The 1,153,433-nt window shown below is 46.3% G+C and overlaps 3 protein-coding genes across 4 annotated transcripts; all 3 read right to left on the bottom strand.

Annotated features, from left to right (window-relative positions):
* Positions 1–281,522: 281,522 nt before the first annotated feature.
* On the bottom strand, positions 281,523–880,163 carry EPHB1 (EPH receptor B1). 2 transcript variants are annotated; one of them, XR_012751721.1, is made up of 17 exons: positions 879,654–880,163; positions 699,753–699,817; positions 621,655–622,336; positions 463,588–463,743; positions 446,851–447,186; positions 432,571–432,695; positions 424,723–424,885; positions 419,353–419,461; positions 414,086–414,150; positions 400,589–400,711; positions 400,057–400,304; positions 391,370–391,585; positions 386,320–386,469; positions 382,873–383,066; positions 382,385–382,540; positions 374,050–375,143; positions 281,523–281,726 (listed from the first exon to the last, which is right to left on the bottom strand). XR_012751721.1 is itself a non-coding variant. In XM_075341011.1 (16 exons), the coding sequence occupies exons 1-16, from the start codon at positions 879,709–879,711 to the stop codon at positions 375,035–375,037; spliced, it is 2,955 nt and encodes a 984-aa protein (XP_075197126.1). In that variant the 5' UTR covers positions 879,712–880,163; the 3' UTR covers positions 373,988–375,034. The 2 variants fall into 2 exon arrangements, 1 of the variants encoding a protein (XP_075197126.1); XM_075341011.1 differs by lacking the exon at positions 281,523–281,726 and having other exon boundaries at positions 373,988–375,143.
* A 52,643-nt stretch (positions 880,164–932,806) lies between these two features.
* LOC142297317 (kyphoscoliosis peptidase-like) lies at positions 932,807–1,000,237 on the bottom strand. The gene is made up of 4 exons (XM_075341555.1): positions 1,000,040–1,000,237; positions 961,299–961,330; positions 938,173–938,282; positions 932,807–933,687 (listed from the first exon to the last, which is right to left on the bottom strand). Exons 1-4 carry the CDS (start codon positions 1,000,235–1,000,237, stop codon positions 932,807–932,809), a joined length of 1,221 nt encoding a protein of 406 aa, XP_075197670.1.
* Positions 1,000,238–1,113,514: 113,277 nt separating this feature from the next.
* Positions 1,113,515–1,153,114, bottom strand: LOC142297316 (uncharacterized). Its single transcript, XM_075341554.1, has 12 exons — positions 1,153,018–1,153,114; positions 1,151,561–1,151,611; positions 1,150,057–1,150,116; positions 1,144,469–1,144,543; positions 1,142,856–1,142,918; positions 1,136,078–1,136,119; positions 1,131,799–1,131,881; positions 1,129,630–1,129,735; positions 1,125,870–1,125,987; positions 1,122,268–1,122,456; positions 1,117,329–1,117,519; positions 1,113,515–1,115,527 (listed from the first exon to the last, which is right to left on the bottom strand). Exons 1-12 carry the CDS (start codon positions 1,153,112–1,153,114, stop codon positions 1,113,558–1,113,560), a joined length of 3,045 nt encoding a protein of 1,014 aa, XP_075197669.1. The 3' UTR covers positions 1,113,515–1,113,557.
* Between the last annotated feature and the right edge of the window lie 319 nt (positions 1,153,115–1,153,433).

The following is a 1,153,433-nucleotide window of genomic DNA, read 5'->3' as shown; positions in this document are numbered from 1 at the left end:
GAAAAACCACCATCCTAGTAATGGATGTGAGAAATGTTCTGCAAATCTCCAGAAAAAAGTAAAATCTCCCTATCCTGTCTGGCTGAATCTCTCTTTGCTGCCCCATCCCTATCTCAACATCCCCAAGAACCAACCCTAGTTGGGGGAGTGAGGAGACAACCCTCTGGCACTGTGCATCACCACCAAACTCCTGGGGACCTCCAGCCGTGCCTGGCAAATTCCAAAGCCAAACATCCCAACTGGCGTTATGAACTCTTTATTTGTTTATTTTATTTATTTTCTTTTTCTCTCCCCCTTTTTAATATTATGTTTAAACTCCTTTTACAAAAGCCTGTCGTTCGCGCCCGATACTACCACATTGCCACTCGGACCCACCACCGTAACATCAGAGGTCTACCAGGGCCAGCTCTCACCCACTCCATAGAATTGTATGGAGTTAGGACACCGATTTGTCGGGTTCAGGCCAGGAATCACACAATAGAGGTCACATGACCGCCATTCCCAACTTAGAAATCAGCAAGACCTCACAGCGCACAGTGTATGTGCGGGGAGGATTCATGAGTCTGCAGACTAACCATTTACGTAGAGTGACTGCAGACTTATCATTTACGTAGAGTGACTGCAGACTAATCATTTACGTAGAGTGACTGCAGACTTATCATTTTAGAACGGACAACCCCTTTGAAACAATGTTCTCCAACTCTAGTCCTTAAGGCCCACCAACAGTTGATGTTTTCAGGATTGCCATAGTATTGCACAGATGATAATTTAATCACTTGTACAGGTGATGATTCCAACATCTGTAATAACAAGGAAATTTCGAACACATGCACGGTTGGTCTTGAGGACTGGAGTTGGGAACTCTGCTTTAAAGAGTAACACATAGTCCAACGCATACCAACAGGAGTGAGGGTCCTGCTCGCAGGCTTACAATCTGTGATGAATTAGGGGTAACATCAAAGGCAATAGGTAAAAATCAAGTGCTTGTTGTGTAAGGTCCCGCCAACAGTAATAATCATAATATAGCGTCTTTACAACTTAACCTTCCGACTGTGGAGGCCACAACACTAAATTATAAGAAAACAATGCTGATTCCTTCAAGCAGAAGCCCCTTCTAGGCAGTTAAGGATTAAAAAGGTGTTAAGCCAAAAGTGACTTATCCCTTCTCCCCGTCTCACAAACTGGCAGAGCATCACCTTGGAGAGACTTACAGAGAAACAGCAGAGAGGGAAAAGGTTAGCATATCGATTGGCGCTGTTATTCCTTTGTATGGAGAATGGATTCATAGATTCAGGTCATGTCTCACCAGAGGCATTGTGGGGAAGTAATAAGCCTTACACAGAAATCCTCTATGTGCAGCATTCTGAATTGATAAGTCAGCTCTTGTTCACTTTCCTTAATTATGGCTCATTTATTACGGCTGCACAGCTTGATTCTGTGATGGTGTAGATAAGTGCTCCGTCATTGTACCAGCATTGTAGCAAGGACACCACCAGGCTTGCGGCTTTATCAATATCAGCTTTTCTTTTTGCTTATTTGCTTTATCTTTAGAAGAATCTTGGCTTTCAAGGTATAAGCTTGAAGTATAAGAAAGCCGCCAACATACGAGAACCGTTATGTCCGTGTAAGATCCATAAAATCTGCATAAATAAAATGGTAATAGTTCAGCAATGCCTTCCTGATTCAGAAAGTACCGAGGCACAAGACATACACTGATGTATAGGAAACTATTGAGGTATGAAGGCTGATATTGAGAAAAGGAGGGCAGGCTGATTGCAGAAAGATAGAGACAAACAATAAAGGGAAGAGAGAATAAGAAAATCAGGATATGTGAAATAGGAAGGCAACAGCATAGCCTCCAACCCGGACAGGACCGTGATGGTCTACTAGACAATCGGGAAATCTATGAATGCAATTATTTAATGTTTTCTCAATATACATCATATTTAGGAAACTCCATTCCATTTGACACTTTTTCCAACATTCTCAAGTATTTTGGGTAAAATCAGAAAAAGGAGAAAAGGGATGTGAGTGTAGCAAGGCAAGACTTTATATTATTTAGAAGGGACACTATCCAACAAGACTAGAGAATACTGCTTAGGATAGTAATAGGTTTCACACTGTTAAACAATAAATTGGTATACTAATAACAACCAGGAGCCTGTCTAAAACGGGAACCTGTCAGGTGCAATATACACCCAGAACCACGAGCCATTCTGGGTACATATTGCTAATCCCTGCCTATCTGTCCCTGTATACACTGGCAGAGATAAAGAAGAGATCTTTAGAAAAAGTATTTTTAAAGATCCTTTATGATATGCTAATGAGGCAAGGGACTAGTGACAAGGGCATGAGTTCCTGCGCTCACTCCGCCCTCTTAGCATGTTAGCCCGCCCACAGGGGCATGCAAACATGCTATTCAATGCCCATTGCCCAGCATTATCAGTGGTAACGTGCATACCTGTGTCCACTGTTACTGCTTCAGAACACTGAGCTTAGGCTGTACGAGTGATCAGAAGTCCCCAAAACTTCCCGTCATGCGCACTAGACCTCTCTGAAACCGGCACACGTACAACCAGGGCTGTGGAGTCGGAGTCGGAGTCGTGGAGTCGGAGTCGGAGTCGGAGCTCATTTTGGTGGAGTCGGAGTCGGAGTCGGAGTCGGTATAAAATGCACCAACTCCGACTCCTAAAATATATAATAAATTGGGGACAGGAGTGCAATGCAGAATGTGCTGAATATTTTACTAAATAACAACATTTAGTATAATGCTTATATTTAAGTGAAAAATTTATTGTAGTACAATGTGAACATCAGACATTTAATTGTTTTTATGATACAATAATCAAGATATTTGGATAGAACATAAAATATTTATTGGAATACAACTTTAGAACACAAAAAAACTAATAAATTGTAAATATGTAATATATATAATATATATATATATATACAGTGTATATACACACACACAAGATATATATGTAATCTACTGTATATTACATAGTGTATTACATATTTACAATTTATTACAGTTTTTTGTGTTCTAAAGTTGTATTCCAATAAATATATTTTATGTTCTATCCAAATATCTTGATTATTGTATCATAAAAATTATTAAATGTCTGATGTTCACATACACATATTCATGTACTACAATAAATTTTTCACCTAACTATAAGCAATATATGTAGGAGTCGGAGCCGGAGTCGGAGCCGGAGTCGGAGTCGGAGTCGGAGCCGGAGTCGGAGTCGGAGCCGGAGTCGGAGTCGGTGCAAGAGAATTTGAGGAGTCGGAGTCGGAGTCGGAGTCGAAGGTTTGGCTTACCGACTCCACAGCCCTGCGTACAACCAGCTTCATAGTGTAAAAACAAAAAAGTGAGCTGGAGTATGAGATGATACACATGGAGCTTGTGAGCTAATGGTCACACTGGCCATAAGACAAAGAGAAACCAAGGAAAAAAATGGTGAAAACATACCCTGCTGTAACTAAATAAAAGCATAGTGCATATAAACATAGGGTACTTAGTAAACACTGTTTTTTGATCAAAAAAAGCATAAAGCTATCCCACCAACGCCAAGGTGTACCCAGTTGGGATAGTACCTACACTCTCTAATATTAAAACCTTACCATGGGTCTAAAATAGGCCTCAATGTGGCTAAGGGCTGAGAGTGACCGGGTCCCAACAGGACACACACAGTCAGGGGATGCACAGAATGTCTTATGGCCAGTGTGAACATGAGCTCACAAGCTCCATGTGTATCATCTCATACTCCAGCTCACTTATTTGTTTTTATGTAGTTTTTTTGTATTCAGTACAAACAGGGAGTGGCCCCCTTCTTAGTGAGCTGGGCATTTCATTCTGTGCATCCCCTGACTGTGTGTGTCCTGTTGGGACCCGGTCGCTCTCAGCCCTTAGCCACATTGAGGCCTATTGTAGACCCATGGTAAGGTTTTAATATTAGAGAGTGTAGGTACTATCCCAACTGGGTACACCTTGACGTTTGGTGTGATAGCTTTATGCTTTTTTTGATCAAAAAACAGTGTTTACTAAGTACCCTATGTTTATATGCACTATGCTTTTACTTAGTTACAGCAGGGTATGTTTTCACCATTTTTTTCCTTGGTTTCTCTTCAGCTTCATAGTGTGCATGACCGGAATTGCCAGGCATTCTGAAGCGGTAACAACGGACAAAGGTACGCGTGTTACTGCTGATGACGCTAGTCAATGGGCATTGAATAGCTTGTTAGCATGTCCCTATGGGCATACTAACATACCAAGAGGGTGGACTGAGTGCAGGAACTAACACCCTTGTGACTAGTCCCTGAGCTCATTAACCTATCATAAAGGATCTTTAGAAATATTTTTTCTAAAGATCATTTTGTCTAAGCTACTAGATACAGGGACCTTTAGGCAGGGATTAGAAATGTGCACCCAGAACTGCTCGTGGTTCTGGGTGCATATTGCAGCTGAAAGATTCACTTTAATACAATATATCAATAAGCTTGTTCTGAGCACATAGAAAATCACTGCTATCGACAAGACATTTCCTGTTTACACAACATGCTGCAGAAAACTATGATTTTCAGACAGACTTAAAAGTCTTTGAAACAGTTGAAAAAGCATTTTTTTTGTCATGTGACTGCCACCCTGTTTTGATTGTCTACAATTTTCATATTATCGGCAAGTCTAAATGAGCCTTTAAAGACAACTTCTCACTAATATTTTCATGTTGAACTGGACACAAAATTTAATAATGGCTCCAGAAATAAATAAAATTAAAGGGGGCTTTACACGCTACGATATCGTTAATGTTTTATCGTCGGGGTCACGTCGTTAGTGACGCACATCCGGCATCATTAACGATATCGCAGTGTGTGACACTTATGTGCGACCTAAAACGATCGCAAAATCAGCCAAAATCGTTTGCCGCGGAGAGGTTGCCCTAAAACAAAAAATCGTTTACCTATCATTAGCGATGTTGTTCCTCGTTCCTGCGGCAGCACACATCGCTGTGTGTGACACCGCAGGAGCAAGGAACATCTCCTTACCTGCCTCCATCGGCAATGCGGAAGGAGGAGGTGAGCGGGATGTTACGTCCCGCTCATCTCCGCCCCTCCGCTTCTATTGGACGCCTGCCGTGTGACGTTGCTGTGACGCCAAATGACCCGCCCCCTTAGATAGGAGGCGGATAGCCGGCCAGAGCGATGTCGCAGGGCAGGTAAGCCGGGTGACGGGGGAGCGATATGCCCGTGTTGCACAAACGATGGGGGCGGGTACGCATGCTAGCGATATCGCTACCGTGTAAAGCCCCCTTTAGACTTTTATTTTGACTCTCCAGAGCAGAGATATTAGCAGTCAGAATATGTAGTACCTAATAAGTTAAATTTATTTAAAACCAAGTAGATGTTTTCATCAGTTTTCACTGGCAGCGTGCACATCTTTCCCCTATATAATAATAATAATAATAATAATAATAATAATAATTATAATAATTTTATATATATACAGCCAAAATATTGCACAACACTCTTGTCACGGGTGTGTCACATCTGACATACATGTGGTAGATAAAGAAACGGATCGATGTCTCAGAGCGCTAGGAGTAATAAAACTTCAGTAGGTAAAACAATAAAACCTTTATTGCCCTCTACAGCCACTTTTTTTTTTAAATAAAACCTTTATTGCCCTTTATGGCCACAACGCGTTTCAATAGACAGGCTATCTTCATCAGGTGGAATCTGACAGACAGTCATGTGATTTCTGGCCATAGAAGGTCAATGACTGCACAAAATGGTCAATGACTTCCCATTGTTCCTGCTGTCAGTATTCATTGGTATAGGTAGCTTTCCTGCTGGATTCATCTCTCTCCCTTTTGGATGCAGCAGGAGATCGCCCTGTTGATCATCAGTATTCTCTTGGCGTTAAAATACTCCTTTCTTCTTGGACTGGTGCTTCCTTCAAGCCTTGGTTGCAAGCAAGTGGTTTGTACTCCTCTGTGGTATGTTATGATTGAACCACCCAAGGCAATTGCAATATCAAGTATAGTAGAGCAAGGAAACGCAAGAAGTTCATTTTTGGAGAGATTTATGTTTATACAGTGGAAGGACATGATGTTGGAGACAGTGGACAAACAATCCTTTGTGTTTTATATTAACCTCTTCACGACCGCGGGCAGTAAAGTTACGTCCTATTTTAACGTGACTTAATGACCAGGGACGTAACTTTACTGCTTAAAGTTCATTTCATTGCCGTTGCTATGGCAATGGATTTCAAATGATGTCCCCCCCATCAACGATCGTTGTGATTGGCTGTTCAAATCTGAACCGCCAACCACATCGTTCGCACTGGTTTCGGCTAAAACAATGCCTGAACCAGTATGATCCTGTGAGATCCTGCTATGAGATGCCGCTGCAGCAGATCATAGCAGGAGATCAAACATGGCGCCCCCACCCCTGCAACACTGATTGGAGCGATCGTGCTATGACGCACAATCGCTCCAATCAGCGTGCAGTGGGGCGGTCTGATCTGGAGATGACCACTCTCCCCAGGCCTGTGTTGGTCTGGAGAGCCCTCCCCCAACATGCCTGCAGTGTGCACTGGCTGGTACTTGTGGTACCACGTCGCCGCCGCCACTGCCGCTGCTGCCACCACCGCCGCTTTCTGTTTGCCGCTCCTGCTCCCCTGTAAGTATTGCACGCTGCCCCTGCACGCTCCCGTGATGGCCCCTGCGCGCTCCCATCATGGCCCCTGCCAGTGCTGATGTGCCCCCCACGCTACGATGTGCACCACCCGCTGCGATGTGCTCCCATGCTTCTGCTTCTCCGGTCTCCTCCTCCCATTCTGCTCTCCCTCTCCGATGTTCCCTACCTGCCTCCACCAGGTCATCCGAGGTCTTCACTGGCCCGATCACATCTGCCTCCATCCCTGGGTCTTCTGATGAGTTGTCCAACTTCATGCCTGCTGCTCTGCTGTAAGAAGCTGTCCGCTTTCTGCCTTCTATTCCTCCTGCAGTTCCTCTGGTCAGTGATCCTCCTGCAAATCTTCTGGGTACTGTGAGTATAATTTTTTTTTTTTTTTGTATCCCCTGTCCTTTTTCACACCTCATCCATCCGTGCATCCCGCCGAGCGCTGATCCGTGCTGCAGATAACGTATCTGCATCCCTGGTTAATTTTCGGCGGTACTTTTTTTTTGTCCGTATCTTGCGTCGTTTTTTGCATCTCATCCGTGTGTGCGTCCTGCAGCGACCGAGCGCTGATCAGTGATACACATAACGGATCGGCGTCTCTGCTCAATTTTCGGCTTGACTTTTTTTTTTCCATATCCCTGTCGCTTTTTGTATCTCATCCGTCTGTGCGTCCTGCAGCGGCCAATCAGTGGTGCATATCACTGCACGGCGTCTGAGTTTGAAAAGTCAAATGGCGCTCCTTCCCTTCTGAGCCCCGACGTTCGCCCAAAAAATTACTTTCCACCACATATGGGGTATCTGCGTACTCAGGAGAAATTGTGCAATAAATTTTATGATGCATTTTTCCTGATGCCCTTGTAAAAAAAAAAGCTACCTGGTTGAAGCAAAAATTTTGTGGAAAAAAAATAAATAATAATTTTCACGGCTCAAAGTTATCAACTTCTTTGAAGCACCTGGGGGTACAAGGGGCTCACCAAACATCTAGATAAATTCCTTGAGGGGTCTAGTTCCAAAATGGGGTCACTTGTGGGGGAGCTCTACTGTTTAGGCACCATAGGGGGTCTCCAAACATGACATGGCATCCGCTAATGATTCCAACCAATTTTGCTGTCACATGGCGCTCCTTCCCATCTGAGCCCAGCCATGCACCCAAACTTTCCACCACGTATAAGGTATCTGCCTGCTCAGGAGAAATTGCACAATACGTTTTAAGGTGCATTTTTTCCTGATACCCTTGTGAAAAAAAAAGCTACCTGGTTCAAGTAACAGTTTTGTGGTAAAAAAAAATATATATATTTTCACGGCTCAACGTTATCAACTTCTGTGAAGCCCCCGGGGGTTCAAAAGGCTCACCAAACATCTTGATACATTTATTGAGGGGTCTAGTTTCCAAAATGGGGTCACTTGTAGGGGATCTCCATTGTTTTGGTACCTCAAGGGGTCTCCAAACCCGACATGGCGTCCGCTAATGAGTCCAGCTAACTTTGCGTTCAAAACTTTGAATGGCGCTCCTTACCTTCCGAGCTCTGCTGTGTGCCCAAACAATTGATTTTTACCACATATAGGGTATTGTCGTACTCAGGAGAAAATGCACAATAAAGTTTATGGTGCATTTTTCCTGATACCCTTGTGAAAAAAAGAGCTACCTGGTTGAAGCAACAGTTTTGTGGTAATTTTTTTTTTTCTTTTTGCGGCTCAACATTATAAACCTCTGTGAAGCCCCCAGGGGTTCAAAGAGCTCAACACACCTCTAGATAAATTCCTTGAGGGGTCTAGTTTCCAATATGGGGTCACTTGTTGGGGAACTCCATTGTTTAGGCACTTCAAGGGGTCTCCAAACCCGACATGGCGTCCGCTAATGAGTGCAGCTAATTTTACATTCAAAAAATCGAATGGCGCTCCTTACCTTCCGAGCTCTGCCGTGCGCCCAAACAATTGATTTTTACCACATATGGGGTATCAAAAAACAGAATTTATAATGGGTATATGGGGCACAGCTTCACTAAATGTACCAATCTAAAAACCACACCTGAGGAAGCCACTGATGGTGTCGTAACGTGTGGGGCGTGTTTTAAAGTGTGTACAAATAAAACCTTTTCATGTTTTGCATATGACTGCTTGGACTCTGTGGTTTTTAGATTGGTATATTTAGTATAAATTCTGTTTTTTGCTTTTGTGCTTATGGGTGGTGGCACGATTCCTATTAACCCTATGGTGGTGCCGTCCTTACTAATGTCGTTTCACATATGGGGTATCAGCGTACTCAGGAGAAATTGCACAATAAATGTTATGGTGCACTTTCTCTTTTCCCCCTTGTGAAAATTAAAGTTTTATGGCTAAAGTAACATTTTTCTGTAAAAAAGTAAAATTTTCATTTTTTTCCTTCCACATGGTTCCGGTGAAGCAGCTAAAGGGTTAATAAACTTCTTGGATGTGGTTTTGAGCAGTGTGAAGGGTGCAGTTTTTAGAATGGGGTCACTTTTGGGTATTTTCTGTCCCCTAGGCCTCTCAAAGTCACTTCAAATGTGATGTGGTCCCTAAAAAAATGGTTTTGTAAATTTTGTTGGAAAAATGGAAAATTGCTGATGAACTTTGACCCCTTCTAACTTCCTAATGAAAAAAAAAATAGTTTCGAAAATTGCGCTGGTGTAAAGTAGACAAGTGGGAAATTTTATTTAGCAACTATTTTGTGTGACATATGTGACGCCCTGGACTAGCCAGGTTGTCACAGGTAGCCCCATGCACACATGCCCCCTCCCCTTAGTTAGGTGACAGCACCCAAACTACAGAAACCTTTGTCACCTCCCTCCGGGTTTTATGTTCACATCAGGGGGGTGGAGCCAGGCGGTTGGCTCCGCCCACCGAGGAGTTCACAGGCCCGAAGGCAGGAAAACCGTGAGTTGGAGTTGAGCTTTGACAGTGGAGTGAAGTGGAGTCAAGTCCAAGGGCAGACCTGTGCTCAGGCCTGCCAAAGTCTACACCAGGTGTCTGGGTTGGAGCCCAGTCACCTCTGGCAAGGAGGCAGACGGTGGTGGCCACCTGAAGGAGCTGGGATTACAGCCGGTGGAACCGTAGGGACCAAGGACAGGCGGTGGCCCGCCGGTACCGAATCGGGGAACCGATTGGAAACCGGAGCACCAGGAAGGATACTCAGACCCAGTATGAGGCCCAGAAACAACCAGGCTGAGTCAAATCAACTGATTGAGGACTGGACTTTAGGACCTTTCCCACCTAAGACCCGACTGAAGACAACAGCCCAACCATAGGGGTAAAGCCACCGCCAAGGCATAGAGACCCGAGGGGCCAGCCTCTGCGGGCAAAGAGGGCTCTCCCGACACATATCAAACCGGGGAGCGGACTACCGTTGCTCAGGCATAGGAGTCGTGATTTCTACATAGTGAGGTGCAGGAGAAAGGCGGAAACCACTAACTTGCTAAGGGGCAAAACTGCAGCCGGCTGTGGGCACCGTTCACCATCTTGTTTAGTTTACCAGAGACTCCAGCATGTTTGTAATAGTGAGTACAACAGTGCCTTCGGGCCGCGCACCGCGCCGCACCGCACCGACATCCCAGCACGCATCCATTCCCCCGCCTCAGCACCTCCCTCGGGCCCCCGGGAACATCATCCCCCCTACCCACGGAGGGGGTCAACACTAAGCTGCGCAACACCGTCCCCGGGAGCCTAGTCAATGGCAGCGGTGGTGTCAATCCATTCACCACAACCTGTGGGTGGCGTCTCGAACTTAAATCACCTACAAACAACTGCGGCTCCGGCCGTGGACCTCCCCACCGAAGTCCCTATGTGCAGCGCCAAACCTCTTTCAGAGCAACATGACCCCCGGGTCCGTGAGGAGCTCGAGCCATCCACCGATGAGCACGGATCCGAGCGGCTCGGCAGCCGGCCGAGCCCCGGGGCGGTACACATATCTCTCAAATTTATAGGCATAAAATTTCAAATTTTATAAATAGCAAAATTTTCGCCAAATTTCTGAAATTTTCACAAATAAATGCAAAAAATATCAGCCTAAATTAACCACTGACATGAAGTACAATATGTCACAAAAAAAACAATGTCAGAATTGCCGGGATCCGTTGAAGTATTCCAGAGTTATAACCTGTCAAAGTGACACTGGTCAGAATTGCAAAAAATGGCCCGGTCATTAGGGTGTTTTAGTGGCCGGGGGTGAAGGGGTTAAAGTGGGGATGATGTCAGGAGAAGATGTGTATTACTGGGCGTTATCAGCATATATATTGTACTGGACGCCAAATCTGCTGATGTTTTTTCAATAGGGGCAGTATATAGAGAGAAGACGAGGGGGCTTTCAGACTGAGCCCTGAGGAACCCTACCGTAAGAGATAGATAAATAGAGGTATTAAAAGAACCAAGAGACAGCAGTATCTTTGAACCTGATAGAGTGGAGCATAGTGAGGAGGATCTGGTGATCCACAGTGTTGAATGCTGCAGAGAGATCCAAGAGAATCAATAAGGAGTAGTGTCCATTAGATTTAACTGTTATACGTTATATGAGATTTTAGTAAAAAAAGGTTTCACTATAGTGTAAAGAGCAGAATCCGGATTGTAAAAGGTCAAGAAGAGAGTTTTCTAAGAGATAGCGGATTAGAGGAGATTGGAACAAGTGTTCCAGGAATTTAGAGATGAATGGAAGATCAGAAACAGTTCTATAGTTAGGAGAGAAGTTCTGCTAGAGAGATGTTTGTTGTTTTTTGGCATGTTTAAATGATGAGGGAAAGATACCAGAATAAAGTGAGAGGTTAAATATTTTAGTTAGGTAAATAGTGAGAACCGGGGAGAGGGACTGGAGGAAATGTGAGGGAGTAGGATCATTAATGCAGGTTGTAGGGTAAGAAGAAGTGAGGAGTCTGGAAATTTTTCTTCTGTGACATGTTTAAAGGTGGAAGACGAACTTGAGGTGCAGGAGGGAAAATGGTCCAAGCTGTAAGGGATGTGTGTGTTATGTGCACTAAAGAGTACACGTGTTAAATAATGTAAAAAAAAAGTCTTGCTTAAAACTACTTCACCTGACCAGCCTTTTTTTTTTTTGTACAGACTAGAGTTCCCAGCTGCACAGTCCCTAAAGGCCTCTGCACAGACTGAAACAACCCTAACTGGATGACTCAGAAAGTTTCATCTGCCAGGCGAAAGGGCAGACTAAATTACATAATAAGAAACACTTGTTGGCAGAAAGACAATGAACACACAAAGTGTCCACATGGAGGCCAAGTGTTAAGAACCAGGACAGTGTCCAAACCTGGCCAAACCTAAACATGACTCGTGAAAATGGAAAACGAACCACAGCAAAGGAGGATTCCAGATAAAATCCGAGGTATGACAGCATAATGCTGACAAACCATAAACAGGCAGTAACATTCAATGGAAAGAACACACCCCAACCATAGCTTAAGTTTCTCAGTGTGTAAGATGTAATGATACAGCCCTGATCTCTCAGTCTAACATCCTGTATTGGTCAGAGTCAGGGATAGGACAGAGCAACTGATATTAGATGTGTCACATTACAAAACCATAGATCAACTCTCCTGATTACTGAGTGTGTCAGTAATCACACTTATGTCTACTGGGTTCATGAAAATTGTACTTACTCTGCAGTGAGATTAGGACTGTCAGTACATCTTACATAGAAGAAACCTGCCTGTTCTTGGCTAATCCTATGTGAGATGTAATGAAACCCTACTCAGATCTCATGGAAGAGCGATTATAAGTTCAGCACAACAGATATAATGGGAGGCTGACATTGAGCTGGTATCTCTGGACAGGCAGCGTTGGGGAAGAGCAGTACAGCAAAGTTAATAGTGCAAGGAGAGGTGGAGAGCTGATATAATTACTTGTAATGTGGCACAGCTAAATTCAGCTGTGATATCCCTACTATACAAGGACCTTATCTGAAAGGTGTTAGCTATATGTGCTTTCTAGTCTTGCAGGAGGTTAGACCAGGAGATCAGACTGTATCTTTAGATCTCACACACTAAAGGTGGCTTTACACGCTACGAGATCGCTAAAGCACATCTGGCCGCTTTAGCGATGTCGTAGTGTGTGACACCTATGAGCGATTTTGAATCGTCGCAAAAACGTTCAAAATCGCTCGTGGGTGACATCACCCCCTATTCCCAATTATCGTTGCTGCTACAGTAACGACGTTGTTTGTCGTTCCTGCGGCAGCACACATCACTATGTGTGACGCTGCTGGAACGACAAACATCTCCTTACCTGCGTCCACCGGAAAAGGAGGAAGGAAGGAGGTGGGTGGCATCTTCTGGCCGCTCATCTCCTCCCCTCCTTTTCTATTAGGCGGCGGTTCAGTGACGCTTTTGTGACATCGCTGTGACGCTGAACGAACCACCCCCTTAGAAAGGAGGCAGTTCGACGGTCACAGCGATGTCGCAGAGCAGGTATGTGTGTGTGATGCTGCCGTAGCGATAATGTTCGCTACGGCAGCGATCACCACATATCGGCCGTGCGATGGGGTGCTAAGCGTGTAAAGCAGCCCTAATACTAGGAAGGAGTGGGGCATGCCTTTTCTTGTTGCTACCTGCTTATGATTGGTCAGCATCATACAGGGAGAAGAAGTACATGTGTTGCGGGCGGGGGCCGCCGCCGCTTTTCTCTCTTTAGGGGGACCTGCTCGAATCTGGGTTACTGCTATAGCTCGAGTGGTGACCAGACCCAGGTTCCCGCGGCTGCCCGTCCTCACAACCATCGGAAAGGGGATATTTACAAGGGAGGTTGTTTGTGACACCACCCGTGGGTTACGGTGAAAGATGTTGGCACCGCCGCTGCCTCTTGATAGGGCGCCCGGGGCTCATGGAGCAGGGGGGCAGCAAGATGGGATCCCCTTCACGGGTAGGGGAGGTGTAGCCCCGGGGCCCGCGGGTCGAACACGGGAGTTATGGCTGCTGGAGGTGGCGCGCCAGACCGGACTGGGGGACAGTGGTGTACTCGTAGTTCAATAATTTCACACAAGTCCAGTGGTAAACCAAGTTGCCAGTGGCCGGTTGCCTTTGAAGGGTGCATTCGGGTCCCGCACCCAGATTGATGAACAGATATCCCTTCCTCCTGCACTTTGTGCTTCCTTCTCTTTTGGACGACTTTGCATGGAACGGAGAAGTCCACTCCCGGTTCTATTTGTGTTGGGAGCTGTGGCCCATGAAAGATGACCCTTGGGATTTCAGTGGGTTCTTGGCGGACACCCTATCCTCCGCATTGGGCTTCCGTTTCGCTCTATCTGGGCAGTAAATTGGGACAATGTCTGAAACCTTGTCCCTGGCTGGTTAATTGGAGAGGGGCTTGCAACCTTCCTCGCCCTAGGGTCCAGGCACCCCGACTGTGCAAGGCCTCCGGACCGGATTCCCGCTGTCGGTACCAGCGGGCTACAACCCTGCCCCGCTCCACTTTAGGTCTCCAGTGACCGGATCTCCGTCGCCAATGACTCTGCTCACCGTCTGCCATCTAGCCAAGTAGTCAAAGGGCCACTACCCCTGACTACCACTGCACAGTCCGCACTTGACTCCTACTTCAACTGTCAGCTTTCCACACTTCAACTGTTTAGACTGATCTCTCGTGTTCCCGCCTCTGACACCTCAGGACCCCTAGGTGGGCGTTCTCATCCGCCTGATCCCGCCCACTAGTGTGTCCCTATTATCATAAGGGGGTGGCTAGGGTTTACTGGCTGTGTGTTATACCTAAGTGCAGGTTTCTGATGGTAATAAGGAGAATGTACACATTTGTGACTACCTGGTTTTGCCAGGGCGTCACACATACACTCAGTGAAACCTGTCTGCTAACATTCACTTTTACAAAGTTAACTCATTAGGTGACAAGTACTTGGATAGCTAATATCTTCATAATGTAGAGGTGAAAAAAACAAAAAAACTTTTTAGTCTACTCTGCAGCCACTATTACATTGTGTGTCCAGTTCAACATTAAATATTTGGTAAAAGGTCTTGTATAATATTAATTAATAAGAATACTTTGTATGTTGGCAGCAAGTTAACTTTGAAGTCAAGAAAAAGCAGAAAAACAACCCTGTAGCAGTAGTGTTAGGGCGAGTACAATAGGCTACTGAGCTACTAGTCCATGTAAACATGTCTGCACAACACATCGGCATGGGAATGTATTACTTTATAGAAGAGGAGGAACAAATGGAAAGTGAACCTATGGCCATTGATGTTAGTTTCACATATGATATTCATGGCTCTTTTCTTTTTTTTCATCTTTCGATTTTAGTGCGGTATGCTACAAAATTTGAAAAGGACACCTGTAGTTTATTTATTTATTTTGAGAAACGGACTTATCTCCCTTCATTGTTCTTCTACTTCTGATATTTCCAAGAATCATTAAATGCTCAGAGGCAACTTATCCACTTTTTATATTCTATCAGCTTATGTGCTCAAGAAGCAGCATAAATATCATTCTTGAAAGAAGCCAGTGAGAGTTTGCTGCAAACGTTCGGCTAAAAACCTAGTTGAAATTCGGAATAACACCATGGTCCATTGGCTGAACAGAATATCATACACTTGCAGCAGGTAAGAAAAGTTATTATGTTCCAGGAGCTATTGGATATGTCTTTGAACACTAAGGGCAGCCTTGCTTTAGTCTGGCATCCTTGGTTCCTGAAGCTCTGCACATCATCTGTGATGTATAGAGCTGGTTTTTTTCGACTTGCCTCCTCCCAGCACAACATTTACTGTATTATTTGTATTTGCACTATAGATAATAATATACTACTTGCCAATGACATTGAAAAAGTATCACATCTTTTCTGGGATCTGCTCTTGCTATATCTACTCCTGTCTCAACGCGTCAACATACTCAACACTGCAGGTTGTGCTGGTGATGGGGAGAAATTAGCACTAGAAGCTATGGACGGTGCAAGCTTCATCTAACCTCTGAGACTATTGTGGATGGGACCTATAGTGCCATTTACTCAAGCATTATGGCTGTGTGATGTCCAGGTATGGTTATCAGCTCTCTACTTTGGCCAACAGGAGAGCACCACACCCTGCTAAAACTCCCAGCTTAATGCTGTCAGCTACTGGACATAGTTTTACTTGCCTGGTTTACAGCTCTGTTCTTGTCTGTTAAAGACCTTGGCAAGATCCCTGATTACTCTTCCCTCTTCTCATTTTTCATTTTGAATGGTCTCATGGCTTTGACCTGGCTGTCTGACTACTCCTGCCAGTCATCCGCCAGCAGCTGATTCTGCCCTAAACTCCTGTTTAAGTCCTGATTCTTGAACAGAAGTTAAAGGATAAAGCCTGTGGAATCTTGAAGGCAAAGTGTCTTGTGTTAAGCTTGGCCATGTTAGCCAGTTTTGAGCTGTCAGGCAACCTCTGAGAGACCCACATTATACTAAGTTTCCAGGGAATTTCTGGATGCCTGTTTGGAAGTTATTATCCTGCCTAATTCTATCTGCATTAAGTAAAAAAAAGAGAATTGTTAACAGTCATATAGACTAATGCATAGTGGCATAGTGGCACTGGTATTATGTGAATATTAGTGTACCGTAGGTGTGATGCCCCCGTGCCAGCAGCCGGCGCTGCTTGTGTGACGTCCTGGACTAGCCAGGTAGTCACAGACATAACAACACACACACCCCCTCCCCTGGATAGTTCACACCAGTCAGACAAAAACCCTTATTGCCTCCCTCCAGGGTCTGATGTCCACACCAGGTGGGGCGGAGCCAAGCGGTTGGCCCCACCCACCGAGGAGTTCACAGGCCTGGAGGCGGGAAAAGTGACAGATTCGTTGGAGAGTTGAAAGTGAGAGGACAGAACCTGTGAGTGTCTGGGTAGGAGCCCAGGTACTGTCAGCAAGGTTGGCAGATGGTGGTGGCCATCTGCAGGAGTTAGTGGAACTCTGCAGAACCGTAGGACCGGGGTCGGGCGGTGGCCCACCGGTACCGAACCGGGGAGCGGAGTGAAGCTAAGCACAAAGGCAGGGCCATCGGACCCCGACTAGGCTTGGAGCAGCCGACAACGGTCAAATCCGAAAGTGACCGGAACCCCAGGGGTTTCCTAACACCCAAGACCCGACAGATGGCAACAGTCCACACCGTGAGGATACACAGCCACCGCCATAGGCTAGAGATCCAAGGGCCAGCGCCTGCGGGCAAAACGGGCTCCTTCGGTACCTATACGCCGGGGAACGGACTACCGGTTGGCAACCACAGGAGTCAGAACATTCTAACAAGGTGCAGGGAAAGACAGCCACCATCACCCTGTCCGGGGAGAGCACAAACACTGCAGCCGGCTGCGGGACCCGTCCATTCAGCCGTTTGGTTTACCAGAGACTCTGTGCATCTGTGTCTGAGTGAGTACAACAGTGCCATCCGGCACTGCGCCGTGCTGCCCCTGCAACCCTGCACCCCAGACATCCTGCCTCCCCATTACACCACCGGGCCCCTGGGATCACCAACCCCTACCCACGGAGGGGACAACATCCTAGCTACTCCCTGCCATCGCTCCGGGATCCCCGTCATTAGCAGTGGTGGTGCCCATTATCACCACGACCTGTGGGTGGCGTCACGAACTATCTCTCAAAACAAACCACCCCCTTTTCACTCGTAGGCGAGGAGCGCTGCTCAAGTCCTGGGTTCGGCCCACTGCTCGAGCCACCAAGCAGCAGCAGCAGCAGACCCGAGCGTAGTGAGCGCGGCCCCTTCGCCCGCGACAACTTGGCGTCACGAACAGGATAGAAACAATCTTCCTACCGGTAGAAGTGCGCCTTGCAGTCTCCGCCAGCGGCGTCCGGCCAAAAAATTTGAAGTTCCACCATCTCTGGCATGAAGATTTCCCGCTCGAGCATCTTCCCTGAGCAGGGAAGGCGCGAAAGTGAAGCCGCGCCCCCAGAAGAGGGAAGTGATAGAAAGAACCAAGGGGGGGACGGAAAAAAGATGTCTGCGCCCGACGGGGCCATTGGAGGAGTGGCGGTCGCAGCCGCAGCGGCGCCCGCAAATGGAAATGGGGCAGCCCGTGCTCCGGCCGCCAGAGCGGGGGAGGCCGCGGGTCCAGCGGTCGCCCAGGTAATGCCGTTCTCCCTGCCCTATGTGCCTGGTGCTACCTGGCTACCACAGTACGATGGGAAGCCTGATGCTTTGCAGGTGTTCCGGAAAAAGATTAGCCCGGTCCTCGATTTGTATCCCTTGACTGACAGGCAACGGGCGGCGGTAGTGCTAGGGCAGCTAACCGGCGCGGCTGAGCAGGAGACGGAGACCTGGACCTTCGCAGACCGGGCCTCAGTGTCTACCATTTTTGAGAAACTCCAAATCGCTTTTGAAACCCGCACGGAAGCAGAGTTGCGGATGCAGTTTTATCAGTGCTGACAGCAGCCTGCGGATAATATAAGAGACTATGCCTTGCGCCTGCACACAGCCCTCCATATGCTGAAGCGGGTGGACACTATTAACGATGTGGACAGCAATAAGATGCTAGTGGAAAAATTCTTGCAAGGGCTGGGATCCACGGAAGACCGCAAGCAGCTACGGCTGTGGGCCCTGGAACACCCCAATCTGGACTTTGCAGTATTGAAAGAGCGGGCCATCAAGGCCCTGCAAGCCCCAACACCAGATGCCCCTGAGGCGGCCCCATGGCCGGCTGAAACTGCACCCATTTCAGTGGCACCTCCTCTCCCGGCTCTACCGGCCCCAGCAGCGCCCGTCGGGATGATGGAAGAGCTGGCTGCCCAGGTCCGCCACATGGATGGAGACCTAGCCAAGATCCTCGCCGCACTGCAGCTTCCGACGAGAGTCAAGCCCCCAGGGAAGATCCAGCTCGCCGACAGTCCGGAGGATGTCCCTTGGATGCAGCGGAGAAGGACCAATGACTCGCGGTATGGGCCTCCTATTTGTTACAGGTGCAGCAAGCCTGGCCACTACTCTAGGCGATGCCCGTTAAACGAGCAACCCCTGGGGCCAAGGGCCAATCCTCAGGAGTAGACACCAGTGGCCCCTCTGATTGGCGAGACCGGTACGTTGGAGCTCGCCCCATCATCCCTCTGGCGGTGGACGGCATTCCGCTCATGGCCCTATTGGACACAGGATCACAGGTAACCACTATACCATATACATTGTACCAGCAGTACTGGGGTACTGGTGAACTTGCCCCCCCTGATGATAGCTTGACCCTTGTCACGGCCAATGGACTCCCTCTGACCCAGGTGGGATACAAACAAGTGACCCTGACCGTGGGACGTGCGGAGCTAAAACACCAAGGAATGATTGTGGTGATGAATGAACCCAGTGACCACAACCCAAAAGTAATCCTAGGGACCAATGTGATGGAGCATTGTATGAGTGAGGTGCTGAGTTTGTTGCAGCAGTTGGCCGCCACAGCAGGAGGAAGCCGACAGAGGGCTGTGCAGCCCTCCTATATTGGCAGCAAGAGAATTCAACGGATGGAGAGATTGGTGGAGTAAGGGTGATCGATGTGGCCCCCTTGATGGTGCCACTGTCGCGGGTGGGGAGGGCACTGCGCTTACCACGCTCGGGTCCGGCGCTGCTGCTCGGTGGCTTGAGCGGTGGGCCGGATCCGGGGACTCGAGCGGCGCTCCTCGCCCATGAGTGAAAGGGGGGTAGTTTGGGTTTGGGGAGTTGGTCCGTGATGCCAACCACGGTTTGTGGTGAGATTGGGACACTACCGCTGCTCTGGACGGGAATCCCGGGGGCGATGACAGGGAGCAGCTGAGATGTTTCTCTCCCCTCCGTGGGTAGGGGGGGTTGGTGGTCCCGGGGCCCGGTGAGGTGTCGGGGAGGCAGGGTTGGCGAGGTGCAGGGTCGCGGGGGCAGCGCGGTGCCAGATGGCACGGTGGTACTCACTCAGCCAAGAATGGATACAGAGTCTCCAGTAAAACAAACGGCTGGATGGACGGGTCCCGCAGCCGGCTGCTGTGGTTACTCCCGGAAGGTTGGTGGTGGCTGCCTTTCCCTGCATCTGTTGTGTATCTTCGGTCCCGATGGCAACTCTAGCTGTGGCGGTAGCTGTATTTCCCTTTCTCTGTCTGGACGGTTGCCTTCAATCGGGTCTTTGCTGCTAGGAAACCCCGGAGGTTCCGGTCGCTAACGGATTTGACCTGTTTAACGGCGACTCCAAGCCTGGTCTGGGTCCGCAGGCCCTGCCGGTTTGTGCTGCCTTTTCTTCGCTCATTGGTTCAGTACCAGCGGGCCACCGCCCATCCCCAGTCCTATGGTTCCACGTCGATCGGCCTCTCCTGCAGACGGCCACCACCGTCTGCCAACCTTGCTCTCGGTGCCCGGGCCACGTACCCGGACACGGTCAGTCTGCTCCTCTACCACTACTTCACTCCTCTCTCTTTCACCTCTCTAGCTGTTCTCCCTTCCTTTCCCGCCTCCAGGACTGTGAACTCCTCAGTGGGTGGGGCCAACCGCCTGGCTCCACCCCACCTGGTGTGGACATCAGCCCCTGGAGGGAGGCAACAAGGATTTGTGTGTGACTGGTGTGCCTATCTCGGGGTGTGGGGTGTGTTGTAGTACCTGTGACGACCTGGCTAGTCCAGGGCGCCACACCACCAAGAAGCGAGATGATGATTTGGTGCAGGGCAGCAGTAGGTCCACAGGGGCGCGCCTACCTGGCGATGGTGGAGCCCACGCCTTCTGAGCACTGGCCCACGGTGATGGCAGCCAGAGGGGTGGTTGACGTCAAAAAGGGGAGAGTGCCTGTGAGAGTGCTGAATTGTGGGGAGGAGGAAGCTAGGCTTCCCCGTTATGCAACCCTTGCCAAGTTGCTTACCCTAGACCCTCACACCATTCACGAAGCCGCCCCTCCTACCTCAGCACCCCCTGCCAGTAACCATATACCCCCCCGAACAGTTAGAAGAGTGGTGCCAGGAACTACATGTAGGCACTGAAGCCACACCCACGCATCACAAAGAGGGGGATACAGGGTAGTACAGGAGTATGAACAGGTTTTCAGCAAGCACCCATTAGATTTCAGGAGGATTAAAGGGGTTCAACACCATATCCCTACAGGCATACATCCACCCATCAAAGAAAGGTATAGGCCCATCCCGCCAGCACATTATTAATGCGCCAAAGACATGTTGAGGAACATGAGGGAGGCAGGGGTCATTCGGGATAGTTGTAGTCCCTGGGCAGCCCCACTGGTGCTGGTGAAGAAGAAGGACGGCACCATGAGAATGTGTGTGGATTACCGGAAGATCAACCAGATAACGTATAAAGATGCCTATCCTCTCCCCCGTATCGAAGAGTCGCTAGCTGCGCTGAGAACTGCTAACTTCTTCTCTACCCTTGACCTTACCAGCGGATACTGGCAGGTGGCGGTCACACCAGAGGACCGTGAGAAGACTGCATTTGCCACTCCCATGGGACTCTGCGAGTTCAACAGCATGCCGTTTGGGCTGTGCAATGCCCCTGGAACCTTCCAACGGCTCATGGAGTGTTGCCTGGGACATCTCAATTTCGAAACTGTCTTGCTGTATCTAGATGATGTGATCGTATACTCTCAGACGTACGAGGCCCACCTGGAGCACCTGGCTGAAGTGTTCGCGTCCCTAGCCAAGTATGGGATGAAGCTGAAGCCCTCCAAGTGCCACCTACTGAAGCCTAGGGTACAGTACCTCGGACACGTGGTGAGCGCAGAAGGTGTCGCCCCAGATCCCGAGAAGATCACTGCTATCCAGGACTGGCCGAGACCGACCACAGTGAGAAAAATGAGACAGTTCCTAGGCCTGGTGGGCTATTATTGCCGCTTCATCAAGGGGTATACGAAGATGGCTGCACCTATGCAAGAACTCCTCGTCAGACAGACCAAGGGTGGCAGGGCCCCTGGGCCCCCGTTTGTGTGGGAGGAGAAGCATGAAGAGTCCTTTCACTAGCTGAAGACAGCCTTGACAGGAGAAGAAGTCCTGGCGTACCCCGACTACAGCCTCCCGTTCATCCTCTACACCGATGCCAGCAATGTGAGCTTGGGGGCAGTCCTGTCCCAGGTCCAGGACGGGAAAGAAAAGGTGATCGCCTACGCCAGCAGAAAACTTCGGCCCACGGAAAGGAACCCCGAAAACTACAGCTCCTTCAAGCTTGAGTTCCTGGCCCTGGTGTGGGCAATCACCGAGAGGTTCCGACATTACCTCGCAGCGGCAAAGTTCACTGCCTATACGGACAACAATCCGTTAACCCATCTGGATACGGCCAAGCTGGGCGCTCTGAAACAACGGTGGGTGGCTAGGCTGTCTAACTATGACTTTACTATCAAATACAGAGCCGGCCGCAAGAACACCAATGCGGACGCGTTATCCCAGATGCCCCACCTGCCGGATGGGGGGCCAGAAGACGATGACCTCGAAGAAATCGAGTTGCCCGCGTTCCATCGGCCACCGGTCGAAAAACTATATGTCAAACAGCAACAGGCGAACCTGGACCCGCTACCCAGCCAGGAATGGCAAGAAGCCCAAGACCAAGTGCCTGCCGTCCAGCTGGTCAAGACCATGATTGAGCAGGGCTCCTCCGGAATGGATCCTGCAGCTCCCTCTGAGGCCTAGCGGCTGTGGAAAGAACGAGCCCAGCTGTACCTGCACGAAGGGAAGCTTTATCGGGAACTGATCAACCCGAAGACTCACGAGAAGGTTCGCCAGCTGGTGGTTCCTCAGGCCAGTGAGCCCAAAGTCCTACAGGCGTATCACGATGGCGCCGGACATTTCGGCTGGAAGAAGCTGGAGATGCTGCTGAGAGAGCGGTTCTATTGGAGTGGGATGCGAGAATCTGTGGAGGCCTGGTGCCGAGAGTGCGGCTCCTGTACGCTAAGAAGGAAGGATGAAGCCAGTCAAAGCGCCCCTCTACAGCCGATCGTCACCCATCAACCGCTGGAGTTGGTTGCCTTGGACCACGTCAAGCTCACACCCTGCTGGAATAGATATACCTATGCCTTGACCATCGTGGACCACTACTCCAGATTCATGGTGGTTGTTCCAGTCAAAGATTTGACCGGCCGTACCGCAGCTAGGGCATTCCAGGCCTACTTCTGTCGACCGCACGGATACCCAGAGAGGGTGCCTACGGACCAGGGTTCAGCCTTTGAAGCAGAGGTGTTCCAAGAATTTTGCTAATTATACGGCTGCAAGAAGATCAGGACCACACCATATCATGCCCAGACTAATGGAATGTGTGAAAAGATGAACCATTTCGTTCTGGATCTCCTCAAGGTACTACTATTGGAAGAGCGAAACCTGTGGCCGGAGAAGCTGCTTGACATGGTAGACATGTACAATAATATCCCCTGTGGTTCTACCAAGTGCACACTGGCGTATCTGATGAGAGCCCGACGAGGCCGGCTTCCGGTGGACCTGGAAATGGACTTGGAAGCCCCAGAGGCCCTCCCCTCGACCGCAGACTGGGATGTCTGACGGCAAGCGCAGTACCGGCAGGTCCAGGAGTATGTGGAGAAGAAGCTGCGTCAGAGCCGAGAGAAACAGGAGCAGCGCTTCAACAAGCGGGCTCCAGCCACCCCCTTTGAGCCCGGGGATGTGGTGCTGAAACGGTAGAGAAGAACTCATAAGCTTGAAGACCAATGGGAGAAGACCCCGTATGTCATACAGCCCACTGAATGGGAGAATGAAAAGGCCTATCTGATTAGTCGTGACCAGGGAAGGACTGCGGCTACAGTTTCCAAGTTCCAGGGATCACCTGAAGAGGTGCCCACCCCCCTTAAGGTTGGCAAACGAAGTTCTGATACCAGACGGGGAAAAGGAAAAAGAGGTGATCCACACAGTGATGGGTGACTTTCCAGCAGACTGGCCTACGCAGAACGGCGCGGTGATTGTTCCGGTGATAATGTTCCCACAACACGTGGAAGAAATGGAGACGGAAACACCCGCCAGTGAGCCACTCGAACTAACGCCCAGGGATGCACCTATACCCCTCCCCTTGGGTCTCCACCTGCCATATCTGACAGACGGGAGGAGGAACCGGTTGTCTCCTCTGTCCCATTGCCCTCCACAGATGACATTGGGCCTAGAAGGTCCACACGCCCCAACCTAGGTAGGGCCCCGCTTAGGTATAGGGAAACTACCATTTAGGGGTGCAGCATGTTGATTGTGTAAATAGTTGAATGAATACTAATTAATACGAAGACTTACCTGATTACCGTCCGTGGAAAGAGAAAGTTGTCCCCGTTGGGACCATCAGTATGTTTACTTCAAAACAGCCCACATGAGAAACTACTCATGAACAAGACCGAGAACTTGCAGGCCAACCACGAACTTGTAGTCTTGTAAATAAGTTGTGGGCTGTGTTCCGTTGCCGCCTCCAGAGAGGCGGATTGGAGGAAGGGCCCACAGCAGAGTAGGCTGGGGCCCGGCCACCACCAGGACCGGAGGCCATCCTCCGGGGGTCAGGGGTCCCACTGGACGTGGGGTCCCCTGAAGTGACAGCCGGGTGCGAGACACCGTGCCCGTTCCCGCTCGGGTAACCTGGACCAGGACTTGGGTAAAGGGGTGCTGCCCATTTCTTAAGGGCAGCATCAAGGCGTAGGTTGCTTGGGTGGGGGAGCGGAAGTACATGAACCCGTCCGTTAGTAATAAAAATGTTTTTATTAATATTTGTAACGTTGAAGCACCATGCCTCCCGTAAGGGAAGATTTGAAATATGCGTACAGTTGTTTATGTTTATATTTTTCAGAAAAATAAAACTGGTGATGGACGGGCAGCCCACGGACGGTCTGCAATTCACCAAGGGGGAATGTGACGCCCTGGACTAGTCAGGTAGTCACAGACATAAGAACACACACACCCCCTCCCCTGGATAGTTCACACCAGTCAGACAAAAACCCTTATTGCCTCCCTCCAGGGTCTAATGTCCACACCAGGTGGGGCGGAGCCAGGTGGTTGGCCCCACCCACCGAGGAGTTCACAGGCCTGGAGACGGGAAAAGTGACAGATTCGTTGGAGAGTTGAACGTGAGAGGACAGAACCTGTGAGTGTCTGGGTAAGAGCCCAGGCACTGTCAGCAAGGTTGGCAGACGGACCGGGGTCGGGCGGTGGCCCGCCGGTCCCGAACTGGGGAGCGGAGTGAAGCTAAGCACAAAGGCAGGGCCATCGGACCCCGACTAGGCTTGGAGCCGCCAACAACGGTCAAATCCGAAAGTGACCGGAACCCCAGGGGTTTCCTAACACTCAAGACCCGACAGATGGCAACAGTCCACACCGTGAGGATACACAGCCACCGCCATAGGCTAGAGATCCAAGGGCCAGCGCCTGCAGGCAAAACGGGCTGCTTCGGTACCTATACGCCGGGGAGCGGACTACCGGTGGGCAACCACAGGAGTCAGAACATTCTAACAAGGTGCAGGGAAAGACAGCCACTATCACCCTGTCCGGGGAGAGGACAAACACTGCAGCCGGCTGCGGGACCCCTCCATCCAGCTGTTTGGTTTACCAGAGACTCTGTGCATCTGTGTCTGAGTGAGTACAACAGTGCCATCCGGCACCGCGCCGTGCTGCCCCTGCAACCCTGCACCCCAGCCATCCTGCCTCCCCGTTACACCACCAGGCCCCGGGATCACCAACCCTACCCACGGAGGGGACAACATCCTAGCTGCTCCCTGCCATCGCTCCCGGGATCCCCGTCATCAGCAGCAGTGGTGCCCATTATCACCACGACCCGTGGGTGGCGTCACGAACTATATCCCAAAACAAACCACCCCCTTTTCACTCGTGGGCAAGGAGCGCTGCTCAAGTCCTTGGGTCCGGCCCACCGCTCGAGCCACCGAGCAGCAGCAGCAGCAGCGGACCCGAGCGTGGCCCCTCCGCCCGCGACACTCGTATCCGGACCCGCTGCATGGCTCGAGGGGTCCTCCAGACCCGGGGGTCATGCGGACACACCGAATGAAAGGGGGGGATGTAGTTGTACGGCGTTGACCGTATCTGCTTTGTGACGCCACCCACGGTGTGTGGTGAAGTGGGACACCACTGCTGCTGTTGTGCGATGCCCGGGGAAGATGTAATGGCAGCTGGATGTTAACCCCTCCGTGGGTATGGATGGTTGCCCCGGGGCCCAATGTCTCTGTGCAGGGTATGGCAGTGGCAGGAGCTTGCGCGCCCGGACGTAGCAGTGGATGTTTGGTTACTCACAAGTAAATGAATCACACGAGTCTTTTGGTAAACCAAGGTACTGGTGGCCGGCCGCCACGGCCGTATGTACTCTGGTCCCCCACCCGGGCTGCTGATCGCCGTCTCTTCCTCTGCACTGGTTGTGGTTGTGTGTTCGGACTTCCCGGTGTGGAACACGGGAGTCCGCTCGAGTACCGGCGTGCTCTAACCCTGCTCTGGTCTTCCTCCGATCTGCCGAGCCCTCTTCCCGTCTCCTGCTGATGGAGACCACGATCTGCCACCTAACCAAGGTGCCAGGGCTCCGACCCTTGCACCGTTCAACTTGAACTTCTCCTCTGCTGGAGCCACACCTAGCTCCAGCCCACACTCCTCTCAACTTGAACTACAAAACTCCACTCCGCTTGCTTTCCCACATCCGCCTGTCTAGACCCCTAAGTGGGCGTTCCCTAACCGCCTGGTCCCGCCCACTGGTGTGCCTGTCTTGCCCTAAGGGGGGTGACTAGGGTTTCAGGTCGGCTGTATGTAACCTAGGTGAGGGATGGTGTTATGCGGGGGCCTATTGTGTGACTACCTGGTTTTACCAGGGCGTCACATAGGCTATCTACATGACATTCTTGCCATATGATACTCATCAACACCTTTGAGCATGGTGCTCTAATTCTTCTTTTCCTTAACAGGCCTCTCCTCAACCCTTCTTCTTCCACAACTTTTCTACATTCCTTGCATACTTCAAATTGACACAAAAGCTATATATATATATATATATATATATATATATATATATATATACAGAGAGAGAGCGAGAGAGAGAGAGGTGTATATGTATATATATATATATATATATATGTATATATATATATATATATATATATATATATATATATATATACAGAGAGAGAGAGAGGGATATGCAGCTCTGGCAAAAATTAAGAGACCACTGCAAAATTTTCAGTTTTTCTGATTTCTTTCTTTATAGGTATATTTTTTGAGCAAAATGTAAATTGTTCTTTTATTCTATAAACTACTGACAACGTCTCCGATTTTCCAAGAAATAAATGTTGTATTTATTTTCTGAAAATGAGAAATGGTCAAAATAACAAATAAAATGCAATGCTTTTAGACACCTCAAATAATGCAAAGAAAACAAGTTCATAATCATTTACAAACAGCAATACTAATGTTATACCTCAGAAAGAGTTCAGAAATCAATATTTTGTGGAATAACCAAAATTTTTAATCACAGCTTTCATGCATCTTGGCATGCTTTCCACAAGTCTTTCACACTGCTTTTGGGTGACCTTTTGCCACTCCTGGTGCAAAAATTTAAGCAGTTCTTCGTTTGATGGCTTGTGACTATCCATCTTCCTCTTGATTACATTCCAGAGGTTTTCAATGGCGTTCAGGTCTGGAGATTGGGCTGGCCATGAAATGGTTTTGATGTGGTTATCCTTCATCCACACATTGATTGAACTAGCTGTGTAGCATGGCTCAATCTTCTTTTCAGCTTTGCCTAACACCTGGTCATCTAGTGGTTAGACGGAGACCTGGAGTGGCGTACAAGCCATAGTTTCTTGCACTTACTGTGATATTTGGTGAAAGATCAGTGATGATTGGTGTACCCCTGGTATTTGACAGTAGGTATGGTCTCCAGGTGCCTATTCCCTTTTTAATGTTTTTGTACACATGCTTTTTGTATGTGATAATTTTTGTAAGTGAATGGCCTTTATGTGACCTCCTCTGTCTACTATTGTTAACATATGAGGGTTGGACTGTGATCCTTACTATTTTGTATTTATAACCCTATATGTTATACTAGATATCATTGTCAATATATAATGGTCTCCTATTTACTAGGACTATGTTCCTTACTACTTTTTATATGTGACCCTTTATGCTGTACATGTGGGTATGCCTCTCTTGTATGGGATTCTGTTTCCCCCTAACCTCCTTTTCTGGTTTTTGTATATCTTTTTCACTTTTATTTATTTTTAATCCACTAGCCATCGTTATCTGGCTATATATGTGCACTTTATAATAAAAGCAGCTTAAAAGACTACATGGCATGTGTTACTACTTTCTTCATGTATGCCATCAGGTGCCCCAATTTTTCATTGTTTATATCTAGTTAATGAGCTACGTCATTTTGTATGAGGTCCTTATATCTTGCTATTTTTTCTATTTTGTAAATCTACTGTAGAGCCAGGATCCACTTCTTGGCCCTCTGAAAGGTAGTAGGAGCTCCCCGCAACTCAAACAATATCCTGGTATTTTGAAAGCACACATCGGCATCTTGTAACATGGGATTTTGCCAATATCTTTTGTTAGTGCAAAGGTGGTAGTATACAATGCCTCTCAATCAGCTCATCAATATGAAGCATTGGATATGCATCAAACTTGGAAACTTCATTCAGCTTTCATTAGCCATTGCAGAATATCCATTCACTATCGAGTTTTGGCACTAGAACAATTGGGCTGGACCAACCTCTCTTAGACACCTTGATTACTCTGAATCTCAGCATCTAATTCACCTCCTTGGAGTTCAATTCACGTCCGGCATCAGGGATCCGATATGGCTTCAAATTCACCCGCAAATGGGGTTCTGTCAGAATCTCATGTGATCTACATACAGCCCAACAATTCAGAGAACAAGTCCCTGTTGCACTGAAGTAACTCCCCACACTGCTGTTTATAGGCCTGTGACAGCGCTCATATGGAGAAGAAGAAGGTGAGCTGTGTAAGCTGTGTTCAGATATTGGGGAAATTTTGGCAAAAATGTGAGCACAAATCTTCCATGAAACCCAGAGCAATAAAAAAGGAAAAAACATCAGGCACTCACCAGTTGCTGCTTGTGCAAGTTTTGTTGTTTTATTCGTGCAGGTTACAAGTGCATGGAGTGGAGGGGAGGGAGTGGACGCTACACACGTCCAAAGACGACGGCGGCCGTTTCGCACCTGTCTGGTGCTTCAGCTGGTCCAGCTGAGACCAGCTGAAGCACCAGACAGGTGCGAAACGGCCGCCGTCGTCTTTGGACGTGTGTAGCGTCCACTCCCTCCCCTCCACTCCATGCACTTGTAACCTGCACGAATAAAACAACAAAACTTGCACAAGCAGCAACTGGTGAGTGCCTGATGTTTTTTCCTTTTTTATTGCTCTGATGTTCACATGTTTATTCACATCAATGGCACCGCAGAGCATGTGCACCTTTTTCGGCCCAGTATAGGATGTTCTGAAAGTTTTTTGGTGTTGGGGCAGTGCCCTGAACTTTTCTCCTTTTTCGCATGAATAAGTTGTGTCTTCCATGAAACCGCAACCAAATTGGTTTATAATATTTGAGGATTCATTAAAGATTTTGTTGTGGATTACTTACAAAGCATTGTTTAGGGTCAAATCCACTGTAACAATCCACACAAGATTGAGATGCTGCAGTTTTGAAAATTCACAGTATGCTCTAATTTGTTTATAGGGTTTGAAAACACCATTCACTTGCACTATACTGTAAATCCTGAATGTGTGACTGTCCCCTCTAAAACATAACCTCCAAAATTCTAAGCATAATACTGTAAGACTGATCCACAATGAAAATCTCCAGCAATTTCCCCTATAATACAAGTGAATGGGTTTTTTGAAAACACAATGCCAAAAATCAAAGCGCAAATGGGAGCATGATGCAGATTTTCAAAAATACAACATACTAGTTCTTGTGCAGATTTTCACCTAGTACAATCCCTGGAAAAATGTATGGACTAACCTGGCTCTGAGGATGTTCATTCAGTTGTTTACTTTTGTTTAAAAAAAGCAGATCACAGACGTGGCACAAAACTAAAGTAATTTCAAACGGCAACTTTCTGGCTTTAAGAAACACTTAAAAGAAATCACGAAAATATAATGTGCTAGCCAGTAACGGTTACTTTTGAAGACCAAACAGGGGGAAAAAAATTATGGAATCACTCAATTACGAGGAAAAAATTATGGAATTATGATAAACAAACAAACAAAAGAACACTCCAATACATCACTAGTATTTTGTTGCACCACCTCTTGCTTTTATAACAGCTTGCAGTCTCTGAGGCATGGTCTTAATGAGTGACAAACAGTACTCTTCATCAATCTGGCTCCAACTTTCTCTGATTGCTGTTTCCAGATCAGCTTTGCAGGTTGGAGCCATGTCATGGACCATTTTGTTCAACTTCCACCAAAGATTTTCAATTGGATTGAGATCCGGACTATTTGCAGGTCATGACATTGACCTTATGTCTGTGGAAAGTATGTGATCTCTTCAGGCAGTCATCTTTTTATTGTTTAACTTTTCTGCATGTAAATCCCATTTCCTTTAGGCAGTTTCTTACAGTTTGGTTACAGACATTGACTCCAGTTTCCTCCCATTCGTTCCTCATTTGTTTTGTTGGGCATTTCCTGTTTTGGAGACATATTGCTTTAAGTTTCCTGTCTTGACGCTTTGATGTATTCCCTGGTCTACCAGTATGTTTGCCTTTAACAACCTTCCCATGTTGTTTGTATTTGGTCCAGATTTTAGACACAACTGACTGTGAACAACCAACATCTTTTACAACATTGCGTGATGATTTACCCTCTTTTAATACTAGAAGTCCCAGAGAGGGTCATTTAACATTTCTACATTTAGAACCCAGAGACGGGTCGAATGACCTGAAGGATTTTAGCTAACTTTCTATAATCACCATCTTTTGTTCTGTAATTAAGGCCATTACTGTCGCACCACAGGAGGTTGTTGTTTTCCATTGAGTTTAGCCATTTAGTTTCTAGTTAGTTCTATTCAGTTTATTGTATGTCATTTGACCCTCTTTCGGGACTTCAGGGGGGAGCTCGAAATTTCTGGGACTTCTAGTGCTAAGAGTTTGATAATCCTCTTCTTTGTTTCAATTGACATCTCTCGTGTTGGAGCCATGATTCATGTCAGTCTGCTTGGTGCAACAGCTCTCCAAGGTGTGATCACTCCTTTTTAAATGCAGACTAACAAGCAGATCTTATTTGATGCAGGTGTTAGTTTTGGGAATGAAAATTTACAGGGTGATTCCATAATTTTTTCTTCATGATTGAGTGATTTCATAATTTTTCCCCCTGTTTGGTCTTGAAAACTAATTATTACTGGCTAGCACATTATGTTTTCATGATTTTTTTAGTGTTTCTTAAAGCCAGAAAGTTGACATTTTAAATGACTTCAGTTTTGTGCTATGTCTGTGTGGCACCCCTGAGTGTCAGGTGTCACAGGGTACTACATCAACCGTGTATTCCTGGAAGACCAGTGCTAGTAAACAACACAACACACACATAAATCATGCCCTTTTCCCCAGACTGGGTGACAGGCTAGAGATGGACCTGACAGGACCTGACAGGACCTGACAGGTCACCTATTGGCAGGGACGCATCCAATCCACTAGTTAGAAACCTGGGAGGAGGAGGGGCTAGTTAGTGAAGTGGACGGATGACGGACATATTGTCAGAACGATAGAAGTGAAAAGACTGAAAGTCAGTCAGAAGTTGACGTACTGACAGGAAAGTGTAAAGTGACTACTGAGTAAATAAGTGCAGTCGCTGGGAGAGTACGTACCAGGACTCACAGGACTGAGCACCGGCGGGGCACAAGGCTCTAGTTCAGGAAGACGCTTCAGGCTCACCTGATAAACACCTGCCCGGTGAGGGGACCATCAAAGACCTCACCGACGTTAGAGTCCGGGGCAAAGCAGCAGAGAGGGAACCTGGGAACAAGGATGGAGGTCCGACCCAAGAGAGGTTCAAGCTGCCTGCTGTACGGGCCAAAACGGAGACAACAGGAGGGGGACCCCAAGAACGCTCCAAGCCACAGGGCCCTACCAACTACTACAGGGTGCATGGAAGTAAAGCTCACCAGTTCACTACACCAGCACTGGAACAAAGGCAATACTGGATTGGTAAAAAACAACACAAACCGGGTTGCAACAACTTCAAACCAGTGAGTAAAGCACAAGTTAAACCGCAGCCCCTTTGTTTTCTGAATTCTTCCTACATGTTTGCACCAATATACTACAACCCCCATCATCCTCCCCTGGGGCCTAGCTCTACTTGAGGAGAGCCATCACATCTAAGCTGCCCAATACCACCAGCCCCAGCAGTGAGAGACTTTGCAGCGGCGGCTTTCCCCATATAGCCGCATACCGAAAGTGGCGTCACGAAAAACATTTTATTTTATTCTTCCCTTGTACAAATCCCCTTTTAAGTGACCCACAGGGTCACGCAATCGGGCAACGGCCACCCAGTGAACTTTCCCCTAATATACAGCCCGGGACCGAGTACCCCAAAGCCCTGGGGTGCGTCATCTGTGATATGCTTTTTCTAAACAAAAGTAAACAACTGAATGAATATCCTCAGAGCCAGGTGATTCCATAGTTTTTGCCAGGGGTTGTATATCACCCTATATAATGCTTGGAACGAAGTAAGGGGAAATCCGGAGCTAAATCCATGATGGTATCTGCAAGTAACACATGCAGATTTGTTGTGGACACATTGGAACCAAATTTTCTACAATTTCCAAACATGACTTTATATATATAAAGTAAAGCCAATGCTATACTGGTGCTAGGATGCTGAATCTAAGCATACCATTTGTTCACAGATTGGATGTTTTATTTCAGAAATATGTGCGCATAAAGTTTCAGCAATGGACTGCTATTTGATTGACAGGGGCAACATGAAGGGAATATGTGTGTCGAGTTTTGCTATCTATTCCCACCGCTGTCTGCCTGTCTCGCCTTCCTCCCCCTGTTGCTGTCATTGACATTAATTCCGGTGGAGGCAGACAGACAGGGGCAGGAATAGATAGCAAGACCCGACCCACATATTCCCTTCCTGTTGCACCTGTCAATCAAATACCAGTGCATTGCTGGAACTTGCACATATTTCTGAAATAAAACATCCAATCTCTGAACAAAAGGTATACTTACATTCAGCATCCTAGCCCTAGTATAGCACTGGCCTTACTTTATAAATGAAAATCCTGCTGGCTGGTTCCCTTTAATACCTTAATCTTTTCTCTGCACTGATTTTTTCCTTCTACGCTATGAATGTTCATTTTAGGGACTACTTCTATTTTTGGGAGCTCTTCAAAGTCTAAAAAGTTTCAATTCAATTCTAAAAGAAGTATATTTATGTCCAAGAAAACTGATATCCCAAAGGAAAAGAATCAACTCATTACAGGAATATTTTCACACAGATCTTAGATAATTTCGTATGAAATAGTTAGTTATTAACGTCGGGAAGGAAAAGATAAAAAAAATGTGATTTTTGTGCCTAGAAAAGCAGCAAAATGTTATTTGGCATCATGAACTTATATCTCCACTTACTGTAACTCTGTCATTGCCGTGGCTCTCATAAAGCTTGGATATATTCCTATGAGAATGCAGCAACCCTGGGATTTCACTTCCGCTTGTCCCGTCTCCCTCCCTCCTTCCCATCAAGCTTCATGCTATCGGAAGCACAGAGGGATTAATTAAAGCCTCCATCCAGTATAAACAATAGGAACCGCAGAAATGTGCTCTCGTATATCTTATCCAACACTATGCTTCACAGTTTTATCTCCTCAGGAATGTAAGATTCTTTTAACCTCTTATAGCAAACCAATAATTTATTTTCTAATTTCTTATTTTTCATTTTTTGTAATATTTCTACATAGCACTCTAGACTACATACCAAGACTGTAAGGTCCAGTGTTCATTTCTCCCAGCTTTCCTTTTCTTAGAACTAGTAGCATTCAGGCTATGTCTCAGGATAGATCCACAACTCTTGATTTAGATGCAGCCCCTCGGGGGTTGTCCTACAGGATATGTTATAAATGTCCACTAGGACCACCATGGATAATGAAATCACGGCCCCATCAGGACAATATAGAGGTGACCACACATGCAGGGCTTGCTACATTCCTATGTATGGAAGTTCCAAAAATTGCTGCTTCCAATGCCCCAAATAAGGTTCACAATATAATTCAGAAAATACTGGGAACCAAAGCTTGAAATTGTCTCCTGAGCATTATTATATGGTTGGTAAGGAGAAATTATTTTCTTTCTCCAAGACCCAAAGCACCTCAATTCTGCTCTTCCATGGGTTCATTGTAAACTTCTATTACTATTGTACTTGATAAGAGGAGCCATTTTGGTACTGTAAACCACTGAAGACATGGATATTTTTCGCTCTCCTTTCAAGAAGATTACCTTTTTAGTTGTAGTGAAAAAGCTTCTTTTTTTTTACATTATATCACATTGATACACTTAGGTAGAAGAATTGCTGTCGTTTTAAGTGTTTTCTTTGTATATCATGAATTTCGCTCTATCAATAGGTACTTCAAACTATTGTCTCCCAGCATCCTTCTTTCAACAAACATCTGATATCAGCATTTCATTTATCAGTTTTTATTTTTATTTTCCACCCACAAATAATACTGTCATGGTAAAGGAAAGGACAGAAGCTATACCAGCTGTATAGGACAACACAAAGGAAGGGGAAGGAATGCCTTTATGCTGGGGAAAATGCGGAAGTGGTGACTCATGACAACAACCTGCTGCTCGCCCTTACTGCCCTCACCGGCCCTATACAAGTTCCACACTTGTCACCAAGCTGGATACCTAGGGCCCTGTCTTCCCCTTGCAAAAGGACGCCAAGTAAGGAGGGAGGGTATGAGCGCTAGTCAACACCTCTAATACTAAAGGAAGACAAAAGGAAACAATACAGAAGAAATACGAATGCTATCATCAGAGCCCACGAATATCACGATCATCCCTCGCCATGGAGTGATTTGTGACTATTCTGCTAATTAAGCTTTCTCCCTACTCTGGAGGCTTATTTTAAATGTCTGTTGTTTTCTGTTGGTGCAGCAAGAGTTAATGTCAGTTTTCCCTTACTAACAGAGAAGAGTAGAGAGGGGTGATAAATGCCGCGCCAAATGATCACTTGTAAAATGTCAGATTAACGTGTCTTTATTATTGGCATAGGTCTACGCATTTCAGGAGCTCTGCTCCCTTCCTCAGGACCGACAAGTACCAAAGAAACATCAAATCTACAATTGTGAAAGCAGACATACATTAAATAGCCACATTGACGTCACAAGGACCATCCCTCTTGAAAAAAACAAGCGGGAAAACGGAGCAATGCAGTGAAGTCATGATGTCATGGTTACATTTGCATATCTAACAATAAAGGTGTAATGATATATACATACAAAAATCACATGAAATAAATATTAAAATTTGTTCAAAAACTGTGTACCTATAAAGGTTGTCCCAGCTTCACATTGGAGCTCAGTGGTAGCCTTTTGTGGCCACTCCCCTCCTCTTTAAAAAGGCCCATTAGCTACCTCTTCCCAAGTTTCTTGCAGTTGATAGAATCCATTCTGCCGTGGAGAGAGGGTGTCATTTGCAGCTACTCGTGCAAGTTTTGCTGTTTGCTTGCTGCTGTTGTGGAGTTACCCTTTGCCTTGTATTTCTTCCCTGCTTTTGTTTTCCCCTTTACCATTTTGTTGTCTTATACCTCTGTGTTTGGGTGTAGTGTGACTAAGTTTTGATTTTCCCCCTATTAGACTATTTTCTGGGGAGTTACCTCTCTAATCCTGGTCCCCCCACCTCCCCTTGGGTGGTGGGAGAGGAAATACTAGATCAAAACTGGTTAGGAGCAGGGTCAGGGTGGCTCCACATATGTCCTCACCTTCAGAGGTAATTCTCAGATCAGGGATAGCTAGGGCTCCCTCCATTCCTTACTGTCATAATCCCCATTACCTCCTCCCTTCCCATGACAATGTAGATAGCAAAAGTCAAACACTTATCTGAGGAATAGCCAACACAGAAGTCTGTGGAGCAACAGGAGACAACCTCTGTAGACCACAGGAAGGACTAAACTATAAACCACACCCAAGCTACCCCAGGGTGAGGTTAATAAAGGAAGTCACAGTATAGTATAGTCAGAGGGGAAAAAACTGACATTTCTCCAAGATCATAGAGTCTGCTGGTTACGGAAATAGAGAACTGTCAGATAACAACATGTGGTGCCAATCTCTGTGATCTTCTAAGGGCGGTGTCACACGCTACAATATATCAGGCGATATGTCGTCGGGGTCACGGATTCTGTGACGCACATCCGGCATCATTAGACATATCGTAGCGTGTGACAGCTACGAACGACTGTGAATGAGCAAAACTACTCACCTTATCGTTGCTCGTTGACACATCGTTCATTTTCATAAAGTTGTCACTCCTTCTGCGCGCCAGTTGTTCGTCGTTCCCGAGGCAGCACACATCGCTCCGTGTGACAACCCGGGAACGATGAACACAGCTTACCTGCGTCCCGCCGGTAATGCGGAAGGAGGTGGGCGGGATGTTACGTCCCGCTCATCTCCGCCCCTCCGCTTCTATTGACCGGCCGCTGTGTGACGTCGCTTTTCAGGAGGAAGGAAATGCATGCATTTTGGTGTATCTTTGTGACCTCAAAAATGCACCAAAAGATGCACTGTGTGAATGTAGCCTAAGTGTTCAAGGAGATCAGGGTGAAAATCTTTGCACACAGTATCTAAAAAATTTGCTTGTATAAAACTTTTAAAACTGGAAAAAGTTCCGAGTTTGCTTTGCCACTGCTTGAGTTACTCATCCCCCTCAAAAAACTACTAGATCAGCAACTGCGGTAACAGAATGAATCATTAAAAGAAACAAATAAGTCTGCCAGGTATTTTTATCTCTTGGAGCAATTCATTTCTCCACTCCAGTAGGACCCTAGGGTTTGCAGCATATTGCAATGATATGTGAACCTGAAAACCCGACTGACCATAGTATTAAGGCATACACACATCTTACACATTCATTCGCAGAAGTGAAGAAACATGAAAATGAATGATGGAAACAAGCAATGCTTCTTTTCACCCTCCTGCACTGGAATAATGAGTTACTGTCACAAGTGTGTCATGACCTGATATGATCTCGGGATGACCTGGGAACAGAAGGTCACAACACATTGTGGATCGCAGATCTGCTTTAGTGCCCATTCGTCATTTACCCTGGGTTGGAGCGTATTTAATGCTATCCAGTACTGATAGGGTTAAGGTTCATTTCTATTCTGCAGTGATCTAACAGGTAGTTGAAACCTTATCTGCAACCACTCCCTTCTGCTATAAATGTCCGCTCCTCACTTCTCCCTATGCCGGCTATAGCTCATTCATATGCTCACCACATTGAAGGAGCTAATGTATGCCTACCAGTGGTGTTATTACTATTGCAGTTGAAAAGTTTCCTATGGAAGAATCCAAGAAGTGCTTGTTGTCATGTCTTTCCCCACCCATTTGTCTTACCTTCCTCATGTTGTCTTATTGTAGTTGAAGCTCGCTGGCCTTCACTAGTCAGGGTGAGTTCAGAGCCAGCAAGGGCCTAGTCACATGATCCGAATATGGGGGAAGAACCTGTCTAAGGACGTTAGGGAGTGCAGAGATCAGCCTCAGGTTAGTGTTAGGAGGTGACCCCACTCTGCTCTCCCTAGCACCAAGGCCTACCATTGTATTGTTTCCCTGGTGCACCCTTTGGGCCCCTCCCTGGCATTCCATTATCCCAGTGTTCCCGCTGTGGACTCCCCTTGCACATGGCTTGACACCTGTAGTCACACAGTGACAGTTACACTTCACAGCTATAAATGCAGAAGGTCCCAATATTTTTCAGCGTGCTATAAATCTAATTTTTCCTCAGAATCTGTTCCCTCTTATGGGGAGATAAGGTATGCACACCAGTGACTATGCAAGGGGAATACATGGAATAGCAGAAACTGCTGTGTGAATACTGACATGAAAAATTCAATAGCTATATGGAAGAATGAAATGTGAAAAATGGAACTTGCATTACTGCCATGAATATATGAATAAAGAGAAATTTAGCTACTGAATTGATCAATACAATAGAGCCCCAACACTACGCCAAAGTATTTCTCTACGTTGGGGTCCCTAGCTTGTGTGTGTCCTCTCATGCAGTTAAAAAACTTATCGTGTATGGGAAGCTGAGACCCAGGCTATATATACGATGTGGATTGGCAATAGGTGTGTGTGGGGAGGGTTCACAAACGAAAAACTACTAACATTAAGGAATAACATTTGGAACTCCATTCTATGTCTGAACTGGGTGCAAAAACCTAAAAAACATCACTATGGGGAGATAAGGTATGCACACCAGTGACTATGTAAGGGGAATATTCCCCTTACATAGTCACTGGTGTGCATACCTTATCTCCCCATAGTGATGTTTTTTAGGTTTTTGCACCCAGTTCAGACATAGAATGGAGTTCCAAATGTTATTCCTTAATGTTAGTAGTTTTTCGTTTGTGAACCCTCCCCACACACACCTATTGCCAATCCACATCGTATATATAGCCTGGGTCTCAGCTTCCCATACACGGTAAGTTTTTTAACTGCATGAGAGGACACACACAAGCTAGGGACCCCAACGTAGAGAAATACTTTGGCGTAGTGTTGGGGCTCTATTGTATTGATCAATTCAGTAGCTAAATTTCTCTTTATTCATATATTCATGGCAGTAATGCAAGTTCCATTTTTCACATTTCATTCTTCCATATAGCTATTGAATTTTTCATGTCAGTATTCACACAGCAGTTTCTGCTATTCCATGTATTCCCCTTACATAGTCACTGGTGTGCATACCTTATCTCCCCATAGTGATGTTTTTTAGGTTTTTGCACCCAGTTCAGACATAGAATGGAGTTCCAAATGTTATTCCTTAATGTTAGTAGTTTTTCGTTTGTGAACCCTCCCCACACACACCTATTGCCAATCCACATCGTATATATAGCCTGGGTCTCAGCTTCCCATACACGGTAAGTTTTTTAACTGCATGAGAGGACACACACAAGCTAGGGACCCCAACGTAGAGAAATACTTTGGCGTAGTGTTGGGGCTCTATTGTATTGATCAATTCAGTAGCTAAATTTCTCTTTATTCATATATTCATGGCAGTAATGCAAGTTCCATTTTTCACATTTCATTCTTCCATATAGCTATTGAATTTTTCATGTCAGTATTCACACAGCAGTTTCTGCTATTCCATGTATTCCCCTTACATAGTCACTGGTGTGCATACCTTATCTCCCCATAGTGATGTTTTTTAGGTTTTTGCACCCAGTTTAGACATAGAATGGAGTTCCAAATGTTATTCCTTAATGTTAGTAGTTTTTCGTTTGTGAACCCTCCCCACACACACCTATTGCCAATCCACATCGTATATATAGCCTGGGTCTCAGCTTCCCATACACGGTAAGATTTTTAATTGCATGAGAGGACACACACAAGCTAGGGACCCCAACGTAGAGAAATACTTTGGCGTAGTGTTGGGGCTCTATTGTATTGATCAATTCAGTAGCTAAATTTCTCTTTATTCATATATTCATGGCAGTAATGCAAGTTCCATTTTTCACATTTCATTCTTCCATATAGCTATTGAATTTTTCATGTCAGTATTCACACAGCAGTTTCTGCTATTCCATGTATTCCCCTTACATAGTCACTGGTGTGCATACCTTATCTCCCCATAGTGATGTTTTTTAGGTTTTTGCACTCTGTTCCCTCTTACTCTGTCTCCACATCTTATTTGCACCCAATAACATGTGGTAACTGCACTTAAATACTGTCACGGATGTGTCGCAGCCTGTCACGGAGGTGTCACAGCTGGCTAACTTTTGAGTGGCAGCGAGTGTTAAAAAATCCCATTTTGGCAGCACGTGTTGTTATCTGATAGTTCCCTGTTTCTGCAGCAGCGGACTCTATGACCCTGGGAAACTGTCAATTTTTCTTCTTAGTTGCCAGCCTCTGAATTTCTTTATAAACCTCACCCTGGGGTAGATTAGGTGCAGTTTAAAATTGTTCTTGGCTGTGATCTGCAGCAGTTGTCTCCTCTTGTTGTTTTTCCAGAGACCTCTGTGGTAGCTGCTCCTAAGATAAGTGATTGCCTTTTGCTATCTACCTGGGTTCAGGTGGTTGCATTTGTGTTTTCTCTGTATTGTTTCCTTTTGTCTCCCTTAGCGTTAGTGGTGTTGTCAAGCGCTCACACCCGCAATCCTTACTTAGGGCCCAGATCTGGGTTTGCCTAGGGTTAGTTATTCCTGCTTAGCGACAGGTGCAAAACCTGTATAGGGTTGGTAAGGGCAGTGAGGGTGAGCTGCAGGTTGTTGTCAGGGGTCACCACTTCCCCCTTTCCCTAGTAATAGAGCATTCCTTTCCCCTTCCTTTTGTTTTGTGCTATCCAGCCGGTAAAGCTTCTATCCCTAGCCGTGACTCATACTGGCTGATGGCCGGATCATGCAGCTGTGACACCCCACGGAGCTCAAGATAGGAACTTACCTCCGTACCTTGTATACCCGTCGCCGGGCCAGTGGTTTGTTAAAGTCGTGGCCTGACCCGGTTCCGTGGCCCCGTGGTGCACAGTAAAGGAGAGGCTAGCTAGGATTGTTTCTGGAGAGGACGTCACCGGTTGCAGTGGTGACTGGGGTCTCGGCCTCCTCCGCTGCGGACGCTTCCTCCGACCTTTCCCCCTCCAGGAGTGGAACGGATGATGTCGACTACGCCACATGTGATGTACAGCCAGGGATAAAGCTGCCGCTGCATGGTACCTCGCCGGGGGTAATGTTGGGGTGCAGCCAGGATGATATCGCTCCCGAGCACCCCCCGGGAGGGAGAACGGGGAACTGGGAATTGCCAGATCACAAGGCGACAACAAACAGAGTCAGAGTCACTGGGTTGCTGGTTTCAGATCTTATTTACTCACAGTTCTTTCATATTCACTGCAATGACTCCATTTATTCAAAAAGGGCAGAGGTCAAGTCTGGTAAGCAGCTTGTGGACTTTTTCTTCCTGCGCTCTCGTGTGGTGGTCCCCTCCTTGTCTCTGGAGCTCTTGAGACCCATTACTCTGCCACCCGAAGCTGCGGGGCTCTGTAACCCTTTTCTCTTCCGTGCCACATGACTACCGGTCCCAGGCTCTCAGTTCCTTCCCGGTTAGCCACCTCTCCCTTTCCATGTCTCTGCTGGCTAATGGATCGGGGACCTCCTAACTGGCATCTTCCTCAGCTTAGGGCCCTAGCCATCCACTCGCCCGGTCCCCGGTATGGAAACGGTGTATAACCAGTCTGAACCCAGTGATACCTCTTATCCACTTCCTTGAAAGAGCTCTTAGAGAGCTGATGACTGCATATTCTCTCTCTGCTTCCCCAAGGCGTTCTGACTAAAATGAAAGTAACTATCCCTTTTGTAACTTCCCACCGCACCTCAGGAATGTCCTCTCTGCCTGCCTGTGAGAGGCAGTGTGAGCAAAAACGAAATTTACCAGGTTAACCTCTGCCTGTCTGGACGGATATTATAAGATACATAAAAAAATGTGTTTAAAAGATCTGAAGTCCTCAGTGGTTGATACCTTTTAATGGCTAACTGAAAAGATGGTAATAATTGCAAGCTTTCGAGACTACTCAGGTCTCTTCATCAGGCATGGTATAACACAAAATCTGAAGAGTCACATATTTATACACAACAGGACATAGAATGGGGCAGTAAAAAAAAAACAAAAAACTACAAAGTATATAAAACAGAACTATCACTATGGCAGGGGGGCAAACTGTTGTGGCCATAAATTTTGCTGCAGTTCAGTGTGAAAGTTTTATTGTCCTCTGACCAGGGTCTGGTCCAGGCTGTGATACGCTCGGATGGTCAGAGGAGCACATCTTTTCACTGATGTAAAAAGACATGAATCCATGAGACACATTCATTCCTACTCTGAATGTGTCAAAGGTCATCATAAGTTTGTACTCCCAAAGTCTCCTATCTCTCTGGGACTTGAAATTTCCTTTCAATACCAGCAATTTCATGTCCATGATGCTGTGGTCTGAGTTACAAAAATGTTTGGCCACAGGTAGATCCATCTTTTTTTCTCTAATTGTGTGGCGGTGAGAATTCATCCTTGTCCTGAGCTGTTGTCCGGTCTCCCCTACATACAGATCCCCAGTTGGACATCTGGTACATATAATTAAGTACACCACATTGGTTGTGGTGCAGCTGAAGGTACCTGGGATCTTGTAGTCCTGATGTGATCTGGGAATCTTTATCTTGTCTGTTGTCAGTATAAATGGACAGGTCTTGCATTTTTTCTGGTTGCAGGGAAACTCTATTGTATACAGCCAGGCTATCAGGTACAATCGGATATGTTCCAACAGTACAGATATAAAGACAATCACCTTGAGGGCCTCAGAAAGACCTTTCTGAATCAAGGCTAAAACCCAAAAACAATTGAAAACCAGATTACAAGAGCCACCAGAATATCAAGAAACCATCTCCTACATTATAAAACTAAAGAAGAAAACAACCGGGTCCCTCTTGTAGTCACCTACAATCCACATCTGGAGGTGTTTAGAGGAGCTGCACGGAAACTACAACCATTACTGCAAAAAGATGCCCGGTTAAAATCTATTTTTCCAGACCCCCCCACTTCTGTGTTTTAGACAGCCCCCAAATCTAAGAAGCATCATTGTCAGAAGCTCCCTGTCCTCTCCAACACCAACAGGAACATTTCCCTGCAACCAGAAAAAATGCAAGACCTGTCCATTAATATTGACAACAGACAAGATAAAGATTCCCAGATCACATCAGGACTACAAGATCCCAGGTACCTTCAGCTGCACCACAACCAATGTGGTGTACTTAATTATATGTACCAAATGTCCAACTGGGGATCTGTATGTAGGGGAGACCGGACAACAGCTCAGGACAAGGATGAATTCTCACCGCCACACAATTAGAGAAAAAAGGATGGATCTACCTGTGGCCAAACATTTTTGTAACTCAGACCACAGCATCATGGACATGAAATTGCTGGTATTGAAAGGAAATTTCAAGTCCCAGAGAGATAGGAGACTATGGGAGTACAAACTTATGATGACCTTTGACACATTCAGAGTAGGAATGAATGTGTCTCATGGATTCATGTCTTTTTACATCAATTAAAAGATGTGCTCCTCTGACCATCCGAGCGTGTCACAGCCTGGACCAGACCCTGATCAGAGGACAATAAAACTTTCACACTGAACTGCAGCAAAAGTTATGGCCTCAACAGTTTGCCCCCCTGCCATAGTGATAGTTCTGTTTTATATACTTGGTTGTTTTTTTTTTTTGTTTTTTTTTACTGCCCCATTCTATGTCCTGTTGTGTATAAATATGTGACTCTTCAGATTTTGTGTTATACCATGCCTGATGAAGAGACCTGAGTAGTCTCGAAAGCTTGCAATTATTACCATCTTTTCAGTTAGCCATTAAAAGGTATCAACCACTGAGGACTTCAGCTCTTTTAAACAAATTTTTTATCTCTACTGGCTAACACGGTACAAAGATATATTTTACTTGTATAAGATACATAGGAATACATACAGTGCCTACAAGTAGTATTCAACCCCCTGCAGATTTAGCAGGTTTACACATTCGGAATTAACTTGGCATTGTGACATTTGGAATGTAGATCAGCCTGGAAGTGTGAAATGCACTGCAGCAAAAAAGAATGTTATTTCTTTTTTTATTTTTTTTTTTAAATTGTGAAAAGTTTATTCAGAGGGTCATTTATTATTCAACCCCTCAAACCACCAGAATTCTGTTTGGTTCCCCTAAAGTATTAAGAAGTATTTCAGGCACAAAGAACAATGAGCTTCACATGTTTGGATTAATTATTTCTTTTTCCAGCCTTTTCTGACTAATTAAGACCCTCCCCAAACTTGTGAACAGCACTCATACTTGGTCAACATGGGAAAGACAAAGGAGCATTCCAAGGCCATCAGAGACAAGATCGTGGAGGGTCACAAGGCTTGGAAGGGGTACAAAACCCTTTCCAAGGAGTTAGGCCTACCTGTCTCCACTGTTGGGAGCATCATCCGGAAGTGGAAGGCTTATGGAACTACTGTTAGTCTTCCACGGCCTGGACAGCCTTTGAAAGTTTCCACCCGTGCTGAGGCCAGGCTTGTCCGAAGAGTCAAGGCTAACCCAAGGACAACAAGGAAGGAGCTCCGGGAAGATCTCATGGCAGTGGGGACATTGGTTTCAGTCAATACCATAAGTAACGTACTCCACCGCAATGGTCTCTGTTCCAGACGAGCCCGTAAGGTACCTCTACTTTCAAAGCGTCATGTCAAGGCTCGTCTACAGTTTGCTCATGATCACTTGGAGGACTCTGAGACAGACTGGTTCAAGGTTCTCTGGTCTGATGAGACCAAGATCGAGATCTTTGGTGCCAACCACACACGTGACGTTTGGAGACTGGATGGCACTGCATATGACCCCAAGAATACCATCCCTACAGTCAAGCATGGTGGTGGCTGCATCATGCTGTGGGGCTGTTTCTCAGCCAAGGGGCCTGGCCATCTGGTCTGCATCCATGGGAAGATGGATAGCACAGCCTACCTGGAGATTTTGGCCAAGAACCTCCGCCCCTCCATCAAGGATCTTAAGATGGGTCGTCATTTCATCTTCCAACAAGACAACGACCCAAAGCACACAGCCAAGAAAACCAAGGCCTGGTTCAAGAGGGAAAAAATCAAGGTGTTGCAGTGGCCTAGTCAGTCTCCTGACCTTAACCCAATTGAAAACTTGTGGAAGGAGCTCAAGATTAAAGTCCACATGAGACACCCAAAGAACCTAGATAACGTGGAGAAGATCTGCATGGAAGAGTGGGCCAAGATAACTCCAGAGACCTGTGCCGGCCTGATCAGGTCTTATAAAAGACGATTATTAGCTGTAATTGCAAACAAGGGTTATTCCACAAAATATTAAACCTAGGGGTTGAATAATAATTGACCCACACTTTTATGTTGAAAATTTATTAAAATTTAACTGAGCAACATAACTTGTTGGTTTGTAAGATTTATGCATCTGTTAATAAATCCTGCTCTTGTTTGAAGTTTGCAGGCTCTAACTTATTTGCATCTTATCAAACCTGCTAAATCTGCAGGGGGTTGAATACTACTTGTAGGCACTGTATATAAAATACATTACCCTGTAGCACCCAGTCTCAAGGGCGCTACACAGCTTTATATCAAAACCTCTATTTATTGTAATGATGGCAGGATGATACACTTCAGATGTCAAATAGAATACACAGCATCTCAAAGATTTTATTTGTATATGTTGCTTAATTATTTTTATGAAAAATTGAAATATCCTACCTAAAAATGACAACAGAATTATAACTAATGGACAACTTGACTAAAGATACAATATGTGCTTGAAAAATCACTTTTTCCTACATAGAAGAAACAACTAGGTAGGAGATTTGAGCTGAGACCTACAATATTATTGCTGCCATGAAGGGTAGGTGTCCGGATATAAAATAACAACAACATAAATTTCAGGGTACGGTGTTTTCAGCCAAACATTGCAAAAGCATCACACAGCCTCTGCCAGCTCGATTACTCCCTATAGTACATTGTGCTGCTATCTCTTACTCAAGTAAGTAATGCACTTTTCTCCTCTCCATCAATAAGATGTAAAAGAAACTGTGTTTCAGTCAAACCAAGCCAGAGTAGTGATATGCGAATCCGAACTATAAAACTTTAGGGTCCTAGTGTCCATTACTCAGACCTCAAACACAGACTTCTCAGCAAAGTTTGTGTTACTATTCAGGTTCGGCCATCTGGATAATCATAGAAATTTAAATGAGGAATAAAGAAGGACAGTTATACCTACTGACCTACCCTACAATTATCACGCTGCTTCCAGATTCGATCATTAGCTCTCATGCATATTCACTTCTTGCACTGCCTACCATCAGTCCCGGCGTCTGTGATTGGTTGCAGTCAGACCACGCCCCCACCCTCTTTGACAGTGCCTGTGATTGTTTGGAATCATACACACACTGTCTGCATCCCTGTAGTGGTGCAAAAATAAATACATTTAAAAAATAGCCTATGGCCCCCATATTGTGATACCCAATACAGATAAAGCAGATGTCTACAGCTGCAGCCCCCGCCGTACGCGTTATCTTGGCTGTGAATAAAAAATATGAGGGACCCCATGCAGCTTTTTTTAAAATTATTTAAATGCATAATTTAAAAAAAAAAAAAAAAGACATGCAGTCCAATTTTTATACCCAGCCAAGATAAAGCCGACAGTTAGGGACTGGTATTCTCAGGCTGGGTAGGCCCATAGTTATTGGTCCTCCAGCCTAAAAATAGCAGCCCACAGCTGCCCCAGAATTACTAATCCTAATATTCAAAAGAAATAAAAAAACACACAAAAATACTTTATTTAAAAAAAAAAAAAAACACCCATCCTCTTTCTCCAATGTTTTAATGCCCAAAACACCCAGGTCCACACCAAGACGTCCCACGATGATTCCGGCTCTGCTACATGCTGAAGTCACAGCGGGCACAATATAGAACATGACAACCCACTGTGGCTGGGGGTGGTTAGGTAGGTGTTCCTAGGTGTACCGAAGGAGCCGTGTTTGAGTTCGTGATGCCACCTCTGCAGTTACGGGGCACCCGGGGGAGATGGTCGTGCAGCAAGATGTTAACCCCTCCGTTGGCATGGATGGTGGACCCAGGACCCGCTTGGGGAGAGTGGTAATTGGGCGGTGCAGGGCGGTGCGCGGCCGGATGGCACTGTTGTACTCACGATTACTGACACACTCAAGTCTCTGATGAACAAAGTTGATGGTGGTCGGTGCCCGCAGCCGGCTGCGTCTTGTCCCCCACCCGGGTTGGTGGTCCTGGCCTTTTTCCTGCTCCTTGTTATGTTTGTGTAGACTGCCTGTGCCTTAGCAGCGGGAGTCCACTCCCTGGCTGTGTATGTACCGGTGGAGTCCGTTTGCCCGCAGGCGCTGGCCCGTGGGATCTCTCTGCCTGTGCGGTGGCTTTCTATCCCCCTCGGTGGGCTGTTGCCTTCTTTCGGGTCTTGGGATGGGAAAGGACCTAAGGTCCAGACCTCAATCAGTGAATTCGATGTGGTCCAGTGGCTTCTGGGCCTCGTTCTGGGTCTGAGTACCCCCCTTGTGCTCCAGTTTCCAGTCGGTTCCCCAGTTCGGTATCGGCGGGCCACTACCCTGTCCCGCTCCCTTACGGTTCCACCTGGCCATCTTCTAGGCTCCTGCAGGCCAAGCCACTGCCTGCCTCCTAGCCAAGGTACCAGGGTACGACCCTGGCACCTGTCAGTTTCCGCCGCAGACCTGTCACCATAGGCCTGCTGCGCTCTCCTCTTCTCAACTCCACTTCACTAACTGTGAACTTGAACTCCACTCAACTGACTACTGTTCTTCTGCTTCAGGCCCTCTGGACTCCTCAGTGGGCATGGCCAACCACCTGGCTCGGCCCCCTGGTGTAACCATCAAGCTCTGAGGGAGGTGACTAGATTTTAGTGTGGTTAGCTGCTGTTACCTTTTTAGGGTGATGGGTGTTATGCAAGGGGCTACCTGTGACTACCTGGCTAGTCCAGGGCATCACATCAGCATCAAATCTGCATTCCTGGCAACAAAATGCAGTTTAGGTGCATTTTTTTTTCTGCCAGGAGATGTAAATTTGGTGCTGCAATGCATGCACCAGATTTCTGCACCAAATTTGCACTGCATGGCAGGAATCCGCACCAAAACAGCATCAAAACTGTTTTTTTGTTTGGTTTTCTGCCAGGAGATGCAGATTTGCTGCTGGAATTTATACACCAAATTCCTCCACCAAATTGGAACTCCTGACAAAAAAAAAACGCATCAAAACCGTGTTTTTGATGCTGTACCAGTGCACCTTTCTACCAGGAGATTCAAATTTGGTGCTGAAATGTCTGCCAGAAATTTCTGCACCAATTTTCCATCTCCTGGAAGAAAACTGCACCAAAACGATGTCAAAACCATGTTTTTTTGTGAGATTTTCTGCCAGCAGATGCAGATTTGGTGCTGTAATTTATAGACCAATTTCATTCACCAAATCTGCATCTCCTGGCAAAACAAACACATCAAAATCGCATTACATTTTGATGAGTTTTTTTTGCCAAGAAATGCAGTGTTGGTGCAGAAATTTGGTGTATAAATTCCAGCACCAAAACTGCATCTCTTGGCAAAACAAAAGTGGTTTTCTGCCGGGAGATGTAGGTCTCATTGAATTCAATTAGTTCACCTGAGGTGAGCTCACTCAGCTCAATGAGTTCACCAGAGGTGAGTTTATCTGTGGTCACAGGTTGGGTACCATGAGACCACAGGTAAACTCAGTGATGTCACTGCTCACTCAATCAGTGTGTCTCTGAAGCTGCAGTGCGCATTCACATTCTCTAATATGACAGCGCACTGTGACCTCAGATGTAGCAGTGCCGAATTTGTGGGAACTCGTGTGGATTACATCGAACATGCAGGGGTGTTTTGGGGGTTAATTAATTAGTGAAAGAAGGTATGTTTTATTTAAATAAAAGATTGTTCTCTATTTTTACTTAAAGGGGTAGTAATAAGGGGTTTCATAGACTCCTCCCTATTAGTAACCTTAGGCTTGATGACAGCTGTGATTTTTTTTGACAAATCATAGATGTCATTAAGCTGATAGCCCGATTGCCACCGCACCAGAGCAATCGGGAAGAGCCGGGTAAAGCACCGGAATTATTGCATTTAAGGGATGCAACAAATCCGGGGAGGCTACGAGTTGCTATTTTTAGGCTGAGGTGTGCCCCAGTAACCATGGGCCTCCCCAGCCTGAGAACACCAACCTCCAACTGTCCACTTTATCTTAGCTGGGTATCAATCTTGGGGGGACTGCATGCCGGGTTTTTAAATTATTTATTTCAATAATTAAAAAAGCCACTTGGGGTCCTTGTATTTTGATATGTAGCCAAGATATTGCGCACAGCTGGGGGCTGCAGCCTGTAGCTGTCTGCTTTATTTGAGCTGGGTATCAATATACGGGGGACCCTATGTCATTTTTTTTTCCCAGTTATTTATTTATTTTTATACTCCACAACCAATCACAGATGTCGGCACACCAGCAGTCTGAGTGCACCCAATTACAGATGCTGTGACAGATGGTGCGTGGGAGAAGCAGGGACTATGCATGAGGTTTAATGACCAGAGACAGAAGAAGTAGTGTGACAGCCATGGGAGACTTTGTATGTATAACTGTCCTGCTCTAATCCCCCACACCCTACTTCTACCATTTTACAGTGCAATGTACAGGTCCCCATAGACTTTTATCTATCCGTGCACATGTTCGGGTTCAAGTCCATTCTCGAACCTGACTTTTTTCTAAAATCCGGCCAGATCTGCCAAACTCGAACATCTGCAGGTTTGCTAACTGGTAAGCAATCGATCGTCAACATGTCCATGATCATCTTAGTTTGACTAAACAGCCCCATTCACAGCAGGCTGTAACTTATCCACTTATTTAGTACACAGTAGCTCTTCTGTGGGCTTGGGTCAAACAGGTTACTTGTATCGGGGAACTTTGATCTTCTATGGACCATGTTTATTAGTGAACACTGCAAACAAGACTTGTCATTTTGGAGATTCTGTGACCAAGTTGTCTAGCCATCACATTTTGGTCCTTTTTCAAAGATGCTCACCTTCTTGCTCATTTGTCCTACTTCCAACACATTAACTTCAAAAACGGACTGTTCCCTGACTGACTTACATTCCACCTATGGATAAATAGATAGATGTGTGGCGCCCCTGTGGCTTCAGGCGCCGCAGGGTACTGCACCTCACTTAAGGTGCAGTATTCATCACGTATATGGAGGAGGTCCTTGCCGGTAACAACCACCATAAATCTCAGCCAACACATAAACACGGGAGCTCTGCCACTGGGACCGGGCTAGGGTAGGTGCATGGGTGGCCATCATTAGGTATCATGCCCACTAGTTCAGGAAGCCGGGAGGGGGGCACCCATAGGGGAAGTTAGGAGCCATCCAAAGCATATGAACCAGTCAGCACCGGACACTGTCCGTGTGAGGTCACACTCAGAAACAGCAGTTGGAGAAACAAACAGTTCGGAACCTGTGGTCAGGAGCTGGAGGCTTGACCCGGGTCTTTTAAGAAGAAAGGGGGATCCTAGGGTTCACAAGAAGTGCAGAAGGCACCCGTGACCCGTTCCATGGCCCAGGACATATGGTCAGCAGGGTCCTCTTTTTCTTTATCGCTCCTGTAGAGTGTAAGCTCTTTTGGTCAGCGGGGTCCTCTCTCTTTCTCTCCCCTGTGGAGTGAAAGCTCTTATGGTCAGCGGGGTGTTTTCCATCTTCAGAGTCAATGTGTAAGTCTCCCTCTTGTAGACTGTCAGCTTTTATGGTCAGTGGGGTCTTCACTCTCTTTCTCTATCCTATAGAGTGTAAGCTGTTGGGGTCAGTGGGTTCCTATCTCTCTATCCCTCTCCTGTATAGTGTAAGCTCTTATGGTCAGTGGGGTCCTCTCTCCCTCCTGTAGAGTGCAAGCTATTATGGTCAGCGGGGTCCTCTCTTTTTCCTGTAGAGTGTAAGCTCTTATAGTCAGTGTGATCCTCTCTTTCTCAGTCCTGTAAATTGTAAGCTCTTATAGTCAGTGGGGACCTCTCTCCCTCCTGTAGAGTGCAAGTTCTTATGGTCAATAGGGACTTCTCTCTCCCTGTGGAGTGCAAGCTTTTATGGTCAGCAGGATCCTCTCTCTCCTTCTCCCTCCTGTAGATTGTAAGCTCTTATGGTCAGTGGGGTCCTTTTTCTCTCCTATAGACTGTAAGCTCATATGGTTAGTGGGGTCTTATCTTTCTTTCTCCTGTAGAGTGTAAGCTGTTATGGTCAGTGGGATTCTCTTTCTCTAAAATCTTTATTCAGTGAATACTTTCCCATTACTGAGATAGACGGTAGTTTTTACTATTGAAAGTCTATGATGGTGGGTGGAGGGAGGAGCTAGAGGTAGAGAGAGGTGCTAGATGCAGAGGGAGGAGCTAGATGTAGTGGGAGGGGCTAGAGACAGAGGGAAGAGCTAGAGGCAGAGGAAGGAGGTTGGAGGCAAAGGGAGGAGCTAGATGCAGAGGAAGGAGCTAGATGCAGACGAAGGAGCTAGATGCAGAGGAAGGAGCTAGATGCAGAGGAAGGAGCTAGATGCAGAGGGATGGGCTAGATGCAGAGGGAGGGGCTAGAGACAGGGGGAGGAGCTAGTGGCACAGTTTGGAGCTAGAGGCAGAGCTCCATGGCCACCTCTCTCTTCTATCTACACAGAAGCTTGGTAGTAATAGCTGCCACCTCCTATGTCAGTAATAAGGAAAGTCTTCACTGAATACAGATTTTACCTCAGAACTGAAAATTTTGATAATGACTGATCAATTCTGGGAGAGAAAGAAGCAGATTTGTTTGATAAGATGTATTATAGAGTTAGTTATTTTTATGTGTGCTATTGATTTATGAAATATAAATTAAAACGACGTTTACACTTTAATATTAAGTGTATTGTATATAATGCCTTCTAGGTGGAATCTCGGTGCCATAGTAGATAAAATATATTCTAAGTAAGATGTTAAACAGCACCTGCCTGATTTTCAGCTCAATTGCTTCCCAAGTCCCATGATTAATGCCAATCTCTTTACTCCAGGGAAATCAAGATGGCTCCTTTCCTCTGAGGGTCCTAATTGGAATCCTTAAAGTCATCCCGTCACCTCGTTGTTTGGTGTTAAGTGTGCTTAATGATATCTCCGTTTACGGCCCCTGGTTTCAGTGTTTCGATAATTATCTGAGCATCAGACACTGAAGTGCACAGTTCTTGATTTCATACACAGTCTCCAATACAGGAAATGACGGGGACATAATGCACTGGGATCTGCAGAATATTAATGATGATCTGAACATTGGCGGAGTTTTTATTAATCAATGTCCAGCGCTGTGATTTAGTAACATGCTTAGGCTTTACGCTTCTCTACAGTTTAAATTAAATGGCAATTTATGTTCTGAGTGCACGGGTCTGTCAGGAAACCATTTTCGTAAACACGCATTCAATTTTGTTTTAATCAGCCGGCGCATGTATGTTGAGTGTGTACTAAATGGCTATTAGAAGTAAATTTATTGTACTTAAGCTTTTGCTTTGCGGCTATTTCACTAAAGCCGTACTTCTGCCTTGTAATTCATCTATATAAAGCATATTTACTACACAGCATTAGTTTTATATTAAATTATTCTTTTAAGTTGTCAAGACTATATTAAGCGAAAAAGCATGTTTTGTGCAATTTATTTATTTCTAAATAGTTATTTAGCACCAACTAGCGAGGAGCGCATTGCATCACGCAATCCTCGTCCATGATCCAGGTCACTGCTCTCAAGAGTTTCTTGAGCTTCCAGATTCCCTGGCATCATGTTTGGTTCTCCAGCCTGGTGTGACATCATCTCTAGCATACCGGTCTCCCAAGCTCGGCAAATCACAAGTTGAGCCTGGGATAATCCTAAAGGGTAAAGAAATTTGCGTTGATCCTGCCCATGTGCAAAGAACACTGATATGGACCGTGGATCAGAGTTGCGTGAAGTGATCCACTCTTTTCTAGCATCAACTTATTCCAGAGCACTGTACAGAAATTACCATCACTCACTTCAGTCCTTGTCCCCAATGAAGCTCATTATCTTAATAATTTAAATATATGTGTCACCCTGGCAAAACCAGGTAGTCGCAAATAGGCCCCTGCATTACACCGTTCCCTCACTAGGAAACATACAGCCAACCAGAAACCCTAGTCACCCCCCCTTAGGGAAAGATAGACACACCAGTGGGCGTGACCAGGCGGTTGGGACACGCCCACCCAGGGGCCCAGACAGCCTGGGGCGGGAAAGTAAGGCAGATCAGTCTGAAGTTCAGTTTGGAGAGGAGTGTGGGCTGGAGCTAAGTGTAGCTCCAGCAAGGAAGTTCTAGTTGAACGGTACCAGGGTAGGCGCCCTGGTGCCACAGGCTAGGAGGCAGACGGTGGTCTCCATCAGCAGGAACGGGAAGACGGCTAGGCAGAACCGAGGTGGACCAGGACATGGTTGTAGACCGCCGATACCGACACGGGTAACCAACCCGGAAACCGTAGCACAAAGGGGGGTACTCGGACCCTGAAGCCAGGACCGGAACCAAGCGGAACTGGTTAATTAACCGATTGAAGCCAGGACTAGAGGTCCTGTCCCACCCAAAGTCCCTCATAGAAGACAACAGCCCACCGATTAGGGATAAGAGGTCACTGCCAGGGCCCATAGATCCCACGGGTCACCGTCTGCGGGCACGGCTCCTTAGGCCACATCCAGCCGGGAGCGGACTCCTGAGTTTCACACTAGGAAAGTCCACCTTACACAAAGCAGTGCAGTAAAAGGATAGAGACCAGCAGCCGGGTGGGGGACCCGAACGCAACTGGCTGCGGCACCGGCTACCATCACCTTGGTTTACCAGAGACTTGTGTGTTTTACTAACAGTGAGTACACCATCACCCCCTGCAGTCGCCATCCCCTGCACTGAGCCACCGGGTCCCGGGGCCACCATCCCTGCCCACGGAGGAGTTAACAACTTGCTGCACAACATCTCCCCTGGGTGCCCCATAACAGCAGCGGTGGTGTCCTACCTCACCACACACCGTGGGTGGCGTCACAAACTTACTACGGCCTAGCCCGTACATCTACGTCCCCCCATTTATTCGGCATGTCCGCGAGACCCCCGGGTCCGGAGACCCTCGAGCCACCGCCCCTAAAGGCCCGGATCCGAGCAGCGTCGGCTGCTGGCACGGGGGCGGCACATATACACAATGTATTATTCATTACATCTAGATTCTTTACTTGTTCAGTTTCAAATGAATGATTATTGGGGTGGCTGTAAAAAAAAACATAGCAGGCAGCTTCTGACTGGCCCACAGGAGAACAGGTGAATTTTCCGGTGGGCCCTTATGCAGTAGTGGGCCACCCATCCCAATTATATGAGCAGTGGTTGGCACAAATGACTTGATTAACTATGCATAGACAAAGCCACCATCTCATTATTCATTTTATAAACTACCAGAGTCTGATGTTATAGAAGCAGAGATAGATAAGTGCTTTAGGGTCATTGCATGTAGCTGAACAATAGCCTCCAGAGTCAATGTACCTGGTGGGCCTTTGCCACCCCAGGTTGAGACTGAGTGCGGGCAAGGACAAACAAATCCCATGTAAATATTGACCTTGGTCGGAGTAGAAGCCAGAATCCCAACGCTGTAATAGTAACTGAATTGCCATACTGCCAATGGAGGTAAAAGTAGGTTTGTTTGTTTTTTTTTCTTTGTTAAGACCACGTCTCACTAAGCAACATCACTAGCAACATCTCTGCTGAGGCACGACTTTTGTGACGTAACAGCGATGTTGCTAGCGATGTTGCTGTGTGTGACATCCAGCAACAACCTGGCCCCTGCTGTGACGTCGCCGGTCGTTGCTGAAGCTGAATGTCCTGGACCATTTTTTAGTTATTGCTCTCCCGTTGTGAAGCACACATCGCTGTGTGTGACAGCGAGAGAGCAACAACTGAATGTGCAGTGAGCAGGGAGCCGGCGTCTGCGGACGCTGGTAACCAAGGTAAATATCAGATAACCAAAAAGCCCTTTCCTTGGTTACCCGATATTTACCTTCGTTACCAGCGTCCGCCGCTCTCACGCTGTCAGTGCCGGCTCCCTGCACACATAGCCAGACTACACATCGGGTAATTAACCCGATGTGTATGTGGCGCCCTGGACTAGCCAGGTCGTCACAGATAACACACAAACACCCCCACCCCCATTAGACAGGGACACCAGCCAAACACAAAACCCTTGTTGCCTCCCTCCAGTATCTAATGTCCACACCAGGTGGGGCGGAGCCAAGCGGTTGGCCCCACCAACCGAGGAGTTCACAGGCCTGGAGGCGGGAAAAGTGTCAGTTAGGAGTTTGGAGTGAGAGTTAAGTGTTGGAGTTTGAAGAGTGAGGAGTAAACACTTGGGTGTCTGGGTATGTGGCCCAGGCACTGACAGCAAGATTGACAGACAGTGGTGGCCGTCTGCAGGAGTGGTGAAGCAACGTGGAACCGTAGGACCGGGGTTGGACGTTGGCCCGCCGGTACCGACCGGGGAGCGAAGTGAAGCCAGCAAACACAGGCAGGGCCATCGGACCCCGACCAGGCTTGGAGCCGCTGACAATAGTCAAATCCAAATATGACCGGAACCCCAGGGGTTTCCTAACAGCAAAAGTCCCGATTGAAAGCAACCACCCACACCGTGAGGGTATACAGCTACCACCTAAGGCTAGAGACCCAAGGGCCAGCGCCTGCGGGCAAACGGGCTCCTTCAGTACCCATACACCGGGGACTGGACTACAGTTGGGGATCCATAGTAGTCAAACGAGAACATCAAGGTGCAGGGAAAGACAGCCGCCATCACCTGTCTGGGGAGAGACACAGCAGCAGGCTGCGGGACCCATCCATCCAGCCGTTTGGTTTACCAAGGACTTTGTACATTTCTTACTGAGAGAGTACACCCGTGCCATCCGGCACCGCGCCGCACTGTCCCTCCAACCCTGCACCTCACCAACCCTGCCTCCCCGTCACATCATCGGGCCTCGGGACCACTTACCCCTACCCCCGGGGAGGAAAACAGCATCCCAGCTGCTCCCTACCATCGCTCCCGGGATCCCCGTCACCAGCAGCGGTGGTGCCCATCTTCACCACGACCCGTGGGTGGCGTCACGGTCTAAATCCCCCAAACCAACCACCCTTTTCACTCACGGGAGAGGAGCGCCGCTCGAGTCACGGGATCCGGCCCACCGCTCGAGCCACCGAGCAGCAGCAGCCGCAGCAGCACCGGACCCGAGCGTTAGTGAGAGTGCAGCAGCGGCGGCGTCCTCCCCGCCCGCGACAACTTGGCGTCACGAACAGGATTGAACCCATCTACTTACTAGTAGAAGTGCGCCTTGTGATCTCCGCCGGTGGTGTCCGGCCGAAAATTTTGAAGCGCCGCCATCTTGGCGCGAAAATCTCCCGCTCGAGCGTCTTCTCCGAGCAGGGAAGGCGCGAAAGCGAAGCCCCGCCCCCAACAAGCGGAAGTGCTGAAGAGTACCAAGGGGGGGGCAGGTGTGTGTCTGCCTAATGTAGCCGAAGCTATAAAAGTGGGGACGCCAGGACTCTGCAAACCATTGGTTCCTGGAACACGGCCACGCAAGATGTCCTGTCCGTCCGGCACCGCAGAAATCCCCGAGCCCACGCCAGGAACAGCGGCGTGGGTGGAAGCCTGGACCGCACAGATGTGCTGCCGCCTTCAAGCCCAGGTCCGGTTCTTGATGGAGCGCTGGGTGGCTGAGATGGAGGAAGTGGCAGCGGCCGTGCAGAGACGTGAGGTGGAGGCAGAGATGGAGGAGCGGGTAAGCGACCCACGCCCCTGTGTCCGAGAAGGACTGGCCGCTGCAGCTGAGGGGCCCGGCCTGCGCCGCTCACCCTCCTGCCTCCCCCGCCATCCGTACCGGTTGCTATTGCCCCTCCGCTCGGTCCGCTACCCCCAACACCGGTAGCGGAAGCCAACCCGTCCGCCCTAGAGGACCGGCCTGGGGGCATTGTTCGGGAACGGCCTGTGTCCCTCCCGCTACGGTGGAAGGCCCCGCGGGAAGTAGCCGTCCGTGATGAGAAGCCGTCGGCCCCGGAAGTGGCCGCACCCGAGACCGTCCCGGCTCCGGCAGTCTGCCCAGCCGTGAAAGAACCAGCTGCTGCAGGTCCGAAGGCCCAACCGGTGAGGCTAACTGACCCTGAATTCCCCACCTCGACTGAGGCTGCGCCGGGCCGCCACTGCCAAGCAGCAGTACAGGCCACGACACCGCAGGACTCCCACGAAAGGGTACCGGTAGTGGCCGGTGTGGGCGCGGTCCAGCGGGGCCTGACCCGGGCGCAGGGGTCTGCCAATGCCCCTTATTGGGACAGAGAACCAAACCCGTTGGGCCGGGAGATTGCGGCCAGGGAGCAGCAGAGGGCCGAAGTGATGGCGAGGGTGATCAGAGAGAAGGATGCACTCCGCCATGCCACCTTTCGGGTGTGGGGCCCGGTGTACGAGGGCCAAGTCCGGCAGTTTGACCAATGGAGGGCGTTCGGCTTCATCTATGAGCCGGGCCTGGAGGACGAAGTATTTGTGGCCTGCCGCGATGTCAATTCGCACCTCCCCACGGGCCATCCAGGTCGTGATCTGTTGCCAGGCGACCTGGTGACTTACACCCGCCACTGTGGGGAGAGGGGCTGGTTCGCCCTGGACGTCAAGCAGAGGAAGAGCCGCGGTGAGCAGATGCGGCCACAGCCCCCTCCTCCTCCACCAAGCCGTCCGGATGTGGATCTAGAAGAGGTCCTGGAGGAGTATGACCTCAAATAGTGGCAGCGGTCCGCCGTTGCAAGCAGTTGTCCCCGTTGGGACCCTCAGCAGTTTAAATGAATGACATTAATCAACCGTGACCTTCATCTGATTGACTACCTGATTATTCCGGCCGTTGCCGGCAAGTTGTCCCCGGAGGGACTTTATGTGTTTGTACAACCTGCATGAGAGACTACTCATGGGCTTGGCCGAGAACTGGCAGGCCACCCACGAACTGGTTGGGTGTAATAATTTTATGGGATGGAAACCGTTGCCGCCTCCGGAGAGGCAGATTGGAGGAAGGGCCCGCAGCAGAGCAGGCTGGGGCCCGGCCACCACCAGGACCGGTGGCCATCCTCCGGGGGTCAGAGGTCCCCCAAGGACGTGGGGTCCCCTGAAGTGACAGCCGGGTGCGAGTAACCGTACCCGTTCCCGCTCGGGCAGCCTGAACCTGGACAGGGGTCAAGGGGTGCTGCCCACTTCTTAGGGGCAGCATCAGGGCTAGGTTGCTTGGGTGGGAGAGCGGAAAACATCCGTTCGTCCGTCAGTATTAAAAATGTTTTGTTTCATATGTGCAACATTTAAGTATCCTCACAAAAATGCTTACATGTTCAAAATGTTTATATGTTATTTATATTTTTACAGCTTTTGAAAAAAAAAATAAAACCGGTGATGGACGGGCTGCCCGCGGACAGTCTGCATTTCACCAAGGGGGAATGTGGCTCCTTGGACTAGCCAGGTCATCACAGATAACAAACAAACACCCCCACCCCCATTAGACAGGGACACCAGCCAAACACAAAACCCTTGTTGCCTTCCTCCAGTGTCTGATGTCCACACCAGGTGGGGCAGAGCCAAGCGGTTGGCGCCACCCACCGAGGAGTTCACAGGCCTGGAGGCGGGAAAAGTGTCAGTTAGGAGTTGGGAGTGAGAGTTAAGTGTTGGAGTTTGAAGAGTGAGGAGTAAACACTTGGGTGTCTGGGTTTGTGGCCCAGGCACTGACAGCAAGGTTGGCAGACGGCGGTGGCCGTCTACAGGAGGGGTGAAGCAACGCGGAACCGTAGGACCGAGGTCGGGCGTTGGCCTGCCGGTACCGACCGGGGAGCGAAGTGAACCCAGCACACACAGGCAGGGCCATCGGACCCCGACCAGGCTTGGAGCCGCCGACAATAGTCAAATCCGAATGTGACCGGAACCCCAGGGGTTTCCTAACAGCAATAGTCCCGATTGAAGGCAACCGCCGACACCATGAGTGTATACAGCTACCGCCTAAGGCTAGAGACCCAAGGGCCAGCGCATGCAGGTAAACGGGCTCCTCCAGTACCCATACACCGGGGACTGGACTACCGTTGCGGATCCATAGTAGTCAAACGAGAACATCAAGGTGCAGGGAAAGACAGCCGCCATCACCTGTCTGGGGAGAGACACAGCAGCCGGCTGCGGGACCCGGCCATCCAGCCATTTGGTTTTCCGAATACTTTGTACATTTCTTACTGAGTGAGTACACCCGTGCCATCCGGCACCGCGCCGCACTGTCCCTGCAACCCTGCACCTACCAACCCTGCCTCCCTGTCACATCATCGGGCCCCGGGACCACTGACCCCTACCCACGGAGGGGGAAAACAACATCCCAGCTGCTCCCTACCATCGCTCCCGGGATCCCCGTCACCAGCAGCGGTGGTGCCCATCTTCACCACGACCCGTGGGTGGCGTCACGGACTAAATCCCCCAAACCAACCACCCTTTTCACTCACGGGTGAGGAGCGCTGCTCGAGTCCCCGAATCCGGCCCACTGCTCGAGCCACTGAGCAGCAGCAGCCGCAGCAGCGCCGGACCCGAGTGTTAGCGAGAGCGCAGCAGCGGCGGCGTCCTTCCCGCCCGCGACATGTACTCTGGCTAGGAGTGCAGGGAGCCAGTGCTAAGTGGTGTGCGCTGGTAACCAAGGTAAATATCGAGTTGGTTACCCGATATTTACCTTAGTTACCAAGCGCAGCATCACTTCCACGCGTCGCTGCTGGCTGGGGCTGGTCACTGGTCGCTGGTGAGATCTGCCTGTTTGACAGCTCACCAGCAACCTGTGTAGCAACGCTCCAGCGATCCCTGCCAGGTCAGGTTGCTGGTGGGATCACTGGAGCGATACCTTTTAAACTATTTCTAAAGTGCTCCTCTAGATTTTGGGAGTACACTGCCTTATTACTAGGGAACAGCATATTTAATCCTCAGACAGCAACAGCATCTGCAGTTGATTTGTGGCCATATGTAGGTGTCACATTGCGTGGTGCAGTAGTCATGATTGAGGGCTTCAAAGGGGTATGAGTGGGTGTGGAGATGTTACCTGATCGCAGGGATACTTCTTCGTAAGAAGTCAATTTGTCATCATCTTGTTCACACTGTGCGGTTCCGAGTTCAGGGTTATTAAAGACAAGTCTACAACAGTTAAAAACTGCACCTACAAGGGCATTTCAATAAATTAGAATATCATCAAAAAGTTACTTTATATCAGTAATTAAATACAAAAGGGTCACAGAAAAGGCCACTTCACACATAACAAGATCGCTAACGACATCGTTGCTACGTCACAGTTTCTGTGACAAAACAACGACTTCACCAGCGATCTCGTTATGTTTGACACGTACCAACGATCCACCCCCTGCTGTGAGATTGTTGGTCGTTGCTGAATGTCCTGGGCCATTTTTTGCTCGTTGGAGCCCTGCAGGGCAGGATGGATCTGTATGTTTGACATTTACCAACGATCTCGTTAACGACCTAGATGAGAACTTAAAGTGTGACACGTAGGCGTGTAGTTGCGTCACCTTTTCCGCGCCCCCCTCTGCACCGATTGGTTGGTGCTGAGAACAGTAAGCAAATACTCAGGAACGAAGGAGGGATGAATCTGGGTGCAGATGCAGCTTCGATCTGAAAAGTAAGCAAGCAACCGGGAACAAAGTACGAATGAATCCGGATGGAGTCGCAGGTTCTATCCTCAAAGCAAGGCTCAAAAAGGGACAAAGGATTAAGCGATATAAAGTTGCCTTCTAGGCCAGCCGCCTAATCAGAACGCAGTATTGGCAACCAATCAGAGCGGAGGGGTGTGAAAAAGACGACGCATATGCACGCCTACGTGGCTTACAGCGTCAAACACTATGCCCCTATTCGCGGTCAGAATCGTTACATAGCTGCTGTGTGACAGGGTACCAACGACCAACGAGATCGTTATACAGGTTGCTGCATCGTTACTAAAGTCGTTGGGAAAATGACTGTGTGACATCTCACCAATGATCTCACCAACGATTTAACAACAATCCGGAAACTGTGACATAGTAACGATCTCGTTATGTGTGACTGGACCTTTACACAGAGTGATCCATTTCAAGTGTTTATTTGTGTTAATGTTGATGATTATCGTTTACAGCCAATGAAAGTCCAAAAGTCATGATCTCAGAAAATTAGAATACTTACCACTAAACACCTGCAAAGGATTCCTGGGCATTTAAAATGGTTCCTTGGTCTGGTTCAGTAGGCTACACAATCATGGGAAGACTGCAGACTTGACAGATGTCCAGAAGGCAGTTATTGACAGCCTGTCAGTGCTCAGAACATACACCGCAGACTACATCAAATTGGTCTGCATGGCTGTCATCCCATAATATAGCCTCTTATACAGATGATGCACAAGAAAGCCTTTGTGGCAGCAACCAGGTGAGGAGTTCAAAGACAAGTGTCTTGCATACAGTCAAGCATGGTGGTGGAAGTGTCATAGTTTGGGGCTGCATGAGTGCTGCCAGCTGTGCAAAGCTGCAGTTTATTAAGGGAACCATGAATGCCAACATGTACTGTGACATACTGAAGCAGAGCATGATCTTCTCCCTTCGGAAACTGTGCCGCATAGCAGTATTCCAACATAACAACACCAAACACAACTCTAAGCTGACCACTGCTTTGCTAAAGAAACTGAGGCTAAAGGTGCTGGACTGGAGAAGCATGTCTCCAGACCTAAACCTGTTGAGCATCTGTGAGACATACTCAAATGGAAGACGGAGGAGTGTAAGGTCTCTAACAGCCATCAGCTCCGTGATATCGTTATTGAGAGGAAGAGGATCCAGTGGCTTCTGTGAAGCTCCAGTGACCTCCATGCCCAAGATAGTTAAGACAATGCTTGAATATAATGGTGACCACACAGAATATTGACACTTTGGGAACAATTTGGCCATTTTCACTTAGGGGTGTACTCACTTTTGTTGCCAGTGGTTTTGACAATAATAGCTGTGTGTTGAGTTATTTAGAGGAAACACCAAATGTACACTGTTATACAAGTTCTAAACTGCCTAATTTATATAGTATCAAGGTGTCATATCGTTAGTATGGTTCCATGAAAAAATATAATACAATATTTAAAAAAATGTGTTGAAGTGTATTCACTTTTGTGATATACTTTATATAAATTATAAAATCAAAAAGGAAAAGTTGTGAAATTATGGAAATCCCAGAATCGATAGACAAGCAGGTCATAGATCTAAAACTGCTTGCCAGATTTAGCAGTGGAGCAGGTAGCTTGCCCTGTCACAATTTCCAACTCTATCTGAGTCATGAGGACACGTAAAGAACTAAAAGTAGTGTCTGTCCGGGGATCAAGTGGTAAGAGGCTGGTAGTAGTGATTTTCGCAGCCAATGTAGGAGACGAGAAATTAAGAGAATGTTGATGGAATATTTACCATGCGGTTTATTGTTATGTGTTTCGAAGTTGGACAAACTTCTTCATCAGTAGAACCACAGTAACCAACCTTCCATGATTCTTCTGGTCCAACTTCAAAACGCATAGAGAAAGAATCACATGGTGAAAATTCCATCAACGTTCTCTTGATTTCTTGTCTCATATATCAGCAGCGAAGGTCACCACTCCTAGCCTCCTCCAACTTGTTCTATAATAGCAGGATGTGTGCTGCAGCAGCTGATTAATCCATGATCCTCAATTGTGGGTTCTACAACCTCAAAAGATGGGAAACTTCCTCTGCTCAACTGCAATCATTTTAACCAGTGGATAACACCCTATTGCACATGATATCCTCCTTTCTTCTGTCTGGGCATTAAGGTGGGTCCCACTCCAAAGGCTAGCTTTGTCGCTTATCCATGTTATGTAAATAAAAGCTTATAACCTGACTTTAAATTCATCCATTGGTTTCATAAATTACACTTTTGAAAGTTGAAACCCTCCCAAATTTGGTTTAGGTTATGAAAATAAAGTTGCTGCAAAGTTGAAATATTGCTCATTCAATGAACACAGAAAGGTCAGATTTTGGCAAGACAAAAGTTTTGTCCTCTTGTCATATAATGCACCCAATTCTAGTTTACATCCTCACCTGTGCTCACTAAATGATCGGTTAATTAGTGGGGGTGTATAAAAAGAAACCCAGCACCCGAGACCTTCCGGTGAACTGCAACTTGACCTCTGAAAACATGCCAAAAATCCACCCTGTGACCAAAGCCTTGATTATCAAGAGGCTGAAGAACAGATCCACTGCAGGGCTGGCTGGCCTTTAATGTGTCTCAGCGTCAAATACAAAAAATTAAAAAAAGATTTGAAGAGACTGGAGATGTTTTTGACAAGCCCAAGTCTGGCAGACCCCGCAAGACAACTGCTCAGAAGGAACGTTTGTTGGTTAGAAAATCCAAAGCCAGCCCCTCTTCCACTGCAGCAGAGCTCCAAAAAGCCTGGTCACCTCAAGTCCCTGTGTCAACTAGGACAGTTTGTAGGATTCTGTCTCGAAATGTCCTCCATGGTCAAATCAGTGCCCAGAAGCAAGCACTAAACAAAAGGCAATTAAAAGCTGTGTGGCATTTGCCAAGTACCACAGCCTGCTAAAGAGATGGATGCTGGAAAAGTGGGAGAAGGAAGATTTCTCTGATGTATCTTCAGTAGAATTACACCACAGCTGCTGCAAATACTGCAGGAGACTTACTGGAGCCCATATGGATCCAGAAAACAGTTAAGTTTGGTAGTGGAAAGATCATGGTCTGGGGTTACATTCAGTATGGGGGTGTGCGAAACATTTGCAAGGTGAAAGGCAATATCAATAGCCAAAAATATCAAGAAGTATTAGCTACCTCTTACATTCCCAATCATAAAAGGGGTCAACTTCTGCAGCAGGATGGTGCTCGATCTCGTACATCTGTGCCGCCCAGTGCTCGGCTGCAACTGAGCCACTCGGATCTGGGCTCGCTGGAGGGTGGCTCGAGCATCTCTGGACCCAGGGGCCCCTGCGGTCACTCCGATCTAAAAGGGGGTTGGCGGTTTTGGGACGTAGGTGTACAGCCGGAGCCGTGTTTTAAGTTCATTACGCCACCCACGGGATGTGGTGAAGGTGGACACCACCGCTGCAGTTACAGGGCACCCAGGGGAGATGGTATGCAGCAAGTTGTTAACCCCTCCGTGGGCAGCGATGGTGGCCCCGGGACCCGTTGGGGGTGCTTTGGCGGTGCAGGGAAATAGGCGGCCGGAGGGCACTGGTGTACTGACTATTAGAATGAAACACTCGAGTCTCTGGTAAACAAAGATGATGGTGGTTGGTGCCAGCAGCCGGCTGCAGTCGGGATCCCCCACCCGGTTGGTGGTCTCTGCCTTTCTCCTGCACCTGTTTGAATTGTTGGGCTGCCTGCGCTTGCAGCATCAGGAGTCCGCTCCCCGGCTTGTGGATGTCAGAAGAGCCCATTTGCCCGCAGATGCTGGCCCATGGGATCTCTGAGCCTTGGCGGTGGCTTTCTATCCCCCTCGTTGGGCTGTTGTCTTCTATGAGGGACTTTGGGTGGGAAAGGACCTAAAGTCCAGACCTCAAACAGTTAATTAATTCAGTCCAGTAGTTTCTAGACCTCGTTTCAGGGTCTGAGTACCCCCTCTTGTGCTCCGGTTTCCGAGTCGGTTCCCTGGGTCGGTACCGGCGGGCCACTACCCTGTCCCGGTTCACCACGGTTCCACCGAGCCGTCTTCCCAGCTCCTGCAGGCAGAGGCCTCCGTATGCCTCCTAGCCAAAGGTGTCCAAGCTCCAACCCTGGCACCTGTCAGCCTGTCACAGGCCTGTCACACAGGCCTGACCTCCTCCACTCCACTGTGAACTGACTTCACTGAACTGCAAAACTGAACTGTTTGTTTTTCCTCCCTCTGGCTGTCTAAACTCCTCGGTGGGCGTGGCCAACCACCTGGCTCCGCCCCCTGGTGTGTTCATCCAGCCCTGAGCGAGGTGACTAGGGTTTAATGTGGTTGGCTGGTGTTACCTAGTTAGGGACTGGTGTAATGTGGGCCCTATCTGTGACTACCTGGCTAGTCCAGGGCATCACACTCCCCCTTGGTTAACCACAGACCGTCCGTGGGCTGTCCGACCACCACCATTTATTTTTGCTTTAAACTGTAAAAGATAAAAGAAAACATATACAATTATAATAACATTATTTACATTACATGAAAGCTTATGGTTATCTCTTGCGGGAGGCAGTTTACTTAAACGTTTCAAACATTTTTATTAACCAGAAATGGGACGGGACCAGGTCCTTTCCATTTTGCCCACCCAAGCAAACCTAGCCCTGATGCTGCCTCTAAAAACAGGCCAGCACTAGAGTTGAGCGCGGTTCGCGGCTCGAGGTTCTCCAGTTCGCGGCTCGAGTGATTTTGGGGGCTGTTCTAGATCGAACTAGAACTCGAGCTTTTTGCTAAAGCTCGATAGTTCTAGATACGTTCGAGAACGGTTCTAGCAGCAAAAAGACAAGCTAATTACTAGCTGGCTTTCCGCTGTAATAGTGTAAGTCACTCTGTGACTCACACTATTATGAAATTTCAGCGTATAGTGTGCGGGAACAGCGCATTCAGATCACTGCTGTTTTTTTTTTTTCCTTGTCTTCCTTCCCTAAGCGTGCGCGTGTAGTGGGGCGGGCCAGCATGTCAGCCAATCCCAGACACACACACAGCTAAGTGGACTTTCAGCCAGAGAAGCAACGGCATGTGTGATAGGATGTCCATGTCACATGTCCCTGCATTATAAAAACGGACATTTTCCTCCAGCACGCCATTATCTGCCTTCTGCGTCTTGGTGTCAGTCACCGCTGGCGTAGCTCCTGTCTCCGATACTGCTGTGTATGCTCTATACACAGCGCTATACAGAATAGGGATAGAAGTTTCTTTCAGCCCTTGTAAGGGCTAATACCGGCAGGGTCAGAGCCATAGGTGACAGTCAGGTCCGTGAAAACAGATTTTAACAGCTACACAAGATGACAGCGTCTGTGTAGCTAAGGTCAGGGATTTCCTCGCTGCATTTCCCCATTAGGAGGGATAGAAAGTAAGGCTTCCTTTCCTCTACCCAGAGACCCACAACCCTGCCACTGTACCCTCCTGCCCTTTGCACACTCAAACTCATTGTTACTAAGCCATTATACTAGCAAACACTGAGGAAACTTAGTGGCATCCTAAAAGTGGCTGTTGGACTTCCATTAGTGTCCCACTGGTGCAAATCTATGTGCAGCACCACTGCATTGCACACTCTAACTCATTGTTACTAAGCCATTATACTAGCAAACACTGAGGAAACTTAGTGGCATCCTAAAAGTGGCTGTTGGACTTCATTATTGTCCCACTGGTGCAAAGCTATTTGCAGCACCACTGCATTGCACACTCTAACTCATTGTTACTAAGCCATTATAGTAGCAAACACTGAGGAAACTTAGTGGCATCCTAAAAGTGGCTGTTGGACTTCATTATTGTCCCACTGGTGCAAAGCTATTTGTAGCACCACTGCATTGCACACTCAAACTCATTGTTACTAAGCCATTATACTAGCAAACACTGAGGAAACTTAGTGGCATCCTAAAAGTGGCTGTTGGACTTCATTATTGTCCCACTGGTGCAAAGCTATTTGCAGCACCACTGCATTGCACACTCAAACTCATTGTTACTAAGCCATTATACTAGCAAACTATGCTGCCAGTTTAAGGGCCGTAGTTGCATTGTCAGGGATAATTATTGTTGTTTATTCTGCTGTTAATAAAGCTAGACCACCACTGAAATCTACACCACCTCTCAATTTTTACTACCACATTTTAAGTGCACAATCTTGTCGCAATCAAAATGAGTGGCAAAATGACAGATGCTGGTGGAAAGGGGAAGAGGTGTGTTGGAAAAGGAAAAAAAGGGTTTGTCCGTGGGGAAGGTGGCAAAGCTCTATTAACATCTGCTGAAGATAGACCATCTTCCAGCAAAAGTAAGATGTCTACTACTTACCGTGGACAATCCGATGTGCTCCCTTTTTTACGGACACGAACAACTGGAACAAAGGTAGATGATGGCCAAAAAAGGAAAATGCTTGAATGGATCTCAAGTGGTCCAACAAGTGCCCTCTCCGTCTCTTCATCTTCTAGGACTGTGGGGACAGCTGTCACACCTGGTTTTCCACGCACAACTTCCACCACTGTAACCGCAACAGGCAGTTTGCTTGGTAGGTCGTCAGTTGGTTTGGAAGGGGAAACAAGTGCGTGTGTACAGCTCTCCCAGACATCGATAGCACCAACGTTGGATGAAGGCAACATCATGTCTACGCCTGCACTTTCCTCACAAACCTGCATTTTTCCAGGGACACCCTACTCAACACCGTCTACACACAGCAGCCAGATCTCTGTCCCTCAGATGTGGACAAATAAAAGGCCATTTCCTGCGACCCATGACAAAGCTAAGAGGTTGACTTTATCCCTCTGTAAGCTCTTGGCTACCGAAATGCTGCCTTTCCGCCTGGTGGACACACAGGATTTTAGAGACCTTATGTCTGTCGCTATGCCCCAGTACCAGATGCCCAGTCGCCACTACTTCTCTAAGAAAGGTGTGCCCGCGCTACACCAGCATGTCGCACACAACATCACCGCTTCCTTGAGAAACTCTGTGTGTGAACGGGTGCATTTCACCACCGATACTTGGACCAGTAAGCATGGACAGGGACGTTACATGTCACTGACTGGGCACTGGGTAACTATGGTGATAGATGGTGAAGGGTCTGCTGCACAAGTTTTGCCGTCCCCACGACTTGTGTGTCAATCCTCTGTCTGTCCAAGTTCCGCCACTGCTTCTGCCTCCTCCACCTCATCTGGGTCCTCCACCTCCGCCCCAAGCCTGCCTGGTCAGGCCACCAGCGTTCTCACTGCGCAGAAGGAATCACGCACCCCTCATTACTATGCTGGCAGCAGAGCGCAACGGCATCAGGCGGTCTTTAGCTTGAAATGTCTTGAAAATAAGAGTCACACAGCGGCTGAGTTGTGGGCAGCTCTGGAGACTGAGTTTAATAAATGGTTGTCTCCACTCATCCTGCAGCCTGGTAAGGCCGTGTGCGACAGTGCTGCAAACCTGGGTGCGGCCCGTCGCCTGGGCAAGGTGACACACGTGCCTTGTATGGCTCACGTGTTGAACCTTGTTGTCCAGCAATTTTTAACACACTATCCCGGCCTAGATGGCCTTCTGAACAGGGCACGAAAACTGTCTGCTCACTTCCGCCGTTCAACCACCGCTGCTGAGCGACTTGCATCGCTCCAGAAGTCTTTCGGCCTGCCGGTTCATCGCCTGAAATGCGATGTGCCGACACGCTGGAATTCGACTCTCCACATGTTACAGCGACTGTGGCAGCACCGCCGAGCCCTGGTGCAATACGTCATGACGTATAGCCTGGGCCAACGAGATGCAGAGGTAGGGCAGATCACCCTGATGGAGTGGTCTCAAATCAAGGACCTATGCACCCTTCTGCACAGGTTCGACATGGCGACGAATATGTTTAGCACTGACAATGCCATTATCAGCATGACAATTCCAGTCATTTACATGCTGGAGCACACGCTAAACACTATTCGGAGTCAGGGGGTGGGACAACAGGAAGGGGAGGAACTACAGGAGGATTCATATGCGCAAGACACAACAACATCACCAAGGTCCAGACGTTCATCATCACCAATGCGGCAGGCATAGGACCATGGGGGACAGGGATCAACAAGGGCGCATGGTAGCAGGCGAAATGTTGAGGAAGGTGCAGGAGAACATGAAGAAATGAAGGACGAACTGTCCATGGACATGGAAGACACAGCGGATGAGGGAGACCTTGGTCAAATTTCTGTTGAAAGAGGTTGGGGGGAGATGTCAGAGGAAGAAAGAACGGTTAGCACCTCTATGCCACAAACACAGCGTGGACTTGATCCGCATGGCTGCGCAAGACACATGAGTGCCTTCTTGCTGCACTACCTCCAACATGACCCTCGTATTGTCAAAATTAGAAGTGATGATGACTACTGGCTTACCACACTATTAGATCCCCGATACAGGTCCAAATTTTGTGACATAATTCCTTCCATAGAAAGGGACGCACGTATGCAGGAGTATCAGCAGAAGCTGTTACTCGATCTTAGCTCGGCTTTTCCACCAAACAACCGTGGTGCAGGGAGTGAGTCTCCCAGTTTTAACTTGACAAACATGGGACGGTCTCGTCATCTTCAACAGTCTACCCGTACCAGTAGCACCGTAACTGGTGCTGGTAACAGCAATTTTATTGAATCTTTTCATAATTTTTTTAGACCCTCCTTTGCAAGGCCACCAGAGACAACAAGTATGACACATAGTCAACGACTGGAGAGGAAGATACAGGAGTATCTCCAAATGAACATCGATGCCATGACTTTGCAAATGGAGCCTTGCTCATTTTGGGCTTCAAATCTTGAAAAATGTCCAGAGCTCTCCACTTACGCCTTGGAGATTTTGTCATGTCCAGCTGCCAGCGTTGTCTCTGAACGTGTCTTCAGTGCTGCTGGGTGTGTGCTGACAGATAAGCGCACGCGTCTGTCCAGTGACAATGTGGACAGACTAACGTTCATCAAAATGAACAAGTCATGGATCCACAAGGAATTTACTACCCCTGTGTAATCCTGGGGAGAGTAAATGCTTGTGGATTTGGAATGGGCTTGATGCAAATCAAAACATCCTGTTTGCAACTAGGGCACAAGTGCTGCCACTGAAGGGGTGGGTGTCTGTGTGGCCCAATTTTTGGAAAAAAGGGAGACTCCGCTTGGAGTAACCCTTGCTTGCTGTGTTTTTTAAAAGGAGCCAAGATGAACAAGTCATGGTTCAGCAAAGACTTTGCTACCTACCCCAGTGTCATGCTGGGAACGGTTAAGTATGGCGTATTTTTGAATGTGCTTGATGCAAATCTAGCTGTGAAGTGTACAACTGGGGCACAAGTGCTGCCACTGAAGGGGTGGGTGTGTGTGTGGCCCAATTTTTGGAAAAAAGGGAGAACTCCGCTTGGAGTCACCTTGCGGTGTTTTACATGATTTTAGAAGGGCGTGCCATGCCTATATCTGTGTCTCCTCCTCTTTTTCCTTGTCCTGCTCTTTTGTTTTCGCATGAGTTTATGTCCTTGTCACTTTCCCATGAGTTTGTGTTGTGTTGTGAGTTGTTTGTCACCTTTTGGACACCTTTGAGGGTGTTTTCTAGGTGTTTTTGATTGCCTGCCATTGTTTCTTATGCGGTTCGAGTGGTTCGTCGAACGTTCGCCGAACCGAACTCGAACGGGACCTCCATTCGACGAACCGAACTCGAGCCGATACACGGCCGGTTCGCTCATCTCTAGTCAGCACCCCTTTTCCTCAGTCCAGAAAACGGGTTCAGGTCCGGGTGTTGCCCACACGGGCCGGGTAATAAGTTCCTTACCCGACAGTCTTTCAGAGGCCCCACGTCCAGGAGACCCATGACCCGGAGGGTTGTCACCGGTCTGCATGGTGACGGGACCTCGGTCTACAACATCCCGCAGGCCCTTCCTCCAACCAGCCTCTCTGGAGACTGTAGACAAAAAGGGTGGTCAGGGACTATTTTCAGGCCCAATAATGTTTTTGGGTGGCCTGCAAGTTCTCGGCCTTGTCTCTATTTAAAACTTTTAAACAGGAACATCAGCTTCAAAATTTGCGGCAATCTCCGGCCCCTTCAGGGCTGGCCATTCTCAGGGCACATACCCGCAAAGTGCCCCGGCTGCCTGCAGCACCTGCAGATTGCTACCATCATGTCCCCGATGACGCCGAAGACGATCGGGGCCTCATCCCCTGAGACGGACTCCATGTCGTTCCCAGAGCTGCTGCCATCCATCTCCTCTGACTCTGAGCTGGCGGCCGAAGGGTCTTCCGAACCGGGAACTGTTCCCATCACGGCCGGGCGGACTGCCGGGGCCGACATCCTTCCTGCGGCAGGCGGGTCACCGTCAGCTGCTGCACGGGGAGTCACCACCGGAACCTCGGGGCCTGCCGCTCCTGCGACCGGAGCGGGAGCTGCAGCTATCTTGCCGGCCGCTTCTCCCGTGGGCGCCGCCGCTCCAGCGATCGGCGCGGGGCCGGCATCGGGTTAAAGAGCAGACATACTCCATCTGCTCCCCTTTTTCTTTTCGCGGCCTTCCTCTCTCTGGCCGGTAAGTTTTGTTTTCCGACCTCTGGATCTGCTTTATGGCCGTGTTTCCAGGGGGCGGGGCTTTAGCTTTCGCGCTCTTTTCGTGGGGAAGAAGACTCTGGCGGGAATCTTCGCGCCAAAAGATGGCGGCAAGATGGTGGATCTTGAAAATTTTACAACGGATCCCCGCTGACTGTCCGTACAAGACGCACTTCACTAGGTAAGTGAATGGGTAAGTATCATGTTCGTGACACCAGAAAATCGGTGTGTGCCACCCCATGCCTAGCTGCAACCGAGCCGCTCGGATCTGGGCTTGCTGGTGGGTGGCTCGAGCGTCTCCGGACCCGGGGGCCCCTGTGGTCACTCCGATCTAAAAGGGGGTTGGCGGTTTTGGGACGTAGGTGCATGGCCGGAGCCGTGTTTTAAGTTTGTGACGCCAACCACGGGATGTGGTGAAGGTGAACACCACCGCTGCAGTTACGGGGCACCCAGGGGAGATGGTATGCAGCAAGTTGTTAACCCCTCCGTGGGCAGGGATGGTGGCTCCAGGACCCGTTGGGGGTGCTTTGGCGGTGCAGGGAGATGGGCGGCCGGAGGGCACTGGTGTACTCACTATTAGAATGAAACACTCGAGTTTCTGGTAAACCAAGATGATGGTGGTTGGTGACCGCAGCCGGCTGCAGTCGGGATCCCCCACCCGGTTGGTGGTCTCTGCCTTTCTCCTGCACCTGTTTGAATTGTTGGGCTGCCTGCGCTTGCAGTGTCAGGAGTCCGCTCCTCGGCTTGTGGATGTCGGAAGAGCCCATTTGCCCGCAGACGCTGGCCCGTGGGATCTCTGAGCCTTGGCGGGGGCTTTCTATCCCCCTCGTTGGGCTGTTGTCTTCTATGAGGGACTTTGGGTGGGAAAGGACCTAAAGTCCAGACCGCAATAAGTTAATTAACTCAGTCTAGTAGTTTTTAGACCTCATTTTAGGGTCTGAGTACCCCCTCTTGTGCTCTAGTTTCCGAGTCGGATCTCCGGGTCGGTACCGGCGGGCCACTACCCTGTCCTGGTCCACCACGGTTCCACTGAGCCGTCTTCCCGGCTCTTGCAGCCAGAGGCCTCCGTATGCCTCCTGGCCAAAGGTGTCCGGGCTACAACCCTGGCACCTGTCAGTCTGTCACAGGCCTGTCACACAGGCCTGACCTCCTCCACTCCACTCTGAACTGACTGCACTGAACTGCAAAACTGAACTGTTTGTTTTTCCTCCCTCAGGCTCTCTAAACTCCTCGGTGGGAGTGGTCAACTGCCTGGCTCCGCCCCCTGGTGTGTTCATCCAGCCCTGAGCGAGGTGACTAGGGTTTAATGTGGTTGGCTGGTGTTACCTAGTTAGGGACTGGTGTAATGCGGGGCCCTATCTTTGACTACCTGGCTATTCCAGGGCGTCACACATTCATCTCTACAACAAAGTTCCTCCTGGCAAAGAAGATCAAGGTGCTCAAGGACTGGCCAGCCCAGTCACCAGACAGGAACATCATTGAGCATGTTTGGGGTAGGATTAAAGAGGAAGCTTGGAAGACAAAACCAAAGAGTCTAGATGAACTCTGGGAGGCATGTAAGACTGCATTCTTTGCTATTCCTGATGACTTCATCAATAAATTGTTTGAATCATTGTTGAACCGCATGGATGCAGTCCTTCAAGCTCATGGAAGTCACACAAAATATTAAATATGGCTCTAATAGCACCACAACTTCATTCACCAATGTTATGCAACGTATCTTTGTATTAGAAGTTAAAGGAGTTGTCCGACATAAACTCAAATATTTTTGGTAAGCTAATCTGTGCTGTATTGTCATCTAACACCCCTACATTGTTATTTTTGTTTTCTGATTGTTGTTTCTCTCTCCTCCTATACCAGTCTGTTTTGTACTTTTAATGATTGTTGTACATATACCCTCTTTCACTTGTAAAGCGCCATGGAATAAATGGCGCTATAATGAATAATAATAATTATCCTTTTATTCTCTGCAGCTCTTTGTTTACATTCAGCTCCAGCAAACTGACCTCTTCCTGTGCTAAACCTCCCAGTCAGAGCTGGCACCTCCCGGCCTCAGTGTCCAGCCCCGCTCCCTGCCCATCCTCTGCACACACATTCCCTGTCAGTATTCTGCCTCAGCACCTGACCTGTTATCACTACAGCATTCGAAAAAACAGCCCCACATCAGGCTCTGCACCCTACACCAGATCGGGCTCTGCACCCTCCACCACATCGGGCTCTGCACCCCCCACCACATCGGGCTCTTCACCCCCCACCACATCGGGCTCTGCACCCTCCACCACATCGGGCTCTGCACCCCACACACACACATAGAGCTCTGCCCCCCCACCACATCAGGCTCTGCACCCCACACACACGTAGGGCTGTGCGCCCCACACCACATAGGGCTTTGCGCCCCACACCACATCGGGCTCTGCACCACACACACACATAAGGTTCTGCATCCCACACACACATAGGGCTCTGCACCCCACACACACATAGGGCTCTGCAACCCTGCCCCCACACACACATACACCACACGCACACACACACACGGCGCTCTGTACCGACTCCCCCCACCATCGTTCTGTACCGACCCCTACCCCCATAGGGAACACATGTAGGCTACATTCACATGACCGTTCCGTTTTTGCGGTCTGCAAAAAACGGTACGTTTTTTTGACGGATATATTCATGTGGCATCCATGTGACATCCATTCCATTCCGTATACGGTCCGTGTGTCATCCGTGTGCCTTCCGTTTTTTTTGCGGACCGCAAAAACGGAAGCAGCAAGAAAGATAAATAGATGAGAAGATATAGAGATGGATAGATAGATATAGAGACAGAGAGATAGAGGGATGAATGAATGAATGAACAGAGGGATAGATAGATAGATAGATAGATAGATAGATAGATAGATAGATGATAGATACAGTTAGGTCCAGAAATATTTGGACAGTGACACAATTTTCGCGAGTTGGGCTCTGCATGCCACCACATTGGATTTGAAATGAAACCTCTAGAACAGAATTCAAGTGCAGATTGTAACGTTTATTTTGAAGGTTTGAACAAAAATATCTGGTAGAAATTGTAGGAATTGTACACATTTCTTTACAAACACTCCACATTTTAGGAGGTCAAAAGTAATTGGACAAATAAACCAAACCCAAAAAAAAAATTTTTATTTTCAATATTTTGTTGCGAATCCTTTGGAGGCAATCACTGCCTTAAGTACTATGTACTATGAAGCGCCGTCCGATCAACTTTGCGGCATTTGGCTGAATCTGGGCTGAAAGTATATCCCAGTACACTTCAGAATTCATCCGGCTACTCTTGTCTGCTGTTATGTCATCAATAAACACGTGACCCAGTGCCATTGAAAGCCATGCATGCCCATGCCATCACGTTGCCTCCACCATGTTTTACAGAGGATGTGGTGTGCCTTGGATCATGTGCCGTTCCCTTTCTTCTTCAAACTTTTTTCTTCCCATCATTCTGGTACAGGTTGATCTTGGTCTCATCTGTCCATAGAATACTTTTCCAGAACTGAGCTGGCTTCATGAGGTGTTTTTCAGCAAATTTAACTCTGGCCTGTCTATTTTTGGAATTGGTGAATGGTTTGCATCTAGATGTGAACCCTTTGTATTTACTTTCATGGAGTCTTCTCTTTACTGTTGACTTAGAGACAGATACACCTACTTCACTGAGAGTGTTCTGGACTTCAGTTGATGTTGTGAACGGGTTTTTCTTCACCAAAGAAAGTATGCGGCGATCATCCACCACTGTTATCATCCGTGGACGCCCAGGCCTTTTTGAGTTCCCAAGCTCACCAGTCAATTCCTTTTTTTCTCAGAATGTACCCGACTGTTGATTTTGCTACTCCAAGCATGTCTGCTATCTCTCTGATGAATTTTTTTTTTTTTTTCAGCCTCAGGATGTTCTGCTTCACCTCAATTGAGAGTTCCTTAGACCGCATGTTGTCTGGTCACAGCAACAGCTTCCAAATGCAAAACCACACACATGTAATCAACACCAGACCTTTTAACTACTTCATTAATTACAGGTTAACGAGGGAGACGCCTTCAGAGTTAATTGCAACCCTTAGAGTCCCTTGTCCAATTACTTTTGGTCCCTTGAAAAAGAGGAGGCTATGCATTATAGAGCTATGATTCCTAAACCCTTTCTCCGATTTGGATGTGAAAACTCTCATATTGCAGCTGGGAGTGTGCACTTTCAGCCCATATTATATATATAATTGTATTTCTGAACATGTTTTTGTAAACAGCTAAAATAATAAAACTTGTGTCACTGTCCAAATATTTCTGGACCTAACTGTAGATAGATAGATAGATAGATAGATGAGAAAGACATATATAATGTCCTACCCCCCTGCATATTCTAGCTGGCACCCTTTAGTGACTCTCATGTGGCACTAAAGGGTGCTTAGCCTTGTATTTAGCAAAAAAATAAATAATTAATTTAAAAAAACGACGTGGAGTCCTCCCTATCTTTTGTAGCCAGCTAGGGTAAAGCAGATGGCTGCAGCGTGCAAACCACAGCTGGCAACTTCACCTTGGCTGGTAATCCAAAACAGAGGGCACCCTACTCTATTATTTTAAATTAAATAAATAATTTAAAACAAAAAACACAGGGTCCCCCCAAATTGGATCACCAGCCAAGGTAAAGCAGACAGCTGTGGTCTGGTATTCTCTGACTAGGGAGGTCCACTGTTATTGGACACTCCCTAGTCTAAAAATAGTAGGCTGCAGCCGCCCCAGAAGTGGCGCATACATTAGATGTGCCAATCCTGGTGCTTTGCCCCAACTCATCCCATTACCCTGGTGGGGTGGCAAACGGGGTAATATATGGGGTTGATGCCAGATGTGTCATATCACCTGACATCAGGCCCTGGGGTTAGTGATGTCAAGCGTCTATCAGATACCCGACATCACCAACCCAGTCAGTAATAAAAAAAAATAGACAACAAAAAAAGTTTTATTTGAAAAAACACTCCCCAAAACATTCCCTCTTTCAACAATTTATTGAAAAGAACAATCAAATCTGGGCCTGGCGTAATCCAATAAGGGGATCACACGACGATCCATACCATAGTCACTGTCCCAGTCAATGAAGAACAGAATGTTCCCCATTGGCTGGGAGAGTAGTGCAGTGACCTGAGCTAACATCAGTAGGTCAGCCCAGGTCACTGCAGGGGATGACGAGCGCTGCCATCAGGAGGTTAGATGAGATCATTACCTGCTGTGACAATCTCCTGCACTCCTAATGTCAACGCTGTCACTGACTTCCATTGTCCGCCGTGTTCTCAGCAGTATCACGGGAGCCTGTGACGTCACCGCTAGACGTGACGTGAAAATGCAGCGGGCATAGAAGGCAGTGACACCGCTGATGTCAGGAGTGCAGGAGATCATCACAGCAGGTAATGATCTCTCATCTAACCTCCTGACAACAGCGCTTGTCATCCCCGCGGCTGCTCGCACTGCAGTGTGAGAAGCTGCTGATACTGCAATGCTGGCAGACACTGACACACTGCAGTGGGGGCAGCCGCGGGGGTGGCAGGGAGCGGGACACTGACTGCACGGCCATCCCGACATAAGTCACACGGAAGTGCTTCCATGTGGCTTTCAGGGATTTTGCGGGCCCATTGACTTGTATTGAGTCACGGTCCGTTATTACGGAAGAGAATAGGACATGTTCCATAATAACGGAATGGACATATAGCATCTCATCAGTGTTTTCAAATGTATCGCCATCTGTGATGCCGATACATTTGAATGTGTGATCCTGAGCATGGGGCCCGCTGCTGGCAGAGACAGCATGGGCAGCCGCCACCAGGCCCCTTCCCTCAGCTCACGAACCCCACAGCAGTGGCAGGGGAGGTTGCGGGGAGAGTACGGGGTGCGAGGGAGTGTGTGGGAGGGTGCAGGATAGGGGGGGCGGGGACTCCATGCACTGTACCCACCCAGCAGGGCGGCAACATGCTGTTCCCAGATTTGCATGTCAACATGGTCCTGCCCATATTGACATGAAATGACCGGAAGCAGCAAAAGCGAGGCAGGAGCGGTCACATGACCGCTCTGAGCCGGGGGAGAGGGGCTGACAGCAGGGCAGGTAACTGGTCACTATCTACTTACCTGCCCCAATGTAGTCCAATAGCGAAATAATAAAAACAAGTCAAAATAAGCTGGATAACCCCTTTATTTGTTTGAATTTCACATTACTTTCTGTGGGTGACAGAACTTTTGTCTTGCCAAAATCTGACCTTTCTGTGTTCATTAAATGATCAATATTTCAGCTTTGCAGCAACTTTATTTTCATAACCTAAACCAAGTTTGGGAGGGTTTCAGCTTTCAAAAGAGTAATTTATAAAACCAATGGATGAATTTAAAGTCAGGTTATAAACTTTTATTTACATAACATGGATAAGCGACAGAACTTTTGTCAGGGACTGTAGATCGTTATGTCACTGGTAGCAAGTCATGACTTAGGGTGGTCTTATGTGGGTGGCTCATACCCACCTCACTTTAGAGAATGCATATTCTTGGCAGCATCGAGCATGTATGCCTTTAGGGATTTCACTAAGAATATTACAAAGGATTCTATAAAACTATTCCATGGCACATGGAGGGGATTTGTTTTGTATCTTGTTTGTTCATTTTAGAAGCCTAAACTTTTATATCTATGCTTGTAGTTTATATATTTTGTACCTAGTTTATTTACTTTAGTAATACTTTAACCTGAATATCTGTAAACCCAAGATGCACTTTATGTACCCTGTACGAGAATTCTGTGACCTAAAATGTATAAACCGGGGACTATAAAATGGGAAAATAATACGAATATTTAAAGGGTAGGAAGCATTTTATGGTGCAATTACTTGTTTATGCTTCAACAACAGCTCGGCCTCATGCACGGTTATTAATAACATATAAAATTAGCAATATTGTACTTATAATATTTTAAAATTTATGCCCTCCATTTAGGAATAATTAGCGCTATATTACTTTTTGGACACATGCAGTTTTCAATTAGCATCTTCAGCAAAGGACCATCAGCAATCAGCAGTACATTGTTTTAACTTTGAATAAAGTGAATTACTCTACAGGGGGCGACAGTGAGTCCAAGATAAAGCACCATGCAGGGCTGAGAAAATATAACATTTATGGTCCATTATGTGACAAAAACAAATTTTTCAAAACTTAATTTTTTTATTTTTTATGCTTTCCTGAAAATATTTACTGTACGAGTGAAAGCAATCCTGAGTATGAAGAAACAATAAAAAATATATCAGCATTAGACCAAAACATTTATAACAATATTTTACTACTTTTTATTGACTGCAGACTAGTGATGGACGGACCCAGACTGTAAAAGTTCAAAAGTACATGAGCAATGTCGCCAGACCTAGAGTTGTTAGGGAACTCCAGTTAATGATCCGGGTCCAGCAACTCGGGATATTAAATAAAAATAAGGAAAAATAAAGAAAAAGAAACGGGGAAAGCAGGCACGTTATACTTACCGAGTTTCTTGCAAGGCTGTACACTGCTTCCGGGTCCTTTAATTATCCTTCATGCATATGCACTGCTTCCCCCCGCCCACCGGCAGTCCCAGCGTCTCTGACTGGTTGCAGTGAGATGCATCCCCACCCTGTGTGACAGCGTGTCTGACTGCTTTTAATCAGAGACACTGTCTGTGTGTCTACATTGGTATAAAAATAAATAAATTGGCATAGGGTCCCCCCATATTATGATGCCCAGCACAGATAAAGCATACGGCTATAGGCTGCAGCCCCCAGCTGCGCACTTTTCTTGACTGTGTATCAAAATAAGAGAGATCCCATGCAGCATTTTTTAATTATTTAAATAAATAATTTAAAAAAAAAACAGCATGCACTCCCCCCAGTTTTGATACCCATTACTAACCTAGGGCTTAGTGGCAGCTGTGAGCTGTTATTAACCCTTATTACCCTGATTGCCAAAAGGGCAATCCGTATGAGCAGGAAAAGTTTTGGGATTGTTGCATCTAATGGATTCAACAATCCTGGGAGGCTGCAAGCCTGTTATTTTTAGGCTGATGGGGCAAATAAGCATGAGTATCCCCAGCCTGAGAATGCCAGCTCAGAGCTGTCGGCTTTATCATGGCTGGGTATCAAAATGGTGGGGACCACATGCCGATTTTTTAAAATTATTTATTTACATAATTTATAAAAAAAAAAGCAGCATAGGGTCCATCTTATTTTGATATACTGGCAAGATAAGTACACAGCTGCGAGCTGCAGCCTCTAGCCATATGCTTTATCTGTGCAGGGTATCATAATATGGGGGGACCCTACGCCAAAAGGTGGACATCCAGGCAAAATATTGAATTCAACAAGTCGGTCCATCACAAGGTTTATCAGTTCTTGTGTGACAAATATAACAGTGGAGATGGCTAATATGTTTTGTACTAGTGGGATCAAAGATGTCCATGCAAGCAATGCTTGTTACACAAGTCTGGAATGGTGGCCCAAAGAAGGTGAAGAAGCCTCAAGTTCAATATTGTGATAACTAACATCAGCTCAAATTTGCAAAGCAGTACAAAAAGTGAACAGTAGAAGATTGGAAATGGGTGATGTAAAGCGATGGGATGAAAGTCAGTAGACTAGGCTTTGATAGGTGGAAATAGGTCTGCAAGATACAAGTGAAAAAGAAGCTAACGGATTTGGAAACTGAACGAACTGTCAAGTCCAGTGGAGGAAGCCTGATGATATGTGGTTGTTTCACAGCCAAAGGCGTGGGATTCTTGATCAGGATAGATGGTGGTCTCAATGTCGAGAAATATGTGAATATCTGACAAGACAAGTTACTCATACACTTGAGTACTATGGGTATAAAAAGGACATAATATTGTTCCAGCAGGACAACGACCCAAAACATAAGTCTAGATTGGCAAAGAAATGGTTCAATGACAATGAAGTAGAGGTGCTTGCTTGGCCTCCATAGTCCCCAGACCTCAACCCAATCAAAAACTTGTGGGTTGAGTTGAAAAAGCTGTATATATATTCAAATGAGTCGACCAGCTTGCACAAACATTGGGAATTGGGACATGTAGAAGAGAAGTGGAATCAGATTTCGGTCAAAACATGATTGAATCTGATCAAGAGCATGCCCAGAAGAATTCAGGCAGTGTTGAAAATCAAAGGTGATATTACAAAATGTTAATAAAATAATAAAAATTAAAATTTAGATTTTAAAGAGCAAAACAGTAACAATGCAGTGATATGACAAGAATCTGCATAACTAATCATGTCCTAAATAGTTGTAAATTAAAGTTATAAATGAGATATCCAAGATGATTGTTTATAAAATGAAAGCAGACTCATGCTATAAGCTGTAGTGGATGGGGAGATATGGAGCCTGAAAATAAACCGTTCGAAACATTGTTACCCTTTTGCTTGTTAATGTATGGTCACCTATCCGCAGAGCGCTGTACTTTCGTGTCTCTGGTAGTCCCAGCACATTACCATGTATTTTGTTACAGACCTTCTTCCATCTTCCAGCTCCTCCGTCATCTGGGTGGTCGTGGACCCATTCTCCAAAGTAGCTAATTTTGTCCTATTATCCGGACTGCCCTCTGCTCCTGAGCTTACCAATGCTTATTTCTAGCACATCTTCTGGCTCCACGGCTTGCCTAAACATATTGTGTCTGACAGATGAGTCCAATTCACATCTCGCTTCTGGAGGTCAATCTACAAACTCTTGGAGTATCTCTAGATTTCTCATCTGCCTACCATCCTCAGTCCAATGGGCAAGTCGAACGGGTAAATCAGATCCTAACCTTGTTCCTGCGGAACTTCACTAATGCACATCACAATGATTGGGTTAAACTGCTCCCGTGGGTTGAGTTCTCTTATAATTACCATTTCAGCGAGTCCTTTGCTAAGTCTCCATTCATCTTTGTCTATGGACAGCAGCCTTATGTTCCTCTTCAGTTCTGATCCACGTCTTGCATTCCCACTGCTGATGCTCTTTCCAGTGATTTCGCCAGAATCTGGGAGGATATAAAATGCTTTCTTAAGCACGTGTCTGGTCGCATGATGAGACATGCTGACAAGAGGCGACTGGGGACAAGGTGTGGCTCTCCTCTAAATACATCCACCTTAAGGTTTCATAATACAAGTTGGGTCCCTGACACATCGGTCCTTTCGAGGTAATCAGCCAGAGTAATGAAGTCTCTTACAAATTGATAAAGCATACAGCTATAGGCTGCAGCCCCCAGCCGTGCGCTTATCTTGGCTGTGTATCAACATAGGAAGAACCACATTCGGCTTTTTTAAATGATTTAAATTTTGATACCCAGTCATGATAAAGCCCAAGAGCTGGAGGCTAGGGAGACCCATGGTTATTGGAGCCACCCGCAGCCTAAAAATAGCAGCCTGCAGTCTCCCAGGATGGCCGCATCCATTAGATGTGACAATCCCGAAACTGTAGCCACCTCTTCCCGACTGCCCTCGTGCGGTGGTAATCAGGGTAACAAAGGGTTAATTACAGATCAAAGCTGCCACTAAGCCCTGGATTAATATTGGGAGGCATCTATGAGACCCCACTTCATTACTAATCGGTAAGGGAAAAGAAATAAACACAAACGGTAAAAAGAATTCATTTATTTGAAATAGTTTAAAAAAAAGCATCCTCTTTCAATTTTTATTTTAGCATGGTTAAAATTATACACATATAATAAAATGAGTAATAACAGTGGAAGTAAGGAAATATAATACAGCACACTACATATGCAAAAGCATTGTAAGTATGATTGTATGGTTCCTAAATGACTACAGCCTGCTTTACACGTGTCGATATGTCGTGTGATCACATTTGCAATCGCACCCGCCCCCATCATTTGTGCGGCACGGGCAATTTGTTGCCCGTGTTGCACAAATTCATAAACCCCCATCACACGTGCTTACCTTCCAAACGACCTCGCTTTGGGCGGTGAACATCCTCTTCCTGAAGGGGGAGGGAAGTTTGGCGTCACAGCGATGTCACACAGCGGCCGGCCAATAGAAGCGAAGAGGCGGAGATGAGCGGGATGTAAACATCCCGCCCACCTCCTTCGTTCCGCATTGCTGGCGGCCGCAGGTAAGCTGCAGTTCATCGTTCCGGGGATGTCACACGGAGCGGTGTGCTGCCTCGGGAACAATGAACAACCAGCGCGCAGAAGGACGTTCGATTTTTTGAAAATGAGCGACGTGTCAACGAGCAATGATAAGGTGAGTATTTTTGCTCGTTCACAGTCACACATAGCTGTCACATGCTACGATATGTCAAACAATGCCGGATGTGCGTCACTAACGACGTGACCCCGACGGCATATCGTTAGATATATCGTAGCGTGTAAAGCGGCCTTAAGTACTAAGGCACTTATTCATACAAATAAACAGTTCTTGTAAGTAATTGCTGTAGTGTGGGCATATATAGAGTGTTACCTTATGACTATGAGACTCTGCCTGACGCGTTCCGCTGCTGCTTCTTTTTGGGCCAGCACTGCTTTTTATCTTAAAATCATGTCACTGTAGACATATACAGTATGGTTTGGATATCTTGACTGTACAGTCTTTTTGGATATAAATCCGGCTTTGGACAGTATTTTATTTAGAATATTAAAATGTTTAGAGTACCTTAAAATAGCATGGAAGTGAACAACTATGTAGAATTATTATATCTCTCTGGTTTGGGGTATTAAGGAATATCCTGTGTTATATTACTTTTTAGCCAGGTAATTCCTGCTGTTTATGTGATGTAACGTTTTATTAAATTTCCACCTAAAAGTCAGATTTTTATCTCTTCAGTTTTTATAATTTTCGAAAGATTCTTTCACGTAGATATAGGCCTATGTGTTGCATATGAACTCTGCACATCTTGCACTTTTATTTTTAGGAGATGATGTATAAGTTTTTGCTTGAGCAAGGATTTTAATTCTAATCTTGCCTAATTTTATAAAAATGTTCACATTGACACAAAACTGCACAGAGGTGCATGTTAGTATGAAGTGCTGAGTGGCATTTTGACAAAGTGCCAGTTATCCTTGTTTAATGTATGGGTATAAGGGTATAGCTAGAATTCTAGATTTAAATTTGGAAATAAAGCCTGAATTCTAAAAGTGTGAAAAATGTCCCATCAACTGTCCTGACAGCAAAAACCTGAAGGCACCATCCAATGCAGACCAACTGTGAAACCAAGTACAGAATATAAGGGTATGTGCGCACTAGGCGTTTTTTTCACGCTGCGTTTTTATGTGTGCTTTTGCCTTAAAAAACGCACCCGTGGCAAAAAAAAATGCGTGCGTTTTTACCGTGTTTTGGTGCGTTTTTTGCTGCGTTTTTGCTCACTGAACTTTTAATCAGTGAACAAATGCCATTAAAGATTGTTGATAAAAAAAAAAAAAAAGGTCTGATGTCATTTCCTTCTTCAATATGTTCTTCATTGTATGCAGGAGAGCAGACAGCTGCAGAACTAGTGTATGCAGGAGAGCAGACAGCAGCTGCAGAACTAAAAGGCTCAGCATCATCCATCCAAGACTGTATGCAGGAGTTTTTTGCCCCAAAAAAAAAAAATGACATGGGCTTCGCTATATTTTTGTATGCTAGCCAGGTACAGCAGGCAGGTACGGGCTGCCCCCAACCTCCAGATGCCTATTTGTACCCGGCTGGGAACCAAAAATATAGGGAAGCCCTTTTTTTTTTTATTTCATGAATTTCATGAAATAATTAAAAAAAAATGACGTGGGCTTTGCCCATTTTTTGAGTCCAGCCAGGTACAACTAGGCAGCTGGGGATTGGAATCCACAGTGCAGGGTGCCCATGCTTTCTGGGCACCCCCGCTGCGATTTGCAGTCCACAGCCACCCCAGAAAATGGCGCTTTCATAGAAGCGCCATCTTCTGGCGCTGTATCCAACTCTTCAGCTGCCCTGATGCCGGGGTGGTTCGCTGGGTAATAATGAGGTTAGGGCTAGCTGTATATTGTCAGCTGCCCCTAAGCCCGAAATTCATGGTGTCACGCCAATATTAGACATGGCCACCATGAATTTCTAGTAAAGATAAAAAAAAACACAACACACAGAAAAATATTTTTATTAGAAATAAAACACAACACAATTAGTGACTCCATCTTTATTGAAATAAAGAACCCCCCTCCGCAGTAATCCTGGGTCAAGGGTCCAGCGCCATCCAATCCGGATCCAATATCATCTGATCGGTTTGCTGAAAGGCATACTGATCAGATGATGTCAGGTTAAAGGACGTGAATCACATCACACATCAGCTGATTGTATAAAAGCCGATTATACAATCAGATGATGCATCGGTGCAAAAAAAAAAAAAATACTCACTTATGTGCTGATTACCGGCAGCTCCTGGAGCGATCAGATGAGAGCCTGATCCTGTCCCATCGCTGCAGGAGCTGCCGGTAATCAGCTGATGAAGTCTCCTGACGGCAGTATCAGCTGATAAATTAAGCCGGCTGGGCACTAAAAAGCCGGCGACACCGCGAGAATTACGGTCAGCTGATGCGTCAGGTGACTGAATCAGGTGATCCATCGCCAGGTCCTTTAGGCTTCGTATGTGCCTGAGAGCACACAGCCAAAGCAGCGGTACCGGGACAGGAGCTGGGAGCGGACATCGCACCGGGACCCTGCAGACAGGTGAGTATGACATTTTTTTTTCTACTGTTCACTTTTGTTTTCGCCACTGCCTCCACCTCCCGCCCAGCCATGACGCCGCACGGGAGCTGACATGCACAGGACTGGAGGTGGAAGCGGCGGTGACGGTACCGGGAGGATTCACGCGTCTGTGTTTACCAACAGAAGGAATCCTCTTCCTGTACACGTCACTGTAGTACCCACCCCTTGCGTTTATAGCTGCGCTTTTAGTACTAGAAACGCAGCTATATGCATTTCTCATTGCGTTTTTGAACATCTCATTGAACTCAATGGGTGAAAAACGCAGAAATAATTGACATGCTGCGTTTTTGTGGTCACCACAAAAACGCAGCTACAAAAAATGCTGTGTGCGGACAGCAAAAATGAAAACTCATAGACATTGCTGGGGAAGCAATGTCACTGAGTTTTCAGCGCAAAAACGCGGTTAAAAAACACTGCTAAAAACGCAGTAAAAACGCCTATTGCGCACAAGGCCTTAGTGGTACAAAACTAAAAGATAGCAGAACTTTTACATATACTTGGCATTGCCATATGCTGATACCTGAGACTATGACCAAGTGATTTAAAGAGGACCAACCACCAGGATTTTCATATATAAACTAAAGCCAGTGCTATACATGTGCTATCATGCTGATTGTAAATATACCTTCCGTTGTGAGATCAGATGTATACTTTCTGAAATATACACAAGTAAAGTTTTTGCAATGCACTGTTATTTAATGAGAGGTGCAACGGAATATCTAATTTGGGGGTTGGGTTTGCTAGTTATTCCTGCCCCTGTCTGCCTGCCTGTCCTTCCTCTTCCCTGTACTGCCTACCTCCTTCCTCTGTCTGTAATAACAGAGACAGGGGGAGGAAGGACAGGCAGGCAGACAGGAGCGAGAATAACTAGCAAAACCTGACCCACCTATTAGATATTCCATTGCACCTATCATTAAATAACAGCTCATTTAACAAACTTTACTTGCCTGTATTTCAGAAACTATACATCCGATCTCACAACTAAAGGTATGTATAGAATCAGCATTATAGCACCAGTATAGCACTGGCTTTAGTTTATATATGAAAATCCTGGTGGTTGGTCCTCTTTAAAATTGTTTTCACCATTGACAAACCTTACAAAGTGTCAATAATGCCCCATTTAACATTCTTGTGAAATTCATCATAAAGTTACTATGCTCCTTCCCATCTCGCCAAATGAATGGCATTATAGTATTTAAAGCGGTTTTCCAAATTACCATTATTAAAAAAAACTACCCATAGATATGAGTATTTCTAAAATAAGAACATAATGTATACTTGTTACCAGTGGCGTAACTAGAGTTTGATGGGCCCTGATGCAAAATTTGGACCGGGGCCCCCCTCTACGTACCCCGACACTTAGGGTACGGGATAATGACACTGACACTCAGGGTACAGGATAATGACGCTGACACTTGGCTTTTACCCTCAGCACCCAGGTTTCCCATGATCTGAAATCCCTCTATCAGCACCCAGCTTTGCTATGTTCTGATATCCATCTTGACCTCAGCACCCAGCTTCCCCATGCTCTGCTACACATCTTACCCTCAGCACCCAGCTTTCCCATATCAGAGCATGGGAAAGCTGCGTGCTGAGAGAAGATGTACAGCAGAGCATGGGAAAGCTGGGTGCTGAGAGAAGATGTATAGCAGAGCATGGGAAAGGTGGGTGCTGAGAGAAGATGTATAGCAGAACATGGGAAAGGTGGGTGCTGAGAGATGTACAGCAGAGCATGGGAAAGCTGGGTGCTGAGAGATGTATAGCAGAGCATGGGAAAGCTGGGTGCTGAGAGAAGATGTATAGCAGAGCATGGGAAAGCTGGGTGCTGAGAGAAGATGTATAGCAGAGCATGGGAAAGGTGGGTGCTGAGAGAAGATGTATAGCAGAACATGGGAAAGGTGGGTGCTGAGAGATGTACAGCAGAGCATGGGAAAGCTGGGTGCTGAGAGATGTATAGCAGAGCATGGGAAAGCTGGGTGCTGAGAGAAGATGTATAGCAGAGCATGGGAAAGCTGGGTGCTGAGAGAAGATGTATAGCAGAGCATGGGAAAGGTGGGTGCTGAGAGAAGATGTATAGCAGAGCATGGGAAAGCTGGGTGCTGAGATAAGATGTATAGCAGAGCATGGGAAAGGTGGGTGCTGAGAGAAGATGTATAGCAGAGCATGGGAAAGCTGGGTGCTGAGAGAAGATGTACAGCAGAGCATGGGAAAGCTGGGTGCTGAGAGAAGATGTATAGCAGAGCATGGGAAAGGTGGGTGCTGAGAGAAGATGTATAGCAGAACATGGGAAAGGTGGGTGCTGAGAGATGTACAGCAGAGCATGGGAAAGCTGGGTGCTGAGAGATGTATAGCAGAGCATGGGAAAGCTGGGTGCTGAGAGAAGATGTATAGCAGAGCATGGGAAAGCTGGGTGCTGAGAGAAGATGTATAGCAGAGCATGGGAAAGGTGGGTGCTGAGAGAAGATGTATAGCAGAACATGGGAAAGGTGGGTGCTGAGAGATGTACAGCAGAGCATGGGAAAGCTGGGTGCTGAGAGATGTATAGCAGAGCATGGGAAAGCTGGGTGCTGAGAGAAGATGTATAGCAGAGCATGGGAAAGCTGGGTGCTGAGAGAAGATGTATAGCAGAGCATGGGAAAGGTGGGTGCTAAGAGAAGATGTATAGCAGAGCATGGGAAAGCTGGGTGCTGAGAGAAGATGTATAGCAGAGCATGGGAAAGGTGGGTGCTGAGAGAAGATGTATAGCAGAGCATGGGAAAGCTGGGTGCTGAGAGAAGATGTACAGCAGAGCATGGGAAAGCTGGGTGCTGAGAGAAGATGTAAAGCAGAGCATGGGAAAGGTGGGTGCTGAGAGAAGATGTATAGCAGAGCATGGGAAAGCTGGGTGCTGAGGGAAAGAGCCTTTTCCCCTTCACCACAAAACATTCCCATCCCCTGCTTGTATCTTTGTCCCCCTTGTATATAGTTCTCCAAATACTATAATGGCCCCCACATAGCCTTCCATATAGTATAAAGGGTCCCACATAACCCTTCATATATTAGAATGCACTCCCATAGTCCTCCATGTATTACAATGCATTTCCTATAGTTCTCCATGTATTATAATTCACCCCATAGTTCTCTATATTTTATACTGCACCACAGTCCTCCATGTTTTATAACCCCCATAGTCCATGTATAAGGTAGGCTCCATAGTCCTCCATGTATTATAATGCAGCCCCATAAATCATCATATTGTATTATGCAGCCCCATACTCCTCCATGTATAATGCACCCCTATATTCCATGTATAAGGTGTCCTTCATTTTGTATAATGCAGCTCCATAGACCTCCATGTATAATGCACCCCTAGTCCATGTATAAGGTGTCCTTCATGTTTATTATGCAGTCCCATAGACCTCCATGTATCATACAGCCAGCCCCCCCCCAGGGCCTCAATGTGTCATGCAGCCAGCCCCCCCAGGTGTCATGCAGCCAGCCCTCCCAGGGCCTCCGGGTATCATGCAGCCAGCCCCCCCAGGTATCATGCAGCCAGCCCCCCCAGGTGTCATGCAGCCAGCCCCCCCAGGGCCTCCATGTGTCATGCAGCCAGCCCCCCCCTGGGCTTCCATGTGTCATGCAGCCAGTACCCCCCAGGTGTCATGCAGCCAGCCCCCCCAGGGCCTCTCTGTCATGCAGCCAGCCCCACCAGGGCCTCCATGTGTCATGCAGCCAGGGCCTCCATGTGTCATGCAGCCAGCCCCCCCAGGGCCTCTATGTGTCATGCAGCCAGCCCCACCAGGGCCTCCATGTGTCATGCAGCCAGCCCCCCCCCCCCCCGCCTCCATGTGTCATGCTGCCAGTACCCCCAGGTGTCATGCAGCCAGCCCCCCCAGGGCCTCTATGTGTCATGCAGCCAGCCCCACCAGGACCTCCATGTGTCATGCAGCCAGCCCCCCCCCCCGCCTCCATGTGTCATGCAGCCAGTACCCCCAGGTGTCATGCAGCCAGCCCCCCCCCCCTTTGGGCCTCCATGTGTCATGCAGCCAGTACCCCCAGGTGTCATGCAGCCAGCCCCCCCAGGGCCTCTGTGTCATGCAGCCAGCCCCACCAGGGCCTCCATGTGTCATGCAGCCAGGGCCTCCATGTGTCATGAAGCCAGCTCCACCAGGGTTTCCATGTATCATGCAGCCAGCCCCCCCAGGTGTCATGCAGCCAGCCCCCCCAGGGCCTCCATGTGTCATGCAGCCAGCCCCCCCCCCTGGGCTTCCATGTGTCATGCAGCCAGTACCCCCAGGTGTCATGCAGCCAGCCCCACCAGGGCCTCCATGTGTCATGCAGCCAGGGCCTCCATGTGTCTTGCAGCCAGCCCCTCCAGGGCCTCCATGTGTCATGCAGCCAGCCCCCCCAGGTGTCATGCAGCCAGCCCCCCCAGGGCCTCTATGTGTCATGCAGCCAGCCCCACCAGGGCCTCCATGTGTCATGCAGCCAGCGCCCCCCCCCCCCCCCCCCCCGCCTCCATGTGTCATGCAGCCAGTACCCCCAGGTGTCATGCAGCCACACCCCCCCCCCCTTTGGGCCTCCATGTGTCATGCAGCCAGTACCCCCAGGTGTCATGCAGCCAGCCCCCCCAGGGCCTCTGTGTCATGCAGCCAGCCCCACCAGGGCCTCCATGTGTCATGAAGCCAGCTCCACCAGGGTTTCCATGTGTCATGCAGCCAGACCCCCCCAGGGCCTCTATGTGTCATGCAGCCAGCCCCCCCAGGGCCTCTGTGTCATGCAGCCAGCCGCCCCAGGGCCTCTGTGTCATACAGCCAGCCCCCCCAGGGCCTCTGTGTCATGCAGCCAGCCCCCCCAGGGCCTCTGTGTCATACAGCCAGCCCCCCCAGGGCCTCTGTGTCATGCAGCCAGCCCCCCCAGGGCCTCTATGTGTCATGCAGCCAGCCCCCCCAGGGCCTCTGTGTCATGCAGCCAGCCCCCCCAGGGCCTCTGTGTCATGCAGCCAGCCCCCCCAGGGCCTCTGTGTCATGCAGCCAGCCCCACCAGGGCCTCCATGTGTCATGCAGCCAGGGCCTCCATGTGTCATGCAGCCAGGGCCTCCATGTGTCATGCAGCCAGGGCCTCCATGTGTCATGAAGCCAGCTCCACCAGGGCCTCCATGTGTCATGCAGCCAGCAAACTAAAAAAACAAGTACCTCTTCTCCTTCCGACCCCTAGGACCGCAGTAGTTATGCCCCTGCCCCCATATGTCACACCCCTGCTCCCCATACAGCCTGCACCCCCCATATCACACACACTACACCCTCATATGTCTCACACCCTGCTGCCTGTACCTCAACTTACCCCTCTCAAACACTCTGCACCCCTTCACATCCTTCTGTCACAGTCTGCAGCCCTCATCTGCCCCTCACCCTGCACACCCCTCATCTGCCCCTCACCCTGCACACCCCTCATCTGCCCCTCACCCTGCACACCCCTCATCTGCCCCTCACCCTGCACACCCCTCATCTGCCCCTCACCCTGCACACCCCTCATCTGCCCCTCACCCTGCACACCCCTCATCTGCCCCTCACCCTGCACACCCCTCATCTGCCCCTCACCCTGCACACCCCTCATCTGCCCCTCACCCTGCACACCCTCATGTCCTCTCTTTTTTCATTACGAGTCATATGTCCAAAATCGTTCAGGAATCAGTATCTTTGCTTTCTCCCCGGCATCCTGTGTCTCCTCCCGCACAGTCACATGGGCGTGACATCATCGCAGGTCCTGGAAGGATGGATTCCGTGTGCTGTGCAGGAGCACTTCTGCTCTGCCGCAGGTCAGAGAGCCCCTCTCACAGGCCGGCCACTACACAGCGGCACTACACATAGGGGCCCGGCAGCCGGCTCTGCAGAGCGGCTGCCGGGCCCCTATAACCCTGCGGGCCCGGTCGCAGTGGCGACCTCTGCGACCGCGGTCGTTACGCCCCTGCTTGTTACTCCCCTTTAAGCCGCCTCCGTGGGTAGGGTGTATGGTAGTTCTCACCTCATTATGGTCTTGTGCCACCACTGAAATCTTGCTAGGAGCTCTAAGGGAATGCAGAAGGGTCTTCCTCTTCTTTCAGGGGTCAACTCGGGAGTACCCCAGTCAACACTCCGTGCGCACTCACATGAGATGAGGTTAAAACACTTAGCTGGTTTATTTACAGAGGGATCAAAGGTGTCAATAGCAGGAGGAATACCAAGGAACAGCAAATAAGTAGTTATGCAATATTTGAGAAAAGTACAAGATGTGGGTTAGAATAAACATAAATGTTAGGGATGACACTTCACCTTTAAATTACAACAAGCACACTCCTAACTAATCACCATTAACATTCAAACGGCTGCAGCCATGTAAATAATACAGTCCCAAGTTGGGCCCCCAGTTGCCATGAGTTTTGGCATGTATGCACTAACAGTTGGTACACTTAATACAATGAAAACAACATCACCTCCACATCTAGTCTATCAAAAACTCCTCATTAGTGAAATCCCAAGTCCCAGTAGTACTTCCTTATATTTAGCTTCAGTATACTTCCCCCACAGTGGAATTAAAAGTCCCAGTAGTAGCTACTCGCTCCCTGAAGTAGCAGGTCTTCAGTCACACAGGGTTCCAGCCTGGAGCTTCAAGGTTCAAGTGCTGGGTAACACCAGGAATAGCTATCAGTATTCTTCTTCTTAGTGGGAAGCTAGGTGGGGTTGGACAATTCCTGGGAACTTGGCAGGTCTGTGGTTGTGGTACAGCTCCAGGGCTCACTGTCCTCTCACACAGAGCTGCACTGTAAAATGTCAATGTGCATCCTTAGTTCCAGTCCTGGATCATTTTCACTCTCCAATAATGGCCAACTGACACTACGTTCTCCCATTGAGTTAGCTCCTCTCTTCTTTTATAGTTTGGTCAGCTAATCAGTCCTATCCTATGCTACTGTTCCTCCTCTTCAAGATGCCAAGGCACTGCAGCTAAGGAGGGAATAATGTCTATTACTGAGAAACACTGTCTGTCCCTAGCTGCCTCAGTTTCTGTACACCATGTACCTGTGACACACCTGACCTTATCAGGGTGTCACAGGGAACTGCACTCTTTTCTCTTATGGTGCAGAACTCATCCTCCATGGTCTGGGATCCTAACTCTGGTATTGTTCCCATCAGCACTCTAATCCTAACCACACCTCACACCACACCCTGTCAGGCACATCAGTGGGTGGTCTAGCTGGAAAAGGGCCATCCGCCTAGGGGTCAGGCAGACTGGTGGGAGGGACATAGTCAGTTCAGAAGTAGCTTCCAAAGAGTGAGGAGCTGGGAGTAGCAGCTCCCTAGAGTTGAGTAGTAGCCCTCTGAGAGTGAGGAGCTGGGGGAGTTGTAGCTCCCTGGGAGACTTTGGTTAGGTCACAGATGGTGGTCTGGGACCGGAGGAGTCAGAGAACCGGTCTCAGGGTATTGGAGAAGGGTGCCCAGACTTAGTTTTGGAGAACGGTCGGCACCGGAAAGTCCAGTAACTGGCTGGTACCGAGCACGGCAGGATACAGGACCCTAGATTAGGGAGTAGCTTCATTCAACCTGATAATTCACCTGTGAAGGATAGTCTCTTTATGAACTTTTCCCAAGAGCTCAGAGATCAAAGGCACCAACACAACGAGGGGGATAGGGCTTTCCAGCTTATGCGGCCTACCGAAATCCCAAGTGTCAGCCATCGAGAGCATAGCTCCACTATTCTAATATAGGGAACAGGACCCTGACAGCTTCAGGCCGAAGGGTCATTTAGGAACTTATATAATTGTGCATGGAGGCAGGCTCCAGATCCCTAACAATACCAGCGGGGACAGATTCCCAGACGTGGTCCCCAGAGTGGCAGCGGCACCCAGAGACTTGGTTTACTCCTGTGTCAGAGTCTGCTTAATGGTTGCACCAACATCCACAGTCAATGTGAGTACACTGCTCTCCCTGCATTCTGCCTATCCACACAGCCCGCACTGTGCTATCCGCCACCTTTCCTCCAGAATCCCGGGGTCTCCCCTTTACATTTTGAAGTGGCCGCAAGCCCCCGGGTCCAGAGACCCTCGAGACACAGCAACCTCGGATCCAAGCAGTTCGACTGCTTCAGGGGCGGCACATACCCCTTATAGGAATTACTTACTCATCCATTGATTTTTTTGACATTTCAGTGTCCATGGTGGTCATCCTTTTACTCTGGTTACAGCAGTCACGAGAGATGTATGGTTAGTGACCTCTGCAGCCAAGCTAAAGAGAAGAAAAACAGGGAATATACATGTTGCTGCACTAGAAAGTCGGGAAGTAAATGAGTGATATACATCTCTGTAGCACACAGTGCATTACAATGTATTCATAGGCTTGCTTAACCGTATAGAATGAGGTCTGGGTAGTAATTAGGAGGCTTTCCTGCCCCTTGGAGAAAGATTATACCAGCATCTAACCATGGCCAAGAGCCAGGGCCAAGTGGCTTGTGTTCACCTTTCCAAGAGACCCAGTACATAAGCCCTATGCCTCACGAGTCCCCTCGGTTTAAGTTCCAGGTCTGCCCCTAATATGTTGGACTCCCAGCATTTTAAATTCATATTATTCATGATTTTGTTCTGGGATTGTAATCTCTTCATCAAAAAACACACATTTTTGCTTCTAGTTAGCATTTTAACAATCTGTACTTCCTATTTCACTACATTCGAGTGACTGTTCTCGAACATAAAGTGGCAACGACACAAAAGGCTTTTCTTCTATGCTTACATAAGGGCAAACTCAGAGGAATAAACTGTATAGGAATTATTTATGACCCCAAAGTAAATATTAGCTGAGCAGAGATGTACAGCAAAATGTTTAGCCTCTCATTATTGCATTATTGTAGCTGCCCTTTTGCTGAAATCTAGTGAGCAACATGGTGATAAAAATGAATAAATACTCATCTCATTGCTTATCTGTTCTGCAGCCTGCCGCCCGGTGCTCTTCACCTTTATTCGAGTTTTCTGCAATCTTCATTTGTTCCTGGGATTTCGGCATAGATTAGGTTTTAGACGTTACAACACGCATAATGATGTCACAGTTCACATCTTTACATCACTTCATGCTTTGCCCTAGGCCTAATCAGCACCTCTAGTGATATGCATGATGGCGTCATGCCATTGCGGCTTACTCAGTATGTAAGAACCCTAGGCTGACCCTAAGACTGTAGACCCTGCATTGTCCCTTTTCTCGATGGTAAACTTGAAGGTAGTCAGGGTTGAGCCTCCAAAGTGGCCCTGTTTCCTATCCTGGTCCTGATAACTCTGTCCCCACCACCCAGGGGACTGACCGGGATTGAGATCCCAAAAAACCCACCAACACAGAACAACAGACGGAAGTAAACAAAAATTCACACACACCAAAAGGGTTAGGGTACTGTCAATCTGTCCCCAGGGGGAGCCGGAGCTCTGCAGCAGAAGACACTACACAGAGCAACGAGAACCAGGAAGTAAATACATAGTGTTCTCATACACTGTCTTACAGCACAGCTGAGAAGCAGAGCTGCGGGGCGTGCGAGGAATAATCAGGCAGGCTTGGTCAAACACAGTACGGGGAGATGTAGGACTGGAGGAACAAGCAGATGCGGAGTCAAAGTCAGGCCAAGGTCAGTACCAGGGAAAGCAACCGAGTGGGGAAGTAGGAGAGGGGACAGAGGACAGGAGGGATGACCAGGGGATGGAACACAGACAAGGGCATGGGGGCACAGGAACAGACAGATCAGGATATCACTAACAGGACCAGCAATCACAGCACAGGCAAAGCAGTGCTAAGCTTATAGCTGGCGCTGGTTCACTGAAAATGTCAGCTTTTAAGGCATCCAGGCTCTGGAAGTGAGGCCCAAGAGAAGGCTCTGCCACCTAGCCATGTGGACGGTGGAGGTGAACCATGACAGGTACAAAGAAAAGGGAGTAATAGGAAAGACACTACAAACACAGCCGATCGCTACAGACATGAATAACAGCAGAAAGCAACTGACATGTCTTCACTGCTCCTGGGCTGGCTCCAACTGAGTTGAATATCCAGCAACCTCTCCAGGAAGCAGAGGGATTATATGCAGGCCGAAAATGAGTAACTGCTGTCAGCTGAGAAGGTCTGCAGCAGCACCACAGAAGACGTTAACCCTAAAGTGCCCAAAGGAAAACAACACCGTTTAAATGTGCATGGTCTAGGTGGTAATAGAGAACACTGATCCTGAGCTTGTATACACTTGACAGTATGAGAATCCTAGCACCGAATGAACGTGAATTGTGAAAGATGGTAGAGGAGGCATGGAGCACCAGACAGGAGACTGTGGTGGCAGGACAGGTAATTGGTGATCTAAGTATTTATTTAATCTTTTCACTACATGTTTATTACGCTTTGGGACTGGCTCAGCAGATTCGCTCACCAATAATGATGTTACTTAAAGGGGTTTTCCTGTAAGAAAGAATTATCACCAATCCATAGGATATTTGATAACTTGAGAGTTGATAGGTGTGCACTGAGATGCACATCAATTGGTAGATCACTGAATTTTTATCCAAACTTTTAGCCCCATTACAAAATGGAGTGGCAGATCTGATGCCTGACCATTAATCTATTCATTCTGTATGAGGCTGCTGGAAAAAAGCGCAGTGAATGATTGGAGTGATGGTCAAGCATGCACACTGCAGCTCCATTTTACTAAAAACTTCCATTCTCTGGACTGGTGTAGATCCCAGCAGTCAGATTCCCACTGATAACAATTATCACCTATCCTGTTGAGAGGTAATAACTTGTTTTTAGTGAACAACCTCTTTAATACCCACAGTTGAGTTTGTCACAAAGTAGCTAATTAAAACTGTGGGTAAGCGTAGTACATTAGGTGAAAGCTCATCCTCAAACAAGTAATAAAATGAACATGTATTCATAAAAATAATTTGAAACCTTTAAGAAGACTTTTCACTAATTGGAACATGTTAACCTGGCCACTTCATGGACTAGTGGTTGCAGAGCTGAGTAAAATGTAGTTTTTATTTTTTAATTTATTGTGTCCATTGCAGAGATATTAGCTTATAATGTTTATATTTTAGATTGGGGGCGTGAACTTTTCCTCTACATGAGGTTGACCAATCATAAGCAGGAGGCATCATGCAGGAGATAAAAACAACATGCCCCTAGAAGATAAGAAGATCATGCCTTCCTCTGTGAGATATTTAATGATAGACAAACTTATTTTCTGCCCTGATTTCTGCAGTAACTGTGTAGTATAAAGGTGGGGCATCTTTCGAGCTTACTAGTACATATTCAACCACATATCTACAGGTAATCTCGCGTTATTATGAGCCTCAGCTGCTTTGCTAATAACTAAGTGGGGACTAGACTAGATGCATCAATATATTGCTGTTACTTTAAAGCTGTATATTTCATTAAATGAATTGTTTGCATCTGCTCAATTTTTTTTCTTTCCTGCAGCCATTTCCATTTCTACTTTTATATTGGGTTAAGTGCAATAATTTAAAGATGTATTATATTACCTCCATTGATATAGCCTGTGCAACATGAAGTGTGACACCTCTATAATCTATTGAGATATATTTACTACTCCATGTTATGGTTTCTGTATCCCATGATGGGATTTTATTGTAATACGCATAGTATTTTCATTCCAATTGTAACATTTACTAAAATAGATAAGTTTTTACAAATATACCTGTATTCCCTAATTTTTGTGGGTCATAGTATAGAGCAAAGCTGAGTGTGATTTCACATTGTGATTTTACATTCAGATTTCATCTCATGGCAGTTAGTGTGGGGTGAGAGATAAAGCTGATCTGAATGTGAATACAAACACCTCTGCAGTGCTCCTTGAGCAATGCCCCACACTGACTGCCAGGAGATGAAAACTGAAAGTGTTTATAAGTGCACTCAGGTCAGCTGTACTCTACACTGTATCTGCAGAGATCAGAGCTTAGAGTTGGGAGTGATTTTACTCCCGTGCTTGACAGATCCTGCTAAACATTTGTCAACATAATTTAGATGAAAAAGTACAACCACATATAAAAGAATCTATAGTATTGCCCCATTTGGGCTTATATCCTAAAATGTACAAACTAATATATTTTCAATGGAGACAAAAAAATAAAAAATAAAACAAACATTTTAATCAACTCTCTACCCAGATCCTATTTAAAGGTTTGTTCAAGCTTATGCTATTGATGACGCAGCCTTAAAACAGGATAGGTCATTAATATTATATGTGGACTGATATTCACCACTGCTTACTGCTTTCTGTTGGTTTTAACTGTGATCTGCAGTTCGTGGCAAAAGCCACTATACAGTAAATGGTGCCATGCTGTTTTTTTCCCTTACATTGCTTACATCCAGCTGCCACCATAACTTAAATTAGCTGATCAGCATGTCCTGACTCAGATTTGATACAGCAGTCTACTATGCTGTTGTCCGTTTCCTTCTCCACTGGGGCACAGTCAGGTTCTGAATCTGTCCTGGTTCTGAATACTTTTTGTGTGTTCATTGCCTCTCTACCAACAAGTGTTTCCAATGCTGTAATTTAGTCTGCCCAATCACCCGTCGATTGTAACTTTTTAAAGCATCCTCAAGCTTCCTTTTCCCATTGGTGATAATTTTGAAGTGGACCCTACTTGCAGCCTGTCAGCCTAGTGTTTTTCTTGGCAGATTATTACTTTTGGTTTACCTTATTTTTACTCTGCACCTTCCCCTAGATTCTTAAGGAGGTACGTGGGACTCTCAATGGCTGATTAGGAAGCAAAGCTCCACGTAGTCATCTAAGTCATTCAGTTAGGGTTATTTCAATCTGTGTAGGGACCTTTAGGGACTGTGAAGCTGGAAACTCTAGTCTGTACAAGAATCGGGCTGGTCAGTTGAAGTATTTTTAAGTTAGACCTTACTTTATATTCCTTTCTGCATGTGTATATCGTTGTTTATAACACAGTGGAGCTGTAGGGTGGTGGACCACTACTGAACTCATACTGATCACCTATCCTGAGGATAAAATATCAATAGCATTAGCCTGGAAAAACCCTTTAAGGAATCCAATTATCATTAAGAGTATATTTGCATTATCCTATTTGGTCATCTGGTCTACTACACTACAACTATACGTAAACACATTTGCCTTCTCTTTCCTTTTCTGTCAGTGTTGTGCATATTATTCTTAAATGAGTTGTCCATTTTCAACAATCAAATTTTGATCCCTTGTGATCTACTGTAATCTTTGAGGATACCAGGCAGCACATTTCCCTTTAGCACCCCTGCAGGAAAACTGAAGCATTACATGGTGATTTTTTTAATTGAATGCATTGCAATTATGATGCATAGACATGCTGGGTCCTCCATAGTGGGAGATGCTCTTTGTAGTTCCTCTCTGCTTTGTATAACAGTGATGGGGTCCTGTATTGGTGACATGCTCTATTAATTCATGATGCTCCAATATGGAATACAAACAATAATATTGTAAAGCAGGCAAACCTTGCACATTAAAAGCACTGACTTCAGTCTGTCACTGCATTAGCACACTAGGGAGACATACTTCTATGTTGTGGTAGGAAAGCCCCAATCAAGTTTTGGATCGAAGTCTTAAAGAGGTAAGTGTTTACCCCCTACCACGGCTGAATCAATAGCATACACATCAGTGGTATACATATTGATTTTTTTATGGAATGTACAATGGAGCTTATATCTCCTCATTTGTTGCATCTTTTTCATTTAGAAAAGTATTACTATTTTGAGTTGTGAAGATTTATGAGGTTTGGAAATCTGCCACCATTTCATCAGGACAAATCTGATTTAAGGAGTTAGTTAATGAGATTGCTCTTTTCAATTGTAGAACCTGTCCCCAACTCTTCAATCAGAGCACACACATTTTGGGTTGAAGTACCTCCTAACACTCAGGGGACCTCTCCTGACTTACACGGATGATCCATAATGGCTACATTAATATGATTTCCCAGGTAGTGTTATATCCTTGAAATAAATTGCTCCTGGATTAGACTTTTATCAGAGTTTATTTTTATTTTCTACTCAGGCACATCTGTTCCCTAGGCACTTATACTTTCAGCGTAGTCTACCTTTCTTGAAAGGTATGGAAGGAAACTGTTTTTTAAAAGCTCTGATTTGTAGGTATACATTGTCTGGTATCAAAGTGACTTTAGTTTCAAGAAAAATAGAATTTCTTAATGTTAGTTTCCCATATATAATAGTTTCTCAAACTCTTCAGTAGTTAAAGAATAACTAAGCTTTTTGTTACATTATTTAATAATCCTTCAGGAAAAGCAAATTAGTGATACTTTGTAATATACCTAATTACCTTATTTTGCCTTCTTCTTGTAGAAGCACCATGCTGCAGCGTTGTTTCAATGTCCAATTTATGTTCCTTTGAAACATCTTTTCAACTGCTGCCCAGCAATCTCTGTAACACTTCATTCAAACAGACCATGTACAGGAATTTCTGATTTTCTGCTATGGCCTCTTGTTACGGTTGCTGCGAGCACTGGAGACTATGTCCAGATTTCTTGCTACTGCACATGTGCGAGCGCTGGAGACTAAGTCCAGATTTCTTGCTACTGCACATGTGCGAGCGCCGGAGACTAAGTCCAGATTTCTTGCTACTGCACATGTGCGAGCGCCGGAGACTAAGTCCAATCTTGGAGCCATTGCACATGTGCGGGTGACATCATCGCTGACACGAGGTCACATGTCTCTGACACCTTCTATGCCGATTGGTCGCTGGTCATGTGCTTGTGACGTCTTGCTCGGTGATAGGCCAGCATGACGTCACTCCTGTCGTTCTGGCAGCGGATTGGCTCTGGTGTCCTCCATCTTGGATGGGGCACAGAGTCTATATAAGACCCTGACACACGCCGCATGGTGCTCAGTCCTCTTGGTTCATGCATATGAGTAGACGCTCTGTGCGCGTTCCTCTAGGCATTCCTCTGTCTATGCTAGGTGAGCGCTACCGGCAGGGTAGCGTTCTTATACCTTACAGCTTCGGCTGCTGTCCGTATCCTTACCTCTTAGGGGAGCGGACATAGGCAGGTGCCTGAGGCACATGGTCTGGCTGGGCCTTGTGATTCTACTCGTAGGTGGACGTTGCCACTAGGGTAACGTTCCTTATACTGCGTCTGGCAGTTGTTCGTATCCTCGCACACTAGGGGAGCGAACAGAGGTAGGAGCTTTGTGCGGCTTACGCTGCTGTTCATCTCTTTTGCACCACTAGAAGAGCGGACCTAGGCAGGTGCCATATTTAGTGGTTCGTGTCCTCGCACACTAGTGGAGCGAACGCAGGTAGGAGCTTTGTGCGGCTTACGCTGCTGTTCGTCTCTTTTGCACCACTAGAAGAGCGGACCTAGGTAGGTGCCATTTCGCACACATTGCCTTTGTCTCTGTGATTATTAACAGAGATCATTCCACACACCCTCCAAGTAAGGGAGGAATTGCTTTACTTACTTATTATATCCTTCTGTGAGTTAACAGAGGTATTGCACTCTGCCATAGTCTGCAGCAAAGTCTTTGCACGGTGGACCCTGACTGTCTGATACTCCTTTCAGTTATTATCAGACAGCCCCCCGTAACATTAGGACTGAGCCAAGGGTCTGGCAGTTATGGCAGAATATCAGCAGTTACACCGTTACATACAAGTACTTGAGTCACGGCTCAAGAGTATAGAGGATAAACCTCAGACCATGGTGACATCTGCACATGATCCTCGACTTGCTCTGCCAAACAGATATTCTGGCGATGCCAGATCATGTCGTGGTTTCATTAGTCAGTGTCAGATACACCTAGAGGTCAACTCTTCTCGCTTCTCTACGGAGAGGTCCAGAGTAGGCTTTATCATCTCCTTACTTCAGGACAAAGCCTTAGAATGGGCGACTCCCATATGGGAGCGCTCTGATGTGGTTACTCTGAGACATCAAGACTTTCTTGATGCTCTTAAAGCGGTATTCATGGGTCCGCAGGTTACCCATGATGCGGCCCTGAGACTGTTAGATCTATCTCAGGGTTCGTTATCCACTAGTTCTTATGCCATTGCTTTTAGAACTCTGGTGGCAGAACTAGATTGGCCAGAGAAGGTGTTGATTCCTATCTTCTGGAGAGGGTTGGCAGGCTATGTCAAGGATGCTCTTGCTACTCGTGAGGTCCCTGCTTCTCTGGAGGACTTGATCACAGTAGCAACGAGAATCGATGTACGCCATAAGGAACGTAGACTCGAGGTCTCTTCCTCACGCCCTAAGCATCGGGCTATTCCAGTTGTTGAGGGTCCACTACCATCTTCCTCAGCATCTGAAACATCTCCCACTCCTATGGAGTTAGGTCATACGTTCTCCAGACTACGCAAGTCTGGTCCTCCTATATGTTACGTATGTCGTCAGGCTGGGCACTATGCCAACAAGTGTCCTAGTCGTCAGGGAAACTCCCTGGCCTAGTAACCATTAGAGGGGGGTTACTAGAGACGTCTTCTGCACCCTCTAAGTGTTGTATCCCAGGTCAGCTCTCGTTATCTGAGAATACATGGCCTATTATGGCTTTTGTGGATTCCGGAGCTGACGGGATTTTTGTGTCCTCAGGATTTGTAAAGGGACACAATATTCCCTCTATCATGTTAGAGGCGCCTATTCCTGTCCGTGTTGTTAATGGAACTATGTTGTCTGACTCCATTACATTGAGGACAGTTCCCTTGCGCCTTTCCCTGTCTCAGGGTCACATAGAGGAGATTTCTTTTCTTGTTTTGCCTGAGGGTATAGACGACGTCCTTCTGGGTCTTCCATGGCTTCGGACTCATGCTCCTCACATTGACTGGGAGTCTGACAGCATTATTAGTTGGGGTTCGAAATGTCAGTCCCGATGTCTTCCCTTACCACCTAAGGTCGTTGCGGTTGCATCAACTGATCTCTCTCCCATACCTACACCCTATTTGGATTTCGCTGACGTGTTCTCCAAACAGGGTGCTGAGGTTCTTCCACCCCATAGGCCGTATGACTGTGCCATAGACCTTATCCCAGGTTCGGTTCCACCTAAAGGCAGGGTTTACCCCCTGTTGATACCTGAGTCGGAGTCCATGTCGACCTATATAAGAGAGAGTTTAGAGAAGGGGTTCATTCGTAAGTCTGTCTCTCCCGCGGGAGCTGGGTTTTTCTTTGTTCGGAAGAAAGAGGGTGATTTGCGTCCCTGCATAGATTACCGGGGTCTCAACGCAATCACAATAAAGAACAAATACCCATTACCTTTAATTTCGGAGCTCTTTGACAGACTGAGAGGAGCTCAAGTTTTTACGAAGTTGGATCTGCGGGGTGCGTATAACTTGGTACGAATTCGAAAGGGTGACGAATGGAAGACCGCTTTTAACACCCGAGACGGTCACTATGAATACCTCGTCATGCCTTTTGGGTTATGTAATGCACCCGCAGTATTTCAGGACTTCGTAAACGATGTGTTCAGGGATTTACTGTTATCCTCAGTAGTGGTGTATCTGGACGACATCCTGATTTTTTCTCCTGATCTGGAGACTCATCGTCAGGATGTCGTTCGTGTCCTTTCCCGTTTAAGGGAGCACTCATTGTTTGCTAAACTCGAGAAATGTGTATTCGAGCAATCCTCATTGCCTTTTTTGGGTTACATTATCTCACAAGAGGGTCTGGCTATGGATCCTGCGAAGCTCTCTGCTGTCCTGCAATGGTCCGAACCTCATTCCTTGAAGGCGGTGCAACGCTTCTTAGGATTCATAAATTATTACAGGCAGTTCATACCCCATTTTTCTACTTTGGTGGCCCCTTTGGTGGCCTTGACTAAGAAAGGTGCTAATCCCAAAGCCTGGTCTACTGAGACATCTCAGGCTTTTGAGGCAGTAAAAAGACACTTTTCAACTGCTCCCGTTCTTCAAAGACCCGATGATAGTAAGCCCTTCCTCTTAGAGGTTGATGCCTCTTCAGTGGGTGCTGGTGCGGTCTTGTATCAAAAGAACGGTGCAGGTAGAAAAAGGCCGTGTTTCTTCTTTGCTAAAACCTTTTCACCAGCAGAGAGAAACTATACCATTGGGGATAGGGAACTGCTCGCCTTGAGATTAGCCTTGGAGGAGTGGCGTCACTTGCTGGAAGGAGCGAAACATCCTTTCCAGGTCTATACAGACCATAAGAATCTGACGTACTTACAAACCGCTCAGCGTCTGAATCCTCGCCAAGCCCGCTGGTCCTTGTTTTTCTCCCGCTTTCACTTCTCCATCAACTATCTGTCTGGGAGTAAGAATAACAAGGCAGACGCCCTGTCTCGCTCTATGCTTTCTACCCAGGAAGAGATTGACGAACCTCGTCTTATCCTTCCCTCCAGGGTTTTTCATACGCTCTCCCCTGTGACGTTAGACCAAATCCCACCGGGCAAGACCTTTGTTCCGCCTGATCGACAGAATGATATACTGTCATGGGCCCACACCTCAAAGGTGGGTGGGCATTTTGGTATTAGGCGGACACGAGAGTTACTGGAGAGGTGGTATTGGTGGCCACACTTAGCCAGCCACGTCAAGAGATATGTCGGTTCCTGCTACTCGTGTGCTCGCAACCGTCCATTACGGCAGAGACCGGCTGGGCTCTTGCATCCTTTACCAGTGCCAGATAGACCATGGGAGGTGGTAGGCATGGACTTTGTGGGTGATCTTCCATGTTCACAGGGACATAGATTTGTGTGGGTCATTACGGACCATTTCTCCCGGATGGTTCATCTCGTACCGTTATCGAGAATCCCATCTTCCAGGGTACTAGCCAAACTATTCCTCAAGCATGTCTTTAGGCTTCACGGGATGCCAGATCGTATCATTTGTGATAGAGGCCCGCAATTTACTTCCCGTTTCTGGCGAGATCTTTGTAGCCTTCTGCAAATTGAGTTGAATCTCTCTTCGGCATACCATCCGGAGACTAATGGTTTGGTTGAACGTACCAATCAATCTATGATTATATACCTTCGACACTTTGTTGCTGAGAACCACGATAACTGGTCCTCCCTCCTACCCTGGGCAGAATTTGCCCTTAACAATTCGCTGGCTGAGGCCACTGGGCAGACACCGTTCGTACTCAATAATGGGCAACACCCTAGGGTACCGGTACCGTTTCCCGCTGCTGCACCTCCTCCTCTTGTGGCCGACTGGGCAACTAATGCCAGAGAGGTTTGGGATCGGACTCAAGAGTCGATCCAAGCAGCTAAGGACCGTATGAAGACGGTGTCCGATCGGTTTCGTCGCCCGGCTCCTGTCTTTTCTCCAGGGGACTTTGTGTGGCTCTCTGCAAAACACGTGAGACTTAGAGTGAGCTCTGTCAAATTTGCTCCTCGCTTCCTGGGTCCTTATGAGGTTCTTCGACAGGTAAATCCTGTAGTCTATCAATTGAAGTTACCTGTCCATCTTAGGATTCATGACAAATTCCATGTCTCACTGCTAAAGCCGGCTATTTTACCTCACGCTCGTGAAGTGCACTCTCCTGCCTCTGATTCCTCTCGCTCTAGCTATGAGGTACGAGCCATAGTAGGTTCTAAGATGGTTAGAGGGCGCAGGTTCTTCTTGATAGATTGGGAGGGCTATGGCCCGGAACATCGCTCTTGGGAGCCTGAGGAGGCTGTCCATGCTCCCGACTTAGTTGCCGATTACCTGCGTCGCCGGGAGGGGGGCTCTTGAGGGGGAGGTACTGTTACGGTTGCTGCAAGCACTGGAGACTATGTCCAGATTTCTTGCTACTGCACATGTGCGAGCGCTGGAGACTAAGTCCAGATTTCTTGCTACTGCACATGTGCGAGCGCCGGAGACTAAGTCCAATCTTGGAGCCATTGCACATGTGCGGGTGACATCATCGCTGACACGAGGTCACATGTCTCTGACACCTTCTATGCCGATTGGTCGCTGGTCATGTGCTTGTGACGTCTTGCTCGGTGATAGGCCAGCATGACGTCACTCCTGTCGTTCTGGCAGCGGATTGGCTCTGGTGTCCTCCATCTTGGATGGGGCACAGAGTCTATATAAGACCCTGACACACGCCGCATGGTGCTCAGTCCTCTTGGTTCATGCATATGAGTAGACGCTCTGTGCGCGTTCCTCTAGGCATTCCTCTGTCTATGCTAGGTGAGCGCTACCGGCAGGGTAGCGTTCTTATACCTTACAGCTTCGGCTGCTGTACGTATCCTTACCTCTTAGGGGAGCGGACATAGGCAGGTGCCTGAGGCACATGGTCTGGCTGGGCCTTGTGATTCTACTCGTAGGTGGACGTTGCCGCTAGGGTAACGTTCCTTATACTGCGTCTGGCAGTTGTTCGTATCCTCGCACACTAGGGGAGCGAACAGAGGTAGGAGCTTTGTGCGGCTTACGCTGCTGTTCGTCTCTTTTGCACCACTAGAAGAGCGGACCTAGGCAGGTGCCATATTTAGTGGTTCGTGTCCTCGCACACTAGTGGAGCGAACGCAGGTAGGAGCTTTGTGTGGCTTACGCTGCTGTTCGTCTCTTTTGCACCACTAGAAGAGCGGACCTAGGTAGGTGCCATTTCGCACACATTGCCTTTGTCTCTGTGATTATTAACAGAGATCATTCCACACACCCTCCAAGTAAGGGAGGAATTGCTTTACTTACTTATTATATCCTTCTGTGAGTTAACAGAGGTATTGCACTCTGCCATAGTCTGCAGCAAAGTCTTTGCACGGTGGACCCTGACTGTCTGATACTCCTTTCAGTTATTATCAGACAGCCCCCCGTAACACCTCTCCATACTCAGCTAGATTAATTCCTATATATAGACAACTTTAATATAGTGTATAAATTTAGCCAAGCAGCAGTTAAAAGAAATTTCTAAAGGAGCAAAAACAAAACACTGAAAAAGAGAAATAAGCAAAATTAGGTAATAAAGTAAATTACAAAAATGTATACATTTGTACTGCCTGAAGTGTCATTAAACATAAGATATTGCAATGTTACAGCATTTTCTATAACACTGTATTCAAACAGACCGTGTACAGGAATTTCCCTGTCTGATCCTCTCTGCTATGTCTACTCCATACTCTGATTAATTCTTAAACATAGACAACTTTAATATAGTATATACATTTAGCCAAGCAGCAGTTAAAAGAAGCTTCTGAAGGAGCAAAATAAAAACAATGAGAAATAGAAAAAAGCAAAATTAGGTAATGAAGTAAATTATACAAATTTATAAGTTTGTACTGCCTGGAGTGTCATTAAACATAAGATAAAGATATTGCAGTGTTACAGCAATATCTGTAACACTGCATTCAAACAGACCGTGTACAGGAATTTCCCTGTCTGATCCTCTCCGCTATGTCTACTCCATACTCAGATTAATTCTTATACATAGACAACTTTAATATAGTGTATAAATTTAGACAAGCCACAGTGAAAAGAAGCTTCTGACGGAGCAAAAGCAAACCACTGAAAAATAGAAAAAAGCAAAATCAGGTAATGACATAAATTACAAAAATGTAACATTTTACAAATGTAATACATTTGTAATGCCTGGAGTGTCATTAAAAAAGTTACATGTTTCTATAAAGCACCACTCCTGTGTTGTTGTTTTTTCAGCTCTACAGTGGTACTTTCAACCCAAGGTCCATGACTCTATTATTATACTTACTCACCGCCATTTTCACCTTTTATCAGCGCTACATTGCCATCTTGTAACCGCAACTTATGATTCCCTGTAAGTCATAATTAATAGTCACAAGCTCTCAGTGGAAGTCTAAGATTCAGTACAAGGCTCTCATAGACTTAAGGGTACTTTACACTCTGCGATATTGGTACCGATATCGCTAGCGAGCGTACCCGCACTCGTCGGTAGTGCATCACGGGCAAATCGCTGCCCATGGCGCATAACACTGCCAACACCCGTCACACGGACTTACCTTCCCTGCGACGTCGCTCTGGCCGGCGAACCGCCTCATTTCTAAGGGGGCGGTTCGTGCTGCGTCACAGCGACGTCACACGGCAGCCGTCCAATAGCAGAGGAGGGCGGAGATGAGCGGCCGGAACATGCTGCCCACCTCCTTCCTTCCTCATTGCCAGTGGACACAGGTAAGGAGATGTTCGTCATTCCTGCGGTGTCACACACAGCGATGTGTGCTGCCGCAGGAATAACAAACAACCTCGCTACTGACCAGACAACGATATTTGGAAAAGGAGTGATGTGTCAACGAGAGATTTTTCATGTTTTTGCGCTCGTTGATCGTCGCTTCTTGGTGTCACACGCTGCGATGTCGCTAACAGCGCTGGATGTGCGTCACTAACGACGTGACCCCGACAATATATCATTAGCGATGTCGCAGCATGTAACGCACCCTTTACACTGAAGGGTAGCCTCCGGCTTACCCAGCAAACACTGGAGAGGTCTTGCCGAACACAAACTGCTGGAGACCGATGGGAGCAGCGGCGATAGAAGATGAAGACGGGTAAGTATAAGACTAGAGGCAAGGACCTTAGATTAGATCCACCACTCCAGAGCTGCAATAGAAACAACCCTGGAGTGGTGCTTTTAGAATATGACTTAGTTTGCTTTAGCATGTATTGTCCAATCACTTGGTAATAAAGTATCAATGTGATCATAAGCAATTCTAGGACCAAATTGTTTGGATGGCAAAGTGTTTATTTACTCACAGTGAGCAATCAGACCTCCATGTGCTGCATTTCCTGAGGACTTTGGGACCATGATGTGCATAAGGGAGATTGTCCATTTTTCATCATTCTTATTTGTTATAACGACCAGGTTGTGGTCAATCATTGGGTATCCCATTTTTAGAATCCCTTCTAATCAGCTGAATTCTGTGCTGGGACCCCAAAAACAAGAGTTCACATCCCTTGAAGGAGAAAATTATCATTAAATTTCCATTAAAATAAACTTTTTGCCTGAAACATTCAGACATGCCAGATTCTACTGAACAAGACTTTATATAGATAGTCTGGCTCGTTAATCATTGAGGATGCTGAATGAATGGACGTCTGTCTTTTTTCAATCACACTAAATATGAAACTCTAAATATCCCCCACCTAATGACACACAGTCATTTTTCATTCGCACTACAAACTATGGAGTAATTTACTAAGACTGATGTTTCATGGGTAAATCTTAATTAGAAGCCCTGAAAATGAGGGGTACAGGGGCATAGCGTGGAGGAAGGGGTCCACCAACACCTATTTCAGCTAGTTGTACGTTCCTAGACACAAATATAGCTGAAATGTTTTGTGGAACATATTATTAAAGAATGGAAGCCAGGAAAAACGCCAATATCAAAGCATAGGGGGCAGGAGAGGCATTTTTGGACTCTAGTTATGCCTCTGTTGGGAAAAATGAGGCAAAATAATAGGAAGTGCACATCTCTTAAAACATTTTCCTCATCTTATATTGTCAATGGACCACAAACATAAATCTACTACTTTTCTGGTATTATTTAAGCCAAATTTAAAATAAAATAAAATAAAAAAAATATAGTAAATGTGATCTTCCCTGCCCAGGCCCACTAACTGTTTTGAAAAAAGTCTAGAGTAGCATAAAATTAAAGAAGCTGCAAACTTTGTTCCAAAAGATAGCATCTTAAATATTAACAAAAAATACCCTCAAGCAGACCATATTTACTATTTTTTTTTTTTTTTTTTTTTATTTATTTGTTCTCATTTTTAGTGTTTTGTTTTCATGTGTGTGCAGGGTGGGGGAGCATAGTTTAAAGCGGTGATCTAAAGGCTAAACAAATTTTCAACCAGATCCTAATCTATTTATTGCAGTAATCTAAACTAATTTCTAATGTGGTTGCATTAAAAATATCCTACTGTTCTCTAACTACACTATCTAACTGCTATTGATTTTTTTTTCCTATTTCTTGTCTGATGATGCTTAGTTTGAGAATTCTAGTACATGTTGGAAATCTGAAACAAAGCGTCATTAGGGGCAGAGGGTACAGTAAAAGCTCCTGCCCCCTTTCTGAAATGAAGTGTCATCAGTGACGCACGTTTCAGGGGCTGTGCCAGTGTCGCGCCCAGGGATATGGGGTACTCGGTCCCGAGCAGTGTCTCTCTTGGGAATGTCATGGTGTTGGCCGTTATCCGGTTCCGTGCCCTGGGCCCTTTTTGTAATGGGTGTATTTACAGGAGATTTAGTTTAGTGTTCATACGTGACGCCACTTGCGTTGTTGCGGAGATATATATATATATATATATATATATATTGAGCCGCCGCTGCAGAATGTCACTACTGGGGCTGGTGGTAGTTGCAGCCTGGATTGTAGGCCCTCCGCAAGCAGGGCCGGGCACTAGAGGATGGGTGTTGTGACGGGCATCGAAAGAAGGTAGTCTATACAGGGGTATAGTTCAACTGGTTTTTAGTCACTGCTGGTAGGTGGTAACAGGCTATCCGAGGTCGTCTGGTTTCACCTTCAGGTCCCCTTCATCCCAGTGCCAGTTCTGTACTCTGGTACCTTCTACCCCTGAACCTGTCTCTGGTAAATAGGTCCCCATGGCGTAGAGCAACTGGGGGTCCCCGTCCGGTGGTTTATCCACTTCTGTCCATCTGCCGGTAGCGTGAACCCTGTGGGGTTGGAGTCTCTGGTCCTGTCCCCGGTTCTCCCTTTGCTACTGAGTCTTCAGATTTTTAGGGTCAGCGAGGTCCTTGATGGTCCCCTCGCTGTGCAGGTGTTAACAGGTTGGCTTGAAGCTCTTTCCTGTTCTAGAATCCTGTACCCCATTGGTGCGTAGTTCTGGGAGTACTCCACCATACTCCACTGGCAATTACTCTCCTGGGTACCAGGTTACCGTTAACCTGAGTCAGGACGTTGCTTCACTTCCACCTTCACTCCTCTACTGCCATCAACTCACTGCCTACTCTGCACAGTCTGCCCCTCCCACCTGGTCAACTAGTGGACTGGCTTGGCTCCACCTCTAGGCGGCCATCCATTGGTCTGACCCTAGTTAAGTACCATTGTATGGAGGATTGTTGGGGATAAACTGAGATTAACTGAGTTATTGTTGTTACAGGCACTGGTCTCCCGGGGACCTAGGGGTTAGGCTCTGCATCCTTGTGGGGATGCAGAACCTTGTAGCACCCTGATGGCTTCAGGGGTGCTACACCAGTCCCTGTGCACTGTGTGATGTGCCCAATAATAGTGTACTCTGTGTTAAAGGCTTAGCTCAGCTGTAATGAGCTTGAAACATAGCAGATCAGACAATCAGGGCACATTGACTGAATCCCTGGCTTGCAGAGACCAGCACCGATCCCGTAAGTGACGTCCCTTTCGGAGGCGCCACTGATCTCTGAATACCGCCGGCATATTGACAATGCACCATGACTGTCTGCTCTGCTCATTCACAGATAACACTCAGACCTGTAATAGTTTATGGGTAGTGATGGGCTAACCCAGACTGTAAAGGTTGCCTAGTATCCGTGCACCGATCCTGAACCCAGAGTTCTCAGCGAACTCCAGGTAACCATCTGAATAATTAAAAAACTGACCTCAGGTGACCTCATTAAACTCAGTGACCTCACCTTCGATGAGCTGGGTTCAGACTCCTGGCCGGAAGTAGTGTTACAGCCGCGCGGAGACTAGGTAAGTATAGATAAGTATAGCACTCTTGCTCTAATTCCCCTAGCCCTTTCTACCACTCTTTTAAAGCACATGACTTGGGTCCCGATAGGCTTATATGTGGATCTGCGTCCAGGCAGATATCCGGGATTAATTCTAGTCCTGAACCATTTTTTTAATATTTGTTTTTTCTTAAAGAATGTTTAAAGCATTTTTATTACTTTCTGCAAAGTCCACAGTTCTCTTCATGAGATCTTGACTGATTTCTTTTGACTTTCTCATGATGCTACACAGAGAAGCAGTGTGTTTCAGGTGTGCATTAAAATACATCCACAGGGGTGTCTCTAATTAACTCAGATGTTCCAATAAACCTATCAGAAGCTTCCAAAGACATGACATCATCATATGGGCTGTCTCATATTGTTTAAAGGCATAAATCTCTTAAGCAGGCTTTACACGCTACAATATCGTTAATGAATTATCGTCAGGGTCACGTTGTTTGTGACGCACATCTGGCATCATTAACGATATCGCAGTGTGTGACACTTATATGCGACCTAAAATGCAAAAATCGTTTGCCGCGGAGAGGTCGTCCTAAAACCAAAAGTCGTTTACCTCTCATTAGCGATGTTGTTCGTCGTTCCTGCGGCAGCACACATCGCTGTGTGTGACACCGCAGGAGCGACGAACATCTCCTTACCTGCCTCCACCGGCAATGCGGAAGGAAGGAGGTGGGCTGGATGTTACGTCCCGCTCATCTCCGCCCCTCCGCTTCTATTGGACGGCTGCCGTGTGACGTCGCTGTGACGCCGCACGACCCGCCCCCTTAGAAAGGAGGCAGATCGCCGGCCAGACCGACGTCGCCGGACAGGTAAGTCTATGTGACAGTGGTAAGCGAAGTTGTGCGCGACGGGCAGCGATTTGCCCATGTCGCACAACCGACGGGGGCGGATACAGCCCGCTTTAGTGTATGTAGACTTTTGACTTTGCAGAAAGTAATAAAAATGCCTTAAAACATTCTCTGTCATTATTCTGGCATTTCGCAAATATAAATAATTTTGGTTCCTAATTGACCTAAAACGGGAAAGGTTTATTCTGTTTTCATGTCAGATAATGAAAAAAACATGCATATGGGTCTTTTTAGATAGTGGATGTAATCTTCTGGTTTCATCTGTATGTAAGATTATGTTGACACAGGAACATTTGTTTTTAAATACGTCCAATTGTACTGTATAAGTTATTATTCCAAGATCTATTGATTAAAATCAAATTTAAAATGAACGTTGTTCATGAGGAAAACCCCTTTAAATATTGTTTTAAAAAAAAAAATATTTGTAATTAAAAAAATCTAGTTTTTCTGGAAAGTTATCACCATGTCTGCAATTACTAGTTCAGTAGTAGAAAATATTATTTATATTGCACAGTGAACATTGTAAAATAAAATTCTATTTAAAACTTCAACTTACCGTAGGTTTCGTTTTATAAGACGCACTTGATTATAAGACACACCCCAAACTTAGAGAGGAAAAAAAAGAGGTAAAAAAAAAATATGCAGCCCGTTTTAGAATCCGATGGTGTCTTACCGGGGGGGGCTGCAGCGGTGGTGGAGCATGGGTCACAGGAGGCAGAGGCGGTGCTGGAGTACAGCGTTCCTGCGGGTGGTGCATAAGGGGGCCCAAATGCTCATTGTGGGCTGCGATGCTGTGCTGGGGCTGCGGGCGCTGCTCTATCCAGGGGCTGCGGGTGCTGCTGTCCTGTGACTGTGGGTGCTGCTCTGTCCTGGGGCTGTGGGCGCTGCTCTCTGCTGAGGCAGACAGCGTTGCTTTGTGCTGGGGCAGCCAGTACTGCTTTCAGCTGTGGCAGCAAGCGCTGCTCTATGCTGGTGCTCAATGTGGGCAGTGAGACAAAGGCCATTCTAAAAATATCGGTGGTGCTGGATTCAATGAAATTGTGGCCGGTGTCGGCTCGTGCACAAATTGAGTTATCAGCTCAATGACAAGCTGAGAAACTCATCTGTGCACGTGCCAGTACCGGGCGCCATGTTCCTTAAGTCCGCTGTGGGGATGTCAATGGACCAGAGGCAGTGCAAGTGCAGATGAGAGCTTGAGTCGAGAGCTTCCTCTGGGCACGTGCCGACTCTGGGCACCATTATTTGAAGCCCTCACCGCTGACATCTTCAGAATGGCCTGACACGTTACCTTTAAGTTATGTTTCAGAAATTCTACTAATAAATCTGGTGTGTGTAATAGTTTGTGGATGGTGTTTTTGTGTGATGGCTGGAGCTTGCGGTTTATATCCCTGTTGCCAACATATTGGGAAATGCTCATAATTTACTTCATTTTTCAGAACATTGTGGCAATTCTCCATCCTTTTATTCAAAATATCCAATTTATCAAACAACGTTCATGTGGCATGCCCTGTTATGTCTGGCTTACTGCACGCAGATCTATGTTTTTTAACATTATTTGCAACAATGTCTAAGCCAAAAGGCCAAAATACTGAATTTTTGGATAAACCACACAGTCAATTTCAAGCAATTCCCGTTGGCACACACAGGTTATTTTTATTCATTACTATGAGTGTTTGAATAACAGCAATTTGACTTGTGGCATATTTTTGCCTTTCAGAGTTTTAAGGCACAATATTTTTCTGTAAGTTTATTGATTTTTAAGCAAAACCTTTCCATGATTGCAAACATCAAGACTTCACATGCAAAAAGCTTTTTCTCACTGAATTATCACTGTAAGGACTGAAAGTACTTAAAATCATCCTGTTCAGAAATGCACGTCTTGACAAAGAGTAGTTTCATCTTGAGATAGTGCTTGAAAATGATAAATATGGTCTAAAAGGCAAAGCTTACACGAAAAGATAGGAGAATTTGAGTGGAATTAAATTCCACTCGAATTCTACAAAAATCCGTATTCTCCAGAATGCAGATTTTTTTTTGTAATTCACTTCAGGTGATTTCAGCAAAATTTCGGCCAGCTGATACATAGAGGTGTCCCAATGACTTTGGGATAGCAGAGAACAGGGGCTCGCTGTCCCTCAAGATAGGAGACCCTATCCTATCCCTAATCTCAGGGATACTCCTAATGGTGGAGAGGCCTGAATCTCCTTCATGGCCATGCTTCTGACCAGCCCTGATCTGATTCCCCTTCCCCTTTCCACAGGGAGGGACGGGACAGGAGTGTGTAGGAACCGCAGATAAAGAGAGGCAAGGGACAAAACTAAATTCTGTCACACACAAAGGTCAAGACAATAGGAGATTCAGGATGAAAAACAAGAGCAGGAAGGAAGCTACAAAACAGCAGGGGTAAATCCACAACTGCTCTAAGAAATAGGCACAACTTAACCACAACTTTCACCAAAGAGTTTGGGACACCACACCTCACAGACCAATATAGAATAAACTATAACTGGCATGGGTAGAAGTATTCTACCAGCATAAATAGGAGAACATATGTGATAGTTCTCCCCACAACATGCGATTAAAGGAGCAAGCAGACCAGAAGAGATTAACTCTTGCTAACCCTAGCCCGAAGCAGGTTGATGCCTGAGTCTACCTGTATTGATCCCAGAAACCAGAGAAACCATTGTGTAGAGTGCTAAAATCTGCAATCTGAATAGAATACAAAGCTGCCATGACAGTCGGTGAAGTTTGTGCAAACTCTGTGTGACAAGAGGGCAGGCCAAATGTTAGAAAACAAAAAAAATAAAAAGCATCACGCAACCATCAAGTCACCTCTGCTCTCCCCTGGATGGTTCTCGATGACTCTTCTCACTTCCGCCACAAGCTGAATTCTTGGCATTTTCACAGTAGACCATGATTTTCGATTGTAACTACGCCCTGGATGCCACTGAGAATCTACAGAGATTTCCTAGCTGTAGTCTTGGATGTAAACTCAGCCTATTGTGTATGTTGTAAGGTCACAGTGCATATCATGATTTCATGTGTACCGTACCCTTAGGATGCACACTCTGCGCATGTGCGTTGTAAGGTTAGCTTGAGATGTGACAGCACAATTCAGTGCCCAACATTTATATGATGAACTGTTTGGTCTTGCTAGCCTCATTGTCCACAACAAGTTAAAAAGAGCTTTTCGTTCATGTACCAGATTACCATGTGAGATGGTGAAACAGCTTCCATTGTTCATGGCCAGAAATATGTATGTAATATGTTAAAGACGTGCATGGCAAGCGATTGTATCATGTCACAAGCATGGTTTACAGGTATATATTTGTGTCGCATAAATGTGAACATTGTATTTATTTTATGTAACTTTACCACCTGTTTTCTGTTTGTAATGATGTGATGATACTTTTTAAGGGACAAAAATGTAATTATTCAACTCAAAAGGCCACTGCTTTTCAGCATAGATGAAAGACTGCAATAAGTAGCTCAGATAGGGGTGGTGCTACAGGCTGATATAAAAATGTACATCACAGGAAGTAGAGCAGCGGCCATCTTGGGAGTGGTTGGCAGTTGGCAGTGAATGAACTCAGAGACAGAGGACGTGCAGAAGAGGGAAGAAACAATATTTTCAAGTAGAATTTTATCATCTTGACCAGAGCTGTGACAGAGCGGAGCTGACCCTGACCATATCTGAATTCTTACCAGATGGGAGAAGATTGCTGACAGGACGCTGTCGTGAAGTTGATAGGACGTTGCCAAGGATACATGCCATAGTTACCAGCAGTACTGCTCATCTGTTGGAGAGGTTTATCATCTGACTGAGTACTTCAGATATATTGTCAAGAGCAGACCCGGGTCGTTAAAATAACTTAGGCCCACTGCGCCATCACAGTGGGTAACGGTGCACACACCTCACATCAGTTTGGCGCCATAATATTTGAGACTGACTCAGGGACTGTAGATAGTTTAGGCATAATAACTAGGGATGATTGAATACTTTGATTATTCGGCTTCATGAATATTTTCCGAATACCTCGCCGCTATTCGACTATTCGTGAATATTCGATGCGCAATGTAAGTCTATGGGAAACCCGAATAACAACTATTCGGTACTATTCGTGCTTCCCATAGACTTACATTGTGCATTGAGTAGTTGAATAGCGGCGAGGCATTCGGAAAATATTCGCGAAGCCGAATATTTGAGGTATTTGATCGTCCCTAATAATAACCCTGTCAGGCCGCAGTTACTGCACAATCACCATTTGGGATCACCGTTTCCATGACTACGTCATCTGACTTCGCCATTGAGATTCTGTGTGGACCACAATAACTTCACTTACACCTAGGTGTTGCTAAGGCCTATCATGAACTTTAGGTCATATTTGAGCTCATGCAGGAGGGAGCCGGTGTTGAACAATATAAGTACTTGTTATTCATTTAGGTTATTACACATCCTTTCTGGCTAAGCAGCCATTGTATATTATAATTTGTTCGGTCATTTCAGGAGACACTGAAAAAGAACCCTCCATCAAAGTTCACTGTATTTATATTGGGGCTAGGGAATATTTAGTTGAGATTTAGAGTGAATTTATGGTAAGATTGTAAACTATCGTGCTGTACTGCAGGCGGCTCGTTTAACACACCCATTCAATTCTTTCAAGTTAAAAATTATTAATAGGTAGTTGACGGTTGGATTATCCAGTCATGCCTGTAGGTAATGCATAGTGTACATATTGTAATTGGCACGTATTGTAAGATGCCACGCTGTGTAGCACAAGGATCTCAGCCTCTTCGCTGAGTGTCTGTGAATTTTCCCTGAGTGTTTTCCCCTGTTTTGATTACGTTCATATCCAAATTGGAGTAAAGGACTTTTGCTGGTTGATTTAGTTTTGGAGCCATCTATTTCCTGTTCATGACTTTGCTGTATCCTAAAGAGCTTGCAACTTTCAGGAACTTTTCCACTTCTCTTATAACTCTATACCAACAAAATTCTTACACTACTATAGGTATTGAAATATCCATTCCATCACTTCCCAGAATACATAGCACCTGCAATTGCCTAATTATTTGCCGCCACTGATCTGATAGCCCACCTATCTGTTCAGAATCTATGTTCTATGACATACAAAAATACAGGAGATGAAGTGAGAGAGACAAAGAATCAAAGTTATAAAGTCCTTACTAGTTGTGCTGAATCCTGTATTCAGTTTATATCAAAGGCCCATTCTGACAGTGGGATATGGTGGGTTGGGTATATTCAGATATTGGGAGTGTTGCCTTTTGTGTACATTGTCCTGTCTGCAGATGAATCACCCCCTGTAGTGCTTCTGTCCCTAGGTCTGGGGCAGGGGGGCCTGAAATCCACTCAACCTCTCTGCTTACCTGGGGGATTACTCAGTCTGTCTGAGGACAAGAGACAAGTAGCAAGATTTATCCTCCGTTGCTGATGCTGGACTACGGTCCACACCCCAAGAGAGACTTGGACATTTATCTCTCACTGGACTACTGTACCGTCTGTGTTGTGGATTATTTATGGACCTTCTGAATTGCATGGAATAAATGTTCTTTGGATTGTTCATTCATCTCTGGCTCTGTTGATTCTGTGATATCGAAGGACCCTGTGACACCCATACTTGTTTGCACAGTTGTAAGTGCAGTGATGGTACACAGCAGTAGTTACTGGTAGCAGTAGCACCGGCTGTGAACGAGTGCCACAACCTTTTTGTTTCTACTTTCTAGGTAGAGACAATCACCCTCCTCCAAAACCTGTAATTAGTAATGAGTGAGTACTACCATGCTCAGGTGTTCAGTTCTCATAACAACTAATAATGAGCCAGCACTACCACGCTCAGGTACTTGGTACTCATAGTCATAACAAATAGTAGTGAGCCAACACTACCACGCTCAAGTACTTGGTTCTCATGACATCTAGTAATAAGCCAGCACTACCACGCTCAGGTACTTGGTACTCATAACAACTTGTGACAAGCGAGCTCTACCATGCTCAGGTGCTCGGTACTTGTAACAACTAGTGATGAACGAGCACTAAAATGTTTGGTTGCTTGGTACTCAGAACAATTAGTGACAAGCAATGCACTACCATACTTGGGTGCTCAGTACTTGTAACAACTAGTGATAAGTGAGCACTACCATGCTCGGGTGCTCGGTACTCATAATTAGAGTTGAGCGCGGTTCGTGGTTCGTGGTTCTCCAGTTCTAGGCTCGAGTGATTTTTGGGCTGTTCGAGATCGAACTAGAACTCGAGCTTTTTGCTAAAAGCTCGATAGTTCTAGATACGTTCGAGAACGGTTCTAGCAGCAAAAAGCAGGGCTTTTTACAGCTACAGTGTGCAGGAGCCATCGCTGGCAGCCTGCCACAAGCTGGTAACCAAGATAAACATCGGGTATCCAAGCAAAGCGCTTTGGTTAGTAACCCGATGTTTATCTTAGTTACGTGCAGGAAGCCCACACTTTCCCGCTCAGCTCGCTCCACCCCCTCCTGCCCGCGGCATGTACACATACATACACATACACAAACACACACACACACACACATCCACCCCCCCCCCCCCGCCCGCCCGCCCGCCCGCTCGCTCGCTCGGCTTACCTGCGGTGATGAAGTCCCGCCATCCCGACCTCAGCGCTGTCACTGTCCTCCATGGCCGCCGCTTGTCACATCACCTATCGCTTCCGACCCGAGACTGACACTGGCGGTGACGTCACGGACCTCTCGCGATACTTGATGTGAAGGCGCCGGTCATTGACCTCAGTGACAGGGGCTGTCAGTGTGCTGGAGATCAGCGCAGGTAATGTACCTCGCTGACAGCAGCACTTGTCACCCCCCTGCAGTGACCTGGGCTGACCCATTGATGTTAGCTCAGGTCACTGCACTGCTCTCCCAGCCAATGGGGAACATCCTGCTCTTCATTGACTGGGACAGTGTGCATCGTCATGGCAACCCCTTGGATTACACCAGACCTGGATTTGTTTTTCAATCTAATAAATTGGTTAAAGAGGGAATGTTTTGGGGAGTGTTTTTTCAAATAAAAATGTGTTTGTCGTGTATTTTTTTTTTATTACTGACTGGGTTGGTGATGTCGGGTATCTGATAGACGCCTGACCTCACCAACCCCAGGGCTTGATGCCAGGTGACATTACACATCTGGTATTAACCCCAAATATTACCCCGTTTGCCACCGCACCAGGGCGCGGGATGAGCTGGGGCGAAGCACCAGGATTGGCGCATCTAATGGATGCGCCACTTCTGGGGCGGCTGCGGCCTGCTATTTTTAGGCTGGGGAGATTCCAATAACCATGGACCTCCCTAGTCTGAGAATATCAGGCCCCAGCTGTCTGCTTTACCTTGGCTGGTGATCCAATTTTGGGGGACCCCTACGTGTTTTTTTTTTTAATTATTTATTTAATTTAAAATAACAGTGTGGGGTGCCCTCAGTTTTGGATTACCAGCAAAGGTGAGGTTGCCAGCTGTGGTCTGCAGGCTGCAGCCGTCTGCTTTACCCTAGCTGGCTACAAAACTAGGGGGAACCCTATGTCATTTTTTTTTCATTTTTTTGGCTAAATACAAAGCTAAGCACCCCTTAGTGCCACATGAAAGGTACCAAAGGGTGTTCCACTTTTTCTCCATTTTTTTCTCCACTTTCTCTCCACTTTTTCTCCACTTTTTCTCCATTTTTTTCTCCACTTATTCTCCACTTTTTCTCCTCTTATTCTCCACTTTTTCTCCACTTTTTCTCCACTTTTTCTCCTCTTATTCTCCACTTTTTCTCCACTTTTTCTCCACTTTTTCTCCATTTTTTTCTCCACTTTCTCCACTTTTTCTCCACTTTTTTCTCCACTTTTTCTCCTCTTATGCTCCACTTTTTCTCCTCTTAATCTCCACTTTTTCTCCACTTTTTCTCCACTTTTTCTCCACTTTTTTCTCCACTTTTTCTCCTCTTATGCTCCACTTTTTCTCCACTTTTTCTCCACTTTTTCTCCACTTTTTCTCCACTTTTTCTCCACTTTTTCTCCTCTTAATCTCCACTTTTTCTCCTCTTATGCTCCACTTTTTCTCCACTTTTTCTCCACTTTTTCTCCACGTTTTCTCCACTTTTTTCTCCACTTTTTCTCCTCTTATGCTCCACTTTTTCTCCACTTTTTCTCCACTTTTTCTCCACGTTTTCTCCACGTTTTCTCCACTTTTTTCTCCACTTTTTCTCCTCTTATGCTCCACTTTTTCTCCACTTTTTCTCCACTTTTTCTCCTCTTAATCTCCACTTTTTCTCCACTTTTTCTCCACTTTTTCTCCACTTTTTCTCCACTTTTTCTCCACTTTTTTCTCCACTTTTTCTCCACTTTTTCTCCTCTTATGCTCCACTTTTTCTCCACTTTTTCTCCACTTTTTCTCCACTTTTTCTCCTCTTATGCTCCACTTTTTCTCCACTTTTTCTCCACTTTTTCTCCTCTTATGCTCCACTTTTTCTCCACTTTTTCTCCACTTTTTTCTCCACTTTTTCTCCTCTTATGCTCCACTTTTTCTCCACTTTTTCTCCACTTTTTCTCCTCTTATGCTCCACTTTTTCTCCACTTTTTCTCCACTTTTTCTCCATTTTTTTCTCCACTTATTCTCCACTTTTTCTTCTCTTATTCTCCACTTTTTCTCCACTTTTTCTCCACTTTTTCTCCTCTTATTCTCCACTTTTTCTCCACTTTTTCTCCACTTTTTCTCCATTTTTTTCTCCACTTTCTCCACTTTTTCTCCACTTTTTTCTCCACTTTTTCTCCTCTTATGCTCCACTTTTTCTCCTCTTAATCTCCACTTTTTCTCCACTTTTTCTCCACTTTTTCTCCACTTTTTTCTCCACTTTTTCTCCTCTTATGCTCCACTTTTTCTCCACTTTTTCTCCACTTTTTCTCCACTTTTTCTCCACTTTTTCTCCTCTTATGCTCCACTTTTTCTCCACTTTTTCTCCACTTTTTCTCCTCTTATGCTCCACTTTTTCTCCACTTTTTCTCCACTTTTTTCTCCACTTTTTCTCCTCTTATGCTCCACTTTTTCTCCACTTTTTCTCCACTTTTTCTCCACTTTTTCTCCTCTTATGCTCCACTTTTTCTCCACTTTTTCTCCACTTTTTCTCCATTTTTTTCTCCACTTATTCTCCACTTTTTCTCCTCTTATTCTCCACTTTTTCTCCACTTTTTCTCCACTTTTTCTCCTCTTATTCTCCACTTTTTCTCCACTTTTTCTCCACTTTTTCTCCATTTTTTTCTCCACTTTCTCCACTTTTTCTCCACTTTTTTCTCCACTTTTTCTCCTCTTATGCTCCACTTTTTCTCCTCTTAATCTCCACTTTTTCTCCACTTTTTCTCCACTTTTTCTCCACTTTTTTCTCCACTTTTTCTCCTCTTATGCTCCACTTTTTCTCCACTTTTTCTCCACTTTTTCTCCACTTTTTCTCCTCTTAATCTCCACTTTTTCTCCTCTTATGCTCCACTTTTTCTCCACTTTTTCTCCACTTTTTCTCCACGTTTTCTCCACTTTTTTCTCCACTTTTTTCTCCTCTTATGCTCCACTTTTTCTCCACTTTTTCTCCACTTTTTCTCCACGTTTTCTCCACTTTTTTCTCCACTTTTTCTCCTCTTATGCTCCACTTTTTCTCCACTTTTTCTCCACTTTTTCTCCTCTTAATCTCCACTTTTTCTCCACTTTTTCTCCACTTTTTCTCCACTTCTTCTCCACTTTTTTCTCCACTTTTTCTCCACTTTTTCTCCTCTTATGCTCCACTTTTTCTCCACTTTTTCTCCACTTTTTCTCCACTTTTTCTCCTCTTATGCTCCACTTTTTCTCCACTTTTTCTCCACTTTTTCTCCTCTTATGCTCCACTTTTTCTCCACTTTTTCTCCACTTTTTTCTCCACTTTTTCTCCTCTTATGCTCCACTTTTTCTCCACTTTTTCTCCACTTTTTCTCCACTTTTTCTCCTCTTCTGCTCCACTTTTTCTCCACTTTTTCTCCACTTTTTCTCCATTTTTTTCTCCACTTATTCTCCACTTTTTCTCCTCTTATTCTCCACTTTTTCTCCACTTTTTCTCCACTTTTTCTCCTCTTATTCTCCACTTTTTCTCCACTTTTTCTCCACTTTTTCTCCATTTTTTTCTCCACTTTCTCCACTTTTTCTCCACTTTTTTCTCCACTTTTTCTCCTCTTATGCTCCACTTTTTCTCCTCTTAATCTCCACTTTTTCTCCACTTTTTCTCCACTTTTTCTCCACTTTTTTCTCCACTTTTTCTCCTCTTATGCTCCACTTTTTCTCCACTTTTTCTCCACTTTTTCTCCACTTTTTCTCCACTTTTTCTCCTCTTAATCTCCACTTTTTCTCCTCTTATGCTCCACTTTTTCTCCACTTTTTCTCCACTTTTTCTCCACGTTTTCTCCACTTTTTTCTCCACTTTTTTCTCCTCTTATGCTCCACTTTTTCTCCACTTTTTCTCCACTTTTTCTCCTCTTATGCTCCACTTTTTCTCCACTTTTTCTCCACTTTTTTCTCCACTTTTTCTCCTCTTATGCTCCACTTTTTCTCCACTTTTTCTCCACTTTTTCTCCACTTTTTCTCCTCTTCTGCTCCACTTTTTCTCCACTTTTTCTCCACTTTTTCTCCATTTTTTTCTCCACTTATTCTCCACTTTTTCTCCTCTTATTCTCCACTTTTTCTCCACTTTTTCTCCACTTTTTCTCCTCTTATTCTCCACTTTTTCTCCACTTTTTCTCCACTTTTTCTCCATTTTTTTCTCCACTTTCTCCACTTTTTCTCCACTTTTTTCTCCACTTTTTCTCCTCTTATGCTCCACTTTTTCTCCTCTTAATCTCCACTTTTTCTCCACTTTTTCTCCACTTTTTCTCCACTTTTTTCTCCACTTTTTCTCCTCTTATGCTCCACTTTTTCTCCACTTTTTCTCCACTTTTTCTCCACTTTTTCTCCACTTTTTCTCCTCTTAATCTCCACTTTTTCTCCTCTTATGCTCCACTTTTTCTCCACTTTTTCTCCACTTTTTCTCCACGTTTTCTCCACTTTTTTCTCCACTTTTTTCTCCTCTTATGCTCCACTTTTTCTCCACGTTTTCTCCACGTTTTCTCCACTTTTTTCTCCACTTTTTCTCCTCTTATGCTCCACTTTTTCTCCACTTTTTCTCCACTTTTTCTCCTCTTAATCTCCACTTTTTCTCCACTTTTTCTCCACTTTTTCTCCACTTTTTCTCCACTTTTTTCTCCACTTTTTCTCCACTTTTTCTCCTCTTATGTTCCACTTATTCTCCACTTTTTCTCCACTTTTTCTCTACTTTTTCTATGGTCGGTCTACCCATTAGCTCTGCCATGCATAGTGTAGCTCTACACCTACTGCACATGTTACTTTATGATTGACATCTCTTTCGTACCAGAGCTGTCTAAGTCTACTCTGACCCCATATTTGTCATTACTATATTGTCCTTGTACTGTATTATGACATTTGTATCATGTGTTTCATTTCTTGCTGTGTTGCAATTTTTTTGCTGCATCCCAATTGTACCTCTACATTGTTCGAGTTTATGTTATTGTTCTCTCACTCTTATGTGATACTGATTATTGTCATTTTTCATGATTACATGCAGATAAGTCCAATCTGACGAAGGCTCAGGCCGAAACGTCATTTGTAACTTGTTTTGGACAAAAACATATATGCTTATGAAAAAAAAATTTTCTTAATACGGACCAATAAAGAGTGATTTTGCATTACTATCCGTTGTGACTTACTGACTTAGTCTGGGAGATATAGAGTGCCGAGGTTACTCACTAATTTTATCTATTATTACCTCTGAGCACCTATATACCAGTGAGCAGAGCTTCCTCTACAGTAGTTCTCCTGATTAGGCATGCCCTTACCTCATGAGCAGGGCATTGCAGCTTTGGTAGCAACCATTACGACATGGACTCTGCTGCTGTGGACCCGGGGAGAGTGAGTGCAGATTCATTGCACCCACACTCCTCACATGAAGGGTCCGCACTCCTAGAAAATGGGGGATACGTTCCCTGAGTGTCTCCCCCCCATATTCTAGACGGTCCAGAGTCGTCGTGGGACCCCTTTATTTTTTTTCTTACAATAAATTGGTGAAAGAGGAAATGTTTTGGGGACTGTTTTTTCAAATAAATTTCTTTTGTCGATTTTTTGTTTTTGTTAGTACTGACAGTTTATGATGTTGGGTATCTAATAGACGCCATGACATCACAAACTGCTGGGCTTGATCTCAGGTGACTTTACAGCTAGTATCAACCCGATTTATTACCCCGTTTGCCACTGCACCAGGGCACGGGATGAGCTGGGGTGAAGCGCCAGGATTGGCGCATCTAGTGGATGCGCCACGTCTGGGGTGCCTGCGGCCTGCTATTTTTAGGCTGTGAAGGCCCAATAACTATGGACCTTCCCACCCTGAGAATACCAGACCACAGCTGTCCGCTTTACCTTGGCTGGTGATCCAATTTGGGGGGTCCCCTACTTTTATTGTGTAATTATTAATATTTATAAAATAATTATAAAAAAGAGCCTGAGGGGACCTCCACATTGGATCCCCAACCACGGTAAAGCTGCCAGCTGTGGTTTTCAAGCTACAGCCGTCTGCTTTACCCTAGCTGGCTATCAAAAATGGGGGGACCCAACGTAATTTTTTTTTTTTAACTATTTTTTAAATAGAAAAAATTAATGGGCTTCCCTGTATTTTGATTGCCAACCAAGGTAACGGCAGGCAGATGGGGGTGGCAACCCATAGCTGTCTGCTTTATCTGCGCTGAGAATCAAAAATACCGCGGAGCGCTACGTCATTTTTTTAAAGATTTATTTTTACAGCACTGTGATGTCCAGCAATCAAAATACAGGGAAGCCCATTTTATTTTTAGTTATTTAAATAAATAATTAAAAAAAATATATGTTAGCTCCCACTGCATTTTTTGTATTGCTAGCTAAGGGTAATCCAAGCAGCTACTGGCTGCTAACCCCCACTGCTTGGTGTTACCTTCACTGGCAATGGAAAATCCATGGAAGCATTTTTTTTTTTTTTTGCCAAAAAGCTACAAAAAAAGGACGTGAGCTTCGCCATATTTTTGTATGCTAGCCAGGTATAGCAGGCAGGTGCTGGAAGAGTTGGATACAGCGCCAGAAGATGGCGCTTCTATGAAAATGCCATTTTCTGAGGTGGCTGCAGACTGCAATTCGCAGCAGTGGGGCCCAGAAAGCTCAGGCCAACCGGTGGTGCGGATTCCAATCCCAGCTGCCTAGTTGTACCTGGCTGGACACAAAAATGGGGCAAAGCCTACGTCATTTGTTTTCTAATTATTTCATGAAATTCATGAAATAATAAAAAAAGGGCTTCCCTTTATTTTTGGTTCCCAGCCGGGTACAAATAGGCAACTGGGGGTTGGGGGCAGCCGTACCTGCCTGCTGTACCTGGCTAGCATACAAAAATATGGCGAAGCCACATAATTTTTTCAGGGGGCAAAAAACTTCTGCATACAGTCCTGGATGGAGTATGCTGAGCCTTGTAGTTCTGCAGCTGCTGTCTGTCTGTATGGAGAAGAGCAGACAGCAGCTGCAGAACTACAAGGCTCAGCATACTCCATCCAGGACTGTATGCAGAAGTTTTTTGCCCACCAAAAAAATGACGTGGGCTTCGCCATATTTTTGTATGCTAGCCAGGTACAGCTGGCAGCCACGGGCTGCCTCCAACCCCCAGTTGCCTATTTGTACCCGGCTGGGAACCAAAAATATAGGGAAGCCCGTTTTTTTTAATTATTTCACTTATTTCATGAAATAATTAAAAAACAAATGACGTGGGCTTCGCCCTATTTTTGTGTCCAGCCGGGTACAACTAGGCAGCTGGGGATTGGAATCCGCAGCACAGGTTAGCCCGAGGTTTGTGGGCGCCTCTGCTGCGGATTTCAGTCCGCAGCCGTCCCAGAAAATGGCGCTCTCATAGAAGCGCCATCATCTGGCGCTGTATCCAACTCTTCCAACAGCCCTGGAGCCGGGTGGCTTGTTGGGTAATCATGAGTTAATACTGGCTTTGTTTTACCAGCCAGTATTAAGCCAGAGATTCTTAATGTCAGGCACGTTTGACCCGGCCATTAAGAATCTCCAATAAAGGGTTAAAAAAAAACACCACACAGAGAAAAAATACTTTAATAGAAATAAATACACAGACACATTAGAGACTCCATCTTTATTACCCCTGTCAGCCCTCCACGATCCTGCTCTTCTGTCTTCTTTCTTTCTAGTGTAGTAGTAGTGACGATTGTAGTGAGGGGCATCACTTGGGGCTGGGGAACCTCCATCCTAACTACAATGCTCACTACAATCGGGAAGCAGCGTGCAGCCTTCACTCCGTGAGTGATCACTGCTGGCTGCTAGCGGTAACGCTGACAGACGCGTTACCATAGCAACGGTGCTCCCGGAGCCGCGGTTAGCGGTGACGTCACCGCTAACTGCGTTGCTATGGCAACGGTGATCTCCGTTAATGACCGGCTGTGTCAGCCGGTCCCTAACGGAACGGGGAGTCGACCGTGTGCTAGAGCATGTCGCCGGTACACGGCGATACACATATGTGCACCGTGTACCGGAGAGATGCACTCGCAGGTCCTACATGACGTGTCATAGTCATGTGACCAGTCTGTAGCCAATGAGATAATAGCCACGTGACTGGTCACATGGCTATTTTGACGTCACGATAGGTCCTGCTTCTCTGCTGGCAGTGCAGGTCACCGGGAGGATTCAGCGATCATCGGATGGAATAGCGGCAGGAGACAGAGTGCAGAAGGGATCGCGAGGACCGGTAAGTGTTATGGCAATGTTTATTAACTGTTTGTGTACATCTATAATGCATTTTTATGTGTTTGTGATTGCCTCCCATTATAGCCTATACGTTCGAGTTCGGTTCGTCGAACGTTCGACGAACCGAACTCGAACGGGACCCCCGTTCGGCGAACCGGCCTCGAGCCGAACCGGGACCGGTTCGCTCATCTCTACTCATAATAGGCAGTCAGTCTCTCAGACAGGCTTGACTTGTGTACCAAGTATAATGAAAGTCTATGGTGAACTCAACCATTTTTCCAGAATATCTTCCGGAAAAATGCTTGAGCTGCCCATTGACTTCCTTTATAATCGGGTACTCAAGTCGCCCCCGTCCAAGAGTCCGACTGCCCATTACAAGTACTGAGCACTCGAGCATGGGAGTGCTCAGTCATCACTAGTTGTTATGAGTACCGAGCACCCGAGCATGGGAGTGCTCGCCCATCACTAGTTGTTATGAGTACCGAGCACCCAATTTTGGCACCCTGGACAAGCCAGGTCGTCACAGAACAACACCAACACACCCCACACCCCGCTTAGGCACACCAAAGCCAAACACAAAATCCTTGTTGCCTTTCTCCAGGGGCTGATGTCCACACCAGGGGGTGGGCCAGGCGGTTGGCCCCGCCCACCGAGGAGTACACAGTCCTGGAGGCGGGAAAAGGAAGGAGTTGGGATTAGAGTTTTGAAGTGAGAGGAGTGAAGTGGCAAGAGAGCAACTGTCTGACGGCGTCCGGGTGTGTGGCCCGGACGGTACAGCAAGGTTGGCAGACGGTGGTGACCATCTGCAGGAGAGGCCGATTGGAGCGAACCGAAAGGACCATGGATGGGCGGTACCGGACCGGCGAGCAAAGAGAAGCCAGCACCATCCGGCAGGGCTTACTGACCCCGACAAGGCTAGGAGTCGCCGTCCAATTTGTCAAATCTGTTAGCGAAGGGAACCTCCTGGGTTTCCCAGCAGTCAAGTCCCGATAGAAGGCGACAGCTCAAACCGTGAAGGGAAACACAGTCACCGCCAAGGCTAAAGTTCCCAGGGCCAGAGCCTGCGGGCAAAAGGGGCTCCTTCAGCACCCATCCAAGCTGGGGAGCGGGTTACCGGTGGGAACCCATTGGAACCGTACACACTACACAGGTGCAGGGAAAGGCAGTCACCATCAACCTACCGGGAGCAGAAACCACCGCAGCCGTCAGTGGTCCCCGTCCATCCAGCCGTGTGTTTTACCAAGGACTGTGTCTTCGTGATTGGCTGAGTGAGTACTACCGTGCCGTGCGGCACAGCGCTGCCCCCGCGACCCTGCACCTCGCCAGGCCCCGTAACCCGCCTGCCATCCATCCCTACCTCCTTCACCGGGCCCTGGGACAACCAACCCCCTACCCACGGAGGGGAGAACCAACATCCAAGCTGCTCCCAGTCATCACTCCCGGGATCCCCGTCCAGAGCAGAGGTGGTGTCACAACCTCACCACAACCGTGGGTGGCGTCACGGACGATAAATCCCCAAATCCCTTTTCACTCACGGGCGAGGAACGCCGCTCAAGTCCCCGGGATCCGACCTACCGCTCGAGCCACCACCGAGCAGCAGTAGCAGCAGCAGCCGGATCCGAGCAGTGGGAGAATGCAGCGTCCCCTCCTCCGCCCGCGACACAATCATGGTAGTGTTTGCTCATCACTACCTGTAATTCATCTTGGTGTTTTTGTTGATGGAGACAGACAGGTGGACAGCAAGTTACACAGAAAGGATGCACTTAGTTACCAGCACTTTAGACTAAATTTTGGGGAATAAGCATTCAGGGCCAGATTCATCATGAAATAGTGCACTTGTCTTCATGAATCTGGAGCATCTGATGAGTCTTATGCGCCTCAATGCATCACACCAGAGATCTCACCCATCTTGTAAGATTTCTTTCATACAGAATGCCACAGGTTGTCATGAATTAAATGAGCTGTGGCATCCCGCCCCATCACGCCTCTTCTTGCCCTAGCTCTGCCCATTTTGTCACAAATAATAAAAACTGATGTTAAAACACCAAGAGTCACAAAATTGAGGTGCAACTCCGAGTTGTAGCTACATTTAGCAACATTTAAAAGCGTTAAGCCAGAAATCTGGGGAGGAAGCTTTGATGAGCCATACTTTTAAAAAAGACCCCATCGTTTTCAGAATCTGTATTTATCACATCATCTATCGCACAATTCAAGTATTTCAAAACAATATTTAAACAATAATTCAAGCAGAGGGCGGTCTAAGCCCCTAACCCTCAACGTAACAGCCCAAATCCTCATATGTGCTTGGTCTTATAGGAAGCAGGAATACCCAAGAACTGCTCATTGTCGGACTGGATATTTGCTCAGTTGCACTTGTTTTTATGGGGATTCAAAATGGTAAATTGTATCAGCTGTGAAATAATTATTCTAATGCTCTATGCTGAGAAGTAGAGACTGGAATGAAGCGAGCTCTGATTTATTTAACATGCGATTTAGGGTCAGACAAGTTCTTCTTTGGAAGAAGTCAGGAAAGGCTTTATTTTAATGAGGAAGGGATGTGAATATTTTATTAGGGCTTTAACAGGACTTCATTGTCATTGAAAACTTTGTACTGCGCTCTGCATGTATATGGAGGAGTCAGAACTCAGAGAGATTTGGGCCTCGATTCATTATTGTGTTTGCTGCTGTTTTTGGCTAGCCTTTTTTTGTGTGTGCTTTTAGGCTATGTTCACATGTAACATTTTTTGCAGCATTTTTCTTTCTGTAGCCAAAACCTTCCCTTTTAGCAATAAAAAAATTATACATAAATTGTATTTTTGCTGTATTTTTTACTGTGTAGTGTTTTGGGGTTTTGTGCTGCATTTTTTACTGTTTAGTATTTGGGGGGGGGTTTGCTGCATTTTTTTACTGTTTAGTATTTGGGGGGGGGTTTGCTGCATTTTTTTACTGTGCAGTGTTTTGGTTTTTTTGCTACATTTTTTACTGTGTAGTGTTTGTCGTTTTTTTGCTGCATTTTTTGCAGTGTTTTTTTCTTGTTTTTTGCTGCATTTTTGCAGTGGATTACATGTGTGATTTGTCTACAGTATATTAATGATATTTATTTATTCACCAAAAAGAATTTGCAGTGTTTTGGGTTTTTTTCTTTGTTTTTTTTTGCTGTATTTTTGCAGTGGATTACACGTATGATTTGTCTACAGTATATTAATAATATTTATTTATTCATCAAAAAGATGCAAAAAAATGCAAAAATACAGTACAAATATTATAGCAACAAAAATCTGAGGGTATACAGTAGGTAACTCCAGATAAAAAAAAAACAACACCAATTAATTATAAAAACATATACTTTATTACTGCCTAAAAAATTAGGACAATTAAAACAACAGGGACAAAATCTCCAGAAGAGAAAACACAGCTAGAATAGGAAACCATTAAATACAACCGCACAAAAAATGGTGATACAGACAGTAGCTGAAATGAAAGCTATGCTGCAACAGTATGAAAACAATACCAGTCAATCCAGAGATAAATGGTATACAGAGTGATGTGGTTCAAAAAAACATCCCAGGGTACAGATAAACAGAGTAGATTACTCCAAAAGATATACAGCGAACACCATGATAATTCCCCTGTTAATTAAGATACATATGCAAAAGCTGAAGTACATACCCAAGGATGGGATCAGCTGTTTATAATAAACCTTGGCGCTGTGTCCCCCCACGTGCATTTCGCGAGACCTTCATCAACGTTGAAACGCACGTCAGGCGTGGGGGGACACAGCTCTAAAGTTTATTTTAAACAGCCAGTCACATCCTTGGGTATGTACTTCAGCTTTTGCATATATATCTTAAATAACAGGGTAATTATCATGGTGCCCGCTGTATATCTTTTGGAGTAATCTACTCTGTTTATCTGTATCCTGGGATGTTTTTTACACTCACATCACTTTTTATACCATTTATCTCTGGGTGGACTGGTATTGTTTTCATGCTGTTGCAGCAGTGCTTTCATTGCAGCTACTGTTTGTATCACCATTTTTTGTGCAGCTGTTTTTAATGGTTTCCTATTCTAGCTGTGTTTCCTCTTCTGGAGATTTTGTCCCTCATGTTTTAATTGTCCTAATTTTTTAGGCAATAATAAAGTATATGTTTTTATAATTAATTGGTGTTGGCCTTTTATCTGGTGTTACCTACTGTATACCCTCAGATTTTTGTTGTTATTGAACTATTGAGGTTTTTTCACCTGCAATAATTCCTTGGACATAGTGTTTAGTACAAATATTATGGAGCATTTTTTTAAATATTTTTTGCCCTCACTGCTTTCCATGGGTAAAAAAAATACTGCAAAAACACTGTAAAAATTGACATCATGCACATTTTCAAAAATTCGTTCAGGAAAAAAAAGCCGTGTATGCATGAGATTTCTGAAATCTCAAAGGTTTAGTTGGTTCTGAAAAATGTGGCTTTTCGTCTTAAAAAAAAAAGAAAAACACAATGAAAAATGCTGCAAAAAATGTCATATCTGAACATAACATAATGCTGTTAATGCTATTTTTTGTTTGCACCAAATTCTTTTAATTTGCTTCATTTCTTAGCCTATTTTGCATGTGTTCACCTATTTATTTATTCATTGTGGATGTTGTTTTGTTTTTCAGATTATTTGTTGCCTATCCATCAATTGCAAATTTTTAAAATTTTGTACTCAAGTCCTCTCCGTCCTTTTCTCCCCAGAACGATATTTTTGTATGTCAACATATTTATGCATATGGTAAAGTTGCATGCAACATTTTAACATAGCATGTACATTTTTCCTATAAAGAGACCTGAAAAAGGCAAAAAGCAAAAAAAAGGAACATTTTACATTTTGGACAAAATTCATTAACCATGTACACTAGTTTGCTGAGTTTGGCGCTAAAATCTTCAATGAATATCTAAAACAAAAATAGAAAAGTGACTTACAGTGGGTACGGAAAGTATTCAGACCCCTTTACATTTTTCACTCTGTTTCATTGCAGACATTTGCTAAATTCAAAAAAGTTCATTTTTTTCTCATTAATGTACACTCTGCACCCCATCTTGACAGAAAAAAAAACAGAAATGTTGAAATTTTTGCAAATTTATTTAACAAGAAAAACTGAAATATCACATGGTCATAAGTATTCAGACCCTTTGCTCAGATACTCATATCTAAGTCACATGCTGTCCATTTCCTTGTGATCCTCTTTGAGATGGTTCTACTACTTCATTAAAGTCCAGCTGTGTTTAATTAAACTGATAGGACTTGATTTAGAAAGGCACACACCTGTCTATATAAGACCTCACAGCTACACAGTCAATGTCAGACCAAATGAGAATCATGAGGTCAAAGGAAATGCCCAAAGAGCTCAGAGACAGAATTGTGGCAAGACACAGATCTGGCAGGGGTTACAAAAGAATTTCTGCAGTACTCAAGGTTCCTAAGAGCACAGTGGCCCCCATAATTCTTAAATGGAAGAAGTTTGGGACAACCAGAACTCTTCCTAGATCTGTCCATCCAGCCAAACTGAGCAATCGTGGGAGAAGAGCCTTAGTTAGAGAAGTAAAGAAGAACCCCAACATCACTGTGGCTGAGCTCCAGAGATGCAGTAGGGAGATGTGAGAAAGTTCCACAAAGTCAACTATCACTGCAGAGCCATAATTTTAAGAAGGAAAAAACGGGCACTATTCCCTGCTATGAGTCCAATAGAATAGATATCAAGCCTCTCTTACTGGCAACACAGTGTCATGCTGATCAGTCAAGCTGCCAAGGTGGATCCACTCCATGTAGTGCACTGCAAAGATCCAGGACATGTAAACTTCAAAAAGATAAGAAAAGCAGGCAACTCACCGGTCAGTGGAAAACATTCAGAGGACTTTTAATCTTCAGGTCAATGATATTTAATCATTGACCCATAGAAGTACCTGTGTCAGGTGCGAAACGGCCGTCGTTTGTGTGCATGCATCCCTTCCCCTCCCTTCCCCTCCCTACATGCCGAAAAGTCCTCTGAATGTTTTCCACTGACCGGTGAGTTGCCTGCTTTTCTTACCTTTTTGAAGTTTTCAACTATCACTGCAGCCCTCCACCAGTCTGGCCTTTATGACAGAGAAAACCCGCATAGTGTTTGCAAAAAAACACATGAATGACTCCCAGACTATGAGAAATAAGGTCTGATGAGACAAAGATAGAACTTTTTGGTGATAATTCTAAGCAGTATGTGTGGAGAAAACCAGGCACTGCTCATCACCTGCCCAATACAATTCCAACAGTGAAACATGGTGGTGGCAGCATCATGCTATGAGGGTGTTTTTCAGCTGCAGGGACAGGACAACTTACTGCAATTGAATGAAAGATGAATGCGGCCAAGTACAAAGATATCCTGGAAGAAAACCTCTTCCAGAGTGCTCTGGACCTCAGACTTGGCTTGAGGTTCACCTTCCAACAAGACAGTGATCCTATGCACGTAGCTAAAATAACAAAGGAGTGGTTTGAGAACAACTCTGTGACCTTTCTTGACTGGCCCAGCCAGAGCCCTGACCTAAACCCAATTGAGCATCTCTGGAGAGAAGGGAAAATAGCTGTCCACCAACGTTCACCATTGAACCTGACGGAACTGAGGAAAATCTGCAAGGAAGAATGGCAGAGCATCCCCAAAATCAGGTGTGAAAAACTTGTTGGATCATTCCCAAGAAGACTCGTGGCTGTACTAGCTCAAAAGCTGCTTCTACTCAATACTGAGCAAAGGGTCCGAATACTTATGACTATGTGATATATCAGTTTTTCTTGTTTAAAAAAAAATAAATTAAAAATTAGCAAAAATTTTGGTTTCTGTTTTTTTCTGTCAAGATGGTGCAGAGTGTACATTAATGAGAAAAAAATGAGCTTTTTTGAATTTACCAAATGGCTGCAATGAAACATAAAGTGAAAAATAAACAGATGTGTGAATACTTTATGTACCCAATGTAAAAAAAAAGCAGAAATCATAAATCCCAAGTGACGAATTAGACTCGTAGAATATACAAAATGTATTTGTGTCGCCCTGGCGAAGCAAGGGGACACAGGTCACACACCACCACACCCCACATCCCAGGTAGGCACATCTAAGCTGAACCAGAAATCCTTGTTGCCTTCCTCCAGAGACTGATGATTCACACCAGGGGGTTGGCCAGGCGGTTGGCTCCACCCACCAAGGAGATCACAGCTCTGGAGGCGGGAGAAACCAGGCAGATTAGCCCGGGCAGGGCAAGAGTGCAGTCAGGGAGGAGGAAGTGGAAGGAGTGGAGGAGTAGCCCAGGCTGGGCTAAAGTAAACAGCAAGTGACAGTAAGAAAAGTAAAGTAGTAAAGGAGGAAAGCGAGAGTGGTGACAGAGAGAGAAAAGCCTGAAGGTCCAGCTGTGTGCAGGACAGGTCAGCAAGGTCAGCAACGGCGGTGACTGTCTGGAGGGGGACCGTTTGGAAGTTCCTGGAAGGACCCCGTAGGCTGTGTGCCCGGTGGTCTGGAGCAGTGTTCCGAAGGACAGTCAGCACCAGGGCAGGGGCCTCTCGGACCCCGGCAAGGCTTGGAGTCGCCGTAAATTGCCGAATCCGTCAGTGAAGGGGACATAGATCCCCCAACAACCAAGACCCGAGTGAAGGCAACAGCCCAACCTGTACAACAGAGACACCGCCACCGCCAGGGCACCAGTTTCTGAGGGCCAGCGCCTGCGGGCAAAGAGTAGAGCTCCCCCGGTCCAGCTTGAAGCCGGGGAGCGGGTTACCGGTGGGGACCGATCGCAACCAACAAGTACACAAGGTGCAAGGCAGAGGGACATCACCGTCACCTACTGGGAGAGCAATTGCAGCCGTGCGTGGGACCGTCTTACCAGCCGTTTGGTTTACCGTACAAACTGTGTCCACGTCTCAGGCTGAGTGAGTACCACAGTGCCGCAAGGCACAGCGCTGCCCCCGCGTCCCTGCGCCCACCAGGCCCTGCACCTCCCAAACCGTCACCGGGCCCCGGGATCACCGACCCCTACCCACGGAGGGGCAACACAACACCTGGCTGCTCTGCATCACCATCCCCGGGACCCCCGTACTGAGCAGCGGTGGTGAAATCACCACAACCGTGGGTGGCGTCACGGACTATAAACAATCCCCACACCCAACAAACCCCTTTCACTCACGGGCGAGGAGCGCCGCTCGAGAAACCCCCGGGATCCGGCCCACAGCTCGAGCCACCACTGAGCAGCGGCAGCCGCCGGACTCGAGCAGAAGGGGTGAGCGCGGTGTGCTGACACCCTCCTCCCCGCCCGCGACAACTTGGCGTCACGAACAGGATCTTACCGCTCTGCCGTCTGGTAGAGGTGCGCCTTGTTACCGCCGGAGGTATCCGGCAGAAAAATTTCAGAAGCCGCCATCTTTGGCGCGAAAAGTTCCCGCTCGAGCGTCTTCTCGAGCAGTAGAGGCGCGAAGGCCAAAACCCCGCCCCGAGAGAGGAGGGGCCGGAAAGAGCTAAGGGGGACGGAAACAAGATGTCTGCGCCCGACGGAGCCGCTGGAGGAGCGGTGGTCGCAGCCGCAGCGGCACCCGCGGATGGGAATGGACCTGCCCAGGTCCCGGCCGTACCGGCGGGAGGTGCCGCGGCCCCCACGCTCGCTCAGGTCATGCCGTTCTCCTTGCCCTATGCGCCCGAAGCTGCCTGGCTACCGTAGTATGACGGGAAACCGGATGCCCTACAGGCCTTCCGGAAAAAGCTTAACCCGTTGCTAGAGCTGTACCCCCTGACTGATAAGCAACGTGCAGCGATAGTGCTAGGCCAGTTAACCGGTGCGGCGGAGCAGGAAGCGGAGACCTGGGCCGAGGGGGACCGGCTCTCTGTAGCCACCATCTTTGAGAAGCTACAGACTGCCTTCGAGACCCGGACTGAAGCTGAGCTGAGGATGCAGTTTTACCAGTGCCGGCAACGAGCTGGGGATAGCATTCGGGACTATGCTCTACGTTTGCAGACCGCCCTCCGCACGCTGAAGCGGGTGAACCCTATTAATGAGGCGGATAGCAACAAGATGTTAGTGGAGCAATTTGCGCAGGGGATGAGGTCCCCTGAGGATCGTAAACAACTCCGGCTGTGGGCCCTGGAACACCCTGATGTGGACTTTGCTGTGTTAAAGGAGCGGGCCATTAAAGCACTACAGCCCCCAGCAACCGAAGTTCTGGAACCCGCCCCGTGGCCCGTCGAGACGGCTCCCGTTGTGGCGGCCTCAGCCAAATCAACCTCTCCAACACCTGCAGCCCCGAGCAGCACAGTGGAAGAACTGGCAGCCCAGGTCCATCGCATGGACGGAGACCTTGCCAAAATCCTGGCTGCACTACAACCTCTGACCAGACCTCAGCCTCCGGCGCAGATACAGCTTGCTGACAGTCCCGAGGATGTTCCCTGGATGCAGCGGACAAGTGCTAACAACCCGCGGAGCAGACCCCAATCTGCTACAAGTGCCGTAAGCCGGGCCATTACTACCGACAGTGCCCGTTAAACGAGCAACCCCTGGGGCCCCGGGCCAATCCTCAGGAGTAGAACATCGTGGCCCCCCGGACTGGCGGGACCGATATATCGGGGCCCGCCCTATTATCCCCATGGCTGTGGACGGCATACCAGTGATGGCTCTCTTGGACACTGGATCACAGGTAACTACCATACTGTACACGTTGTACCAGCGGTATTGGGCCGTAGACGAACTGGCGCCCCCAGACAATAGTATAACATTGATTGCCGCTAATGGACTCCCATTGACCCAGGTGGGGTATAAACAAGTGGCTATGACAGTGGGGCAAGCCGAACTGCAACACCAGGGTATGATTGTGATCATGAATGAGCCCAGTGATCATAACCCGAAAATAGTGCTGGGAACCAATGTGATGGAGCACTGCATGGCTGATGTGTTAACCCTATTACAACAGCTAGCCGCCACAGCGGCAGGGAGCCGGCAGAGGGCTGTGCAACGTGAGATCCGAGCCCTGATGTACCGCCAACATGTGAGCTCAACAGGAGGGGAGATTGGTGGAGTGAGAGTGATGGATGTTGCTCCATTGACTGTGCCCCCTAGGAGTGAGATGATGATCTGGTGTAGGGCAGCAGTAGGGCCTCAGGGGCGTGACTACCCTGCGATGATGGAGCCCATGCCTTCCGAGCACTGGCCCACTGTAAGGGCCGCCCGAGGGGTGGTGGATGTGAAGAAAGGGAGAGTGCCTGTGAGAGTGCTGAACTGTGGAGAGGAAGAAGTCAGGCTTCCCCGGTATGCCACCATTGCCAAGCTGCTCACCCTGGACCCTCACACTATCCATGAAGCCAGTCCATCCACACTCCCACCTACCACCGGCACTTCCCCACCCCAGGGGGAGACAAAGGAGTGGCATCAACAGCTACATGTAGGCACTGATGATACCCCTACACATCACAGGGCAGGGGTATACAGGGTGGTGCAGGAGTACGAACAGGTTTTTAGTAAGCACCCCCTAGACTTTGGGCAGATCAAGGGGGTCCAACACCACATCCCCACCGGTGAACATCCCCCTATCAAAGAGAGGTATAGACCTATTCCCCCTGCACATTACCAGTGTGCCAAGGATATGTTGAGGAATATGAAGGAGGCAGGGGTTATTTGGGACAGCTGTAGTCCCTGGGCCGCTCCGTTGGTACTGGTCAAGAAGAAGGATGGTACCATGCGGATGTGTGTGGACTACCGGAAGATCAACCAGATAACCCATAAAGACGCCTATCCATTACCTCGTATTGAAGAGTCTTTGGCTGCACTGAGAACTGCAAACTACTTCTCGACCCTTGACCTCACCAGCGGATACTGGCAAGTGGCCGTGGCCCCAGAGGACCGGGAGAAGACCGCCTTCACCACCCCGATGGGGCTTTGCGAATTCAATAGCATGCCATTTGGGCTGTGCAATGCCCCCGGAACCTTCCAACGGCTGATGGAGTGCTGTCTGGGACATTTAAACTTCGAGACCGTCCTGCTGTACTTGGATGATGTGATTGTTTATTCCCAGACGTATGAGGCCCATCTGGAGCACCTGGCCGAGGTGTTCGCGTCCCTTGCCAAGTACGGGATGAAATTGAAGCCCTCTAAATGCCACCTGCTGAAACCCAGGGTGCAGTATCTAGGGCATGTGGTGAGTGCGGATGGTGTCGCCCCCGACCCTGAGAAGATAACTGCCATCCAGAGCTGGCCGAGACCAACTACAGTAAGGGAAGTAAGGCAGTTTCTGGGTCTGGTGGGGTACTATCGGCGCTTCATAAAGGGGTATACGAAGATGGCTGCCCCCATGCAAGACCTCCTCGTGGGACAGACCAAAGGTGGTAGACCCATTGGAGCCCCGCTGTCGTGGGAGGACAAGCATGAAGAGTCCTTTTGTCAGTTGAAGGCGGCCTTGACCGGAGAAGAGGTCCTGGCGTACCCTGATTATGGGCGCCCGTTCATCCTCCACACGGACGCTAGTAACGTGGGGCTAGGAGCGGTCCTATCCCAGGTCCAGGATGGAAAGGAGAAGGTGATTGCCTATGCTAGCCGAAAACTCCAGCCGACTGAAAGGAACCCTGAGAACTATAGCTCCTTCAAGCTCGAGCTATTGGCGTTGGTGTGGGCTATCACGGAGCGGTTCCGCCACTACTTGGCGGCAGCAACATTCACCGCGTTTACGGACAACAATCCGCTGACTCACCTGAACACGGCCAAGTTGGGCGCGTTGGAGCAGCGGTGGGTAGCCCGACTAGCCAATTATGATTTCACCATAAAGTACCGAGTCGGTCGTGTCAACATAAATGCGGATGCACTCTCCCGAATGCCCCATTTGTCAGAAGAAGGGTGCGAGGACGACGACCTCGAGGAGATTGAGTTGCCTGCGTTTCACCAGCCGCCTCCTGAGAGGGTACAAGTACATCAGCAACAAGTGGATGTGGACCCACGGCCCAGTCAAGAGTGGCAGGAAGCTCAGGACTAGAGTTGAGCGCGGTTCGTGGTTCGTGGTTCTCCAGTTCTAGGCTCGAGTGATTTTGGGGCATGGTCTAGATCGAACTAGAACTCGAGCTTTTTGCAAAAGCTCGATAGTTCTAGAAACGTTCGAGAACGGTTCTAGCAGCCAAAAAACAGCTAAATCATAGCTTGGTTTCTGCTGTAATAGTGCAAGTCACTCTGTGAATCAAACTATTATCACATTTCAGTGTATAGTGTGCGTGAACAGCGCCTTCAGATCACTGCTGTTTCTATAATGGCGATCGCCATTTTTTTTTTTTTTTCTTGTCTTCCTTCCCTAAGCGCGCGCGTCTTGTGGGGCGGGCCAGCATGTCAGCCAATCACAGACACACACACAGCTAAGTGGACTTTGAGCCAGAGAAGCAACGGTATGTGTGATAGGATCTGCATGTCACATGTCCCTGCATTATAAAACCGGACATTTTCTTCACGGACGCCATTATCTGCCTTCTGCGTCTTTGGTGTCAGACATCACTGTCGCAGCTCCGTCCTCCTGAGTCCTATAGCCGATACAGCTGTATGCGCTCCATACACAGCGTTAGACAGCTTAGGGAGAGCACTTTATAGCAGTCCTTTTAAGGGCTCAAACCGGCAGGGTCAGAGCCATAGGTGACAGGTCCTGAAAACAGCGCCAGCGTCTGTGCAGCCAAGGTCAGGGATTTCCTCCCTGCATTTCACCATTAGGAGGGAATAGAAAGGCAGGCTTCCATTCCTCTACTCAGAGCACCACAATCCTGCCACTGTACCCTCTTGTCCTCTGCACACTCCAACTCATTCTAAGTAAGCCATTATACTAGCAAACACTCAGTGTACCTAGTGGCATCCTATCTGTGGCTATTGGACTTTGCTTTAGTCCCACTAGTGCCAAGACATTTGCAGAGCGCATCTGCCTGCGTTGCACACTCCAACTAATTATAACTAAGCCATTATACTAGCAAACACTCAGTGTACCTAGTGGCATCCTATACGTGGCTATTGGACTTTGCTATAGTCCCACTAGTGCCAAGACATTTGCAGAGCGCATCTGCCTGCGTTGCACACTCCAACTAATTATAACTAAGCCATTATACTAGCAAACACTCAGTGTACCTAGTGGCATCCTATACGTGGCTATTGGACTTTGCTATAGTCCCACTAGTGCCAAGACATTTGCAGAGCGCATCTGCCTGCGTTGCACACTCCAACTAATTATAACTAAGCCATTATACTAGCAAACACTCAGTGTACCTAGTGGCATCCTATACGTGGCTATTGGACTTTGCTATAGTCCCACTAGTGCCAAGACATTTGCAGCACGTCTGCCTGCGTTGCACACTCCAACTAATTATAACTAAGCCATTATACTAGCAAACACTCAGTGTACCTAGTGGCATCCTATACGTGGCTATTGGACTTTGCTATAGTCCCACTAGTGCCAAGACATTTGCAGCACGTCTGCCTGCATTGCACACTCCAACTAATTATAACTAAGCCATTATACTAGCAAACACTCAGTGTACCTAGTGGCATACAAAAAGTGGCTATTGGACTTTGCTATAGTCCCACTAGTGCCAAGACATTTGCAGAGCGCATCTGCCTGCGTTGCACACTCCAACTAATTATAACTAAGCCATTATACTAGCAAACACTCAGTGTACCTAGTGGCATCCTATACGTGGCTATTGGACTTTGCTATAGTCCCACTAGTGCCAAGACATTTGCAGAGCGCATCTGCCTGCGTTGCACACTCCAACTAATTATAACTAAGCCATTATACTAGCAAACACTCAGTGTACCTAGTGGCATCCTATACGTGGCTATTGGACTTTGCTATAGTCCCACTAGTGCCAAGACATTTGCAGCACGTCTGCCTGCGTTGCACACTCCAACTAATTATAACTAAGCCATTATACTAGCAAACACTCAGTGTACCTAGTGGCATCCTATACGTGGCTATTGGACTTTGCTATAGTCCCACTAGTGCCAAGACATTTGCAGAGCGCATCTGCCTGCGTTGCACACTCCAACTAATTATAACTAAGCCATTATACTAGCAAACACTCAGTGTACCTAGTGGCATCCTATACGTGGCTATTGGACTTTGCTATAGTCCCACTAGTGCCAAGACATTTGCAGAGCGCATCTGCCTGCGTTGCACACTCCAACTAATTATAACTAAGCCATTATACTAGCAAACACTCAGTGTACCTAGTGGCATCATATACGTGGCTATTGGACTTTGCTATAGTCCCACTAGTGCCAAGACATTTGCAGCACGTCTGCCTGCGTTGCACACTCCAACTAATTATAACTAAGCCATTATACTAGCAAACACTCAGTGTACCTAGTGGCATCCTATACGTGGCTATTGGACTTTGCTATAGTCCCACTAGTGCCAAGACATTTGCAGCACGTCTGCCTGCGTTGCACACTCCAACTAATTATAACTAAGCCATTATACTAGCAAACACTCAGTGTACCTAGTGGCATCCTATACGTGGCTATTGGACTTTGCCATAGTCCCACTAGTGCCAAGACATTTGCAGAGCGCATCTGCCTGCGTTGCACACTCCAACTAATTATAACTAAGCCATTATACTAGCAAACACTCAGTGTACCTAGTGGCATCCTATACGTGGCTATTAGACTTTGCTATAGTCCCACTAGTGCCAAGACATTTGCAGAGCGCATCTGCCTGCGTTGCACACTCCAACTAATTATAATTAAGCCATTATACTAGCAAACACTCAGTGTACCTAGTGGCATCCTATACATGGCTATTGGACTTTGCTATAGTCCCACTAGTGCCAAGACATTTGCAGAGCGCATCTGCCTGCGTTGCACACTCCAACTAATTATAACTAAGCCATTATACTAGCAAACACTCAGTGTACCTAGTGGCATCATATACGTGGCTATTGGACTTTGCTATAGTCCCACTAGTGCCAAGACATTTGCAGCACGTCTGCCTGCGTTGCACACTCCAACTAATTATAACTAAGCCATTATACTAGCAAACACTCAGTGTACCTAGTGGCATCCTATACGTGGCTATTGGACTTTGCTATAGTCCCACTAGTGGCAAGACATTTGCAGCACGTCTGCCTGCGTTGCACACTCCAACTAATTATAACTAAGCCATTATACTAGCAAACACTCAGTGTACCTAGTGGCATCCTATACGTGGCTATTGGACTTTGCTATAGTCCCACTAGTGCCAAGACATTTGCAGAGCGCATCTGCCTGCGTTGCACACTCCAACTAATTATAACTAAGCCATTATACTAGCAAACACTCAGTGTACCTAGTGGCATCCTATACGTGGCTATTGGACTTTGCTATAGTCCCACTAGTGCCAAGACATTTGCAGAACGCATCTGCCTGCGTTGCACACTCCAACTAATTATAACTAAGCCATTATACTAGCAAACACTCAGTGTACCTAGTGGCATCCTATACATGGCTATTGGACTTTGCTATAGTCCCACTAGTGCCAAGACATTTGCAGAGCGCATATGCCTGCGTTGCACACTCCAACTAATTATAACTAAGTTGCATTGTCAGGGATATTTATTCTTTATTATTCTGCTGTTAATAAAGCTAGACCACCACTGCAATCTTCACCACCTCTCAATTTTTACTACCACATTTTCAGTCCACAATCTTGTCGCAATCAACATGAGTGGCAAAATGACAGATGCTGGTGGAAAGGGGAAGAGGCGTGGTGGAAAAGGCAAAAAAGGTTTTGTCCGTGGGGAAGGTGGCAAAGCTCCATTATCATCTGCTGAAGATAGACCATCTACCAGCAAAAGTAAGATGTCTACTACTTACCGTGGACAATCCGATGTGCTCCCTTTTTTACGGACACGAAAAACAGGAAGAAAGGTAGATGATGGGCAAAAAAGGAAAATGCTTGAATGGATCTCAAGTGGTCCAACAAGTGCCCTCTCAGCCACTTCAAGTACCGCATCCAAAAAACACCAGTCCTCTGAGTTGTCATCCCAATCACACTTGATTTCTCCTAGCTCTGAAGTCTCCATCAGCCCTGCACAGTATGGTGGAACTGAGATGGCTGAGTCTGCAGAGCTGTTCAGTCACACTATAGCCTGGGAATCAGAGGTCTGCTCCCAAGCTACAGTGAGTACAGAACAGGAAATGGTCTGCAGTGATGCCCAGAACCTTTGTGACTCTGATTCAGGCCGTGAGGACCAAGTTTCTGAGCATAATGTTGACCCTTTGTCACAAACTGTAACACCTGTGGTTATAGACAATGAGGAACATACTGATGAAGATGAGACGCAGATACCCGATTGGGATGACAACTTAAATATTCGGTCAGGGCAAGAAGAGGCTCGGTCTGAGGGGGAGGGGAGTGCAAACACAACAATTGATGATGACGTTCTAGATCCCACCTACTGTCAACCCCCAGTCAGGCACTCGAGGAGGTCAACAGAGGCGGTGGAGGAGGATGCAACCGACGACGAAGTTACCTTGCGCCTTCCTGGACAGAGTCGGAGCACTGGTAGCACGTCTACAACTGCATCCTCAGCCACCACTCTGCCTATGAGCATTATTCGGGGTGGATCAACAGGTCGCATGGCCTCTAAGCCTTGCCTAGCCTGGTCCTTTTTTGACTTCGAAAAAGATCGCCCAAATCATGTGATATGTAACATTTGTCATGATTCTCTTAGTAGAGGTCAAAACCTCAGCAGTTTGACAACTTCTTCCATGAATCGTCACATGAATAAATATCATAAGTCCCGGTGGGAAGCTCACCGTGCTGCAATGCGGCCTAGCGGAGCGAACCATCCACCGCCCGCCCCTTCCAGTGCATCCGCGCGCTCTTCATCTTCTAGGACTGTGGGGACAGCTGTCACACCTGTTTTTCCACGCAAAACTTCCACCACTGTAACCGCAACAGGCAGTTTGCTTGTAAGGTCGTCAGTTGGTTTGGAAGGGGAAACAAGTGAGTGTGTACAGCTCTCTCAGACATCGATAGCACCAACGTTGGATCAAGGCAACATCATGTCTCCGCCTGCACTTTCCTCACAAACCTGCATTTTTCCAGGGACACCCTACTCAACACCGTCTACACACAGCAGCCAGATCTCTGTCCCTCAGATGTGGTCAAATAAAAGGCCACTTCCTCCGACCCATGACAAAGCTAAGAGGTTGACTCTATCCCTCTGTAAGCTGTTGGCTACCGAAATGCTGCCTTTCCGCCTAGTGGACATACAGGATTTTAGAGACCTTATGTCTGTCGCTGTGCCCCAGTACCAGATGCCTAGTCGCCACTACTTCTCTAAGAAAGGTGTGCCCGCGCTACACCAGCATGTCGCACACAACATCACCGCTTCCTTGAGAAACTCTGTGTGTGAACGGGTGCATTTCACCACCGATACTTGGACCAGTAAGCATGGACAGGGACGTTACATGTCGCTGACTGGGCACTGGGTAACTATGGTGATAGATGGTGAAGGGTCTGCTGCACAAGTCTTGCCGTCCCCACGACTTGTGTGTCAATCCTATGTCTGTCCAAGTTCCGCCACAGCTTCTGCATCCTCCACCTCATCTGGGTCCTCCACCTCCGCCCCAAGCCTGCCTGGTCAGGCCACCAGCGTTCTCACTGCGCATAAGGAATCACGCACCCCTCATTACTATGCTGGCAGCAGAGCGCAACGGCATCAGGCGGTCTTTAGCTTGACATGTCTTGGGAATAAGAGTCACACAGCTGAGGAGTTGTGGTCAGCTCTGCGGTCCGAGTTTAATAAATGGTTGTCTCCACTCAACCTGCAGCCTGGTAAGGCCGTGTGCGACAATGCTGCAAACCTGGGTGCGGCACTTCGCCTGGGCAAGGTGACACACGTACCTTGTATGGCTCACGTGTTGAACCTTGTCGTCCAGCAATTTTTAACACACTATCCCGGCCTAGATGGCCTTCTGAACAGGGCACGAAAACTGTCAGCTCACTTCCGCCGTTCAAGCGCCGCAGCAGAGCGACTTGCATCGCTCCAGAAGTCTTTCGGCCTGCCGGTTCATCGCCTGAAATGCGATGTGGCGACACACTGGAATTCAACTCTCCACATGTTACAGCGACTGTGGCAGCACCGCAGAGCCCTGGTGCAATACGTCATGACGTATAGCCTGGGCCAACGAGATGCAGAGGTGGGGCAGATCACCCTGATGGAGTGGTCTCAGATCAAGGACCTATGCACCCTTCTGCACAGTTTCGACATGGCGACGAATATGTTTAGCTCTGACAATGCCATTATCAGCATGACGATTCCAGTCATTTACATGCTGGAGCACACGCTAAACACTATTCGGAGTCAGGGGGTGGGACAACATGAAGGGGAGGAACTACAGGAGGATTCATATGCGCAAGGGACAACAACATCACCAAGGTCCAGACGTTCATCATCACCAACGCAGCAGGCATGGGACCATGGGGGACAGGGATCGACAAGGGCGCATAGTAGCAGGCGAAATGTTGAGCAAGGTGCAGGAGAACATGAAGAAATGGAGGACGAACTGTCCATGGACATGGAAGACTCAGCGGATGAGGGAGACCTTGGTCAAATTTCAGTTGAAAGAGGTTGGGGGGAGATGTCAGAGGAAGAAAGAACGGGTAGCACCTCTATGCCACAAACACAGCGTGGACTTGGTCCGCATGGCTGCGCAAGACACATGAGTGCCTTTTTGTTGCACTACCTCCAACATGACAGTCGTATTGTCAAAATTAGAAGTGATGATGACTACTGGATTGCCACACTATTAGATCCCCGGTACAAGTCCAAATTTTGTGACATAATTCCAGCCATAGAAAGGGACGCACGTATGCAGGAGTATCAGCAGAAGCTGTTACTCGATCTTAGCTCGGCTTTTCCACCAAACAACCGTGCAGGTGCAGGGAGGGAATCTCCCAGTTGTAACTTGACAAACATGGGACGGTCTCGTCATCTTCAACAGTCTACCCGTACCAGTAGGACCGTATCTGGTGCCGGTAACAGCAATTTTATGGAATCTTTTCATAATTTTTTTAGACCCTCTTTTGCAAGGCCACCAGAGACAACAAGTCTGACACATAGTCAACGGCTGGAGAGGATGATACAGGAGTATCTCCAAATGAACATCGATGCCATGACTGTGCAACTGGAGCCTTGCTCCTTTTGGGCTACAAACCTAGAAAAATGGCCAGAGCTCGCAACTTACGCCTTGGAGATTTTGTCGTGTCCAGCTGCCAGCGTTGTCTCTGAACGTGTATTCAGTGCTGCTGGGTGTGTGCTGACAGATAAGCGCACGCGTCTGACAATGTGGACAGACTGACGTTCATCAAAATGAACAAGTCATGGATCCAGAAGGAATTTACTACCCCTGTGTCATCCTGGGGAGAGTAAATGCTTGTTGATTTGGAATGTGCTTGATGCAAATCAAAACATCCTGTTTGCAACTAGGGCTCAAGTGCTGCCACTGATGGGGTGGGTGTCTGTGTGGCCCAATTTTTGGAAAAAAGGGAGACTCCGCTTGGAGTAACCCTTGCTTGCTGTGTTTTTAAAAGAAGCCAAGATGAACAGAGCTGGGATCAGGAAAGACTTTGTTACCTACCCCGGTGTCATGCTGGGGACGGTTAATTATGGCGTATTTTTGAATGTGCTTGATGCAAATGTAGCTGTGAAGTGTACAACTAGGGCACAAGTGCTGCCACTGAATGGGTGGGTGTGTGGGGCCCAATTTTTGGAAAAAAAGGGAGACTCCGCTTGGAGTAACCCTTGCTTGCTGTGTTTTTAAAAGAAGCCAAGATGAACAGAGCTGGGATCAGGAAAGACTTTGCTACCTACCCCGGTGTCATCCTGGGTACGGATAAGAATGGCGTATTTTTGAATGTGCTTGATGCAAATCAAAACATCCTGTTTGCAACTAGGGCCCAAGTGCTGCCACTGATGGGGTGGGTGTCTGTGTGGCCCAATTTTTGGAAAAAAGGGAGACTCCGCTTGGAGTAACCCTTGCTTGCTGTGTTTTTAAAAGAAGCCAAGATGAACAGAGCTGGGATCAGGAAAGACTTTGCTACCTACCCCGGTGTCATCCTGGGGACGGATAAGAATGGCGTATTTTTGAATGTGCTTGATGCAAATCAAAACATCCTGTTTGCAACTAGGGCCCAAGTGCTGCCACTGATGGGGTGGGTGTCTGTGTGGCCCAATTTTTGGAAAAAAGGGAGACTCCGCTTGGAGTAACCCTTGCTTGCTGTGTTTTTAAAAGAAGCCAAGATGAACAGAGCTGGGATCAGGAAAGACTTTGCTACCTACCCCGGTGTCATGCTGGGGACGGTTAATTATGGCGTATTTTGGAATGTGCTTGATGCAAATCTAGCTGTGAAGTGTACAACAAGGGCACAAGTGCTGCCACTGAATGGGTGGGTGTGTGTGGGGCCCAATTTTTGGAAAAAAAGGGAGACTCCGCTTGGAGTAACCCTTGCTTACATTGTTTTTAAAAGAAGCCAAGATGAACAAGTCATGAGTCAGCAAAGACTTTATCTACCTACCCCGGTGTCATCCTGGGGACGGATAAGAATGGCGTATTTTGGAATGTGCTTGATGCAAATCTAGCTGTGAAGTGTACAACTAGGGCACAAGTGCTGCCACTGAATGGGTGGGTGTGTGTGGGGCCCAATTTTTGGAAAAAAAGGGAGACTCCGCTTGGAGTAACCCTTGCTTGCTGTGTTTTTAAAAGAAGCCAAGATGAACAGAGCTGGGATCAGGAAAGACTTTGCTACCTACCCCGGTGTCATCCTGGGGACGGATAAGAATGGCGTATTTTGGAATGTGCTTGATGCAAATGTAGCTGTGAAGTGTACAACTAGGGCACAAGTGCTGCCACTGAATGGGTGGGTGTGTGGGGCCCAATTTTTGGAAAAAAAGGGAGACTCCGCTTGGAGTAACCCTTGCTTGCTGTGTTTTTAAAAGAAGCCAAGATGAACAGAGCTGAGATCAGGAAAGACTTTGCTACCTACCCCGGTGTCATGCTGGGGACGGTTAATTATGGCGTATTTTTGAATGTGCTTGATGCAAATGTAGCTGTGAAGTGTACAACTAGGGCACAAGTGCTGCCACTGAATGGGTGGGTGTGTGGGGCCCAATTTTTGGAAAAAAAGGGAGACTCCGCTTGGAGTAACCCTTGCTTGCTGTGTTTTTAAAAGAAGCCAAGATGAACAGAGCTGGGATCAGGAAAGACTTTGCTACCTACCCCGGTGTCATCCTGGGGACGGATAAGAATGGCGTATTTTTGAATGTGCTTGATGCAAATGTAGCTGTGAAGTGTACAACTGGGGCACAACTGCTGCCACTGAAGGGGTGGGTGTGTGTGGGGCCCAATTTTTGGAAAAAAGGGAGACTCCGCTTGGAGTAACCCTTGCTTACATTGTTTTTAAAAGAAGCCAAGATGAACAAGTCATGGGTCAGCAAAGACTTTATCTACCTACCCCGGTGTCATCCTGGGGACGGATAAGAATGGCGTATTTTGGAATGTGCTTGATGCAAATCTAGCTGTGAAGTGTACAACTAGGGCACAAGTGCTGCCACTGAATGGGTGGGTGTGTGTGGGGCCCAATTTTTGGAAAAAAAGGGAGACTCCGCTTGGAGTAACCCTTGCTTGCTGTGTTTTTAAAAGAAGCCAAGATGAACAGAGCTGGGATCAGGAAAGACTTTGCTACCTACCCCGGTGTCATCCTGGGGACGGATAAGAATGGCGTATTTTTGAATGTGCTTGCTGCAAATCTAGCTGTGAATTGTACAACTGGAGCCCAACTGCTGCCACTGAATGGGTGGGTGGGTGTGGGGCCCAATTTTTGGAAAAAAGGGAGACTATGCTTGGAGTCACCTTGCGGTGTTTTACATGATTTTAGAATGGCGTGCCATGCCTATATCTGTGTGTCCTCCTCTTTTTCCTTGTCCAGCTGTTTTGTTTTCGCATGAGTATATGTCCTTGTCACTTTCCAATGTGTTTGAGTTGTTTGCCACCTTTTGGACACCTTTGAGGGTGTTTTCTAGGTGTTTTACTGTGTTTGTGATTGCCTGCCATTGTTTCCTATTGGCTCGAGTTCGGTTCGTCGAACGTTCGACGAGCCGAACTCGAACGGGAGGTCCGTTCGGCGAACCGACCTCGAGCCGAACCAGGACCGGTTCGCTCATCTCTACTCAGGACCAAGCGCCGGCTGTTCGCCTTGTCAAGACTCTGGTGGAACAAGGTGCTACGGGAATAGACCCTGCCGCCCCAGCCGAAGCCCAACGCTTGTGGAAGGAACGGAAACGGCTTTACCTACACCAAGGGAAGCTGTACCGTGAGCTGATCAACCCGAAGACCCATGAGAAAATATGCCAGTTGGTCATTCCTCAAGCTGACGTCGCTACTGTCCTGCGGGCATACCATGATGGTGCTGACCACTTCGGGTGGAAGAAGCTGGAGATGCTGTTGAGGGAGCGGTTCTATTGGAGTGGGATGCGTGAATCAGTGGAAGCCTGGTGCCGAGAGTGCGGTCCTTGTACGCTGAGGAGAAAGGACGAGACTAGCCAGAGGGCACCCTTACATCCAATAGTCACCCATCAGCCGCTGGAGTTGGTCGCCCTAGACCATGTCAAGCTCACCCCTAGCCGAAGTGGGTACACCTACGCATTGACCATGGTAGACCACTACTCAAGATTTATGGTGGTAGTCCCCGTTAAGGACCTGACTGGTCGAACTGCTGCTCGAGCGTTCCAGGCTTATTTTTGTCGACCTCATGGGTACCCCGAAAAGGTGCTGACTGACCAAGGCCCGGCCTTTGAAGCAGAGGTGTTCCACGAATTCTGCCAGTTGTACGGCTGCAAGAAAATCCGGACCACTCCGTACCACGCCCAAACCAACGGCATGTGCGAGAAGATGAACCACTTGGTCCTGGGGCTTCTCAAGACGCTACCGCTGGAAGAACGGAACCTGTGGCCGGAAAAGTTACCCGACTTGGTCGACATGTACAATAATATCCCGTCTAGCTCGACGAAGTGCACCCCGGCGTATCTGATGAGGGCTCGGCCTGGCCGCCTGCCGGTGGATCTGGAGATGGGGTTGGAGGCCCCAGAAGCACTCCCTTCGACGGCGGAGTGGGAAAGTCGGAGGAGAGCACAATACCGGCAAATCCAGGAGTATGTGGAGAAGAACCTCAGTCGAAGTCGTGAACAGCAGGAGCACCGGTTCAATCAGAAGGCGTCCGCGGGTCCTTTCCAGCCGGGAGATGTAGTGCTGAAACGGAAGAGGAAGGCTCACAAGCTGGATGATCAGTGGGAGCAAGTCCCTTACATCATACAACCCACAGAATGGGAAGATGGGAAGGCCTACCAGATCAGTCGTGACCAAGGGGGCACCCTGGCCACAGTTTCCCGGGACCATCTGAAAAGATGCCCCCCAGCGTTGAAGGCAGAGGCTGAAGTACCGGTTCCTCCACCAGCGGAGAAGGCAGCAGAGGTAATCCACACGGTAATGGGTGACTTCCCAGCAAACTGGCCTACACAGAACGGCGCGGTGATTCTTCCAGTAATACTGTTCCCACAACCCGTGGATGAATAAGTAGTGGAAGCGGTTAACCGTGAGCCAGAACCAGTGCCAGTGCCCAGGGATGAACCTGTACCCAGCTCCCCTACGCCTCCGCCTGCCCCACACTATAGCCGGGAGGAGGAGCCGAATGTTCCCTCTACCCCACTGTCTAGCACCACTGATACCGGGCCCCGACGGTCCACCCGTTCCAACCTAGGTAGACCTCCACTTAGGTACAGGGAGACCGTTTTGTGAGTAAAAGGGGTCAGGGAATGTGAAGAGTGTTTTTTGTTTGAAAGTTCTGCTAATGATATGAAAAGATGATAACCGAAGTTTCACCTGATTCACCGTGTGATTTGCAACCGGCTGGAGCCGGCACCGTTGTCCCTGTGGGGACCGTTTAAAAATGCATGGGAACTATCCATGGACAAGCCCGTGAACTTGCAGGGCACCCACAAACGTTAGTGGCTTGTAAATATGTTGTTTACCGTTACCGTTTTCCGCAGTGCCGTCTCCGGAGAGGCAGGTTGGAGGGAGGGCCCTCAGCAGAGCAGGCTGGGGCCCAGCCACCAAAGGAACCGGTGGCTACCCTGTGGAGGGAAGGACAGATCCCGCTCGGGTACCGTGTGCTGGACTGTGGGTCAAGGGGTGCTGCCTGGGCTTTAGGGGCAGCATCAGGGCCAGGTTGCTTGGGTGGGAGAGAGCGGAAACCGTAACCGTAAACCGTTGCAACGTTAAAGTAAAATGTGCCTCCCGTTTTGGGAAGAGTTATTAAAAATGTGAATATGTTATGTTTAACCCTGTTATCCCCTTTTTACAGAAAAATAAATCCGGTGTAGGACGGCAGCCCGCGGAAAGTCTGCATTTTGCTAAGGGGGAATGTGTCGCCCTGGGCAAGCCAGGGGACACAGGTCACACACCACCACACCCCACATCCCAGGTAGGCACATCTAAGCTGAACCAGAAATCCTTGTTGCTTTCCTCCAGAGACTGATGATTCACACCAGGGGGTGGGCCAGGCGGTTGGCTCCGCCCACCAAGGAGATCACAGCTCTGGAGGCGGGAGAAACCAGGCAGATTAGCCCGGGCAGGGCAAGAGTGCAGTCAGGGAGGAGGAAGTGGAAGGAGTGGAGGAGTAGCCCAGGCTGGGCTAAAGTAAACAGCAAGTGACAGTAAGAAAAGTAAAGTAGTAAAGGAGGAAAGCGAGAGTGGTGACAGAGAGAGAAAAGCCTGAAGGTCCAGCTGTGTGCAGGACAGGTCAGCAAGGTCAGCAACGGCAGTGACTGTCTGGAGGGGGACTGTTTGGAAGTTCCTGGAAGGACCCCGTAGGCTGTGTGCCCGGTGGTCTGGAGCAGTGTTCCGAAGGACAGTCAGCACCAGGGCAGGGGCCTCTCGGACCCCGGCAAGGCTTGGAGTCGCCGTAAATTGCCGAATCCGTCAGTGAAGGGGACGTAGATCCCCCAACAACCAAGACCCGAGTGAAGGCAACAGCCCAACCTGTACAACAGAGACACCGCCACCGCCAGGGCACCAGTTTCTGAGGGCCAGCGCCTGCGGGCAAAGAGTAGAGCTCCCCCGGTCCAGCTTGAAGCCGGGGTGCGGGTTACCGGTGGGGACCCATCGCAACCAACAAGTACACAAGGTGCAAGGCAGAGGGACATCACCGTCACCTACTGGGAGAGCAATTGCAGCCGTCCGTGGGACCGTCTTACCAGCCGTTTGGTTTACCGTACAAACTGTGTCCACGTCTCAGGCTGAGTGAGTACCACAGTGCCGCAAGGCACAGCGCTGCCCCCGCGTCCCTGCGCCCACCAGGCCCTGCACCTCCCAAACCGTCACCGGGCCCCGGGATCACCGACCCCTACCCACGGAGGGGCAACACAACACCTGGCTGCTCTGCATCACCATCCCCGGGACCCCCATACTGAGCAGCGGTGGTGAAATCACCACAACCGTGGGTGGCGTCACGGACTATAAACAATCCCCACACCCAACAAACCCCTTTCACTCACGGGCGAGGAGCGCCGCTCGAGAAACCCCCGGGATCCGGCCCACAGCTCGAGCCACCACTGAGCAGCGGCAGCCGCCGGACCCGAGCAGAAGGGGTGAGCGCGGTGTGCTGACACCCTCCTCCCCGCCCGCGACATATTGCCTATAGGGAAAAGCTTAAACCAAAAAATAATACCTGCAATAGTGCTGACTACACCACGTAAATTTGACTAGTAATTGTTCTCCTAGGTCCAGATTTATCATCCATACTGTCCCACTTTTGGTATCCACTAGACCAGTATACAGTACATTAGCATCTGCTTTTTGTTGTTTTTTGTGCTTTGTTGTTTTGTATGTTTTTTAGGATTTGCTAGGAAGAGTGAATTAAAGGGTTCTGTCAGCGGTTGTGACTGAAAAACTGCTGACAGGTCTAGATAAGAGAGGTGTAAAGGTGTATAAACATATCTGGCAAATTACAGTGCTGTTTTAGAAACATTAATGAGAATATTAGTTTTTATGTCGGTGCATGCTGCTCCCACATATCTTTGGAGAGAGGTCGCTATGGTCGAAATGCTCTCGCATCCCACAAACAAGGTACATTTTAATCAATAGATCTTAATATTAAAATAATCTCCACAATTAGATGTGTTAAAAAAATGTTCCTGTGCTGAGATAATCTTATATATGTGTCCCTGCTATGTACTGTGTAATGGCCATGTCTCACTATCCAGGGACATGATCTGATCATTCCATAGCTCCTTGGTCGGGGAGGTAACAAACCACAGTATACAGATGGCACAGCATGGAATCACAGAAGATTCTTTCTGTGAGGTAAAACATTGTTTTTAAACTGGAAAATGAATTACCTCACAGAAAGCAGCACATGTGATCTCCAGAACTAATATTTTTCTATTATCTACAGTCACTTCCATTCTGTACCTTTTTTTAACTGAGGATTCTTCTGAGGTAGTTGTAAAAAGTTGATCAGATATTTGGAACAAGGGCTCCATAGGATAAATGTTTATTTGTGCATAAGCTTGATGACATAGAAACTAACAAACACCAATACTGACCCTGCACAGATCTTCTGCTGTCTCTCCTCCGCTGCCCTGGTCTTTGTTGGCAGATTAGAGTAGTGATGTCACGACTACAGCACATGTGACCCACCGCTGCAGCCAATGTCTGGGCTTAGTGGTGAGACAACAAACCTAGTGATTAGCAGCAGCAGTCCCAACTTTACCACTACAGGCAGTCAACAAAGACCAGAGCAGTGGAAGAGAGGCAACGCTGGACCTGGGGAGGATGAATATTGGTGTGTTTGGGTTTTTTGCTCCTCTTCAAGCTTAACAAATAAAACTTTGTTATGCAATTTGCTAAGTATTTTCTATTTCTTTACAATAATTTACATAAGGAAACACCATCATATTCACATTTTGTTGTACTTTGCAAGATTAGAAGGGCCGCCCAACTAGTGCACTGTATCTATGAATGAATCTGTACTTCTTATGACCATTGAAGGCCAAAAGATGACTTTTCTGATCAGAGACCATCATCTGGCCAAGGCCCTCACGAGCCACAATGCTGCACAGTCTATTCATTCAGAAGAGCAGCCTTGTAATGGTGGTCATTAATCTCCTGACGTAAGAGATGATCCATTCTATTTATTACGAGTTCATCCAGTCTGTTGGCACAGTGCAGGTGTCGATGCTCAGAAAAGAATAACTGGCGTGAGCTTTTCAATTTCATCCAACTCACATTAATGTACGCCAGTATAGAGAAGGTATAAAAAATGGACTCTATGAGGAACCTGGATTGCAAGACACAACATTTGTGCATGCCCATTATTATTTTACCAGCCTCGATATTCTGGCAAAAAATCTACATTTATCATCAATCCTCGGTATGATTCCTGGGGGTCTCAACATTCGGACCTCCAGTGATCTCGATAACAAGAGGCCCAATTCTATCCCTTGAATGGAGAACACTCGTGTATGAGACAGCTGAGAAGAGCAATCAGATATTTCAACATTGAATTTACCATGCCACATAAATAAAGTGGCATGTAAAAGTTTGGGCACCCCTGGCAGGTTCAGGACGCTATTAACCTGCAAAATAACCCCATATCTGCAGGTTAATAGCATTTTTTTCACGTGACAGGTTCCCTTTAATGCATGAAGTCATAGCAAAGTAAGGACATCCGCAGTGCATAGTGATGACAGAGTATTTTGATAACGTACAAAGTGATACGAGGGCAAATCCGGCGGTGATCTCCAAAAAACAGATATTATAGATAAAAGGTGTAGTCTTTATTAAGGCAAAATTAAAAATCCAGGCATAGTAGCAGTGACATCCCGGAGGATCAACCAGAGACTAGTTTCGGCATACAAGCCTTCATCCTGTCTGAGTTAATATTACACTCCAAATGGAAAGTGACGTCACAACATTTTGCAAGTGAGGAAAATTACATCTCATAAGTTTTCAAACACTGATGTCATCAGGGAGACATGATGCACGAAGTGATGTCATAGTAAGAACATTCCCAGCAGGCTCGGACTGGCCCATAGGGGAACAGGTGAATTCCCCAGTAGGCCCCTGTGCAGGAGAGGGCTACCCACAACTCAATATGAGCTGTAGTTGGCGCAACACACTTTTTCCGCTATGTAAAGACAAGAGCAGTTTCTCATCATTCTTTTAACAAAATAACTAGTTTATTACTATATAGAAGTATAAGAAAAAATTTTGAATAGGGGTAATGTAGTATTTATGTGCAGTTGAACAATTAGCCCCCTGAGTCAATGGAACCGATAAGCCCCTAACACCCCAGTCCGACCATGATTCCCAGTATCCAGTGATGTCACAGTATTCTGATAATGCACAAAGTGATGTCACAACAACGCCTAGTAAGTCAGAAAAGTTCCAACTCAGAATTGTTCAAAAAATGATGTCACTGGGGAGGGATAATGTACAAAAGTGATGTCATAGTAAATGCATAATTTGCAGTATACACACAATGATGCCACAAGAGAGGAAAATTGCACATAATGAAGTCACAGAAAAAGGACAAGGCAAATAGTTATGCTACAGCCAATAAATTATTTTTATTTCTTATTTATTTATAATGCCTTGTATATGAGCAGTTGTCCTCTCTTGGGATAGAAAATATCGACATACACTACTCACAGAAAGTTAGGGATACTTGGCTTACACTTGAAATTTTTGTAAAACGTAAAAAGTTCATGCTACAGTGATATTTTATCATGAAAGTAGGACATTTAAACAGAAGCATGCAATGGCGATTTCCTCATCTCAAACAATTTATTGAAACAAAAGCCAAAAGCAGTGATGGTATATCCCCCCAAAAAAATGTTGTTGTACAATAACTTGTCATGTGGCCCTGACCATCGATTCCAGCTTGACAATGATGTCTCCTGCCAATCACAAGTGGAGTTATTGTCTGCTGAAGCATGGCATCCCATCTGGTCATTGAGGTTAGGGGGTACAGAGTTACGAGCCTCTACACGGTGACTCAGATGATCCCATAGGTTTTCTATGGCATTCAGGTCTGGAGAGAGTGCAGGCAGCTCCATTTGAGGTACTCCAGTCTCCAGCAGCTATTCCCTAATAATGCAACCTCGATGACCTGGATCATTGTCGTCCATGAAGAAGAAATTAGGCGGGTGTTTTTCATGCAGGGGCACAATTACTGGAATGATGTTATTCAAGTAGTAGATGCTTGTCACTGTACCATTCACAAAGTATAGGGCAGTTCTGTATTGCCTAGACACACTGTGGGAACATCACCACCAAAGGCTCATCTGGTGATAACAGTGGCTGATGCATATCGCTCTCCTTGATGTCTCCACACCTTGATGGTGTGCCTTGTGATGTGGTCAGGTACCCATTCAAGTAATCTAGCACGCAGACCACGCTAATGTAAATGGTTTTCAATGGTCTGATTTGACACCTCCTTTAAATGTGCCTGAACTTATGTGGCATTCATCATCTGGGTCAGAATGCATTGCTCACAATGAAGTGCTCATCATTCTGGGATGTGGCCAAAGAACATCCATTTCTCTGCCTTTCAGTGACTTTTCTAGTCTCTCTGTAGCTCTGTTACAACCTGCTGATGACACTCTGTGACATTCTAAGCTCAGCAGTCACTTCAGTCTAAGAACATCCTGCTTGAAGCCTCACAATAGCGAGGAATTGTTGATTAATTGTTAGGTTTCATCTTGGTCTTATGATGTCAAAATGTGAACAGCATGATAAGGAGGACTGTTTAATAACAATTCTAATTGAACCGCGAAATTTATTTGGCGATTCATGGACTAAACACCTGTTGTGAATTTTGCCATTAAGCTCCTTGTTAGAGAACAGCAACTTGTGCACAAAGTACTGACACATTCAACAGTTGGACACGTGCATTCAAGAGTTTAGAGAAACTCACATCAAGTTCACCTGAAAAGGTTACAGGGCATTTTAGGATCATCCTGAAATTTCACCCAAAAGACAAATATTCCTAACTTTTTATGAGTAGTGTAGTTGATCTTTTTCTCATTTTTTTGTTCTCCTGGGGGCAAGAAATGCCTGAGGTGTGTTCACCTCTATTCCCTCCACTGGTCTAATAAACACATTGAATCATGCTGAATGTTCATGTTAATGGATGGATGGAGCAGCAATAGCTACGGACTGCATTCCCTCACGGTGATTTCATGGATATGGAAGCTTAACTATTAAAACCACTCAGACTCTGGAATTTTATATCCATTTGATGAAAACATGAAAATATCCTCTAAACAGCAGCATTAGAATTTGGGATTTGGCTTCTCCACTTGTTTTGAACGCGTTAATAATGAGGTTTCAAGACTTAAAAGGGAAGTGAGGAGATGGAGTAATGTGACATACGGATGACAATAGACTATATCCCATTGTACAATATTCAACATCCATTTCAACATTACTCCCCGGGCCAGAAATAATGTGTTCATACGCAAGGGGTTATGGGATGAAACCTCTCCGACTGAACGGTGTAATTGATGCTGACACTACAGTTACCGACCAGTAATTCCGGCTATTTTCTGCCTCTGCTCTATAGATGATTCCTTTAAGATGTAAACTGACAAGCCAGCAGCCCCCATCATCAATATATTTATGTAGTCAGTATAATTGGAAAGCATGGCGACATTTATTAGATATTTTGCATAAAGCTGTATACAGTGTATGCTCCCAGTGCTGACAAGACATTATTTACTAAAGGCATAAAACATAAAAGTGACCATTAGGAATATTAGTCTGCAAGGATTAGAGTCAGAGTGATTTTCTAAATCTACATGATATAACCAAATTGGTTGCAAACTTTGACTGTCTGGTGTATTCTGTTCATCAAGATAAAAAAAATGGCAAAATTGCTTTGAAAGCTAAGAAAGCAGTGTAATAGACAAAACAGAGAAGGGGTTGTGCAGGATTAAAAATAATAGGATGTTTTATTTCAAAAACAGCGCCACACACACAGGTGATGTGCGGTATTGTGGCTCAGTTTTATATACTTTAAGGCCCCCTTCACACATTCGTGTCTCCAGTACATGTGACGTCCGTTTTCACACCTACTGGAAACACAGGCACACATAGACCCATTAAAATCAATGTGTCTGTGCACACATGCATGTTGTCATATGGACCGTGTGTCCATGTGGATCATAAGTGTGTGCGTGTGCGCCACACGTTGACGTGTCCATTTTTCTCCAGCAACACGGCTGTCACACATACCGCACGGATGTGCTCCGTGTGACATCAGTGTGACATGTACTGGTGAAAACTACGTTTCTGTGAAATAAAATGAATTTGTATACTCACCTTCTCCAGCCCTGCTGTTTCTGCCGCTGCTGTCACTTGCTTCCGACCCCCACTCATTATGCTCATCGCATATTCACTGCACTTCGGGCCGGATACAGCAGCAGCGGGGAGTCAGCAGGGCCGGAGACCACAGAGCGGAAGACATCAGCACCACGGACAGCAGCGACTGGGACAGGTGAGCAGAACGTTCCAGCTTTCCATGTGTTATCACGGATAGCACACGGAGAGCATTCGTGTGCCAAAATCACGGTACACCGAGAGCCGTACACAACTTTTACACGTCTGTGCAAAATGTTCGTGATTTTCACGGACGTGTGTGTGTCGCCCTGGGCAAGCCAGGGGTCACAGGTCACAACACCACCACACCCCACACCCCAGGTAGGCACACCTAAGCTGAACCAAAAATCCTTGTTGCCTTCCTCCAGAGGCTGATGATTCACACCAGGGGGTGGGCCAGGCGGTTGGCTCCGCCCACCAAGGAGATCACAGCTCTGGAGGCAGGAAGTACCAAGCAGATTAGCCCGGGCAGGGCAAGAGAACAGTCAGGGAGGAGGAAGTGGAAGGAGTAGCCCAGGCTGGGCTAAAGTAAACAGCAAGTGACAGTAAGAAAAGTGAAAGTGGAAAAGGAGGAAAGCAAGAAGTGGTGACAGAGCAGAGAGTGTGCAAGCCTGTGAGCCCAGCTTTGTGTAGGGCCAGAACAGCAAGGTCAGCGACGGCGGTGACTGTCCGGAGGGGGACCGTTTGGAAGTTCCTGGAAGGACCCCGTTGGCTGTGTGCCCGGTGGTCTGGAGCAGTGTTCCGAAGGACAGTCAGCACCAGGGCAGGGGCCTCTCGGACCCCGGCAAGGCTAGGAGTCGCCAAATTTGCCGAATCCGTCAGTGAAGGGGACGTAGATCCCCCAACAACCAGGTCCCGATTGACGGCAACAGCCCAACCTGAAGCAGAGAGACACCGCCACCGCCAAGGCACCAGTTTCTCAGGGCCAGCGCCTGCGGGCAAAGTGTAGAGCTCCTCCGGCCCAGATTGCAGTCGGGGAGCGGGTAACCGGAGGGAATCCACCGCTACCATCAGTCAAACTTAGGTGCAAGGAAGAGGGACATCACCGTCAACTACCGGGAGTGCAGGTGCAGCCGTCTGTGGGACCGTCCTACCAGCCGTTTGGTTTACCGTGCAAACTGTGTCCATGTCTCAGGCTGAGTGAGTACCACAGTGCCGCAAGGCACAGCGCTGCCCCCGCGTCCCTGCGCCCACCAGGCCCCGCACCTCACAACCCACCACCGGGCCCCGGGATCACCAACCCCTACCCACGGAGGGGCAACACAACACCTGGCTGCTCCCCATCACCATCCCCGGGATCCCCACTCAGAGCAGCGGTGGTGCAATCACCACAACCGTGGGTGGCGTCACGAACTATAACAATCCCCCACACCCAACAACAAATCCCCTTTCACTCACGGGCGAGGAGTGTCGCTCGAGGAACCCCGGGATCCGGCCCACAGCTCGAGCCACCACTGAGCAGCTGCCGGACCCGAGCAGAAGGGGTGAGCGTAGTGTGCCGACACCCTCCTCCCCGCCCGCGACATCTTGGCGTCACGAACAGGATCTTACCGCTCTGCCGTCTGGTAGAGGTGCGCCTTGTTACCGCCGGAGGTATCCGGCAGAAAAATTTCAGAAGCCGCCATCTTTGGCGCGAAAAGTTCCCGCTCGAGCGTCTTCTCGAGCAGTAGAGGCGCGAAGGCCAAAATCCCGCCCCGAGAGAGGAGGGGCCGGAAAGAGCTAAGGGGGACGCGATGGCGGCTGGCCGCATGTAGCTGCGGCTATAAAAGCAGGGACGCCAGGACTCTGCAGCGATATTGGGTTCCTGGAAAAACCTCGTTACCAAGATGCAAGATCCAACCCGCAACGAGGAAGCCCCCGCGCCCGGCACGGCGACGTGGTTGGGGGACCGGACCGTCCCGCTGAGCAACCGTCTGCAGGCCCATATGCGACTCCTCCTGGAGGAGTGGGAGACCGACATGGCGGACGTAGTGGCTGCTATGTGGAGACGCGAGGCAGAAGAGGATTTGGAGGAGCGGGTAAGCGACCCACGCCCCTGTATTCCTGAAGGATCGGCCGCTGCGGCTGAGGGGCCCGGCCGGCTTCCGCTCACCCTGCCTCTCTCCCCGCTACCGTAATGGCTGCTGCCGCCCCGCCATTAGGCCCGCTACCTGTCCCATCGGTAGCGATACCCTGCCCAGCCGCTTCGGCGGACCAGCCGGCTGCAGACATTCAAGACGGCCCTGAAGTGCACCAAGGGGAACCGCTAGAACCACGGCCCCTTAACAGCGTGGTGCCTGAAGTCCCAGTAGAGACTGTGCCAGACCCTGAGCCCGGAACCGTGGCCTGGATGAAGGCCCGGGTGATACAATTCCACCAACGTCAGCAGGATCAGATCTTCCGGATGCTGGAGCAGTGGACCAACGAGGTGGAGGAGCTGATTACCACTGCCCCGATGTGCGAAAGGGGAATAGATGTAGCAGAACCGACTGGTGACCCACGTCCCTATGTCCCACCTGGACCGGCCGCTGCGGCTGAGGGGCCCGGCCTAGTCTCGGTCTATGCATCGCCCTTGCCGTTACCTATGGGGCGCCTCAATATAAGCTCGCCTACTCTGCTGCTCCATGCTACCGCAGAAGGGGATGAAGTGTTGGAGGCTGGAGACCAGGAGGCTGCGGCAGCTGGCGGCAACCCGCCTGACGCAGGAACAAGAAATGACGACTCCTGCCCCAGCTTCGGGGCCGCTGTTGCGGCTGAAGGAGCAATTGAGCGTTCCTGCTATGTGGGGGACCCTGTGGTTTATCATACCCCGCGTACCGGTGGAAATGGGTACCGGGTACCCCTGTCACAGCAGGCATGTCAGTGCATGTTTGATGTGCTGGTGGCAGAGGATGGGTCCGCCTTAGTAGAGGAACCGGAGTAGGGCAGCGGATGCCCGTAGCACCGTCCCCGTTGGGACCACCTGCTTGTTTGTTTGAAAAGTTTAAAAGTTGAATGATAAGAAGAAAAATGATTACCGAACAGTAACCAGATTTGTTTTTGTGATTTGCAACCGGCTGGAGCCGGCACCGTTGTCCCCGTGGGGACCGTTTAAAAAGTTTTGCATGGTAACTATCCATGGACAAGCCCGTGAACTTTGCAGGGCAACCACAAACGTTAGTGGCTTGTAAATATGTTGGGTACCGTTACCGTTTCCGCAGGCCGCCTCCGGAGAGGCAGGTTGGAGGGAGGGTCCTGAGCAGAGCAGGCCAGGGCCCCGCCACCAAAGGAACCGGTGGCTACCCTCTGGAGGGAAGGGCAGATCCCGCTCGGGTACCATGTGCTGGACTGTGGGTCAAGGGGTGCTGCCTGGGTTTTAGGGGCAGCATCAGGGCCAGGTTACTTGGGTGGGAGAGAGCGGAAACCGTAACCGTATACCGTTGAAACGTTAAAAGTAAAATGTGCCTCCCGTCTTGGGAAGATTTATTAAAAATGTTATGCATGTTGTTTAACCCTGTTATCCGCTTTTTACAGAAAAATAAAACCGGTGTAGGACGGCAGCCCGCGGACGGTCTGCATTTTGCTAAGGGGGAATGTGTCGCCCTGGGCAAGCCAGGGGTCACAGGTCACAACACCACCACACCCCACACCCCAGGTAGGCACACCTAAGCTGAACCAAAAATCCTTGTTGCCTTCCTCCAGAGGCTGATGATTCACACCAGGGGGTGGGCCAGGCGGTTGGCTCCGCCCACCAAGGAGATCACAGCTCTGGAGGCAGGAAGTACCAGGCAGATTAGCCCGGGCAGGGCAAGAGAACAGTCAGGGAGGAGGAAGTGGAAGGAGTAGCCCAGGCTGGGCTAAAGTAAACAGCAAGTGACAGTAAGAAAAGTGAAAGTGGAAAAGGAGGAAAGCAAGAAGTGGTGACAGAGCAGAGAGTGTGCAAGCCTGTGAGCCCAGCTTTGTGTAGGGCCAGAACAGCAAGGTCAGCGACGGCGGTGACTGTCCGGAGGGGGACCGTTTGGAAGTTCCTGGAAGGACCCCGTTGGCTTTGTGCCCGGTGGTCTGGAGCAGTGTTCCGAAGGACAGTCAGCACCAGGGCAGGGGCCTCTCGGACCCCGGCAAGGCTAGGAGTCGCCAAATTTGCCGAATCCGTCAGTGAAGGGGACGTAGATCCCCCAACAACCAGGTCCCGATTGACGGCAACAGCCCAACCTGAAGCAGAGAGACACCGCCACCGCCAAGGCACCAGTTTCTCAGGGCCAGCGCCTGCGGGCAAAGTGTAGAGCTCCTCCGGCCCAGATTGCAGTCGGGGAGCGGGTAACCGGAGGGAATCCACCGCTACCATCAGTCAAACTTAGGTGCAAGGAAGAGGGACATCACCGTCAACTACCGGGAGTGCAGGTGCAGCCGTCTGTGGGACCGTCCTACCAGCCGTTTGGTTTACCGTACAAACTGTGTCCATGTCTCAGGCTGAGTGAGTACCACAGTGCCGCAAGGCACAGCGCTGCCCCCGCGTCCCTGCGCCCACCAGTCCCCGCATCTCACAACCCACCACCGGGCCCCGGGATCACCAACCCCTACCCACGGAGGGGCAACACAACACCTGGCTGCTCCCCATCACCATCCCCGGGATCCCCACTCAGAGCAGCGGTGGTGCAATCACCACAACCGTGGGTGGCGTCACGAACTATAACAATCCCCCACACCCAACAACAAATCCCCTTTCACTCACGGGCGAGGAGTGTCGCTCGAGGAACCCCGGGATCCGGCCCACAGCTCGAGCCACCACTGAGCAGCTGCCGGACCCGAGCAGAAGGGGTGAGCGTAGTGTGCCGACACCCTCCTCCCCGCCCGCGACATGTGAAAGAGGCCTAAAGGTGCATTCAGATGACCGAGATCGAACTGCAATGCACAGAGTGGCTGTGGCTTTCCCGACCAGAGCGTGACAGCTGCATAGAAATATATGAAGTTGTCACATTCAAGTCGAGAGATGGGTGACCAGTTAGAGCATTGCTTTCTGATTTGGGTCCAATTTATACAGTTATTTGAATACAGCAGACCTTACTGAATGAAGCCCTACAGCAGACATTTTTACTGAAAATGATGTTAGGTGCCATGACACAGCACCCAGTCACCACACTGCCTATCATCTGCATGCAGCAGACAGCAGAAATGGCAACCTCCATTCCATTTTCCCAGCCACCACAGACCCATCATCTGTGTGCAACTGGCATCGCCCGTTCACCATCCAATTGTTCCCCCCACAAAATAACTCTGTGTGCAGTTAGTTCCACTTGAGTTCCTGTTCCAGAAAAGAGATTTATTTTACTGAGAATCTCGAGCACCTAAATGCTCAATATAGTACCGAGCAGTGTCAAGCATGTTTGCTCTTCACTAATTATCATGCCTTGTACATTGGTGGTCAGTACGTGATACATCCCAGATCAGTAGTGTGTACAGTAGAGTAATTGTCCATCTCCATAATTGCTGGTAAGTCTCTTCCGTAGAATGTAAGCTCTTATGATAAGCAGGGTTCTCTCTCTCTGTGTCACATGGAGTTGTGCACAAAACTCACTGACTGTCATGGCGGCATTAGGCTCTGTTAACATTGCAGAGTTTGACACTCCTTCCGATGGTTTCTCTGGTGTTTCTGATCAACTCAGGTGTCAACCTGCTGTCTACTTATTCATAGACAGGCAAGCAAGATTTAACCTCTGCTAGCCTGCTCATTAGGCCAGAATCACACTTGCTAGTGCCTCGCGTGTTTCTCGCACGAGTCTCTCATGGTAGAACCCGGCTTGGCCGCACACTCCCCTGACAGGAACGGGTCGGTTGCATGTATCTCTATGCAGCTCAGACGCTCCTGTATGCATAGTGTGCGGCCATGCCGGGTTCTACTATGAGAGACTCGCGCGAGAAACACGCGAGGCACTAGCAAGTGTGATTCTGGCCTTAGGCTTCTTTTATCACATGTTGGAAGGAAGCCAATCACTTCTGATCCTCTCATTTTTAGGCTGCAGTACGTCTCCTACCTATGCCAACTATAGTTTATGCTGTGTTGATCTGTGAGCTGTGGTGTCCCAAACTTGTTGGAGAAAGAGTTGCTTTGTGCTTGGTGTTGTTGTGAAGTTACCCATCATCTTATTGTTTCCACTCTGCTCTAGTTTTCCTTCTTCTCTTTTATTATCTTATACCTCTGTGTGTACAAGCAGTGTGACAGAGTTTGGTTTCCCCTGTTTATCTATTTCTTTGGGGTAAATCACACTCCTGTCCTAGTCCCCCTGGGGAGGGCGAGGGAGTATAAGTTCAGGGCTGGTCAGGAACAGACCCAGGAAGGAGACTCAGACATCCCCACTATTAGGAGTATCTATTAGAATAGGAAGAATGAAAAAAGACTTCCAGCGCGGTCCTCAGGTTATAAGATAAAATCCAATCATTTTTATTTGATGCAATTCCATTAAAATATAGGAGTGTGCAGGGTGATAAAGTTGGTCTAATACCCCATTGAGCTACGCGTTTCGACACATAGTCTTAGTCATGAACAGGACTAAGACTATGTGTCGAAACGCGTAGTTTGGCAGCCAAGCCATCCGTGCTCTGGGTCCGAACAGGGAGCGGTGGACAGCAGGATCGGTGAGCTGAATTTTCCTTCTTTCTTCCAGTATCTATGAGAATAGGGATAGGCACAGGGCCTCGTAGTCTGAGGGTCAGCTTAGGGGCTAGTTTCCCACTATCCTCATAGTTCCCTTCCATCTCACGTGTATTTTCTGAGCAATTTAAAGCTTTCCAGAATTAGGATTTGTGCTAATTTAGGCCTCAAAAATCTCTTTTTTTTTTAAATCTGAAAATTTGTAGTATCCCCTAGAGTAGACCTAACTGCTGTAGGGTTTCATTCAGAAAGGTTTGCTGTTGAGCTTACAGAATAAAGCTCTACAGTAAAGGCCCCGTCACACTAAGCAACATCGCTAGCAACATCGCTGGTAACGAACAACTTTTGTGACGTTGCTAGCGATGTTGCTGTGTGTGACATCCAGCAACAACCTGGCCCCTGCTGTGAGGTCGTTGGTTGTTGCTGAATGTCCTGGGCCATTTTTTAGTTGTTGCTGTCCCGCTGTGAAGCACAGATCGCTGTGTGTGACAGCGAGACAGCAACAACTAAATGTGCAGACAGCAGGAGCCGGCTTCTGCGGAGGCTGGTAACCAATGTAAATATTGGGTAACCAAGAAACCCTGTCCTTGGTTACCCGATATTTACCTTTGTTACCAGCCTCCTCCGCTCTCACTGTCAGTGCCGGCTCCTGCTCTGTGCACATGTAGCTGCAGCACACATCGGGTTAATTAACCCGATGTGTGCTGTAACTAGGAGAGCAGGGAGCCAGCGCTAAGCATTGTGCGCTGCTCCCTGCTCTGTGCACATTTAGCTGCAGCACACATCGGGTTAATTAACCCGATGTGTGCTGTAACTAGGAGAGCAAGGAGCCAGCGCTAAGCATTGTGCGCTGCTCCCTGCTCTGTGCACATTTAGCTGCAGCACACATCGGGTAATTAACCCGATGTGTGCTGTAACTAGGAGAGCAAGGAGCCAGCGCTAAGCATTGTGCGCTGCTCCCTGCTCTGTGCACATTTAGCTGCAGCACACATCGGGTAATTAACCCAATGTGTGCTGTAGCTAGGAGAGCAGGGAGCCAGCGCTAAGCATTGTGCGCTGCTCCCTGCTCTGTTCACATTTAGCTGCAGCACACATCGGGTAATTAACCCAATGTGCGCTGTAACTAGGAGAGCAAGGAGCCAGCGCTCAGTGTGCGCTGCTCCCTGCTCTCTGCACGTGTAGCTCCGTGCGGTGGTAACCAAGGTAAATATCGGGTTGGTTACCCGATATTTACCTTAGTTACCAAGCGCAGCATCTTCCACGCGGCGCTGGGGGCTGGTCACTGGTTGCTGGTGAGCTCACCAGCAACTTGTGTAGCGACGCTCCAACGATCCCTGCCAGGTCAGGATGCTGGTGGGATTGCTGGAGCGTCGCAGTGTGACATCTCACCAGCAACCTCCTAGCAACTTACCAGCGATCCCTATCGTTGTTGGGATCGCTGGTAAGTTGCATAGTGTGACTGGACCTTAAACCTTATTGGATTAAGCCCAACCGTAAACCATATGATGATGTGCCAGTTAGTAGACAGGAGCGAACCCGAACTGTAAAGTTCAGGTTTGTACCGAACACGAACTTTTAAAAAAACTTAGTGTCCGAGTTCAGAGTTTGGGGGCTGCACGTATGCTAACCATTCGAACAAACATCGGGGTGCTCGGATACACTTACAGTCTTTGAATGGCTCTCACTGGGTAAAAGCACCATTTTCAGATGTAGTGTGTCCAAACTAATAACTCCCTCACCGGAAATGCTCTATTTAGGGCTGGATGTATGTGGCGGAGAGCCTAACTGCCTAATCAGTGACTTCCAATGGGGTTCAGGGTCCAGGATCAAGTTCAGATCAAGTATGGGTCACAAACTAAACTTTATCTAAAGTCTAGCTGAACTAGGCAAACTCGAACTTCATCATTTCCGCTCATCCTTATAGTTTATTACCAAAGAATACTTAGCGGGGGAAGCCCATGCAGCTGGCATGGGGTCAGGTTATCCCCAACAAATAGGGATGAACCACTGTTTTACCAGGACTGCTATAGGCATATTCTAAGCAATATTCCAGTCAGTCTTATTAGTTATTCCGATTCCTGCAGGAATCTGAGCTCTGTACACTCCTAAACATTACATAATAGCAGGTTAATGCAGGCGAGTCTTTCCTATAGCCTCTAATTGATACACATTCTTGAGTGCTCTGACCGAACATTAAAGTTGCATTTTTTTTCCTTACAGCTAATTACATTAAAATTGCATTCCTTGAATCTGATTTTTTTTTTTATTATTAAAGAAGCAGAAATTTATGGTCCTCTCTCTAATTACGGTTCACCTGAACAGCTAATTAAAAGACTATTAAAAGAGATGCGTTTTATTTCCAATTACGCCCTCACAGTACACACTGGCGGAAAGGCATACAGTCTGTGTTGTGTCAGGCTTGTAATTAATACTGGGGTTGGAGATTCTCCTCTGTATGAGCTGAACCTTAGAATAGACAAACTGGGGGCTTATCGTAAGGACAATTTGTCAAGTGTTAGCCAGGATTCCCCCCTTTCATTAGTTAATGCCTCCAACATTAGGCGGTAGCGCTGCTGTCAGAATGATTGGTGAATTGTATACAATATGTTTGCGAAAAAGGTTAAAAACAATGTAGAAGGGAAATGCAGTCATTAAAATAATTAGAACAAAGGTGTAAAGCACATAATAATAACATCGCCACAGATTCCAGAACAGAATTGTTGATCTAATTAAAAGCGAAAATAGGAGATAATAATGTCCTATGAGCCTCACATCCTGCAATTTATACATATTTACATATTCCATTATATGCATATTACTGGGAACATATAGAAGTAACAATAGATGCCAATGCCATGGTACTTAGCTATCTAAGGGCAGTCAAAACACCATTCTCATTTAGGTCTACTGCAGACCAGGGCAAACTGTGGCCCATGGGCCACAGCTATCCCTTTGGTTGTGTGACGCCCTGGACTAGCCAGGTAGTCACAGACATAACACCACACACACACCCTCCCCTGGATAGTTACATCAGTCAACCAAAAACCCTTGTTGCCTCAATCCAGGGGCTGATGTCCACATCAGGTGGGGTGGAGCCAGGCGGTTGGCCCTACCCACCGAGGAGTTCACAGGCCTGGAGGCGGGAAAAGGAGGCAGATGAGTTTTGGAGGTGAAAGTGAGAGGAGTTGAACGTCTGCGTGTGCCTGGGTAGGAGCCCAGGCACTGACAGCAAGGTCGGCAGACGGTGGTGGCCGTCTGCAGGAGTTAGCGAATCTCTGCGGAACCGTAGGACCGGGGTTGGGCGGTGGCCCACCGGTACCGAACCGGGGAGCGGAGTGAAGTTAAGCACACAGGCAGGGCCATCGGACCCTGACTAGGCTTGGAGCCGCCGACAACGGTCAAATCCGAGAGTGACCGGAACCCCAGGGGTTTCCTAACACCCAAGTCCTGCTAGAAGGCAACAGTCCACACCGTGAGGATACACAGCCACCGCCACAGGCTAGAGATCCCAGGGCCAGCGCCTGCGGGCAAAAGGGCTCCTACGGTACCTATACACTGGGGAGCGAACTACCATTGGGAAACCATCGGAGTCGACACATTCTACACAGGTGCAGGGAAAGACAGCCACCATCACCTGTCCAGGGAGAGCAAAGACACTGCAGCCGGCTGCGGGACCCGTCTATCCGGCCGTTTGGTTTACCAGAGACTTTGTGACTTTCTGTCTGAGTGAGTACAACAGTGCCATCCGGCACCGCGCCGCGCTGACCCTGCAACCCTGCACCCCAGCCATCCAGCCTCCCCGTATCACCATCAGGCCCCGGGACCACCAACCCCTACCCACGGAGGGGACAACATCCTAGCTACACCCCACCATCGCTCCCGGGATCCCCGTCACCAGCAGCGGTGGTGCCATCATCACCACGTCCCGTGGGTGGCGTGACGAACTATCTCCCCAAACCATTCCTTTTCACTCACGGGTGAGGAGCGCTGCTCCAGTCCCCGGGTCCGGCCCACCGCTCGAGCCACCGAGCAGCAGCAGAAGTCCCGGACCCGAGCGTGGCGAGCGCGCCCCTCCGCCTGCGACAATTGTTCTTGTCTAGACCTGGAAACGGTGGTGTACTGCACCACTTGGTCGACCCCCTTCCTGACCAGTCTCTCAGTTTCAACGGTAGAGACATCAGTTCCCTCTTCCACTATTTGGTCTGAGTATCGAAGTCGCGCCGTATAGGGTGGAGCCTCTTCCAGCTGGCACATCTGTTCACTTTCAGCCACTGCCCGACACACCTCTCTGTACAGCAATGGGTGGGGTCGCTTCTTCGGCCACACCCTCCGGGGCTGCACATCACGTTCTGATCCACACGAGAGTTGGCCACATGTTTACACCACAGCACCTTCTTCTTCTCCCACACTTCAGCGGCCATTTTAGGTCTCTTCCGCCGTACATAGATGGCGGCACTCAGGGCCTTGCTTTCCAGGATACACGAAATGATCCTTCTGACTACGCCAAATGTTGTAGGAGTGGCACAGGGCATTTGTAGTCATGGGCGGGGACCAATCCTGGCTGCTGCACAGTCCTGCAGTGTTAGTCCGCAGCCTGGCCACCTCCACAGGGAAAGGGAGTATTTGCTGGGACTTGTGGTGTCTGGAACTCACTTGTGGGCTGGAGGCCTCTGATGTCTTGATCTTCCAGATCATTCCTAGGCTGCCAGTAGCAGCTGGTTCCCATTCCTCACTTTCAGTACAGGTCACACAGAATTCAGCGGACACCAGACACTTCTCTTCAACTAGAACTTTACTCAACATTTCCAATTCAACATAGATCTTCACAGTATGTGAGGCATGACATCTTTCAGTAACATTGTTCATGGCACGGTATGCATTCATACTGTTCTTGCTTTACACCTGGACCTCTCCTGCTTGCTGCTTGAGGACTTCCTAGCACAATCTCTCTCTGATTTCGGACCCCTTGTCTCTCCTAACACTAACCCTGAGCCTTAGGCTCCGTACCTCCAGTAGTTTTCACACCTGGGATTTTCTGGGTCCAGCGTGCTAGAAGCAGCACATCTGGCCTAGCAGCACAGGTCTCTACACCCTCTCTTTACTTTGTCCTCACACTCACCAGCATTCTAAGATGGCTGCTGCTTGCAGTCTCTACTCTGTCTCCACCCACATTACCTATTAATCCTCCTACCGAATACAAATAAGACAATAAGAGACTAATGGGTGGCGACATTACCTCTGTCTCCACCCACATTAACTATTAATCCTCCTACGAAATACCAATAATACAATAAGTGACCAATAGGTGGCGACATTACCTTATAAAACATCCTAGAACTTTCATATCACATTAATCTTTACATTCTTTACACATACACATACATAATGTAATCCATGGTGTTTGAAGGAAAGCACTGACCATAGGTCATCCTTCCCTACGTAAAGATACAGAATTGGGTATGAAGTGCTGAGGCACATTACATAAAAGTCACCAACACTGTGCTGACTCAATAACCCCCTTAGCATTAATATCAAAGGAAGAGCCCGGACTGCTGCCCCAAAGGGGCTCAAGGGAGGGCAGCATGACTAGGAGGGATGCCAGGCCATAGGGTTAATAAGGGGTTAATGAAGAAAGCTAGTTTGAGTGGGAAATCTGGGGGTGGAGCTAAGGGGCAGTTAGGATTAGGGGTCAGTGTGATTGGTCAGGGGGTGGTGCTGTTGGGGGTCGTATATAGGTCAGGTCAGAGGGTGGGTGGGCATTCCTACCTGGACAGTGACTGGAATCGTTGGAGCGTCTGGATCCTGAAGATGGAAGACTTCATGGCACAGATGAAGAGGATGGCGGAGCAGCGTGGACAGCGGTGGATGGAGGAGCAGCTGCAGCGATGGACCGGCGACGGCGCTGAAGATGGGACCCCCCTGCCTCCGAAGCGGCAGCGAAGAACGCGGCCTCCGGAGCGCCTCAGCCCAGAGATGATGCCGAGGAGCCGGCAGCGGAGACGGAGCCCCAGTGGAGGAAGTGCGGCGGTGGATCCAGGAGTCGAGACGTTGCGAGGCCCAGGCCGGAAGTCGGGCCGCGGGCATCAAGGCAGCGGGGCGGTGAGCGACGTGACCGGCCTCCCCTCCTCTTCCAAAGTGCGGCGCACTGTGGTGACGCGCGCGTCACGGCCGCGTGGCCCGGCGCGGTTGCCTGACCCGGCGCGGTCACCTGACCCGGCGCGGTCACCCGACCCGGCGCGGTCACGTGACCCATCGAGCTCACCTGGCCCGGCGCGCCCTCGTGATCCAGCAGGCTCACCTGACCCGGCGCGCTCACCTGACCCGCCGCGGTCACGTGGGCTGGCGCGGTCGTGTGGGCCGGCGCGGTCCCGTGGCCCGTCGCGGTCACGTGGGCCGGTGAGGTCTCCTGGCGCGGTCACCTGGCCTGGCGCGGTCACCCGACCCAGCGCGGTCACGTGACCCATCGCGCTCACCTGGCCCGACGCGCTCTCGTGATCCGGCAGGCTCACCTGGCCCGGCGCACTCACCTGACCCGCCGCGGTCGCGTGGGCCGGCGCGGTCACGGGGGCCGGCACGGTCACGTGGGCCGGCGGGGTCACGTGGGCCGGCAAGGTCACGTGGGCCAGTGGGGTCACAGGACCTGGATGAGGCTGCAGTGGCACCTGCAGCACGCACAGGGAAACGAGCGGGGCCTATGCAGGCGCATAGGGCTCCATTGCCGGCAGGGGATTCAGTATGGAGACGGCCCGGATCAGCGGGGCCTGGCCTTCTGGAACGGAGGACGGACGGCGACAGGATGACGTCGGGGACCGCTGGAGCGCGCGGCGATGCCGGCCGGCATGCCCCAGGCAGAGATTATACGGAGGCGCCAGCTTCTGGATCGTCGCGGACGGCGCTGAGGACAAGTGGTTCTGCGGGTGGACGGGGTCTAAGGTCGAGCCTGCCGGACGGCGGGCTCCCTGGACCTGGGTCCAGTGAGGAGGACGATGCCATCTTTGAGGAGGACATCGCGGAGGACGACACCAGGGACCTTATCGCTGATGACGTCGAATCGGCTGGAGTGCGACGCGGAGGACATGTGACGGCTGTTTCGGGATCTTCTCGGAGTCAGCCTGGTAAGACCACAGTTTTTCCTATTTCTCGTATGACTGGTTTGGCAATGGATGGTGAGTCTGGTGATATGGGTGGCGTGCAGGGTTTGAATGTGGTTGGTGGTACGGGTGGTTTGCTTGGTGGCCCGAGTGGTGGGCAGGTCATGAATGCGGGGCCGGGTGACGGCAGTGTGGCATCTGAGTTGCTGAGGTTGGTTAGGGGTTTGTTTGCCCCCGTGGGGGCCCTAGCATGGTGTGGCAGGGAGCAGCGGGTGCGACGGTTCAGGATGTTGTGGCTCCCGCGGCCGGCGCAGTTGCCAGTGGCAATGTGGTTAGTGAGCCGGTGGTAGCGGCTCCCGCTGCCACAGCTGCGGCTGCAGTGGATGTCGTTCGCTTAGATGACAAGGCGAGAGGGGAAGTGTATGTCTGCTTTGATGGGCCGTTGGGGGCGCATCTGAAGCAGGAGACCAGGGAGAAAATATGGAAGGATGAACATGTTGAAATATTCTCGTTGCTTCCGTTGGAAAAGTTTAACCTGGATCGGGTTAAACCAGACGAGAGCAAAAAGGACGAGGAAGAGCGGCAGCGTTATCGCCTTATTCCTCGCACTTTTCAGAATTGGCTGCAGGCATTTGTGATACTGGCCAGTGTGGTAGGCGAAAAGACTCCGGATAACTGTTCGGCGCTTTTTTGTTATTTGGATTCTATCTGTGAAGCGTATAGGACCTATGGGGGGACTGCTTGGCTACGGTATGACGAGCAGTTTCGCCAGAGGAAAGCGGTCAGACCCAGTTTACGGTGGGACCACAAAGAAATCAGTCTATGGATGCGGCTGATGGCTGCGCCGAAGTTGGCATCGCAGTCCTTTCCTGGGGGTTCCAGCGGGGGATCATTTGGCACCTCGCCGGGGCCCAAAAAGGGCGTTTGCTGGCAGTTCAATGAAAAGGACTGCCGCTTTGGGTCCTCCTGCCGATTCAAGCATGAGTGTTCGGGCTGTGGTGGCGCCCATAGTTATCTCAAGTGCTTCCGGAAGGGGAAAGGGAAGGCCGCAGAGTCTTCGTCAAAAAGGGAGGACCCCAGTGAGGGTAGATCGGATGGCGCCGTTTCTAAGTAGATACCCAGATCGGGTGTCGGCGGAATTGTTGAGTGAAGGTTTTCATTTTGGTTTTAAGATACCGTCAGTTGTTAAGCCCGGCGAGATTCGCTTGAAAAATTTACAGTCTACTCGCTTCCATGGTGATATAGTGGCGGAGAAGTTACGGAAGGAAGTGGCATTGGGATGGATGGCAGGCCCCTTTGATGGTCCTCCATTGCCTGACTTGGTGGTGTCCCCGTTGGGTTTGGTCCCAAAGAAGGAACCTAACAAGTTTCGGCTCATTAACCATTTGTCCTATCCTACTGGCAGGTCGGTGAATGACGGTATTGATCCTGAGCTGGTTTCAGTATCGTATGTTCGTTTTGATAAGGCAGTGGAATGGTTAAGGAAGTTGGGTTGTGGTTCGCTTTTGGCGAAAATGGATGTAGAAGCTGCCTGCCGTCTGTTACCGGTGCACCCGGACAGTTTTCACCTGTTGGGGTGTTGGTGGGAGGACAAGTTTTATGTAGATTGTTGTTTGCCTATGGGCTGTTCAATTTCATGTTCCTATTTTGAGAAGTTTAGCTGTTTTTTGGAGTGGGTAATTAAGGAGGAGGCGGGCCTGGATTCAGTGTTGCATTACTTGGATGACTTTTTGTGTATGGGACCTGCTGGATCCTCGCAGTGTTCCCTTTTGCTTCGGACGGGGGAGCAGGTTGCTCGCCGCTTTGGCGTTCCATTGGCGTCTGAAAAGACGGAGGGTCCGGTTGCGGTTTTGAAATTTCTGGGTATTGAGCTAGATACAGTTGCCATGGAGTGCCCTTGCCGGAGGACAAGCTGGGGGATTTGAGGCGTTGTGTTCAAAGGGCCATGGAGGCCAAGAAGATTCGTTTACGGGATTTGCAGTCCCTGTTGGGAAAGTTGAATTTTGCGTGTAGGATTTTGCCGATGGGAAGAGTTTTTTCCCGTCGCCTGGCTCAAGCCACTACTGGTGTGTCGCACCCTTTGCATTTTGTACGTTTGAAGGTAGAGCACAAGGCGGACCTGAGAGTGTGGTCCCGTTTTTTGCAATTGTATAATGGACGGTCATTGTGGCTTCGTGAGGTGGTGTCCAATGATGAGTTGGTCCTTTATACGGACGCGGCGGGGTCCAGTGGTTTTGGGGCATATTTTGGGGGGAGATGGTGTGTCAGCAGGTGGCCCGATTCTTGGCGGGTTTCCGGTCTGACCAGGAATTTGGCCCTGTTGGAACTTTTTCCTATTGTCGTGGCCATAAAGGTTTGGGGACAGGATTTGAAAAACAGAAAGGTGCGTTTTATGTGTGACAACCTGGGGGTTGTTCAGTGTGTTAACAAGTTGACAGCTGATTCCCCCCCGGTGCTGGATCTCTTGCGTCATTTGGTGTTGAAATGTTTAGAGCTGAATTTGTGGATCTGCGCTGTACATGTGCCGGGGGTTCTGAATTCCGTGGCTGATGCTTTATCTCGCTTCCAGTGGGACCGTTTTCGAATGCTGGCACCGGACGCGGAGCAGCAGGAGACTGTTTGGCCCGTCTGGTTGTGGGACCTGGTTTGCAGCCGGCCTGGGAATTGATCAAACAATCGGTGACACCCAGTACGTGGCGCAGCTATAATGCGGCGTGGTATCATTGGCTCGAGTTGGTTGATGAGGTTGGAGGTGATGTACCTGAAGGTGACAGGGTTTATTTAGTTTTGTTTATGATGGGCAGGACAAAGGAAGAAGGCCTTTCGTGGTCAGCGGTTGCGGGTAGGCTGGCCGGCATCGCTTACTTTTTCAGGTTATTGGGCTGGAAGGATGTCACTAAGGATTTCTGGGTGCACCAGGCGTTGAAGGGTTACCGTAGGGCGGGGGTGTGCCGTGACCTTCGGCGCCCGGTGTCTTTTGAACTGCTGGGCAAGCTGTTGTCGGTTTTGCCCCGTGTGTGTTTCTCGGAGTATGAATGCCATATGTTTGGGACCGCTTTTGTTTTGGCCTTCTTTGGGGCATTCAGAATTAGTGAATTGGTGAGCAGGAACACGAGGAGTCACGGAGGTTTATTGTTGGAGGACGTGGCATGTGGTGTGGATGTGGTGTGGATGCAGTGCGGTGTTGCTTGAGACGGTCAAAGACGGACCAGCTGTGTAGAGGTCGTGTGGTGGAACTGTGGGAGTACCCGGTCTAGCGGAGTGTCCCATTAAACGGCTGTCGGTGTTTTTAGAAGTGAAGGGAACCCGCCCGGGGTCCCTTTTGTCCCACCAGGACGGGTCAGCCTTGTCCAGTTACCAATTTGTCTGTATCTTTCGGAGGTGCTGGCAGTGTTGCGGTCTCAACGAGGCTGAGTTCGAGTCGCATTCCTTTAGGATTGGGGCTGCGACTCAGGCGGCTCGTTGGGGCCTGGACGCGCAGGCTCTCTGTAAGATTGGACGCTGGGAATCGGCTAGGTTTAGATCCTACATGCGGCCAACCTTGTTGTAAGATGTTGGGGGGGGGTCAGGTCGGGGGCGGTATTTGCTTGGTCCTCATTACCCCCTTTTCTTCCACATGTTCCCCTCCCCCCATGTTGTCACCTTTTGTTTTGTAGGTTACCATTGTTGGTGTGGGTGCTCGGTCACTCGTACGTGTATTGGGGTGCATTTCGTGCGGGAATAAGACCGGACGGCCGTCAGTTGGGGGTCCCCAGGGAAAAGGCGACAGTGCGATGGATCGGCGTCAGGGTTAGGCTGTGCAGTGAAGTGTTGCCTACCTGGCGCCACCATGCAGAGTTGGATAGAACACCGGACGTGGTAGTGCTACACGCGGGTGGGAATGACCTGAGTCTTCGGGCTTCCAGGGACCTGATCCAAGCTATAAAGTGTGACTGCCTGCGGCTCCTGTCCTCCCACCCGGGTCTAGTAATCGTATGGTCCGATATTGTTGCGCGGCGGGCATGGCGGCGCGCCAGGTCGGTGGAGGCTGTTAACAGAGCGCGAAGCAAAGTGAATCGTGAGATTGGGTATTTTATTTCCCGGGTCGGGGGTGTCTCTGTTCGGCACCCGGAGTTGGAAGTGGCGTCCGCCGACTTGTTGCGGCGGGACGGGGTCCATTTAAATTCGGTGGGGAATGATATTTGGGCCTTAGGGCTTATGGAAGGGGCCGAGAAGGCTTTGGTGTTGTGGGAGGACTCGCGCCCACAAGGGGTGATGCGCACTCGCGGTGGCGGAAAGGAGGGGGGTGTCTGAAGGTGGGGGTTTGCACAGAGGAGAGGACGGAACCCAGTGCCGGAGCGGGTTACCTCTAGCGGTGCAATTGTTTGGTAAAAGGGTCCTTGCTGGGTTGAGTCTCAGCGGGACATGGTGTGGGCAACATCTGGCCTGGGCTTTTGAGTCGGTGTGTTGCGGATGAGGGTCAGGAGGTGGGCTGATGTTGCAAGGAACAGTTTGGTTAACCTTCAGGTACCCCCCCTCCTTTTTTGGGTGTTCTTCAATGAAGAATTGTATTGTTATATGGCTTGTGTTTTGTTACTAATAAATGGGGCTGCTGTGGCCTTTATATCCAATGTCAAAGTCAATGCCCGGACTGCTGCCCCAAAGGGGCTCAAGGGAGGGCAGCATGACTAGGAGGGATGCCAGGCCATAGGGTTAATAAGGGGTTAATGGAGAAAGCTAGTTTGAGCGGGAAATCTGGGAGTGGAGCTAAGGGGCAGTTAGGATTAGGGGTCAGTGTGATTGGTCAGGGGGTGGTGCTGTTGGGGGTCGTATATACAGTTAGGTCCAGAAATATTTGGACAGTGACACAATTTTCGCGAGTTGGGCTCTGCATGCCACCACATTGGATTTGAAATGAAACCTCTACAACAGAATTCAAGTGCAGATTGTAACGTTTAATTTGAAGGTTTGAACAAAAATATCTGATAGAAATTGTAGGAATTGTACACATTTCTTTACAAACACTCCACATTTTAGGAGGTCAAAAGTAATTGGACAAATAAACCAAACCCAAACAAAATATTTTTATTTTCAATATTTTGTTGCGAATCCTTTGGAGGCAATCACTGCCTTAAGTCTGGAACCCATGGACATCACCAAACGCTGGGTTTCCTCCTTCTTAATGCTTTGCCAGGCCTTTACAGCCGCAGCCTTCAGGTCTTGCTTGTTTGTGGGTCTTTCCGTCTTAAGTCTGGATTTGAGCAAGTGAAATGCATGCTCAATTGGGTTAAGATCTGGTGATTGACTTGGCCATTGCAGAATGTTCCACTTTTTTGCACTCATGAACTCCTGGGTAGCTTTGGCTGTATGCTTGGGGTCATTGTCCATCTGTACTATGAAGCGCCGTCCGATCAACTTTGCGGCATTTGGCTGAATCTGGGCTGAAAGTATATCCCGGTACACTTCAGAATTCATCCGGCTACTCTTGTCTGCTGTTATGTCATCAATAAACACAAGTGACCCAGCACAAACACAAGTGAGCCATTGAAAGCCATGCATGCCCATGCCATCACGTTGCCTCCACCATGTTTTACAGAGGATGTGGTGTGCCTTGGATCATGTGCCGTTCCCTTTCTTCTCCAAACTTTTTTCTTCCCATCATTATGGTACAGGTTGATCTTTGTCTCATCTGTCCATAGAATACTTTTCCAGAACTGAGCTGGCTTCATGAGGTGTTTTTAAGCAAATTTAACTCTGGCCTGTCTATTTTTGGAATTGATGAATGGTTTGCATCTAGATGTGAACCCTCTGTATTTACTTTCATGGAGTCTTCTCTTTACTGTTGACTTAGAGACAGATACACCTACTTCACTGAGAGTGTTCTGGACTTCAGTTGATGTTGTGAACGGGTTCTTCTTCACCAAAGAAAGTATGCGGCGATCATCAACCACTGTTGTCACCCGTGGACGCCCAGGCCTTTTTGAGTTCCCAAGCTCACCAGTCAATTCCTTTTTTCTCAGAATGTACCCGACTGTTGATTTTGCTACTCCAAGCATGTCTGCTATCTCTCTGATGGATTTTATTTTTTTTCAGCCTCAGGATGTTCTGCTTCACCTCAATTGAGAGTTCCTTAGACCGCATGTTGTCTGGTCACAGCAACAGCTTCCAAATGCAAAACCACACACCTGTAATCAACCCCAGACCTTTTAACTACTTCATTGATTACAGGTTAACGAGGGAGACGCCTTCAGAGTTAATTCATAGTATCATAGTTTTTAAGGTTGAAGGCTCTAAGTCCATCTAGTTCAACCCGTAGCCTAACATGTTGATCCAGAGGAAGGCAAAAAAAAACCCAATGTGGCAAACAAGTTCCAATGGGGAAAAAATTTTCTTCCTGACTCCACATCCGGCAATCAGACTAGTTCCCTGGATCAATACCCTGTCATAAAATCTAATATACATAACTGGTAATATTAAATTTTTCAAGAAAGGCATCCGGCTCTGCTTAAATGTTAGTAGTGAATCACTCATTACAACATCATGCGGCAGAGAGTTCCATAGTCTCACTGCTCGTACAGTAAAGAATCCTCGTCTGTGATTATGATTAAACCTTCTTTCCTCAAGACGTAGCGGATGCCCCCGTGTTCCAGTCGCAGGCCTAGGTGTAAAAAGATCTTTGGAAAGGTCTCTGTACTGTCCCCTCATATATTTATACATTGTGATTAGATCCCCCCTAAGCCTTCGTTTTTCCAAACTAAATAACCCCAAGTTTAATAACCTGTCTTGGTATTGCATCCCACCCATTCCTCTAATAATCTTGGTCGCTCTTCTCTGCACCCTCTCCAGTTCAGCTATGTCCTTCTTATATATCGGTGACCAGAATTGTACACAGTATTCTAAGTGTGGTCGCACTAGTGACTTGTACAGAGGTAGAACTATATTTTTTTCATGAACACTTATACCTCTTTTAATACATCCCATTATTTTATTAGCCCTGGCAGCAGTTGCCTGACACTGTCCACTAAAATGAAGTTTACCATCCACCCATACACCCAAGTCTTTTTCTGTGTCTGTTTTACCCAGTGTTCTACAATTAAGTACATAATCATAAATGTTATTTCCTCTACCCAAGTGCATGACCTTACATTTATCTACATTAAACTTCAATTGCCACTTCTCAGCCCAATCCTCCAATTTACATAAATCTCCCTGTAATATAAAATTATCCTCCTCTGTATTGATTACCCTGCAGAGTTTAGTATCATCTGCAAATATTGAAATTCTACTCCGCATGCCCCCAACAAGGTCATTTATAAATATGTTGAAAAGAAGCGGGCCCAATACTGACCCCTGTGGTACCCCACTATGAACTGAGACCCAGTCCGAGTACGTACCATTAATAACCACCCTTTGTTTCCTATCACTGAGCCAGTTTTTAACCCAGTTACACATATTTTCCCCTATCCCCATTATTCTCATTTTATGTACCAACCTTTTGTGTGGCACCGTATCAAAAGCTTTTGAAAAGTCCATATGCACAACATCCACTGCATTTCCCTGGTCCAGGCTTGAACTTACCTCTTCATAGAAGCTGATCAAATTAGTTTGACAGGATCGATCCCTCATAAACCCATGTTGATACTCTGTAATAAGGTTATTTTTCTTGAGATACTCCAGTATAGCATCTCTCAAGAAACCCTCAAGGATTTTACCAACCGTAGAGGTTAAACTTACCGGCCTATAATTTCCCGGCTCAGTTTTTGTCCCCTTTTTGAATATTGGCACCACATTTGCTATGCGCCAGTCCTGCGGTACCGACCCTGTTATTAAGGAATCTGAGAAGATTAAAAATAATGGTCTATCTATCACAGAACTCAATTCCTGTAGTACTCTGGGGTGTATGCCATCCGGGCCCGGAGATTTGTCAACCTTAGTGATTTCGAGGCGGCGGCGTACTTCCTGCTGGGTTAAGCAGGTAATATTCAAGGGTGAATTTATGGTATCACTGGTCATGTCATCTGCCATGGCATTTTCTTGTATAAAAACCGTAGAAAAAAAGTCATTCAGCAGGTTGGCTTTACCCTCATCCCCTTCCACCATTTCACCAAGACTATTTTTAAGGGGGCCAACACTATCGCTTTTCAGTTTTTTACTGTTTATGTAGTTAAAGAATATTTTAGGATTATTTTTACTTTCTCTCGCAATGAGTCTCTCTGTCTCAAACTTAATTTGCTTTTTACATATTTTATTTAATTTTCTATTATTATATAATGCCTCATCACTACCTACCCTCTTTAATTCTTTTAAGGCTTTCTGTTTTTCTTTTATTGCTTCCCTTACAGCTCTATTTAGCCATAGGGGTTTCCTCCTATTTCTAGCATGTTTGTTCCCATAGGGTATATTTTCTGCACAAGCCCTATTCAGGATACTCATAAAAGTCTCCCATTTGCTTTGTGTACTTTTATTACTTAGTACATCATCCCAGTTTATTGCACTAAGATCATCTCTCAACCGTTTAAAATTTGCTTTCCTGAAGTTTAGTGTCCTTGTAGCCCCTCTACTAGACATCTTACTAAAGAATACATGAAACTTATTATTTTGTGATCACTATTCCCCAAGTAACCCCCAACTTGTATATTTGATATGCGGTCTGGCCTATTGGTTAGTACAAGGTCTAGTAGTGCTCCCCCTCTTGTGGGGTCCTGTACCATTTGTGAAAGGTAATTATCTTTCATTGTTATCAAAAATCTACAGTTAGGTCCAGAAATATTTGGACAGTGACACAATTTTCGCGAGTTGGGCTCTGCATGCCACCACATTGGATTTGAAATGAAACCTCTACAACAGAATTCAAGTGCAGATTGTAACGTTTAATTTGAAGGTTTGAACAAAAATATCTGATAGAAATTGTAGGAATTGTACACATTTCTTTACAAACACTCCACATTTTAGGAGGTCAAAAGTAATTGGACAAATAAACCAAACCCAAACAAAATATTTTTATTTTCAATATTTTGTTGCGAATCCTTTGGAGGCAATCACTGCCATAAGTCTGGAACCCATGGACATCACCAAACGCTGGGTTTCCTCCTTCTTAATGCTTTGCCAGGCCTTTACAGCCGCAGCCTTCAGGTCTTGCTTGTTTGTGGGTCTTTCCGTCTTAAGTCTGGATTTGAGCAAGTGAAATGCATGCTCAATTGGGTTAAGATCTGGTGATTGACTTGGCCATTGCAGAATGTTCCACTTTTTTGCACTCATGAACTCCTGGGTAGCTTTGGCTGTATGCTTGGGGTCATTGTCCATCTGTACTATGAAGCGCCGTCCGATCAACTTTGCGGCATTTGGCTGAATCTGGGCTGAAAGTATATCCCGGTACACTTCAGAATTCATCCGGCTACTCTTGTCTGCTGTTATGTCATCAATAAACACAAGTGACCCAGTGCCATTGAAAGCCATGCATGCCCATGCCATTACGTTGCCTCCACCATGTTTTACAGAGGATGTGGAGTGCCTTGGATCATGTGCCGTTCCCTTTCTTCTCCAAACTTTTTTCTTCCCATCATTCTGGTACAGGTTGATCTTACTTTTCCAGAACTGAGCTTGCTTCATGAGGTGTTTTTCAGCAAATTTAACTCTGGCCTGTCTATTTTTGGAATTGATGAATGGTTTGCATCTAGATGTGAACCCTTTGTATTTACTTTCATGGAGTCTTCTCTTTACTGTTGACTTAGAGACAGATACACCTACTTCACTGAGAGTGTTCTGGACTTCAGTTGATGTTGTGAACGGGTTCTTCTTCACCAAAGAAAGTATGCGGCGATCATCCACCACTGTTGTCATCCGTGGATGCCCAGGCCTTTTTGAGTTCCCAAGCTCACCAGTCAATTCCTTTTTTCTCAGAATGTACCCGACTGTTGATTTTGCTACTCCAAGCATGTCTGCTATCTCTCTGATGGATTTTTTCTTTTTTTTCAGCCTCAGGATGTTCTGCTTCACCTCAATTGAGAGTTCCTTAGACCGCATTTTGTCTGGTCACAGCAACAGCTTCCAAATGCAAAACCACACACCTGTAATCAACCCCAGACCTTTTAACTACTTCATTGATTACAGGTTAACGAGGGAGACGCCTTCAGAGTTAATTGCAGCTCTTAGAGTCCCTTGTCCAATTACTTTTGGTCCCTTGAAAAAGAGGAGGCTATGCATTACAGAGCTATGATTCCTAAACCCTTTCTCCGATTTGGATGTGAACATGTTTTTGAAAACAGCTAAAATAACAAAACTTGTGTCACTGTCCAAATATTTCTGGACCTAACTGTATTTCCTTTGCTGGAACTGCAAGTTTCTGTTCCCCAATTTATATCAGGATAGTTAAAGTCCCCCATAATAATTACCTCTCCGAGACTCGCAGCTTTATCAATTTGCTTTATGAGGAGATTCTCTACCTCTTCCATAATATTTGACGTCTTATAACACACCCCTATCAGTATTTTATTATTCATTCTCCCCCCCCTTATCTCCAACCATAGGGACTCTACATTCTCAGTACCCTCACATATGTTGTCACGCAGGATGGGTTTTAAGGATGATTTTACATATAGACACACACCTCCCCCTCGCTTATTTGTACGGTCATTCCTGAATAGGCTATAACCCTGTAAATTAACAGCCCAGTCATAGCTCTCATCCAGCCATGTCTCTGATATCCCCACTATATCATAATTTTCTTCCAACAATATTAATTCTAATTCCTCCACCTTATTTGTGAGGCTTCGGGCATTAGTGTACATGCACGTTACGTATGACTCTGTACCTGTATTCCTGCTTACTGTATTAACTGTCCTAACCCTTCCCCCCGTACCACCCCCAATTTCATTACTTGTGCCCTGGTCACTATCTGCACTACATTCCCCTTCTATAAAGTGAATACCCTCGCCCCCCATTCCTAGTTTAAACAGTCTTCCAACCTTCTAGCCATTTTCTGCCCCAGCAGAGCTGCACCTTCCCCATTAAGATGCAGCCCATCCCTAGCATAGAATCTGTAGCCAACTGAAAAGTCGGCCCAATTCTCCAGGAACCCAAAGCCCTCTTTCCTACACCAATTCCTGAGCCACCTGTTAACCTCCCTGATCTCTCTTTGCCTCTCTGGTGTGGCTCGTGGCACAGGTAGTATTTCCGAAAATACCACCTTTGAGGTCCATGCTTTAAGCTTACAACCTAATTCCCTGAAATCATCTTTAAGGACCTTCCACCTACCTCTAACTTTGTCATTTGTGCCAATGTGTACAATGACCGCTGGGTCCTCCCCTGCCCCTCCCAGTAATCTGTCAACCCGATCAGCGATGTGCCGAACTCGAGCGCCAGGAAGACAACACATTGTTCGGCGATCCCTGTCTTTGTGACAGATTGCCCTATCTGTCCCCCTAATAATTGAGTCCCCCACTACCAGTACCTGTCTTTCCTGCCCTGCACTCCTATTCCCCCCCTTACTGGAGCAGACACTCCTCTGGCGTTCAGAGGTCATGCCTTGCTGCAGCAATGCTACCCCTGTAATGACATCCCCCTCATCTGCCAAGTTTGCAAACCTATTGGGGTGTGTCAGTTCAGGACTAGCCTTCCTAGCACTTTTCCCTTTACCCCCCTTTCTAACTGTCACCCAGCTACCTACCTCACCGTCCTGCCGCTCCCTACTACAATCCTCCCCCACATCTGACCCAGCAAGCTGCTGCTTAGTGAGCAGCAAACTCCTTTCCATATTGCTAATGCATCTCAGAGTTGCCAGCTGCTCATTTAGATCCAGTATCTGGGCTTCCAAATGTGCAACTTGCGCACATCTCGAACAACAGTATGCACCCTCGAACGGCTTTTCAAGGACTGCATACATGAGACAAGATGTACACTGGATCGCATCAGCAATAGTGGAGCACATTTTCTAATGGGGATAGCACTAAACAAATGTTAAGTAATTAAACAACTAAATACAAACAATTCTACTCACATTGCTAATTGCAGCCCTTAGAGTCCCTTGTCCAATTAATTTTGGTCCCTTGAAAAAGAGGAGGCTATGCATTACAGAGCTATGATTCCTAAACCCTTTCTCCGATTTAAATGGGAAAACTCTCATATTGCAGCTGGGAGTGTGCACTTTCAGCCCATATTATATATATGAAGAAAAAACAAAAAGCCAGCACCAAATGTGCACTACAGCACTAAACATTCCAAACTGTACTTATTATAAAACATGTTTTGAGATTTTTGGCAAAAAATTGCAATTTCTTGAGCTGCTTCGCCACGTCACGGCAAATCTCATTTGAAGCAGTCCTACACTAAAATATTTTTATAAAATGTGCCATACGGCCTCACATATGAATAGTAGAACTGCTCTTAGCAGCACTCACCTGGTCTATTTCAATCCCGTACCCATGACTGAGTCATGGCTGTGGGCGGGACAGGTCCAAGCAAATGCTGCATGAAGTAAATAGCCTGTGGACAAAGCCTGATGACTTAATGTGAACAGTCACCAACCGCCAAAATCCAGACAGATGGAATACATCCCAAATTGGGGTGCATAGCAAGGTGGAGGTCAACCACCGACCAATTCAATGAAGAAAAAACAAAAAGCCAGCACCAAATGTGCACTACAGCACTAAACATTCCAAACTGTACTTATTATAAAACATGTTTTGAGATTTTTGGCAAAAAATTGCAATTTCTTGAGCTGCTTCGCCACGTCACGGCAAATCTCATTTGAAGCAGTCCTACACTAAAATATTTTTATAAAATGTGCCATACGGCCTCACATATGAATAGTAGAACTGCTCTTAGCAGCACTCACCTGGTCTATTTCAATCCCGTACCCATGACTGAGTCATGGCTGTGGGCGGGACAGGTCCAAGCAAATGCTGCATGAAGTAAATAGCCTGTGGACAAAGCCTGATGACTTAATGTGAACAGTCACCAACCGCCAAAATTATATATATAATTGAATTTCTGAACATGTTTTTGTAAACAGCTAAAATAACAAAACTTGTGTCACTGTCCAAATATTTCTGGACCTAACTGTAGGTCAGGTCAGAGGGTGGGTGGGCATTCCTACCTGGACAGTGACTGGAATCGTTCCCGCCCACCCGCTCTGATGGTGGATTCAACATCGACGAAGAAGAAGAGGAAGAGCGTATTTGTCGCAGCGGCGGAAAGGAGGGGGGTGTCTGAAGGTGGGGGTTTGCACAGAGGAGAGGACGGAACTCAGTGCCGGAGCGGGTTACCTCTAGCGGTGCAATTGTTTGGTAAACGGGTCCTTGCTGGGTTGAGTCTCAGCGGGACATGGTGTGGGCAACATCTGGCCTGGGCTCTCGAGTCGGTGTGTTGCGGCTGAGGGTCAGGAGGTGGGCTGATGTTGCAAGGAACAGTTTGGATAACCTTCAGGTACGCCCCCCCCCCCTCCTTTTTCGGGTGTTCTTCAATGAAGAATTGTATTGTTATATGGCTTGTGTTTTGTTACTAATAAATGGGGCTGCTGTGGCCTTTATATCCAATGTCACGCAGTGTTTTGTGTTTATTTTAGATAAGAACCCTGGTGGGTAGGGGGGTGTTGGGTGCAGGACAAGGCCTTTAGTCAGACATTCCGGAGTCATGCGAAACTGTCCAACGGGAGCATCATGATATGAGTTTCCTTAGTCCAGCAGCTGTATGCAAACTTTACATCACCAAGCACAATGCCAAGATTTGATTCTAGCAAAAAGAAAAGAAAATTAGAGACTACATATGAAGTGATTCTGAAACCATCACACAAGAAAATTATCATAACGTAGAAAGTTAACACAACAAAAGCTACTGAATTTGCATTGATAAGTGTCTAGCTACATTCTTCTGCCCTACAAAATCTTTCTGTATTGTGTTATTTTTGTAATTTATTTTATATCTATAGGACAATGGCAAGAATAGCTTTAGAACTCTATCCTAGCCTACCAAACTTGTGTTCTTTGGATATCAGAAACATATGAATATTGGAAAGTCCACAAAACTTTCATCACACCAAAATGTATATGATATATTAAACATTCTCAAATTGTATTACTAGTCAAAATATGAGAAAAGGCTAATCTGTGAGATACAGTGCCTTGCAAAAGTATTCCCACCCTTTTATTTTAGATTTTAACCTATTTTGTTACATTACAACCTGTGTTTAAATATTTTTGAATTCCGATGTGTGTGTTATACATCAGCACTAAATAGTCTAAGTTTGGGAAGTGAAATGTAATTTATGGGATAAAATAAATAAAAATGGTCATAAGCATATGTATGCACCCCTTTTGCTATGAAGCCCCTAAAAAAAAATCAGCAAGCAATTACATTCATAAGTCCCATGCTTAGTGAAAGGAAGTCCACCTGTGTGCAATCTAAGTGTCACATGGTCTGTCAGCATACAGTATACACATTTTTCTGAAAGGCCACAGAGGCTGCAACACCATTATGCAAGAGGCATCTGTCACTGGGTCCTTCTCCGATATCACACAATCAACAGAGCGAGAGATGGATGAACATTCCAAAAAACATTTATTCCAAGCAAATCAAACGATCCATACAATAATCCACCATAAAGTGGGTAAAATAGTCCAGAAACACAGATATAGTCCAGTAAGCAATAAAAGTCAAGGTCTCTCTGGGGAGCCTCAGCTTCTCCCACAGAGGATCAATCTTACTCCTCATCTCTTGTCTTTCTCAGCCAGAATGAATAATCTCCCAGGTAAGCAGAGAGTGTGGTGGATCCCAAGCCCCCCTCCCCTAGACCTAGGGACAAAAGTCCAGCAGGGGGTGGTTAACCTAACTTAACAGGACAATGTACACAGAATGGACAGAGCACCACGCCTAAAATATGAACCTACACAAAATTATACACAACCCCCATATTCCACCATCACAGCATCACTAACCAAACAACACCATGAAGACCCAGGCGATCTCCAAACAAGAGAGAGACAAAGTTATTGAGAAGTACAAGATAGGGTTGTGTTCTAAAAAAATTCCAATCTCTAATAACCCTCCGGAGCACTATCAAATCCATTGCTATAAAATGGACAAACCATGGTACCACAACAAACCTGCCAAGAGAGGGCTACCAACCAAAATTTTCTTCCCAGGCAAGGAGGGCATTAATCAGAGATGCAGTAGTGCCGCCCCCGTGTCAGCAGCCAAGCTGCTCAGATCCGGATTCTCAGTGGCTCGAGGGACTCCGGACCCGGGGGTTGTGCGGCCACTCAAATGAAGAGGGATATTTACAGGGGATTATAGAGTTTGTGATGCCACCTGTGGTCTGTGGTAACTAGGAGTATCACCGCTGCAGTTGGGGAGTACCCGGGGGTGATGGAATGGGACAGCCAGGTGTTGTAACCCTCCACAGGTAGAGGGAATACCCCGGGACTCAGTGGTTGAGGGGGATGCCGTGGGATGTAGGTTTGGGAGGTTGGAAGGCAGGGAGCAGGGAACTCACAGTTGGTAGTCGTGGTGCTGGATGAGGTTGGTGCTGTTTTGGAAGGCCATTACACACAAAGACTGTAGTTAAACCAAAAGTCCTGGAGTACTGCTGCTGCTCAGGAGGGGAGCCCATCCAGGTGTCCGCTCCCAATGATATTGCTTTGCTGTTTTCCAATCTAGTGCAACCTTCCGGTAGCTTCTACTCCTCAGCCCCTCACACCATGAGGGCTGCTGCTTTGCTGTCCTGGGAGCTGCAACTCCCCAGCCTTCTCTTCCCCTGAGTGCTACTACTCCACTCCTCTCTTATTGCTCCCCTGAAGCCGACTGCCCTGTCACCTCCCACCAGTCTGCCTGACTCTTAGGTGGGCGGCCCTTTCTCCACTAGACCTACCAACTGGTGTGTGTGTGATTGGGATTTGCATGCTGATGTTAGCAATATCATTAGGTGGCACCTAGAACCAAGGAGGGTGGGTTCCGCACTATAAGGACAGTAGTGCAGTTCCCTTTGACACCCTGACTAGTGCAGGAGCGTCACACAGTGCAGAGACCAGAAGTAACCCTGAAGGAGCTGCAGAGTTATCAAGCAGAGACTGGAGTATCTGCCATACAACCACAATAAGCCTTACATTCCATAGAGCTGTGTTTGAGAAAGGCTGCTAAAGCCGTAACGCGTAACAATATTATGTACAGTCATATGAAAAAGTTTGGGCACCCCTATTAATGTTAACCTTTTTTTTTTATAACAATTTGGGTTTTTGCAACAGCTATTTCAGTTTCATAAAGTTAGGTCCAGAAATATTTGGACAGTGACACAATTTTCGCGAGTTGGGCTCTGCATGCCACCACATTGGATTTGAAATGAAACCTCTACAACAGAATTCAAGTGCAGATTGTAACGTTTAATTTGAAGGTTTAAACAAAAATATCTGATAGAAATTGTAGGAATTGTACACATTTCTTTACAAACACTCCACATTTTAGGAGGTCAAAAGTAATTGGACAAATAAACCAAACCCAAACAAAATATTTTTATTTTCAATATTTTGTTAATAATCCTTTGGAGGCAATCACTGCCTTAAGTCTGGAACCCATGGACATCACCAAACGCTGGGTTTCCTCCTTCTTAATGCTTTGCCAGGCCTTTACAGCCGCAGCCTTCAGGTCTTGCTTGTTTGTGGGTCTTTCCGTCTTAAGTCTGGATTTGAATAAGTGAAATGCATGCTCAATTGGGTTAAGATCTGGTGATTGACTTGGCCATTGCAGAATGTTCCACTTTTTTGCACTCATGAACTCCTGGGTAGCTTTGGCTGTATGCTTGGGGTCATTGTCCATCTGTACTATGAAGCGCCGTCCGATCAACTTTGCGGCATTTGGCTGAATCTGGGCTGAAAGTATATCCCGGTACACTTCAGAATTCATCCAGCTACTCTTGTCTGCTGTTATGTCATCAATAAACACAAGTGACCCAGTGCCATTGAAAGCCATGCATGCCCATGCCATCACGTTGCCTCCACCATGTTTTACAGAGGATGTGGTGTGCCTTGGATCATGTGCCGTTCCCTTTCTTCTCCAAACTTTTTTCTTCCCATCATTCTGGTACAGGTTGATCTTACTTTTCCAGAACTGAGCTTGCTTCATGAGGTGTTTTTCAGCAAATTTAACTCTGGCCTGTCTATTTTTGGAATTGATGAATGGTTTGCATCTAGATGTGAACCCTTTGTATTTACTTTCATGGAGTCTTCTCTTTACTGTTGACTTAGAGACAGATACACCTACTTCACTGAGAGTGTTCTGGACTTCAGTTGATGTTGTGAACGGTTTCTTCTTCACCAAAGAAAGTATGCGGCGATCATCCACCACTGTTGTCATCCGTGGACGCCCAGGCCTTTTTGAGTTCCCAAGCTCACCAGTCAATTCCTTTTTTCTCAGAATGTACCCGACTGTTGATTTTGCTACTCCAAGCATGTCTGCTATCTCTCTGATGGATTTTTTCTTTTTTTTCAGCCTCAGGATGTTCTGCTTCACCTCAATTGAGAGTTCCTTAGACCGCATGTTGTCTGGTCACAGCAACAGCTTCCAAATGCAAAACCACACACCTGTAATCAACCCCAGACCTTTTAACTACTTCATTGATTACAGGTTAACGAGGGAGATGCCTTCAGAGTTAATTGCAGCCCTTAGAGTCCCTTGTCCAATTACTTTTGGTCCCTTAAAAAGAGGAGGCTATACATTACAGAGCTATGATTCCTAAACCCTTTCTCCGATTTGGATGTGAAAACTCTCATATTGCAGCTTGGAGTGTGCACTTTCAGCCCATATTATATATATAACTGTATTTCTGAACATGTTTTTGTAAACAGCTAAAATAACAAAACGTGTGTCACTGTCCAAATATTTCTGGACCTAACTGTATATCTAATAACTGATGGACTGAGTAATATTTCTGGATTGAAATGAGGTTTATTGTACTTACAGAAAATGTGCAATCCGCATTTAAACAAAATTTGGCCGGTGCAAAAGTATAGGCACCACAACATAAAAGTGACATTAATATTTTGTAGATCCTCCTTTTGCAAAAATAACAGCCTCTAGTCGCTTCCTGTAGCTTTTAATGAGTTCCTGGATCCTGGATGAAGGTATATTTCACCATTCCTGTTTACAAAACAATTCCAGTTCAGTTAAGTTTGATGGTCACCGAGCATGGACAGCACGCTTCAAATCATCCCACAGATTTTCAATGATATTCAGGTCTGGGGACTGGGATGGCCATTCCAGAACATTGTAATTGTTCCTCTGCATGAATGCCTGAGTAGATTTGGCGCAGTGTTTTGGATCATTGTCTTGCTGAAATATCCATCCCCTGCGTAACTTCAACTTCGTCACTGATTCTTGCACATTATTGTCAAGAATCTGCTGATACTGAGTTGAATCCATGTGACCCTCAACTTTAACAAGATTCCCGGTGCCGGCATTGGCCACACAGCCCCAAAGCATGATGCAACCTCCACCAAATTTTACTGTGGGTAGCAAGTGCTTTTCTTGGAATACCATGTTTTTTTGCCTCCATCCAAAATGCCTTTTTGTATGACCAAACAACTCAATCTTTGTTTCATCAGTCCACAGGACCTTCTTCCAAAATGTAACTGGCTTGTCCAAATGTGCTGTTGCATACCTCAGGCGACTCTGTCTGTGGCGTGCTTGCAGAAATGGCTTCTTTCACATCACTCTCCCATATGGCTTTTCCTTGTGCAACGTGCGCTGTATTGTTGCCCGATGCACATTGACACCATCTGCAGCAAGATGATGCTGCAGGTCTTTGGAGGTGGTCTGTGGATTGTCCTTGATTGTTCTCACCATTCTTCTTCTCTGCCTTTCTGATATTTTTCTTGACCTGCCACTTCTGGGCTTAACAAGAACTGTACCTGTGTTCTTCCATTTCCTTTCTATGTTCCTCACATTGGAAACTTACAGTTTAAATCTCTGAGACAACTTTTTGTATCCTTCCCCTGAACAACTATGTTGAATAATCTTTGTTTTCAGATCATTTGAGAGTTGTTTTGAGGAGCCCATGTTTCCACTCTTCATAGGAGATTCAAATAGGAGAACAACTTGCAAGTGGCCTCCTTAACTACCTTTTCTCATGATTGGATACACCTGCCTATGACGTTCAAAGCTCAATGAGGTTACAAAACCAATTTAGTGCTTTAGTAAGTCAGTAAAAAGTAGTTAGGAATGTTCAAATCAAGAAAATGATAAGGGTGCCCATACTTTTGCACCGGTCAAATTTTGTTTAAATGCGGATTGCACATTTTCTGTTAGTACAATAAACCTCATTTCAATCCAGAAATATTACTCAGTCCATCAGTTATTAGATATATGAAACTGAAATAGCTGTTGCAAAAACCCAAATTGTTATAAAGAAAAAAAGTTAACATTAATAGGGGTGCCCAAACTTTTTCATATGACTGTATCTTGCCTGAATGGACTGAAGAAATAAATCTTCATAACTTCTGAAGAAATTGGAGTGCCGGGATATTTTCTTAGATGTATAGAGTAGACAGGTTGTGGATGGTTGTGGATGGCTTTGTATGTCAAGGTTATTGTTTTGAACTGGAGCCTTTGGGCAGTGGGAAGCCAGAGCAGGAATTGAAAGATTGGCAAAGACAGGGAATAGCAAGGGGAGAGGTGGATTAATTGGGTGGCAGAGTTTAGGATAGATTGGAGGGGTGCAAGAGTGTTAGAAAAAAAGCCACATAATAAGAGGTTGCAGTAGCTGAGGCAGGAGATGATGAGGGCATGAACTTTTGTTTTTGCGGAATCTTGGTTAAGGAATCCATGAATCCGGGAGATGTTTTTGAATTGCAGTTGGCAGGAGGTGAAGCGGGCTTAGATGTGTGGCTTAAAGGATACAGCAGAGTTGAGGGTTATCCCCAGGCAACAAGCTTGCGAGACTGGGGAGAGTGAGTAGCCATTGACTTTGATGGATAGGCTTGTTGGGGGAGGTTGAGAGAGAATAGAAGGAATGATAATGAAATCTGTTTTTTCCATGTTAAGTTTTAGAAAGCTGCAGAGATTGTGTGATGTTATATAAAATGGCAGCAGCATCTGCGTCATGTAAAGAAGCTATGTCTGTGAGAGGGAGAATGTACTGAGAAAGTGAATGTAAATCAAGGTGTTTCAGATTTCTACTAGGGAGTGAAAGTTTGTGGAGGGGTGTTGTGTATTTGATGAAGAGAGGGAATAGAATGTAAGTACGTTGTGATCAGACAGGGGGAGACGTGAGTTTGAGAGGTTAGATAGGGAACAGAGGCGGGTGAAAATGATGTCCAGCAGGTGGTCATCTTTGTGAGTAGCTGCAGAGGACCATTGAGTGAGGCTGAAGTAAGAAGTAAGTGTTAAAAGTTTAGAGACAGATGAGTGGGAAGTGTCAATGGGGATGTTGAAATCACCCATGATGATGGTGGGGATGTCGGTGGAAATGAACTGTAGTAGCCAGGTGGTGAAAAGGTTCCAAAAAGATTATGGCTGGCCCTGGGGGGCAGTAAATGACAGACGGTTGGAAGTGGAGGGGGAGCAGATGTAAATGGAGTGAACCTCAAAAGAGGGGAAACTAATGGTGGGTGGCAGTGGAATTGGGGTAAAGGAGCATTTGTTGGACAGAAGAAACCAACTCCTCCACCATGCTTGTTACTGAGGCAGGGCGTGAGAGAGAGATGGAAAACACCATAAGAAAGTGCAGCAGGAGAGGCTGTGTCAGAGGGCATGAGCCAGGTTTCAGTGATGCCAAGGAAGGAAAGTTTGTTAGTGATGAAGAGGTTCCATAGAGCCCCTGTTAGAGGGACTGCAGGAGCGGGGGCTGGGTGAATGAATGTAAGGTTAGAAAGGTTGCTAAAGTTTGTGATAAATCATGGATGGGGGTTAGAAATGACTCTGGGGATGTGGTGAGGGGGACCAAGATTTGGAGAGATACACACATAGTCAAAATTGTTGGTACCCCTCGTTTAATGAAAGAAAAACTCACATTGGTCATAGAGATAACTTGAATCTGACAAAAGTAATAATAAATAAAAAAATCTTTGAAAATGTACAAATGAAAGTCCGACTTTGGTTTTCAACCATGCTTACGCAGAATTTTTAAACAAAATTAAAACTATAACCTGGATAGAAACGATGAACGATGGCACCCTCCTTAACTGAATATTTTGTTGCACAACCTTTTGAGGCAATCACTGCAATCAAACATTTCCTGTAACTGTCAATGAGACTTCTGCACCTATCGACAGGTATTTTGGCCACTCCTCAAGAGCAAACTGCTCCAGTTGTCTCGTGTTTGAAGGTTGCTTTTTCCAGACGGCATGTTTCAGCTCTTTTCAAATATGCTGAATAGGATTTAGGTCAGGGTTCATAGAAGGCCACTTCAGAATAGTCTAATGTTTTCCTCTTAGCCATTCTTAGGTGTTTTTAGCTCTGTGTTTTGAGTCATTATCCTGTTGCAAGACCCATGACCTGCGACTGAGACCAAGCTTTCTGAAACTGGGCAGCACATTTCTTTCTAGAATCCCTTGATATTCTTAAGATTTCATTGTACTATGCACAGATTCAGGACACCCTGTGCCAGATACAGCAAAGCAGCCCCAGAACATAACCAAACCTCCTCCATGTTTCATAGTAGGGCAGTGTTCTTTTCTTGATATGCTTCTTTCTTTTTTCATCTATGAACATAGAGCTTATGTGCCTTGCCAAAAAGTTCATTTTTGTCCCATCTGTCCATAGGACATTCTCCCAGAAGCTTTGTGGCTTTGGCAAATTCCAGTCTGGCTTTTTTAGGATTTTTTTTTCAACAATGGTGTCCTCCTTGGCCATCTCCCATGAAGTCCACTTTGGCTCAAACAACGACGAATGGTGCGATTTGACACTGATGTTCCTTGAGCTTGAAGTTCACCTTTAATATCTTTAGAAGTTTATCTGGGCTCTTTTGTTACCATTCGTATTCATCTCTTTGATTTGTCATCAATTTTTCTCCTGCAGCCACATCCAGGGAGGTTGGCTACAGTCCCATGAGTCTTACATTTCTGAATAATATATGCAACTATAGTCACAGGAACATCAAGCTGCTTGGAGATGGTCTTATAACCTTTACCTTTTAACATGCTTGTCTATAATTTTCTTTCTAATCTCCTGAGACAACTCTTTCCTTCGCTTCCTCAGGTCCATGTTGAGTGTGGTATACACCATGTCACCAAACAGCACAGTGAGTATGTGTTTCCCTAGGTACAGGCCCACTGACTGATTACAAGATTGTAGATACCTGTGATGCTAATTTGTGGACTTACCTTCATTTAACATGTCCCTTTTGTCATCTTATTTTCAGGGGTACCATCATTTCTGTCCAGGCCTATTTCATGAGTTTTATTTTTTTTAACCCTGCTGTTCTGTTCGGGTCTACTATTCACTTATAATGTTCCGGTCCTTTTTGACCGGACCTATTAAAGTCTTGATTTTTAGCTAATTTAAGAGTTTTATTTGAAAACCTGTTGCATTATTATACTGTATGTGAACATGGTTGTTCATAAACAAAAAATTGAAATAAAAAACTTAATTTTTATTTTTTTGTGTCAAAAAATGTTACATGGCCTTATTGCAATATTCAGCATATTGCACATTTGCACATAAAAAATATTATTTATATAACTGTAAACTATAATGAATAACATCAAACTGTATATAGATATTTTTTTTTCAAAAAAGAGAACTAAAAAAATAAAAAGTTTATTTTTTTCGATATAAAATGGTAAATAAGGTTCACGGTGCTAAATTTACTGTTTGCATTTGTCACAAGTATAATTTACATGTCTTTTGCATAAATACTTTGCACAACCGCAACATGTCACATTTGTTTTGTGATTATTTGATGTTTTACAGAAGACGCATTGTTTCCGTTTGATTCTGGTTGCGTTGCTGGTGGAGGCCGTGGGTATTATAGCAGTGCTGGTGGAGGTCGTGGGTATCGTAGCAGTGCTGGTGGAGGTCGTGGGTATCGTAGCAGTGCTGGTGGAGGCCGTGGGTATTATAGCAGTGCTGGTGGAGGCCGTGGGTATTGTAGCAGTGCTGGTGGAAGCCGTGGGTATTGTAGCAGTGCTGGTGGAAGCCGTGGGTATTGTAGCAGTGCTGGTGGAAGCCGTGGGTATTGTAGCAGTGCTGGTGGAAGCCATTAGTTCACATATTTTAGCATTCTATTGGATCCTGTGGATGATGGCTGCCACTCCATCATCTCTGGGTGTTACTTTTATTTCTTCGATATCTGGGCTAACCAATGATTTTCCCAACTCCCCTATAAAAATTATTCTTTTATATAGTTTATTTTAGTTCCAATTTGGGTCTATTTCATACCATAACACAAATGCATTGTATGCCGACACACCAAGAATGTTGTAAAAAAAAACAACAATTGGCCACCGATTTGTTTTTCGTTTACAGGTGTAAGTGCCTATGAGGTGATCTCAAGTATCAACTGCCCCTTTTGTGGAATTGTGGCACATACCACTCTTTAGCATAAGATAGACCATAGTAAAACAAACACATTTGTCAGACAGAATTTACAGTCATTTGAAAAAGTTTGGGCACCCCTATTTATGTTAACCTTTTTTCTTTATAACAATTTGGGTTTTTGCAACAGCTATTTCAGTTTCATATATCTAATAACTGATGGACTCAGTAATATTTCTGGATTGAAATGAGGTTTATTGTACTAACAGAAAATGTGCAATTCACATTTAAACAAAATTTGACCGGTGCAAAAGTATGGGCACCTCAACATAAAAGTGATATTAATATTTTGTAGACCCTCCTTTTGTAAAAATAACAGCCTCTAGTTGCTTCCTGTAGCTTTTAATGAGTTCCTGGATCCTGGATGAAGGTATATTTGACCATTCCTGTTTACAAAACAATTCCAGTTCAGTTAAGTTTGATGGTCGCTGAGCATGGACAGCACGCTTCAAATCATCCCACAGATTTTCAATGATATTCAGGTCTGGGGACTCGGATGGCCTTTCCAGAACATTGTAATTGTTCCTCTGCATGAATGCCTGAGTAGATTTGGAGTGGTGTTTTGGATCATTGTCTTGCTGAAATATCCATCCCCTGCGTAACTTCAACTTCGTCACTGATTCTTGCACATTGTTGTCAAGAATCTGCTGATACTGAGTTGAATCCATGCGACCCTCAACTTTAACAAGATTCCCGGTGCCAGCATTAGCCACACAGCCCCAAAGCATGATGGAACCTCCACCAGATTTTACTGTGTGCAGCAAGTGCTTTTCTTGGAATGCCGTGTTTTTTTGCCTTCATGCATAACGCCTTTTTGTATGACCAAACAACTCAATCTTTGTTTCATCAGTCCACAGGACCTTCTTCCAAAATGTAACTGGCTTGTCCATATGTGCTTTTGCATACCTCAGGCAACTCTGTTTGTGGCGTGCTTGCAGAAATGACTTCTTTCGCATCACTCTCCCATACAGCTTCTTCTTGTGCAACGTGCGCTGTATTGTTCACCGATGCACATTGACACCATCTGCAGCAAGATGAAGCTGCAGGTCTTTGGAGGTGGTCTGGGGATTGTCCTTGACTGTTCTCACCATTCTTCTTCTCTGCCTTTGTGATATTTTTCTTGGTCTGCCACTTCTGGGCTTAACAAGAACTGTACCTGTGTTCTTCCATTTCCTTACTATGTTCCTCACAGTGGAAACTGACAGTTTAAATCTCTGAGACAACTTTTTGTATCCTTCCCCTGAACAACTATGTTGAATAATCTTTGTTTTCAGATCATTTGAGAGTTGTTTTGAGGAGCCCATGATGCCACTCTTCATAAGAGATTCAAATAGGAGAACAACTTGCAAGTGGCCACCTTAAATACCTTTTCTCATGATTGGATACACCTGCCTATGAAGTTCAAAGCCCAATGAGGTTACAAAACCAATTTAGTGCTTTAGTAAGTCAGTAAAAAGTAGTTAGGAGTGTTCAAATCAAGAAATTGATAAGGGTGCCCATACTTTTGCACCGGTCAAATTGTGTTTAAATGCGGATTGCACATTTTCTGTTAGTATAATAAACCTCATTTTAATCCAGAAATATTACTCAGTCGATCAGTTATTAGATATATGAAACTGAAATAGCTGTTGCAAAAACCCAAATTGTTATAAAGAAAAAAGGTTTGCATTAATAGGGGTGCCCAAACTTTTTCATATGACTGTATTAGTGCTCTTTTCAGGTCAGCATTACACAGTAGTAGAACCAGCTAACACAAGGAAAATAAGAAAATATTTTCATTTACAATGTGAAAAGTTAACAACTGAATTGAGTTATTTCTATATGAACAGCAGGGTAAATAAGATACAGCGAAATAATTGTGCACATAACTATACTGGAAGCGAATCCATCTGCAGTATCCTAATTTGATAATGTATGTATGTATAAATCTGCATGGACCAAAAGGACATAGATAAATTGATTAATTGTAGTAGATGCAATATAAAGTCCAAAATGAGATTATAACTCCTTTACTCAAAAAATGGATGTACTATAAAAGGTTATTGGTCATTTTTGATTGTAGTGTAAAGTGGAGCAAAAAGTAAACAAAAAAACAAACTACCCATAGAAAGAACCCCTCAAATGAGGAAAAGACAATTAACCACAAGTTTCAGAACCGCATAATGAATATTTAAAAAAATATCAAATTTCAAATTCGGTCATTTTTGACCGAACAGAACAGCAGGGTTAAAAATTCTGTGGAAGCATGGCTGAAAAGCAATGTCTGACTTTCATTTATTCATTTTCATAGACTTTTTATTTATCATTACTTTTGTCAGATTCAAGTTATTTCTGTGACCATTGTGGGGTTTTTTTCATTAAAGAGGGGTACCAACCATGGGCGTACCCAGCGAGGGGCAGGGGGGGCAGCTGCCCCACCCCTAGAAGCAGGGGCACGCACCTAGTATGACCTGTCTCTGTCAGGTAGCGGGTGTGTCAGGCAGCGTGGGTGGTGAGGAGAGGACAGGGAGGCATGGTGCATCGGCACCCGCCACCCACTAGTACCGCAGGGCAGGCTGGACGCTGCTCCCGCAGCCGCTCCTAGCAGGAGCTGTAAAATCCTGTCCTCAGTGCCTGCCGGCCGCTCTGCACTGCAAATCAGCACAGCGGGGACTGGACTGGAGTGATGACATTGACATCATCACTCTGTGCCTCATTGTGTCGAGTCCTGCAGTGCAGAGCGGCCGGCACAGCCACAAGCTGCGGAGACTGCTGGGAGGCTGAGCTGCTGCCACAAGTAAAAAAAATGTAAATATTAAATCAGACAGTCTGGGGAGCTGGGGAGCTGTTGTATATAATTGGGAGGGCTGAATATGGGAGCCCTATGTGGGGCCTTATATGAGATACAGCCCCCCTATAGGGCTCCTATCATGTGAACCCTATGGAGGGGCTGTATATGATATGGGAGCCCTATGAGGGGCTGTATATGACATGGGAGACCTATGGGGGTGCTGTATATGAGATGTGAGTCCTATGGGGGGTTATATATGAGATGGGAGTCCTATGGGGGGCTGTATATGAGATGGGAGCCCTATGGGCCGGGCTGAATATGAGATGTATATGAGAGACAGCTACTGTTGAAAGATCTTTTAGTACCCTTCGAAGGGTAAGTCCTGGCTCAGAAGTACAATGGGAGAGGACAGATTGACTGGGTTGTGCTTGATGAGCGTCCATCAGAAATTTTTCAAGGAAAATCGGAACTGGATTGAAACAAAAGTTTTGCGTAAGTTTTCTTCAAACCCAAGAAAAATTATATTAGTATAAGACATGTAATCAGAATAAAAATCTAAATTTATTTGCAAGCAAATAATTGTAATAGCTTTTTAGAATATAACATAGATGGGTAGGGAACCCTAAAATTCTAAAATGTTAAATAAAGAATTTAAAAAAAAAAAATAATTGTAATAACTAATAAAGCACTGCAATAATTACATTTAATTCTCTTAAAATTTTCGTTTCATTCACCTTTTCCGTTCTAATATTTTACAACCTCAACGACCATGGATTGCCCCCCCCACCCTAGTTTTGATCCTGGGTAAGCCCATGGTACCAACAATTTTGACCATGTATGTAGCTCCAGCAGTGAGGAGAAGAAGAGAGAGTGTAGTTGGGAGCAGAAGAGGCCATGAGATGGTCGTGTGTGTCTAGACACAGGGTGTTATGTGGAGGAACCCATCTAAGGAGGAGGTGAGATGGGTGGGGAGGATGGAAGGAGAGATGACCAGTTCATTACTGGGTTTAGGGATTAGGGGGGTTAGTAGGAAATGACGTACTATAGGGGTGAAAGTACAGGGAAGCACAAACATTGTTTACAGTGTCTATGTATCTAGTTACCTTTAGGTCCAATTCTGGTCTAATTCATTGCAGTACACTTGTATGATGTATGACCCGGGGTTACTTCACTCTGAAAGGGTGCTGGCGCTACTTAGGGGGTTGGTAGGTAAGTGTATGGCCGGAGCCGTGTTTGAGTTCGTGACGCCATCCACGGGATGTGGTGAAGGTGTAGACACCCCCGCTGCGGTTACGGGGCACCCGGGGGAGATGGTGATGCAGCAAGATGTTAACCCCTCCGTGGGAAGGGATGATGGCCCTGGGACCTGTTGGGGAGAGTAGCTGGGCGGTTCGCGGCCGGACGGCACTGTTGTACTCACTGTTATTGACACAAGTCTCTGATGAACAAAGTTGATGGTGGTCGGTGCCCGCAGCCGGCTACGTCTGGTCCCCCACCCAGTTTGGTGGTCTTTGCCTTTCTCCTGCACTGTGTAGTGTATGTGTAGACTGCCTGCGCTTCAGCGCCGGGAGTCCGCGCCCCGGCTGTGTATATGTCAGAGGAGCCCGTTTGCCCGCAGACGTTGGCCCGTGGGATCTCTCTGCCTGTGCGGTGGCTTTCTATCCCCCTCGGTGGGCTATTGTCTTCAGTCGGGACTTGGGTGGGAAAGGACCTATAGTCCAGGCCGCACTCAGTGAATTAACTCAGTCCAGTGGATTCTGGACCTCATTTCAGGGTCTGAGTACCCCCCCTGTGTGCTCCGTTTTCCAGTCGGTTCCCCGGGTCGGTACTGGCAGGCCACTACCCTGTCTCGGTCCACCACGGTTCCTCCGAGCCGTCTTCCCGGCTCCTACAGGCTAAGGCCACCATATGCCTCCTAGCCAAAGGTGTGCGGGCTACGACCCTCACACCTGTCAGACTCCTTCACTCCTCAAACTCTCTGATCTAACTGACTGACAACCTGCACTGTGTTTCCTGCCTCAGGCCCTCTGAACTCCTCGGTGGGTGTGCCAACCCCCTGGCTCCACCCCCCTGGTGTGTCCATCAAGCTCTGAGGGAGGTGACTAGGGTTTTATGTGGTTGGCTGGTGTTACCTAGTGAGGGCCTGGTGTTGTGCGGGGCGCTATCTGTGACTACCTGGCTAGTCCAGGGCGTCACATATACAAAGACAAGTGCAATCGGCTGTGAAGGGGAGGGATGCAGCAAGAAAATCTTGGTCACTTTATCAAACAAGCTAGATGCAGAATAAGGGTGCTTTCACATCAGCGGTATTTCGCCGCTCTACCGGATCCGTCACAACTCCAGTACAGTGCAATACAGTTCAATGGCATCGCGACAAGCTCCGGTCACATGCTGTCATGTAACCGGAGCATGTGACTGATGTGAAAGCACCCTAACATAGGCAGAGTAAACAAAGGTCATAAAAAGAAAGTTGGGAAAGTGGGTGAGGGGTCTCACAGTAAGAAAATGAAACATACCAGGGAGATATTGCAGCAAGGAAGAACAGGTCAGATTAATTGGGAAAGTTGGGTAGACGTTCAAACATACCTGTGGGAAGAGAAGACATAATGATTAGATGATTATAGAGGAGTGATGATTTATGACCAAGTGCATCATATTAATTCTAGTCTAATTTGTTGCAGTACATTTGTATGATGCACACTTTGATGATGCAGGGTAAATACTTTCGCAAAACACTGTATGCCCAAGCGCAATATTTCTGTCTCACATTACTGTGTGCCTAAGGCTATTTTATCGGACAGCACTCTGCCCAATGTCATACTATGGGACAGAGAAGATCACCACTTTTTTTCTCATGCCGACTGCACTCAGATGACATCATGGACTCATAGAATGAAGAAGATGGACAAATGTTGATCTCCATTTTCTCCTCACCTCTGCTCCGATTTTGTCATCTTAGAGAATCAGATCACAGTATGCTGACTCTCAGGCCCGGAACACACATTCAATTGCCTCATGTGTATCTCGCGTGAGTTTCGCGGTTCATCACCCGCCACGGACTCACACTCTCCTCACAGGAGCATCTCAGGTGCATAAAGATGCATGCAACCGACCCGCTCCTGTGAAGACAGTGTGAGTCCATGCCGGGTGATGCACCGCGAATCTCGTGCGAGATACACGCAAGGCAATCGCAAGTGTGACACCGGCTTCAGAGTGTCATTAGCAATTGGCCCGATTCTCTCGCATGGCAGAAACTTCAACTATCTGACTGCAGCCTAAAGGTGTAAGTGGCACAACTTATTCTTGCTTTTTCTGCTGACCAAAAGGAAGAGTCATTGAGCTGGCGGCAAATGGTGCCCCAGGTACCATGTGACGGCAACACCCGTGCTGATCCTGCAGTTTCAGAAGAAAACAGGTTAAAACTTAGCAACAGTAGCAGGCGTTACATAGATTAGCAGGTGCCATTACCGGTTATTCTCCTTTATTGTAAGACGACAAAGCATTCCACAGTAATTTCTTGATCTTTATAAAAAAGACTGTGGGGTATAACAGATCTAATGATTTCCAATTTCCCAGCAATTTTTTCAAGTTGAATTGCAGGACATTTACAAAGTGATAGAAGAGACTGGATAATTGTCAGCTTTATATAAGGCATTGTATTGCCAGATAGCAAGTGGCAGTACACAAAATACACAATGAAGAGCTTTATTTTATAAAAAGTACAAATGTCATTTATTGGAATCTCAGATATTTGTGAAATTACAAATCCTAGGTCGATGGAAGTCCAACACTGGGGAAAAGCCTCACTGACAAATGACATAATATGAAAAATAAAGATAAAGAAGTATCTGGACTCCATCCATTCCAATAGTACAAAAAAGTTCCTCCGCTGTTATATAATTTAACATTGTAGAAAACGTTCTAGTAGAAGACATGTAACATTATCTATTGAGGCCAATACCTCATATAAACCTTATCTACTCTGTAATACTGCAGAACATTATAAATGACCTTTAGAATTCAGAAATATTGATTTTTGTTTTATGATGACATCAGATGATTGCAGAATATATCCAAAACACAATAACTTTTTCCAAAAAATTTTAGGAATTGTCAACTTGGTCTTCCAATTTCCCAGATTTCAATCCGATTTAATATCTTTGGGGTGTAATAAAAATTAATGTGATCCAAAGAGGCCTTGGCTCAAAATTTTCAGGACTACAGGAATATTTTAGTCAATAGTTAGTTACGGTATATCTTGGCAGCACAATCTAAATGGTATGAAAGAGGTGCTTTTAATGTTCTGATTGATTGTAGGTAAAATAGCCATGTGCCAAATTAACAACTGAAAAGCATTCCTATTCAGGTAATGTGACCTTGGGGAAACAGTAACTTATGTACCTATCTCCTTCTAGGGCTCACACTCAAGCATTGGTTTTATCACAAGTGAACAGCCCCAGAAAGGGAGTGTGGGTAAATGTGTATTTTTAGTGAACAGCAGAGAAAACCGTATCTCATTCAGGCTAACATTACATGCTATACAGATTGAAATACACATACAGTTGTTATGTGTGGCGACTAGGCCCAGGGCGCCACAACATCATAACTCACCAGGTGGTATTTCTACCACAGCAGGGTCAGCGGTAAACCATAGTGACCAGTAAATTATATTTTAGTCCAGAGCATGCCAATGAGGATTATCTACCAACTTTTGAAGAACAGTAACAGGAACAAATTATGTGGCCACGGCAGTTTTTGGGTTCATTTAAAGAGGTTTTCCTATGTACATATTCGTTATTAAATCTTTGTATATATATGCATTGAAATACTATGTCCCAAGAATGACAAAAGTATATTAGTAGTGATACCTTTATAGGCTAACCAGAAAAAGTATATTAGCAAGCTTTCAGAGCACAAAGGCTCCTTCTTCAGGCTGATTACAAATGAATTACTGAGACCAAATCACAACATTTAAATTAATGTTACAACAGGACATGGGAAAGATGATGCCCCCTAAAGATAAGCCAAGAAAATCAAATTAATTTTTTTCTTAGAAATGCAGATGAGTCGGAAGTGGTCTGTTCAGATCACTTCTGAGGTTCCTCTGGTGGAGTTGTGAAGTGTGATCATGTAGTGAGTCATAAAACCAGGTCTCAGTAATTCATTTGTAATATTCCTGAAGAAGGAGCCTCTGTGCTCTGAAAGCTTGCTAATATAATTTTTCTTGTTAGCCTATAATGGTATCACTCCTAATATACTTTTGTCATTCTTGGGACATAGTATTTCAATTGATTTTTCTGGCTAACACGGTACCACAATATTACCCTGTATTGCACATTGTAAGAATATATATATGCATGTAATCTAGGGTGAGTGTATTAATATAGCCACTTACTGGTGCACTCTCTGATGCCCAGCGCCGTTCTGCTCCTCTTCTCAGTGACACCACCGCAATTGCGAATATCCGGTTCACTCTATTCTCTATGTGTAGCAGGGAGTCTGTTTTACAATGAGATCTATGGAACTTCGTTGTGGCGCTATATAGACTTAGGCGTCACACAGAGCGTTGTGTGACCCAGTGAATATGCAGAGAGGTGACGTCACTACGAAGCAGAGCAGAACGGCGCTGGACACCGGAAAGATCAGCGGTAAGTATATTAAAGGGAACCTGTCACCACTTTTTTGGCCTATAAGCTGCGGTCACCACCACTGGGCACTTATATACAGCATTCTAACATGCTGTATATAAGAGCCCAGGCTGCTGTGTAGAACATATAAACACTTTAAAATACTTACCTAATGGCTGCGCTGTGGTGAAGGTGGGCCATATGGGTGTCTCCGTTGTCCGGTGCCAGCGCTGCCTCTTTCGGCCATCTTCGTCCTCTTTCTGAAGCCTGTGTGCATGACGCGTCTACGTCATACACACACGCCAGTCCCGTGCAGGCGCACTACAATACTTTGATCTGCCCTGCTCATGGCAGATCAAACTGCGCCTGCGCAGGACCTCAATGCCAGCGAGTGTGAATGACGTAGACGCGTCATGCACCCCAGCTACAGAAGTAAGAAGACAAAGACGGCCGAAAGAGCTGATGCCGACACCGGACAACAGAGACGCCCATCTGACCCAACTCCACCGCAGCATGACTGTTAGGTGAGTATTATAAAGTGTTTGTTATGTTCTACACAGCGGCCTGGGCTCTTATATAGAACATGTTAAAATGCTGTATATAAGTGCCCAGTGGTGGTGGCCATAGCTTATAGGCCGAAAAAGTGGTGAGGTTCCTACTTATATACACATACTGCATCACATATACATATACTGTATTTAAACACATACATGAGAGTGATTCACAGTAGCATGTTTTTGAAAGAAGTGATTGTCTATTTGCATGAATGAGCTCAAATATTGTGCCATAGCGTTGGAAAAAATCATTTAAAAACTAAAAAGTATGTTCCCTCTCAAGAATATTACAAAGGTAGCCTAGAAAAAACAGAGACTATTATTTTAACGCCATTATACCAAAAATGACCAAACAACAATCAGTGTCGGTGCGCTAAATGGCCAGGTCATTAATTACATAAAGGTCCATCTGTTAACAAGACTTTCCTTCCCTGCATACATTAACATTGCAGGGAAAGTAACACTTTGTACTTTTCTTCTAGTTTTGCCATTTTTTGAGGCATCAGAATTCAACTTATAATTAATTCTCTTCTCTTCAGTCCCAGAGTGAACTTGCCTCATGATTAATTCATTTCTATACTCTGGACATCTTAGTTCAGTATTGAAGACCTCTGCCCACTGACCTTCTGACAAATTCATTTTCTCTATTCTGCCATTGGCCAGTTACAATCATTACTGGAGCAGATTAAAAGAGCAGTATAAGAGAAAATGCATAATAATTTGCTATTCTTCATTTATCCATTATATTTAAATAGATGCACTGCACATATGTCTTCTGGACAAGGTAAAGTCAAAGTAAGAATATTTAACTTATATTTATTTTTTTGCTATGTGCCTATAAATATAGATAAGCCACAGGTCAAATATTAAACGGAATCTGTCTGCAGGTTTTTACTATGTAATATGACAGTAGGATTTTGTAGGGAGACCCTGATTCCAGCAATGCATCACTTAGTTTACTGGGTGTTTAAGTTGTGATAGACTCACAGTTTTCTCTGCGGTAGATCTAGCAGAGCTCGACATGCTGAGCCCTAAATGACCCCAACAAAAGCAATGATTAGCAGCTTCCTGTGTACAATGTATATTGATAGAGAGCTGCTTATCAGTGCCGGGAGCATAGTTGGACAAAGAGGCATGAGGCTGCTTGTACTGTAGTAATAAACTCCAGCTCTTAGAACACTGAATTTATTGAAACAGAAAAATGCAATCCAGTAAGTGACACATGCTGCTCTCATATTACATTTCAATAAACTGCTGACAGATTCCCTTTAATATTTTTTTGTAAATTCAATTCCACATTTCCCTCTAATTTTTTAAAGTGGTTGAATCATCATCTTTCTTCAGTGGCACACTGCTCCCCTACTGGCTAGCTTTCTGCTTGTTGGGTGGGGGCATTGACAAGCTACAGGCTGGTCTAAACTGTGTGCTCCCCCATGCTGTAAACAGTGGCAGCTTTATGTTGGTGGAGCACCCCACGTGGCCTGGGGGGATACTCGTCGCCGGGCTAGTGAAGGGTCAGGGGATGTCACGGATGGCCTTGTCCGGTTTCGTGACCCCAAGGTGTCCATGGAAGAGAATGGATGGGAGGATGGAGAGGATGAGGATGATTGTCTCGTGACGCCACCTGCGGTACGCGGTCAGGGATTAGCCACCGCTGCTGTCGCTGTCCTCCGGGGCGGATGGTTATAGCAGCAAGGATGGTTCTGCTCCCCACAGGTGGATCGGGCCCCGGGGAGGATGATGAGGGGAGTAGTGGCCATTGGCACCAAAGCGCGGGGCGATGGCAGTCAAAAGGCTGAGTCAGCTGCTGCGATTCCAGGTCTTTTAATCACTGTCTTTAGATTGCCTGGGAGGTACGGGTCACTGCTGCGGTGGGCTCCAGCCAATTCCGGTTAAGTTAGAGGTAGCCACTGGTATTTGAAAGTGTCCTTTCCAAGAGATGCCCCTCTAGGAGTGAGGAACCCGGGCTAAGCTTTCCACTCCAAGCCTCAGGCCCCGTGAAAGAAGAGAAGAAGAAAGTGGTGTCGTGTTGCCAGAACTGAAGTCCTGACTTGATTGGCTTAGTGTCCAGGTTGCTCCTACTTCTACCCCAAGTTGTGCCTGCCCCCCAGGTGGTTGTCCTAGTGACCGGGAATTTCCAATGCCTTGTAGTGGCCACCCCCCAGCCTACCCTAGTCCAGCCTCCCAGTGAGAAGACACCTAAGCTGTATGTAAGGTGGAATGTGAAAACACCGGTGATTAACCCCCTCCTTACCTAAGATGAATACTGCACCTTAAGTGAGATGCAGTACCCTGTGGCGACTGAAGCCTCAGGGGCGCCACATTTGCAGCATTGTAGAAACATAGGGGCATTGATACTGGCTGGCTCTATTGTTTGCAAATAGAAATGAGCGAACCTGAAATGTAAAGGTCGGGGTTCGTACTGAACACTGGTTGTCAGGGGCTCAAACCCAAACACGGTCTTTTAAAAAAAAAAAGTCTGTGTCTGAGTAGAGTGCTGGTTATATCCTATCCACTTGATGGAACCATGGGGTGCTAGGGTACTCTCGGTGCCCAGTCCAGTGCAAGCCGCTTGCAGTCTCTGAATGGCTCTCACTGGGGGTAAAAACAACGTTTTCGAATGCTGTGTGTCCCAAAAAAAACCCTCCCCTGAAATGCTCTGTTTATGGCTGGCTGTATATGGGCGGAGAGCCGAACTCCCCAATCATTTAATTTCATTACTCAAATAAAGGAGATTAGTTGTGCTCCCCATCAACTTATATGGGTCTTCAGGGTCCGGGAACATGTTCAGGTTAAGTCTCGGTTCCGAAACAAACATTTAACTAAAGTTCGGACAAATCCTAAAGCTGAACATACACAGGTCTGCTCACCTCTACTTGCAAGCTCTAAAGCAAAAAGTTTGTGATAAGCATGTATTCCTTGCCTAGGAGACTAAACAATTATATAGTTCCTAATTTGAGGGTGCAGTCCCACTGTCCCAACAAGTCAGGGTTTTGTCCCGACTTCCACTCACTCTGTCACTCACTTCCCTCAGTATCTTCATCACTCCATAGCTCCTCCTTTTCGGGGTAGGGGTGGGGGTCCAAAGGTGGCCATCTTGCCGTTTTATTTTTTTCTGGCCAACTTATCAAAAAATCACAGATAGACAGCATTTTTGATGGACAATCTGGAAAGCATAATAAATGATTACGATTAGAAGTGACAAAGGTCTACAACCCATAATTCTGATTTGAAGACATCAGTTGTATTTCTTGTAAATTGATGATAATTACAATCAAAATTATTTCTCGAAGTTTCTCAATTTCAAAAAAATCATGGACGCTTTAAAAACTTTATGGACAGGGCAAAAAAGTACAAACTTTTTTTTATCAACTGTTCCAGAATTCTGGACAGTTAGCAATCTGGGGCAGGGTTGGCATCTCTGCGCTGCGCACAATTACATTAGCCTTCCATGTATGTTGTGTGTTATTAAATGTGTGTGTTAATATACTCATCTACTGTTGCTCTCTACAGTGTCCAGCTCTGCTTTTCAGGGACATCACCAAAATTGCAACTATCCGGCTCCCAGCGCAGTGTGACACAGAGTCTGGAGAGGGGTAACATCACTGAGAAGAGGTGAAGAACAGCACTGAACACTGAAGAGAGAGAGGACAGTGGTAGGTAATAATATTTATTCACTTACAGTATATAGCGCCATTAATTCCATAGCACTCTACATACATCAGCATCACTGTCCCCATTGGGGCTTTCTGAATTCCCTAACAGTATGTCTTTGGAGTGTGGGAAGAAACCAGAGAAAACCACACAAACAGAGGGAGAAAATAAAAACTCCTTGCAGATGTTATCCTTGTTGGGTTTGAACCTAAGACCCCCAGGTAGTTTGCAGTGCTAACCACTGAGCCACCATGCTGAGCATATTAATACACTCACACTATATTACATGCACATATACACACATTTAATAAAACAAATATAGATGGGACTGCTTCTCTAAATATATAGTACAGACCAAAAGTTTGGACACACCTTCTCATCTCTAGAACAATTATTAAGAGGAGACTTTGTGCGGCAGGCCTTCATGGTAAAATAGCTGCTAGGAAACCACTGCTAAGGACAGGCAACAAGCAGAAGAGACTTGCTTGGGCTAAAGAACACAAGGAATGGACATTAGACCAGTGGAAATCTGTGCTTTGGTCTGATGAGTCCAAATTTGAGATCTTTGGATCCAACCACTGTGTCTTTGTAGAAAAGGTGAATGGATGGACTCTACATGGCTGGTTCCCACCGTGAAGCATGGAGGAGGAGGTGTGATGGTGTGGGGGTACTTTGCTAGTGACACTGTTGAGGATTTATTCAAAATTGAAGGCATACTGAACCAGCATGGCTACCACAGCATCTTGCAGCGGCATGCTATTCCAACCGGTTTGCGTTTAGTTGGACCATCATTTATTTTTCAACAGGACAATGACCCCAAACACATCTCCAGGCTGTGTAAGGGCTATTTGACTAAGAAGGAGAGTGATGGGATGCTACACCAGATGACCTGGCCTCCACAGTCACCAGACCTGAACCCAATTGAGATGGTTTGGAGTGAGCTGGGCCGCAGAGTGAAGGAAAAAGGGCCAACAAGTGCTAAGCATCTCTGGGAACTCCTTCAAGACTGTTGGAAGACCTTTTCCGGTGACTACCTCTTGAAGCTCATCAAGAGAATGCCAAGAGTGTGCAAAGTAGTAATGAAATCAAAAGGTGGCTACTTTGAAGAACCTAGAATATGAGACATATTTTCAGTTGTTTCCCACTTTTTTAAGTATTTCATTCCACATGTTTTAATTCATAGTTTTGATGCCTTCAATGTGAATTTACAATTTTCAGAGTCCTGAAAATAAAGAAAACTCTTTGAATGAGAAGGTGTGTCCAAACTTTTGGTCTGTACTGTACATTTCTTTTCTTTTCTTGTTATCTGGTCTCCGAGAAATATATTTAATGCATTGTTTTAAATAAACATAAAAAACATCAAAAACCATGGACATATTACATGTGGTCTCCTCAGGCATTAACCTTATCATTTCTGCAGCTAAAGCTATGAGCTAGGACATATTTGGTGTCCCTGTAATTGTAAAGACCCAAACAATACAGTGATTAGGTTATATGCAATGATCTAAGTAAATGGCATAAAAAATGTAACTAATTTTTTTTTCTCCATGAAACCCCCCAAAAAAATAATAAAAATGTAAGGCTTAGGTTGTGTTAACAAATAGTGTACCTACCATAAATGCTGCGTTTTCTGCTGCTTTTTTTCTGCAACACACAACAAAATACTAATCTTCTCTAATTATTGCTTGTTTGCTGTATTTTTTCATGCTTTTTCCCTCTTATTTTATGCATTTTTGCTGCAGATTTGAAGCAACCTATTAATAAGTCTGTAATGGTACATAAAACATTTGATTGTACACTTACAAAAACAAATGCATTTTTTTACATGCATTTTATTCAGACTCAACATAAAAAAAGCCAAAACAACACAGTTCGGATGCACAGTGGGGGGAGATTTCATGAAATCACATCCACTTTGCGTGGACGTTTAGGGCTCATGCGCACGTAACTGCTGAATATTCTGCAGCGATTTTACAGCACATGTGCGCTTCAAATCGCTGCAGAAACACTGTGTAATGGATGCAGTTTTTTTGTAGAAAAAAGCCGATTTCATGTGGCCCCACCATAGACAGAGCGGGAGCCGCATCCAGAACGCAGAAATAATTGACATGCTCATTTTATGTACTCACGGATTTGGGTCAAACTTTTAGCACCCAAATCACTGCATTCAAAACAGCAACGTGCGCACGTCTCATGCACAATCTACATAGATTGTGCTGGGGATGCAGGACGCATGCATTTACACTGCAGTGCTATACGCAGCATAAATGCATGCAATTACGCACCGTGAGCACGAGCCCTTAGGCTGTATTCACATGTAGCGTAAATGCTATATTTATTTCTACTGCTTTTTGCCCAGAAATTCTACTGTGTTTAAAAGGGAACCTGTCAACAGTTTTTTCAGAATTGAACCAAAAGTATCCTGGGCTGCTTTCTATGAAGGTGCACCTTGTTCTCTGACTCCCCTTGCAGACCCCAGAAATACCTTTGGAAAATCTGCTGCCATGCATGTAAGTTAACCGTTCTGGTCAGATGGGTGTCCTTTTCTTGGTCGGATTGGCGTCTCCATTCTTGGCTCTTATCCCTCGTTCTGCTGTTTTTCGCTGTCCTTCTTTCATAATTGCCTTGGTGATGCCTCCTTCATCATCCAAGTTGCTCTTCAAAATCTCGTGCCTTTACAGAGTCATTCCTGGCTCGCGCAGGCACAGTTTGCTCTGCCCCATCGAAAGCAGAGCCGAAAACATAGATGCGCTTGCACGAGTCGGTGAAGTCTTTGCACAGGCGCGAGATTATAGCCGGCAATGTGGATGACGTAATGTATGAATGTTTTGGCAGGCAATCAAGGAGTAGAAACCATTCACAACATTTAGACACAAGGGCCTATGTCATTTGCTGGATAAATCACATTTCCCAGGAGCTGCAAAAGGTGATAATTTTGGTTCAATTCTGAAAATACTAGTGACAGGTTCCCTTTAACTGTCCAAGCAAAGTGGATGTGATTAGAGATGAGCAAACTTGTTTGAAATTTGGCAATAGCCTTGCCCAATGGGATTCATGTTCGGAAAGCCCAAGCACTTTTCTCAAAAATCGACAATGTTCAGCTTTGCCGGTAACTGTTCACATTTACACTAATGCTATTCTTCTATGTTATTATGACTTTGGCTAGGATTATTATCTCCTCATTCTGTGTGTAACTCAATGTGTGTGAAGAAGACTGTGACAGCACTAGGACCCAGAGGCTTCCTACCTGCAAGTGGTGGGGGCCAGGAAGTGAGAGAGAACAGTGGCTGGGGGGTGTCTAGAGAAGCCCGGGAAACGAGAGACAGGATGGTTCTGGACTGCTGCAGAGACATCATGAGAATTTTGTGGAAAGCTATGCTAGCTGAGGTGAAGATCAGATGCTGTTCAGGCCAAGTGCCTGGGACCTGGGACAAGAAAAGAAGACTTAATCCCTGAGAAGGAAGCAAGTGGACTCTTGCCAGGCAAAGAAGGTACAGTGCCTTGAAAAAGTATTCGGCCCCCTTGAATTTTTCAACCTTTTCCCACATTTCAGGCTTCAAACATAACGATAAGGAATGTAATTTTATGGTGAAGAATATACAAGTGGAACATAATTGTGAAGTTGAACGAATTTTTTTTGCTTATTTTAAACTTTTTTAAAAAATAAATAACTGAAAAGTGGAGTATGCAATATTATTCGTCCCCTTTACTTTTAGTGCCGCAAACTCACTCCAAATGTTCATTGAGGATCTCTGAATGATCCAATGTTGTCCTAAATGACTGATGATGATAAATATAAGTCACTTGTGTGTAATCAAGTCTCCGTATAAATGCACCTGCTCTGTGATAGTCTCAGTGTTCTGTGTAAAGTACAGAGAGCATCGTGAAGACCAAGGAACACAACAGGCAGGTCCATGATACTGTTGTGGGGAAGTTTAATGCTGGATTTCGTTACAAAAAGATTTCCAAAACTTTAAACATCCCAAGTAGCACTGTGCAAGTGATCATATTGAAATGGAACAAGTATCATACCACTGCAAATCTACCAAGACCCGGCCATCCATCCAAACTTTCATCTCAAACAAGGAGATGACTGATCACAGATGCAGTCAAGAGGCCCATGATCACTCTGGATGAGCTGCAGAGATCTACAGCTGAAGTGGGAAAGTCTGTCCATAGGACAACAATCAGTCGTACACTGCACACATCCTTTATGGAAGAGTGGCAAGGAGAAAGCCATTTCTCAAAGATATCCATAAAAAGTGTTGTTTAAAGTTTGACACAAGCCACCTGCGAGACACACCAAACATGGGCATATGGAAGAAGGTGCTCTGGTCAGATGAAACCAAAATTTAACTATTTGGGCACAATGCCAAACGATATGTTTGGCGTAAAAGCAACACAGCTCATCACCCTGAACACACCATCCCCACTGTCAAACATGGTGGTGGCAGCATCATGGTTTGGGCCTGCTTTGCTTCAGTAGGGATAGGGGAAATGATTAAAGGGAACCTGTCACTAGTTTTTTCAGAATTGAACCAAAATTATCACCTTCTGCAGCTCCTGGGACATGTGATTTATCCAGCAAATGACATAGGCCCTTGTGTCTAAACCTGTTGGAGTCTGCAAAAGACCTGAGACTGGGACGGAGATTTGTCTTCCAACAAGACAATGATCCCAAATATAAAACAAAATCTACAATGGAATGGTTCACAAATAAACGTATCCAGGTGTTAGAATGGCCAAGTCAAAGTCCAGACCTGAATCCAATCAAGAATCTGTGGAAAGAGCTGAAAACTGCTGTTCACAAACGCTCTCCATCCAACCTCACTCATATCCAGCTGTTTGCAAAGGAAGAATGGGCAAGAATTTCAGTCTCTCGCTGTGCAAAACTGATAGAGACTTACCCCAAGTGACTTGCAGCTGTAATCGCAGCAAAAGGTGGCGCTACAAAGTATTAACTTAAAGCGGACGAATAATATTGCATGCTTTTCAGTTATTTATTTTTTAAAAAAGTTTAAAATAAGCAATAAATTTCATTTAACTTCACAATTGTGTCCCACCTGTTGTTGATTCTTCACCATAACATTAAACATTGTTATCTTTATGTTTGAAGCCTTGAAAATTCAAGGGGGCTGAATACTTTCTCAAGGCACTGTATTTTCTACAGATGCCTGAGGAGGAGGCCTCCGGCATAAGGAATCTGATTCCCGAGCTTGCAAAACTTTGAGTAATTCTTGGCTGAGGGCTGTAAAAGTCCTGCAAAAGACAAATCACAGCCCTCTGGTCTTTACATAGTGATACTGGGAGAGGTCAGTGGAGCTGCAGACTGTTTGTTTTTTCTTAACTTAGTATGTGGATGTTCGGGCAGGCAATCAAGATGTAGAAACCATCCACAATATTTAGACACAATGGCTGGATAAATCACATGCCCCTCTGTATATAACAAGTGGACATGCGTTGTCGGAACCATTTTGAGACTGCTACAGATTGGGTTGCTTGTGCATATAAATACAAATTCATAATAACTCAGTGCTCCTGGCGCTAATCGACATTTCAGCATCTAAATTCTGATTGCTAAATCTGTGGTCCTGCGGCCTGCCCCTTGGTTCTTTCTGATTTGTCCTGGTGTTCTGAATGTTACATGTATCTATCTACATGGCCTATAATATAGTAAGTACTACTAAACCTTGGATTATTACATACAATGAAGAACCGACAAGCCTCTCATTCTCTTTATAGTTGTAATTCTGACATAATTAGGACTATGGTGAATTGTATTCCTACAGCCCTTAGGGAACAAATACACAGAGTTCCTGGACACTGGCCTAACAGGATCTGACAAGGCAAAAACCATTATCACCTCTTGCACTTCATCACACAATACTGCCAAATAGTGCAATGACTCACTGAAATGATTTAATGATTTGAGTTTCACTGTAATGTAAAAATAAGGGAAAGTGAAAAATGTTACAGGATGTAAAGATGGCTTTGGTTAACACCCTGTTAAAGTGACTCTGTCAGCAGGTAATGTAAGCTCAAGACCACATGTTGTGAGAGTTAAAACAAAGAATTCAGCCCTGCCTGTCTTATCTCAAAATCTGTTTTTGTTTACCTATAATATTAGTTTAAGCCTCTTATCTTTATCATTTGTGGGTCTCAGCAGCTCATGATTTGTAGTCAGACTCTGCCCCTCTCTGTGATTAGCAGCTTTTGTCTATGGGAATGTACACTGAAACCCTGGTGTGGGCAGGGGCAGTTCTCCCAGCACAGCTACATGTTAAAAATAATATCTTTCACTGTGTCATTAATTATTGCTGCAGCCAGTAATCTAAATAATCTAAGTGATACATTGTGGGGTAGGAATACTGCATCGACAATTAGATTAAGCAATGTGCTGTACAGAAAGTTACCTCCAGAGCACGGTGAAAGGACAGAACCAGACGTGTGCATGGTGGGTATTTGCTCTTATTGCAAATCATTGCTCTTAAACCACGTTACAAATTTTTAAAAAGCTTTTTGCTTGTCTTGCAAAACGCTCTCAAACCAAGTTACTCTTAATCCAAGGTTCCACTGTAATTGCAAATACTTTATTGACAATTACACACAAACAACACGACCCTGCCAAAGTATCCAATAAAAACACCCCATAACAACAAGGCAGTGTGGAAATGATCAGCAAATAACATGATGGCCACATAAAAAGTTGTACAAAAAAGAGAGTCATTTAGAACGTATACTTAAGATCACATATACAAAAAAGATCCTTAGCAACCAATAAAAACCATGAATTAGTCAGAATAAAGACCTTAATAACAAATCCCAAATGAGTTCATAAAAGATTGATTAATAGAAAGACTTCATTACTGGCCCAATAGTGCCATAATACATGTGCTTATGTCAGACCCCACTGTCCAGTGTCCCAACGTGCGTTTTGCTCACTGCTTTGTCAGGAAGCCATCATGTTATTTGTTGATTATTTCCACACTGTCTTGTTTATATGGGTTGTGGGCTGTGTTTTTGGGATACCTTGTAGGGTTGCATGAGCGTGTTATTTGTGTCTAATTATCAATAAAGTATTTGCAATTATATTGGCTATTTTCTGGGAGTTCATTTGGTTTTGTATTTCTCAGTTTTGGGGTCTCCAGGTTATATGATGCTTGTTTATATAAAAGGGTACAATATTTAGCAATCACATTTCCAAGAGCCTTGTCTCAACAATTTTTCATCCCACGACAGTGCAGATTAACTCCTTCCTTTGAAATTCCAACGAATTTAGCAGGAGTTGTGACCAGGGGCGTAACTACCATGGTTGCAGGGATCGCCATTGCAACCGAACCCGCAGGGATAGGGGCCCACGCTGCAGATCAGCAGCCACTCCTGTCCGTGAGAGAGGAGCTGCGCTGTTCCAGCATTTTCAGTAGAAGCGGCCGGGCAGCGTGAGCTCTGCCCCCTCCAGTCTCTGCATGTGATTTCTCTACACTGTGCTACCGGCCTCTGCAGGAGATAGATCAGGTGAGGGCAGCAGTGCAGTGTGACCGGCACATGTTTGTGAGGCAGCATTTACCGTGCCTCTCCGTCCCAGCAGCGCAGGCATGGAAGTATATACTCTGCCTCCCTTCCCATCGCTCTGTGTAGTCATCGACAGCGTCCGATCATTTATTTACTTATGTGCGACCATGTGGAGAGGGGTGAGCTGTATTTCAGGAAAGTTTATCTGACCTTCTTTAAGTTTTATGCTATCTTAATGTAAACCGTTCACGGTGCTGCTTTCGATACTTTGGGATTTTGTGGGGGGGAGAATGAGGAGGATGAAGCTGATAAGGTGATTGGGGTCTCCAGGCCACAGAACCAGTCACACTGTGAGCAGAGGGGGAAGTGTTTGCAGCAGTTTGTTGAAAGCAGCACAGCCAGGTCCTGTATCTAAATACAGCTAAATTACTGTGCACTGCTCAGCTACATACACAGAAGACCTTGTGCACACGTTGCTTTTTTCATGCATTTTTCCTTGCTTTTTTAATCGATAAAAGTGTGACACCCTGGCAAAACGAGGTAGTCACAGATAGGCCCCTGCACTACACCTTTCCCTCACAGGTGACATCAGCCAACCTTCAAAACCCTAGTCACCCCCCTCAGGGCCTGATAGACACACCAGGAGGTGGAACCAGGCGGTTGGAAGACGCCCACCAAGGAGTCTAGACAGCCTGGGGTGGGAAAAACAGTCTACACAAGGCAGTTCAGTCTGGAGTTCAAGTTGGAAAAGAGTGTGGGCTGGAGCTGTGTGCAGCTCCAGCAGAGGCGAATACCCCAAATTGAACGGCAGTGTAGAAGCCCTGGTGAAATTGGCTAGGAGGCAGACGGCGGTCTCCGTCTGCAGGAGCCGGGAAGACGGCTCGGTGGAACCGAGGTGGCCCGGGACAGGGTAGGGGCTCACCGGTACCAACCCGGGGAACCGACTCGGAAACCGGAGCACAAAGGGGGCGGTACTCAGACCCTGAAGCTAGGTCCATAAGCTACTGGAACTGATTAATTAACTGATTGAGGCCAGGACTAGAGGTCCTGTACCACACAAAGTCCCGATAGAAGGACCCAGCCCACCGAGAGGGATAAAGAAGGTCACTGCCAAGGCCCATAGATCCCACGGGCCAGCACCTGCGGGCAGAAGGGCTCCTTAGGCCACATCCAGCTGGGAGCGGACTCCTGGAGTTGCAAGCACAGGCAGTCCACCATTCTAAAAAAAGTGCAGGAGAAAGACAGAGATCACCAGCCGGGTGGGGGAACCAGAACGCAGCCAGCTGCGGGCACTGACCACCATCACCTTGGTTTACCAGAGACTCGTGTGTTTCCTTCCATAGTGAGTACACCAGCACCCTGCGGTCACCCATCTCCCTGCACCAAAACCCCCAACGGGTCCCGGGGTCACAATCCCTGCCCACGGAGGGGTTAACAACTTGCTGCACAACATCTCCCCCGGGTGCCCCGTAACTGCAGCGGTGGTGTCCAACCTCACCCCACACTGTGGGTGGCGTCACGAACTTAATACGGCTCAGCCCATACATATACGTCTTACATCCACCACCATAACCCCCTTTTTGATTGAAGTGACCACGAGACCCCCGGGTCCGGAGACCCTCGAGCCACCCACAGAAGGTCCGAATCCGAGCTGCTCGGCTGCTGAGAGTGGGGCCGTACAAAAGCAAAGAAAAATCATCCCAGCAAAGTCTGAAAATCCTGACTTGCTGTGCCCACGCTGTTTCTTGCAGTTTTTGTTACTGAAAAAGAAGGAGCGCATCAGTTGTTTCTGTATTTTTTCCTGCTTTTTCACCAATTGACTTCAATGGGGTCAATGAAAAATGCAGGAAAAAACGCATGTGTAATGCCCAAGTTGAATTTTTATGTGTTATATGCTTTTTTTGACGTCACTGGGGCTCCCTGCAGCCATTTCCTCATCTCACAGTGTGGCGCCCCAGCATCTGGTTGCCACAACAGCATTGCTCCTCCAAAGGGTTAATGCTGAGCCTGGAGGTAATTGGGGAAGTCTATTGGCCAGTAAGTACCAACATTCAACGCCGTTTCTCCCTCAGGCCAGCAGAAGGAGCTCTAAACCTGGAGTTCCAGGGAGCATTTCCTTAAGCTCTGACCTGAGGGAGGAGTTATGTAGTCTGTGAGGGAAGTTCAAGGAGAGAGGAGCTGAGTAGAACGGTCTTGTGAGCTGGGGTTTGGAGCTAGGTTAGCTCGACCCAGGAAAGCAGGAGCCGTAGCGAGGCACATAGAGAAGACGCTAGAGGAGGATGGGTCAGAACCTGTTCGCCTAAGAAGAGCACGCAACAAACATCGGACGTCGGAGTCTGTGGTTGCCAGGGTGTAAAACCCTTCCCCGGTAGCCGAATCTGAAGGGCAGGAGAGCTGCAGGTCTCCTGGCCCCATAAAGAACCCGAAGGTCCAGCTGCATCACAGAGGCCCGGTGTGGACTCCAGCAGAGAAGCACCAGAGAGGGCCTGCGTAGCCTACCACACGGGAAATGGGACGTACCACAAGTTCCAGCAGCAAGAGGGCCACTGCTAAACCAAGAGTGCAGGGTCCTGTAGAAACAGAGAAGAGCAGGGAGTAGGCCTCATTACTCGACTAGCCAAAGAGATCACCCCAGGTACTTCCAGGCCGACCGGATCGCCCGTACCACCTGTGATGGTCTCCCAGGACTAATCTGTTGCAAGTAAAAGAAAAGAAGGTAAAGAGACTGTTGTTTGTGTCGGTTCTTTACAGTACCTGATTGGCCCTGCACCGCCACCACCATTGCATAGACTCTAATAAGCACCAACGGTTGCCCCGGGTGCCGCTCCACCTATGGGGAGCAGAACCATCCCAGCTGCCATTACATCAGCCCCGGAGGCCCTATCTAGCAGCGGCGGCTCCATAGCCGCAATCCACAGGTGGCGTCACGAATATATTTCCACAAACTTTATTATTAATCACCATCCCCGCAGTCGTCATATCAGTTGACCCCGCCAGGGTCACGGAGCCGGGCCCTGCCACCGCTGACTACCCCCGGACTAGTCCGGCCCGGCACCGGGTGTCCCAGAGCCCTGGGGTGGGCAAGTCAACAGTCTTTACTGCAGGACATTGCTTCTGGGAAGTCCAGTTATATCACAAGGTGAATCGAGTTCATGCCTGCGGATCACTGGGGTTTCCTGCAGATCCACCGACATGAACTCAGTTCACCTTGTGATGTTACCGGGGTTTCCTGCACCTAGGCCTCATGGTCTTTACTGCGGGACCTTGTTGCAGGGAACTCTGGTAACGTAGGTGCCCTGGTTTGTGAGGCGATTCATGCCTCAGTAAACGGGGGTCATCATAGTGATGACCCAGGGTTGCCATGGCAGCGATCGGGTCCCTGTGATTGAAGTACAGGGACCCGATCACCAGGGAGGGCTAAGCGATGCCTCTCCCTGCCTTCTGAATGCGGCAATTGCATTGATTGCAGCATTTAGAGGGTTAAACTGCTGAGAGTGGCACGGGTACTGCTCCTAGCAGCGAGAGCCAAGTCCTGGCTTTAAGATCAGGCGACCGCGGGGGTACAGCGCCTGACCCCTCATGATCGCCATGACTAAAAAACTCTCAAAAAGAAGCAGGTGAAAAAACACGCAAACGCAATAAATAATGCTTGTTTTTTCAGTTGTTTTTTTTCCCTACAAACATGCGTTTTTATGTGCAGATTTTCTGCACATAAAAACGCTATGTGGGCACATAGGCTAAAGTAGATTTGATGCAGTATGTCCTGGGAGGCTTTATCTTTACAATACATGAGCTGACTTCAGCAACCAATAGTTGGTGGTTGGGGTGAGAAGAGCAGGCAGGGTCCGTAACGATCACAAACGTAGAGATTGTTACCGGGCCCAAAGGTACAGGGGACCAGCCGACCCCAGCTCCTACTTCAGCTGGATGTGCGTCTGAGGGCGCACATCAACTGAAATGCATCACAGCACATAGACCCGCTGGGTCCCTGCACTGCGATACACGCTGCCGGGCAAACAGTGGCTGGCAGCTGACGTTCATACCATGACTGGGAGCAGCGCATGGTAGTACTGTCATGCTCTATAGCACACACTCAGATGTCAGCTGTATGCCACTCCGCGCTCGCTACAGAGGACACTGGGAGATGTGGGAGCAGAGGTAAGATGAGTAGAATTTTTTTTAAATTATTTTTATTTTTTTCAATTATGCATTAGAGACAGTCCCAGACCATATATACCAGGATGGGGGACATATATATCAGGATGAGGAACATATACTGTATATCAGGATGGGAGGCATATATATTAGGATGGGCCCAATATGTGCGGCATTTTTACTAGGATCGGCCCAGGATTGGATAACTATATACCAGGATGGGGACGTTATATATCATGTATACCAGGATGGGAGGCATGTATACTAGGATGGGGACATATATACCAGTATGGGGGACATATGTACCAGGATTGGGAACATTACTGCATAATGAAGGGGGGAAGGGGCAATTAATATGTCTTTATATGATTTAGAACGCTACAGATGCCCATTCATCTGACCAACGTCCGGAGGGGGGCCCAGGTCCAACTTTCACACCGGCGCCCATCGCACTGGAGTTACGCCATTGGTTGTGACTGACCCAACCACGCAGCTTTTCTTTCAAGTCTTAACCCAGATAAGGCCCTATTTGCGTGGTCTCTCCAGTTTTTGTATCACAGTTGGACTGTAAAGCAGAGATTTCACATGGTGTGCTTCCAAAGAAACAAATGTGAATATCTTTGTAATGCAGTGACGCAGTGCAAAATGGAAAAGAGCAGCAGAATCAGGGATTTAATGTATTTAAGGTACAAGGTATTTTAACTCATTTTTTGAGCAAGTTACAGGTCCTCTTTAAGATTACTAATAAAACAATACTCAGCCGCAACAGTTGCGCCCCCAGAGACAACTGCCAGAAGGAAATTTGAAGCTTAGGTCCAGAAAAAGACTAATGTAAAGGTGAAAGTTCATTTTAATTCCCTTTTATGCATTGTTTGACTATTCAGGTAAGTATTATCGTGGCACTTAGATAAAGCATTGTAGGATGAGCTACTGCCGGTGTATTCAAGCAATTTATTTTTCACTTTGCATGAAGAGGAAACCAGCAATTATGACATTTGTACAGGCTGAATAGAAGTAAAAGGAGGTAAGACTTCCATAAACTCTGCTTTATTTACAGCATTTTCTACATTAATAGATCCTTGGTTGATGCACAGCCACCTGCTCCATTAGACGAGCGCGTTGTGTGTCGATCGGAAAGTGTTTTGACCTTCTGTGGCCTTGAGCATTTTAATAACTATGTCAGTGATATTTGTTTGTGGTTAGACCATAGAGTAAGTGCCGGTTTGGCTATAATGTTTCAATAAGACATTTAATGGAACTGTTGATCACCTCAACTCCTAACACCAGCCCTGAAAGGTAAATAACAGAAGCGAGGACATACACTTATACCGTATGTATACATAGATGTGGCCGTACGCCTCTGCATTTGACTTGTTCTTACATCAGAATTGTATATGAATAAGAGTTCATGACTACTTTCATCTAGACATAGCGCCACCTCTCTCTATAGGTTCTGATTGGTATTGCAGGTCAGTTCCAAAACTTCATTGAATGAACTGCATTACTAATAATAAATGCAACACCCCATCTTCATTTTCTTCCATATGTTTTACATTTTTTTTCTGATCTGTTTTTATTTTCTGGTTGCGATTTGTTTTATTCTATCTCACATAATGGACAGTGGGAGCAGCAGTGCAGAGACATGAAAGATTACAGCTGCCAGATGGACTTCTACAGGAGATTGTTGTGGGCATGCTTTGTTATCTGTGCAGAGGTCCCAGTGCAGGAATGAGAAGAAAATAAGCTGTGTCTATAGCGGGCTTTACACACAGCGACATTGCTAGCGATGCCGCTGGTGAAAACACTCGCCCCCGTTGGTTGTGCATCATGGGCAAATCGCTGCCCGTGGCGCACAACATCGCTTACACCCGTCACACATACTTACCTGCCTAGCGACGTGCTGTGGCCAGCGAACCGCCTCCTTTCTAAGGGGGTAGTTCGTTCGGCATCACAGCGGCGTCAGTAAGCGGCCACCCAATAGAAGCGGAGGGGCGGAGATGAGCGGCTGGAACATCCCGCCCACCTCCTTCCTTCCTCATTGTGGGTGGCCGCAGGTAAGGTGATGTTCCTCGTTCCTGCGGTGTAACACATAGTGATGTGTGCTGCCGCAGGAACGACGACCAACCTGCATCCTGCAACAGCAACGATAATCGGGATTAGAACGACGTGTCAACGATCAACGATTAGGTGAGTAATTTTGATTGTTAACGGTCATTCCTGCATTTCACATGCAACGACGTCGCTAACGAGACCGGATGTGCATAACGAATTCCGTGACCCCAACAACATCTCATTAGCAATGTCGTTGCGTGTAAAGCCCGCTTATCACTTAAGGGTAGTTATGGATCCTATACTACAGTATATACCTCAGCTTTACAATAGAGTTACCTTACCATGGTAATGAGACGACTGCTGAAAAGTGATATTTTCAGAAAAGGAAGTGTAAGCCTACTGTGATAGTGAATGAACATAAAAAGAACATGAAAAAATTAAAAAAAAAATTCAAAAAAATCACATTTTTAGATTAAATAAAAGCAAAGTTTAAATCCTTAAAGGGAATCTGTCACCAGGTTTTTTCCACCTAATCTGAAAGCAGTATAATGTCGGGACAGAGATCCTGATTCCAGTGATGTGTCACTTACTGAGCTGCGTAGTGTAGTTTTGATTAAATCACTGTTAATCAGCAGTAGATTATCATTAGTGAACTACCTGACGTGCTGCCAGCTAGTAAGTGACACATCGCTGGAATCAGGGTTTTTGCTGTGCTCATATGGGGGAGCAAAAAGCTGGTGACAGATTCACTTTAAAGGGAACCAATCACCAGGATATTCCTATATAAACTAAAGCCAGTGCTATACTGGCACTATCAGGCTGATTCTATACATAACTTTAGTTGTCAGATTAGATGTATAGTTTTTGAAATACAGGCAGCAAAATTACAGGAATGCACAGCTTTTTGATTGGCAGCAGCTGCTGAATAACTAATATGTGGGTGGGGTTTTGCTATCTGTTCCCGCCCCTGTCTGCTGCCTGGCCTCTCTAGATGCTGGACTGTATTTTCCTTCCAGGTATGAGTCATTTCTGTAATGTGATAGGGCGCGTTAGAAATTCAGCCCATACAGTCTAGCATCTAGAGACCAGGAAGCAGACAGGGGCGGGAATAGGTAGGAAAACCCCACCCACATAATAGCTATTCGGCAGCTGCTGCCAATCAAAAAACTGTACATTTCTGTAACTTTACTTGCCTGTATTTCAAAAACTATACCTCGAATTTGCCAACTAAAGGTGTATATAGAATTAGCATGATGGCACCAGTATAGCACTGGCTTTAGTTTTTATAGGAAAATCTTGGTGATTTGTGCACTTTAACCCCTTCACGCCGGGCAATTTTATGTTTATTTTTTTTTTCGCTCCCCTTCTTCCGAGAGCCGTAACTTTTTTATTTTTCTGTCAATTTTGCCATGTGAGAGCTTGGTTTTTGCAGAACAAGTTGTACTTTTAATTGAGACCATGAATTTTACCATATAGTGTACTAGAAAATGGCAAAACAATTCCAATTGCGGAAAAATCGCAAAAAAGAAGTGTGATTGCATATTTTTTTTTTTAGATATTTTATTCACTGTGTTCACTATATGGTAAAACTGATGTGTAGGTCAGTGTGAGTTCGTAGACACCTAACATGTATAGGTTTACTTTTATCTAAGGGGTTAAAAAATACAAAATTTTGTAAAAAAACAAAGTGGCGCACATTTTGCGCCATTTTCCGCAACCCATAGCGCTCTCATTTTTCGGGATCTATGGCTCAGTGATGGCCTATCTTTTGCGTCTTGAACTGATGTTTTTAGTGGTACCATTCTTGCGTAATTTTGGTCGCCTGTTATTACATTTTGTGCAAACTTTGTGGCAACCAAAAAACGTAATGTTGGCGTTTGGATTTTGGTGTTTGATCAGAATAATCGATTTTATATTTTGATAGATTTGGTATTTCTGAACGCGGCAATACCAAATGCGTATATATTTTTTTTATTTTTTTAACCTTTTAATTTTCAATGGGGCGAGAGGGGGGTGATTTTAAGTGTTTTATATTTTTTAATTTTTTTAAAACATTTTTATTTTTCCTTTTTTTATTTTACTAGTCCCCCTAGGGGGCTATAGGGATCAGCAGTCTGATCACTCATTCTTTTCTCCTTATCAGAGCAGCACCGTTCAGATCGGGAGAAATGCTCATCTCTTGTAACCTGCAGTTCTTGGCTGCTTGCTACAGGACCTGAGTCATGTGAGCTACAGGAGTCATTACATGACCCTGTGCTACCATGACAACCATCGGATCCAAGTGATCACATCATGTGACTTCCGGTGGAGGCCAGTGGACACAGATCTACCGCAATCACCATTAAAATGGCGCTGTCGAAATGTGACAGCGCCATTTAAGGGGTTAACAGGTACGGGTGGATAGCGATTCCACTTGTGCCTGCAACTCACACATGTCAGCTGTACAAATCAGCTGACATGTGCGCGGATCCCCCCAGTTGCCCATGGCAGCTGGTGGGGATTAAGACTATGACAGCAGGGACATAATATTACTACTCACGGTCATTAAGGGGTTAAGCAGTAGTTTTAATACTTTTTTGTACAATAAACCACTACTTTTACAAGATAACAAAAATTCTATAAATTTGGTGTCACCATACAACTGCATTCACACATCCGTGCATGGTCTGTTTATACTTGGACACATAGAGCTTCATTGACCCATAAGCACATCCATTTTTGCAGTTTTAAAAATTGGATCCATGTCTCTGGTCCATGAGAAGACGCTGAATTGGGGAAGTAAGGGTTCATCTACGATGTGGTGGAAATAAAGAAACAATGAGATCAGGATCCTGGATGAGTGAATTAATGTCAACACGTTTCGGAGTTCATAGCACTCCTTTATCAGGACAAATCACGATTAAATTGACAAATTGAACACGTCTGGTATATAAAGAGAAATATTTGAAAAAAAAAGGCAAGTGAATAAGTCAGTGTGCATCAAGAAAGATATATTAAAAGACAAATTCACAAGGAAGGAAAAAAGTAAAGTTTGATGGTAAAGGATATTATGATGGTTTTGAGTTGAAAATAAAAAAGTAAAACATATAATGGAATAGAAGCATTAATAGTTAATAATGGTGAGTAGAACTCGTGTTAGTCATTCAATGATGTGGTAATCGGAGTGTTGGACACGTGAATGTAATTGTATACAATGTTAAAGATGGTCAGAAACTAGATTAAAGGTTGAAAAATTTAAATATAGTTATATGTATATATTAAATTATGTAAATATTAAACACATGTGTGCATTGGAATACTTTGATTTAAATTACTATGGGACAGACCACGCAGTCGAAATGAAGATGGAGATAGAGAGTGAGAAATTATTAGATTACAAAATGGAATAAAAGAGAAAGGAGCTATGATGCTAAGTATCAAGGTAACCATAGATCAATACCACGGGAAAAACAGCAGTGCGCCTGCGCAAAGGGATAACTTGAGGTCAGAGTGTGAGAACCACCTGTGCGATAGATGATAATAAAAGTCCTATGTAATCTTGTGCAGAGAGAGAACATAAGGCAATATCTCTATCCGGTTCAAGGACAATGGGGAAAGGACAATTTTTTTAACAAAACCTCTATATTTCGGAAAAAAGGACCAAAAAATCTTTTTGATATGAAAGACCATACGGACTGCATAATAAAAGAGAAGTTCAAACCAGGAACCACAATAGCATTCTTATTTTAAAACTAGAAATCGGTATCAACTTAAATAATTAAAACAATAAAACCGATACAGAATAGGGGACACCATCCTATTATTGTTAACCCTTTAGTGACGGAGCTAATTTTCACCTTAATGACCAGACCAAATTTTGCAATTCTGACCAGTGTCACTTCATGAGGTTATAACTCTGGAACGCTTCAACAGATCCCGGTGATTCTGAGAATGTTTTTTCGTCACATATTGGACTTCATGTTAGTACCAAATTTAGGACAATATTTTTTGCGTTTATTTATGAAAAAAATTGAATATTGGCAAAAAATTTTGAAAATTTAGCAATTTTCAACTTTTGAATTTTTATACCGTTAAACCAGAGATTTCTGTGACACAAAATAGTTAATAAATAACATTTCCCACATGTCTACTTTACATCAGCACAATTTTGGAAACAAAATTTTTTTTCGTTAGGAAGTTAGAGGGGTTCAAAGTTTATCAGCGATTTCTCATTTTTACATCAAAATTTACAAAACCAGTTTTTTAGGGACCACATCACATTTGAAGTGACTTCAATAGGCCTAGATGACAGAAAATACCCAAAAGTGACACCATTCTAAAAACTGCACCCCCCAAAGTACTCAAAACCACATTCAAGAAGTTTATTAACCCTTGAGGTGCTTCACATGAACAAAAGCAATGTGGAATGAAAAAAAGCAAAAATTAAATTTTACCTAAAAATGTTGCTCTAACCCAAATTTATTCACTTTTAGAAGAAATAACACAACAAAATGGACCCCAAAACTTGTTCCCCACTTTCTTATGAGTGTGCCGATACCCCACATGTGGTCAGAAACCTCTGTTTGGACAAATGGGAGGGCTCGGAACAGAAGGAGCAATATTTGAATTTTGGAAAGCAAATTTGGCTGAAATAGATTGCGGGCACCATGTTGCATTTACAGGTCCGCTAAGGTACCTAAACAGAAGAAACCCCTCACAAGTGATGCCATTTTAGAAACTAGACCCCTCAAGGCTTTTATCTAGGTGTATATTGAGCAGTTTGAATCCACGAGTACTTCACAGAATTTGATAAGCTTAGGTTGCCATATTGAAAATTTTCATTTTTTTCACAAAAATGTTGCTTTAGCATCAAATTTCTCACTTTTTCAAGAGACAACAACAAACCGTGGACCCCACAGGTTGTTATCCAATGTCTTATGAGCACAGGGATACCCCACATGTGGCCAAAAACCTCTGTTTGGATAAATGGGAGAGCTTGGAATGGAAGGAGCACCATTTGAATTCTGCAAAAGTTGAAATAAATTGCGGGCACCATGTCACATTTGCAGGGCCCCTTGGGTACCTATACAGCAGAAACCCCCCACAAGTGACTCCATTTTGGAAACTGGATTTTATTCAGGAGTATAGTAAGCATTTTGAATCCACAGGTACTTCACAAAAATGTTGCTGTAGCAACAAATGTCTCACTGTTAGGCTATGTGGCCATGATCCAGCGACACGGCGTCCAGTACACAGTGTCAGCCCTCCTGCAGAGATGTGAGTGTTGTCCACGGGAGAACGCAGCTGCCCATGCCCACGATTTGGGTTCAGGCCGCTGTGGAGCTCTATGCTACCTGCAGAGAACACTCTTGTCTCCGCAGCATAAATTGACATGCTGAGGCTCGGGAAGCTGCACCACAGGTCAGTGTTTGCTGTGGAGAAAAGAAGCACATTGGGCACGGGATTTCAAAAATCCTTCCACTGTGCTTCTACTGCACAATGCAGCGCTATGGATGCAGGGAAAACACTCTGCGCCCAAAACGCTGCAAACCCTGATTGTGGGCACACAGCCTAAAATGCTACAATGGATGAATGGATAGATGTCAAACAAATATAACGTCCCACCCCCTGCATATTCTAAGCTGGCGCCCTTTAGTGCCTTTCATGTGGCACTAAAGGGTGCCTAGCCTTGTATTTAGCCCCCCAAAAAATTAATAATTAAAATAAACGACGTGGGGTCCCCCCTATTTTTGATAGCCAGCTAGGGTAAAGCAGACAGCTGTAGCCTGCAAACCACAGCTGACAGCTTCACCTTGGCTGGTGATCAATTTGGAGGCCTCCCCAGGCGTTTTTTAAAAAAAAACAAAACGTGGGGTCCCCCCCAAATTAGATCACCAGCCAAGGTGAAGCGGACAGCTGGGGTCTGGTATTCTCAGGGTGGGAAGAGCCATGGTTATTGGACTCTTCCCAGCCTAAAAATAGCAGGCCGCAGCCGCCCCAGAAGTGGCGCATCCATTAGATGCGCCAATCCTGGCGCTTCGCCCCAGCTCATCCCGCGCCCTGGTGCGGTGGCAGACGGGGTAATATATGGGGTTGATACCAGCTGTAATGTCACCTGGCATCAAGCCCTGGGGTTAGTGATGTCACGGCATCTGAACAGATACCCGACATTACTAACCCAGTCAAGTAATAGAAAAAAATAAAGACAAAAAAAAATTTATTTGAAAAAAAAACTCTCCGAAACATTCCTCTTTTACCAATTTATTGAAAATAAAGAAATTCCGGTCGCTGTAATCCATTTTGGAGGTCCCACGCTGACTCTGGATCTTCTAGAATATGGGGGGCACGTTCAGGGAACGTATCCCCCATTTTCTGGAAGAGCAAGCTCTCCATGAGCAGTGTGGGTGCAGTAATCTGAGAATACTGCACTCACACTGCCCCGGTCCAACCTAGGGCAGAGTGACCTGCAGTAACCTCATTCCAGAATATGAGGGGCACGCTCACAGAACGTACCCCCCATTTTCTGGAACAGCAGTCTCTCCATGTGAGGAGTGTGACTGCAGATTACCGCACTCACCCTCCCCCGGTCCACAGTGGAGCCTGTGCAGCAGTGACGTCAGGGTCCCTGCTTGCAGGGATCCAGCTGACAGCCGCTGTCTGCGCATGCGCCGCCAGCATTGAAGAAGGAGGCGGCGTGATCGCGGGACGGATCACCAGCAGACAGGTAACGTATGACCGGGGGCTGGGGGGGGGGGGGGTGACGGGGGGTGACCTAGCGGGACCTGGGGACACCTTTCTGTCGCATGTGACGTGTCACATGCGGCAGAAAGAGCAGAATGAATGCGGCCGCGCGCTGTGCGCCGCCATCTTCCACGCTCCGGAGGGGGGAGGGGGGTGGTGGCTCTGGAGAACCGGAGGGGGCTTTGGTGACCAGAGGACTCCGGTGGACCGGAGGAGGGGTCAGGGGGAGGACATTTCCCTCCGATCTGAAATGTTTGATCATTTCAGATCGGAGGGAAATGAATGCAGAGCTGGCGCCGGCGGCAGTTTTCTGTGCGCTTCGGCGCCATTTTGAGTGCTCCGGAGGGGGGGTAGGGGTGGTGGGGGGACTCTCCGGTACCGGGGGCTTTGGGGGCACTAGGGGTTTAGATTTCTTTCTCATCTGACATGTTTGATCATGTCAGATGAAAAAGAAATCAGTTTTACCGGCCATTTCTTTTTTTTTCATGTGTTCGTCGGTATACAGTGTATACCGCCGATCACATGATCGGGGTCCAAAAAAAACACCCCGATTCATAATCTGGGGGGTCTCAGCTACCCCCGGTAGCTGAAACCCCCAAGATTTTCGGTCGCTGGGGGGCGCTACAGGGTTTTTTCGGGCCGCCGCTTTAAAGCGGCGGAACAGAATAAGTACCCTGTTTTGCCGCCGCTTTAAGTCGTACGGCCGTCGTTATGAGGTTAAATTGCTAAAAATCATGAACTCATATAACCACACTTTCCACATTTTGTATCAAAAGTACTCAAAGATGCATCTTATCATCTGATATAACCACTTATATCCTTAAGCCAAGAATATATACACGATGCCATATTTCTATATAAAAAATTATACTTTATTTCAAACAATTAAAACACATACATAGACATAATGGCACACCAGGGTAGAGAAAGGTGCAACTGTAACTCCCACTAATTGGAGGGAGGGTGGGTTGGAATTCAGAAAAGTTCCTCAGGTTTTAGCATAGTACTTAGACTCATATATGCAGCAAATGATTAGTTTACAGATATTGGTTTACCATCAAACGTATCCATAACAGGTCATATAATGAAAAATCAGGGAGTAAGTCTCCAGGTGTGAGCTTTCCAATTAAATTATTATACCAGAGTACTCCATTATAATTTCATACATTTTGTGTGTGTCCCTGATAGGTGCTCATTTTATCAGCACAAATATAGCAGTCTACTTAACACCAGGAGACACCCCTGTTCTTATATACCCAACAAGATCAATTTTACGTGCTGGTAGAGTATATAACGGCTCCCTACTTGTGTATACTTATATAGCAATAAGCTGCAAGAGGGGTTATCCAGTAGCAATAGTCCCATATAACATGCTCACTGCTTCAGGTATTTGCCCCTCAAAATCACATAGTGCAAAAATCACCCAACTCGATTGACTCACAGGAACATACTAATAGGCACCATTAAATACTGGACCATACTTCCTACCATTATCTGAAAACTTTACAGGTAACAAAGTACTGGATTTCAAAGCCAATACCTGCATAGCAACAGGCCATACAGGCGGCCTACCGACCACATCATGGCAATAATCATCATTAACTGCAAGAGTGATAAAGTAGAGTCATATAATAGTATACAGACCTGACCAAAGTAATTATTCACCACCCACCGCGCCTCAACGCGTTTCACCGCCTAGGGCTTCCTCAGGAGGCAGGTACATACCTTGCTAGGCTGTCACCCTTTATATTCCATTAGAGATTGAGTGCATGTGGTGCATAATTGCACGTCCAGCTCCACGTTAGTATTGGCGCAGCATGGTTCCGGTCGGAGGAGACACCGGAAGTTGAGGAGAATAAAGCAACTGGATATGGATATACCGTATGAAAATTGATATAACAGCTTGGTAATCCCCCAAGTATTAAATACGCCTAAAATATAACTTTTAATAAAAATATGAGATAAAATGGAGGACCAGACATACATATATAGCGCGATTGCGCCTAAAAATTGTCACAGTTGTGATATCCTATATCATAAGTATTAGGAAAATACTATCACGGACAATAATAGCTAGTAGGCAATAGAATAATCGGCATTGAATAACCCTCATTTAAGTAATGGATGGAGGGAGAAAAAAGGCAACAATCTCACCCGTCTTCACTTCATTAGGGGTGAGTGTTCCTCAGCCGCAGAAGGTATAGGAAACGGAGTTGCCACATTAATAAGATCCTGTGGCTTCCACATGTGTTCCACGGGTTCCCTTACAAACAACTCCGATGTCATAACATGGAAACTTTTTCCTTTTCTCAACGCGTTTCAAAAAATCATCAGGAGAATTAGAAAAGAAATGTGGTGTCTTTTCAGTGAAACCGGCATATCCGCCGCAAGGTTCAGACACCCATCCAAAGCCACATTGATATGTCACTCATAGGACCGGCACATCAGCCACAAGGTCCCGACACGTGGCACTAACTGGTACTATGCCACCATAGTTAGTGCCACGTGTCGGGACCTTGTGGCTGATGTGCCGGTCCTATGAGTGACATATCAATGTGGCTTTGGATGGGTGTCTGAACCTTGCGGCGGATATGCCGGTTTCACTGAAAAGACACCACATTTCTTTTCTAATTCTCCTGATGATTTTTTGAAACGCGTTGAGAAAAGGAAAAAGTTTCCATGTTATGACATCGGAGTTGTTTGTAAGGGAACCCGTGGAACACATGTGGAAGCCACAGGATCTTATTAATGTGGCAACTCCGTTTCCTATACCTTCTGCGGCTGAGGAACACTCACCCCTAATGAAGTGAAGACGGGTGAGATTGTTGCCTTTTTTCTCCCTCCATCCATTACTTAAATGAGGGTTATTCAATGCCGATTATTCTATTGCCTACTAGCTATTATTGTCCGTGATAGTATTTTCCTAATACTTATGATATAGGATATCACAACTGTGACAATTTTTAGGCGCAATCGCGCTATATATGTATGTCTGGTCCTCCATTTTATCTCATATTTTTATTAAAAGTTATATTTTAGGCGTATTTAATACTTGGTGGACACCGGAAGTTACCTCATCCCGCATCCGGCCTAGGGCGGGACGCGAGCAGGCCCGGCAACCACGGCAACGCGATGCCAAAGTTACCGGGCATGCGCGCGGCATGCACACAGTGGCCGTACCGCAGGATAAGGAGTTCTCCTCCCGGATCCCGACTGCGCACAGTGTGGATGACTGGGCAGCAGCAGCCACCACATGCACTCATAAATCATACAGGACCGCGATCGAAACCAAATATGCTCAGACTGCACCAACATCCAGTTATATATACACATTATTTTCTTTCAAAAAGCAGAGATCGCAACAATTACTGGATACATAAATTATACAACTGTATACATGATTTAGGCACAAAATAGTGTAACATTCTGCACATGTATTTTATGTTTATTATTACGTATCTCACTAATCAACCTTTTGAACCACCAAAATTACACCATATTACATACATATTTAATAAGCTCTGCGTTAATGAATACCAAGCTAATCTTCCATGTGGACCATTTGTTTCTAATTTTACCTCCCACCTACATCCTCTACTGATCATATCATGACCTCAAAAAACACATACAGTTAGGTCCAGAAATATTTGGACAGTGACACAAGTTTTGTTATTTTAGCTGTTTACAAAAACATGTTCAGAAATACAATTATATATATAATATGGGCTGAAAGTGCACACTCCCAGCTGCAATATGAGAGTTTTCACATCCAAATCGGAGAAAGGGTTTAGGAATCATAGCTCTGCAATGCATAGCCTCCTCTTTTTCAAGGGACCAAAAGTAATTGGACAAGGGACTCTAAGGGCTGCAATTAACTCTGAAGGCGTCTCCCTCGTTAACCTGTAATCAATGAAGTAGTTAAAAGGTCTGGGGTTGATTACAGGTGTGTGGTTTTGCATTTGGAAGCTGTTGCTGTGACCAGACAACATGCGGTCTAAGGAACTCTCAATTGAGGTGAAGCAGAACATCCTGAGGCTGAAAAAAAAGAAAAAATCCATCAGAGAGATAGCAGACATGCTTGGAGTAGCAAAATCAACAGTCGGGTACATTCTGAGAAAAAAGGAATTGACTGGTGAGCTTGGGAACTCAAAAAGGCCTGGGCGTCCACGGATGACAACAGTGGTGGATGATCGCCGCATACTTTCTTTGGTGAAGAAGAACCCGTTCACAACATCAACTGAAGTCCAGAACACTCTCAGTGAAGTAGGTGTATCTGTCTCTAAGTCAACAGTAAAGAGAAGACTCCATGAAAGTAAATACAAAGGGTTCACATCTAGATGCAAACCATTCATCAATTCCAAAAATAGACAGGCCAGAGTTAAATTTGCTGAAAAACACCTCATGAAGCCAGCTCAGTTCTGGAAAAGTATTCTATGGACAGATGAGACAAAGATCAACCTGTACCAGAATCATGGGAAGAAAAAAGTTTGGAGAAGAAAGGGAACAGCACATGATCCAAGGCACACCACATCCTCTGTAAAACATGGTGGAGGCAACGTGATGGCATGGGCATGCATGGCTTTCAATGGCACTGGGTCACTTGTGTTTATTGATGACATAACAGCAGACAAGAGTAGCCGGATGAATTCTGAAGATATACTTTCAGCCCAGATTCAGCCAAATGCCGCAAAGTTGATCGGACGGCGCTTCATAGTACAGATGGACAATGACCCCAAGCATACAGCCAAAGCTACCCAGGAGTTCATGAGTGCAAAAAAGTGGAACCTTCTGCAATGGCCAAGTCAATCACCAGATCTTAACCCAATTGAGCATGCATTTCACTTGCTCAAATCCAGACTTAAGACGGAAAGACCCACAAACAAGCAAGACCTGAAGGCTGCGGCTGTAAAGGCCTGGCAAAGCATTAAGAAGGAGGAAACCCAGCGTTTGGTGATGTCCATGGGTTCCAGACTTAAGGCAGTGATTGCCTCCAAAGGATTCGCAACAAAATATTGAAAATAAAAATATTTTGTTTGGGTTTGATTTATTTGTCCAATTACTTTTGACCTCCTAAAATGTGGAGTGTTTGTAAAGAAATGTGTACAATTCCTACAATTTCTATCAGATATTTTTGTTCAAACCTTCAAATTAAACGTTACAATCTGCACTTGAATTCTGTTGTAGTGATTTCATTTCAAATCCAATGTGGTGGCATGCAGAGCCCAACTCGCGAAAATTGTGTCACTGTCCAAATATTTCTGGACCTAACTGTATATATATATGCACAAGGCATACCTGGTGCCTCACAGTGGGCCGGATGCGGGATGAGGTAACTTCCGGTGTCTCCTCCGACCGGAACCATGCTGCGCTGATACTAACGTGGAGCCGGACGTGCAATTATGCACCACATGCACTCAATCTCTAATGGAATATAAAGGGTGACAGCCTAGCAAGGTATGTACCTGCCTCCTGAGGAAGCCCTAGGCGGTGAAACGCGTTGAGGCGCGGTGGGTGGTGAATAATTACTTTGGTCAGGTCTGTATACTATTATATGACTCTACTTTATCACTCTTGCAGTTAATGATGATTATTGCCATGATGTGGTCGGTAGGCCGCCTGTATGGCCTGTTGCTATGCAGGTATTGGCTTTGAAATCCAGTACTTTGTTACCTGTAAAGTTTGCAGATAATGGTAGGAAGTATGGTCCAGTATTTAATGGTGCCTATTAGTATGTTCCTGTGAGTCAATTGAGTTGGGTAATTTTTGCACTATGTGATTTTGAGGGGCAAATACCTGAAGCAGTGAGCATGTTATATGGGACTATTGCTACTGGATAACCCCTCTTGCAGCTTATTGCTATATAACTATACACAAGTAGGGAGCCGTTATATACTCTACCAGCACGTAAAATTGATCTTGTTGGGTATATAAGAACAGGGGTGTCTCCTGGTGTTAAGTAGACTGCTATATTTGTGCTGATAAAATGAGCACCTATCAGGGACACACACAAAATGTATGAAATTATAATGGAGTACTCTGGTATAATAATTTAATTGGAAAGCTCACACCTGGAGACTTACTCCCTGATTTTTCATTATATGACCTGTTATGGATACGTTTGATGGTAAACCAATATCTGTAAACTAATCATTTGCTGCATATATGAGTCTAAGTACTATGCTAAAACCTGAGGAACTTTTCTGAATTCCAAACCACCCTCCCTCTAATTAGTGGGAGTTACAGTTGCACCTTTATCTACCCTGGTGTGCCATTATGTCTATGTATGTGTTTTAATTGTTTGAGATAAAGTATCATTTTTTATATAGAAATATGGCATCGTGTATATATTCTTTGCTTAAGGATATAAGTGGTTATATATTGCTAAAAATCATGCAGTGACCAGTGATGGGCGAGCACTAAAATGCTCGCGTGCGCAATACTTGAATCTAGAAAATCGGACTGTTCTGGTGCTCGTGTAGCGCCCCATGGGGCAGGTGGTTAACCTACTCATTGCTGGGCCGTTGAGGGTCGCGTCAGGCGATGTCATGGGTGGTCTTGCCCAATTCCGTTGCCCTGAGGCATACAGCAATTGAAGGGAAAGTGGGGTAATTGGGAAAGTTTGTCATGACGCCACCTGTGGTATGCGGCCAGGGACTAGCCGCCGCTGCAGAATTCCTCACCTGGGAAGGTGTTATGGCAGCCGGGATGGTTTCACTTCATACAGGAGAAGCGGGTCCCGAGTGGATCACGGAAGGAGAAGTTGTGGCTGTTGGCACCAAAGTGATCGGCGGCGATGCCGGTAAGGACAAGCCGACACTGTCTTTGCGGGTTCAAGGTGTCTTTACTCACAACTTCAGTTGCCAGCCCAGTAGTAATGGTCACCGCCGTGATGGGCTCCAGCCAATCCCAAGCAAGTAAGGGGCCACCACAGGTGTTTGAAAAGAGAGCGTGTCCTTTTCCTAGGATATCCCCCTCAGCAGTTAGGAACCCGGGCTAAGCTCCCGCTCCAAGCCCCAGGCCGAGTAAAGATCCAAGCTTTCCAGAAGTGTCGTCTCAGAACTATGGTCCCGACTTGTCTCCCTGTATGAGTGTGTTGTGCCTACTTCTACCCCCAATGGTGCCCGCCCCCGGCAGTTGCCAAAATGACTGGAAAGTCCCATGACTCTATATGACCACATCCATCTGCCCCAAGACAGCTCTCCAGTGGGAAGCACCTTACTGTATGTGAGATGAAATGTGGTGACACAGACGGTTAACCCCCACTTACCTGAGATGGATATCACACCTCAACTGAGGTGCAGTACCCTGTGGCAACCAGAGCCTCAAAGGCGCCACATTCCCGCACGGCAAATGGCAGCATTCCCAGGCGGCAACAAGACATAGTTTACACCACAATTTTTATATGCATGCAACAGGTTAACAAATATCACTCTTCCCTTTATGGGAGGCAGCAATAATTTCAAACATTTCAAACCTTTTCAACAATGCCGGTTACTGGTCATCAAAATATTTCAAGGCAAGCAATTATCAGCAATTAGAAAACATTCTGCATTTGAAAAACGTTAACAATTATCCTTTTAGGGCTTTTGGTGGTTCCAGGGGGCCGATCCCGACCCCCTGGTTTGACATGATCATTGAACATTCTCTGGCATAATGTCCTGGCTTGCTGCAATGGTGGCAACTGGGCTGCCCGTCAGCATCGTAACGATCAATCATGGGAGGCGGCAGGTTCTTTCCACGTCTCCGCCAGGGGAGATCCTTGGCACTGGAAGCAAGTTCAATGGTCTGCGGTTGCTGGGTTTGGTCTGCATTACCTTGATCAGAGAGCCATGCCTTTTCTCAGTTCCAAAATCTAGAGTTGCAGTTCAAATAAGCGGTACAGTCTATCCTGGAAAACATTTCCCGCTCTTGGGTGGAGACACGGGGTTTCCTGGTAATTTATAGGAGCGGGGCTCTTCTTCATGCGCTTATCTGGGCTCCACCCACGAAGACACGACTTCTCTTTTCCCGCACTTTGCCGATAATGGCAACCATCCTTTTGCAAATATACAGTTCAGCACAGTTCTGCAAGGTGCACAGCACCCGGTTGTTGCGGCCACGAAATTCTGATCATGATGCAAAATGTAGCGCCCCACGGGGCAGGTGGTTAACCTTCTCGTTGCTGGGCCGTTAAGGGTCAGGTCAGGCGATGTCACGGGTGGCCTTGCCCTGTCCCGTTGCCCCGAGGCGTACAGCAATTGAAGGGAACGTGAGGTGATTGGAAAAGTTTGTCGTGACGCCACCTGTGATATGTGGCCAGGGATTAGCTGCCGCTGCAGAACTCCTCGCCAGGGAAGGTTGTATGGCAGCCTGGATGGTGTCACTCCACACAGGCAGAATGGGCCCCGGTTAGATGAAGGAGGGAGAGTTTGTGGCCATCGGCGCCAAAGTGCTGGGCGGCGACGCCGGTAAGGATGAGCTAACACAGTCTTTGCGGATTCAAGGTATCTTTTACTCACAACTTCAGTTGCCAGCTTAGTAGTACCGGTCACCGCCGTGATGGGCTCCAGTCAATCCCAAGCAAGTAAAGGGCCACCACCGGTGTTTGAAGAGAGAGAGTGTCGTTTTCCTAGGACAGTCATGGCGAACCTTTTACAGGCCGAGTGCCCAAACTGTAGCCCTAAACCCAATTTTTTTCCGAAGTGCCAACCAATCCTATTATGTAAATAATTGATTTTAATCTTACCTTTGCAGTCTTCTCTTCTCTTCAGCAGGGGGCATCACGCTCATGCTTACCACACATTGAAGCTGAGCCCCTGCTCTTTCCAGACACAGCAGTTGGATTGATCTTTCTGGAAAAAAATTGCAGCATATTAGACAGAGATTTTAGCCTGGAATGCAATCAGATGTCACCCTGTAATCCACATCTACATTTCAAAGTCTGAACATAAAGACGTACGAGTTGCCCCCCTCCCCTTTCATTGTGTAGTTCTGTCCCTCTTCCTGGCCACTTCCTGGTAAACATGTCCCCCATCCTGATATAGACTTCCTACATTCTGGTATATTTGTCCCCATCATGGCCCCATCCTGGTAAATGTCCTCCATCCTGGTAAATGTTACCCATTCTTGCATGTTCCCCCATGCTGGTAAATGTACCCCATCCTGACATATTGCCCATCCTTGTAAATGTTCCCCCATCCCGGCATGTACCCCATTCCTGGTAAATGTTCCCAATCCTGGTTAATTTACCCCATCCAGGTAAATGTACCCCTTCCTGGTAAATGTACCCTATCGTGGCATGTTTCCTCCATCCTGGCATGCATGTTTTCCTCCATCCTGGCATGCATGTTTCCTCCATCCTGGCATGCATGTTTTTCTCCATCCTGGCATGTATGTTTCCTCCATCCTGGCATGCATGTTTCCTCCATCCTGGCATGCATGTTTTCCTCCATCCTGGCATGCATGTTTTCCTCCATCCTGGCATGCATGTTTTCCTCCATCCTGGCATGCATGTCTTCCTCCATCCTGGCATGCATGTTCCCCCCCCCCCACGCTGCCATGTGCGTTCCCCCTCTCCCACCCCACGCTGGCATGTGCGTTCTCCCTCTCCCACCCCACGCTGCCATGTGCGTTCCCCCTCTCCCACCCCACGCTTCCATGTGCGTTCCCCCTCTCCCACCCCACGCTGCCATGTGCGTTCCCCCTCTCCCACCCCACGCTGCCATGTGCATTCCCCCACTCCACCATGTGCGTTCCCCCACGCCCACGCTTCCATGTGCGTTCCCCCACCCCCACGCTGTCATGTGCGTTCCCCCACCCCCACGCTGCCATGTGCGTTCCCCCTCTCCCACCCCACGCTGCCATGTGCGTTCCCCCACCCCCACGCTGCCATGTGCGTTCCCCCTCTCCCACCCCACGCTGCCATGTGCGTTCCCCCTCTCCCACCCCCCCGCTGCCATGTGCGTTCCCCCACCCCCACACTGCCATGTGCGTTCCCCCACCCCCACGCTGCCATGTGCGTTCTCCCTCTCCCACCCCACGCTGCCATGTGCGTTCCCCCTCTCCCACCCCCCCGCTGCCATGTGCGTTCCCCCTCTCCCACCCCCCCGCTGCCATGTGCGTTCCCCCTCTCCCACCCCCCCGCTGCCATGTGCGTTCCCCCTCTCCCACCCCACGCTGCCTAGGGGAGGAGGAGTGTCAGAGCGGAGGAGAAATGTCTCCTCCCCTCCAACACAGATTTGATCTGCCGGCGTGACTGCACTAGCAGATCAAAACTGCAGGGTCGGGCGACAGCACGCGTGCCACCAGAATGGGCTCAGCGTTCCCCTGGTGGCACGCATGCCATAGGTTTGCCATCACTGTCCTAGGATGTCCCCCTCAGCAGTTAGGAACCCAGGCTGGCCTCCCGCTTCAAGCCCCGGGCCTAGTGAATATCCAAGTGTTCCAGAAGTGTCTTGTCAGAACTATGGTCCTGACTTGTCTCCCTGTATGAGAGTGTTTTGCCTACCTCTACCCCCAATGGTGCCCGCCCCTGGCGGTTGCCCTAGCAACTGGAAAGTCCCATGACTCTATATGGCCACCCCCTGTCTGCCTCAAGACAGCTTCCCAGTGGGAAGCACCTGACTGTACGAGATGAAATGTGGTAACACCGATGGTTAACCTCCCCTTACCCTACCTTAACTGAGGTGCAGTACCCTGTGGCAGCCAGAGCCTCAGGGGCGCCACACTCATCTCTAGTAACGAGTATAATGGAAGTTAATGGGAATCTCAAACATTTTTTCAGCAGACCCTCCCAGGAGATCTGGGGGGCAGTGAAATTGCTGATATGGATGGAAGCAGCACTGAAATGGAACTGGAACAGCATGGAGAAGATACCTGGATGTATTTCTGACAATACTGTTCCATAGCAGAGATCTGGGAGTCAGAGTATTATGCCACTTTTACAGACTGACAATAAAACATACCAAACCAAAGATAACATAGATTTTACATTAAAGCAAAATGTTAGGAAACATTTTTTCATGTATAATGACATCTATATAAGACAAATTTAACTAGAGAAAAAACCCTCATTCTACACTACTTAGGCTATATTCACACATAGCGATTTTGCTACATTTTGCACTCTGATTGCTTTCAATGGAGAAAACATGCCGCAAAAGCAATAAAAGCACTGACATGGTCCTTCTTTTTTTTTTTTTTTTTAAAAAGCCTCTTTTTTCATTTAATTTCAGTCAGGAAAAAAATCATGTGCATGAGATTTTTTGTTTCCCATTTATAAGGAGTGGGACTGCTAGACTGGTGAAGCCTATGCACTAAGTGTAAGGCTTATCAAAAATTGAAGGGAGGTATTGCAATACTCCCTGGAATACACATTCAGAATGGCCACAGAAACTATTTTTTTCCCGCATTTGGAAGAAGTGGGACTTCTAGACTGGTAAAGCTTATGCACTATGTTCAAAGGTTGGCAAAAAAATCTAAAAAGGCACTAAAATAGCCTGGAACACACATAGAGTAAGGCCTCAGAAAACATTTACATTTAGACGGAGTGGGACTTATATGGCCAAAACGAGTCACAGATTCAAGACCGCTTGTCAGGGTACAAGTGACAAAACAAGGATCTTCAGGATCCGATGATGATGATGATGATGAAACACAGTTGTCAACAAGGGATGTTGTTAGTTCAACAAGTCAGGTGGAGGAACAGAGTGCAAAAGTGAAAGACGAGGTGGTGGACGATGCTGTCATTCACCCAATCTGGCATGCTGCCATGCAGAGCAAAGACAGCAGTGCAGAAGTGGTGGGATCAGCAGCATCACAACTGCCAGGAAAAGTCAGCATGATCAGCATCCCTCTCTTGGTGTAACTGTGAGTTGTAGTTTTCCATATGGGACTAATCGGTATACTGATCAATGACATGCCAAAGAAAAAATCCTGAAGTTCTGCCATGGATTCTCTAGCAAAACAGCATTGACATTTTTTATTTAGAACGTCAAACTCTATGTGACCAATCAATATTTAAAATGAAGCTTCAATGTGAGCCGTCATTGAAGTAATGATGTCAGGAAGCACAGATGATAAGGAACATATACTATCACATATGTTGCCTTCTAGAACCTGTGGGCTTCAATGTCATAACACACCAATCATATTAATGGCAGTATTGGAAGTCATTAGTCATAATAGTCATTCCAGTGTCCTCTCCTAATTACAGCTTTACAGAAGGTGATCCACAGTGTAGCACATGCTATGTGTCAGATAGCAAGGTGAAGGCTATGAAGATAGATATATATATATAATATATATATATATATATATATATATACATATATATATATATATATATATATATATATATGGTGAAAGCTATGAAGATATATATATATATATATATATATATATATATATATATATATATATATATATATATATATATATATATATATGAAATAGATATATATATATATATATATAAATAGATATGTACAGTATATAAAATTGACTTTAAGAGTGTTCTAGTGTTCTACAGTGTAAAAAAATGGTGAAATATCCCTGTTTAATAAAGCGTATTTCTGTCTTCCTTTCCACCAGTAATTTCTGCCGCGCAGCCTGTGAGATCAGCCCGGTCCCATATGCTTCATTCTTCAGAAAGCTGGGAGAATGTAATTAGGTGCAGGACGTGCCTATGAATGTAAGCAGCTGTTTTCGTTTCATGTACCGTAGCACATATCTACATAATTGGAGTATGTTCTTCTAATTATTGCTAAGCCACAGCTGGAGGGAAGGCCGTGCACACTGATAAGAAAGATGGAATAGCAGAATTGTACAATTAGATCTAACATTGACCATTGGTCATACCCCTTTATCAATTGCCACGGCTACTGATGTGGACCACAAAGAGGAAGGTCCTAGCTGCAGTACTAGATTTGATTGAAAATTAGACTCGTTTCATTTGACTCATGAATGGTGCAGAAGATATTCGATCTGAACTCTGCCGTGTTTTAAAAGTAGAAGACACCAGAAAATGCTGGCATTTTTTCCCCAAAATTGTCCTTTACGTTGTTCTTTCGATCACTTCCTGAACGTTTTTCTGGTGGTTTTGGCCACCGTTGATATTTTTAGGATTTTCTTATAGTTTTTGTAACCACCATTTTTAGGTCTTTTTTTTAAAACTCCACCAAACAATTAAGAAATAGGGATGATCAAATACCTCAAATATTCAGCTTCGCAAATATTTTCCGAATAGGTCACCGCTATTCGACTATTCGTGAATATTCGATGCGCAATGTAAGTCTATGGGAAGCCCGAATAACAACTATTTGGAACTATTCGGGCTTCCCATAGACTTACATTGCACATCGAATATTCGCATAGCGGTGACCTATTCGTCGGATATTCGCGAAGCCGAATATTTGAGGTGTTCGATCATCCCTAATAAGAAACCATCAGAGTATTTTTAAGTAAAAACTATGGCAAACGCTCCAAAAGTTTACTGGATGTCCTTTGAGATTTCCTATTTCCTAATGATTTTACAGCCAGAAAAATGGTTGAAGATAATCAGTCGGGGTTTTTAGAATCCCAAAGGGGTTGAAAGACATTTAAAAGCCTGAAAATGTGCACAGCAAGTCATTTGTACATAGAAATGCAAATATGTTTTATTCTTTGATCATTCTTTTTCTGCCTGAAATAGATGTTGTATGAAGTTATCCTAAGACTACACTTATTTCTGTGGGGTTTTTTTTTTAATTTTTTTCACGTCTTTTTTTCTGCAGATCTTCAAAATGGGCTTCAGCATGTTTGTTATTTTTGAATTTCTTTATTGCATTTTTTTAACTGTACAAGTAGCGTAAGATTAATTGATCGTATGATACTAAAATTTCTTAAAGAATCACAAGTTGTAATGTCAATAATGCATGAAACAAAAGGAAAAAAAGCAAATCCAAGTCCTGTTTACACAGACATTGTTCAACCAATTAAAAATATTGGATTAAATTGGAAGAAAAACATAGATAACACAGTTTTTTTTTTAGAAAGAGTAACAATCAAAAATAAAACCCACACAAGAAACAAGAAAACTGAAAGCAAAACTTCAGTGTGTGTTGTGCCTTTCATTTCTGACTCAATTGCAACTAACACCTGGTTGCTGTATTATAGATCTCCAAAAACTCATTGTGTAAAGGCACCATGAGGCTTTCATCCCTAGGCTCATTTTTGTAAAAAAAAAAAAAAATTAAATTCTGGCTTGCACAAAATATAATGCTTTACAGGTATTTTTACTCTTTTTTTTAACTAATAAAAATGAATGAGAATACACATGATGAACAGCACAACTAGGAGCATTCCGCATTCAGAAAAAAACATTCAGAAACTACAAAAAATAAATAAATGCACTGTTTTTATTGTTTTCCCACTGATTAATAGATAACATCTTGTTGCAGTGATTTGTGTCATAGTGGACTTGAAGCAGTGATCTTATGATTACTTCTATACTGCTTTCAAAGCATCATTACTAGTTATAAGCGAATACTAATTATTTGTGTTTGGATTATACATAACAAATAGAGCTGGGCGGACCTGGACTGTAAAAGTCCGGATCCGCGCAGTTTCAATGTTTACCAGGTACTGGGCCCGGGATTCCAGCTGTGTGATTCGGATCTGGAACTCAAGAAGTTAAAAAAAAATATAAAGAAAATAAGAATGAAGCCAACGCTTCATACTTACCGAGGCTCCATTTCAGCTGTACACTGCTCCCGCACCGTTATATGCTGCTCCTGCGGCCTCTGCTCATTATTTCTCGTCCATATGTGTGAAGCCCCGCTCACCTGCAGGTCGCCTCAGGGTCTTCACATGTTGGGAATCTTCTGGCCACAGGCAGATCAGGGTAACTTCAATGGGAATCATATCGCCACTCTCGGTTTTGCGGTCAGGGGGTGACCGCCTCTAAAATTTAGAGAGCGTCTGGGGCTGATGGTAATGCAGTCTGATGTTATGGCCTCCCGAGAGTGAGGCTGGCCCCAGGGGCTCTGGTGTAAGTGTGTAGTACCACAGGTCGCAGAAGAACTCACACACAAGCAGCAATGTCTTTCAGGGTTTTTACTCACTTTTCTGATGGTAATGTGAGACAACCCGGGCGATGCTATGATGAACCAGGTGGAACCAGGTATCCTTCAGGCTGATCCAGGGGTGACTGCTGACTCGCCTTCCTAGCCCTGCTAGTATTGAGGTGACCCTGACTTGGAGTGCTCTGGGATCACCCAGGGAAGTTGTAACTGCCTCTTCTCCCCTTTCTGGCCCGTTTGCTGACAGCGTGGACCAAGTAATGCTGGCTGCTTGCCTTCTCTTACTTATGGGCCCCCTCGTTGCTGTTGATGCTGCGGACTCTGTGTTGTTCGGTGAGGTACATCCAGCACCCTCACCAGCAGGTTTAGCAGGCCGAGTAAATGGGTTCCTGCTCTAGGGAGCCCTTTCCCCGTGCAGGCCCGGCCTACCGGTAGTCTCCTTACTCAGCCACCTCTTCACTAGGTGGTTTTCAGGCAGTCCCACTGGGTAGCCGCACTCCCCCGCCAGCAGCCACTACAGGTGCAGGGTCTGACTAGTGTCCTGCTCTTCAGCTCTTCACATCTTCACCTCAGACGCGGCTGCTCCACTCCTTCTCCTTAGACTGCCACTGCACACTCTCCTCCCCAGCTTCACTACCCACCACTAGCTGGGATGCGAGGGCTATGCCCCCTTCCTGAGTCTGCCCAGGGGTCCCCTCTAAGCTGTGTGTGTGTCCTGATTACTACGTGTCTGTTTGTGTCCACACCCTAGTCAGCCTTTGGGATTACCTGTTTGTACTGACCCAGGCGTGGGTGCAATACTCAGTGGTGCCTGACCAGGTCAGGGGCACCACATATGCACTCGGCACTGCTTTTGTGGCGCCCCTGACCTGGTCAGGCACCACTGAGTACTGCACCCGTGCTGGGGACAGTACAATACAGGTAATCCAGAAGGCTGACAGGGGTGTGGAACACAGGCGCATAGTGATCAGGTCTCACACATGTACCCATGAGAGGACCCCTGGGGATCCCAGGAGGGGGAAAAGCCTTGACCTTCACTGGAATAGTGGAGGGGGCCAAAAGCCTCCATCTCCTCTCAAGGGGTGTGGTAAGAGAATCTGGTTGCTAGGTGGCGTAGGCAAGAACAGGAGAGGAGGGGCAGTGAGTCAGTTAGAGCAGAGAACTCCAGAGGGCTCAGTGAGGAGCAGACCTGTGGGGCTGTTGCTGTCTAACAGCGTCCGCGCAGTGGCTACTGACGGGGGAGAACGGTCAACTAGGAGTGCTACCTGAAAGCCAGCTTCAGCTAGAGAGAAAGCACGGAGTGGGAAGTAAGGAGACTGCTAGAGAGCACCAGGCCCAACCGGGCGGCAGATCCCGAAGCGAAGATAGATCCAGCTTTCTTCTGCTAAACCTGCCGGTGTGGGGCTCTCAAAGCCCACACCACAACACCACAAAAGCCGCAGCCACGTAACCGCAGTGAGGGCCCATAGGTCACAGGAGGCAAGCAGCTGGAGTGGCCTGGTCCGGGGAACAAGCAAACGGCAAACAAAAGGGGGAGAGAGGCTGCAGCATCTTCCCTGGGTGACCCCCATAGGGACTCAAAGTCGGGGTCACCCCAAACCACCAAGGGCTAAGGAAGGCGAGTCAGTAGTCACCCTCATAAAGTCAGCCGGAAGGATACCTGGTTCCCATCTGGTTCACCCCAGCTACGCCCGGGCTACTCACCCTGCCATCAAATGTGAGTAAAGCCCTTGAAAGACAGTTCTGCCTGTGTGAGTCATTCTGCGACTTGTGGTACTACAAACCTACACAGGGCCCTGGGGCTTGCCTCACTCTCAGGAGGCTACTACATCCGACTGCACCCACCATCAGCCCCAGGCGTCCCCTAACCTGCAGTGGCGGTCCCCACTGACCGCAATACTGAGAGTGGCGTCACGATCAAAACCGAAGATTCCCTACCTGTGACCAGAACCAGCTACGTGGAGTCCCTGAAGGTAATGCACCGACACAACACCTGTGGGGCTTCACATCTGGCGTCACGAACAGGATAAGGACTAGACCTGTTCAGACAGGTGACCATGTGCCTGGGCGGTCCGCTTGAAAAATTGGAAGCGCCGCCATATTGCCACCATGAAAAGCGCGCTGAAAAACAACAGCAGCCCGCGCTGGGAGAAGTTACCGCCCACGAAGAGGTGTGGCTACCCAGAGATCCCCTGCGGAGTTCTGACCTTGCCAGCTATGAGAGTGGAAGCGTCCAGAGACGGCGGGAAGGAAAGAGAGCCACAAGCCTGCTGCTGGGAGAGGAGCTGCTGAAAGAGGCAGAGCAGAAACTGAACAGCTTGCTATCAGAGGCAACGGCGAGTCCACAGCTGGAGAGTCGTGCAGAAGAGGGCGCAGAAGAAATGGCGTCTGACCGCAGAAATCCAGAACCGGGCTCCGCTGCCTGGTGGTATCGGGAGCTGGCTCAGTTCTGCGACCGACTGGAGAACCGGGTTGTGGAGCAGATCCGGGAAGAACGAATGGAAATGCTGGAGATGACCGCGGCGGTTCGGGCCTATGAAAGGAGAGCCGCGCGCCGAGTGCCAGACAGGACGGCGATGACGCAGACCCCGATGCTGCCACCGGTGGGTGAGTCGAGTGATGCCCCGGCCAGCGCAAGTGCCCCGACCCCTGCTGCCACGCCCGCGGTCCCCGAAGAGGCGTCCGGTGCGGCGACGCTGAAGCAGGCCGCAGCCACGCCAGGTGCGGCCTTCCAAGCCCCAGCGGCCGCAGCGGTGCCCTGCTCGGCCTACCAAGACCCGGTCCCTGCAGCAACGCCCAGTCCGGCCCGCAAAGAACCGGCTGCCACCGCGACCCTCATCCGCGCCGCAGGCGTAACGCTGACCCAGGCCGCCGCCCTGCTAGGCCCGGCCCGCCGAGACCCCACCGCCGCAGCAACGCTCGTCCGCGCCGCAAGTGAGGTGCTGAACCAGGCCGCAGCCACGCCTGGCGCGGCCCGCCAAGCCCAGACTGCTGCAGCGACGTCCAGCCCAGCCTGCACAGAGCCCCCTGCAACAGCGACACTGATCCAGGCCGCCGCCATGCCGGGCGCGGCCCGCCAAGACCAGGCCGCCGCCATGCCGGGCGCGGCCGGCCAAGACCAGGCCGCCGCCATGCCGGGCGCGGCCCGCCAAGACCAGGCCGCCGCCATGCCAGGCGCGGCCCGCCAAGAAGAGATTACCTCATCATTTACCCCGGCCTGCAAGGCCAGAGCAGACACCGCTCCCCAGTCCAGAGAGGTCCCTGCTAGGAAGACCCTGATAGGAGAGGACCCCGAATACTGGAAGCTGAAGGCTGACCTAGAGGCCCAGTTCCCACAAGAGATGGTGGATCGGTATCTGCTCCCTCCGCATACCCCCAAGGAGATTCAGGCAACCCCTGCAGCCGCGCCAGAGAGTCCACCGCCCAGACCAGCTGAAGAAAGCCCATCCCCAGCACTGCCACCAAAGGAGTGCCAAGAAGAACTAAGGGGGAGAGGAGGCCAGGAAGCTGAGGAGCTGACTCCGGAGCCACCGGCAGTGGAGCAATACTCAGAGCCGGAGATGTTACCCTATTCCCGTTGGGATGAGGAGGACTTGACACCGTCCGCTGACGAAGATCTGCCTAAAAGTCTCACCTGGGAGTTTGCAAGCTGTACCACGCAGAGTTCAGGCCGCAGGACAAGGCGTCGCAACAAAACAACGCTGTCCCCTGCACCACAATCTCCAGAGCAGAGGGAAGTTGCAGCCAGAGACCTACAGGAGAAAAGGTTACTGAGAAGGTCCAGAGCCCAGGCTAGAGGACCCCTTTGCAGAGGAGTAGTGGAAGATTTCAACTTGAAAAGCGGATACGGCTTTATTGTAGCCCCTGGTATCAAAGACAGAGATAAAGACACAGATGAAGATCAAGAAAGAAAAGATAAGGAACCTACAGATGAAACGACCTCAGACGACGATAAAGAGCAGGAAAGCAGCAGGTGCCGCAGCCCAACAGGTCAAAGCCCTGGTAAAGAGGAGTAAAGTAAAGTAAAGAAAGAAGTTACCAGTTGAAGTTTGAAAAGTTTTGTTTTGCAACGTTTAAGAATGTGCCCACAAAAACTATTGTGAGAAAAACCATAAACCTTAAGGCTATGAACTGGCTATAGCCACAAACTCTCGCAGTGTAAATAGTTACACCAGAGGGCACCACCGCCACCAGAGTCAGCCTGTTTAGGGGCTTGGCTCGTCTGCAACCAGGAGGAGCCCGTCCGTATATAGGGCCTTGGCTCACCTGCAACCAGAGAGCACGCCTGTTTATGGGGCCTTGGCTCACCACCACAAAGAGGGTACCTGGTCAGCACCAACTGTGGAGGCCGCCTCTGCATCCTGCCAGAAGAGGCTGAAGGCGCGGATCCACCAGGCCAGGTATACCCTGAAACCACCAGTCCATGAAAGCCGCCTCTACATCCTGCCAGAAGTGGCTGAAGCCGCGGCCAACGTGAGAGGGTTTTGGGTGGGTTAACGGACTTGTGGGTGGAGGGTGGTGATGTATGGTACCTGGTGCTTTTAAATGTTTTACATGTTTTAATGTTTTATGCATTTTAAAATGTTGTCTTGCAGCCCGAGGACGTGCTGGTGATAACTAAGGGGGAATGTGGCGCCCCTGACCTGGTCAGGCACCACTGAGTACTGCACCCGTGCTGGGGACAGTACAATACAGGTAATCCAGAAGGCTGACAGGGGTGTGGAACACAGGCGCATAGTGATCAGGTCTCACACATGTACCCATGAGAGGACCCCTGGGGATCCCAGGAGGGGGAAAAGCCTTGACCTTCACTGGAATAGTGGAGGGGGCCAAAAGCCTCCATCTCCTCTCAAGGGGTGTGGTAAGAGAATCTGGTTGCTAGGTGGCGTAGGCAAGAACAGGAGAGGAGGGGCAGTGAGTCAGTTAGAGCAGAGAACTCCAGAGGGCTCAGTGAGGAGCAGACCTGTGGGGCTGTTGCTGTCTAACAGCGTCCGCGCAGTGGCTACTGACGGGGGAGAACGGTCAACTAGGAGTGCTACCTGAAAGCCAGCTTCAGCTAGAGAGAAAGCACGGAGTGGGAAGTAAGGAGACTGCTAGAGAGCACCAGGCCCAACCGGGCGGCAGATCCCGAAGCGAAGATAGATCCAGCTTTCTTCTGCTAAACCTGCCGGTGTGGGGCTCTCAAAGCCCACACCACAACACCACAAAAGCCGCAGCCACGTAACCGCAGTGAGGGCCCATAGGTCACAGGAGGCAAGCAGCTGGAGTGGCCTGGTCCGGGGAACAAGCAAACGGCAAACAAAAGGGGGAGAGAGGCTGCAGCATCTTCCCTGGGTGACCCCCATAGGGACTCAAAGTCGGGGTCACCCCAAACCACCAAGGGCTAAGGAAGGCGAGTCAGTAGTCACCCTCATAAAGTCAGCCGGAAGGATACCTGGTTCCCATCTGGTTCACCCCAGCTACGCCCGGGCTACTCACCCTGCCATCAAATGTGAGTAAAGCCCTTGAAAGACAGTTCTGCCTGTGTGAGTCATTCTGCGACTTGTGGTACTACAAACCTACACAGGGCCCTGGGGCTTGCCTCACTCTCAGGAGGCTACTACATCCGACTGCACCCACCATCAGCCCCAGGCGTCCCCTAACCTGCAGTGGCGGTCCCCACTGACCGCAATACTGAGAGTGGCGTCACGATCAAAACCGAAGATTCCCTACCTGTGACCAGAACCAGCTACGTGGAGTCCCTGAAGGTAATGCACCGACACAACACCTGTGGGGCTTCACACTTTCCCCATCCACCGGCTGGCCTTGCTTCTGTGATTGGCTGCAGTCATACCTGCCACCAGCCTGTGTGACCGCATATGACTGCAATCAGTCATCGCGGCTCATTCATTATATGGAGCATACAGCGGATAGTCATGCTCTATGGCCGCTTGCTGTATCTGAGATGTAGCAAAGCTAGAATCGTCGTGGGACCTCGTGTGGATTATGTTGGACCTGCAGGGGTGTGTTGGGGTTACTAAAATGGTGAAAGAGGGTAGTTTTTGTATTTTATTCAAAATAAAAGATTATTTTCGGTGTCTGTGTTTATTTACTGTCACTTACAGATTAGTGATGAGTGTAGACTCTGCCATTACTAATTCAGGATTTAGTGGCTGCTGTGGGCTACCATAAACTCTTTATTATCCCAATTACCACCGCACCAGGGTAGCTGGAGGCTCACATTTTTAGGCTGGACGGCCCCAGCCTGAGAATACAGACCAAGCTGTCAGCTTTATCTTCGATGAGTATCAAAATTGGGGGGACCGCACGTCTTTTTTTTAATTGTGTCTCCAGCCTTACAGTGTGCACACAAGAGCCGTATGACTCGCACGAGTCTCACATTTGTCATAACTCAGCACGACCTAATGCTCTCTGGACACAAGCGTGCAGCTGCATAAAAATACATGCAGCCAATCTGCTACTGAGAGGAAAGTGATGCGATGCAAGACTCGAGAAAGTGTGACTCCAGCCTTATGGTGCACTCACAGGAGCCCTATGCCTCGCACGAGAATCGGATCGCATCACCCGGCACGGCCGCACACTCTCCGGACAAGAGTCTGCAGCTGCATAGAAATACATGCAGATGCACGCTCCGGTCAGGAGAGCAGGAGAGTGTGCGGCTGCCCGGTGATGCGATGTGAGACTCATGCAAGTGTGCACTCACAGGAGACATATGACTCACACAAGTATTGGATCACATCATTCAGCACGGCTGCATACTCTCCGGACACTAGCATGTAGCTGCATAGAAATTCTTTTCATACACAGCCATGACAAAGCCCGCCAGCAGGTGGCTGCAAACGTAGGCCTTTCCGGTGCTGATGTCAGAATAAGGGGACCCTGCACCGATTGTTTTATTTATTTATTTTTATACCACCATAGATTTCAAAATAGTGAACACAGTAAGTAAAGAAAAAGAAACTATTGTGCCATTGCATTGCACTTGGAATTTTTTTCCCATTTTCCAGTACACTATGGGGCAGAATGAATGGTGTCGTTAATAAGTACAACTCATCCTGCAAAAATCAATCCCTCTTATGGCTATATTTACGAAAAATAAAAAAGTTATGCTTCTTGAAAGAAGAGGAGGAAAAAACAAAAATGGAAACCCGCCGGGGGTGATGGGGTTAAAAGACCCTCAAAAGCATGAACATATGAGCAGCAAGTGTTTTCTGTATACAATAAATAAGACGGTTCTTTTTTGAGCATTTTGTGAGCCCTTTTTTCCGGCACCTGTAGATGTGAGTGTGAGAGGGAGAGAGTGTATTAGTGACCTTTATCCACTGTGAAATGCTGCAAAATGTTTATTTACTGTTCATTGTATGCATTGTTACTGACCAGCCACAAGAGGCCGCTGTTTTGCATCTGCAGTCGACTGTTTGGTCACTATAGCAACATCTCAACGGACTTTTCCTGTGGACTTGGAGAGCTGAGGAGGCGCTGCGTGTGAGCTGCAGGGAAAGTGAGAGGTGTGCATAATGGAAAGGAGGCGCCACAGAAATATGTGAGTTGGGAGAAGATTCATGTTGCAGTTTAGCGAGGAGGACCGTGAATCGTATGAGCTGCATCCTGTACCGGAGATCACCATTTTGCAGTTTCTGGCTATACTGGATCACTGGATCACTGGATCTGGCTAGTTTCTGTGTTGAGACTCCTAACAGAGGCTCCACGGACCTTTTTTGATTTGCATACTTTCCAAGGGGCAATGCACCTAGGATTTCACTGTGTTGAGCGCCTTTGCTGGCTGCCGGCAGTGTTTTCTCTGGCTGGTCTCCCCAAGATCAGTGATTGTTTTGTCTATACTGGATCACCGTGAGAGGATCTCCAAGTCTCTGGTTATGGCAGCTGTACACCATAGTAGCCGGGTACAGTAGGCTGGGCCCATGACTGTGTGCATGCTAGACTTTATGTTTTGGTACCAAAACACCTATCTGTACTGGTAAGGCTGACTATATGCACACAGTAAAGGGTGCTTTACACGCTGCGACATCGCTAGCGATCTCGTTAGCGATGTAACACGCCAGATCGCACATACGATTTGCCGAGATCGCACATGTGACCAATGCTACAAAAAGGACATATGTGCGATCTCGGCAAATCTTATCTGCGATCTGGCATGTCACATCGCTAACGAGATCGCTAGCGATGTCGCAGTATGTAAAGCACCCTTAAGACTTGCCCTCTGCTGTGTCAGTTGACAGTTACATTTAAACTCTAAGGCTATGTGCGCACGTTTATTCTGCATGTTTTCCTTCCCTTGGTTTTTGACCAAACGGCTTTTGGCCATTTTTCAGCGCTAAAAACGCATGCGTATTTACCTCGTTTTTAGTGCGTTTTCAGCGCTTTTTACCTGCTTTTTCACCTGCGTTTCTGCAGATGCGTTTTGTAGATCAAGACACTGAGAAATAAAGTTGGAATAGTCAAAAAGAATGAAAAAAGAGAAAAAAAAGGATAAAATTAACTTTTAATAAAACTATATGGAAAATATCAATTTTAATGAAATAATAGCGGTTATGCACATTTTAACCGAAAAATAGGTAAAGTTTATTATTTTTTAGCATTTAAATTTTCGGTTATTGTGTGTGTGTAAAGGAACATTATAACCCTTTAATTTTATGCCAGAAAAGCATGCGTTTTTGAAGCCAAAGACACAATGGAAAAGCAGGTAAAAAGCATGAAAAACGCAGAAAAGTTGATTTTGGTTGCATTTTGCCATTTCTCATTGACTCCAATGTTAAGGAAACGCTGCAGTAATGGCAAAAACAACTGACATGCTGCTTCTTTTTCAGCATGGATTTTGACCCAAAATATGCAAATTAAACGCTGCAGAAAAAAAAGCAAAGTGCAGACAGGATTTCATCTTTTCCCATAGACTTTGCTGGAAAACAAAAACGCATGCGTTTTAGCGCAAAAACGCTGCCGCTCAAAACGCTGCAGAAACGCGGGAAAAAACGCAACGTGCGAACATAGCCTTAAAGGGACAGCGTCACACGTTTGCATTGACTGTTGCTGTATACTGGAGAGCCCACCCTGTTCGTGACTTACATTTTGTAGAAGATTTCCAGTACTGTGTTGCTGAGCTGTATAGTTTGCCTTTCCACTTTTACCATCTGCCTTCTCTGTGAGGCTTCAGCAATTAAGGGTATTCAGACGGTTTATGGGATTTGTTTATGTGTAGGTGGATAAATTATGAACACTTGTGCTGCACCACTGGTAGGGCTTGTTCACACACAAAAAATTACTCCTGCTTCCCAGAGGGATCACTAGGTATTAGGCGACTGTTCATACGGTCCCTTAAGTTAAGCAAAGGTTGGTGAGAAGGCAACATAAATCGCCATTACGGGTGGCGCAGCAGAAGGGTGTCGGCCTTGGGGTAAGTTCACACAGTGCGTTTTTCGCGGCATTTTTGCGCAGTTTTCGGGTGCGTTTTTGCTCAGAAAACTGCATGACTTTGCTTCCCCAGCAAAGTCTATGAGTTTTCATTTTTGCTGTCTGCAAACAGCGTTTTTTTTCAGCTGCGTTTTTGTGGTGCCACAAAAACGCAGCATGTCAATTATTCCCGCGTTTTTCAGTGCGCTTTTCATCCATTGAGTGCAATGGGATGTTGAAAGACGCAATGAGAAACGCAAATAGCTGCGTTTTGGTGCGTTTTGGTGCGTTTCTAAGACCAAAAACGCAGCTATAAACGCAGGAGGTGGGTAGTAAAGGGACATGTACAGGAAGAGGATTCCTTCTGTCAGTAAACACAGAAGCGTGAATCCTCCCGGTACCGTCACCGCCGCTTCCACCTCCCGTCCTGTGCATGTATGCTGCCGTGCGGCGCCATGTCTGGGCGGGAGGTGGAAGCGGCTGCGAAATCAAAAGTGAACAGTAGAAAAAAAAAAAGTCAATACTCACCTGTCTGCAGACTCCCGGTGCCATGCCCGCTCCCAGCTCCTCTCACGGTATCGCCACCCCCGCTCAGGTCGTGTGCAGTCTTCCCGGGCACGTATGCCTGCAGGATGCAGGACCTGGCGATGGATCACCTGATGCAGTCACCTGACGCATCAGCTGATCGCAAGTCTCGGGGTGACGCCAGCGCCCGGCCGGTTTAACCTGTCAGCGGATGCGTCAGGAGACTTCATCCCTGATTACCGGCAGCTGCTGCAGCGATCGGACGGGATCATACTCCACTGCAGGAGCTGCCGGTAATCAGCACATCAGTGAGTATTTTTTTTTTTTTTTGCACTGATGCATCAGCTGATTGTATAATCGGCTTTTATACAATCAGCTGATGTGTGATGTGCTTCAGCCCCTAGAACCTGACACATCATCTGATCGCTCTGCCTTCCAGCAAACCGATCAGATGATATTGGATCCGGATTGGACGGCGCGGGACCCTTGACCCAGGATTACTGCGGAGGGGGGTGCTTTATTTCAATAAAGATGGAGTCACTAATTGTGTTGTGTTTTATTTCTAATAAAAATATTTTTCTGTGTGTTGTTTTTTTTTATCTTTACTAGAAATTCATGGTGGCCATGTCTAATATTGGAGTGACACCATGAATTTCAGGCTTAGGGCCAGCTGATAAAATACAGCTAGCCCTAACCCCATTATTACCCAGTGAGCCACCTGGCATCAGGGCAGCTGAAGAGTTGGATACAGCGCCAGAAGATGGCGCTTCTATGAAAGCGCCATTTTCTGGGGTGGCTGCGGACTGCAATTCGCATGGGGGGGTGCCCAGAAAGCATGGGCACCCTGCACTGTGGATTCCAATCCCCAGCTGCCTAGTTGTACCCGGCTGGACACAAAAATTAGGCGAAGCTCACGTCATTTTTTTTTTTAATTATTTCATGAAATTCATGAAATAATTAAAAAAAAAAGGGCTTCTCTATATTTTTGGTTCCCAGCCAGGTACAAATAGGCAGCTGGGGGTTGTGGGCAGCCCGTACCTGCCTGCTGTACCCGGTTAGCACACAAAAATATGGCGAAGCCCACGTCATTTTTTTTGTTTGGGGGGGCAAAGAAATCCTGCATACAGTCCTGGAAGGAGGATGCTGAGCCTTGTAGTTCGACAGCTGCTGTCTGCTCTCCTGCATACACTATTGGATGGAGGATGCTGAGCCTTGTAGGTCTGCTCCCCCTGACTCTCCCTCCAGCATACAGTCCTGGATGGAACATGCTGAGCCTTGTAGTTCTGCAGCTGCTGTCTGCTCTCCTGCATACACTATTGGATGGAGTATGCTGAGCCTTGTAGTTCTGCAGCTGTCTGCTCTCCTGCATACACTAGTGAAGAATGAAGAACATATTGAAGAAGGAAATGACATCAGACCTTTTTTTTTTGTTCACTGATAAAAAACGCATAAAGACGCAGTGAGCAAAAACGCAGCAAAACGCAGCAAAAAACGCACCAAATCGCGGCAAAACGCGCGCGGTTTTTGCCGCGGTTTTTTGATGCGGGTGCGTTTTTGTGCGTTTTTTGCCGCAAAAAACGCACAAAAACGCAGCGTCAAAAAAATGCAGTGCGTGAACCTAGCCTTAGGCATTGCATTTATATTGTTCTGTTTTATGGATGCCTTTGTTTTTGTAAAGTAAAGCAATCATTTATCAATCCAACTGCCTACAGTCATATTCCTGGTGTGTGCTTTTGTTGTATACTGGGGAGCCCACCCTGTACATGACTTACACGAGACGCTTAAAAAATGCTGAAAAGATGCAGCATGAAGATACCTTTTAGACGTCTAAAGGGCCATTTACACGCTGCGACATCGCTAACGATATATCATCAGGGTCACGGTGTTTGTGACACACATCCGGCGCCGTTAGTGACATCGCAGCATGTGACACCAATGAGCGACCTTAAACGATCGCAAAAGAGGCAAAAATCGTTGGTCTGTGTCACGTCGATCACTTACCAAAAATCGTTGTGTCGCGGGCGGAGGAGGGGACGCTGCGCTCTCCCACTACTCCGGTCCGGCAGCTGCTGCTGCTGCTCGGTGGTGACTCGAGCGGTGGGCCGGATCCCGGGGACTCGAGCTGCATTCCTCGCCCGTGAGTTAAAAGGGTGGGGATTGGATTGTGGGGATTTGGTTATTGTCCGTGACGCCACCCACAGTTGTGGTGATATTGGTGACACCACCGCTGCTCTGGACGGGGATCCCGGGAGAGATGACAAGGAGCAGCCCGGATGTTAGTTCTCCCCTCCGTGGGTAGGGGGTTGGTTGTCCCGGGGCCTGGTGATGGGGTAGGGATGGATGGCAGGCGGGTTACGGGGCCTGGCGAGGTGCAGGGTCGCGGGGGCAGCGCTGTGCTGCACGGCACAGTGGTACTCACTAAGCCAATGATGAGGACACAGTTCTCGGTAAAACACGCGGCTGGATGGATGGGTCCCACAGACGGCTGCGCTGTTTCTCCTCCCGGCAGGTTGATGGTGACTGCCTTTCCCTGCACCTGTGTAAAGTGTGTACGGTTCCAATGGGTTCCCACCGGTAACCCGCTCCCCCAGCTTGGATATGGGCTGAAGGAGCCCCTTTTGCCCGCAGGCTCTGGCCCTGGGAACTTTAGCCTTGGCGGTGACTGTGTTTCCCTCTAACGGTTGGACGGTTGCCTTCTGTTGGGACTTGGCTGCTGGGAAACCCAGGAGGTTCCCTTTGCTAACGGATTTGGCAAATTCACTGCGACTCCTAGCCTTGCCGGGGTCCGTAAGCCCCTGCCGGATGGTGCTGGCTTCTCTTTGCGTGCCGGTCCGGTACCGCCGGGCCACCGCCCCCCATCCACGGTCCTTACGGTGAGCTCCAATAGGCCACTCCTGCAGATGGTCACCACCGTCTGCCAACCTTGCTAATCCGTCCGGGCCACACACCCGGACCACTTCAGGCTACTCTTTTACCACTCTCCTCTTCTCACTCCTCAACTGATCTGCCTGGTTTTCCCGCCTCCAGGACTGTGAACTCCTCGGTGGGCGGGACCAACCGCCTGGCCCACCCACTGGTGTGGACATCAGCCCCTGGAGGAAGGCAACAAGGGTTTTTGTCTGACTTTGGTGTGCCTGACCGGGAGTGTAGGGTGTGTTGGTGTAGTTACCTGTGGCCCCTGGCTTGTCCAGGGCACCACAGTTGTCTGGTCAGTAGCGAGGTTGTTTGTCGTTCCTGCAGCAGCACGAATCGCTATGTGTGACACCGCAGGAACGAGGAACAACCTCGTACCTGCGGCCGCCCGCAATGAGGAAGGAAGGAGGTGGGCGGGATGTTCATCCTGCTCATCTCCACCCCTCCTCTACTATTGGGTGGCCACTTAGTGACACCGCAGTGACGTCGCTGTGACGCCGAACGCACCTCACCCTTGAAGGAGGGATTGTTCGGTGTCTCCAGCGACGACGCTGAAAAGGTATGTGTGTGTGACGCTGCCGTAGCAATAATGTTCGCTACGGCAGCAATCACCACATATTGCACCAACGATGGGGGCAGGTGCTAACGCTTGTGATATCGCTTGCAATCACTAGCGATGTCGCAGCGTGTAAAGCACCCTTAAGGCTATGTTCAGATGGAGAAAGTGGTCAAAAGTGAATTTTCTGGAGAAAACTCTTAGGAAACTTTTTTTCCTTAGGCCTGTGCCAAACTCACGTGGAAATCACGCACGTGCCGCGAGACACGTATTTTACCTACGTGTTGCGTGTGGTAAGTGCGTGTTTCCGGTGCCTGTGGTCCACATGTGTTTGTGGCGCTCTGGACAAGCCAGGACGTCACAGAACTACACCAACACACCCCACACCCCGGTTAGGCACACCGAAGCCAGACACAAAAATCCTTGTTGCCTTCCTCCAGGGGCTGATGTCCACACCAGGGGATGGGCCAGGCGGTTGGTCCCGCCCACCGAGGAGTTCACAGTCCTGGAGGTGGGAAAAGGAGAGAGATCAGTTTTGAAGTTTGAAGTGAGAGGAGTGAAGTGTTAGAGGAGCAGACTGAAAGCGGTCTGGGTGTGTGGCCCGGACGGAACAGCAAGGTTGGCAGACGGTGGTGACCGTATGCAGGAGAGGCTGATTGGAGCAAACCGTATGGACCGTGGACGGGTGGTGGCCCGGCGGTACCGGATCGGGGAGTAAAGAGAAACCAGCACCATCCGGCAGGGCTTACGGACCCCGACAAAGCTAGGATTCGCCGTTCAATTTGTCAAGCGGTGGTGTCACCAATCTCACCACAACCGTGGGTGGCGTCACTGACAATATCCATCCCCAAAACCATTCCCCTTTTCACTCACGGGCGAGGAACGCCGCTCGAGTCCCCGGGATCCGGCCCACCGCTCGAGCCACCACCAAGCAGCAGCAGCAGCAGCAGCTGGATCCGAGCAGTGGGTGAGCGCAGCGTCCCCTCCTCCGCCCGCAACATGTTCTCCATGTGCTATCCGCGATAACACACAGAGAACCGGTCATTTACATACTCACGCGGTAGATGCTGCTGTCCAGGGTTCTGATCTTCGGCTCCAGCCCCGCCCACTCCCCGCTGATGCTGCTTCTGGCCGAACAGAGGGGCGGAGATTAGCGCCCGTGACATCACGGCCACCTCCTTTACACGCTCATAATGAGTGGCGGCCGGCAGCAACTGTTTGGAGCATAAGATTCTGCAGGGTTGGTGGAGGTGAGTATGTGTTTTTTTTTATTTTAAAATAATGACACGTGTTTCTCCGGCGCGTGTCACACGGGACCGCATCCACACTACATCCGTGTGGTACGGCTGCGGGCCATGGGACACCCGTGCTGCCGTAGAACACGTGGACATGTCGGCGTGAGGAACACACGGACACACGTAAGTACGGAACGGACACACATTCCATTCCAAAATACTTACGTGTGTCCAAACCATTATGAAATCATATGTCCATGTGTGTATGTGCCTCCGGTACGTGTAAAAACTGCCAAACACGTATCGGAGGCACGAACATGTTTTTCTTTAAGATTTCTTTAAAATATTTTGCAGAGTTTTGATTGGATATTCCCTAGTTTGAAGCCCTTTCCCATTATTAGACCTTACAAAAAGCGGCATGCACTTTCCTTTTCCCTTAAGGTATTTTTGAAAACTTTAAGTGGAAGAAATTTGCATTAAAGACTAAAAATATAATGATATAGACCTTTTTATGGTAACAATGCATAGGAAGAGACTTTCAAGCAGTTTTTGAGCAGTTTTTGAACTTAACTTGCTCCAGTAGACTCAAAAAGCTCCATGCACCCAAAGCAAAGCTATAGCCTGACACTGGAACTTGGCAGCACATAGTGATATAACAAGGCAGTTTTTCATTTAAAATACCAAGGTAAAAAGGTTATACATTAGTTGTTTTTTGGTTAAAGAGGTTTTCCCCATATCCTAAATGGCTAAAATTGCAAAGTGCTTCTTAAAACAAGAAATCCTGCAATTTACTACTTATCCTACTTACATACTAATCCCCTCCGATCTCAGTGTTTTTTCTGATTTTATAGTTTACATTGCATTGCCCGGGATAGTAACTGTCTTTTGGTCTCTCTCCCAGTCTCTGCCTGTTTGTCTCTGTTTGTCTCTGTCTGTCTGTCTCTGTCTGTTTCTCTCTGTCTGTCTCTGTTTGTCTCTGTCTTTGTCTTTGTCTCTGTCTGTCTCTGTGTGCCGCTCCCGTGCCAGCAGCCGATGCTGCTCGGATCCGGATCTACGGTGTGGCTCGAGGGATTCTCCGGACACTCCGAATAAAAGGGGGACGTATTTATATGGGATTGGTTGTAAAATGTCTGTGACGCCACCCACGGTGTGTGGTGAAATGTAGCACCACCGCTGCCGCTGCGGGGCTCCCGGGGACATTGGGCTGGCAGCTGGATGTTAACCCCTCTGTGGGTAGGGATGGATGTCCCAGGGCCCAGTGTCTCTATGCTCAGGATAGTGAGTGCAGGGGCTGGCGCACCCGGCCAGGCCGGGGGTGTTACTCACGGTCGAATAAAGCACACAAGTCCTGTGGTAAACCAAGGGGATGGTGGCCGGCTGCTGCAGACGGGTGTATCTGAACCCACACCCAGGTTGGTAGTCAAGGTCTCTCTCTTCTGCACTCAGTGTGTTGTAGGTAGGACTTCCCGGTGTGAAACGCTGGAGTCCGCTCCCGGTCCTTTTGTTGGGAGCCGTGCCCATCTGACGCTGACCCTTTGGATCTACGGGCCCTGGCGGTTACCCTAGCCCTCTCTGTAGGTGGATGTCTACTTTTCGGGACTTAGTTTGGGACAGAACCTAAAATCCTGCCCTCAATTGGTTAATTACCTAGGCTGTTGGTTCCAGTCCTGGCTTCAGGGTCCGAGTATTCCCTCTGTGCACACGGTTTCCGGGTCGGTTCTCCTGTGTCAGTACCGGCGGGCTCCAACCCTGCCCCGGTCCACCTCAGATCTCCGCAGCCATCTTCCCATTTCCTGCAGACTCTGGCTACCGTCTGCCACCTAGCTAAGATGTCAGGGCTCCAACCCTATCACCTGTCAGCTTGCACCTTCACTCAACTCTCACTTAACTCTTCACTTAACTCTCACTTAACTCTCTCGTAGCTATTTTCCCGCCCAGGGCTCTCTAGAACCCTAGGTGGGCGTGTCCCAACCGCCTGGTCCTGCCCACTGGTGTGTCTGTCCTTCCCTCAGGGGGGTGACTAGGGTTTCAGGTAGGCTGATTTAACCCTTCGTGGGATAGGTGTTGTGCGGGGGCCTACATGTACATCTACCTGGTTTTCCAGGGTGCTACATCTGTCTGTCTGTCTGTCTGTCTGTCTCTGTCTGTCTGTCTCTTTCTGTCTCTTTCTCTCTGTCCGTCTCCCCACCGACATCTTATTACCTCACACAGAAGCTTCTTATACTAACAATTTATTTTGTTCCTATAGCAACCACTGACAGCTGCTATTAATAACCTATAACTCGCAGCTCCATTGACTTTAATGAAGTCAGGTTTTTTGGAGAGTAACTGTAAAGCGCGGGGTTAAATTTTCCCGTCAAAACATAGTCTATGATGTTGCCTGAGTCACATGAGGTGTCTGTGCAAAATTTTGTGATTGTAAATGCATCGGTGCAGATTCCTTTAGCGGACATACACACACACATATACATACATACACTCAGCTTTATATATTAGACTATCTCCATGTTACCGGGCACTTCTGTAGTCTGTCAGAGGTGGAAAATCAGGCAAAGAACACAGCAGCCCCAAGCTCTTTCCTATACAGCTTGTAAGCACTGCTCTGTTGCTGGCAGGATTGTTGGCTCTGGAAACCGCTTGCAGTCTCTGAATGGGTGTCAAAATGTTTTTGGATGAAGGTGTCCCCAAAACAAAAAAAAAAGCCCCATCCCCACTGGAAATGCTCTGTTAATGGAAGGGTGTTTGTGGGTGGAGAGCCAAAATGCCTAATCATTGACTTTCTGACTTGCATTATACTCGTTGCTTGAGTAGAGCCCGCTAGTTCAGGTCCCCATTGATTAATATGGGGTTCTGGGTCTGGGAACAAGTTCAGTTCAAGTCTGTGTCCTGATAAGAATTTTAAACTAAACTGTGGCCAAACGAGGTACACCCAAGGGTACACGCATCTGCTAATCTCTAATCATAACTAAAGATGTGCGAACCTGAGAACGGTAAAGATCGGGGTTCGAACCGAACATTGGGTGTCCAGGTACGCTCGGTGCTCGGTCCATCAGAGACTGCAAGCCGCTCTCACGGGGGGTCAAAACAACATTTTTGAATGCTGTGTTTCACTTGGAAATGCTCTATTTATGGCTGGCTGTATGTGGGCGTAAAGCTGAACTGCCCAATTAGTGACTTCCATTATACTCATGTCATGGTTGTCTCCCTGATTTTAGAGACTATGACAGCTTTTTCACTGGAACCCCTTATCTCTATATTGGACTCTGCATTTAAATGTTGTTTTATTTCTTCTGGTCCTGAAGTATTTAATGTCAGTTTTTCTGCCAGCAGCTCTCCTGCAGTTTAGGTCAGCTGTAACTGATCTGTAGCAACACCCCCTTGTGTTTAATAGCTAGGTTTCCCAGCAAGCCTTTATGATTATGCAAAGTCTTTTGTATGCTGGCCCCCTTAGTGAAGGAGCTGCTGAGGATTCGTCCTGAAGTTGGATACTCTCCATCTATGTTGGTATTCCCCTGTTTGTCTCACCTACCCTCTTGTTGTATAAGGGCGGCTTTGCACGTTGCAACATCGCACGTGCGATGTCGGTGGGGTCAAATCGAAAGTACCGCACATCCGGCGTCACTTTCGACATTGCAGTGTGTAAATTCTAGATGATATGATTAACGAGCGCAAAAGCGTCGTTATCGTATCATCGGTGTATTCTCCGACATTTCCATAATGCCGGTGCCGCGACAGGTACGATGTAGTTCCTCGTTCCTGCGGCAGCACTCATCGCTGTGTGTGAAGCTGCAGGAGTGAGGAACATCACCTTACCTACCGCCGCCGGCTATGCAGAAGGAAGAAGATGGGCGGGATGTTTACATCCTGCTCATCTCCGCCCCTCCACTTCTATTGGCCGCCTGCTGTGTGACATCGCTCTGACGTTGTACGACCCGCTCCCTTAGGAAGGAGGCGGGACGCCGGCCAGAGCGACGTCGCACGCCAGGTGAGTGCATGTGAAGCTGCCGTAGTGATAATGTTCGCTACGCCAGCTATCACACGATATCGCATCTGCGACGGGGGCGGGTACTATCGCGTGCGACATCGCAGCATGAGCTTGCGATGTCACAACGTGCAAAGCCCGGCTTAGTGCAGTGGTGAGTCTACTGAGTCATAGTGCCCCACTTCTTAGCTATGGCTATAATAGTGTTTTTTTAGGGCTTCAGGTATTCCTGCTCGGCGATAGGTGCGAAGCAGTGATGGCGAACCTATGGCACGCGTGCCAACAGGGCATGCAGAGCCCTTTGTGCTGGCATGCGCGCTGTCGCCACAATCAGCCACTTTGAACTGTCGGTGTGATCGCGCCAGCAGTTCAAAGTGGGGTTTAGCAGAGGAGACATTTCTCCTGCCTCTGATGCCTCTGACATGCCTCCTCTCCTGGGCTGCAGGCCTGTTGCCTAGGAGACGGAGGATCATCAGTAGGCGGCGCCGGCGTCTTGTGGCCACGCGGTGGAGCGGTGCTAGAAGGTGAGGGTTTTTTTTTATTTTCAAGCTGTGTGCGGCTGTGCCAAGGTGTGGGGTGACAGTGCCAGCAGGGGGCAAACATGGGAGCACGGGGCAAACATGGGAGCACAGGGCAAACATGGGAGCACGGGGCAAACAGAGCACGGGGCATACAGAGCACGGGGCACACAAACAGCACGGGGCAAGCAGAGCACAGGGCAAACAAACAGAGCACGGGGCAAACAAAGAACGGGGCAAACAAACAGAGCATGGGGCAAACAGGGCATACAGAGCACGGGGTAAACAGCACGGGGAAAACAAAGCATGGGGCAAATGTCGCGGGCGGAGGAGGGGACGCTGCGCTCTCCCACTGCTCGGGTCCGGCCGCCGCTGTTTTGCGGCTGATGCTGCTCGGTGGCTCGAGCGATGGGCCGGATCCCGGGGACTCAAGCGGCGCTCCTCGCCCGTGAGTGAAATGGGGTGGTTTGGTTTTAGGAATATTGTCCGTGACGCCACCCACGGTTGTGGTGATTTTTGGTAACACCACCGCTGCTCTGTATGGGGATCCCGGGAGCGGTGACAGGGAGCAGCAAAGTTGTTAGTTCTCCGCTCCGTGGGTAGGGGGTGGTTGTCCCGGGGCCCAGTGATGAGGTGGAGGATGAGGGATGGCGGGACCGGTGCAGGGCTTGGTGAGGTGCAGGGTCGCGGGGGCAGCGCTGTGCCTCACAGAGACGATGACACAGTTCTCGGTAAAACACACGGCTGGAAAGATGGTTCCCACGGACGGCTGCTGTTGCTTTTCCCCGGTAGTTAACGGTGACTGTCTCTTTCCCTGCACCTATGTTCAATGTTGGTAGCGATGGATTCCCACCGGTAACCCGCTCCCCGACTTGGATATGGGCCGGAGGAGCCCCTCTTTGCCCGCAGGTGCTGGCCCTGAGAAACTGGTGCCTTGGCGGTGGTGGTGTCTCTCTGATATGGTTGGACGGTTGCCTTCAATCGGGACTTAGTTGTTTGGAGGCCCGGAGGTCCCCTTCACTGACGGATTTGGCAAATTCACGGCGACTCCTAGCCTTGCCGGGATCCGAAAGGCCCCTGCCAATGGTGCTGGCTTCTCCTTGTGTACCGGTCCGGTACCGCCAGGCCACCACCCGTCCGCAGTCCTTACGGTAACTCCGATAGGCCACTCCTGCAGACGGTCACCGTCGTCTGCTAACCTTGCTGTCTCCGTCCGGGGCACACACCCGGACCAACTTCAGGCTCTTAAGCTGTCACTTTTCTCCTCACTCACTACTTTCCCTCCTTCCACTTTCACCTCTGAAACTGAACTCTTTCCTTTCCAAAACTGTTCTGCCTGGTTTTCCCGCCTCCAGGACTGTGAACTCCTTGGTGGGTGGAGACCAACCGCCTGGCTCCACCCCCTGGTGTGGACATCAGCCCATGGAGGAAGGCAACAAGGATTTCTGGTCTAGCTTTGATGTGCCTAACCGGGGTGTAGGGTGTGGTGATGTCATTACCTGTGACCCCTGGCTTGTCCAGGGCGTCACACAAACATGAGAGCATGGGGCAAACATGGGAGCACGGGGCAAACAGAGCATGGGGCATACAGAGCTCGGGGCATAAAAACAGAGCACGGGGCAAGCAGAGCACAGGGCAAACAAAGCACGGGGCAAACAAACAGAGCACGGGGCAAACAAAGCTCGGGGCAAACAAACAGAGCACGGGGCAAACAGGGCATACAGAGCACAGGGCATACAGAGCACGGGGCAAACAGAGCATGGGGCAAACATGGAGAGCATGGGGCAAACATGGAGAGCACGGGGCATACAGAGCACGGGGCATACAGAGCATGGGGCAAACAGAGCATGGGGCAAACAAACAGAGTACGGGGAAAACATGGAGAGCACGGGCCAAACATGGAGAGCACGGGGCAAACATGGAGAGCACGGGGCAAACAAACAGAGCACGAGGTAAACAAACAGAGCACGGGGCAAACAGAGCACGGGGCAAACATGGAGAGCACGGGGCAAACATGGAGAGCATGGGGCAAACAGAGCACGGGGCATATAGAGCATGGGGCAAACAGAGCACGGGGCAAAGAAACAGAGTAAGGGGCAAACAAACAGAATACGGGGCAAACATGGATAGCACAGGGCAAACATGGAGAGCACGGGGCAAACAAACAGAGCACGAGGCAAACAAACAGAGCACGGGGCAAACAGAGCATGGGGCAAACAGAGCACGGGGTATACTGAGCACGGGGCAAACAGATCATGGGGCAAACAAAGAGAGTACGGGGCAAACATGGAGAGCACGGGGAATACAGAGCACGGGGCAAACATGGAGAGCATGGGTCATACAGAGCATGGGGCAAACATGGAGAGCACGGGGCAAACAGCGCACGGGGCAAACAGAGCACGGGGCAAACAGAGCACGGGGAAAGCAGAGCACGGGGCAAACAGGGCACGGGGCAAACAAACAGAGTACGGGGCAAACATGGAGAGCACGGAGCATACAGAGCACGAGGCAAACATGGAGAGCACGGGCATACAGAGCACGGGGTGTACTGAGCACGGGGCAAACAGAGCACGGGGCAAGCAAACAGAGTACGGGGCAAACATGGAGAGCACGGGGCATACAGAGCACGGGGCAAACATGGAGAGTACGGGGCATACAGAGCACAGGGCAAACAAGGAGAACACGGGGCAAACAGAGCACGGGGCAAACAGAGCACGGGGCAAACAGAGCACGGGGCAAGCAGAGCATGGGGCAAGCAGAGCACGGGGAAAGCAGAGCACGGGGGAAACAGAGCATGGGGCAAGCAGAGCATGGGGCAAGCAGAGCACGGGGAAAGCAGAGCACGGGGCAAACAAACAGAGCACGGGGAAAACAGGGCATTCAGAGCACAGGGAAAACAGAGCACGGGGCATACAGAGCACGGGGCATACAAACAGAGTAAGGGGGGAAAAAAGGGGCAAACAAACAGAACACAGGGCAAACAAACAGAGCACGGGGCAAACAAAAAGAGCACAGGGCAAACATGGCTGCAAGGATGGGGAAACGTGCAAAGATGGAGAGAAACGTGCAAAGATGGGGGAAACGTGCAAAGAGGGAGAGAAATATGCAAAGATGGGGGAAACATGGCTGCAAGGATGGGGGAAACATGCAAGGATGGGGTAAACATGCCAGGAAGGGGTACATTTACCAGTATGGGGGATACATTTACCAGAAAGGGGGAGGACATGAAAGGATGGGGGGAAACATGCCAGGATGGGGGTACATGAACATGACAGGATGAGGAAAAATGCCAGGATGGGGAACATTTAGCAGGAAGGGTGACATTTATCAGGATGGGGTACATTTACCAGGATGGGGTACATTTACCAGGAATGGGGACATTTACCAGGATAAGGGAACATGCCTGGATGAGGTACATTTACCAGGATGGGGTCATTTAACAGCATGGGGGAACATGCCAGGATGGGATACATTTACAATGATGGGGTACATTTACCAGGATGGGGTACATTTACCAGGAATGGGGTACATTTACCAGGATGGGGAATATGCTGGGATGGGGTACATTTGCCAGGATGGGGCCATGATGTGGACAAATATACCAGAATGTAGGAAATATATATCAGGATGGGGAACATGTTTACCAGGAAGTGGCCAGGAAGGGGGACATAACTATACAATGAAGGGGGAGGGGAGAAACTTGTACGTCTTTATGGGATTTCAAGATGTTCAGACTTTGAAATGTAGAGGTGGATTACAGGGTGACATCTGATTGCATTCCAGGCTAAAATCTCTGTCTAATATGCTGCAATTTTTTCCAAAAAGATCAATCCAACTGTTGTGTCTGGAAAGGGCAGGGGTTCAGCTTCAATGTGTGGTAAGCACGCATGAGCGTGATGCCCCCTGCTGAAGAGAAGAGAAGACGGCAAAGGTAAGGTTAAAATCAATTATTTACATAATAGGATTGGTTGGCACTTCAGAAAAAAAAATGGGTTTAGGGCTACAGTTTGGGCACTCGGCCTGTAAAAGGTTCGCCATGACTGCTATATAGAGTCTGGCAAGGAGTGCAGAGTACAGTGCCAGGTTTAGGCGGGAAGTGTCCATCTACCCTCTCACTAGCACCAGTGCCCACCGTTGCTGTTGTGTTCCTAGTCTTTCCTCTTGTTTGGGGTGTCGTGGGGTGTTTTTAGCTAATTGCATAATATTATAATCAGCCATACATATTTTCCTGTGTCATCATGGCTCAGGCTGCAGCACACGCATAACTGATGCAGGCCATATCTCATGAGGTTTCAGACATTTTCTCTCAGTTTGTGCAGCTGCAACATATTGCTAGGTTTCTGATCTCGGCGAATGCCCAGGCGCAACCAGAACCCAAGATATCCCTCCCAGATAAGTTTTCTAGTGGGAGGGATATGTTTACCACCTTCAGGGAAGCCTGCAAGGCTCGTTTTTCTTGGAGGGACTCTCTGTCATTATGGTCGGTGGATTTGTTTTTTTTGTGGCTTTGGCCCTTGTATACGGTGACCCTGATGGCATCACACTCACAGAGTCTAAACTCTGAAAGCTACAGTAGGGGTCGCGGCCAGTGGAGTAGTGTTCAGAGTTCCAGAGGTGGGGAACTGTCATAATTTTGACCCAGCGCTTAGGAGTCATTTCTGTCAGGGTTTGGCAGGTAGGCATAGGGATTTTCTGGTACAATATGCCACCCCCGAGTTGCTGGAGGCTGCCATGACCCTCGCTATAAGAGTGGATTAATGTCTCAAGGAGAAACCCTCTAAGACCCTGTCCCCTGTCTTTAGCCCCAGGGATGGGTTCCCACTGGTGCAAGTGTCGTGGGCGGGGAGTGCGCTGCGCTCACCACGCTCGGGTCCAGCGCTGCTGCTCGGTGGCTCGAGCGGTGGGCCAGATCCGGGGACTCGAGCAGCGCTCCTCGCCCGTGAGTGAAAGGGATGGTTAGGTTTGGGGATGTAGTCCGTGACGCCACCCACGGTTGTGGTGAGGTTGAGACACCACCGCTGCTCTGGACGGGGATCCCGGGAGCGATGACAGGGAGCAGCTGAGATCTTTCTCTCCCCTCCGCGGGTAGGGGGTTTTGGTGGTCCCGGGGCCCAGTGATGGTGACGTGACAGTGGATGGCAGGGTTTGGTGAGGTACAGGGTCGCGGGGGCAGCGCGGTGCCAGACGGCACGGTGATACTCACTCAGCCAGTAATGTACATGGAGTCTCTGGTAAAACAGATGGCTGGATGGACAGGTCCCACAGGCGGCTGCGGTGATCACTCCCGGTAGGTTGACGGTGACTGTCTCTCCCTGCACCTTTGTTGCGTTTTTGGCCCCGATGGCTTCCCACTGGTTGCCCGCTCCCCGGCGGTGTGTTTGCCAGAGGAGCCTCTTTTGCCCGCAGGCGCTGGCCCTGGGAACCCTAGCTGTGGCGGTAGCTGTATTTCCCTTCACGGTTGAGCGGTTGCCTTCAGTCGGGTCTTTACTGCTGGGAAACCCCAGAGGTTCCCGTTGCTGACGGATTTGACCGGTTTAACGGCGACTCCAAGCCTGGTCGGGGTCCGTAGGCCCTGCCGGATGGTGCTGGCTTCTCTTTGCTCCCCGATCCGGTACTGGCGGGCCACCGCCCGTCCCTGGTCCTTACAGTTGTGCGTCAATCGGCCTCTCCTGCAGACGGTCACCACCGTCTGCCAACCTTGCTCTCAGGTGCCCGGGCCACGTACCCGGACACGGTCAGTCTGCTCCAGCTCCTCAACTACTACTTCCACCCTTCACTTTCCCTCACGGAACTTCAACTAACTTGCTTTTCCCAATCCAGGGCTGTGAACTCCTCAGTGGGAGGAGCCAACCATCTGGCTACACCCCACCTGGTGTGGACATCAGCCCCTGGAGGGAGGCAACAAGGATTTGTGTCTGACTTTGGTGTTCCTAACCGGGGTGTGGGGTGTGTTGTTGCAGTACTTGTGACATCCTGGCTTGTCCAGGACACCACACAAGCCGACGAACCCATGCAGTTGTGTTAAGTCTCATCTTAGATGGGATCGCTTGCAGTTTGTTGTTGGTCTGGGTCTTGCTTTTACTGTGAGGACAAAGGTCATTTCATTGGGGCCTGTCCTTTTAAACCTAAGCCAAGTCCATCTGGTAATAAGCTGTGTCCCCCTCATTGGGTAGAAGGAAGCAATCAGGCCATGTACATTTCCTCCATTTATACATCCCAGTTCGCCGTAACAGCATAGGTGATTATTAGTAGAAAAACTGAGACGATCTCTGTGCTAGTGGAAAGTGAAGCCAGTGCTAATTTGGTGGATTCTTGCTTTGCTCAGACTCGGAGTGTGACTTGTAGTGCACTGACAAGATCAATTCCCATGCAGGCTATTGACTCAGCTCCCCTAAACCAGAGAGAGTTCACCCATATTGTGCCTAATATCAATCTGCGAGTGGGCTCGGTGCATAGTGAAAGTCTGTCCTGCTATTATATGTCTTGAAGGGTTTGCCCACTCCCATCATGTTGGGACTTCCCTGGTTGAAAATGCATAACGTGGTGAGTGACTGGCAGTTTGGGGAAGTAGTCACTTGGGTCAATTTCTGTGAAATCAAGTGCCTATGTACTACCATCTCTGTGGTACTTATTAAAAGCCTGCCACCCTGTTCACTAGTCATAACCACTAGAGTGTCTAAGAAAAGAGAGAGTGCGCTACCCCCACCTCAAGGAAAGGTTAGCCCTCATTGTGGCCCCAGTACAGATAATTTGGGGAGGCTAGTCAATCCCACTAAGTGTGCGGTACCGGAGCTTAAGTTGTTGAATGGATGTTGAGACTCCTCTGTTGTTAGATCTGACAGGTGTTTTTCCTCTATTACACATGCACGGTAATAAACGTTCAGGTCCAGACCTATGTAAAAATTACTATGTGTGGGTCTCCACTAAAAACGCCAAGTAGAAGTATGTGTCTGGGGCTCTAGGCTCGAGGTTTATCGGTCCCTTAAGAGTTACTGCTATCCTTCCCCCTAAGGCCATATGGCTGGAGCTACCCCAGTACTTAACACCCATGATGTAGTCCACAAGTCTTTGCTCTGGAAATGGGTGGTGCCTCCTACTGGAAACCGGCTTGGCCTGGTCACATTTGAGGGAAACAATTTTTCCAGTCTTGAGAGTCCTGAGGCCTCTCGTTAAAGAGGGAGTACTGTCACGGTTGTCTCCCTGTTTTTGGAGACTATGACAGCTTTTTGACTGGAATCCCTCATCTCTATATTGGACTCTGTATTTAAATGTTGTTTCATTTCTTTTGATTCTGTAGTAGTTAATGTCAATCTTTCTGCCAGCAGCTCTCCTGCAGTTAAGGTCAACTGTAGCTGCTCTGTAGCCACGCCCCCTTGTGTTTAAATAGTTAGGTTTCCCAGCAAGCCTTGCTGATTGTACAGAGCCTTTTGTATGCTGGCCCCCTTGGTGAAGGAGCTGCTAAGGATTCATCCTGAAGTTGAGTCTTTTCCATTTTTGGTTGTATTCCTCTGTTTGTATCACCTACCCTCTTGTTGTATTAGTGCAGCGGAGGGCACAATAAGCCGTACCACCCCACTCCTTAGCTAGTTCTATAGTAGGGATTTTTAGGGCTTTAGGTATGCCTGCTCGGCAACAGGTGTGGAACCTTTCTAGGGTCTGGCTGGGAGTGCAGGGTACAGCGCTAGGTTAATGCAGGAGGCGTCCATCTACGCTCTTACTAGCGCCAGGGCCAACCATTGTTATTGTGTTCCTGCAGTGTCCCCTTGTTTGTGTTGTGATTGTGGGGTACTTTTTGCTGTGCATCATACATCTCGTGGTCTGAACACGCCTGCCACGCTAATTTCATGGCAACTCGTTAGTCGAGTTGAGCCACTTAGTTTGGGGTCAGGTCAAGTTCAGGTCAAGTTAGAGAAATTATTACCAAAGATAGAACAATATACAGCAAATGGCAATAAAGTTAAAATTTAGCTTTTAATTGTATCTATTAAAAACGACTCAAGGTCTAGTGTTCACCCGTGCAAAAAACACAAAATAGACAGACAATGACAAATTGGGTATTCAGTTCCAGGAGATATTCAAAACCTCACCGGAGAGAGATATATCAGATATCAATTACTCCTATGGTATCTCATCATCAAAAAATGCTCTCATCCAAAGGGTAGTGCAATTACACACAATATCTGAATTTTTACCTCAAATTGCCGTTTTTATATCTGGCAGAAATAGGGTATCATATTTCCACCCATCCTCTCTGGCAGAGAAATGAAATTGATATTACCTTAATTGGGACATGAGGCACAATATTATGTCAGCCCAAAGGTAATAACTAAATTATGCTCAATGCCCTCCTTTTTTTTCTTCCCAACGCGTTTCCTCTTATCGATTCATCAGGGGAAATGTTTTTGGAGGCTATAATGTGGAAAAAGACATAATGAGCTAAAGACCAGTCTAAGTGGTGCTAAGGTAGAGTACAAACAGTGCTATATATGTCCCCAATTCATAAACTGATGTTACCTTATCAGAGGAGCATGGGACCTATATTGCCCTTGGTGTGAGCTTCTATAACACACCGGGTCTGGGGACCACGCTTCTTGTGGAGTCCACATGGGATAATGGAACCGCCGGTATTTTTATTTCCGGCCCTGAATAGCCTCATTTTGAAAATTGCGCGATATGTGATAGTGGTCACATGATCGCCGAGTCAGAGTACCGCGTCATACTAGCTTACCACGTGACCACCGCGTCATGAGTCCCGGTCACATGTCCAGGTTAGTTCCTGGTCAGATGCATGCTGGACCATTGGGCTCATGATCACAGTGACGCGGTCACGTGGTCACTGTTCAGGCCGCGCCCCCAGCCTAGTTTCTAGCAAGGAACATATAGACCAATAATATTAGAGGGAGCCGCGGTCATGTGACCTCCGTTCAGACCACGCCCACAACCCTTCGTTTCACAGGCAATAGTGGACGTTTATATATATATATATATATATATATATATATATATATATATATATATATAGCTGAACAGATATAATTTTGCAATCAGCGGTCAGGCTTAGTCCCTAAAAAAAGGGGGGGGGGATATGTGAATTACATACCATTTTATGAATAAATGGCATTATCATACAGTGCGGTTTTCCCCATATGTGAAAAAACATAACCATATTTTTTAGTCATGTACACCCCTGGAGTCCCCTCCTCGGCATAATCTTTATGAAGGGATTTGAATGTTAATAAAATGTTTAATATTGGGGTATAGCTATTTACTCTGCTTAAATTAGGTGATAGTAAAAAGGACGGACTAGTCCGTCCAGAAAACAACTGATCCAAATCAATGGATACAGGATAGTAATGGTATTTTTGGTAAGTTCCTGACAAACAAGGACAAGTCATTGGGAGGCAAAACACAAAAAAAATTGTGCCAAGGAATATTAAATGGTTTTAGAAAAATATTAGTATTATTAAAGGCCAATCCTCCAAATGGACCATATCATAGAGAAAATGACCCTAGTCAAAACTATCAACTGAGTCTACCTAGCTGCGGAGGTCGGCGCCCTATCCGTCACGTCATGGCGCCCCCGCTCTACGATGGCTCACCCTATCTGGCCTTATTTTGTCCCTTTCACAGAAAGCAGCTAAAGGTAAGGATCTCATTTAGTCCCATAGGGACCTGAGTCCTAAGGGTGTAGATCCAGAATGTCTCACGTTGTAAAAGGCTCTTGTCCCAATCCCCGCCCCGAGAAGGACGAGTGATAGAGTCCATGCCCATTAAAACAGAGGAGTACTCGTCTACCTCCACCTCAGAGTGATGTCTCGGCAATAGATGTTTTCACTTGGTGTGTGAAGATATTGAAAGTTTAGGTAAAAAACAACAATACACTGAGTTTAACACCACGTGGGAGGAAATGGAAGCCCTGAATGAACTACAACATGACCACGACATTGTCATAAAACCCTCTGACAAGGGAGGCAATGTCGTGGTCATGGATTGGTGTAACTATAGAACTATAGGAATATGTGCCGGTCACTTTTAAATGATACGGCTGGATACACCAAATTAAGTTCTGATCCCACTATGCTATTTTTGGGACAATTGAAGGTAGGGCGCCGACCTTCGCAGCTAGGTAGACTCAGTTGATAGTTTTGACTGGGGTCATTTTCTCTATGATATGGTCCATTTGGAGAATTGGCCTTTAATAATATTAATATTTTTCTAAAACCATTTAATATCCCTTGGCACAAATTTTTTTGTGTTTTGCCTCCCAATGACTTGTCCTTGTTTGTCAGGAACTTACCAAAAATACCATTACTATCCTGTATCCATTGATTTGGATCAGTTGTTTTCCGGACGGACTAGTCCGTCCTTTTTACTATCACCTAATTTAAGTAGAGTAAATAGCTATACCCCAATATTAAACATTTTATTAACATTCAAATCCCTTCATAAAGATTATGCCGAGGAGGGGACTCCAGGGGTGTACATGACTAAAAAATATGGTTATGTTTTTTCACATATGGGGAAAACCGCACTGTATTATAATGCCATTTATTCATAAAATGGGATATAATTCACATATCCCCCCCCTTTTTTTAGGGACTAAGCCTGACCACTGATTGCAAAATTATATCTGTTCAGCTATATATATATATATTTATATAAACGTCCACTATTGCCTGTGAAACGAAGGGCTGTGGGCGTGGTCTGAACGGAGGTCATATGACCGCGGCTCCCTCTAATATTATTGGTCTATATGTTTCTTGCTAGAAACTAGGCTGGGGGCGCGGCCTGAACAGTGACCACGTGACCGCGTCACTGTGATCATTAGCCAATGGTCCAGCATGCATCTGACCAGGAACTAACCTGGACATGTGACCGGGACTCATGACGCGGTGGTCACGTGGTAAGCTAGTATGACGCGGTACTCTGACTCGGCGATCATGTGACCACTATCACATATCGCGCGATTTTCAAAATGAGGCTATTCTGGGCCGGAAATAAAAAGACCGGCGGTTCCATTATCCCATGTGGACTCCACAAGAAGCGTGGTCCCCAGACCTGGTGTGTTATGGAAGCTCACACCAAGGGCAATATAGGTCCCATGCTCCTCTGATAAGGTAACATCAATTTATGAATTGGGGACATATATAGCACTGTTTGTACTCTACCTTAGCACCACTTAGACTGGTCTTTAGCTCATTATGTCTTTTTCCACATTATAGCCTCCAAAAACATTTCCCCTGATGAATCGATAAGAGGAAACGCGTTGGGAAGAAAAAAAAGGAGGGCATTGAGCATAATTTAGTTATTACCTTTGGGCTGAAATAATATTGTGCCTCATGTCCCAATTAAGGTAATATCAATTTCATTTCTCTGCCAGAGAGGATGGGTGGAAATATGATACCCTATTTCTGCCAGATATAAAAACGGCAATTTGAGGTAAAAATTCAGATATTGTGTGTAATTGCACTACCCTTTGGATGAGAGCATTTTTTGATGATGAGGTACCATAGGAGTAATTGATATCTGATATATCTCTCTCCAGTGAGGTTTTGAATATCTCCTGGAACTGACTACCCAATTTGTCATTGTCTGTCTATTTTGTGTTTTTTGCACGGGTGAACACTAGACCTTGAGTCGTTTTTAATAGATACAATTAAAAGCTAAATTTTAACTTTATTGCCATTTGCTATATATTGTTCTATCTTTGGTAATAATTTCTCTAACTACACTACATTTGGTATGGCGGGTTTCCTGTCAACAGGACTTGACATAAACAACTGGGCATCTGAAGCAAGAGACGTCTTCTCAGAACGGGAATTTATTCAACCAAGCTGTACTCCAGCCTATAGCACCGTATTTAAAGAGCTTACAAAAATTTATAAAGACCATATAAGCTCATGGTGGGAGGTCCAAAGCTTGGAAAATTATATTAAGGCAGCTATTGTACCTAGACACCTCCGTATTACTCTTACCGCTGGGACGAGATATAGAGAACAAGGATTATCCGATAGGTGGGAAAAGGAAATTACTGCTAGCTCTTTACGATTAATGTACCTCCTTCTGGAGGAAGAAAAAACTAGGCTAACGGTATTGTCAAAAAAATGAACTGATCAAATTGAGATAACAAAAAAATTTTCATCAGAGCCAGACTTTAAATCTCGGGAATCTACCCTTCAAAATTCAGTTGAAAGGTTTCAGTACCACCTTAAGGAAAGGAAACACCGTTATTTTGTCAGGGACCTTCAGGAATTTAAAGATCATAAGGCGTACCTTTTTCCTGCTAATAAGGTCCATATTCCACCGTTAGAGACTGAACCCTCGTCAACTGACACCGAGGTGTCAGATAGCAAGACTAGACCTAAGAGGGGTAAAAATAAGAATAAAAACTATAATCGTGGAGGTAGGGGGGTAGACCATATACACCCCATTTTTTAGATCACCAACATTACCTTCGGACCTGCCAACAGCCTTACAACCCACCACAGGGGGATTTTCCCAGATAATAAACCTATCTACAAAAAATTTAAGTCCAGCCACTATGTGTATTCTCAGCAAGGGCTTATCCTTTGTCCCTACATCAGGGCTTAATGTGTTTGACACCATTAAGGACCTCCATTTATTCATAAGAAAATTAAAATGGCGGAAACATTTCATTCACAATGAAAAGGTACAATGTAGAGAACTGGGAGTCCCAGAAGATCTATTGCCAGATATTCGTTTTCTAATGGGTATTTCAGAGGAAAATCCAAACTCTTTTGGTGAGGGTCCTTTCACCGATTTAAATAGAGGAGTACTCGTCTACCTCCACCTCAGAGTGATGTCTCGGCAATAGATGTTTTCTCTCGCTTGGTGTGTGAAGATATTGAAAGTTTAGGTAAAAAACAACAATACACTGAGTTTAACACCACGCGGGAGGAAATGGAAGCCCTGAATGAACTACAACATGACCACGACATTGTCATGAAACCCTCTGACAAGGGAGGCAATGTTGTGGTCATGGATTGGTGTAACTATAGGAATATGTGCCGGTCACTTTTAAATGATACGGCTGGATACACCAAATTAAGTTCTGATCCCACTATGCTATTTTTGGGACAATTGAAGGTAATCCTTGCAGATGGTCTTACTAACAACTATATTAGCAAAAATGAGTATGATTTCATGTTACCATCACATCCAGTAACAGCTACCTTCTATTGTCTGCCAAAAATCCACAAAGGTTTAACTCCCTTGAAAGGCAGACCTATTGTGTCCGGCATAAATGGCCTGTGTCAAAATGTGGGTATCTATATTGACAAACTGCTTACCCCCTTTGTGAATTCCTTGTCGTCTTTTACTCGTGACACGACTGATCTATTGAGGAAGCTGGATGGCGTTGCTCTAGAACCTGATGATATTCTATGCAGTATTGACGTTGAGGCCCTTTATTCATCAATAATACATTCAGTGGGGCTACGCGCAATTGAATTTTTCCTTAAAACGCGTGGACGTCAATTTCAGGGACATAATTTTCTCCTCCAAATTTTAGAATTCTGTCTTACAAAAAACTACTTCCTATTCGATGGATGTGTCTATCACCAGCTCAGGGGTACTGCAATGGGGAGCCCTTGTGCTCCCTCATATGCAAATTTACTCCTGGGCTGGTGGGAGGAGACGCTTATTTTTGGTGATGAGGACCCCCCAGGCATTGAAAACAGTTTTTTGGTCAAGATATCTGGATGATATTTTTTTGATATGGAGGGGTAGCCCAGAAAGCTTCAACACATTTGTTACACACCTGAATGATAATACCATCGGTCTCTTTTTCACTAGTGAGAGCAGCGCCACCCAGCTTCCCTTTTTGGATGTTTTGATCATGAGCGATGACCTAGGGAACCTCTCCACAAGAACATATAGAAAACTTACATCTATCAACTCATTGTTGCGCTGGGAGAGCAGCCATCCATTCCCACAAAGGAGAGGTATCCCAAAAGGACAATATTTTAGACTTAGACGCAACTGCTCTACGGACCGTGAGTTCCGGGAGCAGGCTGCTGATCTAAGAAAACAATTCAGGGAAAGTGGGTACCCAGACAAAATCCTAAAAACGGCATACCAAGAAGCATGTGCAAAGGATAGAACAAGCCTCCTGGTTCCCTCTCCCAGGCAACCTGACGACAATAAAATCAGATTTATTACTACGTATAGTAATGGATCAAAGGCTCTCCATTCCATTTTGAAGAAACATTGGCCAATCCTTCAGATGGACTTAGACATTGGGGACATGGTAGGTGGGCACCCACAGTGCACATATCGACGTAACAGATCACTACAAGATAGATTAGTCCACAGTCACTTTAATCCGCCAAAAAAAAACACATGGCTAGAGCATGGGATAGTGGACTCTTTTAGATGTAGTGGCTGTATTGCTTGCCCCGTCATAAAAACTGGAAAGGATTTTCAGAGTCATAACACGGGTAAAACATACTCAGTTAGGTCATTCATCAATTGCCGTACATCCGGGGTAATTTACAAAGCTACCTGTTCCTGCCTTGTTGAATATGTGGGAAAAACGAAACGAGAGCTACGGCGCAGGGTTGGAGAACACCTACGGGATATAGCTAATAAACGAGATACCCCCCTTTCGAAACACATTAAGCAAATACATGGCGGTGACACAAAGGGCCTCACTTTTATGGGCATTGACTCTATCACTCGTCCTTCTCGGGGCGGGGATTGGGACAAGAGCCTTTTACAACGTGAGACATTCTGGATCTACACCCTTAGGACTCAGGTCCCTATGGGACTAAATGAGATCCTTACCTTTAGCTGCTTTCTGTGAAAGGGATAAAATAAGGCCAGATAGGGTGAGCCATCGTAGAGCGGGAGCACCATGACGTGACGGATAGGGCGCCGACCTCCGCAGCTAGGTAGACTCAGTTGATAGTTTTGACTAGGGTCATTTTCTCTATGATATGGTCCATTTGGAGGATTGGCCTTTAATAATATTAATATTTTTCTAAAACCATTTAATATCCCTTGGCACAATTTTTTTTGTGTTTTGCCTCCCAATGACTTGTCCTTGTTTGTCAGGAACTTACCAAAAATACCATTACTATCCTGTATCCATTGATTTGGATCAGTTGTTTTCCGGACGGACTAGTCCGTCCTTTTTACTATCACCTAATTTAAGTAGAGTAAATAGCTATACCCCAATATTAAACATTTTATTAACATTCAAATCCCCTCATAAAGATTATGCCGAGGAGGGGACTCCAGGGGTGTACATGACTAAAAAATATGGTTATGTTTTTTCACATATGGGGAAAACCGCACTGTATTATAATGCCATTTATTCATAAAATGGTATATAATTCACATATCCCGGCCCTCTTTTTTTAGGGACTAAGCCTGACCGCTGATTGCAAAATTATATCTGTTCAGCTATATATATATATATATATAAACGTCCACTATTGCCTGTGAAACGAAGGGTTGTGGGCGTGGTCTGAACGGAGGTCACATGACCGCGGCTCCCTCTAATATTATTGGTCTATATGTTCCTTGCTAGAAACTAGGCTGGGGGCGCGGCCTGAACAGTGACCACGTGACCGCGTCACTGTGATCATGAGCCCAATGGTCCAGCATGCATCTGACCAGGAACTAACCTGGACATGTGACCGGGACTCATGACGCGGTGGTCACGTGGTAAGCTAGTATGACGCGGTACTCTGACTCGGCGATCATGTGACCACTATCACATATCGCGCGATTTTCAAAATGAGGCTATTCAGGGTCGGAAATAAAAATACCGGCGGTTCCATTATCCCATGTGGACTCCACAAGAAGCGTGGTCCCCATACCCGGTGTGTTATGGAAGCTCACACCAAGGGCAATATAGGTCCCATGCTCCTCTGATAAGGTAACATCAGTTTATGAATTGGGGACATATATAGCACTGTTTGTACTCTACCTTAGCACCACTTAGACTGGTCTTGAGCTCATTACGTCTTTTTCCACATTATAGCCTCCAAAAACATTTCCCCTGATGAATCGATAAGAGGAAACGCGTTGGGAAGAAAAAAAAGGAGGGCATTGAGCATAATTTAGTTATTACCTTTGGGCTGAAATAATATTGTGCCTCATGTCCCAATTAAGGTAATATCAATTTCATTTCTCTGCCAGAGAGGATGGGTGGAAATATGATACCCTATTTCTGCCAGATATAAAAACGGCAATTTGAGGTAAAAATTCAGGATATTGTGTGTAATTGCACTACCCTTTGGATGAGAGCATTTTTTGATGATGAGGTACCATAGGAGTAATTGATATCTGATATATCTCTCTCCGGTGAGGTTTTGAATATCTCCTCGAACTGAATACCCAATTTGTCATTGTCTGTCTATTTTGTGTTTTTTGCACGGGTGAACACTAGACCTTGAGTCGTTTTTAATAGATACAATTAAAAGCTAAATTTTAACTTTATTGCCTTTTGCTGTATATTGTTACAAGTTCAGGTCAAGACTTGGTTCCGAAACATATTTTTAACTAATCTCCTGCCAAACCCGGTGAACCCGAACATACAGGGTTCCACTGATCTGTAACCATAACATAACAGAATGTTGTTCTATTTTTATGTGTCATACAAACCAGCTACAAATTAAGTAACTGTGTGGCCATGTATTTAGGAATCCTGCCTTTAAATGAACTAAAACACAAAAAAAGGAGAGAGCGCAAGGCTCTTTGTTACCACCTTGTGGTGACGCATTGCAGAGTTCTCTGTATAGGGAATTAAAGCACTTTGAAGACTGGCTGCGTGGATGGAAAAGAGTCTGTTTTTGCAAGGTAGTATAGAGTGTTCTATCATTCGAACAACGCATTTCACCGCTGTACCAGTGTCTTTTTCAAGTCATAAAGGAAGGTATGTCGGATTTTTATGACTTGAAAACAACACCAGTACAGGATTGAAATGCGTTGTCTGAATAAAGGAATCTTCATTGACCTTGCAGCAAGAGGCTCTTTTCCATCCACTATTTACAAAGTGTTTTTATTCCCTACTAGCTGTAGTACCCGGGAGTTGCCCGGGATAGTAACTGTCTCACTCCCAGTCGCTGTCTGTCTGTCTCTCTGTCTATCTGTGTCTTTGTCTCTGTCTGTCTGTTTCTATCTCTCTGTCTGTTATGTATCTGTCTATCTATCTCTATCTCTGTCTGTCTGTCTCTCTCTGAGTCTGTCTGTCTCTATCTCTGTGTCTGTGTCTATTTCTGTGTCTGTCTGTCTCTCTCTTTCCCCATCTGCCTCTTTCCTCGTCTGTCTCTTTCTCCGTCTGTCTCTTGCCCCATCTGTCTCTTTCCAGGTCTGTCTCTTTCCAGGTCTGTCTCTTTCAAGGTCTGTCTCTTTCAAGGTCTGTCTCTTTCCTGGTCTGTCTCTTTCCAGGTCTGTCTCTTTCCACATCTGTCTCATTCCTGGTCTATCTCTTTCCCCTTCTGTCTCTTTCCCCATATGTCTCTTTCCCCGTCTGCCTCTCTGTCTGTCTCTTTCCCCGTCTGTCTCTTTCCAAGTACAGTACAGACCAAAAGTTTTGACACACCTTCTCATTCAAAGAGTTTTCTTTATTTTCAGGACTCTCAAAACTGTAGATTTACATTGAAGGCATCAAAACTATGCATTAAAACATGTGGAATGAAATACTTAAAAAAGTGTGAAACAACTGAAAATATGTCTTATATTCTAGGTTCTTCAAAGTAGCCACATTTTGCTTTCATTACTACTTTGCACACTCTTGGCATTCTCTTGATGAGCTTCAAGAGGTAGTCACCGGAAATGGTTTCCCAACAGTCTTGAAGGAGTTCCCAGAGATGCTTAGCACTTGTTGGCCCTTTTGCCTTCACTCTGCGGTCCAGCTCACCCCAAACCATCTCAATTGTTTTCAGGTCTCGTGACTGTGGAGACCAGGTCATCTGGCGTAGCACCCCATCACTCTCCTTCTTAGTCAAATAGCCCTTACACAGCCTAGAGGTGTGTTTGGGGTCATTGTCCTGTTGAAAAATAAATAATGGTCCAACTAAATGCACACCGGATGGAATAGCACGCTGCTGCAAGATGCTGTGGTAGGCATACTGGTTCTGTATGCCTTCAATTTTGAATAAATCCCCAACAGTGTCACCAGCAAAGCACCCCCACACCATCACACCTCCTCCTCCATGCTTCACGGTGGGAACCAGCCATGTAGAGTCCATCCGTTCACCTTTTCTACAAAGACACGGTGGTTCGATCCAAAGATCTCAAATTTAGACTCATCAGACCAAAGCACAGATTTCCACTGGTCTAATGTCCATTCCTTGTGTTCTTTAGCCCAAACAAGTCTCTTCTGCTTGTTGCCTGTCCTTAGCAGTGGTTTCCTAGCAGCTATTTTACCATGAGGGCCTGCTGCACAGTCTCTCTTAACAGTTGTTCTAGAGATGAGAAGGTGTGTCCAAACCTTTGGTCTGTACTGTCTGTCTCTTTCCAGGTCTGTCTCTTTCCTCGTCTGTCTCTTTCCCTGTCTGTCTCTTTCCCTGTCTGTCTCTTTCCTCGTCTGTCTTACCATTTCTTTTCCTGTCTCTTTCCTTGTCTGTCTTTGTCCATCTCTTTGTCTGTCTCTTTCTCTGTCTGCCTGTCTCTGTCTCTTTCCTTGTCTGTCTCTATTTCTAAGTCTCTTTCCCCATCTGTCTCTATCAAGGTCTGTCTCTTTCTCCATCTGTCTCTTTCCAGGTCTGTCTCTTTCCCTGTCTGTCTCTTTCCCTGTCTGTCTCTTTCCCCGTCTGTCTCTTTTCCCGTCTGTCTCTGTCTGTCTCTTTCACTGTCTGTCTCTTTCACCATCTGTCTCTTTCACCGTCTGTCTCTGTCTCTCTCTCTCTGTCTGTCTGTCAGTCTGTCTCTGTCTGTGTCTGTCTCTTCAACAACATCTTATTACCTCACACATAAGCTTCTTATACTAACAATGTCCTTTGTTCCTATAGCAACCAATCAGAGCTCCTATTAATAACCTGTAGTTCCAGGCTCCATTCACTTTAATGGAGGCAGGTTTTTTGGAGAGTAACTGTAAAAAGGTGGGTTAAATTTTCCTTTCAAAACCTAGTCTATGACGTTCCCTGAGTCACATGAGGCGTCTGTGCAAAATTTTGTCATTGTAAATGCGACGGTGCGGATTCCTTTAGCGAACATACACACACACACACACACACACACACACATACATACATACATACATACAGACAGACAGACAGACAGACAGACATACATACATACACATATACACTCAGCTTTATATATTAGATATTCATAATTTTTATATACCACAAGACAGCATCAGGTGGAATTTGCACCCCTGGGTGAGGCACACCATTTTACTTTTTTTTTATCTTCTTCCTAAATAGGGTCGCCCTACTGTGTGCGCTTTTCCCCAACAGGTATTTTTTGCAACATGATTACTGAGTTCTCAGCTTTCACATCTTACATTGTTGGCTGAACATGTTTATTGCTTTTATGATAATTATTGTAGTGCTCTTGACTTGTATTACATTACATCTTTGTTCATCATGTGTCCTTGGATATGGTATGTAACCGACGGCAATTAAGATGGCGTTCTATAGAAAGATGATATTGTCAACATGTACTATACACATTAACTCTATACAATGTATGAATTAGTGGAGCTTCTTCTTTGTCTTACACATCTCGCTCTTTTGAGAGCCTCTATTTGTTGTGAAGAGTCTACAGTGCTAAGGAGAAATGTTTGTTTTCATACTTTAGTCTTGGCACACAATGGCACTTACAATCACCATTACCCCATTCTCTCCCTTTCTGTATATATATATATATATATATATATATATATATATATATCTCAAACCTATCAAGAAAAGACAACAAATTCAGCAAAGTGTGTATTATTTCATTTTTATTGAGTGCAATTTATATTTTTTTTTTTCATTTTTTTAATACAATATTTTTTCTCTTCTTTAAAATTATTTTTACAAACTCCAACATTTTGAGCACAGGTGACAAATCTCCAAAGGGGAGTAATTGTACTATGCAGGAACTTACAGAAATATACAGCTATGTGGTATCATGGAAGTGAAGTTAGGGTAAGAGGGTAGAGAGCGGTTTTCCCCACTTTTTAGGGATAGACACTTCATTCTGCAATTCTGCACCATTAGGTGACATAAGCTGGTCAACCGATCACTGGGCTGGACTCTACAAGAAAAAAATATAAATATGAACTCATATTTTGAATGCATAATGATGGATTTGTAATTTAACTAGAAAGATTTCTTGAAATAACTCTCACCACTTCCTAAAAATGTAAAGACAACAAGAATGCATTGATTTGGAAATCTCTGAAAGGTAGATTTTATTCAGAACAGAACAAAGATCGCAGATGAGAAGTTGAACATTAGATATTTTTCCATTTCATTTGAAAAAGTGAACTCATATGGAAGTTAATGGCAGTAACACATCACGAAAAAGTTGATACAACATTGTGAAAAGGCTAGTATTAACGCAAAACAGCTAGAGGGTTAATTTATTTTCAACTAAGTTGCATAACTGTATATAAAAAGAGCATATTAGAGAGGCAGAGTCTCTCTAAAGCAAAGATTGTCAGAGGTTCGTCAATCTGTGAACAATTAAAGAGGTGGTTTACCCCTTTTCATTACTGGCCACATCGATATTATGTTTAGAAACAAGGTTTCTCTCAAATACCTTGAGTTGCCAATAGTGCCTGTGAGAGGTCTTCCCCTTCGCGTGACCCCCGGGCTCCGTGACCTCTGGGATCTGGTGAAGGAGGGAGCAGGAAGATGCTGTGCTGTGAAGCTCTGCTGTGACGAGCAGTGAAACCCCAACCACAGCCCAGTCACTCACGAAGACTGGGGCCCGCCTCAATTGATGTGACATCACCAGACATCAGAGGTCATGGAGCCTTTGGGTCACGCAAAGAGGGTGAGTGGCCCGCAATAGCGCCGCTCACCGGCACTATTGGTAACACAAGGTATTTGAGAGAAACCTTGTTTCTCAACATAATATTGATGTGACCAGTAATGAAAAGAGGTGAACCACCTCTTTAATTCTAGAAATTGTAAAACAATTTAAGAAAACTGTTCTTCAATGTACAATTGTAAAATATTTCACCATTTACAGTACATAATAACATCTAAAGACTATGGAGAAATCTATTTATCCAAGGGACTAGGCTGACAGTCATTACTAGATGGTCGTGATCTATGGGCCCCCAGGCAGCATTGCATTAAAAGCAGGCATGATTCAGTCATGGAAATCACGGCATTGGCTCAGGAATAATCCAGAAATCGATGTCTGTTACTCAAAAGGGCAAGTGAAAGCGATATTGAGCAAAGATCAAGCTATATATCAACACAATTCAGAAAAGCTGTCATCTTATCTGGGCCAAATGTAATTTGAATTATGGTAAAATGGAAACCTGTTCTGTGATCAAATTAATTAAAACATTTTTATGGAGCCCACTGATGGTGTGTCCTATGAACTCAAAAGAAGGGGGACCATCCAGCTTGTTATCAGCTCACAGTTCAGAAGTCTAGGTATCTGATGGTTGGATTGGGCAGCTTACACACCTTGAAAGGCAGTATGAGCACAGCATTTATAGGAAAGGTTTAAAGTGAACCTGTCAGATGCAATATGCACCCAGAACCACGAGCAGTTCTGTGTACATATTGCTAATCCCTGCCTAACTGTCCCTGTATACACTAGCATAGATAAAGAGATCTTTAGAAAAACTATTACTAAAGATATTTTATCTTATGCTAATGAGTGAGGACACTAGTCCCAAGGGGGTTATATCCCCGACTAGTCCGCCCTCTTAGCATGTTAGTACGCCCACAGGGGCGTACTAACATGCTACTCATTGCAGAGTCATCAGCGGTGCTGAACGTACCTGTGTTCGCTGTGACCGAGCTTCTGAATGCCGGGCACTTCCAGTCATGTGCAGTAGACTTCTCTGAAGACAGGACACATACACCCAGCGTCATACTGCACATGACCAGAAGAAGCGCGGTAACAGCAAACATGCGCGGCACCGCTGGTGATGCTGCATTGAATAGCATGTAAGTACGTGCCCTGTGGGCGTGCTAGCATGCTAAGCGGGCGGCTAGTCAGAGGATATAACACCCTTGGGACTAGCCCCCTCGCTCATTTATTTTATATTTTGATAGATCAAACCTGTCTGAACTCAGCGATACCAAATATTTATATGTTGTATTTTTTTTTTAATGGGGCATAAGGCAGGTGATTTGAACTTTTGTATTTTTTTTAAAAAAAGTTTTTTTTACTTTTTATTGTATTTAATAGACTTGAAGCTGCAATCATCTAATCGCCTATACTATACATAGCAGTGCATAAGCACTGCTCTGTAGAGCAGGAATAACAATCTCTTGTGAAAGCCGGCCAGAGGCCGGCATTCACAGGAGGATCATAATGACAAGCAGGGGAGTCATCAACATTGGTGTGTGAGGTTTTAGAGGGAATTTTAAAAGATGACATGCAACATTATGTTAGAGAGCATAATATAATAACTGATAACCAGCATGGATTCATGAAAGATAAGTCGTGTCTAACCAACCTTTTGGGTTTCTATGAGGAGGTAACTGCAAATCTGGATATTGGTAATGCAGCTGATGTGATTTATTTGGATTTTTCAAAGGCATTTGATACTGCACCACATAATAGCCTTATACTAAAGCTTCAGAAGCAAGGACTAGGGAAAACTATATGCAACTGGGTAAGGAATTGGCTAAAAGATAGGAAACAAAGAGTAGTCATAAATAGTATATTCTCTAAATGGGCTATAGTCAGCAGTGGGGTGCCGCAGGGATCTGTGCTAGGACCGATTCTTTTTAATTTCTTTATTAATAACCTTGTGGATTGGATTGATAGTAAAGTGTCAGTCTTTGCTGACGACACCAAACTATGTAGGATATTAAAAATGGACCTTGATAGTACAAAATTGCAAAACGATCTGGATATCTGAATTGGCAGACACTTGGCAAATGAGATTTAATGTTAATAAATGTAAAGTAATTCACTTAGGACGGAGTAATCCTATAGCTGCATATATATATTAAATAGAACTAATCTCGGGACTACAGAACAGAAAGACTTGGGTATTCTGATTACAAGTAAACTGAGCAGCAGCACTCAATGTCAAGCAGCAGCTGCAAAAGCAAACAAGATTTTAGGGTGTAAAAAAGAGAGATTAAGATCCCGTGATCCCAACATATTGTTACCCCTCTATAAATCCCTTGTAAGGCCACATCTGGAATATGGGATCCAGTTTTGGGCTCCACATTTTAAAAAGGATATTCAGAAGTTAGAGTCAGTTCAAAGGCAGGCAACTAGTTTATTGCAAGGAATGGAAGGCCTCCCATATGATGACAGGTTAAAAAATTTGCATTTGTTTAGCTTAGAAAAAAGACATCTCAGAAGAAATCTCATTTATATGTATAAATACATGTGTGGTCAGTATAAAGGACTGGCACATGACTTACAGTTAGGTCCAGAAATATTTGGACAGTGACACAAGTTTTGTTATTTTAGCTGTTTACAAAAACATGTTCAGAAATACAATTATATATATAATATGGGCTGAAAGTGCACACTCCCAGCTGCAATATGAGAGTTTTCACATCCAAATCGGAGAAAGGGTTTAGGAATCATAGCTCTGTAATGCATAGCCTCCTCTTTTTCAAGGGACCAAAAGTAATTGGACAAGGGACTCTAAGGGCTGCAATTAACTCTGAAGGCGTCTCCCTCGTTAAGCTGTAATCAATGAAGTAGTTAAAAGGTCTGGGGTTGATTACAGGTGTGTGGTTTTGCATTTGGAAGCTGTTGCTGTGACCAGACAACATGCGGTCTAAGGATCTCTCAATTGAGGTGAAGCAGAACATCCTGAGGCTGAAAAAAAAGAAAAAATCCATCAGAGAGATAGCAGACATGCTTGGAGTAGCAAAATCAACAGTCGGGTACATTCTGAGAAAAAAGGAATTGACTGGTGAGCTTGGGAACTCAAAAAGGCCTGGGCGTCCACGGATGACAACAGTGGTGGATGATCGCCGCATACTTTCTTTGGTGAAGAAGAACCCGTTCACAACATCAACTGAAGTCCAGAACACTCTCAGTGAAGTAGTTGTATCTGTCTCTAAGTCAACAATAAAGAGAAGACTCCATGAAAGTAAATACAAAGGGTTCACATCTAGATGCAAACCATTCATCAATTCCAAAAATAGACAGGCCAGAGTTAAATTTTCTGAAAAACACCTCATGAAGCCAGCTCAGTTCTGGAAAAGTATTCTATGGACAGATGAGACAAAGATCCACCTGTTCCAGAATGATGGGAAGAAAAAAGTTTGGAGAAGAAAGGGAACGGCACATGATCCAAGGCACACCACATCCTCTGTAAAACATGGTGGAGGCAACGTGATGGCATGGGCATGCATGGCTTTCAATGGCACTGGGTCACTTGTGTTTATTGATGACATAACAGCAGACAAGAGTAGCCGGATGAATTCTGAAGTGTACCGGGATATACTTTCAGCCAAGATTCAGCCAAATGCCGCAAAGTTGATCGGACGGCGCTTCATAGTACAGATGGACAATGACCCCAAGCATACAGCCAAAGCTACCCAGGAGTTCATGAGTGCAAAAAAGTAAAGCATTCTGCAATGGCCAAGTCAATCACCAGATCTTAACCCAATTGAGCATGCATTTCACTTGCTCAAATCCAGACTTAAGACGGAAAGACCCACAAACAAGCAAGACCTGAAGGCTGCGGCTGTAAAGGCCTGGCAAAGCATTAAGAAGGAGGAAACCCAGCGTTTGGTGATGTCCATGGGTTCCAGACTTAAGGCAGTGATTGCCTCCAAAGGATTCGCAACAAAATATTGAAAATAAAAATATTTTGTTTGGGTTTAGTTTATTTGTCCAATTACTTTTGACCTCCTAAAATGTGGAGTGTTTGTAAAGAAATGTGTACAATTCCTACAATTTCTATCAGATATTTTTGTTCAAACCTTCAAATTAAAAGTTACAATCTGCACTTGAATTCTGTTGTAGAGGTTTCATTTCAAATCCAATGTGGTGGCATGCAGAGCCCAACTCGCTAAAATTGTGTCACTGTCCAAATATTTCTGGACCTAACTGTATTTATTCCAAAGACAATACTAAGGAACAGGGGCCATTCACTGCGAGTGGAAGAAAAGTGATTCCTGCAGCTAAATAGGAAAGGGTTCTTTACAGTTAGAGCAGTCAGACTGTGGAGTGCCCTACCACAAGAGGTAGTAATGGCAGATACTATAACAGCTTTTAAAAAAGGGCGGGATGATTTCCTCAGCATACAACATTGTTGGTTATAAATGATTCAGCGACAAAATGTATAATTGGTGGAGGAAGGTTGAACTAGATGGACCTAGGTCTTTTTTCAACCTATGTAACGACAGTTAAAACCATACGTTTACATACACTTTCTAAAAAGACACATCTACATGTTTTTCTCACTATCAGACATGAAATCAGAGTAAACTTTTCCTGTTTTAGGTCAATTAAGAACCAAAATTATTTATATTTGACAAATGTTAGAATAATTAGAGAGAGAATGTTTTAAGGTATTTTTATTACTTTCTACAAAGTCAAAAGTTTACATACATTTTATTAGTATTTGGTACTATTGTCCTTAAACTGTATGACTTGGGTCAAACGTTTTGGATCTCATTCCACAAGCTTCTCACAATAGTTGGTCGGAAATTGAGCCCATTCCTCCTGACAGAACTGGTGTAACTGGACCGTTTGTAGGTCGATTTGCTCGCACTGGCGTTTTTTAGCTTTGTCCATATATTTTCAACAGGATTGAGATCAGGGTTTTGTGATGGCCACTCCAAGACATTGACTTTGTTATGCTTAAACCACTTTGAAACCAGTTTGACAGTATGTTTTGGGTCAATGTCCATCTGGAAGACCCATTTCAGCCCAAGCTTTAAGTTCCTGGCTGATGTCTTGAGACGTTGTTTCAGTATTGCCACATAATCTTCTTTCCTCATCATGCCATGTTTTTTTTAAGTGCACCAGTCCTTTTTACAGCAAAATAACCCCATAACATAATGCTGCCACCCCCCGTGTTTCACAGTTTGGATGGTCCTCTTAGGCTTCAAAGGTTCTCCCCTTTTCCTTCAAACATAACAATGGTCATTATGGGCAAACAGTTCACTTTTAGTTTCGTTAGACCACAGGACATGTCTCCAAAAATTAAGGTCTTTGTTCCTGTGTGCATTTTCAAACATTAATCTAGCTTTGTTATATTTCTTTTGGAGTAATGGCTTCTTCCGGGCAGAGTGGCCTTTCAGACCCATGTTCATACAGTACTCGTTTCACCGTGGATAATAACACAATCTTACCAGCTTCCGCCAGCATCTTCACAAGGTCTTTTGTCTTTGTTCTTGGATTGATATGCACATGTGTGACAAAAACACATTCATCTCTGGTAGACAGAACCCATCTCCTACCTGAGCAGTATGATGGCAGGACATTCCCATCTTGTTTGTACTTGAGTATAATTATTTGTACATTTGAACGAGGCACCTTCAGATATCTGGAAATTGCACCCAATGATCAACCAAGCTTGTGCAAGTCCACAATTCTATTCAAGATCTTGGTTGAGTTCCTATGACTTTCCAATGATGCTACACAAAGAAGCAGTGTGTTTCAGGTGTGCATTAAAATACATCCACAAGTGTGCCTCTAATTAACTCAGATGTTGCCAATAAACCTATCAGAAGCTTCCAAAGACATGACATCATCATATGGGCTGTCACACATTCTTTAAAGACATAGCACTCTTAGTTTATGTAAACTTTTGATTTTTCAGAAAGTAATAAAAATGCCTTAAAACATTCTCTCATTCTCTCTCTCTCTCTCTCTATCTCTTTCTCATGTCTGACATTTGGTAAATATAAATAATTTTAGTTCCTAATTGACCTGAAGCAGGAAAGGTTTATTCTGATTTCATGTCAGATAGTGAGAAAAACATGCATATGTGTCTTTTTATATAGTGAATGGAAACTTCTGGTCTTAACTCTACACTGTGTGCAGAATTATTAGGCAAGTTGTATTTTAGAGGATTTTTTTTATTATTGATCAACAACTATGTTCTCAATCAACCCAAAAGACTCATAAATATCAAAGCTTAATATTTTTGGAAGTTGGAGTGGTATTTTTTAGATTTGGCTATCTTAGGAGGATATCTGTTTGTGCAGGTAACTATTACTGTCCAGAATTATTAGGCAACTTAATAAAAACCAAATATATTCTCATCTCACTTGTTTATTTTCACCAGGGAAACCAATATAACTGCACAAAATTTAGAAATAAACATTTCTGTCATGCAAAAATAAAACCCCAAAAAAATTAGTAACCAATATAGCCACCTTTCTTTATGATGACGCTCAGCAGCCTACCATCCATAGATTCTGCCAGTTGCTTGATCTGTTTCAACATTGCATGCAGCAGCCACCACAGCCTCCAGACACTGTTCCGAGAGGTGTACTGTTTTCCCTCCCTGTAGATCTCACATTTTATGAGGGACCACAGGTTCTCTATGGGGTTCAGATCAGGTGAACAAGGGGGCCATGTCATTATTTTTTCATCTTTTAGACCTTTACTGGCCAGCCACACTGTGGAGTAGTTGGATGCATGTGATGGAGCATTTTCCTGCATGAAAATCATGTTTTTCTTGAACGATACCGACTTATTCCTGTACCACTGCTTAAAGAAGTTGTCTTCCAGAAACTGGCAGTAGGTTTGGGAGTTGAGCTTCACTCCATCCTCAACCCGAAAAGGTCCCACAAGTTCATCTTTGATGATACCAGCTCATACCAGTACCTCACCTCCACCTTGCTGGCGTCTGAGTTGGAGTGGAGCTCTCTGCCCTTTACTGATCCAGCCTCTGGCCCATCAAGAGTCACTGTCATTTCATCAGTCCTTAAAATTTTTGAAAAATGAGTCTTAAGATATTTCTTGGCCCAGTCTTGACGTTTTATCTTATGTTTCTTGTTCAAAGGTGGTGGTTTTTCAGCCTTCCTTACCTTGGCATGTCCCTGACTATGGCACACCTTGTGCTTTTTGATACTCCAGTAACGTTGCAGCTCTGAAATATGGCTAAACTGGTGGCAAATAGCATCTTGGCAGCTTCACGCTTGATTTTCCTCAATTCATGTGCAGTTATTTTGCGCCTTTTTTGCCCAATACGCTTCTTGCGACCCTGTTGGCTATTTGCCATTAAACGCTTGATTGTTCGGTGATCACGCTTCAAAAGTTTGGCAATTTCAAGACTGCTGCATCCCTCTGCAGGACATCTCACAATTTTGGACTTTTCATAGCCTGTCAAATTTCTCTTCTGACCCATTTTCACAAAGGAAAGGAAGTTGCCTAATAATTGAGCACCCCTTATATAGGGTGTTGATGTCATTACACAACACCCCTCCTCATTACAGAGTTGCGCATCACCCGATTTATTTAATTGGTAGTTGGCTCTCAAGCCTATACAGCTTGGAGTAGGACAACATGTATAAAAATTATCATGTGATCAAAATACTAATTTGCCTAATAATTCTGCAGATAATGTATATAACTATGTAACTATGTAAGATCCTCGACTGTCACGACAGCCCATCAGCGCACGTGATCACATTATGGGCACACCAATGGGCAGGAGGACTGACAAACCCCTCTTCCGGCGCATTTTAAATGAAGATGTCAGAGATTAACCGCGAGAATTAACTGGTTAAGCGCTGCAAGCAGATCTCCAATCCACCCTCTGCAGTTACATTCACATAATGGCTGATAAAATCTGCTGTCATGTATTGGGAAAGGCAAGGATACAACTTTTGAAGCACTTGTACGGCAAAGTCATGAAGGGATTAATATTGTAACCTCCTGCCACTCTGCTTTGATGAATCATTACCTTGGAAAGTCTGATGGGCCCCACAGCTTTATCCAGCATTACGCACTGTGATTAATTATGTTGCAAAGAAAATTTTGTCTTTGTTTAACTATTACAAAAGATGTGTTAATGTGCTTTAAGGTGAATTTAGTCTCACTAAAATTAGTGAATTAAACAATGCCCATTCCCCATTTTATTGTGGTTTCCTAAGGAAGAGGTCCATTCGCCCTAGAAACACGTGGAGAATAAACTACAATCTATTTCTCCTCATCTGAATCCTGCAGCGCAGCATACCCACTCTTCTTCCCTTTTGAGTGGCAGCAGCTGGAGTTTTGATATCTAAGACTATTAGGCTATGTGCGCACTAGAGCTTTTTACCCGCGGATTTACCCGCGGATTTGCCGCGGAAATTTCTTGAGAAATGTCTGCAATCTTTGTGCAGACATTTCCCAGCAATTTCTATGAAAAAAAAAAAAAGCTGTGAGCACTGGTGCGGATTTTTCTCAAGAAATTTCCACGAGAAGAATTTCTCGAGAAAATTTCTTGAGAAAATGAACATGTCCATTATTTCCGCAGGTACCCTGCGGATTTCGGCAGTACAGCCTGCAAAAATCCGCAGGGAACCACCCGCGGGAAAATCGCGGCAATTCCGCGGCTAATCCGCGGCAAACCCGCGGCAAATCCGCATGCGGATTTGGTGCGGTTTTTTCCGGAGGTCCGGAAATCTTTCACTCCCAGAAGTTTCTCAAGAAATTTTCTTGAGAAACTTCTCATTTCTAGTGCGCACATAGCCTTAAAGTGTTGTATTTTCACAGCATCAAAAGGTGAGTGCCAAAAACTGCAATAAAACCGCATGCTATTTGGTCAATGCCCATGTGTCCTTTCTGTCAATCCCCAGTCTCTTGCTCCGGATCATCGGCTCTTGTAAATAAGCTAATGATGACAAACAAGCAAAGTTCTTAGTAGTCAGGTGATCAGAAAGTTTACGCTGGTATAAAAGCCGAAGCAGATCAGGAACAAAGTTGATATGGAACTGTTACTGCACTTCTGAACATATGACGCGTTTCAAAGTATCACCGCACTTCTTCATCGTGAAGTCCACCGAGATTGTTATTCCAGTGGATTTCCTGATGATGAAGTGGGGTGACACTTCGAAACGCATTGAATAAAACCACCTTCATTCAGTTTTCGTGAATTTATGTCATATCTTCTTCAGCACAGTAACAGTTCCACATCTACTTTGTTCCTGATCTGCTTTGGCTTTTTTAGCATGTGGACTCTGCAGCAGCTGATTACATGCTCTGAATCTGGTTGTGTGACACACAACCCCATAAGGTGAGCACGTTCCCTTATTTCTCTTAGGCTAAGTTCACACTTCCGTTGTTTTGCAACAGTCACAATCCATAACCTAGAGGAATTATGGTATCCTGCAAATTATTTTAAGGAATACATTTTTTTTTCCCCATAGACTTCTATTAGCGACGGATTTTGACTGATGACCCTGTGTTGCATCCGTCGCGTGACGGATCAGTCATTTACTGACTGACCGTCAGGCGGGAGCAATGCTGAATGTAACATTTTTTGTGTGCGGTGGATCGTTTTTTTACTGTGAACATGCGAAGAGTAAAAAACCATGATGACTGTAAATTCAGTTTCAGTTCCAGCAGCCGGAACGATCAGATGATCGGCCGGCGTCAGGCTATTCTGAATGATCAGCTGATCGCCTGGCAGCCGGCTATTCTGAATGATCAGCTTATCGCCCGGCAGCCGGCTATTGTGAACAATCAGCTGATCGTTCATAATAGCTGGCCGCCGGTAAAACAGTAAAAAAAAACAACTGATCGTTTTTTGCAGCATCAGTCACATCAGTTGTGCCACTATCTCCAATGCATCCGTTGCATCAGTCACACAACTGATGTGACTGATGCAAAACAATGGAAGTGTGAACCTAGCCTTATATGTCCGTTGGGTAAGACCCTATTTTCCCTTCAGCTTTTATCTACGTTGGTATAAAAATCAATAATGTCAGCTCGTTGTCCCGTTTACATGTGCTGACATTGTGACAATGTGCTGCCGAGAACATGATGTTATATGGAGATAATCAAGAAGCGTCTATCGACCTGTAGATAGTCAATCGACACTCATTGGCGGGGATGCAATCTGCATACCTGAATGTACTATTAAATTAATTTACTTGCATTTTTTTTTAACTGTGCTTGAACAGTATAAGCCATATAGTTCATAGATTCCTCTCAAAAACATATGATTTCTACTGTCAAAAACAGAACAAAAAAAGCTAAAAAAAAATCACACCACCTAAAACATACTGCAAAGCAACATTGACAAGTGAACTAAAAAATCTACACCATAAATAATAGTAATATAATAATATTTATTCATTTATATAGCGCTGTCAATTCCACAGCGCTTTACATACAATGGCAACACTGTCCCCATTGGGGCTCACAATCTAGAGTCCCTATCAGTATGTTTTTGGAGTGTGGGAGGAAACCGGAGTACCCGGAGGAAACGCACACAAACACGGGGAGAACATACAAACTCCTTGCAGATGGTGTCCTTGGTGGGATTTGAACTCAATGAATGTATGACAATTAATATTTCCCTGTTGACGTTCTCCAAATGTTTTACCCTTTTGTTTTTTGGGAATTGAAAGAATGGGTCAAGAAGCAGTGATACCAATACTACTATCAGCTTCTCCGGTGCCGCCTCCCTTCCTCTGGTCTTTATTTATTTGTCCTGCAGTGATGACGTCACATAAATCCAAATGACCACTGCAGACAATTATTGGTCTCGACAATTGCTGTACATACAAGGTCAGTGATTGGCTGTACTGGTCACAATGAGCAGAAGAGACCGGTCTTTTGCTAGGTCCCATCAGTCCACGTAAAGTTCTCGGATTTCACTCCTGACATATTTATATTTCTTTACCCATCATCTAAACTTTCTCCCCATGAATCCCAGGTGTGTCTCGCTCTGCTGAGATATATTTAATACTGTGACAGACACAGAACTCGTTGTATACCCAGGTTGTTATTATGTTAATTGCTGTGAAATGAGTTTATATTTATATATCTATGCAATCATATGCATGCACACGGCGAGCCGAGAGACGAGGCTGCTGGATGGAGGGGGCTGTTCTCAGAGATTTCTACTGCGACTGACAAATCCTGAAGAATTCTCTTCATTAACAAAAGAGTGCTAGACAGAAGTGTAAGCGTTATTCTGAGTAATCCCGGGATCCTGAGACATAAAGGACCTGACTCTACACGGAGGATATGAAGGGATGAGCATCAAGAAATGTGCCACCTACTTATGGTAAATCGGTAAATAGTTATGAAGGAGATTTCAAGTTACACTAGCTAAAGCGTACATAAAATTGAGAACTTGGCATTTATCTGACAGTTTGGGGTTTTTTGTTTTTTTTTATTCTTTCATAATTCAATAATACACGTAAAATAGGAAACTTTGTCAAATATCTTATCAGAGAAATTGGCTTCTTTCTTGTCCATTTCTATTCTTTCTTAGTCGAAATTCTCATTTCAGTGCTACGATCTGTCTTTAGCCAAAACAGCTATTCCCATTACTGAGATAGGAGATGAGTATTGGTACTAAAGTTTTATGGGGAACTGTAACTGTGGTTTTAGGAGAACTTGCAGCAGAATGTCTGTGCCTGCCCCTGGCACCCTCCTCCCATCTCCACAGAATTTTAAATGTGCCAAGTGTCATATTTAGAGGTGAGCAGATCGATTTGCAAAGGATCAAGGTCAAGTCACATTTCCTGAAATTCACAGTTTCACATATCATGGAGTGCGCTAATGTCATTTTGCGTTGTCGTGTGCGAAGGAAAGTGCTGACCCCGCGCTGCACTCCTTCCCCAGGGAGACTCTGCGTGTGCATTTGACTTGGGATGTGGTGCATGACACTTACAGGTTTCTTCAGGCTGGTGTTCACCAACCTACCGTCAGTCGCCGTCATGGACAGTTAGTAACACACGCAACACCAGAATTCGCTTAGCCAATCAGAATCATTCTCTTTCATTCCTCATAGCTTCCTTCCTACCTTCCTCTCTGTGTGGGGTTCTGCTCCTCCTCCTGTTTCCCCCAATATCTTGGATCTCATCCTCAAGCTCCTGGGTCTGTGTCTCCTTCCTTCTAACTCTGTTCACCTATGTCCAATTCTGGGCCCCGACAGCTCTCTAGCTGGAAGACTCTTTAAGCCCGTCGGGGTTTTCCTGACAGGCCCTAGCAGCGAGACCATATCTTCTCCCACTTGAACCCTTGAACAGTCCCATAAGTTTTGGTGCAACAAGCACAATTGGGGGATGTTTCATAAAATCACCTTTTCAGATTCATATCTACACAGATTGTGGCCCACCTCACACCCAGGTTGTCTTAAACTTGATCATGCTTCTTATTCTTCCACTAGCAGCGCTCCCAGTGTGCTGGTGCTATGCAAGCGGAAGTCACGACCTTCAAAAGTGAGCACTCTCCGCATCACAGCGGCCGCATAAAACCCCTGGGGCTCTCCAGTTTAAGAATGCCACGTAGAGACCTTCTGCAAAAAGGTTATCCGGTGACAGCAGGTGTCCTTGCTCTACCGCGCTTCACTCAACAAACATGCCGGGACTCCAGGATGCCAAGTCTCTGGTACTTCGCCATTGGTGACTGAACAGGGTCCATACCTCGTTCATTTATCGCTCACCTGCACTCAGGTTCTGTGAGGCTGCGATCCGCCACATCGCTCACCAGTTGTTGCATTTGGGTCTGCCGATCTCATCTCTCACTAACAGACAGCTCAACAGCAGTCACTTCCTCCAACAGTTGTGGCCCAGCCATAGTGCAGGAGGCTTCCTTCTCTCACCTCGTTTGAAGCGTAGCCTCCCTCTGCATCTGCTTCAGAAATGGCATTGACCAGTGTTGTTGGGGGAGTCTCTATCTTCTGGAGTGCACCTTCTAAGGTAGGGCCTCTTCCAGCTCCTACACCCATTTGCCGTTCCCTATTGGCTCCCTGGGAAAGGCAGACTCTCTCTCTTTGGTACATCCATCAGAGGCAGGCACCACTTAACATAGGTTTTTCTTAAACCCCATCCTTCAAGCACACAGGGTCCAGCTTTGAGCTCTTTTTCAACTGTACCACCCACACTGGGTGGAGTTAATTTCCTGCCATCTTTGTTTTCACTGCCAGTAGTCATTTACTCTTAGGTGTCTTCCCCGCAGGCTTCTCTGTCAGGTGGTGTGGGAAATGACCCTGCTCGCAGCATCACTTGAAGGAAAGTGCAGGCCTTTGGCTGCATACAGTAGGTGTTGCACTCCTTCACCAAGTAGACTCTGTGTGTGTATGTGACACTTACTGGTTTCTTCAAGCTGATGTCCATCACCACACGGACAGTCGCCATCGTGGACAGTCAGTAACACACGCAAACACCAGAGTTTGCTTAGCCATTTAAAATCATTCACTTTTATTCTTCACACTGTTGACAGATATGGCCTTCCTTTCCTTTCTTCCTCTTTCCTCTCAGATTGGGTTACTGCTTCTCGACCTGCTTCTCGACCCCCCCCCGTGCTATCTTGGATATCTGAGTCCGTGTCTCCTTCCCCTAACTCCATTCACCTTCTAGGCCCCGAAGGCTCTCTAGCCAGATGACTCTTTAATCCAGTTGGGGTGAGCCAAGCTCCAGACCTCTCGAAGTTACCTCAGGGTTCCCTTACTGACCCTAGAACTGAGAACCTATTCTCTACTGTTCCCCTCTTGCTCCTTCCCTCCTGTTCTCTATCCTTCCATCTGCCACTGCTCCTTTACACTACCTGAACCCTATCTTATCAAACATCTAATCTAGAATCAACTTGCCACTAGATGACAGCTGTGGGTACAAACATATACCTGGGCCATCACAAATCACCAGTTCCCAGTGGAGCACAGTTTGTTCGAAGAGTAGTTTTCCCTCTTTAGATCACTCGATAATTTTGTCTCCTGTAGAGTGTAAGCTCTTATGGTTAGCAGGATCCTCTCTATCTTTCTCTCTCCTGTAGAGTGTAAGCGCTTATGGTCAGCGTGGTCCTCTCTCTCTCTCTCTCTCTCTCTCTCTCTCTCTCTCTCAATTACAAGCTTTCCAGTACTGCGATTCATGCAAATGTACTGGCTGCAAATCAAATTTTGGCAAATTTAAATTTCAAAACATCATGTATAGTAACTCCTATCTCAGTAATTGGGAAATCTATCTTCAAGGAATGTGTATTGTTGATTGAATAAATACTAAAATGATGGTTACTCTTTATGTCTCACTGTGGGAAATGGAACTAGAGCTGCTTCGCCTTGTTTAATGTGCTGCCAAATGTTCTGCCAATAATAATGAAAATATATATGAATGAATGAGAATCCAAGATGAGAGTTAATACAAAATATAACCTTTAATCACTATTTATTAAAAGTATACATACAAGAAACAAAGTGAGAAAGAGCAAGTGCTTAAAATCACCTGTATCACATCCCTCTTACTGTTAAAGTATCAATAATTGGGAAGGTTGTGATGTATGTATTAAATTATGACAAGTTCCCCCTGCTCACGCAAGCACATGTCCAGGCCTGTTTGAAGTTTGCCAATGACCATCTGGATGATCCAAAGGAGGCATCGGAGAAGGTAATGTGGTCACATGATACCAAAATAGAACTTTTTGGTATCAACTCTACTCGCCAGGTTTGGAGGAAGAAGGATGAGCAGGGCCGGATTATAGGCGGGGCAGGCGGGGCTCCAGCCCAGGGGCCCCCACCAAAAGAGCTTCTAAGGGGGCCCCCACCATACTTGGCATACTTGGCATACTTGTTTTGGGGGGGGGGGCGCGGGGTGTTGGAGCACCGCTATTTGCATCTGCGCCTTTAAGACGCAAAAACAAACTGCTGGCACAGGACGCTGATTAACCCCGGAAGTACCAGCGGCCTCTTGCACTTCCGGGGTCAGAGGTGTGCTAATGCTCCCTGCTATGTGCTGCGGCCGTACCCAGCGAGGGGCGGGGGCAGCTTCCCCCCCCCCAGAAGCAGGGGCACGGTGTGGTGGGCCGCTGTATCTGCTGCCCCCGCTGCGCTCCTCTACACTGTGTACATGCCAGGCACACTAGCATGAGGCAGCATGCTGTGCCGGCTCTGCTGTGTGCCGGCATGTACACTGCAGAGGAGCGCAGCAGAGCCGATGACCGCAGCTTCCTCTTTCCGTTCCTATTCAAATGTATTTGCGTCTTTCAATACATTTGAACAGCGTGCCGGAACTGGGCCCCGCCCCTGATGTGCAGCAACGTGATGAGATCAGCACCTTGCTGACGTCATCACAGTGCTGCGGGCGCGCGCCACACAGGGGACATGAGGAAGCCAGCGCTCCATGAAGGAGCTGAAGAGAGAGGTTTAATTAATGGGGATGAGTGAGGAGGGGCTGAGGACACATAACGGGGAACATTTGTGAAGGAACACAGCTCTGTGACAGGCAATGGATGAGTACTGTATTCTGAGGGAGGGGGGGAGGCAGGAGTGTGGAAGGATGGGGCAGTGTAATTTGTGTGTGTAGGGGGTGATGAGGGTTGTATTGTGTGTGGGGGGAGGGGAAATGGAGGGTGCACTGTATTGTATGTGGGGGGAGGGGTAATGGAGGGTGTATTGTGTGTGGGGGGAGAGGTAATGAGGGGTGCATTGTATTGTGTGTGGGGGGAGGGGTAATGAGGGGTGCATTGTATTGTGTGTGGGGGGTGCATTGTATTGCGTGTGGGGGGAGGGGTAATGGGGGGTGCATTGTATTGTGTGTGGGGGGTGCATTGTATTGTGTGTGGGGGGAGGGGTAATGGGGGGTGCATTGTATTGTGTGTGTAGGGGGTGATAGGGGGTGCATTCTAGTGTGTGTGTGTGTGCGTCAGACCGGTGTGTGTAAGAAGCAGTGCTGTGTGTGTATATATGAATTAGAGCAGTCTGTGCGCCCCCCCCCCAGAACTATATGGATTCCCCAGAGCGCTATGTCACCCATCACAGTAATGAGTACACCACCAGAGCTGTTTGCCACTCCAGTAACGTCTATGCCCCCTGCCCCTCCTGTAATGTATATATTGTAGCCCCCAGCACCTCCTGTGATGTATATACAGCAGTGCAGTCATGTCTGTTAGTGACAGCCATCGTGAAACACAGCCATACGGAAGGAGCTGGACGGAAACAAGCGGGAGAGGTGAGTGAGGCTGCTGGCGACTTCCCCCATATTAATACCTGTAAGGGCTCATGCGCACGAAACTGCTGAATATTCTGCAGCGATTTGACAGCACATGTGCGCGTCAAATCGCTGCAGAAACACTGCATAATGGATGCAGTTTTTCTGTACAAAAAAAGCCGATTTCCTGTGCTCTGGCTGCTTCCCCCACCATAGACAGAGTGGGAGCTGCATCCATAGCGCACGGAATAATTCACATGCTCATTTTATGAACGCACAGATTTGGGTCAACATTTTAGCACCCAAATCGCTGCGTTCATAAAAGCATTGTGCGCACGTATCATGCACAATCTACATAGATTGTGCAGGGGACGCAGGACGCATGCATTTACACTGCAGTGCTATACGCAGCGTAAATGCATGGAATTACGCAACGTGCGCACGAGCCCTAATGCGTCTGTGTCTGCATGTATGTCAGTGTATATGACCGTGCATATATTTGTCTGTTTATATGTATTTTTCTGAATTTGTCTTCAAATATGTATATTTACGTATGCCTGTATGTGTATGTGCGTGTCCGTGTGTGGATGGGGTCCACTGAGACTCTTTCACCCGGAGGCCACAGAAACCTGGAGCCGGCCCTGGCTGCCTTAACATTGGGATCAATAAAAAATATGTGACTAAAGCGGGCTTTACACGCTACAATATATCTAACGATGTGTCGGCGGGGTCACGTCGTAAGTGACGCACATCCGGCATCGTTAGTGACATTGTAGTGTGTGACAGCTACGTGCGACCCTGATTGTGCGTTAAAACGTTGATCGCATACACGTCGTTCAATTTCTAAAAATTGAACGTCTGGTTGTTCATCATTCTTGAGGCAGCACACATCGCTCCGTGTGACACCCCGGGAACGATGAACACAGCTTACCTGCGTCCCGCCGGCAATGCGGAAGGAAGGAGGTGGGCGGGATGTTTACGTCCCGCTCATCTCCGCCCCTCCGCTTCTATTGGCCGGCCGCTGTGTGACGTCGCTGTGACGCCGAATGTCCCTCCCCCTTCAGGAAGTGGATGTTCGCCGCCCACAGCGAGGTCGTTTGGAAGGTAAGTACGTGTGACGGGGGTTAATTGTTTGTGCGACACGGGCAACAAATTGCCTGTTCTGCACATACGACGGGGGCGGGTGCGATCGCATACGAGATCGCATATGTAATTGAAACGTGTAAAGCAGCCTTAACTCTACTTTCTGTGTATAAGTGACGGCTGTGAGTTATCCTGAACTGTGTCTGTATTGTAGTACTGTAAATCTGAATGTGGCTGAACAGAATAAGATAAATCTTCATTGGATTTATATCTAAATGCTACAGTTCGTGCTCTACTGTTATGGCTAAAAATGTTAACGTTATGGGGCCCCCACCAGATTTTCTGCCCAGGGGCCCCCACCAACCTTAATCTGGCCCTGAGGATGAGTACAACCTAAAGAACGCCATCCTAACTGTGAGGCATGAGGGGGGAAATATCATATTTTGGGGGTGCTTTTCTGCAAAGGGGACAGGATGGCTGCACCGTATTGAAGAGAGGATGCATGGGTAATGTATTGTGAGATTTTAACTAAGAACCTCCTTTCCTCAGTAAGAGCTTTGTAGATGCGCCATGGCTTGGTCTTCCAACATGACAATGACCTGAAACACACAGCCAGTGCAAATAAGGAGTAGCTCCGTAAGAAGCAACTCAACATCCTAGAGTGGCATAGACGGTCTCCAGATATTAACCCAATAGAAAATCTTTGAGGGAGCTGAAACTCAATGTTGTCCAGTGACAGCTCCGAAACCTGAAAGATCTGGAGAAGATCTGTATGGAGGAATGGGACAAAATCCCTGCAGCAGTGTGTACAAACTGGGTCAAGAACTACAAGAAACATCTGACCTCTGTAATTGCAAACAAAGGCTTCTACCATATTAAGTTCTGTTCTTCTATTTATTTCTTGCAGTAAAATGTTAATTAATTATTAAAAACATATACAATGTGATTTTCTGGATATTTTTTATTCTGTCTGTTACAGTTGAAGTGTTCCTACGATAAAAATTACAGACCTCTCCATTCTTTGTAGGTGGGAAAGCTTCCAAAATCGGAAGTGTATCAAATACTTTCCCCACTGTATATAAAGGTCTGGTCCAGTCATTTGCTCCTCCGGTTATTTTATATCTACAGTAGCTAAAGGGCTTCTTTAAGGTCAGTTTACACGTAACAACTACAGTGGAAATGCAGTCATGTTGAGAGCACTGTATCATCCACTACAGAAATTTGCTTGAAAATGGCAAGACGTCATGTTACAAGATGTCCATAATTGGCGCACTGACTCCAATTCACCGTCAGTATACGATGAGGTTTCCCAGCTGCTAGTTGCTCAGCCTCTAGTGAACATGATGAACTTGAGAACCTGTAGATTTGTAGTAAAGGCGGAATACACCTGTTTCTCTAATGATGACATGCCCAGTTGTGGAGGTCACTCATGATTGCCGTGTAATAAAAGTCACATCAGACCTGTTACATCATATTACTTTTCTCTCTTGACAATTGAATGTTCAATTTTGCAACCTTAACTTTTCCTGCAGCTGATATTTTCCTATTATTACACAGCAGTCAGGACAAGCTCGCTAATTGCCATGAAGGGATGAGCAAGTATCTGAGCTTGTATGGGATGAACCGCTGCTCTTCAGCATTCTTCTACTGTGAAGCAGATGGTGGAGGGAAATCCCAATTAACTGCCAGTTCAGAAGGAACTATAAGAATGAGGAGACACTGCAGAGATAGGTTACAGAGCAGACACTAAGGAATAAATGAGGTACCTGCTCTTCTACAAGTGATACGCCTTGTGTGGTCATATTAGACTGAAGGAAGGAAGAATATTCCTCATGTCATACATCTTTAAAGACAAGCACAAGTCGGGCTGGTCACAGGTTTAAAAGGTGACCTGATCGAGGTCATGAAATGTCAATGAAGAGTATTAGTAATGAATTGCTTTTCATCATCAAGTCTTCGGAAGACAATCACCTAGATGTATGTATGCTAGACCACTCTGGCTATAAATGACACAAGGCTACTGATCAGCTTTGTCACCCATACTACCATCTACAAAACAGTGCATGTGTGCCACCCCCATGCCAGCAGCGGGGCTGCTGCTCAGATCCAGATCTGCGGTGGCTCGAGGGGGTCTCCGGATCCGGGGGTCGCGCGGCCACTCGATTTAAAAAGGGGGGTTATGTGTAACAGGGGCAGGGGGCGCCTCAGGGGGTGTAGTCGTGGCCCCTTTGGGCGACAGGCTGACCCCCGGCCCGGCCGTCACTATTAAAACAGGGGTGTTGTTTGTGGGGCAGAGTGTGGGTGGCAGGGACGCGTTCGTGCCGGTACCTGAGTTCTCCGTTACGCCGTTTTCCCTCGGCTCGCCAGCCCCTTCATCAGTTACAGAAAAGAGCCACTGACAGGCAGCTGGTAAACTAAGAAACATTTTATTGAACGAGGCTTCCATTTTCTGTTACACTTCTCAGCAGCAAGTTACTTCAGTACTTCACTTTAACGTTACAGATTACGATCCTTCCTGACGGTTTCCCCTTTTTGCTGACGGTCACTCTCCTTCACCTGCAGGGGACACTTGTTAACCCCCTAGTAGCTGTACTCTGAACCCTGAATTACTGCAGGGCAGATCTAGCACACACTACCGGTTCCGGATGAGTTCCCACTCCTCTTTACACCTTTCAGCATCAAGTCACATCGGTTTACAGGTTACACTTCTTGCTGACGGTTTCCTCTTTCCCCGGTAACTTTCCCTCGCCTGCAGGGGACATGCGTTAACCCTCTAGTAGCTGCACACTGAACCCGGATCTATAGGGCAGATCTAGCACAGACTACCGGCTCCGGATAAGTTCTCACCTCTCCACTTCTTTGCCGGGGAACTACTTCTCTTGCTTTCTACGGGCATTCCCGTGTACCTCCACTTCTTTGTCTGTGCACTCACTCTGGCTGCCTGCCACTTTTTACTCACACACTCTGCCCCGTCACCTCAGACTTCTCTCTCCAGTCACATCTCACTGCCCTCTGCACACTGCTCTGCCTTCAGAGACCTCCCTTCCCCACCTAGGCTGCCCTGCCCCTCCTTCCTTCCCTGCCACTGTTACCAGGGGAACCACTGCTCTACACTGGCACCTAGTGGGGAAACTGTTTAATCACTACAACAACAGGTAACATTTTACCATTAACATTTAACATTTGCCACCATACTATGTGGCGTCTTCAGGGGGGGAAAACGTTCCTTCACTACCAGGGGTCCGACTACCCCTTACATTCCTCCCCTCTTTAACCTCAGCCTCCTGGCGAGGTTCGTACCTGCAGACCAACACATGCCGGGCACACACACACGTTTCTTAACTAGTATATTCTTTTTATCAGAAAAACTTTTAAAAACAACACTTAAAATACACAGAATGGCACACAAGTTCAGTGCCCGGAGTCCCTCCAGGGGAGCTCCCGGTCTTAGTTGAACATCTGCCCGGAGGCCCTCCTCAGGCGCTCCCGGTCTTAGCTGGTATTCTGCCCGGAGGCTATTCCCAAGCGCTCCCGGTCTTCAGGTGAGCAGAAAACAACAGAAACAAAAGAGTTCTTACTTTAACGGTCGAGGGAGGAGTCCATGCATAGTCCTGCATTCTTCTACTCCCGGGTTCAGTACTTTTAACGTTACTTGAACTGTAAACATTCGCCGGCTCCTAACAGCACCGGCTCTCAACAACAAACAGCATTCTCTTACGGATGACCACCTCTTCACGCTGGGTGATATGCATGCAGCCATTCGGCCCGCTAGGCCCTCACATGGTTGGAGAGGGACTGCACAGGTAAGCGGGGTAGCCTACAGTACGGCTCATAACATGGCTGTGGCTCCAGTGCTTCTTTCCTCATTTTGGCCCATCCTCCGCCCCCGGCTTCACTCACCAGGTCCGCACAGTGTTGGCGACGCTTTCTGCTTCTTGCAGCGCCGCCCACATCTCCGGACCTCTGCAGCTCACAATGGGCGTCATGGGTCTTCTTGGGGCTGGTACCTCCCCTCTTTGGGCAGTGCACTCTGGGCTTCTTCCTCTGCCCAGGCCAGCCCAGTACTTTTCGTTTGACACCAAATTTTCGCGCCTCCGCTGAGTCCATGAGGACGGCTGCCATCTTGCCGCCATCTTGTGGCCTGTTCAGCACGTCAGGCACCACTTGATCTTCCTCACAGTTTTCAGTCGGGGTCTCTTGCAGGGCATCCTGCCGACTACGCCAGTTTGTAACGGGGGCAGGGGGCGCCTCAGGGGGTGTAGTCATGGCCCCTTTGGGCGACAGGCTGACCCCCGGCCCGGCCGTCACTATTAAAACAGGGGTGTTGTTTGTGGGGCAGAGTGTGGGTGGCAGGGACGCGTTCGTGCCGGTACCTGAGTTCTCTGTTACGCCGTTTTCCCTCGGCTCGCCAGCCCCTTCATCAGTTACAGAAAAGAGCCACTGACAGGCAGCTGGTAAACTAAGAAACATTTTATTGAACGAGGCTTCCATTTTCTGTTACACTTCTCAGCAGCAAGTTACTTCAGTACTTCACTTTAACGTTACAGATTACGTTCCTTCCTGACGGTTTCCCCTTTTTGCTGACGGTCACTCTCCTTCACCTGCAGGGGACACTTGTTAACCCCCTAGTAGCTGTACTCTGAACCCTGAATTACTGCAGGGCAGATCTAGCACACACTACCGGTTCCGGATGAGTTCCCACTCCTCTTTACACCTTTCAGCATCAAGTCACATCGGTTTACAGGTTACACTTCTTGCTGACGGTTTCCTCTTTCCCCGGTAACTTTCCCTCGCCTGCAGGGGACATGCGTTAACCCTCTAGTAGCTGCACACTGAACCCGGATCTATAGGGCAGATCTAGCACAGACTACCGGCTCCGGATAAGTTCTCACCTCTCCACTTCTTTGCCGGGGAACTACTTCTCTTGCTTTCTACGGGCGTTCCCGTGTACCTCCACTTCTTTGTCTGCGCACTCACTCTGGCTGCCTGCCACTTTTTACTCACACACTCTGCCCCGTCACCTCAGACTTCTCTCTCCAGTCACATCTCACTGCCCTCTGCACACTGCTCTGCCTTCAGAGACCTCCCTTCCCCACCTAGGCTGCCCTGCCCCTCCTTCCTTCCCTGCCACTGTTACCAGGGGAACCACTGCTCTACACTGGCACCTAGTGGGGAAACTGTTTAATCACTACAACAACAGGTAACATTTTACCATTAACATTTAACATTTGCCACCATACTATGTGGCGTCTTCAGGGGGGGAAAACGTTCCTTCACTACCAGGGGTCCGACTACCCCTTACATTTGTACAGTTTTTTTTGGAAAGTTCATGATGCCACCCACGGTGCGTGGTAATGTGAGGGACCACCGCTGCCATTGGGGAGCCCGGTGACGATGGTGTGGCAGCCTGATGTTTAACCCCTCCGTGGGTAGGCAATTTATGTCCTGGGTTCCGTTGATGATGGATGGTGTTTGGGTGCCGTTAGGAACAGGAACAGGGGTTTTCAATGTACTCACTCAGTCCCGGAATAACAACACCGACAACTTGTAAACCAGAATTCTGAGCACCACTGCAGCTTTTAGAGAGCATGCCTGGGTCTGTGCCCTTGGTGTTGCTGTTTGCCTGTGACCCTGTCCTTGGCACCTTTCTCTCTGTTGGACCCGTTGGTATGAAACTCTCCGGGTCCCGCTCACCCGTATGGCTAATGGAGTGAGCTTGCTCTCAGGGTTCACGCGTGGGATTTATTTGGACTGTAGTGGGAAAGTCCTATCCCATCGGTGCGCTAGTACCCCGATTTTGGAGCGGGTTGGGGATGACACTTGAAATCTTCACCCCCGTCGGGTAAACTACCGGAATGCGTGAAGCTGCTTTCCGGTCTGGGGTCCACGTACCCCGTCGTGCCCTGGCCCCTGCCCGGTGACAGCTCAAGACTGCCGGCTGCCCTCCTCGGCAGTCCGTGCCCCTTGACACTGTCCCCTGTGACTGGGGTTCCAGCTCCTACCAGGCCCAGACCAACGTCTGCCACCTAGTACACAGGAGCTCTGCTCTGTGACCTCTATCTCCCAGAGAGTCACTTCACCTCCTTCCACTCTCCACTGCTCAACTCGACTCAACTGTCATTTTCCTCACTTTCCTCTCACCAACCCTCCATGTGGGCGTCCCTATTCTCTTCAGGCCCCCCCAATGGTGCGTCTGGTAGGTTAAAGTGGGAAGTGTTCCTAGGATTTTGATTGTCTAAGCTGTTAGCAACACCAAAGGACCAGGATCCGTAACCAAGGAGGTGGATAACGTGCAGACGGGCCGGTTGCACAATACCCTGCGATGACCTGATAGGCCAGGGCGTCACACATGGGAGTGAGATTGGGTCAGGGTGGCTAGGTGCAGCACAGAAGAATTTAAGAGTATACCCCCTAACAGAAGGGAGGTATACCGGGCTATTGGCTGGGTCATTTGGCCATAGAGTTCCTCAACTCACAAGCCTTTCAACTTAAAAATTTCTAAATTACATTCTAATTTCCTTGCACAAAGCCCTTAAAACTGCAAAATAACACATTTTTTAAATTAAAATTTATACACCCCATTTTTGATATTTAAAGGGGACTGTAAATCTCATTCAATACATAATGAAAAGTTACATAATGTTCTATCATACTGCAGGGCAGGTCAGTGAGGCTGCACTGAATGCACCCTGACTGCCGAGCCCGGTATGTAAGAGGTTAAAATCCCACTCCCATGCCCGAACCCTGCCCCCTTTATGGTGTCCAATCCCACTATTTTCCTCACTATTGGCTCCCTATATAATTCCCCTTACTTCCTGGATTTGGCCTCTCTTCATCCTGAGACCCGGACGCTGCTGTGCTGCTGGCAACCCGGACACAGTCTGCTGCTGGTGGGAGATGGCCGACACTTTGGCTGCTGCCATAAGGGACAGAATCGGGAGGGATGGTGACGCCTGGCTTAACGCTTTCTTAGATAAGCCGCATCACATCCCTCCTGAGGCTCAGGCGGTGATTCCTGGCGGCAGGCGGTCCGCTCGGCGTACCCGTCCGCCGGAGCGCCTGAGTCCCACACCGATAATGTCGTGGGGCATGCGCACTTCTCGTGCTCGCGCCTCGCGACTAGCCCCCCAAATCCCCCCTCGGTTCCCGACCACAGTGGCTACATTCCACTACTGTCCCTCTGGCAGCATGAACCTGCGGTCGGTAGCTATGACGTCATGGGGCGTGCACACTTCTCGTGCACGCGCCTCGCGACTAGTACCGCCCACTTTCACCCAGCTCCCGACCGCAGTGGCTGTGTGCCAGGACTGTCCCTCTGGCCGCATGGACCTGCGGTCGGGAGCTGTTAACCCCCATGTACCACCAACTCATGCGGATCCCTCCCCCCTCACCCCCTCCCAGCTCCTCACTCCCTCCCAGCTTCCGGCCGTGGCTGCTGCACGCAGACACTGTTCCCCTGTCGGTGTAGAGCCGCGGCCGGTATTAGTTAACCCCTGCTTCCCCGAACCACTATTAAAACAGCCACCACCGTCACTAACAATAACAGGGGGACACCATGACTGTGGCTCCTTGTTCATAGGAGGATCTGCAGGCATGGAGCACCCCCTACCCCCTCTCAGTTTAGTCAGCAGGATGCACCCCTGGGTGCTGGGGCAGTAACAAGTAGAGTTGAGCGCGGTTCGTGGTTCGTGGTTCTCCAGTTCGCGGCTCGAGTGATTTTGGGGCATGTTCTAGATCGAACTAGAACTCGAGCTTTTTGCAAAAGCTCGGTAGTTCTAGAAACGTTCGAGAACGGTTCTAGCAGCCAAAAAACAGCTAAATCATAGCTTGGTTTCTGCTGTAATAGTGTAAGTCACTCTGTGAATCAAACTATTATCACATTTCAGTGTATAGTGTGCGTGAACAGCGCCTTCAGATCACTGCTGTTTCTATAATGGCGATCGCCATTTTTTTTTTTTTTTTTCTTGTCTTCCTTCCCTAAGCGCGCGCGTCTTGTGGGGCGGGCCAGCATGTCAGCCAATCCCAGACACACACACAGCTAAGTGGACTTTGAGCCAGAGAAGCAACGGCATGTGTGATAGGATCTGCATGTCACATGTCCCTGCATTATAAAACCGGACATTTTCTTCACGGACGCCATTATCTGCCTTCTGCGTCTTTGGTGTCAGACATCACTGTCGCAGCTCCGTCTTCCTGAGTCCTATAGCCGATACAGCTGTATGCGCTGCATACACAGCGTTAGACAGCTTAGGGAGAGCACTTTATAGCAGTCCTTTTAAGGGCTCCAACCGGCAGGGTCAGAGAGCCATAGGTGACAGGTCCTGCAAACAGCAACAGCGTCTGTGTAGCCCAGGTCAGGGATTTCCTACCTGCATTTCACCATTAGGAGGGAATAGAAAGGCAGTCTTCCATTCCTCTACCCAGAGCACCACAATCCTGCCACTGTACCCTCTTGTCCTCTGCACACTCCAACTGATAACTAAGCCATTATACTAGCAAACACTCAGTGTACCTAGTGGCATCCTATACGTGGCTATTGGACTTTGCTATAGTCCCACTAGTGCAAAGACATTTGCAGAGCGCGTCTGCCTGCATTGCACACTACAACTCATTCTAACCAAGCCATTATACTAGCAAACACTCAGTGTACCTAGTGGCATCCTATACGTGGCTATTGGACTTTGCTATAGTCCCACTAGTGCAAAGACATTTGCAGAGCGCGTCTGCCTGCGTTGCACACTACAACTCATTCTAACCAAGCCATTATACTAGCAAACACTCAGTGTACCTAGTGGCATCCTATACGTGGCTATTGGACTTTGCTATAGTCCCACTAGTGCAAAGACATTTGCAGAGCGCGTCTGCCTGCGTTGCACACTACAACTCATTCTAACCAAGCCATTATACTAGCAAACACTCAGTGTACCTAGTGGCATCCTATACGTGGCTATTGGACTTTGCTATAGTCCCACTAGTGCAAAGACATTTGCAGAGCGCGTCTGCCTGCGTTGCACACTACAACTCATTCTAACCAAGCCATTATACTAGCAAACACTCAGTGTACCTAGTGGCATCCTATACGTGGCTATTGGACTTTGCTATAGTCCCACTAGTGCAAAGACATTTGCAGAGCGCGTCTGCCTGCGTTGCACACTACAACTCATTCTAACCAAGCCATTATACTAGCAAACACTCAGTGTACCTAGTGGCATCCTATACGTGGCTATTGGACTTTGCTATAGTCCCACTAGTGCAAAGACATTTGCAGAGCGCGTCTGCCTGCGTTGCACACTACAACTCATTCTAACCAAGCCATTATACTAGCAAACACTCAGTGTACCTAGTGGCATCCTATACGTGGCTATTGGACTTTGCTATAGTCCCACTAGTGCAAAGACATTTGCAGAGCGCGTCTGCCTGCGTTGCACACTACAACTCATTCTAACCAAGCCATTATACTAGCAAACACTCAGTGTACCTAGTGGCATCCTATACGTGGCTATTGGACTTTGCTATAGTCCCACTAGTGCAAAGACATTTGCAGAGCGCGTCTGCCTGCGTTGCACACTACAACTCATTCTAACCAAGCCATTATACTAGCAAACACTCAGTGTACCTAGTGGCATCCTATACGTGGCTATTGGACTTTGCTATAGTCCCACTAGTGCAAAGACATTTGCAGAGCGCGTCTGCCTGCGTTGCACACTACAACTCATTCTAACCAAGCCATTATACTAGCAAACACTCAGTGTACCTAGTGGCATCCTATACGTGGCTATTGGACTTTGCTATAGTCCCACTAGTGCAAAGACATTTGCAGAGCGCGTCTGCCTGCGTTGCACACTACAACTCATTCTAACCAAGCCATTATACTAGCAAACACTCAGTGTACCTAGTGGCATCCTATACGTGGCTATTGGACTTTGCTATAGTCCCACTAGTGCAAAGACATTTGCAGAGCGCGTCTGCCTGCGTTGCACACTACAACTCATTCTAACCAAGCCATTATACTAGCAAACACTCAGTGTACCTAGTGGCATCCTATACGTGGCTATTGGACTTTGCTATAGTCCCACTAGTGCAAAGACATTTGCAGAGCGCGTCTGCCTGCGTTGCACACTACAACTCATTCTAACCAAGCCATTATACTAGCAAACACTCAGTGTACCTAGTGGCATCCTATACGTGGCTATTGGACTTTGCTATAGTCCCACTAGTGCAAAGACATTTGCAGAGCGCGTCTGCCTGCGTTGCACACTACAACTCATTCTAACCAAGCCATTATACTAGCAAACACTCAGTGTACCTAGTGGCATCCTATACGTGGCTATTGGACTTTGCTATAGTCCCACTAGTGCAAAGACATTTGCAGAGCGCGTCTGCCTGCGTTGCACACTACAACTCATTCTAACCAAGCCATTATACTAGCAAACACTCAGTGTACCTAGTGGCATCCTATACGTGGCTATTGGACTTTGCTATAGTCCCACTAGTGCAAAGACATTTGCAGAGCGCGTCTGCCTGCGTTGCACACTACAACTCATTCTAACCAAGCCATTATACTAGCAAACACTCAGTGTACCTAGTGGCATCCTATACGTGGCTATTGGACTTTGCTATAGTCCCACTAGTGCAAAGACATTTGCAGAGCGCGTCTGCCTGCGTTGCACACTACAACTCATTCTAACCAAGCCATTATACTAGCAAACACTCAGTGTACCTAGTGGCATCCTATACGTGGCTATTGGACTTTGCTATAGTCCCACTAGTGCAAAGACATTTGCAGCACGTCTGCCTGCGTTGCACACTCCAACTAATTATAACTAAGTTGCATTGTCAGGGATATTTATTCTTTATTATTCTGCTGTTAATAAAGCTAGACCACCACTGCAATCTTCACCACCTCTCAATTTTTACTACCACATTTTCAGTCCACAATCTTGTCGCAATCAACATGAGTGGCAAAATGACAGATGCTGGTGGAAAGGGGAAGAGGCGTGGTGGAAAAGGCAAAAAAGGTTTTGTCCGTGGGGAAGGTGGCAAAGCTCCATTATCATCTGCTGAAGATAGACCATCTACCAGCAAAAGTAAGATGTCTACTACTTACCGTGGACAATCCGATGTGCTCCCTTTTTTACGGACACGAACAACAGGAAGAAAGGTAGATGATGGGCAAAAAAGGAAAATGCTTGAATGGATCTCAAGTGGTCCAACAAGTGCCCTCTCAGCCACTTCAAGTACCGCATCCAAAAAACACCAGTCCTCTGAGTTGTCATCCCAATCACACTTGATTTCTCCCAGCTCTGAAGTCTCCATCAGCCCTGCACAGTATGGTGGAACTGAGATGGCTGAGTCTGCAGAGCTGTTCAGTCACACTATAGCCTGGGAATCAGAGGTCTGCTCCCAAGCTACAGTGAGTACAGAACAGGAAATGGTCTGCAGTGATGCCCAGAACCTTTGTGACTCAGATTCAGGCCGTGAGGACCAAGTTTCTGAGCATAATGTTGACCCTTTGTCACAAACTGTAACACCTGTGGTTATAGACAATGAGGAACATACTGATGAAGATGAGACGCAGATACCCGATTGGGATGACAACTTAAATATTCCGTCAGGGCAAGAAGAGGCTCGGTCTGAGGGGGAGGGGAGTGCAAACACAACAATTGATGATGACGTTCTAGATCCCACCTACTGTCAACCCCCAGTCAGGCACTCGAGGAGGTCAACAGAGGCGGTGGAGGAGGATGCAACCGACGACGAAGTTACCTTGCGCCTTCCTGGACAGAGTCGGAGCACTGGTAGCACGTCTACAACTGCATCCTCAGCCACCACTCTGCCTATGAGCATTATTCGGGGTGGATCAACAGGTCGCATGGCCTCTAAGCCTTGCCTAGCCTGGTCCTTTTTTCACATCGAAAAAGATCGCCCAACTCATGTGATATGTAACATTTGTCATGATTCTCTTAGTAGAGGTCAAAAGCTCAGCAGTTTGACAACTTCTTCCATGAATCGTCACATGAATAAATATCATAAGTCCCGGTGGGAAGCTCACCGTGCTGCAATGCGGCCTAGCGGAGCGAACCATCCACCGCCCGCCCCTTCCACTGCATCCGCGCGCTCTTCATCTTCTAGGACTGTGGGGACAGCTGCCACACCTGTTTTTCCACGCAAAACTTCCACCACTGTAACCGCAACAGGCAGTTTGCTTGTAAGGTCGTCAGTTGGTTTGGAAGGGGAAACAAGTGAGTGTGTACAGCTCTCTCAGACATCGATAGCACCAACGTTGGATGAAGGCAACATCATGTCTCCGCCTGCACTTTCCTCACAAACCTGCATTTTTCCAGGGACACCCTACTCAACACCGTCTACACACAGCAGCCAGATCTCTGTCCCTCAGATGTGGTCAAATAAAAGGCCACTTCCTCCGACCCATGACAAAGCTAAGAGGTTGACTCTATCCCTCTGTAAGCTGTTGGCTACCGAAATGCTGCCTTTCCGCCTAGTGGACACACAGGATTTTAGAGACCTTATGTCTGTCGCTGTGCCCCAGTACCAGATGCCTAGTCGCCACTACTTCTCTAAGAAAGGTGTGCCCGCGCTACACCAGCATGTCGCACACAACATCACCGCTTCCTTGAGAAACTCTGTGTGTGAACGGGTGCATTTCACCACCGATACTTGGACCAGTAAGCATGGACAGGGACGTTACATGTCGCTGACTGGGCACTGGGTAACTATGGTGATAGATGGTGAAGGGTCTGCTGCACAAGTCTTGCCGTCCCCACGACTTGTGTGTCAATCCTCTGTCTGTCCAAGTTCCGCCACTGCTTCTGCATCCTCCACCTCATCTGGGTCCTCCACCTCCGCCCCAAGCCTGCCTGGTCAGGCCACCAGCGTTCTCACTGCGCAGAAGGAATCACGCACCCCTCATTACTATGCTGGCAGCAGAGCGCAACGGCATCAGGCGGTCTTTAGCTTGACATGTCTTGGTAATAAGAGTCACACAGCTGAGGAGTTGTGGTCAGCTTTGCGGTCCGAGTTTAATAAATGGTTGTCTCCACTCAAACTGCAGCCTGGTAAGGCCGTGTGCGACAATGCTGCAAACCTGGGTGCGGCACTTCGCCTGGGCAAGGTGACACACGTACCTTGTATGGCTCACGTGTTGAACCTTGTCGTGCAGCAATTTTTAACACACTATCCCGGCCTAGATGGCCTTCTGAACAGGGCACGAAAACTGTCAGCTCACTTCCGCCGTTCAAGCGCCGCAGCAGAGCGACTTGCATCGCTCCAGAAGTCTTTCGGCCTGCCGGTTCATCGCCTGAAATGCGATGTGGCGACACGCTGGAATTCAACTCTCCACATGTTACAGCGACTGTGGCAGCACCGCAGAGCCCTGGTGCAATACGTCATGACGTATAGCCTGGGCCAACGAGATGCAGAGGTGGGGCAGATCACCCTGATGGAGTGGTCTCAGATCAAGGACCTATGCACCCTTCTGCACAGTTTCGACATGGCGACGAATATGTTTAGCGCTGACAATGCCATTATCAGCATGACGATTCCAGTCATTTACATGCTGGAGCACACGCTAAACACTATTCGGAGTCAGGGGGTGGGACAACATGAAGGGGAGGAACTACAGGAGGATTCATATGCGCAAGGGACAACAACATCACCAAGGTCCAGACGTTCATCATCACCAACGCAGCAGGCATGGGACCATGGGGGACAGGGATCGACAAGGGCGCATAGTAGCAGGCGAAATGTTGAGCAAGGTGCAGGAGAACATGAAGAAATGGAGGACGAACTGTCCATGGACATGGAAGACTCAGCGGATGAGGGAGACCTTGGTCAAATTTCAGTTGAAAGAGGTTGGGGTCAGATGTCAGAGGAAGAAAGAACGGGTAGCACCTCTATGCCACAAACACAGCATGGACTTGGTCCGCATGGCTGCGCAAGACACATGAGTGCCTTTTTGTTGCACTACCTCCAACATGACAGTCGTATTGTCAAAATTAGAAGTGATGATGACTACTGGATTGCCACACTATTAGATCCCCGGTACAAGTCCAAATTTTGTGACATAATTCCAGCCATAGAAAGGGACGCACGTATGCAGGAGTATCAGCAGAAGCTGTTACTAGATCTTAGCTCGGCTTTTCCACCAAACAACCGTGCAGGTGCAGGGAGTGAATCTCCCAGTTGTAACTTGACAAACATGGGACGGTCTCGTCATCTTCAACAGTCTACCCGTACCAGTAGGACCTTTTCTGGTGCCGGTAACAGCAATTTTATGGAATCTTTTCATAATTTTTTTAGACCCTCTTTTGCAAGGCCACCAGAGACAACAAGTCTGACACATAGTCAACGGCTGGAGAGGATGATACAGGAGTATCTCCAAATGAACATCGATGCCATGACTGTGCAACTGGAGCCTTGCTCCTTTTGGGCTTCAAACCTACAAAAATGGCCAGAGCTCGCAACTTACGCCTTGGAGATTTTGTCGTGTCCAGCTGCCAGCGTTGTCTCTGAACGTGTATTCAGTGCTGCTGGGTGTGTGCTGACAGATAAGCGCACGCGTCTGTCCAGTGACAATGTGGACAGACTGACGTTCATCAAAATGAACAAGTCATGGATCCAGAAGGAATTTACTACCCCTGTGTCATCCTGGGGAGAGTAAATTCTTGTGGATTTGGAATGTGCTTGATGCAAATCAAAACATCCTGTTTGCAACTAGGGCCCAAGTGCTGCCACTGATGGGGTGGGTGTCTGTGTGGCCCAATTTTTGGAAAAAAGGGAGACTCCGCTTGGAGTAACCCTTGCTTGCTGTGTTTTTAAAAGAAGCCAAGATGAACAGAGCTGGGATCAGGAAAGACTTTGCTACCTACCCCGGTGTCATCCTGTGGACGGCTAAGAATAGCGTATTTTTGAATGTGCTTGATGCAAATCAAAACATCCTGTTTGCAACTAGGGCCCAAGTGCTGCCACTGATGGGGTGGGTGTCTGTGTGGCCCAATTTTTGGAAAAAAGGGAGACTCCGCTTGGAGTAACCCTTGCTTACATTGTTTTTAAAAGAAGCCAAGATGAACAAGTCATGGGTCAGCAAAGACTTTGCTACCTACCCCGGTGTCATCCTGGGGACGGCTAAGAATAGCGTATTTTTGAATGTGCTTGATGCAAATCAAAACATCCTGTTTGCAACTAGGGCCCAAGTGCTGCCACTGATGGGGTGGGTGTCTGTGTGGCCCAATTTTTGGAAAAAAGGGAGACTCCGCTTGGAGTAACCCTTGCTTACATTGTTTTTAAAAGAAGCCAAGATGAACAAGTCATGGGTCAGCAAAGACTTTGCTACCTACCCCAGTGTCATCCTGGGGACGGCTAAGAATAGCGTATTTTTGAATGTGCTTGATGCAAATCAAAACATCCTGTTTGCAACTAGGGCCCAAGTGCTGCCACTGATGGGGTGGGTGTCTGTGTGGCCCAATTTTTGGAAAAAAGGGAGACTCCGCTTGGAGTAACCCTTGCTTGCTGTGTTTTTAAAAGAAGCCAAGATGAACAGAGCTGGGATCAGGAAAGACTTTGCTACCTACCCCGGTGTCATCCTGTGGACGGCTAAGAATAGCGTATTTTTGAATGTGCTTGATGCAAATCAAAACATCCTGTTTGCAACTAGGGCCCAAGTGCTGCCACTGATGGGGTGGGTGTCTGTGTGGCCCAATTTTTGGAAAAAAGGGAGACTCCGCTTGGAGTAACCCTTGCTTGCTGTGTTTTTAAAAGAAGCCAAGATGAACAGAGCTGGGATCAGGAAAGACTTTGCTACCTACCCCGGTGTCATCCTGTGGACGGCTAAGAATAGCGTATTTTTGAATGTGCTTGATGCAAATCAAAACATCCTGTTTGCAACTAGGGCCCAAGTGCTGCCACTGATGGGGTGGGTGTCTGTGTGGCCCAATTTTTGGAAAAAAGGGAGACTCCGCTTGGAGTAACCCTTGCTTGCTGTGTTTTTAAAAGAAGCCAAGATGAACAGAGCTGGGATCAGGAAAGACTTTGCTACCTACCCCGGTGTCATCCTGTGGACGGCTAAGAATAGCGTATTTTTGAATGTGCTTGATGCAAATCAAAACATCCTGTTTGCAACTAGGGCCCAAGTGCTGCCACTGATGGGGTGGGTGTCTGTGTGGCCCAATTTTTGGAAAAAAGGGAGACTCCGCTTGGAGTAACCCTTGCTTACATTGTTTTTAAAAGAAGCCAAGATGAACAAGTCATGGGTCAGCAAAGACTTTGCTACCTACCCCGGTGTCATCCTGGGGACGGCTAAGAATAGCGTATTTTTGAATGTGCTTGATGCAAATCAAAACATCCTGTTTGCAACTAGGGCCCAAGTGCTGCCACTGATGGGGTGGGTGTCTGTGTGGCCCAATTTTTGGAAAAAAGGGAGACTCCGCTTGGAGTAACCCTTGCTTGCTGTGTTTTTAAAAGAAGCCAAGATGAACAGAGCTGGGATCAGGAAAGACTTTGCTACCTACCCCGGTGTCATCCTGTGGACGGCTAAGAATAGCGTATTTTTGAATGTGCTTGATGCAAATCAAAACATCCTGTTTGCAACTAGGGCCCAAGTGCTGCCACTGATGGGGTGGGTGTCTGTGTGGCCCAATTTTTGGAAAAAAGGGAGACTCCGCTTGGAGTAACCCTTGCTTACATTGTTTTTAAAAGAAGCCAAGATGAACAAGTCATGGGTCAGCAAAGACTTTGCTACCTACCCCGGTGTCATCCTGGGGACGGCTAAGAATAGCGTATTTTTGAATGTGCTTGATGCAAATCAAAACATCCTGTTTGCAACTAGGGCCCAAGTGCTGCCACTGATGGGGTGGGTGTCTGTGTGGCCCAATTTTTGGAAAAAAGGGAGACTCCGCTTGGAGTAACCCTTGCTTGCTGTGTTTTTAAAAGAAGCCAAGATGAACAGAGCTGGGATCAGGAAAGACTTTGCTACCTACCCCGGTGTCATCCTGTGGACGGCTAAGAATAGCGTATTTTTGAATGTGCTTGATGCAAATCAAAACATCCTGTTTGCAACTAGGGCCCAAGTGCTGCCACTGATGGGGTGGGTGTCTGTGTGGCCCAATTTTTGGAAAAAAGGGAGACTCCGCTTGGAGTAACCCTTGCTTGCTGTGTTTTTAAAAGAAGCCAAGATGAACAGAGCTGGGATCAGGAAAGACTTTGCTACCTACCCCGGTGTCATCCTGGGGACGGTTAAGAATAGCGTATTTTTGAATGTGCTTGATGCAAATCTAGCTGTGAAGTGTACAACTGGGGCCCAAGTGCTGCCACTGAAGGGGTGGGTGTGTGTGGGGCCCAATTTTTGGAAAAAAGGGAGACTCCGCTTGGAGTAACCCTTGCTTGCTGTGTTTTTAAAAGAAGCCAAGATGAACAGAGCTGGGATCAGGAAAGACTTTGCTACCTACCCCGGTGTCATCCTGGGGACGGATAAGAATGGCGTATTTTTGAATGTGCTTGATGCAAATCTAGCTGTGAAGTGTACAACTGGGGCACAACTGCTGCCACTGAAGGGGTGGGTGTGTGGGGCCCAATTTTTGGAAAAAAGGGAGACTCCGCTTGGAGTCACCTTGCGGTGTTTTACATGACTTTAGAAGGGCGTGCCATGCCTATATCTGTGTGTCCTCCTCTTTTTCCTTGTCCAGCTGTTTTGTTTTCGCATGAGTACATGTCCTTGTCACTTTCCCATGTGTTTGTGTTGTGTTGTGAGTTGTTTGTCACCTTTTGGACACCTTTGAGGGTGTTTTCTAGGTGTTTTACTGTGTTTGTGATTGCCTGCCATTGTTTCCTATGGGCTCGAGTTCGGTTCGTCGAACGTTCGACGAGCCGAACTCGAGCCAGACCCCCCGTTCGGCGAACCGCCTCGAGCCGAACCGGGACCGGTTCGCTCATCTCTAGTAACAAGCCCTCCTGGCCCCTTTGCTCAGTTGCAGCCCCTCACCATGCCACCTTTGGTGCAGGAGGCTTCAGGTGTGCACCCTGCAGTATCTGCCCCTCCCCCACCTGCACGAGCCTCATCTGCTCGATTATTAGCCCCTCCTGCCCCTTAAACACCTGCCCCAGCTTGTCAAGCCCCTGATATTCCTGCTTTAACACAGGCGGTTGCTGGATCTCCGGCTCCCGGTCGTAGCTGCCGTGGGCGCGGTATCCAATGTGCCTTGCTCTCCTCGGCGTCACCCCTTCGCAGCCCTGGCCTACGCAGATGCTCTGCAGGTATACACCCTGCAGTGTCTGTCCCTCCCCCACCTGCACAAGCCCCATTTGCTCCTGTTTCACCAAAAGCGGTTGCTGGATCCCCGGCCTGCGGTCGTAGCCGCCGTGGGCGCGGTAACCGCTCCGCCTTGTTCTCCTCTGCATCAACCTCTCGCAGCCCTGACCGCAGACGCTCTGCTGGATCACATAGCAGACAGAGCCACCATTCCTCCCGTCGTTCCAGATCCTCTCGGAGGAGCCGCCATTCCTGGTCATCGAGGTGGCGTTCTCCTTCCACTACACCGTATTCCTCAAATGGCTCAGTTGTGCCCCATGGGCATCATCGCCGTCGTTACCGACCTCCTCAGAGGGAGATGATTGTTGATCCTCTTCAGGAGCCTGCTGTCGCTCCCCTTCCGGATGTTGGTGAGTACCAATACTTGAGGGCGTTAGGGGGTAGGGCAGGCATAGCAGCGACTATTCAGACACTGTTAGATAATTTACAGGTGGGTGGGGGAATACTAGTTAACCCTTCTTTAGCTGGTCCACCTCCTTCAGAGCCTGACCCCCCCGCCTCGTGCTGGCATTCATAGAGACGCTTTCTTTTGCGGCATTCCCCCTTTGGGATCCCATTTGGATGCTGAGACTGTCCGAAAAATATGGGCGAATGACTATGTTGATATATGGTCTTTAGTTACGACCGATCAACATACAATTGACAAGGAACGAAGCTCAGCTGATCATCCTTTCGAGAGGAGGCCAAAACTGTCTAAGTCCATTAACAACTGGCTTCAGACATTTTTTGTTATGGAATGTGTCATGGGACAGAAGCCCCCTGAGCGCTGCTCTGAGATGTTTATATATCTCGACACCATTTATAAATCCTACAAGTCACATGGGGGATCAGCTTGGTGGCGTTACGACGAGGATTTTCGGCGTCGTTTGGCCCTTCAACCCCAGTTGGGTTGGGGCGTGAAAGCCACGGACACTTAGATGCATTTAATGCTGGCCCAGAAGGCTTATGACCCCCTTCACCCTGGCACCTCTGCCGCCTCCGGCTCAGTGGCCGTTCGTAGACCCGGCGTGTGCTGGTTATTTAATGAAGGCCACTGCTGCTTCTTTGGCCTATGTAAATTCAGGCATGAGTGCTCCGCTTGTGGCGGAGCACAAGCAGCAACTCAGTGCCTTAGTTCGTCCACAAAATTGCCAGCGAAACCATCAAATATGCTGGATAAGGATGCCATTGGGCGTTCTCGCGATGGGACCGTGGCTCGTCCGGTACCCTAATGAAGAGGCTGTTGCTCAGCTGTGCTTTGGCTTTATTTTTGTTACCCTTCTTAAGGATTGCAATTGATTCCAAAGCTAGGGTTTTTTCGCCTCCCACCTGACAAAGCTTGCTTTCATTTCCCATGGGTTTTTGGATCTGTCCATAGCGTCACATGGTGGCAATTGCTTGTGCGTGTAATTTTGTTTGTCCATTCTGAATTGGTTCTTTTTGCATTTTCCTTTGGCTTGGCCTTTTTTGGCACTTGTCGAATCGGCGAGCACATTTCCGGTGTTTTTTTCGGGCGGTTTATGTGTTTGGGTTTGTAAGTCCAGGAACGGATCCAGCCGGTATATATTCTTTAGTTAACAACTACATGCGCTTCTCAGCTCCGGTGTTTCCTCCTACCTCTAGAGGATAAGATAGTCCCTAGCTGTCAAAAGTTCCAATTCTTGTTCCTTTTACGTCAGTGTCTTTGGTTTACTCGGCCTAACCCTTTCAGTTTTGGTACACATTTCCCTGATTTTCAGCACGTCGGTAGTGGCGTTCCTCTTGTTTTGTGCATTATTGTAGCCTTCATTTATTGCTTCACTAATGGACGGTGGGGAATCGCCCAAGCTTTTCGTATTCGGTGATGAGCTCTGTTCCTGTCCCAAGAGGTCTGATGTGGTAAAAACTCCATCAGGGACAGGCAGCTAATTTATTTGCTTTCAAGATGGCATTCAGCACTGCAAGCCCTCTTTTTTATGGGTAGGATTTGGAGCGCAGTCTAGCGACTTTTGCTCCTCCGTGGCGGTCAGTGGTTGAAAATGGTGGATGTTAAGCGAAGGCTTATTGCGCCGGGAGTCCGGCCTGGCATTACGCCTCGTTTGAAATGGTATATCCAGTTGGATAATTACAACGGTTAATTTTAAGCTGTGACCGACCCCAACCCAAAAAAAGATGAGAGTTTGTATAAATATTTGATTATCTCGCCAATAAAGTTGATTTTGGTTTACTACAATTGTGTGTTTTGTTCGGGTATGGGAAATTGGTTCAGTGGTGGGGTCTCGGCAGTCTTAAGGTATTTGCACATACCAGCAGATTTTGTAGTGGAAACCACTTCACGAGAGTAAAATATTTCAGCGTTTTAGGATTTTAAGTGTTTCTGCTCAGTCTCTCCTCTAAAATTTTGGGTATGCGTTCACGTCTTTTAAACTCAGGTGAACCCACCAAGTTTTTCGAGCAGAAGGGGCTTCAGGCACACTGTGGGTGTGATAACATGATTTTCACAAGCTGGCATCACCTCCAGCTAATGGAAATCTCACGCATGCACGCAGCTCATTTTGGCTGCGTCAGTGTGCCTTAAGACCCGTTTCACACGTCAGTGAACAACACTGACGTTCTTCACTGATGTGTAAAACATGCACATGTCCCTCTGTGTTCCGTGATTTACGGCACACGTGGGTTGTCCATGTGCAATCCGTGATCCGTGATCCGTGATTGCATGTGGACATTACTCACCTGCCTTCGCTCCTGCTGTCCATGGTGCTGAAGTCTCCAGCTCTGCAGCGTCCACCCACCGCTCTCAGCACCTACTTCCTGGTCGGGTTTTCCTGCTCTCATGAATATTTATGAGCCAGGCAAGAGCTGCCGAGAGCAGAGGCTGCACAGCGAATCGCAGGCAAGGTAAGTTGAAAATATTTAATATTTAATATGTCTGTGATTTTCTGGTACATGTTTCACTGATCACACACGGACCACACCATAGTGTGGTCCGTTGGTCATCAGTGATGCCAGAAAAATACTGACTTGTCTCCGTGCAGAATCACGGCCACGCGTGCACGCTGCACGGAGACAAGTTCAGTGAAAAATCACTGATGTGTGAGCAGACCCATTGATAATAATGGGTCTGTGTATGTCAGTGATTCTGGTACGTATAAAAAAAAGCACAAACGTACCAGAATCACTGACGTGTGAAAGGGGCCTAAGAGGAAGGGTGGACTCTTCCTGGCTTCATCAGGTGCACTGCGCATGACCAGAAAACATCTCACGTACATGTCTACCGAACTTCCGGTCATGCACAGTGAACCTTAATGAAGTCGGGAGACGTACACTCAGCTTCAAAGACGCATCAACGAGGCCGAAGTGAGCCACGCGCATGCACAAAATTTCCAGGAGCTTGCGGTGATGCCAGTTCATAGAAATCTTGTTATCACACTCACAGGGGACTGATAACATGTAAAAAGGGCCAACTAGTCTGGGGAACTAATGCCGTGTTTGGATTGGCCAGGGCTCTCTGGACCAGAGCATGGCAGCTGCATAGAAGTACATGAAAATAGGAATCGACATCTCCGAAGAACAGGAGTAGATTTGTGCTATTGTTGTAAATTTCTCTTATATTTCTTAGGAAACTTGTTGGCCTCAACCTCTCTCTGTTGATTCTGTTCACTTTGTACAGTTTTTGAAAGAAATGACAAAAGTCGCTAATATTTCTGAAAGTATTGCACATGCTAACACTTGCTTTTTTTATATCCAAAGTGTTATAAAAAAAACCCTAATAAATTCTTTTCCTGGTAAAGTTTCTTTAATTTTCAAGATCTTTGCTTGTTGTCATCAAATAGGAACATTCATTATTTAATGGGAATCTGTCAGCAGGTTTTTGCTACCTCATCTGAGAGCAGCATGATGTAGGCAAAGAGATCCTGAATCAAAATATGTATCATATAGATTACTGGACACAGCCATTCTGACACAATCAGAATGTTTAGATTTAGTTATGTAGCAGAGCTGAGAGAGCTGTCCCCGCCCAAACCAGGCTCTTTATAGAGATTATACAACCAATAAAGAAAAAATAGCCAATAAAAATTATTATCTAATATGGTATATTTTATTAAATAATAAAGTTAAAAATATATACCGCTAGATGAAAAAATAACCAAAAGGAGCAGCACAGCAGAAGAATGTATAAATATGGGAGCAGAAATTATACAAAATTGTAAGAGCAACATGAGATTGTGCATTCATAGTGAGATGTCAATCAGAGGAGGGGGTGTGCCAGACTGTCATGTGCGTGAAATTGTAGTCCAAGCAATGAAAAATCCTGCTGGTTAAACAAACATCTATATATAATTGCCTTATTCTGTCTGTCTGTCTTGCTCCAAAATGACATCATTACAGTAACAACAGTCGCATTGGCCGGTCGGCTTGGCCACGCCCTCCGAACATGCTGCCCGCTCGGCTACGCCCCCCACACACACGCTGTCTGCTCGGCCACGCCCTCCGCACACGCTGCCCGCTCGGCCACATCCCCCGCACATGCTGTCCGCTTGGCCACACCCCCCACACACGCTGCCCGCTCGGCCACGCCCCCGCACATGCTGCCCGCTCGGCCACGCCCCCCGCACACGCTACCCATTTGAGCACGCCCTCGCACACGCTGCATGCTCGGCCACGCCCCCGCACACATTGGGCACCTATACACCTCCCCCCAGGACTACTCCACCTATTATACTTCTCTCTCCCAGGACTACTCCTCCTATTATTCTCTTCTCTCCCCAGGACTACTCCGACTATTATACTCCTTAACTCCAGGACTATGTCGCAGGCGATGAGGAGGGTGTCAGCACTGCGCTCACCCCTCTGCTCGGGTCCGGCGGCTGCTGCTCAGTGGTGGCTCGAGCGGTGGGCCGGATCTCGGGGGTTCTCGAGCGGCGCTCCTCGCCCGTGAGTGAAAGGGGATTGGGTTTTGGGATATAGTTTATTGTCCGTGACGCCACCCACGTTTATGGTGATTTGTTAGCACCACCGCTGCTCGGTGTAGGGATCCCGGGAGTGATGGTGTGAAGCAGCAAGTTGTTGTGTTGCCCCTCCGTGGGTAGGGGTTGGTGATCCCGGGGCCCAGTGATTAGGTGGGAGATGCAGGGCTTGGTGGGCGCAGGGACGCGGGGGCAGCGCTGTGCCTTGCGGCACTGTGGTACTCACTCAGCCTGAGACGTTGACACAGTTCTCGGTAAAACACACGGCTGGAAAGACAGTTCCCATGGACGGCTGCACTGGCTTTCCCCAGTAGGTGACGGTGATGTCCCTTTTCCTGCACCTAATGTTGTTGATGGTCTCGATGGGTTCCCACCGGTAACCCGCTCCCCGGCTTCAAGCTGGACCGGAGGAGCTCTACTCTTTGCCCGCAGGCGCTGGCCCTTAGAAACTGGTGCCCTGGAGGTGGCGGTGTCTCTACTGTAATGGTTGGGCTGTTGCCTTCAATCGGGACTTGGTTGTTGGGGGATCGACGTCCCCTTCACTGACGAATTTGGCAAATTATGGCGACTCCTAGCCTTTCCGGGGTCCGAGAGGCCCCTGCCCTGGTGCTGACTGTCCTTTGTACACTGCTCCAGACCGCCGGGCCACCACCCGTCCGCGGTCCTTCCAGGAACTTCCAAACGGTCACCCCTCCGGACAATCACCGCCGTTGCTGACCTTGCTGACTCTGTTCTGCACACAGCTGGACCAACTTCAGGCTTTTCTACTCTCACTTTTACTCCTTTTCTCCAGTTTTCTCCTTTGCTCCTCTACCACTTCACTTCCTTCTACTTTCACTTCCTTAACTGTTCTCCATGTTTACTCCTTCACCTCCCTAACTGATCTGCCTGATTCTTCCCACCTCCAGAGCTGTGAACTCCTCGGTGGGCGGAGCCAACCGCCTGGCCCACCCCCTGGTGTGAACATCAGCCCCTGGAGGAAAGCAACAAGGATTTTGGGTTAGCTTTGATGTTCCTAACTGGGGTGTAGGGTGTGGTGGTGTGATGACCTGTGACCCCTGGCTTGCCCAGGGTGTCACAACTACTCCTCCTATTATACTCCTCTCTCTCCAGGACTACTCCACCTATTATACTCCTCTCTCCCCAGGACTCCTAGCATGATAGGGGGTGCGCAGTATGGGGGGATGAAGCACGATGGGGGGTGCACAACATGGGGGGATGAAGCATGATGGGGGGTGCACAGCATGGGGGATGGAGCACGATGGGGGTGCGCAGCGTGAGGGATGGAGCACGATGGGGGGTATACAGCATGGGGGATGGAGCACAATAGGGGTGTGCAGCATGGGGGATGGAGCACAATAGGGGTGTGCAGCATAGGGGATGGAGCACGATGGGGGGTGCGCAGCATGGGGGATGAAGCACGACGGAGGTGAACACCTCCCCCCAAAACACACACACACATCTCCTCCACACATGCACCGCACAGCACACCACACACACTGGGAACCACAAACACTGCCCTACACAGACACCCACACACACCGCGCAACACACACACACTGCACAAAACATACCTCACCCCAAAACACACACACGCACCCCACACACCCACACACAAACCGCGCAACACACACAGCACCACATACACACAACGCTGCAGACACACAGCGCTCCACAAACAGCGCAACACACACAACGCAACACACAAACAACACCGCTCTCACACACCCCCACACCCAGACAACCCCAGAACATTTACAGCGCCCTACACAAACACTTGGCAACTACACACAACAACCTCTATATATACATATAACAAAAATCATACATTAACTACACAATAAATTCTAGAATACCCGATGCGTTAGAATCGGGCCACCATCTAGTAGCAAATAAGCAACAAATTGAATTTTAACCTCTTCATGACCGGGCGATTTTCCATTTTTCATTTTTGTTTTTTGCTCCCCTTCTTCCAAGAGCCGTAACTTTTTTATTTTTTTGTCAAACTTGCCATATGAAGGCTTGTTTTTTGTGGGATGAGTTGTACTTGTAAACAAAACCATATAGTGTACTGAAAAACGGCAAAAAAATTCTTAATGCGGAAAAATTGCAAAAAAAAAAGGGAATTTGCATGATTGGTTTTTGGATATTTTATTCACAGTGTTCACTACATGGTAAAACTGATGTGTCGGTGTGATGCCTCAGGTCAGTGCGAGTTCATAGACACCAAACATGTATAGGCTTATTTTTATCTAAGGGTTTAAAAAAAATTCAGAAGTTTGTCCAATAAAATTTGGCCACTTATTGCGCCATATTCCGCGACCCGCAGCATTCTAATTTTTTGGGATCTATGGCTCAGTGATGGCTTATTTTTTGAATCTCAAGCTGACATTTTTAATGGTACCATTTTTGCCCATATGGTTTGTTTTGATCGCCTGTTATTGCATTTTGTGCAAAATTTGCGGCAACCAAAAAATGTAATTTTGGTGTTTGGAATTTTTTTGCCGCTATGCTGTTTACCAATCATATTAATTGATTTATATTTTGACAGATTGGGTGTTTCTTAACGCGGCAATCCCAAATGCGTGCATATTTTTTATTTCTTTTAACCCTTTAATTTTCAATAGGGTGAATGGGAGGTGATTTGAAATGTTAGTTTTTTGTTTTTTTTTTAATTTTTTTAAAACATTTTTTTACTTTTTTTATTTTACTAGTTCCCCTAGGGGACTATAAGGATCAGCAGTCTGATCGCTTGTTCATTTCTGTAGATCACAGCTGCACAGCAGAAATGCACTATTCTTGTTTCAGCTGACTCTCTGTCGGGTGTAACAGGAACTACGTCATGAGAGCGACAAAAGTCATTACATGACCCTGTGCTACTATGACAACCATTGGCTTCCCCGTAATCGCACCATGGGGTCTCCAAAATGTGACAGCGTGATTTAAATGGCGACAGCGGAGAAATCACCTTTCCCTGCTGTCGCTATTTAAATCGTGCTGTCACATTTTGACAGTGCAATTTAAGGAGTTAACAGGCACGGGTGGATCGTGGATCCAACTGCACCTGTGAGGCAAGCTTGTCGGCTGTTCAAATCAGAAGTCATGGGTGGGGATCATCACCGGCTCATTACAGCAGTCGGTGGTGATCACCCCTTTATGGTTTAGGACGTACTGTTATGTCTTCGGTCGTGAAGGTGTTAACAGGACAGTCATCCCTGAATTCTATGTTTTAATCCTGGCAGCATGCTGTCTTCAGCTTAGATAGCAAAAATCTGCTGACAGATTCTCTTTAATACCACAGGATGCAGCTATATTTTTGTCATGTCTAGTTACAGTAAGGCTAAGTTCACACAAATAAATTATCGTCCGGTTTTAAAATCCAGAAAAAATAGACGATTTTACATCTGTATTTTCATCCATTTGGAATCCATTTTTACGCATCAGCAGTTATTAAATTAACAAGACAAAATATAGTTTTCTGTGTTAAAGAATTGCAATGTATCTCTACAAATCGGATGCTTTTTTGTTTTTTTGCACACCCATAGACTTGAATAGGCGAGTCTTGTCCAAAATACAGAAGACACTGATATCAGAATAGAAAAAAGGTAATGAGACTTCAGCTTACCATAGGCAACTGCGCTCCAGGGCTTGCGGGTGCTCGTGGTCCTCCAGACCGGCCAGGCTGGTATATAGCTGAGAAGAAGTGAAGGGTGGACCCAGCACCACAATCCAGTTTATTAAAATATCAAAAATGTATTGGGTATTAAAAAATCCAACGGATCTAAAACTTGAGAGAACACGCATAAGGGCACCTTACGCGTTTCGGACAATAAGTAAAAACCTATGACTAAGGACTTGTGCCCTTATGCGTGTTCTCTCAAGTTTTGGATCCGTTGGATTTTTTAATAACTAATACATTTTTGATATTTTAATATACTGGATTGTGGTGCTGGGTCCACTCTTCACTTCTTCTCAACTGATATCAGAATACTCTGCTTATTTTTACGCATATCAATCGAAAATATGATGTAGTGGCCACAACCTTACGGTGATTGGTGATTTCTATTGCAACAGGCTGAAACTAAATGAATGGAATAGCAAACCTTTTTCATATATTTTTTTATGACATCCTCAGTTACAAGACTTTTTACTGATGTGCTGAATATATGTATTGGAATAAAAGGACAAAGCATTAATAAAATCTGGGGGAAAGCAGGAGGCAGCTGGCCTGGAGCAATAGGACTAGCAGTCATTATGGGAATATTACGTGGAATTCATGGGTGACTACAGTGATGCCGTCCATTCGCCGAGGCTTTGGAATGGGTTGCTCAGTAATTGTATGAACTGTTATTAGAAGAAATTATTTTCCACTACAAACACAATCAGTGAATAGGAAAATAAATGTTTATGTAATTTAGCATACATTAAGAGCCAGCCTCATCATCCGCAGTAAAGTGCTGGCTGATTACTTCTGCTGGAATGCTCAGCCTATGTCTTTATAACCTCAATGAAAAACCACTGATAAGCCGTGATTACGCTGCCAGCTGAATTTGGCTTACTAATTCTTCTGCTGGGGTAAAATTATTCCTCTATGGAAGGTCACCACCAAATTGTTCCATATTTCTAGGAAAAGGAAGTCGGCTTAGTAATAACGCTCGTTTTATTTCCATCCATTATACATACTCAAGGAAGCATTTGCAAAGGCTAAAAATGTACAATATTGCACAAGAAGCCCATGAATCCATGTTTCCAAGAGTGAGAACGAACATAATTCGCTTTATGTGTACGGAATTCGCATGGAAAGTAGATTTTATTCACAATCTATGTAATAGCATGAGGTCATCTTTCACCCCTGGGCAATTTTCCGATTTTCCGTTTTGTGTTTTTTTTTGCTCTCCTTCTTCAGAGAGCCATAACTTTTTTATTTTTCAGTCAATTTTGACATATACGGGCTTATTTTTTTTTTGTGGAACAATTTGTACTTTTAAATTAAACCGTGAGTTTTACCATATAGCGTACTGGAAAATGGCAAAAAAATTCCAAGTGCGGAAAAATTGCAAAAAAAGAATGACTGCATGATTATTTGGGGGTATTTTATTCACCGTGTTCACTACATGGTAAACCTGATGTGTCGGTGTGATGCCTCAGGTCAGTACAAGTTCGATGACACCAAACAGGTATAGGTTTACTTTTATCTAAAGGGTTAAAATAAATTCAGAAGTTTGTCCAAAAAAAAGTGGCGCACGTTTTGCGCCATTTCTGAAACCCGTAGCATTCTCATTTTTTGGGACATGGGGCTCAGTGACTGCTCATTTTTTGCATCTCAAGCTGGCATTTTTAATGGTACCATTTTTTACTCAGATGCTACGTTTTGATTACCTATTATTGCATTTTTCGCAAAATTTTAGGTGACCAAAAAAATGTAATTTTGGCGTTTGAAACTTCTTTTGACACTACGCCGTTCAATAATCAGATTAATTACTTTTATATTTTCATAGATCGGACATTTCTGAATTCGGCGATACCAAATATGTGTATATTTTTTTATTTTTTTAACCGCTTAATTTTCCTTTGGGGGTGATTTGAACTTTTATGGCTTTTTTTTTTAATTTTTAAAACTTTTTTTTTTATTTTATTTGTATTCCTAAGGGATTATAAGGATCAGCAGTGTGATAGCTTGTTCATTTCTCCTGATCAGAGCTACACGGCTCAGACCAGGAGAAATGCTGCTCTTCTCTTACAACCAGCGCTCTTCCGGCAGTAAGAGGAAGTGAGTTATGATATTGACAAGAGTCATCACATGACCCTGTGCTACCATTGCAACCATCGATTCCTCGTGATCACATCATGGGGCCTCTGATGGCAGAGGGGAAAGGCGCGTTTCCCGCCATGGCCATTTACATGGCCATTTTCGTGCTGTCAAATTTTGACAGTGCAATCTAAGAGGTTAAAAGGTGCGAGTGGATTGTGAATCCACCCGCGCCTGATAGCCGCACATGTCAGCTGTTCAAATCAGCTGACATGTACGGGACTCACCGCCGTCCCACCGCAGCAGCCGACTGTGATTATACCTACATGAGCCATGAAGTACCCAGTACGTCCAATGACGGTAAGAGGTTAAAGGGGTATTCCCATCTACCGCTAGAACATACCACTATTTTATGCTCATAGTCTGGGTGAAGCAGTTGTGACACAATCAGAGTTTTAAGATTTAGCAATGCAGCAGAGCTCAGAAAGCTGTACCTGCCCACACCAGGCTCTCTATGTACATTGTCTATAGACAGTGAGCTGCTAATCACAGGAGGGGTGTCAATCTAGGGCTAACACCCTTCTGTAGCTGATGTAGTTTGATCAATAATGAGGCCTTGGTGCTAAAATAATCATTTTAAGTAAACAATGGCATGTACTGTACCTTGAAAGAGACACATCACTGAATTCTGTGTTTTAACCCATACACCATGCTGTCTTCATATTACATAGCAAAAACCTGCTGACAGTTTCCCTTTAAAACAAGACATGAAGTTATGTAATAGTTACATTTCTGATGACACATTCACCATTATCATCACACTGAGTTGCTTTCGTCCATCAAGTTATGTCTATCACTTTCTTAGATACAGCTGATTTTGCTTTTAATGGTTTTTTTTTAAGAATGACAAACACTGGGCCACAGTTACTTAACTGGTTACATCAGCAGATGTGGGCGGGAAATTTACTGCAAGATATTAGGCGAGAATAAGGAGAGATAAGTTAGAGAGTGGATATTACAACCATTAATTACTGCTCTCTGATGTGAGAAGCCATGTTTGGTAATATTACAAATGAAGGAAGAAGAACCAGCCACATGTCATTCATCCATCCATCATGACAGGAACACAAATAAGGTCTCCAGTGATATGTAGCTTAGGTCACCTTTAGGCTGTGCCTACATGGCAACTTGGGCTGCAACACCGGTCATACCACTAAGGTGCACGCTCCGATCTGCTACATCACAGTGCAAAATAAGTGAATGTGGTCACACTGCGACCCTGAGGGTACTGCGTCTGCAATAAGCAAGACAAGAATGTTTTGAAGAGATTTGTCTGCTTTTAACTTTCTTTTCATAGTACTCTCAAGGTTACAATACGACTCCTTGCACTCATATTGTATGTCAGCACAACAGAAATTGCGGCTAAAGTTGCATTGTATCTCCATCCATATTTTAGCATGAATCTCTCAGCAGGTTTTTGTTACCTCAGCAAGATGTAGGCAAAGAAATCCTGAATCCAACGATGTATCACTTAGATTACTGGCTGCAGCCGTTCTGACAAATCAGACCTTTTACCTTTTGTAATGTAGCAGAGCTGAGAGAGCTGTTCTGCCCAGACCAGGCTCTCTATATAGACATTTTACATTGACAGTGAGGTGTCAATCAGAGGAGTAGGTGTGATGGTCTGACATGTGTGTGACAATGTAGTCCAAGCAATGATAAGTCCTGCTGCTTAAAAAAACATAGCAAGTAAACAACAGATCTCACCGTGACAAGACAGGCATCCTTGAATTTTGTGTGTTAACTGTTGCAGCATGCTATTTTCAGATTATCTAGCAAAAACCTGCTGACGGATTCCCTTTAAGTTGTCTGTTCATAGTAAATTGTATCTTCTACCTGTTTATTTAGTTAAAGGTGCACAAATATGTCCCACTAGCAAATCTATGTTACATTAGTCTCAGAAAATGTGGTCATTAAGCTTGATAACCAGTTTTTTCAAACTCTGAGAGTGGAAAATACATTGCACTGAGGAACCTAAAATAAATTTAGTAGTTGAGTCACAATCTGCACCCCAAACTGATATTTAGTAAGAAGGAGTAAAATCTTCTCATGCTAGACTTTATCACTACTATTAAAAACACATATTCAGGCCAATTTTCCATTTTTTGTGATTTTTCTAAGGTTCCTCTCATACTTGCCAGTCACAAGTTTGGCAGTGTTCTTATCTTTAGCATTCGTCCACACCTACGTATAAAACTGTCCAGACTTCTGCACTTTTCAACACGCAAGAACATCACTAGCGATGTTGCTCGTGAAAGCACCTTCCCCTGTCGTATGTGCGTCACGGGCAAATCGTTGCCCGTGGCATACAAAATCGCTAGTACCCGTGACACATACTTACCTTCCTAGCGACGTCGCTGTGGCCGGCAAACTGCCTCTTTTCTAAGGGGGCGGTGTTACGAACCGGCGCCGCCATAGCCGCAAGCAGCCTGCTGCGGTTCCTGTTGTGCCCAGGCACCGGCTGCCGTTCTTGGCCGTGCCTCGGGTCGTCCAGCTGGTTGCTCCTTCCACCACGTCTAAGTGTGGAGAGGCGGTTAGTGCGCATGCGCGCACCGATTTACCCCAGCCAGAGTCTAAGCCCGGCGTTTTTCCTACTGAGCATGCTCAGCCTGATTGTGTCATATCTGAGACTAAGTCCTCAGTTCAGGCTACTGAGCATGCTCCCACAATTAATCCTAACAGGCTCTTTGCAGAGGTACTTGGACTTCGTGCTGTGTCTAAGTTCTGGGATGTGCCTACTGAGCATGCTCAGGCAGATAGTCTGATTTTTGAGTCTGTTGTTCAGGCTACTGAGGCTATGTCCTGTAAGGACCTCACTGAGCATGTCCGTGAGGTGGCAGGCCCTGATAGAGCAGAGGGTATCAGGTGTCCTGATGACATGGCCACTCCGGACTCGCTCGCAGAGGCCTGCCCCTATGATCTGGCACCTCACCATTGGTCGTCAGGTGATGACTGGTGAAGTGTTTGGGGCGTGGCTGCCATGAGGTCATCGGTGACGTGGCGGTTCCGGATAGGCCGCTGGTGACGTCGCTGATCACTGGCACTCTGCTATTGGTCCTTGGTGGTTCCAACCTGGGTTTGGGGCGGATCTAGGTTATAAAAATGGGCTGGAGACAACATGGAGGTGCTCAGTCTTCACTCATATTCACTTAGAATTCATGGTGGCATAAGCCTTGTTGGAAGCGGTAGGTAGGGCTAGGCGAACGGTGCCTGTCACGCCAAGATTCGTTGCTCAGCACATGAGGGTCAGGCGCCGTGCTTCCTTGCTACCATTCCTGTTGTGCTATAGCAGTCCAGTGGCGTTAACTGGGCTGCGGCTGCTGCGTCACCTGTTCATTTGTGCCTCCTACGCACACGGACAGCATACCTGCTGCGTCACCTGTCCGAGAGTGCCCTCTACGAACACGGACAACGCATCTGTTGTGCCACCTGTCCGGTTGTGCCTCCTACGTGCACGGACTGCATACCCCAGAACCCCTGTGGAGTTAACAGGGTGTTACAGGATTGGGTCTGTGAACCTGTTGTCCTTCTTGGCTTCCCAGTCAACGCTACTGGTGTGATCCCTTGGCCTGACATGTCCTCTACATACGTGGCCATTCGAGTAGTGACCAGAAACGCTAATCGAAGGACCGCTCGGCCTGTCGTGTCTGATACACGTGGCTGACAGGGCGCTGTCGCAGCGGTCTGCTCGGTCAACGCTACCTGGTCACCATCTGGCCTGACATGGGTTGCGCCAATTCCACCGACACGCTAACTGGGTTGTCGTCCGATCTGACGTGTCACTACACACGTGACCAGTTCCCTAGGTTATCTCAGAGCCATCCAGCTCTATAGTCTCAGTCTAGGTGCCAGCAGCTCCATTGCCATCTGGAGCACGGTGGGCTCTAACTGGCGATTGGGATATATACCCCCTGGTCCTAATCTGCCGGTCCCCCCTTAACAGGCGGTTCGTGCGGCGTCACAGCGATGTCACACGGCAGGCGTCCAAAAGAAGCGGAGGGGCGGAAAGCAGCCGCATGAAAGTCACGCCCACCTCGTTGCCGGAGGACGCAGGTACGGTGCTGTTCGTCGTCCCTGGGGTGTCACACGTAGCGATGTGTGCTGCCTCAGGAACGACGAACAACCTGCGTCCAAAATCAGCAACGACATTTGGGAAATGGAAGACATGTCAACAATCAACGATTTGGTGAGTATTTTGCATCATTAGCGGCAGCTCATAGGTGTCACACGCAATGACATCGCTAACGAGGCCGGATGTGCGTCACGAATTCTGTGACCCCAAACGACATCTCTTTAGCGATGTTGTTGCGTGTAACGCCCCCTTTAGGCTGTGTACAAACTGTGGTTTGACATTCCATTTTTACGATTCATTTTTAGGAACAAATGAAATTCAGGTAAAAATTGTATCTATTGCAAAGCTAAAGCAAACTCAAGCAGAAGGGGCCCCATTGATTATTATGGGGCACATCTTGGTTCCTTTATATGTCCATTTTTAGAGCAGAAAAAAAGTGCAGTATGTGTTTCCTTTTTCTACTTTAAAAAAATAGATCCAGGTGGACTCCATAATAATAAATCTGGTACACACAATATATAGTTGTATAAAAATAAATAAGTTAAAAAAATGACGTAGCGCTCCACGGTATTTTTGATTCTCAGCACAGATAAAGCTGATGGCTACGGGCTGCCAACCCCCCATCTACCTGGCTTTACATTGGCTGGCAATCCAAATACAGGGAAGAAAATTATTGTTTTTTAATTATTAAAATTTTTAAAAAAAAATGCGTGGGCTCCTGCTGTATTTTGATCGCCAGTCAGGTAAAGCCAGGTAGCTGGGGGCTGGGATTCTCGGCAGCCCACAGCCGCCTCTGGAAATGGTGCATTGTTTCTTAGCGCCATTTCCAGGTGCTTTACCCGGCTCGCCCAGCGGCCCTGAAGGCGGTGGCACGCTGGGTAATAAAGGGGTTAATACCAGCTTTGTATTCTCAGATAGCAATAAGCCCAAAATTCATGGTATCACGCCAAATTAGATATGACCACCATGAATTTCTAATAAACAGTAAAAGAAAACACAACATATATGGAAAAAACATTTAGAAACTCCATCTTTATTATAAAAAACGCTTTTTTCCGATGTAGTTCACAGGGACAGCAATGTCAGCTTCATCACTCTGTACAGACACAGTATATAGAAAGTGAGAAGCAGAGAGAGCATTGTTTGCTCTGTACAGAGCGAGAATTAGGCTGACAGTGAGGACCTTCAATGATGTCATAGTCATGTGACCAGTCTGTAAGCCAATGTCTGTACAACATTTACACCAGACTGGTCACATGGCTATGACGTCACGGGAGGTCCTTTAACCTGAGGGCACAGCAATGATTGGACTCAGAAGCGGCACGGAGACAGAGTCTGCAGGATGCATTGCGGGACCTGTAAGTATAATGACAATGTTTATTATTAATTATGTTCTTTATTTTACAGCCCCCCCCCGCCCCATCCTATAACTGTAAAGCACGAGTTCGGTGATCGGACGCAAGATCGTGTTATCTCGATCCCGATCTCGATCCCCATCTTGATCTTTACTAAACGATCAGGAGATGCTTCCGATCCCGACCATTGAGGGGATCGCCCATCACTACTATTACCATTCACATTTCTAATCCTTCTCTTGTGCTGCACTTATGGTCTAGAATGAACTTTCACAGCAGTCATCTTCCAAAATGAACAATATTTATAATACTCTGCAAACCAACCTCGATAATGATACCTATAACATATCTTTACCATTTCTTGAACCCTCTTACCTGTCCTGACATTTATCAAGGTAGTATTGAACCCTGCAGCTACTAAGAGGCACAAGCTCATGCTCCTGAGACCCAATGCAAAATATGTAATAGGATGTCCATTTAATATTGATCTACTATAGTGGTCCCCAACCTTTATGACCTTGATAGCCACATTCAGTTCTGAGAAAGGGTCATGGGCAACATCCAGCTCCTGCCCCTCATAGTTGTGAAATCCAAAGCATCCATTACCAGTATAATGTTAGACAAAGCTTCTTCACAAAAATCACACTGAGGCCTGAAACACACATCCTTGAAAACCCCGTGCGTGTAATACGGGTCGTTTTTCGGGTCAGTTTTTCGTTTTTTAGGTCTGTTTTTTATGGTATGTGTGGCCTGCGTGTGTATCCCGTATTCTAGCCGTATGTGCGTGTGAAATGTCCATGTGTGCGTGTGAAACTTAACTGACATGTGTTTGTGTTTTCCGTGAGAAATGTTGCGTGTGTGATGCAAAATGTCGTTACTACATGTCGGCTGACAGCAGACAGAGTTGCGCGATGAGAATGAACTCGGGTGAACTTCACCCGAATTCATTGTCATGCTGCGGCTCTGTCTGTGTGCCGCGTAATGATTAGCGGTCACCCGTGGAGGATTCACCGGTGATCGCTAATTCCCCGAGTGAAGTGAGCAGCCCTCTCTCATATTCACCGATCCCCGATCACCAGCGTGGCGCTGCACGGCATTCACACTGCTCTGGCGGCTTTTATTATTTTGAAAAAGCCGGCCGCTCATTAAACAATCTCGTATTCCCTGCTTTCCCCGCCCACCGGCAAATATGATTGATTGTAGTCTGACACGCCCACACGCTGAGTGACAGCTGTCTAACTGCAACCAATCACAGCCGCCGGTGGGCGTGTTACTATGGAGCATAGAAATATAAATAAATTAATTAAAAAAAATGGCGTGCGGTTCCCCCCAATTTTAATACCAGCCAGATAAAGCCATACGGCTGAAGGCTGGTATTCTCAGGATGGAGAGCTCCTCGTAATGGGGAGCCCCTTAGCCTGACAATATCAGTCATCAGCCGCCCAGAATTGCCGCATACATTATATGCGACAGTTCTGGGACTGTACCCGATTTGCCCTGGTGCGTTGACAATCGGGGTAATAAGGAGTTAATGGCAGCCCATAGCTGTCACTAAATCCTAGATTAATCATGTCAGGCATCTCCCTGAGATACCTTCCATGATTAATCTGTAAGTTACAGTAAATAAACACACACACCTGAGAAAATCCTTTATTTGCAATAAAAACCACTAACAAATACCCTCATTCACCACTTTATTCAGCCCGAAAAAGCCCACCATGTCCTGCGTAATTCACGGAGTTCCAGCGTCACTTCCAGCTCTGCTACATGGAGGTGACAGGAGCTGCAGAAGACACCGCCGCTCCTGACAGCTCCATGCAGCAACTGAAGAGAGTCGCGCGGTCAGCGATAACATCAGTCAGGTAACTCGCGGCCACCGCTGGATCATACAACTGTGACAGCAACTCACCTGTGACTTCATTGCTGTCACTCGGGCGACTTGCTGTCACAGTTGTATGATCCAGCGGTGGCCGCGAGTAACCTCAGTGACATCATCGCTGATCGCGCGGCTGTCTTTAGTTGCTGCATGGAGCTGTCTGGAGCGGCGGTGTCTTCTGCAGCTCATGTCACCTCCATGTAGCAGAGCTGGAAGCGACACTGGAACTCTGTGGATTACGCAGGACATGGAGGGCTTTTTCGGGCTGAATAAAGTGGTGATGAGGGTATTTGTTAGTGGTTTTTATTGCAAATAAAGGATTTTTTCAGGTGTATGTGTTTATTTACTGTAATTTACAGATTACTCATGGAAGGTATCTCGGAGAGTTGCCTGACATGATTAATCTAGGATTTAGTGGCAGCTATGGGCTGCCATTAACTCCTTATTACCCCGATTGCCAACGCACCAGGGCAAATTGGGAAAAGCCGGGTACAGTCCCAGAACTGTCGGAGCAAATGGATGCGGCAATTCTGGGCGGCTGCTGGCTGATATTGTTAGGCTGGGGGGCTCCCCATAACGTGGGGCTCCCCATCCAGAGAATACCAGCCTGCAGCCGTATAGCTTTATCTGGCTGGTATTAAAATTGGGGGGTACCGCACGCTGGTTTATTTAATTATTTATTTATTTATTTTTCTGCTCCATAGTGACACGCGCACCGGCGGCTGTGATTGGTTGCAGTTAGACAGCTGTCACTCAGCGTGTGGGCGTGTCTCACTGCAACCAATCATATTTGCTGGTGGGCGGGGAAAGCAGGGAATACGAGATTGTTTAATGAGCGGCCGAAAAATAGTAAAAGCCGCCGGAGCTTTTATAACAGCTGTGCAGCGCCGCGCAGGAGATCGGGGAACGGTAAGTACGAGAGAGGGGGGGACTGACCGACAGACAGCAAGACAGACAGAGAGACCGACCGACAGACATAGAGAGAGACCGACCGACGGACTGAGGGAGAGAACAACACAGAAGCAAAAAACCCACATGAAAAAGCACAAAACGTACACGGAGCATAAAGAGATGTGTCCGTGTCACTTAGGCGTGCGCAGAGACCCATTGACTTTCATTGGGTCCGTGTGTGCGTGTTCCGTGATGAAATTGGACATGCTTCCATGCAAAACGGAAACACAAACGCAGCACGCACATGGACACATGGACCTTAATGAAAAACGCACATGTGTCCTCATACATTAAATAACATTGGTGCACGTTTGCCCGTGTCTCCGGTATACACGGAAACGGACCAAACACGCACGTATTTCACGGATGTGTTTTGGAGGCCTGAGGTAGTATACCAATGTCCAGGCGATCGCAACCTACGTCCATCCAGATCTGCTCTTCTATGTGGAGCTGCTCACAAAAGTCAACATCTGGAGACCTGCTCTTCATAACTGTTTGCTAGACTGAGTGCTGGTGCACCAAGCTGGGAGACATCCAGGAGCCACACATCACAGGCCCGCAAACCACATGTGGCTCCTGAGCAACAGATTGGGTACCCCTGATCTACTAGGTTGGGAAAGGGGTTTACACACCTAAATGCATCTATATTGTACCTAAAACATCTACTACAGAACAATAGTTAACTTATATTTTGGAGAGCGGTTCTTTTGATAAGTTTTTTTTTTGTATTTATATTAATATTTACCACTTTCTCACTGAAGATGTAAGTAAGTCTTAAGATGTTAAACCCTTTTATGTTTCCAAATGTTGTGCCTGTGAGCAACCGAATCAGATGCTTTATGCATCTTGATCACACGCACATGTAGTATCCTAGGGTGCGCTCTAGTTTATTATTATTCTAGTTGATCCATATCTAAAGTAACTTTTTAGAATATATTGGCGCAAGATTAAAAAAAATAATACAAAGGAATAAAAAAAATACATCTCCCCCTCTCCTCTACTAACGTGGTAGTGTAAATATTAATGTACTTCTGGTAATGCTGTGCACCCCATTCATGTGCGTGAACTTGTAGGAGTACATAAAAAAATAATTCAACTAGTCACGTGAATAGATGAGACAGTAATGAGCAAGTAATGCTCCATCCGTAAAAGCAATCTATGATGGCCTACCGGAAAAGCTCTTCTGGTTAATAGGGTCACCTCACTTTTGGTAAATGAAACGTTTCGTTGGACGGATAGAATAGATTAACATCTATAAGGCATAAAGATCTATAGCAACATCAAGAACCCAAGAAACTATTTGGCTAAAAAAGCGCAATGGTACTGTTATAAATCATGTTTTGGGTGGTTTGACCTTCAACACGGCAAAGCCTATAATGCAACTGTCTGTTTCCCAAGAGATATTTTTAGCAAGTTTTAATAACTATTCACCTTAAAAAAAAAAGACATGTGAAGTCCTTATATATCTAATTTGCCAAGCAATAAAAGATTAATCTCCTCCTAAATTAGTTTCCCTTTTATTATGAATTAAGTGCAGCTCTCTTCAAAAGCTCATCATTTCCCGAGCTAAGGATTTATCTCCGCAAGATTATCTTTCCAGGAGTGAGAGAAAGATTTATGCCGCGTTCCATATTTCCAAGGCAATTACTTTTGAAAAACACTTCCACGTAGATAATAATATGTATACATGTCTTGAGGAATTTAATCAGTTTACTGGTTACTGTCTGGAAGATGGGAGATCTGAATCTCCGGCTAAAAGGTAATCTATGCATCAAGCTGAAGGGAGAAAAAAAAAGTACATTCAATTTTAAATTTTCGAGCGAGGAGTATGAAAGAATTCAATGTTTGGGGATTGCACACAAAAGCCACATTCACAGAACCTCAATGTATTGACAGATAGTGAAGCCGAATAGAAATTATATTTGACATCAAAAGATTTGAATGGAAAAGTTAGATTTTTGCTTCGCGGCACTGATGTTAAACAAATGTGATTAACACAGGAGGTGGAGATAAAATTCCGGCTTCCCTTCCATCTTCATGTCATTTTCCCAGCTAAATCCAAAGGTTAGTAGCCTCCAGGCGCTAGATGGGCAACCATAATTCCGTTAAAGCTGCCATGAATTCTCTGAACAGGATTAACAAACACACTGTTTAACTCCACTCCCGCCAAAGGGGAGGATTAGGAGGGTAAAAATAATTGGAACTAAGCAAAGTACAGAAATCCGCACAGACGCTGAGCACACAGGGTTTAGAGTCTAATGCAGAATAAAGCATGTTACATGTGTCATGTTGCTACAACGGCATTTTAGAAAAACATGAATATCATAAACTTTCATTAAAGAGTTCCTTTTACTATTTATATTTTATTTTGTTAAACTGTAATAATAACCTCAGAGCAAAATTAAACTTTCTTTTTTTTAATTGTGCTTCTCTGTTGCAAAATATTAGTGATCAAAGAGTAAGCCAAATTCGTTTGTTAATTCCAAATGGGTGTTATCAGATATTTTTCATTAGGGGTGTGTACTTCTTCTCCCTGTATGGTGCTGACCAATCATAATAAGGCAGCAACACAGCAGAAAAAGAACACGCCCCCGCAATAGCTTAGGTTTCTCTGTATTTGAGCTGTAAGGCAACAGATCAGATCTCCTGGTCTAACCTCCTGCATGACTAGTAAGTGCTGAGAGATTAGAGCATAGATGACTCACATTTTTCAGATAAAGTACCTGTGAACAGAGAGAGAGCACAGCTGAGATTAGGGAAATGAAAACAAAACTGAATATCATAACCGTTCATTAAAGAAGACCTTTAACCAATTATTTTTTTGTCAAAATGGATAAACAATGTAATAGTGACTGTAGAGCAGAATAACACTTTTATTTTAATTGTGCCTCTCTGTTGCAGAAATATTAGCGATCAAAGAATTTGTTAACTTTTGTCCAAATGGGTGTTATCAGATATTCTTCATTAGGGGTGTGCATTACTTCTCCCTGTATGATGCTGATCAATCATAAGGCAACAAAACAACAGAAAAAGAACACATCCCCACAATAGCTTAGGTTTCTCTGTGTTTGAAATGTAAGGAAACTGCTCTGATCTCCAGGTCTAACCTCCTGCATGATTAGGAAGTGCTGAGAGATTATACTGCAGATGACTCTTTTCAGATAAGGTACCTGTGGACAGAGAGGAAGCACAGCTGAGTTTAGCTTTATCACATTACAAATCCTTCTACCATCTCTCCTACTCCCATAGTACTGTCAGCTCTGCTGTACTAGCCCTTCACCAACAATGCCAACAATGCCAACAATGCTAATATGCTAATGAATATGCATCGTCAGAGAATGATGTCACTCACTTCTCTGCTGCCATTGCCGTCCGACACTGGATTTCGGCTCAGAGCGCATGACCCCGGAGTTTCGGTAATGCGCACTATGAAGCCGGGTGTATGCGTCCTAGCTTCAAACTGAAATAGTGTGCATGACCAAAAGTCCAGGGTCATGCCACTGAGCCAAAATCCAGCGTCAGTACAATGATGGCGGTGGAGAGGTGAGTGAGATCATCTGACGCTGCATATTCATTAGCATGTTAGCACACCCATAGGGGCGTACTAACATGCTAATGGAGCCGACTAGCCAGGGGAACTAACATCAAGGGGACTAGTCCCTGCGCTCATTAGCATAAGAGAAAAGATCTTTAGAAATATTTTTTTCTAAAGATCCCTTTATCTATGCTAGTGTATACAGGGACGGTTAGGCAGGGATTAGCAATATGCACCCAGAACTGCTCGTGGTTCTGGGTGCATATTGCACCTGACAGGGTCCCTTTAAATAAGACCTTCAATTAAATTGAGCTGCAATAGCACGCACATCCTTCCTGTATGTATATATAGCTAGTAGCTGAGGTGCATCACTTATAGTAGTTATCCTCCTAGATTCTGCAAGGGGTGATTCACTTCGCAATTATCCGCAGATGATGAGGTTACTGTATGTGGTCAAAGAAGACATCTGTAATGAATACTCGACAAAAGTGGTCTCTGTGCAGACAGCTCTTAAGACCTTTCACAAGATCAATTCATCATTGTAGAGACTGCTCGAGTAGATGTGTATGTGGTGAATGACACCACTATGCTTATTATGGCTACATCCCTGACCTACATTTACTTTTGCGCTGGACACAGAGATTACATTTAGTCCATTTTCATTATGTAAATACAAGTCAAGAGATCACGATGAATATATTCACGAGAAAGAGGACAGCAGAGTACCAAACCATAGGATACACCCGCACCACTGGGAATAAACATTTATATTTTATTTTTCTAGCTGTTGCCTAGTATGTCTCTAAACAACAGTGACACCCAACCATGTAGGTTATCACCAGCAAAGCCTGAAGTGTCCATTTGATGTGAGTTTTGATCTTTTACACTTATGGGTATGTACACACCTTATAGTGTAACTATCATTCTAACTTTTATTCTGAATATGAATAGTACACAAGAAAATAAGCAACTTTGTAATGTATCTTATCAGACAAATTTGTTTCTTTCTCTTCCAGAATTGATCAGTCATCAAAATTCTCAGTTCTGAGGTAAAATCTGTATTCAGTGAAGACTTTCCCATTAGGCCAAAAACACACTTCCGCATAAAAAACGTACGTGTGACACGTTCCATTTTTCGGGTCCGTGTTCCGTTTTTCATGGGCGTTTCTCCGGTACTTATGACATCCTTGTAATGGCGTATGCTATCTGGGTGTGCGTGTGGAATGTCCGTGTGTGCGTGTGGAATGCCCGTGTATGTGTACGTGGAATGTCCGTGTGAAATGTCCGTGTGTGATGTAAAATGTCGGTGATGCACACCCACTGACATCAGACAGAGTCACGCGATGAGAATTAACTCGGGTGAACTTCACCCTACTTCATTGTCATACCGCGGCTCTGTCGGGGTGTCGTGTACTGATTAGCGGTCACCCGTGAAGGACTCACCGGTGACCGCTAATCCCCTGAGTGACTGAAGTGAGCAGTGCGATTAGCGCTGCCGTCACTCAGGCTACCCGTGGCCAGCTAGAGTCCTCCCCCCGAGACCGCAACTCACCTGTGACTTCATCGCTGTCACTCGGGCGACTTGCTGTCACAGTTGGAGGATCCAGCGGTGGCCGCGAGTAACCTGAGTGACGTCATCGCTGATCGCGCTACTCACCTCAGTTGCTGCGTTGAGCTGACAGGAGCGGCGGTGTTTTTCTGCAGCTCCTGTCACCTTCATGTAGAAAAGCTGGAAGCGACGCTGTACCTCCGTGGATTACGTCGGACATGGATGGGTTTTTGGGGGCTTAATAAAGTGGTGAACGAGGGTATTTGTTATTGTTTATTATTTCAAATAAAGGATTTTTCGTTGTGTGTGTTTATTAACTTTAACTTACAGGTTAATCATTGGGGGTGTCTCATAGACTCCTGCAATGATTAATCTAGGACTTATTGGCAGCTATGGGCTGCTAATAACTCCTTATCACCCCAATTGCCAACACACCAGGGCAATTCAGGACAAGCCGGGTAGAGTCCCAGAACTGTCACATCTATTGTATGCGGCAATTCTGGGCGGCTGCTGGCTGATATTGTTAGGCTAGGGGGCTCCCCATAACGTGGGGCTCCCCATCCTGAGAATACCAGCCTTCAGCCGTATGGCTTTATCTTGGCTGTTATCAAAATTGGGGGGGACCGCATGCCGATTTTTTAAATTATTTAATTATTTATTTTACTGCACAGTATAGACCCACCCACCGGCTGCTGTGATTGGGTGCAGTGAGACAGCTGTCACTCAACGTGGGGGCATGTCTAACTACAACCACTCATAGGCGTCTGTGGGTGGGGTAAGCAGGGAATACGAGATTGATTAATGAGCGGCCGGCATTTTCAAATGAATTGAAGCTGCGTATTTTTTTCACAGCTGTTCCTCGCCGCGCTGATGATCGGGGATTGGTAAGTATGAGCCGGGGGAAGAAAAAGACAGAGCGCCAATGTAAGTATGACTGAGAACAGCAGAAAAAAAAGTAAGTATACTGACTTTAATAAAAAAAAACAAAAAAATGACATCGCTCGTTTAAAAACGCGCACGGACGAAACGTGCTGAACACGGACATGCTTCGTGTACAGTCCGTGCAGGCATGGACCCATAGACTTTAGCGGGTCCGTGCCTGCATGCTGACCTCCAAAAACGGACATGTCATCTGTGTGGGAAAACGCACACACGTACTTATCACACGGACACACGTTCCATGTGATTTTACGCGTGTGTGCCATCACCCATAGAGTAACATTAGTCAACGTGAGATAGGAGATGGCGGCTTTTACCGATGAGATTCTGTGTAGATAGTAGAGGAGGCAGAGCTCTGATTCCTCCCTCTGCCTCTAGCTCCTCCCTCTGCCTCTAGCTCCTCCCTCTGTCTTTAGCTCCTCCCATCTGTTTTCACTAAATACAGATTTTACCTCAGAATTGAGAATTTTGATAATGACTGATCAATTCTGTCAGAGAAACAAGAAAATTTGTCTGATAAAATATATTATAAAGCTGCTTATTTTCATGTATACTATTGCTTTATGGAATGAAAATTAAAACAATGGTTACACTTTAAGTATTTGCAGTGTAATTTTCTCACTTTAATTTTCACATAACTAAATGTATGGGCATATATGGTTTAATTTTTTTGGGTTGTGGGTTGGATGGATTGTTACCAACATCTGGTGAGAAATTCATGTCAATAGCACCTTTCCATATACAGTGACAAGCAAAAGGGTAACAATGTTTTGAACTGTTGACTTTCGGCTACATATCTCACCATTTACTTAGGTTTGAGAGTGAGATGACCTTCATTTTATAGACAATCATCTTGGCTATCTCATACATAAATATTACTTGCAATAATTTAGCATATGATTAGTTATGCAGATTCTTGTCATGTCGATGCATTGTTACTGTTTTGCTCATAAAAATCTAAATTTTAATTTTTATTAGTTTGTTAGCATTTTTTTTAAATCCGCCTTTTGCTTTCAGCGCTGCCTGGATTTTTCTGGGCAATCTCTTGATCAGACTCAAGCATGCCTTACCCAACACCTGATCCCAGGTATTTTCCACACGTTCCCAATATTGGTGCATATTGGTCGACTCACTTAGATATGTATACAGCTTTTATTCAACTCTATATCCACAAGTGTTCAATTGGGTTGAGGTCTGGAGACTGTGGGGGCCAATCCAGCACCTCTACTTCATTGTAATTTCTTCACCAATCTTGACACATACCATTGGTCATTGTCCAGCTGGAACACTATGGTGTCCTTTTCATATCGATAGTATTTGAGTGTATGAAGTAACTTGTCTTGTAGGCTACTCAGACTTACAAGTGCATCTCAATAAATTAGAATATCCTCAAAAATTAATTTATTTCAGTAATTAAATACAAAAAGGAAAACACATATTATATAGTCATTACACAGAGAGGGATCTATTTCAAGTGTTTATTTCTGTTAATGTTGATGATTATGGCTTACAGCCAATGAAAACCCAAAAGTCATTATCTCAGAAAATTAGAATATTATATAAGACCAACTAAAAAAATGATTTTACACTCAGAAATGTTGGTGCCTAGTGAAAAGTCTGTACAGTAAATGCCTCAATACTTGGTCAGGACTCCTTTTGCATGAATTACTGCATTAATGCGGCGTGGCATGAAGGCGATCAGCCTGTGGCACTGCTGAGGTGTTATGGAAGCCCAGGTTGCTTTGATAGCTGTCTTCAGCTCGTCTCTATTGTTGGGTCTGGTGTCTCTCATCTTCCTCTTGACAATACTCATAGATTCTCTATGGGGTTTAGGTCAGATGAGTTTGCTGGCCAATCAAGCACAGAGATACTGTGGTTATTAAACCAGGTATTGGTACTTTTGACAGTGTGGACAGGTGCCAAGTCCTGCTGGAAAATTAAATTACCATCTCTAAAAAGCTTGTCAGCAGAGGGAAGCATGAAGTTCTCAAGTTCTTAATCCTATCAAGGCTGCGGTTATCGTGGTTGTTTGTGCACCTTTTTCTGGCACACATTTTCCTTCCACTCAACTTTCCATTAATATGCTTGAATACAGCACTCTGTGAACAGCCAGCTTCTTTAGCAATGACCTTTTGTTGCTTACCCTCCTTGTGGAGTTTGTCAGTGACTACCTTCTGGACATCTGTCAAGTCAGTAATCTTCCCCATGATTGTGTTGTCTACTGAACCAGACTAACGGACCATTTTAAATGCTTAGGAAGCCTTTGCAGGTGTTTTGTGGTAATTATTCTAATTTTCTGAGATAATGACTTTTGGGTTTTCATTGGCTGGAAGCCATAATCATCAACATTAACAGAAAGAAACACTTGAAATAGATCACTCTGCTTGTAATGACTCTATATAGTATACGCATTTCCCTTCTTGTATTGAATTACTGAAATAAATTAACTATTTGATGATATTTTAATTTATTAAGCTGTAATGTAGCTCAGCATTGAGACCACCATTGATCTTGGTCAAGTATCGAACACCTTTGGCTGTGAAACAACCCCATATCATATGCAAAAAATAGAAAAAGTAGTTCATCTCACCCTTCCTAAAGTCCAGGTCAGGATCGGCGTTGGTGCATGGAGCGGCCCTGGCCTCAGGTAGAACACAGACAAGCAAAATAGAGAATAATCTCCAGCACTTCAAAGAAGGTTAAGAGATATTTATTGAAGTTCTATTAAAAAAGATCTATAGATCATGAAAACAGTGAGGGGGGACACATTAAGAGAATGATTTCTCTTAATGTGTCCCCCCTCACTGTTTTCATGATCTATGGATCTTTTTTTTACTAGAAATTCAATAAATATTTTTTAACCTTCTTTGAAGTGCTGGAGATTATACTCTATTTTGCTTGTCAACTCCATATCATAAGTCTCCCTTCATCAAACTTGAAAGTTCCTTCTATTTCTCGATCCATTAGCCACTTTTCCCCTTGTTTCCTCCAGAACAATTTGCACCAATCAGCGCCTGGTCTATGGACTTTTGTCTCATTACTCAAAATCATCTATTTCTAATCTTCTACTGTCCAATTTTTGAGCTTTTCTGCAAACTCGAGATTACGCTTCCTATGACGATAGTCTTCACCTTTTTAGGGCCACCATTTTAGACTTGTGTAACGTGTGTCTCATGGTGCTTACATGGACATTTGTGATGTCACTATTACAAAGCATACGAGCCGCTTCCAGTGCCGTGTTTGTTGCACCAGAACTGATAGACCTTGTGATGAGCTGACTTTTTGACTCCGATATTTTGCCTGGACGTCCACCTCTTGGTTTTTGAATAGATGGACGGACTTCGTTTCATATTCGTCCTACTGTCATGGCACTTACATGATGTCGTTTGGCAATTTTATTCGCTGACAGTCCACTATTGATAAGCTGGATGATGCTGTTTTTCTTTTCTTGGGAAATCTTTTTCATGGCTGCTCCTCTATTCGAACCAGTGACTTTTTGCTTCGGAATCATATCTAATAAAAGTTATTAGGGAATGTGAAACCAGGTTGTAATTTGTAGTATACAGGAAGAATGTTTTTTTCCAACACCAGCAGTAAAACAGTAACAATGCAGTAACATGACAAGAATCTGCATAACTAATCATATACTAAGTAGTTGCAAGTCAAATTTATGTATAAGATAGCCAAGATGATTGCTTAAAAAATGAAGAGAGTGTTATACTCAAAGCTATAGTGGATCAGGTGAGATATGAAGCCTGAAAGTGAAAACATTGTTACTGTTTTGCTTGTTAGAGAATTTACTTAGAAAATTGGTGATGTGTTCAATACTTATGTTACCTGCTATATTGTTCAGTATCTGATAAGAGGGGTTCATTACTTACCTTATACAATATTCAGTCAGGTATTATGTTTGTAAGGTTTACCCCACTAGTTTTCATAGTCTCCTACCCCAATGTGGATGTACGTACAGAATATACAGTGCCTACAAGTAGTATTCAACCCCCTGCCGATTTAGCAGGTTTGATAAGATGCAAATAAGTTAGAGCCTGCAAACTTCAAACAAGAGCAGGATTTATTAACAGATGCATAAATCTTACAAACCAACAAGTTATGTTGCTCAGTTAAATTTTAATACATTTTCAACATAACAGTGTGGGTCAATTATTATTCAACCCCTAGGTTTAATATTTTGTGGAATAACCCTTGTTTGCAATTACAGCTAATAATCGTCTTTTATAAGACCTGATCAGGCCGGGACAGGTCTCTGGAGTTATCTTGGCCCACTCCTCCATGCAGATCTTCTCCAAGTTATCTAGGTTCTTTGGGTGTCTCATGTGGACTTTAATCTTGAGCTCCTTCCACAAGTTTTCAATTGGGTTAAGGTCAGGAGACTGACTAGGCCACTGCAACACCTTGATTTTTTCCCTCTTGAACCAGGCCTTGGTTTTCTTGGCTGTGTGCTTTGGGTCGTTGTCTTGTTGGAAGATGAAATGACGACCCATCTTAAGATCCTTGATGGAGGAGCGGAGGTTCTTGGCCAAAATCTCCAGGTAGGCCGTGCTATCCACCTTCCCATGGATGCGGACCAGATGGCCAGGCCCCTTGGCTGAGAAACAGCCCCACAGCATGATGCTGCCACCACCATGCTTGACTGTAGGGATGGTATTCTTGGGGTCGTATGCAGTGCCATCCAGTCTCCAAACGTCACGTGTGTGGTTGGCACCAAAGATCTCGATCTTGGTCTCATCAGACCAGAGAACCTTGAACCAGTCTGTCTCAGAGTCCTCCAAGTGATCATGAGCAAACTGTAGACGAGCCTTGACATGATGCTTTGAAAGTAAAGGTACCTTACGGGCTCATCTGGAACGGAGACCATTGCGGTGGAGTACGTTACTTATGGTATTGACTGAAACCAATGTCCCCACTGCCATGAGATCTTCCCGGAGCTCCTTCCTTGTTGTCCTTGGGTTAGCCTTGACTCTTCGGAAAAGCCTGGCCTCGGCACGGGTGAAAACTTTCAAAGGCTGTCCAGGCCGTGGAAGGCTAACAGTAGTTCCATAAACCTTCCACTTCCGGATGATGCTCCCAACAGTGGAGACAGGTAGGCCCAACTCCTTGGAAAGGGTTTTGTACCCCTTGCCAGCCTTGTGACCCTCCACGATCTTGTCTCTGATGGCCTTGGAATGCTCCTTTGTCTTTCCCATGTTGACCAAGTATCAGTGCTGTTCACAAGTTTGGGAGGGTCTTAATTAGTCAGAAAAGGCTGGAAAAAGAGATAATTAATCCAAACATGTGAAGCTCATTGTTCTTTGTGCCTGAAATACTTCTTAATACTTTAGGGGAACCAAACAGAATTCTGGTGGTTTGAGGGGTTGAATAATAAATGACCCTCTGAATAAACTTTTCACAATTTAAAAAAAAAAAAAAAAGAAATAACATTCTTTTTTGCTGCAGTGCATTTCACACTTCCAGGCTGATCTACAGTCCAAATGTCACAATGCCAAGTTATTTCCGAATGTGTAAACCTGCTAAATCTGCAGGGGGTTGAATACTACTTGTAGGCACTGTATTACCTGGCAGTCAAGAGTCATTTCCTATGTAATTTCATCCTCTGTACTTGAGCTATTTATCCTATGTAATCCTTCAGAGGTTTCCTTTGTGTATCTCTCTTAATGTTATGTAATGTTTTTATTATTTTTTATTCTTCATAAATAAAGATAAGAGCAATTTGTACATACTTTTGTTGTCCGAATTCAGTATAAAAGTCCTGAGTCAGACATGACGGCCATTGGCTATTTCTCCTGTATGTGCGCGTATATTTCTAGGTTGCGCTAGTTATCATATTCACTCTTTCAGTAGGAGAATAATAGGGTTGTGGGGCTTTGTACTTTTTCCTGCACATCAGATCATCTAGCTAATTACCTTGCAGGTAACTGTGCAGTCTATTTTCGCTGACATAGAAGAGCTTGTTCACATACTGCATATTTTCTGTGTTTTTCAAATTCTTCAAAATTTCTGCACCTTAAGCCTGTTTCACACGTCAGTGAAAAACACAAATGTTTTTCACTGACATGTTAAAAACGCACATGTCCCTCCATGTGCCGTGATTCACAGTACACGTGTGTTCTCCATGTGCTATCCATGATCTGTGATAGCACAAGGAGATAAACTCCCCTGTCCCCGCTCCTGCTGTCCCTGGTGCTGAAGTCTCTTGGATGCTGTGTCCATCCACTGGGTCTCTCACTGCTGCAGCTACTTCCGGGTCGGCTGTGCGGTGCATAAATGCATATTCATGAGAATAATTAACGGGGCTGGAAGCAACAGGCAGCAGCAGCTGAAGACAGCATCACTGGAGAAAGTGAGTTCACAAAGCTTTTTATTTTCAATGCACATGTTTTTCTGGTATGTGTTTCACAGATCACATCATAGTGTGGACCGTGGGACATCAGTGATGCCAGAAAAAAACGGACATGTCTCCGTGCGGAAACACGGACACACGTACACCGCACAGAGACAAAATTAGTGAATAAATCACTGATGTGTGCGCAGACCCAATAATTTCAATGGGTCTGCGTCTGTCCGTGATTCTGGTACGTATAAAAACTGTCACATACGTACCAGAATCACTGACGTGTGAAACAGGCCTTACAGAATAAATGAGGTTTCGTAAATCCCATGCACATGCTACTTATTTTTTTCTTTGCGGATTTGAACCATCATTGTGTTTTTGTCAATTCTTTTAGTGATTTTCAGCCATATAAATTGAATGAAAAAAAAAGCAAGAAAAAAATGCATAAAAAATGTATGTCAAAAAGAGTAAAAAATGCACATATTTTATGCACTGTTTTTCCAGCCAACCCTCTGTTATTGGTGCAGAAAATTCTGCTGCAAATACTCAATGATGCAAATTTTTGAGTGTGAATTTTTTAAGAGACTGTGCCTCCAATCAATGGAACATGGGGATTGCAACAGCAATATCTCTTGTTAGAGAACGCCTCCTCCACGTATCACACGCTTTTTGCTATGTATTACTATTGCATTGTCTGTAACGGCTCAGAATCCTCGCACTTATTGAAGAACCACAATTATGAAATTGGAAAATGTTTTCTCATTGAGAAATGATAATACACAGGGTAGAGCTACAGAGGGAGGGTGTGAAGAGACGAGAGCAGAAAATAGAGAGAACGGAATAGATGGTTTTTATTCTTCAACTATTACATTATGTCGCCCCACTACTCAATTTAGAACTGTACTGCTCAGTCTTTAGTGAACAATATTAGGCACAATGCTCCAAAAGCTCTGCTGCTGCCACGTCTGGGAAGGACTGAATAGAAAAAATAAAAAAGAGATAAAAAGTCTTCCACGTCTCAGGAAGGAGTAGATGATGGATCGCTGTAAGAAAATGGGGCGCTCAGACACATATCAGAACATCTGCTGGTTCATTAAGAGGCGCACAGACTTATGCACTGGGATGCAGTGCTCCTGAGTGTAGACGAATATCCAACGCTGAGCTCAGGAAAAACTGTCAATTAGAGAAAGCTGCTAAGAAATACATCATACAAGTCGCATATAGTGGTCAGAAATAGTGTCACCAGTCATGTACACATGGCACCCCATTCTATAAAACATCCTGTGCGATAGGTAAGATTTAAAGGGGGTTTTTTTTTCCAAAGAACAAAGTTCATTTTAATGAATAGACCATGGAATAATAATAATTTCCACAATTGGATGTGTTTAAAAAACATGTTCCTGTGCTGAGACAATGTTGTAAATGTGCCCCACTATGTACTTGTCACGGGTGTGTCACGTATGACAGTCATGTGGTTTCTGGCCTTTGAAGGTCAGTATTCATTGGTATGGGTAGCTTTCCTGCTGGATTTATCTCTCTCCCTTTTGGACCCAGTAGGAGCTCAACTTCCACCCAGCTGTTGATTGTCAGTATTACCTTGGTGCTCCAATACCCCTTCTTTCCTTTGGACTGTGCTGGTGATATTTTCAGTTCCTTCAAGCCAAGGTTGCAAGCAGGTGGCTTGTACTCCTCTGTGGTATTGTTGTTGAGGCTTACTGAACTTCTACCTCAGTCATCTAATGATAAGTGGTTCATGCTATTCCCCCTGTGTGTCCTTCTTCTGTCTTCTATAGTTGTTTAGTGAAGTTAACAATGAGCTTATCCATTCCATTCCCTATTTAGGGACCAGGGTCAGGTATCCGGCTCGGCACATAAGTGCGGAATATATCTAGGGTGGTGAGGGACCCCAAGGACCAGCAATAGGTTCAGTCAGGAGTCACCATCTCCCCCTTCCTTAGACGCAGGGGTCTCCTTCCTTTACCTTTTTCCACTTGCTTGGTACTTCCCCGTACCTAGCAAGAGAGTACTGTGTAATGGCCGTGTCTGACCGTACAGGGACATGGTCTGATGATACCACATTTCCTGGGCCAGGGAAGAAGCATAAAGGAGTATACAGACATTTGTAACGCCTGCCTGGATCCACAGACTCAGATGGGCTGTAAAGGGGAGGCTAGAGGGAAGCCACTCACCAAGCAGGACCCCCAGAACCCTGAAAGCCTTTAACCCCTATACAGGGATTTGGAATTAAACAGGGCTCTGGTGATCACTACCTGTGGAAGGCTGCAGTCCGATGAGAGTAGTAGTCAGGCAGGGTCAAACCAGGAATAGCAGAACAGGGACAGAATCGGCAGGCAATGACGTAGTCAGCAAACATAGCAGAGGTCAAATCCGGATCGGGCAGCGAGGTACAGAAACAGTAGGCAGAAGGGTAGTCAGAAAACACGCAGAAGTCAGCACACAGGAATCACAAAACAGAATAGGACGTAACAGGAGCCAGGAAAATCAGAACTATCTCTGGTAGTGGTCATGTGACAGGAGGGGAAATAAGAAGGGTGTGGTGTCTTCCCATTGGCTGTAGCTGAACGCTGGCAACTTCAGCTGGAAGACACACGCCACCCACAGTCAGCCAGCGGTACTGCAGATCCCAAGCTAACCCAGCCCAGTGGATGATCAGAGCCTGCGCCCACCGGTGCCACTGGCATCGACTCCTCTCCCATCACCAGCACCATCCACGGCATGAACATGGCGTCACCTGGCGATCGGAGCAGAAGTAGCTGGAGCAGACTCCGGCGGCGACGTAACAACATTACAGCACAAGATCTATTCATTAAAATTGAATTTAAAATCAACTTTGTGTGTGGGAACACCCCTTTAAATAGATTCTATAGTGATACTCAGCTGAACTGTGTGCCTGAACGCAGCGAGGCAGCAGGACTGTATAATTCCTGTGTTAAGGCACTGATTAGGTATCAGTAACTTTAGATCGTAAACATTACTATAGCAAAATGCAATGATTCTTCAACTTCATTATCCAAACTGGAGTTTCCTTCATTACTTCTCATGGCTTGTTACAAAGCAGGTCCTAATGGCTCCGGTGCTGCTCTGAACGCTGCATAAATGATGGCTATACAATGACCCAAACAGCGAGGTTTTATAATAAGCCGGTCTATATCCCTCGCTAAGAGCAGGCTGCAAGTTGTGTAATGTCTTCCTGTGACTTGGTACAAATAATGATCTCGGCTGCCTGTTATTTAAAAGCCGGACTCCCGCTGCGTTCTCTGCCTTTTTACAGCCTTTCCGTCAGCTGCATTTAAAAATTAAAATCTCCTCTGCACTTGCCCAGGATTTCTTCAATAAAGCATCTCAGCTGTACTTAAGGAAAAGACAAATCCTCAACATATATCAGCGGAAAAGTAAGCTCGTTCTGTTCTGAGGAAATTGGCAAAGGAGACAGGGAGGAAATGGGAACAGCCAGGTCTATATTTTAATCCCTATTGCAGAGTGTCGGTACAACAGGGGGCAGCCATGACATGTCTTGTCTGAGCACAATCAACACAACAGCTCTTCTTACATTTCCTTCCTCTTCGGTCATTCTTCCGAGTCACACCTGTAATTTCAGCTTATATGGTACATGAGTCCACAGAAATGTACAGCTCCAGAAGGGGTAAACTGTAACCATCAACGGTTCAGGATATGAGCGCTATGTCACACAAAGTACATTTGGAATTCAAAACAAATAGGTAACTTAACCCCTTAAGGACGAAGCCAGATTTGTACTTAATGCCCAGGCCATTTTTTGCAATTTTGACCAGTGTCACTTTATAAGGTTATAACTCTGGAACGCTTCAATGGATTCCGGTGATTCTGAGATTGTTTTTTCGTGACATATTGGGCTTCATGTTAGAGGTAAATTAAGGATGATATTTTTTTATTTTATTTGTGAAAAAATCTGAAATTTGACAAAAAAATTAAAAATTTTGCAAGTTTCAAACTTTTAATTTTTATGCCCATAAACCAGAGAGTTATGTCACACAAAATAGTTAATAAATAACATTTCCCACTTGTCTACTTTAGATCAGCGCAATTGTTGAAACAACATTTTTTGGGGTTAGGAAGTTAGAAGGGTTCAAAGTTCATCAGCAATTTCCCATTTTTTCAACAAAATTTACAAAACCATTTTTTTAGGGACCACATCCCATTTGATGTGACTTTGAGAGGCCTGGGTGACAGAAAATACCCAAAAGTGACACCATTCTAAAACCTGCACCCCTCAAGGTACTCAAAACCACATTCAAGAAGTTTATTAACCCTTCAGGTGCTTCACAGGAACTAAAGTAATATGGAATGAAAAAAAATAAAAATTAACATTTTACCTAAAAATGTTACTTTAGCACTAATTTTCTTACTTTTTCAAGAGGTAACACCAAAAATTGGACCTCACACTTTGTTACCCACTTTCTTATGAGCACGCCAATACCCCACATGTGGTCAGAAACCTTTGTTTGGGTAAATGGGAGAGCTCGGAATGAAAGGAGCAATATTTGAATTTTGGAAAGCAAAGTTGGCTGAAACAGATTGCGGGCACCATGTTGCTTTTACAGATCCCCTAAGGTACCTAAACAGCAGGAACCCCCCTCAAGTGACCCCATTTTGGAAACTAGACCCCTTAAGGCTTCTATCGAGGGGTATACTGAGCATTTTGGACCCACAGGTACTTCACAGATTTTGATAACGTTACTTTGTCATATTGAAAATTGTAATTTTTTTCTCAAAAATGTTGCTTTAGCATCAATTCTCTCACTTTTTCAAGAGGTAATTCCAAAAATTTGACCCAAATGTTTGTTACCCACTTTTTTATGAGCGCGGTGATACCTCACATGTGGTCTGAAACCTTTGTTTGGACAAATGGGAGGGCTTGGAACGAAAGGAGCAATATTTGAATTTTGGAAAGGAAATTTGGCTGAAAAAGATTGCAGGCACCATGTTGCATTTGGAGGACCCCTAAGGTACGTAAACAGCAAAAAAACACCACAAGTGACCCCATATTGGAAACTAGGCCTCTCAAGGAATTTATCTAGATGTTTGGTGAGTACCCTGAACCCCCAGGTGCTTCACAGAAGTTTATAACGTTGAGCCATGAAAATAAAAAAATAAAATGTTACCACAAAATTGTTACTTCAACCAGGTAGCTTTTTTTTCACAAGGGTAAAAGGAAAAAAATCACCATGAAATGTATTCTGCAATTTCTCCTGAGTTTGGTGATATCTTATATGTGGTGGAAATCAACTGTTTGGGCACACAGCAGGTCTTGGAAGGGAAGGAGTGCAATTTGACTGAACATTTGGCTGGAATAATTAGTGGACGCTATGTCGCATTTGGAAAGCCCCTAAAGTGCCTAAACAGTGGAGGCCCCCCACAAGTGACCCCATTCTGGAATCAAGAAACCTCAAGGCTTTTATCTAGGTGTATATTGAGCATTTTGAATCCACGAATACTTCACAGAATTTGATAAGCTTAGGTTGCCATATTGAAAATTTTCATTTTTTTCACAAAAATGTTTCTTTAGCATCACATTTCTCACTTTTTCAAGAGGCAACAACAAAACGTGGACCCCACAGGTTGTTATCCAATTTCTTGTGAGCGCAGGGATACCCCATATGTGGCCAAAAACCTCTGTTTGGATATATGGGAGGGCTTGGAATGGAAGGAGCACCATTTGAATTTTGGAAAAGTTGAAATAAATTGCGCACACCATGTCACATTAGCAGGGCCTCTTGGGTACCTATACATTAGAAACCCCCCACAAGTGACTCCATTTTGGAAACTGGACCCCTCAAGGATTTTATTCAGGAGTATAGTAAGCATTTTGAATCCACAGGTACTTCACAAAAATGTTGCTGTAGCAACAAATTTCTCTCTTTTAGGCTATGTGGCCATGATCCAGCGACACGGCGTCCCGTACACAGTGTCAGCCTTCCTGCAGAGATGTGAGTGTTGTCCACGGGAGAACGCAGCTGCCCATGCCCACGATTTGGGTTCAGGCTGCTGTGGAGCTCTATGCTACCTGCAGAGCACACTCATCTCCGCAGCATAAATTGACATGCTGAGGCTCGGGAAGCTGCGCCACAGGTCGGTTTATGCTGCGGAGAAAAGAAGCACAGTGGGCACGGGATTTCTAAAAATCCTTCAACTGTGCTTCTACTGCACAACGCAGCGTTATGGACGCAGGGAAAACACTCTGCGCCCAAAACGCTGCAAACCCCGATTGTGGGCACATAGCCTAAAATGCTACAATGGATGAATGGATAGATGTCAAACATATATAACGTCCCACCCCCCTGCATATTCTAAGCTGGCGCCCTTTAGTGCCTTTCATGTGGCACTAAAGGGTGCCTAGCCTTGTATTTAGCCCAAAAAGAAAAAAAAAATAATTAAAATAAATGACGTGGGGTCCCCCCTATTTTTGATAGCCAGCTAGGGTAAAGCAGACAGCTGTAGCCTGCAAACCACAGCTGACAGCTTCACCTTGGCTGGTGATCAATTTGGAGGGCTCCCCAAGCTGTTTTTTTTTTTTTAATTATTTATAAATAAATAATTAAAAAAAACAAACAAACATAGGGTCCCCCCAAATTAGATCACCAGCCAAGGTGAAGCTGATTGCTGGGGTCTGGTCTTCTCAGGGTGGGAAGAGCCATGGTTATTGGACTCTTCCCAGCCTAAAAATAGCAGGCCGCAGCCGCCCCAGAAGTGGCGCATCCATTAGATGCGCCAATTCTGGCGCTTCGCCCCAGCTCATCCCTGGTGCGTTGGCAAACGGGGTAATAAATGGGGTTGATATCAGGTGTGTAATGTCACCTGGCATCAAGCCCAGCAATTAGTTATGTCACGGCGTCTATCAGATACCCGACATAACTAATTGACAGTAATAAAAAAAAAAATTGACAACAAAAAAAATTTATTTGAAAAAACACTCCCCAAAACATTCCCTGATTGACCAATTTATTGAAAAGAAAAGAAAAATCCGCTGTAATCCATTTGGACGTCCCACGTCGACTCTGGACCTTCTAGAATATGGGGGGCACGTTCAGGGAACGTATCCCCCATTTTCTAGGAGTGCAGACCCTCCATTTGAGGAGAGTGGGTGCAAAGAATTTGCACCCACCCTCCCTGGGTCACAGCTGCAGTGTGCCGAGCAGCAGCAGCAGCAGCCAGCGTCTCACAACACAGGAAGCTGACAGCTGCTCGGCACATGTGACCGCACTCACCGGCGTCTGCTGTGAAGGAGGAGGGGGCCGCGGGGGATCAGCGCTCCGACAGGTATGTATGACACCGGGGAACACCGGGGGGGATCCGGCAGGGCCTAGGGAGCAGGTTTCTGTCGCATGTGTTATGGCACATACGACAGAAACCATAAGAAAAGTGTAAATGCGGCCGGCGCGCTGCTGTGCTCTCCGGTGCGCGCGGCCATCTTGGATTTTCGGGAGGGGGTTGGGGGTCGGAGGGGGCACTTTGGGGATACCGGGGGACCAGAGAGGACCGGGGGATGAGATTTATCTCCCATATGACATGTTTGTTTATGCCAGATGGGAGATAAATGATTTTTTACCGGCGTGGTCATTTACTGTAACCTGATCATCGGTATACGGTGTATACCGGTCATCAGGTGAGCGGGGACCGGAAAAACCGGCCAGAATCATGATCTCCAGGGTCTCAGCTACCCCCGGCAGCTGAGACCCCGGAAATTTTCTGATTCTGGTGGGCGCTAGACCCTTTTTTCCGACCGCCGTTAAAAAGCGGCGGATCGGAAGAAGTACCCTAATTTGTCGCCGTTAAAAGGCGCATCGGCGGTCGTTAAGGGGTTAAGGCTATGTTCAAATATTGTGTTCTGCAGAGTTTTTTTGCTTTTTTTTGTATGGATATTAAAATCTACTTTTTAGGGTATGTGTTCACAATCAAGAATACACAATGGAAAGGAGAAGGGGTTAATACCCTGCACCTCCACACAGCCCAAACGATATGTTAGAATATGATTTACTGGTCAATGCGTTTCAATACAGGAACACATATATATACAATCAGAAATAAAGAATCACAACGGTCAAACGCGTTATTCCTGATCGTATACATATGTGCTCTTGTAATGCTTACCTGTATATGATTGTCCTGATGAAGAAGCCTGAATGGCTTTGAAACACATTGACCAATAAACCATATTCTAACATATCGTTTGGACTGTGTAGCGGCACAGGAGATTACCCCTTTCTGCTTTCCACTGTTTGATCTCCAGGTGGGTTCTACAGCGGCTTACAGTCATTTATGGTGGTTGTGACCTGCACAACCACAAGAGGTGAGCCCCTCTAAGTCATTCTTTTTATTTTACATGGGATAACACCCTATTTTCTTTCAGCTTTATTGATAATCAATAATAGCAGCATTTTGACCAGCGTGTTATCGCGCATCCAAAACGCTGCATTGTACAGTACAACCACAATGGATGAGATTTATAGAAACCCCATGCCCACTGTGCTTCTTTTTTCCACAGTGTAAACTGACCTCCGACACAGCTTTGAAATTCAATTTATGGTTGCAGAGGCATAAGTGTTGTCTGCGGGATAACACAGCGAAAATCCGCTGCGCTAAGAACCCTGATCGTGGTCACAGATGCTGTGTTCTCTAGCAGACAACACTAGTGTCTCCAGAAGAGGAAATACACTGCGTCCAGAACACAACGTGTCTGGATCGTGTGACATTATTTTCAGGGGTACCATCATTTCTGTCCAGGCCTGTTTCATAAGTTTTATTTTTTTTTAAATTCTGTGGAATCATGGTTGAAAAGCAATGTCTGACTTTCATTTGTTAATTTTCTTAGATTTTTTTATTTATTATTACTTTTGTCAGATTCAAGTTATTTCTGTGACTATTGTGGGTTTTTCTTTCATTAAATGAGGGGTACCAACAACTTTGACCACGTGTGTATTTATCCTGAGAAGAGTCCAGCCAGTCCAGGAAAGAGACAATCAGGAGTGGAGAATATCCAGGACACTTCAAAAGCAAACTTGTGCAGCAGAAGTATAGAGGAGAGAAGTGACCAAGTACAGAACTCACCCCTCCCCTCACATCGCTGCATGATAAAGTACAGTATTCTGCTATGTGTACATCCACATTTTAAGGAGAAATAATCTGTGTAAGGAGAGAAGATATTCTGTGAACAGACTGTCATATATGTTACTCTGGAAGCCCTGTGTGAAGATTATTAAAGCCTTCCATCTACTACTGTCTGTAACAGGTGTTATATAGCGGTGTGCTTGCTGGAAACTGTTACATCACCTCATGTATAGAAGATTCTGGTTAGGGGTGCCCTGATTTAATCCTCCTAATTTCCAAAGAACTCATGTTTACTTTGCCCAGCTTCCCTATAAAGAGTGGCGGACATACAACATGGAGGTCACAGACCTAGAAGGGTTAAAGGAATCTTGAAAGTATCAGTACCGGACTCCAGCTTACACACCTGAATAGACTTGTTGTAATTCACTCCTCACACCACATTTCCATTATCTGCTGCTGTTAGGCTATGTGTCCATGTCGCGGGCGGAGAGGGGTTTTTTGGGAACATCAGAAAAAGGGAGCCAGCACAAATTCTAAACTGTACTTATTAATAAATGGAGATTTTTGGCAAAATATTGCAATACTTTGAGCTACCCCGCCACTCCACGGCAAATCTCAAGGGGCAGTCCTACACTAATATTTTATTTATCTGAAGGGTGCCATGCGGCCTCACACATTAAAAGCAGGACTATTTAAAACAGCAGCTACCTGATGCTTTGCAATCCCGTACCTGTGACTGAGATCACAGCTGTGGGCGGGACAGGCCCAGGCAAGTGCTGCTTGGATTAAATGGCCTGTGAACAGTCACCACTTGCCAAAAATCAGACAGCTAGAATGACCAATGAAGGGTGCACGGCTTGGTGGAAGCTAACCACCTGCAAGAAAAAGGGAGCCAGCACAAATTCTAAACTGTACTTATTAATAAATGGAGATTTTTGGCAAAATATTGTGTTAGGACCAGGAGGACGGGTAGGCCCAGGAGGTGGATCCACTGGGCTGAACACCTCACCGAGGGCAAGGTGCCCGGTAGCCGGAGCACTACGGGTAGCAGGACAGTCCGTTCAGAGGAGTGGAGTGAAGAAGTCCCTAGGACCACGGAGTCTCTGAAGGTAGTCCGGGTGACGGAGATCAGGTTCGGAGGCCGAGGTGATGTCAGGCAGAATCCGGAACCAACGGAGCGAGGAGGTGGGTCACCACACGGATCCAGGGATCGGAGATGGTAGGGACTGACGAGATGGCGGACAGTCACCGTTCGGGGTTCTGGAATCGTCAGGACCGGTTGGCGGGACAGGAGCGACTCTACAAGAGAGATAAGTAAGTACGGAACAAAGCACAGGGAGACCTGACTCCTAGCTTAGCAAACACGAAGAACAGGCCCCGCCTACTTGGAAAGGAACCCCCTATATACCCTGTACCTGATTCTTCAATATCCTGTTGGAGGACGCTGGCCCTTTAAGAGAGGGTCAATGACTGCACGCGCGCCCTAATGCGCATGCGCGAGGCCCGGGTGCCAGAAGCCAGAGCAGGGAGCGGTGCACAGGAGGCAGGAGTGCCGGTCTGGCTCAGCGTTGCCGACGGGCGCCGGGAGCGGGGACCGGGTTGCCTGGAGGACGCAGGTGAGGGAGCATGGAGGCTGTGGAGCGGGGGACCGGGAAGCATGGCACGGGAGCGGCGGAGCGTGACATGAGAGCGGGGAAGCGTGGCAGGGGAGCCGGGGAGCATGGCAGGGGAGCCGGGGAGCGTGACATATTGCAATACTTTGAGCTACCCCGCCACTCCACGGCAAATCTCAAGGGGCAGTCCTACACTAATATTTTATTTATCTGAAGGGTGCCAAGCGACCTCACACACATCACCTCATGTATAGAAGATGCTGGTTAGGGGTGCCCTGATTTAATCCTCCTAATTTCCAAAGAACTCATGTTTACTTTGCCCAGCCTCCCTATAAGGAGTGGCGGACATACAACATGGAGGTCACAGACCTAGAAGGGTTAAAGGAATCTTGAAAGTATCAGTACCGGACTACAGCTTACACACCTGAATAGACTTGTTGTAATTCACTCCTCACACCACATTTTCATTATCTGCTGCTGTTAGGCTATGTGTCCATGTTGCGGGCGGAGAGGGTTTTTTTGGGAACGTCGCTCGCCTTGGGGAATCGCTTTCAAGCATAGTCTATGGGAATTTGGGTTTCTTGTCCGCACTATGCTGTTCAAAATGCTGCCTTTTTGTGGCAGAAATTTGGGCAAAAACTCAGCTTTGCAGTTCAAAACGCAAATGGCAAAAACAATTCACATGTTGCTTCTTTGAAAAGCAGAGTTTTGTCCAAATTTCTGCCACAAAAAGGCAGCATTTTGAACAGCATAGTGGGCACAAGAAACCCAAACCCTAGACTATGCTTGAAAAGCAGAACACATCCATTTTGGCATTAAACGCTGCAGTTGAAAAAGCAGCAAAAAAGCAGGTAAAAAGCAACGTGGACACATAGCCTTAGCCTGTATCATGGAATCCACCTTAAAGGAGAATTTACCATCAACTGTTTTACACCTGAAGCTGTTGAAAGTAAAGTTTGCTTAGTTTAACATCATGCCTGCCTGCTGACTCTCTCCGATTTGCTCCACCATATCCTATGGGGAACACTACTAATCACCACAGCTATCAAGGAACAGTAAAAATCCAGCATAAACCCCTGCACATCCACAGCCATGTGCCCTATACCACTGTATCAGTGTGCCAGGCACTGGGCATGGTCACCCCCCACCACCACCGATGACACCCCGAGGACCTGTCCCATGCCCAGTGTATTGGGTTCCCCATGCACTGCATGTATGAAACGGCATCACTAACAGGATCTTGTGTGCTATGCAAATTTGCAATCACAGGATGTCGCCGTGGGAACGCAACAACACTGAAAAAGGGTGAGCTAGAGGATAAGTATAAGACTAGGTGGAACCCATTGAAGCGTGATCTTACGTGAAATAACCGTCGTCTGCATGGACCCTTCTTCCTCCCTCAAGTGTTTAAACATATTCAGATAAATGTTGGACTTTTTATTAATGGTGAGTGCAATTTAATTTTTTCTTGTTTTGATGGAAATTTCAACGACTGCACTAAAGGCTACTTTACACACTGCGATATCGGTCCCGATATCGCTAGTGTGGGTACCCGCCCCCATCTGTTGCGCGACACGGGCAAATCGCTGTCCGTGTCGCACAACAGCCATCACACATACTTACCTGTCCGGCGACGTCGCTGTGACGGGCGAACCGCCTCCTTTCTAAGGGGGCGGTCCGTGCGGCGTCACAGCGACGTCACTGAAGTGTCACTGAACCGCCCCCCAATAGCAGCGGAGGGGCGGAGATGAGCGGGACGTAACATCCCGCCCACCCCCTTCCTTCCGCATAGCGGCCGGGAGGCAGGTAAGGGGAGCTTCCTCGTTCCTGTGGCGACACACGCAGCGATGTGTGCTGCCGCAGGAACGAGGAACAACTTCGTTACTGCTGCAGTAACGATTTTTGAGAATGGACCCCCGTGTCGCCGATTAGCGATTTTGCACGTTTTTGCAACGATGCAAAATCGCTTATCGGTGTCACACGCAACGGCATCGCTAATGCGGCCGGATGTGCGTCACAAATTCCGTGACCCCAACGACTCCGCATTAGCGATGTCGCAGCGTGTAAAGCCCGCTTTAGTGACGCGCCTTTGAGTCAATTTGCCAGGATTATCGCCATATATTGTTTTATGTATCCTGAGTGTGAGTGGTGCCAAAAATCTTCCCTTTATGTATTTGTCGCGGGCGGAGGAGGGGACGCTGCTCTCTCCCACTGCTCGGGTCCGGCCGCTGCTGCCAATGATGAGGACACAGTTCTCGGTAAAACACACGGCTGGATGGACGGGTCCCACAGATGGCTGCGGTGTTTTTCCCCTGACCCCAGGTTGGTAATGTAAGTCCTTTCCTGCACCTTCCGTACGCTCCTCCTGCGCTCTGGTTTCCAGCTGGCTCCCCGGTTCAGTACCGGTGGGCCACCGCCTAGCCCCGGCTACCTACGGTTCCACCAGACTGTCTTCCCGGCTCTCGCAGACGGCCACTACCGTCTGCCTGACTGCTACACGAGGGACCTAGGCTCCAACCTAGGCCCCTGTCTGCTTCTGTCTCCCTCCAGACCTCCTCTCTCTTCCTTTGCCTGGACTTGTCTGGGCCTGTTTCCTGCCTCAGGCCAGCCAGACTCCTCGGTGGGCGTGCCCATCTACCTAACTCCGCCCACCTGGTGTGTCTGTCTGAACCCAAGGAAGAAATCAGGTCTCACTGGGGATGACTGCTATGAACTGCTGAGGGTGGGGGGGGGTGTGTGTGTGTTGTTACCTGTGGCCCCTGGCTTGTCCAGGGCGCCACATATTGACCCTAAGTATAAGACTAGGGTCAGGGACCTTAGATTAGAAGCACCACTCCAGCACTGAGAAGAAAATACTGGAGTGATGCTTTAATATTGTAATTAAAATACAAGAATTTTGTAAAAAAATAAAAGCTTAAACACCCAAATTAGATGAATAGCTCTGACTCTTTTAATTAATACTTTCAAGTAAAATGCTATTTTCTCCCAATGCAATCCTGCTTATTAGCATTTATGAATAATGTAGAAATCAGCAATAATAGTTATTTTACATTGTTTGCCCTGAAAACAAAACTTCACAGACATCTTTATGTAATTTGGTGCCAGAAACCCAATAATAAATAGAAATGGCACAAAATGAACCTCAGCCTAATTCAATGAATAAAGTAAATGCTTTATGTAAAGACTGCTAGCGATGGCGTCTCGTGATGTCACGCAGGGTTGGACTGCAGATGAGTGAATCTTTTGACATTTGAAGTCACCGACTTCGAAGAATTTAATTTTTCTTGAACTGAATTGCTGCGAATCACAAGGGAAATGCTGCGTATGACACTCTGAGGCCTCCTAGGACTGTACTCTGCCCCTTCCATGCTCTTTAATGCAAATGCAGCCTTCGTAGTATCAAGTGACCTCAACAATAAGTAGTGGTAATGTGAGAGGGTGTCCAGTGCTATGCTGCCCCCTGAAGACGTCATGACGCATATATGTGTGATTAAAGCACACCAATCAAGAGGATTTTCCTATATAAACTAAAGTTAGTGTTATACTGGCACTATCATGCTGATTCTATACATACCTTTAGTTTTGAGATCAGATATATAGTTTTTTAAATACAGGTAAGTAAAGTTACAGAAATGTACAGCTTTTTGATTGGCAGCAGCTGCTAATATTTGGGTTTTGCTATCTATTCCCGCCCCTGTCTGCTGCCTGACCTCTATAGATGCTAGACTGTATGGGCTCCTTCCAGATATGAGTCATTTCTGTCACGTGATAAGGGCGTGTTAGAAATGCAGCCCATAGAGATGCCAGGCAGCAGACAGGGGCAGGAAGAGGTAGCAAAACCCCACCCACATATTAGCTATTGAGCAGCTGCTGACAATCAAAAAACTGTGCATTCCTGTAACTTTACTTACATGTATTTCAAAAACTATGCATACAATCTGACAATTAAAGGTATGTACAGAATCAGCCTGATAGTGCCAGTATAGCATTGGTTTTAGGTTATATAAGAAAATCCTGGTGATTGGTGCACTTTAAGTGAAATGTTAGTTATCTGTGTGTTTCCAGGTGTAATATTTGGTAATGTGCGAATGTCAGGATGCCCTGTCATGTGTGGTTATGTTGTAGTACTGTCAGCTACAACTAGGTGTCATTGGCCCTGGGCTCCTTATTTGGGAAGGGAGGCTTAAGCCTGCTTTACACACTGCAATGTATCTTACAATGTGTCGGCGGCGTCACGTCGTAAGTGACGCACATCCGGCATCGTAAGTTACATTGCAGTGTGTGACAGGTACGTGCGATTGCGATTGAACGTTAAAGCGTTCATCGCAAACACATCGTACCTTTCTCTAGAATTGCACATCAGATTGTTCATCGTACCCGGGGTAGCACACATCGCAGTGTGTGACACCCCGGGAACGATGAACAGATCTTACGTGCGTCCTGCGGCTCCCGGCCCACAATGCGGAAGGAAGGAGGAGGGCGGGATGTTTACGTCCTGCTCAGCTCCGCCCCTCCGCTTCTATTGGCCGGCTGCCGTGTGACGTCGATGTGACGCCGAACGTCCCTCCCACTCCAGGAAGTGGACGTTCGCCGCCCACATCGAGGTCGTAAGAAGGTAAGTACGTGTGACGGGGGTTAATCGTTTGTGCGACACGTTCAACAAATTGAACGTGCCACACATACGATGGGGGCGTTGCAAATCGCATACGATATCGTATGCGAAATTGCAACGTGTAAAGCAGGCATAGTGGCAGGACTGAAAGGGTTAGCCAGATGGAACCCAGCTCATAGTGGAGGTGAATATAGTCAAAGGTATTTCCAGGTTTTAGCACATAGGGAAGAGTAACAGAGAGAAGTGAAAGTAGCAGATGTAGCAGAGAGGAACAGTCTGGTGTGGAGGAGAATAGGCGAAGATTGTGCACGAGATAATCAAGGAGACCTCACAGCTACAGTGAGTAAATCCAGAGGAAAAGCGGAGAGCGCCCCTGACTAAGCCGGCTGCTGTTAATAGTGCAGACTGATAGAGGAGTCGGTGTTCACCGGCAGATCCACTGGCACGGCGGGAATTAAGACTTTGGGAGTTTTCTCGTTTATACAGAGTCAGGCTGTTAGACTAACCAAGGAGATAGATGGTTGGAAAGACAGGGGAAAGATGAAGCGCCCATCCCCACCCTCGTTGGTGCCTGTAACACAAGATGTGGTTTATAATCTGAAGTTAATGCCTCTTGAAGGATGCAGCATCAAGCCTGTAACCAGTAGATGGAAACAATGTTTTAAATAAGTGTGCAATAAAGCCGTTGACGTTTTAACTGGTTGTGGACTCATCTCTGGTAATGCCACATGTGGTATCACATGGTGTGAATGGGATCAAGAAAGGCTGTCTGAAGTCCGGGATGTCCAGCTGCAAGCAGGTACCACCACCACACCCACTCCACACACTACTCTACCCCCATGTTTGTAGCGTGCCGGGGCAGGTTGATGACTGCAGCCCTCGCCAATGACTACCACCCCCCGATATGTTACAGTAACAAGAGACTGTTCCTCACACACAGATCTTCACTGCTGTGCTGTCACTCACACTATCTGTAGTATTTGTCCAATGGCTTTTGGCTTTCTCTCCTTAACTTTGTTACTAAGCTGTAAGCTGTGTCATCCTCCAATATCCTGATTCACCATAAAATCGGCTGCTGCATTCCCTGCTTCTGCTTTTATACATGCTTTTACAGTCCCTTCTGGTTGGCTGTGCTATACCGTATGATGTGATAGCTGCAAAGCATTATGGTGATGTTTGCCTGCCCACTCTAGAAGTCATGTGTGGCTTCTCTGGCAGTTGAAAATATATGCAATGTGTAAGATGATGGTGGCCATTTTAGGCAACTTACAAATTGTTTGAATCTGCCAGGTTCAGCAAATTTTTAAAAGTTTGACAATTTCAATCTTCATCAAATCGATTGTCTCATCTCTACTAATGACATCATCATCCTGATATAAATGGATCTAGTCGCATTTACTGCTTTATGCTACAAGCTGCATTATGATGCATTGCTGATGTGAAAGCAGCACTCTTACCAAAATTGTTATTCTTTAATCCCTTATCAATATATATGTTGAGTGGAGTTGAAATGTTTAAATACTTACCCATTGTTGCCCTTTCCAGCTATGTTTTATTCCGCCACCGCAGTTCAGATTAGGCGTGTCACACAGCATCTTACGTGTGGATGGAAGTCGCCTTCTCAGTGTATGTCTTTGTGAGTCTCATAGGAAAAGGAAATTCCACTCTGAATACCAAGTCATGGATCAAAATCGCTTACACAATTCTATGGGACCATGAAAATCACAGACAGCACACATTGCCATCTATGTCTGTCTGTGATTCTTTTTCAGATTTGGAAACACGGTAAAAAGTGTCACAGTCCAAACACTTATGAAAGTGAGATCCAAAACACTGATGAACGACGGCCCGTGTTTTTAGGTATGTGAAAAATCACTGACGTCTGGATGAGGCCGGGTTCAGATGACTATGTAAAATTATCCGTCTTTCATCCAGAAAAAAATTTCAATGTCAATTTTTTACTTCCCTCTGACAACTTTACATCATTAGTTTTATACAGTAACAATTTCAAATAAAAAAAATAGACAAAATACACTTTCTTCTTTTAATAATTACCATGCGTCTGTGAAAAAATGCATTACATAGGGAGTGTAACCCATGTGTGACCTATTTTTTGCTAAATTGATTAAAGTAGTGCATACTCAGATTTTTTTTTTATCTGCGGTATCAATCTGCATGTAACCACATCCATAAGAGCTACCACGCTGACTTGCTTTGGTCTGTGCGCTGACCGTATGCTACCGTTCATGTCCATGGACATTTCATATGCTCAACTGAACGAGCCTTTAAGGGGAACGCGTTATGTTAATAAAAAATATTAGCCTGAGATATGGGGTCAATCTGTAGGTTAATAGTGTTTTAAAGCTGTGCAGCCACACTAAAATCCTGGCTGATGGGAGGAAATTAATTTTATTCCTCCCAGCAGCTTCCAACTTTCAGTCCTAGTAATAAGGCAGGCACGGCTTCAGTCACTGGTCAGTAATTAGTGAGCAGCGGCTGTAACCATATCTCAGCTTTGGCTGACTGCAGGCTTTATACTGATGCACTTTAGAGCTGGCTGTCAATCAGTGACGGGGGCGTGGTTACAGTTACCGCTCACTGTGTACTGAGCAGTGACTGAAGCCATTCCTCTATGACTGAAAGTTGGAGGCTGCTGAAAGGAGAAAAGTTGATTCCTTTCAGTAGCTGAGCTTTCAGTGTGGTGGCCAAACAGTTAACACTATTAAACTGCAGAATAAATCCATATCTGCAGACTAAGCCGTCTTTCACACATGCATGTTTTCGATATGTGTGAAATCCGTTTTCACAAGTACCGGAGACATGGACACATGTAGACCAATTTAAATCGATGGGTCTGCGCACACTTTCGTGTTTTCACACGTACTATGTGTCCGTGTGGATTTACGCATGTCTGTGTGCTCCACATGGCAACATGTCCATTTTTCTCCGGCAGCACTGATGTCACATGGACTGCACACCGATGTGATCTGTGTGACATCAGTGTGATACATACCGGAGAAAACACATGTCTTTGAAATAAAATTATTTTCTATACCCACTTTTCTCCAGCTGCTGTCTTCCGCGCTGCTGTCACTTGCTTCCAGGACTGCTCATTATGCTCATGAATATTCACTGCACTGCGGAAGCAGCAGCAGTGCCACAGACAGCAGCGCCAGGAACAGGTGAGTATAAAAGTTCACGCTTTCTGTGTGCTATGCGGATGTCACACATATAGTACACGCTGAACACACACATGGACACACGCACACACATACGCTCCTACACCATGGACCATGCAAAACGTGTGAAAGAGGCCTAACACACAGTTTTTGGCATGACAGGCTCCCTTTAATGAAATAATAAGGTCTTAGAAAGGAGGAAGAGTGCAAATCTTCTAAAGCTTCATGCATCCAAAATCATGCCCATTGGACCCTTGGCACACGATTTTGCTAACTTTTTCAGACATTTGGCCAACACATGTCAACCTAATTCACCTTAATTTGCCATTTCTACATATAGACAGCCTAAAGGAGGCTTTACACGCTGCGACATCGCTAATGCGGAGTCGTTGGGGTCACGGAATTTGTGACACACATCCGGCCGCATTAGCGATGTTGCTGCGTGTGACACCGATGAGCGATTTTGCATCGTTGCAAAAACGTGCAAAATCGCTCATTGGTGAAGTGGGGGTCCATTCTCGATTATCGTTACTGCAGCAGTAACGATGTAGTTCGTCGCTCCTGCGGTAGCACACATCACTCCGTATGACACCGCAGGAACGAAGAACCTCTCCTTACCTGCCTCCCAGCCGCTATGCGGAAGGAAGGAGGTGGGCGGGATGTTACGTCCCGCTCATCTCCGCCCCTCCGCTTCTATTGGGCGGCCGCTCAGTGACGTCGCTGTGATGCCGCACGGACCGCCCCCTTAGAAAGGAGGAGGTTCGCCGGTCACAGCGACGTCACCGGGCAGGTAAGTATGTGTGACGGGTCTGGGCGATGTTGTGCGGCACGGGCAGCGATTTGCCCGTGTCGCGCAACAGATGGGGACGGGTACCCACACTAGCGATATCGGGACCGATATCGCAGTGTGTAAAGTAGCCTTAATTCTTGTCCTTTTTCTTAAAATGGCCACAAAATCATACTAAACATGACAGTTTGTACAAGGAATAAGGATAAAAAGATGACAAAACACTGTAGGCATGAAATAAAATATAAGCCCTTTTTGGCATGGATTGAAATAGCACAAACTATAGAATAAATCTTTGAGCCAAACTAATTTCAAATGTTCACATGTACAAAAAGGCGACATGAAAACGAGATTTTTCCGAACGTTCCTTTGTGACCCGCATTTGGTAATCTCCAGCTCCCCGTTTACCGGCCCGCACGCTTTACCTCCGCTGTTTGTTTGCCGAGACTGGGAATTTGAAGTATGAGCTGTCAGAAGTCTCAGAGCAAATCCAGAACACGACAACAGCAAAAAAAAAGAAGAAGAAATAATAAAATAAAGAAAACAGAATACTAAGCTGGGATTTTACTGTTGCTATAGAAATGCCGTGATGAAAGTGACAATTGAAAAGCATCTTGTACTTGACAGTGACAATGAAAGAGACAGAATTATCGGCATAAAAAGCGAGGACGAATAATAAAGAGGCGATGGAGAAATGCAACGTGGGAGAAGAGAGAGGGGCCCGATTAGTAAGTACTGAAAGATAGCAAGTGTCACCTTATTTATATTCTGATAATGCAGCGTGGCCGGCCCCAGTACTCCGCGCTAGTCTTCTAATTGGAGCCGTCTACTTTATCATCACAATATGGAATATACAATGGGAGAATATCCACAGCCATTACAGGATGGGTTAAAATCTTCTCCTCTCAAATAAAGAGTCGGAAAAGGCAGAGGAAATGAAGGGAATTTTGGGGTTATTTCATTATTCCTTAATAGGTAAATCTATCTGGCGGCGCTTTACCATCCAGACATGGCACACATACAAACACGGCTGATGACGGCCCTTGGAGAGCTCACATTCTGAAATGAATGATGGCATTTTCAAAACCAAGAAGACGAATTATACAAGGAGGAATACCGAGCCGGAGAATGGAATTGTAGCATGGTGATTAGCTTTCTCGTCGGGCACTTGGAGTCAGCTTATGAAATTTAGTAATCTCTTTTTTTTTTTGCCTGCAATGCTGAAAGAGTGTGCTAATTGGCTGTAAAGTGCTTGAGAGAGTTTAGATTGAAGGGTCTATTGCAGCAAACACCAAGAAATTGGGACATTGTGTAATCCTGTGACCCTCAAGAGGTCAAATCTCAGAGCTACGCAGAAGGATGACGTAGCTTTGGGGCATTGCAGTGCACATTCGGTTTTAAAGCACGGGGACTAGTCCAGTCCATCAATTCCCTCCAAATGAAATCCACTGCTCAAAGTTGTCTGGTCACATAATCATCCATCTGTGGTTGAGTTGAGGACAGAGACTGGAGAGCTTTGCAGTCAGTGAGGAAGACTGGTTACAATACTGTGCAAACTTACTGTGGGGTCTCTTTTTACGAAATGACTTTTGGCACTGTACTAAGGGCAGATACCTCACAAGAACAAAATGCAGCACTATGGTGGACCATCATTGACTACAGTGCATGACTATGGTGGCCCCTCAGTGACCACAGTGCATGACTATGGTGACCCCTCATTGACCACAGTGCATGATTATTGTGGCCCATCATTGACTACAGTGCAGGACTATGGTGGTCCATCAATGACTATAGTGCATGAATATGGTGGCCCATCAATGACTACAGTGCATGACAATGGTGGTTCATCATTGACCAGAGTGCCGGCTTATGGTGGCTTATTATTGACCACAGTGCAGGATTATGGTGGCCCATCATTGACTACAATGCACGACTATGGTGGCCCATCAATGACTACAGTTCATGACTATGGTCGCCCATCATTGACCACAGTGCATGACCATGGTAGCCCCTCATTGACCACAGTGAATGACTATCTATGGTGACCACTCATTGACCACAGTGCATGACTATGGTGGCCCATCAATGACTACAGTTCAGGACTATGGTGGCCCATTATATGACTACAGTGCATGACTATGGTGACCCGTCAATGACTACAGTGCATGAAAATGGTGGCTTATCATTGACCAGAGTGCTGGACTATGGTGGCTCATTATTGACCACAGTGCAGGATTATGGTGGCTCATCATTGACTACAATGCATGCCTATTGTGGGGGCCATCAATGACTACAGTGCATGGCTATGGTGGCCCCTCGTTGACCACAGTGCATGGCTATGGTGGCCCCTCATTGACCACAGTGCAGCACTTTGGTGACCCATCATTGATCCCAGTGCATTACTTTTGTGGCCCATCATTGACCAATGACCAATGATGTGCCTATCAACAACACATCATGATATTGTGTAAAACAAAGGAGCGGTGCTGGACTACAAAAGGGAGGGGAAATAATTTTTTCTTACATGTCATAATTTGAATGCTGCTCTGTGCTCCTTAACCAAGAAGTGAGCTTCTCTTTCAGTAGCTGAAGGCTGAATCTCCCTTGCCGTATACCACATTTCAGGGGAAGACTTTCGACATACATAGGGGCCAGTCTAGACACTTATGCGTTCAAATGGTAACTTGAATATTTTATTTAAAACAATATAGAAAATGAGGCTATTCATGTTTTTCTCAATAAACTCCGCTTCCTCTATTGGAATAGCCACTCAATGAGGCACTCTATAGGCAGTGCCTGATACTACAGGTAATTCACATACGTAAATGAGGCTGAGCTTTAAAGAACAGACGTGTTCAATCACCAAGAATGGTGTTGTTTGTGGAAAATAAGAAACTACTGCTGAACAATTCCATTAAGTGAATGTCCAGGGAATCATTTTTTTAAGGGGCTCATAATGATTTAAATAAATGACAGCATAATCGAGCTCACCATCCCCCCTGCAGCTCCTATGCCAATACTTACCAGGTGGCCGCTGATTTTATTTCCTGGTCCTGAGTAGCGGGAAATACCAAATCCACCAATCACTGGCAGTAACATAGTAACATAGTTTCTAAGGCTGAAGGAAGACCTTATGTCCATCTAGTTCAGCCTATTTTTAGTGCCGCTGTTCTGCAGTGTTGAACCAGGGAAAGGCAAAAACCCAGAGAGTAGAAGCCAATTTTCTCCATAGGGAAAAAAATTCCTTCCCGACTCCTAAGCCGGGTCAACTATCTACCTCTAATATTATGTTATTCATAACCTTCATTACTGTTACTAACAAGAAAAGCATCCATTCCTCTCAAATTCATTCAGTGAGTTGGCCATCACCACTTCCTCAGGAAGAGAGTTTCGGAGCCTCACTGCTCTTACCGTGAAGAACCCTCTTCTATGCTTGTGCATACATTTTCTTTCCTGCAAATGAAGAGAATGCCCCCTTGTTCTTGTCATAGTCCTTGGTACAAACAGATCATGGGAGAGATCTCTATATGGCCCTCTGATATACTTGTACATATTTATTAGGTCTCCCCTAAGTCTTCTTTTTTCTAAAGCAAATAGATCTTATTTTGATAACCTTTCTGGGTATTATAATGCACCCACTCCATTTATTATTTTAGTAGCCCGCCTCTGAACCCTTTCAAATTCAGTAAAGTCTTTCTTGAGCACTGGCACCCAAAACTGCACACAATACTCCAAGTGTGGTCTGACGAGTGATTTGTACAGAGGGAGAATGATGTTTTCATCAGACCTCTTCTATTGCATCCCATGACCCTATTTGCTTTGGTGGCAGCTGCCTGACACTGGGCACTCCAGTTTAGCTTCTTATTGACTAAGATGCCTAAGTCTTTTTCCATGTCTGATTTCCCCAGCAGTTTCCCATTTAGTAAGTAATCGTAGCATCTGTTTCTCCTTCCCATGTGCATAACCTAAAGCCCGCTTTACACGTTGCAATTTCGTATACGATTTCGTATGCGTTTTGCAACGCCCCCATCGTATGTGTTGCACGTTCAATTTGTTGAATGTGCCGCACAAACGATTAACCCCCGTCACACGTACTTACCCGTCCATACAACCTCGATGTGGGCGGTGAACGTCCACTTCCTGGAGTGGGAGGGACGTTCAGCATCACAGCGACGTCACAAGGCAGCCGGCCAATAGAAGCGGAGGGGCGGAGCTAAGCGGGACGTAAACATCGCGCCCACCTCCTTCCTTCCGCATTGTGGGCCGGGAGCCGCAGGACGCTGGTAAGATCTGTTCATCGTTCCCGGGGTGTCACACACTGCGATGTGTGCTACCCCGGGTACGATGAACAATCTAACGTGCAATTCTAGAGACAGGTACGATGTGTATGCGATGAACGTTTTAACGTTCAATCGCAATCGCACGTAGCTGTCACACACTGCAATGTAACTTACGATGCAACTTACTGCAATGTAACTTACGATAGGATGTGCGTCACTTACGACGTGACCCCGCCGACACATTGTAAGATACATTGCAGCGTGTAAAGCGGGCTTTACACTTATCTGTGTTAAACCTCATTTGCCATTTTTCAGCCGAATTCTCCAATTCACTCATATCCGTCTGTAGTTGAAAACTGCCCTCCATATTTTACTCTGTAAGCCATGCACCAGTGATCATCAAAGACTGGCAGAGTAATAGCCAATCACTGGAAGTAACAGCAGTGACCCCACCTCAGAGGGTCTTTAAAAAATGTTGTGCATATATGTATGTGTGCATACATATATGTATATATATGTGTGTGTCTGTGTATACATATATATATATATATATATATATATATATATATATATACATATATATATATATATATGTGTGTGTGTGTGTGTGAAAACTAATTTCTGGGGTAGACTTGGTCACCACTTACTCGTTTATCAAATATACAAGTAGTATACACAGGGATTGCTGCTTCATAATGTATCGATAATGTATTTTTTATAGTGCCGATTATTTTTAATAACTGAAGTCCAAATTACAGTGAATATAGTGTGGAGGGCTTCATTGTCGTGAGGATGGTCGCTAGATAAGACAGAGTAGGCCTCCTCCAGAATCGTGGCGTGATCCTATCTCCACAAGGGTATTTTTCAAGGGATGGCAGAAGTCAATAAGTAAAGTGCTTGGTAAAGTGTACTCGACACGGCCAACAATATGCACCAGGTATAATTGCTACTCAGACTAGAAGTTGAGTTGATAAATCAATTTTAATACTGTACAACAGAACATACAACAAAGCCCAGTACTGACCTCTCAAACTAGAAGATGTCGTTGCCATGTTGAGCATTAAATATTTCCACACAGACAATAAGTTTGTCCTAGGGTAAAAAAAATCACATGAGCCCAGTGACATTTGTACCATGTTACTCCAAAATCCATGGTGCACCAAGCACTGCAGATGTCCTCATTGTCCCCAGCTGTGAGCTGGTTCTTTGCTTTGCTAAGTTTCCAAGACAAAGTCTTATTATCCTGATTCATAAGAGAGCTCAACAAAGTCCTCTATGTTTTTAGATTTTGTTCCCTTTTGCTTTCTATATACAAACATTGGATCCGCAGCTCTGTATTCTGTATTTTTATTTATTCGTAATTCTTTGACATATAGGACACAAAGGTAGACGCATTGTCAGGTTTTCTTCCTGAATCTTATATTTTTTTTTAAGTTTTTCCTTTTTTTTTGCCAAAAAAATGCAAGCAAAAGAAGAAAAAAAAAATGTTAGTTCTTCCATACGACTTCATCTTCAATATGAAGACAATCAAAACAATAACGAGAGAAGATGGAAGCGTGCCGACGGCCTCCCTCCTTGATGCAGCAGCAGTGTCAATATGAGGAGATGTGGGGCATCCATTCATGGGTGAAGCAGGCTCAATGTGGCATCTTCAATCTCTTCGCAATTTGTAATATGGTATAATAAAGCACCTTTTTATTCCACATGACCAGTACCTTTGATGTTCACAGTTAAGACTTTCCAACACAAGGTCCCAAGAATTTTACATACCAGTCTTCTGTAAACCAGTGACTGATGTGTTACCTGCTTTTAAATATCATCAGCGCTTCCTTTTATGAGACAATTCGAGCATTGGTCTTACAGTGCTGATGGACAGTCCACCATCGACGTTGAAGTGTTACCTTCTGAATTGCAAAATTCGTCTTTCCCCACTGCCCAAATGCTTCCTATCTCCAACCAATTCTCTTTCCCTCCCCACCCTCAAGAACTCCCTCACCCATCCCAGAGTCTCATGCTACTGAGGTTGGGGACTGGCTCATTTGGACCCTCATGGATTGAGTACAGTTCAGGATTTTTTTCTGGTGTCCAGCTAGTGTTATTCCTATCCTCAGGAGGTCCCTGGAAAAAAAAAGAATAAAAAAAATTGTTATAGAATCTCTACAAATGATACATATGACATTGTAGAAACTGTTGGTTTCTCATGATTATTTAGACAACCCTATAATGCAAGCATACATATAATAGTATGACCATTTCCTAAATGCTTATTTGTTCTCTATAGTCCTATTTAAAGCAGATTGTCATCCATTATGAAATAAATCTCTTACACCTGATAGGGATATTGCATTTAACTTGAAAATCCATTTCAGAATTGCTGTATAATCCTCCTTATTGACACCTCCTCAGAGTACCTCCTCTTCTGCTGAGATCTCACACTGCTCAGTACACTCTGTAGATGTCAGTGAGGCTGGCTTGGTGGGTGGATACTGAATACATTTGGATGTATGAGCTATTTCCTTCTATAGCTGGACTTTTTTAAAGATCAGGATTATAAAGCCATTCTGACATGAATTTTCAAAGTAAATAAAGCAGCCTCATTAGGTCTAAGCGATCTATTAAAAAAAATGTAACACCTGGTAACAGCTCCCCTTTAATTGGGTATTCAGGTAAATCCATAATACTGTGGATAATTTTTAGGCTGATGTGGGTCCCATTGCTGAAACCTTTACAAATCATGGAAACCCTTGTTCCGTGGACTTGAAAGGAACAGTAGGCCACATGAGTATTCTGCTCCTCTATTGAAAATAGATGACATTAGTGAAGATAGCAGAGCCATGTATATGGCCATCTACTTATCACAGAGCACAGATTTAGATTGGAGCAGTAGGGCGCATGCACAAACAGTGATTTAATTCCAGTCTTCTTCACCTCGTCCTTACAGTCAGGAGGAAATATGAGTCCCACAGTGGAAAGGTGATCACTTTTATAGACTAGTATGCCTTTTAAACAAATATAAGGGTTTTTTCACATTTACGCTTCAAAATATGGAGAAAATACAGATACACATTCTGGTCAGTTTATTTACAATGTATTCTAATTTTGTTCTATATTTGGTAAAAAAAAACCCCAATAAAACATAAATACATGTAAACTATACAGAAAAACACAATGTGCCTTTATATAAAACAACACTGATTTCTACAGAGTAAAAATTGTACAAATAACAAATTAAACATGTTGCATAAAAAAATGCAATGTGCATGATAATGTAGAAATAATGAATAATAAGAATGTATAAACAACGGAATGTTAATTAAGAACATCTAAATGTATTGGCATGCTTTTAACAAACTCCAAAAATGTAATAATTACAGATCCTTTATACATAAGTGTAAATGAGCTGCCATGTTTCCCTGAAAATAAGCCCTAGCAGGAATTTCCGTCCTTGTTGTAATAAGGCTTAAATATAAGCCCTACCCTGAAAATAAGACCTAGTCGCGGTTCAATAATGAAGTGTCCATGCAGCTACAAACGTTAAAGAATACTGCAAGACACTTGATTAAAGAAAACAGATAGACCCCACAACCATACTCACCAGACCAAGATGCTGTGGTATGCGGAGACCTGTGATGGAATGCGCACACACATACATACAGACATCTGGTGATACCGTACTGTTCCGGTGACCTGGGATGCTCTGCAACGAGAGGTCCTATGGTGGAATGCATCAAGGACCTGCGGTACAACGCATCAATGAGTTCCAACGCAGGTCCTCGATGTGCTCCACCGCAGGTTCTCACGTTCACAGCGTCCTAGATCCCCCTGTAGACCGGAAGCAGTGCGGTATAACTGGATGTGTCTGATGTGTGTCTGATATATGTGTGTTGTGAGGTAGCACGGTCGGCTGCGCAGCAGAAGACACGGGATCCAGGCATTAAGGTTCACAGCACACGGTTTTAATGTCCAAACAAAAGTCCATAACAAAAATACATGTGCCTCTCCAGCAGAAAACTCAGGGAGTTCTGTTCACTCCCTCACTCCCGGCACCCCTGCCCTTGTTCCTGATTCTATTTAACCCTTCCTTCAGCCTGTAGGGAAACAGCATTAACCCTATAGTGGATTTACTTTCTATCATGGAGTGAGCACAACCGGGGCGAGACATACCGGCCGTCATAGATAACCCCGGTCACAGTCTCACATACCCCCCCCCTCAGTTCAAGCGTGCGGGGTTGAACTCCAGCCATCAAACACGGGCCGCGGGACAAGGCATCGGCGTTGCCCTGCAACCCACCGGCCCGGTGTTCAACCGTAAACCGGAAGTTCTGCAGAGAAAGGAACCACCGGGTAACCCGGGCATTCCGTTCCTTGGCGGACCTCATCCAGACCAGTGGAGAGTGATCCGTCACCAAGCGAAACTGACGTCCCAGCAGGTAATAGCGTAGGGACTCCAAGGCCCACTTGATCGCAAGGCACTCCTTCGCCACTACGCTATAATTCCGCTCGGGAGGGGTGAGCTTCCTACTTAAGAAGGTGACGGGGTGTTCCTCCCCCTGAACCACCTGAGACAGCACTGCCCCCAGGCCGACCTCCAAGGCGTCAGTCTGTACTATGAACTCCTTCCGGAAATCAGGGTTGACCAGAACGGGCTGTCCGCACAGGACCTCCTTCAGGGCCCGGAAGGAGTCCTCGGCCTGCGGAGTCCAGCGCACCATGACGGACTTCTTGCCTTTAAGAAGGTCCGTCAAGGGGGCTGATAGTCCCGCAAAATCCTTTACAAACCTCCTGTAGTACCCCACGATACCCAGGAAGGCCCTAACCTGCTTCGTGGTCAGGGGTCTAGGCCACTTCTGGATCGCCTCAACCTTGTTAATTTGGGGCTTAATCACTCCTTGGCCTATCACGTAGCCCAAGTAGCGGGCTTCCGTGAGTCCCAATGCACATTTCTTGGGATTGGCTGTCAATCCGGCTGTTCGAAGCGCGTCCACCACCGCTTGTACCTGTTCCAAGTGGGTCTGCCAATCGGAGCTGTAAATAATGATGTCATCCAGGTACGCTGATGCATACGCCTGGTGGGGTTCCAGCACTAAGTCCATCAACCTCTGGAACGTGGCCGGAGCGCCATGTAACCCAAAAGGCAAGACAACATAGTGGAAGAGACCCTCCGGCGTAACAAAAGCGGTTTTCTCCTTGGCGGACTCCGTCAGTGGCACCTGCCAGTACCCCTTGGTCAGGTCGAGCGTGGTAAAATATCGCGCCTGTCCCAGCCTATCAATCAGCTCATCCACCCGGGGCATGGGGTAGAGATTGAACTTGGATATTTCGTTCAATCTCCTAAAGTCATTGCAGAACCTTAAGGAGCCATCGGGTTTTGGTATTAGGACAATCGGACTAGCCCATTCACTCCGGGATTTTTCAATGACCCCCAGGCGTAACATTGTCTTTACTTCCTCCGATATGGCTTGTCGTCGAGCCTCCGGTACCCGGTATGACTTCAGGCGTACCTTCAGGTGGGGCTCGGTGACAATATCATGTCGTATCAGACTGGTCCTACCGGGCAGCTCAGAGAAGACATCGGGGTTCTGCTGAACCAACCGTCTGGCCTCTCGCCTCTGTTGCTTGGTGAGGGCTTCTCCAATCCTTACTTCCGGTTCGTCCTCTCCGGAGGTCGCTGGAGCCGGATGTGAACGACCCGAAGAGGAGGGAGGTGGGGAAAAAACAGCCATCAGGCTTTCCCGTTCCTGCCAAGGTTTTAATAGGTTGACATGGTATATTTGTTCGGGTTTCCGCCTACCGGGCTGCAATACTTTATAGTTAACCACCCCGACTCTTTCCTTTATCTCGTAGGGGCCTTGCCACTGAGCCAGGAATTTACTCTCCGCCGTGGGGATTAATACCAACACCCGATCCCCGGGTTTAAAGGTCCGCACGGTGGCTTGTCTATTGTAGCGGCCGCTTTGCACGGCCTGAGCCTCCTGTAAATGCTCCTTCACAATTGGCATGACCTCGCTTATGCGGTTCTGCATACCTAAAATGTGTTCGATCACACTTTTATGGGGGGTGGGCTCTTGTTCCCATGTTTCCTTTGCCAGGTCCAACAATCCCCGGGGATGTCGCCGGTATAACAATTCAAAAGGCGAAAACCCCGTGGATGCCTGTGGCACCTCTCGTATGGCAAACATCAAATAGGGAAGCATCATATCCCAGTCTTTCCCGTCTTTTGAAATCACCCTTCTTAGCATGGTTTTCAGGGTTTTATTGAAACGCTCGACTAAACCGTCCGTTTGAGGATGATACACAGACGTACGCAACTGCTTGATCTGGAGTAGCCGGCATAGCTCTTTGGTCACTTTAGACATGAATGGGGTCCCCTGATCCGTAAGGATCTCCTTGGGCAACCCCACCCGGCAGAACACAGCAAACAACTCCCGAGCTATAAGCTTTGCTGCAGTATGTCTGAGAGGTATCGCCTCGGGATACCGGGTGGCATACTCAACGATCACTAGGATGTGTTGGTGCCCTCGAGCGGACTTTACGAGGGGCCCCACCAGATCCATCCCTATCCGTTCAAAAGGGACTTCTATAATGGGTAACGGTACCAACGGACTGCGAAAATGGGTCAGGGGTGCGGTAAGCTGACACTCCGGGCAGGTTTCGCAGAACCGTTTTACCTCCCCAAAGACCCCGGGCCAATAGAACCTTTGCAATATTCGCTCCTGCGTTTTCTTGACCCCTAGGTGGCCACTCATCAGGTGTTTATGAGCCAAGTCGAGGACCCGCCGGCGATGCGGCTGGGGCACCACCAACTGTTCTACCCCCACGCCCCGTATTTCATCTACCCGGTAGAGTAAATCCTGCTTAAGAGCGAAATGGGGGTACCTTACCTGGGCACCGGGCAGCTGTGCCACCCCGTCAACTACTGTCACCCGACTCCGGGCATGTATTAACGTAGGGTCCTGGAGTTGGGCTGTCCCAAACGTATCCGGGGACGCCTCCAACTCCGGGATGGGCTCGACCGTCTCAGCCTCTCCTGCCAATACCTCTAGGGGCGACCTATCGGGTTCACACTCTGTCCCTATCATGGTGACCCCTACGGCAGGTGTCCCAGATTCAGGATTGTAGGGCTCAGGTCCCGGACCGACCAATATCTGAGGGGACTTAGGGGGTCCCCTCCATAAAGTCCAAAAATAGGGCAGATCCCTTCCTAGGATCACGTCATAAGGAAGAGTGTTAAGAAGTCCCACCTCATGTTGCACCTGACCGCAAGGTGCTGTGATGGTGACAATCCCCGTGGGATAGTCGCGGCGGTCCCCATGTATGCAAACCACCCCCACGGTGCGTCCTGTGGCCTTTACTTTAGCCCTCAAGGTGGATCGCACAAGGGTCACTAAGCTTCCGGAATCCAACAATTCTGTAACCGGACATCCATTCACCTGTATTTGGCACAAGTGGGGCTCCGTCTCTGGGGAGACCAGGTCAGCGGTACACACCACCTGAGCATACATTGAACCCCGCCGGGTAACCCCACAATCCATGGGCTCCGTGGTGAGTGGACACTGGGCTTCCATATGTCCCACCCGCTGGCACCGCCAACATCTAATGGGGACGGAAACCCCCTTGACGGGTTGTCGTTTAGGGTACAGAACCTTCCGGACCTCAGGAATGGCGGCCGCGGCCTCAGACGGGACGGTAGGGGACTCCTGCACCGTTGTCAGCGGTGGGTCCTTGGCCCTAGGCTTGGAGGGGCCGGACCGACGGGCGGTACGCAAAGTCTCAGTGTCCCGTATCAAGTCCTGCGTAGCCACATGCCGCTCTACCAGGGACACTAATTGGTCCAGGGTACTCGGGTCACCCTGTCCTACCCACCGTTGAACGGTGACGGGTAAAGTGCGCACAAAACGATCCACTACTACCCTTTCCACCATTTGCGCCGGGCTCAGAGTGTCAGGCTGCAACCACTTTTTTACAAGATGCAATAAGTCATAGGCCTGGGAGCGTACGGGTTTGGCTTCCTCATAGAACCACTGATTTACCCGCTGAGCCCGTACATAGGTATTCACCCCCAACCGAGCCAGTATTTCGGCTTTCAGGGTCACATAGTCAATGGCGTCCTCGGTACAGAGGTCCAGGTACGCTTTTTGGGGTTCCCCCGTCAAATAGGGCGACAGTACCTCAGCCCACTGGGCGGTCGGCAGCTTTTCCCGCTCGGCCACCCGCTCAAACACCGCCAGGAACGCTTCCACATCATCCCCCGGGGTCATCTTTTGCAACGCTTGTCTCACCGCTTTCCGGACGCTGCCGTCGTCACCCGGTCCCGGGGTTGTTGCTGCCGGTCCGGCACGGATCGACTTGGCCAGGAGAACCATCTGTTCTTGGTGCCTTTTTTCCTGCCCTTGCAAGGATTGCTGCTGACGTGCATTGGCCTGATCCATCTGTTCTTGGAGTTTTTTTTCCTGCATTTGCAAGGATTGCTGCTGACGTTCCAACGCCCGGAGCAGGTGTGCATTGGTCTGTTGCTGCTCTGCATTAGCCTGTTGCTGCTGTGCATTAGCGTGTGCCAGCTGCTTTAGTATTTCCTCCATGGCGTCGCCGGGTTTGGGCTGTAGTATAGCCGCTCGAATCCAGTACATGCGCAGCTGGGTCACCAGGGATGGATGCTACACCTCACCGGCTGTCATGCCCGCCGATTCTCCACCATATGTGAGGTAGCACGGTCGGCTGCGCAGCAGAAGACACGGGATCCAGGCATTAAGGTTCACAGCACACGGTTTTAATGTCCAAACAAAAGTCCATAACAAAAATACATGTGCCTCTCCAGCAGAAAACTCAGGGAGTTCTGTTCACTCCCTCACTCCCGGCACCCCTGCCCTTGTTCCTGATTCTATTTAACCCTTCCTTCAGCCTGTAGGGAAACAGCATTAACCCTATAGTGGATTTACTTTCTATCATGGAGTGAGCACAACCGGGGCGAGACATACCGGCCGTCATAGATAACCCCGGTCACAGTCTCACAGTGTGCATGCTGGCCAGCCGGAAGCAGGGGAGGACTGTTGTGGAGAAGACAGGAACCTGCTGAGGACCTGGGAGAAATGCAGATGTCCGGGGTCTTGTATGATTCTCCTGCGGGGTCTACTTTTTTGGGGGGTAAACTTACCCCCAACCCGTGTTTCCCCGAAATAAGCCCTACCCCAAAAATAAGCCCTACCGCATTTTTCAGAGCAAAAAAAAAATAAGACAGTGTCTTATTTTCGGGGAAACAGGGTATTATTACATTTTAATTAGAGCTTCTAAAATTCATTTAAATTCAAACCAATGAGATCTGCCTTGTCCATCAATCTCATCTTCAACCTACACATACTTACTCTGGGGTTATCTGGGCAACGAGCTGCAGAGAGGTAAAACCAGAACTCAGGAAGTTGTCTCTGTATTGTCCCATCTTGATAGCACTTAGCCAGTCGTCTACTGAGGTAAAGGCTGTAAAGTCGGGGATGGAGCGATCGAGCAGCGGCTGGGAAGGCCTATAAAAGAGAGGAACCATGAACAGAGCATGAAGTGGCCTAAATACAACTTATATGAATAAATTATTTATTAGGAATATTTCCCAACCATATGCATTTTCTAAAATAGATGATTATACAGCTAAACCCAGGCAGCAAAAAATTATGATGTAAACTGATCTCCGCAGTGTTGGTTGGCATGGGTTTTACAAGCCTTAGCCATCTATCACATCATGACATGTATTTACATAATATGTGCCTCTTCATCTCCCATTAAAACAAAAATGCTTCTAATCAACAAATCCCAATGCCTGTACAGCCATAGTATATATCATTGCTGCAGCCAGACTCACACAGCAGGGATGGTGGCCACTGTCTTGAGGCTGGCGGGGTTCCGGATCATCTTGTCCAGAGTATTGACAATCTCCCCAAAGCGTGGCCGGCTGTTTCGATCCTTCTGCCAGCAGTCCAGCATGAGCTGGTGCAAGGCAGCTGGACAGTCCATGGGGGGAGGCAAGCGGTAATCCTGCTCGATGGCATTGATGACCTGTGCAGGGAGGAAGAAGTGGTGAGGAAACGTGTTGTACAATCCAAATGACTTAACGTCATGTAAAAAATGACTGCAAATCAAACGGCCATAAAACTGTAAAACGACGGAAAAACTAATGACTAATCCAACAACTAAATAAGGCGGGATAAGAACAGATCTTGATTACTCTAGAAAAGCCAGAATAGTCCCCAATATGCTGAAGAACTCTAATTTATTACATAATTCAGAGCCAAATTTATCAATTATCGTTTTGGTGGTATATAACAGTGGAATTCAACTCTATAGTCATACAGTATTGTCAAGCTAGACTGTATAGTAAGACGCTTGGCTACCGACGTGGACCTTCCCATACCCCATTTGTACTAATCCCACCATTGAATATTGCTATAGGTCAATACATCCACACAGGCTTGCATGAATTACTACCCGGCTTGTGTAACTACAGTGACTCCGGGAGTGAGGGCAGTGACACAGCCGTGGCTACAGAAGGTTAATCACAGCCGCATACTGTTCAGAGCATTGTTCTGCTCTCCCCTTCATTATATCCACCGCTCACTACATTACAGTAAGAGCGAAGCATCTCCACCAGCCTGACATATGTTCAAAGCTTCTTCAAGTCCAATTACTTCCCAGCGCATTGGCTGCACTTTCCAATTTTCTTGCTTTATGTGGATTCTTTTCTTCTTTTTCAGCCTGATCCATCTGACACAGCAGTAGTTTCCGTGCTCACCCACCGGTCAACCCTCCCTCCTTCTCTCTCAGACTTTGATATTTTTTTGTAATATTTGAACACAGCACTAGACAGGAACAACTTTCCTGCTCCACCTTCACCGCGTGGTATAGACTCTACGTAAAGCACCAGCAGACACCTGTGAGTCACTCACGGTGGGCCCGTAGATATGTATAACTGAGGAAAGGCTTAGTGAGCGTAATCGGCAGATGCATGTAATTGGGGCCTGGCCTGATTTATATAATCGTGAGAGTAGAGCAGGTCCGTACAGGTGTATATAAGCATCAGATATGAGATGAGAGCAACCCTAATGCATGTGATTAGACATGTATGTACTAGACCAGAAGATACATATATACGGAATCATGCAACTCTGACAAAAGACGTGAAACGCGCTAGAGTGGGTGCAACATTTATGGGGGAGAAGAACTTTCTTTTTACTTTGTCACATTAAGTCTCAGCTGCAAAACTTCATGGGTCTAGGTCCCATCTGATGTACCCTAAAGAGATCTCTTTATGCTGATATCATTGGATTTTGTGGATCGCACATGATTATACTTTGTGGTTCTTACCCGTTTTACCATCTTTTACCACCCAGCTGCCAGGGTGCTGTATTTTTCTGCTCTTTTTTTACCTCAGTTGGGACATTTGTCCAGTTTATGTATAATTTAATAAACTAATTTGTTTTAGCCATATACTCCTGCTTTTTGTCTTTTGTTTTCCACATATACATAAATATATACAGTACATAAATAGGTCTGGTGTCCCATCATCCTCATTTGTACATAAGATACATGGCTTGATGTCTAATCCATCTGTAGCAGCAGAGATGGCCAAGAAAGAATACAGTTAATGGAGATGGGTATTTCTCTTTGTAAAGGAAGTTGGGGTGCGTCTTTAGCTCTGTACAGGAAGTGGGGGTGTTTTTTTTCTCTGTACAGGAAGTAAGAGTGGGTCTCTCTGTACAGTAAGTGTGGATGGATCTTTATTTTTGTACAGGAAGTGAGGATGGGTCTTTGTCTCTGTACAGGAAGTGGGGGTGGGTTTTGTCTCTGTACAGGAAGTAAGGGTGGGTCTCTCTGTACAGCAAGTGAGGATGGCTCTTTGTCTCTGTACAGGATGTGGGGGTGTTTTTTTGTCTCGGTATAGGAGCAAGGGTGGATCTCTATCCCTGTACAGGAAGTGGAGGCGGTCTCTATCTCTGTACAGTAAATTGGGGTGGGTCTTTGTCTCTGTACAAATGTACAGAAAGTAGGAGTTGGTTTCTCTGTACAGTAAGTGAGGGTGGGTCTTTGTCTCTGCAGAAAGTGGGGATAGTTTTTTGTCTCTGTATAAGAGCTGGGGGTGGGTTGCTATCTCTGTACAAGAAGTGGTGGTAGTCTCTATCTCTGTACAGTAAGTGGGGGTGGGTCTTTGTCTCTGTACAGTAAGTGGGGGTGGGTCTTTGTCTCTGTACAGTAAGTGGGGGTGGGTCTTTGTCTCTGTACAGTAAGTGGGGGTGGGTCTTTGTCTCTGTACAGTAAGTGGGGGTGGGTCTTTGTTTCTGTATACCTGTACAGGAAGTAGAGGTGTGATTTTGTCTCTATACATGAACTGGGGTGAGTTTTTATCTCTGTTCAGAAAGTGCTTGTGGTCTTTATTGCTGTACAGTAAGTAGGTGTGGGTCTTTGTCTATGTACAGGAAATAGGTGTGGGTTTTAGTCATGTTAAAAAAAAGTGGGAGTGTTTTTTTTTCTTTGTACAGAAAGTGGGAATGGTTCTTTGTCTCTGTACAACAGTTGAAGATGGGTCTTTATCTCTCTGCTCCTGCTGGCCAGTATGTCAAACTATAAAGAGGCATAATAAAGGGACGGCCTTTTAGTTCAGGATAGTCAAGCCATTGAACAAGCCATTGAACAAGAGCAATGCATGTTGGTAGGTGAGGGGAATAAAAACACAGCACCTATAGTGCTAGCAGAATGCTCTTGAAGCAGAACTGTCCACTTAGGAAAAGAATACAAGAAACAGCTTGAGGTTCAAGATGATTGATGGACAAATTCATCACCCAAAAATAGTTTTAACGTTTTGGTGAATGCAGGTGGTAAAACCATGATAGTTACAGGTTTTATGTGAAAAGACAAGTGCACCTTAAATTCCTGGGTGTAGCATTTTAACCTAACACACAATGGATTAATTATACCACGATGGAAAAAAATATATTCAAGCAGAAAACTAACTTCACCTGTTAAAACAGCAAAAAGCATTGTACAAGTCTAGTTACAGTTTTCGGAATCAAGATGTTTACATTCTGGTTAATGTAAAAATTTAGAAAATCCTAGAAGTTTACGTTTTTCTCCACTGCATTGTAAACCGTGCCAATTCCCTGTATGTTGTTTTGTTGCTTTTACAAAGTCCCTGAAAGCTCTTTGGTTACTAATGATGGCAAGTGCCTTGATGACTGTCCATTGTACATGAGGGTGATAAGTTTGTTATGGATTTGTTATGGGCACAGTAATTCAGATATCCTATGTAAGAACTTACATCCTGGTTGGACATGTCCCAGTATGGCCTTTCTCCAAATGACATCACCTCCCACATGACAATGCCATAACTCCAAACATCACTGGCGGATGTGAACTTTCGGTAGGCGATGGCTTCTGGTGCTGTCCACCTCACAGGAATCTTTCCACCCTGGAACAAAACATAAAGCTCACTTCCATCAATTGTTGATTTAGTCATTCTCTATGTAGATTCTGAGAATTTGATAACCTACAGGTTCTGTTAAAACCATCCCACAAAAGGTACTGATACAATGTAAAATACAGACTACTGTTTGGAGATGACTTACTCTGCTCTATAATGTTGAATACACACATAGCAAAGGCAGCGACAGAAGAAGACCCCTGTGCAAGAATAGTATGTGGGCCTTTTGGAGTCCAATAGTTCATCATAATGATCCCCCATTATGGGATCCTTTGGAGATAGAAGTAGTTCCCTTACCTCTTGGGCCAGTGTGTGGCTGCAAAACTTGCAATAATCATATGTCCAACTCTGACATGTACGTTCAGCTGCACCAAATGTGCATGTATATGAAGGGAGAGAGATTAATGTCCAGTGACAAAAGACGCAACCTCAATGTCCCCAGAAGAAAGGACTCACTGCCATCCTCAGATTCTTAATTACTTATATTCGGTTAGACACATTATCTCCAAACTGTAGGTCTTCAGCTAACCTTTCAGGTAAGGGCTCTTTTCCACTTGTGTACCGCTTCCGATGCGAGAGCAGAAGAAGCAATATGCTAATGACCCTCTGCTGCGGTGTCAGCCAAGGGTCATGCAACTGTGATGCGATCTTGAGATCGCATAACATCGCATCACATCTACGGAGAAGAGGGAGGGAGCACTTTCTACCCATCTCCTTTATTGTCTGTGTCTGCGTGTGCAGTGCGATTTTACACACACGTGAGCCAAGACTCCGTGCAAAACGCAGCATGCTGTGATTGTACCGAGAGCCTGATTCGTGTGGAGAAAAAACAGGACAGAGGAAACTGTCTCATTGATTAACACTGGTGCGAGAGCAATCCGATTTTTTATTGGATCGCACTCGCATCAGGAAAAGAGCCCTAAGACAAAGACTTGCAGAATCCCAACAAATGGAGAGCTGCAGGTTGAAGACCACTGACCTAAACCAACCCAACTGCAACCCTACTGTCCAACTTTTCCAATTGTCTTAAAGCGGCGTCACACGCGCCGATATATCGTTCGATCGCATGAGCGATAGCACCCGCCCCCGTCGTTTGTGCGTCACGGGCAACTTTTTGCCCGTGGCGCACAAAGTCATTAAAACCCCGTCACACGTACTTACCTCCCTAACAACCTCGCTGCTGGCGGCGAACATCCTCTTCCTGAAGGGGAAGGGACGTTCGGCGTCACAGCGACATCACACAGTGGCCACCCAATAGAAGCAGAGGGGCGGAGATGAGCGGAACGTAACATCCCGCCAACCTCCTTCCTTCTGCACTGCCGGAGGCTGCAGGTAGGCTGAAGTTCATCGTTCCCGAGGTGTCACATGGAGCGACGTGTGCTTCCTCGGGAACGATGAACAACCGGCGCGCAGAAGGACGAACGATTTTATGAAAATGAGCGACGTGTCAATGAGCAACGATAAGGTGAGTATTTTTGCTCGTTAACAGTCGCTCGTAGCTACGATATGTCAAACGATGCCGGATGTGCGTCACTAACGACGTGACCCTGACGACATATCGCCCAATATATCATAGCATGTGACGCCGCCCTTAAGGCCACTTTACACACGTCGATTTATCGCGCGATCGCATGTGCGACGTGACACGCCCAGATCATATTTACGATTTGCCGGTATCGCTTATAAGTCATTTATTTGCGGTCACAGGTAACGATCTCAAAATCGACGCATCAGCGATCAATGATATATTGTTGGACCCAGTTGGTTGTTTGAATATTTTTCGATGTTGGCAGGGTGTCAAACGGAGCAATATGTTGGCTGCTTCCCCAAAACGAACAATTTTTTACAAATGAACGACGTGTCAACGATCCACGATTTTCATCCTATTTGCGATCGTTCAGAGTCGCTCGTAGGTGTCACATGCAATGACGTCGCAAACAATGCCGGATGTGCATCACAGAATCCGTGACCCCGACGACATATCGCCCGATAAATCGATGCATGTAACGGGCCCTTTAGTCTTTGCATAGTTCTTGCATCACACACATTAACAAGGAAACTCAATATGGAAAATATGAAGAAACATGGGTTTCCAATTGATTAGGTAATTACAGTGCATGGAACTGAAGAAGACCATGCATAAAATGTTAAAAAAAAAAAAAAAAATAAAGATAGTTACTTGGTTGGTAACATTGAAAAACAACATGCAAGTAAAGCTTAGAATCCTATTCTGTTATTCCAGAAAAAGGTAAAATCCAAAAAAAAGGCGGATGTATAGTATAATGTCCTCCATGATTTCCAAAAATAGAAATCTAAAAATCCCTGGATCGAATCTCAACTTTCGAAACCTAGTGCCAATAATTTTATACTCTTCATAAAAGGTATCTGGGCCTACATCTGGACTTTTATCTACAATCTTTCTGCACACCTAACCAAAGTGAAAGAAGAAAAATGCTAAGAATATTAATATTTTAATTAAAAAAATTGTGAACTATGTACAAAAACATCTACTAGTGTGTTTTATGGGATTAATGTTTCCTATTATGGTTTGGAATAGTTATAGAAGTTCCAATAGAGGTGCACAAGGAAGGACACTATGGACCATAATGAAGGATTAGGCATTGGGTGCCACAGGAGGTGAGGTGGCAACTCTCAGAAGCAAAAGGCAACTTTATTAATAGCGTTGCTTATTTCAAGGGCAGAGAAAAGCTTGACTTGGGGAAACGCATTTAATCTAGTGTGATAAAGACATCTCATTCAGGACCTCACCATATCTACTGGGCAATGAATTCTCCTCGGCATCTGACTAACACAAACTGAAAACTGCTTTATTCAATCATCACTTCCGAGAAATAAGCTATGCATTATGGATAGGGTTTAGATGGGATTACAGGATGCCAAAAAAGTAAAAGAAGGGGAGAACGAAAAAGAGGAACAAGGGAATATATAATGCTGACCAGATGTGAGCTGAGCTCAGAGACAAATCAGTTTCAGTTACCCAGGCCGTCTCCGATGTTTGTGGAGCAGAGATCTGGTATTATCCATTGTCAAATGAGGTTTGGATAGCTGGGTTCTTTTATACAAGAAAGATTTATTTCTAAGGCGCCAGCTATTTGGTTTTATTATTATTTATTCAGATAAAATGTCTCATAGATTTCTTCCAATTACTGGAAAAGCAGATAAGTCATCAATGCAGATATCCAACAAAACGGATTTATGATTGTATAGATCATTTCTTCTGTCTTTTTCTGCCAAGAATCCAGCTATAACAGTCACGTGCTAAAGTGCAACAACTGAAATGTGGGCTAACAATAAAAAACTGAAGGTTAGAATGGCCCGTAGTAAGCATTCAGTGAGCAGAACAGGCATATCTGGGCCCCGGGGTCTGATGAAGTCCCTATACCTAGTAAAACGATACCCGTATTATAAATGGCACATGGTAGGGTGAGGGGCTGTTACACAATTGTGCTTTAGGGACCTGGAGCTGCAAGTTACACCTCTGTTTCAGTAATTTCTGGTTGTGATATAAAAACATGGCAACAAAGGGGCATTAACACTACAAGATATTTGTGAAGGAGCATTGTTAAAAACACTCGTTTCACAATTATCTTGCTGTGTAAACTTACTGCCGATCAACCAGTGAACGAGCAAAACCCTCATCCATTGGGTGAAATTACATTTTGTTCAGGGTAAAAGATGTGTCACGTGGAGAATTTCACAAACTTTGCCGACTGTCATGGTGGCGTCAGGTTCTGTTGAAACTACAGATTCTGACACTCCACCTTATAGCTCTTCTGATGTCTGTGATCTACGCAGGCAGACTCAGATGGGACCTGCTGAGTGCTAATTCAGAGGCAAGTTAGCAGGAGTTAATTTATACTAGTCTGCTTGTTAGTCTCCTTTGATCACCTGATGTGGGGGGGGAAATCACCTCTGCTCCCCTCCTATGTATGCAGGCTGGGCTGGATCATTCCACCTATGCCAGCTATAGTTTTTCTTAGCTGGTCGGGGGAGGTGTGGTGATCTAGACAATCTGGTGTTATACCTGTTGCTGTGTGCAGTTGTGGAGCTAACCCTTGTTACCTTTTGTTTCTACCTTCCTACTCTTGGCTTTCTCTTGTGTCTGTCTTGGTCTATTCCTGTGTCTGTGCAGTGTGTAAGAGTTATGTTTTTCACTTGTCTGTACTTATCTGTTTACCATCTTTCTCCTGGGGCAAGGGCGGTATTAGTCTGGTATTTCTCAGGAGTATAGAAAAGCATGAGACTCTGGTATCTCCACCATTAGGAGTAATCTGGAGATGAGGGATTGCCTAGGGTCCACTACCGTAAGGAACAGCTTGGGAGCCTCCTATCCTTCACCATCCCAAAGTAACATTGTGACAAGATCATTGTTGTTAGCAGAGCATCTTCCAGTGTAAAAGACTAACTTTGTCGAGTACCATGGCAGCCTGTTCGCACTGACTGATCTAGTATACATTGGTCTGTAAGCACTGCTTGCTTTAGGCTGCCTGTGTAAACAGGCAATCAATCAACCACCGATCAGTAAAAGTTTACTGACTGGTGGTCATGTAGTGCATATATATAGTAATCTCCATGTTGTTTAAAAGGCCAAAAACTTTGAGCCACTTGTTTTCATTTAAAGCATCCCGTGATCATAAGTTAATCATAGGTCGGGTGTTGGTGGACCTCCACTGATCGGCAGTAAGCTAAGAAGAGACCCGGAAGCAGGTGTTCAGTTCCATCATACTGCCACCACAGGAGGAATTAAGTATTACACCTCTTCAAATGAGAATCTCAATCTGATTAATATGACAATTTGCAGTTTTTCAAAATGATATATGATATAATAATATATTTATTGAGAAATGTCACAGTAAAGATATCTCACCAAGGAACTGGTGTATGTTGGATCTGATGTGTCATCTTGAAGGTAACGAGAAAGCCCAAAGTCTGACACTTTGCAGACCAGGTTGCTGTTCACCAGGATATTCCTCGCTGCCAGGTCCCGATGTACATAATTCATTTCAGAGAGGTACTTCATGCCAGCTGCAATCCCTCGGAGCATGCCCACCAACTGGATGACTGTAAACTGACCATCATTTTGCTAAAGGAGATACAAAACATATTCTAATTAGGGGTCACCACAACATAATTACTGTAAGACACACTGACTAACTCTCTTGGAACGACTGTGAGGATCTCTGAATAAATGGACACCTCCCGGATGAGTTTATAAATCACCAGAATGCCATCATCCGCGCTACATACGGTTTCTCATGCCAAGCGAGCATCAACTTTAAAAGTTGTCAAGTACTGTATTCTTGCATTCCCACATAACATATACAAATATGAATAAAAAACAAGCAACATATCCGACATTACAGTCACAAAAATGATTTTGCACCCAGTTAACCCCTGTGATGAAATGGTCCTAACTCAAATATGGGCGGTCATGTAATATTTGGTGAGAATGAGCTACTTTTTGCATCAACTCTGAATTGTAGAATGGGGTCCTGAGCAGGAGAGACTAGTTGGCAGTAGATCTATCTTTTTTTTTTTTTTAAGAATGGAGGGCCAATGGTTTGATTACTTCATAACTGACTAGAAAATACACATACATAAGTCTGGAGAAAATGAGTTGCTAACCCCAGTGTGTATTATGCTGGCCATATTAAAGGGAATCTGTGAGTAGAATCAACCATGCTGAGCCATCTATATGGACATGTAGGACATAGAAAGTTGAATAACATGATACCTTGATGTCTGTGATCTGATGTCTAGTTTCAGAGATATCCACATAAAGGAGCTGTTCAAATGTATGGGTCCAGACATGGATCTTGTAATAATCATATCGATGTCCCTGTGCTGTCCTGCACCCTTCCCTGGCAGTGACATCAGTTCTTTCACCTGCCTGGCCATCCTGCAGAGTCCACCCCGTCTTTGGATCATGCTGCTGTCTCCCAGGGTTTGCACACACCTCAAAAGCCTCCTGGGAATGTCTGTAGGGTGCACGCACAGCCACGCCCATTTTTTTTAAGGGGCCAGCATGCCCTGACCCGGAAGTGCATTTCAGGTCAGCTGTGAGGTTTCAGGTATTTAAGGAACCTTCCCCTTAAGGAAAAAACCTGGGCAATGAGTTAGTTACGTTGCTAGTTCTCAGGTTCTTATTGCTGCTGTCGCTACTGCTGTTATTGTGCTACATTCTGCTGCTGATTCGTGTCTTTGTTTCAGTGCACTCCTAATCTGCTACTTCTCCTGCTACTACCATCTACGCTGGACGTCTACCACGATACCCACTGCCACAAGTATCCTCATCGGCCGCTGCCATCCATCCATTCCTCTATCCATTCTTACCGGACAAATCCACAATTCCACCTGATGCTGCTGTCACTACATCCAGAGCCTGTACTCTATCTGTGGCATCAGCTGCCGAGGTACCGCAGATCCCCTGGGGCTGCCCTCTGCCAGCTGCTTAGTGAAGACTCGGCGGCTGGTCCAGTTTGCTCTTCCAGGCATGTGAACGGTACCTTTGGTCCAGTGGACCCACTAATACCATGCTTGCCCCACAAGCATAATAGATCTGACTAAAAATCTGACTGCATAGTATACTATATCTTAAACGAAAGGAGGCATTACTAGTTTGAGACATGTAATGACTGACAGTCTGTTTTCCTGACCTACATGTCTCCAACTGGTAATGCCCCCTTTTCATTTAATATAAGTTCTGGAGTCAGATTCTCAGGGAGATATATGTCTGACTCTGACCCATATATCTGAACAGCTCATTTACATACTAAGAAAACATGGATTTCTCTGTAATAAGACATTGGATTGCAGAAATTACGATATAATTTTATTCAGCTTCCTATAATATAGACGACTTCGGAAGCTTGATCCCATCTCAGGGACGTCCCAATAATAGGTGTACAGGTTGCAATCACCCCAAGTCCCTAGAGCCTAAAATGCCCAAAAGGTCCCTTTGGCCCATAAAAAAGGCTATAAAGATTTGCAATAATTGGGGGCCCCGCTGGAGCTTTTGCATTGGGGCCCACAAGCTACGCCACTGATCCTACTGATTCCCTCTATATTCTTCAGCCATCGTAGAAACCACTTCACACAGAATACGACTTCTGATTTTGATACCATAGCTCTTTAAAATATAAGTTATTACTATCTGCAAATAGAAAAATAAACCCTTTTTTTCCAAGAATTGTAAATTGAAAATAATTCTCTGAGTATTCTGTGTTTACATAGACTTCTTCTATATGCCGCTCGGCTCTCAGAAACCTTTTCAGATACTGCTCTTTCTTTCTACCCGACAAACACCAAGGACTTCATATTCAATGCGGCTCATAAATATAAAAAACACACACACAGGAATGGCTGTATTAAAGCTGTATGTGAAATATAATAAGCTGGCTTTATTCCTTTCAATGCATATGCTTCTGTCAAACATGCAAGGGTGCCAGCCGGTCACAATACATCTGTAATGCTGCGGCAACCAAGCTGACAGCTCCCTTCATTAGAGGATAAAAAACATATTAGGTGTTATAACAAGGGTTGTACCCGCTAACTATCAAAATAGCAATTTCAGCGTATGGAACATATGCTTGTGGAATATCATCATTGATATGTAGTAAACACATTATAAGCATGTCTGGGTGCCACGCTGATACTGGTGCCAAACATGACCTCCTGCTCGGGTCAGAGCGGATTCTGTGCTTGTTCTTGTAGGAGAGAATACAAAGCACGTTTGGCAGGAAAATGGGAAAATTACTGAATATAAAAGTATATCCACTGAATATATATGTGATACTAGGTGAGCTACAAACATTACCTAGGTGCACAGTATTAGCGCTGTACTGTGCCGAGCCAGTAATGTTGGTGCCTCCTATATGTACAGTATTTATCTATGCCATTATTCCATATGTAAAGAGGTTGTCCACTACTTTTACATTGATGGCCTAACCTTAGGGGCACTTTGCACACTACGACATCGCAGCTGCGATGTCGGTGGGGTCAAATCGAAAGTGACGCACTTCCGGCTTCTCTCTCGACATCGTAGTGTGTAAAGCATTTTTGATACGATTAAGGAGCGCAAAAACGTCCAAATTGTATCATCGGTGTAGCGTCTGTCATTTCCATAATTTCGGAAGGACCGATGTTACGAAGTTGTTCCTCGTTCCAGCGGCATCACACATCGCTGTGTGTGAAGCCGCAGGAGCTAGGAACATCTCCTACCTGCGTCCTGCGGCTCACGCCGGCTATGCGGAAGGACGGAGGTGGGCGGGATATTTACATCCCGCTCATCTCCGCCCCTCCGCTTCTATTGGCCGCTTGCCGTGTGACGTCGCTATGACGCCGCACGACCTACCCCCTTAATAAGGAGGCGGTTCGCTGGCCAGAGCGACGTCGCAGGGCAGGTGAGTGCATGTGAAGCTGCCGTAGCGATAATGTTCGCTACGGCAGCTATCACCATGATATCGCAGCTGCGACGGGGGTGGGGACTATCGCGTTCAGCATCGTAAGCATCGGCTTGCAATGTCGTAGTATGCACAGTACCCCTTAGGATAGGTCATCAATGTCTGATGGGCCAGGGTCCGACACCCCGCACATCAGCTTTTCTCGGTCCTGGTGGTGGCAGCACACAGCCAGAAATGCTCAGTTCCGGCACTGCTCCGTATTCTGATAGTGGCCGCGGCCGGGTACTGCACATCCGCCTCCCATTGTAATTAATAGGAAGCGGATGTGCAGTATCCGGCTGCGGCCGCTATCTGAAGACAGAGCAGCACCAGAACTGGCATTTCTGGCTGCGTGCTGCGCCCGCCAGGACCGAGAACTGCTGATCGGCGGGGGTCCCAGGTGTTGGACCCTGGCCAATAAGAAAATTGATACAGAGAGTATAAGCCTGGCTTGACCACTATAGGTAGGTGCTATTGGGGAAAAAAATAATAATAAAATATAGAGTAAACCCTAGCACTCAAATGATAGACAATTAAAATAAATTTTGCAATTTTAAAAAACATTTTTTATTTGTTTTGATATTCTGCAAAAAGTGCACCAGAGTGAAAAGCAAAACATCCGACGTTTCGGCTGCTGGAGCCTTTTTCAAGGTGTTGCGTGGAAAATTGAATGCGAGCAACATGGGTCACAAACGGACTACCATCAAGAGTAGGTTGAGAGGTGCCCCACTTTTGCAGCTTGTCAAAATCGACCAATCGTCAGCAGATAAGGAGAAGGTCTATGAGCGGTGCACCTGTAGATGGAAGCCTGGAATAAAGGAAGAGTCCTTATGAAGCAGTGGTGGCTTCTATAGATAAGAAAATTGATGACGTTTCCTAAGGATAGGCCATCAATGTAAAAGAGGTGGACAACCCCTTTAAGTTGAATCTTAGGTCTCCTCCAGATACCCGAATAAAACACGTATATACTTCAAGTGCCTTGTTGCGAATTTTTGTCGATAAACCCGGGATGGGTCAAAAATACTAGGTGTCCCAAATTGTCTTCTTTATCCACCCCTAGGGTGAAAGACTGTACTGAATAAAAAATAGCATTTATTGAAAAAAAGAGGTTGTATTCCTGCGATGTCTGTGGGGTCAAATCGAAAGTGACGCGCATCTGGCGTCGCTGTCGATATCGGAGTGTGTAAATCGTTTTTGATACGATTAACGAGCGCAAAAGCGTTGAAATCGAATCATCGGTGTAGTGTAGTGTCGGTCATTTCCATAATGTCGCGGCAGCAACAGGTACGATGTTGTTCCTTGTTCCTGCGGCAGCATACATCGCTGTGTGAGAAGCCGCAGGAGCGAGGAACATCTCCTACCTGCGTCCCGCGGCTCACACCGGCTATGCGGAAGGACGGAGGTGGGTGGGATGTTTACGTCCCGCTCATCTCCGCCCCTCTGCTTCTATTGGCCGCCTGCCGTGTGACGTCACTGTGACGCCACACGACCCGCCTCCTTAGGAAGGAGGCGGTTCGCCGGCCAGAGCGACGTCGCAGGGCAGGTAAGTGCATGTGAAGCTGCCGTAGCGATAATGTTTTCTACGGCAGCTATCACAAGATATCGCAGCTGCGACAGGGGCGGGGACTATCGCGTTCGGCATCGCTACCATCGATTTGCGATGTTGTAGTATGCAAAGTACCCCTTAGTCTTCACTGTAGTGTCTTCAATAAAATGGCGCCAAAGATCGCAGTTTGCGCATGAGTGGACTCCGGCATCAATTTAATGAACAGATAATTACTGTGGCAATGCATACGTGCCGCCAACAACAGCAATTTTGGTGCGATATTCAAATAAAGAAAAGGGGATACGTCATAGACGACACTGGAGCGAAGAGTTTACAGCGAGGACCCGACCCACAAAGACCTACCCCCACCCGTCAATCAAAGTACTATGCATTTCTGCAACTTTGATTAAAGATATTTCAGCAACCAAGCATCGGATCTTTCTACATCAGGTATGCCTGCATTCAGCATCTTACTGCCTGTATGGCACCACCTTTACTTTAAATAGCAAAATCCTAGTGGTTGGTTCTCTTTAAAAGGGTTTTCTACTACTCAATTGGCAATTATTATTTTCCCCCATATCATATTACGAATAACCAGGTCTTCTAGGGCTCGTGTGACATTGCTATGTCATGACCCTGCAGTCAATCAGTGTTCAGTATTAGGTCCTTCACTCACTTACTTCAGACAAAAATGACATCTGGAAGCAGTAAAATCTGCTCTCTGACCTTCTCTGGATGCTAGTTACATCTGAAGGAAGTTAGAATGAAGTGGCCCATCATTACTGGACACTGATTATCTCACACGAGCCCCTGGAGGCCCACTGGATTTGCATCTGCACCATAGGTGAGTACACGCTTTTTCTATTAGAAATTGAGAAGCGGTGCTCCGACAAGTGGACAATGCCTTCATGGAAAAAAGATTTACAGGATCTTGGTTCAGCATTCAAGATAGTATTTTATGACTGCCAGACACTGCAAAACTCCTCATACCTGTCACCTCTTTTTGGTTAGTAGGCCCGGAGAAATGTCAAAAAAGCGTTAAGATCCAACCATGATGTAACACTAGATTTACTACTCAGTAAAGGTATCAGGGATGCCGCAGGTTGGAGAAGGTTTGCAGGGCACTGGTTCAGGACCCACAAACCTCCAATGGGGCTGATGGAACAAGATCCTATGAATCTATTTGTTTGCCTCTACAATCCATATTTGTGAGAGGTCCAGGATTGGGCCTGCATTAGTGATGAGTGAGCACTACCATGCTGGGTGCTCGGTACTCGTAACAGTTGGACGCTCGGACGGGCTCAACTCTGGTACCAAGTGTAATGGATGTCAATGAAGAACTCAAGTATTTTTCTGGAAGTTCTTCTGGAAAAATGCTTGTTCCCCATTGACTTTCATTGTACTCAGTACTCGAAATGAGCCTGTCTGAGCGTCTGACTGCTCGTTATGCGTACCGAGTACCAAAACATCCACGCATTGTAGCGCTCGCTCATCACCATATTGTGCCATCCCTGTATCAACAGTGTAGCTGTGAGTTGCTGTTCTAAAGCTGGAAATTTACAGTATTCCTATACGAGAGGATATATACAGAGGCAGTATATTATGTATGCATTTTAATGAGGTCTCTCTATAGAGCACACGCACCAGCTCCCAGCTAATATTTCTCACTAATCGCCACTGACACAGGTATAATCATACCACATGTACTCGACATATAGAGGCAAATGAAGAAAAATCTCTACGCGGTGAAAGTTTGATGACACAGACAGAAAACCCCAACACACGACCCATCCGCAGCCCTGTGCGGTGCTTGTACCGTAATATACAAGGTTCATTCTCAGACACAGGAGGCCCCGGTGGATTGGATCCTATAACCTACTTTCAGGAGTTACCAAGGTTCCAATTAATGTCCCTATTTTTATCCGGAGGCTGAAACAAGATTTTTTTTTTAGGTCATCTGCAGCGAGCATTTGGCTGGTGCTTCATCTTTACAATCACACTGCATCGTCTCCTGACAACTTCATCAATATCGCAGAATCCCGGCCAGTATACATCAATGTATGATACCGCGAATATCCATCAGTCTGGTATGAAGCGCACAATAGAGGAAGATGTCTGATCGAAAACACGTGCACCTATTGTTCAGTATTGCTTCCAAATTAGAGTAAAGGCAACGTATCGCCTTTTCATTTTTTTAGATACTAAAATTTTTTTTTATTATTTGTTTTAAAATACTGACTTTTTTTTTTTAATTCTACTACATGATTTCTATGGTGTTCAGCCGTCTGAACCAGAAAACTACTCATTGACATCTATGGTCTGGTGCTGTGGGAATGTTCCGTGGCAGTGGTCACGTGGCAGGGGGAGCTTTCCTCATCACATATTTTTTGTAGTGGATTCTGTGTTTTGCATTTATATTCAGTCTTTATATGAGCTATATTAAAAGGATTCTTTCATCTGAAACAAAATTTCTGTCACCAGGTTTTTAGCTACCTAATCTGAATGCAGCATAATGAAGAGACAGAGACCCTGATTCCAGTGATGTGTCACTTACTGAGCTGCTTACTGTAGTTTTGATAAAAAAAATCACTGTTTTAATCAGCAGGAGCTTATCACTAGAGGACTAGTAAACTTGTTGCCATGTAGTCCTCCCTATTCATAAGCTCTGTATAACCCCTGCACCACCACTAATTGACAGTTTTCTGCCTATGCACAGCATAGACAGAAAGCTGTCAATCAGTGGTGTAGGCGGGGTTATAGAGAGCTTAGCATTTAGAGCACTTGGTAGAGCTCATGAAAGAGGAAAGAAAATTCCAGCATCAGGCGTCTCTTCATTAAAATCTTCAATATTTTATTTCTATGTGAAGATTAAAAAATTAATGTGGGGACGAAGCCCCCAAACGCCACTTATCCTTTTCCCTGCTCCTGCTTACTTAGTAGAGGTGCAGCAGATAAAAGAGTGATTTTATCAAAACTGCAGCAAGCAGCCCAGTAAGTGACACATCGTTGGAATCAGGGTCTCTGCCCCTACATCAAGCCGCTCTCAGACAGGGTAGCAAAAATCTGGTGGCAGATTCCCTTTAAATGGGGTACAACTGAAAAGTAGTTGTAAAAAGTAAGCTACTTTGCAATTTACCTCTAAAAATCCTCTCTGATCTCAAAAATGGAGAAATGTTTCATTCTATAGTTTACTGCCTGTTGTTTAGGTCACTGGCCAATGCTGCAGTTTCAGGGGTGGTCGGTCTCCTATGTAAGGAGCTCAAGCTTACGAGCACAGATCTGAAGTGAGCCGGATCGTTCCTCCAATGCTGCGGAGGTAAAGCGGCGCCTGCTACCAGAACTGGAGAGCTTGCAGTCAGTGGCAGCGCCTCAGCCACGCCTCTGGTCCACATATGAGTCAAAACCTATCAAATCTAATCCTGCCTGTGATAATATTGACACGACCACTGAAAAGTGATCTCTATGAAACGGGATGTGTCAGCCTTTTGCCCACACTATCTCTGAAGGTGGCTTTGCATTCTATTTTCGCTATGTATATTAGATAACTGCCAGCGTCTGGCTGCTTACCCGAAGGAAAGAGTCCAGGGCTCCATTTTCCATGAACTCTGTAATGATCATAACCGGTCGGCTCTTGGTGACCACGCCTTCCAGACGGATGATATTCGGATGGTCAAACTGGCCCATGATACTTGCTTCACTCAGAAAGTCGCGTCTTTGCTTCTCTGAGTATCCAGCCTTGAGAGTTTTAATGGCAACATAGATTTCCCTTTTTCCGGGGAGCTTTAGACGGCCCTTGTACACCTCTCCGAATTCTCCTGAAAGTCAAGGAAAATTGGTAATGTGAATTTGTTCTGTATTACGCTATCGATTCATGGTGACATTTCCTAAAATTACAAGTTATTGCCGCAGTCCCTCAACCTCAACATTTTCCTATGGGAAAACGAGGAAGGCCCTAAGCTAAATTCCTCCAATTGGTGCTACACTACTCCCCCATACTGGATAGAGATCTCATAACGGATACATTTCTATAAGGTATTATATTCTCAAAGCTCCATATTTTAGTCAGTATATAAATAAGGTATTAAATGTAATATCTAACCTGCCCCGATGACTTCCTCAATCTTCACAAAGGAGACATCGATTTCCTTAGCAAACTCTCTCACAGCCTCATTGGGATCTTCATACGTAAAGGGGTCAATGTAAATTTTCATCCCTGGGGAACCTGCAGGCAAAAGAGCAAAAGATCAAAAGGACGAACAGATACAACAATACTTTATCAAACTACAAGCTATTTACTTGCCGATAAATTGATCCTTTCAAATGGAATTAGGCCTAGAAGACTTCCCCAAGGCCAATGTGGTCAGCACAGATCATCCATGGACTGTGACAGGTACAAACATGGATGCTACGAGTGGCCTTTTTGATGATGAACATATTGACAGTATTTTTGAAAGGACAGCATGGGGAACTTATTGTTCTTTTTTTTATATGGTTTATCAGCAATATGAATGAAGAAGTAGTTTCTAAAGCGGGCTTTACACGCTACGATATATCTAACGAGATGTCAGCGGGGTCACGTCGTAAGTGATGCACGTCCACCATTGTTAGTGATATCGTAGTGTGTGACAGCTACGTGCGATGGTGAACGAGCAGAAATACTCACCTTCTCTTTCATCGTTGACACGTTGCTCATTTTCAAAAAAATCGAACGTCCAGATGTTCATTGTTCCCGAGGCAGCACACATTGCTCCGTGTGAGAACCCGGGAAAGATGAACTGCAGCTTACCTGCGTCCACCGGCAATGCTGAAGGAAGGAGGTGGGCGGGATGTTACGTCCCGCTCATCTCCGCCCCTCCGCTTCTATTGGCCGGCCGTTGTGTGACGTTGCTGTGACGCCGAACGTCCCTCCCCCTTCAGGAAGTGGATGTTCTTCGCCCACAGCGAGGTTGTTTGGAAGGTAAGTACGTGTGACGGGGGGTTACAGCATTGTGCGACACGGGTAAAATATTGCCCGTGCCGCACAAACGATGGGGGTGGGTGCGATCGCAAATGCGATCGCACGAGAAATCGACACATGTAAAGCAGCCTTTAGAATGTCTGATGGACTAGTCAATGGAGTCAGAAGGTCTAAATAATCAGGTTGCCACTATAGGCATGCAAAAGACTGGTGTGAACCCTTGACATTAGAGGAAAGTTGGCAGAATCTGTTGATTTGGGGAAAAGCAGCCACTGATCTGATTTACAGTTAGGTCCAGAAATATTTGGACAGTGACACAAGTTTTGTTAGTTTAGCTGTTTACAAAAACATGTTCAGAAATACAATTATATATATAATATGGGCTGAAAGTGCACACTCCCAGCTGCAATATGAGAGTTTTCACATCCAAATCGGAGAAAGGGTTTAGGAATCATAGCTCTGTAATGCATAGCCTCCTCTTTTTCAAGGGACCAAAAGTAATTGGACAAGGGACTCTAAGGGCTGCAATTAACTCTGAAGGCGTCTCCCTCGTTAACTTGTAATCAATAAAGTAGTTAAAAGGTCTGGGGTTGATTACAGGTGTGTGGTTTTGCATTTGGAAGCTGTTGCTGTGACCAGACAACATGCGGTCTAAGGAACTCTCAATTGAGGTGAAGCAGAACATCCTGAGGCTGAAAAAAAAGAAAAAAATCCATCAGAGAGATAGCAGACATGCTTGGAGTAGCAAAATCAACAGTCGGGTACATTCTGAGAAAAAAGCAATTGACTGGTGAGCTTGGGAACTCAAAAAGGCCTGGGCGTCCACGGATGACAACAGTGGTGGAAGATCGCCGCATACTTTCTTTGGTGAAGAAGAACCCATTCACAACATCAACTGAAGTCCAGAACACTCTCAGTGAAGTAGGTGTATCTGTCTCTAAGTGAACAGTAAAGAGAAGACTCCATGAAAGTAAATACAAAGGGTTCACATCTAGATGCAAACCATTCATCAATTCCAAAAATAGACAGGCCAGAGTTAAATTTGCTGAAAAACACCTCATGAAGCCAGCTCAGTTCTGGAAAAGTATTCTATGGACAGATGAGACAAAGATCAACCTGTACCAGAATGATGGGAAGAAAAAAGTTTGGAGAAGAAAGGGAACGGCACATGATCCAAGGCACACCACATCCTCTGTAAAACATGGTGGAGGCAACGTGATGGCATGGGCATGCATGGCTTTCAATGGCACTGGGTCACTTGTGTTTATTGATGACATAACAGCAGACAAGAGTAGCCGGATGAATTCTGAAGTGTACCGGGATATACTTTCAGCCCAGATTCAGCCAAATGCCGCAAAGTTGATCGGACGGCGCTTCATAGTACAGATGGACAATAACCCCAAGCATACAGCCAAAGCTACCCAGGAGTTCATGAGTGCAAAAAAGTGGAACATTCTGCAATGGCCAAGTCAATCACCAGATCTTAACCCAATTGAGCATGCATTTCACTTGCTCAAATCCAGACTTAAGACGGAAAGACCCACAAACAAGCAAGACCTGAAGGCTGCGGCTGTAAAGGCCTGGCAAAGCATTAAGAAGGAGGAAACCCAGCGTTTGGTGATGTCCATGGGTTCCAGACTTAAGGCAGTGATTGCCTCCAAAGGATTCGCAACAAAATATTGAAAATAAAAATTTTTTTTTTGGGTTTGGTTTATTTGTCCAATTACTTTTGACCTCCTAAAATGTGGAGTGTTTGTAAAGAAATGTGTACAATTCCTACAATTTCTATCAGATATTTTTGTTCAAACCTTCAAATTAAACGTTACAATCTGCACTTGAATTCTGTTGTAGAAGTTTCATTTCAAATCCAATGTGGTGGCATGCAGAGCCCAACTCGCGAAAATTGTGTCACTGTCCAAATATTTCTGGACCTAACTGTATGTGGTGACCTGCTGACTAATTATATCATAGTATATTCTATTTATGTTCTATTTATTATTATAAATATAGGGGACAGGAGAAATGAAAGCTGGAATTTTAATGCCAATCCTTTTGTTTTCAGGAGAGGTAAGTTACCTCTGGAGAAGAATTCTTCCTTTTCCCCATTGAAAAACACATAAGAAAATTGTCAGAGCCGAACACTCATATTTACGGGGGAGTCATCGGGAGAGACAGCTGGCGGCTGAATGAACATTAGTTCATGTTTATGGCTAGCTTTATTCTGTATAGGGATCAATAGAATAATCTTTAGGTGGCCATACACATTAGTCATGCACATTAGAATAAAGTTTATCAAAATCTTTTCATCAGATATCAACTAAGCTATGAAAGATTTCACTGAAAGCGAATTATCAGAACCTTCCTTGAAAGGTCATTTCTCCATCATTCCCATTGAACATTTACGACCTGTTCAAACTACTGTAATGTTGTAATGTATATGGCTGCTAGAGTCAAGATTCACTAGAGGCAAGATACATCAGTAATGCGAGACTGGGTGGAATGCTACCAAAAAGCTTTGGGGTCCTTCAACAATATGAGACCAGCTCGGAAGAATGTCACCATCAAGCCTTGGCTTCCTTGATGCAGTGTGAGACTAGGCAAATGGGATATCACCATATCAAGCTTTGTCATTCTTCAATCATTGTTAGAATCGGCAGGAAGAATGCCACCATCAAACTTTGTCTTCCTTCATTCAGTATGATACCGGGCATGTGAAATGCCCTTATTAAGCCATTAAGCCTTGTCTTCCTTCATTCAATGTGAGACCGGGCAGGTAGAATACCACCATCAACCCTTGTCTTCATCCATTCATTCATTCATTCATTCATTTAGTGTGACACCAAGGAGGTTGAAAACCACCACCGAGCCTTGTCTTCCTTCATTCGGTGTGACATCGGGCAGGTAGAATAGCACTACTAAACCTTGTCTTCCTTTATTCAGTGTGCAACTAGAGGTACCCTAAAGATTGCTAAAACTTAAATTTTATTCCTACATTCTTAAGCATATTAACCCTATGCTGATTCAGAGTATAGATTGAGGTTTCAGTGTTTGTCCTTCATTCACTGTGACACCGAGTAGGTGGAATGCCACCAGCAAGCCTCGCCTTTCTTTATTCAGTGTGACACTGGGCAGGTAAAATGCCAACACCAAGCCTTGTCTTCCTTTATTCAGTGTCACACTGGGCAGGTAAAATGCCACCACCAAGCCTTGTCTTTCTTTATTCAGTGTGACACTGGGCAGGTAGAATACCACCACCAAGCCATGTCTTCCGTCATTCAGTGGGACATTGGCAGGTAGAATGTCACCACCAAGACTTGTCTTCCGTCATTCAGTGGGACATTGGCAGGTAGAATGTCACCACCAAGACTTGTCTTCCGTCATTCAGTGGGACATCGGCAGGTAGAATGTCACCACCAAGACTTGTCTTCCGTCATTCAGTGGGACATTGGCAGGTAGAATGCCACCACCAAGACTTGTCTTCTTTCATCCAGTGTGACTCCGGCAGGTAGAATGCCACCATCAAGTCTTGTCTTAATTTATTCAGTGTGACACGGGGCAAGTGGAATGCCACCATCAAGCCTTGTCTTCATTCAGTGTGAGACAAGGCAGGTAGAATGCCATCAACCTTCGCTTCCTCCAATTAGTGTTAGATGAATTTACATTATGTACGTATATATACTATATATATATATATATATATATATATATATATATATTCACATAAATATACTATATTTATATCAGGTATTTTAACGTACGTTCTCATTGCTTGTACCTTACTCTTGACATCCGTCTTTTTTTCTCACTGACTGGTGCAAGAGAAGATTACGAGTGGGCCAGGCATCTCAAGCTGTCTCTGCCTTGTATCTGTCCACCTCTACATCTATCATTTCCTGGGCTATGACAATCTTTCACAGACCAGGATTAAATCTTCTTGTCCAGGATATGAGGAAATGAAGACTTGATACGGTATCTCTTCCCTTGCTCCCCCTCCCTTCCCTACAGGTTTATCTTACCATGTGCGTCAGTATCTCTATAGAGCCATCACTGCTCACCTTACTCGCCTCTCAACACCGGCTCACCCCTCACCGGTTCTCTGCCCTGTGTCTCTTAACAGGAATCTAGTTTTCGTTTCCTCAATCCTTCATCCTCACCCACCCCCTCTCTGGCTTTATCTTCATTTTATAATGAAATCATCATTCCATTATGCTCACACTTTATCATTGTGTCCTGGGGTGACGGAACCTTTGTTTCCCCCCTATCCTAGGTTCTTGGTGCACCGCCATCAATAAAATGCACTTTGAAAAAAAAAATAAAAATTCAATTTGGATTTCTCTATTTGGCTTCCAGGAAGTCATTGGCATTTCAGTATCAACGCGATCATTTGTTTTTTCGCAGCCTAAGATGATAGCAACGCATTGCAGAAGGAGGTTATTCTTTCTGATCTTTATGGGTTAAATAATTTTCACCCTGACTGCAGCCAAGAAGCTTTCTGGTGAAAGGACAGACATCCTTTTAGTGGTTTTCTACAGCGTGCAGGCCGCCGCAAACAGATTGCTTAATAGGAAATACATTTATTTGCCTAAATGGCACTTGGGCGCAAGCTGGCAAATGACATTTCCCTTTCTAGCCTGGAAGAACCCTTCTTTATGCATGTAATTCAATAAGATAAAGTGAAAAGACAACCTCAGCATTGTGCACAGTCGTGTACGACATAACCGCTGAATGGCTGCAGGTCAGCTGAATAGATCATCCCTATTATTCTTATTTATTCGCCATTAAAAAAACAAACATGTTGTTAGATAATGTACATTTGGGGAAATAAGTACTTGCTGATTTTGTAAGTTTGCCCACTGACAGTAGTGGATAGCAAGGTGGCTCAGTGGTTAGCATTGGTATTTTGAAGCATTGAGGTCCTGGTAAGGACTACTCTAAGGGATTCTTTCAGTAGTGGATAGCACGGTGGCTCACTGGTTAGCACTGGTATTTTGCAGCATTGGGGTCCTGGTAAGGTCTACTATAAGGGTTTCTGTGATGACACCAAACCACTAGGTGTCACCAGGCACACTAGTGGAGTGGATCTTCCGGGTTTGTACACTAGGTGTCACTAGACACACCTAGTGAGGGGCAGCCAAAACAAGCCAGGGGTCAAGAGCCAGGAGATAACGTAAATGACAAAAGAAACGAGCAGAGCCTGAGTCAGAGGACAAGCTGGGGTCGGTAAACAGAGAGGTCATGTAAGTACAAGGGAGCGAGCAGAGCCGGAGTCAGGGAACAAGCCGAGGTCACTAAGTCAGGGAATCAAGTCAGTAGATAAGAATATGGGAGGGGAACAGCGGAACTAGGTAGCAGGACAAGATCAGGTCAGACACTTATGGAGCCAGAGATGTGCACTACAAAACAGGAATCATCACTGTCAACATTCCTGGTGAAACAGCTCCCAGATAAAGAAGAGCAATCACCCGAAATGAGGCTCCAAAGAACAGACCCCTCCCACACCAAACAGGACTCGACCAGGAACCGGGTGAAAATGCGAGGCCCAGCATAGGCTCTGCAAGAGAGCAGAGCACCGCTGAGCAGAATCATGACAGTTTCATTCAGTAGTAGCTCAGTGGTTAGCGCTGGTATCTTGCAGCATTGGAGTCCTGGTAAGGTCTACTCTAAGGGTTTCATTCAGTAGTGGGCAGCATGGTGGCTCAGTGGTTAGCACTGTTGCTGTACCAAGGATAACATCTGCAAAGAGTTTCTATAGGGGGCTTTACACGCTACAATATCGTTAATGTTTTATCGTCGGAGTCACGTCGTTACTGACGCACATCCAGCGTCATTAATGATATTGCAGTATGTGACACTTATATGCGAGCTAAAAAGATCGCAAACGCGGCCAAAATCGTTTGCCGCGGAAAGTTCGTGCTAAAACAAAAAATCGATTACCTCTCATTAGCGAGGTCGTTCGTCGTTCCTGCGGCAGCACACATCGCTGTGTGTGACACCACAGGAGCGAGGAACATCTCCTTACCTGCCTCCACCAGCAATGCGGAAGGAAGGAGGTGGGCGGAATGTTACATCCCGCTCACCTCCGCCCCTCCACTTCTATTGGCTGCCAGCCGTGTGATGTCGCTGTGACGCCGCACGACCCGCCCCCTTAGAAAGGAGGCGGATCGCCGGTTAGAGCGACACCGCAGGGCAGGTAAGCCGTGTGACGGGGGAGCGTGATTTTGTGTGCGACGGGCAGCGATATGCCCGTGTCGCACAAACGATGGGGGCGGGTACACATGCTAGCGATATCGTTACCGATATCGCTAGCGTGTAAAGCCCCCTTATGTGCTCCTCATATTTGTGTGGGGTTGCCTGGTTTCTCCCACCCTCCAAAGACATAGTGATAGGAAATTTAGACAGTGAGCCCCAATGGTGACTATGAAGATGAAAGTACTGTAGGAGATGACAGCACACTATATATATATATATATATATATATATATATATATCATAAGTAATATAAATATTAGAGCTGAAACAAAGATTTTATAGCTAGATAGCAGAGGTGATGGGAATCAATTTGTGGGACCCATCAGTAATCTGTGACCATTGTATGAGAGACCTGAGAACCGGCATCCGCAGTTTTTCTGATTACGGCCCGGTGTAACATCATCTACTGTAACATATTGGTAGACAGTCTGAGAACGGCTCTGCCTTTTTGAGCCGGATCATTGCTGTCCCTATTATTTGGATTGTATACAAGAGGTTTTGGTGTATATACTGTATATCCATGTCTCTGCCTTCATTGCCCCTTTTGGTGGTCACCTGTGTCTCCTCTGTGGTCAGGATATCCACCGTATCTCTGCATTTCCAGCAGGTTTAATATGAGAATGTGGGACACTGTGCACTGAGACTGACAGATTGGGGACAGGCAGTGTTATGTAGGCTCCAACCTGCAGCCCGGCTATTATTTACTCTGTCATAAGAAACCGATTAGCAGATAAATGAAGGCACAACTCTACCAAGAAATCAAGATTCATCACATGTGACAAGGGCCTGTGATTGGAGGCCATAGCAAAGGTGAGAGCGAGCAGCTGCAGCTACTGAGTGATGTGCAATGGGAGCCGGCGACGATAAGAAGTGATGAGAAAGGGAAAAATAGAGGGGAGGATGGGAAACGGAGGACGTCATGAAAAGCTAAGAAAGAGCATAGTCCTGGAAGGAGAATAGAAAGATAATGAGATCATTCTGGAGATCTGTGCTTCCACCACTGCTTTATATCCAAAGGCAAATACAAGACGTATATTCCACGTTTTAGAGGTTATTAAAAGATAAGTAAAAAAAAAAATACCGGTAGATAAATAAAAAAAAATCTTTAAAACTGGAGTAGTATTTATTTTTTCCTTTCTAATATAACCTGTATTTATAAAATTCCCAAAAATCTAAAGAAATAAAAAACTTTACACCAGAAATGTAAAAATGCCCATATATATGGTGGGAGTTCTCCCTAAGATATTAGCATCCTTTTCTTGCAGGTACCGTATGTGACTAATCACTTAAGACTAAAGCGGGCTTTACACACTGCGATATTGGTCCCGATATCGCCAGCGTGGGTACCCGCCCCCATCTGTTGCGCGACACGGGCAAATCGCTGCCCATGCCGCACAACATCGCCCAGACCCGTCACACATACTTACCTGCCCGGCGACGTCGCTGTGACCGGTAAACCGCCTCCTTTCTAAGGGGGCGTCACAGCGACGACACTGAGCGGCCACCCAATAGCAGCGGAGGGGCGGAGCTGAGCGGGACGTAACATCCCGCCCACCTCCTTCCTTCCGCATTGCGGCCGGGAGGCAGGTAAGGAGAGCTTCCTCGTTCCTGCGGTGTCACACGGAGTGATGTGTGCTGCCGCAGGAACGAGGAACAACCTCGTTACTGCTGCAGTAACGATTTTTGAGAATGGACCCCCATGTCACCGATGAGCGATTTTGCACGTTTTTGCAACGATGCAAAATCGCTCATCGGTGTCACACGCAACGGCATCGCTAATGCGGCCGGATGTGCGTCACCAATTCCGTGACCCCAACGAGTTCCCATTAGCGATGCCGCAGCGTGTAAAGCCCCCTTTAGCTTCTCAGCAAGTGATGGCATTATGTCATTGATTGAACATCATGGAAAAATGTAGTTTGGTTCCATTTTCTAAGACGATTTTTAAGGAAGTTTAAAGTGATTAGTAATATGACTGCACTTTTGACACTTCAAAACATTCTGAGTGATGTGAATATGGGATATTCTACACTTTGGGTGAAAATCTTGAACTACAGTTAGGTCCAGAAATATTTGGACAGTGACCCAATTTTCGCGAGTTGGGCTCTGCATGCCACCACATTGGATTTGATATGAAACCTCTACAACAGAATTCAAGTGCAGATTGTAACGTTTAATTTGAAGGTTTGAACAAAAATATCTGATAGAAATTGTAGGAATTGTACACATTTCTTTACAAACACTCCACATTTTAGGAGGTCAAAAGTAATTGGACAAATAAACCAAACCCAAAAAAAATATTTTTATTTTCAATATTTTGTTCTGAATCCTTTGGAGGCAATCACTGCCTTAAGTCTGGAACCCATGGACATCACCAAACGCTGGGTTTCCTCCTTCTTAATGCTTTGCCAGGCCTTTACAGCCGCAGCCTTCAGGTCTTGCTTGTTTGTGGGTCTTTCCGTCTTAACTCTGGATTTGAGCAAGTGAAATGCATGCTCAATTGGGTTAAGATCTGGTGATTGACTTGGCCATTGCAGAATGTTCCACTTTTTTGCACTCATGAACTCCTGGGTAGCTTTGGCTGTATGCTTGGGGTCATTGTCCATCTGTACTATGAAGCGCCGTCCGATCAACTTTGCAGCATTTGGCTGAATCTGGGCTGAAAGTATATCCCGGTACACTTCAGAATTCATCTGGCTACTCTTGTCTGCTGTTAAATCATCAATAAACACAAGTGACCCAGTGCCATTGAAAGCCATGCATGCCCATGCCATCACGTTGCCTCCACCATGTTTTACAGAGGATGTGGTGTGCCTTGGATCATGTGCCGTTCCCTTTCTTCTCCAAACTTTTTTCTTCCCATCATTCTGGTACAGGTTGATCTTTGTCTCATCTGTCCATAGAATACTTTTCCAGAACTGAGCTGGCTTCATGAGGTGTTTTTCAGCAAATTTAACTCTGGCCTTTTTTTTTTGGAATTGATGAATGGTTTGCATCTAGATGTGAACCCTTTGTATTTACTTTCATGGAGTCTTCTCTTTACTGTTGACTTAGAGACAGATACACCTACTTCACTGAGAGTGTTCTGGACTTCAGTTGATGTTGTGTACGGGTTCTTCTTCCCCAAAGAAAGTATGCGGCAATCATCCACCACTGTTGTCATCCGTGGACGCCCAGGCCTTTTTGAGTTCCCAAGCTCACCAGTCAATTCCTTTTTTCTCAGAATGTACCCGACTGTTGATGTTGCTACTCCAAGCATGTCTGCTATCTCTCTGATGGATTTTTTCTTTTTTTCAGCCTCAGGATGTTCTGCTTCACCTCAATTGAGAGTTCCTTAGACCGCATGTTGTCTGGTCACAGCAACAGCTTCCAAATGCAAAACCACACACCTGTAATCAACCCCAGACCTTTTAACTACTTCATTGATTACAGGTTAACGAGGGAGACGCCTTCAGAGTTAATTGCAGCCCTTAGAGTCCCTTGTCCAATTACTTTTGGTCCCTTTAAAAAGAGGAGGCTATGCATTACAGAGCTATGATTCCTAAACCCTTTCTCCGATTTGGATGTGAAAACTCTCATATTGCAGCTGGGAGTGTGCACTTTCAGCCCATATTATATATATAATTGTATTTCTGAACATGTTTTTGTAAACAGCTAAAATAACAAAACTTGTGTCACTGTCCAAATATTTCTGGACCTAACTGTAAATGACAACTGGTCTTTATAGAGGGTCGTGCAAAAGAAGCAGTATGGTGCAAAATACCAAGACGCAGTCTAAAATAATAATAATTCATTAAGATTCATTAAGATTATAGGGGTTGTCCCACCACAATTTTTCCTGTCCATATTCCCGATTAGTGCTTTGGACTCGATCCTATGAGCTATTGTCATGCTAAGTACCAACCGAACGACGTAAGGGAAGGGATACCCTGTGTCTAGGGAAGGGAGAGATTGTGACCTCTGACTAAACCTACTGCTGGTCCCTGGGATCCCTCACCACCCTAGATAGGTTCTGCACCTATGCACCGAGGCAGATACCTGACCCTAAAGCGGGCTTTACACACAACGACATTGCTAACAAGATGTCGTTGGGGTCACGGAATTCGTGACGCACATCTGGCCTTGTTAGCGATGTTGTTGCGTGTGAAACGTACGAACGACCGTTAACGATCAAAATTACTCACCTAATCGTTGATCGTTGACACATCGTTCTAAACTCAAATATTGTTGCTGTTGCAGGACGTAGGTTGTTCGTCGTTCCTGAGCCAGCACACATCGCTACGTGTGACACCCCAGGAACGAGGAACAACATCGTACCTGCGACCTCCGGCAACGAGGTGGGCGTGTCTTTCTTCCGGCTGCTCTCCGCCCCTCTTCTATTGGACTGCTGCCGTGTGACATCGCTGTGACGCCGCACGAATCGCCCCCTTAGAAAGGAGGCGGTTCGCCAGCCACAGAGACGTCGCTAGGCAGGTAAGTACGTGTGATGGGGACGAACGATGTTGTGCGCCATGGGCAGCGATTTGCCCGTGACGCACAAACAACGGGGGCGGGTGCTTTCAAGAGCGACATCGCTAGCGATGTCGCTACGTGTAAAGCCCCCTTAAGTATCCCTAGTGATAGACTCTAAATAGGGAACGGGTAGGATAAGCTCCTTGTTAACCCCACTAAACACTAGAGAAGACACAAAGAGGACACACATTGCGGGAAAATGCATGAACTTCTTATCCACAGATCACTCAGGTAGAGGTTCAGCAAAGTATCAGCAATGATACCACAGATGAGTGCAAGCCATCTGCTTGCAACCAGAGCTTGAATAAACTGAATAATATTATCAACACCAGTCCAGGAAAGATGGGAGTATTTAAGCACAAGGGGAATACTGAAAATCAGCAGCTGTATGGAAGGAGGGCTCCTCAAGGTCCTAAAGGGGAAGGGATGAAATTCCAGCAGGAAAGCTACCTAATATAATGAATGTTAACAGCAGCAACAATAGAAAGTCAGGGAGCATTTTTCGTAGCCAGACACTGTGACCTTCTATTGCCAGAAATCCCATGACTGTCTGTCATCCGTGACATACCCATGACCGGTATAGATGAATGCACTAACAAGCAGCAGCTTTCACAAAGGCAGCTCCAGCCATACAGGTTTCACATTGTTGTCCATTCAGTTTAAAGGGGTGTTCTTATCTTATTAAAAGGAAACTGTCACCAGGTTTTCGCCACCTAATCTGAGAGCAGCATAACATAGGGGCAGCTATCTTGATTTTAGCAATGTGTCACTTACTGGACTGCTTACTATAGGTTTGATAACAATCACTATTTATCATTAGAGGACTACTTGGTGTGCTGCTAGGTAGTCTAGCATAGTCATGAGTTATGAATAACTGTTAGATCTGCAGCAGAGAAAACATAAATTTTATCAAAATTACAGCAAACAGCTCAGTAAGTGACACATTGCTGGAATCAGGGTCTCTGTCTCAACATTATGCTGCTCTCAGATGTGGCAGCAAAAACCTTGAGACAGATTCCCTTCAAATGGGTTAGGATAAGACATTTTGCATTATAATTCTCATTAAAAATTCTCCCCATTCCTCAAGGTTATAGAGATTGACAATTGTATTGCTTACTGTTCGTGCCCTAAGTTAGCAACCACATTTGCAGACAGAGGTAGCTGGTTTCCTATCTAAGGGAAACAGCATTTACAATTTATTTGGTATAGAGCTTGTAAGTGCTGCTCTGAATCTGTCAGGATCCCTGGATCCAGCCCACTTCAGCGCCTCAATGTGCCTCCGATGCTGCAGAGACAAAGCTGTCTCTGATTGCACTATGACAGAGTATTGAGTTCGGGAAATCAAAGTGACTGTCAATCATCAGTAGCGCACTGCCTTCTGACAAAGAGGAAGCCAGGAAGAAGGCAGAAGATGGAAGCAGAGCAACTGGTCACATCCCCCACAAAATGAGATGTTTGTAGAGGGTCTTGGGGACTGGGGTCCTCATATTAAGATGTGATAAAGAAGTTTTATCTAAATAATATGTACCCTGGCCACAGGATAGTTGATATATGTATGATCGCTGGGGATCCCTCTGAAGGTCCCCCACTCTGATCCTAAGAACAGTCGTCTCAAAGTGTGAAAATGCCTAACACATATTGGATGCAGCTATTTACTGCAGCCCAGCCATTTATTACTAAGTTCTGCTGAAATAAAGCCACTTATTGGGAAGGCATTGTGTTCACACAGCTATTGATTCCTCCAGCAGAATGGATGACCCCATACGTGTTACGTTGACAGATACACTTTAAAATTGTTGAGCATTGCTGTACTTAGAATTAACACTTAACTATAAGCCTGAACTCTGCTGACATGTGATGTCCCCGGTGGCCACGTCTTACCTCTGCCGGTGCTGTAATGCTGTAGTTTATCACTGTACACCGCCTCTTTGCTGTACGTTCTCTTCCTGAAATACAAAAATACACTAGACTTGAAAAATATTAATGCAAATGGTTATAATGGAGTAAGCAGAAGGATCGGGTCATTCATTTACCACCTCTCTTCGGAAACAGGTATAGACAGTACAGATCAAAAGTTTGGACATACCTGTTCATACAATGTTGTTTTAGTGGTGCGTGCACATTGTACATTCAGAAGGAAGGCAGCAAAACCATGAATGGTTACATATGGAAAGAAGGTGCAAAGAAAACCATGTGCGAAACAAACCAGAATAGTAAAGAAACCCTAACACAAGATTAAAATTGATAATTGTTTTGCTCTAATTTTATTCCCACTCCTCCCCTGAGCATGCCTTTTTTTTTTTTTTTTAAATCCATCATACAGTTCCAAAGATATGGGCGTTCTTATTTAGTGCTAATTTTTCTATTTTATTTTTTTACCAAGGGGCTGTGCTCACAGGATTCTCTGGAGGCGTATCTTTGGGCTGCTCTGGATTATTCACCATAAATATAAGAATTAAATTAAAAAGTCTTTGGAAACATATGGAGGATTTAAAAAAACAAACAATAACACTCAGGGGTGCAGCATGGTCCAAAGAAGTCTCTTATCCTTGTTTACTGTCATCATTAGTGACTTTTTTGCAGCAATTTCATCATAAAGCCCTACGTCTCTGAGCCTTCAATGAACAGCTGATGTTGAGATGTGTACGCTACTTGATGTCTGTGAATTATATATTAGGGCTGTAATCTGAGGTCCTGACAATTTGTTGTATCTGGGGCTGGGAACTTTGATGAACGTATCCTCTGCAGCAGAGTTAATTCTTTTTCTTCCTTTCTGGAGTAATCCTTATAAAATCCAATTTCATTATGGCGATTAATGATTTTCATGACCACACTGGGAGGGGTACTTAGAAGAATCAAAAGTATAACACACACTGTGGTCTGTTTCACACATATTTCATTGCTCCTTGCTTCTATGTGTCCCTTAATGGTTTTGCTGCCTTTAGTCTAAATCTATGAAGAAGAAAAAACATTTAATGAACAGGTGTGCCCAAACTTTAAACTAGTACTGTATGTATGTATTAGGTCCTGTCTACTATTGGAGATATAGTCAGCTGGAGACAACATTTGACCCATGTATTCAATCACTGATCTGCAGAATTACTGATGGAGCATATTTATGCCTTTAGCACTTCTGCCACATAATTTCACTGGTAGTTTACATAACAATATACATTTTTTTCAAGGTCCCCTACAAACAGTCAATTATATAGTGGGGGACAAACCTATAAGCCTGGGGTTACATACTGATTTTGGCTGCGACACAGGGCGTGCAGCCAAAGATTTTTCTATGCTGCTCCAACATCACAGCATAATGAAGCTGGATGGAGTCAGATTGCAACCCACAATGTACTGTAACTGTGACAAGCAAGACACAAAAGACCAAATTAGCAGTTTTTGTTTTCTTTGCGCCTTGCTTGTCACAGACAAAGTACCTTGGGGGTCGCAGTGTACCCCCATTCAGGTGCACAACGCTGCAATGTAAAAGAGCAATCAGCTGTGTGACCGGTGTTGCAACAAAGTCACTGTGTAGCCCCAGACTAAAAATATACTCATTAGGATGGGTTATATATTGTAACATGACATACTGTATATGTCAGATGCAGGTCACATGATGTAAATACAGTCTAAGTACTTTTATACAACCTCTAATTATTTTACTTTAAAGAGGAATATCCAGAATTAAAGTAGTGTTTCTTCCACTACAGATTGTTTCTGGCATTGTGGCTTAATACCATTTTCTGAAATGGAAATGAGTTGCGATACGAAAAACAACCTGTAGGTAGGTGTGGCGCTATTTTTTGAAGAAAGCCGCCCTAAACCCCCTTTGATACCTTTTCCAGCTTTCTCAGAACTCTCTGAACTAGAGCCTCTGATCATTTACATAGGGAACATGTAAGTAATAACAATTATTTTTATAAATTCATATTACACAATATTACAACACAGGGATGGGTAGGAAGGGGTTACTAGGCCACACATGCTGTAGGTCAAAACGCATATGGGACTTGACAGTTCCCTTTAAAGACAGTGATATTTTATCATCATAGCAAAAATTACAAAAAAAAAATTCACAGAGAATACAAAATCACAAGATGAAAACTTTTTTTTGTTGGTAGAATGTTAAACAAAGCAAACTATAAACAACCCTGTTACATATAGATGGAATGTGCCGCCATCTAGGGCTTGGTTCACATGTAAATTCAGACAAACATACAAACAGAATAAGGCTATGTTCACACAGGGTGTTTTTCCCGTGTTTTTTAGCTGCGGATTTGCCTTGGTTTTATGGCTAATAAAACTCTTTCTTCACAGTCTGAGCAAAACCTATGAGATTCCAGAAATGTCATGCACACACACAAATGACCTGCGTTTTTTTTTCCTGACTGTTTTGTTAACCTCCTTGGTTTTTGCTGTGTTTTTAGTGCATTTGTTTTTTTACCCATTCAAATCAATGGGGAAGAGCAAAAACGTGGCAAAAAAAAACGCTGCAAAAAAAAATCCTGAGCAAATACACCCTGTGTGAACATAGCCAAAGAGACCTGTTGTAAGCACAGAGAAACCATTAATTGTTATGGGGTTCTACTTTTTAAAACAGAAGAAAATGTTCTATATGCAGAACGTATTTTTTCGTTCCAAACAACAAATGGACCCCAAAGAAATCAATGGGCCCCTCTGCTTCTGATTGTAGAACCAATACAACAGATCATTTATTCCGTTATTTATTCGTAAACAGAATGTTTGAATGGACATGTCAATAGAGCCTTATATACATACAGCTCTGGCAAAAATTAAGAGACCACTTCCAAATTGTCAGTTTTTCTGAATCAAACCGCATACAAGGTTATCCTGGAAAAACAGTTGCTTCCTTCTGCTGAGACAATGATCCCCAACTCTGAGGACTGGTTTTTCCAGCAGGACAATGTGCCATGCCACACAGCTAGGTCAATCAATGTGTGGTTGAAGGACCACCACATCAAAACCCTGCCATGGCCAGCCCAATCTCCAGACCTTAACTCCATTGAAAACCTCTGGAATGTAATCAAAAGGAAGATGGATAGTCACAAGCCATCAAACAAAAAAGAACTGCTCACACTGTTGCACCAGGAGTGGCATAAGGTCACCTAAAACCAGTCTTAAAGACTGTTGGAAAGCAGCCAAGACGCATGAAAGCTGTGATTAAAAATCATGGTTATTCCACAAGATATTGATTTCTGACCTCTTCCTGAGTTATAACATTAGTATTGTTGTTTCTAAATGATTATGAATTTGTTTTCTTTGCATTATTTGAGGTGTGAAAGCAACGCATTGTTTTATTATTTTGACCATTTCTTATTTTCAGAAAATAAATACAAAATGTATCGCTTGGAAATTCGGAGACATATTGTCAGTAGTTTATAGAATAAAAGAACTATTTACATTTTATTCATACAGTTAAAACAAACTCCAAACAAACAAAACACATATCTGGGACAACCAATCCCAAATTCGCCAATATGCAAGGAGACCCCTCTGTACAAATAAGAGGTCACAGTAGCGAAAAGGAGGGAACTAAAATGTCCCTTTCAACCACACGGTTAATACTGCCTATTAAATAATCAAGCAATGTGTATGAGTACCAGAGTCAATATTAGTCAGTGCAACCAGGGTATGGCCACTAAATCCCTATAGTGGCCCTGCCTTACCGCGGAGGTTGGCACCCTAGACCTAAGCGCTGTGGCGCCCCCGCTCAACGAGGACTCACCCTACTTTCCCTTCGCTGGTCTATTGTGCAGCTGATCTGGGAAAGGAGGAAGTGAGGGAAGGTTGCACTTGTGGGAGACACTCAAACAAAGGATCTCATACAAACATAGCAATAGAACAGTAGAGGTTCAGTGATTTATTAGTGTTAAAGACGGACCATATCAACAGAGTTGTTACTTTCCAAAAAATAGGCACATAATTAATAATTGAGTGCTTAATCGTTCCACTTATATATATCTGCACATGCCCAAAAGAAGTCTTTTTAAACAGATAAGTATACAAAAGTGCATATATGCCTTAAACATATCTCTTGGAATACGTGAAAATATTCAATGAACACCTTCTATGTACAGACAAAATGGAGACAATGGGAATTTTTCTTGGCGTCCCGGGACGACGGTGACGGTGACCAAGCTCCACACGTGGCGGATTGTAGCCAGTGTCTCTTTCCTTATATTATCTTAATATTTTCACGTATTCCAAGAGATATGTTTAAGGCATATATGCACTTTTGTATACTTATCTGTTTAAAAAGACTTGTTTTGGGCATGTGCAGATATATATAAGTGGAACGATTAAGCACTCAATGATTAATTATGTGCCTATTTTTTGGAAAGTAACAACTCTGTTGATATGGTCCGTCTTTAACACTAATAAATCACTGAACCTCTACTGTTCTATTGCTATGTTTGTATGAGATCCTTTGTTTGAGTGTCTCCCACAAGTGCAACCTTCCCTCACTTCCTCCTTTCCCAGATCAGCTGCACAATAGACCAGCGAAGGAAAAGTAGGGTGAGTCCTCGTTGAGCGGGGGCGCCACAGCGCTTAGGTCTAGGGTGCCAACCTCCGCGGTAAGGCAGGGCCACTATAGGGATTTAGTGGCCATACCCTGGTTGCACTGACTAATATTGACTCTGGTACTCATACACATTGCTTGATTATTTAATAGGCAGTATTAACCGTGTGGTTGAAAGGGACAGTTTAGTTCCCTCCTTTTCGCTACTGTGACCTCTTATTTGTACAGAGAGGTCTCCTTGCATATTGGCGAATTTGGGATTGGTTGTCCCAGATATGTGTTTTGTTTGTTTGAGGTTTGTTTTAACTGTATGAAAAAAATTTGAATTTTTAAGGGGTTTGTTTTGTTTTTTTGTTTTTTGGTCTATACAATTTACATTTTACTCAAAAATATAAAGAGAAAAATCAGAAACACTGAAAATTTTGCAGGTGTCTCAATTTTTGCCAGAGCTGTGTATACTGTAAGTGCTGCAGCTCCTCTATCATCAGGCAACGTAACCACGAATATAGACAGGGAGGATGGTATTGCCTCGCTCTTCCCTTTACTGTGATACAAGAAATCTCCGGCTATGACCCCATCAAGCGACATAAAACCCGAAGTGCAAACTCACCTGCTACAAACAATGGAGATGGCCACCAGAGACACTATGAAGACGACGCCTGCAGCTGCCGAGCCGGCAATCAGGGGAAGCTGCTCTCTGAGCTCGGATTTGTAATCCTCTAAAAAAACGGAATATGAAAAATTACACAGGACACCGTCAGGCCGCCCTACAACAATCAGCCTTTGTAATGTAGCCTATCATTTGAGTCAGACAGAGCACGCAAGCGAATCTACAGATCTAGACCTCAAGTCGGGTCTTTATTATACGTATGTTCCTTTCATGATTCATGTTGAACCATCTAAAATGTCAAGTCTCCATTATGAGCTTCCACTCTCTTCACCCAGCAAAGGTCAGAAAATCTGTCAGAAACCTATCCTCAGTAATTTCTTGTGTGCGTACAAATATATTCATGTGATTCACATGGTAAAATGTACATATCCAGCACTCTTTATATCCCCAATGTTATTTAACATGGGAGAAGAATACTTACCTTGTCTGGGTACTAAAGGGTAAAGAATTCTTGATTGATGCTCTTAATTTTGCCCAAAGGGAAGTGTTAAGAATCCACATCTTGTAGGGGGACGACTAACATGTGGCTGTATGATTGGGGGTGAATATCAGAGGTGTAACTATAAGGGTATATACGTCACATCAGAAAAAGTGGACCTGCAGCCTAAAGTGGTCCAAAAGGTCACCCAGACCCATATAAGTAGGCCAGCAGTACAAATAAGGGGCAATGTGAATAGGGCAGCATGGTTGATCAGTGGAGGATCATGGTGGATCAGTGGAGGATCATGGTGGATCGGTGGAGGATCATGGTGGATCAGTGGAGGATCATGGTGGATCAGTGGAAGATCATGGTGGATCAGTGGAGGATCATGGTGGATCACTGGAGGATCATGGTGGATCAGTGGAGGATCATGGATCAGTGGAAGGTCATGGTGGATCAGTGGAGGATCATGGTGGATCACTGGAGGATCATGGTGGATCAGTCGAGGATTATGGTGGATCATTGTGGAGCACTGTTGCCCTGCAGCGCTGGGGTCCTGGGTTCAAATCTCATGATACACAACATCTGCAAAGAGTTTGTATGTTCTCCGCATGTTTATGTGGGTTTTCTCCAACAATCCTAAAACATACTGCTAGGAAACATAGATAATGAGCCCCAATGGGCACAGTGATGACAATGTCTGTAAATGCCATAAGTGAATAAAATAAAAGATATGTGCTTTTGTATCAATAAATTGTTTGAAATGAGGAAATCCCCATTGCATGCTTCCACTTAAATGACCTAATTTCATGATAAACTATAACTATACTGTGAACTTTTTACATTTTCCATAAATTTAACCAGAAAGCCAAATATCCTTAACTTTTTGTGAGTAGTGTATTGTAGCTACAGCTCTACATTAATGTGTTGGAGTGCCTTACTCTTTCCTGGAAGTTATAAGAACTGAAGATGTGGGGTAAAGTAGTGGCCACGATTGTTACTCAGAAGAACAAATCACATTGATTACATTGATAGATACATGGACTTGCCCCTTTAAATGCGAGCTCCATAGTGAAGGACTAAAAATGTTTGAGTCACCGGTGGCTCTTAATCCATTTTCTTTTTTATCAACACAAGATTGTTTGTTTATTTTTTGGGGGTTTTTTTATTTATTTTTTTCTTTTTGAGCATTTATAGGAAAAAAAATCAATTTGCAAGCAGCGGCTCAAGGACAAAGGATGAAAACTGTAGATGTAGCCACGGATCAAGGAGGGAAGAACCGTGAAGGTTGGAATGACTTAAGGCCTAATTACACAAAGTAATTATCGCTGGGATCTTAACTAGTGGTTATCAATAAAGTCCTGTATAAAATGTAAATCAATTCTATGTAATATATAGGCATTAACTTTTCAGGGACCTTTTTGGACAATATTGTTATGTGGAGCATGTTTTTCAATGACTGAATGATTACAAGGGTTCATTTATTGTAAAATGGAAGAATGAAATGCCACTTACTACAAAAAATGGTCACCTATGGAATGTAAGGACAGTAAAGGTAAAATGCACATGAAATTATTGCTTGTCGAGCTTAATGGGAGAGGTTGACTGTTCTGTGTATGTAGGGCTGACGAAAGATACGCTAGCACAGGACATCTCTGGCATAAACCTAATCCTCTCTCCACATTCAAAAAAATGCAAGCTCCGCCATCCAAACCATACATATTTATTGGGAAGTCTGTAGCCATAGCTGTTGGCCGACCAAGTGTATGAGAACAAGGGTAATGGAGATTTGATACAGAAGGGGAACGGAAAGGTGAGAAGTTTCATTTAGGTCAGCTAGGATCTAATTATACAACACATAACATTTTCCAATAATTGCAGTTGGCTTGTGGAAATTAACACACGTAAACCCAGACTTGTCCCAACATTTACAATACCCGGATCAGTAATAATTCATCTTCCAAGTTTTTTCTGTTTCCAATGAATGAACCCAAGATGAATAGGAATAGTCACTGGAGGTCACTCAGACAGACACTTCCCATTGTTCACTGCTGTATATTATTACACGATAGGCAGTGACATGTTTGACATCCCCTGAACACCTCATTGACCGGTTATGTCTCCCTCCCTTGGACTCTTCCTGTGCATACTGTATCTTTTCTTCCTGCCCTTGTTCTCCTCCTGATATTTCCTCCTGTTTAACTTTCCATGGCCTATGATGCTGACCTTTGGGTTTAATACTTCCCAAATGATTATCCAACCCATACAACTCATGACACTAATGAACATTCATCCAGGAAGAAGGTGGTTCTGTTTTTCATGACCACATTTCCGCATTGATAACTCAGATGTTACATTAAGGCTCGGAGATCAGTAATGGACTTTTAGGATTTGGAATTAATGCTAAAAGACAGATGGTATCGGATATGAATGACAGGACAGGGTGGGAGATTTAGCTCTTATCTTGCTTTCCCTCATTCCATATATAATCCATTGTTTTACTCTTTACTGTGTAAAAACATTGGGAAAAAATCCCCTCTGCTTTGTCTTGGCCAACATCCACCTAACCTTTCTAGGGCACGGAGTGCATAGAGGATTGGCAGGGAAGGCGTTAAGCTCTTTGGAACAATACATATGCACAGCATCTCTTGGCAACTCTACCTCCCTTTCGAATGCCCAGACTTGGTAAGGAGTGATGCCCAGCAGTGTTACGCATGCAATAGCCTGGCGCAGTGCCCCGTGCCAGCGTGGGTGAAATGTTTCCGCTCGTGGAGGAGAACCCTCGTGTCTATCAAGCAGTGACACAAGTGTTGAAATTTTATTGTTTAGCAATCGAGGAGAAGCGACGAGAATTGAACTATAAAAATAATGACGGAGCTGAGATGAATTGTACGCAGGATGGACCAAGAATAAGATATTCTGGACCGGTTCTCTGGAGGGAAGTTCCTAAATGTAAATACACAGGGTGCACATTGCATGAAATGTGTATGAAACACTCTGATTCAATGAGGCATATGTAGTTTGAAATCTAATATATGTTCCATTTTACACTTCATTGGCAACATCAGAATACGTTAACATGCCAATCAATTCTTCATAAGGAATCTGATGGTAGTAACCAACCAAATGACCCATATAGATTGCTCATTTCCCTACATGTAGATAGTTATAAAAGAAGACATAATATATATTGTATACATCATTGGATTTCTTCATTGAAATGTTATATGTGATCTTTGCCTCGGTAAAAATAGCTCTTATCTGCTGATTTCCATATTTACGTCTGGTAAGAATTGGTTAGGCTTTCAGCACCCAAATTCATTGGAGACTAAGATTTATGGGCAAAAGAAATATTTTTTTTTTAAAGGCAGTTAATGCAGGTAATAGAGTGTATAGAGAGCTGGGAGGCCCTGACTGTAGAATAATTCAACTTGTTAGTATCTTTAAAAGGGTTGGCCAATTTCTAATAATAACTACAGTGCCTCCTATTGGAAGTAGCAATCCTAAAAGTCAATATTAACCCTTTGACAAGCCTTATCAACAAGGATATCCTAATTTATATGACAAGGCTCATTAAAGGGTCAATACTTTTAGGATTGCTACTTCCAATAGGTAGCACTAGAGTTCAATTTCACTACCTCTCTGAAGACGCAATTTGCATAGTTAATGTTCCAGAGGAGCTTGCAAGGCATTTAAAGAGGACAAACCACCAGGATTTTCCTATATAAACTAAAGCCAGTGCTATACTGGCACTATCAGGCTGATTCTAAACACACCTTTATTTGTGAGATCGGATGTATACTTTCTGAAATATAGGCATGTAAAGTTTGTGAAATGCACTGTTATTTGATGAGCGGTGCAATGGAATATTGAATAGAATATCTAATACGTAGATCGGGTTTTGCTAGTTATTCCTGCCCCTGTCTGTCTGTCTGTCCTTCCTCCTCCTGTCTCTGTTATTAGAGAGGGAGGACAGGCAGCAGATAGAGGCGGGAATAAATAGAAAAAACCTGACCCACCTATTTAAATATTCCATTGCATCTCTCATCAAATAACAGTGTATATAATAAACTTTACTTGCCTATATGTCAGAAACTATACATCCAACCTTACAACTAAAGGTACGTATAGAATCAGCATGATAGAACCAGTATAGCACTGGTTTTAGTTTATATGTGAAAATCCTGGTGGTTGGTCCTCTTTAAATATCCTCATAATGCCATTACTGCCAGAACTCTCATGTCACTCTCCACAAGAAGAAACCTTACCCCTTAGATCCTAATACAAACTCAAAAACAGTCTCAACTGGTGTGAATTGGCAGAGCAGAATCTAACCTATCATTTTTTACCACTACCCAATATGTTGTTATGCATCTAAACCCATGTGAACTGTTATGACAGACCCACTCATGTCTTACATCACTCCTGTTCCAGGCCCCCTACTGCCCATGTTGTTAGTGGACATTTAGTGGAGACCGCTAAATCTATGGCTCCTAAGGTGGGATCACTCATGTGGCTGCTTTCCAAGTTGAATTCTCTTCTGTGCCGGCTGAAAATTTTCACCACATGTGCATATACAGCAGATTACCCAATGGGCAGTCTAGAATAGGGAACCCTACTGAGAGCCAAAAGTTTGCTTGCTGAATGTGTCCAATCTCCTACTAATGGCTTATCAGTGGGAGAATTACAGGACAAGCTGCTGAACACTTGCAGCCTCTACGCCTTTCTGGCCTCTTGAAACAATCTTTTTCCTTCAGTTATATGTTCACTAATATAATATCATGTCTCCAATTACACAATAATAGCAAAAGTATATCCGGATGGAGTTAGCACAAATGTGTCCTTTACGGCTACCTACTTCATGGCCGAGCTACGATGTTACCACTTACCGTCAGTCAGGGTTTGGAAGCACATTTTTCCACTGTATTTCCCATAGCCCGCCACAGTTCTTGCTCGGACTTGCACCACGTAGACTATTCCTGGCCGTAGTCCTTCTATACTTGCTGTGTTTGTCTGGCTCTTGGCTATAGAAGAATTAAATTCATTATGATCCTAAAGAGAACAAGAAATATAGGCCATTCAGAAAAATAAATAGTAATGACAAGTTACTTTTCATGGCAATGTCACATCCCATTAGTACTGAGAGTTGTAATCTGGTGGTCTCATCAGAAGTCAGCTCTGCTCTATCACATTCGTGTGCATCGGCAAATAACCATCAGCAAGACACAGACGTGTGCCAAACAGGGAATACTAAGTCCACACTAAGCCATCCACAGTACCTAGGGTACCTTCCCTTAACGTCTTAATTACTGTACTTATTTTTTTATTCTTACATGAGTACTGTCATTTTAATAAGTGTTATATAAATCGATAGTACTGGTGAATATACAAAAACGTGTCTAGGAAACACAAGAAGGACTATACAGAGGATCTAGACATCAATTATAATATGGAATTAGTATAAGCAAGTAACACACAACGATCATAATAACGCAGACATTATAAGAAGAAGAATACCAAAAAGGACTCAGACTTTAAAGGTTCAACTTGGGAAAGGCAGATTTTAATGGGTTCAGAAAAAGGGTAGGAAAGGTCCATTGGCTGGATGTTCTAAAGGACAGAAATGGCCAAGAAGGATGGGACATTTTGGTAAATAAAATTCTCACTGCACAATCAGTAACAATCTCTAAAAGAAGGAAGAATTTGAAGCATTTAAAGAGACCAGGATGGATGAACACAGAAATTATACACTTTCTAAAAAGGTAAAAAGAAATGTATATCAAATGGAAAGAGGAGGGCATAGCTAAAGAAGAATATAATGCTGTCTGCAGGGCAAGCGTTAGAAGAGCTAAAGACTGTAATGAAGTGAGGATTGCAAGGGAGGCTAAAAGCAAGAAAAAAAACATTTTTGGGAGTATGTCAAAAGCAAAAGAAAAGTCAAAGATACTATAGGATTTTTACAGGGTGAAAATGGTGAAGTGGACAAAAATGATGTGGAGAAGGCTGAACTTTTAAATTCCTATTTTACATCTGTGTTCTCTAAGAAAGCAAATGTAACATCAACTGATCTTCACTCTACTATCGAAGGAATAAAATTATCAACACTATCTATAAACAGAGAGCTGGTGAGGGAACACTTAAGCCCGCTACACACGCTTCAATATATCTCACAATCCGTCGTTGGGGTCAAGTTGTAAGTGACGCACATCCGGCATCGTTTGTGAGGTATCTGCGTGTGACATCTACGTGCGATCAGGATTGAACGCAAAACTGTTGATCGCAAACACATCGTATCTTTGTCTAGAATTGAGCGTTTTGTTGCAGGAACCTAGTCAATTGTAACGTGTGACATCCCTCATACGATTTTGGTGTCTGATGCTATGTGCGCAGGTGTGCGCTCTGCACCGCAGCTTAAAAAAGGTCCGCTTCAGAGCGCAGCTGAAAAGCTGCGTTCTGAAGCGCCTCACAATGTCTGTCATTCACTAATCTCTGTCAGTCGGTCACTATCTCTGTCCCTCACTCTCTGTCCATGTCAGTCTATCCCCCTCTCTCATATACTCACCGATCCCCGATCCCCGGCGCTGCACGGCGTTCACACTGCTCCGGCGGCTTTTACTGTTTTGAAAAAGCCGGCTGCCCATTAAACAATCTCGTATTCCCTGCTTTCCCCGCCCACCGGCGCCTATGATTGGTTACAGTGAGACACGCCCCCACGCTGAGTGACAGGTGTCACACTGCACCCAATCACAGCAGCCGGTGGGCGTGTCTATACTGTGTAGTGAAATAAATAATTAAATAATTAAAAAAAACGGCGTGCGGTCCCCCCCAATTTTAAAACCAGCCAGATAAAGCCATACGGCTGAAGGCTGGTATTCTCAGGATGGGGAGCTCCATGTTATGGGGAGCCCCCCAGCCTAACAATATGTCACGCTCCCCGGCTCCCCTGCTAGGCTCCCCGGCTCCCCTGCCGTGCTCCCCGGCTCCTCTGCCATGCTCCCCGGCTCCCCTGCCTTGCTTACCGGCTCCCCTGCCACGCTTCCCCGCTCTCAGGTCGCGCTCCGCCGCTCCCGTGCCAGGCTTCCCGATCCCCCGCTCCACAGCCTTCCTGCTCCATCGCCTGCGGTCCCCAGGCAGCCCGGTCCCCGCTCCCGGCGCCCGTCGGCAACTCGGCCCCAGCCCGGCTCTCCTGCCACCTGCTCACCGCTCCCTGCTCTGGCTTCTGGCACCCGGGCCTCGCGCATGCGCATTAGGACGCGCGCGCGGTCATTGACCCTCTCTTAAAGGGCCAGTGTCCTCCAACAGGATATTGAAAAATCAGGTACAGGGTATATAGGGGGATCCTTTCCAAGTGGGCGGGGCCTGTTCTTCGTGTTTTGCTAAGCTAGGAGTCAGGTCTCCTTGTGTCTTGCGGTATACTTACCTATCTCTCTCCTAGAGCCGCTCCTGCCTCGCCATCCGGTCCTGACGATTCCCGAACCCCGAACGGTGACTGTCCGCCATCCCGTCAGTCCATACCATCTCTGATCCCTGTGGTGACCCGTCTTCTCGCTCCATCGGTTCCGGACTCTGCCTGACAACATCTCGGCCTCCGAACCTGAGCTCCGTCACCCGGACTACCTTCGGTGACTCCGTGGTCCCAGGGACTTCTACACTCCACTCCTTTGAACGGACTGTCCTGCTACCTGTAGTGCTCCGGCTACCGGACCCCTTGCCTTCAGTGAGGTGTTCGGCCCAGTGGATCCACCTCCTGGGTCTGCCCGTCCACCCGGCCCTAACACAATATCAGCCAACAGCCGCCCAGAATTGCCGCATACATTATATGCGACAGTTCTGGGACTGTACCCGGCTCTTCCCGATTTGCCCTGGTGCGTTGGCAAATAGGGGTAATAAGGAGTTAATGGCAGCCCATAGCCAAGTGGTTCAAAACGCACTCAGTCCTGTTGATGAATCTGAGGTCCCTCTGATGGGAGTTATTTGACACTCTGGGAGGTTTTTTAAAGATTTATGTGAACATATTGCATGGTCCAGTGTGGGCATCTATAACCAGTCTAGTATTTACTAGGACCCCAACTTCAGTGGGTTATGAGTAACTCAGGAATTATTAATCAGAAAGGTGATAAAGTCATCCTGACACATTTTATGATAAATCAGCCATACAGACAGCACGGTTGTCCCCCTATATTTCTTTGAAGTGGCAATCAGCGATTATTGATCTGTCCAAAGACGGAGAATTCTCTCAAGAAATTGTTGAAAAGCCCCTGATGAGCCCCTGATATTGACAAGGGCGAAACGCGTCGGGCATTTCTTGAATTGAGTTCTATAAGAAATGTTATTTACCTCCTATTGGGCATTTCTTAGTTTCTCATTAAGTGTGACTCATCTGTCTACCTCTAACTGAGCACATTGACCTATGTAGAAATTTGACTCATCTATACCCTTAGTTGAGCACATAGACACATGAAACATCTGACGACTTCCCTATGCCCCGTATCCCTACTTGTCTGAGTGGTGATACAGACAAATTAGCCACTGCGGACCGAGCACCTCTTCCTCACTGTGGTGTTACTACTGTAGGGGTTGTTTCCATCTGAGAGGGATCACGGTCATCATTAGGGAGGGCAAAACCCAGGGATAGCCGTCGTTGGAACGGGGGCGTCTTCACATTAGGACGCCGACCCCCGTAGTGAGGAAGGAAGAGTGATAGGGATAGACAATCCTTCCTCTATCTGCATCTTGTTTTTAATTGTATGTTATGTACGTGAATTTGATATTAATAAAATTATACGATTTTATATAAAAGTAGTAAGCAATTGGTTTTGGCAAAATATCTACTTTAGTATCCAGAATAGGTGTAGTATTCCAGAAGAATTACATCCCAGGGTACAGAAAGCGATAGCAGAGGAAATTACAGAACAACAAGCCAGAATCTTTGAAAACTCCTTGAGAACGGGGGAAGTCCCATAAGATTGGAAAAGAGTAAATGTTGTCCCTAGCTTCAAAAAAGGAAAGAAGAAGGAGCCAGGAAATTACAGGCCAGTGAGCCTAAAGGGTGCTTTACACGAGACAAGCTATCGTGCAATTCATCGTCGGGGTCACGGTTTTCGTGACGCACATCCGGCATCGTTCACGACGTCGTCTCGTGAAACACCTCCGAGTGACGCAGTATCGCTCACAAATCATGAGTCGTGTACTCGTCGCTCAGTTTCAAAATATTGTTTATTTAAAATTGCGCCGGTTGTTTATCGTACCCGGGGCAGCACACATCGCTCCGTGTGACACCCCGGAAACGATGAACTCAGCTTACCTGCATCCCACGGTACCCGCCGGCTATGCAAAAGGAAGGAGGTGGGCGGGATGTTTATGTCCCGCGCATCTCCGCCCCTCCGCTTCTATTGGCCGGCGGCTGTGTGACGTCGCTGTGATGCCGAACATCCCTCCCTTTTAGTTAGAGGATGTTCGCCGCACACAGCGACGTCGCTCAGCAGGTAAGTACGTGTGACGGGGGTTTCACAACTTTGTGCGACTCGGGCAGCGATTTACTCGTGATGCACAAACGACGGGGGCGGGTATGATCGATCGTGAAATCGCACGATCGGTCGACTCGTGTAAAGCAGGCATTACTTCTATACCAGGAAAGATCTTTGAACAAATTATGAAACAGCTTTTATGCAAGTACTTGGATAAGAATACAATAATTGTGAAAAGCCAGCATGGGTTTGTAGAAAACAAGTCATGACAGACTAATCTGATTTTCTTCTATGATGGAATCACTGACTGAGTGGATCAGGGATTGCGGTAGATATAGTATATGTTGACTTCAGCAAAGCATTTGATAAATTATCTCATACTATATTTATTGAAAAAATGATCAAGTATGGGATTGACAAGGCTATGGTTAGGTGGATTCATAACTGGCTCAATGGTCGTACTCAAAGAGTGGTAAGAAATGGTTGCAGATCCAATTGGAAGAGTGTTTCAAGTGGAGTTACCACAAGACTCTGTCTTGGCCCTAGTGTTGTTAAACATCTTTATAAATAATCTAGATAAGGGCACTGTAGGTAACCTAATTCAATTGCAGATGATGCAAAGCTAGGTGGGAGAAGACAGAGCAAGAATTCAGAAGGATCTAAATAAGCTGGAACAATGGGCAGTGACTAAAAGAATGGTATTTAAGAGGGAAAAATGCAAAATTCTACATCTGGGCAAGAAAAACAAAAATAACATTTACAGAATGGGAGGAATAGAACTAAGCACCAGCATGTGTGAAAAAGACTTGGGTATACTAATAGGTCACAGACTGCACATGAGTCAACAATGTGATGCTGCAGCAAAAAAGAAACGCAGTTCTGGGGTGTATTAAGACAAGCAAAGAGTATATATCACGTGAACTAATAATTGCCCTCTACTCCTCTTTTGTCACACTTCATCAGGAATACTGTGTCCAGTTCTAGGCACTACTTTTTAAAAAAAGACATTGAAAAACTGGAGGAAGTTGAGAGAAGGGCAACCAGGAAGGTGAGCGGCATGCAAACTATGTCCAACCAGGAATGGTTAAAGGATCTGGGAATGTTTAACTTCCAAAAAAGAAGATTAGGATGAGACTTAATAGCTGTCTACAAATATCTGAAGGGATCATCCTTATTCTCATTTGCACATGGAAACACGAGAAACATTGGAATGAAACTAAAAAGGAGAACATACAAATTAGATATTAGAAAAACACTTTTTGACAGTGAGGGTGATCAATGATTGGAACAGGCAGCCACTAGAGGTGGTGAGTTCTCTTTCAATGGCAATCTTCAGAGGCTGGGCAGACATCTGTTTGAGATGGTTTAGTGAATCCTGCATTGAGCATAGGGTTGGAAATGAAAACCCCGGAGGTCCCTTCCAACTCTGACAGTCTATTATTCCATGATCTGCAGGATATAATTCATGAGACCATTCATGAATTATGATAACAAACATAAGAAATACCAAACCTTGAGGTTACAAAAATAGAAAAAAAATTATAATAAGGCAAAATAGCTTCTATTGAAAATTCAAGTAGCTATGTGGTGTCAAACACAGATAGGAGAACACACAATATGTATGGAAGTGTTAAAATAATGTCATATGTGACTGTAACAAAAGGTACTGGTTGTATATAATTATCATATAAAATCAAGTGTTCATAAATACAGGTAAGTATATAGAGCACAATGTAAATAAGACACATACAACCAGTTATGTCTATGCATTATAGTACTAATGATATATGTATTTGTGTATTCAGTGGAAAAACTCAAACACAAATGCTCTAAAATACAGTCTGTATCAATGCAGGTGAACACAGTGTGGATAATGGCGTTATCATAACACACCTTAACTAAGTATGAAGCATGCTAATCAAAGTATAGCAATAAATAATGTCTATCCATGGACATAACTATGGATGGAGCCTATTATAAACAAAAAGCATCAACTCATTCATATAGCAATGAGGAAATCAATAAGAACAACCACATAATGTGACGTGAGCACTCAAAAGATGCATATAGAGAAAGGCTGTGGTGTGAAGGAGGACAAGTACCTGAGGAATCCAAATGGCAAGTGTACCAAAACGTGCGTTGGGGTGGGCAAAGACACACAAAGAGTGCTTCTTCTTTGTAGTAAGTGTTTATCTCACTCAAGGGGTGGGTGGATTTACAGTTACACTGCACAGTACTTCTATAAAATGACCTCTTTAGTATTAGACATTTGCTCAGTGGCCACCTTGATAGCGGTAATTATACTAAAGTGTTTATTTACACATGTATTGAAATAGCACAGAGTACAGTGCCAATTTAGCTCACAGAATGTGGGTGGTATTGCAGCTTTGACTTATATAGGCAAATAAAGCTGAACTGACATATCCATATCAGTGTTCATATTTTTATTTTTTTTCTTACAAGAACATCATATTTCTTAATAATCCATTTAAAGTTTGCAGTGAATTCCTAAAAAATGTTTCTTAATGCAGTCAAATTTCTACGGAGCAGTATAATTGCTTCACATTCCAGCGTCACAAATCCCCCTGCCTCCCCCCGGCTCTTATACTTATCTATTTCACTCAATATGGCTACCAGCCCCGTGCACAGCAGACAAAACCAGCAAATAATAAGCTGTAAAAATGCAGAATGTGGTTCTACTAGTAACAGGTGATTCATGTATTAATTGGGATTTCTTCACTTGCGGAGCAGAGTCAATAAATCTAATAACTGGCATTGTAATTTCAGGCAAATACAGATGAATCAATGTATTGTCTGAAGGACTGATAACTGTAGATTAATGGACGGTGCCCTGACCACCAGGAATGGATATTCATGAGAGGAAATTCACAATGACTCCCGGTATACATGCAGAAGAGTCACCATAGGAGGTTATAAAGGACCCCAGAGACCCCAGTTCGTAAATCCTATAGTTCCCATAGACGTTATATGGCTCATATAGAAACTGAAAAAATACCAAGCTGTGGTGACCTCTAAGCAGGTACGACTACAATATCTAGAGCGGCAGCCAAGAGGAACGTTACTGAATTAGTAAACATTGCGCTCTTTATGGATCATTACGACTTCCATAATCATCAAAGCTGGAAAGACGGTGTAGCGAATGGCTGCCACCAATCCTAAATTAGCGGTAAGCTATTCAGTGCTGCAAATGACCGGACAATTCTACTGTGTGAGAAAATCTGCTCCGAAAATATCCCGTAAATGTCTCACCTTCTCATAATACCGGATCTCATAATCCAGGATAATCCCATTGGGCTGTTCTGGCTGCGGCCAAGACAGGGTAATGCTCTTCATGGTTGCTCGGACTTGGTGCATGATGGGCACAGTGGAGGGAGCTGTGAAAATAAGAGTGGTAAGAGATGACTTTAGTTACACGACTGGTGGGCACGCAGATCAGCTCTCAGTATAGTTCACCAATAAAAAGTGAAATCTGAGATATATTACTTCTCATGGTAAAATTGCTACCAAATAGAATCACAATACTGCACTCTTTTTTTGGGGGGGTGGATGGTTGCATAAAGTAACATCCTAAAAAACCACATGTGGACATAATTTAATAATTCAATATATATCCCCCGTCCCGTTGCAATACTGTCCCATGAAAATTGAAGGTGCTCAGTAAAAACAACTTCTCACGCATCCGTATTATAGGTTAGTTATTAGCAGGAGTCTGACCACTGGGACTTGCACCAAGCAGCTGAACGTGGTACTTTTATCGCCTCTAGACTGGCGCAGTATTGTGCAGGCTCGACCGCTGCTCCATTTATTCCCTAAAGGACTACCAAGCAATGCACTTAGCTTTTTCCAGCAGGTCCATAGCCTATAAATTGAGTAGCGGTTAGGTGTCTTAGTGTCAGGGGTGACTAGGGAACACAGGGAAATATATGCTGGCCCAAAGACTGGGGCCCCTGTGCTCACCCTCACTCTGGAAGTACCCTTAAAGGTAGAGAAGTCCAGGCCCCGACCTGGCCCTGTCTCCTATCCAGCCCTTACCTAATACCCCACACCCCCCACCCAGGGGTGGGCTGGACACAAAGTAATAAAGCTCCCACAAGACAAAGACAAGGGAGTAAAACTGAAACTCACACCACAAATATCCACAAAGGAGAGACAAAAAAGAAACTGGAAGGGATAAACCAAAAGGGAAGGAGAAAGTCACACCAAGGAACTGTCATACAACAAATCACTGGTCACCAAAAGGAAGATTGCCAAGGACGCCGGGATATCGCAACAGCTAAGCATAAGTTATATTCGGCAAAAACTCAGAAAACTCCTCAGACTTAACTAGGATGAGACCAGCTGAAGGTAGTATTTAGCAACCTGGTTCTCTGAGAAGCCCCACACTGCCCCAGGAGGCATTAACTCCTAAAATGCCTAAATCAGGGTAATATAACAGCAGAACAGAGCTCCTCAATAGAAGCCAGGTTGCTTGTTGGACTCTGAAGTGTGCACAGAGTCCAACCTGGTAGTAGCAAACTGAGTGCCGATCTGGACAGCGTATGATAGGTTGTTTGTCACACTCAGTAGTGTGGACAGAGTGCCATCTGGTAGTAGCGATCCACAAATGTGGATCTGGCCTGCGCCTGACACCTAGCTGCCATTTTTAAAAGTCCAATATTGGGGATGAACTTTATCCCTTCTGCTATTCGGTGTGGGTGCCAGTTGACCCCCATGATCGGTAAGACATCACTATCCTGTGGATAGGCGATAAAGGGATTGTCCAGTGAAAAGTTAAGTCTAAAGAAATTAGAGAAATCCTTCGACTATTCTTCTGGCTTACATAAGGTCATATATTGGGTCATGTTGTCCAGAGTGGTCATTCCATACCCGTTTTGTCCCACAGTACGTCCTGAATATAAATATGCTTTAGATTATAGATGGAAGCACACAGTTTTTTTTTCTTGTATGATTTGTATCTTGTATGAATTCCTCCCTCCCAAAAAAAAATACAAGAAAAAAGTTGCATTCTACTTGATATATATAATACATTAGGCAGCTTGAGGTGGCCAAACGTGAGCCAATGTGCCCATAAAAAGCCGCACATCACTGTATAAAGTCCGTGATTACTGATCTGGGGCGAAGATTTAATTTTTCTTAGAAGTCAAATACAAGTCTGACCTTATTTTACACCAACAACAGCCCGTGTTACGTTTCTGATAATTGGCGGATTCTGAATTTATGTCCCAGTGCTCTATACAGGGCGGATACCGCACCGAGCGAGCATGCTGTTGTTATAAACTCGCTGTCAGGGCTTGGCAGAAACTATCACTTGTCTGGGACACAATCCAGTAGTTTATAGAAAATCTTCACTCAATTATAAGAGCAGTAAGAGGAATGATGACTATTCCCCAATGCTCCTATTACTAAAGGTGGTCTTTATTTAATATAGACGTGATGTACATTCCCATATACTGAGGCAATATATATACAAGGCAGTGACAAATGATGGATAGGACATCTGAACGATGAGTGACATAGTAATAGAGTTTAATGCATATGTAGCAGAGCTGACTGCTAAATTGTACTACTTCAAACACAAGTAAGATACCGTAATGGACAAAAGTATTGGGACACCTCCATATTACACCTACGGGAGCTTTTATGACATCCGATTCCATATCCATAGGTAATAATATGACGTTGGTCCCTTTTCAGCTATAACAGCTTTCCCTCTTCTGGGAAGACATTGTACAAGATTTTCCAGATGTATGTGGTAATAGTTGTCCATTCCTCCACAAGTGCGTTTGTGAGGTCAGACACTGAAGTTGAAGATGACTTGACTCGTAATCTCCATTCTAGTTTATCTCAGAGGTGTTCAATGGAGTTGAGGTCAGGGCTCATTGCGGCTGGGCAAATTCTTCCACACCAAATTTACCGTGCCTTTGTGGAGCTTGCTTTGTGCACTGACGTATAGTCAAGCTGTAGTGATGGGTGGACAGGAACTGTAGTGTCCATACACGGACTCCGAACAAGGACTTCTCAGGGAAATTTGTTTAACTGTTCGGGTTCAGCCACCCGGATTTTAAGGAAAAAGAAAGTAAATAATGAATAAAACAAGAGCGTTATACTTATCGACCTTCCCTTAGGGTGTAACATTACTTCCAGGTCTGCTTATTAACCCTCATACATATTCACTGCTTCCCCTGCCCACCGTCAGTCCCACCATCTGTGATTGGTTGTAGTGAGACCGTGCCCAAACCCTGTGTGACAACATCTGTGATTGGTTGGAATTGGAAGCTGTCTGCATCCCTATAGTGGTGTAAAAATAAATAAATTGGCATAGAGTCCCCCCAGTGTAGATAAAACATACAGCTACAGGCTGCAGCCCCCAGCCGTGTGGTTATGTGGACTGTATCAAAATAAGAGGGACCAGGAAGTAGTACTAAAGTCGCGGGGAAGGTAGGTAAATATAAGGCCCCTTTCACACTGCGTTTTTACATACGTTCAGTGGTCCCGTTGGGGCATCTGTCCGAACCACCCATCCCCCACAGCACAAAGCGTGTTTCGGACACATGCGCCGACAGGTCCATTGAATATAATGGAGCAGACTCCGTTAGCGTGTACTCTGTCTTGCACCATTTTTGTACATATACGTTTTCTGCAGGCGGACACCTGAACATAGTCGGCTATGCCCCGACGAGACCACTGAACGTAATTAAAAACGCAGTGTGAAAGTAGCCTAACAGTCCTGCTCTAATTACCCTGGGATTTTCTATCACCATTTTACAGCACAATTTTAGGGTCCCCATAGACTTATATGGGGTTCTGCATCTGCGGAGATGTTCGGCTTTAAGTCCAGTGCCGAACCCAATTTATTTTTTTAAAAAAAGTCCAGCCGAACCTGCCGAACTCGAATATCTGCGGGTTTGCCCATCTCTATCAAGCTGAAGAATAAAAGGCCGTTCCCCAAACTGATCAACAAAACTGGAAGCAAAAAAGTCCAAAATGTTTAGGCATTAAGTTTTCTCTTACCCGAAACAAAGGGATCTACACCAAAAAATTAAAGCACCCCCATAGCAATATCCCTCCTCCTTCATACTTTACAGTAGGAACAATACAGGTAACGTTCTCCTAGCAATCACCAAATACAGACTGATCGATCAGATACCATACACGGAAGTGTGATGCATCACTCCACATAGCATTTCCACTGCTCCAGAGTCCAGTGGTGGTGGCTTTACATCACTATATCTGACACTTGACATTGTGCTTGGTAATGGAAGGCTTTCATGCAGCTGCTCAACCGTGTAAACCCATGAAGCTTCTGGTACACCATTTTTGTGCTGAAGTTAATACTAATGGTTTGGACTCTGCAGTCATGGAGTAAGCAGAATTTTGGCGACTTTGATGCACTCTGCTCCTCAGCATTCGGAAACACGAGACCCCGCTCTGTACTTTAACCTGGGCTCTACTTCATGGCCGAGTTGTTTTTTTCTTAAATGTTCCCATTTTTTAATAACAACACTCATAGGTGATGGCGGAATATTTACGAGGACAGAAATTTCATGAACTTGTTAAACCGGTGATGTCCTATATAGGGCCACGCTGGTATCAGTGATCTCTTTAGAAACGAGCCATTCTTTTACAAATCTTAGTAAAGGCAGATAGCACAGTGAGGGGCTGGATTTTATACATCTGTACAATGGGATTGAATGAAAAGTCTCAATTCAATGGTTAATCAAGTACATGTGTTATTACTTCTTTTGTTATACTGTGCTGTTTTCGAGGCAGTACCTCCCACAGGTTTGGACTGTTGCTCAGCTTCAGGATCACCTCTAGCACTTCAAGACCCAGATCTAACATTTTGAGGGAGTTGAAGGTTAGTATTTAAAGCAGCTCTCAGCCTTGGACATTCCCTTTTTGTTTACGGACCCTATAACATCATGCTGAACACAGGATAATCTGCCGAGAGCGTATCCAGGGACATCTGTAACCTCTGGGGAACCTATTAGGAAGTGCTTGATTTCCCTGCAGCACCCCCGCAGGGAAAGTGAAGCATTACACAGTTTCAATTGAAATCAATGGGTTGCTCATGTGCTGCACAGACATGCTGGGACCTCAGGAGAGAGGGGGAGACAATCTTTGTTCTGCTGATAGATCAAAGTTTGGTGTGTCCTCACTTTCATTAATTAAAGAAGGCCACCATCAGGATTGTCTATATAAGCTAAAGCCAGTGCTATACTGGCAATATCATGCTGATTCTATACATCCCTTTAGTTGTGAGATCGGATGTATAGTTTCTGAAATACAGGCAAGTAAAGTTTGTGAAATGCTCTGTTATTTAATGAGAGGTGCAACAGAATATCTAATAGGTGGGTTAGGTTTTCCTAGTTATTCCCACCCCTGTCTGCCTGCCTGTCCTTCCTCCCCACTCTCCTACCTCCCTCCATCCACCCCCTGTAAAAACAGAGACAGGGAGGAAGGACAGGCAGGCAGCCAGGGGCGGGAATAACTAGCAAAACCTAACCCATCTATTAGATATTCTGTAGCTGCTATCAATCTAGTAACATGCATTTCACGTACTTTACTTGCCTGTATTTCAGAAAGTATATATCCGATCTCACAACTAAAGGTATGTATAGAATATGCCTGATAGTGCCAGTATAGCACTGGCTTTAGTTTATATAGGAAAATCCTGGTGGTTCGTTCTCCTTAACTCTTGATTTCACCAATTCAGTATTTCAAAAAGGCTTAACAACACTTTTTAGACTTTTTTTTTAATACATAATCAGCTATGTTTGTATCATTATCATATGACTCAGGTTAAAGAAAACAGTAGGTGCCGATCAAGTGCAGCGTACAGTGGAAACATAAGTGTAAATTATGCTAAAGGATGACAGCCGTAATGCCAATTTGTATTATGTAGTAAAGTTCATCTTGTAATTGCTTCTGTAATTAATCCACACTAAGCTTTGCGCTAAGACAATGCGATGTGATCTTTCCAGATAAACCTATTATTCCAGAAGCCCGGCCTTCAGTAAGACACTGCATCTTATGAAGGCCTCCATAATTCCTAAATTTCTAATCAGAGGCGCTCGGGTCTCCCCCTTCTCGGTTCCTCTCTGCTTTGCATAATGCTTCATTTCTGAGGTCAGCTCTGTTTACTTCCCCGGTACGAGGTCTCTCTTTCAAGTGCACGCAGGAGGCAGAAAGCCGACGCTTCTTATGTTTACCCAGATCTCCTCTAATCCGCCTTTTTTGTTTTCTATTCCCATCCTTTTGGAGAAGGATGTTAATTTCCTGAAATTAAGCACTTAACTTGATTGCTGTTTTGTTAATTGCAGGCTTCATAGCTATGGCACTGTTGCGTGGTTAGCATGGGTAATGCAGAAGGAATCTAGAAAGCTACAGCAACAGGATCACCGTCGAGTATTCTTCTCAAAATTACATTGCGTTGCATAATTCTTCATGTACGTGCCATGTTTAGCTTAAACAGAGAAGGTACAACTACCGGGCCCAGCATGTCAAGATAATGTATGCGGTTACAGATTGCCTTTGTATACTCTCACCAGCAGGCTATACTTAACTTTATGGAGCATTTTTACTTTCTACAGCCCTTTTTTAGTATTACTACTTTCTAGGATGATCATTGTGTCTACCTCAATTTGCAGCCATAATAGAGCTGTCATAGAGGTAGACGAGCCCCTTCTGTGCCTCAGTATGCCTCGATTCCTTACAACAGCATTGTGATTTTATGAGGAAGAGGTATCGGTCAAATTATGTATCAAATATTGTAAAATCAATTTATGGTATTCACTATAAGAATAATTGGTACTCGAGTGGAATCCGCTCATGAACGCTAAGATAGGAATTCTTTAGCCGACAGTGAACGTTTTCTTGGATTGTAAGGAGGTGTATGACGTGATGCTTTATTAAGAGCTTGGAAGGCAACAACTCAACTCATGACATTACCACCTACTGAAATGCTGTCCTTGTTTTCATCGAGTGTCCTGCAGTCCTTCAATACACAGCTCCTAAGCAATGGCCAAATCCCCAAATCCTTTTCTTAGATAAACATGCAAAAGTAAGCATATAAAAAAGGGGCTAGGAAGTCAACAGCCCCCTATAAAAATGGGTTCCTGCTATGTTCTAGTATCCACAAATACCTGAGACAACCTCTACTTATAGAACAGTATAGAACAGGTTATTCTGGATACATTTCATCTCCACTGTTGAGTTGTATAGGGGACTGTAGGCCTCCTGTGTGCACACCCAATTATGTTTGCTTGTAATAAACAAATGATCAAAGTACTAAAAACTGAAAATTAGAAGCGTCCATACACCTAGTTAGCCATTAAAAGGTATCACAACTACAACATTTTAGTTTTGTTTCTCTCACTGAGAGCAATCAATCATACACCTATATAAATGCTAGGCCCACAGGTATCTTTTAACTCTTCCATACACATGAACGTTTGGTTCTAACATGTGTTCTCTAAAATGAAGTTTGTCTCCATCGATACTAATTTATCCACCTAAAGAACAAAAGACTCATTTGGTGAGGAGAGTTGGTTGGCCCCAAAATACATTAGATAGCCATCTGTTGCCACCAAGGTCGAATAACTCAGCAAACTGTAATCTAGAGTGGAGGGGATCCCTTGTATAAATGATTTTTGTGGGACTCTTGTTGCCTTCAGACGCTGTTTACTCCTATTGATAGGTTACTGTCACTGGTGTGTCACAGATAGTCATGTGTTTTCAAGTCATAGAAGGTCACTGTGATTGGCTGTGCAGAATGCTCCCTGACTTTCCATTGTTCTGCTGTCAGTATTCATTAGCATAGGTAGCTTTCCTGCTGGATTCATCTATCTCCCTAATGGACCCAGAAGGAGCTCGACTTCCACCCAGTTGTTGATTATCAGTATTCCCTTGGTGTTTAAATACCCCTTTCTTGCTATGGACTGTGCTGGTGATATTTTCAGTTAATTCAAGCCCTGGGTGCAAGCAGGTGGTTTGTTCTCCTCTATGGCATTGTTACTGAAGCTCTGCTGAACTCCTACCTGATTCAACTGTGGATAAGTGTAGTCAAGAGAGAGATGGGTCATTAGCTGTGCTATCACCAAATGACAGATAGATGTTGATTATTCCATTTTATTATATCAGTATTATACAGGTCAGGTCAATGCATTTCAGTGACCAACTATCCCCTTCATCAGGACAAAACGCATTGACCTGACCTCTATAATAATAATAAAATGGAATAATCAACATCTGTCATCTAGTAATAGCGCAGCATATGACCCATCTCTCTCTTGACTATACGTGGCTACTACGGGGCTGCTGCTGCTGTCGCCATTTTCTCGCTACACTAGGAGTTGTGACTTTCACAACCTTAGTAGGTGAGTGTGATCTGTTTGTCACCAATTGGTCTTTATCTGGTAAGACCCTATTGTGCTCTCTCCCTCCACAGTTGCTGTATCTGTGGATAAATAGTTCATGCTTTTTCCCCTATGTGTCCCCCTTGTGTCCTTCCTTTAGCGTTTAGTGGGGTTGACGAAGATCTCATCTCATCCATTCCCTATTTAGGGTCAAGCACTAGGGATACCTAGGGTCAGGTATCTGGCTCAGCGTATAGATGTGAAACCTATCTAAGGTGGTGAGGGACCCCAGGGACCAGTAGTAGGATCGGTCAAGGGTCACCATTTTCCCTCTCCCTAGACACAGGTTTTCTGTTCCCTTTCGCCGTGCGCTTGGTACTTCTATGAAAAGCTTCTACGCCTCTTCGTGAACTTGAAATAGAGATATAGTGAAAAAATGGAAATGAAACTGATTACAAGAATACTAAAGGCCCCGTCACACACAGAGATAAATCTTTGGCAGATTTGTGGTTGCAGTGAAATCATGGACATATTGTTCCATTTGTACACAGACACAAACCTGGCACTGATTGTCCACAATTTCACTGCAACCACAGATCTGCCAAAGATTTCTCTCTGTGTGTGACGGGGGCTTAAGGTTTGCTCATACGACAAACACTGTAAATAAGTTAAGAAACGCCAACATAAGACTACAGTGCTCTCATGATCTAGTTGACGACATCAGCCACAGTTCGATACGAACAGGAACAATCATTTCATGGTTGTGTTTCTTACAAATCCACTGAGCCATATAATGTCTGTGACGCCATCTAATCACCATGGGGTAACGTACATAAGTTGCAGAAGACAATCGCAAATACTAAAAGGTCAATGTAAAATATTTATGACCACAAGAGTCTGAGGAAAGTCATCTGGCATTTGCCTTTACTTCAATTGGGAAAGAAGTCCTCCTGCCTGGATTATATGGTCGTTCACAATAGTCATGTTCGATGCGCCAACTCTGTAGAGACAAACCTTCCATGGAAAAGTATTTTCAGCCGTTTGTTTCAAAGACGCCTGAAGTGTATGTGAATGAGCAGCCCGAGGATTTTCACAGGGTTAATTAAAAAGAGCGCTTCTTGTAAGAAGCTTGGTCTGTGTGTGAATGTTCAGCAGCTGCCCGATACATAAAAGATAAATGGCTATGATGAGATCCTCTGAACGGGTTTGATAGATGTGTTTGCATTAATGGATATTGAAACTTGTTATGTATGTGACACAAATAAAAATATGAAGAGATGACAAAGTCCTAGATAATATGGATGGATGTTAGATTGAAGAATATGACTTGGGAGATAAGAAATAGATAGGCCGAAGGTGAAGGAGAATGGTGGAGACGTCTGCTGCAATGCTAAAAGCTTCTATCTCAATCCGTCTGCTGCTATTTCTGGCAAATATCCAGGAACAAGTCACATATTCATATCATACAATATCAAATTGTCAATTATTGTCTCACCTGATGGTATTTTAATGCAGTTATACCATTACAGATTATAGACGATATAGCATTAAACCTAGTCCTATGGGAATGCGTTGTGTGACGGTACTGCCAATTAGATGTAGTATGGTGGGATATTGTTCTGCTAGCTTTAAGGACACATATTTTACTGACTCGCCCACCCCAGGGCTATGGGACACCCGGTGTCGGGCCGGACTAGTCCGGGGGTAGTCAGTGGTGGCGGGGCCCGACTCCGTGGCCCTGGTGGGTGTCAGTTAAAATGGCTGATAACTTGGGGGTGATTAAAGTTTGTGTTCGTGACGCCACCTGTGGTATGCGGCTATTAAGCCGCCGCTGCTGTGTAAGGCCCCCGGGGTGATGATATGGCAGCAATGGTGGTACTGCTCCCCACAGGTGGAGCGGTGCCCCGGGGACACTGTTGGTGCTTATTAGTGTCTATGCAGAGAAATAAATGAGGCAACACTAGGGGTGCAGTTTCAAGGTCTTTACTCACAGTTATTGTCAAGGCCTGCAGGAGCCTTTGGACTGCTGGGACCACCGTCAGGGACCTCCGCCGATCCCGGGTAGATCTGGGGGTTGATGCCAGTGCACCCCTCTAATTGTGTCCTTTCTCAGCTGACTTCACTGGCCACCAGCTCTGAAACTATCTGTGGCCCTGGAATCCCTTCGTTCCCTGCTTGGTGTCACCTGGACCCTCCGAGTCCCAGGGTCTTTACCAGGAAGCGTCACTTTCTTCTTTCTTTAGCTCCTGCCTGACTAGAGCTCTTCTTCTACTCTCTGTTTCTCTCCTTCTCTGTTGCTTTCTTTCTCTGTTGCGGACACTCTGAACTCAAAGAGCTCCTTTCTCTTTCACAGCTACATGCTGGCTCCTCACTCTCTCACTCTCTGAGGTAAAACTGAAACTCTGACCTTCCTCTCTGCTCTACACTCGGCTGGCTCTTCCCACCCCCCGGTTGCTAAGCTACCACCCTATGGGAGCAGGGATGGGTCTTACGTCTCCTCCCAGCATGCAGCATGGGAGAGTTTCTGCCACTGTCCCTGGTCCCAGTGTGTGCCTAGCAATGGGTGTAGTGCAGTTTTACCTGTGAACTGGCATGTACCCCTTTTCTTACCCAGGATGGGACATCACACCTCTGACTGGGGTGCAATGTCTCTGTGGCGACGGAAGCCTCAGGGGTGCCACATTACCATATACCATGCATCATAATCACAGTGTAAAAGGAGTTGTCCAAGAATTTGATCTTGCGGACCAAAAATAACAGATTGGTGGGGTCCAACTCCCAACGTCACTTCACTTGAATGAGAGCTGACCTGCAGTACTTAAGAATGACCACTACCCAGTGCATGGAGCTGTGATATTCTGGCTCTGTCAGCTATTTACTTCTGGTCTCCACAGAAACCAGCAGCAGATCAGTGGCGATGTCAGGTGTCGGACCACATCCAACCTAACATTGATGACCTAATCTTTAGATAGGTCATCAATATCAGAAGTCCTGGCTGACTCCTTTAATTCTGAAACACAAACCTAATTATTTAATTAATGGATATTTCCACCTTTTCTATAAATTTAGTGTGGCGCCCTGGACTAGCCAGGTCGTCACAGGTACTACAACATGCACCCCCACCCCGAGATAGGCACATCAGCCAAACACAAAATCCTTGTTGCCTCCATCCAGGGGCTAATGTCCACACCAGGTGGGGTGGAGCCAGGCAGTTGGCTCCACCCACTGAGGAGTTCACAGTCCTGGAGGCGGGAAAAGGAAAGCAGATCAGTTAGGGAAGTGAAGGAGTAAGGAGTGAAGTGGTAGTAGAGGAGCAAACTGACTGTGTCCGGGTACGTGGCCCGGGCACCGAGAGCAAGGTTGGCAGATGGTGGTGGCCGGCTGCAGGAGAGGCAGATCAACGCGGAACCGTAGGACCGGGGACGGGCGGTGGCCCGCCGGTACCAAACCGGGGAGCGAAGTGAAGCCAGCACAAACCGGCAGGGCCTGCGGACCCCGACCAGGTTTGGAGTCGCCGTTAAATAGGTCAAATCCGTCAGTGACCGGAACCCCAGGGGTTTCCTAACAGCCAAGACCCGATTGAAGGCAACCGTCCAACCAGCAAAAGGAAATACAGCTACCGCCACAGCTAGAGTTCCAAGGGCCAGAGCCTGCGGGCAAAAGGGCTCCTTCGGCATATATACACACTGGGGAGCGGGTTACCGGTGGGAAGCCATCGGGACCGAACATACACAAAGGTGCAGGGAAAGGCAGCCACCACCAACCGTCCGGGAGAAACCACAGCAGCCGGCTGCGGGACCCGTCCATCCAGCCGTTTGGTTTACCAGAGACTTTGCATCCATTTGTGGCTGAGTGAGTACTACCGTGCCATCCGGCACCGCGCTGCGCAGTCCACGCGACCCTGCACTTTGCCAACCCTGCCTCCCCGACACCTCACCGGGCCCCGGGACCACCAACCCCCTACCCACGGAGGGGAGAGAAACATCCCAGCTGCTCCCTACCATCACTCCCGGGATCCCCGTCAATAGCAGCGGTGGTGCCCAACCTCACCACAACCCATGGGTGGCGTCACGGACCAAATCCTCAAACCGAACTACCCCCCTTTTACTCACAGGCGAGGAGCACCGCTCGAGTCCCCGGATCCGGCCCACCGCTCGAGCCACCGAGCAGCAGCAGCGCCGGACCCGAGCGTGGAGAGCGCAGCGCCCCGCCGCCCGCGACATTAGGACTACCTTATAACTCTAAAATTCAAAATATATTTTTTTAACACAACATATTCCAAAGGAATGAATGCAGGAGCTATACTGTAATCTGACATGCACAACCCTGCCATGATGAATTCACTAGCCTAAGCTAGGGCTGCATGTAATCATGTAGGGATTGTGATAAAGCTGTAGTTATTATGCAATTTCGATTTTACTATTGTAACAAATGTTGCACGTGATCCTGATAATATACCAAACTTTCCAAACATAATCTGAATTTTTAGATGATTGCTATGTTCTTTGCACCTTTCCTAACATAGTAAACAATTTAACTAGTATTACATTGGCATTAGAGGGGTTGGCCTGGTACAGGTAATTGATTACCAATCTACAGGATAGGTCATCAACAGAAGATCAGCAGGGCTGATCAAAGTGCGCATGCGCAGGAGCGCAATGGAGGCCTCTCTGTGAAAGATGCGTCATGCACACGCGGCTTGGCAGAAGGATGGCGATCGCAAAAAGAGAGGAGGCGCTGGACCTAGAGCAGCGACACCCATCGGACTGAATCGCTCCAGGTGAGTATTATAAAGGTGTTTTTTTACATTCTACAGAGCAGCCTTGGCTCTTATATACAGTATTCTAGAAGCCTGTATATAAGAGCTCACTAAAGGTGGCCGCAGCTCATAAGGGAAAAACCTGATGACAGGTTCACTTTAAGGGAATGTGTGAATTACAATACCAAAATTGTTTAAAAGAACAGAGAGTCCTCAGTGGTTGATACCTTTTAATGGCTAACTGAAAAGATGGTAATAATTGCAAGCTTACCATCTTTTCAGTTAGCCATTAAAAGGTATCAACCACTGAGGACTCTCTGTTCTTTTAAACAATTTTTTTATCTCTACTGGCTAACACGGTACAAAGATATATTTTACTTGTTACAATACCAAGACAGATTATTAAACTTAGTTATTCAGTTTTGAAAAATAAGTGATCATATTACAATGTACAAATATATGAGGGGACAGTACAGAGGTCTGTATAATGAGCTATTGAAAACCTAGGTCTGCAATGGGGACAAGGGGCATCCTCTATGTCTGGAGGAAAGAAGCTTTAATCCTAATCATAGATGCAGATTCTTTACTGTAAGAGCAATCATGATATGATGTTGTAATAGTTGATTCACTACAATAGTACAAGTAGGGCCTGGATGCCTTTCTTGAGAAATATAATATTAGAGGTTACCTAGGTATGAAAGTCTATGATGGGACGTTGATCCAGGGAATCAGTCTGATTGCCGCTTGGGGCAACTAGCATCTGTCTCATGGGTGTTTGCCTTCATTTGGATTAACAAGATAGGATGTTTGAACTCAATGGACTTGTATTTCCCTTCAACCTTAAAATCCATGAAACTATGAAACACAGGAAGTATTTTACAGTCAAACCCAAACTGAAGTGGAGCTTCTGGAGCCTAGGACTGCATCAGTTCCACATCATCTCTCAGCGTCACAGTAAATTCAAGGCTGATGTTCAACTTGTCGACTCATCAGTTTCGTTCCATGAGCACTGCAATCGGGGCATTGACTCTTTCACATCTGAGAGTGAACGTCAGTCCAGAATTTGCCTTGTAGCTAAAAGAGTGATCCATTGAGTGGCCGTGCACCCCTGGCTGCGGAACGCTGCTCAAATTTTAAGTAAAATTAACTTGATGAATTTTCATGAAATAACTGTATCAAGATATCAAGAGACCACTGCGCAACCAGCTCTGTCCTCACCTATTGTACCACCACCCATTCCCTGTAGACTGTGAGCCCTCGCGGGCAGGGTCCTCTCTCCTCCTATACCAGTCTGTTTTGTACTGTTAATGATTGTTGTACGTATACCCTCTGTCACTTGTAAGCGCCATGGAATAAATGGTGCTATAATAATAAATAATAATAATATCATTAATCATACAAACAATAACTTACCAGCTTGGTTAGTGGTGATATTGACAGAGACATGCTGGGGAGGAAATGGACTTTTATTGGTGACTCCATTCACAGACTGGATCTCGAAGGTGTAAGGGGTATGAGCCCATAAATTACTAATGAAGACACGAGTGTCCGTCAACCCCATTTGCCGTGGAACAAAATCGACATTGTCATCACATCTTGAGCAGCTCCGCCGGTCAGAGCGGCACTTCTTACAGATGATATTGTATGTGACATCATCCCTGCCACCAGTTTCACGCGGTGGATGCCACTCCAAGGTGATAGATGTCTCATTAACTATTGAGATGACATTCCGGGGTCCAGAAGGAACACCTGAAAACAAAATCATAAGTTAAAAGGTCAGAAGGAAGGTATTTATATGTGGAAACTGAAATATTATAATAGGATACAGTAAAATGTTTCTATGGTTGGAATAGTAGCGAATTTATAACAAATCTGTTCCTACCCAAAAATAAAAAAAATATTGGTGTTTTACCCTCCACATAATGAATAATGGGTTTAACAGAACTCAAGCAATCAAAATGGCCTTATGGATGCTCTATGGAGTGTTTGCCTATTCACTAATGTAATGGTGCAACCACAGAAAGTCACTGGGATAAGTAAAAATGAGTAAAAAGAAAGCAAAAAAAGTCCTCAAATTCAAAATAAGTAACAATCTTGTTGACCTCATAAAGACTTGTCTTTTGAGATACAATTGTGGTTTTTTTCAGCTAATTTCATTGAACTTTTTGACCCTATAGGAAATGTTAACCTACAGCAGTGGTCCACAACATTTATGGGCTTGAGAGCCAAATTCAGCTCTGAGAGAGGGTCACAAGCCACATCCAGCTCCCACCTCTCATAGTAGGGACACCCAGAGCCCACTTTACCGGTATAATGACAGCCACAGCTTCTTCACAGAAATCACACTGAGGTAGTATACCAAGATCCAGAAGATTCCAAGATCTGCAGTGTCTTCAATGTGGAGCTGCTCACAAAAGTCACCATCTGGAGACCTGCTCTTCATAACTGTTTACTAGAGCAGATGCTTATGCACCAAGCTGGGAGACAGTCACGAGCCAAATGTCATGGGCCTGGGAGCCACATGTGGCTTTCAAGCTACAGGTTGGGAGCCCCTGACCTACAGTATGATCCTGAGATCATTTTTGTAGGACAGTACCATACAATATATTACAGTTGTTTGTTAGATGGAGCCGTGCACTAATGAGGTGACAGCAGAATCTTTAGTTGCAAGGGCATTATATCACCCAACTATGAAAATAATATTCCTCATAACCATGTATAATTATGTAGGTCTACAGATGCCCCTAGATGGGGACAATCCGTGGCCAGCACTTACTCCATTACATGAATAGAAACAAGAGAACGGAAGTACTATATAGTGCAAATTATCACAAATGTTTATTAGACAATACAAAATTCAAAAAACACACACCAAGAAAAAATGGCCATGTTTAAAAAATTGCCTATAAAAACAGCATGGAAGGGGAGATCAAACCCTGGGTATGGGAGCAACGATGATGTCAGAATATATAAACACCCATGTACAAAAATAGAATATTAGTACAAGACAATATATCCATTATATACAATAACAAAATTTGTATAAATACTGTACCCTAATCTAGGGAGGACAGCATACGGCCCAAGCAAATTGCACATCCTAAAGTATCAAAAACACAGTGGTAGGTAAACATAAGAGCCACACTGTCCAAAGGGTGTATACTAAGTCACATGAATAGCATAAAGTGCTAAGTGCGGTAAATAGAAGTATCCCAACTCAGGGAATCCCCCCATGAAAATGCCCCCAAGCCATCCAATGTACGTTTCGCCAAAGATAGATACCTGTGTGGCTAGGGCTTCATTATTGTCTAATAAACATTTGTGATAATTTGCACTATATAGTACTCCCGTTCTCTTGTTTCTATCCCCCAACTAGTCTGCCCTCTTAGCATGTTAGTGGGTGTGCTAACATGCTATTCAATACCCATTTCCTAGCATCATCAGCGGTGACGTGTGTAGCTGTATCAGTTGTCACTGCCTCAGACGCCGGGTTTAGGCCCAGTGCGCATGATCAGAAGTCTTGTCACTTCTGGACATGCGCACTATGAAGCTGCATGTACGTGTCCCAGCTTCAGAGAGGTCTAGTGCGCATGACCAGAAGTGCCAGAACTTCTGATCATGCACACTGACACTACACCTGGCGTCTGAGGGGGTGACAGCAGACACAGGTGCACACGTTACTGTGATCATGCTGGGCATTGAATAGCATGTTAACACGCCCCTGTGGGCATACTAACATGCTAAGAGGGCATACTAGTTGGGAGATATAACGCCCCTGCGACTAATCCCTGCACTCATTAGCTTATCATAAAGGATCTTTAGAAATACTTTTTCTATAGATCTCTTTATCTATGCTAGTGTATACAGGGACAGTTAGGCAGGGATTAGCAATATGCACCCAGAACTGCTCGTGTTTCTGGGTGCATATTACACCTGACAGGTTCACTTTAAGTAATGATGGCTACTATTGGCTGCAGCATGTAATGGGTAAAGGGTCACGATCAGGGCCGGATTATAGGCGGGGCAGGTGGGGCTCCAGCCCCGGGGCCCCCACCACAAGAGCTTCTGAGGGGGGCCCCCACCACCATCTGTGTGGGCGCCATTTTATTAACGCTGCAGTGGTTCAGGACCACACTGTACCCTTAAAGAATTTCAATCCCAGCCGTCACTGCTGCATACACGCCCACTGCACGCTGTGTGGACTGTGTCTGCAAGGATGACGTAACCGCGCGCCTGATGCTTCTTCCTGCCGAAGAGGAGCTTGTGAGAGGACAGGAGCAGAGGCCTCAGTGGAGCACGGTGAGTATGACGTCCTCCATCATGGTGCTATGCAGGAGGCTGCAGTGAGGAGGCAGCAGGACTGGATCCCATAGTGTCAGTGGCCACTCTGCCAGGGATCAGAGTGAGTTATTGCAGGATTGTGAACTGCTGCAGATCAGGTCGGGCTGTCAGTGCCGGGTCATCAGGTCGGGCTGTCAGTGCCGGGTCATCAGCCTCATCCCTCCCCTGCAATAACTCACACTGAGCTCCAGCACAGACATCACTACACAGATCCTGCACTGATCACATCTGAGCCTGCAGGACACCACAGATTATACTATATTGCCCATATTACATGTAGAATATGTGAGGTCCTGTAGATCCAGGTGTGATCAGTGCAGGGCATGGGCATTGTATATCCGTGTATATGGTTATATCACATCCAGTGTACAGAGTAGTGTGATATACTGTGTACACACATCAGATGGCATATAATAATCTGTATATTGTATAACATCTGGTGTCTGTATCACAGTAAACCCGGTCAAATGCCAGGGCCATGGGCTGCCGTGGGGGCCCACTCGCGGTGGCAGGAGTGGCGTACCGCTAGTAAGGGGGGTCCGGTGCCTGCGCTGTCACTGGCCTCCCCCCGATGAGGATCGTGCTTTCAATTGTATCGGCATCACAGTTGACGATTACAATTGAGAGCAATGATGAGATGGAGCGGCACGCTCTCTCTCATGATTCTCTTCACTGTGTCTGTTGGCACTCTGACAGATCAGCAGCGGAGTGCGGTGACGTCACCACTGCGCGCCTGCTGAGATGTCAGAGCGAGCGACAGCAATGGACGCGCCGAGGAGACCGGAGCAGTGGGGGAACAAGGAGAAGTGAGTATGTACAATCACTGTGGCCAGACGACCATGGGGGTTCATTAAATGATATGGTGGCTGTATACTACATGAGGGTGCCTAATGCTATCTAGCTCTCTGCACTGTGGTATATAGGGGCTGTATACTACGTGAGGATGCCTAATGCTATATGTGTCTGCATTGTGCTATATAGGGGCTGTATACTATGTGAGGATGCCTAATGCTATCTGGGTCTGCACTGTGCTATATAGAGGCTGTATACTACATGAGGATGCCTAATACTATCTGGCTCTGCTCTGTGCTATATAGGGGCTGTGTACTATGTGAAGGTGCTTAATATTATCTGGTCTGCTCTGTGCTATATAGGGGTTGTGTACTATGTGAGGATGCCTATTGCTATCTGGCTCTGCACTGTGCTATATGGGGGCTGTATACTATATGAGGGTGCCTACTGCTATATGGGTCTGCATAGTGCCATATGGGGGCTGCATAGTGCTACATGGGGGCTGCATCATACTATATGGAGGACTATGGGAGCTTCATAACACTATATGAAGGAATATGGGGGCTGCATAATACTATACCCCCAGAGTTATATGTCCCCTCCACCCCAGAGCTGTATACCCCCATAGCTGCATGTCACCCCCCCACCTCAGAGCCACTGCCCCCCTCTAGAACTGTATGCCCCCCATTGCTATATACCCCTTTCCTCAATAATATGTATGTCCCCCAGTAATGTGTGTGTCCCCAGCCTCTCTTGTGATGTGTGTATATATATCGGTGTTAGTGTGCTCTATGTGCGGTCATGTCTGTTAGTGACGGCCACCAATCAGCGTGGCACAGACACATGCCCAGGAGGAGCTGGATGGAGACAAGCGAGGAGGTGAATGAGACTGTTCCTGGCTTCCCAATATTAAAAATATATCTAAAAATATAAAAATGTGTCTGTGTGCATGTATGATGTGTATCTATGTGTTTCAGTGTATATGACTGTCTAGATCTATGTCTGTGTTTTTGTGAATTTCTGTTTAAATATATATGTGTACGTATGCCTGTATGTGTATGCATATGTGCATGTCTATGTGTGGATGGGGCCCACTGAGACTCTTTCGCCCAGGGCCCACAAAAACCTGAAGCCGGCCCTGCGTGTACCAGTCATGTATTCTCCTGTACACTGTACAGGGGCGTACCTTTTGGGGGGCATGCGGCATATTTGCCCCTGCACAGCAATCAGGGGGGCACCATTGGAAAGTGTGAGGCAGCAGTATGGTCGGAGAAAATTGTAGGTGGACAGTATTGGGAAAGAAAAGTGTAAGGGGCATAGTATAGAGACTGGGTAGTGGCGGGGATAAGCAGTGTAGAGAAGGGGCAGCATGGTGGCTAGTGTGAGGGCACAATATGCTGAGCTGGGGGAATGTGAGACGGAGGTACAGTATAGTGACTGGATAGTGAAGGAGACAGGCAGTATAGAGAAGGGGCAGCATGGTGGCCAGTGTGAGGGCACAGTATGGAGGGTACAGTATGCTGAGGAGGGGGAATGTGAGACGGAGGTACAGTATAGTGACTAGATGGTGAAGCAGGTAGGCAGTATAGAGAAGGGGCGGCATGGTGGCCAGTGTGAGGGCACAGTATGGAGGGTACAGTATGCTGAGGAGGGGGAATGTGAGACGGAGGTACAGTATAGTGACTAGATGGTGAAGAAGGTAGGCAGTATGGAGAAGGGGCAGCATGGTGGCCAGTGTGAGGCCACATTATGGAGGGCACAGTATGCTGAGGAGGGTGAATGTGAGACTGAAGTGCAGTATTTATATCTAAATGCTACAGTTCGTGCTCTACTGTTACGGCTAAAAATGTTATTGGGCTCCCACCAGATTTTCTGCCCAGGGGCCCCCACCAACCTTAATCTGGCCCTGGTCACGATTAAAGTTATCTGTAAGTTTCTAGAAGCTTCTAGAAACTATATAGAAGTCATGTCGGCTTAGAAATAGATTTCAGGATGAGATATGCCTTATCAGTTTTTCTTACCTTTTCCAAGAAGAGAATGTTCCTTGACTCTAAAGAAAACCGTGGCAAGAAGTTTCCCAAGAGATGAACCGATTGGGAAAATAGTTTTTACTCAGTCAGTAAGACTGCGTCCAGGAGTGACCACATGATTGATATTATAGACAATGAGGAGTAAGATGAGGACGAGACGTATTTTTGTTCTCAACAGCACAGACACTGTTTTATATTATTTTATGTTTCTTGCATTAGACGCATCCTCGGGGATTCTATTTAAGGCATTTACTACCCACTCGATAAAGTAAGACTTTCTGACTTTGTGAACTCTTGTTATTTCTACACTTAAGTGCCACAGTGTGATTTCCCCCTCCTCTCTTTTTAAGAAGCTCTGTCCTCGTGAACTTTGTAAAGGGCAGTTACTGTAGTATGTGTAGTACAGGCATCCCTGGGGTCCAAAATGTTATATGTGGAAGTGTGCCAGCCAGAGAGGAAGATTGTCTATGTCATGCTGCTAAAATTTCAGTTGTAAAAAGGTCAAAAAGTTGACGAGTGATGGAAGTAGCGGCACTTGTTTTTTGAAATATTGGGATACATTATGGTATGTGTTCCTTAATATATGACACATCGTTAAGCCAGATATGGATTTCAATGGTAAATATAAACTTCACATATTATACATAGATACATGACCCCAATGGCTGGAAAGAGAATATCATGCTACATACAAAATAGATGAATTCTTGAATTAAGGTGAAAGTTGTATTTTATTTATCAGCTGGGTGCAGTGTATATATAGGCGCTAGAGATGATTGAAGTGATTTGCCGGTCAATATTCTGTAGCCGTGCAAAGCGTTCCCTACCGGACGACATCCCTGCCTCCTCTTTTGATTAGTCGGCCTGGCATGATGTCATTATTGTGGCGTGACATGCACAAATCCTGCCAGGCTGGCTAATCAAAGAAGATCAAGGGATGCCAATAGATAGAAGATGTTAACAGCTCCATCAGGTTTCCAGCTTTCTTCTTCTTTTTGTTAGTCTTTTCTATCATTAAGTGAGAAAACATGACACAAAAAGTAATGCTAATGTGGACACATTTTTTCCACATATGCCTTGCTCATTGTGTTGTTTGGCAAACGTAGACCAACAGAGTTATAGATAATATGTACGGAGTGTGAGCACTAGATGGGTCCTTTTATTTTAATTTTATTTTTATAAAAAAAATTTCAGGTCCAGGCTGTTACACTAAACAGAAATCTATCAGTTATCTAATATATAAAGCTGAGTGTATGTATGTATGTATGTATGCGTGTGTATGTCCGCTAAAGGAATTTGCACCGTCGCATTTACAATCACAAAATTTTGCACAGACACTCCATTTGACTCAGGGAACGTCATAGACTATGCTTTGAGGGGAAATTTTAACCCTGTGCTTTAGAGTTATTTGCCAAAAAAACTGCCTCCATTAAAGTCAATGGAGCTGGGAGCCACAATGCAGCCAGAACTTCAGAAGAATGCACAGTCACGCAATTAAATGGAATGTTGGGGGCCACAATGCAGCCAGGGAAACAGACAGACAGAGACAGACAGACAAAGAGACAGGGAAAGAGACAGACAGGGAAAGAGACAGACAGGGAAAGAGGCAGACAGACACAGATAGACACAGACAGACAAAGAGACAGACAGTAAAAGAGACTGTCAGGGAAAGACAGGGAAAGACAGGGAAAGAGACAGAAGGGGAAGAGATAGAAAGACAGACAGATAGGGAAAGAGACAGACAGGCACGGAAAGAGATAGAGAGACAGACAAGGAAAGAAATAAAGAGACAGACAGGGAAAGAAACAGACAAAGAGATAGAGAGAGACAGAGAGGGAGACAGACAGAGACTGGGAGAGAAACAGAGACAGTTACTAAACCGGGCAATGCCGGGTGCTACAGCTAGTTAACTATAATGATCTTGCAAAGAACAGTAGAGCCATGAGCATGGGTAGAAGGCCTTCAGGATGGGTGCCTCTGAATATGGCAATTACCGTTGCCCGTTGTGTTGTGACTTGGCCAGTTATACGTTTGCGGAATAAAATATACACTAAAGAAACTAAGATATATGTGGAAGGGTGGAAAGGGGTTAACAGTCACAGCCATGCCATTCAAGTACCATGTCACTTAATCACGTTATGACAAGCACTTTGTAAGCCACTCTAGAATCTGTTTCCACAGTTACCAGGTACTAGAAAGTCGCTTTTCCACCGTTTAAGAGGCCGGGCACGTTAACATTTCATATCTTGTTTTCCTCTCGAGTCAGGCGGATATCCAGGTCTATTACAGAAAGCCATTCTAGGACCAGGTCTGTGATGGACATCCCCACCATCAGTTATAGGTTATAGTGGATTTAGGACAATGATTGACTTCAGACACGAGAAGGTCAGTCTGACCTATCTTGAGCCTTGATGATCCTGATTTCTAATAAAAAAAAGCTTTGGTGAAATCCCTTTAATCATTAAGTTCAATGTTTTCCATTAGAGTGAAAACCTGAGATGACATCGGCCTTGGGGCTTCTCGTAGTCACTCATACGTCATATATGTATATGTTTTATAGTTTGAGCATCAATAGTAATATTCAAGATTTTTACTGAATTGAGGATGTATTGATCGGCTTAAATACCACTCATCACTGCAGGAGCAGAATTACCATGGAGCTAAGGATCCTGGCAAGTCATGCAGAGAGCTTGATATTTCCAGTACATATTTGATTAGCTATTGTATATGATACTATTAATAACTGTGACTACCAATATGGAGCCTTTCACTTCTTTTCGCAACTTCTAGGAATAACTCCATTTACCCACATACCTCCATTACATTTTGAATTTAGCATTTTAGAAGATACCCTTGTATATGTGCTGATGGATTTACATTAATGTACAACAGTTCTGACATTGTCAAAGCCGCCATATTGTGCACTGTGTTGGATTATAGCATTTTAGGAATCAATATAGAGGAATTTCATATCGTATTCTTTAAAGGAACATGTCAGCTCTTGCACACCTCTAAAACTGCCATAGTCATGTTAAAGAGGACCTTTCAGTGGTTTGGACATGTAAAACTGGCCACATCATGTAATAGTGGATTTATTACATTATAAAGTTGTGATTTGAGTTCCCACTTGATCTCTGATGGAGTTTACTTTTTGCACTGCATTATGTTGCCTAATACTATGCAGAAGGGGTCATGCAGGGAAAAAAACACCCCAGAGATGTCCAAATTAGGCTTTCTCTGTTTGAAACATGTAATGACACACAACCCTGCACTCCCCAATGATCGTACTTCCTGCATCTACTGTGATTAGCATGGGATGGGAGTACAGCAGAGCTGTGTATCTCTACAAACACCTCTGCATATGCACTTCTCATCCCACAGCACTGTTAGTGTGAGAATAGGGGGAAGAGAACTATGCTGACAGAGCTGTGAGATGAGAGCTGCACATGAAGAGGTGTTTGTAATGACACACAGTTCTACTCTACTCCCCTGCCCCACTTTTAATTACAGTAGATGCCAGCAGTATGGTCAGGGAAAAAGAAACAGGGCTGTGTATTATTACAAACACCTTTGCATGTGCAGTTCTCATCCCACAGCACTGTCAGTGTGAGAATAGAAGCAGGAGAGCTATAGTGTAAGTGCTGTGAGATGAGAGCTGCAGATACAGAGGTGTTTGTAATGACACACAGTTCTACTCTACTCCCCTGCCCCACTTTTAATTACAGTAGACGCCAGCAGTATGGTCAGTGAAGAAGAAACAGGGCTGTGTATTATTACAAACACCTTTGCATCTGCAGTTCTCATCCCACAGCACTGTCAGTGTGAGAATAGAAGCAGGAGAGCTATAGTGTAAGTGCTGTGAGATGAGAGCTGCAGATACAGAGGTGTTTTTAATGACACGCAGTTCGACTCTACTCACCCGCCCTACTGTTAATCACAGTAGTTGCTGGCAGTGAGATCAGAGAAGAAAGCAGTGCTGTGTGTCATTACACAGAGAAAGCCGGGTCTGAAAATCTCTGGGGGCATTTTCTTTATTCCACCCTGCTTTTGATTGGGCAATGTATTTTATATAGCAAAAATACTTTCAAAATATATTTAATGCAAGATGATGAGTTAAGCATTTGAGTATTTTTTTTTACTAATTACTAGGACTAATTACTAGGCAGAAGTTAAGTGCTCTTATTACAGTTAGGGTACCTTTCCATCTTGAAGAATATTTGACTCATCAGTAAGATCTGCAGCACCATTATACCATAGCTTGTAATATAATGTATACAGTATGTGTTGGTGCAGTATTACCGCATGGTCAAAGAACGGCATTGATCAAATCTAGACAGATAGACAGCATGCAAACGAGACGCTTATCTCCATTATCACACATCCATCACCATCTTGCAGGAGTTGCTATCACGCAGAGCAGGCAGCCTGAAGGCCAATACAATTATTTCTCTTGTCTTGTGATGTTAACCTCTATAGTGACCGAATAGTTTGGACCGCAAATGGCTTGTTCAGTTTACAACTATCTCGCTTGATTCCCTAATGTTTTCCATGGGGAAAGAGGAGTAAGCTGCCCCTAAACTCCTCTGGCTGAGGCTTATCTAAAAGAACAACCAAAGAATTTAACGTGAAATCAAACTGTCTGGAGGATCTGAAAGTAGCGGGCCAACTAATCTCACCAAAAACAACACGTTCAGACAACTTAAAGGGTTGTCTGGCAGTAACATATTGCTGACCTATACATAAGATATGTCATCAAATTGTTGGGGGTCTGACAATCGCCCTCCCAAGCGATCGGTACTGATCTTCTCCATCGGAGGTCAGATGTAAACGATGTACGGTGTGGAAACAGGGAGGTTCCCTGCATTATGTAGGGACTGAAGTCAAATAGGAGTCAAATAGGTACAGGAGTCATTTGATTTTTGGAATAAATTAACCCTTCGAGTGAATGGACCATCACAAAAATGTATAGCACTTGGATGTTTTCGAGGAGCTGTCCAGTTTTTACTGTTTTATGGGTTGGAGAAGCTTGCATTTTATTCTTGCTTGCATACGAGAAAAATGGATGCCTCAATGATGGTAATGATGGTAAACAAGGACACTGGAACCAAAAAAAGGGTGAAAATTAAATACAGCACACGGACAAAAAAAACCCCTCTTTTTTGTATGCAAAAAATGGAAGTCTGAATGACGGCTTAATTCTTTACATGTGATCTGATTTATTTTACTAGGTTACTGCCCAACATGGCGGCTCAGTGGAGTCATGTTTTCCATACCTTTTTACATAGGTTCTCTCTGACTAGTCACGCCTCCACGCTCCAAACACATATTAATAACTGCTATTGATCCTTCCGATATTTCAGACAGGGATTCATGTGAGTAATGGGAATCTCATACCCCTCACCTACTGTATCCTTCCTCACCCTTCCCTTGTAGACTGTAAGCCCTCGCGGGCAAGGTCCTCTCTCCTCCTGTACCAGTCTGTGCCTTGTATGGTTTATGATTATTGTACTTGTCCCAATTTTGTATACCTCTTTTCATATGTAAAGTGCCATGGAATAAATGGCGCTATAATAATAAATAATAATAATAATCTCCATTCAGCACTGCAGAATGTATTTGGACTACAGTATACGGTATACAGTAAGCAAAAGACAAAAAAACTAACTAATTCTTATAGGCTAAAACATTTTTGTGAGTTAGCCAAATACTTTTTTCAGATCTGAATAGGAAAATAGCGGTTCATGGGGCAAAGATTTGTTCAAATTAATAGTTGGCCATTTTTTGGGGGTGATTCTACTCACCTGCTGGTAGGTATTAAAGAAGTGGTCCACTACAAAGCATAGTGGACATATCGATGAAAAGCTGAGACAGAAGGTTTTTTCTAAATGCCTTCTGTTGTCCATCCTGCCTGTGAGCAGCGCTATTGCTGTCCACTCATCCATATCATGTGACCTGAGCTGCAGTGACTTCTGATGTCCGATGATGTCACATCAACTTCCGGAACTAAAAGTTGACCCGACATCACCGAGACGGCACCAGTCTTCCTGAGTGACTGAGCTGTGGATGGAGTTTCACCACACATCACAGCCCAGCATCGCTCGTCCTTGCAGCGCTCTGCAGTGAAGGAGAGAGCACGTGAGATGCTGGGCTGTGATGTGCGATGAAACTCCATCCACAGGCCAGTCATTCACGGAGACTGGGTCACACCTGGGGGATGCCGGGTCAATTTCCAATTCCAGAAGTTGATGTGACATTACCGGACATCAGAGGTCACGCCATCCCAGGTCACGTGGTGGGGGATGAGCAAACAGAGATAGTGCCACTCATAGGCAGAATGGACAACAGAAGATATTTAGAAAAAGCCTTCTGTCTCAGCTTTACATTGATGTGGCCACTATGCTTTGTACCGAACTGTCCCTTTATAAACACAACATCCATACTGTTTTGAGGGCTGTTGCAGTTCGGATCCAGTGTCGTCCGTTGATTTGCAGGAGTTCATTGTAAGAGATTGGTAGGGTTCGATGTGCCACATTACTCCCGTATGCATCTCTATAAATGAGTATTTCCCAGGAATACCTTTATGGTATGAAATATTTTTGAAGAAGAGATCAGTTGGATCCAGAAATGCGTTGACTTGTCTTTGTGAAATAAAGTAACTACTATTTAGTTAATGTTTGTTGGCGCTCATTTACACATCTACGCCCGGAAGCAGTGTGGACATGCCAAACACTACCAATCACTTACAATGAAAACTTTCCGAGACTGCCTCAATGAGTTGGGCTACTGCCAGACACCTCTGGTGGCAGCCTATCTACCATAAGAACATAGTATAGGGTATTTTGAAATTTGACATGTCCAACTTTCTTTCCCCTGACATCTCCCAAATGTGAGACAAAATCTAAGGCCTCCTTCACACATCCGTGCAAAACGTTGGTGCTTTGCACAGCTGTGTTGAAGGTGCGCAAGGCCCATATGTGTAATTTTGGCACACATGTGCTAACTGTGTGATATCCAGATAGCACATGGACAGCATGAACTTCTAAAGCTATCTGTCCCTGACGCTGCTGTCTCCGGCACTGCTGTTGCATCCAGGTACGCGGTGCAGTGAATATGCAATGAGCATAATGAGTGGGCCCGGAAGCAAGTGACAGGAGCACTGAAGACAGCAGCACTGGAGACAGGTGAGAATAGAAAATCATTTTTTTTTCAAAGACACGTGTTTTGTCTGGTACATGTCACACGGATCACATCCGTGCAGTCTGTGTGACATTAGTGCTGCTGGAGACAAACTGACAAGTCACTGTGTGGAGCACATGGAGATGCATGTGCTACTTATGGACACACGTCCGGGGGAAAACACTGATGTGTGTGCAGACCAATTGATTTTAATGGGTCTGCGTATGTCCGTGTCTCCGGTACATATGAAGACAGACGTCACACATACCGGAGACACAGATGTGTGAAGGAGGCCTAATAAACTTTTCATGATCACTGAAATTGGGTTCAGCCAACTTTACCCTAGTGTGTATGGCCACTTATACAGAGCTCATAAGTCAATATTTTACATATCACAGTAATCAATTATTTTTGTAGTTGCTGACTAAATGATCTGTGTGCTGTTACTACCTGTTTTCTTTAAAACCTTTCATGACATATCTACTGTTATTTAATTAATATTATTCAATGTATATACGTTCATGCTTGTCCTTTGCTGCCATCTACTGGTTAGGCCCTTCTGTTCCCTTGGTTCTTTTTAGTCCAGTCTGTGGGAGTGTTTTCAGCCCTACATGTGACCTCACATCCTGACTCCAAGTTACTCTCACTTTTAGTCAGTGCATTGTGAGGAGCAGATCTATCTCTCCTTTGGGCTTCAGAAAAGTAAAGTTTTTGACCATAGTAGCAGCTCTAGGACAACCATCACAAGACTACCACAGTTACAGCCACTTGATCACTGTACTGCTGCATATTTTTGTTCATGGAGGAAAAATAAACCACCGTTGCTTCACCTCAGTGTGTATACATTTGAATCCATCAACCCTGGAGTGCTCTGGTCATGTCTGCCTTACATAGTGGAAATGAAGGTAAGGCTCCTCACACTTCTACCCAACTACCTGCCTTCAATCGCCTCTAAGGGGTACTTTGCACGCTGCGCCATCGCTAGCCGATTGTAGCAATGCCGAGCGCGATTGTCCCCGCCCCTGTCGCAGATGCGATATCTTGTGACAGCTGCCGTAGCGAACATTATCGCTACGGCAGCTTCACACGCACTTACCTGCCCTGCGACGTTGCTCTGGCCGGCGACCCGCCTCCTTCCTAAGGGGGCGGGTCGTGCGGCGTCACAGCGACGTCACACGGCAGGCAGCCAATAGAAGCAGGGGGGCGGAGATGAGCGGGACGTAAACATCCTTCCTTCCTCATTGCAGGCGGGACGCAGGTAAGGAGATGTTCCTCACTCCTTTGGCTTCATACAGAGCGATGTGTGCTGCCGCAGGAATGAGGAACAACATCGTACCTGTCGCTGCAGCGAAATTATGGAAATGACCCACACTACACAGATCACCGATTTACGACGCTTTTGCGATCGTTTATCGGTGCTTCTAGGCTTTACACGTTGCGACGTCGTTACCGGCGCCGGATGTGCGTCACTTTCGATTTGACCCCGACGAGATCGCAGTAGCGATGTTGCAACGTGCAAAGCCCCCCTAAGTGGTGACAGAATAATCTGACATCTTGAGGAGGCTTTATGTTTCTTAATCTGCTAATTATACCATTCCAGCTTTCAATGTAAAAGGTCCAACATAAAATATTGTCTGGCCTAAGCTCATCTATGATCTTGCACCATCTAGCATGAGATTATGCCTCTTGGCCAGGAAGAACATAGTCCGTGATCGATGAGGTACTGGTCAGCAGAATACTTTGTATATACAGAGGAGAATGCTCCATAGAAGGCTAGAAAAGACTGCGCAATTACCAACCTCAGCTTCTGTACGGCTACTTATTTTGCAGTGGTGTTAGCATCCTTAGAGTTAACCTGCAATGAGCCCGCTCAACTCCCAAAGTAATAATAATGCCATTAATATTACATGAAAGCTGTGGTATAACCTTTTAGGACACAAGAAGAAAAGATGGCTCTGGTGTTATGTACGATGGCAAATTTGTAAATTCATTTCCCTGCTAATCGTACAGAGCTGTGAAACAAGGTCAGAAGGGGCTTCCAGAGAGATAATAAATGTGTTTCATTGTGGAACAGGAGCCGTCCTCCTCACATCTGCAGGGGAACAAGCTTTTCTTTTTCTCCAAATAGTAAGAAATAAAATTTGTAACAAAACTGAAATTGGCCTGTGGGGCTGATATAAACTGGAGAAAAATGCATGCAGAACAGAGCCAGAATAAATTATTATACAACCACGCTACCAGAATATTACACACGCCATAGCTAAATTATACAGCAGTTGTATATAAGATCCTTATAAACTGTAAGCATTTAAAGGGAACCAACCAACAGGATTTTCATATATAAAGTAAAGCCAGTGCTATACTGGGGCTAGGATGCTGAATGTAAGCATAGCTTTTGTTCTGAGAGTGAATGTTTTATGTCAGAAATATAGGCAAGTAAAGTTTCAGCAATGCACTGCTATTTGATTGACAGGTGCAACAGGAAGGGAATATGTGAGTCAGATCTTGCAGTCTATTCCTGACCCTGTCTATTTGTCTGGCCTTCCTCCCCCTGTCACCATTATAGGCGTTCATTCCTGTGCAAGCAGACAGACAGGGGCGGGAATAGATAGTAAGACCCAACCAATATATTCCCTCACTGTTGCACCTGTCACTCAAATACCAGTGCATTGCTGGAGCTTTACTTGCACAAATTTCTGAAATAAAACATCTAATCTCAGAACAAAAGCTATCCTTACATTCAGCATGCTAGCACCAGTATAGCAATGGCTTTACTTTATATATGAAATACTGCTAGTTGGTTCCATTTAAGAATATAAGGAAAGAACTGTGGAAGCAGAACCAGCAGCAGCTGCACCATTTGGACATAGGGCTGAAAAAAATCACCCCGAGAAGGCGCATGATTGAAAATGAACAAGTTGACTTTTGCCATTCTCCAATCAGTTCCTGATTCGTCTGCAATTAAAAATCTCTGGAGAAGCTGTGATTTTGGAATATTCCGCATTCTCAATCTATGAATTAAAGTGTATGTCCATCACCTACAGCATTTTAGAAAAAAAAAAGTCAAAAATAACATTGGACCTAAGAATAGCACAGTGAGTATCTTTACTAATGATCTCGACACATTTTGACAAATAATGCTGTTTCTAATCTTTAGTCCTATTTATGTGTTTAAGGTCCCCTTCACACGTCTGTACAAAACACACATTTTACATGGACGTGTTGAAGGTGTATATAGCCCTCCCTGTGTGATTTTGGCACACGTGTGTTCTCACGAATAGCAGGAACTTTTTATTCACCTGTCCTGGGCACTGCTGTCCCCGGCACTGCTGCTTCCAGGTGCAGTGAATATGCATGAGCATTATGAGCAGGCCTGGAAACAAGTGACAGTAGTGCCGAAGACAGCAGCACTGGAGACAGGCAAGTATAGAAAATCATTTAATTTCAAAGACACATGTTTTCTCTGGTAAGTGTCACACTGATATCACACGGAGCACATCAGAGTATGATCCGTATGACATCAATAATGCCGGAGAAAAACGGACTTGTCTCTATGCAGAATACATGGACACACCGTGACAAACCACGGATGTGTGCGCAAACCGATTGATTTGATGGGTCTGTGCAAGTTTGTGTCACCAGTAAGTAGGAAAATGGACGGAAAGAGGCCTTAGATAGTTGTGCCTCATTTGAAATAGGGAGTACTAGTTTAAAAGAAAAGAGTTATGTCTTAGAAGAACGATCAAGGTCGGAAACTAGGATGAGCTTATGGAGAAGGAGGTTTGTGATTGTGAACAGTCATAATACTTACTGGTGCACGTCACCTCTGGTAGATCAGAATCTGCTCTGTAATATCCATTGCGGCACACACAGATCGGGGAGGACTCGGCGGTGGAGCGGCTGTTGGCCGGACAGGGTGCACATATTCCGAGGCCTTGATTTGCCTTAAACATGCCAGCAGGACAGGCTAGAAAAGAAAAGAGAAGATAAATGATGAAATTCTGGTTTATAGCATAACATACAAATAGTAAGCACATGGCGGGAGTTATGGGACGTGTTCCAAGTGTCACCATGTCTAGATGACAACGTGAAGGTCACAGAGTCAGACAGTTTGTGGCTGCGCTCACATAGTCAGTCAGTCAGTCTGCTGTCTCCACTCAATGTCAGATTTGGAATTGAGGCAGGTGAATCTGACAGACTGAGGCAGGGATATGTTTGCTTGTGTTTCAATTGATTTCCAATCTACTGTCTGTGTCAACACTTAAATATGTACTGCGACTTAATACTACTTAGTAAATATGTCTTTTAATACCCAAAGCAGCCGTGTGTTGTAACCCTTACACTGCCCGCTGGCATGTACCTACCCTTTAGGTCTCAATAAGTAAAAGAAAATGTAAATATTCTTGCCAGATAGTATAGACATAGTGGTGGTGAGATAAACACTGGACTAGGAGTAGTAGTGGTCAGAGAATGTGTGACGCCCTGGCCTATCAGGTCGTCACAAGGGTGCCATGCAATCTGCCCTTCTGCATGGTACCCGCTCCTCCTTGATTACGGGTCCTGTCCTTTGGTGTTTCTAAGAACGGGTATACACAAATCCTGAGGAACACTCTGCACCACACCCACCAAACACCCATTGGGCAGCCTGAGGGGAATATTGCTGCCCAGATGGAGGGATGGTAGAAGGAGGGCCAGAAGTGTCAGTTGGAGAAAGAGAGTGCCAGTGAGCAGTGACAGTCCCAGATGCCAGACCTTGGCCTGGCCTGAAAGGAGCTGGAACCCCGGTCGCAGGGGGTAGTGACAGGGGGAACGGTACTGCCACGGAGGGCAGTTCGGCCGCCCTGTGCTACAACCGGGCAGGGGCCAGGCACGACGGGGTACGCGGACTGTAGGCTGGGAAGTAGCTTTGTGCAGCTCAGTAATTCACCCGACGAGGACGTAATCTTCATGAACCGCTCTCCACCTGCTCCAAAATCAGGGTATTAGCGCAACGAGGGGGATAGGACTTCACAAAACCGTCCAGAAAATTCTAAGCATGAACCCTGAGAACAAGCTCACCCTGCTAGCCACGCAGGTGAGCGGGACCCGAGTAGTTATAGGAGAAAGGGATCCAACAAGACTAAATACAGTGCCAAGGGACAAGGCTTCAGACCAACCAGCAATGCCAAAGGGGCACGGACTCAGCGTGCTCGAACTAAGGCTGCAGGGCATTCAAGACTTTGGTTTACCCAGTGTCAGTGTCAGTATCTCTGGACTGTGTGAGTACGTTGTGCCCCTTTACTCCCAACGGGTCCCCAGCCTTCCATCACCGAGCCCCGGGACACCTTCCCCTGCCCACGGGGGGGTTAACATCACTAGCTGCCACCCCATCGCTCCAGGGCGCTCTCCCTCTCTCCTTAAAGCAGCAGCGGTGATATCCCATTTTGCCACGACCCGTGGGTGGCATCACGGACACTATCCAAATCCACCCTTTCACCCCCCTTTTTATTTCGTGTGGCCGCGTGACCCCGCCTCGGGTCCGGAGACACCTCGAGCCACTGCGGATCCGGATACGAGCAGCCCGTCAGCTGTCGTGGGGGGCGGTACAATTGCACTAGGCGTCACCTACAGTGGTGTGGGAAAATTTGTGAACCCTTCCGAGTATTACACATATTTATGCATAAAATTTCGACACCAGTCCTAAAAGTACATAGAAAACCGAATCTCTCAAATGGATCAAAAACCATTACACTGCCATTTTGTTTTTATTGAGGAAAATGATTCAGTATCCCTTGACTGTGAGTAGCAAAAGTATGTGAATTTTTTATTTCAGTATCTAGTGTGCAGTAATAACTACATCCAAACATTGGCAGTAATTGTTGATTAGTAACGCACATTGGCTTGGAGGAATTTTAGCTGATTCCTCGATATAAAACAGTGTAAAGGAATCTGTCACCAGATTTGGCGACTATGAGCTGCAGCCACCACCACTGAGCTCTTATATACAGTATTCCAGAATCCTGTATATAAGAGACCCGACCGCTGTGTAGACCGTAAAAAAAAAACACCTTTATTATACTCACCTTGGGGGCGGTCTGGTCCAATGGGTGTCACTGCTCTAAGACTGATGCCTCCTCCATCTTGTGTGATCGATGTCCTCCTTCTTCTGAGGCCCGTGTGCATGATACGTCCTACGTCATACATTGGCTGACATTGCGGTTCTGCGCAGGCACACTTTGCTCTGCCCTACTCGGGGCAGATCAAAGTACTGTAGTGCGGATGAGTGGGCGGTTTTTAGCCTTTCCTTGCACCTGCGCATTACAGTACTTTGATCTGCCCTCAGCAGGGCAGATTACAGTGCGCCTGCGCAGGACCACAATGGAGGCCTGTGTAGATAATGTATTACACGTCATCCATACTGGGCTGGGTAGAAGGAGGACGGCGATTGCTGCAAAGAGGAGTTGCCAGACCGGAGAGGAGTGACACCCATCGGACCGGACCGCCCCCTTAGGTGAGTATAATAAAAGTGGTTATACAGAGCGGCCTGGGCTCTTATATACAGTATTCTAGAATGCTGTATATAAGAGCCCACTGGTGGTGGCCACAGCTTATGGTCAACAAATGTGGTGACAGGTTCCCTTTAAACTCTGATGTCAGTGGGTTTTCCTCCATGAACTCGTCACTTCAGGTCAATCCACAACTAGAGAACCTGTGGTTCAGTGTTTGGTGTTCGTACTGAACACAAACTTTACAAACCAAACAAGGTTCAGAGTTCGGGTGCTTTATGTATGTAAACCGCTTGTGACGCCCTGGACCCCAAGGGTCACAGATAATTACATCAACCACATACACACACACCCCCATCCCCTGTGAGGTCACACACATGGCACCCGAAAGGGAGACCTGATGCCTCCCTCAGGGCTAGTAGAGCACACCAGGTGGGCGGAGTCAGGTGGAAAGGCACGCCCCCCCCCGAGGAGACTACTGTCCTGGGGCAGGAAGTTTAAACAGAGTAGTTTTGGAGTTGACAGTGAGTGGTAGTGGAGCAGCTGTCAGGGACCCGGGCAGGAGCCTGGGCCCTTTTGGAAACGTCAGGCAGGCAGACGGTGGTGGCCGTCTGCAGGAGTACTGGTACAGCAACCAGCGGAACCGTACGGACCGGGCCTGGGTTGGAGCCTCCCGGTCCTGAACCGGGGAGTCAACCGTGCACCGGAGCACCAGAAACCGGTACTCAGACCCTGTCCTAGATTAGAAGCCACTGAGTATAGGCAAATTGACTGATTGCTGGCTGGACCTCATGGGTTCATCCACACCCAAAGTCCCGAAAGAAGGCAAAAGCCCACCAAGACCGGGTGAGCGCCACCGCCAAGGGCCAAACACCCGATGGGCCAGCGCCTGTGGGCAACTCGAGGGCTCCTCCAGCAGCTCAACGCCAGGGAGCGGGCTACCATTGCTTAGGCAGGAGGGCCGAAACACAACATCCAGAGGTGCATGGGAAAAGGGGCCACCATCAATCTCACAGAGGACATCAGCAGCCGGCCGCGGGAACCGACCACATCCGAACTTTGGTTTACCAGTGACTCTGAGTGTGAATCAATCGTGAGTACACCAGTGCCATCCGGGCATGACACTACACCGCGGCACGGCACCCTGCACCCCGACGACAACATCAGCGCTCCAGTCCCCAACCACACCGGGGCCCCGGGACACACCGTCCCTACCCACGGAGGGGCTAACATCTAGGCTGCGGCCGCAACACCGATCCCAGATGAGCCCGCCTTCATCCAGCCGCAGCAGTGGTGCATCCCGTCACCACGACCTGTGGGTGGCGTCACGACCCGTTAGACAACAGCGCGGCCTTCCCTGGCTGCGCGCCTCGTCCCACACCACTGTGAAGCCCCACAGGTGTTGTGTCGGTGCATACCTTCAGGGACTCCACGTAGCTGGTGCTGGTCACAGGTAGGGAATCTTCAGTTTTAATCGTGACGCCACTCTCAGTATTGCGGTCAGTGGGGACCGCCACTGCAGGTTAGGGGACGCCTGGGGCTGATGGTGGGTGCAGTCGGATATAGTAGCCTCCTGAGAGTGAGGCAAGCCCCAGGGCCCGGTGTGGGTTTGTAGTACCACAAGTCGCAGAATGACTCAAACACAGTCCAAGAAGTCTTTTAACGTGTTTACTCACTGTTTGGAGGTCACGGTGAGATGCCCGGGCGACACTGTGATAACCAGGTGGAACCAGGAATTCCAGGAGGCCGTTCTGAGGGTAGCTGTCCACTCGCCTTCCTTGCACTCTTTCTGTTTTAGGAGGATCCTTTGCTTGAAGCGTAGTAGGACCCCTCCAGGGAAGCTGTTACCACCCTGCTCCCCTCTCTCTGGCTCGTCTGCCGGCAGCGTGGCCTTGGTGGGATGGCTTCTGGCCCTGTCCCCTTATGGGCCTGGTGTGCTGCTTGGCTCAAGCTCTGTGTAGTCGTGGTGAGGGCATGAAGTACCCCCTCCACCTGTAGGTTAAGCAGCTCTGGATGATCTGCTGCCTGTACTGGGGACCTAGTTCCCCTTGTGTGCTCGGATACCGGGATCTCCGTACTCAGCCACCCCTCTTTCTCTGGATGCTCTTCAGGCCGACCCACAGTACTCCGTTCTCCTCCGCTTTCAGCTACAGCACTCCTCAGGACCTGTCTGCACGGGAGCTTCTCTGCTCCCCCTCCATCCACTTCAACTTCTTCCTCTCGACTCCCCTCTTCCTCTCTCTCTCTCTGCCCTGCTTCCTAGCAACCAGCCCCTGAACACACCCCCAGCTGGAATTGAAAGTTAACTCCTTCTGGCTACTCAAGGGTCCCCTCTGGTAATGTGGGAGGCCTGGTCACTATATGTTTGTGTGTGCACCTCATCCTGGCCTTTGGAGATTACCTGGAAGCATTGCTCCCGCATGGGTGCAATACTCTGTGGTGCCTGACCAGGTCAGGGGCGCCACATTCCCCCTTAGTTATCATCAGCACGTCCTCGGGCTGCAAAGACAAGAGAAAAAGGTAAATACAAACTTTTCCCACGCAGGGGCAATTATTTACATTTAAACATGCCAGGTACCATTCCACCACCAACCACCCACATGTCCGAACCCACCCAAAAACCTCCAGGAGGTAGGTCACCGGTCCTTTTGGTAACCAGGTCTGGGCCATCACATTCCCCAGACCTTTCCTCCAATCTTCCTCTCCTGAGGGGAGTGGTGTAAGGTAGGCCCCATAAACAGGCGTACCCGCTTCCGAGTGTTGGAGGGCAGGCCCCATAAACAGGCGTGCCCCCTTGTTGGTGCAGAGCCATGCCCCTCAACAGGCAGACCCTGTGGTTGGTACCAAGAAGGCAACTTTTTTACAATGCAAAGTTTGTGGTTAAAGCCAGTTCATAACCAGTGGTCTAACATTTTAAGGAAGTCTCACAATAGTCCTTGTGGGCACATTTCGCTTAAACGTTGCTTAACTATAACAGGTTAAACATTACACTCCATACCGTCACTTTCAACTAAACTGTACTTTGTCTATAGCGTAATGGGAGCTGACCAAAGTTGCTGCGGGTTGATCTACGCAGTACTATACTGTCATCTGTCTGAGGTTGTGTCCTCCCACCCGATGTATGTGTCTCAATGTGAATTCTGGGTGTACTGGGTACTGATACCAATGCGTGGTTTTCTGCTTCAGCTACATTTGGCACTTCTAGGTTCTGAACAGGTGCTTCTAGGTCTCCTACTTCTCTAGATTGAGTGAATGTAATGACTGGAATAACAACTGCTCCATTGTATTGAGGCCAACTTGCTGGAAAATCTCCAAGCGCAGTATGGATCATCCTTTCTTTTGGTTCTTGAACTGGCAAAGGGTTGGGAATTTCTTCAGGGATTCTTAGTTGTTCAGGACATTTCTTTAGGCGATCTCTAGAAACGACAGCTGTTGTTTTTCCTCCATCTTTGCTGATAAGGCATGTCTTTTCATTGCTAAGCGTTGATGGTAACACAGTATAGGGTTCTTCTTCCCAGTGATTGTCAAGTTTATGACGCCTTCTCTTTCCCTTGAGAACTATATCTCCCGGCATCAAAGGAACAGCAGGTGCTTTTCGATTGTAGGCATTTTCTTGTTTCTCACGCTGCTGAGTCAGGCTTCGCTCCACACACTCTTGTACTTTCTTGTATTGGGCTTGGCGGTTGGAATCCCAATCAGCACCTTGTTGATGGTCTTCAGGGGTCTCAACTCCCATTTCCAGATCTACTGGCAATCTCCCTGGTCTGGCCCTCATCAGGTATGCCGGTGTGCAGTTCGTGGAACTCACAGGGATGTTGTTATACATGTCCACTAGATCGGGTAGTTTTTCTGGCCACTGACTTCGTTCCTCCAATGGGAGCGTCTTCAGAAGGTCGAGAATGATGTGGTTCATTTTCTCACACATGCCATTGGTCTGAGGATGGTAAGGTGTGGTACGGATCTTCTTGCAGCCGTAAAGGTTACAAAACTCCTTAAACACTTCAGCTTCAAAGGCTGGTCCTTGGTCAGTGAGCACTTGGTCTGGATAGCCATGTGGTCGACAGAAATGTGTCTGGAACGCTTTGGCTGCAGTCTGACCGGTCAAGTCCTTGACTGGTACTACCACCAGGAATCTGGAGTAGTGGTCAACCATAGTGAGAGCGTAGTTGTAGCCTTGTCTGCTGGGTGCCAATTTTACATGGTCCAGGGCCACGATCTCCAGGGGCCGTTTAGTTTGGATTGGCTGGAGTGGTGCTCTCTGGCTGGGCTGGTCTTTTCTTCTAAGATTGCAGGGCCCGCAGTTTCGACACCACTTCTCTAGGGCAGATCTCATGCCCACCCAGTAGAATCTTACTTTAAGTAGGGCCTCCAGTTTCTTCCAACCAAAGTGGCCTGCACCATTGTGATAGGCTTCTAGCACCATCCTCGTATCCTTCTGTGGTACAATCACTTGCCACACCTTCTCATGCGTCCTCGGGTCAATGATGCTCTTGTAAAGTTTGTCTTGATAGATGAATAATCGACCCCTCTCCTTCCATAGGTACTGTGCCTCAGGTGGGGCTCCTTTGTCAAGGCTGGCGCCAGGCTGGCTGATCAGTTTCTTTACCAAGCCTACCGCTGGATCATTTTCCTGGGTCTCCTTCCAGTTGTAATGAGGTAGTGGGTTCAGGGTCACCTCTTGGCGGTGGGCACGCGACTGCCGACACTGTTTTGCTCCATGGCGATGGAACGCTGGCAGCTCAATCTCTTCAAGATCATCTACATCTTCACCCTCGTCTGCTAGGTGAGGCATCCTGGACAGAGCATCTGCGTTGCCGTTCTTGCGGCCAGCTCGATACTTGACAGTAAAGTCATAATTCGCCAGTCGGGCTACCCAACGCTGCTCCATGGCACCCAATTTAGCAGTATCCAAGTGGGTCAGGGGGTTGTTGTCCGTGAAGACAGTGAATTTGGTGGCTGCCAAGTAGTGCTTGAACCGCTCTGTGATAGCCCATACCATGGCCAGGAACTCCAGCTTGAATGAGCTATAATTCTCTGGGTTTCTTTCGGTAGGCCTTAGCTTCCTGCTGGCGTAAGCAATCACACGCTCTTTGCCTCCCTGCACCTGTGAAAGCACTGCTCCCAGTCCCACATTACTGGCATCTGTGTACAGTACGAATGGCAGACCGTAGTCAGGATAGGCTAGGATCTCTTCACCCGTCAAGGCCCCTTTCATTTGTCTGAAGGAGTGTTCTTCTGCTTCTCCCCAGTGAAATGGCGGGCCGGAGATCTTTCCTCTCTTCTTTGGGTGGCCTACCAGGAGCTCTTGCAAAGGCGCTGCCATTTTCGTGTAGCCCTTGATGAACCTTCTGTAGTAGCCTACCAAGCCAAGGAACTGACGTACCTCCCGGACGGTAGTAGGTGTGGGCCATTCCTGGATGACTGTGACCTTCTCTGGGTCCGGTGCTACTCCTTCTGCACTGACCACGTGACCTAGGTACTGGACCTTTGGCTTCAGTAAATGGCACTTGGATGGTTTCAGCTTCATTCCATATCGGGATAGTGCTTCAAAGACTTCAGCCAGGTGTTTCAGGTGGTCCTCATAGGTCTTGGAGTACACGATGACATCATCCAGGTAGAGCAGGACGGTTTCAAAGTTGAGGTGCCCTAGGCAGCATTCCATAAGCCTCTGGAAGGTCCCGGGGGCATTGCAGAGTCCAAATGGCATGCTATTGAACTCACAGAGGCCCATTGGGGTGGTGAAGGCCGTCTTCTCCCGATCTTCTTCTGCTACAGATACTTGCCAGTAGCCACTAGTAAGATCTAGGGTAGAAAAGTAGTTAGAGGCTTTCAAGGCAGCGAGGGATTCCTCTATCCTTGGCAAAGGGTAGGCATCCTTGTGTGTTATCTGATTTATCCGTCTGTAATCCACACACATCCTCATCGTGCCATCCTTCTTTCTTACCAGGACTAGGGGAGCTGCCCAGGGGCTGCAACTGTCCCTTATGACTCCTGCCTCCTTCATGTCCTTCAGCATGTCCTTTGTGCGCTGGTAATGGGCTGGTGGAATAGTCCTATGTCTTTCCTTAATGGGAGGATGACTGCCTGTGGGTATGTGATGTTGCACCCCTTTGATCCTACCAAAGTCTAGTGGGTTCTTACTAAAGACCTGCTCGTATTCCTGCACGACCCTGTAAACCCCATGTTTCTGGTAGTCGGGTGTAGAGTCAGTCCCCACGTGTAGTTTCTGGCACCAATCCTCTAACTGCTTTTGGGAGGTCTCACCCTCTTTTGAGTCAGCTTGTGTCAGGGGACCTACAGGTGTTATGGCGTCATCTGAGCATGTAAACAGTTTGGCTATGGTAGCGTACCTTGGTAGTCTGGCTTCCTCCTCCCCACAGTTCAACACTCGTACAGGCACTCGTCCCTTGTGTACATCAACTACCCCCCTGGCTGTCAGAATCGTGGGCCAGTGGTCTGAATGAGTGGGCTCTAGTACAGCCTGGTAATCTTGTCCTCTGAGACCTACCGCTGCTCTACACCACATCATCATTTCACTCCGTGGTGGTATCACAATGGGGTTAGCATCCATCACCCGTACACTACCAATCTCACCGCCAGTCTGTTTTACCTGTTGCTTCCTCAGAATGATTCGGATCTCCTTTTGCAAGGCTCTTTGCGACCTGCCGTCAGCACCTTCAACAATCTGGTGAAGCAACAACAACACTTCCCCTAGGCAATTTTCTATGACATTAGTGCCTAAAATCATTTGCGGGTTCCTTTCTCTAACATCAGTGTCCACAACAATCAGTCCTTGTCCCTTCATTTCCTGCCTTCCCACCTTTATGGTTACCTCTTTGACCCCGATCTGGTCTATAGGTTGTCCGTTGGCAGCATAGATGGTGAGGGAGGGGTCCGGTGGTCGGAGATCGCCGTCCGACCAAAACCTCCGATAAAGGACATGCGGGATCGTGGTGACCTGAGAGCCGGTGTCCAATAATGCCGGGGTAGGGATCCCGTCCAAGACGATGGACAGGACAGGACGTCCACCCACGTACTGATCACAGCAGCGACTTGGGCCTGATCTTCTTAATCCTGAGGACTGGCCCTCGGCCCCAGGTTTGACTCGTTTAAAGGACAGGCCCTTGCATAGTGACCTGCCTTCTGGCAACGACGACAGATGGGTTGTCCAGCTGAGTCATAGCGATCACTGCTCCTGCCTCGAGTTGGGGGACCCCTTCTCCTCCGCATCCAAGGGACGTCCTCTGGGTTGTCGGCTAGCAGGATCTGATGAGGGACTTTGGTCTCTGAGGGCAACTGCATTGCTTTCAGGATTTGTGCGACGTCCTTAGTGAGCTGCTGCACTTGGGAGGATAGCGTACTTATGGTCTCTGCTGGCGCGTTGAGTCCTTTTGCAGTCATCAGGGCCTGCGTGGAGGATTCCGCTCCTGCAGCCGTGGAACTGGCAGGGTCTGTGTCCACAGGGGGTTGGAGTGCTTTCACTGCCCGGTCTTTCAGAATGGCAAAGTCCACGTCGGGGTGTTCTAGGGACCACAGCTTCATCTGCTTCCCATCCTCAGGAGAGCGCAGGCCCCGCAAGAATTGTTCCTTCATCATCCGGTTTCCTTCCTGATCACTGACAGGGTCCACCAGCTTGAGAGCCCGTAGTGCAGCCTGCAGCCTGAGGGCATAGTCTCTTATACTATCTTGGGGCTTCTGACGGCAGTGATAGAAGTCCGTTCTCAGCTCTCCCTCCGTGCGGTGTTCAAAAGCAGCTGCTAGTTTGGCAAAGATGGTCTCAACAGAGCTCCGGTCATCATTGGCCCAGGACTCAGCTTCCAATTCTGCTGCTCCAGTCAATTGTCCCAGCACCACAGCGGCCCTCTGTTTACCAGTCATCGCGTGCATGTCTAGCAGGGTGTTGATCTTTTTCTTAAACCCGGTCAGCGTGTCTATTTTACCGGCGTATTGAGGCAGCCATTGCGCCCCTGGGGCATACAACAAGGACACTGGCATTATGGGGGCGACCTCGGCCGGCGCAGCTGCGACCGCGGCACCGGCACCAGGCGCTGCGGCGTCCAGCGCGACAGGGGCTGGCATCGCTTGGGCTGCGTCGCCCTGACCAGGGGCATTACCTCCTGCAGCGTCCATTTTTCTTCAGAAATCTGCGCGCTCCCTTTCCACTTCCTGGGTCAGAACGCTCTCTGAATTGTGGGGATTCTGGGGCGGCCACACCTCTTCGTGGGCGGTGCTCTTCTCCCTCGCGCGGGCTGCAGCGCGCGCTTTTGAAGATGGCAATATGGCGGCGGTTCAATTTTTGCGGTCGGACCTCTGAGGCACACGGTCACCTGTCTGAACAGGTCTAGTCCTTATCCTGTTCGTGACGCCAGAAGATGTGAAGCCCCACAGGTGTTGTGTCGGTGCATACCTTCAGGGACTCCACGTAGCTGGTGCTGGTCACAGGTAGGGAATCTTCAGTTTTAATCGTGACGCCACTCTCAGTATTGCGGTCAGTGGGGACCGCCACTGCAGGTTAGGGGACGCCTGGGGCTGATGGTGGGTGCAGTCGGATATAGTAGCCTCCTGAGAGTGAGGCAAGCCCCAGGGCCCGGTGTGGGTTTGTAGTACCACAAGTCGCAGAATGACTCAAACACAGTCCAAGAAGTCTTTTAACGTGTTTACTCACTGTTTGGAGGTCACGGTGAGATGCCCGGGCGACACTGTGATAACCAGGTGGAACCAGGAATTCCAGGAGGCCGTTCTGAGGGTAGCTGTCCACTCGCCTTCCTTGCACTCTTTCTGTTTTAGGAGGATCCTTTGCTTGAAGCGTGGTAGGACCCCTCCAGGGAAGCTGTTACCACCCTGCTCCCCTCTCTCTGGCTCGTCTGCCGGCAGCGTGGCCTTGGTGGGATGGCTTCTGGCCCTGTCCCCTTATGGGCCTGGTGTGCTGCTTGGCTCAAGCTCTGTGTAGTCGTGGTGAGGGCATGAAGTACCCCCTCCACCTGTAGGTTAAGCAGCTCTGGATGATCTGCTGCCTGTACTGGGGACCTAGTTCCCCTTGTGTGCTCGGATACCGGGATCTCCGTACTCAGCCACCCCTCTTTCTCTGGATGCTCTTCAGGCCGACCCACAGTACTCCGTTCTCCTCCGCTTTCAGCTACAGCACTCCTCAGGACCTGTCTGCACGGGAGCTTCTCTGCTCCCCCTCCATCCACTTCAACTTCTTCCTCTCGACTCCCCTCTTCCTCTCTCTCTCTGCCCTGCTTCCTAGCAACCAGCCCCTGAACACACCCCCAGCTGGGAATTGAAAGTTAACTCCTTCTGGCTACTCAAGGGTCCCCTCTGGTAATGTGGGAGGCCTGGTCACTATATGTTTGTGTGTGCACCTCATCCTGGCCTTTGGAGATTACCTGGAAGCATTGCTCCCGCATGGGTGCAATACTCTGTGGTGCCTGACCAGGTCAGGGGCGCCACACCACCACTACCACCCCGCTACCTCTCCCCTCTAACAGAGCGACGTGGCCCCCGGTCCGGAGGCGCTCGTGCGGCTCGGCCCGAGCAAGCGGAGGAAGCGGCTGGGCCCCTCTTAGGGCGGTACACGCTCATATGAGCATTGCTGTGCTCGGATATGCTCGGTGCTCAGCCCAATCATCCACATAGAGGAGGGAAGGAGGACGTTAATGGAAGGAAGAGAGGAGGCGCCGAACCGAGAGCAGTGATGCCCATATGACCGGACTGTCCCGCAGGTGAGTATAATAAAGATGTTTTCATGTAATACAGAGCGGCCTGGGCTCTTATATACCGTATTCTAGAATGTTGTATATAAGGGGTCACTGGTGGTGGCCGTAGCCTATAGTCGCCAAATCTGGTGACAGATTCCCTTCACTAAGTTACAACATACTGCAAATAGTGAACTTATTAACGATAAAATGGCTTTTAAAAAAAATGGCGCTAACTAAATTATTTCTTCCAAAGACAATACTAAGGACCAGGGGGTACTCACAGAGAGTGGAAGAAAAGCGATTCCGACAGCTAAATAGGAAAGGGTTCTTTACAAATAGAGCAGTCAGACTGTGGAATGCCCTACCACAAGAGGTAGTAATGGCAGATACTATAACAGCTTTTATAAAAGGGCTGGATGTTTTCCTCAGTACACAACATTGATGGTTATAAATGATTTAGTGACCAAATGTAGAATTGGTGGCGGGAGGGTGAAGTAGATGGACCGAGGTCTTTTTTCAACCTAAGTAACTATGTAATTATGTAAAGCCTCGTTCAGACGTCTAGTTTTCACGTACATGTTCTATTCCTGTTTTTCATGCACACAACAGATAACCATAATGACCGTGTTTTTTCCAAAGCAATTGTCCACACAAAGCATTGATCAGTATGTCATCCAAGAAGAAGCTTGCGTGAAAAAAAAATATGACGCACTGATGTTAGAAAAGGACACAGACCAAGAATGGATGACAATCAGATCCGGCACAACAATGGAAAACTCTCCGACTGTTCTCGTAAGCAGAAAACAAAGAAACAAAGGGCTACATAAGGCCTACATTCCTCTTCAGTCATTATAAGAAACCATTGCAAACAGATATCGATAATTTCTCCGAGTTCTGATCATCATATTCATGTTTTCTTATAAGCATTTTGTTTTTAATCCTTGGAGAAATGCAAAGAGAAAAAAAGGCTAAAAGCCGCCGTCACTCCTGACACCGCAATCAATTTCTCCTCATCATCAACTAATATCCAGAGAGAAGCGGAGAGTGACAGGTTAAAGGGCTTCAATAAAGATTAGCCAGACCATATCTTCAAAAGGAAATTGCCTGAAAAAGTGGTTATTCCACCGCTTCTATTAATTTCCTTTCCCCTGGTTACCTGAAGGAGCCTCATATCCTGACAGAGGAGATGGGGAATGCGGCCTCCATCCCTTATCCCAATCAGAAACACAGAGGCACTCGACACTTAACCCCATCAAGGCAGCCATAGCTCCCCGCTCTGCAATCAGCCGGGCTCCCTATGCAAGGACACGCGGTGATCACTCTTACCGTGGCTACATTTGCTGGAAATGCATTAAAGCAGAAATTCGCAGTCATCTATCTTCTCGTACAACCTTCACCAAGATATTACTACACGGGAAAAGTAATACAGTGTGGGATACACACTCAGCGGCACCGGGATGGAGCCACCCATCATTTATATGAGCAAACCGCGTCAATGGAGACCTGCCCTTGTGGTGCTGCAAGTATTTCAGCTTCTGTGATAGCACCATGCTATGGGGGACCACGGCTACTATTTATAATAATGGTGTTATCTTATGGACAGGGGTGACTTTGTGTCCCTAGGCATTTTCACTTGCAGCCCAATAGCCCGCAAAACCAAAAAAGCAGAGGTGGCTATTTGTTTTTGGCTCAATTTACAGATCAAATACTCCCATTTAAAGGGAATCCAGCAGCAGGTAATCTGAGGGCAGCATAACCTAGGGGCAGAACACCTGATTCCAGTGATGTGTCACTTACTGGGCTGCTTGGTGCAGTTTTGATAGAATCCCTGTTTTATCTGCTGTAGATGTAGCAGTGCTCTGAATGCTGAGCCCTGTTTAATCCGACTGATAGTTTCATATGTACATTGGTCTGTCGGCAGGCTGTTGGCGGCGGTGTTTCACAGATTAGCCTGACTAGACTGCATGTGAGACCTACGGTACAGACCAAAAGTTTGGACACACCTTCTCATTCAAAGAGTGTTCTTTATTTTCATGACTCTGAAAATTGTAGATCATCAAAACTATGAATTAACACATGTGGAATGAAATACTTAACAAAAAAGTGTGAAACAACTGAATATATGTCTTATATTCTAGGTTCTTCAAAGTAGCCACCTTTTGCTTTGATTACTGTTTTGCACACTCTTGGCATTCTCTTAATTGTGTACAAACTTTTGGTCTGTACTGTAGTTCTCCAATGATAATGTACTGCTCATAAAACACTGATTGTAGTGAAATTGGCGCCCACAGCTTAATAAGTGACAAATTGATGGAATCATGCTCCCTGCCACTACACTTTACTGCTCTAAGATTAAATAGAAAAAGTCTACTGACAGATTCCCTTTAAAGAGGACCAGTCACTAGGATTTTCATATATAAACTAAAGCCAGTGCTATACTGGTGCTATCATGCTGATTCTAAACATACCTTTAGTTGTGAAATCGGATGTATATTTTCTGAAATACAGGCAAGTAAAGATTGGGAAATACACTGTTATTTGATTGATAGCAGCTACAGAATATCTAATAAGTGGGTCGGGTGTTGCTAGTTATTCCCGACACTGGCTTCCTGCCTGTCTTTCCTCCCCCCTGTCCTTCCTTCCTCCCTCTTCCCCCTGTAATAACAGAGACAGTGGGGAGGAAGGACAGGCAGGCAGCCAGTTTTGGGAATAACTAGTAAAACCTGACCCACCTATTAGATATTCTGTAGCTGCTATTGATCAAAAGCAGTGTATTTCACAATCTTTAATTGCTTGTATTTCAGAAAATATACATCCGATCTCACAACTAAAGGTATGTATAGAATCAGCATGATATTGCCAATATAGCACTATCTTTAGTTTATATTGGAAAATCCTGGTGGCTGGTTCTCTTTAAGTGAATGTATCCATTAAAATCCAACAGCACAAGAATGCCACCTGTGTGTCATCAGACTGCTTTCTGATTTTACTGTTTAATTGATAAAAGAAGCTTAGAAATGCTCTTTTTTGCACATAAGGAAGATGGATGCTGCATTGATGGAACAAAAATAAATGAAAATCAGATCAAACTCAGTGATAAAAAGTGGTTCTGTTCTTTTTTTGCATACAAGAAAAAATGGAGCTTAATGAAGCCTTATACACACAAAAGCCTTGGTGGCCCCTGAAGCCATGACCCCATACCAATGTAGATAAGGGGCTCAGCACAGCCATAGTTGGGATTTATGTTCCTTACTTTACAAAAGAGAAGCTGCATAAACTTATAGGAAAAATGCCACATTGCATTTTATTTTCATAGGTAACAGACAGTCATGTGGTTTCTGGCTATAGAAGGTCACAGGGTTTGGCTGTTAAAAATGCTCCCTGACTTTCTATTATCCCTGCTGTCAGTATTCATTGTTATAGGTAGTTTTCCTACTTGATTTTCATCTATTCCCCTTTTGAACACAGCAGGAGCTCACCTTCCATGCATCTGTTGATCATCAGTATTCTCTTGGTGTTTAAATACTCCCATCTTCCCTGGACTTGTGCTGGTGATATTATTCAGTTCATTCAAGCTCTGGTTGCAAGCAGGTGGCTTGCACTCACCTGTAGTATTGCTGCTGAAGCTTGCTGAACTCCTGCCTGTGTCATCTAGTGATAAGTAGTTTTCCTCCATGTGTCCCCCTTGTGTCTTCCTTTAGTGTTTAGTGAGGTTGATGAAGAGCTCATCCCACCGTTCCCCATTTAGGGTCCATCACTAGTGATACCTAAGGTCAGGTATTCGGCTCGGCGCACAGGTGTGGAAACTATCTAAGGTGGTGAGGGACCCTAGGGACCAGCTGTAGGTTTGGTTAGGGGTCACCATCTCCCCCTTCCCTAGGCGCAGGGGTCTCCTTCCCTGTCGCCACTCGCTTGGTACTTACATGAACCAAATTGAAAAATAGCTTGGATTATTGGACGAGTGAAAATATTACCAAAAATTACTTGCATTAAAGGGAACCTGTCACCAGTTCTTTGGCCTATAAGCTGCGGCTACAACCAGTGGGCTCTTATATACAGCATTCTAACATGCTGTATATAAGAGCCCAGGCCGCCGTGTAGAACATAAAAAAACACTTTCTAATACTTACCTAAACGGTCCGTACGGTGCAGACTGGTTCTCTGGTCGTGCTGCGGTGGAGTTGGGCCATATGGGCATCTCCGTTGTCTGGTACCGGCGCCCCCTTTTTCGGCCATCTTCGTTCTCCTTCTTAAGCCTGTGTGCATGACGCGGCTACGTCATACACACTCGCCGGTCCGTGCAGGCGCACTACAATACTATGATCTACTCTGCTCAGGATCTCAATGGCGGCGAGTGTGGATGACGTAGACACGTCATGCACCCCAGCTACAGAAAAAGGAAGACAAAGATGGCCGAAAGAGGCGGCGCCGGCACCGGAGAATGGAGACACGCATATGACCCAACTCCACCACAGCGCGACTGTTAGGTAAGTATTATAAAGTGTTTTTTATGTTCTCACAGCGGCCTGTGCTCTTATATACAGCATGTTAGAATGCTGTATATAAGAGCAAAGTAGTGGTGGCCGCAGCTTATAGGCCAAAAAAGTGGTGATAGGTTCCCTTTAACATGGGCACACATAGGGAAATGGTGCCCTGTATAGAAGATAGGAAGGTCCAGCACTTTTTAATGGAAAGTTTTCTTTCTTACTGGGAAGAAAAGTAATATGTATTTGGAGATGGGTGTATTCACAATACCCATGGTGCCAACCGGAGCAGTGGCCTTCCTCTCCAAGCTCCATTGTCCGTGGAATATGGACATCCGTGAACATCTACCTTCTGCTGTAATGCTTGGACATGGTCCAATCTGAGTCACTTACATACGGCCAAACCAGACTCCCATCCAGAGCCGAGCATAAGGACAGGCAATTAAAATATTGTATTAATATTAAACCTCGCAGAAAACACATACGTAAAATGCAATTACAGCTTGTATTGCCCCACAGAGAATCCTTGCAGCAGCGCACATATTAGAAGACCATATGAGATGGCTTGTATTAAGGCAGGACGGCTTATAATTTATTAAGGCAGTATAAAATAACGATACATTCCACATTTTTTGGTTAATCACTGTTCTTCTGCTGTCTAAATGTCATCTTCACTGCTGTTATTTGTGAGGCTGCCGGTAAAAGTAGCAGTTTAGTGACAGTAAAATAATATGATGGAATAAAAAAAAAAAAAAGCAGAACTGTATTATTAGGCACATACTTTATTTTTCATAGTATACATCAGCTCCACATCCAGCAAATGATTTACTATTACATCAGTCCAAGCATTAAAAATACAATATAATTACAAATCCTGAATTTATAAAGCAGCATATGATATCCTACTAAAAAAGCAATCAAGCCAAACAATAGGACACTAAAGGAAGCTAAACACATTTTTTTACCCTTTTTTGTCAGCTGTGTCGTACAGTTGACACCCTGCTGCAGTGAGGTTAGTGCACCACCCCGAGGCCTCGGCTGCGGCCGCTGAGACACTCAGATCCGTGCTCGTACTGCGGGTGGTGGCTCGAGCCTCTCACGGACCCGTGGGACACGTCGATCTGAAAGGGGGGGTATTGGCGGTGCACGCAGGGGTTTGGTGGAATAGGTAAAGTTCGTGTCGCCACCCACGGGTTGTGGTGATTGTTTGGTGGACACCACCGCTGCCGTTGACTAGGCCTCCCGGGGACGTTGTTATGCAGCTCAATGTTAACCCCTCCGTGGGCAGGGGGCGGTGGTCCCGGGGGCCCGCGGGAAGGTGTTGAGGCGAAGGAGCGTGGGCGTACTGGACGCAGGTGCAGTGCAGTGCGGTGCGCAGCCCGAAGGCACTGGTGTACTCACTCTGACACAAGATACGGGAGTCTCTGGTAAACCAAACGGCAGAATGGACGGGGCCCACAGCCGGCTGCAGTGTTCTCCCTGGACGGGTTGGTGATGCCTGTCGGTTCCCTGCATCTATGTTGTGTGTATGTTGACTCCTGTGCCTGGACACTGGTAGTTCGCTCCCCGGCGTGTAAGTGTCGTAGGAGCCCATTTCCCCGCAGACGCTGGTGTACCACCCTGAGAGGGGCCCGGCCGCTTCCTCGGGCCGAGCCGCTCAAGGTCCGAGCTCGGGTTGTTGGTGGCACGAGCGCCTCCGGACTGGGGGCCACGTCGCTCTGTTAAAAGGGAGAGGTAGCGGGGTGGTGGTGGTGATGGTGGTGTGGGACGAGGCGCGCAGCCGGGGAGGGCCGCGCTGTCGTCCAACGGGTCGTGATGCCACCCACGGGTCGTGGTGACGGGATGCACCACCGCTGCAGCTGGAGTGAAGGCGGGCTCGTCTGGGATCAGTGTTGCGGCTGCAGCCTAGATATTAGCCCCTCCGTGGGTAGGGGTAGTGTGTCCCGGGGCCCTGGTGTGGTTGGGGACTGGAGCGCTGATGTTGTTGTCGGGGTGCAGGGTGCTGTGCCGCGGTGTAGTGTCGTGCCCAGATGGCACTGGTGTACTCACGATTGATTCACACTCTGAGTCACTGGTAAACCAAAGTTCGGATGTGGTCGGTTCCCGCGGCCGGCTGCAGGTGTCCCCTGTGGGGTTGATGGTGGCCCCTTTTCCCGTGCACCTCTGAATGTTGTGTTTTGGCTCCCCTGCCTGAGCAGTGGTAGCCTGCTCCCCGGCATTGAGCTGCCGGAGGAGCCCTCTGTTGCCCGCAGGCGCTGGCCCGTCGGGTGTTTGGCCCTTGGCAGTGGCGCTCACCCGGTCTCGGTGGGCTTTTGCCTTCTTTCAGGACTTTGGGTGTGGATGAACCTGTGAGGTCCAGCCAGTAATCAGTCAATTTTCCTATACTCAGTGGCTTCTAAGCTAGGACGGGGTCTGAGTACCCGGTTTCTGGTGCTCCGGTACACGGTTGACTCCCCGGTTCAGGACCGTCGGGCTCCAACCCAGGCCCGGTCCGTACGGTTCCGCCGGTTGCTGTACCGGTATTCCTGCAGACGGCTACCACCGTCTGCCTGCCTGACGTTTACAAGGGGCCCAGGCTCCTACCCGGGTCCCTGCCAGCTGCTCCACTACCACTCACTGTCAACTCAAAACTTCTCTGTTTGAACTTCCTGCCCCAGGACAGTAGTCTCCTCGGTGGGCATGCCTTTCTTCCTGACTCGGCCCACCTGGTGTGCTCTACTAGCCCTGAGGGAGGCATCAGGTCTCCCTTTCGGGTGACATGTGTGTGACCTCACAGGGGATGGGGGTGTGTGTGTATGTGGTTGATGTAATTACCTGTGACCCCTGGGGTCCAGGGCGTCACACTGGCCCTTTGAATCTCTTGCCTTTGGTGGTGGCACTTATCCTGGATGGTGGGGCCATTGCCTTCAATCGGGACTTGGGTGGGAATGAACCCCTGAGGTCCAGACCGCAATCAGTGAATTTGACTATCAGGGCGGTTACAAGCCTAGTCAGGGTCTGGTACCCTGCCTGGTGCTTGGCTTCCAATCGGCTCCCCGGTTCGGTACCGGCAGGCCACCGCCCGACCCCGGTCCTACGGTTCCACCGACCATACTCCCAACTCCTGCAGACGGCCACCACCGTCTGCTGATCTTGCTGGAGGTGCCTGGGCTCCGACCTAGACACCAAGCAGTTCCACTGGCGGGCCTGGTCTCATGTCCGTCGGTGCATGTCTTTGTGGCGCCCCTGACCTGGTCAGGCACCACTGAGTACTGCACCCATGCTGGGGACAGTACAATACAGGTAATCCAGAAGGCTGACAGGGGTGTGGAACACAGGCGCATAGTGATCAGGTCTCACACATGTACCCATGAGAGGACCCCTGGGGATCCCAGGAGGGGGCAAAGCCTATACCTCCACTGGAATAGTGGCAGGGGGTTAAAAAGCCTCCATCTCCTCTCAAGGGGTGTGGTGGAGAGTCTGGTTGCTAGGTGGCGTAGGCAAGAACAGGAGAGGAGGAGCAGTGAGTCAGTTAGAGCAGAGAACTCCAGAGGGCTCAGTGAGGAGCAGACCTGTGGGGCTGATGCTGTCTAACAGCGCCCGCGCAGTGACTACAGACGGGGGAGAACGGGCAACTAGGAGTGCTGCCTGAAAGCCAGCTTCGGCTAGAGAGTGCACGGAGTGGGAAGTACGGAGACTTCTAGAGAGCACCAGGCCCAACCGGGCGGCAGATCCCGAAGCGAGGATAGATTCACCTTTCCCTGCTAAACCTGCCGGTGTGGGGCTCTTAAAGCCCACACCACAACACTACAAAAGCCGCAGCCACGTAACCGCAAGATTGGGCCCATAGGTCACAGGAGGCAAGAGGCTGGAGTGGCCTGGTCCGGGGAACAAGCACACGGCAAACAACAAGGGGAGAGAGGCTGCAGCATCTTCCCTGGGTGACCCCCATAGGGACTCAAAGTCGGGGTCACCCCAAACCACCAAGGGCTAAGGAAGGCGAGTCAGTAGTCACCCTCGTGAAGTCAGCCTGAAGGATACCTGGTTCCTACCTGGTTCATCCCAGCTACGCCCGGGTTACTCACCCTGCCACCTGAAGTGAGTAAAAACCCTGAAAGACACTCTGCCTGTGTGTGGTCATTCTGCGACTTGTGGTACTACAGCTTTACAAAGGGCCCTGGGGCTTGCCTCACTCTCAGGAGGCTACTACACCCGACTGCACCCACCATCAGCCCCAGGCGTCCTCTAACCTGCAGTGGCGGTCCCCTCTGACCGCAAATACTGAGAGTGGCGTCACGATCAAAAACTGAAGATTCCCTACCAGTGACGGAGATCCAGCAACGTGGAGTCCCTGAAGGTAACGCACCGACACCGACACAGCACCGTCGGGGCTTCACATCTGGCGTCACGAACAGGATAAGGACTAGACCTGTTGAGACAGGTGACCATGTGCCTGGGCGGTCCGCTTGAAAAATTGGAAGCGCCGCCATATTGCCACCATGAAAAGCGCGCTGAAAAACAACAGCAGCCCGCGCTGGAAGAAGTTACCGCCCACGAAGAGGTGTGGCTACCCAGAGATCCTCTGCAGAGTCCTGACCTCGCTGATGAAGAGAGCGGAAGCGTCCAGAAACGGCGGAGCAGAAGAGAAGCCAGCAGCTTGTTAGAGAAAATGGAGTCCAGACGCGGATACCCAGAACCAGGCACTGCTGCCTGGTGGTGCCGAGAGCTTGCCATCTTCTGCGACCGGCTGGAGGCCGGGATTGTGCGACAGCTGAGGGAAGAACGCACGGAGCTCCTGGAGATGGCTGCGGCGGTGCGGACCTACGAGGAGGGAGCCGCGCGACGCATGTCAGACCGAGCGGCGACGACGCAGACCCCAGTGCTACCAACAACGGGTGAGTCGAATGATGCCCCGGCCCGCGCCAGTGCCCCGACCCCTGCTGCCACGTCCGCGGTCCCTGAAGAGGCGTCCGGTGCGGCGACGCTGAAGCAGGCCGCAGCCACGCCAGGTGCGGCCCTCCAAGCCCCAGAGGCTGCAGCGATGCCCTGCTCGGCCCGCCAAGACCCAGTCCCTGCAGCGATGCCCTGCGCGGCCCGCCAGGACCAGGCCGCCGCCATCCTGGGCGCGGCCCGCCAAGACCAGACCGCCGCCATACAGGGCGCGGCCCGCCAAGCCCAGACTGCTGCAGCGACGTCCAGCCCAGCCTGCACAGAGCCCCCTGCAACAGCGACACTGATCCAGGCCGCCGCCATGCCAGGCGCGGCCCGCCAAGACCAGGCCGCCGCCATGCCGGGCGCGGCCCGCCAAGACCAGGCCGCCGCCAAACAGGGCGCGGCCCGCCAAGACCAGGCCGCCGCCATGCCGGGCGCGGCCCGCCAAGACCAGGCCGCCGCCATACAGGGCGCGGCCCGCCAAGACAAGGCCGCCGCCATGCTAGGCGCGGCCCGCCAAGGAAAGACTACCTCAGCATTTACCCCGGCCTGTAAGGCCAGAGCTGACACTGCTCCCCAGTCCCCGGAGGTCTCTGATAGGAAGCCCACGCTGGAGGAAGAATACTGGCAGATGAGGGCCGACATGGAGGCCAAGTTTCCCCAGTGGTTGGTGGATCTGTACCTGCGCCCCCCATGCACCCCTGAGGAGATTCAGATAACCCCTGCAGCTACACCAGAGAGTCCCCCGCATGGGCCAGAAGGAGAAAGTCCATCCCCAGTCCTGCCATCAGAGGAGTGCCAGGAAGAACTAAGGGGGAGAGGAGGCCAGGAGGCAGAAGGGCTAACTCCGACGCCAGCCGCAGCAGACTCCTACTCAGAGCCGGAGATGCTGCCATACTCCCGCTGGGACGAGGAGGACCTGACCCCCTCTGCAGAAGAAGAGCTGCCTAAGAGCCTCACCTGGGAGTTTGTGAGCTGCCCGCTACAGGATCCAGCCCGCAAGACACGGCGCAGAAGAACACAGTTTGCTCCAGCACCACAGTCTCCTGAACAGAGAGCAGTCACCGCCAGAGACCTAAAGGAGAAGCGTATGTTGAGAGAGTCCAAAGCCCAGGCTAGAGGACCCCTGTGTTATGGCGTAGTGGAAGACTTTAATCTGAAAAGCGGCTATGGCTTCATTGTAGCACCAGGAATAAAAGAAGGGATATTTGTAAACCGCAGAGATGTGAACGCTCATCTGCCAAGAGGACACCCTTGCAGAAATCTAAAGATGGGAGATTCGGTACAGTTTACCATGCACCAAGGTGAAAGGGGATTGTATGCCCTGAACGTAACGCTATGTCCCAACAAACCTTACAGCCATCCCCTGCAACAAGAAAGACAAGAAAGACAAGAAAGACAAGAAAGACAAGAAAGACAAGATAGAGATAAAGAACCAGATGTAGAAACAGATGAAGACCAAGAACGGAAAGATAAAGATCCTACAGATGAAGAAAGAGACAAAGAGCAGGAAAGTCACAGGTGCCAGTGCCCAACGTGCCCTCGCCCTAGTGAAAAAGAGGAGTAAAGTAAAGTACAGAAAAGAAGTACAGAAGTTAAAGTTTTGAAAGTTTTGTTTGCAACGTTTTAAAGTTCAAGAATGTGCCCACAAAAACTATTGTGAGAAATAAACTTAAGGCTATGAACTTGCTATAGCCACAAACTCTCGCAGTGTAAATAGTTACACCAGTGGCACCACCACCAGGGCCAGCCTGTTTAGGGGCTTGGCTCGTCTGCAACCAGTGGGGCCCGTCCGTAGAAAAGGGCCTTGGCTCACCTGCGACCAGAGAGCACGCCTGTTTATGGGGCCTTGGCTCACCACCACAAAGAGGGTATCTGGTCAGCACCAACTGTGGAGGCCGCCTCTGAATCCTGCCAGAAGAGGCTGACGGCGCGGATCCACCAGGCCAGGTATACCCTGAAACCACCAGCCCATGAAAGCCGCCTCTACATCCTGCCAGAAGTGGCTGAAGTCGCGGCCAACGGGAGAGGAAGATTGGAGGAAAGGTCTGGAGAAACGGATGGCCCAGACCTGGTTACCAAAAGGACCGGTGACCTGCCTCCTGAGAGGGTTTTGGGTGGGTTAACGGACTTGTGGGTGGAGGATGGTGATGTCTGATACCTGGTGCTTTAAAAATGTTTTACATGTTTTAATGTTTTATGCATTTTAAAATGTTGTCTTGCAGCCCGAGGACGTGCTGGTGATAACTAAGGGGGAATGTGGCGCCCCTGACCTGGTCAGGCACCACTGAGTACTGCACCCATGCTGGGGACAGTACAATACAGGTAATCCAGAAGGCTGACAGGGGTGTGGAACACAGGCGCATAGTGATCAGGTCTCACACATGTACCCATGAGAGGACCCCTGGGGATCCCAGGAGGGGGCAAAGCCTATACCTCCACTGGAATAGTGGCAGGGGGTTAAAAAGCCTCCATCTCCTCTCAAGGGGTGTGGTGGAGAGTCTGGTTGCTAGGTGGCGTAGGCAAGAACAGGAGAGGAGGAGCAGTGAGTCAGTTAGAGCAGAGAACTCCAGAGGGCTCAGTGAGGAGCAGACCTGTGGGGCTGATGCTGTCTAACAGCGCCCGCGCAGTGACTACAGACGGGGGAGAACGGGCAACTAGGAGTGCTGCCTGAAAGCCAGCTTCGGCTAGAGAGTGCACGGAGTGGGAAGTACGGAGACTTCTAGAGAGCACCAGGCCCAACCGGGCGGCAGATCCCGAAGCGAGGATAGATTCACCTTTCCCTGCTAAACCTGCCGGTGTGGGGCTCTTAAAGCCCACACCACAACACTACAAAAGCCGCAGCCACGTAACCGCAAGATTGGGCCCATAGGTCACAGGAGGCAAGAGGCTGGAGTGGCCTGGTCCGGGGAACAAGCACACGGCAAACAACAAGGGGAGAGAGGCTGCAGCATCTTCCCTGGGTGACCCCCATAGGGACTCAAAGTCGGGGTCACCCCAAACCACCAAGGGCTAAGGAAGGCGAGTCAGTAGTCACCCTCGTGAAGTCAGCCTGAAGGATACCTGGTTCCTACCTGGTTCATCCCAGCTACGCCCGGGTTACTCACCCTGCCACCTGAAGTGAGTAAAAACCCTGAAAGACACTCTGCCTGTGTGTGGTCATTCTGCGACTTGTGGTACTACAGCTTTACAAAGGGCCCTGGGGCTTGCCTCACTCTCAGGAGGCTACTACACCCGACTGCACCCACCATCAGCCCCAGGCGTCCTCTAACCTGCAGTGGCGGTCCCCTCTGACCGCAAATACTGAGAGTGGCGTCACGATCAAAAACTGAAGATTCCCTACCAGTGACGGAGATCCAGCAACGTGGAGTCCCTGAAGGTAACGCACCGACACCGACACAGCACCGTCGGGGCTTCACATCTTTTCTCCTCTTCTCCCTCTACTCAACTCTCTACTCCAACTTCTCACTTACTGCTGTGTTTTCCCCGCCTCCAGGCCTGTGAACTCCTCGGTGGGCGGAGCCAACCCCCTGGCTCCGCCCCACCTGGTGTGGACATCAAACCTGGAGGGTGGCAACAAGGATTTTTGTGTGACTGGTGTCACCTGTCCGGGGAAGGGGTGAGTGTGATGTTGTCTTTGTGACTACCTGGCTAGTCCAGGGCGTCACATTAGTTTAACCCCCTAATCCTGGCTGTCTGCTTAGATATCATGGTTAGAAATAGGAGGACCTGGACTGTAAAAGTCTGGATCCGCATAGTTTTAAAGGTGCCCGGGTGCTGGACCCGGGACCCAGGTGTTTGATCCGGATCCAGCACTCAAGAAAATAAAAACAGAAAGAAAAAATAAAGAAAATAAGAATGAAGCGAGCACTTCATAGTCACTGAGGCTACGGTGCAGCTGTAAACTGCTCCTGCGCAGCTGTAAGCTGTTCCTGCAACCTCCCTGGGCCCGCTCATCATTGCTCATACATATGCACTGCTTTCCCCACCCACCGGCCGTCCTGGCGTCTGTGATTGGCAGTAGTCAGACGTGCCCCCAGCATGTGTGACAGTGTCTGCCTGCAATCAATGACAGGCTCTGCCTGCAGGTCAGAATCATGATTCATGAAGCAGGAGGCCCAGGATGAGCAGAGGAGGACTTATTGTGCTCATCCTGAGCCTCCTACTGCATGCAGCAGGAGGCTCAGGATGAGAAAAGGAGGACACATTATCGCGGGCGCAGCTCACCCTGAGCCAAGGAGGACACATCATTGTGGGTGTAGAGATCTGCTCATCCACCCCCCAATCTAGGGGTCTCACGCCCAGACCTGCTCTTCTATTATAAACAACTCCATGCCCACGTGGACTTAGAAAAATAATGTTTATTCTAAACTGGGCTGCATTTTGAACACCCCCCCACCACTATCACGTGACAAATGACATCATACCAGGAAGAAGCCCGTACATTCTAGCATCTACCTTTATTTTTAGTGCACGATCTAGATGCACGCAGCTCCGAAAGTGAATGCATGACCTGGAAACAGCTTGCCTTCATGACACGGAGCTATGGTGAGTATACCGCTTGCGTTTCTATCCTATTGTTGTCATGTTTGTATTATTGTAGTTCAATTGTTGTCATTTTTGTATTATTGGACCCAGTGTCATGTGTGGTTTTTCATGCTCTATAAAATAAAAATTGATTTTTTGATATGATATATGGTGATACTGCTTATTAGGTACACTAGTCTTTTCTACACCTATCCCCCTTATCCCATCCACCAACAGTTTTAATTGCGTGATTCTGGTTCCCATAGACTTATATGAGTACCAGATTCCGGACCGGAACCGTTTTTCTGCGAGTCCGCCCATCTCTAGTCATGGTTAATAGTGACATGGCATCCGAGCAGTTAGGGTGCATTTAAATGGGTCAATTATCATGAGTGCATCATTTCCCAATAATTAATCAGTGTAAACAGGCTGCCAATCACCAATCAGTGAGCAGATTACCGTTTGTTAGATGAAATAATTTTTAGACTTGCTTAAAAATAATCGTTTTTGGCAGAACATCATATATATGAACAAGACACGTGTTGCTGAGTAGAATGACAGTCTATACGCATGTGCCGCCCCCGTGCCAGCAGCCGCCGCTGCTTGGATCCAGACCTTCTAAGGGGGTGGCTTGAGGGTCTCCGGACACGGGGGTCTCGCGGACACACCGAATAAAAGAGGGGACGTAGATGTACAGGTTAGGCCGTATTAAGTTTGTGACGCCACCCATGGTGTGTGATGAGGTGGGACACCACCCATGCTGTTATGGGGCACCCCGGGGAGATGTAGTGGCAGCTGGATGTTAACTCCTCCGTGGGTAGGGATGGTTGCCCTGGGACCCAGTGTCTTTGTGCAGGGTATAGCGATGGCAAGGGCCGGCGCGCCCAGACATGCGGGGGAATGTTTGGTTACTCACAGTAAATGAATCACACGAGTCTTTTGGCAAACCAAGGTGCTGGTGGCCGGCCGCAGCGGCCGGTTGCATTCAGGTCCCCCACATAGGCTGGTGGTCACTGTCCTTTTCCTCTGCACTGACTTTGGGTAAGATGGACTTCCTAGTCTGAAACTCAGGAGTCTGCTCCCGGCTGGATGTGGCCTGAGAAGCCGTGCCCGCAGACGCTGGCCCGTGGGATCTATGGGCCCTGGCGGTGACCTCCTATCCCTATCGGTGGGCTGTTGTCTTCTATGAGGGACTTTGGGTGGAACAGGACCTCTAGTCCTGGCCTCAATCGGTTGATTAACCAGGCCGCAGGTTTCCGGTCCTGGCTTCAGGGTCCGAGTACCCCTCTTTGTGCTCCGGTTTCCGGGTCGGTTCCCCGTGTCGGTACCGGCGGGCTACAACCCTGTCCCGGTCCACCTCGGTTCTGCCGAGCTGTCTTCCCGTCTCCTGCTGACGGAGACCACCGTCTGCCTCCTAGCCAAGGCACCAGGGCTCCTACCCTGGCACCGTTCAACTTGAACTTTCTCTGCTGGAGCTACCCCTAGCTCCAGCTCACACTCCTCTCCACTTGAACTACTATGCTCATCTGCTTGTTTTCCCGCCCCGGGCTGTCTAGACCCCTGGGTGGGCGTGTCCAACCGCCTGTCCCACCCACTGGTGTGTCTATCTTTCCCGCTGGCCCGTGGGATCTATGGGCCCTGGCGGTGACCTCCTATCCCTATCGGTGGGCTGTTGTCTTCTATGAGGGACTTTGGGTGGAACAGGACCTCTAGTCCTGGCCTCAATCGGTTGATTAACCAGGCCGCAGGTTTCCGGTCCTGGCTTCAGGGTCCGAGTACCCCTCTTTGTGCTCCGGTTTCCGGGTCGGTTCCCCGTGTCGGTACCGGCGGGCTACAACCCTGTCCCGGTCCACCTCGGTTCTGCCGAGCTGTCTTCCCGTCTCCTGCTGACGGAGACCACCGTCTGCCTCCTAGCCAAGGCACCAGGGCTCCTACCCTGGCACCGTTCAACTTGAACTTTCTCTGCTGGAGCTACCCCTAGCTCCAGCTCACACTCCTCTCCACTTGAACTACTATGCTCATCTGCTTGTTTTCCCGCCCCGGGCTGTCTAGACCCCTGGGTGGGCGTGTCCAACCGCCTGTCCCACCCACTGGTGTGTCTATCTTTCCCGCTGGCCCGTGGGATCTATGGGCCCTGGCGGTGACCTCCTATCCCTATCGGTGGGCTGTTGTCTTCTATGAGGGACTTTGGGTGGAACAGGACCTCTAGTCCTGGCCTCAATCGGTTGATTAACCAGGCCGCAGGTTTCCGGTCCTGGCTTCAGGGTCCGAGTACCCCTCTTTGTGCTCCGGTTTCCGGGTCGGTTCCCCGTGTCGGTACCGGCGGGCTACAACCCTGTCCCGGTCCACCTCGGTTCTGCCGAGCTGTCTTCCCGTCTCCTGCTGACGGAGACCACCGTCTGCCTCCTAGCCAAGGCACCAGGGCTCCTACCCTGGCACCGTTCAACTTGAACTTTCTCTGCTGGAGCTACCCCTAGCTCCAGCTCACACTCCTCTCCACTTGAACTACTATGCTCATCTGCTTGTTTTCCCGCCCCGGGCTGTCTAGACCCCTGGGTGGGCGTGTCCAACCGCCTGTCCCACCCACTGGTGTGTCTATCTTTCCCTAAGGGGGGGGGGGTGACTAGGGTTTCTGGTTGGCTGAGTGTTTCCTCGTTGAGGGAAGGTGTTATGCGGGGGCCTATCTGTGACTACCTGGTTTTGCCAGGGCGTCACACGCATACATTATTATACAGTATAACTGGTCATTCTGTGCACATGGGAAATGGAGCCCACCTGCCTAAAGCTATTAAATGCCTGCCAATTGGCAAGCATGCAGATTGGTGATTGTATAAAGCCGCAAGTCAGCCAGTATGGATAGAGGGAGTCCTCACATAGAAACTGTGGAACTCTGTGGTTTCCATTGCAGTCAAGGTCTACTATACAGCTTGAGCAGCAAAAAGCATAACAATAAGCTCCAAAACAATAGCGAATGCTGTTGTTTTCTCTACCACCATGTTGCGTCCCCTCCTCTCAATAAAAATAGCTGTCACAGGGCTCTAAGAAGGGAACAATAAAAAAGCGAAGGAATGAACATTATTTTTTAAAATCTCAACAGACTTAAGGCCTAATCTGTCTGAAGTCTTCCACTTGAAAATGAATGCTTTGATGTTCAGAAAAAAAAAAGAAGTCTGAATATACCTTTAAGCGATACTCGCAAAGAGTTTTTTAAGGAGTATCTTAGCACAGATTTGCTCCAAAATCCTTCTCAAATACAGCTTCAAGTATGCTTGAAAAAAAAACTTCGTATTCAGTTTTATGGGAAATCCATTTTTCTGCGCATAAGAAGAGTTTTTGGAGTTTTCATGAAGGAATAAGAAATAAAAATAAAGGCTCCTCCAAAAGTCCCACCAAAATGAGTGTTTCTTGGAATGAATACTGCTTGAAAAGCTAATTGTGAAAATAGGCTTGGATGGCAGTGTGCGATCTTCTATAAGGAAAGGAAATAATAAATTACCTTTCACAAAACACATTGTGTATGTTGAGGATTGCGTCCTCGAGTGCAAAAGTCACAATTTCAGTATTTGGGCAGCTGCTAGGGAAAGTGATTTCTATGGGACCACTTTAAATATTAGATTTTGCATAAATAACAGTTGCCTATAACACTTATAATAATTACTAGTGATGGACGATCATGCTTGCCACTGCTCGATAGTTGATCGAGCATCAGGGGTGCCCGGGCTCACTCGATCAAGTATCCCTGGAGCTCGAGCTCTGTGCTCGAGTCTTCCCCCCCTGCCACTACAAATACCTGCCACTCATGGTAATGTTGTAGCCACTGGCATTACTGTGATTGGCTGGCTGCATTGCATCGGGTTATAAAAGACCCGGTGACACCCCGCTCGGCTCACTCTACCCCGTAAACAATGCAGGGAAAGCTGCTGGAGAAGAGATAGTGTGATTGCTGCCTTACAGTCCTTGCTGCTGCATCATAAAAAAATCTATTCCATTCACTAATAATACCACTGTTAGCTGCATTTAGTGTAGGGCTAGCTGCTGTAGAAGGGATAGTGTATTAGAGGCATCTAGGCAGGGATTATAGCCTAAAGGCTGTTTTACACGCAGCGACATCGCTAGTGATGTTGCTGATGAAAGCACCCCCCACGGCAGCCGTCCAATAGAAGCGGAAGGGCGGAGAGCAGCCCAAAAAAAGTGACGCCCACCTCATTGCCGGAGGATGCAGGAATGGTATTGTTTGTCGTTCCTGGGGTGTCACACGTAGCGATGTGTGCTGCCTCAGGAACGACGAACAACCTGTGTCCTGCAACAGCAACGATATTTGGGATTAGAACGACGTGTCAACGATCAACGATTAGGTGAGTATTTTTGATCGTTAGCGGTCGTTCGTACGTTTCACACGCAACAACATTGCTAACTAGGCTGGATGTGCGTCACGAATTCCGTGACCCCAACAACATCTCGTTAGCGATGTTGTTGCGTGTAAAGCCCCCTTTACAGTCTTTACTGCTGCAATAATGTAAAACCAAAAGTCCTTTTCAGGGATATGTTTAATCTTTGCTATTTTCTAGTAATACTGCTCTTAGCCACATTTAGTGTGGTGCTAGCTGCTGGAGAAGGGATAGTGTATTAGAGGCATCTAGGCAGGGATTATAGCCTTACAGTCCTTAGTGCTGCAATGTAAAACCAAAAGTCCTTTTCAGGAATGTCTAATCTTTGCTATTTTCTAGTAATACTGCTCTTAGATGCATTTAGTGTGGAGCTAGCTGCTTGAGAAGGGATAGTGTAGTAGAGGCATCTAGACAGGGATTATAGCCTTACAGTCCTTGCTTCTGCAACATATACAATCTATTCTAGTCTCTAATAATACTGTTTTATTTTGTAAAGTCTGTGTTCACTATGAACGCCGAACCTCAGATTCGCTCATCTCTATTCCTAAATACTTTATCAAATCACATTTATTTTGTGTAGGAAGTTTATCATTATCATACATTAAAAGGGCTGCCATGTTGTCACAATGATAGAAAGGTGTCTGTGTCCTCTAGTGGCTGTGAGCATGTGCAGCAGGAAGCTCTGCTGCTGTGACCAGGAAATGGCTTTTTATCACGTGGTATTGGCTATTTCCAGGTCACAGCAGCGGAGCTTCCTGCTGCACATGCTCACAGCCACCTATCCTAATACTCTAATTCTAGGACAGGTTTCTGTCTCGTTAACATTAACGATTACCTTCCTAGACAAAACGAATGTGATTTGCTATTTAAAGATAGTTAAGAATTATTTCGAAATTACATTTTCTTTCTTTCTCCCTTTCTTTCTTTTATTTGTCTACTATTGAAGAACTCATTTATGCGAATGACACTAAGCTGTATTACCAGAAATAATCCAGTGGCGCTGTCTACGTAAGAAAGCAGTAATTTTTTTGTTCTTTTTAATATTATACAAGCCTTTAAGGCAGCTTTACATGGGAACGTCACATTATTACAGAATTGACTTAGTAGTAAGATACCTCTAACATTGGCATCATCTTATCGCCTCGGTCACCTGAATGCTCGGAGAAAAGTCTATATTGTGACACTGGTGTCTCCTTATTCAATGACATCATCAAAAAAGAACAAATGAAAAATTACACTTCTCCAATTATCTGTAACTTGAAGTGGATATTACATGTCGAGACAAGTAGACAGAGGACCGTTCTGAACATAAAGGAACCGGAATGATATAATGTCTCAATTTTCTACAGCGGAGAAGGAAATTTGCAGACTGGAGAGGACTGAGTGAGCAATTTTTATCTGTCATACAATTCTGTTTTCTGAAAGTCATTAAAATAATAGTGTGAAAAACTTTAAAAGCAAAACTTCAAAAAAATATATATATTTCGCATCTAATTTTTTTCTTTCGATAAATGTGAAATGTGGTTGAATCCCCTGTGGTGACAGAAAGGTGAAGCTTGGAAAATGCTTGTTTGTACATTTCACGTGACATTTCTAAAGATAATTGTGTTAAACACAGAAGAAATAATAGAAAGGAAAACGGCCGGACTGGAAATAGATAAATAACGACTGGCAGAAGGGGTCTAATTAGCGGCGCGGACAATCAGACGTATTCACACAGAATTGTACTTCATTATAGATGTGTGACTGTGGCCGCCCGGAGCGATTGTCCTGCCATACACATAGACAAACACCAGCACAATTAAGGGCTATCAACTTGTAATAGCCATAATGGAGATGACCGTGAAATGACTGAATAACAAATAAAAGGTGATTAGCGCCGATGGATGGGGAGATGGTGAATAGAGTTGGTGAAGGAATTAGAGGGAAACGTGACAGAACATACTTAGGATGGATGATAATGACTTCAATCATTTACAGGGTAATTTGCCGTGAGCCAAATTTTTTAACATCTTTTTGGCAACATTCAGACATCACATTACTACGTACTGTACATATTCTGTTCATGTTTTTATTAAGCGGACCATGTACCTATTATGCAAACCAAAAATATATACTATGAAAATTTCAAAAAGGCTCTCATGAGCAAATAAAGGCATGAATTTGCCCACCAGAGTCAAAAGGCCATATAAAAAGTGTAAAAATATAATTTTTATTAGATCAATATTTAAAATTATGAATATTGCGGTACTCTTAAAATGGGAACAATTAAATGCTTTATAAGGCAGGGTTATTATTAAAAGGCATGAGATGAGGGGGTAAAGACCAGCGGGACCACTATAGGTAAATTAAATATTATAAATATCCAGAAATAAAGTGTAAACCATTATCCATAAATAATAAGAATAAATAATGTTCTACAGAAATAAAATGCAGTGCATTTCCATGACGAAGGCTCTAATAGCAGGTATCAAAGTGAAGTGCATAGTGCTCCAATAAGAATACTGCAGTGGCGATTAAGGGAATGAAGCACTGAAGAAAAAATGGAATATCTAGAAATAGGGTTCGTCTCGCCTGCCTTCAGCCCAACGCGCGTTTCGTCTTGCGCTATACTTCCTCAGGAAGGGTAGTAAAGCGAGGAAGTCTAACGTACGACGAAACGCGTGTTAAAATTATATTTTTAACACTTTTTATATGGTGTTTTGACTCTGGTGGGCAAGTTCATGCCTTTATTTGCTCATGAGAGCCTTTTTGAAATTTTCATAGTGTTTTTTGAACGCCTTACAAGGGGATCTTTATGATTAAGCAAAAACATATACTGCAATAATAAAGATTATATTCAAAGATTTCATTTATTAATGCAAAATAATAAAAACAATAAAAAAATGGACATAGTAGAAAGGACGATATGCCGAGGAAGCAGGGGGACTTCACACATAATATAGAATAACAAAAATACGAAGTGTGAGTCTGGATAATGAGATCAAGCTTCAAAATGGTCCACCAAATTATACAAAACTACAGATGTCTAGGGTATCAAAACATCCCATGCACTCAACCATATATCATCATTGAAAAAAGTGAGAAGGTCTGGATATAAATTCAACAAAGGTTCAATATCTTGAACCTTAATAAAATATTGTTGAATTTATATCCAGACTGTCTCACTTTGTTCAACCATGATTTATGGTTGAGTCCATGGGATGTTTTGATTGTTCTTACAAAGTGTGGTCAATGACGAGTTTGATCTGTATGGAGATTTTTGGTACTTAGATGTCTAGGGTATGTGTAAATATTTAAATACAGGCCAATAGCCAAAATAAGGACACACCTTAGGCTTTATATGTGTCAAAGAGTATATAAAGTAAAAATCAGACCAGTTTACAATCAAGCACATATAAGGCTATGTGCACTTTTATGCTGCTTTTTTTCATACATTTATCCTTGCAGGTTGTAATAGAGAATAAGGTTGAAGTGCACAGACATATTCCTGAAATAAAGTAATATATACCAGACCCAAAGTCATGATGTAAGGAGTCCTCCTGTGACCTCTGCCATATACCCCAACGCGCGTTTTGCTAGTTGCTTCCTCAGGATGCATGTACCCATTACAATCTATGATGCAGTCTACATGTCCTTGTGTCCTCAAAAAAATCACGGAGACACGGAAATATGACAATTCAAAATCAGACATACAGGTTTATGTGTCAGGGACAATCATGAACAGCACAAGAATAGCACATGTGCTGGCCATTTTAACATTGCAATGGAAAGACGTTTTGCTAAAAAATATATGTTTTCTTTTGTCGGATGAATTACGAACAGTAAAAACTGATGCACCAACCAAACTGATGAAATCTGATCCAAAATACTGGTGAAAATCAACCTCAAGGCTCATCCAGACATCAGTTTTTTTCATACGAGTTTTATCCGTGTTTTGCACAGAGAGCACTCATACCTATAATAGTCTATGGAGTAGTTCAGATTTTCTATTCTTTCTTCAGAGAGAGTGATCCACACAAAAGCATGGAGACCTGTCTGATATTGATCCAATTCTTGGATTAAAATTGCCAATGCAAATCTATGGTGCATTGAAAAAATTGGATGGCATTTGGAGGCCATCTGTATGGTGTCCGATTTTCATAGACTGATCAGGGAATTAGATAAAACTTTTATTTTGTCCATCTGAAAAAACTTGATGAAACTCTGAGCAAGCTCTGATGGTAAGAACTGGCAGGGCTTGTGTACTCTACTGTATTTTTGGTCCGAGTGCTAACGGTCATAAAAATTGGACCAATATTATTCAGTGAGGCAGTGCACTTGTCCGATTTTTTTCCCCGGACCCAGTGGTCCAAGGAAAAAAATGCAGCATGCACGATGCACCTTGGAGAATCAGATGGCACTATTCAAGTCTATGGGTCTGTGTCGCCCCTGACCTGGTCAGGCAGCACTGAGTACTGCACCCACACTGGGTGAGTGCAAACAGGTAATCCTAAAGGCTGGATAGGGTGTGTACGCACAGACACATAGCAACCAGGTCTCACACACACATCTTAGAGGGGACCCCTGGGCAGACCCAGGAGGGGGCGTGGCCTCCACATCTCAGCTAGTGGTGCGGTGGAGAGGCTGGAAACTAGTATGGCAGTGGCAGTGAGTCAGAGAGAAGCAGTGGAGGAGGACACATGTCAGTCTGAAGCGGAGAGCGGGCACGCAGACACGCTAGTCAGACCCTGCCCGGGTAGTGGTTGTTGGCGGGGGAGAACAGTCACCAGAAGTTGGACAGAAAGACGCTGATGAAATCAGTTTGGAGAATGCTGAGGGAACCAGCGGGTCATGTATGGAGACTTCTGGACGGCTAGGCACGCAGGGGAAACAGGTTCCCGAAGTAGGCTCAAGTTTAACTACCTACTAAACCTGCCGGTGGGGTGGACAACAAGTCCCACACCAACCAACACAGAGTCCGAGCATCAGCAGCAACGAGGGGACCCATAAGGAGGATTGAGCCTGAAGCTATCCACCTTGGTCCACGCTGCCAGCAAACGGGCCAGAAAGGGCAGAAAAGGCAGTAGCGACTTCCCTGGATGAGTCCCATAGAACTTTAAGTCAGGGGCCGTCCGAAACAAGAAGTGTTAGGAAGGCGAGCCAGCAGTCACCCCTATACCAGCCTGCAGGATACCTGGTTGTCTCTGGTCTATCTCAGTATCGCCCGGGTTACCTCACAAAACCAGCTGAACGTGAGTAAACAAGTCAAAAGACTTTCTGGACTGCGACTGAGTTATTCTGAGACCTGTGGTTCCACACACATACAGTGCCTACAAGTAGTATTCAACCCCCTGCAGATTTAGCAGGTTTGATAAGATGCAAATAAGTTAGAGCCTCCAAACTTCAAACAAGAGCAGGATTTATTAACAGATGCATAAATCTTACAAACCAACAAGTTATGTTGCTCAGTTAAATTTTAATAAATTTTCAACATAAAAGTGTGGGTCAATTATTATTCAACCTCTAGGTTTAATATTTTGTGGAATAACCCTTGTTTGCAATTACAGCTAATAATCGTCTTTTATAAGACCTGATCAGGCCGGCACAGGTCTCTGGAGTTATCTTGGCCCACTCCTCCATGCAGATCTTCTCCAAGTTATCTAGGTTCTTTGGGTGTCTCATGTGGACTTTAATCTTGAGCTCCTTCCACAAGTTTTCAATTGGGTTAAGGTCAGGAGACTGACTAGGCCACTGCAACACCTTGATTTTTTCCCTCTTGAACCAGGCCTTGGTTTTCTTGGCTGTGTGCTTTGGGTCGTTGTCTTGTTGGAAGATGAAATGACGACCCATCTTAAGATCCTTGATGGAGGAGTGGAGGTTCTTGGCCAAAATCTCCAGGTAGGCCGTGCTATCCATCTTACCATGGATGCGGACCAGATGGCCAGGCCCCTTGGCTGAGAAACAGCCCCACAGCATGATGCTGCCACCACCATGCTTGACTGTAGGGATGGTATTCTTGGGGTCGTATGCAGTGCCATCCAGTCTCCAAACGTCACGTGTGTGGTTGGCACCAAAGATCTCGATCTTGGTCTCATCAGACCAGAGAACCTTGAACCAGTCTGTCTCAGAGTCCTCCAAGTGATCATGAGCAAACTGTAGATGAGACTTGACATGACGCTTTGAAAGTTAAGGTACCTTACGGGCTCGTCTGGAACGGAGACCATTACGGTGGAGTACGTTACTTATGGTATTGACTGAAGCCAATGTCCCCACTGCCATGAGATCTTCCCGGAGCTCCTTCCTTGTTGTCCTTGGGTTAGCCTTGACTCTTCAGACAAGCCTGGCCTCGGCACGGGTGGAAACTTTCATAGGCTGTCCAGGCCGTGGAAGGCTAACAGTAGTTCCATAAGCCTTCCACTTCCGGATGATGCTCCCAACAGTGGAGACAGGTAGGCCCAACTCCTTGGAAAAGGTTTTGTACCCCTTGCCAGCCTTGTGACCCTCCACGATCTTGTCTCTGATTGCCTTGGAATGCTGCTTTGTCTTTCCCATGTTGACCAAGTATGAGTGCTGTTCACAAGTTTGGGGAGGGTCTTAATTAGTCAGAAAAGGCTGGAAAAAGAGATAATTAATCCAAACATGTGAAGCTCATTGTTCTTTGTGCCTGAAATACTTCTTAATGCTTTAGGGGAACCAAACAGAATTCTGGTGGATTGAGGGGTTGAATAATAAATGAAACTCTGAATAAACTTTTCACAATTTAAAAAAAAATAAAAAAAGGAATAACATTCTTTTTTGCTGCAGTGCATTTCACACTTCCAGGCTGTTCTACAGTCCAAATGTCAGAATGCCAAGTTAATTCCGAATGTGTAAACCTGCTAAATCTGCAGGGGGTTGAATACTACTTGTAGGCACTGTATACCCGAGCCCCTGGGGCCAGCTTCACTCTCGGGAGGCCATAATACCAGACTGCAGACACCATCAGCCCCAGACGCTTGTTAAACTGCAGTGGTCCCCCATCACCCTGACCGTAAAACCGAGAGTGGCATCATGACTCCTATGAAAGTGAACCTGACATACCTGTTGCCAAAAGGGTCCCTACAGAGAAGCCCCCGTAGTATCCCGCAGGCGACCGCTGCAGCACTGTGGTGGGCGACTCAGTTCCGAGAAAAATCAGATAGCACTCGGATGACTTAAAAAACTGACAGAATAGAAAAGATAGAAAAACGGATCAGACTCTGATCAAACTCTGCTTAGAGTCAGATTAACATAATCAGACCATTGGATGGAGAAAATAAGGTCATGTGAACCCAGCCTTATTAACACTGATGGAACTCGGACCGTTTTTCTTGTCTGTGTGAATGAGGTTCTATGCCTCATTCACACGTCAGTAATTTTTCTTGTAATTAAAATAAAAGCAGTCTGATTTTTATCAGTGTTTTTGATCCGAGTTTCATCAGTGTTTGGTCAGTGTTTCAGTTTTCACCATCATGATTTCATCAGTGATTTTCTCATATGAAAAAACAAAAAAATAAGTTATAGAGCTCCTCCAATACATTACAACATGAATCATGGACACCACACGGATTGTATGGATGACAACCTGTGCTATTAGGGATTTATTTTTTCCTGGATTCATAGACATAAAAACAATTTTGATTCTTGACTCGATCAAAAATTAAACATGACTCTGTGACGATCTGCAAAACAAACCCAAATGTGTGAACAGACCCATAAACTATAATGTGTACACATTTCCCTCCGATATTTGAGCACATTTATCAAAACCATCTAAAAGAAAAAAAAACTGCCATAGCCACCAATCACAGCACAGATTTCCATGTAACAGAGCCATGTAAAAAATAAAGGCTGCCGTCATGGCTGTCTCTCTGCAGTATGAGGCTAGTGACACAGTCATTTCGATGCAAAACTGTCAGTATTAAAGCTATTTCCTTTCTTTTATCTATGTTAGGATTAATGTCAGTATTCCTTGCAGCAAGCATTCTCATTACCTTCCCATATGTTTCCGGTTTGGACCACTCTTAGTCCCTATATATATATACCCTCTGCTCCCAGTAGAGGGCGCCAGTTATTCTTAGTCATTTGGATGCTTGGCCTGGAGGTGGAAGGAGCTGGTGGACTTTGCAAGTTGCTGTGTAGGCTGTAGTCTTATTGCTGATTGCAGCAGTCTGTTGTTGTGTTTTCCCCTGTCTGTCTTTCCTTCCCTTGGTGATTTATTAGTGCAGCAGTGGGGCTGGTGTCCCTCACCTACCAGCCACTATCCAGGGCTATTAAGGGTCTGCCAGGGTCTCAGGTATCCTGTTTGGCAACAGGTGTGGCAGAACCTGTATAGATACTGGCTAGGAGTGTAGTGTACAGCTGCAGGTGAGTGAAGGAGGTGTCCCATCTTCCCCCTCACTAGCACTAGGGCCCACCGTTGCTATCGTGTCCCTGGTTTACCCTTTATTGTGTTGTGTGTCACGTCGTACGCCATATCTTCCCATAGTCACTAGCATGACAGCTGCGCTCTGATTGGTTGTTATAGGTAACAAAGGAAGTCTTACTTTTAGACAGTACTGATAAATAATGCATGGGTTATGCATCATATTTTACTACTTTTAAAAGAAACAAGGAACAGATCTCAAAGAAGAGGCAAGGGCTCAATATATTAAAGTGATTATGCCAAAATTGTTATAATTAATCAATATCCTTACTACTTATTAGTAAGTGGCTCTAAGACTATGAAACTGTCCACTTAACCGTAACCACAGATTAATCACTTATCAATGGCCACAGATGAGACTCTAGCACAGCAGTGCCACTGATAATGTGTCGGCCATTACCCCTCTAAACCAACCACTAAGGCCACCTTCAGACACCCAAGAGTCACGTATGTCTTCTTTCTATGTTTACCATGGACACAACTCATCCCCATTATAGTCTATATGACTGTCCACGTGTCCGTAATTTCAATTCTGGATTAAATGTCCATAAAAAAAATGGCTGTCTTTGATCCAAAACACAAATCAAATTCACTCAATCAAATCAATGGGTCCATGAAAAAAGAGGTATAGGAGTTTTGACCACTATTTTTTATAATATAATACTCATTCTGTAAGCACACCAGTATCATCAGGTCTAACATATCTATACAATACATGTATCTAGTTTGATTTGTGACCTCAGATGCCAAATCCACTTTGCATGTAGCTCATTATTCCTGTGCCTAAAGATCATATATGTAATAGACATTATGATAGTAAGGGGTACTTTGCACACTACGACATCGCAAGCCGATGGTAGCGATGCCGAGCACGATAGTCCCCGCCCCCGTCTCAGCAGCGATATCTTGTGATTGCTGCCGTAGCGAACATTATCGCTATGGCAGCTTCACATGCACTTACCTGCCCTGCGACGTCACACGGCAGGCAGCCAATAGAAGCAGAGGGGTGGAGATGAGGGGGACGTAAACATCCCGCCCACCTCCTTCCTTCCTCATTGCAGGCGGGACGCAGGTAAGGAGATGTTCCTCACTCCTTCGGCTTTATGCACAGCGATGTGTGCTGCCGCAGGAACGAGGAACAACATCGTATCTGTTGCTGCAGCAAAATTATGGAAATGACCGACACTGCACAGATCACCGATTTTCAACGATCAACGCTTTTGCGATCGTTTATCGGTGCTTCTAGGCTTTACACGTTGTGACGTCGTTACCGGCGCCGGATGTGCGTCACTTTCGATTTGACCCCGACGATATCGCAGTAGCGATGTCGCAACGTGCAAAGTACCCCTAAGTCTCACTATAATTTGTCTTTTTTAGAAGATATTTGTATTTTAGTGGATGTCATTGTATCTATACTATGCTAGTAATTAAATAGTCTAACTGTTTTATTGTGACACCCTAAATCTAGGAAACAACTCAATTAGAAAGCATATGTACTTCATGCTTGATTTATAGATTACAGCAATTGCCAGGTCAGTCATGTGGAAATGGACACTTGGTTGGAGCATATGCTGAATACCTTCTACGTAACATCTGCAGGCGCGCAGGGGGCATCTGATCTCATTTCAATATGGTTGAATGGGCAAATATATTGCTTTGTCAATTTTGCTTCCTAATTGTTATAATATTCTATATGAATTGGAAAATGTGTAAAAGATTAATTGAAATTTAAAAGGGTCTATACAGTTAGGTCCAGACATATTTGGACAGTGACTGAATCTTTGTGATTTCAGCTCTGCAGGCCACTATTTTTTTTATTAAATATGAAACTATTGAGATGCAATTAAAGTGAAGACTTTCAGGTTTAATTGGGGTTGAACACAAATATCCTGTGAAACATTTAGGAATTGCAAACATTTTTCTACAAAGCCTCCGCATTTCAGGGGCTCAAAAGTAATTGGAAAATTAACTTTACTATAAATAAAATGTTTGTTTTTAATACTTTGTAGAGAATCCTTTGCAGGCAATTACTCTTGAAGCCTGGTGCCCATGAACATCACCAAACGCTGGGTTTCCTCCTTTGTGAGGCTTTGCCGGCATTTACTGCAGCTGATTTCTGTTGTATGTTTGTGGGTCTTTCTGCCTTGTTTTGTCTTTAGCATGTTAAATGCAGCTCGATGTGGTTGAAATCTGGTGATTGACTTGGCCATTGAAGAATATTCCACTTCATTGACTTAAAAATCTCCTGGATTGCTTTCGCAGTATGTTATGGGTCATTGTCCTTCTGACTTGTGAAGCACCATCCAATAAACCTTAGTGCTTTTGGTTGATCTGAGTAAAAAGTATCGCCTTGCACATACCAGAATCCATCCGGCTGCTTCTGTCTTCAGTTACATCATCATTAAAAACAGTAATGATACAGTTCTATTGGAAGCCATATATGTCCGGCCATCACACTGCCTCCACCATGCTTTACAGATGATATGGTGTCCTTTCATGAGCTGTTCCAACCCCACTCCATAATTTCTTCTTCCCATCATTCTGAGACAGGTTGATCTTAGTTTTATCTGACCACAGAATGCTTTTCAATAACTGAGCAGCTTCTTTAGATTTTTTTTGGCAAAGTCTAATCTGCTCTTTCTATTTTTAAGGCTGATTAATGGTTTGCACCCTGTGGTGAACTCTTTGTATTTTCTCTCATGATGTCTTCTCTTTATGGTAGACATAGAATAAATATTTATTTTTTGGAAAGTGTTCTTCTCTTAGGTCGATGTTGTGAAGAGGTTTTTCTTCACCATGAAAAGGATTCCATGACCATCCACCATGGATGTCCAGCTCTTTTTGAGTTCCCAATCTTCCCAGCTTTTGTAGAATGTACCAAACTGTTGATATGACCACTCCTAACATTTCTGCTATCTACCGTATATCTATAAAGATATGTATAAGGACTCTGAGCTGTACGCCACTATACAGGAGCGGGGTTTGTATTATTGGGTAAATATGAAGTCTTGGCATTTAGAATTTGGTAGAGCTATTTGGAAACCTCTGGAGAGGTTACACTATGGCTGTCATCCAGTTTTTATGGTGTGACGGAATAACTAATTCAAGGACTTAGATTTCCGATAACTGTAATTTTATTTGTAATCTTATCCTGTTGTGGGAAACCAGAACAGATGAAAATAATAAGTCACTTTGTCTATCCGTAGAAAAAAAAGACAGATTCATGAATTTGATCTAAGTGAATAAAAAATCAATTATTTTGGAGAAATTAAACATTTTAGTGGTCTGGGAATGATGTTACAGACTAACATTGTGTAAAATCCTATTTTATTTTTGTCATTGCAGAATATCATGGTAGTTGTAGTACATAAGGCCAGGTACACCCTACCCAGAAGAGATATGTCCAACAGTGGGTACTTCCTAGGTATCTGTCACGCTCCCCGTGTCCCAGCACCACTCCTTACCCACTGATCCAATCCATGTGTCCACCAGTCATGGCTGCCGCTCCCGCTCCTGCTCCCCTGAGTCCTGCTCCTGGTCTCAGGAGTCTGACTTTGAGTATTGGCCTCAGGATTCTGTATAGGACCGGGCCGCGCCCACTCTCCTGGTCTTATAGGCCCAGCACACCTGCAGCAGGAAATGACATGAGGCTGTGCTGGGTATATAAGACTTGCCTTTCCATAGGGGCGTGGCCTGATCAACGTGTCCTTTAGCTTGTCTTTAGAGCTAGATGCTCAGGTCCCCTTGTGCTCTCTCCTGTGACTGTTTGTCTGTTGCTACCGGGTACCTGTGCCTGTTTCCTGCATTATCCCATAGAACTCCGTGATCCGGCTGACCCGGTTATAACCGTCCCGGCCACGTCAGTGCTCCGGCTGCCGTGTACTCTGCCACCTGGTGGCGTACTCGGTCCAGTGGATCCACCTCCTGGGCTTACCAGTCCTCCCAGCCCTGACAGATTGATCAGGCCATGGATCCCGCTGGAGCACAAACATCTGAGCTGGCCGAACTACGCCAGGAACTGGTGCAACAGCGTGACACCTTACACCGCATACTAAAGTTCCTGACGTCTGTGGACCACCGGTTGTACACATTACAGACTGCCGCCTCGTCTCGGTCCACGCAGCAAACGGTGTCCGGATCTGAACCTGCTGTCTCCGCAACCTCGCAACTTCGCCTCGCTGCTCCGCCTCGCTATGCTGGGGACCCCAAGAACTGCCGGGGGTTTTTGAACCAGTGCTCCCTGCATTTCAAGTTACTTCCTCATTTGTTTGTCTCAGACCAGGCTAAAGTGGCATTCCTGATGTCACACTTGGAAGGCGAAGCTCTAGCCTGGATTAACCCCCTGTGGGAGAATGAGGATCCAATGACCACTAACATCCGGGAATTCTTGCACGCTTTCCGAAGTACATTCGATGAACCCGGACGTACCACCACAGTGACTTCTTCGCTCCTCCGGCTACGCCAAGGGACCCTGACCGTCGGCCAATACGCCATCCAGTTCCGCACGCTCGCCTCTGAGCTGGGCTGGAACAATGAGGCCTTGACGGCGGCCTTTTGGGAAGGACTCTCTGGCCGCGTCAAAGACGAGCTTGCTGGCCGTGACGTTCCACGCACCTTGGACGCCTTAATATCTTTAGCCACCCGGATTGACCTCCGTTTCCAGGAGCGAACCAAAGAGGTATTCCGGGAGAAGCTACCACCCCGTCATGCCTTGTCCCCGCAGAGGCCTACCGCTCCTTTGCCTCTGCCCTCCTGTGACATGTTCCCGGAACCCATGCAAATAGACCGGCTGAGCCAAGCCGAGCAACGCCGCGCAGAGCGACTCGCCCGGGGCCTGTGTTTCTACTGCGGAAGCGGTTCTCATCTGCTCCGCTCTTGCCCGGAGAGACCAGGTAGACCCCAAGTCCAAGGGATGGTGGGAACCGCCACCCTTGGTACCGGAATTCCTTCAGTCCCGGTTACACAGACTGTCCAGGTCACGACCGAGAAGACCCAGTTCACGGCGGAGGCTCACATTGATTCGGGAGCAGCGGCTAATTTCATCCGACAAGCTACCGTGGATCGTTATCGGATACCGGTCATCCCGCTTGCAAAACCCCTCTGGTTCGCCTCCGTGGACGGAAAACAATTATACGAACCTGTCCGGTACACCACCGAACCCGTGAGACTTTGTATTGGTACCCAGCACACTGAGACTATTGCGTTCTACGTCATCCCGAGAATGACTCCTGCGCTCCTGCTGGGTCTGCCCTGGCTGCGACTACATGACCCTGACATCAGTTGGCGCTCTGGGGCAATCTCTCGCTGGAGTCCCTCGTGCCATGATACCTGCCTACAGCCTGTTCCTCGGTCCCTGTCACCTGACCCTATCATGGCACAAGAAGAGGAGAATCTGACGCAATCCAGCGTTGTACCACAGCCCCTGGCACCTGACCCTATCATGGCACAAGAACAGGGGAATATGACGCAGTCCTGCGGTGTACCACAGCTCCTGGCACTTGTGCCTGTGGTGCCACCAGAACCGGAAGTGACGACGCTCTCCAGCGTCGTTCCACCGTCCCTGACGATTGAGACTCTGATGCCAACGGCTGCCGGGGATGAGTCCCTGTCCTGTGTCCGGTCCGAGACGCCCGGGCCGGTTGTCCACGCTGCCAGTCCTGTTTCTGACGGTCCTCCTCTTCCCGTTGCCCCCGTTGCCACTGCTGGGAGATCGGCTAAGCGCCGTGCAGCTAAGAAGGCGGTACGGGGTCAGCGGTCCTTCCCCGCCTTTGCGTTGGGTCCCGATCCGGTGTCTCGATCCGGGGTGCCCCTGGGGTTCTGTGCTCGGAGGGGGGGGCTTAGAGGGGGGGGTACTGTCACGCTCCCCGTGTCCCAGCACCACTCCTTACCCACTGATCCAATCCATGTGTCCACCAGTCATGGCTGCCGCTCCCGCTCCTGCTCCCCTGAGTCCTGCTCCTGGTCTCAGGAGTCTGACTTTGAGTATTGGCCTCAGGATTCTGTATAGGACCGGGCCGCGCCCACTCTCCTGGTCTTATAGGCCCAGCACACCTGCAGCAGGAAATGACATGAGGCTGTGCTGGGTATATAAGACTTGCCTTTCCATAGGGGCGTGGCCTGATCAACGTGTCCTTTAGCTTGTCTTTAGAGCTAGATGCTCAGGTCCCCTTGTGCTCTCTCCTGTGACTGTTTGTCTGTTGCTACCGGGTACCTGTGCCTGTTTCCTGCATTATCCCATAGAACTCCGTGATCCGGCTGACCCGGTTATAACCGTCCCGGCCACGTCAGTGCTCCGGCTGCCGTGTACTCTGCCACCTGGTGGCGTACTCGGTCCAGTGGATCCACCTCCTGGGCTTACCAGTCCTCCCAGCCCTGACAGTATCCATATACATAAGGGACCTATTGTAAGAAAACGGATACCGCATGTTATACATTTCTTCATAGTAGCCCTCTATATATTAAGCTCAGTCTGCTGTGCTTTCAAAGGCTATGTGCATACGCTGCAGATTTTGTGCAACAATTTTCTGCAGCAAATCTGCACATTGTGGGAAAAAAGACTGTATCTAAAACCAGTTCCTTATTACATAGGAGAGAGAAGAGAGATAGGAGAGATAGGAGAGATAGAGAGAGAGAAGAGAGAAGAGAGATAGGAGAGAGAAGAGAGAGAAGAGAGATAGGAGAGAGACATAGGAGAGAGAGAGAAAAGAGAGAGAGGAGAGAGAGGAGATAGATAGGAGATAGATAGGAGAGAGGAGAGAGAGAGGAGAAAGATAGGAGAGATAGGAGAGAGATAGGAGAGAGAAGAGAGACAGGAGAGAGAGAGGAGAGAGAGAGGAGAGAGAGAGGAGAGAGAGAGGAGAGAGATAGGAGAGAGAAAGAGAAGAGAAATAGGAGAGAGACATAGGAGAGAGAGAGAAAAGAGAGAGAGGAGAGAGAGGAGATAGATAGGAGATAGATAGGAGAGAGGAGAGAGAGAGGAGAGAGAGAGGAGAAAGATAGGAGAGATAGGAGAGAGATAGGAGAGAGAAGAGAGACAGGAGAGAGAGAGGAGAGAGAGAGGAGAGAGAGAGATAGAAGAGAGATAGGAGAGAGAAAGAGAAGAGAAATAGGAGAGAGACATAGGAGAGAGAGAGAAAAGAGAGAGAAGAGAGATAGAAGAGAGAGGAGAGAGAGGAGAGAGAGAGGAGATAGATAGGAGAGAGAAGAGAGGGGAGAGAGAGGAGAAAGATAGGTGAGAAGAGAGAGGGGAGAGAGAGGAAAGAGATAGGAGAGAGAAGAGAGACAGGAGAGTGAGAGGAGAGAGATAGGAGAGAGAAGAGAGATAGGAGATAGAGAGAAGAGAGAGAGGAGAGGAGAGAGAGAGGAGAGAGAAGACAGACAGGAGAGAGAGAGGAGAGAGATAGGAGAGAGAGAAGAGGGATAGGAGAGAGAGAAGAGAGATAGGAGAGAGAAAGAGAAGAGAGATAGAAGAGAGACATAGGAGAGAGAGAGAAAAGAGAGAAGAGATAGGAGAGAGAGAGGAGAGAGAGGAGGGAGAGAGAGAGGAGATAGATAGGAGAGAGAAGACAGACAGGAGAGAGAGAGGAGAGAGTTAGGAGAGAGATAGGGGAGAGAGAGAGAAGAGAGGAGAGAGAGAAGAGAGAAGATAGAGAGAAGAGAGATAGCAGAGAGAGAGAAGAAAGGAGAGAGAGGAGAGCGAGAGAGAGAAAGATTTTTCTGCTTCAAAATCTGCACCAAAACTGCACTGGAAAAAAAGAACTGTGTGCACAGCAAATCAAAAATCTCAGACTTTGCTGGCTTCAGGAGAGTCATGCAGCTTTTGATGAAGATTTAAGAAAACTGCGTCAAAAATCACAGCGGGTGCACAGGGCTAACAGTAAAACAGATGGTATACCGGCCAGATTGAAGTGGAAAGAACACACCATTAGCCTCTGTCTGGCGAATGGAAGCTTATGGAAATGTTGCCTTATACATTGGGAAAATCTCCTGATCTATACTGTAGGCTTAGGGCACTTAACATTTAGGCAACTGTATGGAAATGTACGCCATACAGTATCAATGCAGACATTATCTATATGGCATTTTATCTTCTATAGTCAATATCATTAGTGCATACAGTTATGCTGGGACCATTAGCTTAAGTGACTGTCCAAATATTCACCAAACATGAAGCCAATAGATCACTTTACCACACATGACTGAGTACTGCTGCAACAACACTTCTCCAGGAATAGCACCGATGCCCCTGACACCGCTTATGTATAGACGAGAGACCTCATAGAAAGTACACAGTCAGAACAAGTAATCAATGAGATGATGAAGTATGTCGTCCTCCCTGACATCTCGTTCCTTCTAAGTAATTCAAGTGTTGATTTCTTGACAATCTACAGAGCTCCTGCCCTCGTGCCGATAACCTCTCTAGATCTTTCCTTATTGATCAAAACACATACAGTAGATGAAAGCGACTTGTATTCACAGGCTCACACCATTGGGGGAGGACAGACCACATAAAATCGGAAAGCTGTCTACTGTGATGGGCACGGTTTCTTGGCAGCACTATCTGGTATATTTGTATCATGTGCATCTCACTGGAAAGATGTCTATAGATGCCGGATCCAATATAAATGCAGATCACAAAATGCTGCCTCAAGGAAATAAGTATGCAGACATCACTTTACAGTCGTGTAAGTCGAAAATAAAAAGAGCAACAAAGCTTATGATATTTTGGATGGATATTATTATTTCTATGTGGCTTGTAGTCAGCGTTCACACTTGGTGATCATATAAATAATGATCTTTAGGATGTCCCATTTTAGACTTCTCTGGTTTGTTCACCATGTTTGAGATAGTGTCTGTACATAAATCCCCTGTTTTCTTTTATAAATAATTCAGTCTCCTCAATATTCAGAATTTAAAGGCAAAAGATATTTTTAGAAGTTGTGTAGTTGTAAGACCTGTTAACATTTATATATATAGGTTAAAAGACTGTTTGGTGGACTTCCTTGATGCTGCCACCTGCTGTCATAACAGAGAACAGCAGGCAAAAGCCCCTGCTGATCCAAGTGACTTGGTACAGTCTAAAACAGGAGGAGGAGGAGGCTACATGTGGCTTTTTTGGGAGAGAGGAGTGTGCTCAAGTGGGCTGAAAAACAGAAGGCCTCAGTCTGCCCTGTTTTCCGAGGTCCAAGTACCTGATAGTGTTGCGTGGCGTCCCCCCCAAGACACAGATCCAAAGAAGCTGGATGTGGAGCGAGGAGCCAGCCAGCACGTGCAAGTTATAGATCCAAAGAGGCTGGATGTGGAGAGCGAGGAGCCAGGCAGCACGTGCAAGTTACAGATCCGGGACAAAGACTGAACTTTAGAGGTGTCTGCCGGCGGAATACGGGCCTCAACGGTGACGAGGTACCCCACGCTGAAATCTGCAGTTAAGTGTGCACACTACTTTTAGTTAGGCACAGATAGGAAAAGACTGCACTGTGTTATATGAGTAAGGTAACAAGGACTCTGCGTTTTTTTGTTTAATAAGGATTTCTGTGTTTTGCTTTTGGGAGTACAATCTGAGGCTTCCTATCCTTGACAAGTTATCCAAAGTAGTTGTATGTATATTGCATTATCTCTACTGCTGTGCTCCCTTCCCTCACTTTTCCTCCACCTGTGTTGTGCAATACATTATTAAATTTGCATTGATTAACCCCCGTGGTTCCGTGCAGTCCTTGCGTATCCCGTTACCTGCAGGTTATTACATTTGGCGTAGTCGGCAGGATACGCAGGCTGGTACGGAACCATGGACGGACAGAGGAGTGTCGCTGATGGAGGTGTTCTAATACAACCTGATGGGGGAATACCAGCAAGGCAGCTGTCCCTGGGGGCTATGCTGACCCATATACCAAAATTTACTGCCATTAATGTACCTCTCCATGACTGGGCGCAGAGAGTGAGGGGCATGTTGAGAGTAGCAGGAGTGACTGCAGAAAATCAAGGGGAGATACTGTTGATTGCTAGTGATGAGCGAGTACTAAAAAGCTCGGGTGCTCGAAGCTCGGGCCGAGCCTCCCAAGATACTCGTGTACTCGGCCCGAGCAACGAGCCCAATGTTATCCTATGGGAGACCCGAGTATTTTTGTGAAATGACCTCCCGGCAGCATGGAGAAACCCTAAAAATGTCACAAAAGTCTCAGAAGAGTGCTCAAATGACATGGCAACAGCATGGGGAAGACCCCTTGAAGCATTTATCACTCAAAAGTCACAGCTGTGAACAATTTTGTCCGCGTTTTACGCCATTTTTACGGACTCACCAGAAAACCTTCCAAAATGACCCCAAAATGATTTTTCATGGCGGAAATGTTAAGGGCACATACCCAATAGTGAGATAGAGCTGGTGTATGTTACTTTTTGAGATCAATACATGAAAGATTTTACGTGAAAACATTGTGTGGCACTCCGATGTCCCTGAGAAGAGACGTACATGAAGGCCTCTTGAGTCTAATGTGCCCATTTTGAGGAAGTGAGTCTTTGTAGTATTTTCCTTTGCCAGGGCAGTCCTAAATTGTGAGGTTCACCAATGCCCCTGCATACAGACGTGCATGAGGGCCTGTAAACCTGAAGTGCCCATTGGAAGGAAGTGGGTGTATTATAGTATAGCCCTTAGGCAGGGAAGCCAAACATTGGGAGGCTCCACGTTGTCCCTGGATAGAGACGTGCATGAAGGCCTGTAAACCTGAAGTGCCCATTGGAAGGAAGTGGGTGTATTATAGTATAGCCCTTAGGCAGGGAAGCCAAACATTGGGAGGCTCCACGTTGTCCCTGGATAGAGACGTGCATGAAGGCCTGTAAACCTGAAGTGCCCATTGGAAGGAAGTGGGTGTATTATAGTATAGCCCTTAGGCAGGGAAGCCAAACATTGGGAGGCTCCACGTTGTCCCTGGATAGAGACGTGCATGAAGGCCTGTAAACCTGAAGTGCCCATTGGAAGGAAGTGGGTGTATTATAGTATAGCCCTTAGGCAGGGAAGCCAAACATTGGGAGGCTCCACGTTGTCCCTGGATAGAGACGTGCATGAAGGCCTGTAAACCTGAAGTGCCCATTGGAAGGAAGTGGGTGTATTATAGTATAGCCCTTAGGCAGGGAAGCCAAACATTGGGAGGCTCCACGTTGTCCCTGGATAGAGACGTGCATGAAGGCCTGTAAACCTGAAGTGCCCATTGGAAGGAAGTGGGTGTATTATAGTATAGCCCTTAGGCAGGGAAGCCAAACATTGGGAGGCTCCACGTTGTCCCTGGATAGAGACGTGCATGAAGGCCTGTAAACCTGAAGTGCCCATTGGAAGGAAGTGGGTGTATTATAGTATAGCCCTTAGGCAGGGAAGCCAAACATTGGGAGGCTCCACGTTGTCCCTGGATAGAGACCTGTTAGGTTCTTAGTGCCTCCGTGCTTGCATTTAAAAACCGCACGTGTGTGCCTGTTGGTGGCAGCTTTCCGCTGCATTTGTGTGAGTTTTGCACAAACTTGGATATAACACACAAGTCTAGTGAATACACATCAGCACAGCATTGCAAAATGCGCAAGGGCGTTGTCAACGAACAAGGAAGTGGACGTGATGGTGGTGCAGGCAGACACCGAGGTTGTGTGCAAGCTCTAATTTCGCCACAACAAAGGGCCACATCTAGTCGCTCGCACGTCCTGTCCCAAATTCTTGGGGACCGCAGCAGTACACCCCTCTTGAACCAAGACCAGTGTCAACAGGTTGTTAGTTGGATAGCGGATAATGCTTCCAGTCAGATTGGCACCACCACAAACACTCTGTCTTCCACACGGTCAAGTGTCAGTAGCCGTGATACTGCACCGCACATTTCAGAACCTGATCCTCCTTCCTACCACCAGGCCGAGTACACGTCCACGGACATTACTGATCCCACACTTGGACACTCGGAATAGCTGTTCGTTCACGTTTCCATTCACAAATTCTGGCCTCTCGCCAGCTCCTGTTGAAGTGGGCCATGACGAGATTGTATGTACAGATGCACAAATATTTGAGCAGCCACGTTCTCACGAAGTTGGCAACGTGTCTCAACAAGGGGTGGCCGATGATGAGACACAATTGTCAGGAAGTCAGGAGGAGGAGCAGGGTGCGGAAGAGGAAGACGACGTGGTGGATGATCCAGTAACTGACCCAACCTGGCAGGAGGATATGCAGAGCGAGGACAGCAGTGCACAGGGGGAGGGAGGCGTAGCATCACAACAGGCAGTAAGAAGCAGAGTGGTGGCCCCAGGCAGACGTCAGTCAACTGTTCCCCGGAACAACACGACACAAGGTGCCTGTACAAATGTTAGGTCTTCCCGAGTCTGGCTGTAATACTATTGTATGTATTGAGGATTTCGATTGCGTTAGGGCAATGACAACCAGAGACGAGTTCTTGGTGCAAGACATTTATAATATGCAACCAGCAAATATGTACATAAACGGAACAAAAACACAGTAGAACATAAATACAGGAAATACCTTCCAGGGACTGAGCGAAAGGGAATTCCCGGTACCGCGCACCGGACTCCCCCAGGGAGACCACCAACAGCAAACCCCTATACAGGGACTGTCTGGCAATCACCCCAGAAGCCCTAAATGCGCAGCAGCCGGGACACAAAAGGGCAATAGGTAAGTCGAAAAATGTCTGTACGTGATGTGAGTCCAGAGTGGTATTAAACGGAAGGAACCGGGCAGAAGTTCCGACCAAAGACGGCAAACGGAGTCCAGGTACAGCTAGATGATACCAGATGAAGTCCAGAGTCGGTGTCGGTTGTTTTCCAAGAGGATCCGAATAACAATCAGGAACCAAAAGCAGCAGGGCAGGAGCACACAGGAAGCAGTATACTCAGGCACTGGACTAAGCTTTAGGGGCGGCTTTTAAACAGATGGACAGGAAGTAGGGCAACATAACAGAAAACTCCATGTTAACAAAGGGCAAGCTCTTTCAAAAGAAAACTGGAAAACCAGGAACTCTGACACTGGCAGTTTTTTAAGTTGGCTCCAGATGATTCTAAAAAGGCCATTTGCAACACCTGCCATGCCAGCATCAGCAGGGGTACCAAAACTAGCAGCCTGACCACCACCAGCATGATCAGGCACATGTCAGCCAAGCACCCGACTTTGTGGGAAGTACAACAGAGTCGAGGAGCAGTGCTTGCTGATGTCACTGCTACGTCTTCGCTGGTTGTGCATGCGAGCCAATCCCCTGTCCATGCTGCCTGCGAACAAGCCTCCTCCACTCCTGCACCTGCAGTTGCCTACGCAGAAAGAACACCATCATCAAGCACGTCCTTGTCCCAGCGCAACGTTCAGTTATCCATTCAGCAAACCTTTGAGCGCAGGCGCAAATACACTGCCAACACCCCACATGCCACAGTTCTAAATGCTAACATTTCGCGACTGCTTGCGCTGGAAATGTTGCCTTTTAGGCTGGTTGAGACAGAAGCATTCCGCGAACTGATGGTGGCAGCTGTCCCACGTTACTCGGTCCACAGCCGCCACTATTTCTCCCTGTGTGCCGTCCCCGCATTGCATAACTAACCACGTGTCACAAAACATCACACGTGCCCGGAACAACGCTGTTTCAGCCAAAGTCCACCTAACCACAGACACGTGGACAAGTGCATGTGGGCAAGGCCGCTACATCTCGTTGACGTCACACTGGGTTAATATTGTGCAAGCTGGGACCCAGTCTGAGCGAGGGACGGAATACGTCCTTCACACACCAAGTTTTGCAGGCCCTACCTCAGTCAGGGTTTCACACACACTCTACAGCTCCGGAATGTCATGCTCCTCAGCCTCCTCCTCCTCCTGCGCATCCTGATCCACTTTACCCTCCACACCAGTCCCAAGCTGTAAGTGTCGCTGGCGGAGGAGGGGACGGTGCGCTCTCCCACTGCTCGGGTCCGGCTGACGCAGCTCTACGGCTGCTGCTGCTCGTTGGCTCGAGCGATGGCCGGATCCCGGGGACTCGAGCGGCGCTACTCGCCCGTGAGTGAAAAGGGGTGGTTTGGGTTTTGGGGATATTGTCCGTGACGCCACCCACGGTTGTGGTGATTGTGTGGACACCACCGCTGCTCTGGACGGGGATCCCGGGAGCCTGTGACAGGGAGCAGCTTTGTTGTTATTTCTCCCCTACGTGGGTAGGGGGGTTGGTTGTCCCGGGGCCTGGTGATGGGGTAGAGATGGATGACAGGCGGGTTGCGGGGCCTGATGAAGTGCATGGTCGCAGGGGCAGCGCTGTGCCGCACGGCACGGAGGTACTCACTCAGCCCAATGATGATGACACAGTTCAGGGTAAAACAAGTGGCTGGATGGACAGGTCACTCGGACGGCTGCGGTTGTTCCTCCCTGCAGGTTAGTGATGACTGTCTCTCCCTGCACCGAAGTTAAGTGTTGGTAGTGATGGTTTCCCAACGGTAACCCGCTCCCTGACCTGGATATGGGCCGGAGGAGCCCCTTTTGCCCACAGGCGCTGGCCCTGGGAGACGGTTGCCCTTGCCGGTGGCTGTGTCTCCCCTTCACGGTTGTACGGTTGCCTTCTATCTGGACTTGGCTGTTTGGAAACCCTGAGGTCCCCTTCAATAACGGATTTGGCAAATTCACGGCGACACCAAGCCTTGCCGGGATCCGAAAGTCCTCTGCCAATGGTGCTGGCTTCGCTTTGTATACCGGTCCGGTACGGCCGGGTCACCACCCGTCCACGGTCCTTACGGCAGACTCCAATCGGCCTCCACTGCAGACGGTCACCACATCCTGCCAACCTTGCTGTCCTGTCCAGGCCACACACCCGGACCAACTTCAGGCTCTTTGCTGTCACTTTTCTCCTCTCTACTACTTTCCTCCTTCCACTTCCTTAGCTTAACTCTCACTGCCTGTGTTTTCCCTCCTCCTCGGTGGGTGGAGACCAACCGCCTGGCTCCACACCCTGGTGTGGACAACAGCCCCTGGGGAAGGCAACAAGGATTTTGTGTTTTGACTATGATATGCCTGCAGGGAGTGTGGGGTGTTTAAGTGTTGTGCTCTGTGGCCCCTGGCTTGTCCAGGGCGACACAGAAGCACTGCAGCACTGCCTCGGCGAAGCGGCAACAGGCAGTGCTGAAGCTAATCTGCATAGGTGACAAACCCCACAATGCAGAAGAGGTGTGGACAGCTCTGAAACAGCAGGCAGATCACTGGCTCACAACTCTGAACCTAAAGCCAGGAAAGGTGGTGTGTGACAATGGCCGGAACCTGGTGGCGGCTTTGAGGCGAGGCCAGCTGACACATGTTCCATGCTTGGCCCATGTGCTCAACCTCGAGGTTCAGCGGTTTCTAAAGTCATAGTCAGAGCTGTCTGATCTGCTGGTAAAAGTTCGCCGCCTGTCTGCACATTTTCGAAAGTCACCTACTGCTTCAGCCGGCCTTGCCGCCTTAAGACGCCGTTTGCATCTTCCGGCACACAGACTGGTGTGTGATGTCCCCACGCGTTGGAATTCAACTCTGCACATGTTGGTCAGGATATGTGAGCAGAAGAGGGCAGTTGTTGAGTACCTGCATCACCTAAGCCGTCGGGAAATGGGTCAAACTCCACACATAACACCTGAGGAGTGGAGATGGATGTCCGACCTATGCACCATCCGCCAAAACTTTGAGGACTACAACAAGATGGTGAGCGGCGATGACGACATTATTAGCGTCACCATACCGCTTCTCTGCCTTCTAAAATGGTCTCTGCTCAGAAAACAAACATGATGCATTGCAGGCGGAGCGCGATGAGTTTCAGCAAGAAACAGTAGTGGGTGTGGGTGATGATAACACACAGCCCAGCCTCGTCTCATCACAACGTGCAGTGGAGGACTATGACGAGGAGGAGGATGAAGACATGGAGCAACTCTCTGGCCAAATTGAGGATATGACATGCAGTCATATCCTCGGTTCAGCGTGGCTGGCCAGAGGACAGGGTAGATGATGAGGAGGAGGAGGACAGCATGTTCAGTCATCGTGTCGTTCAGGATACTGAAGTGATGGCTGTTAAGAGTCTGGCACACATGGCTGACTTTATGGTAAGCTGCCTGTCTCGTGACCCTCGCGTTAAGAACATCTTGGCCGACAATCATTACTGGTTGGTAACACTGTTAGACCCACGCTAAAAGGAGAACTTTATGTCTCTTATTCCCGAGGCGGAGAGGTCAGGCAAAATGCAGCAGTTCCAGAAGGCCATAGTCACGGAAGTAGGCAAAGCATTCCCCTCACAAAACGCTAGCGGCATAGGTCATGAATCAGTGGACAACCGAGGCGTACAGCCGAGAGAGGCACAAGTCCAATCCGCCAGAGGTAGGGGAACAGTCTTTAAGATGTGTGACAGTTTTCTCAGCCCCTCACGTACCACAGCCCCTGAGGTGCGGGGTAGTGCCACAAGAAATCCTAAGTTTGCCCAGATGCTGAAGGAGTACCTTGCAGATCGAACAACTGTACTCCGACATTCCTCTGTGCCTTACAATTATTGGGTATCCAAGCTGGACACGTGGCATGAATTGGCTCTCTACGCCTTGGAAGGCCTGGCCTGCCCTGCTGCTAGCGTTTTGTCAGAGCGTGTTTTTAGTGCCGCAGGTGGAATCATTACAGATAAACGCACCCGCCTGTCAACTGAAAATGCTGACAAGCTGACTCTGATCAAGATGAACAAGGGTTGGATTGGGCCAGACTTCACCACACCACCAGCAAATGAGAGCGGAATTTAAAGTTTGCCATGTACCTCCACTCACCCATGGGTACACACTTCTGGAGTTTGGCTAATCGCTGGACTGCTCCTCCTTCTCCTCATGCGCCACCATGATGATGACCGTTACAAATTGCAATACTTAGGCCTTTGTTTCAGGTATACCCCCAGTGGTAAATTTTTTCGCCCATTCTTTGCAGAATGGACATTACAACGACAGGAGACCCACTCCTTTGCAATGGGAACAATGTTTTGAGGCCCTCATGCACGTCTCTATCCAGGGACAACGTGGAGCCTGACGCTGCCACCGACTGCCACACACGTGCTGTTTTTAAATGCAAGCACGGACGCAATAAGAACCTAACTGGTTTTTAGGAGCGACAATTACTGAGAAGTCTGACACTATCAGACACTGCTGACTGACGTGTATTATACACTAGACTTGTGCGTTATATAATAGTTTGTGCAAAACGCGCACCTGTACCCTGCCACCGACTGCCACACACGTGCTGTTTTTAAATGCAAGCACGGACGCAATAAGAACCTAACTGGTTTTTAGGAGCGACAATTACTGAGAAGTCTGACACTATCAGACACTGCTGACTGACGTGTATTATACACTAGACTTGTGCGTTATATAATAGTTTGTGCAAAACGCGCACCTGTACCCTGCCACCGACTGCCACACACGTGCTGTTTTTAAATGCAAGCACGGACGCAATAAGAACCTAACTGGTTTTTAGGAGCGACAATTACTGAGAAGTCTGACACTATCAGACACTGCTGACTGACGTGTATTATACACTAGACTTGTGCGTTATATAATAGTTTGTGCAAAACGCGCACCTGTACCCTGACACCGACTGCCACACACGTGCTGTTTTTAAATGCAAGCACGGACGCAATAAGAACCTAACTGGTTTTTAGGAGCGACAATTACTGAGAAGTCTGACACTATCAGACACTGCTGACTGACGTGTATTATACACTAGACTTGTGCGTTATATAATAGTTTGTGCAAAACGCGCACCTGTACCCTGCCACCGACTGCCACACACGTGCTGTTTTTAAATGCAAGCACGGACGCAATAAGAACCTAACTGGTTTTTAGGAGCGACAATTACTGAGAAGTCTGACACTATCAGACACTGCTGACTGACGTGTATTATACACTAGACTTGTGCGTTATATAATAGTTTGTGCAAAACGCGCACCTGTACCCTGCCACCGACTGCCACACACGTGCTGTTTTTAAATGCAAGCACGGACGCAATAAGAACCTAACTGGTTTTTAGGAGCGACAATTACTGAGAAGTCTGACACTATCAGACACTGCTGACTGACGTGTATTATACACTAGACTTGTGCGTTATATAATAGTTTGTGCAAAACGCGCACCTGTACCCTGACACCGACTGCCACACACGTGCTGTTTTTAAATGCAAGCACGGACGCAATAAGAACCTAACTGGTTTTTAGGAGCGACAATTACTGAGAAGTCTGACACTATCAGACACTGCTGACTGACGTGTATTATACACTAGACTTGTGCGTTATATAATAGTTTGTGCAAAACGCGCACCTGTACCCTGCCACCGACTGCCACACACGTGCTGTTTTTAAATGCAAGCACGGACGCAATAAGAACCTAACTGGTTTTTAGGAGCGACAATTACTGAGAAGTCTGACACTATCAGACACTGCTGACTGACGTGTATTATACACTAGACTTGTGCGTTATATAATAGTTTGTGCAAAACGCGCACCTGTACCCTGACACCGACTGCCACACACGTGCTGTTTTTAAATGCAAGCACGGACGCAATAAGAACCTAACTGGTTTTTAGGAGCGACAATTACTGAGAAGTCTGACACTATCAGACACTGCTGACTGACGTGTATTATACACTAGACTTGTGCGTTATATAATAGTTTGTGCAAAACGCGCACCTGTACCCTGACACCGACTGCCACACACGTGCTGTTTTTAAATGCAAGCACGGACGCAATAAGAACCTAACTGGTTTTTAGGAGCGACAATTACTGAGAAGTCTGACACTATCAGACACTGCTGACTGACGTGTATTATACACTAGACTTGTGCGTTATATAATAGTTTGTGCAAAACGCGCACCTGTACCCTGCCACCGACTGCCACACACGTGCTGTTTTTAAATGCAAGCACGGACGCAATAAGAACCTAACTGGTTTTTAGGAGCGACAATTACTGAGAAGTCTGACACTATCAGACACTGCTGACTGACGTGTATTATACACTAGACTTGTGCGTTATATAATAGTTTGTGCAAAACGCGCACCTGTACCCTGCCACCGACTGCCACACACGTGCTGTTTTTAAATGCAAGCACGGACGCAATAAGAACCTAACTGGTTTTTAGGAGCGACAATTACTGAGAAGTCTGACACTATCAGACACTGCTGACTGACGTGTATTATACACTAGACTTGTGCGTTATATAATAGTTTGTGCAAAACGCGCACCTGTACCCTGCCACCGACTGCCACACACGTGCTGTTTTTAAATGCAAGCACGGACGCAATAAGAACCTAACTGGTTTTTAGGAGCGACAATTACTGAGAAGTCTGACACTATCAGACACTGCTGACTGACGTGTATTATACACTAGACTTGTGCGTTATATAATAGTTTGTGCAAAACGCGCACCTGTACCCTGCCACCGACTGCCACACACGTGCTGTTTTTAAATGCAAGCACGGACGCAATAAGAACCTAACTGGTTTTTAGGAGCGACAATTACTGAGAAGTCTGACACTATCAGACACTGCTGACTGACGTGTATTATACACTAGACTTGTGCGTTATATAATAGTTTGTGCAAAACGCGCACCTGTACCCTGCCACCGACTGCCACACACGTGCTGTTTTTAAATGCAAGCACGGACGCAATAAGAACCTAACTGGTTTTTAGGAGCGACAATTACTGAGAAGTCTGACACTATCAGACACTGCTGACTGACGTGTATTATACACTAGACTTGTGCGTTATATAATAGTTTGTGCAAAACGCGCACCTGTACCCTGCCACCGACTGCCACACACGTGCTGTTTTTAAATGCAAGCACGGACGCAATAAGAACCTAACTGGTTTTTAGGAGCGACAATTACTGAGAAGTCTGACACTATCTGGACTGTTTTACACTGTGTACACCAGCCCCAGATATGATGAAGGCTGGTATACGGTCACCACTAGGAATGGCTATATATACCCTGCCTGCCTGCCTGTATACTGCTACAATAGTCCTGACAAGGACTCTTCTGGTCACTAGCCTGTATTCCGACCTGGCTATACCCTGCCTGTATATAGCAACAATAGTCCTGAGAAGGACTCTGCTACTGTACTCCGACCTGGCTATACCCTGCCTGCCTGTATACAACTAGAATAGTCCTGAGAAGGACTTCTGGTCACACTGTTTGCAGCCCTGCTCCGGAACTAACTATAAAGGGCCGCAAAGCTTTCCCTGAATCAGCGACACTCTCCCTACACTCACTGTCAGAATAGCTGTGAGCAGAGCACAGCGCGCCGGCCTATATAAAGGCTCGGTGACGCTGTGCAGGCCGGCCAATCACTGCAATTCCACAACTAACAGGGCTGTGGCATTGCAGTGGTCTGCCAGCCAATCCCTGCATGAGGGCTGGCTCTCAAAAGAGCGCCAACATGCAGAAATGAAGACCACGAGTAAAGCACGAGTATCGCGAGATTACTCGGTCCCCGCCGAGCAGCCCGAGTACAGTGATACTCGTGCGAGTACCGAGTAGTGACAAGCATGCTCGCTCATCACTATTGATTGCCCTTGAAGGCCATGCTCAAGAGACTATTTTATTGCGCCCTGAGAGTGAACGAAAGACGTTAGAGCAGGTGGTGAAGATTCCTGAGAGAGTGTATGGCGGGAAACCAGAAGCAGGAGATTTACAGGCGCAATTGTTCTACAGGCTGCAGGGTGAAGAAGAAGGTCTGCCACAGTATGCAAATGCACTCCAGAGAATAATGAGACAAATGCTTACAGCAGAGCCAGAGCTAGCACAAACCCCCGGTTATGCTGACCGTACCCTACGAGATCAATTCCTCCGTGGGTTACATAACCCCAAGATCAAAGGTGCCCTCCGTGAACGGCTCAGGGTAGAAAAAAAACTAACTTTCCAGGAAATATTGGAAGAAGCAGTCTCCCGCACACAAACTGAAAATTGCGACCCGCAGAACGCCTGGGGTGAAGTTTGTATGCATAAGGTAGTCCCGGGTGAGAAAAACCGAGAACCGAGCCAACTTGAGGCTAAAGTGGATCAGTTACAAGAGACTCTTACTGCTCTACAAGAGTTGCTGAAGAATATGCAAGCCCCGGCGTCAGAAGTAAGAACGACAGCACCACGACCAAATACCCGCACGCATACCTATCAAGAAGAGAGGGGACAGATCGAGCAGAGACGACCGAGACCCGCTGGAGACTACCAGTGTTGGAACTGTGGAAATCGGAACCATTTATTCCGACACTGTCCGGAGAGGAAGACGTCGCAAGAAAGACCGCCGTTAAACTAGTGCCTCCCTCCATGGATGGGCACATGGTGGGGAGACCAACTGAGCTTAGAGAAAACCAATGCCCTGAAGATATAGCAGCCTACACGCCGACGATCACGGCCGAATTTGAAGGGAAGGAAGTAAGATGCCTGATGGATACTGGGTCCCAAGTGACCACCATGCCAGAACAGTTCTTCTACCAACATTTTGGACAAACTGTATCCATTGACAAAGGGGCACATATCAAACTGAGGGCTGCAAACAATCTTCCCATTCCAGTTGTAGGAGTCGTGTGGATGAACATATGTGCCTGTGGCCAGAACTTAGGCAAAAAAGGGATTGTGTTAACGGAGGGCCGGTACGACAGAGAGGTGCCAGCTATCGTGGGCATGAACGTCCTGAAAGAATTAGACCATTTGCTCTTCAACAAGGGGGGCTGTGATTACTGGAAGACGACAGTTGCTAACAGGCCCGCCCAAAAGGTCTTCCAACACCTTATCCGTGCCCGAGGACTGTGGAAGAATGGTGGGAGCCGCTACCCGGTGGGGAGGGTTCGAGTCCCAAGACAGACAACAATTACTCTACCTCCAAATCGTGAGACAGTCCTCACCTTGCCAGTCGGGGCCTACCGTACACTCGAGGGGATGGATATGTTGGTGGAGCCTTACCATGGTGAAGAGAAAGGAGACGAACCGTTGGTGGCTCGCACTTTAGCAACAGTAAGAAATGGAAGAGTCCCTTTCCGTTGCGTGAACACCGGTGAACAGGCCTACACCTTGACCTCGGGAGTTGTTCTGGCCCATGTCTACCTGGCGCCTGAAGAGGTGGCGGCCACAGAATCGATTGAATTGCAGCCCATGGCAGGGTAAGCCTGGACTTGGGCTGTTTCTATGGAAAGAAAAGAGAAACCCACTGATCAATGGAACAGTCGCGTCATCTTAGGGCAGATGGGAGTGGACCTGAGCCCCTTCGCTTCGGAGCAAGCCCAAGCCATAGAGGACTTTATTTGGGAGAATCAAGCCACGTTCTCCCGTCACGCAGAAGATTTCGGCTGTACTGACAAGATTCAGCACGAAATACCCACAGGAGATGCCCCACCGATCAGGGAAAGGTACAGACAAATACCCCCAAAGTACTAGCAAGAGGTGAAAGAGCTTTTGGCGCAGATGGTGAAGAGCGGGGTGGTAAGAGAAAGTCAGAGTCCATGGGCTGCCCCAATCGTGCTGGTCAAGAAAAAAGATGGGTCTACCCGCTTCTGTGTTGACTACCGCAAGCTTAATGGATGCATGGTTCGTGATTCCTACCCTCTGCCCCGGATAGAGGAGTCCCTGTCAGCGCTGGGAAAGGCACGCTACTTCTCCTCCCTCGATCTGGCCAGCGGATATTGGCAGGTCCCTGTGGCAGAGAAAGACAAGGCCAAGACCGCATTTATTGTACCCATGGGACTCTTCGAGTTCAATCGCATGCCGTTTGGACTAAATAATGCCCCAGGAACTTTTCAGCGCCTCATGGAAAGTTGCCTTGGAGACATGAACTTCGAGGCCACGTTGATTTACCTGGACGACATAGTAGTGTATTCTGCAAGCTTCGAGAAACATCTAGAAAACCTGGGCCAAGTGTTTCAGCGGCTACGGGCCCATGGGCTTAAACTGAAACCAAAAAAATGCCGGATCTTTCAGGAAGAGATTGAATATCTCGGACACAAGGTGTCGAAAGCCGGCATACAGCCTTCCGATGGGAAAGTGAGAGCAGTGCTACAATGGCCCACACCCAGCACAGTGCGGGAGGTTCGAGCTTTCCTGGGGCTAGCCGGTTATTACCGTCGCTTTATCAAAGATTTCGCGAAGGAGGCAGAACCTTTGCACGAATTGCTCCAAGGGACTGCGAAAGGACCAAAAGCACAGAAAATTTGCTGGGGACCAAGACAAGCAGAAGCCTTACACCGATTGAAAGAGGCCTTGGTTAGCGCCCCTGTGCTTGCCTATGCAGACTATAACCTCTCCTTTCGGTTGTATACAGACGCGAGCCTCTACGTCCTGGGTGCAGTACTGGCCCAGGTACAGAATGGTACTGAACGGGTGATTGCATATGGAAGTCGGACGTTGCGGGAAGCCGAGCGCAACCCCGAGAATTACAGTTCCTTTCGGTTGGGGTTACTGGCACTAGTATGGGCAATAACCGAAAGGTTCTCGGAATATCTCACGGGAGCTCAAATTGAAGTCTATACGGATAATAACCCCCTGGCTCACATCTCCACCGCCAAACTGGGAGCAATGGAACAGAGGTGGCTGGCACGACTCTCCAGATACAATTATCATGTGCAGTACCGCTCTAAGCATGAAAATCAGAATGCAGATGCCCTTTCTCGTGTTACCACCGAAGCCCCAGTGGGGGAGAGAGATGAACAGTTGGAGGAAGACGAAATTCCGGACTTTAGTAAATTCACCGCTCAAGTGGTAGAGGCTCGTATGCTGGAAATTACGTCGGGCACGACATCATGCCTGCTTGGCCAAACCAGAGAGGAATGGGTGAAAATCCAGTCATCTGACCCAGAACTGCTTCAAGTGAAAGAGTGGGTGATCCAGCAGCGCAAGCCTAGAAAGGAAATACGGGCCACGCTGTCGCACGTGGCCCTCCAGATTCTCAGCCAGTGGGATAAGCTGTCGGTGCAAGAAGGGATGCTGTATCGGAAGGTGCACCTAGCTACAGAGTTGGAAGTACGGTGGCAAGTAGTGATACCCCAGAAGGTGGCAGTACCATTGGCCCGAGAGGCGCATGAGAAGGGAGCCCATATCGGACCGGACAAGACTTACCAGTGGTTGCAAAGAATAGTATACTGTCCTCAGATGCTTCGGGCAGTAGAGAAGGCCTGTAAACTGTGCCGTTCCTGCGAGTTAAGTAAGGCTCCTCCACAGCAAGCACCAGTACAGATTATTGTAACCAAAGAGCCGTTGGAAGTACTCATGATCGATTATCTCAAGATTGGCCACTCCCACCGGGACTATCAGTTCTGCCTTGTGATGACAGATCACTTCTCCAAATTTGCGGTGGTGACGCCCACCAGAGATCAGACGGCTGAATCAGCTGCTCGAGCCATCAGTGATGACTTTATCCGGGTGTACGGCTGCCCCAAAAGAATACATTCTGACCAAGGAGCTTGCTCCCAGGGCAGTGTCATGAGAGAGCTGCAAAGGTTTTACGGAATGCAGAAGTCAAGGACTACGCCTTATCATCCACAGGGCAACGGAGCCTGCGAGAGATTTAACTGGACCCTCCTACAAATGCTACGCACGTTGGAGGATGATCGTAAGAATCACTGGCCCGGCTATCTCGCAGAACTCGTGTGGGCGTACAATAATCATGTCCACTCCACCACTGGGTACACCCCATACATGCTACTGTTTGGAAGAGCTGGAAGAGGCATTGAAGAGCTGAACCTAGCTCCCCCCGAGATCAGTGAAGGTCAGAGCGTAGGTTCCAGGGTTGATTGTCACCGTCGACGGCTGGAGACTATCCATCGAATTGTCACCAAGCGGTTGCTAGAAAAGACACACCCGCAGCGGAAACCTGTGTGTGAAACCCCGTTCTTACCAGGAGACAGTACTAGTTGCAGAGAAACACCCGAGACACAAGTTGAGCGAGCGCTGGAAAACAGAGCCGTACATTGTGATCAAAAGAATCTCGCCCCATGGATCAGTATACGAAGTGAGAGGCGAGCAAAGAGGCGGCACCCTCATCCTGCATCGTAATATGCTGAGGCCCTGCTATTCAGAAGACAGGACCAGACAAAGTACCTCGGAGATGGTGCCCGTGCCCGTCCCTGTTACCCTCGAAGAGGGCTCTGACGATGAAGAATGGTGGCGGGCCCCGACCAACCCAGCAGACTGGGAGAGATCCACACCCCTATCCGTTCAAGACACAGGTGCCACCCCTGCAGAGCAGGAGTCACTAATCTCCAGAGATGGGGACGGGAATACTGTACTCCCTGATACGGCGCCGACGTCTGGTGACTTAGCTGTAGTGCCACGCCGGACTGAGCGGGCTAATGCTGGTATTCCCCCTGATCGGTACTTGGCAGATGAATTTGTGTGTTCTGTCACTGGATCCTGTTTTAAGACATTGGCTCCCAAGCAACAGGTTGTGAAGCAGGGCAGGAGTTGCCACCGTGTGCCCTTGTGCAGAGTGCCTCAGGAGTGTATCGGCTGGGACGGCCGAGGTTAAAGAGGGGGGGAACTGTAAGACCTGTTAACATTTATATATATAGGTTAAAAGACTGTTTGGTGGACTTCCTTGATGCTGCCACCTGCTGTCATAACAGAGAACAACAGGCAAAAGCCCCTGCTGATCCAAGTGACTTGGTACAGTCTAAAACAGGAGGAGGAGGAGGCTACATGTGGCTTTTTTTGGAGAGAGGAGTGTGCTCGAGTGGGCTGAAGAACAGAAGGCCTCAGTCTTCCCTATTTTCCGAGGTCCAAGTACCTGATAGTGTTGCGTGGCGTCCCCCCCAAGACACAGATCCAAAGAGGCTGGATGTGGAGCAAGGAGCCAGCCAGCACGTGCAAGTTACAGATCCGGGACAAAGACTGAACTTTAGAGGTGTCTGCCGGCGGAATACGGGCCCCAACGGTGACGAGGTACCCCACGCTGAAATCTGCAGTTAAGTGTGCACACTACTTTTAGTTAGGGACAGATAGGAAAAGACTGCACTGTGTTATACGAGTAAGGTAACAAGGACTCTGCGTTTTGTTGTTTAATAAGGATTTCTGTGTTTTGCTTTTGGGAGTACAATCTGAGGCTTCCTATCCTTGACAAGTTATCCAAAGTAGTTGTATGTATATTGCATTATCTCTACTGCTGTGCTCCCTTCCCTCACTTTTCCTCCACCTGTGTTGTGCAATACATTATTAAATTTGCATTGATTAACCCCCGTGGTTCCGTGCAGTCCTTGCGTATCCCATTACCTGCAGGTTATTACATAGTCATACTCAGGGCATAGTCAATATCTACAGAGGTCAATAAGAGTAAGTATAGATGAGCGGACTGGTGGAAGTTCGGGTTCACCTGGACTTTATCTAAAGTTCAGTTTGACACCCATACTTGACCTGAACTTGATCCCGGGTGGCGAACCCCATTGGAAGCAGTTCGGCTCTACGCCTACATACAGCCGTAGACAGATGACGTCCGGGGGGACGAAGGGTGTTTTTTTTGTTTTGTTTTTAGTTGTTTTGGACACCCGACATCTGAAAACTATATTTTTACCCCCAATGAGAGCCATTCAGAGTCTACATGCGACTTGCACTGCGCCAAGCACCGAGTGTATCCGAGAACCCCAATGCTCAATGGAGTGGTTAGCATACATAAACCACCCGAACTTGGACACTAATTTCTTTCAAAAGTCCTTGTTCAGAATGAACCCTGAACTTTACAGTAAGAGTTTGCCCATCTCTAGTAGTAAGGAAGAAAGAACTTGCTTACGTGGGTTAATGACCTACTCCATCAAATATATAGAAAGCCACAGTCAACTCGCCAGCTCCAGCAACGGTAAGGACAATTGCAGAAAAGGAAAAGAAAGGACATGTGTGACTTGCCAATAAATAATCTTACTTTATTGCATCTTCATGTTAAAATATCACATTGCGGTTTGGTGGATAGTTGATGCGTGTCTACATGATAATTTAACATGAAGATACAGTACATTAGGTTTGTAAATTTCCAAGTCACACATCATTTTTTTTTTCTTTTTCAGCATCTGTAGAGGAACCTAGACGAACATTGTTGGAGGCTTCCTTTAGTTTTATTTTGGAGGCATAACAATTCAAAAGCAGAGAAATTAAAATTTCCATAAAGCAAGCAAAGGGCAGGAATCCCTCTGCTGAGAATGCTCAAAATTAGCTGTTTTCTCATCAATTTTCTTAAGATTAACAAATTATATTAGATACAGGAGCATTTCTGAGGTAAGGCAGAGAAGACCAAGATGATGCTTTGCACCTTGCCTGGCTCAACTGAGAAGATAGACAACAAGACTTAGGTGAATGGTGGAGAGTAATAGAGACCCCTAAAATATTGCCTCTTTTACCTCCCAACATATCTAATGTAATAGAAGGGGTAAACACAGAACTTGGATCTTTCCTCAAAACAAGATTTAGTAATAAATAGCCAAAGTCTATAAGGTGGCCGTAAATATAAAATAAGTGTTGGCCAAACCTGAAGGTTGTAGACAAGCGGCTAAGCATCTAATGTATATGAGGGTATCCCAATTTCCCTCAACTGCACACGTTGGGTGAAAGAAGCCTGGATATTATGAATTTCAACACATTGGATCTTTTAGTTCTCAGGAGACATAAGCTAGCATTGGTTTTTCCCCCCTCTCCCCATGGAGAAAACTTGAACTTTAGGCTAAACCGAGCATGCACATGTATGGGGTTGAAAAAAGAAACAACTGTTCGGCGGCAGGTACCTAAGGTTTATAACCACATGTAGAGTTGTGAATCTCCCACATGGACAAGGATAGGCTTTGGGTAAGGTCTGCTTTTATTACTATTTGGTAAACAGAGGTATGTACACTGGCAAACAAAAAGGTAACAATGTTTTGAAGTTTTGACTTCACGCTCCATATCTCACCATCCACTACAGCTTAGAGCGTGAAACTACGGTACCACCATTTTATAGACAATCATTTTGGCTATCTCATGTATAAATTGGACTTGGAGCTATTTAGCATATGATAAGTTATGCAGAATCTTGTCATGTCACTACATTGTTACTGTTTTGCTCCTAATTCTGGCAGTGTTTAATGCCAAAAGGTGGATTTACAAAATACTAACAAAATAATAAGAAATATAATTTATATTTTTAAGAGCAAGATGATTGTCTATAAAATGAAGGTCAACAATGTAGTGGATGGTGAGATATGGAAAGTCAAACGTTCAAAATATTGTTACCCTTTTGCTTGTGACTGTATATGTATAGTATATGTACATTCCACCTACATCAGATATTGTGACATATTTTAAATTATTGCACATAGTATGCAGTATAATAACCCAGAACCTTAATTAGTTATTTTCATTAGGTGATCAGAGCTTATTACCGTAGGGATACCAGACATTTTTACCCTTAACTTGTGATTAGGCTTCACAAAAGGTGATGTCTGGTAAAGTATGTTGGGACATTAAATCCAACACCATCTGGAGAGGCACAGGCTACCTCCCCCCCTTTATATGGTGGATTCCTAATTTATCTTGTGCACTCTGCATTAAGTGCACTCCGGTCTCCTTTCCAACTGACAGCACTGTATAGACAAAGCTCCATACACAGGGGTTGTAGAAATCTCTGTGCTTGCCTCTGTTTTCTCAGCAGGAGCACACATTATTCTATGGTATCATTATTGAATTATGCTAATGCCATCATCAAGCCTGGAAGAGTCCCAGCTAATACACAAGGAAGGCACTCGCCTACAAATTGGGAAAAGCCACTAGCTTGTTGACTGGGAAAACAGCCAATTAAAGGTCTGGAAAACACCCAACTAGGAAGGGATTCAAAGCGTTGATGAAGGAGTCGCACTTTCCAGTAAACTGAAGATGCACCCAACTGTGGCGCTGAAGGAAAAGGGACTTGATGTGATTGAATCAACCGAGCAAGCCCAACTCCTAATCATGGGGAAAATCACTGAGATGCATAAATATCAGCGCGCAATCCCCAGGTGTCATGTCAAGTCACTTAATGACCAGACCACAAACTGTTTGGTAAATGTCCGTGGGCTAGTTTACGACCATCTGTTGTTCAACCGCAGACAGTAAGGAAATGGTTAGGAAACTTTTTATTTATATTCACACATATTTTTACACATATTAAGGACTCATTGATTTTTTTCAATATGCAAAAAACTGAAAGATTTTTATCAGTGTTTTGTGTGTCAGTTTTTACCATCAGTGTTTCATTTGTTTTTTTTTCCCTATTGCTTAGAAGTTTCCTCAAGTATTGCCCATCAAACATCCGAGTTCTATAATATTTTTTCAAGGACCCTTGGACTTGAATTGATGAATTTGCTCCAATGGCGGCCATATCATTGGTGTAACCTGTGCGGCCTCATAGAGGCGAAAAAGGTAAGAAGCACGGATATTCTCATGAGCTCTTTGGTGAAAAAGGGCCCATTTATTGTCCTTGCACAGGGGCCCTGTTCTGTTTGTGTCCAGCAGTGATTTGATCTGTGACTTGGATCAAATTTGGGCAGGTTTCCATGTTTTGGTGAGGACCAACCAGTCCTCAAATATACACGACTATGTGAACAGCCCCATAGATTATAATACTTAAGAATTCTACCTGTGGAAAAACTTGGATAGAACTTGTAAGTGAAAACTGACGTCTGAAGGTGGCCTAAAGCTGAATTTAGACCATTTTCTATGGCTGAGCACATCATAGGAAACTTAACATTATGCATGATGTGGGGACCTGATTTGTAAGAAGCCAATATATAAACTTTTATCAACTCGTTTGACTTGTAAATTGTCTTTATGTTGACAAATTTCTTTAACGTTAATTTTACAATCTATCAAATTTTTTTTAAAAAATGTAAGGTTCTAGAATTCTGTCTAGATCTGTTCATGAAAGTAACTTGAATTTTAACTATATGACTTCTAATTTAGTTATCATGATATCATACAGGATATGACATCAGCCCGTTGAAATTGCTATAATGGCTAGATATCCATTGGATATTGTAATAGCATGAATGTTGTGCACCCTTTGTAGCTTCAGAGCCTGTCAGACATATCTTGTCCCTCTCTCCTCTCATGCCTGTAGGGTTTCCATTGTAACCCAGTGTCCACCTTTGATGTCATGCTTCTAGGTCTTTGATGGCTGGTTCTTCAAAAATCTCTTGAAGAAAACAAAAACAGCTCCAAAAACTCACCAAGGCTATATGTAGACACAGTTTTTGGAGCAGAAACAAAAAAAACCTCTCCAAACTCTTTTCGAAATCTCAAAACTTTACACTCATTTTCTGCTTTGAAAAAAACTCACCAAAAAGTCTCCATGTCAATACAACCCCAAGAGAGTCTACTAAAACATTTTGCACCTGAAAACTCTTGGTTTTTCAATGTCTCCAAAAATACTCTGTGTGCACATACCTAAACAGCCACAGAGTAGAGTTGAGCAACTACCTAACTGTTCATACTTGCTATACTCATAACGAGTACTGTCTAGTACTTGCATATTTTTTACAAAAAGCGTGTGCACTGCAAGTCAATGGGCAATACTCACAAAGTAACGAGTAAGCCGAATACCGTACTATTCACGCGTGTAGCGAATAGTGCGGAATTCGGGTTACTCGTTGTATTGCGAGTTTTCTCCATTGACTTGCATTGCACATGCTTTTCGGAACAAATACAAGAGTATTAGACAGTACTTATTATAAGTACAAAGAGACAGAAATCAGAGAATATTGTATCAAAAAAAATTTTTTTAATAATATTCTTCAAAATATTTTTATAAAAACACTTTTTTATTTCAAATTGCTAAAATCATCACAAGGTCAAGAAAAAACATCACGAGAAAAAACATACAAACACATAAACAGAGGGGATCTCTGATCCAAAGGATTATTGGTGAAAAAGGCAGAGGATCATTTCATATAAAAAAATCTATATCATAAAAATATCACCCCTGCCCCTTCAACATCCATAGTAGACCAATAATACGTATATTAATTGATAAATAATAAATATACAGATATATAAATTTTATATCGATATATCAATAAATACACATATAATAGCTCCAGTGTAAATAGCCAAAGTTCAAAAGGAAGGTTTTTACTCCTATAGACAAGAGCGGAATAAACGAGGAATCTCCTCTATATAAATATAACTTCTCCTTTAAGAATGATATTTCCTATGTCCATAGGTTTAATAAGGGGCAATGAGTTATAGTATATTTAATAGCTTGCCCACTCAAGCTGTTTATAAATGCCCATTCCTCCCAAATAGAATGAATTACTCCCTTAACAACAGAGGCCAATAATAAGTGTAACAGACATCAATTTGCCATACTTGCCTAATATAAGGTCAGAGACACCCTCAAAAGCTCAACGTACGTTTCAAGGGAAACCTTTTCATCAGGAGGCAGCACATTTTTTTGATACAATATACTCTGATTTCTGTCTCTTTGTCCTTATCTAATTATTTGAGTTAAAGTATCTCTAAAAACTATGGTGGAGAAATTATAGGAATCTGCTATCATGTTTCTAAGTACTCAATATGAGTATAGCGAGTAGGAATAGTTGGTACTCGCTCAACTCCAACACAGATTCTCTTGAACAGATACCTTCGGTCCCAACAGTTTTTCATCTGTATTGAACCAGCACAACATCTGTGTTGACTAAGGTCTACAGAGAAAACCAGACCTGGAAACAGAATTTACCACAGCTCCCAGCAAAATTAGACACTGCTAGGTCAATCCAGCTTTTCTGGATAAGATATATACTTGCAGGAGCATCTGAGAGGAATCTTTGGGAACTTTAATCTTTGGGAAGTTTAGGAATTCCTGGCCGCTTGTCCTCTCTCAGAAAATTTGCAGCAAAAATCAAGTAATTCCTCTGTTCCATGTCTATTAAGCTTTTTGGAGTTTTGGAGTTTCACGATGGGTTTCTACGATTATGTCTTACTGACATATACTAAATTGATTGATCTGCGATTTTCTGGCTTCTTTTGTTTCCCCAATAAACAGGTAACAGGATGTTTATGGAGTTTTGTTTTTTAATTTGAGGAATAAAATCTGATTAAATGAACACAGCTTATCAAGGTTGGCCAACTGACCGGGAACTCTTCACATTCTCACCACCATCTGAACCCTGAGACAGCAGGAGATCATAAAGAAGACAGAACGGAGGTTTGACTGAAAGCTGGAAGGAGGTGTAAGGATTCTGTTACTTTTTTACTTAGGAGTTTAGAGGTACGTATTTGATAGAAGTGTGTTGTGTGCTTCACATGTAGCTCAGACATATGTGTATATGACCTGTACCATGTACTGACACATCCTCTTGTTTCAGATCCTCCAGGCTGACATCTGAAAAGGTTGCCGGCACCGGCATCTTCCTCGCAAGCTTATTCCGGCTGACCTTTCTTTGTAACAGTGTCACTTGCAGTATACGCGGTTGTGGATCCTCCTGAGATTTGTCTCAAAGGAGATGGTTTGATGTGAAGTGACATCCAGTTGAGAAAAAGGGGAGAATTAACTCAATTTTTACCAGGTTTCTGGAGATCGGGTACAATAAAAAACTGTATGACATCACCCAACTCATCCTTCGTGTTGGCTGTCGCTTTATGTATTGGTGATAAATTAAATTGGACATTTCAGTCGTTTTTTGCACTTATTGCTGTAGGCACTGCCTTGGCAAGAATATGATAAAGTGTTAGGCTAGAGATAAGGAAGATGAACAGGAGATAGTAAAGTAGAGAGGACAAGAAATGTGTATGGGAGAAGTAGAGAAGTTAATGGTCCTCTAGGGAAAAAAAAAAAGAGACCACAACATATCTGGCTGCAGATTGTGCAGGCACCTGTCAGAGACTGAAAGACGCCCGGCAAACCCTGGAGACTCACAGGCCTTCAATATAAGAGTAATGAAACCTTTCCTACAGATCCCTTAATGCACAATACAGAATTCTGCCGCACCAGTAAAGCATACTGGGACAAAATAAAAAAAGAGAGAGAATTAAATCCAGAAAATATAACAAAGTCTATTCTACAGTTTAATAAATAATTGGGAGAGAAGATTGAAGTCATTTGACAAAAGATATTCTCTGAAATAATTATATCCTGCAAAACAGAAGACAAAGCGTCGTATCATCAAATCCGGGATGAGCGCTGGCCCAGATCCTAATCATAACTCTATGGGGAGAATTGAAAATTCCACCGTCATAAATCTCAGCCCACACTCCGGCAGCCCCATAATCAATTCCTGCGAGCTCACATCCACAGAATGAGCAGCTCTCATTCGCATGCATTGTCACAGTATACGCTATGCAGAAAGTGGAGGAAAGTGGAAGGATTAAGCCTCATTCACACTTTTTTTTTTTAACTAAAAAAAACACTGCTATTTTAGGCTGAGTTCACATGTCCAGTAATGATCCAGTTGTCATGTGATGTTGGGCTCCAAACTCATTAGGTGTCACGGTGGCATCAGGCTCTGTTCACACTGCAGAGTCTGACAGGCATCCTGATGTCTCCTAGTTGTTCAGCCAGAGCTGGGCTTTAGCTGTTTTATGTGCACTGTTCTTCAGTCCTGCAGGAGTTAATTCCTGCTGACCTGGAGAACTCTGCTAGGAGCTCAGGTTGTTAATTCACAATCACAGAAGCCTCCTTCCTATATCAGATACTGAATCCTGCTACACAGTGCCGATTATAGCTCCAGCGTGTGCAGCGATTGCGGTCTTATTGTGATGATCCAATCTGTTGGTGATCTGCACTTTGCAAGTTTCCCGGTTGTCAGTTTACCTCCTCCCTTTCTGTCATTTTCCCCTGTGCACGTATTGTCGCTCCTTTGTGTTTGATTGCAGTGTGTATGGGTTTTGGGTTTCCCCCTGTCCGTATTTAGTTGGGAGGTTTGTGGCTACGGTCTCAGCTCACCCCTTTGGTGGAGGAGGGGGAGGGGAGTTACACCAGGGATTGGACAGGAGTTAGGGTCACGCTAGTGAGTCAGAACTCGCTACCATCAAGCGTACATCTGAGCTAAGGGACAGCGCAGGGTCCCCAGGCTGAAGGTCAGCCTTAGATGTCCCTGTCCAGTCATCCTATCACCCGTGAAACTGGTAGAATGGATCCCACAGCAATACATTGGCAAACAAGTTTTATGAACAAAACTTTCTTGTCTGTGAGCGGATCCATTAACTGATTACTATTTAGCCATCAATTTTTCATGCATTTTTTTCTTAGTGGATCAGTTTTACATGGAAGATAAATAGCAATTCGGTAATGGATCTGTTTTCCAAAGACTTCCATGTTAAAAAATGGATCCTGCAAAAATCAATTTTTCAAAACAGACAAGAAAATTGTGTTTGCAGAACGTTTTTCCAACGGATTCCTGCTGGATTCATTCTATAGGATGATTACAGGACGTGCGCATCTGAAATAGCATTCTTCATAAATTACTCAAGTTCTGTCTTTTTTGCAACCAATTATTACATAAACATCAATAGTAAAAAACATAAAACGCAACGCACATTTTTTTTTTCAGTCTGGCTTTTTATTTGTTTGCTCTTTTGATTTTGTTTTGGGTCGGGAAGAGGAATTGGTGGGTTATTTTTTTGTTGTTTTTTGTTGTTTTTTTAAATCTGGGTATCAGGGAATTCCAGACATGTTTCTATTGGGCTATGTTCCCACGATGAGCTTTTGGTGTAGCAGAATTTTGCACCATTTCAGCACTTATTAAGTAAGTTAGATCACATGTTTTTTATGGCATTTTTGAGTGCATTTTTTTTTACATGCCTTTTTATCAAGTTTTTGATGTTGCAGAATTTTTTCACCACTTCAGCACTTAAGTAAATTAGGTTACTGTATTTTTTGGATTATAAGACGAACTTTTCCTTCCAAAAATTTGGGAGGAAAATGAGGGGTGCGTCTTATAAATGTAGATTACCAGGTGGTGGTGGAGAATGGTCACAGGAGGCAGGGGCAATGCTGCAGGCGCTGTGATGGTGCTTGCTCTGGCCAGAGAGGCAGGGGCCATCTTGAAAATTTTGACTGTGAGGGCTTCAAATAATAGCGCCTGGAGCCAGTACATGCGCAGATGGAGCTCTTGGCTCAAGATCTCATGTGAGCACGCATCACCTCGTGGTTACTGATCTCCCAGCAGCGGACTTAAGGAAAATTGCGCCCGGAGGTGGCACGTGTTCAGATGAGATCTTGGTTCGTGATTGAGCTGACTCTGGGTGCCATTTCTTGGAAGCCAGCACCGCCGACAGTTTCTGAATGTTCCCTGCCTCACAGCGCCCGTAGTGAGCATTTGGGACACCAGCCGCACTCTCTGCAGCATCGCCCTACTCCACCACCGCTCTTGCCTCCTCTGACCCTGCTCCACCACCACTGCCGCCCCCACCACCGGATTATATGACGGACTCCTTTTTTTTCCCTCAAAATTTAGGGTGTGTTTTATAATTGTGGGCACATGGCTTTTGGCTTCTCTATTGATAAATTAATGTTTTACATCTAGTAAGGAGAAAAACACAGAAAATAATGGATTAAAAAAAATAAATAAAAAGTTGCAGAAAAGTCTCCAAATCTCTCATCTCCAAATTGAATATGATATACCCTCATAACCTCAGATGTTTAAAAAAGTTGTGGCCATGTGCAGGATGGCATCACTGATTCCTATTGCTCTGGACACATAAATCAGGGCCATGGCAGCGCTTCTTCTTTTTATTACACTACAGTATGTTTATGTGCTTTTTTTTAGTATACACACATATCTCAGCCCTAAATGACACGAGTAGAGCAGAGACTGCAATATGTTATATCCCAATGCTTGACAGATATCATCAAATACAAATTCTACATCTAAACTTCCTCCAGAGATGTATTTTACACCACTACAGCTGACACTTCTGCTCCTGCAGATAATTTCTTCCAGAACGTTGTGTCATTCTCCCGTACATCTGCTACAAATCTGCTCGTTCAGTAAATATAAGAGCCAAGCTACGCAGCACTGATACAACCGGATTTTCGGATCAGAGATACCACCAAAGTCACTACAGAAACTGTGAAGGATGAAAACCCCCAGTAGTTATTTATCACTTCCATATAACCTATTGGTGCTAGTCCGGAGCCACACATCGCCCCCTGTCTGTCACCAGCTTGTCATCTCTTTTTATGGTAGATCACCAAGTGCCTCGTCGTGTTACATAGACAGGATAATGTGATGTGACATATTCAGGAGATCTGATGGGGCAGCCGGGGACACGAATGCCATCTTATCAGCTGGCAGAGTACATATGGCATCCCGTCCCTGCTCCCTGCAGACCAGCTGCTCCCCACTTGACTCCTTATCCCCTTGCTGTCATCTCTTCTTTCTGTCACTATGATGCCAATTAACCTGTGTACTGGGACATGGCGGGAGAGAAGACCCTCAGCAAACACGTACTCTGTGCTGATTTATTCCTCCCATGACTCGGCCTCTTAGCACCATGACGGCTGTGACAGCGGGCACCACCGAGCGACATGTATTAGAGGTGTATCAATAATTCATAAATATACTAAATATTGAATGCGAGTTACCCCCCCAAAAAGAAATCATGGCTTTATCATGTAAATTTCCAACATATACACAATGTGTAACAGACATAATCGAATTCACTGTGCCGGTATGTCACTATTTCATTTTCCAAGTTAAATACCGTATTTTTCGGTTTATAAGACGCCCCAGATTATAAGATGCGCCCCAAATTTAGAGGAGGAAAATAGGAAAAAATAAGTTGTAATGTTAAAATTCTAGTGTGTCTTAATCCTAATGCTTGGCTGAGAAACTGTGGAAAAGAAGCGCACATAGGGTTTTACCCGATATAGGGTTAACGCAGGGAATGGGACAGGTACTCACCTCCTGTAGTTGTGACAGGCACAACTCCTTAAAGGCACAATGTGAATAGAATGGTGGTAAGCAGCAGCCCCGATGCAAGCGGTAAATTATAAAAAATGGTTTAGAGAAAACGGGTTAAATGCTGCGCTAAAAACCACAAATCCAGGACATCTGATGAATTCCTTTTTCTTTATTTTAACAGGTCAACGCGTTTTAAAGACATCTCCGTCTTCTTCATCAGGACAAACATAAAAGGAACGGCATCAGGACAAACATAAACATAAAAGGAACGGCATCGTTCCTTTTATGTTTGTCCTGATGAAGAAGATGGAGATGTCTTTGAAACGCGTTGACCTGTTAAAATAAAGAAAAAGGAATTCATCATATGTCCTGGATTTGTGGCTTTTAGTGCAGCATTTAACCCGTTTTCTCTAAACCATTTTTTATAATCCTAATGCTTAGTAAGGGGAGTGGCGGAGCGGCTCAGAAAGGTCACAGGAGGCAGGGTCAGCGATACTGTGGGCTCAGGAGGGGGTGTTGCGTCTTAGGAAGGTCAGTGGACGGAGGGGTCGGTGATACTGCTGCCTCGCGACGGCGGGCGTCATTGATCTGCCGGTGTGCTGCGGGGTGTCACTGCAGGACGGACGGGGTGACAGGGTGTGGCTGCCCCAGGGGGTATCTGATCTGACTGCAGGCTCCATTGAATTGTCCGCTGTTGGTGCGATGGACTTCAAGAAAATGGCTACGGAGGCGGCGTGTTCGCTCAAAAGGCCGCCGTGGTTATTTTCTTGAAGTTCATCGCATCAATCTGCACACGCGCCGCCTCTGCAGCCATTTTCTTGAAGTTCATTGGTTCAACCGCAGGCAATTCAATAGAGCTCGCAGTCAGATCAGACGCCCTTCGCCGCCATGACACTGCAGTGACACCCTCAGTATCGCTGACCCTGCCTCCTATGACTCCGGTTCACCACCGCCGCCCCGCTAACCCATATCCGCATTGTAAGATGCACCCCCATTTACACCCAGTTTTGGAGGAAAATTGCGTCTTACAACCCGGAAAATATGGTAACTAAATGGGTTAATGCAGAAGATCTATGTGAAGTCCCACATAAGAGTCTGTTTACACTAAACATTTACCGATTGGCAGTTGTTTAAAGGGCCTCATTATGCAGGTGTGTCGCCCTGGGCAAGCCAGGGGACACAGATAACAACACCACAACACCCCACACTCCAGGTAGGCACACCTGCTAACCAGAAATCCTTGTTGCCTCCCTCCAGGAGTCTGTGATGCACACCAGGGGGTGGGCCAGGCGGTTGGCTCCGCTCACCAAGGAGCTCACAACTCTGGAGGCAGGAAGTTACCAGGCAGAAAGCTCAGGGACATGAAGGAGTGAGGAGCAGATTAGCCCAGGCAGGGCTTGAGTGAACAGCAGAGTAGCCCAGGCAGGGGCTAGAGTAAACAACAAGAAGTGAAAGTGAAGGAAAGGAAAGTGGAACAGGAGGAAAGCAAGGAGTGGTGACAGAGCAGAGAGAAGGAGAAGCCTGAGAGCCCAGCTGTGTGTAGGGCTAGAACAGCAAGGTCAGCGACGGCGGTGACTGTCCGGAGGGGGACCGTTTGGAAGTTCCTGGAAGGACCCCGTTGGCTGTGTGCCCGGTGGTCTGGAGCAGTGTTCCGAAGGACAGTCAGCACCAGGGCAGGGGCCTCTCGGACCCCGGCAAGGCTAGGAGTCGCCCAATTTGCCGAATCCGTCAGTGAAGGGGACGCAGATCCCCCAGCAACAAAGTCCCGATTGACGGCAACAGCCCGACCATTACCGGGGAGACACCGCCACCGCCAAGGCACCAGTTTCCCCAGGGCCAGCGCCTGCGGGCAAAGTGTAGAGCTCCTCCGGCCCAGATTGCAGTCGGGGAGCGGGTAACCGGAGGGAATCCACCGCTACCATCAGTCAAACAGGTGCAAGGAAGAGAGACGTCACCGTCACCTACCGGGAGTGCAGGTGCAACCGTCTGTGGGACCGTCCTACCAGCCGTTGGTTTACCGTACAAACTGTGTCCGTGTCTCAGGCTGAGTGAGTACCACAGTGCCGCAAGGCATAGCGCTGCCCCCGCGTCCCTGCCCTCCAGGCCCTACACTTCACATCTCTTCACCGGGCCCCGGGATCACCAACCCCTACCCACGGAGGGGCAACACAACACCTGGCTGCTCCCATCAACATCCCCGGGACCCTCACACTGAGCAGCGGTGGTGCCATCACCACAACCGTGGGTGGCGTCACGAACTATAATCCCAACAAACACCCCCCTTTTCACTCACGGGCGAGGAGTGTCGCTCGAGACACCCCGGGATCCGGCCCGCAGCTCGAGCCACCAGGAGCAACTGCCGGACCCAAGCAGAAGGGGTGAGCGCGGTGTGCTGACACCCTCCTCCCCGCCCGCGACAACTTGGCGTCACGAACAGGATCTTACCGCTCTGCCGTCTGGTAGAGGTGCGCCTTGTTACCGCCGGAGGTATCCGGCAGAAAAATTTCAGAAGTCGCCATCTTTGGCGCGAAAAGTTCCCGCTCGAGCGTCTTCTCGAGCAGTAGAGGCGCGAAGGCCAAAACTCCGCCCCGAGAGAGGAAGGGCCGGAAAGAGCTAAGGGGGACGGAAACAAGATGTCTGCGCCCGACGGAGCCGCTGGAAGAGCGGTGGTCGCAGCCGCAGCGGCACCCGCGGATGGAAATGGGCCTGCCCAGGTCCCGGCCGTACTGGCGGGAGGTGCCGCGGCCCCCGCGCTTGCTCAGGTCATGCCGTTTTCCTTGCCCTATGCACCCGGAGCTGCCTGGCTACCGCAGTATGACGGGAAACCGGATGCCTTGCAGGCCTTCCGGAAAAAGCTTAACCCGTTGCTAGAGCTGTACCCCCTGACTGATAAGCAACGTGCAGCGATAGTGCTGGGCCAGTTAACCGGTGCGGCGGAGCAGGAAGCGGAGACCTGGGCCGAGGGGGACCGGCTCTCTGTAGCCACCATCTTCGAGAAGCTACAGACTGCCTTCGAGACCCGGACTGAAGCTGAGCTGAGGATGCAGTTTTACCAGTGCCGCTAGCGAGCTGGGGATAGCATTCGGGACTATGCCCTACGTCTGCAGACCGCCCTCCGCACGCTAAAGCGGGTGAACTCTATTAATGAGGCGGATAGCAACAAGATGTTAGTGGAGCAATTCGCACAGGGGATGAGGTCCCCTGAGGATCGTAAACAACTCCGGCTGAGGGCTCTGGAACACCCTGATGTGGACTTTGCTGTGTTAAAGGAGCGAGCTATCAAAGCACTACAGCCCCCAGCTGCTGAAGTTCTGGAACCTGTCCCGTGGCCCGTCGAGACAGCTCCTGTTGTGGCGGCCCCAGCCAAACCAACCTCCTTACTACCTGCAGCCTCGAGCAGCGCAGTGGAAGAACTGGCAGCCCAGGTCCGTCGCCTGGATGGAGACCTTGCTAAAATCCTTGCTGCACTACAACCTCTGACCAGATCTCAGCCCCCAGCGCAGATACAGCTTGCTGACAGTCCCGAAGATGTTCCCTGGATGCAGCAGAGAAGCGCTAACAACCCGCGGAGCAGACCTCCAATCTGCTACAAGTGCCGTAAGCCGGGCCATGTTTACCGACAGTGCCCGTTAAACGAGCAACCCCTGGGGCCCCGGGCCAATCCTCAGGAGTAGAACACCGTGGCCCCCCGGACTGGCGAGACCGATACGTCGGGGCCCGCCCTATCATCCCTGTGGCTGTGGACGGCATACCCGTGATGGCTCTCTTGGACACTGGATCACAGGTAACTACCATACCGTACACATTGTATCAGCGATATTGGGCCACAGACGAGCTAGCGCCTCCAGACAATAGTATAAATTTGATTGCCGCTAATGGACTTCCATTGACCCAGGTGGGGTATAAAGAGGTGGCTATGACAGTGGGGCAAGCTGAACTGCAACACCAGGGCATGATTGTGATCATGAATGAGCCTAGTGATCATAACCCGAAAATAGTGTTGGGGACCAATGTGATGGAACACTGCATGGCTGATGTGCTGAACCTTTTGCAGCAGCTAGCCGCCACGGCGGCGGGGAGCCGGCAGAGGGCTGTGCAACGTGAGATCCGCGCCCTGATGTACCGCCAGCATGTGAGCTCAACCGGAGGGGAGATTGGAGGAGTGCGAGTGATGGATGTTGCTCCATTGACTGTGCCCCCTAGAAGTGAGATGATGATCTGGTGTAGGGCAGCAGTAGGGCCTCAGGGGCGTGACTACCCTGCAATGATGGAGCCCATGCCTTCTGAGCACTGGCCCACTGTAGTGGCCGCCCGAGGGGTGGTAGATGTGAAGAAAGGGAGAGTGCCTGTGAGAGTGTTAAACTGTGGGGAAGAGGAGGTTAGGCTTCCCCGGTATGCCACCATTGCCAAACTGCTCACCCTAGACCCTCACACTATCCAGGAAGCCCGTCCATCCACACTCCCACCTACCACCAGCACTTCCCCACCCCAGGGGGACACCAAGGAGTGGCACCAACAGCTACATGTGGGCACTGATGATACCCCTACACATCACAGGGCAGGGGTACACAGGGTAGTGCAGGAGTACGAACAGGTTTTCAGTAAGCACCCCCTAGACTTTGGGCAGATCAAGGGGGTCCAACACCACATTCCCACGGGTGAACATCCCCCTATCAAAGAGAGGTACAGACCTATTCCCCCTGCACATTATCAGTGTGCCAAGGATATGTTGAAGAATATGAAGGAGTCAGGGGTTATTCGGGACAGTTGTAGTCCCTGGGCCGCTCCGTTGGTACTGGTCAAGAAGAAGGATGGTACCATGCGGATGTGTGTGGACTACCGGAAGATCAACCAGATAACCCATAAAGATGCCTATCCATTGCCTCGTATTGAAGAATCTTTGGCTGCACTGAGAACTGCAAACTACTTCTCGACCCTTGACCTCACCAGCGGATACTGGCAAGTGGCCGTGGCCCCCGAGGACCGGGAGAAGACCGCCTTCACCACCCCGATGGGGCTATGCGAATTCAATAGCATGCCGTTTGGGCTGTGCAATGCCCCCGGGACTTTCCAACGGTTGATGGAGTGCTGTCTGGGACATTTAAACTTCGAGACCGTCCTGCTGTATTTGGATGATGTGATTGTTTATTCCCAGACGTATGAGGCCCATCTGGAGCACCTGGCCGAGGTGTTCGCGTCCCTTGCCAAGTTCGGGATGAAGTTGAAGCCCTCGAAGTGCCATCTGCTGAAACCCAGGGTGCAGTATCTAGGACACGTGGTGAGTGCGGATGGTGTCGCCCCCGACCCTGAGAAGATCACTGCCATCCAGAGCTGGCCGAGACCAACCACAGTGAGGGAAGTAAGGCAGTTCCTGGGTCTGGTGGGGTACTATCGGCGCTTTATAAAGGGGTACACGAAGATGGCTGCCCCCATGCAAGATCTCCTCGTGGGACAGACCAAAGGTGGTAGACCTATTGGAGCCCCACTGTTGTGGGAGGACAAGCATGAGGAGTCCTTTGGCCAGTTGAAAGCGGCCTTGACCGGAGAAGAGGTCTTGGCGTACCCTGACTATGGGCGCCCGTTCATCCTCCACACGGACGCCAGTAACGTGGGGCTAGGAGCGGTCTTGTCCCAGGTCCAGGATGGGAAGGAGAAGGTGATTGCCTACGCCAGCCGAAAACTCCGGCCGACCGAGAGGAACCCTGAGAACTATAGCTCCTTCAAGCTCGAGCTATTGGCGTTGGTGTGGGCTATCACAGAGCGGTTCCGCCACTACCTGGCGGCGGCAAAATTCACCGCGTTTACGGACAACAATCCGCTAACTCACCTGGACACGGCCAAGTTGGGCGCGCTGGAGCAGCGGTGGGTAGCCCGGTTAGCCAACTATGATTTCACCATAAAGTACCGAGCTGGTCGTGTCAACATCAATGCAGATGCACTCTCCCGGATGCCCCATTTGTCAGAAGAGGGGTGTGAGGATGACGACCTCGAGGAGATTGAGTTGCCTGCGTTTCACCAGCCGCCTACTGAGAGGGTACAAGTATGTCAGCAACGGGCGGACCTGGACCCATGGCCCAGTCAAGAGTGGCAGGACGCCCAGGACCAAGCACCGGCTGTCCGCCTTGTCAAGACCCTGGTGGAACAAGGTGCTATGGGAATGGACCCTGCCGCTCCAGCCGAAGCCCAACGCTTGTGGAAAGAACGAAAACGGCTCTACCTACACCAAGGGAGGCTGTACCGTGAGCTGATCAACCCAAAGACCCATGAGAAAATATGCCAGTTGATCGTTCCTCAAGCTGAGGTTGCTACCGTCCTGCGGGCATACCATGATGGTGCTGGCCACTTCGGGTGGAAGAAGCTGGAGATGCTGTTGAGGGAGCGGTTCTATTGGAGTGGGATGCGTGAATCGGTGGAAGCCTGGTGCCGAGAGTGCGGTCCTTGTACACTAAGGAGAAAGGACGAGACTAGCCAGAGGGCACCGTTACATCCCATAGTCACCCATCAGCCGCTGGAGCTGGTCGCCCTGGACCATGTCAAACTCACCCCTAGCCGAAGTGGGTACACCTACGCGTTGACCATGGTAGACCACTACTCAAGATTCATGGTGGTAGTCCCCGTTAAGGACTTGACTGGTCGAACCGCTGCCCGAGCGTTCCAGGCCTATTTTTGCCGACCCCATGGGTACCCCGAGAAGGTGCTGACTGACCAAGGCCCGGCTTTTGAAGCAGAAGTGTTTCACGAGTTCTGCCAGTTGTACGGCTGCAAGAAGATCCGGACCACTCCGTACCACGCCCAAACCAACGGCATGTGCGAGAAAATGAATCACTTGGTCCTGGGGCTCCTCAAGACGCTACCGCTGGAAGAACGGAACATGTGGCCGGAAAAGTTACCCGACTTGGTCGACATGTACAATAATATCCCATCCAGCTCGACGAAGTGCACCCCAGCGTATCTGATGAGGGCCCGGCCTGGCCGCCTGCCGGTGGATCTGGAGATGGGGTTGGAGGCTCCGGAAGCACTCCCTTCAACGGCAGAGTGGGAAAGTCGGAGGAGGGCCCAGTACCGGCAAATCCAGGAGTATGTGGAGAAAAACCTCAGTCGAAGTCGAGAACAGCAAGAGCACCGGTTCAACCAGAAGGCGCCTGCAGGTCCTTTCCAGCCAGGAGATGTGGTGCTGAAACGAAAGAGAAAAGCCCACAAACTGGATGACCAGTGGGAGCAAGTCCCTTACGTCGTACAACCCACCGAGTGGGACAATGGGAAGACCTACCAGATCAGTCGTGACCAAGGGGGCACCCTGGCCACAGTTTCTCGGGACCATCTAAAGAAATGCCCCCCAGCGTTAAAAGCAGAGGCTGAAGTACCGGTTCCTCCACCAGTGGAAAAGGCAGCAGAGGTAATCCACACTGTAATGGGTGACTTCCCAGCAAACTGGCCTACACAGAACGGCGCGGTGATACTTCCAGTAATACTGTTCCCACAACCCGTGGATGAAGAAGTAGTGGAAGCGGTTAACCGTGAGCCAGAACCAGTGCCAGTGCCCAGGGATGAACCTGTACCCAGACCCCCTGCACCTCCGCCTGCCCCACACTATAGCAGGGAGGAGGAACCGATTGTTCCCTCTACCCCACTGTCTAGCACCACTGACACCGGGCCCCGAAGGTCCACCCGTTCCAACCTAGGTAGACCCCCACTTAGGTACAGGGAGACCGTTCTATGAGTAAGAGGGGCCCGCGAATGTAAAAGAGTGTTGTGTGTTTGTTTGAAAGTTTGTTGAAAGTTTTGAAAAATGAAAAACACTGATTGAACCGAGTTTTCACCTGATTGTCAGCTGTGATTAGCAACCGGCAGGAGCCGGCACCGTTGTCCCCGTGGGGACAGTTAAAAGTTTAAAAATGCATGGGAACTAGCCATGGACAAGCCCGTGAACTCTGCAGGGCAACCACAAACGTTAGTGGCTTGTAAATATGTTGGGTACCGTTACCGTTTCCGCAATGCCGCCTCCGGAGAGGCAGGTTGGAGGGAGGGCCCTGAGCAGAGCAGGCCAGGGCCCAGCCACCAAAGGGACCGGTGGCTACCCTCTGGAGGGCAAGGACAGATCCCGCTCGGGTACCGTGTGCTGGACTGTGGGTCAAGGGGTGCTGCCTGGGTTTTAGGGGCAGCATCAGGGCCAGGTTGCTTGGGTGGGAGAGAGCGGAAACCGTGACCGTACACCGTTGAAATGTTAAAAGTAAAATGTGCCTCCCGTCTTGGGAAGAGTTGATTGAAAATGCTTATGTTATGTTTAACCTGTTATCCCCTTTTACAGAAAAATAAAACCGGTGTAGGACGGCAGCCCGCGGACGGTCTGCATTTTGCTAAGGGGGAATGTGTCGCCCTGGGCAAGCCAGGGGACACAGATAACAACACCACAACACCCCACACTCCAGGTAGGCACACCTGCTAACCAGAAATCCTTGTTGCCTCCCTCCAGGAGTCTGTGATGCACACCAGGGGGTAGGCCAGGCGGTTGGCTCCGCCCACCAAGGAGCTCACAACTCTGGAGGCAGGAAGTTACCAGGCAGAAAGCTCAGGGACATCAAGGAGTGAGGAGCAGATTAGCCCAGGCAGGGCTTGAGTGAACAGCAGAGTAGCCCAGGCAGGGGCTAGAGTAAACAACAAGAAGTGAAAGTGAAGGAAAGGAAAGTGGAACAGGAGGAAAGCAAGGAGTGGTGACAGAGCAGAGAGAAGGAGAAGCCTGAGAGCCCAGCTGTGTGTAGGGCTAGAACAGCAAGGTCAGCGACGGCGGTGACTGTCCGGAGGGGGGCCGCTTGGAAGTTCCTGGAAGGACCCCGTTGGCTGTGTGCCCGGTGGTCTGGAGCAGTGTTCCGAAGGACAGTCAGCACCAGGGCAGGGGCCTCTCGGACCCCGGCAAGGCTAGGAGTCGCCCAATTTGCCGAATCCGTCAGTGAAGGGGACGCAGATCCCCCAGCAACAAAGTCCCGATTGACGGCAACAGCCCGACCATTACCGGGGAGACACCGCCACCGCCAAGGCACCAGTTTCCCCAGGGCCAGCGCCTGCGGGCAAAGTGTAGAGCTCCTCCGGCCCAGATTGCAGTCGGGGAGCGGGTAACCGGAGGGAATCCACCGCTACCATCAGTCAAACAGGTGCAAGGAAGAGAGACGTCACCGTCACCTACCAGGAGTGCAGGTGCAACCGTCTGTGGGACCGTCCTACCAGCCGTTGGTTTACCGTACAAACTGTGTCCGTGTCTCAGGCTGAGTGAGTACCACAGTGCCGCAAGGCATAGCGCTGCCCCCGCGTCCCTGCGCCCTCCAGGCCCTACACTTCACATCTCTTCACCGGGCCCCGGGATCACCAACCCCTACCCACGGAGGGGCAACACAACACCTGGCTGCTCCCATCACCATCCCCGGGACCCTCACACTGAGCAGCGGTGGTGCCATCACCACAACCGTGGGTGGCGTCACGAACTATAATCCCAACAAACACCCCCCTTTTCACTCACGGGCGAGGAGTGTCGCTCGAGACACCCCGGGATCCGGCCCGCAGCTCGAGCCACCAGGAGCAACTGCCGGACCCGAGCAGAAGGGGTGAGCGCGGTGTGCTGACACCCTCCTCCCCGCCCGCGACACAGGCAGATCACGATGCACACTGACTGATCTGTAATAGATCGCTCAGTGCACATAGACCTCCATTGGAGCTGTGGTATCCCTGTACGGTCAGACACGGCCATCACACAATACATAGCAGGGGCACATACATAAGATTACCTCAGCACAGGAACACTTATATTAACCCCTTCACGAGCAATGACGTACCTATATGTCATTGATCATGTATGGTCCTTTACTGCGGACCGGAATGGCGAGTCCGCATTATTCCCCGCACATGTCTGCTGATCTGATCTACACATGTACATGTACAGATCAGAAAGATATGTCCACCAAAAGTAGTTTTAACCTGTTGGTGTGATAGGGGCAAAAAGACCATGCTTTGACAAAATTTGAGCAAAAGGATAGGTATGTTTTAAATGGGGCACACCATTTTACCTGCAAGCTAGAACATAACGTGTCTTGCTCGCAACGTCTCCACCCATCTCCCATAAGGGCAGTTGAAAAGGAAAATGCTAAGCCCCCTGTGCAATGTTGGGGGGTGTTGTATCTCAAACACTAGGACAAGCTCATTGTACTGGGACCACAAAATGATAAATATAGATAACACCATAAACAGTAATTTGGTTAAAATGTATGAAAATATTAGTATATAAAATTGATTATTTTAGCAAAATCCATTGCCTAATCTAGGTGAGCTGTCCCATTATATACATTGTCATATGCTGCTTGTACGTAGCTGCATTAATTCAATCTATGGCCTCACAGTGACAAGTCTTATCTATGTGCAGAAACATAATGGAGGATCACACATAACATAATGGATATCACCTTCATGTGATGACATGAATATATCTCTATTCCTTAATAGATTGACTTTATACACCAGTCAATAGACGAGGGTAACGTCTCCATCCACCTGACCGCTCTTACCTCCAAACAGCTCGTCAGCTATTTAGCATTTCAATGTGGTGTCATGAAGGCTCGATAACCTGAGGGGTCAATAATTAATTAACATTCAGAGTGATTAATGGGAACAGCTATAGAGCGCGGTATGCGATATGAAAGTAGGTAGGTCCTGGACATCGATGTCCCTTTAACCTGCTGACATGGCTACAAGGTTGTTGGGATTGATGAAAAGTTGATGTAGAAAGGGGGCTGGTAGACCCTAATGGAGTTGCATGGAGAATCCCAGGAGAGTAGTAGAAGGTGTAAAGTGCAAATTAAAGGAATTAAGCAGAAAATATCTACGTGGGAGCATGAATCTGTGATAACCTTTGGGCAGTGGCTTACCGTCAATGACAGCAGACCACATGGCCACTATGGAGCCTGTGAGTCAGGGGGCTCAGTGCTAGTGTTGACACTGGGCCTCCCCCCGCCAGTTATTGCACTTTCAACTGTATCAGCATTGTGTATTGACATCAGTTGAAAGCAATAATGAAGAAGGGAGTGATCTGCTCTCTCCTCCATCATTCTCCTGTGTCTGCGCTCTGACGTCTCAGTGGAGGGCGCTATGATATCAGTACTGTGTACCACTGTGCCAAGATAAGGAGAGCTGCAGAACACACACCACTGTGGAGACCAGAGTAGCAGCTGAAAGAGAATAGGTGAGTATTATTTTTTTTTAAGTCAGTGACTACACTTGGTGGCTAATGGCCATAATACTATAGGCATGACTATGGGGTATGCACTATAATATATAAATGACTATGGGGGTGCAGTTTAATACATGGAGCACTATGGGGTGCATTATAATATATGGAGGACTATGGGGTGCATTTTAATATATGGAGGACTGCGGGTCCATTATGATATATGGAGGACTATGGGGGTGCATTATACTATTTGGAGGACTATGCAAGTGCATCATAATATATATGAGAAAATGTTGGTGCATTATAATATATGGAAGACTATGGGGTGCATTATACTAATTGTAGGACTAGTTGGGTGCATTATAATAGATGGAAGACTATGGGGTGCATTATAATATATAGAAGTCTATGCTCTGTATTACAATATATGGAGAACTATGGGGCGCAATACAATATATGGAGGACTATGGGGTACGCATTATAATATATGGAGGGCTATAGGGTGCAGTATAATATATGGAGGACTGTGGGGGCCTATGATAATATATAAAGGACTAAGAGAGTGCACTATACTATATGGATGACTGTGGGATATATTATAACATATGGAAAACTCAAGATGTGCATTATAATATACGGAGGAGAATGTGGGTGCATTATACCATATGGAGCACTATGGGGTGCATTATAAAATATGGAGAAGTATGGGAGTGCATTATATTATATGGAGAAGTATGGGGGTGTATTATAATATATGGAGTACCATGTGGGGTGCATTATACTATATGGAGGACTATGGGGTTGCATTACAATATATAGAGGACTATTCTTGGCCGGGTTAGTTGAGGGGGGCACAGTAGGGTCATCATACTATGCGTGCGGAGGGTACTGTGGAGAAATTCACCGTGGTAGTATCATACAGTGCTTGTGGGGCACTTTTGTTGGCATCATACATTATGGGTGCAATGAATGGGGAATCTAGGGGCTTCAATAGGAGGTAAGTTACTTTGTAACGGCTGTAAAGTTGTGAGATATGTTCTTATGTGACCCAGATTAATATTAGTTTATTTATTTCAGGGATGGGGTTACAAATAGAAATTTTACTATGGGGTCCCATGATTTCTATGTAAACCCCTGGCCCTGGGCCACCTAGAGCCATATGGGTGTATATGAGTGTCAGGTCAATGTGTAGAGAAGAATGATCCATGGCTGTACTCTTCATACGGCGAGATAAAGATCACATTAATACAATAGGATGTATGTGCACGGGGGACATATACATTTATATTCTGCATGCACCACACTTGAAGTGCCGCCATAAATCTAACGTCCGGCCAACAAATCCCTGTAAAATATTCTGGCTTGAATGAATGAAAATGATAATGAAGCCAGAGGGTGCTGGTTCATGGAGGGGGGTAAATTGAGTATGATCTCATAAATCAGGGGGCAATAATTTATTTTTACTCATCCTTCCTCACATTACAAGCTTCCTGGAGATAGAAAAAGTCATGCTGACATTAGAAAATGCATGGATGGGGGGTGATAATGATTTTGGTATTACTTTGCTTACGGTCATTCATTATGTCACCTTAGTCTCATTATTTCTGTGCAAAAACTTAGCCTAGTATGAGAATTCACATATTGTGTAGCTGAGCCGGCTTCTGTCTCCTGATGGATTGTGTAGACACTCATGTCTTAAGTCTGCTTTACACGCAACGACATCGCTAATGAGATGTCGTTGGGGTCACGGAATTCGTGACGCACATCCGGCCTTGTTAGCGACATTGTTGCGTGTGAAATGACACCGCAGGAACGAGGAACATCACCTTACCTGCGGCCGCCCGCAATGAGGAAGGAAGGAGGTGGGCGAGATGCTCGTCCCGCTGATCTCCGCCTCTCTGCTTCTATTGGGCGCCCGCTAAAGCCCTTCAGGTTTTGTATGTGACGTCTATTTTCACTTGTAGTGCAGAATGGATCAATCATGGAATCAGTGGTACGGCCATTTCTCCACAGTGCCCCAGGAGCAGTTTTTCAACACTACGGCATTGCTCGTACTACGGTGAGCAGCCTATGCATTCTATAAGTGCTACCATGGCCTGCAGTTTTTCAAGGCTTGTCTCCTATAGAACACATTTGGGACATCATAAGTCAGAAATTTCAAAGGGAGCTGCCAGCAGCAGATCTTGATGATTTGCCCAAGTGCATTCAGAGAGGCAGAACATTCTTGAGACAACTGCCAATAACCTAATTGATAGAAGCCAAGACATGTAAGTGTGTGCATTTTTGCTTGTGGCGCTCACACTTGAAATTGAATAAATCGAGATTTTCGAACATTTTGTTTCCATTTTTTTCATTTACATATTAATAACATGTCTAGGATTCCGGTGATTTCCTTCTTGGTGTTGTATTTTTAATGTTGAGGAACGTGACTATTCCAATAGCTCTCACTTTTCTGCGTTCCCCCAGTGGGGCTCACAGGAGCACTTTGTAGAAAGGCTATAAGCTTGTATAGCTGAGTCTTGATTGGTCATCTTCTATCTGTGGCTACCCAACAGGTGCTAGCACCTCACATTGTAAAGAATGGTCTTGATTCTTGGTTGTTAACATGTTATGTGTACCTCAGCTGGCACAATACATGCCATGTCTCTAGGGGGTACACTGTGCACATTGTGGGGTTTTTTTAGGCACAGCACAGTTTTCAGATGTATCTTTCCTTTATATAGAGGGGGATCTGAATACAAATGCACGTCACAATGTTCAAATTTATATTTTTTTTAAATATTTAGATAACCATGTATCAGTTCCTTTACACCTCACAAATACTTGCTCCTTTGTGTTGGTATATGACATAAAATCCCAATAAAAAAACATTTAAGCTTGTGAGTGTAGAGTAAAAAAATATGGAAAAGTTTACAGGGTATGAATACTTTTTCGAGGCACTATATGTAGGGCTTATGAGTTTGTGTCAGGAGACCTGCGATCAGTCAGTGCATTACGGTGTGTATTTGGACCATGCTTCCCATACAGCTGAATTTGGCCTTATTCTAATAAACTATGGAATTCATTACCGGGGATGCTACCTCTGCTCTCTAGCTTGGAGTAGGTACTCGGTCGATCCTGTTCCTTTAGTTCTACGAGTCGGTGAAAGATTTCTACAAAAATGTATTAAGTTTTCCCTCCTCACCCCAAAAAAATAGCAAAAAATTTGAATGGTAACCCATGTCTTTACCCAACAGATATGTCCTTAAATCATTTTTAAGAGCAGTATATTAAAGATATTGATTTTTGTTTTAGTGATTTGTCTCATACGTGAAAACACAGACCAATTTTTTTGCAGTGTTTTGGATCAGATTTTTAGCAGTGTTGGGTGAGTTCAGTTTGTAGCATCAGAGTTTCATCAGCAAACTTCTTTGTTAAAGGCGGACAGCACGCGGACGGCACTCGGATGGCACATGGACAGCACACGGATAGCACGCGGACAGCACAAGTGTGGCGCCCCTGAGGCTTCAGTCACCACAGAGGTACTGCACCTCAGCCAGAGGTGTGGAATCCCATCCCTGGGTAAGGAAGAGGTCATCCACCGGTTTACACAAACACAGACGCACTCATTTAGCAGCTCCCCACCGGGTCAGTCAGGGTTAGGGCTTGGTGACATTAATGCTATGTATATCCACCACTGGTGATGGAACCTTCCTCCCCCTATCCGACCTGGCCTGGGGGGTGGAGTCTGGTTAGTGGCAGCAGACTGTAGTAGAGAAAGCAGTCGAGAAGGAGCTGTGGAGGAGTGAAGACTGACAGGGTTCACTTTCTGCAGTTTGTCGATTGTAAATAAAAAACACTTGCATCCATATACCTCTATTTTCCCTTATTGAGTGCTCGGGTTTTTCTACTTTTTGACTATTACATTACTCGTAAGCACCTAGACCAGTAGCAGTTGCAGCCAGACTTTCTCCTTGTTATCGGAGTAGAGAGACTTGGCCACAAACGGGGACCGGTCCCTAGACTAGAGGAGAAGGACCAACGTGCTCATCTAGTAAAACCGGAGGCCGAGGTGACTGCAAGCACCAAGGCCGCATTCGCACATGAATCCGCTGGAAGGTGACCTCATAGGACCAAAGGGACAAGGCCGAGAGGCTTCTCTTGTGAAGGATCCGCGGACACCGGCTCAGGGCACTGTGTGCATAAAATTAGTGCAAGAAGTCGACCAGGGAAGCAACACACGAAGGGTGCACCGGTATTGACCTCTGAACTATCTGGGATTGGCTGGAGCCCATCACAGTGAAACCCAGCACTCCAAAGGCGGTCACTGACTAGTCGTGTTACCTTGGAACCTGCTACAGTGAGTAAAAACCTTGAGACTGCATCACTGTGTCTTTCCATTATTTACCTGCGCCTGAGCCCTGCACCTCTGCCATCATATACTACTACTCCCATCAGCCCTGGGGCCCAGCTCTACCTGTGGAGAGGTATACCACCCAAGCTGTGCCATCATCTGCCCCAGAGGTCCCATCCCGCAGCGTCGGCAATCTCTGGCTGAGTACCAGAGGTGGCGTCACAAACTACCATCCCCATCATTTCCCCTTCAACGACACCGCTGGGGGTCACGGAACTGGGCCTTGCCACCGCAGCATCCCAGAAACAGAACCGCGGCACGGTAATGAGTGCCCCACGGCCCCGGTGGGCGCATCACAAGGATGGCACACGGATGGCACATGGATGGCACACAGATAGCACACGGATGGCTTCTATGTGCCATCTTAGTTTTGATGGACCCAAAGACTTATGTGAGCAATTTACCGTAGATCCATGAGTCAAAAACAGTCATATTTTGTTTTCGCCAGAGTACGGACCACAGAAAAAACAACCCAAATATGTGAACAGCTTCACAGACTATACAGGGTACGTGCTCTACCCATGATAAACGGACATCTGTATGAAGCCTCACAGGGATGAATATGAACGTACAAGATAATGTAATATCTGATTGTAACCTAATAAGGTACTGGAGGAGGCACACAAGCATTTCAGATGGACGGCACAAATCTGGGGATCATGCCTTCATTTTATGAACCAGCGATGGAAAGAGCATGCTACGTATATCCCACTATATAATGCTTCTGGCTTTCCCGGAGCAGTGTTCATCGCTGACATCACTGCAGAGGAAAATCAATGTAGATACAATGGAGCAGAGGTGCAGAGAAGGGTTAACAGCCCCCACCATGACATCTGCCGAATACTGACTGCGATTCTGCCCATAATTGGTAATTAAAAACCTCCATTAAAAGTTCATTGCACTCATCTGAAACTGGTAAAAAAAAGGTTTATTCTTGGATGTCTGCCTTGTGAAATTATGACAGCAGTTAATGGGAATCTTAATTAAAAAAAATTGTACGCCTTTTCTACTCCCCTTTTTTTTTCCATCCGCATTACTGTGCCAAATGTTTATTGTGTTTGACTGTGGGGCTTCGTCGGCTGGCGAGAGGATTTCATAAGATCAAAGCGTGCTGCCCTTCTTTCTCGTTACTCCTCGGAGGGCCGCATCACATAGGTATAGCACGCATTGTCTCAGACTCCGTGAGATTCCATAGATTCTCTATTCTGGCCCTGGAGGTGCTGATTCTTGCCCAGCAGATACCTACAAGCCCACATATAGAGTAGCTTCAGGTACACTCATCTTAAAGGGAACCAATCGCCAGGATTTTCCTATATAACCTAAAGCCAGTGCTATACTGGCACTATCAGGCTGATTCTATACAAACCTTTAGTGGTCAGCTCGGATGTTTAGGTTTTGAAATCCAAGAAAGTAAAGTTTATAAAATCACCAGCTTCTTGAGTGACAGCAGCCGAGGATCAGATAATAGCGGAGAGTGGCGTGGGAGTGTATTCATAGTAATCCCCTCCCCCTATTAGAATTAGCAAAAGTATTATACAATCAATTTACTGAGATCATACCCATGTGACCAGAAGGGGCGGGGCCTCAGCCAACAGAAAAATGTTGCTTCCTGGAATCAACTTTGTTGACTGAGGCCCTGCCCCTTCTTGTCACATGGTATGACCTCATCACAGGTCCTGCTAGTGAAAAATTAAATCGATTGCATAATGCTTATGGTAATTCTAACAGGGGGAGGGGATAACTCTGAATACTTCCCAGATATTATCTTCTCCTCAGCTGCTGTCACTCAAGAAGCTGATGATTTTATAAACTTTACTTTCTTGGATTTCAAAACCTAAACATCCGAGCTGCCCACTACAGGTATGTATAGAATCAGCCTGATAGCCCCAGTATAGCACTGGCTTTAGGTTCTATATGAAAATCTGGTGATTGGTTCTCTTTAATCTTTCATATTCCCTTTAACGTAAGCCAGACTTAACTTAAACCGGTCAGCATACTACTCCATTCATTGTGTAGTGGTTCTGAAATCAGCCCTATAGAATTATATAGTAGCTGAGCTGCAGTTTTCGGATACTTTACATTGTTCAGAGCTCTGTACGCTATTAGACCCAGCTACAGGATCAGCTGAAAACAGATGAAGGAGGATGCGGAGTGTTGAACCCTCAAGTATCTGATATTGATGACCTATCCTAAGGACACCATAGTTCTTAGTTCTTAGTTTGTCAGTAGGATCAACCCTCCTAAGCCGTCTATACGGGCATGTACATCATAGGAAGCTGAATAAAAGGATACCTTGATATCTGCAATCTGATCTCTTATTTCAGAGAATTCCATGCTTTTCTTAAGGGAACTCCTCCAGGCTATGGGCCGGACACTGATCTGTATCTGCCTAAGATTGTTCCTAAGAACTTATTTTTAAAAAAGGAGGCAATACCAGTGTGAGACAAATAACTAACACAGAATAGCAGAACTGATCTTTACATAGTTACATAGTTACTTAGGTTGAAAAAAGACCTAGGTCCATCTAGTTCCCCCTTCCTCCACCAGTTCTACATTTAGTCACTAAGTCATTTATAACCAACAATGTTGTGTGTATTGAGGAAATCATCCCGCCCTTTTTTAAAAGCTGTTATAGTATCTGCCATTACTACCTCTTGTGGTAGGGCTTTCCACAGTCTGACTGCTCTAACTGTAAAGAACCCTTTCCTATTTATCTGTCTGAATTGCTTTTCTTTGTCTCCTTGAAACACATTTGCTGCAGCTCTCACAGCTCTGCTGTATTGCAACAATATTACAACCCTGTCTGCCTGTAAGATGGAGGCTGAAGCTCAGAGGAACCTGCAGATGTGTCAGCTATAATCACACACAGCTCTGCAGTGAGAGCAGACAGCGGCCATCACACATCACACTGGTATTATCTCTGGAGGTGGAGTTATCTTCCAAGCAGCATCCACCCCATAGCCTGGAAGAGCTCATTTACATAAAGTGATTAAAGATGATTAATTCACAAGACATCTGATATGAGTCAGACAGGTATGACATTTTTTCAGCAGAATATTAGCTGTATGTCCATATAAATAGTTTAAACAGGTCAAATGAAGTGACAAATTCCCTTTTAGTATCTCAGGATAGATCATAAATATCAAAAGACCAGACAACCCCCTCTAAAGGAAATGTATCAGCAGGTTTTTGTAATCTGAGATTTGCATGATATAGGGGCTGAGACGCTTATTCCAGCAACGTGTCACTTACTAGGATCTATGTTGCTTTTTCAATTAAATCAGTCTTACATCAGCAGATTATCACTACAGGACTAGGTGTCTGGTGCCTCCTAGTCAGTTGCTATGTGTAACCCCACTTCCACTCATTAGCAGCTTTCTGTCAATATAGAGAGTACACAGACAGCAGCCAATCAGTGGTGTGAACGGGGTTATACAGGGCTCAGCATTCCGAGCTCAGCTAAATCTACAGCAGAGAAAACAGAGATTGTATCAAAATGACAGCAAACAGCTCAGTAAGTGACACATCACTGGAAACAGGGTCTCAGCACCTATACCATGCTGCTCTCAGATTACATAGCCAAAACCTGCAGACAGATTCCTTCAAGGAATATCCAAAACAAAAGCTACACAATCAATTCCTAAGGAAAAAAAATGATTCATTTAACCCTTCAGAGTCTTCAAGCAATCCCAAATCCATTTCAAAGCGTGGCTTTGATTTTTCTATCTAAGCTTTGATATATATGAAAGCCTTTACAATAACATTGCAGAATCGTCCCCTACAGCAAGGGAACGAGTATAAATTGTTAATATAGACAGTGCATAATCAAACTTTATTGCTTATTCCCACACGACAAGCCGAGGATGCATTATTCAATTACGGCTGTTTGTACAGTTCTTGGGATCTTGTCCTCTTTTATTCCATCCGTCAAAGCTTCCGGATTGCACTGATTTTTATTACCAAAATATTTCCATTTGGAGCAAATAAGAATTTTACTTCTGAAAATATTATTCAACATTAAGTCGTTTACAGCATCGCCTTATCATGGCTCTGGATGAAGATCTGCTCTATATAAAGGCTTTATTACAATCTGGGGTGTTACAAATGTGTATGTAGTGGAGCTGAAATTGTCATTTAAAGGGAAACTGAGTTTAGATACTCTGATTGATGATTTCTCTTAACCTTGACTTTTAGAGATATTTTTTACTCACGCTGCCTTAATAAATACAGCGATCGGTCTTCAGCTAGTAATTGTCTTTACTGAGATACCGTACTTGCTTATGGAAATCTGGAGATACCGTTTTACAACCGGCAGAAATAAAGGTTGTGTGCATTGAGATTTGCTGACAACACGTTTAATTCTGCAGAAGATACAGTACAAGGCCGGAGCCCCACCCCCGGTGTGGGTGGAGGCCAGCATGACATGGTTAGGAGGAGGTGACCCCCAGAAGGAGGAGGGTGGGGATTATGGGTCAGTTGGAACATATACAGTATAGGCCAGCCTGGGGGTGGAGGATCCTTTTGGCCTGTGCTCCCCTGGGATTGTCCCGCCCTCCCTTCCTCATTTTAGTGATTGCATAGTCATGGTGGCTGTTGGCGGTTAGGGTGGGTCCTCGAAGTTGGTGTAAATTGTTACTGGGAGGGTTCATGGAAATATGGATCTCTTTCATTGGCTGGTTTGGATGGTGGTCTGATGATTTGGGGGACCACCGGCAATGGAATGTCAGGTCCCGGGTTTGGTAGTTATCCCTTCCACCCCTTTTATTGGTGCTCCCGAGTTGGTGGTTATGGCTGGGAGTAAGGGGTACTTTACACGTTGCGACATCACTACTGAAATATTGTCAGGGTCACGGTTGTTGTGACACACATCCGGCGCCAGTAGCGACATTGCAATGTGTAAATCCTAGGAGCGACGATGAACTGGCGTGAAACAGTCAAAAATCGCTGATCTGTGTCACATCGTTCATTTCCATAATGTTGCTCCTGCTGCTGATTCAATGTTGTTTGTCGTTCCTGCAGCACCACACATCGCTTTGTGTGAAGCCGCAGGACCGACAAACATTCCCCTTACCTGCGTCCCGCCGGCAATGCGCAAGGAAGGAGGTGGGCGGGATGTTATGCCCCGCTCACCTCCGCCCCTCCGTTTCTATAGGCCAGCCGCTTAGTGACGTCGCGGTGACGCCAAACGCATCTCCCCCTTGAAGGAGGGATTGTTCGGCAGTCACCGCGACGTCGTCGACCAGGTAAGTGCGTGTGAAGCTGCCGTAGCGATAATGTTCGCTACGGCAGCAATCACAAAATATCGCATGTGATGGGGGCGGGTGTTATCGCGCTGGACATCGCTAGCATCGGCTAGCGATGTCGCAGCGTGCAAAGTACCCCTAAGTGTGGTTCAGGGGGGAAGGTAATGGTAATAAGGTACTAGTTAATCACCAGATTTTATGAGCTTCGAGGACCACACCCTATTTAAGTTCATTTCCTGTGTGTATATGTTTAATAAAGGCTGCTGTGGCCATTTCATCCAACTTGGTTGTATGTGTTTATTTCTTAAATTATTAAGGGGTTAAGGTAAAAGGTATTGGAGGGGGGGGGTCACCGTAACTCGACTATACCAAAGTCATGGCCAATATTCTATTGTGTACAAGTATGTTCTTTTTTTTATAGTTTTTCTATGCATCATCTTGTAGAAAGTAATGGGGAATTCGCAGCCAATGTGTTATATGTCTGAATTGCACAAAGTGTTATCTGTGATTACTCTCTGAATCTGGTACATGCAACAAACTCAGCTCTGCTACATTGGTACTATGGTCAATACTCCAAACCTGGTGAACAGGCCCAGCTATAACCAAGCACTTGCAATCACACTTAGGCCCCCTTCACACCTCAGTGATTCTGGTACATATGCCGCCATTTTTATACGTACCGGAATCACGGACATATGCAAACCCATTAAAATCAATGGGTCCGTACACACATCAGTGATTTGTTACAGACTGTGTGTTCTGTACGGAGACAAGTTCGTTTTTCTCTGGCAGCACTGAAATTACACGGACCACACAGTGGTGTAGTCCGTGTGACACGTACTGGAGGAAACGCCTGTCTCCTGCGCTACTGCCTCTTGCTTCAGGGCCCACTCATTAGGCTCATGAATATTCACTGCACTGCAAACCCGGAAACAAGTGTGACTGGAGCGCCGGAGACATCAGCACCATGGACAGCAGCGGCGTGGACAAGTGAATATAAAGTTCCTGTTCTATGTGTGCTATCACGGATAGCACACATCTGCCAAAATCAAGGCACACGGAAGGCCATACGCATCTTTAACATGGACTGTGAAAAACGTGTCACTGACGTGTAAAAGAGGCCTTAGTGTGTCGTCAGTTCATACTTACTAACATGTCTACTGGTACTATACAATATTTGAAGAGGTTATCCGAGACTTTTAGGTTCACACAGTGCATTTTTGCTGTGTATTTTTGCCTGTTTTTTTTCATTAGTTCTATGCAAATCCATGCTAATAAAAAGCTGCTTTTTACAGTAGGAGCAAAAACTATGAGATTTCAGAAATCTCATTCACATGATTGCTTTTTTTTCCTGACAGAAATGGAAAACTGCTGCGTTTTTACCAGAAGCCACATGTTATCTCTTAGCTTTTTTGCTGCTTTTGTCACCATTGAAAGCAATGAGAGAGAAAAAACTGCTGCAATTTTGCTGCATTTTGTTGCTGTTTTGGTGAATGAAACAAACTGCATTTAAACATGTCCTGTAGACAAATGACACCCCAAAACACAGCAAAAAACACGGCAAAATGCAACAAAAAAAGCAGCTTTTTTTTGCTAAAAGATCAGTTTTTGCTGCAGAAACATAAACATAGCCTTATTATTTTTGTACATGGGGCTAAGATCTTACAGGCAGTTCTGCCAGTTTTGCCCAGCGCCGATTTCAACCAGCTCAGAGCAGTGACCGACTGCACCTGCAGGTGAATCTGCTACTTCTGCTGAAGTCACGTCAACAGAACAATGTCTTCTCTTCTGCTCTGCTTCGTTGATGAGGTGTCTCTGCCGATGTCATGCTTATTGACAGCCGACTCCACCAGCAGACACAGACAGAAAAGGACCTCTGTGCAAGAACAGTATACGGGCCCTTCACAGTCCTACTGGGCTGTAGAATGCACAATTGAACCTATTTTGGAAGTGGAAATGGGCCCCCTTACCTCCTGTGCAGCTGCACAGATTGCACCATGTTATCTCTGCCACTGATGTCAATCTGCATGATGTCTGCAGTGACGCACCACCAACAGAGCGAACTGGAAGAGAAAGAGCTGCCCTATTGACGAGTGGTTAGTGAGGCTGAGCCGCCACAGATCGTCCCTGTGTAGAACAGGAATGTAGTTAGCAATGACCTATCTCTCAAGCCTGCTTTACACGGGACGACGGATTGTGCAATTTCACAATCGATCGTACCCGCCCCCGTCGTTTGTGCGTCACGGGCAAATCGCTGCCCGTGTCGCACAAAGTCGTGAAACCCCTGTCACACGTACTTAGCTGCTGAGCGACCTCGCTGTGGGTGGCGAACGTCCACTTCCTGAATGGGGAGGGACGTTCGGCGTCACAGCGACATCACACAGCCACCAGCCAATAGAAGTGGAGGGGCGGAGATGAGCGGGACGTAAACATCCCGCCCACCTCCTTCCTTCCGCATAGCCGGCGGGAGCCGTGGGACACAGGTAGGCAGAGTTCATCGCTCCCGTGGTGTCACACGGAGGGACGTGAGCTGCCACGAGAACGATGAACAACCGGCACAAGTAAAAATAAACAATATTATGAAACTGAGCGACGAGTACACAACTCACGATTTGCGAGCGATACTGCGTCGCTCAGAGGTTTCACACGAGACGACGTCGTGTATGATGCCGGATGTGCGTCACGAAAACCGTGACCCCGACGATGCATCGCACGATCTGTCGTCTCGTGTAAAGCACCCTTCAGTTCTTATTCCCTGCAAAAAACAATAAAAGTCCTGGATAACCCCTTTAAGCACTGACTCAAATGAGAACATCCTCTTTGGGTGATGGATATACAAACATTAACTTCTTTATGCCCAGGACTTTCCAAATTTATTGACAAAGTTTCCAGGAAATTGAGACAGTCCCAGCAAATTTTGTCATTGTATCATTGTTGTTCAACATACCAAAACCTCCACGGTAACTTGATGGATCCCAACTTACGGTCAACCGGGAAAACTGATCTGGCATAGCAAGTGAAAGCCTTGTTGCTAATGCAAGCAGATCTATACATCTACTGACATAGGATATTCTACCTGTACATTGCGAAGAATACCAAATATGCCCATTTTAGAGAAATGTACTTTGTTTTGCAAGTAGATAAAAAAACATCCAATTTCTGTTCCCAGTTTTACCTCGTCTGGCTCCTCACCTCATAATGAGCGCCTTCATGCTATGCTCCCCAAATGAACATGACTTGTCAATACAGATCATTGAGAACCCAGTGATGCTGAGATTAGTCTCCAACGGTGATGTCAAAGTACACTAGTAAACTCAAGAAGCCGTTAATGGACTTCCCGCTGAACAATTCAGCACTGATCCCCAAACACCATCAATACATACGCTACGAGCTGTTCAAAGTGCTTCAGGATGGTATTCCGGGACATACAGATATTTTTACATTTCTAGATAGAGAATGTCACTTTTTGTGATCTATGTCACATACTTGTACCCAGTAATGAGCAATAGCACATGTATAATAGAAATGGAGGCCCAAAGCAAGGCCAGGATGGGTCTCCACCAGGACCAATGAGGCTAATCCAGCACAGGTTATGTGGCATGGAGCATGGGACAATGATACTCTTCTCTACAGGTTCTACAAAGCTGTTTCATCATCTGACTCTATGTCATGCCAAATCCAGACTCTGTCCACATTGCAGAGTCTGGCAGACAACCTGATGCTTCTTAGTTGCTCAGCCAGAGTCGGGTGTCGACTATTTAGCGCTCTGGCATTCGGTTTAGCAGGAATTAGTTCCTGCTGACCTGTGAATTGCTGCTGGGTTCACAAGTTACTGACGTCCTATCACTGCTGCCTCCGCCATATAAAAAATGGTGGAACCCAGCCTCACATGCCCAAGATAGCGCAGTAGCTTTGCTCCAGCATTATTGGTCTTTGTGCATTGTGATCCAGCTATTGGTGAACTGTTGTAAGCTATTTGGTTTGCTGTGGAAATAGGCTTGTTGTTTGTTTATTTCCTCACTGTACTTTATTTCTCCCTGAGCACAAATTGTCTTTTCCCTTGTGTGTGCTGCAGTGAGTTTGAGTCTTGGTTTTCCCCTGTCTGTCAGTATTTGTGGGATTCTTAACTCCAGTCCCAGCCCTACTTGGGGAGTGAGGGTAGGGGGTGTTAGACCAGGGCTACTCACTAGTAAGGGCTACGTTGGCAGTCCAGACCTGGTTACCATCAAGCCTACCTCTGGAATTAGGGACAGTTTAGGGTCCCTAGTCTGAAGGCAAGTCTAGGTGTCCTTACTCCTGGTTACCGTGTCATACCCGTGACACTCTATGATACATTTTGTAAGCTCTTGTTTCTGCAAACATTGAGTGGCAGTCATTATGGCAGTCATAACAGTTCCCAAAAGAGATTATTAATTAGCTTTCCTAGATTCCTAATTGATAAATCTACCCAGTTCTGCAAGTTTACATTTTCTTTAAAAGCAAAATATGCATTTAAGGAATGAACTACCAGTGGAAAATGTTAATTGTCATCCAGCTTGTTCTCAAATAACTATGGATATTTGACAGAAGACGACAAATACTACCTGAGTTTCATTTTTTTACTTTTTTTTTGTTTTATTTAGGGCATATTCACACATAGTGTCCGATTCACCAAAGGTTTTATGTAAGAAAACAGGTCTTAAATGCTCTGAAAAGTTACAAAGCTTTTGCACAAAGTGGATTTTGGCTTTCAGTTTTCAGTTTGAAGCAGCACCGTCAAAATGGGCAGTACAACTTGCACAGTGAGGCAGTACGTCTAGCGTATACTAATTATCTGTCAGACAGGTCTAACAGGGCAAGGGAGAGGTGGCTGGCAACCAAGAGAGATTTTGACGAGTGGGCAAAAAAAAAGGAGCAATTATTTTGGTCACATAAAGAGGCAGATCTTCATAGATTTGGTAACAAGGCGGGGAGGATGTTGGCAAATCTAGCAAGAGGCAACAGAAAAATGACAGTAATCTCTTCATTGAAAACGAAGGATGGGGGGATGACTTCGGATCCTAAAGAAATTAACAAGGTGCTGGGAGAATATTATAGAAAGTTGTACGGGCCAGGACAGAATGACATCACTGACGAATCGGAGTGGCTACGACAAGCCCAACTACCTAGCTTAACGGAGGAGGAGAGGGAGGCCCTAAATACAAACATCACGGAGGAGGAGGTCTCAAGAACAATTGGGGAACTTAGCACTAACAAGGCGCCAGGGCCCGATGGTTTTAATAGTGAATTTTATAAAGCCCTCAAGGACCAGATTTCGCCGGATTTAACCTCAGTCTTTAATGCGATACTGGGAGGAGCAGAAATCCCTAAAAATGCAAATATAGCGTACATTAAATTAATTCCTAAGGGAGCCAAGGACCTGGACGACCCCTCGAGTTATAGACCCATTTCGCTCATCAACCAGGACTTAAAAATAATGTCTAAAATCATGGCTGACAGATTGGCAGCAGTCTTACCTAGATTAATTTCAGAACACCAGGTAGGGTTTATAAAAGGAAGAAATGCAGTGACCAATATTAGAAAGACGATTTTAGTGGTTGATGCGGTTAGACTGGGGCGTACAGAGGGAAAGGCAAGCCCTGCTTTAGTCACGCTTGATGCTGAGAAAGCGTTCGACAATGTTAATTGGAACTGGTTGGACAAGGTGATGGAGGCCGCAGGGATAGTGGGTAGGATGAGACTTTACATTAACAATTTGTATGCCAACTCGGGAGCAAGGATCCACACACCGGGATTTTTGTCTGACGTGTTCCCCCTGATGAAAGGGACGAGACAGGGATGCCCGCTATCCCCCCTACTTTTTAACCTTGCAATAGAACCCCTATCAAGAGTGCTGCAGGGTCACAATAGTTTTAAAGGGATCAAAATAAGGGGAAAAGAGATGAAGTTAGCGCTGTTCGCCGATGACGTGATTTTGTATATGGGGGACCCTGTTGCGGACCTACCCTGGACACTTGATATGATTGGTAAATTTGGTGCCTTTTCAGGCTTTAAGTTAAACAAAAAAAAATGCGAGCTCTTATTCCTGAGCGGAGGCAAAGGACCAACTGTGGGAAACCCAAGTGAGGGTCATGTGAATGGGATCCCTATAGCGCACTCATCAGTAAAGTACCTGGGAGTACATATAGGGAGGACGACGGAATTAATTTATAAATTGAATTATGGTCCATTGATTAGAAAAATCATTAACCAGTTGAGGGGCTGGAAGGGGCTGCCCCTGCCACTATTGGCACGATGTCACCTCATAAAAATGATGAGCTTCCCTAGGCTGCTGTACCCCTTTCAGACGATCCCGCTATTGATAACACTGAAAGACGTCAACAGACTTAATTCAGCGTATGCAGACTTTGTTTGGAGGGGAAGGAAACCCAGAATAAAGCTGCGCACGCTGATGAAGTCAGTGGAGGAGGGTGGGATAAATTTTCCGGATGTCAGAGGGTATAACATTGTATGCATTATGAGACATGTGATTGACTGGCTGAGAGGAACGAGCAGGCACTCAGATTATGGAACGGAACTCAAGTATGCAGAACCATGGGACCTGACGTCCATTTTACACTCCCCAATGTCTAAGGTTGAAGGTCATATAAGAAACTCGGTTATATTTCGAGACACCATGTTGGCCTGGAGATTGGTTAGACGGAAATTGGGACTCTCCTGGAAGGTATCAAAATACCTAAATCCTTGGGCGTCACCAAACTTTCCCCAGGGGAGAGAGAATAAATTATTCCTCAAATGGAAAGAGAGAGGCATTAGGAGTCTGATAGATGTCATGAATGTGGAAGAGAGAAGATGGATGACAGGTCGGGAGGTGCTTGATAAGTACAATCTCAACGGCCCCCACATTATGCAGTACGAACAATTGAAACATGGAGTACTGAAAGAGCTTGGTGAGATTGGAAGGGAATTGAACAAGAGCATGATTGATGAGCTCATGGGATGTAGCGTAACAAATGTAAATGTTTCCCGAATATACCAAACATTTAGAGGTGTGCTAATATCCAGGGAAGATAGTCGAACACTTCTAGCATGGGAAAAACAACTGAAAGGACAGGAAGTAGTGGAGGTCATACTGAAAGGATGGGTTCAGATGAGGAAACAAGTCACTAACGAGAGCTGGAGGGACACCCAATTTAGGATATTACACAGGGCTGTTTTGGGCTTCAACATTCCGGGCAGGGAGGCACGGTGTCCTAAGTGCCACAAAGAAAAAACAGACATGCTGCACGGTTTGTGGGAATGCAGTCCAATAAAGAGGTTTTGGAACCAAGTCAGAGCGTTAGTTCAAACAACATGGAAAATTTCCTGCAAACTAGAACTAATGGTGTGGATCTTCCACTTTTTGGAGGGTGGAGTTAGAGGGGGATTGAACGCTCAGGACAAAAAAACATTTGTAATCATACATGACATAGCCATGATAGCTAAAAGATGCATCCTAAGGCACTGGATACAGGAGGAGGCCCCAGCCATAGGGGAAGTCATCAGTGAACTGCACAACCTTTTGAGGCTGGAGAAATTAGAAACAGAAAGGGACAAGGATAATTTGACAACCAAGTTTTTTAGGAGGTGGAAAACTTTTATAGAAGTTCATTACAAACAGGAGGACATAAGCCATTTAGTGACACCCTTCAGACATACGGAGTGGTACCTCATAAATGAAATCCAGGATAGTCTGGGAAAGCTGAGGACTAATTAGCAGGGACCCAGGTGAGGGACAAAGGCGAGACAACATGACGTCATCAAGACATGACATTGGCACTAGAACTATCAGAGAATGGCACAGGGGTTCAGGGGTTTGTTTCATTTATGTTATGTTTGGATTTTTTAACTCTGATTCATTATCTGTCAATGCAATCTGAAGCGGGATTGGAGATAGAGAGGGGATTCTACCCCTTCCAATGATACTTATCGACAGCTGCAATCTTGTCTTTTGTAAATCATACTACTTTTGATACGATATTGAAATAAGTTTGTAAAATCAATAAAAATTGTTTTGAAAAAAAAAAATGGGCAGAGCTGGAGAGGAGCGAGGGCGCAATGGAGTGTGGAAAGTGAGCCAGCCCTTCTTACACTAGAAATGCTGCTTCAGTCAATGACTGGAATAGGCTATCTGCCAAGAAGGATGGAGGCGCATGCCACTAATATGATGCGCCAAATTACTTAAGTGGCTGGTGCCTCTAAATCAAACTCCAGCGTGTGCAATGCCAGTCTTAAAGCATCGGTCTCATAATATAATATCTTTGGGATATCCTCCAGTAATGAACAATGTATTGTCATTTTCAACTGCTGGAAAACTATACACATTAATCCTCAGTATTCCTATACAGAGTGTACAGGATATAAGTAGCATAAAAAATACAGGAGGTAAATTGTTGATGTACTGTATGTGAACTGGTTGTAGAAACTCCATTGCATGTGATGTGGATTTAGAACTTAAATCTATTCCAAATACTCATACAAATCGACACATGAGAACATATCCGTAGGGATGAGGTCTTATAATATTTGGATTATCTAACCAGATTAGAAAAGTTTATACGTTCAGCCTTAAGAACATGGGTGAATTGCGTCTCTGTACAACCTTTGAGTCACATGGTGCCATAACAGGGCATATATTGTTTCTTTGGAGCCTACTTTACTTGAATTGTATAGAGAAGTTTACCAAAAGTGTAGAGCCCTCTGGAGCACCACAAGAGGACAGAGAGGTGCAACATACAGGAGGACAAAGTCACTGCAGACCCAAACACAGAGCCACAGAGGACTAGCAACAAACAGGGGTGTAACTTTATGGGGTGCAGAGTCTGCAGTTGGACCCAAACCCTGGAGTCTGAGGGGGCCCATAAGGTTTGCTGTTTCTTATGAGACCATCAGCGATATAGCAAGGCTTAACAGTGGCCAGGGAAAGTTAATTTTTGCACCCTCTAAACAGTATTAATGCCCTCTTAAAACAAATAATGCCCTCTTAAAGTAATGATGCCCTTGAGTAAGTCTTTCAAAAGTAATAATGACTCCTTGCTCATGAGCTTGAAGGGAGCTGGTCAGGTCCAATAACGCTACTGACCCGTAGATACAGTTAATCTGTAGGTTAATATGGCTAGGAAGGTGCCTGGCTGCAGTACGGAAAGTGCAGCACCTAGGAGCAAAGAAACTTAAAATAAACTTTATTTCTCCCTGGAGTTGCCAGCTTTCAGTCACACAGGCGTGCCCAGTGCAATTACAGTCATCATAACTGTACTGAGAGCGGCAGCTGTAACCATGCCCAGGGACAGACTGACACCTGGCTCTGCAGTGCATCAGTGTATAGCAAGTTATCAATCAGTGCTGGAGCAAGCCCATAGCTGCTCTTACTGTTGTGAGTGGTATATGTAAGTTCTCCTGCATGACTGAAAGCTGGTGGCTCGTGGGGGAAATACATTTCATTTTCTGCTGGGTGGCGAACGCTCAGCAGCCTTTATAGCACTATTAACCTGCAATCAACTCCATACCTGCAGGTAAATAGTGTTATCAGACTTGACAGGTTCCCAATAAAGTATTGTCTTATCTTCTTAAACGATTAACAGTACAAAGTGCTTATTAAAACCAAGCAACTTTGCAATTTACACATCTCATTAAAAATCCTCTCCACCATCAACAACAAAGGAATTTTCAGTTTTATAGCTTACTGTTCATTCCTAGGTTACTGACCTCTTCTGCAGTCTTTCAGAAGTGGTAGGTCGCGTAGACAACAGAAGTGGTAGGTCATCTAGGCAAGAAACATGCATCTGTGAAGCCCCACAAGTGTAGTGTCTGTGTCGGTGCGTTACCTTCAGGGACTCCACGTTGCTGGATCTCCGTCACTGGTAGGAAATCTTCTGTTTTGATCGTGACGCCACTCTCAGTATTGCGGTCAGTGGGGACCGCCACTGCAGGTTAGGGGACGCCTGGGGCTGATGGTGGGTGCAGTCGGATGTAGTAGCCTCCTGAGAGTGAGGCAAGCCCCAGGGCCCTGTGTAGGTTTGTAGTACCACAAGTCGCAGAATGACCACACAGGCAGGATGTCTTTCAGGGTTTTTACTCACTTCAGGTGGCAGGGTGAGTAACCCGGGCGTAGCTGAGATGAACCAGGTAGGAACCAGGTATCCTTCAGGCTGACTTTATGAGGGTGACTACTGACTCGCCTTCCTTAGCCCTTGGTGGTTTGGGGTGACCCCGACTTTGAGTCCCTATGGGGGTCACCCAGGGAAGATGCTGCAGCCTCTCTCCCCTTGTTGTTTGCCGTGTGCTTGTTCCCCGGACCAGGCCACTCCAGCTGCTTGCCTCCTGTGACCTATGGGCCCTCACTGCGGTTACGTGGCTGCGGCTTTTGTGGTGTTGTGGTGTGGGCTTTAAGAGCCCCACACTGGCAGGTTTAGCAGGGAAAGGTGAATCTATCCTCGCTTCGGGATCTGCCGCCCGGTTGGGCCTGGTGCTCTCTAGCAGTCTCCTTACTTCCCACTCCGTTGCACTCTCTAGCTGAAGCTGGCTTTCAGGTAGCACTCCTAGTTGACCGTTCTCCCCCGTCTGTAGCCACTGCGCGGACGCTGTCAGATTGCACAGCTCCAGGGATCTGCTCCTCACTTGAGCTCCCTGGACTCTACACTGAACTGGCTCACTGCTCCTCCTCTCCTGTTCTTGCCTACGCCACCTAGCAACCAGACTCTCCACCACACCCCTTGAGAGGAGATGGAGGCTCTACCCCCTCCACTATTCCAGTGAAGGTGAAGGCTTGCCCCCTCCTGGGATCCCCAGGGGTCCTCTCATGGGTACATGTGTGAGACCTGATCACTATGCGCCTGTGTTCCACACCCCAGTCAGCCTTCTGGATTACCTGTATTGTACTGTCCCCAGCATGGGTGCAGTACTCAGTGGTGCCTGACCAGGTCAGGGGCGCCACATTCCCCCTTAGTTATCACCAGCACGTCCTCGGGCTGCAAGACAACATTTTAAAATGCATAAAACATTAAAACATGTAAAACATTTTTAAAACCACCAGGTGTCAGACATCACCACCCTCCACCCACAAGTCCGTTAACCCACCCAAAACCCTCTCAGGAGGCAGGTCACCGGTCCTGTTGGTAACCAGGTCTGGGCCATCCGTTTCCCCAGACCTTTCCTCCAATCTTCCTCTCCCGTTGGCCGCGACTTCAGCCACTTCTGGCAGGATGTAGAGGCGGCTTACATGGGCTGGTGGTTTTCAGGGTATACCTGGCCTGGTGGATCCGCGCCCTCAGCCTCTTCTGGCAGGATGCAGAGGCGGCCTCCACAGTTGGTGCTGACCAGGTACCCTCTTTGTGGTGGTGAGCCAAGGCCCCATAAACAGGCGTGCTCTCTGGTTGCAGGTGAGCCAAGGCCCTATATACGGACGGGCCCCTCCTGGTCGCAGACGAGCCAAGCCCCTAAACAGGCTGGCCCTGGTGGTGGTGCCACTGGTGTAACTATTTACACTGCGAGAGTTTGTGGCTATAGCAAGTTCATAGCCTTAAAGTTTATTTCTCACAATAGTTTTTGTGGGCACATGCTTAAACGTTGCAAAACAAAACTTTTCAAAACTGGTCAAAACAGTAACTTCTCTTCTTACTTTACTTTTCTCTACTCCTCCATACCAGGGCTTGGGCCTGCTGGGCTGCGGCACCTGTTGTTTTCTTGCTCCTTGTCATCCTCTGAGGTAGTTTCATCTGTAGGCTCTTTGTCTTTCCTTTCTTGATCTTCATCTGTTTCTTTTTCTGCATCTGTTTCTGTATCTCTGTCTTTTCTTTCCTCTTTGGGACATGGTGCTACGTCTAAGGCATAGTAGCCCCTTTCTCCTTGATGCAAGGTGAACTGTACTACGTCTCCAACTTTCAGATTTCTGCCTGAATGTCCTCTGGGCAGGTGGGCTTGAACATCTCTCCGATTCACAAATATGCCCTCTTTTATTCCTCTTACTACAATAAAGCCGTATCCGCTTTTCAAATTGAAGTCCTCTACAACTCCTCTGTAAAGGGGTCCTCTGACCTGGACTCTAGACCTTCTCAGTAATCTTTTCTCCTGCAGGTCTCTGGCTGTGACCTCTCTCTGCTCTGGAGACTGTGGTGTTGGAGGATACTTTGCTCTGCTGCGCCGTGTCTTGCGGGCTGGGTTCATGCCTGCGGGCTCCCAGGTGAGGTCTTTGGGCTGATCTTCGTCAGCAGACGGGGTCAGATCTTCCTCATCCCAGCGAGAATAGGGCAGCATCTCTGGCTCTGGGTATGGATCCACTGCTGGTGGCTCCGGAGTCAGCTCCTCAGCTTCCTGGCCTCCTCTCCCCCTTAGTTCTTCGCTGCACTCTGGTTGTGGCAGTGCTGGGGATGGGCTTTCTTCAGCTGGTCTGGGCGGTGGACTCTCTGGCGCGGCTGCAGGGGTTGCCTGAATCTCCTTGGGGGTATACGGAGGGAGCAGATACCGATCCACCATCTCTTGTGGGAACTGGGCCTCTAGGTCAGCCTTCAGCTTCCAGTATTCAGGGTCCTCTCCTATCAGGGTCTTCCTAGCAGGGACCTCTCTGGACTGGGGAGCGGTGTCTGCTCTGGCCTTACAGGCCGGGGAAAATAGTGATGCAATCTCTTGGCGGGCCGCGCCTGGCATGGCAGCGGCCTGGTCTTGGCGGGCCGCGCCTGGCATGGCGGCGGCCTGGTCTTGGCGGGCCGCGCCTGGCATGGCGGCGGCCTGGTCTTGGCAGGCCGCGCCTGGCATGGCGGCGGCCTGGTCTTGGCGGGCCGCGCCCGGCATGGCGGCGGCCTGGATCAGTGTCGCTGTTGCAGGGGGCTCTGTGCAGGCTGGGCTGGACGTCGCTGCAGCGATCGGAGCTTGGCGGGCCGCGCCCGGCGGGGCTGCGGCCTGGTTCAGCATCTCACTTGCGGCGCGGACGAGTGTCGCTGCTGCGGTGGGGTCTTGGCGGACTGGGCTCAGCAGGGTGGCAGCCTGGGTCAGTGTCACCCCTGCGGCACGGATCAGTATCGCAGTGGTAGTCGGACCTTTGCGGGCCAGGCGGGGCATGGCTGCGGCGGCCTGGATTTGGCGGGCCGCATCTAGCGTGGCTGCGGCCTGGTTCGGTGGCGCCGCGCCGGGCGCCTCTTCCGGGACCGCGGGCGTGGCAGCCGGGATCGGGGCACTTGTGCTGGCCGGGGCATCACTCGACTCACCCATCTGTGGCAGCATCGGGGTCTGCGTCGTCGCCGCTCGGTCTGGCATGCGTCGCGCGGCTCCCTCCTCGTAGGTCCGCACCGCCGCAGCCATCTCCAGGAGCTCCGTGCGTTCTTCCCTAAGCTGTCGCACAATCCCGGCCTCCAGCCGGTCGCAGAAGATGGCAAGCTCTCGGCACCACCAGGCAGCAGTGCCTGGTTCTGGGTATCCGCGTCTGGACTCCATTTTCTCTAACAAGCTACTGGCTTCTCTTCTGCTCCGCCGTCTCTGGACGCTTCCGCTTTCTTCATCAGCGAGGTCAGGACTCTGCAGGGGATCTCTGGGTAGCCACACCTCTTCGTGGGCGGTAACTTCTTCCAGCGCGGGCTGCTGTTGTTTTTCAGCGCGCTTTTCATGGTGGCAATATGGCGGCGCTTCCAATTTTTCAAGCGGACCGCCCAGGCACATGGTCACCTGTCTGAACAGGTCTAGTCCTTATCCTGTTCGTGACGCCAGATGTGAAGCCCCACAAGTGTAGTGTCTGTGTCGGTGCGTTACCTTCAGGGACTCCACGTTGCTGGATCTCCGTCACTGGTAGGAAATCTTCTGTTTTGATCGTGACGCCACTCTCAGTATTGCGGTCAGTGGGGACCGCCACTGCAGGTTAGGGGACGCCTGGGGCTGATGGTGGGTGCAGTCGGATGTAGTAGCCTCCTGAGAGTGAGGCAAGCCCCAGGGCCCTGTGTAGGTTTGTAGTACCACAAGTCGCAGAATGACCACACAGGCAGGATGTCTTTCAGGGTTTTTACTCACTTCAGGTGGCAGGGTGAGTAACCCGGGCGTAGCTGAGATGAACCAGGTAGGAACCAGGTATCCTTCAGGCTGACTTTATGAGGGTGACTACTGACTCGCCTTCCTTAGCCCTTGGTGGTTTGGGGTGACCCCGACTTTGAGTCCCTATGGGGGTCACCCAGGGAAGATGCTGCAGCCTCTCTCCCCTTGTTGTTTGCCGTGTGCTTGTTCCCCGGACCAGGCCACTCCAGCTGCTTGCCTCCTGTGACCTATGGGCCCTCACTGCGGTTACGTGGCTGCGGCTTTTGTGGTGTTGTGGTGTGGGCTTTAAGAGCCCCACACTGGCAGGTTTAGCAGGGAAAGGTGAATCTATCCTCGCTTCGGGATCTGCCGCCCGGTTGGGCCTGGTGCTCTCTAGCAGTCTCCTTACTTCCCACTCCGTTGCACTCTCTAGCTGAAGCTGGCTTTCAGGTAGCACTCCTAGTTGACCGTTCTCCCCCGTCTGTAGCCACTGCGCGGACGCTGTCAGATTGCACAGCTCCAGGGATCTGCTCCTCACTTGAGCTCCCTGGACTCTACACTGAACTGGCTCACTGCTCCTCCTCTCCTGTTCTTGCCTACGCCACCTAGCAACCAGACTCTCCACCACACCCCTTGAGAGGAGATGGAGGCTCTACCCCCTCCACTATTCCAGTGAAGGTGAAGGCTTGCCCCCTCCTGGGATCCCCAGGGGTCCTCTCATGGGTACATGTGTGAGACCTGATCACTATGCGCCTGTGTTCCACACCCCAGTCAGCCTTCTGGATTACCTGTATTGTACTGTCCCCAGCATGGGTGCAGTACTCAGTGGTGCCTGACCAGGTCAGGGGCGCCACACATCTACAAGTGCTTTGCTATATAGATTACAAATGCTGCTCTGAAGTCGGGTGGATCACCGTATCTGGCTATCTTCTGCGCCCCTGCCCTTTTTCTGTGCTGGTAACAGTGGAGTGGGCAGACTTCAGGCCAGTGATACTCTGAATGATCAGTGATCAGGAGCACAGCGCTCCTTGGCAAGCAGAAAGCCAGGAGGAGAATGGTGCACTGAAAGGGTATAGCACGCCCACGTAAAGCCCGCCATGTGCATGAGGCTTAACAGATTATGTTATACGACAAGTGCCGCTTTAGTAGTTTGCCCATCAGGTCAGAATACGCAGACTTGAGGATATTTTTTATTGAATTTAATACATTTTGCAGATTTTATAAAGCATTTCTTACACCGCACAGATGATTTCATACTAAGCGAATTACAACACTTTACACTCTGTGTTCTGCTGCTAAAACAAGGTAGATCTGAACCTTTACACATCCCACAGAGCAGCAAATAGATTTTCTTCCTATCTTTAATAACATTACCCTATTATCTTCTCTACCTCATCAATTCTGCGAGCCGTTCGGCTGATATGGCAAAGTAGGGGAAGGAAAGAAATCTTTATTTAATGAATATAATAAAGGCACATTGCAGTTAGTGGACATAATAATATTAGGAGCTTAATGCAAATTACATATTAACCTCTGCGAGGTTTAATACTTTTAATTGCAATGATTCATGGTAAATTGTTGGCGTGGATCCAGGCGTGGGCAAAATACCGATTTGGTTTCTATATTGTTAAATTAAAATTGAAAAAGCAACAGAGAGGAGACGGCATCCTTCTAGGTCTGAATGTCCAGAAATCAGATTACAAAGGAATAATTGTGATTTTGTGCCTATGTAGATGGCATGAAGCTATAACCGCAGCTCCTTACATATGGTGCATATGTGACGCCCCTGACACTATCAGGGTGTCACAGGGAACTGCACCTCTGTCTCTCATGGTGCAGAACTCACCCTCCATGGTTCTGGGTTCCTACACACTGGTATTGCTTCCATCAGCACTCAAATCCTAACCACACCTCACACCACACCCTGTCAGGTACACCAGAGGGTAGTCTAGCTGGAATAAAGCCACCTACCAAGGGGTCAGGCAGACTGGTGGGAGGGAGGAAGTCAGATCAGAAGTAGCCCTCAAATAGTGATGAGCTGAGGGAGTTGTACCTCCCGGTGTTACCTTGGTTAGGTCACAGACGGTGGTCTGGGAACAGAGGAGTCGGAGACCCAGTTGCAGGGTATTTGAAAAGGGTGTACTGACTGTGTTTTGGAGAACGGTCGGCACTAGAAAGTCCAGTAACCGGACCGGTACCGAGCACGGCGGGGTACAGGACCCTAGATCAGGGAGTAGCTTCATGCAACCTGATAATTCACCTGTGGAGGATAGTCTCTTCATGAACTTTCCCCAAGAGGTCAGAGATCGAAGGCATCAACACAACGAGGGGGATAGGGCCTTCCAGCTTATGCAGCCCACTGAAATCCCAAGTGCCAGCCATCGAGAGCACAGCTCCATTATATCACTATAGGGAGTGGGACCCTGACAGCTTCAGGCCGAAGGGTCACTCAGGAACATCTATACAATTGTGCATGGAGGCAGGCTCCGGACCTCTAAGCAATACCAGTGGGAATGGATACCCGGACGGGCTCCCCAGAGTGGCAGCAGCACCCAAAGACTTGGTTTACTTCTGTGTCAGAGTCTGCTTATTGGCCGCACTAACAACTGCATCGCTTGAGTGAGTACACTTGCCTCCCCGGGTCCTGACCTGCCCAAACCACCTCCACCATACCGTTTCACCTCCCTCCGGAGCCCCGAGGCCTACCCTACCCGTGGTGGGAGCAGTCCGACTGCTGCAGGGGCGGCACACATACAGTGCATAATCTGACGACGAGGCTTTGGCACAAGTGACATCAGCTGGATTTTACAGCTGAACTAGAAAAAAATTATCAGTCCGAATGTTTTAGTATAAAGGGGAAGACACAGGGTCAGATACTGTGGGCTCCAAATTCTTAATCTTCTCAAAATATCAACAGAAAAAAAAGAAGCAGTACTAATAAGCGGCATTTCTAGTACCAAAGATGCAGAGTCCATTTTCCCCATATTTTTGATTGGGTGCCTGAATCTCCACTTTGATTTTTCATGAAAAAAACTACCCTTGAAGGGGTTGAACACTTTGAAGAATCATCTTGAATAGTCTTGAAGTTGCATTCAGTAGAAAGCGTTCAATTTCACTGCAGCTCCCCTACAGGAAAAATGAAGCATTACACAAGTATTAGTGTAGCGCACATGTTGTGTTGGGTCCTCCAGAGTGAGAGATGCTCTGAGGGGTCCACACACAGAGTTTTGTAATAGATTATTTGAAAATTGAGTTTTCCTAACCAGACAATCTCTATGGTTTTAAGTAAAGAAGTTGTCATACGGTGTTTAGCTCTAAACTGACCAAGTGTCATTGCGGCATCAGACGTTGTTCAGACTACAGACTCTGACACACTATGGTTTCTCTGGTGTTTCTGAGCTGCACAGGCAGGCAAGGTCGTCAACCAGCTGCGTGCTCATTAGTGATCGGGCTAGCAAGAGTTAATTTCTGCTAGCCTGATGGTTACATTTTAAATCACATGATGCAAGAGGCCTATCACAGTTACTTCCCGCCTTTTTAAGATGGAGGAATCTGTCTTCCCATGCCAACTATAGCTTTTGCTAATCCAGTCTGTGTGGTGTTGTGTTCTAGTTGCTGGTGATTTTTTTGTGTGCTGCTTGTTGTGCTGTGGAAACCCCCTCATTGTCAGGTTAATACCTGTATGCTCTTTATTTCCTCCTTACCACATGTTGTCTTATATCTCCATGTGTGCTGGCTGTGGGATAGAGTTATGGTTTCCCTGTTTGTCTATATCTGTGGGTTCAACCACTCCTGGCCCAGTACTCCCCTGGGTTTGGGGAGAGGTGGAATTAGATCAGGTATGTGATAGAGGTTTGGTTTCCCTGTTTGTCCATATCTGTGGATTCAATTACTCCTGGCCCAGCCCTCCCCTGGGGTTGGGGAGAGGTGGTATTAGATCAGTACTGTCCAGGAGCAGGGAAAGGAAGGCGGATCAGACATCTTCACCCTTAGAGGTATCTGGGATCAGTGACAGCAAGGACCCCCTAGTCTGAGGGTCAGAATAGGAGCCCTGGTCTCCTGTTATACCCTTATGCCCTGTGACAGAAGTCTTGCAGCAAAAGAAAGAATTGACAGCAGTGACAGTAAAGCCCATATACAGATGACATCTAAAAAGTTATAAGCAAAAATTTCTGAGCCGTCCTTCTACAATCTCCTGGTGAACATCGTGGTTACATTGTGGTTACAACATTTGTATCCAAAATTCAAGTGGATATACTAGTCTGAGATTTTACATCAAAATTATTTCTAAATTATATGAGGATATTTCATAACAAATATGACTGTGACCAGTGCTGAACTGCAATACCAGACATGACCTATTGTCAAGAGTGGCAGCATTTCTGGGAAATTGCTAACCCTCCATTCTCAACCCAGATGTATAGGTTGAAATGTCAGCTCCTGTAGCAAATCTGTTAAAAACTAATTAAGGCTCAGTACCCCGCCAGCCTGCAAAGGTCACAATTTTGGGATCCCGCAATACAGAATTGATTCTCCCTTTTATCATTATCGGACATTTCCAGGAAGAATTTTTAGGATAGCACAGTGCCGTGTGAAATCCTGTTAACAGTCAAAGATCAAAATAGTTTAGAATTTTTACAGTTCGTCGGAGAAAATTGCAGTGCTTTTAATATGACAGCTTTTCCCGTATAAAAAGGCGTGAGTTTTGTAACCAAGGGCTGAAGGGCATACCGGCAAGACAGTGAGCAAATAAGAAATTAAAGAAAAGATGAAAGAAAAGACTGCAAATCCATCAAGAAGGGAGGGCTGCCCAACAAAGAGCAATTACTTTGATCTACTGTAGAGGTAGATGGGGGGAAAAAATCAATAAATAATTCAATTTCCCAGTGAATGAAGGCGACCGCAGCGCTGAATGGATGAAAATGAATAAAGTCAACATCACCTTTGACTCTGACAAGACGATCCTGCACTTAGAGATTTTGGTTCCCCCCTAACGTTTAATCTGTCAACAGCAGAATCTGTGGATTTAACCCCTTAATGCGAGGTGATGCCACACTGTCAAATATGCACAAAGTGTGACTTATCCCGGGAAAATAATCCTCTCTACGAGTTCTCAATCATGTTCATATTCATGCATACACGGTGCACAAAGTCCAATGACAGAAGACCGTTGCTTTACATATATACATATACAATATACATATATATATTTTTTATATATATATATATATACCGTGTGTGTATTTATATATATATATATATATATATATATATATATATATACACAGTACATATGTCTGTGTGTTATTTTTATATTACATTTTCTGGCTGAAAAATCCATATCTAAAAATCACAAAATGTGTTGCTTTTTGTTTTGTGCTGTTCTGATGTGACTTTTATTGAGTTTTTAATTATAGTATGGGGTGTATCATTATGGTATGATTTTTGTCATGTTTCTGCTGCAAAATAAAAAAAAATTGCATTTTGTTCTGAATTGCGCTCAAATTGCAGTCTATAACAAAGCCCCCATCCACCTATGTGTCAGTTACAATACTGGTACCTTTCTATGCGTCAGAGGGGTTTTTCTAGTTTCTTGAAAGGAACATGAGATCATAAAATGTCCTGTTGTTGACATCTTTTTTTTATGTTAAACATTTTTAAGAAAAAATATTTGGGCAATGTTTTTTTATTATTATTATTATTATGATTATTATTATTATCATCTTTAATTTTCCATCTCACTATCTACATTAAAAATTCAATTTTCACACTGGCCACTAGCAAGGACTAGATTTATACTTCTTGTTCTTTACAGAAGACATTTTCAAAGTCTCATTATCATCACAGACAAGATTTGTCACGCCAGGTGCAAGAGAACACACAGGGATCAGCACAACACAAAGGGAAAACTAGAGAAGATTTAATAGAAATTTCTGACAATAGGGAGAGGGATGGAGGGTCACCTCCTAACATTCACCAGCATCTGATCCCTGCACTCCCTAATGTCCCTAGATGAGTCCTTCACCCCATGCGCCGCCACGTGCCTAGTTTGTCACTGGACCTGAACAAATCCTGACTAGTGTGTAGACAAGCGAAACACTAGTCTTGTTACTGCAATAAAGCAAAAAGAGGAAGGGAAGACAAATGAGTGAGGAAAGACACAAAAAATAATACTCTTTTCTCCAGCAGGAAACTTCACAGCTGAAAATGAACTGAACACCTCAGCTTCTCCAGAAACAGGCTTCTTCAAAGTGGTCAGTATATAAGATCTATCACCAGCATGGAGTGAAGTCAGACGTGGGTAAATATAGTGGAGGGGAGTGCAGATAAGATGATGCAGATGTGATTAAGGCTATGAGCAATCTTAGCGAGAAAGAAAAAAGGTCCTTAACCCCTTCAGCATGTAGAACGGAGCCGGGCAGGCAGTAGTGGCTGTTCCTTCAGGGGTTACCAGCCCGCAACACGGCTGGCAGTTAACCCCATGCCTCCCAGTCTCTGCTCCACATAAAAGGGGGTATTTCTGATTTCCATTCAGCACGTCACACTCTTTCTGACACAGGAATTGACACACCAGGGAGTTTTTCTTTGCAACTTTAACTTTACTGTTATCAGTTACTTCGCCCTCCATCCAACACAATCTAACCAGGGTACCGGATTTGGTCCCACAGGAGTTCTCTACAAGTTTCATGTTCACTCGCACTAGTTTATCGGCAAACAGGGCACCAACTTGGTCCCACAAGGGTTCTTCACAGTTACAGCATTCTTGATTACACAGTCTAATTTGGTGCCCAGACGCTTCCCTGGCACCCGTGTGCTTTCGGGCATCACTAGGCCCATCATCCCCCTGATAGACGTCACTCAAACACTGGCCAAGTCATTGTAGCTCCTAAGCCCTTCCATCCCACCCACAGGGACTTGCATGTTGCCTGGAAGGGACTTACAGCGTATTCTTCATTGGCTCTGCTCCAGCAGGGAACAGACATACCCTTCTCCAGAGGGCACAACCGATTGTCAGTCACCAGGGGGGTTCTTTGAGTTTCCGAAGCAGGGCAACGGTCACCTTCCCGACCGGCCAGAAGATACCCACAACAGGGGACAAGGTTAAGACAATCTTACAGCACAGGATCACTCGTTCTGCTGGTCCAGTATTGGCCCTTAGGGCCCATTAATCCCCTGAGATCAGGCCTCCACTACACACCTCTCACAGATGTGTCTGCATTCAGGACCCAGGGACTCTACTAACAATTTCTCCCCTGGAGCTCTTTTTGTGCCTGTTGCTCCACCCCACTATCCCCTCCCTACCTCACAGGACCAGGGAAGTGGCCAAGCACACCATGGCCACCTTGTGGCCAAACAATAACAGTACACAATAAAGGCATGGAACTACAGGTCACAGACAGTCTCCAGGTCTGAGGTGGCCCCTGCACCTCACTTACAAGCATCAAATGAAAGTAAACCTACTCCAATACTCTGTGGACCTGAGATGACTTAAATGTTGAGACCTCCTGATTCCAGATCCCCCAGAGATAACATACGGATGCCACACACTCATGACAAGATTACAAATAATAACACAGGATCCATCATTAACAATAGGTGGTGTCACAGCTCACCTCCTCCTCTTCCCTTCACAATGAACCTTTCCCAGATTAGGGTCTGCTCAGTTTCTAAGCTTTGAAAAGGCTTTTCCACTAACAATTAGATCTAAATCAGTCTCTTGCTGCTAATGTTCATGTGCACAACAGGACGTAAAGGGCTATTGTGTCGCCCTGGGCAAGCCAGGGGACACAGGTCACACACCACCACACCCTACATCCCAGGTAGGCACATCTAAGCTGAACCAAAAATCCTTGTTGCCTTCCTCCAGAGGCTGATGATTCACACCAGGGGGTGGGCCAGGCGGTTGGCTCCGCCCACCAAGGAGATCACAGCTCGGGAGGCGGGAGAAACCAGGCAGTTAGAGCCCGGGAGGAGTTGAGCCCAGTCAGGGCAAGAGTGAAGTCTAGCTGAGGGCTAGAAAAGAGTAAACAACTAAGTGAAAGTAGAAGGAAGAAAAGTAGAAAAGGAGGAAAGCAAGAGTGTGAAAGAGAGAGAGAAAAGCCTGAAGTAGTCCAGCTGAGTGCAGGACAGGTCAGCAAGGTCAGCAACGGCGGTGACTGTCTGGAGGGGGACCGTTTGGAAGTTCCTGGAAGGACCCCGTAGGCTGTGTGCCCGGTGGTCTGGAGCAGTGTTCCGAAGGACAGTCAGCACCAGGGCAGGGGCCTCTCGGACCCCGGCAAGGCTTGGAGTCGCCGTAAATTGCCGAATCCGTCAGTGAAGGGGACGTAGATCCCCCAACAACCAAGTCCCGAGTGAAGGCAACAGCCCAACCTGTACAACAGAGACACCGCCACCGCCAGGGCACCAGTTTCTGAGGGCCAGCGCCTGCGGGCAAAGAGTAGAGCTCCTCCGGCCCAGCTTGAAGCCGGGGAGCGGGTTACCGGTGGGGACCCATCGCAACCAACAAGTACACAAGGTGCAAGGAAGAGGGACATCACCGTCACCTACTGGGAGAGCAATTGCAGCCGTCCGTGGGACCGTCTTACCAGCCGTTTGGTTTACCGTACAAACTGTGTCAACGTCTCAGGCTGAGTGAGTACCACAGTGCCGCAAGGCACAGCGCTGCCCCCGCGTCCCTGCGCCCACCAGGCCCTGCACCTCCCAAACCGTCACCGGGCCCCGGGATCACCAACCCCTACCCACGGAGGGGCAACACAACACCTGGCTGCTCCGCATCACTATCCCCGGGATCCCCGTCTTGAGCAGCGGTGGTGAAATCACCACAACCGTGGGTGGCGTCACGGACTACAAACAATCCCCACACCCAACCAACCCCTTTCACTCACGGGCGAGGAGTGCCGCTCGAGAACCCCCGGGATCCAGCATACAGCTCGAGCCACCACTGAGCAGCGGCCGCCGGACCCGAGCAGAAGGGGTGAGCGCGGTGTGCTGACACCCTCCTCCCCGCCCGCGACAACTTGGCGTCACGAACAGGATCTTACCGCTCTGCCGTCTGGTAGAGGTGCGCCTTGTTACCGCCGGAGGTATCCGGCAGGAAAATTTCAGAAGCCGCCATCTTTGGCGCGAAAAGTTCCCGCTCGAGCGTCTTCTCGAGCAGTAGAGGCGCGAAGGCCAAAACCCCGCCCCGAGAGAGGAGGGGCCGGGAAAGAGCTAAGGGGGACGCGATGGCGGCTGGACGCATGTAGCTGCAGCTATAAAAGCAGGGACGCCAGGACTCTGCAAACATACCGTTCCTGGAAAGAAAAAGAAGCCATCATGTGGATGCCGTCCCGCGACACCGTAGCCCCCGCACCTGGAACCGCGGCGTGGGTGGAAATCCGAACTGCGCAGCTCTATCAAAGGCTGCAGGTGAAGATGCAGCTCCTCATGGAGGAGTGGGAGGCCAACATGGCGGACGTTGTAGCCACCGTGCGGAGACGCGAGGAGGAAGCGGAGAAAGGGAGGGTGAGTGACCCACGTCCCGATGCCCAGGAAGGGTCGGGCATCGCGGCTGCAGGGCCCGGTCCAAGCCCTCTCCCTTCGCTGCCTCCCTCGCCACCCGTCCCGGAGGCCGTGACCCCGCCACTAGGCCTGCTACCACCACAACCGGTAGCAGTACCCAGCGTCCCCGCCCAGGCGGGCCAACCTGTAGCCGGAGCCCGCAGCACCCCGGCGGTGTTGCCGTGGAAGATTCCGAAGGTAGAACCGGAGGCATCCCCAGAAAAGTTCCCCGAGCCGGAGCCGATGACCCGCTCCGAGCCGAAGGCCCAGCAGCGGAAAGCCCCTAGGCCCATCCCCCACACCTCGGCTGAGGTAGCGCCGGGTTGTTGTTGCAAGGCAGCGCCCAAGGCCAAGACACCGCGGGACCTGTCGCCCATACTCCTGACAGTGGGCAACGTCCAGGATGTCCCGCGGGGCCCGACCCGTGCGCCGGCGCTGGCAGCAGCGCCGTATTGGGATAGGGAGCCGGTACCGCTGGGCCTGGAGATCACCGAGAGGGAGCGAAAGAAGGCCGAACTGGTGGCCAGAGCGATCCGGGAGAAAGAGAATCTCCGGCAAGCAACCTCCCGTGTCCGAGGACCGTTGTACGAGGGGCAGGTGAGGCGGTTTGATGTCCGCCGGGGCTACGGGTTCATCTACGAGCCGGGCCTGGAGGCCGAGGTATTTGTAGCCCGGCGGGATGTGCATGCCCACCTGCCCAAAGAGCATCCCGGCCGCAACCTGATGCCGGGAGACATTGTACAATATACTCGGCACTTTGGGGAGCGAGGGTGGTTTGCGCTGGACGTTAAACTCAGGAGGGGCCCGGAGGCCCGAGCGAGCGCAGACCTCTACCCCTTGGCAGTGGCCCCGGCGCTAGAGGAACCGCAGTAGGGCAAGGGATGCCCGCAGCACCGTCCCCGTTGGGACCACCTGTTTGTTTGTTTGAAAAGTTTAAAAGTTTGACGAATGATAAGAAGTGAAATGATCCGAGGTTCACCTGATTTGCTTGTGATTGAACCGGCCGCAGTCGGCACCGTTGTCCCCATGGGGACCGTTAAAAAGTTTTGCATGGAGAACTATCCATGGACAAGCCCGTGAACTTGCAGGGCAACCACAGACGTTAGTGGCTTGTAAATATGTTGTTTGCAGTTACCGTTTTCCGCAATGCCGCCTCCGGAGAGGCAGGTTGGAGGGAGGGCCCTCAGCAGAGCAGGCTGGGGCCCAGCCACCAAAGGAACCGGTGGCTACCCTCTGGAGGGAAGGACAGATCCCGCTCGGGTACCGTGTGCTGGACTGTGGGTCAAGGGGTGCTGCCTGGGCTTTAGGGGCAGCATCAGGGCCAGGTTGCTTGGGTGGGAGAGAGCGGAAACCGTAACCGTAAACCGTTATACAACGTTAAAGTAAATGTGCCTCCCGTTTTGGGAAGAGTTATTGAAAATGTATTTATGTGTTATTTTACCTTGTTATCCCTTTTTGCAGAAAAATAAATCCGGTGTTGGACGGCAGCCCGCGGACGGTCTGCATTTTGCTAAGGGGGAATGTGTCGCCCTGGGCAAGCCAGGGGACACAGGTCACACACCACCACACCCTACATCCCAGGTAGGCACATCTAAGCTGAACCAAAAATCCTTGTTGCCTTCCTCCAGAGGCTGATGATTCACACCAGGGGGTGGGCCAGGTGGTTGGCTCCGCCCACCAAGGAGATCACAGCTCGGGAGGCGGGAGAAACCAGGCAGTTAGAGCCCGGGAGGAGTTGAGCCCAGTCAGGGCAAGAGTGAAGTCTAGCTGAGGGCTAGAAAAGAGTAAACAACTAAGTGAAAGTAGAAGGAAGAAAAGTAGAAAAGGAGGAAAGCAAGAGTGTGAAAGAGAGAGAGAAAAGCCTGAAGTAGTCCAGCTGAGTGCAGGACAGGTCAGCAAGGTCAGCAACGGCGGTGACTGTCTGGAGGGGGACCGTTTGGAAGTTCCTGGAAGGACCCCGTAGGCTGTGTGCCCGGTGGTCTGGAGCAGTGTTCCGAAGGACAGTCAGCACCAGGGCAGGGGCCTCTCGGACCCCGGCAAAGCTTGGAGTTGCCGTAAATTGCCGAATCCGTCAGTGAAGGGGACGTAGATCCCCCAACAACCAAGTCCCGAGTGAAGGCAACAGCCCAACCTGTACAACAGAGACACCGCCACCGCCAGGGCACCAGTTTCTGAGGGCCAGCGCCTGCGGGCAAAGAGTAGAGCTCCTCCGGCCCAGCTTGAAGCCGGGGAGCGGGTTACCGGTGGGGACCCATCGCAACCAACAAGTACACAAGGTGCAAGGAAGAAGGACATCACCGTCACCTACTGGGAGAGCAATTGCAGCCGTCCGTAGGACCGTCTTACCAGCCGTTTGGTTTACCGTACAAACTGTGTCAACGTCTCAGGCTGAGTGAGTACCACAGTGCCGCAAGGCACAGCGCTGCCCCCGCGTCCCTGCGCCCACCAGGCCCTGCACCTCCCAAACCGCCACCGGGCCCCGGGATCACCAACCCCTACCCACGGAGGGGCAACACAACACCTGGCTGCTCCGCATCACCATCCCCGGGATCCCCGTCTTGAGCAGCGGTGGTGAAATCACCACAACCGTGGGTGGCGTCACGGACTACAAACAATCCCCACACCCAACCAACCCCTTTCACTCACGGGCGAGGAGTGCCGCTCGAGAACCCCCGGGATCCGGCATACAGCTCGAGCCACCACTGAGCAGCGGCCGCCGGACCCGAGCAGAAGGGGTGAGCGCGGTGTGCTGACACCCTCCTCCCCGCCCGCGACACTATTATTAGGCCTCGTGATCAGTTGTTTAAACAATAGGTCATTTTTTGATGACAGATTCCTTTTAAGCGCCAAGAGCTCAATCCCTATAGCTATGTCCCTACCTCCGATAGTTCCTCACATCTCACACCTACATAGATATTAATATACACAGTGGGCTGCACATGTTAATGGGAGGTTTAGTGGTGTCATTTCTAGATGAAAGATAATGTGCCCGGCAATTTTCCCCATGTCTGTGTCCAGCTTTTAGGTCTTGTTGATATTCATGACTTTTTCTATTGGCTTTTTAAAACACTTCAGGCAATAAAAATAGCAATTAGCGAGGCCATTGTCTTAGGACTAAGGCCTATTAGGAAATCTTGGCTTGCACCATAGTGTGATGTCACAGATTTCTGAAAGGATAAGCATAAAACACTTAAAGGGCTTAAACACAGGTACAAAAGGAATAATTGTGTAATATCGCTCTCTTTATTCCTTTGTGCACCATTTCCTAGTTCAGTGTAAACAATGGAGGTTTTCATTCTTGTTGCCATGGTAATACTCAGGGTCACGTATATATATGTATACATGTGAGTACATTTTCTTTACAATTTCTTCACTATTTAGATGAGATAGAATGATATACTGTAGTACACGCATCAAGGAGGCATCAGGCATATAATCCTTCTGTGGCCTAACAAAAGGACCCCCATTAGAGCAAATGTGTCCCTGGACTTTGCCATCGCAATCCGGAAGACAACATCCATTCCTTACATTGTTAGATGCATCCAGAGATCTAAAAAAGAAGGGCACAACAGAAATAAGCTTTATATTACATATTAACCATGTGTTAGGGGGCAATGGAAGCAGGTACCGTAATACTACAGGATCAGAGGGCTTGTTTACAGTGGGTAACCATGGAGACATGTAGGCGCGCACAAGAGCTGTATACATAAAATGATTGTAGAATTTGTAGAATTTACACCCATTCCCTTAACTGTGCGTATTATTGCTTTTTTTGTCAATGTCTGTTAAAAACCAATAAAAAAAAGTTAGCATTCGGAAGTTCAAGTAAGTTTTATGTCTTTTTTTGTGGTACGTGGGGCTTCAGTTTTATTTCACTGTTATATTCCTTTTTTTTCCATGTATTTGCTGATATGAGGGGAGATTTGTAAAAAAAATAAGGGGAATAAGTTAATTTATCATTTCCTTGTTTAATTCTTTTGTTGGGACCAAACAAAACCACTAAAATAAATTTAAGATGTTATCCATTTGGTAACAAATACACACATATATATATATATATATATATATATATATATATATATATATATATATATACAGTACAGACCAAACGTTTGGACACACCTTCTCATCTCTAGAACAACTTAAGAGGAGACCTTGTGCAGCAGGCCTTCATGGTAAAATAGCTGCTAGGAAACCACTGCTAAGGACAGGCAACAAGCAGAAGAGACTTGTTTGGGCTAAAAACACAAGGAATGGACATTAGACCAGTAGAAATCTGTGCTTTGGTCTGATGAGTCCAAATTTGAGATCTTTGGATCCAACCACCGTGTCTTTGTAGAAAAGGTGAACGGATGGACTCTACATGGCTGGTTCCCACCGTCAAGCATGGAGGAGGAGGTGTGATGGTGCGGGGGTGCTTTGCTGGTGACACTGTTGGGGATTTATTCAAAATTGAAGGCATACAGAACCAGCATGCCTACCACAGCATCTTGCAGCGGCGTGCTATTACATCCGGTTTGCGTTTAGTTGGACCATCATTTATTTTTCAACAGGACAATGACCCCAAACACACCTCCAGGCTGTGTAAGGGCTATTTGACTAAAAAGGAGAGTGATGGGGTGCTACGCCAGATGACCTGGCCTCCACAGTCACCAGACCTGAACCCAATTGAGATGGTTTGGGGTGACCTGGACCACAGAGTGAAGGCAAAAGGGCCAACAAGTGCTAAGCATCTCTGGAAACTCCTTCAAGACTGTTGGAAGACCATTTCCGGTGACTACCTCTTGAAGCTCATGAAGAGAATGCCAAGAGTGGGTAAAGCAGTAATCAAAGCAAAAGGTGGCTACTTTGAAAAACCTAGAATATGAGACATATTTTCAGTTGTTTCACACTTTTTTAAGTATTTCATTCCACATGTGGTAATTCATAGTTTTGATGCCTTCAATGTGAATCTACAATTTTTAGAGTCATGAAAATAAAGAAAACTCTTTGAATGACTAGGTGTGTCCAAACTTTTGGTCTGTAGTGTATATATATATATATATATATATATATATATATATATATATATATCTTGTAAAAATAATGTTCCTTTTTCTTATAGTTATGCAAATAAATCTCTGGTTGTCCTGTAGCTCGAGGGCGAGCTACGTTTAACCAAGGGGGAATGTGATGCCCCTGGACTATTAGGTCGTCACACGGTACTGCACAAGCTGCCCTTCAGTGCAGTATTCCACCTCCCTCTTGGTTCTGGGTACCTAACTAAATTGTGTTGCCTCCAACAGCAAATTAAATCCTAGGTACACCCTGCACCACACCCACCAGACACACCAGTGGGCGGCTTGAGTAGAATAGAGTCGCCCACCTGGGGGGTTCAGGGAGGGGAGGTAAGGCGTGTAGTCAGAGTAGAGTGGAGCAGTGGAGTGTGAGAAGAGTTGAAGGAGAGTTGGGAAGTAGCTCTCGAGCTGAGAGGAGGTCAGAGGAAGTCGGGAGCAGTGACTCCTGAAATAGCTGTCTAGGTTGCAGACAGTGGTCTTGGCCTAGATGAGTCAAACCCCCGGTCGTAGGGGATTGTGGCGAGGTGATCGGACCTGTCGAGGAGGACAGCCGGCAGCCTAGCACTATCACCGGTCCGGGACCGAAGGCACGATAGGGTACATGGACCCTAGGAATTAGCGCAACAAGGGGGATAGGACTTTACAAACCAAAATGGTCCAGAAATCCCAAGCGTGAGCCCTGAGAGCAAGCTCCCATACTTAGCCACAGTAGGGAGCGGGGCCCGGCTAGTTCCATGCTACCGGGCCATCAAGTTGAAGTCAAACTAAGTGCCAGGAGGCAGGTCACGGATCACCAGGCCGCACCATTGGGGACAGGACCCGGACGAGCTCCCCTCAGCGGCAGCGGTACCAAGAGACTTGGTTTACCCGGTTGTCAGTGTCTGCTTATGAACTGAGTGAGTACGAGAGTGACCCCTGCACCCCATGGCACCCCTCACCAAGTCCCCCCTACCCGTGGAGGGTTATAACACCTTGCTGCCCCATTTCACATTTCATCACCCCGGGTACTCCTAGCGGCAGCAGCGGTACTCCCCGAATTACCATACACCACGGGTGGCATCACGAACTACATATCAATTCCCTTGTAAATATTCGCCTTTCGTTTGAGTGGCCGCAAAACCCCCAGGTCCGGAGACCCTCGAGCCACAACGAACCCAGATCCGAGCAACTCGGCTGCTTCCATGGAGGCGGCACAGGTACATCACATGAGTCCCGTGCCCAATCACTGTCGGCTTCTTTCCCCAACTTAAGACGTATAAGTAATCAACAGAGCATGAAAGCTGTAGCTGCAGCTTAAGTCGTGTTGATTATTTATGTGTGCTAAGATGGTGACAGTGAAGCTGGCTGTGATTAGGAGCGGGTTTTGCATGACGTACCAATCTCACGAGTGAGTGCCGACACTGCTGGAATGGTGCCGGTATGTGAGGTCAGTATAAGCTTTTTTTATCTTAACGGGGGCAAACATGTGGAATGAAAAGAGGTTGTCTGAGTAGTAGACAACCCCCTTTAAAGTCTATGGATGTTTTTAAAAGCAGTAAAAGTTGTGTTGAAGCAAAAATAGCAGTCATAAATTCTGGAAAGCGGTGATGATGAGCAAATCTGTCCCAAACTGAGTCTTGCAGTTTTTTCGAATGTAAACTGTGTGCAGAATTATTAGGCAAATGAGTATTTTGATCACTTGATGCTTTTTATACATGTTGTCCTACTCCAAGCTGTATAGGCTTGAGAGCCAACTACCAATTAAGTAAATCAGGTGATGTGCATCTCTGTAATGAGGAGGGGTGTGGTGTAATGACATCAACACCCTATATAAGGTGTGCTTAATTATTAGGCAACTTCCTTTCCTTGGCAAAATGGGTCAGAAGAGAGATTTGATGGGCTCCGAAAAGTCCAAAATTGTGAGATGTCTTGCAGAGGGATGCAGCAGTCTTGAAATTGCCAAACATTTGAAGCGTGATCACCGAACAATCAAGCGTTTCATGGCAAATAGCCAACAGAATCGCAAGGAGCGTGTTGGGCAAAAAAGGAGCAAAATAACTGTCCATGAATTGAGGAAAATCAAGCGTGAAGCTGTCAAGATGCCATTTGCCACCAGTTTGGCCATATTTCAGAGCTGCAATGTTACTGGAGTATCAAAAAGCACAAGGTGTGCCATACTCAGAGACATGGCCAAGGTAAGGAAGGCTGCAAAACAACCAACTTTGAACAAGAAACATAAGATAAAACGTCAAGAAAGGATCAAGAAATATCTTAAATCTGATTTTTCAAAGGTTTTATGGACTGATGAAATGAGAGTGACTCTTGATGGGCCACATGGATGGGCTAGAGGCTGGATCAATAAAGGGCAGAGAACTCCACTGTGACTCAGGCACCAGCAAGGTGGAGATAGAGTACTGGTATGGGCTGGTATCATAAAAGATGAACTTGTGGGACCTTTTCGGGTTGAGGATGGAGTGAGGCTCAACTCCCGGACCTACTGCCAGTTTCTGGAAGACAACTTCTTCAAGAAGGGGTAGAGGAAGTAGTTGGTATCGTTCAAGAAAAACATAATTTTCATTCAGGACAATGCTCCATCACATGCATCCAACTACTCCACAGCGTGGCTGGCTAGTAAAGGTCTAAAAGATGTAAAATAATGACATGGCCCCCTTGTTCACCTGATCTGAACCCCATAGAGAGCCTTTGGTCCCTCAGAAAATGTGAGATCTACAGGGAGGGAAAACAGTACACCTCTTGGGACAGTGTCTGGGAGGCTGTGGTGGCTGCTGCACGCAAGGTTGACCGTAAACAGATCAGGCAACTGACAGAATCTATGGATGGTAGGCTGTTGAGTGTCATCATAAAGAAAGGTGGCTATATTAGTCACTACTTTTTTGGGGGGGTTGTTTTTGCATGTCAGAAATGTTTATTTCTACATTTTGTGCAGTTATATTGGTTTACTTGGTGAAAATAAACAAGTGAGATGGGAATATATTTGGTTTTTATTAAGTTGCCTAATAATTCTGCACAGTAATAGTTACCTGCACAAACAGATATCCTCCTAAGACAGACAAATCTAAAAACACCCCACTCCAACTTCCAAAAATATTAAGCTTTGATATTTATGAGTCTTTTGGGTTGATTGATAACATAGTTGTTGATCAATAATAAAAAAAATCTCTAAAATACAACTTGCCTAATAATTCTGCACACAGTGTAGTAAAAAAATTGAATTGAGTTCACATCAAAATTATTAGATTCCGATCAAATATGTGGTTTTATGGTTTGGAATCTCCTACTTAGCAAGGGACGCACTGACATAGAGTAAAGGAAAACCAGAGGAGACTGGAATTTCTTAAGAGCCTATTTCAAAAAGTTGGCACGTATCTTTATAACTATTAAGGTCTATGGTCTCATTTTTACTCCACCCTAGAAACTCTAATCAATATTGTTTCACCATGATGTACAGTATACAGGGTAAACATGGAGGTAGAGATATAGTCAGTGAGATAACTTTATAATTATGCTGTTATGATAATGTGTGCAAATATACTGCCATAATGTTCTGTGCAAAACCCTGCTGTAATGTGCTGGGCAAGTATGGTGCATAGTATGCTGACAATCTGCTCACCATCTGCACCAGTTCCTGCAGAACATTAATATTACTATTAATTAGATGTTACCGTCCTATTATTAATAGAGTTTATTTTTTGGCCATTAGTTATATTGAAAACAACATCAAGAGCATAGCCATAGGGCACAAAGATGGCACAATCCTTGTGCTTTGGGTTGCCATATGTTCCTTCATAACAGGGGTGTCTAACTCATATCTACCAACTGTCCCAGATTCAGTTGTACTGTCCTAGTATTAGGGCTCAGTCCCTCTGTTCTTGTAGTCACTGCTCTTGGCTTGGCTTTTTTTCACTTCTTCTCTGAGTTTTTTGCTCTTGCGCCTCCTCCTAGGGGCAGGGGGACCTCCCAAGGACTCAAACCAACAACCTTCAAACATTTCAGCAAGAGTTAAACCTTTATGCCACAGAGTTAAACCTTTATGTCACAGACTCTGGTGATGTCACAGGGAGAATGTTCTATACCTGAAGCTGCATTATAGCCTCTGACTCCACAGGCAGATTATACTGGACATAGAGACACATTACACAGCAGTCTGTGTCTTCTATGTGATGTATATACAGCTGTCTCTTTCTCTTATGCGATTTATACACAGTAGTCTGTTTCTCCTATGTGATATATATGTTACCGGCAATGTGTTAAAACAGGCATTCTATAGAAATGGGTCGTCAAAGTATGAAATACATCAGATGTTCATACATTTCCTAGTCATTCTATAGAATATCTAAATGACAAACAGGCGGAGTGTAGAATACTACAGGGGTGGTCCGTCCAAAAGTAGGTGGACAGAGCAGAAAATGAAAATGGACACTGACAAAAAATTTCCTCCTGCATCTTTGGGGGACACTGTGCGGGTTCCTATCCCTGATGTAGACAAGGGACGCGGTGATCGCGAAATCTGCTAGCAGTTGTTATGAATGTGACAGAAGACGTTTTTTACCGACTCAGAACGGTGCGAGGAATTTTGAACCAACTTATTTTGAACCAACTCTATGTAAGATCAAAATTCAGTGTTTGTCAAAAGGGCTTGCTCAAGGTTCAAGATGTTCTTGACCACAAAATACCTCTTCGATGTGCTGCTACTGCTCAGTCCACAGGAAGTGGCCAAGGATTTTTGAGGTGTATGTGCAAGACTAGGTGCCAAACTAACAAATGCCTTTGCATCAAAAAAAAATGAAGTGCAATTCAAAATGCCATTCTAGCCTTCCGTGCTGCAACAAATAGTCAGGAATGACACTTCTGATTCCTTTTTTTTCCAGCAAAGATATCCTGTTGTTCATTTTGCATTTCTTTTTTCATGTTTTTGACTGTTTGTTACTAAAGACTAATAGTCAGGAATGACACTTCTGTTTCTTTGTGTTTTCTTTGTGTTTTTCCCAGTAAAGATATCCTGTTGTTCATTTAGGATTTCTTCTTTCATTAGTTTTTTGACTGTTACTTCTTTCATTAGTTTTTTGACTGTTTGTTACTAAAGACTTTTCCAATCTGGACATTATATCAGACATTGTCCTGAACAGTTCTTGTTTAATACCTAGACATTTTATGTAATGGCTAACTTTTCCAATCTGGGCACCTAGACATTTTATGTAATGGCTAACTTTTCCAATATGAGGCACCTACACATTTTATGTAATGGCTAACTTTTCCAATCTGGGCATTATAGCAGACTTTGCCTTAGCAGTTCTTGTCATTCTTTATAATAGCTAGACATTTTATGTAATGCCTAGGAAAAGTATGGAACAACGCAGATATTTCATACCTTGCCTGAAAACGACAGGGATTGTATTCATTGCCTAGGTATGCTATAGAATGCCGGGTTTTCATACATTGCCTGTAACATATATACAACAGAATGTGTCACCTATGTGATGTATCGACAGCAGTCTGTGTCTCCTATGTGATGTATATTCTGCAGTCTCAGTGTATCCTATGTGGTTTATATACAGTATAGCATTCTTAGGCTATGTGCGCACGTGTGCGTAATTCATGCAGTTACGCTGCGCTTTGTAGCGCAGCATAACTGCATGCGTCCTGCGTCCCCTGCACAGTCTATGGAGATTGTGCAGGGGCCGTGCGCACGTGGCGTCTTAGAGCGCAGCGCTTCGGCTGCTGCCCGAAGCGCTGCGTTCAAGAAGTGACATGTCACTTCTTCCGTGCGCTTTGCCAGCAGCTCCTGCTCTGTCTATGGCAGGAGCTGCAGGCAGAGCGCATGGGATCGGCTTTTTTTTTTTTCTCTACGGACATTTTCTGCAGCGATTTGGAGCGCACATGTGCTCTTCAGATCGCTGTAGAAAATTCTGCAGTGACTGTACACAACGTGCGCACATAGCCTTAGTGTCTCCGATGTGATGTATATACAGCAATCTCAGTGTATCCTACATGATGGCTTTGTATAGTGCTTTATTTTAAAATTTGTACATTAATGATTACAATCCTGGTACTTAGTTGACGATTTTAAAACACTCTCTGAATGGGCCTCAGCATAAAAAGGATTATTTGCTTATTTCTGGTGGCTGGAATTACTAAAATTATACAAGGACAGGTTTTTTGCTCAGCTTTCATTTGTGTATTTTTTATATATCCCAAGACAACTCTTCTTCCTATGTGACCCATAGACGCCAAGAAGTTGGACACCCCTGCTGTACAACGTAAAAAAGGCCATTGTATTCTAGATGACAGGTGATAGGTAGAGGCACTGTTACTCTAATCTGCGTTACTGAGCTATCACGGATTACTACTAGATAGGAACAAGAGCAATATAACAAGACTGACGTTATGGGAAATGTAGTTATCACCTGCAGAAATAATAAATCAAGATGGCAAACAACCCATGTATGGCACATCAACTGTAACAGCAATACAAAGACAAGGTATATAAATCCTCTACATTTGTTATTATTAATAATAATAATAATAATAATAATAATAATACTGTAATAAATACGGTATATGCAAAAAATACTGGACAATACTTTAAATAAATGCACTTTTTTTAATGAACAGGCATCATGCTCTGTGGATTTATCATTCGTGTTTTCTTTTTCCATTTTATTTTATTTGTTTTTCTGTTTGCGCTAGAAAATTCTCATCAAACACATCAAAATGGGTGCACTGTGCTTGAGGAGTTACTAAATATTCAAAGATGCTTTTATTTTTTAGAGTAAAAAGTCACACAGTCCTTTCAAGTATTAAAATGTGGCCCATTACTCTTTAACTGAACAAAAAAAAATAAAATAAAAGTATTTAGAGAAATTTTGCACTTCATTAGAGTACCGAACTATGCTAAAATTTTCGACATTTCAAATAGATGAATAAAACTAAAAACATTTAATAACTAAAACTATGACTACACTGGCAGGCCCAAAATAGAAAAAAAACCAACAGAAAATACATTTTAAAAAGCACAAATTGAATAATAATAAAACACAAATATAAAAGAGTCACTAATAGAAACATTTTTACTCCAAACTCCGAGGCGCAAAGCCATTGATGATTCTGGCTATTTGTATATTATGGCCCTGATTCATCTTTGCCTATGTGCCTGATTTTTGTTTACTGTTGTGTTTTGCGCCTTTTTTTGTCTGCACCCAATTCACTGTCCTATTTGCGCCTTTCTTTAAGTCTATTTTATATGTGCTCATCTGTTTTTTGTTTCCCATTTTGTGGGTGGACTTTAGCAATACCAGATATTTTCACTTGATTCATGAATTGTGACTTTTTAAAAAGTCGTAAAGTTTGGCGCAACTCCCATCTAATTCTCCCATGGTGTATTTTGAGCACCACAAAATTTTAGCGACTTTTGACACCAAAAATGGCATAAAACAAAAATTCATCAATCATGTGCACCATTTTGAAGATTTTTTCTCCAGAAAAGGAAACTAATGCAACAAGAAAAACTAATTTTCTCCTCTCCAATCCATCCTGAACGCAGCAGCCAAGCCGCATTCCTGTCCAGCCGCTTCACCGACGCCTCCACCTTGTGACAGTCACTGCAGTGGCTGCATATCAGCTACATAATACAATACAAAATTATATATCCCCCACAAAGCTCTCCACAGTTCTGCACCACCCTATATCTCATCCCTCACCTGTCTATCATCCTACTCATCCCCTCCATTCCACAAATGATCTTAGACCAACATCCTCCATAATCCGAACCTCACAAATTCATCTCCAAGACTTTCTCGTGCTGCGCCAGTTTTCTGGAATGCACTACCCCAAAGGATTCGACTAATATCCAGCCCTGACATTTTAAGGCATGCGTTAAAAACACAACTCTTCAGACAAACTTATCATAACTCACTAACCTAAAGGCTGCTTTACACGCTGCGTCATCGCTAGCGATCGCACTCGCCCCATCATTTGTGCGTCACGGGCAAATCGCTGTCCATGGTGAACAATATCGGAAGTATACGTTACAGTACTTACCTGCCTAACGACGTCGCTGTGGCCGGCGAACAACCTGTTTTCTAAGGGGGCGGTTCGTGCGTCGTCACAGCGACGTCACACAGCAGAAAACCAATAGAAGCAGAGGGGCGGAGAGAAGCCGCATGAAGGTCACTCCCACCTCGTTGCTGGAGGACGCAGGAACGCTGCTGTTCATCATTCCCGGGGTATCACACGTAGCGATGTGTGCTGCCTCAGGAACGACGAACAACCTGCATCCAGAACGAGCAACGATATTTTAAAAATGAATGACGTGTCAACAATCAACGATGTGGTGAGTATTTTGGATCGTTAGCGGTCGCTCGTACGTGTCACACGCAATGACGTCGCTAACAAGGCCAGATGTGCGTCACGAATTCCGTGACCCCAGCGACATCTCGTTAGCGATGTTTTTGCGTGTAACGGGGCCTTAACTCTCTCCTGTTCTCACCTAAATGTTATTCATTCATTCATTCATTCATTCATTCATATTCAAAACCTTCCCCCTCCTATTTCGGTCTTCACATCCTCCATACAAGCAATAGCACATAAGTGCACTTAAAAGGTTACTGTCAACTTTATAAGAAATCCATAATTTATCATAATGATGGCCGGAATAGACACTACAAGCACGCTTTACCTTTTGTGTCCCCCTATTTCCCCATAGATTGTAAGCTTGCGAGCAGGGCCCTCATTCCTATTATAGCAGCTGAACTATGTGCTACTTTGTTTTGTTTTTGTATATACAAGCCCCAACTTGATTGTAAAGTGCTGGGGAATATGTTGGTGCTATAAAAATAAACTTTTTTTTATTATTATTATTATTATTATTATAACTTAAATAATAAAAAACCCTCAAATGATGAATCGGGGCCTATGTCTCTGCTTGTCAGATCCAAGATAGGCAGCAAAGTCACCAGATTTTGAAGACAAAGAAAAGATATTCCCCGGGGGGAGTAAAAATATAAAATGTCTAAGAGTGAATTACATCATTTTCTCCATTGAAATAACTTCGGGAAGCATGGCCCCCAAATATGAGTCACTTATTTATAGCCACGGACCACAGACTGGGGCACATGTCTGCTCACGGATTAGCAAGGCAATGGCGAGGAATTTGAAATTTCATGCGGATTACTGTAAAGCTCTCACCGCTATGGGGAGTGATTACCGTAAGAACATTATATTCTCTAATTTAGCCAAGTAGGTGAACGTACACTTTAATGGGCGCAGACTATGCAATGAAACAAGGCATTCGGATGAGAAAAAAATAACTGAGCAAGAAAGATTGACTAGGGAAGAGCAGATGCACAAAGTGATTGTAGAGTATGGCTGTGTAGGAGCATAGCCCCTGAGAGTTGCTGATGAGTGCCGTGTTTTGCTGCGGCGGTGCACTAACACATGTTCACACGGCATATCAGTAATTCACAGGGACACCTGCCGGGCACCGGCCCCCTGTGGACCATCTCGTAATCGCACTCTCTTTTATTACAGCCAGCAAGAAGACGATGCCATTGCCTTCCTCCGGTTCCAGGTGCTCCCCACCCGGCCTGACCCCAGTCAGTCTTCTCTTTATGAAAAATACAACAATACAACAATTTACCAAGTAACAATTCGACACATAAAAATGGCAAATTTAAAGGCGAGAGAGGAGTTTCTGTGATTTACAGCTGTAACATATCACGTAGAAATGTACAATAAGGATAATAGGGGGTTGATTTCTCTTGTTACAGTTTGTCTACCTGAAGTAGTTTCAGTCACGGCCCCCCAGAGATCAGTCACAAAATGTTTTAAAGCCCTCAAATTTCAGAATCTTTTATGGAAAATTGCAATTTTATAAGAAAAAGCTTTGGTTCATGTTTATTTTTGTCTATTAAAGTGCCCTTGTTGGGGTTCGGATAAATATATGTCTCATATAAATAAGAACACAAAGTGCTCACACTTACAAAATGCAATGAATTATAATTTCATCCCTGAGAACTTAGCTGTAGCTAGGCTTTCCTCCACTTAGGTTTGGTTCATAGGCTCTACCTGTGTATTTGAGTACATTATGTAAGGCAAAGAGGCCAGCTGGTATCCCCTAGAACGCCCCCAAGCGCACTGCTGCCATAAAAGAGTAAAACTGAGCCAAAGGAAAAATTTATTTTAGCATCAATTGGAAATTTTCTTATTACAGGGCAATATTTGTCAATTCTCCTTGAGCAACAACCGGTTGTGACACTAGTCACTACTTACGGGTAGTACGAACTGGAGAGTAGTCAGATAAGCTGAAGTCAGCTACCAAGAGGACACATAGTGGATTTCAGTAGTACACCTAGGCGTAGTTAAGTCCCGATCTGAGGTCAGGAATCCAGGAAGGCATGTAATGGATAAAGGGAGTAAACTGAGATGTGGTCAGGTAACAGTCCAAAGTCAAAATAGCAGGAGGTCACATCAAGAACAGTGAGCAGGCGGAGGGGAGTCAAACAATAGTCCAGGGTCAGGAAATAAAGATCGGAACAAATACTGGTATACAGGCCAACAGTACTACTCACAGAACCAGAATGTGTAACTGACAGGGTTCTGGGAGAGGTTGCTCAGTTAAGAAGCAGAGCAATTACAGGTAAGATGGAACACCTGAGACACCCAGCACCTCCCAGAACCTGAATGGAAGCCTGTGCTGTCAATCCACCACTGACAGCTTAGTACACCAGATAAACACAGCAGAGACTCTTATAGTGTGCGAGATGCACTGCGTAATCATGACACCAGTCTTCTCAAAAAGTCAGCAAAACTCCTGATCCTCTCAAATATCCCATTATCCAACCATTCGGAAAGGATTCTTATGCTCCGCTGTTTTAAGGAGATGGGAAATGTGGTATGGAGAATGCGGAGAATGGGAGAGGATTGGGTGAGAAGGGCAAAAGAATGGTAGAGGAATGGCCTGGAAAAAAGATGCTGTACACACATGGAAAATAACGTAAAATAATGTCTTACTTAAAACTACTACACCTGATGCACGGTTATTGTACAGACTAGAGGTCCCAGCTGTGGAGTCCATAATGGCCCCCAGCCCAGACTGAAACAATCCTAATTGGACAACTCAGATGACACAAAAGAAATCCGGCACTCAAATTTCGATGCAAGGTGAATATGACTCAGATGACCACCTGGACCTTTGCTTCCAAAACGGCCATCGAGGGTTCCACTAACCTCCTAAAGAATCCAGGGGATAGTGCAGAGTAAAATAAGGTACACCAAAAGTAATTATCTGCCAGGAGAAACACTAGACAGACAAGCTGTAGTTCCAAGCAGTGTCCACTTAAGAAATATCACCAGCGAGAAATGAAAGTTTGAAATAAGACTCCCACTGAGTAATAGAGCAGACTGAATTACTGTATTGGAAACACTTGTTGGCAGAAAGGCAATGAACACACAAACAAAGTGTTCAGTACCAGGAGAGCAACAAAACCTGACTGTGGCTCAATGGAGAGGGAAATGGACCAAAGCACAGAGACATAACAAGGGGTATCCAAAAATTGATGATGACGTGTTGCTTAACTTTATATCTCCTGAATGCAGATATTTTGGACTGCGGATCCATATCTATCGTCTTGTAACTGGCAAATAAACAAAGCTCTGTAATGATGAATTGATCATCCTGTTCGCAGATCACCAAAGAAGCACATTTTCAAGTAATATTTCTGAGATTTTCCCAAATAAAAGCATTGACCAGATGTTCTGATAGACTAGAGGGTCACTGTACCAATTTTTCTTTGCACAGGTTTTTATAAGTCTCATACAATATCCTTAAAAGTCACCTTGCAATCTCCAGCGCCAGATGGCAGACTGGAAAATCATTACTGGCTGTCACATTGTAGTAGACATATAAACCAGACGTTACTGTCATACATAAAGTGCAGCTCTGGCCAGAAATGAAAATTATCCTACAAGCTCGGACCAATATTCTTATCTACAGCGGGAGTTACTATAATGGTTACTGCTGCTGTAGTAAATATATGGAATTTTATTATTAGCCCAATAGGAGTAAATAGCAACAATGCAACGACATTATACACTGCAGCCACAGAACTTTTGTTTTTGCCATTTGTTTTACCATTGTTTGTTAGCTTTTCATCTTTTTCAAAACACAGCATGCTATGAGTATAGTGTTTTTTCCTATAACTTCTCTATACGACTTGAAAAGCACCCTAGAAGCATAAGTGTAACAATTTATACAGTATATTAAAAAGACTGTAACAGAGGTGACAATTTAATGTGGACCGGATTTGACAATACACATCATAATCATTATTAGACATAACTCAAACCTGATAAGGCTGTTGTACTTACTTTGAAATGCAAGTCAGAATCAATGTATTATCCTTTTGAAAGTTTTCCATAAAACTTGCATTTTATGAGTCAAAAAGGGTTATACAGCCATTCTGACATGGAGGTTTCTAAGTAAATAGACCAACCTCATCAGGTCTAAGAGATCTATTTAATAAACTTTGAAGCTTGAAGTTTCTTGCATGACTGTAACACTAATTACCGGTCCACTCATTAACCCTCATACATATTCACTGCTTTACCCACCCACTGGCATTCCTGGCTTCTGTGATAGGTTGCAGTCAGACTGCGCCCCCACAATGTGACAGCGTCTGTGATTGGTTGGAATCACACACACTGTCTGCGTCTCTATACTGTAAAAATAAATAAATAAATAAACTGGCCTAGGGTCCCACCATATTGTGATACCCAGTGCATATAAATCATGCGGCTACAGGCTGCTGCCCCCAGCCGTGTGCTTATCTTGGCTGGGTATCAAAATAAGGGGAACCCTATGCAGGTTTGTTTTGTAATTGTTTAAATAATTTTAAAAAACAGCGTGAAGTCCCCCCAAATTTTGATACCCAGCCATGATAAAGCTGACAGCGGGGGGCTGATAGTCTCAGGCTGAGGAGGCCCATAGTTAGTGGGCCCCCCAGCCTAAAAATAGTAGCCTGCAGCTGCTCAGGATTGTCGCATCGATTAGATGAGACAATCCTCCCACTTTACCCAGCACATCCCGATTTCCCTGGTGCAGTGTCAATTGGGGTAATATAATGGGCTAATGACAGCTTTCAACTGCCATTAAAGCCCTAGATAAGTAATAGAAGTTGTCTATGAGACTTCCTCAATACTAATACTGCAAGTGAAAAAAAATAAACTCAAACACCAAAGTCCTTTATTTGAAATAAAATACAAAAAACACCCTCTTTCTCCCATTTATTAACCCACCAAACACCCAGTTCCAACACAATCTGACTGCAACCAATCACAGACGCTGAGACTGACGGTGGATGGGGAAAGCAGTGAATATGTATGAGGGTTAATGAGCAGACCCGGAAGTAGTGTTGCAGCCACGCGGGAGATCTAATCCCCCTAGCCCTTTCTGCCAACATTTTACAACACAATGTTCAGGTCTCTATAAACCTTTATGGGGTTTGGTGTCTGGCAGACATTCGGGTTCAAGTCCAGTCCCAGACCGGATTTTTTTAACAAATCCGGCTGGACTCGCTGAACTGGAATATCTGCGGGTTCGCCAATCTCTAAAAGTATGCAGTACAATTTAGCTCTTTCTCCTGCTAAAAAGACCTGTCCATAGATATGACTAAATGTTAATTAGCTAGCTTCTTGTGGAAGCCAGTTATATCAGAAAATGATAGTTGAAGCCTTCTGGAACACATGATTATTATAAGGCTAATTATTTTTTCTTGGAGCACATTGAGTGTTGGATATTGACTAGGTGTGAGGACTGTAGGCCATGTGCCAAGATAGGATGGCTGTTCTAACCAAGCACAGGCACTTGACTATAGTGCACACGTGGAAAATAAAGTAAACCAAGGTCTAACTCAAAACTACTGCACCTGACCCGCCCACTTCTTGTACAGACTAGAGGTCCAAGTTGTGCAGTCCCTAAAGGCCCCTACACAGACGGAAACAACCCTAACTGGATGTCTAAGATGACCACTGCAACCTTTGATTTTTAAGTGGCCATTGAGAATCTGGGAGAAGGTGCAGAGCACAAAATAAGATGAACCAAAAGTAGCAGTCTGCCAGGAAAGCACTTGGCAGCCAGGCTGTAATTTCAAACAGGGTCGACTTTAGCAATATCACCAACTGAAAATGCAAGCCCGGGTAAGCTTTAAATAGTTACACCTGCTGGATAACAAAGCAAACCGAATTATAGAATTGGAAACACTTGTTGGCAGAAAGTCAATGAATGCAAACAAAGTGTTAAGAACCAGGAAAGCATCCGAACCTGGCTGTGGCTCAGTGGAGAGGTAAATGGACCACAAAGACTGCCAGATCAAATCCAAAGCATGACATATTAATGCTCGTTCCCATCTACTTATTTTTTCTCCATCCTCCTCAGGGTCTTGTAAAGCCAGAGCTGTCAATCAAGGAAGAGGCGGACAGAGATAGATGCAAAACAAATACCGTAGGTAGGACGATGGAATCATCTGAGTTGTACTTAACGCCTGTGTTTGGTCTGAACAGTCATTATGTGCTGACATATTCCCTTTAATTTTTCACCTAGTCTGCAAACAAGGCAGGTACTTTAAATTTTCTTAACTTTGTGTTCCAAGTCTTCAAAAGTTTAGGAAAAACACATAGACAAACAGGCACATCAAGGATGGCATGAGCCTGCCTACCAGCATCTGCTGCATCAGGAAGGGAGCGAAACGCCTGACTTCAAAAGGATTTTACAAGTCTTTCATGTTTCTCTTTAATTGGTCGGTGTAAAGGGAACTCTGATTAGTGCTGCAGTGATTGATACGCTTTTTTCAATGCGCAGCATTTTCTCTGTATATGGATCTCTCTCTGTCCTGAACAACTACTTACCAAGTTGCAGAATTTAACACTTTGAGAACTGCTGAGCAGGCAAACACCTCAGAAACGATGTATTAGTAATAGAGAACAGGACTACTGCTACAATATGGAGAAGGGAAAACGCAGTGTAACTCGGAAATGGAAAGAATAAAATATGACTGTTTTGTTTGTTTTTTTATTACACTGCTGGATCCTCCCCTCTAGTGTTGACCCTCACCCCCTCCCACAATAGTAAAGCTTTTTTATTATCCTAAACTCAGATCCAGTGGTGAAGGGATTGTTCAAGGGAACCTGTCACTAGGTTTTTCCCTTATGAGCTGTGGCCACCAGATTTGTCTTCCAACAAAACAATGATCTCAAACATAAAGCAAAATCTACAATGGAATGGTTCACAAATAGACGTATCCAGGTGTTAAAAATGGCCAAGTCAAAGTCCAGACCTGAATCCAATCGAGAATCTGTGGAAAGAGCTGAAAACTGCTGTTCACAAACACTCTCCATCCAACCTCACTCAGATTTAGCTATTTGCAAAGGGAGAGTGGGCAAGAATTTCAGTTTCTCGATGTGCAAAACTGATAGAGACATACCCCAAGCGACTTGCATCTGTAATCGCAGCAAAAGGTGGCTCTACAAAGTATTAACTTAAAGGGGCTGGATAATATTGCACGCCCCACTTTTCAGTTTATTATTTTTTATAAAAGTGTAAAATAAGCAATAAATGTCGTTTACCTTCACAATTGTGTCCCACTTGTTGTTGATTCTGCACCATAACATTAACATTTTTATCTTTATGTTTGAAGACTGAAATGTGGGAAAAGGTTGAAAAATCCAAGGGGGCCGAATACTTTTGCAAGGCACTATATATATATATATATATATATATATATGTATATATATATATATGTATATTTCCTAAGGAAAAGCAAAAGAAAGAGGCGAACAAAGTCCAATATATATATATAGAAAATATATTTATTTATGACAATTTAATCAGAACAATAATTCATTCAGGAGCAGCGAATGAGAGCACAATATGGAATTTAGTGGTGAACAATAGTCAAAAACCTGCAGAAATCGTACCTATCATTAAGAATAAGAAGAAGGATACAGCATAGAAACTAATATACATATATAGCCGTACTGACAGTGTCATATATCATTACACATGAGAGATAAGCCATATACCAAACAGATTGATAGTGGCAACACACATGAAATACGATGTTATCACAATCAAAAGTTACATATATATCCCTTATGCATTTAAGTCGCTGAACAATAACAGGGAGCCCAATCAAGACTCACCCAAAAAATAAGTCAAGTAACAGCAACTACACATACATGGCATACAGTGCAACTCTTAATAGAAAGGTCAAGTCCCTCATAAACTAAGCAGCTGTACAGCTAAATAATAGGAGAGAGCCCAATCAGGACTCACCCACTAGTTAGTCCTTACTGATATGGTAGGTAGTCAAAAAATAACACACATGCAAAATACAATGCTATCCCAATTGGAAGTTGCATACATAACTCCTATGCTTTTAAGCCACTGGGCAATAATAGGGAGCCAAATAAGGACTCACCCAAAAATAAGCCAGGTACCAATAATATATGTATATATATATATATATATATATATATATATATATATATATATATATATATTTCCTGTGCATCCTCTTCTTTAAATGTGGGGGAAGGCGAAGTAAGATTTTTCTATTGAAAAATTAATATATTCACCTCTTTCGATTCCCCCAACCAAACCCATTCCTTAACGAGCAGCCAAGAATTGGCATAATTGAAAAAGCTGTATAAATTTATAGAACCGAGACAAAGGTGGCACTACTTGTGCCTTGGAGTCTGTGGGCGGTTGACATACTGGGCCTCATGTCTGTCCTTAAACAAGTTGCCCACTACTTTGACAACCACTTCTTAAAGGGGATATCCAGGACTTTGTAAAAAAAAAAAAAATATGCCTTAGCACTAACAGTCAAGTAGTTGCTAACTACTTGCCTGTTGTGCTCGTCACCAATCTCTGCCGTCACAAAGTGGTCACAGGCGGCTCCTGCCAGCGTTTCACGTCAACAGAGCGGTGGTTGGTGTAAGTAAAGCCGTCTGTCAATCAGCATGATGTCAGCAGCCCCACCCTGTCAACAGAGCAGAGCGTAAAATAAGCTGCCTCTCTATTGATGTGACATTAATAGAAGCAGCTGGATTGCTGGCAGGAGCGGTCTGTGACTGCTCTGTGCCAGTGAAGAATGGCGCCGGGCACAACAGGCAGATATTAGTAACTACCTGCCTGTTAGTGCTTAAGCACATTGTGAAAAAAAAGAAAAGTCCTTGATATCCCTTTTAAATGCCATAGTAAACTAAGAGAAGCTTATACTCACCTCCTCCTTTGGTGCTGCTCCCGCGATTTTGGCACTGGGTATCCTGGCGCACGCATAACAGTGTTATGTGACGTGAGTGCTGCAGCCAATCGGTTGTCACAGATCAACTGCGGCCTTTACTATTTTGCATAAGCAGATGCCCGCTGTGATGGAATATTGATGGACAGCAGGTGGTCAGTGACCCCTGATTGTCTGCAGCGCTCATATCACATAATGTCATGAGAGCACCAGGAGACCAAACATCACTATAACCGCTCCAGTGCAGCAGGTTAGTGTAAGCTGATTTTTTTACTCAGGGGACTCTGGAATTTAAGAAGGGGCTGTCCAAGTAATGGATAACCCCGATTATAGTTGATGTGAATCTGTGCAGTGGTACAGTATCTTAAGATGGGGACAAACATGAAAGGTCACAGTCAACGCTTTCTACAAATGGGAGCGAAAGGAGGCAAATAGTCACTGCCAACATGTATTCCCATCTGATGGGAATACCCCTTTAATCATCTACTTCTGCATTGATGGTGGTAAAGGATTAGCCGTCCACTCTGAAAATCAGTGCCCAACTTAAAATCTGAAACCCTAAAGCTCACTGATATTTTCTGACCTATTCTAAGGATTTAATGAGAGTATCAGTCATAACCTGGGGTTTTACAGGCTACAATACAACAGGTGAATGTAGACTGAATCACTGTGCCATCTTCAGCTGTGTCGGTAATATGAAGTGACAACGGCCATGCACAATAAACCACAGAGCTGACTTTATTCTCTAATCCAGGAACCATTGCAGGTTCAGCTTGCTTGCCGAGAAATGAATCAATTTTTAATAACCTCCCTACTGACACCATCGTTATGAGAGCTCAGCATGCCATACACTCCACCGGGCCCCGGATCGGACATCACTGAGGCAGCGTGGCAGAACCTTGTGCAGTGTTTATTCTTATTAAATTGATCGTGTCAGGTTGTTTTCGGCATTGAGTGCCTGTACACCTGCTGAGATCTCTTCCTTTGCCAGTGTCTGAAATCCATCTTATGTCAGGGCAAGAAAGACATTTGTTCTGGTCTCTACTGACTTGTAGTTGTATTCCAGATTTGCTAACCGTCCATAAATTCATAGAGATCCCATAAAAATGGGGGACTTTTTTCAGTCTGTATGTCTGTAATTATCTTTATTTTACAGCTCACAGTAAATGCTTAAAAATAGTTTATATCAGTATATTACAGCAAAGGCATCATCAAAAAATGACCTACTGTTCAAATCAGGTGTTACATGTATTTTTTATTTATTTTTTTGTAATTTTTTATTTTTTTTATTTTTTAATCACAACTAGTGATGGCTGAACCCAGACTGTAAAATTCATTGATCTGCGCGGGATAACTAGTATCCGTGCACCGATCCCGGGCACGGAGTTGTCAGGGAACTCCGTGTAATGATGAAGATCCGGCCATCCAGATGATTGAAAAAAATAAAGCAAAAAGAAAAAAATAGGGAGAAGTCTTATTCTTACCGAGTCTCCTGCATGGCTGTAACACTACTTCTGTGGCTGCTCATTGCACTCATACATATTCACAGCTTCCTCCAGCCACCAACAGTCCCGGTGTCTGTGACTGGTTGCAGTCACACCACGGCCCACCCTGTGTGACAGCGTATCTGACTGTATGGGATCACACACGCTGTCTGCGTCTCTATAGTGGTGTAAAATAAACAAATAAATAAAAAATTAGCTTAGGGTTCCCCCATATTATGATACCCAACACAGATAAAGCATATGGCTACAGGCTGCATCCCCCAGCCATGTGCTTAACTTGGCTGTGTATCAATATAAGAGGGACCCCTTGCGGCTTTTTTTAAAATTATTTAAATAAATAATTTTAAAAAATGGTGTGCGGTTCCCCATCAATTTTGATTTCCAGCCATGCCAAACCAGACATCTGGGGGCTGGTACTCTCAGACTGCGAAGACCCATAACTATTGGGCCCCCCAGCCTAAAAATTGCAGCCACACAGAATTGTTACTTATGATTAAGGACTTGTTTGTTTTTATTAATAGTCCGAAACGCGTTAAGCTATCATGACCCTTACCTGTACCATCTAAGTGGATTTCGGTCTTCACAATGTTTTTAATGATGTCCAAATAAAGCCTTGAATGTTTTAACATAAGGAGGATTTGTGCCGGATCGCCCTCTTTTTCCTCTACACAGAATTGTCACATCGATTTGATGCGACAATCCTGGCACATTACCCTGCTGATCCTGATTGCCCTGATTTATCTATGAAACACTCCCATTACTAATCTGTAAGTGAAAAGAAATCAACACAAACACCAAAAAAAATCTTTTATATGAAATAAAAAAAAAACCCACCCTCTTTTACCTCTTTATTAACCACAAAAACACCCAGGTCAGACGTAATCCACACAAAGTCCCATGATGATTCAAGCTGTGCTACATCTGAAGAGAGGTTAGTAATGGGAGGCTTCTATGAGACCCTCCATTACTAATCTGTAAGTGAAAAGAAATAAACACAAACACCGAAAAAATCATTTATTTGAAAATATACCAAAATTATTCAAAGGTGCGGGAAACCTGTCACAAAATGGCCAGAAATAGTATTAGATAGTACATATATATGACAGCATATTTGAAAAGTTATCCCCAATCGACTGGTACGCTTTAATCTATAGACATAAATTATATACACTGTGTTCCAAATTATTATGCAAAAAGAGTTTTGGAGTGATAAGGTTAGAAATTTTTTGTCTGTCATTTAAACTCACTGATGGTGATGTGTGTCAGGGCTCTTTATATCACTGAAAGCAATTGTAGATACCTGTGCACATTAGTTTGGAACGTGTGTCCAAATAAAGGCAAGACTACTTAAGAAGGCTGTTCCACATTATTAAGCAGCCTACATTTTTTGCCAAAATGGGAAAGAAAAAGGATGTGTCGGCTGCTGAGAAGCAACAAATTGTGGAGTATTTAGGTCAAGGCATGACTACAATCAACATTCATCATGATCATCGCACAATCAAGAAGTATGTAGCCGATTCACAGCACACGCGTGTGCATGCTGATAAGGAAAAATTGAGGACTGTTTCCAACAGGCAATTGCGTCAGGTTAAAAGAGCAGCTGCAAAAATGCCTTGTCATAGCAGCAGACAGGTTTTTGAAGCTGCTGGTGTCTCCAACGTCCCCCGAACAACAAGATGCAGGGTCCTTCAGAGGTTTGCAGCTGTGCATAAGCCATCCTGGCGACCACCTCTATCTACAGCACACAAGCAGAAACGGCTCCAGTGGGCCAAACGATACATGAAGACTGACTTCCAAACTGTTTTGTTCACCGATGAGTGCCGAGCAACGCTCGATGGTCCAGATGGATGGAGTAGAGAATGGCTGGTTGATGGACACACCATGAAAACACGGCTGAGGACCCAACAAGGAGGAGGTGGAGTAATGTTTTGGGCTGAAATCATGGGGAGAGAGATTGTTGGCCCCTTTAGGATCCCTGAAGGGGTAAAGATGAACTCTATAATCTATCTGGAGTTTCTAAAACAGCACTTCCTGCCATGGTTCAGGAGGAAGAACCGTGCATTCCGCAGCAAGATCATTTTCATTCATGATAATGCACTGTCTCATGCTGCAAATAACACATCTGCATCTCTGGCTGCTATGGGCATAAAAGAGGACAATCTTATGGTGTGGCCACCATGTTCCCCTGACCTCAACCCCATTGAGAACCTCTGGAGCATCATCAAAAGGAGTGTCTATGATGGCGGGAGGCAGTTCACATCTAAACAACAGCTCTGGGAGGGTATTCCGTTCACATGCAAAACAATTGAAGCACAAACCATCCAAAAACTGACAAATTCAATGGACGAGAGAGTTCAGAAGCTTCTTTCAAACAAGGGGTCCTATGTGCAAATGTAACATCACCTAGAATTAAGTTTTGACTTGAAAACTGTTTGATTTCATTTTGTAATAAGCTGATAATGCTTAGAATTTCACAATTGACCATTTTGTTTTTCAAAATAAAATTAAAAAGGTTGAAAGCTCTGCTGTGCATAATAAATTGGAACATGCATTTTGAGTGTTTATTATTATTTTTAAAAATATACTGTTTTCATAGGCAGATTGATCTAAAACATTTCAATTATACTCGAATAGTAGATGACTGGAAAATAACAATGACTGCAATTCATAAAGTTAATTTAGGAAAATATGAAAAAATATTTTTTGCATAATAATTTGGAACACAGTGTATAATCTTTAATATTATTAGCGTTTTCCAATTTGCTTCTAAAAAGTATTGTCTGTCTGTGATTCACAGATAAGGTGTCCGGAAAATAGACAAATTCAGTCTGGCAGCCCTGCTGTAACAGTGCACAGCATTATTATATGATGTCGGCACACAAACGCACTCATGCTTGGTCCTTTATAATCCGTACAATTATTTTTATAGATTGAAAAAGTTTCTTCACTGTAGATTTCCTAAACCAAGCCCTTTATCCCTGAGTAGGCTATAAGAAAGATAATCCTGGATTTAGCCAAATATATTCACTGCTTAACATATTTTCCCACTGCCAATTACTGGTGTGCATTAATAGCACTCAGATTGGTTTGTTCAGACCTGGCACAGATATTAAAACGTGAAAAATGCTCGTAATTGTGCAATCAAAAGTATTCAACCCTCTCCTGATGTAGATCAGCTAAAAGTAATGGTAAATTCTTTTGTAAGCCCTGCAAACATGTATACGCAATCTGAATATTTCTGTATTTCCTCTAATATCTGCCATTTGAAGTGTTTTCCTGATTTGCTCACGTTTCCTCGTCCTGTATTTATTCACATCCATATTCCGGTATTTCCGTATGCATCATTACTAGATACAAGTATGCACATTCAGGAAGGACTGAAGGTAAATTATGCTGAAAATAGTACGTACGGACATAGGTGTATACATAGCGGTGCTGGCTGACAGAACGGAAGGCGCACACAGAGAGGTGAAGTTGGCTGCTCGCTGTCACATCATCATCAGGTTTTGTAACACAGCGGTAGGACACTATAGGAGATTGCCAATTAGAGAAGAATGGCCAGTGTGCCTACGGCTACAAGCGACGGTGCCCTGTGGGTGCATGCAATGTACACAGTGGGTGCCAATGTCACACTGAATACTTCCAAACATTGTGGATCGCCACAGAGGGACACTACTGAAAGCCGCTAGTCTAATCACGAATCGTCCAGCAGCTAACAGCCCCATTTACAAGTCTATGTTTAGTTTTGAACAAAAAGCAACTGAACTCCAGCGAAGAACCGCAGGCAGGAAAATATGTAAAAATTCAATCTATTATACTTGTTCTATGTCCGCCACTCTGTATAAGGAGGCTGGGCAAAGTAAACATGAGTTCTTTGGAGATTTGGAGGATTTTATCAGGGCACACTTAACCAGCATCTTCTGTACATGAGGTGATGTACCAGTTCCCAGCAAGCACACAGATACATAATACTTGTTCCAGGCAGTAGTAGAAGTAGCAGTAGAAGTAGAAGTAGTAGAAGGCTTTAATAATCTTCATGTTCACAGATTATCTTCTCTCCTTACACAGAGTCTTCCACCTTAGGCCATGTGCCCACGGGAGCTTGCTTCTGCGGATTTTGCTGAGGAAAACCTGCAGATTTATCTGGATTTTCCAGATAAATCCGCAGGTTTCAGCATGTGCAGACACTCCCCATGTTATCCTATGGGACATGGGGAGTGTCTGTGTCCACGCTGCGGAATGTGCGACTGAGGAATATGCTGCGTATATCCCGCAGCCGCACATAACTACATGTCAATTATTCCTGCGGCATTACCTGCGGAAATCCCCTGCCTTGGTCCCATACTTACCTGCCTTGATAGCAGACACCCGGTCATTTTCCCTTGGTGCACAGGAGCAGGAAGGAGGAGGTGGGCGGGGCCTGCACGAGCTCCGGTCATGTGACAGCCGGAGCTAGTTCAGGCCTGCCCACCTTCTCCTGCACAGTGTAAACACGGCCAGAGACGGGAGTGAAGTGCTGCGTGATGGAGGTATGAACAACCCGATCACTCCAGCACTTGTTCTGCATTGAGGATGCAGTGCCGAAGCCTGTACCTGGTACTGTATCCTCAATGCAGAGTGCCCGCACCATATCCGCACGACATTCCACAAATAAACCGAAGCATGGAAACAGACAAAGTTGTGCTGTGGTTTTCTGGGAGATCCTGCGGAATGTCCTGCGGATATAACCGCAGGACACTTTCCCCCGTAGGCACATAGCCTTAGGCTATATGCGCACGCTGAGTTTTTTTGTCGCGTTTTTGTCGCGTTTTTTGGTGCAGTTTTGTTGTCAGAACTTTCTGACATTCGACTTCCCAGCAAAGTCTATGAGAAGTCTGATTTGCTATGTGCACCTTGCAGTTTGTCAGCATTTTTGTTGTCAAAAGTTTGTGATAAAAAAAAGATGAAGCATGTCCATTCTTCTAGCATTTTTGTCGATATTTTTCATAAAAAAAAACGCATCAATAACGCATGCTGTTGCGTATTTGATGCATTTTTGATGCGTTTTTGGTGCATTTTTGGTGCATTTTTATCACAAAATTGCATCAAAAACGCAACAAAAAAGCACCAAAAACACACCAAAAAACACAATAAAAATTCACCTACATTACAAGCGGAAATTTCCAGGCTCTCTCTGGCAAGGTGCAGTTTTAGTTGCCATTTTGGTTGAAGTGTGTGTTGCAGAAAAAACTGCACCGTGCGCATGTAGCCTTACAATGTAGATGTGCACAGAGCAGAATATTGTACCTTATCATGCAGTGAGGTGGGGGGAAGGGGGGAGTCCTGTGTTCACTCCTCTCCTCTATACATATGCTGCACAACAGTTTGCTTTTTAACTATCCAGAAAGCCATGGAACCCATAGGGTGGAGGGGCGACATGACTAGAGGGAAGGGAAGGAGTGATGGGGTTAATGGAAACAGGAATGGTTTGTTTATAAGGCAGAATAAAAGGGATTGGTGGGTAGGAGGAGTTCCCTGGAGGAAGAGGTGGGACAGTTGAGGGGTGTAAGTAAAGGACTTTGACTTACCCCCTCTCTCTTGACTTCCGGATATGGAACGATCCCCGCCCACCCTCCCTTGTGTTTAATACCGAGGGGAATTTTGTCTGGGTTGTTTCTTTGTCACAGCAGCGGGGGGTAGGTCTGGTCCAGAGGCGGTTGAAGGCAATGGTAACTGGACAGAGAGACACCATCTTGGTATGGTGGCTCCAGGTTCCGGGATGTTGCAGGCACGGGGTTCTGCAAAGTTGGAGGGTTAATCCGTAGGTGATTAATACCTCATCTCTGGGTCGGTGTGTTGCGGCCAGGGATACTGGGGTGAGAAGTGGTTCCTGGACTGGGCCTACTCAGGGTTGTATATTTACTGTATTGGTTACTGTGTTACCTATTGTTATTTGTTGGGGTCGCCCGTTGGACGGCGCCCCCTTGTGTTAGTATGTAAATAATAGGTAATAAAGGCTGCTGTGGCCAATTTTAAACCAAGTCACATGCAGTTCGTGTATTATTTACAGATGGTATTGGTGGGTAACACACATACAGCACGACTGGAGAATCCTTCCTCAATGGTCATGAGCTGTTCTCCTCTCCTGGCAGTCTCTGTCCTGAACTGGCAGATTTCTGTAGTTTGACTTTCCTCAGGATACACACACTACACTTCTTTGCAGGGAGACAAACAGAAACGTCTTTCCTTTTGCAGAAGCAGATCCACTCTCTCTGCTTCCCAGCATTTCCTTGGTCACTGCTGGACACTTCATGTCTCTTGCTGCAGGCTTAAAGTGCACCAATCACTAGGATTCTCCTATATAAGCTAAAGTTAATGCTATTCTGGCACTATCAGGCTGATTCCACACATACCTTTAGATGTAGCTAGGATGTATAGGTTTTAAAATCCAAGCAAGTAAAGGTTGTATAGAATCAGCATGATCGCACTAGTATTACACTTGTTTAGTTTTTAATGGCAGTACAATAATTTGAATTTTTTTGTCTATGGAGATTGGATCCGTTAACACATTGCTATTTATCTTCCACTTGAAATGGATCTTTTTAAGAAAAAAACGGATCCATTACAAATGCAAGAAAAACTGATGACTAAATAGCAATCCGTTAATGGATTCGTTCTCCATAGACTCCCATGTTAAAAAAAAACAAACCAGCAGATATCAGTTATGTTACAATGGATAAAAAAAATTGTGCTTGCACAAATTTTTTCCCAATGGATCTTTCTAGGATCCGTTCTAACGAATGATTACTGGACATGTGAACTCAGCCTTAGGCTATGTGAGAACTAGAAAGTGCCTTGTTCTTTAGGAAAATCCGGACCCTCTTAAAGAATCCCACACCCGCGGCAAAAAAACGCATCAAAACCGCAGCGAAATCCGCATACAGTTTTACCGTGGTTTGCCGCGGATTTACCGCGGATTTTCCGCAGGTTGGTCCCTGCGGATTTTTACCAGTATCTATGTCAAAAACCGCAGGTACCTGCGGAAAAGAAGTAACATGCTCAATAATTCCGCAGCAGAAAATCCACGGGTAAATCCACGGGTATAAAAAAAACGCAGTGTGCGCACAGCATTTTTTTAAACCCATAGGATTTGCTGGGGAATGACTGCAGCAATGTTAGACACATTTTCTGCAGCAATTCCCCTGTAAATCAGCGGCAAAATCCATGGTAAATCCGCAGTGTGTGCACAGGGCCTTACACAGCCAGCACCTGCCCCGTAAATAGGAGATTCACATACCCACAACCAATATATGATGCCCCTGGAAATCCCACATTGAAAAGGGGTTAAATACATTGTGGACTTGAAATGTATCTCAGTGTTTCAGTAATCACCTTGATCCTGTGTGCAAATGTGACAGCAAGGGTTTACATTCCCTACAGGTCGCTATAGGGGAAGCCACAAATTACAGAGTTCCCTCTGAAATCAAAGGATTGTCTGTGTAAGGCCACGATGATTTCACATTCAGTGTTTGGTGAGGTTATTTATTTCAGTATTTGTAGCCAAAACTAGGAGTGGAACAATCAGAGGAAAAGTATAATAGAAACACGTCACCACTTTTGTATTTTTTACCCACTTCTGGGTTTGGCTACAAATACTGAAGTAAAAAACCTCACAAAATACTCAGTGAGTGCACGTGGCCTTATTGGCTCAACCCAGACTGCTACTTTAAAGGGAACCTGTCAGCAGAAATTTCGCCTTAAACCTAACAGATTCCCCCTCTGCAGCTCCTGGGCTGCATTCTAGAAAGGTCCCTGTTATTATAGTGCCCCCTTTCTGACCCAAAAAAAGAGTTTATATCGAGGTACCTTTTTGGCTTCTGATTCTCTAAATGTGTCACGGGGGCGGGCTGCCTGATGGCCGTTATTCTGCCCCCTGTTCCTGTATGCCGCCCCCATCGCCGATTTCTATACTTCTGGACGCCGCCCACTGCTCCAGCCATCCCCGCGCATGCCCAGTGCTCATCTCTCGTGGATGAGCACTGTGCCCAGTGTCACCGGTGGTGACGTGCGCGCAGGGTTTAGATTATGGGCGGTGCTGTGATGTTAATTACCAAGCAACCGCCCATAATCGCGGGACCGCGCATTCCCCCTCGGCCTGCTTCTTTCTGCGCAAGCGCGCTGCAGCTGAACTCACGTCACCTCCTTCCCATCTTGCCCTGAGGCAGGAAATAGATGGGAGGAGCGCGGAGCAGTGACTACACCGATCAGGAGTTCAGCTGCAGCGTGCTTGCGCAGAAAGAAGCAGGCCGAGGGGGAATGCGCGGTCCCGCGATTATGGGCGGTTGCTTGGTAATTAACATCACAGCACCGCCCATAATCTAAAACCTGCGCGCACGTCACCACCGGTGACACTGGGCACAGTGCTCATCCACGAGAGATGAGCACTGGGCATGCGCGGGGATGGCTGGAGCAGTGGGCGGCGTCCAGAAGTATAGAAATCGGCGATGGGGGCGGCATACAGGAACAGGGGGCAGAATAACGGCCATCAGGCAGCCCGCCCCCGTGACACATTTAGAGAATCAGAAGCCAAAAAGGTACCTCGATATAAACTCTTTTTTTGGGTCAGAAAGGGGGCACTATAATAACAGGGACCTTTCTAGAATGCAGCCCAGGAGCTGCAGAGGGGGAATCTGTTAGGTTTAAGGCGAAATTTCTGCTGACAGGTTCCCTTTAAAGCCATGACTACATGTTGAGTATATGGGGAGTTTTTTACCTCAGTATTTTTAGCCAAAATCACTTTTCTACTAATTGTTCCACTCCTGGTTTTGTCTTACAAAAACTGAGGTGAAAAACTCACCAAATACTCAACGCGGGCAGGTGGCCTTAGGCTGTGTCTGCACTTTGCGTCGAGGTAGTTGCAGTTCAAAAAGCATCCTCTGGCAGAAAGGACAATGCTTTTGGCTTTAAATATGCATGTAAAACGCAAAGAAAGTAGAGTATGCGCACCTTGCGGTTTTCATGAGTTTTTAGTGCTTTTCCGGTGCTTTTAGAAATGCTGCAGTTTTGTATTAAATTGAATGGATGGGAAACGCAGCCAAAATGGCAAAAACAATTGACATGTTGCTTCTTTAAACGCTGAGTTTTAGCCCAAATTTATGCAAATTAGACGCAGTGTTTTGAACAGCAAAGTGCGCACAAGAAAGCTCAACGTCCCATTGACTTTGCTTGAAAAGCATAACGCAAGCATTTTGGCATGAAAACGCTGCAGTTGAAAAAGCAGTGGAAAAGCAGGTAAAAAAGCAAAGTGCGGACACAGCCTTATTAGCTGAAACCAGAGTGTTATTTTAAGGCCTCATGCACACATTGAGTATTTGGTGAGTTTTTTTACCTCAGTTTTTGTAAGACAAAACCAGGAATGGAACCATCAGAGGAAAATTATAATAGAAACACCTCACCACTTCTGCATTTTTTACCCACTCCAAATACTGAGGTATAAAACTCCCCAAATACTCATCGCGTGCATGTGGCCCTATTAGCTGAAACCAGAGTGTTATTTTAAGGCCTTGTGCTGGCAAGTTTTTTACCTCACTATTTGTACAAAATGAGGAGTGGAAAAGTCTAATACAAACACATCACAACTTCTGTATTTTTTACACACTCCTGGTTTCGGTTTCCAAATACTGTGGTAAAAAACTCACCAACTCACTCATTGTGTGCACGCGACCTAGTACATGGACATGTTAGATGCTCCGGAGAGAGAATCTATATGTAGCCACTTTATCTGGTTAAGGCCGGAGTCACACATGCAAGAGCCTCGCGAGTCTCACATCGGCATTACCCAGCACGGCCGCACACTCTCCTGACCGGAGCGGGTCGGCTGCATGTATTTCTATGTAGCTGAGACGCTCCTGTCTGGAGAGTGGCGGGCCGTGCCAGGTGATAACGATGCCCAACTCACACGAGTCTCTCGTAAGTGTGACTCTGGCCTAACACATGAGGTCCTGAATGGTGATTCCCATCTATTAAGTCAGAATTTTCTTATACACTACCTAAAAATGGCTTTTCTGCATAAAGCAACTCTTTATGAACAAATAATATTAAGCAGATAAATTCCACTTCCAATAGACTAGAAGAGTCAGGAGACTGACAACCACTATCGATAATCGTCAGCAGACCCTGACAAATTGATATAGCAAGTGTCACAAAAGAGAAGTATAAATCTTATATTGGAGGAATTTCCACTCATTTTAACACGTCAGCCACATTAAGCAATGTGTAAATGGCCACGAAGTCACCCATCATGTACTCGATGACTCAGTCCATGCCATCATGTTTCACATAATTGCACTACTTAGTAAACATGGGCCAGCCTGTCTTTCATCAGCAACTTGGAAGCTGTTGTATTGACCTTGTCTAAATGCTTTCTCACCATTTTATGCTACTCTTTAATCCTCTGAATGAGTAATTGGCTGTTTTTTCCCAAAAGGCCAGGGTGCATTTAACACGAAAATAAAGAACCACTTTGCATTATGCTGAACTCACACTGCAGCGGACAGGATTATAGATGGAAAAGCACTTTTTTCCTCTTGTCCCGAGAGGTTAAGAATGAGGTGAGACCTTGGCTTGATTAAGGTTTGAGTGCAGAACCCTTCTAAATAATAAGTATTTGTATATAATCGCCACCGAGCACATAAATAAATACTGAAAGCCAAACCGGCCAGTTCTGAGATAGCGGCACGTCATTTTACTGTATGCCAACGTAGCCGATCCCTGCCATTATCTGCTATTAGACCGTCAGTCCATATCATATTTATTCCTATGTATCTAAAGCTCCTATCTACAGTATCCAAGTATCTGTATCAATACGGTGGTATCTATCTACAGTATCTATCTTCTATGTATCTGTCCACAGTAGCAATTATTTAATATGTATAGTATGTATAAATTGTTTACTAGATATTTTTAATATATCTACAATATAAAACTTCTATCAATTATCTACAGTAAATGTCATTCCATAAATAATAAAATCTATCAATCTATTTTTTGTCTGTCATCTACAGTAATTGTCTATTTACTAACTGTTTAATATGGATTTATATCTAATACTGTTTCTATTTTTATCTAATATGTACAGTCTCTAACATATATTAAATATTGATAGCATCAAATATGTATCTATCCACAGTATTTCTCTATAGTCTCTATGTAAAGTATCCATCTATTATGTTTCTGGCTATCATTATCTATCTACCATTATCTATCCACCCTATCTACCTATGATTATCTATCTATCTTCCATTGTTTATCTATCTATCTATCAATATCTATCTATCATTGTCTATCTACCATTGTCTATCTATCGTTGTCTATCATCTATCTATCTACCAATCTATCATTATCTATATATCAATCTATTATTATCATCTATCTTCCATTGTCTATCTATCTACCATTATCTATCTATCTATCATTGACTATCTATCATTGTCTATCATCTATCTACCATTATCTAGCTACAAATCTATCTATCATTATCCATCTATCCCTCTATCTATCTATCCCTCTATCTATCTATCATTATCCATCTATCTATCATTATCCATCTATCTATCATTATCCATCTATCTATCTATCTATCCCTCTATCTATCTATCTATCCATCTATCTATCTATCTATCCCTCTATCTATCTATCATTATCCATCTATCTATCATTATCCATCTATCTATCATTATCCATCTATCTATCTATCTATCCCTCTATCTATCTATCTATCCATCTATCTAACTATCCATCTATCATCGATCTATCATTATCCATCTATCTATCTATCCATCTATCATCCATCTATCATTATTCATCTATCTATCTATCTTCTATCTTTCTATCTATCTATATCCCTCTATCTATCCCTCTATCATTATCTATCTATCTTTGGGGTCTGTGACTGCAGGAAGGGCATAGTGCACGGGGCAGTCAGGAAGATGGGCCATCCTGCAGTACCGCCAGCTCTTGCGCACACAACTACCGTCACAGCGGGCACTGCAGTAGGGCGCAGTGGTGATGAGCATACTGGGGCTGTCACAGTGCGTGGCAATGCGGTGATAAACAGAGGAGGGCACCAATCAAAAGTTTTCTGTGGGTCGGGGATTGTTCTAGTTACTCCCCTGTATCTATCAGTCAAACCGTTTTATTTATAAGTCTAGAAACAGATAAGACACAATTCGGCAGCTGTATTAATCCTGTCTCATATTTAGAAGTCATAACATTAGACAAAGAGCCAAAATGACAATATCGGCTCCGAGTTTTGTGACAGATCTGGCACATTTTGGTGCATATTAGGTGCTTATCACTTATGTCACCTCTTAATTTGATGATTTTAGACCAATATTTTATGCCATTAATGATATTTTTCAACTTTTCAAGTACTTTCTTGACACTTTGAAAATAAAGTGCCAAAAATGGCAAAATTCTGGCAGATTTGGAAGAATAAATGTCCAGTGCTGCCTCTATTAGGGAACATCTAGTATTATTTGTATTATAAGTGAATGTTGGTCAATGGTCTCGTATAGGTTCAGATGTATCTTAAATGCTTTACCTGAAAAAATGAAAATTTCCTAGACGAAACAAGACTTCAGCGTAATGTAGACAACCAACATGTCACCTTATAGTGCTTACAAACATATAAAACCGTATTAGAGGGGTCAGCATAATTGGTGGCAGAAGGTGGGGGTGAACTGGAGACCTTTAATGCTTGTTCTTTGAATAAATGACATAGAATCCAAAGCAGCCCTCATGGCAACTGTCACACAGATGAAGTTATGCGTCCACATAGCATCGCTCTGCGTGATTCCTTACAGCCCTCCACCAGATGGTTGTGGCTTACAGTGTATATCATCTGCACTTTATGTCTAATTCTAACATTTATGGATGAGAGAAGTCCTGAATCTCCTTACGTCATATGTTTTGCATCTACTGATTGTGACATTAGTCTGTAGAGTTCTTGTTATGGACATGATTATATAAAGAAAGATACCCAAAATACAGGAAAAGATGGCCCTTGCACCCATTTTGCATTCAGAGACACTTAGGGCATTTTTTTCCTGTCAATTGAGTTTGGAATTTACTGAATGAAGTAACATGTATCTGCTTTCTCTCGTATTTTAGAAAAGTATAGTATCAGGAAATGTTGGGACATATGACTCTCTGGTATATCCTATGTCTTAATATTACTTTTGTCTGCTGCATAAGAATTGCTTGGAAAGATTCCAAAAGTCTATCCCAACGATTGTTATAAATGCTTTCAACGTCCGTAAAATAAACAGTCTATTTCCAGCTCTGATCATAGCACATTGATTATTGATCATGGTGTGGTTAATGTATGCATACATATATCAGACTCATAATTGGAATATGGACAATTAGGACGATGTGTGCATGCCTAAATCATTCTTAGATGCAGGTTTCACTTTTTGGACCCAGACTTCTCTAGAGAATGGATGTCTCTATCCTTCATTTCAAATGAGTGGATAGGTAGACTGTTTCCATGTCTCGATTGACTTCCATGGAAGCTCTAAAAAGAGCCAAGCTCACTGGCTCAGCTTTATGAACATCCATAGACGTCACCAGAACGAGATGTGCGTGCGTGGCCTCCTTGCCACAAAGAGGGACAGTAGATAGGTGTGTGGGGATGTGTATTTGTTGTACCTCAGACATAATGTATGTACAGAATGTCTAAATATCAGACATAAGAACACACCTTAAATCTGGACCCAAAAATTTCAGGATATAACATCAACTCTATGTATTGTAGACATGATATCATTAGACGTTCTTGACTGGAGTCTGGACAAGTTCTTACCTTTACAGACAGTGTGGTTCTCAGGCTCATATCCAGCTTTGCAAGTGCATCTTCCAATAGGAACCATCCATTCCCCATCTCCATTGCAGTACAGTTTAATATGAACATCCACTTCTTCTGCATTAGGGATACAGGTCCCTCTTGATATCACCAATGATGTGCTTTCTGCCCCAGTCATGGTTTCAGGGAAGACTGCAAAATTTTGAACCACACTAGGGCACTTTTTGAAGAAGACACGGACGGAGAGGAGCGACATGCATGCTCCATAGTCCTGGAAGGCTAAATAAAAGCCACTGCGAGTCAATGGGCCAAAACTGCGAACCTCTGTGTTCACCTTCATCAGCCTACCACCAAAGTCTACTTGTGAGAAACTCTCGTCGGCAGCTATGGTGTCCACTTTAAGATAAGGGGCATCGTTCCAAAAAGCAGAGTCTTTATTTGCAACATGAGAGTCTGTCTCGTAATAATAAAGGTTAAATGTCTCTTTACATGAGCCTGGCACATTAGGGAGACTACTACAGTCCCGCACAGTAAAACGCATTTCCACATAGACGCGTTGGGCGTTCCTCCTTGGAATAAAGGTGGTGCGGAGCCAGTTGTTTTGGTTAGGCCCAAAAACATTACACACTTGGTATGTGCGGATAGTGTTGAGGTTTTCATCGTAGCCACTTACTTCTTCCCACTGCAAGAAAAGTAGATAAAAATTATATGGACACTTATGTAGTAAAGGTTTTTCAACATGTAATACAGTGTCATATTGCAACACAAACAGTGATCTTATGCTTATCTTTGTATTAGTAGAACCTGAGTAGATTGATATTTATTTTTGGTGAAAAAAGAATCAGAATAATGTATGTTTTATTCATTAAAACCCCATTATTGCTATGCTTAGGAGTTCAATGGGCGGTGTTATTCAGTGATTGACAACTTTCCCTGTATGACTATGTACAGTTAACTGTCAACCACCAGTAGGGCTGCATAATAGACTGCGAAGCATAGAAAGGAAAAGGCTACTCTCCACCTGCTCTAGCCATACTTCCCAAAATGGGACTGCTAGGTGACAGGTTCCCTTTAGACCCCATTCACAAGTTCTGCAGCAGTCAAACCCAAGCATTCCATACAGTGAGATGTAGACAGAGAGTGAGCCATACTGCACCCTCTTTACAGAGATAGGTAGAATAAGGTTTACGGCACACTTAGAATTATGGGTACTCAAATAGGGACCGAACATGGCATTAGATACAAGAAAACTTGGCACATGAAAAATGGATACAAGAACTTTATTTTACAGGCAATCCAAAAAATGTAACGTTTCGACCCCTGTATTTAGGTTTTCATCAGACACAATAGGTTCTTGTGTAGGAATGTGCCTTTAAGATGGTGACACTGTCAAAATCTATAGATAAATCAGATTGCTGTTTTGCATAGATATAATTACGCAGTATAGCAGAGCATCTTACATGCAGGGAGGAGGGAGCCTTCCTCCCCACATGTAAGATGCTCTGCTATACTGTGCTTTATATCTATGCAGAACAGCAATCTGATTTATCTATAGATCTCACGGTGATTTTAACAGTGTCACCATCTTAAAGGCACAACACAAGAACTTATTGTGACTGATAAAGACCTAGATATAGGGGTCGAAACGTTACATTTTTTTGGATTGCCTGTATAATAAGTCCTTATATTCATTTTTGGTGTGCCAAGTTTTCTTGCATCTCATTACAGGGATGTCATGTAGTTTTCAGCTTTGCTGTCGTCAGATTACAATGGAAGAAAAGATGGTATTGGAGTACGCTGTCGACCTTATGATGAAACAGTATTCCGGGGTAGAAGTGGTAATTGTAACTATTGTGAGCAAGGAGTTAACTTGACCACTGAGGAAGGATTCTCCGGTCGTGATGGTTAGTACCCCCAACTTAACCTAATAAATAACACACCGACTGCATGCGACTTTGGTTAAACAAATTGGCCACAGCAGCCTTTATTACCTATTATTAACATTCTAACACCAGGGGGCGCCGTCCAACAGGTGACCCCAAACAAATAATAACAGGTAACACATAAATAATAAACGGTATATGTAACCCCATGTAGGCCCGGTCCAGAAACCACTTCCTACACCAAATCCCTGGCCGCAACACTCCGACCCAGAGATGAGGTATTAATCACCCCACGGATTAATACCCCCCAAACTTTGCAGAACCCCGTGCCTGCAATTTACCGGAACCCGGAGACACCATACCAAGACAGTGCCTCTCGGTCCAGCCACCAATCCCTTACAACCGCCTCTGGACCAGACCTACCCCCGCTGCTGCGACTGAACATATGACCCCACCAACTTAGTCTTCCTTTTGTTTTCTGTTTTTTTTTTTTTTAACTTTCTTCAAACAGTTTATCCATTGAATTAATGTTTTATTGTTAAAATGACATAGCCGGAAAACACACACAAAACACAAGGGAGGGTGGGCGGGAATCCTTCGCCGTCCGGAATCACAAGGGAAGGTAAGACCCCTCCCCTATAGCTTATATGCTCCCCCCCTCCCCTATAGGGACCCTTTTCCACCAATCCCCTACGATGTCCCATAATCCCCTTATTTCACTTTATTAACCCCCTCACTCCCTCCCTTCCCTTTGGTCATGTCGCCCCTCCCCCCTATGGGGTCCATGGCTTTCTAAAATTGAATAGATAGACACCCACGCCGCTTGCAAAGAGCACAAACCGACCCATCTACGCTCTGGACGCTGAGAAGAGCCAAGGACAGATAAACTTATGTTCCGCCAAGGACAGATAAACTTATGCTTTGTTGAGAAATGAAACTTAGGCTATGTGCGCACGTTGCGTACTAGCCCTGCAGAAATTTCTGCAGCGATCTGAAGAGCACACATGCACTTCAAATCGCTGCAGAAAATGTCCGTAGAGAAAAAAAAAAGCCGATTCCATGTGCTCTGCCTGCAGCCCCTGCCATAGACAGAGCAGGAGCTGCCGGCAAAGCGCACGGAAGAAGTGACATGTCACTTCTTAGAACGCAGCACTTCGGGCAGCAGCCGAAGCGCTGCGCTCTAAGACGCCACGTGCGCACGGCTCCTGCATAATCTCCATAGATTATGCAGGGGATGCAGGACGCATGCAGTTACGCTGCGCTACAAAGCGCAGCGTAACTGCATGTATTTACGCAACGTGCGCACATAGCCTTACATATGCTTTGCTGAGAAATGAAACTTACTTATGCTTTGCTGAGAAACGAAACTTATGCTTTTGTACACGACACAGCTACGCCCCTATTAGCTTGATAAAAACCTGTATGTGTAATAAACCTCAGTTCAGTTCAGAGCGCACACTCTTGCCTTATGTGCAGATACCAGTCTTTGTCTGTATCTCATTAAGATTAAGGGAAGCAGAGGGGGTGACCCTCTCCGCATTTGGTCATCGCTGGCAACAGTTGTGACCCATGGTCAACCTAACACTATAATATTTGAAGCAATAATAAAACACAACAAATCAGTTTTCGCCTCTGAACTGAATCCTTCATCAGGCATTTTGTTATTGACCTTCACAACCAAAGACTAGGTAAAAAAAAAAAAATAAAACAAACCTTTCATTTCAATTAACCTATTATTAATGAATACAATACAGTATTAACCCTCAACTGGTGAAGTGGGGTTTGCCACACCCCAGGTAAATTTTGTTCAGGAGGCATTTATTGGAAAATGCTGGTATGAATCATCAATGTATTACATTTTCCGATACTTGTGGGTGTCAAAAATTTGTTATCGACAATAAGAAAACAATTAAAACAAACGTGATCTTTGCATTTTCTGTAAAAATTAGAGATTTCTAAACACTGGGTATAGGAAGACCCACATCACCAGTTGTGTGACAAAAATCCCACCTCACCAGCTGAGGGTTAAGAAAGTGAACACGAAAAAGTCCTTTGCCACCAATAGGGATCCCAGTGGTATTTACTAAATATACTTTACTTTTTGATTACTATTGCTCTTTTTTTTTATAAAATATTGCATTTTTATTGCAGCATGTAAATCCTAAATGTGTATTCCAGGACTTCAGATCAGATCAGTGAGGTCCAATTGATTGAAACAGTTGTGGAGTACTGGAAGTACTGGAGCTCCATCTATCGTGTAGTGTCCATGAGTGAATCTCCCATGAAGTTGCACATTAAAGAGAATCTTTCTGCATGATTTTGCAATGTAAAGTAAAGACATGGCTGTAATGTTGCTGGAATACTGATTACATTGATATCTTTGGTGAAGAAATCTGCTTTGTGGATCTTCTGTAATCAGCATTTGAAGTTTTCTACTAATTAGGACTCCTCCCTGTCAGTGATTCCCCCGGCCCCTCCTCTTGCCCCGGTCTGTGAATGACAGATCACTGCTGAGGTTTCTAACAGAGGAGGCCGGTCATTTGCTGAGATTTCAAATAGAGGAGGTTGGTAATTCACAAGACCGAAGGCAGGCGGAGTGGGGGGAATCACAGACAGGGAGGAGAAATTCCGTGCAAAATATAATTAGCAGAAAACTACAAATGCTGATTTGATAAAAGCATAACTAAAAAGAGAATTTCTGCACCAAATGTATCAATGTAATCATTATTAAATCCCCTTTCCAGCCATGCCTTTACTTTACATTACATTATCGTTTTGATAGGTTCTCTTTAAAGTCATCTGGAAAGTGAAAGAAATTTAACGGTTTCCGAATAAGCTGTCTTGTGTGTGCATGAGGAATTCTTCCATTTCTGCCCATTGTATTTGACTTGCACCATATGTTTTTAGCAGTTTTTCTCCCTCACCTCTACATAGATTTTATAGTCACTGCAGACAGATTTGTAGACAGGTTCTTAGCAGTTTTTGAGAGTGAATGATCAGTACAGAAGGCAAAAAAATTACTGACAAATGGCAAAACAGGCTTTTTTTCTGACCAGCTGTATTAGAACACTTCTTATCTTCACTTGTCTTATTTATTTCTAAAAAAAAAATTTACTATTTAATTTTGGAAAGTGCGGGCAGGGGGACCTCACCAATAGATCCCCCAACAAATCTGGCTCAGGCCTTTTCCCTGCTGTTCTGTCTTCTAACCACATCAGCAGCAGCTTGTTTTCTCATATCTTAAAGTAAAGGGTGCTTTACACGCTGCGACATCGCTAACGATATATCGTCGGGGTCACGTCGTTAGTGACGCACATCCAGCGTCGTTAGCGACATCGCAGCATGTGACACCTAGGAGTAACCATCAACGATCGCAAAAGCGTCAAAAATCGTTGATCATTGACACGTCGCTCTTTTTCATAATATCGTTGGTGGTGCATGCCGCTGGTTGTTCATCGTCAATGAGGAAGGAAGGAGGTGGGCGGGATATTCCGCCCGCTCATCTCCGCCCCTCCACTTCTATTGGACAGCTGCCAAGTGACATCGCTGTGACACCGCACGAACCGCCCCCTTAGAAAAGAGGCGGTTTGCCGGTCATAGCGACGTCGCAGGGAAGGTAAGTCCGTGTGACGGGTGTAAGCGATGTTGTGCACCACGGGCAGCGATTTGCCTGTGACGCACAACTGACGGGGGCGGGTACGCTTGCTAGCGATATCGATAGCGATATCGCAGAGTGTAAAGTGGCCTTAACAGTACCCTGAAAACACCAAGTGGTCCAGGGAATGATGGAATCACACTCCAGTGCCCAGCCAAGTACTGCACATTGTAAATATGATGGATGTTGGCTCAGAAGTGACATGATGGAGAATTACTTTATGTAATAGGATGTAACTCCAAAGTGTGAAATGCTACCGCCATGTAAATCAGTGATGCCATGTCAGACAGATGGTTTTTCTGAATACAACAGTATGTCGTATTAAAATGGAGTCTGAGGCTTTTAAAGCGTCAAGTAGAACAGCAGCCAGGGAGGCACGAGCCGTTACAATTTGCATGTAAAATTACCTTTTGTCTGTGCTTGTCTGGTAAGAGCTCTGCATTTTATCTCTATGGAGAATTCTCCTTCTGCAGCACTCCGCTCCTCGCCAGCATAACTCGCCTTCTGAGAACTATACATTTTTATCTTTTGCATAAAGCAGATCCCCCACTAAGCATCTTCTTGTCTACTCCCGGCTCATTATCTACGTTTCTGCTACACTTTCATCACAAAGGTAAGTGATATTAATCACAAAGATTAATTTGGCTGGATAGCACTTCATGGTACTTTAGAAATTTGCGCTCTGCAAGCTCCGGGGAGGAAGTCACCGCAGCAACTAATTAAAACCTCATCTTAAAAAGCAATGTTATTGTTCTGATAATGAAATAAACAGGAGATGTAGGAGGATAAGGTGCGTGTAGAGCGGCAGTGGCGGAAGTCTTCATTCCCACTAACATTAGTCCTGACAATCACAGCAAATCCAACTGTCAATAATAATAATAATAATCTACATTAAACAATTACCAAAATTAAGCACTCGGCCTCGTAGCACATCCCGGAATGAATCAGATGCTTTCATAATTACCGCCATGGTTTGTTTTATAATTTCAGAAAGGCACAACAATTTCAAATGAATATAATATACCACCATAAACTACTCCCAAAGCCAAACTACCTGCCCCTTCCAAACAATTCCTGATTTGCTGTAAAGAGACCCGCTAAAAAAAGATTGAGTTAAAAGTTCTGACATTTATTTACATAGTATGGTACCGCCTGGTGCTTAAAGAGGTTGCACAAGGAACAGAGGAAAAAATAGCACCTACTCAGGAGATCCAAAAAAACCTTCTTTATTGCAAAAACCATGCACATAAAAACATAATGCAATCTTAATAGTAGACCCCGTCTACGCGTTTCAGGCCCCAAAAAGTTGGCCCTTAATCATGGTCATGATTAAGGGCCAAGTTTTTGGGGCCTGAAACACATAGACGTGGTCTACTTTTAACATTGCATTATGTTTTTATATGCATGTTATTTGCAATAAAGAAGGGTTTTTTTGGATCTCCTGAGTAGGTGCTGTTTTTTCCTCTACTCCTTGTGCATGCTTTTAGGCAGGATCCGGCCTGTCTTTGAACCGGGCATCTAATCTTTTCACCACATGAATTGCAAAGTCTAGGTGAGTTGTTGGATTTTTTTTTTTCTCTATGCCTAAAGAGGTTGTCCATTATTCGGATAACCCCTTCTCAATCACCATGTTTGCACCCGTTAAAATAACAACCCTTATACTCGCCTACAGTGACGGCATCATTTCAGCAGTGTTGGCACTCACTCTTCTGGGGTCACAGGACGTTTTTATATCACACGAGCCCTGAGCCCAATCAGCACTGGTTTCCCTATCTCCGCCTTTTGACAAATCGAACATCAAGCGGAAGTAAGGGACGCTGTCACACTGTACTAAGGGAGATGCTGAAGCTACAAACAGTGTAGCTTCAGAGTGCAGTTAACAGGAAAACCACCAGAGATCAGTAGAGTAGTCAGTAAATCAGATCAGCAGCAGGATGTCTCATCAATAGCACAGGGATAATCAAATTGTGGTCAGGTGATAGCCGAGGGCCGGAAGCCAGGAAGTCACGCATGCAACAGAGGGGAGAGATGAAGCCAAAGTTAGGAACGAGGATACAGGTCAGATGCCGGGAAGTCCAAGTACAAACAAGGGAGGAGGATAAACTGGTCGGGGACGGGATAAGACAAACAGGGAAGGGTACACAGTAGACAGTAGCGGGTTGTCAGGGACTGGGAGAGATGGACGAATGAGGAGAGGACGGGTCAGAACAAGGTAGCTGGGAGGCAGGACAGATTAGGTAATTCACCAGAGCCAGTAACACCCACTGCAGAGCATAAACAATTACTGGCACTGAACCGGAGGTGCCGCACCAGGATATAGTGTCCCGGAAACCAGAATGAGGCAGGGAAGAGTTAACATCTGACATGACCAGGCCGGAGCTGGGTGAAATAATTAAACTATAGCAACCAATACAAACCTGGATCGTGACAGCCACTCAATTCCTTTTAATGTTTCACACATCTAAAAGGCGAGGACAGTGATGTGAGCGCTGATTGGGTGTGGGGCTCGTGTGACCTAAAAACATCATGTGAGCTCCGGAAAGTGAGTGCCAGCACCGCTGGAATTGCGCCGGCACTGGTGGTGAGTAGGTATGGATATTTTAACGGCAACGAAATATGATCATCTCACCACTCAAAATTGTCCATATTCAAGCGAAAATCCTCCAGAATCCAATGTTGATGCACACATCCATGTGGCTGGCAGCCACAAATAGCAGCTAGGAAGGAGGTACGTATCCAGCACCAGTATAAGTAAAAGACTCTTTTTTATTTCAATATTTATAACATAAGATAAAACACAGGGCCTGAGCGTTTTGGACATTTTAAAAGGGGCAAACATGGTGATTTAAAAGGGGTTATCTGAGTAGTTTACAACCTGAGATACCATACGATGTAAATAAATGTCAGAACTTTTAACTAAATCTGTCAAACCTGAATGAGGTTCTCAAGGTAAGAAAGGTTGGGAACCACAAAATAGCTGCAGTTTTGAGTGGGAAGAACGTTTTGTTTTTTTCTCCTCTGCCTGACGCTGCTTGCTCATGATTGGTGAATGTCTTGCAGGAGAAGAAGTACACGCCTCTTTGATAATGTCTTCTTGGACTTCACTTAATTTATAACCTAAATTTACAAGTTAATATCTCTGCAACTAAGCGGATAAGTTAAAAAATAAAAACTATGTTTGACTCAGCTCTGCAGTCATTATTCCATGATGTGGCCACTTTAACATGCTGAAACTTGTGAAAGGTCGTCTTTAACTGGGTCTGACAAGCACTGATACTCTGCAGTGTTTGATAATTCTACATTTGTCCAATCCCATAGATATTAGATTATGGGAATATCACTATATGCACAGTATATCAATTCTCTTACACAACAGTCCAATAAAGATAGAAGATTTCTTGTAATCGATGAGTCCTGAATTCACTACATCAGTGTTAGGTGAAGCTTGTTTATTACAAGCATTAATGTACCAGTACTAGTATATTATTATGGAGATTATACTGGTATAAATTACTACATCAATTATTCCTTTGACCTATAGAAATTCAGCATTCGGCTTACAGCTTCTGGCCTCTAGATGGTCATAGACGTCCTTAGTAATTTAGTGATATTCTTATCATTTACAACAAGGACTTCATTGTCGATCGATCTTTTTTTAAATGGAAAGTAATTTAAATTTTCCTTTATGTAGTGATGAAGCCAGGAATATACACATAGAGCCTTTGCTAATATAAAAACTTATGATAAAGGCCCTTTATTGTCTCAGTTATTTATATAGTGTCAGAGCCAACACCGCTTAACAATGAGCTCTCTCATACCTTTTACCGGCCCTTTCCCCAATGGCGTACACAGCCTCTGAATTATAAGATGGTATACCACGGCTCACGCACTCTTCTTCTATACTTCTCTGTGGCCTCAATTTAATAAATTCGTTTTTTTTTCTACTTTATACTGAAAGAAATCATGTGTGTGACATAGGATACCTAGTTATAGAGCAATGCTTCAATATATGAATAACCTTGTAACATTGTAGTGTACAGAAATGACAACCAAGCCTTATATGTGCAGAAGAAGCCCTTATCACAGATCCATACAAGCTTCTAGAACATTGGGGCACAATCTAAGGGCCGTGATTTAAAGAGGACCAACCAGTTGGATTTTGATATATGAGGTAAAGGCAGTGCCATACAGGCACTAAGATGCTGATTGCAGACACACTTGTTATAGAAAGATCCGATAGTTGGTTTATTAAATATCTTTATTCAAAGTTTCAGAAAAGCACTGCACTTTGATTGATGTGTGCAACATGGGTGGGTCTTTGTAGGTCAGGTCTCAACATCAGACTCCTCCCCTTAACTTTTAAGGCCGCTTTACACGCAATGACATCGCTGACGAGATATCGTTGGGGTCACGGAATTTGTGACACACATCCGGTCTCGTTAGCAACGTGACACCTACGAGCAACCGCTAACGATCAAAAATACTCACCTAATCGTTGATCGTTAAAACGTCGTTCATTTCCCAAATATCGTTGCTGGTGCTGGACGCAGGCTGTCCGTCATTCCTGAGGCAGCACACATCGCTACGTGTGACACCCCAGGAACGACGAACAGCAACGTACCTGCGTCCTGCTGGCAACGAGGTGGGCGTGTCGTTCATGCGGCTGGTCTCCGACCCTCCGCTTCTATTTTACAGAGGAGGATAATTTTATATTACAGGGAGATTTATGTAAATTGGAGGATTGGGCTGAGAAGTGGCTATTGAAGTTTAATGTAGATAAATGTAAGGTCATGCACTTGGGTAGAGGAAATAACATTTATGATTATGTACTTAACCCTTTCACGACCGGCCGATTTTTCGCTTTCCGTTTTTTCTTTTCGCCATTCTTTTTCTGAGAGACGTAACTTTTTTATTTTTCAGTCAATATGGTCATGTGAGGGCTCATTTTTTGCGGAACGAGCTGTACTTTTAAATGAAACCATCAGTTTTACCATATTGTGTACTAGAAAATGGCAAAAAAATTCCAAATGCTGAAAAATTGCAAAAAAAGTGCGATAGCACTATGGTTTTTGAGATATTTTATTCACTGTGTTCACTATATGGTAAAACTGATGTGTGGGTGTGATGCCTCAGGTCAGTGCGAGTTCGTAGACACCAAACATGTATAGGTTTACTTTTATATAAGGGGTTAAAAAAAAATCGGAAGTTTGTCCGAAAAAAGTGGCGCACGTTTTACGCCATATTCCGTGACCCGTAGCGTTCTCATTTTTCGGGATCTTAGGCTCAATGATGGCTTATTTTTTGCGTCTCGAGCTGACGTTTTTAACGGTACCATTTTTGCGCAGATGCTACGTTTTGATCGCCTCTTATTGCATTTTGCGCAAAAGTTGTGGCGACAAAAAAACGTCGTTTTGGCGTTTGGAATTTTTTTGCCGCTACGCCGTTTACTGATCAGATTAATTGATTTTATATTTTGATAGATCGGGCGTTTCTGAACGCGGCGATACCAAATGTGTGTATATTTTTTATTTTTTTAACCCTTTAATTTTCAATGGGGCGAATGGGGGGTGATTTGAACTTTTAGGTTTTTTTGTTTTTTTTTAATTTTTTAAAACTTATTTTTTTACTTTTTTTTTTTATTTTACTAGTCCCCCTAGGGGGCTATTGCGATCAGCATTCCGATCGCTCTGCAGTATCTGCTGATCACAGCTGGAAGGCTGTAAACAGCAGATACGCTGTCTTTCTCTTTTGCTGTGCCCCGGGCACAGCGAAAGTGAAACCAATTCATGTGTAGTACAGGAGTCATCACATGACCCTGTACTACCATGACAACTATCGGGAGTCACGTGATCGCGTCACGTGACTTCCGGTTTCGGCGGTAAGTAAAACTTTACCGCGACTGCGCTTATAATGGCGCTGTCATGTATTGACAGCGCCATATAAGGGGTTAATCGGCACGAGCAGATAACGATTCTGCTCGTGCCTAGCAGGCACACATCTCAGCTGTGAAAATCAGCTGAGATGTGTGCCGATCGCGGCATGCTGCCGCCGGAGGACCGCGGGCAGTAAGATTATGTCATTTAGGACGTAATTTTACGGCCCGCGGTCGTTAAGGGGTTAATTGTAGAACACTGGGTAAAACAGACACAGAAAAAGACTTGGGTGTATGGGTGGATGGTAAACTTCACTTTAGTGGACAGTGTCAGGCAGCTGCTGCCAGGGCTAATAAAATAATGGGATGTATTAAAAGAGGTATAAGTGTTCATGAAAAAAATATAGTTCTACCTCTGTACAAGTCACTAGTGCGACCGCACTTAGAATACTGTGTACAATTCTGGTCACCGATATATAAGAAGGACATAGCTGAACTGGAGAGGGTGCAGAGAAGAGCGACCAAGATTATTAGAGGAATGGGTGGGCTGCAATACGAAGACAGGTTATTAAACTTGGGGTTATTTAGTTTGGAAAAATGAAGGCTTAGGGGGGATCTAATCACAATGTATAAATATATGAGGGGACAGTACAGAGACCTTTCCAAAGATCTTTTTACACCTAGGCCTGCGACTGGAACATGGGGGCATCCGCTACGTCTTGAGGAAAGAAGGTTTAATCATAATCACAGACGAGGATTCTTTACTGTACGAGCAGTGAGACTATGGAACTCTCTGCCGCATGATGTTGTAATGAGTGATTCACTACTAACATTTAAGCAGAGCCTGGATGCCTTTCTTGAAAAATTTAATATTACCAGTTATGTATATTAGATTTTATGACAGGGTATTGATCCAGGGAACTAGTCTGATTGCCGGATGTGGAGTCAGGAAGGAAATTTTTTCCCCATTGGAACTTGTTTGCCACATTGGGGGTTTTTTTGCCTTCCTCTGGATCAACATGTTAGGCTACGGGTTGAACTAGATGGACTTAGAGTCTCCCTTCAACCTTAAAACTATGATACTATGATACTATGATACTATTGGAGGGCCCCTGTGTGACGTCGCTGTGACGGCGCACGAACCTCCCCCTTAAAAAAGAGGTTGTGGGGCGTGTCCAGGATGTTGAGCTGAGTGGACGTGGGGAAGAGGAGCTCCTGTTGACCCTCAGCTAAATCAGCACTTATCATAAGCACAAACCTACTCACCGGCTCTCAGGATGGGACCACGGAAGATTAAACCGTCGCAGCAGGCATCGGTGGCCCCCTCGCTGCACACCACGGTGCTGGATACTTTCTTGGGCCTGGAACAGGGTCCAGGGGAGGCCCGGACGCCATCTTTCCAGGAGCATGGAGGGGAAATGGAGGCACCGGCCCGGCCTGCTAAGCAGCAAGAGAAGGAGGAGTGGGTGAGCGGGGACACAGGGGGGAGTGGAGCAGTCCCTGCAGCAGTTCCAACAGGGGATGCCTTGGCTCAGCAGCCCTGCACTGCATCGGATCCTCAGGCACAGCAGCAGCAGGCCCAGGAGCACATAGTGGCGGTGGGAGATAAGGTGGAGGTCGGGGGGCAGCCCTCCCCACTGCCGGGAGAAGAAGGGACTGCAGCCACAGCTGGTAATATCAGGGAACAGAGCAGCCTGCTTCCCCCCTCTGGGCCTCGGTGTGGAGATCAACCTTCCCAGCTTCCCCAGCACCAGACTAAAACTCCAGCGTCTATTACTGCAGGTGCTCACCTTAAAGGGCCAGACACCTCCTATAAGGACATGCATGATTTCATAAGTAAACTTCATTCTAAAGAGGACTTTCAATGCCTCATACGTGAGGTTAAAGCAACTTGCAGGTCAGAAATAGCTGAAGTGAGGAGAGATTTGCAGCAATTGTCTGGCAGAATTGAATCCCTGGAGGAAGAGCATGACATCACCAGATCCCATGTATCAGAATTACACAAACTGGCAACATCGTAACAAAAAATTATGGAGGATATGCAGTCTCACATAGAGGATCTCAACAACAGAGAACGCCGTTGCAATGTCCGTGTGAGGGGGGTCCCAGAGTCAGATGGGCCCGAGGACACAAACTCCATACTACAATCCATCTTTAATGAAGTTTTGGACGCTCCCCCTTCTAACATCATCAAGCTGGACAGGGCACACAGGGCTTTACAGCCGAAGAATTTATCCACCCAACCCCGGGACATCATTTGTTGCATTCACGACTTCTCCACCAAAGAACTGATCATGGCTAAGGCTAGAATGAGGCGCACAGCACCTGTGTTCAATGGCAAGGAAATCAAGCTTTTCCCGGATCTTTCTCGCATCACACTCCAGAAAAGGCGGCACCTCAAACCCCTCCTCACGAGCCTGAAGGAGCACCAGGTTCCATACCGCTGGGGTTACCCGTTTGCACTAACAGCGCGCAGAGGGGGTAAATCGGCGATCCTTCGCATTCCAGCAGATACCACTCTGTTCTGTGAAGCACTGGCCATTCCAGCGGTCTGTATCCCAGATTGGGACTTGCAAAGGTTGGAAGGGCCGCCCCCTCCCGTGTGGTCCAAGGTGAGGGGTGGAGGGCATGGGGCTTTGGGGTGAGAGGAGGTAGGGGCCGCGGGTCGCTCCCCTCCCTGGCTCACCATTGAGGACACTCTTTAACCTGGTTGGTGCCTATTTCTTATACCCTCTGAGTTCCAGTGGCTGAGCATGCTTTGTGATACTGTGACTCTCTCTACAGCAAGCCTCTGACTGTCCATTGTGTCATCTGCGGCCCTCTTGGTCTGTTGAGCTGCATAAGGGGGGGGGCTGTAGCCACAATGATGCCATGGGGGGTAGGGGGGTTGGCGGGAGCCCGGTCCCCTTACTTGGAGTTAGTGGTTGAGGTTTTTTGTTTTTTTTTCGCCTTGTTTCCTTTTGGCACGGGCCCGTGCCCACTGGACTGACCCCCGTGGGAGGGCTACTGGGGAGTGAGGTGGGTGGCTCTCTTAGCCCAGACGGGTTGGGGAACCTCCCTCTAGGTCTCTCCCTTCCGGGTTGACCCCCCGGGAATCTATGCCTAAGGTTTATGCATTTTGGTTAATGTTCTTAATTCATGTTCATTTCTATGTTTGTCCTTGTCTTCCCCCCTCCCCGATGTTTTTTCCTTATGTGTCCTTTCAGGTACCACCCCTTCTAGAGTCCCTGGGAGCTGCGGCTCTTTGTCATATGGACCGTCTCCTCTGGCCGGCTTCACAGGGGAAGTCATGCCCCCGACGGTATAGGTGTGCCATTAGCTTTTTCTTACTTCTAAGTTTTAGATATGACCCGCATTATCTCTCTTAACGTAAAAGGTCTGAATTCACCCCGTAAGAGGAAATTGCTGCTACAGGAACTGAAAACATCAGGTGCAGACATAGCCTTTATCCAAGAAACACATTTTGTGGAATCAAACACTTTCAAATTTGCGTCCCACCGCTTTCCCATCCATTACTCGGCTTACTCGGGCTCCAAGAGGGGGGGAGTTGCTATTTTAATATCCTCCAGTTGTCCTCTACAAATTACGGGTTCTCACTGCGATCCAGAGGGTAGATATGTGATTCTGGAGGACCAACTGGGGGGATCCCCGCACATACTGGCCAACATTTATGCACCTAATGAAGGGCAGATACGCTTTCTTAAGAAAATACTCGATCTGATAGGCGGACTGGCACCGGCCTCTACGGTGTTGGGGGGAGACTTTAACATCCCTTTTTCGGAGGTGGCCGACAGACTCTCTGTGGGTGGACACCCTCCATCGTGTGCTTTGAAAAATTTGTCCCGGGACTTTCGTAGGCTCATTAGATCAGGGGCTTTATACGACGCTTGGAGGGTGGACCACCCGGGAGAGAAGGCCTTTTCCTTCTACTCGCATCCGCATCAGATGCACACCAGAATAGACTATTTTTTCATTGACTCACAGCTGCTGGGGCATCTTGAGAGGGTGGAAATGGGATCCATTACGTGGTCAGACCATTCCCCACTCATAATGGACTTCAAGAAAGATGGTCCTCGACCTAGGCCTCAGCATTGGCGCCTTAATGAATCTCTGATCAAAAATCCCGACACTATGGCCTTTTTAAATAAGCAACTGGTCGAATTCTTTCAGTTGAACACGGGCACGGTCACGTCGCCGGCAACACTCTGGGAAGCTCACAAGGCAGTGATGAGGGGACTATGCATTAGAGAGGGCGCCAGGGCTAAAAAGAATGCCACAAGCCATCGGGACTCTATAATGGCCTATCTTAAGCTACAGGAGGGGAGACTGGCGGCTGCCCCATCACTGACTTTTCTTAGGAGAGTCATCAGCCTTAGGGAAAAGTTGAGAGACTTGGCAATTGGCAGAGCAGAAAAATTGCTAACCTTTTCCAAACAAAGATACTATGAAAGGAGTAATAAGGCTCATACCTTACTCGCCAGGCAGCTTAAGGAGCGCGCTACATCCTCATGCCCTCAGGCTCTGCGCGACGAAAAGGGCACTATCCACTATCACCCCGCTTCAATAGCTGACATTTTTTTCAATTACTACAACAAGCTTTATAACCTTCCGGTTCCCCCGGGCATGGCTTCGCGCAGGGCTGGGGCACTTGGGGACTATTTTTCAGCCCTTGAGCTCCCTTCACTGCCTTGCGGAGCAGCCACGGCTTTGAATGAAGAGATTATTACAGAGGAACTGGAGCAAGTTCTGGAAGCCCTGCCTGACGGGAAGTCACCGGGCCCGGACGGCTTTACTTATTTTTATTACAAGGTGTTTGCTCCTCCCACACATGGCCGCCTTGTTTAACTCTTTCCTTCAGGGTGACCCTATCCCTCCATCCATGCTACACTCCCATTTAATCCTCCTGCCCAAGCCACCCAGGGACCCATTGGACTGTGCTAATTATAGACCAATAGCCCTTTTGAACTCCGATTTGAAGATGTTCACCAAGCTCTTGGCGGCCAGGCTTAATCGATGGTTGCCCCAACTCGTGTATAAAGACCAGGTGGGTTTTGTCCCTTGCCGTCAGGGGGGGGACAACACCAGGAAGGTCATAGACCTGGTGGATGTGGCAAATCGGACGAAGCAACAGGCGTTGGTGTTGAGTCTAGATGCAGAGAAGGCTTTTGAAAGCCTTGCGTGGCCTTTTCTCTTCAAGACAATGGAGGTCTTTGGGATCTCGGGTGGCTTTATGCGGGCCTTGAAGTCCCTGTATAGCGCTCCTACGGCCTCTATCAAACTCCCCCTCCACATCTCTAAGCCTTTTCTCATCTCCAATGGCACCAGGCAGGGGTGCCCCCTGTCCCCCCTCCTTTTTGCGCTATGCATAGAGCCCCTCGCGGCCTCGGTCAGGAGCAACCCAGACATCTCGGGGGTCCTGGTCAGGAATAAACCGTTTAAAATCTCGCTTTTTGCCGACGATGTGCTCATTACACTTACTAACATCGATGTGTCCCTTCTAATTTTAATGTGCACCTTGGGTAGGTACGGGAGCCTTTCGGGGTATAAGATCAACTCTAGCAAAACGGAGGCAATGCCCTTGAATCTCGACCCGGTGGCCCTGGATTACCTGCATTTGAATTTTAAGTTTCATTGAAAGACAGATGCGGTCAAGTACCTGGGGGTTAACCTCACATCTACTTATGATTCCCTCTATAACCTTAACTTCCCCCCCCTTTTCCGAGAGCTGAGAACTCTTTTGAGCAAGTGGTTGCCCCTCCCTCTTTCGTGGATGGTGCGCATTGCGGCGGTTAAAATGAGCTTGCTCCCAAAATTATTATATTTCTTTGAAACCCTCCCAGTTAAGGTACCAATAAAGGAGCTGAAGTCCCTTCAGGCGGCTATCCTTAGATTTATTTGGTGTAACAAACGTCATAGGGTGGCCAGGGAGGTGTTGATGGCTCGGAGAAACAGGGGGGGGCTTTCTGTCCCGGACATCCTAAAATACTATTGGGCGGCCCATCTTAGGAGGATCCCCTGTTGGGTGTCCCTTTGGGCATACAACAGGTGGACTGAGATTGAAAAACTTTGGCTGGCGCCTATACATCCAAACGCGCTCCTGTGGCCCCCGGCCCGGTGTGATTCGCGCCCCCCTCTTCTTGGACCGATGCAGTTCACTAGGGACCTCTGGGCATTTTGCATTAGAAGATTTCCTTTGGCATCCCCCTGCTCCCCTCTGGTGTCCTTCATATACCAACCCTTGCTCCCAAGCAGTCTGGAGTCGGACATGGTGCACCCCTGGCTCAAGGCAGGTCTATTCAGATTTGCAGACATTATGGATGGAAGTACAATGCAGATCCATTCCTTTGAGTACCTTAGAGATAAATTCTCTCTCTCTAATCGAGAGTTTTTCCAATATCTGCAGATCAGAGACTTGGCTGGCTCCTTGTTTGGCAGGGCAGGGGCCTCGATTCCCACAGATTTTGAGAAAATTTGCAGAAGGGGCACTGATACTAAGGCGGGCTTTGCACACTACGACATCGCAGGCCGATGCTGCGATGCCGAGTGCGATAGTGCCCGCCCCCGTCGCAGCAGCGATATGTGGTGATAGCTGGCGTAGCGAAAGTTATCGCTACGCCAGCTTCACACACACACTCACCTGCCGTGCGACGTCCCTGTGGCCGGCGACCCGCCTCCTTGTTAAGGGGGCGGGTCGTGCGGCGTCACTGCGACGTCACACGGCAGGCGGCCAATCAGAGCGGAGGGGCGGAGATGAGCAGGATGTAAACATCCTGCCCACCTCCTTCCTTCCGCATATCCTACGGAAGCCGCAGTGAGGCCGGTAGGAGACGTTCCTCGCTCCTGCGACTTCACACACAGCGATGTGTGCTGCCGCAGGAGCGAGGAAAAACATCGGACCATTGCGTCAGCGTAATTATGAATTACGCCGACGCTGCACCGATGATACGATTACGACGCTTTTGCGCTCGTTAATCGTATCATCCAGTCTTTACACACTGCGATGTCGCATGCGATGCCGGAAGTGCGTCATTTTCAATTTGACCCCACCGACATCGCACCTGCGATGTCGCAGTGTGCAAAGTGCCCCTAAGGGGATGATTTCGGAAATTTACATTTTGCTTTCTGAGTCACGGGAGGGGCCCGAGGGGTCTTTTCCATACATGCGGAAATGGGAGTCTCTATTGGGAAGGCGGATACTTCCTCAGGAATGGGCAGCAATCTGGGGAAACGCCGCCAAGATGTCAATATGCACACTATATAAGGAAAATATCTATAAAATTTTGCTATTTTGGTACCACACTCCAGATTTCCTTCATGGCATAGACCCCTCTATACCGGCTTGTTGCTGGAGATGCGGGGGAGGCAGGGGCACCATTCTGCACATATTCTGGTCCTGTCCAGGGATAGTCCCCTTCTGGGAGCGGGTTAGAGGGTTGATCCATAAAGTACTATATATAGAGGTTGATCTTGATCCCCTGATCTATGTTCTGGGTCTTGGGAATGGGGGATTGGGAAAAAACGGCCTCTAAGCTTTTGTCCCACATCCTTACGGCGGCCAGATGCTTAATTGCAAAGAATTGGAGGCAGCCAGGGACACCCTCACTCCAGAGCCTCAAGTATAGATTACTGGACGTTAGACGCATGGAACATCTCACGGCACTATTGCATGACACAGTTGACCGTTTCCAGGCCATGTGGGCACCATGGGACTACTTTGCGGGACAGGAGGATCTGTGAGACTGAGGCCTATGGGTCCTATGGAAGGAGCATGGACTCTTGAAACCCTTCCCTCTTCCCTCCTATTTCTCCTCTCCCCTCCTAACCCTCCTCACCTGTCCTGTCATTGTTTGTCTAGGTTCGATAAGAATTGTGAATTTTATGTTTTATTTTATGTATGAAAAACGTAAATTGAAAATCTCAATAAAAATTCAAAGTTTCAAAAAAAAAGAGGTTGTTCGCCGCCCACAGCGACGTCGCTAGGAAGGTAAGTATGTGTGAATGTGTGACGCTTCCTATCGATATTGTTCACCACGGTCAGCGATTTTCCCGTGACGCACAAACGATGGGGGGGAGTGCTTTCGCTAGCGACATCGCTAGCAATGTCCCTGCATGTAAAGCGCACTTTAGTATTACTGCTTCCAGTAGGTGGCACTAGATTTCCAGTCCTCTTAAGGGTGCTTTACACGCCGCAACATCGCTAGCGATTGCTAGCAATGTTGCGAGCATTAGCACCCGCCCCCATTGTTGGTGCGATATGTGGTGGTCGCTACCGTAGCGAACATTATTGCTACGGAAGCGTCACACGCACATACCTGTTCTGCGACGTCGCTGTGACCGCCGAATAATTCCTCCTTCAAGGGGGAGGTGCGTTCGTCACAAAACGGCCGTCCAATAGCAGAAAAGGGGCGGAGATGAGCGGCAAGAACATGCCGCCCACCTCCTTCCTTCCTCATTGCCGGTGGACGGAGGAAAGGAGATGATCGTCGCTCCTGCAGTGTCACACATAGCGATGTGTGATGCCGCAGGAACAAGGAACAACCTCGCTACGTACGAGACAACGATTTTTGGTAAATGAACGAACTCTCATATACCAACGATTTTTGTCTCTTTTGCGATCGTTTAAGGTCGCTCCTGCCTGTCACACGCTGCGATGTCGCTAACGACGCCGGATGTGCGTCGCTAACCACGTGACCCCGATGATATATCATTAGCGATGTCGCAATGTGTAAATGGCCCTTTACTCTCTGAATTGGCTCACTGCATATTTAATTTCCTAAAGGAGCATTGCATGGCTTATAAGTCTTCTTACACTAACATGTCAGGTATGTCACTCTGCACACAAAAAAAGGTTACCCCTTATACTCCAGGGTAGAAGTGATGGTTATGCATACATAGGTCTCTTCCCATTGTAGATTATGAGGGATGTGAAATGTTTGGCGGAGTCTATAACACTCATCGATCACAATAGATCCAAGGTGCAATTTCACAGACTGACCAGTGGCACTAAACATTTACAGATCGGACGTTGTATAATACCCATTTACAGTAAATGATGAGCACTGAATGCTCTATAGTAGTTCGTTCCGAGCTCGTAAGGTGACATAGGTTGTCAGTAGGATTTGTGTTAACACAGGACGATACTCCACCGAGAAGGATGCTTTTTTTTGCTGTAAAAAAGATAATTTTACCCTATGAATGAGCAATCAGGTGCTCTGCAGCTCGTTTAGATTGAAAGATTACTGTAAATCAAGCATTCTTAAAGGGAAAAGTAAAGAACTAAAGGAAATGTCATTATAAATAGATTCCAAAATATTTTTAATTACAAATCACAAATGTTTTGGGGTTTTTTTCTATATCCAGGGAACCCCTGTACGCTCATCCACGATTATCTTTCAGCGTGAATGCAGCTTAATTCGCGCCTGTGTGTGGCTACCAAGCTCCCTGTGTACACTGTCTATTCGCAGTGAGCTGCTTATACGATACGATACGATACACTTTATTGATCCCGTGGGAAATTATGGTATCACAGCAGTACAACTTAAATCATAACATGAATTACATAATTCGTGTTATGATTTAAGTTGTGAATCATAACATGAATTATGTAATTCATGTTATGATTTAAGTTGTGCTGCTGTGATACCATAATTTCCTACGGGATCAATAAAGTGTATTGTATCGTATAAGCATACGATACGATATGATACACTTTATTGATCCCGTGGGAAATTATGGTATCACAGCAGTACAACAGAGGAGGGGGTGTGGCCAGATGACTTGACATGAGGCAGTTAGTCCCAGCAATGATAAAATCCTAGTGATAAAACAATTATTGAAAGTAAACAACAGCACACAGCTTAATAAATGACACAACGTTGAAATGTGTTTCTGCCCCAATAGCCTATGGCCTTCAGCGTACTTAACAAATTACCCACTTATATATTCCCTTTAGCTAAATAATACCACTTTTTGACATATTTTTTGAATATTGGGCTCATTGTAACCTTATTTCCATAATTACCCCATATAACTTATCACAGCAAGCACTCAAGCAGAAGGTCACAATACAGATCCATGCTGAACTCAGTATACTATAACCTCTAGAATGTGTGAGAATAAAAATAGTGGCATGTTCCATTTCTTACCATATTAAGGATTACTTTTAGGGTAGAACATGGCACTTTATAAAAGTACATATATTGCCTTTCCATCAGTAACAATCTTGCAGGATCTCTTAAAGATGCCTAGTCTCAGGCCACATGCTGGGATGTACATTAAACATCTATGCATTATACAGACTAAAACACTGACCATAACTGAATTGCGGTGATACCTACTTATCTCATTAGTACTAGAAGATATCATCTTGCAAGACATATAATGATTATTACACTTAGCTCCTTAATTATCTGCTTTGATATGAAGCAAAAAAAAAAAAGGTCACAAGAGCGAAATCTAAAAAAAGAATGAACATTCGGGTCTCATTAATAGATACCAGATTGGATGTATTCTGTACATAGACATTAGCGCTAAAGGCTATGAAACTCTCACATACACTAATAACAGGAAAACATTGGCTTTTAAATGTTAAGGGCGATGGGATAATGACCATATTTCTCAGAAAATACATCGAAGTACCATCACGTATTGTCCTCTTTGTCAAAACTCTTTGGCTTTGGGAAAACGTGTCAACACCTTGCTTTGTAACAAGCAATAGGGGTAATTAAATGATGATATGCTGTTCTATAAAGCCATAAATTATCTCGCCGACATTCTAATAGAGGACATTCATGTATATATAATCAAATTAGTTCAGAATGTGATTGTCCTTCCTTGACCATTTCATTTTTTTTTATCTAATTTAATAATTTTTTGTATTTGATTTAATCTGAAGATACTGAGCTCCAAATTCCCTGGATTTAACAGTAGTTACAAATAATTTAATTTTGGTGAACTAAAGTCACCACTAGAGGGAGACCATGAGCTTACTGCATACATTTTATAGAATTGTGTATTGTGTGATAAGCTCACAAGCTCCACCTAGTGGTGATTATATACACACAAAAATAATGGAAAAAAAAAAAGTATGTATGCTGATACCGTGATGCTCTGTATGAAAAATAAAAATAAAAACAGAGCTACAACTGGTATAGATATATTTTAATTAATCAGTATATCATGTTGTATCTAAAACAGGATGGTGAATTCACATTAAGTCAATAAACTGTTTTTTGGGGTTTTTTTTAAGTTTAAAAATATCACCGAAACTGATCCACTAATTTTTAAAGGCATTATAAAGGCCCCGTCACACACAGAGATAAATCTTTGGCAGATCTGTGGTTGCAGTAAAATCATGGACATATTGTTTCATTTGTACACAGCCACAAACCTGGCACTGATTGTCCACAATTTCACTGCAACCACAGATCTGCCACAGATCTACCACAGATCTGCCACAGATTTATCTCTGTGTGTGATAGGGCCTTACGACCTTTATAATGACTCTTCATATAAATTCAATATTTAGTATATGGTCAAATCCTCTATGTATTGAGGTGTTGATGGATTTTTAGTTGCCAACTGCCATTGATAAGAAGAAATTAGGGCATTGTTAATTTAAAGGGAACCTGTCATATCAAAAAACACTAAACACCTGCAGATATGGGGTTAATCTAGAAGTTAATAGCACTTTAACAGATGCCCGGTCATCACACTAAATGTGCGGCCTGTGGATTTAATTAACTTTATTCCTCCTGCCAGCCTCCAGCTTTCAGTGAAAGTGTGGCGCCCCTGTGGCTTCAGGCACCACAGGGTACTGCACATCAACAGAGGTGCAGTATTCATCTCGGATACGGAGGAGGTCATCACCAGTAAACCACTAACAACACACTCAACCAACACATAACACGGGAGCTCTTCCACTGGGACTAGGCTAGGGTAGGTGCTGGGGTGGCCATCCTGAGGTATGTGACCTCTTGCCCATTAGTTTAGGAACCCGGGAGGTGGGGCACCAACAGGGGAGTTAGGAGCCATCACACTCAGTATTCGGTCGGTTCCTGGTGCAGCAAGCACCAGGTCGCACTCAGAAGGAGATAGGCAGAGACACCAGCAGTTTGGGAGCCGTGGTCTGGAGCTGGAGGTTCGACCCGAGTTCTTAAGGAAAGAAGCAGGATCCCAGGGTTCGCAGGGAGTGCAGAATGCACCCGTGACTCGTTCCATGGCCCAGAAGCTGGGGGTGGAGGGAAACTGAAGAAAGGAGACACACAGAAGGAAATACCGGCCTCGACTTCTGAAGTATCCGTGATCGGCTGATGCCCATCACAGCTTAGCTCGGTGCTCCAATGGCGATGTGCTTTCAGTGAGTAAAGATCTTGAACTGCAGCCTCAATGTCGTTCCGTTACTGCCAGCGCTTACAACATCGTGCCCCACTACCATCGGCGACGACTATTACCACCATCTTCCTCTCTGGGGCCTAGTTCTACCTGTGGAGAGCTGCAACACTCAAGCTGTGCCACCATCTGCCCCAGAAGAGAGAAGTCCCGCAGCAGCGGCTAATAATTGGCCGCATACCACATACAGGTGGCGTCACGAACAACTACCCCCATCGTCCCCCATCCTTCATCGTTATTAACACCACCGGGGTCACGGAACCAGGCAAGCCCACCATGGCGACCCATGAAAAGAACCGCGGCCCGGTGACGGGTAACCCCAAGACGCCGTGGACGCGTCAATAGAGGTGTGGACGAAATGGCTCCAGTTACTGCTCAGTACATTGTGACAGCAGCGGAACTACAGGGTGGGGCGCTTACTGATAAACGATTCAGCACTGCATCTGTATAGAGCCCACTGTCAATCAATGCTGGGTCATGTACATGTGAATGGGGACTGAAGCCATGCCATCACAATTCTATGATTGACAGCCCAAGGATGGGAATAAAGTTAGTTCCTCCCGGTAGCAGGGCATTTAGATTAACCCATATGCAGATAGACCCCATATCTGCATGATTGTATCAATTTTTGACATGTAGGAGTCCCTTTAACTAATTCATAATAAATGGATCAAAGTCAAAACCTTTAAAGTTAGACCCCCATATACATTACACCTGCTGATATCTACAAATTTGGCTGACAGTGTAATGTGTATGATGCCCCAACTCTCCCTGGAGAAATGAAGTTAAGCCAAGGATCTAGCATGTCTAATTTCGGACTTCTGATCCTTTTCTTCTCTTAAAGATAAGCTGCCACCAAAATTGTCTCAAACCTTCTCTCTGATGGAGAACACGAGATGCAGAGAGGGCACTTCTGAGAGAGAGGGCTGAGATAGCTGCTGGCCAAATCATTGGTCGAACCATTGTTTGGCCGACAGCTACTTAAACTGTAAGGTGGCTACAGACTCCTTACAATAAAGGAGTTTTAGGCTAGGTTCGCACACTGCGTCTTTTTGACGCTGCGTTTTTGTGCGTTTTTGGCCGCTAAAAACGCACAAAAACGCACCTGCGTCGAAAAAATGCATCAAAAAACGCATGCGTTTTTGCCGCGATTTGGTGCGTTTTTGGCTGCGTTTTGCTGCGTTTTTGATCTCTGCGTTTTTCTGCGTTTTTCCAATGCATTGCATGGGGGGAAAACACAGAAAAACGCAGGAAAGAACTGACATGTCCATTTTTTTTTTTTAACTCAAAAACGCAGGTAAAAAAAACAGATGTGTGCGGACAGCAAAAATGAAAACTCATAGACTTTGCTGGGGAAGCAAAGTCCGGCAGTTTTGAGGCCAAAAACGCACCCGAAAAACGCGCAAAAACGCCGCGAAAAACGCACTGTGCGCACATAGCCTTTGGGACCTTCATAAAATGACCTGATTTCTGACACCTGGCACCCCATTGATCAGCTTTTCCCAGTTTCATTGAACAAAGTTGAAAAGAACAGCTCCTCTCATGGCCATTGTTGAGAACTACAGCTCAGCTCATACATTTAAGTTGATAACACCTATTTGCTGGGGTACTTTGTGTCGTACCCCTACAAATCTGAAACTGATGCTCCATCCTGATGATAAGACATAAATATTGGTTTGCTTAACCCTTTATATGCAGCTCAGGCAACTTTCTTTCAACAATGGCTAATATAATGTCATGTATAAGAGCTTACAGATGCAGCTGTATAGTGGCTGACATTTTTCCGATGTGGTTATCATCAGTGCCATTAAATCTACTGGTTATACATGAATGGATTTCCACTATTTTTGAAATATACAGGTTTGAATGGATTACTTGTCGCATGGCAAAATATTAAATCATGTTCCCAAGGTAAAAATCATAAGCTGTCCCTATGTATTCCATACTACTAGTGCCAAATACAAGCAATTCAGAAGAAATCTAAGGCCTTCCCGACTCCTTTAAGGTGCTGCTGAAACCTGCCACTAAGACGTTATTCCTAAAGATTTCATGTGCGTAACAAAGCCCCAGCATCCAAAATGAGGGTCATGGGGCGTGAGGAGGTCATGGCTTAGGAAAAGTGACAGGTTCTCAACTTTGTGCTTGAAATCTGCATTCCCCTGAGAAATTAATGTCTGAAAGTATGATGAAGGCTACTACTGAAAAGATTATTACTGCTGCAGTCTACACAGGACAATGAATATCGAACAGTACTCCTTGATCTCGACGGCTCGTATGGACTTCTGTATCCCACACCTGAAGAATTACCACTGCATGAGCGCTACCCCTGCAGAGATGTAACTGAGCTCCATCTACCACACATTTTTCATTCATTATTTTAAATATCATCAAAGCATGAATATCTCATGCCATATGCATAAAAAAGGCAGGAAAAGCATCAGTTTGATGTTTTTTTAATGCTTTGAACAAATGCATCAAAGTGAATATAGCCGAACAGCAGCCACATGCTGACATATTGTTGACAACATCACATTACAAAAAAAAATTACAATCTGAATTGTTTTCATTTTTAGGTGTAGATGGCAGATGATATATTCTGTTGTTACACTGAGATATGCAAGAAAACGTGCATTTCACTTACGTCCGAACCTGCCCACCACTTCTCAGATGTGTGTGGCCGATGTAACTCTAATGCAGCGGCATCAATTGACTACTGTCATATGAAAAATGGATGCCTTCAATCCAAACTTATTCTACCGCGATATGTTCCAGGCAAATAATAAATATGACATATGGCTGTGAACTAAGGGGTACTTTGCACGTTGCAACATCGCTACTGCGATCTCGTCGGGGTCAAATCGAAAGTCCGGTAACGACGTCGCAACGTGTAAAGCCTAGAAGCACCGATAAAAGATCGCAAAAGCGTCGAAAATCGGTGATATGTGTAGTGTCGGTCATTTCCATAATTTCGCTGCAGCGACAGGTACGATGTTGTTCCTCATTCCTGCGGCAGCACACATCACTGTGTGTGAAGCCGCAGGAGCGACGAACATCTCCTTACCTGCGTCCCGCCTGCAATGAGGAAGGAAGGAGGTGGGCCCTCCGCCCTCCACCCTCAGCCCCTCCGCTTCTATTGGCCGCCTGCCGTGTGACGTCGCTGTGACGCCGCACGACCCGCCCCCTTAGGAAGGAAGCGGGTCGCCGGCCAGAGCGACGTCGCAGGGCAGGTAAGTGCGTGTGAAGCTGCCGTAGCGATAATGTTCGCTACGGCAGCTATCACAAGATAACGCATCTGCGACGGGGGGGGGTACTATCACGCTCAGCATCACTACAATCGGCTAGCGATGTCGCAATGTGTAAAGTACCCCTAACAAGCATGTCGAAGCCAAGCCGATGACGAGGGTGAAAAGCTCTATGACATGTAACATGATGGATCAACTATCATCATCAACTTATATCTATTAGTGGGTACAGAAAGTATTCAGACCCCTCTCAATTTTTCACTCTTGTTTCATTGCAGCCATTTGATAAATTCAAAAAAGTTCAATTTTTTCTCACTAATGTACACTCTGCACCCCATCTTGAGAGAAAAAAAACAAAAATGTAGAATTTTTTGAAACTTTATTAAACAAGAAAAACTGAAATATCACATGGTCATAAGTACTCAGACCATTTGCTCAGTATTGAGTAGAAGCACCCTTTTGAGCTAGTACAGCCACGAGTCTTCTTGGGAATGATGCAACAAGTTTTTCACACCTGGATTTGGGGATCCTCTGCCATTCTTCCTTGCAGATCCTCACCAGTTCCGTCATGTTGGATGGTGAAAGTTGGTGGACGCCATTTTCAGGTCTCTCCAGAGATGCTCAATTGGGTTTAGGTTAGGTTTCTGGCTGGGCCCGTCAAGAAACGTCAAAGAGTTGCTCTGAAGCCACTGCTTTGTTATTTTAGTTGTGTGCTTAGGGTCATTGTCTTATTGGAAGGTCAACCTTCAGCCAAGTCTGAGGTCCAGAGCACTTTCGAAGAGGTTTTCTTCCAGGATAGCTCTGTACTTGGCCAAAATCATGTTTCCTTCAATTGCAACCAGTCTTCCTGTCCCTGCAGCTGAAACACATCCCCATAGCATGATGCTGCCACCACCATGTTTCACTGTTGGGATTGTATTGGGCAGGTGATGAGCAGTGCCTGGTTTTCTCAACACACACTGCTTAGAATTATTGCCAAAAAGTTCTACCTTTGTTTCATCAGACCAGAGAATCTTATTTCTCATAGTCTGGGAGTCCTTCATATTATTTTTTGCAAACTGTATGCAGCCTTTCATATGTCTTGCACTGAGTAGAGGCTTCTGTCGGGCCACTCTGCCATAAAGGCCTGACTGGTGGATGACTGCAGTGATAGTTGACTTTGTGGAACTTTCTCCCATATCCCTACTGCATCTCTAGAGCTCAGCCACTGTGATCTTGGGGTTCTTCTTTACCTCTCTCACCAAGGCTCTTCTTCCATGATTGCTCAGTTTGTATGGACAGCCAGGTCTAGGCAGAGTTCTGGTGGTCCCAAACTTCTTCCATTTAAGTATTATGGAGGCCACTGTGCTCTTAGGAACTTTGAGTACTGCAGACATTCTTTTGTAATCATGGCCAGATCTGTGCCTTGCCACAATTCGGTCTCTGAGCTTCTTGGGCAGTTCCTTTGACCTCATGATTCTCATTTGGTTAACATGCACTGTGAGCTGTGAGGTCTTATATAGACAGGTGTGTGCCTTTCCAAATCAAGTCCTATCAGTTTAATAAAACACAGCTGGACTCCAATGAAGGAGTAGAACCATCTCAATATGGATTACAAGGAAATGGACAGCATGTGACTTAAATATGAGTGTCTGAGTAAAGAGCCTGAATAATTATGACCATGTGATATTTCAATTTTTCTTGTTTAATAAATTTGCAAAAGTTTGTACATTTCTGCTTTTCTATCATGGGGATGGGGTGCAGTGTGTACATTAATGAGAAAAAATGAACTTTTTTGAATTTACCAAATGCCTGCAATGAAACAAAGAGTGAAAGATTTAAAGGGGTCTGAATACTTTCCGTATATATATGTATATATATATATATATATATATATATATAAATACAGTACAGACCAAAAGTTTAGACACACCTTCTCATTCAAAGAGTTTTCTTTATTTTCAGGACTCTTCACATTGACGGACATCAAAACTATGAATTAAAACACGCGGAATGAAATACTTAAAAAAGTGTGAAACAACTGAAAATATGTCTTATATTCTAGGTTCTTCAAAGTAGCTACCTTTTGCTTTCATCACTACTTTGCACACTCTTGGCATTCTCTTAATGAGCTTCAAGAGGTAGTCACCGGAAATGGTTTTCCAACAGTCTTGAAGGAGTTCCCAGAGATGCTTAGCACTTGTTGGCCCTTTTGCCTTTACTCTGCGGTCCAGCTCACCCCAAACCATCTTGATTGGGTTCAGGTCTGGTGACTGTGGAGACCAGGTAGCACCCCATCACTCTCCTTCTTAGTCAAATAGCCCTTACACAGCCTGGAGGTGTGTTTGGGGTCATTGTCCTGTTGAAAAATAAATGATGGTGCAACTAAATGCAAACCGGATGGAATAGCACGCCACTGCAAGATGCTGTGGTAGCCATGCTGGTTCTGTATGCCTTCAATTTTGAATAAATCCCCAACAGTGTCACCAGCAAAGCACCCCCCACACCATCACACCTCCTCCTCCATGCTTCACGGTGGGAACCAGGCATGTAGAGTCCATCCGTTCACCTTTTCTACAAAGACACGGTGGTTGGATCCAAAGATCTCGAATTTGGACTCATCAGACCAAAGCACAGATGTCCACTGGTATAATGTCCATTCCTTGTGTTCTTTAGCCCAAACAAGTCTCTTCTGCTTGTTGCCTGTCCTTAGCAGTGGTTTCCTAGCAGCTATTTTACCATGAAGGCCTGCTGCACAAAGTATCCTCTTAACAGTTGTTCTAGAGATGAGAAGGTGTGTCCAAACTTTTGGTCTGTACGATTATATATATATATATATATATATATATATATATATATATATATATATATATATATACATATACACACACACACTACAGTTCAAAAGTTTAGGGTCACTTAAATATTTCCTTATTTTTAAAACAAAACAAAAGCACATTTTTTTCAATGAAGCTAACATTAAATTACACAGAAATACACTCTATACATTGTTAATGTGGTAAATGACTATTCTAGCAGCAAACGTCTGGTTTTTAATGCAATATCTACATAGGTGTATAGAGGCCTATTTCCAACAACCACCAGTCCAGTGTTCTAATGGTACATTGTGTTTGCTAACTGTGTTAGAAGGCTAATAGATGTTTAGAAATCCTTTGAAAAGCCTTGTGCAAGTATGTTATCACAGCTGAAAACAGTTTTGCTGATTAGAGAAGCTATAAAACTGACCTTCCTTTTAGCTAGTTGAGAATCTGGAGCATTACATTTATTGGCTCCATTAAACTCTCAAAATGGCCAGAAAAAGAGAACTTTCATGTGCAACTCGACAGTCTATTCTTGTTCTTAGAAATTAAGGATATTCTATGTGAGAAATTGCCAAGAAACTGAAGATTATCTACAACGATGTGTACTACTCCCTTCAGAGGAGAACACAAACAGGCTATAACCAGAGTAGAAAGAGAAGTGGGAGGTCCCGTTGCACAATTGAGCAACAAGACTAGTATGTTAGAGTCTCTAGTTTGAGAAATCGATGCCTCACAGGTCCTCAACTGGCAGCTTCATTAAATAGTAGCCACAAAACGCCAGAGTCAACGTCTACAGTGAAGAGGCGACTTCGGGATGCTGGCCTTCAGGACAGAGTGGCAGATAAAAAGCCATATCTGAGACTGGCTAATAAAAGAAATAGATTAATATGGGCAAAAGAACACAGACATTGGACAAAGAAAGATTGGAAAAAAGTGTTATGGACAGACACATTGAAGTTAGAGGTGTTTGGATCACAAAGAAGAACATTTGTGAGATGCAGAACAACTGAACAGATGCTGGAAGACTGCCTGACGCCATCTGTCAAGCATAGTGGAGGTAATGTGATGGTCTGAGGTTGCTTTGGAGCAGGCAAAGTGGAGATTTGTACAAGGTAAAAGGGATTTTGAATAAGGAAGGCTATCACTCCATTTTTCAGCACCATGCCATACCCTGTGAACAGAGCTTGATTGGAGCCACATTCATCCTACAACAGGACAATGACCCAAAGCACACCTCCAAATTATGCATGAACTATTTAGGGAAGAAGCAGGCAGCTGGTATTCTATCTGTAATGGAGTGGCCAGCCCAGTCACCAGATCTCAACCCTATTGAGTTGTTATGGGAGCAGCTTGACCGTAGGGTACGCAAAAAGTGCCCATCAAGCCAATACAACTTGTGGGAGGGGCTTCTGGAAGCATGGTGTGAAATATCTCGAAATTACCTCCACAAATTAACAGCTTGAATGCCAAAGGTCTTGAAAGCTGTAATTGTAGCAAAGGAGGATTCTGTGACGAAAGCAAAGTCTGAAGGAGAAAATTATTATTTCAAGTAAAAATCATTATTTCTAACCTCGTCAATGTTTGGACTATATTTTAAGTAAGTATTTACAAAGGCACCTGTGACGCCCTGGACTAGCCAGGTAGTCACAGGTAGGCCCTTGCATAACACCCGTCCCCTAAAAAGGTGTCATCAGTCACCCTTAAAAACCTAGTCACCTCCCTCAGTGCTCAATGAGCACACCAGGGGGCGGAGCCAGGCGGTTGGCATGCCCACCGAGGAGTCCAGAGGGCCTGAGGCAGGAAACACAAGGCAGTCAGTTGAGAAGTCTGTTGTGGGTAGTCAGTCGAGTGTGGAGTGGTGAAGTTGAAGTGCAGAGGCAGACCTGTGCCGAGGTCCGCCGCAGACTGACAACAGGTGTCTGGGTCGTAGCCCAGTCACCTCTGGCTAGGAGGCATACGGTGGCCTCAGCCTGCAGGAGCCAGGAAGAACGCTCGGTGGAACCGTAAGGGACCGGGACAGGGTAGTGGCCCACCGATACCGGCCCCGGGAACTGACTGGAAACCGAAGCACACGGGGGGGTACTCAGACCCTGAAACGAGGTCCAGAAGCCACTGGACTGAGTTAATTTACTGATTGAGGTCTGGACTATAGGTCCTTTCCCACCCAAGCCCCGACTGAAGACAACAGCCCACCGAGGAGGATAGAAAGCCACCGCACAGGCAGAGAGATCCCACAGGCCAGCGTCTGTGGGCAAACTGGCTTTCCCGACACACATACCACTGGGGAGCGGACTCCCATCGTTGAAGCAAAGGCAGTCTACATACACACTGTTACATCTCGTGGCTCTCCTCTTGCAAGGAATGAGATGGTCCCCCATTCCTTGTCTGCCGCGAGCCCTCTTGCTCAGCAGCGCCAAAGGCCTGGGAGACTGCAGGAGTTTCCTCCTCCTAGATGCAGCAGAAGGGTGACACCTAGTGGTTTACTCCTTGTAAGGAATGGAGTGGTCTCCCATCCCTTGCCTGCCACGTGTCCTCCTGCTCAGCATCGCAGAGGGTCGGAGTGGTTGCACAGTGTGCAAAGGATAGATGCTCAGGGAAGCAGCAAGACTTCCCTTAGCTCTGCACATTGTGAAACCGAAGATCCCGCCTTTATGACCCAGAGGCAGGAGGTTGAGCATGTGCCCCACGTGACGTCTTCTGATTCGCTCACTGGTATCACACGGCCAGATAACGAGGCTGGTGATGTGCTGAATCCTGACTGGCCGGGCCAGGACGTCACAGATCATGATTGGGTCACATCCGTCTCGCGCCCGCCCTTGGCTGGAGCTACATCTCCATAAAAACCCCTCCTGCCATCATGGCGGCGCGCGACCGTCCTTCTATGTTTGGATGTCTGGCAGTGTGCTGCCACGCCACTGTACAGACGTCATTGTCTTTCGTGGGCTTTGCCCTTGCTGCTCAGGCAGCACCTGGTTTGCAGGCCGTGTTCCTGCCTTGCTGCTCCGGCAGTATCTCCTTCAACAGGCCGTGTTCCTGTCCCAGGTGAGCTCCTCGAGTCTCCACCGGACTCACCTGGTTATTGAAAGCACACGTGCGTGGGCACCTCTGTGCTACCCTTGTGCCATATCCTGTGACTCCCGCTGGCACACATGCGTAGGCACCTCTGTGCGTCCCCGTGCAACAGGTACACCGTACGAGAAGCCCCGAGCCATACAACCCTCACGGGTTAGGGCGTACCGGTGTACATAGATCGTCTGTGACGTTCCAGACGATCACTAGTAGCAACCCGCTCACTCTTTCCTGACCATAGCAGCGGTCCCTTACACCGCACAGTGGACCTTGACCGGCGGAAGCTGTCCATTTCCCATCTTGGCACGCTTCCCCGGGTCCCCCTCGTAACACACACTACACGGTGCAGGAGAAAGGTAAAGACCACCAACCCGACTAGGGGGACCAGACGCAGACGGCTGCGGGCACCGACCACCATCATCTTGGTTTACCAGAGACTCTTGCGCATCAATCATAGTGAGTACTACTGTGCCCTCGGGCCGCGCACCGCCCTGCACCGCCAAGCACCGACATACCATCCCAATCGGGCCCCGGGGCCATCACCCCTGCCCATGGAGGGGTTAACACCTTTGCTGCCCAACATCTCCCCCAGGTGCCTAGTAAACAGCAGCGGTGTGTCCACATTCACCACAGCCCGTGGGTGGCGCCATGAACTTAAACAAAACCACGGCCCCGGCCGTAAACCTACCACCCCCCCACGTAGCGCCAGCATCCTTTCAGAGCGAAGTGACCCCGGGTCCAGAGGCGCTCGAGCCACCCACCAACGAGCCTGGATCCGGGTGGTACACATCAATTTTCTAATTAAATATATTTGTATAGGTGCTATTGACATGAATTTCTCACTAGATGTCGGTAACAACCCATTCAATGCACACAGGCAAATAAATAAACCATAGCTGTTGAAAAATTAAGTTATGTATTAATCTGAAGAATGATATTAGAAACAAGTATTAAACATGTTTCCTAAATTTTAATTACCGGTAATACTTTGTACTTATACCTTTTGTGATGACAACTTCAACATGTCTTCTGGGAAGATTATGTGCCTTGGAGAGCATCTACTGGCTGTATACACTGTCTAGGTTGACTATCTTCATCAACTATCGCATCATAAACAGATGGCCAAGCAATTAAGGAACCAAGGTTTAGCCCTGGTATACATCCCTTGATGAACCCCAAAGATTTAAGAGAGGGGGTAAACATGTCATCTGCATGAGGACTTGATTTTAAGCAAAGTACCTATTTTGATTTATAGGCCAGAAAAGCATGCTATCTTTCAGACTACTTTACTCTATAGTGAGATTTATGAATATCTAAGTGCTGATTGAAAGAGGGGGACATTGATCTCCATACGACTGTAATCTCTCCTAGCGAGACAGTTGTAAGCAGTAACATATTAATTTATGAAAGATTGACTATACCTTCATTTCTTTTGACTTTTATTGGCACATGGCAATTTATAGATTTTGGTGGTGGATGCCACATCTGTGGTAAGTAGGGGCTGTGTAGGGACGGCCGACGCTGAGCGGGCCACCAAAAAAATCAGGGTGAAAAAGCTCTGCTGTCAAGTAGCAAAAAGAGGAGGGATAGCTACCTTATCCCTATACTGGAAAAATAATCTTTGTTTCCAAACGCCCCCTGCATCCTGATCACCATTACAAGGCATCTTGTTTGTGTTCATTGTGCACAAGACACCTTCTGTTTTTGTTTTGACTTTTATTCGACTGATTTTAAGCAATATGAATAAAGCATTTTATTTTTAGAGGTTTTCTTGTGGGTTCAGAAATAGTTTGCCTCTTGAGTATATTGTTGTGGGTAATAATCACTTAAGGCCTACCATATGGGGCAGCCTGTGTAATGCCAATAGACATGATAAATGTAAAGGAGGTGATTTATTTAATAACATGATAATAAAGAATTATTCTTTATTATTATCCCTAAAAAAGTTAGAATTTCTCTACACTGCGCATTTACTCAATTTTCAGCTTTCCATATGGAGCAGGACCACAGCCTTCATTTTGGTCCCTATGGCATTCGGAAACATGTACATTTTCTACAGCAGGTCACCCACTTACAGCAATATTTCATGTGACGTGCAAGTTCGGAGAACGTTGTTTGGAGTTCTCTCTGCCCCAGTTTATGATTTCTCGCTACCCTCATTTATGATCTCTCTCTGCACCCGTTTATGATTTTTCTCTCTGCCCTGCCCGATTTAGGATCTCTCTCTGCCCCGATTTAGGATCTCTTTCTGCACTGGATTATGATCACTCTCTGCTCTTGTGGCGCCCTGGACAAGCCAGGGGCCACAGATAAGAACACACACACACCCCACCCCCAGCAGTTCACAGCAGACATCCCCAAAGTGACCTGCTTTCTTCCTCGGGCTCAGACAGACACACCAGGTGGGCGGAGTCAGAAGATGGAGACGCCCACCCAGGAGTTTGGCTGGCCTGAGGCAGGAAACGAGCCCAGACAAGTTCAGGCAGAGGAAGAGAGAGGAGGTCTGCAGAGAGGCAGACATAGCCAGGGGCCTAGGTTGGAGCCTAGGGCCTCGTACAGAAAGTCAGGCAGATGGTAGTGGCCGTCTGCAGGGAGCCGGGGAGACAGTTGGTGGAACCGTAGGTAGCCGGGGCTGGGCGGTGGCCCACCGGTACTGAACCGGGGAGCCAGCTGGAAGCCGGAACGCAGGAGGAGTGTGCACGGAGGCGAAAGAAAGGACTTACACCACCAAACTGGGTCAGGGGAGAAACAACAACCGCAGCCGTCTGTGGGACCCGTCCATCCAGCCATGTGTTTTACTGAGAACTGTGTCATCATCATTACCGGCTGAGTGAGTACCACCGTGCCGTGCGGCACCGCGCTGCCCCCGCGACCCTGCACCTCACCAGGCCCCGTAACCCGCCTGCTACCCATCCACCTACCTCACCGGGCCCCGGGACAACCAACCCCCTACCCACGGAGGGGAGAACTAACATCTAGCTGCTCCATACCATCACTCCCGGGATCCCCGTCCAGAGCAGCGGTGGTGTTCCAATCTCACCACAACCGTGGGTGGCGTCACGGACAATCTCCCTTACCCAATCCCCTTTTTACTGTGGAGCCTGGGATCACAGACCGGGTCACGCCACCATGATACCCACAGAAGTGACCTCGTGGCCCGGATCTGAGTACCCCTGGTCCCCGGGCGACACATTTGGCGGCACGAACAGGATCCTACCGCTCTGCCGTTTGGTAGAGGTGCGCCTTGTTACCGCCGGAGGTGTCCGGCCAAAAATTTTGCAAAGCCGCCATTTTGGGCGCAAAAAATTTCCCGCTCGAGCGTCTTTCCCGAGCAGGAAAGGCGCGAAAGTGGAGCCCCGCCCCTGAAGAAGGAAGTGCTAAAAAGAGACTAAGGGGGACGGGATGGCGTCCGGCCGCATGTGAACCGCGGCTGTGGAAGCAGGGACGCCAGGACTCTGCAAGTGTTTTGTTCCTGGAACACCGCTGCGTGAGATGTCCCGTCCGTCCAGCACCGCTGATGACAACGGCCCCGGCAGTCCGCCCGGCCGCGACGGAGATAACAACGGCTCCGGCAGTCCGCCCGGCCGCAACGGCAGCGAAGCACCCATCACGTTAACTATCTGGGCAGCCTGGTTCTGGACTGGGGTCAAGGGGTGCTGCCTATTTGCTTAGGGGCAGCATCAGGGCCAGGTTGTTTGGGTGGGTGACTAAAGGACCCGTTCCGTTGCCATTATTAAAAGTGTTTATTTTTTGTTGCAACGTTGAAGTAATGTGCATCCCATGGTGGGAGGTTTGCAAGGGAATGCTTGTGTTTTGATGTTTTATTCTTTTTGCAGTTAAAAGAAAAATAAAATCGGTGATGGACGGGCAGCCCGCGGACGGTCTGCATTTTGCTAAGGGGGAATGTGGCACCCTGGACAAGCCAGGGGCCACAGATAACAACACACACACACCCCACCCCCAGCAGTTCACAGCAGACATCCCCAAAGTGACCTGCTTTCTTCCTCGGGCTCAGACAGACACACCAGGTGGGCGGAGTCAGGAGATGGAGACGCCCACCCAGGAGTTTGGCTGGCCTGAGGCAGGAAACGAGCCCAGACAAGTTCAGGCAGAGGAAGAGAGAGGAGGTCTGCAGAGAGGCAGACATAGCCAGGGGCCTAGGTTGGAGCCTAGGGCCTCGTACAGAAAGTCAGGCAGATGGTAGTGGCCGTCTGCAGGGAGCCGGGGAGACAGTTGGTGGAACCGTAGGTAGCCGGGGCTGGGCGGTGGCCCACCGGTACTGAACCGGGGAGCCAGCTGGAAGCCGGAACGCAGGAGGAGTGTGCACGGAGGCGAAAGAAAGGACTTACACCACCAAACTGGGTCAGGGGAGAAACAACAACCGCAGCCATCTGTGGGACCCGTCCATCCAGCCGTGTGTTTTACTGAGAACTGTGTCATCATCATTACCGGCTGAGTGAGTACCACCGTGCCGTGTGGCACCGCACTGCCCCCGCGACCCTGCACCTCACCAGGCCCCGTAACCCGCCTGCTACCCATCCACCTACCTCACCGGGCCCCGGGACAACCAACCCCCTAGCCACGGAGGGGAGAACTAACATCTAGCTGCTCCATACCATCACTCCCGGGATCCCCGTCCAGAGCAGCGGTGGTGTTCCAATCTCACCACAACCGTGGGTGGCGTCACGGACAATCTCCCTTACCCAATCCCCTTTTTACTGTGGAGCCTGGGATCACAGACCGGGTCACGCCACCGTGATACCCACAGAAGTGACCTCGTGGCCCGGATCTGAGTACCCCTGGTCCCCGGGCGACACACTCTGGTTTAGGATCTGTCTCTGCTCCCATTCATAATCTCTCTGCGCCCTGAATTATGATCTCTCTCTGCCCCGTTTATGATCTTTCTCTGCCCCGGATTATGATTTCTCTCTGCTCCAGTTTAGGATCTCTCTCTGCAGTGGATTATGATCCCTCTCTGCCCCGGTTATGATCTATCTCTGCCCCGGATTATGATCCCTCTCTGCCCCGGTTATGATCTGTCTCTGCCCTGGATTATGATTGCTCTCTGCTCCAGTTTAGGATCTCTCTCTGCCCCTGTTTATGATCTCTCTCTGCCCTGGATTATGATCACTGTCTGCCCCAGTTATGATCTCTTTCTGCCCTGGTTTAGGATTCTCTCTCTGTCCCTCTTTATGATCTTTCTCTGCCCCGATTTATGATCTGGCTAAATTAGACATCTGGTATTGTTATCGCCTGTACGGGTCTCCATTGGGGTCATTGACAGAAGTTGTACATGGTTTGGACATTAAAAATGATTTTAAGAGTTGGCATCTATCACACGTGCACCTGTCAGATGTATACCTGGCACAATGTATCAGGCATCGTCCTTCAGCATTGATCTGACTATATTACATGTATACTGTTGCCTTTAGCAAACATAAAGCTGCTGCAATATAACTCTCAGCTTCCCATATAAGATAACGTGCAGTCTTTACATCGCACAGCCATGCTGTTTTAGTGTTATCATACACCAGAGCCATCTAAACATGCCTTCCCTTTCATATATTATAATCTATACATCCTCCATGATTTAGTTAAGTCAGCAGCTTCCCTACCACCTCCCTTCCTTTGCCCCATTGTGAAGCAGATACTCCCCTCCTAGCTCCATCCGTAACTATGGTAACAGCTGCCGCTGCTGTTCAGCTGTCATTGCCGGCTGCAGCTACATGTGATTAAATGAAGGCCGCAGCCTGTCATCTTTTGTCCTGAGTTGACGGTATATTATATATAATAAAGAGAGGGACTGAGTGACAGTTGCGGTACTCATAGAGTTAACTGCTATATGTTGTAAGAATAAACTATCCATGATATAACTACGAATACAAGGTATAATATAGAAAAATATGTCACAAAGAACAGAACAGCAGAGGTGCGAATAACACAGGACAATATTTTCCAGACCCATAATTAGGACGAAAATATACCATATTTTTCGGATTATAAGACGCACTTTTCCTCTCAAAAATGTGGGAGGAAAATGAGGGGGGCGTCTTATAATTCAAATGTAGTGTACCGGGAGGTGGAGAATGGGCGTTGTGCTGGCTGCGGGGCGTTGTGCTGGCTGCGGTGGGGGCTGTGTGGAGCAGGGCAGTGCGGCGGTTGTCCCAGATGCTCTGTCACCAGTGAGGGCTTCAAATAATGGCACCCGGCGTCAACGTGTGTGCAGATGGAGCTCTCAGCACAAGATCTCATCTGCACATGCACTGCCTCCGGCCCATTGATCTCTCAGCAGTGGACTTAAGGAAAATGGCGCCTGGAGGTGGTACGTGCGCCGATGAGATATCGGCTTGTCATTGAGCCAAGAGGTCAATCTGTGCACGCGCCGACTTCGGGCACCATTTCTTTGAAGCCCGCACTGCCGACAGAGCATCTGTGACACCTGCCGCACCGCCCTGCTCCACACAGCCAGCACAGCATTAGCAGCCAGCACAGCGTCAGCAGCCAGCACAGCCCCCACCGCAGCCAGGACAGCCGCCCCCACCGCACCGCCTGCAGCACTGCCCTACTCCAACACCGCCCCTGCCTCCTGTGACCCCGCTCCACCACCGCTGCCATCCCCATCTAGTAAGACACCACCGGAGTATAAGCTGGACCTCTTTTTTTTTTCACTTTTTTATCTCTAAATTTGGGGTGCGTGTTATAATCCTGTGATTCTTATAAAAAGAAAAATATGGTAATAAGACATGCTGACCAATATGGCTGCCATCATACGAGGTTGTCTCTCAAGAGAGCGATTATGCAGTAAAACAGTTTGTTATAATCATAGAGGATAAACAGCTAAAATGGTTTCCGAAAAAACAGTCAGAGAGGGGGGACTGCTCTACTGGGCCACTGAATGGCTGCCATCTGATACAACAATTCTGGCAATACTACATAAATTTGTCTTTATACCTCAGTAAAACCGATATAAAAGCTGTTGTGAATGTCATCCAAGTGGGTGCTGTGTGGAGCTCCCTCTGGTGGCCAGAAATGGTAATGAAACTGAGTTTGATTCTGTGATTCAGACAGGTGATGGAATTAATTGGGAATCCAGGAAATCCTATTTCAGATCACCCTAGTTTATTTAGGAGAGCATTTTGTGCCGGGCGACAACCGGTTATAAGTGTTCCTGCCTGCTTCTGAAGATGGCTGGGAGTTTTCCCTTCTGTTTTTCCCCATTTATTTGGTGCCTAAATCTACTCCAGATAAATTTACTGTTTCTGTGCTTAATTGCTGGATTTGCACTTAAGAGTGTTTCTACATATTCCATTTGGTTCTGTGTTTGATTTCTTGTATGTGAGAATCTGTTTCTCTGCTTTTGTGAGCAGCGCAGTTCCTCCAACAAAAAAGGGAGCTTGCTCCCTGTTCATATTTGGATTATTTGCACTTTAGAATATTATTTGTTCTGTGATTCTGTTTCTTCCCATTATATCTGCAGTTCTGTTTAAAGTGTCTAGTACAAGAGTACCCGATATAGTGGGGGAGAGTCCGTGTGGTCTCAGTATTTTTTATTATCAGGAGATTGGTATTTTTTTGCAGGGTTTTATGCTGGCCGCAATTAGTTATCTGTCCTGTCTTGTTTTATCTAGTAAGTCAGGCCTCAACTTTGCTGATCTACATTTTCTATCTGTGTATTGTGTTTTCTTACATCACCATTGTTGCATGTTGGGGGCTTGCTATCTCTTTGGGGACTGCTCCGAGGCAAGTTAAGATTCCTCATTTCTATCTTTGAGGTGTAGCAAGTTTCTCCGGCAGGGATGAGGTGTCTAGGTGTGTTAGGAACATCCCACTGCTACTTCTAGTGTTGTCTGATAGATAGGGGATTGCGGTCAGCTTAGTTTCCAACTACTCTTGTGGTTTTGTTTTTCCTTATTAATGGGATTTTTCGTGATCGTCCACGGTTACCAGATAATAACAAAAAGCATACCAGTAAATGTATACCACACGGACCTCTTTTTGGCATATGACCGATCAATGGGGCCCTAAGGACTTATTCGGTCACTATACACTACCAATACCAATCCAGTGTAAGGCCTATGTACATGTACCGCCCCGCGCTCGGCTGCAGCCGAGCCACTCGGATCCGGGCTCGTTGGTGGGTAGCTCGAGCGCCACCAGACCCGGGGTCACTTTGCTCTGAAAGGGGATGCTGGCGCTTTTGGGGGGGGTTAGGTAGGTGCACGGCCGGAGCCGCGCTTGAGTTTGTGACGCCACCCACGGGATGTGGTGAAGGTAGACACCACCGCTGCAGTTACGGGGCACCCGGGGGAGATGGTAGTGCAGCAAGATGTTAACCCCTCCGTGGGCAGGGATGGTAGCCCTGGAGCCCGTTGGGGATAGCTGGGCAGTGCTGGGCGGTGCGCGGCCGGATGGCACTGTTGTGCTCACTGTATTGACACACACAAGTCTCTGATAAACCAAGTTGATGGTGGTCGGTGCCCGCAGCCGGCTGTGTCTGGTCCCCCACCCGGTTCGGTGGTCTTGGCCTTTCTCCTGCACCTTGTTGTGTATTTGGACTGCCTGCGCGTCAGCGACGGGAGTCCGCTCCCCGGCTTTGTAAATATTGGGAGAGCCCTTTTGCCCGCAGACGCTGGCCCATGGGATCTCTCTGCCTGTGAGGTGGCTTTCTATCCCCCTCGGCGGGCTGTTGTCTTCAGTTGGGACTTGGGTGGGAAAGGACCTATAGTCCATACCACAATCAGTTAATTAACTCAGTCCAGTGGATTCTGGACCTCGTTTCAGGGTCTGAGTACCCCCCTGTGTGCTCCGGTTTTCGAGTCGGTTCCCTGGGTCGGTACCGGCGGGCCACTACCCTGTCCCGGTCCACCACGGTTCCACCGAGCCATCTTCCCGGCTCCTGCAGGCTAAGGCCACTGTTTGCCTCCTAGCTAAAATACCAGGGTTCTGAGCCTGGCACCTGTCAGACTGCTGCAGACCTGCTACACAGGCCTGCTTCCACTCTCCTTCACTCCACTCACTCACTCCCTTCTCTGACTGTGTGTTTCCTGCCTCAGGCCCTCTGAGCTCCTCGGTGGGTGTGGCCAACCGCCTGGATCCGCCCCCTGGTGTGTCCATCAAGCACTGAGGGAGGTGGCTAGGTTTTACTGGTTGGCTGATGTTACCTTATTGGGGGACAGGTGTAATGCGGGGGTCTACCTGTGACTACCTGGCTAGTCCAGGGCATCACATATACAGTACAGACCGAAAGTTTGGACATACCTTCTCATTTAAAGAGTTTTATTTTTCATGACTCTGAAAATTGTAGATTCACATTGAAGGCATCAAAACTATGAATTAACACATGTGGAATGAAATATTTAACAAGAAATTGTTAAACAATTGAAAATATGTCTTATATTCTAGGTTCTTTAAACTACCCACCTTTTGCTTTGATTACTGCTTTGCACACTCTTGGCATTCTCTTGATGAAATTCAAGAGGCAGTCATCGGAAATAGTCTTCCAACAGTCTTGAAGGAGTTGCCAGAGATGCTTAGCACTTGTTGGCCCTTTTGCCTTCACTCTGCTGTCCAACTCACCCCAAACCATCTCGATTGGGTTCAGGTCTGGTGACTGTGGAGGCCAGGTCATCTGGCATAGCACCCCATCACTCTCCTTCTTAGTTAAATAGCCCTTACACAGCCTGGAGGTGTGTTTGGGATCATTGTCCTGTTGAACAATAAATGATAGTCCAACTAAACACAAACCGGATGGAATAGCATGTTGCTGCAAGATGCTGTGGTAGCCATGCTGGTTCAGTATGCCTTCAATTTTGAATAAATCCCCAACAGTGTCACCAGCAAAGCACCCCTACACCATCACACCTCCTCCTCCATGCTTCACGGTGGGAACCAGGCATGTAGAGTTCATCCGTTCACCTTTTCTGCGTCGCACAAAGACACGGTGGTTGGATCCAAAGATCTAAAATTTGGACTCATCAGACCAAAGCACAGATTTCCACTGGTCTAATGTCCATTCCTTGTGTTCTTTAGCCCAAACAAGTCTGTTCTGCTTGTTGCCTGTCCTTACCAGTGGTTTCCTAGCAGCTATTTTACCATGAAAGCCTGCTGCACAAAGTCTCCTCTTAACAGTTGTTCTAGAGATGTGTCTGCTACTAGAACTCTGTGTGGCATTGACCTGGTCGCTAATCTGAGCTGCTGTTAACCTGCGATTTCTGAGGCTGGTGACTCGGATAAACTTATCTCCGCAGCAGAGGTGACTTTTGGTCTTCCTTTCCTGGGGCGGTCTTCATGTGAGCCAGTTTCTTTGTAGCATTTGATAGTTTTTGCCCCTGCAATTGGGGGCACTTTCAAAGTTTTCCCAATTTTTTGGACTGACTGACCTTCATTTCTTAAAGTAATGATGGCCACTTGTTTTTCTTTACTCAGCTGCTTTTTTCTTGCCATAATACAAATTCTAACAGTCTATTCAGTAGGACTATCAGCTGTGTATCCACCAGACTTCTGCACAACACAACTGATGGTCCCAACCCCATATATAAGGGAAGAAATTCCATTTATTAAACCTGACAGGGCATACCTGTGAAGTGAAAACCATTTCCGGTGACTACCTCTTGAAGCTCATCAAGAGAATGCCAAGAGTGTGCAAAGCAGTAATCAAGTTATGAAAATAAAGAAAACTCTTTCAATGATAAAGTGTGTCCAAACTTTTGGTCTGTACTGTATATCCACATTTAAAGGGGTTGTGCCATGAACAATTGTACATTTTAATTGATAAATATTAGAATAACAATAAGTTCCAAAATTGGAGGTGTTAAAAAAATTTTCTGTCCCAAGATATTCTTATAAATGTGCCCATGTGTAATGTATGTGTTCGACCATGCAGGACCAGGTCGGATATACCACCTTTCCTGGGTAGGGTAGGAAGTAAAAGAGAGTATAGAGACATTACATTCGGGGATATCACCTATTTCTTTCTGTGTGGTAAAACAATTAATTTTCTGTTAGAAAATGTGTTTTACATCACAGAAAGAATCAGCTGCAATCCCCAGCTGTAATGTCTCTATTCTCAGGAGATGTGGTATATCTGACATGTTCCTGCATGGTTGGACACATACATTACACAAGGGCACATTTATAAGAATATTTAGTGATAGGAAAAAAATTCTAACACATCCAATTGTGGAATTTATTTTTCTTCTAAGATCTATTAATTAAAATGTACAATTGTTCGTGGCACAACCCTTTTAAAGGGTTTGTTCAAGTTTACATGGTATCCTCTATCCATAACTAAGGACCATCTCTTGGTAGCCCCACCTGAATGAAAAAGAGGTCACTCGTGCACCTCCACTATATTCAACTTTGTCAGGACAGTGCCAATGAAAAGTGTGGAGGTGGGCTTGCTTGATCTCGGCTCTTTTTAGGGCTCCCCATCACTAAGTTGTTGCCTATCGGATGGATTGAGGATTATTTTTAATTTAGTAGAAAACCCTTTATTTTTCTTATATACTTATATATATCGGCTTTAGATGGGGTCGTCTTCATTCGGACATCAGCAACCCGGTTTTTGCAGGATATCGTTATGATAATTCAGGTAGGACTTGATCACTTCGTAGATCAATAGACCAGTGCCGCCATTGGTAGGAAGTGTAATAAATACACTTTTATTTGCAATCACCTACAATACTGGAGTGAAATAATACATAAAGCGATAAATGGTTGAATATGGCTCCAATCAGCGGGGTCACGTTGGTAGACTGTGGGGGAGGAGAGTTTTATCAGAAGCTGAGATGTGTTTCTAAATGCCACTCATCCTAATTGTCCTTCCAGGCTCTAAAAAATGATCTGTGTCTTGTTCTGATTATAAAGCTCTTTCCTCTCTGGCGTCTTCTGCAGCCTGAGATACTTGTTTAGTCTCCACAGGGGTCTGTGTGTTACTGTCACCAGCCCTAGAAGACAATACCCCATATACGAAAGCCTCAGATAATATTTGTTTATGAACACGAGTACATGGAACGTTCCACCTTAACCTGCCTCAGATGCAATACTGTTCATTTTGGTAATAATATTAATGTAACTCACACAATATCCTGATTTTCAAACATATTCTTTGGAAAACAGAAGTATTTTGCATTGACATTCTACTCATCCAATCACCTCCCCCCTACGTGATCTGTCATGAGGCCCCTATACACATTAGCCGGTCCCCCCAATCTTTTCTTCTTCAACTGATATTAATGGGGTTGTAGAGGACTGTCACATTGATGGCATATCCTTTGAATAGGTAATCAATATCTAATTGATGTGGATGTGATACCCTCCACCCCCACTGATCAGCTGTTCCCGGAGTTGGTGGCAGGAAGGAGTGTTCAGTTGCTGAACAGCAGAGCTCAGTCAACCCTATAGCGATCGCGGCCGGAAGCTACATAACCACCCTCTATTGATTCAAATAGGAAGTAGATGTGATGGACTCAGAATAAGAGTTCTGGACAATCCGTTAAAAGTGAGTCTATCATCACAGAATAACTGTTTTATTTTATGCTAAACCTTCCCTAAACTTGCCCAGTCATTTATATGTGTCCATACACAAATATTGTTTCTAGTAAAGACCATTGGTCTTCCTACATAGTATAATAATGCATTCAAGGCCCCCACAGTGCTCACCACACACGGTATGATGTTCATCAATGTACCCTACATAGTATGATGCCCCACAACATAGTATAATACACCTACACACAGCCCCCACATCACACAATATGATGTCCCCACAGCCGCCAATACAGTATGATGCTTCTGCATTGCCCACAGAAAAAGCTAAATGCCCCCACAGCCTCTTAACACAGTATAATGCCCCCACACACAATATGATGCTCACATATTGCCCTCACACAGGATAGTGCTGTCAAAGCCCCCAAACACAGTATAGTACAACACACTATGGAGAAAAAGACATGGATTGCACACAATGATCTAAAGCCGCTAGGCAAAAAATTAAATAGAACATGAGGTTCTTTTGTTACCATTCTGATCTGATTGTATTAAGCCCACTGCCACGTCACGGCAAACCTCTGAGTGGGTCCCTATACTAAATCTTTTAGTGCGGCACTGTGCACTAACGACCACTGCAGTGACAAGGCGCTAGCAGGGCAGGTGACCTGGTGCCTCACAGCGCCCATGCTGCAAGGCGAAGCCCCCAAGGCTCCAGGCCGCGCCGCCCCACCTACACGACACCACCAAAACAGCGGCCACCACACAGCACCAGCACACAGTGAGAGGAGCTGCGCACTCACAACTGTATAGTACAACCACACAGTCTTCAACAGTTTAATGCACCCAAAGTCCCCACACCACAAAGTATGATGACCCCAAAGTTCCACACACACAGTATGACAATCCCACAGTCCCCCACACAGTGTGATGAGCCCACAGTCCCCATAGTGCCCCTCATGCAAGCATACCACTTGGCTGGATGACTTCTCTTCAGTGACTGAGTGATCGCTGACAACCAGTCACTTGAGAATGCCCCAAGATTGAATAGTATAGCAGGAATCTAAAGGTTCATACCCCTGACCTCTTGGCATAACTGGACAGCTCCCAAAATATGAGAATGTCAGATTGGAACAGGGATGGTTTGGAGGTATGCTAAAATCCAAAAATATTGTGTAAGTTATTACAGATGGATTTTTTTGTAGCATTATAATACACCACTATGCATAACCCTACAATGTGCAGATATCTGTAGTTAGGAGGAACAGTGAATAGTGGGTTGCCCTGATCTCAGAATTGTTTTTACCATCCTCAGTCCAATGTGTATGGCCACCAGTCTTTATCAATATTCATTGTATAAGTAAATGCAAAATATTGCTTTCTGATTTCTTTAAGTGGTTTTCTATAGGGTTGCATGAGAACTGAGGGATGGACAACCTTGGACATACCGTGATAACTCAGTGTCAGAGTTCCGGGATTTCCAGTTCTCTTTTGAAAGAGCTTGCCCTTTGTTAACATGGAGTTTGCTGTTCTGTTTCCCTACTTCCTGTCCATCTGTTTAAAAGGCCGCCCCTAAGCTTAGTCCAGTGCCTGAGTATACTGCTTGCTGTGTACTCCTGCTTTGCTGCTCTTGGTTCCTGATTGACTTTTGGATCCTCCTGAAAAACAACCGACACCGACTCTGGACTTCGCCTGGTCTCATCAAGCTGTGCCCGGACTCCGTCTGCCGTCTTTGTTCAGCACTTCTGCCCGGTTCCTTCCGTTTCTTAACCGCTCTGGACTCATACCGTACGGACATTTTTGGACTATACCTATTGCCCTTTGTGTCCCGGCTGCTGCGCATTTAGGCCTTCTGGGGTGATTGCCAGACAGTCCCTGTATAGGGGTTCGCTCTTGGTGGTCTCCCTGGGGGAGTCCGGTGCGTGGCCCCGGGAATTCCCCTTCGCTCCGATCCTGGAAGGTATTTCCTGTGTTTTATGTTCTACTGTGTTTTGTTCCGTTTATGTACATCTTGTTGGTTACATATCATAAACATCTTTGCACTAAGAACTCGTCTCTGGTTGTCATTGCCCTAACGCAATCGAAATCCTCAGTACATACAATAGTATTACATTATACTCAGGCCATAAAAGGATTTCGCTGGGGCAATGACTGAGACACGAGTAGATCAGCTTTTTTCCATGATTAACTCCTTGCAGCAAGAGATGGAGGCGGTGCAAACTAAGCTTAGAGATGTGGAGGTACAGCTAGGCCATGATCACCAGGTACTGGGTCCGGCTATTCAGGATTTGCAAACCAGAGTGGAGGCTCAGGAAGCCGCCCCCCCCACGTCCGTATCAGCTGCCGGTATGCCTAGGTTACCCCCATTTCGTTTCAGTGGTGATCGTAGTCAGTTTCATGGATTTGTTAACCAGTGTATACTGTTTTTTGATGTACATGCTGATTATTACCGTTCTGACCGGTCAAAAGTGTTATGTATAATCATGTTATTAACCTCCCGAGCACTGGCTTGGGCTAATCCTATGATAGAGAATCGTGATATCCGTTTAAATCACCTGGATGACTTTCTAACAGCAATGGCGCAAATGTTTGATGATCCGAATCGCCGTGCTACCGCTGAATCGGCTCTCCTTTCCTTACGTCAGGGAAAGCGGTCTGTCGTCTGAGTTCAAGAGGTTAGTGGTAGACACCGACTGGGGAAACAATGCGTTATTGTCAGTTTTCAGAAAAGGTTTGTCCGGTACCATCAAGGACGAGTTAGCTCGTTCCGAATCTCCAGGGGATTTTGAACTGTTTCTCCAACACTGTGTGCGTATCGATACCCGCTTGACGGAACGTAGACAGGAAAAATGGGCAGCTGTAAACCGGGTAACCAACTTTGCGTTTCCTTCCAGAGAACCCGCTCTCAGGATGCCACGGGAGGCCGAGGATGTTCCTATGCAAGTGGACTCTCTACAAAAGCGAGAGACCAACGAACGTCGTGAACACCGGCTCCGTGAGCGTTTGTGTTTCTATTGCGGTCAATCGGACCATTTCCTGATTGACTGCCCAAAACGTCCAAATCGCCCAAATAAGGTATTGGCAGCCATGGCAGAGTGTGACAACACGGACTCAGAGTCCGATATCTCTGAGGCAAGTGGACACCTGGATGCGGTATTTCCCTTGACTGTAATGTCAACTTCACCTAAGGACTCAGAAGGGAAATACACCCATTGCTCGCTTCCCATTCAGATACGGTGGGAGGGACAGTTAATTCCTACATCTGCTATGATAGACTCTGGGGCAGGGGGAAATTTCATGGACTCTTCTTTTGCCAGGAAACACGGTATCCAGACTCAACAAAGATCCTCACCGGTTACCATGGAGACGGTAGACGGATCTCCATTAGTTTCTGGACCAGTTGATCGGGAAACAGTACCCCTAGAATGTGTGATGAAGCCAGGTCAGCAGGAGACCCTTGTTTTCATGTTAATTTCTTCTCCCCATTTTCCGATAATTTTAGGAATTCCGTGGCTGCGGTCTACAAATCCAGTCATCGATTGGGAGACTAAAGAAATATCCTTCCCACCGCAGAGTGGTCCGACCATTAGTCCAACTGTACCGGTTCCAGTAACACCGAATGCGGAGGGCACTGTAAAGGTACCTGTTCTACCCCCGGTTTATCATGACTTCGCTGATATATGCGACAAGACAAAAGAAAAGCAGATCGGCTTCCCCCACATAGACCGTATGATTGTCCCATAGACTTACTCCCAGGGGCAGAGATCCCGTTTGGTCATGTCTACCCGTTGGCGGCACCTGAGTTAGAAGCACTAAAGGATTACATCGATGAAAGTCTAGCCAAGGGATTTATTCGCCCTTCTACCTCACCAGCAGGGGCACCCATCTTTTTGTGAAAAAGAAAGAGGGGACTCTGAGACCTTGTATCGACTACCGGGAACTAAATAAGATAACCATCCGGAACCGGTATCCGTTACCGTTGATTCCTGAGCTATTGGAGAGAGTCCAACAGGCAAAGATTTTCACTAAATTGGATCTCCGTGGGGCATATAATCTACTCCGCATACGTCCCGGAGACGAGTGGAAGACAGCGTTCAGATGTCGGTATGGACATTATGAGTATCTAGTGATGCCTTTTGGACTTTGTAACGCTCCTGCGGCTTTCCAACACCTAGTCAACGATATTTTTAGGGATATAATGGACCAATTCATGGTGATTTACCTGGATGATATCTTGATCTTTTCTGATTCCCTACAGGAACACCAGGAGCACGTCAAGACAGTGCTTACCCGACTGAGGAATAACCACCTGTATATTAAACTGGAGAAGTGCGAATTCCATTGCTCAAAAATACAATTTTTAGGATATGTCATCTCTCCTCAGGGGCTGAACATGGAGTCTGGCAAGATACAAGCAATTCTAGACTGGCCGGAACCGGGAAACATCAAGGAGGTACAACGCTTTGTCGGTTTTGCCAACTTTTACAGACGCTTTATCCGTAACTTTTCAGAGATCGTCCGTCCTATTACTCTGTTAACCAAGAAAGGACAGAAGTTTGTGTGGTCCGCCCAGGCCCAGGAAGCTTTCAATCGTCTCAAGGTTTGTTTTACCTCAGCACCAATACTAATACACCCGAATCCCGCACTCCCCTTTATTGTGGAAGTCGACGCTTCCGATTATGCATTAGGGGCTATCCTTTCCCAAAGAACTGGGGACAAGAGTCTCTTGCATCCGTGTGCTTTCTTTTCTCGCCGGTTGTCCCCTGCAGAAAGGAACTATGACATTGCGGACAAGGAATTGTTGGCGATTATTGCAGCTTTTAAGGAATGGAGACACCACTTACAGGGAGCAGCGCAGCAAGTGATAGTTCTCACAGACCATCGTAACCTGGAATTCCTTAAATCGGCCAGGTGCCTGTCTCCACGGCAAGCCCGTTGGAGCTTGTTCCTTAACCAGTTCAATTTTATCGTTACATACCGTCCAGGTTCACGTAATGGGAAAGCTGATGCCTTGTCCCGAATCCACGCCATGGACTCCGTGCCTGGAACCCCGTCTCAGACCGTGTTATCTGATGCCAACTTCGTTGGAGTAATCCAGGACCAGGACTTGTGGAAGGACATCAAGCTGGCCTATGATGGTGACGTATTTCTTGCTGCCCCCCCGAATGATGTGACTCTTGTCCTTCGGAATGGTGTGTGGTTGAGAGAGCGACGTATTTATGTCCCGGAGGCTGTAAGACTTCGGGTCCTCAAATTGGTCCATGACTCCGTGTTGGCAGGTCATAGGGGGGTACAGAAGACGCAGGAATTTCTGAGTCGTTTTTTCTGGTGGCCAACCTGTTTAAAGGATGTAAAAGACTATGTCCACTCATGTGTGGTTTGTGCCCGGTGCAAGGTCCCTCGTGTGGCTCCTACGGGACTCCTTCAACCGTTACCCGTTCCATCTCGCCCTTGGGGATCCATCTCAATGGATTTTATTGTGGAGTTGCCAGTCTCAGGCAGTAACAATACCATTTTAGTGGTGGTGGATCGGTTGACTAAAGCTGCTCACTTTATTCCATGTACCGGTCTTCCCTCAGCCGCAGAGACAGTGGATTTGGTTATCCAGAACGTATTTCGACTGCATGGGGTACCAGATGAGATCATCTCTGACCGGGGCGTGCAGTTCATGTCTAAATTCTGGAAGGGGTTTTGTTCGGCACTCCGTATTGATGTTTGTTTGTCTTCTGCATACCATCCTCAGACAAATGGGCAAACCGAACGGACTAATCAAACCCTGGAACAGCACCTTCGTTGTTATGTCAGCCATCTGCAGGATGATTGGTTGAAGCTGCTTCCTTTGGCGGAGTTCTCGTATAACAACACTCAGAGCAGCTCCACTAAGGTAACGCCCTTTTTCGCTAACTTGGGTTACCATCCGAATGTTTTGCCTAGGTCACCGGTGGCGGTTTCGGTGCCAGCGGTGGAAGACAGAGTGACGGAGCTACGACAGAATCTGGAGGTTTTAAAGGACTCTTTGGCTTCGGCTCAGGAGTGTTACAAGAAGTCGGCAGACACTCACCGGAAACAGGCACCCATGTATAAGGTAGGGGACTCGGTGTGGTTGTCCACCAAAAATCTGAAATTGGGTGTTCCTTCGCAGAAGCTGGGGCAAAAATTCATCGGTCCGTTTAGGATCACCGGGATCGTGAGCCCTGTTGCCTGTCGGCTGAGGTTGCCGCACCATTTGAAGGTACACCCGGTCTTTCATGTTTCTCTACTCAAACCTGTCTCCCCTAATACGTTTCATGGTCGTATCGTGCCGCCTCCTCCGCCTGTGATGGTTGACGGCCAGGAGCAGTTCGTGGTTGAGGACATTATTGACTCCCGGCTCCATCGGCATCGGCTGCAGTATCTGGTACGTTGGCAGGGGTACTCCCCCGAGGACGATTCCTGGGAACCCGTGGGTAACATTCGTGCGCCCCGGAAGGTTGCTCAGTTTCATCGGCGGTACCCGGACAAGCCAGGCCCTGATCCGTCCTGAGGCCGTTTCTGGGGGGGGAGTACTGTCAGAGTTCCGGGATTTCCAGTTCTCTTTTGAAAGAGCTTGCCCTTTGTTAACATGGAGTTTGCTGTTCTGTTGCCCTACTTCCTGTCCATCTGTTTAAAAGGCCGCCCCTAAGCTTAGTCCAGTGCCTGAGTATACTGCTTGCTGTGTACTCCTGCTTTGCTGCTCTTGGTTCCTGATTGACTTTTGGATCCTCCTGAAAAACAACCGACACCGACTCTGGACTTCGCCTGGTCTCATCAAGCTGTGCCCGGACTCCGTCTGCCGTCTTTGTTCAGCACTTCTGCCCGGTTCCTTCCGTTTCTTAACCGCTCTGGACTCATACCGTACGGACATTTTTGGACTATACCTATTGCCCTTTGTGTCCCGGCGGCTGCGCATTTAGGCCTTCTGGGGTGATTGCCAGACAGTCCCTGTATAGGGGTTCGCTCTTGGTGGTCTCCCTGGGGGAGTCCGGTGCGTGGCCCCGGGAATTCCCCTTCGCTCCGATCCTGGAAGGTATTTCCTGTGTTTTATGTTCTACTGTGTTTTGTTCCGTTTATGTACATCTTGTTGGTTACATATCATAAACATCTTTGCACTAAGAACTCGTCTCTGGTTGTCATTGCCCTAACGCAATCGAAATCCTCAGTACATACAATAGTATTACACTCAGACTGCGTGCCCACGATCCCGGTTCACAGTGTTTTGGATGCAGGGTGTTTTTGCGGAGTCCAAAACGCTACATTGTACAGTACAAGCACAGTGGGTGGGATTTCTAGAAATCCCATGCCCACTGTGCTTATTTTTCCTGCAGCGTAACCTGACCTGCATCGCGGCTTCCTAAGCCGCAGCATGTCAATTTATTGCTGCGGAGCCGTCATGTGAACGTTACGCCAACCAGTCTGTGATCTTAGTGGCTGTGACTTTAGCATTCCATCTGCACTGGCAGAGCCGCTGAGCTCACTGATGGACTGCCTTGCACTCTATATGGCGTCAGTGCTACGGCAAATATCAGGTACTACTAGCGGCAAATACACCAAGCCCTAAATCTGGGGATGGTAAGTATAGCGCTCTCTGTTTGGGTTTTTTTTGTTAATAGCAAATTGCACCCTGCAACCAATATTTCCAGAAGGCGGACAACACGTTTAACAAGTGTCCTTCCAGAATTAGGATATGTGCACTCGTTAAGCATTTACAGCAGACATTTCTGCACCATTTCTGCATCTCTGGGTAGGGAAGATGCGGCATAAAATATCCCATTTTTGAGCATTTTTGATGCATTTTTTTCATTACTTTTTGATGCAGATTTCTTTTTTCTCACTCATTAGTATGATAAATCTACAGCAAAAATGTTGAAAGAATTGATATGTTATAGAATTAATTCTGCTGCAAATCCGCAAGTAAAAAAATAAGCAATGTGTGCATGAGACTTCAGATATCTTATTCACTTTGTTGGGACTAGGAAATTCTTCAGGTTTTGTGGCAAATTTGTCCAGAAAAAAATGTGACAAAAACATGACAACTAGTGCACAGGCCCTTAATGTTAAGTATCTACGGTGGTTCTCTTGTATGAGTAATAAAGGGACATCCCAAACAAGGGAGCGACTTTATTACTTGCTATAACAGGGATCGGGAACCTTTTTGGCTGAGAGAGCCATGAACGCCACATACGGTATTTTAAAATGTAATTCCGTGAGAGCCATACTCACCAGGAGGGAGCAGTGGTGGTGGAGCGGCTCAGAAGGTCCCAGGAGGCAGGGTAGGTGATGCTGTGGGCACAGGGGAGGAGGTGTCGCGGCTCAAGAGGGTCAGTGTGTGAAGGGTCGGCGATACTGCTGCGGACTCATGGGCTGTCACGGCAGCAGGTGCCATTGATCTGTCAGCAGGCTGCTTTGAATCTCCCGCAGATGACAAGATCAATTTCAAGAAAATGGCTGCGGCACGTGCACAGATCGTCGCAATGGACTTCGAGAAAATGGCCGTGGAGTCCTATCTGTGCCCGTGCCGCCTCCGCCGCCATTTTCTTGAAGTCAATCTCATCAACTGCGGGAGATTCAAAGCAGCCTGCAGTCCCTTGGCTACTGCGGGCTCGCCGCCGCGACACCCAACGAGCCCGCAGTATCGCCGAACCTGCGCCACCATTGCCGTCCCAGTAATCCATATGCGGTTTGTAAGATGCACCCCCATTTTTCCCCCAGTTTTGGGGGGGGGATGTGTCTTACAAACCGGAAAATACGGTATTGATTTGTCTGCAAGTCAGATGCAGCCAACAAAAGAGCCACATCTAGCTCGCATGCCATAGGTCCCCGACCTCTGTGCTATATAACCTTATGGAACAAATATTAAGAGGTTATCCAAAGTAAACAACCCCTTAAATTTTTTGGTCCATGAAGACCAGTCCCCAAATTTTGGCACTAAAAACAAAAAGAAATGTCCTACATTAAGGATCCCACAACAGAAAATTAAACAAAAACTGTGGGAAAATGTGGTGATCTTGGGCCTACCCAGAGATGGTCAGCTTGCTCGGTGTGTAGCACAGCTTGGTTTGTGAGCACAAATAAGAGGATTGTTCGTTACTGAAAAGCCTCGCGCTGTATTAAAAACACAACGGTTTAAAGTGCCTGAGGGTGTTTTGTTCTTCATTACTTCATAAAAGTGACATTAATAGCCATGGAAAAGAACTGCTGAGTGCATTTACTGCCGGAGTTTCAGGTATGAAAGCTGCTTTCAGGCTGCTAATGTTTCCTAATTACAGATCTCAACTGTAGAGACAGAGGGTGAGGAAGGGGGGAGAGAGAAGGGATGCTCAGTGAAAGAGATATGCTGGAAGGAGGATAGAAAAGGTGCATAGATGAAGAATAGAGGTGTGGAGCATTGTCAAAGCCATCATTTTTGGGTCTCTTCTTCTGCTCATCCATACTGTCATCCCTCAATGGGTAGGTGAAGCAACACACATGCCAACTCTCCAGAAACATGCAGACGCCTCCAGGGAAATAGGGAGACCTCCCAGAAGAGTTGGCACATCACCCTGGTGCACGCTAGAATCTCTGAATATAGTATTTCCAGAAACTGGGATGCTTCCTCATTAGACAAAGCTTTCTCATTAAAAATGCACAATCAGGAGGTGAAAAATGGGGATGTGGAGAATGTATGGACATCCATAGTGTGTAAAGGAAGCAGAGTTAGGAATATTGTTTCAGCAATGTGCTTTGCGCACAACACTCTCCACTTTCCAGAAGGTCAACTGTAAAGGTTGGCTGACGGTGGAAGATAAGGGTGAAAATCTGTGCTGCTGTAAAATGAGGAATGAAAGCAAGTCCTAAAAACACGTTTCGGAGTTGGAATTCCTTCATCAGGAGTGGAAACTCCTTCATAGAACTTTCATTCCTCATTTTACAACACCGCAGATTTTAACCCTCATTATTCACCGTCAGCTATCTGCATTGCAAATGTCTCCAGCACCCGTTTCATGTTCACAAGCATTTGTATCTCACACAACCCTTGCAGGTGAGCAATTCCCTTATTCTCACCCAGATCATCTCACAGCTAAAGCCCTATTTGCACACTATCTCTACTAATTTAATTGTAAAAGTTGGGTGGTGTGACTTTCAGAATAGTTGTTAATGTTGCAAATAACTTGAACATGGTACGTCTAGTGGTTTACCCCACCCATGAGGACTTAGCACTTCATGAGTCCTATAGAATCTGCTTTGACTCTCCTATGATATCACTACAACTTTTAGCTTAACTTCTACTAATGATCATTACTATTGTGACAACCATAGCTGCAGGATTTTGGGGTACATTATTGCATAGGTGATATAGATTTTGTCAATACATGAAGAATTGCCAAGTGTTACCATTTAAGGATGCCCTCAAACCTTTACTTATGGGTGCTGGAAGATTGAAGATGATTAAAAACTGGTTGATAGTAGGAAAGATACATTTGCTAAAAATATGGCCTGCATGCAGAGCACCAATTTATGGGTCTTAGACATTTTATATACCATAGTAGAGAGTTTTGAAGAGTGTGCAAAATCGGGAGACAGGTTAAGGAGAGTTATGAATTTTGCCAGATACAGTATATTTATAGCAAACGCCATTATAGCACAATATATTGGTGTAAAGGAAGCTCAGGGATGGTAGAAGAAAGTGTGTGTAACATATCTAGTGGATGCCACTGTGATATAACAGTAAAAAAAATGAAAATACAACTAAAGCTGGGAACACCCTGCGTCTGCGCACACTATACATTCCCAGGAGGTACACGTCTGATAATAGTCACAGCGTATGCATTTATAGACACATTGTAAAAACATATACATATAAAAACGCATACTGCATGTTATACGTACTTTATGTGTCTATTTGCATTACAAATCTTAGTTAGCAGCAATAAATAAAATTCCATAATGAGGCTGAAATAACACTTTTGGCTTTGGTCTGGTGAATGAGGGTCAATGGGAATATTATAGCATACGTTGGTCCAAGCCCCCAATGTATACTGTAGGCTATTTGCACAGACGTAGTGTGCACTAAGCCTTATACCAGTACAATCTATAATTCTAGCTTAAGCTCTACATTGGATAATTAAAAGCAAACATGTCCAATTTCCAAGCCATAAAATCCATTCTATTACTCAATATGGAGATGTCTACGTACCTTGCCTTTAAAGAGTTACAGCACAATTTGTGTGGTCCTAACATCTCTAACATCCATCTATCTCCCAGGATTAACTTTCCAGCTCCGCGATCTTTTGCACACAATACTGCTATTAAATGAATATTTGCTCCCGCATTAATGTCCATCATAAAAACCCCAGTAAAGTTTCATGGAGCGTAGGAAAGAATCCTTCGGGAGGCTGACCTGTAGAGATGTGGACTTGTGAAATCTGCACAGTAACTATAGCCAACACCACTGTACGTTCCCTGCCAGGAATACCTTATAAAGTCTGATCGGGTCAACGCTCTTGGACAGCTCCATCCATCAAAAGAGCGCAACAACCTCAGAGCCGAATGTGATTCAAAGAAAGGCGTAAAGGTTGCTGTTTCTGAAATCTTAAGAGTAATTGGACTGATGTTGACTATATCCATCAGTATACTCTCTCCCTTTTATTTTAGAGCATTTTCCCCTAAACCCCCAATCATCAATAGTTCAGAAGATATGATTTGTGGGTCTAGGATGGCCACCTTTACAACATCGGCCATGAAGCTTTTCCCAGACTTCTAGTTAGGCAGCAAAAGATACATTATCTGCCTTGAGATTTTTCCTCAGTCATATTGATCAAGAGTAACTAAACTTTGGACACTTTTTAATTTTCGGACACTTTCATTGCCGGCAGACTGATTGCGGTCCAGATGCTGAGAACCCCACCAATGACTTAAAAGACCACTGAAATATGCAGCTCGGGAGTCAGGAGCACACACAGAACAGAATACATATTCAATAGAAAGCCTATGACTTCTGTAGCACCTGGTCCTGATCCCAGCACGGCACCCCCACATGCCTCCGCTGCCAGGCCTCAGTCCCATTACACTTCTGTGTCTAGTTCAGCTTGTCTTGTTCTAGTACCAGTTTCATGCTCCTCTAACCTGTGTCTCATTCTAGAGCCAGCTTACTACCTCCTCCTCCATGCTGCTACGTCTGAGCCACCACCTCTGTGCTGCCACGTCTGAGCCGTACCTCCACGCTGCGACGTCTGAACCACCACTGTGTGCTGCCTAGTCTGAGTTACCACCTTCGTGCTGCTACATTTGAGCACACCCTCACTGGATATTAAGAGACTACCAGTTCGTCAGAGCCGACGCCATTGGTCCTGGCTGTCATGCATTCAAACCCACTGGGGCTGCGCCTGACAGTCCCTGTATAGGGGTTAGCTCTCAGCTCCTCCACGGGAGTCCGGTGTATGGCTAAGTGGGTCCACTCCCAGACACTCGCTGCCTCAAGGCGACCGTCACAACTTCTATTGAATCTGTACTCCTCTCTGTCTGCTCTTGCATCGTAAGCTGTGCATTTCTTAGTTGTCTTTTGAGCAATTGGTGGGAGTCTCATGTCCCAGATCCACACCGATTTGCAGGCAATTAAAGTGTCTGAACATTTTTTTTATTTTAATATATTTTTCAAAGTTTAGGTATTCTTTAATATTTCTATTCATCCTTTGGTATATTTTCTGTGGAATATCTTAAAAGAGCTGAATGACTTTTTCTGTGGCATTTGGTAGAGCACTGTGTGGTCTTCCATCTCATTTAGATGTTTTAGATGTGGTGGTCTAGTTCAGTAAACCTATTTTCAAATACCCTATTAGGATAAGTGAGCTAATAGAGAACCCCATTGGTCATTAAATATGCTCATCTATTAATCAGAATGATGGACAATCAGGCAAATATGTATATTACAACATCGTACTTTTATAGCTCAACTGGTAAATGCAATATTCCCTATGTTATGGTGCTGGAGGGATAATGTTGGTTCACTAATCAGGGTCCAAAGCGAAGGACATTCTCTGATCAACTATCCTTAAAAGACCCCTCTACCCAATTGTCCAACTGGAATTGGCTATTAATGGAAGAATTTGGGAGTAGTGAAGAGGTGCCTATACTCATTTAATAGCAAACGCCCAGTTGGTCAATGGATATTCTTCCCATTTTCCAGATACACATCTCTTTAATAAGAGAAGGGAACAGGCTGCTGTCAAGATACCTCTGGAGGTCGCTCATCTACAAAAGATCGGGCACTTAAATTCAACATGCCCAGTCTTTCTTATTCCCCAACCTTATCGGTTAGAAACAAGTTGGGAGACCCCATACAAGTTGGTTAGCCTGCCCAACAATTCTGGTGGGTTCTACTGACATTAATCTACCATATATAACCAGCTTAAGTATCACTGCAAGACTAAGCAAATTTACCAGTAATTACCACCCATTTGGAAGCCTTTCTCAGAAAACTCAAACCAAACATCAGTAGAATTAATTTTGACATGTGAGGACAACGTAATATTTTGCATCTACTGGTTATTTTTTGTTTAGGGGGTAAATGCCCTTTAAAAACTTTAAGTGAACCTCTTCTTTCCCTCCATGCTTTCCAATAATACTGAGAACATTAAACGGAATAAAAATTCAACTATTTTCTCCCCTTGTTTCTGCATTTCTGTCTATGCTGCCTCGTTGCATGTAAATCATTTGCTCAAGGTGGATGGAGGGCACGAGGCGATCAAAGCCTTCCACAGTGAATGAAAGATAGCCATATTAATGCAGAATACCATGAGGCCATATGCAAAAATAATTTCATTTTTTCAGAATAAAATATTAAAATGTGGTGATAAGGTGAAGACTGTGCACAGCTTATATGTCTGTAGTTAAGTGGGAGTCCACATAATCTCTTTTGCAATGCTAAACAGTCCGGATTTTACACCACCTGAGAGCTGGCGGCAGAGAGTGCACATAAAGCAATGTGACAGCAAACTAAAAGTGTAATATTGCAAACATTTCTTACTGGAATATCATGACAATTTAATGGAGGTCCCTATACATCTAGTTTACACATTCAATGCGCCAAAGCTTTTCAGCTTATCATACCATCAAACGCCTTAGCCACTACTGCATTGGACATCTTAAAGGCTACACTGCAGCCAATAAAGGGGGTAATTTATGGTCTTAGCTATCAGGGTAAACTAATGGTAACAGAAATACCGTAGAAAAAAACCTTAAAAAACCTTTATTTAAATTAGAATTAAATAGATATCCCATATGACAAACATCACACACAATTATATTACATAAAAGGAAAAAGGTGCTGCAGTGCAGATCGGGATGGTCAAACACCCTCACACTTTTCCCTACCTTGCCGCGGAGGTTGGCACCCTGGGTTGCGTAGTGGCGCCCCCGCTCAACGTCGGCTCGCCCTCCTCTCCCTGCACTAGGTTAAAGTGCAGCTAGTCTGGGAGTATAGGAGTGCACAAAGGTGATCTCTGCACTGCAAATATAGCAAAAATGTGCAAATCAAAAACTGTCAGGGGTAGAACCTATTATCAGTTTGAACATATAGGTGTGACCCTACATGAAAAAAGGCTTAGATGATAACCAGTCTCTACAATAGAGGCAATATAATTGGGCAAGCGGTTCCTGATTTAAGCCTTCTCCCTTAGGCTTCCAGCGATCAGGCTGAAGCGTCTTTCTCTGGCGATTTGTCCAAATCTGCGCAAAAGCTAAGTATCACTTTAGCCTGTGGAAAATATCATTTAATATATTGGAGTTACATTTCCTACTGTAAATTGGCTTCTAGTGGGGGTTCCCCCCCCCCCACACCTGATTATTTCATATATCTATTATAGTTGGGTGGTTGACTTATTTATATATACATATGTGCTGTTTTTGGAGCCTTTTTAGTGCTGCTTTTGTGTTATAGCTAAAAAACTGACACTGATACCAGTGGTGCCTTGATTAGCATAATAGAGCTTTGGAACAAGTTATTGCTGCTACATGCACAGCTCTTTAAAATCTGGTTAAACTATATGCTGCTATTGAGTGAAATGTTTACACATCAATAAGCATAGCACTATAAGGCTTATTTTGACTATTTAGCACTATTGCACCTTACTACCCACTAATTGTTTTTGGTGGTTGGAAATTTTCCCCCCCTTTTTGATATTCCTCTATTATAGAGACTGGTTATCATCTAAGCCTTTTTTCATGTAGGGTCACACCTATATGTTCAAACTGATAATAGGTTCTACCCCTGACAGTTTTTGTTTTGCACATTTTTGCTGTATTTGCAGAGATCACCTTCGTGCACTCCTATACTCCCAGACTAGCTGCACTTTAACCTAGTGCAGGGAGAGGAGGGCGAGCCGACGTTGAGCGGGGGCGCCACTACGCAACCCAGGGTGCCAACCTCCGCGGCAAGGTAGGGAAAAGTGTGAGGGTGTTTGACCATTCCCGATCTGCACTGCAGCACCTTTTACCTTTTATGTAATATAATTGTGTGTGATGTTTGTCATATGGGATATCTATTTTATTCTAATTTAAATAAAGGTTTTTTAAGGGTTTTTTCTACGGTATTTCTGCTTCAATGATCCCTTAATATATATTCTTTACGTTTTTTTCCTAAACTAATGGTAACCTCTTTTTCTGCTTTGAATTATATAAATGCCCAAAGAGATTCAGTCTGGATAGAAGATTTCTCCCATAAAGAGAACCTGCCACATGATTCATGCTGCCCAAACCTAGGGCAGCATGAATCAGAGACCGGCCATCATTATAAACATGTTCGGTTTATGATGTAACATTTCAGAGAAATACATAATTGAAGAGAGTCATTGCCGGCTTCTCCCGCCAGCTTCTCCCTGACGGCATCTGCCCTCTGTCATCTCCCTGCCAGCTCCTGCCCTGTTGGCTTCTCCCCACCAGCTTCTTCACGCCAGCTTCTCCCCGCTGGCTTCTCCTCACTGGCTTCTCCCTACCACCTTCTTCTTATCGGCTTCTCCCAGCCAGCTTCTCCCCACCAGCTTCTACCCGCCGTCATCTCCCTGCCAGCTCCTGCCCTGTTGGCTTCTCCCCACCAGCTTCTTCTCACCAGCTTCTCCCTGCTGGCTTCTCCTCACTGGCTTCTCCCCACCACCTTCTTCTTACCGGCTTCTTCCAGCCAGCTTTTCCCCACCAGCTTCTCCCCGCTGGCTTCTCCCCAGTGGCTTCTCCCCACCACCTTCTTCTTACCGGTTTCTCCCAGCCAGCTTCTCCCCACCAGCTTCTGCCCGCTGGCTTCTCCCCAGTGACTTCTCCCCACCACCTTCTTCTTACCGGCTTCTCCCAGCCAGCTTCTCCCAACCAGCTTCTGCCCGCTGGCTTCTCCCCCACTGGCTTCTCCCCGCCGGCTTCTCCCTACTGGCTTGTCCCCGCCAGCTTGTCCTCACCGGCTTCTCTCCACTGGTTTCTCCGCGCCAGCTTCTCCCTATCTGCTCAGTTAAACTGACAGGTCTTTTCCTATGTATGTGTAAGAACAGCTTTGTCAGCTTAGCTAAGATGGCCGGGAGAAGTCGTCAAGGACCCGCCTCTTGGACTAGTCAGTGTGTCCCTAGCAGACTGTTTTTCTTTGAAATGCCACATGTTTCAGGGTAAAACATACATGCTTGTAACATTAGAGCTGATCTTGCAGATCCCAAACAACATTTTACCAGCAGCATGGTAAATTGCATTAATTATAAAATATGATATTTTATACCTCAATTCCTCCAATGAGCTGCCACTTGGTACCTCCCTTTAACTTGTGGCCCACTGTCTGTTATTTATTTATTATTGCATTGCTTATAAATCAGCATTATATCCCTCAGCGCTTTACAAGAATCATCATCACTGTTCACAATTAGGCTCACAATCTAAATTCCCTATCAGTATGTCTTTGTAGTCTGAGAGAAAAGGTGAGTACCAGAGGAAACCCACACAAATATAGGGTGTCACAGAGCAGTAGTCAGAGGCGAGGGATTGACTCCGGCTGGCCCGGCATGCTGCATGAAATGACTGGCTCTGGTTGGGTGTATGGACTTGTGCTGTGTGTGCCGGGAACATCTGCAGGTCACATATTGCCACTAATGACAGCTGGCCAGTAGCAGATGATGACTCACCCACAAGGAGACCAATAGTTCACTTTAAACAACAACACTTTATTGTACGGTTCATTCTCTGTTACAATTTCACACTCCAGATAGCGGGCATATATCTTCCAGCATGTTACTGTTTTCCACAGCATTATCAGACACAGTTCAAGTTCCCACTGGGTTGCTTCAGATTTAACTGGACCGGTGAGTCCCAGCGCAAACCAGTCTGGTGATATAGCACACACTGTGACAGTCACCTACCCTTCCTACAGTCCCACATCCAGTCTCCGTAAGGGTCCCATCATGACCAGAGTAAACCTTGCACTCCTGGAGGTTCAGAGGGCAACCGCTTGCATAGTAGACTACATTCACATGTCAATTCAGATTAACTCGGTACCTTGACGGTTAAGGGGCCTGGCTAAGAGAGTCCTGTCCTATGGCTCCTATTGTCTGGGTTTACTCCTTTTGAGGATCGGTGTCTCATTTCAACACTGTTCACACACTGTGTCTTGGTCAACACTCCAGATTCACGTTATCTTATCTTCCGTCTCCTCTCTTTCTCTTCTGTTGCCACAAATCACCCACTGCATGTGACCTTCACGATTGACTGATTATGTGTCTGTCACTTTCGCTCACTAGGTCTCCACTCCCTGAACTCAACTAAGGGGTGCTTCACACACAGCGAGCTCGCTGCCGAGATCGCTGCTGAGTCACGCTTTTTGTGACGCAGCAGTGACCTCATTAGCGATCTCGCTGTGTGTGACAATGAGCAGCGATCTGGCCCCTGCTGCGAGATCGCTGCTCGTTACACACAGCCCTGGTTCGTTTTCTTCAAAGGCGCTCTCCCGCTGTGACACACAGATCGCTGTGTGTGACAGCGAGAGAGCGACAAATGAAGCGAGCAGGGAGCAGGAGCCGGCGTCTGACAGCTGAGGTAAGCTTGTAACCAAGATAAACATCGGGTAACCAAGGTGGTTACCCGATATTTACCTTAGTTACCAGCCTCCGCAGCTCTCACGCTGCCTGTGCTGCCGGCTCCGGCTCTCTGCACATGTAGCTGCTGTACACATCGGGTTAATTAACCCGATGTGTACAGCAGCTAGGAGAGCAAGGAGCCAGCGCTCAGTGTGCGCGGCTCCCTGCTCTCTGCACATGTAGCTGCATTACACATCGGGTTAATTAACCCGATGTGTACAGCAGCTAGGAGAGCAAGGAGCCAGCGCTCAGTGTGCGCGGCTCCCTGCTCTCTGCACATGTAGCTGCATTACACATCGGGTTAATTAACCCGATGTGTACTGTAGCTAGGAGAGCAAGGAGCCAGCGCTCAGTGTGCGCGGCTCCCTGCTCTCTGCACACACAGCTAAGCGGTGTGCCCTGGTAACTAATGTAAACATCGAGTAACCATACCCGATGTTTACCTTAGTTACCAGTCTCCGCAGCTTCCAGACGGCGGCTCCGTGCAAGCGCAGCGTCGCTTGCACGTTGCTGCTGGCTGGGGGCTGTTCACTGGTCGCTGGTGAGATCTGCCTGTTTGACAGCTCACCAGCGACCATGTAGCGATGCAGCAGCGATCCTGACCAGGTCAGATCGCTGGTCGGATCGCTGCTGCATCGCTAAGTGTGAAGGTACCCTAACTCTTCTCGAATTAACCATCTTGTACCCTATCAACTAACCCCTCCTATTGTGGGCTAGTCCCAACACTTAAGTATTACTGACCTTGCTGTCTGTTGCTGGACCAGAAGTCATTCTCTTTTATGAGACAATATAAACATTACACACATCACATTACCAATACTTATCACATCATGCATTACATTACTATCTATAACACTACTATACATTATACATTACTCAAGAACGCTTTACAGCACAATTCACAAAAGACGCAGGACATTGTTCACATTACACAACATAAAACTACAATGATGTGATTGGTCTTCAGTGGCAGGAACGTGACAGCACTAGTCCACCACTTGTAGGCTATGTGCGCACGCTGTATCTTTGTGGTGACCACAAAGATGCACGTTTTTGATGACAAAAAAATTCACACTCAGCATGCAAATTTTGCCCCATGTTACTGCTGTTACTACGGTTTTTTACTGCGTTTTGCCCAGTGCATTTTTTAAGTCAAATCTATTGACTGGAAGGGCTCAAAAATGCTAGCAAAAATGCAGAAAGCATTGACATGCTGCATCTTTGTGGTCACCACAAAGACACAAACAAAAAAAGCTGCAACGTGCAGACAGCAAAAATGAAATCTCACAGACTTTGCTGGGGAAGGAAATGCATGCAGTTTTGGGACCAAAACTGCCCCCAAAAACACGTAAAAACCTCAGCGTAAGCACAAGACGTGGCGAGAACATTAATTAAAGGCAAGAGTTTATGGCCCTGTGCACACACTGCGTTTTTACCCGCGGTTTTTTTTGTGTGTTTTTGCTGCAGAAATGTCTTGAGAACATGGTTTTAACCTTTCTGCAGACATTCCCCAGCAAAACCTATGGAAAAAAAAAATAGCTGTGCGCACACTGCATTTTTTTCTCAAAAACATTCTTTCTGCAGAATTTCTTGAGAAAAAGAAGTATTGTAAAGTATGTCACTTCTTTTATGCAGGTACCTAGGTTTTTTGCCATAGATAATGGTGAAAAAACGCAGGGACCAACCTGCGGAAAAAAACACATCAAAAACGCATAAAAGCGCGGTAAAAACGCATGAGTTATTGGTGCGTTTTTTGACCGCAAATGTGCTAATCTTTCAGACTCTCAAGAAATTTCTTGAGAAAAATACTTTTCCTAGTGTGCACAGGGCCTATAAGCTATTATTGGGCCAGCGGAAGACAAAGGTATATGATTTAGGGAAGTCTCTGACCAAATAATACTATGTGTGTCCACCAAACCCTGATTTACTATGATCTGTGGCATAAGTACCAGACATCCTTGCTTTCCATATGACACTGTTGTATTTTTATTTTTAATTTGTACCCATGGTACCCAAACACAAAGGGTTTTGTAACAGATAAGAAAATGGGCATGACGGCTGGGTGTGGTTCTTATTACCACTACTTCTATATCTATAATGTTACGAGCACAGACTAATTAGATAACATTATCTGCCATAGCTTTTATCACTTCCGATGTGCCGCTAGCCTAATGTGTGAAAAGGGAAAAACACTTGCGCTAGACTTCAAAGACACTAACGGTAAAGCACCAGTTCTAAGTAAAAAAAGAATATATATATATATTATATATATATATATATATATTTATATATACACATACATACAGTTAAGTCCATATATTTTGAACAGGGACAACATTATTCACATTTTTGTTTTGTTACCACAACGGATTTTGAACAATACAACTCAGATGCCGTTGAGGTACAGACTTTCAGCTTTAATTTAGGGGGTTGAAGAAATGATTGCATAAAAATGTGAGGAACTAAAGCATTTTTTAAACTCAATCCCTTAATTTCAGGGGCTCAAAAGTAATTGGAAAAATTTAATATTTGGAAATATAATGTTAAGTTCTAATATTTGGTTGAAAACCCTTTGTTGGCAATAACTGCCTGAAGTCTTGAACTCATGGACATCACCAGACGTTGTGTTTTCTCCTTTATAATGCTCTGTCAGACCTTTACTGCAGCGGTTTTGAGATGTTGTTTGTTTCTTGGCCTTTCTGTCTGAAGTTTCGTCTTTAACAAGTGAAATGCGGCTCTATTGGGTTGAGATCAGGTGATAACTTGACCATTTAAGAATATTCGACTTCTTTGCTTTAATAAACTCCTGGGTTGCTTTGACTTTAGGTTTTGGGTAATTGTCCATCTGTATTATGAAACACCGACCAACCAGTTTGGCTGCATTTGACTATATTTGAGCACACACCATGTCTCTGAAAAACCCCAGAACTCATCTTCTGTCCTGTGTCACATCATCAATAAACACTAGGGACCCAATGCCACTGGCAGCCATGCACACCCGGCAATCACAATGCCTCCACCGTGTGTTACAGATCATGTGGTATGCTTTGGCTCATGAGCTGTACCATGCCTTCACCATACTTTTTTCTATCATTCTGGTAGAAGTTGATCTTAGTTTCATCTGTCCAAATAATGTTCTTCCAGAACTGTGCTGATTTTTTAAGATTTGTTTTAGTAAAGTCCAATTTAGGCTTCTTATTCTTGGGCATGCACCGTGCAGTGAACCCTCTGTATTTTCTTCATGCAGTCTTCCCTTTATGATAGATTTGGATATAGATACACCTACATCCTGGAGAGTGTTGTTCACTTACTTGAATGTTGTGACGGTGTGGCGCCCCTTAGGCTTCCGTCGCCATAGAGGTACTGCACCTCAGCCAGAGGTGTGAAATTCCATTCCGAGTACAGAAGAGGTCATCCACCGGTATGCACATGAACCACACAACACCTCAATTAGCATCTCTCCACCGGGTCAGGGTTAGGGCTTGGTTCCATTAATGCTTTGTATAGCCACCACTGGTGATGGTTCCTCCCTCCTCCTAATCCGACAGGGCCTGGGGGTGGAGTCTAGTGAGTTGGGGAGATTGTGGTGTCAGAGAGAGAGTTGGAAGGAGCAGTGGAGGAGTGATGACCTGTGGTCTAGAGATGGTGGAGCTCGACACAGGCGCAAGACAGAAGGAATCCTAGAGACCTCGGGAAGTGCTCCATACTCCCGTGGCCTCGTTCCACATACAGCAACAGAGTGAAAGGACTTGGCCGCAGATAGGGGACTGGTCCCTAGACTAGAGGAGAAGAACGAACATGCTCTGCTAGTAAAACCAGAGGCTGAGGACACAAATAGTACCAAAGCCAACTCCTTCACACGAATCCACTGGAAGGTGACCACATAGTGCCACGGCATAGAGCTTCAAGCCACCCAACAGGGCCCGCAGACACTGGCTCAGGGCACTGTGTGCTTAGGCGCGGGACAGGCAGGAGAGAAGTCAGCGCAGGAAGACGACAAGGGAAGGTACATAAGAAAGGTGCACCAGACTTGACCTCCGAACTACCCGTGATTGACTAGAGCCCTTCACAGTGGAACCCAGTACTCCGGAGGCAGTCACTGACTAGTCATGTTACCTTGGAACCTGCTACAGTGAGTAAAAACCTTGAGACTGCATCTCTGTGTCACTCCGTTATTCGCCTGCACCTCCGGCCCTGCACCCCCACCATCGCCTACTAATACCCCCATCCTCCCTGGGACCCAGCTCTACCTGTGGAGAGCTATACCAACCAAGCTGCATCACCATCTGCCCCAGAGGTCCTATCCCGCAGAGGCGGCATCTAACTTGCTGCATACCACAAGTGGTATCACAAACTATTATGACATTTCCCTTTTTACTGACATCGCCAGTGTCACGGAACCGGGCCTTGCTGCCACTGCAGCGTCTCAGAAACGGAACTGCAGCCTGGGAACGAGTAACCCCCACGGCCCTAGTGCGAGCGTGTCAAAGGGGTTTATCTTCATCATGGTCATTATTCTGCGATCATCCACCACTGTTGTCTTCCATGGGCGTCCAGGTCTGTTTGCATTTTTGAGGTCACCAGTGCTTTCTTTCTAAGGATGTACCAAACTGTAGATTTAGCCACTCCTAATATTGTAGCAATTTCTCACATGTTTTATTTCTGTTTTCTCAGATGAAGGATGGCTTGTTTCACCTGTATGGAGAGCTCATTTGACCACATTTTTACTTCTCAGCAAAATCTTCAAAATGAAAATGCAAGCACCACAACTGAAGTCAACTCCAGGCCTTTTATGTGCTTAATTGATTAATTGAGAATGAAATAACAGAATTGTCCACACCGGCCCATGAAACAGATTTTGAATCAATTGTCCAATTACTTTTGGGCCCTTTAAAACCAGGGTGGGCCATGTAAAGGTGCTGAAACTCTTAAACCCTTCATCAAATTTTAATGTTACCCTCATGCCACACCCTGGGGTCGGAATATTTGTCCCATCCATCTTTCTGACTGTTTGTAAACCTGGCCATTAAACCTCTCAGTAATAGCTTCAAGGCTTACATCACAGAGGATAAGTCCTCTGTGATACATATCTCCCCTCCATGACATGTCTGGCAGCCATATTATGGCGTGAATACTTGCATTGTGTCTTATTATAAGATGTAGTATAATCAGTTTACTTGGTAGCAGAGATGAGGAATAAAACCCTGATCAGCTAGGTCAGAAGTCTGTGACTGCTGGATGGGAACCTTGCAAACTACCTCCTATTTGATTAGCTGCTCTAGCATCACAACATTGTTGCGATATGATACACGCACAACATCTTAGAAGACCTGCTAATCGAAAGAGGAATAGGGGAAACAGGCAAGCAAGAGGCAGTTAACAGGGTTCTCATCCAACAGCCACAGAATACTGACCTGACTATGGGCCAGTTATTTATTTGCTCATCTCTAATACGCAACACTTGTAGATGAGGCACTCATTGACAACCCCTTTAATGTGGTTATCATAGAACAGTTCCCAAAATATTGATTTTTATCAATCTATGATCCCCATTGCGCCCTGTAGCTAGAAATAGCCATATGTTGTAGACCACTATATATGAACAACCAAGGAACAGGCAAGAAAAGCTGCAGTGAAAACTGCATTTCTCCGCAACCATGCCAGCTAATGAGATGCTCCAAATTAACAAGGAAGCAGTGTCTATAAGGATGGAATCGCTATTTATACAGTTCTCTACAATGTTCTTTACATCAGCGCCATTGGCTGAATTATCAATCTGATCTGATTTAATTTGTTTTCCACAAACTAAAAGATTTAACATTATCCAATTAACTCAATCAACATGTATTACCAAGCTGCATACATTAGGTTATACACATTTACGGGTAATCAGGTTATGATTGAAGAATCCAGGTCAAAGCTTGGGGTTTAAAGGAACAGTAAGCATAGAAATGAATGTTTAAATGAAACAGGAAATATAGTCACCCTCACTGTCTGCTAATCTACATGATCCTAAAAGAGTCAGACATGTAACATTGTGCACAAAACACAGAGCAGCTCCCTTAGGGGTACTTTGCACGTTGCGACATCGCTACTGCGATATCGTCGGGGTCAAATCGAAAGTGACGCACATCCGGTGCCGGTAACGACGTTGCAACGTGTAAAGCCTAGAAGCACCGATAAACGATCGCAAAAGCGTCGAAAATCGGTGATCTGTGTAGTGTCAGTCATTTCCATAATTTCGCTGCAGCGACAGGTACGATGTTGTTCCTCGTTCCTGCGGCAGCACACATCACTGTGTATGAAGCCGCAGGAGCGAGGAACTTCTCCTTACCTGCGTCCCGCCTGCAATGAGGAAGGAAGTAGGTGGGCGGGATGTTTACGTCCCGCTTATCTGCGCCCCTCCGCTTCTATTGGCCGGCTGCCGTGTGATGTCGCTGTGATGCTGCACAACCCGCCCCCTTAGGAAGGAGGCGGGTCGCCGGCCAGAGCGACGTCGCAGGGCAGGTAAGTGCGTGTGAAGCTACCGTAGCGATAATGTTCGCTACGGCAGCTATCACAAGAGATCGCATCTGTGACAGGGGCAGGGACTATCGCGCTCGGCATCGCTATCATCGGCTAGCGATGTCGCAGCGTGCAAAGTACCCCTTAGCCCTGGGGTAAGACTTAGTGATCTGTCCTACTGCACACAGGTCAGAGGGAGAAGCTTCTGCTGCAGCCAGTGATCTTATAGCTAAACAAAAGACAGTGCGGAGGGGGTACATGGCTGATGTTTTGAGACACATAAAGAATATCTCCTATATACAGTTGAAACCAGAAGTTTACATACACTATCTAAAACGACACATCTGACATGAAATCAGAACTTTTGACTTTTAAGATCGTTACTTCCAATAGGTGGCGCTGCGCTAGAGTTTGTCTCCTTTCCTGGAGAGACAATTTGAATATTTCCCAGAGGGGCATTGCAGCTATAAGTCCCCTTACTGGCAGCCAGACTGGCTTGCAAAGTCTCCTTAAGGAGAATAGTGTTCCCCCGTGGTCCCCACAAAGCTTCTCATGAGCCAGATCAGACACCCCATACTTTGCACTGACGAAGGGCAATCACCCCGAAACACCGTGTCTGCAAATTGGAATTCTGATCTGGCATAAATCCTAAGTCATATGCAAAGAATTGTTAAAAATCCACTTTTGACTTTTAGGATCGCTACTTCCAATAGGTGGCGCTGCGCTAGAGTTTGTCTCCTTTCCTGGAGAGACAATATGAAATCTGCAGTTTTAGGTCAATTAGATACCAAAATTATTTATATTTGCCAAATACCAGAGTAATCAGAAAGAGAAAGAATGTTTTAAGGCATTTTTATTACTTTCTACAAAGTCTAAAGTTTATATACATTTCATTAGTATTTGGTGCCATTGCCCTTAAAGGAAACCAATCACCAGGATTTTCGTGTATATAACCTATAGCCAATGCTATACTGGCACTATCAGGCTGATTCTATATATACCTGTAGTGGTCAGCTTGGACGTTTAGGTTTTGAAATCCAATTACCTGCTTGTTGAGTGACAGCAGCTGAGGATCAGATAATATCTTGGGGAAATATTCATGTTATTCCCTCCCCCTGTTAGAATTAGTATAAGTATTATACAAACGACTCACTATGTCTATGCAGAACCTGTGTGAGGTCATACCCATGTGACCAGAAGGGGCGGGGCCTCAGCCAACAAAGCTGGACACCAGGTTACATGGGTATGACCTCACTAGTGATGGGCAGTCCGGCTCTTTTTGGTGATCCGGTTCCCATGGCTCCGCTCACCAAAAAGAGCCGGATCTTTCAGATTGTTCTCGGCTCCTTATAAAATATGTGTTCACCCCAGGTGAACACATATTTAAGATTATAGTGACGCCGCTGAAACCCCGCCCACCCGTGGCAAAACCTCACCCACTTACAAGTGACCAATTAGATTGTTGAGTAGGCGGAGTTTAGCCGCAGGTGGGCGGGGTTTCAGCGGTGAAAAGAGACGTTTAGAGATCCGCCTTCTGTCAGTCACTGCAGGGAGCTGGATCTTTGTGTCGGATCGTTCGCGACCGACACATCACTAGACCTCACACAGGTCCTGCTAGACAAAGTGAATCGTTTGTATAATACTTATGCTAATTCTAACAGGGGGAGGGGATAACTATGAATACCCCCCCCCCCCGATATGATCTGCTCCTCAGCTGCTGTCACTCAACAAAGAGCTAATTTTATAAACTTTAATTTCTTGGATTTCAAAACCTATACATCTGAGCTGACCACTACAGGTATGTATAGAATCAGCCTGATAGTGCCAGTATAGCCCTGGTGAAAATCCTGGTGATTGGTTTCCTTTAAACTGTATGACTTGGGTGAAGCTTTTTGGATCTCCTTCCACAAGCTTCTTGCAATAGTTGGTAGGAATTTGGGCCCATTCCTGCTGACAGAACTATTGCAACTGAGCCATGTTTATAGGTAGACTTGCTCGCACCGGCCTTTTCAGCTTTGCCCATAAATTTTCAATAGGATTGACATCAGGTTTTTGTGATGGCCACTTCAAAACATTGACTTTTTTTATCCTTAAGTTACTTTGTAACCAGTTTGGCAGAATACTTCAGGTCATTGTCTATTTGGAAGACCCATTTCTGCCCAAGCTTTAAGCTCCTGGTCTTGAGATGTTGTTTCAGTATTGCCACAATTTTCTTTCCTCATGATGCCAAACTATGACACCAACAAAAGTCTATACAGTCCATTTGTACCTCCATATGCCTGATATTCCATGCAGAGGTCTAAAAGGGTTTGTTGCATAGAATACTACAGGAATGTGAGAGTGAATTCAAGGATGCTGTACTAAGATTTTAGAAATATTGCATTAAATATTACAATACTGAGCCATATGGATGCATCTACGGAATCTCACATAAAGTGTAAAAAACCACAGGGACTCTACATGCCCTTGTACATGTTCTGTCCACACATCTCCACCATATGTATGAGATCAAATGGATGCCATATGACTATTTATGTAAGCTCTTATTCAAAGAGAGCCTGTGAGCCGACCACAAGGGGCTGTTTTTTGCTCTTTATTTTATTCCTCTTAATCCCTGAGTATTCCTTATGTTTTTCTTTTTTCTTCTTTTTTTTCTTAAATCCACCATTATTTTGTGTTAATTTATATAGTCTTTACCAAGTGATAGTCTAGAGCATTCCAAAGACACAACCACAAAGAATCCTATGAGCCACCTTAGTAAGACCAAAAGACCATACAAAATAGCACTAAATATAAAAATGCCCACATCTCTGGAACTGTATGGTGAATTTAGGAAAAAAACAAAACAGAGAATTCAGGGGCGAAGAAGGAATACAATAAGACCCGAAACTGGTAACTTTTAACCTTAAGATAACTCCTCTTTAAAGGGAATCTGTCACCAGATTTTTGCTATGTAATCTGAGAGCAGCATAATGTAGGCGAAGAGACTCTGATTTCAATGATGTGTCTGCCCTTTGTTTTACCTTTTCAATACAATCAGTGTTTTATAGCAGGAGATTATCACTACATGACAGCTGGCTCCTGCATGGTAGTCTAAAAACTCCCCCCAGCACTGATTGGCAGCATTCTGTGTACATTGTATACAGACAGAAAGCTGCTAATCAGAAGTGTGGGTGGGGTTATACACAGCTCAAGAAATGAGCTCTGCTAGAAGTGCAGCAGGGAAACTGTGATTCTATCATAACTGCTGCACACAGTAATAAATAAATAAAGCTAATTCTTCAACTGTTTATTCTGCCTCCCAAAGATGTCAGTAAGGCTCGGCTCATTTATTCAGCGGTCTATGCTGAGCACTTACTTTGGGGATTATGTGTAAATCTCTGAAAAATATGATTCAGACAAAATTCCATCAGAAAATTGACTGTAATGAGGCAAATGGAATCACTTTGAACTCCCATCTGGCCTGTGGTGTGGCGGTGTCCATCTTTTTAGTCGTCTTTTTAGACATGTACAAAAGTGTGGTCAACAGTTTTGTGCACCCTTGAAAAGAAGGACACCTCTGAACAAAGGTCAAACAGAGTCCAGAGTAACTCTGCTGCCTTATTATAGTGAATGAATCCATCGGGGGTTTCACCTGAATAGTGTATTTCGGAGATGTACATGGAAACCCTAATGTAAGCGCTCAGCAAAGAGCACAGGATAAATCTCAACTGACCGAAAATGTCCCCACTCAGATCCGTCATCTGAAAATGAAAATATAGAGGGCTTCTACATACTGACAGCACAAAGGCTCTGGACAAGTACTTTGGCTCCCTAAACTGCAGTTAAAATCCCTATGTTTGCTAAAGCAATTGTTTTGTGGGAAAAAGTAACATTTTAATTTTTTCCTCCCCATGGGGCAGGTGTTTTAACCTACTCGTCGCCAAATCAGGGGTTGCAGATCCTCTGCGTTGTCACGGGGTGGCCTGGCCCGGGTTCCGTTACTCCGAGGTGTACAGGAAGGAGGGTTGGAGGGTAGCAGGGAGGTAGTAGTTGGAGGTTAGGAAAGTCTTTTAAGGTGCTCGTGACGCCACCTGTGGTACGCGGCCAGGGATGGGGGCCGCCGCTGCAAGGTCTCTCACTGTGGCAGATATCGGGTGCAGCCGGGATGGTGTCGCTCCCCACAGGCGGAGCGAGATTAGCCCGGGGAGGTTGGTGGAGGTGGTGGTAGTCCCCATTAGTGCCGCTGCGCTGGGCGACAGCGCCGGTAAAGGAGAGGCAGGGGCTGCGGTTCCAGGTCTGTTTACTCACAAGTCATTTAGGCACTGCCCCAGAGTACCGATCTCTGCCACAGTGGGCTCCAGCCGATCCCGGATAGTCGGCGGTCACCGCCGGTGCCCGTGAAAGTCTTTTTGTGAAGTGTCCCTTGGTTGCTATCTGGAACCCGGGCCGAGCCTCCTGCTCCAAGGCATGGGCCCATGAAGAGAAAGACACACTAACTCCAGTTGTCAGTGCTAGATGTTATCCCATGCTGTGCCCAGGAAGGTTCTGTCTAAAGTGTGATGGTTGCGCCTACTTCTACCCCATGTGGTGTCCACCCCCAGTGGTTGTCCTAGCGACTGGGGAAGTCCCATGCTTCGTGATGGCTGCCTTCCCTATCTGCCTTAGTCCAACCCCCTGTGAGTAAGCACCTGATGTTGTTTGTGTGTGTTTTGTGAAGGCACCGGCAGGTTAACCACCTCCTGACCCGGGATAGATACTACCCTTGAAAAGTGGTGTAATACCCTGTGGTGCCTGAAGCCCAGGGGTGCCACATATTGCTTTAATTGTGAAGAACCAGAAGGAGTAATACACTTCTTGCATGTGGTTTTCAACAGTTTGAGGGGTTCAGTTTTTAAAATAGTCACTTTTAGGTATTTTCTGCTCAAAAGGCCTCTCAAATGTGATGTGGTCCCTAAACAAAATTGGTTTTGTAAATTTTGTTAGAAAAATGAAAGATTGCTGAGAAACTTAACTGTTCAAAAAAAATGATGCTGATGTAGAGTAGGCATGTGAGAAGGATGTTATTTATTGATGATTTAATAATGATTTATTAATGATTTTGTCTGATATAACTATCTGGTTTAAGGGCATAAAAATTTAAATTTTGACTTGTAGCAAACAAGTCATAATAGACATGTTTTCCTTCTATGATTGAATCATTGACTGGTTTGATCAGTGATATTATATCTAGTAGTATATCTCAACGTCAGCAAAGCATTTAATAAAGTATCTCATACTATCCTTATTGAAAAAATGACCAAGTATGGGATTGACAAGGCTACAGTTCAGTGGATTCATAACTGGCTCAGTGATCGTATTCAAAGAGCGGTAATAAATGGTTGTGTACCGCCCCAGCGCCAGCAGCCGGGCTGCTGCTCGGATCCGGATCCACGGTGGCTCGAGGGGTCTCCAGACCCAAGAGGGGTCGCGCGGACACTCGAAACAAAAGGGGGGTATTTACAGGAGATTTTGTGGTTAGAGTTCGTGATGCCACCCATGGTGTGTGGTAAGGTGGGATACCACCGCTGCTGTTGGGAGCGCCCGGTGGCGATGGAATGGCAGCCAGGTTTTTAACCCCTCCGTGGGTAGGGGGGAGTGCCCCGGGGCTTGGTGATGGTGAGAGGGGAGCACCGTTGGAGAGGAAAGGGTCACTGTGTACTCACTCAGTCCAATAACGCTGACACTGACAACTTGAAAACCAGAATTCTTAGCACCGCTGTAGCAGGGAGGGAGCATGTTGGGATCCCGTGCCCGATCGTGTTGCTTATTAGCCTGTGACCTTTTCCTTGGCACTTTCTTTACTGGTTGGCCCCTGTAGTATAAAACTAGTTGGGTCCCACTCACCCGTATGGCTAACGGAGTGAGCTTGCTCCCAGGGTTCACGCTTGGGATTTTCTGGACTGTATATTGAGAAAGTCCTATCCCCCTTGTTGCGCTAGTACCCTGATTTTGGAGCGGGGGGAGAACGAATCATGAGGTCTTCGCCCTCGTTGAGTAAATTACCAGGACACTTAAAGCTACTTCCCGGCCTAGGGTCCACGTACCCCGCTGTGCCCTGGACTCTGCCCGGAGATGACTCAAGGCTTCCGGCTGCCCTCCTCGGCAGTTCCGTGCCCCTTGACACGATCCCCTCGACCGGGGTTTTAGCTCCTACCAGGCCCAGACCAACGTCTGCCACCTAGTGACTCATGAGCCCAGCTCCTAACCTAATCCAACTAACTTGTGACCTCTCCTCACGAGAGTCACCACACGACTGACTACTCCTGACACTCCTGACCCTCCCTAACAAACCCCCCAAGTGGGCGGCCCTATTCCCTTCAGGCTACCCATTGGTGTGTCTGGTGGGTGTGGTGCAGAGTGTTTCTAGGATTTTTGATTGGCTTGTTCTTAGCAACACCAAAGGCCAGGGACCCGTAACCAAGGAGGAGATGGACACCATGCAGAAGGGCAGATTGCACAATGTCCTTTGATGACCTGATAGGCCAGGGCGTCACAGTTGCACATCCAATTGAGTGTTTCTAGTGGGTACCATAAGGTTCTGTCTTGGGCCATGTGTTGTTCAACAATATTATAAATGATCTAGCTAAGGGAACTGTAGGTAAATTAATCACATCTGCAGATAATGCAAGGCTAAAAGGGATAGCTAACACTAGAGAAGACAGAGAAGGTATTCAGAAGTAACTAGATACGCTGCAACATAGGTCAGCGACTAATAGAGTGGTATTAAACAAAGAGAAATGCTAAATTCTACATCTCAGAAAAAAAAAAGTTATAATAACATTTACAGAATGGAAGGACTAGAACTAAACAGCAGCACGTGTGAAAAAGACTTGAGCATTCTAATAGATCACAGACTGCACATGAGTCAACAGTGTGATGCAGCAGCAAAAAAGGCAAACACAGTTCTGGGATGTATTAAGAGAAACAAAGAGTCTAGATGACGTGAAATAATTTTCTCCCTCTACTCCTCTTTAGTCAGACTTCATCTTGAATACTGTGTCCAGTTCTGAGTAATACTTTTTAAAAAAGACATTGAAAAAACTGGAGCAAGTTCAGAGAAGAGCTACTAGGATAGTGAAAAGACTGCAGATTATGTAGAAGAAGGAAAGATTACAAGATATAGAAATGTTTAGTCTGCAAAAAAGAAGGCCAAGAGGAGACTTTATAGCGATCTACAAATATCTGAAGGGACGTCACAGTGTAAAAGGATCATCCTTATTCTCATTTGCACATGGAAACATAAGAAGCAATGAAATGAAACCAAAAGGGAGAAGATACAGATTAAATATTAGAAAAAACTTTTTGACAGTGAGTGGAACAGGAGGCCACGAGAGGTGGTGAGTTCTCCTTCAATGGAAGTTTTTAGAGCCTGGGCAGATATCTGTGCAGGATGATATAGTGCATTGAGCAGAGTGTTGGACACCATAAGCCAAGACGTCTAACATTCTATGATTCTATGATAATTGCAAAATTTTCAATTTTTTGGTAACATTTTCAATATTTTAATAAATAAACAGAAATCATATTAACTAAAATCTAGAACTAAAATAAAGTACAATGTGTCACGAAAAAGCAATTAGGATCTGTTGCAAAGTTATTACATCAAAAAGTGACACTGGTCAGATTTGTACAATTTGGCCTGATCAGGAAGGTGAAAACAAGCTGGGTGGTGAAGGGGTTAAATGCATATATTTTGGGCTAAAAATCATTTTCGCAATTGGGATTCATTAAAAATGTTGAACTGTATGGCTTTTACAGGCTATGCACAGCACCATGGAATCAATGGTGCTCTAAAAATAAATAATAATAATAATATGTGTATTCCTGTAAATTGCGGAGTCAACTGAAAATCTGTCAGTCAGTTTATTATAACTCTTTTCTGTCTTTTCTCAGCTGATTTATGACCTCAAAGTGCAACTTCGATGTGGTCATAAATCAGAACAGAGGTGCTTAGAAAAAAAAGATGGATAATAGAGTTACAAGCTTTTTAGCAGAAGGAACTCACTGACGGATTCTTAAATAGCTCATTCTGCAGCCAGCAATAGACAGTGCAGCACAGTGCTTATAACTTGTCTGTACTCACCCCTGAAGAAGGAGTTGCTGTCCAGCCTAGCTCTGCTGTCGCCGTCCGAGTATCCATAAGGGTCTCTGCAATAGAGAAACATTAAGAGTTTTATTGGCCGACACGACACACAGGCGGCTTGTCCTACTGAATATTCCGCTACGCTTTATCGCTTTAGTTCCACACTATATAACCCACAATGAATGCGATTTCCGAGTCATTAACCAATCTTCATTTTATTTCACAGTTTGATAAAATTACTTTTTTACTGTCAACTACAAAAAAATTTGCTCCATTATTCTTTAGGAAAATCTGAATTCTTATTTTCCGGGTTCCACTTTGTGAACACCGGCCATATCTGCTGATAGCCAAGCAAGGTAGTCATAACACATAGCGGTAAATAAGTGACTTGTAAATAAAAACGGTGTTAGGAAGGGTAATGTGTCACGCTGTGCTCTCAATTCTCCTGTGCACACACAATTACACCTTCTTATGACGCATGTATATGTGTCACCCAAAATGTCAGCCGCAGAAGCGGAACAAAGAGTGCAGACGTTTACTTTTCAGCCTAGTGTTGCCTCATTATCGCCAATCTGTAAACCATCGGACTTACCGCAAATTGTATAACTCAGCAGGCTGGTGTATTATTCGGATAAATATAAATATATATATATATATATATATATATATGTCGCGGGCGGAGGAGGGGACGCCGCGCTCTCCCACTGCTCGGGTTCGGCTGCCGCAGCTGCCGCGGCCTGCTGCTGCTCGGTGGCTCGAGCGATGGGCCGGATCCCGGGGACTCTAGCGGCGCGCCTCGCCCGTGAGTGAAAGGGGGGTTTGGGTGTGGGGATTGTTTATTGTCCGTGACGCCACCCACGGTTGTGGTGATTGAGTGTACATCACCGCTGCTCTGGCTGGGGATCCCGGGGGTGATGGTGTGGAGCAGCCAGTTGTTGTGTTGCCCCTCCGTGGGTAGGGGTTGGTGATCCCGGGGCCCAGTGATGGGGTTGGGATGGTGGACAGGCGGGTATGGGGCCTGTAGAGGTGCAGGGGCGCGGGGACAGCGGTGGTACTCACTCAGCCCAATGAAGCACACAGAGTCTCTGCTGAAACAAACGGCTGGATGGACGGGTCCCACAGGCGGCTGCTGTGTTTTTCCCCTGACCCCAGGTTGTTAGTGTAAGTCCTTTCCTTCGCCTCCGTGCACACTCTTCCTGCTCTCCGGTTTCCAGCTGGCTCCCCGATTCAGTACCGGGGGGCCACCGCCCAGCCCCGGCTACCTGCGGTTCCACCAACTGGCTCCCCGGCTCCCTGCAGACGGCCACTACCGTCTGCCTGACTTTCTGCACAGGGGCCCTAGGCTCCAACCTAGGCCCCAGTCTGCGTCTGCCTCTCTGCAGACTTCCTCTCTCCTTCACTTCTGAACTTGTTTGGGCCTGCTTCCTCCCTCAGGCCAGCTAAACTCCTCGGTGGGCGTCTCCATCTCCTGACTCCGCCCACCTGGTGTGTCTGTCTGAGCCCAAGGAAGAAACCAGGTCTCACTGGGGTTGCTTGTGTGAACTGCTGGGGTAGGGGTGTGTGTGTTGTTACCTGTGTCCCCTGGCTTGTCCAGGGCGACACATATATACATATGTATATGTGTATATATATATATATATATATATATATATATATATATATATATATATATATATATATATATATATGACGCCCCTGGACTATTCAGGGAGTCACAGGGTACTACACTTTCTGCTCTTTGGTGCAGTATTCAACCCCTTATGGTTCTGGGTTCCCAACCTATGGTACTGCCTCCATCAGCATCCAAAATCCCAACCACACGTCACCCAACACCCTGTCAGGCACACCAGTGGGCTGCTGAGCTGGAATAGGGCCGCCCACCTAGGGGTCAGGCAGACTGGTGGGAGGGAAGAAGTCAGTTGAGTGTTCGCCCTCAAGAAGTGAGGAACTGAGGAGTGTGTGGCTCCCTGTTTGTGACAGGTTGGGTCGTAGACGGTGGTCTGCGCCCAAAGGAGTCGGAGACCCGGTCGCAGGGTATTGAGGCTGTGTGCCTAGACCTGATCTTGGAGCCCCGGAGGCACCTGAGTCTAATAACCGGTCCGGGACCGAAAGCACGGCAGGGTACAGGACCCTAGGTCGGGGAGTAGCTTCAGGCAACCCGGAAATTGACCTGTGGAGGATAGTGACTTTACGGACTGTCCCCAAGAGGCTCAGAGATCAGGGGCACCAGCGCAACGAGGGGGATAGGGCTTTCCAACCTAAGCAGCCCACAGAAATCCCACGCATGAGCCCTTGAGAGTACAGCTCCGCTACCGAAAAGGAGGGAGCGGGGCCCAGACAGCTTTATGCCAACGGGCCACCAGGACACTTTCAAAATTTGTGCAAGGAGGCAGGCTCCGGACCACCTGGCAGTACTACAGGAGACGGATACCCGGACGGTCTCCCCCAAGAGGGCAGCGGCACCCAGAGACTTGGTTCACATTGTTGTCAGAGTCTGCTTTGCGGTCGCACCATCACCGATACTGCCTGAGTGAATACATGGTCCTCCCCTGCACCCAACTGACCCTGCACACTCCATCATTATCCAGAGTCCCGGGGCCTCCCCTACCCGTGGAGAGAATGTCATCTGGCTGCCCCGCTCCATCTCCCCCGGGTACTCCTATCGTCAGCGGCGGTACTCCTTTACCGCGAACCATGGGTGGCGTCACGAACTCTTATCCCCTGTAAACAGTCCCCCTTTTTACATTTGAGCGGCCACAAGCCCCCGGGTCCGGAGACCCTTGAGCCACAGCAGCGACTCCGGCTCCGAGCGGTTCGACCGCTGCAGGGGCGGCACATATTATTTATATATTATATATATATATATATATATATATATATATAATTTTTATAGATAAGACTACCTTTATCATGGAGTCTGCAGCATCCTGGTAATCTGACTTTGTGTTAGTAATGGCTGCTTCTTTTTCTGTGATTTTTTTAAGTTTATGTCCTAAGTGAGACGGTTTTTAATTCAATTTAGTGTAGGGACTCGCAAGAATGAGAACCCTTGACATTCGGTTGCGAGTTTGCATATATTGGCCAAAATATGGACCAATACCCCATGTAGTTTTCAGTATAATTTTTCAGCTTTTTATTGCCCCTCCAAAAAATTTCAAAAAAATATTTTTTTTGCATCTTTATACAGGAAGCAGCCGAGGCCTTTATTGTTGGTTGGGAGAACTGATGTGTCTGTCCTGTGGGGTGCACTTATTTAGTCCTAGGCCACCCACCTGATTGGGAATAGTCAAAGGGAAGTTTCTGGGTGGGTGTCCAAATGACGCTTCATAAGAACTACTGCGGCTGTCAAATTTAAGTCAGGAGAAAGCTTCAAGAGAATCTGTACCATGTCAAAAGTGGGAAGGGTTTGCTCCCATTTTATTTCTGCTTCTCCCCTGAGAATACCGTATAGTGGATTAAAAAAGTTATACTTATAGGAACAGTAGGAATAAAACAAAAGCAAAAAAATGGTCACTTTTGACCTGGTAACTTATTCTCTTTGAAAGGGGTTTTCAGGTCTGAAGTAGTTATGACCTCGTCACTGGATAGGTGATAACTTTTAAATCAGTGGATGTCCAACCGTTGTGATCCTCACCAATCGCTGGCTGGGGGCACTTTTATTGTCATTAGAATGGAACAGAGGTAAATGAAAGAGAATGAAATCTGTGACTGCCACTTTTTCCATTCACTATGGGTCTGCTGAGCTCTGGTTTTAGCTTTCTCTAACAGGACCATAGAGAATGAATGGCCCTGTGGACGAGCTTCCACAATGCTGCTCCATTCTAAGTGCCCCTTCTGGCGATCAGTGGAGGGGACTGGATAGGTGATAACTAGGGATGATCGAATACCTCAAATATTCCACTTTGCGAATATTTTCCGAATACCTCACCGCTATTTGGCTATTTGATTCGCAATGTAAGTCTATGGGAAGCCCGATTAGAACCGAACAGTTGTTATTCGGGTTTCCCATAGACTAACATTGCGCATTGAATATTCGCGAATAGTCAAATAGCGGCGAAGTATTCGGAAAATATTTGCAAAACCGAATAATCGAAGTATTCGATCATCCCTAGTGATAACTTCTTGTAACCTGAACAATAATTTAAGGTTAACATAAACAGCATAAGCTATATTCATTGCTTTTACATAAGACCCATACTCATAGTAATGTACAGTAAAAGTCAACCATAACAATTAAAATATAACAAAAGCAATAATATTCCAAGCTAATAAAAAACAGAATAAAAAGAGATAAAATTCAGAATATAACATGTTTTTGTAGGAGTGGATGCGAGGGCATAGATTTGCTGAACTTGTATCTCGTAAGGTCTATATGGAAGCATTATGGCACATCGGTAGTGATGGAGTAAGAGAAGAGTGGAGTAAGTGATGTGCAGAGTGGTAATGAAATAGGAGTCACTGAACCATAATTCTCTGATCCTCAACATCCATAATTGAAATCCATAACTCAGCCTGTTCCTTACATTAGGAGAGCCTCCATAGTGACTCCGCCGGTGCACTCCGGTGACCCCCTGTAACTAAGCCTGCCTAGCATCAGTGATTGAATAATAAAACATTATGGAGTCTATTTACAGCTGACCCTGCCCTTTCCTAAGACTTGGCATTCTCTGTTTGTTTTTTCGCTATCAGACCATTTCTATAAAACATTTTCGCTTTTAATCTTTCATTCATTTAATCAGTTAATTTCTTCGTTGCCAGGTCATTGTGAAATATTCAATTAATGTAATGTCTAGATTTACAAGACTCTTTGATAGTCAGGTTCTGGCAGTCATAAACCATTAATGAACTTCACTATTAATAGGAGATAATTAATCACAGATGTACTGTCGTGCCAATGGATGAATGGCTGGGTACTCATGATGTGTTACTATGCGAAAGCTTACATAGCAACCAGAACGAATATATGGACCTAGAAGGATGATTTTACTATTACTATAGTTCTTGATTGCATGTATATCTCGATTGTTTTGTCCTGTAATCAGCTTGTTGACTAACATCCCATAACTCCCTGAAGCGTTACATTTTCGGAAAGTGTCTCATACCCATTAGAATAATGTCTGTTGAACTGGCCAATATTCCCCAATAGTCTAATCTGCATTGGGACCCTAACCCATGATGACGGGGAAGATAATGAGTCGACATGTTCGATTTCTGACTGTTGGTGTCACAGATGTGTCACAGCCTGTCACAGAGGTGTCACGGCTGGATGACAATCCAGTGGCAGTGAGCGCTAGATGACCGCTGAGATTGGTGGCACGTGTTGTTATCTGACAGTTCCATGTTTCTGCAGCCCGTGGACTCAATGACCCTGAGGAGCTGTCAGTTTTTCCACTCAGTTTCTATCCTCTGACTTCCTTTATTAACCTCACTCTGGGGTGTTTTTGGTGCGGCTTCTAGTTTGTTCCTTGCTGTGGTCTGCAGTTGTCATCTCCTGCTGCTCAAGAGATTTCTGTGGTTGCTGCTCCTCAGATAAGTGTTGGATTTTTGCTAACTACCTGGGTTCTGGTTATAGCATTCGTGTTTTCTTGTGTCTTTTTTTTAGTGTTAGTGGTGTTGACTTAGCGCTCATACCTGTCATCCTTACTTAGGGCCCTTTTTCTAGCTCGGCGACAGGTGCAGAATCGGTATAGAGTGAGAGTGAGTTGCAGGTTGGGATCAGTGGTCACCACTTCTCCCTTTTCCCTAGCATTAACACATTCCTTCCCCCTTCCTGTGTGTTCTCCTTTACAGCTGGTATAGCCTCTATCCTCTGATATGAGAGCTGATTGTTTTGCTCTCTAAGTAAAGCCACTGCCATGGATGTCTGGGAGGGGCTCTCCTGTGTATGTGTAGATCAGGTGAGATATCTGCTGGCTTAACAATCAGTGCAACCAGCATTAAGCCGACACCCATCTAAGTTATATGGTGATTTAAGCTCTGTAGTCCCTAAACTAGCAGGGAATCCATGAGTTCTAGGAAAGAATGTGTTTTAGAATTTAATGGTGTTGTACAAGATTAGAGAGAAAATGTATTACATTAGTGCCATGTGTGTCTATAGGTTATGTGAGGTATTGCAGCTCAACCTACGATAGTCTATGGAGCTTTTCACATGTTTGTGAATTTTTGTTGACTGAGTCCGTGAGTGACAGGACCATGCAAATCGCAGACACATTTTCAATGTTGACCCAAGTGTCGGATCAAATTCAGCAATGCAAGTCTATGGGTCCGTGAAAAAATTACATCCGCGTGCGGTCCATTTTTCATGGACTGTTAGTTATATGGTGGAAATTTTTTTCAAGAGAGTTGGGGTTCTACATCCCTTTTTGAATGGAACATTCACGCTACCTCTCTGTCTATTGAATATATGGGAGAGTAAGGCACTCAGCTATGTCAGTGCCATAGGCTGTCAATGTAGTTAGCATGCGAAACCATTTAACTCAAATACAGAACATGAGACCCCCTTCTCATGTGTCCTAGGGGTTACATCCCCAAAAATGACAGAAAAAGAAGCAGCCATTACTAACACAAGATGCTGCAGGCCCCCATGGTATACGTAGGTGCAGTATAAGAGCAAAATACTGATGAAACAACCACTCACAACCTATCACTACATGGAGGGGTGGTTGCTGGTATTAAACATGCACACTGATGAGGCTTGAATAGGGCATCAGCCACACAGGTATGTGTGATGCCCAGTGTCTTGCTTACAGGCTATTGATGACACCCATTACTATTAGTAGACCAAACCATTTAATTTTTACTTGTTTCTAGAAATGAGTGAACCCGAACTGTAAAGATCAGAGTTCATACCAAACATGGACTTACATATGCTGACCACTTGACCGAGCATCGATGTGCTCGGGAACACTTGGTGCTTAGGTCAGTGTGAGACACTTGCAGTCTCTGAATTGTTCTCACTGGAGGTAAAAAGAAAGTTTTCAGATTTTGTGTGTCCCAAAAAAAAAAAAATATCCACTCATTGACTTCCAATGGGGTTCAGGTCAAGTCTGGGTCTAGAACACAACTTTTACCTGGCAAACTTGAACTTCAAGGGGTCCTCTCATCTTACTCGTTTTGGGTCTATGATCAAAAATAGGTTGAACTTCTTGAATTTCAACATGTCTTATCTTTTATTCTAGAAGTAGACAAGCCAATGCCAGAGGAATATGTTAGTAGTTATTGTGACGACATGGACTCTCATTGGTTAAAGTTTCTTAACATTCAGCCAGACGTATTGTTCTTTTGTGTATTAACTCATGTTTGCGTAGCTACTGTTTCTCCCTACCCTTCCAGTAATCATTGTAACGTTCTTGTGTATTGCTAATGTAATTACCTTAGTAGCCATTGTCTAGTTGGTGACTTGCAGGCTCCATGTAGATATCCTTAGTTTTCCTACCCACATCATTTAAATGAACATTATCCCTGCAGCTTGAAATTCATCCAATGGGAGAAGCAATCTTGTCCAACCAATCCGATGAGGACGCAGTGTATCCAAGTGGAAGGCTGTGGCTATAAAAGGGATTTCTTTAAGTCACCAGGTGGTTGTTGATGGATGTGCATGATCCAGTCTAAGCTCTTAGGAGCTGACTAGAGGATCAGGATACCTTGTGGCTTCAATCTAGGGACTTCGGTTCTGATTGGAGACCATATCCACAGTCTAGGAATTTCGACTCCGGCTGCCAGAATTATATCATCATACCAGAGACTACTTAAGGAGGAAACCCAGGTTGGAACAAATTGGTCACCTGGTACAGACTTTGCAGACCTCAGCCAGCTTCCTAAATCTGGCGTTATTCCAGTCACGGTGGGTGCCCGCCGAAAGCAGGGTGCTGCTGGATTGGAGTAATTAGCCCTGGAACATCTGAGGCATGGACATTCTAAATCCCTGGTGAGCCAGCGGAAGGGTGAGACTCTGTTGTCTGTTACATTTCTGTGTTTTGCTGGTTATGTGTTATGTGCCGTTAATATTTTGGGGATCCAATAAAGTCTAATTATTGTGGTTCCCTCACCCTGTGTTGTCTGAGTAGTGTTCCGCCCACGGTTAAGGAAGTCGTGCATTCAGTTGGGATGAGCCCTGAGCTACACTGTCTTTCTAAAGGCGGCTGGGCCAGAGCACCCACTGAGCCCTGTGTCTCCACAGTTATTTCTCTCAACATTTAGATTAGAGCATGTATACGTTTGGGTGGTCGGGTAGAATAGCTCTTGACCATACAAACATTTACCAACAGGTCTTCCATATATATATTCATTTCAAGATGAGATGAAGACATCTGTGCTCCTGCCAAGTGCTGAGGCCCTTCCACAAAAGGTTCATAGGTGAGGGACCCAGATCTGATCACCACATGTCATTTTCTGCCTTTTCTGATAAATAATAACTCTAGAGAACCCATGCCATTAAGAAGAAAATTATTGTTCTATAGAAACTCTTAGATCTCTGTTAAAATGTTCACGGCAGACATGTCAAAGAACAAAACTTTGACATTCACAGTAGGATTTTAATTTCCTCATTTATCTAAATGTTCATTTTTTACTTAGAGAACGTTCTTGTTACTCTGCCTTTCTTTGTCTCATCCGTGAAATAAAAGGCTATTAACAGTATTTAAACACAACAGATTTGTATGATGACTTATTATATGAGCCGTCAAGTCATAATGGAGGTGGGGGTGCACAATAATGTCCCAATAACTTCAAAGGAGCGTACCTACAAAGCACTTGACAATGCACAGTACAGCAGCTATCATCTTCTATCTTGGTATGGGCACCATAGATGAATGCTTTGGAGAATTCCTAGGCCAAGTGCCCCTCTTCACAAAGTACATCAAAGAATTCCCAAGGCTGGTATAAAAGAATGTGCTGCCATGTAGAATCGCAGCATAAGCACAGTGAACACCCCCTGGGATACACACGCCACAGGTTGAGACATAAATTATATCATAATGATAATGTTCCATATTTCCACGTCACCTTCCACGTTTTAATTTCACCATAATTAAAGTGATTTTCTCAGTTTCCAGTACTGCATGTGTGTGAGAGTATCTATTGGGCCCATTCCAATAAAGCTATTTAGCAAGTTCCTAAAGGTCATGCTTAGCTGAGGACGGAAAGATGTGCCAAATCTGGAAATCCAAAGACAAACCGGTATTGTAGGCGGCAGCCAGCACAAAGGTGTGTGACAACATCTCCACCTAATGTGGCAACAGCTTTGAAAGTGTATCAGAACTAAAAGTTAAGGTGATTATTTTTACATATTAAACCCTATGCATACACGATGTAGGGTTGTATGGATTGCATATTATTATTATTTATTAGTATAGCGCCATTTATTTTATTGCACTTTAAAAGTGAAAGTGTATATAATGCACCCCAGGGCTTTGGGGTACTCGGTCCCGAGCCTTGTATTCACTGGGACGTATCACGGGTGGCTGTTGCCTGGTTCTGTAACCCTGGGGGACGCTTAAAATGGGTAATTGTACAAGGGAAAAATAAAATAAAGTGTTTTTCGTCACGCCACTTGCAGTATGCGGCTATATGGGGAATGCCGCCGCTGCAAAGTCTCTCACTGCTGGGGTTGGTGGTATTAAGCAGCCTAGATGTGACGGTTCTCCGCAAGTACAGCTAGGCCCCAGGGGAGGATGATGGTGGTTGTAGTGTACTGGTGAGCTTTACTTCCATGCACCCGTTTGTAGTTGATGGGTCCCCGTGGCCTGGAGCATTTTGGGGTCCCCTCCAGTTGTTCCAGTCCTGGCCCGTATGGCAGGCAGCTTGAACCTCTCTTGGGTCGGACCTATGTTCCCGTTCCCAGGTTCCCTCATTGCTGCTGTACCCCGGACACTAACGTCGGTAAGGTCCTTGATAGTCCCCTTCCCAGGCAGATTCTTATCGGGTGAGTCTGAAGCGTCTTCCTGAACTAGGGCTTTGCACCCCGCCGGTACTCGGTCCAGTGAATACTCACACCGTACTTTCCCTGGCAACCGTACACCTTTTACTCAATCAGTCACTTTACACTTTCCGTCTGTGTACTGACTTCTGACTGACCGTCTGACTTCTGTCTGACAAGATGCCCGTCTCCCATCACTCCACTGAATAGCCCCTCCTCCTTCCGGGTTTCTGACTAGTGGATTGGATGAGGCCCAAAAAACAGGTGGACATTTATCAGTTCTGTATCTAGCCTGTCACCCAGTCTGGGGAAAAGGGTGTGGATTTGTGTGTGTGTGTTGTTTTACCGGCACTGGTCTTCTAGAAATACGGAGTTAGCTGTAGAACCCTGTGGCACCTGACACTCAGGGGCGTCACATATACATAAAAAACAAGTACAACAATCATGAACATTACAAAAACAGACTGTAAAAAGAGGAGAGAGGACCCCGCCCATGAGGGCTCACAGTCTACAGGGGATGGGTGAGGATCCAGTAGGTGAGGACAGAGCTAGTTGCACAGTGGTGTACTGGTCTGAGGGTTATTGTAGGGTGAAGGATTGCCGGAAGAGGTGGGTCTTCAGGTCCCTTTTGAATATTTCCACGGTAAGTGAAAGTCTGATATGTTGTGGCATGGCGTTCCAGAGTATGGGGGAGAAGCGGAAGAAATCTTGTATGCGATTGTGAGAAAGGAGATAAGAGAGGAGTAGAGAATAAGATCTTGTGAGGATCGGAGGTTAGGTGCAGGAAAGTACCGAGAGACTAGTTCACAAATGTATGGAGGAGACATGTTGCGGGTAGCTTTGTATATGATGGTTAGTGTTTTGAACTGGAGTCTTTGGGCAATGGGAAACCAGTGAAAGGCTATGGCAGAGTGGTGAGGCTGGAGAATATCCGGGGGAGAGGTGGATTAATTGGGCCACAGAGTTTAGGCTAGATTGTAGGGAAGCAAGAGTGTTGGAATGGAGGCCACAGAGCAGGAGGTTGCCGTAGTCAAGACAGGAGATGATGAGGGTATGCACTAGTATTTTTGCTGTTTCTTGGTTAAGGAATGCAGAAATATTTTTGAGTTGTAGTTGGTAGAAGGTGAAGAGGGTTTGGATGTGTGGCTTATAGGATGGGTTACTCCGAGGTGACGAGCAGGCATCAACTTTGATGGATAGGCTTGTTGGAGGGGTTGAGAGAGGAGGAGGAAAGATAATGAATTCAGTTTTGTCCATGTGAAGCTTTAGGAATAGCACAGAGAAGGATGAAATAGCAGACAAACATTATGGGATTTTGGTTAGTAAGGAGCAGATGTCAGGTCCAGAGAGGTACAGCAGATCTGTGTATCATCAGCATATAGATGATACTGAAAGCTGTGTGACTCTATGAGCTGTCCCAGGCTGAAGGTGTAGATGGAGAACAGCAGTGGTCGAAGAACTGTGGCGCCCTGGACTAGCCAGGTCATCACAGATACTACAAGATACACCCCCACCCCGAGACAGGCACATCAGCCAGACACAAAATCCTTGTTGCCTCCCTCCAGGGGCTGATGTCCACACAAGGTGGGGTGGAGCCAGGCGGTTGGCCCCACCCACTGAGGAGTTCACAGTCCTGGAGGCAGGAAAAGGAAGTCAGTGAAGATCAGTTAGGGAAGTGAAGGAGTGAAGAAGGGGTGGAGGAGTAAACTGACCGTGTCCAGGTGCGTGGCCCGGGCACTAAGAGCAAGGTTGGCAGACGGTGGTGGCCGTCTGCAGGAGAGGCAGATCAACGCAGAACCATAGGACCGGGGACGGGCGGTGGCCCGCCGGCACCAAACCGAGGAGCGAAGTGAAGCCAGCACACACAGGCAAGGCCTGCGGACCCCGACCAGGCTTGGAGTCACCATTAGAGGTCAAATGCGTCAGTGACCGGAACTCCAGGGGTTTCCTAACAGGCAAGACCCGATTGAAGGCAACCGTCCGACCAGCAAAAGGAAATACAGCTACCGCCACAGCTAGAGTTCCAAGGGCGAGAGCCTGCGGGCAAAAGGGCTCCTCCGGCACATATACACGCTGGGGAGCGGGTTACTGGTGGGAATCCATCGGGACCGAACATACACAAAAGGTGCAGGGAAAGGCAGCCACCACCAACCGTCCAGGAGAAGTCACAGCAGCCGGCTGCGGGACCCGTCCATCCAGCCGTTTGGTTTACCAGAGACTTTGCATACATTTGTGGCTGAGTGAGTACAACCGTGCCATCCGGCACCGCGCTGCGCAGTCCAAGCGACCCTGCACCTTGCCAACCCTGCCTCCCGGTCACCTCACCGAGCCCCGGGACCACCAACCCCTACCCACGGAGAGGGGAAACAACATCCCAGCTGCTCCCTACCATCGCTCCCGGGATCCCCGTCACCAGCAGTGGTGGTGCCCAACTTCACCACAACCCGTGGGTGGCGTCACGGACCAAACCCCCAAACCAAACTACCCCCTTTCACTCACGGGCGAGGAGCGCCACTCGAGTCCCCGGCTCCGGCCCACCGCTCGAGCCACCGAGCAGCCATCGCAGCAGCGCCGGACCCGAGCGTTAGCAAGCACAGCGCAGCGGCGTCCTTCCCCGCCCGCAACAGAACCATTTAGTATGCCCACAGAATAAACTGCCCTACCCTTTAGGACCGGCACCTAATTAAAGAATGGGACCACCTGGCTGGAACACAGGAATGGAAAGGTGCCATAAATATACAATATTCTATTCACTTCTATGAGATTTTCAAAAAATTGAATATGCCTTAATTTGCAATATGCATTGATTTGCATGGGACTGCACCTCTGCAAACCTCAGTATTCTCCTCCAAGGAAGAACTTGGTCTGCCTTGCCAAGTGTGATGGACCATTTATTTGCCTCTATAGAATCTATAGGGTATTATGGGCTGTACATTCCAAGTCAGTACAGTAGTTTGAAGTGTACCTTAACCCTAATGAACCCAAAGTCATGCCCAAGTGATCAATATAAGATTATGTGATGGTTGCCATTTCTAAGAAGGAGAAGATATGTTTAGACCGGCCTCTAATGCTCCACATAGAAAACCTTTAAATTTTTTGACCCTTGATAAACTGCATAAGATTAATTACCCCTAGTATGGGGGGGGGTGTCACAGATCTCTGTCTTCCACGGTCTTACAGTTGGGCACAGTATTGCTTTGGGTTGCAGCTGAGAGAATTGATGGTCAGGCGTGGACCCAATTACTTCAAGGTGCCCTAATAGTAGATACAAGAAGAGGCTGTCCAGAATATGTAGCTAATATATACGATTCTTGTGAAAGTAATGAGCATGCTATACCAATCATTGAATTACAGATTGGAATTAATCCGGAGAATAATACAGGATAAACGTAGTGACGGGTCCTCATTAAGACCCAGCACAGAAAGCCTAATATACAGAGTGAGGAGTGGACCTTGTACATCAGCAGGAGACAATTAAAGACAAAGGAGTGCAATGTCCTTCGTTAAAAGCTCATTAACAGCAATATGATCATTAGATGGGTCAATGACATTAATATTACATTTTTATAGTCCTGGCCACACACCGGAGGTTCCAGCATAATGACCACCTCCGGTATCGGTGCAGGGAGTCGTATATGTGTCGGTATTCGTATTGTGCTATTGTTCAGAATGGTTGATGGCTGCAGAAAATACAAGTCTCCTCCTTTGTCTTTATTCTCTCTCCCCCGGGGCTCCCCTATTTCTCGGCACTGCTGGAATGGGGGGCTTTCATTCCCCTTCCCATTTTCTCTATCTAGCACTGCCGCTTCCTTTATCTGTGCAGCTGAGCAGAACTATAATACACCAGGGATTAGTGTAAGCAACATTTACCTGTCATACAGCTCTGCTCCTGCATGACAAATGAGAGGTTTTACACCGCTGCCTGTTTATCTCTAACATTTCTTCTCTGTCTGTAGATGTCGCTCCCTCCACCCCTTAACAATTATCTAGCCTTTCTACAATACCATAGCATTAGAGTGCTAGCTCATCAAACCAGTGGAAACTAATCTACAATCGCTGGCAGCTATAATAAAACATTCTGCTATCTCATTTCTTTTAAAGAGGAACTGTTACTTTAATATATTTTTTACACTAAAAAAAAAAATCATATTTTCCATAATACAACACTTTTACGGCATCTCTTAATAAACTTGTTTTCTACCCTTCCTCTATTATTCCTCTTGACATTTGGGTGTTACCAGTTAGGGGCGTGTCCTTTGTCTGTCATTGTCCAACCAGTACTGATTATGTGGGGACACGCCCTCTAAACAAAAAAAATGCTAACACCCATTTGTCAATTTATTCTTAAAGGAGTGAAACAAAAAACAAACATGTATTATTTTTCCATGAAGAATAGAAGGTTTTCCTGACTTGATGGTGAATCTTCAATCAATATCTGTGTTAGTCATCAGCTTACAGATAGTCCAGATTATCTAGCAGTTCTGGAGAATCGATTATAGATTTTTTTTTATATATAAATTAAAGTATAAAATATTGGTCACTGATTGATAACAATCCACTTGTAATTTTGGGTTCTGAAGGTATAATGATGTGATCAGTGTCCCCAGCTCAGTATATTTGGATATCGCTTTGAGAATACAATTAATCATAATGATATTAGGAACAATGCCGCTCTCTCCATTTGTCTTTCCTGTCACCAGCAGCTTGGCCTTTTCCAAAGCGCAGTTGTCTGGGGTCAAATAGAAAAGCTAATACTGTCTTACAGAAGCCGGTTGTTTGATGCTGGAATATGAAGACAGATCAATGACGGCAGGTCATTTACCCGTAACACACAAAGAAATCACACTCACGTCTCAGCCATATTCTGCACTGAGCCGGGTGATTCTAGGACAGGAGCAGGTTTATACCTAGAGGAACAGAACACATTTGTTTAGCTGCATTATGCTAAATACCTCCTTTTCTGGCTGAGCACTATGGTATTTCCATCAGCTCTTGATTAATATTGGACCCTACCTTCCCAAAAATGTTTAGGCTTTTAGCCCAGGAGAGGCACGTTATTAGATTAGGGTCCCGTCACAGAAGGACGCCTTGACGCGGCTGATGGGCTCTCATGAATTGGCCAATTTATGGGCTAAGTTTGTTCAATTTTATAAATATATATATCTAATATATAAAGCTGAATGTGTGTGTGTATGTGTGTGTGTGTATGTGTGTATGTCCGGGATTGGCATCCGCACCGTCGCAGCTACAGCCACAAAATTTTGCACACTCACACTTCTGGACCCCGATAGCGTCAGAGGCTATGTTTCGAGGGGAAATTTTAACCCCGCTCTTTACAGTTATTCACCAAAAAACCTGCCTCCATTAAAGCAAATGGAGCTGGGAGCCACAGTGCAGCCAGAACTTCAGAAGAATGTGCAGCCACGCCCTTATATGGAATGTTGGCATGTCACAATGCAGCCAGGGAAAGAGACAGACACAAACAGGGAAAGAGGCAGACACAGACAGGGAAAGAGACAGACACAGACAGGGAAAGAGGCAGACACAGACAGGGTAAGAAACAGACATAGACAGGGTAAGAGACAGACACAAAGAGACAGACACAGACAAAGAGACAGACTGACAGGGAAAGAAACAGACAGGGAAAGAGAGGGAAAGTGACAGACAGGGAAAGTGACAGACAGGGAAAGTGACAGACAGGGAAAGAGATAGATAGACAGACAGGGAAAGAGATAGATAGACAGGGAAAGAGATTGAGACAGACGGAGAAAGAGACAGACAGGGAAAGAGACAGACAGACAAAGAGATAGAGAGAGACAGAGAGATATATACAGAGGGGGAGACAGACAGAGAATGGGAGAGAAACAGAGACAGTTACTATCCCGGGCAGTGCCGGGTGCTATGTTGTGAGGTGAAATTTTAACCCCGCGTGTTCCAATTTACCAATCAATTTTGCCCCTATCTACATAATGGGGAAAAAGTGAATCGAAAAGTGTTGGGGGCAAATTGACAGCTGCCAGATGTGAACAAGGAGGACTTAAGGAATGAGAGCGATGGCGCCAAAGAGTATACACCGTACAGTTACTAAGGTGGGGCCCCGACATGGGATACTCACCACACTCGGGGATATGAACACACACACAAAATGCGCCACACACTACCACGTACATGAACACATATACCACCCTCAGCACACATCCCACCACACATACACCAACCTCACCACATAATTGCCCTAAACACACACAAGTCTGGTACATATACCACCCTCAGCACACATCTCACCACACATACACCAACCTCACCACATAATCGCCCTAAAACACACACAAGTCTGGTATTATCCTTCAAAAATAAAAATCTGATTAATAAGCAGCCAAACTACAAGAACAACACGTGCACCATATAGGAAATACGGCAGCTGTCAGTCACATGACCTGTCTATTATGTGTATGTGTGAGCTAATATATACTGTCAGGGGGGAGGGCTTTCTGTTGCCTGGAGATTTATCAGGCTGCCAATAGCAACCAATCCCAGCTTAGCTTCTATTTTGCTACAGTTAATTAATCTGAGCTCTGATTGGTTAATATAGGCAACAAAGGACATTTTCAGTATGTGTAAGGTCATAGGATGTTAAATCTGTGTGGAATATCTGTGGTGTTAAAATATATGTTGTGAAATGCTTCTATTAGCTTAGTTTTTGCCTTTTAATAATTTACATTTCTATCTATTTGTTTTGTGGTGTTTGTGTGCAGAATAAATTTTTGTTAATACATTCTATTTTGTTAACAGCAGTTATTAACCCGGTCGAAGCGCACCGTCGCAGCTACAGCCACAAAATTTGGCACACTCACACTTCTGGACGCCGAGAGCGTCATAGGCTATGTTTCGAGGGGAAATTTTAACCCCACGCTTCACAGTTATTCGCCAAAAAAACCTGCCTCCATTAAAGCGAATGGAGCTGGGAGCTACAGTGCAGCCAGAAATTCAGAAGAATGCGCAGCCACGCCCTTATATGGAATGTTGGTGTGTCACAATGCAGCCAGGGAAAGAGACAGACAGAGACAGGGAAAGAGGCAGACACAGACAGGGTAAGAGACAGACACAAAGAGACAGACAGACAAAGAGACAGACTGACAGGGAAAGAGACAGACACAGACAAAGAGACAGACACAGGGAAACAGACAGACAGGGAAAGAAAGGGAAAGAGACAGACAGGGTAAGAGACAAAGACAGGTAAAGAGACAGACAAAGAGACAGACACAGGGAAAGAGATAGAGGGAAAGAGAGAGACAGACAGGGAAAGAGAGGGAAAAGACAGACAGGGAAAGAGACAGAGATAGATAGACAGACAGGGAAAGAGATAGATAGACAGACAGGGAAAGAGATTGAGACAGATGGAGAAAAAGATAGAGATAGTCAGAGACAGACAGGGGAAGAGACAGACAGACAAAGAGATAGAGAGAGAGACAGAGAGATATATACAGAGTGGGAGACAGACAGAGAATGGGAAAGAAACAGAGAGACAGTTACTATCCCGGGCGTTAATACATTCTATTAATACATTCTATCCCGGGAATGTTAATACATTCTATTTTGTTAACAACAGTTATCAATCGGGGAGAGAGAAGGGGAGGGAGAGGGAGAGGGGGAGGGAGAGGGAGAGAGAGAGAGATCTCAGCACAGAGAATATGATTCTGAATCCAGAGTATGAATTGTGAATTTCATGCATTAGAAGTATCAGGATAACTGGAATCAATAGGCATGTGAACCTATAGGCATGTGAAGATAGCAGTCACACCCAGACCTGGATGTTTGAAGGTTTTTATATGACGGCACCAGTAGTATTAAACACAGTACATGGTGGATGGGGCAGCCCTGTTACAATGCAAAAATAACAATCAATCTACAAAAACATCTAATTTCTATGTAACAAAGTAAGACTGCTCTACTCCATTGTTAGTTCTAATTCAATATCTTAATCATGAGATAAATATCCTGCTACTTTCCAATGTTTAACTGCCTTTTCCCACAAAGAACCCATCCCTTTACTGTAAAGAACTTCTCTCTTTACTGAAAATAACTCCTCCCTCAACTATAAAGAATTATTTTCTTAACAGTTATTAACCATTTGTCTTACTATAAAGAATCTTTTCTTTTTCTGTAGATAACCCAACTGTTAATTTCCTGGGATCCATAGTTTATGTTCCAATTCTTTTTATGTATATTTGATGTATTTGCACCTTTTAATAAGGTCACTTCTTTTTCGTAGTGAAATAAATCCAATTTAATAAATCTGCAGATGTAGACTAGTTTATATAAAGACATATAACACAACACTGGGATATCACGGCACAAAAAAGCGTTACAACACTTTACTCAACATCAGTCATTGGTGTGTGGAATGTTAAAGGAGTTTTCCATTAAAATAACCAACGTCCACAGACACAGGGTTTTTTTTTGTTTTTTTTTTTTTAAAAAGAACTATTTAACTATTTGTGTTTTGCTCAGCCTTCCTGGACCCAGTGCTGGTTTATTTTCTTGTCTACAGCGCTGATGTCACGTTGAAAGGATTTCATCCAATCATTGAGCTCACAGAAGTACCAACATGACATCAACGCTGCAGAAAATGACAGACACCTGGTGCTAGATCCAGGAACAGTTACTAAACGATAAGGGTTTTTTGTTTTTGTTTTTTTTTGTTTTAAAAAAAAAAAACCTATGCCTTGGGACAGGGGCTTTCTTAAAATGGAAATGCCCTTTAAATTATTTTAATTGTCTTAAAGGGAATCTGTCACCAGGTTTGGTTTTTTTACCTTATCTGAGAGCAGTATAATGTAGGGGCAGAGATCCTGATACCAGCAATGTGTCACTAGCTGAACTGCTTACTGTCATTTTGATAAAAATCACTGTTTTAGCTGTTGCCCATCTACCAGTTCTCTGAATGCGGAGCTCTGCATAACCCCACCTACATCACTGATTGGCAATATTCTGTGTATCCTGAAAGCTGCCAATCAGTGGTGACACAGCTCATGAAAGTGGAGGACTACATCACAGCAGGATCATTAGTCCTCTAGTGATAAGTTCCTGCTGATAAAACACTGATTTTATCAAAATTAAATTAAGCATCTCAGTAAGTGACATCACTGGAATCAACATCTCTGTCTCTACATTATGCTGCTCTTAGATTGGGTGGGAAAACCTGGGGACAGATTACCTTTAAAGATGACGTATCACAATCTTAAAAATGCCAGTTGTTGCTTTTATTTTATTTCCGCTGTTCCCCTGAGTAGTCTAGTTTTTGTTTTTTGTAAATAATTAAATAAATCAATATACGGTAAGCTTTTTTATTTAGTGCAAATTTTTATGGCCATAAAAATCAGCACTGAATGAAAAGGCTCAAGTCTCTGGAACAAGTATCGGGGATATAAAAATTATTATAAAAAACAAATAAATAATCAGGGGAGCAGCGGGAATAAAATAAGATCAGTATCTGTTATTGATTGGCGACAGGTCCTTGAAGGGGTTGTCTACTGCTTTTAGATATATGGTCTATCCTAAGGGGTACTTTGCACGTTACGACATCGCTACTGCGATATCGTCGGGGTCAAATCAAAAGTGACGCACATCCGGCGCCGGTAACGATGTCGCAACGTGTAAAGCCTAGATGCGCAAATAAACGATTGCAAAAGCGTCGAAAATCGATGATCTGTGTAGTGTCGGTAATTTCCATAATGTCGCACCAAAAGGAGATACGATGTTGTTCCTCGTTCCTGCGGCAGCACACATCGCTGTGTGTGAAGCCGCAGGAGAGAGGAACATCTCCTTACCTGCCTCCACCGGCTATGCGGAAGGAAGGAGGTGGGCGGGATGTTTAAGTCCCACTCATCTCCGCCCCTCCACTTCTATTGGCCGCCTGCAGTGTGACGTCGCTGTGACGCCGCACGACCCGCCCCCTTAGAAAGGAGGCGGGTCGCCGGCCAGAGCAACATCGCAGGGCAGGTAAGTACGTGTGAAGCTGCCGTAGCGATAATGTTCGCTACGGCAGCTATCACAGGATATCCAATGTGCGACGGGGGCGGGTACTATCGCGCTCGCCATAGCTAGCCGATGTTAGCAATGTCGCAACATGCAAAGTACCCCTTAGGGCAGGTCATCAATTTCAGATCGTCCAGGGTCCGACAGCCTGCACCCCGGCCGATCAGCCAGAAATACTCAGTCCCGGAGCTGCTCCATCTTCTGATAGTGGCCGTGGCCGGACACTTCACATCCGCTTTTTATTGATCTGAATAGGAGGCGCATGTGCAGTGTCCGGCCGTGGCCGCTATCAGAAGACGGAGCAGCTCCGGGACTGAGTATTTCTGGCTGCCTGCTGCCACCGCCAGCACAAAGAACACCTGATTGGCAGGGGTGTGGTGTGTTGGATCTGACATTGATTACCTACCTTAAAGATAGTCTATCAATGTAAAAGCAAGGACAACCTCTTTAAGTAACATAGCATTCTCTGACAAGTTGTCAAGATGGTGGGTGATTTATCAAGTTAACCTTTGCTACATCTATAGTTCTAATGAAATTATCCCTAAAAACTGTAACTAGTTGAAAGTGATAAGGATTGTACATATTAAGTGAGAAATCAGAAGTCTTAGTCATGGCGCAATTACAAGTGCCAACAAGCCATGCCAGCCTGGCCACTCGGAAACATGTCCTCGCACTGCATGGGGCGCGTAATCCTGGAACTGCGGAGGATTGCATGAATCTGAATCATAGGGTCATTCTTCACAGCTATTACAGTACACCAGGGACTTCCCTACTGTTGGCTGACATTTTGTTCTTTCTGGTAATTAAGCACATTTTGTTAATCATTGCTTTCCTAATGATCATTGCAGGCAGCGGAGCACTCCACTTGGTGACAGCAGCAGGTGATACTAGGAAATGACAGGCGCATATTACAAGATTTCCTCCACAGTGGAAATGTTCCAGTGACACGAATGTTCGGAGGAAGAGAGGGCACAGAATAAACCTGTCTCACAGCAATGATTACAGGGCCGCGAGATGAGAAAAGGGCAGATGTAAAGTCACCGTCAGCACTTTGTTAATTGAATGAATGAATACAGTTAGATACGTTCAACGTGTTTCAGCATTATGGCTCCCTTGGGCACGTCAGTTTACCTTTTAACACCACATCATTTTTAGATCTGAAACTTTGTGGGTGACTAATGTCTCAATACATTTTTATAGCAGTCGACATTCCATTGTTTAAATAAATTCTGCCCCCACTAGGGGGAGTGCAGGAGCTCACTGCATACAGAGCTAATCTATTGTAACGCTCCCTCTAGTGGTGACTGCAGGTAAGAAGCCTCTTATTATTGAGGCTATGTTGCATTTTTGCATGTTTTTTACCTTTTTTCAATGCAAATTAAAAGCTACGTTTCACAGCAAAAGTTATGAGATTTCAGAAATCTCATGCACATGCTTATTTTTTTTTTTTACCGAATTGGAGAACTCTAGCTTTTTTGCTGCATTGTTGATGAATAAAATTAAACATATAATCCCCACAAAAAACATTGCAAAATCTGCTTTTTGTAAGCAGCTTATTTACTGCCCAAAGAGCAGGTTTTGCAAAAATGCACATAGCCTTAAGGGGAAATGATGGAGCTCTGTTTCAGAAAAACCCTTCACTGTGCACTAAGATGATACTTTTATTAGCACTGAATGTTCAACTAAAAAAAAATTGCTAAAAAATATTGAGTTCAAACATTTTTAGGAACAATCGTGGAAAATATATTATGTTTTTGCCCCAAATTCAGACATTTCAGTTCACAAAAGGTGGAGGTCCGGACTAGTTTTGTGCATTTCTGGGGCAGTCCTTTTAGGCAGGACTTACGGTAAAAGTCACTATTTTACCATTGATGATATTGACAAGTATGGTGCAAGTGAGTTATGAAGGGGCACTGTGGAAAGATGCAGTTTTCTACAAGTAATTTGATCAAATCTTCAAAGCATCACTCCAGCTGTTTTTTTTAATTCCACTGCTGGAATTAAGTTCCATAATCTACCATATTTTTCGGACTATAAGACGCACCGGACCATAAGACGAAACCCTGGTTTTCGAGGAGGAAAATAGGAAAATAAAATTTGAAGCAAAAAATGTGGTTATGACACACCTATGGACCGAGGATCTGCTGCTGACACTGTTATGTGGGTAATGTCCCCAAATTCTCTACTAAGGTACCCCAGCCTGGTAAGGATCCTCCTGCCTTGTATATACAGTATATGTCCCTCATTCTGGTATAGCCCCCATCCTGCTATATACCGTCATCCTGGCATATGGCCGTATCCTGCTATATACCCCATCCTGGCATATGGCCCCATCCTGCTATATAACCCATCCTGGCATATGGCCCCATCCTGCTATATAACCCATCCTGCTCTATGCCCCCATCCTGCTATATGTCCCCATCCTGCTATATGTCCCCATCCTGCTCATATATACCCCCATCCTGCCAATACACCCCCATCCTGCTCATAATATACCGCCATCCTGCTTATATACCCCCATCCTGCTCATAATATACCCCCATCCTGCTCATATACCCCCATCCTGCTCATATACCCCCCATCCTGATCATAATATACCTCCATCCTGCTATATGCCCTCATCCTGCTATAGACTCCCATCCTGGTATACAGCCAGCATCCTGTGGCATATAAAATAAAATAAACGTTCATACTCACCTTACCTCACTCCCTGCAGCATCGCTCCTCCGTCTGTGTCAGCAGCAGCGCTGGAGTGTGGAGCCGGCCACGCTCCCTGCAGCATCGCAATGTCCTCGTGTCTGTGTCGGCGGCGGCTGCGTGTGGACACGTACACACAGTGATGACGTAATCGCTGTGCACATCGCTAGTCTCCACACAGCTGTCGCCGGCAGACAGGAGGACATCGCGGTGCTGCAGGGATCGTTGCCGGTGAGTTATACTGATTATTCACTGAGTTATTCACTGATGATGGGCGTGCATATTAAATGAGCGGGTCCACGTGGTCACAGAAGGCTGCTACAGCCTGCTCGTGCCCCCGATGACCCGCTCCACCACAGCACCCTCATTCCCTGCAGCCTTACATTCAGACTATAAGACTCACACCCCACTTTCCCCCAACATTTGAGGGGAAAAAAGTGTGTCTTATAGTCCAAAAAATACGGTAAGTTCCCCGCCTCTGTTTTAGGATACACTCACACGAGCATATGACTCAGACGAGTGCAATGCGACAAAAAATTGCACTTGGACCAATGTTATTCAATGAGGAAAGCAGATGGTCAGCTTTTTTTATCCAGAGTCTGGATGAACGAAAAGTCACAGCATGCTGTGACTGTAAGCGAGAGACGTCACTCGCACACATACAAGTCTATGGGTGAGAGTGAAAGATCAGACTGCACTTGAATGATATCTGAGTGCAGTACGATAATCGCATCAGCTGACAATGGAGGAGATGGGGAGATTAATCTCTCCCTGTCCTCCGCAGCTGTGATCCGATTGCAGGATTGGATCACAGTTGCATGACACTCAGCTCACACTGACAGCACAGCGAAAGTCAAGGGTGATTAGCATATCGCATCTAATGCAGTCGCATCGGATTCCATACCATTGTGTGAATCCAGCCTTATGCTCATGCTCTGGTCTCTTCATCTGTTATCAGATTGGTCATTCTTGTCCAGTTTGTTACCTCCCGTCAGCTCCATTGTTTCATGCAGCGCCAGAGGTCACAATTCCATACAAGTCTTTGAGACCCTTATTCTGGACTTGTTCTGGCTCTCATGGACTTGTATTGAGAGTTTGTGATGTAACTTCTGACCTTTGGTAGTCTACGAGAGTGTCATTCTGGACTCGTTCTGGCTCTAATAGACTTGTATTGAGAAATTGTGACATAACTTCTGACTTTTGGCAATCTATGAGAGCATCATTCTGGACTCATTCTAAGGGGTACTTTGCATGCTGTGACATCGCTGCTGTGATATCATCGGGGTCAAATCGAAAGTGACGCACATCCGGCGCCGGTAACGACGTCGCAACGTGTAATAAATCTGTGATCTGTGTAGCGTCGGCCATTTTCATAATGTCGCACCAATAGGAGATACGATGTTGTTCCTCGTTCCTGCGGCAGCACACATCGCTGTGTGTGAAGCCGCAGGAGTGAGGAACATCTCTTTAACTGCCTCCAGCGGCTATGCGGAAGGAAGGAGGTGGGCGGGATGTTTACGTCCCGCTCATCTCCAGCCCTCCGCTTCTATTGGCCGCCTGCCGTGTGACGTCGCTGTGACGCCCTTAGGAAGGAGGCGCATCGCCGGCCAGAGCGACGTCGCAGGGCAGGTATGTGCGTGTAAAGCTGCCGTAGCGATAATGTTCGCTACAGCATCTATTACAAGATATCGCACCAATGACGGGGGCGGGGACTATCGCGCTCGGCATCGCTAGCATCGGCTAGCGATGTTGCAGCATGCAAAGTACCCCTTACTCTCATAGACTTGTATTGTGAGATTCTGACGTAACTTCTGACCTTTGGCAGTCATTAGAAGGCGCCACAGGACTGCAGCGACATTGAAAAAAGGTGAAAATGCAAGAGGGTGGGTATAGGACCGGGATTAGGAGGTTTAGATCTAAAGCATCACTCCATTACTGAAAAAAGCAACAAAAAAAACGCTGCAGTGTGCTTTAATAGATCTGCCCCCAATCAATCGATATTGTGAATCTGAGCCATCGGAGAGCAACAACTAAATACATTGTCATGGATTACCACTGAATACATTACCATCAAAAGCAATGTAAGTCCCCGCTCTGGGAACCTGCTCGCTTTGTAAATTGTCCATATTGCGTTTAATATATCATTCACATTACTTAATTAACACAACTGTGTCTCACTATACCTTTACCACCAGTTCTTCCCAGCAAAACACATCATTCAGCTTAATATAAGAGAGAAGAGAGATATCTGCAATTAAACAGCACAAGAATATTTAATTGGGCCTCTGGGACTAAAAAAAAAGCAAAAAGCGATACCAAAGTGGTGATTTTCAGGTTTATCTTAATGACACAAGCGCAGATCCGAGTTTCCCGTGACAGCCCTTCATGTGCTGGCTGTGCCGAAAGAGCAATGCAATCGACTATTCCACGTATAGATCAAAGACACCTACCCAGAGAAACCGCAGTCTTTATAGTTAGCAGAACATGCCGAGAAAAGACATTATTAGGGAAATTATACCTCGCTACACAGCTTTATTAGTGTAATTAAAAAACGGTTAGATTTAGTTGCTTTTGGACCACCCACAAAGGCAAAGTTTGCTCCACCATATCTTATCATTAACTGATGAATTACAGATAAGTCATAGTTACATAGTTACTTAGGTTGAAAAAAGACCCAAGTCCATCTAGTTCAACCTTTCTCCACCAGTTCTACATTTTGTCCCTAAGTGACTTATAACCCAGAATGTTGTGTGTATTGAGGAAATCATCCCGCCCTTTTTTAAAAGCTGTTATAGCATCATCTGTGAAGCCCCTCAGGTGGTGTGTCGGTGCATTACCTTCAGGGACTCCACGTAGCTGGATCTGGTCACAGGTAGGAGATCTTCTTCTTGTCGTGACGCCACTCTCAGTATTGCGGTCAGTGGGGACCGCCACTGCAGGTTGAGGGACGCCTGGGGCTGATGGTGAGTGCAGTTAGTTGGAATAGCCTCCTGAGAGTGAGGCAAGCCCCAGGGCCCTGTGTAGGTGCGTAGTACCACAAGGCGCAGAATGACTCAACACAGGCAGGATGTCTTTCAGGGTTTTTACTCACTTCAGGTGGCAGGGTGAGTAACCCGGGCGTAGCTGGGATGAACCAAGTGGGAACCAGGTGTCCTTCAGGCTGACTTGTGAGGGTGACTACTAACTCGCCTTCCTTAGCCCTTGGTGGTTTGGGGTAACCCCGACTTTGAGTCCCTATGGGGGTCACCCAGGGAAGATGCTGAAGCCTCTCTCCCCTTCGTTTGCCGTGTGCTTGTCGCCTGGGCCAGATCACTCCAGCTTCTTGCCTCCTGTGAACTGTGGGCCCTAACTGTGGCTACGTGGCTGCGGCTTTTGTGGTGTTGTGGCGTGGGCTTTGAGAGCCCCACACCGGCAGGTTTAGCAAAAGAAAGCTGGATCTATCTCCGCTTCGGGATCTGCCGCCCGTTTGGGCCTGGTACTCTCCAGCAGTCTCCTTACTTCCCACTCCGTGCTCTCTCTCTAGCTGAGATGGGTTTCGGGTAGCACTCCTAGTTGACCGTTCTCCCCCGTCGGTAGCCACTGCGCGGACGCTGTCAGACTACAGCAACAGCCCCACAGGTCTGCTCCTCACTGAGCCCTATGGAGTTCTGCTCTAACTGACTCACTGCCCCTCCTCTCCTGTTCTTGCCTACGCCACCTAGCAACCAGATTCTCTTACCACACCCCTTGAGAGGAGATGGAGGCTTTTGGCCCCCTCCACTATTCCAGTGAAGGTCAAGGCTTTTCCCCCTCCTGGGATCCCCAGGGGTCCTCTCATGGGTACATGTGTGAGAGCTGATTACTATGCGCCTGTGTTCCACACCCCTGTCAGCCTTCTGGATTACCTGTATTGTACTGTCCCCAGCATGGGTGCAGTACTCAGTGGTGCCTGACCAGGTCAGGGGCGCCACATTCCCCCTTAGTTATCACCAGCACGTCCTCGGGCTGCAAGACAACATTTTAAAAATGCATAAAACATTAAAACATGTAAAACATTTTAAAAGCACCAGGTACCATACATCACCACCCTCCACCCACAAGTCCGTTAACCCACCCAAAACCCTTTCACGTTGGCCGCGACTTCAGCCACTTCTGGCAGGATGTAGAGGCGGCTTACATGGGCTGGTGGTTTCAGGGTATACCTGGCCTGGTGGATCCGCGCCTTCAGCCTCTTCTGGCAGGATGCAGAGGCGGCCTCCACAGTTGGTGCTGACCAGGTACCCTCTTTGTGGTGGAGAGCCAGGCTCCATAAACAGGCATGCTCTCTGGTCGCAGGTAAGCCAAGGCCCTATATACGGACGGGCTCCTCCTGGTTGCAGACGAGCCAAGCCCCTAAACAGGCTGACTCTGGTGGTGGTGGTGCCCTTTTTGGTGTAACTATTTACACTGCGAGAGTTTGTGGCTATAGCCAGTTCATAGCCTTAAGGTTTATTTCTCACATCAGTTTATGTGGGCACATACTTGAACTTAAGCGTTGCAAAACAAACTTTTTCAAAACTTTAACTTTCTAACTGCTGACTTCTTACTTTACTTTACTCCTCCATTTCACCAGGGCTTTGGCCTGTTGGGCTGCGGCACCTGTTGCTTTCTTGACCTTTTTCCTCATCTGTAGTTGTCTCTTCATTAGGTCTTTGGTCTTTTCTTTCTTTATGGCTGTCTTTCCTTTCTTCTTTGGGACATGGCACTACATCTAGCGCGTACCAGCCTCTTTCGCCTTGATGCAGGGTAAACTGTACGGAGTCTCCCATTTTTAAGTTTCTGCCAGGGTGTCCTCTGGGCAGATGAGCTCTCACATCTCTCCTATTGACGAAGATACCTTCTTTGATACCAGGTGCAACAATGAACCCGTATCCTGACTTGAGGCTGAAGTCCTCCACTACTCCTCTGCAAAGGGGCCCTCTGACCTGGGCTTTGGCTCTTCTCAGGAACCTTTTCTCCTGTAGGTCTCTGGCCGTGATGTCATCTCTCTGCTCTGGAGACTGTGGTGCAGGGGACAGCGTTGTTCTGTTGCGACGCCTTGTCCTGCGGCCTGAACTCTGCGTGGTACAGCTTGCAAGCTCCCAGGTGAGACTTTTAGGCAGATCTTCGTCAGCGGACGGTGTCAGGTCTTCCTCATCCCAACGGGAATAGGGTAACATCTCCGGCTCTGAGTATTGCTCCACTGCTGGTGGCTCCAGAGTCAGCTCCTCAGCTTCCTGGCCTCTTCTCCCCCTTAGTTCTTCTTGGCACTCCTTTGGTGGCAGTGCTGGGGATGGGCTTTCTTCAGCAGGCCCAGGCGGGGGACTCTTTGGCGTGGTTGCTGCAGGGGTTGCCGGAATCCTCTTGGGGGTGTGCGGAGGGAGCAGATACCGATCCACCATCTCTTGTGGGAACTGGGCCTCTAGGTCAGCCTTCAGCTTCCAGTATTCGGGGTCCTCTCCTATCAGGGACTTCCTAGCAGGGACCTCTTTGGACTGGGGAGCGGTGTCTGCTCTGGCCTTGCAGGCCGGGGTAAATGGTGATGCAATCTCTTTGCGGGCCGCGCCTGGCATGGTGGCGGCCTGGTCTTGGCGGGCCGCGCCCTGTATGGCGGCGGCCTGGTCTTGGCGGGCCGCGCCCTGTATGGCGGCGGCCTGGTCTTGGCGGGCCGCGCCCTGTATGGCGGCGGCCTGGATCGGCGTCGCAGCTGCGATGGGATCTGTGCAGGCTGGGCTGGGCGTCGCTGCAGGGACCGGGTCTTGGTGGGCCGAGCAGGGCATCGCTGCGGCGGCCGGGGCTTGGCGGGCCGAGCAGGGCATCGCTGCGGCGGCCGGGTCTTGGCGGGCCGAGCAGGGCATCGCTGCGGCGGCCGGGTCTTGGCGGGCCGAGCAGGGCATCGCTGCGGCGGCCGGGGCTTGGCGGGCCGAGCAGGGCATCGCTGCGGCGGCCGGGGCTTGGCGGGCCGCACCTGGCGTGGCTGCGGCCTGGCTCAGCGTCGCCGCGCCGGGCGCCTCTTCAGGGACCGCGGGCGTGGCAGCAGGGGTCGGGGCATCCGGGCCGGCAGGGGTAATACTGGACTCACCCATCGGTGGCAGCATCGGGGTCTGAGTCGTCGCCGTCCGGTCTGGCACTCGTCGTGCGGTTCCCCTCTCATAGGCCTGAACCGCGGCAGCCATCTCCAGAAGTTCCATGCGTTCTTCTCTGATCTGCTCCACGACCCGGGTCTCCAGTCGGTCGCAGAACTGGGCCAGCTCCCGATACCACCAGGCAGCGGAGCCCGGTTCTGGGTTTCTGCGGTCAGACGCCATTTCTTCTGCGCCGTCTTCTGCACGATTTCCCAGCAGTGGACTCGTCGTTGCCTCTAGTAGCAAGCTGTTCAGTTTCCGCTCTGCCTCTTTCAGCAGCTCCTCTCCCAGCAGCACGCTTCTGGCTCCCTTTCTGTCCCGACGTCTCTGGACGCTTCCACTCTCATAGCTGGCAAGGTCAGAACTCTGCAGGGGATCTCTGGGTAGCCACACCTCTTCGTGGGCGGTAACTTCTCCCAGCGCGGGCTGCTGTTGTTTTTCAGCGCGCTTTTCATGGTGGCAATATGGCGGCGCTTCCAATTTTCCAAGCGGACCGCCTAGGCACATGGTCACCTGTCTGAACAGGTCTAGTCCTTATCCTGTTCGTGACGCCAGATGTGAAGCCCCACAGGTGTTGTGTCGGTGCATTACCTTCAGGGACTCCACGTAGCTGGATCTGGTCACAGGTAGGAGATCTTCTTCTTGTCGTGACGCCACTCTCAGTATTGCGATCAGTGGGGACCGCCACTGCAGGTTGAGGGACGCCTGGGGCTGATGGTGAGTGCAGTTAGTTGGAATAGCCTCCTGAGAGTGAGGCAAGCCCCAGGGCCCTGTGTAGGTGCGTAGTACCACAAGGCGCAGAATGACTCAACACAGGCAGGATGTCTTTCAGGGTTTTTACTCACTTCAGGTGGCAGGGTGAGTAACCCGGGCGTAGCTGGGATGAACCAAGTGGGAACCAGGTGTTCTTCAGGCTGACTTGTGAGGGTGACTACTAACTCGCCTTCCTTAGCCCTTGGTGGTTTGGGGTAACCCCGACTTTGAGTCCCTATGGGGGTCACCCAGGGAAGATGCTGAAGCCTCTCTCCCCTTCGTTTGCCGTGTGCTTGTCGCCTGGGCCAGATCACTCCAGCTTCTTGCCTCCTGTGAACTGTGGGCCCTAACTGTGGCTACGTGGCTGCGGCTTTTGTGGTGTTGTGGCGTGGGCTTTGAGAGCCCCACACCGGCAGGTTTAGCAAAAGAAAGCTGGATCTATCTCCGCTTCGGGATCTGCCGCCCGTTTGGGCCTGGTACTCTCCAGCAGTCTCCTTACTTCCCACTCCGTGCTCTCTCTCTAGCTGAGATGGGTTTCGGGTAGCACTCCTAGTTGACCGTTCTCCCCCGTCGGTAGCCACTGCGCGGACGCTGTCAGACTACAGCAACAGCCCCACAGGTCTGCTCCTCACTGAGCCCTATGGAGTTCTGCTCTAACTGACTCACTGCCCCTCCTCTCCTGTTCTTGCCTACGCCACCTAGCAACCAGATTCTCTTACCACACCCCTTGAGAGGAGATGGAGGCTTTTGGCCCCCTCCACTATTCCAGTGAAGGTCAAGGCTTTTCCCCCTCCTGGGATCCCCAGGGGTCCTCTCATGGGTACATGTGGGAGAGCTGATTACTATGCGCCTGTGTTCCACACCCCTGTCAGCCTTCTGGATTACCTGTATTGTACTGTCCCCAGCATGGGTGCAGTACTCAGTGGTGCCTGACCAGGTCAGGGGCGCCACACATCCATTACTACCTCTTGTGGTAGGGCATTCCACAGTCTGACTGCTCTAACGGTAAAGTCACTTTATGAGCATTTATTTAAAGGGGTTTCTCAAAATCAATCGATTGCTGATCCATAGGATGAGGGACAACTTGCTGATCACTGGGGATTTGGAAACAGGAGTCCACAGGACTCTATTTTGAATGGATCATATGTGCACAGGTTCAGGATCCACTCCTTTAATTGTCAATAGAATTATATGAGAAAGCCAAGTACAGTGCTTTGGTTTTTCCACCAGTTGCATTGACAATGAGTGGGTCACTACTAGGGGCCCCAGTGGCCAGACCATAGGTGATGAGGAAGTTACCCCCTATTCCATGTGCACGCTTTCAGAAGTTGGTGGGGTATTTCTATTATACTTGACTCCAAAAAGCCTGACCGAGGACCTTACCTTATTAGACCTACCGCCACCCACCCCCCTAATCCCAAATTATTAACTAAAATTAAGACAAAAAGCCTGCGTGACATTGGACGTAAAAGACGACAGCAGCCCCGTTTATTGATTAACAACAAATAATACCTAATATTTTCATAAATCAATATAATAACATATAAGAATAACATAACCACCAAAAAAGGAGAAGGGGTGAATGAAGGTGGCCATTATACTCGACTGCAAGCACCACCACCTGCCCTCAGCCACACCACACTGACTCGAGGGCACCTAGCCAAGTGTTGCCCAAGCAATGTCCCACTGAGACCTTAGCCCAGTAGGGACCCACATTGAAACCAACCATACCATTGCACCACCAAGGGTAACTCGTTCCTGCACTGGGTCCCTCCCCCCTGCCCTTTTGTGCAATCCACCATCTTCAAATATCCCCCTTCTTTCTGCCTACTGCTGTGACAAAGCAAACTTGTGGCCATTTCACCATGTCGACCTCTAGGATTCCACAATAGGGCGGGTTGGCAGGATGATTCTGGATGTCTGCAAGGTACCGATTAACCACCCCCACCCCAAAGCCTTGCCTTATATACTACCCTATAACTACCCTCCCCCTGACCAATCACAGAGCCCCAAAACTGCTCCTATAACCCCACTCTCCAAATTTCAAAGTGCATGCTAAACTTAACCCCTTGCTATACCAATAGGCCTCCTTAGTCATGTTGAGGCAAGCAGTTTCCTCTGATTCTTCCCCTCTTGATTTTGGCTACAAATACTGAGGTAAAAATCTCACCAAATACTGAACATGTGCATGAGCCCTACACAGCTGCAATTTCCTAACCAGCCATGGGCCTCATATATATACATGATGCCCATGGCCGACCTGGTGACCTGTAGCGGGACTAGAAATTGCAGTCTTAAGTTTAGTTAAGTAAAACTTAAAGAGAACCTACCTCCATGAAAATGCAGTTTAGTCTGTGGGATTAAGCTATAGCGCACGAGGAGCGGACTAGATTGACATAAATTTGTGAGAAAAGATTCAATATTTCTTGTTTATTGATTTACATCTCTGCTCTTTTTGGGATTTTCAGTCCAGTGAGTGGTCCTATCAGTGACTGACAGCTATGTGTGTATGCACTCTAAAAGCCGCTTTACACGCTACGACATCACTAAAGCGATGTCGTTGGGGTCACGGAATTTGTGACGTACATCCGGCCGCGTTAGCGATGTCGTTGCATGTGACACCTATGAGCGATTTTGAATCGTCGCAAAAGCGTTCAAAATCGCTAATCGGTGACATGCCCCCCTATTCCCAATTATCGTTGCTGCTGCAGGCACGATGTTGTTCGTTGTTCCTGCGGCAGCACACATCGCTATGTGTGACACCGCAGGAACGAAGAACCTCACCTTACCTGCGGTCGCCGGCAATGATGAAGGAAGGAGGTGGGCGGGATGTTATGTCCCACTCATCTCCGCCCCTCCGCTTCTATTGGGTGGCCGCTTAGTGACGTCGCTGTGACGCCGAACGAACCGCCCCCTTAGAAAGGAGGCGGGTCACCGGTCACAGGGACGTCGCAGAGCAGGTATGTGCGTGTGACGCTGCCGTAGCGATAATGTTTGATATGACAGCGATCACCACATATCGGCCGTACGACGGGGGCAGGTGCTATCGCGTTCGACATCGCCATCAAATGCTAGCAATGTCGTAGCTTGTAAAGCGGCCTTTAGGCCTTCTCCACATATCTGTGTACGTGTGGTGTCCATTTCCAAAAGTACCGGAGACACTTACACACGTAGACCTATTAAATTTCATGGGATTGCGTCCACATCCATGTTTTCACACGGACTATGTGTTCGTGTGGAGCACACACATGTCCATTTTCTGCTGGCAGCACATCCATGTTTTCACACGGACTATGTGTTCTTGTGGAGCACACACATGTCCATTTTCTGCTGGCAGCACATGCATGTTTTCACACGGACTATGTGTTCGTGTGGAGCACACACATGTCCATTTTCTGCTGGAGCGCACACTGATGTGATCCGTGTGACATCAGTGTGACACGTACTGGAGAAAACAAATCAAAGAATTTTTATTGTTACCTGTCTCCGGTGCTGCTGTTGCTTCTGGGTCCCACTCATTATGCTCATGAATATTCACTGCACTGTCTGTGGACCCGGAAATAACAGCAGCACTGGAGACAGCTGAGCCAGAAGCAGGTAGATATACCAGCTCATGCTATCTGTGTGCTATCCGGATGTCACAAGGATAGCACATGAACAGTACCAGGAACACACACAAACACACACAAACGAACACAAACAGTATATGCATCTACACCATGGACCATGGACCATGCAAAACGTTCGCTTTTTGCACAGATGTGTAAAGGGGCCTTATACAATGTAAGCTGTCAGTCACTGATAGGACCATTCACTGGACTGAAGATCCCAGAAAGTGCAGAAATTTAAATGAATAAAACAAGGGTTATACTGTAAATGTACTCCGCTCCTCCCACTCTATATCGCGATCCCTGCAGACTAAACTGTATTTTCATGGTGACCAGTTCCCTTTAAAGTCCCTGGGACCTGAATCATCATTGCATATCCTCCATTTTTTTGGTGCGAGTGCCTTTAAATAAGTGATTTTGTGATGAACAACAAATTAATCAAGTATTCTTTAGTGATTTAGTTCATTTTCTAAGCTTTACATCAATGTGGCTTTTCCAAATATTTAGACTTATTCATGGAATGCAATTTTTTTTTTTTTTGTATAGTCGCATAACTTGGTGTAAATCTTCTACTGTCCCTCCTGGAATCATTTTTTGTACACCAGCTAAAAAGTTGAATTTTTGTGTCGTTTTACAAAACGTGTCACTTTTAGCACTAAAGGCAGAAAAAGAAGGCAATTTTGGGCTTAAATCATTTTGATGAATTTGGCAAAAAAAGACAGAAAAGATAAGTGACTTTAAAAACCCTCACAAATGATCAATTGGTCCATTAACGGTGGACGAGGGCCTTGGAATACCTCCTACCTGCCAGTGTACCGTCCCCGTGTCAGCGGCCGAGCCACTCGGACAAGGAACCGCCATGGCTCGAGAGGTCTCCGGACCCAGGAGGGGGTTGCTCGGACACTCAAAGTGAAAATGGAGGATATGTACAGGGGATTTAGAAGTTTGTGACGCCACCCACGGTGCGTGGTAAGATGGAGTACCACTGCTGCTGTGGGGAGCACCCAGTGGCGGTGGTACGGCAGCAATGTGTTTAACCCCCTCCATGGGTAGGGGGTTGTGCCTCGGGGCCCGGTGATGGTAGCAAAGGGGTGCCGTTGGGGAGGAAAGGGTTTCTGCGTACTCACTCAGTCCAAGAATACTGTCACCGACAGCTTGTAAACCAGAATTCTGAGCACCGCTCCAGCAAGGAGGGAGCACGCTTGGATCCGAGCCCTTGGTGTTGCTTGTTAGCCTGTAACCTTTTCCGTGGCACTTTCTTCATTGTTTGGACCCTGTAGTGTGGAACTAGTCGAGTACCGCTCACCCGTATGGCTAACAAAGTGAGCTTGCTCTCAGGGTTCACGCTTGGGATTTGATGGATTGTGTTTTGGGAAAAGTCCTATCCCCTCGTTGCGCTAGTACCCCCGATTTTGGAGAGGGTGAGGGATGAATCTTGAAGACTTCACCCCCGTCGGGTAAATTTCCAGGATGCATGAAGCTAGTTCCCGGCCTAGGGTCCACGTACCCCGTCGTGCCCTGGCCCTTGCCCGGAGATGGCTCAAGGCCGCCGGCTGCCCTCCTCGGCAGATCCGTGCTCTTTGACACGATCCCCTGTGACCGTGGTTCCAGCTCCTACCAGGCCCAGACCTACGTCTGCCACCTAGTAGTCTCAAGGAGCCCTGCTCCTACACTGGTGACCTCTCACTTCAAGAGTCACCACTCCACACTCCTACTCCTTCACTTTCTCTCTCACTTCCCCTTCTACACTTTTCACTTTCCCGTACCAACCCCCAAAGTGGGCGGCCCTATTCCCTTCAGGCCCCTCAGTGGTGTGTCTGGTGGGTGTGGTGTAGAGTGTTCCTAGGGTTTTGACTGGCTCTGATCTTAGCAACACCAAAGAACAGGGATCCGTAACCAAGGAGGATGCGGATACTGTGCAGAAGGGCAGATTGCACAATACCTGTGACGAACTGATAAGCCAGGGCATCACACCAGGATCCCCGCTCCTTTTCTGATTTGTAGGCCCGGGGGTGACATTATCGTTGTGGTCTGATGCACCATGATGTCTTACTGGGCAAATAATTCTGCAGGTGATTTACAGGGTTCCCGTCTGGTAAGGGTATGTTCACACTGAGGGGTTTTTGGCGGTCAAAAACATCAAGTTTTCTATTGGAAAACCCTTGGGGAAACTTTTTGTTTCCAGAACAGTTTGCTGAAGTTATTTCAAGGAGTTTTTTGAGCATTATCGCTGAGTTTATTTTCATCTGAATTATTTTTTAAGGCCTTTTGATTGGACAATACCAAATTTGTAGCATTTTTCATCAGGAGATTTCAAAGAAGAGACGTCTACTTCCTTTACTCCCAGCAATTTTTTTTCGATTGAAAGCCCGAAACTTTAAAAAGACATTGAAAGGACTGAACTTATAATTAGCAGATTGTTTTTCCATAAAAATGAACAGTAAGATTCTTTTGAGACTTTTATCAGAGTTTAACCAAACATATTTAGGAGCTTTCCTGCTCAAAAAAAATGCAAGAAAGAAAATGCAATGTGAATATATCCTAACTGGGCAACACACGGTCAATGGCGACTGACAACTAACCACGGTAGATTTTGTTTTCGGCACAGTGGATGGGGGTTGGCTATTAGGACTGAGGGTGGAAGGCTTCGGTGATAACACCCGCACTAAAAAACAAATTCTCTGCACACAATATATGAGGCCACATCGCTGCGTGGAGGCATTTCACCTTTAGACAACTAGAATTACATGACATCCTGCCACCAGAGGCTTCGCTTTGTCCTTCGGCATCAATTGGGATCCAACTGTTGTTTTGCAAGGGAAGTTTAAAAAATGAAAGCAGCATCTGGCACATCGCCAATAGCAACATTTTTTTTCATGTTACGTTCTCGGATGATGTGTTATTCCAATTACCTCTTATCATGAGTTTTGATGCAATGTGTGGGTATTTTGGACATATACTGTACAATCTCACTTGCATGGTAAATGTGAATGAGACCCATGAAACTTATACCTCCTTATGTTTTTGTACTACCAAGCTGTGTGCCGCTATACAGGGCACCTACATAGTACCTTTTTCTGCCTAGAACACAGGCTTTAAGGGTATCACTTCATTATGGCATATGATTACATATTTTATATTCTTTTAATCATATTAATGGTTATGCCATATAATGACTATCAACCTAAGCAGGAGCAGACAGAAAGAGAAAACCAGTCAAAGAATAGTAGAAGGGCCATTTGCAGTCCAAAAGATCTTCATAACGCACCAGTTTATGTCTGTCTCAGAAGCCTCTTGCTGCTTTGGAGATGGAAGTGGGCCCTCAAACCTCTTGGGTACCTGCACAAGTTGCACCAATGGGGTGTCTGCCTCTAAGCCTAATGTGTAGGTCATGGGTCCCCAACCTATTGCTCGAGAGCAACATGGGGCTCGTGGTCCTGTGATGTGTGGCTCTCGGCTGTCTTCCAGCTTGGTGCACCAGCACCCAGTCTACAAAACAACTATGACAAGCAAATCTTCTTATGGTGACTTTTGGGAGTAGCAAAACATAGAGCAGATCTGAATGGGATAAAGTAGGAACCCATGGATCTTGGTATACTGCCTCAAAATGATATCTGTGGAAGAGCTTTCATTATACCAGTGATGAGGACTTTGGGTGCCACTACGGTGCCTAATTTCCCCATTCACATTCTGCTGCTTTCTTCTTGGGATTGGCATGCAGTTGATCCGCACACTGCAGATAGTTGTTGTGCACTGTAGCCCCCCGAGCTCCAACAATACATTGTTTACTGGTGATGAGCGAGTACTACTATGTTTGGGTGCTGAGTACTCATAACAAACAGTATGAAGAAAGTCAATGGGAGACTTGAGTATTTTCTAGGGAATTCTTCCTTTAAAATGCTTGAATTCCCTATTGACTTCCATTATACTTGGGAGCTCGAGTGGCGCCCATCCGAGCATCCAACTACTCGTTACGAGTAGCGGGCACCTGAGCATAGTATTGCTCACTCATCACTATTGCTTACTGATCAGAGGAGGTCTCTGAATCGAGAATAACATTAGGCAAGTAAAAAGCAAATACGAGAGAAGTAAAGAAAGTGACGGGCAAAACGCTAATCATTGCATCTAGGATTTTTTTTTAGCCCCATCGCCACTGGTGTATATCATTCAGTTCTTCACCATATAATCTGCCTTCACCGACTTTTGTGAAAGAATGGCATGTTCTAAAGATTGCACTAATACCAGCCATTAGTGTAACTAGTCCCTTTATGACATTTCTTCCCTCCTAAATATTTCATAATCAACAAAGTGGTGACCAGGTAAAGCTACAGGGCAGAGTCACTGAGTGCTGAGGAGCGGAGGGCATAAAAGTTACCAACGATATACTAACTCCATACACGAAGAGTCAAAATCTCCTCTGGAATCAACATCAGTACAAAAACTGAGCACTGAGAGCTTCATAGAATGGATTTCAATGGCCGAGTATTTGCATTCATCCATACATCACTAAGCACAATGGCAAGCATGAGATAGTGATGTAAAGCCGCCACCAGTGGATGCAGTGGAAACGCTCTTTGGAGTGATGGATCGCACTTCTCCATCTGGTATCTGATGGATCAGCCTGTGTTTGTTAAATACCAGAAGAACTTTACATGTCTGACTGAATTGTGCCAGCTGTACAGATTGGTGCAGGAGGGATAATACTATGTTGTGTTTCAGGCGTCGACCTCGGTCATTTAGTATCAGTGAAATGAAATCTTAAAGTTTCAGCATAGTAAGACATTATGGATAATTGTAGCTTCCATTTGTGGGAACAGTTGGGGAAGGCCCTTTCCCATGCTAGTAATACTGTGCCGTAGTGCACCAAACAAGGTCAATTGAGAAATGGTTGGGGGAGTTTGCCGAGGAAGAACATGCCGAACGCACAGAGCCTTAAGGGGGCTTTACACGCAACGACATCAATAACGAGATGTCGTTCGGGTAAGGGAATTTGTGACGCACATACGGCCTCGTTAGCGACGTCGTTGCGTGTGACACGTACGAGCAACCGCTAACGATCAAAAATACTCACCTAATTGTTGATCGTTGACACGTCGTTCAAATTCCAAATATCGTTGATGGGGCTGGACGCAGGTTGTTTGTCGTTCCTGAGGCAGCACACATCGCTACGTATGACACCCCGGGAACAACGAACAACACCGTACCTGCGTCCTCTGGCAGCGAGGTGGGCGTGACTTTCCTGCGGCTGCTCTTCGCCCCAATTTGACGCCTGCCGTGTGACGTCGCTGTGACGCCGCACGAACCACCCCCTTAGAAAAGAGGCAGTTCGCCGGCCACAGCAACTTCGTTAGGCAGGTAAGTATGTGTGACGTGTACTACCGATATCGTGCGCCAAGGGCAGCGATTTGCCCGTGACGCACAAACGACGGGGGCGGGTGCTTTCACCAGCAACATCACTAGCGATGTCGCTGCGTGTAAAGCAGGCTTTAGTTTCATCCCCATCTAACACCTTTGGCACTAAGTAGAATGGAGATTACGAGCCCGGCCCTCTCATCCAATATTATTGCCTAACCTCTCAAATGCTTTTTTAGATGAATGGGTAAAAATTCCCACAGACTCATCTGAAGTTTTGTGAAAAACCTTCCCAGAAGAGTTATAGCTGTTATAGCAGGAAATGAACCAACTCCATTTTAAGGCTAGGGTCAAATCAGCATATATTTTCTCATCTGACAAAAATCAGGTCAACCATGCTAATTACACTCTGATCAGACTTTGATCAATAATTTCAATCTTTTACAAATCAGTAAAAATCGGATGTCATCTGTGAGAAGACCAATTTTTTTGACTGACACGTTGACTTGCATTCCCACTCAGTCTGAAGAAAAAAATCGACTTGTGACCAAAAATATTGTGCTGTGTTCGAGCCCTACTTCTGAAGGATGTATTATGTGACATCAGAAAATCTCCTGTAGGTGTTGTGTAGGTTACCATTAGGTTTGTCTACATATTGTATAGACATCTAGCATGCGCATAGTAATAAATATGTGGTGTCACGGTTGGCAATGGGCAGTCAGTAATATACAAACTACCAGGCCGTTTGGTTATTATGATCACCATGCCGTTAATTACAACCCCAGCTCGGGATGGATTACTCTCCATATGTGCCGTACATCATACTGAAGAGACAACCAGCTTTACGAGTATAATTGCACTGCTATTTGCTTTATGATATTGACACTCACTTCCACCTAAGAAACCGGGCAGGAGAAAATCAATTTTTCACATGTAATTGTTTTTTAGCTATATACTTTATATGCTTGGGTACAAAGGCTGCAAAAAGCTCAGGAGAAATGGCCTCTGTTCAGATCGAAGTGGAGAGTCAACACCTCCCGATCTGGTGATGTTTGCCGACACATTTTGCGCCAGGTTACTTCTCACATTGCCTGGATACAGCACGCAGACCGGAGAATTAGTCCTAGCCGCATAGACACAGATGCTGCCAGTCATTATGGCATCAATCACTCAGGAGAAGCGGTCAAGGGCTTGTGTAAAATTACATTGCTCGCCTCGTTAATGAGGGACTGACGATGAAATGCAGAGAAGACTCATCAATCAGGCCGCCTCAGAGAAATTGCTCACTGATTGGAGTGAGATTCCCGTGTGGCCTCCAAAGTCGCTGCCCAATTCTTATTAACAAAGTTGCGCAATTTATTATTTATTAATGACTGAAATGTACAAGGCACTGATTAGACATCGCCACCACCGAGCAACTATCCCACAGAGCTTACAATCTGACTTAATGAAAATGAGGTACATAGTCATATTTACCTCCAAGAGGTTTCCCTGTTGCTTGAAAGAAAAAATATAAACTGTGTGCAGAATTATTAGGCAAGTTATATTTTAGCGGATTTGTTTTATTATTGATCAACAACTATGTTCTCAATCAACCCAAAAGACTCATAAATATCAAAGCTTAATATTTTTGGAAGTTGGAGTGGGTTTTTTTTAGATTTGGCTGTCTTAGGAGGATATCTGTTTGTGCAGGTAACTATTACTGTGCAGAATTATTAGGAAACTTAATAAAAAAACAAATATATTCTCATCTCACATATTTATTTTCACTAGGTAAACCAATATAACTGGCACTGCACAAAATTTAGAAATAAACATTTCTGACATGCAAAAACAACCCCCCAAAAAATTAGTGACCAATATAGCCACCTTTCTTTCTGATGACACACAACAGCCTACCATCCATAGATTCTGTCAGTTGCTTTATCTGTTTACGATCAACATTGCGTGCAGCAGCCACCACAGCCTCCAGACACTGTTCCGAGAGGTGTACTGTTTTCCTTCCCTGTAGATCTTACATTTTATGAGGGACCACAGGTTCTCTAGGGGGTTCAGATAAGGTGAACAAGGGGGGCATGTCATTATTTTTTCATCTTTTAGACCTTTACTGAGCAGCAAGACTGTGGAGTAGTTGGATGCATGTGATGGAGCACTGTCCTGCATGCAAATCATGGTTTTTTGAACGATACCGACTTCTTCCTGTACCACTGCTTGAAGAAGTTGTCTTCCAGAAACTTGCAGTAGGTCTGGGAGTTGAGCTTCACTCCATCCTCAACCCGAAAATGTCCCACAAGTTCATCTTTGATGATACCAGCCCATACCAGTACTCCACCTACACCTTGCAGGCGTCTGATTCGAAATGGAGCTCTCTGCTTTTTACCAATCAGCCTCTGTCCCATCCATCTGGCCCATCAAGAGTCACTCTCATTTCATCAGTCCATAAAACCTTTGAGAAACCAGTCTTAAGATATTTCTTGGCCCAGTCTTGACGTTTTATCTTATGTTTCTTGCTCAAGGGTGGTCGTTTTTTAGCCTTCCTTATATTGGCCATGTCCCTGAGTATTGCACACTTTATGCTTTTTGATACTCCAGTAATGTTTCAGCTCTGAAATATGGCCAAACTGGGGGCAAATGGCATCTTGGCAGCTTCATGCTTGATTTTCCTCAATTCATGGACAGTTATTTTGCTCCTTTTTTGCCCAACACGCTTCTTGCGACCCAGTTGGCTATTTGCCATGAAACGCTTGATTGTTCGGTGATCACGCTTCAAACGTTTGGCAATTTCAAGACTGCTGCATCCCTCTGTAAGACATCTCACAATTTTGGACTTTTCAGAGCCCGTCAAATCTCTCTTCTGACCCATTTTGCCAAAGGAAAGGAAGGTGCCTAATAAGTATGCACCCCTTATATAGGGTGTTGATGTAATTACACCACACCCCTCCTCATTACAGAGATGCACATTACCTTATTTACTTAATTGGTAGTTGGCTCTCAAAACTATACAGCTTGGAGTAGGACAACATGTATAAAAATGATCATGTGATCAAAATACTCATTTGCCTAATAATTCTGCACACAGTGTATAACCAATCCTTAATATAATGTTGCTATGGTATATGACTTTCTCCAAGGAGAGTAATCATCAGCCAAAGTGGAGCCAGAATACAGTCAGAAGATATACAGTACATCCTAGTGTCAGGCTACTTTCCACGATGAGTATTCGGTGAGTTTTTGATGTTGCAGATTTTCTTCTCAATTAGGTCTTTTTTTTATCCATTGCGATTCTGAGTGCGTTTTTTTTATATATTATTTTATTGCTTTTTGGAACTCTGCGTTTTTTGTCACTTTATGGTATGTCATGCTTTAAAGTAAATGTTGATTGATAAGTCACATGTAGGTTACAGCGTTTTTAGTGCATTTTTGCAGGATTCACACACTTAAAACGTATGGGCAATTTTTACCTGTGGATTTTCAGCATCAAATGGAACTGTTTGTGGAAAATTCACACATAAACTCAGCTTACCCGTAAGAGAAATAGATTGGCTGTACATTTTATTTGATGTTAGAAGAATACAGAAATATAAAAGTACCACAGACAGCTTTAGGCCTAGGACACATGGCAAGTAAAATTAGAATGGTGGAATGCGATAAAAAATTGCATTCAACTCAGGCCAATTTTACTCTATGGGTCCGTTCCAATCTGCCATTTTTTCCTCAGCCCTAATCGGAACGACATACCAATCACAACATGTTGCAAGTGTCAGCAAGAGATGTGTCACTCACACCCATACAAGTCTATGGGTGCGAATGAAACATCGGACCACATCGAATAACATCCAAGTGCAGTGCGATATAAGCACAGGCTGAAAATGGAGGAGATGGGGAGAGTAATCCCTATCAGTGCTCCACAGCTGTGATCCAATCACAAGATCAGATCAGAGTCAAATAACACTCGGCTCATGCTCGAAGCTAATGCACAGTATTGCATTTGTGTAGTAATAATGCAGGTGGCTGTACAGAGTAGTAATATGGTTGTGTGCATTTTACATCTTACCTACTGATTTACAGTATTTTAACTATTAATGTTATTGTTCACCACTTCTTTACTGATAAACCATTGTTTGTCCAGTCATAGCAATAATAATAGAGATGAGCGGACTCATGGATGTTCGGCTTCACTGGGTTTGGCCAGACTTTAGTTAAAAATTACCGTAGTTTTGGAATCCTGACTTGATCTGAACTTGTCCCCGAAGCCCATATAAGTCAATAGGGACCCGAACTTATGGGTTTGACTAAACTAAAGGGTACTTTACACACAGCGACATCGCTAGCAATGTCTCTGGTGAAAGCACCCGCCCCCGTCGGTTTTGCGTCACGGGCAAATCGCTGCCCGTGGCACACAACATCACTAGGAACGGTCACACATACCTGCCTAGTGACGTTGCTATGGCCACCGAACCACCTCCTTTCTAATGGGGAGGTTCGTTCGCGTCACAGCGGCGTCACTAAGCGGCCACCCAATAGAAGCGGAGGGGCGTAGATGAGCGGCCGGAATATACCTCCCACCTCCTTCCTTCCTCAATGTTGGCGGCCGCAGGTACCATGTTGTTCCTTGTTCCTGCGGTGTCACACATAGCGATGTGTGCTGCCGCAGGAACAACGAACAACCTGCGTCCTGCAACAACAACGATATTTGAGATTACAACGACGTGTCAACGATCAACGATATGGTGAGTAATTTTGAACATTAACGGTCATTCGTGCGTTTCAATCGTCGCTAACGAGGCCGGATGTGCGTCACGAATTCCGTGACCCCAACGACATCTCGTTAGCGATGTTGTTGCGTGTAAAGCCCCCTTTACGAGTCATATGGAAGTCAATGATTGGGCAACTTAGTTCTCCAGCCATATACAGCCAGCCATATACATAGCATTTCCACGGGGCCATAGAAGTTTTATTTGGACACACTACATCTGAAAATGTAATTTGGTCTGTAAAAATAATTGTTCACCTGCATTGCCCCACTGAATAACATTGGTTTGAGCATTGCCTTTGTACTGTCCGTTTTTTCATGGACAACACTCTGACCACTAAATATGGTGGGGTAGGCTGCTTTCACACATCCATTTTTTCCTGTGCGGCACAATCCGGCGCTTTGCAGAAAAACTGCAACCGTTTTTTTTTGCCGCCGGTTGCTTTTTTTTGCATAGACTTTCATTAGTGCCGGATTATGCTGCATGGGCTTGCGTTTGGTCCGGTTTTTGTCGCATGCGGCAGATTTAGCCGATGCGGCGGCCGGATGAAACGCTGCCTGGCACGGTTTTTTGTCCGGCAAAAAAACCCCACATCCGGCCGATGCGATTTGCAATGCATGCCTATGGACGCCCCATGCGGCGTCCTGCGGCAAACACCGCATCCAGCCGCCGCATGCGTTTTTTTCCACTGCGCATGCTCAGTAGCATGCCGCAAACGGCATAAATCGGATGAGCCGCATGTCAAAAACTTATGCAAAGGGTGCGGTATTGTCGCGGCATCCGTTGCATAGGTTTTAGAGCCGGATTGGCTGGCTCTGCTAAATCCGGAGGTGTGAAAGCAGCCGTAAACCTGTCCTCAGGGTGCATTCACATAGGACTGGCTGTAGACTTTTCCCTTTTCTACCAGATGCTAAGCTTGTAACTCAAACGCTGCAGTTTTAAAGCAATTTATTAATATGCAGAATGGCAATAAGTGGCCACAAGTATATGTAAATAGAGGAAAGTCATTTTGTGACTGCACAATCAGGCGTTACATTTCCAGCCGTGCTCATATTAATATTGTGAGGATACTGCCGGAGAGCGCGGGTTATACAAAGGTCCAGATGTGTGGATGTCCTTGCATGCAAAATGCCCCATTAAAATGAGGACTGTTCGCTTTCTCTCCATCTGTATTTATGCGGCCCTGAGTGATAGAATATACAGGCCCCTAATTTAATGTAATGTAGATTGTATTAGAATAAATGTAGAGAAATGCCAGAGCGTTCTGTCCAGAATGCACAGGAGACGGAGAACAGCGGGATGAGCTGACACAGATGCCTGGCTTTTTGGCAGACTTTCCTTCATGAATGTCTTCCTTTAATTCCAAGAGCCTTTGTTACAACCATCTGTTCCCTTCCCCTAATTAGGACTAGGACAGAAAGCGGCGCTTACAATTCCGCCAGTGTGAAGTGCTGGGAGGCAGTGTAATGTGGTGCCTGGCCCTGGAGTCACTATTCCTTGTGTAAACAGTAATCTGGTAATAGATTACTGATAACTGATAGGTAATTACCAGGAAATGCACTGCTTATACAAAAAGCCCTTCTCAGCAATGCCAAGGGCTCAGATTAGACACAGCCAAAAACATTTGTCCTTTGGACTTAATCAACACACGGTAGCGCAACCTGCGAAATCTGAAGAACAGCAATTCCTTCCTAATCTTTTATTCAGGCTACCGTCAGGATTCAAGATCTGTGCGGAATAATTTAAGGGTGGAGGACATGCATTTATCCCGATTCTTCGGCTTTGTGGCCCCATTGCTTAAAATGCTAAAAAGCTCATTGTGGATGGAGACGAGCTATGGTGTGATTGATCATTTGTGGCCACTGGTCGGTAATGCCTTTGTTCAGAGGTCGTTGCATAATCAATATGTAGGCATAGGTGTGTTAGTGCCTGTTTACATGCTCCTTTAGGATTCTTTCACACGTCCGTGTCTCCGGTACATGTTTGGTCCGTTTCCTCACGTACCGGAGACACGGGCACATGTAGACCCATTAAAATCAATGGGACTGCACTCACGTGCGTGTTCTGCCATGGACCGTGTGTACATGTGGAGCATACGTGTCAACATGTCCGTTTTTCTCCGGCATCACGGGTATCACACAGAACGCAAACGGACCACACGGAGGTGGTCCGTGTGACACGTGCCAGAGAAAACACACGTGTCTGAGAAAATAAAAAAACTTTACTCACCTTCTCCTGCCCTCCTGTCTCTGCCGCTGCTGTCACTTGCTTCCGACCGCCGCTAATTATGCTCATTGCATATTCATGGTTTTTGACGGACGTGTGAAAGAGGCCTTATGGTGTAACTATCAATCATCCAAATGTAACCGAACGAAAGACACAGGGGTAGTGATGGGCGAATCCGGACTGTAAAAGTACCCGTGCACCGATCCTGGGTCTCAGATAACTCTGGGTAAATATCTGTCCCCGGCAACCAGGTTATTTAAAAAAAAAAAAAAGGAAAAAGAAAGAAATTAAGAATAAAGCAAGCACGTTATACTTACTAGTCTCTGCGCGGCTGTAACACTACTTCCGGGGCTGCTCATTAACCTCATGCATATGCACCGCTTCCCCAGCCCACCAGCAGTGCCGGCATCTGTGATTGGTTGCAGTCAGACCAGATAAGCACATGGCTGAGGGCTGCAGCCTGCAGCTGTATGCTTTATCTGTGTATCATAATATGGGGGGGACCCTAAGCCATTTTTTTAAAGTTATTTATTTTTACACCACTATACATACACAGACTGTGTGTGCCATTGTAAGCAGTCAGACACGCTGTCACACAAGGTGGGGGCATGGTCTGACAGCAACCAATCACAGACACCTGGACTGCCGGTGGGTGGGTAAAGCAGTGCATATGCATGAGGTTAATGAGAGGCCCGGGAGTAGTGTTACCACTGTGTGGGAGTCTGGTAAGTATAATGCGCCTGCTCTAATCCCCCTATCCCTTCTGTCACTATTTTAAAGCGCTGAATTTCGGTCCCCATAGACTTATATTGAGATCGGCATCCGGCCAGATATGTAGAATTAATTCCAGGTCCAAACCGGATGTTTTTTTAAAAAATCCGGTTGAGCCCACCGATTCCAGATATCTGTGGATTCACTCATCACTACACAGGAGTACACACTGCAGGATGGGAGGTGACATTAGATACAGATGTGTCCACTTATTTAATTCAAAATTTCATTATTTCTTCAACTTCTGAAGAAACAATATTAAAACACATTTTTGTGACACGCTAGCAAAACCCTTCAACTCGCATCACAACCACTAGATAACCCCATATATATGCACATAGTGGCGCTGATTCATCAAAATTGGTCCTGGTGGGAGTTGGAATGTGGTGGAGTCGTATCCCTACTAATAAATCCAAATAAATCCAGCGCATCTGACATGTGGCACATGTCTCTTGGCTCCAAACACTAATCAAACTCCAGTTAGGACTTGGGGAAGACCTCTGGCATAAGAAACACCACAGCTGGTTAATAAATAGAAGAGCAGTGGCATCATGTCCCATCACATGGCCATCATACCGCCGTCCTGCCCCAGTTCCACCCATATCAGAGGACCTGAATAACACTGTCATGAATACGCAAAATATTTTCAAAGAGATTTATTCCAGAATTCTGGTTTAATCTCTTTGATGATTTTGGGCCACCATGTGAACATCAGAGCTGGTCATCTGGTGCCGCTCATCTTGAGATTAGCCAAAGAGAGGCAAGGAGGGACAAATCTGTAAATCAATAAACAGCCCCCCATATTGTATGCATGAGGCCCCTCAACTGGAATTTTTTCTTCTTAAGATTATGTTCACACACTGATTTTTTTGGCAGCTTTTTTTCTGCAGGCAAAACCTGCTCTCTTGGCAGTAAAAAGCTGCTTACAAAAAACAGGTTTTTCGACTTGTTTTGCTGCTTTTTTTGCTACCTTTTGCCTATTGCCTTGATATGTTGCAAACAGAAGTGTCATTTGTCAATATTCAAAGGTGACAGACACAAAGAGTTTTTTGAGGTATTTAAAAACAACAAGTTTTACAAGCAGAAACCTCTTAAGGAAACTCTTCTTCTCCTTGAGTTTTTGGACATTTTCTTTTGTTGAAGCAGATTTGAACATTTTTCTAAGATTTTTTTTTTCCTGAAGCATTCGCTGCAGGCTTTTGATTACACAATGCCTGGTTTGGAAATGTTTTGCACTTTATTTTTTCCACCAGAAACTAAAACCTCTTCTGTCAAAACAAAAGGTCAATAAACTCCTCACCTTTTCCAGTGATCAAAAACGTCCATTTTTCTAGCAGAAGATGCTTCAGGAATTGCTCCTGTAGTTTTGTAAACCTAAGCATCTTCTCCTAGTGTTCTTTTTTGGCAGTTTTCTTAGCAATATTACCTGGTGTTTTTTTATGTCCATAAAGAAATTATGAAAACTCCCAGGGTTTAGCAGTAAAAAAAAAAAAAGCTCAGAAAAACGCTGGGCATCTTCTGAGTGTCTTTTAGCCTTCCCACTGACCCTTAAAGTATTGAGGTAGCTTGAAAGCCAAAGAGCTTAAAAGAAGCTCAAAAGCCTGAACAAATGAACAGCAAGTTGTGTTGGCAGAGATAAATACATTTTTGAGAATTTTTTTTTTGTGACATACTCCACAAAAAAAATTTGGAAAATTATACCCAGGGTATCTTCACAACACCTCTTTTCAGGCATTAAAGAACCTCTGAGAATCTCTCATAAAATTCTCAAATGCTTTATTTCTATATAACCTTTGTGTCTAGCTATCGCCCCATATAACTTCTCCCCTATGCCTCAAATCTACTGGAACAGCATGTCCATCTTTAACTGTCCTCACACCTCTCCTCGTGCTCCCTCTTTGACCGGTTACAGTCTGACTTTTGACAGCATCATTCAACTGAAATTGCCCTAACTAAAGTCACCAATGACTACTAACTGCCAAAGCCAAGCGACACTATTCTGTCCTCCTCCTCCTGGACCTGTTCACTGATTTCGACACAGTAGACCATTCCCTCCTATTACAGATTCTCTCATCTCTTAGCATCAAAACTTGGCTCTATCTTGGATCTCTTCATACCTAACCAACCAGACATTCAGCGTCTCCCACTCTCACACCACCTCCTCATGTCACCCTCTATCAGATGGTGTCCCCCAAGGTTACGTTCTTGGACGCCTCCTCTTCTCCATCTACGCCTTTGGCCTGGGACAGCTCATACAGTCCTATGGCTTTCAGTATTGCCTCTACGCTAATGATATGCAGATCTACTTCTCTGGACCTGACATCTCCTCCCTACTAACCAGAATCCCACAAATGTCTGTCAGCTATTTCATCCCTTTTCTCCTCATAATTTCTAAAACTTAATGTGGACAAAACAGAATTCATTGTTTTTACCCCAATCTCACTCAACCCCCACAACAGACCTATCCATCAGAGTTAACGGCTGCTCGCTCTGCCCAGTCCCACGTGATCGCTACATTGAATTAACCCTTGACTCTGCGCTCTCCTTCAAGCCACATATCCAAGAGCTTTCAATCTCCTGCTGATTCCAACTCAAATATATTTCCCGGATCGTACATTCCTTAACCAAGATTCTGAAAAAACACTAGTGCATGCCCTCATCATCTCCCGTGACTACTGCAACCTCCTGATCTGTGGTCTCCCTTCTAACACTATTGCACCCTTTCAATCTATCCTAAACTCTGCCACCCGATTAATCCACCTCTTCCGTAGCTTCTCCACTCTGCCAACCCTTCACTGACTTCCCATTGTCCAAAGACTCCAGTTTAAAATTCTATGTCATACAAATCCATCCACAACCTGTCTCCTCCATACATCTGTGACCTAGTTTCCCGTTACCTACCTGCAAGCAAACTACGATTCTTACAAGATCTCCTTCTCTACTCACCTATTATCTCCTCTTCCCACGATCGCATACCCCGCGCAGCCCCCATACTCTGGAACGCTCTACCCCAACACATCAGACTCTCACCTACCGTGGAAATCTTCAAAAGGAAACTAAAGACCCACATCTTCCAACAAGCCTATAACCTGCAGTAACCCTTAGTCCACTATGCCTCTTCATGATCACCTCCACCCTCACCTACTGTATCCCCACCCATCCCTTTAGACTGTGAGCCCTCGTGGGCAGGATCCTTTCTCCTCCTGTATTAGTCTGTGCCTTGCATTATTCATGAGTAAAGTGCCATGGAATAAATGGTGCTATAATAATTAATAATATAAAGCAACCTTGCTGTTCACATGTTCAGGTTGTAAAGCGTCTTTCAACCACTTCAGGTTTCCAAAACTCCAAATGACCTGAAGTATCCTGGCCATTCTTCAGGAGTTTCCCACTATGAAGCCACAACATAGAATAGAAGTCAATGGAAAGGCTTAAAAAAAAGTCTGGAAGAAACTTGGAGTCTTTTTGAGTGTCTTGCCTCAAAAAAACACAAGAATTGTATTCATTACTGAATGTATTTCAAAAAACATTTGAAATTTGTCCTAAGAAACTTACTGAAAAAAGAAAAAGATTAGAGAAAATGTCAATGCAAAATTTTAAAGCACAACTGCAATGCTTTTTTTTTTCTTCAATGCTAGAGTGGTGCTGTTAATCTAATTCTCCTCCCCCGCCTCCCACCCCCCGGTCTTATACTCATCCTCCGGCGTCTTCATCTTGTTTCGGCGCTGCTCCGGTCGGTCTCCGGCAGTTTGTGACATGACTGCTGCTTCAGTGTTTCATGGAGGTCACAACTCAATGCAAGTCTATGAGAGTATCATTCTGGGTGTCAGAGATTTTCATGGAGAGCTTGTGATGTAACTTCTTACTTCCGGCCAGTCAGAAAATGTGGTCACAATATGGCGCCACTTGATCGGTGTGGCATTGGTAAAGGTGAAGATGCCGGGGGTTGAGTATACAACAGGGGACATAGATTAGAACCACCACATCAGCGTTGAAAAAAAAAAAAAGACATAAGCTCATGTATAGGTACAGGCTGTATTTACCTTTACGTCTACAGTCGATTTTACATACATTTCTGTGATATTAATCTCCAGGTGGAGCTGTGTGTGACGAGCACATGTCTGCAGGCAAACACTGTTTGGTTCTCTAGGTGAACACATGAGAATGCAGTGAGCAGCTGCCGGTGTCTCATCGGTCGGGCTATAAGCTGCATTTGCGTCTAGCTCTGCAGATGTCTATAAGCAAATGAAGTCCATAGCTCTAGGTATAGGCTTTGTGTGCTTCTAGGAAGGGTTTGTGACTGTAGACAGATGCTCCATGTCATTAGACCAAACCAAAGGTAACAGTGCATGTCTCTTGTTAGTGCATGTACCCGTATGTTGGTACACGTGTCTCTTTGTAAAATATGTATCAAGGCAAGTTTGTGTCTCAGGCCTGTATGTGTTGCTAGATAGTGTATGTATCTCTGGAAAGAGTTCTACTCTCAAGGCATGATTTTACAGACAAATTGCCAGAAACAACAAAGCCCCACCCCAACCCCCAAGAAAATAAATAAATAAAGCAATCCTAGTCCTCAGTTATGCTGCAGTTTCTGGTTAGAGCATGTGTCGCCTTAAATGAATGTGTCTGTTGGTTGACGTGTCACTAGTTTATGTGGGTCCGTCCAGGTACATGTGTCTCCAGTAACAGCATGTGTATATACGCCTGCTAATGCTTGTAGTAAAAGCATCCGTTTTTACAATCTTTTTAGGTAGAGCATGTGTTCTCAAGGATCAGCATATATTTTTAGGTAGAGTATGTATGTCTAGGTAGAGTATGTGTTTCTAGGTAGAGCATGTGTTTCTAGGTAATGTAAATCTAGGTAGAGCATGTGTTTCTAGGTAGAGAGTATGTTTTCAGGGTCTGCATGTGTGTCAGGGTCAGCATGTGTTTCTCGGTAGAGCATGTAATTTTAGGATCTGCATGTTTCTAGATACAGCATGCGTTTTTAGGGTCTGCGTGTGGTTTTAGGCACAGCATGTGTTTTCAGGATCTGCATGGGTTTTTGGGCAGAGCATGTGTTCTTGGGGTCTACATGTGTTTCTCGGTAGAGCATGTGTTTTTAGGTAATGTGTGTCTAGGTAGACCATGTGTTTCTAGGTAGAGAGTGTGTTTTCAGGGTCTGCATGTGTGTCAGGGTCTGCATGTGTTTCGAGGTAGAGCATGTGTTTTTAGGGTCAGCATGTGTTTCGAGGTAGAGCATGTAATTTTAGGATCTGCATGTTTCTAGATACAGCATGTGTTTTTAGGGTCTGCATGTGGTTTTAGGCACAGCATGTGTTTTCAGGATCTGCATGGGTTTTTGGGCAGAGCATGTGTTCTTGCGGTCTCCATGTGTTTCTCGGTAGAGCATGTGATTTCAGTATGTGGATTTTTTTCTAGGTAGAGCATGTGTTTTCAGGGTCTGCATGTGTTTTTAAGCAGAGCATGTGTTTTCAGGATCTGCATGTGTTTCTGGATGGAGCATGTGACTCAAGACCATTATGTTCTTGCTCTTGGCAAAGGCTAGCACAGTTTTGAAGTTCTTCCTCCTTCCTTCCTTATTTGAGCATCAACAAACAAGCTTCACAACACTTGATTCAAGGCTATTTCTGTGGTAACTTTTGTACTGCAGCTGCTTTTCGCTCACTTCACATGTACAGACGGCACACAATCAATCTCACACTCACGACTGTCACCTCCTGGTCATCTAGACATCCAAGCATTGCCATGTTTACTACACAGTGTTTTCTTTTCTCCTTCTGAAGGTCTTTATCAGAATGAAGTAGAACTGTCACTCCCTTCTCCTATACACAGCACATAGGGAAAAACTGAGTTACAATCTTAACAGAAAATTATTATTCCAAGGAATTTGCTAAAACATAATATCAATGGTGAAATATGCCATCAAACACAAATATTATATATAAATGCCTTTATGGCACCCAAAAGAACTCCCCCATTATCCAAAAATCCCTTATATTGCCATTTTCTATACAAAAACAAAAACTTCCTTTGTAAGGTTGGTGTGACGTCTGCTTTGGACCAGAGTCATGATGGCTGTTACGGACAGACTAGGGGCTAATCACCCACTCAGCAAGATCCCGAGGACCCCGAAACCCTTTAACCCCTGTACAGGGATGTGGAATTACTACAGGGTTTAGGAGGTCGCTTCCTATGGAAGGCTGCAATCTGGAGAAGAGTAGTTGCCAGGCAGGGTCAATCCAGGAGGTACAAAAAGGACAAAATCGGCAGACAAGACAGTGGTCAGGTAATCAGGCTAAGGTCAAATCGGAGATGGCAACGATATCCAAAAACGACAGGCAGGAGAGTTGTCAGAGAAAAGGCAGAGGTCAAAAACACCGGGATCAAAGTTCAAGAGCTGGGTGTGAACCAGAGGCACAGCAGTATACCGTAAGACTATATCTGGTGGCAACCAAAAGACATGAGGAGGAAGAAGGTTGTGGTGCCTTCCCATTGGCCCTGCATGAAAGGTGGAAATTTCAGCTGGAAGGCACATGCCACCACAGTCAGCCAGTGGTACTGCAGGTCCTACTGAAACTCAGCTTAGTGGATGGGCGAAGCCTGTGCCCACCAGAACTACTGGTACTGACTCCTTGCCCATCACCAGCACTGCCCATGACGGGCATACGGCAGCGTCTGGTGATCAAAGCAAAAGTCGCAGGAGCGGACTCTAATGAAGACATGACAGTTGGGCTCACACGCAGATGCAACAAAGCTCTGTTCTTAGGTAATGGTTATGGAACCCCCTCACTACTGCATTGTGGAGGCCCCATACACGTCAGACAAACCCCCCAAATTTTAGTCTAATATATATGAGGGTCTTTGCGTTGGCGTTTTTTGGAGATGGAAAAATCTGAGATTTTCAAGAGGAATCTACTTCAGAACAAGCTGCTTTTTGTGTTTTTTTTTCTCCTGCAGTGATTTTGAAGACGATATTGAGGCAGTTTTTCCAAACAGTGTTTTGCAGCCTCATAAATTTACAATATTAATAGAAAAGAATGAAACTAATAGATATTGGAGTGAATAAGCTTCAAATCAAATTCTCCTCAAAATATTGTGTGGCCATACCCTAAAGTAGGTTCACTTAGAATTTTTTATATGGATTTTGGATTAAATTTTGCTCCAAAAGTTCACAAGAAAAAATCAGTTCTCAAAATGCTTTGACTACTCTTCATACTGATTTCATTGTGAAAACACAGCTATGGTGCACGTTATACTGTTTTTTCCAAGTGTTCATTATTTTACATGGAAACCGAAGCAAACTTGATTCTTGAGGCATTTCTAATTTTAAAAAATGCTTTACATTTGAATTTGGAATTGAAGGAAGCAAAAAATGCTTACACGAAAACTATACAGAATATTTGTGTGTTTTATTAAGCTTTTTTATTATGTGTATTAGACTTGAAAATCTATGTTGAAAAAGTTGATGCTTGTATTGTTTTCCTATCAATAGTATAAACCGTACACAGATATTACTAATGGTATGTGCACCATCAATTTTGAAGCAGAAGGTGCAGGAGGAAAACTCCGGTGGTGTCTTCTCTTTGAACGTCTTTTGCAGCGGCTTCCTGCCAGTGTCCTCTTTTTTACATTCTATCTATAAAATAATGGCAATTTCCAAGTGAGAGCTGCCAGAAGAATGAATCTGTCACATTTTTAGCTGCTTTCAAAGCATGAAGAGGTTAATAGAAGTAACAAAAGATGGAACATGTGCACAGCAAGTCCTTTTGACATTGCTGTGCCTATGTTCTTTCTCTTTTATGCCATTGTGCCATATATCTTATATATGTACTGTGTTAACTTCTATGTATGGCTTCTAAATTTTATCTGTAAAAATATTGTCTGTCCCTGATTGTTTGATAAATTGTTCAAAAACAAATAAGCAATCAGGTTGGCATCCCTAAATGAGGACAACGGTCTGGCCCACCTTAAATAGCAACTCTGGATGCCAATTGATCATTGACCGGTAAACCAGTCACTCGAAACTCGAATTGTGTGGCTTCTGCTGGAATGAGATTTCCCTGATTATCATATCCACATTTCACACCTCCCTTTTTTTACTAGTCACTAATCTAGGATCAGGTTGTGCTTGGTTGACTTCTTATATTTCACCTTCCCACTGGATTTTCTCAAGAGCATCTTTTGCCTTGGAATGTGCTTTAATCATTCTCTCTAAAGAATTTCTCCACAAATGAAACTTTCTCTCCAGGGATGAATATGGAGGTCACTAGGTCATTCATTAACATTTATGAGACAGGTGATGACTCAGATGAACAAATATAACTAAAAGTCACGTTCTTCATTATCCCAACATGTATCCTGTCCAAGACTAGACGGAAGGAGACATAATGCATGTAATTATTAACTAGAGGAAACCAGTATATAAGTAGTGGAGTGGTTCTAGGTTAAAGGGATGCTAAACCCTATGTCTACCTTTACTATAGCTCTTGGGCAAGAAATCAAAACCTCCTAGATGTTTTTGTATTGAATATTAAAGTTAATATAATGTTGAGTAGTAAAGTAAATCTCCACCTTTCAACACCTGGTTGTTTTTTAAGCCCAACACTAGAGGGAGCACATGTGTTTACTGCATGCTATTTATACAACAAGCCCAGTAATAAAAGTACATGATGTGAGCTCCCTCTGGTGGTGGCAGTACAGGTAAAGAACATTGGCTCTAATTCATCAAAACTAGAGTTTTGTATGCCAGTCTTGAACAATGCACCAAATAGTACAAGAGAAAGATGCCCCAATGTCACGGCATGGACTTAGGGAAGTTACTCACCTATCTTTCAGCAGGAACATAAAGCCCTGAGTGACCCTACAATAGTCCTTCTAGTGAGTGGGCAGGTAAGAGATGCTAGCCCCACTGCTGCACTAAGACAACACACCAGGAGAGGAAGACAGATGGGGAAACACTACGACAGACTGCTGCAGTCAACACCAAGACTGCAGCCACCACAGCAACTTCAAAAGAGGATTCCAGCAGTTCCTTCCACCTCAAGGCAAAGCATCCAAATGGCAAAAATCAACTGGCACCCTCTGCTGGAAGAAGAGGGTATATAAAGGGACAAGGAGTGGCCCCAAAGAGGAAATACCTGACCATGAGTTGGATGCTGCTGGCTGGGAAAACTGATATCAAGCCCTGCCATACCCAAAGAAAGAAAACATGTTTAATATGTAGTCTCAGATGACAATGAGAGACTCTAGTCCTGATCCTGTCACTAGTCTCAAAATACAGAGACGACCATGACACCCAAATTCATTAAGAGGAGTATCAATGAATGTAGTGCATCTTTCAAGTGCCGAGCACCACCACAAGAAATGTTACTGGAATACATTTCTGTTGTAATTTATTCCACTTTTGTGACTCATATTAGGATAATATTTTGGCTGTTACGTGTCTGAGCTCTGCCCACTTTTCGAACAGTTGTTGGAGCTGGCCATGCACCGGTGTAAAAACATGAAGTTTCACAAAAGTTTTGTGAAGCTTGGATTTTAACGCCCTTCGGTTCGATCTCGAGCCATGATGACCTGATGGATGAACGCTCTGTAGGAAGATTGATCTGCAGCCTAGCTAGGTCCACCAGGGTCTTCTCCGCCGTTATTTTGATTGTATCAAGCCATCAGGTTGCTGGTCCTAATTATTCACCTTGTTTATTCTATTCTTCCGACCATGATGTTCTTCTCCAGTGATTGCTCTCATCGTATGAGGTGTCTAAAGTAGGCAAGTCGAACCCTGGCCTGGAATGACATGTCTGGCTTGAATTCTTCCAAAATTGATTTGTTTATCAGAGTTGCACAAATCTTGCAACATTTCAAGCAGTTTTACAACAGAAAATTGATAAATTTAGGGAGCAGATTTACAGCTAATTTTGAGACAATTTGAGCTCGAATTGTAGCAAATATATGTTTATAAGTTAATCAGCACAGAATTTTGGATCTATTTTGACTAAAAAAAACAAGTGGTGTTCAAGGGTGGACATTCCCTTTAAATGCCTCAGAAGTAGAACGTTTCTACCTGTCTGACTATTACACTCATCTACTAGTGCCATCTTTTTACTCTGCAAACTCTTATGGTTGAATGCTCCAAAATAGCCTCAATGGGAGGTGTCACGTTTCAGGCCCAGCTGGGGTCACTAAGATGCTGCAATTAAGTACTTACATGCAGTCATTTTCTGAGATTATATCAGGGTATAAATGGTGGTATTGTAGCTATGAATATTACCTCCTTGTCATATGCTAATGTTGTTGGTCCTCTACTGTTTTTTAATGTCATTCTTTTCTAGGATCCATCCATAGGGGGAGTCCCATTGTCAGGCTCTATTCACCTGTCTCCCCGAGTCAATTCACCAGGTAAACTATGCCAATGAAAAGTGCTGAGCAAAACAGTATGTAATATAAAAGAATTATACTAATGATCCAGACACACTTGACAGTAATGGGAGGTATCAAAGTAAAGAATCAATTTACATCAATCATAGGCTATTGCTTGTGGAGTGAAATCTCATGAAGCCAACATTTACATTCATTACGGGAATAAAAAAGGTATTATTTTTCTTAAGGGGTTGTAGGAAACTTTGTAAATCTCCCTAAAATCTGATAAAATGAATACTTTACAGGACGCTTTCCATAACCCTCTACGGACCTATTGTTCTGTTTGTCTATAGGATGATTATACTGTGTTTCCCCAAAAATAAACCCTACCCCAAAAATAAGCTCTGGCATGATTTTACAGGATTTTTGGAGTATGCTTGAAATAGAAGCCCTATCTCAAAAATAAGCCCTAGTTACAGTCAGAGCCGGCGTTAGAGGCAGTCAAACCTTAGGGATCCCAACATTTGTATACTGAGGTTAAGATTGTTTAAGGACCTTTAATGACTTCACAGTAATGTGACCAAAAGTCTCTTAATTGCAGGAGTCTAAAAAAACTGAACAGGAGATAATGGAGGATGAGGTATGTGGATGTAGCGCTCTCTCAGTTCTGAATTCACTCCTCGGAGAGCGGTACATCCGGATACCTCATCCTGCATTACAGCTTGGTCTGCGGAGGTCAACTGGATCAGATTTCCACATCCACTAGAGGAGCAGCACTTCCAAGGTCCAATGTGAACATGGCCCCAATGCATGATTTACCAACATTAATGGTGAGTGTGATCATACACTCACCCCTATCTTTTTACAAGACACTCTGCACTCAGCGCTGTTTTTTATGTCTTGTAGTTGATCCAGTCTATAAATCAGGAGACAGGCTAGTATGCAGGGCCGGTGTTCTGGAGAAGTGAGAGCAAATTGGGAAATTTCACAGGGCCAGCACTCTTCAAGGGGCCCCAGGGTTTATATCCCAAAGATAAGACTGCTTAAGGACCTTTAGTGATATCCCGTCATGTGACCAAAGGTCTCTTAATTGCAGGAGTCTAAAGATGAAAAGAAGACAGGCTGGTGTGTGTGGATAGATCTATAGATAGATGGATAGATGGATAGATAGATAGATAGATAGATAGATAGATAGATAGATAGATAGATAGATATGGCATTACCTACATATCTATTATCTTCCCTCTAATAGATAGATGGATAGAAAGATTATAGATACATAAGAGATGGATAGATACACAATATATAGATACACACACACACACACACAGGTTTTAGAGAGTTATGTTGCTGTTCTAAAATGCGATATGGCTATATTTGAATAAATGTTTATTTTTTTGTTCCAAGAATAAATGTGGATTGCTGTTCATGGGAAAAAAACAAAAAAGAACATCCACTGAAAATAAGCCCTAGCTCATATTTTGGAGCAAAAAATAATATAACACCCTATCTTATTTTCAGAGAAATAGTAACAAGCCCCCCTCTGTCTCATTTGCAAACATCCTAGAGTTACAGTAACAAAAAGGTTGCCTATTAGGGATGATCGAATACCTCAAATATTCGGCTTTGCAAATATTTTCCGAATAGGTCGCCGCTATTTGACTATTTGCGAATATTCGATGCGCAATGTAAGTCTATGAGAAACCCGAAAAACAACTATTCGGAACTATTCGGGCTTCCCATAGACTTACATTGCGCATCGAATATTCGTATAGCGGCAACCTATTCGGAAAATATTCGCGAAGCCGAATATTTGAGGTAGTCGATCATCCCTATTGCCTATCCATTGGAAAGGGAACTATACCTACCGTAATTCTGACCCGAATGCTAAAATGCACATAACACACAGCAAAATCTAGAATGGAAACATTGCAATTATTAAAGGAGTTTGATCGTGAATTACTGCAGTCACTCTATATAAGCTGCATGCTTAGGCTTCTAAGTCACAACGTGGTAATGTATCGAGATTGTGAGATCTTTGGCCGCCATGTAGCCCCAAAGTTAGGGATGTGATTGTAGGCATCTTCCAGACAGTCCATGATAGAGAATGAATTCCGGGAAGAAGCTTTGCCCCCATCTATTCACAGCTATGAGACTGTACAGGAACAGACAACAAAAAGCACAACTACAGAACAAACAATGTTTTCTGGATAATTATCCATGTTTACTTGTAACATGAAAGGCGCCGCGGGGAGAACTGGTGTTCGGCAGATTGCCACAAGCCTCTCAACATAAACAAAGATTTACATTCTAAAACAAATCATTTCCAATCACAGAAACAATAGTAAAATGTTTTCTATGTGACTTTTCAACACTTTCCATCCTGGGACATGATCTTCCATTAAAGAAATGTATAGGAAGTAAATAAATTCTAAACGAGATTGCGGCTTTCCTTAGAAAAGACGATTGAGGCTAGAACCTGCCAGCTGTGATATCTGGGAGAAACATTCAATTTCCCTGCAGCGCCACCATTGGGGGAAGTGAAGTATTACATAGTGCACAATCAATTTGATGCAATGTTCATGTTAAGTCGTGACATCCAGAGTATCTTATATAAGGAACCCCTATTAATTAAATCAGATTTATTTTTAATAGAATATTTCAAAATGGGTTATCTTAACCAGACATTTCCTTTTAGAGCATGAGCAACATTTCAAGAATTTGTCTGCCACTTTGGTTTATTGAAGGCAATTTCCATGCCCTGGCCGGTAGAGAAAAGTTTATCATGTGGTGGTCAGATAGACTCATAAGTGATCTGCTTCAGCCGGCGGTCAGCACGGTGACCATTTCTGCCCACTTCAAGTATGGGGACACAAGACCAGAAAGTAGACATCAGCACCAAAGGGTAAGGGTCAAAAAAGATGTGCGAGATAAGTGAGTGTGAGGACTACTTCAATTTTTCTATACCTGCCTGAGATATTTTTAAATAATTTTTATCCTCTGGATAACCCCTTTAACTAATTTACATCTGTTTGTTAAGCGTAAATGCTATTGAGAGAGGAGGCTGTCAGCACAAAATGACTGTTGAAACCAAACACAGGAATTCGGCATACACTATTCATGGCCATTCTGTCCAATGCACCTTTATATCTACTTACTTTCATCCCTCTATCCCTGTCTCAGAGATAGATGGTAAAAAAGGAGGTATGGTTCACCAAAATATATCGCCAAGCCAAAAGGGGCACCAAGTCATTTTGTGCCAACATACTTCCTTTCAGGGGTGGACATATCATTGGTTCAGCATGTGTAGCTGCATATGGGCCCAAGAGGTAAGGGGGCCAGTTTCTACATCCAAAACAGGAGAAATTGTGTATTTTGATGAGCACTTGGGTTGCAAAGGGCCCAGATATTGTTCTTGCACAGGCGGCCTTTTCTGTCTGTGTTTGCTGATGCTTCCTGCAACTTTATTTTCTTAAGGAAAAGTCATGTTATGTATTATCTACAGGTATTATCACTTAAAGGGACTCTGTCAGCATATTTCTGCAATGTAACCTGAAGACAGCATGCTGCAAGTGTTAAAACACAGACTTCAGCCCTGTGTCTGTTATCCCAGTCTTTTTTTTTGTTTCACTGCAATGTTAGCTTAAGCCTCTTATCTTTATCATTAGCGGGTCTCAGCTGCATGTGAGCTGTAGTCTAATTACGCCCCCTTCTGTGATTAGCAGCTTTTATTTATGAAAATGTACACTGACAGTCTGGTGTGGACGGGGGCAGCTCCCAGAGCTCTGCTACATGCAAAATCTAATATCTTTCACTGTGTCAGAACGGCTGCAGCCACTAATCTATGTGACACATCGTTTAACTCAGTGTCTCTTTGCCTACAACATCCCAATCTCAGATGAGGCAGCAAAAACCTGCTGACAGATTCCCTTTAATAGTCCTACAATGCTGAATGTCATATAATGATATGTGGGCAAAGAATAAAGGAGCTCATAATTGGGCAGAATTGTAGTAACGGAATCTAGGCGAGCTGGGTGGAAGCTGTAATTTCCCAGCTAGAAATTTAACCATAAAATCACTATAAAATTTGACAGAAGCATCCTCAAGGTCTTTTAATTATGCTAATTTTTTTATGCAAGGAAATTTTCCTTTCCAGTCTCAGTCCCACACATGATCTGCTGCCCAGCTAACTTCCTCTATACCCATCACCTTCTTAATCTCCCCTTTGGTCCTGTCTCAATAATCCCTTATTCTCATCTATCTTTCCATTCCCAACGCAGCCACCGCATGACCCAATGTGAGCAAGAGGTGTTAGGACCAGCTCATGCGAAGAAAACCAATCCATTTATCATAATCCCATCAGAAAAGACACTGAAAATAGCGCAGACACATGCAAAGGAAACGGCTACCAAGAGGAGGGCTGGAGGCGCACAGAGCAAGGAGACACATACCAAAAATGTTACTACACAAAAGAAGAATTAGGAGGATTGAAATAAAGGAATGAAAGGGATCTTATACAGAAGAGAAATGAGGGGGAAGCGCTAATTTGGGGGATGGGAGATTCACAAACATTTTTAATCCTTTCTTCAGGACGACACAAAGAATCACAAAGAAAAAGAGCATTGGAGCAGTAAACGACTGTTATAGCCGGCCCCGTTTAGAGAGCTGGGAGACAGATTGTATGACATAAGGCCTGGATTTTAATGGTTAAAGCTTTTGTTTCGAACCACTGACACTGTAATAAATAAGGGGCATACATTTAGTATAATTAGGCTGTATTTATACATCACAAACATGTTACGTTGGGCTGTATGGGAAAATATGGGCTCAGGCTCTGGCTCAGTGCAGCTCGCAATCAGATTTCCATCAACAAAATAGTGAAAAATCTGAAAGATAATATTCTCTAAAAAAATAGTCTTCATTATTCTGAGTCCTAAACTACTACAAAACAAAAAAGTAAAAATAAAATAGAATAATTTTTTTTTTAGATGTTTTGCATCTCATTGTACTCGGTCCTACTCTGTTTTACTATCTCTATCCATAGAGAGGTAGTAAAATAGAGTAGGAGTCAGTACAATGGAACTGCCATGACGAGGCTACTGGGCAGGTATGAAAATGGGCATTTTTTAGATATTTTGCATCTCATTGTACTCAGTCCTACTCTATTTTACTACCTTTCTCCAGAAAGAGGTAGTAACATAGAGTAGGAACCAGTACAATGGGACTGCCATGACGTGGCTACTGGGCAGGTATGAAAATGGACATTTTGATTTGCAAAACACCTAAAAAATGTTTATTATATATTTTTGCTTTTTAGTAGTTTAAAGCTCTGGCATATAAGTCTCTTTTTTGTTTGATTATTCTGAGTTTTCAGGTTGGATTGTAACCTTTGGCCCTCCATCTGTTGTGAAGCCTGAGATGGGGCTTATAGTTTCACATTGGATGGAAAATCTGCTGTATATTCAGTATATCACTAAAAGTAATACAAAATGATCCAAAATGACAACATAACATAAAGTTACGGTAAATAACATAACGAAGTCGCTAATAAAATGCATTTTTGCATCTTTTTACAGTATTACAGTAAAATCACAGGATAGATAGATAATAGAATGGTGGATAGATAAATAGAATGGTAGATAGATAGATAGATAGATAGATAGATAGATGGATATAGATAGATAGATAATAGATAGATAGATAGAGGGATATAAATAGATAGATAATAGATAAATAGATAGATAGATAGATAGATAATAGATAAATAGATAGATTGAGGAATATAGATAGATTTATAGATAGACAGATAGATAGATAGATAGATAGATTTATAAATACATAGATAGATAATGATAGATAGATAGATAATGTTAGATAGATAATGATAGATAGATAGATAGATAGATAATGTTAGATAGATAATGGCAGTTGGTAACAGATGAGCAGGACACTGTAAATGACTCGCCCACCCCAGGGCTATGGGACACCCGGTGCCGGACCGGACTAGTCCGGTGGTAGTCAGTGGTGGCTGGGCCCGGCTCCGTGGCCCTGGTGGGTGTCAGTTGAATATGTGGCTTGAATTAAAGTTTGTGTTCGTGACGCCACCTGTGGTATGCGGCTACTAAGCCGCCGCTGCTGTGTGAGGCCTCCGGGATGATGTTATGGCAGCAATGGTAGTACTGCTCCCCACAGGTGGAGCAATGCCCGGGGCACGGTTGGTGTTTGTGGAAGTCTATGGTGCTGCGTGACTAACACGGTGCAGGGCCGACCAGCAATGAAAGAAACAGGCACAAACAGTAGTCTCTTTACCTTTTCCTCTTTTACTCGGCAGAAACTTAGTCCAGGGAGACCGTCACAGATGGTAAAGATGATCCGGCCGGCCTGGAAGTGCCTGGGGTGATCTTTGGCCAGTTGAGTATGAGGCCTACTCCTTAATCTTTCTCTGCTGTGTTAGGACACTGCACTTTGGGTTTGCAATTGCCCTCTTGCTGCTGGGACTTGTTGTTCGTCCCCTTTTCTGTGTGGTAGACTGCGCAGGCCCTCTCTGGTGCTTCTCTGCTGGAGTCTACACCGGGCCCTTGGGATGCAGCTGTACCTTCAGATTGCTTCTGGGACAGGGGGCTTACAGCTCTCCTGCCCTCCGGATTCAGCTACCAGGGATGGATTTTATGCCCTGGCAACTACAGACTCCGATGTCCGAGTCCCTGCTGTGCCTCTCTGCTCCCCTTGCTTCACTGGGCCAAGCTATCCCAGCTCTAGGCCCCAGTTTACAAGGCAGCACTACCCTGCGTCTGCACTCTTTCACTCCTGTCTCCAGACTAACTACCACTTCCTCCTTCCAGCCAGACTTAAGGAATGCTCCCTGAAGTTCCAGGTTCAGAGCTCCCCCTGCTGGCCGGAGGGAGAACTGTGTTGAGTGTTAACTTACTGGCCAATAGATCTCCCAATTACCTCCAGGCTCAGCATTAACCCTTTTGGGAGGGCAATGCTGTTGTGGCGACCAGGTCCTGGGGCGCCACACTCCCCCTTAGTTAAATTCAGTACTCCCGGACTGTAGAAACAAACATGACATGTTAGAACATTTCATCCCATTATGGGAGGCGCAAATACTTTAACGTTACAACCTTAAACATTACTATAAGAGTCCAGTGTGGCTCCCTGCCGGGTGTCCATTACACTGCTCCATGGGGGACCCGCCGCGTTCAAACCCCCAACGTAGGCTCTGGGCGTGCGTCAGAGCATTGATGACCCCACTCTATGCACGCCGGACGGGTTTTTCTTCAGGGGTGTTGAGCACACTGGTGCTAACTATGAACAATTTAGGTGTTGGCCACCCATAGTCCAGTGGCCCAATTGTCCATTTTCGCAATCAAAGAAAAAGAAAACATTTTGTACACAACATGACAGACATTTTGCATAACTATTTACATTCTAATAAGTACTCTTTCCCTTATACAGTTGACTCCCTATACCTTAGAGGGGGTTGTCCCCGAGTGCTGCGCTGGGACCTACGTAGCTCTGGTGTTTGCCCCTGACTACGTGGTGCGTCTTCTATCTCAGCACTACAGGTGGGCCTAACCCCCATAGGTAAGCGTGATGGTTGCCTTTGTGATCTAAGAGTCGCCAAGGGTATGACAGGTTCACCACTAACAGGGGGTTGATCCTCCTGTTCCACTGCTGGCGTGTCATCTCGTGCTGGAGCGGACGATTCTTTAGGTGGATCCGGAACCTTTTCCGTTTCTGGCTCGACCAACTGCGGAAACGTCAAAACTGGTACCACTATGGCATTGTTTATTCGGGTCCAAGTTTTGGGGAACTTTCCAAGGATGGTTTGAATCATCTCCCCTTCTTTCTCTTGACTTTGGGGACTTCCTTGTACTCCTTCCATTTCTCTTTGGATTCTGCACCGTTCAGGGCACGCTTTCAGGCGGTCTCGGGAAATTGCTTGATAGGTCTTGCCTTCATCTTTGCTTATGAGGCATACCTTACTATTGTCAAAGTTGGAGGGGATAATGGTGTAGGGCTCGCTTTCCCACTGATCATCCAATTTATGCGCCTTCCGCTTCTTCTTGAGGACTTGTTCTCCAGGTGCTAAGGGAGTTGCTGGGGCTGTTTGATTGTAATGCTGTTCTTGTCTCGTTCTTGCTTGAGACAGGCTCCTCTCTACGCACTCCTGGACCTTACGGTACCGCTGCTGCCGTTCTGTATCCCAATCCTCTATTTCTTGAACCGCCTCAGGCGACACAGTCCCCATCTCAAAGTCTACAGGCAACTTGCCTGGTCTGGCTCGCATCAGGTAAGCGGGGCTGCAGTTGGTCGAATTCACTGGGATGTGGTTGTACAGGTCTACCAGATCTGGCAACTTTTCTGGCCATTGGTTCCTTTCCTCCAGCGGTAGGGTCTTCAGCATATCAATAACCACATGGTTCATTTTCTCGCACAGTCCATTGGTTTGAGGGTGGTACGGTGTGGTTCGGATTTTCTTACAACCGTACATGTTACAGAACTCTTGGAACACTTCAGCCTCGAATGCAGGACCCTGATCAGTCAGTACCCTTTCCGGATAGCCGTGAGGTCGGCAAAAGGATGCCTGGAACGCTCTAGCTGCTGTCCTGGCTGTCTGGTCCTTCACAGGCACTACTACCAGGAAACGAGAGTAATGGTCCACAATGGTGAGGGCGTACACATAGCCTGACCGGCTTGGTGTTAACTTCACGTGGTCCAGGGCCACCAACTCCAGGGGCTGCTTTGTGACAATTGGCTGCAAGGGAGACCTTTGGCTGGCATCGTCTTTCCGCCTCAGGTTACACGGGCCACAGTCTCGGCACCACTTCTCGATCATCTTTCTCATGTGCACCCAATAGAACCGATCACGGAGTAGGGCCTCCAACTTCTTCCACCCGAAGTGTCCTGCGTTATCATGATACGCTGCTAGGACCATTGGAGCATCTCTCTGCGGAACCACTATCTGCCAGACAAGTTCATTTGTTCGATAGTTGACATATCTCTTGCAGAGCTTGCCTTGGTAGGTGAACAGTCGTCCCCTCTCCTTCCACAGCTGCTGGGCTTCCTCTGGAGCGTCTGGGCCAAGATGGGTCTCAGCTTGCGCTAGCTTCTCTTTGACCAATCGCACGGCCGGGTCACCGTTCTGTGTTTCTTCCCAATTATGGTGGAGTAAGGGGTTGACCGAGACCCCGTGCTGGCTTGAGCGCTTCACTCCCACAGCATGCTCACACTGGGACACACCTTGGTGATGGAAAGCCGGTAACTCTATCTCTTCGAGTTCATCCATGTCTTCTCCAGACTCGGGCAAGTGAGGCATTCTGGACAGCGCATCAGCATTGTTATTCTTCTTGCCAGCCCGATACTTGATGGTAAAGTCAAAGTTAGACAGCCGGGCCATCCATCGCTGTTCCATCGCACCTAACTTGGCTGTTGCCAGGTGTGTCAACGGATTGTTGTCCGTGAAGATGGTGAACTTGGCCGATGCCAGATAGTGCTTGAAGCGTTCAGTCACTGCCCAAACAATAGCGAGGAACTCCAGCTTGAAGGAACTGTAGTTTTCTGGATTCCTTTCTGTGGGCCGAAGCTTCCTACTGGCGTACGCTATCACCCTCTCTCTGCCTCCCTGTACCTGGGACAGAACTGCTCCCAGTCCCACGTTGCTGGCGTCTGTATACAGTACAAACGGTTGGCTGTAGTCAGGGTAGGCCAGAATTTCTTCTCCCGTGAGAGCCCCTTTCAGCCGGACAAAGGATGTTTCCAGTTGGCTGCTCCATTCAAATGGAGGGCTCTGCTTCTTAGCCTGCTTTGGCTGGCCCACCAGGAGATCTTGAAGGGGCGCTGCTATCTTGGTGAAACCATCAATGAACCTTCGGTAGTAGCCCACCAGTCCAAGGAACTGCCGCACCTCCTTCACTGTGGTGGGTCTTGGCCAGTCCTTGATTACAGTGACTTTCTCCGGATCAGGTGCCACACCTTCTGCGCTGACCACATGACCCAGGTACTGTACCTTTGGCTTCAAGAGGTGACATTTGGACGGCTTGATCTTCAGGCCATATTTCGACAAGGATTCAAACACTTCTGCTAAGTGCTTCAGGTGGTCCTCATAAGTCTTGGAGTAGACTATTACGTCATCCAGGTACAACAGCACGGTTTCAAAGTTGTGGTGGCCCAAGCAGCACTCCATCAACCTTTGGAATGTCCCTGGGGCGTTGCAGAGCCCGAATGGCATACAATTGAACTCACAGAGGCCCATTGGTGTCGTGAATGCAGTCTTCTCCTTGTCCGCCTCTGCCACGGGAACCTGCCAATACCCACTGGTGAGATCCAAGGTGGAGAAATAGTTAGCTGACTTTAAGGCTGTTAGTGACTCCTCTATTCTGGGCAGTGGATAAGCATCTTTATGTGTAATGCGGTTAATTTGCCTGTAATCTACACACATTCTCATTGTACCATCTTTTTTCTTTACGAGCACTAGTGGAGCTGCCCAGGGGCTACAACTATCTCTGATAACCCCAGCCTCCTTCATTTCCCGTAACATTTCCTTGGCACACTGATACTGTGCGGGGGGTACAGGGCGGTATCTCTCTTTAATGGGATGATGATCACCCGTGGGGATTTGATGTTTAACCCCTTTCACCTGCCCAAAATCTAGGGGGTGTTTGCTGAAGACCCGCTCGTACTCCTGTACCACCCGGTAAACCCCATGCTTTTGGTGCGAGGGGGTGGAGTCGGTGCCTACATGTAATTTTTGGCACCAGTCTTCCGGCTGCCCCTTGGAGCCATTGTCTTCCGCCTGGTCGGACGGGATCAAGGGTTCCACTGCTTTAATGGTCTTGTTACTGACAGTGTACAGTTTTGCTACAGTGGCGTACCGGGGCAATTTGGCCTCCTCCTCCCCACAATTCAGGACACGGACGGGCACTCTCCCCTTGCGGACGTCCGCTACCCCTCTGGCTATCAGGACTCCAGGCCTACTGTCTGAATACACTGGTTCTACCAAGGCATGGTAATCCTGACCCTTGAGGCCTATTGCTGCCCGACACCATATCAACATTTCACTTCTTGGGGGTATTACAATGGGGAGGGGGTCACTTACCCTCACACTGCCAATTTCTCCTCCGGCTAGCTCTACTTGCTGCCTCCTCATCAGGGCTCTGATCTCCCTCTGTAGGACACGCTGCTGCCCGGAGCTGGCAGTTTCAGACGCCTGTTGCAACAAAATTATCACTTCGGCAATACAATTTTCTATCACATTTGTACCAAGGGTTAGCAGTGGGTCAGATTCTTTGCGATCTATATCTACAATTATCATCCCCTGACATGGCAATTCCACCCGCCCCACTTTAATGGTTACTTCTTTGTACCCAATTTGAGGTAAGGGCTGACCATTACTGGCCACAATCGTTAAATCATCATCTGGGCCATGGTCAATGTCTGAATCAGCCCAATATCTTTTGTACAGTTTGTGGGGGATGGTTGTTACCTGGGACCCCGTATCCAGGAGGGCATTCAAAGGGATCCCATCCAGCACAATGGGAAGGACCGGGCGTCCTCCCACATACTTGCTGCGGCTGGGGTTTGAGCCGGGCTTCCTCACACCTGGGGGTTGGCTCCTGGCCCCAGGCTCGGCCCGTTTAAAGGACAGCGTCGTGCAATGTGGCCCGCCTGGTTGCAGTGGCGGCAGATCGGTTGTCCTGTTGAATCATACCGGTCTGTGTCTCTGCCTCGGGTCGGCGGAATCCTCCTCTGTCGCATCCATGGGACGTCTTCTGGGCTGGAGGCCAACTCGATTTTTGCAGGCGAGGGGGTCATTTGTAGAGACTGCACGGTCTTGGCAAGGGCAGCCACAGTCTTGGTCAGCTCCTGGAACTGCTGTCTGAGCTCTGCAGTGGGATCCTTATCCAGGGACTGCGCCTCAGCCCCTGCAGTGGCTCGTGTTGCAGGCACCACCCCGGGGTACGTGATAGCAAGAGGCCGGAGGGGTACTGGGTCATTCGGTGTAGATTCTCTCAGTACCCTGATGGCCTGGTCCTTAAACTTGGCAAAGTCCAGAGCAGGGTTCTGCAGGACCAGGATACGCAGCTGGGTCCTGTGGGCATCTGACAGGAGCCCCTCTATGAACTGCTCAGTTAGGAGTTTGTGTTCCTCACGTACACTCTCTGGGTCCACCTGTTTAACTGCTTTCAGGGCCTCCTGCAAGTTTAAGGCATAGTCCCTTATGCTGTCCGTGGCCCGTTGCTTGCACCCAAAGAATCTCATCTTTATCTCTGCTGCGGTGCGGGTGTCAAAAGTACTCTTTAGCTTGGCCAGTATCTGGGCTGCTGTCCCTTTATCTGTATCAGGCCAGGACTTCGCTTCACGCTGGGCTGCGCCGGCTAGCTGTCCCATTACTATGCCCACCTTCTGGCTCTCAGTCAGAGGATACACCCGGAACAAGCTGTGCAGGCTTTCTCTGAAGTCACTCAAGGTATGGGACTCCCCGGAGTACTGCGGCAGCCATTCTGCTCCTGGTATGTACGGCATGGTGATCGGCATTACCGGCGCTACAGTGGGGGCTGGGGCGACGGCGACTGGGACTACTTCGGCCGGTGCTGCGGCGCCCTGGGCGATGGCAGCCACCTGCTCTCCCTCGGAGTCGGACATCTTCCTCCCCCTTAGTGAACCTTACCAGGCTCCGTTCACTTTTCAAATTTTCTTCCGGGTCGCGCGGGGTTAACAGCGCTCTGCTCTGATGGCGCGCTCCCTTCGCGCTCTTTGTCAGGCACGCCCCCCTTCTTCCTGCGCTCGGCGCGGCTAATGGCGGCGGCAATTTACAACCAGTACACAGTCTTTTACACAGTTCTTCAGGCGCACAGTACCCGGTGTGACCGGGCACGAAATCCTGTTCGTGACGCCAAAGTTGACTCGCCCACCCCAGGGCTATGGGACACCCGGTGCCGGACCGGACTAGTCCGGTGGTAGTCAGTGGTGGCTGGGCCCGGCTCCGTGGCCCTGGTGGGTGTCAGTTGAATATGTGGCTTGAATTAAAGTTTGTGTTCGTGACGCCACCTGTGGTATGCGGCTACTAAGCCGCCGCTGCTGTGTGAGGCCTCCGGGATGATGTTATGGCAGCAATGGTAGTACTGCTCCCCACAGGTGGAGCAATGCCCGGGGCACGGTTGGTGTTTGTGGAAGTCTATGGTGCTGCGTGACTAACACGGTGCAGGGCCGACCAGCAATGAAAGAAACAGGCACAAACAGTAGTCTCTTTACCTTTTCCTCTTTTACTCGGCAGAAACTTAGTCCAGGGAGACCGTCACAGATGGTAAAGATGATCCGGCCGGCCTGGAAGTGCCTGGGGTGATCTTTGGCCAGTTGAGTATGAGGCCTACTCCTTAATCTTTCTCTGCTGTGTTAGGACACTGCACTTTGGGTTTGCAATTGCCCTCTTGCTGCTGGGACTTGTTGTTCGTCCCCTTTTCTGTGTGGTAGACTGCGCAGGCCCTCTCTGGTGCTTCTCTGCTGGAGTCTACACCGGGCCCTTGGGATGCAGCTGTACCTTCAGATTGCTTCTGGGACAGGGGGCTTACAGCTCTCCTGCCCTCCGGATTCAGCTACCAGGGATGGATTTTATGCCCTGGCAACTACAGACTCCGATGTCCGAGTCCCTGCTGTGCCTCTCTGCTCCCCTTGCTTCACTGGGCCAAGCTATCCCAGCTCTAGGCCCCAGTTTACAAGGCAGCACTACCCTGCGTCTGCACTCTTTCACTCCTGTCTCCAGACTAACTACCACTTCCTCCTTCCAGCCAGACTTAAGGAATGCTCCCTGAAGTTCCAGGTTCAGAGCTCCCCCTGCTGGCCGGAGGGAGAACTGTGTTGAGTGTTAACTTACTGGCCAATAGATCTCCCAATTACCTCCAGGCTCAGCATTAACCCTTTTGGGAGGGCAATGCTGTTGTGGCGACCAGGTCCTGGGGCGCCACATAAACATGAGCTCCTGATCAAATCTAAGTTTATACCTTATAATGAACAGATTGGAGGACATATCCCAGAAATTCACAGACATGATGGCATACTAAGCACGTCGGAAAGGATTTTAAGGATTTTAAGCCAAGACAAGACAAGTAAAATCAAGATACAAAGCAGGAACAGATCACCTAGTGGAAATCAAGCCAACTGAAAACGACCAAACCCTAACCCAGCACAGCGCATCCCCAAGGTAAGGGCTTCATGTCAACACACTGCTAAGATAACAATAGACTGTTTATTACACATTAGACAATATATTGGAGAATATAAAAGAAAGACTTTTAAAATGAAAAAACATGGGGATTGCACTGTAAGCAAGGAGAGTGACCCAGAGCCTGCAGCCGGAGCCAACAAGGGGCCTGACACATTACTGATAAGCTTCCCTGAGAATGCCAGATCCAAAAAAGCCAGAAAAGCAATAAAACTGGACAACATAAAGAAGAAACCAGAGACACTACTAATAGACTTTAACGAACAGGGGGAAAAAACAAATGTGTTATTTTACTCAGGACATCATGAAGCCTGGGACCAGACTCTCAGAAAACATTACAAGAATGTGAAAACACGGGGCATCAACAGGGGCAAACAAATTAGAGTACAGGACCAGGAGGACCCTGAGACTTTTAATCTCTCCATAAACATTTATAATAATGGAACTATCATGGTACAAGGAACAAATCAAAAACTGGAGGAATTTCTACAACAATTCAGGCATATTAGGACCGAAGTACAAACCCTGAGAGGAGGCATAACCACTCCTGGCCAGGCCACAGCAGCCAGGGTCCCAAGCTATGCACCAGCAACATCTACATCACAACCCCCCATGGATATACTCAGAGACTGCCTGTCCCAATTAGAAAGTGAGTTTACCCAATTCAAAGAGGATTTTCAAATAAGCCAAGGTGAAAAAAATGCAAATGACCACCTGAAAGTGGAAATATCACAGCTGAAGACGGACTTGTGTGAAATGCAAAGATCACTAAAAAGGCTGCAGGACGAAAACTCAATCCTCAAAGAAGAAATATCCCAGTTAAAATCATTAAATCTGCAACAAAGCATGGACACAGTATCTCAGAATATAAATAATAACACAAAACTGATGCATCCACCAACTACCCCAATGCGTGACATACCACAGACCAGGAACAGCCCCAACCAGACTGAAACAATCCCAGCAATAAAAATACAGCAAACTCCCATACAGCAAAACAGGGAAACCAACAACCCTACAAAGGAAAACTGTATCCTCACTCCCAGAAACAAAAATATGGCCCCATCACTACAGCCACCCAGGGCAACCATCCCTCAAGGACCCAACGGCACACAAAAAGCAAATGGCCCAAATAGAACATCAGGCCCCAACATCGTCCTAATAATAGACTCAAACGGAAAATACCTGGACACTAAGAGACTGTTCCCAGGAGCACGAGTCACATAAAACCGCTGTTCAACAATCCCACAAGCAGAGAAGGTGATCAGTAACCCATACTTCACAGAGCCCACACACCTCATACTACACAGCGGCACAAACAATATCCACCAAGAGACAGTCACTCAGGACCTATCAAAACTCGCTATAGCAGCCCAGCGAAAATTCCCCAGAACCAAAATAATCCTGTCTGCCCTGCTTCCTAGGAAAGAAATAAGCCAAGAGGTAACCCAGAAAATCAACTCAGAGCTGGCCGCCAGTATCGCCTTAACACCAAATATACAGCTGGCAATCCACCCCGAAATAACGCTCCATCACCTATATGACGATAAACACCTCAATAAACAAGGGGTTAGCCATTTAGCAAAAGAGTTCAAGGATATAGTTCTAAACAGACCTCCAAGACACCCACCAAACAGATGGCAGCCCACAGGAATCCCTAGAGAGAATCCACAGAGAGGGCACAGGAGACCACATGCCCCACAGTGGCAACACACAGTAATCCCCAGAGAGAGTCCACTGAGAGGGCACAGGAGACCACGTGCCCCACAATGGCAACAAACAGCAACCCATAGTGAGAGTCCACAGAGAGGGCACAGGAGACCACATGCCCCACAATGGCAACACACAGCAACCCATAGTGAGAGTCCACATAGAGGGCACAGGGGACAATGGTATTACAATACAACAGTGAACAGTGACATGGCAGAAATAAGGACATTGCTCAAAACATTGTGCGGCCAACTCATGAGACACCCTTAACACATGCCACCCAAACCCTCTACCACAAGAACCTGTTATGTCCTATGAAAATCTAACTTCATTATAAGGTATATCGACCAAATATGACATCCTTAGTTATCAGTAGCTGGAACATTCAAGGATTGAATGCCTCAGCTTTTGGGTCCAAGACAAATGACCCAGACTTCAAACAAAGGCTAAAGAACATTGACATCCAGATCCTTCTGGAGACATGGGTACGGACAGAGGAGGAATCCCTGGCACCCATAGGATATAAGGAATTTTCTGTCTCTGCCCAGAAAAACAAGAACACCATACAGGGCCGCTGTTCAGGGGGAATACTAATATGGTACAAGGAGGAGATTAAAGATCACATCAAGGCAGTAAAAAGAGGAGAAAGCCATATCTGGATGAGGATAGGCAGCTCCATCCTCACCTCTCAGCAGGACATCTACCTCTGCGCAGCCTACATTCCTCCATCAGAATCCCCATACTATAAGCCGGACATCTATGAGGACCTACGGAGGGAGGTAGCCCAATTCCAGTCCAAGGGCAGAGTTCTCATCTGCGGAGACCTCAATGCCAGGACGGGTACAGAGAAGGACTACCTGTCACCTGACGGAAATACATATGTAATGGGAGAGGGGCCCTTCTATAGTGACTCAGTACAGACAGCAAGAAACAGCTTTGACAGAGTGGTGAATAAAAGCGGCAGAACCCTGTTGAACCTGTGTCGGAGCTTGGGGTTATATATAGTGAACGGGCGCATCAGGGGGGACTCATTAGGGAGATTTACACTAAACTCCCACATTGGCAGCAGTGTGGTGGATTATGCAATAACAGACATGGACCCAGCAAAAATAAATGCCTTCATAGTCACCCCCGAAACACACCTGTCAGATCACAACCAGACACTGCTGTACATGAGATCCTCGGACAAGCAATACACAGATAAGCCCCACCTGACCGGTCTCCACAACCTGACACCATCCTACAAATGGCCTAAACAGTTATCCACTGAATACACCAACATGAGCAACAGAACCGAAATCCAAGAGCTACTTGTAAATTTCAACACAAGACGCTATACATCAAACCAGCAAGGAGTCAACCGGGCAGTGAATGACTTTAACAACATCCTATATATCATGGCAGAGTTAGCAGGCGTCAGAAAGACCAACCCCAAGAAACCTTCAAACAAACAAGGCCAAAAATGGTTCGACAAAGAATGCAAGTCACTACGCAACTCCCTAAGGTTAGCCTCAAACCAAAAACACAGAGACCCCAAAAACAGGGACCTAAGAGCAGCTCATGACACCCTACAGAGGCAATACAAGCGCATTCTCAAGGAGAAAAAAAAGAGGCACATCTCCCAAGAACTACAGAAGCTTGAGGACTCCCTCCAGGACAACTCATTCTGGAAAACCTGGAGTCATATTGGCACGAAGTCCAAGCATAGCACCCTCCACATCCAAAATGGCAACATCTGGCACAGCTACTTCAAAGGCCTCTACAAGAATATACCAGAAGAAGACCTAACTCCAGAACAGGAGCACCTAACCACTAAACTCAGGGACATGGAGGAGACAATCAAAGACTTCCAAAATCCTCTGGACATACCAATCAGTGTGCTGGAAATAAAAGACAGAATCAAATTTATGAAATGCAAGAAGGCCGCGGGCAGTGATGGCATCCTGCCAGAGATGATCAAATACAGTTCCCCAGATATACATGCAGCACTGGCTAAACTATTCACCCATGTCCTGAGTGGCGGCTACTTCCCAAAGAGCTGGAATCAAGGTCTCATAACGCCCATCTACAAGAATGGAGACCGATATGATCCAGAAAACTACAGAGGGATCTGTGTTAACAGTATTCTGGGAAAACTGTTTAACAGCATTATTAATAAAAAGATCATCACCTTCCTCACCCAGGGTGACATCCTCAGCAGAAGCCAAGCTGGGTTCATGCCAAACCACTGCACCATGGACCACATTTACACCCTGCAAAGCCTCATCAAGACACACGTCCACGACAAAAAACAGGGGAAAATATTTGCATGTTTTGTGGACTTCAAGAAGGCCTTTGACTCAGTGTGGCACCCAGGCCTGTTCCTTAAACTCCTGGAGAGTGGAATAGGTGGCAGAACCTACGACGTGATCAAGAGCTCATACTCTGAGAACCGATGCAGCGTGAAGGTTAATGGAAAGAGGACGGTCTTCTTCCGGCAGTGCCGCGGGGTAAGACAGGGCTGCAGCCTGAGCCCAACTCTATTCAATATCTACATAAATGGACTTGCCTCAGCCTTGGAATCCTCCCCCGCCCCAGGTCTCAGCTTGCATGACCGAGAGGTGAAGATCCTGCTGTACGCAGATGACCTCCTGCTGCTTTCCCCATCCGAGAAAGGCCTCAAAGATAGTCTGGCTGTGCTAGAAACATTCAGCACCACATGGGCTTTGCCCATCAACCAAAAGAAGACCAAAGTCATGGTGTTTCAGAAGAGGAAGTATAACGAAACCTCTACTCCCTCCCTCACACTAAATGGCACCATGCTGGAGAAGACCAGCAGCTATACCTACCTCGGTCTGGAGCTAAGCCAAACTGGGAGCCTTAAGCAAGCAGCAGAGACCCTGAAAGGGAAAGCGTGCAGAACCTTTTATGCTATCAGAAGACAACTGTACCACCTCAAACCACCGGTGAGAGTCTGGCTCAAGATATTCGACAGCGTCATCACCCCTATACTGCTGTATGGCAGCGAGGTATGGGGCCCATTGACCTATCCAGACCAAACAAAGTGGGATTCCAGTCCAACTGAAGTCTTCCATCTGGAGTTCTGCAAATATATCCTCCAAGTCCATCGCAGCACCTCAAACATAGCCTGTCGGGCAGAGATGGGCCGATTCCCTTTATGGCTCAGTATACGCAAGCGGGCACTATCACACCAGGCACACATACAGAACAGCAACCCCAGCTCCTACCATCATAAAGCCCTGCTGAGCCGGAGCCCAGAGCAAGCCAGGAACCCCGGCAGCCAAAGTCAGCAACACACCCTGACAAAAGGCCAAATAAAAGAGATCTCAGAGAGCTGCAAGATGCAATACATAGAGGACTGGAAGAGTGAATTAGAGAACTCCCAGAAACTCACCATCTACCGGTCACTGCGGAGGGACTACACTCTGGCCCCATATCTGCAAAGGTTACGCCACCCCAAAGACAGGCAGACACTTAGCCTGCACAGACTGAGTGCCCACAGCCTAGAGGTGGAAACAGGGCGGCACCGACAGACATACAAGCCGCGGGAGAACAGACTGTGCCAGCACTGCCAGCAGGGGGCTCTGGAGGACGAGGCGCACTTCCTGCTGCACTGTGACAAATACTCAGCAGTGAGGGCCTCCCACTTCCAGAAACTTACCGCTCATACCCCGGACTTTCTAACCATGGACGAGGAGAGAAAACTCCGCATCCTACTGGGGGAAGAGGAACCAATGGTGGAGATCGCTGCCCAATATGTCTCCACTTGTCATAAGATGAGGGGTACTAAAGACCTCCAAATGGACCATCATTCCCTAAATTGTGGCCCCAACACCCCATCCCCACAGCCCTAACCCACTCCCCTTTCACACTTCTTTTTCGCTTTGGCAATGCTAATAGTTTTTTGGTCCTGCCAATAAAGCCTATTTGATTTGATTTGATTTGATTTGATTTGATAGATAGATAGATAATAGAGGGATATAGATAGATTTATAAATACATAGATAGATAGATAGATAATGATAGATAGATAGATAGATAGATAATAGAGGGATATAGATAGATTTATAGATAGATAATAAGAATGGTAGATAGAGGGATATAGATAGATAGATAGATAGATAGATAGATAGATGGATAGATAATAGATAAATAGATAGAGGGATATAGATAGATAGATATAGATAGATAATAGATAGAATGGTAGATAGATAAATAGAATGGAAGATAGATAATGGTAGATAATGGTAGATAGATAGATAGATAGATAGATAGATAGATAGATGCAAAAATATAGTAAAAACTAGGCAGCACTCCAATATGAAAGATTTTCTTTAGTTACCCATATCCAAGCAAAATTTGGGTTCTAAACATTGAATGTCTCATATGTTTAGATCCAAAATGTCGCACAAACACTGGAGACATATATACATATTACATCTATCCATCTATGTTATCTCACAAAAGTGAGTACACCCTTCACATTTTAAAAAATATTTTATGATATCTTTTTATGGGACCACACTGAAGATATGACTACTTTGGTGCAGTGTATAGCCATGTAAATTTGTTGTGTCCTCTAAACGCAACACACAGTCATTAATGTCTAAACCGCTGGCAACAAAAGAGAGTACAGCCCTAAATGAAAATGAGCAAAGTGTGCCCAAATAACCATAATCCGTCCCCGATGTCATGTGACTCATTAGTGTTACCAGCTCATCTTAGAACCGTATGAACCCTTTTAATATAAAATTCTGATGGTTTCAACATGCGCATGTTTGGTGATAAATAGTGGTAAGCACACCCGGACTGAAAAAGTCCAGATCTGTGTGGATTCAAAAGTAACCGAGCGCCGGCCCTGGGCCCGAAGTTCTCAGGGAACTCCAGGTAACGATCCAGATCCGGCAACTCTGGTAATTAAAAAAATATAAAGGAAAAATAAAGAAAATAAGGAAAAGCAGGCGCGTTATACTTACCAGCTAAATAACGAACGGCGATGGTGGTTTATTAATCACCTATAATAGTCAATATCACATAATATATGTCAAGTCAGAAGATAAAAGCTGTTGGAATACGTAACCGCAGGAATGAAGTTTGGCTTTTCCTTCCGCCGAGGATAAAGATTCAGTTTGATCCCCTCACCCCCAAAGTATTGCATACAAATCCTTGTTTTGCTCTTACAATCCACTCCGGAGCGGTAACTAATCCTAGTAAAGACTCATTCGAAAAAAATAAATAATTAGAAATGATTTTCAAATGTCTTTATCTAAATCTTTTAATGAGAATACACTCCGCTTCACCCCAGGAATCGGCCAACTGAATCATATATTTTTTTTTATTCTGCTTTGGGTGCTTATGCGCCTACACGAGCGGCGTACCCTCATTTAATCTACCGCTAATGCTTTATTGTTTATTTTTATTACATTTACATTTTTACTGTTATTTTATGGCTATGTATTTCCTTTTTTATTTCCACATTAAATTTTAAATTATGCTTAATATATTCCGTTCTTGGAAATTAGATTTAACAAAAAAATATACGGTTTTATTCCCTTACAGTAGACTTGTAGCCCTAGATTTCATTTTGTATTTAATGTTGGACGGGGGGGGCAATCATAGGACTGGCGCAGGTGCGCTGACTAATTCACCGCTGTGACAGGACGTCAATGTTTTCTCACTTTTGACTGTTTGGTATGGTCAGGACAATGAAGGTCAAGAAGTGAGGCCTTAGTCCTCCAGGAAGACAGCTAATGTGACGACGATGCATATTACAAATCAATAAAACCAACAGAAAACATCAATTGTGAATTATTGAGACACTTTAATTGCCCCTTTTTTCACTATGGTGTGATAAATATAAATAAGATTAATTTACAGTTTTACTGAAAAACTCAATAATTGTAATTATCGAGTCATTTATTGCATTGTTTTGCACCATGAAAAGATCTAATAATCTACCGAAATATTACGCTATGCAATAAAGTACAAATTTCTCATATAATTGTTAGTGTTTTTATGTAATACTGGGAAAGGATAACCTTAGGGACCCATTTGCTTAACAACCCATGAAGAAAAGAAAACCAAAGCCCTTTAAATAGTTCCAAAAATCACTATAGTTTAAGGTGAGATAAGAAATAAACCACAATGGCCCTTCTAATGCAGTTTATTAAACCAAATCTAGTGTTTACCATGGGCGTAGTGGTTAGTAAGGGTCTGGCTAGAGGGGCTGACCAGCAGCACTAAATTACCGCCAAACAGCTACTTGTTTGCACAGATCATCTGCGCTTAAAGATGTGCACTGAGCGATCAGTAATAGTAATTGTTCTCAACAGCACTTGTCTTGTTTACACAGAATAACGTCCTGCTGAGAATGATGATCTTTTGGGCAAAAAAAAAAAGATTGTTGCACTCGAATGAGCATTTTGCTCTTTCATTGGGTGATCTGCAGTCTGTCTAGACAGCCCGATTATCATGAAACCATTGTTTCTAGGAATGCTCGTTTACGTGCAATGTAAATGCTCCTTAAAGAGAATCTGCCAGTAGGTTTTTGGTATGTAATCTGAATACAGCATGCCGTAAGAGTTAAAACAAAGAATTCAGCCCTACGTCTCTTATCTCAAAGTGTGTTTTAGTGTACCTGCAATGTTAGCTTGCGCTTGCTAGCTTTGTCATTAGTTGGGCCTATCAGCGCGTGACCCCAGTTCCGACGCTGCCCACTTCCATGATTATATAGCATAAGGAACCACAGAATGATTAAAGGCAACAACTCAAAGATAATGCATTCAAAAAGAAAGAGTCTTTGTATTTACCAAAGTATGAAAATACCCAAAAGACACCGTGGTACAAATGTATAAAACATTTTATTTTATATTATTAATGCAGAGGGTATACATAACAATGATTTCAAACAACCGGAGTAGGAGAGTGAAGGAAAAGAGGGGAAGTACCCCACGTGACCCAGGGTGGATGTCAAATCTCACATAGGACCTGCAAACATATTGACAGATACTAAGAGGTAGCCTCATGCAAGTGTGAAAAGATGCTACCACTATGAACCAAGGTCTACAGTCCAGCTAACCAATAGTCTCATGCAAGTGCACAGGGATGCCAACATAAAAGAGACCAAGGTCCATAGTCCAGATAAGTAGAAGGAGGCTTACCTAACAGGCAGATCGCACATAAGTCCTGGTATACACGTGGGGACCGGCGTCCCAACACGTGTTTCGTCTAGTGCTTCGTCCACTTCCATGATTAGCTGCTTCTGTCTATGGAAATGTACACTAAAAGCCTGGTGTGGGCCGAGGCAGCTCTCTCAACTCTGCTACATGCTAAATCTTTGATTTTGTCAGAATAGCTGCAGCCAGTAATCTAAGTGATACATTGTTGGATTTGGCATCTCTTTGCCTACATCATGCTGATCTCAGATAAGGTAGCAAAAACCTGCTGACAGATTTTCTTTAAGGAGCCAATGATATTTAATGCCTCAGCGCCCAGATCATATTGAATCCACCACCAATTGAATGAAAACTTTGGTCATAATATTTGCTCTTGCAAGAACATTTGTTGTAAATGTAAAACTGTGTAAAAATATTGTAGTTGTAAAAGAAGATTCAGCGAGGTATTTAAACTGCATCTCCCATAGTATCCATCAGAGGGAGTGCTTCCTTACATGAATGGGCGGTTGCCTGGGACCAATATATTGATGATCTATTCTTTAGATAGTATTTATAATGGAGGGCATTGCCACCTATAGGGTATCTCCTTTACATACCAAAAAAACATGTTAATGATAAGAAAAGAAAGAGAGGTATGCAAATTAATTGGGATCACCCAACAAATCATTTATTATAAATAAGCCAAAAAACAAAAACATTTTAAAACATGAGCCATAATGACAACAAATCACGTCCCACTAAGTTTCCCATTTGCGTCGTTTTGACTAAAACGGAATCCAGCACAGATGCAGTACAGTTCATTTATTTACAGTGTATGTGCTTCATACACAACTGCATGTGTCCACATGGTGCCGCGCTTACACTGTAAATAAATGAACTGTACTGCATCAGTGCTGGATTAAGTTGTCGTCAAAATGACGCAAATGTGAAACCGGCCTAAGACGTGACTATCCCCAAAATGTTGCTCCTTTATGCTCTCAGATAATGTAACACAATCAATCTATGGAATATACATTGGTTGAGAATTTGATGCTAGAATCAGGATACTCTCTATGAAAACATTATTTATATACAAATGGCTATAATTCATCAATAATTAATCAGTGGGAACCAACTCGAGCATCCCCAACATGCTCTTTTATTTACATCCACCACTTTTCCTCCCTAGGCTTACTGTGTGCTAATACTATAAGTTCTATCATGCATTGCTGCAGCCTGTTTGCCAGCACTTAGCACTCCCCCTGTCAGTTCAGCTTGCGTGAGGCAGAATTGTGATTTGCTCCTTATTGTCCACACCCACAGTCAGGAGCCCAGTGATAACTTCCTTTCGTTTTGTCTCATTTCTGTGTCGGAAAAGGAAGTATCATCAGACATAGGAGAGAAGGAAAAAGAATCTGAATAACAATAAAGTACTATGTGATGCCTGCTTAGATGCGCTCACAGAAGCTATACATCCAATACAAGTATTTTAAAAAAAATGCATTTTTTAAGAACTATGATATGTGGCAAGGGGGTGAAAAAGTTGTGGAAAACCCCTTTAATTAAATGTGATCTGGGCTGTAGTACTCAAGAAAGACCACTACACAATGTACGGAGGTATGTCATTTAGGCTTCCTTTGGGTTAATGGATATGCTGTATCGAAAAGTGAGTATTTAAGACCTCCACGGTTTTATAGTGATAATGTGATCATATTGAGGATGGGTCATCAATATTTTAGTACTAGACAATGCATTCAATGACACCACAGAAGTTATGTGTGCATTAATTATATATCGCTCTGTAAAAAATATTTTTATTTTATATTGCCTTAACTTTAAAAGAAAACTCTCAGTTTCTTCAGATATTAGCATTTTCAATACTCAGAACATGTCAGGCTGCTCTGACCACATACACAGCTCATTGAGAATAGATCATTGATACTACTTACTCGCATGAGGTAATATCCACCATGCCGGGAACACAGCCTGCAGCAAAATGGTAATATACCCATTTTATGTAATACAGCAATATTTCAATAAGGATAAAAAATTATAGCACATTGGAAATAAAAATGTAAAAAAATGATCACATAAGTAAAAGGAGCTGCCAAGTCCAGAAGATGAATGAGCAAAGTAAAGAAGCAGAAGAGTGCGAGAATGAAAAAAGAGAGAGAACGTAACGGGACGAAGAAAAAACGAGGGCAGGATAAGATAAATGCAGCCGACAAGTTTGTCTCCAGTGATACACATGGAGTGAAGCAGCCAATATACACGAAGCTTCTCCGTAAGACTAGAACCCATCACTTCAATTTCAATTTCATAAAACTATAGCACACAAAAAATAAGCAACTTTGTAATATATCTTATCAGACAAATCTGCTTCTTTCTCCTCCAGCACTGAACTTCCACTCTCAATTCATTCATAAAATCTATATTCAGTGAAAACAGAATTGCCCATTACTGAGATAGGAGATGACAGTTGGTGCTTGTAAACATCTATGTGGACAGGAGGGGGGGGGGAAGGAGCTAGTGGCAGACAGGCATTCTGCTCCAAATTCTCCTGAAATGACAGTTAGGGTCAGCACACACGACAAGTAAGGCTACTTTCACACTTGCGTTGGACGGCTTCCGTAGCATTGTGTTGTGTGACGGATGCAACGGATGCGTTGCATATAGTGGCACAACGGATGCTACGGATCGTATAAAACAACGGAAGCTTTTTTTTTATTTTTTTTTTCTTCTTTACAGTTTTACCGGCAGCAGACTATTGTGAACGATCAGCTGATCGCTCTCAATAGCCGGCAGCCGGGCGCTCAGCTGAGCGCTCTCACATGCCGGCGTCCGGGCATGCTGGCGGGCGGGCGCTCAGCTGAGTGCTCTCACATGCCGGCGTCCGGGCATGCTGGCGGGCGGGCGCTCAGCTGAGCACTCTCAATAGCCGGCAGCCAGGCGCTCAGCTGAGCGTTCTCACATGCCGGCGTCCGGGCATGCCGGCGGGCGGGCGCTCAGCTGAATGCTCTCACATGACGGCAGGCGGGCGCTCAGTTGAGCGCTCTCACATGCCGGCGGGCGGGCGCTCAGCTGAGCGCTCTCTCATGCCGGCGGGGGGGCGCTCAGCTGAACGTTCGGCCACCGAGAGACAAAATAAAGTTTGTGATTTAAAAAAAAAAAAAAAAAAGAAAGAGCATGCGCAGTGAAATCCTACGGATTGCACTGCTCAAAAAAAGTTACACGCTGCGTTTCTTCCGCCCGACGCAGCGTCAAAATAACGACACTGCGTCGTCCAGCGGATGCAACGCTGACACTTGCGTTACAGTGCGTCGTCCATACAGGTCTATGGAGAATAGCGCAGTGCGCTAACGGACTGCGCTATTCTCCATAGTGACGGACTCCGCCGAACGCAAGTGTGAAAGTACCCTAATATGGAGCGAGTGGAATGGGATAAAAAAAATCGCATTCCACTGGGACCAATATTACTCTATGGGGTCGCTCCCATGAGCGATTATTTTCTCAGCCCTAATCGGACCGAGAAAACAGTCACAGCATGCTGCAGGTGCAATGCGATCTTGTTCCACTCGCACCCATTCTAGCTTATGGGGCGAGAGAAACATCGCACTGCACTCGCGTTATACCGGTGAAATGCGAGAGCAGTGCGAGAATCACATCAGCCGGCAATAGAGGAGATAGGGAGATTACTCCCTCACTCTCCTCCGCAGTGCCAGCCCTCCCCTCCGCAGCTGTGGTCTGATAATTACACCTACTACATATTAATGTACATTCATTGAAGTACATTATTGATTTTTTCTCCCGAAGAAGAAGTTACAATGACTCCGAAACACGTATGAACAATAAAAATCACGTCTTATTTCAACTGATCTTCAGTGATTATCTCCTCATCTGGCAGCGAGGATTAAGGGCCTGTGCGCACACTATAGTTTTTGCTGCATTTTTGGGTGTAGTTTGTGGCCCTAAACTACATGCATTTCCTTCCCCAGCAAAGTCTATAAGAATTCTGAAGTGCTGTGTGCACACTGCTTCTTTTTTGTCTGCAGTTTTGGGTGCAGAAAAAAGAAGCAGCATGTCACTTCTTTGTGCATTTTTCCCTGCATTTTTCCATTGAATATAGTAAAAAAAATGCACCGAAAATGCTGCAAAAACGCACCATTATGCGTTTTTGCAGCCAGAGGTGCGTTTTTTGCTGATGAAACAAAACTATAGCGTGTCCACAAAGCCTAACTTTTATCACCGTTCCCCTTGGGATCTGCAGCATCTAGCACTGAACACCCTGTAGGGGTTGTGTCTCACACAAACACATCAGGTTAGTAGACCTGGGAATTCCTTTGTCGCGGGCGGGGCGCAGGCCACGGCCAGTGGGGAGCTACTCGAAACGCTCGGATCCGGGATCGTGGCTGTGGCTCGAGTGACAGCCGGATCCGGGGTTCGTGCAGCAGCCCGTCGCCCACAATAATATAAAGGGGCTATTTACAGGGGAGAGTTTGTCAGTGACGCCACCCGTGGGTTGCGGTGAGTGTTGGTGGCACCGCCGCTGCCTTGGTATGGGGCGCCCGGGGCTGATGGAGCGGGGCAGCAGGATGGTATCTCCTCCATGGGTAGGGGAGGTGTTGTCCCGGGGCCCAGGTGTAGGTGGACTGGATGATACTGGTGTATTTACTGTTGTTGAATAATTCACACAGAGTCCGAGTAGTAAACCAAGTGCCGGATACCGGTAGCCTCCGGAGGGGTGTGCTCGGGTCCCGCACACTGGTGAGCAGAACAGGGGCCCTTCCTCCTGCACTCTAATGTTGTGCCTTGTGTGTTGACTAGTCCGCATGGAACGGGAAAAGTCCACTCCCGGTGTCTTTGCTGTTGGAGCTGTGGCCCGCGAGATCTGACCCTTGGGATTTTTGCAGGCACTTGCAGACGCCCTATCCCCCACGTTGGGCTTCCGTCTCGCTCTCTCTGGGCTCACTGGTGGGACAAGACCTGGAATCTTGTCCCCTGCAGGCTAATTGATAAGGGGCTTGAAGCTCTCCTCGCCCTAGGTTCCAGGCACCCCGACTGTGCACAGCCTCCGGACCGGATTCCCTCTGTCGGCACCGGCGGGCTACAACCCTGCCCCGGTCCACTTAAGGTCTCCCGCGACCGGATCTCCATCGCCTGTAGCCCTGCTCTGCCGTCTGCCACCTAGTCAGCTCAGGTAGTCCGGTAGTTCGGGAGCTACAACCCCCGACTACCACTTCACTCCTCTCACTTCCTCTGTCCAGACTAATCTGCTGTGTTCCCTCTCCTGACACCTCAGAACCCCTAGGTGGGCGTCACCATCTGCCTGGCCCCGCCCATTGGTGTGTTCCTATTGTCCCAGGGGGGTGACTAGGTTTTGCTGGCTGGTGTTTTGCCAGGGCGTCACACCTTTATCTGGTATCAGCAGGTAAGACACCATCTGCGCCCTTTGTCAATTTAGTTTTTATATCGTGCCTACTACATATTGAAATAGGATCTTGAAGATGGGAATACACCTTTAACACTAGAACTAGTGAGGTAGTCATTTTGACTACTTTGCACCATGTATTTCTATATAGGTGTCACGAGTCCAGTAGTTCTAGTGTTAAAGCAATATTATTACATTTTCCTTCATTGCTGCCTTTTTTACCAATTAGTGGAAAGAACCCTGGAATGGGGTTAAAAATCATTTTCCCCATGATTAATATTTTGCTTGATTGCAGGGTGATTGGCAGCTTACACTAGCCGATTAATGTACTTTTCCAATAATTACAAAATCTAAATGCACCCTAGCAACCGGACCCTTCCATATAGACATTAAATCATCCCTAGGAGTTATATAACCATTAACACTTTGTTTATATCATTTGCTTCATGATTTATTAAAGGTCACATTTTATTATCACATTTTTTGTGGTTGCATGCCTATGGATTTATCTTCATATCTAAGTGTAAATTGGCTAGGTGCTTGTTTTTACCGTGCACCACAACTGAAATTGCATGTAGTTGGCAAAATGGTGGCTAGCTGTGGCCATTATTTTGCTAAACCATAGTAATGACATTTTGACTTCAAAATGAACAATGATAAGTCTTTCTTAAAGGGTATGTGTCAGAAGGTTTTCGCTATCTCATCTGAGAGAAGCATGATGTAGGCAAAGAGATCCTGAATCCAACGATATGTCACCTAGATCACGTGCTGCAGCCGTTCTGACACAATCAGCATTTTTAAATTTAGCAATGCAGCAGAGCTGTCCCCACTCACACCAGGCTCTCAATAGAGATTGTACATTGACAATGAGGTGTCAATCACATGAGGGGGCGTGTCAGACCGCTGTGCATGTGACTTTGTAGTCCAAGCAATGATAAGGGTCCTGCTGCTTTAACAAACATAAATCTATATTGCATATCCTAATGGTCCCTGAATGTTTCTAATTGTTTGTACTCTCTCTGAGACTATATTTTAAAAAATTATACTTAATAAAATTAATTTTATTTTTTTCCTAGTACTTGGCTCTTCTTTGGAAATTTATGATCTCCTTATTTTGTGATGTTTTAAACAAAAATAGCAAAGAATCAACAGATCGAACCTTGACAAGACAGTCATCCCTGAATTATCTGTGTCAACCCTTGCAGCATGTTGGTTTTAGCTGACATAGCAAACACCTTCTGATATATTATTCCTTTTAAAGGAAATCTGACATCACCAAAAACGCTGCTTACCTGTAAAATATAGAGTTTACCTGTAAGTAAATTGTGATAAATTCCTGCGTAGCTGGTTGACTTGAAGTGCAGCTATACAGAGAAAATTATGTTTTAAGATCGGTGTAAGGGCTCTGTACAAGTCATCCGGGTGGTGCGTGGAAGAGGTGATTACCGCTCAGTATACTTAGTGACAGCTCGCTCTGCACACAGTGACAGCTCGCTCTGCACACAGTGACAGCTCGCTCTGCACACGGTGACAGCTCGCTCTGCACACAGTGACAGCTTGCTCTGCACACGGTGACAGCTCGCTCTGCACATGGTGACAGCTCGCTCTGCACACAGTGACAGCTCGCTCTGCACATGGTGACAGCTCGCTCTGCACACAGTGACAGCTCGCTCTGCACACAGTGACAGCTCGCTCTGCACACAGTGACAGCTCGCTCTGCATATGGTGACAGCTCGCTCTGAACACGGTGACAGCTCGCTCTGCACACGGTGACAGCTCGCTCTGCACACAGTGACAGCTTGCACTGCACACGGTGACAGCTTGCTCTGCACACGGTGACAGCTCGCACTGCACACAGTGACAGCTCGCTCTACACACACTCTGCAGTCAGGCTGTCACTCAAAGTGCCTGGGTGTGATTGCAGGCATGCTCCCATGTAATCAGAATAATAATAATAATCTTTATTTCTATAGCGCCAACATATTCCGCAGCGCTTTACAATTCAAGAGGATCATATACAAACAAGTAACAGTTATAAAAAATACAATATTTAGAGGGGAAAAAAAAGACAACCCTGCTCGGGAGAGCTTACAATCTACAATGAGATGGGGGGGAAAAGTACAAGTGCTTATTTACAATGACAATCCAGCCATCACAAGGAAATGGGGGATGGATAAGGGATGCCTTAACCAGTCAGCCAGAACCTTGAGATGCATTTGGGTGCCATGGAGTTTGACCTGGGGTTATGTTCTGAGAAGTTGTGGAGGGACTATGTGAATTTAGTTCGGCTAGGGAGTATCATAGGCCAGCCTAAAAAGATGCGTTTTTAGGGTGCGTCTGAAGCTGAGTAAGTTGTGAATCGTCTTAACTTCTTGGGGTAGAGCATTCCAGAGGATTGGTGCAGCTCAGAAGAAGTCTTGGATTGTTAGTCGAAAGTCATTTGCAGAGCGTAGAGAACGGGTGGGGTGATAGAATCATCCTCTGCACCGCCCCTGTGACATGGAGGGAGCCGTTACATGGAAAATACACAATATTTAATACTTCAGCCAGCTACACAGGGTTTTAACACTATTACCTGCAGATCAACACTGAAAAGCAAGAGAAAGAAAAGCTTGAGAAAAGTTTGTCACTGTTTTATTCTGGAGCTGAAATGTCACATTTGATAAGGGTCAATAAAATTGCCCCACTTTTTGTTCACTTTGCTTGCTTTGCTGCATGCCTCCTTTATATATCCATCCATGGTATGTCTTTAAAGCATATCTGTCTATGTCATATCCATTCTATAAATCTCCGTCCACCACATAGCCGTGTCTCTTTACCATTCCACGCGGCTCCTTTATGAGAGCGTACAATCTGCCGATAGCTTTCAGAAGAGCCACGGGCTGAGACGAGAGAGTACAGCAGATGGCAGTGCTTGACAGCGTGGCAGCGTCTATTGTCTGACTATTGTATTCAGAAAGCTGTATTGAATTTTTGTAGTTTTTTTTGTTCATTTAAAAGAGACAGGAAAATATGTTATTTGCCTTCAAATATGTAAATAGATTCTGAAGGTTGGGGAGAGCTACAGCGGAAAGAAGGAAAGTGAATAAAGGGATTTGCTTCGGCACTGAACAAAAAGATCCCCAAAAAGGCAGCTTAATTACTGCCTTCATGATACCTTTTATTAGGCGGCTCTCCTAGCCTGCGCCGTGGGTGTTCTCCCTATGATCCTACACACCAAGCAATGCTTTTCTCAGCTAAGACAAAACCTTATTTAATAGCGGGAGAAGCAAGTAAATGAGGCGATGTTTGCGATTTACTGACGCTCTGAGGAACACCAAATTTGTATTTGTGTGCTGGAAATATTAGGTATTCGGCTCTAATAGTGAGGATTATTCCATGAGGATGTCAGAAACACTTTCTTGTTCGTCTCAGCAAGTTATAGGTCAAACCATTAAAACTTTTCAGGCTGTAAACAGCTCCCGCCATGCTGTTTGTGTCACTCATTAGCGGTGACACTTGGCAGCTGGGTCCTCATTAGCAAACTGTGAGATGGGGACTTCTGTGGACAGCAAAGGATTTCTAGAGCAGCCTTCCATCCCTATCCATTAACCTTTGTGGAGGTGACAAGGAGAGACGCTGAAATTATACACACACACACCTATCCTCTCCAGCGTAGCACAAAGGTCTTCAACTTGAATGGCTCCTGGAGAGGGATGGGCAACGTAAGAGCTCCACCGCAGGTTACTCGATTACTACGCCATGAATAACAATCAAGGGCAGATGTAAATTCTGCCCCCGGTAATGTTTGGAGTTGGTAACCTTCTAGGATGGTGGGATTAACATATCGGACAAGAATTTTAGATTTTAATTTTAATTAAATTGGATGCTCCATCTGCACCACATATTCTCCGAATGAACCCCCTCCACCTAAAACCTAAAAACTTAAACTGTGGCAACAGAAATGTGGTATAAGGTTGTATTCACATCTCTGGAGCCTCCATCACAAATCGTTTCACATTTGATAGAAAAATATTACATGCAGCACCACTTTGGGGGGAAAATGACAGACCTCTTGTCACAACGCAACGGAGTTCATTGGTCAACATGGGACTCCTTCATGATGTATCACAGATTATCATTTCATCAAATTTTTTAAACCAATGTTACAAGTGAACATAAGAAAATTGTTTCTTCAGGGAGGAAAGAGACAAACTCTAGTGCCACCTATTGGAAGTAGCAATCCTAACAGTCAAAAGTGACCCTTTAACGAGCCTTGTCATATGACTTAGGATTTATGTCAGATCAGAACCTCAATTTGCAGACACGGTGTTTTGGGGGATTGCCCCTCATCAGTGCAAAGTATGAGAGCTGATCTGGTTTTATGAGAAGCTATAATGGAATCTAAGGGGAAAACGGTTTTCCTTGCGGAGACTGACAAACCAATCTGGCTACCAGTGAGGAGACTTATAGCTGCGATGCTTCTCATGCAGCCAAATCAGATCTTATACTTTGCACTGACGAGGGGCAATCACCCCAAAACACTTTGTCAGCAAATGGAGGTTCTGATCTGGCATAAATCCTAAAGCGGGCTTTACACGCTACGATATATCTAACGAGATGTCGGCGGGGTCACGTCGCAAGTGACGCACATCCGGCATCGTTAGTGATATCGTAGCGTGTGACAGCTATGAATGAGCAGAAATACTCACCTTCTCGTTCATCGTTGATACATCGCTCATTTTCTAAAAATCGAATGTCCGGTTGTTCATTGTTCCCGAGGCACCACACATCGCTCCGTGTGACACCCCGGGAACGACGAACAACAGCGCTCCTGCATCCCGCCGGCAATGCAGAAGGAAGGAGGTGGGCGGGATGTTACGTCCCGCTCATCTCCGCCCCTCCACTTCTATTGGCCGGCCGCTGTGTGACGTCGCTGTGACGCCGAACGTCCCTCCCCCTTCAGGAACTAGATGTTCGCCACCCACAGCGAGGTCGTTTGGAAGGTAAGTACGTGTGATGGGGGTTACAGCATTGTGCAACATGGGCAAGAAATTGCCCGTGCCGCACAAACGATGGGGGCGGATGCGATCGCAAATGCGATCGCACAATAAATCGACACATGTAAAGCAGCCTTTAGTCATATGACAAGGCTCGTAAAAGGGTCATTTTTTACTTTTAGGATTGCTACCTCTAATAGGTGGCACTAAAGTTCATCTCCTTCCTCCCTGAAGAGACAATTTGCATATTTCCCAGAGGAGCATTGCAGCTATAAGTCTCCTCACTAGCAGCCAGATAGGTTTCTCAGTCTCCGCAAGACAAAACGTTTTCCCCCGAGCGAACATAAAAATCGTTCAACTACAGCTCTGGCAAAAAATAAGAGACCACTACAAAATTGTCAGTTTTTCTGATTTTTCTCTTTCTAGGTATATTTTTGAGTAAAATGTAAATTATTTTATTCTATAAACTACTGACAACACGTCTCCAAATTTCAAAGAAATAACTTTTGTATTTATTTTCTGAAAATGAGAAATGGTCAAAAAAACAGAAAAATACTTTGCTTTCAGACTTCAAATAATGCAAAGAAAACAAGTTCATAATCATTTAGAAACAGCAATACTAATGTTATACCTCAAGACAAAACAATCACTGATCTCGGGGAGACCAGACAGAGAAAACACTGCCGGCAGCCAGCAAAGGCGCTCAACACAGTGAAATCCTAGGTGCATTGCCCCCTGTGAAGTATGCAAATCAAAAAAGGTCAATGGAGCCTCTGTTAGGAGTCTCGACACAGAAAATAGCCAGATATCCCTCCAGGAAGGACTTAGCCAAGGAGTGGCTCTTTTTAAAGAGACCACCATAACCACCATATTAAGTGGCCCTTTAGTCAATATCCAACTCTTTGACGAGTTTAAAGAAATGACAAGGGAAATACCAAGGCCAGGTATCCATCCACAGACAGCTGTTTCGGGGCAAAGAGCCACTCCTTGGCTAGGTCCTTCCTGGAGGGATATCTGGCTATTTTCTGTGTCGAGACTCCTAACAGAGGCTCCACAGACCTTTTTTGATTTGCAATGTTTTACCTCAGGAAGAGTTCAGAAATCAATATTTTGTGGAATAACCATGATTTTTAATCACAGCTTTCATGCGTCTTTCCACCAGTCTTTCACACTGCTTATGGTTGACCTTATGCTACTCCTGGTGCAAAAATTTAAACAGTTCTTCTTTGTTTGATGGCTTGTGACTTCCTCTTGGTTACATTCCAGAGGTTTTCAATGGGGTTCAGGTCTGGAGATTGGGCTGGCCATGACAGGGTTTTAATGTGGTGGTCCTTCATCCACACATTGATAGAACTAGCTGTGTGGCATGGCACATTGTCCTGCTGGAAAAAAACAATCCTCAGAATTGGGAAATATTGCCTGAGCAGAAGGAAGCAAATGTTTTTCCAGGATAACCTTGTATGCGGCTTCATTCATACATTCTTCGCAAAGTTTAATCTGCCCAATTTCTAGAGTAGGTAATATTGAGTCTAATTTTCAGCTTTGCCCAACACCTAGTCATCTAATGGTTAGATGGAGACCAGGAGAGGCTGACAAGCCACAGTGTCTTGCTCCTACTGTGAAATTTGGTGGAAGATCGGTGATGATCTGGGGATGCTTCAGCAAGGCTGGAATTGGGCAGATTAAACTTTGCGAAGGACGTATGAATCAAGACGTATGAATCAAGCCGCATACAAGGTTATCCTGGAAAAACAGTTGCTTCCTTCTGCTCAGGCAATGTTCTCCAACTCTGAGGACTGTTTTTTTCCAGCAGGACAATGCGCCATGCCACACAGCTAGGTCAATCAATGTGTGGATGAAGTGCCATGCCACACAGCTATGTCAATTAATGCGTGGATGAAGGACCACCACATCAGAGCACTGTCTATGCTACTGGATACAGGGACTTTTATAAAGGGATTAGCAATATGCAGCCACAACTGCTCATGGTTCTGGATACATATTGCACCTTAACATTGCAAGACTAGAAACATATGCAGAGCAGTCAACATGCCTCCTTCTATGGTTGACACTTCACAGTCAATGCACAATCTCTATACAGAGCCTGGTGTGGGAGGGGACAGCTCTCCCAGCACAGCTACATGCTTAAAACTCAATTCTTTGATTAATTGAGAATGACTGCAGCCAGTAATCTATGTGATACACAGATGGATTCAGAATATCCTTGCCTACATTATGTTACTGTCAGATGAGGTAGCAAAAACCTGCTGCCAGATTCCCTTTAAAGCCAAGGAAGTGCATTCCATTCATTTCTTAGTTTCTGCTACAGCCTGGCCCTCAGGTCTTGTAGGTGACCTGCATAATCTCCTTACAAAGCAATTTGCATTTAACTTTACTTTTCTGATGAGTTGAAACAATCTGACAAGAGAACATCTCACTAGATAAAAAGGAAAAATCCTTCACATTGTGGCAGGACTTTCCTCTTTCAGCAGTTTAATAGAGGCTGACGTAGACGGTGCCTGAAGTCTGCTGCGACCCAACGGTACTCTGATCTATCACTGGATCACTAAGCTTATAAATGATTTCAGTAACATAATATATAATAGACTTTCATATATGTAATCCCCTTACATTTAGGAATATAAAAGTACACCCACATGGCAATGACACCTGCTAAGCACATATAATAGTAATTATAGCAATACCTCCATTCATTGCTTTATTCATCATTTCATTGTCTGCACAAATGTTTAGCATTTTTGTAAATTATAGATTTATTGTAGTTCCTAGACCCCCAACCATGCCCAATCATTATCACCCACACCCCTAAATCACCGGGCAGCTGCATATATCCCACTGTGCCTAGTACACAAGTATATTACTTATCGACACACGAGCTTTCATGGATGCTCATCTCCCCATACACGTGTTTCTGATGACAAAGATAATAAAAAAAAGTTTGCCACCGAAATTAATAACGTGTTTTGCTGCAGCCTTGAAAAACAGAGGCAAGGATCAATAAATCTTGTATAAGCGGCAAGCAGGTGCTGATCTAGCACACCATGATATTACAAGTCATCTGTAATAAGAGTGTCATGATGGGAGGAAAATAAAGAAGAAGAAATTGAAGCCTCAGAGATTTAAAATTATTTTCTTATTAATGATGTTGGTCAAGTTGTATATAATTCCGGAGGGAAAAAAAAGTAATCATCTTTCAGGTAACCGTGGACTGATGCATTAATTTCCTGCTCTGCATGTTAAGTGGTTCCACCACATGCTGCGAGTCTCTCTGTATACCATTCACGCTCACCTCCATTTATCTCCATCCGGCTCTCTCTGCCTCCCCCCTGCAATGTTTAGTCTGTATGTGACTTTGTCATAGACGCGGATTAAGAAGCAGCAGAGTAATCATTGTCCTATTACTTTCCCCTGAATATGAATACTCCTCATTTCTAGTTTTTTTCCAAGATTTTCTTCTTAATATTCCATATATCTATAACTTGAAGCCCCATGGCCTACAAAAATACTATATACAAGTCGCACATATTGAATTATTCAATGCGGTAGACATGCCCCTTTTTTGCCTGATCATACCTCTCCTTGACCACACTTTGCTCCCTCTATGCCTCCTTAAAGGGAATCTGAGAGCAGCATGATGTAGGCAAAGAGGCCCTGAGTTAAACGATGTATCACTTAGATTACTGTGTGCAGCCATTCTGACACAGTGAAATATGTTAGATTCTGTATGTAGCAGAGCTCTGAGAGCTGCCCCATCCACAAAAGGCTATCAGTGTACATTTCTATAGACAGAAGCTGCTAATCACAGAAGGGGGCAGAGTCAAACTACAACTCATGTGCAGCTGAGACTCACTAATGATACAGATAAGAGGCTTTAGCTAATATTGCAGGTCAGCAAAAAAGACTGAGATAACAAACAGAGCTGAAGTCTCTGTTTTAACTCTTGCAGCATGCTGTCTTCAGATGACATGATAACAGACACAGGGCTGAAGTCTGTTTTAACTGTTGCAGCATGCTGTCTTCAGATTACAGAAATCTGCTGAGAGTCTCTTTAAGTAGCCAGAGTACAAGAAAAAGTACAGAATAGCTGGATTCTTTGAGGTTTTGGAAGTTTTTGGAAAGTTTTGAAAGATTTGTAGGACTTCTCTAGAAGTCAGAGAGGTCTCCACCATTTCCAGAAGTCTGTCATTGATTGGCAAGTATGGCATCCATCTTTAAGACAATGTGACGCCCTGGCCTATCAGGCCGTCACAGGGTGTTGCACAATTTTCCTTTCCGTGTAGCATCCATTTCTCCCTTGGTTCCAGGTGCCACCCAGTGATGTGCTAAGACCAGCATGCAAACCTCACACACACAGACACACACACACACACCGGTGGGAAGGTCTAGTGAGGAAAGGTCCGCCCATCGAAGGGTTAAGCAGACTGGGGGGAGGTGACTATTTAGTTGTCGGCAGGGGAGCAAGGAGAGCAGTGGGCTCTCAAGCAGCTCTCAGGGGGAGAGCAGGCTGGGGAGTTGGAGCTCCCCGACAGCGTGAGAGCAGCCTCAGAGAGTGAGGGGCTGTGGAAGTGGAGGCTCCCGGAGGGTCAGACTAGACCAGAGCACACTAGTAACATTACTGGGAACGGTCACCTGGACGTGCTCCCCCTTAGCGGCAGCGGTACTGCAGGATGTTTGGTTGAATCACTGCCTGTGTGTTCATTGACCTCACAAATCAGCACAACCTCATCCAGCACCACGACAAACACTATAAGTTTCTCTGCTCCCTGTCTCCCAGGCCTACAACCCAGGGCTCCCCTTCACTGCCATCACCGGGCCCCGGGGCAAACCCCCTATCCACGGAGGGGTTAAACACCTTGCTGCCATACCATCGCCACCGGGTTCCCCCACCAACAGCAGCGGTGGTATACCACCTTCCCATGCACCGTGGGTGGCATCACGAATTCTAATCCCCCTGTACATATTCCCCCTTTATTGAGTGGCCGCACGACCCCCGGGTCCGGAGACCACTCGAGCCACCGCGGATCCGGATCCGAGCAGCCCGGCTGCTGGCACGGGGGTGGCACAATAAGTCATCACTGTTGAATCAGTGGAGCTTCACCTTTTGGATTTCTGTTGATCAGCACTAGGACTGGGATAGTGTTTTTGTTAAAAATTTAAATCATTGAGAATAAAAAAGTTTATCTAGTCCTTATGTTATTTTTATTAGGACACTACCTTAAACCTTATTAAAACTGCTATCATATTTTAAGGTATGATTATGTCTTCCATGTCTTTTCCCTTCAGGGTACAAGAACACAGATAAAGCAGCTCATCTATATGACTAGGACAAGCTGCAGGACCAAAACATTGACCTGTACAGAAAAGCCACTGTGCCTATGTAAACCTTAAAGGGAACAGGGCACGCCCATGAGGAGCCATAGACTCCTTGGTGAACTAAGTGGTGTATAGTCTTGAAGGTTAGACCCTCCCTGATTGTTACGTGAGGCAGATTCACGTGATGACGGTGGGTTCGCTAAGCCCCGGGTCCAGGTAGGCATTAAAAATGCACTGTGTGTACACAGCCTAAAACAGAGCTTGCTTTCTGCAGGAAAGAAAAAAAACAAAGCAAAAACAATGCTACAAAAATGCCTCTTAGTAACTTAGCCTTAAAATGATTCTCAGTAATGTCCTAAATGGAGACAGTTGGACTCAGTCAACACATTATTGGTTATTTTAGGTTCACGTTTGACTACATGGATCTGTATACCAAAGCTTCTATGCAATAAAATGTGTGTATAACGCTAAATAGTAAACCTGTACTCATACATAATAGACTATAAGTATGTGCAGGATAAATAATAGAACACAAGATGTATACCTCAACTCTAGTCAAAGCAGCGCATCAGTGACACGTTCACACCAAGGTGTAAGATGTTCATAGCGGTGACATACACAGTAAACTGGGTGACCTGCAGAGTCCTTCCTCGCATCCTCCTCCATAAGAAACACAAAACATCCATCTTCCTGTTTACTGCAATATTTAATGATGCAAGGAACATCTAAGAACACCTACACCCAACTGCAGGATTCAGGATACAGGAAAAACATCTACAAACTTGGATTTTTTCTATATTTAAAGGGAACTTGTCAGGTTGGATAATGCTATTAACCTGCAAATAAAATGTTAATCTGTAGGGTAATATAGCGATATTTAAGTGCCCAGCTGCCATGCTGAAAATTAACTTTATTCCTCCTGGCTTTCAGTCATGCAGGTGTATCACTGCGGCTACAGTCACTGCTCACTATCCTTTGAGCAAGGCCCTGTTCTTTGACTGACAGCTGGCTCAGCAGTGCATCAGAGCTGGCTGTCACTCAGTGCTGGGGCATGCTCATATAACAGAGGGAAAAAGCTGCCCACACTCCCCTTGAAGATCTTGTTCTTTTATAATACATTGAAATGTTTAAAATGTGTTATCTAGTTTCTGTCCAACAAGAGTTGGCAGCAGACAGGGTTAATAGTTTGGGACCAGCCCAGGATAGGAGTTACCTGGGCACCAAGAAGTAGTCTTGTTAATTAGACAAATAGGGATGAATGCTGGGAAATAACGGACCTATGGTCTAGCTTTTGAAGACTTGCATGAAAACAGTGTTTTGAGCGAAAAGTGGAAGCACCATAAATTAGATAGTACGTTCTGATGGAAAGCAAAGATTAAGTGGCAGCACAATTCCCGCTCCAAAGCAGGGGCCTAGCAAAGAGTTAAAGGGGAGGACGAGGTCCTTATCCCAGGTCCAGGAGTCCTCACTAATGGTACAGAACATTACCTCAGGGGTAGCAGCACAATGAGGTCCTTTCAGGCCAGGAGGCCTAATTGACAAAACGGAACATAGTTTAGGGTAAGCAGCAGTATGAGGTTGTTATGCCAGGCCAGGAGGCTTAATTAACGGTTTGCAACATTGCTTAGGGGGAGCAGCAGGATGAGATCCCTATTTCAGGTGAGGAGGCCTAATTAATGGTATGAAACATCCCTCAGAGGAGTAGCAGGATGAGGTCCTTATCTCAGGTCAGGAGGCCTAAAGAGAAGTAGGATTCCTTATCTCAGGCAAAGGGTCTTAAGCAAACAATTAGAGAAGCTAAAAAGCTGTCAACATACAGGGACATGAGGTCCTATGGAGAGCTGAAAATGAAGTGGCACAGCAAGCAGCGTGTAGCACTCATCGAATTGACTTTGTGAGTACTAGTGTAGAGTCGTACCAATGTACTTCAGTCAGTGAAGTCCTCACAAATCATCCTGGAATTAAAAGTAGCTTAGAGAGGCCGTAGCGACACACTTTGATGTGTACAGTCTTCGTAGGGGAAGATGTGTGACGCCCTGACAAAACCAGGTAGTCACAGATGACTGTACCCTCTTCTGGGTGCAGGAATCGCCTTCTGCTTGGGATTCCACCAACACCCCACACATAGGTAACACCAGCCACAAAAGCTTAGTCACCCCCCCCCCCGGGACAATAAGGACACACCAGTGGATGGGAGCAGGTGGATGGGAACGCCCACCTAGGGGTCCTGAGCTGTCAGGGGAGGGAACATGTCAGTTGTTATAGAGTGGAGTTGAAGTGAGCAGTGGAGTAGACAGTGGAGTGGAGTGGAGTGTGAAGTGGTGGTCAGGGGTTGGAGCCCCTGGACTACTGGACTACCTGAGCTAACTAGGTGGCAGACGGCAGAGCAAGGCCACAGGCGACGGAGATCCCTTCGCAGGAGACCTAAAGTGGACCGGGGCAGGGTTGTAGCCCGCCGGTGCCAACAGCGGGAATCCGGTCCGGAGGCCGTGCACAGTCGGGGTACCTGGACCCCAGGGCAAGGACCGCTTCAAGCACCTTACCGATTAACCAGCAGGGGACAAGGTTTCAGACTTTGTCCCACAAGTATCTCAGAGAGCGAAACGGAAGCCCAACGTGGGGGATAGGGTGTCCGCCAGAACCTACAGAGATCCCAAGGGTCAGATTTTGCGGGCAACGTCTCCCACTGGATACAAAACACAGGGGAGTGGATTTCTCCCTTTTTATGTGGGTTAAATCAACTCACAAGAAACTACAAGTGCAGGAGAAAGGGCCCCTGCCCTGTCAACCTGTGTGCGGGACCAGCACACCCCTCCAGAGGTTCACGGCATCCGGCCTTGGTTTACCACATGGACTTTGTGTGATTTATTACCACAGTGAGTACACCGGTACCATCCGGTCCATTTGTAAAGACTGCTCCCTGTAATCCCGCACCATCCTCTGGGCCCCGGGACTACACCTCCCCTACCCATGGAGGAGATTCCACCTTGCTGCCCAGCTCCAACAACCCCGGGCATCCCATACCAAGGCAGCGGCGGTGTCACCAACCCTCAGCGCAACCCACGGGTGGCGTCACTGACAAACTCTTCCCCTGTAAATATCCACTTTTTCTTGTTGTGGGCGACGGGCCGCTGCATGAGCCCCAGATCCGGTGGCCACTTGAGCCCCAGACACGATCCCGGATCCGAGTGCCTCGGGCAGCCTTCCCTGATGTGGTCAGTCACCCCCCCTGCCCGCGACAGATGGCTCTTCCCATAATGGTTTGCTGGACTTATGAAATATGTAATGGAAGTAACATACCTCCATGTGTGACCATAGAATGCAGAAGATGGATTCATGAAGTGTTCTGCTTTCTATTTGAGGTAAATACTTTGCATCAAATTGTTGTGCAGTAAAACGTTTATTTTTGGAATTTGGTCTCCCTCATTCACCTCTAATTCATCTGGATCTGGGGTGCAATGTCCAATGGCCGCATGTGGTCTGCAGAGGCATATCGCCATGGTAACACAAGCATAAACCTAGGCAGTATAGCCAATACAGGGAGCGGATAATGCATCCCTAGCCGACAACTACCGCCATTGCCTACTTTTCATTCACAGTATTGTGAGCGGTGACTATAGCCACACCGGCACGCCATGCTTCCGATGTAAAGGAGTGAGATGTCTGATACCCTTTCTGAAGACTTTTATATGTTATAATAAAATGTATTATTGTTGATCACTGTTTTAAGCTGAATATATTGTAATGTCTTCCATGAGAACTGTAGTAGATTAGCGAACTCGAGAGGGAAGAGTTAACAATTGTCCAGCCCTGCAGCCGGTAGGAGTATTTGGGAGTAAGAGGAGTGTTAACGCCTGGGTATAGTGAATCAGTAGTGAATAGTGAAGTGAGGCCAGTCATAAGGAGTGACACACAAGGCCACATAGTGAGGAGAGTGCAGAGGGAAGAATCAGAACAGAGATAGCAAGATTCTGTAATGCACCCAGTAACATACTAATACGGCCGGGCCACCCTGGACCCTGTGTGGTGAAGAGGATTAGATACTGTAGAGCTCAGCTGCAGTGAGTACGGCCTGAACCCTGAAATAGAGCTGTGGGTTGTGGGCCCAAGGTAGCTAGGAGTAGTCGGCCTGAAGAGGCAACTTGTTGTCCAGACCCAGTAGTTACAGTGAAGGAATATTGAACTTGCCAGGCTGGGCCAAGGGTATCACTGGAGAAGGCTGTGGTTAATGTTGACTGATAGAAGGAATGGTGTATTCATGTCCGTCAAGTCGTATTGCTGAAATGTTGATTATAAGTGAAGTTCCGCCAAGTGTAACTGAAATGTCTGTGCCTCTGTGTAAGACAGATGAAGATGTGAATAATATGTTTTGTGCCTGCTATCTCTTGTATATATGGTACACCAGTTTCAGCAGTAAAGACAGTTTTATTTACATAAAATGAACTACTTCTTTCCTTGTGATCTTAATACACCAGGGTTCCTGCACCACGAAGGTGTTTGGCCAGAATGGAGAACATCTAAATGTCATAACTACAGCCACACACTCAGAGGAATCTATGTCACTGGTGTGTGGAATCGCAGCCCTACACCTTGACCTTGACCTTACACCAGGAAAAATAAAAATGTTATTTTATCTCAGTATCTGCACTTTCAGTACAGGATCGGGGCATATTTCTAACACTATTAACCTGCAGATTTACCCTGTATCTCAAGCTTAATAATATTATCCAACCTAACATGTTGCCTTTAGGTATAACCTAAAATGTTAATAAAAATAAATTCATGTGAATCAGGCTGAAAATGAAAAAAATTACAAAATAAAATTCTGCTTTTTGTCAAGAACAGCATCCATCTTGTCCATGAGCTGGATCTGGACTGGGGAATAACTGCATCACCAGATGCTGCTGCCAAAGGATAAGAGTGGCACTATTTTGGGGATATAAATGCTGTAATATAATCTCATACAGCCCCTTTAACGCATACGTTTTTCGATCTACAACCCTTCTAATAAAGTTTCCGTCAGGAGTAAATAGAATAATGGACTTCATGGATCCATCAATTTATCATAAAGCAAAAGCTAAAAGCCGAGTAAACAACTAGGCAAACATTTATCAAAAGCCAAATCCATTTATCAAACTATGTAGAACTATATCACCATGTGAAGGAGAAGGAGTCAGGGAAAAAAAATGTGTCACAGAGTTTATATTTCCACAACCAGGGTTTTTTTCCACAAATGATTTTCAACTATCAAACTTTAATATAAACAAAGTTCAAGCCATATAAAAAGTGCCCAGAACATACAATAATTTATAAGTCAATGCATGTGCATATATGGTGCCACAATGGTGCACATCAAATAACTATACCCTGTACTATAGTCCAAGCCATACTAAATCAAAGATAAAAAAAGATATTATTATTCTTTTGTAAGTACATGACATCAAGGTTAAAAAAAAATATTTGATAGGTGTACAGACATCCCCTGACAAAGGCTAGCACCAAAACGTACGTCGGGAGCTGGTGCTATTCCAGTGAGAGCACATGAGTACAGTTATTGATGTTTTACATCCACTTGGGTCTGATATAATTACTATTGTTTACTGTCTATTCACCTGGACTCTTACATTTTATACTACTACTTTAAAGGGAACCTGTCAGATTCCCTATACCCTCCAACCCATCAGCAATCACTTTTTTATGACTAAATCCCCAGCCAAACCAGCCCTCTGTAATGTTATTCACTTAACTCATTGTTTAGAAGAGTATATATAACCCCTCTGCTTTTTCTTTGCTAATTAGGGCCTTGACTAGTCAGTTGGGCATTAGTTCCCCTGACTAGTCTTCTTTCTTTTCATGTGATCACACCCCTTTGGGCATGATAACATGGCTTTCATCAGTTGGCGGACCATCAGCTCCTGGAAATCTTGAGCATGTGCACGGCTGATTTCAGCAGCATCACTGCATTTCTGAATCTGGGTGTACGCTTCTCGTCTTCAGAGAGGCGCAATGCGTATGACCGTAAGTGCAGGAGCTGTTCTTCTATTATATGCAGTGTGCTTCTCTGAAGCCGGGACGCGTGCACCCAGATTCAGAAATGCAGTGACGCTGACTGAATGGTGCGCATGTGCTAGATTTGCAGGAGCTGGTGATAACACAGGCTCATGGAAAGCATGTTATCCTGTCCACAGAGGCGTGATAACATGGAAAGAAGTCCGACTAGCCCGGGTAAACTAATACCCCATCGACTAGTCAAGGCCCTAATTAGCATAGGGAAAGCAGAGCTTACAAATACTTTTCTTAAACATTGACTTAGGTGAATAACATTATACAGGGCTGGTTAGGCAAGGAATTTAGTCATACAGAAATGAATGCTGCTGGGTTGGATGGCAGAGGGGACCTGCCGGGTTCACTTTAATACATTTCTTGTTGTATTTGTCTCCACAACTATTGAGTATACATCCATCAATTACCAACTGGATTATGTAAAGTATTATTACTATTTATGCTTTATTCATCTCCTCCTCCTGGGCTATGTCGCCCTTTTCTGCACACCCATTGGATATTTTTTTTATTCTGGACATGACTTGTACTTAAAGAGATTGTGCACTACTTTTACATTGATGGCCTATCCGTAGGATAGGTCATCAATGTCTGATCGGCCGGGGTCTGACAACCCCGCACCCCCGCTGATCAGCTGTTCTCAGTCCCAATGGCAGCAGGCAGCTGAAAATGCTCTGTTCTGGACCTGCTCCATCTTCTAGAATCTATTCACATGCAGAAAAGGATTCACCTCCTCCTCAGCAGTCTTGGCAAATGTTGCAAAAAAAATAAATAATAAAAAAAACCCAAACAATCAGGTATACTTAAAGCGTAACCGTCATTTTCATTTTTATTTCAAAAGAAGAGTTTCCCATTACTGAGATAGGAAAAGGCAGTTGTTACTGATGAGATTCTATGATGATGAGAGGAAAGAGGAGCTAGAGCCAGAGGGAGGAGGTAGACCCAGAGGGAGGAGCTAGAGCCAGAGGGAGGAGCTAGAGCCAGAGGGAGGAGCTGGAGGCAGAGGGATGAGTAGAGACAGGAGGAGCTAGAGCAAGGTGCTAGAGACAGAAGAAGGAGCTAGAGGCAGAAGGAGGAGCTAGAGGCAGAGGGAGGAGCTAGAGCCAGAGGGAGGAGCTAGAGCCAGAGGGAGGAGCTAGAGCCAGAGGGAGGAGCTAGAGGCAGAGGGATGAGTAGAGACAGGAGGAGCTAGAGCGAGGGGCTGGAGACAGAAGAAGGAGCTAGATGCAGAAGGGGGCGCTAGATACAGAGGGAGGAGCTAGAGGCAGGGGGAAGAGCTAGAGGCAGAGAAAGGAGCTAGAGACAGGAGGAGCTAGAGGTAGAAGGTGGCGCTAGAGACAGAAGGAGGAGCTAAAGACAAAAGGAGGAGCTAGAGACAGAGGGAGGAGCTAGAGGCAGAGGGAAGAGCTAGAGGCAGAAAAAGGAGCTAGAGATAGGAGGAGCTAGAGGTAGAAGGTGGCGCTAGAGACAGAAGGAGGAGCTAAAGACAAAAGGAGGAGCTAGATACAGAGGGAGGAGCTAGAAGTAGAGGGAGGAGCTGGAGGCAGAAGGAAGATCTAGAGCAGAGCAAGGAGCTAGAGACACAAGTAGAAGCTGCCGCCAGAGGGAGGAGCTTGATGCAGAAGGAGGAGCTAGAGGCAGAGCTCTGCCCCTCCTCCCTCTTCTGTCTACATAGAATCTCATCAGTAACAGCTGCCATCTCCTATGTCAGTAATAAGGAAAGTCTTCACTGAATACAGATTTTTCGTCAGAATTGAGAATTGTGATAATGACTGATCAATTCTGGCAGAGAAAGAAATAGATTTCTCTGATAAGATATATTACAAAGTTGCTTATTTTCATGTGAACTATTGATTTAAGAAATAAAAATGAAATTGACGGTTACACTTTACATTTTTCCAAGGGGTGACTGGGGGACATTTGGGGGAAAAAATGTAGAAACTTTCTAAAAATTTTCTGAATCAGCTAAAAACCTCTGAAAATACCACAATTCCTACCCACACTGATTATCATAAAAAGTAACATAGAGTTTAAAAAAGGTACAAATTAAATGAATAATGAGACACAAATGAAAAAAAAAAGGAAACACCAAAAACTAAATTAATAAAGTCATAAATGCAACACTGAATCGCTCCTGCTCGGTTCAAAGTTTGCAGTGAACTTTTTGACTATGTTCACACGTTGCATTTTTGAAGATTTTTTGTTAATGCAATATCTGCAAAGCTATGAGATTTCAGAAATCTCATGTACATGATTGCTTTTTTTTCGTGACAAAATTGGAAAACTGAAGCTTTTTTTTTAGATCTGAAGCAGGTCCATTCTTTCAGTGATTTTACAGTATTTTTACCCATAGAAAGCAATGAGAAAGTTTTTGTTTTTTGCTGCATATTTGCCGAGGTTTTTGCTGCAGAAGAGGTCCAGTTTTTATTCATAATCATAACCTTTCCGCAGTCCTTCCCCAGCAAAATCTATGGGAAATCCAAAATGCTGTGCGCACACAGAGTTTTTTTTCCCCTATAGGTTTTGCTGCAGAATTTCTGCAACAAAAAGAAGTAGCATGTCACTTCTTTCCCGCAGGTACCTGTGTTTTTGCAAATAGATAATGGTTAAAAACCATAGGGAATCCAGAACGAAGGCGGCAGCTCACTCCATCAAGTGCACAAAATTCCTTTATTCTGCGTTTAACAGACAAATTCAGGAGCCAGGACTCGACAAAGCGCTTGTCAGCGCGAAACAGGCTGTCGTCCGTTCACCGTCCCCTGCACCCCTCTCTCCCCCCTGGCTCCTGAATTTGTCTGTTAAACGCAGAATAAAGGAATTTTGTGCACTTGATGGAGTGAGCTGCCGCCTTCTTCGTTCTGGATTCATGGACATGGTCTTGTTTTGCTGCTGAGCACCGCTCCACCAGGCACCTCTAGTTCAGGTGCAAACGAAGTCCAGGAATATTGATTCCATGCAACTGTGAGTACGGCTCCACTGTTTGGCAGTTTTGCTCTGCAGTGCCCGATCTTGATATTTTTTATTTAAAAACCATAGGGACCAACCCGCGTAAAAAAAAAAAAAAAAAAAATCGCACAAAAAACTAAACAAACCGCGGTAAAACCGCATGCGGATTTCGGGTGCGTTTTTGGTGCGTTTTTTTGCCTCGGGTGCGGAAATCTGCCAGAGGATGCGGATTTTACTTAAGAAACTTAAATTTCCCAGTGTGCACAGACCCTTAAACATGAATTGAAGATAAACGACTAATAAAAAGCAGTAGAAAATTGGTAAAGGCTTGAAGGCCAGGTCATGAGTCCTGTTTGGATGGATGGACCTTGTTGAACCTGCCGCTATGTGTAATCTGTCAGGGGTCTGCTGTGCAAAAGTATTGAATGTCCATTGTTTTCAACAGGCGCTGGCAGCCATAAATCTTACAAAGGGAATCCCATTCTCCTTGGTTAACATAATGCAGTACATAGCAAGGTTTGTCCGATACCTGCACCCTCTTATATAGAGAAGGCTGTTTACTTTCAACACAGATCAATCACATCAATGTATAAATCAGGCAATCAATCAGTGTCCCTAAAAGGCACATAAATAAATAAAAAAGACAAAGAGCCTACACTTCCCTTATTATCAATCCCTTAAAATGTTCCTCTCCTGTCAATACCCCCCTGAAGAAATCATTGGTGATGAAAGCTGAATCCTATGAATTCTTTTGGGTTCCTTCAAAGAAAAGGATACAAATTCCAGCCTAATATGAAAGGGCGTAAAATAAACAGGATCCTCCAGCTGACCTCACCTCTCTCATCACCTGTACATCACATAATGAGCGGCCCATGACAGATCACACAAAGCCGCTGAGCACACAGGAAGCCCCAGAGCGGCACAAGACGCACACCGAGGTGGACACAAGGTCAAACTCTTCAAGGATTTTCTCATGAACCCTGGGTCTTTTTTTCTCTATATGGTACCCTGTTTGATAAAAGACGGATTTTGTTCATAAGACGGGAAATAATAAAAGTTTAATCTACTATCAGGAAAGGTCATGGGATTTTCCAACACAATTGCGCTGACATCATTAGACAGGTATTTCATCTGTATAGAAATTGGGACAACGCACAAAAATAGAATTTCAAATATTGGATATTTTAGGTTTATAGATATTTTGTATTAAATTTCAAACATAAAGAACATTTTCCAATAGAACAGTGATTATAGCGATTTCCATTATTCACCGGGGAAGTGAAGAACAAAAAAATGCCTAAAAGTAACATAGTAACAATGACTGTTCTCGCTTTTTTCTGGTATAGGTGTAGGTCATATTATCATTATTAGATTATATTGATATTATTTTTCTTAATAATGTTACTATACATATCATATAAGTAGTAATATATTACAGAATTAGGTACCCAATTTATGCAATTTTTTTTAGAACTACTAGATCCTAATTCTCACAGGGCATAATAAATAGGTAAAAAAAAAAGGAATAAGATTTTTAACATGGAAAAATAGTAAAAACTACAAGGAAAGGTGAGCAGATGTTTATTTGCAACAATAAAGTTGGTTAAACGTATATGTCAATGGTATACTTATTTCTGTGAGGCTTCACTATCGGGAGGACGTATCTCCCTGCTGTCTTAAGCGGGCTTTACACGCAACGACATTGCTAACGACGTGTCGTTGGGGTCACGGAATTCGTGACGCACATCCGGCCTCGTTAGCGACGTCGTTGCGTGTGAAACGCAGGAACGACCGTTAACGATCAAAATTACTTACCAAATCATTGATCGTTGACCAGTCGTTCCTATCCCGATTATCGTTTATGCTGCAGGAACGATGTTGTTCGTCGTTCCTGCGGCAGCACACATCGCTATCTGTGACACCGAAGGAACGAGGAACAACACCGTACCTGCGGCACGCAATAAGGAAGGAAGGAGGTGGGCGGGATGTTCCGCCCGCTCATCTCCGCCCCTCCACTTCTATTGGGCGGCCGCTTAGTGACGCTGAACGAACCGCCCCCCTTAGAAAGCGACGTCGCTAGGCAGGTAAGTATGTGTGACGGGTGTTAGCGATGTTGTGCGCCACGGGCAGCGATTTGCCCATGACGCACAACCGACGGGGGCGGGTGCTTTCACCAGCGACATCGCTAGCGAGCGAGGAACATCTCCTACCTGCGTCACCGCGGCTTCCGTAGGATATGCGGAAAGCAGAAGGTGGGCGGGATGTTTACATCTCGCTCATCTCTGCCCCTCCGCTCCTATTGGCCGCCTGCCGTGTGACGTCGCAGTGATGCCTTCAGACCCGCCCCCTTAATAAGGAGGCGGGTCGCTGGCCAGAGTGACGTCCCAGGACAGGTGAGTCCATGTGAAGCTGCCGTAGTGATAATGTTCGCTACGGCAGCTATCACAAGGATATCGCAGCTGCGACGGGGGCGGGGACTATCGCGCTCGACATTGCAGCATCGCCTTGCGATGTCGCAGCGTGCAAAGTACCCCTTAGGCTCCCTTCACACGTCTGTGAAAAAATGTTCATGTTTTGCACGGCTGTGCTGAAGGTGTGTATGGCCCATCCGTGTGCCGTGATTTTGGCACACTAGTGTTCACTGTGTGATATCCTTTTTACTCACCTGTCCCCAATGCTGCTGTCTCCAGTGCTGATGTCTCCGGTGCTGCTGCTTCTGGGTCTGTGTTGCAATGAATATGCATGAGCTTAATGAGCGGGCCTAGAACCTTTGAAGTTTTTGGGCTTTATCTTTTAATTTAATCTATTAAAAGTAAATTTTTAAGAGGGTTTTTGGTGTTTTGAGGTTTTAAGTGTTATAACCTGCTGTAATCTTGCTGCAGCTCTGGTTTTTATGAGCCGGCCTGGAAACAAGTGACAGCAGCGCAGAAGACAGCAGCGCTGGAGACAAGTGAATATAGAAAATAATTTTATTTTAAAGACACGTGTTATCTCCAGTACGTGTCACATTGCTGTCACACAGATCATATCAGTGTGCGGTCTTTGTGAAAGCAGTGATGTGTGCACAAACCCATTTATTTTAATGGGTCTGTATATGTCCGTGTCTCCAATACGTATGAAAACGGACGTTATACGTACTGGAATCACTGACGTGTGAAGGAGGCCTTAGGGAGCAGTAGGTGATATGGGAGGCACCTGAAACTGTGGATATTACAAAACTTGACACCTGTTTTGTACCTACACTTGAGAGAAGCTGTAAATGAGACCATACGAGTTCCATCTACTCAGGTCTGTGAAGTTCGAATAAGTCCTGATTTGCTCACATTACCTTATTTTCCTTGGAAGAACACTAAATCAAATACAGTACTACTATATCAAAGGGACTTTTCTGAATTTTCAATTTGTAGCCTATCCTTAGTTGATAATCCTATGCATTATGGGGGAGGATCTGACCCATTGGGTCCCACACAGATCTCCAATAATTATAGCTGGGCCCACTATTCATTTGTTCTTGTGATCAGTGGAAGTCCCAAGAGTCCTCTCTTATACATTAGATAAACTACAGTTGGCCAAACCGGCCAACAATCTAGTGTTCATGGGGCCTCCCAATGATGTTGGGAGATATAAGGGTTGGGCAGTTTGAATTTTAATGCCATTTTGCTGTTCAGGAGATAGGTCACTGTTGGGATTTCTCCACTCTCCCTAATGAAAACACATGAACGCTCGGTTGAGGCAAAAGTTGATTATATGAAGGAGTCGGAGAAGAAAGCTGTTAGCCAAACAATCATGTGTATGGAGCCTAAAGACCATTCCACCCAATCAGTCCCATTCATACATCCGTGTGACACAATCTAGTGTTTTCCTCTTTCCTCTAACCCACAGTTTGTAATCAAGCCATCCACACATTATTTTTAAAAATGGGTTGTGTCTCTGGGCTTTGAGACTCAGAGTATGGGCTCTCTCACACCACCGTATAAATCGGATGAGTGCTATCTGATTTTTTACAGATAGCTCTCAGACCAATGTTATTCATTGGGGCAGTGCAGATGACAAGTTGAAGATCAGACTAGGCCATTTAAGTCTATGGGAATCTGTGAGACTCAATTGGAGGAGGACATACATTGTCGGTCCCATTCACATTCTAGTTTCATACGAGTCACTAGATAAAGTTTATAAAGTAACCATGGCTCTTCTACAGATAGTGGTGCACAAGTCAGATCCAAACCTGTAATGTAGAGACAAAGATACTTGACACTCAGATAGTATGAAGATAATTATCAACTTTTATTATAAAGGTGTTTGCAAATTCAAAATAAACGTTTCAGTCACAACTGGACCTTCATCAGTACGGATTGTAATTAGTCATATGTGTAAAAACAGCACGATGGTGCATGCCTTGTAGCAAGCGATGGACATGCATCAAACATGTCTCCTGGCAATCCCTGCTGATGAAGATCCAGTTGTGAATGAAACGTTTATTTTGAATTTGCAAACACCTTTATAATAAAAATTGATAATCATCTTCCTACCATCTGAGTGCAAAGTATCTTTGTCAATAGATAAAGTTTAGACAGCCTACCTGGAAAAAAGAGATGAGGGAAAAAAACGGATGCAACTAGGAAACAACTATAATGATACCCAAGACAAAAATCAGTCCATTTCTCTCAGATGTGTGAATGTAGCCTAAGTATAAGGATCAGGTCTGAAAGAAGACAACTCACATTTAGAGCTGCTTTAGACACAATGACTGGCTACTTGGGATCCTTTCTATACAGCTGATTCACACAAAAACTTTAGTACTATTTATAAATGATATGTCCTGTGTGCGCAATAATAGCGGCATTGTCTGGGACTTGGATCATTTTCTTTCAGTGGCCCAAGAAACCTAATTTCCTTATTATGGTGTAAGTATATAAGATATGGCATTGACTTTCACTGTAAATTGTAATTTCACCCCCTTCGATAAAGATCTGAATCTATACTACTAAGAAAGCATGGACTAGCCAAACATTATATCACATATGCCACACTCTGGCCCGTGGGCCAAATCTGACCCACAGGCTGATTTTATTTGGCCCGCAATGTCAGGCACCCATTATTCTGTATGGATAACTATGTGGGGTCCATTATTCTGTATGGAGGGCTATGTGGGGCCCATTATTCTATATGGAGGGCTATTGGGGGCCCATTATTCTGTATGGAGGGCTATGTGGACCCCATTATTCTGTATGGAGGACTATGTGGGGCCCATTATTCTGTATGGAGGGCTATGTGGACCCCATTATTCTATATGGAGGACTATGTGGGGCCCATTATTCTGTATGGAGGGCTATTTGGGCCACATTATTCTGTATAGAGGGCTATGTGGGGGCCATTATTCTGTATGGAGGACTATGCGGGCTTCATTATTCTGTATGGAGGACTATGTGGGGCCCATTATTCTATATGGAGGGCTATTGGGGGCCCATTATTCTGTATGGAGGGCTATGTGGACCCCATTATTCTGTATGGAGGACTATGTGGGGCCCATTATTCTGTATGGAGGGCTATGTGGACCCCATTATTCTATATGGAGGACTATGTGGGGCCCATTATTCTGTATGGAGGGCTATGCGAGGCCCATTAATCTGTATGGAGGGCTATTTGGGCCACATTATTCTGTATAGAGGGATATGTGGGGGCCATTATTCTGTATGGAGGACTATGCGGGCTTCATTATTCTGTATGGAGGACAATGCGGGCTTCATTATTCTGTATGAGGGACTATGTAGGGCCCATTATTCTGTATAAAGGACTATGTGGGGTCCATTATTCTATATGACGGACTATGTGGGGCCCATTATTCTGTACAGAGGGCTATATGGGGCCCATTATTCTGTATGAAGGATTACGTGGAGTCGATAATTTTGTATGGAGGGCTATGTGGGGCCCTGTTATTCTGTATGGAGGACTATGTAGGGCCCATTATTTTGTATGGAGGACTGTGGGGCCAATTATTCTATACGGAGGGCTATGTGGGGCCCATTATTCTGTACGGAAGACTATATGGGGCCCATTATTCTGTATTGAGGACTATGTGGGGCCCATTATTGTGTATTGAGGACTATATGAGGCCCATTATTGTGTATTGAGGGCTATATGGGGCCCATTATTGTGTATTGAGGACTATGTGGGGCCCATTATTGTGTAGAGGGCTATGTGGGGCCCATTATTCTGTATTGAGGACTATGTGGGGCCCATTATTCTGTATGAAAGACTATGTGGGGTCCATTATTCTGTATGAAGAACTATTTGGGGCCCATTATTCTGTATGAAAGACTATGCGGGACTCACAACTAGGTTGGTCCACGACTTTGTCCAAGATATTAACTTTGGCACTCTGTGTATTTTAGTTTGACATCCCTGCATTCTACTAATAATGCGTACAATTTTTACTATCAGACCCTACAGGGAAGATTTTGTGGCACAGGTTTGCTTTATAAAACTTTACTCAATAAATTATCTACCCATAGTAAATGTCTGCTATAATAGCACATATTATAGAGCAAATCAAAGTATAATAAATTCATTCTATAGAACGTATTGATCTGTCAGTGTTAGATCTACATCTCATGCAATATTAATATTAAAAAAATCATTACTGATTTATTAACATACAACAGTCCTCCCAGTACGAGGGCAAAAGCAAGCGCATAATGATTGCTAAGCTATAAGATACAGTGATGAGAATATTCACTATAGCTGGATTTCATGGGACAGTGCTCCATCAAATCGGATTCTCACCTTTTGCAAATATCTGTTACATCCCCAAAAAACATTGATGGATACAGCTGTGTAAAACCTATGTAAACAGCAGGCAAGAAGGAACTGCCTGGGAACTGCCTATCTAACTAGTCAGCTACACCGTTTGGACTATAAAGTATGTTTTCCCTACCCTCCAGACCATACCATGTCACTACTGTTTAAGATGCTTCGGGAGGGCATGTCTGGGGCAAGCAGCAATAATTCTCCTTCTTGAATAGATGGGAACGGGACTTAAGCGGGCTTTACACACTGCGACATCGCTAATGCAGAGTCGTTGGGGTCACGGATTTTGTGACGCACATCCGGCCACATTAGCGATGCCGTTGCGTGTGACACCGATAAGCGATTTTGCATCGTTGCAAAACCGTGCAAAATCGCTAATCGGCGATACGGGGGTCCATTCTCAATTATCGTTACTGCAGCAGTAACGAAGTTGTTCCTCGTTCCTGCGGCAGCACACATCGCTGCGTGTGACGCCGCAGGAGCGAGGAAGCTCTCCCTACCTGCCTCCCGGCCACTATGAGGAAGGAAGGAGGTGGGCGGGATGTTACGTCCCGCTCATCTCCGCCCCTCCGCTGCTATTGGGCGGCGGTTCAGTGACGTTTCAGTGACGTCGCTGTGACGCCGCACGAACCGCCCCCTTAGAAAGGAGGCGGTTCGCCGGTCACAGCGACGTCGCTGGACAGGTAAGTATGTGTGACGGCTCTGGGCGATGTTGTGCGGCACGGGCAGCGATATGCCCGTGTCGCGCAACAGATGGGGGCGGGTACCCACACTAGCGATATCGGGACCGATATCGCAGTGTGTAAAGTAGCCTTTAGACAGAAGCTTCTCTGCAGAGGAGTGTGCAAAAATATATCAGTTTACTCATAAGTCCTCCCCTTGTACGGTGTCGCAGGAGAGGAATTACAAGGTTCTGTCTAGATGGTACAGGTGCCCCGCGGCCATCGACTCCATGTTTCCTCTGGCTTTGGACATATGCTGGAGATGCCTAAAGGAGAAGGGCATATATCTGCACGTGTGGTGGTCAGGTCCGCCAATAAAATGCTTTTGGGAGGGAGCCATTAAACTAGCCAACAAACTATCTATATTTCCTGTGGTGCCGACACCGGAGCTGGCAATGCTATCCCTAGGGGAGTGCTCTGTCTCCAGGTACAAGAAGGGCTTACTTAGACATATATTGTCCGCGGCTAGGAGGCAGATCACGAGGTACTGGAGACAAGAGAAGTCTCCGTCACGTGCTGAACTGGTGTTGGAAATTAACAATATATTCAGGATGGAACAGTTGATACACCAGACCTCTGGTAGGTCTGACAAGGTATTTGATACGTGTTCGCTCTGGATTAGGTTCTGGGACTCCCTGGATATGGCTGAACTCATAGAGGTCGGATAGCTTGACTCTCCTCTTGTCAGTAGAACTCTTTTTCAGGTCTTGTTTTGTCTTGGATTAGGGTAGTTATCCGGATGAGACTCTTCTTCTTTCCCTTTTTTTCTTCTCCCTTTACCTCTCTATCTACACTTTCCCTTCCGTTTTTCTTTTCTTCCCCTTCCCTTTTTTTTCTGCTTTCTCTATTTGTCTAATAATGTGTTTTTTGTATAAAGCTCTGTAAATTTAGCATGGAATTTTTTATGTGGAAGTCGTCTAATATTTGGATAAGGATATTCAGAGTAATAGAGACATCTGTTGAAATTTTTATATAATAAGGGGAGTATTGTTTCTCTCATTGTTAATTGTTCATAGATGTCCATAAATGTTTCATGATTTGGAGATGCCTTTTTCAAATGAATAAAATTTGATTTACAAAAAAAAAGTAGTACAAAAAAGTTTTCCCTTGGATGCCGCAGAGTTTCAGAGCGACGCATATCTGGCTGGGATCATACAGCAACATTGTCCCTATAATGTGTGGATGGGATTTTGTAAAATCTTATTCGCCCTACTGCTACTGTATAATCTGCAGTTTATCCACCATAGATATACAAAAGAAATTCTCTCAAGGCTCTCATGTCTCCTACTAGTGGAACATTAATAAAAATATAGAAAAATATCTGTTTATGGAATATATCACATGATAATTATTTAATATTTTTTGCTTTAGCTGAACCTCTTATTATGTAAACTGTTTGGGAATCTCCACCAAACTAAAGCCGTCCCTCTGGGCCAAGAAGACGCTAATGAACGTAATAAGAGAGGTGCTATTTAGACAAATGGTATCTGGCATTGGTGCTCAATAACACACCGTCACCGAGACTTGATGTTTCACTATTCTTGTCACAAGTCATGTAGCTGGTTTAGCGCCCCAGGCAGAGGAAGCTGCTATCTCCAACCTCAGCCTCCCCTCCTCATTCATTCTGCTGGTATCTCTAAATTTAAAGACAAATTCCTGCTTCACTTCTCAAACAACCTCAGGCACCTCCAATTCAGGTCAGCCAGGGACAGAAAAAGTCAATTCTTTTAGAGAAAAGTAGGTTTTGTGAGTGCAATTTTTTTTTTTTAATATTAGGTAATATCTCAGCTCGAGAAAGTACACATTGGTGTGGAGCAGTCAATGTTCAATGCCACCCATAAGTGTTTCAAAACCTAAGTGTCACACTAGGTATGGGGAAGTACCAAGCGCACAGCGAAAGGTGAAGGAAACCCTGTGTCTAAGGAGAGGGAAGATGGTGACCCCTGACCAAATCTACTGCTTGTCCCTGGGGTTCCTCACCACCCTAGATAGGTATCAGTCTTGGTGCATAAGTGCAGGACCCTAAATAAGGCTACTTTCACACTTGCGTTGGACGGCTTCCGTTGCTATCCACAGCCTTGAGGAATTACGGTAACCGTTGCAGGAAACCGTTATATTCCTCATAGACTTCTATTAGCTATGGATAGCAACGGATGGTCTTGCATTGCATCCGCCCCGTGGCGCATCAGTTGTTTTGATGCTGACCGTCAGTGACCGTCGGGCGGATGGAACGCTGCATGTAGCGTTTTTCTGTACTTCAAAAAAACGCAACCTGCAGGATTCCATCGGCGTCTGTTGTTTTTATAATGGACGCCTATGGTGGCAGATTCCGTTAGAATCCGTCATTTGACGAATTCCGTTAACGCATCCGTCTTTACACAACTGCGCATGCTCAGATGTGTAAAGTCAAGGAAAAAAAACCTATAACGGATTGCGTTATTTTGTACGATCCGTAGCATCCGTTGTGCCACTATATGCAACGCATCCGTTGCATCCGTCACACAACGCAATGCTACGGATCCCGTCCAATGCAAGTGTGAAACTAGCCTAAGCAACGGATAGGATGAGCTCTTCATCAACCCCATTAAACAACTATAGAAGACACAAGGGGGACACATGGGGGAAGAGCATGAACTACTTATCATAGATGACTCTGGTAGGAGTTCAGCAGAGCCTTCAGCAATGATTCCACAGAGGAGTACAAACCACCTGTTTGCAATCTCTGCTTAAAGTAACTGAAAATATCACCAGCACAGTCCAAAGAAAGGAAGGGGTATTTAAACACCAAGAGAATTCAGACAATCAACAGCGGGGTGGAAGTTGAGGTCCTGCTGGGTCAAAAAGGAGAGAGATGAATCCAGCAGGAAAGTTACCTATACCAATGAATACAAACTGCAGGAACAATGGAAAGTCAGCGAGCATTATGCGCAGCCAGATGCTGTGACCTTCGATGGCCAGAAACCATATGACTGTCTGTCACATGTGACACACCCGTGACACCAAGTTTCTTGAGATAATACTCAATGAGATTGTTACTCTACTCTGTTTTATAGGGTGTATGTTGTGCACTAGTGTTGGATTAATTGAAGGTTTTGCTTGAACCCACCTTGAACACCTATTAAGCCATATGAGAAAGGAACACATTGTAAAAATGTATATAAAATAATGCCAAAATGTTCTAATTTTTGATTAATTTAGACTAAGTGGTATTCAAATTGACTTTCCCAGATGGAAGAAAATTATCATACCTCAGCTACTTATTAGGGAATATCTGACTTTTTAACAAACCTTGTAATATGAAAATCCATAGAACTAAATCCAAGCACCCAACTATAGAGCAGTGTTGGGGTATTTGCCCCTCATCAGTGTAGAGCAGGATTTGACTGGCAAAATTAGATCTTAATGCAGTTTTATTAAGGAGATCAGTTCTGTATGAAGTCTTATATTAACACTGGGGTATTGCCATTGGCTTCCCCAAAACTTTAGCCTCACAATTTTCACACACTGGAGAACAAGGATACAATATATAGAGAGAGATTTTCCTGTTATTTAGTTCTTATGGTATGCCAATTAGACTGGGATCCCAAGAGCAAAGGCCCTGTTTTTGGTGGCTATACGTACAATCACTGTTCACTGAAACTAATAGTGTGTGTTGTGTCTCACTGACTTCCCATAAAAGTGAATTAGTCTTCTTTAAATGGACTTGTGGTCAAGAACCAAAAGGTCCTCAGACATGATATGATTGACTATAAACAGTATAGCTAAGCACATACACATATACCAGAATAACTTCTTTCTATAAGATTCTTAAGTCTAATTTTCGTTAAAAAAAACCAAAAACCTTGGAGAACAGCTGTATTCTGCCTTGTCTTGTAAGCTTGCATTTTGAGATTTTTGCTCCTTGTTGGTTTAGCCTTCTCATTCTCCTATATGGTGTCTTAGTAAAATAAATAAAGTATTACACAGGCTGGGGCAAGCCTGAATTAATACCATACATAGCCATTTGTGAGAGGTCATGGTGGCTGAAAAGAAGGGATAAACACTTTGGAATCTTGGGAATGTCCCTCCGTCACAAATTAAAGAAAGGATTAAGAGATGGGGGGATATCACTGTGTGACTGGCATCTCTGTCTGAAGCTAGAGGGCCACCTGTTCCAGATTAACGCGCTTGGGCTTAGCGGGTCTGACTTTACCTCTACATTTTAAATTAGTCAAAAAAGGGTTAAAGAGATCAAAAAGGAATATGTGTGGGATCCCAGGGGTCTTCACTTCTAGATTAATAGGATCAAGGCATTGATTCAGAAAGCAGGAACCCTTTTCCGGATGAATGGGAATTCATGAGGATTTTCAAAGTTGTTGTGCAATGTAGTATGTTTAGTTTGAGATAGGAGTTAAAGGGAAACACGGGTAAAAGCCATAGCTTCCCCTTGTGCTAAAGACCCCTAACGAATAAGTCTTTGGTCCAGCTATTAGGCCGTTGCTAACCAAAACATGTAATGGTCAGCGGGTGACACGTGGGGTCTCAGAGGTGTCACTTACTTACTTGAACATCAGTATATACAGCAAGATAAGTGCATCAACTATCAGTGAATCCATGATATCTACTATGTTCTGGCAGGAGGACAGAGGGAAATTATATATCTTCAAAGTTTACTAACTGTAGCTTAGAGTAGCTGGCTTTTAACCAGATGACAAAGTAAAGCAAAACTTCAAGTCCTTATGTTTCCATATATCATTTTATATACGGTATACAGCCCAGAATATAACATCTGTACAGTTCAAAGAAAAGAGTGCGACTATTCTCTTTAGAATTAGAATGACATTATTATATGGTCCCCATCACATGTCACCGAGCCTCCATCCAATACCAAAATTACATGGAGAGGACCCCTAGATATCCCTGGTGCTTATTGACTCTCTCCATCTTTCATATGAAAAACAGTCTGGTGTGACCCTCAGAATTGCTCATCTCTATGTTGCTCATTAATGTTGTAGCACCTGTTGAGTGTAGTGGTTCTCACTATCTAATGGGAAGGGCAATAAATGAAATTATATCATCGGAGTGATTCAGTCAGGTAGGTTCCTGTGACATCACAAGGGGTTTTCAGTTAGGTTGGCTCCTGTGACATAACAGGTGGTTTTCAGTCAGGTAGACTGCTGGGACATCACAAGTGGTTTTCAGTCAGGTAGACTACTGTGACATCACAGGTGGTTTCCAGTCAGGTAGGTTCCTGTGATATCACAGGTGGTTTTCAGTCAGGTAGACTGCTGGGACATCACAAGTGGTTTTCAGTCAGGTAGACTCCTGTGACATCACAGGTGGTTTTCAGTCAGGTAGACTGCTGAGACATCACAAGTGGTTTTCAGTCAGGTAGGCTGCTGTGACATCACAAGGGGTTTTCAGTCAGGTAGGCTCCTGTGATATCATCACAAGTGACTTTCAGTCAGGTAGGCTTCTGTGAAATCACAAGTGGTTTTCAGTCAGGTAGGCTGCTGGGACTTCACGAGGGGTTTTCAGTCAGGTAGGCTGCTGTGACATCACAAGTGGTTTTTCGTCAAGTAGGCTCCTGTGACATCACAAGTGGCTTTCAGTCAGATAAGTTGCTGTTACATCACAAATTGTATTCAGTCAGGTAGGCTGCTGTGATATATCAAGTGGTTTTCAATGAAGAATGGCACTGTGGTATCACAAGTGGTTTTCAGTCAGGTAGACTGCTGTGACATCAAACCTATGTTATATAACTTCTGTATATCAGAAATAGATTAAACAATTAAAGGGTTATTACCATCTTCATAAAAGCATGTTAATATTGTATAAATACAAGCAAATAACTGCTGATTAAAATATTTAGCTGTTTGGGGCCAAACAGCATGGCTAGAGAGCAACACATGCGCAGTTCATCCAAGCTCTTTTCTATTGCGCTTACTAACACTATTCTGACGCTGCCAGGAACTCGCTGTTACCTTCTCAGGCTATGTACACACATGGAGTATTTGGTGCAGAAATTTTCTTCTGACAGAAAGACGCACCACTCGGTGCATTTTTCATAATGAAGTCAATAGGTGGAAGGGTTGAAAAATGCAGACAAAAACGCACCAAGAATTGGCATGCTGCAGATTATTTTTGCATCAAATCTGAAGGGAAAAAAAAGCAAAACTTCAGAATTCTCCTTGACTTTGCTGGCATATTTCTGACAAATCTGCACCCAAAAACACATAATAAAAACGCACCAAAAATGCAGTGTGTGCATATGGCCTAATTCTGGCCAGTTTCTATGCACTGCTTACAAGATAAACCGCAGCGAGCAATGGTCGGTCTCCTAGGCAACAAGATGTAACAGAGAGTAGTAGAAAAGGGGTTTTCAACACTGCGTCAATGACCCAATCGGATTCAGAAGGAAATTAATGCTTCTTTATTTTCATGCACAAGTCAACGCGTTTCAGGAGTCTCAGCTCCCTTCATCAGGATAACAAGCAAAAGAACATCAAAAAGTGATATGATGTTCTTTTGCCTGTTGTCCTGATGAAGGGAGCTGAGACTCCTGAAATGCGTTGAACTGTGCATGAAAATAAAGAAGCATTAATCTCCTTCTGAATCCAAGTGGGTCATTGTCGCGGTGTTGAAAACCCCTTTTCTACTACTCTGTTATCAGCCAAACCTGGGACTGCTGTATTTGACCTGGATTTCACATGCGTTTATAGGGGTTGTGACTGGCACAACCACTATAGGTGAGTTTGATTTTACATTTCTACCCTTTCCATATTGGGGTAAGACCCTATTGCGCTTTCTTTCCACAGCTCTTTAAGGCAACAAGATGTAAGCAGCTGTAAGAAAAGTGTTATTATCTCTGTGACGCCCTGGACCCCAGGGGTCACAGAATAACACCACATACACACACACCCTCCCCTAGTCAGGAACACCAGTCAAACAAAACCCTTGTTGCCTCCCTCCAGTTTCTGATGTCCACACCAGGTGGGGTGGAGCCAGGTGGTTGGCCCCACCCACCGAGGAGTTCACAGGCCTGGAGGCGGGAAAAGACAGTGAGATTGGAGTAGAGCAGTTTAGTTTTGGAGTGGAAGTGAGAGGAGTAAAGACTGTGTGTGTCTGGGTTGGAGCCCAGGCACAATCAGCAAGGTCGGCAGACGGTGGTGGCCGTCTACAGGAGTTGGTGGAGGTAAGCGGAACCGTAGGACCGGGGTTGGGCGGTGGCCCGCCGGTACCGAACTGGGGAGCAGATTGAAGCCAAGCACCAAGGCAGGGTACTCAGACTCCGACTAGGCTCGGAAGCCGCCGCAAAGGTCAAATTCTCTGATTGCAGTCTGGACCTCAGGGGTTCATTCCCAACCAAGTCCCGTCAGAAGGCAACAGCCCAACCCGTCCGGATAAGAGCCACCGCCAAGGGCCAGAGATTCAAGGGCCAGCGCCTGCGGGCAAAACGGGCTCTCCCGACACGTACACGCCGGGGATCGGACTACCCGTGGGAAGCCATAGGAGTCAAACACATACACATAGGTGCAGGAAATGACAGCCACCATCAACCCGTCCGGGGAGAGTGGAAACACCGCAGCCGACTGTGGGCCCCGTCCATCCAGCCGTTTGGTTTACCAGAGACGCTGTCCTTCTCTACCTGAGTGAGTACACCAGTGCCATCTGGCACCGCGCTGCACCGCAAAGTTGCACCCATGTCCACGCTGCCTCCCCGCATCGGCACCTGCACCTATCCCTCCTCCCTGCTCCCCAACCGGGGCCCCGGGAGCAACAGCCCCTACCCACGGAGGGGTCAACACCTTAAGCTGCTCTCCGCCATCGCTCCCGGGATCCCTCGTCACCAGCAGCGGTGGTGCCCACCATCACCACAACCCGTGGGTGGCGTCACAACCGACATCCCACCACAAACCTACCCCCCTTTTCACTCGTGGGCGAGGAGGCGCTGCTCGAGCCCCCGGGTCCGGCCCCGTGCTCGAGCCACTGAGGAGCAGAAGCACCGGACCCGAGTGCCAGCGATTCCCAGGCGAGCGGCGTTCCCAACTCCTCCGCCCGCGACATCTCAAAGATCGGAAAACACTGTGGGGAAACAGAGAGCACCAGACCATAGAGTGACACCATTATATAGAGATATACTTTATAATAGATAAAGGTAATCTTCTCACCTGTGTGAATTTTGAAGGCACAACTCCTGTAAAAGCTCAATATTGGTTGCTGCTGCTCCTGTGGATAAACGCTACCAGGATGCTTGAAGGAAAAGACAAATCATAGTTTTGGGCAGGGTCGGCGCCACCCACCCGTGTACTCAGGCAAGTGCCGGGGCCCTAGACAAACAGGGGGTCCCACTCGCTGTTAGGGACACAGTCAGTGCTGCTTGCCCGATGGTGTTCCAAACCCTTTATGATGTATGGGGCCCGGATAACTGTCTCCCCCTTCCCCATGTGCTCTCTCCTCCTGTGCGCTCCCAAGTTTCAGATCAAAATCGACAATGCAAGTCTATGAGCTGTGATAACATCTGACAGTATTCAGATGCCATCTGTGTCCTGCACGTTTTCGCACTGACTGATGGAGGAGAAGATGGAAAAACTGACCAAAATCTGATGAAAATCACAGGTGAAACTCAAACGTCAAAAAAACCTGATGTTAGAATGAAGCCTAAAGGTTGCTTTACATGCAGCGACATTGCTAGCGATGTCGCTCGTGAAAGCACCCGCCCCCTTCGTTTGTGCATCACGGGCAAATCACTGCCTGTGGCGGACAAAATCGCTAGTACACGTCACACATACTTACCTTCCTAGCGACGTCGCTGTGGGCGGCAAACAACCTCTTTGTTAAGGGGGAGGTTCGTTCGCCGTCACAGCGACGTCACACGACAGGCGTCCAATAGAAGCGGAGGGGCGAAGAGTAGCCGCAGGAAAGTCACACCCACCTCGTTGCCGGAGGACACAGGTACGGTGTTGTTCGTCGTTCCTGGGGTGTCACACGTAGCGATGTGTGCTGCCTCAGAAACGACGAACAACCTGCGTCCAGCACCATCAACAATATTTGGGTTTTGAATGATATGTCAACGATTAGGTGAGTATTTTCTGATCGTTAGCGGACGCTCGTACGTGTCAAACGCAACGACGTTGCTAACGAGGCCGGATGTGCGTCTTGTATTCCGTAACCCCAACGACATCTCGTTAGCGATGTTGTTGTGTCTAGAGCCCCCTTTAGGGTTCTCTATTATTGGAGCCTTTATGATATGACGTTTTTAATGGAGGCACGAAAAACAAAAAAAAATGTCTAGTAATTCTTTCTCCCAAGCTCTGTATCACTTTATAAAAGATATTCTGCTAATTTCCCATGAATTCTGTATTGCATAAAACGAGATGTAGCACTTTAGCCCCATCTGCGACATCAACATCCCGCCCTCCAGGGGAGTAAACGTGTTCCCTTAAATTGGACCTGACAGATCTGAGTTTACACAGTTTTATCATGGAGCCTTGAGTAAGAAAACAGTGCTCCCCTCCGCAGAGCACATGGGAAAACACAGCCATCCAGATGCAAATTTCGGGACTTGGCTGGGAGTCCGCACTCCTGGGTGGCTGTCTTCTCACATTACAGCGATTCTGCCATGCCGCCGCTCCCACAGACAGACCCAAGGAATTTTTTTTAACAGTTATATAGTACACTAATTACCGTGTAAAAACGGTATTAACTAAAAATAATAGTCCTATGTTATAGAAAATTCCACGTTAATGATGGATCCTGCCCATGCTTGTGCGTATCTCACGGATGCAATCCGTAGAGAGTGACTGTTACTTGGCACGCACCTAAATCAACAAAACTAAAAGTGTTTTGTTAAATAGAAACAAAGAATTTTCCCTGGAAATTCCCATTATTGGAGTTATCTTTTGTGTCTTTTCCATGTTTCATTTGATCTTTTCATTTTTATCTACCTCTCCGCCATAGCTAATAACTGCCAGTGCACAGCCACATACACCAGATATTACAATGTCACCCTGGATGGCTGTGCCAAGCTTTACTTTAAGGTCGCTTTTCCACTCGTGATTTCCTGGTGCGAGTGCGATCCGATAAAAAATCGGATTGCTCTCGCACCAGTGTTAATCAATGAGGCAGTTTCCTCTGTCCCGTTTTTTCTCCACACGAATCCAGCTCTCGGTGCAATCGCAGCATGCTTTATTTTGCACCGAGTCTCGGCTCACGCGTGTGTAAAATCGCACTGCACTCGCATGTTATGTGACCGCAGTGTGGTGCACACAGAGACAGACAACGGAGGAGATGGGGAGAAAGTGCTCCCTCCATCTTCTCCGCACCTGAGAGGGTCCTTAGCATATCACTTCCAATGCTCTCGCATCAGAAGCTGTACGCAAGTGGACAAGAGCCCTAACTCTTCTATTACGTTGACTGTGTGTCAGTCTTTACTGAACTTCTCATATTTTATTTACAAGCTCAAGATTTGACCGCTATTTGACGCATCTAAAATGCAGAAATAAAACAGAACTTTTTTTTTTTACTTTTTACAATGTACTTTTATTATCCAGTTGAATTAAAGCATTTCATTTCTGGCTTGGAGCAGTTTATCTAGGATTTGCTACTGTCCTGCCTGTTTGCTGGATGGCTGAGGATACTGAATTTCTTAGTGTTAGCTACTCTAGACAAAGTTTTCTGATTTTAGAGAGATCTCGTGCGCACATTATTACATATTACATATAATGCTATAGCCAGGCCTCCCCCAAGCACCTGACTTTCCCATGCTCTGCTAAATATCTTTCCCTCAGCACCCAGCTTTCCCATGCTCTGCTACACATCTTTCCCTCAGCACCCAGCTTTCCCATGCTCTGCTACACATCTTTCCCTCACCATCCAGCTTTCCCATGCTCTGCTACACATCTTTCCCTCAGCACCCAGCTTTCCCATGCTCTGCTACACATCTTTCCCTCAGCACCCAGCTTTCCCATGCTCTGCTATACACATTTCCCTCAGCACCTAGCTTTCCATTGCTCTGCTATATATCTATCCCTCAGCACCCAGCATTCCCATGCTCTACTATATATCTCTCCCTCAGCACCCAACTTTCCCCTGCTCTACTATACATCTTTCCCATACTCTGCAATACATCTTTCCCATGCTCTGCTATACATCTTTACTCAGCACCCAGTTTTCTCATGCTATGGTATACACCTTACCCATGTTCTGCTTCAGTGCAAAGAGGTGGGAGAGATTATGGGCTTGGTGAGCAGTGAATAAGTATTTTCTTAAGCAGCAGGCCCATGTCTTAGCCTCAGCAGCAGCTGCTGCCTCCTGTGACTCCGTGCCATCACAGTTTGCAGCACAGGAGTTGTGTTGCACTGCATTTTAGTTGGATATGCGCCATCAGTCACATCCAACTGAAGCAGGCTCTGTAATCTGCGGACCCCTGTAACCCTGGACCCGGTTGCAACCCCTGCGACTGAGATCTTTTCGCCCCTGGCTATATAGGCATGTGTCCGTCAAAAAAAAAAATATACCTTTTTTGTACAGATTCTATGAACCAGTCATGAAAAATCTAGCATAGCCATAGTGTATGTGTAAGGGGTGGGCAGACCCCTTACAAAGAGGTGCAGTGTTTCCCCCTGAAGATACCCCCGCTGGGGTAGACAAAGCTGTTGATGTTTTATGTTGATGTTTTATTGTAATTGCACTGTATAGCTGGGTTTCCCCTAGTGGCCGAGTGGGACGGCTGTCCCCATAGAAACTGTGCAGGAGGGAGGAGGAGCTGGCAGCTTAGGGGGAAAGAGAGTGTGTGTGTGTGTGTAAAAGTAAGTTGATTCCGGGACGGGGGAGAAGGAACAGCCAGGGGCAGAGTGTGGAGCTGAGTGGGCAGAAAGAAAGAAAGAAAGAAGGGAAGAAGAGAAGAAGTTTCCTCAACGGTGAAGCAGAATTGGTGTGGGTCCAGTCTGTGTTAGCCGGAGTGGGAGCCTAGGTGAAGTGGAGTAGCCGGGCACATCCCCACTAGAGGAGACAACAAGGAAAGATTTCCCCGGACAGGAATTGTGACCGTGCGCTACAAAATCCGTGCATTGAGCTGTCTGTGAAACTCTGTGCAATAAAGATGTCGTTTGGTTTATCTGATCCCTGCCTGAAGAGTCTTCCTGCGGCTGACAGTATGCTCTTTTCCACCACACTCTGCCCCACAGAACAATCCCCTGTCCCAATAGTGACGGCGGAGCCGGGGGTTGGCCTGAAAGAAAAAGGGGCCACGACTACAAGCCCCGAGGCACCCCTAGCACCCCGTTACATATGTATCCCGCCCTGGCAAAACCAGGGTGTCACAAAGGTCTGCATCCATGTTTTTGCTGCAGATCTCACACTCCCTTGGGAAGTTTCCCACACACATAAACACACCATCCAATGAGGTCCCACTCACCCCCTCCCCAGGAAAAGCGAGGGGCGGGAGGAGCTTAGAAAGAGCAGAGCAGGGTTGAGTTTACAGTCAGTCTGCAGGAGGAGGGAGTTCTGGAAGCAGCTCCGTTGGGAGCAGAGGAGAAGTTGTAGTAAGGGCCTCAGGAGCAGGCCAGCCACTTGTGGGGACCCGGAGTGGACTGGGCGAGGGTAGTGGCCCCCCCAGTGCCAGCTGTCGGGACCCAGTCTGGACCAGTGTGCAGAGCAGACACAGACCTCAGGCAGGAAAAGAGCACCTGAATCACACACACGGGTGTGGGACCCGTCCTCACAGCAACCGGCCGTGGGCACCAGTTACCAGCAACTTGGTTCAATTCTGGACTCGTGTCAGTTATTGCTTATACTGTGAGTACTCCTGCACCACCCGGTCCAAGCCGTAGACTGCACCCGTTATTCCCCAAACCACCACTCCCAATTGGGCCCCGAGACTACAACTCCCCTACCCGTGGAGGGGATCCCACCTTGCTGCCTCCACACCATCAGTCCCAGGCACGGTCCCCAGAGGCAGCGGCGGTGCCACCACCTTATCACCGCAACCCACGGGTGGCGTCACAGACAATTTCCCCTACTTACTCCCCCTTTTATTGTGGAGCCTGGGATCACAGACCGGGTCGCGCCACCGTGATACTTACTGAAGTGACCCTTGGCCCGGATCTGAGTACCCCTATCCCCCGGGCGACACATATGCAAATCTATCTGGAAGTGCAGTGGGAGTGTGTCAATCCACATGGTCTCTTTTTTCCTAGTACACTTCTAGCCTGATCTGAATGTGACATCTCATCTAGATTTTGCAGAATTAGCACATCAGATTCTATCAAACCCCCATTTAGCCATACCACTGCTTCCAGTGTCGTTCCCTTTAGACTGGGGCTACACAGTGATTTTGACATAGGTAGAACCTCTAGAAATCACTCTGTTCACTGCTATATTGTAGTTTAATACAGGTTAATGGGGTTATAAACCATAAGGTACCATGACAAGCAAGTCACAAAAAGTCATCATCTTTTAGATTTTTTGTGACTTGCTAGTTTCAGTTGTAGTACCTTGCAGGTCTCTATTCACCTACATTAAGCTGTGATGTGGTAGCGGCATAGTGCGATCTTTAGCTGCGTGACCTGTAAAATAGAATTAATACCATGTTTCCCCAAAAATAAGACCTACCCCAAAAATAAGCCCTAGCATGAATTTTCAGACTTTTTTAGTATGCTTAAAATATAAGTCCTACTCCAAAAAAAGCCCTAGTTGTGGTTCAATAAGGAAGTTTCAAGTCAGCCCCAAAGGAGAAGACAGCCCCAAAAGAGAGAACACAGCCCCAAAAGAGAGAAGACAGACCCAAAAGAAAGCAGACAGCCCACAAAAAATCACTCACCAGATCTTAAAGAATTACAGCTTGCAAGTGCCGACGGTGGATCAGCTCTCACACAGAGATCTGCGTGGCTGTCGGGTCCATTAAGGAAAACATGGTAATGACACAGATTCTTTAGTAGAGGACATATTGTCATGTATTTCAACTAGTCGTGAAACTTCCAGCTGAAAACTCACTTATTCTAAAGCAATTTAGCCAACAGTATAACTGTTGGCTAAAATGTTACAGCTGCTGTATAGACAGACAAGGGGGGCTTGGTCAGCTATTAAAATAAACAGCAATGTGTGATGCCCCTGAACTATTCAAGGTGTCATGGGGTACTGTACTCCTTTCTTTTCTGGTGCAGGACTCAACCCCCCATGGTTCTGGGATCCCAACCTTTGGTATTTCTCCATCAGCATTCAAATCCTAGTCACACCTCACACCACGCCCTGTCAGGCACACCAGTCGGTGGTCTAGCTGGAGCACGGCCTCTTGCCTAGGGGTCAGGCAGACTAGTGGGAGGGAGGAAGTCAGAGAGGAAGTGAGGAGTAGTTGAGTGGTAGCCCTCAAAGAGTGAGGAGCTGGGAGTTGGAGCTCCCTGGGAACTTTGGGCTAGGTTGCGGACGGTGGTCTGGGACCGAAGGAGTCGGAGACCCGGTCACAGGGTATTGGAGAAAGGTGCCAGGCTTAGTTTTGGGGAACGGTCGGCACCAGAGTACCTAGTAATCAAACCGGTACCAAGCACGGCGGGGTACTGGACTCTAGATCAGGGAGTAGCTTCATGCAACCTGATAATTAACCAGTGGAGGATAGTCTCTTTATGAACTTTCCCCAAGAGCTCAGAGATCGAAGGCATCAACACAACGAGAGGGATAGGGCTTTCCAGCTCATGCAGTCCACTGAAATCCCAAGTGTCAGCCATCGAGAGCACAGCTTCCCTACTTAACAGTGGGGAGTGGGACCCCGACAGCTTTAAGTAGAGGGGTCACTCAGACCATCTAAAATACAGTGCATGGAGGCAAGGTACAGACTATCTGCAATATCAAAGGGAGTGGACTCCCGAACAAGCTACCCTGAAGTAGCAGCGGCACCCAGAGACTTGGTTTACTTCTGTGTCAGAGTCTGCTTTGCTGTCGTATCACTACCAACATTGCCGGAGTGAGTACGCTGTCCTCCCCTGCTTCCAATCTGCACCACGCTCCCCTACACCTCCATCATCTAGAGTCCCGGGGCCTCCCTTACCTGTGGAGGGAATGTCATCTGGCTGCCCCACTCCATCTCCCCCGGGTATTCCCATCGGCAGTGGCGGTACTCCCCTTACCACGAACCACGGGTGGTGTCACAAACTCTTATCCCCTGTAAATACCCCTCTTTACATTTGAAGTGGCCGTGAACCCCCGGGTCCGGAGACCCTCGAGCCACAGTAACCCGCGGTTTCGAGCAGTTCGACCGCTGCAGGGGCGGCACAAATGCTCTGATTATGATGCTTCCCAGGGACACAGGACAATACATGCAGACCTGGGATCAGGCATATCAGCTACTGGGGGATCCAGGAATTGAGACTAATTAAATTACATTAGTATGTTTTATACTTTTTCATTTAAAACCTGTTTAGCTTTGTTTTGTTTTTGGTTTGTTTTTTACCTTTTGGTTTGCCTTTTGGTTTGGAGGGCCTCAGACCATAAGTTGGCCAGAAGGGTATCTGCCATAATGGAGCAGAAATAAGTATTACACAGTTGTAATGTTCTGTCCATGTAATGGATGGACATGTAGAGTCCTCCAGAGAGACAGATCTTATTTTTAGGCCGTCTACAGCGTAACAGTTCTAGAATACTGTATATAAGTGCCCAAGCCACTTTGTATAACACAAAAAACACCTTTATAATACTAACCTAGGGGGCGGGTAGGTCCGATAGCTGTCACTGGTCTTGATCCGGCACATCCTCCATTTTCTGCGATCACCGTCCTCCTTCTCAGCCGGGTGTACATGACATGTTCTGCGTCATTCACAGAGAGGCCTCCATTGCGGTCCTGCGCATGTGTGACACCCTGGCAAAACCAGGGTGTCACAGAGCCTGCAAAAATCCAGCAAAGTGCAGGCCATTCTCCACCTTGGTAACCTGATCCCAGACCAGTGCAGCAGGCCGGCCCACCCCCTCCCCAGTGTAAGAGCTAAACTGAGCAGGAGGGGAGGGGCGAGAGCAGAGTGTGTGGGGAGAGGGAGAGGAGAGGAGTCCAGAGTTGTAGCTCCCAGGCTGCTACAGAAGCGTGCTCTAAAAGGGCCGGGACAGGCTGTTAGTGAGGAAGGGACTTGAGGTGACCGGGGCAGGGTAGTGGCCCGCCGGTATCGAAAGAGATCCCGGATCACTGCAGGGGAGTGGACTCCCCGTTCCCGGCTGAGGAGGAAAGAAAGAGAAAGAGTGGAGAAAAAGGCACCTGGCTGCAGGGAAAGAACAGGGGCTGCTGCACCGTGTGTGGGACTTAAACACCCTCCGTACCGAAGACTGTGGACTTCGGCAGTTTCTAGTTTACCCGAGACTCTGTGAATTTGTACCTGAGTGAGTACAACAGTGTCATCCGGCACCGCGCCGCGCTGCCCCTGCAACCCTGCATCCCGGCCATCCAGCCTCCCCGTTCCACCACCGGGCCCCGGGATCACCAACCCCTACCCACGGAGGGGGAACCAACATCCTAGCTGCTCCCTGCCATCGCTCCCGGAATCCCCATCACCAGCAGCGATGGTGCCCATTATCACCACGACCCGTGGGTGGCGTCACGGACTATCTCCCCAAACAAACCACCCCCTTTTCACTCGTGGGCGAGGAGCGCTGCTCGAGTTTCCCGGGTCCGGCCCACCACTCGAGCCACCGAGCAGCAGCAGCCCCGGACCCGAGCGTAGCGAGCGCGGCCCCTCCGCCCACGACACATGCGCACTTCAGAGAGCAAAGTGCTGTAGTGTGCAGGCGCGAGAAATGATCAAAGAGTGCCCGCACATGCGCACTACAATACTTTGCTCTGCGCCCATCAGGGCAGATCAAAGTGCATATGCGTCGAAGCGCAATGGAGGCCTCTCTGTGAATGACGCAAGATGCGACATGCACATGGGGCTGAGAAGGAGGACGGCAATCGCACAAGATGGAGGAAACATCAGGCCAAGAGCAGCGACACCCATCGGACCGGATTGGTCCCTAGGTGAGTACAATTAAGGTGTTTTTTACGTTATACAGAGCGGCCTGGGCTCTTATATACAGTAATCTAGAATGTTGTGTATAAGAGCTCAGTGGTGGTGACCGCAGCTCATAAGGGAAACAATTGGTGACAGGTTCCCTTTAAAGGCCCACACAGAGATACATTTTTGGCAGATCTGTGGTTGCAGTGAAATCATGGGCATATTGTTCCATTTGTACACAGCCACAAACCTGGCACTGATTGTTCACAATTTCACTGCAACCACAGATATGCCACATATATGCCACAGATATGCCACAGATTTATCTCTGTGTGTGACAGGGCCTTTAGTTCAATCAACCACTTTCTATTATACTTTTCCTCTGATTCTTCCATTCCTGGTTTTGGCTTAGAAATTACTGAGGTAAAAAACTCACTAAATACTCAACGTGTGCACGGGGCCCTATGTTTTTAAAAGGTGAACCTTCCTTTAAACGCCTCAACCTCCTTCCAAATGAGAGAGCAACAAAGTCGTATCCCTGCACAAGCATTAAATGGATGAATAAAAACAAACTATATAAATTATATTGGGTGGCACTGGGCCGATTCTGCACATGAACCCAAAAGCAACCAATATTTCCAGCAGTTTAGGGGTTGCAAGTTCATTTTCCTCAATAACGACTTTATGGGTTTTTTTTGGAGCATAGAATTCTCTGCTTCGTAAAGTTTTACTGGTGTCACGCCCTGTAAAAGTTACCTTGTAACCGTTACCATATAAAAACTGGTGCAGTCACTTGTAAAATAGCAACTAAGCTGTACATGAGTATATAGCAGGCCCCGTCCGTGCTGACAGACACTCCGCAGGCTCGCGGCGGCCTACCTCAGGGAATAGACCAAGGCTCGGAGCTCAGGAAGTTCTGCTCCAGATGCCGTGTTAAAAGGGAGTTTCCGAGTATATTGAGTTATTGTATACCTCCAGGTCATGCACAAGCCGACTCTGTGCTGCTTATGTCAATTACATCCCTTTGATATCCCACACAGTGTGCAGCCCGGGTCAAGTTGTGTTTTTCAATTATTGTAGCCAGTGTAAAGATCTATCCAGTGCTTAAAGAACATACTAAAGCCAGAGCCACAGCCGCAGGGGAAGGGAAAGTGAGATATCCTGCGTCTGCTTTGCTAACCTTTAGGCCTCATTCACATATAGTTAATCCTGGGCATCAGCGGTGCACATGGCATTAAAAAAAGGCAGCAAAACTTTTTACACTTTTACAAAAATCTAATGAACTTTGGTGTGATACTCGTTAACATTTTTATTCTATCCCTAAACCTAATAGGAAAAATCAGTAGGGTTGCCAGCTTAAGCAGGCAGACCTGCTAACAAAAAAAGGGATAATCCATATCAGACAACCAATTTTATTGATAATAGACACATTTTTACATATATTAAAGGGGTTGTCCACTTATACGACAACCCTTTACTAGTAGTGCACAACCCCTTTAACAAGTTACTTTAAAAGGAACCTGTCACCAGGTTTTTCCCTTATGAGCTGCAGCCACTACCACTGAGCCCTTATATACAGGCTTCTAGAATACTGTATATAAGAGCCCAGGCTGCTCTGTATAAAGTAAAAAACACCTTTATATTACTCACCTAGGGGGCGGTCTGGTCAGATGGGTGTCACTGCTCTCGGGTCTGGTGCCTCCTCTCTACTGCGATCGCCATCCTCCTTCTTCTCAACTCTGTGTAGATGATGCATCCTACGTCATCCACACAGAGGCCTCCATTGCCCTCCTGTGCAAACGCACTTTAATTTGCTCTGCTGAGGACAAGGGAAAGTATTGTAGTGCACATGTCCAGGCGCTCTTTAACCTTTCCTTTCGTCTGCGCATTACAGTACTTTGCTCTGCCCTCAGCAGGGCAGATCAAAGTGCACCTGCGCAGGACCACAATGCTGGCATGTGTGGATGACGTTGGACGCGTCAGAAACACGAGGCTGGGAAGAAGGAGGACGGAGATCACAGCAGAGAGGAGGCGCCAGACCGGAGAGCAGCGACACTTATTGGACTGGACCGCCCCCTAGGTGAGTTTTATATAGGTGTTTTTTCTGTTCTGTTTCTATACAGTATTCTAGAATGCTACATATAAGAGCTTACTAGTGGTGCCACAGCTGATAAGGGAAAAACCTGGTGAATGTTACCTTTACCTTTCATTTAATAAAATTGCAAGGTTCAGTCTCTAATTTTCATTCCTCCATGCTTTTTCAGGTCTCTGATATGAAATTTGAAACTTGGTCCAAGTCTCAGTATTTTCTCTTGCGTGTTACATTTGAGATCTGCTGTCTTCATTAGTTCATATATCAGCACAGCTTCTGTCTTGTACTTATTTCCTCTGCATGTGCTCTTCTTTTCTAAAGCCAGTTTCATTTGCTTTCCCTGAAACTACTCATGATTATCACCTTTCTATTCTTGAGATCTGAGTACAACCCCCTTCCTGCTGCTATCTCTAACACTGAAGGAAGGGAAGAGAGAGAAGAGCGAGCCATCAGAAAAAGGAGCTGAAGCACTGACAGATTTGTAATATTTTTTTGCAGATCACCCATTGCTGGATAAAGGCCTTACAGACACTTTGCAGCAACAAAATGTTAGAAAATGATTAAATGAATACTATTTAATAAGTTGCTTAGCTGTGCATTTAAGAATCTAGTGAGCAATTGAAAAAGAAAAAGGTACAAAGCTGTATGTATTAAGGATGAGTGGATCAATTCTGAGTAAACTGAATGTGCTTAGAATTTTTCAAAAATATGTCTGAATCCAAATTTTTGAGAATTTGATTTTGTGCAAATCCAACAAAATGGTGACAAACCAGCTACAATTTGGATTCACATAGGCTGTAACAGTGTAAGGCAAAGCACGCTCTGATGTTCTGCAGTTAGTTAGTACGTGCATTAAGCGACTACCAAACATGACAGTCCATTATACGCCGCAAGAAAACATGTCTAAATAGCGAGATCTGATGTTTAGTATTCATTCAGCAGGACAACTGGCTTAAAGGGGTATTCCATCTCCAAGAGCCTATCCCCAAAATATAGTAGGTGTAATAGTAATAATATTAGCAAATACCCTTTTTTGGAAATGTAGTATAGTTCTCCTGATTAGGCATGTTCTTACCTCATGAGTAGGGCATTGCAGCTTTGGTAGAAAGATTTACGACAAAGAGCAATCTATACATATCTACGAGATCGGTAAATCTCTCAGGCCACTGGTTCCATTCTTCAAGGGGTAGAGTCTTGAGCAGGTTGATGACTAAATGGTTCATCTTCTCACACATCCTATTGGTTTGGGCATGGTAGGGTGTAGTGCGTATCTTCCTGCATCCGTACAAGCTGCAGAACTCCTTGAAGATTTTCGCCTCATTACAGCCAATAATCACTGGCTGAGAACAGAGCAGGTGTCTTGCAAACCAGTAATGGTGTGCTGATCTTCTTCAGGAGCACACTGATCCTCTGCCTGTCAACTTCCTACTTCCTGGGAGACAGTGTGCTCCTGAAGATTGACAATTCAGACCAGTAGCATATGCATCCTGCTGGTCTGAACTGTCTGCTTTCTGATGCTGATAGCAGTCTCAACTTTTGAGAAGCGCAGGGGCTATGAAGCAAGATCCAGAGCAGCGCTTGCAAGCTGTCAAGCAAACAGCTTGCAAACACACCTAGTAAACCAACCAATCTGAGGTGGCCAGTAACCTAGACAACAAGCGATACAATTAAATAATCTGTCCATTCTTGAGAGTATAGAGGATTTCTAATATGAAATTCATTATAATTCAAAAACATAAAACAATATATTCCATTTGAGAATCCAAGAGGACAAAATTAAATGTCCTTGCAAATTAAGCCCTCTACAGACACATCACGGGAAAGGAGAAAATACAATATCCCTTTAAATATTGTAGATACCTAACACTGAATCCCCGAATTTTCCGAGTTAAAGTGAAATTCAGTTTTTCACAGTTAAATGCTACGTATCAGTCAATTATAGCCTGAGAGAATATAATTGAATTTTTAGGCAGTAGACAGGCAAAGGAAGAGTGAATTCACAATAGTTTCTTGGTTTCTACAGCTTTTTTTTCATGTTTTCCTGAGCAAAAGCAATTATCTTTGTATCAACAGGACACAACTAGGTACGATAATGAAGCTGCTCGAGCCCCAGGGCTAAAAACTTTGCCAGTGATTTAGCAGAGTGGAAACCTGCGGTAAGCAAAAGAGATCGTGGTGACCTGTCTGCTACTGTGATAGTCCATTATCGGAGAGAATCAACTTTTCATTCCTACCTGCCAAAAACTATACAAAGGCTAAAGAAAGATGTAGATGAGCGCTTACACTCAGGATATATCACTAGTCTCGGATTTATCCCTGCTTCGCACAATACATCACATCTTTACTACCGCTATTTACATACGGAATCTCCATACAGCCGTAAAACAGGCAATAAAACATTTGTAAGAAGAAAAATGAAGACCAAAGTAAAGCATGTATATACGACTATCGGCATAGGAGCAGAAATGTAGAATTGTATATTTACAAGAGAATTAAAGGGAGCAATAAATAAGGGCATGAATAATGCCACGTCAACAATGACTGTGTTTTTGATCGATAGGAAAAGAAGAAGATAACAGTGAAAAACAGTTTTAATGTGAGGTCGAGAAATGAGAATTCAGTTTTTGCCACATTAAAGTGAAGGGATTGACCAGTTTTTTTTACAGAGCTCCAATAGGGATGATTCATTAAGACTAGCATAGTACTCACCAGTCTTAATCAAGTGTTCGCTGGAGTACAATCACCTGATTCATTAAGAGCCGTGTGCAGCTTAAGGAGTTAGGCACATCTGTTACTCAGCACGCGCCACCAGAATTATACACCAGCCAGGTAGATTTTTGGACTACTTTACGTCACTTTAGTGATAGAACCTAAAGGCGGCGGCACACGGTATGATCTATCGTGCGATCGCACGAGCGATCGTACCCGCCCCGACGTTTGTGCGTCATGGGCAATTAGTTGCCCGTGGCACACAAAGTTGTTAACCCCCGTCACACGTACTTACCTCCGGGACGACGTCGCTGTGGGCAGCAAATATCCTCTTCCTGAAGGGGGAGGGACGTATGGCGTCACAGCGACGTCACACAGCGGCCGGCCAATAGAAGCGGAGAGGCAGAGATGAGCGGGACGTAACATCCCGCCAACCTCCTTCTTTCCGCATTGCCGGCGGGACGCAGGTAAGCTGTGTTCGTCATTCCCGGGGTGTCACACGTAGCGATGTGTGCTGCCTCGGGAACGACGAACAACCGGAGCACAGAAGGAGGACTGACATTTTGAAAATGAACGACGTGTCAACGAGCAACGATAAGATGAGTATTTTTGCTCGTTCACAGTCGGTAGGAGCTGTCACACGCTACGACATCTCTAACGATGCCGGATGTGCGCCACAAATTCCGTGACCCCGCCGACATATCGTTAGATATATCGTAGCGTGTGAGGGGTTCTTTAGAAATGAAGTCTTTAACTTTGCCAATACACAATAAAGAACAATATCCAAAGAAGCCAGTAAATAAATACCATATAAATTTATTGTAAAATTAGCTTCAGGACAATAAATATCAAACAATAATAATGTGGATGGGTGAGGTGCAGAGGGGGAAAGAAAAGACCCCACATGCCCCTGGAAGGTTGTTTAGAGTAAGTAGGGTGAGCCAAACTAAATGTAGGCAGCAAAGTAGTATTGGCGTATTTGATTGCTTGAATGCTTTTTCTCTTTGCACTTTTACTACTTTGCTGCCTACCTTTAGTTTGTCTCACCCTACTTACTCTTAACAACCTTCCAGGGGCATGTGGGGTCTTTTCTTTCCCCCTCTGCACCTCACCCATCCACATTATTATTGTTTGATATTTATTGTGCTGAAGCTAATTTTACAATAAATTTATATGCCATTTATTTACTGGCTTCTTTGGATATTGTTCTTTATTGTTTATTGGCAAAGTTAAAGACTTCATTTCATAGGTTCTATCCCATTGTTTGGAGTTGTTGCCCTGTACGTGCTATGAGATCTATCTTGGGTCTCTGGTTTTTGGTGTTTTTTTACGTCACTTTAGGTAACATAGTTTATGATGAATTTGACCGTCGCCCTGTCTTGCAGATGGCCTACCCATGCTACACCCATATTGGCATAGTTGGCTAGGACTGCCTTGCAAATGACAAAAGTCTGCAACTTATTAAGGTGTTTACGCAAGATTCCTGACATTAAAAATTAGAATCTTGGTGTTACTTCTGTCCCAGACCACAGGCTCAAAAAGGCTACCTGGGGCAACCTCAGCACAAGCCATTCCATCTGGCAGATTCCATAGGAAACACGACCTTCACCCTTAAACGGTGTCCCCTGGATTGCTTACACAGAAAGGCTGCTGTCCGGAGGAGAGAACCAGAAGCAGGAAGGGTCACCAAGCGAGGTCAAAGCTAAGAGGTCACCTCAGGGACACAATTGTAAAACAAAAAGATGGTCAAAATTTACCCCGAGGTCAGAAAACTTGAGGAATCAAGAAAACAACACAACCAAGGACTAGGAGAAGCCAGGAGAAAACTAAATGACTGGAAGTGGAAGTTAAAGACCCAAGAGTTTAAATAGGCAGACCCGCCAAGGAGTAAGGAGTAATCAAAATCAAAAATTAATCCCAAAGTCATGGCGGCATAAAAAGTCTCAGGAATAAAACAGGACTGATGCTAGGACAAAAGGGATATGCATTAATACAGAGGTTACAGGTGGGAATGGGTCATCAGAAAATGCTCTAATGCTTAATTAGAGTTTTTATTTTAAATGTTGTTTTTCCTTTTTAATCTGGTAATATAATCATCAATTGATTAATAAAAACTCTTGGACATTAGCAGCAACAGTCTATGAATGACTCCAGCATAAATGCTAGTGCCCGTTGTGAAAATTGCAAGATTTTAAATATTGTTTATATAGATATTAGTTTAATATTTAAAAAAAATATATATATAAAAAAAAGTCAACATTAAAAAAATATATACATTTAACACAAAAACTTGATATAAACATTTGGTCTATTTTAGATAAATTCTTTTGAACCTCTAATTCCCAAAATACAAAATCTCAGAAAAATGTCTGGCCAATTTCTGATTCCACAATCATAGCTGGGATTACGTTATTCATTTGATAAGATTTACCAGTGACAATTTAGTTTTAACACTTCCCTCCTCCCCCTCCATAAGGAAAAAATAACGCACATACCGGTAGCAGGTCATAATTTCCACAAATATTTGTTTGGGACACTTTCTTATAGTGTATTGGATCTAAAATGTTAATTCAGTTTATAGATACTGGATGGCTTTCTGCAGATCTTGAATATCTTAAAAGGCGTTTGATGTCGATGGCCTGATCTTAAAATAGATCACCAATAGCAGATTATTGGCATCACCACCAATCAACAAGTTTCACAGTAGCCGAATGTACACAGTGTACATAGCTGGAACAGCAAAGCTCCATACACTGTGCAGTGTCCAAGGGTAGGAGCTGCAGTACCTGAGAATGGCACTACGCAAGGTATGGCGCTTTGCTGTTGCAGCTCTATACACTATGTACATCCAGCCACTGTGGAGATACAAACAGATGATTGTTGGTGATAGGTGTTGAACCCCCACTAATCTATTATTTATGCTAATTTATCCTAAAAATAGTTCATCATTTTCAATGTCCCTGAAAAATCTCATTTTTTTGGGTGAAAATAATTATTTTTAGTTTAATAAAACTAAAGGCCCCGTCACACACAACGAGATCGCTAACGAGATCGTTACTGAATGACACAGCAACGATCTTGTTATGTGTGACACCTACCAGCGATCAGGCCCCTGCTGTGAGATCGCTAGTCGTTGCTGAATGGTCCGGACATTTTCTTCAAAGGCGATGTCCTGCTGGGCAGGACGCATCGCTGTGTTTGACACCTACCAACGACCTCCGAGTCCTAACACGGTCCCAACACCCGCCGAGATCGTTATACAGGTCGCTCATCGTTACTGCGTCGTTGGTAAGGGCTGACTGTGTGTCATCACACCAGCGACCTCCCAGCGACTTACCAGCGATCCTTATCATGACGTATCGTTGTCGGGATCGCTGATAAGTCATTGGGTGTGACTGGGCCTTTACACCTTATGTTCCTGTGCTTATCATGTCTAGCTAAAGGCCGCTTTACATGTTACAATTTCTCGTGCGATCGCATGTGCGATCGCACCCGCCCCCATCGTTTGTGCGTCACGGGCAATTTGTTGCCTGTGTCGCACAAAGTTGATAACCCCCGTCACACGTACTTACCTTCCAAACGACCTCGCTGTGGGCGGTGAACATCCTCTTCCTGAAGGTGGAGGGACGTTCGGCGTCACTACGACGTCACACAGCGGCCGGCCAATAGAAGCGGAGGGGCGGAGATGAGCGGGACGTAACATCCCGCCCACCTCCTTCCTTCCGCATTGCCGGCGGGACGCAGGTAAGCTGTGTTCATCACTCCCGGGGTGCCACACGGAGCGATGTGTGCTGCCTCGGGAGTGACGAACAACCTGCTTCCAGGAAATTGAACAATATTTTGAAAATGAGCGACGTGTCAACGAGCAACGATAAGGTAAGTATTTTTGCTCAATCATAGTCGCTCGTAGCTGTCACACGCTACGATATGTCAAACGATGCCGGATGTGCGTCACTATCGACGTGACCCCGACGACATATCGTTAGATATATCGTAGCATGTAACGGGCCCTTAAGTCTCCACTAGTATATTACCCACCTCATTTGCCTTAACCAAATCATTGCGTGAGGCTCGTCTTCTTTCTTACCACTCATCTAGTGATTTCTACACATCGCTGATGGCATCCATTGAAATTAATGTATGAGAAAACCTGTTATGTTACTCACACCATTAAAGCTGTGTCTGAACAATGACTACGCAGGTGTAGATGGTCTACAGGGGCTCTGAATACTTCTTCTGTGTAGCGAAGTCATCAGTGTTGAGAGCAGGGACCTGTGTAAGTCGGCATCGGAGTCGTTCCCCTGAGAACAGACATCACTAAATTCACAGCACATGAAACAATAACTTCTGAAGCAATTTCCCGTAAGCTATGTGGAATCTGTGACCAATAACATCTCCAATACATTTCTTTATCAATCTTCTGCCCACTATGTTACTAATATTATAGATTTTCCGGTAAGGGTAGGGTTACATGGAAAACTGAATTACTGTCAAAGGAGTTGTCGGGGGAAAAACAAATTATTACCAATCTAACTTATTGATGCAATTCTCAGCTTTTTCCGGCAGCCCCATAGAGAATAAATGTAGTGGCGGACTTGCATCCAACCTGTGGTGCCATTTTGTTGCCAATCGGTGTGGGTCTCATTGATCAACAAATTATCACCCATCATTGTTTTAACTGGACCACTCATTTAACTTTATTACAAGCCCCAAAAATAAGCAGGTACCCGTCTACTTCTGGAAATTTGGCCATTTTATTCACACTTATTACGAATTGATGACCACAGACCTTCATGGTCCACGACAATCTCCCTAGATGAGTCCGAGATGCTCAGCTATTTCCAGTGGAGTATTTATATGATATTCGAATTCCCAAAAACTTACTAGAGCTGCAGTGGTTACGGTGATTACTGAAGAGGATTGATGAAGGGGCAACATGAGCTGTGGTTCACAAATGTGTACATAAGAAGATCACTCAATATTAGAGTTGGTGCAAATAGGTTTGCAGAACCTGGTCCAGCAGCTATGTCAGTGGTTTGTGGACCCTGGCCAGGGAAATGAGAACCGACTCTTACCTGACAGCATCCCTGGCTGTTCTTTTGTTATCCGACATGCCGTGATGAACAGGTCACATCGTGCCAGGGCAGCTAATCCAAAGAAGAGCCGCAGATGACGTCAGGTAAGAGTCACTTCTCAGGGTTCCCGTTCTACAACCACAAGTCCTACGAGTGGAATCACACCAACTCTACTAAACATTAGGGAGTATTTCTCACAATGTCATCCCGTTTTTATTCTGAAGCTCAACAGGTAATCAGATCATGGCAGATCTGAAATTTGGAGTTGCTCACAGCCATTACAGGAGAAATGTAGCATTATTATATGGTGCTTGCTAAGATTAGGGGCAGATCCCTTCACATCCTGACACCACACATGCTTCCCTTCACAGGTTCATTACTCCTCTATTGTTAAGTTTTTATTGCTTCGCTGAGCCTTCTGCTTTCCCGTTCCAGCCCACTTCTTCTTTCCTTGCATTGCAGGTGGACATTCTTTTATGCTTTATAGGTCTTTAAAAATCTTTAATGGGGTATTCTCATCTCATGGAGTTACTGTAGATTGCTAAAACCTGTGTTGCAGTTTTACTGTACAGGAAGTAGCTGGAGCATTGCCGTGCAGGGAAAAGAAAGCCATGGACCCCATAGGGGGGAGGGGCGACATGACCAGAGGGAAGGGAGGGAGTGAGGGGTTAATAAAGTTATAATGAGGGGCATTATGGGAAGATATAGGGGATTGGTGGAGAAAGGATCCCTGTAGGGGAGGGGGGGGAGTATAAAAGTGATGAGGGAGGGTCTTACCTCCCCTTTTGGACTCTGGACGGCGACAGATTCCCGCCCACCCTCCCTTTTTGGTGTTTGTGAGTTTGTTTAACTATGTTCAAAAAAAAAAAAAAGGGTAAGTAAAAAAAAAAAAGAAAGAAATTATCATGAAAGGGATGTATGTTTTGTCGCAGCAGCGGGGGTAGGTCTGGTCCAGAAGCGGTTGTAAGGCATTGGTAGCTGGACCGAGAGGCACTGTCTTGATATGGTGTCTCTGGGTTCCGGGAAATTGCAGGCAGGGGGTTCTGCAGAGTTTGGGGGGTATTAATCCGTGGGGTGATTAATACCTCATCTCTGGGTCGGAGTGTTGCGGCCAGGGATATTGGTGTAGGAAAGGGTTTCTGGACCGGGCCTGCATAGGGTTTCATGTACCGTTTATTATTATTATGTGTTACCTATTATTGTGTGTTTGGGGTCGCCCGTTGGACGGCGCCCCCTTTGTGTTAGTATGTTAATAATAGATCAAAGTGGAGAAGGAGAAGGGGTTAAACCCGCGCAATCCGCCAGATAAATTCAGAGGAGATGTTGATAATTCAGAACATTCTTTTATTCCATGGGTCTACGCGTTTCAAGGTCTGTGACCTCTTCTTCAGGACCAGTAAATCAACACTCTTTTCAAAAGGGTGTTGATTTACTGGTCCTGAAGAAGAGGTCACAGACCTTGAAACGCGTAGACCCATGGAATAAAAGAATGTTCTGAATTATCAACATCTCCTCTGAATTTATCTGGCGGATTGCGCGGGTTTAACCCCTTCTCCTTCTCCACTTTGATCTGCAAACACGTGGGGCCGCTGCAGCTGCCATTATCTGATGCTATCTATGGTGGTTGTGACCTCTCACAACCTGAATCGGTGAGTGTATTTTGATATATGCTAAACCGTATGTGTAATCTGGTAAAACCCTATCAGCGCTTCTCTTTTCTAGTTTCCATATGTTAATAATAGGTAATAAAGGCTGCTGTGGCCAATTTGTTTAACCAAGTCGCATGCAGTCGGTGTGTTATTTTTAGGTTAAGTTTGGGGGGTATAGTAACCATCACGACCGGAGAATCCTTCCTCAGTGGTCATGCTATAGAGGGGCCACAGAGCTGAATTGGCTTTGCATCCCCTTGCTTCTCATGATTTATAGAGGTCCTTATCAGATCAGCTGTTTGTAGGTTCCACAGCACCAGATGCACACAGGGTACAGGATCGGAACAGCATAGCACAGTACAGTATATAATGGCCGTTCTTGAGCACCGCAGCTCATTGTGATGTGATCGATGGCATAAGACCAGATACTAAACAGTGTAAGGCGCTTGGCTGTTCTGGCACTATGTACGGTATAAGACTGGTTGAGGTGGGACCCAGGGGTGGACATATCATTGGTGCAACTTGTGCAGTTACACAGGGCCCAAGAGGAAGGGGGGGCCATTCCCACCTGCAAAACATATGGAATTGTGCATTATGAAGAGCCATTGGGCTGCGAAGGGCACGTATATTGTTCTTGCACGGGGGCTTCTTCTGTCTGTGTCCACCAGTGGTGGGATCTACTAGTAGCTCATTAATGGCGGTTTCGAGTGTCAGATCCCTACCAATCAAATATTGATGGCATCCTTAGGGCTCACGTCTGTACTTTTGCTCCAAGTGCAATCCAACCAAAGAATTTAATGCACTAAGAACAATGTTATTCTATGAGGCCATACACAAGTCCGATTTTTTTCCTTGGACCAAGTCTGTTCAAGAAAGAAATTGCATGTCCAACTTAAGGGTATGTGCGCACGTTGCTTTTTACCTGCTTTTTACCTGCTTTTTTGCTGCTTTTTCTTCTGCGCTGTTTAATGCCAAAATGGATGTGTTCTTCTATTCAAGCAAAGTCTATGGGAATTTGGGTTTCTTGTTCACACTATGTTGTTCAAAATGCTGCCTTTTTGTGGCAGAACTTTGGTCAAAAACTCAGCTTTTCAAAGAAGCAACATGTCAATTGTTTTTGCCATTTGGGTTTTGCACTGCAAAGCTCAGTTTTTGACCAAAGTTCTGCCACAAAAAGGCAGCATTTTGAACAACATAGTGTGAACAAGAAACCCAAATTCCCATAGACTTTGCTTGAATAGAAGAACACATCCATTTTGGCATTAAACAGCGCAGAAGAAAAAGCAGCAAAAAAGCAGGTAAAAAGCAGGTAAAAAGCAACGTGCGCACATACCCTTAATCTGCAAATCTGATTGTGCTTGGCAATGCAGTTCAATGAGTCCTTGGAAAAAAAATCAGACTGCACTCGGATGACAGAATGGGGAAGATAGATAATTTTCCCCATCATTTTCATATCTGAGAAAATCAGATCACACTTCGAACACAATCCAATCACACTCTGATCAGAGTGTGATGAGCACAATTGATCCAATTTTCTCGGATGAGAAAACAAAACAGTCGGCAGACCCTAGCCTTAAGCCCCCATCACATTTACCAGCGATCCCGAAACCGATGCGACCTGATAAGGATCTCTGGTAAAGGGTACTTTACACGCTGCAACATCGCTAGCGATGTCGAGCGCGATAGCACCCGCCCCTATCGTATATGCGACATTTGGTGATCGCTGCCGTAGCGAACATTATTGCTACGGCAGCGTCACATACGCACATACCTGTGCAGCGACGTCGCTCTGACTGCCGAACAATCCCCCCTTCAAGGGGAGGTGCGTTCGGCGTCACAGCGATGTCACCGCGACGTCACTAAGCGGCCGTCCAATAGAAGCGGAGGGGCGGAGATGAGTGAGACGTAACATCCCGCCCACCTCCTTCCTTCTGCATTGCCGGTGGACACAGGTAAGGAGATTTTTGTCGTTCCTGCGGTGTCACACATAGCGATGTGTGCTGCCGCAGGAATGACAAACAACATCGTACCTGAAGCAGCAACGATATTAAGGAAAGGAGCGATGTGTCAACGATCACCATTTTTGGACGATTTTGCGATCGTCGCCCCTTGGTGTCACACGCTGCGATGTCGCTAACGGCGTCGGATGTGCGTCACTAACGACGTGACCCCGACGATATGTAGCGATGTTGCAGCGTGTAAAGCACCCTTTAGGATAGGTTATCAATCCCCCAGTCCTAGAAACACTTTTAATTATCTTACTTTCCTAGAGGTTTGCAATACAAAAAAGTCAAGGTTTTGTCTGCTCTGCTTCATCTGCATCATGATAACCTTGCATTAAGGGGTACTTTGCACACTACGACATCGCAAGCCGATGCTGCAATGCCGAGCGCGATAGTCCCCGCCCCCGTCGCAGATGCAATATCATTGTGATAGCTGCCGTAGCGAATATTATCGCTACGGCAGCTTCACATGTACTCACCTGCCATGCGACGTCGCTCTGGCCGGCGAACCACCTCCTTACTAAGGGGGCGGGTCGTGCGGCGTTACTGTGACGTCACACGGCAGGCGGCCAATAGGAGCGGAGGGGCGGAGATGAACAGGATGTAAACACATCCCACCAACCTCCTTCCTTCAGCATTGCCAGTGTGAGCCGCAGGACGCAGGTAGGAGATGTTCCTCGCTCCTGCGACTTCAGACACAGCGATGTGTGCTGCCGCAGGAGCTAGGAACAACATCGGACCGTCGCGTCAGCGTAATTATGGAATTCGCCGACACTACACCGATGATACGATTACGACGATTTTGTGCTCGTTATTCGTATCATCTAGGATTTACACACTACGATGTCGAGAGTGATGCAGGAAGTGCGTCATTTTCGACATGACCCCCCCGACATCGCACCTGCGATGTCGTAGTGTGCAAAGTACCCCTAAGTGGTCTGCTACCAGAGATAATGAGAGATTCATTTATACAGTGGATAGGCAGGATCATGGCACCACCTCACCCAGGCCTCAAGCTGCTCATGACACAGAGAAAGATGGCAAGTCTAACTTTCCATTAGAACTAACAATATCTTTCTATTGTCTCATGTCCTACAAGAAATCGAGAATAATGATATTTTTCTAGCCTGAAGTCTATTGCTTGTAGAGGTGAGTTGCTTATTTCTGTACATCAAACAAATGCAGACAACCGCCATATAACAAGGCCGGAGACAATAAGCCTCAACTGCAACCTTTGCTGTTTAACTTTAGTGACTCCTAAGTATTTTATGTCCCTAGTCAAAGAAGTGACGATGTTTAATGAAGAAGCAACAGTAATAAATACAGGCTTGTGAAAATGGGCACAGACTGTGCAAACACTTGCACATACAATAGATGCATTGTGCATGGCCTGAGATTCCCATGTAGACTTGATTCCATGGGGCGGAATACACACTAATATTACGCCTGTAAATCAAGTGAAAGGAAATGGGAAAATTGGAATCTACACTTTCTCAAATTGATTGTTTTGTCCTAATGCCTTCACTAATGGGACGTACTATTGATACCAAGTGTTTACCATTGTCTTTACCATATTTTATTATCCTTCCATTATTGTGCAAGTGAAACACAAATGACCAATAGAGAAAAGCTTTATAATTTCCTCCATGGGCCTTACCAGACAGAATACTGAATGGTCATGCCTTCTTTTCAGCATTGGTCATAGCCTTTGGCAATATCTTAGTAAAACATAACACAGTTGTAAAACTAGAGGTTGATGCAACCACATAAAACACCTATGTACAATATGGTTGCATTTATCAAAAGTGCCTACCCAGCTGCACCTTACCAACAACTAGAGAGTGTGGGGGGGGGCGGTAGCAGTGAGATCCGTCTCATAGTAGAAAGGAGTATTCTCAAATTCTCTCTTGAGCAGCTCAGAAGTATGCAGTTTCCTTACAGCCTCTTCACTTCCCGGTATCTGGGAGGACGGGCTCTCCTCTTTGAGTGACAGTTCTGGTGAGCAGGACAGCTGTAGTATGAGTTAAAGCTATAAAGCCCAACACTGGTTCTGCTGTAACACATTTATCTATCAGTGGTTTGTTCTGAGTCTAGACTGGTATACCTATATTTCACTATATCAAAGCATTTCAACATGCCCACAGCTGCAGACAGTGAGAGCCATGATTAGGACATATATTTTAGGAGGTCCATGCTGTGGGCTGGTAATTTTGCAAGATTTATGACAGCAGCTTGACAGAATCTGAGAGGGAGGGGTAAGAGGTGAGTGTTGTATCGAAATCAATGGGCTGGAGCGAGTTCGGTGGTATGTGAGCAGTTAACCCCTCTCCTGAATCGTAACTAATGTGTACTCTTGGTTAGGATCTGGGTAGGAATTAGTGGCCGAGCTCCATAGAAACCAGCTGTACAGTATGAAAGATAAGAGCTGTAATTGCAGGAGAATGACAGCACATAGCAAAAGCAAGCCAATTGCAGACTTTCTCTTCATTCATGCTGCCTAACAAATTAAAGCAATTTAATAACTTGAGAATGACCCTTTAAGCAACCCTTGTCAGTCAAAAACATAAGGGGAAGTGTGAGGTAGAATAAGATGGAACACATTTGTCACATCTTTGGTTGTCAATTCCTCAGAATATTAAATATATTTTAAATACTATATACAGTACATCACAAATGTGAGTACACCCCTCACATTATTATTAATATTTGAGTATATCTTTTCCAGGGACAACACTGAAGATATGACTCTTTGATACAATGTAAACTAGTCAGTGTACAGCTTGTCTAAGGGGCACTTTGCACACTGCGACATCGCAGGCCGATGCTGCGATGCCGAGTGCGATAGTGCCCGCCCCCGTCGCAGCAGCGATATGTGGTGATAGCTGGCGTAGCGAAAGTTATCGCTACGCCAGCTTCACACACACACTCACCTGCCGTGCGACGTCCCTGTGGCCGGCGACCCGCCTCCTTGTTAAGGGGGCGGGTCGTGCGGCGTCACTGCGACGTCACACGGCAGGCGGCCAATCAGAGCGGAGGGGCGGAGATGAGCAGGATGTCAACATCCTGCCCACCTCCTTCCTTCCGCATATCCTACGGAAGCCACAGTGAGGCCGGTAGGAGACGTTCCTCGCTCCTGCGACTTCACACACAGCGATGTGTGCAGCCGCAGGAGCGAGGAACAACATCGGACCGTCGCGTCAGCGTAATCATGGATTACGCCGACGCTGCACCGATGATACGATTACGACGCTTTTGCGCTCGTTAATCGTATCATCCAGCCTTTACACACTGCGATGTCGCATGCAATGCCGGAAGTGCGTCATTTTCAATTTGACCCCACCGACATCGCACCTGCGATGTCGCAGTGTGCAAAGTGCCCCTAACAGTGTAAATTTGGTGTCTTCTAAAAAACTTTAAGGGGTACTTTGCACGCTGTGACATCGTGATGCCGAGTGCGATAGTCCCCGCCCCCGTCGCAGCTGCGATATCCTTGTGATAGCTGCCGTAGCGAACATTATCGCTACGGCAGCTTCACATGGACTCACCTGTCTTGGGACGTCGCTCTGGCCGGCGACCCGCCTCCTTATTACGGGGGCGGGTCGTACGGCATCACTGCGACGTCACACGGCAGGCGACCAATAGGAGCGGAGGGGCAGAGATGGGCGGGATGTTTACCTTCTCCCTTCCGCATATCCTACGGGAGCCGCAGTGACGCCGGTAGGAGATGTTCCTCGCTCCTGCGGCTTCACACACAGCGATGTGTGCTGCTGCTGGAGCGAGGAACAACATCGGACCATCGCATCAGCGTAATTATGGATTACGCCGACGCTACACCGATGATACGATTACGATGTTTTTGCGCTCGTTAATCGTATCATCTAGGCTTTACACACTACGATGTCGCCTGCGATAGCGGATGTGCATCACTTTCAATTTGACCCCACTGACATCGCACCTGCGATGTCGTAGTGTGCAAAGTACCCCTAACACAGCCACTAATGTCTAAACCGTTGGCAACAAAAGTGAATACAATGCAAAGTGAAAATGGACTAATTGTGCCCAATCAGCCATTTTCCCTCCCTAGTGTCATGTGACTCACTAGTGTTATAAGGTCTCAGGTGTGAATGGGGAGGTGTGTTACATTTGGTGTTATCTCTCACACACTCTCTCCTACTGGTCACTGGAAGATCAACATGACTCCTCATGGCAAAGAATTCTGATGATCTGAAAAAAAAAAAAAAGAATTCTTGCTATACATAAAGATGGCCTAGGCTATAAGAAGATTGCCAACACCATGAAACTGAGCTGCTACAATGTGGCCAAAACCATACAGCGGTTTATCAAGACACACCTTCAAGAACTGGGGATAAAGGTGCTGGACTGGCCAAGCATGTCTCCAGAGCTTAACCCTATTGAGCATCTGTGGGGGGCTCCTCAAATGGAAGGTGGGAGAGCATAAAGTCTCTAACATCCACCAGCTCCGTGATATTGTCATGTAAGATGGAAGAGGATTCAGTGGCTCCTGTGAAGCTCTAGTAACCTCCATGCCAAGAGGAATAAGGCAGTGCTTGAAAATAATTGTGGCCACAGAAAACATTGAGACATTGGGCACAGTTTAGTTATTTTCACTTAGGGGTGCACTCACGTTTGTTGCCAGCAGTCTAGACATTAATGGTTGTGTGTTGAGTTATTGTGAGGGCACCAAATATACACTGTCATACAAGCTGTACACTGACTACTGTACATTGTATCAAAGTGTCATATCTTAGTGCTATTCCGTGAAAATCTATAATAAAATATTTACAAAAATGTAAAGGGTGTACTCACTTTTGTGATATACTGTAAGTGGTAATTTATCACAATTCCAGGGATAAATTACAGTATAATAAATCTGACAGATCAAAGTTGCCCTAGTTCCTTCTTGCTAAACCCCATTGCCTATTGTAGTCACTTTTGAAAATTGGTAAGTCGGCTACAAAATGTTTACAATTTGTACAAAAACTTACATGGGCCAAATTTTTCAACTTTTTTACTCCATAAAGTGGTATAAAGGCATTGAATTCTTCCAATGTTGACATATGAGAACACCATCTATATATAGAGAGTGGTTTAATTAAGACCATAAAAAAAAAAGAGAACCTGGTCCTTATTCCGAATGTTCCTGGCACTGGTCGGAGATTCCGGTAACTCATCTTTGGAAGTGCGGCCTATTTCAATGGCTCCCAATAATGCGTCATCTAAGAACATTAACCCACCATGATGTTATCTCAATTTGTAGCCGTTGGACTGGAGCCTTGAGAATCAACTTTTACCTGACACCATCACCGACTCTTCTTTTGACTAGCAATTGTCACATGTGTTATGCCGATGACATTGGGCCACACAGGCTAATTAAAAGAGGTGTCGCGGATGTAGTCAGGTAAGAGCTTCTTATGGCTCACATCTAGGGGCCACAGATTACTGACGTGGACAAGGGACTTGGTCCTGCAAATTCATTAGCACCAACTCTAGAATTGCACTGTATTTTACCTCCAGCGCAACGAAGACAGTAGACTTACACAATTCACAACAAGATCAACTCTTTGTGATGATACAAGTACAAGTCTGAAGAGCAAAGACATAGGTCAAAGATATAAATCAATCAATAGTACGTTGGTTGCAGGAGGTCGTGTTTAACTACTAAAGTAAATAACCTTTGAGCATCTGGAAATCATATCTAGGGTTTAATGGATGCCGATGAGACTTTTCCCCAAAGCCATACAAGATAAAGCTTGGTAATTGTGGCCAGCAGCACAATATTGTCTAATACTATATATACTGTGGAATTTTCTATAATGTCATCCCTGTGAAGACTCCTACACAATTTTTTCTTTTCATATGCTCTTTTCTAATTTATACCGTGTGAAATCATGGTATTACTCCACTGAGCTTCCCGAACTATAAATGTTACCACTTAGAGGCTCATAGTCTGCCGGTGACACAGTCATCTTTTAATGGATAAGCCATGTGCGCATGGTCTGGTGATAATAGCGGGTGCACTACTCCCCGATAGACACTAATCTCTCATGTGCTATAATGTCTTGTAGGGGGCAATGCTGAGGGCCTGATAAGAGTTGGGAGTTCTCCCGGGCAATGAAAGCCACCTGTTTGTTAACAGGAGAAAGTAAGCAAGGATTAGCCCAGTAGGGAAAAAAACAAGGAGACATTAGCTCTGTGTAATCCATCCAAATGCAACTTAATCTCCTTCTGATCTTTTGTACCTGTCTTCAGAGGGAATCTGTGTTCATTAAGAGGGATTATAGTCTTCCTCTCGTTATGACTGATGCAAGACAGCAATGAGCTTCTCCGTCATCTCCCTGCCAATAGGGAAGTGACAAGTACCGACAACCTTGCAATCCAGATGAAAAAGTGCAGTCTTTTACTATTAGCACATTGATATTCATAATTTTAATAATCTGATAATGTAGTAAGTAAAAATTAAGATTTATACATGTATATATATATATACACACACACACACACACACACACACACACACACACACACACACACACACACACACTGACATGTGAAAGGGTAACAATATTTTGACCAGTTGACTTTCACTCTCTATATCTCACCATCCACTACAGCTTTGAGCGTGAGACTACTTTCATGTTATAGACAACCATCTTGGCTATCATAATACATAAATTTGACTTGCAGCTATTTAGCACATGATTAGTTATACAGATTTTTATCATGTCACTGCATTGTTATCGTTTTGCTCCTAAAAATCTGAATATTAAGTTTTATTACTTTGCTAATATTTTATAAATCCGCCTTTGGCTTTCAGCACTGCCGGAATCCTTCTGGGTATGCTCTCGATCAGATTCAAACATGTCTCGACCTAAGTCAGATCTCAGGGCTCTTCTACATGGTCCCAATGTTGGTGTATACTGGTCAACTCACTTGGGTATGTATACAGCTTTTCTTCAACTCTACCTACAAGTGTTTGATTGAGTTGAGACAGGGGGGACTGTGGGGGCCAATCCATCACTTGTACTTCATTGTCACTGAACCATTTCTTCACCAATGTTGATGTATGCATCTGGTCGTTGTCCTGCTTCAAGACTATGTCGTCCTCTTCATACCCATAGTATTCGAGTGTACAAAGTAGCTTGTATTGTAAGATACTCACATATAGCTCAGCATTGAGACCACCATCCATACTGGTCAAGTATCCAACGCCTTGGTCTGTGAAACAGCCTCATGTCATCAGGCTTCCTCCACCAAACTTGACAATTCTTTCAATTTCTCGATCTGTTAGCCCTATTTTCCAATGTTTCCTCTAGACTCATTTACACCCATCAGATCCTAATCTATTGACTTTCATCTCATAGCTCCAAATCACCCGTTTCCAATCTTCTATTGTCCACTTTTTTTACTTTTTGGCAAAGTTGAGCCGACGCTTCTTATGACAATGTTGATGTTGGACGTCTTCACCTTTTGTCAGGCCACCATTCCAGACTTGTGTAAAGTGCATAACACAGTACTTGCATGGACATCTGTGATCTCCCTATCATGAAGCATGTGAGCCACCTCCACCAGAACTGATAGACCTTGTGTATACGAGGCCCTTTATTGGGTACCTCCAAATGGTGGAAGACATACATTGTCGGCAGGTCTGATAGAACTATTACTAATGAGCTTTGCAGTTTGAGTTTGGTACTTATAGGCTTTATAGGCTTGGCTATGGTCTTGACTGATCTGTATCCAGGCTCTCCCTCCAAATCAAAACTTTGGGTAACATGAGAAGAATAATTTTAGATCTTTGATTCTTTTCACATCTCATCATGTCTTCCATTTTTACAAGAACCATTTGATTGATTGTTCCGAATCCATATTTCTTCTTAAGTCTAAGATGTAAAAACTAAACTCCTTTTCACCTGCTCCATACTAAACAATGAAGATGCATAGATCTGCACAGGAGTGTATACACAAAATCCTATAGATTTTTTGTTTACTATTTGCTTCATTTTTTTCACTTTAGATGCATCCAAACCACAAAATAATGGTTGCAAAAGTGTAAGAAGCTTTCTTTAACACATTATGTACTTCACGGCATGCTTAAATCCCTAGCTGGATTACAATACTTCCTTAAATATAAAAACACATCTGGAGAGATTGGCCAGGTGTCGTTACAGACGGACCCTCTGGAAGCCTAAGTTACATTTTATTGTTCCTTCTCTACGTGATTTCCATACTCACTTCCTAACCTCTTTATGAACCACATGCATTGTGTTTTTGTAGCTGGGATTACCCTATCCCAATGGACAATGGCCTCATCTTCCTGTTCTGACATTGGCTGTGAGCTTAGACAGATGTCCTCAGTTCCTGACCATAGATTTATTCACTCACAGGCTATTGATGTGTGTCCATTTATTAGAAAGTAGTTGGAGTGATAACAGTATATACGAGTCTCCTTCAACATGTCAATGACTTCTTCTTTACTTTAGTATTATAAATCTGAAATAAGAAGCTTTCCAAAGTTTGAACATGGAAATAAAACCAGGTCCTCCGCACGTGGCATAGCGTGTATGGATGCTGACTCTTGAAGTAGCTATGCCCAATGGGTGGCACTAGATACCCAACTTTCTTCCTCTTGGAAGAGAGTCAATTTGCATACCTCTTCCTAGGAAGTATTGCCAGGCTTATGTGTTCCTTCCCTAGCTGGTACCTCCATAAAAAACATCTCAACCAGCCAACCTGTACCCAACCCTGCACTGAAAAAGGGCAAGAACCCCAAAAAGTTTTATGTGAATTGGACTTTCCCTTAGATCTGGGTCAATTAACACTCACTCTTATTGTGGCTTTCTGCTCTGGAGGTATTGTAAATGTTTGTTTAGGGCTTTTCTTTAGGCTTGCAATAGACTGCATCCTTGCATTCAGATTTTGTGTGATGTGCTGCTTGTGTGATGTGCTCCAGCAAGGCCATCTTTTCCTTTTGTAGGAATAGGTGGCATAAGAGCATGTTTTCTGCTTCTTGGAGGAGAGCATATCCTTTTCATTGACCAATAGGTCTTCCTACATCAGCTTGGCATCATCCACATGTTTAAAGGGGTCCTGAAGTTTCAATATCTTCTGAAACATTCTGATCCAACATGTCCAGTAGGCATTTAGCTCTGATCAATCTCTGACTTGGGCCGGAGTCACATTTGCGAGTGGCTCACGTGCGGGTTTTGTATCGCATCACCTGGCATGGCCTGCTGCTCTCGGGACAGGAGCATCTCAGCTGCATAGAAATACATGCAGCCGACCCACACCTGTCAGGAGAGTGCGCAGCCGTGCTAGCTGCTGCGATGCGAAACACCCGTGCATTACACATGATTCACTCGCAAATGTGACTCTGGCCTTATAGATAGACTACGACATGCAGTCATTGAAGTCACTGGTATGAAAGCTTGTGCGCTTCAGAGACCTATCAGGGTCAAAATGTTGCAGACGTAAAGCTACTAACAATTTTCATAGGTCTATAAATATCATATTTTATATCTAATGTGTTGATATTTTTGTGGCAGACTTTTTTATTGACTAATGGAAAAAAAGAATAGACACTAAAACTGACCACACGTGGCTCAAACAAGCGGTACCACATGCTCTTTTCTTATTTTACAGTTCTTTGTCGACTAATGTGGGCATCACATGGTACGATCTATCGTAACGCCCCTGTCGTTTGTGCGTCACGGCCAAATCGCTGCCCGTGGCGCACAAAGTTGTTAAACCGCCGTCACATGTACTTACCTGCTGAGCAACGTCGCTGTGGGCGGCGAACATCCACTTCTTGAAGGGGGTGGGACATTCGGCGTCACAGCAACGTCATACAGCGGCCGGCCAATAGAAGCGGAGGGGCGGAGATGAGCGGGACATAAACATCCCGCCCACCTCCTTCCTTCCGCATAGCCGGTGGGAGCCGCTGGACACAGTTAAGCTATGTTCATCGTTCCCGGGGTGTCACACGGAGCTATGTGTGCTGCCCCGGGTAGGACAACAACCGGCGCAAAGAAAAATAAACGACTTTTTAAAAATGAACGACGTGTCAACGATACACGATTTGCGAACGTTCTGAGTCGCTTGTAGGTGTCACACGGGACGATGTCGTGAACGATGCCGGATGTGCGCCACGAAAACCGTGACCCCAACGACATATCGCACGATAGATCGTCTCGTGTGAAGCCCGCATAAGGGTATCTGCACACTGAATTTTTATTCAAGTCAGTAAAAAATTATTTTTTTAGTGGAAACCACTTTAGGAAATGCTTTTTCTACAGAGATTTTTTATGAGGTTTTTCGTTTTCTGTAGTTTTGAAAAGTTTTTCAAGAGTGTTTGTCTAGTTGTTTAGATATTATTGTATCTGAGATGGCTTTGCAACATCTACACTAAGTTTCAAGGAATTTTTCTAAGGTATATAGACCATATACACATGTATGGAGTAATCGATACCCGCGAGCCGTCATGACAAGTGAAGCGAGGATTCTTTGTGTAGAACATTGCAGATCAGAGGAGGACAAATGTCAGCGAGCTGCAGGGTGAAAAGTGAGAATGCCATTGATGAAAGGGAGAAGTGTAGTACATGTGACAGTACTAATTAGTGCGCCGTGCCCAGCGCCCACAGGGGGCCATACATTATTACAGGCGTACAGAAAGGAAAGCGGCCAGACAATGGCTTGTAGCGGATCGGTCTGTGGTACCCGCTCAGCCCAGGATGAGCGTCTGCAGACTGTCGTGTTGGTGGAAGGTGAGAGATGTTAAGAAAACAAAGCGACATTTCAACACACCCAGAACCAAATCCATTTTCCTGGCACGTTCCGGAGGCGGACAATTAGCAGAGTTCAAAGGGTCCATTTCTGTCAGATAACTCTTCCCGGGAAAGGCACCCCAGCTGCATCCAGATAACCAGATATCCAGGAAGAAGTGGAGGAAAAGAAAAACAAGCAGCTCTTCCTGCACAAGAGTACAGAACATGGCCTTCTCTGCGACTCCTCCACCAGCCAAGCTCAATTTGTCATTTTTTATAGTTCGATGACTCAGTAGATTTACCTGCAATCTTATATAAAACCACACATAACATCCCATGAAATCCCAACGAACCAGTGCCAAATGACAAAGTTGGCTCTGCTACCTCCGCACAGCTGGATCGTTTTTTTGCGAGTACAAATATAAGGAGAGTGATTTATTACATTACCATGGCGATTTCCACAGATATCCCAGAGATAGAAAATGATTGCAAAGGCCTATGGGTAATCATAAACATATCACGATGAAGAATGCATGGACCACATCTCCAGGACGATGCCAAACCACAGGAATACCACAACAACGCCATGTAATACTACACCAATTCACCAATAACCCTCCCTCTCCTGGGGATATACACCACAAATATGCATCACCATAATTCACTGCTTATATCTATGAATAAGAAGTGAAAGCTTAAAGTGCCCCACAAAAAAATGCAGAAAGAGACCGCGGAAAACAGTAATCATGCCGACGGATCAGCAGAAAATGCCTGCAATGGGGAAAATGTAATCTGAGGCACCAACACATTGCTGGGCTTAAAGGGAACTTGGCATGTCCCCCATGCCCCCAACCACCAGCTTTTGTATATCTCTTTCTAAATACCCGGCCTAACAGGCCCTTTATACTGTCTGACACATAAACACAGGTTTATAAACAGTATTTTTAAAGTCTGTTTTTTAATATGCTAATTTCCTTTTAACTAGTCGATGAGGTGTTTGTTTACCCAGACTAGTCCTCGTTCCAGCACCCATATTATCTCCCTTTTGAGGACATGATAACATAATTTACAAGAGCCAATGTCATCACCAGTTCTATGCAAACCTTTATTCACTCACGTCATTGCGTCTCTGAAGCTGGGTGCACGCTTCCTGGCTTCAAAGGCGTGCTAAGCATGTCCGCAAGCGAAAAAGATGGATGACATCCACGAAGGAGCTGGAACAGATCTTCTTAGTTTCCAGACATTGACAGTGCACCTCTGAAGCTGGGTGTACGCTTCCCCGCTTCAAAGGCGTGAAGAGCATGCCCAGAAGCAAAGAAGATAGCTGACGTCCACGAAAGAGCCGGAACAGATCTTCGTTTCCGGACATTGACAGTGTACCTCTGAAGCCAGGAAGAGTACACCCACCTTCAGAGGAGCAACAACGAAATAAGTCTAGTCAAAAGGAAATTAGTATATTAAAAATTTACTTTAAAGGAAATCTGTCACCCTTTAGTGTTTTTTTAGTTATTACTTACATACATAGAGGTGAAATGTATGCCTTATAGATGATGGACAGTTTTCGAAAAATCCTTTTTTATATCTTCTGTCTTCCGGGCTATGGGGCGTGTGCTGCACAGAGGATAAGCCTGCCTCTGGTTTTCATTATCCCTATTTTCTCCTCCTCTTTTCTTTAGTATGCACCTGTGATGTAAGGAGTGTTGCCGGAATCCCAGCGCCTGCGTATTCCGCCTGCTGTCTCTCCCCTGCACTGTGAAGTAACAGTGATTCCCCGAAGCCTGACCACATTAAAATTGAAGACTGTGCACACGGAAGGACAAAAAGTAATATGCAGGTCTGCTGTTGAGGACCCTTGTCTTCTCACTACTGTGAAGATCAGTTACAAAGAGCCCCAACTCACTGGAGGACCCACATTACGTAGACAACCCACTGATTGGAATAATCACTGTGTAATGTTTAATATCTCCTGTGGTGGCGCTGCAGGCAAACTAAATCCTACCAGTTTCCCCACAAATAAAAGGCTGATAGCTGAGGGTCCGTGTGGACTAGAAGCTCAAGGTTTTTTTTTATCATTTGCAACGTTTTGGAAAAATGTCATAATTGTGTCATAATCTGGGGAAGCAGTAAGTCACAGCCAATCTTTACTGACGGCAATGACGCAAATGACCCTAAATCCTGGCACAAATATGTGACACGGCAGGTAAAAACCGCATTAAAGAAAACTCAGCCAAAAAGGTGCACATACATGATAACTAGAGGCTTCATAAAGCTATCAAAGCCAACACACAGCATTATCCGCTATCCACAAATCTCCGAGCTGTTATTAGAGACATTTTTGATATTTCCTGCACGGCACAAGCCGGGGGATCGTCCGACACCTACAAACCATTAAGATAAACATGCTTTGTTTGAACAGTTCACAGGAAATCTTTAAAACTCTCTGACCTGGATGTCTACATTGTGCAGGGCTGAAATGCTTACTTGACATTTCTTTTTTTTTTCTAAATCACTAAGAAATCTTAGCCAAATATTTCTTAAGCCCACTGAGGCATAGCGCTATTTAAACATAACCTGTCACCAATCCTTTCCTTTGCTTTCTAAGGCCTCTGATGTCCCCAATCTTGGACTCTAACCGGTACAGAAAATAGTAATTTTAAAGATTGATGCTGCTTCAGCGAAAAATTGGCTGCTGCTAGATTTCTCCGTATACTTTCTTAGATTCACACAGGAATAATTGCCTATTGCAAGACGAGGCACTGACTGCACCAGAAAACTGCAGTGACCGCGTTACTTAAAGGGGAATTTAATCTAAATTTATCTTCAGACGTGTCCTATGAATTTACAGAAAATGACATTGGAGGGGGCACTGAACTGAGTATTTCTAAATGTCGGGATTGTGGTCTTCTGTACAGTCCCTACTCCCATTACTATAGTCGAAACTTCACATACAACATTGACTATGGAGATACAAATTCAATCATTTGTGAGCAATGTGGTGAAATGTTTGAACTTTTTGGAAATGGATAGGGTAGTAGGTTTTATTTTTTTTTGTAACATTTTCTGTATGAAATTTATATAAATATATATTGCATTGAAGAAAGAAAATGCTGGCACTCACCAATTTGTTAAAAAATGTCCTTTATTCTTCAATCCATATTAAACATGCAGGTGGGTGGAGGCAGATAACGTCTGCACGTCAGGACCTGTAGAAGCACGATTACGACCGTAATCCATACGTGACCCACATCCACCCACCCGCATGTTTTATATGTATTGAAGAATAAAGACTGGTGACAGATTCAGGGCTAGAAAGCCCTTGCCATGTTACATAGTTACATAGTTACATAGTTACTTAGGTTGAAAAAAGACCTAGGTCCATCTAGTTCAACCTTCCTCCACCAGTTCTACATTTAGTCACTAAGTCATTTATAACCAACAATGTTTTGTGTACTGAGGAAATCATCCCGCCCTTTTTTAAAAGCTGTTATAGTATCTGCCATTACTACCTCTTGTGGTAGGGCATTCCACAGTCTGACTGCTCTAACTGTAAAGAACCCTTTCCTATTTAGGTGTCGGAATCGCTTTTCTTCCACTCGCAGTGAGTGCCCCCTGGTCCTTAGTATTGTTTTCGGAAGAAATAAGTCATGTGCCAGTCCTTTATATTGACCACACATGTATTTATACATATAAATGAGATCTCCTCTGAGACGTCTTTTTTCTAAGCTAAACATATCTAACTTTTTCAATCTGCCATCATATGGGAGGCCTTCCATTCCTTGTAATAGTCTAGTTGCCCGCCTTTGAACTGACTCTAACTTCTGAATGTCCTTTTTAAAATGTGGAGCCCAAAACTGGATCCCGTATTCCAGATGTGGCCTTACAAGTGATTTATAGAGGGGTAACAATACGTTGGGATCACGGGATCTAATGTCTCTTTTTATACACCCTAGAATCTTGTTTGCTTTAGCAGCTGCTGCTTGGCATTGAGTGCTGCTGCTCAGCTTATTTGTAATGAGAATACCCAAGTCCTTCTCCTGTTCTGTAGTCCCGAGTTTACTTCCATTTAATGTATACGCAGCTATAGGATTACTCCGTCCTAGGTGCATTACTTTACATTTATCAACATTAAATCTCATTTGCCAAGTATCTGCCCATTCTGACATCTTATCCAGATCTTTTTGTAATATTGTACTATCCAGGTCAGTTTTTAATATCCTACATAGTTTGGTGTCATCGGCAAAGACTGACACTGTACTATCAATCCCATCCACAAGGTCATTAATAAAGAGAGTAAAAAGAATCGGTCCAAGCACAGATCCCTGCGGCACCCCACTGCTGACTATAGCCCATTTAGAGAATGTACCATTTATGACTACTCTTTGTTTCCTATCTTTTAGCCAATTCCTTACCCAGTTGCATATTGTGTCCCCTAGTCCTTGCTTCTGGAGCTTTAGTATAAGGCTATTATGTGGTACAGTATCAAATGCCTTTGCAAAGTCCAAATAAATCACATCAGCTGCATTACCAATATCCAGGTTTGCACTTACCCCCTCATAGAACCCCAACAGGTTGGTTAGACATGACTTATCTTTCATGAATCCATGCTGTTTGTCAGTTATCATATTATTTTCTGCAATATATTTTTGCATGTCATCCCTTAAAATGCCCTCAAAAACTTTGCATACTACTGATGTCAGGCTTACTGGACGGTAGTTGCCTGGATCTACCCTCTTACCTTTCTTAAATATCGGTACCACATCAGCAATCCTCCAATCCTGAGGAACCAACCCTGTTACAAGTGAGTCTAAAAAGATGAGATACAGCGGTCTGTCGATTACGGAGCTCAATTCCCTCAATATTCGTGGATGAATGCCATCTGGCCCTGGGGATTTGTCAATGTTTAATTTACTCAGACGTAGGCGTACTTCATCTTGTGTTAAATTAATTATATCGGGTGGTGGACTTTGATTTTTCACTTGTTGAATGATCCCTGGTACAGTCAGTTCCTTGGTGAATACAGATGAGAAATGCCTATTTAATATCTCAGTCTTTTGTTTGTCCTCTATAACTAACTTGTTATTATATTTTAAGGGTCCGATATTATCCTTTGTTTTCCTTTTGGCATTAATGTATTTATAAAAGATTTTGGGATTTATTTTAATGTCATTGGCGATTTTTGTCTCAGTAGCTAGTTTTGCTTGTTTGATTTCTTTTTTGCATTGCCTATTGATATCTTTATACTCCTGCAATGCTATTTCTGTATTCTCAGCCTTTAAGATTTTAAACGCCCTTTGTTTTTGTTTTAATATACTTTGTACAGTCTTATTTATCCATAGTGGTTTCTTTTTATTCCTGGACATTTTATTACCAGAGGGTATAAGTTTTTTACAGGACTCTAGCAGTATATCCTTAAACTTACCCCATTTATGTTCGGTATCCCCAGTTACCATGACTCTGTCCCAATCTACACATTTAAGCTCTTCCCTTAATTTGTTGAAATCAGCTTTCCTAAAATTCCAGGTTTTAGCATTCCCCCTTTGAAATGTTCTATTGAATATTATGTTGAAGCTTACCATATTATGATCGCTGGTGCCCAAGTGCTCCCGGACCTTTAGATCTGAAATTGTATCCGGTCTATTTGACAGGACCAGATCTAGCAAATTATCTCCCCTGGTCGGTTCACCTACCATCTGAGAGAGGAAATGGTCTTGAATGGTAGATAAGAACTTACAGCTTTTAGCAGAACCAGAAGATTCTATGTCCCACTGTATGTCTGGATAGTTGAAATCCCCCATAATAAGAACCCAATTATTATTATTAGCTGCCTTTTCAATTTGTTCCAGCATTTCACCCTCTACTTGTTCAGGTATGTTTGGAGGCTTATAGCAAACTCCAATTAGCATTTTTCCATTATTCCCCTCCCCATGTACATTTACCCATACTGACTCTACATTGTTGCTTTTCCCTTCAATGTCATCATACAACACAGGTTTTAGGTTAGATTTGATAAATATACACACCCCACCACCTTTTTGGCCTTTCCTGTCCTTCCTAAATGTACTATAACCCTGTATGTTTGTCACCCAGTCATGGCTTTCATCCAGCCAGGTTTCCGTAATGCCCACCACATCATAATCCATGGTTGACATAAGAGTCTCCAATTCATTCATTTTGTTTGCAAGACTTCTTGCATTTGCCAGTAGACATTTAATCCTATTAACACCTTTATTACTCCTAGCCTCCCTACGTTCCTTGTATGTCCCATCCCCCCCTAATCCTTCATTGACCCCTACCGTCTCCCTGTCTCTATCTGCTCTATCTATCCCCTTATTTGCTCCACTACCCTCCCTCCCCCCCGATCCTAGTTTAAAAGCTCCTCCATCCGTCTGACCATTTTCTCCCCCAGCACAGCTGCACCTTCCCCATTGAGGTGCAGCCCGTCCCTACCGTACAGCCTGTAGCGGACTGAGAAGTCGGCCCAGTTCTCCATGAACCCGAACCCTTCCTTCCTGCACCAATTTCTAATGTTCACCCCTGTATTTAAACATAGTTTGCTTTCTTTCAGAGTTCTAAGGGTTAATGTCAGTATTCCTTGCTAGCAAGCATACAAATTACCTTCCCAGATGTTTCTGGTTTGGACCGCGCCCAGTCCTTATATATACCCTTTGCTCCTTTTAGAGGGTGCCGGGTATTCACTTTCATTTGGATGCTTGGCCTGAAGGTGGAAGGAGCTGGTGGAGGCCTCTCTGAAAGTTACTGAGTGAGCTGCAGTCTTGTTGCTGACTGCAGCTGTCTGTCTTTCCTTTGCTTGGTGTTTTATTAGTGCAGCAGTGGAGCTAGCATCCTTTACCTACCAGCTCACTAGTCAGGGGTATTACAGGGTCTGCAAGGGTCTCAGGTATCCTACCCAGTGACAGGTGCGAAACATGTATAGGGACTGGCTAGAAGTGTAGGGTACAGTTGCAGGTAAGTGAAGGAGGTGTACCATCTTCCCCCTCACTAGCGCTAGGGCCCCTTGTTGTTAAAGTGTGCCCGGTGTACCCCTTGTGTTGTCGTATGTCGCGTTGTGCGCTATACTTCTCATAGTCACTACTAGGACAGTGTTCAATTCATCATTTACAATTTTTTTTTATTGTAAGTCATTTTCTTTTTTTTTTGCTGTGTGGTATTTTCTGGCCTTTTTTTGCACCAAATTAATCAAATTGAATTTGGCTCCAATCCAAAACTGCTTTTAATTTTTGTCTTCAACCTTTAAGCTCAAAAATTCAGACTTTCTTTAAAACACCGGACGTTAGTCTTCAACTTGCACCAAAATAATAAAATCCGTCAGAAAACCCTTACACCTGGCAGGGAGTGGAGCAATAAGTGTCAAAAAATGTGACATTTAAAAAAAAAATCATAATAAATTCACATAAGCAAAGTTGTAGAGGAAAAAAATAAAAAAAAAAAAACTTGCAAAATTTATAGAAGAACGTGCAAATACTAAAACTGATATTATTATTATTTATTATAATTATTATAAAACTGCTAATAAAGAGCAAATTATTCCAGACAACTCGATAAACAATTATTGCTTTTAGCCATAAATCGTTACATTTTTGAAGCACAAGCCAATAATATGATCGCAACATTGACACAAAGACTTTTGGTTTCCTCATCTTTGATCATTTTTGCAAAAAGAGGACCTGAAATTTTCTCGGGAAAATACGGGCAAGTGTGTTCTCTGTGTCTTACGTTGCCCCATTGCTGGTCTAACGCAGGGGAAAAAAGGGACATTTTAGAGCACAAAGAAAATAAAACGTTCAATGTCATGGCTATTTGCTTTCCTTTTATTTCAAGCAACATTCATCTTTATTTTCTGGTAATCTTCAAACCCGATCCTAGCCACAGGGGCCCATAAAACAAGCATGACATCTCTGACAGCAAATGTTTAATGAGCAGAACTTGATTCTAGTCCAAATCTGCTAAGAAGCCTTTAAATGATTTCCTCTATGCCCTTCCTCCTCCTCATCATTATTAAATATATAACGCTCCTCCAAGATGGGATTAACCCTTGTAATGCAATAGTGAATCATTCCCAAAGTCTTTCCTTCTGCAGTAATTAACATTAGTATAGTATGTAGCCTATGATGAGATGGTCTCGTGGGGAACATCAGATGATTCCAGGCACATTTGTCTTTTATTAATGATACTGATGGACTCGCTAAAAACAATCACACGAATTATCTGAAGCCAAGCCAAAATATGGGTAAATGTGCTTAAAAACTGATGTATTCCCATTTCTCAATGAACGCTAATGTCTTTAGATCCTGTTTTCATTGTACAGACATGTGACTGCTCAAGCCAATCACTGACCAGAGCAATGATGGGTTGGTCACAGATGTGGTCACTGATTGGCTGCAGTAGTTATGGGTTGTACAAACGGGAAGAGGAAGCCAAAAGACAAGTAGGGGGTAGAGACCTTTGCAGAGGTACCAGCAGATTGGCAGTTAATTAGTAGTAATTTTGACCATTAAAAAAAATAGTAGTGGACAACCCCTTTAAGTGAAACACTTATTCACAAGTCATTCTAATCATTCTTTAAGTCTGTCCATTCTGTGCTACTAAACACATTAAGATTATTCAAGTCAAGTCAAATCCAAAAGGACATCCCTAATAATGGTAAATGTGCAAAACCATGACTGAACAATATCCATTATAACAAAATTACCAGTAGATATAAAATCCTTGACACCTATCAAGTAGTTATGCATGATAAGGCTGTCAGCCCACATCACACTCATATTTTGTATCTGCATTAAAGAAAAAAACGTTTGATGTGAAACACCAGACACAGGAGAGGACAAATGTGCTGTTTCTGGGGTAAAAACAGTAAAACTCTGAACAATCTGTTGTGTTTCCTGAATTTAAAGGGAATCTGTCAGCAGGTTTTTGCTATGTAATCTGAGGACAACAGGAGATTTGGTTTGAGACACTGATTTCAGCCATGTGTCACTTATTAAGCTGTGTCCTTGTCATGGGGATGAGATGACTGGACAGGGATACCTAAGCTGGCCCTCAGACTGGGGAGCCTGTGCTGTCCCTTACCTCAGAGGTACGTTTGATAGTAGCGAGGTCTGAGTCGCCAGCGTGACCCTAACTCCTGTCTTAGACAGGGGAAAAATCAATACTCATACACACAGCAACAATTCATGAAGAGGGAAAAACATCGTAAATCGGAGGAAGTAAACTAACAACCAGGAAACTTCCGCACCACACAGTATAGCACACCACAGATCACCAAAGATCGGTTCACCACTAAGACCGGAATCGCTGCACAAGCTGTAGCTATTATCAGCTCTGAGTAGCAGAATCAAAATCTTATATAAGAGGGAGACGACTGTGAATGGTAATTAACAAACTGAGCTCCTAGCTGAGTTCCCCAGGTCAGCAGGAATTAACTCCTGCAAGACTGAGAAATAGCGGACATAAAATAGCTGACGCCCAGCTCTGGCTGAACAACTAGGAGACATCAGGTTGCTTGTCATACTCTGCAGTGTGAACAGAGTCTGATGCTAACATTGCACCTATTGAGTTGGGAACCAACATCACATGACTGTCCTGTTGTTTACATATAATGAGCATTTTATTACTAAAAGATTATCACTGCCAGGACTACAGCAACAAGTCCTGCAATTCCAACCGTGCTCCCTCCTCTGATAAGCAGCTCACTGTCAATATACAATGCACACAGAAGACTGTGGTATGGGTGTGGTTAGCTTTCTGATCTCTACTACCGTCTACATCTAAGAACTCTGATTGTGTCACAACTGCTGCACCCAGTAAACTAAGTTACACATCACTGGAATCAGAGTCTCTTTCTCGACATCATGTTGCTGTCAGATGAAGTAGCAAAAACCTGCTGAAACATTTCCTATAAAGGCTTATTCCTGCTCTATTTGCTAAAACATCAGGGGAACAGAACTTTGCAATTAACATTACGTCTATTGAGACCTGCTGGGATGTGGCTATCTGCCAACCACTTTGCATGTGCCCCGGCAGGTATCAGTAGACAAGCAACAGACATCTACCTGCCACCCTTAAGCTAATGCAGAAATCAGCAGATTGAGACTAACCCCTTCAGAGATGGGACCACCAGGGCTAAACTGAATGGGAACTCATGATGCTACAAACTGCAGACTTGCTTGTACTCAACCTGTATTCTTATCAGTTTTGCTTCTTTTGTAATGTACTGTGGGTAAAACAAATCAGAATAAGCCATATTTCCATATATTTCCATTTTAAAGGATGAGAACTTGATTTGTCTCTCCTTGGTGTTATATTTGATACGAGACAGGTGCATATCAGTATGATTGGTATACGGTCTACTGAGATGGAAAATAACACAAGAAATTTTGTCTTGCAAATGTGAGGAATATCTGATGTATAGACCCACATACCAGCTGAGCACTCATTCACCTGATATAACCCCAAAATTATGATGTGTTGCTCCCCAAAGACTATAACAAAATACAATGAAAATTAATGTTTAACCCGATCTCTAACTGATACAATTTTATTATTATGTAATCATCTGTTAGAGCGGATCCTGCAGAGATCCATTGGAAAAAGGTTGTGCAAACACAATTTTTTGTCCATTGTTTAATTACTGATTTCTGCCGGATCCATTTTTTTAACATGGGAGTCTCTGGAGAACGGATCCGCTAACGGGTAACTATTTAGCCATCCATTTTTTTAAACTTGTAATGGATCCGTTTTTTTCTTACAGGATCCGTTTCAAATGGAAGATAAATAGCAATCTGTTAACAGGTCCGTTCTCATTAGACTCCCATGTTAAAAAACGGATCCGTCAGAAATCATTTTGCTAACAGGTCTATGCAGAATCCATTCTAACAAATTATTACAGGACACGTGAACCCAGCCTTTAAGGAACTGTAAAGGGGGCTTTACATGGTAGCGATATCGCTAGCAATTTGTAGCGATAGCGAGCGTGTAAGTACCCGCCCCCCTCGTGCATGCGATTGTTTGTGATCGCTGCCATAGCGAACATTATCGCTACGGCAGCGTCACACATACTTACCTGGTCGGCGGCGTCGCTGTGACTGCCGAACAATCCCTCCTTCAAGGGGGAGGGGCGTTCGGCATCACAGCGACATCACTGCAACGTCACTAAGCGGCTGGCCAATCAAAGCAGAGGGGCGGAGATGAGCGGGACGTAACATCCCGCCCACCTACTTCCTTCCGCATTGTGGCCGGCGGCAGGTAAGGAGACCTTCCTCGCTCCTGCGGTGTCACACATAGCGATGTGTGCTGCCGCATGAGCGATGAACCACCTGGATAAACAACCCTTACCAATTTTTGAGTTTGGGACGACCTCTCCATGGTGAACGATTTTCACCATTTTTGAGGTTGCTTAAGGTCGCTGGTCAGTGTCACACGCTGCGATATCGTTAATGACGCCGGATGTGTGTCACTAACAACGTGACCCCGACGATAAAACATTAACGATATCGTAGCGTGTAAAACCCCCTTAAGGCCCGATTCACAAGCTGCAATTTTGTTGTGTTTTTGTTTGTTGCGCGTTGTTGATGCAGGAAAAAACATTTTACATTACCAGCAAAGTGAATGAGATTCCTGAAATCTCACGCTGCTTATCTTTTCCTTGCAGATTGATGGTTCACATCAAAGCGATTTTTCCAATCTGAAGCATCTCAAATTTATTCTGCGTTTTTGCAACATTTTTCATAGAATATTACAGTTGGAATGGACCTCCTGGGTCATCTAGTCCAACCCCCTACTCAAAGCAGGATTCACTAAATCATCCCAGACAGATGTCCGTCCAACCTCTTTTTAAAGATTTCCATTGAAGGAGAACTCACCACCTCTCGTGGCAGCCTGTTCCACTCGTTAATCACCCTCACTGTCAAAAAGTTTTTTCTAATATCTAATCTGTGTCTCCTCCCCATCAGTTTCCTCCCATTGCTTCTAGCCTTTCCTTGTGAAAATGAGAATAAAACTGATCCCTCTACAGTGTGACAGCCTTTAAGATATTTGTAGATAGCTATTAAGTCTCCTCTCAGTCTTCTCTTTTGCAAGCGAAACAATCCTAAATCCTCTAACCGTTCCTCATAGGACATGGTTTGCAGACCAGCCACCATTCTGGTCACTCTTCTCTGAACTTGTTGCAGTTTGTTGATGTCTTTTTTAAAATGTGGTGCCCAAAACTGGATACAATATTCCAGATGAGGTCTGACCAAAGAGGAGTAAAGGGGGATAATCACTTCACGTGATCTAGACTGTATGCTTCTGTTAATACACCCTAGAATGGTGTTTGCCTTTTTTGCTGCTGCATCACACTGTTGACTCATAATCAGTCTGTGATCTACTAGTATACCTATGAATTTTTCACACATGCTGTTGGATAGCTCTATTCCTCCCATGCTGTATACAGTACAGACCAAAAGTTTGGACACACCTTCTCATTCAGTGAGTTTTCTTTATTTTCATGACTCTGAAAATTGTAGATTCACATTGAAGGCATCAAAACTATAAATTAAAACATGTGGAATGAAATATTTAAAAAAGTTTGAAACAACTGAAAATATGTCTTATATTCTAGGTTCTTCAAAGTAGACACCTTTTGTTTTCATTACTACTTGGCACACTCTTGGCATTCTCTTGATGAGCTTCAAGAGGTAGTCACCGGAAATGGTTTTCAAACAGTCTTGAAGGAGTTGCCAGAGATGCTTAGCACTTGTTGGCCCTTTTGCCTTCACTCTGCGGTCCAGATCACCCCTAACCATCTCGATTGGGTTCAGGTCTGGTGACTGTGGAGACCTGGTCATCTGGCATAGCATCACATCACTCTCCTTTTTAGTCAAATAGCCCTTACACAGCCTGGAGGTGTATTTGGGGTCATTGTCCTGTTGAAAAATAAATGATGGTCCAACTAAACGCAAACCGGATGGAATAGCACGCCGCTGCAAGATGCTGTGGTAGGCATGCTGGTTCTGTATGCCTTCAATTTTGAATAAATCCCCAACAGTGTAACCAGCAAAGCACCCCTACACCGTCACACCTCCTCCTCCATGCTTCACGGTGGGAACCAGTCATGTAGAGTCCATCCGTTCACCTCTTCTACAAAAACACGGTGGTTGGATCCAAAGATCTCAAATTTGGACTCATCAGACCAAAGTACAGATTTCCACTGGTCTAATGTCCATTCCTTGCGTTCTTTAGCCCAAACAAGTCTCTTCTGCTTGTTGAATGTCCTTAGCAGTGGTTTCCTAGCAGTTATTTTACCATGAAGGCCTGCTGCACCAAGTCTCCTCTTAACAGTTGTTCTAGAGATGAGAAGGTGTGTCCAAACTTTTGGTCTGTGCTGCATGCTCTTTTCATTATTCTAGCCAAGATGTATGAATGCATTTCTCAGTGTTAAAAGCCATTCTATTAGTTGCTGCCCATTGTTTCAGCTTGTTTAGATTTTTTTACTCATTCAAATTAATGGGGGGAAAAAGCATTAAAAACTCATGTAAAAGCTCATAAAAAATGGGTAACAAAAAGCCTAGAAATGAATGACTATGAAAACAAGAAATATTAGGCCTGGTCTTGTAAAAATATTGCAGATCAGGGTTTGCTCACAGCTGTGTATAAATGCGGTAGGAAAAATCGGATTGCAATTGCACCAATGTTATTCAATAAGACAATACTGATTTGCGAGTTTTTTCTCAGCTGTATTTGGCCTAAGGAAAAAATCTCAGCATGCTGCGTATTTTTATGGATGCATTAACATTCTGTAGCATCAAACACTGTAAATGATTGTAGAATAATAGCTGGTGAAAATAAAACGCATGTAATATGGGTGTCATACTGATGCTACATGAGAAAAAAATGGCACACTCACATAGCTCTCCCATCACATATGGAATACCAAATAGATTTCACTTGTCCAACCTTTCTGAATAAAAAAGTCAGACCAATTTATTATATGCAGATGTGAACAAACCCTAAATCAGCTGATCACATCCACTTAGACCTGGCTATAGGTCAATTGGGCGGAGCTTAAGTGAAGGGGTGGGGCTTCTCAATCTTTTGTCCTATAGCAGACAGGCACAGCACAGAGGCTTTCATAAATACTCAGGATAGAGAGGAGGAGAATGGAGAACATGATCTCCTGACACACATAAGGTTTAGTTATATGGCTCTAATTTTAATAGGAAACATGAGAAGAGGAGCGTGGAGCAATATTGTTTTCATCATTTTCTATGATTAGTCTTCTTTAAAGACAGTAGGCGCACTAGATATTGTATGGCTCTATAACACGGCATTAGGCCTCTTTCACATGTCTTTGAGGTCATTTTCACACGTACCAGAGACACGGGCACACGTAGACCCATTATAATAAATAGGTTTGCGTGCACGTGCATGTACTCAACACGTTGACATGTCCGTTCTCCGGCAACACGGGTGTCATGGATTGCACGGATGTTATCCGTGTGACATCAGTGTGACACATACCGGAGAAAATCATGTGTCTGAACTAAAATGCTTTTCTATACTCACCTGTCTCCACCACTGATGTCTCCATCAATGGTGTCACTTGCTTCCGACCCCCGCTCATTATGCTCATTGCATATGCACTGCTCCGAAGACCTGAAGCAGCAGCAGCGCCGGAGACATCAGCACCATGGACAGGTTAGTATAGAAGTTCATGCTGTCTGTGTGCTATGCAGATGTCATACAGATAGCACACTGACAGTACATGCTGAACACACACGCACACACATACACACCCACATCATGCACAGTACAAAACGTGTGTTTTTGAACTGGCATGTGAAAGAGGCCTTATGGAGTTTTCCGCACCTCCGTATGCTGCAATTTACCCCCATAGAAGTCAATCCAGACAAGCCGCTTTTTTCTCTCCTAAACTATTGGTATAGATGAAAGCTCCAGAAGTAGTAAATCCTTCCTAAGTCGTTCAGAACACAGATACATAGCAGGACCACAGAGAACCTCATGTGTCATCTGTGCATCAAGACTAACAGCGAAATAAGCGAAGTCTAAGTGCACATTGTGTCTGTACACTTACCCTGGGAACAGCTGCGTATACTTTAATGTTCCCATAGGCCCTTTATCCACCAGAACGAGGCCAAAACGAGTCTATTTCGCCTCCCGCTGGTCTACTGTCTACCATCTATTTAACTGCAGATACAATGTGCACTTAGTCTTATTCATTATTTAATCCTTATCCCTATTTTACACCCGGCAGAAAAGTAACGTCCTGTACCCAACGTTCATCCGTTTCATAACTAGAGAACGTATACTAATTCCTCATCGTATGGGACCCACCTACATGAAACTGTAACAAAAGGCCGCATTAACCAAGCCCACGGAAAATGCTCTTGGCTTTGATTTAATCTCATAAACAAATCTTTTACTTCTATTTGATAGTTTTGCTTATAGAGCTGGATTGAAATAATAACAATGTCAATGCAATTTAGAAACAAAAAAGAAATAAAGAGATTATTTTGTGACCTGGTACATAGTCGCGCTTTGTGTGAGAGGTTGTAGGGTTCCTAAGTACGTTTCGTTTTATAAATAGGCATATTTATATCAGCTTTAAAAAAGGTGTGTGCCTCTCACATCCCCACCGCTCTACGCAAGGTTGCCGTCAGAGTCTTAACATATGCTTCAGGAGAAGCCTCTACATTCACTGAAAGAAACCCCGAGGAGTAGAAGAATGAAGGATAGGGAGAGGGGGGATGAGGAATGTAGAGAAAGGTCTAGGCTGGAGAGGAAAGACTCACAAGGAAACTAAAAGTTATACAGTAGAGCGATAGAGGAAGGTTGAGCAAGTTTCAAAAGACACTAGTCATCCAGAAAATGTGTAACCTCTAATGGCCCCATGATATTGGAGGGGTCAGGAGAAAGTGATGATGTATTGGGGCTTACTGACAGATGGTGTCCAGGGAGAGAAGGATCTGGCACATTGGATTTACAAAAGGCCGTTTGCGCTCCTTGTAGATAACCCACTGCCAGAGGAGTTTGGCAGAAGATCTCTTGTAAAAAAACACAAGAATGCTGGGCCAAGCCAAGTAGTCTTGTGTATGGCAGTCTTTATTCACTTATTTAACGCTATTAACTCCAAAGCGCTTTACAAACATCAGCAACACAGTCAACACTGGGGCTCACAATCTAAATTCCCTATCAGAGTGTCTTTGGAGTGTGGGAGGAAACTGGAGAACCTGGAGGAAACCCACGCAAACACGGGGAGAATATACAAACTCCTTGCAGATGTTGTCCTTGGTGGGATTTGAACCCAGGACCCCAGTGATGACTACTGAGCCACCGTGGCACACGTGCCGCATTAGGCCAAAATTGACTGATCCCATCGATATAGATGGTCTAATGTGTGTGGTGGTGCCTACTGACTGATGGTCAGGAGACATGTTCTATTGATCTCGCTTGTCTGATTTTGGACTGTCGCATTGTTCTTCCTGACATAAGCCGCCAACCTGCAGCTTACTCAGAGAACACAGGAGCGCTCGACCAAGCAAACGCTCCGGTGTGTGGGATGAGATTGCTGTCAGTCGAAACATCGTTTGGCCGACAGCCATCTAATGAGTATGACCAGCATTTGACTTTAATCCCAAGTCCGTATTTTTCATCTTTCTGTTTTAAATGGACACCTTGTAGTAAAAAAGTCTTTTAACTTATTAATTTATTTTGCAGCTCAAAAATTCACAAAAAAGAAAAAAATAGACATGTACATGTCCTACATTAGTCTGATTTGCAAACTAAGTTCGCCAATTCTTATGACTGGATTGGCAAAATATGTCACCTGTATTGTAATGAAGCTGGCGTAAAGTTAATGATTACCACACCAAGAAGTTAGTTTGGTACAATTGTTCAGAAGCGACTGAGTAGCATGGCTGGCCCATTACAGAGTAAGGCCATGTGCACACATAGAGTATACGGTGAGTTTGTAGTCAAAACCAGGAGTGGAGCAATCAGAAGAAAAGACAGATAGATAGATAGATAGATAGATAGATAGATAGATAGATAGATAGATAGATAGGAGGGGTGGACATATAATTGGTGCAACCTGTGCCGCTTCACAAAGGCCCATAAGATAAGGGGGCCCACCAACAACTATAAAGTGTGTGGAATTATGCATTTTGATGAGCTATTGGAACAAAGAGCCCATATACTGTTCTTGCCTCTTCCGTCTATGTCTGCCTTTGGATAGATGGATGGATACAAGGGCGAACATACCATTGGTGCAGCCACACATGTGCCCCAGAGATAAGGGTCGCCTATTTCTACCTAGATTGCCCATTTCTACCTCCAAAACATTCGGAATTGTGCATTATGATGAGGCAATTTAAAGGGCCCATTTACTGTTTTGGCACAGGGGCCTCTTCATCTATGTCTGCCATTGTATAGATGGATGGATACAAGGGCGAACATATCATTGGTGCAGCTGCACCATTTACTGCTTTTGCACAGGGGCCTCTTCTGTCTATATTTGCCACTGGATGGATGGAGGAATGGATGGATGTAAGGGCAGACATATCATTGGTGCAGCCGCACATGGGCCCCAGGGGTAAGGGGGCCTATTTCTACCTCTAAAGCAAGGGGAATTGTGCATTATGATGAGGCACTTTACTTTAAGGGCCCATTTGCTGTTTTGGCACAGGGCCCTCTTCTGTCTATGTCCACACTGGATGGATGGATGGATGGATGGATGGATGGATGGATGGATGGATGGATGGATGGGATATATAAAGATTATCTAACCCCCCGCAATTACTCATTACAAGTGCTAGAAATAATGTAAAGAATAATTGTTGAGTTTTTTGAACACGAAAAACCCTTGATTTTCTTAGCATGATAATTTTGCACTCAGCAGATGGTAAGGGAAGTAATATAAAGTCCAGATGTCCAAATCAATAAAGATCTACGTTAGTCGCACGGCCAGTGCACATGGCAACGGGGACTAACTCATTCTTATCTAATTTCATAGAAAAATCTGTCTCACCACCTCAGTAAAACACTTGCACTTGATAAGTTGATCTATTTCAGTTCATTCTTAAAGAAATCCATTCATTTTTACATTTACTGCCCTAGTAACTTCTCACTATTTCCCACAATTCCTTTATATATTAGATTATATCGCACTGAATGTGCCGCATTTATTTTTCCAGAACCTGAATATTCAGGTGTGACTACACTTAGCCCCAATCTCTCCCCGCAACCCCACATGTCACATCCGCAGGGGTCCATTTAGCTTTTATATGGGGATTTATTTGACATGGCCTTAACACTCGAGGCCTTGTATAAAATAATGGCTTTGCAGGGTTCAGAAACTAAAATAGATTTTGACCCTGTGGAGCTGCCGATTTGTTAGAGAAAGAAAATTACTCTTGACCCACCATGAGGTGAGAAGGCCTTGTCACAAAGCTCCCCATATTTCATCTTCTCGGACAGGGCAGGTTCTATAATAAATGGGCCCTGGGTGAAAAAAAAATCCCCACACCTATTAGTTTTAGACAGAATTTAAAATGAGGCATAATAATGTATTCTCACCATGCTATATTCGAAAAAAAATGGCAGCTGGCATCTGATGCTTGTCATATAGAGGACATTGAATACTGAAAATGGGAACACATTGACCAAACAAGAACAAGAGCTTCTAAGTCATATTACTATAATAAGAAGTCTGGAGACACAAAATGACTGTTCAAACCAAGCACATTTGTAGGTGCACACTAGTCGTGGCCAAACAGCTCTGTAAACCTTCCCACCTACTTGTTCTCCATCTTATCTATGCCTCCTCTTCCTTAAGTGATGTCCATGGGTTTACCAGAACCAGATGAGAGCAGAGACACAAGAAAAAGAAGCAGATGGGAAGGTGCACTGAACTGTATGGCCACGACTTGTGGGTGCTGTACTGACAGACGCCCTTTAAATAATCAATTCTAAAGGATAAGTAGACCATAGGGATTGATAATCCCCTTTTAAATCAGTATTCAATATAGACTGGCAGGAAACAGTATATGGTTGTCCAAGTTCTTTGATTTTATGAGTAACATATCTTAGTATTCCTAACTACCTAACTACAAGAAAAGGGAAATTCTGTATGTAATCACTGAAATAAAATGTATATACTTAACAGCAACCAACGGTGACTTAATTGCTCTCCACCTACAAACAAAATGAGGATATGGACAACAACACCATGTCGCTGATCATACATAGTGTGGGAGGAAGGGTCAATGTTCACTTGTCTTTCCATATGGTATTCGAAGATCACATTTATCCAAGAAATATGAAGGTTTATTGGTGAGGGATTTATATATATATATATATATATATATATATATATATATATACATATATATATATACATATATATATATATACACACACACATACATACACACACCAATCAGCCAGTACATCAGACACAGCTGCCTTAAATTATGTAGATCGCCTTTGTGCCACCAAAAACAAATGGACTCTCGGTGTAGTATTTAGTCCAACAGCTGGAATTGTAATGCAGAGTGGCCTCCTCCTTCCATTATTCTTCAGTACAATTATGATGCTCATGTCCCCATTGTAGGAGCTTGTGGCAGTGGACAGGGGTCAGAATGGGTATTCTGACCGGTCTGTGGCTACATTGCAAGCTGTGACACTAAGGGGTACTTTGCACGCTGCGACATCGCTAGCCGATGCTAGCGATGCCGAGCACGATAGTACCCACTTCCGACGCACATGCGATGTTTTGTGATAGCTGCCATAGCGAACATTATCGCTACGGCAGCTTCACACGCAATTATCTGCCCTGCGACATCGCTCTGGACGGCGACCTGCCTCCTTCCTAAGGGTGTGGGTCGTGCGGCGTCATAGTGACGTCACACGGCAGGCGGCCAATAGAAGAGGAGGGGTGGAGATGAGCGGGACGTAAACATCCCGCCCACCTCCTTCCTTCCACATAGCCGGTGGATGCAGGTAGGAGATGTTCCTCGCTCCTGCGGCTTCACACACAGCGATGTGTGCTGTCGCAGGAATGAGGAACAACATTGTACCGACATTATGGAATTGACTGACACTACACAGATCGCCAATTTCCGACGCTTTTGCGATCGTTTATCGGCGCATCTAGGCTTTACACATTGCGACATCGTTACCGGGCGCCGGATGTGCGGCACTTTCGATTTGACCCCGACGATATCGCAGTAGCGATGTTGCAATTTGGGTCACAATAGTGATATCAGATCAGACAGGCTGCTATCCTTCACTGACATGAGTGAGCCTTGGGCGCCCACGATCCCCATATGTTGGAGATGCTCTGACCCATACGTCTAACCACCACAATTGGTCCCTTGTCATATTGATTCTTCATGTGGAATAGACAATCCGTTCCAATATATATATATGATTAATATATATATAACTACACATCACATACAATATAAAATTAAATGTTCTCTTCCCATTGATTTTCCAAAATACACACCAAACACATTTGTTGTGAATCTGAGCTCTGGCAAATCGATTCTACCATCTTTTACAGATGGCATTAGGGTAGGATAGCATATGTCAGAAGGACAACCATGGATCTATGATAAGATCAATATAATATTGAGCATCATACAGATATCCAGCTTTCAGGTTTTGACTAAATTTCCCCCAAACAAGGAAAGTTTTATATAAATCCTGGTATCTCCTTTCCTTACAAACCAGCACAAATCAGCAGCTAAATGTATGGGCCGGGTTGATTTCAGCTAATGACCTATTACTGGGACATTTTAGGAAAAAAACCTAATGTGGTCAGAAAGAGAAACTATCCCTAGATCTACAGGGAACATCAGATATGAGATGTATGTAGCAAAGATCAGATCGCCATATGGCACGAGTCGCTGATGTCATTGTGGACATCGTGGGTTTGGTTCCTGGGAATATGACATCATCGTGTAAGTAAACAAGGGGCAGTAATGGAAAGGAAAAGTTTATGTTAAGTATACTGGAATTTTTTTTTTATTAGTTTATATATCTTTTTTCTTATATACAAACTTTTAAACCCATGGAGTCAACATAACGTACAGACCCCAAAGTATTGACAAATCTGCGCCATCTAAACTGGCCAACAACTGCATTTAATAAAAATGGATCGGGGCTGCCCAATTTTCTCATACTTTATTAAAACAAACAAGAAAGCCGGAAGGATTAATGATCTCCTTGTAGAAACCTAGGAATCCTAATTCTAATGCTACAGGCCTGGCTGTAAGCCGCCTGCCCCTGCCCAACCCTTCCACTCAGCTGGCATTGAACGGTTTGGAATACGCTGTAAGCCCAGAGAGTATTTCAGCAGCTAGATAGATAGCTCCATCATTTATCACATCCACTCTCCGCTCCCTCTCACTCTGTGCCTCTCAGCCTCCCCGCTCTGTGCAATCTGTCCGTGCATTCTGCTGGGAGATTCAGCTCTTCCGTTGTGCGCGCCGCGCTCCTGTGTGCGGAGACAGTTCTGTGCCTGCGCAGCTGTTCAGATTTGGATGAAGGCACAGAAAGCGAGAAGGCGCAGGCAGAGACAACGTTGCTGGATCTCACAAATCAGATGGACGTGGTCAAAATCTGATCAGCTGTCTTTAGGGCTATCTGGATAACACATTTAATGACTTAGGTAAACTTTACCGGTCTGGTTCATCCTGTGAGATAATTTTGTTGTATGGTCCATATAATGGATGTATTTATACAAAGTGAACCGGTAACACCGTCAAGCCAAATGTTGACTAACACAGAGAATGGGGCGTGCTACCTGCATAGTGGCCATGACGGGCCTGACCGGTCAGCCATCGGCGCTGTTTAAGTATCTAACTATTCTTAATAGGCCATCTTAGTAACAAAACAGAAAAATATTGGAAGGTGTCCCAGAACAAGGCTTGTTAAAGGGTCGCTTGACTTTTAGGCTGGAATCACATTTATGCGTGTAAAATCGGTCCGAGTAGCAGGAAAAAAAGTCGGCCGATTTTAGTTCACTAGTCATCAGTGTGCTGTCAGTGTGCTGTCAGTGTGCAATCAGTTTTTACCCTCAGCAGCTGCTACTCATGTAATGTTATGTACAGAAGCATTTACATTTTTCTCTGCTACATGCGTGAAATCTATTGTGAAAAACGCATGACACTAGGATGGTCCGTATGCACCCATAGACTTCCATTGGAGAGACTCGTGTGAGAAACTCTCCAAATCGCAGCATGCTGCGATTTTTTTCTCAGTCCGATTTGGGCTGAGAAAAAAAAATCGCTGATGAGAGCTGAATCATTGAATAACATGTGTCCGAGTGCAATGCGAGATTTTCTCGCATTGCACTACTGCGAGAAAATCGCAAGTGAGAAGCTGGCCTTAGGATTGCTACCTCCAATGGGGGCACTAGATATTGTCCACTTCCTCCCTGAAAAGACAATTTGCACAAAATGGTGAGCAATGGATTAGGACTTTTGGTACATGGGCCAAGCTGTCTCCTTATACTTAATGGTAATATAATGCTCTTCTTTGTACCAAACCACAACCCCGATCATTCCCTGCTCATAGACCCCACCTATGTTATGTCCCAATAATGATGCTCCTATCCTTTACGACCCATTTGCCAGTAGACATGACAAAATTCAATAACTAGAATTTCACCTAGTGACTCAGAAGGATGTGTTTGCCATTCAACAAAGAATCAATTTTCCCATTATGTTGTACAGGCAGAAAAAGGTTAACGGAATGTTGGTCCTTCATACTAGTCTAAGACATACGATATACTGTATGTCCCATTTTTATTTATTGGGAGCTTCTGCTATCTATTAGCTTTGCCCCTTGTCTGTAGTAATATAGATATTTTCTAATGCAGTGAAGATTGCAATGTAGTAGCATTACCCCAGTTGTCAGATAAGGTCCATCCCCATAGGTTTTGCCTCTCAATGTTTATGGGTCGGGCATAATTAATAACCTGCCAGCACACTCCAGCTGTTAAGTAAAGCACGGTTCAGTGCTGTATTACCCAGGGGCATGCATGGAGCGGACTGTTTTTCATAATATAAGTAAAATCCCTGGAAGGCATGTCATATGTACCGTATATGAAAATCTCTATAAATGAAAACTATAACCGAATGGGAAAGAATTCACAGCTTGAATTAAATCCCACAATGGTGCAGATCTGTTCGTATTCATTATTCTTGCATGTTTATTGTGTCTCGAAAAGCAATGCCTGGCTCCGGGCTCTGCTTACGGTAACGCTACATGGTGCAGGGCTAGATCTGCTCTCACCTATAAAATATACATGTCCAGACCAATTGTACATGAAGGGAGGCAGAGAGAAAAACTCCAGGACCTCATCGAAAAACAGGTGCCAACAGCTTGCAAAAGATGGGCAAAGAGATCTGAAGAGAAGATACTGGGTCAAACAAGGTGAAAATCAAAACTGGCAGAAAAAAAATGGATGAAAATGTACGAAAAGAGATGGTAACACATAGTGTAGAACGTGCCAAGGACTATATGTGAGCAAGTGGTAGACTGCTAGACAGAGTGATGGACAGCAAGGAAATTTAGAAATTCAGCTGCGGTATAGGAAACAAATAGTGTGGAGGGAGGGGAGGTATGGATGGAGATGCTACGAGGATAGGGTTAAATTTAATAGGACTGAGTTTTAAAGGAGAAAAGAGAATAATATGTTGTAGGTAGACACCTAAAACCAGTTGGGGTAGCTGCTGGTACTCTCTGGGGTAGCAGCCAGTTCACCATGGTGTATCAGCCGGTACACTCTGGCTCTGGGGTAGCTGGTGCAACACCATAGGGTAGCTTCCAGTACACCCTGGGGTTTCAGCCAGTACACCTTGGGGTAGCTGTTGGCACACCCTAAGGTAGCTGCCGGCATACCCTGGGGTAGCTGCTGGCACACCCTGGGGTAGCAACCGGCACACCTTGGGGTAGCAACCGGCACATCCTGCGCTTGCAGCCTGCACACCATGGGGTAGCAGCCGGCACACCATGGGGTAGCAGCCGACACACCCTGCGGCAGCTACCGGCACACCCTGGGGTAGCTGATGGGACACCCTGGGGCAGCTGTCGGTACTCCTTGAGGTAGGTGGCGGCACATTCTGGGGTAGCTGCAGGTACACTCTGGGGTAGCTGCCGGCACATTCTGGGGTAGTTGCAGGCACGCTCTGGGGTAACTGCAGGCACGCTCTGGGGTAACTGCCGGCATACTCTGGGGTAGCTGCCGGCACACTCTGGGGTAGCTGCCGGCACACTGTAGGGTAGCTACATGTACACTCTGGGGTAGCTGCCGGCACACTCTAGGGTAGCTGCTGGCCCACTGTAGGGTAGCTACATGTACACTCTGGGGTAGCTGCTGGCACACTCTGGGGTAGCTGCTGGCCCACTGTAGGGTAGCTACATGTACACTCTGGGGTAGCTGCTGTCACACTCTGGGGTAGCTGACGGCACACTCTGGGGTAGCTGACGGCACACTCTGGGGTAGCTGACGGCACATTCTGGGGTAGTTGCAGGCACGCTCTGGGGTAACTGCAGGCACGCTCTGGGGTAACTGCCGGCATACTCTGGGGTAGCTGCCGGCACACTCTGGGGTAGCTGCCGGCACACTGTAGGGTAGCTACATGTACACTCTGGGGTAGCTGCCGGCACACTCTAGGGTAGCTGCTGGCCCACTGTAGGGTAGCTACATGTACACTCTGGGGTAGCTGCTGGCACACTCTGGGGTAGCTGCTGGCCCACTGTAGGGTAGCTACATGTACACTCTGGGGTAGCTGCTGTCACACTCTGGGGTAGCTGACGGCACACTCTGGGGTAGCTGACGGCACACTCTGGGGTAGCTGACGGCACACTCTGGGGTAGCTGACGGCACACTCTGGGGTAGCTGACGGCACACTCTAGGGTAGCTGCTGGCCCACTGTAGGGTAGCTACATGTACACTCTGGGGTAGCTGCTGGCACACTCTGGGGTAGCTGCTGGCACACTCTGGGGTAGCTGCTGGCACACTCTGGGGTAGCTGCTGGCCCACTGTAGGGTAGCTACATGTACACTATGGGGTAGCTGCTGGCACACTCTGGGGTAGCTGCTGGCACACTCTGGGGTAGCTGACGGCACACTCTGGGGTAGGTGCCGGCACACTCTGGGGTAGCTGACGGCACTCTCTGGGGTAGCTGCCGGCACACTCTGGGGTAGCTGCCGGCACACTCTGGGGTAGCTGACGGCACACTCTGGGGTAGGTGCCGGCACACTCTGGGGTAGCTGACGGCACACTCTGGGGTAGCTGCCGGCACACTCTGGGGTAGCTGCCGGCACACTCTGGGGTAGCTGACGGCACACTCTGGGGTAGCTGACGGCACACTCTGGGGTAGCTGACGGCACACTCTGGGGTAGCTGCCGGCACACTCTGGGGTAGCTGACGGCACACTCTGGGGTAGCTGACGGCACACTCTGGGGTAGCTGCCGGCACACTCTGGGGTAGCTGCCGGCACACTGTAGGGTAGCTACATGTACACTCTGGGGTAGCTGCTGGCACACTCTTGGGTAGCTGCTGGCACACTCTGGCGTAGCTGCCGGCACACTCTGAGGTAGCTGCCGGCACACTCTGAGGTAGCTGCCGGCACACTCTGGGGTAGCTGCTGGTACACCCTGACCATACTAGACACAGAACAAGTATCCTCAGGACCCTCCTCCACCCCCCGGTGTCTCCTGCCGTCTCACCATCACCCTTTTAAACAAAATCAGCACTGCAATGCAGCTCCGTTCTTCTGGCAAAGCAATGTGTATAGCGAGAAAGCTATGCTTTGGGTGGGAGGACGGGCGGGGGGAGTTACCAGCTTTGTACCGAGAGAGGCGCCTTGGATGGAAAGTGAGAATCTATAACCATCTGTAGGACACACAACAAAATCTATCAGTCAATACGGTCTGCACCGGCCAGAAAGAACACATTGATTTAGCAGTAACAGAAGGGGCCATCCATCTTCCCGCACACAGACAGAAATGGCACATTTGCACCTCATTTTTGCACCCCATCTAATAAACAAATGAATTGGCTTTGAAAAGCGGCGTCAGCAGCCGGATAATGGAAGAAGAGTCGTAGACCACCCCGGAGAGTTGCCCCCCGTCTCCTGATTATATTCCGTTATATGCAGCTGTGAAACAGAACATTTATTTTTATTAAAGGAAAGCAGCCGGTGTGTGCAGCCTCCATCTGCTCCATCCGAGCATCGATCAGGAAACTAATAATAATCCCGTAATTAGCGCACACTGATTAGTAATCTGCATTGTCTCCTCCACAACAAAACTTAAGTACCTTGTTGCATCCATATAACAGGTGCTTCCCATTGAGATGCATGTAAACACCTCCGCTGCCTGCAACCCGGTACGAGACAACATAACTTAGTATTTGTGTCAACACTCCGCGATGCGCTGAGCCTCCCTGGGCTGAAGAGCTTGCACTCTACGCCTGCGGTCTGAGCAGGCAGCTTCACCTGCTGTTGCCTTCCTATCAAAATATTGTGATTCCACGATACAAAGAAAGGCCGACGGATCACGAACACCGCCCCCCCCCAAATCTGACACTGCTTAACCCTTTCTGTTCATATTTGGTCCCCCCCTCCCCAAAAAAAAAATCAGCCAGCCTTACCTTCCACAGCTTGAACTTGCCAAACCAGAGATAAGAGCAGCATCCAGTTTAGTTCCATGGTGGGATGTGAAGAGGTTACTTTATACCAAAAATAATCAACATAAATGTTCACAAGTAAAGAAACATAGTATAACAATAGGAAGCTGCAGCCCAAAATCTTCAGGGCGCCCCCCTGATGGCAGTATTAAATCCGTATTTGGCATAGATTGGTCCAGTTTTCTCGCTGATGAGCATCTTTTACGTCCCAGGTTGGAGATGCTTTTTGCTGCACTGTCTGGAGAGATGTGTGTGCATGCATGACAGCCGGAGTGTGATCAGGGTGCACCAGCCAGGGGATGTGTGCATGGATGTGAGTGCATGTGTGTGTGCATGTTGGTGTGGGGTGTGGGGATTGTAATCAGCCTGTCCCAGGTTCACATTGCAAGCAGTAGTAAAGTGTTCACTGAAGGAGCACAGGCACTGAGACTGAGAGGGGGGGGAGAGCTCACCCCCCACTCACACAACTCCCCTCTTCCAAATCCCCCTCCTTTTTCATCCTGTCTGAATTCTACACACCCCTCACACCTCCCAGCCAATCAAAGAGCACAAGGAACACGCACCCCCCTTCTCCAATCAATAGGAGCCCCTCCTTTCCCTGCTATTGTTGAAAGAAAATTACTTACATTGACCTGTAGGAACAAATCCCCTGCCTTCTACTGGCCACATACTGCCATCTAGTGGCAGAAAGTGCTCACTGCAACAAAAAGTTTAGGCAAAGTGCTGAATTACCAGGACAAATAGAGAAATGTGTCATGTACGTCTGGAATGTTTGTGAGGGAGACGAAAACTTTCACGTCACTCTAAAAATATCAACCTACATTTAGGATAAAGCCACTAGTGGACTAAGTGTCATCATTGCTTCTCAACCTGGGCAAAGAACATCAGTCATAATGGACCCATTACATTAAAGAGGTGGTAATGTGTCGCCCTGGGCAAGCCAGGGGACACGGGTCACACACCACCACACCCCACACTCCAGGTAGGCACATCACAGCTAACCACAAATCCTTGTTGCCTTCCTCCAGAGGTTGATGATGCACACCAGGGGGTGGGCCAGGCGGTTGGCTCCGCCCACCGAGGAGCTCACAACACTGGAGGCAGGAAGTAACCAGGCAGTCAGCTCAGGGACGAGCTTGAGTGAACAGCAGATTAGCCCAGGCAGGGCAAGAGTAAACAACAGAGAAGAGCTCAGGGAGAGCTTGAGAGAGGAGTCCAGGAGGAGGAAGTGGAGGAGTTAAGGAAGGAAAGTAGAAAAGGAGGAAAAAGCAAGTAAAGTGACAGAAGAGAAGGACAGCCTGAAGGGTCCAGCTTTGTGAGGGCCAGAACAGCAAGGTCAGCAACGGCGGTGACTGTCTGGAGGGGGACCGTTCGGAAGTTCCTGGAAGGACCCCGTTGGCTGTGTGCCCGGTGGTCTGGAGCAGTGTTCCGAAGGACAGTCAGCACCAGGGCAGGGGCCTCTCGGACCCCGGCAAGGCTAGGAGTCGCCAAATTTGCCAAATCCGTCAGTGACGGGGACGCAGATCCCCCAACAACCAAGTCCCGATTGACGGCAACAGCCCGACCATTACCGGGGAGACACCGCCACCGCCAGGGCACAAGTTTCCCCAGGGCCAGCGCCTGCGGGCAAAGTGTAGAGCTCCTCCGGCCCAGATTGCAGTCGGGGAGCGGGTAACCGGAGGGAATCAACCGCTACCATCAGACAACACAGGTGCAAGGAAGAGGGACATCACCGTCACCTACCGGGAGTGCAGGTGCAGCCGTCTGTGGGACCGTCCTACCAGCCGTTGGTTTACCGTACAGACTGTGTCCGTGTGTCAGGCTGAGTGAGTACCATAGTGCCGCAAGGCACAGCGCTGCCCCCGCGTCCCTGCGCCCTCCGGGCCCTACACTTCACATCTCATCACCGGGCCCCGGGATCACCAACCCCTACCCACGGAGGGGCAACACAACACCTGGCTGCTCCGCATCACCATCCCCGGGACCCCCACACTGAGCAGCGGTGGTGCAATCACCACAACCGTGGGTGGCGTCACGAACTATAACAATCCCCAACCACAAAACCCCCCTTTCACTCACGGGCGAGGAGTGTCGCTCGAGAAACCCCGGGATCCGGCCCACAGCTCGAGCCACCAGGAGCAGCTGCCGGACCCGAGCAGAAGGGGTGAGCGCGGTGTGCTGACACCCTCCTCCCCGCCCGCGACAACTTGGCGTCACGAACAGGATCTTACCGCTCTGCCGTCAGGTAGAGGTGCGCCTTGTTACCGCCGGAGGCATCCGGCAGAAAAATTTCAGAAGCCGCCATCTTTGGCGCGAAAAGTTCCCGCTCGAGCGTCTTCTCGAGCAGTAGAGGCGCGAAGGCCAAAACCCTGCCCCGAGAGAGGAGGGGCCGGAAAGAGCTAAGGGGGACGGAAACAAGATGTCTGCGCCCGACGGAGCCGCTGGAGGAGCGGTGGTCGCAGCCGCAGCGGCACCCGCGGATGGGAATGGGCCTGCCCAGGTCCCGGTCGTACCGGCGGGAGGTGCCGCGGCCCCCGCGCTTGCTCCGGTCATGCCGTTTTCCTTGCCCTATGCGCCCGGAGCTGCCTGGCTACCGCAGTATGAAGGGAAACCGGATGCCCTACAGGCCTTCCGGAAAAAGCTTAACCCGTTGCTAGAGCTGTACCCCCTGACCGATAAGCAACGAGCAGCGATAGTGCTAGGCCAGCTAACTGGCGCGGCGGAGCAGGAAGCGGAGACCTGGACCGAGGGGGACCGGCTCTCTGTAGCCACCATCTTCGAAAAGCTACAGACTGCCTTCGAGACCCGGACTGAAGCTGAGCTGAGGATGCAGTTTTACCAGTGCCGGCAACGAGCTGGAGATAGCATTCGGGACTATGCTCTACGTCTGCAGACCGCCCTCCGCACGCTGAAGCGGGTGAACTCTATTAATGAGGCGGATAGCAACAAGATGTTAGTGGAGCAATTTGCGCAGGGGATGAGGTCCCCTGAGGATCGTAAACAACTCCGGCTGTGGGCCCTGGAACACCCTGATGTGGACTTTGCTGTGTTAAAGGAGCGGGCTATCAAGGCACTACAGCCCCCAGCTGCTGAAGTCCTGGAACCTGTCCCGTGGCCCGTCGAGACAGCTCCCGTTGCGGCGGCCTCCGCCAAACCAACCTCCTTAATACCTGCAGCCCCGAGCAGCACCGTGGAAGAACTGGCAGCCCAGGTCCGTCGCCTGGACAGAGACCTTGCCAAGATCCTTGCTGCGCTACAACCTCTGACCAGATCTCAGCCTCCAGCGCAGATACAGCTTGCTGACAGTCCCGAAGATGTTCCCTGGATGCAGCGGAGAAGCGCTAACAACCCGCGGAGCAGACCCCCAATCTGCTACAAGTGCCGTAAGCCGGGCCATATTTACCGACAGTGCCCGTTAAACGAGCAACCCCTGGGGCCCCGGGCCAATCCTCAGGAGTAGAACACCGTGGCCCCCCGGACTGGCGAGACCGATATGTCGGGGCCCGCCCTATCATCCCCGTGGCTGTGGACGGCATACCGGTGATGGCTCTCTTGGACACTGGATCACAGGTAACCACCATACCGTACACGTTGTATCGGCAGTATTGGGCCACAGACGAGCTGGCGCCTCCAGACAATAGTATAAATTTGATTGCCGCTAATGGACTTCCATTGACCCAGGTGGGGTATAAACAAGTGGCTATGACAGTGGGGCAAGCTGAACTGCAACAGCAGGGTATGATTGTGATCATGAATGAACCCAGTGATCATAACCCGAAAATAGTGCTGGGAACCAATGTGATGGAACACTGCATGGCTGATGTGTTGAACCTATTGCAACAGCTAGCCGCCACAGCGGCGGGGAGCCGGCAGAGGGCTGTGCAGCGTGAGATCCGCGCCCTGATGTACCGCCAGCATGTAAGCTCAACAGGAGGGGAGATTGGTGGAGTGAGAGTGATGGATGTTGCTCCGTTGACTGTGCCCCCTAGGAGTGAGATGATGATCTGGTGTAGGGCAGCAGTAGGGCCTCAGGGGCGTGACTACCCTGCGATGATGGAGCCCATGCCCTCCGAACACTGGCCCACTGTAGTGGCCGCCCGAGGGGTGGTAGATGTGAAGAAAGGGAGAGTGCCCGTGAGAGTGTTGAATTGTGGGGAGGAAGAAGTCAGGCTCCCCCGGTATGCCACCATTGCCAAGCTGCTCACCCTGGACCCTCACACTATCCATGAAGCCAGTCCATCCACACTCCCACCTACCCCCAGCACTTCCCCATCCCAGGGGGACACAAAGGAGTGGCACCAACAGCTACATGTAGGCACTGATGATACCCCTACACATCACAGGGCCGGGGTACACAGGGTGGTGCAGGAGTACGAACAGGTTTTCAGTAAGCACCCCCTAGACTTTGGGCGGATCAAGGGGGTTCAACACCACATTCCCACAGGTGAACATCCCCCTATCAAAGAGAGGTATAGACCTATTCCCCCTGCACATTACCAGTGTGCCAAAGATATGTTGAGGAATATGAAGGAGGCAGGGGTTATTCGGGACAGCTGTAGTCCCTGGGCCGCTCCGTTGGTACTGGTCAAGAAGAAGGATGGTACCATGCGGATGTGTGTGGACTACCGGAAGATCAACCAGATAACCCATAAAGATGCCTATCCCTTACCTCGAATTGAAGAGTCTTTGGCTGCACTGAGAACCGCAAACTACTTCTCGACCCTTGACCTCACCAGCGGATACTGGCAAGTGGCCGTGGCCCCAGAGGACCGGGAGAAGACCGCCTTCACCACCCCGATGGGACTCTGCGAATTCAATAGCATGCCGCTTGGGCTGTGCAATGCCCCTGGGACCTTCCAACGGTTGATGGAGTGCTGTCTGGGACATTTAAACTTCGAGACCGTCCTGCTGTATTTGGATGATGTGATTGTTTATTCCCAGACGTATGAAGCCCATCTGGAGCACCTGGCCGAGGTGTTCGCGTCCCTTGCCCAGTACGGGATGAAGTTGAAGCCCTCAAAATGCCACCTGCTGAAACCCAGAGTGCAGTATCTAGGGCATGTGGTGAGTGCGGATGGTGTCGCCCCCGACCCTGAGAAGATTACTGCCATCCAGAGCTGGCCGAGACCAACTACAGTGAGGGAAGTAAGGCAGTTCCTGGGTCTGGTGGGGTACTATCGGCGCTTTATAAAGGGATACACGAAGATGGCTGCCCCCATGCAAGATCTCCTCGTGGGACAGACCAAAGGTGGTAGACCCATTGGAGCCCCACTGTCGTGGGAGGACAAGCATGAGGAGTCCTTTTGCCAGTTGAAGGCGGCCTTGACCGGAGAAGAGGTCCTGGCGTACCCTGACTATGGGAGCCCGTTCATCCTCCACACGGACGCCAGTAATGTGGGGCTAGGAGCGGTCTTATCCCAGGTCCAGGATGGAAAGGAGAAGGTGATTGCCTACGCTAGCCGAAAACTCCGGCCGACCGAAAGGAACCCTGAGAACTATAGCTCCTTCAAGCTTGAGCTATTGGCGTTGGTGTGGGCTATCACGGAGCGGTTCCGCCACTACTTGGAGGCAGCCAAATTCACAGCGTTTACGGACAACAACCCGCTGACTCACCTGAACACGGCCAAGTTGGGCGCGCTGGAGCAGCGGTGGGTAGCCCGGCTAGCCAACTATGATTTCACCATAAAGTACCGAGCTGGTCGTGTCAACATAAATGCTGATGCACTCTCCCGGATGCCCCATCTGTCAGAAGAGGGGTGCGAGGATGACGACCTCGAGGAGATCGAGTTGCCTGCGTTTCACCAGCTGCCTACTGAGAGGGTACAAGTCTGTCAGCAAAGGGTGGATCTGGACCCGCGGCCCAGTCAAGAGTGGCAGGACGCCCAGGACCAAGCGCCGGCTGTCCGCCTTGTCAAGACTCTGGTGGAACAAGGTGCTATGGGAATAGACCCTGCCGCTCCAGCCGAAGCTCAACGCTTGTGGAAAGAACGAAAACGACTTTACCTAAACCAAGGGAGGCTGTACCGTGAGCTGATCAACCCGAAGACCCATGAGAAGATATGCCAGTTGATCGTTCCTCAAGCTGAGGTCGCTACTGTCCTGCGGGCATACCATGATGGTGCTGGCCACTTCGGGTGGAAGAAGCTGGAGATGCTGTTGAGGGAGCGGTTCTATTGGAGTGGGATGCGTGAATCGGTGGAAGCCTGGTGTCGAGAATGTGGTCCTTGTACACTGAGGAGAAAGGACGAGACTAGCCAGAGGGCACCGTTACATCCCATAGTCACCCATCAGCCGCTGGAGCTGGTCGCCCTGGACCATGTCAAGCTCACCCCTAGCCGAAGTGGGTACACCTACGCATTGACCATGGTAGACCACTACTCAAGATTTATGGTGGTAGTCCCCGTTAAGGACCTAACTGGTCGAACCGCTGCTCGAGCGTTCCAGGCTTATTTCTGCCGACCCCATGGGTACCCCGAGAAGGTGCTGACTGACCAAGGTCCGGCTTTTGAAGCAGAGGTGTTTCACGAATTCTGCCAGTTGTACGGCTGCAAGAAGATCCGGACCACTCCGTACCACGCCCAAACCAACGGCATGTGCGAGAAAATGAATCACTTGGTCCTGGGGCTCCTCAAGACGCTACCGCTGGAAGAACGGAACATGTGGCCGGAAAAGCTACCTGACTTGGTCGACATGTATAATAATATCCCGTCCAGCTCGACGAAGTGCACCCCAGCGTATCTGATGAGGGCTCGGCCTGGCCGCCTGCCGGTGGATCTGGAGATGGGGTTGGAAGCCCCAGAAGCACTCCCTTCAACGGCAGAGTGGGAAAGCCGGAGGAGGGCACAGTACCGGCAAATCCAGGAGTATGTGGAGAAGAACCTCAGTCGGAGCCGAGAGCAGCAGGAGCACCGGTTCAACCAGAAGGCGCCCGCAGGTCCTTTCCAGCCAGGGGATGTGGTGCTGAAACGGAAGAGGAAAACCCACAAGCTGGATGATCAGTGGGAGCAAGTCCCTTATGTCATACAACCCACGGAATGGGGAGACGGGAAGACTTACCAGATCAGTCGTGACCAAGGGGACACCCTAGCCACAGTTTCCCGGGACCATCTAAAGAAATGCCCCCCAGCGCTGAAGGCAGAGGCCGAAGTACCGGTTCCTCCACCAGTGGAGAAGGCAGCAGAGGTAATCCACACTGTAATGGGTGACTTCCCAGCAGACTGGCCTACACAGGACGGCGCGGTGATTCTTCCAGTGATACTGTTCCCACAACCCGTGGATGAAGAAGTAGTGGAAGCGGTCAACCGTGAGCCAGAACTAGTGCCAGTGCCCAGGGATGAACCTGTACCCAGCTCCCCTGCACCTCCGCCTGCCCCACACTGTAGCAGGGAGGAGGAACCGATCGTTCCCTCTACCCCACTGTCTAGTACCACTGACACCGGGCCCCGAAGGTCCACCCGTTCCAACCTAGGTAGACCCCCACTTAGGTACAGGGAGACCGTTCTATGAATGAAAAGGGTCCGCAAATGTAAGAGTGTTGCTGTTTGTTTGAAAAAGTTCTGTAAATGATAAGTGAAAATGATCCGAAGTTCACCTGATTCACCGTGTGATTAGCAACCGGCAGGGGCCGGCACCGTTGTCCCCGTGGGGACCGTTTAAGTTTTGCATGGGAACTATCCATGGACAAGCCCGTGAACTTGCAGGGCACCACAAACGTTAAGTGGCTTGTAAATATGTTGGGTACCGTTACCGTTTCCGCCATACCGCCTCCGGAGAGGCAGGTTGGAGGGAGGGCCCTCAGCAGAGCAGGCTGGGGCCCAGCCACCAAAGGAACCGGTGGCCACCCTCTGGAGGGGAAGGACAGATCCCGCTCGGGTAACTTGTGCTGGACTGTGGGTCAAGGGGTGCTGCCTGGGTTTTAGGGGCAGCATCAGGGCCAGGTTGCTTGGGTGGGAGAGAGCGGAAACCGTGACCGTATACCGTTGCAACGTTTAAGTAAATGTGCCTCCCGTCTTGGGAAGAGTTTTGATTAAAAATGTTATTATGTTTTTGCTTAACCCTGTTATCCCCTTTTTACAGAAAAATAAAACCGGTGTAGGACGGCAGCCCGCGGACGGTCTGCATTTTGCTAAGGGGGAATGTGTCGCCCTGGGCAAGCCAGGGGACACGGGTCACACACCACCACACCCCACACTCCAGGTAGGCACATCACAGCTAACCACAAATCCTTGTTGCCTTCCTCCAGAGGTTGATGATGCACACCAGGGGGTGGGCCAGGCGGTTGGCTCCGCCCACCGAGGAGCTCACAACACTGGAGGCAGGAAGTAACCAGGCAGTCAGCTCAGGGACGAGCTTGAGTGAACAGCAGATTAGCCCAGGCAGGGCAAGAGTAAACAACAGAGAAGAGCTCAGGGAGAGCTTGAGAGAGGAGTCCAGGAGGAGGAAGTGGAGGAGTTAAGGAAGGAAAGTAGAAAAGGAGGAAAAAGCAAGTAAAGTGACAGAAGAGAAGGACAGCCTGAAGGGTCCAGCTTTGTGAGGGCCAGAACAGCAAGGTCAGCAACGGCGGTGACTGTCTGGAGGGGGACCGTTCGGAAGTTCCTGGAAGGACCCCGTTGGCTGTGTGCCCGGTGGTCTGGAGCAGTGTTCCGAAGGACAGTCAGCACCAGGGCAGGGGCCTCTCGGACCCCGGCAAGGCTAGGAGTCGCCAAATTTGCCAAATCCGTCAGTGACGGGGACGCAGATTCCCCAACAACCAAGTCCCGATTGACGGCAACAGCCCGACCATTACCGGGGAGACACCGCCACCGCCAGGGCACAAGTTTCCCCAGGGCCAGCGCCTGCGGGCAAAGTGTAGAGCTCCTCCGGCCCAGATTGCAGTCGGGGAGCGGGTAACCGGAGGGAATCCACCGCTACCATCAGACAACACAGGTGCAAGGAAGAGGGACATCACCGTCACCTACCGGGAGTGCAGGTGCAGCCGTCTGTGGGACCGTCCTACCAGCCGTTGGTTTACCGTACAGACTGTGTCCGTGTGTCAGGCTGAGTGAGTACCATAGTGCCGCAAGGCACAGCGCTGCCCCCGCGTCCCTGCGCCCTCCGGGCCCTACACTTCACATCTCATCACCGGGCCCCGGGATCACCAACCCCTACCCACGGAGGGGCAACACAACACCTGACTGCTCCGCATCACCATCCCTGGGACCCGCACACTGAGCAGCGGTGGTGCAATCACCACAACCGTGGGTGGCGTCACGAACTATAACAATCCCCAACCACAAAACCCCCCTTTCACTCACGGGCGAGGAGTGTCGCTCGAGAAACCCCGGGATCCGGCCCACAGCTCGAGCCACCAGGAGCAGCTGCCGGACCCGAGCAGAAGGGGTGAGCGCGGTGTGCTGACACCCTCCTCCCCGCCCGCGACAGTTCCATACTCTGCAGTAGTGATCACATTTCTAGAAGACTGATAGGAAAGGCTTTTTCTAAATACCTTGATTAGCCAATTCTGCCTGTGAGTGGCGCTATCGCGGGCCGCTCATCCCCATCAAGTGACCCCCAGGCTCCGTGACCGCTGGGATCCGGTGATGTCACCTCAACGTCTAGTTCACCTGATATCACCGAGGCCAGCACCAGTCTTCCTGAGTGACCGGGCTGTGGGTGGAGTTTCATTGCTCTTCACAGCCCAGCATCGCTCCTGCTTATGCGCTCTGCAGCGAAGGAGAGAGCACGCGAGATGCTGGGCTGTGACGAGCGGTGAAACTCTGTCCAAAGCCTAGTCACTCAGGAAGACTGGGGCTGGCCTCGATGGTGTCACGTCAACTGGACATTGAAGGAACATCACCAGATCCCAGAGGTCACGGAGCCCGAGGGTCACTTCATGGAGATGAATGGACCGCAATAGCGCCGCTCACAGGCAGAATTGGCTGAACAAGGTATTTAGAAAAAGCCTTCCCTATTAGTTTTACAGAGATGTGGCCACTACTACAGAGTAGAGAACCACCCCTTTAATACAGTCCTTTCCATCAAGCACTACTGTATGTCGAGGGATTCCATCAGAATCCTTAAAAAACTGTGTTCCAATGGTAACCTGACAGCAGCACAGAAACTATTCACTTGGATAACATTGGTGGAGTCAGTTTGCCATGTTTTGTACATGTCTGATAAAGACGAATACTGAGGCCAGACAGTGTCCACAGTGATGAATGGCTCCACCAGGGCTCCTGTTGGAATACATTTTGGAGGGATGAGTGAATATAGAAGGCAGCAAGCAGTGAGTCATATTGGGAGATCATGTCCCCCGCCTACAACCGGGCGACAAGGACCACACAGGGGGTCACGGTCAGCAAAAGTGCAAGCTACATAGCAATAAGACAAACTATATTTACTTGATCAGTTATATGAGATACAGCAAGGTAAAGTATTGTGAAGTAATGGCTATCACTCTGCTTTGATAGTATGACGTGTAGATACACTATTGTGAGAGCATCTGTGTGGGTCTACTGTACTCATACTCGAATTTGTGGATGACTATTTCCCACCCTGGTGGGAGGGTTAATAATTTGGTGTAAGCAGCAGGAATGAATGAAACCTTCCTATGTCCACAGTTTAAGTTGGTGGAGGTGGAGTAGTAGTGAGGGAAATATTTTTGGGGGGCACAGCCTGGTTCCACCTTTGCCTAGGAATGAACTGTATGGTTTATAGAAGCATTCTGGGCAACCAGGTTCATCCACTTATGGCATCTGTTTTCCCTAAGATAGAGTCACTTTCAACAGAATAACGCACAATAATCATGGATTATTCCAGCAAAATGCTTCACTGGTCTTCACAGTCCCTGGATCTCTCAATCCCCATATACAAGAGCATCTCAATTAGAATATCAAAAAGTTAATTGATTTCAATAATTCAATACAAAAAGGGAAATGCACATATTATATTGAGTCATTACACACAGAGAGCTCTATTTCAAGTGTTTATTTCTGTTAATGTTGATGATTATGGCTTACAGCCAATGAAAACCCAAAAGTCATTATCTCAGAAAATTAGAATCTATATATATATAATTGTCTTATTCTGTCTGTCTGTCTGTCTTGCTCCAAAATGACGTCATTACAGTGAAAACCGTCGCCACACCGCGCGCGCTAAAGAGCCTACGACCAATGGCTCAGCTAACTGAACAGCCCGAACTACGGGCTGACAGGACGACGCCTGACACTTTTTCCCGCACCCACACGGAGCCCCGACTACCCTGTGATGCTGCACCCCCGGGATCCCACACCGGGAACCCAGCCGAAACATACCCACCACTCGCCTCCGCCCCCCGCACACATTACCCCACTCGGCTCCACCCACCCGCACTCTGCCCTCCACATGTATACACTGAACACACACACACGAATAGTCACGTGTTCCCAGCCATGCAGTCCCCAGCACTGATATCCTCAGCGCCATGGCCCCGCTCAGCTCCGCCCCACCCGCACACATTACCCTGCTCGGCTCCATTCCCCCTGCACTCCGCCCTCCGCATGTATACACTGAACACACACACACACATCTGGATAGTCACCTGTCCCCAGCCATGCAGTCCCCGGCACTGACATCCCCAGCGCCATGGCCCCACTCGGCTCTGCCCCACCCACAAACATGGCTCCGCTCTGCTCCGCCCCCCGCCATTACATTATGACACCAGCCATTACATTATTATTCAATCTACTAACCTACATACACATTCTAGACTACCCGATACGTTAGAATCGGGCCACCTTCTAGTACTATATAAGACCAACTGAAAAAATGATTTTACACTCAGAAATCTTGGAACCTACTGAAAAGTCTGTACAGTAAATGCCCTCAATACTTGGTCGGGACTCCTTTTGCATTAATTACAGCATCAACTCGTCTGCATTGTTGGGTCTGGGTCTCATCTTCCTCTTGACAATATCCCATAGATTCTCTATGGGGTTTAGGTCAGGCGACTTTGCTATCCAATCAACCACAGTGATACTGTGGTTATTAAACCATTATTATTGGTACTGGTATTGGTACTTTTGGCAGTGTGGACAGGTGCCAAGTCCTGCTGGAAAATGAAATTTCCATTTCCAAAAAGCTTGTCGGCAGAGGGAAGCATGAAGTGCTCTAAAATTTCCTGTTAGACGGCTGCGCTGACTTTGGTCTTCATAAAATGCAGTGGACCTGTGGCGCCCCTGAGGCTTCAGTCGCCACAGAGATACTGCACCTCAGCCAGAGGTGTGGTATCCCATCCTGGGTACGGAAGAGGTCATCCACCGGTATGCACACAAAACACACAACACTCTTAGTTAGCAGCTCACCACCAGGTCAGGGTTGGGATTTGGTGCCATTAATGCTATGTATAGCCACCACTGGTGATGGCATCTCCCTCCCTCTCATCTGACACCTGGGGGTGGAGTCTAGTTAATAGGAGCAGTCTGTGACAGAAAGTTAGGGAGTCGAGAAGGCGCAGTGGAGGAGCAAAGATGTGTGGTCTGGAGCTGGTGCATCTCCACCCAGGCACAAGAAAGGGTCCTTCAGCCCACGGTATATGTGCCATACTCCCTTGGCTTCATTCCACATACGACATATTGGAGTGGAAGGACTTGGCCGCTGAATGAGGACAGATCTAGTACCAAATCCAACTCTGCACACGAATCCGCTGGAAGGTGACCACATAGGGCCAAGGCATAGAGCCTCAAGCCACCCAACAGGTCTCGTGGACACCAGCTCAGGGCACTGTGTGCGTAGGCGCAGGATATGCGGTAGAGAAGTCAGCGCAGGAAGACAACCAGGGAAGGAACACTAGAAGGGTGCACCGTTCTTGACCTCCGAACTACCCGGGATTGACTGGAGCCCATCACAGTAGAACACAGCACTTCAAAGGCAGTCACTGACTAGTCATGTTACCTTGGAACCTGCTACAATGAGTAAAAACCTTGTGACTGCATCCCTGTGTCGCTCTGTTATTTGCTTGCGCCTCCGGCCTTGCACCCCCGCCATCACCTACTACTACTCCCATACGCCCTGGGGCCTAGCTCTGCCCGTGGAGAGCGAGACCAATCAAGCTGCACCACCCTCTGCCCCAGAGGTCTCCATCCCGCAGCGGCGGCACCTAACTTGCCGCATAATTCAGGTGGCGTCACAAACTATTATCCCCACTATTATCTCCCTTTTAACTGACACCACCTGGGTCACGGAACTGGGCCTTGCCACCGCAGCTTCCCAGAAACAGAATCGCGGCCCGGTAATGAGTGCCCCATGGCCCCGTTGCGGACGTGTCAGACCTACACCAGCAGATGACATGGCTCTGTTACGGAGGGGACGATTGAATATAAAATAATATGATATCAATCGTTGCCCCAAGTCATTGACCACTTGGGGACCCAAGAACACAGCCCTTAACGCCTCCAAGAAATCAGTAGCCCGGTTAGTCACTGGATCCTCTCGCTCCCAGAGCGGAGTGGCCCATGTCAGTGCTCGATCGGCAAGGAGCAATATCACAAACCCCACCTTGGCTCTCTGTGGGGTATTGTGAGGACAAGAGCTCCAGGTGTATCCAACACTGATTTATGAAACTCCGACAAGCCTTACTGTCCCCTGTGAATTTATTGGGAAGGGACAAGTGGGGCATGGGCTTAGATGAGGTCAGTGACGTAGTATGAACTGCAGTCTGTTTAATCAGAGGTGCAATATCCACAGCTGGAGAAGACTGTTCCACAGCTCTGAGACGTGTTTCCAGCTGTTTGATATATCGCTGTAGTTGCTGAACGTCCGCCATGTCCGGGAGAACTGTTGGCGTGAGCTTACTGTTACGGAGGGGACGATTGAATTTAAAATAATATGATATCAATCATTGCTGCAAGTCCGCTGGGCAGGTATTAACCCCTTAACGACCCATGACGTACTGGGTACGTCATGGATCGTGTGCCGGTAAGCCCCGCCCCCTGCCGCCAGCGGCGATCCGCGCACATATCAGCTGTTATCAACAGCTGACATGTGTGACTGCTAGCTGCGGGTGGAATCGCTTCCACCCACGGCCATTAACCCCTTACATTTCGCTGCCAAAATCTGGCAGCGATATGAATATGGGCGCCGCCATGACAGTCACTTACCCCGCCCCTATCGGAAGTCACGTGACATGATCACGTGACTTTCGGTGGTTGCCATGGTAGCACAGGGTCATGTGATGACACCTGTAGCTAACATGACTCACTTCCTCTCAATGCCGGAATACAGCCGGCATTGAAAGTAAAGCAGCAAATCTGCAGTTCTCAGCTCTGCACTATAGCCCCCTAGGGGGACTAGTAAAATAAAAAATAAAAATAAAAAAAAAATAAAAACCTAAAAGTTCAAATCACCACCCTTTCACCCCATTGAAAATTAAAGGGTTAAAAAAAATAAAAAATACACATATTTGGTATCGCCGCGTTCAGAAATGCCCGATCTATCAAAATATAAAATCAATGAATCTGATCAGTAAATGGCGTAGCAGCAAAAAAAAATTCCAAACGCCAAAATTACGTTTTTTGGTCGCCGCAAATTTTGCACAAAATGCAATAACAGGCGATCAAAATGTAGCATCTGCGCAAAAATGGTACCATTAAAAACATCAGGTCGAGACGCAAAAAATAAGCCATCACTGAGCCTCAGATCCCGAAAAATGAGAACGCTACGGGTTTTGGAAAATGGCGCAAAACATGCGTCACTTTTTTTGGACAAGCTTGTGAATTTTTTTAACCCCTTAGATACAAGTAAACCTATACATGTTTGGTGTCTACAAACTCGCACTGACCTGAGGCATCACATAGATACCTCAGGTTTTACCATATAGTGAACACAGTGAATAAAATTATTGTATGATCACACTTTTTTTGCAATTTTTCCGCACTTGGAATTTTTTTGCCGTTTTCCAGTACACTATATGGTAAAACTTATGGTTTCTTTAAAAAGTACAACTCGACCCGCAAAAAACAAGCCCTCATATGGCAAGATTGATGGAAAAATAAAAAAGTTACGCCTCTCGGAAGAAGGAGAGCAAAAAACAAACGCAAAAACGGAAAGTGCCCGGGGGCTGAAGGGGTTAAAGCCACTAAGGAAAGGAGGACGAAATACAGCAACTCAGGAGACCACAAAGGAAATGAAGGAGATGTTGTAAGGGCACACTCCTACGTGTAGTGTGTCCCTGTTAACCTCACAGGTGCACAAGCAATGGTCACGTGTGTAGGGACAAGTCAAAACTAAAGGAAAAGCAACAGATAACGGTCACGTGTGTAGGGACACGACAAACCAAAAGGTAACCCAATTAGCGTCACTGGGAAACCTGGGACGTAACCACTGAGCCGGTCACATGCATACGAGGAACGTCAGACCATGATGGCTATCCAGTTAGCATCACTGGGAACCTGGAACATAACCACTGAGCCAGTCACATGTGTACGGGGCACGTCAGACCGTGAAGGCTACCCAGTTAGCGTCACTGGGAAACCTAGAACATAACCACTGAGCCGATCACATTCGTACAGGGGCACATCAGACCGTAAAGGCCACCCAGTTAGCGTCACTGGGTACCCAGGGCTGGCACACACACACACACATCTGCCACTGACACTGCAGACTGGTCACGTGCGTAGGGGGCACACCTGTCCAAAAGGACCCTAATCCCTTACCGTGCCGAGACACAGCTTGTACCCAGATACGAATACCGGGTACCGGCGCCTGCCCTAAATTCAGATTCACACTGGTACATATACACAAGTCTGCCACAGGCACTGCAGACTAAAATGGCGCTGGAACCCACTCACTCTTGACAGCCAAGAAAGCAGCCTTTGCTGTCAGCATGCAGAATGACGCTCACGCTCTGATGGGCAGAGCTACAGACCTCTTATAGCCACCACCCTGGCCCAGGCCACATGGCACGTGGTAATGGCGTCGGCTGCAGCCATACAGGGGCTGCTACGTCATTGCTGAAGTCATGATGACCAATCAACGGCTGCCACTTCATCGCTGATGTTACTGATGACCAATTAGTGGCCGCCTTGTCATCAATGACATCACGCACATGCTCAGTGTGGCTGCATGAGCACTTAGGCTCAGGATGGTACAAAACTCTAGCCACCTGATGCCTCAAGTGACGGCCAGGTGGCGCTGCAGAGTTAACCAACCCCAAGGTGGGAGTCAATGACAGGACTTGACCAGTTCAAGGCACAACAGAACCCCAAACCTTAACAGCTCCCAAAACCATCACTGATTGTGAAAACTTCACACTAGACCTCAACAGCTTAGATTGTGGCCTTTCCACTCTTCCTCCAGACTCCAGGACCTTGATTTCCAAATGAAATGCAAAACTTACTTCCGTTTGAAAACAACACCTTGGACCTCTGAGCAACAGTCCAGTTATTTTTCTCCTTGGCCCAGGTAAGACGCTTCTGGCGTTGTCTATTGGTCAGGAGTGGCTTGACATAAGGAATACGACAGTTGTAGCCCATGTCCTGGATACATCTATGTGTGGTGGCTCTTGAAGCACTGACTCCAGCAGCAGTCCACTGCTTGTGAATCTCCCCCAAATTTTTGAATGGCCTTTTCTTAACAATCCTATCAAGGTTGCGGTTATCCCGGTTGCTTGTGCACCTTTTTCTACCACACTTTCTTCTTCCACCCAACTTTCCATTAATATGCTTGGATACAGCATTCTGTGAACAACCAACTTCTTTAGCAATGACCTTTTGTGCCTTACCCTCCTTATGGAGTGTGTCAATGACTGCGTTCTGGACATCTGTCAAGTCAGCAGTCTTCCCCATAACTGTGTAGTATACTAAACCAGACTAAGGGATCATTTTAAACGCTTAGGAAGCCTTTACAGGTGTATTGTGGTAATTATTCTAATTTTCTGAGATAATGACTTTTGGGTTTTCATTGGCTGTAAGCCATAATCATCAATATTAACAGAAATAAACACTTGAAATAGATCCCTCTGTGTGTAATGACTTTATATAATATGTGTTTCCCTTTTTGTATTGAATTACTAAAAAAAATTAATGTTTTGGTGATATTCTAATTTATTGAGAAGCACTTGTAGCATCTCTTGGACAAGGTACAACAGGCTGTTCAGAGCCTACCATTGCCTCCATCTAATTTATGACAACTGCATGGAGCTGTCCTGTCCACATTGGCCAATATTCCTGTTGCATTGGCGGCCACAGCCAGAAGAGTCTTGTGTGCAAAAATAGTATATGGGCCCTTTGCAGTCCAATAGCTCATAATAATACACACTTCCACCTGGTTTGGAGGCAGAAATAGGTCCTTTTACCTCTTGGGCATCTGTGTGTTTGCACAGGTTGCACCAATGTTATATCCGTTCCTGTCCTATAGAATTATTACTACACCGTGAAATCCATGCCATTACTAATTGCTGCAGTTCTGAAGGCTAAAGGAGGTCCAGTTTCCAGACTATACATGATAATTCCTGTAGACCACTTGTATTGGAGGCTGGCCCTAGAAGAAGCCCAAGTCTACTGCTATATGTCCACTTACAGAAAATGAATGTCTGAACAGTTCAGAATGAGTGAAGTCAGTGGCAGCCTGAGCTGTGATTTATATTTATTATAATATTATTTATTATTTTGTTATGTTTTATGATTATCACTTGCTGAAAAATGGGTGACACACGGATGACCATACGGATATCCAAAACGGACTGTGCAGCATGTGCATTTTTTGCACAGACATGTGCAGGAGGCCTCAAGCATTTTTTCTCCAGTCAGGGACAGGAGTACAATTTGTGACACCACAGCTCTTTGTGAATTAGATGAGCTGCGGTGTCTCGCCTCTCTTCTGCTCCAATTCTGCCTATTTTAACAAAGCTGGCCGAAACTGCCCAAAGAGGCAACATTTTGTCACAGCTCAAAGTTGCGCAAAAATATTGCAACTTTTCAAAGCCATTCATGCCAGATTTCTGTCATAGTCGCTTTGATAAGTCAGGGCCTTCGTCTTCAAGTTGTGTTGACATGCCACTTCAGTGTTGATCTGTGTCCAAAAAAAGTCTCAAAAAATATGGAGGCTTTGATTCATGGAGACTCGAGTTTGAGTTGAATTTCCTGATTTCCCCGCATATTTGAACACATTGAGATTCGAGTTGCGAGTATTTACAGATTAAGACACCATACCCAGCTTCACACTTCTTTAGGTCATATTCTCTTCTAGGAAATGTAGTCTTTCTATTTTTGACCATCTTCTGAGAAGAACATCATTTCTCGTCTATACTGTCTACAGTTTAAAATAAACCTTCTCGCTTCCAAATCCATCCTGCGCACATTGTTTTTTCCAGCCAAACATCAAAGCCCCTGAACTGTGATTCAACAATAACTTGTGATAAAGATTTAGGAAACTGAGGAAATGTTCTCAGAAACCTAAAATTGATAATCCAAATGCCGAACGTTCGTTATATTGGACATCTGGGGCCTATACATGACAGAATCATTATTAAGGTATACGTGGCCAGCATGCCTTGTATGGTTAAAAAAAAACAGCTCACATAGGACTTAGATTCAAAAAACATCACAGAAAAGAAGCAGCCATTATCAACACAGGACCCGATTACCAATGCGCTAGCAGGATGCAGCAGACCCCTATGATACAGGTGGGGGCATAACAAGTGCAAAATACTGATGAGAGAATAACTCATGGCCTACTAAGTCATGGAGTGGGTGGCTGCGAGTATTAGGTTGGAGTCACACTTGCGCGAGTCTCGCATCGCATCACCCGGCACGGCCGCATACTCTTCGGCGTCTGACCTGCATAGAAATACATGCACCTGACCCGCTCCTGTCAGGAGAGTGTGCGGCCAAGCCGGGTGATGCGATGTGAGACTCGTGGGAGTCTCTCACAAGTGTGACTCCAGCCTTAGACATACACACAGATGGGGTTTGCATAGGACGCCAGTCACACAGGTGCGTGCGATGCACAGTGTCTGGCTTAAGTGCCTTAAGTAAGATGACAACTTGGAAAGTGAAGACCGGTGTATAAAGAAGAGCAATGTTTTAAAGAGATCATACGTATATTTATTTATCCTGATGGAACGGTCCTATGTTTGGGCATTTGTAGCAATTGTCAAAGAGATTATAAGTGTATTGGATGGTTTCCATTTACAGTGCCTTGAAAAAGTATTCATACCCCATGAACTTTTCCACATTTTTTCCTGTTATAACCACACACTTAAATGCATTTTATTGGGCTTTTATGTGACTGATGTACCAACACTAAGTAGTAAGTGTTTGTGAAGGTTTTTTTCTAAATATTTTACAAATTTAAATATCAAAATTATAATATGCACTTGTATTCAGCGCCCCAAGTCCATTCTTTGTAAGGAGCACCTTTCGTTACAGTTAGTGCAGCAAATCTTTAGGGCGATGTCTCTGTTGCGGGCGGAGGAGGGGACGCTGCGCTCTCCCACTGCTCGGGTCCGGCCGCTGCTGCTGCTTGGTGGTGGCGCGAGCGGTGGGCCGGATCCCGGGGACTCGAGCGGCGTTCCTCGCCCGTGAGTGAAAAGGGGGAATTGATTGTGGGGATTTGATATTGTCCGTGACGACACCCACGGTTGTGGTGAGATTGGTGACACCACCGCTGCTCTGGACGGGGATCCCGGGAGCGATGACAGGGAGCAGCCTGGATGTTAGTTCTCCCCTCCGTGGGTAGGGGGTTGATTGTCCCGGGGCCCGGTGATGGGGTAGGGATGGATGGCAGGCGGGTTACATGGCCTGGCGAGGTGCAGGGTCGCGGGGGCAGCGCTGTGCCGCACGGCACGGTGGTACTCACTCAGCCAGTAACACACACGGAGTCTCTGATGAAACAAACGGCTGGATGGACGGGTCCCGCAGACGGCTGCGGTGTTTTCCCCTGACCCAGGTTGGTAAGGTAAGTCCTTTCCTGCACCTTCCGTACGCTCCTCCTGCGCTCCGGTTTCCAGCTGGCTCCCCGGTTCGGTACCGGTGGGCCACCGCCCAGCCCCGGCTACCTACGGTTCCACCAGACTGTCTTCCTGGCTCTCACAGACGGTCACTACCGTCTGCCTGACTGCTGCATGAGGGCCCTAGGCTCCAACCTAGGCCCCAGTCTGCGTCTGCCTCTCTGCAGACCTCCTCTCTCTTCCTCTGCCTGGACGTGTCTGAACTTGTTTCCTGCCTCAGGCCAGCTAAACTCCTCGGTGGGCGTGCCCATCTGCCTAACTCCGCCCACCTGGTGTGTCTGTCTGAACCCGAGGAAGAAATCAGGTCTCACTGGGGATGACTGCTGTGAACTGCTGGGGGTGGGGGTGTGTGTGTGTTGTTACCTGTGACCCCTGGCTTGTCCAGGGCGCCACATCTCTACCAGCTTTGCACATCTAGAGGCTAACATTTTTGCCTATTTTTTGTAAAATAGCTCTGGTATTGGATGGAGAGTGTCAGAGTTGATTGGAAAATGAATGGAGCTATTCCTGGAGGAAAACGTATTAGAGGTTGCAAAAGACTTGAGACTGGGACATAGGTTAATCTTCCAGTAGATCGACGATCCTAAGCGTACTGCCTGATCTACACTGGATGGTTTAGATCAAAGCATATTCAGGTGTGTGAATGGCCCAGTCACAGTCCAGACCTAAATCCCATTGAGAATTGAGAAGACTTAAAAATTGTTTTTCACAGACACCTCCATCCAATATCACTGAGCTAGAGCCATTTTGCAGCACAAATTTCATCCTCTATATGTGAAAAGCTGGTAGAGACAAACCCCAAAGACTTGCAGCAGTAATTGCAGAAAAAGGAGGTCCTACAAAGTATTGACTCGGGGGGGGGGGGGGGGGGGCTGAATACAAATGTAAATCCCAATATTCAGATTCATATGTCTAACATATTAGAAGAACATGTATAATTTCTTTTACACTTCACAAATACTTATTATTTTGTTTTGATATATCACATAAAATACCTTTAAAGGGAACCTGTCAGGTGCAATATGCACCCAGAACCATGAGCAGTTCTGGGTGTATATTGCTAATGCCTTCCTAACTGTCCCTGTATACACTAGCATAGCTGAAGCGATCTTTAGAAAAAGTATTTCTAAAGATCCTTTATGATATGCTAATGAGTCCAGGGACTAGTTGCAAGGGCGTTAGTTACTGCTCTCATTCCGCCCTCTTAGCATGGTAGTACGCCCACAGGGGAGTGCTATCATGTTATCCAATGCCCATTGCCGAGCATCATCAGCGGGGATGCACACACATGTGTCCGCTGTCAACGCTTCAGAACACTGGGCTTAAAGTTAGTGCACATGATCAAAAGTCCTGGCACTTCCGGTCATGCGCAGTAGACCCCTCTGAAGCCGGGACACATACACCCAGCTTCATAGTGCACATGATCAGAAGTGTCGGGCATTCTGATCAGCCCCTGTGGGCGTGCTATTATGCCAAGAGGGCGGAATGAGCGCAGGAAGTAACGCTCTTATGATTAGTCAAAGCTCTCTTTATCTATGCTAGTGTATATGTGTCGCCCCTGTGCCAGCAGCCGCCGCTGCTCGGGTCCGGACCCGCTGTGTGTGTTTGTGGCTCGAGGGATCCTCCGGACCCGGGGGGTCACGCGGACACGCCGAATAAAAAGGGGGGGCGTAGATGTACGGGCTAGGCCGTATTAAGTTCGTGACGCCACCCACGGTGTGTGGTGAGCTGGGACATCACCGCTGCTGTTGTAGGGCACCCGTTGGAGATGTAGTGGCAGCTGAATGTTAACCCCTCCGTGGGTAGGGATGGTTGCCCCGGGACCCACTGTCTTTGTGCAGGGTACAGCGATGGCAAGGGCCGGTGCGCCCGAGCAAGCAGGGGGCTGTTTGGTTACTCACAGTAAATGAATCACACGAGTCTTTTGGTAAACCAAGATGCTGGTAGCCGGCCGCCACGGCCGGTTGCATTCAGGTCCCCAACCCAGGCTGCTGGTCACTGTCCTTTTTCCTCTGCACTTGTTTTGTGTATGCTGGACTGCCTGGTATGGAACTCAGGAGTCGGCTCCTGGCTGGCTGTGGCCTAAGGAGCCGTTCCCGCAGACGCTGGCCCATGGGATCTATGGGCCTTGGCGGTGGCCTTATCCCTATCGGTGGGCTGTTGTCTTCTTTAGGGACTTTGGGTGGGACAGGACCTATAATCCTGCCCTCAATCAGTTAATTAGCTAGGCCGCTGGTTTCGGTCCTGGCTTCAGGGTCCGAGTACCCCCTCTGTGCTACGGTTTCCGGGTCAGTTCTCTGTGTCGGTATCGGCGGGCTACAACCCTGTCCCGGTCAACCTCGGATCTGCCGAGCCGTCTTCCCGTCTCTTGCTGACGGAGACCACCGTCTGCCACCTAGCCAAAGGCACCAGGGTTCCAACTCTGGCGCTGTTCAACGTGAGCTTCTCCTCCTGCTGGGACTACACCTAGCCCCAGCTTCCACTCCTCTCCACTTGAACTACCAAGCTTAACTCCCTTGTTTTCCCGCCCCAGGCTGTCTACACCCCTGGGAGGGCGTGTCCAACTACCTGGTCCCGCCCACTGGTGTGCCTATCTTTCCCTAAGTGGGGGTGACTAGGGTTTCAGGTTAGCTGTGTGTTACCTAGGTGAGGGATGGTGTTATGCGGGGGCCTATTTGTGACTACCTGGTTTTGCCCGGGCGTCACATTCCCGCTTGGTTTAATACAGACCGTTCGCGGGCTGTCCGACCACCAACATTTATTGAACAGGAACTGTAGAAAAAAGGTAAAACACAATTACAAGTATAATAACATATTTACATCGAAGTATATTCTAATTCTTCCCTTACGGGAGGCACTTTTCTTCAGGTGGTCCCTGGAAACAGTGGCCATAGTCTTTCCCTGATCACGACTGACAAGGTATGTTTTCTGGTCTTCCCATCCAGTGGGTTAGATAACATAAGGGGTCCTCTCCCACTGGTCATCTAGCTTGTGCGTCCTTTTCCTCTTCAGTACCACATCTCCGGGTCCAAAGGGGGCAGCCCGGGCTCGTCTGTTAAAACGCTGCTCCTGTTTCTCTCTACTCTGGCGCAGGTTCCTCTCTACATATTCCTGGATCTGCCGGTACTGCTTCTGGCGCTTGGCGTCCCAATTGACCGTGGGGGAAATGGTTTCAGGTACTTCAACGTCCAATTCCAGATCCACCGGCAACTTCCCGGGCCGGGCCCTCATCAGGTATGCAGGCGTGCACTTAGTGGAGCTACAGGGGATATTATTGTACATGTCCACCAGGTCGGGCAGCTTCTTGGGCCACAAGTTTCTTTCTTCCAGGGGTAAAGTTTTGGGGAGATTGAGGACCAAGTGATTCATTTTCTCGCATATTCCGTTACTCTGAGCATTATAGGGCGTGGTCCGGATCTTCTTGAACCCATACAAGTTGCAGAACTCTTGGAAAATCTCTGCTTCGAAGGCCGGGCCCCGGTCTGTAAGCACCTTTTCTGAGTAACCATGCGGCCGGCAGAAGTATGCCTGGAAGACCCTTGCTGCAGTGTGGGCTGTTAAATCTTTGACGGGAACCACCACTATGAACTTGGAATAATGGTCTACGATGGTCAGGGCATACGTGTAGCCGCTCTGGCTAGGCGTGAGTCTACCGCCCCGTGCTCGGCAGCCGAGCCGCTCGGATCTGGACCTTCAGTGGATGGCTCGAGGATCTCCGGACCCGGGGGTCTTGCGGTCACTTCAACTGAAAGGGGGGTTGTGGTTTGGGGACGTAGATGTACAGTCGGAGCCATGTTAAGTTTGTGACACCACCCACGGGATGTGGTGAAGGTGGACACCACCGCTGCAGTTGTTAACCCCTCTGTGGGCAGGGATGGTGGCCCCAGGGCCCGTTGGGGGTGTTTGGCGGTGCAGGGATATTGGCGACCGGAGGGTGCTGTTGTACTCATGATTAGTAAACACACGAGTCTCTGGTAAACCAAGGTGATGGTGGTCGGTGACCGCAGCCGGCTGAAGTCTGGTCCCCCACCCGGCTGGTGGTCTCTGTCTTTCTCCCGCACCTGTGTTGGATGGTGGACTGCCTGTGCTTGCAACTTCAGGAGTCCGCTCCCGGCTTGTTGTTGCCTAAGGAGCCCTTTGCCCGCAGACGCTGGCCCGTGGGATCTCTGAGCCTTGGCGGTGGCCGCTTATCCCCCTCGTTGGACTGTTGCCTTCAGTCAGGACTTTGGGTGGGACAGAACCTCTAGTCCTGGCCGCAATCACTTAATTAGCTAGCCCCCAGTAGCTTCTGGACCTAGCTTCAGGGTCTGAAGGGTCTTTGTGCTTCGGTTTCTAAGTCGGTTCCCCGGGTCGGTACCGGCGGGCCTGTCCCGGTCCACCTCGGTTCCACCGAGCCGTCTTCCCAGCTCCTGCAGACAGAGACCGCCATCTGCCTCCTAGCCAAAGGTACCAGGGCTCCTACCCTGGCACCTGCTCAAATTGGGTTTTTCTCCTCTGCTGGAGCTGCACACAGCTCCAGCCCACACACCTCTCCAACTTGAACTCTCAACCTTATCTGGCTACTTTCCCGCCCCAGGCTCTCTGAACTCCTCATTGGGCGTCTTCCAACCGCCTGGTTCCGCCCCCTGGTGTGTCCATCAAGCCCTGAGGGGGGTGACTAGGGTTTAAATGTTTGGCTGCATGTTACCTATGAGGGACAGGTGTAATGCGGGGCCCTATCTGTGACTACCTGGCCCGGCCAGGGCGTCACATGAGCTTGACATGGTCCAAGGTGACCAGCTCCAACAGCTGGTGGGTGACAATCGGCTGTAACGGGGCCTTTTGACTGGTTTCGTCCCGTCTTCTCAGTGCACAGGGACCACACTCTTTGCACCAAGCCTCTATGGACTCTCTCATCCCGCTCCAGTAGAAGCGCTCTCTCAACAGCATCTCCAACTTCTTCCAGCCGAAATGTCCAGCCCCGTCGTGATAAGCCTTCAGGACCACAGGTACATATGCCTGCGACACCACAAGCTGGCAGATCTTCTCATGCGTCTTCGGGTTGATTAGCCCCCTGTACAACTTGCCCTGCTGCAAATATAAGCGGTCCCTTCTTTCCATAGCCGCTGCGCTTCTGAGGGGGCAGTAGGCTCTAACCTGGAAGCATCTTGGGAAATCATCATCTTGACTAGCCGGACCGCGGGCTCCTGATCTTGAGCTTCTCGCCACCCATGGTGGGGTAACGGGTCAAAGTTTGCCTGCTGCTGGCCAACATAAGGTTTTTCGTCCTTTGGTTGATGGAATGCGGGTAGCTCAATTTCTTCCAGCTCATCTTCATCCAACCCTCCATCAGGTAGGTGTGGCATCCGGGACAAGGCATCTGCATTGGTATTCTTGCGGCCGGCTCTGTACTTGATAGTGAAGTCATAGTTGGCTAGCCGGGCTACCCAGCGTTGTTCCAGGGCCCCAAGCTTTGCCGTGTCCAGGTGTGTCAGAGGGTTGTTGTCCTTATAGGCTTTGAACTTCGCTGATGCCAGGTAATGCTTAAACCTCTCCGTTATCGCCCAGACAAGTGCCAAGAACTCCAATTTGAAGGAGCTGTAATGTTCGGGATTCCTTTCCGTCGGCCAGAGCTTCCTGCTTGCATAAGCAAATACCTTTTCCCTGCATCTGGGACAGGACAGCACCCAGGCCCACATTGCTGGAGTTGGTATAGAGGATGAACGGGAGGCCATAGTCGGGGTAGGCCAGAATTTCTTCTCCGGTAAGGGCCGACTTCAATTGCTGAAAGGATTCTTCGTGCTTTTCACCCCAGGCGAATGGGGGCCCGGGAGTTCTGTCAGTCTTAAGGCTGCTTTACACAGTACGACCGATTGTGCAATTTCACAATCGATCGTACCCGCCCCCGTCCTTTTTGCGTCACGGGCAAATCGCTGCCCGTAGCGCACAAAGTCGGTAACCCCCCGTCACACGTACTTACCTCCCGTCCTACCTCGCTGTGGGCGGCGAACGTCACTTCCTGGAGTGGGAGGGACGTTCGGCGTCACAGCGATTTCACACGGCTGCTGGCCAATAGAAGTGGAGGGGCGGAGATGAGCGGGATGTAAACATCCCGCCCACCTCCTTCCTTCCACATAGCCGGCGAGAGCCGCGGGTCGCAGGTAAGCGATGTTCATCGTTCCCGGGGTGTCACATGGAGTGGCGTGTGCTACCCCGGGAACGATGAACAATTAAATTAAACGATATTATGAAACCTAGCGACCAGTACTCGACTCACGATTTGTGAGCGATACTGCGTCGCTAGGAGGTGTCACACAGGCCGGCATCTCAAGCGATGCCGGATGTGCGTCACAAAAACCGTGACCCCGACGATCTATCGCACGATAGATCTTCTGGTGTAAAGCAGCCTTTAGTCTGCCCCACTAGGAAGTCTTGCACGGGGGCTGCCATCTTGGTGTAACCCTTGATGAAGCGACGGTAGTAACCCACCAAGCCAAGGAACTGCTAACTTCTGTAACTGTGGAAGGCTGCCGCCAACTCTGGATAGCTGTGATCTTCTCGGGATCCAGGGCCACACCTTCGACACTCACCACATGCCCGAGGTACTGCATTCTGGGCTTCAGCAGATGGTGTCGCGGGCGGCGGAGCGCTGCACTAGCTAACACTCGGCTCTGGCGCTGCTGCTCGGTGGCTCAAGCGGTGGGCTGGATCCGGGGACCCGAGCGGCGCTCCTCGCCTGTGAGTGAAAAGGGGGTGGTTTGTTTGGGGATTTAGTCCGTGACGCCACCCACGGGTTGTGGTGAAGATGGGCACCACCGCTGCTGGTGACGGGGATCCCGGGAGCGATGGTAGGGAGCAGCTGGGATGTTGTTTTTCCCCTCTGTGGGTAGGGGTTGGTGGTCCCGGGGCCCGGTGTTGTGACGGGGAGGCAGGGTCGGTGAGGTGCAGGGTTGCAGGGTCAGCGCGGCGCGGTGCCGGATGGCACTGGTGTACTCACTCAGCAACAGATGCACAAAGTCTCCGGTAAACCAAATGGCTGGATGGACGGGTCCCGCAGCCGGCTGCAGTGTCTCTCCCCGGATAGGTGATAGTGGCTGTCTTTCCCTGCACCTTTGTGTACTGTGTTGACTCCGATGGCTTCCCAACGGTAGTCCGCTCCCCGGCGTATAGGTGCCGGAGGAGCCCGTTTTGCCCGCAGGCGCTGGCCCTTGGATCTCTAGCCTGTGGCGGTGGCTGTATATCCTCTCGGTGCAGACGGTTGCCTTCTGACGGGACTTGGTTGTTAGGGAACAACGGGGGTTCCGTCACACTCGGATTTGACTATTGTCGGCGGCTCCAAGCCTGGTCAGGGTCCGATGGCCCTGCCTGTGTGCTTAACTTCACTCCGCTCCCCGGTTCGGTACCGGTGGGCCATCACCCAACCCTGGTCCTATGGTTCTGCAGAGATCCGTCACTCCTGCAGACGGCCACCACCGTCTGCCAACCTTGCTGTCCGTGCCCGGGCTCCAACCCAGACACTCGCAGTTCGTGACCTCTCACTTTCACCTCCACAACTGATCTACTCCAAACTCTAACTGACTGCTTTTCCCGCCTCCAGGCCTGTGAACTCCTCGGTGGGTGGGGCCAACCGCCTGGCTCCGCCCCACCTGGTGTGGACATCAGACCCTGGAGGGAGGCAACAAGGGTTTTTGTCTGACTAATGTAACTGTCTGGGGGGTGCGGGTGGGGGTGTGTTTTGTCTGTGGCTACCTGGCTAGTCCAGGGCGCCACAATGGCACTAAGAGGGTTTTAATTTCATCCCGTAGTTGGAGAAGGCTTCAAACACTTCAGCGAGGTGATCCAAATAGGCCTCATACATCTTAGAGTAGACGATAACGTCAACCAGGTACAGTATTACTGTCTCGAAGTTGCGGTGTCCCAAGCAGCACTCCATGAGCCTCTGGAAGGTTCCTGGGGCATTACACAACCCAAAAGGCATGCTGTTGAACTCGCAGAGACCCATCGGGGTAGCGAACGCAGTGTTCTCGCAGTCTTCTTCCGCAATCGACACCTGCCAGTAGCCACTAGTGAGGTCAAGGGTAGAGAAATAATTAGCTGTCTTCAGCGCAGCCAACAATTCTTCAATGCGAGGAAGGGGATACACATCCTTATGCGTTATCTGGTTAATCTTCCGGTAATACACACATTCTCATGGTGCCGTCCTTCTTCTTCACCAGGACCAACTGAGCTGCCCAGGGACTACAACTATCACGGATGACCCCTGCCTCCTTCATTTTCCTCAACATGTCTTTGGCGCACTGGTAATGTGCAGGTGGAATTGGCCTGTACCTCTCTTTGATAGCTGGATGTGTGCCAGTGGGAATATGATGCTGGACCCCTTTGATCCTCTTGAAATCTAACGGGTGTTTACTAAATACCTGCTCATACTCTTGCACTACCCGGTACACCCTTCCCTTGTGATGTACAGGTGTGGATTCGGACATGTAGCTCCTGACTAGGGCTGAGCGGGCCCGGACTATAAATGTCCGGATCCGCGCGGTTTCAGCACTATTCCCGGGCCCGATCCGGGCGCGGGATTCTGGCTGCACAATCCGGAACCGGCAATTAATAAAAAATGAAAAAAAAACAATAAATAAATGAGCGTTTCATACTTACCGAGGCTCTGTCATGCCGGCACACTGCTTCCGGATTGCGCTTTGACTTCCTGTGCTGTCGCACAGCTTTCCGTGTTTTCCCCGCCCACCGGCCATCCTCTCAGCTGTGATTGGTTGCAGGGTGACGCGCCCCCCAGCCTGTGACAGTCTCTGCCTTGCAGTCATCGCTTATCGCGGTTAGTACTACGCTCCACTCAGAGCGGGCAGCCGTGCTCTGTGGCTGCGCACTCTGACATGTAGCAGAGCTGGATGTGTCTTCGCTGGATCTCATGTGGATTACGTCGGAGCTGCAGGGTGTTGGGATAATAAAGTGGTGAAGGAGGAGGCTGCATTTGTATTTTATTCTAAATAAAGGATTTCACTGTGTCTTGTTTATTTACTGTAATTTACAGGTTTGTGATGCGTATGTCTCACAGACACCCGTGCCATCACAAACTTGGGGTTTAATAGCAGCCATGCGCTGTTATTAACCCCTGCTATTACCTTGATTGCCACCGCACCAAGGCAATCAAGATGAGCCGATATTGCCCCGGAATGGTCACATCTAACAGATGCGGCTATACCGGACGGCTGCGGGCTGAGGATATACCAGCCCCCAGCCGGCGTTATCATGGCTGGGAATGAAAATTGGGGGGGACTACACGTCGTTTTTTTTTTTATTAATTATTTATTTAAATTAAAAAAAAAACGCATGCGGTTTATCTTAGGCAGCAGTCACACTTGCGAGGGACTCCCACAAGTCTGAAATCGCAGCACAGCTGCACACACATCTGACAGGAGCATGCATGTGTTTCTAGGTACATGCACGCTCATGTTCAGACAGCAGCAGGCTGTGTGGTATGATGTCATGTCAGACCTGCATGAGACTGACAGCGCATCACCCGCACACACTTCTGACAGGAGCGTGCATGTGTTTCTAGGTACATGCACGCTCATGTTCAGACAGTTGCAGGCTGTACCGTGTGATGTCATGTCAGACCCGCACGAGTCTGACATTGCAGCACAGCTGCACACTTCTGACAGGAGCGTGCATGTGTTTCTAGGTACATGCACGCTCATGTTCAGACAGCAGCAGGCTGTGCGGTATGATGTCATGTCGGACCCGCACGAGTCTGACAGCGCATCACCCGCACACACTTCTAACAGGAGCGTGCATGTGTTTCTAGGTACATGCACGCTCATGTTCAGACACTGGCAGACTGAGCTGTGTGATGTCAGACCTGCACGAGTCTGACAGGAGCGTGCATGTGTTTCTAGGTACATGCACGCTCATGTTCAGACAGCAGCAGGCTGTGCCGGGTGATGTCAGACCCGCACGAGTCTGACAGCGCATCACCGCCACTGCTGCACGCTTCTGACAGGAGCGTGCATGTGTGTGCAATTTTATCCCACATCTGCATCTCCTGGCAAAAAACAGCCAAAAAACAGCAGTATGAAAACCATTTCATTACCGTTTTCTGCCACGAGATGCAAATTTGTTGGTGAAGTTATACACCAAAATCCTGCACCAAATTTGCACCTCCTGGCACAAGACCGCACAAAAACAGCATCTAAATGTTTGTTTCTTTTTAATTTTTGGACCAAGGGATGTAAATTGTGTGATTATTACAATTTTACACCATATTCCGGCACCCAATCTACACCTCCTGGCAAAAAAATACGGCAAAAATTGCGGAAAAATAACCGCGGCAAAAACCGTGGCACAAAATTGCATCAAAACACAGCAATTTTTTGCCAGGAGGTCTAGATTGGATGCAGGAATATGGTGTAAAAATCTCAGCATCATATTATATATAATTATATAATTATATAACTATAGAAAATTAAATAAAATATGTAAAAAGCAAATTAAGTTAGCTAAGTTTGAGACAGAGAGACTCATTGCGAGAGAAAGTAAAAATAATCCTAAAATATTCTTTAACTACATAAACAGTAAAAAACTGAAAAGCGATAGTGTTGGCCCCCTTAAAAATAGTCTTGGTGAAATGGTGGAAGGGGATGAGGGTAAAGCCAACCTGCTGAATGACTTTTTTTCTACGGTTTTTATACAAGAAAATGCCATGGCAGATGACATGACCAGTGATGCCATAAATTCACCCTTGAATATTACCTGCTTAACCCAGCAGGAAGTACGCCGCCGCCTCGAAATCACTAAGGTTGACAAATCTCCGGGCCCGGATGGCATACACCCCAGAGTACTACAGGAATTGAGTTCTGTGATAGATAGACCGTTATTTTTAATCTTCTCAGATTCCTTAATAACAGGGTCAGTACCGCAGGACTGGCGCATAGCAAATGTGGTGCCAATATTCAAAAAGGGGACAAAAACTGAGCCGGAAAATTATAGGCCGGTAAGTTTAACCTCTACGGTTGGTAAAATCCTTGAGGGTTTCTTGAGAAATGCTATACTGGAGTATCTCAAGAAAAATAACCTTATGACAGAGTATCAACATGGGTTTATGAGGGATCGATCCTGTCAAACTAATTTGATCAGCTTCTATGAAGAGGTAAGTTCAAGCCTGGACCAGGAAAATGCAGTGGATCTTGTGTATATGGACTTTTCAAAAGCTTTTGATACGGTGCCACACAAAAGGTTGGTACATAAAATGAGAATAATGGGGATAGGGGAAAATATGTGTAACTGGGTTAAAAACTGGCTCAGTGATAGGGAACAAAGGGTGGTTATTAATGGTACGTACTCGGACTGGGTCTCAGTTCATAGTGGGGTACCACAGGGGTCAGTATTGGGCCCGCTTCTTTTCAACATATTTATAAATGACCTTGTTGGGGGCATGCGGAGTAGAATTTCAATATTTGCAGATGATACTAAACTCTGCAGGGTAATCAATACAGAGGAGGATAATTTTATATTACAGGGAGATTTATGTAAATTGGAGGATTGGGCTGAGAAGTGGCAATTGAAGTTTAATGTAGATAAATGTAAGGTCATGCACTTGGGTAGAGGAAATAACATTTATGATTATGTACTTAATTGTAGAACACTGGGTAAAACAGACACAGAAAAAGACTTGGGTGTATGGGTGGATGGTAAACTTCATTTTAGTGGACAGTGTCAGGCAACTGCTGCCAGGGCTAATAAAATAATGGGATGTATTAAAAGAGGTATAAGTGTTCATGAAAAAAATATAGTTCTACCTCTGTACAAGTCACTAGTGCGACCGCACGTAGAATACTGTGTACAATTCTGGTCACCGATATATAAGAAGGACATAGCTGAACTGGAGAGGGTGCAGAGAAGAGCAACCAAGATTATTAGAGGAATGGGTGGGCTGCAATTCCAAGACAGGTTATTAAACTTGGGGTTATTTAGTTTGGAAAAACAAAGGCTTAGGGGGGATCTAATCACAATGTATAAATATATGAGGGGACAGTACAGAGACCTTTCCAAAGATCTTTTTACACCTAGGCCTGCGACTGGAACACGGGGGCATCCGCTATGTCTTGAGGAAAGAAGGTTTAATCATAATCACAGACCAGGATTCTTTACTGTGCGAGCAGTGGGACTATGGAACTCTCTGCCGCATGATGTTGTAATGAGTGATTCACTACTAACATTTAAGCAGAGCCTGGACACCTTTCTTGAAAAATTTAATATTACCAGTTATGTATATTAGATTTTATGACAGGGTATTGATCCAGGGAACTAGTCTGATTGCCGGATGTGGAGTCAGGAAGGACATTTTTTCCCCATTGGAACTTGTTTGCCACATTGGGGTTTTTTTGCCTTCCTCTGGATCAACATGTTAGGCTACAGGTTGAACTAGATGGACTAAGGCGGGCTTTGCACACTACGACATCGCAGGCCGATGCTGCAATGCCGAGTGCGATAGTGCCCGCCCCCGTCGCAGCAGCGATATGTGGTGATAGCTGGCGTAGCGAAAGTTATCGCTACGCCAGCTTCACACACACACTCACCTGCCGTGCGACGTCCCTGTGGCCGGCGACCCGCCTCCTTGTTAAGGGGGCGGTTGTGCGGCGTCACTGCGACGTCACACGGTAGGCGGCCAATCAGAGCGGAGGGGCGGAGATGAGCAGGATGTAAACATCCTGCCCACCTCCTTCCTTCCGCATATCCTACGGAAGCCGCAGTGAGGCCGGTAGGAGATGTTCCTCGCTCCTGCGACTTCACACACAGCGATGTGTGCTGCCGCAGGAGCGAGGAACAACATCGGACCATTGCGTCAGCGTAATTATGGATTACGCCGACGCTGTACCGATGATACGATTACGACGCTTTTGCGCTCGTTAATCGTATCATCCAGGCTTTACACACTGCGATGTCGCATGCGATGCCGGATGTGCGTCACTTTCAATTTGACCCCACCGACATCGCACCTGCGATGTCGCAGTGTGCAAAGTGCCCCTTAGAGTCTCCCTTCAACCTTAAAAACTATGATACTATGATATTTGCATCCCTTGGCCCCCAAAAATAAAAAAATTAAAAAAAATTCTGCCACAGGTGGAAATTTGGTGCTGAAAGCTGGTGCAGACAATTTCAGCACCAAATGTGCACCTCCAGGCAAAAAACGCAGCAAAAATTGCGGAAAAATAACCGCGGCAAAAAACGCGGCAAAAAAATTGCGTCAAAACACCGCGGTTTTTTGCCAGGAGGTGTAGATTGGATGCAGGAATTTGGTATAAAAATTTCAGCACAAAATCTGCATCTCTTGGCAAAAAAAAAAATGTGATTTTTCTGCTAGGAGATGCAGGTCTGTGAACTTAGTGACCTCCACCTGAGGTCAGGTTACCTGTGATCACAGTTGATCATGGGAACTTCCAGCTGTGAGCACAAATGACCTGAGTGACGTCACCGCTCAATGCGCAGCTCATTCATTCTCTGGAGCTCACAGAGAGCGGTCGGTCGTGCCGCTCTCTGTGATATTCAGATGTAGCAGAGCTGAAGCGGCGTGGGACTTCTCCTGTGGATTACGTCGGAGCTGCAGGGTTTGTTTGGGCTTAATAAAGTGGTGAAGGAGGGGGTATTTTGTACTTTATTCCAAATAAAGGATTTTTCTGTGTGTCTGTGTTTATTTACTGTCATTTACAGGTTTGTGTGATGCAGGTATCTGATAGACGCCTGTGCCATCACACAAACCTAGGGTTTAACAGCAGCCATGCATCGCTTCTAACCCCTGCTATTACCCCGACTGGTATCGCATGACGCCAGCGGGAAGAGCCAGTAGCGCACACCGGTATGGTCGCATGTAACAAATGCGGCAGTACCGGACGGCTGCGGGCTGAGGATATACCAGCCCCCGGCCGGCGTTATCTTGGCTGGGGATAAAAATAGGGGGAACCACACGTTGTTGTTTTTTTTTTACTTTCACCGGAATCACACGTGCGAGGGCCTCACGCGAGCCTGCCATGGCAGCACCCGGCAGCCTCGCACGTGTGACTCTGGTCACTGTATACACAGCACAGATACAGCGCGACAGCTGGGGCTGCAGCTGCGCGCTATAACTGTGCTGCCGAGTGTTTATATTTACCACCGTGAACTGACCAACAGACTGTACTGCTTTCCCCACCAACCGGCCGTCCTGGCGCCTGTGATTGGTTGCAGTTAGCTGACACGCTGCGACTCAGAGTGGGGGCGTGTCTAGCTGCAACCAACGCGAGCCGGTGGGCGGGGAAAACAATGAATATTGAATTGTCGGCTCCGGAAGGTAACAGCGTGACCCAGAAGGAGTGTGCCACCATGACAGCGCCTCGGTGAGTATGCCGCGCTTGCTCCAAGCCCCCTAGCCCCTCCACAAACGTTTTTAACCTCCGGATTCCGGTCCCCATTGACTTATATGGGCACCGGATTCCGGAGCGGATCGGACTCTTTTTTAAGTCTGTTAATGACCCGCCGGCCCCGGATTATTGGCATCCCGCTCAACTCTACTCCTGACACCACTTTTCTAAATGTTCTGGTGGGGTATCACTGCCTGACTGTGATGCGGTGATAGTTGAGGCGGCTACGTGGATGGCGTCTGCAACTACAGTGAATAATTTAGCAATGGTGGCGTAACGGGGTAGCCTGACCTCTTCCTCTCCGCAGTTCATCACTCTCACGGGCACTCTTCCTTTCTTGACATCAATCACCCCTCTGGCTGCCATTACTGTGGGCCAAAGATCAGAAGGTACAGTCGTTACCTGCGAACCGGTGTCAAGAAGGGCGAAGGTCGGGATACCGTCCACAGCAAGGAAGATGATGAGGCGACCTCCAACGTATCAATCACGCCAATCAGCTGGGCCTTGAGGATCTATTCCTGAGGATTGTCCCTTGGCCTCAGGGGTTGCTCGTTTAAAGGACACCGGCGGGAGTAGTGACCAGACTTGTTGCACTTGTAGCAGATGGGTGGTCCATACCGGCTGTCATTGTTCCTCCTCCATTGCATCCAAGGGATGTCTTCCGGGCTGTCGGCGAGCAGTATCTTCTCTGCTGGCTTGGCTTTTGATGGTAGCTGTAAGGCGACGAGTATCCTGGCGATGTCATCACTCAGGCGGTGGACTTGCGATGACAGGTCTTTCGGAGTTCCAGCCGCCACTGCGGAGGCCGGCAGGGCCAACAAAGGGGCTGCTACAGAGACGGGAGCGGTGTCAGCCGGTCAGGATGGCGGGTCGGGGGCACCAGCATCGACCTTCTGTAGTGCTTTAATGGCCCTGTCTTTTAGAACTGCAAAGCTCAAGTCCGAGTGTTCTAGAGACCACAGCCGTAGCTGTTTACGATCTTCAGTGGACCCTAGCCCCTGCAGGGAACTGCTCTACCAGCATTTTGTTGCTCTCAGCCTCATTAATAGGGTCCACCTGCTTCAGCATGCGTAGGGCCGTCTGCAGCCTCAAGGCGTAGTCTCGGATACTGTCCTGCGGGCGCTGTCGGCAGTTAAAGAAATGCATCCGCAACTTCGCTTCGGTACGGGTTTCAAAAGCAACCTGTAGTTTGTCAAAAATAGCGGTTACCGAGACCCGGTCAGCGTCCGCCCAAGTGTCCACCTCCTGCTCAGCGGCGCCGGTCAGCTGCTCGAGTACCACAGATGCGCGCTGCTTGCCAGTCATGGAATACAAATCAAGAATAGTACATATTTTCTACTTGAATACCTGCAGGGCCTCGGGTTTCCCATCATACTGGGGTAGCCAGGCAGCACCGGGAGATCGGCATTACTTGGGTGACCGCCGAAGCCACAGCTCCCCCCGCTCCTGCGACCAGAGTGGGAGCCGCCACATTTCTGTCATCTGCCACATCTGCAGGCACCGACGCTCCAGCGGCGGGAGCCACTCCGCCATCGGGGTTAGGCGCGGACATCTTCCCGCTACTCCCCCTTGGTCTTTTGCAAGCACCCTTTTGAGCGGCTAGTTAGTTTCATTTTACGACCTCGGGGTTCACCTTCTGGCCATGTTCCCAGGGGGCGGGGATTCAGCTTTGCGCCCTTTCTCGGGGAAGAAGACGCTGGGCTGCAGTTTTTGCGCCTAAAAATGGCGGCAAAAATGGTGACTTCTGAAAAATTTTCAACGGATCACTGCTGACTGTCCAATTCAAGGCGCACTTCCACCAGGTAGGTGGATGGGTTTGAATCCTGTTTGTGACGCCAAGTTTCGGGGTGTGCCGCCCCTGTGCCAGCAGCCGCCGCTGCTCGGGTCCGAACCCACTGTGTATGTCTGTGGCTCAAGGGATCCTCCGGACCCGGGGGTCACGCGGACATGCCGAATAAAAAGGGGGAACGTAGATGTACGGGCTAGGCCGTATTAAGTTCGTGACGCCACCCACGGTGTGTGGTGAGGTGGACACCACCGCTGCTGTTGTGGGGCACCCGTTGGAGATGTAGTGGCAGCTGGATGTTAACCCCTCCGTAGGTAGGGATGGTTGCCCCGGGACCCACCAGTGTCTTTGTTCAGGGTATAGCGATAGCAAGGGCCGGCAACGCCCGAGCAAGCAGGGGGATGTTTGGTTATTCACAGTAAATGAATCACACGAGTCTTTTGGTAAACCAAGGTGCTGGTGGCCGGCTGCCACGGCCGGTTGCATTCAGGTCCCCCACCCGGGCTGGTGGTCGCTGTCCTTTTTCCTCTGCACTTGTTTTGTGTATGCTGGACTGCCTGGTCTGGAACTCAGGAGTCTGCTCCCGGCTGACTGTGGCCTAAGGAGCCGTGCCCGCAGGCAGACGCTGGGCCATAGGATCTATGGGCCCTGGCAGTGGCCTTATCCCTATTGGTGGGCTGTTGTCTTCTTTAGGGACTTTGGGTGGGACTGGACCTATAATCCTGCCCTCAATCGGTTAATTAGCTAGGCCGCTGGTTTCGGTCCTGGGTTCAGGGTCCGAGTACCCCCTCTGTGCTACGGTATCTGGGTCAGTTCTCCGTGTCGGTACCGGCGGGCTACAACCCTGTCCCGGTCCACCTTGGATCTGCCGAGCCGTCTTCCCGTCTCCTGCTGACGGAGACCACCGTCTGCCACCTAGCCAATGCACCAGGACCCCAACCCTAGCGCCGTTCAACGTGAGCTTCTCCTCCTGCTGGGACTACACCTAGCCCCAGCTTCCACTCCTCTTCACTTGAACTACCAAGCTTTACTCCCTTGTTTTCCCGCCCCGGGCTGTCTAGACCCCTGGGTAGGCGTGTCCAATCACCTGGTCCTGCCCACTGGTGTGCCTATCTTTCCCTAAGGGGAGGTGACTAGGGTTTCAGGTCGGCTGTGTGTTACCTAGGTGAGGGATGGTGTTATGCGGGGGCCTATTTGTGACTACCTGGTTTTGCCAGGGCGTCACATATACAAGGACTATTAGGCAGGGATTAGCAATATGCCCCCAAACTGCTCGTGGTTCTGGGTGCATAATGTACCTGACAGGTTCTCTTTAAGTTTTTGGGTGTGGTGTGAAAAAATGTGGAAAAGTTCAGTGGGTATGAATACTTTTTTAAGGCATTGTAGATTAAACTGTTAGCAGCAAAATTAGGCAGACCAGCGTTATAGTCACACATGCTGACATAGCAAGAAGAATTGTTTTGCTATTGTTTCTCACATTTATATCCACAGCAGATGTAACTTTTTTATATATATATATATATTTTTTTTTTTTTTTTGGATAAACATCTTTATATACAATAAGTTTATTTTTTCACTAAAGACCAGCTGTATTTTAACCATGGCTTGCCTATGCACAGAACTGTTTCATTTCTATTAACTTATTATTTGTTAATGCAGAGTAAAAACAATTCCACAATATTTGTTTACTCTATAGCAGAATGTGTTCAGCGTAGTGTACAGACTGTGACAATTACGAGGAAACCAAATGTTAACATTTTGTGATGTTTATTTAATAAAAATGTATTACAAAAATGTGTCACTTGTAACTGTTTTCGCTATGTAATTTTTTTTATAATGTTGAAGAAATAAAGTGTAAAATTTACTTTTCACCATGTTTACTAACAGGCATATTGAGACCCATCTGTACACACCAGCACATTATGTCTGGGGCTGTTTTTGGCAAAGAAAATCTCTCACTCTCTGTTAGCTTTTCTGCCTCTGATACAGCAGCTCCTGGGATTGAAACCTGGGAAAGACCTAGTGAAAGAACAATAATAATAATAATAATAATAATAATAATAATAATTAAATTTATTTATATAGCGCCAACATATTCCACAGCACTTTACAATCAGGTGGGGGGGTTGTATAGACAAAAAGAAAATGAAATAGTACATAATTCAACAGCTACAGTAGGAATGAGGGCCCTGCTCGAAAGCTTACAATCTATGGGGAAGAAGGGGGACACAAAAGGTGAAGCACACTTGTAGATCTGGCCGGCAATCGTTATGCTAGTTTATTGGTTACATGTAAAGATGAATGATGTGGTTTTTAGACAGTAACCTTTTGGGTGCCCTTACGTGCTATTGGTTGTAGATCATGTAGGGATGATTGAACAGCGCCGGGAGGTTCATCTGGCTATAGGGTTGTGCTTGTGAGCAGGGTTGTAGCATCGCACACCATATTCCCTTCAGTCTCGAGAAACCAGGAAACTTCAAAACCTAGGGCTGATTGGAGAGGCCATGCTAGGCGAAGTTAATCCCTTTTCACCTCTGACTTTAACCATTCAATTGTCAGTAGGGGAGGTCCAGTTTACAGAAGTCGCATATCTAGACTCAGGTTCAGCTTGGAACTTCATGCAGCAGGCCATGGTGCATCAACATCAGCTTCCAGTTACCTCTCTTCCAAATCCACTGATGATTTCTTCAGTAGATGGTCACGAATAAGAGCTTTTTTCTGCTTGAAACACATTGACGTTTCCATGTTCCCATTATGCCCTAAATATGTATGTGTAATGGGCTTTTAATTTTGGTAATACATTTTTTCATTATATTTATGCTGCTGCTGGATTTTCTCAATTTTTTTTTTGTTCTTCACCTGGGTGCCGGACCAGGATTTTTGAGCACCGCACCCTCTAATTATCCTCCAAGGAGCTGCTATTTTCTTCTCTGACATTTCTTGAGGAGAGGTCTTAGGAGCCCTGGGAGAATATTGATGCCCCTTTTCTCCTGAATAACTTCCTGTCCAGTTTGAATATGGGGCAGGCGTAAGGAAGAGTACTGTCACATCGTTGGCACTCCCAGCTCAGGAACACCGACATTCTTCACTGCTCACCTCCACTACCCCTGCAGCCTCTGTCCAATCCATCGGGCCCCGGGTCGCCTCTGTTCTTCCGTCGGTACACCCTGTCCCCGTGTGTCAGGGGCACTGACGTTCTTCCTGCTCCACACTTCCTGGTGTACCCCCAGGCTCCTGAGGTCCACACAAGCGTTCCATTCCTGCAGCGTTGCTTGGCCTCTGTAGTCGGGTGTACGCTTTTTGGCTTCACAAGCACACTGTGCATGATCCAGGGTCTCCTGCACTTTCGACCATGCAGAATGCGCTTCTGAAGTTGGGCAGTAAACACCCAGCAAAAAAGAATTTTTGGATCAACAACGTCCCGGGAATATTAGAGTTATACAAATATCGCCAAATATTCCCAATATAAACAGTTATTTATTCAATAAAAAGTTCCACACCACAGTGTAAGTAAACAAGTGATCACAAGATCATGTACATATAAAATATATTCAAGATGACAATGAAATATAAACAGGCAGACAAGATTCACAAGAAACTTCGAGCAAAGGACTTAACTTAGGCTGAAAAAATGGCAATATTCAACATCCAGACTTTGAAGTCTAACAGTCCATAAGGTCCAGGCACATATATGCTGTTGCTCTTTCAGAAGTCTTTTTAATAAAGGTGAATCGTCCACTTAGGTGTCATATAATTATCCCTTCTTAGTTCCTCCGCCTCGACGCGTTTCCCCACACGGATAGTGCGGTTCATCAGGAGGCTATGAGTTTAAATACATTTAATCAGCATCAAAATATCCAAGGATACACAGTTTTAAAAAACATTATCACAGTAGTATCAAACAAATAGAAATCCAACAATATAGTTAGGTACTTGCCTAAAATGAAGGTTAGGTGTACAGGTCCATGGCACCAGATAGACAGGATCAGCAATGGTACAGACAATGCTGTGTAGATGACCACCACTGTCCAAGTGATCGCCATGGAGCTGTACAACCTATAGGTATATATATACCCCCTAACATTATTCAGAACACCTGCGGGCACAACAGGGCGGAAGCTACCGGATGTCCGGTGTACGCCCCCTGAATGACATGTGCTTAATGCACGTGCCATATGGGGGCCAAAGAGGATCAAAAACAGTTGCCGTCCAGCGATACTAGGATCCGAACACGCATGCCCAGTATCGCCAGCTCATTGTACCTGCGTCAGGACGGAGGCCTGCTCGGGTCAAATAGCATGGACGGGAGGAACGGATACTTCTACGCATGCGCACGGCCTCCATAGATACGAAAAAGGCGTCCCAGGAGAGCCGTGTCACATGATCCAATGAGAAGATCCTCCGTACAGAGGCCTCTACGCATGCGCACGACCTCCATAGAAACAATAGAAGCGTCCCAAGGGAGCCGCAGCCTCCATAGATACGAAGAAAGGCGTCCCAGGAGAGCCGCGTCACATGATCCAATGAGAAGATCTTCCGTACAAAGGCCTCTGCGCATGCGCACGGCCTCCATAGAAACGATAGAGGCGTCCCAGGAGAGCCGCGTCATGTGAACCAATAAGAAGATCCTCCGTGCACTTGTGCAGTATCATAAAAATAGGACTTAGATATTCTTCACCACCTTTATTTGCGCGATTTTAGTAATTGCAGGACCTCCGGAGTTGTCTATAGGGCATGCTGCACGTGTCCAATGGACTACGTGGGCAAGACCCTGAGAGAACTCCGGAGGAGAGTGGGGGAGCATTTGTCCGATATTCGGAATAAACGAGATACACCAATCTCCCGCCACATGAACGTGACACATAGGGGTGATTTAACTCATATTCGTTTTTCTGTGTTGGAGCTAGTAAAACCTAACCCTAGAGGTGGAGATTTTGACAGGCTCCTTCTACAGAAGGAGTCATCATGGATTTTTAAGCTGGGCTCCCTCTCACCAGGGGGGCTCAACGAACAGCTTATATTCAATTGCTTCCTCCCCACATAGCAAGGACAGGGAATATACTGCTTAAGGGTCTCACTAAACTTTACTCTGGAAGTTTGCCCACTTAATATAAGGGGTTTCTATATTATTGGTTATTATCATAATTATCTATGTAAGTACTTGTCTTAGGAATATATAAAATATATCTATATACATGGTATTAGCCGTATATATATTGATGTAATTCATGTTATTATTGATGTAATTCATGCTATTATTGTAAAATGCAATTATACTTGGCCGTATGTTTATCTGTATATCATGATCGGCCAGTGTAATTTGTGTCTAATATTATCATATTTAATACCTATATTGTTTTTCCTTGCGCCTTAGGGCCTGGGGCGGTAGCTCTGATTGATGTGGTGTTCATCAAAATAATCTAAATACCGCCCTTTGATTTATTCTCAATGGTGGTGGTGAAGAATATCTAAGTCCTATTTTTATGATACTGCGCAAGTGCACGGAGGATCTTCTTATTGGTTCACATGACGCGGCTCTCCTGGGACGCCTCTATCGTTTCTATGGAGGCCGTGCGCATGCGCAGAGGCCTTTGTACGGAAGATCTTCTCATTGGATCATGTGACGCGGCTCTCCTGGGACGCCTTTCTTCGTATCTATGGAGGCTGCGGCTCCCTTGGGACGCTTCTATTGTTTCTATGGAGGTCGTGCGCATGCGTAGAGGCCTCTGTACGGAGGATCTTCTCATTGGATCATGTGACACGGCTCTCCTGGGACGCCTTTTTCGTATCTATGGAGGCCGTGCGCATGCGTAGAAGTATCCGTTCCTCCCGTCCATGCTATTTGACCCGAGCAGGCCTCCGTCCTGACGCGGGTACAATGAGCTGGCGATACTGGGCATGCGTGTTCGGATCCTAGTATCGCTGGACGGCAACTGTTTTTGATCCTCTTTGGCCCCCATATGGCACGTGCATTAAGCACATGTCATTCAGGGGGCGTACACCGGACATCCGGTAGCTTCCGCCCTGTTGTGCCCGCAGGTGTTCTGAATAATGTTAGGGGTATATATATACCTATAGGTTGTACAGCTCCATGGCGATCACTTGGACAGTGGTGGTCATCTACACAGCATTGTCTGTACCATTGCTGATCCTGTCTATCTGGTGCCATGGACCTGTACACCTAACCTTCATTTTAGGCAAGTACCTAACTATATTGTTGGATTTCTATTTGTTTGATACTACTGTGATAATGTTTTTTAAAACTGTGTATCCTTGGATATTTTGATGCTGATTAAATGTATTTAAACTCATAGCCTCCTGATGAACCGCACTATCCGTGTGGGGAAACGCGTCGAGGCGGAGGAACTAAGAAGGGATAATTATATGACACCTAAGTGGACGATTCACCTTTATTAAAAAGACTTCTGAAAGAGCAACAGCATATATGTGCCTGGACCTTATGGACTGTTAGACTTCAAAGTCTGGATGTTGAATATTGCCATTTTTTCAGCCTAAGTTAAGTCCTTTGCTCGAAGTTTCTTGTGAATCTTGTCTGCCTGTTTATATTTCATTGTCATCTTGAATATATTTTATATGTACATGATCTTGTGATCACTTGTTTACTTACACTGTGGTGTGGAACTTTTTATTGAATAAATAACTGTTTATATTGGGAATATTTGGCGATATCAGTAAACACCCAGGCTACAGAGGCCAAGCAACGCTGTGGGAATGAGGCACTCGCATTCACAATATTTCCATGAGCTGGCGGTGACGTCGGCTCATGGAAATCCTGTTATTGGCCACAGGGGCGTAATAACACAGAAAGAGGGCAGACTAGTCGGAGTGAAACAACGCACTTGCGACTAGTCACAACCCTTATTATCATAGGGAAAGCATAACTTATAAATCCTTTTTTAAACATTGCTTTTACACAATATTATTAGACAGGGATGGATAGGAAGGGATTTTTGGCCCACACATGTTCTGCTGTTAGTGGGCATATGGGACCTGGCAGGTTCCCTTTAACATTCTGATTAGACTTTATGAAGCCCACTGCCATGTCTAACAAGACCCAAGTTCTTCTGTCTCAGTTGGTTTGGGGTACGCAGGTGTTAACCAGTGGCAGAAGAAGGACTCAATTATACAAAACTTAAAAAATTAGGGCAATAATTACCTTTGCTGCATAATTATCCAAGTTATTAAACTCCTTTAAATCTATCTATAAATATTTCAGATTTCAACTTTTCCCAAGGATATTCTGCTGAGAAGGATTCATTATGTCCAGGAAGAACAGAAAATTGAAAATTAAGCCTAAACGTGAAAGAACAGTGTGTGCTCATTAAGGTCTAGTATGGATTCATCATGATGGGGCTACGCGGTAGTTGTGGATTCAGCAACTATTGTTCCATGCCAGAACTGTAGAAAAAGACATGGAGCACACATTCAAAAATCATGTGTTGGTCGAATGCCATCAGGCAAAAATGCAACTGAACAACGAGTTCTAAAGGGGGCTTTACACGCTACGATATCGTTAATGTTTGGTCGTCGGGGTCAAGTTGTTAGTGACGCACATCCAGCGTTATTAACGATATCGCAGCGTGTGACACTGACCAGCGACCTTAAGCGACCTCAAAAATGGTGAAAATCGTTCACCATGGAGAGGTCGTCCCAAACTCAAAAATCAGTAAGGGTTGTTTATCCCGGTGGTTCATCGCTCATGCGGCAGCACACATCGCTATGTGTGACACCGCAGGAGCGAGGAACGTCTTCTTACCTGCCGCCGGCCACAATGAGGAAGGAAGGAGGTGGGCGGGATGTTACGCCCTGCTCATCTCCGCCCCTCCGCTTTGATTGGCCGGCCGCTTAGTGACGTTGCGGTGACGTCGCTGTGATGCCGAACGTCCCTCCCCCTTGAAGGAGGGATTGTTCGGCAGTCACAGCGACGACGACGACCAGATAAGTATGTGTGACGCTGCCGTAGCGATAATGTTCGCTAGGCCAGCGATCACAAACAATCGCATGCACGACGGGGGCGGGTACTTACACGCTCGCTATCGCTACAAATTGCTAGCGATATCGCTACCGTGTAAAGCCCCCTTTAGTTTAACATTCTGATCAGGCTGTATGAAGCCCACTGCCATGTCACAGCGAACCTCTCACTGGATCCCTAACTTTTAATAGCTTTGAAGGTGCGGCGCCAGGTGCCAACCACCCCCGCCGTGACAGTGCACCAGCAAGGCAGGTGACCTGCTGCCACACAGCATCCATGCTATAGATTTGAGTCCCCATGACCCCAGGTCACACCATGCCAGAGGTACAAAACCACTGCAACAATGGCTGCCACACTTCACAAACACCCTGTGAAAGGAGCCTGAAAACATACCTTCCACAAGCTTTCAGATTGTGACTTGAGAACATAAATAGGCGGAACCCCGCTTGCAGTCTCCTGTTAATTAAAAACTCTCATGCTAAATGGGAGAATTGTTGGTGAAAAGTAAAGCATAAACAGAAAGGACATGGACCGCACATGTGATGCCCCTGGACTAGTCAGGTAGGTCGTCACAGGGTACTGCACGCTCCTTATCTCCCAGTGCAGGACTCAACCCTCCCTGGTTCTGGGTTCCCAACTTGCAGTACTGCCTCCATCAGCATCAACAAATCCCAATCACACCTCGCACCCTGTCAGGTACACTAGTGGGCTGCTAAGCTGGATTAGGGCCGCCCACCTAGCGGTCAGGCAGGGAGGTGGGAGGTGACAAGCAGAATTGGCTCCAGGGGAGCGAAGTGTGTGGAAGCTGGAAGTTGGAGCTCACAGAGAAAAATGCAGATTGGGTTGCAGACAGTGGTCTGGACCTGAAGGAGTCGGAGACCCGGTCGCGGGAGATTGGGACAGGGTGCTGGCTTAGTCGAGGAGGACGGTCAGCAGCTGCAGTCCAATAGCCAGTCTGGGTCCGAAAGCACGTCGGGGTACTGAACCCTAGGTCGGGGAGAAGCTTCAAGCAACCCGGCAATTAACCTGCGGAGGACAGGGCCTTTATGGACTGTTCCCACGAAGCTCAGAGATCGGGGGCACTAGTGCAACGAGGGGGATAAGGCTTTCCAAGTAAAGCAGCCCACTGAAATCCCAAGCGTGAGCTCCTGAGAGCAATCTCCTCTGCTACCAATAGTAGGGAGCAGGGCCCGGATAGCTCCAAGCTTACGGGCCACCTGAACTCTTTCAAATTCTGTGCATGGAGGCAGGTTACAGACCACCAGGCAGTGCTGCAGGGGACGGAACCCGGACGGGCTCCCCCAAGAGGGCAGCGGCACCCAGAGACTTGGTTTACTACGTTGTCAGTGTCTGCTTTCCTTCTGAGTTAGTACCCGATGAACCCCTGCTACCAGCAAGCCTACACTCCCCCTGCGATCCATCCCACCATTCAGGGTCCCGGGGCCTTTCCCTACCCGTGGAGTGTAACGTCATCTGACTGCCCCACTCCATCACCCCAGGTACTCCCAACGGCAGCGGCAGTACTCCCTATTACCGCACACCACGGGTGGCATCATAAACTATCTAACTCCCCTGTAAATTACCCCCATCACGTTTCGGAGTGACCCCGAGCCCCCGGATCCGGAGACCCTCGAGCCACGAGTAGCGACACCCGGATCCGAGCAGTTCGACCGCTGCTGGGGCGGCACTCGTACGAAATACACATGCAAAAATAATACGTTGATCTTGTGCTGCTAGGCAAAAATTTATACAACTGAACATGAGGTTCTTAGTTTAAAGGGAGCCTACGTCCCATATGTCCTCTAACCTAGCAGTAGAGACATGTGTGGGCCTAAAATCCTTGCCTATCCATCCCTGTCTAATAATATTGTGTAAAAGCAATGTTTAAAAAAAGGATTTATACGTTACGTTTTCACTATGCTAATGAGGGCTGTGACTAGTCATAAGGGCATTATTTCCTCCAACTAGTCTGCCCTTATTTACGTTTTATCACACCCCTGTGGGCATGATAACATGATTTCCATGAGTCTACGTCACTGCCAGCTCATGGAAATCTCGCGCATGCGCACATCTCATTCCCGCTTGGCCTCTGTAGCCGGGTGTATGCTTGTTGGCTTCACAAACAATGGAAAGAAGAAAAGGGCTCATCTCCTGCGCCGCAAAATAAGTTCAAATGATGTAGATAAAATATGATTTATTGGTCAATGCGTTTCAAAGCCCTCAGAGGAGTCTTCATCAGGAGAAGTCTCCTGCCCTTCAGACTATGCGCCTTACGCCACTGAAACCTTCAGGGGTGTAATAACATGGAAAGAGGGCAGATTAGTTGAGGTAAAACAACACCTTTGCGTCTAGTCACAACCCTCATTAGCATAGGGAAAGCGTAACTTATAAATCCTTTTTTAAACATTGCTTTTACACAATATTATTAGACAGGGATGGTTAGGTAGAGATTTTTGGCCCACACAGGTTCTGCTGATAGCTTAGACGGCCCATGGGACCTGACAGGTTCCTTTTAAACAGCGGCAGGAGTGGGAGACAGGTGACGAATTAGAGCCTGCCCATCTGGCCAACCATTTGCCTAGGAAACTGTAAGATTTTATAAAGCTCTTCTAGGGGTTCCATAAGGGGAGCCAACAACAAGGTGCACCTTCCTAGAATGCAGCCCAGGAGCTGCAGAAGGTGATATTTTTGGTTTAATAGAGAAAAAACTGATGACATTTAACATTCTGATCAGACTGGATGAAGCCCCCTTCCATGTCTAACAAAACCCGGTAACAAGACCCAAGTTCTTCTGTCTCAGTTAGTTTGGGGTATGCAAGTGTTAACCAGTGGTAGAAGAAGGTCTCAATTATACAAAACATAAAAAATGAAGGCAATAATTACCTTTGCTGCATAATTATCCAAGTTATTAAACTCCTTTAAATCTATCTGTAAATATTTCAGATTTGACTTGTCCCAAGGATATTCTGCTGAGAAGGATTCATTATCTCCAGGAAGAATAGAAAATTGCGCATGAAACCTAAACCTGAAAGAACAGTATTTGTTCATAATGGTCTAGAGGTGCCGTATGGATTCATGAGGATGGGGCTACGCGGCAACTGTGGCTACAGCATCTATTGTTCTAAGCTACAATATTCACTATACCACTAAAACATTGCATAACAATGAAAGTGAATGTGGTCATGGAGCTGCAGTTACTGTGACAGATGAGATAAAAATAGTGCAACTGATCTGGATTTCCCGCAACTTGTGTTGTATTTGCAAGAAATTGTTGCACTGTTCGAGTGAGGAGGCGCACACCTCACTCGATGTGTGTGTAGCAACGACTGACGTGAGTGAGCCGTGCAATCAGCGGTGACTTCACTCTGGTGAGTCCTCCACCTGTGGCTCATTTCAGTCGCGGACTCCAGGACACATGGACTCCCACTGTGACCGCAAATCACCCGAGTGACGTCACCATTTATCGCACCGTTCACTTCACTTGCTGCGTGGAGCTCACAGAGAGTAGTCATGTTCTATGACGCTCGCTGTCACAGGACTGGGATATAGCAGAGCTAAATCGCAGTGGGACCTTGTGTGGATTATGTCGGACCTGGAGGGGTGTTTGGGGGGTTAATAAAGTGGTGAAAGAGGGTACTTTGTTGTCTTTTATTTCAAATAAAGGATTTTTTTTTGAGTGTTGTGGTTATTTACTTTCACTTACAGATTAGTGACTGGGAGTGTCTCATAGATGCCTGCCATCACTAAGCTAGGGCTTAGTAGCAGCTGTGGGCTGTTATAAACTCCTTATTACCCTGATTGCCACCACATCGGGCAATCGGGATGAGCTGGGTCTAGCGTCAGAACTAGTGCATCTTATGGATGTGCCACTTCTGGGGTGGCTGTGGGCTGCTATTGTTAGGCTGGAAAGGGCCAAAAAATGATTGCCCTTCCCATTCTTATAATATCAGCCCCCAGTTGTATGCTTGGTTGGTTTTACAAAAATGTGGGGGACCCCACATCATTTAAAGAAAAAACAAAAAAAAAACATGGGATCCCTTCAAGTTTTCATAACCATCCAAGGTACAGCAGGCAGCTAAGGGTTGCAGCCCACAGCTGAATGTCAGTGTTCATGTAACTAAAATGGCTGCTGAAGAAAAAGAAGGGGCAGAGCCCATGCAAGGTCTGATTGGACAATTTTCATTGCACAGTAACCAGTGAAACATTAGATAAACAAGCTGCAGTAAGAAAACATTGTCAACAGATGGCACTGTTGGATATCACTGGACAGTTTTAATGTCAATTACTAAATGTTATCTTATTACATGGCATAATAAAATAATTATATGCATTTCTATGAAGGCATGACACTATCTATTTTTTTCTATCTATCCAACTAGTCTACACTCCCTGACTGAAGTTCTGTCGCTTATCCATGTTATGTAAATAAAAGCTTATAACCTGATTTTAAATTCATCAATTGGTTTTATAAATTACTCTTTTGAAAGCTGAAACTCTCCCACATTTGGTTTAGGTTATGAAAATAAAGTTGCTGCAAAGCTGAAATATTGATCCTTTAATGAACACAGAAAGGTCAGATTTTGGCAAGACAAAAGTTTTTTGTCTGTCTGTTTGTGTGTATCTCTCTGTCTGTATCTGTATCAGTCTCTCTGTCTGTCTCTCTATCTCTGTGTCTGTCTGTCTCGTTTCAGGTTTGTCTCTTTCCCCCTCTGTCTCTTTTCCCTCTGTCTCTTTTCCCCTCTGTCTCTTTGTTCCCCCTCTGTCTCTTTTCCCTCTCTGTCTCTTTTCCCCTCTGTCTCTTTCCCCCTGTGTCTCTTTCCCCCCTCTGTCTCTTTTCCCCCTGTCTGTCTCATTCCCCCTCTGTCTCTTTCGCCCTGTCTTTTTCCACCTGTCTCTTTCCCCCTCTAAAAACGGGAGAGAAAAGGCGCAATAGGGTCTTACCCGATTTACTAGGTGAAAATCATAAAGAAGTGGTGCACTCACCTAATCGGGTTGTGCCAGTCACAACACCTTCAATGGTATAAGTGAGTGCCTAAGCGGTCCAGCAGGAGCCCTGTTGCACAAGTAGATCATCAAAAGGGAACTTGAGGAAAAACTGGTTTTTCGCCGCGCTTGAAGACCACGAACAACAGTGCAAACAAACAATTCTTTTATTTCATTCCTACGCGTTTCGGAGACCCCAATTGTCTCCTTCTTCAGGGAAAGGTTCCTTTGTTCGTGGTCTTAAAGCGCGTCTTTTTCCTCCAGTTCCCTTTTGATGATCTTTCCCCCTCTGTCACTTTTCCCCCTCTGTCTCTTTTCCCCCTCTCTCTGTCTCTTCCCCCCTTTGTCTCTTTCCTCCTCTGTCTCTTGCCCCCTCTGTCTCTTTCCCCCCTCTGTCTCTTTCCCCCTGTGTCTCTTTCCCCCCTCTGTCTCTTTCCCCCCTCTGTCTCTTTTCCCCCTCTGTCTCTTTTCCCCCTCTGTCTCTTTTCCCCCTCTGTCTCTTTTCCCCTCTGTCTTTTTCCCCCCTCTGTCTCTTTTCCCCCTCTGTCTCTTTCCTCCTCTGTCTATCTCTTTCCCTATCTGCCTACCTCTGTCTCTTTGACTGTCTCTCTCTGTCTCTCTCCCTGTCTGTCAGTCTCTGTCTGTGCTTATGTCTGTTTGTCTCTTTCTGTCTCTCTATCCGTCTCCCCACCGACATCTTATTACCTCACACATAAGCTTCTTTTACTAACAATTTATTTTGTTCCTATAGCAACCAATCACAGCTCCTATTAATAAGCTGTAGCGCCTATCTCCATTGATTTTAATGGAGACAGGTGTTTTGGAGAGTAACTGTAAAGCGCGGGGTTAATCTTTGCTGTCCAAACATAGTCTATGACAGTCAAGGCGAACCTTTCACCGGCAGAGTGCCCAAACTGTAGCCCTAAACCCATTTTTTTTCCCGAGGTGCCAACCAATCCTATTATGTAAATAATTGATTATAACCTTACCTTTGCAGTCTTCTCTTCTCTTCAGCAGGGGGCATCATGCTCATGCATGCTTACCACACATTGAAGCTGAGCCCCTGCCCTTTTCCAGACACAGGAGTTGGATAGATCTTTCTGGAAAAAATTGCAACAGTTTAGACAGAGATTTTAGCATGGAATGCAATCAGATTTCAAACTGTAATCCACATCTACATTTCAAAGTCTGAACATCTTGAAATCCCATAAATATGTAAGAGTTGCTACCCTCCCCTTTCATTGTGTAGTTATGTCCCCCTTCCTGGCCACTTCCTGGTAAACATGTCCCCCATCCTTATATATATTTTCTAAATTCTGGTATATTTGTCCCCATCATGGCCCTATCCTGGTAAATATTACCACATCCTGGTAAATGTACCCCATCCCAGCATATTCCCCATCCTGGTAAATGTACCCCATTCCTGGTAAATGTCCTCCATTCTGGTAAATGTACCCCATCACTGTAAATGTATCCCATCCTGGCATGTTCCCCCATGCTGTTAAATGACCCCATCCTGGTAAATCTACCCCATCCATGTTCCCATGTTCCCACGTTTACCAGTAAACGTCCCCTTTCCTGGTAAACATACCCCATCCTGGTAAATGTACCCCATCCTGATAAATGTCACCCTTCCTTCTAAATGTTCCCCATCCTGGCATTTTTCCTCATCCTGGCATGTTCATGTACCCCCATCCTGGCATGCTTCGCCCCATCCTGGTAAATATACCCCCCCATCCTGGTAAATGTATCCCCCCATCCTGGTAAATGTACCCCTTCCTAGCATGTTCCCCTTCCCGCTAAATGTACCCAATCCTGCCATGTTTCCTCCCATCCTTGCAGCCATGTTTCCCCCCATCCTTGCATGTTTCCCCCATCCTTGCAGTCATGTTTCCCCATCTTTGCATGTTTCCCCCATCCTTGCAGCCATGTTTCCCCCATCTTTGCACGCTTCTCTCCATCTTTGCACATTTCCCCCATCCTTGCACGCCTCCCCCATCCTTGCAGCCATGTTTGCTCTGTGCTCTGTTTGCCCCGTGGTCTGTTTGTTTGCCCCATGCTCTGTTTGTTTGCCCCGTGCTCTGTTTGTTTGCCCAGTGCTCTGATTGTTTGCCCAGTGCTTTGTTTGTTTGTCCCGTGCTCTGTTTGCCCCGTGCTCTTGTCGCGGGCGGAGGGGCCTCGCTCGCTATGCTCGGGTCCGGGGCTTATGCTGCTGCTCGGTGGCTCGAGCGGTGGGCCGGACCCGGGGACTCGAGCAGCGCTCCTGGTGACGGGGATCCCGGGAGCGATGGCAGGGCGCAGCTAGGATGTTGGTTTCCCCTTCGTGGGTAGGGGTTGGTGATCCTGGGGCGGTACGGGGAGGCAGGATAGCTGGGGTGCAGGGTTGCGGAGGCAGCACGGCGTGGTGCCGGATGGCACTGTTGTACTCACTCAGGCACAGATTCACAGAGTCTCTGGTAAACCAAACGGCTAGATAGACGGGTCCCGCAGCCAGCTGCAGTGTCTTTGTTCTCCCCGGACAGGTTGATGGTGGCTGTCGGCAGGTCACCCGAGTGGGAACGGGTACGGTGTCTCGCACCCGGCTGTCATTTCAGGGGACCCCACGTCCACATCTTCTCTGGGCGGGGCTTCACTTTCGCGCCCTCCCTGCTCGGGGAAGACGCTTGAGCGGGAAATCTTCGCGCCCAAGATGGCGGAACTTCACACTTTTTGGCCGGACGCCGCCGGCGGGAACTGCAAGGCGCACCTCTACCGGTAGGTAGATTGGTTCTAATCCTGTTCATGACGTTGACGTTCCCTTCCTCACACCCTCTACATGATCCTTTTGCTCATACCCCACTGAAGATGTAGTTCCTCTGAAGATTAGAGTCCTGCATAAGTTGCTATCACCCTGTAACACTGGGGATCAGACCAGTTAAGGATTCTTCCCAAAGTCTCAAGGCCGTGTAGAGTGCTTCTATCATATACAGTACAGACCAAAAGTTTGGACATACCTTCTCATTCAAAGAGTTTTCTTAATTTTCATGACTCTAAAAATTGTAGATTCACATTGAAGGCATCAAAAATATGAATTAAAACATGTGGAATTAAATATTTAAAAACGTGTGAAGCAACTGAAAATATATCTTATATTCTAGGTTCTTCAAAGTAACCACCTTTTGCTTCGATTACTGCTTTGCACACTCTTGGCATTCTCTTGATGAGCTTCAGTCTTGAAGTCTTCCCAGAGATGCTTAGCAGTTGTTGGCCCTTTTGCCTTCACTCTTCGGTCCAGCTCACCCCAAACCATCTCGATTGGGTTCAGATCTGGTGACTGTGGAGGCCAGGTCATCTGGCGTAGCACCCCATCACTCTCCTTCTTAGTCAAAAAGCCCTTACACAGCCTGGAGGTGTGTTTGGGGTCATTGTCCTGTTGAAAAATAAATGATTGTCCAACTAAACGCAAACTGGATGGAATAGCATGCTGAGGTAGCCATGCTGGTTTAGTATGCCTTCAATTTTGAATAAATCCCCAACAGTTTCAGCAGCAAAGCACCCCCACACCATCACACCTCCTCCTCCATGCTTCACGGTGGGAACCAGGCATGTAGAGTCCATCCGTTCACCTTTTCTACAAAGACACGGTGGTTGGATCCAAAGATCTCAAATTTGGACTCATCAGACCAAAGCACAGATTTCCACTAGTCGAATGTCCATTCCTTGTGTTCTTTAGCCCAAATAAGTCTCTTCTTCTTGTTGTTTGTCCTTAGCAGTGGTTTCCTAGCAGCTATTTTACCATGAAGGCCTGCTGCACAAAGTCTCCTCTTAATAGTTGATCTAGAGATGAGAAGGTGTGTCCAAACTTTTAGTCTGTACTGTATAAAGTTAAAAAAATACATAAAAAACTGCATGAATTAAAAAAAATATTTAATAACCTGTCAGAAAATAATTATATTTCATTGTTAACAAAGGCGTAAAATGTATTTGTTCTGAAACTCTTCATAGATACAATTCAAAGCATTGAGTTCACTCACTTATTTCATATTTTAGGAGATACAGCCAATTGTCAAGTTCTTTAGATTGAGTCATGACATAAAGTTCCTTCCTACCTTGTGTACTGCAAGTCCCTTCCCAGTAACCACTGTCAGATAATGTTAGAGGAATGTATTTTTTCCCATCGATACACACTTTTGTGACATTAGGAATCTTAATCTTAAAGGAGACACTGCTGTTCTTTGGAAGAACTCCTTCCAGAGGATGGACTAGATTAACGGATTCTCCCCACGTCTCAGGAAATACTGGCCACTTCACAGAGGGGTTGGTACAAATAATGAGATAGTTACACAAGTAGTCGAATGAAGAACTTCCTTCTGAGCCAATAAAAATTTTCAGGACATATGTTCCTGAGTGTGGAAGGCGGACCTTCACTTCTACATTATCCTTTGTTTGAATCAATAAGACATGCCGCTGGTTCATATTGGTGGTCATTAGAACTTCATCAGAGTGTAAACTACAGAACAACTTTAAGCCCCTGGTTGTTTTAAAACTGATGCTGAAATCTCCATCCTTCGTATGAATGATTGGTTCAGGGTGTGATGGGTCCACAAGTCCGGCGTCTTCAGTCACCCAACTTGGACCAACAGGATTGGAGAGACATTTGGGGATTTTCATTGTGCTTTTCACAGCTTTGCAAACTATTTTATAGCTCAAAACCGAAAACAAATCATCTGTAGAACCAGGCCTTCTGGCATATATGCGTAGCTCATATTTTCCAGACTTCTGAATGTAAATATCAAGTTTCATACCACAGTATAACAATTTCATCACTCCATGCTCAGCTCCATTGACATCGAACGAAAATTCCAAATTTTGTTGACTTTCAATAGTAATAGAAACTTTTCCATTTACTGTATATAAAAACAAAGAAAACAGAATAAAATGTGTTGTAAATTTTTTATGAAATTGTAAATGACATTGAAATTGAATCCAACTCTAAAGAGCCATAACTATTACTATTACTATGTATGGCTCTATAAACCCCCAAGCAGTCAATTATATCTAAGATGAGCGGACCCATTGAAGTTCGGATCGGTGGGTTCAGACGGATTTTAGATAAAGTTCAGTTTGGGACCTGGACTTGACCTGAACCCCAATGGAAGTCACTAATTGGGCAGTTTGGGTCTCCACCCACCCATAAACAGAACACTTCCAAGGGAAGGTGGAGATTTCCATTTTGTTGGTGCACACTGAATCCAATCACGCCGTTGTTACCCCCAGTGAAAGTCATTCAAAAACTGTAAGTGGCTCACATTGGGCTGAGCACCATGCAGACCCAAGTGGTTTACATCTGTAAAGCAACCGAGCTCTGTTTTGTTTTGTAAAGTCTGTGTATGGTACATACACCGAACACCGAATCTCAGATTTGCTCATCTCTAATTATATCCCAATGCTTTTGATGTCTAGAAAATGGCAACTAACTAATCTGCATTTTCTCCACTTTTTGCTACATGGTTGCAAGTCTTCCAGAGATGGAGCAGCTCTCTATTCCAGCCAAAAAATGAAATCCATAGTATCTGTAGAACTGTTCATATCAGAAATCACTGAAATAACTCCTTTTTTTATTTTTGCTTATCTGATGGATGCAAAATTGCAAAAAACAATTTAAAAAAAAACAGTGAATTCCGCAATTATTGTTTGGGATTTTCTTCTGCCGTTCATTGTATGGTAAAACAAACATACCTGGCAAAATGATTCTCTAGTACAATTGTGGCAATACCAAAATGTATAAAATTTGGAAGTTTGTAAAAAAATATTTTACTTGTGTTGGCATTTTCAGAGTCCCATAACATATTCATTTTTCAGTCAATGGAGCTGGGTGAGGGTCTGTATTTTGCATGGCAAGCTGACATTTTTATTGATACCATTTTGGAATAGATTCAAAATTTTGATCACTTCCTATTACATTTTTTTTTTTGAGGTGTTGAGGCAGAAGAAAAACTGCAATTCTGTTTCCATTTTTTTTACTCTTTATAGTGTTTAGCACCTTAACAACCGTGGGCCGTACTGGTACGTCCTAAGCCATCATAGTGTAATCACCTGTGGCTGCTGCGGGCAATCGGCGGTGATTCCTGCACGTCAGCTGATTTGTACAGCTGACATGTATGCCTCTCAAGCACAGGTGGATCCGCAATCCACCCATGCCTGTTAACCTCTTAAATCGCACTGTCAAAATGTGACAACGCAATTTAAATGCCCGGAGCAGTAAAAGTTCATTCACTCAGCTCTGTTGATCACTGTGAGCTGATGGTTTCCATGATAGCACAGAGTCATGTGATGACTCTTGTAGCTCACAGGACTCACTTGCTGTAACAGCCGGCCATGCAGCCTCTGTTACAAGAGATGAGCGAAGCTGTGATCAACAAAAATGAATGAGCGATCAAACTGCTGATCTTTATAGTCCTCTAAGGGGACTAGTAGAATAAAAAAAAGTAAAAAAAAAAGTTTAAAAAAAACCTAATACATCAAATCACGCCCTTTCTCCTCATTGAATATTAAAGGGTTCAAAAAAAGAAAAAATACACACATTTGGTATCACTGCATTCAGAAACACCCGACCTATCAAAATATAAAATCAATTAATCTGATCAGTAAACGGCATAACAACAAAAAATCCAAACGCCAAAATTACATTTTTTGGTCACCGTAAATTTTGCGCAAAATGCAATAACAGGTGATCAAAACGTAGCATCTGTGCAAGAATGGTACCATTAAAACCATCAGTTCAAGACACAGAAAATAAGCCATCACTGATCCATAGATCCCGAAAAATGAGAATGCTATGGGTCACAGAAAATGTGTGCCACTTTTTTGGGACAAACTTTTGATTTTTTTTTTAACCCCTTAGTTAAAAGCAAACCTTGCACATGTTTGCTGTCTACGAACTCGCACTGACCGGAGGCATCACACCAACACATACGTTTTACCATATAGTGAACACAGTGAATAAAATATCCCAAAAATAATCGCGCAATTGCACTTTTATTTTGCAATTTTTCCATACTTGGATTTTTTTGCCATTTTCCAGTACACTATATGGTAAAATGAATGGTTTCATTTAAAAGTACAACTCGTCCTGTAAAAAAACAAGCCTGCTAATATGGCAAGACTGATGTAAAAATAAAAACGTTACGGCTCTTGGAAGAAGGAGAGCAACAAAAACATCGACTGGGGGTGAAGGGGTTAAAGATCAGGTTAATTAATTCTAAATTTTGAAGATCAGTACAGATATAGCAATTCCACATATGTGTATTTTTTTGCTTTTTTTTTAATGGGGATAAACGTGAGTGATTAGAATTCTATTTTTTTGTTAGTCTCCTTAGGGGACTTAGGCGGGCTTTGCACACTACGACATCGCAGGTGCGATGTCGGTGGTGTCAAATTGAAAGTGACGCACATCCGGCATCGCATGCGACATCACAGTGTGTAAAGCCTAGTTGATACGATTAACGAGCGCAAAAGCGTCGTAATTGTATCATCGGTGCAGCGTCGGCGTAATCCATAATTATGCTGACGCGACGGTCCGATGTTGTTCCTCGCTCCTGCGACAGCACACATCGCTGTGTTTGAAGTCGCAGGAGCGAGGAACATCTCCTACCGGCGTCACTGCGGCTTCCATAGGTTATGCGGAAGGAAGGAGGTGGGCGGGATGTTTACATCCTGCTCATCTCCGTCCCTCCGCTCCTATTGGCCACCTGCCGTGTGACGTAGCAGTGACGCTGGACGACCCGCCCCCTTAATAAGGAGGCGAGTCGCCGGCCAGAGCGACAATCGCAGGGCAGGTGAGTGCATGTGAAGCTGCCGTAGCGAAAATTTTCGCTACGCCAGCTTTCACAAGATATTGTACCTGCGACGGGGGCGGGGACTATCGCATGCGACATCGCAGCATCGGCTTGCGATGTCGCAACGTGCAAAGCCCGCCTTAAACATGCAGTTGTCAGATTGTTTAATATTAATACTGCAGAATACAGAAAAAATCATGGTCTCCTATGAAGCCTAGGATGGACTTCAATGGAGTACTGTAATGGCAGGCATAGGGGTCTTTAGCATACCCCGAGTTGTCGTAGAATCTCAATAGCACTCTGCGATTGTGTCACAAGGGGGTCATTGGGCACATGGAAATGCACATCATCTAGGGCATTCATTTTGAATGCTGCTGTCAAAGACTGACAGCGTCATTTGAGCTCACATGCACACGTACAGTATTTGGTGAGTTTTTTACCTCAGTATTTGTAGCAAAAAGCAAGAGGCAGATGGTGGTTGAATTACACATGCATCATCTGCCAGGAAAAATGTGGACTCAATGCCTGAGCCCACATCAAAGACAGCAACGCAACATTGAACACACTAGAATGTCCAATGTTGGGAAGGTGTTAAAAAGGGGGGTATTTGATACATTTACTGGGGAACTATAAATAAAGACAATCAAAAAAAAACCTGGGTGAATGCAAAAGAAAGGTAAAGGTGTTGTCCTGATTAGATGCAAACCCTTGGTTATAGTATTGTAAGTAGTTTAGTCTGCAGTGATACAATTTGAAGGATTATGTACACATTATTTACTTCACGTTTTCTAGCATTAGAGCAAGAGGTAGTCCTTGTGTGGCTCATCACTTGCATTGGACAATAAAATAGATTGTTCTAAACAAATAATACTGACACACAGGCACTCTGCCCCGACTGGAAAAGGGAAGGTATGTCCGCATCCAACTGATCCCTGTACAGACTATAAGAACCTAGCCACCCAGCTAACAGCACAACCTCAGGTCTGGCTCCCTGAAATGCCATTGAGAGGTTTCTCATGCCACCTGACGGACCGGAGGGGAAACCACAAACACTGCCTACAAAGGGGAGAGGAAGCTGTGCAGGAACAAACAGAAACCCACTGTGAGGTAAACTGAAACAAGTTCAAATAATGTGCAAGGATAAGGGGCTGGAAAGAAAAACACACAGACTATCTTCAAAAATATGGCTAGTATTCTCTTCAGAGGTAAAACCACTAAGATGAAAGGATGGAAATCCCAGGAACAGGTCCATATGGAACTATAACCAGCACAGAAATGCAGTGAAGAGAGAACACATATATACCGACCCAAGCTGTGATAGGACAAATCAAAACAAGATAATGATAAACATCTGAAAAGGGGAAAACCCACAAGGGAAAAACAAAGGTAATAGTAACCATCAGCATTAGGACCAAGTGGAAAAGGACCAGAGCTGAGAAGACAGAGGAACCAACCCCCGAGCAAGAGGTCACTTGATTGAATCTCTATATCGAGCCATGACATAGAGTTTCTAACCATTTCAAAGATTATGTGACTTAATCTGTATGAGTTTACCTGATTTTATAATTCCTTTTTCTGGCTGGATAGATAAAATGCCAAAATTATAGAAGTCTGCTTTGCGAAATACAAATTGTTCAAATTGTTCTTGAGATACCCTTGGATGCCTGCGAGAGATGGGGGTGCAATACTCAATGATGTTCCCGGCAAAGCTAAGAGTGACGGCGTTGGAGCGGGTGCACTTTTTTACAACTCCAGAGGAAGCCATGCAGTGGTTGGACGCAAACGAAAAGCGGATCCGTTTGAAGGAATGAGCTGACTGTCTGAATCTGCAGTGTGTTGGAGAAGGCCGGCTGAGGCTCTACAACATCCTTAGGAGCTTACAGGGGACCCTTCTTGTTTTTTCTTTTTTTTTTTTTTTTTTCTCCTTCCCTTTGGGATTGAGGTAGTATGCAGGGGGAATGCGAAGGGTTTGATGTGAGCTTCGCAGGACATGGGGACTGCCTAATTTGGCGCGGTGGGGGTATTTACAATTTGAGATTCCAGTTTAATTACTGTTCGCCATTTTACTGTTATATTGGTTGAATATTGAATATTGAGTGGAATATGATTATACATAGAAAGGGGGGGAGTGGAGAATTGTTGGAAAAGGGACGAGTTTTAAAATGTGTCTAAGAGGGGAAGGCGAGGGAGGTAGGGGGGAATTTAGTAGGGATTATGGACCAGGTTTGGAAAACCCGATGCTTCACGGGAGTACTCGAAAACAGGAAGTGGTGGGGAGTAGGAGGGGAGGGGAGCAGGGGGGGAGGGGGGAAAGGGGTAGGGTAGAGGCAGCATGGGGAGATACTACAAGGTTTGATGGTTTTACTGGGTGGGATAATGGGGGATAGAATTAAGGTGTTGAGTTGGAATATTAGAGGGTTATCAGATAGGTCTAGGAGAGCGGCAATAATTAAATATGTTCAAGACCAGAACCCGTCAGTAATATGTCTACTAGAAACGCATCTAACAAAGGAGACAACACATGTTTTAAATAGGAGATGGGTGCAGAAGGCCTATCACTCCACCTTTTCCAACTATGCAAGGGGTGTATCACTGCTGATCCATAACTCTGTGCAATATGAAGAGATAGAAGTGTATGTGGATAAAGAGGGACAGTGTGTGGCCGTCAAGTGTAAAATATTTGGCAGACTCATGTGTATAGCTGCAATATATATACCACCTCCATATAAGTGCACCAAACTAAGGGAGATAAGGGAGTTCTCTGAGAAGGGGGGAGTAATCCCTTTTTTACTGGTGGGGGACTTCAATAATGTGATAGACCTGTACTGGGATAGGAGTAGGAGACCTCCAGGTATTCAGGATAGTTGTATGACTTCGTTTGGCACTCTTATTGGGGAACTTGGAATGGTGGATGCCTGGCGAGTGAGGAATGGGAGGGTATCCTGCTTCTCTTGTTATTCGGCTTCACATAACACTCTGTCCCACATTGACATGGCTCTAGCTAGTGATCTGATGGATGCAATGATAAGTGACGTGCAATATCTGACAAGAGTGATTTCAGATCATAGCCCAATTCTAGTGTCCATACGACGGGGAACCCTGACAGGGGGAAGGAGGGGAGAGTGGAAGCTTCATCCAGCATGGATCCGTCATATTAATATGGGGAATATAGAACGGGATCTTGGGGATTTCTTTATCCACAACGAGGGTAGCACTGGTCCGCTGGTGGTATGGGATGCGATGAAGGCATACCTCAGGGGGCTCCTGTTCAGGGATATCTGTAAACGTAAAACACAGACGAGGCAGGATGAGAAAGATAGGCTGGAGGCCTTAGATAAGGCAGAGCTGGAAGCAATCCGGAGTACTACTACGGACGCGAAGCAAAATCTTAGGCAGGCGCATGAACAGGTTAATAAGATGCTTTTGGAGAAGGCGGTAAGGAAGCAGGCATTCCAAAAATTGCATTTTTATGAGGAGGGGGAAAAAGTTGGTCATCTATTATCGGTCATAGCTGCAGCTCAAAGGAGTAGTTCATTTGTGCATGGTATGGACACGGTGGAGGGGACACAGGTCACTGAGGTTGAGGCGATCCTTGAGGTCTTTAAAGATTTCTATCGCACGCTATATTCTTCTAGCGGAGAGATGAGGGTGGAAGAGGTGGACTCATTTCTTGAGCGAGGTGAGCTTCCGGTGTTGTCTGTGGCGGATAGAGATAAACTGGAGTCACCTATTACTATTGATGAACTGGAGGGCGCTCTGCATGGCATGAGCAATGACAAGGCACCGGGAGCAGACGGGCTACCAGTTGAAATTTATAAACAGTTAGAAGAAATCCTATTACCCAAACTATTGAAAGTCTTTGAGGTGGCGGAGGGGGAAGGTGTATTGCCTGAATCTATGAGAGAAGCAATAATAGTAGTAATTCCTAAGGAGGATAAAAATCCGAGGCTTCCAGACTCATATAGACCCATCTCGTTATTAACAGCGGACGTGAAGCTTCTGGCTAAGGTGTTGTCAAACCGGCTGACTGGAGTTATATCTAACCTAATCCATATGGACCAATCAGGGTTCATGGCCAATAGGTCGACAGCTGCTAATATCAGGAGATTGTACCTTAATCTACAGTTGCCGCCTGACAACCCTGGCCGGAGGGTGATCGCTTCGTTAGATGCCCAGAAAGCGTTCGATAGTGTTGAGTGGGGGTATCTGTGGAAAGTGTTGCAGCATATGGGTTTTGGCCCACGGTTTGTAAAGTGGGTGCAGCTGTTGTATAATAGGCCTACTGCTAAAGTTAGAGTTAACGGTATGACCTCCTCAGCGTTTGAGTTGCACCGGGGAACGAGACAGGGCTGCCCACTATCGCCGCTCCTATTTGCTATTGCAATAGAGCCTCTGGCGGCGGCCATTAGGAAAACAAAGGAGATCCATGGATTTAAGTATGGGCATTTAGAGGAGAAAATAGCTCTTTATGCTGACGATTTATTACTTTTCTTGGGGGATCCATCAGCCTCATTGGATCATGCCATGCAGATAATAGAGAAATTTGGAGAAGTTTCGGGACTGACCATTAATTGGTCTAAATCGAGCCTCTTTAAGGTGGATGGGGAAGTAGCCTGGACAAATGAGGATACTGGGGCTAACAAATTGAAGAATGTGGACGAATTTAAATATCTAGGTATCCAGATATCTCTGCCAGTAGAAAAATACATACAGGTGAACTTATGGCCGCTCCTTAAAAAATTGAGAACCAAGGTGGATGCCTGGAACAAGCTACATTTGTCAGTTGTTGGAAGGGTTAATTTACTAAAGATGGTAGTAATGCCTAAACTCCTATACATACTGCACAATGCCCCTGTTTGTATTTCAAGGAAAAGATTTAAAGGGATAAACTCGCTGTTTAGGGACCTGGTGTGGGGTAAAAAGCAGCCTAGGGTGCGATTAGAGACTTTACAAAGGCCGAAGGATGAGGGGGGTCTAGCAATCCCAAATCCGGAATTGTATTATATAGCGGCGCAATGTCAACACCTCAGGGGTTGGTCTGATCGAGAGAAAGATGGGGGCATTAAAGAAGTACTGGAATACATAGTGGGTAGAAGTCCATTGGTAATGGGACTAGAGGATGGTGCGGTGGGGCTCCTGGGTAGAACATCTCCTACAATGGCACTTATAAATAAGACCTGGGATAGGCTGAAAAGGGTGAGAGGGGTGACCCGGTTAACCAAGTTTACACCTATCTGGGATAACAGTAATCTCCCGGAGATTCAGAAAATGGGGAATATTGAGGAGTGGAGACGCAAGGGTGTAATATACATGCATCAGATATTGGAAGGAGGAATTGTGAAATCGTTCCCGCAGTTACAGAGTTTCAGTTACCGGCGTCCGGCTGGCTCCACTACAGACAATTAAAACATGTGATTGCAGCCCAAGCGGCTAAACAAAGTGTGGCCATACAGACTGACCTGGTACTGGAGTATGTGTGTAAGGGCGGAGGAAGCACTAAAGGGATCATTTCTGGCACGTATAAAGATATACTACATACCTTTCTGTTAGAATACCCAATTAAAACTAAATCTAAATGGGAGGAGGAAGTTGGGCCGATAACGGAGGAGGTGTGGGAGAGTATCCTGGCGTATGTCCCTAAACTTTCCATGAGCGAACCGGCCAGACTGTCTCACCTATACGTGATTCACCGGGTATATAGGTCTCCCTTACTGATGTTTAAAATGGGGTTGAAAAGGAATTCGGAGTGTCCAAGGTGTCAGGGATCTGACGCAGGTATTTTTCACATGATGTGGTCTTGTCCGAGACTGGTCTCCTTTTGGACTAAGGTTATCCACAAGATAGGAAGAACATATGGGTGTGTCCTCCCCAGGGAACCAGTGATATGCCTATTGGGATATGTTGAGGAGCTTGGGGTGGAAAATACTATGAAAATTGTCATTGCTAGGCTGCTGTATGCGGCAAGAAAGCTAATCGCCAGGTCCTGGATTAAAAAAGACCCCCCGACCAGGGGAGAGTACATTAAAAGGGTGAAGTGTATTCTTCAGCTGGAACGGGGAGTGTATGAAAGAAGGGGGAATGTTAAAATGTTTGAGAAGCTCTGGTCTCCTTGGCTGCAATGCGGATAGGACGAGTGATGGACCAGTAAACTGATATGGGACGGGGATAGCCGTCTGAGACCTCTGATGTGTATGTTTTGTTTTATTTGTGTTACTAGTTGTTCCTCCTGCGCAACGGGATGGTTCTATACTACAGTTGAAGGGTATTATAAGTGTGTACTATATGGGATGTAGTATCGGGGAGAAGTGTTGCTGCCGGGGTGGGGGAGGGGGCGGGAGGGGGAGTTAAAGGGGTAATAGATGTGATAAATTTAATTTGGATGCCGATTTGTTATTCTGTTGTATGTACTCTGTTTTAATAAAAAAGTATCTGATTTAAAAAAAGAGATACCCTTGGATGCAGTAATTGGTTCTTTACAATATCTGGATAGTGATCTTCAATAAATAGAGCAGGGTGGGTCAGAAAATAAAATTCATTGTATCTGTTGAGTGGAAAATAGTGGAATGCCATTATTACATTATAAAGCTGAATAATATAAAACTTAGGTTAAATAAATAGTTTTACTGTATTCACTTATTCACTATATTTGAACAATAGAGTTCTGGCACTTTGGGTCTCATTCTTTGTATACAAGTGCATCTCAATAAATTAGAATATCATCAAAAAGTTAATTTATTTCAGTAATTCAATACAAAAAGGGAAACACATACATTATATGGAGTCATTACACACAGAGTGATCTATTTCAAGTGTTTATTTTCTGTTAATGTTGATGATTATGGCTTACAGCTAATGAAAACCAAAAGTCATTATTTCAGAAAATTAGAATATTATATAAGACCAACTGAAAAAATGATTTTAAACTGAGAAATGTTGGCGCCTACTGAAAAGTCTGTACAGTAAATGCTTGGTTGGGCTCAATACTTGGTTGGGCTCCATTTGCATGAATTACTGCATCAGTGCGGCGTGGCATGGAGGCGATCAGCCTGTGGCACTGCTGAGATGTTATGGAAGCCTAGGTTGCTTTGATAGCAGCCTTCAGCTCGTCTTCATTGTTAGGTCTGGTGTCCCTCATCTTCCTCTTGACAAACCCCCACAGATTCTCTATGGGGTTAGGTCAGGCAAGTTTGCTGTCCAATCAAGCACAGTGATATTGCGGTTATTAAACCAGGTATTGATACTTTTGGCAGTGTGGACAGGTGCCAAGTCCTGCTGGAAAATGAAATTTCCGTCTCCAAAAGCTTGTCGTCAGAATGAAGCATGAAGTGCTCTAAAATTTCCTGGTAGACGGCAGCGTTGACTTTGGTTTTGATAAAATACAGTGGACCCAGACCAGCAGATGACATGGCTCCCCAAACCATCACTGATTGTGGAAACTTCACACTAGACCTCAAGCAGCTTGAATTGTGGCCTCTCCACTTTTCCTCCAGACTCAGGGACCTTGATTTCCAAATGAAATAAAAATTTACTTTCATCTGAAAACAACACCTTGGACCACTGAGCAACAGTCCAGATCTTTTTCTCCTTGGCCCAGGTAAGACGCTTCTGGCGTTGTCTATTGGTTAATGAGTGACTTGACACAAGGAATGCGACAATTGTAGCCCATGTCCTGGATACGTCTGTGTGTGGTGGCTCTTGAAGAACTGACTCCAGCAGCAGCCAACTCCTTGTGAATCTCCCCCAAGTTTTTGGCCTTTTCTTAACAATCCTATCAAGGCTGCGGTTATCCCGGTTGCTTGTTCACCTTTTTCTACCAAACTTTTTCCTTCCACTCAACTTTCCAATAATAGGCTTGGATACAGCACTCTGTGAACAGACAGCCTCTTTAGCAATGACCTTTTGTGGCTTACCTTCCTTGTGGAGTGTGTCAATGACTGACTTCTGGAAATCTGTCAAGTCAGCAATCTTCCCCATGATTGTGTAGCCTACTGAACCAGTTTAAGGGACTATGTTAAATGCTTAGGAAGCCATTGCAGGTGTTTTGTGGTAATGATTCTAATTTTCTGAGATAATGACTTTTGGGTTTTCATTGGCTTTAAGCCATAATCATCAACATTAACAGAAATAAACACTTGAAATACATCACTCTGCTTGTAATGACTCTATATAATATACCGTAATTTTTCGGACTATAAGACGCACCGGACTATAAGACGCACCCTGGTTTTAGAGGAGGAAAAAAGGAAAATAAAACTTTAAGCAAAAAAATGTGGTCATGACACACTGTTATGGGGCGAGGATCTGCTGCTGACACTGTTATGGGGGTAATGTCCCCAAATTCTCTACTAAGGTGCCGCATCCTGGTAATGATCCTCCTGCCTTGTATATGATCCTGCTATAAACCCCCATCCTGCTCATATACCCCCATCCTGCTTATATACCAGCATCCTGCTCATATTCCCCCATCCTATTCATATACCCCCATCCTGTTCATATACCCCATCCTGTTCATATACCCCCATCCTGTTCATATACCCCCATCCTGTTCATATTCCCCCATCCTGTTCATATTCCCCCATCCTGTTCATATTCCCCCATCCTGTTCATATACTCCCATCCTGCTCATATTCCCCCATCCTATTCATATACCCCATCCTGTTCATATACCCCCATCCTGTTCATATACCCCCATCCTGTTCATATTCCCCCATCCTGCTCATATACTCCCATCCTGCTCATATTCCCCCATCCTATTCATATACCCCATCCTGTTCATATACCCCCATCCTGTTCATATACCCCCATCCTGTTCATATTCCCCCACCCTGTTCATATACTCCCATCCTGCTCATATTCCCCCATCCTATTCATATACCCCATCCTGTTCATATACCCCCATCCTGTTCATATACCCCCATCCTGTTCATATTCCCCATCCTGCTCATATACTCCCATCCTGCTCATATTCCCCCATCCTGTTCATATACCCCCATCCTGTTCATATACCCCCATCCTGTTCATATACCCCCATCCTGTTCATATTCCCCCATCCTGTTCATATACTCCCATCCTGCTCATATTCCCCCATCCTATTCATATACCCCATCCTGTTCATATACCCCCATCCTGTTCATATACCCCCATCCTGTTCATATTCCCCCATCCTGCTCATATACTCCCATCCTGTTCATATACCCCCCATCCGTCCTGCTCATATACTCCCATCCTGTTCATATACCCCCATCCGGTTCATATACCCCCATCCTGTTCATATACCCCCATCCTGTTCTTATACCCCCATCCTGTTCTTATACCCCCATCCTGTTCTTATACCCCGCATCCTGTTCATATACCCCCCATCCCTCCTGCTCATATACCCCCATCCTGCTCATATACTCCCATCTTGCTATATGCCCCCATCGTGCTCATATACCATCCTGGTATATGGCCTGTATCCTATAGCACAGAGAAAAAAAAACAAACGTTTATACTCACCTTTTCCTCACTCCCTGCAGCCGATCATCTTCCTCTCTGCACCACTGACCTGTGTGTGTGTGTATGTGTGTGTGTGTGTGTGTGTGTGGAGCCGTTCCCCTGCAGCACGCGATGTCTTCCTGTCTGTGCCGATCAGCTGACCGGCACAGATCAGCTGACCGGCACAGACAGGAAGACATCGCGTGCTGCGGGGGAACGGCTCCACACACGGGGACGGGTGAGTTATACTGATTCACTGCACCCCGCGCTGATGATGACGCGCGGGGGGCAATGAATACAGCCACACATGATCACTCCAGGCTGTAATTGCCAGGGGTAATCAGGCGGACCGGCTCTTTACTATGCGCGCGTCCCCGCTCGTCCTCCCGCCCACCTGTCAGCGCCGGCTTCTGCGCTGAGAAATGGGCGGGAGGATGGGCGTGCATATGTAATGAGCGGACACACGTGGTCACAGCAGGCTGCTACAGCCTGCTCGTGCCCCCGATGACCCGCTCCACCGCAGCACCTCATTCCCCGCAGCCACAGTCAGACCATAAGACGCACCCCCAACTTTCCCCCAACATTTGGGGGGGAAAAAGTGCGTCTTATGGTCCGAAAAATACGGTATGTGTTTATCTTTTTGTATTGAATCACTGAAAAAAATTAAGTTTCTGATGTTATTCTAATTTATTGGGATGCACTTGTATATCAATTATAAAATAAAGTCTACCAAAAAAACAAAAACAATTTCTGTGCCATGATCATACATGATTTTATTGATAAATAAAAGTTTTTTTGTTTCTTTTTTAGAAAGAATTTGGTCAGCAGTCATCTGCTAACCTAGCTGAGCGCAACATAAAGTAGTATCACTTTATATACCGTAACTCTTGCTGTGGTTTTGATAACAATCCTGGGATGCAGAAAAAAACAAAGTCAACGTCGCCCATCCATGATCCCATGCAGCGGCGGACTGGAGTACCTGGGGCCCACCAGGAAAGAAAATCAATCTTGGGGCTCGCCAGCACCATGCAGTTACCATACTGTGTATAGGAATAACATACATACAAGTTATCATACAAGTATGAGATTTGTATACTTCTGGCCACATTCTGGTTTGATGTGTCCAGACTCAGTCAAATCATTTCCATTGAGCATGTCTGTTCAGCATGTCACCACATCTATGTAAATTGCATACTTGCAGCTTCGTCACCTCCAACTGTCACCACCGGCACCAGAGAATCTTGACAGCGTGCAGTGTGCGCACTGTGAGAATTCAGAAGTCTGCAGTCACATAGAATGGCACATAGAGGGAATGCAGGTCATCACAAACTTGGACAACCGCTTTATTGCTCCTAACAACATAACTAAAAACATAGTAACCCTTAACTTGCCAGACTTTATTTAAGAGATTGTCAACTACTTTTTAATACTGATGGCGTTTCCTTAGTTAGGATAGATCACCAATGTCCGATTGGTCGGGGTTCAGGACTTGGAACGCCAGCCAATCGCCTGTTCTAGGTGCCATGCCGGTGGTGGCCAGAAATGCTCAGTTCTGTATTTGCTCTATCTTCTGATAGTGGCAGCAGCCTCCTATTAAAATCAATGAGGCAGATGTGCAGTACCCGGCCGCCGACACTATCAGAGGATAGAGCAGATCCAGAAATAAGCATTTCCGGCCACCTGCACCAAGAACAGCTGATAAGTGGGGGTCCCACTGCGCTCACATCAGAAGCAATGCACAAGTGGGACCAAGGCCTAATGATGAGACATTGTATCACAACTAAACATTTACATTCAGGTACCTTATAGATGATGTTGTCTCTAGTCATTTCTTTCTATTCACCTTGTCCTGATGCCATGATGACTTTTCACTTCCACAGCTCGTCTCTGCAGATTTCCATCATCTCCGGTCTTCTGCAGCACATCACGACACGATGCCCCTAAAAATAGCAGAATGATTATAATACTCCTATTTAAAAATATCTGCCCTACACTGTGCCCCAGAATAAATAATGACCCCTCACTGTGTTCTAATATGACCCCAGACTGTCCTTCATATGGTACATATCCCCCCACACTGCCCTCTCCTTTCCATACTCTTCACACTGTCCTTTATACTGTGTCCCCATATACTGCCCAGCCTTTATACTGTGCTCTCTTCATCACACACCCCTCCTTGCTATGGCCTCACTGTCCTCCCATTCTGCCCCCTCTTCATACTTCCCCCCTCCACTACCCAGTCTCTATTCTTTGCCCCCCTCAGATTTTTCCCATCCCTTACGGTCTCCTCACTACCTCCTGTGTGTCCAAATACTTTTCCGCCTCACTCCCCATCTTGCCCACTTGCTCCTCATACCATGTCACTCTTTATTCTGTGTCCTCAAAATTTCTTTCATGTTTGCTCTGCATACTGTGTCCGTATACATTCCCCCAACCATACATCACCCCTCATCCTCTCTCCCTATACATCACCCCTCATCCTCTCTCACCCCATACATCACCCCTCAACCTCTCTCTCCCCCCATACTTTGTCCAAATATATTTCCCTCTCCCCATCCACTCTCCTCCATACTGTGTCTATAGATACTGCCTCCTCCCCACCCTCTGTCCCCTCATACTGTGTCTATAGATACTGCCCCCTCCCCATCCTCTCTCCTCCATACTGTGTATATAGATACTGCCCCCTCCCCATCCTCTCTCCTCCACTGTGTATATAGATACATCCCCCTCTTCATCCTCTCTCCTCTATACTGTGTATATAGATACTGCCCCCTCCTCACCCTCTATCCCCTCATACTGTGCCTATATACCTATATACTGCCCCCTCCCCATCCTCTCTCCTCCATAATGTATAGATAATGCCCCCTCCCCACCTTCTGTCCCCTCATTCTGTGTCCATAGATACCCCCCTCTCACCCCATAATGTTCCTCTTTACTGTCATTGTCTTAAGCTCCACACTGGAGCACTTCTCCACACTCTCTGCTGCCTGACTTCCGGGTCAGCAGTGTGATCTGCTGACCTGATCACCTGGCAGCCGTCTCTCTGACCCGGAAGTCAGGGCCGGGCACAGCTTCAATTGTCCTTGCATCTGACAGATATGAGGACAACTGAGCAGTGGGAGCCGTGCGCTGCAGCTTCTATGAGTGTGGCTGTCAGTGTGACAGCTGCACTCAGAGAATGGTGGCTCCCACTGCAGGGCAGCAAATGCAGCTGCCAGGGAGACTTTCACAGCGCTGCATCAGGCAGCCTGACAGCGCCCCCCCTGACAGCTGCGCCTGGGGCAAATGCCCCGCCAGCCCCCTCTCTAGATACGCCTCTGGGTAAAGAGCCTCCCCCCAGCACACACCCCCGGGCGTGCCCCCCCTGCTCTCCCTGCTTGCCGCTGCAGAGGGAATGGGATTGTTACTAATCATATCGGCAATGTGCCAATATGATTAGTGAAATTACCGGCCGGGGGGGGCTTCTCTCACATATCCATAGGGGCCCAGGGGGTGTAGGGTTTGAGGGGCCTAGGGGGCATGGCCATCAATAGCAGGGGCCCACCGGGGGTTCTCCCGACCTCCTGGTGGGCCAGACCGACCCTGATCCCATTAAATAATGACAAAAATCAATCTACCTTTTGCTGGATGGAAATTGATGACAGCATTTATTAGAAATGTTTTGTTTTGGGGGTTTTTAAGCCATAAACAAAATAAAATTGTTTAGCTGCGAAGCGATGTGTCGGCTGCTGAACTCTCAGCAAGCGTATTTGCCTTCAGTGCTCTAACACAGACCACTTGCTCAAATATCACCAGATGTGATGTTATTATTAAAAATAATAATAATAACTTAACATAAATTGCCTAACAAATTAACTATATTACCCAAGTAAAGGATTACATGATAGTACATGAGTAATGATATAATACTTTATATATTTTTTTCTCATATTAACATCAAAAATTAGATAACAAAATACTAACCATAGGGAGAGAGGGTGGGACGACTCACCTCTAGCATCAAAAAGGCTGAGCGGTTGGACTAAATGCCATTAAATAGGGGAAAGATAAACCATAGAGGTACCCTGCAGGTACTAGGGATACATTTAATAAAAAAAGAGGGGGGAGTGGAAAGGAAGACTGTATGGATAAAGCAGTTCCCTCTTCCGGAAAGGAGGAAAGATTTACCTACATTCTTTTCCAAAAGAAAGGAAGAATATAACCACGTAGTTAACCCTTTCAACATCCGGCAATTTTCCGTTTTTGTCTCCCTTTCTTCGAAGAGCCATAAGGTTTTCATTTTTCCGTCAGTATGTTTTTTGAGGGCAGAGTTGTACTTTTGAATGACAACATTCAATCTGCTATATATTGTATTGGAAAATGGGGAAAAATTCGAAATGCAGTGAATTGGCAAAAAAAAGTGCAATTACACAATTGTTTTTGGAGCGGGTTTATTTACCATGTTCACTATATGGAAGAACTGACCTGGCATTGTGATTCCCCAGGACAGTACTAGTACATAGAAATCAAACATTAATAATTTTACTTTTATCTAAGTGGTGAAAAAAAATTCAGAAATTTGTCAAAAAAAAAGTAGCGCTTTTGTCAACATTTTCCAAAACCCATAACATTCTAATTTTTCGGGATCTAGGGCTCAGTGACGGCTCATGATTTGCAACTTGAGCTGACGTTTTTCATTATACCATTTTTAGGTAGATGTGAAGTTTTGATTGTCAGTTATTGCATTAAAATGCAATGTTACGGCGACCAAAAAAAGGTAATTCTGTTATTTTGTTTTTTTATAGCCATGTCGTTTACCGATCAGATTAATTGATTTTATATTTTGAAAGATCGGGCATTTCTGAACTTAGTGATACCAAATATGTGTTTTTTCTTCTTTTTATTGTTTTATTTTCAATGGGGCAAAAAGGGGTGATTTGAACTTTTAATTTCTTTTATTTATTTATTTTACTTTTTTTTACATTTTTTTATTGATTTTATTAGTTTCCTTAAGGGACTTTATTCCTGCACTATGTGATCACTTCAGCTATTCAGAGCCATGCTTCACCATCGCTCTCAGCAGCAGAAATGTTGATCTCCTGTGAATGCCGACGCTCCTGTGAATGCCCGCGTTATCATCTGACCACCTGCTGTCATGATAACCCATTTGTGCCCTGTGATTGCTTCACGGAGCCAGCAGGGGCGGTGGAAAACGGCGCGATCACCACCAGCAGGTTTTAGATCGAGTTTGACAGCACAATATAACCAGTTAACAGGTGCAGGTGGATCTCTGATCTACTTGCATCTGTTGGCTGTATGTCTGTTGAATAATGTGCGAGCCCGAATTAAAGGGTAGATTCGATCTTAAACGTATAGGTACATCCAAGGTTCTAAAGGGATTAAACACATATTGTACATACAAAAATAAAAAAGAAGCTCACCAATGTTGAATATGGCAGTTTCAATCCATAACGTGGGAAATGGGTGTTAGATCCTCTAGCATGGCAACCACCAGAAAGAGCACAAAAAGGATGAAAGGAACAGCAAATTCCAATAAGAGCAGTGGATAAAATTAAAAAAAAACCTTTATTGGAGAAGCATTAAAAACACCAAATAGACTGCAGCATGGTTAAAAAGCTGACACATTTCTGGCATGTGAAAAAAATGCCCTAAAGCGGGCTTTACACGCTGCGACATCGCTAATGCGGAGTCGTTGGGGTCACGGATTTTGTGACGCACATCCGGCCGCATTAGCGATGCCGTTGCGTGTGACACCGATAAGCGATTTTGCATCGTTGCAAAACAGTGCAAAATCGCTAATTGGCGACACGGGGGTCCATTCCCAATTATCGTTACTTCAGCAGTAACGAGTTTGTTCGTCGTTCCTGCGGCAGCACACATCGCTGCGTGTGACGCCGCAGGAGCGAGGAAGCTCTCCCTACCTGCCTCCCGGCCGCTATGCGGAAGGAAGGAGGTGGGCGGGATGTTACGTCCCGCTCATCTCCGCCCCTCCGCTGCGATTGGGCGGCGGTTCAGTGACGTTTCAGTGACGTCGCTGTGACGCCGCACGGACCGCCCCCTTAGAAAGGAGGCGGTTCGCCGGTCACAGCGACGTCGCCGGACAGGTAAGTATGTGTGACGGCTCTGGGCGATGTTGTGCGGCACGGGCAGCGATATGCCCGTGTCGCGCAACAGATGGGGGCGGATACCCACACTAGCGATATCGGGACCGATATCGCAGTGTGTAAAGTAGCCTTAAGTCATAGAAAATTGTAAAAAAGTATGAAAAGGCAGTTTTTAAATGCAAAGCACCAATGGGCGACCAAAACAGAATATCAGTACAATTGAAAACACATGATGTTATGCATAATATAAAGAGCTCACAGACAAGAAAATCGCAAGATATTAGCTGTATAAGAAAGACATAATTAAGTCACTTGTATATCAATATTTCAACCGTAATAAAGCATAATCTTCTCACGAAAAGTAATCTCAGAATGAATCCATGAAACCTCAAGGCACCAAAATGTACAGCACCATACAGAGAAAAACACATCCATAATCCAGATAGAGTAAACGTCCAAGACATGATGTCAGAAAAAATAAATTTACGTGGTTAATGTGTCCAAAGTTAATGATGAGTGGTTGGCAGTCGGCATCTGTTACTTTCCAACATGGAGAATGATTTTACGCAACTCCATGGCGCTTGAGCATGTCAAGGTATATGGCTGGTTTTTACAGCTTCTGGGGTGAATGGAGATCTGTTGCTGATTACTGTTCCAGCGTTTGGTAACGCAAAACAGAATGACTCCATTCCTGAGTAGTAGTGACACGACAGTCTATGTAAAATTTGCTTATCGGGGATACTAAAGTTGGTCATGACTTTCCTTGCCTCTTCAGCCTCTGCTCATGTTGATCCAACCAGGTCGCTGCATATTTAGGTGTATCAAAAAGTTGAACGGAGCCCAAAGCTACCACCCCCAGCTTTACTGGGTATAGTATTAAAAATTGCACCTCCACCGCTCCCAGTCGCCTCTTTACGTCGCAGAATTGACCAAATCTTCTTCTAAAATCTGCAGACTAAGGGTATGACCGCACTTTGCGTTTCCACCTGCGTTTCAGCTGCTTTTTAGGTCTATTTTGAACTGCAGCGTTTTTATGCCAAAAGGCATGCGTTTTGATTTTCCAGCAAAGTCTATGGAAAATGGTGATTTTCAGATCGCACTTTGAGTTTTAAAACGATGCGTAAAAAGAAGCAGCATGTCAATTGTTTTTGCCATTTCTGCAGCGTTTTGCTAACATTGAAGTCAATGAGAAGTGTCAAATTCCAGCGTTTTACCTGCTTTTTAGGTGCAGAAGCACTGCGTTTTTTACTTCAAAAACGCATGATTTTCAGACATTAAAATAATGGAATAATATGTCCCTTTACACACACACATAGTCCGACAATTAAATTAGTCAAAATGATTTTATTGCTATTTTAGCAATAAATATTATAAAACCGCTATATTTTCATGAAATATAACTATTTTCTTGATTAATTAAAAAATTATATATGTTTTGGGGTTTTTTTTCCCTTTTTTCATTCTGTTTGACTATTTAATCTTTATTTAGCAGTGTCTTTATGTTCAAAACGCATCTGTCAAAACGCAAGGGAAAAAGCATGTAAAAAGCGCTGAAAACGCATCTAAAACGCGGTAAATACGCATGCGTTTTTAGCGCTAAATTTCTGGAAAAGGCAACTTTGGCTAAATCAATTAAGGCAAAAATGTGCGTTCTGAACTGCAAGTAGCACAACGCAAAGTGCGTTCATAGCCTAAGGGTGGAAAGAGCTGAGTTGCAGTTTTTATTGCTTTAAAGATGTCTCCTATACTGGGTGCCTCCTCAGATTGCCAGATTTTAATCCAAATTGGGGACCATATCTATAGGTGATTTAGGTAATGTAGGCCCGTATTTCTCCACTTTCTACTGAGTCAGCCCTCCTCTTTTTTGATCAAGGGAACTTCCTCCATTCGGCACTACACTGCTTGTAGCTCTTGCAGTTTGCTAGTTTTGCCACTGTACTTGGTGCTTCCTGCTCCTGTACGAGTGTTGTGGGGTATAGAGCCTGTAGCATTACGATTCTGGGCTGTGCCTTCAGTCATCTTATTGTTTTTCGGTCAGAGTCCCACACTTTCCTCAAAAAATGGACAGCAGGTGATTTTTCTGCTAAGTACAGCCCCTTTTCTAGTACCTTAGTTACTCAGCAGCCCCGTAAACCGAAAGTACCAGTGAGATGTCCCAGGGTCGCTCTGATACCAATAACGCATCCACGGTTGAAAACCCTCTATTGTCTGCTTTCAATATACTTTCTCCTTCTGATCTATATCTGTGGGCAAGGCAGCTTGGGGTTTTTATTCTGTTGGTCTCAAATCCACACTCACTATTAGATATGACCAGCACTATAATTTGCAAAAAGCTAGACTGCAATGATTCATGACCAAATAACTAGTCATATAATCGATAAGATTTTGCTGGATCAAGATTTAATTATTTCTCACATATTTATTCGGATCCCCATCCTTCCACAATTCTTGCTTTGGGTGTGCCTGTTTGCTTATCCCAGCCTCCAGCATTCACATAGCTCTTTCACTGGGGAACAATCTTCCACTTTTGCATATATAGGCTTTATATATATATAGGCTTTATTTTATCTTAATATCAATGTTCTTATCAACCACAGGATGGAAGCAGCATACCATTTTGCTTCATAAGTTTATTATATCAGGAATGTCCTCCAGCAATTTTCACTACTGTAATATAGTGTCCAGAAAAGGAGGGAGATGTGTATATCCCTCAAGCAAACATCAACAATCTCCACTTTTCATTGACTATCCTCTAATCCAGGGGTCTCAAACTCAGCTGGGTGCATGGGCCGCATACAGAAAAAAAAATTGAGGGGGACCGCATTATTTGCAGGACAAAGTGAACATTTTTAATGTATCCATGTTTTTTTTCTATTCATCTCTGGATCACTTTTTAAACATTTTTTGCTTGTATATTATAACAAACGTGCACTTTTTTTTGTTAAATTTATATATCAAAAAGCATTTTTAATGTGAAAAAATTATGATTTTTTTTTACATTTTATCACCTTCTTGTAATATTGTTTTACAATTAGCAGCATCATATAGTAATCTTAGCCAACATCTTGTAGTAATGTGCCCATGCTGCAGTAATGTCCCCATCCGTGTGCTCTGTAGTAAAGTGCTCATCCTTGTGGTATTGTGCCCAGTAGTATTCTGCCCATCTTTGTAGTATGTGCCTAGTAGTATAGTGCCCTGTAGTATTGTGCCCTTCTTTGTGCCCTGTAGTATTGTGCCCAGTAATATTGTGCCCATCCTTGTAGTATTGTGCCTATCCTTGTAGTATTGTGCTCATCCTTGTAGTATTGTGCTCATCCTTGTAGTATTGTGCTCATCCTAGTAGTATTGTGCTCATCCTAGTAGTATTGTGCCCTGTAGTATTGTGCCCATCCCTGTAATATTGTGCCCATCCCTGTAGTATTGTGCCCATTCCTGTAGTATTGTGCCCATCCCTGTAGTATTGTGCTCATCCTTGTAGTATTGTGCCCTGTAGTATTGTGCCCATCCTTGTAGTATTGTGGCCATCCCTGTAGTATTGTGGCCTTCCCTGTAGTATTGTGCCCTGTAATATTCAGCCCGCCCTTGTAGTATTGTGCCATGTAGTATTGTGCCCATCTCTTTAGTATTCTGTCCATCCTTGTAGTATTGTGCTCTGTAGTATTCTACCCATCCCTGTAATATTCTGCCCACTCTTGTAGTATTGTGGCCATCCCTGTAGTATTCAGCCCATCCCTGTAGTATTGTGGCCATCCCTGTAGTATTGTGGCCGTCCCTGTAGTATTGTGGCCATCCCTGTAGTATTCAGCCCATCCCTGTAGTATTCAGCTCATCCCTGTAGTATTGTGGTCATCCCTGTAGTATTGTGGCTATCCCTGTAGTATTCAGCCCATCCCTGTAGTATTCTGTCCAACCTTTAGTAATATGCAAACAAAAAAAAATTCTCCTCACCTTTCCTCTATTCCCTGCGTGCCCACGATCAGTATTTGCAGAGTTTTGGATACAGCATGCTTCAGCTGCGTCCAAAACCTTGCTATGCACAGTAAAAGCACAGTGGGAATAGGATTTATAAAAACCCCATGCCCACTGTGCATGTATGACCCGCAGTGAAAACGGATCTGCAGTGCGGCTTGCAGAGGCCGCAGCATGTAAATTTATGCTGCAGAGTCGGAAGCGTCCTCCCTAGGCAGAACACAGCGAGGAGACCGCAGTGGCCCGAACCCTGATCGCGGGCATGGGCAGCTGCGGTCTCCTAAGGAGGAGACTTGCGGCCCCGCCGATCAGGACGCAGCGGGTCCTAATCTTGAGCACGTACCTTACCTGCTTGTTGTGGCCCGTGACGATTGCGACTCTATGCTGAGGGTCGGAGCCGGCAGGAACTTTACTGCATTTGAATCTATTTGCGGTGCCGCGCAGAGGAGCTGTGTCTGGACCAATGGCTGCTGTCTGCCAATCAGATGCAAGGAAGTGACGTCGCTGAAGTTTGTAAAATGAGCAGCTTCTTGAGTGACAGTTGCACTGGAGCAGATAATATATTCATAGTTATCTCCTCCCCCTGTTAGAATTAGCATAAGCATTATAGAAATGAATCACTTTGTCTAGCAGGACCTGTGGTGAGGTCATACCTATGTGACTAGAAGGGGCGGGGCCTCAGCCACCAAAGCTGGATACCAGGTCACATGGCTATGACCTCACCACAGGTCCCTGCTAGACAAAGTGAGTCGTTTGTATAATGCTTATGTCGCGGGCGGGGGGGTGCGCTGCTCGACCGCGCTTGCGGCTCGGGTCCGACTGCTGCTGCTACTCAGTGGCTCGAGCGGTGGGCCGGATCCGGGGACTCGAGCGGCGCTCCTCGCCCATGAGTGAAAGGGGTGGTCTGTTGGGGTTTGGGGTGTCGGTTTGTGACGCCACCCACGGTGTGTGGTGAGGTTGGGGCACCACCGCTGCTTTGTACGGGGATCTCGGGAGCGATGACAGGGAGCAGCTGGGATGATTTCTCTCCCCTTCCGTGGGTAGGAGGGATTTTGGTAGTCCCGGGGCCCGGAGTTGTTGGCTGTAAGGTGGATTGCGGGGCTTGACCGGGTGCAGGTCCGCGGGGCAGCGCAGTGCCAGATGGCACGATGGTACTTACTCAGCCAGTAATGTACACAAAGTCTCTGGTAAAACAAACGGCTGGATGGACGAGTCCCACAGACGGCTGCGGCGGTCACTCCCGGTAGGTTGGCAGTAACTGTCTCTCCCTGCACCGGTGTTGTGTTCTCGGCCCCGATAGCTTCCCACCGGTAGCCCGCTCCCCAGCGGTATATTAGCCGGAGGAGCCCCTTTTGCCCGCAGGCGCTGACCCTGGGAACTCTAGCTGTGGCGGTAGCTGTATTTCCCTTCACGGTTGAGCGGTTGCCTTTAGTCGGGTCTTTACTGCTGGGAAACCCCGGAGGTTCCCATCGCTGACGGATTTGACCGGTTTAACGGCGACTCCAAGCCTGGTCGGGGTCCGCAGGCCCTGCCGAATGGTGCTGGCCTCTCTTCGCTGCCCGGTCCGGTACCGGCGGGCCACCGCCCGTCCCCGGTCCTTACGGTTGTGCGTCAATCGGCCTCGCCTGCAGACGGTCACCACCGTCTGCCAACCTTGCTGTTTCTGTGCCCGAGCCACGTACCCGGACATGGCCAGTCAGCTCCTCCACTACCACTTCCTCAACTCTCCACTCAACTCAACTCCACTCTTTTCCCGCCTCCAGGACTGTGAACTCCTCGGTGGGAGGAGCCAACCGCCTGGCTCCACCCCACCTGGTGTGGACATCAGCCCCTGGAGGGAGGCAACAAGGATTTTGTGTGTGCGGCTGATGTGCCTAACCGGGGTGTGGGGTGTGTTGTTGCAGTACCTGTGACGTCCTGGCTTGTCCAGGGCGCCACACTTATGCTAATTCTAACAGGGAGGGAATAACTATGAATATATTATCATTGAGATTTGATGTTTTCTTATGCCTGACGGTCCTGAGGAAGGGAGCTGAGCCTCCAGAAACGCATAGACCTGTGCAAAATAACGATTCATTACTCGGACTACTTGAACCAGTGATCATTTGATGCGGCATATGAAAACCCTTTTTCCTCATTTGTTCTCTGTTATCTGCTATTCGGGTTGCTGCTGCCATGATCTAATATATCCATGCTTGTACAGTAGTTGTGACTTTCACAACTATATCTGGTGAGTACAATTGCTCCCTGTTCCCTCCCCACACATTATTGGGGTAAGACCCTATTGCGCTTGTTTTTCCACAGCTCTTCACTGACTGGTACTCCTTCCAGCAGCGGCGGTACTCTCATTACCGCAACGCGCAGGTGGCGTCGCAAACTTCTCCCCTGTAAATATCCCCTTTCCAAGGATCGGAGTTAGCTGAGACCGGGTCCGGACCCCTCAAGCCACGACCACCCCGGATTCGAACATCCTGGTCTGTGCCGGGGGCACACATACACCCTAATCGGCAGCCATCTTGGACTGACCTGAAGGTGTTATAAAGTCATGGAGTTCCCAAACGGTCACAATAAGATCACATAATCTGACTGAAGAGAAGTTGAGCATAAAGGTACAGATTAAAAAAAAACAACTAAATAAGGTATCACTAGATAAAACATATATATATAATGCAGGAAAGCCAGGTAAGACAGGGCTGAATCCTAGCTCTGCATAGTTTGATTAGATGCACCTGCCAAGCTTTTCAATAGAACCAGGAAATGTGTTCATTTGGTGCTTAGAGTTCTGGGAAAAGGAGCAATGTGTGGATTCTGCTGGGAGCTGTACAGTACTGTTTGTTGCTGACCAAACTGACCCAAGAAAAGGGCCTGGATACATGAACTGTTTATGTTAATGTCATACCTTTGTGCCTGGAAGAGGCTGTCTAGATTTTGTACGTGACAGCCGTGATCGGTGAGTATGAGAGAGGTGGTGAGAGGGACAGACCAACAGAGAGAGAAACTGACCGACAGAGAGAGAGAGACCGACTGAGAAAGAGAGAGAGACCGACAGACAGAGAGACCGACAGAGAGAGAGACCGACAGAGAGAGAGAGACCGACAGACAGAGAGAGAGACCGACAGATAGAGAGAGACCGACAGACAGAGAGAGTGAGAGACATCACCGACTGCTTTCCCGTCCGATGCTACCCCCCCCCCACTGCCTCGCTCCTCCGCCTGGTGCTTCCCTCCCCGCTGCTTGGTAGCAGGGAGCGAAGCACCGGGCAGCGGGGAGTGCAGCACCAGGGAATGAAGGCCCCGGGTGGGGAGCGTGCTTCAGCTGATTGCTTAAAAAAAACCGGCAGCTTTTCACCGCCCGGCTTTTAAACAATCATACATCCATTTCAGCCTTTCACTCAGTCCCCAGACCACTTTGTACGGTCCAGCAGACAATTACTCACATTTCCCATTCACTTACATTGGACTTGCTACTCCTAACGAGTAATTACCAGGATACTTGCGGAGTAAGGAGTAGCCTGAATACCATACTACTCGGCGAGTACCAAGTAGTAACAAGTAGACTCGCTCATCGCTAGTCTTAGTAAACCCGTAAGTTAACTCCTCACATCCCCGTCACTAGACCACTCACAGGACGGACTCTGTTACAGTCTCAGGTGTTCCACATTCACACAAACTCTTCAGGCAATAAAGTTCCAACAAAGTTTCTTCTTAAATAAACATCCACTTTATTCCTGGTAACTTGTCACACACACTTCTTCCAAATGTCACAGCAGCAGCAATTGGTCCTCTGGCACAAAGACACTCCATGTTCGTTCTAAGGCCCTTCCTTTCCCTCACTCTGTTACAGGGTCACCCGGGGACTGGTTCTCTCTGCAGGGATCTCCCCTAGGTGACAGGTCATCCAGCCATACCCTACTAAACCTTCTCTCGTCACGGGGGCGCACTGACCTTATCCAGGAATGAGGGTCTCCTTTAGTCATCGCCAGAAGGTACCGACTGCAACCCCCGACTACCGGCTATACCACTCTCTGCTGGGGACGTGGATCCGCCATCTGTCCGGATTCCGAGTGCCCAGCCGTGAGGGTGACCCCTAGGGTCAGGAACGCTCCTCAGGGACATCCTCTCTCTACATTTTCCCTGGTACTTCTCCCTACTTTTACTTCCTGACCCTGCCCACCCAGGTGCCAGGGCCTTTACAGTGCAACACTGCCACCTGGTGGCAAAATCACATAAACAAGGAATTTGTAATTACAAGGAATTTGTAATTACAAGGCATTTGCAGTTACAGACCATAAATGTGTCATGTACAGAAGCAGGGGTGGGCCTAATCCTTAACCCCTTACAACATGATGGACATAGCAGGGCACCAACAGCTATGAGTCATGCCAGGAAGAGAGCTGCAAACCAGGAGAGCAGGCGGATCCTGGTCAGCGCAGGGGCGAGAGAATAAAAACATGAACAAAAGGAAAACAGTCTAGGGTGCAGAAGGAGCAGAGCAAACAGGAAGAAAAAGCAAAGAGCAGAGTAAATGGGAAGAAGAAAAGGCAGAAAGGAAGTAACAGAGAGCAAAACAAAAAGAAGAATCAGAGAGGAAGGAACAGAGAGCAGAGCAAACAGAAAGAAAAAGCAGAGAGAACGGGATCTGACAACACAGCTAGGAGGAGCCAGAAGAAATGCAGTGTGGAGGCCAGAGCCAGGAACCACTAACATATGATCTACATGATGTACATTTCCCCTGTACTGTGACATCACTGTGTACATTTCCTCTGTATTGTGTTATCACGGTGTATATCACACCTGTACTGTGAGTTTTACTATACTACGTCAGGTCATAAAGGGGGTATGAGCTTAACCATTATATGGGGGATACAGAGGTGAACATTTATATTATATGTGGGGAGGGCATGAAGAAGGACACTTACTTTAGGCCAAGTTCCCACATTGAAGATTTTTTGGTGATTTGCGGTGTGACCCTATTGATCTTGGTGCAGTGGATCCACTTGGCACCATTCCAGCTTGTAAGTAAATATTATTACTTTCGTTAGCCATGACTTCTTTGCCTCATTTATGTACTTTATGTTGCTGATGGACATGGTATATATCTTGTCATATCCTGACATACCTCTCTATGGTTTACCTTTTACTTATGAGGCTTGTTACATGGGCTTTCTAAGAATTAAAGAAGTTGTCCAGTTACCAAAACTGATTTTTTTTCTTTGATAAATCTTGCTAATATGCGCCCTTCAACACATCTATTATGTTTTTTCAGCAAAATTACCTTTTATTGTGCACCAGCAGCACATGCTCATTGCTGGCTCCAGCTCTGATGGGGTTAATCTCTCCTCTGACTTCCTGTGTTCAGTTCCTACAAGTCCCAGAATTCTTTGTGGCTCTAGGGCGGTGTCTAGCTTATCTAACACACCCATTGTGTCTAATACACCCACTCTGCTCTCCACCCAAACCCTCCTCCCTGCCTCTTCCCAGTGGATGCACTGAGAGAAATCACAGAGACAGCAGCAGCTCTGCACAGCCAGGGGAAGAAAGTGTGTGTGCGCGTATATACAGTGTGTGTGTGTGCGCGTATATACAGTGTATGTGTGCGCGTATATACAGTGTGTGTGTGTGTATATACAGTGTGTGTGCGTATATACAGTGTGTGTGTATATACAGTGTGTGTGTATACAGTGAGTGTGTGTGTGTGAGTGTGTGTGAGTGTGTATGTGTGTGTATATACAGTGTGTGTGTGCGTATATACAGTGTGTGTGTGCGCGTATATACAGTGTGTGTGTATATACAGTGTGTGTGTGTATACAGTGTGTGTGTGTATATACAGTTTGTGTGTGCGTATATACAGTGTGTGTGTGTGTGTATATACAGTGTGTGTGTGTGTATATACAGTGTATGTGTGTGTGTATATATATACAGTGTGTGTGTATATACAGTGTGTGAGTGTGTATACAGTGTGTGTGTGTGTGTGTGTGTGTGTGTATATACAGTGTGTGTGTGTATATACAGTGTGTGTGTGTGTGTGTGTGTATATACAGTGTGTGTGTGTGTGTGTATACAGTGTGTGTATATATACAGTGTGTGTGTGTATATATACAGTGTGTGTGTGTGTGTGTGTGTGTATATACAGTGTGTGTGTATATACAGTGTGTGTGTGTGTGTATACAGTGTGTGTGTGTATATACAGTGTGTGTGTATATACAGTGTGTATGTGTGTGTATATACAGTGTGTGTGTGTATATACAGTGTGTGTGTATATACAGTGTGTGTGTGCGCGTATATACAGTGTGTGTATGTGTGCGCATATATACAGTGTGTGTGTGTATATACAGTGTGTGTGTGCGTATATACAGTGTGTGTGTATATACAGTGTGTGTGTATATACAGTGTGTGTGAGTGTGTGTTTGTATATACAGTGTGTGTGTGTGTGAGTGTGTGTGAGTATGTATGTGTGTGTATGTACAGTGTGTGTGTGCGTATGTACAGTGTGTGTGTGTGTGTGCGCGTATATACAGTGTGTGTGTGTGTGTGTATATATACAGTGTGTGTGTGTGTGTGTATATACAGTTTGTGTGTGCGTATATACAGTGTGTGTGTGTGTGTGTGTGTGAGTGTGTGTGTATATACAGTGTGTGTGTGTGTGTATACAGTGTGTGTGTGTATATACAGTGTGTGTGTATATACAGTGTGTGTGTGTGTGTGTGTGTGTATATGCAGTGTGTGCGTGTGTGTGTGTGTATATACAGTGTGTGTGTGTGTGTGTGTATACAGTGTGTGTGTATACAGTGTGTGTGTATATACAGTGTGTGTGTATATACAGTGTGTGTGTGTGTGTATATACAGTGTGTGTGTATATACAGTGTGTGTGTGTGTATATACAGTGTGTGAGTGTGTGTGTATATACAGTGTGTGAGTGTGTGTGTGTATATACAGTGTGTGTGTGTGTGTGTATATACAGTGTGTGTGTATATACAGTGTGTGTGTATATACAGTGTGTGTGCGCATATATACAGTGTGTGTGTGTGTGTGTGCGTATATACAGTGTGTGTGTGTGTACAGAAATTATGATTATTAGTCTGCGCAACATGTGAAAAAAATAATTGGGGAAAAAAAAGTGAGGGGGTGATGACATTGCTTTTTTCCCTCTTGCCTAGTCTGTGTGTCGTCCGTATCATCCGCAAACCGCATGTGACCGGATCCTGTGGATAAAATGTGCAGCGCATGCAACCGTTATTTTACCGGATCCTTCTGCAGCGGGACACAGAATTTATCGGCCGGCACTGGAGTCAGCTGACTCCTGATCTCACAGCCTGCACACGCTGCAATGGCTGCAGGTGGGCTCATTCACATGACCGTTCCGATTGTCCTGGTCAGTTCCTGTTTTTTTGCGGCCCCACAGACAGGACCATATTTTCAATGTCTTTTGTGTAGGATCGGATGGTACACGGTAGCACTTCCATGTGCATCCGATCCTACAAAAAATAAACACATCGGATGCCGTATGTCCGCTCCGTTATTATGGAACATGTCCTATTCTGTTCTGTAATAACGAACCGTGACTCAATACAAGTCAATGGGTCCGCAAAATTCCCGGAAGCAACACGGAAGCACTTCCGTGTGACTTCCGTTGGGTGCCCGTGCAGTCAGTGTCCCGCTCCAGCCCCAGCCCCGCGACTGCCCGCTCAGCAGTGTCAGCAGCAGCCCGCACTGCAGTGTCAGCAGCCGCGGGGATGACCAGCGCTACCGTCAAGAGGTTAGTAAGTTCATTACCTACGGTGATGAAGTCCTGCCCTCCTGACGTCAGCGGTCGTCACTGCCTTCTATGCCCGCCGCTTGTCACATCACCTCTTGCTGTTGACCCGAGACTGTGACTAGTGGTGACGTCACGGGCCGCTCGCGATACTTGGTTTGTGAAGGCGGCGGTCATTGAACTCGGTGACAGCGCTGCTGTCAGGAGTTCAGCGATCATCACAGGTAATATACCTCGCTAACCTCCTGATAGCAGCACTCGTCATGCCCTGCAGTGACCTGGGCTGACCTATTGATGTTAGCTCAGGTCACTGCACGGCTCTCCCAGCCAATGGGGAACATTCTGTTCTTCATTGACTGGGACATTGACTATGGTATGGATCATCGTGGGACCCCCTTGTATTACACCAGACCTGGATTTGTTTTTCTTTCTAATAAATTGGTGAAAGAGGGAATGTGTTGGGGAGTGTTTTTTCAAATAAAAATGTGTTTGTTGTCTTTTTTTTTTTTATTACTGCCTGGGTTGGTGATGTCGGATATCTGATACACGCCTGACATCACTAACTCCAGGGCTTGATGCCAGGTGACATTACACATCTGGTATTAACCCCATATATTACCCCGTTTGCCACCGCACCAGGGCAACGGGATGAGATGGCGCGAAGCACCAGGACTGGCACATTTAATGGATGCGCTACTTCTGGGGCGGCTGCAGCCTGCTATTTTTAGGCTGGGGAGTGTCCAATAACTGTGAAACTCCCTAGTCTGAGAATACCAGACCACAGCTGTCCGCTTTACCTTGGCTGGTGATCCAATTTTGGGGGACCCCGTGTTTTTTGTTTTAAATTATTTATTTAATTTAAAATAACAGCGCGGGGTGCCCTCTGTTTTGGATTACCAGCCAAGGTGAAGCTGCTAGCTGTGGTTTGCAGGCTGCAGCCGTTTGCTTTACCCTAGCTGGCTACAAAAGATAGGGGGACCGCATGTCATTTTTTTTATTATTTATTTATTTTTTGGCTAAATACAAGGCTAAGCACCTTAGTGCCCCATGACAGTCACAAAAGGGTGCCAGCTTAGAATATGCAGGGGGGTAGGACATTATATATGTCTTTCTTATCTATCTATCTATCTATCTATATATCCAGCCCTCTATTTATTCATTCATTCATTCATTCATTCATCCCTCTATCCCTCTGTCTCTATATCTATCTATTCATCTCTATATCTACTCATCTATTTATCTTTCTTGCTGCTTCCGTTTTTTGCGGTCCGCAAAAAAACGGAAGGTACGCAGATGTCACACGGATGCCACTAGGATGCATCCATGAAAAAAAGGACCGTTTTTTGTGGCCCGCAAAAACGGAACGGTCATGTGAATGTAGCCTTAACAGCAGTCGCTGCCTGCTGCCCATCACATGTGACTGTGTGCGGGCTGTGTGTACAGGAGTTCAGCTGAGTTCAGATCAGCTGACTCAAGTGTCGGCCGATTAGGCTGGGGCCACACGGGGATTACTGCGATCCCCTCGCATTACACTCGGCTCACGCTCAGTACAGCAGAGCTGAGTGTCATGCGTGTGTCCCTGCGACTGAGGTCCGACTGTGCGAACAGACCTCAGCAGCGGGGGCGGACCGGCACTCGAGGGGTGTGCCAGCACTGAGGAGGGGTGGGAGGGATTTCTCTCCCTCTCTCCTCCGTAGTACACCGGTGTACCGCAAGTGCAGTGCGATTTTTCTCTCACCACATACACTTGAATGGGTAAAAGAGAGAGTCTTGCATTACAGTGGCAGCATGCTGCGATTGTTTTCTCGGTCCAATTAGGGCGGAGAAAATAATCGCTCATGTGTGCTGACACACAGGCTAATATTGGTCCGAGTGGAATGCGATGTTTGATCGCACTCCACTCGCACTGTTTTTCTCGCCGTGTGGCTTAGACCTTACTTGTTCTATGTCCCCCTGCATCCATCGCAGCGTGTGCAGGCTGGAGTTCAGCTGAGTTCAGATCAGCTGACTCGAGTGCTGGAGTGAACTCCGCTGACCTCACAGCCCGTACACGCTGCAATGGATGCAGGGGGACATAGAACAAGTAATTGGCAGACACTGCAGTCATCTGATTACTTGGGATGAATTGAGCAGTAAAATGCTCGGTGCTTGATGGGTGAAGCCCATGTCGATTTATTTTTTTTAAAAAATTCATTAAAAATAAAAAATAAAAAAAAAATCACATTGTTTGTGGGCTCCCGCTGCATTTTCTATTGTTAAGGGTAACCCAAGCAGCTACTGGCTGCTAACCACCACTGCTTGGTGTTACTTTCACTGGCAATAGAAATCCAGGGAAGCATTTTTTTATTATAAAGGTTTTTGCCTGAAAACTGTTTTAAAAAAATGAAGTGGGCTTCGCCATATTTTTGTATGCTAGCCAGGTACAGCAGGCAGCTACGGGCTGCCCCCAACCCCCAGCTGCCTATTTGTACCCGGCTGGGAACCAAAAATATAGAGAAGCGCTTTTTTTTTTATTTCATGAATTTCATGAAATAATTAAAAAAAAAAAATGACATGGGCTTCGCCGAATTTTTGAGTCCAGCCAGGTACAACTAGGCAGCTGGGGATTGGAATCTGCAGTGAAGGGTGCCCAAACTTTCTGGGCCCCCCGCTGCGAATTGCAGTCCACAGCCGCCCCAGAAAATGGCGCTTTTATAGAAGCGCCATCTTCTGGCGCTGTATCCAACTCTTCCAGTGACCCTGGTGGCAGGTGGCACGCTGGGTAATAAGGGGTTAATACCAGCTATGTTTTACCAGCTGGTATAAAGCCAGAGATTCTTAATGTCAGGCCAAGTTTGACCTGGCCATTAAGAATCTCCAATAAAGGGTTTAAAAATAAAAAGACCACACAGAGAAAAATACTTTATTAGAAATAAATACACAGACACAGTAGGGACTCCATGTTTATTACTCCCTCTCACCCCTCCACGATGGAGAGATTTCTGTACTGACCATGCCAGGAGAGAGCGAGGGAAAAGAGAGAGAGAGCGAGGGGGGGAGGAAAAGAAAGCGAGGGGGGAGGAAAAGAGAGCGAGGGGGGGAGGAAAAGAGAGCAAGGGGGGAGGAAAAGAGAGCGGGGGGGGGGGGGAGAGAGCGAGTGGGGGAGGAAAAGAGAGCGAGTGGGGGAGGAAAAGAGAGCGAGTGGGGGAGGAAAAGAGAGCGAGGGGGGAGGAAAAGAGAGCGAGGGGGGTAAGAGAGCGAGGGGGGTAAGAGAGCAAGGGGGGTAAGAGAGCGAGGGGGGAAGAGAGCGAGGGGGGAAAAGAGCGAGGGGGGGAAGAGAGCGAGGGGGCGAAGAGAGCGAGGGGGGGGGGAGAGAGCGAGGGGGGAAGAGAGCGAGGGGGGAAGAGAGCGAGGGGGGAAGAGAGCGAGGGGGAAAAGAGAGCGAGGGGGGGAAGAGAGCGGGGGGGAAGAGAGCGGGGGGAAGAGAGCGAGGGGGGAAGAGAGCGAGGGGGGAAGAGAGCGAGGGGGGTAGAGAGCGGGGGGGGAGAGAGCAAGGGGGAGAGAGCGAGGGGGGAAGAGAGCGAGGGGGGAGAGAGCAAGGGGGGGAGAGAGCGAGGGGGGAAGAGAGCGAGGGGGAAGAGAGCGAGGGGGGAAGAGAGCGAGGGGGGTAGAGAGCGAGGGGGGGAAGAGAGCGAGGGGGGGAAGAGAGCGAGGGGGGAAGAGAGCGAGGGGGGGAAGAGAGCGAGGGGGGGGAAAGAGAGCGAGGGGGGGAAGAGTGAGGGGGGGAAGAGAGTGAGGGGGGGAAGAGAGTGAGGGGAGGAAGAGAGCGAGGGGGGGAAGAGAGCGAGGGGGGGAAGAGAGCGGGGGAAAAGAGAGGGGAGAGGAGAGAGGGATAAGAGGGGGCAGAGAAGAGGGGGAAGAGGGGAGGGGGAGAAGAGTGGGGGGAGAGAAGAGAGTGGGGAAAGAAGGGGGGGCAGAGGTGCTCTGTCACCAACTGTCTCCACTCTGTGACTTGTGGTGCAGGTGACAGAGTGCAGACAGTTGGTCCCATGCAGCAGGACAGATGGAAGAGCACAGCGGTGACATGCCTGTCAGTGTCTTGCTGCGTCCTGCTGTGCTGCTGGGAGGAGCAGATGATCACACTGCCCGACACCGGCGCTCTCCTGACATCGCAGCAGTGCGGGCGGGTGGAGAGTGTGAGCACATACTTACGTGCAGGGGGGGATTTCAGCTGAAGAACCCCCCCTGTACTGCACACTGGCGCCCCGTGCCTCACCATCTGCAGGATGCTTAGCCGGCTCCACACTGACGTCCTCCGGCTCCTCCCCTCGATGCTGGGCTGTGATGTGCGGTAGTCACCGCCCACAGCCCTGTCACTCAATCTGAGTGGTGCCAGCCTCCTCTGACGTACCCGACGAGTTTGAGAGCCCGGAAATGCCGGGACGTCAGAGGATGCTGGCGGCCACAGCTCCAGGAGGTCATGTGACAGGCACTGAGCATGCAGGATAGCGCCGCTCAGTGCCAGAACTGGAAACAGAAGCCAATGGAGAAAACGCCAAGAAAGGTAAGTAGAACTCCTACAGAAAATAAAAAAAATGGGTGACCCACCCCTTTAAGCACATACATTGCTTTCTGCTGGTTTGGTATGCCATCTAGTGCACCTTCTCTGTCATTACACCCATCTCCTTTTAATTTGTATTTTTCTCAATAAAGATTTATTATATATACTTTTTGTCTCCTGATCCTTTTTGTGATTTGGTTTTCATGTTTCTATGGATCAGTTTATCCTTTTAATTTCTATGAATAGTGGGTGGTGGGACTTTCTCTTATGATAAGAGTCCACTTTATGATATTATTCCCACAATATTCATGATCTTTCCAAGGCTGATATTTGGTGTTTATTGCGGTTTCAAATATGCCCGGCTGCCGAACCCGAGCCCGGGATTCCAGGTGCACGATTCGGATCTGGCACTGGGGAAATTAATTGAAAAATAAAGAAAACAGGAGTTAAGTGAGAGTTTCATACTTATGACACTCGGTGTCATGGCGGCAAACTGCTTTCTGGTTGCGCATTCATGTCCTGTACTGCGCAGTACAGCTTTCTGTGCTTTCCCCAGCCACTGGCTGTCCTGTCGTCTGTGATTGGTTGCAGGCAGACACACCCCCAGCCTGTGACAGCGCCTACCTGCAGTCATTGCGGCTCAGTCACAGACTTAAGCCTGCTTTACATGGGACGACCAATTGTGCGATTTCACAATCGATCGTACCCGTCCCCGTCATTTGTGCGTCACGGGCAAATCGCTGCCCGTGTCGCACAAAGTCGTGAAACCCCCGTCACATGTACTTACCTTCTGAGCGACCTCGCTGTGGGCGGCGAACGTCCACTTCCTGAATGGGGAGCGACGTTCGGCGTCACAGCGACGTCACACAGCCGCTGGCCAATAGAAGCGGAGGGGCGGAGATGAGCTGGATGTAAACATTCCGCCCACCTTCTTTCTTCCGCATAGCCGGCGGGAGCCGTGGGACGCAGGTAAGCAGTGTTCATCGCTCCCGTGGTGTCACACGGAGCGACGTGTGCTGCCACGGGAACGATGAACAACCGGCACAAGTAAAAATAAACGATATTATGAAACTGAGCGACGAGTACATGACTCACGATTTGTGAGCGATACTGCGTCGCTCAGAGGTTTCACATGAGATGACGTCGTGTATGATGCCGGATGTGCATCACGAAAACCGTGACCCCGATGATGCATCGCACGATCCGTCGTCTCGTGTAAAGCACCCTTAAGGCTACAGTTGTGGAGGTGGCCTAAGCTATAGCTTGTTTGTTCAAACGTAATAAGAATATCTGTGTATGTAAATAATCAAAATATAGATCTAGTTGCATAATTATCTGTCTGTCTATGTAGCCATCGCATAGACCTATAATATAATTCTAAGCTGTATAGTGATGAAGGGGTTACCAAGGATAAGTGAACAGATGTATAAACAGTGGAAGTTTCATAATGATGAGTAAAAGTCTTATCAGTAACAGAAAGAATGTACAATGAACAAAGATGTGTTTTACAATATGCTAGGAGAAATTGAGGAGTGGAACACTCCCCAAAATTCTGTGTTCTGGCTTCAAGGTTATTCATGCATACTGTATAATTGGATCTATCGAATACACGAGTTCAGTTGATGATGCTGGCTGAAGGAGAGAACATGTCTGTGTGTTCATTGTCTGATACATTGATATATCGACACTGATATACAGCTAATACGGCACAGTCTCTGGATTCCCTGTATGAAGATACCATTAGCAGTCTTCACCCAAAATTCCTCCCTTGACAGGTTGGCGCCCATAAGCGTGGGGCCCCTTCACGGACGCATTACCGACCTGCAAATACCGATGCTTTGGACGTCGCGGACTGAGATCTCCCTCCACTCCAACCAGGCTGATCACCTCCAACCCTCGGTGAGTGTTACATATTTTGTATTCACTGCCATTGTGGTTGTTCTTGGAGAGGAGTGAGTGACGGGCTGTGTCCTTATCGGTGTTAAAAGGTACCTGGTTGTGACTCAGGGGTGATGCCCGCTGGGGCTCAGTAGCACGATCCCAGCCCTGAGGTGTGGATCGCGTGTCACACGGGATCCAGAGGACGGTTGTTAGGGCAGGAAAGACGGTGGTGGCCGGATTTCGCTAGTTAGACTCACCCGATCTGTAATTAAAGAAGCGGGGGGTTCCCGTGACTGAAGATAGGGATTAAGACATTAAATTTGATACAGTTGACCAAGTCCAGAGGTCGGGACATTCTTGTATATGCATGTACATTTTTGTACGTCCTCCTCCTTTCATGAGACAGATCCTCAGTGAAAGAAGATAGGGATTAGGACAATGTTGTGTTTTCTTATATGTTAACCAAGTCTGAGGATGGTTTTAGGGGCACTCGGGAAGGTTGTTTTGTTGCTACTTCACAGCCTGATTATTGACAAGCTCCGGAGTTATTCACAGATGCTGCAGCCCCACCCACTAGCCAAAATCCCTTAACTCTTTCTGTACTGCCCACACCAGTCTTAGCTCCCTCTGTACTAGTATTCACCTCACAGGAGAGGCATCCCCCACAACTCTCACATTGACCCTGCCCACTCCTGCCTCTATTCATCCGGAAGTACCAATTGAGAAACCGTCCCCATACGATCCAGCCAGCTGCACATGTTACCAGTGTGGCTACCAAAACACAGATTGGAGAGGTGGTTGTAATTGTGCAGCTCACCGCCCATATCTAAGTCACGGCCATAAGCCTGTCCCAATTCTACCTGTTTTAACTCCGGGAGGAGGTTACTATGTGCCTCCCCTATATCAGAGAGTACCGAGCAGACTCAGGAGCTGTTATCCACACTCATACCCCTGGCCCCTCCTGTACCTGCAATGCCGTCTCTCCCCCCACAGGCCAGTCTAACATCACACTCCCCAGTCACCAATACCCTCCCCCTGGATCCCCCTCCTTCCCCTAGGACACATAGTGAGCTTTACCCCGAACCTGACGAGGAACAGCCCTCACCCAAATATGTCCCCTTCAACACCACCCAGTCAGCGGCATTCATCCACCGCCTGGCAGATCCCGAAATAACCCTATGTGATTTTAAAGAGAAATGCTACAGGCCCACCAGTTGTATTTAGCTGCTTTGAAGGACCTTGTTAATCTCACCAAGGTAAAAGCGGAGACAGATTTTGGCCCCTTAAAGCCACAGCGTATGCACCAGCAACCAAACCCTGTTGTGAATCCGCACCGGTCCAACAATAGATCCAATCAGCGTTGTGGCAACTATCAACAAACTCAATGAAGCCAATATCTGATCTGTTGGTGTTGTGGCCAGCCTGGTAATTTCCAGAGAGAGTGCTGTACCCCCCAATCCCAGTGTTTGGCCTTGTACCCTCAAAACCGTAACCAAAACTTGCAGCACACAAATTCACAATAAAGGTGTTCCCTGTAGATTCAGTAATGATCTACCCGAAGCCAGGTGTGCCTTTTCCCAGAGTATCACAGTATCCCTTTAAATCAGCCCCAGGAAATCTCTCAAAATACCGCCCACAGTCCGAGCTGCACCCACGAGTCTGTCCCAACCTTCCCTAATGACACAAAGGGGAGCCCCGGATTGCTTGCCCTTTTGCTGCAGTGATTTCCAGTCCCAAGCCACCCATTCTAATGATGCCTTTCATTTCACCCCATCAATCTTACAGTTTCTGTAATATATGTGTTTGTAGTGAAGGTTATTTACTGTGACTGTCATAAGTTCTGTCCATGGGCTTTCCTGTATCTGTAATGTTGTTTCTTCCCACCAGCCATTCTAACAATTGCTCACCCTGAAGGACAAGTGGGGACCATAAGCCCGCACGGATGTGTCGGAGGGTGTACTTATCACAAGTTGTAAAGAGAAGAGAAAGAATTAAAAAAAAACTAACGAAGTAGGAAAAAAAAAGGCTTCTGCAGAGATTTGCAGGACTGCATGTGTTTCATTCCTTACTGATAAGTGCTTTTCTCAGCTGGTAGAGTGGATTTTATTTAATCCTTAGAATTCAAAATGTTACAGTACATAAGATTATTAATAGTATTCGGCTAATATCTAAATAATTAAATTAATTTTGCAGGGAAAAGTATATTTCTTAAAATATACAAATTAGTTTTTTTTTGTTTTTATGGTTATGTTTTTGTTTTGTATTTTTGCATACAAACAGCCAATATTAATTAGTTTCCTTTTTTTTTGTAGATACAGAATATCTATGAACCGTGTTGTAAGGTTTCAAAATTCCCCAGTAGAGTATAAGTTATATTTATTAGTTGTTTAATCATCTTGTCTGCTGTTATAAACCTATAAATTTTGCCAAAGTAGTATATAAAAACAAAAAATAAACGGGGGAAGTAGATGTATATTATATTTTTCAAGCAGTAGAAGGTGCAGCAGACATATTGGATAGGCTTTAAAGCTGACCTTTCTTTTGCAATAGTTATGTCATGTTTATTGGACTGCTATGAAATATGTCTGTTATAAGAATGATCTAATGCATATTTCTTTTAGTTTTTGTTTTTATAGATGGAACAAGATGCTGGTCGATTCTGCACTGGATATGCTACGGTTTGTACAACATGAGGTAGTCTAAATTTGAACCACTCCCTCCCCTCCTATCGGTACAGGAGGAAGTGACGTAAATGCCTCTCAAAGTGGGTGGAGCAGTAGTAGGTAAGAGTCAAAATGCGTATGTAGGATGTAGATCTTTCCCGTTGTCAAATGAGCTAGGTATGCTGAAGATAAAGTCTAGATCTGAGCTGATGGAATCGGATGGAGATCCCAGCAGAGGTGCAGCTGACCAAGAAGCAGTGAACGGGCCTGGAGTTGAGGAGTCCTTTACCATGCGTATAGACCATATCTCAGTGACACCTATCACGTCCGTGACTTCTGTCACTCCTTGTGTTCTTAAATCCCTACAGGAACAAGCGAACCAACAAGGAGTGGAGTGCGAGACGCAGGGAGCCAGCTGACTGAGGAAGGTCTGTGGATAAAGGGCGGTAAGCTTTCTCTGCCATGGGATCTCTTCTTAATGATGGCCCAAGTAACATATGGACTAAAATCTGTGAAAGCCGGATATCAGTGAGCGCTTTGGTGACGCCAGGGTTCAGTACCCAGGTAGGCAAACTCACCTGGTCTTGTAAAACACGTTCTTAAAACAATGAAGAAAAAACTGTAAAGAGTCCGCAGAAACACCCTGCACCTGCTCTACCCATTCTTAGAGACTGCAAACTGATTATAGATGTATATAATGAGCACGTTGTATGCAAGTCTGTGCGTGTTGTGTAGATTACTTTCCAGGTCTGGTCAGAGGCTTTTCAGTGCAGAAAACGACGTCATTGCTGAAAATCCACATAATGCAAGTGGTATGTAAAAAACAAACTAATAAGTTATAAACCAATGTGTGTTTTGTTTCTCTTTAGTAATAAACAGGTCTCTATGTAAAATGTTTTTTGGTTTAGCACAAAGCACGTACAATTTTTATATGATTAACTAAATAGTGGAATAAACAAGTGTATTTTCTAATTCCAGATCCTAAATCAGAGTTAGTAATATATGGTCTTCAGTCAGTAGACTGATTAATCCTAAAAGGACACACAGAAATTTCGATAAAGCTCAACGGCAGGACAACATGGATTCATGCCCCGCATTGCAGAAAGGTCAATCCACCGGAGCTGCACTGAGTGTCCTGCTCATATTTATCCTTTTCAAAAAGACCTGTACAGTCACAGACCATCATTGCCGAAACAGTTAGAAAAGAGGACTTAGAGAGCCTTGAGACATGGGAAAGTCCAAATACAAAGGGTAAGGACTCGCCTAGGGGTCCTTGGTCTCAAACGGGTGAAGAAACCCCTTTCCCCTCTCCACCCATGCCTCAACGTTCAGTCAGGCAGGATTTCCCAACAGATTTTTCTTTCTCTTTTCCTAAGGGAACACAGTACCCTTGGTATTTAGAAATGGCGAAAGTGAGTAAAGGGGGGACTGTTAAGGGTACGAATTGGGTAATCTAAAATACTTAATTCAGCCATTTCATAGACCCAAAATGTGGTTTGGTTAATGTAACCTAACAATTTATAATTGTTTTTGTCTCCTACTAACTCATATGAATATATTCAGTGATTTTCCTTAATTCAAAATGCTAGCTATGGACTCTTTCATTTCGGGAAAAGTTTTGGAAGAGCCTATCCTATCAAGCTGATGTCTCCCCGGCCTAGTCTGCTGAGCACTTGCAGTGACCCGCGAGTTAACGTCACATTTCAGAAACCAATGGACCTGAAACAACCGAAGCAGAAAGCGGTCACTATCTTACCCATAATTCCAGAAGGTTTTTCCAAGTCAGCGCCACAAACTGTTCACATGAAGCCTTATTATGTTTTGTTTTTTATCAAGAACAGATCATCCAGGTTCATGAAGTGGCCCTAAGTGGACTAGCACTGACCAAGCATCCTCCTTTGTGTTTCATATCCGGAAAGAAGAACTATAGACAATCTTTAGCAAATGTATTTTAGTTATGTGCTAATTTTAAAATAAGGTCTAAGTTCAATTTTCCTTAAGTAATAACGCCAATTCTAATAGCCCCTATACATCATAAAGTTATGTTTAATAAAAAAATACCGTATTTTTCGCTTTATAAGACGCACTTTTGTTCCCCCAAATTTTGGGAGAAAGTAGGGGGTGCGTCTTATAATCCGAATATACAGGGAGGTGTGTATATATATATATATATATATATATATATATACACTACAAAGTCGAGGGAAGGTGGTGGCAGCTCTGGAGCTCTGCTGGGGGCTGGTGATAGCTGCGGGCGGCAGCGTTTGATCTCCTGCTCCCGATCATATAATATGGACAGCCGCTGTCCATCACCATGGTGCTGAAACCGCACCGCGGCGATGGGCTGGGGCAGCGGCATATATTATATCTGCCTGCGCCCTCCTTTGATCGCATATGCCCCACTGTGTTAGCTATGGCCCCCATACTGCTGCCCATAGTAAAAAAAAACACTCTTTACTTACCCCCTCCAGCGTGTCTCCCCGGTCTCCCTCCTGCCGCTGTGATCATGCACGCAGAGATGATATCACTCTGCCGTGCCGATCATATGACCGGCTGAGAACCAGGAAATGCAGGAGGCCGGAGCTCAACCCCAAGGAGGGAGTCACGAGACAGGACAGTGCTGGAGAAGGTAAGGAAAAAGTTTATTTTACTAAAAGCAGCAGCATGGGGGCGATATCTAACACAGGGTGCTGTGTGCCAGCCACAGGGGGCCATGTGCAGCCACAGGGGGCCGTGTGCAGCCACAGTGGGCCGTGTGCCAGCCACAGGGGGCCATGTGCATCTACAGGGGGCCATGTGCATCCACAGGGGGCCATGTGCAGCCACAGTGGGCCGTGTGCCAGCCACAGGGGGCCATGTGCATCCACAGTGGGCCGTGTGCCAGCCACAGTGGGCCGTGTGCCAGCCACAGTGGGCCGTGTGCCAGCCACAGTGGGCCATGTGCCAGCCATAGAGGACGTGTGCCAGCCATAGAGGATGTGTGCCAGCCATAGAAGACATGTGGCATCACTGGGGGACGTGTGCCAACACAAGGGGGCTATATTCAATATAAGGTGGTCATATCCAGATTAAGGGGGCTAATTTTAGGATGGTGGGCTATGAGGGACATATACCCTATATGATTTGTTGGACGGACACTGGCATTATAAGACGGACCCCATTTATTCAAAAATTCTCCATTCCTTCACCAAATTTGGGGGTGCGTCTTATATTCAGGTGCGTCTTATAAAGCGAAAAATACGGTAAGTACTTAAGGGGGGAGTTAAAGCCTATAGTGTTGTATTAGACAACAATCTCATGGAAAACCCACACATATGTATATATATATATATATATATATATAAAATTAGAGTCCCATATATCTAAATGGGGAAAATTTTAAAATTTAAGGTTGATAATATTCACAGATATTTTATTAAGGGGGGGCTGTGGAGGTGGCCTAAGCTATAGCTTGTTTGTTCAAACGTAATAAGAATATCTGTGTATGTAAATAATCAAAATATAGATGTAGTTGCATAATTATCTGTCTGTCTATGTAGCCATCGCATAGACCCATAATATAATTCTAAGCTGTATAGTCATGAAGGGGTTACCAAGGATAAGTGAACAGATGTACAAACAGTGAAAGTTTCATAATGATGAGTAAAAGTCTTATCAGTAGTGTTCACACAGAAAGAATGTACGATGAACAAAGATGTGTTTTACAATATGCTGGGAGAAATTGAGGAGTGGAACACTCCCCAAAATTCTGTGTTCTGGCTTCAAGGTTATTCATGCATACTGTATAACTGGATCTATCGAATAAACGAGTTCAGTTGATGACGCTGGCTGAAGCAGAGAACATGTCTGTGTGTTCATTGTCTGATACATTGATATATCGGCACTGATATACAGCTAATACGGCACCGCCTCTTTTTCCCTGTATGAAGATACCATTAGCAGTCTTCACCCAAAATTCCTCCCTTGACACAGTCACAGCCAGCGGTCGTGCTCTATGTCCACTGGCTGTAACATGTAGCAGTGCTGGATGCGCCGTGGGGCCTGCGAGGTGTTTGGGGTTAATAAAGTGGTGAAGGAGGGTGCGTTTTTGTATTTTATTCCAAATAAAGGATTTGTTCTCTGTGTCTGTGCTTATTTACTTTCATTTACAGGTTAGTGTGATGCAGGTATCTCATAGACGCCTGTGCCATCACTTACCTACGGCTTAGTAGCAGTTGTGCGCTGTTATTAACCCCTGCTATTACCCCGATTGCCACCGCCCCAGGGCACCAGGAAGAGTCGGTAAGCTCCAAGATTGTCACAGCTAATAGATGCAGCAATACCGGGCGGCTGCGGGCTGAGCATACCAGCCCCCTGATGGCTTTATCCTGGCTGGGGATGAAAATTAGGGGGGACCGCACATCGGTTTGTTGTTTAATTATTTATTTAATTAACAAAAACAAAAGCCGTATGCGGATTCTCTTAGGCTGGAGTCACACTTGCGAGGGACTCACATGAGTCTGACATCGCATCACTGGCACAGTCGAACACACTTCTGACAAGAGCGTGCATGTGTTTCTAGGTATATGCATGCTCATGATCAGAGAGCAGCAGGTCGTGCCGGGTGATGTCATGCCAGACTTGTATGAGTCTGACATTGCATTACTGGCACAGCCGCACACACTTCTGACAGGAGCGTGCATGTGTTTCTAAGTACATGCATGCTCATGTTCAGAGAGCAGCAGGCCGTGCCAGGTGATGTCATTCCAGACTTATACGAGTTTGACATCGCATCACCGACACAGTCGCGCACTCTTCTGACAGGAGCGTGCATGTGTTTCTATCTACATGAACTCTCACCATACACTTACACTGATTTCCCCGCCCACCAGCCGTCCTGTCGCCTGTGATTGGCTGCAGTCAACTGACAAGCTCACACTCAGGGTTGGGGCGCGTCTAACTGCAACCAATTGCACATGTGTCGGTGGGCGGGCAAAACAGTGAATATTGAATTGTCGGCTCCAGAAGGGAAAAGTGTGACCTGGAAGGAGTTTGCTGCCCTGACACAGCCTGGGGGAGTATACCGCGTGCGCTCCTACCCCCCTATCCCTTCCACCATTTATAATCTCCGGATTCTGGTCCCTGGTGATTTATATGGGCACCGGATTCCGGAGTGGATCAGACTTGTTTTTAAATTGAGCAGTCATCCACCGGTCCCAGTTTTTGACGAGTTCAATCAGCTCTATCAAAAACGAAGAAACTTCAGCTCTCCCCTCTTCACTCCCAAATCTTACCTCCGGTGCACGGAAACACCCTGACCTGGGTGGGAACACATGAAGAAAGGAAGAAATTCCAGCAACTTCAGGAGAAAGTAGAATATTCTTAAAAAACAGTTTCTTTATTGGTAATAAAAATATTAATATTCCATCCAAGCAAGACAAAAAATGGAGAGTCAAGACAGAGGAGCTGTTCCTACGCGTTTCAACCTGAATAGGTCTTATAGGGCATTCCATGATTAAGACCTATTCAGGTTGAAACGCGTAGGAAACAGCTCCTCTGTCTTGCCTCTCCATTTTTTGTCTTGCTTGGATGGAATATTAATATTTTTATTACCAATAAAGAAACTGTTTTTTAAGAAAATTCTACTTTCTCCTGAAGTTGCTGGAATTTCTTCCTTTCTTCAATCAGCTCTAATCTACAATTAATGTGATGCACTTTGGTAGGACTATTTTTTTTAATGATGTTTACTATGGAGTGCTTTGTTTTTATGGCCCCCTGCTGATCTGCTGCTTGCAGGTCCTGCGGTGCTCAGAGAGCAAAAGGCATTTACTTTGGCCAGAGAGGAAAGAAGAAAAATCCAGCTCTTCAGGCGAGGAAAGCCACAGTCTTTATTTTAGTATGCAGAAACAACGGATAGCATGACCAGCATTACGCGTTTCAGGTGAACCAGTCACCCTTAATCATGACCGTGACTTTCCTCGCCTGAAGAGCTGGATTTTTCTTCTTTTCTTGCAATATTGGGCTGTGGCAGCGCCTGTCCGTGCTCCAGGCAGAAGCCAGGAGTGAGCTTATACACGGTGAGCTGATACATACAAATTGGATTTACTTTTCCGCCGCTGTTTTGCACTTTTCTAAGAAGTTCTTGGATATATTACAGGGTTTTTCTATTAGGAACAAAGTAAATGTGGAACTGTTACTGCACTGCTGATTTTTAATATTTTTTAGTTATTTTATAGGAAAAAAGAAAACCTCTCTTTGCTGTCCCTTTAACATATTGAACAAATAATAGTTACCTTTTAAACTATTTGATAGGATAGCAATATTGTCATTTGCAGAACAATAAATCCAAAATACAAATACAGACAGATTTTACTATCATAGACTGTGGAAATAACAAAATACTCACTTAAACGTGAACTTTCCTCTGTCATTAATACCGGCTCCCCATGTAGCGTCAAGTGGATGCCAACGTCCTTCCAGGTATACCATGTTCCAAGCATGATCAGTATTGAAAGAAATTTTCTGTCCCACTTGGTAACCGAGCCCCTTTGCATAGCCGTTGACTGATATACATATTACACCTGCATGTCTACACAAAAATGACACTTAAAATGTAAAACAATGTTTCTTTTCATCACACAAAAATTATGTTACTGAATTCATTTAGAAGATGACTCCATGATAGGTCTCATTTTTATGTCAGTGATTGGTCAAGTATGCAAAAAAGTGCGATTGTCATAGAATTTTACATCAGAGCTTTATCAGTATTTGGTCAGAATTTTATTATTTATCATAATTTTTCATCAGCGATTTTAACTTAAGAGTAAGGAAACTATAGGCCAGTAAGTTTAACCTCTAATGTGGGTAAAATCCTTGAAGGTTTCCTATGAAATGGTATCCTGGAGTATCTCAAGAAGAATAACTTCATGACCTGGTATGAACATGGGTTTATGACTAATGATGAATGCGTTGATAATGGGTTCACTAAACGTGTACAGACTATATAAAAAAAAAATATCGGGCTCCGCAGTTGAACTTGACACTGAACTCTATATAAGTCTAAAAGCTGCTTTACACGCTGCGACATCGCTAACGATATATCATCGAGATCATGTCGTTAGTGATGCACATCCGGCGTCGTTAGCGACATCGCAGCGTGTGACACCTAGGAGCGACGATCAACGATCGCAAAAACGTCAAAAATCATTGATCGTTGACACGTCGCTCCTTTTCATAATATCGTTGGTGGTGCATGCCGCTGGTTGTTCGTCGTTCCTGCGGCAACACACATCGCTATGTGACAACGCAGGAACGACAAACATCTCCTTACCTGCGTCCACCGTCAATGAGGAAGGAAGGAGGCGGGCGGCATGTTCCGGCCGCTCATCTCCTCCCCTCCTCTTCTATTGGACGGCCGTTTTGTGACATCGCTGTGGCGCCGAACGCACCTCCCCCTTGAAGGATTGTTCGGTGTCTCCAGCGACGTCGCAGAACAGGTATATGCGTGTGACGCTGCTGTAGCGATAATGTTCACTACGGCAGCGATCAGCACATATAGCGCTAACGATGGGGGCGGGTGCTGTCGCTCGCAACATCGCTAGCAATCGTGTAAAGCACCCTTAAAGGGCCCAAACTTATGTGTTATAAATTGTATTAGTAAGAACTAGGGGGGCTGCAAAAAAAAGCAGATAAGGAATAAAACAGGACATTTATACTTAGTGACCTTCTCCATGGCTGTAACACTGGTTTCAGGACCGATAATTAGCTCTCATACATATTCACTGCTTCCCCAGCCCATATGCATCTTCCGGCAATGTAGTTTTGATGCGTGTTTTTTGCCAGGAGATGCAGATCTGGTGTGGGAATTTGGTGTATAAATTGCATCACGAAGTCTGCATCTCCTGGTAGAAAATCGCACAAAAAATGCGATTTTTGACACCGTTTCAGTGTGGTTTTCTGCCAAGAGGTGCAAATTTGGCGTAGAAATATGGTGCAGACATTTCTGCACCAAATCTGCATCTGCTGGCAGAAAACCACACCTAAACTGTGTTTTTTTGCCATGACATGCAGATTTGGTGCTGAAATTTATATAAGAAATACCTGTACCAAATCTATATCTTCTGTCAAAACAATGCATCAAAATGCGATGTAGTTTGGATGCGTTTTTTTTATCTGGAGATGCAGATTAGGTAGAGGAATTTAGTCTAGAAATTGCTGCACCAATTCTGCATTTCCTGGCAGAAAACCGCACAAAAAAACATGGTTTTAACCCCATTTCAGTGCGGTTTCCTGCCAGGAAATGCAAATTTGGTGCAGAAATCTGTTGCAGACAGTTAAACCAAATAAGCCCTGAGCTGACTTTTTATTGATACAATTTTGGGGTAGATACAATGTTTTGATTGCCTCTTATGGCATTTTAATGCAATGTTGTGACGACCAGAAAAAACATAGTTCTGATTTTATTTTTCTCCTCATGCTGTTTACCAATTGAATTAAGTTTTTTCATACTTTTATAGATCGGACTTTTACACATAGCAGTGCTACATAACTGCTCAGTATAACTAAAATCATTATCTTCTCTGTATGCTGACTGGTGGCTGGTATCATACTGACAGATACAGGGGTCATCAGCAGACCCATAGAATGACAACCCATCAACGTCCCATGATATTGTCAAATGTGCACCGATGGGCCAGAGGGTTGACATGCCCTCCTGCTAGCCCATGTAAAATGCGCTGTCAGAGATTGACAGTGGCATTTAACAGGCTAACAGCTGCGGGCACACCACTGCATCATCCATGGCTGTTAGAGCAATCTAGGTTATTAAGGGAATGTGTGCCCCCCAGCCTCATAATAGCAGCCTGCAGTCATCCAAAATTGTCAAAATTGTCACATCCATTAGATGGGACAATCCCGGCACTTTACACGGCTCTTCGCGATTGCCCTGGTGCGGTGGCAATCGGGGTAATAATGGATAATGACAGCCCACACCTGCCACTAAGCCCTGGATTAGTGATGAGTAGGGGTCTATGAGACCCCCCACCACTAATCCTGTAAGTAAAAAGAAATAAACACAAACACCCCTTGTTTTTTTTTTTTAAAAAAACACCCTCTTTCACCAATTTATTAACACCCAAAACACCCAGGTATGACATAATCCACACTACAAGGTCCCATAATGATCCCGACTCTGCTATATCTGATCTAACAGCAAGAGGCCATAGAACCATGATCGCCCGCTGTAAGGTTCAGTCAAAGACTGAATGATCAGTACAATCAGTGGGTTTGCCGCAGCCACAGCTGGAGGTTCCCACGGTCCTCCACATGTGTCCGCAGGTAACCTGAACTCAGGGGACCTCAATGAACTCAGTGACCTCACCACAGAAGGTCCCCTGATGTCAGGTTACCTGTGGTCCCAGGTGGAGGACTGTGAGAACCTCCTGTTGTGACCACAACTAACCTGAGTGATGTCACTGCGATCACTGTGGCTCAGTCTCTGCCTGATGCTAATAGTGGACAGTCACATTCCATGATCGCCCACTGTGCCTTCAGTATGTAGGAGAGCTGTAACCATCGTGGGACCTCGTGTGGATTACGTCGGACCTGCAGAAGTGTTTTTGGGGGTTAATAAAGTGGTGAAAGAGGGAGTTTTTGGTCTTTTATTTGAAAATAGCTGTAGTGTAGTACCCGGGTGTTACCCGGGATAGTAACTGTCTCTCTGACTCTCTCCCAGTCTCTGTCTGTGTGTCGCTGTCTGTCTGTCTCTCTGTCTGTCTCTTTCCTTGTCTGTCTGTGTCTATACCTCTGTCTGTCTGTTTCTATCTCTCTGTCTGTATTTGTATCAGTCTATCTGTCTCCATCTCTATGTCTGTCTGTCTCTCTCTATCTCTGTGTCTCTCTCTATGTCTGTGTCTGTCTTTTTCCCCATCTGTCTTTTTGCCCAGCTGTCACTTTCCAGGTCTGTCTCTTTGCCCGGCTGTCTCTTTGCCTGGGCTGTCTCTTTGCCCAACTGTCTCTTTGCCCGGCTGTCTCTTTGCCCAGCTGTCTCTTTTCCAGGGCTGTCTATTTTCCAGGGCTATAAATGTTAGAAAGGTGTTTTTACCTCTTTTCCGGGGCTGTCTCTTGTCCAGGGCTGTCTCTTTCCAGGTCTCTCTTTGCCCGTCTGTCTCTTTGCCTGGACTGTCTCTTTGCCTGGGCTGTCTCTTTGCCTGGGCTGTCTCTTTGCCCAGCTGTCTCTTTTCCAGGGCTGTCTCTTTTACAGGGCTGTCTCTTTTACAGGGCTGTCTCTTTCCAGGTCTCTCTTTGCCCATCTGTCTCTTTCCAGGGCTGTATCTTTGCCTGGCTGTCTCTTTTCCAGGGCTGTCTCTTTTCCAGGGCTGTCTTTGCCCATCTGTCTCTTTGCCTGTCTGTCTCTTTGCCCGTCTGTCTCTTTGCCCGGCTGTCTCTTTGCCCGGCTGTCTCCCCACTGACATCATATTACCTCACACATAAGCTTCTTATACTAACAGTTTATTTTGTTCCTATAGCAACCACTGACAGTTGCTATTAATAACCTATAGCTCCCACCTCCATTCAGTTTAATGGAGGCATGTTTTTTGGAGAGTAACTGTAAAGCGCAGGGTTAAATTTTCTGGTCCAAACATAGTCTATGATGTTCCGTGAGTCACATGAGGCATCTGTGCAAAATTTCGTGATTGTAAATGCGACGGTGCGGATTCCTTTAGCGGACATACACACATACATACACACATACATACACTCAGCTTTATATGTTAGATAAAGGATTTTTCAGTGTTTGTGTTTACTTTCACTTACAGATTAGTAATGGGGGTCTCAGAGAATCTCTATTGTGGTATTAAAATAAATAAAATTATTAGCATAGGGTCCCCCTGTATTGATACCAGCACAGATAAAGCCACGGCTACGGGCTGCAGCCCACAACCTTGTGGTTATCTTGGCTGTGTATCAAAATAGGAGGACCCACATACGGCTTTTTAAAATTATTTATTAAATAAATAAATAATTTACCCGACTCTCCCCGATTGCCCTAGTGCGGTGACAATCAGGGTAATATGGGGTTAATCGCAGCTCACAGCTGTCACTAAGCCCTAAAATAGTAATGGGAGGCGTCTATGAGACCCCCATTACTAATCTGTAAGTGAAAGTAAATAAACACAAACACTGAAAAAATCCTTTATTTGGAATAAAAGACAAAAAATCACTTTTTTATTAACCCCAAAAAACACACCTGCAGGTCCGATGTAATCCACACGAGGTCCCATGATAATTCCAGCTATGCTACATTACTGAAAGCTGTGAACTTAAGGCAGAGACTGAGCCGCGCAATCAGTGGTGAAGTCAGTCAGGTTATTTGAGGTCACAGCACGAGGTTCCCATGGTCCTCCACCTGTGATCACAGGTAACCTGACCTCAGGTGACCTGAATGAACTCTCACTGAGTTCACAAACCTGCATCTCATGGCAGAAAACTGCAGGTTTTTTTGCCAAGAGATGGAGATTTAGTGCTGAATTTTTTACACCACATTCCTGCACCCAATCTACACCTCCTGGCAATAATCGCATCACTACCGCATGCGGTATGATACGGTAGTGATGCTTTTTTTTTTTTTACAAAAGGTGTAGCTTGGGTGCAGGAATATAGTGTAAAGATTTCAGCAATAAATCTGCATCTCTTGGCAAAATAATGCACAAAAATGGTTTTGAATCTCTTTTGGTGCAGTTTTCTTCCAGGAGGTGCAAATTTGGTGCTGAAATGTCTACACCACATTTCAGTACCAAATTTGCACCTCCTGGAAGAAAACTGCACCGAAACTGCATCAAAACCGTTTTTGTGCATTTTTTGCCAAGAGATGCAGATTTGGTGCTGAATTTTTTACACCATTTTCCTATACAAGGGCAATCAAGAAGAGCCGGGTAAAGTGCCGGGATTGTCACATCTAATGGGTGCAACAATCCTGGGTGGCTGCAGGCTGCTATTTTTAGGCTGGGGGGAGGCTAATAAACACAGGTCTCCCCAGCCTGAGAATATCAGTCTCCAGCTGTCAAGTTTTATCATGGGTGGATATCAAAATTAGGGGGGACCAAATGCTGTTTTTTTTAATTATTTATTTAAATAATTAAAAAGAAAAAAAAAAAGCCGCATGCGGTTCCTCCTATTTTGATACACAGACAAGATAAGCGCATGTCTGGGGGTTGCAGCCTGCAGCCATGGCTTTATCTGTACTGGTATCAATAGATGGGGAACCACATGTCAATTATTTTATTTATTTTACACCACGATATAGACCTGCACACAGTGTCTGTGATTCCAAACAATCACAGATGCTGTCTGGGAGTGAGGTCTGATTGCAGCCAATCCAATTCTGACATAAAGCCAATCAGAGCCACCAGTGGGCAGGGAACCAGTGAGTATGCATTAGATATAATTGTTGTACCTAGAAGTAGAGCTGCAGCTACGAGGAGACTCGGTAAGTCTGTACTGCTTTAACCCTTTTGCTTCCTTTTGTTTTTTACAATGGCTAATCACAGCCATGCCAATACTTGAAATGGCTGTTATGGGCAGGGAGAGGATAGTTTTTGCAATCTGTCCATTTACCGATCATTGGCAAGATCACCGACTTTTGCGGTAAATGATCGGATGTCCGACCCTGATCCGGCCAAAGATCGTACAATTTTAACATTTTCTGATCTTTGCCGATGAGGATCACTCACCTCTAATAATCACTAGCTGGATTGGGACACAACAGCACACAGGCCAGCAAAATAATAAACTATAGTCAGTGTGTGAAGACAGATTCCACCATTTTAAAAAGGCTGGGAGTAAATGTGATAGGTTTGCAACATGTGATCCCTGTGGTAACCAGCAGGTTACTAGAGGTTAACTCTCGTTAGCCTGACCAAGAGTACACAGCTAGTCAATGCCCGAGGCTTCCTGTGTAACTAAGAAACACCAGCGAAACCATAGTGTGGAGTGTCAGAATTTGTAGTGTGAACAGCGTCTGATGCCGCCATGACACTTTTGAGCAAAACTCTTTGTTACAAATACCACATAGGGTTTTTGCCTTACCTCCATTATCTCCTCTCCCCCAGCAGTCATTATCTCCTCTACCCCTCCCCTAGCAGTCATTATCAGAGGATGTTTAGTTAATAGAGCTACAAATATCACAAAATTATCGATTTTTTTGAGAAGTGGCACACTACCCAAGTTATGCTCATTTTTTTACGAATTTTGACACACCAAGTTCAAGGGGTTGGCCTTAGCCGCCTTAGAGCATGGGTCCCCAACCTATGGCTCGGGAGCCACATGTGGCTCGTGGGCAGGGCCACCATCAGGGCATTACTACTGTGACTGGTGTACCGGGCCCCGTGAAGAGAGGGGGCCCCGCAAGGCACGGGGAAGTTACTTAGCTTTATTGAGCCCCAGGCAGGACGGGCCCCTTCTCTTCATCAGGCCCCGCAGTGTCGCTTCACTACCTCACGTGACTAATTTGCATGAGAAGGGGTGGAGCATGCAAATTAGCCATGTGCTGGAGACTTAGTGGAGGCAGGGTCATTGGAGCAGAGCAAGGTGTCGGCGCGTCATAGCTGGGCCGTGCAGCAGGGTGGTGAGGTCATCACTCTGCAACCTACACTCCTGCAACTAACAGCGGCTGAGGTGGCGAGGACACAGCAGCCAGCGGGACAGGTAAGCACTGTAAGCTGAAGACGATCGCCCGGGGGGGGGTGAGGTGGTGGGGTGGTCTGCCCACTGATCCCAGCCCGGGAGGGCCGCTGATCTCTGCCCAGGGCCGACCACCCGCTGATCTCTGCCGGGGCCGACCACCCACTTATATCTGCCCGAGGGGGCCCACTGACCTCTGCTGGGGGGCCCCGCTGATCTCTGCCCGGGGCCGACCACCCGCTGATCTCTGCCCGGGGCCGACCGACCGCTGATCTCTGCCAGAGGGTGCCTGCTGATCTCTGTCGGGGGAGGAGCCAACTGATCTCTGCCCAGGGGGGCCCACTAATCTCTGCTGGAGGGGAGCCAGCTGATCTCTGCCCAGGGCTGACCACCAGCTGATCTCTGCCCGGGGGGGTGCTGATCTCTGCCCGGGGACAACCGCCTGCCGCTCTCTGCTTGGGGGGGCGCTGATCTCTGCCGGGGGCCGACTGCAGGCCCGCCGACTCCAGCCCTTGTCATGCTACAGCTAGATCAGGGGTGGGGAATCTCTGACCCATGGTCTCATGCCTCTCTGCTGTGGGCCTCCTGCCTCTCTGCTGTGGGCCGCCTGCCTCTCTGCTGTGGGCCTCCTGCCTCTCTGCTGTGGGCCTCCTGCCTCTCTGCTGTGGGCCTCCTGCCTCTCTGCTGTGAGCCTCCTGCCTCTCTGCTGTGAGCCTCCTAACTCTCTCCTGTGAGCCTCCTAACTCTCTCCTGTGAGACTCCTGCCTCTCTCCTGTGAGCCTCCTGCCTCTCTACCGTGAGCCTCTGCCTCTCTGCCGTGAGCCTCCTGCCTCTCTCCTGTGAGCCTCTTGCCTCTCTCCTGTGAGCCTCCTGCCTCTCTGCTGTGAGCCTCCTGCCTCTCTGCTGTGAGCCTCCTAACTCTCTCCTGTGAGCCTCCTAACTCTCTCCTGTGAGCCTCCTAACTCTCTCCTGTGAGCCTCCTAACTCTCTCCTGTGAACCTCCTGCCTCTCTCCTGTGAACCTCCTGCCTCTCTCCTGTGAAGCTCTTGCCTCTCTCCTGTGAGCCTCCTGCCTCTCTCCTGTGAGCCTCCTGCCTCTCTCCTGTGAGCCTCCTGCCTATCTCCTGTGAGCCTCTTGCCTCTCTCCTGTGAACCTCCTGCCTCTCTCCTGTGAGCCTCCTGCCTCTCTGCTGTGAGCCTCCTGCCTCTCTGCTGTGAGCCTCCTGCCTCTCTCCTGTGAGCCTCCTGCCTCTCTCCTGTGAGCCTCCTGCCTCTCTACTGTGAGCCTCCTGCCTCTCTCCTGTGAACCTCCTGCCTCTCTGCTGTGAGCCTCTTGCCTCCTGGTGCTGTGAACCTACTTCCACCTGGTGCTGTGAGCCTACTTCCTCCCGGTGCTGTGAGCCTACTTCATCCCGCTGCTGTGAGCCTCCTGCCTCCGTACTGTACCTGCCTCCCACTGCTGTGATAGATATATATATATATATATATATATATATATATATATACATATATATAGTTAGGTCCAGAAATATTTGGACAGTGACACAAGTTTTGTTATTTTAGCTGTTTACAAAAACATGTTCAGAAATACAATTATATATATAATATGGGCTGAAAGTGCACACTCCCAGCTGCAATATGAGAGTTTTCACATCCAAATCGGAGAAAGGGTTTAGGAATCATAGCTCTGTAATGCATAGCCTCCTCTTTTTCAAGGGACCAAAAGTAATTGGACAAGGGACTCTAAGGGCTGCAATTAACTCTGAAGGCGTCTCCCTCGTTAACCTGTAATCAATGAAGTAGTTAAAAGGTCTGGGGTTGATTACAGGTGTGTGGTTTTGCATTTGGAAGCTGTTGCTGTGACCAGACAACATGCGGTCTAAGGAACTCTCAATTGAGGTGAAGCAGAACATCCTGAGGCTGAAAAAAAAGAAAAAATCCATCAGAGAGATAGCAGACATGCTTGGAGTAGCAAAATCAACAGTCGGGTACATTCTGAGAAAAAAGGAATTGACTGGTGAGCTTGGGAACTCAAAAAGGCCTGGGCGTCCACGGATGACAACAGTGGTGGATGATCGCCGCATACTTTCTTTGGTGAAGAAGAACCCGTTCACAACATCAACTGAAGTCCAGAACACTCTCAGTGAAGTAGGTGTATCTATCTCTAAGTCAACAGTAAAGAGAAGACTCCATGAAAGTAAATACAAAGGGTTCACATCTAGATGCAAACCATTCATCAATTCCAAAAATAGACAGGCCAGAGTTAAATTTGCTGAAAAACACCTCATGAAGCCAGCTCAGTTCTGGAAAAGTATTCTATGGACAGATGAGACAAAGATCAACCTGTATCAGAATGATGGGAAGAAAAAAGTTTGGAGAAGAAAGGGAACGGCACATGATCCAAGGCACACCACATCCTCTGTAAAACATGGTGGAGGCAACGTGATGGCATGGGCATGCATGGCTTTCAATGGCACTGGGTCACTTGTGTTTATTGATGACATAACAGCAGACAAGAGTAGCCGGATGAATTCTGAAGTGTACCGGGATATACTTTCAGCCCAGAATCAGCCAAATGCCGCAAAGTTGATCGGACGACGCTTCATAGTACAGATGGACAATGACCCCAAGCATACAGCCAAAGCTACCCAGGAGTTCATGAGTGCAAAAAAGTGGAACATTCTGCAATGGCCAAGTCAATCACCAGATCTTAACCCAATTGAGCATGCATTTCACTTGCTCAAATCCAGACTTAAGATGGAAAGACCCACAAACAAGCAAGACCTGAAGGCTGCGGCTGTAAAGGCCTGGCAAAGCATTAAGAAGGAGGAAACCCAGCGTTTGGTGATGTCCATGGGTTCCAGACTTAAGGCAGTGATTGCCTCCAAAGGATTCGCAACAAAATATTGAAAATAAAAATATTTTGTTTGGGTTTGGTTTATTTGTCCAATTACTTTTGACCTCCTAAAATGTGGAGTGTTTGTAAAGAAATGTGTACAATTCCTACAATTTCTATCAGATATTTTTGTTCAAACCTTCAAATTAAACGTTACAATCTGCACTTGAATTCTGTTGTAGAGGTTTCATTTCAAATCCAATGTGGTGGCATGCAGAGCCCAACTCACGAAAATTGTGTCACTGTCCAAATATTTCTGGACCTAACTGTATATAATGCAAAAATAGGAGCAGCACTTAACCTGTTGTGGTGCAAAGTCCTTCCAATCAGTCTCACCCAATTTTAATGAGCAGCAAAAAAGGTGAAGGCAGCACACAGCTTCAATCTTGAATGAATAAGCCTATTTAATGGCCCATATGATACAGCACGACGTTTCAGTCACAAGTGACTTTTTTCAAGCAGTACAATGCAATGCATTCAAGTGAGGGTTTAAATATCCTCACTAAGTATAAATCTCATTAATGAAATAACCAAGTAACATTAATACAAACATAGATAGGACACACACAGTGTCCACATAATATCAATGCATAATCAGACATAAAGTATTACAGAAAATAGGTGAATCACCTTATACATAAGCACTGTGACAGTATATAAACAATTAACACACACGTGTAAGTCCTAATAGACTCCTGATTGTCCTTTTCATATTATGAATCTCAGCATCTGCAGTGTGTTTCCAAACTACATGTGCATGCATTCCTAACTGCCTGGTTGCCTCCCCCACTTGCACATGTGCAGTAGCAGCCAAAATCGCCATGCTGGTACACCCACCACACACAATACACCCAATGCATACACACTGGGATTCATACAAACGTAAAAGGACTGCTAAAAAACACACATATGCTACAAAATAAGTGAAAACCTATCGTTCCACATCACTAACAGGCAAAAAAAGATAAAAAAAAGATCTGTTAAGTCACCAAATAATGAAAATTTATAGTTTCTACACATTATACCAAGATAAAGGGGCTCATCTATATTGACCCTCCTCCCACCAATACAAGAAGTTTAATATCATTAAATAGATGACTGACAATCACCAAACAACGGGATATGTCTGTATAGACCCTCCTCCTATATATATACACAGTACAGACCAAAGGTTTGGATACACCTTCTCATTCTAAGAGTTTTCTTTATTTTCAGGACTCTGAAAATTGTAGATTCACATTGAAGGCATCAAAACTATGAATTAACACATGTGGAATGAAATACTTAACAAAAAAGTGTGAAACAACTGAAAATATGTCTTTATATTTTAGATTCTTCAAAGTAGCCACCCTTTGCTTTGATTACTGCTTTGCACACTCTTGGCATTCTCTTGATGATCTTCAAGAGGTAGTCACCGGAAATAGTTTTCACTTCACAGGTGCGCCCTGTCAGGTTTAATAAGTGGGATTTCTTGCCTTAGAAATGGGGTTGGGACCATCAGTTGTATTGTGCAGAAGTCTGGTGGATACACAGCCGATAGTCCTACTGAATAGACTGTTACAATTTATATTATGGCAATAAAAAAGCAACTAAGTAAAGAAAAATGAGTGGCCATCATTACTTTAAGAAATGAAGGTCAGTCAGTCCGAAAAATCGGGAAAACTTTGAAAGTGTCCCCATGTGCAGTGGCAAAAAAAATCAAACGCTACAAAGAAACTGGCTAAAATGAGGACCGCGCCAAGAAAGAAAGACCAAGAGTCACCTCTGCTGCAGAGGATAAGTTTATCCGAGTCACCAGCCTCAGAAATCGCACGTTAACAGCAGCTCAGATTAGCGACCAGGTCAATGACACACAGAGTTCTATCAGCAGACACATCTCTAGAACAGCTGTTAACAGGAGACTTTGTGCAGCAGGCCTTCATGGTAAAATAGCTGCTAGGAAAACACTGCTAAGGACAGGCAACAAGCAGAAAAGACTTGTTTGGGCTAAAGAACACAAGGAATGGACATTAGACCAGTGGAAATCTGTGCCTTGGTCTGATGAGTCCACATTTGAGATCTTTGGATCCAACCACCGTGTCTTTGTGCGATGCAGAAAAGGTGAACAGATGGACTCTACATGCCTGATTCCCACCGTTAAGCAAGGAGGAGGTGGTGTGATGGTGTGGGGGTGCTTTGCTGCTGACACTCTTGGGGATTTATTCAAAATTGAAGGCATACAGAACCAGCATGGCTACCACAGCATCTTGCAGCGGTGTGCTATTCCCTCCTGTTTGAGTTTAGTTACGTTATCCAGGTACAACAGGACCATCTCGAAATTGCGATGTCCCAAGCAGCACTCCATGAGCCTCTGCAAGGTTCCTGGGGTGTTACACAGCCCAAATGGCATGCTGTTGAACTCGCAGAGCCCCATCGGGGTAGAGAACGCAGTCTTCTCGCGGTCTTCTTCAGCAACCGACACCTGCCAGTAGCCACTAGTGAGGTCAAGAGTAGAGAAATAATTAGCAGTCTTCAGCGCGGCCAACGATTCTTCAATGCGAGAAAGAGGGTACGCATCTTTATGCATTATCTGATTAATTTTTCGGTAATCCACACACGTTCTCATGGTGCTGTCCTTCTTCTTTACCAGGACCAAAGGAGCTACCCAGGGACTACAACTATCACGGATGACCCCTGCCTCCTTGATGTACCTCAACATGTCTTTGGCGCACTGGTAATGTGCAGTTGGAATCGGCCTATACCTCTCTTTAATAGGTGAGTGTGTGCCGGTGGGAATATGGTGCTCAACCCCCTTAATCCTCCTGAAATCTATTGGGTGTTTACTGAATACTTGCTCATACTCGTGCACTACCCGGTACACCCCTTGCTTGTGATGTGCGGGTGTGGATTCGGTGCTGACATGTAGCTCCCGGCACCACTCTTCTAACTGTTTGGATGGGGTATCACTGCCTGGCTGTGATGCGGTGATAGTGGAGGTTACTACGTGGATGGCGTCTGCGTCTACAGTGAATAATTTAGCAATGGTGGCCTAGTGGGGTAGCCTAACCTCTTCCTCTCCGCAGTTCATCACTCTCACGGGCACTCTTCCTTTCTTGACATCAATCACCCCTCTGGCTGCCATTACTGTGGGCCAATGCTCGGAAGGCAGAGGCTCTACCACTGCCGGGTAATCCTGTCCACGGGGACCCACTGCTACCCTACACAAGATCATCATTTCGCTCCGCGGAGGTACCACTAAAGGCACTACATCCATCACTCGCACACCACCAATCTCTCCACCTGACATGTTCACTTGTTGCCACTGCAGGAGAGCCCAGATTTTACGTTGCAGAGCCCTCTGCTGGTCCCCTCCTGATGTGACAGACAGTTGTTACAATAGGTGCAGCACTTCCCCCATGCAGTTTTCAATCACGTTGGTCCCTGGGACCATTTTTGGGTTAAGGTCACTGGGGTCATTCTGTACTACAATTAGCCCTTGATGTTTCAGCTCCACCCGCCCCACCTTCAAGGTCACCTCCTTAAACCCCACCTGGGTCATAGGGAATCCATTAGCTGCAATGATGGTCAAACTGGTGTCTGGGGGGGTGAGCTCACTGTCAAACCAGTATTGCTTGTACAGTATATAGGGAATAGTCTTTACCTGCGAACCGGTGTCAAGAAGGGCGTAGGTCAGGATACCGTCCACAGCAAGGGAGATGATGGGGCGACCTTCAACGTATCGATCACGCCAGTCAGCTGGGCCTTGAGGGTCTATTCCTGAAGATTGGCCCTTGGCCTCAGGGGTTGCTCTTTTAAAGGACACCGGCGAGAGTAGTGACCAGTCTTGTTGCACTTGTAGCAGACGGGTGGTCCATACCGGCTGTCGTTGTTCCTCCTCCCCTGCATCCACGGGACATCCTCCGGGCTGTCGGCTAGCTGTATCTTCTCTGCTGGCTTAGCTTTCGATGGTTGCTATAAGCTGGCGAGGATCCTAGCGACATCATCACTCAGGCGCTGGACTTGCGACGATAGGTCCTTCGGAGTCCCGGCCAATGCTGCGGGAACCGGCAGGGCCAACAAGAGCGGTGTCAGCTGGCCAGGATGGTGGGTCAGGGGCACTAGCATCGACCATCTGTAGTGCTTTAATGGCCCGGTCTTTTAGAACCGCAAAGCTCAAATCCGAGTGTTCTAGAGACCACAGCCGTAGTTGCTTACGATCTTCAGCGGACCCTAACCCCTGCAGGAACTGCTCCACCAGCATTTTGTTGCTCTCAGCCTCATTAATAGGGTCCACCTGCTTCAGCGTGCGTAGGGCCGTCTGCAGCCTCAAGGCGTAGTCTCGGATACTGTCCTGTGGGCGCTGTCGGCAGTTATAGAAATGCATCCGCAACTCCGCTTCAGTACGGGTTTCAAAGCAACCTGCAGTTTGTCAAAAATGGCGGTTACTGAGACCCGGTCGGCGTCTGCCTAAGTCTCCACCTCCTGCTCAGCGGCGCCGGTCAGCTGCCCGAGTACCACAGATGCACGCTGCTTGCCAGTCATGGCATACAAATTGAGGATAGTATAGATTTTCTTCCTGAACATTTGCAGGGCATCAGGCTTCCCATCATACTGGGGTAGCCAGGCAGCACTGAGCACGTAGGGCAAGGAGATCAGCATTACCTGGGTGACCGCCGGGGCCACAGCTCCCCCCGCTCCTGCAACTGGAGCTGGAGCCGCCACATTCCCGTCATCTGCCACATCTGTAGGCGCCGCCGCTCCAGTGGCCGGCGCCACCGCTCCAGTGGCCGGCGCCACTCCGCCATCGGGGTTAGGCGCAGACATCTTCCCACTGCTCCCCTTTGGTCTTTTGCCGGCACTTCTTTTTGCTGCAGGTTAGTTTTGTTTTACGACCTCCGGGTTCATCTTCCGGCCGTGTTCCCAGGGGGCGGGGCTTCGGCTTTCACGCCCTTTTCTCGGGGAAGAAGACGCTGGGCTGCAGGTTTCGTGCCTAAAAATGGCGGCAAAAATGGCGACTTTTGAAAATTTAGCAATGGATCACCGCTGACTGTCCAATACAAGGCACACTTCCACTAGGTAAGTGGATGGGTAAGTATCCTGTTCATGACGCCAAGTTTCGGGGTGTGCCGCCCCCTTGCCAGCAGCCGGCGCTGCTCGGATCCGGACCTTCTAAGGGAGTGGTGGCTCGAGTGTCTCCGGACCCGGGGGTCTCGCGGACATGCCAAATAAAAAGGGGGACGTAGATGTACGGGCTAGGCCGTATTAAGTTTGTGACGCCACCCGCGGTGTGTGGTGAGTTGGGACACCACCGCTGCTGTGATGGGGCACCCGGGGGAGATGTAGTGGCAGCTGGATGTTAACCCCTCCGTGGGTAGGGATGGTTGCCCAGTGTCAGGTGCAGGGTACAGCGACGGCAAGAGGAAGGTTTGATTACACACAGTCAATAAATTACACGAGTCTCTGGTAAACTAAGGTGCTGGTGGCCGGTGCCGCGGCCGGTTGCATTCGGGTCCCCCACCCAGGCTGGTGGTCTCTATCCTTTTCCTCTGCACTGTTTTGTGTAAGGTGGACTTCCTGGTCTGGAACTCAGGAGTCCACTCCCGGATGGATGTGGCCTAAGGAGCCGTGCCCGCAGACGCTGGCCCGTGGGATCTATGGGCCCTGGCGGTGACCTCTTATCCCTATCGGTGGGCTGTTGTCTTCTATGAGGGACTTTGGGTGGAACAGAACCTCTAGTCCTGGCCTCAATCAGTTAATTAACCAGGCCGCTTGTTTCTGGTCCTGGCTTCAGGGTCCGAGTACCCCCTTTGAGCTCCGGTTTCCGGATCGGTTCCCGTGTTGGTACCGGCGGGCTACAACCCTGTAACGGTCCACCTCGGATCTGCTGAGCCGTATTCCTGTCTGCTGCTGACGGAGACCACCATCTGCCTCCTAGCCAAGGTACCAGGGCTCCTACCCTGGTACCGTTCAACTTGAACTCTCCCTGCAGGGCTGTCTAGACCCTTGGTGGGCATGTCCAACCGCCTGGTCCCGCCCACTGGTGTGAGCGTCTTTCCCTAAGGGGGGGCGACTAGGGTTTTAGGTTGGCTGTGTGTTTCCTAAGTGGGGGATGGTGTTGTGCAGGGGCCTATCTGTGAATACCTGGTTTTGCCAGGGCGTCACACTTGTCAATCAAACCACGGCCATGAACATCACGTTTTGTGGTATATACCCAGTTGGTTGACGGAAAAATTTGCTTCTTTACTACCAGGGGGCATAACATGAGCACAGAAGAGGAAAAAAATGTTCTTCAATCGATGATACAGCAGCAATTGGAGAAAGCACTCAGTTTATATAAATGAATACAGTAAATTGTCATCTTTTAAGGATTATCTACAGCAGACTGAATAGATTGGCTAATTCTGCAATGTAAACAATTTTCACTTTGAGATTCAATTTTTCACCTGCACATGTCCTGAAACAAACTGGAGTATCCACTGCAGACACCTTTCCTTCTTCTTAGAATTTGTTCAGGATCATTTGATGCACTTCCTCGATTTATTAGTCCTTCGATGTCATATTCTAAGGTAAAAATATATTTTAAAAAATGGAAGTTTTCAATAAAACAAAGAAACAATAGTCCAAATTAAAGGGTTTCCCCACTAAGGCAATTATGAGTCTGATATGTCTTAAATTCTAAAGTAGTGGGGGTCTGACTATTGAGATGGGGCTGCAAAGTCCTGTTCTATCACTATTGAATTAATATTTCCTATAATTGTGCAAGTTAATACCATGTAAAAATAAGTTCAGTCTATAAATACAGCTCATGCCCTTACAATGACAGCTAGAGCTTTCTCATAACTGTGCCATATTAAAGAGCCTTGGCTCTAAAGGCATTTATCATTATCAAATGCAAGAAATCCTTCATAAGCACAACCGGTCACCGGTCACACAGCAGCCAGCATCGCCCTACTCCAGGACCCCCTGCTTCCTGTGACGCCGCTCCACCACCACTGCCACACTGCTACAGTAAGACACCACTGGAGTATAAGACGGACCCAATTTTTTTTTTTTAGCTCTAAATTTGAGGTGCGTCTTATAATCCGGTGCATCTTATAAAACGAAAAATGTGGTGTGTGTGTGTGTGTGTGTGTGTGTGTGAACCGCTCGGATCCGGGGGCCATTATTCGTGGCTCGAGGCTCTCCGGACCCGGGGGCTTGGGGCCACACTCAAGTAAAGAAGGGGCTATTTACAGGAGAAATATAGTTCGTGACGCCACCCATGGTGTACGGTAATGAAGGGATACCGCCGCTGCTGATGGGAGTACCCGAGATGATGGAATGGTGCAGCAAAGTGTCCTGGCCCTCCATGGGTAGGGGAAGGCCCCGGGACTCTGTGGGAAGCCGTGGGATGCAGGGGTCACTCAAGTACTCACTCAGTCAATAAGCAGACGCTGACAACCGGGTAAACCAAATCTCGGAGTATCACTGCCGCTTGAAGGGAGCTCGTCCGGGTCCCCTACAGTGTTGCCTTGTGATCCATGACCTGCCTCCCGGTACTAAGTTTAACTTCAACGTGGTGGCCCAGTAGTCTGAATCTTGCCGAGCCCCACTATGGCTAACTGTGGGAGCCTGTTCTCAGGGCTCACGCTTGGGATTTTCTTGGGGCGCTTGTATGGAAGGCCCTATCCTCCTTGTTGCGCTAGTGCCCCGATTCTGGAGCAGGTGGGAACAGATCATAAAGGCTTCGTTCTCCTCAGGTTAATTGCTGGGTTACCTGAAGCTTCTCCTCGACCTAGTGTCCGTGTACCCCGCCATGCCTTCGGTCCCGGACCGGTGATAGTGCCAGGCTGCTGACCGTTCTCCTTGACAAGTCCAGGCACCTAGCTGCAATCCCCTGCGACCAGGGGTCTGACTCATCTAGGTCCAGACCACTGTATGCAACCTAGACAGCTTCTCTTGGGAGCCACCACTCCCAACCTCCTCTGAGCTCCTCACAGCTCGAGGGCTACTTCACTTCACCCACTCACTGAACAACTGACTACACTCCTCACCTCCCCTCCCTGACTCCCCAAGTGGACGACTCTATTCCACTCAAGCCGTCCACTGGTGTACCTGTTGGGTGTGGTGCAGTGTGTATCTAGGGTTTGATTGGCTGTTGGAGGCAACACTGTATGATAGGGACACAGAACCATGAGGGATTTGGAATACTGCACGGAAGGGCAGTTTGTGCAGTACCCTGTGACGACCTAATAGTCCAGGGGCGTCACATATGTACAGTATATATATATAGATATATATATATACTGTTGTCGCGAACGGGTGCCGCCTCCGCTGCGGCAACCGGGGCTGCTCGAGTGGCGCTCGGGTCCGGGATCGTGTCCTGGGCTCGAGTGGTAGCCGGACCCGGAGTTCGTACAACCGCCCGTCCACACACACAGTGAAAAAGGGAGGTATTTACAGGGGAGATTGTCTGTGATGCCACCAATGGTTTGCGGTGATGTGATGGTGGCACCGCCGCTGCCTCTCGGGGCCAGCGTCCAGGACCGATGATGTGGGGGCAGCAAGGTGGTATCCCCTCCATGGGTAGTGGAGAGGTGTAGTCCCGGAGCCCAGGTGTACCGTAGGTAAGGAGCAGGGCTGGGGTGCTGTCGGCAGGTTGGACCAGATGACACCGGTGTACTCACAATTAGGAAGAAATTACACCAAGTCTATATTGTAAACCAAGGCCGGATGCCGGTTGCCTCTGGAGGGGTGTGCTGGTCCGCCCACTGGTGTGTCCTGTGTGTCATGGGGGGCGACTAGGGTTTGTGGCTGATGTTCCTGTGTGTGGGATGTGTGGTGTAAATTCTCAAGGAGGAGGCGATTCCTGTACCCTTGGTGGGGAGTACAGTCATCTGTGACTACCTGTTTTTGCCAGGGCGTCACACTCCCTCTTGGTAAAACACAGCCCATCCGTGGGCTGTCCGGCACCGGTGTTTATTTTTCTGCTTCTGCAAAAAAGGTAAAACAGGGATAACATTTTTAACGGTCAACATTTAAACATTTCTTCCCTTTATGGGAGGCACAGATCTTGAATGTTACGTAAACAGTTACCAACTACCCTTTTTCCCACCACCCAAAACACCTATACCCTCCCTTGGTGCCACCGCTAGTCAGGTGTCACACCATCCTGGGTTCTGGTGGGTGTCTCTGTTGGTGTCCGGGTCAAAGCTCCGCACTCAGTATCACCCCAAAGGGTCCTTAGGACCAGAACCCTTTGGCCTGAAGGGTAGTCACCGGTTTCCGTGGTGACTGGACCTCAGCCGACTCCACCGCAGGCCATTCCTCCATCCGATCCCTCCAGGGTGCCGCCTCATGGCGGTGAGTAACAAGAAGGTAGATGGGGGGTTATTTACATGACCCAAGAAAGTTTTTGGGGCGGTATCGCCAGTACTGACACCATGGTCCATTTTTAACAGTTAACGGGGGTAAATGTATTTTTCAAAATAACTGTAAATAGAGGTAACCGGGAACCGCTACCTCACTTCTTTTCATGAAGGTGATGATGGGAGGCGAGGCATGGTGTTTCACCAACCATGACGCACTTTTTAACATCTAGGGCAAACCACCCTCGCTCTCCACAATGCCAGGTGTAGCTCACCATATCCCCGGGTTCCAGATCTCGTTCTGGGTGTCCAGTTGGCAGGTGAGAGGCCACATCCCTCCGGGACACAAATATCTCAGAGTCCAGTCCCGGTTCATAGAGGAAGCCCCACCCCTTCTGGGGGTCAAAGTAACGGACCTATCCTCGGTATGCTGGGCTCCGGACCCGGAAAGTGGCGTGCCGCGGATGATCCTTCCCCCTGTAAGGGCGGGCAAGCACATCCGCCTTACTCTTTTCTTTGGCAGGCACCGATCTCTCTGCGCAGCTGTTGTTGCTGCCACTCCCAATACGGGGCACTGGTCCCGTGCTCCGTCTCCTGCTCAGGTGCTTGGCCCACTTGGATGCCCTTGGGGCCGGCTACGATCAGCCTCTCATACTGCCGTGGGCCCCAGTGCTCGACAGCCTGCTCTGCCTCTCGGCAGGTACATTCCCGCTGTTCCACAGCCGGGACTGGGTATTTGGGAGTGGCGGGCGCTGCCACCGGGGTTGACTCTGAGTCGGGTCCTGCCTCCGGTGCGGCTGGGTGGACTGCCGGAGCCGTCGTCATCTCCGTTGCAGCCGGGCGGACTGCCGGTGCCGTCGTCATCTCCATTGCGGCCGGGCTCGGGGCCGGATGGGATGTCGTCAGGGTTGCGGCCTGGCTCGGGGCCGAGACGGGTGCCGGACCGGTGGTGCTGGTAAGGCCCGAGGTACCTATGGCTGGGTCCTCCTTGTTAGATGGGATGGGTTCCGCCGCTGCAGCTCGGGATAGCGGGTCGATCGTGGCACTGGCCGCGGACACAGGTGGCGAGGGAGGCAACGTGGCGGACGGGGGCAGGCCGGACCCCTCAGCCGGGACGGCCAGTTCCTGAGGAACATAGGGGCGTGGGTCTCTACTTACCCGCTTCTCCGAGGCCATATCCATCTCGCGTGCCCGGACAGCTGCAGCCAGGCCCTTCATCTCGGTCGTCCACCTTGTCAGGAAGAAATGAGCCTGGGCCTGGATTCGTCGGCACATCCTCTCCGTCTGCTCCTCAATCCAGTCAGCGGTCCTGGGAATGGGCCTCTCCACATGCTGGTTGTCGGATCCTTGAGACATCCTGCCGCTTGCTTGTCCAGGAACGGGATTTGGCAAAGTCCTGGTGTCCCTGCCTTTTATCTTCCTGGTTTATGCCGCTCCCCCTTGGTTTTCAACAGCAGTCTCGCGAGACCCACTGTCCTTTGCGAATTCCGGCTTTGGAAGTCACTGGGTTCCGCCCGCGTGCTTAGGGGGTGGGGCTTCGGCTTCGCGCCTTTTTCGGGGAAGACGATGACGCTGCTGTTGTTTTGGTGCCAAAGATGGCAGGCAAGATTGCGGCAGTTCAAGATTTTGGAGCGTTTCACGGATTTCAAAGCAAGGCGCACGGCATCTACTGATAGGGTAAGAAGCCTGTTCGTGACGCCAGGTTTTGTGTTGTCGTGGACTCGTGCCGCTTCCGCTGTGGCAACCGGGGCTGCTCGAGTGGCGCTCGGGTCCGGGATCGTGTCCTGGGCTCGAGTGGTGGCCGGACCCAGGGCTCGTGCAACCGCCCGTCCACGCACAAAGTGAAAAAGGGAGGTATTTACAGGGGAGATTGTCTGTGAGGCCACCCGTGGGTTGCGGTGATGTGATGGTGGTACCGCCGCTGCCTCTCGGGGCCGGTGTCCGGGACCAATGATATGGGGGCAGCAAGGTGGTATCTCCTCCACGGGTAGGGGAGAGGTGTAGTCCCGGGGCCCAGGTGTAGGTAAGAAGCATGGCTGGGGCGCTGTCGGCAGGTTGGACCGGATGACACCGGTGTACTCAAAATTTGTGGAAGAAATCACAACAAGTCTGTATTGTAAAACAAGGCCAGATGCCGGTTGCCTCTAGAGGGGTGTGCTGGTCCCGCACACAGGTTGGCAGTGTAGGGGCCCTTCCTCCTGCACTCGTGTTTTGTGGTGTTTGGATTAACCCTACGTGGAACGAGAGAAATCCGCTCCCCTGCAGTTTTGGACGCAGAGGGAGCCGTTGTCCGCAGACGCTGACCCGTGGGACTTCAGTGGGTTCTTGGCGGACACCCTGTCCCTCGCGTTGGGCTGCCGGTCTGCTCTATCTGGGCTTCTCTCTTCGGGAACAACGCCTGGTACCTTGTCCCGCTGGTCAATTAACAAGGGGCTTGAAGCTTACCTCGTCCTAGGGTCCAGGTACCCCGCCTGAGCACGGCCTCCGGACCGGATTCCCGTCGTCGGTACCGGCGGGCTACAACCCTGCCCCGGTCCACTTCAGGTCTCCCGCGACCGGGTCTCCGTCGCCTGTGGCCCTACAAAGCTGTCTGCCACCTAGTCGGTCTTCCCGTGGTCCAAGAGCTCCAACCCTGACCACGCTGCACTTCAGCTCCTCACCGACTCCACTGAAAGGCCAACTGCCCTGTTCCTTCACCTCACTGAACTCACTGACTGAACTGAACTTTCAACTGAACTGACTGGTTCCCATCCCCTGTTCACCTCAAGACCCATCTGCCTGTTCCCGCCCACTGGTGTGTGGTGTAAATTCCCAAGGAGGAGGCGATTCCTGTACTCTTGGTGGGGGGTACAGTCATCTGTGACTACCTGGTTTTGCCAGGGCGTCACACTGTATCTGCAGCTTTGTTGCCATAGAAGAATGGGGGTGGGGGCAGGCACAATTTCTTGCACAGGGGCCCCAAGCTGTCAATGTCCGCCCCTGGCACAGCACATGGATTGTACACTGATGTCATCTGTGACGCCCTGGGCTAGCCAGGTAGTCACAGGTAGGCCCCCTGCACAAACACCAGCCCCTAGAAAGGTATCAGCAGCCAACCTAAAAACCCTGAGTCACCCCTCTCAGGTCTTGACGTTCACACCCGGGGGCGAAGCCAGATGGTTGGCCACGCCCACCGAAGAGTTCGCATAGCCTGAGGCGGGAATAACACACAGATCGGCTAGGGAAGTAAAAAGGAGAGGAGGTGAAGTGGAGTAGAGAGGAGTAGCATCTGTCAGGGATCTGGGTAGGAGCCCGGATACCCTGTGGCCAGGAGGCAGACGGTGGTGGCCGCCTGCAGGAGCCGGGAAGACAGCCGGTGGAACCGTCAGGGACCGGGACAGGGTAGTGGCCTGCCGATACCGAACTGGGGAGCCAAACGGAGGCCGGAGCACCAGGAGGGGTACTCAGACCCAGTACGAGGCCCAGAAGCCACTGGACCAAGTCGAATTCACTGATTGGGGTCTGGACCTTAGGTTCTTTCCCACCCAAGTCCCGACTGAAGGCAACAGCCCAACGAGGGGGATAGAAAGCCACCGCCCAGGCATAAAGATCCCACGGGCCAGTGTCTGCGGGCAAACGGGCTCTCCCGACATCCACTAGCCGGGGAGCGGACTCCCGTCGCTGAAGCGAAGGAAGTCAGCATTCTACTACAGGGGTGTAGGAGAAAGCGGGGACCACCAACCTGAGTAAGGGGCAAAGTGCAGCCGGCTGCGGGAATCAACCACCATCCTTTTGGTTTACCAGAGACTCCGGTGTATTTATAATAGTGAGTACAACAGTGCCCTTGGGCAGCGCATCGCACCGCACCATCCCGCCCGCACCTCTCTCCCAATCGGGCCCCCAGGGCCACCAACCCCTGCCCACGGAGGGGATCAACACCAAACTGCACAACACCGTCCCCGGGAGCCTAGTCAACGGCAGCGGTGGTGCCCACTCACTCACCACAACCCGTGGGTGGCGTCACGAACTTAACCCCCAAACAACCGCGGCCCCGGCCGTGAAACTCCCCACCGAAATCCCTTCACGTAGCGCCAGCATCCCTTCAGAGAGACGTGACCCCCGGGTCCGGGAGGAGCTCGAGCCACCCACCGACGAGCACGGATCCGAGCGGCTCGGCAGTCTGCCGAGCCCCGGGGCGGTACACATCCATGTGCTGTACGTGTTTTTCACCGACACATATACTTATATTGGTCCTTGTCATTAGTGCTGACTGAAAGATAAACAGACATGTCTCTGTGTTTGGTTCAAACACAGACATGTGAACATCACCATAGGTTATAGTGGGTATGTGTGGTATCTGTAAAAAATATGCTACACATACCAGAAACACAGACTTGTAAAGGAGGCCTAACATGCCCCTGGTAAAGAAGGGCAAAGCATGCGTTGGGGCGGCAGGCACATATGAATACCAGCACACAAAACATGTACGCAATTTTGACAATTTGTACATGCTTTATTCTTTTGGCAAAAAATTTACATGAGATTTTAGACTTAGTTCATTTTACTTAATGACCTTTATTCTGCCCTATAACATATGTTACTATGACCATTATGAAATCTGCCAGATTGACTTCACTGTGTACCCATGTAGCACCTTGTTATGATTTGTATTGATAGTATTTGAGACATTTTGTTATATATGTATATATATATTATTTTTTCGATAAAATATTTGATTTTCTGGACATAGTATATCTCTTGTTTGGGACTTTCAAATACCCCTCCACAATTTTTTTTAGATTCCTTTTCTACTTACCTATATGATGACATATCCAAATCCAGATTGCCCGAACTTTTTCCAAGTCTGTACGAGCATAACCGATCAGCTGCTTTGTTAACTGATCTGGTGAGTTTGTAGGAGGCAACTAATATTGAAAGAAGAAGAAAAGATGATTAGATTAGAATCCATACACTTATAACGTACAAAAATACATGAACACTCAGTTGTACATATATTTTTGGGTATGTTCACACAAGATAGATTGGTTGCAAAAATGTGTGCAGCAAAGAAATCCTCTCCATACACATGAATTAAGGGGTACTTTACACGTTGTGACATCGCTACCGATATATCGTCGGGGTCACGTCGTTAGTGACGCACATCCAGCGCCGGTAGCGACATCGCAACGTGTAAATCCTAAGTGCGACGATGAACGAGCACAGAAGCGTTAAAAATCGCTGATCTGTGTAACGTTGTTCATTTCCATAATGTCGCTACATCAGGAGATACGATGTTGTTTGTTGCTCTGTGTGTGAAGCCGCAGGAACGACAAACATCTCCTTACCTGCATCCACCAGCAATGAGGAAGGAAGGAGGTTGGCGGGATGTTATGTCCCGCTCATCTCCGCCCCTCTGCTTCTATTGGCCGGCCGCTTAGTGACGTCGCGGTGATGTCACTGTGACGCCGAACGCACCTCCCCCTTGAAGGAGGGATTGTTCGGCGGTCACAGCAACGTTGCCGACCAGGTATGTGCGTGTGAAGCTGCCGTAGCGATTATGTTCGCTACGGCAGCAAGCACCAGATATCGCATGTACGATGGGGGCGGGCGCAATCGCGCTGGACATAGCTAGCAAATGCTAGCGATGTTGCAGCGTGTAAAGCCCACAAAAGGTTGCTTTGGCTGCACGAGCCTGCACTTACACAATCTTTATTCTGATGGGTGACACTTTTCAACTAATTTGAGGCGCTGGAAGACAGTGGTGTAAACAGACTAAAAAGGGTCCCTGTGCAAGAATAGTATACAGATCCTTTGCAGTCCAGTAGTTCTACTATGACAGAAGCTCCTTTTAGCTTTGGAGGTAGAGGTAAGGCCCCTTACGTCTTGGGTCCCTGTGCATCTGTGTGAGAGTGGCATAGGTCAGTTGTCATGGGTGAAGGGGGGTCTCTGCTTTTGCACAGTAGTTCTCCTTTGGGGGTCCACTGTCTGGCCACCACCACAGAGCAAGGAGAAAGGGGATATTGGCGGTCTTCCTGGTGGTATCTGTGGACTTTGTGTGTTTAAGCCATACCTGTGTTCAGGCCATTGTATAGACCAGGATTTCCAGGAGGGGATTCAAGGACACAGATTTAGTTTTTTCCAACAGTATTTTACTAACAGTTAGGCACACTATTTCTGTAACATCATCACTGTGGGCAAAAAAATTTCAACATCTTCAGTACAGTACATTTTACTTCCAGACTCAATTTCACTACAGACCACTTCATAGTTTCTGGTACTATTGCTGCTGTTTGCATGTCCTCCTCCTCACTGTCTGATACCATAGTCTCACACGATAGTCATTAATCCCGCAAGACTCCCAGTCTTGTCCCACCCACAGGGACCCATTCTGTATAACAGTGATCAGCAGCAATCGGACAAGGCTCATCTACCATTGATTTTGTGACCTGTTCGCCCAAGTCTATGTCAAACATTCCCTTGAGGACTAGTACCACTGGAGTCATTCGCAACCCGAGTATCTTCTCTAGCGTTCCGACCTGCTACTCTCATCTGCGGACGAGGGAGTGACCCGCTACTCGTATACTATTATAGTCCTTCCAACATGCTTCGGATTCACTGGGGTGACCCTGAGGGTCCAGTCAAATTGAGTTTGCCTCCAACACCCACTTTCTTCGACCTAGGTATCTGACTGGCTTGAACACTTCTTGTTGCTATTCTTTCTACAAATATGGTTTTCTACAGTCTCATTCCTACTACTAACTAAACTGGGCTCGAGCTCGGCTGCCCCCCACAGCCAGCTCCTTCCACTGCGTTCCCCCCACAAAACCCAAACATTCACCTCCTCACTTTATCTGTCGCTTGCTAGCACCCAACCTCCCCACAAGGAAGCAATACCCCCATCCGGCCACAAGATAGTCTCACCCACTCAAGGCAGGAACACATCATACCCATCACAGTTCACATTACTACAGTTTAACATTGACCATTGTCCTCAGGGCGGGCCACAGGGGCCTAGCACCCTCCCACAGTTGCACAGGCTACAGTAATGATATGTCCTGCTGGGAGAGATTTATTAAGACCGGTATTCTTTCACTGCTCCGAATAAAACAAAAACATGTTCATTATCATCAGATCCACCAAATTAGGTGGATTGCATGGTGTTTGTGCTAGAAAAATAAAGCAATGCTACCTTTCATAGATTTGTTCTATATTTTATGCTACATTTTGGAATAAATTATGCTAAACTAATCAGGTTGTGTGTGGCCCTTTCCTGGAATATCATTTTCTCCTGTATCTCATATTTACTATTAGCAATTATCTGGACAGGGAAGTTCTTTATTTTTTTTTTATTTAATTTGGTCAAACTGTACATGCCGGCAGCGGACTTGTTGTTATCCAATATCATCAAACATCATACAGCCCGCCTACCGCAATGCGGTTCTTTGTCTTTTTATGTTTCTCCAAATTTCTGATAGATTGGGAAAGATGATAATGTCATGTTAAAGGACATGTATTGTATTACAATAATGAGATATTATATAACAAGTTAGATGAGAATCGTCTGATCTGTACTATATATCTTTGATAAGGATGCATTAAATAATTGAATTTGCTATGAGGCCCTTATACAGTGGGTCCTGTTTAAAATGTGATGCTCTGTTTCTTTTGTTTTTGTACAGGAAAACCCTCTGTGCAGACCTTCTATGGTAGTAAACAAGGAAGTGTGGAATACACCAACTAACAGAAAGGAGTTGTGAGACAGAGGACAAGCACAAAGTCAACTTGACCCAGGTGGTCATGGATGTTCTGTCATTAACCAGAAAGGGACCCTATAATTCCTTTGCTATAGTGATCTCTTTACATTGGTACATATCCTTAACACAACACAGAAAATAAAAGCATTTCTCACCTTTGCTGCTTTACAATCCAGTTTTTCAAAATCCTTTAAATCTATCTGTATTGACTTCAGATTTGATTTGTCCCAAGGATATTCTGCAGTAGAAAAGGGATTAAGTAAGTGCAATAACAATCCAAATTAAAAATAAATCCTGAAAGCATAAATCCATAAGGTTTGAGCTACATGGTGAGTTTTGTTGTGGCACGTTATGGGGGACCTAAGAGTTATACATTGGCCAAAATCGTAGCTTATGGGGGAGAATCAGATTAGCTGCCCTGGGCCCACTTACACAGTGAGGCCACCACTTTTAAATTTATTACCATGCCAGTGGCGTAACTAGTTTTCGATGGGCCCTGGTGCAAAATGTGGACCGGGGCCCCCCCCTCAGGGTACAGGAGGATTACGCTGACACTTGACTCTTTCCATCAGTACCCAGCTTTCCCATGCTTCGATATCTGTTTTTCCCTCAGTACCCAGCTTTCCATGTTCTGATATCTATCTTGTCCTCAGCACCCAGGTATCCAATGCTCTGCTATACAACTTTCCCTCAGCACCCAGCTTGTCCTTGATATCAGAGCATGGGAAAGCTGGGTGCTGAGGGAAAAATGTATAGCACAAACATGGGAAGGTTGAGTGCTGGGAGAAAGATATATAGCAGAGCATGGGTGGGTGACCTAGCATCATGGGCGCTGAGGACAAGATGGATATCAGAATATATGAAATCCGGGTTCTGAGGGATATCAGAGCATGGGAAAGTTGGGTGCTGAGGGAAAGAACCTCTTTCCCTGAGCACCCAGTTTTCCCATCCCATGCTTGTATTTTTGTCCCCCATCCTGGTATATAGCCCTATCCTTTTTTTTTTTTTTTTGTGCTTTACATTATATTTGTGCAATAAATAATATTATAAACGTATTCATGTTGCATCTAAAAATGGTAGTTTTGAGGGTATTTTTGTTTTTTTGTTTTTTTTAAATGGTACATGAGTTTTGGTATTTTTAAGATGGTTTTTGGTCTTTTTAGTATTAATTCTACTTTTTTGTACACACTGTATATACAAAGTAATAAGAAAGTTCGATGTCTGACAGCAAACCATAAAGATGAGGAGACCTGGCCACCATCACAGGACAGCGGTGAGGCATATCATCAGCTACAGGGCAGTAGGGGAGAAGTCAGTAGAGTGCAGCTGTGGGGGAGGGGGGCAGGAGAGTGCAGCTATGAGAGGTAAATAGGAGGATAGAGGAGGGGAGTGGGGGAGGTAGCAGGAGAGTGCAGCTGTGGGGGAGGAAGGCAGGAGAGTGCAGCTGTGAGAGGAAAATAGGAGAATAGAAGAGGGAAGTGGGGTGGGAGCAGGAGAGTGCAACTGTGGGGGAGGGAGCAGGACATTGCAGCTGTGAGAAGCAACTAGGAAGATAGAAGAGGAGAGTGGGTGAGGGAGCAGGAGAGTGCAGCTGTGGGGGAGGGGGGCAGGAGAGTACAGCTGTGAGAGGCAAATAGAAGGATAGTAGAGGGGAGTGGGGGAGGGAGCAGGAGAGTGCAGCTGTGAGAGGTAAATAGGAGGATAGAAGAGGGGAGTGGGGGAGGGAGCAGGAGAGTGCAGCTGTGAGAGGTAAATAGGAGGATAGAAGAGGGGAGTGGGGGAGGGAGCAGGAGAGTGCAGCTGTGGGGGAGGGGGCAGGAGAGTGCAGCTATGAGAGGTAAATAGGAGGATAGAAGAGGGGAGTGGGGGAGGGAGCAGGAGAGTGCAGTTGTGGGGGAGGAAGGCAGAAGAGTGCAGCTGTGAGAGGAAAATAGGAGAATAGAAGAGGGGAGTGGGGTGGGAGCAGGAGAGTGCAACTGTGGGGGACGGAGCAGGACATTGCAGCTGTGAGAGGCAACTAGGAAGATAGAAGAGGAGAGTGGGTGAGGGAGCAGGAGAGTGCAGCTGTGGGGGAGGGGGGCAAGAGAGTACAGCTGTGAGAGGCAAATAGAAGGATAGAAGAGGGGAGTGGGGGAGGTAGCAGGAGAGTGCAGCTGTGAGAGGTAAATAGGAGGATAGAAGAGGGGAGTGGGGGAGGGAGCAGGAGAGTGCAGCTGTGGGGGAGGGGGGCAGGAGAGTGCAGCTGTGAGAGGAAAATAGGAGAATAGAAGAGCGGAGTGGGGTGGGAGCAGGAGAGTGTAACTGTGGGGGAGGGAGCAGGACATTGCAGCTGTGAGAGGCAACTAGGAAGATAGAAGAGGAGAGTAGGTGAGGGAGTAGGAGTGTGCAGCTGTGGGGGAGGGGGGCAGGAGAGTACAGCTGTGAGAGGCAAATAGAAGGATAGTAGAGGGGAGTGGGGGAGGGAGCAGGAGAGTGCAGCTGTGAGAGGTAAATAGGAGGATAGAAGAGGGGAGTGGGGGAGGGAGCAGGAGAGTGCAACTGTGGGGGAGGGAGCAGGATATTGCAGCTGTGAGAGGCAAATAGGAGGATAGTAGAGGGGAGTGGGGGAGGGGGGCAGGACAGTGCAGCTATGAGAATCAACTAGGAAGATAGAAGAGGAGTGTGGGTGAAGGAGCAGGAGAGTGCAGCTGTGGGGGAGGGGGGCAGGAGAATACAGCTGTGAGAGGCAAATAGAAGGATAGAAGAGGGGAGTGGGGGAGGGAGCAGGAGAGTGCAGCTGTGAAAGGTAAATAGGAGGATAGAAGAGGGAAGTGGGGCTAGAGTCATCATTTAGGGAGCTCCAGTACTCACTTCAAGTTGCATTGTGCTTCTCTGAGTACTTCAGGTTACAAGAGATGATTATTTCTCCCAATCTGAGCGGTGCTGCTCTGATTGGGAGAAAAGAATGAGTGATCAGACAGCTGATTGTTATAGTCCCCTACGGGGACTAGTAAAATAAAAAAAAGTAAAAAAAAGTTTTGAATATTATAAAAAACCTAAAAGCCCAAATCACCTCACTTTCACCCTGCAACTTGCAGTACTCGGCTGCTCGTTACAGGACCTGAGTCATGTGAGCTACAGGAGTCATCACATGACCCTGTGCTACCATGACAACCATCAGTTCCACATGATCATGTCATGTGACTTCCGGTGATGGGCGGCGAGTACAGATCTACAGTGATCGCCATTAAAATGGCGCTGTCACATTTTGATAGCGCCATTTAAGGGGTTAACAGGTACGGGTGGATGACGATTCATCTCATACATCAAAGGCTCACATGTCAGCTGTACAAATCAGCTGACATATGCGCATATTCCCCGGTTGACCACGGCAGCAGGTGGGGATTAACACTATGAAAGCTAGGACGTAACTTTACTACCCATGGTCATTAAGGGGTTAATCTTTGTAGGACTAGCGAGTGATATGCGGGTGGGACAATAGTGTGTGTGTATGTGGGTGGGAAACATTACTAGAGTACTGTATGTTTTATTGCATATTAGGTATTGTGCTAGATCAAGCCCAGCAGTTTGTGATGTCATGGCGTCTATTAGATACCCAACATCATAAACTGTCAGTATTAACAAAAAAAATCGACAAAAGAAATTTATTTGAAAAAACAGTCCCCAAAACATTCCCTCTTTCACTAATTTATTGTAAGAAAAAAAATAAAGGGGTCCCACGACGACTCTGGACCGTCTAGAATATGGGGGGAGACACTCAGGGAACGTATCCCCTATTTTCTAGGAGTGCAGACCCTTCATGTGAGGAGTGTGGGTGCAATGAATCTGCACTCACTCTCCCCGGGTCCACAGCAGCAGAGTCCATGTCGTAACGGTTGCTACCAAAGCTGCAATGCCCTGCTCATGAGGTAAGGGCATGCCTAATCAGGAGAACTATTCTACATTTCCAAATATTGGTATTTGCTGATATTATTGCTATTCCACCTACTATATATTGGGGATAGGATCTTGGAGATGGAATACCCCTTTAAGTCCAGTTATCCAGCTGAATGAATACTTAACAACAGAGCTCGCTATTTAGATGTGTTTTCTTGTGGCGTAAAACGGACTCTCATGTTTGGTAGTCGTTCAGCAGGGAAACTATAAAAGCAAATCCCTCCATTTGGAAATGTAGTATATAGCTCTCCTGATCAATTATGTTCCTTACCTCATGAGCAGGGCATTGCAGTAATAATAATAATTTATTCATTTATATAGTGTTATTAATTCCATAGCGCTGTATGTCTTTGGAGTGTGGGAGGAAACCGGAGTACCCAGAGAAAACCCACGCAAACACGGGGAGAATATACAAACTCCTTGCAGATGGTGTCCTTGGTGAGAATTGAACGCAGGACCTCAGCGCTGCAAGACTGCAGTGCTAACCACTGAGCCACCATGCCGCCCATTTAGCTTACAGATGCATAACCACCACTCACTGTGTCTGAACACAGGAAGCTGAGCTGACAGCCGCTCTGTGCATGCGGCAGCGTCTATTGTGAAGGAGAGGGCCGTGGGGGGATCAACGCTGCACAGGTACCGTGGGACACCGGGGAACACCGGTGGGGTTATAGGGGGTGACCTGGCAGGGCCTGGGGAGGAGTTTTCTGTCGCATGTGTCATGGCACATGCGACAGAAATCAGAGAAGTAGGGTGAATGCTACTGGCGCGCTGCTGTGCGCGTTGCCATCTTGGATTTCTGGGAGGGCATCAGGGGGGGCACTTTGGCGACACCGGGGGACCGGAGGGGACCGGGGAGGAGATTTATCATGTTTGTTCATGCCAGATGGGAGATAAATAATTTTTTACCGGCGCTGTCATTTACTGTAACGTGATCATCGGTGTACGGTGCATACCTGTGATCACGTGAGCGGGGACCGGAAAAACCGTCCTGAATCATGATCTCCAGGGTCTCAGCTACCCCTGAAACCCCGGAGATTTTCTGACGCTGGGGGGCGTTATTCACTTATTTCTGCCTGCTGTTTATAAATGATCAGAATAAGGCTACATTAACACGACCGATCCATTTTTGTGGTCTGCAAAAAACAGTCCATTTTTTTTCACGGGTGCATCCGTGTGGCATCCGTTTCCGTTCTGTAGACGGTCCATATGTCATCTGTTTGTCATCCGTGTGCCTTCCGTTTTTTTGTGTACTGCAAAAAAACTGAAGGAGGGAAATACATAAATTTACCCAGGATCCATAGCTTCAACCTACATGAGACGGTCACATGTTCACTCCAGTGCCATTTTCTACTGCTTTTCACAGCGTAGAGCGCTCTGGTGATTTTCTTGTGTTTGTGCACTTCATATCAGTCTTTTCTGTCATTATAATGGCAGAAAGACACATAATGTCCCACTCTCCTGCATTTTGTAATTTTGCACCCTTTGGTGCCTTTCATGTGGCACTAAGCGGTGCTTAGCTTTGTATTTAGCCAAAAAAATGAAAAAAAAAATGACGTGGGGTTTCCCCTATTTTTGTAGCCAGCTAGGGTACAGAAGACGGCTGCAGCCTGCAGACCACAGCTGGCAGCTTCACCTTGGCTGGTAATCCAAAACTGAGGCACCCCACGCTATTATTTTAAATTAAATAAATAATTTTAAAAAAAAAACCACGTAGGGGTCCCCCCAAAATTGGATCACCAGCCAAGGTAAAGCAGACAGCTGGGGTCTGATATTCTCCGACTAGGGAGGTCCATGGTTATTGGACTCTCCCCAGCCTAAAAATAGCAGGCCGCAGCCGCCCCAGAAGTGGCGCATCCATTAGATGCGCCAATCCTGGTGCTTCGCCCCAGCTCATCCCGTGCCCTGGTGCGGTGGCAAACGGGGTAATATATGGGGTTAATACCAGATGTGTAATGTCACCTGGCATCAAGCCCTGGGGTTGGTGAGGTCAGGCGTCTATCAGATACCCGACGTCACCAACCCAGTCAGTAATAAAAAAAATAGACAACAAACACATTTTTATTTGAAAAAACACTCCGCAATACATTCCCTCTTTAACCAATTTATTAGAAAGAAAAACAAATCCAGGTCTGGTGTAATCCAAGGGGTTGCCATGACGATCCACACTGTCCCAGTCAATGAAGAGCAGGATGTTCCCCATTGGCTGGGAGAGCAGTGCAGTGACCTGAGCTAACATCAATGGGTCAGCCCAGGTCACTGCAGGGGATGACAAGTGCTGCTGTCAGCGAGGTACATTACCTGCGCTGATCTCCTGCACTGCTGACAGCACCTGTCACTGAGTTCAATGACCTTCACAGCCAATCATCGCCAGAGGCCCATGACGTCACCGCTAGTCAGTCTCGGGTCAGAAGCGAGAGAAGGTGATGTGAAAGCGGCGGCCATGGAGGACAGTGACAGCGCTGAGGTCGGGACTTCATCACCGCAGGTAAGCCGAGCGGGACCATGTGTGCAGAGTGCCAGGTGGGCGGAGCCTAGCGGGGTAATGTGTGCAGAGTGCCAGGTGTGCAGAGTGACAAGTGGGCGGAGCCTAGCGGGACCAGGTGTGCAGAGTGCCAGGTGGGCGGAGCCTAGCGGGGAAATGTGTGTAGCGTGCCAGGTGGGCGGAGCCTAGCGGGACCATGTGTGCAGAGTGCCAGGTGGGCGAAGCCTAGCGGGACCATGTATGCAGAGTGCCAGGTGTGCTGAGTGCCAGGTGGGCGGAGCCTAGCGGGGAAATGTGTGCAGAATGCCAGGTGGGCGGAGCCTAGCGGGGTAATGTGTGCAGAGTGCCAGGTGGGCGGAGCCTAGCGGGACCATGTGTGCAGAGTGTCAGGTGGGCGGAGCCTAGCGGGACCATGTGTGCAGAGTGCCAGGTGGGCGGAGCCTAGCGGGATCATGTGTGCAGAGTACCAGGTGGGCAGAGCCTAGCGGGACCATGTGTGCAGAGTGCCAGGTGGGCGGAGCCTAGCGGGGTAATGTGTGCAGAGTGCCAGGTGGGCGGAGCCTAGCGGGGTAATGTGTGCAGAGTGCCAGGTGGGCGGAGCCTAGCGGGACCATGTGTGCAGAGTGCCAGGTGGGCGGAGCCATATGTGCTGGCGGCGGAGTGCGAAGTGGGTGGAGCCTAGCGGGGTCATGTGGCGCTGAGGACGTCAGTGTCGTGGACTGCATGGCTGGGGACAGGTGAGTGTGAGTGTGTGTGTGTGTATGTATGTGTACATGCCGCGTGCAGGAGGGGGCGGAGCGAGCTGAGCGAGGAAGTGTCGGCTTCCTGCACACGTAACTAGGATAAATATCGGGTTACTAACCAAAGCGCTTTGCTTGGATACCCGATGTTTATCTTGGTTACCAGCTTCTGGCAGGCTGCCAGCGATGGCTCCTGCACACTGTAGCTGTAAAAAGCCCTGCTTTTTGCTGCTAGAACCGTTCTCGAACGTAACTAGAACTATCAAACTTTAGCAAAAAGCTCGAGTTCTAGTTCGATCTAGAACAGCCCCCAAAATCACTTGAACCGCGAACTGGAGAACCGCGAACCACGCTCAACTCTACTTATAATCCGTCAGGTTGACCACAGTTTTGTCCACTTCTGAAAAGACAGACACTGCTGAAGAGAGGCTAGACAGAGTCCAGAATAATTCTGCTGCCTCATTATAGTGAATGGATCCCTTGGGGGTGTCATTTAAATCCTGTCATTCAGAGAGGTAGGGGTACTTTCCACACTACGACATCGCAAGCCGATGCTGCGATGCCGAGTGCGATAGTCCCCGCCCCTGTCACAGCAGCGATATGTGGTGATAGCTGGCGTAGCGAAAATTATCGCTACGCCAGCTTCACATGCACTCACCTTGCCCTGCGACGTCGCTCTGGCAGGCGACCCGCCTCCTTATTAAGGGGGCGGGCCGTGCGGCGTTACAGCGATGTCACACGGCAGGCGGCCAATAGAAGCGGAGAGGCGGAGATGAGCGGGACGTAAACATCCCGCCCACCTCCTTCCTTCTGCATAGCTGACAGGAGCCGTGGTGAAGCAGGTAGATGTTCCTCGCTCCTGCGACTTCACACACAGCGATGTGTGCTGCCGCAGGAACGAGGAACAACATCGGACCGTCGCAGCAAGGTAATTATGGTTTTCGCCGACGCTACAATGATGATACGATTACGACACTTTTGCGCTCGTTAATCGTATTATCTAGGCTTTACACACTACGATGTCGAGAGCGACGCAGGAAGTGTGTCACTTTCAACATGACCCCACCGACATCGCACCTGCGATGTCGTAGTGTGCAAAGTACCCCTTAAATGGTAACCCGGATGTAAGTGTGGTGCCCTGGTGCTTCATGCGCCACAGGGTATTGCACCTCTTTTAAGGGGTAATATCCATCATGGGTAAGGAAGGGGTTAACTGCCGGTGCCTTCACAAAATACACACATAAAACAATAAGGTGCTTTCCCACAGGGGGGTGGAATACGGCAGACAGGGTGGTTAGCCATCACGAAGCATGGGACTTTTGTACCACCCTGCAGGCTCGGCGGCTGGCGAGCTGCTCGGATCTGTGCTCGTCGGTGGGTGGCTCGAGCTCTCCACGGACCCGGGGGTCACGTCACTCTGAAAGGGAGTTGGCGCTACATGCAGGAACTTCGGTGGGGAGTTCCATGGCCGGGGCCACGATGGTTTGTATGGGATTTAAGTTCGTAACGCCACCCACGGGTTGTGGTGAATGGATGGACACCACCGCTGCCGTTGACTAGGCCTCCCGGGGACGGTGTTGCGCAGCTTGGTGTTGACCCCTCCGTGGGTCAGGGAGTGATGGTCCCGGGGGCCCGAGGGAGGCGCTGAGGCGAGGGAATGGATGGTGCTGGCGTGTCGGTGCGGTGTGGCGCGGTGCGCGGCCCGAAGGTACTGGTGTACTCACTATGATACAACATACTGGAGTCTCTGGTAAATCAAACGGGATGATGGACGGTGCCCGCAGCCGGCTGCAGCTTCCCCTTAACAGGTTGTTGGTTTCCGCCTTTCTCCTGCACCTCTTTAAAGTGAACGATATGACTCCTATGCCTAAGCAACGGTAGTCCGCTCCCCGGCTTGCTGGGTGTCGGGAGAGCCCTGTTTGCCCTCAGACACTGGCCCTTTGGGTCTCTATGCCTTGGCGGTGGCTTTACCCTAATGGTTGGGCTGTTGTCTTCAGTCGGGTCTTGTGTGGGAAAGGTCCTTAAGTCCAGTCCTCAATCAGTTGATTTGACTCAGCCCGGTTGGTTCTGGGCCTCATCTACAACTACAACTAACTGTTTTTCCCGCCTCCGTGCCTGTGAACTCCTCGGTGGGCGGAGCCAACCACCTGGCTCTACCCCCCTGGTGTGGACATCAAACCTGGAGGGAGGTGACAATGGTTTTGAAGTTTGGCTGCTGTCACCTTTTTAGGGAGGGGGGGGGTGTGTGGGACTACCTGGGACGACCTGACTAGTCCAGGGCGTCACACTTTCCCGGTCGCTAGGACAACCACTGGGGGTGGGCACCACTTGAGGTAAAAAGTAGGCACAACATTCTCAATACAGCAGACATTCCCAGGCACAGCTTGGGACAACATCTGGCACAGACAACGGGAGTTGAGCGTTCCTCTTTCTTCGTGGGCCCGTGGCTTGGAGCTGGAGGCTTGGCCCGGGTTCCAGAGAGCAATCGGGGGACTCTTCACTAGAAAGACTTTCACTGGCACCGACGGTGACCGCCGACTATCCGGGATCGGCTGGAGCCCATTGTGGCGGAGACCAGTACTCTGGGGCAGCGCCAAAACTCCCAGTGAGTAAAAGACCTGGAACTGCATCCCCTGCCTCTGCCTCTCATTTGCCATCACCGTCGCCCAGCCCTGCAGCGCCAACAGGGACTTCCAGCACCCCCTCCTTCCTCCATCATCCTCCCCGGGGTAATCCCACTCCGCCTGTGAGGAGCGACACCATGACGGCTGCGACCTTCACCATCAGCCCCAAAGAGCAGCAACCGAAGCTGCGGCCCATACCTAATTACACACCACAGGTGGCGTCACGATCTAAAAAGACTCTTCTCACTGTCACCCTTATTCTCCACCACCTCCATCCTTCCCACCATCTTCCACCTTCCCATTCCTGTACGCCTCGGGGGTCACAAAACCGGGCCAGGCCACTCCGTGACGACGCAGAGGATCTGTATCCCCGGCTTGGCGACGGGACGTGTTAATCCCTTCAACCCCAGGGTGCTGCATAAGTGCTCAGCGAAGAGCATGGAATAACTGTGATCCAAACTTTTACGAAAAATCTTTGCAATAAAAGTTTCAGCTCAATTCACAAAAAAAAAAAAAAGCAAGTCCTCACTTAGGTCTGTCAGCTGTCAATGGAAATATAGGGGATTTTTACATTACCGGTAAAACAAAAGCTCTGGAGTAGCGATATGACTCCACCCCCATAATAGAATCACAGCAAAATCTGCACTCCTAAATCCATATGCCCTCTTCCCTTCTGAGCCCTACAGTATGCTTAAACCACATTTAGGATCTACATTTGCAATTTCCATGTCTCCACAAGCTCAAGCTGGCCACAATGTTTGGGCACTATAATTTACTGGGCATTGCAGTGGCAGATTTGCAGTTTTCACACAGCCAACTCTGCTAGCCAACTGGTTACTTCTGGGATAAAATGTTGTTGGAAACCTATCACAGTTACTCCTGGTGGGCAGTGTAGTGCATAATGAAACTGACCCAGACTGTGCAGCAAGGGGTTAACCTCCAATGCTGTATTTGTCCAGCCCCCTCTCCCGTCCAGGCCCTGCTCTTCCTGTGTTTGGGAGGGGACACCGTCCCGGCCCCTCCCGATTCCCCAATCCCACCTATAGGGTGTAATTGCTACCTATATATTGGGGTCTGGGCCTGTGTCCGGCCTCTTCCCCTGGTATCCCAGGATCCGGCAGCAGCTCTGCCCGGTGGAAGCAGGAGAAACCCGATGGACCCTCAGATCGAGACGCTGCGGGCCCATGCGCGGCAGGAAGGTGAGAGATGGCTGGCCCGTTTATTTGCGGAGCTCAGCTTTCCTCAGTCATAGTTAGAGGATGCACTGCCGAGCGCTGCAGTGCCTGCTGGGGAAATGTCTTTTCCCTCGGGTGCTGTACCACCAGGCCGCCGCTCATCACGATGCTCCTGCCCCCCTAAATGATTCAGCCCGTGTGCGCGCCCGGTCTCTGTCCCTGGAGGCCGCAACAGCAGAGCGCGGAATTTGGCCACGCCTGCTTCCCCTCCAGTTCTCTTACGTGAGCCAGCATTCTCCTCAGCGCCGCCATTTTACCCCCTTCGGTCGGATTCCCGTGCATGCTCTGCTCCACGTGCGTCCTCTGCTCCTTCCCTGCTTCCAGCAGCAGGCTGTAATACACTCCCCTGAGTGTCGCTCCCTCAGCCCCCCCCTCCCTGCTGTTTCCACAGCACAGTTTAGGTCACCTCCCCTCACCTCCTCTACAGCTCCCAGCACGTTTAGTTCACTGATACAACGGCAGTGTTACATTAACCGCTCATATTCTGCCATGCAATAATAACACCTCTGCCTCCTCTTCTGGAGAGGCTTTGGGCTCTGTGCCTGCTGAACAGCCTGCAGCCCTGACCCAGGGACACAAATAGTACCCCCCTCCAACCCTAACCCCCCCCCCCCCCTGTGCTGCATACTACTCCTGGTCAGCTAAGTTCACAATTAACCCTTGATGGCAAGCTGTAGCTGCATTCAGTTTACTACCTACCTTAACCCCCCCCCAGTTGCTGCAGCTTTTGCCTGTTTCCCATGTTAATTCACAACTTCTTATGCCCAATCTCCAAATCATCGCAGACCCCAGGGGTCTCGCTTATGTCCTATCCAGTGATCAGTCCTGCCCTCCCTCTGTGTCGCGTTGGTTGGATCGGCATAGTCAGCGCCGCTCGTCGGATCACAGGAGGCGCTCGAGGCATTCTTCACGGAATTCCTCCCGTACGCGCAGAAGCTGGCGTTCACGTTCGTCTGGTAGAATTCGCCATTCCAGGTCCTCCAGGTGGCGCTCTCCCTCTACGTCATCAGAGGGGTCAAGCGTCTCGAGGGCGACTGGTGAGCGTGCACGGACATCTATGGCGCAGCCTGTGGGGACGCAAGGAGCACTGTTTACTACTGAACTGCCTGGGGATGTGAGGGATGCCCCTTCCCACGTCAGCGATGGTGAATGAACGGCGACTCCCCCACGGATGGCATCCACTTCCGCATCCGGTAAGTTCACGAAGGCTTGGGGGGGTTTTAGACAGTTCAGCATTACCGCCGGTCCTGAAGGCCTTGGCAGATCATCTGGCTAAGCAGGGTTTGTCAATGCAGTCCGTCACAACAACCCCCTCAGGCAAGTATACACAAGAATTCCTTTTTCTGCGGGGTTACCCCGCTAGGTTCTCATGTAGAAAACGTCAAATAAAAAATCTGGGACAATGCTTATATTGATATATGGTCTCTAATTTTTTCCTGACCAACATACTGTTGATAAGGAACGCAGGTTTTTCTCGGACTGGTCATATGATAGAAAGCCTAGAATAGCGCAAAAAAAAAAAAAAAATAATAATTGGGAAAAGTATTATGAGGATTTTTCATCATCGGCTTGCTCTTACACCCTGGCATCGGTTTGAGTGTCTGAGCCATGGATTTCTGGCTTAGGTTAATGACCGTACAGAAGCCAGTATACCACTTTTCAATCCACGGCCACCGTGCTGGGAGCTTCACAAGGTCCAGTCATGGTGGCCGTGCGCCGCCCAGGAGTGTGTTGGTTGTTTAATGATTGACACTTCCGGTTCTTTTGGTTATGCAAATACTAGCACGAGTGTTCTGCTTGCTGCGGAGCCATTTGGCTGTTAGATGCCCTCGCCCTCCTTCCAAGCTCATCGGTAAAAATGGTACAAATGTCTCAGATGACTCCGGGTAAGTTACCCGAGATGCCCCTTGTGACTTAACAAATATAAGGTTGCGCTGGTCATATCTGTTTTGTATTTTTTTTTCATTTTCTTCATTCTATTTAATTTTTCTAATCGCTCCCTTATTGTCCCTAAAAGGAACAGAAGCAGGTAAATTTCAATTGATACACCACCTACTGTATCTCACCCACACGGCGGGTCTGTTAATCATGGTATCCCTCCTGAGTAATCCTTGGTTTCTGTGTCTTTTCACAGTGTAATTTCTCTTATACGGGAGTTCGGACGCAGTGCACTTTTGCTTAATCTGATATCGAATCTGTTTTGTCCGTTACCTGTTCATCCGTACTGTTCCATATTTTGGGTTGTTGCATGTATGGCAATTTTTATTACGATTCTTTACTTCCCATGGGATGCTTTAGGTCATTCCATTATTTTTAACTCTTCAGTTCATTTCTTCAATGGGTGCGGTGGTGTGAGACGGTCTCAATTTGTCACTCACTTCTTGATGATTTTCTTTAATTGCTCTAGTGACTTCGATGAATTCAAACAGTTTTTTGACATTTTTCAGTTGATATTGAGTTTGTTGTCCCTAAAAGTAGGGCCAGGAAAGATTCAGACCCTGTTTCAGTTGTGTGTCGGTTTTGTTTTTGTACGGTGCAGTCTTAAAGGGATTTTCTACATACCAGGAAAATACATTCACTTTGTCTGGTTGGTAATTCTGTTGGACAATTTTGTTGCTTATGTGATGTATATTACTGAACAGCAGCATTAGAGAGGTCAGAATTACAGCCCAAGCTAATTAAAATTCTGGCATAGTATAGTTATAAGTATTTGTGTCTTTACAGGAAAGTTACATTGCACCAAATGCAGTTCAGCGCCTCTCATTGTCCACCAGAGGGGCACTTCACCCTCAGGATTATTGTGTTCACCAGAGGGGCGCTTCACCCTGACCACAGGATTATTGTGTTCACCAGAGGGGCGCTTCACCCTGACCACAGGATTATTGTGTTCACCAGAGGGGCGCTTCACCCTGACCACAGGATTATTGTGTTCACCAGAGGGGCGCTTCACCCTGACCACAGGATTATTGTGTTCACCAGAGGGGCGCTTCACCTTGACCACAGGATTACGTATTACTTCTGACTTACTGATTTGGTTTCAATTCCTTTCCACCTTTAATGAGTGCATGTTCAACATGTGTTTTGTGGTGGCTAGCCAGGTATTATGTTTGCTCCACAATGCGTCTTTTCCGATGGTATAGCGCTGTTTTAGTCAATTGCGGGGTGACGGGGCACCTGGCCCTCACCTGAATTTTTGTTTGACTGCCAATTTTTTCCCTTTCAGAATTGATCCCTATTGTCATTGCTGTGGAGTTATGGCACAAGTCACTAGCCAACTGTAATATTTTGTTTTACGCTGCATGCAATACACATTTGATCCGAGCTTCATGGGCTACGGCAGGGGTGGGGAACCTCCGGCCCGAGGGCCGCATGCGGCCCGCCATGACCTTTTATGCGGCCCCCGGGCACATTCCCGGGGGCTGCAGTGCTGGGGCCGCCAGCCCTTTAAATGACCACATGCACTGTTTGGGAGAACCAATGGGATCTCCCGCTGTCCAGTAGCGTAATCAGCGGTGTGTGCACGCCCCTCTGTCCCCTCATGCTGTCTGTGTGCCCGCCCCTCTGCCCTCCGGAGCGATCTGCCTGCCCCTCTTTCCCTTCGTGCGGTCTGCCCGCCCCTCTGCCCTCCGGAGCGATCTGCCCCCTCTGCCCTCGGAGCGATGTGCCCGCCCCTATGTCCTGTCGTGTGGTGTGACCGCACCTTTCAACTTCAGAGCGATCTGCCCGCCCCTCTGCCCTCCGGCCTGCACTGTCTCCGGCGCTGTGTGCGCGCGCCTGCACTCTGCTCCTCGTCCAGTACTTTGTGTACCCTCCCCCCAGAGTTGTGTGCAACGATCAGTGCTGTGTCCCTCACCCCATGCTGTCTATCACCTCAGGTTTGTGGCTCCCCAGTAATGTCAGGGCTCTGCAGGTGCTGTGTGCAGAGCCCTGACATTACTGGGGGGCAGTGCTGTGTGCCCTCCCAATGCTGTGCATCACCCCCAGTGTTGTGTTCCCCCAGTGATGTCTGTGCCCCCCTCAGTGATGTCTTTGCCCCCAGCTCCTCTTATGATGTGTATGCCCCCCAGCCCTTCTTTTTTTCTGTATGCCCCCAGCCCCTCTTGCATTGTGTATGCCCCCCAGCCCCTCTTGTGTTGTGTATGCCCCCCAGTGTCTCCTGTTATGTGCATGCCCCCCCAGCACCTCTTGCGTTGTGTATGCCCCCCAGCACCTCTTGCGTTGTGTATGCCCCCCAGCGTCTCCTGTTATGTGTATGCCCCCCAGCCCCTCTTGTGTTGTTTGCCTTCAGCATCTCCTGTGACTTATACATCACATTGGAGATGCTGGGGGATATACATCACAGGAGACACTGGGGACATACACAACACAGGAGGGGCTGTGGGCATTTACATCACAGGAGGGGCTGGGAGCATATATAGCTCCTCATCAGATGTATGTGCCTCCAGTGTCTCCTGTGATGTGTGTATATACAGCAGTCCCAGCGTTTCCTTTCTGTTGTGTATACGTCAGTCCCAGCGTTTTCAATGTGATGTATATGCCCCCAGCCCCTCCAGTGATGTATGTGCCTTCAGTGACTCCTGTAATTTATATAGAGCAGTCCCAGTGTCTCCTATGTGTTGTGTGTGCCTCCAGTGTCTCCTATGTGTTGTGTGTGCCTCCAGTGTCTCCTATGTGTTGTGTGTGCCTCCAGTGTCTCCTATGTGTTGTGTGTGCCTCCAGTGTCTCCTATGTGTTGTGTGTGCCTCCAGTGTCTCCTATGTGTTGTGTGTGCCTCCAGTGTCTCCTATGTGTTGTGTGTGCCTCCAGTGTCTCCTATGTGTTGTGCATGCCTCCAGCGTCTCCTATGTGTTGTGCGTGCCTCCAGCGTCTCCTATGTGTTGTGCGTGCCTCCAGCGTCTCCTATGTGTTGTGCGTGCCTCCAGCGTCTCCTATGTGTTGTGCGTACCTCCAGCGTCTCCTATGTGTTGTGCGTGCCTCCAGCATCTCCTATGTGTTGTGTGTGCCTCCAGCGTCTCCTATGTGTTGTGTGTGCCTCCAGCGTCTCCTATGTGTTGTGTGTGCCTGCAGCGTCTCCTATGTGTTGTGTGTGCCTCCAGCGTCTCCTATGTGTTGTGTGTGCCTCCAGCGTCTCCTTTGTGTTGTGTGTGCCTCCAGCGTCTCCTATGTGTTGTGTGTGCCTCCAGGGTCTCCTATGTGTTGTGTGTGCCTCCAGCGTCTCCTTTGTGTTGTGTGTGCCTCCAGCGTCTCCTATGTGTTGTGTGTGCCTCCAGCGTCTCCTATGTGTTGTGTGTGCCTCCAGCGTCTCCTATGTGTTGTGTTTGCCTCCAGCGTCTCCTATGTGTTGTGTGTGCCTCCAGCGTCTCCTATGTGTTGTGTGTGCCTCCAGTGTCTCCTATGTGTTGTATATGATTTATCAAATATTATTATCACAAAGAGTTGACTGCGTTTCAGACCGAGACAGAAAAGCAGTTGTGAGAAGAAACATGATTAGTATCATCCAACATCCCAGCCGCACCAAAGAGAAGCCGCTTCGGCCGCCACAGTAGGGGTGAGTTAATTGACCAAATATAGCCGGGTAATTTTCACATTGATAATTTTGTGCGGCCCCCGAAGGTTGGTAGAAATTTCCAAATGGCCCCCGGCTGAAAAAAGGTTCCCCACCCCTGGGCTACGGGTTCTCAGAGTAATACTTTATATTGATTGTCCCGTTTCTTTTACAGAAGTTTTTCAGCTGGTACCCAAGGCCAGCCCGGTGGGTTGCCATTGCCACACTGCTGTGAGATCTTGCCAGGACCAACTCCTGACAGAGATTAGGACTTCAGATTCCCCTTCAAAGTGGCAGCTTTATGGATAGGCGTGAAAAAGTGGTTAAGTATAGGTATTCTGGTAGCTGGGCCCCGGTTCTGATAACTTTACCCATTCGGAGGTTACCCTTCAATATTTGATTCACCTTTATAACCTTGGTTCTTCCACCTCTGTAGCCTAGAAGCATTTATTTCTATTTTGTTTCAATTTTTTGATGGGATGTTCTACGTTACTAAATCTTTTGTTATTTGCCAATCCCTTTAATGGCTGGTTTAAGTCCCACCAATCCGTAGATAAGAGGCACCCTATTTTACCCAATGCTTCTTCAGTTAATCGACTCTGTAGGACGTTTGTTCAATCCAACGGGAGATATATCTGTTGTCCACAACCTTTAGCTTGGCCTTTTCTGGACCCTCTGAGCAGCGAATTCGTCTCACCGTCCAAGAATAATTTTGTTGCCGTCATTTGTGTGCCATACTACTTATTGATCCTTCATGCGTATCCGCATTCAGGAGCCCAAACTGACCAAGTGGCCAGAGATCCTGGGATTAGACTGACCACCCCTCACTCCCCCCCCACCCGCCTTCCCTTTGCGTTTGATGGAATTTTTGTTTGTCGGACTACTGGTACCTCACCGTTAGTTTATTAGGATGGTTCCCACCTTACTAGGTTTACCGCTCCTTTTTTGGTGCTCTATGACCTCTTGCGGTCCCCCCCGATCACTTTGGACTCATTCCTTTTCATTGTGGCAGCAACTGAGGCTGCCAGGGCGGGTTTTATCAGACTCTGATATACAGCGTATAGTGGTAGATTGCACTCTGCTTGGGTTGTCAGATATGCACCGATTTATTGCAGGAAGTAACCAATTTTATAGTACATTTTTCTTTCATTAATTTCTTCAAAGGTTCGGCATTGCAAAAAAAAAAAAAAAAAAGAGGTTTTTGGATTGTTGGCCATTTCTACGTGTTTTGGGCTGTTCAGAGAGCTGGTAACCGTCCAGCCGGTCGCAATCTTGGATTCTACCATGTCGAACTGCTTAGTGGTTGGGTTCGAGGCCTTAGATGGCTCAGGTCTTGTTGGAGGCGGTTGCCATCTGCAGGCAGTTGTCTGCTCCGATGATTTTAGTTGGAAGGTGACAACCGAAGGTTAAAGCTTCAAGATGGTGTGCACTTGGCAAATATCGGTCTGGACATATTTTTATCTATGATCCAGGGCGGCCTGGAGCAAGCCTTTTTCCAAATAGTGGGGGTCGGAGTTCAGTTTGAGACTGGTCTCCTCCTTGGCATGTGTCAACAGCATTCTGGTGAGAGAGCGGAAGTCCTTGGTCCTGTGGTAGAGTGTCCCTTCCTTCTCACCTGGAGTCAAGTTATGTTTTACAAGTTCTAAAGAGTTTGAAAAAGTTTATAAAATATGTATTACAAGTTTTAATGAGTTTGGAAAAGTTTGTAAAATAATAATATATCAGTAAAGCTGTGATCGATATCTGCCAACAAAATGGTGTCTCTGTTTATTTCATTAGGACGGGCCTTTTATTTGGATGCAACGGTTCTTTGTTTTTGTCTGTGCAGTCTGGTGGGCAGTGTAGTGCATAATGAAACTGCCCCAGACTGTGCAGCAAGGGGTTAACCTCCAATGCTGTATTTGTCCAGCCCCCTCTCCCGTCCAGGCCCTGCTCTTCCTGTGTTTGGGAGGGGACACCGTCCCGGCCCCTCCCGATTTCCCAATCCCACCTATAGGGTGTAATTGCTACCTATATATTGGGGTCTGGGCCTGTGTCCGGCCTCTTCCCCTGGTATCCCAGGATCCGGCAGCAGCTCTCCCTCCCTCCCTCCCTATTGTTGATGCTTGTTTTTACTTGTTTTTCTTTTTAACAGTTTCTAAATGTTTGTACAGTGAAGTCACAGCAGCATGTGTCAACAGCATTCTGGTGAGAGAGCAGAAGTCCTTGGTCCTGTGGTAGAGTGTCCCTTCTCACCTGGAGTCAAGTTATGTTTTACAAGTTCTAAAGAGTTTGAAAAAGTTTATAAAATATGTATTACAAGTTTTAATGAGTTTGGAAAAGTTTGTAAAATAATATATCAGTAAAGCTGTGACCGATATCTGCCAACAAAATGGTGTCTGTGTTTATTTCATTAGGACGGGCCTTTTATTTGGATGCAACGGTTCTTTGTTTTTGTCTGTGCAGTCTCGTCTTTTTAAGATGGTGCAATCTGTCTTCCCATGCCAACTATACCTTTACTGTGTTGATCTGTGTGCTTTGTGTTCCAGACCTGTTAGTGATTATATTGTGTGGTGCTTGGAGTTGTGGAATGACCTACATCCCAAAATACCCCAATATATACAGTGCTGGCCAAAAGTATTGGCACCCCTGCAATTCTGTCAGATAATACTCAGTTTCTTCTTGAAAATGATTGTAATCACAAATTCTTTGGTATTATTATCTTCATTTAATTTGTCTTCAATGAAGAAAGAAAAATATTTGTCATAAAGCCAAATTGGATATAATTCCACACCAAACATAAAAAAGGGGGTGGAAAAAAGTATTGGCACTGTTTGAAAAATCATGTGACGCTTCTCTAATTTGTGTAATTAACAGCACCTGTAACTTACCTGTGGCACCTAACAGGTGTTGGCAATAACTAAATCACACTTGCAGCCAGTTGACATGGATTAAAGTAGACTCAACCTCTGTCCTGTGTCCTTGTGTGTACCACATTGAGCATGGTGAAAAGAAAGAAGACCAAAGAACTGTCTGAGGACCTGAGAATCCAAATTGTGAGGAAGCATGAGCAATCTCAAGGCTACAAGTCCATCTCCAAAGACCTGAAAGTTCCTGTGTCTACGGTGCGCAGTGTCATCAAGAAGTTTAAAGCCCATGGCACTGTGGCTAACCTCCCTAGATGTGGAAGGAAAAGAAAAATTGGCGAGAGATTTCAACGCAAGATTGTGCGGATGGTGGATAAAGAACCTCGACTAACATTTAAACAAGTTCAAGCTGCCCTGCAGTCCGAGGGTACAACAGTGTCAACCCGTACTATCCGTCGGCGTCTGAATAAAAAGGGACTGTATGGTAGGGTACCCAGGAAGACCCCACTTCTTACCCCGAGACATAAAAAAGCCAGGCTGGAGTTTGCCAAAACTTACCTGAGAAAGCCTAAAATGTTTTGAAAGAATGTTCTCGGTCAGATGAGACAAAAGTAGAGCTTTTTGGGAAAAGCCATCAACATAGAGTTTACAAGAAAAAAAAAGAGGCATTCAAAGAAAAGAACACGGTCCCTATAGTCAAACATGATGGGGGTTCCCTGATGTTTTGGGGTTGCTTTGCTGCCTCTGGCACTGGACTGCTTGACCGTGTGCATGGCATTATGAACTCTGAAGACTACCAACAAATTTTGCAGCATAATGTAGGGCCCAGTGTGAGAAAGCTGGCTCTTCCTCAGAGGTCATGGGTCTTCCAGCAGGACAATGACCCAAAACACACTTCAAAAAGCACTAGAAAATGGTTTGATAGAAAGCACTGGAGACTACTAAAGTGGCCAGCAATGAGTCCAGACCTGAATTCCATAGAACACCTGTGGAGAGATCTCAAAATGGCAGTTTGGAGAAGGCACCCTTCAAATCTTAGGGACGTGGAGCAGTTTGCCAAAGAAGAATGGTCTAAAATTCCAGCAGAGCATTGTAAGAAACTCATTGATGGTTACTGGAAGCGGTTGTTCGCAGTTATTTTGGCTAAAAATTGTGCAACCAAGTATTAGGCTAAAGCCCGCTTTACACGCTGCAATGTATCTTACAATGTGTCGGCGGGGTCACGTCGTAAGTGACGCACATCCGGCATCGTAAGGTGCATTGCAGTGTGTGACAGGTACGTGCAATTGCGATTGAATGGTAAAATGTTCATCGCATACACATCGTACCTGTCTCTAGAATTGCACATCAGGTTGTTCATCGTACCCGGGGTAGCGCAAATCGCAGTGTGTGACACCCCGGGAACGATGAACAGATCTTACCAGCGTCCTGTGGCTCCCGGCCCACAATGCAGAAGGAAGGAGGTGGGTGGCATGTTTACGTCCCGCTCAGCTCCTCCCCTCCGCTTCTATTGGCCAGCTGCCGCATAATGTCGATGTGACGCCGAACATCCCTCCCACTCCACGGAGTGGACGTTCGCCGCCCACATCGAGGTCGTATGGACGGGTAAGTACGTGTGACGGGGGGTTACTCGTATGTGCTGCACATTCAGCAAATTGAACGTGCCGAACATACGATGGGAGCGTTGCAAATCGCATACGCTATCGTATGCGAACTTGCAATGTGTAAAGCAGGCTTAAGGTTGCCAATACATTTGTCTGGCCCATTTTTGGAGTTTTGTGTGAAATGATCAATGATTTGATTTCTGTTTCATTCTCTTTTGTGTTTTTTCATTGCAATTAAAATAAATGAAGATAATAATACCAAAACAATTGTGATTGCAATCCTTTTCAAGAAGAAACTGAGTATTAGCTGACAGAATTGCAGGGTTGCCAATACTTTTGGCCAGCACTGTATATAAATATATACATATATAAAATGCATGCACACACTCATTATCTGCTCACCGAAAGTTGAGTCTTCTTTCTTAACTTCTTGTTCGCCATCGGAGTTGTCTATTAAGAAGAATAAAATATTGGAGCAATGATACAAACTTGCAGCATCTGACTTTTTGAGCTTATAAACTTTATTATTATGCTGCAATTGAAGGATGATATCACTGTGTTGTCCATGTGCTCCTTACCTCTTATACCTTACCTCTTGTAGGTGGTTCCCACTGTTTAGGCACATCAGGCTCTGCAAACCCATCATAGCGTCTGCTATCTATTTTAACCAATTTTGCGCACCACAAGTTGAATGGTGCTCCTTCTCTTCTGAGCCCCACTGTGTGCCCAAACAGTAGGTTTTCACCATATATAGGGCATTATCATACTCAGGAGACATTGCACAACAAATTGTATGGCTCATTTTCTCTTGTTACCCTTGTGAAAATGCAAAATTTGGAGCAAAATGAATATTTTTGTGGGAAAAGTAAAATTTTCATTTTTTTCCTTCCACATTGCAAAACAAATTGTTTAAAAAAAATGGAGCTGATATGAAGTAGACATGAGGCAAATATTGCTTATTAACTATTTTGTATGGTATGCCCTGGTTTAAAGGGACTCTGTCAGCAGGTTTCTCCATTGTAATCTGAAGCTTGCATGCTGGAATAGTTAAAAAAGAACATTCAGCCTTGTGTGCCTTATCTCAGTCTGCTTTTGTTTGCTTTAATGTTAGCTTAAGCCTCTTATCTTTATCATTAGTGGGTCTCAGTGGCTGTAAAGGCCCCGTCACACTAAGGCTATGTGCACACGGTGCGTTTTTCTCGGCGTTTTTGCGCGTTTTTCGGGTGCGTTTTTGGCCTCAAAACTGCATGACTTTGCTTCCCCAGCAAAGTCTATGAGTTTTCATTTTTGCTGTCCCCACACAGCGTTTTTTTTCAGCTGCGTTTTTGTGGTGACCACAAAAACGCAGCATGTCAATTATTCCCGCGTTTTTCACTGCGCTTTTCATCCATTGAGTTCAATGAGATGTTGAAAGACGCAATGAGAAACGCAAATAGCTGCGTTTTGGTGCGTTTCTAAGACCAAAAACGCAGCTATAAGCGCAGGAGGTGGGTAGTAAAGTGACGTGTACAGGAAGAGGATTCCTTCTGTCAGTATAGACAGAAGCATGAATCCTCCCGGTACCGTCACCGCCGCGTCCACCTCCCGTCCTGTGCATGTATGCTGCTGTGCGGCGCCATGTACAGGCAGGAGGTGGAAGCGGCTGCGAAAACAAAAGTTAACAGTAGAATAAAAAAAAAAAAGTTATACTCACCTGTCTGCAGCCTCGCGGTGCCATTCCCGCTCCCATCTCCTGTCACGGTATCGCCACCCCCGCTCCGGCTGTGTGCAGTCTCCCCGGGGCAGGACCTTGCTTGCAGGACCTGGCGATGGATCACCTGATGCAGTCACCTGACGCATCAGCTGATCGAGTCTCGGGCTGACGCGGGCGCCCGGCCGGTATCAGCGGATGCGTCAGGAGACTTCATCCCTGATTACCGGCAGCTGCTGCAGCGATCGGACGGGATCAGACTCCCGCCCCATCGCTCCGGGAGCTGCCGGTAATTCAGCACATAAGTGAGTATTATTTTTTTTTTTTTCTACTGATGCATCAGCTGATTGTATAACCGGCTTTTATACAATCAGCTGATGTGTGATGGGATTCAGGCACTTGATCCTGACACATCATCTGATCGCTTTGCCTTCCAGCAAACCGATCAGATGATATTGGATCCTGATTGGACGGCGCGGGACCCTGACCCAGGATTACTGCGGAGGGGGGTTTATTTCAATAAAGATGGAGTCACTAATTGTGTTGTGTTTTATTTCTAATAAAAATATTTTTCTGTGTTGTGTTTTTTTTTATCTTTACTAGAAATTCATGGTGGCCATGTCTAATATTGGCGTGACACCATGAATTTCGGGCTTAGGGCTAGCTGATAATATACAGCTAGCCCTAACTCCATTATTACCTGGCTAGCCACCCGGCATCAGGGCAGCCGGAAGAGTTGGATACAGCGCCAGAAGATGGCGCTTCTATGAAAGCGCCATTTTCTGGGGTGGCTGCGGGACTGCAATTCACAGCGGGGGTGCCCAGAAAGCATGGGCACCCTGCACTGTGGATTCCAATCCCCAGCTGCCTAGTTGTACCCGGCTGGACTCAAAAATGGGGCGAAGCTCACGTCATTTTTTTTTTTAAATTATTTCATGAAATTCATGAAATAATTTAAAAAAAAAGGGCTTCCCTATATTTTTGGTTCCCAGCCGGGTACAAATAGGCAGCTGGGGGTTGGGGGCAGCCCGTACCTGCCTGCTGTACCCGGCTAGCATACAAAAATATGGCGAAGCCCACGTCATTTTTTTTTTTTGGGGGGGCAGAGAAATCCTGCATACAGTCCTGGAAGGAGGATGCTGAGCCTTGTAGTTCGACAGCTGCTGTCTGCTCTCCTGCATACACTATTGGATGGAGGATGCTGAGCCTTGTAGTTCGACAGCTGCTGTCTGCTGTCCTGCATACACTATTGGATCGAGGATGCTGAGCCTTGTAGTTCTGCAGCTGTCTGCTCTTCTGCATACACTAGTGGAGAATGAAGAACACATTGAAGAAGGAAATGACATCAGACCTTTTTTTTTTTGTTCACTGATAAAAAACGCATAAGGACGCAGTGAGCAAAAACGCAGCAAAACGCAGCAAAAAACGCACCAAATCGCGGCAAAACGCGTGCGTTTTTTGCCGCGTTTTTTCGACGCAGGTGCGTTTTTGTGCGTTTTTAGCGGCCAAAAACGCACAAAAACGCAGCGTCAAAAAAACGCAGCGTGTGCACATAGCCTAAAGGTCCAGTCACACTAAGCAACTTACCAGCGATCCCAACAACGATAGGGATCGCTGGTAAGTTGCTAGGAGGTTGCTGGTGAGCTGTCACACTGCGACGCTCCAGCGATCCCACCAGCAACCTGACCTGGCAGGGATCGCTGGAGCGTGGCTACACGAGTTGCTGGTGAGCTCACCAGCAACCAGTGTCCAGCCACACGTGCAGAGAGCAGGGAGCAGTGCACACTGAGCGCTGGCTCCTTGCTCTCCTAGTTACAGCACACATCGGGTTAATTACCTGATGTGTGCTGCAGCTAATGTGCACAGAGCAGGGAGCAGCGCACACTGCTTAGCGCTGGCTCCTTGCTCTCCTGGCTACAGCACACATCGGGTTAATTAACCCGATGTGTCCTGCAGCTACATGTGTACAGAGCAGGAGCCGGCACTGACAGTGAGAGCGGCTGAGTCTGGTATCAAAGGTAAATATCGGGTAACCAAGGACAGGGCTTCTTGGTTACCCGATGTTTACTGTGGTTACCAGCCTCTGCAGAAGCCGGCTCCTGCTGCCTGCACATTTAGTTGTTGCTGTCTCGCTGTCACACACAGCGATCTGTGCTTCACAGCGGGACAGCAACAACTAAAAAATGTCCCAGGACATTCAGCAACAACCAACGACCTCACAGCAGGGGCCAGGTTGTTGCTGGATGTCACACACAGCAACATCGCTAGTGTGAAGCCCCACCAGTGATGTGTCGGTGCATTACCTTCAGGGACTCCACTCAGCTGGATCTGGTCACAGGTAGGAAATCTTCTATTTGTCGTGACGCCACTCTCAGAATTGCGGTCAGTGGGGACCGCCACTGCAGATTAAGGGTGCCTGGGGCTGATGATAGGTGCAGTCAGTTGGAGTAGCCTCCTGAGAGTGAGGCAAGCCCCAGGGCCCTGTATAGGTGTGTAGAACCACAAGGCGCAGAATAACTCCACACAAGCAGGATGTCTTTCAGGGTTTTTACTCACAGTTGATGGCAGGGTGAGTGACCCGGGCGTAGCTGGGATGAACCAAGTGGGAACCAGGTGTCCTTCAGGCTGACTTGTGAGGGTGACTACTAACTCGCCTTCCTTAGCCCTTGGTGGTTTGGGGTAACCCCGACTTTGAGTCCCTATGGGGGTCACCCAGGGAAGATGCTGCAGCCTCTCTCCCCTTCGTTTGCCGTTTGCTTGTCGCCTGGACCAGGCCACTCCAGCTGCTTGCCTCCTGTGACCTATGGGCCCTAACTGTGGCTACGTGGCTGCGGCTTTTGTGGTGTTGTGGCGTGGGCTTTGAGAGCCCCACACCGGCAGGTTTAGCAAAAGAAAGCTGGATCTATCTCCGCTCCGGGATCTGCCGCCCGTTTGGGCCTGGTACTCTCTAGCAGTCTCCTTACTTCCCACTCCGTGCCCTTTCTTTAGCTGAAGATGGATTTCGGGTAGCACTCCTAGTTGACCGTTCTCCCCCGTCAGTAGCCACTGCGCGGGCGCTGTTAGACAGCAACAGCCCCACAGGTCTGCTCCTCACTGAGCCCTATGGAGTTCTGCTCTAACTGACTCACTGCCCCTCCTCTCCTGTTCTTGCCTACGCCACCTAGCAACCAGACTCTCTTACCACACCCCTTGAGAGGAGATGGAGGCCATGCTCCTGCTTCACCCCCTCCTGGGATCCCCAGGGGTCCTCTCATAGGTACATGTGTGAGACCTGATCACTATGCGCCTGTGTTCCACACCCCGGTCAGCCTTCTGGATTACCTGTATTGTACTGTCCCCAGCATGGGTGCAGTACTCAGTGGTGCCTGACCAGGTCAGGGGCGCCACATTCCCCCTTAGTTATCACCAGCACGTCCTCGGGCTGCAAGACAACATTTTAAAATGCATAAAACATTAAAACATGGTAAAACATTTTAAGACCACCAGCTATCATACATCACCACCCTCCACCCACAAGTCCGTTAACCCACCCAAAAACCCTCTCAGGAGGCAGGTCACCGGTTTCTTTTGGTAACCAGGTCTGGGCCATCCACTTCCCCAGACCTTTCCTCCAATCTTCCTCTCCCGTTGGCCGCGGCTTCAGCCACTTCTGGCAGGATGTAGAGGCGGCTTTCATGGGCTGGTGGTTTCAGGGTATACCTGGCCTGGTGGATCCGCGCCCTCAGCCTCTTCTGGCAGGATGCAGAGGCGGCCTCCACAGTTGGTGCTGACCAGGTACCCTCTTTGTGGTGGAGAGCCAGGCCCCATAAACAGGCATGCTCTCTGGTCGCAGGCGAGCCAAGGCCCTATATACGGACGGACTCCGCCTGGTTGCAGACGAGCCAAGCCCCTAAACAGGCTGGCCCTGGTGGTGGTGCCACTGGTGTAACTATTTACACTGCGAGAGTTTGTGGCTATAGCCAGTTCATAGCCTTAAGGTTTATGGTTTTCTCACAATAGTTTTTGTGGGCACATGCTTAAACGTAAACGTTGCAAAACAAACTTTTCAAAACTTTAACTTTCTAACTGCTGAACTTCTTACTTTCCTTTACTCCTCCATACCAGGGCTTGGGCCTGTTGGGCTGCGGCACCTGCTGCTTTCTTGCTCTTTGTCGTCGTCTGAGGTAGTCTCATCTGTAGGTTCCTTGTCTTTTCTTTCTTGATCTTCATCTGTTTCCTTTGCTGCATCTGTTTCTTTATCTCTGTCTTTTCTTTCTTCTTTGGGACATGGTGCTACATCTAAGGCATACCAGCCTCTTTCTCCCTGATGCATAGTGAACTGTACTGAGTCTCCCATTTTTAAGTTTCTGCCAGGGTGTCCTCTGGGCAAGTGGGCTCTCACATCCCTCCTATTAACGAAAATGCCCTCTTTCATACCCGGTGCCACAATAAAGCCGTATCCGCTTTTCAAGTTAAAGTCTTCCACAACTCCTCTACAAAGGGGTCCTCTGACCTGTGCTTGGGCTCTTCTCAGGAACCTTTTTTCTTGTAGGTCTCTGGCCGTGACTTCCCTCTGCTCTGGGGATGGCGGTGCAGGGGACAGCGTTGTTCTGTTGCGACGCCTTGTCTTGCGGCCTGAACTCTGCGTGGTACAGCTTGCAAGCTCCCAGGTGAGACTTTTAGGCAGATCTTCGTCAGCGGACGGTGTCAGGTCTTCCTCATCCCAACGGGAATAGGGCAACATCTCCGGCTCTGAGTATGGATCCACTGCTGGTGGCTCCAGAGTCAGCTCCTCAGCTTCCTGGCCTCCTCTCCCCCTTAGTTCTTCGCTGCACTCTGGTTGTGGCAGCGCTGGGGATGAGTGTTCCTCAGCTGGCCCAGGCGGTGGACTCTTCGGCGTGGTCGCTGCAGGGGTTGCCTTAGGGGTGTGCGGAGGGAGCATGTATCTGTCCACCATCTCCTGTGGGAACTTGGCCTCCAGGTCAGCCTTCAGCTGCCAGTATGCGGAGTCTTCACCTATCAGGGATTTCCTAGTAGGGACTTCCTCAGACCGGGGAGCGGTATCTGCTCTGGCCTTGCAGGCCGGGGAAAATGATGAGGTAGTCTTTTCTTGGCGGGCCGCGCCTGTCATGGCGGCGGCCTGGTCTTGGCGGGCCGGGCAGGGCATCGCTGCGGCGGCCTGGTCTTGGCGGGCCGCGCCTGGCATGGCGGCGGCCTGGATCAGCGTCGCTGTTGCAGAGGGCTCTGTGCAGGCTGAGCTGGGCGTCGCTGCTGTGATCGGGGCTTGACGGGCCGCACCTGGCGGGGCTGCGGCCTGGTTCAGCATCTCACTTGCGGCGCGGACGAGCGTCGCTGCTGCGGTGGGGTCTCGGCGGACTGGGCTCAGCAGGGTGGCAGCCTGGGTCAGCGTCACACCTGCGGCACGGATCAGTATCGCAGTGGTAGTCGGACCTTTGCGGGCCAGGCGGGGCATGGCTGCGGCGGCCTGGATTTGGCGGGCCGCATCTAGCGTGGCTGCGGCCTGGTTCGGTGGCGCCGCGCCGGGTGCCTCTTCTGGGACCGCGGGCGTGGCAGCAGGGGTCGGGGCACTTGCGCTGGCCGGGGCATCTCTGGACTCACCCATCGGTGGCACCATCGGGGTCTGAGTCGTCGCCGCTCGGTCTGGCATGCGTCGCGCGGCTCCCTCCTCGTAGGTCCGAACCGCCGCCGCCATCTCCAGAAGCTCCGTGCGTTCTTCTCTGAGCCGTCGCACAATCCTGGCCTCCAGCTGGTCGCAGAAGATAGCAAGCTCCCGGCACCACCAGGCAGCAGAGCCTGGCTCTGGGTATCCGTGTCTGGACTCCATTTCTTCTAGCACGCTACTGGCTTCTTCTCTGCTCCGCCGTCTCTGGACGCTTCCGCTCTCTTCACAAGCGAGGTCAGGACTCTGCAGGGGATCTCTGGGTAGCCACACCTCTTCGTGGGCGGTAACTTCTCCCAGCGCGGGCTGCTGTTGTTTTTCAGCGCGCTTTTCATGGTGGCAATATGGCGGCGCTTCCAATTTTTCAAGCGGACCGCCCAGGCACATGGTCACCTGTCTGAACAGGTCTAGTCCTTATCCTGTTCGTGACGCCAGATGTGAAGCCCCACCAGTGATGTGTCGGTGCATTACCTTCAGGGACTCCACTCAGCTGGATCTGGTCACAGGTAGGAAATCTTCTATTTGTCGTGACGCCACTCTCAGAATTGCGGTCAGTGGGGACCGCCACTGCAGATTAAGGGTGCCTGGGGCTGATGATAGGTGCAGTCAGTTGGAGTAGCCTCCTGAGAGTGAGGCAAGCCCCAGGGCCCTGTATAGGTGTGTAGAACCACAAGGCGCAGAATAACTCCACACAAGCAGGATGTCTTTCAGGGTTTTTACTCACAGTTGATGGCAGGGTGAGTGACCCGGGCGTAGCTGGGATGAACCAAGTGGGAACCAGGTGTCCTTCAGGCTGACTTGTGAGGGTGACTACTAACTCGCCTTCCTTAGCCCTTGGTGGTTTGGGGTAACCCCGACTTTGAGTCCCTATGGGGGTCACCCAGGGAAGATGCTGCAGCCTCTCTCCCCTTCGTTTGCCGTTTGCTTGTCGCCTGGACCAGGCCACTCCAGCTGCTTGCCTCCTGTGACCTATGGGCCCTAACTGTGGCTACGTGGCTGCGGCTTTTGTGGTGTTGTGGCGTGGGCTTTGAGAGCCCCACACCGGCAGGTTTAGCAAAAGAAAGCTGGATCTATCTCCGCTCCGGGATCTGCCGCCCGTTTGGGCCTGGTACTCTCTAGCAGTCTCCTTACTTCCCACTCCGTGCCCTTTCTTTAGCTGAAGATGGATTTCGGGTAGCACTCCTAGTTGACCGTTCTCCCCCGTCAGTAGCCACTGCGCGGGCGCTGTTAGACAGCAACAGCCCCACAGGTCTGCTCCTCACTGAGCCCTATGGAGTTCTGCTCTAACTGACTCACTGCCCCTCCTCTCCTGTTCTTGCCTACGCCACCTAGCAACCAGACTCTCTTACCACACCCCTTGAGAGGAGATGGAGGCCATGCTCCTGCTTCACCCCCTCCTGGGATCCCCAGGGGTCCTCTCATAGGTACATGTGTGAGACCTGATCACTATGCGCCTGTGTTCCACACCCCGGTCAGCCTTCTGGATTACCTGTATTGTACTGTCCCCAGCATGGGTGCAGTACTCAGTGGTGCCTGACCAGGTCAGGGGCGCCACACTAGCAACGTCACAAAAGTTGTTCGTTAGCAGCGATGTTGCTAGCGATGTTGCTTAGTGTGACGGGGCCTTAAGCAACATCGCTAGCAACATCGCTGCTAACGAACAACTTTTGTTACGTTGCTAGCGATGTTGCTGTGTGTGACATCCAGCAACAACCTGGCCCCTGCTGTGAGGTCGTTGGTTGTTGCTGAATGTCCTGGGCCATTTTTTAGTTGTTGCTGTCCCGCTGTGAAGCACAGATCGCTGTGTGTGACAGCGATAGAGCAACAACTAAATGTGCAGGCAGCAGGAGCCGGCTTCTGCAGAGGCTGGTAACCAATGTAAACATCGGGTAACCAAGAAGCCCTGTCCTTGGTTACCCGATATTTACCTTCGATACCAGCCTCTCTCACTGCCTGTGCTGCCGGCTCCTGCTCTGTGCACATGTAGCTAGCTGCAGGACACATCGGGTTAATTAACCTGATGTGTCCTGCAGCTAGGAGAGCAAGGAGCCAGCGCTAAGCATTGTGCGCTGCTCCCTGCTCTGTGCACATGTAGCTGCAGCACACATCGGGTAATTAACCCCATGTGTGCTGTAAGTAGGAGAGCAGGGAGCCAGCGCTCAGTGTGCGCTGCTCCCTGCTCTGTGCACATTTAGCTGCAGCACACATCAGGTAATTAACCCGATGTGTGCTGTAGCTAGGAGAGCAGGGAGCCAGCGCTCAGTGTGCGCTGCTCCCTGCTCTCTGCACGTGTAGCTCCGTGCAGTGGTAACCAAGGTAAATATCGGGTTGGTTACCGATATTTACCTTAGTTACCAAGCGCAGCATCTTCCACGCGGCGCTGGGGGCTGGTCACTGGTTGCTGGTGAGCTCACCAGCAACTCGTGTAGCCACGCTCCAGCGATCCCTGCCAGGTCAGGTTGCTGGTGGGATCGCTGGAGCGTCGCAGTGTGACATCTCACCAGCAACCTCCTAGCAACTTACCAGCGATCCCTATCGTTGTTGGGATCGCTGGTAAGTTGCTTAGTGTGACTGGACCTTAAAGGTGGTGTCACACACAGACAACGACATCGCTGCTAAGTCGCCATTTTCTGTGACGTCGCTGTGTGTGACACATAACAATGATCAGACCCCTGCTGCGAAATCGCTTCTCACTCCTGAATGTTCCAGGTCATTTTTTGATCGCTGCTATCCCGCTGCGCCATGATGATAAGCTCAGCATCCTTGTGTTTGACACCGCAGAAGCGACGGTCGCGACGATGCTGAAGGCAGTGACGTAGGACTGAAGGCAGGACAAGGGCGTGTTTTTGCGGTGCATTTTGCAGCGCCCCTACGACTCCGATTGGTGGCTACTACAGCGTTCCGATTGGGTACCTTGCCGAAGGCGTTACAGTGATTTCATTCTTTAAGTTCCATTTTTTGTTCCACATAGTAGATTCTCTGTCTGGTGTCGCTAGTGTGTCGTTCTTTGTGGATCTGAATGAAATGAAATAGAATGAATGAAAGCACTACTGCGTCTTTCTTTGTTTGGCATGGTCACCCAATCAGGTGCCGCTGTAGTGATCACCAATCGGAATAGAGGGGCGTGAAAAAAGGCAACACAAATGAGTAATTATTAAAATGGTGCCCGTATTAAAATAGTGTAATTGCCCAACTATAGAGTTATGCTGGTATGATACACTCTATCCGGGGACAACTAAACAAATGCACCGTAACATACAGTATCCAGGAGACAATAACCCCCTTATATATACCATGCTGTATACCGACTATGTCTAAAGTCAAAAACACATGAGATATCAAATACAGTGCAATGTTAAGGCCACTTAAAGTGGAACCATCTCACCCAGTCTTTTTGTCCCAATGAGGTATCGTCCTTCTCCCGTGTTGCTTAATCCATATACCGGCACGGGGGGAGTAGTGGCTTGGTCACTGGTCACTAGCCCTCTCTACCCTTCCTGTGTTGTTTATAAAGGTGAACGATACTTGTTCCCTTATTTTTTGAAAATGATGGCGCCATAGATACACGCACCACCCATTGGCCCCACCATTTTCAGGTTTTAATTGGTGTTTGGATTACAGGTTGTATACATTTATTTTAATAACCCAATTAAAGGTTAAGTTTTAATATCACATGTTGCTATATTTATGAAAGTTGTACATGTTGGAATTCCATTCTAATACCTACTGGTTCTGAATCGGTGCTATTTTCAGAAATATTCATTGCCTATAATACTAACTTGCAACCTCTGACTTTTTGAGCTTATAGTCTTTATTAATATGCGGAAATTGAAGGATGATATTACTGTGTTGGTCTGTGTGCTGTTGTGTCCCAGTCCTGCTAGTGATTATATTGCGTGATGCTTGAAGTTGTTGTGGAATCTTCTCGTCGTCTTGTTGTTTCCTCCCTGCTCCCATTTTCCTCCTTACCTTTTATTGTCTTATACCTCGGTGTGAGTGTGCGGCAAGATAGAGTTTTGGTTTCACCTGTTTGTCTATCTCTGTTGGTTTTATCACACTTCTGTCCCGGGCTTCCCCCGGGGGTAGGAAGTTAGGGGGTATAAGATCAGGGTTGGTCAGGGGCAGGGTCAAGTTGCTAGCTCAGACATTCTCACCTTCAGAGGTAACTCTGAGATAAAGGATAGCCAGGGCCCCCCTACACTGAGGGCCAGTCTGGGAGCCTCGGTCCCCTGCTCTCACTACTCAGCGTGACATCAATGTTGTAAAATACCTGTGGGTTCAATGTGCTCACCACAACTCTAGATAAATTCTGTGAGTGTAGTTTCAAAAAATAGAGTCAATTGTAGGTGGTTTCCTCTGTTTAGGCACATTGGGGCTCTGCAAACTCATCATGATGTCTGCTATCTATTTCAGCCAATTTTGTACTCCAAAAGTTGAATGGGGCTCCTTCTGTTCCAAGCCCTACTGTGTGCCCAAACAGTAGGTTTTCACCATATTGTGATACTCAAGAGACATTGCAAAAAAAATTGTATGGTCCATTTTCTCTTGTTACCCTTGTGAAAATACAAAATTCGGGGCAAAAGGAACATTTTTGTGGTAAAAAGTAAAATTTACATTTTTTTTTCCTTCCACATTGCAAAACAAATAGTATAAAAAATGGAGATAATATAATGAAGACATGTAAAGTAAACATGTGGCAAATATTGCTTATTAACTATTTTGTACAGTATACCCTGGTATAAAAGAACTATGTCAGCAGGTTTCTGCAATGTAATCTGAAGACAGCATGCTGTAAGAGTTAAAACAGAACATTCAGCTATGCCTGTCTTATCTTATAGTCTGTTTCAAATTAACCTGTAATGTTAGCTTAAGCCTCTTATCTTTATCATTAGTGGGTTCAGTGGCTATAAACTGTAGTCTGACTCCCCCCCCCCTCGTGATTATCAACTTCTGTCTATGGAAATGTCCACTGAAAGCCTGGTGTGAGAGGGGGCAGCTCCCAAAGCTCTGCTACATACATAATCTAAAATCTTTCACTGTGTCAGAATGGCTGCACCCAGTAATATAAGTGATATATCGTTGAACTCAGTATCTCTTTGCCTACATCATGCTGCTCTTAGATGAGGTAGCAAAAACCTGCTGACAGATTCCCTTTAAGGTTATAAAAACTTAAAGTTTGAAAATTACTAAATTTTCGACATTTTCATGAATAAATGCAAATCATATTGACCAAACGTTACCACTAATGTGAAGAAAAAAAAGAAAAAAAAACAATAATAGAATCACTGCAATATAGTGCAGAATTCCAGAGTTATTAGCTCATAAATTGTCACTGCTCAGAATTCAAAAATCTGGCCTGGTCAGTAAATTTAAAACAGGTTTGGAGGTGAAGGGATTCATCCTATAAAAATATTGTGGAAGGGCCTGAAATGAGCAGTTCATGGGAAAAAAAACACCAACATAACAGAGGTGAAGCTGTTTTTTCCGTGAGGAAATGGCTAAAATTCCTCCAAGCCAAAAGTGCAGGACCAATCAACAAATACAGGAAATGTTTGATTTGGTTCTCTTTATCTACTCTTAGAATTTGTGTGAAAATCTGGTGCAGGTTATAGTAAAATTTACGTAGAAGTATATAAAATTCTCAAAGGCTCATAAATTATTAGGCAACAAAACAACAGGTAAATGACCTACATCCCACACAATACCCTAATATAGTTTTATATATATATATATATATATATATATACAGTATATATATATATATATATATATATATATATATATATATAAAATGCATGCACACACACACTCATTATCTGCTCACCGAAAGTTGAATCTTCATTCTGTACTTCTTGTCCGCCATCGGCGTTGTCTACTAAAGAGAATAAAATATTGGAGTGTTATTCATTACCTATGATACCAACTTGCAGCCTCTGACTTTTTGAGCTTATAGACTTTATTAATATGTTGCAATTGAAGGATGATATTCCTGTGATTTGTTAGTCACGTACGATTTTCTATGCATGAAAGGGATTCAATGGAAAATTAATTAAGCAATGCAGTTTTAACAGATGCACATATTTACTGAGTTTGGATAAGCAGAATACTGGCAAGTACCATTTAACAGTTTTGAGCAAATTTAATAAGAAAATATTACAATGGGTCAGTATTATTGGCGCAAACTACACAGTCAGAGGGGGGGACCGGATGTTGTTGGCTCTAGTCCTTTGACTTCTGTGTAATGTAGGCTTCAGTAGGGCTTCACTATCCAGAGATACCCAATTGAGTGTCGACCAGCTTTGTGCTCATTAATGGTCAAGCTAGCAAGAGTTAAACTCTGCTAGCTTGCTGGTTACTTCTGGGAACACATATTGTTGGAAAGCTATCACAGTCACTCCCCGATTTGTAACATGGTGGACTCTGTCTTCCCATGCCAACTATACCTTTACTGCATTGGTCTGTGTGCTGTTGTGTCCCAGTCCTGCTAGTGATTATATTGCGTGGCGCTTGGAGTTGTTGTGGAATCTCTTGTTATCTTGTTGTTTCCTCCCTGCTCCTATTTTCCTCCTTACTTCTTATACCTCTGTGTGAGCATGCTGTGAGATAGAGTTTTGGTTTCTGCTGTTTGCCTATCTCTGTTGGTTTTATCACATTCCTGTACCAGCCCTCACCAGGGGTAGGGAGGGAGAGGATATAAGATCAGGACTGGTCAGGAGCAGGGTTGGGTTGGTGGTTCAGACATCCTAACCTTCAAAGATAACTCTGAGATAAGGTCTAGCTAGGGCTCCCTTAGATTCAGGTTCAGTCTTGGATCCCTGCACCCCTGCTCTCCCTATTTAGAGTGTCATCAATGTTATAAAAATACATGTAGGTTCAAAGTGCTCAACACATCTCTAGATAAATTCCGTGAGAGGTGTAGTTTCAAAACTGGGGTGACGTATAGGTGATTTCCACTGCTTAGGCACTTCGGGGCTCTGCAAACACATCATAGCGTCCGCTATTTATTTCAGCCAATTTTGTACTCCAAAAGTTGAATGAAGCTCCTGCTCTTCTGAGCCCCACTGTGTGCCCAAACAGTAGGTTTTCACCATATATAGGGTATTGTCATACTCAGGAGACACTGCACAATGAAATGTATGGTCCATTTGCTCTTGTTACCCTTGTGAAAATGCAAAATTCAGGGCAAAAAGAATAATTTTGTCGGAAAAACTAAAATTTGTATTTTTTCCTTCCAAATTGCAAAACAAATTGATTCAAAAATAGACCTACTATAAAGTAGACATGCAAAGTAAACATGTGTGAAATATTGCTTGGTAACTATTTTGTATGGTATTCCCTGTTTTAAAGGAACTCTGTCAGCAGGTTTCTGCAATGTAATCTGAAGACAGCATGCTGGAAGAGTTAGGCTATGTGCGCACGTGTGCGTATTACATGCAGTTACTCTGTGATCTGCAGCGCAGCGTAACTGCATACATCCTGAGTCCCCTGCACAGTCTATGGAGATTGTGCAGGAGCCATGCGCACGTGGCATATTAGAACGCAGCGATTCGGCTGCTGCCCGAATCGCTGCGTTCTAAGAAGTGACATGTCACTTCTTCTGTGTGGTTTGCATGCTGTCTATAGGGAGAGGCAGCATGCAGAGCGCACGTTCTCTGCCGGCACCATGCGCTTCAGAACGGAGCTTTTCAGCTGCGCTCTGAAGCGCACCTTTTAGGTGCGGTGCAGAGCGCACACGTGCGCACATAGCCTTAAAGCAGAACATTCAACCCTTATTGTTTTATCTCATAGTCTGCTTTTGTTTGCCTGCAATGTTAGCTTAAGCCTCTTATCTTTATCATTAGTGGGTCTCAGAGGCACTTTTTTTCTTGGGGGTTAGTTTTTTGTGATGGATACCTTATTTTCGATGGGTAAGGGCATTTAAGGGATAGCTGAGGTTGAGCGGGGGAACCAAAAACCTAAGGGTGTCAACCTCCGCTGTCAGGTAGGGAACAGTGTAGGGTGAGTCTTCCCTCCAATCTCCCCAGGCCAATTCTTAGGCCACACTGCACGCATTGCTCTCACTACCTTAAATTTCAGAGGTATCTATTGTGTGCACTTTACACAGCACTTGTGTTTTTGTTTGGACTATTTTTAAACAAATTTATAATAAAGTATCATATTTTAGAGAGGTGTTTTTATGCTCTTTTTTACCCTTTAAGGGTATAAAACTTGAAAGTTTGAAATTGCAAAATTTTTGACATTTTCATAAATAAAACGCAAATCATATTGACCAAACTGTACCACTAATGTGAAGTATAATGTATCATGAAAAAAAAATCTTAGAATCACTGGAATAATATATTGAAGAATTCCAGAGTTATTACCTCATACATTGTCACTGTTCAAAATTGAAAAAAATTGGCGTGGTCAGGAAGTTGAAAACAGGCTTGGCGGTGAAAGATAATGTGGAAGGACCTGAAATGAGCAGTTCATGGGAAAAAAATCCCAGAAAACATTACAGAGGTGAACCTGTTTTTTAGGGAGAAAACAGGTAAAATTTCTCCAAGACAAAAGTGCAGGACCAATCATCAATTACAGGAACTGTTTAGATGTATTTATTACTGCACAAGGCGGGTCACACCAGATACTGAAAGACACAATATTTGATCCTTTCCTTCATTGAGTTTTGGTTGCATTTTCCACCCATTGACTTCTCAAACTGAAAACGCACAGTTTAAAAAGCAGCAAAAACACATCAAAAACGCATAAAAAATGCATGCGTTGTTTTTTTTTCCAGACGCAGTGTTTACAATTGTCAAAACGCTGCAGTTTAGTTGTCAAGCCAGAACGCAGATGTGCGGACATAGCCTAATATTTTTTACTCACTTGCTTGATTTGGTTCTCTTCATCTAGTTTTAGAATTTGTGTGAAACTCAGGTGCAGGTTATAGTAAAATTTACATAGAAATATATAAAATTCTCAAAGTCTCACAAATTGTTTGACACCAAAACAGCAGGTAAATGACCTACATCATATATATATATGTACAGTTAGGTCCAGAAATATTTGGACAGTGACACAAGTTTTGTTATTTTACCTGTTTACAAAAACATGTTCAGAAATACAATTATATATATAATATGGGCTGAAAGTGCACACTCCCAGCTGCAATATGAGAGTTTTCACATCCAAATCGGAGAAAGGATTTAGGAATCATAGCTCTGTAATGCATAGCCTCCTCTTTTTCAAGGGACCAAAAGTAATTGGACAAGGGACTCTAAGGTCTGCAATTAACTCTGAAGGCGTCTCCCTCGTTAACCTGTAATCAATGAAGTAGTTAAAAGGTCTGGGGTTGATTACAGGTGTGTGGTTTTGCATTTGGAAGCTGTTGCTGTGACCAGACAACATGCGGTCTAAGGAACTCTCAATTGAGGTGAAGCAGAACATCCTGAGGCTGAAAAAAAAGAAAAAATCCATCAGAGAGATAGCAGACATGCTTGGAGTAGCAAAATCAACAGTCGGGTACATTCTGAGAAAAAAGGAATTGACTGGTGAGCTTGGGAACTCAAAAAGGCCTGGGCATCCACGGATGACAACAGTGGTGGATGATCGCCGCATACTTTCTTTGGTGAAGAAGAACCCGTTCACAACATCAACTGAAGTCCAGAACACTCTCAGTGAAGTAGGTGTATCTGTCTCTAAGTCAACAGTAAAGAGAAGACTCCATGAAAGTAAATACAAAGGGTTCACAGGGTTCAAAGGGTTCACATCTAGACTTCCGTCTTCTCTCTCTCTTCACACAGGTATATAACTCTGCTTCCTGTCAAGTGAATTGTCTGTTCCCCACTGCATTGGCTGAATATGTGTTCTGGTATATAACTCTGCTTCCTGTCAAGTGAATTGTCTGTTCCCCACTGCATTGGCTGAATATGTGTTCTGGTATATAACTCTGCTTCCTGTCAAGTGAATTGTCTGTTCCCCACTGCATTGGCTGAATATGTGTTCTGGTATATAACTCTGCTTCCTGTCAAGTGAATTGTCTGTTCCCCACTGCATTGGCTGAATATGTGTTCTGGTATATAACTCTGCTTCCTGTCAAGTGAATTGTCTGTTCCCCACTGCATTGGCTGAATATGTGTTCTGGTATATAACTCTGCTTCCTGTCAAGTGAATTGTCTGTTCCCCACTGCATTGGCTGAATATGTGTTCTGGTATATAACTCTGCTTCCTGTCAAGTGAATTGTCTGTTCCCCACTGCATTGGCTGAATATGTGTTCTGGTATATAACTCTGCTTCCTGTCAAGTGAATTGTCTGTTCCCCACTGCATTGGCTGAATATGTGTTCTGGTATATAACTCTGCTTCCTGTCAAGTGAATTGTCTGTTCCCCACTGCATTGGCTGAATATGTGTTCTGGTATATAACTCTGCTTCCTGTCAAGTGAATTGTCTGTTCCCCACTGCATTGGCTGAATATGTGTTCTGGTATATAACTCTGCTTCCTGTCAAGTGAATTGTCTGTTCCCCACTGCATTGGCTGAATATGTGTTCTGGTATATAACTCTGCTTCCTGTCAAGTGAATTGTCTGTTCCCCACTGCATTGGCTGAATATGTGTTCTGGTATATAACTCTGCTTCCTGTCAAGTGAATTGTCTGTTCCCCACTGCATTGGCTGAATATGTGTTCTGGTATATAACTCTGCTTCCTGTCAAGTGAATTGTCTGTTCCCCACTGCATTGGCTGAATATGTGTTCTGGTATATAACTCTGCTTCCTGTCAAGTGAATTGTCTGTTCCCCACTGCATTGGCTGAATATGTGTTCTGGTATATAACTCTGCTTCCTGTGATGTATGCTCTGTCATTTTCATAATCTATGTAATACTCACTGATGTATGACTGTATATTCCTCTTTGTAAATGTTATCTGATGGTGGATGGTGTAAATCTGTGTAGACTGGAAGTCCGGGTGGGTGTCAAATGTCCTGTTCCCTTTGATTCCTTAATCATCCCCTGGTGTGAGCAGCATTTGTTGATTTCCCTTAACAAGCTGAGCTCCCATAATCCCCCTCACCTACCCCTCTAGTCAGCCCTATATATTTGTGTCTTTCTTAAGGGGTGCATGCATGCGGGGTGTTGCATGCATGCCATCTCTTGCTAAGTGCCATCATTGCGAAGTGCTGGGCAGTTTCCTCAATGGCAGTTAGTCAGGGCAGGAGTCTGCAGGTAAATTACTCTTTGACGCCATCTGTTTTAACCTTAACTATTATCTCACTCTCTATCATCCTATATGCTTTTTCTGTTCACTTTCACCGCCCTGTCCCCCCTCCATCACCACTCATCCACATCAGCCCCTCTCTCCTCCCCTCTCCTATGTACAGCTCCCAGGCTCTTTTCACCTATCTTAATAATCTGACTCAATCAAGCTCCAGGGACTTCCAAAAAAAGCCATGCCACAAGTCCAAAAACCATCTGACCTTTCTCCTTCTACTCCTACTTCTTTCAGGTGATATCTCTCCTAATCCCGGTCCACCCCAGGCTAACTTTACCCCCTCCCCCACCTCCCATAGAAACCCTGATAATATTATTAACATTCCCTGTACACCCTCGCTTCCCTCTTTTAATTGTGCTCTATGGAATCCACGGTCCGTATGTAACAAGCTTCCTTACATCCACAACCTCTTTCTCAATAACTCTCTTAACTTACTAGGCCTAACTGAAACCTGGATTCAGGATTCTGATACTACTTCCCCTGCTGCCATCTCTCATGGTGGCTTACACTTTTCCCATTCACCAAGACCTGGAAACAGACATGGTGGTGGAGTCGGCTTACTCCTGTCCCCACAGTGCACCTTCCAGGTCATCCCCCCAGCTCCATCACTCTCATTCCCATCCTTTGAGGTTCACACCATCAGGCTCTTCCATCCCCTTCCCCTCAGAGTAGCTGTCATATACCGTCCACCAGGCTCACCCACCCAGTTCCTTGACCACTTTTCAGCCTGGCTGTCACACTTCATGTCCTCAGAGTTACCAACCCTGATCCTAGGAGACTTTAACATCCCCATGAACAGCCCCTCCTCCCCTTCTGCATCCCAGCTTCTATCTCTCACCACCTCCCTTGGCCTCTCACAGCTCTCATCCTCTGAGACACATGAAGATGGTAACACCCTTGACCTGGTCTTTATCCGCCTCTGCTCAATCTCTCACTTTGACAACTCACCCCTTCCCCTCTCTGACCACAACATCCTCTCCTTCAAGCTCACAAACCCTCGTCCGCCCCAGCACACTCCCACCAATCACACATTCAGAAACCTACAGGCCATCGATTCTCAGACACTTTCAGACTCTTTACACACATCACTGTCCCCTATATCCTCACTTTCCTGTCCTGATCTGGCTGTAAAGCACTACAATGACACACTCAGGACTACGCTAGACCAAGTAGCGCCCCTCACCCTCAGAAAGACCAAACACAGAGTAAAACAGCCCTGGCTCACATCACAAACTCGATTTCTCCAGCGATGCTCCAGGAGCGCCGAACGCCTATGGAGGAAAACCCGCACACCAGAAAACTTCATCCACTACAAGTTCATGTTAAGGACCTATAACTATTCCCTTCACCTCGCCAAACAGACCTACTTCACCAACCTTGTTTCCTCACTTGCCAACAATCCAAAAAAACTCTTTGACACCTTTCACTCCCTCCTCAGTCCCAAAGTACAGACCCCTGTCACAGCCCTTCATGCTGATGACCTGGCCTCGTATTTCACAGAGAAAATAGAAAACATCCGCCAAGAGATCAGCTCCCAGCCACCAAGCCCTGTGAATCCCATCCCTCCCCATATTCCATCCAGCTCACTTTCCACATTTGACCCAGTCACAGAGGAGGAAGTCTCCAGGCTCCTATCCTCCTCTCGTCCTACAACTGGCCCTACTGATCCCTTCCCCACACCTCTACTCCAGTCCCTCTCTCCGGTTGTCGCCACTCACCTAACTAAAATCTTCAATCTCTCTCTCTCTTCGGGTATCTTCCCCTCCTCCCTCAAACACTCTATCATTACTCCATTATTAAAAAAACCTTCTCTTGATCCGTCCTGCACAAGCAACTACAGACCAGTCTCCAATCTCTCCTTCATCTCTAAACTCTTGGAGCGCCTGGTCTACTCTCGCCTCACCCGCTACCTCTCCTCTCACTCTCTTCTAGATCCTTTACAGTCTGGCTTCCGCCCTTTACACTCAACAGAAACTGCCCTTGTCAAAGTGACCAATGACCTATTGACAGCAAAACGTAACGGTGACCACTCTCTGCTTATTCTTCTTGACCTTTCTGCTGCCTTTGACACTGTTGACCACCATCTCCTTCTCTCTATGCTCCACTCTATCGGCCTAAAGGACACTGTTCTTTCCTGGTTCTCTTCCTATCTTTCTGGCCGCTCATTCAGTGTATCATTTGCTGGCTCCACATCTTCTCCTCTTCCTCTCACTGTTGGGGTCCCTCAAGGCTCAGTCCTTGGCCCTCTTCTTTTCTCCCTCTACACTGCCCCAATTGGTCAGACCATCAGCAGATTTGGCTTTCAGTACCATCTTTATGCTGATGACACACAGCTATACACCTCCTCCCCTGAGCTCACCCCCGCTGTACTACAGAACACCAGTGACTGCCTGACTGCAGTTTGCAATGTCATGTCTGCTCTCTATCTGAAACTTAACCTTTCCAAAACTGAACTTCTTCTTTTCCCTCCATCTTCCAACTTTCCTCAACCTGACATCTCCCTCTCTGTGTGTGGCACAACGATAAGTCCTAGGCCGCAAGCCCGCTGCCTGGGGGTTATACTTGACACTGATCTTTCCTTCACCTCCCACATACAATCTCTTGCCCGCACCTGCCGCTTGCACCTCAAGAACATCTCTAGAATCCGCCCCTTTCTCACAATGGAAACGACAAAAACCCTCACCGTGGCCCTGATCCACTCTCGCTTGGACTACTGTAACTCTCTATTAATTGGTCTCCCCCTAACTAGACTCTCTCCTCTACAGTCAATCCTTAATGCAGCAGCCCGGGTCACCTATCTGGCTAACCGCTACTCGGATGCCTCTGCTCTGTGCCAGTCATTGCACTGGCTGCCCATATATCATAGGATCCAATTCAAACTGCTTGTTCTCACCCACAAAGCTCTCCACAGTGCAGCACCCCCCTACATCTCCACCCTCCTCTCTGTCTATCAGTCCACCCGTTCTCTACGCTCTGCAAGCGACTTTCGACTAACATCCACACTAATTCGAACCTCCCACTCCCGGATCCAAGACTTCTTCCGAGCTGCACCAACCCTCTGGAACGCTCTACCCCAAGAAGTTAGGACAAATCACAACTTACTCAGCTTCAGACGCACCCTAAAGACGCATCTTTTTAGGGCGGCCTATCACACTCCCTAATCAGATTCGATTCACATAGTCCCTCTACAACCTCTCACAACATAGCTCCACATCAAACTCCATGGCACCCAAAGGCATCTCAAGGCTCGGGCCCACTGGTCCAGGAAACCATTATCCAGCCCCATTTCCGTGAGATGGTTGGATTGTCATTGTAAATAAGCACTTGAACCTTGCCTCTCCCCCCATCTCATTGTAGATTGTAAGCTCTCACGAGCAGGGTTGTATTTTTTTTTCCCCTCTAAATATTGTATTTCTATAACTGTTACTTGTTTGTATATGATCCTCCTGAATTGTAAAGCGCTACGGAATATGTTGGCGCTATAGAAATAAAGATTATTATTATTATTATCTAGATGCAAACCATTCATCAATTCCAAAAATAGACAGGCCAGAGTTAAATTTGCTGAAAAACACCTCATGAAGCCAGCTCAGTTCTGGAAAAGTATTCTATGGACAGATGAGACAAAGATCAACCTGTACCAGAATGATGGGAAGAAAAAAGTTTGGAGAAGAAAGGGAACGGCACATGATCCAAGGCACACCACATCCTCTGTAAAACATGGTGGAGGCAACGTGATGGCATGGGCATGCATGGCTTTCAATGGCACTGGGTCACTTGTGTTTATTCATGACATAACAGCAGACAAGAGTAGCCGGATGAATTCTGAAGTGTACCGGGATATACTTTCAGCCCAGATTCAGCCAAATGCCGCAAAGTTGATCGGACGGCGCTTCATAGTACAGATGGACAATGACCCCAAGCATACAGCCAAAGCTACCCAGGAGTTCATGAGTGCAAAAAAGTGGAACATTCTGCAATGGCCAAGTCAATCACCAGATCTTAACCCAATTGAGCATGCTTTTCACTTGCTCAAATCCAGACTTAAGACGGAAAGACCCACAAACAAGCAAGACCTGAAGGCTGCGGCTGTAAAGGCCTGGCAAAGCATTAAGAAGGAGGAAACCCAGCGTTTGGTGATGTCCATGGGTTCCAGACTTAAGGCAGTGATTGCCTCCAAAGGATTCGCAACAAAATATTGAAAATAAAAATATTTTGTTTGGGTTTGGTTTATTTGTCCAATTACTTTTGACCTCCTAAAATGTGGAGTGTTTGTAAAAAAATGTGTACAATTCCTACAATTTCTATCAGATATTTTTGTTCAAACCTTCAAATTAAACGTTACAATCTGCACTTGAATTTTGTTGTAGAGGTTTCATTTCAAATCCAATGTGGTGGCATGCAGAGCCCAACTCGCGAAAATTGTGTCACTGTCCAAATATTTCTGGACCTAACTGTATATTATATATATATATATATATATATATATATATATATATATATATAGTACAGCCCAAAAGTTTGGACACACCTTCTCATCTCTAGAACAACTGTTAAGAGGAGACTTTGTGCAGCAGGCCTTCATGGTAAAATGGTAAATTAACTGCTAGGAAACCACTGCTAAGAACAGGCAACAAGCAGAAGAGACTTGTTTGGTCTAAAGAACACAAGGAATGGACATTAGACCAGTGGAAATCTGTGCTTTGGTATGATGAGTCCACATTTGAGATCTTTGGATCCAACCACCGTGTCTTTGTAGAAAAGGTGAACGGATGGACTCTACATGCCTGGTTCCCACCGTGAAGCATGGAGGAGGAGGTGTGATGGTGTGGGGGTGCTTTGCTGGTGACACAGTTGTGGATTTATTCAAAATTGAAGGCATACTAAACCAGCATGGCTACCACAGCATCTTGTAGCGACATGCTATTCCATCCGGTTTGCGTTTAGTTGGACCATCATTTATTTTTCAACAGGACAATGACCCCAAACACACCTCCAGGCTGTGTAAGGGCTATTTGACTGAGAATGAGAGTAATGGGATGCTACGCCAGATGACCTGGCCTCCACAGTCACCAGACCTGAACCCAATCGAGATGGTTTGGGGTGAGCTGGACCGCAGAGTGAAGGCAAAAGGGCCAACAAGTGCTAAGCTTTTCTGGGAACTTCTTCAAGACTGTTGGAAAACCATTTCCGGTGACTATCTCTTGAAGCTCATCAAGAGAATGCCAAGAGTGTGCAAAGCAATAATCAAAGCAAAAGGTGGCTACTTTGAAGAACCTAGAATATAATACAAATTTTCAGTTGTTTTACACTTTTTTAAGCATTTCATTCCACATGTTTTCATTCATAGTTTTGATGTCTTCAATGTGAATCTACAATTTTTAGAGTCATGAAAATAAAGAAAACTCTTTGAATGAGAAGTTGTGTCCAAACCTTTGGTCTCTACTGTGTATATATATATATATATATATATATATATATATATATATATATATATATATATATATATATATATTTATTTATATATAAGGTGGTCCAAAAGTAGGTGGATAGATAATAACAACATTTATTTTGATTTATATATGAAATTATATTTCCTAACACAAGCATAACATTAACCATAAAATTTTATTCTGAACAATAATACAAAAGCCCTTAAATTTTATCAATGCAGATGCTCAAACTGTTTTCCATTACAATTTGCACAGCTTTGAAGTCTGCCTCTTACGCTTCGACAAACATTTTTGCACAAGTCTCTTTGGGTATTAATTTCTTAAAATGCATCTCTTATGTAATTTGTCAAATCACTGACACTCTTTGCTTTTCGACTATAAACTTTGTCCTTGAATACTCCCCAAAAGAAAAAATCCATTTGGGTCAAGTCTGGTGAACATGCTGGCCAATCAAGTGAGCCTCTTCTGCCAATCCATTTATTAGTAAATGTTTCATCAAGATACTCGCGGACTACTCTTGAATAATGTGAATGGGCCCCATCTTGTTGGAAATAAGGGTCATTTGAATTAGGCTGTTGCTGTAACTGGAGAACAACTTGATTCATTAGAAGTTTGAGATACTTATCTCCTGTGACTGTTCCATCAAAAAATATTTGTCCTAAAACACCAAAACTTGAAATACCACCCCAAACATTGACACCAGGTTCATTTAGTTGTTGCTCTAATGTTACATGCATGATCTCATTATACCAGTAAGTACAATTATGTCTGTTAATATGGCCGGATAATTTGAAAGAAGCTTCATCACTCCACATAATGTTTTCTAAAATTACAGGATTTTCTTCAATTTCGTTAAGCATTATTTCACTAAATTGCAGCCGCCTGTCTGGATCATTCTCCAATAAACCATGAATTAGATGTGGACGATAAGCTTTCCACCCTATAGATTTCAGGATTCGCATGATAGAAGCTCGTGAAATTCCCAATTCTAAAGAGACTCTTCTGGTGGACTTTTTTGGACTGTGAACAAATATTTCAGCAACAAGTTGTTTATTATTTTCTGTACAGGCTGTTTTGGGTCGACCAGTTTTTGGAGTATTAAGGATTGAGCCAGTGGCATTGAATTTGTCACAAATGCGGTAAATGGTTTGTCTCTTTGGGGCTTGAGTACCAAATGTTTCAACCCAATTTGCTCCAATGGTTTCAGCATTTTGAGATTTCCAAAACTCTTTTAAAATCAATTTTCTTTGATCTATATTTAAATTATTTGCCATTTTGGGTTATCTGAAAAGAAAACAGATTTGGGGGAGATTTATGTGTGAAAACTGGATCTGTGAAACTGACTCAGTTGCTTTTAGCAACCAATCAAATTCCACCTTTTATTTTCCAAAGAGTCTGAGAAGAATGAAAAGTGGAATCTGATTGGTTGCTAAGGGCAACTGAGTCAGTTTCACTTTACACCATGTTTGATAAATCTCCCCCTTCATAACCCTATTACTCATACTGTCCACCTACTTTTGGATCAAACTGTATATAAAATGCATGCACACACACTCATTATCTGCTCACCGAAAGTTGAATCTTCATTCTTTACTTCTTGTCTGCCATCGGAGTTTTCTACTAAAGAGAATAAAATATTTGAGCATTATTCATTATCTATGGTCAGTGGCGGACATATAGCCGGTGCAGCCTGTGCAGCCGCACAGGCCCCCAAAGGGGAGGGGGGCTCATTATAAACAGGGTCTGACTGGCCTGGCTAAGTGTGGGCTCCGGGTCCTCGGCGGGCACCCTGTGCTTGATATAGAGGTGGCCCGCCGCCAGTGACCATGGTTATTAGAACAGGCCCATGGGCAATCAATTGTCAGTGCTATGCACCAAGCACTGACGTCACCATGCAGCGCATATCAGTGACATTTAATGGCCGCTGGATAGGCGTTTTGTTGTGTTTTTTTTACTGTTTACTAGATATTCATGGTGGCTATGTCTAATTTGGCATGACACCATGAAATTTGGGCTTAGTACCATCTGAGAATACAAAGCTGGTATTAACCCCTTTATTACCCAGCGTGCCACCGCCATTAGGGCCGCTGGAAGAGCCAGATAAAGCACCTGGAAATGGCGCTAAAAAACCGCGCCATTTCCCAGGGCATCTGCGGAGAATCCCAGCCCCCAGCTGCCTGGTTTTACCTGACTGGTGATAAAAATACAGCGAGAGCCCATGCTTTTTTTTTATTATTATTTTTCAAATAAAAAAAATGAATGGGCTTCCCTGTATTTTGATTGCCAGCCAAGTTAAAGCCAGGCAAATGGGGGTGGCAGCACACAGCTGTCTGCTTTATCTGTGCTGAGAATGAAAATTTTGAATTTATTTATTTTTATACAACTATATATTGTGTACATATATATATATATATATATATATATATATATATATATATATATATATATAGACAGCTCTAGCAACAATTAAGTAACCACTAAAAAATGTTCAGTTTCCCTGATTTTTCTGATTTTTCTCTTTATAGGTACAGTGCCTTGCAAAAGTATTCGGCCCCCTTGAATTTTTCAACCTTTTTCCACATTTCAGGCTTCAAAGATAAAGATAAACATTTTAATGTTATGATGAAGAATCAACAAGTGGGACACAATTGTGAAGTTGAACGAAATTTATTGCTTATTTTAACCTTTTTTAAAAAATAAATAACTGAAAATTGGGGTGTGCAATATTATTCGGCCCCTTTATTTTCAGTGCAGCAAACTCATTCCAGAAGTTCATTGAGGATCTCTAAATGATCCATTGCTGTCCTAAATGACGGATGATGATAAATATAATCCACCTGTGTGTAATCAAGTCTCCGTATATATGCACCTGCTCTGTGATAGTCTCAGTGTTCTGTTTAAAGCGTAGATAGCATCATGAAGACCAAGGAACACAACAGGCAGGTCTGTGATACTGTTGTGGAGAAGTTTAAAGCCGGATCTAGTTACAAAAAGATTTCCACAACTTTAAACATCCCAAGAAGTACTGTACAAGCGATCATATTGAAATGGAAGGAGTATCATACCACTGCAAATCTACCAAGACCCGGCCGTCCATCAAAACCTTTATCTCAAACAAGGAGAAGACTTATCAGAGATGCAGCTAAGAGACCCGTGATCACTCTGGATGAACTGCAGAGATCTACACCTGAGGTGGGAGATTCTGTCCATAGGACAACAATCAGTCGTACACTGCACAAATCTGGCCTTTATGGAAGAGGGACAAGAAGAAAGCCATTTCTCAAAGATATCCATAAAAAGTGTCGTTTAAAGTTTGCCACAAGCCACCTGGGAAACACACCAAACATATGGAAGAAGGTGCTCTGGTCAGATGAAACCAAAATTAAACTATTTGGGCACAATGCCAAATGATATGTTTGGCGTAAAAGCAACACAGCTAATCACCCTGAACATACCATCCCCACTGTCAAACATGGTGGTGGCAGCATCATGGTTTGGGCCTGTTTTTCTTAAGCAGGGACAGGGAAGATGGTTAAAATTGATGGACCAAATACAGGACCATTCTTGAAGAAAACCTGTTGGAGTCTGCAAAAGACCTGAGACTGGGACGGAGATTTGTCTTCCAACAAGACAATGATCCCAAACATAAAGCAAAATCTACAATGGAATGGTTCACAAATAAACGTATCCACGTGTTAGAATGGCCAAGTCAAAGTCCAGACCTGAATCCAATCTAGAATCTGTGGAAAGAGCTGAAAACTGCTGTTTAAAAATGCTCTCCATCCAACCTCACTCAGCTCGAGCTATTTGCAAAGGAAGAATGGGCAAAAAGTTTAGTCTCTCAATGTGCAAAACTGATAGACACATACCCCAAGAGACTGAGCTGTAATCGCAGCAAAAGGTGGCGCTACAAAGTAATAATAATTAATTATAATTTTATTCATTTATATAGCGCTATTAATTCCATAGCGCTTCACATACATTGGCAACACCATCCCTATTGGGGCTCACAATCTAGGTTCCCTATGAGTATGTATTTGGAGTGTGGGAGGAAACCGGAGTACCCGGAGGAAACCCACGCAAACACGGGGAGAACATACAAACTCCTTGCAGATAGTGTCCTTGGTGGGATTTGAACCCAGGACCCAAGCGCTGCAAGACTGCAGTGCTAACCACTGAGCCAACACAAGACTGCAGTGCTAACCACTGAGCCACCGTGCCGCCCTATTAAGTATTAACTTAAAGGGGACGAATAATATTGCACGCCCCAATTTTCAGTTATTTATTTTTTACACAATTTTAAAATAAGCAATAAATTTCGTTCACCTTCAAAATTGTGTCCCACTTGCTGTTGATTCTTCACCAGAACATTAACATTTTTATCTTTGTTTGAAGCCTGAAATGTGGGAAAAGGTTGAAAAATTCAAGGGGGCCGAATACTTTCGCAAGGCACTGTATATTTTTGAGTAAAATGTAAATTGTTGTTTTATTCTATATTTATACAATTTACATTTTACCCAAAAATATAAATATAATAAGAAAAATCAGAAAAACTGAAAATGTTGCAGTGGTCTCTTAATTTTTGACAGAGCTGTATATATAATTATTTTTTTTGTATTTTTAATTTTTGTTTTTTTAAATTTCAGAATCGACACTAAATCTAATATATATAAAGCTGAGTGTACGAATGTGTGTATGTGTGTGTGTGTGTGTGTGTGTGTATGTCCACTAAAGGAATCCGCACCATTGCATTTACAATCACAAAATTTTGCTCAGACACCTAATGGGACTCAGGGAACGTCGTAGACTATGTTTCGACAGGAAAATGTAACCCCACGCTTTACAGTTACTCTCCAAAAAACCTGCCTCCATTAAACTGAATGGAGGTGGGAGCTGCAAGTTATTAATAGCAGCTTTGGTTGGTTGCTATAGGAACAAAGGACATTGATAGTATAAGAAGCTGATGTGTGAGGTCAGTGGGGAGACAGACACAGACAGACATAGAATGAGAGACAGACAGATAGACAGGGAAAGAGACAGAGACAGACAGAGACAGATAGGGAAAAAAAAGCCAAACAAACAGAAAGACAGATAGAAAGACACATGGGGAAAGAGACAGAGACAGACAGACAGATAGAGGCAGACAGGGAAAGAGACAGACAGAAATAGACAGACAAACAGAGAAAGAGACAGATAGAGGCAGGGAGGGAAATAGACAGAGACAAACAGACAGGGGAAAAAGGCAAACAGGCAGGGAAAGAGACAGACAGGGAAAGAGACAGACAGGAGAAGAGACAGACAGAGAGACAATCAGAGACAGACAAAGAAATACAGAGAGACAGGGAATGAGAAAGACCTGGAAAGAGACAGACGGGGAAAGAGACAGACGGGGAAAGAGACAGACGGGCAAAGAGACAGACGGGGAAGAGACAGACAGGGGAAGAGACAGACAAAGAGAGACAGTCAGAGAGACACAGACAGAGAGAGACAGGGAAAGACACAGACCTGTAAAAAGACAGACAGGGAAAGAGACAGACCTGGAAAGAGACAGACCTGGAAAGAGACAGATGGGGAAAGAGACAGGCGGGGAAAGAGACAGACAGGGAAAGAGACTGACAGGCAGACACAGAGATAGAAAGAGACAGATACAGAGTGACAGACAGACATAGAGAGAGAGACAGACAGACATAGAGAGAGAGACAGACAGACATAGAGAGACAGACAGACACAGAGATAGAGACAGACAAAGACACAGACAGATAGAGAGACAGAGATAGACACAGACAGACATGGATAGAGACAGAGACACACATAGAGACAGAGACACACATAGACAGATACAGACAGTCAGACAGAGACTGGGAGAGACAGAGAGAGACAGACAGAGACAGACAGACACTGTCTGTAAAAGCGGCAGAACCCTGTTGAACCTGTGCCGGAGCTTGGGGTTGTATATAGTGAATGGGTGCATATGGGGGGACTCATTAACGAGATTTACACTAAACTCCCACATGGGCAGCAGTGTGGTGGATTATGGAATAACAGACATGGACTCAGCAAAAATAAATGCCTTCATAGTCACCTCCGAAACTCTCCTGTCAGACCACAACCAGACACTGCTGTACATGAGATCCACGGACAAGCAACACACAGATAAGCCCCACCTGACCGGTCTCCACAACCTGCCACCATCCTACAAATAGCCTAAACAGTTATCCACTGAATACACCAACATGAGCAACAGAACCGAGATCCAAGAGCTACTTGTAAACTCAAGACGCTATACATCAAACCAGCAAGGAGTCAACCGGGCAGTGAATGACTTTAACAACATCCTGCATACCATGGCAGAGCTAGCAGGCATCAGAAAGACCAGCCCCAAAAAACCTACAAATAAAGAAGGACAAAAATGGTTTGACAAAGAATGCAAGTCACTACGCAACTCCCTAAGGGTAGCCTCAAACCAAAAACACAGAGACCCCAACAACAGGGACCTAAGAGCGGCCCATGACACTCTACAGAGGCAATACAAGCACATTCTCAAGGAGAAAAAAAAGAGGCACATCTCCCAAGAACTACAGAAGCTTGAGGACTCCCTCCAGGATAACTCATTCTGGAAAACCTGGAGTCATATCGGCACAAAGTCCAAGCATAGCACCCTCCACATCCAAAATGGCAATATCTGGCACAGCTACTTCAAAGGCCTCTATAAGAATATACCAGAAGAAGACCTAACCCCAGCACAGGAGCACCTAACCACTAAATTCAGGGACATGGAGGAGACAGTCAAAGACTTCCAAAATCCTCTGGACATACCAATCAGTGTGCTGGAAATAAAAGACAAAATCAAATTTATGAAATGCAGGAAGGCCGCAGGCAGTGACGGCATCCTGCCCGAGATGATCAAATACAGTTCCCCAGATATACATGCAGCACTGGCTAAACTATTCACCCACGTCCTGAGTGCCAAAAAGCTGGAATCAAGGTCTCATAACGCCCATCTACAAGAATGGAGACCGATATGATCCAGCAAACTACAGAGGGATCTGTGTTAAGAGCATTCTGGGAAAACTGTTTAACAGAATTATTAATAAAAGGATCATCACCTTCCTCACCCAGCGGGACACCCTCAGCAGAAGCCAAGCTGGGTTCATGACAAACCATCGCACCACAGACCACATTTACACCCTGCAAAGCCTCATCAAGACCCACGTCCACGGCAAAAAACAGGGGAAAATATTTGCATGTTTTGTGGATTTCAAGAAGGCCATTGACTCAGTGTGGCATCCAGGCCTGTTCCTTAAACTCCTAGAGAGTGGAATAGGTGGCAGAACCTGCGACGTGATCAAAAGCTCATACACTGAGAACTGATGCAGCGTGAAGGTGAACGGAAAGAGGACGGCCTTCTTCCGGCAGAGCCGCGGGGTAAGACAGGGCTGCAGCCTGAGCCCAACTCTATTCAATAGCTACATAAATGAACTGGCCACAGCCCTGGAATCCTCCCCTGCCCCAGGTCTCAGCCTGCATGACCGAGAGGTAAAGATCCTGCTGTACGCAGATGACCTCCTGCTGCTTTCCCCATCCAAAAAAGGCCTCCAAGATAGCCTGGCTGTGCTAGAAACATTCAGCACCACATGGGCTTTGCCCATAAACCAAAAGAAGACCAAAGTCATGGTGTTTCAGAAGAGGAATTATAACGAAACCTCTACTCCTTCCCTCTCACTAAATGGCGCTTCGCTGGAGAAGACCAGCAGCTATACCTACCTCGGTCTGGAGCTAAGCCAAACCGGGAGCCTCAAGCAAGAAGCAGAGACCCTGAAAGGGAAAGCATGCAGAACCTTTTATGCTATCAAAAGACAACTGTACTACCTCAAACCACCGGTGAGAGTGTGGCTCAAGATATTCAACAGCGTCATCACACCTATACTGCTATATAGCAACGAGGTATGGGACCCAGTGACCTATCCAGACCAGAAAAAGTGGGATTCCAGCCCAACCAAAGTCTTCCATCTGGAGTTCTGCAAATATCTCCTCCAAGTCCATCGCAGCACCTCAAACATAGCCTGTCGGGCAGAGCTGGGCCGATTTCCCTTATGGCTCAGTATACACCAGAGGGCGCTATCACACCAGGCGCACATACAGAACAGCAACCCCAGCTCCTACTATCATAAAGCCCTGCTGAGCCAGAGCCCAGAGCAACAGTGTACAGCCAAAGTCAGCAACACACCCTGACAAAAGAGCAAATTAAAGAGATCTCAGAGAGCTGCAAGATGCAATACATAGAGGACTGGAAGAGTGAATTAGAGAACTCCCAGAAACTCACCATCTACCGGTCACTGCAGAGGGACTACACTCTGGCCCCATATTTGGAAAGGGTATGCCACCCCCAAAAGACAGGCAAAGCCTGAGCCTGTACAGACTGAGTGCCCACAGCCTAGAGGTGGAAACAGGGCGGCAAAGTCAGACATACAAGCCGCAGGAGAACAGACTGTGCCAGCACTGCCAGCAGGGGGCTCTGGAAGACGAGGCGCATTTCCTGCTACACTGTAACAAATACTCAGCAGTGATGGCCTCGCACTTCCAGAAACTTACCGCTCATACCCCGGACTTTCCATTCATGGATGAGGAGAGGAAACTCTTCATCCTACTGGGGGAAGAAGAATCAATGGTGGAGATTGCCGCCCAATATGTCACCACATGTCATGAGAGGAACGTAAGGCCCCCAAATGGACAATCATTCCCCAAATGGTGGTCCCAACTTCCCATCCCCACAACCCTAACCCACTCCCCTGTCACATTCGTTTCTTGCTTTGGCTATACCGATTGCATTTTGGTCCTGCCAATAAAACCTATTTGATTTGATTTGACACAGAGAGAGACAGACAGAGACAGACAGACAGAGACTAGGAGAGAGACAGACAGACAGAGACTGGGAGAGAGACAGAGAGACAGTTACTATCCCGGGCAACGCCTGGGTATTACAGCTAATTATATATAAATATGGGGAGGACAGCTGTATGTTTACCCTTGGAAGGAAAGCTGTATACACTTTGGGGGAATGACAACTGTATACCCTTGGGGGGCAGCTGTATACCTTTGGGGGGAGCTATATACCAGGGAGGTGAGCTGTATACCCTTGGGGGAGGAGAGCTGTGTACCTTTGGGGGGGAGCTATATACAGGGGAGGTGAGCTGTATACCCTTGGGGGGAGGAGAGCTGTATACCCTAGAGCCGAGCATTAGCTGGCTGAGAACAGCTAGTATATATAATGCATGCGCACACACTCATCTGCTCACCGAAAGTTGAAGGTTCATTATTTATTTCTTGTCCACCATTGGAGTTGTCTACTAAAGAGAATAAAATATTGGAGTATTATTCATTACCCATGATACAAACTTGCAGCCTCTGACTTTTTGAGCTTATACACTTTATTAATCTGCTGCAATTGAAGGATGATATTACTGTGATTGGTAAGTGACAAATTAAACAATGCAGTTTTAACAGATGCACATATTTACTGAGTTTGGATGAGCAGAATACTGGTGAGAACCATTCAAGAGTTTTGTGCAAATTTAATAAGAAAAATTACAATGGGTGAGTATTATTGGCGCAAACGACACAGTCAGAGTAGGGATCAGCTGTGGTTGGCTCTATTTTTTGATTACTGTGTAATGGAGGCCTCAGTAGGGCTTCACTATCCAAAGAAACCCAATTCTTAGCAAAGGTTCGTGTGGGATTTTTAGGTTTGTCCTAGACATGGGCAAATTTATTTGGGTGGAATTGAACTTTTATCGAACTTAACAAAAATCTAATTTCTTCATAAAACAATTTTCTTAGAATTCGCTTCAACGTTGAAAAGAGACCTTAAGCTGACAGTGGGAATGGGAAAAGGGGGGGGGGGCGGGAAAGGTGAGCCATGAGGGGTTAGTTTTTTATTTATGTTTCACTTGCAATGTTAATTATGCTCTGGGTCTGGAAACCACTTCACTGCAAATCAAATTTCCTGGAAACATTTGTCAATTTCAAATTTTGTCAGATCCACTCATCCTTAGTTTGTACCTTTGCACTTTTTGTGGGAAAAGTGACCAGATCACATCTTATGTAATTCTTTCATCTACTATATTTTTTCCAGGACCCTTTCAAACATTTAAGATTGGCTGACAACAAGTATGTAATAATAGAAGTTCAAATAGAAAGCATGGAAACAACCAAATATTGCAGATACAGTATATAGTAAAAAAAAAAATAATGAAGTATCTGTGCAGCTAAAAAACGTTACAAATTACAAATACTGCAGGACACTTCATTATAGACAGCGGCACCCGGCAATTACACTCACCCGATGCTGAGCGGCAGGACCTGCAGTGATCATGTGACGCCCTGGACTAGCCAGATCGTCCCAGGTAGTCCCGTGCACACCCCCCCCCCCCTTAGAAAGGTGACAGCAGCCAAACTACAGAAACCCTTGTCACCACCCTCCGGGTTTGATGTTCACACCAGGGGGGGCGGAGCCAGGCAGTTGGCTCCGCCCACCAAGGAGTTCACAGGGCCCGAGGCGGGAAAAACAGTGCAGTCTAGTCTTGACAGTGGAGTGGAGTGGAGTGAAGTTCAAGGGCAGACCTGTACCTAGGTCTGCCATAGTCTACACAGGTGTCTGGGTTGGAGCCCAGTCACCTCTGGCAAGGAGGCAGATGGCGGTGGCCGCCTGCAGGAGCTGGGATTACAGCCGGTGGAACCGTAGGGACTGGGGACGGGCGGTGGCCCGCCAGTACCGAATCGGGGAACCGATTGGAAACCGGAGCACCAGGAGGGGTACTCAGACCCAGTACGAGGCCCAGAAACAACTGGGCTGAGTCAAATCAACTGATTGAGGACTGGACTTTAGGACCTTTCCCACATAAGACCCGACTGAAGACAACAGCCCAACCATAGGGGTAAAGCCACCGCCCAGGCATAGAGACCCGAGGGGCCAGCGTCTGCGGGCGAAAAGGGCTCTCCCGGGACATATCAAATCGGGGAGCGGATTACCGTTGCTCAGGCATAGGAGTCGTGATTTCTACAATAGTGAGGTGCAGGAGAAAGGCGGAAACCACCAACCTGTTAAGGGGAAAACTGCAGCCGGCTGCGGGCAACGTTCACCATCTTGTTTGGTTTACCAGAGACTCCAGCGTGTTTGTCATAGTGAGTACAACAGCGCCTTCGGGCCGCGCACCGCGCCGCACCGCACCGACACCCCAGCACGCATCCATCCCCTCGCCTCAGCACCTCCCTCGTGCCCCTGGGACCATCATCCCCCCTACCCACGGAGGGGTCAACACCAAGCTGCGCAACACCGTCCCCGGGAGCCTAGTCAATGGCAGCGGTGGTGTCCATCCATTCAGCACAACCCGTGGGTGGCGTCACGAACTTTAATCCCCTACAAACAGCCGCGGCTCCGGCAGTGGACCTCCCCACCGAAGTCCCTATGTGTAGCGCCAACCCCCTTTCAGAGGACGTGACCCCCGGGTCCGTGAAGAGCTTGAGCCACACACCGACGAGCACGGATCCGAGTGGCTCGGCAGCCGGCCGAGCACCGGGGCGGTACAATCACAAACCCGCACACACACACACACAATCAGATCTCACTCACACACTAGATCTCACAAACAAACATCGGATCGCACACACAGTCAGATCGCACACACAAACATCGGATCACACGCAAACATCAAATCACACACACAAACATTGCATAACATACACGTCGGATCACATACACACTCACCTCATCCAGCGACACCGATCTCTTCTCGCCGGCAGAATCATGAGAGGCAGTGCGGTGCAGCGCAACGAACAGGACCTGTGGTGGGACACGTGACTTGCTCTCATCATTCCCTGCGGCCATAAGCGCTGGATGTGATGTGTGCAATCGGCTGTGTGTCAGTGATCTGCTGTGTCTGTCTGGGATCGGCTGTGTGTGTGTCTGCGATCGGCTGTGCTTCTCTGCGATCGGCTGTGTGTGTCTGCGTTCGGCTGTGTGTGTCTGCGTTCAGCTGTGTGTATCTGTGATCGGCTGTGTGTGCCTGCGATCGGCTGTGTGCATCTGTGATCGGCTGTGTGTGCCTGCGATCGGCTGTGTGTATCTGTGATCGGCTGTGTGTGCCTGCGATCGGCTGTGTGTATCTGTGATCGGCTGTGTGTGCCTGTGATTGGCTGTGTGTGTCTACTATCTGCTGTGTGTGATCTGCTGTGTGTGCCTGCGATCGGCTGTGTGTGCCTGCGATCGGCTGTGTGTGCCTGCGATCGGCTGTGTGTATCTCCACACTCACTCTACACCCCACTCTGCCCCCTATGTCTGTACTGTGCCGGGGTGGGTTGAGGACCACAAACATTGCCCACGACTGCCCCTCCCTGGCACTTTACATGCTGATTCATAGACAGGCTAGCAAGAGTTAATCTCTGTTAGTCAGCTTGCTTATTTAATCCCATGTTGTGGGGAGACCTTTCACATTTGATTTCCTCCTATTTATGCTGTTAGAATCCTTCTACACATGCCAGCTATAGTTTTTACTGTGTTGTTCTGTGAGGTGTGGTATCCCAGACTTTCTCTGGTGAAAGTTGTGTTTAGTGGTGCTTTTTGCTTAGTGTGGTTTTGGAGTGTACCACTGCTGTCTTGTACTTTCTTCCTGCTCTTGTTTTTCTCTTGAATCTCTTATTGTCTTATCCTGAGTGTATGTGTACTGTGTGACAGAGTTTTAGTTTTTCCCTAAGGTCAACAATGCTTACTTAATTAGTTTTTCCCTTGTCTGTCTTTTTGTTTGGTTTCTACACACTCCTGTCCCTCCCTGGGGAAGGAGGAGGGAGAATTAGATCAGAACTGGTCAAGAGCAGGGCTAGGAAGGGAAACTCAGGCCTCTCCATGATTAGGAGTATCCCTGAGAATAGGGGTAGTATAAGGCCCCCTAGCTTGTGACACACAACTATCTTTCCTACTCCTTTCTCCTACCAATAGGTAGGTAGAAGAAGGCTATTCTTGCTTGCAGTATGAACTTCAATTTTGCCACTGTGTAATCATGTTTTATGTTTCATCATCTTTGTTTCTCCTCTATCTCCGCACACCTTTTCTATTCTGAGTTTTAGTGCTCTGCATCTCCCACTGGTTCCTAAGGAGGTACGAGGAACGCTTGATGGCTTTTTAGGAAGTCAGGTCCGAGTTGTGGTCTTCTACTTTTGCAGTCAGGGTTATTCCAGTATACTCAGGTGCCACGAGGGTGTGTGCAATTTAAAATTATAATCTGTACAGGACCCAGTTTGGCAAATCCAGTAGTTAAGAGTTAGGCCCTCTCTTCCTGCATGGAAAGCCACGTGTGTGTCGCGCCCCAGGGCAGCCGGGCTGCTCGGATCCAGCCGGTCCGTGGCTCGAGGGGTACCAGATCCGGGGGTACCGTCGACCAGTATTAAATGACAAATAAAATAAAAATCCAACTATGCCACTCACGGTTTGCGGCCAGGGATGATAGGGCCACTGCTGCGGGTTTCTACTGGGGATGATGGATGGTGGAGCCCTCCGCGAGCAAGGCTTTCTCCAGCAGTAGGTGAAGGAAGGGTTAACGTGGAGGCGCAGCGCAAAGAAGCAGTCCAGACAGAAAGTGCAGTTGATGGTTTTTATTCATTGGATTTACGCCCTGGAGACGTACTGGATTCCAGGTGTGCCTGTGTCCTGATGGCTGTGCCTGCCAACCTGATACCACTCTTCACCTGTGCACTCTGGTGTATGTGGGTCCTCCCTGGTGTGGAGCACTTGGAGGTCCTCCTGGTGTCTGGGTCCTGCCGCAGGCAGCTTGGACTATTTAAAGGTATGTGTTTCGGTCCTCCCTTTGCTGCTGATGCCTCGGACGTTAGTGGTGGCAGATAAGTCTTGAAAACCCACCCGCCTGGCAGAGTTAACAGATGGCTTGAAGTCCTGGTCTATTCTGGGATCTGCAACCCGTGCGTGCAAAGTACTGTGAGCCCTGGATGTCCACCCCACAGGATCCCTCTGTCCTTTGAGCTTGCTCTCTCACTCTTCAGCTACTTTCCTCCTTTGAGTGGCTGTTCTTTCTCCTCAGGTCTTTGCAGTGTCTTTACTACCACTCCGGCGGCTTTCTGGCTCCTCACTTTCCTTTCTGTTTCCTTCCACTTTCTCTGTGTCTCAAGAGTCTCTGGTCTGTCTTGACACCTTTATTATAACTCCTCTCCTCACTCCTTCCTCTTTCACTTTCTTTCTCAGACTGCTCACTAACACTTCCCAGGTCACTCTCTCCTCCCTCAGGTCCGGTCACTCCCTTCCCAGTTGGCTGCCTGTTATCTCACAGTGCCCAGCCCTGTCATCTGGCTCTAAAGGGGGTCTCCCACCCTGGTTGTAAATATCCTGGTGTGCTGGTGTGTGTATGTGTGTGTGTGTGTGTGTGTGTCTGTAATGACTGGCACAGTCATGTAGAACCTGAGCTGTTACATTGTTGTTACTTTATTTTTGTGACATCTGGTTACCGCAGGGGCATCACATATGTGACGCCCTGGACCCCCAGGGTCGCAGAATAACATCACATACATACACACCCCCTCCCCTGGTAGGAAACATCCGTCAAACAAAAACCCTTCTTGCCTCCTCCAGGGTCTGATGTCCACACCAGGTGGGGTGGAGCCAGGCGGTTGGCCCCACCCGCCGAGGAGTTCACAGGCCTGGAGGCGGGAAGGACAGTTAGTTAGAGTTTGGAGTTCAAGTGCAGTGGAGTTGGAGGTTGAAGTGGAGCAACTGTGAGTGTCTGGGTCGGAGCACAGGCACCGTCAGCAAGGTCGGCAGACGGTGGTGGCCATCTGCAGGAGTTAGTGGACGTCTGCGGAACCGTAGGACCGGGGTCGGGCGGTGGCCCACCGGTACCGAACCGGGGAGCGGATTGAAGCTAAACACCAAGGCAGGGTACTCAGACCCCGACTAGGCTCGGAAGCCGCCGTAACGGTCAAATTCTCTGATTGCGGTCTGGACCTCAGGGGTTCATTCCCACCCAAGTCCCGTCAGAAGGCAACAGCCCAACCCCTCCGGATAAGAGCCACCGCCAATGGCCAGAGATCCAAGGGCCAGCGCCTGCGGGCAAAATGGGCTCTCCCGACACGAACAAGCCGGGGAGCGGACCACCCGTGGGAATCCATAGGGGTCAAACACTTATGTGGCGCCCCAGGATCTGGTTGCCACAACAGCATTGCCCCTCCAAAGGGTTAATGCTGAGCCTGGAGGTAATTTGGGGAATCATTGGCCAGTAGGTACCACCATCCAACGCAGTTTCTCCCTCAGGCCAGCAGAGGGAGCTCTGAACCTGGAGGAGTTCCAGGGAGCATTCCTCAAGTCTGACCTGAGGGAGGAGTTAGTGTTCAGTCTGTGAAGAGAGTCCAGAGAGTGAAGACGCAGGGTAGTGCTGTTCTGTGGAACTGGGGCTTGGAGCTGGTATAGCTTGGCCCAGTGAAGCAGGATTGGCAGAGAGGCACAGAGGAGAATTAGACATCGGAGTCTGTGGTTGCCAGGGTGTAAAACCCTTCCCTGGCAGCCGAATCCGAAGGGCAGGAGGACTGCAGGTCTCCTGGCCCCCAAAGCAACCTGAAGGTACAGCTGCATCACCAGGGCCCAGTGTGGACTCCAGCAGAGAAGCACCAGAGAGGGCCTGTGCAGCCTACCACACAGGGAGAGGGACGAACCACCGGTCCCAGCAGCAAGAGGGCCATTGCTAATCCAGAGTGCAAGGTCTTATAACAGCAAAGAAAGAGCAGGGAGTAGGCCTCATACTCGACTGGCCAAAGAGATGACCCCAGCTACTTCCAGGCCGACCGGAGCCCTCTACCACCTGTAACGGTCTCCCAGGACTAACCGTTTGCACAGTAAAAGAGGAGAAGGTAAAGAGACTGTTGTTTGTGTCCGGTCCTTTCACCGCCCTGTCGGCCCTGCACTACACCGCAACTACATCGACACTTACAAGCACCAACAGTTGCCCCGGGACACCGCTCCACCTGTGGGGAGCAGGACCATCCAAGCTGCCATTACATCAGCCCCGGAGGCCCCATACAGCAGCGGCAGCTTAATAGCCGCAAACCACAGGTGGCGTCACAAATAATATGCACTATAATCACCCTCAAGTCACTGAAGCCATATTAATTGACTCCCGCCAGGGTCACGGAGTCAGTCCCAGCCACCACTGACGACCCCGGGACTAGTCCGGCCCGGCACCGGGTGTCCCATAGCCCTGGGGTGGGCGAGTCAACTTTGGCGTCACGAACAGGAAGAGGGACGTTGCTACATCCAGAGTGCAGGGTCCTGTAAAAACAAAGGGGTCATCGATGCTCTAATGCACGCCCAGAGCCTACGTTGGGGGTTTTATCGCGGCGGGTCCCCCATGGAGCAGTGTAATGGACACCCGGCAGGGAGCCACACTAGACTCTTATAGTGTTATTTAAGTTGTAACGTTTAAGAAAATGTGCCTACCACCATGGGATGAAATGTTCTAACATGTTATGTCTTGTTATGTTTTTTTTCCTCAGTCCGGGAATACTGGTTTTAACTAAGGGGGAGTGTGGCACCCCAGGATCTGGTTGCCACAACAGCATTGCCCCTCCAAAGGGTTAATGCTGAGCCTGGAGGTAATTGGGGGAATCATTGGCCAGTAGGTACCACCATCCAACGCAGTTTCTCCCTCAGGCTAGCAGAGGGAGCTCTGAACCTGGAGTTCCAGGGAGCATTCCTCAAGTCTGACCTGAGGGAGGAGTTAGTGTTCAGTCTGTGAAGAGAGTCCAGAGAGTGAAGACGCAGGGTAGTGCTGTTCTGTGGAACTGGGGCTTGGAGCTGGAATAGCTTGGCCCAGTGAAGCAGGATTGGCAGAGAGGCACAGAGGAGAATTAGACATCGGAGTCTGTGGTTGCCAGGGTGTAAAATCCTTCCCTGGCAGCCGAATCCAAAGGGCAGGAGAACTGCAGGTCTCCTGGCCCCCAAAGCAACCTGAAGGTACAGCTGCATCACCAGGGCCCAGTGTGGACTCCAGCAGAGAAGCACCAGAGAGGGCCTGCGCAGCCTACCACACAGGGAGAGGGACGAACCACCGGTCCCAGCAGCAAGAGGGACATTGCTAATCCAGAGTGCAAGGTCTTATAACAGCAAAGAAAGAGCAGGGAGTAGGCCTCATACTCGACTGGCCAAAGAGCTGACCCCAGCTACTTCCAGGCCGACCGGAGCCCTCTACCACCTGTAACGGTCTCCCAGGACTAGCCGTTTGCACAGTAAAAGAGGAGAAGGTAAAGAGACTGTTGTTTGTGTCCGGTCCTTTCACTGCCCTGTCGGCCCTGCACTACACCGCAACTACATTGACACTTACAAGCACCAACAGTTGCCCCGGGACACCGCTCCACCTGTGGGGAGCAGGACCATCCAAGCTGCCATTACATCAGCCCCGGAGGCCCCATACAGCAGCGGCGGCTTAATAGCCGCAAACCACAGGTGGCGCCACGAATAATATAAACTATAATCACCCTCAAGTCACTGAAGCCATATTAATTGACTCCCGCCAGGGTCACGGAGTCGGGCCCAGCCACCACTGACGACCCCCGGACTAGTCCGGCCCGGCACCGGGTGTCCCATAGCCCTGGGGTGGGCGAGTCACTTACATACAGGTGCAGGGAAAGACAGCCACCACCAACCCGACCGGCGAGAGTGAAGAAGCCGCAGCCGACTGTGGGCCCCGTCCATCCAGTCGTTTGGTTTACCAGAGACTCTGTCATTGACTATCTGAGTGAGTACACCAGTGCCATCCGGCACAGCGCAGCACCGCTGCCCCGCATCTGTGCTGCCTCCCCGCGTCAGCTCCCGCACCTAGCCCCTACCCACCAACATCCAAACCCCCCCAACCGGGGCCCCGGGACCAACGGCCCCTACCCACGGAGGGGCCAACACCTCAGCTGCTCCCCACCATCGCTCCCGGGAACCCCCGTCACCAGCAGCGGTGGTGCCCACCATCACCACAACCCCGTGGGTGGCGTCACAACCGACATCCCACCACCAAACCTCCCCCTTTTCACTCGTGGGCGAGGAGGCGCTGCTCAAGCCCCCGGGTCCGGCCCCATGCTCAAGCCACCGAGGAGCAGAAGCACCGGACCCGAGCGCCAGAGATTCCCCAGGCGAGCGGCGTTCCCCAGAAACCCCTCTCCGGCCACGAAACATGTGCATAACATTCGTTTTGTAACATTTTTCTGACAGATCTCCTTTAAAGAAACCTATGTTATTTAATGGGCATCATGTGCTCAGAATACTCAGTGGCTGCTTAGTTCAGCTGCAAAGAGCATCTCTTCCTATGAAGGCACAAATGAGTCTGTGCATTAAATGAACATTCCATTGATCATAGCGGGAATTATCATAGCTTTACAGTACAGTATATGCCATTTGATGGCACTGTATGGAAATTAAACACTTCCTGTTACAGACTGATCACTGACGTTTTGGGTCAGGCACCCTGTAATCAATTTGTATTGTCAAAAGGACTTTTATATGAAAAAAATGGATTGTCCAAGAAAAACAATTGAAAGTAGAAAAGAGTTGAAAGAATCAGTAGGATAAAAAGTTATGATAGTGGCCGTATAAAGATAATAGATTGTATTATGAATGATTTTACTACCAAGGCATCATATGTGTTCCTCAAATCCATACTTGTGCTATAACCTTAATCTAATTTGTATGTTCAATAGGTATACAACTATATTAAAAATATCTCATAACAGAGTAGAACAAACATATACACCGTGTGCAGAATTATTAGGCAAGTTGTATTTTAGAGGATTTTTTTTATTATTATTATTGATCAACAATTATGTTCTCAATCAACCCAAAAGACTCTTAAATATCAAAGCTTAATATTTTTGGAAGTTGGAGTGGGTTTTTTTTAGATTTGGCTATCTTAGGACGATTTCTGTTTGTGCAGGTAACTATTACTGTGCAGAACTATTAAGCAACTTAATTGAAACATATTTCCATCTCACTTGTTTATCTTCACCAGGTAAACCAATATAACTGCACAAAATTTAGAAATAAACATTTCTGACATGCAAAAACTAAACCCAAAAAAATTAGTGACCAATATAGCCACCTTTCTTTATGATGACACTCAGCAGCCGACCATCCATAGATTCTGTCAGTTACTTGATCTGTTTAGGATCAACATTGCGTGCAGCGGCCACCACAGCCTCCCAGACACTGTTACGAGAGGTTACTGTTTTCCCTCCCTGTAGATCTCACATTTTATGAGGGACCACAGGTTCTCTCTGGGGTTCAGATCAGGTGAACAAGGGGGCCATGTCATTATTTTTTCATCTTTTAGACCTTTACTAGCCAGCCACGCTGTGGAGTAGTTGGATGCATGTGATGGCGCATTGTCCTGCATGAAAATCATGGTTTTCTTGAACGATACCGACTTCTTCCTGTACCATTGCTTGAAGAAGTTGTCTTCCAGAAACTGGCAGTAGGTCTGGGAGTTGAGCTTCACTCCATCCTCAACCCGAAAAAGTCCCACAAGTTCATCTTTGATGATACCAGCCCATACCGGTACCCCACCTCCACCTTGCTGGCGTCTGAGTTGGAGTGGAGCTCTCTGCCCTTTACTGATCCAGCCTCTGGCCCATCCATCTAGCCAATCAAGAGTCACTATCATTTCATCAGTCCATAAAACCTTTGAAAAATCAGTCTTAAGTAGAGTTGAGCGGATCGGCCGTAATCCGGGTCCGACGGATCCGGATTGGGTTGCCACCAAAGTCCGGATCCGATCCGGAATCTGCGGCCATGAAAATCAATGGGGAGACAAATCCGGGACGAGAGAGAGACCCGATGTGTGCTGTGGCTACGAGTGCAGGGAGCCAGTGCTAAGCGGTGTGCGCTGGTAACTAAGGTAAACATCGGGTAACCATACCCGATGATTACCTTAGTTACCAGTGTCCGCAGCTTCCAGACGCCGGCTTCGTGCAAGCGCAGCATTGCTTGCACGTCGCTGCTGGCTGGGGGCTGGGTGCTGATCGCTGGTGAGATCTGCCTGTTTGACAGCTCACCAGCGACCATGTAGCGACACAGCAGCGATCCTGACCAGGTCAGATCGCTGGTGGGATCGCTGCTGCGTCGCTAAAGTGTGACGGAATCCCGGGCCCGGATCGGGCCCGGGAATAGTGCTGAAACCGCGCGGATCCGGACATTTACAGCCCGGGCCCGCTCAGCCCTAGTCTTAAGATATTTCTTGGCCCAGTCTTGATGTTTTATCTTATGTTTCTTGTTCAAAGGTGGTCGTTTTTCAGCCTTCCTTACCTTGGCAATGTCCTTGGCATTTTGGCAGCTTCACGCTTGATTTTCCTCAATTCATGGCCAGTTATTTTGTGCCTTTTTTGCCCAACACGCTTCTTGGGACCCTGTTGGCTATTTGTCATGAAACGCTTGATTGTTTGGTGATCACACTTTAATGGCAATTTCAAGACTGCTGCATCCCTCTGCAAGACATCTCACAATTTTGGACTTTTCAGAGCCTGTCAAATCTCTCTTCTGACCCATTTTGCCAAAGGAAAGGAAGTTGCCTAATAATTAAGCACACCTTATATAGGGTGTTGATGTCATTACACCACACCCCTCCTCATTACAGAGATGCACATCACCTGATTTACTTATTTGGTAGTTGGTTGTCAAGCCTATACAGCTTGGAGTAGGACAACATGTATAAAAAGTATAATGTGATCAAAATACTCATTTGCCTAATAATTCTGCACATGGTGTATTTTATGCAACATTGCCAAAGAATAGTTAAGTAATATTTCTCACCTTTGTTGTTGAACAGTCGTGAGATTATGTTAAGGTGAACTCTTAACCAGAGATCACTAGTTGCCTACTGCCTGGTCTAATTGGTGTGGGTCGAGTGCATGCTTGAAAAATGAGATCAGACACAGTCGGATATTCATCTTTCCTCGACAGAAGTCAGCCCATGCTCTGCTTTATTACAACTGAGCTTGCTCTGATATAACCTTGCAAAGGGGCATGTCCGGATGTGTTCATTGGTCAGTGGGTCGAACAACGTGTTAGTCCATGAGCTGATTGGTAGGCGTCATTGTAGGCGGGTCTATGACATCATTGGATGGATCCATGGTGATGGTGATGACGTCCCTCCCATCTGGTGGATCCATGCTGGATGGTCTGGTCTGTAATGTCATCTGATCTTTGGTTTGGTCTTCTCTTATATGGAGGTCTTCTTTCATCTGGACATTCCTTGCATTCCAGGCAAGGTGTGGAGAAACAGGCAATGACAGCCACCTTTATATCTCTGTCATGTCTATGATCTGAAACCTGAATTATGTAAGGCAAATCGACATTTCCCACAATCCCTTGTCAAGAGGTTAATTAAGTATTTAATCTTATGGCTCTCCTCAACAGTCCCCCCTAAATACTTTATTAACCTTCTGACCCTACCGTGGTCCTCTAACACATCAGCTCTAATGCTTTAACTGCAACCTTTTTTCGTTTTGCTATCCGCTATACAAGCAATACTAAGCCTTTGCCCCCGCTGGTACAGACTGCTGATCAGAGAGTTGATCACATCCCGCACACACAGTTCACAGAGGTATAGGTAACTAAAACAGACTATTTAATGCTGAAGAGCTTACTCAGAATTTGAGATTAATCGATTAGAAAGAGTAAGGCAATTGTAAGAATAAGCTTCTTACTGTTATGCTGCAGCTTTTTGCATTACTGTTTCTGAAAGGCTGATTCTCAGTCAATATCCGAGTGCTGTCCGCGTTTTCGAGACTTTTCTTCCCGAATACACCTGATTGTATCACAACACTAATGGATCTCTTATTGTCTCGGGTCTATAATCTACCACCAGGAGGCCTTTAACAAGATTTCCCTTACACATGGATCCGATTACCTTCAGTAACACAGAGTAGCACTTTTACGGCTTCAAATACCAACAAATAAAACAATACCAGTTACCTGCAAGTGTATGTTATCCTTAAAAAGTCACTTAAACCCTTAAAATAATTAATTGGTTCAGGTCAGATAATGTTTTTCCCACCATGAGCCCTTATTTGTGTGATGTTCCTGTACCCATTGTTCCCTTATGGTTATTTCCCATGTATCATCCCCAATCTAGAAATTCTCCATAAGGTTCTATATGAGATAATCCAGCACTATGTGTGTTGCGACCCTCATTCTGCTGGTACGATGGACTCTTTACAGCGGCTGTTGTCTCCAGATGGGTTTTCCCTCAAGCTTCATGGAAGTTGCTGTGGTTGGGATAAGCTGGATCGGTCCACCTGATTCTGACTCATGGCTCATTCTGACTTGTCTTTTTAGGATCACCCAGTCTCCGGGCTGGAGACCACGTGCTCCTAACACTGATTTAGGATCTGGAATTGGAGGATACACATGTTTAACACACTATATAGGCAGTTGTATACGGCTCGTACCTCACTGGTCAGGATATCACACTGTATCTGCAGTATCTGTGAGAAATATAATCACGTTCTAGGTACTAAACCAAAAATACCTTATATAAAGATCTAATTATTATTAAGAAGAAGGAAAACGAACATTTGTTACATGATTTGCAGCGTTCGCCATTATCTTGTGGATCGTTACATGTTTATGTTATAATCATTAAAATTCCAAACAACATACACCCATGTGAGTATAGACACAATTAAATATTCCAATAAAGGAGGGGGCAGGGATTGGGGCAATAGCCCTAAACTCTCCCTACCTCGCAGCGGAGGTCGGCACCCTATAAGGCGAATTGGCGCCCCCGCTCACCGACGGCTCACCCTCTCTATCCCTACACTGCTAAGCTAATACGTGCTGCTAATGTCAGTGAGGGAATATAGAAACCGTGAGATACAGGGGATAAAGAGGGGTCAATATTATATATATCCAATCCATTCCCAAAGATTAAATATTCACACTCTGTATTTACATAGCTGTTTGTAGCTTAAATCAATATGATACAGCAAATTCAAGGACCAAACCCTAAAATAAATTAAATATCTCACATGTATAACATGTACCCACTGTATCAATATAATAATAATAAGGCCAGGTAAAGTCATGAGGAGATCTCGTCCAATCACAGACCCTCCGCTGTCCAATTCACACTCAGGCTAATAAAATAAACGCATATTTATCAGACACTTAGCATGAAAGAAGCGCAACGCATTTCTCCCCTCTTCACAATGGCAGATGGGTTCATCAGGGGCATCCCCAGGTACTGACCTCTATAATGACCTCTGCTATAGGATATGTACTTTTACCACTTTTTAGGAACTCCATCTTTACATACCACCAGCACCATGAGTTTTTCAGCAGTAACGTTTTCCACACTGGATATGTTTCAGAGCAGACCTGAAAAGAAATTCACACAACACGCACAAAACTCATATAAACCTACTCATGGTAGATGTATATGACTAATCTGCAATCACCGGAGCAGTAGAGCGGATGAGGGGGGTGTTTCTACGAGGTCTTTACAGTTTTTCTATCTTAATAGGCACACGTCTTACAAGACTGGATGTGTCTGGCCACCTGAGTACTGAGCAGTGGTGCCGCCCAGATCTTGTCCATCACAACACCTTTGTCACATGGGTTACCTGGGCCATTATTGAGTAGAGCGCTCACGGCAGAGAAAGCTTACCGCCCTTTATCCACAGACCTTCCTCAGTCACTGGCTCCCTGCGTCTCACACTCCGTTCCTTGCTGAATCGCTTGTTCCTGTAAGGATTTAAGAACACAAGGAGTGACCAATGTCACGGACGACGTGACAGGAGCCACCGAGGTACTGGTCTGCATTGGACTCTCAACTCTAGGCCCATTCACTGCTTCTTTGTTGCCTGCTCCATCAGTCACCGGCTCTTTTGATAACAGGAGAGCGCCTCCACCTGGGCTCATATACACTCTCTACGGTCTTTATAGATTTATGACGTCACACTCCACATTTTCCTATCTTACCCCTTTCCGCTCTACGAACCACAGTGATCGCAAATCTTCATCTCATTCTCCTATTTTGATGAGAGAGGAGTGGTTTGATTTTTAATACCTCATGTTGCGTAACCTCAGCATATCCAGTGCAGAATCAACCAGCATCTTGGTATCTGGATCCATCTACGAAAAAACTCAAAATCTGCATTAGCAATGGGCTCTTCTGAGACATGTTCAAAACCTGACAATTCTTGTTACATCAGAGCAATCATGAGATATATGTATGTCTGCTGTATCCTCCTCACAGATAAAAATATAAAGACAACTTAATAGAAAAACCCAATCGATGAACAAATTAAAACCTTAAATAATACGTGTGATTTTCCACATCATCTTTCCCCCCCTTTTTGAATCTATTATCCAAAACATAATTAGATTCAAAAACTGTGTGGCCCCAGAGCTCTACATTTAGGCATGAAAGTCACATTGTATAGATTGTACCTAATCAGGAACACCCGAAATATTGTTTTTATCTGTAATTTAATAATGGAAAACCCTTTCAATGGCTTTTATAACCTTTGCTTGAACCACAGAAATCTGCATTGCAATCATTCTTTCTATAAAAAGAAAGCAGATTATTCAATACATTAAATATAAAACACAGAATTCCATAAATAATCCACATTCCTTAAAACAAATTATTGTAATTATTAATAAATATATTAATAAATTATTATTATATTATTATTATTAACTATAATAACGTAGCACAACCTTTGGATATTGGATGTAGGGGTGTTCATTTTTGAATCAGAGGACATTATCAGCATCTCTGTGATACTGTCCTATAACTTGAAGAGATAAAAGAATCTAGAACAAATAAACTGGCCATGTGGGAAAACAAAATGTTGATTTGCCATAGAAAAATTATCCAACAGACCTCTATGCTTGAAAAGCTATCAATGATTCTAAACATATCCACAGTTAACTTTTATTTCTTTGGGATAAAATTAGTAAAATAAAAAACTAGTTTCAATAATGTTTTCGGATACACTTTACAATGAATTAAATGTAGAAAGCCCTCTTTTTTTTTTTTTTTTTTTTTGCTTGCTTGGGCTGCTCATTAAGGTGTAAACGTAAATAGATAGAACTAACCCCCCTTGTAACTTGATACTCTAGTGGAAGAACCTGTATTTTCATCCACCCCCTGTAGCCACAAACACACAAACAAGTTGTTCCTCCCCCAAAACAGGAAGTACACTATTTATTTTCACAGGACACAAGTCACATCTCTCCTCTGTTGGATTTTTTTTTTTTTTTTTTTTTTTTTTTTTTTTTACCTAAAACATGCAGCTCTCAGGATTTATTTGCCACATTCATAATTGGAATATTTATTTATCATGATATCTGCCGCAAAGGTACGTTATTTTAAGGGTTTTTTCTTATTTTATTGCTTAGTAATTAATAAGATATTGCTCCTTGTGACTGTCCTGACTCAATCCAACCTGCACACTGGATCTATATTTAGTGTTTTCCACAACTACCCAATCATTCAATGTTCCATCTTTTAGTGCTATAAACATTTACTAACACTTCATATGTTATTTGGTGGGAGCAGTTTTGTCAATTTTACACAGATTTACTAACAAAATGGCCACTGCCAGAATAGCACATGGCTTTTCTCACACTCCCCCCCCACTAACTTCCTTTCTTTGTCTCAAACATGCCTCGGCCACCATGTGGCCTTCATCCACCATTTTGGCATGTGGCAGGGAAAAAGGACCTCACTAAGTATATAGTACTCCATCCAATCCATTGCTCAAACATTTACAGAGCACATGGTCTCCTTCACACAAACCCCCGCCTTTTCTTTGTTTAAACCATGCATGCCTCGGCCACCATGTTCTTCATCCACCATTTTAAAATCTGCATGCCTTGGCCACCATGTGCTTCATCCACCATTTTAAACCATGCATGCCTCAGCCATGTGCTTCGTCCACCATTTTAAAATCTGACCTAAAATGTCTGCCTCCATGACCAGCACATGGTTTATCACAGGATTGCAGCCTAGAGTCCCCCCATCCCAACAAAATCCACTCTCATCCGGATTTTTCCAGCACAACTAGACACAACTTCACCAATTTCTCCATCTTTCTCTCAAGATAAACAACACCAAACAATCTTTCTCTATGCAGACCAAGATAAAAACAACAGACAAACAAAGATAGGGAGATGATTCACAACTGAAACACTAAAAAAAACCTAGGGTTGGCAGCATACACTTCCAAATCCTTCCTTATACTGCCACGTGGTCCCTGTCTGATTTCTGCATTCCGTAATATACAAAAAAAATACCTAGTATCACCCCTGACTACAAGGTGTCTATACCGGCCGATTCGCCTCTCTTGGAGGACTTACAACTACACACAACTTGAACACTAAGTAAAGTTTTTAAGTCTGCAGCAGGCGCCTCGTCACGGTGTCCCTGCCCAGTTTCTACATGGTCCATAATTCATAAAGACACCAATGGTGTCACCCCTGGCTACAAGGTGCCCGTACCAGCCGATTCGCGTCCAGCGCTTTTTCTAGACCCCAAGACACCTCATACCAATTATATCACCCAAGCTTGCGCTAAGCCCCAATGGTATCCGTACCAGCCATTTCACGTCCAGCGTTAGGCCCCAAGACTACCACGTACCAGCCACAATACGCAACTTAAACGCTATGCCCCAATGGTATCCGTACCAGCCATTCCACGCTACACTGCGCTAGGCCCCAAGATTACCACGTACCAGCAGTCCCACGTATTTCCTTACAGAGCCATAAACTGTACCACAGGCGACAACCGTATACTATACCACAGACAAAATCCTTTACCATATCAACAAATTTGAGAGCCCGTGAAAAACACGTGCCTAACCTGACCAATTAAAACCTGCGCTATATCTCTAGGTCTTGTACCAAACCGTATTAACTACTTAAGTCTCCACTAGAACCACAAACCATATCACAGGCGACAACTAACAGAACTCATAAACCCACATGCTCTCTTCACAAATACACAACAGACAGCAGGCAACTGAATATGTGACGGTTCTTCCGAGATTAATATGGCCAGCAGCGGAGAAACTCTTCTGCCGTCACAGAGATCGCAAAAACCGGACACGGTCAGGCAATCAGTGCCACATACCCTGAGACACACGAGTAAGACTTCAGATTATAAAAATCAGCAGACTTACCATGTTCTCGTAACGAGCTGATCAGACTCTTGGATCAGGGTATCCAGCACGTCCTGCCATTCCAATCGCCGGTCCTCAAGATTGTAGAGTTTCTCCTATACTGGCCCCACGTTGGGCGCCAATTATGTTAAGGTGAACTCTTAACCAGAGATCACTAGTTGCCTACTGCCTGGTCTAATTGGTGTGGGTCGAGTGCATGCTTGAAAAATGAGATCAGACACAGTCGGATATTCATCTTTCCTCGACAGAAGTCAGCCCATGCTCTGCTTTATTACAACTGAGCTTGCTCTGATATAACCTTGCAAAGGGGCATGTCCGGATGTGTTCATTGGTCAGTGGGTCGAACAATGTGTTAGTCCATGAGCTGATTGGTAGGCGTCATTGTAGGCGGGTCTATGACATCATTGGATGGATCCATGGTGATGGTGATGACGTCCCTCCCATCTGGTGGATCCATGCTGGATGGTCTGGTCTGTAATGTCATCTGATCTTTGGTTTGGTCTTCTCTTATATGGAGGTCTTCTTTCATCTGGACATTCCTTGCATTCCAGGCAAGGTGTGGAGAAACAGGCAATGACAGCCACCTTTATATCTCTGTCATGTCTATGATCTGAAACCTGAATTATGTAAGGCAAATCGACATTTCCCACAATCCCTTGTCAAGAGGTTAATTAAGTATTTAATCTTATGGCTCTCTTCAACAATATTGCTGGTAGTAGATTTACCTTCTGTTTTCTGACCTAAAGAATTCATCAAACAGAAAATTAGAGCCTTTATGAATCTTTTGAAATATGGCAGCAGTAAATGCTCACTCTTAGTGATGGGCGTACCCGGACTGTAAAAGTCCAGATCCGTTTGGTTTCAAAAGTACACGAGTGCCGGACCTGGGCCTGGAGTTCTCAGAGAACTCTGAGTAATGATCTGGGTCCGGCAACTTGGGAAACAAAAAAAAAAATATAAGGAAGAATAAAGAACCTAAGAATAAAGCAAACGCATTATACTTAGTGAGTCTCAGCACAGCTTTAACTGCTTCCAGGCAGCTCATTCTACTTCCAGGGCTGCGCATTATCACTCATCCATATGGACTGCTTCCCCTGCCCACTGGCAGTCCTGGTGTTTGTGATTGGTTACAGTCAGACGCGCCATCAACTTGTCTGACTGCAGCAATCAGAGGCGCAGTGTGTCCCTATCGCGGTGTAATAAATATATAAATTAAAAAAATGGCGTAGGTTTCCCCCATACAAATAAACAATACTTTTACAGGCTGCAACCCCCGGCCATGCACGTTCTTTTGGCTGTGTAGCAAAATAAGAGGAACCACATGCAGCTTTTTTTTTCTTTAATTATTAAATAAATAATTTTAAAATACGGAATCCGGTCCCCACCCACAATTTTGATACTCAGCCATGATAAAGCACACAGTTGGGGGATGTATTCTATGGCTGGAGAGACCTATGCTTATTGAGTCCCCAAGTCTAAAAATACCAGCCTGCAGCTGTCTAGAAATGTCACATCCATTAGATGTGAGAAGCCCGGCCCTTTACCCGACTTTCCCAATTGCCCTTTTGCAGTGGCAATCAGGGTAATAAGGGATTAGACAGCTGCCACGAAGCCCTAGATTAGTAATTGGAGGTGATGATGAGCCCCCCCATTACTAATCTGTAAGTGAAATTAAAGAAACACAAAACCCCAAAAAACCTTTATTTGGAATAAAATACCAAAAAATACCAATTTATTAACCCCCAAAATACCCAGGTCCGATGTAATCCACATGAGGTCACACAATGATTCCAGCTCTGCCACATCTGAAAGCACAGCGAGTGGCCATAGGGCATGACCGCCTGCTGTGAACTTCAGGCAGAGACTGAGCTTCAGTGATGAGTAATGACATCACTCAGGTTGTTTGCGGCACAGCTGGAAGTTCCCATGGTCCTCCACCTGTGATCGCAGGTAACCTGACCTCAGGCGACCTCACTGAACTGAGTGACCTCATCTCAGGTGAGGTCACTGAGCTCACAGACCTGCATCTCATGATGGATGAATGGAAGTTTGTGAAACTTATAAAAGGTACCTCTGGAGAGGGGTGTAGGCTGACCTGGGTCAGTGTGTGGAGGCTGACATAGCTCCACTGAGATACTTGAGAAGTGTATCCAAACGTGTGCAGGCATACTGAGAGGGTAACTGACTGAAATCGGTGTCATGTCATGAAGAACAGTTTATAGGTTTTAGATTCGATAAACCTATTGGCCTTTGATTCTGTTCCTGTGTTCTACCTCTAAGAAGCAAGCAGAGTAAGTAAACCCATCAAACTATGTACATGTCGTCAGTATTCATGTGGAGCCCATTAAGGACACATACTGTATATCTAAAATTATTATCCAGAGTGATTCTCTATTGACAAATAAGCATTGCCAGTCACCTCTGGGTGGTTTGTATACTTTTTCTATTGCGGATACTAATAAATGAGTGATATATCCCCATGATGAACATCTGAAAAATGTTTTGAAGTGCTATAGGGTTTATGACTAGATATATAGGGAATGTCCCAAATATGTTCATTTATATGATGACACAGAGCACATGTTGTGTATCCTACATATTGCAGATATCAGTATCGTCTGGGATTCCTGGAGTCTTCCCCTCCTACGTCACAGTGTCATGTGACTTTTTGTCACGTGGGGCTGTGACTCATGGGGGGGCGGATTCTAGCTTCCCTGTAACGATGACGCGCTTCCCTGTCCGCGCTGTGCTAGTTTCCACAGTGCATGCGCTGTTGATACAATCTTTCATTGTCCAGTGCTTTGCATTTAAAGACTTGCCCTGCCAGTATAACGCCATGCCCCCCTGACGAAGGCTATCGCCGAAACGTGTGTTGGTTGGGACCTGGCACAATTCCAGCAGTGAGCAAGTGCTTTAAGGTTAGTCGATACTGTTTACTCTATGCCATTGTATCTGTCTTCCTTTATCACAGGGGCTCTCATGCACTTGCATTGAGTTGGTTTACACATTGTAACTTGTGATTAGGTTTTTTACATTATTGGCATTATATCTGTTTACTCTAACCAGCATTCCCTCTCTTTGCTGCTCTGGTACACCATCTTGTGCAGTTTGTCTGTCATTACACCCCAATTTTTAATTATTTTCACAAAAGAGATTATTTATTTTGCTCTTTGTTTTTGGTTCTCTTTTGTGGATTGGTTATTATATTGCAGATATTGTAGACTGTATTGTGCACATGACATTACATAGACTGCATGAGTGGTGCTACAGCTGATAAGGCCACTTTCACACTGCGTTATAACGTACGGTCACTGGTGCCGTCAGAGCTTTCGTTCAAACTCCCCCGCAAAATGGGTTTCAGACGCATGCGCTGACGAGGCACTGACTATAATGGTGCAGATGGAGTCTCCATGTCCTCTGCCTTGCACCATTTTCGGCGTATATGCTTTCTGCATGCGGACACCCAGACGTAGTTGTGTCTGGGAGGAAGAGAATCAAGAGGGCTGTAGGTGCACTTTTTGACTTATTTGCATAATAATTGTGCAAGAGATCCCTAAAGATCAGGAAATCAATGTTCTACAAAAAAGTTATGAATTTAGTCTCCTTCTCATCGGCTTTGCATAGATACCATTAGTTTGGGGCAGAAAAACCTGATGGCAAGTTCCCTTTAAAATTTTAATGTCACATAGGTTTTCCAAGATATAAGATAGTCTGGATTGGTAGGATTTGCAATAAAATCTCATTGCTCCTAATTCAATTCTCTGGTCCTCCTGCCAGTATCATTACATATGACTTGTGGCCAATTTATGGTTTTAGCATATACACAGTTTGAGAGCAATTAATCCAGTGATTGCTGCAGACAGGTGGAGCATGAGGATGTCAGTGTTCCAGTCAGGGACATAGAAAAATGTTGGGAGGACTGGAGATGGGACCCTGGGTTGGAAGAGGAATAAGTAGAGCTTTTGATTTCAATATCTCTGCTTGCTGTCAGTGAAACCTATTTGCACTTAATAAGCCGTATATCTTTATGAGCTTTCCTGACATGAAACTAGAAAACCTGTTAAATAAAATTTACCTTTATCAGAAAATTAACCTTTACCAGAAAATAATACGCTATTTGTGAAATTTCTTGTAAAACAAAAAAATAGGCAACATATTTAATGTTACCAGCTGCTAACCAGTTTATTAAAACTCTTTTTTTTAATTTTGTAATCCCTCCTAATTGTATATGTAATAATGTATATGTGCATTAAAATACTTACCAATTACCGTCTTCCTGACTTGACCTGAGGACAGACTAGCCAGATCACACAGACGGTTATGTGTGGAGCACAAGTCGCTTTATAAGAGCTAACTCACACGAGTGTCTACATTGGACCAGTGCTTTCCAATGTCTTGTTGGATACCACTCACTCCAATGTTATGCCAAAGGCCAGTGCCGACCAGTGCTTTTCTTTCCAATGCCAATTCGGCATGAGAAATAAATCGCAGCATGTTGTGACTGGCAGCATATATCGTATGGCACACCCATACAAGGCTATGGATGCGTACAAAACATTGGACTGCACTCGATGTCATCCAAGTTCAGTCCGATATACGCCGACACAGACAATGGAGAAGATGGAGACATCATGTTTTCATTCTCCTCACCTGTGATGCAATTCTCGAGTGCGAAAGAACAGGATCACAGTAAATGACACAAAGTCTGAGCTGAGGGTAATTTCCTTAATCGGGCATGAGAGAATTTATCACCTTGTGACCTCTAAATTTAAGGCTATGGAGCCTTGTTCTGAGGATCTATAGACTTAAGGTGGTGTCACACACAGCGACGACGACATTGACGTCGCTGCTACGTCACCATTTTCTGTGACGTTGCAGCGACGTCCCGTCGCTGTCGCTGTGTGTGACATCCAGCAACGAGCTGGCCCCTGCTGTGAGGTCGTTGCTCGTTGCTGAATGTCCAGCTTCATTTTTTCGTCGTCGCTCTCCCGCTGTGAAGCACACATCGCTGTGTGTGACAGCGAGAGAGCGACGAAATGAAGCGAGCAGGGAGCAGGAGCCGGCGTCTGGCAGCTGCGGAAAGCTGTAACCAGCGTAAACATCGGGTAACCAAGGGAAGACCTTTCCCTGGTTACCCGATATTTACCTTCGTTACCAGCCTCCGCCGCTCTCGCTGCTAGTGCCGGCTCCTGCTCTGTGCACATGTAGCTGCAGTACGCATCGGGTAATTAACCCTATGTGTACTGTAGCTAGGAGAGCAAGGAGCCAGCGCTAAGCAGTGTGTGCAGCTCCCTGCTCTCTGCACTGGGACATGTAGCTGCAGTACGCATCGGGTAATTAACCCTATGTGTACTGTAGCTAGGAGAGCAAGGAGCCAGCGCTAAGCAGTGTGTGCGGCTCCCTGCTCTCTGCACTGTGACATGTAGCTGCAGTACACATCGGGTTAATTAACCCGATGTGTACTGTAGCTAGGAGAGCAAGGAGCCAGCGCTAAACAGTGTGCGCGGCTCCCTGCTCTCTGCACATGTAGCGACGTTATGATCGCTGCTGCGTCGCTGTGTTTGACAGCTAAGCAGCGATCATAACAGCAACTTACAAGGTCGCTGTTACGTCACCGAAAATGGTGACGTAACAGCGATGTCGTTGTCGCTGTCGCTATGTGTGAACCCAGCTTTACATTTATGAAAAAGGCAGACCTGAGCCAAAGCAGAGCCATGGGCGTAGTGACCCATGACTCTCCTTTGCAGGGTAACCAAGGGTTACTTTAACTGAAGGGTGCAGAGCGGGCTTTTTATGGGTCAATAGTTTAAGGGGTGGGTTAATAGAGCTAGGGGGGGCTAGAAGGGGTGGGAAGATATATATATATATATATATGTTCAGGTGAAAGGGGGGGGGCACCATATCGACGCGAGGCACCAGCAGAGAATGTTCTGCCCTCCCACCCTATGTTCTATGTTTTGTGGGGTGGAGTTGGGGTAACGGCTTCTAATGTTGTTTGTTCAGGTTATTTTGGCAAGCGAGGCGAGGGGGGTTCTTGGAGTTGGGGTAAAAGTTGTGGTGGGGGGGTGGTTCATCGGATGGATAGGGACCACCCACCCTTGTTTATTCTGGAATGGTAATTGCCTGGTGGACTTGGGGGCTCTCCAGGGTTGGGTCCCCTGAGAGTCAGTTAGGGACAAGGTTTTGTGGCAACAGAGGTGCCCCCAAGCTTGTGGTCACGGCTGGGGGCAAAAATGCTGGATGGTTTATAAATAATAATTGGTTGTCCTCAGGTGTTTTGGGGCTCCAAGAACCTCCCTTGCATATAAATAGTTATTTAATTTTGTAATGTTTGTTAATAAAAGGGGCCGATCTGGCCAATTTATCCAATAATGGTGTTATGTTTTCATTAAGTGGATAAGGAGCAAGAGATAAATGGATTAGTGGGGTAGACAAGATGGTTGGGATGCCTCTGCAGTAGGGCAGTCAAGGCACTATCTAACACAACAGTCCCAGTGTGAGCAGGCAAAGGAGAGGAGCAATTACATGGGGCCAGAACGGCTCTGGAAATTATAGAAAACAGCGACTGGTAAGTATTAGAATGCACCTACATATCATTACATAGGTAATTAAGAGGGAACACAGAATATAAATAGTTATGAGATTTACTTTTAAAACAGACTAGGAAAGATGATTGCTTCACATAATAAATCATATATATATTGTACACTAAAAGGAGAGGCAATAAGTACTTACCGAAAAAACAGACACATAGGTAGTCACCGAAGCAGGGGCACCAATTAATTTCAATCATTGTACATGCCAGTCAGAACTGAACGTGCTTATGCCATCTGCTGTGCCTTAACTCAGTGTTTATTAGTGACTGGTAGCTAGGCACCTCTTGAACGATTAAGGATATCAAAACCTACCAGGAAGTTATCAAGTTTATTGTAACAGCCACCTACCGTAATTTACCTAATTTAATTTGCATAGAGACATAACAGAGCATTGCACAAATCACATATTGCTTGAAACACTTTTTACATATAGGGATGAGCGAACCTGAACTGTAAAGTTCAGGGTTCGTACTGGACACCTTGAATCCTGTGCTGAAGTCCGAACAAAAGACATCTGATCATATGTCCTGTTCCTGTTCGGGCTTATCACCTGAATAAAGATTGTTGAAAGGTTGCAGAGCAGCCAATCAGCATGCATTTAGGTTGTGGACACTTCCGGTGCCATCGCAGCCATGCCAAGTATTGGTATGGCTGTGAATGGCCGACGCACCAGTATAAAGGCCAAATTATTGGCCACGCTGCCATTTTTCCTTGACTAGAATAGGGAGAGGATGCTGTAGGAGTGAGGGAAAGTGATAGGTGCATATAATTCAAAATCAATTATTGAGGTGCATCATTCAGCTTTGCGCAGCGGTCAAAAACAGCAGTGTGCAGGCAATGTAATTTAGTAGCTCAATCTATCAAAAACCAGAGTTTTATTCCAGCTTGCCTTGCTGTGTGATACCTCAATGACCATGCTGAGTGAGTAACCTCATCACACTGCATTTATATCTGCTCTAATCTAAGCTCTCCCTCTTACTGTATATAAGACCCAATGACACGATGCGGCAGGCCAATTATACTAATGTCAGCAGCCAACATGGCATCGGCATTACGTGTTTTTCAGGCAATCCCCACATATTAATTAGCTGTCTAAAAGCCACAACACATGCAAGGCGGTAATAGTGTAAATGTGGTGCCCTCTAAATAAATCAACACATTAAGGTCTAAACCACTGGCAACAAAAGTGAGTACACCCCTAAGTGAAAATGGCCACATTTTGCCCAAAGTGTCAATACTTTGTATGGCCACCATTATTTTCAAGCACCGCCTTAACTCTCTTTGGTAACTCTCTTGAGCTTCATGCTCTGCTTCAGTATGTCATAGCACATGTTGGGATCTAAAGGGTAAGCTTCCTCTGGTGTTTCAGGATATTACCTCTTATCAGTGCAAAATATGAGATCTGATTAGGCTAGGTGAGAGTCTAAAACTAGTGACGCGCCCGCGGGGTCTTGGGATTTACTCTTCACCGGGCCGCTTTGGGGGTTTGGGTTGTCACAATGGCCTGACCCGGCTCTGTGATCCCGCAGTGTCAATCAAATGAGGGGGGATGATGATGGGAGTATTTGTCTTTCGTGACATCATCTGTAGTATGAGGCCAGGAGGGGAGCCGCCGCTGCGCAAGGTCTCTCTGCTGGGGCGGATGGTAACGCAGCTCAGATGTTGCAGATCTCCACAGGCAGAGATAGGCCCCAGAGAGGATGTTGAGAGTTGTTGTCCACCCCAGTGTGGAAAGCGCGGGGCGTGTGAAGAATCAGACGACACAGCGGTTGCAGTTTAAGGTGTTTACTCACTGAGTTGCTCCTGCCGTTGGACTGCCAGACTCCGCTGTGATGGGCTCCAGACGATCACGGATAGTTCGAGAGAAAGTACCAGTGGGATACTTCGTGAGTCTTTCCTCCCTTGTTGTGTGAGTCCCTGCAACTTGAAGCTACACAGGGACCCAAGTCCTGGGGGTGGTTATGTTCCTCGTCCCGTATAGCAGGCAGCGCGAGTCCGTTGATGGGCCGCCCTATGGTCACAGCTCCTGGCTCCACAAGCTGCTTTGCCCCGAGAGCTGTTGTGGGCCACAGGACTTGAAATTTTCTGCCCGGCGGATTCTACTGGGAGGCCGTGAAGTGCCCACCAGCCTAGGGCTCCGCTCCCTGAGATGTGCGCTGGTCCTGAGGGCGCTATTAGCTCTCCCCTCAGCGACCGTGTTCTCCTGCATCTCACTTGGTTCCCGGTGGTGTCTCAACTCCTCAGTGTGTGTGTGTGTGTGGCTCCTACCCCCCTGATCAGTCGCCCCGCCCAGTCGAGCACAAGAACTAGTGGGTGGGAGGCTCCAGACAAATATGGTGATCATCCTAACCTAACTCTGTCCCGGTGAGAGGGCAACTGGCTTATGTGTGGTTGTGGATGTTGTGAACCAGCACCGACCTCCTCCTTACCCAGGATGAATACCACACCTCTGGTGAGATGCAGTGCCCTCTGGCGACTGAAGCTTCAGGGGCACCACACTAGGATCTAAGGAGTACGGTTTCTACTTGTGGAGAGTGACATGCCAGTTCCGGCATGCCAGTATGAGGAGACTTAAATGCCTTGCGTTCTCCTCTGAGAAATTAAATATGCAAATTGCCTATTCAGAGAGGAAAATGACATGAACTCTAGTGCTACCTATTGGAAGTAGCAATCCTATAAAACAATACCTGTACTTTAACGAACATTGCCATATGATTTAGGATATAAACTAAACCATAATCTCAATTTGCAGGCACAGTGTTTCAGGGTATTGCCCCTTATCAGTGCAAAGTATGAGACACATATTGGTATTCATGGTTTCCTCAATGATCTGTAGCTCCCCACAACTGGCAGCTCTCATGCAGCCCCAAACCATGACACTCCCACCACCATGTTTGACTGTAGGCAAGACACACTTGTCTTTGTCCTCCTCACTTGGTTTCCGCAACAGCCACTTGACACCATCTGAACCAAATAAGTTTGCTTTGGTCTCATCAGACTAAGTACATGGTTCCAGTAATCCCTGTAAACCAGTATGCTTGTTTTCAGCAAACTGTTAGTGGGCTTTCTTGTATATCATTTTTCACAGAGAGTAAAGGAGAGAGGTGTTCATTTGCTGCGCCAAAGAGATCACTTCAGTGGATGTTCAGAAAAAAAAACAGGCGGGAAGCACAGCCACGCTGTCAAACGTGACGTACTTCACTTGACAGCGTGGCTGTGCTTCCCGCCTGTTTTTTTTTTTCCTTTGATGACGTCATGTATACTATATAATGTATGTCTCTGTCCGATTGGGACAGATTTGATGTTTTCTTGTTCTTGATGGTCCTGATGAAGCTCCAGAAACGCGTTGACCCATATGATTAATAAAGTGGCATTAATCTGAACATCCACTGAAGTGATCTCTTTGGCGCAGCAAATGAACACCTCTCTCCTTTACTCTCTGTGATCTGCTGTCTGCTGGTGGCTGCTGCCTGGGATCTACATCACATGCGTTCATAGTAGTTGTGACTCTCACAACTAAATTCGGTGAGTAGTCTGACTCCCCCCTCCTTACCCCGTACATATTGGGGTAAAACCCTATTTGCGCTTGGTTTTTCCACAGTTCTTTCCACGTGGTGTATATCATTTTTAGAAGAAGCTTCCTTCTGGGATGACAGCCATGCAGACCAATTTAATGCAGTGCGCAGCGCATGGTCTGAGCATTGAGAGGCTGACCTGCTACACCTTTAACCTCTGCAGCAATGCTGGCAGAATTTATACCTGTATTTTGAAAACACAACCTCTTAATATGACGTTGAGCATGTGCACTCAATTTTCTTGGTCGACCATGGTAAGGCCTGCTCTGAATGGAACTTGTCTTGATAAAGCTCTGTATGGTCTTGGCCACCAAGCTGGATTGCATTCTGCCAGTTTCAGGATGTTGTCTATCTTCTTATAACCTAGGCCATCTTTATGTAGTGCAGCAATTCTTTCTTTCAGATCCTCAGAGAATTCCTTGAACTGTGGTGCCATGCTGAACCTCCGGAGACCAGTATGAGAGAGTGTGTGAGAGATAACACCAAATTTCACACACCTGCTCACCATTCACACCAGAGACCTTGTAACACTAATGAGTCACATAACACCAGGGAGAGAATATGGCTACTTGAGCACAATTTGTCCATTTTCACTTAGGGGTGTACTCACTTTGTTGCCAGCAGTTTTGACATTAATTGCTGCGTGTTGCGTTATTTAGAGGGTACAGCAAATTTACATTGTTAGACAAGCTGTACACTGACTACTGTACATTGTATCAACGTGTCATATTCCTAGTGTTCAAATCAAAAGGGTTCGTGGAGCCTTTGTTAGGAGTCTCGACACGGAAAATAGGCAGATATCCCTCCGGGAAGGACCTGGCCAAGGTGCGGCTCTTTTTAGGAGGCTACCATAACCACCATATTAAGTGGCCCTTTAAGTCAATATCCAGCTCTTGACGACTTTAAAGATATGACAAGGGAAATACCAAGGCCAGGTATCTATCCACAGACAGCTGTTTTGGGGTATTGCCCCTCATCAGTGTGGAGTAGGATTCTGGCCAGGTGGGAGCAATGCCTAGTAAACCAGAAAGACAAAACAATCACTGATCTCGGGGAGACCAGCCAGAGAAAACACTGCCGGTAGCCAGCGAAGGCTCTCAACACAGTGAAATCCTAGGTGCATTGCCCCCTGGGAAATATGCAAATCAAAAGGGTCCGTGGAGCCTCTGTTAGGAGTCTCGACACAGAGTATAGCCAGATATCCCTCCGGGAAGGACCTAGCCAAGGAGTGGCTCTTCATAGCGTTGTCACATGAAAAGATATAATAATAATTTTCAAAAATATGATCGGTATACTGACTTTTGTGGTATACTGTATGTTAACTAAGTACCTTACAGTTTTACTTTTAAAGCAATAGTAGAGTTCATGTATTCATGAGGATTCTCTGGTGTCTGAGCAAGGACCAGTGGTCATGTGGCTGCAACTACGCGATATCCATACTCCCGGTCACATTCCAACTAGAGGGGCACGGCGTCAATGTATTGAGCCAGGATACTCCCATCTAGTCATAGACATGCAGTCATGTAACCACCAATTCTGGATTTGACACCAAGGAATCCTCACAGTGCACAGTGCATCTGATGTGAGGATTTACAACTCTGCAGTCACTTAGAGAGACTTAAGACTTGTCACTTTAGACTGGGCATCCTTTTAATTGCATTCTGCCAGTGCATAGTGCATGATAGGATGATACTCCCAGTTAGGGCTTATTCACATGTCCGATTTTTCCATGTATGAAAAAAAGGATCAATTTTTGAGAACAGCCTTAAATCAGAGTGTGGTCTTGGTGTCATCCGTTTTTATCATACGTGGAGAAAAAAAAACGTTTCTCCACCTTCTCCTTTCTGACAGTCTGTGAAAATTGTGCCATGGACTGATGTCTTCCAGAAGGTATCCGATTTTTTCATGGACTCTTAGACTTGCATTGTCGATTTTGATCCGACCCTCGGATCAAAATAGAAGACGTCTTCGCGTTTTTCCGAGAAACCACTCAGTCCGCGAAAAATCAGGGAAATTTGAATGGCCCCATTGACTATCACAGGCACATATGCTACCCATGAAAAACACAGAAAGCACTCATACGCATAAAACGGACTTCTGAATAATACTACAGAGGGGTATAGGGGTAAGAATACTATATGTAAGTGGGCACCCCCTGATGGATTTATTCTTCTGATAAGGGAGATGGCACAAGATCACAATGGGCTTTTTGTAGGGACGTTTTGGCTGTCTTTATTCCAGGTTCTGGATGTGTGCCGCCCCCGTGCCAGCAGCCGGCGCTGCTCGGATCCGGGGCCTACGGTATGGCTCGAGGGGTCTCGAGGTCACTGTGAATAAAAGGGGGACGTATTTATACGGGGTTGATTGTAGAATGTCTGTGACGCCACCCATGGTGTGTGGTGAGGTGAGACACGACCGCTGCTGCTGTGAGATACCCGGGGGAGATGTAATGGCAGCCGGATGATAACCCCTCCGTGCGTAGGGCTGGTTGCCCCGGGGCCCAGTGTCTCTGTGCAGGGTATGGCGGCGGCAGGGGCCCGCACGTCCAGATAGACCAGGGGATAGTTGGTTACTCACTATTGAATGAATCTCACGAGTGTTTTGGTAAACCAAGGTGCTGGTGGCCGGCCGCCGTGGCCGGTTGTACTCTGATCCCCCACCCGGGTTGGTGGTCGCTGTCCTTTCCTCTGCACTGTTTTTGTGTATTGTGGGCTGCCTCTTTTGGAACTCAGGAGTCCGCTCCCGGCTTGCTGTGTGTCTAAGGACCCGTTCCCGCAGACGCTGACCCGTGGGATCTATGGGCCCTGGCGGCTGCCCTATCCCTATCTGTGGGTGGTTGTCTTCTTTCGGGACTTTGGTTGGGACAGGACCTATAATCCTGCCCTCAATCGGTTAATTAGCTAGGCCGCTGGTTTCGGTCCTGGATTCAGGGTCCGAGTACACCCTCTGTGTACGGTTTCCGGTCGGGGTCTCCGGTGTCGGTACCGGTGGGCTCCAACCCTTCTCCGGTCTTCCTCGGATCTGCCGAGCCGTCTTCCCGTCTCCTGCTGACGGAGACCACCGTCTGCCACCTAGCCAAGATACCAGGGCTCCGGCCCTGGCACCGTTCAACTTGAACTTCCTCTGCTGGAGCTACACCTAGCTCCAGCCCACACTCCTCTCAACTTGAACTACAAACTTATTCTGCTTGTTTTCCTGCCCCGGGCTGTCTAGACCCCTAGGTGGGCATTCCCTAACCGCCTGGTCCCGCCCACTGGTGTGCCTGTCTTGCCCTAAGGGGCGGTGACTAGGGTTTCAGGTCGGCTGTGTGTTACCTAGGTGAGGGAAGGTGTTGTGTAGGGGGCCTATTTGTGACTACCTGGTTTTGCCAGGGCATCACAGATGTCCCTACTGTAGGGTGAAACAGCACTGAATGTGGCTCAAGACCATCTCGGAGTTGAATGTGGCCCTCCCAGTAAGAATGGTTGCAATCCACTGGTCTATTATGTGGCACCCCTGAGGCTTCAGTCGCCACAGGGTACTGCATCTCATCAGAGGTGCGGTACTCATCCCGCATAAGGAGGAGGTCAGTGCCGGTTCACAACATCCACAACCACCGGGAATCAAGTGAGACGCAGGAGAATACGGTCACTGAGGGGAGAGCTAATAGCTCCCTCAGGACGGCGCACATCTCAGGGTGCAGAGCCTTAGGCTGGTGGGCACTTCACGGCCTGCCAGTAGAATCCGCCTGGCAGGGGATTTCAAGTCTTATGGCCCACAACAGCACCCGGGCAAAGCAGTATATAGAGCCAAGAGCCGTGACCATAGGGCGGCTCATTAACGGACTCGCACTGCTTGCTATATGGGACGGTGAACATAATCACCCCCAGGACTCGGGTCTCTGTGTAGCTTCAAGTTGCAGGGACTCACACAACAGAGCGCAGGGAGGAAGGACTCACAAAGTATCCCTCCGGTACTGACCCCCGAACTATCCAGGATCGTCTGAAGCCCATCACAGCAGAGTCTGGCAGTCCAACGACAGGAGCAACTCAGTGAGTAAACACCTTAAACTGCAACCGCTGTGTTGGCTTTCCACACTGGGGTGGACAAACACTCTCAACATCCTCCCTGGGGCCTAGCTCTGCCTATGGAGAGCTGCAACATCTGAGCTGCGTTACCATCCGCCCCAACAGAGCCGCATACCACAGGTGGCATCACGAAAGACAACTACTTCCACCATCATCACCCCCATCATTTTGATTGACACCGTGGGATCACTGAGCTGGACCAGGCCACTGTGACAACCCAAAACCGGCCCGTGACAAGTAATGTCCCAAGACACTGCGGGCGCATCTTATTACATTGATTTTGTGGACTTTAAAAATACTGGTAAACATGGTGTGAACCTAACAAACCATCTCTTATAGAAAAATAATCTGTAGTAGTAGGAATTGAGCTTCATATTTTTTTTTTAACAAAACCTGTGGCTTTTTGTCCACATGATGGCAGTAAATCTCCATATCATTAAGCAAGAAATGCTGTGAATTTCATCTGATTTGTGAGTGTAAAGCAGGCTTTACACGCTACAATATATCTAACGATGTGTCGGCGGGGTCACATCGTAAGTGACGCACATCCGGCATCGTTAGTGGTATTGTAGTGTGTGAAACCTATGTGCGATTGCGATTGAACGAATAAACGTTGATCGCATACACATCGTTCAAAACCTAAAAATTGAACGTCGGGTTGTTCAATGTTCCCGAGGCAGCACACATCGCAGTGTGTGACAGCTCGGGAACGATGAACTGCAGCTTACCTGCGTCCCGCGGCTCCCACCGGCTATGCGGAAGGAAGGAGGTGGGCGGGATGTTTACGTCCCGCTCATCTCCGCCCCTCCGCTTCTATTGGCCGGCTGCCGTGTGACGTCGCTGTGACGCCGAACGTCCCTCCTACTCCAGGAAGTATGGTAGGTAAGTACATGTGACGGCAATTAATCGTTTGTGTGACACGGTCAACAAATTGAACGTGCCACACATATGATGGGGGCATGCAGGGCCGGATTAAGGTTGGTGGGGGCCCCTGGGCAGAAAATCTGGTGGGGGGCCCCATAAACGTTAACATTTTTAGCCATAACAGTAGAGCGCGAACTGTAGCATTTAGATATAAATTTAATGAACATTTATCTTCTCCTGTTCTGCCACATTCAGATTTACAGGACTACAATACAGATACAGTCCAGAATCACTCACAGCCGTCACTTATACACAGTACAATACAGATACAGTCCAGGATCACTCACAGCAGTCACTTATACACACATAGTACAATACAGATACAGTCCAGGATAACTCACAGCTGTCACCCATACACACAGTACAATACAGATACAGTCCAGGATCACTCACAGCTGTCACTTATACACAGTACAATACAGATACAGTCCAGGATCACTCACAGCAGTCACTTATACACACAGTACAATACAGACACAGTCCAGGATCACTCACAGCAGTCACTTATACACAGAAAGTAGAGTTACTCACATATTTTTTTTATTCATCCCAATGTTAAGGCAGCCAGGGCCGGCTCCAGGTTTTTGTGGTCTCCGGTTGAGTCTCAGTGGGCCCCATCCACACACAGACACGCACATACACATACAGGCATACGTACATATAAATATTTGAAGACAAATTCACAAAAATACATTTAAACAGACAAATATATGCACAGTCATATACACTGACACACATGCAGACACAGACGCATTACAGGTGTTAATATGGAGAAGTCACAAGCAGCCTCACTCACCTCCCCCGCTTGTTTCCAGCTCCTCCAGGACATATGGCTGTGTTGCTTGATGGCCATCACTAACAGACATGACTGCACACCATGCACACTGACACAGCACTTCTGTATATACATCACAGGAGGGGCTAGGGCCTACAATATATACATTACAGGAGGGGCAGGGGGCATAGATGTTGCTGGAGTGGCAAACAGCTCTGGTGGCGTACACATTACTGGGATGGGTGGCTTAGCGCTCTGGGGTGCCGCACAGACTGCTCTGATTCATATATACACACACACAGCTCTGCTTCACACACACACACAGCTCTGCTTCACACACACACACACACACAGCTCTGCTACACACACACAGCTCTGCTTCACACACACACAGCTGCTTCACACACACACAGCTCTGCTTCACACACACAGCTCTGCTTCACACACACACACAGCTCTGTTTCACACACACACAGCTCTGCTTCACACACACACACAGCTCTGCTTCACACACACACACACACACACAGCTGCTTCACACACACAGCTCTGCTTCACACACACAGCTCTGCTTCACACACAGCTCTGCTTCACACACACAGCTCTGCTTCACACACACACAGCTCTGCTTCACACACACACAGCTCTGCTTCACACACAGCTTTGCTTCTCATCACACACACACAGCTCTGCTTCACACAGAGCTCTGCTTCTCACACACACACGGCTCTGCTTCACACACACAGCGCTTTAACAAAATCTTGAAACAGATGCTCCGAAAGGTGATAGACAAAGACGGGAAGAACTGAGACTACTTACTTCCGTATTTGCTTTTTGCCATCCGGGAGGTGCCCCAGTCTTCCATCGGGTTCTCGCCTTTTGAGCTTCTGTACGCCCGACCTCCCCGTGGACTGTTGGATGTCGCTAAGGAAACCTGGGAAAGACAGATCACCCCGTTCAAAAGCGTAATAGACCATGTAACCCAAATGCAGGACCGTATTGCCGCGGTGATGCCCATCGTTAAAGAGCATATGATACAGGCTCAAGGAGCACAGAAAAGGATTTATGATAGGGGGGCCAAGATCCGTAGTTTTGCACCCAGAGATAGAGTGTTGATCCTGCTCCCCACGGCGGAAAGCAAATTCCTGGCAAAGTGGCAAGGCCCCTTTGAAATTATGGAACGGGTGGGTGAGGTAAACTACAAAGTGTACCAGGCTGGTAAAAGGAAGCCTGAACAGATTTATCACGTGAATCTGATAAAACCCTGGAAGGACCGTCCAGCTCTGTCAGCAGGTCTGGCCCTTCCGGTCTGCACGCAGACCATACCGGAGGTCAAGATTGCGGAGACGCTGTCGGAGTGGCAAAAGACAGATGTCAAGCAGTTTGTTATCAGCAATCATGAATTTTTCTCAGAGAAGCCCGGGCAGACCACTCTCATTAAACATGATATCATAACAGAGCCCGGGGTAACAGTTCAGGTAAAGCCCTACAGAATACCAGAAGCTCGGCGGGAAGCTGTCTCCCGAGAAGTGAAGACCATGTTAGAGTTAGGTGTAATCAAGGAATCGCATAGTGCCTGGTCGAGTCCAATTGTGTTAATACCGAAACCAGACGGCTCCATTCGATTCTGCAATGTCTTGAGGAAACTATATGCAGTCTCCAAATTTGATGCCTACCCTATGCCGTGGGTCGACGAATTAATAGATCGGCTTGGAAAAGCCCGGTATATCATGACCCTAGACTTAATGAAGGGCTATTAGCAGATACCGCTAACGGAGGCCACTAAAGAGAAAAACGCATTTTCTACACCGGACGGTTTATACCAGTATGTGTATATGCCGTTTGGACTTCAAGGGGCACCGGCAACCTTTCAAAGGTTGATGGACCGAGTCCTGAGGTCCCATAGGCAGTATGCTTCTGCGTATTTGGATGACATCGTCATATACAGCCTGGACTGGGAGACACACCTCCAGAAACTACAGGCCATGATTGAGGACCTGCGGGAGGCGGGTCTAACAGCAAACCCCAAGAAATGTCATATCGGGCTGGAAGAAGCCCGGTATTTGGGATACGTAATTGGGAGGGGAATCGTTAAGCCCCAGATTGACAATATACAAGCCATTCAGAACTGGCCACAACCAGTCAACAAGAGGCAGGTGAGATCTTTTTTGGGAATAGCCGGCTTTTTCCGACGGTTCATTCCCAATTTTGCGGCCACCGCTGTTCCCCTGATGGATCTTACCAAAGGGAAAGACTCTGTCATGATCAAATGGACGGCGGCAGCTGAAGAAGCCTTCCATAACTTGAAACTAGCTCTTTGCTCTCAACCTGTGCTAGTGACTCCTGACTTCCGCAGCGAGTTCTGTTCGTGGTCCAAACGGACGCTTCTGACACCGGTATAGGGGCCGTATTGTCACAACTGAAGGATGGAGAGGAACACCTGGTCCTTTATCTTAGTCGGAAACTGAATAAGCATGAAAGAAAATATGCAATCGTGGAAAAGGAATGCTTAGCCATTAAGTGGGCTCTGGAGTCCCTCAAATATTACTTGGTTGGAAGGAAGTTCCGGCTGATCACTGACCATGCCCCTCTCAAGTGGATGCACTTGAATAGGGAACGGAATGGCCGAGTGACCTGGTGGTTCTTTGCACTTCAGGCCTACCGGTTTACAGTGGAACACCGCCCTGGGGTGCAGATGGGGAATGCTGATGCCCTGTCTTGTGTGCACTGTTTTGTGGGTGCCATTGCTCAGCCGAGGTGGTCTGAGCAGAGGGGGGGATATGTGAGACTCATGTGGGATTAGTGGATGAGGGCAGGTATATCTCACCCCGGTATCGGTCCTATGTGACTTAGCCTGGTCAGGATCACCTGGCTACTAATGGATTAATGGGAGGTGAAGGACTGATGTAAAAGGAGTCTGGGAAGTTGGGGGAGGGTCTCCAGCTGGGAACACAGAAAGCCTGTCTGTGTAGGAGACACTTGTGAGTGGCAGCAGTGCTTGATATCTGTATGCAGGGCCGGATTAAGGTTGGTGGGGGCCCCTGGGCAGAAAATCTGGTGGGGGCCCCATAAACGTTAACATTTTTAGCCATAACAGTAGAGCGCGAACTGTAGCATTTAGATATAAATTTAATGAACATTTATCTTCTCCTGTTCTGCCACATTCAGATTTACAGGACTACAATACAGATACAGTCCAGGATAACTCACAGCTGTCACCCATACACACAGTACAATACAGATACAGTGCAGGATCACTCACAGCCGTCACTTATACACACAGTACAATACAGATACAGTCCAGGATCACTCACAGCCGTCACTTATACACACAGTACAATACAGACACAGTCCAGGATCACTCACAGCTGTCACTTATACACAGTACAATACAGATACAGTCCAGGATCACTCACAGCAGTCACTTATACACACAGTACAATACAGACACAGTCCAGGATCACTCACAGCAGTCACTTATACACAGAAAGTAGAGTTACTCACATATTTTTTTTATTCATCCCAATGTTAAGGCAGCCAGGGCCGGCTCCAGGTTTTTGTGGTCTCCGGTTGAGTCTCAGTGGGCCCCATCCACACACAGACACGCACATACACATACAGGCATACGTACATATAAATATTTGAAGACAAATTCACAAAAATACATTTAAACAGACAAATATATGCACAGTCATATACACTGACACACATGCAGACACAGACGCATTACAGGTGTTAATATGGAGAAGTCACAAGCAGCCTCACTCACCTCCCCCGCTTGTTTCCAGCTCCTCCAGGACATATGGCTGTGTTGCTTGATTGCCATCACTAACAGACATGACTGCACACCATGCACACTGACACAGCACTTCTGTATATACATCACAGGAGGGGCTAGGGCCTACAATATATACATTACAGGAGGGGCAGGGGGCATAGATGTTGCTGGAGTGGCAAACAGCTCTGGTGGCGTACACATTACTGGGATGGGTGGCTTAGCGCTCTGGGGTGCCGCACAGACTGCTCTGATTCATATATACACACACACAGCTCTGCTTCACACACACACACAGCTCTGCTTCACACACACACACACACACACACACAGCTCTGCTACACACACACAGCTCTGCTTCACACACACACAGCTGCTTCACACACACACAGCTCTGCTTCACACACACAGCTCTGCTTCACACACACACACAGCTCTGTTTCACACACACACAGCTCTGCTTCACACACACACACAGCTCTGCTTCACACACACACACACACACACAGCTGCTTCACACACACAGCTCTGCTTCACACACACAGCTCTGCTTCTCACACACACACAGCTCTGCTTCGCACACACACACAGCTCTGCTTCACACACACACACAGCTCTGCTTCACACACACACAGCTCTGCTTCACACACACAGCTCTGCTTCACACACACACACAGCTCTGCTTCACACACACACAGCTCTGCTTCACACACACACAGCTCTGCTTCACACACACACACAGCTCTGCTTCACACACAGCTTTGCTTCTCATCACACACACACAGCTCTGCTTCACACAGAGCTCTGCTTCTCACACACACACGGCTCTGCTTCACACACACAGCTCTGCTTCACACACACACAGCTCTGCTTCACACACACACACAGCTCTGATTCACACACACACACACAGCTCTGCTTCACACACACACACACACACACACACACAGCTCTGCTTCACACACACACAGCTCTGCTTCACACACACACAGCTCTGCTTCTCACACACACAGCTCTGCTTCTCACACACACAGCTCTGCTTCACACACACACATCTTTCTTCAGCTCTGCTTCACACACACACACAGCTCTGCTTCACACACACACACATCTTTCTTCAGCTCTGCTTCACACACACACAGCTCTGTTTCACACACACACACAGCTCTGTTTCACACACACACACACCTCTCTGTTTCTCACACACACAGCTCTGTTTCACACACACACACACAGCTCTGTTTCTCACACACACACAGCTCTGTTTCACACACACACACACACACACACACACACACACACACACACAGCTCTGTTTCTCACACACACACACACACAGCTCTGTTTCACACACACACACACACACACACACAGCTCTGTTTCACACACACACACACACTCACACACAGCTCTGTTTCACACACACACACACACACACACACACAGCTCTGTTTCTCTCTCACACACACACACAGCTCTGCTTCACACACCACACATCTTTCTTCAGCTCTGCCCTTACCTGCTCTGATGCCATGCTCCTGCTGCTCCGGTATAGGCCGCCGTCCTCCTGCTGCTGTTCCGGTGCCGTGGCAATCCTCCTGCTCCGGTGAGTCTCCTCTCCTTGCCACGGTGCCGGTCTTCTCATCCGCGGCCGCGGCGGCGTCCTGCTGTGACGGCCGCGGCGGCGTCCTGCTGTGACGGCCGCGGCGGCGTCCTGCTGTGACGGCCGCGGCGGCGTCCTGCTGTGACGGCCGCGGCGGTGGCGTCCTGCTGTGACGGCCGCGGCATTGGACCCCGCAGCAGAGCAGGGAGCAGGCATACCTCTGACCCCGGAAGTACAAACTACTTCCGGGGTCAATCAGCGTCCTGCGCCCGCAGTTTGTTTTTGCGTCTTAGAGACGCAGATACAAATAAATGTAGGTGCGCGCACCTCTCCCCCCCGAAAACACAGCTGATTTATTAGACTGTCTCTACGGAGGGGGAGAGGGTGTGAAGGAAAAAAAAAAAATTGCTGACGGGTGGCAAGTATGGCCCTGGTGGTGGGGGCCCCCTTGGAAGCTCTTATGGTGGGGGCCCCGGGGCTGAAGCCCCGCCTGCCCCGCCTATAATCCGGCCCTGGGGGCATGTCACATCGCATACGATATCGTGTACTTAATTGTAAGGTGTAAATCAGGCTTTAGGCTGCAAATCAAATTGTATAATGCTAATACCCATTGGATATTTTATCAGTGTGAAGTCAAATAGTCACTTATGATGTTTATCAACCAATAATTATTTTAAATCTTGGGTCTGCTCTTCCTTCAGTCTATGAACTATTTTATATAGGATGATGTAGTCACATCTTGTTTGGAGGCAAATATAGAAAAACTCTCCTTCCATAAATATATACAAATATTACCTTGACACTTATTACATTTGTGACGCCCTGGCCGGGCCAGGTAGTCACAGATAGGGCCCCGCACTACACCATTCCCTAACAGGTGACAGCAGCCAAACACATAAAACCCTAGTCACCTCCCTGAGTCCTTGATGGACACACCAGGGGGCGGAACCAAGCAATTGGAAGACGCCCACCTAGGAGTCTCAGCCAGTCTGGGGCGGGAAAGTTTAGTTCTGTTCTAGAGTTCAAGTCTAGAGGTCAAGTGGAGAGGTGTGTGGGCTGGAGCTGTGTGCAGCTCCAGCAGAGGAAGGACCCAAACTGAACTGGTGCAAGGGTAGGAGCCCTGGTACTGCAGGCTAGGAGGCAGACGGCGGTCTCCGTCTGCAGTAGCCTGGAAGAAGGCTCGGTGGAACCGTGGTGAACCGGGAAAGGGTAGTGGCCCGCCGGTAACGACCCGGGGAACCGACTCGGAAACCAGAGCACAAAGGGGGGTACTCAGACCCTGAAGCTAGGTCCAGAAGCTACTGGGGGCTAACTAATTCACTGATTACGGCCAGGACTAGAGGTCCTGTCCCACCCAAAATCCCGACTGAAGGCAACAGCCCAACGAGGGGGATAGAAAGCCACCGCCACGGCTCAGAGATCCCACGGGCCAGCGTCTGCGGGCAAAGGGTTCCTCAGGCAACCAAAAGCCGGGAGCAGACTCCTGAAGTTGCAAGCGCAGGTAGTCCACCATCAAAAACAGGTGCAGGAGAAAGTTAGAGCCCACCAACCGGGTCGGGGACCAGACTGCAGCCGGCTGCGGGCACCGACCACCATCGCCTTGGTTTACCAGAGACTCGTGTGTTTACTAATAGTGAGTACATCAGTGCCCTCCGGCCGCCCATCTCCCTGCACCGCTAAATTCCCCCAACGAGTCCCGGGGCCACCATCCCTGCCCACGGAGGTGTTAACAACTTGCTTCGCAACATCTCCCCCGGGTGCCCCGTAACTGCAGCGGTGGTGTGCACCTTCACCACATCCCGTGGGTGGCGTCACGAACTTAACACGGCTCCGGCCGTACACCTACGTCCCCAAACCGCAAACCCCTTTTTGATTGACGTGACCACAGGACCCCTGGGTCCGGAGACCCTCGAGCCACCCACTGAAGGTCCGGACCCGAGCGGCTCGGCTGCTGAGTACGGGGCGGTACACTTCAATTTCTGGCGTTACGAACAGGATACTTACCCATCCACTTACCTTGTGGAAGTGCGCCTTGAAGTGAAGTCAGCAGTGGTCCGTTGCAAAATCCGCCATCTTGCCGCCATTGTTTGGCACGAAGGTTCCTGCCAGAGTCTTCTTCCCCGCAAAAAGAGCGTGAAAACTGAGGCCCCCCTGGGAACTCGGCCACAAAGAAAAGCCGGAAGTCGTAAAATGAAACTTACCAGCCGGCGAGAGGAGTGCCGCGAAAAGACATGGGGGGGGCGGGTGAAGATTCTCCGACATGTGACCGAGCAGATAAAGGGCAGGGACTCCAGGATCCTGCCACCCTTCTGGTTCCTGGACCCCGAGAGAGCGACATGGCTGACCCGTCCGGCAAGCCCGGAGCACCGGAGCCCGCGCCCAGAACAGCGGCATGGGTGGAAGCCCGGACAATGCAGATGTGTCGCTGCATACAGGCCCAGGCGCGCTTCCTGATGGAGCTGTGGATGGCCGAGATGGAGCAGCTGGCTGCGGCCGTGCGAGCACGCGAAGTGGAGGCAACTTTAGAGGAGCAGGTAAGCGACCCATGCCCCTATGTCCCCGAGGGACCGGCCGATCAGGCTGAGGGACCCGGTCTGCCCCTGCCCTCCATATTGCCTCCCTCGCCGCCCGTACCGTTTGCCGCTGCTCCCCCACTCAGTTCGCTGCCACCAACACCGGCAGCGGAGTCCATACTACCAACCCACGAGGACCTGCCTGCAGGAGCCGCCGGCGGTCAGCCCGTTGCCACCCTGGCACCAACACCGGCCCCGAGGGAGATCAGCTTCCGGAGGGTGCCCTGCCCCGGTGTGGACCCACCGGTCCCAGAATAAGCCGCGCCCCCCAGTTGACCAACGCCCCGGCAGTTCGCCCGGCCAAGATGGAGGTAGCTGCCGACCGGAAGTCGGTCCAGCGGGCAAAGCTGGCTGCTCCCAGAACCCAAGCCTCGGCTGAGACACCGCGGGGTTGCCACTGCCGAGCAGCAGAGCCGGCCGCAACACTGTGTCTAACCAACCTGTTGGGGTTCTATGAGGGGGTAAGTGCAAACCTGGATAGTGGTAATGCAGCTGATGTGATTTATTTGGACTTTGCAAAGGCATTTGATACTGTACCACATAATAGCCTTATACAAAGCTCCAGAAGCAAGGACTGGGGGAAACTATATGCACCTGGGTAAGGAATTGGCTAAAATATAGGAAACAAAGAGTAGTCATAAATGGAACATTCTCTAAATGGGCCATAGTCAGCAGTGGGGTGCCGCATGGATCTGTGCTAGGAGCAATTCTTTTTAATCTCTTTATTAATGACCTTGTGGATGGGATTGATAGTAAAGTGTCAGTCTTTGCTGATGACACCAAACTATGTAGGATATTAAAAACTGACCTTGATAGTATAATATTACAAAAAGATCTAGATAAGATGTCAGAATGGGCAGATACTTGGCAAATGAGATTTAATGTTGATAAATGTAAAGTAATGCACCTAGGACGGAGTAATCCTATAACTGCGTATACATTAAATGGAAGTAAACTCGGGACTACAGAACAGGAGAAGGACTTGGGTATTCTCATTACAAATAAGCTGAGCAGCAGCACTCAATGTCAAGCAGCAGCTGCAAAAGCAAACAAGATTCTAGGGTGTATAAAAAGAGAGATTAGATCCCGCGATCCCAACGTATTATTACCCCTCTATAAATCACTTGTAAGGCCACATCTGGAATATGGGGTCCAGTTTTGGACTCCACATTTTAAAAAGGACATTCTGAAGTTAGAGTCAGTTCAAAGGCAGGCAACTAGACTACTACAAGGAATGGAAGGCCTCCCATATGATGACAGGTTGAAAAAGTTAGGTATGTTTAGCTTAGAAAAAAGACGTCTCAGAGGAGATCTCATTTATATGTATAAATATGTGTGTGGTCAATATAAAGGACTGGCACATGACTTATTTCTTCCGAAGACAATACTAAAGACCAGGGGGCACTCACTGCGATTGGAAGAAAAGCGATTCCGGCAGCTAAATAGGAAAGGGTTCTTTACAGTTAGAGCAGTCAGACTGTGGAATACCCTACCACAAGAGGTAGTAATGGCAGATACTATAACAGCTTTCAAAAAAGGGCTGGATGGTTTCCTCAGTACACACAACATTGTTGGTTATAAATGACTTAGTGACCAAATGTAGAACTGGTGGAGGAAGGTTGAACTAGATGGACCTAGGTCTTTTTTCAACCTTAGTAACTATGTAACTATGTAACTGTGGGGTTCCCCAAGAAGGGTGTCGGTCGTAGCCAACACGGGGGAGCTCCGGCTGGGCCCGACCCCTGTGCAGAGTGAGCCGGAGCAGGCAGACGCTCCGTACTGGGAGCGGCAGCAGCGCCAGCTGGGCCGGGAGATAGCAGCCCACGAGAAGAGAAAAGTTGAGGTGCTGGCTCGGACCATCCAAAAAAAAGATAATCTGAGGGACGCCACCTTCCGGGTGCGAGGCCCGACGCACAAAGGCCAGGTCCAGTACTTCGACCCCCGGCACGGATGGGGGTTCATCTTCGAACCGGACCTGGACACAGAGATCTTTGTGTCCCGGAGGGACGTCTATCCCCACCTTCCAATGGGCCACCCAGACCTGGAACCCGGTGAGTTGGTTACTTACACCCGGCATTGCGGGGAGAGGGGATGGTTCGCCCTCGACGTTAAGAGGAGGGTGAGCCACAGTGCCCGGAGGCCCACCCATTCCCCTCCCCTGCCATACAGTCCCATTGATGATGAAAAAGACTGCTGAATAGGTAGCGGTTCCCGGCTACCATCCTGCCCGTCCCCGTTGGGACCCTGTTGACTTCCCATTGTTTTACCCCCATTTATACAAAAAGACAAGGCCGAGAACTGGCAGGCCACCCCAAAAACTATTGGGCCTTGTAAATAGTCCCTGACCACCCTTTTCATTGTCCTACAGTCTCCGGAGAGGCTGGTTGGAGGAAGGGCCTGCGGGAAATTGTAGGCCGAGGTCCCGTCACGATGCAGACTGGTGACTACCCTCCGGGTCAGGGGTCCCCTGGACGTGGGGCCTCTGAAAGAGACTGCCGGGTAAGGAACTAATTACCCGGCCCATGTGGGCAACACCCGGACCCGAACCCGTTTCCTGGACTGGGGAAAAGGGGTGCTGACCTGGTTTTTAGAGGCAGCACCAGGGTTAGGTTTGCTTGGGTGGGCAAAATGGAAAGGACCCGGTCCCGTCCCGTTCCCAGTTAATAAAAGTGTTTTATATTGCAACGTTTAAGTAACCTGCCTCCGGTAAGGGAAGAAATCCACAAATATGCTTGATTGTATCAAAGTTATTATAATTGTACATATGTTCTTATCTTTTCCAGTTAAAGCAAAAATAAACCGGTGGTGGTCGGACAGCCCGCGGACGGTCTGTGGTTAACCAAGGGGGAGTGTGACGCCCTGGCCAGGCCAGTTAGTCACAGATAGGGCCCCGCACTACACCGTTCCCTAACAGGTGACAGTAGCCAAACACATAAAACCCTAGTCACCTCCCTCAGTGCTTGATGGACACACCAGGGGGCGGAACCAAGCAGTTGGAAGACACCCACCTAGGAGTCTCAGACAGCCTGGGGCGGGAAAGTTTAGTTCTGTTCTACAGTTCAAGTCTAGAGGTCAAGTGGAGAGGTGTGTGGGCTGGAGCTGTGTGCAGCTCCAGCAGAGGAAGGACCCAATCTGAACCGGTGCAAGGGTAGGAGCCCTAGCACTGCTGGCTAGGAGGCAGACGACAGTCTCCGTCTGCAGTAGCCGGGAAGACAGCTCGGTGAAACCGTGGTGGACCGGAAAAGGGTAGTGGCCTGCCGGTAACGACCCGGGGAACCGACTCGGAAACCGGCGGAGCACAAAGGGGGGTACTCAGACCCTGATGCTAGGTCCAGAAGCTACTGGGGGCTAGCTAATTCACTAATTGCGGCCAGGACTAGAGGTCCTGTCCCACCCAAAGTCCCGACTGAAGGCAACAGCCCAACGAGGGGGATAGAAAGCCACCGCCACGGCTCAGAGATCCCACGGGCCAGCGTCTGCGGGCAAAGGGCTCCTCAGGCAACCAAAAGCCGGGAGCAGACTCCTGAAGTTGCAAGCGCAGGTAGTCCACCATCAAAAACAGGTGCAGGAGAAAGTTAGAGACCACCAACCAGGTGGGGGACCAGACTGCAGCCGGCTGCGGGCACCGACCACCATCACCTTGGTTTACCAGAGACTCGTGTGTTTACTAATAGTGAGTACATCAGTGCCCTCCGGCCGCCCATCTCCCTGCACCGCCAAACTCCCCCAACGGGTCCCGGAGCCACCATCCCTGCCCACGGAGGGGTTAACAACTTGCTGCACAATATCTCCCCCGGGTGCCCCATAACTGCAGCGGTGGTGTGCACCTTCACCACATCCCGTGGGTGGCGTCACGAACTTAACACGGCTCCGGCTGTACACCTACGTCCGTCCCTAAACCGCAAACCCCTTTTTGATTGACGTGACCGCAGGACCCCTGGGTCCGGAGACCCTCGAGCCACCCACTGAAGGTCCGGACCCGAGCGACTCAGACACCATACTGCAGCAAAGTTTAACTTGCCACTTTACACAGCACACGCCTTTAAAGTATCACATTACAGCGTTATTATTCCCATTTTTCTAGATTGATATTGTCATGTCTTGGCTTTTGAAAGGATGGAAAGACTTCATTTCGTATTCTTCATGGTGCTCACATAATGAAATTTGCCAATTTTCTTGTCCGAGAGTCCACTATCAATGAACAGAATGATGCTGTTTCTCTTTTCTTAGAAAATCTTCTTCATGACTGCTCAATGTGTAAGAGGGTAGACGTATGGTTATGCACCCCCTGAAGACATCAGTTGTTTTAATGCATACATTGGTTAATGTTTTATTTGTTTTTTTTTATTTTAAAATGCTTCTGAGTGATTACGCCATGTATTATTCCTCTTGGCCGCAGTACTAAAACTAGCCACATAAGGTCATTGGTTTCTTCCTGATATGTTTAGATTTCCCTGTGAGCTGCAGGATACTGTGTTTAGATGGTTTGATAGGGAAAAGGCGGCGTATCAGTTAGACCCGTTTCACACGTCAGTGAAAAACACAGACGTTCTTCACTGACGTGTAAAACATGCACAAGTCCCTCCGTGTGCCGTGATTCACGGCACACGTGGGTTGTCTAAGTGCAATCCAGGCTCCGTTCTCCGTGGTCCGTGATTGCACATAGAGATTAACTCACCTGTGCCCGATCCCGCTCTCCATGGTGCTGAACACTCCCGCGGTGCAGCATACGGCCGGCGCTGACCTCCGCAGCAGCTGCTTCAGCTGTGTCGTGCATTTATGAATATGCACGACAGTAATGAGCTGGCTCAGAAGCAGCAGGCAGAACAGGCTGCAGAGAGCGTGGCTGGAGATGGGTGAGTAAAAATGATTTTTATTTTATATGCACGTTTTTTTCTGGCACGTGTTTCACGGATCACACCACTGCGTGGTCCGTGGGACATCAGTGATGCCAGAAAAAAACGGACATGTCTCCATGTGGCAATCACGGATACGCGGGTACATTGCATGGAGACAAGGTCAGTGAAAAATCACTGATGTGTGAGTATACCCATTGATTATAATGGGTCTGCGTATGTCAGTGATTCCGGTGCGTAGAAAAAAAAGCACAAACGTCCCAGAATCACTGACGTGTGAAACAGGCCTCAGGAGGAGAGGAAGTTCCTGTTTTAGAAGGTACTTGGGGACTAGAAGCAGAATAGAAAGGACATGAAAAGAAGGCGTGAGTAGACCAGACTCAGGATGCAGCATTAGCTCTCAGAGCCTGAAAAATCTTTAGCAGTAGAAGGGACACCTATGATGCAATCTTCTAAAAAGTGCGGAGATAGTGTTGGCTAGTGGAAAGGGGATCTTAGTGAAGAAATAACGACCGACTGAAGGACTGTCACAATTTGACTGTAGGATAGCAAGGGACAAGGGGTTCCTATGCTATCTCTCATGCTAGGGGACTCTGGGCTATCAATGTCCTCAGGATTTCCCTTGGTGGTGGAGATACCTTAAGCCTGCTTTACACCTTACAATTAAGCATACGATATCGTATGCGATGTGACACGCCCCCATCATTTGTGCGGCACGTTCAATTTGTTGACTGTGTCGCACAAACGATTAATTGCCGTCACACGTACTTACCTACCATACGACCTCGATGTGGGCGGCGAACATCCACTTCCTGGAGTGGGAGGGACATTCGGCGTCACAGCGACGTCACATGGCAGCCGGTCAATAGAAGCGGAGGGGCGGAGATGAGCAGGACGTAAACATCCCGCCCACCTCCTTCCTTCCGCATAGCCGGCGGGAGCCGCGGGACGCAGGTAAGCTGCAGTTCATCATTCCCGGGGTGTCACACACTGCGATGTGTGCTGCCTCGGGAACACTGAACAACCCGACGTTCAATTTTTAGGTTTTGAACGACGTGTATGCGATCAACGTTTATTCGTTCAATCGCACGTAGGTTTCACACACTACAATGCCACTAACGATGCCGGATGTGCGTCACTTACGACATGGCGCCGCCGACACATCGTTAGATATATTGTAGCGTGTAAAGCCCGCCCAAGTCTCATGCCTTGCTATATTATTAAATAAAGCTAAACTGTTCCCCTACTCCCCAGGGAAGGAAAGAGCAGGAGTGTGCGAGAATACAGATTTAGACAGATAGGAATAACTGAAACTGAGTGTCACTCTGCACACTCTCAGGACTTAACAATTAGAAACTAAAGCATAAAGCAAGTGAACCAAGACAGCAACAAAAAGACAAATAGGTTAACACCAAAACTGCTCACAACAATATAACATACAACTACCAGGAAGCCTGGGTAAATCCACCTTTGCAGGCCAGAATAGACAAACTATAGCTGGCTCTATAAGATCAGTCCAGCCAGCATATATAGGAGAAAAGTGAATATGACTGATTCTCCCACACCATGTGACAAAAGGAGATTAACAACCAGACCAGCCGAGATTAACTCTTGCTAGCCTGCCTAGGAACTACAAATCTGTGAGTTGATGCCTGAGTCTCCCTGCACTGATCAGAGAAATCAGAGAAGTTAGAACGCAGAGTACAAGTGTCATGGTTTTGTCTCCCCTGTTACATGGCTAGGGGGTGGAGCCTTTCCCTGAGCCTCATTTCCGGTGCCTGGACCCTTTAAATGGCATCATCTCTGGTGAACCGACGCCGGCTATAAGCTAAGCCTTTCTCTGTTGTGACTGCTGGTCCCTGTTTTTGATCGTGATTCGTCTCCCATGTGCTCCCGTCCTCTGTCTGTGTCTCATTCTCTTGATCTCCGTCTGTCTCCCCTGACATACCTTCATTCCTTTCCTGCCCGCTTTTTGTCCTCTCCCCTTCCTACCTCCCCTCCTCGGTTGCTTCCTCTGGTAATGACCTCGGCCTGACCCCGACCTTTCTCCTGCGTGTCCCTCTGGTCTTTTTCTGCTTCTCCTGTATTCGACCCAGCCTGTCTGACCATCCTCCACACACCTCATGGCATCTGCTCCCCCTGCTGGTGCTGTAAGGTATTGCATCAGCACACACTGCTTCAGCTGCCTGGCTGATTTTGCACAGTACTGTTTCTATCCATCAGGACTCCAGCTCCCTCTGCTGGTGTCCTGACAGCAAGAATCTGGAGTTTTCACAGATCCTGACACTGCCATGACAGTTGGTGATGCTTGCAAAAAACCTCCTTGTGAAAAGGAGATTGCCACAGAGTAGCAGCTCTACAAGTGGCCCTTGATAGGTAAAAGTTCAGTGCCAGAGGTATAGCAACAACAGCAACACACTTGAACCTATGTGGCTTTATATGTGACAATGTGACTATAGGATAGCGAAGGACAGGGAGTTCCTATACTGTCCCTCACACTAGGGAACCCTAGGCTAGCCCTTACCTCCAGATTAATCATCATGGTGGAGATGCCGGTATTGCGGGCGGGGGTCGCTGCCGCTTCTCTGGGCCCGCTCGGATCCGGGGTTCCCTGCTGCGGCTCAAGTGGTGACCGTACGCGGGCTCGCACGGCCATCCGTCCTCACAACCGTCATAAAGGGGGATATTTACAGGGGATTTGTTGTGTCGGTGACGCCACCCGTGGGTTGCGGTGAGGGATGGTGACACCGCCGCTGCCTGGTGATGGGGCGCCCGGGACTGATGGAGAGGGGCAGCAAGATGGGATCCCCTCCACGGGTAGTGGAGGTGTAGTCCCGGGGCCTGCAGTCTGAACACGGGAGTGATGGCTGCTGGAGGTGGCGCGTCAGGTTGGACCGGGGGTCAATGGTGTACTCACAGTTCAGTAATTTCAACAAGTCCAGTGGTAAACCAAGTTGCCAGTGACCGGCTGCCGTTGGAGGGTGTATTCGGGTCCCACACCCGAGTTAGTGAACAGGTGTCCCTTCCTCCTGCATGCTGTGTTTTTCTCTCCTGTTGGACGAGTTCGCATGGAAGTCCACTTCCAGTTCTGTGTGTATTTGGGAGCTGTGGCCCGCGAAATCTGACCCTTGGGATCTCTGTGGGTTCTGACGGACACCCTATCCCCCGCGTTGGGCTTCTGTTTCGCTCTCTGGGCTTTGGGAGAACAAGGCCTGAAACCTCATCCTCTGCCGGTTAATTAACAAGGGGGCATGCGACCTTCCTCGTCCTAGGGTCCAGGCACCCCGTCTGTGCACGGCCTCCGGACAGGATTCCCACTGTCGGCACCAGCTACGACCCTGCCCCGGTCCACTTAAGGTTTCCCGCGACTGGATCTCCGTCGCCTGTGGCCCTGTTCACTGTCTGCACCTAGCCGGGTAGTCCAAGGGCCCCTACCCCTGACTACACTTCTCTGTCAGCTCCACTACCAAACTCCACTACAACTGTCAGCCTCAACTGTCAGTACTCTTGTCAAGACTGTTCAAACTCCAAACTTCATCTACTGTGTTCCCGCCCCTGACACCTCAGGACCCCTAGGTGGGCATTCTCATCCGCCTGATCCCGCCCACTGGTGTGTCATTATTGTCACAAAGGGGTGGCTAGGCTTTAATGGCTGTGTGTTGTATCTGGGTGTGGGTTTTTGGTGGTAACAAGGAGGGTGGACACTTTTGTGACTACCTGGTTTTGCCAGGGCGTCACACCAGTGTCCCCTACCTTACTATACTTCTGAATAAAGCTAATCTGTTTCGCATGCCTCCATGGTAGGAGAGGCAAGAGTGTTATGGAAACACAGATTAGAAAGACAGGGATAATAGAAACTCAGTCACACTGCAAACTCACAGGAATGAACAGTAAGATACTAAAGGGAAAAGCAAGAGATGTAATGCAGCAGCAAACTGACAACAAACCAAGGATTAACACCACAACTGTACACAACAAAGATTTCATACCCACCAGTAAGCCTGGATAAATCTACCTCTATGGCCAGGTATAGTCAAGCTATAGTTGGCACCACAAGAACGGTGCAGCCAGCATATATAGGATGAGAACGAACGTGACTGGCTCTCCCATAGCATAAAACCAAGGAGACTAACAAGCAGTTTAGCAGACATTAACTCTTCCTAGTCTGCCCATGAATCACAGGTGTGTGAGTCGACGCTCGAGTTATCCTGCGCTGATCACAGAAATCTAGGAAGTTAGCAGACAGAGGGCAGGATTCTGAAGTGTCCTCAGATCCTGACGTGGCCATGACAGTCGGCGATGCTTGCAAAAACCTACTTGTAACATTATATCTATAGGATGCAGATAATCCAGCCTTCCCCCTACTCTTCTGTGGCGTCTGTTAAAAAGAATAAGATGACATTTTTAACTCACCCTGCAGAGCCGATTCATTGTAAAAAGCAAAATGGAAAATGTATAATTTATTATTCCATGTGGGTGAGTTTACTCAAATATAAAAGCCACATTGTTCTTAAGTCTTGGACTGTTTTCTTTATTAAGGTTATGAAGACAGAAGGTAACACACACTGTCCAATCTTAGAGCAGATGAAGGCCCCAGACTCAAAGGTACCAACACCACAACTCCACACTTCCATCACTCAACACTATTTTCTGTAGCGAGCAAGTCAGGGTGCAGAAAACACAGCACTTACCCATGGCTACCTCCACGGGCACGTTTACAAATGAGAAAGAGAGGTGGTCATTCTTAGGAGTCCTATTTCTTGGAAGATTGTTGATTACCAGGTTATCAGAAATAAAGCTATGGGTGGAACCTGGTTGGAAAAACTTCAAAGAACCCAATGTTATAAAAAAGTCAAATGTTAAAGTCTCATTGTTTGAGAGGTGCAGGGTCCTATTTTACAGCAGTTATAAGTATATTTTTCTCCTTTACATAATATAAATGTTGACTATAACAATATATATGGGTGAAAGCGGCTCAGATAGGCTTTTACTTTCTTATCCTCTTTACGATTGGCATGGATTGGAGTGGTTATAAGGTCACTAACTTTTTATGTTTTTGTTTACTTAGTGCCTCATAATCAGTTACTACTTTTATTCTATTCATATCTAAGAAGTTTTTGTGTTTTTTAAAGTATAAAAGAAAAAAAAATAATGATGACCTGTATCAAAACTATAAGATCGATGATGGCCTGACAACCGTAAGGGGGTAAATATAGTGAATCGATTGGAAAAACCATAGTGGCCTTTCTCAGGTCCTACTGCTTGACTCCTGAACAGAATACGAACTGAGCTGCAATACTTGATAATAACCACTGTATAAAGTGTAGAGCATTCTGTCTCCAACGTCATCAATACCTTAGTCCTGGATAACCCCTTTAGGACCAGGTCCATTCCCTTATTGATAAATCTGGGGCACTCAGGGAGGCTCATGGACTGTTCAGACAGCATCTAAGTACAGTATTATAAAACCTCCATCACTGTATTATCCTTAGTAAAGGACCTCAGACCTGAGGAGGAAGGCCTTTTTTTACCTCAATGGCCCCTTCTGTTGGAATAAAGCATATTTTTAAGTGTTCCTTTAAACAGTGATACTATAAGCTTTTTTTTCCAGCAGATATAGTTATGTTAACAAGTTTATACAACTGGGCAGATGTAGTAAAGCACTACCATTTATTTCTAGATTAAAAAAAAGTACAATATTTGTGCGAGTGGTGTAAAAACAGGTCAGGAATATACGGTACCTAGGTCAATATATTGTTATTAAATTGTACAAAAAATATAATGTGTTTGTGTTGCACTTGGTCATAGGAAAGAATATGTACATCACTATCATTAAATTAAGACAATTTTTTAATATAAAAGTTTCAAGTAAAACAACACTGTCAAATAAAAATAATAATAAATACTACAAATAGATTCATTTCAGGGATGTCCTTTTGTTCGATGCACTCTGTAGGCTTTTGTCTCCTACTTGGTACTGTAAAACCAACTTCCTAGTTGTTGGATCATCTTTAGAACTGATAGCGACATACAAGTATTTGCAATCCTGTGTAATGCAAGTCCCTTCCCAGTAACCGTCCTTACCGAGGATCAAAGGGATGAAATCTTTTCCTTTTATACTCACTTCAGCAACATCAGGAATCCGAAGCTTGAAGGAAACATTGCTATTTTGGGGTAAGACACCTTCCAGTGGCGTGATAACTTCATATTGCTCAGCCCAGTCTGTGTATGCTAATGGAAATATTGGCCATTTCACTGTGGGGTTTTTGCATATAATGAGGTAGTTACATTGGTGTTTGTACACGTTACTATTTTTTGGTTTCACATTCACATGCAGCACATATGTTCCAGGCTTTGGAAGGTGGACCTTTATTTGCACATTGCCCTCTGTTAGAGTTTGGAAGACATGTCTTTGGGTCATCTCTGGAGTCATTTGTATTTCATCAGAGTGTAAAGTAGGAAAAATACTTAATTCCCTCAACAATGCAAAACTGATAGTAAATCGACCATCTTCTGAATAAATTATAGGATCAGGGTGTGAAGGCTGAATGAGACCAGCCTTCTCTGTATCTGTACCTGGTCCAACTGGATTATGGAGGCTAGAAGGAAAAGATGGCCACTTCACCTTGGGGTTTGAACATGTTACTAGATAATTACAGATGTAGCCTGCAAAGCCATCAAATATCTGGAGAACGTAAGATCCAGAGCGCGGGAGGCGAACATTAAGCTCTAACTTATGTTTCTGTGTGCTCTGTATGACATGCTTAGCCTCGGGTTCCATATTTACTTCTTCAGACTTGAGACTGACGGTTACATTTAATATTCGATTAGTAGAAAAGCTGAGGGTGAAGCATCCATCTTCCGTGTGCACAATTGGGTCTGGATGTGAGGGTTGCAGCAGTCCAGCCATTTCTGTGTCTTGACTAGGACCAACTGGATTATGGAGTATACTTGGAAAGGGTGGCCATTTGACTTTAGGATTTGAGCAATGCAATAAGTAATTGCAGATAAATCCATTATTACTGTCAAATATCTGGAAAACATAAAAACCAAAGTTGGGAAGACGGATATTAAACTCCACTTTATGTTTTTCTGCCCTTTGTATCACGTGGTGTAGTATAGTCTGTATCTTATCAGACTTTAAGCTACTGCTAAGTTTTAGATAGTTGTTGAGCTTGAAACTGATAGTACAACATCCATCATCTGTACGAATAATTGGGTCCAAATGGGAAGGTTGAAGAAGACCGGCCTTCTCTGTGTCTGGATTGGGGCCAGCTGGGTTACGTATCAATGCAGGGAAAGGCAGACATGTGACACTGGGATTTGAGCATATTATGAGATAGTTACAGACATATCCCACATCAGTATCAAATATTTGGAGAACATAATGACCAGATTGCGGAAGATGAACACTAAACTTCACTTTTCGCTCTTGTACGGCCTGCATGACATGATTAAGAATGTTCTTTCCTTCACTGGACTTCAGACAGGCTGTAAGTTTTAGCTTTTTCTCCATAGTAAAACTAATAGTACAGCACCCATCGTTTGTATAAATGACTGGATCTTCATGTGAAGGGGAGTGAAGACCTGTTTGCGCTGACAACAAGCTTGGACCAACTGGGCTGCTGAGGCATTTGGGAATCTTCATCTGAGTGTCAACAACTTTGCAATCTATTCTGTAATCCAAAACCATCTGGTAAACACCTCTTGTATCTTGTCTCTTTGCATAAATTTGTAAAATCTGTTGACCACTCTTTTGAGGATAAATATCAAACTTGGCTTCACTATCAATGACTCTTAGTAGACCTGGATCTTCTGTTTCTTGTAGAGTGAAGAGGAAAAGCAGGTTCTGCTGGCTCTCTATTGTTATAGATACTTTCCCTTTTTCTAAAAAACAAAACCATGCATAGTTACTAGAATAATATTGATCTGCGTCATGTCATAACTAAATGTATTTTGTGAGAACCAGGAAATTATTTGACACACAGATACAGTGGGGAAAATAAGTATTTTATACACTGCCGATATTGCATGTTTTCCCACCTACAAAGAATGGAGAGGTCTGTAATATTTATCATAGGTACGGTACACTTCAGCTGTGACAGACAGAATTAAACAAAATCCAAAAAATCACATTGTATGATTTTTAAATAATTAATTTGTATTTTATTGCATGAAATAAAAAATTGATACAATGGAAAAACAGAACTTAATATTTTGTAGAAACCTTTGTTTTACAGAGGTCAGATATTTCCTGTAGATCTTGACCAAGTTTGCACACACTGCAGCAAGGATTTTGGCCCACTCCACGATACAGATCTCCATCAGATCTTTCAGATTTCGGGGCTGTCACTGGGAAAAATTGAGTTTCAGCTCCCTCCAAAGATTTCCAGGTCTGGAGACTGGCTGGGCCACTCAAGGACCTTGAAATGCTTCTTAAGGAGCCGCTCCTTATTTGCCCTAGCTGTGCGTTTCGGGTCATTGTCATGCTGGAATACCCACCCACAACTTATCTTCAATGCTCTTACTGAGGAAAAGGGGTTGTTGGCCACGGTTTTGCAACACATGACCCCAACCATCCTCCCTTCAATATGGTGCAGTCATCCTGTTCTCTTTGCAGAAAAACACTCCCAAAATATGATGTTTCCACCCCCATGCTTCACAGTTATTCTTGGGGTTGTGTTTATCATTCTTCTTCTTCCTCCAAAGACGGCAAGTGCAGTTGATACAAAAAAGTTCTATTTTTGTCTCAGCTGACCACATGACCTTCTCCCATGCCTCCTCTGAATCATCCAGATGGTCATTGGTGCACTTCACATGGGTCTGGACATTTGCTGGTATAAGCAGGGGAACCTTGTGTGCCCTGCAGGATATTAATCCATGACGGCGTGGTGTGTTACTAATGATAATCTTTGATACTGTGGTCCCAGCTCTCTTCAGGTGATTGACCAGGTCCTCCCATTTAGTTCTGGGCTGATTCCTGACTTTTCACATAATCATCCTAACCCCACGAGGCGGGATCTTGCATTGAGCCCCAGACCAACTAAGATTGTCAGCCATCTAATGTTTCTTCCATATTCTATTTGCGCCAACAGTTGTTGCCTTCTCACCAAGCTGCTTGCCTATTGTCATGTAGCCCATCCCAGCTTGTGCAGGTCTACAATTTTGACCCTGGTGTCCTTAGACAGCTCTTTGGTCTTGGCCATGGTGCAGAGGTTGGAGTGGGATTGATTGAGCGTGTGGACAGGTGTCTTTTATACAGGTAGCAGGTTCCCACAGGTAATGAGTGCAGAGTAGGGAGGCTTGTTAAAGAAAAAATAACAGGTCTGTGAAAACCAGAATTCTTGCTGGTTGATAGGTGATCAAATACTTATTTCATGCAATAAAAAGCAAATTAATTATTTAAAAATCTTACAGTTGATATCATATCAATTAAATATTAATACATATTACAGTGTACCTACAATAAGAATTACAGACCTCTCCAGTCCTCGATTTTACTTCATAAGTACTTGGCTCAAACACAATTAAAAAATGAAGTTAAAAATTTGTGTTTTTTTTTTCAACACCCTGTTTCTACCTACAGATGCAACGTGGGGAAACCTCTTTCCCTATTGTTCTGCTGAGTGAAACGCGCTCATGTGGAAACAAGGTCAACGCCATCAATTATCTAGTGAGAATATTTTACCTGTTTCAATAACAGCTGTTTCTGGCTGTGTGGAAATCAGTCCTAAGCTGTAGAAGTGGCTTCTGCAGTGAACACTTAGCACAAACTGCTTCTGAGACACTTCTGGCTCCAGTAATTGAAACTCTGTTTTCTCCGGGAAGTGATCACCAATAAAGAGAGCGGGATGAGTCAGAAAAAAAAACTCATTGTATCTGCAAAAAATAACCAAGAAAAGGGGACATAGTGAAAAAGTATCACTGATAAATCTGTGGAGAATTATATGAGATATCGCCCTCAAGTCCTTCATGAGCCAGATATTGTATTGAATTAGAATAACTTTTGTTTGACATTATATATATTGTCCATGTTCTATACATGAAGTATCTACTATAAATACCATCGCTGGTGGATGACCTTTAGACTTTTGATCAAAAGGTTAACTCAAGTTTTTTAGGTGTGTAGCAATAGTGGAATTTATGTATTCATTAATTCCAGAGTGTTTGTGAGTTGCCCACCACAGCGCTGCAGCGGGACACTGCGGGGACTTCTCGGTAGGGACCCTTCTGGCCACAGGTATGTCAGGTTCACTTTCATAGGAGTCATGACCCCACTCTCGGTTTTGCGGTCAGGGCGAGGGGTGACTGCCACTGCAGTTTAGCGAGCGTCTGGGGCTGATGGTAATTGCAGTTAGATGGTGTAGCCTCCCGAGAGTGAGGCTGGCCCCAGGGGCTCGGGTAAGTATGTGTGGAACCACAGGTCGCAGAAGAACTCACACACAGTCCAGAATGTCTTTCACGGTTTTTACTCACGTTCAGTTGTTCACTGTGAGGTAACCCGGGCGATGCTGAGACAAACTGCAGGGAGAACCAGGTATCCTTCAGGCTGAAGTAAAGGTGACTGTAAGCTCGCCTTCCCAGCACTTCTTGTTTCGGACAACCCCCGACTTGAAGTATATGGGATTCATCCATGGAAGTCGCATCTGCCTTTTCTCCCCTTTCTGTCCCGTTTGCTGGCAGCGTGGACCAAGTAAAGATGGCTTCTCGCCCTATCACACTTATGGGCCCCCTCGTTGCTGCTGATGTTTTGGACTCTGTGTTGTTTGGTGTGGGACTTGTTGTCCACCCCACTGGCAGGTTTAGTAGGTAGTTAAACTTGAGCCTACTTCGGGAACCTGTTTCCCCTGCGTGCCTTGTCTGCCAGGAGTCCCCGTACTCAATCACCCTGCTTCTTCCTGAGGTGTCTTTCAGTCTGACTGTGTGGCAACCGAACTCCCCCGCAAACAGCCAGTACACTTGCAGGGTCTGACTAGCGTGTCTGTGTGCCCACTCTCCGCTTCAGACTCGGTTTGTGAGTCCTCCTTCACTGCTTCTCTCTGACTCACTACCACTGCTCAACTCCTTCCAGCTTCTCCACCGCACCACTAGCTGAGATGTGGAGGCCATGCCCCCTCCTGGGTCTGCCCAGGGGTCCCCTCTAAGGTGTGTGTGAGCCCTGGTTAAAGTGTGCCTGTGTGTCCACACCCTACTCAGGTTTTGGGATTACCTATTTGTACTCACCCAGCATGGGTGCAGTACTCAGTGTTGCCTGACCAGGTCAGGGGCGCCACATTTGAATAATATCTGTATATTGCATAGGTCTGTCTTTCACCACACTGCAAATATACGTTAGTGCTTTACTTGCAACATTGTTATAAACGTAATAAAATTTATAGAAAGCAAGTCCACGCTCAAAATAAGTATCTAGCAAATGACTCCTTTAACAGCCTATTCAGTTGCCAACTGGACTTCTTTTCACAAAAAAAGTCCGTCCTCTTCTCCCTGGTTAATATCGAAGGCACCTCTAGAAATGCTGGAAGTCCTGTCCAAAGATCTTAACCTACAGGACTGGACAAGAAAAGGTGCCACTTCGATTTATGATATCATGAATGGGAATGTCATGCTGACGTTCGAACAAGTACAGGAAAAAATGAAACTCCTCCCTAAGGAATTTTACAACTACCTTCGAGTCAGACACACAATACAATCTGTTTTCAGGGCCCCTATTAAAATAAATAATGAATTAATTCACATTCTATCCAGTTCTAACACTCTGCAGGCCTGAAGCCGATTTACTCGCTACTAGGATCCAAAAATAGGTTTGTCAAAACCGCACCATTTTTGTCCTGGGAGAGAGAACTGAATAGGAGTGGAAACAATCATTATCCTTTGCTACTCAAACGTTCAGCTGCGCATCATATTTTGAATCTCACATGACAACGGTCCTAAGGTGGTATTATACCCCAGTTAGACTTAGCTATATGTTCCCCCAGACCCCTCCACTCTGTTGGCGCAACTGTAGCTCAAAAGGCTCTCTTATCCACATCCTGTGGGAATGCCCCAAAATCTCATCTGTGTGATCCCACACCTTCCAATTAATCTCCTCAGTGGTCAACACAGCAATTCATCCCTCCCCAGAACTGTCATTACTCATGCTTAACTTACAGAAGATCCCGGCCCGAGGTAGAGTGGTGTCTGCACACATTTTACTGGCCACCAGAATAGCCATTACAAGGTACTGGAAAACCTCAGGTCTCCCCTCTAATGCAGATATAATTTTTACTATGAATAAAACTTGCGCTTTTGAAAAAATGTTAGCCCATAAAAATAATAATTTCCAGAGGTTTAGGAAAGAGTGGCAAGTGTGGATAAACTCGCCATTGAATTTGATCCCTGTTTGATTGACATGTCCAAGCTAATTGCACTAACCTCGAGTATTTTATTTTTGTTGTTGTTTAATTTTCATGTTACCATCCATACTGACTGATGTATTATTGCACAAACAGTAAGCAAAGTGTTTTCAAGATGTATGCTGAATACATTCATGTTTCAAGGAAAATCAATAAAAAATAATTGGTTAAAAAACCCCAAAACAAAACATTGTTGGAAACCTCTTCCACTTCTGTGATATAGCTGAATGAAGTATGGTAACAGTATTAATTATACGGATACAGCCTGGTTATAGGGCGGAGTATTAAGTCAGAAAGAAATGCACTACACTCTTTTTGACCCTATAACAAGGCTGTGTCCGTCTTCCATTATAGCCTGATCCTTTTTGCCCAGACGTGTAGGTTTTCAATCTAGATAGTGGCATTTCAGGTTAGGTTCCCGGTATACAGAGATTACCTTGCCGTGGTGACCAGGCACACATGCATTGGCCAACACATAAGCTAAGTATCTCTCTTTTTCAAATATTCCTATAGCTGTAATGCAATACCAGAGTTCCCTTATTCATTGTTAGTATTCTAGGGTGCAGCTGTATGTATTTTGTAGTTGTATTCTGTTTTCAACTCGCACCTGTTCACACCTTTTGGATGTGCGGGTCAGTCTTTTTAAGATATTAAATATAAACACTACACTGAAAATAAGCCCTAGTCGATGTTCAATAATGAAGTGCAGCTGAAAAAGTTAAAGAATAGTGCAGGACATATTATTATAGAAAGCAGAAACCCCCAAAAGAGAGAAGGAAAAAGACAGAAGACCCTGCAATCATACTCACCAGATGCCGAACGGGAGGACATGCAGTGGAATGCATCAAGAACCTGCGGTGGAACACACATCCACGCTCAGTGTGCGCTTGATTCCTGTCTCGTATAAGTGTTCTGATATTGGCTTCTGACCTCGGACCTCTTCCTGACCATGTCTCTGTCAGCTCCCTGTACTTTATACGTTACCACCTGGCTTCTGACCTTGTACCTGTTCCTGACTATGTCTCTGTCTGCTCCCTGAACCTTCTACGTTACCTCCCGGCTTTTGACCTTGCACGTCTTCCTGACTATGTTTCTGGCTGCTCCATGAATCTTATACATTACCTCCTGGCTTTTTATCCTGGCTTGGCTTGTCTGACTACCCTTCCAATCATACTGCCCGTAGTGTCTAGCATCACAATTATACTGTGTCAGAGGCTGAAGAGGCCATCATACTATGTGAGGGTAGCTGTGAGACCAATTCACTGTGTGTGTAGGGGGGAACTATGGGACTTCATACAGTGTGTGAGGTTCATGGGTGCATTATAATGTGTGGGGGCTTGTAGGAGATATCATATGTGTGTGGGGGATATGGGTCATCATACTGTATGTGTGCGGAGGCGGTTTGTGGACATCATACTGTATGGGGGCTATTGGGATATTATACTGGGTGGGGAGCTTTGTGATAATCATACTGTCTGTGAGGGGGATTATACTATATGGAGGGAGCTGTTGATCAAGCTACATCTATAGTTATTATATGTATATACTCAAGACTGAATAACAAGAATGGTATAATGAATACATTTTATAAAACAAATTGTTTAAAAGAACTGAAGTCCTCAGTGGTTGATACCTTTTAATGGCTAACTGAAAAGATGGTAATAATTGCAAGCTTTCGAGACTACTCAGGTCTCTTCATCAGGCTCAGTATAACACAAAATCTGAAGAGTCACATATTTATACACAACAGTTCTCTACTGGCTAACACGGTACAAAGATATATTTTACTTGTAGATTTTATAAAAAACCAGTAAATTATATTGCTTTGAATCCCTGCTACAGGAAATTATAACATTGTATAATTAGCCGTATCATACCTTATATTAGCAGCAGCGAGTCAAGATACTTGGCTCTGCTCAATATTAAGAGTTAATAATTAAAATAATCAGAAATACAGTAAGTTAGCCCTTTTGGTTTGACCATCCTCAACAGTCATGGTTTCTCATGTGGCCCCCTTGGAAAATTAAACGTTTACCCCTGCTATAAAGGCATACTGGGTGCCTGGGTGTGACTTTCTGCGCTTCTATAAAATGTTTGTCTATACTGTATGTTTCTGCCTTGAGTAGGAGCTCTAGAACTGAGAATAGTCAAGGAGTCTCTTGAGCTCTATGTTCTTGTCATTAAATGCTTAAATCTTTTAACTTGGAACATCCAAATAAAAAACACAGTACTCACTGGAAAACAAATTTGCCGATATGCTCATCAACTTGTCCTGCTCCCATTGTGCAGTCCAGCAGGTGCCAACGTCCCTCCAAATATACCATGTTCCACGTGTGATCTGATTCCCCAGATATTGTCTGTCCAGGCTTGAACGATGCTCCCTTACAGTAGCCATTAACTGATCGGCTCTGAACACCAACAAGTCTGTTGGACGATAAGTTTACTTCATTAATAATATTTTACGTAAAAATAATGTACATGTAAGGATCCAAAAAGAGGTAGAACTATAGTGTAGGAAATGCCCTATTGAAAATAGTAATAAAGGTAAAATACATATCACTCATAGGTTTTAGGATGCTCAAGTAGGGTTTCTCTATGTGATACAATTTGTAGGAAACAAGTAGGAGCTCCAAGAGATGACAATGAACGAATAGTTTCATTTTTGGAATTCAAAAATAGTTCAAAGTTTAAGACTTACAACCCAGATCTTCTTCATACATAGGGATTAAACTAGGGTAGGAAAAGGGATGAAGCAATAATGCATAAGAGAACTGTAGGAGGTGTAAACAGCCTTAACACGATGCTGGTCCCAATTCCTACAGAGTTCTTGTGTATCAGTGATATTTGTGAAGCACGGACATCTAATTGAGGCCTTAATAACCCAGGAGATTAATCCAGGAGGACAGCCTCAGCAGACACGAGTGTCAAGTATATGTGCATTTAGTATTATTGCAATTAATCTAAAAAAATGCAAGAAAAAATTGCAGATAGTATGAAATATTGTCTGCAGTTTTCTGTATACAACACTTATGTAGAAAAAAACCTGTTCCTGTAGTCATACGAACATAACGCTATTTTGTTATAGATCACCCAAAAAAGCAAGTAGTGAAATTCTGCGATGCTGCCGCACGCGGAGACTATAGCTCACCATGGGAATGACAGTCTTCTTGGCTGTCAGCTGTCTATGGAGATGCAGATACTAAAACAGGGCCTTGAAGTAAGCAGAGAGCATGAAGAATGTTGATATGCTGCACCAATGTAGAAGGTGGACTTGCCCTGTACCTGTTATGTCATGTACTCTGTGTATTATATTATGTACTGATTGCATATGTTAATATATTGTCCTGCTAGCTGGGTGCAGGTTCCAGATACAGTAGAGCGGGACAGTCACCAAAGCTGCCATCTAGTCATCGGGCTGAGATAGCAGCAGAAGGAAAAAACAGGGTTAAAGGGGAAGTGACAGATGTGGGAAAGAGGATGGTTGGGAGGTCTCGAGAGGAGCCAATCTAGAATAGGGATCAAGGGTGAGAAAGTGTGGCCTCAGTGCTAGGACCAGTCAAGGAACCTTGAAAGGTCCAGAAGATCGGAGCTTATGGCTCACCCTGGAGGGCTTAGAGAGTCATCCGGCTAGAGAGCGCCGGGGCCCAGAAAAGGACGAAGGTGAACGGAATAAGGGGGAAGGAGACACAGACCCCAGAGCTTAAGGAAAAGATTTAAAAAAGGGTGGGGGACAGGTCGAGGGTTAGTACCCCACGTTGATAGGAAGGAAGCAAAGGAAGGCCATGTCTGTCATAATGGTGTGAAGAATAAAGTGAACTTTCTGGTTGGCTAATTGAGCTCCGATGTAGCGTGTGTTACTGACTGTTTACGACAATGAATACTAGCAGGGTGATGGACATCGGCCTAAAGGCACCAGTAAGTGTTGTGCATTACACCCAGGGTCCCACCCGAACACAGTGGCTCCATTGCACCTTCCTTCACCACCACATTGTGACATGGGAATACTGGGAGAAGCAGATAGCAGTAGGTGAGAAGGCAAGCTTGGCTGGTAGAATAAGGCACTGGCAAGGAGAAGGGGCTTAAATTCTGTGGGAAGGATGCTGCTTGTTGAGGCTTTTGTAATCTAATACAATGTGATGTGGCTCATATACAGTGAACTTGATAGGTTTGAGGGACACACAACTGTTCAATGTTCCAGTTCTTTAGTTAAGATCCGCATCCTTAACCAACAGTGATACTTGTCTGCTTTAACTGTTAAGATTTAGCATTGTAACTATGACGCTAACTTTGCCTCTAAAAGTAAATCTCAAAAAAAAGTTTTATATGTATTACATTGGTCTGTGTTGGTGTGACGCCCTGGACTAGCCAGGTTGAACAGAGCAGTTTCCCTTGGGGAGCAGAGAGGAGTAGTCTAGTCTTGACTGTGAAGTGGAGTGGAGTGAAGTTCAAGGGCAGACCTGCGTCCAGGTCTGCCATTGTCTACAACAGGTGTCTGGGTTGGAGCCCAGTCACCTCTGGCAAGGAGGCAGACGGTGGTGGCCGCCTGCAGGAGCTGGGATTACAGCTGGTGGAACCGTAGGGACCGGGGACGGACGGTGGCCCGCCGGTACCAAACCGGGGAACCGATTGGAAACTGAAGCACCAGGAGGGGTACTCAGACCCAGTACGAGACCCAGAAACAACTGGGCTGAGTCAAATCATCTGATTGAGGACTGGACTTTAGGCCCTTTCCCACCTAAGACCCGACTGAAGACAACAGCCCAACCATTAGGGTAAAGCCACCGCCTAGACATAGAGACCCAACGGGTCAGCGTCTGCAGGCAAAAAGGGCTCTCCCGGCACACACCAGGCTGGGGATCGGACTACCGTTACTCAGGCATTTCTACACAAGTGAGGTGCAGGAGAAAGGGGGAGACCACCAACCTGAAAAGGGTAAAAGCGCAGCCGGTTGCGGGCACCGTTCACCATCTTGTTTGGTTTACCAGAGACACCTCCTCCATATTTGGAAGTGAGTGTGAATGGCTCCACCTGCACCTGTGTTGCCTCCACCTAGTGGGGGTTTAGCTGTATCCTGCTGGAGAAGTAGTAGTCTTTTGGCCTGAGCAATATACAGCTGCAATTCCATCTTGCTGTAAGTAATGATATTTTCTTTTTTGCTTTTTTATATGGTTTACCAGAGACTCCAGCGTGTTTGTAATAGTGAGTACAACAGTGCCCTCGGGCCGCGCACCGTGCTGCACCGCACCAACACGCCGGTATCATCCATTCCCCCGCTTCAGCACCTCCCTCGGGCCCCCGGGACCATCATCACCCTACCCACGGAGGAGTCAACACCAAGCTTCGCAACACCGTCCCCAGGAGCCTAGTCAACGGCAGCGGTGGTGTCGATCCATTCACCACAACCCGTGGGTGGCGTCACAAACTCAAATCCCCTACAAACAACCGCGGCTCCGGCCGTGGACCTCCCCACCGAAGTCCCTACGTGTAGCGCCAACCCCCTTTCAGAGCGACGTGACCCCCGGGTCCATGAGGAGCTTGAGCCACCCACCGACGAGCACGGATCCGAGCGGCTCAGCAGCCGGCCGAGCCCCGGGGCGGTACATTGGCACTTGTGGGAAATTGCCATGCTACAATTATCATCTGACCAAAATCTGACCACACAGGGCATGTTTCTAGTTTGTAATCATTGGGACAAATAGATCTGCCTAGAAGCTGTGAACATGGACTATTTCTCCTTAAAAAATTCTTAACCTATAAGATCCTCTACCTGCAACTTGTGCTATATAGATATTGATTTGGCTAAAAGAAGATTAATTTATGGCCATGAAGAACCTCACCTGCACATGCGATGAAACAGTGAGCTGTATCCTGTACAAACTCCTTTCTTGGTACGAAAGACGTCTTCTGGGTCAGAGGATGCCAAGTCTTTATTCTTTAACGCTGCTGTGTCATACTCTGAGATATCGAGACAGAGAAAATACTCTAGTAAAGTACCTTGTAAAGTCTTGTTAAGGAGTCCTGTAAAGTACAGCCAGTACATTCCATTATTAATATTTACTTCTGTTATACATTTAAGTTATATTTAACAAAAATCTTTCCATAGTTTTTAAGAGTTTTACTGGCCAATAAGAAATAAAGGATTCTAAAATATGGCAACTTGCAGCAAGGTCATTAGGCCTATTTTTGGGCAACAGACCCTGATTGTAATAAATTGCTCATTGATGAAGTGCATGATTTTTTGGGTAGGGTTCCCTCTGATAACCTATTAGCCATTACTGATGATATATTGTATCAGGTAGCAAAAGAAAATACTATGCAAATGGACACGCATTGGTTCTCCAAATGAAGGGTTTAGATTAACATTTTCTCTAGTTTTTGGGAGATACAGTCCAAGACTGAAAAAGTAAGGGGTGCTTTACACGCTGCGACATCGCTAACAATATATCGTTGGGGTCACGGTGTTTGTGACGCACATCCGGCGCCGTTAGCGACATCGCAGCGTGTGACACGTACGGGCGACCTTCAACAATCCCAAAAGTGGTAAAAATCGTTGATTTTGGAGAGGTCGTTCTAAAACCAAATATCGTTTGGGCACTAGCGATGTTGTTCGTCGTTCCTGTGGTAGCACACATCGCTATGTGTGACGCCGCAGGAAAGACAAACATCTCCTTACCTGCGTCCACCGGCAATGCGGAAGGAAGGAGGTGGGCAGGATGTTACGTCCTGCACATCTCCGCCCCTCCTCTGCTATTGGGTGTCCGCTTAGTGACGCCACAGTGACATCGCTATGACGCTGAACGCACCTCCCCCTTGAGGGAGGGATTGTTCGGCGGTCACAGCGACATCGCTGAACAGGTATGGGGGTGTGACGCTGCCGTAGCGATAATGTTCGCTACGGCAGCGATCACCACATATCGCACGTACGACGGGGACGGGTGCTATCGCGCTCGACATCACTAGCAAACGCTAGTGATGTCGCAGTGTGTAAAGCACCCTTAAGAGTCCAATCACCTACTACAAATAACATAGCAACAAAGTTGTAATTATATGGGGATCAAATGTAGGAGTCACAGCCTATTTCTGGTGCATGAAATAGCCCTGAGGACCTTTTTCCCACATTGCAGAACCTTCATTCTTGTAATTAGCAAGCCTATGCCTCTGCATATCAAATACAAAATACAGTAACGCTATGTTCACATGTCCTATAATCATTTCAGCTTTTGGATCTGTTTGGAAAATGCAAAAACGGATCCGTTAACGGATCCATTGGCTCTCCATTGACTTTAATGGTGATGGATCTGTTAACGGATGTGACAAAATGTGTCATCCGTTAGGTCCAATCCGCCAGCCATTCGTTTTTAAAGACGGACAAAAAGTTCTGCTTGCAGGACTTTTCTCCAACGGATCCAAATGTGGATGCCTAAAAAATCTGTTAAAGCATAATGGGAGTCTATGGGCAACGGATCCGTTAATAAAGCATCCATTCACCCATCAGTTAACAGATCCATTGCACATAGACTCCCATTATGCTATAACGGATCCGTTGCCCATAAATGCTAGATTGATAGAATAGAATAGAATAATATAGGATTGAATAGGATAGGATAATGAACTCATCTGAATTCCTGACATCACTGCCGCTCACACACTGCTGTGTGAGCCGCTGCTAGGACCTGGGGTGACCTTCTGAGGTTATGTCAGGTCACTCCAGTGGATGTCAAACAGCAATTTGTCAGTCTGCAGTGAGTGCTCTCACAGTCAATGGGGAACGTTCTGTTATTCATTGACTGTGACAGTGAGTATAGGATCGTCGTGGAACCCCCTTATTGGATTACATTGGATGTGGATTAGGGATTTGACAGGGAAACAAATTGGTGAAAGAGGGTGTCTCTTGTCTTTATTTCTTTACTAATTTTCTCTCTTTATGTCTTTCAGGTTCGATTTTGGGGATTGTCATGTGACGTCGCTATGGATTACTTTGGATGTTTTTTGGGATTTTTTTGTAATAAATTGGTGAATGAGTCAGGGTGAGTTTAGTCCAATTAATTCTTTTTGTTTTAACTACAACTAGAATTAGTATTGGGGCTGTATACATTATTAATACCAGGGCTTGATGCCAGCTGGCAAATTACAGCTGGCTTCAACCCCATATATTCCCCTGTTTGCCACCACACCAGGGGGTTACAGGGAGAACCGAGTACAGTGCCAGAATTGGCGCATCTGATGGATTTGACACTTCTGGGGCGGCTGCGAGCTGCCATTGTTAGGTTGGGAAGGGCCAAATAACCATGGCCCTTGCCACCATAATAATATCAGCCCCCAGTTGTCTGCTGTCCCTTGGCTGGTATTGGAAAAATGAGGGGGCCTCATACCATTTTTTTTAAATTATTTATTCAAATATTTAAAAAAAAACAAATGTAGTATTCTCTCTATTCTGGATAACCATCCAAGGTACAGCTGACAACTGAGGGTTGCAGCCCACAGCTGCTGCTGTACCTGCGCTGAATATGAAAATTGGGGGGAACCCACGTAAGTTTTTTTTCTAAAATTAATTTTTAACTTAGCTAAACAGCTGTTCAAGCTGTTTAGCTATCTCTCTCTATCAATCTATTCTATCTGTTCTATCTGTCTATTAATTTATCTAAGTATCTATTATCTATCTAGGTATAAATATTTTATTTATCTAGCTAGCTATATAAGACAATAATGGATCAGTTAATGGAACCATTGACTATAATTATAACTGATCTATTAACGGATTGGTTATAAAAGTGATCTGTTTGTGCAATACGTTAAGAGATCCATTTTTACATTTTCCAAATGAATCCAAAACGGAATGATTACAGTACATGGGTACAAAGCCTAACACTGGTATATCTACCACATGCAGAAGTAACATAGAAGGTAATTTACTGTACTACTATTGGAACTCTTTCTGGATTGAATCCAGCATTTTGTATTCTCTGAAAACAGTGTACTAACTCTAAGGGGTACTTTACACGTTGTGACATCGCTAGCATTGGTTAGCGATGCCGAGCGCGATAGTACCCGCCCCCGTCGCACATGCGATATGTGGTGATTGCTGCCGTAGCAAACATTATCACTACGGCAGCTTCACACGCACATACCTGGTCGACGACGTCGCTGTGACTGCCAAAATATCCCTCCTTCAAGGGGGAAGTGCGTTTGGCGTCACACCGATGTCACCGTGACATCCCTAATTAGCCGGTCTATAGAAGCAGAGGGGTGGAGATGAGCGGGACATAACATCCCGCCAACCTTCTCCGTTCCGCACTGCCGTCGGGACGCAGGTAAGGAGATGTTTGTCGCTTCTGCGGGTTTACACACAGCGATATATGGACCTGAAGGAACGACAAACAACATTGTACCTGCGGTCAACCCGACATTATGTAAATGACCGACGCTACACAGATCACCGATTTTCGACGCATTTGCGATCGTTTATCGTCGCACAAAGGATTTACACGTTGCGATGTCGTTACCGGCGCCGGATGTGCGTCACTAACGACGTGACCCTGACGATATTTCGGATGCGATGTCGCAACGTGTAAAGTACCCCTTAGACTACACACTTACCGACATGGTGACATATCCACATCCAGATCGCTCGTGTCTTCTCCACGTCTGCATTAGCACCGGATGTAAGTTCTTTTACTAACTGTTCCAATGTCACACCAGTCACCTGTAAGAGGGTCATCATCTAACTTACATAAAGCCTGTAGGAACAGAGTAACTCTCATCATACTCCTTATTTTAATTGTTGCTGCTGGCCTGTTTCTGTGCCCGCATGTAGTCTCACATTTTCTTGTGCACCTGTTTAGTGTGTGTGTTATAAGAGGTGGCCACCATGTGCCATGGCACTGAGAAACCTATACTATAAGTCCAAGTATGTCCTGTATGGCATGCTTGGAGTTCTAGTTCAGCACAGTAATGTGATTTTTCCTCTAAGGTACGGTACTTTACTTTATTATGGGGGAGGGGGGAACTTATAGTTTATTGTACTGTAACTTTTTACTTTTACTTCTTACCGGGGTAGACTCCAGCTATGGTAACGATGTACGTAAGCCTGGCCCTGCCGCCGCGTTAGAAACCAGGAAGTACGGTATTACAGTGATGTAATGAACAGGCAGGGCCAGTGGCGGGGGAGGGAGGGCTGTGCTGTCCTGTGCCCTGGCTTTTCATTTACAGCAGCACTTCATCTGGATGGGGAGACTGTCCACTTCATGGTCCCCAGCGTGTGGCCGGGCCAGGCTGACATGCCGCAGTAACTGTACTGAGCGCAGGTTAACATGTGGTGGCGGCGACAGTTATTTCAGTGGTGCTAATACAGTAGCCACCGCCAGCACGCTGCTCTTGCTCCCGCCGGCACCCTGCTCCTGCTCTGTAATAGCAAGTAGACGATCTCCCCAGCAGCTGCAGAAAGGCTGCTTTCACACATCCGGTTTTTGCCATCAGGCACGATCTGGCGAAAAAACTGATGCGACGGATCCAGCGAAAAAACTCATCAGTTTTTTCCATGCATTCCTTCCATTTTTTGATGGATCCGTTGTGATACTGAGCATGCTCAGTTCAAAAAAACGTATCTGTTGTTGGATTCCGTGATATGCCGGATGACGATGGATCCGGCGCCCATAGGCTTCCATTACTGTATACAACATGCTGGATGGCGCCGAATCCGGCGTGATCAGTTTTTTTGCCGGAGACAAAAAACGTTGCATGCTGCGTCCTTTCCGGCAGCCGGACGATGAAACTTCGCCGGATCTGGCGGACGCCGCATGCAATGCAAGGCTATCCGACGCTAATACAAGTCAATGGGGAATAAAACGGATCCGGCGCCGGATCCGTTTTATCCGCATTTTGCCGGATTGTGCCTGATGGCAAAAACCGGATTTGTGTAAGCAGGCGAAGCCAGCGGCTGCGGAAAGACCACATGTGCTGTCTATTACAGGGACTACGTAACGAAGTGTCTGCTCCCCCATGTCCTCTCTGAGCGCACGCTGGCTTTAGTGGTTAGAGGTGGGCTTGGGGAAGCAGTGCGTATTGATAAGGTTAATTAGCCTGCTCACGTGGTTGCTCCAGCGGGGGATTCTTCAGTGGAGACCCTCTCCTGTCATTGTAAAATCCAGTCCAGTGCTGTGCCGTGGCCTCTCAAGCCAGCAAGCCCAATATAATCATATATTCAGACTAGAAAATGCACCTCCCACTTTCCTCCAAAATTTGGAGGGAATAAAATGCGTTTTATAGTCTGAAAAATACAGTGCACATTTTTTAAAATGCCCCCTTTTTCTTTGCTGCTTCTGGCACTTTTTGGCATAATTTATTTTTACCATCAACTTGACAGGGAAATATGAAAAACTTTACAAACAGTCTTATTTTTCCGGCACTTTTTGTTGTTGTTGTTGTGTTTGCCTGTTTTTACAGTTATTGGTGTTTTCTTACAAATACAGCATGCTTTAGGTATGGTATGTTATCATGTTTTTCCTAATAGGCTTTAAAGTGAACCTGTCAGGCTCAATATGGACTCAGAACCAAGAGTAGTTCTGGATGCATATTGCTAATCCCTGTCTAACCTAAATAAATAGCAACTGTATCCTTTTCTTGTAGTGTTGAAAATGGATCTAGTACCGTAAATAGCCATCCAATTTTCTTCCGATTGAAGCAGATTAATTTTTTTATTTTTGTTTCCTAGATCCATTTCATGACTGGACATGTGAGCTCAACCTTAGGAAGAACCCATTGTTTTACCTTTGTGGAATGGATGTCCAATTTCTCAAAAACACTTAGGTCTAACTCTAGAGACTTGAGGTTTCTTTTATCCCATGGATAAGCTGTGTAAAAGCAGAGCAGAAAACAGTTAGGCAGGCTCCATTATCTACATCTGCGTTAAGGTGGTTATCCAAAACTATTTTATTTTTTTTATAGGTATTTAGAAGTTACAGGCAGGCTGACTAGCTGCCAGTTCTGACTGCTGCCGATCTCTGACGGCTCAGAGTAGTCACAGAACCGTGACTCTGAAGCTTCTGGTAATGTCTTATCTTCTGCTCTGTTGACAATCGTGACAGCCGATGTCATGCTTGATAGATAGCCGGCTTCCTACCGCATAACTGCGGGGAGCTGTCTGTCAGTCAGCATGGCGTTGTCAATCACGCCATGGGCATACCCCCCCCAGATCAAAACTGGTCGGGGGGGGCAAACCATGGTCGTTCAGGTTGTAAAATATTAGAATGGAAAAGGTGAATGAAACGAAAATTTTAAGAGAATTAAATGTAATTATAGCTCGATTAATGACTCCACGCCCCCCTCCACACACACACACACACACACTATAATGCACCCCCATTACCCTCACACACACACACACACACACACACAATACAATGCATGCTCCATTACCCCCACACACACACAATACATCCCCCCATCAGCCACTAGACACACACAAATACAATGCATCCCCCATCACCACTACACACACCCCCACAATACAATGCACCCCCCATTACTCCCTACACACACACACACACACACACACACAATGCACCCCCATTACTCCACACACACACACACACACACACACACACACAATGCACCCCCCATCACCCTCTACACACACACAATGCACCCCCCCATCACCCCCTACACACACACACAATGCACCCCCCATCACCCCCTAGACACACACACCCAATGCACCCCCCATCACCCCCTACACACACACACACACACAATACAATGCACCCCCATCACACCCTACACACACACAGTGCACCCCCATTACCCTCACACACACACACAATACAATGCACACTCCATTACCTCCCCCACACACACAGTACATCCCCCCATCACTCACTACACACACACACAAATACAATGCACCCCCCATCACCCCTACACACACCCACAATACAATGCACCCCCCATTACTCCCTACACACACACACACACACACAATGCACCCCCATTTCTCCCTACACACACACACACACACACAATGCACCCCTCCATCACCCCCTACACACACACACACACACACACAGTGCACCCCCATTACTCCCTACACACACACACACACACACACACAATGCACCCCCCATCATCCCCTACACACACACACACACACAATGCACCCCCCATCACCCCCTACACACACACACACACACACTACAATGTACCCCCCATTACCCCTCCCCACACACACACACACACAATACAGTGCACCCTCCATTACCCCTCCCCCCACACACAATACAATGCACCCGCCATTACCCCCTCCCCAGACATAATACATTGCACCCCCCATCACCCCCTGCAGATACAAATTACACTACCCCATCACTACACACACCTGCCTCTCCCCCTCTCTCGGAATACAGTGCTCCTCCTCTGCCTGTCACAAAGCTGTGTCTCCTTCACAAATGTTCCCCGTTATGTGTCCTCAGCCCCTCCCCACACATCTCCATTAATTACACCTGTCTCTTCGGCTCCTCCATGGAGCGCTTACCGCTGCCTGATGAATCCAGTGTGGTGCCCGCAGCCCTGTGATGACGTCAGCAATGTGCTGATCTCATCACGTTGCTGCACGTCGGGGGCGGGGCCCCAACCTGGCGCGCAGTTCAAATGTATTTACGTCTGAAAGACGCAAATACATTTGAATAGGAAGAAGGAGGAAGCTGCAGCCACCGGCGCGCTCCTCTGCACGGTGTGCATGCCGGGCACACAGCACACAGCAGGGCCGGCACAGCGCGCTGCCTCCTGCTGTAGCTAGTGTGCCTGGCATGTACACACTGCTGAGGAGCGCACCGGTGGCTGCAGATACAGCGGCCCGCTACAGGCACCGGCCCACTACACCGTGCCCCTGCTTCTAGGGGGGGGCAGCTCCCCCCCCCTGCCCCTCGCTGGGTACGCCCATGAATCACGCCCTATCAACAGTGCAGCCCAGAAGAGGGAGAGCTGTTCTGTTGATGAGCAGCAGAATCACTGTCAGGAGCTGTCTATAATGGCACTGAGCTGGAGCTGAGCACAACAGGCAGATAGTTAGCAATTACCTGCCTGTAAACTCTAAAGGCCCACAAGCTAAAAATAAAGTGGTCCTGGATAAGCCCTTTAACACAATAGTTCAGAACAGCAACATACAGTGGAGAAAATAAGTATTTTCCAAGTTTCCCACCTACAAAGAATAGAGAGGTCTGTAATTTTTATCGTAGGTACACTTCAGCTATGACAGACAGAATAAAAATATCCAGAAAATCACATTGTATGATTTTTAAATAATTAATTTGCAATTTATTGCATGAAATAAGTATTTGCTCACCTACCAACCAGCAAGAATTCTGGCTCTCACAGACCTGTTATTTTTAATTAAGACGCCCTCCTACTCTGCACTCATTACCTATATTAACTGCACCTGTTTGAATTTCCGGTAGTTACATGTATAAAGGACACCTGTCCTCGTACTCAATCACACTGCAACCTCTCACCATGGCTAAGACCAAAGAGCTGTTTAAGGACACCAGGGACACAATTGCAGACCTGCACAAGGCTGTGATGGGCTACAGGACAATAGGCAAGCAGCTTGTGGAGAAGGCAAAATCCTGAGGAAGGAGAGGGTTCTTTCTGAAACGTGTAGAAATAAATCACTATTGACCTACTCTTGGATGTTTCTCTGACTACAACAGCATGGCAATCATAACCATTCTTCGTCTCCTGGTGTTTGCTGTTACATTTCTGGGGCTGCTGCAGCTGTCATTTTGGTCTTTTCCAGTTGTTCGTGACTCACACAAACTGCCAAGGGAAGCATTTCCATCATCTTTTTCGGATAAAAACCCCAGATTGCACTTTTTTTCCTCCTGCTCACTGCATCAGTGAAAGTAGATAGACACAAATAGCGAAAAAATCCTGTGACTTCAGATATGTAGCAGAGCTGGAATCGTCGTGGGGCCTCGTGTGGATTACGTCGACCCTGCAGGGATGTTTTGGGGGTTAATAAATTGGTGAAAGATGGTGTTTTTTTGTATTTTATTTCAAATAAAGGATTTTTTTGGTGTTTGCGTTTATTTACTTTCACTTACTGATTAGAAATGGGGGGGTCTTATAGACCCTTCCCATCACTAATCTAAGGCTTAGTGGCAGCTGTGAGCTGTTATTAATGACTTACTACTCCAATTGACACCGCACCAGGACAATTTGGAAGAGTCGAGCAGACTGCCAGAATTGTCACATGTAATGGATGCGACAATCCTGGGCAGCTGAATACTGCTATTTTTAGGCTCGGGGTGGTCCAATAAGCATGGGTCTCCCCAGCCTGAGAATACTAGCCCCCAGCTGTCGGGATTTTTTATAGCTGGGTATCAACAATGGGGAGAACTGCACATTTTTATAAATTATTTTATAAATTATTTATTTAAATAATGTAAAAAAAAGTTGCATGCGGTTCCTCTTATTTTGATACACAGCCAAGATAAGCGCATGGCAGGGGGCTGCAGTAGCCATATGCTTTATCTGTGCTGGGTATGAAATTACAGGGGGACCTGCAGACAGGTTCTGTGATTGGTTGCAGTCAGACACTGTCACACAAGCTGGGAGATACCTCTGATTGCAACCAATCACAGATGCCAGGACGGCCGATGGATGGGAAAAGCAGTGCATATAGATGAGCAATAATGAGCGGCCCAGGAAGTGAAGGAGAGGCTGCGGGAGCAATGTAGAGCCGCACCCGATCCTCTTTAAGTATGAAGCTCTTGCTTCATTCTTATTTTCTTTATTTTTCCTTTTTTTCTTTTTTTTAATTTCCCCAGTGCCAGATCTGGATTAACACCCAGGTACCTATAAAACCACGCGGATCCGAACTTTTACAGTCCAGGTCCGCCCATCACTAGTTCTGACCTATGAATTCTTTGTTTTTTTGAAGAGTAGAGTGCCAAGTCTAATTAATATATTGTTCATATGTGTGAAAGTACATTTCTATGAATTACTTCAACGAGAGATGAAGATGCAGTCAATGTATGATATATAATTAACTTACTGTTTGTTGAGGTCGAGTTGTTTTCTCTGTTCTGTATATGGTCTGTACCAGAAACACAGAGGAATAATCAGGATAAATATTATTGCATCTTATAATTCTTGGATAAATAATCTGCTGTTATGTAGATGAAATAACATTAAAGGCTTCTGTGTAATCCGGATGTAATGATATTTCATTAACAAAGTCCTGGAATACACCAGGTGCAGAATTATTAGGTAAGTTGTATTTTAGAGATTTTTTATTTTTTTTATTATTATTATTATTATTATTATTATTAATCAAGAACTATGTTCTCAATCAACCCAAAAGACTCATAAATATCAAAGCTTAATATTTTTGGAAGTTGGAGTGGTTTTTTTTAGATTTGGCTATCTCAGGAGGATATCTGTTTTTGCAGGTAACTATTACTGTGCAGAATTATTAGACAACTTAATAAACACCAAATATATTCCCATCTCATTTGTTTATTTTCACCAGGTAAACCAATATAACTGCACAAAATTTAGAAATAAACATTTCTGACATGCAAAAACAAAACCCAAAAAAATTTGTGACCAATATAGCCACCTTTCTTTATGATGACACTCAGCAGCCTACCATCCATAGATTCTGTCAGTTGCTTGATCTTTTTACGATCAGCAGCCACCACAGCCTCCCAGACACTGTTCCGAGAGGTGTACTGTTTTCCGTCCCTGTAGATCTCACATTTTATGAGGGACCACAGGTTCTCTATGGGGTTCACATCAGGTGAACAAGGGGGCTATGTCATTATTTTTTCATCTTTTAGACCTTGGATGCATGTGATGGAGCATTGTCCTGCATGAGAATAATGTTTTTCTTGAACGATACCGACTTCTTCCTGTACCACTGCTTGAAGAAATTGTCTTCTAGAAACTGGCAGTAGGTCTGGGAGTTGAGCTTCACTCCATCCTCTAAAAGGTCCCACAAGTTCATGTTTGATGATACCAGCCCATTCCAGTACCCCACTTCCACCTTTCTGGCGTCTGAGTCGGAGTGGAGCTCTCTGCCCTTTACTGAACCAGCCTCTGGCCCATCCATCTGGCCCATCAAGAGTCACTCTCATTTCATCAGTCCATAAAACCTTTGAAAAATCAATCTTAAGATATTTCTTGGCCCAGTCTTGACGTTTTATCTTACGTTTCTTGTTCAAAGGTGGTCGTTTTTCAGCCTTCCTTACCTTGGCCATGCCCCTGAGTATGGCACACTTTATACTTTTTGATACTCCAGTAACGTTGCAACTCTGAAATATGGCCAAGCTGGTGGCAAATGGCATCTTGGCAGCTTCACGCTTGATTTTCCTCAATTCGTGGGCAGTTATTTTGCGTCTTTTTTGCTCAACACGCTTTTTGCGACCCTGTTGGCTATTTGACCTGAAACACTTGATTGTTCGGTGATCATGCTTTAAAAGTTTGGCAATTTCAAGACTGCTGCATCCCTCTGCAAGACATCTCACAATTTTGGCCTTTTCAGAGCCCGTCAAAACTCTCTTCTGACCCATTTTGCCAAAGGAAAGGAAGTTTGCCTAATAATTAAGCACATCTTTTATAGGGTGTTGATGTCATTACACCACACACCCCTTCTTATTACAGAGATGCACACCACCTGATTTCTTCATTGGTAGTTGGCTCTCAAGTCTATACAGCTTGGAGTAGGACAACATGTATAAAAAGTAACATGTGATTAAAATACTCATTTGCCTAATAATTCTGCACACGGTGTATAACCCAAAACCTGTAGACAAACAGATGGTGCAAATAATTGTCTTATATTAATCAGGATCTGTGCTGATTCTCAAGCTCTGTAACTTGACATTTCCTTTTTTAAGTGTAGAGTTCCTCATAAAGGTTTTTCCCGCTACAATTTGATCCCTATCATATTGCATATATTTTTTCAAGAGGAAATTCTCTATATATTTGTTGCCTTTTCAAGAGAATATAAACAAGTAAAATTAATAAATGACTTTGAAATTTTCATATGGTGGACTTGAGCAATTCTTATGCACGTAATATTTACCTATTGGGAAGATACAAACCTAGCCCTTATGAGTGCTGAAGATAACTGCACAAAATTAGCATTATTTTCTTCTAAGCACCCATAAAACACAGTGAGTGTGCATACCCTATCTACATTACACAGAACATAGCAAGGACACATATATAAGATTTAAGATTTAGAAAGGAAAATCATGCATACTGCGATTTTTCTTTTTCCATATTATATTTGTGTAGTGGCTTATGTGGGAGGCGTCCATCTGAGGAATATTTTAGGAAATCATGAGTTGATCTAGACACAGCCTAGAGAAAATAGCAACACAGCCAATGACAAATAAAGGCTGGTGAAGGCTCAGAGGCATCTGATTAATGACCAGATTAAAGGGAACCTGTCAAGTCTGTATGCACCCAGAACTAGGAGCAGTTCTGGGTATATATTGCTAATCCCTGCCTAACTGTCCCTGTATACACTAGCATAGATAAAGAGATCTTTAGAACAAGTGTTTCTAAAGATCCTTTATGATATGCTAATGAGCGCAGGGACTAGTTGCAAAGGCGTTAGTTCCCTTGGCTAGTCAGCCCCCTTTAAGACAAATCCATATAGTACAATGATGCAGGTGGGTTTACTTTAGTCTTTGATCTCCGCTCTTGTCTATCCTTTTAAGGTGGTCACAATAGCTTGGTAGCTTAGACTTTTTTATCTACTTAAAAAGAAGTGTCTAAGAGTACCGTCACATTTTAGCAACGCTCCAGCGATCCCACCAGCAATCTGACCTGGTCAGGATCGCTGGTGCGTCGCTACATGGTCGCTGGTGAGCTGTCAATCAGGCAGATCTCACCAGCGACCAGTGACCAGCCCCCAACCAGCAGCGACGCTTGGAAGCGATGCTGCACTTGGTAACTAAGGTAAATATCGGGTAACCAAGTGCTTGGTTACCCGATATTTACCTTGGTTACCAGCGCACACCACTTAGTGCTGGCTCCCTGCACTCCTAGCCAGAGTACACATCGGGTTAATAAGCAAACCGCACATTCAGATCGTTGCTCTCTCGCTGTCAAACACAGCGATGAGTGCTTCACAGCGAGGGAGCAACGTCCAAAAAATGAACCAGCACTGTGTGTAACGAGCAGCGATCTCACAGCAGGGGCCAGATCGCTGCTCAGTGTCACACACAGCGAGATCGCTAATGAGGTCACTGGTGCGTCACAAAAAACGTGACTCAGCAGCGATCTCACTAGCGATCTCGCTATGTGAGAAGTACCCCTTAAGCCTGCTTTACACGTTGCAATTAGTTGTACAATCGCATTTGCGATGTGACACGCCCAGGTTGCATACGGGATCTTATGAGACTGCACGTAGGTCGCTCATTTGCTGTCACACGAGCGTTAGTAGTCTATGTTAAATTGATCAATTTTGTGTGTGATCCTTTAGATCATGTGTTCTGTGACGTATGCATTGGGCACCATTTTTTTTTTTTTATTTATTGACTTGACAAGCGTGTGTAATGTGTAGGGATGCGTTTTTACTATGTCACCTGCCATTCAGCTCTGCTACATGGCCGCGAATAGCAGACACAGACAGCCATGTAGCAGAGCTGAATGGCAGATGACAGCAGACACAGACAGACCCGCACTGTCAGAATGAACTCGGGTGAACTTCCCCCGACTTCATTGTCATGCTGCGGCTCTGTCTGTGTCGCGTCCTGATTAGCGGTCACCTGTGAAGGACTCACCAGTGACCGCTAAACTCCTGAGTAACTGAATTGAGCAGCCCTCTCTCATATACTCACCGATCCCCGATCTCCGGCGTGGCGCGGCGCTGCACGGCGTTCACACTGCTCCGGCGGCTTTTACTATTTTGAAAAAGCCGGCCGCCCATTAAACAATCTCGTATTCCCTGCTTTCCCCGCCCACCGGCGCGTATGATTGGTTACAGTGAGACACGCCCCCACGCTGAGTGACAGGTGTCACACTGCACCCAATCACAGCAGCCGGTGGGCGTGTCTATACTGTGTAGTGAAATAAATAATTAAATAATTTAAAAAAACGGCGTGCGGTCCCCCCCAATTTTAAAACCAGCCAGATAAAGCCATACGGCTGAAGGCTGGTATTCTCAGGATGGGGAGCTCCACGTTATGGGGAGCCCCCCAGCCTAACAATATCAGCCAACAGCCGCCCAGAATTGCCGCATACATTAGATGCGACAGTTCTGGGACTGTACCCGGCTCTTCCCGATTTGCCCTGGTGCGTTGGCAAATCGGGGTAATAAGGAGTTATTGGCAGCCCATAGCTGCCACTAAATCCTAGATTAATCATGTCAGGCGTCTATGAGACACCTTCCATGATTAATCTGTAAATTACAGTAAATAAACACACACACCCGAAAAAATCCTTTATTAGAAATAAAAAACACAAACATATACCCTGGTTAACCACTTTAATCAGCCCAAAAAAGCCCTCCATGTCCAGGATGATCCAGCGTCGCTTCCAGCGCTGCTGCATGGAGGTGACCGGAGCTGCAGCACACACCGCCGCTCCTGTCACCTCCACACAGCAACTGAAGACAGCCGTGCGATCAGCTGAGCTGTCACTGAGGTTACCCGTTGTCACTGGATCCAGCGGTGGCCGCGATTAACCTCAGTGACAGCTCAGCTGATTGCGCGGCTGTCTTCAGTTGCTGTGTGGAGGTGACAGGAGCGGATGTGTCTTCTGCAGCTCCGGTCACCTCCATGCAGCAGCGCTGGAAGCGATGCTGGACCATCCTGGATTCCGGCGGACATGGAGGGCTTTTTTGGGCTGATTAAAGTGGTTAACCAGGGTATATGTTTGTGTTTTTTATTTCTAATAAAGGATTTTTTTCGGGTGTGTGTGTTTATTTACTGTAATTTACAGATTAATCATGAAAGGTGTCTCATAGACGCCTGACATGTTTAATCTAGGATTTAGTGGCAGCTATGGGCTGCCAATAACTCCTTATTACCCCGATTTGCCAACGCACCAGGGCAAATCGGGAAGAGCCGGGTACAGACCCAGAACTGTCGCATATAATGTATGCGGCAATTCTGGGCGGCTGTTGGCTGATATTGTTAGGCTGGGGGGCTCCCCATAACGTGGAGCTCCCCATCCTGAAAATACCAGCCTTCAGCCGTATGGCTTTATCTGGCTGGTTTTAAAATTGGGGGAGACCGCATGCCGTTTTTTTTAATTATTTAATTATTTATTTCACAGCACAGTATAGACACGCCCACCGGCTGCTGTGATTGGGTGCAGTGTGACACCTGTCACTCAGCGTGGGGGCGTGTCTCACTGTAACCAATCATAGGCGCCGGTGGGCGGGGAAAGCAGGGAATACGAGATTGTTTAATGGGCGGCCGGCTTTTTCAAAACAGTAAAAGCCGCCGGAGCAGTGTGAATGCCGTGCCGCGCCGGAGATCGGGGATCGGTGAGTATGAGAGAGGGGGATAGACTGACATGGACAGAGAGTGAGGGACAGAGATAGTGACTGACTGACAGAGATTACTGAATGACAGACATTGTGAGGCACTTCAGAACGCAGCTTTTCAGCTGCGCTCTGAAGCGGACCTTTTTTAAGCTGCGGTGCAGAGCGCACACCTGCGCACATAGCCTCAGACATCAAAATCGTATGAGGGATGTGACATGTTACAATTGACTAGGTTCGTGCAACAAAACGCTCAATTCTAGACAAAGATACGATGTGTTTGCGATCAACGGTTTTGCGTTCAATCCTGATCGCACGTAGATGTCACACGCAGATACCTCACAAACGATGCCGGATGTGCGTCACTTACAACTTGACCCCAACGACGGATTGTGAGATATATTGAAGCGTGTGTTGGGGGCTTAAAGCGACATTGTCTGCCCAATTATACTAAATGTTGCCATCAGGTAGTCTGTCTGAAACTTGTTATTCTGGAATTTAGACAGAAACCCGGACATAGTGGTCAGCATAGGACACGGGATAGATGTGAGCCTAGCCTAACTATACTTCTAAATGGCATCAGGAAGTGACATATTCCTAATAACTGACAATATGATACAACAATCTGGATTTAGCAGATGCTGTATTTGGATAGTGGTCTGGTTTTCAGATTTGGATCAGGTCCCATTTTTCCAGTCTAAGATAATAATAATGTTATAGCATACAAAGATATTTAGTCACTTGTATGGTTCCAACTTTCAAGCGGACGTTTGAGGAATGTCCTATTTATATTTTATTATGATTGTACCTCTGTGTACAAAGTGAAGTCCATGAAAACAAGTTTTGGGGTATGGTCTTGAGCAACTGTTACCCTGTGCAAAGCCCATAACTCAACCCAATTAAACATCAGTGGGAAGAATTGGAAGGCCAGTGGAGAGACACAGACCTCCTCCATCATCATCATCACACTCCAAACTGGTGTGTAAACACTTCCAAGAATGGTGGACACTGTTATAGCCATTACATAGTGGTGGTAATACCATGTTGATGGCTGTAGTTTTGGAATAAGATGTCCAACAAAGCCCACAAGGATATTGGTCAGGTGGCCATGTACGTTTGGTCCTATGGTGTTTGAAGACTGTAATAACCTTGTATATTTTTTCTGCATTGATTTCTATTCAGCTTTTAGAGAAGCCTAGCCTTACATGATATAGTCAATTGTTAGGCAGAGAAAGTGTTTTTGAATCTGGTTGTTTTTTTATATATTATTATAGTCTCTGTGGGTGTCAGGCACTCACCTCAGGCTATTTACTTTGTGATTACTCACCAGAACTGTGATTACTTTTCTTTCGCTTGATGTCTTCCTTGTTCCCGTAAGAGCTTTTCCTTCCTTATAAAGAGTAAAAACACAGGTATGTAATAGACAATGTGGGTATAATCACTGGCAGGTTTTTCACAGAAATTTCTATGTCTAAAATTCATTGTCTAACAAAAGTGACGGGACAAATGGGAAGAATTCAGCAGGAAAGAAGGGGCACCCTACTACCAACAAATTTCCCAGAAGTTAAACTTGAAATCAGTGTAAATTACAGCAGACCTCTTTTATATCCAGTAAAAATAAGGTTTTAATTGGGTATTTATTATTTTTGGTGAATTGAATACAGTGTAAATCTACAACGGTTCATATCTGGTGTAAATCTCATTTTATTAGCACACAGACAGCCCAGAATTTGCTTATATTTAAAAATGTGTGGTTCATAAATAAATGTGGTACATCCAACTGTGGTATTTTCAATCAGGCTTCTCGCTATGTCAGGTTTAATAAATTTCCCGATAATTAAGTAATAATGGATGTTTAGGTACTTTGTTTGCCACATACAAGTCTGTACACACGGCATAGGCAAATGCGTGAGGCCTAAGGATATGAGAAATGTAAGTTGACCAGTGGCCCAGCCTCAGGTTGGATTTTGCCCTTTTCATGGACTTTTTGTGATGCTCCCCATGAAAGATTTCTAGATTACTATAGGGCATCAATTTACAGCTGGTGGGGGTCTGACACCAAGCTCCTCTTCCAATCAGCTTTTTGCAACTCCAGTGGCGTCTGCAGGTAACCAGTTTACAGAGCCGGAATAGCTCATATCATACTCCAAACATCTGGTATTGGTGACCTATCCCAAGGATAGGTCATCATCGATATCTAAGTAGTATAAAGTGTGTCAAAGATATACTATGAGGTCTTGGAGTTCTTTTAGGGCAAATTAAACCTCCTTCAGTAATGAAACCTCCAAGGTTTCCTATATACCAGTAGTCCCCAACCTTTTTTTTACCTTGAGAGCCACATTTAACTCAAAGAAATGGTGGTGAGCCACATCCACCCACGCCCACCGGTAAGGACACTCGGAACCCACCATGACCGCAGTATGATGATAGCCAAAGATTCCCCACAGAAAGTAAACAAAACAGAGACCTTGGGCGCCTTCCCTAATTATAGTCACTATACTTTCATCTAAAGGTTCCACTTGACCCCCATTCAGTATTCCTGACTCAAGCACACTAACTAATGCGCCTAGCTTCAAGCCCTCCTTTATAAGTATCATCCTAACTCCAGCTAACAATATTTATTTAGCTCCCTGTCATCCCTACCAGTATAATTAACATCCTAATCTATACTTCTTTGAAGGACTGCTTACAAAAGTCATCATTTGAATACCTGCTCTTCCTACCTGGACACTAAATCTGGTAGTAATGCACCAAGCTGACACATAGTAGAGAGACGGACATCATGGGCCCCTCCAGCCACTTTGTCACCCGAGAACAGGCTGGAGAACTTCACATCGGAGGCTGGACTCATTTTTCAGTGTTATTTGTGATGTCTAACATATGTTTATTCTGTAACTTTTCTATTAGGATTGTTTTCGGTGCATAAAATGGCGATCTTACCAGATTCCGTGACCGGTTTAACTCCTTGTTTCCCATTTTCTGAACTGGAAGAGATTGCTTCATCCTCCACGTTCACTGCAGAATAAGAGCAGATATCACTCAGTAAGTGAAATACCAACAACCTGTTTAACCATAAACATATAAGTCTGCCCTATATGTACTTATCGTAAATAGTAAAATTCTGTTCTGTTCTAAAATTAAATTGTAGCATGTTTCTTTAATAAGTACTATTTGACGTCTGCCTCTCCTTAACCTTTGAAACCTTGTGGAATGATAGGAATGTTTTATAAATGAAAGGAGGAAAAGTCAACTTTTCTATACAGCAATTATTAACCTATGCCACGCCTTACTGTCACAGAAAAGGTGGCCATGTCCTATATAATAATGACTTTTTTTAATGCTGAACTAGGATTAATTGAGAGGCTTTTCAGATTTATGTATATATATATATATATATATATATATATAAAAATATATATATTTATTGTATATCTAAATATATATATGACAATGGTCTAGAAAGATGTGTTTAGCTACAAAGTAAATGTGCCAGGAAAACTATAGTGTGACAACAAGTGGCATTTCCTAACTTTAAGGACCTGGTAAGAAGTGCTCCATTTCTACAATGCTGTACACCATTCTGAACATTTTGTCACAGATAAGAAAAGTGTACTGGAGAAAGAGTGGGTTGTATGCCGTGCTATCACCAATAACAAGAATTGATTATTCCATTTCTCTATTTCTTTCACTGGTCAGGTCAACGCATCTGAGACAGTTTCACAGTTTCATGTTCCTAGTGTCCTGATGAAGGGGATAGTCAGTCCCTGAAACGCGTTGACCTGATCTGTGAAAGAAATAAAGAAATGGAATAATTAATTCTTGTCACTGGTGATAGCGCGGCATACAACCCTCTCTTTCTCCAGTACATGTGGCATTTTCAGAGCTGCTGCTTTCGCCATCTTTAAGCTCCACTAGGAGTTGTGCCTGTCACAACCCTAGTAGGTGAGTTGAACACCTTTATTGTTACCACTGTTATATGTGATAAGACCCTATTGTGCTCTCTCCCTCCACATTTTTATTCTATAGTTAAGAAAAGCTAATATGTATTATAGGATTGATTATCTGAAGATTCTACTATAAATATATCCATAGACTAAGCCATGACTTTATCATTACTGGTAATAAGTTTTATCCATGTGGGAAAAAAAAATCTAAATTCTACACTCAAGTATTGGGTAAAACTGCATTCCTAAAACATCATGGCAGGACTGTCGTTAAAGAGAACTTGTCATGTCCCCTTCAAACACTATTAACTTGCAGATGCAGGTATAATCTGCAACTTAACAGCGTTCTAAAGCTGCCCTGCCACCGTACTAAAATCCAGCTACCAGGAGGAAATTAACTTTATGCCCCCTGCAGCCTCCAGCTTTCAGTTAGAGAGGAGAGGCCATAGTGGATTCAGTCACCATTAGGTACATAGTAAGTGGAGGTTGTAAGCAAGTCATAGCATATTGTACGTCTCTGCAGCATATCTCTGCTAAGTGAGCTGTAAGTCAATTTGAAACAGTATAACGGGATGAAGGAGTAAATGCAAGTAAACATTGCTATTAGCTGACCAAAGATGATAGAGCAGAGAAAAGTAGAGAGAATGACAGTAGTAGAAACCGAAGAGTGAAGGACACGTTCCTCCAGGGAAGAGAAGAGAGGAGGCATCAGGTCAGGTGGCAGCTGTGGCTCAGTTAATAATGATCAAAGCCTAAGAGAGCCAAAAATGGGTGGAGTCGGCACCTGAACCTAGAGCAGGATGGTCGTGTGAGGAGTGAAGCGAGCTTATAGCCAAAGATCCATAACCAGTGCCCAAGGAGGACCAATACCAGTCCCCCGAGGAAAACAGTAAACAGTACCCAAGCAGGACCAAGGCCAGTCTGCGAGGAAGACTGAGACTAGGGTCCGAGGAATTTAGAGGATAAATTCCAGCACACAATAAAAAGTCAAAATATATCAATATTATAGTATTTTTTATTGGATTTTTTTTCTGCAAAAAGAGAAACCCCAGTACTGGCTAAACCGACATTTCGGCTCAACAGTGGTGCCTTTTTAAAAAGGCTCCATTGTTGAGAAGCTTTTTTTAAACATTATTTAAATAAATAATTTTAAAAAACGGTGAGTAGTTCACATCATATTTTGATAACCAGCCATGATAAAGCTGAAAACTGGGAGCTGGTATTCTCAGGCTGGGGAGATCTATGCTTATTGAAGCTGTTTTATTGCGGTTTTCTGCCAGGGGGTGCAAATTTGGTGCTGAAATCTGGTACAGTTGAAAACTGCACCAAAAAATATTTTTGTGCATTTTTTTTCGCTAAGAGATGCAGATTTGGTGCAGAAATTTTCTAATTTTGCTGAAATATGGCCTGTAGCCATATGCTTTACCTATGCAGGATATCACAATGTAGTCTATCAACAGTTGAAACCCTGAGCGGTCTGAGACTCATACCCCATGCTGAGAATAGAAGAATATCTGTTGCCACTATGGAAAGCTAGATACTTCTCTCTCGATTTGGTCAGTGGCTACTAGTAAGTCCCCATGGCCAAGCAGGACCTGCTGAAGCCTGTGTTCATCCTGTCTGTGGGACTATTCAAGTTCTATCAGATGCCATTCGGGTTGACTAATGCCGTGGGGATGTTCCAGTAGTTGATGGAGATGTGTCTTAGAGGCTTGAACTTCAAGGCAATGCTAATATACCCGGATAACCTCATCATGTACTCCACCATGTTTTAAGTGCATCTTGTCAGACTTGGGCAGGTACTGGAGTGGCTGCAGAAACACGGACCAAATATAAAACCTCAAAATTGTCATCTGTTCCACAAGGAGAATGAATACCTTGGACATACAGTCTCCAGCGAAGGTGTGTACCCAACAAAAAGAAGGTACCTTCCATGCAAAAGTTGTTTACCATGAGGTTGAGATAATTAAGAGCATTCCTGGGTCTGTCAGGGTATTATCAAAGATTTATAAAGGACTTTGCAAACATCGGAGGACCACTGCATGAGCTATCTGAGATGACGGCAGTAGGTCCCAAGGGTTGTCCGATTCAGTAGAGGCTGAGGCTAGAACAGGCCTTCCAGGCACTGAAGCTTGCATTAACGAATGCCCCTATCCTGGCCCATGATGAGTTCTCTCAACCCTTTCTGTTATACACGGATGGGAGTCTCTACGTTCTAGGAGCAGTGCTTGTTCAGGCCCAAGAGAGACAAGAAAGGATGATTGCCTTGTTGATTGTTGCCTTACAGACACTAGAACAATGGGAGCAGTTCTGTATGAATAGCCTGTTATACAGGTGGATACAGTTAGCCAAAGAACTTGGAACTACGTAGCAAGCAGTGATTCTAGAAGGGATGGTGCCAAACCTGACAAAAGAGGCTCATGAGAGGGGTGCGCACTTTGGGGCAGTAATTACCTTTCATTGGTTGCAGCGGCTTGTGTATTAGCTTCAACTACGTCAGGTGGTGGAGGAACTTTGTTGGAAGTACTGGCAGTGTGAGTTGACTAAGCCTCCAGAACAGATGGCACCCATTCAAGTAATAAGGATGTCTAAACCGCTGTAAGGTAAGTAATAAGGGTATATTACCTCATGATCGGCCCATCTCATAATTGTTGTGAATATTGCCTGGTGACGACAGACCACTTCACAAAATTCGCAATGATAACCATGACCCAGGGCCAGATGGCCAAGTCATCGGGCCAAGCCATCTGTGGAGACTTCATCTGTGTGTATGTGTGCCCGAAGAGGATTCACTTCAATCAGTGGGCATAATAATAATGCGGATAATTACCCAGAGTTCCTTGAGAATCGGCACACGGGTATAGGGTTACCTGTGCGGATTAGGACTTTTACAGTTTGCCCATCACTAGACATGACAGGTTACATTTAACTTTTTATGATATTGCGATTTTTCATTTTTACACTTTTGTTTTTTCCTTCCCTTCTTCCATGAGCCATAACTTTTTTACTTTTCCGTCCACATAGCCATATGAGGGCATGTGTTTTTGAGATATGAGTTGCACTTTTGAATTAAATTGTTCTTTTTATCATGTGATGTACTGGAAAACAGGAAAACAAATTCCAAGTTTGTTGAAAGTGCAAAAAAAAGTGCATTTCCACAATTCCCCAGGTCTGTATGAGAACACAGATGCTAAACATGTATAGTTTTTTTTCTTTTTTTAAGTGGTGAAAAAAATAGGAAAAATTTGGAAGAAAACATTTTTTGCTTGTGTAGCCATTTTTCGTGACCCATAACATTTTCAATTTCCTGAATGTGGGGCTGTGTGAGGGCCTTTCCCTTTTCTTCTCTCCAGTATATACTATAATAGGAGGAGAAAGCTGACACCTCACTGTGCTGGACGTCCATCTTGTCTTGAGAAAAAAAGGAAGTGAGCTGGGGTTTTTTTATTTTAGTACTGTCAGGCTGCCAGCAGGGGGAGCTGGAGTCCTGCAAGGAAAGACACTACATGTAGCTGAATGAGCAAGGAGGGGAACTCCCAGTGTGTGCTGTTGCAGTGTCTGCCAGCATCAGCCGGACAGCTGAAGCTATGGAGCATGCGGGGAATGGTCAGACGGGTCCTGGTCATACACAGTACGGGCAGCAGGAAGACCGGAGGAACTAGCAGAGGAGGAGTCGAGATCAGGCCGAGGTCAGTACCAGAGGAAACAACCGAGTGGGGGGGTAGGAGAGGGGGGAACAACCGGTTCTATTGTGGGAAGGAAGGAGGTGGGACAGAGGAATGGCAGAACGACTAGGGGACAGAACACAGACAGAGGCTAGGGGCACAGAGAGGGAACGGATCAGCACCACACTTACAGGTACCAGCACTCACAGGCAAAGCAGCGCTAAGCTTATAGCCGACGCTGGTTCACCGGAGATGACAGTATTTAAAGCATCCCAGCTCCGGAAGTGAGGCCCGGGAGAAGGCTCCACCCCCTAGCCATGTGGACGGGGAAGGGAAACCGTGACAAGTATGATGATATAATTCAGTAGACAGGGAGGGTAAGAACAGTGCATACATGGAGAAAGAAGCAAACTTTTCTTATAAGATATATTAGAAAATTTCTTATATTTGCCTGTTCTATTGATTTACATAAAGGTTGTTGGAAATACATTTCTTTTTTTGCAATGAAATGAAGGAAAGCAGCTGGAATTTAGATTTATAGCTTGTATTGACTTTATGAAAGAAATGTTAATTACTCTCTTCTCGCCGTTATTCCTCCCTCTCACCTTCTCATCCTTACATCTTACTTCACTTTACATCAGTGTCTTGATCGATTTCTGCATTACGTAGAATATTCCTCTCCATATATTTGGTGTAACCCTGCCAACATTATAATTCTTCTCTTTGTACTTATTTGGAAAAACACAGCTTTATATCATAATTAAAATATAAGGTGGTTTTTCCATAGTAACTTTATGTTTATAAATGACAATATATGATTTTTATATTATTTTTGTTTTGTTATTAATGATATCTGTAAGTGTCATGTAGCCATTATTTTACATTCACATACTATATAGAAAATATATTCCTTTCATACCATTATTGTTATTGGATGACAGTCCCGTTCTTACATCCTCGGTGGTATTGTTTGCAAATTCTGTAAGAGAGCCATTAGAAGAGCCATTGTTAATTTATTATTTCTTGTATGCTTACAATGGAGGGAACCTACACAATGTTGTAGATATATACATCATATGGGCAAAAGAATTGGGACCACAGCACAATACACCTATGGGAACTTTTATGCCAACCCTTTCTAAATTCATATGCAATAGTCTTAGGTGTCCTCAACCTTGACACCCCACTTCTTTTAGCTTCCACTCTTTGGGAAAGCTTTCTACAAGATTTTGATTCTTGTCCATGGGAATATTTGCCAATTTGTCCAAAAGAGTATTTTGACACAATGATGTTGGATGAGAAGGCTGGGCTCGTAATCACCATTCCAGGTCATCATAAAGGTGTTACATGGGGCTGGGGTAAGAGCTTTACATGGCCAGTCAAGTTCTTCAACATCAAACTCCTACAATTTAATATTTTCCTTCACTAGAAATAAGGGACTGAAGCTGACGACTAAAGCCAAACACATAACATTATCCTTCTTTATTAAACTTTACAGATGAGACAATGCAGTTAGACAGGTAACGTTCTTCTGGTATTCTCCAAACTCAGACTTTTCCCCAGAAGTGTGATTCATCACTACACAGAGCACATACCACTGCTCCAGAGTCCACTGATGGTGGCTTTATGTCACTTCAGCCGTTGGTTAGTGTTGTCATTGGTGAAACCCGTGCTATAAAGCTTCCGGACCCCACTTTTGTACAGATGAAAATGCCATAAAAGATTTGGATCCTACAGTTATGGAGTCAGCAAGTAGTCAGTGACTTTTGCACACGATGCTCCTCAGCAGTCAGCTGCCCACTCTATTACTCTATGCAGTTTTCACTTCATGATGTAGATGCTGTGGTTCCTAGACACTTCACTTTTTCTAGTTGATTATGAAACATTTATCAGGAAATAAATTTCATGGACTGACTTATTGCATTTGTGTGGACTGTGTACCACGTTGATATCAGTGATGCTCTTTAGAATGAGCCATTCTTTTGTAAGTGGTAGCACAGGCAAACGGCAAGGAGAGGGGCTGGATTTTATACATCTGTGTTAATGGTACTGAATAGTAAATCTGTAGTAAATCATTAAGTGTGTCCCATATCTTTTGTACATATAGTGTATATAGATAGACAGATACAATGCAGTAGATAAAAGACGGGTAAAAAGGGGTTATCTAGGACATATTTATGAATGTCCTATATGTAGGAAGAAAACTCATCCCAATAGACCCCCAACAATCAGCTATATCCCTATGCACCCAGATGTACTTAGTGTACAAATATTCTGCTTGTTCGAGAGTAGGGATAATCGGGAGATGCAAACAACTCATGAATGGGGGTGCCACAGAACTCTGGGACAATATTCCTAGTGGTTCAATCTGCAAATTGTCGACTACTGACGGATTTAATGGATTAATGTGGTCTCCATCTTACCTAAATCCTGATATTTTCCTTCAGGTTCTGAGTGTTTTTTATCTTTAAGACCTAGATGTAAATGACAAACAAATATCAATAGTTGGCAGATGAATAGTGCCAGATACACAATATTGTGCTTTAAGTAATGTAGCGTTTTTGATTAGATGCACAGCCTGATATATACGTTTACGCTAAACCCCTAGACTTAGAGGTCAATCTATAGCAAAATTTGCTAAGGCAGAATCCACACCAAAAATATGTAGCTACCATTGCGGATTTCACTGCATCAGTGCCGGCTTCCTTCTCCGCCACTTCAGACATGAGCAGGAAGTCAGTCCAGTGCTCACATCCTGCTCAAATGTCCGAAGGCGGGAGGACAGATGCTGGGCACTGATTGCTGTGCTATCGTGTCAACAATATCACGTGGCCCCCAGAAACACAGCTTTAGACATCGCTGGAACCACAGCCGCACCAGAGGTATTAGCTTATTTATTCTTACAGGAGCGAACAAGAGAAATGAGTATGGATTGTCCAAATAGTGGACAACCCCTTTAAACATTTGATTCGATAACAGTCCAATGTATATTAGAGCCTCCAAGAGAAAGATTTCCAACAGCTGATATGTTAGTGTTCTGGGCAGTGTTCTGCCAGAAGAATATATATATATATATATATATAGCCCAGAGAACTAAAATATCAGCTGCTAAAAATCCGCCCAGTCCTTCTCTCGAAGGCTCCAATACACAGTCTGTTGGTGAATCAAATACAAATAGATTTATTGATAAAGGTTACCACAGAGGCATCCTTAAGGATACATTGAAGAGAACGAACCGCCTTAACCAAACTGTTTGGCAAAGATATATGAAAGTAGGGTCGGAAGTGGATCCTACAAAAAAAGGACTACAGATTTAAATATTGTTTTGTTACAACATTCAGCAGTTCTTATAAATGAGTTAAGAGACTCATTAAGAAATATTGGTTTATCCTGGAAAATGATCCTATTTTGGTTAAAGTCCTACCAAATACTCCACATGTGGTATTCAGAAAAAATAAAAATCTGGTTTGTTCCTAGTTGGGTCGCCCATCATTCAATAGACCACAAAACTAGTCTCTAGTTGTTTTCCAGTTTGAAAGGAACTTATAAATCTGGGAGCCCCAATTGTTTATGTTGCACTATGATACCACCAAGATGCACCAATTTTCGATCTAGAGTCACAGGCGAAAATGTATTCATCCAACAGTTTCTTAACTGTCACTCTTCTTTCGTGATATACTGTATTTGGTGGAGTGCAGCTGTGGATTACAGTGTATTGGCCGGACCATACAGGCTATCCATAATAGGATGAACAAGCATAGGTCTAACATCAGAAATGGGGTATTAAACCATGACTTATCCAAACATTTCACTTTATACCACCAAAAAATTCCTGAATCTTTTATATTAAAGGATCATTGAGCAAATTCTAGAAAATCACCCAGATCGTCTTCAGACAATAATAAATTATGACTCTGCATCTTCAAGTTACCTACATTGACAACGAAGACCTCAATGAAACTATTGAATATACGCATTAATTATTTTTTACAGTAGCTAAGAGTCTAATTTATCCATTTCTCCATATGGATACAAATTTTAGGACACATAGATCAAGAATACTAATACTAACAAGAAACTATTAGCTGGCAATGAGTCCCCTGCTTCAATTAATCCAATTAGTGAGGGAGGTACATGGGTATAATATCTACAGGCAACATTATTTAATAATTTTATAGTATTTTATATATATTGTTTTTATTAAGGTATTTTTATCTATACATATAGAGTGTTCATATATGTTTTTATATGTGTGTTACAAATTATTTGTTTCTTCAAGTTTTGTGTTAATTGAAT

The sequence above is a fragment of the Anomaloglossus baeobatrachus genome, chromosome 3 (assembly GCF_048569485.1).
Source record: "Anomaloglossus baeobatrachus isolate aAnoBae1 chromosome 3, aAnoBae1.hap1, whole genome shotgun sequence".
NCBI lineage: Eukaryota > Metazoa > Chordata > Amphibia > Anura > Aromobatidae > Anomaloglossus > Anomaloglossus baeobatrachus.
This window is presented reverse-complemented; position numbering and strand designations above follow the sequence as displayed.

What these genes read in the sequence shown, in the direction of transcription:
- LOC142297317 (XM_075341555.1), bottom strand. Translation starts at nt 1,000,237, where the DNA reads ATGTCTCAAGGATCCGACAACCAGCATGTGGAGAGGCCCATTCCCAGG. An exon ending in ATATGGCCTCGGAGAAGCGG is followed by an intron (nt 961,331 to 1,000,039) that starts GTAAGTAGAGAC and finishes TTTAATTCTTAG; the next exon opens with AAAGCCCATGTAACAAGCCT. An exon ending in ACAAGCCTCATAAGTAAAAG is followed by an intron (nt 938,283 to 961,298) that starts GTAAACCATAGA and finishes CATCTCTCGCAG; the next exon opens with GCATCCAAGGGTATCTCAAG.
- LOC142297316 (XM_075341554.1), bottom strand. Translation starts at nt 1,153,114, where the DNA reads ATGCGTATATTCAATAGTTTCATTGAGGTCTTCGTTGTCAATGTAGGT. An exon ending in ATTGTCTGAAGACGATCTGG is followed by an intron (nt 1,151,612 to 1,153,017) that starts GTGATTTTCTAG and finishes ATTTACATCTAG; the next exon opens with GTCTTAAAGATAAAAAACAC. An exon ending in GTGGATATGTCACCATGTCG is followed by an intron (nt 1,125,988 to 1,129,629) that starts GTAAGTGTGTAG and finishes TCGATATCTCAG; the next exon opens with AGTATGACACAGCAGCGTTA.
- EPHB1 (XM_075341011.1), bottom strand. Translation starts at nt 879,711, where the DNA reads ATGGAACTAAACTGGATGCTGCTCTTATCTCTGGTTTGGCAAGTTCAA. An exon ending in ACCAGAGGTGACGTGCACCA is followed by an intron (nt 447,187 to 463,587) that starts GTAAGTATTATG and finishes TTTTGTTTTCAG; the next exon opens with GTGTTCCTTCTGGACCCCGG. An exon ending in TATCACCACTAACCAAGCTG is followed by an intron (nt 432,696 to 446,850) that starts GTAAGTTATTGT and finishes TTATTTTCACAG; the next exon opens with CTCCCTCCACTGTGCCCATC.